Genomic DNA, 888104 nt, shown 5'->3' with positions numbered 1-888104 from the left:
GATACATGCACACCAATTTTCACAGCAGCATTATTACAATAGCCAAGACATGAAAGCAACCTAACTTTCCATCAACAAATGGGTGAAGATGTGAGACATCTATATCTAAATATAGATATATATTAAACACACACACATAGTGGAATGCTATTTAGCCTTAGAAAAAAATGAAATTTTGTCATTTGCAAAAACATGGATGGACCTGAAGGGTATTATGCTTAGTAAAGTAAGTCAGACAAAGAAAGACAAATATTGTATGTTACCACTTACAGTGGAATCTAAAAAATAAAACTAACTAATGAATATAATAAAACAGAAACAAAGTCATAGATTTAGAGAACAAACTGGTGGTGACCAGTGGAGAGAGGGAGGAGTGAGGCCAAAAAAGAGTATGGGGAGAGTGGAAGTGACCCCTGAACCAAGATGGTGGAGTAGAAGGACGTGCTCTCACTCCCTCTTGTGAGAACACCAGAATCACAACTAGCTGCTGGACAATCATTTGACAGGAAGACACTGAAACTCACCAAAAAAGATACCCTACATCCAAAGACAAAGGAGAAGCCACAATGAGATGGTAGAGGGGCACAATCACAGTAAAATCAAATCCCATAACTGCTGGGTGGGTGACTACAGACTGGAGAACACTTATACCACAGAAGTCCACCCACTGGAGTGAAGGTTCTGAGCCCCACGTCAGGCTTCCCAACCTGGGGGTCCAGCAACAGGAGGCGGAATTCCTAGAGAATCAGACTTTGAAGGCCAGTGGGATTTGATTGCAGGACTTTGAGAGGACTGAGGGAAACAGAGACTCCACTCTTGGAGGGCACACACAAAGTAGTGTGCACATCGGGACCCAGAGGAAGGAGCAGTGACCACAGGGGAGACTGAACCAGACCTAACTGCTAGTATTAGAGGGTCTCCTGCACGGGGAGGTGGGGGGGTGGGGTGGAGGGGGTGGCGGTGGCTCACAGTGGGGACAAGGACACTGGCAGCAGAAGTTATGGGAAGTACTCCTTGGTGTAAGCCCTCCCAGAGTCTGTCATCAGCCCCACCAAAGAGCCCAGGTAGGCTCCAGTGTTGGTTTGCCTCAGGCCAAACAACCAACAGGGAGGAAACCCAGCCCCATCCATCATCAGTCAAGGGGATTAAAGTTTCACTGAGCTCGGCCCACCAAACAACAGTCAGCTCTACAAACCACCAGTCCCTGCCATCAGGAAACTTGCACAAGCCTCTATAGCTTCATCCACCAGAGGGAAGACAGCAGAAGCAAGAAGAACTACAATCCTGCAGCCTGTGGAACAAAAACCACATTCACAGAAAGATAGACAAGATGAAAAAGGCAGAGGGCTATGTACCAGATGAAGGAACAAGATAAAACCCCAGAAAAACAACTAAATGAAGTGGAGATAGGCAACCTTCCAGAAAAAGAATTCAGAATAATGATAGTGAAGATGATCCAGGACCTCGGTAAAAGAAGGGAGGCAAAGATCGAGAAGATGGAAGAAATGTTTAATGAAGACCTAGAAGAATTAAAGAACAAACAAACAGAGATGAACAATACAATAACTGAAATGAAAACTACACTAGAAGGAATCAATAGCAGAATACCTGAGGCAGAAGAACGGATAAGTGACCTGGAAGACAGAATGGTGAAATTCACTGCCGTGGAACAAAGAAAAAAGAATGAAAAGAAATGAAGACACCCTAAGATACCTCTGGGACAATGTTAAATGCAACAACATTCACACTGTACGGGTCCCAGAAGGAGAAGAGAGAGAGAAAGGACCTGAGAAAATATTTGCAGAGATTATAGTAGAAACCTTCCCTAACATGGGAAAGGAAATAGCCACCCAAGTCCAGGAAGAGCAGAGAGTCCCATAAGGATAAACCCAAGGAGAAACACACCGAGACACATAGTAATCAAATTGGCAAAACTTAAAGACAAAGAAAAATTATTGAAAGCAGCAAGGGAAAAATGACAAATAATATACAAGGGAAGTCCCATAAGGTTAACAGCTGATTTCTCAGCAGAAACTCAACAAGTCAGAAGGGAGTGGCATGATATACTTAAAGTGATGAAAGGGAACAACCTACAACCAAGATTACTCTATCCGGCAAGGATCTCATTCAGATTCGATGGAGAAATCAAAAGCTTTACAGAACAGCAAAAGCTAAGAGAATTCAGCACCACCAAACCAGCTCTACAACAAATGCTAAAGGAAATTCTCTAAGCGGGAAACACAAAAGAAGAAAAGGACCTATAAAAACAAACCCAAAACAATTAGGAAAATGGTCATAGGAACATACATATCAATAATTACCTTAAACGTGAATGGATTAAATGCTCCAACCAAAAGACACAGGCTTGCTGAATGGATACAAAAACAGTACCCATATATATGCTGTCTACAAGAGACCCACTTCAGACCTAGGGACACATACAGACTGAAAGTGAGGGGATGGAAAAAGATATTCCATGCAAATGGAAATCACAAGAAAGCTGGAGTAGCAATACTCATAACAGATAAAATGGACTTTAAAATAAAGAATGTTACAAGAGACTAGGAAGGACACTACATAATAATCAAGGGATCAACCCAAGAAGATATGACAACTGTAAATATATATGCACCCTACATAGGAGCACCCCAATACAGAAGACAACTGCTAACAGCTCTAAAAGAGGAAATCGACAGTAACACAATAATAGTGGAGGACTTTAACACCTCACTTCCACCAATAGACAGATCATCCAAACAGAAAATTAATAAGGAAACACAAGCTTTAAATGACACAATAGACCAAATAGATTTAACTGATATTTATAGGACATCCCATCCCAAAACAGCAGATTACACTTTCTTTTCAAGCACGCATGGAACATTCTCCAGAATAGATCACATCTTGGGTCACAAATCAAGCCTCAGTAAATTTAAGAAAATTGAAATCATATCAAGCATCTTATCTGACCACAACGCTATGAGATTAGAAATCAAGTACAGGGTAAAAAACGTAAAAAACACAAACACATGGAGGCTAAACAATACATTACTAAATAAGCAAGAGATCACTGAAGAAATCAAACAGGAAATCAAAAAATACCTAGAGACAGATGACAATGAAAACAACGATGATCCAAAACCTATGGGATGCAGCAAAAGCAGTTCTAAGAGGAAAGTTTATAGCTATACAAGCCTACCTCAAGAAACAAGAAAAATCTCAAATAAACAATCTAACCTTACACCTAAAGGAACTAGAGAAAGAACAACAAACAAACCCAAAGTTTGCCAAAGGAAAGAAATCATAAAGATCATAGCAGAAATAAATGAAATAGCAACAAAGAAAACAATAGCAAAGATCAATAAAACTATAAGCTGGTTCTTTGAGAAGATAAACAAAACTGATAAACCTTTAGCCAGACTCATCAAGAAAAAGAGGGATGGGATAGGGAGGGTGGGAGGGAGAGAGACGCAAGAGGGAAGACATATGGGAACATATGTTTATGTATGACTGATTCACTTTGTTATAAAGCAGAAACTAACACACCATTGTAAAGCAATTATACCCCAATAAAGATGTTTAAAAAAAAAAAAGAAAAAGAGGGAGAGGACTCAAATCAATAAAATTATATATGAAAAAGAAGTTACAACAGACACCGAAGAAATACAAAGCATCCTAAGAGACTACTATGAGCAACTCTATGCCAATAAAATGGACAACCTGGAAGAAATGGAAAAATTCTTAGAAAGGTATAACCTTCCAAGACTGAACCAGGAAGAAATAGAAAATATGAACAGACCAATCAGAAGTAATGAAATTGAAACTGTGGTTAAAAACCTTCCAACAAAGAAAAGTCCAGGACCAGATGGCTTCACAAGTGAATTCTATGAAACATTAGAGGCGAGCTAACACCCATCCTTCTCAAACTCTTCCAAAAAATTGCAGAGGAAGGAACACTCCCAAACTAATTCTATGAGGCCACCATCACCCTGATACCAAGACCAGACAAAGATACTACAAAAAAAGAAAATTACAGACCAATATTACTTATGAATATAGATGCAAAAATCCTCAACAAAATACTAGCAAACAGAATCCAACAACACATTAAAAGGATCATACACCATGATCCAGTGGGATTTATCCCAGGGATGCAAACATTCTTCAATATAGGCAAATCAATGTGATACACCATATAAACAAACTGAAGAAGAAAGACCATATGATCATCTCAATACATGCAGAAAAAGCTTTTGACAAAATTCAACACCCATTTATGATAAAAACTCTCCAGAAAGTGGGCATAGAGGGAACTTTCCTCAACATAATAAAGGCCATATATGACAAACCCACAGCAAACATCATTCTCAATGGTGAATAACTGTAAGCATTTCTGCTAAGATCAGGAACAAGGCAAGGATGTCCAGTCTCACCACTATTATTCATCATACTTTTGGAACTCCTAGTCACGGCAATCAGAGAAGAAAAAGAAATATAAGCAATACAAATTGGAAAAGAAGAAGTACCTTAATACATTAATACCTTATTAATACCTTAATACATTTCTCCAAAGAAATACATTTCTCCAAAGAAGACATACAGATGGCCACGAAGCACATGAAAAGCTGTTCAACATCACTAATCATTAGAGAAATGCAAATCAAAACTACAATGAGGTATCACCTCACACCAGTTAGAATAGGCATCATCAAACAACCTACAAACAACAAATCCTGGAGAGGGTGTGGAGAAAAGGGAACCCTCTTGCACTGTTGGTGGGAATGTAAATTGATACAGCCACTATGGAGAACCGTATGGAGGTTCCTTAAAAAACTAAAAATAGAATTACCATATGATCCAGCAATCCCACTACTGGGCATATACCCAGAGAAAAACATAATTCCAAAAGACACATGCACCCCAATGTTCATTGCAGCACTATTTACAATAGCCAGGTCGTGGAAGCAACCTAAATGCCCACTGACAGACGAATGGATAAAGAAGTTGTGGTACATATATATAATGGAATATTACTCAGCCATAAAAAGGAACAAAATTGAGTCATTTGTTGAGACATGGATGGACTCTGTATGACAGAGTGAAGTAAGTGAGAAAGAGAAAAACAAATATCGTATATTAATGCATGTATGTGGAACCTAGGAAAATGGTACAGACAAACCGGTTTGCAGGGCAGAAGTGAGACACAGATGTAGAGAACAAACGTATGGACACCAAAGGGGGAAAGCGGTGGGGGTGTGGGGATGGTGGTGTGATGAACTGGGCGATTGGGATTGACATGTATACACTGATGTGTATAAAATTGATGACTAATAAGAGCCTGCTGTATAAAAAATAAATAAAATAAAATTCAAAAAATTTTTTAAAAAAAGGAAAGAGTATGGGAACAAGAAGTACAAACTACTATGATTAAAATAAATAAACTACAAGGATATATTGCACAGCACAGGGAATATAGCCAATATTTTATAACTTTAAATGGAGTATAGTCTATAAAATTTTTGAATGACTATGCTGAACACCTGAAACTATTGTGATATTTTTCTATTATGACATTTTAAACTATACCTTGATAAAAAATAAAAGAACATAAATAAAAGTAGCAAAAGGGAGGAGTTACATACAAGGGAACCCCCACAAGGGGTTTCTGCTGAGAAATATGCCAGCATAAGACTACTGGCATATTTCTCAACAGAAAATTTTCAGGCCAGAAGAGAATGGGAAGACAAATACAAAATGTTGAAAGAAAAACACTCACCATGAATTCTATACTCTTTGAAGCTGTCCTTCAGAAATGAAGGAAGGATAAATAGTTTGCCATACAAAAGCTGAGGGAGTTCGTTATCACTAGACCTGTCCTACAAGAAATGGTGAAAGGCAGTTTTGATTGCAAGTAAAAGGATGCTAATTAGTGTCATAAAAACATAAAAAGGTAGCATAAAACTCACTAGTAATGATAAATATATAGTGAAAGTTAGAGTCTACAATATATTAATGGGGGTGTATAATATACTAACAACACTAAAAGTTAAAAAATAAATGTAGTAAAAATACCCATAAATACAAAAACCTGTTCTTAGTTTTACAGTGTAAAAGTATGTAAATTTTAACGATAATCTAAAATGTGAGGGATAGGAGAAGTAAAAGTGTAAAGTTTAGGAATTCTACTGAAATGAAGTTGTTATCAATTTAAAATAGAGTGTTATAATTTAAAGATATTTTAGGTAATCTTCTTGGTAATGACAAAGGAAAAATCAGTAACAATTTCACAAAAGAACAAGATAAAGAAGTCAAAGAATACTGATGCCAAAAGACATCAAAACATGAAAAAAGATAGCAGGGTAAGAAACAAGGAACAACAAATCTACAAAACAACCAGAAGACAACAAAATGGCAATAATAAGTTTTGCCTATCAATAATTACTGTAAACATATTAAATTCTCCAATCAAAAGACACAGAATGGCTGAATGGATAAGAAAACAAGCTCCAAAAATATGCTGCCTTAAAGAGACTCCCTTTAACCATAAAGGCACACACAAACAGAGAGAAGGAATGGAAAAAGACACTCCAAGCAAATGGTAACCCCCCTACTCCCCACAAAAAAAAGTAGGGGTAGCTATACTTACATCAGACAAAATGGACTTTAAACTAAAAATCATAAAAATAAATAAATAAGAAGGTCATTATCCATTATATAATTTTTTAAAAGTCAATCCATAATGTTATAGCAATTGTAAATATTTGTGCATCCAACATCAAAGTGCCAAAATACATACAACAAAAACTAACAAATCTAAAAGGAGAAATAAACATCAATACAATAATAGTTGGAGATTTTAATACTCCACTCTCAACAATGGATAGATCATTCTGATGGAGAACAAGGAAACAGTGTATTTAAACAACAATACAGTCCAAATGACCTAACAGACATATGTAGAACATTCTAGTCAACAGCAGAATTCAAATTATTCTTGAGTGCACATGGAACATTTTTTAGGAGAGACCAAATCTTAGGCCATAAAACAATTCTTCAATAAGACTGAAATCATAACAAGAGGAAAACTGGAAAAAATTCACAAATACATGGAAATTAAACACTTTCCTGAACAACCAATGGATCGAAGAAGAAATTAAAGATAGAAAAGTTTGAGACAAATCAAAATGTAAACAAAACATATCAGAACTTATGGGATGCAGAGAAAAGCAGTTCTAAGCGTGAAGTTTATAGCAATAAACACTTACATTAAGAAGCAAGAATGATCCCAAATAAACAAACTAATTCTATTCCTTAGGAACTTGAAAAATAAGCTGAGCCAAAAGTTAGCAGGAGGAAGGAAATAAAGATTAGAGCAGAAATTAAAGAAACAGAGAACAGGAAAATAGAAACTATTAAGCAAACTAAGAGTTGGTTCTTTGAAAAGAAACAAAACTGACAAACTCTAAGCTGGACTATCCAAGGAAAAAGGAGAGAAGACCCAAATCAAAATTTTAAATGAAAAAGGAGACATTACAACTGATACCACAGAAATACAAAAGATCATAAGATGCTACTGTGAACAAGTATATGCTAACAAACTGGATAATCTAGAAGAAATGGAAAAATTCTTAGAAACATACAACCTACCATGGCTGAATCAGGAATAGAAAATCTGAATAGACCAATTACTAGTAAGGAAATTGAATCAGTAATCTAAAACCTCCCCATGAAGAAAAGCCAAGGGCCAGATTGCTTCACTGGTGAATTTTACTGAACATTTTGAGAATAACTAAGACAAATCCTTCTCAAACTCTTCCAAAAAATTGAAGAGGGAACACTTCCAAACTCATTTTACAAGGCCAGCATTATCCTGATACCAAAGCCAGATAAGGACATTACAAGAAAAGAAAACTACAGCCCAATATCCCTAATGAATGTAGTTGCAAGTATTCTCAACAAAATACTAGCAAAACCAAGTTTAGCAGGCACATTAAAAGGATCATCCACCATGATCAAGTGGAATTTATCCCTGGGATGAAAGGACCGTTCAACATATGTAAATCAATGTGATACATTACGTTAACAGAATGAAAGAAAAGAATCATATGATAATCTCAATGGACAAAGAAAAAGCATTTGATAAAATTCAATATCTGTTCATGATAAAAACACTTAACAATTAGGCCTAGAAGGAACATAACTTGACATAATAAAAGACAACAAGTGACAAGCCCACAGCCAATACTATACTCGATGGTGAAAAGTTTAAAGCTTTTCCTCTAAGATCAGGAAAAAGACAAGTGTGCCCACTCTCACCACACCTAATCAACATAGTACTGGAAGTCTTAGCTAGAGCAGTCAGGCAAGAGAAACAAAGGCATCAGAATTAAAAAGGAAGAAGTCAGATTGTCTCTATTTGCAGATGACATGATTTTATATATAGAAAATCCTAAAAACTCCACCAAAAAACTGTTAGAACTAATCAATGAATTTGGTAAGGTTGCAGGATACAAAATTAACATACAAAAATCAGCACCGTTTCTATACACTAACAATGAATTTTATGAAAAATAAATAAATCCCATTTATAATAGCATTAAAAATAAAATAGTAATAAATTTAACCAAAGAGGTGAAAAATTTCTACTCTGAAAATTACATTTCCATTGATGAAAGAAATAGAAGACACAAATAAATGGAAAGGTATTCATGCTCATGGATTGGAAGATTAATATTGTTGAAATGTCAGTACTACCAAAAGCCACCTGTAGATTCAATGCAATCCCTGGAGTTTGGGATTAAAATATACACACTACTATATACAAATTGGATAACTAACAAGGTCCTATGGTACAGCACAGGGAACTACACTCAATATCTTATAATAACCTATAATGGAAAATAATCTAAATATATATAAATAAAAATTATCTATATATATATGTACATATATCTGAATCACTTTGCTGTACAACTGAAACTAACACAACATTGTAAATCAACTATATTTCAATAAAAGTTAAAAAAATAAGATTCTAATGGCATTTTTGTTTTACAGAAATAGAAAAAGACACTCCTAAAATTTGTATAGTACCACCTAAAACCCTGAATAGCCAAAATAATAAGAAAGAAGAACAATGAAGGGGGCATCACACTTCCTGATTTCAAGCTATACTATAAAGCTATAGTAATTAAAATAGTATGGTACTGGGATTAAAAAAAGACAAAGAGACCAATGGAACCGAATCAAGCATATGCCTAACAAATTAAGCATAGAAGGAACATATCTCAACATAATAAAGGCCATAAATGACAAGCACCCAGCCAACATCATAAATCATATAAGGCCAACTAATATTTGACAATGGAGCCAAGAATACTCAATGGAGAAAAGACAGTCTCTTCAATAAATGGCAGTGGGAAAATAGATTATTCACATGTAAAAGAATCAAACTTGATCCCTATCTTATACCACTCACAACAATTAACTCAACATGGATGAAATACTTAAATGTAAGAACTGAAATCATGAAACTTCTAGCAGAAAACACAGGAAAAAAGCTCCTTGACATGGGTCTTGTTAATGAATTTTTTGAAGTCATACCTAACGTACAAGCAACAAAAGCAAAAATAAATACATGGACTACATCAAACTAAAAGGCTTCTGCATACCAAAAGAAACTCTCAACAAAGTGAAAAGACAACCTATGGTATAGGAAAATATTTGCAAAGCATGTATCTGTTATTTATAAAATATATAAAGAACTCATACAGTTTAGCAAAAAACCAAGTAATCCAATATAAAAATGGGCAAAAAAAACCCCTCAAAAGACATTTTTTCAAATAAGATATACAAATGGCCAATAGGTACATGAAGGGATGCTCAATATCACTAGTAATTAGGGAATTGCAAATTAAAACCACAATGAGATATCACCTTATGCCTGTTATAATGGTCATCATCCAAAAGACTAGAAACAACAAATGCTGACGTGGATGTGGAGAAAAGGGAACACTTGTGTTGGTGGGATTGTAAATTTGTGCAGCCACTATGGAAAACAGTACGAAGTTTCCTCAAAAAATTAAAAATGGAACTACCATATGATCCAGCAAGTCCACTTCTGGGCACATATCCAAAGGAAATGAGAACACTAACTCAGATATCTGTAATCCCAGGTTCATAACATTATTTACAACAGCCAAGACATGAAAACAACCTAATGTCCATCAAGGGATGAATGGATAAAGATGATGTGGTATCATATACAATGGAATATTGTTCAGCCATTAAAAAAATGAGCAAATTCTACCATTTGCAACAACATAGATGGATCTTGTAGGCATTATACTAAGTGAAATAAATTAGAGAAAGACAAATACTGTATGATCTCACTTATACAGGAAATCTAAAAACTAACACACCAAACTCATACAAAAAGATCAGAGATTAGACTGGTTATTAGAGGGGACAATGAGGGGTGAGGGGAGGGGGAATTGGAGGAAGTTGATCAAAAGGTATAAACTTCCAGTTACAAGCAAGTACTAGGAATGTAAGCTACAACATGATATAGTTAACACTGCTGTATGATATACAGTATAGGAAATCTGTTAAAAGAGTAGACCCTAAGAGTTCTCATTACCAGGTGAAATTTTTTTCCTTTTGTTGTGTCTATGAGATGATGGATGTTAGACCTATTGTCATCATTTCAAAATCTATGTAAATCAAACTATATTGTACACTTTAAACTTTATACCATGGTACATGTCAATTATTTCCCAATAAAACTGGAAAAAATAGTTGAATAAATAAAAAAGAGGTGTTTGGTGGGGGACAAAAGGGTTCATATAAAAAAATAATTGAATTCACTGGGATGTATATTTCACTAACATAGGAGGAGTAAGATGAGCTTTTTTGGAAATAAAAAGTGTTTATTCTTAGTCTAAGGTAGACTGTTTATCACAAGTTTTGTCTGGCTTTCCTATCAAGACATTATTCTTTTGATAATTTCTAGAGTTGCCTTTCTATCGTCATTTAGCAAAGCACCCTCACCATTCGTCCCTTTTAAAGAATAAAAGGCCAAGCAGATGAGGCAAAGTCTCAGTCTGTTTCCTTCACAAAGTGAAGCTAATGTTTTCTGAAGCAAGAACCCAGAGAGTTGTCATTAGTTGGCAGCACTGATACAGGTTTTAGGCGACTCACGCTGTCTCCTTAAATGTTTTCAGAATACGTTAACGTGAATGAACATTACAATTCTGTTGCCAAATGCTTTCAGGGATGTGAAAATGAATAATTTGGGTAAAAATTGGGAAATCTCTCAGATAAATGCTTCTCTTTGATTGAACAGGGACAGGATGTAATTGCCCTAGTGTGCTGTAATTTGGAAGGGCTTCTGGAGAAGATCCATGTCTTTAAAAATTAAGTATATGTTCGGCTTTAACGGTAAGCTTTATAAGGATTCATGCCATTGCGTAGTGCAGAAAGGAAGTTGAATTAGAAAGGCTATAAAACAAGACATGAACAAATGAAAAAATAAAGAGTCAAAGTTCTCTTAATTTTTTTCTTTACCCATAAAATGCCCTGGATCTATTTGACTGTTTCTTGAAGAATTTCTTTACTCCATATACTTCTCTTGGTATTATTTATGTGGTACAGCTGCCACAGGGTGTTTTTTTAAAAAAACCATTAAACACAAGATATAAAAATCAATCCATAATGAAAACCACAAGAGCCCACAACTCAGAAATGAAGCATATATATTTCCAAGTATTTTAATTTTTCTGAAAAGTCACATAAGTACAATATTTCTCAATTTCAAAAGGCCAAACTAACCAGGTGGTAGTGAAACACTGTTCTCTAGTGAAGGCATTAAGCCTTTTGTCTGTGACAATCCTAAATAGAGAGCGCTGTTCACTCTTATTTTATTCCTACCATCCTAGCCTGGAACTAGGTCTACGTATATTTTGGTGGATATGTACTTTTTGCTTGTATTACAATGTGTACAGCCAACAATTATTTCTATACAGCACCTAAACTGAGTACCAAGAATCCTTGATGTTTTAAAAGAAACTGATATATAGAACTTTAGGAAATAAAGAATGTCTAGCCAGAAAATCTCTCCATTTAACTAAAAGGAACATAAGTGTTCAGGATTTTCAGTTTTGATTGAAAGAGTAGGGGAAAGAAAAAAATCTAAACTGGTCCACCATAAAGTCTACCATAAACCTGCTTTTCTGTTCAAAGCATTTTGTTAGAATCGTGCATAAATGGAACTGAAGCTATACATCTGCTTTTTCATCCACAATCTCAATTACCAACATAGAACCGAAGCAAACTTTGGAGATGACATAGTAATTGAGTTTTTCCAAGCTAATTACGGGATACGCCAAACAAGTAGACACCCAACAAATATTCGTCGATTCCTCCTTTTATTCACCAACAGTGAAAAGAGTCAAACTAAGCTCTTTAAAATGTGTCTTCCCATTTTTTGGCTCTTGCAAATAATAGACACATTATAATGCCTGAGAGCTCAGATTCAGGAGAATATTTTGACAGAAGTCATGAATCTGAGAAATTCTATGCTCTAGTCCTGTCTGTTCGCATATGGAGAAAGCCGGGCCCAGAGAGGTGAAGCTCAGGGCCTGCATCCCACACAGCTTGGCAGGGGCAGAGCCAAGGCAAGAACTTAAATAATTTTACCTTCAGGCTCACGATCTTCCCACTGTGCCATGCTGCCTTCTCTTTACTGTGACAGGTGTGGCAGCCTTAACTACATTATCCCTCCCATACTACTCCAGTGACTTGTTGGTTTTCTATAAATGCTGAGTCATCTGAGGAATTAGTAAAGGGAATACCTCAATGATACACGGAGGCAGTGTATAATCATGCATCATGTTAACTGTGATTCTTTCAGAGTCCCGAATGATAGACCCTTGAATGAACCCACCAAGCTGACCACTGGTACCTGATCAGTTTACATTTGACACGCTTTTTGTAGCTGATTACATGGTAAACATTTTTCTTTTTCTTTTCTAGCTTTGAGGTATAACTGACAAAAATTATATGTATTTAAGGTCTAGCAATTTGATGTCTTGATATACATATACCTTGTGAAGTGATCTACATGGTAAACTTTTTATGCTGGCTTATAATTTTACAAGGTTCAATCACAAAGAAAATACCTTGTTAAGAAATAATATTGAATCTAAAATGACAGTGCTAGAGTAGCAGAAGAAAAACATTTTACCAGGCACATTCTCATGTATAAAAAGAGTTTATTTTTTTGCTTTGGAAGCTCAGTTATGCTTGTTTAGCATAACATGTTTATAGTGAGAGAGTACTTAATATATTAGCATGTGTCATCCATTACATTCCTGACAGGAAACTGAGCACAGATAAATGGGACCTTAAAGAGACGTCCAATTCCTGCATTTATACTTAGTCTGGGAGCCAGAGAAGAGGCAAAGCAATGCACATAAGTATAAATATGCATGACCAGTAGAGTGGTGATATTCAGATGACTTTCTGTCATCAACAAGCCAGTTGAACACACACAGACGTTAAAGACTTTTTTGTGTGTGTTTTTTTAACATAGAAGTTTTTTTCCTCCAATGCATCTCTGCCACGTCTGGTTGTTTTCATTGGTTGAGTGGTCAGTTTTCTTAAGCTACTTTACATTCTGTATTAGTTTGCTAGGGTTTCCATAAAATACCACAAACTGGGTGGTTAAACAATAGGTGTTCGTTTTCTCGTGGTTCTGGAAGCTAGAAGTCCTAGTTCAGCATGTCAGGAGGGCTAGTTCCTCCTGAGGGCTGTGAGGAGAGGATCTATTTCATGCCTCTCCTAGCTTCAGATAGCTTGCTGGCAATTTCTGCTGCTGCAAAACTCCAATCTTCTTCCTTACTGGGCATGGCCATGGAATGATATTCTGGCCAATGAGATGTGAGCAAAAGCACTGAGAGCAGGTTCTGAGCAATATCCTTAATGAAAGTTGCTTTCTCTCCACTTCCTCTGCCTCCCTTCCCTTCACCTGGAACATGGACATGGTATGAGCCCACTTCAACCTTACATATGAGGGAAACATCCTAGGGCAGTAATACTCAAACTTTATGCTTTCTGGATTCCTTTAAACTCTTAAAAATTGAGGACCTCAAAGAGCTTTAATTTATCTATTGATATTCATGATGCTTGATATGAAGTGAGAACATTTAAATATTTATTTTAAAACAAGCATGAATCCATTACATGTTAATGTAAACAAAATTTTTAGTGGAAGATAACACATAAAACAATTCAGTGAAAAGTGTGGCATTGTTTTACATTTTTGTAAATCTCTTTAAAGTCTAACAATAGAAGACAGCTAGACTCTCAGTTCTGCATTTAGTTTGTTGTGGCATCACGTATCATGTAACCTGTGGAATACTTCACAGCATACCCATGAGAAAATGAAAATGACAGAAATGCCTTAATATTTTTATAAAAATAAGTTCTTTTGAAAATAAGATCACTGATAAAAGAAATCGAAGATGATGCAATCAGATGGAAAGATACCACACTCACAGACTGGAAGAATATTGTTAAATTGACCAGACTACCCAAGGCAAACTACAGATTCAATGCAATCCCTATCAAAATACCAATGGTGGCAGAGCTTCAAGATGGCAGAAGAGTAAGACGTGGAGATCACCTTCTTCCCCACAAATATATCAGAAATACATACACATGTGGAACAACTCCTACAGAACACCTACTGAACGCTGGCAGAAGACCTCAGACCTCCCAAAAGGCAAGAAACGTCCCACGTACCTGGGTAGGGCAAAAGAAAAAACAAAAAACAGAGACAAAAGAATACGGACGGGACCTACACCAGTGGGAGGGAGCTGTGAAGGAGGAAAGGTTTCCACACACTAGAAGCCCCTTCATGGGCGGAGACTGCGGGTGGCGGAGGGGGGTAAGCTTCGGAGCCTTGGAGGAGAGCACAGCAACAGGGGTGCGGAGGGCAAAGCGGAGAGATTCCCGCACAGAGGATTGGTGCCTACCAGCACTCACCAGCCTGAGAGGGGGCTGGGAGCTGAGGCTCGGGCTTCGGTAGGATCTGAAGCACCTGCTCCTTTAACCCCGTCCTGTCTGAGAAAAGAACAGACATCCTCAGGCGACCTACATGCAGAGGCGGGGCCAAATCCAAAGCTGAAACCTGGGAGCTGTGCGAACAAAGAGAAAGGGAAATCTCTCCCAGCAGCTTCAGGAGCAGTGGATTAAATCTCCACCATCAACTTGATGTACCCGGCATCTGTGGAATACCTGAATAGACAACAAATCATCCCAAATTGAGGAGGTGGACTTTGGGAGCAACGATATAAATATATTTTTTCCTTTTTCTCTTTTTGTTGAGTGTGTATATGTATGCTTCTCTGTGTGATTTTGTCTATATAGCTTTGCTTTTACCATTTGTCCTAGGGTTCTGTTGGTCCATTTTTTTTTTTTTTTAAAGTATAGTTTTTAGCACTTGTTATCATTGCTGGATGTGTTTTTTGGTTTGGTTGCTCTCTTCTTTCTTTCTTTTTTATTAATTAAAAAATATTTTTTAATAATTATTTTTTATTTTAATAACTTTATTTTATTTTTATTTTATTTTATCTTCTTCCTTCCTTCTTTCTTTTTATTCTCCCTTTTATTCTGAGCTGTATGGATGACAGTCTCTTCGTGCTCCAGCCACACATCAAGGCTGTGCCTCTGAGGTGGGAGAGCCAAGTTCAGGACACTGGTCCACAAGAGACCTTCCAGCTCCACATAATATCAAATGGCAAAAATCTCCCAGAGATCTCCATCTCAATGCCAAGACCCAGCTCCACTACAAGCTACAAGTGGTGGACGCCCTATGCCAAACAACTAGCAAGACAGGAACACAACCCCATCGATTAGCAGAGAGGCTGCCTAAAACCGTTATAAGGCCACAGACACCCCAAAACACACCACCAGACGTGGACCTGCCCACCAGAAAGACAAGATCCAGCCTCATCCACCAGAACACAGGCACCCGTCCCCTCCACCAGGAAGCCTACACAACACTTTAAAACAAAGACTATTACAAGAGACAAAGAAAGACACTACATAATGATCAAGGGATCAATCCAAGAAGAAGATATAACAAATGTAAATATTTATGCACCCAACATAGGAGCACCTCAATACATAAGGCAAATACTAACAGCCATAAAAAGGGACATCGGCAGTAACACAATCATAGTAGAGGACTTTAACAGCCCACTTTCACCAATGGACAGATCATCCAAAATGAAAATAAATAAGGAAACACAAGCTTTAAATGATACATTAAACAAGATGGACTTAATTGATATTTATAGGACATTCCATCCAAAAACAACAGAATACACATTCTTCTCAAGTGCTCATGGAACATTCTCCAGGATACATCATATCTTGGGTCACATATCAAGCCTTTGTCATTTAAGAAAATGAAGGAAACGATAGCAAATATCAATAAAACTAACAGCTGGTTCTTTCAAAAGATAAACAAAACTGATAAACCATTAGCCAGACTCATCAAGAAGAAAAGGAAGGGCTTACCTGGTGGCACAGTGGTTGAGAGTCCGCCTGCCGATGCAGGGGACATGGGTTCGTGCCCCGGTCTGGGAAGATCCCACATGCCGCAGAGTGGCTAGGCCCATGAGCCACAACAGTGAGAGGCCCGTGTACTGTCCAAAAAAAAAAAAAAAAAAAAAAAGAAATAAAGGGAGAACACTCAAATCAATAGAATTAGAAATGAAAAAGGAGAAGTAACAACTGGCATTGCAGAAATACAAAGGAACATGAGAGATTACTACAAGCAACTATATGCCAACAAAATGGACAAACTGGAAGAAATGGACAAATTCTTAGAAATGCACAACCTGCCAAGACTGAACAGGGAAGAAACAGAAAATATGAACAGACCAATCACAAGCACTGAAATTGAAACTGTGTTTAAAAATCTTCCAACAAACAAAAGCGCAGGACCAGATGGCTTCACAGGTGAATTCTATCAAACATTTAGAGAAGAGCTAACACCTATCCTTCCCAAACTCTTCCAAAATATAGCAGAAGGTGGAACACTCTCAAAATCATTCTACGAGGCCACCATCACCCTGATACCAAAACCAGACAAAGATGTCACAAAGAAAGAAAACTATAGGCCAATATCACTGATGAACATAGTTGCAAAAATCCTTAAGAAAATACTAGCAAACAGAATCCAACAGCACATTAAAAAGATCATACACCATGATCAAGTGGGGTTTATCCCAGGAATGCAAGGGTTCTTCAATATATGCAAATCAATCAATGTGATACACCATATTAACAAATTGAAGAAGAAAAACCATATGATCATCTCAACAGATGCAGAGAAAGCTTCTCACAAAATTCAACACCCATTTATGATAAAAACCCTCCAGAAAGTAGGCATAGAGAGAAGTTTCCTCAACATAATAAAGGCCATATATGACAAACCCACAGCCAACATTGTCCTCAATGGTGAAAAACAGAAACCATTTCCACTAAGATCAGGAACAAGACAAGGTTGCCCACTCTCACCACTATTATTCAACATAGTTTTGGAAGTTTTAGCCACAGCAATCAGAGAAGAAAAAGAAATAAAAGGAATACAAATCAGAAAAGAAGAAGTAAAGGTGTCACTCTTTGCAGTTGACATGATACTATACATAGAGAATCCTAAAGTTGCTACCAGAAAACTACTAGAGCTAATCAATGAATTTGGTAAAGTAGCAGGATACAAAATTAATGCACAGAAATTGCTTCCATTCCTATACACTAATGATGAAAAATCTGAAAGTGAAATTAAGAAAACATTCTCATTTACCATTGCAACAAAAAGAATAAAATATCTAGGAATAAACCTACCTAAAGAGACAAAAGACCTGTATGCAGAAAATTATAAGACACTGATGAAAGAAATTAAAGATGATACAAACAGATAGAGAGATATACCACGTTCTTGGATCGGAAGAATCAACATTGTGAAAATGACTCTACTACCCAAAGCAATCTACAGATTCAATGCAATCCCTATCAAACTACCACTGGCATTTTTCACAGAACTAGAACAAAGAATTTCACAATTTGTATAGAAACACAAAAGACTCCGGATAGCAAAAGCAGTCTTGAGAAGGAAACATGGAGCTGGAGGAATCAGGCTCCCTGACTTCAGACTATACTACAAAGCTACAGTTATCAAGACAGTATGGTAATGGCACAAAAACAGAAATATAGATCAATGGAACAGGACAGAAAGCCCAGAGATAAACCCACACACATATGGTCACTTTGTCTTTGATAAAGGAGGCAAGAATATACAGTGGAGAAAAGACAGACTCTTCAATAAGTGGTTCTGGGAAAACTGGACAGCTACATGTAAAAGAATGAAATTAGAACACTCCCTAACAGCATACACAAAAATAAACTCAAAATGGATTAAAGACCTAAATGTAAGGCCAGACACTATCAAACTCTTAGAGGAAAACATAGGCAGAACACTCTATGACATAAATCACAGCAAGATCCCTTTGGACCCACCTCCTAGAGAAATGGAAATGAAAACAAAAATAAACAAATGGGACCTAATGAAACTTCAAAGCTTTTGCACAGCAAGCCATAAACAAGATGAGAAGACAACCCTCAGAACGGGAGAAAATATTTGCAAATGAAGCAACTGACAAAGGATTCATCTCCAAAATTCAAAAGCAGCTCATGCAGCTCAATATCAAAAAAGAAACAACCCAAACCAAAAATGGGCAGAAGGCCTAAATAGACATTTCTCCAAAGAAGATATACAGATTGCCAACAAACACGTGAAAGAATGCTCAACATCATTAATCATTAGAGAAATGCAAATCAAAACTACAATGAGATACCATCTCCCACTGGTCAGAATGGCCATCATAAAAAATGTACAAACAATAATTGCTGGAGAGGGTGTGGAGAAAAGGCAACCCTATTGCACTGTTGGTGGGAATGTAAATTGATACAGCCACTATGGAGAACTGTATGGAGGTTCCTTAAAAAACTAAAAATAGAACTATCATACTACCCAGCAATCCCATTACTGGGTTATATACCCTGAGAAAACCATAATTCAAAAAGAGTCATGTGCCAAAATGTTCATTGCAGCTCTATTTACAATAGCCAGGACATGGAAGCAACCTAAATGTCCATCAACAGATGAATGGATATAGAAGATGTGTCACGTATATACAATAGAATATTACTCAGCCATAAAAAGAAACGAAACTGAGTTATTTGTAGTGAGGTGGATGGACCTAGAGTCTGTCTTACAGAGTGAAGTAAGTCAGAAAGAGAAAGACAAATACTGTATGCTGACACATATATATGGAATGTAAAAAAAAAAAAAAATGGTCATGAAGAACCTAGTGGCAAGACGGCAATAAAGATGCAAACCTACTAGAGAATGGACTTGAGGGTACAGGGAGGGGGAAGGGTAAGCTGGGACAAAGTGAGAGAGTGGCATGGACATATATACACTACCAAATGTAAAACAGATAGCTAGTGGGAAGCAGCTGCATAGCACAGGGAGATCAGCTCAGTGCTCTGTGACCAGCTAGAGGGGTGGGATAGGGAGGGTTGGAGGAAGGGAGACGCAAGAGGGAAGAGATATGGGGATATATGTATATGTATAACTGATTCACTTTGTTATAAAGCAGAAACTAACACACCATTGTAAAGCAATTATACTCGATAAAGATGTTTAAAAAAAAATACCAATGGCATTTTTCATAGATCTAGAACAAATAATTCTAAAATTTGTACAGAAACAAAAAAGACTCCTAATAGCCAAAGAAATATTGAGAAAGAAGAACAGAGTGGAGGAATCATGCTCCTTGACTTCAGACCATATTACAAACCTACAAAAATTAAAATAGTATGCTACTGGCACAAAACCACATGGATCAATGGAACAGAATAAAGAGTCCAGAAATAAACCCACACACCTATAGTTAATTGATCTTAGACAAAGGAGGCAAGAATACATAATGGGGAAAAGACAGTCTCTTCAATAAGTAGTCTTGGCAAAACAGGACAGCTACATGTAAAAGAAAGAAATTAGAACATTTTCTCACACCATATACAAAAATGTACTCAAGAGGGATTGAAGACCTAAATGTAAGACCAGACACCATAAAACTCCTAGAAGAGAACATAGGCAAAACACTCTGACATAAATTGTAGCAGTATTTTTTCAATCTGTCTCCTAAGGCAAAAGAAATAAAAGCAAAAATGAACAAATGGAACCTAATTAAACTTAAAAGCTTTTGCACAGCAAAGGAAATCAACAAAAATACAACCTACTGAATGGGAGAAAATATTTTCAAATGATATGATCAATAAGGGGTTAACATCCAAAATATATAGTCATACAACTCCCTATCAAAAAAACAACCCAGTAAAAAAATGTGTAAAATAGACATTTTTCCAAGGAAGACATACAGATGGCCAATAAGCACATTGAAAGATATTCAGCATCACTAATCAGAGAAATGTGAATCAAAACCACAATGAGATCATCTCACACTTGTCAGAATGGCCATCATCAAAAAGACCACAAATAACAAATGTTGGTGAGGATGTGGAGAAAAGGGAACCCTAGTACAGTGTTTGTGGGAACGCAAATTTGTGAAGCCACTATGGAAGACAGTATGATAGTTCCTCATAAAAACAAAAATAGAAACTACCAGGAAGATCAGTCAAGATGGCAAAGTAGGAAGATGTGGAACTCACCTCTCCGCCCGAGCACATCAAAAATACATCTGTGTGTGGAAGAATTCTCACTGAAAACTAACTAGAAACTGGTCGAGAGACCAAGGCTGTAAGAGCCACACAATCAGGTACAAAGGGAAGAGAAATGATCAGGTCAGAATCTGTGCCCCTGGAAGGGGACTCAGAGCAAAAGTGAGATTACACAGGAGGAGATCCACCATGGGGAGTGCGTGGTTTGAACCACGTATTGGGCACCCCAGTCGGGGTGAAGCTGTTCTGCCTGGCCCAAAACCTTGAGGGTGGTAGAAGGTAATAATACTGAGTGATGTCTGCTCTGGCTCCAAAGGGCCAGAGTGAAGCCACAGGCCCATCCCAGGGAAGAGGCATGAGCCCAGATCCCCTGGGCCTATGTGCTGCTGGGGTGGATCTTGTTTCTGGCCCACAGGGATGCCCTGCTGGGCCTGTAGCCAGACCAATGCCTCGACTGGCCTGAGCAAGGTGACTGGGCGGGACTGGCTGCAGGCCTGGAGAGGGGCGGAGGGAGGTGAGGCTGGGGTACCACTGCTCCTGCAGCCACGCAGGCTCTGCAGCCACCACTCCAGCTGGTAGACGTCCTCCGTGGCCTGGTTGAGTCAGTCAAACTGGCAAGTAGGGCCTCAAACATGGCTTGGAGGCAGGAGGGCTCAGGCTCAGGCTCCCCTCAGGGTCCCGGCTGGCCCAGGCTCATGCTCAGCCCGTCCAGATGGCTGGAGTTGGTGGAGGTTGAGAGAGGCCCTCTATTGGGTGGGAAGATGAGCCCACCTTGACTGGTTGGAGAGCTGGTGAAACTAACAGGAGGGCCGTGGGAAACCCAAACTCCACTCAAGAGGAATATATGCATGTTTGCTTGCTCCTGAGGCAGGGCAGAGAGGCCAGATTGCAAACGGCTAGAGTGGTTGCCCAGTTCCCTGCAACCGGCCCTGTGTGTGTGCCCCAGCCTGAGCCCAGTGAACTCTTTAGCCCAACTTATTAAGTCACAGCTCCACACTGGAGCAAAAGCCATCACAACAAAGGAAAGAGCTAGGCCATAAGATGCAGAGGCCACTCAGACCCAAAGCAGCATCTGAGGAGGGTGGTGGCCGCCATTACTGGCGCTTTCACAGGTAGTGTATCAGAAGCATTCCTGATCTCTGATGGCAGGTGGACCACCATAGGCCGTGCATCAACGCATGGTGAGTTCACATGGGCCCTGCCTGCCCTGCAGTGCAGCTCCACACCAGGGTGGGGGCGGCAGATGCCGAGGGGAGAGAGCAGATGTGAGGGATGAAAGAGACTCAGACCCGAGCATCGTCTGAGCAGGGCTGAGGAAGCTATTACTGGTGCTTGTTCAGGCAGCACACCAAAAGCAGCCTGGACCACTGTCTGTGGACAGACCACCACACCCCACACCCTGTCACAAACAGGGCCCTCTTGCTCTAGCACTGCTCCTGTCAGGGCCAAGGGTGCTGGTGCTGGCATGGAAGAGAGCTCACATTTAAAAGGGGCAGAGCCAGCTTGGATATGACCCTCAGGGTTTCTGCTCCAATAATTTGGGACCAGGGCCTGGACCTGCCTCTGACAGGTGATGGACCCTGAGCAGAGGGGAATCCCTGCCTCACACCTGGATCTGGCCCTAGTGCCCCTCCATCTCCAGCCCCACCTCCTAGCAAGGTTATAGCTGCCAGCACACCCTGAGGTAAGATGTGACTAGTGTTCATGTCAAATCCAGCTCTCCTACCAAAGCCACTTGGCACAGTCAGATTGTATAGGGCTACTTCCACATAAGGATACCACTTCAAGACTGCAATATTTAACCGTTTTACCTAAATTCATAGAGACAGAGAAAGTTAAACAAAATGAGAAAACAGAGAAACCAGTCTCCATTGAAAGAACAAGAGAAAATTCCTGAAAACATAATGAAACAGAAACAATTTACCAGATAAAGAGTTCAAAGCATTGGTAATAAGGATGCTAACTGAATTAGATGAATACAGTGAGAATTTTAACAAGGAACTAGGAAATATTAAAAAGAACCCATCAGAACTGAAGAATACAATAACTGAAATGAAAAACACACTAGAAGGAATTGATTGCAGACCAAGGGATAAGGAAGAATGCATAAGTGACCTAGAAGATAGAATGGAAATCATCCAATCAGAGCAGCAAAAAGGAAAAAAAAATAGTTTAAGAGATCTCTGGGATAACATCAAGCATCCCAACATTTCCATTATAGGGGTCCCAGAAGGAGAAGAGAGAAAGGGGTTGACAAGGTATTTGAGATTATGGCTAAAATCTTCACAAACCTGAAAAAGTATATCCAAGTACAGGAAGCACAGAGGGTCCCAAACAAGATGAACCCAAACAGACCCACATCAAAACATATCATAATTAAAACAGCAATAGTTAGAGAATTCTAAAAGTAGCAAGAGAAAAACCAAAGTCATGTGCAAGGGAACCTCCTAAGGCTATCAGCTGATTTCTCTGTAGAAGCTATGCATGCCAGAAGGGAGTGGTATGATATATTCAAAGTGCTGAAAGGGAAAAATCTGTAACCCAGGATACTCTACCCAGCAAGATCATCATTTAGAATTGAAGGAGAGATAAAGAACTTCTCAGACAAACAAAACTAAGAATTCATCAATACTAAACCTACACTAAAAATATGTTAAATGGTCTTCTTTAAGTGGAAAAGAAAAGGCTATAACAAGAAGTAAGAATCTATAGGAAAGGAAAAATTCTATGAGGAAAGGCAAATATATAGTAAAGGCTGAGGATCAACCACTCAAATTAGCTAGTATGAAGATTAAAAGACAAAAAATTATAAAAGCAACTATAACTGCAACAAACAGTGAAGGGATAAATATGAAGATATAAATTATGACATCAAAACACAAAATGTGAAGGAGGGGAGTAAAAAAAATGTAGATAATTTAGAATGTGTTTGAACTTAAATATTTAATTACTTTAAATGTCAATGGACTAAATGTTCCAAAAAACATGGGGTGGCTGATTGGATGAAAAAACAAGACCCATCCATATGCTACTTACAAGACACTTACTTCAGAGCTAAAGACACATACAGGCTGAAAGTAAGGGGATGCAAAAAGATACTTCATGCAAACAGAAATAAGAAACAGGTGTAGTAACACTCAGATCAGACAAAATAGCCCTTAAAACAAAGTCTGTAACAAAAGACAAAAAGGGCATTATATAATGACAAAGTGATCAATACAAGAATCAATACAAGGAGAGGATATTATACTCATTAACATATATGCATCCAATAGAGGAACACCTAAATATATAAAGCAAACATTAACAGACACAAAGGGAGAAATTGACAATAATACAATAATAGTAGGGCACTTTAATATCCCACTTACATCAATGGAGAGATCATCCAGAAAAAAAAATTCAGTAAGGAATGGTCTTAAATGACAAAATAGGCCAGTTAGACTTAATAGATATCTACACGACCTTCCATCCCAAACACAGTAGAATACACATTCTTTAAGCGCACACAGGACATTCTCCAGGATAGATGACATGCTAGGCCATGAAACTATTCTTGACAAAGTTGAGAACATAGAAATTATATCAAGCATTTTTTCGACCGCAATGGTATGAAACTATAAGTCAGTTACAGAAAGAAAAATGGGAAAGCACAAACGCGTGGATACTAACAACATTCTACTAAAAAACCAATGGATCAATGATGAAATCAAAGAGGAAATCCAAAAACACCTTGAGACAAATGAAAATGGAAACACAACTTTCCAAAATCTATGCAGCAAAAGCATTTCTAGGAGGGAAGTTTATAGAAATACAGGCCTACCTCAAGAAACAAGAAAAATTTCAAATACACAATCTAAATCTACCATCAAACAAAATTAGAAAAAGAACAAATGAAGCCCAAGGTCAGCAGAAGGAAAGAAATAAGATCAGAGAGGAACTAAATTAAATAGATACTAAAGAAACAACAGAAAATGATCAATGAAATTAAAAGCTGTTTTTTGGAAAAGATAAACAAAATTGATAAACTTTAGCCAGGCTCATCAAGAAGAAAAGAGAGAGGACCAAGTAAACAAAATAAGAAATGATAGAGGAGAAACAGGAGAAACAATCACCAATACAACAGAGATACAAAAAAATCATAAGAGAATGCTATTCACAGTTATATGCCAACAATTCAAACAACTTAGAAGGAATGGACAAATTTCTAGAAACATACAACCTACCAAGACTGAATCAGAAAGACAATTTGAACTGACAAATCACTAGTAGTGAAATTGAATTTGTAGTTGAAAAAAAAAAAAAAAACTCCCAGCAAAAAAAGTCCAGGACTGGATAGCTCGACAGTGGAACTGTATCAAAGTAGAGGTAATACTATCCTTCTCAAACCATTCAAAAAATTGAAGAGGACGGATATTCCCAAATTCATTCTACAAGGTCACCATTACCCCAATACCTAAACCAAACAAAGGCACTACTAAAAAAAAGAAAAGAAAAGAAAAGAAAATCACAGGCCAATATCTTTGATGAATATAGATGCAAACATCCTCAAAATATCAGCAAACTGATTTTATACATATATATGCACACACACACTACATATATATATATATACACACACACACACACACACACACACACATACACAAAAGGGATCATACATCTTGATCAAGTGGGATTTATTTCAGGGATACAGGGATGATTCAATATTCACAAAAATCAACACGATACATCACAATAACAAAAAGGATAAAAATCACATGATCATCTCAATGGATGCAGAAAATGCATTTGACAAAATGCAATATCCATTCATGATAAAAACTCTCAAAAATGGTGTAGAGGGCTTCCCTGGTGGCGCAGTGGTTGAGAGTCCGCCTGCCGATGCAGGGGACACGGGTTCATGCCCCGGTCCGGGAAGATCCCACATGCCATGGAGTGGCTGGGCCCGTGAGCCATGGCCGCTGAGCCTGCATGTCCGGAGCCTGTGCTCCACAACGGGAGAGGCCACAACAGTGAGAGGCCCGCGTACCGCAAAAAAAAAAAAAAAAAAAAAAAGATGTAGAGGGAATATATATTGACACAATAAAGGCCATTTATGACAAAACCACAGCTAACATCATACTCAACAGTGAAAAGCTGAAAGCCTTTCCTCTAAAATCAAGAACAAGACAAAAATGTCCACTCTGGCAACTTCTATTTAACGTAGTATTGGAAGTCCAAGCCACAGCAATCAGACAAGAAATAAAAGGCATCCAAACTGGAATGGAAGAAGTAAAACTGTCACTACTTGTAAATAACATGTTAATATAAAAACCCTAAAGTCTCCACCAAAAACTTATTAGAATGAATAAGTGAATTCTGTAAAGTTGCAGGATACAAGATTAATATACATAAATCTCTTTCTTTTCTATGAACTAATAATGAACTATCAGAAATAGAAAGAAAAAAACCCCAATAACTCTTAAAATTGAATTTAAAAAAAAACCTAGGAATAAGCTTAAGAGGTGAGACAACTATACGCTTAAAACTACAAAACATTGATGAAGGAAATTGATCATAAAAAGGGAAAGATATCCCATGTTCTTGGACTGGAAGAATCAATATTATTAAAATGGCCATACCACCCAAAGCAACCTATGGATTTAATGCAATTCCTATCAAAATACCCAGGACATTTTTCACAGAACTAGAATAAATAATCCTAAAATTTATATGGAACAACAAAAGACCCCAAATATCCAAAGCAATCTTGAGAAAAAAAGAACAAAGCTGGCAGTATCATGCTCCCTGACTTCAGAACATACTACAAAGTTACAGTGATCAAAACACCATGGTACTGACATAAATCCAGGAATATAGATCCATGGAACAGAATAGAGAGTCCAGAAATAAACCCACACACTATGGTCAATCAATCTACAACAAAGGAGGCAAGAACATACAATGCAGAAAAGACAGTCACTTTAAAAAGTGGTGCTGAGAAAACTGGATAGCTACATGTAAAAGAATGAGCTTAGAGCATTTCCTCTACCAATACAAAAATATACTCAAAATTGATTAAAGACCTAAATGTAAGACCTGAAATCCTAAAACTTCTAGAAGAAAACATAGGCAGAGCACTCTTTGACATAAATTTTAGCAATATTTGTTGTCGTCTCCTAAGGCAAAGGAAATAAGAGCAAAAATGAACAAATGGAAACTAATTAAACTTAAAAGCTTTTATTCAGCAAAGGAAACCTTTGACAAAATGAACCACCTGCTGAATGGGAGAAAGTACTTGCAAATGATATGACAAATGAGGAGTCAATATCCAAAGTATATAAACAGGTCATATGATTAAAAAAAAAAACTCAATTAAAAAATGGGAAGACCTGAATAGATATTTTTCCAAAGAAGACATTCAAATGGCCAATAGGCACATGAAAGATGTTCAACATCAATAATCATGGAAATGCAAATCAAAACCATAATGAGAGATCGCCTCACATCTGTCACAATGGCTATCATCAAAAAGTCTACAAATAACAAATCCTGAAAATGGTGTGGAGAAAAGGAAACCCTCCTACACTATTGGTGGGAATGTAAATTGGTGCAGCCACTATGGAGAACAGTACAGAGGTTCCTCAAAAAACCAAAAATAGAACTACTATCTGATCTAAGCAATTCCACTCCCGGTTATGTATCAAAAAAAAAGCCCTTGAAAACACTCATTCAAAAAGATACACGCACCCCAATGTTCACAGCAGAATATTTACAATAGCCAAGATATAGAGGCAACCCAAGTGCCAATTGATAGATGAATGGATAAAGATGTGTGTTATATATATATATATACACACACAATGGAGTATTAGTCATAAAAATGAAATTCTGCCATTTGCAACAACGTGGATGAACTTACAGAATATTATGCTTACTGAAATAAGTCAGAGAAAGACAAATACTGTATGCTATCACTTACACATGGAATCTAAAAAATAAAACAAACAAATATATATGGGAAAATAGAAACAGACTCAGATATAGGGAACAAATTAGTGGTTACCAATGGGGAGAGGGAGGGGGAATAGAAAAGATAGGGGTAGGGGATTAAGAGGTACAAAATACTATGTATAAAATAAGTTACAAACATATACTGTACAGCACAGGGAATACAGCCAATATTTTATGATTATTTTAAATTGAATATAATCCATAAAAATTTTGAATTACTACATTGTACACCTGAAAATAATATAATACTGTATATCAACTATACCTTATTAAAAATATTTTGATATTGTAAACCCTTGAAAGTGTCTCAGGGACTCCCCAAAAGTCCTTGGACAAGATACCGAGAAACACTGCAGAGGACAAAAGAGACTGGAGTCCCAATATAACTGCATGGAACAGAATCCTCTAACCCCGACACCCCAGACCACCTACCAACATATACCTTCATGTGAATGATAAATAAATCTTCTATCTTCAGTTAGCCACCATACTTTGATCTCCATTTATGCAGTCAAACCAACAACCTAAGACAATCATTTGACTAGCAGGGTTGTTTTTCTTAAAGCAGTTAAGAATGAAATGATATTTCTTGTACAAAGTGTGAACTAAAAGTCGAAAATAAACTGTAGATTTAGAAAGCCTCCACTATCAAAATAAATGGAAGGAACTGCCTCTCCTTATGGAAGTTAGGAATGTTTCCAAGCTTTCAGATCTGAAGTGTGCCTGTTTCATTTTGTCTGGTCCACTTTGCTCACTTAGAATACCTGGTGACCCCAGTAGGTAAATGAGTCAGTGGAGAGCCAATGGAAGGTTTCTGGTAGGGAAGTGATGTGATCAGAGCAATGTTTCAGAAAGAGCAATCGGATAGCCCTGGGCAAGAGGACTGGAAGAAGAGAGGCTAGCAATGGGAGAGAGGGGCAGACGTAAGGTACCATAAGATTCTAGGAGAATAATGAGTCTGGATTAGGTCACCGGAGAGGAGGAGGAGAGTGGATTGAGAGTATTAATGCCTGGATCACAGTCCCTACACTGTAATAGTTACAGAGAACCATGGCACAGAGCACAGCCCAACTCTGCACCCAGAATATTCCTTAGGATGGCTTGTTTTCAGAGCCCTGCCTGCTGGTCTGGACCATGTCAGAACATTAAGGATCCCTTTAAGTCATTCCCGAAGCTGCCTATAGCTGATCCCATGTTTCCCTCCCCAGAGCCAAATTATCCCACTCTCCACCTCCACACGCTGATGGATCTGAAACAGACAGCACAGGTGGCCACATCTCACCTCTTAGTAGGTGGCAGCGGTAAAAGAGTTGCCTCCTCGGCCTGCTTGCCTTATAATCCCACCAAAAGTCCCTGCCGGGCTTCCCTGGTGGTGCAGTGGTTGAGAGTCCGCCTGCCAATGCAGGGGACGCGGGTTCGTGCCCCGGTCTGGGAAGATCCCACATGCCGCGGAGCGGCTGGGCCCGTGAGCCATGGCTGCTGAGCCTGCGCATCCGGAGCCTGTGCTCCGCAACGGGAGAGGCCACAACAGTGAGAGGCCCGCGTACCGCAAAAAAAAAAAAAAAAAAAAGTCCCTGTCTCCCGGTCCTGGGAAGGGAACAAGGGGGTCACTGCCCTTGGCTGTGGCCCTTACCTGTGTTCAAGATATCCTCGATGGTTCTTTGAATTTATCATAGTCCTCCTTCCGCAATCTGGAATGAAATATTAGTGTGCTCAGCAATAGAAAGGGTAATAGCCAACACATACAGATTGTTTACAATGTGCCAGGTACACATTTAAGTGCTTTATATACACGAAGTTGTTTAATCCTCCAAACAACCATTGAAGACAGGTAGTAGTATCATCACCATACAGATGATGGAACTTAAGCACAGGATATGGAATAACTTGCTGATACCATATATCTAGTAACTGAAGCAGCTTGGATTTAAGCCAGGTCATCTGTCTCCAAAACCCTGCAGTCTTAACCGTAACAGTCGACCATCTCAAATATGGTGCCCAGGGTTCAAGCCTGGGTTCTGGAGGATAGCCATTCCCAAGAATGTGAGAAAAAGAGAAGGCAGGGAGGGCTTGATATTATATTCACAGCACCTAATACCCAAACAAACAGAACTGGAGAAAAATCCATTTGATTCTCTTTCTGTGCCTTTACAACGCTTGCCCAAATTCATCGGATCTCTTGTGTCAGAAATAGAATGGAATCAAATACAAGTCTAAAGTGAGGAGTCTGGAGTGCTGGACTATTGGTTTTGAATCCAATCAGGAGCTTTCATGTATAACTTGCTGAAGAGCAGGGAGAAGTGTTCCTGGTTCCGGGTTGCTACTGGGCTTCTAATTACCCACTCAGAAAGCAATCTCTCACCAGGGTCAACACCTGGTGCATTCACAGCCTTACTTGTGTGTTCTAAGGAAGATGGCAAAGCCCTCTACTCTCTCTTCACCAAGGAGCTGCCTGATAGCCAGGGTCCTTGAATCTCCAGGTTTTATCAGTAGATGAGATAATTAGGCACAGTTGGTCAAAGGCCATCCATGTGTTTTTCTTCCAGAATGATTCTGAGTTTTTATTTGTGGAATCCATGTTTATGCCTTTGGCAGCCAGGCCAGTTTTCTACATATTTAAAATACCAACTCAAACCTTACCAGCACTGATACCTTTTCGTCCTGCAATAGACAGAATCTCCTTCCTGGGGTCTTCACAGCACCTTGACCATCCTTTAGCACTTACTAAATCACATTATTATTGATTGCATAAATAACTGTTATTCCACCAGATTATGAGCCTCTCTAAGACAAATGTGACCAAACCAGGTTTGTTTTGCTTGATGAACAGCAAGCCAACACTCTGATACCAAGGTTTGCAAGCGAAGAGAGGGTTTATTCACAAGGCAGCCAAGCGAGGAGACAGGAGAACAAACCTCTAATCAGCCTACCCCTAGGCAAGGGGCTCAGGGTATTTATGGGGTGAAGAATAAAGAAGCAGGGTATGGGGAGCATGGCAGAAGGTTACTGGAAAAAGTTGTGGTAATAGTCTGTGCAGGTGTAACTAGGCTATGGGCCTCTGCACGTTCTGAAAGGTGGAGTTTTTGGCCTTTGATGTCAATAGGTCATCCAGCTCAAACACTCATGCATACCCAGTTGGAGGGTCGGTGTTGATATAGCCCTGATATCTATACATAAAATTAATACTAAAATAAGCACCAGGATTCCAAAAATGCATCAATGGGATATGCAGAATAATCACATTTTTAACCAGCTCAGGTTAATCTAGACACAGCTGACTCCAAGTTCCTGGAAAATAACTCGGGCAAACATCTTATTGTTTAGGCTATGTGCCACTTGGAGGACAGGCAAGTCTTAAAACGACTTTGATTGGTGAAGGCAGGTGAAATGGATTTGACTAATTACCACCCATGGTTTCACAAGGACTGTGCCGCATCCATCTTCTGTACTGAACACAGGGGGCCTTACACATAGTAGGTCCCATGGTTGATGAAAGAAAAACAAAAGAATGGAAAGTGAGAATGAGAGGCAGATAATGGTGTTAACACCTTTATACGATTCAAGATGTCCTGAGAACAACCCTCCTGTCCCGGAGAAATCTTCCTGGCCCTGCTTCTGTGACATTCTACTATAATCAAGGAGTTTTGAAAATACAAGTAGCACTGGGAAAATAATTCTTCCTCAACCTATAGCTATTAATATAGGATGGAAAGATTTTTTTTTTTCTTTTTGCAGTACGCGGGCCTCTCACTGTTGTGGCCTCTCCCATTGCGGAGCACAGGCTCCGGACGCTCAGGCTCAGCGGCCATGGCTCACGGGTCCAGCCGCTCCGCGGCATGTGGGATCTTCCCAGACCGGGGCACGAACCCGTGTCCCCTGCATCGGCAGGCAGACTCTCAACCACTGCGCCACAAGGGAAGCCCAGATGGAATGATTTTTAAAAGTTGCTTTGCAGGGTAGAAAGAGACTGGGAAAGATTGGGCTGTGATGTTGCCCACAATGGGTTGTGTCAGGCAGAGGGAAAAAGCCAGAGACAGTAAATGTCTTGGTAGGTAGAGGAGAGAAGGGTAAGGGAAGGGGATGGGAGGATTTAAGACAAATTTCCTTACATCATAATTGTCTCTAGAACCAGCCCAGAAGGGAAAAACATATGATTATTCTGCATATCTCATTGATGCATTTTTGGAATCCCGGTGCTTAGTTTAGTATTAATTTTATGTGTAGATATCAGGGTTAGACCAACTCGTCTAATTCTCTTGGAAATGTGGCACCCAATGAACCAAACTGCTGAAGTGTATAATTCAGTGCTTTCAAGGCCAAAGCAAATGCTCCACATTTAGCCTTCTTTTTTCTGAATAAACTATAATCAATCCACTGGATGAACCCACATTTCCTTTTCACAGCCAAATCCCAAACAATATGATGATTTTTCAGTTCCCAATGGCAGTTTAGTCTGGACCTGGTTGTGCTATATGACTTGGTGGCTTAGAGGGCACTTCGAGACCCCCGTAACTGCAGAGACCTGGGAAAACACAGCACATTGAGCTGCTCTGTGCTGTGGACGGGAGGCTCATTTCTGCAGGACGCCAGACTTCCCACTCCTTATCCACCACCTCCCTTCCACGGTTGTTTGCTTCTCCCCTCCCCTGTTGCTTACCTTCAGGGTCATTTACTCTTCCAAAGCCACCTGCTCCTCCTTGCCTTTGCGTCTCTAGGTGCCAGCTCTCTAAGATCTGACCTCGGGACCTGCCAAATCAGAGCCGGGATGGCTTTTCCCATCTGCAGCAAAAGCCATTTCAAAGCAGACAGAGTGCTGGGCTTCTCATATCTTCCTTGCTGCATGTGTTTGTGGCTGCAAAAACCAATTACTGAAGCTCAGCTGTAAGAAATGAAATGTATTTAGTCACAGGTGAAGTTCATGAACACGGTATTAGCTGCAGAATGTGTGCGGTGGCATCTTTTACAAATGAATGCATATCCTCAATCCTGCTCCTTTTACAAATAAGCCATCTCCAGAGCGATGTTGTTGGCAAAAACAGAAGTAAGTCTAATGGCCTGGCAGCCGCCAAGCTGCTCAGAATAATGAGCTATGGCACATAGCACTTTATCTTCATCTGATTTTTCCCTCTGCTTGTTTATAGCATCTGAAATGCCCATATTCCCTTGCGATCAAACAGGCTCATAGCCCTGCAGGACAAACTCTCCCCTCTACACTTTCTGAGTTAATATTTGAAGCTGTTGAACCAAGAGGAATTGTTGCATAGAGAGAACACAGAAAGCAAATGAGGGCACATTTGGATACCACTCAGACTTTTCTAGCACAAGTCCTGAGAATGACTGTATACTCTCTTCCAATTGCCCCAGAATGATGTGGAAAACCAAACCATCAGATTTAGTTGACCTGTTTACACTAGATACAAACTTTGGTGGAAATACAGTTTTTATTGAGAAAGCAACTTGATTTGATAATTTGTGCTTCCATAGAGAAGTTACACCTGGTAGACCCCTCAATATCAACTGTTATTCTAGGTGAAAAGGGAAAGCTTTTTAAAACCAGATCTAAAAAAAAAAAAAAAAACAAACAAACCAGATCTAAAAGGACCTTGAAGAGGCCTTGAGAAGTCAGACTTTTCAGGGTGTTGGCTTATTGTTCAAACCATACAAGAGGTATCTGTACGGGTCACTTAGATCCTCGGTTGAGCCATGGCCTCTGCTAGTGGTGGCTCTCCTTGGTTTGCCTCCCAACAGAAGGCGTGCTGACTTACCAGGTTGAGTGCTGGTTTCCACTGCCAGCTCTCTTATCCATACTGCTGGAGAGTACTAGGTTAATCCTACAATATTATCTAACTGCTTTTAACTCTCCTTTGTTCTTTACTTTCTACTTGGAGCCACTATGAGGTTAAAAAAAAAAAAAGTCTGAAGGAAGCTTAAACTTATCAACAGAGTTTGTTATGAAACTTTGCAAATGCTTGCAGAGACCTTCATCCACTCAGCTCTTCTCACTTTTGGCCAATGCCTCAGTGCTTCCCTTACTGGGAGGAAAAGTCAACAGTTGTGTGTTTTCTTGTTCACCCTCCGGTCTGTTCAAAATTCTATCTGCATATGAATACCCTGCTCTTTTTTATGATCTCCGGTGGTGTCTAACCCTTCTTTCCCAGACTAATTAGTCAACTTGAGTTCTTAAATCCATACTCTCTTTTTCCTTAGTGCCTTTGCTCCACTACGTTTCTTCTTCCCTGGTACCTTCAGTTTCTACTCCTGCCCTGGCTCCCCTTCCTAACTGCCTGCAGATATGCACACACCCGTGCCTGGGAAGATTTCCCAAGCTATCCGGCTACTTTACTTCTGCTTTTCCCTACCAAGACTCTTGACCAAATGCCACCCAGCCTCCACCTCCAGAAATAGTAATACTAATAAAGAAATGATGTTACCAAACCAGGTTCATCTTACCTGATGCACAGCAAGCCAAAATGCTAAGACACCGAGGTTTGCAGCAGAGCGGGTATATTCACAAGGCAAACAAAGCAAGGAGATGGAGGATACGTCTCAGCTCTGCCTCACGGAAAACAAGGGGTATGCGGTATTTATGGGATAAAGAATAAAGAATCAGGGTGGTCTGAGGCAAGGGAAGGGCGATTGGGAAAAGGGGCAGTAATCATCACTCTGCACAGGCTTAACTATGCTACAAGGCTCTGCCTGTTCAAAGAATGGAGGCACTTGGCACGCTCTGAGGGTGGAGTTTTCGGCCCTCTGACGTCAAAAGACACTTGCGCATGCCCAGCTGGAGGCTCCGTGGTCCTATCCAGTCTTAACCAGCTCAGCTGGAACTAGACTCAGCTGACTCCAAGCTGCCGGAAAACAACTTGGACAAACTTTTTATTTATTTTTTTAACATCTTTATTGGAGTATAATTGCTTTACAATGGTGTGTTAGTTTCTGCTATTGGGCAAACATCTTATTGTTTAGGCTACTTGCCGCTTGGAGGACAAGTCTTTTGTAGATGACCTTGATTAGCGAAGGCAGGTAAAATGAATTTGACTAATGATTACCCACGGTTTCAATGATAAATAACACTTGAGTGCCTCCTCTGTGCCTATACTGTCTTAGAACTGTTTACACATTGTCCTTTAGCCTCACAAAAACCTTATGAGTTAGCTACTATTATTACCATTATTATCTCCATTTTAAAGATGGGGAGCTGGAGGCATAAAGGAGTTAAGCATCTTGCACAAGATCACACAGCAAGCTTGGAGCAGAGATGGGACTGAAATCCAGGTAGTCGGCTCTCAGGGCCCACAGTTTACATCACTATCTTCTCTCTTGTTCTGCAAATAGCCCTCCCAGCATTCTGAACCCATATGCAAGAAGCGCACTGACCTCATAAGAGTTGAACCCACTGACGTTATCAATTTCTTGTTCTCATCAACCTTTCTGCAGTATCTGATATGGTTGATTTTCTGTTCCCATCTTCGTTTTGACCCTCTCCTCTCGTTTGGCTCTCACAGCACCATACTGTTATAGTTCTTATCCATTCTCTCTGACCTTTCTCTGTCCTCTTCACTAACTCCATTTTCTGCCCTTAATATATATGAGCATGGCTGAGACGTTGCCACTCTTAATATAAAGTCTCTCACCCCATGCCTTCAACTGTGTCTACTGCCACTGAATCTTAGTTCTATAGCTTTAGCTCCACTGTCCCTCCTGGCACCAGGCTTGCATTTCCAACTGAATGGTGAACTTTTCCACTAGATTATATCACCTTCACTTCAAATGCACTATGTTAATATAAGTGAATCATATTTTCTGCAAATTACTAAAGCATTGTTCTTCTCTGTCCTCCACCTCTGCTTTTGTTCAATGGTGCTATTACTCATCTAGTCACGGGGCTTAAAATGTGGATGTCATCTCTGAAGACTCCCTCCTTGTCACCATTTAGCATTACCTACTCAAAATTCAGTCTTTTCAGTTCTTACTTTCCTGATGCTCACAACTTTCTCTTCTATTCTATTGTCTTTCCAATGCCAGCACCCTAGAAGATGTCCTTATTAGCTAATGCTTGGCCTACAGTTTTAGCCAGTCTCTGACCTTCTTCCCTCTCTTGCTGACCCCAATCTATATGGCTGGCTGCCAAAATGTCATCAATCCAAAACACTACTTCCATCACATTATAACCCTGCTCATAAATCTAAAAAGGATTCCTATGAGAAAGTCCCACACTCATTAGCCTGGCATTTAGTGCCCTCTCTAAGCTGAGCACAGTTTGTCTTTCCAGCTTTCTGCCCTCTACTCCAAGTGGGCTCTGCCTATATCCAAACATATTCAGCACACTGTTGTGTCCACACCTTGGCTCTCCCTTCCTGGGATGATGCCCTTGCTTTTCTCCACAGACTACTAACCTTTCAGGATCCAGCTTCAGTTCTTGTTTCTTCAATCAATATGTTACGACCACATTCTCCTAGAAATGAGCTCCTTCCTCTGCATTCTATAGTAATGATCATCTATGCTATCAATGTAGCACTAAGCATTTCCTGCCTATATTTTCATGTGATATGCATTTCCTCCCAAACTCTTTTTTTCAAACACATTGTGCAGTCGTTAGAATCTGGGTACTATATTTGGTGTTTTAAAGTCACCGTATTTTAATAATATATTGAGAAGTAGGTATTTTATCTGTACTTTACAGATAAGGAAACTGAGTCTCTGAGAAGTTAAGTAAATTGGCTGAGGAAGCAGCTAATGTGAATCTAAGCAGGGATTTTAACCAGGGAATGTGACTCTGGAGCCCATTCTGTTTCTGTTGTACCACACCATGTCCTTTCAACTGCCTTGAGGGCAATGATCCAATTTTACATCTCTCTATATACTCCATGGTTCCTAGCACAGCTCTTGAACATACTACTCAAAACTGTTGCTGTGTGAAAGATGGTGCTGCCAAAAAATTAAAATTTCCTAACATAAAAAGCCCGGGTCCTCCATAGGAGCCCATTGTCAACATGGGAAAGGAGGGGCGTCAGTCTGCCATAACAGCCTCATTGTCAGTGGGGTGTAGCTGCAGCCACAGTGGGTTCTGTGAACTCTGTGGGCATGAACATGCAGAGGTGGGGCTGAAGTATGAGCCAGTTACTGGCAATCCACTGTAGGCCTGGGGAGGCAGCCCTGTTGGGTTCTCACTCTGGTGGATTTTGGAACCAGGACTGTGTACGTATTCCTGAGTTGATTATCTGTGGGTTCAGGGGACGCAGCTCCCGAGGGTTTATGTGCTGATGGTTTTATGAGTGTGCATGTGTACCTAAGAGACTTCTGAGCCAATGACTGGAGTCCACAAGTGGAGGTGGCTCCCGAGGACAGCACCAGCAACAGTGATCTTTGTGGGCACACACACCAGGTGGCAGGTGGCATCACAGAATCAGACATCCTGGTAGACATCTCCTGGGGAAGAACACACACAGTCGCTCCTTTCCCAGCGAGAATGCTCTAGTTCTGCCTACCTCACAATGCAGCTTAGAACCAGACCTGGGGCTTCTATTCCAACAGCTGGAGAGCAGACCCTGACCCCAACAGGGCTGTGACAACCACAGAGCAGAGAGGAAGCCCTGCCCAACATCCAGTGCAGGCTCTGGTCACCACAACACCAAACATACCCCCTATCAAGGGGACAAGGGCCAGCACACACTAAGAAAAGATGTGGCAAGAATCCATACCAAAAACAGCCCTCACACCAAAAATACTGGACTCAAGCAGGCTACACAGGGACAGCCCAACATAAAAAACAGCCCTTCAAAACCACGGTTGATAGCTGTTTCTCCTAGATTTATAGAGTCAGAGAAATATAAGAAAAATGAAAAAGCAAAGGAACTATTCCCAATAAAAGAACAAGAGAAATCCCCTGAAAGGACAAACAATGAAACAGACTGCTCCAGTCTGAAATGCTGAAAGAATTAAGAAAGGCTATCAATAGAAATGTGGGTCACTAACAAGGAATTAGACACTATAAGGAAAAGCCAATCAAACTCAGACAACTCAATTGCTGAAATGAAAACCGAGTTAAAGACAAGAAATAGCAAACTATATAATGCAGAAGGATGAATGAGTGATCTGGAAGAAGAATAACAAATCACCCAAACAGAACAGCAGACAGAAAAACAAAAGAAAAAAAATGAAAGCACCATATGAGATCTATAGGATAATACAATGCATGACAATCTATACATAATAGGAATCCCAGAAGGAGAAGAAACAGAAAAGGGGGTCAAAAATGTATTTGAAGAAATTATGGTTAAAAACTTCCCAAACTTAAAAGAGAAAACAGACATCAAGGTATAGGAAGCACAGAGGGTCCTAAACAAGATGAACCCAAACCAAGACATATTATAATTAAGATGGCAAAAGTTAAAGAGAAAATTCTAAAGGCAGCAAGGGAAAAAGAAAAAGTCAGTTATAAGGGTACCTCCATAAGGCTATCAGCTGATTTCTCTACAGAAACTTTGCAGGCCAGAAAGAAGTGGCAAGATACATTCAAAGTCCTGAGAGGGAAAAACCTGCAACCTAGGATACACTACCCAGCAAGATTATCATTTAGAATACGAGAGAGAAAGAACTTCTCAGACAAGTTAAAAACTAAAAGAATACAGCAGTACTAAACCTATCTTAAAAGAAATATTGAGGACTTCCGGGAAGATGGCGGAAGAGTAAGACGCGGAGATCACCTTCCTCCCCACAGATACACCAGAAATACATCTACGCGTGGAACAACTCCTACGGAGCACCTACTGAACGCTGGCAGAAGACCTCAGACCTCCCAAAAGGCAAGGAACCCCCCACGTACCTGGTTAGGGCAAAAGAAAAAACTAAACAGAGACAAAAGGATAGGGACGGGTCCTGCACCAGCGGGAGAGAGCTGTGAAGGAGGAAAAGTGTCCACACACTAGGAAGCCCCTTCGCGGGTGGAGACTTCGGGAGGCGGAGTGGGGGAGCTTGGGAGCCGCGGAGGAGAGCACAGCAACAGGGGTGCGGAGGGCAAAGCGGACAGATTCCAGCGCAGAGGATCGGGCCGACCGGAACTCACCAGCCGAGAGGCTTTTCTGCTCGCCCGCCGGGGCGGGCGGGACTGGGAGCTGAGGCTCCGGCTTTTGTCGGAGCGCCGGGAGAGGACTGGGGTTGGCGGCGTGAACACAGCCTGCAGGGCGTTAGTGCACCGCGGCTAGCCGGGAGGGAGTCCGGGGAAAAGTCTGGACCTGCCGAAGAGGCAAGAGACTTTTACGTCCCTCTTTGTTTCCTGGTGCACGAGGAGAGGGGATTAAGAACGCTGCTTGAGAGAGCTCCAGGGACGGGCGCGAGCCGCGGCTGAAAGTGCGGAGCCCAGAGACGGACATGAGACGCTAAGGCCGCTGCTGCCGCCACCAGGAGGCCTGTGTGCGAACACAGGTCACTAGCCACACGCCCTTCCGGGGAGCCTGTGCAGCCCGCCACTGCCAGGGTCCCGGGATCCAGGGACAACTCGCCCAGGAGATCACACGGCGCGCCTCAGGCTGCAACATCACGCCGGCCTCTGCTGCTGCAGGCGCGCCCCACACTCCGTGACCCTCCCTACCCCCCGGCCTGAGTGAGCCAGAGCCTCCGAATCAGCGGCTCCTTTAACCCCGTCCTGTCTGAGCAAAGAACAGACGCCCTCCGGCGACCTACACGCACAGGCGGGGCCAAATCCAAAGCTGAGCCCCTGGGAGCTGTGAGAACAAAGAAGAGAAAGGGAAATCTCTCCCAGCAGCCTCAGAAGCAGCGGATTAAAGCTCCACAATCAACTTGATATACCCTGCATCTGTGGAATACCTGAATAGTCAACGAATCATCCCAAATTAAGGAGCCCTGTGGATGAAAGGCTCTTGGTGCTGCAGCCAGGAGTCAGTGCTGTGCCTCTGAGGTGGGAGAGCCAACTTCAGGACACTGGTCCACAAGAGGCCTCCCAGCTGCACATAATATCAAACAGCAAAAATCTCCGAGAGATCTCCATCTCAACGCCAGCACCCAGCTTCACTCAACGACCAGCAAGCTACAGTGCTGGACATCCTATGCCAAACAACTAGCAAGACAGGAACACAACCCCACCCATTAGCAGAGAGGCTGCCCAAAATCATAATAAGTCTACAGACACCCCAAAACACACCACCAGACGTGGACCTGCCCACCAGAAAGACAAGATCCAGCCTCATCCACCAGAACACAGGCACTAGTACCCTCCACCAGGAAGCCGACACAACCCACTGAACCAACCTTAGCCACTGGGGACAGACACAAAAAACAACAGGAACTACGAACCTTCAGCCTGCAAAAAAGGAGACCCCAAACACAGTAAGATAAGCAAAATGAAAAGACAGAAAAACACACAGCAGATGAAGGAGCAAGATAAAAACCCACCAGACCTAACAAATGAAGAGGAAATAGGCAGTCTACCGGAAAAAGAATTCAGAATAATGATAGTAAGGTTGATCCGAAATCTTGGAGATAGAATGGACAATAGAATGGACAAAATGCAAGAATCAGTTAACAAGGACCTAGAAGAACTAAAGATGAAACAGGCAACGATGAACAACACAATAAATGAAATTAAAAGTACTCTAGATGGGATCAATAGCAGAATAACTGAGGCAGAAGAACGGATAAGTGACCTGGAAGATAAAATAGTGGAAATAACTACTGCAGAGCAGAATAAAGAAAAAAGAATGAAAAGAACTGAGGACAGTCTCAGAGACCTCTGGGACAACATTAAACGCACCAACATTCGAATTATAGGGGTTCCAGAAGAAGAAGAGAAAAAGAAAGGGACTGAGAAAATATTTGAAGAGATTATAGTTGAAAACTTCCCTAATATGGGAAAGGAAATAGTTAATCAAGTCCAGGAAGCACAGAGAGTCCCATACAGGATAAATCCAAGGAGAAATACGCCAAGACACATATTAATCAAACTGTCAAAAATTAAATACAAAGAAAACATATTAAAAGCAGCAAGGGAAAAACAACAAATAACACACAAGGGAATCCCCATAAGGTTAACAGCTGATCTTTCAGCAGAAACTCTGCAAGCCAGAAGGGAGTGGCAGGACATATTGAAAGTGTTGAAGGAGAAAAACCTGCAACCAAGATTACTCTACCCAGCAAGGATCTCATTCAGATTTGATGGAGAAATTAAAACCTTTACAGACAAGCAAAAGCTGAGAGAGTTCAGCACCACCAAACCAGCTCTACAACAACTGCTAAAGGAACTTCTCTAGGCAAGAAACACAAAAGAAGGAAAAGACCTACAATAACAAACCCCAAACAATTAAGAAAATGGGAATGGGAACACACATATCGATAATTACCTTAAATGTAAATGGACTAAATGCTCCCACCAAAAGACACAGATTGGCTGAATGGATACAAAAACAAGACCCATATATTTGCTGTCTACAAGAGACCCACTTCAGACCTAGAGACACATACAGACTGAAAGTAAGGGGATGGAAAAAGGTATTTCATGCAAATGGAAACCAAAAGAAAGCTGGAGTAGCAATTCTCATATAAGTTATATATATATATATATATATATATATATATATATATATATATGTAGTTTGCTTGAGTGCAGTGTTTTTTGTTTTCTGTACTGAATTCATTAGCATGGGTCGGTATAAAATTTAGCATAGGTCAATATGTAATTTGTAAACTAATAAGGTCTTAAAAGTGAGGAATTAAGTCTTTTAAATTTAATTATTTATTGCAAAGAGCAGAATAGCATACATAAACAGGTGCCTAAGGAAAACTTGTATTCTAATATGGAACTCTCATGAACACCTTTTTTTTTCTTCTAACGGTATGATAGTAGGCCATTTGATTATTTTTATGGCTTTAACTTTACAACAATGAAATATTCGTAAATTTTAAAAAGTATTTTTCTTTATTTGATGCGGGTGGGATACTGGAGAAATGAAAGGTCAAACATCTATTGAGGAATCCATACTTGTCTATATATTGTGTACTTTTATTTCAAGAACTGATTTAAAATTCCTAAAAGGATGCTATAATAAGTTATTATGCCATTTTACAGACTGAATTAAGTGAATTTCAGGGAGGTATGAAACTTGCCTAAGGCTATCCAGCTACCAAGCGGTAGAAGTGAGAATTAAATCCAGGTATACCTATAAAAAAAAAAAAAAAAAAAAAGAAGGCGAGGGCAGCACCAGGGTATGGGGTTGTTAGTTTTATAGGGGTGAGTAATTTCATACGCTGATGAGTGGGAGGAGTATTCCAGCTATTTTGGGGAAGGGGTGGGGATTTCTAGGAATTGAGCCACCGCCCACTTTTTGACCTTTATGGTCATCCTTGGAACTGTCGTGGCACCTGTGGGTGTGTCGCTTAGCTTGCTGATGTGTTACAATGAGTGTATACTGAGGCTCAAGGTCTAGTGGAAGTAGACTCGTCCGCCATCTTGGACCTATTTTGTTCTAATCAGTTTATGTTGTGTCCTCGGGCTATGTAATTCTTTTAAAGGTTGTGCCCTGCCCCCTTTCCTCCTGTTTCATATTGAATATATAATATTTACCAGAGTATGTTTTAATAATTAATACATGATATATTGTATAATTAATTTATATATCATATATATAATGATATCTATAGGTATTTGTTCTAATAAGTCATTAAAAATAAATGAATATTCTTTTTCTTTCATAAAAAAAAAAAGAAAGGGCATTAGGATTCTTAATTGGCATTAATGAGAGGATTAAAGACTACATAGAGCTCACCAGTTGATTATAATTAATTTACTGAGTGGTAATCATTAATGTTAATACTCTGTTTCACATGATACTATATCTGGTTTTACCTACTATTTAAAAAAAATTCATATGTTCCTTTTATACTTAGAAAATTTTTTCCCATGTAGAAAGCTGAAAACTATTATGCTTATTTTCTTTTCAATCTTAAGGTGTTCTAACATTCATTTGTTCCTCCATGTAGAATTAATTTTGGATTGAACTCTGATTTGGAATTTGTTTTCTTCTAGTCAAAATATTTTATTCTCTTGCATCTTTGATTATTGCTCTTGTTCCATTTTCATATACAGAACTTATCTATAGATGGGGGTCTCTTTTCTATTGTCTATATCCATGATTTTCATTAAACAGGAAGTAATAAAACATTCAAAAAAAAAAAAAAGAAATATTGAAAGGTCTTCTCTAGAGACAAAAGAAGCAAGAATCTATAGGAAAGGGAAAACCAAAACTGGAAAGGCAAATATGTAAAAGGATTGAAGATTACTTTAAAAAGCCGGTACATAGATTAAAAAACAATCAAAAAATTCTGTGAAAGTAATTATAATTAGAATGAGCAGTAAAAGGATAAACATGAAGATATAAAAGAAGACCTCAAAATCACAAAATGTCAGGAAGTAAGAATATATAGATCTTTCAGAATGTGTTTGAGCTTATACGACTACCAGTCTAAAGCAAATAGATACAGTTATGTGTTAACATACTTGAAAATCAGGGTAACCACAAATCAAAAACATACAATAGATTCACAAAAAGCAAAAAGAAAGGAACTCAGACATAATACAAAAGAAAACCATCAAATCACAAAAGGAAAAAGGAAAAGAAGAAAGGAACAAAGAAGAAATATAAAATCAACTGGAAAACAAGGTCTAAAGTGGCAATAAGTACATACTTATCAATAATTACTTAAATGTTGGGACTTCCCTGGTGGTGCAGTGGTTAAGAATCCGCCTGCCAATGCAGGGGACACAGGTTCAATACCTGGTCCAGGAAGATCCCATATGCTGCAGAGCAACTAAGCCTGTGAGTCATAACTACTGAGCCCATGTGCCACAACTACTGAGGCCTGCTCACCTAGAGCCCATGCTCTGCAACGAGAAGCCCACACACCACAACAAAGAGTAGCCCCCACTCACTGCAACTAGAGAAAGCCCACACGCAGCAACGAAGACCCAACGCAGCCAAAAATAAATAAATATTTTTAAAAAATTACTTAAATGTCAATGGATTAAATGCTCCCATCAAAAGACTCAGAGTGGCAGATTGGATAATGAAACAAGAATCTACAATATGCTGCCTACAGGAGACCCACTTTAGGGCAAGGACACACAGATTGAAAGTGAGGGGATGGACAAAGTTATTTCACACAAATGGAAATGACAAGAAAGTAGGGGTAGAACTACTCATATCAGACAAAATAGACTTTAAAACAAAGGCCATAAAGAAAGACAAAGAAGGACACTATATCATGATAAAAGGATCAATATAAGAAGAGGATATCGTACTTGTTAACATATATGCACCCAATATAGTGGCACCTAAATACATAAAACAAATACAGATATAAAGGGATAAATCGATTGGAATACAATAATAGTAGGAGAATTTAACACCCCACTGACATCAATGTACAGATCTTCCAGACAGAAAATCAATAAGGCAACAGAGATCCTGAATGACATAATAGAACAGTTAGACTTAATTAATATCTATAGAACACTACATCCAAAAAAACCCAGAATACACATTCTTTTCAAGCACACATGCAACATTCTTTAGGATAGACCACACAGGTCACAAAACATGCCTCAACAAATTTAAGATGATAGAAATTATTTCCAGTGTCTTTTCTGACCAAAATAGCATGACACTAGAAATCAACCATAGAAAGAGAAATGAGAAAAAAATGATTACATGGAGACTAAACAACATGCTACTAAAAAACCAATGAGTCAATGATGAAATCAAAGAGGAAGTTAAAAAAATACTTCGAGACAAATGACAATGAAAACACAGCCATACAAAATCTATGGGATGCAGCAAAAGCAGTTCTAAAAGGGAAGTTCATAGCAATACAGGCCTTTCTCAAAAAACAAGAAAAATCTCAAATAAACAATCTAACCAACCACCTAAAAGAATTAGAAAAAGAAGAACAAATAAAGCTTAACGTCAGCAGAAGGAAATAATAAAGATTGTAGAGGACATAAAGTAGAGATTAAAAAAATAGAAAAAATCAATACAACTAAGAGCTGGTTTTTTGAAAGGATTAAAAAATTTGACAAACCTCTGGCCAGGCTCATTAAGAACAAAAGAAACTGGACTGAAATAAACAAAACAAGAAATAAAAGAGGAGAAATAACAATTGTTTCTGCAGAAATATAACATACCATAAGAAAATATTATGAACAGTTTATATGCCAACAAAATGGACAACCTAGAAGAAATGGATAAGTTTCTAGAAACATACAACCTGCCAAAACTGAATCAAGAAGGAACAATGTGAACAGACTGAACCCTAGAAGTAAAATAGAATCTGTGGGCTTCCCTGGTGGTGCAGTGGTTAATCCACCTGCCAATGCAGGGGACACAGGTTCAAGCCCTGGTCTGGGAATATCCCACATGCCATGGAGCAACTAAGCCCATGAGCCACAACTACTGAAGCCCACACGCCTAGAGCCTATGCGCCACAACAAGAGAATCCACCACAATGAGAAGCCTGCACACCACAACGAAGAACAGCCCCTGCTTGCTGCAACTAGAGAAAGCCCGTGTGCAGCAACGAAGACCCATTGCAGCCAAAAAATAAATAAATAAATTTTTAAAAATTATTAAAAAAATGGAATCTGTAATTAAAAAACAAACAAACAAAGAAACCTCCTTGTAAACAAAAGTCCAGGACTGGATGGCTTCACTGGGGAATTCTACCAAACATACAAAGAACAACTTATAACTCTCCTCAAACTCTTGCAAAAGATTGAAGAGGAAGGAACACTCTCAAAGTCATTCTATGAAGCCACCATCACCCTTATACCAAACCCAGACACAGATACTACCAAAAAAGAAAATTACAGGCCAATATCACTGATGAATATAGATGCAAAAATCCTCAGCAAAATATTAGCAAGCTGAATCTAACAATACATAAAAAGGATCATACACCATGATCAAGTTAGGTTTATTCCAGGATCACAAGGATGGTACAGTGTACTCAAATCAATCAATGTGATATACCACAACAACAAAAGCAGACAAAAACCACAAGATCATCTCAATAGATGCAGAAAAAGCATTTGATAAAATTCAACATCCATTCATGATAAAAACTCTTACCAAAGTGAGTATAGAGGGAACATATCTCAACATAATAAAAGCCATTTATGACAAACCCACAGTTGAAATAATACTCAATGGTGAAAAGCTGAAAGCTTTCCCACTAAAATCTGGAACAAGACAAGGATGCCCACTCTCACCACTTCTATTTAACAGAGTATTGGAAGTCCTAGCCATGGTAATCAGACAAGAAAAAGAATTAAAAGGTAGCCAAATCAAAAGGGAAGAGGTAAACTTGTCATTATATGCAGATGACCAATACTCAATGTAGAAAACCCTAAAGATTCCACACACAAAATAAACTATTAGAACTGATAAATGAATTCAGCAAGGTAGCAGGATATGAGATAAATATACAGAAATCTGTTGCATTTCTTTACACTAATAATGAGATATCAGAAAGAGAAAGTTAAAAAAAAATCCCTTTAAAAATCACATTCAAAAATAAAATACCTGGGAATAAACCTAACCAAGGAGGTTAAAGACATATGCTGAGAACTATAAAACACTGATAAAGGAAATCGGATGTTATTCAAGGAAATGGAAAGATATCCCATGCTCTTGGATTAGAAGAATTAATATAGCTAAAATGGCCATACTACCCGAAGCAATCTACAGGTTTAATGTGATCCCTATCAAATTACATGACATTTTTCACACAACTAGAACAAATAATACTAAAGTTTATATGGAACAACAAAACAGAATTGCCAAAGCAATCCTCAGGAAAAAGAACAAAGCTGGAGGCACGACCCTTCCAGACTTCAGACAATACGACAAAGCTACAGTAATCAAAACAGCATGGTATTGGTACAAAAACAGACATATAGGTATTTTTTGATTTCCTCTTTGATTTCTTCAGTGATTACTTCGTTATTAAGTAGTGTATTGTTTAGCCTCCATGTGTTTGTATGTTTTACAGATTTTTACCTGTAATTGATATCTAGTCTCATAGCATTGTGGTCAGAAAAGATACTTGATACAATTTCAATTTTCTTAAATTTACCAAGGCTTGATTTGTGACCCAAGATATGATCTACCCTGGAGAATGTTCCATGAGCACTTGAGAAAAATGTGTATTCTGTTGTTTTTGGATGGAATGTCCTATAAATATCAATTAAGTCCATCTTGTTTAATGTATCATTTAAAGCTTGTGTTTCCTTATTTATTTTCATTTTGGATGATCTGTCCATTGGTGAAAGTGGGGTGTTAAAGTCCCCTACTATGAATGTGTTACTGTCAATTTCCCCTTTTATGGCTGTTAGTATTTGCTTTATGTATTGAGGTGCTCCTATGTTGGGTGCATAAATATTTACAACTGTTATATCTTCTTCTTGGATCGATCCCTTGATCATAATGTAGTGTCCTTCTTTGTCTCTTGTAATAGTCTTTATTTTAAAGTCTATTTTGTCTGATATGAGAATTGCTACTCTAGCTTTCTTTTGATTTCCATTTGCATGGAATATCTTTTTCCATCCCCTCCCTTTCAGTCTGTATGCGTCCCTAGGCCTGAAGTTGGTCTCTTGTAGACAGCATATATATGGGTCTTGTTTTTGTATCCAGTAAGCCAGTCTGTGTCTTTTGGTGGGAGCATTTAGTCAAAAAATACCTAGAGGGCTTCCCTGGTGGTGCAGTGGTTGAGAGTCCGCCTGCTGATGCAGGGAACACGGATACGTGCCCTGGTCCGGGAAGATCCCACATGTCGCGGAGTGGCTGGGCCTGTGAGCCATGGCCGCTGAGCCTGTGCCTCCGGAGCCTGTGTTCTGCAACGGTAGAGGCCACAACAGTGAGAGGCCCAGGTACCGCAAAAAAAAAAAAAAGAAAAATAAACCCTAGAAACAAATGACAATGGAGACACTATGACGCAAAACCTATGGGAGGCAGCAAAAGCAGTTCTAAGAGGGAAGTTTATAGCAATACAATCCTACCTTAAGAAACAGGAAAAACCTCGAATAGACAACCTAACCCTGCACCTAAAGCAATTAGAGAAAGAAGAACAAAAAAACCCCAAAGTTAGCAGAAGGAAAGAAATCATAAAAATCAGATCAGAAATAAATGAAAAAGAAATGAAGGAAACGATAGCAAAGATCAATAAAACTAAAAGCTGGTTCTTTGAGAAGATAAACAAAATTGATAAACCCTTAGCCAGACTCATCTAGAAAAAAAGGGAGAAGACTCAAATTAATAGAATTAGGAATGAAAAAGGAGAAGTAACAACTGACACTGCAGAAATACAAAAGATCATGAGAGATTACTACAAGCAACTCTATGCCAATAAAACGGACAACCTAGAAGAAATGGACAAATTCTTAGAAATGCAAAACCTGCCAAGACTGAAGAAATAGAAAATATGAACAGACCAATCACAAGCACTGAAATTGAAACTGTGATTAAAAATCTTCCAACGAACAAAAGCCCAGGACCAGATGGCTTGACAGGTGAATTCTACCAAACATTTAGAGAAGAGCTGACACCTATCCTTCTCAAACTCTTCCAAAATATAGCAGAGGGAGGAACACTCCCAAACTCATTTTTTTTTTTAATTAATTAATTAATTAATTTACTTTTGGCTATGTTGGGTCTTCATTTCTGTGCGATGGCTTTCTTCAGTTGCAGCGAGCGGGGGCCACTCTTCATTGCAGTGCGCAGGACTCTCACTGCTGCGGCCTCTCCCGTTGTGGAGCACAGGCTCCAGACGCGCAGGCTCAGTAGTTGTGGCTCACAGGCTTAGTTGCTCCGCGGCATGTGGGATCTTCCCAGACCAGGACTTGAACCCATGTCCTCTGCATTGGCAGGCAGATTCCTAACCACTGCACCACCAGGGAAGCCCCCAAACTCATTCTATGATACCACCATCACCCTGATACCCAAATCGGACAAGGATGTCACAAAGAAAGAAAACTACAGGCCAATATCACTGATGAACATAGATGCAAATACCCTCAACAAAATACTAGCAAACAGAATCCAACAGCACATTAAAAGGATCATACACCATGATCAAGTGGGGTTTATTCCAGGAATGCAAGGATTCTTCAATATATGCAAATCAATCAACATGATACACCATATTAACAAATTGAAGGAGGAAAACCATATGATCATCTCAACAGATGCAGAGAAAGCTTCTCACAAAATTCAACACCCATTTGTGATAAAAACCCTGCAGAAAGTAGGCATAGAGGGAACTTTCCTCAACATAATAAAGGCCATATATGACAAACCCACAGCCAACATTGTCCTCAATGGTGAAAACCTGAAACCATTTCCACTAAGATTAAGAACAAGACAAGGTTGCCCACTCCAGTCTTATTCAACATAGTTTTGGAAGTTTTAGCCACAGCAATCAGAGAAGAAAAAGAAATAAAAGGAATCCCAATCAGAAAAGAAGTAAAGCTGTCACTGTTTGCAGATGACATGATACTATACATAGAGAATCCTAAAGCTGCTACCAGAAAACTACTAGAGCTAATCAATGAATTTGGTAAAGTTGCAGGATACAAAATTAATGCACAGAAATCTCTTGCATTCCTATACACTAATGATGAAAAATCTGAAAGTGAAATTAAGAAAACACTCCCATTTACCACCGCAACAAAAAGAATAAAATATCTAGGAATAAACCTACCTAATGAGACAAAAGACCTGTATGCAGAAAATTATAAGACACTGATGAAAGAAACTAAAGATGATACAAATAGATGGAGAGATATACCATGTTCTTGGATTGGAAGAATCAACATTGTGAAATTGACTCTACTACCCAAAGCAATCTACAGATTCAATGCAATTCCTATCAAACTACCACTGGCGTTTTCCACAGAACTACAACCAAAAATTTCACAATTTTTATGGAAACACGAAAGACCCCGAATAGCCAAAGCAATCTTAAGAACGAAAAATGGAGCTGGAGGAATCAGGCTCCCTGACTTCAGACTATACTACAAAGCTACAGTAATCAAGACAGTACGGTACTGGCACAAAAACAGAAATATAGATCAATGGAACAGGATAGAAAGCCCAGAGATAAACCCACCTACATATGGTCACCTTATTTTTGATAAAGGAGGCAGGAATGTACAGTGGAGAAAAGACAGCCTCTTCAATAAGTGGTGCTGGGAAAACTGGACAGGTACATGTAAAAGTATGCGATTAGAACACTCCCTAACACCATACACAAAAATAAACTCAAAATGAATTTAAGACCTAAATATAAGGCCAGAAACTATCAAACTCTTAGAGGAAAACATAGGCAGAACACTCTATGACATAAATCACAGCAAGATCCTTTTTGACCCACCTCCTAGAGAAATGGAAATAAAAACAAAAATAAACAAATGGGACCTAATGAAACTTCAAAGCTTTTGCACAGCAAAGGAAACATAAAGAAGACCAAAAGACCATTCTCCGAATGGGAGAAAATATTTGCAAATGAAGCAACTGACAAAGGATTAATCTCCGAAATTTACATGCAGCTCAATAACAAAAAAACAAACAACACAATCCAAAAATGGGCAGAAGACCTAAATAGACATTTCTCCAAAGTAGATATACAGATTGCCAACAAACACATGAAAGAATGCTCAACATCATTAATCATTAGAGAAATGCAAATCAAAACTACAATGAGATATCATCTCACACGAGTCAGAATGGCCATCATCAAAAAATCTAGAAACAATAAATGCTGGAGAGGGTGTGGAGAAAATGGAACACTCTTGCACTGCTGTGGGAATGTGAATTGGTACAGCCACTATGGAGACAAGTATGGAGGTTCCTTAAAAAACTGCAAATAGAACTACCATATGAACCAGCAAGCCCACTACTGGGCATATACCCTGAGAAAACCATAATTCAAAAAGAGTCATGTCCCAAAATGTTCATTGCAGCTCTATTTACAATAGCCAGGACATGGAAGTAACCTAAGTGTCCATCATCGGATGAATGGATAAAGAAGATGTGGCACATATATACAATGGAATATTACTCAGCCATAAAAAGAAACGAAATTGAGTTATTTGTAGTGAGGTAGATGGACCTGGAGTCTGTCATACAGAGTGAAGTAAGTCAGAAAGAGAAAGACAAATACCATATGCTAACACATATATATGGAATCTAAGAAAAAAAATGTCATGAAGGAACCTAGGGGTAAGACGGGAATAAAGACACAGACCTACTAAAGAATGGACTTGAGGATATGGGGAGAGGGAACGGTAAGCTGTGACAAAGTGAGAGAGTGGCACGGACATATATATATACTACCAAACGTAAAATAGATAGCTAGTGGGAAGCAGCTGCATAGCACAGGGAGATCAGCTCGGTGCTTTTTGACCACCTAGAGGGGTGGGAGGGAGGGAGACGCAAGAGGGAAGAGATATGGAACATATGTATATGTATAACTGATTCACTTTGTTATAAAGCAGAAACTAACACACCATTGTAAAGCAATTATACTCCAATAAAGATGTAAAAACAAAAACAAAAACAAAAAAAACCCCAGACATATGGATCAATGGAACAGAATAGAGAGCCCAGAAATAAACCCACATACCTACAGTCAATTAATCTTTGACAAAGGAGGCAAGAATATGCAATGGAGAAATGACAATCTCTTTAGCAAGTCGTGTTGGGGAAGCTGGACAGCCACATGTAAATCAATGATTTTAGAACACACCCTCACCCATACACAAAAATAAACTCAAAATGGCTTAAAGACTTAACTATGACATGACACCATAAAACTCCTAGAGGAGAATATAGGCAAAACATTCTCTGACATATATTGTAGCAATGTTATCTTATGTCAGTCTCCCAAGGCAATAGAAATAAAAACAAAAATAAACAAATGGGAACTAATCAAACTTATATGCTTTTGCACAGCTAAAGGAACCATAAACAAAGCAAAAAGACAACCCACAGACTGGGAGAAAATATTTGCAAATGATGCAGCTGACAAGGGATTAATTTCCAAAATATACAAATAGCTCATACAACTTAATAACAAAAAAAACAAACAACCCAATCAAAAAATGGGCAGAAGACCTAAATAGACATTTCTCCAAAGAAGACATATAGATGGCCGACAGGCACATGAAAGGATGCTCAACATTGCTAATTATTAGAGAAATGCAAATCAAAACCTCAATCAGACACCAGTCTGAATGGCTATCATCAAAACATCTATAAATAATAAGTACTGGAGAGGGTATGGAGAAAAGGGAGCCCTCCTACACTGCTGGTGGGAATATAAGTTGGTGCAGCCACTTTGGAAAACAGTATGGAAATTCCTCAAAAAACTAAAAATAGAGTTACCATATGATCCAGCAGTCCCACTCCTGGGCATATATCCAGAAAAGACAAAAGTTCTAATTTGAAAAGATACATGCACTCCAATGTTCATAGCAGTACTATTTACAATAGCCAAGACATGGAAGCAACCTAAATGTCCATCAACAGATGAATGGATAAAGAAGATGTGGCATACACACACACATGCAAACATATACACAATGGAATACTACACAGCCATAAAAAAGAATGAAATAATGCCATTTGCAGCAACACAGGTGGACCTAGAGATTATCATACTAAGTGAAGGAGACAAAAACAAATATTATATGATTTCACTTACATGTGGAATCTAATAAATAGTACAAATGAACTTATTTACAAAACAGAAACAGGCTCACAGGTAAAGAAAACAAATTTATGGTTACCAAAGGGGAATGTGGGGGAGGGATTAACTGGGAGTAGGGAATTAACAGATGTTTAAAACTGATAAACAATAAGGATTTACTGTAGGGAACTATATTCAATATTTTGTAATAAACTATGATGGAATTGAATTGAAAAATGAAGAATACAGATATATACATATATACATATAACCAAATCATTTTGCTGTATACCTGAAACTAACACAATATTGTAAATCAACTATGCTTCCATTAAAAAAGTCATATTAAATTTATTTATTAATTTAGGGAGAATCGATATCTTTAGTTATGATGTTGAATCTTCTATCCAAAAACAAGTTATACTTTTTTATTAGGTCAAAAAAATTTATTTGCTTCTCTTAAGAGAATTCTTAAGTTTTATTAATAGAGATTTTATACATTAATTGTTAACTTCACTTCTAATTATTTTATTTTTAGCTTTAATTTTTGTGTTTAATTTTCAATTTTCAGTTGAAATTATAAATGGGATCTTTACTTCCATTATATTTTGTACCTAGTTCTTCTTTATTATATAAAGGCTGTTAATTTCTGTCTGTTAATTTTATGGTCAGAACTTTTACTGAATCCTCTATTGTTTGCAGGCAATTTTCAGATTATTCTCTTGTATATTCCAGGTATAAATTATATCACTTATATTTAGTTTTTTCTCTTACTGTCCAGTTTTCATACACCTAATTTATTTTTCATCTCTAATTTCATTGTCTAATACATGCAAAAACTCTTAAATTTCAGTGTTGAAAGTGAAGACATTTGTTTTATCTCTAAATTTAATGGGGATGATTTTAGCATTTCTCTATTGGCCTAATGATAGATGTATTTTAACTAGTTAAGGAAATATTCATCTATTTCTAGTTGATTAAGATTCTTCAGCATCACAAATGGGCTTTGAAACTTACCAAATGCATTTCCAGAAACTCTAGAGGTGATTTTATATGATTTATCCACTCTTAGATTTATTGCTGTAGTGAATTACATAAATAGCTTTCCCAAAACTAAAATTTCTTACATTACTGGAAAAATCTTACTTGGCTAGTATGTCATTTTCTTATAATGTGGTGTTTAGGTCTGCTAATATTTTATTTAGAAGTATTTTGCATTGATAATCATAAGAGAGATTGACCTATAAAGATTTTCATTTTGGAAATTTTTGTTGAATGTCGATATTAATTATTGCATCATAAAAGAAACCACTGAAACTTTTCTTCTTTTCCTATGCTATATAATTATTTGTTATTTCAAATTTATAAGAAATCCACCACAAAACCATTTGACCTTTGTGTTTTGGGGGGAGTAAGGTAGGGATAGCTCTTTGAAAACGTTCTCTATTTCTTTTATTTAATTGATATGTTTACATATTTTATCTTTACTTAAATATGTTTTGAGACAAAAATTATATTTACTTAGAAAATTATTTAGTTTATCTGGATTTTTTAATTTAGTTGACTGTAATTAAGTAATACTATGTTTTATGATTACTTTAACTATTTCTGTAAATATAATTCTTTCCCCCTTATTATTCCTTACTTTGTGTATTTGTACTTCCTCCTATTTTTTTGATTAATTTGTTATGAGCTTACCTATTTTATATTTCCAAAAACTAGATTCTGTATTTATTTATTAGTTTTATTTGTTTCTTAATTTATTATTTTCTGTGTTTATCTTTATTGATTTTGTTCTGCTTTCCTTTGATTTATTTTATTTTGTTGCTCCTTTTCTAAATTCTTATGTTGGATATTTAGTGGATATTTCTATTAATGGTTATTGAAGTTTTTGCATTTTCTTTTGAGTGCTGCTCTACACAATCACACAGATTCTGACATGTAGTCTTTTTATTTTTTTCCCCCAGATATCCTAAAACTTGTTTTGGAGTTTTTCTTTTTCCCAACAGTTGGTTAAGAGAAAGTGTTTGAATTTCCATGTATTTTTCTGGTTTTGGTGTTTGTTTCAAGTTTTAATACACTATGGCCAGTGATTATACTATTTCTAAAAACTTTAGAACATAAAGAGGGTTTTTTATGACTTAATAAGTTTTTATAACCATTCCATAGATTCTTGAAAAGTAGAAATGTTCTGTTTCTTGAATACAGCATTGATGTCCATTTTTATTGTTTTATCATTTGCTCAGTCATGGCCTGAGAGAAATATATTAAAGTTTTCTCTTATTAATATACTTCTGCCTTTATCTTCTTTAATTCCTGAAGTTTATGATTTACAAATATTGCTGCCAAGTTACTTGCTTCATAGATATTCATACTTATTACAACCCTATTATGCGCCTTTAATATTATAAATACCTGTCTGCTTTGTGCCCTGTTTATTGCTTTTGGTCCTGAATGATACCTTTTCTGATATTGAGATTGTGACCTCTGCTTTCCTTTTGTTTGCTCTCCTGTGGTGCCCTAAAATCTTCTTTCATTTTCAACTTGGTTTAGCAATTCCAATTCAATGATTCATCCAATTAAAAAATCCACTTCCTAGAGTAATGGAAATAAAAACAAAAATAAACAAATGGGACCTAATGAAACTTCAAAGCTTTTGCACAGCAAAGGAAACCATAAACAAAACGAAAAGACAACCCTCAGAATGGGGGAAAATATTTGCAAACGAATCAACGGACAAAGGATTAATCTCCAAAATATATAAACAGCACATGCAGCTCAATATTAAAGAAACAAACAACCCAATCCAAAAATGGGCAGAAGACCTAAATAGACATTTCTCCAAAGAAGACATACAGATGGGCAAGAAGCACACGAAAAGCTGCTCAACATCACTAGTTATTAGAGAACTGCAAATCTAAACTACAATGAGGTATTACCTCACACCAGTTAGAATGGGCATCATCAGAAAATCTACAAACAACAAATGCTGGAGAGGGTGTGGAGAAAAGGGAACCCTCTTGCACTGTTGGTGGGAATGTAAATTGATGCAGCCACTATGGAGAACACTATGGAGGTTCCTTAAAAAACTAAAAATAGAATTACCATATGACCCAGCAATCCCACTACTGGGCATATACCCAGAGAAAAACGTAATTCCAAAAGACACATGCACCCCAATGTTCACTGCAGCACTAGTTACAATAGCCAGGTCAGGGAAGCAACCTAAATGCCCATCGACAGACGAATGGATAAAGAAGATGTGGCACATATATACAATGGATTATTACTCAGCCATAAAAAGGAACGAAATTGGGTCATTTGTTGGGACATGGATGGATCTAGAGACTGTCATACAGGGTGAAGTAAGTCAGAAAGAGAAAACCAAATATCGTATATTAATGCATGTATATGGAACCTAGAAAAATGGTACAGATGAACCGGTTTGCAGGGCAGAAGTTGAGACACAGATGTAGAGAACAAAGATATGGACACCAAGGGGGCAAAGCTGTTGGGGGTTGGATGGTGGTGTGATGAATTGGGCGATTGGGATTGACATGTATACACTGATGTGTATAAAATTGATGACTAATAAGAACCTGCTGTATAAAAAAATAATATTAAATTAAAAATTTTAAAAAAATCAGTTATTTACAAAGATTCATGTCTAAGAATAATCATTAAAAGAGGAGGTTGATTAAATAAATTATTCTATACTCACAATGTGTAATAACATATGTGCTAAAAGCAGATTGAATAAAAATACTTAATGACAATGATGTTTAAAACATAAAGATATTTTATATGCTTTATAAAATACTTTCTGATAAAGCCAGTTACCAAATAGATTGTGTAGTTTGATCCCAACATAAGTATCCATTCCCATATCTTTAATCATACCTATGTATCTATACAATATAGCTCTATAAAAATTGGACAAGTGTGTATAAAATACTAAGTTATTATATCTAAGTAGGAGTAGTAGTATAGATGGTTTTAATTTTCTTCTTTGTGCTTTTCTATATTTTCTGAAGTTTTAACATTTACATATTTTTTATAATCTCAAAATATGTGATTTTTTTCCCTAAAAATGAAGAAAAAAAAAGCTTATTGTCTAATAATTTGACACTAAAATCCTGGCAACAGTTAATGATAGGTCTCCTTATTACCTGCCTTACTCCCCCAGCATTCTGAGTAGAGTTCTAGAAAGTATCTAGTTTTCCATTAGTTGATTCCTTAAGACTTTGGCATGTAAAGGAAACTCAATCACTGTTTTCTCTCTCTCTGTCTCAGGCTTCCCTCTGCCTGCCTGGAAGGGGGAGGGCTGCCTTAATCCTCTCCTAGGGTCCCCGTTGGCCTTCAGGCCCAGGGCATGTAGCTTTCTTTTACCTACAGGTTTCTGTAGCTCTTAAGAATTCCTCACAGACTAGCTCCCAGAGGAACAGCATGTTCTTTTTCTTCCTTTTATTCACTCACTAGTCTTTGTTTACTTAGGCGACATGAACACTCCTTTGACTAAAAACCTGTCAATTTTGCTTTTCAGCTCCTTCAATGGCTAATTTAACTGGCTCATTAGTGTTTTTAATGTGTGGATTTTTACTAGAATCCCTTGGAGTTTTTGTTGTCCCAGTTGATGTGGAGACACAAGCTGTCATTATAAAGCCTCTTAAGAAATTAAAACCATTTCTCTGAAACAATCTCCATAACGAACTCCCAGGATTTGTGTTTCACATCTCAGGCAGGACTTCTCTCTGATTAGATTCTTCATTTGTAAGCTTCCGAGGTTGAAATGAAGTTTCTTAGAGCCTTGGTTATGTGTCCAACTTGGAGAGGGGTGTCATGAAAGCACTTGCAGTGTATGTTTTTTGTTTCTTTAGTTTGATTTTTGCTTCTCTTTTGCTTTGTTGTTATTGTTGTTTTTAAAGATGTGGCTATTTCCACAAAGGTTTGGGCAATTACATAACCACTGAAGGAGAAGAACTATCTAAAAACAAAACTGGGCAAAACAAAATGCAGTCTCTCAAACTATCAATTTCAACTTCTCACAGTATAATTTGGGGCTGAGGTGATATTCAGAGTAAAAACCTATAATTTTGTTTTAAGTGTATTATACTCCTTCCTCTCGTTAAATTTCTATATCCAATTCCTCAGTGAGTTCTTAAAGCAAGTAGTGTATTGATTAGGTTTTTATATCAAATCTACTGCTAGACTGAGATAAAACTGACCTAGCTGATAAAACCAAAGACTTCTTTCTTTTTTTTTTCTCATAACCAGGGTCAATCCTAGGAAAAAATGTCAAGTAGGCACAGAGTGTCACTGTCTCTCCTCCTGTTTGGGTCCTTCCATGGGGTCCCCAGCAATAAACTCCAAGTGTCTGTGTTGCCACGGATGACCCCCTAAAGAAAACATTGACCACAGGTTGCATTTGCCTGGCAGATATACTTTATGAGGCCTGTACAGAGTTAATAATTGGTAAATGTCACATCAAAATTCAAGTATCAGAATCTCTTAGAAAACTAAAAAATTTGGCCTACAGAACCTAGAGTCTTGCAGAAAAGCAGCTCACTTCTTCTTTTTGATTTATTTTTATTTATTTATTTTGGACAAATAAAAATCGTATATATTTAAGCTATACAATGTGATGTTTGATACATGCATATGTTGTAAAATGATTACCACAATGAAACTAATTACAATACCCATCATCCCCCATAGTTACTTTTGTGTGTGTGGGTGTGGTAAGAACACTTGAGATCTACTTCATTTTTTCTTAATGTAAGCATTTATCACTCACTATAAACTTTTCTCTGGGAACTGCTTTTGTTGCATCTCATAAGTTTTGGTATGTTGTGTTTCCATTTTTGTTTGTCTCAAGATATTTTTTATTTGTCACTTTCGACATCTTTGACTCATTGTTTGTTTAGAAGCGTGTTGTTCAGTCTCCATATATTTGTGAATTTTCCATGTTTTCTCCTGTTATTGATTTCTAGTTTCATACCATTGTGGTGGGAAAAGATACATAATATGATTTCAATCAATTTTCTTAAATTTGTTAACTTGTTTTGTAGCCTAACATATTATTTATCCTGGAGAGTGTTTCATGTTCACTTGAGAAGAATGTGTATTCTGCTGCTGGCCTGCAAGGTATGTGTTGAGATATCAGCTGATGGCCTCATGGGGTGTTCTCCTGTATGTGAGCTTCTTTTCTTTCTCTGCTTTCAAGATTCTGTCTTTATTTTTGACAGTTTTATAATAAAGTGCCTCAGTGAAGTCTTCTTTAGGTTGAACTTGATTAGACACTTTTGAGCTTCATACACCTGGATGTTGGTATCATTCCCCAGATTTGGGAAGTTTTTGGCCATTACCTCTTTAAAGAAGCTTTCTAACCCTTCCTCTCTCTCCACTATCTGGGACTTCTATAATGTGAACATTGTTTTGCTTGATTGTGTCCCATAAGTTCTATGGGCCTTCTTCAGTCTTTTTCATTCTTTTTTCTTTTTATTCCTCTGACTGCATAATCTCAAATTACCTGTTTTCAAGCTCACTGATTCTTTCTTCTGCTTGAGTCTCCTACTGAAGCTCTCTATTGCATTTTTTTTTTTTAGTTCAGTCATTATATTCTTCAGCTCCAAAATTTCTGTTTTGTTATTTTTTATGTTTTCTGTCTCTTTGTTGAACTTCTAATTTGTTCTGATATTGCTTTCCTAATTTTGTTAAATTGTTTATCTGTGTTTTCTTGTAGCTCTCTGAGCTTCTTTTGAACAATTATTTTGAATTCTTTGTTGGACAATTTGTGGATCTCTATTTTTTGTGGTCTGTTATTGAAAATGTATTGTTTGGTGGTGTTATTTTCCCAGCTCTTCATGATCTCTGTAGCCTTGCATGGGTGTTTGCACATTTGAGGGAGCAGTCACCTCTTCTAGACTTTAGGGACTGCCTTTGGTAAGGAAAAACCTTCCCTGGTGTGTGGGGCCATGCTGGAATGTGCTGCGGCCCTGGGTCTAGTTGTGAAGGGTGCCAAGTATGGGCATGAGTGGTGGCTGTGGGTCTGGGGGGGTATAGTGTCTTGTTGGCTCAGGCAGCTGGGGTCCACAACATCGAATCTGCATTCTGACAAATTCTGAGATGATCCAGATACGGCTGTTCCAGGAGCCACACTTTTTGAGAACCACTGCTTCAAGGTATTATTCCTCTGAGGGTTATTTAGATTTTCATTCATTCATCCATTCATATACTCAATTTTTACTACAAAGTACTTCACTCTACATTGAAGATTCATTACTGATCAAATACATACGGTTCTTAATTGATAATCAGGCAAAATTTTAAAATTTATAATTATATATATATAATTACAGCTGTTACAGTGTTGTGAAGAGTATTCAGTATGGCTTCTTTGAAGAATAACACTAAGCTAATCTATGGATCTAGTCCTAAGTAGGGCTTGGTCAGATTAGGGAGGAGAGGGGACCTTTTTAGGTCATAGGAAGAATGTCTGTGAAGCTAGGCAAAGCAGCCTCCCAGATCTAAATGATGAATCTCTGTTGGGGATTTGAGAGACTATGGGAGATATTTCAGGTTGGGATACTGCCCAGTCATCATTCCAAGGAGCCAGGTGCCTATTCTGATGACTTCTGAGGCTGATTGTTTCTAAAATTGCAGGGAACAGAGCCAGGAGAGAAGGAATTGTCGGTCCTGGCGACCTGATCCATCAGTCCTAATGTAGTGGTGTACACAAGTGGCAAAAGTTATTTTGAGATCCTCCTGTTGTGGGGGAAATCTCAGTGACATGTTGGCAACTCATCCCAGTTTTTCTCTACTCCAGTTTCTAGGCCTCTGAGCATTGCCAGGAAAAAAAAAAAAAAAAAAAAAAGAGCAAATTGCAAGATCAGATCATTAAAATTTCAGGCTCAGCTCACCTGAGCCTCTGCCCTGGCTCATCACATATGCCAGTTTCTCCTCACATCTCCAATCTCATCTCCTTCCTCTCACCTATGCCTAGGCCTCCCACATCATCTGTGGATTCTCCTCCTGTGCCATCTGAAAGTATGTATGTATGTATGTATGTATGTATTGTCTCATAGCTCTTTTATCTTATTCTCAGATGTCTAAATATAAAATGCTTTGTTTTTGTCTGCCTTCTATTTCCTTTTCTCTTTTTGCCACCATCTATAAACAAGAATACCTTCTACTTCAAAAATATTTTTCTATATTTCTTCTCAAGTTTCTTCATCCATTTATTCTATTTATACACATAAAATTTATTTGCAAATAGGAATATCCAATTCAGATCTCCAAGCCTTTGTTTTTACTCTTTGAGCGAATGGAATGGTTTTGACATGGTCAACCACTGTTGGCTCTTTTGGAGGCTGATTTGTTTTCTGCCCCTTCATTATTCCTCATAGATTATCTTATGTCTTAATTTTCTAATATAGCAGTCATATGGAATGTTTTTTAAGGCCATCTTTAGTTCTGAAATATAATAAATTTGCTCTTCTTCCATATAAATTTTTATTGAATCCCCAGGTTTTAATAAACTAATTGTGGTTGTTCTCATAGCATCATCAAAAAAAAAAAAAAACAAAAAAAAAACCAGACACGTCTTTCACTTTACATTTTACAACTTCCCTTCTCCTTTCAAATTAATTGGACCAATGCTCTTGGCCAACTTCTTTTTATGTGATTTTCTTCTGGATTCTAAATACCTAAAAATGGTTCCTTTTCTAAAAGTGTATCTTACACACTGATTTTAAATATTTAACTTTGGAGGTTACTTTTATGCCCATCCAGATTTTTCCCAAGGTGGTGGAATCCTTGTGCCATTTTTCTTTTATGCAGAAAGCATAGCAGGTCCTTAAATAATTTTCTTCTCACACTTCTTTTGGGAGTACATGCATTTTACACATCTAAACTTGTGCCCTTCCCAATTCATATCCATGCATTCTCTTTCCAATACAGATCTCATGGATCTTCCAGTATTTGACTGATAATCCAAAACTTCATCCAGAAATAAGCTTCCTTGGTTCTGGAGGAGGTGCAAATCCCAGTCCCTAGTCCTCTTGTATCCAGTAAAATTTTCTGTCTCTTTTCTCAAATATGACATTTGCCATTTTCTTTTCTCAAGGTCTGATAGCACTGACAGTTTTGAGTTTTGTTTCCTTGTTTGTATTATTTTCCAACTTAGGTAATTTTTATTTATTCGGTTAAGATTTTCTTTAACCTCACTCTTTTGACTCCTTGAGTTCTAACTCTTTGCCTTATTGAAAATACGGTGTTATTCCCTTCTCCTGTGTTTGAATTTCATTTATAGTCTGCCCTATTATCTCCATTTTCTATGATAGTTTTCTCAATGTTCTTGCCTTTTCTTTCTCCCCCACAAATTTTGAGTGGAGATGTGTCATTATTCTCTGATAACTTGCAATGCATTCATATAATCTTAAATTCTATTACTTTTTTTAAGTAATTTTAAATAATTAAATAATTAATTAATTATTTTTGGCTGCATTGGGTCTTCATTGCTGTGCATGGGCTTTCTCTAGCTGTGGCGAGTGGGGGCTATTATTTGTTGCAGTGTGCAGGCTTCTCATTGCAGTAGCTTCTCTTGTTGTGGAGCATGGGCTCTAGGCATGCAGGCTTCAGTACTTGTGGCATGTGGGTTCAGTAGTTGTGGCTTGCGGGCTCTAGAGCACAGGTTCAGTAGTTGTGGCACATGGGCTTAGTTGCTCTGTGGCATGTGGGATCTTCCTGGACTAGGGATTGAACCCGTGTCCCCTGCATTGGCAGGTGTATTCTTAACCACTGTGCCACCAGGGAAGTCCCTATTACTGCTAATCTTTTTCTTTCAGTACACGGGCCTCTCACTGTTGTGGCTTCTCCCGTTGCGGAGCACAGGCTCCAGATGCGCAGGCTCAGCAGCCATGGCTCACGGGCCCAGCCGCTCCGCGGCATGTGGGATCTTCCCAGACTGGGGCACAAACCCGTGTCCCCTACATTGGCAGGCGGACTCTCAACCACTGCGCCACCAGGGAAGTCCCTGTTACTGCTAATCTTTATGTTGACATGTTTTGATTCATATTTCTTAAATTCTCAAAAACATGAAAAACATAAAGACTTCTGACTCTTGTCTTCATAGACTAAGGAATTTGGCAAATTCTTATTTCTCCTCAACTTTTTAAAAATGCATTCTTGTGTTTGTTATAATATCTGAACTCTTTCATTTAGATTATTTTCAAATCACTATTTAGTATCGTCTGTCTTCTCTTAATTTCTATTTTTGAAATATGTATTTAGTTATGTAGCCATATAATAACAATTATTTTATTTAACCTTTTTTTAACATGTTCAGTGCTAACTATCAAGACTTTTTAATCGTGTGTTCAATATTTTTATTCATCTCAAGAACAAACAGAATATATTTTAAATTTTATCAAAGAAGTTCAGTCAAAATACCTGGGAATCTCTTACTGTTAACTTCTCCTAAGAAAGACAACTTACACAGGAATAGATTTTTCACCTCGAAATCTGTACTAGGTGGAAAGAGCACAGATATTCATCGACATGGAGTTAGTTAACTATATACTGGTCCATCAATACAACAAAATGCTATGATACTATTTTTTTAGAAAAGAAACAAAAAGCTCTCTATACATAATATGGAAAGATCTCCAATTTATAACACGGATGAAACGAAAACATCATGGCACACTGCACATCCATGTTCAGAGCAGCACTATTCACAACAATTAAGAGGTGGGAGCAACCCAAAAATCCACCCATGGATTAATAGATAAATGAAATGTGGTATATACATACAGTGGAATATTATTCAGCCTTTAAAGGAAGGAAATTCTTCTATGCTGCAACACAGATGAATCTTGATGATATTAGCTAGTCACAAAATGACACTGTATGATTCTACTTATATGAGGTATCTAAGGTAGTCAAATTCATATAAACAGAAAGTAGAATGGTAGTTGCCTGGCACTGGGTGGGGGGTGAAGAGAGTGGGGAGTTATTTAATGGGTATAGAGTTCAGTTTTGTAAGACGAAAATATTCTGGAGATTGGTTCCACAATAATGTAAATTTTACCTAACACTACTAAACTGTATACTTAGAAATGGTTAAGATGGTAAATGTCACGTCATACGTTTTTTACCACCATATAAAGATCATGGTACAGGGTATGAAAACTTCAAGGTAAAAAAAAATGGGTTCAAAACATAGATATATTTGTAATTACTTGAATATGCACAAACAGTATAACATTCAAAGGAATATATCAATAGTTATAAGTGGGTAGAAGTTTAGAACACGCAGATGTGCGCATAAGCATTGGGAGGGAAATTTTTCACTGGATAGTTGTTTTTATATTCTATTTTTTTAAATCATGAGAATGTATTACTAATTCATTAAAAATATAAAGAACAAACCCAAACAGTGAGTAGATAGTGTTGGTGTTTATGTTCACCCAAATCCATCTCCTACTTCATAGTAAGAGAAGTTATGTAACTGATAGGAGGTAATGCTTCTTGAAGCCTCCATTCCCAGGGCCCAAAATGTTTCTTTTTACTGATAAAACCTGTGAACTGACTGTAGTAAGCACAGTAATCACCCCCTTCCTCCTGCAAAGATGTCCTCATCCTACTCTCTGGAACCTGTGACTTTCCATGGCAAGGGGGAATTAAGTTGTGGATGGAATTAAGGTACTCATCAGCTGACTTAAGATAAGGGGTTATTCTGGAGTATCCAGTGGGCTTAATATCATCATAAGGGCTTCTTAAAAGGGGAAGAGAGGCAGGAGAGGGAGTCAGAGAGACATGATGTGAGACTCTACCTGCTGTTGCTGGCTTCGAAGATTGAAGAAGGAGGCCACAATCCAAAGAGTGTGGGAGGCCTCCAGAAGCTGGAAAAGGTGAGGAAATGGATTCTACTCTAGAGTTTCCAGAAGGAACACAGACCTGCCAACACCGTGATTTTAGCCCAATGAGACCTGGGTAGGACTTCTGACCTACAGGAGTGTAAGATAATAAATTTTTATTTTTTTTCAAGTTTGAACTTTTAAAAATTAATTAATTATTGAAGTATAGTTGATTTACAATGTTGTGTTAGTTTCAGGTGTAGAGCAAAGTGATTCAGAGATAAATCTATTCTTTTTCAGATTCTTTTCCCATATAGGTTATTACAAAATACTGAGTATAGCTCCCTGTGCCAAACCGTAGTTCCTTGTTGTTTGTCTGTTTTATATATAGTAGTGTGTATATGTTACTTTTAGGCCACTAAGTCTGTAGTCTTTTGTTACAGCACTCATAGGATACAGTGACTATGGAGTGGGCTGAGGAAACAAAATAATCCAACTCCAACTAGTCTCTCTAAAAACCTAAGTGTTTATTCATTTTATGAATTAAATTGGGATAAAGATGAATAAGAAAAAACCCCCACAGATATTGGCACATCATCATCTATTCTTCAATGTAGGAAAGAAGACTGAAATCAGAGTGATTCTCTTCCTTTAAAAGTAACATATTTTTCTATTTTTCTAATTGTGTGATTTTTCCCTCTCCCTTAATCCTTGAAAAAAAAAAAAAAACACCCAAAACGGTCACTACCCAATCAGCAAATAGAAAATACAAAAGAACAAAACATCACTCTTGAAATTAAACACAAATCAGGACATGCCTAGGTGGGATCTTTTTTTGCACTGAGGTATTTTGCAGTTTTTCCTTGGTGTCAAGCACAATGCTTTAATTCTGAAAACCACATCAAGTAGGAATGATCAGTATCCCCATTTTATTGATGATAAAACCAAAGCTTAAAACAGTTGAGTAATTTTTCCTAGCTAATCAGTTTTGAACCCACATCTGTTGACTCAAGGGCCCACGTTCTTACGCACCAAAGTTCCTTGCTCTCATGTCCTACTTCCATTCCTCCTGGCTGTTCTTCAGAAGCATTGCCCTTTATATCTTGCTTCTGTGGCCCCTGGCCCCTCCCTATGATATATTTCTCATCCACAGACTTTATCATGTTATCTTTTTCCGTCACATTTGGTCTTTCAAATCATTGATCCCTATTTTTCTAATATCACCTCTACTCTTTACTACTTTCAACATAGATTTTAGTATACTATTGTACTTTTAGTGTCCTTGTGTGTGTGTGCAAGTTTGGCTTTTTTTGAGGCTGATCATTTAAAATAATTCTATACTGACACTTATTTGCTCTTTCATCTCTTGATTCATAGAAACACATAGGAAAATACAAAGTGAATACACAAAGTAAATGCTTTCTAATTTTTTCCTCTGTTTTCTATGACAGATTCCCCTCCCCTCTTCAAATCTATGGCATCTTTTCACTTCTCTTGGGTTCTATATTCCACAGAAGAGAAGATAGCCCTACAAGTACAAAATGTTAAGAACTAACCATTCCCCCACCTTCCACGTGGAAACTGGTGGCATCCCTCTGGTGGACCTTTACTTGCAGGGACCACCCAGTGCGGATTCTGACCAACGTGATCTAATGCAGCTTTCCTGAACTAAGGAAGCATTGTTTACTGCTTCCTGCTCTTCTGGTTCAGTGCAAAGCAATTTGTCTTTTCATATTAGAAGTTGTTTGAAATTCTTCTCTGGAATTTTCTCAAAAACTTAAGCAGAAGCATGAAAAATACAATCCCCAGAGTGCATTAATCCCTGAAGCTTCCTGTTTATATCCCTTCTTGAAGCCTCCTTCACATGCTACCATGTCATTGATCGCCTGTCTGCTTTTACCATTGCCTAAATGCCCAATAGGACATCTTTAGGGACATGGAGAAAGAGGGAGTGATGAAGTTTCTATAAGTGGACGCACATTGTGTGTGCATGCTTCACTCTGTTTGTCTTAGCACTTACATCTTTTTTTGCTCCGGACACGCAGGCTCAGCGGCCATGGCTCACGGGCCCAGCCGCTCTGCGGCATGTGGGATCTTCCCGGACTGGGGCATGAACCCATGTCCCCTGCATTGGCAGGCGGACTCTCAACCACTGCACCACCAGGGAAGCCCAGGACTTACGTCTTTGAGGTAAGGATCCATGTAGGACAAAGGGCATGTGTAGGAGTCTCTTACTCCCTCTCCTCCCCTCCACTCCTCTCTCCTGCAGGAACCTACTGTTATGACTCACAGCGTACAGCATTCTCTCGCCACTGTTATTTTTCTCACCTGACCTCCTCTGGGCTTTGTCTAGTAGAAATTCCTTTCAGAGTATCAAATTGTTGATATTCATTTTTGCTTTTCAGTTGCAACTTTGCAACTCCTTGTAACCTTTCATTGTTATTCCAGTGGGAAAGGTGAGAAGAGTGAATGGGTACCACTCCCGTAACCCAGAAGTCAGCTCCAGGAAGACACTTTTGCTACCTAAGTGCTTCTTGTTTTCATCCTCAGCAGGAGCCATCATCTCTGCATGCTACTTTCCCATCCCTAGCGACTTGCTCTATTTTCTTTTGTCTTCCTCTTCTTTACTTCCTTTCCATTTCTTTCTGAAGGCCACGTAGGCTCTGTCCTCTTACAGCACCAAAGATTTTCTGTGTTCAGGTGGCAACTCTGTTCTGCTATCTATGGCTTGTCATCTTTAATTGCAGGCCTTTGAAACTGGCACTGGTTGCCTGTCTCCCAGTCAGGACCTTGAGCACTTTGCTTGTATGTAGCCCCCTTTCATCCCAAGGGATGCCTGCGATGTTCTTCCCAGGAGGCCCTGCTGTGACCTTTCCTCCATCCGAACATGCTTTCCCAACTGTAGGTTATACTCAGATGATTTATTGAGCCTCATCTGTAACATGTCTTTGATTCCCATATACTCACTAAGAACCCTCTGTGTCCCTAAATGAAAAGCACTTGGCAGGTAGTTAACCTTATCTTCCTTCGCCACAGTTCTATTTTATGCCTGTGTCAGCGAGACCAACTCCTAAACTGTTTGCTCCTTCTACTGAAATCATCCATATGTCACAACTGCTTCTTAACAAGTCACAGAATCATTGATCCTTAGGGTTGAAAAGGATCTTAAAAGTAATTTAGCTATATATAATGACATTGGGATAACATGACATAAAATTAAGCAGTCATGAGGTGAAACTAAATATACAATATGACCTTGTGTGTGTGTATGTGTGGTGTACGTGTGTGTGTGTGTCCTGAAAAATGTAGACATCACAGTGTTAACAGGGTTGTCTCTGGGTGTAGGATTACTGTTGCTTTTAGTCTTCTTTCCTACACTTATTCACATTTTCTTTAATAAGTAATACCAGATTATAGGAAACACTGGAGAATCACTTTTAAAATTCCAAGGGGAAAATTTTTCAGCCTAGAATTCTATACCGATACAATTAATTATCAATAGCATGCTGAAATGCAGACATGTTAGACATGAAACTACTAAAAAATGTATCTTCAACTTGTCCTTTTAGGAAGCTCAGTGAAAATGATTTATTACAAAACAAGGGAATAAGCCAGTGAAGCAGAAGACATGGGATGTAGGAAACAAAAAACCCAAACCAAAAAATCTTTGAAGAAATAACTAGGAAAGTGGACATGAAAACAGTCATGGAAAGAAATCACCTTAGAAAGGAGAAGAGGCTGAATGGGAGAGCTTGTTATTCTTTTTTCTTCCTTTGGGAGAAATAATTAAGAAGAAATTAGCTCTGATATGTCCCTAGATGTCATTTTCAATGTATAGAGTTATTCACACATTCACTCACGCAGCACCTATTTACTAAGCATATATTATGTGCCATTGCTATGCTAAGCGCTGCTTAGAATAGACAACCAAAAAATCATCTTTTTCTATGTAGCATAAGAAAACAATGGTTAATATCTCCTTTAATTTCCTCCCACAGCCCCATTTTATAAATGAAATCTTCTCTCCTTGTAATAAATAAGGATGTCAAGTTCAGGGGGTTTGCATAACTTTCTTAAGGTTGCCAATTAACAAGTGCCAGGGCTGACATTGAAACAAGGACTTAAAGCCTGTGTTGTCTTTCCTCTGTTCAAAGTTTTCTCTTCTTCTTCTTCTCCTTCTCCTTCTCCTTCTTCTCTCTTCTTCCTCTTCTTCTGGAAAAGAAGTCTCTGCTAGGAAATCCACTTTCTTAGAATTGTATACTTAGCAAAAATGGTGAGGAAAAGAATTTTGAAATCTCTCCTGGCTGGCCACTTTGCAGATGATGTGTCTGGATAAATCTGCACCTGATTGCCTATGACAACCCGCTCCTGTATAGATGGATGCCCAGCAGACGATGCTGCAGCTCGCAGCCTGAATTACTGCCGCACTTCGCAGAATGTCTGCTCAGCGTAACCGCAAATGGAAAATGAACTTGTAAACCATCGTCAGTGATGTAGCTCAAAGACTTGACGTGCTGAAGTGTCTTTAAAGTTGTTGTTCATTACAGAATGCCCTTTTTCAATGGGCAGAATTCATTTTCTCCTCCTTAAATGTGCTCAGTGAGGGGAAAACGGATTGCGAAAGGAAGATGAAGGTCTGATTTCCTGGTGCCCTGTGTGAAATACATCGTCTCCTTCAAAGCGAGGATCATTCTCTTACCTTCTTCTCCTCACCCCATGACCTCACCCCACTCCACAAAATTCCTTCTCCAACAGTCTGTCACTTTCAGGCAAACTGCTCCAAGGTACCCAAACTCTGCGTCCAGCTGTGAGAGATTTGCTGGGTGTGGACAGGTGTGCAGTCTCTCTGATGTTAGGTTGGATACAAGCCCTCAACTAACCTTAGGTTTGGTTAGCACAGTGGTTTCAGGTTTCAACTCTGCAAACCAGGACTGCCTTGGTTCTGATCTCAGCTCTATCTCCACCGAGCTCTGTGACTCTGAACAAGCTACGTAATTTCTCTGTGCCTTGACTTAGGAATGATAACAATAGCCCTTTCTTTGTAGGATTTTAATGGGCACTAAGTGAGGTCATGTATGTAAAGCACTATTGGCAAAGCATGTGGGTGATTTGGGGTTTTACCAACTTCCTTTTCACCTGTCTTCCTAGCCTCAAAATCATATGTCCCAGGATTACAAACGAAAGATTCCCACAGTATGATCTGTCTCCATGTAACTGACTCTGGATTCGATAAGCAGTTTTCATTCCCAATCTCTTCTCCCTGATCAGACACTGTGTCCGCTATAGAAATGCACTCAGCTCTGATGCCTCACGTCTGCAGTTCCATGACTCTGCTGGTGCTAAATGCTTAGACTCCAGATACTTCTTTCCTGCCCAAGAGTGAGCACCTTTCTCTTTCTACAGTTGTTCCTCCCCTGGCACCTCACAAAACCTGCTAACTTAGAAATCTGTGTCAGGATTCCGGCGAAAATTTAATTGGTAACTTTCTCAAAGTTATACATTATTAAGAGGTTCTTAATGGCCAAACAAGGTTTCCAAAAGGGAAATACTTCCCCTCAAACCCAGAAAATGCAACTAATGCTCTATGTCAGCTGTCTGGGCTACTGTATCTCCAGTCCTGAGCACAAAGCACAATTCCCCCACTTACCAAACCTCCTCCACGCACGTCCAGGGCAAGCCTGAGCCCCCTGCGGTTCACTAATCAGGGATAAGGAGACAAGCCTGTGTCCAGCCTGCTTTTAACCTTCAAGGACGCTGAAAACCAAAACCAACAAAACCTGTGAGGAAAAGAAAGCCTACCTTTTCCTTAAAGATTGGGGCAACCCCAGGATCTATCCTAGGTGTGTCTCTATCTTCCTCCATTTCTCTTTCCTCTCCTCCTCTCTCCTCACTTTACACACATCCATGGCTTAATAACCATCTCTAAACGTGTAGACCTCTGGGAGAGGGGTAGCCCCACCCTCTCCAACCTCTCCGAGGAGGAATGCTCATCTGACGACTGCGCCCTTCCGAGAGTAAGCAGAATCACTGCGTCTTCAAAGACCAGTTCATGGGGTGCCTCTTTCACTGGTTTCTTCCTTTCTCCTGGCTTGGCTATTAAAGACAAATTCGCAATCACTCAGGAGGGGAGGCTCTGGAACCTTGCTCTGTCTCTGCTCTCTGTGCAGCTGCCCTGCTCGGCTGCCCCAGGGCCTGCTGCTTCCAGGTAGACCTGGCCACCCCCTGCTGCTCTTGTTGACTTTCCCTGGACTTCTGTCTTTCTCTTCACCATGCTTGCATGGGGTAGAGATTCAGCCATCACCCCTTTCTCTCTCAGCCTCTCTCTCCCTCTCCTTTTTCTCTTTCTGCCAGATAGCAGCTGCTGTAGTCGGGGCCTTGTTTGGTTAAGCAACAGGACTTGGGAAATAATGTCCATTTTAAAACAATTTTTTTTGAATTTTTGAATTTTTTTTACACAGTAGGTTCTTATTAGTCATCAATTTTATACACATCAGTGTATACATGGCAATCCCAATCACCCAATTCATCACACAACCACCACCCACCCCACTGCTTTCCCCCCTTGGTGTTCATACGTTTGTTCTCTACATCTGTGTTTCAACTTCTGCCCTGCAAACTGGTTCATCTGTACCTTTTTCTAGGTGCCACATACATGTGTTAATATACGATACTTGTTTTTCTCTTTCTGACATACTTCACTCTGTATGACAGTCTCTAGATCCATCCATGTCTCTACAAATGACCCAATTTCATTCCTTTTTATGGCTGCATAATATTCCATTGCATATATGTACCACAACTTCTTTATCCAGTTGTCTGTCAATGGGCATTTAGGTTGCTTCCATGACCTGGCTATTGTAAATACTGCAGCAATGAACATTGGAGTGCCTGTGTCTTTTAGAATTATGGTTTTCTCAGGGTATATGCCCAGTAGTGGGATTGCTGGGTCATATGGTAGTTCTATTTTTAGTCTTTTAAGGAACCTCTATACTGTTCTCCATAGTGGCTGCATCGATTTACATTCCCACCAACAGTGCAAGAGGGTTCCCTTTTCTCCACATACTCTCCAGCATTTGTTGTTTGTAGATTTTCTGATGATGCCCATTCTAACTGGTGTGAGGTGATACCTCATTGCAGTTTTGATTTTCATTTCTCAAAAAATTTGTGACGTTGAGCAGCTTTTCATGTGCTTCTTGGCCATCTGTATGTCTTCTTTGGAGAAATGTCTATTTAGGTCTTCTGCTGATTTTTGGATTGGGTTGTTTCTTTTTTTAATATTGAGCTGCATGAGCTGTTTATATATTTTGGAGATCAATCCTCTGTCCGTTGATTCATTTGTAAATATTTTCTCCCATTTTGAGGGTTGTCTTTTCATTTTGTTTATGGTTTCCTTTGCTGTGCAAAAGCTTTGAAGTTTCATTAGGTCCCATTTGTTTATTTTTGTTTTCATTACTATTACTCTAGGAGGTGGATAAAAAAAGATCTTGCTGTGATTTATGTCAAAGAGTGTTCTTCATATGTTTTCTTCTAAGGAATTTTATAGTGTCCGGTCTTACATTTAGGTCCCTAATCTATTTTATATTTGTGTATGGTGTTAGGGAGTGTTCTAATTTCATTCTTCTACATGTAGCTGTCCAGTTTTCCCAACACCACTTATTGAAGAGACTGTCTTTTCTCCATTGTATGTCCTTGCCTCCTTTGTCATAGACTAGGTGACCATAGGTGGTGGTGGGGGGTTATCTCTGGGCTTTCTCTCTTGTTTCATTGATCTATATTTCTGTTTTTGTGCCAGTACCATATTGTCTTGATTACTGTAGCTTTGTAGTATACTCTGAAGTCAGGGAGTCTGATTACTCCAGCTCTGCTTTTTTCCCTCAAGACTGCTTTGGCAATTCGGGGTCTTTTGTGTCTCCATACAAATTTTAAGATTTTTTGTTCTAGCTCCATAAAAAATGCCATTGGTAATTTGATAAGGATTGCATTGAATATGTAGATTGCTTTGGGTAGTATAGTCATTTTCACAATATTGATTCTTCCAATCCAAGAACATGGTATATCTATCTCTCCATCTGTTGGTATCATCTTTAATTTCTTTCATCAGCGTCTTATAGTTTTCTGCATACAGGTCTTTGGTCTCCCTAGGTAGGTTTATTCCTAGGTATTTTATTATTTTTGTTGCAGTGGTAAATGGGAGTGTTTCCTTAATTTCTCTTTCAGATTTTTCATCATTAGTATATAGGAATTCAAGAGATTTCTGTGTATTAATTTTGTATCCTGCAACTTTACCAAATTCATTGATTAGCTCTAGTAATTTTCTGGTGGCATCTTTAGGATTCTCTATGTATAGTATCATGTCATCTGCAAACAGTGACACTCTTAGTTCTTCTTTTCCGATTTGTATTCCTTTTATTTCTTTTTCTTCTCTGACTGCCATGGCTAGGACTTCTAAAACTATGTTGAATGATAGTGGTGAGAGTGGACATCCTTGTCTTGTTCCTGATCTTAGAGGAAATGCTTTCAGTTTTTCACCATTGAGAATGATGCTTGCTGTGGGTTTGTCGTATATGGTCTTTATTGAGTTAGGTTCCCTCTTTGCCCACTTTCTGGAGAGTTTTTATCATAAATCGGTGTTGAATTTTGTCAAAAGCTTTTTCTGCATCTATTGAGATGATCATATGGTTTTTCTTCTTCAATTTGTTAATATGGTGTATCACATTGATTGATTGGCCTATATTGAAGAATCCTTGCATCCCTGGGATAATTCTCACTTGATCGTGGTGTATGATCCTTTTAATGTGTTCTTGGATTATGTGTGCTGGTATTTTGTTGAGGCTTTTTGCATCTATATTCATCAGTGATATTGGTCTGTAATTTTCTTTTTTTGTAGTATCTTTGTCTGGTTTTAGTATCAGGATGATGGTGGCCTCATAGAATGAGTTTGGGAGTGTTCCTTCTTCTGCAATTTTTTGGAAGAGTTTGAGAAGGATGGGTGTTAACTCTTCTCTAAATCTTTGATAGAATTCACTTGTGAAGCCATCTGGTCCTGGATTTTTGTTTGTCGGAAGATTTTAAACCACAGTTTCAATTTCATTACTTGTGATTGGTCTGTTCATATTTTCCATTTCTTCCTGGTTCAGTCTTGGAAGGTTATATCTTTCTGAGAATTTGTCCATTTCTTCCAGGTTGTCTATTTTATTGGCATAGAGCTGCTGGTAGTAGTCTCTTAGGATGCCCTGTATTTCTGCGGTGTCTGTTGTAACTTCTTCTTTTTCATTTCTAATTTTATTGATTTGAGTCCTCTCCCTCTTTTTCTTGATGAGTCTGGCTAATGGTTTATCAATTTTTTTTATCTTCTCAAAGAACTAGCTTTTATTTTATTGATCTTTGCTATTGTTTCTTTGTTTCTATTTCATTTATTTCTTCTCTGATCTTTATGATTTCTTTCCTTCTGCTAACTTTGGCTTTTGTTTGTTCATCTTTCTCTAGTTTCTTTAGGTGTAACATTAGATTGTTTATTTGAGATTTTTCTTGTTTCTTGAGGTAGCTTGTATTGCTATAAACTTCCCTCTTAGAACTGCTTCTGCTGCATCCCATAGGTTTTGGATTGTTGTGTTTTCATTGTCATTTGTCTCTAGGTATGTTTTGATTTCATCTCTGATTTCTTCAGTGATCTCATTTATTTAGTAACGTATTATTTAGCCTCCACATGTTTGTGTTTTTTCCCCTGTAATTCTAATCTCATAGCGTCGTGGTCAGCAAAGATGCTTGATATGATTTCAATTTTCTTAAATTTACTGAGGCTTGATTTGTGACCCAAGATGTGATCTATCCTGGAGAATGTTCCGTGAGCACTTGAGAAGAAAGTGTAATCTGCTGTTTTTGGATGGAATGTCCTATAAATATCAATTAAATCTATCTGGTCTATTGTGTCATTTAGAGCTTGTGTTTCCTTATTAATTTTCTCTTTGCATGATCTGTACATTGGTGTAAGTGAAGTGTTAAAGTCCCCCACTGTTCTTGTGTTATGGTCGATTTCCTCTTTTATAGCTATTAGCAGTTGCCTTATGTATTGAGGTGCTCCTATGTTGGGTGCATATATATTTATAATTGTTATATCTTCTTCTTGGATTGATCCCTTGATCATTATGTAGTGTCCTTCCTGGTCTCTTGTAACATTCTTTATTTTAAAGTCTATTTTATCTGATATGAGTATTGCTACTCCAGCTTTCTTTTGATTTCCATTTGCATGGTATATCTTTTTCCATCCCCTGACTTTCAGTCTGTATGTGGCCCTAGGTCTGAAGTGGGTCTCTTGTAGACAGCATACAGATGGGTCTTGCTTTTGTATCCATTCAGTGAGCCTGTATCTTTTGGTTGGAGCATTTAATCCACTCACGTTTAAGGTAATTATTGATATGTATGTTCCTATGACCATTTTCCTAATTGTTTTGGGTTTGTTTTTGTAGGTCGTTTTCTTCTCTTGTGTTTCCCACTTAGAGAAGTTCCTTTAGCAGTTGTTGTAGAGCTGGTTTGGTGGTGCTGAATTCTCTTAGCTTTTGCTTGTCTGTAAAGCTTTTGATTTCTCCATCAAATCTGAATGAGATCCTTACCGGGTAGAGTAATCTTGGTTGTAGGTTGTTCCCTTTCATCACTTTAAGTATATCATGCCACTCCCTTCTGGCTTGTAGAGTTACTGCTGAGAAATCAGCTCTTAACCTTATGGGACTTCCCTGGTAAGTTATTTGTCTTTTTTCCCTTGCTGCTTTCAATAATTTTTTCTTTGTCTTTAATTTTTGCCAATTTGATTACTATGTGTTTCAGCGTGTTTCTCCTTGGGTTTATCCTGTATGGGACTCTCTGTACTTCCTGGACTTGGGTGGCTATTTCCTTTCCCATATTAGGGAAGTTTTCAACTATAATCTCTTCAAATATTTTCTCAGGTCCTTTCTCTCTGTCTTCTCCTTCTGAGACCCATATAATGCAAATGTTGTTGCATTTAATGTTGTCCCAGAGGTCTCTTAGGCTGTCTTCATTTCTTTTCATTCTTTTTTCTTTATTCTGTTCCACAGCAGTGAATTCCACCATTCTGTCTTCCAGGTCACTTATCCGTTCTTCTGCCTCAGGTATTCTGCTATTGATTCCTTCTAGTGTAGTTTTCATTTCAGTTATTGTATTGTTCATTTCTGTTTGTTTGTTCTTTAATTCTTCTAGGTCTTTGTTAAGCATTTCTTGCTTCTCTTGATCTTTGCCTCCATTCTTTTTCACGGTCCTGGATCATCTTCACTATCATTATTCTGAATTCTTTTTCTGGAAGGTTGCCTATCTAGACTTCATTAACTGTTTTTCTGGGGTTTTATTTTGTTCCTTCATCTGGTACACAGCCCTCTGCCTTTTCATCTTGTCTATTTTTCTGTGAACATGGTTTTTGTTCCACACGCTGCAGGATTGTAGTTCTTGCTTCTGCCGTCTGCCCTGGGGTGGATGAGGCTATCTAAGTGGCTTGTGCAAGTTTCCTGATGGGAGGCACTGGTGGTGGGTAGAGCTGGCTGTTGCTCTGGTGGGCAGAGCTAAGTAAAACTTTAATCCCCTTGACTGCTGATGGGTGGAGCTGGGTTCCCTCCTTGTTGGTTGTTTTGCCTGAGGGGACCCAACACTGGAGGCTACCAGGGCTCTTTGGTGGGGCTAATGGCTGACTCTGGGAGGGCTCCCACCAAGGAGTACTTCCCAGAACTTCTGCTGCCAGTGTCCTTGTCCTCACGGTGAGCCACAGCCACCCCCTCCACCACCCACATGCAGGAGACCCTCCAACACTAGCAGGTAGGTCTGGTTCAGTCTCCTATGGGGTCACTGCTCCTTCCCCTGGGTCCCGATGCACACACTACTTTTGTGTCCCCTCCAAGATTGGAGTCTCTGTTTCCCCAAGTCCTGTTGAAGTCCTGCAATCAAATCCCACTAGCCTTCAAAGTCTGATTCTCTTGGAATTCCTCCTCCCGTTGCTGGACCCCCAGTTTGGGAAGCCTGATGTGGGGCTCAGAATCTTCACTCCAGTGGGTGGACTTCTGTGGTATAAGTGTTCTCCAGTTTGTGAGTCACCCACCCAGCAGTTATGGGATTTGATTTTATTGTGATTTCGCCTCTCCTACCGTCTCATTGTGGCTTCTCCTTTGTCTTTGGAGGTGGGGTATCTTTTTTGGTGAGTTCCACCGTCTTCCTGTCGATGATTGTTCAGCAGTTAGTTGTGATTCCGGTGTTCTCGCAGGAGGGAGTGAGAGCATGTCCTTCCACTCAGCCTTCTTGAACCAATCTCTTGTTCTTTTTTTTTTAAGTTTGATTTTCAAATGTACTTTTTACTGCTTTTTCTCTCTCCCTCTGGATCTGATGGATGTTTTCTAGTTGTATCTTGCATGAAACAAAGGGAAAATTATTAGCTTAGAAGAATAAGGTAGTGGAAGCCTCTGTTGTTTTTACTTCCTAGCACCCATTCACTCTTCTCCTGGAAACAGTTATCCAGTTTATCTCTGGGAAGCTACCCTCTTTCCCACCTTCCATTTATATTTGTTGGGTGGAGCTCCCACCCCCTGGAGCAAGTGGCTCAGGCCTGGGCGATCACAGCATTGCACCACCCTGGCCGCAGTGTTTGTTTCAGGGAGAAGAAACCAACGAGACAGTTTCTGAGACTGTTAGGAAAAGGCTCTTTTCCACTGAACTTGAGATGGGAAGATGTTAGGTTGGAACTTCTGGTGGCCATCATCAGTCACGAAGGGACAGCGTGCCTGAGAATGGAGCCAATACACAGTGGTGTGTTATGATATGGATGGAAAGAGACCTGGGGACTGCGCTACAGGACAAAGCATCCTTGAAGTCAGCTCCACCCTTGAACTTCTCATTTACAACCCAATAAATTCTTTCTTCTTAAGCCAGTTTGGATGAGATCATTGATCACTTAACCTGGGGAAAATGCCAATTAAAGAAGGGGGGTTCAATTCCAGGCTCTCCAATTCAGTTTACCACACATTTCATCGTTCAGATTTGGGGCTCATACCCACATTAATCGTAAGATGGTGCTGTGACTTTTTTCAGCTATTGTTCCTTGTGCTTTCATCTTCCCTAGCTAATGTTAATGGGGCAGGGTTTGAGTGTTCCTGGATTCCCTGGTGACAGTATCTTCTGGACACAACAAAAATGACATTCCAATTTGGTAATTCTTAGATTCATTTTTTCTCAGACCAGACTTTTGGCTCTTACATTAAGATCTATGATCCATTTTGAATTAATTTTTGTGTGTGGTGTGAGGAATCAGTGAGGTAAAATCATTTTTGTTGCCTGAGGATATCTTACTGTTGCAGATCATTTTTTAAAAAGATTATTCTTTCCCTATTGAATTGTCTTGGCATCTTTTGTGAACAACATTAGACCATAAATGTAAGGATTTATTTCTGAACCCTCAATTCTATTCCATTGATCTATATTTCTATCCTTACACAGGTACCCCACCATCTTGATTTACTTTGTAATCAGTTTTGGAATTGGGCGATATAAATCCTTCAGGTTTTTCCTGCTTTTTTTCCCTTCAAAACTGTCTTGGCTATTCTGGGTTCTTTGCTTTTCCATGTAAATCTTAGGATCAGGTTGTCAATTGAAAAAAAATTTAAAAACCTGCCGGGATTTTGAATATTGAATCTTCTAATCCATGTACATGGAATGCCTCTCTGTTTTTGTTTTTGTTTTGCGGTACGCGGGCCTCTCACTGTTGCGGCCTCTCCCGTTGCGGAGCACAGGCTCCGGACGCGCAGGCTCAGTGGCCATGGCTCACGGACCCAGCCGCTCCGCGGCATGTGGGATCCTCCCAGACTGGGGCACGAACCCGTGTCCCCTGCATCGGCAGGCAGACTCTCAACCACTGCGCCACCAGGGAAGCCCTGCCTCTCTGTTTTTAAAGATCTTCTTGATTTATCTCAGTAATTCATTGTAGTTCTCAGTATACAGATCTTGTACTACTTTTGTTAAATTTATTCCAATAAAAAATTTTTTTTTGATGTGGACCATTTTTAAAGTCTTTATTGAATTTGTTACAATATTGCCTCCGTTTTATGTTTTGGTTTTTTGGCCCTGAGGCATGTGGGATCTTAGCTCCCCGACCAGGGATCGAATCCACACCCCCTGCTTTGGAAGGCGAAGTCTTAACCACTGGACCCCCAGGGAAGTCCCCAAAGTATTCTTTTTGATGCTATTGTAAATGAATTGTTTTCTTAATTCCAGTTTTGAATTGTTCAAACCTTATATCTTTTAAAGTAATTAAGAGAAGGACAAATATTTGTACAGGCTGTTAGTAGTTTTCATTTCTTTCTGTAGAACCTCCTTAACATCTGGTACCATTTCCTGTCCTTGAGAAGGACTCGAGTATTCTTGTAAGGCAAGACTGCCAGCAAAGTAGCTCAGTTTTTATTCATCTAGGCATGTTTTTATTTCATCTTTATTTTTTAAGGATAGTTTTGCTAGATATAGATATATTCAGTGACTTTTTTAAAAAGAATTTTGAACATCATTCCACTGTCTTTTGGTCTCCACTGTTTCAGATGAGAAGTCAGCTATTAATAATAGTGTTGTTCCAAAATCTCTCCATTAAAGTCCTGCATTGTCTCTGGTCACACTATCCTTCCCAACCGGAACTGCAACTTTAGGCTAGCAGAGCAACTAACTTAACTTAGCAGAGTTGCTGATTACCAACACTGCTACTTTTTTAATAGCCTGGTGAAACATGGATTTTCACTTTCTACTCCAAATCAAGTGAGTCCCCTCCAGCAACAAAGCTCTTGCTTTTCATGGCTAGCCTCACCCTGGCAAAATTACTACACTGAGTGAACCATCCCAGAAAAGAACGCCAAAGATTCCCTCTGTTCTTGTAATAGAGCTCTAGCAGCTTTTTGTGGACCAACATTCCTCAATTTGTTGGTTGCCTTTAGTCAATTTCCAGAACCCTGAAATGGATGTTTATGAGAATTTGATTGAGCTTTATAGCTGTTTTTTAGAAAAGGATTTGCCAGTCTCTTCACTCTACCATAAGCACTGGTTGGGTGATTTGAACTACCATAATTTTACCCACTTATGAATATATTCATATCCTTAATTTTCTTGGACCATTTTGAATCAATAGGAAATATCTGTTGGTCAAATCATTCCTTTGTAATTGTATAAAGGCTTTAAAATTTTGGTAACTCCCTAATAATCCACTTGTCATAAAACACTCACCATACTCAATAGCAAATTGTCTGTTTGATTATCGTTAACCCTCTCTAAACTGTAAGCTTCATTATGGTGGGGCCTATATCTCTTTTGTTCACTACCTATATTCCTAGGACCCAGCACAATCTGATATATTAGGAGGTGCTTAGACTTACTTTTAAACATTTGCTAAGTAAACAAATAGATTTCCCCAACCCTGTTCCTCGTCTCACGTAGGTGAGGCTGTGCTGAGGTAATAGGGAAGAGCCTAGGAAATGTAAAAAGCATTTTAACTAGAATTCTATGGTTAAATATTTAGTCACTGGGGGTCTTCTTTACTTAGGAAAACAGTGCTTTGCTCTCAAAATGAGTGATCGTTTAACTCATTAGAGCTTTATTCTGTGAACCCTCAATGTATCTGAAGGCACTTAGCCTGTAGTTATAATTTTAGGAAGACAGGGCAATAGGATGGAAAAACTAGGACTGGGAATTTTGATTCACCTCTGTCAATAGCTGATTGACAGATACCTGATAACTGATTGAATAACTGATTGAATATCATTCTCTCTGGGCCTCCATTTTCTCATTTAAAAATGGTTTGCAAACATGGCCAAGCAGAAGAATCATCCATCAATGTCGTCCCATTGTTAGAATCCTTGGAGTTGAGGTGTGATCACCTGTATTATTAAAAGCTCCAGTGGTAAGTTCTTTGTAATCAGCTAGACTGGCAAATGGATGGTGTTTGAGACTCACTGGACTAGATGAGCTCAACGGCCCCTTTCAGTCCTGAACTTACTCGCTTCCATTTATCTCAACAAAAGTGAAACTCTCTTTGGGTTATGCACCCAGGGTCACCCCAAACCTCTGTGTGGGAGGGTAAGTCTTTGAAGATGGAGTTTATTTAGGCCAAAGAAAAGACAGCTTCTGGCTTGTTTCTGCACAGTCACACAAAACTGTGGGTGCATGTGAAACGGGAATTGGGGAAAGGAAACTTACACCTCTTTTGGCTGAATGACAATTGATATAGGAGGAGAACTGCTAATTATCTAATAAACGAGGCTGGCAGGGTATTTTGATCACTTTATTCTTTTTGAAACTGCAAGTGAGCATCTGCTACTGTCTCTTTCATTTCCCAACTTTTAGAAAAGCAGCCCTTCCCAGCATGAGCTTATTTCAAAATAAACTGAATAAGGCTTTGCGCGTACAGAGGGTGTGCTGGGTACTGTGAACAGGACTCTTCTTAACCAATTCCACAGTCTATTTTCCTGGGAATAGAATAAAATAAACTTTGAGGAAAGTGTGGCAGATAGCTGCCTAGACCGTGTAAATGTTCCTGCTTAAACACAGGCGTTTGATTCCTTTTTGTCTGTGAGAAATAAAGACCCATCTAGGTCCCTAAGAGGGAAGCTGAAATCAATGTAAGGATCTGAAGATGCTGGTGCGCTCTCTGTTGCTAGAACAGTGCTTCCTCTAGATGCCAAAACCTGATATTTGCTGAATTAGGCTTTCACTGGAGAAGCCTAAGTGCATGGTAGAACGGCTGCCCCCAAAGCACCAGAGATGTGCTCTGTTCTGCAAGAGAACCACAGGCTATGTTTCCCTCTTCATGGATGCTAGTGAACTTAGTGCTTTTTCTGATAGGTAGCAATTCTATTTAGAAAGCCAAAAATAATAAACGATTTTCATGTACAATTTACTAACCCAGTGATTCTCAGTCTTCTTGGAATGATGAGCCACTTTGACAGAAATGTCTGATAGTAGTAGACATTTTAATTAAATTAAAATACGTTCCCCAGCAGAAATGTAATGTATCCACTAAAAACAACATATACAAAGAGCAGAACAACACACACGAAAAACGTTTATAACTAAGTAACAAAGATAAGATTCCAGATTGCATGGCAAATGTTACTAATAAGTAAAATAGACACAGGAAAATTATTTAAAGGGAACATATAGAATAATAATAACTGCATTAGAATGGTGTGATTAATAGCTGATATTTTTTTCTTTTTCATACTTTCTGTAAGAAGGTTTAAAACATTAAAATCTCACTATGGCTAATTAAGAATAAACACTATTGAATGAAGATCATCTAATGATCTGAGCAGCCACCTATACCTCCCTGTCTTCCCCTTCCCCACACATTCCTTCAGTCAGAGTAACAAAGGAAGAGGCAAGAGTTCATTTATGGGAAAAAAAAGTTGGAGGTTTGAGTTGATTGCAGGCTTAATATGAGTCTAGCTATCCCAAGCTTAGGTGGTTTAGGGATGATGGACCACTGAACACACCTAGACTATTTTTTTGTGTGTGTGTGTGTGTGTGCATGCATTTATTTTATTTTATTTTATTGTTTTTTTACATCTTAATTGGAGTATAATTGCTTTACAATGGTGTGTTAGTTTCTGCTTTATAACAAAGTGAATCAGTTATACATATACATATGTTCCCATATCGGATTGTGTATGAGAGCATCTATGTTACAAAGGATACTGACAAATCGTACTGACAAGGGGGAACTGACTAAGGAATGCTGAAAATGTTGCACCACCTGCTCCCTCCGTCTTGCACTTAAGTGGTCATCTATACCTATTCTATTTGAAACCGGACATGACTCTTCCGTCTAATCCAAGCTCCACTGCCACTACCTTGAATACCCCACTACCACTACCTATTCTGCTTTAAAACCTTTAGGTTACTCCCTATGTTCTACAGCCGCCCCCTTCTAACACTGTGTTTCAGCTATACCTAGCACAATAATTTTTGGCATATGCTAAATAACAATAAATATTTGCTGAATGAAAAAGCACTCCTTTATCAGTTACTGTGTGAATGAGAGAATGAATCAAAGAACTGTCAACTATCATTTTCCAGAATAGTAGAATAAGGACCTCTGAAAATCTGCTCCTCCATGAAAGCAGTGAGAATATTAGAAAAAACTCTCAGCTGTCAAAATGAACTTTATCAGAGCTCTGCAAATTAACTAAAGCCTTGCAACGATCTGAGGAGTGTTTATTTAAGAAATATGGCTGGACCTTTATAAGAACAGCAAGCTTTGTGGGGTATTAATTTGCCAGTCTTATCCACCTCTCCCTAGCTCTGCAATAGTCTTGAAAACAACTATGGTAGCTGTGGAAACCAGCAGCCCAGAAACCCACGATGCGTTTGGAACTCCCCAAATACCCCATAACCAGAGAGTTGTCACTATTTGACCTGCCTGGCAACTTGCTGATGGGCTCCATTCTCAGGGCTTGCCTTTACTGCAACTGACATGGATCTCACTCTGTGAAAACAGCCCTACCCATAGAGCATTTGTCAAATACAATCAGTGGCAATTGTTTAACATCATAGCTGCCCGAGACAGTGTTACCAGCAGGACTAACAAGAGGCTGACCAAATTCTTCAAAGAAATCCTGGAGAATGAGACGTCCATAGGGGGCTTTGAAAAGTAGTTCTGGCATATTCCTGGGAGTCAAAAAGGCCACGAATATGTACCAGGCTATGTATTTGCCCAGGAAAGACTTAAGAAGGCCTGATGGTCATAACTGTAGCTAACTCAGAATCTCTGTGCAAGCAGAAAGTGAAGCCAAAGGTAGAGTTGTAAACAGCTTTCCAGAGCACTGAAAGCATGGCCAAGCATGCACACATACAGCCCCTTTGCAAAGGCTGGAAAACATATTGGTTCAAGGCATTTAAAGAAACCTCTATCCAAAAAAATAAATACCAAAAAAGCGAACCCCAAGAATTTCAAAAGAAAGAAGTCTCTATCTAATCACTAGTTGGCCACTAACCTTACTGAATAGAGACTTCAGTGGCCAATACAACAAAGAATATAGACTTTACAAAGTTAGTCCAGGAAGATCACTAAACAAAGAAATAGTTAATAACTACCACAACAAACAGCAATAATAACAAACCCTGAGGAGGGGAGAGAAATCTAATTTCCAGAACTGGCATATTGTATTATTTAAAATGTTCAGTTTTCAACAAAAAATTATGAGACATACCAAGAAACAGGAAAGTATTACCCATCTGGAGGAACAAAACACTCAATAGAAATTGTCCCTAAGGAAGCCCAGATGACAAATACTAGACAAAGTCTTTAAATCAGCTATAATAAATATGTTTAAAGAATCAAAGAAAGCTATGTCTAAAGAAGTAAACTATGAGAACAATGGTTTAATAAATAGAGAATATCAATAAAGAGAGAATAAAATTATAAATAACAGCCAAATATAAATTATTTTCAAGTGCATATGAAAATCTTCCAGGATAGACTATATATGCAGCTACAAAACAGTAAATCACAATAGATTTAAAATAAATGAAATCATTCGAAGTATGTTTGCCAACCATGATGAAACTTAACTGGAGATCAACAATTAGAAAGACATTGGAAAATCTTTAAATATTTGAAAATTAAACAATATGCTTCTAAATAATATATGAGTCCAAAAAATCACAAGGGATATTAGAAAATATTTTGAACTGAATGAAAACAAAAACAAAACATATCAGAATTTATAGGATGCAGCTAAGGCAATGGCCTAGGGGAAATATATAACCCAAAGAAGCCTATATCAGAAAAGAAGGTAGGTCTAACATAAATAATCTAAACTTCACCAAAAGAAACTTAAAAGAAAAAAAGACAAAATGAAGCAAAAAACAAACAAAAAAATTAAACCTAAAGTAAGCAGAAGGATAGAAATAATACAGACCAGGGTGGAAATCAATAAAATAGGAAAATAAAAGCAATAGAGAAAAATAAATGAACCCCAAACTTGGTTCTTTGAAAGATCAACACAATTTGGGAGAAGATAAATAATGTCTGCAAAGTTTAAGGTTGGCAATCATTGTTTGATCCATTCTAAAGGAGCTCATCAGCTCTTTCAACATGAAGGGCAATGATCCAGGGAATCTTCCCCTTACCCCAGTGGATTGATACTAGAGGGTATTTGTGACTATAGCATTATATTGGGTGAAGTTCATATTTAGGGGGATTACATGGCATCATCAAATGCATTTCTGAAGGATTTTTATTCTGAGAAGTCCCTCAACTCTCATAATATATGATTGCCCACACCTGCACCTTTCTTTGAATTATGGAAAGGCAATCAAGAACATCAATGAGCAATATTTGACCTGAGTCTTGAAGTTTGGGTAAAACAGAGGTTTGCATTGGGAAGATCATCCCAGACCATGGAGTGGCTACCTTGCTTTAGGAGAGACTTTAAACAAGCACTTACTTTGTATGTAGGTGGAGATCAGTCAAGCTGAGAGGTGCCTCAGCCCTGGTGGGGCGACTGCTGAACGGTCTGGAGATTTCAAACCATGTCCAGTTGCACATGCATAGCTGTGAATACACATTGGGCATGGCTGTTGACTCAGGACAGGGAGCTGGGACAGGTCTGCTTCCTCAAAGCTTTTCAGCAAATTCTATTACCCATTGTGCAATCTGCTTCTCTTAATTTCACAGAAGTACGTTTTCATCTTCAATTATTAAACCTGTTTAAAGTCCTGGTAATCTTCCATTTGTTTGAAGAAACAAAAGTATCAGCACATAATGGAAATTAAACCTACTGTTTCCTGTTTGGGGCTGGGGCTCGAAGACAATATTTGTTGCTATGAGAATGGATTTAGCATTTGAGAGACAAACATGTAGGACTACATATGCATTGCTATATTTCTTTTCTGGTTGACAGACACTAACCTTTATTCTAATGCATTAGGTTTATTCATAATGCTGAATCCACAAACCAAGCTATAAACAATTCTGCCTTGATGATCATGGGATCACAAGTCCTTCTAAAGTGAAGGATCTCCTACTAAGGTAACCAGGGATTAGGAATTCTAAGCATATTCTGATTCTGAGTAACAAAGAAGCTTTAGCTTTGAAAGAATATTGGAAAATCCGCTCCTAATATGTATAACACTTTGTGCTAACAGTGCATCTGGTTCCTAGTCAGCCTTCAAGGAATATACATTGAGTGAATGGTTGAATCAATGAATATGCCTTCATGGACTTCCATCAACATTCTGCCTCTCCCCAAGGGTAAGGAAGCAAAATGACAGCTTTCTCAACTAAAATTGGTTTTATAGTTTATCAGAAACTTAATGTGAATCTCTTTACATTGACTTTAAACCTAGGTTGCTCTACGTTATACCTGCTTTCTAGTGTGGAGAAAAAAATATCTAACCATCTCTTTCTCTACTTAAAATGTTAGGTATTTCACTTAATATTTAATCCAGGCCCATGGAAATCCAAGCAGGTCTAATTTCTGTGATCCAGTCCATAGCAATCCTACAAAATTTAATGCAAAAGAATGTAGCATTTCTGGTATGGGCATCAGAAATGAGAATAATTTTAAAGCAAAAGTAAGCAAAGCAAAACAAACAAACAAGCAAAAAATCAAGCTGATACACAAGAGAATGCGAACTGACAAACACATTACCTTAGAAAAAAGCACGACTGAAAACTGCCTCTGGGGAGCCTCCATGCTCCCCTCCTTTTTCTTTACTTCTCTAGCTGCAAGAGAATTTGCTGGAAAATGGATCGAAATCTATGACACTTAGATACTTTTCACAAAAGCAAACGCAAAAGCGAAAGCAAAAGCAAAGAAGCATTGGTCAACATAAAATGAAAACAGGTGTGACCCTTCCCCAACCTTCCACCTCACCTGAGTTAACTGCTTTCTCTTCTCTTCCCTTTCTTCCTGCTCTTTGCTCCTGGTCTCCTTTCAAAGTCCTCATTGTCTCTGTTGCTGACTTCTCCTTTGTCACTTTAGAGTCATTTTCTCCTCCCTCCGTTTAACTTGGAAATAAAAAAGCACATGCAAAGCCTTTGCAAAGTGTGCTTGGTGTTCTTGTTGGAAAACATTTATGTGATTTGTGTCTGCATCTGATCTAGGTCGCCTCCAGATTCAAAGCAGAGTTACAGCCCTCCCTCTGAGAAACCTGTAGCCAACCCAAGACATGGCAGTTAAAAGTATTCCTGGATGAGAGTTTCTGCCTGAAAAATCTGCTTCTCTGTTTTTTGCCACTTAATATTAAGTAATTCTGATGGATGTTCTGAACCTATTTCTCTGACTCTTGCCTAGATTCTGAGGCTATTTTCTCAGCTATCTGCATACTCTTTGGGCTGCATATCTGGACTCTGGGTCTTTCTGGTATACTGACTTTCAAGCACTTCAAGCACTGACTGCCCTTTTGGTCTTGGATATAATGCTACATCTAACCTTTAAAACCAGGGTTTCCCCCTCTTGTGTTTCCAAAATTGCAAATGGAATAGAAAGGAGTATGATATAATGGAAAAAAGCATTTGGACTCCAGTCAAAAGACCTAGAGTTTGAATACTATCTTTCTGGTTACCAATTTTGGACCCAGGAGAAGTCTCTTACTTTGACTCCTGGATTCCTCATCTCCAAAGTGGTACCAATAATAAATGCTGGATTCCTTACTTAGGAGGGACCACCTAGCTTCTGATTCCATGCCAGAAAAACTTCCTTCCTCTCACCCTAAACACTGCTCCTCTGAATGGCCATATTCCAAGATGATGGTTAGGCCACATTTATGCCTGTTTGGGGGTCACTGTTTGTTGGCAGATGACATATGTGTCTGTTTCTCTCTCTGCTGCTTTTCTTCTGTTCCTGTTGTCTCTATGCTCCAGTACCAGGAGCCCTGTAGCCTGGCCGTAAGTGCTTTCCTCTTTCTCCTCTACCTGCGGGATAGTATCCTTCTCCTTAGGCTTGGTAAGCATTTGGTGGTTGGTGAGCAGATGAAGCCATCTTTGATCTGGACCTAAGTTATCAGTTGCAACTTGGTTTTAAGATAGAATCCTGTATTGGGCTACTGGGCACTGTACCAGCGAAATAATAGTGTGGTATTTTGCTTCCCATTGTTTTTGTTTCTTGGGTGTATTGCTTCCTCTAGGACCTCAACCTTCTCCCATAAGGACTTAGAGAAAAACTATATAAAAGAAGTAAAAGGAATGAGTTTCTAACCTAAGACTATACCAGAGAGTCAAACCTCACGCAATCTTTAACACCTCCCAACAAGTTTTTGTGAAGATTTAGAGGCAATATACACAAAGGCCCCTAGTGCAGTCCATAACAGAGGCTTATTTTTTTTAAAATAAATTTACTTTTTTTTTTTTTTTGGCTGCATTGGGTATTCGTTGCTGCACATGGGCTTTCTCTAGTTGCATCGAGCGGGGGCTACTCTTCATTGCGGTGCGTGGGTTTCTCATTGCGGTGGCTTCTCTTGTTGTGGAGCACGGGCTCTAGGCACGTGGGCTTCAGTAGTTGTGGCTTGCGGGCTCTAGAGCACAGGCTCAGTAGTTGTGGCGCACGGGTTTAGTTGCTCCGCGCCATGTCGTATCTTCCTGGACCAGGGCTCGAACCCATGTCCCCTGCATTGGCAGGCAGATTCTTAACCACTGCACCACCAGGGAAGCCCCACAAATGCTTATTGACTGCTGGTACCTTGAATCCTAGAGTCTTGCTACTAAGGGCAGTCCGTGTACAAACAGCATCAGCATTGTCTGAGAGCTTATAAGAAAATAAGAACCTTGGGTTATACCCCGAACTATTAATCTGCATTTTAGCAAGATTCCCAGGTAATCACTAGGCACGTTACCGTCTGAGAAGCATTGCTGTAGAGCATACATGTCCTTCATGCTGGCCTGCGCGCTCCAGTCTCCTGTTTCTCTCCCGCACCCATGCTGCCTGTAGCTTGGATGGCCTCCCAGACGGAGGGGCACATTGTTACCAATGGCGTGCTTTCCAGTTAACTCAGATACTTCTGCCGAGGAAGTCTGAAGAGAAGCTTGTAGTGGTGAAGTTACCTTTTCCTAAAGGAAATGTGAACTAGCATACGTTGAAGAAACCCCTAGAAAGGAAGCACAGGCAGGTACAGAAGCAGAGCTCGTCTGAGTGTGGTTTGAGACAAATCCCCGAGTGCAGAGAGCACTTGCCTTCTTAATGAGCTCGCGAGTGATGGATGCCTCTCCAGAGGGTCCTTCGCTTGCAAGAGGGGAAAAAGTATAACTGAGCTTATAGATCGTTCTTTCTACTCCACAGAAATGTGTGTGTGAGCTCTGAAGGACAGAAGCTCTATTAAAGTTCCCAGTGAGTTAGGTTAGATCAGAGTGAGTGGGGTTATAGATTTTTGACTTGCACCTTCTTATTAATTCATTAGATTTGGATATTATCAAACCAATGGTGGTTTATTTTAAAATTCCTGAATCTTTTACCTGTACTTTCATGTTGTTTAACTATTATCTTAAGATGTGTTGTCTTTTTCCATTGTCTTCCTTTTCAGATTTTTCCTTTTCTTTGTACTAAGTTGTCATAATGGGTTATCCAAAGAAACTTTTTCTAAACGAAACCTTTTTTTAAAGCAAAAGTAAGCAAAGCAAAACAAACAGGCAAAAAAATTAAGTTGATACACAAGAGAATGTGAACTGACAAACACATTACCTTAGAAAAAAGCACGATTGACAACAAACATTAAACATATATATGGTGGCTACTGAATAAGATGCAAATCTCATGTAAAACAGAAGTTTGGAAACAGATCAGTGATAGCCAGAGGGTAAGAGAAGGGGGCTGATTATGAAGAGGTGTGAGAGAATTTGTGGGGGAGGTGATGGAACTGTTCTATGTCTTGACTATGATGGTGGTTACTGGAACATATGCATTTGTTAAAACTAACTGTACACTTCAAAAGGGTAAATTTTAAAGTATGTAAATCATAACAAAATAAGAAAGGGGGGGAAGTTCCAATCAGAAAACAAATTTAAAAAATTACACTGTGTCGCATAAGACGTGGGTGTGTGTGGGTGTATATGTTCTTACCTTTGAGATGCAGCTGTATTGGTTAAGAATATGGCTCTTAGAGCCAGAGGACCTGAGTTCACCCTGGAAGTTATGAAATTCTTTGTTGCCTCAGTTTCCTAATCTGTCAATTGAGGTAACAGCAGCATCTACCTCATGGGGGCTATTGTTAGGAATAAACAACAACAAAGACAATGACAAAACAGGGTAATGGGCACTGAAAATTTAAGGCTTTGCAATGGGAGAAAGTCTCTGATGTTTTCTTTTTCCTCACCTCATGCTCGGTGAGGTCATCTTGTCTCTGCTGAAAAACAGTCTTCATCACAAAACGCCCACACGTAAGTCTTCCCAGCCTGCCATATCAGGCAGCCACTGCTGAGGAAGTGCTCTGGAATAAACCTCAGAGAGAGAATAAATCACCTCTCATGCCATGCTCCCTCCAGGTGAGGACTGAGGTCATTGCAAGAGGCATAACAAACAGTTGACACAGTGTACCAAACTAATAGATTCTATAAGGAAAACTAAAAGGAAAAATCTTCTTGAGTGCTAGGCACCTCTGGCTGAAGAGACAGAGGAGCCTCTGTTATTGTAGATGTAGTTGAATCAGTAATACTTGTTCATTCATTTCTTTTTCATTTCACAAAAATGCCTCTTTTAACCAAAGAGGTAAGGAAATATTATCGAGGGCAATTTTTCATGCTCACATAGATTATATTCTGGGACACCTTGCTTTTCTAAACAGCCCCATTTCTGTTTTTTTTTCCTCTCAGCAATGTATTCAATTCTCTTTCAGCAGCATGAATTCATCTGGAAAGCTATAACAATCAATTAAGTAAATGAGAAAATAGAATGCTTGTAATTATGATAATCGAGCTATATATGAAACCCACCCTCTTAGGTCTACTACCCACACATCTTTAAGCAATATATTAATTAAGCTTTGGGTAATTGTTACAATTAGAATCAAGCTTTTATCATTTAAAAAAATCACTATGAGAGAGACAAATGAAATAGTTTAAAAATATACGCAGCTGTCGGTTTTTAATGCAATTCATTATCATAACTCTATTGTCATCTCCCTGGTTGCATGGAGACAATTCCAGGATGCTTTATTGATGTGACTTTTCATTGACAAGTGGAGGAATTTCATATGTAGCAGCTTCTTCAGATGTTTTCCTGTTTCTCTAAATCAGCAGTTGGCAAACTTTTCCTGTAAAGGACCAGATAATAAATATTTTAAGCTTTGCAGGCCAACAGGGAAAGTTGAAGATATAGGAAAGTACAAATGTTGGCAGTTTCTGTATCGATGGGTTCAAAATATAATAATAATTAAGTACAATTTTGTTTTTTTGCAATACACATCTACTAATGAGAAAAGCAGAATTCTTCCTGTTGGGATAATATTTTGCTTAGTCGGAATTCAACGTTAGTGTCTCCTATCTTTGAGTCATTGCAAATGTTCATTGTGAATCCATTCTTAGAAAGATGTGGTTCAGAGTGTGGTTTGCCGACCCCTGCTCTTGATCAGTGTTCTCAACTTTAAGGGGCAAGAAAATCACCTAAAGGGCTTGTTAAAATAGAATGCTGAGCCACACCCCCCAAGTTTCTGGTGGAGCCTAAGAATTTGCATTTCTAATAAATTCCCACTTGACGCTGATGTTCCCCGTCTGAGACCATACTTTTAGAACACTGCTCTTGATGTTGGTCCTTTTAAAAAGTCACACTGAATACAAATCTATTTCATGTTTTCATCGTTCTACTCACATTTCAGCTTACCTGATGGACTTTACCTTTTGAACTCCGAGGTACAGGGTTAGTAGATCCAAAGTTTAATATCCATTAAAAAGTGAAGACCTATTTAGCTAGATCAGATTGATAATGAAAGGAACTTTTGTCTCTTAAAGAGCTATTAGTCTCTTGCTTGCAAAGTGAGGCATCAGCAATCAGCATCTACTTGTCAGCTGTAAAGAATGCCTGAATAGCACTTTTCCAGTCCCATCAAACTTTTAAAAGAGTATGAAGTATTCCAAAGGATACATGTGGGTGAAACATAAGAATGACACTTTTGCCTTAGATTTGACATATCCTAGTTCACCATACATTATCAGTATAATGCTCTCTGGATTGGAATTTCTTGGCATGTTCACCCATAAAATTCAACACAGAGACTTTCATGAGGCCGCCAAAGGGCAAGGGAGATAATAGTTTCCTAAATCCTGGAGTAGCCCATAGTCTACTAAACCATGTCATCTCTGAGGTGACTGTTAAGTTGCCCTGGGCTCTTGCGGATGAGCTCCAAATGGTTTGAACTGTCACCTATACTGAGGTTATGGGGAAGGTTAATAATACGACAGAGCATCAGCTAATTTCAGTAATCACATCTCACCAAAGAGATCCTTTCAGAAAAGAGCCAAGTGGAAAATATGTTCTCCTTCTGTTTATTTGTCCCAGTGGTTTAAAAAATCAGCTTTAGGGAACCATAATCTTCCTCATGACAGATGGGCTTATACATTAGCATCGTGCTTTCAATCAACAGTTTACACTTCACGAGGAAGGTGAAGAAACTGAATGTAAAGACATTTTCAGCATCTATTTGTCATTTTTCAGTTTTATAACATTGATACAAAAAATAGTATTCTGGTTAGCAGCTTGACTGGCAACCCATGTAACCCTAAGTAGTACTACAAACCTGGAGAGTCCACTTTTACAGACAAGTACGGTGGATGAAATAGTATGTACAATTTTGACAAATAAATACATAAATACAATCATTCATATATAACAATATGCCTAAATTTCAATTATCATCAAGCGTTTCTAGTAAATTACTTCTTTCATTCACAAGTTACTCTGTTGCTTATAAAAACTATCTTCACCTTTACAGAAGAAATGACATAATCAATCCCCCCTAAACCCACATATTAGGAAAGGTAGAAAATGAATCCCAGATGCTTTATGTAAATATTCCATTGTCTTTTGATAGAAGAGCTTTGATTGAAAAAACTCCTTCCTTAGCTTCTCTGTAAAGAGTTTCTTTTCCCCATATCATATCACACAAAGGGGTTTTGTTCTTCTGAATTTATTCCAAATTGAAAATGACCTTCCTTTTTTTATTCTGGTTATTTAAAAATACAATAAAAATACAATAATATATATTGAAACTGGCATTTGCTCCAATACAAGAGACACAAAGCCACGCAAACTAGTCACCAAAGATAAAAATCTTTTTTTTTCCCCCCAAAATAAAACTTTAAATGAAAATTTAAGAGTACAGACACGAAGTATTGATACCTTTTGTTATCCGAGGCATAATGAACAAAACAGGCAGAGGGACAGTCAGCAGGTTTTTGTAAAAATTGTCTGAAGGACTCCTGGTAAAATGCTATCCGAAACACTATTTTATGTCAAAGAAATGATAATCAATTAAAAAATGGCTTAACAAATCACTATTTGGCCAGTGTCATAAAATTAACAAAAGTAGAAAATTAGAGCTTTTTCCTCATCGCTTGACTTAAACGTTTTTGGAACATTCAAAAAACGAAGGGCAAACATGCTTTAGGCTATTGAAACACCGGACAAGTGGCCTTGCCTCACCAAGCTCCATGCAGAAGAAAATGTACATAGCAAGCCGCTTCTAGCAATACGTACAGCTGGGGAGAAGAAAAAAATGCCTTTAAAAATATATACATATGGTCTTTGATGAATATTTATATGTTTGTCACATGGGTACTATCTAGCATAAAAAAGTTAGGAAATAGTTCTGTAAGACATGATTCTCTGATTTTTGCCCCTTTTAAAGATGAGGGCTCTATTCATAATTTACTCACACACAGACATATAAAACGACTCGCAGATGTACACATATGATGTTTATACTGTGCAATTCCTTGACACCGAAAGTGGCTCGACTGAGCATAAGGTAGACGCAAGATGTTGGTATGACACTGAGCCTTGATTCGACTACATGATTGACAGGCAAACCAAGTTCCAAGTCATGAGACTTTTCCAGCGATTGGAATGCACAGCAGTTGAGAGTTGCGGGTTGGAGGGTGGCTCACCTTATGCTGATCCATCTTTCTCCAGGATACCTAATGCTATTTTCTAATTTAACTCAGCAGTCCTGCTGACTTGAGATGACGATGTATTAAGGGAAGGAAAGGCCTATCTCCTATTGGGTTCTCTTGGGCTGGAGATAAGAGATCCGGTGTTTTCAAGATATAAGCCATGACTTCCATTTGTACATTTCATCTACTTGTTTGCTATCAACTCCTAGGAGGGCTTGCAAAGGTCAGGTTAAAAAAAAAAAAGGTACACTCTTTGAGTTGGGGAGCTTTCTTTGAGTGAAAACAAACAGAAGTTTTCTAATGAATGGTAGAAGTGTGCAATGTGTGGGTTTGCTGAGTGTCTATTCTTCTTCTGCCAGAGGTGGACTAGCTCTACCAGGCCTCAAAGTTCTTACTGAGAATTCAGATCAAATGTTTCCTGAGATCTAAGTTGATGTGATACATTTTGCAAAGCGTGTGCTTCAATGACTGTAATATACCCCCAGCCAGAGGCTCCTCCCCAAAGAAAGGCAGCTGCCTTCCCTTTCAGCAGCCTGGGATATCAAGGCAATTCACTGAAGTAATAACTTATTCACTGAAACCTGAAGAAATGACAGAGAAATGGAAACTTCTCCAAACACCTAACATACTGAAGGAAAAGTCAAAATCTTAGAAGAATCAGGTGCACTGATAGTTCATATCTGATCTGTATTTTGACAGATATTATGTTAAGATGATGTTACTAGTGATGACCATCACTGTAATTATGTAATTATTTTAGCATTTAGCATAATGCATGATACATTGCATTATGTAGCACCTTTTAAACCAAGGATCCCAAAATACTTAGCAAATGTGATTTTCTCTCACAGCACCTGCGAGGTAGGTGTTTTTTCCAGCCGTTTTATAAATGAGCAAACGGAAGCACAGCAAAGTGAGGATGCCTGCTTAAGTGACCCACACGATGGCAGCAATAGAACCTGAACCCAAGCTTCCCCACCCTTCCTTCCTATAAACCTCAATAACAGAGCTTGCAGAACACCCCCAAACAGCATTGCTGTTAGAGGTACTTGGATGTTTCAGATGTGAGAGAGATTACATCTATCAACAGCAGGGCTAAATCCTTCGGTAACATTGCTCCCTGTTCAAATAGTTTCTCATGTGCTTTGCAAAGGTATGGAAGGGGCATCTGACACTAGTGCCAAGCTTTTGTTAATTGTAACGCACACATAAATTTATATTTTTCTCCATGTGATACACTGTCCTTCTGGCCTCCTACCAACTTACTTCTATACATGTATCTGCCTGAGCCAGAAAGTGTGAAATGTATTTAGTGACATTGTATGGAGGGAAGCAGGTGAGATTACATTTGGCAAAATCTCCTTGGAGGTAATGTTCGTTCTGAAAGAGCAGGAAAAAAAAAATTCTCCAGTTTATTTTGTTACGTAGCATTTTATATACATTCTACCCGCTGACCAGGTTTAATCCTTGGATGAGCAAGCAGAGTTGTCTTCCAAACATACAGAATATTTAATTCTCAAGTTTAAATTCCCATTTATTTAACTGCAGCCTCCCTGCCAGTCCTAAGTTCATTTCTTAGTGGAACTGCAAATACTGTACACATTACATGGCAATATATGTAGAAATTCAATGTAACAGCACACACAATATTAATAATCACATCCAGTGTGTCTCCCTGACTGTGCATTATTTCTGAATTGTTTTTGAAAAAGTGTTATTTACTTATTTACTTTTGCGGAGAGGATATGAAGACATTACCGTGAGTTCTAGTTTCCCAGAACCAGATTTTTATTTCAGATGCACAGTATGTAAATCCTAGCAGTTGTTAGGAAGTTGCTTTTTGAGATAAATGCAATACTTCAGGACCTGAGAATGAAATCTGGTGCTTTTAACGCATGTATTATTTCTATGAGCAGAGCTTAATACGCGTAAATTGGCAATCCAAGAAAGGAACTAGGAGTGGGAAGAAAAACACTTTTTACAAAACCCCTTCACCAGTTCATTTCCTCTGGTGACACCTGTAAAATACCTACACCCTAGGCCTCATTTCTTAAAAAAGAAAAGAAACGTATTTACATTGGTAAAAATCCTAACATCTGAGATGTTTCTTGCTTGACATGTCATTCCAGATTCTGTGCATTTCTTCTGGAGAGATCTGATGCACGGTGATAACTCGGCGATACCTACACAAACTGTAGGCCATTTTCCAGTGATTGAAGCCACTGTTCTGGAAAGGATGGATGCCCAGCTTTCGAAGACACAGTCCCACATATACATCTTCCAGGTGAAGCAGCCTGGTGTGGAGTGAGGTCTTGTAAATGAGTTCAGCCACATCAGCTGAAAAGATATAGCCGGTCCCCGAGCAGAAGGGCGGGTAGTTACTGTCAGGGTACAAATCCCTAGGCATATACCACTTACTGCGGACGTCTCGGATTGGCCCTCCGTTGATGACATAGCCAGTAAAATACCTTCTTCTTGGCTTGGTGGACGGTTTTAGCAGTTTATAAATAAGGTTGTCCATGTTGACAAAAATGTCGCTGTCTGTTTTCATGACGTACTTGGCTTTTGAACAAAAAGTGGCCACCCACCTCATCCCCATTAAGGTTTTGAGGGTAAGGTTATGGTAGGAATCAATGAAGTCCTCCACGATAATGTCGTGGAAGATTTGGCTTTCTTGCTCCACCATCTGATTGAGAACGGGATCAGCGTTCTTGCCCAGGAGGAAGAGAGTGGCTATCTTGATCCCTTTAAAGTTGTTCTCATCCCCCCAGGTCTCTCGGATCGCCTGCCGGGCATCGAATTCTTTATGGGTGGTGCTGATGAGGATAACGAGGAAAGGAATGTTTTTCTCACACTTGTTGGGCTCATTTATAAGAAATTCAAAAGAATGGGGGTTTATAGGTCGAGTTCTTATGTTGCCAAAGGTGAAGTTTTTCCTGGCAACTGTTAGATGGCTGAATGGCTTAGAGCCAGTGTAGGAAGAAGTAGGGCGAGTGACACTCAAGTACCAGAGAGCGCTGGCCCAGCACACGACTGTCAAAACGTATAAACAGGAGACCTTTGAAGCCATTGTCTTGACAGCACGTCTATTCCCAATATTGAAGAGTATGCCTTCTCGGCATTAGTTTCTTTTCATTTGGCAAAGGTAGCATATTACTAGTAAATCTTAAAGTTCGACAGAGAAGCGTGAGTACAGGACTGTCCATGGGTCTCAGTGGCCGTCTGGCACCTCTGTATTCACTCTACTTTTCTCCAAATCTGATACAAGGGTCCATGTCTCATAAATCTTCCTCTTAACTCTGCAAAATCAAAGTACAGTTGTCATTCAGATTTACTTAGTCATTTCACATCCTCAAATAAACATAATAAGGGTATAAGGATTACCCATGCTGATTAAAATAAACACAGGCATTCATTTCCATCAGTATTGACAACTCCCTGACACAAGCATTCTACCTTTCTTCCCTTGATAGGAGTTGTTTACAGATATTCATAGCTCCATGGTATTAGCAAATACATTATAAACTATAGATGCACCATGAAGGAAACTGAATATTCGTAATTTTAAAAAAGATTCCCCCTCTTCACAAGAGGCCTTCTTTGCAGTTAAATATCAATACTTTCTGATGCTAAAGTCTTCTTTCAACCAGGAAAATGTCACCCATGGCCTCATATCTTCCATTTTTCTCAAGTCTAAGTTTTGGTTTGCTTGATTCTGATGAAGTCATCAGTTCTCAACATCTCCTCGTTTTCTCTAGCCCCGTTCTTGAAAATGTGTCGATCACCACTGGAAAATCTTTGCTGAAATTGTCTTCCTTGGCTTTGACTTAGAAGTAATTCCCAACTTTTCTCACTTTTTTCCTTATTTTGGCTCTCACAAATGTTAGTTCCTCATTCTCAGTTTTCTGTAATGCTTCGTATGGAGAATATCCTTACCCCTCATGCATGGAGACCATGGCGCTGCTGTCCTTCAGAGAGTGGGCAGCATTCATTTTGGAGCTGATCTAAATGGTATCGCTTTTTGTGGTTTTCAGCAATTCACCCTTATGTTCCTTTGGTGAAATTATACTGTCCTCTTTTAATTCTTTTTACTTAGTTACACTTGCCTGTAAACATGGCAGGAGTATAATAAGGGAGACCATTGAGGTTGGGGGCCACAAATTCAACGGAGATGTGACAGAGCACTTTAACTGATGTTCAAATTAAAAAGTTGTCCTTCAGAACCGTAATCCTTTCTAGAACTTCTGCTGCTATCGTGTCAGTCAAAAATATATGCCAGGTTACGACAACCATTCATGTAAAAAATTATCTCTTCCTTCTTAGATCAAAATGTGCAAAATGTGTCTTGGAGGACAGAGATAGCAGATAATGGATATCAGTTTCACCAAAGTCTGCTTTAAAGAAAACTAGGCACTTAAATGTATACACTGTGTTGAAAGAATTTAACTGGGATTACAGATTGAAAATCATGTTTCCAAGCACAATAGTCATAATGAAATGAAATGAAAAGACATGACGGGTAACAGCAGAGGTAATACACATCTTCTTGTCTAAGCCAAGCACTGACTGTGAATATATGATCCGTATGAGACCAGCCATAACTCAGCGCAGTTATGGTTCTAACTAAATGAGTATTAGAATGGCTTCAAGCAGCATGACTCTAGGCATAGTCAGGCCTTCATCCGACCCATATTAAGTACTCTCTAAATATAGGCTCCGGTATCCTTGGCCTTCTGGAGGGAATTTCTGCTCTAAAGATAAAAAGGATGTGCTGTGCAGCAAGCTTTGAAACTTTAAGCAGTAAGCCAAAGGAAGTGTGAGAAATCAGCAACAGAGAGTTTAGAAAAGGGTTTCTCACCTTGGGATACACAGACGTCGACTCCATTTGAATGCCAAAGGGACGTGAGTGAGTCTCAGGATGGTACTAGAAACCAAACTTTCTCCACCATTGTCCTAGCCTAGGATCTGATTCTTATGAGCCTACCTTTATCATCATATAGCCCTTGTCACCTTTCACACTTTCCTACTAGACTGTGAGCCACCCATCACTGAACTGTGAAGGGGCTCCCCAAAAGCAGCACCTGGAAGGGGCTTCTACCAAGTTCTCTTCTGGAGCCACTAATCAGGCTATCAATCGGGGGTTAAGGGCGTGCTGCAACGTATTGGAAAAACAGAAACAGAACGCACACGCCTCCTCAAGGAACTCACAGTCTAGGAGGAAAGACGTCAAGTGAATGATTAAAACAGTGGGATAAACATTTTCATCATAAGGCTAATGGAGTACATAGGAGAGGTGGGCTGGTGGACAGGGCATGGGAGAACTAGGGATGGTCCTGCAGACTGTGCAGAGTGCTTCTCCAAAGGGACCATTCTCCTAAATTGCAGTGTGAGTCCCACGCTCCATCTGCTCCCAGAGTCTAACAATGAGGTTGCCTTGGGGACAAGGCCATGGAAAGTTCATAGAAGTTATCTAAGCTGAATCTTCAAGGACATCTAGGAATTATCGGGATGAGGGTCGGGCATTCCAGGCAGAGGGACCAGCATATGCAAAGGCATAACATGAGAGAGCCTAGTGTGTGCCAGGGCTGTAGAGTAAAGGAAGAAGACAGGGAGATGGGGTGATGGCTGTGGAGACAGGCAGGGGGCAGATGGTGAGTGGTGCTCAGAAACTCTTCTTAGCCGAGGAGCTGGTTACCCATCTTTGCAAACTAAAGGGCGTAAGGGAGGATTTTACCTTCCCCAAATCCTGTCCACTGATTTTCAATAGCAGTTCATTTTTCCATATTAAGGATATCTATCTCCCATAGCTCTGTGCCCCAGAAGAATAAGCAAAAATTTGTTTTATCTGATAACTTTCTGTATGGTTTTCCAGGAGAAGGGACTCCATAAACACAGGCAGCTGGGCAATTTAAAAAGAGCTAAAAGAGGGAGAAATATGAGAGGAATAGGTGACAGCACGAATCAAGTATATGTATTTACAAACCCTTTTCACAGAAGAATGAGCATTCTTCCCTAGACAGCTAACAAACATGATACTTCTTACCATTGTTACTGTAGGTCTCATTTAAAAATGTGTATAGTGCACCAGGCACTGTGCTATGCGCTGTATTCAACGCCATGGATTTTACAGAGTTTCGTTCCTCACGGTTTTACAAGGGAGATATTTTCTCCATTTTACAGATGAGAGAATGGAAACTTAGAGATAATAAGTAGCTTGTTCAAGATCACACAACAGGTGAGTGACCAGGTAAGTAATCATCCCAAGTTTCCTAAGGCCTGTTAGGACAACAGGCAAAATCTTGCATGAGAAAGCCCAGGGTGGAAGGGATTATCTCAGGCTGCTAGTCTCCCAGGATCCATAGGTTTATTTTCTTAGATGTGTGTCCATTGCTTGAATTTTTTTCTAGTTTTTGGTTTGCTACCCACCGCACTACACCAATTCTGAAGGGATCCTTGGTCATCAAAAAATGATGATTTGCAAAGAGCACATTAAAGCCTGAAGATGCTGGGGGTGGGGGAGAGCTTTAGAAATTGAAATGGTTCAGAAACACTGCAGTTCCCTTTCTCTGACGTCCTGCAAAACACACACACACACACACACACACACACACACACAGTCACACACTGAAAGAATCACTCTCTCTATTGACTTATTTTTCAGACGAGAACAAAAGTAGGCACAGTGTTACATCTTGGTCACCAATAAAAGAGAGGGTTTGAAATGGGAACAGGAACCAGGCAGAATCTGAAGAGCGGCCAAGGATAATGTGGACCCACAGCACGGGGTGCTCAGAAACGTCCCTTTTGCTCACAACCAAACAAACTTCTCAGGTGGCCAAACAAGCACAAAAATAGACCTCTGGACCAGAAACAGTAACATAAGTCAAGACAGGAGAGAGCAGCTTGGTGCATTTAATGCTAATGAGTAATTTCATATATGTTGGATTAAGTAGATGGTAATGGGTCAGATGTCCTTGTTTTACTCCTTGAGTAACTTGCTGTGTGGCTTTCTGTGCCTTAGCAGCCTTGGGTATAAAATAAGGGCAAAAGTAACATCTGCTTTACTTCCAAATACGTTAAAGGTATTAATCATTTGAGTTTCCGGGGAAAGAGTGTAATACAGATAGATGGTATTAGGATACAAAGAGCAAGTTCTAACGTGGCGAGGGGATTCTGTCAGTCCATCAGTTCATGATTTGGGATCCAGGCACATACATTGATCAATCCTTCTAGATACATAGGATTGCTGTCAGTTTTTTGGGTTAGTGACTACGCTGTACAGATTTTCTTGCTAGAGAACTCTATCTTCTTCCTGGAAAACTCAAAGACAAAGGTGCACCGAAAATCTAAGAAAATTCATCAGCTGAAAAGTTCTGGGGAAGAAGCTGAGTGTCACACAGCAGAATTCTCCAGAGGGTTCGTTTAGTTTTACAAGATTGAAACAAAAAACCCTGTTTAACAGACACGTTAATGTATCAGTAAAGTAGAAAGCGAAACACGAAACATTTGTTATTCCTTTTAGCAGCCCTACCACAACTGCAGACGCTGATGACACATTAACTTGTCATCCATTAAAGACAAATCCCTCCACACTCTTGCACTGTTGGTGGGAACATAAATTGATACAGCCACTATGGAGAACAGTATGGAGGTTCCTTAAAAAACTGAAAATAGAACTACCATATGACCCAGCAATCCCACTACTGGGCGTATACCCTGAGCAAACCATAATTCAAAAAGAGTCATGTACCAAAATGTTCATTGCAGCTCTATTTACAATAGCCAGGACATGGAAGCAACCTAAGTGTCCATCATCGGATGAATGGATAAAGATGTGGCACATATATACAATGGAATATTACTCAGCCATAAAAAGAAACGAAATTGAGATATTTGTAGTGAGGTGGATGGAGCTAGAGACTGTCATACAGAGTGAAGTAAGTCAGAAAGAGAAAAACAAATACCGTATGCTAACACATATATATGGAATCTAAGAAAAAAAAAAAGGTCATGAAGAACCTAGGGGTAAGATGGGAATAAAGACACAGACCTACTAGAGAATGGACTTGAGGATATGGGGAGGGGGAAGGGTAAGCTGGGACAAAGTGAGAGAGTGGCATGGACATATATACACTACCAAACGTAGAATAGATAGCTAGTGGGAAGCAGCCACATAGCACAGGGAGATCAGCTCGGTGCTTTGTGATCACCTAGAGGGGTGGGATAGGGAGGGTGGGAGGGAGGGAGACACAAGAGGGAAGAGATGTGGGAACATATGTATATGTATAACTGATTCACTTTGTTATAAAGCAGAAACTAACACACCATTGTAAAGCAATTATACTGCAATAAACATGTTAAAAAAAAAAAGAAAGAAACATTCAACTAGAATATTTAAAAGATTCCACCCACCCCCTCCACCCGGGGGCCTTACTGTATTGCAGATTACCTCATTCACAGAACACCTTCGGTAACCATGCACCTTCACCTTTCAGAAAGTTAATGGGGCAGAATTTTCAATTTGAGAAGCACATGTTTCTCCTAGAAATCGCATCCTGGATAGTCTTATTTTGAGTAATTTATTTTTTTAAAAAGCCCCTGAATCAAAGTTCTGTTGTATAGCCAGAGGTCAGTCCCAAGAGCAAGTGGGTAGTGTCCCTTGGGTGACCTGTGCATAGTCTGGGTGCCAAGTTCATGTCCTTCTCCATCATAGTTCAAGCAGGCACAAGTCAACTCTGATTTCCTAAGCCTCGGTTACCACTGAGTTGGCTTGACAATTATATCAGCTGCCCTACACTCGCGGGCAAGGCTGCAGGGGCCCCAGCAAACAGCCTGTTTCCACTCTGGTGTCTCAAGGAATATAATAGCTTCTTCATTGGTTCATCAGAGATGCACTGAGCACCTGTTGATGCCAGGCACTGTTCTACAAGCTGGTTAAGATGGATGGGGAGCTTACTTTCTAGGAGAGGGAGGCAGAAATTAAACACATGATAAATGAATGCAAAAATATGTTCACGTAGAGATAAGTGCCGGGATGTAAATACAGTGAAGCAATGGAATGGAGACTGAACAGAGGGGAATGGGGAGGGGCTACTTTAGGTAAATTGGTCTCTCTGAGCGGGTGACACTGGATCTGAGAATAGAAGGTCTTGCTAGTTCTGGTTCAGTCCTTGAGCCTTTCACTAAGTTTATGTTTCTTAGCTTGGATCTTTGGAATTAATGCTTCCTCAGGAGCATCCTTCTGGTTTTGGACCTCTGCCCCTCCCTCGTTTTTTGGATTTTCTTGGCTTCATGTTTCTCGGCTGTGGCCATTCCGCCCACTCCTGCAAATGCCCTCAGCTTCTAGATAGGTAGGTTATCTACTGTCTTAGTTTGCTACGGCTGCCATGACAAAGTAGCACAGAGCGGAAGCTTAAATGACATAAATGCATTGCTTCACAGTCCTAAAGGCTGGAAGAGTGAACAGATGTTGGCAGGGTTGGCTTCTTCTGAGGACTCTGAGGGAGAAATCTGTCCCATGACTCTCTCCTAGCTTCTGAGAGTTTGCTGGCCATCTCTGGTGCTCCCGGCTTGTAGATACATCACCCAGATCTCTGCCTTCATCTTTACTTGGCGTTCTCCCTGTATGTGTCTCTGTGTCGAAATTTCCCCTTTTTTATAAGGACACCAGTCATATTAGATTAGGGCTCACTCCAATGACCTCATTTAAAAACGCTGCTTCCAAATAAGGTCACAGAAATTCTGAGGTACTGGGGCTGGGACTTCAGTGTATCTTTTCGGAGAGACATAATTCCACCTGTATCAACTACCTTCCTGGGTAGCAACAAAATGAAATACTTTGCTTGACAAGACTTCACTCCTCCACACATTTTATTTTCTTGATTTAAACAGGTAAATCCTTGGGTTTTGGTAAGTTAACTTTGAAAGGATGAACAATTTCTAACTAGCATTCAAAGGAGGATGAGACACAAGTGTGAAACGGGACACAAAGTTTGATTTGCTTTTACATTAAAAAAAGCTAGTTCAGATTATTTTTTAAGATCATGTGAAGAATATGGGACAGTTTATTTATTTTATTTAAGCAGTCCTTTGTTCCTGCCACTTCTCTTTCCTTTGGGCCCCCCCTTAAAAACACTAATTAGTTGAGAAAGCTATGTCAGGGATGTGGCCAATTTTCCAAAAGGTTGGTGCCAACGGTTCTTGAAATACTGACTTGGTTTCCAGAGAATAAGGACAATTCTCCTGGTCAGCTCTAATTACCAGCATTTCTATTATTCTATTTCTATTAGAGCCAATTTTGAATATTCAGAGACCACATGGCACTAAAGAAATGGTCTTAACATTAAAATCCACATAGTAACTTTAAAACCATGGTGTAGAAACATAAACCAGTTGAAAAAAATAAGCCCATTTTTAACCAGTTAAAAGAGAGGAATGAAAAGAAGACAGAAATTCAGAAAGAGAGAGAGAGAGAAAGGACTAACTAAATACTAGTGCTTATGAAATGCTCCTGAAATGAATGAGAAGCTGGCTGTACAACCCATCGTGGTAGTGAGTAGGGTAAAAGAGATTCGTTCTGAAAAATGTTTTGATCTCAGATGGCTTTCCTCAAGCTGGTCCATCAGTGAAATCAAAGAATCTTCATTCTGTGGGGAAATCCAGGAACTCAGGCTGCAGCAGAACTAATTGATAAACGAGCCCCGAAGGCCAGAGAGTCTACTCAGCTGCACTGATTTAGCGAATGGTTATCCTGATGCCATACTAGCTCCCTTCCTCTCGCTCTTGTAATTATGTTCTAAATAAGCACAGGAGAGGAAGAAATAAAGCACTGGTCCTTGAAGGCAGAATTTCATAAACCATTATATTATACAGCTTGCTAACTTATTATCTCTTCAAATCACAGAGGGCTGGCCTTTCTTTGAAGTAAGGCCTCTGTGGCTATGGAACGCACCATATACCCATAAAGTCGAAATCCCTGAATGCTCGTAGAAGTTAAGTGTTCTGACTCCTTTGCCTCAGAAAGACAAATAACTAATCTGTTTTTTAAAAAAAATTTAATTATGAAGTCTTTCAAAGAGACCCCATAATTGAACTTACCCAACAGATCATTTGCAACGAGGAAGTGGCAGAAAGCAAAAGGTAATATTCGTCATGACTTGGCAGTTGAAGTCATTTCCTTCTCAAATCTGGAAGAAATTATTTGAACCTTTCTTTCTTCAGTTCAGTATACCTTGAAATTTCTTGAAAAGGCCTTTATACATCCCTGCATTCAGAAGAATGGGGCCAGCTTGAAAGAGGAGTGGTTGGGATAAGGATGCCTTTGTATGGGCTTAGGGCTCCTGCTATTCTGAAAGCTACATTCTATTTCACTGCAGAAAAAGAGCACTTCGAATTAGAAGGGAAGATTATAGCTTTCTTCAAATCAATGTGTTGCCCCAGTTCTAGAATTCAGGGAATTTTTAAACATTGCTACAATCCTCTCAGGAAAAAATGAAAATGAGGATATCTCATTATTTTAAATAAATCCTTGGCTTCCTTTCCAGCGATGGATATTGTGTCTTTTTCCCGGACCGGGGCACGAACGCGTGTCCCCTGCATCGGCAGGCGGACTCTCAACCACTGCGCCACCAGGGAAGCCCGATATTGTGTCTTGACTGCCTTATATGAGGCATGTTTTTAAATATGGGCAGAGCAATCACTTGTTCAATCATAGGAGCTTGGGAACCTGGTAATGTGGTCGGGCCTTGGATAAGGGCTTCTCTACTGGGAAAGGAAATGCCAGGATGTTTCATTACAGATTTGGAAGAGCATGGGAGGAAAGACATCCTGCTAATATAAACAGCAGCTGGGAGAATTTAAAAATGATGAGCCATGTGATACCAAAAAGAGTTTTCACTTGGCCCATTATTTGGGGGGGAAACTGATTAAAAATGGCTATTTTTAGAAACCAGAAAGATGTTAGTGTATTACTGTCTGAAATTTACAAAGTCTAAGGAGAGCTATTTCTTAGACAGCTCACCACAGAGAGATAATATTATTTTAGGTCAAATTTCAAAGAACGATGTAAGTACCATTTAGCAACTGATAACATATGGACGAGAATTTGCAATTTTTATTTTCTTTTTTCCCCCTTTTCTAATTTGAACGCCCCTTTATACAATATCACTTAATTGGAATACGTAATAGCCAAAAGTAATTTCATGTAGATGCTCTCAATGGAAATTATTCTGTAGGCAGTCAATCTTATCGCACTGGGAGAACTGGATTCAACTTCCTGATTTTAGTCATTGGTTCTGAACTCAGTGCATCTCTCTGCCTTGTTTTCTCATCTATCAAATGAGAATGGTAACATCTGGACATACTTTGCAGGGTGAGTGTAAGGATCAAATTTCAAAAATTATTTGAAAGTAATTTGTAAGCTGAACACTGTGACATGAATTAGAAGTATTATCATTGTTAATATAAACACGATAAAGACAAATCCTGAGAGGATCACCTATAAAATGTATCCTGAGCAATGATCAGTCAATGTATCTTGAGTATGTAGTACAAAAGCAGTTTTCTTACTTGTCTGTTGCTCCAAAAAGCTTAGTATTTCCAGTTGAATGTTTGCATAAGAAATTTCAAGGTCATTTTATATTGTCTATATTAAAAAGGTCTTGCACTTTGGCCAAAAAAATGGGGGGTTTATGCAAGTTAGAGGAAACATCATTATGAGTATTATTATGAGCACTGATGTGATGTAGAATTAACTCTTCTCAAATAGGACTTAAGAATATGAAAAATCTACCAGATTTAAATAGCCCTTTGAGTAGCATTTACATAGCCATAATTAACATTCTATGTACACCAAGACAGCCTGAAATGGCTACGCCATGATTCTTTTACAGATGCTTAAGACAAAGCCAATACAAGATTCATGATGTTTTTTCTTCGTAGGATTGTCAAGGTTTTTAATAGAATCTATCAGAAATGTACTATTACGAAGTATCTCACCATGTCAACACTTAACTAAGAGACTTACTAGTTTTCACCGTTAGAATTGGCTTTATGAATTGTTCTAGAAATGCACCCAAAGGAATGCCTGGGTGACAATGATGGTTTTGTTTGTCAGAGTAGCTTTTTAACCATGCCCTTTTAGTTCTGAAATCTCTGGTTTTGTACATAATTTTCTTAAATTAGTACCTACTGGTCCATCAGATGGAAATGCTGCTGTTTGTTTCATTCTCATTCTCAGTCAACTGCATTGGTTCTTCCCCAGCCTTGCTCCCCACAAGTTGTTGACCAAACACTTGCTCAGCTTCATCCTCATCAGACACTACTTTGTGCCTGGGATTTGTTTGTTTGTTTGGTTTTTTTTTGTAGTACACAGGCCTCTCACTGTTGTGGCCTCTCCCGTTGCGGAGCACAGGCTCTGGACGCGCAGGCTCAGCGGCCATGGCTCACGGGCCCAGCCGCTCCGCGGCATGTGGGATCCTCCTGGACCGCGGCATGAACCCGAGTCCCCTGCATCGGCAGGCGGACTCTCAACCACTGCGCCACCAGGGAAGCCCTGTGCCTGGGATTTCTATTTCTACACATTCCCTTCTGTTTACAACTTCCTTTTTGCTAAAGATTCTAATTTCTCCAATGGTTAGACACCCAGCCTGCCAATTTTCATTCTACTGCCGCCTTGAACTCTTCACCACAATCAACCTTACATAGCTCTTGAATCTGTTTGAGGCTACACTGGACTCCTCTAGATTGGATTCCACGGGCAGGGATTACAATATCAATCTCTCCCATGGGCTTTGGGTTCGGTTCTCACTTGTGTGTCATTTCTCCATTTACTCTCCCCACTTCATTAATCCCCCACTGTTGCCTGTAATCTTTCTTCTTACTCCTGTGCCTTTAAATATTGTAGGGTAAGGTCTCATCATCAAAGAGACTGAGACAGTTTGTCTTCCGGACAAAGCCCAGGATTGACAGTAGACAGGAAAAGATTCTAGTTGTAGCTCTGCCATGAAGTCTCTTTGGAAATGTACTGCCATCGCCACGCCACGCCACGCCCCCGCCAAATCTCTCTTGGTTTAAAAATTGCATTAATCCTCACTGATCAGAAATTCTGCCACTGGTCCATGTACTCTCAACCCACTCAGTGAAGGTCTCTTCTAGATTCGGTGTTTGCAGCCTCTCTATTCCCATTGGCTCCTCTTTTGTCTTTAGAAGTGCGTATCTGCCCTTGCTTAGAAAAATGACAGGAGTAACAACAAACCCTTCTCCTGACCCTGGCCTCACATTCAATTAGCATGGTATTTTTCTCCTTCATTTCATAACCGGAGCCTCTAAATGAGTGCTCTTTCCTGCTTTTCTTCATTTCCTCGCCTACTTAACTTGCAATTTATCAGCATGCTACGTGATGCCCTCCCTGCTCTCAGCTGCTTTTGATACACTTGGTCCCTCTCTTCTTTCAACTCTTACCCAGGATTCCTTCCTACTCACGTTTCTCTGCTCATCTTTTTCACGGTCCTCTGTGTTCTCTTCTCTTCATCCCTCCTCTGCCTGCTCTTTACACTCTCCAAACCAGTACTCGGCCCTCGTTCCAGTCTCATCAGCACGGGGAGCTCATTCTTTTGAGAAAAGGCTTCCGCTGTCAACTTTCCAACAGCGTTCACTGGAAAGATGGAAGAGAGACCAAGAAACTTTACATCTCTTCCCATTTTCAGCACCGTGTTCTCTCTCTCAGACAGGGTATAAATGTCAACTTGTACCAAAGCAGGGAGACATTTGCCTTCCTCCTGCTTTTTGCTTTCTTTTCCCCTTGTAGACAATATATTTCAGAACACGTGTCCGAGTCCAATTTCTTAAACAGGGAAGTCTGCATCACAGACAAACTCAACAGACATATAGGGCAGGTTTTACTAATGACAACAGAAAGTAAAAAATGATTCTGTGCTTTCTGTTCACCTACATATATGAGAGGTTTTACTTTTCATTATATTTGAGATGTCAGGCTGTTTCTGAAACTGTGAAAATGTTGTAAAGTCCTATTCAGAGAGTGTTTTTACTTGGCCCATTAGAGATGACTTTCCATGAAATTCTGAGGCTATTTTTTGTTTAAGGACTGCATTTTAACAGTCATTTTTCAGTAAGTCACAGACAGATAGTACAGGTGACTTTTCTAAGAGATTTCAAGCTATTTGCTTTCCTTTTCCCTGATTATATAATTTGAAAACCCATCAGACAGTTTTAAAGTTTTGCAAAAGTAGAATTTAGGAAAGGTCTTTAAGTATAATTGGAAACAGGTCAGTTGTGAAAGGAAATAGTCTTGGAAAAAAATCTCACTTGCCATTCTACATTATATTTCTTCAGTCAAAACTGTAACCATTTTCACAACTGGGTAGATTATCATGGCACACCATTATTAAGATTTTTTAAATCATAATTATTTTGAAATAATATTTTTAAATAGTAGTTTCTATTTAATCATTGCTTACTATTTGCTAGGATTATATAAAGTGCTTTAACAAATAATATTTGTTCATACAGTTTACATACTTAGAAGACACACCATTGCTTTCCCTACCTCTACTCACATCTGTGATGTTCTCTATAGTTTACATAAAATCTTGCTAACAATTATAAGAAATAGGCATCCTTGTTCCCATTTTACAGAAGAGGAAACAGACGCAAAGAGATTAAGCAACTTGCTCCACCAGCATCTTATAGCTAGTGAGTGATTAAACCTGGATTTAAACCCAAGTTCTGTTAAACTGTAATGTGTGGGTCCACACAGTATATTCAGCATTTCACTTTTTGCATGGTAGTCAGATTTTAAAAGTGTGTGTTTCTTATTTCCTTTAATAAACAATTATCCATGGAGTAATGTGAGAAATAGGGAAAACTGACTCACAGCTGCTGCAAATATTACCGTGGCTTTAAGGGTCTTTCTGGCCCTGAGATCCTTAGTTACATAACGTAGATGTGTAGTTATCATTTTTAAATGAGAACTGGAGAAAGGATGAAGGACTCATCCCCATTTACAAGGCTACTCCCTTCACCATATTTAGATATGTAGAAAACCAAACCAATAATGATGCTTGGAGCACATGCAATTCTATGTCAAAAGAAACAGTTGCTCTTAAGGGATATTTTAATTAAGCTCTGAAGGCCAGATGAGCTACTCATCCTTACCATAATGAAGCACTCATTTTTATCTTGTGGAGACTGTAAGACTTGGCATCTGAGGCTCTGTCACTTACTAGCTATGTGTCTGTAATCAAGTAAATTCTCCACTTACAGCAAATTTGGTAGATTAGCTAACTGATTTCCTATTCTAATCCCCCTTTAGCTTTTCTTCCAGGAAATAGGCCAGTTGTAAAAGAAGTTGAAGTCCAGACTAAATTTCCCAGGTCCCTTTACAACTAGGATAAAGGCATATGACCTAATTTCCACCAATCAGAAGCCTCTGGGCAAGACAAAGATGCAGGAGTGAGCAACGGAAGATGGCAGCGGCTTTCTGGTTATTTGGATTGACTGGAGAGCACATGGAGTGACAAAGGTATCTGGTTCTTCTGGAACTGCTGTGATGAAATTTCCAGCCTCCAAATGTGAACATCGTAGGGGTGAATAGAGGCAGTGGAAGCAATGATGCATCCTCTAAAAGAGCTCCAAATAATTGTCAGGCACTGTTTAGGCTGTATTGTTCATGACGCTGCTGTCTGGCTGGTTAGTAACCAAACCTGGGTCTTGCCATCCCAGAGGTTCCATGAACTACCTAATACCCTTTGACAAGTTCCTTTCTCCTTAACCTGGGAGAGTGGATTCTATTGTTTGTAACTAAGAACCCCAAGCCATACACCATTCTACTTCTTTAAGGATAAGATGAGATGGTAATCTAATTTTTAGGCTGGTTGTGAGGTATATGGTAAGCTTTAAAATGGCACATAGGGGCTTCCCTGGTGGTGCAGTGGTTAAGAATCTGCCTGCCAATGCAGGGGACACGGGTTCGAGCCCTGGTCCAGGAAGATCCCACATGCCACGGAGCAACTAAGCCCATGAGCCACAACTACTGAGCCTGCGCTCTAGAGCCCGTGAGCCACAACTACTGAGCCCACGTGCCACAATTACTGAAGCCCATGTGCCCTAGAGCCCGTGCTCTGCAACAAGAGAAGCCACCGCAATGAGAAGCCCGCTCACCTCAACGAAGAGTAGCCCCTGCTCGCCACAACTAGAGAAAGCCCGCGCACAGCAATGAAGACCCAATGCAGCCATAAATAAATAAATAAATAATTGAATAAGATGTTTTAAAAAATAAAATAAAATGGCATAGAAATTTTAATTTTTGTTATTATTAATTGCTGGCCACTTAAGCTTTGCTGGAGAGAACTACCAACCACCACAAAATAAATAAGTTCCTGCTATACTCACCTTGGAAAATGCTGCATAGTATTGCCCATGTGAGATGCAGCCTTTTGAATTAAGGATTATATTTGAAAACTCTATTATTCTCTCTCCGTGCTGTCTAAGAATGTATAGCATATGTCTTTGGACTAGATGTCACTTAGCCCATTTGTTGTGATCTTGCTTAGGGCAAAATACCCTGTATGACAACTGATTATTTCTTTCGGGGAACTGTTGTGCCCCTTTCTCCAAGATGAATTCACTGAAAACCACACAGCCTTCATTTAAAAACAGGACTCCAGGGCTTCCCTGGTGGCGCAGTGGTTGAGAATCTGCCTGCCAGTGCGGGGGACACGGGTTCGAGCCCTGGTCTGGGAAGATCCCACATGCTGCGGAGCAACTGGGCCCATGACCCACAACTACTGAGCCTGCGCGTCTGGAGCCTGTGCTCCGCAACAGGAGAGGCTGCGATAGTGAGAGGCCCGCGCACCGCGATGAAGAGTGGCCCCCGCTTGCCGTAACTGGAGAAAGCCCTCGCACAGAAACGCAGACCCAACACAGCCAAAAATAAATAAATAAATAAATTAAAAAAAATAAATAAATAAAAAATAAAAACAGCACTCCAAAAATACACTCTCAAAAATTGCTGAAAATTCATTTGGTTCTTTGTGATGTGTTAATTTTACTTATATAAGTACACATGGCATCATACATGTACCCACTCTTGAGTCTAGAGACATGCTGACAACTTATTCTCTGTTCTTTTTTTTGGTCCTCAAAAGGACCACTATAGTTTTATTTGTACGTATTTACTCATTATATTTGACAATCCCATGATTAAAATTTATAAATGTTACATTAAATATACAAACTGAAATGAAAATCCCCTACTTTAAAGGAGCTTATAGTTATAGTAACTATAATCTAGAAGAAATAAGAAATAATTAGTTATGCCACTATAACTGAAACAGTTTATTATTGATGAGGATGACTGGGTTAAATTCATGGAAGAGACAACACGACTTAGATTAAAAATTTTTTTAAAATGAAATCTCAATAGGAGAAAAGTTGGTTGTCAGGGAGAGACATTCAATGATAAGATGAAAGTACGTGCAAAGAAACAAAGGTGTTAAATTGTTTGATTTATTTGGAGAATTGGGAGCTGTCCAGTATAGCAAATTCTTGGATTCATGACAGAGTGTAGTTAAAATTAAGAATGCAGAGGGAGTCCTTGCTCATGAGTATATTTCTTCTCCACCATACCTTTTGTCATTTCTTCATCTTCAATATACTTTCATAACTTTACCATTGATTGTATTTTAGGTTGACTGTTTCTTTATGTCATATGGAAAAACCCCTCAATCCATAGGCTAGTTTCCTCAACTGCTTTTTTTTTTTTTTTTTGCGGTACGCGGGCCTCTCACTGTTGTGGCCTCTCCCATTGCGGAGCACAGGCTCCGGATGCACAGGCCCATCAGCCATGGCTCACGGGCCCAGCCGCTCCGTGGCACGTGGGATCCTCCCAGACCGGGGCACAAACCCGTGTCCCCTGCATCAGCAGGCGGACTCTCAACCACTGAGCCACCAGGGAAGCCCCTCCTCAACTACTTTTTTAACTGCATCTCTTTGATAAACTGTAACTTCTGTAAGGGCAAAGATTTTATCTGGCTTTATCACTATTTTATTACTCTCATTATTATGTCTATCTTTATCACTATGTCTAAGCCTAATAGCATAGTGTGAGAAATACTGTAGTTAATAAATAAATAATTGCTGAGTAAATGGCTTCTAGATAGCCATAAACAGCAATCCATCATCCAACAGTAGCATCAACAAGAGCCCTTTGCTGAGATATCATAGATAAGTGGGCCATATTCTACAGCAAGTATTTATGTGATGTGCTGGAAAGATACACCAGAAGGTGCTTTTTGTAGTCTGGGTGTACGATAACTTTTCCTATGCCGGGCCCTTTTCACAATGCTATTCAAGGCAAATTTTTGCCTCTGATTTAATTCCTGAATTCGTGACTTAGTTATAATGATTCTAGATTAAAAATACATTTTCTGGATGAAAGAAAGTTTCCGTAGGTGACAATAAAACACACATACACACAGTAACTCAGCATTAATAAGAAGAGAAATTCAGGAAACACAGAATTTGCAGCTTTTCTGGTTGAATATTTTTCAAAGTTTTTCATGAGTTGTCAACTGTCACATCCTTGAATTATTATTTCCTGAATGTCTTTCTGAACCGATTTTTAATAAATTATCTGGCTTGCTGTTGTGGTGGGTCACTTGTGATCACATCCATCTTGTCCAGTTACAGCGGTAATATGTGTAAACTGGATCTCTAAGGAGTGATAAAGTGATGCAAATAGTGCTTTTCACCTTGGGTTACCATAGCCACAGTCATTATTTGCACCAGCTTCTGTGCTGTGTTCTATGAAATCCCCTAACAAGATGCTTCACCTCATGTCACATCCAAACTACTGATAAGAATACATTCATTGAAAAGTTTGGAACTGACATCATTTCACTGCCAAAATTGCCCTTCCAAAAAATTATCTTCAGAGCTATTGTTAGGTTGATTTTAATATGCTTGCAAATTCTTTATTTATAGAGACCATATGTTGCCGGATTCAAGAGGATAATTTGCATCCTGGGTAATAGGAATGGGGTGAAGAATAACCCTCTAATAACTGGAAAGTTTTCAAGGCATGAAGCACATGCAACAGCAATCATGGGCTCCGTGGTTCCCTGGGCATAGGTCAGTCCCAGAAAACTAGTAGAGAAGTGTTCATCCTTCTGGGTCTCTGGGGAGCTCTAGGGCATGGTTTCTGTGGCAGTTGTCAGAAATCAAGATTATTATTTATTTTCCACTTGGGTCAGAGAGCTAATAAGCAAATAAGTAAATTCCCAATAGGAGTAACATATTCTTCTAAGAGGAAGGAGGAGGTTTTTCAAAGTGCTGTCTTATAGGCAGAGTGATTCCAGCATCCTTATTATTTTGAGTTGTGAGATGCTGAAGGGTGGGAACACTGGGTTAAATGAGATTCTTCAGATTTACTCACTGCAGGATGGCTCAGAGCCTTTACTATGATCCTTTCCTTTGGGAAACTCAATACACAGATATAACATGGCTCACTGAATTCTGTTATTACCAGGAGCTTCTTGGGAACACAGTCTGGGATGCTGTGGCCTATTGGACAGTTAAGATGCTCCATAACTTCCCTTTTGGAATTATGAATGACTATCACCACTTTTTTGTTATAGTATCTCTTGTTTCTTAAAAAAAAAAGGTCTAAAAAGAGGCAGACTGGTCACAGCCCTTTGGCTACTTCATGGGGTGAACATAATCCTATTAGAGTATCTATTTTAAAAAACTTCTTGTTAGCCTAGTGCCTTATTACTCTTAATTTTCTTAACTTTTCTCTTTCTAACAGTGTATTTTAAGGCCCTATTGCTTTGGAGAAAGCTTTTGTTTTAGTAGTACACAAAGGATGCATACTCAAGACAGAAAATGTAGAGGATCAAAATAAACAAAAAGAAGAAAATAAAAACCACCCATAATCCTATCAAGCAGATATGAGCATTGTTGACAAGTAGATGTAGATCTTTTATTTGCATTTTAGATATTTTCATTTATAAATATAGGAACATGTTGTGTGGACTTTTTTTTTTTGCAGTACGCGGGCCTCTCACTGTTGTGCCCTCTCCCGTTGCGGAGCACAGGCTCCAGACGCGCAGGCTCAGCGGCCATGGCTCACGGGCCCAGCCGCTCCGCGGCATGTAGGATCTTCCCGGACCGGGGCACGAACCCGTGTCCCCTGCATCGGCAGGCGGACTCTCAACCACTGCGCCACCAGGGAAGCCCGGTGTGGACATTTTAATATGCTTTTTTTCCACTTAGCAAGCAGGATCAACACTTTCGCATGCTATTACCTACTCTCACGCCACTTCATTTTCAATCACTGCCATATTTCACTTATGTAATCATTCTTCCACTGTTGGATGTTTAGTCTTAACAGGCTTCCAGCTCTTCCCAAGTTTACTCTGTTAGCATTCTCAGAGATTTCAGTGATGTGAATATCAGAACAGATGACAGTGTTCTCGGTTCTATAAAGCCTTGTCCTAGAAACTTCACGTCTCAGTTGCTGTATCAGAGAACAAAGGCACTGACAATGACCTGCCACCTGGAGTTCCTGAAATTATACTCATGGTGCTACAGACGGTGATCAGGCCCCAGCCCGACTCATCAATCTGCAGCTACAACTTATTCCCAGGCCACTAATACTTCAGAGGGACAATGCAAGCAACTTATGGGTCAAATCCACAGAAGGGCACGAAGTTAACCCTTCTGGCTCTTGGGATGTGGACAGTATGGGATGTGGGGATCTTTAGGATGGCAGCATGAGACAGTTCCCTGTTTTGTTTGAAGTCTTCCAGGCTATTTATCTCAGAGCTTGACCTGGAATGAATGCCCACATCACTTACATCAAAGATAATTCCTTCAGCACCATAGGAACAGTTATGAAAAGGCCGATAATATCATAGCCCAGTAGTCTCTTCAATGAGCCAACTCCAGTAATGAGTGTCAAGTGCTGAGAATTCGTATCTGTAGACTGACCACAGAAGTTCTTCCTGGCGTTGACAGGCATGACGTGAGGGAGGCTGGTGGGCTGGATTTCGCTGGTCTAAATGGAACTCTTACTCCATGCGTGTTATTTTAGGATGAGATCTTGATTGCCTCTCATCCTTGTTTCCTTAACTGTGAAGCACCTTGAAGCACCTTGAAGTAGTCTTTCATACAAAGGAGGTCAAACTGGACTAGAAATATCTTGGCTCTCTCTACAAGTCAAATGTTTATGAAAATTTGCAGCTACAAACTTTTAGTATTTGATTCCCAGGATTTTGGATTTTGTCAGTAATTTTGAAAAACATTTGTTAAGGGATTTGTACCAGGAGGCAGTATTGTGAAGTGTTAAAACTATAGACAGTATATTGAGATAACCTGAGTTCAAATCCTGCCATTTACTAGCTGTATCACCGTTCTGCAATCATCTCCTCAGCTGGAATACAGGAAAAGTGTGTCTATTTCAGATTCATGAAAATTAAATGAAATAAATATCAGGAAAGCACTCAATATCCATCTTGCACACAGAGATGCTTAATAAATACTATTATGATTAGTTTTAATATTGAAAGAAAATTATAAATATATTTAAATATTTTAATACAATTTATTATCAATAAGGATGCTATTATTAATTGTCTCTACTATGTGTGAGTGCTGTGCTTGTTCCTGGGGGTAAAAAGTTGATTAAGATACTTTCCTCTAAGGAGTTGAAGTCTAGAGAGTAGTCACCTGCAGTTTATTTCAATATAGTGCTGTAAGTGATGAAATAAATGGTATACAAGTACGTATGAGATGTGGAGATGCATTGCTCAGTGTAGATGGATATAGGGGAGACTTAGTGGAGCCACATGGCACGGGCAGTGGGATTTTACTTGCAGGGCATCAGCATGAGTTACTGAAATGCTGTGGTGGCTGCTTCCCTCTGGTGCTTTCAACCTGAGCTTAAATCCAAAGAACTGAAGAAACCTCAAGTGTTTTTGTTTTGTTTTGTTTTAACGGTTGGCTTTTACTGTCTTACAGAAGGTGTGAGAAAACAAGTCCCTGCTATTTTCTGTACAAAATAACTTTTGAAATATCATATATCTTTATATAGCCTAGTACAGGGAATACATTTTAATTCATTTGGGTTTTTTTTCAGCTTCTTTAATATGTACACCAAACCACATTCTATTCAAGTGTTTAAAAACCTAGACCAAATCAAGGTAATAATTTCTGGTGTTTAATTATTTTATTTTATTTATTTTATTTTTGGCTGTGTTGGGTCTTCATTGCTGCGTGCGGGCTCTTCTCTGGTTGCGGCGAGCAGGAGCTACTCTTCGTTGCGGTGCACGGGCTTTCATCGTGGTGGCTCCTCTTATTGTAGAGCACGGGCTCTAGGTGCGCGGGCTCAGTAGTTGTGGCGCACGGGCTCAGTTGCTCTGCAGCATGTGGGATCCTCCCGGACCAGGGCTCGAACCCGTGTCCCCTGCATTGGCAGGCGGACTCTCAACCACTGCGCCACCAGGGAAGCCTGGTTTCTGGTGTTTAATTAAGCAAAAACAAGCCAAACCCCCCCCCCCCAACAAAAGACAGTTATATTTTAAAGGAAACGTTAGGGTAGGGAAAATTACTTAAATACATTAGCCTTTCGTCCTTATTTCCTGTGGTTTCCTGTATTTTTCCTTCTCCCTGAGATATTCTCTTGGCAGCAAATACAGAATCTCAAGATCTGTACTACTGTAGACATTTGGATTTCTTGTGTCTTTGTCGGGGCATTTTACTTTCCTAATTCGGAACGGGGCTTCAGTGGCTACTGGCTAAAAATCAAGCCTGATGTAGCTTCTCACCCACTATTAGGAAAAGGGGGAGGCTGGAACGGGCCTTTGGTCCTCATTAGATGCCTGATACATTTTATTTGTACATTTGCAGAAGCGGCTCAGCGAGTGTGGCAGTGCCACTGTGGCCAGATTTGCTAATTGGAGAATGTGAAAGAGTAGCCATATAATCTCAGGGTCTCCGGGGAATTTGCCAAACTGGAAGTTTAATCCCATCCTTGTGTTTCTTACCCTAAAGGCATAGAAAGACACTATCTCCAATTTTTGGTCTCCATTCAGACACCAATGTGGCTTACAACGATCAAATGTCAGATGCGAATGAACTACAAAAGCCGACCTTGTCTTAAGGGTGAAGACCTTGCGCTGATCCATATTGTGTTCTAACACTGGACAGAGGAGATCGCTCTGGAGTAGCTTTTTTGAAAAGCTTTTTTAAAAAGCTGTTCAAGGAGGTTCTGAGTATCACATAAGCATAGAGTTGACCTTTGAACAATTCAAGGGTGAGGGGTGCTGACCCCCGGGCAAAATCCAAATCCACGTACTGCTAGCTCTGCCTCCAAAACAAAGGAACTGATAAACAGTTCGGATAGAATCAGGACTCAAACCCTCGTTCTTGTGATTTCACATATCACGATCTCTAATTGAACACAAACGCTTCCACACATTTAATGTAGAAAATACGCTGTATTTATTGAAAAATACCCACATGTAAGAGCGGACCTGTGCAGTTCAAACCTGTGTTGCTCAAGGGTCAACTGTATTTATCACGTTGTCATTCTCGGTGAATGAATGACAGAATGTAAGGCAGCAGTGGAGTTTCTTGCATAAAAAGGATTTCAACATTTAGTCGCTTCATTTTACGGGGAGAAAGTCTGTAGAGACGTGAACCATCTGTGACATAAGTAAAAGAACCGGTGTATCTAAAGCTGGAACTCGGGTCTCTGATTCTTTTAAGAGCCTTGTTATCTTCTGGAAAAGAGGCCACATGGTGCCTTTCAAGGATGGACAAGCCAGGGTAAGTCAGTCTGTCTTTGTCTTCCCACCTTGTGCACTAACAAAGGATGCTCACTGAGAAGATCATTGTTCAGACAGGGCTGACTCTCTATAAAGAAAAATCTAGGCTCCATTTGAGTGGTGTCTATTTATTGACTTAAAGCTTAAGTTTTCCACTGTGGGTACCAGTGTTTATATGGAAGACTGTTACACCCACTACGTCTTCATTAAACAAAATGGAGTCTCCTTTTAGTCTGAGTAGGTATAATGATCCTATGACCCACAAGAACACCATTGCCCTGAACTCATTCTCTCTCTCTCTTTTTTTTTTAATAGTTCTTACCTGTGTTAGAGACTGTTTTTGAAATGGCGACCAGCACACCCTATTTTGTCCAGCAAAGTTCTCTTTTTAGTTAATAATCCACTCCACAAGAGTTCAACTCTTCACGGATACAGAAGTTCAACGTTGAGCTTATTTTGTTAAAAATTCTGATTTCATCCTTACAGTCCAAATTTCAATGTTGGAAATAGTCTTAAAAGGTGCTTTAAGACAATCATCTACCTCAGGGATAAATCACATCTTAGATAGGAATGTATCTGAGGAGGTACAGGAAAAGTTTCCAGAATCCCTTGGGAATTTGTACTAGAATCTGATCATGTTCACTTAAAGATGTCATATTTCATGTACAGACTAGCTATTCCTATAATTTCAGTGTATATCTTCCAGTTCTACCCTGAGACTTGGTGGGGGATAGTCAAATCAATTCTCTTTTTTTTTTTTTTGCCGTACGCGGGCCTCTCACTGCTGTGGCCTCTCCCATTGCGGAGCACAGGCTCCGGATGCGCAGGCTCAGCGGCCATGGCTCACGGGTCCAGCTGCTCCGCGGCATGTGGGATCTTCCCGGACCGGGGCACGAACCCGCATCCCCTGCATCGGCAGGCGGAGTCTCAACCACTGCGCCACCAGGGAGGCCCCAAATCAATTCTCTTTTGGAGTACTTATGTGAGGGTAGATCAGTACCTTCTGGCTCTTCTTTCCCCAGATTAAGACATGCCCTTTTCAATTTTGGGGGAAAAGAAGAGTTTACACCACACACAGTTGTTCCATTGTTGCCCAGAATTAGTTTCCAATGAGCAAATCAGGAAGTAGCTCTCTTTGGATAGTGTTTTTTTTCTGACTCATTGGCATTGAAACACTTTCAGGATCTTTCTGAATTTAGTTTAAGGAACTGAATTTCCTTGAGAGCTTTACTGTATGATCTCCAAGAGTCATTGGTGCTTCTATTTTTGTTTTTGTTAAGTTAATTTCCTAGTCTGGGACTTTTGAGCTCATAACCTCTGCAAGGAGACACAGGCTCTGAGCCGCGGGCTAGGAGGAAGCTGTATTTCAAGGACAAGGAAGCCAGGGAGGGGAAGGGGGAACATGTTTATTTTCACTTTTCACAGACAACAGTGGGAATGAATCTAAACTCTGGCAGGAGACCATTAGGTGCCAAACTGCCACTGTCATTTGCATAATGTGTAATCTAAGGTGTTGATTCATCTCTGATAGACAGGCATGTTCAGAGAGGGGAGGTAAAATTACCCATCACCCCTCTGCCTGCCCTTTAGGAAACCAATCACATTCCTTCTCTCCATCAGTTCCACAGAGGCAGGGACCTTTCTGCTCCATTGAACTTGCTTCTTGTCTCTACTTAGCAAACTGACTGATGGTGCTAGCTCTTCCCCTGCCGCTGCTTCTGATGTGCGGCCCCATGCTGCTGAGGGCCGCTGCTCCCTCCACCCAAAGGAAAGGAACAGGAACCGTCATCAACGTAACTGGTTGTTTGGTGTGCATTTTTTTTTATAATAGTGTATTCTGTAAAATTGCATCCCATCCTTAAATGGGACTTACCTTCTGAAAATTGTGGAGAAATGTACATGTTCAGAAAGTGCAGTCCTGTTAAAATTGAACCCTTTGATGTTAACAGAATTGCAGAGTAACTGATTTTAATAGGCTGCTTGTTGAAGGTGGGCATTTGGCATAGAATTTTGGTTTCAGAGACTGGATATATATATTTGCATGCTTGTACAGTGGCAAATGCGTTTGTTTTAACAAATGAGTCCTCTCATTTTAATAAAATTTCTTTCATTAAATATTTATCAAGACTTGTACTTTTAAATATACAGTGGTCAAAAGGGAGGCTTTCACAGCTTTGACTTTCACAACTTTGTCTTGTCTTATTTCCACTGTACAGGAATGATGTTGTTTATGATGGGGACCAAGGGTAGGATATTTCTACATCCCTTCCACCATGAACAACTTCTAAACATTTATACAAACATTTATTATGAACATTTTATAAACATTTTTTCTAATTCTCAAACAATTAAGAGGCATTTCCAATTCCTTTTGGTCGAATCATACAAAATTGCCACGTATGTAGCTTACGAAAGGTCGATCATCAGCAGTTTCATATGGCTCAACCCAACAGCTGTTTAGGAGAGCCAGGATTCAAACTCAAGTCAGGAAGGATCTAAAGCTAGCCTTTCTTCCACCATGCCATGCTGCTGCTTTATTTATTTATATTCCAGGCTGTTTCAAGAATGTAGCCTAATACATACTCCATATAACATGTGGATGATAAATATTTGTTGATTGGCTTTTAAAAAGTGGATTTAGAGGAAGCACCAAAGGTCTATGTTTTGTAACCATTTAGCAAGTGTTAGGTCTCAGTTTTTAACCACCGTAAACGCTGGGTGGTTATCATGGACTACTAGATACTATCTCAAGTCATTAATCCTCTACTCTCTATATATGGTACAGTTTATCACTAGTGAGGGGCTCTTCATGGAGCGGGTGAAATCCTACATCTCTGATCTCTCTTCCTTTTGTGTTTTCTCCTGCCGGCAAGGCTTAGCAATTTCACAGGTTTTATGAAATGACTGAGAAAGTACTTAGATAATCCACCTTCAAAATATCCCTCCTCCTTCTTTCTCACTCTATTAACATCTCCTTTCCACAGTTTCATTTCTTCCATCTCCGACACTTTCTCTTTTCTAGAGATAAGACTCTAATCTTTCACCCACAGGTATTTAGCTCAAATCCTTATACTGACCATTTGAAGAACAGATCTGCACATCTTAGAAGAACCCAGGTGGCTGTCATAGTGAGTATGTCCAAAAGATGAATTCTGAGAGCAAATCAATGACTGCACAATTTATAGTGTAATTACACAGTAATTACTCAATTTGCTTGTGAACACTGAATCCTCGCCATGGGTTTTAAACAGATGTCATAGCAGATGACAGTACCTGTTTCAGGTACTGAAAGCAGAAACAGTACCTGTTTCAGGTACTGAAAGAAGAATTTCTATTAACTGAAGCAGTAGTTAGGCTTATTATCTTCAGGGGTGCTGAATTAAATTGGTAATAGAGGGCACTGTTAGGAAGTATGATTCAGACAGGAGAGGGAGAGAAGTTGTCAAACATGGGAAAGTTCCCATGAGTAAGTGTATCAAATATAGTATCAGCATTTCAAAGGATTGATGAATACTTGGCTTTGGGGTTATGTGACAGTTATCGATAGTAGTGACGGAATTTTGGAGAGAACTTCCCAGTGTATAAAATTATTTCTACCTATTTGATGATCACCAGAATCCAGGATGCAGGTACGAGTGTCCTGAGGCTCAGAGGTCACCCAGGTTCTTACAAGGGGTGTGTAATGGAGCCCAAACCAGAGCCCAGGCTACCTGATTTCCAAGCCATGTCTCTTACCATTGCACCACTGCTCCTTCAAGCGAATAGTTCAGTCAATAAATCAGTTGGACTGTGCATGTGTTTTTAATCAAACTGACTGATCTTTTGACTTGTGAGTTTAAAATCAAAGAGATTAAATCAATTGCTTGTGAAAATACAGATTAAGAAACACTTGTTTATTTTTACATCAAACTCCTGGTTTCAGTAGTATCTATTTTCAAACAGCTACAGTTTGAAATCAATTCTTTATACAACACAGGAGACTGCCAGACATGCACCACTCTTTTCTGCCAATTTTATGCACACACAGGAAAATCACCACTGGTAGCATCATCTTCAAATATGTAGAACAATGTACCCATATCGATATTGATGGTTTCAAATTATGGGCAAGTTTGAAATAAAAGGATGTACAAACTCCTTCATTGAATTTGTGGTAGCATTTTGCTGGTGGCTTGGAAAAACTCGCACACGTCCTTGATTTTCCTCCCTGACCAACGCTTTCCTGTTTTTGAAGCATGAATTGATCCCTATTCCATCTCATTCCAGCTTAATGTCTTTCCTCATCCAAATCTGGACAATGGAATGTTTGCCCAACAGGCTGCCCACTGCTGACCCCTGCTCCCTGGTCTGTGAGAAAGGCCTGACCTTAGTGAGACTGGTAATTCAGGAGGCTGCTCCAGGAGGGAGGGCTCCAGAGAATTCACTGTTGCTGAGTCCTTGAAGGCATTTCCCTGGGGCATGACTTCCAGACACCGGTGGTGATTGGCGAGAGTGATAGGGTTGTCTGACAGTAGGGCTCCCACACAAATGTTAGCCCTGGGCTGGGAAAAGCTGCCTTTTCTCTTTCTGCACAGTTTCTCCTTCATGGAAGATCATCAGTGCTCTCTGGAGATTCCTTTCCCTTTTCCTCTCCTCCCCAAAGACTCTGGGGTGCTTGTAGCCCCTTCTCCTGCCTCCTCCATATTTTCACCTGAATGATGGCTGCCTCACCCCCACTGCGCTCTCTCCCTGCCCATCACCTCTCACCCCACTCTCCCCTCTCCTACTGGGGACTTATACCTCTCTTTGGAACACTTCCCCTCCTAGGGCTCCTCTTTCCAACATTTCCTGTCCTATCCTCCCACCTTCCTCCTGAAACCAAGCAGGACCCTGTGGGCCTCCCATTTCTTACTTGTAGGGAATAGACTCCAGCCTCCATGACCTTCCCTGAGTCCCGAAGGGTGGATTGGAAGAGTTGCTAATGAGGGAAGGGAGGGGATGCAGAGACAAGGGAGGAGCAGTCAAGAAACAATAGTGCAGCCTTGGGGCAGGGTTCTGGTTCCTCCTCAAGGGATACACATAACAATACCTTTGAGCTCTTCACAGAACTAAAACCCCCAACAAATGGAAGATGTTAGCATTCTTCATTCCAGCGAAGATCACAGTTTGTTAACCTCGAGAAGCTCATCAGGAGACCACCTAAGGCTGGATTAAAGGAACCAGAGAAGCTGTTCAAGAGACCACCTGAGGCCAGATTACAGGAACCACAGAAACGCATCAGAAGACCACCTGAGGCCAGATGAAAGGACTGCAGGCCCTGCACACACCCCGATCCTTATCAGCAACCCTGCCCTTGAATCATTGCTAGAAAGCTCCTCCTCAAATCCCCCAGGCTGGGACACACAGTTCTTCAGGGCACGAGCCCACTGTGTCCCCCTTTGCCTGGCAAAGCAATAAAGGTATTCTTCTCTATTGTACGTCACCGAAAACCCTGTCTCCGAGATTCAATTCAGCACCAGTGCACAGAGGCCAAGTTTTCAGCATCACTCCTACACGTCTGAGGACTGTTTTCCCAGACTCTCATCATGGCCCATTAACATGCCAAGGCCTGAGTCTCAGCTGAGAGCAGAGGTGGAGATGGGCCAGTGAAGAAGGAAACAAAGGGGGAGGAAAGGCACCCAATGAGACTTGCGGAGAGTGGGGAAAGGGGAGATCAGAGGCCCTGGGAGTCTGGAAATGAAACCAAGTGGGGACCTGGCTTTTCTCTCCTGCTCCAACTTTATATATAACACTTTCTACATATGTTATATTAGAAATCTAATATTAATATAGTACAATATACATAGATTAATATATTAGAAATAGTGAATATAATATTAGAAATAATTTCTGCAACATCTCTGACTTTGTGAGTAAAACATAACAGACACTCGGTAAAGGATGGTTATTACCTTATTGCTTTTTAAGACCCAAAGTGACTCCAATAATTGAACTGGGTTCAAATCAGGGAGCAAAATCCAGTTTTGATAGAAGCAGCACTGTATTCTTGGTAAAATGTTCTCTATGTTATAATACACAGATTGTGGCAGTCACTTGTGAGGGATGTCACAGGAAATTTATAATAATAGTCACCAAGTGCTGGAATTTGAGTCTGATGATTTTGGAGACAGGTGAGTATAAATGTAAAGACTTGGATTTCAGTCCTAGTCATATATTAGCCTTGGAAACATTGTGTAAACTCCATCAGCCTCTGTTTTCTAATCTGCAAGATGAAGATTCTATAGAACCAACTGTGCAGGGTTGTTCCTAACTCAAATAGGATCGTATATGCAAAGCTCATGGCACAATGCTTAGCATGTAGTAAGCACGCAATAAAGGCTGTCCATAATTGGGGTTCAATTTATAAAATTAGAGCAGATTCAAGTTTATTCTCGTAAAGACACTGATTTTACTCACTTGCCTTTGGATTTACTTTCCTGCAAGACAAAGAAGGGGTGTGGTTTGGCTCTCCTGTTGGGGGTGCATGACCCATGAGAAATTCATCTCCTGTGTGGACTGTAACAGAAAAGATATCAGGAACCACTATGGTAACTTTCACATCAACTATGTGACCACTGCCTTTCATATTTCTGGCCATTTCAAATGAAATCGACCATTTTTCTAAAGGGTGGTGTTCATTAATTTATAAGGCAGTTCATCATACACTGGACTTACTTCACTAGGGTCCAAGGGATATCCTGTGCTATTAGGAAGTTATGAGAAGCCACTTATGTGATCTCAGGTAGATTTTATTGGCAAAGGAGGATTTGTTGACCATTTCACATCATAGGGCATTTTACAAATCCTGGAACTACATGGTTTATGCTAATTTATTTGACCAACATCTATAGAGCACCCCCTACTTTCTGGCTCTGGGCTGGGTGCCAGGGAGTCAAAGGTGCATCGGACATGTCACAGGCTGTGAGTAAGTATGGGGCCCTGCACATAGCTGAATAAGTGTTGAGATGACCAGGAAATCAGTCCTTCATCATAAATGCAGTAGAGAGCTAAGAGCAAAGCTACTCGAGGAGGGCAGGGGAGAGAGCAACCACTCTGGGCTGTGACACCTTTGCTTCCTGGAGATGTCTTTTCTGTGCTCAAGGATCCGTTTGTGCTGTCTCTCCAGGGCTAAGTGAAATCCACTGAGAATCCCTGCCACATACAGGGCAACCCCGTGATATGGCCAGCCCTGACCCAACTTCTGCCCTTGGGGACTTCTTTTTTTTTAACCTAGGAATTGTATAATGTCCCGGTTTCCATTCCAGTCTGCTCAGTGCCTGAGGCTCAGCTTGAGACGGACTTTGGTTACAGTGCATCCAAGGCCATAAACAAACACAGCATCAGAAAAGCCAACTCCTGGGCAGCAGCCCTGCAGTGAAGGGGAAGGGCCAGGTCTGTAGCCAGAGAGAGGGCAGGGTGAGCGCTATTTACAGAACATATGCCTGCCTCCCGGCTCCTCAGCCGCCATCTGCGCGTGGCAGGCGTTGCTTGCTTCTTGTCGCGCACTCAGTCTCCCCTGGGTGCCAGTCTAGGCCAATCCAGCCCCCTAGTCCGGGGGGACTGAGGGCACCTGTGGCCAGGAACACAGCGGCTGAGGAGCTCATCAGATTCCCAGCTGACCAGGCGCTCAGCCTTTAGGAGCAGAAGCAGTACAGCCTGTTTTGTTCTTTGTGACTAAATGGACCATCTTGCATCCTGCTTCCTGAAAGCATCATCTGTGTTGTTCCGTGTACCTCACTCTCGGGAGCCTCGTTTCCTCAGCTGTCCTCAATTGTCAGGTGAATGAACAAACACCTACTTGCAGGGCTGTCTTGAGCAATAAATGAGATGACCTGTGAGGCACCGGACACAGGAAAGAGGCACAAATTGTGTTGGTGTCCGAATTTGACTTCTGTATATTTTGTCAGTTCAGTGCCCTCGAGGCCTGGGGTTGTGCCTCTGAATGTCTACCATGGTCGTTTTGGTGTGGAGGACACTTGGTAGACGACAGTGTAAAACCATGTGCTTTACTGACCAATATTTCTGTGTGCTACCGGCACCCCTGACTCTCACCCCGTCCCTGAACTTCATCCCTTCTCTGAGCCTCACTTTGTACCAGACCAGCACCTCCTTCCTTACCCTCACCTCATTCCTGACAGGGCATCTCCTAATCAGTTTCCTTGAGGTTCTTTGAGGGTTTGGGACTCAGAGACCTCCACAGGGGCAGAGAGAAGCAACAGGCCCCTGAGCTAGAATGTAGATACCCCGGTACATCCTGGCTCTCCTCTTCCTCAGCTCTGGCTCAGCTGCCTGGGGAGCTGTTCTGGAAGAGAACCATCAATGACCGTAGGACACTGGCTCCTGCCCTTCCTGCCAGTTCCTTTTCCCAGGGCTCTGGGGGCCTGAGGGAAAACCTCACTGGTTTTCAGGCATGAGAGGAGCGTGTTGTGAGCCCTGGAGGGCAGACTGGTAGAGTGGGCAGAGCACAAGCCTGGGAGTCAAGGGACGACCCATTCCCAGCTGTGTGACTGAGGCCATGCCGCTCAGGGGATGTGACTGAGAAATGTAGGAACCAAATGCAGGTGGGCCTGCAACTCTGCCCAGCTGAAGAACGTTCAGAAAAGCCCATCTTGAGGGAAACTGCAGGGCCCCAACCTCTGTCTAAATAAAAAGAAGTGCCTAGGGGCTTGCTTCCCTGGTGGCGCAGTGGTTAAGAATCCGCCTGCCAATGCAGGGGACACGGGTTCGAGTCCTGGTCCGGAAGATCCCACGTGCCGCGGAACAACTAAGCCCGTGCGCCACAACTACTGAGCCTGCACCCTAGAGCCTGTGAGCCACAACTACCGAAGCCCATGTGCCATAACTCCTGAAGCCCGCGTGCCTAGAGCCCGTGTTTCGCAGCAAGAGAAGCCACTGCAGTGAGTAGCCCCTACTCACCACAACTGGAGAATGGCCGTGCCCAGCAACCAAGACCCAACACAGCCAAAAATAAATAAATAAATAAATAAATAAATGGGGGGGGGAGAGAGAGAGAAGTGCCTAAATTAAGCCTTAGCTTGCAGGACTGAAACAGAAGGAATCACAAGCAAAAGGTAGGAAATGAGCTCTGAATTAGTCACGGCACAAGATCTTTATCAGTATTTCATTTAGAAAGAAAAATAAAACAACGTGCTCCCTCACAGTGGATACTGAATTACAAGCAGGGTAATACATCGAACACCTCAGCACCGTCTAAAGAGATTAGAGAGTGGATCCAAGTGCTATTGCACAGACCCTCTGCCCAAGCCTGGGACTAAGACGGAGGGGCAAATGCACAGTCACCATTTCTCCAGTTGCTACAGGGGCTGGGGTCAAGGGGGCTCTGCTTCCTGAACAACCGCCCTGGGTAGGGCAGAGAAAAGGGGTGATTGCCGTTCAGAAGTGGAAATGAAAAGCGTGTCCTAAGGGAACAAGTATTTACATTGTACTCTGAATATGATAATATGGAATTAGCAACACGCTTGTCTTCTACTGGTAGCCTCTCTCTGGAAAACTACTTTGGTCCATAGTAGGGAAAAAATAAAACACAAACCTTAAAATTAATACTTATTTAAAGCAAGGAGGTAAAGGATTTGGGAAAATATTTCAAGGGTCCCCAGGAATGAACGGGCACAAGGCCTGGAGGAGAGTGAACACCAGGGGAAATTCCAGGTGTGGGTAACAAGAAGGGTTCTGCCGTCCTCTGACTTTCTCTTAATACCCTCCTTGTTCCTCCCCTCCCCTTTCCTTCCCATCTGTCTTCTTCTGTCTCCCCAGCTACTTCCTAGCTTCCAAGAGCCTCCTCAGTCCTGCCTCAGTTGAACAAAGACAATGTTCCATTAGAACCTGAGTAGTTTATCCAAGCAGGAATCCACCTCAAGCTATCGAGGCTGATAATGACACAGCTTTAGGTAACATCTGTATTTTAACACGGAGTCGTTTAGGGCCTTATCAGGAAAGAGTGAAGGAGGGGCTTATTCCACAAGTTCGCAAGCCATTCACGTGGCAGGTATCTTCACATGGAGAAAAAAGGATGGGCAAGTTCCAGAATTCTCTGAAGCACTGAAGTGGGACAGCCATCTCCTCCTTCTATAGATCAGGCCCTCATCTGAGATGAGGGCAGGTGTTTCTGCTGCATTTGCCTTCCTTACACTGTTGTCTGCTTGTGATGCTTCCTGTCACTTCATGGGAAAAAGACCATGTCTGCCTTAAAAATAAGAGCACATGCTTATTGAGCACTTACTATGTTCAGTCAGTTTGCTAAGCCCTTTATGTTTTTTAACTGATTCAGTTTTTACAACCATCAGAGGTGGGTAATTCTGTGCCCATTTTAAAGATAAGTCATGGAGTCCTTGAATAACTTGCCTAAGGCCACAGGGTAAGTAAAAAGCAAAGTTAGGATTTAAACCCAGCTGTCTGGCCCCTGGGCTCAGACTGTAAGCCATGATGTAGACTGTGTTCCTAGCAACTACTACGGAGCCTGAGAAACGATCACCACGTCTGCTTTTCTTGTCTATCTCTGTGATGATTAATTTTATGGGTCAACGTGGCTGGACCATGGTGCCCAGATATTTGGTGAAACATAATTCTGGATGTTCCTGTGAGGGTGTTTTGGATGTGACTTACATTTAAATCAGTGGACTTTGAGTAAAGCAGATTGTTGCCCATAGTGTGCACGTGTGTGTGTGTGTGTGTGTGTGTGTGTGTGTGTGTGTGTGTGTGTGTGTGTGTGTGTGTATGGAGGCGTGGGGCTCATTCAATTAGATGAAGTCCTGAATAGGACAAAAGGCTGATCTTCCTCGAGCCAGAGGGAATTCTCCAGCAGACTTGCTTTTGGACTTGATCTACAATGTTGACTGATCCTTGTTTTTCAGCAGACTGTCTTCAGACTCAAACTGCAACTCTTTCCTGAGTTTCCATCCTGCTGGCTTCCCCTATCAGATTTTGGACTTACAAAGCTTCCACAATCACTTAAGCCAATTCCTTATACCACTCTTCTAATACACACACATCCTATTGTTCTGTTTGTCTTGTGAACCCTGCTTAATACAGCCTCCTTTGCTAACAAGTTCCTCCAGGCTGGGTCCTAGGCCCTCTTTTCTTCTCAGTTTAAGTTTTGCCCATTTTCTAAGCAAGTTTCTCCTGCTCTTGGCCTCAGTTGTTATCTATATGCCAATAATTCTTAAATTCACACTCTAGCTCAGACGTCTCTAAGGAGCTCCAGACCCATACATCCAACTGTGTACTTGGTGTGTATTCTTGGATATCTGAGGGGCACCTGAATGCAGCATGAACAAAGGTAAGTTCATGATCTTTCAACGCTGATCCTCTTTTAGGGTTCTCTATCTCTGTGAAATGTGCCCGTATCTATCTGAAAGACCAGGAGCCATTCTTAACAGTTCTCTCCCCCTCAGTTCTATACTTAATCCATCACCATGTCCTGTCAATGTCGCTTCAGAAATTTTTCATACCTTATAACCTCTCTCCATCTCCACTGCCACTGCCATGTCCAACCTATGGGCATTCCTTATCTTGACTCCAATGGTAACTTATCAAGTGGTCTACCTCTGCATTCCAGCCACAATGATCTTTCTAAAAAATAAAGATGATCTTATCATTCTTTGCCACTACCCGTTTGAAACCATTCAATGACCTTCTCTTGTGCTAGGAAGAAGGCCAAGTTCTTAGCGTGGCTACACGGTGGTTCCCAAGGCTCTGCACGGTCTCATCCTGCAGCACTTTCCTCCTTGCTCTCTGTACTCCGTTACTCTTACTTTTTTCAGTTCCTCAAAAATGCTTCATCACTGGTCCTTTGCACATACTGTTTTTATTTTTTAAAATGTGGAACATTATTCCCAACCTCTCAACTCTCGTATCAGGAATCACTTCGAAGGGGAAATTGTATTCCACACACCCTCTCTGTCTGGTCAGAATTTTTGGTTACACAATCTTATAGTATTAATCTAAATTAATAGGAATAATAGCAGCTAGGATTTATTGAATGCTTATCAAATTCAAGTGTGAAGCACAGTGCTAAAAATTTTACAGTCATTATATTTAAATAATTGTCTAATTAAAACTACAACACAATCTGAGAAGTAGATAATATTATTATTCTCTCTTATAGACGAGGAACCTGAAAACCTGGGTGGGAAGCTGAGTCCAACTTCAGTAGTGTGATGACTTGCTGGCTATGTGGACCGCGTATTTGGAGTGAGCTGGGGGCAAGCCTGTGATTGATCAGAACTGTTAGAGGACTGCCTGGCATATAGAATGTGTTGAATAACCTACTTGTTGATTGAAAGAATGATGAATGTTTGAATGAGTAATGAACTAGGACACATTTTAATATAGGAACTACCTGGGTATCCCTTTCATTCTCTACCCTACATTGGTCGCCTATGAGATTATTTTCAAAATTCTAGACAGCTTCTTGTAAATGAGAAAATGGCATTCCTGATACTAGAGATGTTTTAGAGACCCCTCCACTCTTCATTTTGATGACCATCTGCTCCATTTCCAAATAAGGCATCTATTTAGTTTAACTTTGCTCACAGCGAAGGGTGATTTTTTTCGTTGTTGTTGTTCCAGTCCTTTTGAGGCTTCTGAAATAGAGGGAGTCACACACACACAGACACACACTTACAAACATGCACACACGGTGGTAGGTATGTCCACACTAGCTGATGTAACAAATAAGCCCTAAATTTCCAAGCTTAACATTATAGGTGGTTATTTCTTGTTCAACCTAATAAGGCTGTTCCTGTTTGGTCAGAAAGCTTTCCACCTGGTGACCCAGGAGCCCCAGCTCCCTCCATCTCTGAGGGCATCAGGCTTCTCTCATGCAGATGTCAACAGGGGACAGCAAGCATGGAGCAACCTACCTCCTAAAAATCCTGGCCCCAAAAGGAAACATGTCACTTCCACTTGTATTCCATTACTAGAAATTCATCATCTGATCACACCCAACTCTTAAGGTAGGCAAGGACATGCTGTCTAGTTATATGCCCAGGAAGAAATCTGAGTAAGTCACCAGCCATGTCTGCCCTACTTCCCATCCCTATAATACAAAGCAGCGAGATGCTATAAGATTAGTGCCCTGTGGTATGGAAGATGGAGCTTAATTTTAATGGTGGACATCTGGAAAGGCCTGCAAAGGAGGGGATTTTGAGTAGATCTTGAAGGATAGGTAAGTTTTTAATAGAAAGAGATCCTAGGCATAACTAACACTGGTACCAAAAATGATGAGGTCTGAGGCCAGGAGGGAGTAAGGCTGTGAGAAAAAATCTGAGAGCCAAGTAGAAATTATTTCAATAATCTTTTTTTTCTTGGTTTTCCTGAACTCCTCCATAACTAATTAAATAACAAACAGAATTACCCCCTCCATCATGAGTATCTTAGTCCGTAATGTGAAGATATGAAATAATTAGAGGGTGTGCTGTGTAAGAATTTTAATGTCACAGAAAACTTCTATTTTTAAGACGGTGCTAATTATACAGGATGAGGCCGAACAAAGGGAAGATATGCAATTAGTGGAGCACAGCTTATTACAACCAGCTCTGTTTAAAAGCTCTTCTGAACCTAGATATGTAATAAATGTAATAAATCAGGAGTCATCTAGTATTTGCCTTTTAGAGGACAACTCTGGAGATTACAGAAATGCAGGACATGGCCATTTTACATTTAATTATGGTGATGGTAAAGGTAGACTTTTACACTCTAGACTTTTTCCTCTCTAGCGGTCGAGAGGAAGGAGAAGGGTCTTGAGAGGGAGAAGATCTCTGTTCCTTCTCTGGTCTGCCAGTCATTGGCTGGGTGATCATAACCTTTCTGGGCTACTGCCTCCATGGTATGGGGGTAATAATACAAATGAAAGCACTTAGCACTGAGCCTGAACTATATTAAGGACCCCGTTTTTATTCTAGATCCACTTCCCTTCCCTTCTTCAACTTTTTCTTAGGCAGGATTTCATTCACCTCAATAAAAATCCTTAAGACTTTAAACACTGTACAAGAATGACTGTAATATCAGATGGATGTACTTCCTCTAAGTCCACCAAACTTCAGTAAAGGCAGTTATAATATCAGATAGATATAGATAGATATATCTATCTACAGATATAGATAGATATAGATAGATAGATAGATAGATAGATATATCTGAGCAGTGTCAGGGATAAAGAAATACCTAAGTTGTCAAATCCCAGGAGGGTTGACTCAGCTCTTTTTTGCTTCCAAAGAAGATAAACTGCATCTCATGCAATTTGTTTTTCGCTAAGGGGTTCTCATTTTGGTTTCAAAAAAGATCTTCAGTGCAAAAGACAATCTTTCTTACATATACATTAAATGGGCTGTGACGAGTCCTGTGAAAATGTGGGTTTTTCCCTAGATTCTGTTGCTGGAATATTAGAAGTTGATATGAAAAGCTGAGAGCTTAAAAATTGCACAATATTACATATTATTCAAATGCAAAATGCTGTGGGCTTCTCATCCCAAGTCTCAGCTCCGCTATGAATGGCCTATATAAACAAGTGCACCTCAGTGCTGACTGAAAGGATAGAGGCCCTCACTTTCTGAGACAGCATTAGGATTGCATTATCGTATCAATAACCCACATGCCAAGTTCTTGATAAAAATGGTCATAATCCAGAGGCGAGAGATAAAACATGAGAGTTTGATTTGTATAAACAAATCAAAGGCATTTAGAGTCAAGCTACTTAATCTATCTTAAAGCATTGCCAGGAATATAAATATGAGAATAGCCTCAGAGCCAGAACAGGCATGAGTTGAGCGAGTAGAAGGAACTCTAAAGATTATTCACTACTTTTTCCTGATTTACTATAATCCAGCCATATTGTAGGTTGGTTGAAGGCACTCTGTTCTTGGAACTCACACAAGTTCCAGGTTAACGGAGCAACCACGTCTCGGACCACAACACTTGTCAGATTGCCACAAGGAAGAGCAACAACACTTAGATGCTCCAGTGTGGATGTGACACATATCATTTCTAGACACAACTGATGAGCCAGGTCAGATCCTATACCCCATGGAACCCCACGGAGACCAAGGCAATGCAATCCTATCACATACCAGGAAAGGGAAGGGAATGGAACCCTTGACTCTCACACCTCCCATAATCACCCTTTAGGAAGCAAGTTCTAGCTCTCCACTGCCTTAGCATCCCTTTTGTTTTCCATAGTGCTTATCCCAATTCTTAATTATATTATTTACTTATTTTCTGTTTTGGTTTTAGTTGTTTTCCTCCATTGAACTATAAGATCCCTAAGAGGAAGGACCATGTCAGCAGGCTAATTCCATGAAACAGCTCTCAAAAATGGTTAATCAACCTAATATAGTTAAATAATGAATCTATTTGTCTTGAATTTGGAGAATCCTTATGGTGATAATGTCATGTCTCTGAAGAGGCCCTTTTTGGCTGGGTGCTGACGCCTCTCCCTCGCTCCTTATCAGGGGATCCTCTCTCCACACAATGGGGAGGGGGGGCAAGGCAAAGATGAACTGGGTATTCCTTCCAATGCTGTTAGCAATTGGGAAACTCTCAACTAAAGCCTCACAGGAATCTCCAAAGGTGGCGAAAACCAACATATCCAATGCACAGTGCTGTAAACTTTGTAAATGTTGAAAAGAAGAGAGGAATCTGGTGAATGGGCATTTCGTTGAATTTACTTTTGACAAATTACCTTGCAGGGAATTAGCTCAGAGCTACCTCCTTGCCCTCCACTCACAGTTGTGCTTCATTGTCAGACTGAACCTGGTATTTATTTATTTATTATGACTCTACTACCCAATGAACCTGGTATTTAGAAGGCACTTAACTGTCCACTTCGTGGGCCAGGAAACTGTAGTTTAGAGGGATTAAGTTATTGGCCCGAATCACAGAGGTGACAGTGGGAAAGATAAAAGTATGGTTCAAGTTACCTCTTGTCAGTGTGGTGCTTCATTTCCCGAGCCACACTCCAGGAAGGCTGCGATCATTTTTATAAACTTAGTGTATCATTTAGAGCCAAAAGTTGGTGTATAGAGGAATATTCTGAGTGTTTGTCTTTGCCTTTTATCATTTGAAATAAAAACGTTTTAATGATTGTTATTTTAGACACTTTTTATAACTATACCATCATTTCCTATATGACATACTACTATTTTCAAGCAAAATGAGAAATAATTGAAGTACAATTGCCTGTGGGACAAGGTTATTTCAGCAAAGAAAATTCAAGAATCCATTAGCTATGACCTTGGAGAAATGGGTTTTTAAACAGGCATTGTCTCAGGCCACCTAAGGCATACTTTAGTTCCTTACTATTTCATTTTAAAAGAGGCTATCATTAAAATCAGTCAAAGGTTTCATGGACACTTGTGAATATGAATTTTTTAAAAAAGACACCTCTTTTAGCTATCAGTTTTTTCCTCCTGTATCATTCAGGAACAATGCATTTATGGTAAGGTTATTTTATGAATCATAGTAGCTAAATATTAATAAAAGAAAAATAAATTTTTTTCTCTACTCATGAGTTCTTAGATGTTGATGTCTGATTTTACAGAATTGCTATTATTTTTCCACAGTGATGGTGTGGTGGCCTACCTAACTGAGCAGTGCGTCCTTCTCCCACCTGTTGGACCAACCTTGCTTGTTCTTCTTCTTACTCCAGGTGCAGGGCACAGAGCATAGTCTCAGCCTGTCTGGTGAGGAGATCTGCAGTGTCTCATGCCAGGAGAAGCTGCTGCTTAGCAAACTGCAGGCTCCTAGGTGGATAAGAATAAGAAAGAACACTTTAGAAACAATGGAAATTAATCAGACTCTGAGAAATGTAGGCATAAATGCTGTCATTTAGAAAGAAAACTTTGTATTTAGGCTATAAGCACAATATACAGAATGGCAAGTAAGTAAGCATTGAACAGACATTGATCAAATAAAAAAGTAATAAATGAATGAACAAATAAACATCAGAGCTGGTCCTAGGATTGCAAACCTATATTCCTACAAGACTAGGCAAGTAGGGTAAGAGAGGAAGCAGACTGGGTGTGAGACAGCAGGGAGTGGTAGAGCCATGCTCAACTGGTGAGCACATGTCCCATCTGAAGCGGGCAGCCACAGCTCACGTCTGCCCCACAGACGTGAGCTTCCAATGATGCCATAAGGAAAAACAGGCTCAAAAATGCCATGACTTCAGGTTCTCAAGGGAAGACAGAAACACAGATTTTTAGGTGAAACCTTTTGAATTTATATTATAGAATTCAATTAAACAAAACAAAACTTTGTGCAGGTCAAACAGCTAAAGCCAAAGCCCACCTGAGGGTTAGGTTTAGCTCCTGAGTAGCCATGAGATCTAAGATGTAGGGCAACATCTTTAATTTCCAAGGATGAAGAAGGATCCAGAGGACTGAAGCCGTGGTGCAAAGACACTCAGCTAATTAGTGGCAGAGCTGGGCTTTCTAGACATGAGCCTCATCCCTTTCCTTTACGACTCGTGACCACTCTAAGACCGGCTGCATCTGATCAGACCTGTCTGCATAACAGACTAGAAGCCAATCAGAAGCTGTTTCCAGCTGATCTGACCCTTGGGTCCCAAGCTGTATTTATATAACCCTTCATAATGAGGGGTATAATTCTCTCTTCTCACTATTCATATTATGGAGGGATTTCTGGGTAAAGCCAAGTGACTAAAATATGGCCCTCAGCATGGCCAGATGTGAAAAGTGGGAGTGAGGGATATGGGCAGAGGCATGAGTGGGTCGCACTGGATCCACCTGCTGGTTCTAGCGTCTGCTAAAAGTCTGCTCTGTTTATATGACAGGTGGTATTGTGTGATGGTTAAGTGAATGGGATGGGTTTAAATACTGACTCAGCTGCTTGCTGTGACGTAAGCTAAGTTCCATGTGCAAAACAGTGACAACAACAGTACCTGAATCACAGAATTGCACTGAGGTTTAAATGAATCAGTGCATAGAAAGTGCTTAGAATGGTACTTAAAAGGTAGGCACTCAGTAAGTGTTCGCTACAATTTGTAACAAATGCCAACATTTATTGAATGCCTACTGTATGCTAATTTTCTTGCATTTATTATCTATAATCATAGTCAAAACCCACTTTGTTTTATGTTATTACCTTCATTTTAATAATAAGAAAACCATGACCTTGGGAGAGCCAGCTTCTTGTTTAATGTCACTCTGGTATGAGCGGAGCCAAGTGTTTGAACACAGGCCTAATTAGCTTAGCTATTTTCTTAACCCACTTCACTAGCGCTTTCTCAGTGTTCCATTGAAGATACTATTCAGATCTTTAAAGGGAGAGATAATCAACTCTGCTCAAACACCAAATACTTATTAAGTCAAATACGAGAGCAAAGGAGCCTCAAAGCAAACAATCAAAACACTGCAATGCTAGGTATACTTCTGCCTTATGTAAAAATATATTGTTCTAGAATAGGAGGGTGCCGCATGACCATGAATAAGACAAGAGAGCACGTGGTCCATTTTTAGACTGCATCCACCCTCCTTCTTACCCTTTAAAATACTATGGCTCTTAACAGATTATTTGCTTAATGTTGATAAATCAATTTCCATGGAGGTAGCTTTTAGGAAACATGTATTGAATGTCAACACAGGGAAAATAAGACCTGGAAGGTTTCATTCTAGCATATATTTTTTTAAAGTCCTTGCTTTTATAGAATTGTCTATACAAAGAAAGAGTAGAATAAGACATAAACATTTATTAAAGTGTATGAGGCATTAATATGAAGCATCTTATATAAAATATTATTGAGTGAAGAAAAGGAAGGAAGCAAGGAATAGAGGAAATGAGCAGTTACGGGCTGCTAACGTGAGCCGGATCCTATACTAGGTACTGTTATTTACATATTAGTATTTACCGAATGAAAAATAATCAAAGTAGGGCCAAAATACAAATGGAAAATGTCTATACAGCTAACTCAGTTTTTCAGGGGCAGATATTTCAGTTTAAACCTTAAATCTTATTTAGGTATAACTCCTTACCTTTACCACTCATTCTGTTTAACTTTTTTAACACAAAATATTTTAAAAGTAATTTTAGCCAAACCAGGGCAGGGAAGGAAGGTGTCTTTTCAATCAAAATCAGTTCTGGGAAAATATAAACTAGGAAACATAGATGCAATTCTTCTCTGCTTTCAGATAAACTTAACATTATCCTAAGAGTTAATGATAGCTATTCTCAGCAATAATATAGAAAATAGGAACGTACTGTACCAGACCAGATGGAAAACATAAGCCACTTTCTTTAGTCTGATTTCTAAAGCACAGTTTCAGTATTTAAGCTAGAGTCATCACAGCTTTCCAGAATATAAAATGCATCCACATCCAAATGTTGGTTTTAGAATATGAAGCAATATTTCAAAGTCAAATAGAAATGAATTTGTTCATTATCTACTCTTTTGGGTAACTGCCATTATTGCTATTTCTCCTTGGGCAGATAACTGAAAATTGACTATATAAATTGTTGTGTTTTTCTGGGAAAAGAGCCTAGATTCAAAATTTGTCACCCACATTTTAATCTAAGTTATAATTTTACCAGGCCTAAAAATTATAGTGGCTCTAGTACATTTTCCTATTACACCTCATAAATATCTTTTCTTCTTTTTTGATTCATGTGGCAAAAAGAAATTTTGCTAGTGCCATTTATTCCGAGGAGTCCATTCATTTCGTTTTGCCTCCACACAAGAGTTAGCTATGAAGTACTTTAGTAACAGAATAGGACAAATAAGATAGTAAAATATTTGGACATGAGATGTAGTTTCTCCAGTTTTGCTACAGCCCTCTTAATGGCAACAAAGGAATTTGCAGTGTGAATCTCTGATGTCAGCAGCTGGCTACATTTGGTCCTGGTGTGTGTATGGTCTGTCTGCAGTCAAGGACTTGAATAAAGACCTACAGAGCAAAACAGAAAGCACCATTTATTAGCTTATCAATATAAGTTCTGTGATTCATTAGGAAGCCAGGTAGAGGTAATAGCTTTGTTGATGAATTTAGAAGGGAGAACAGAGGGTTTTCATTCTCTAAGTTTCAATGAAAATGAGCTTAATTTTCCATTTCTCTTGTCATAGGTGGAGTCCCTGGGAAACAGACTTTGAGACCCTGAGACACACAGGCAGAAAGCTGTTCGGAGCATGTTCTCAGGAGCAACACCTGTTTTGGGATGAGAGGAGAAGAGGGAAGGGGAGGGAGAGATTGAACTGTGATGCAGTCACAGCAGAGGCCTGAGCCCAGCTCACAGGGGGCTCTGGAGTTGGGTGGGCCTGCACGGGGCCACTGTGTGCTGGAGCTGCTCACCTGGGCTTGGGCAGAGCTGGCTTTGCACATCTCTTCCCAACTGCGTGGTCAGTGGCATTATGTTGATACTTTGAAACTGGAGGCATGTGTGTGATCTATTTACAACACAGTAACTGGCTAGCGCTAGAAATCAGAGCTTCTGTCACTACCCACTCCCAAGTCCTCAACCTCTGGACAGCTTGCTGGCCAGCAAACTGCCACTTAAGAAAGACTGATTTGCACATCTCTGTGCCCAAATCTATGTGATAAGTTCTTAACTGCACACAGTGCTACTCAGAGGGAATGATATACTATACTCCTAGGTCTTGGATGGCTGTAACTTCTCAAGGCTAGGTTTCTTCTGTTTTACACAGAATATTATTCCAATCCTAGGATTTCTAGCCCTGCTGTGTTGTCAGTCATCTTTATTGTTGCCTTTTTGAAAGAGGCAACCAGCTCCCATGGAAACGGAACCATCCCCATGAGACAGAACGCAGTGATACAACTGCCAATGTCCAAATGACAAAGTTATCAAAGGCGTAAGCTCTGACAGTGATCAAAGAACATCCTGGGTATAATACTTAGAGTATTATAATCAACTGAAATGATTTTATTTAAAAGTACTGCCATTTTCTTTACTTGTAAATATGGTCAGTCCTAACAGTAGAGTGATAATCACTACAGCATGTCTTTGTTTAATGAAATCATAAAATATTTCTAGAGCCAATTTAGCATGTACACCATAAGGTGGGAGAAGATTTTAAAAACATTAACCAAGCCACACAAAGACTTTGGGTTAAAAATCATTCCAGTTTTCTAAAAACTAAATTCCAAAGAAGATGAACTAAGCCAATTTCTGTTTGTAAATACCAATATTTTTCGGAAACTCAGAGAGTTAGTATGAGAGAATTCACCATTAGCTGGGGTGGCAGAAAAATTCAGAGGAAACATTCTGAACAAAGCTACACATCTATCAAAGTTATTTCTTCTGGGCTTCCCTGGTGGTGCAGTGGTTGAGAGTCCACCTGCCGAAGCAGGGGATGCGGGTTCGTGCCCCAGTCCGGGAAGATCCCACATGCCGCGGAGCGGCTGCGCCCGTGAGCCATGGCCGCTGAGCCTGCGCGTCCGGAGCCTGTGCTCCACAACGGGAGAGGCCACAACAGTGAGAGGCCCCCGTACCACAATAAAAACAAAATTAAAAAAAAAAAGTTATTTCTTCTTTTGAGTCCTTTACTCCACAGAAAAAAGACCATAAGGGGAGATTCAAAATTTGACAGAGACAGATTATACAGAAACTTTTCTCAGCTTTGCCCCTTACATCCTACATCCACGTTAACTTTTGGCAATCTAGCAACTGCAAAAACACCACTTAGGCATCCAATTCTGGAAAAAAACCCAGCAGCCATCAAAAGGAGTGGAACTTGTCATGATTTTAGCATATGAGGCTAGAATTAGGAAACTCAGTAAGAAAAGTGCGGATGATTCTGCAATTCAATGATTAAAAAGGAATTCAGTATTGACTATCTCTATTCTATCATCTACCGCATTTCTGTAACAGGCATCAAAGCAGATGGGAAGTGAGGTTTCCAACAAATGGCCTTTCATGGCCTAAAATCATTGGGCGCAAACTCTGTCTTACATATCACAACATAGCACAGGGTGTGGCACAAGGTAGGAGCCTAGTCTCTCTCAAACCTCACTCTTAGGTGAACTGATGAAAGATAGCTTGGGCCACATTTTGATTCTCTAATCAGCTACTTAATTCCTCTCCTATAATATCTATTATTTCACCCAACAAAAACTATGTTGAATGTCTTCTATATTGTAGTATTCTAGGAGAAGCTGAAAATATAAAGGAACTCATATAATTCTTGAGACAGACAAAATTCAGCCAATATAGTAATGTAGATATATATTTTTAACATCTTTATTGGAGAATAATTGCTTTACAATGGTGTGTTAGTTTCTGCTGTATAACAAAGTGAATCAGCTATACATATACATACATCCCGATATCTCCTCCCTCTTGCGTCTCCTTCCCACCTTCCCTATCCCACCCCTCTAGGTGGACACAAAGGACCGAGCTGATCTCCCTGTGCTATGGGGCTGCTTCCCACTAGCTATCTATTTTACATTTGGTAGTGTATATATGTCCATGCCACTCTCTCACTTCATCCCAGCTTACCCTTCCCCCTCCCCGTGTCCTCAAGTCCATACGTCTGTGTCTTTTTTCCTGTCTTGCCACGAGGTTCTTCAGACCATTTTTTTTTCTTTAGATTCCATATATCTGTGTTAGCATACGGTATTTGATTTTCTCTTTCTGACTTACTTCACTCTGTATGACAGTCTCTAGCTCCAACCACCTCGCTACAAATAAGTCAATTTTGTTTCTTTTTAGGGCTGAGTAATATTCCATTCTACATACGTGCCACATCTTCTTTATCCATTCATCTGTTGATGGACACTTAGGTTGCTTCCATGTCCTGGCTATTGTAAATAGAGCTGCAATGAGCATTGTGGTACATGTCTCTTTCTGAATTATGGTTTTCTCAGGGTATACGCCCAGTAGTGGCATTGCTGAGTTGTATGGTAGTTCTATTTTTAGTTTTTTGAGGACCCTCCATACTGTTCTCCATAGTGGCTGTATCAATTTACAGTCCCACCAACAGTGCAAGAGGGTTCCCTTTTCTCCACACCCTCTCCAGCAAGTAATGGAGATATTGAAGCACAGAGGAGAGACCCTGCACTGGAACTGTGTGTCTGTGTCTGTGTCTTATGTGTGACCAAATGCATTTTTCTCTTAAATGAGGTGTTCAGGGTATTAAAAATAAAGAGCAACAGCTTCGCTTGTTCTGACTAAAATATATGAATGCAGCTAATGTTTCCGTAAACAAACAGGTGATATTGTGAGGCTAAAGGGATGTAGTATGGAGCCTTAAAAATAATCTGGCCTAGTTTTCCTGGTTTTAAGCTAGAATACATCTGAGCTAGTCTTTCAACAGTTCAACAATATTTTCATTTTCCTCTTATGTACAATTCACATACTAGGTCCTGGGGATTGAAAGAACAATGAAGAAAATTCAAGTGGCTTTTCAAATATCTGATATGTTATGACCCTTTTAAAAGTTTGGTATAATTTCATGACACTTTTCAAGAATACAAAGTTCTAATTTATGTCTATTTATGAAATTTTAGCCTGTATAAGTGAGTTGTTTTGCTAATGATTTTGGTAGAAAATGAATTTATCTTTACAACAAGCAAAAACAGAACAATGGAATAGATCCTTGTTTGTGTTTGGCTGTCAAACATTTTAGCTACAGCTAAATGGATGTTTGGATGGCAGAAGCTGATTCTGAAAATTAAGACCATTCCAGGGCATATGTGCAAAGGAATTCTGCGAAGTTTGCATATTGACTGAGTCAACTGTTGCCTTAGCTGGACATTTCAGGTCATGCACAGCATATCTTGCAAACACTGTTATGGGAAATCATTCCACATAAGCTCGTGGAATTTGAACATGTCTTCTGATTTTGACATAGATTGTCTATAGCCAGTAAGCAACAATGAGACTTGAATGTGACCCATGTGTGGGCAATTGCTTTGATTTTTTTTTCTTTTCTTTTTCTACAGGCATTTTATTCTAGATCAGTATTTTTAGGAATGGGTATGGCATCTGCCACTAGAGACAATGGGTGAGAGAACAGGCCAGCATCTGCACAAATATATCACCACCGTTAAAAAACAGCAAAACAAAACCAACAGCTTAAAATGTACGCCCTATAGACGGCTGAAGGAGCAATAGCATCCCTTAATTCAAAGGGTAGCATCTTGACCTGACATGTACCTGGAGAATGATTCTCCTCCTCACTTAAGTGGTTCTCCTTCATACCCAGGCACATTTGGTGCAGATGCTCACAGCCATATGGACCAGAGAGAGGCATGACAGAGATGCTGCTGCAGCGTCTGTAGAGGGTGGGAGGTTGGGAGGTGGGCACTCACAGAGAAGCCCCCTTTGCCCTAAATGGATCATGCTGAATGGGGATTTCTATATGCCAAGATCAATACGGCTTGTTGAAGTGGCCTGGCCAGCAACAGGCCCAGTAGGGGAACAGTGCATCTTTTCCTCTGAAGTACAAAGCTTCACCCTAGGTTTTCACACTAGGTTTTAACTGATGGATACTTAGATGTGAAAAGAAAATGCACATCTGTTACTTCCAAATTGGGCACATTTTCCTCAACAGACCTTCCAAAAGAATGGGGAGTTAAACCTGACACTGTGAAAGTGTTTTCCACATCTTGGCTAAGTTGTGAAAGAAATCAGTTTAGAAATGTCTTGAGTAAACAGGGAATCAGTTAGTACTCATGTTAAAAAAAAAACCCACAAGGGGCTTCCCTGGTGGTGCAGTGGTTGAGAGTCCGCCTGCCGATGCAGGGGACATGGGTTCGTGCCCCGGTCCGGGAAGATCCCACATGCCGTGGAGCGGCTGGGCCCGTGAGCCATGGCTGCTGAGCCTGCGCATCCGGAGCCTGTGCTCCGCAAAGGGAGAGGCCACAACAGTGAGAGGCCCGTGTACCGCAAAAAAAACCCAAAACCAAAAACAAAACAAAAAAACACCCCACAAGTCCTTTCATTTGGAAAACAAAGATAGGGGAAGCCTGTAGACCAATGATCTCACAGAAGGACTAAATCTGAACGTCAGACACTCAAGAAATAATTTTTTTTCGTAATTTTTAAAAAATTAAAAAAAAATTTTTTTGGCCACACTATGCAGCATGTGAGATCTTAGTTCCCCGACTGGGGATCAAACCCGTGCCCCCTGCACTGGGAGTGTGGAGTCTTAACCACTGGACTGCCAGGGAAGTCCCATGGCTTTTTAATTGAGCAGGACTCTATGGGGTCTTCCTGGGAAAGACTCCTCCTGCATACCCTCTGCTTTAGCTCCTCTCTGAAGTGCTTGGATAACAGTACCTGGTGCACATTTCCTGAATTGTTTTACAGATGCTAAAACTCCCACCAAGTGGAAGAAATTACTTGATGACTATGAGCATGTAGCCCCCAGACCTGGTGGCTACTGGTGCCTTGATAATGTTAACCCCTGTGACACTGTCCTGTTACCTCACCATCAACCAATTAGAATTGTGCGTGAGCTAATCACATACCCTGGGACACCCCTCCCTCACCCGGCCTTTATAACACTTTGCCTTTTGTTTTTTTAAATTCCACATATAAGCGATACCGTATGATATTTGTCTTCCTCTGTCTGGCTTACTTCACTCAGTATGATAATCTCTAGGTCCATCCATACTGCTGCAAATGGCATTATTGCATTTTTTATGGCTGAGTAATATTCCATACATACCACATCTTCTTTATCCATTCATCTGTCGATGGACATTTAGGTTGGTTCCATGTCTTGGCTATTGTAAGTAGTGCTGCTATGAACATAGGGGTGTATGTATCTTTTTGAATTATGGTTTTCTCCGGATATATGCCCAGGATTGGGTTTGCAGGATCATACGGTAGCTCTATTTTTAGTTTTTTAATGAACCTCCATACTGTTCTCCATAGTAGCTGTGCCAATTTACATTCCTACAAACAGTGTAGGAGGGTTCCTCTTTCTCCACACCCTCTCCAGCATTTATTATTTGTAGACTTTTTGATGATGGCCATTCTGACCAGTGTGAGGTGATACCTCATTGTAGTTTTGACTAAGTGAAGTAAGCCAGACAGAGAGAGACAAACATCATATGATATTGCTTATATGTGGAATCTAAAAAAATGATACAAATGAACTTATATATGAAACAGAAATAGACCCACAGACATAGAAAACAAATCTATGGCTACCAAAGGGGAAAAGCGGGGGAGGGATACATTAGGAGTTTTGAATTAACATATATACACTACTACACATAAAACAGGTAACCAACAAGGACCTACTGTATAGCCCAGGGAACTATACTCAGTATTTTGTAATAACCTATAAGGGAAAAGAATCTGAAAAAGAATATATATGTATATACGTAACTGAATCATTTTGCTGTACACCTGAAACTAACGCAACCTTGTAAATCAACTATACTTCAATAAGAAAAAAATGCTTTGCCGAAACTAATAGGAGAGCTCGGGGTTTTTGAGCAGTAGCTGTCCCAGACTCCTTGTACGGCACCCTACAGTAAACGCTGCGCTTTCCTTCACCACAATCTGGTGTCAGTAGATTGGCTTTACTGTGTGCCGGTGAATGGGCCCAAGATTGGTTCGGTAACAGCTTACAATTTTTTACTACAATTACGCTACATGAATACAACTTTATACCTTTACTCTAGTACTTTGATTAATGCTATTATTTTTCAAGTTTTGAGATCTAGACTCCCCTGCTCACTAAGGGTCATGGAAGCCACTTACGCCTCACTCCTTTGACAACAGTAACACCTGGGCTGCTTGGTGGCCCTTCTTTGTTGCCTTGAACTTCTCTGATGTTTAGGTAGACCCCTCTCTGGCACTGAGAATACGATGAGTGAGCTACATTTTCATGTTTTCTTCATGTGTTCTTATTTGTGCCTGATTTCTTCCCAGGAGGAAGCCGTACATTTTAGCCAGATAGACATGAGGAAAAGAAACTATTTTTCTCCCCAGATAAGTATCGATGACCTTGGGCAATATGTGCAGAGTTTTCTGGAATTCTATTAAAAATTATCTGATAAACTGCCTTTGGGTTTCCGTGCTGTTTTCTTTGTACAGGGCGAGAAGTGGGACCTACTAGGCTTAGCAAGCTTAGCTGGATGTTACTTAAACTTTAGGCAGTAAACAAAGATGTGCTCTGTAGTGCACAGATGGCTGGAATGATCAATTTTAGAGTGGAAAGTTACATTAAGAATTACCCGGTTCTGCCTATATTCATTAAACTTGGAACAATAGTAGCCCCAAAGATGTGGTACCTTAAGCAGTCCATCTGTTCTATTAAAATCTTATTGGTCAGACTTCCCTGGTGGCGCAGTGGTTAAGAATCCGCCTGTCAATGCAGGGGACACGGGTTTGAGCCCAGGTCCAGGGAGGATCCCACATGCCGCAGAGCAACTAAGCCAGTGCGCCACAACTACTGAGACTGTGCTCTAGAGCCCGCGAGCCACAACTACTGAGCCCGCGTGCCACAACTACTGAAGCCCGAGCTCCTAGAGCCCGTGCTCCGCAACAAGAGAAGCCACCGCAATAAAAAGCCTGTGCACCACAACCAAGAATAGCCCCCTCTCGCCACAACTAGAGAAAGCCCGCATGCAGCAACAAAGACCCAACGCAGCCAAAAATAAATAAATAAATATATAAATAAATTTTAAAAAAACAACCCTTCTTGGTCCAGCTTCTAAAAACCAATCAGTCCACTTTTCTCTCTGAGGGAAAATAAGACATTTTGAGAAAAGTCACAAATCAGGGCCACTGTGTGTATACTCTTTGTAATACATTTTCCCCTGGAAAAAAATTGTAATAAATACAAAAGGACCTGAGAAATATGCCTCAATTAGAGTAAAATACAACTCTTTCACTGGGCTAAATGCACACCTGTAACTACCTACTCCTCCATGGAACTGTGATACATGTGACGGAGAGAGAGTGGAAATGGGTCACGCAGAATGTACTTTATTTTTAAAAAGATGTATTCCTTGGGGGAGTTTTAGATAAATGACTGAATGTCATTTCATTTCTGAGGTCTTTGCTCAGGAAGCCAAGTGTGCAGAGCGAAACCATCTGCACAAGGTCAAAGATGGGCGAGCTGCTGCAAGACGCTCCCCCTGCACGAGCCCCTGCCAAAGCCGCAGGCACCAGCTCGTTTCCTCTGCATTGTTACCTGGAAGACTGCAGATACCCGGAATCATGCAGAATCCAACAATGTATGTTCCCAGATCGATAGAGCTGAGCACACTGTGAAATCTCTAGGATGAGAGAAGACACCACATATGCCCACACTGTACCACTGCCACGGCAACAGTTTTTAATTTTTGTAAAGCAATTATCAACTTATGTATAAATGATTACAGTATCTGAGTTCCAAGATCTTTGGAAAAATCTGACGTTGCAATCGAAACATAATTGAGCTATTTCAGAATAGAAAGCCTATTTGCTCCTTAAAACATTTAAATAGCTAAAAATTAAACAATGACCCATTTAGAACAGAATTGCTTCACTGCAATTTTTTAAGGGTACATTTTAAGTGAACTTCCCTGCTTGATGAAAAGTTTCTATAGTTTAATACTGATATTTCCCAGCCTGGGATGTGTGTGTCTCTCTGCATGTGTGTGTTTGTGGGTGTGTTGGGGGGGTGGGTGGATGTGGTCAGCAGTGATGAGTTAATTTCCTCAAGTGATCTGATCTGAAAACACATCGGCAATCATTTGCAGCCTAAATAAATAATGTCTTGTACATATAGGCACTATTATTGTTTCAAACGTATGTAAATGCTCTCATAAGAAAAATGCTAATTCATTTTAAAGTGCTGTCGATTTCATTGCAGATTTTTGTTATTACTGTTTTTTAATTCCATGGAATAAAAAACATAGCAATTACCTACGGGCAACTGTAACATTTTAAATGTTAAGAAGGAGTTCTTCTGGAGTAGATGAGCTGAGATAATGTCTTTCAAGAGCTACTGATAAAGTGCTTGTACAGGGACTTACTAGAGATATACAAATAATGGTGATATGATAGATATAATGGATTTTCAATTATGAATGAGTCACATTATAAGAAGCACTAAGCCATTTGGTTATATTAAGTCTAGATGTTTGGGCCTAGCCCTGAAACAAAACACTAAGAAAACAATTAACAGCTGTTGCCTCTGGGGATAGGAGTGGACTCCTGTGAGCAGCCAGTGCAAAGGCCCTTCTTTTTACTCTCCATACAACTATATTGTTTGGATTGTTTATAACAACCATGAATTCAAACCTTGCTTTTATATTTTAAAGGATATAACTGAATCACTTTGCTGTATAGCAGAAGTTAACACAGCATTGTAAATGAACTATATTTCAATAAAAAAGATAATAAATTAGAAAAAACAAAAATAATTTCAAGAAAAGCAACCACACAAAATAAGATCCACAGTCTCTCTGGAGCCCAGTGAGGTGCTGGCTCCCTCTTCTGCGTATTTATTCTCTTCTACTAGGCTTGGATTAGGGGCCTGAGAATTGCTTCTCATTCTGTATAACTTTGGAGCCTGCTCCCAACGTGACAATCATTTTCACCACATGCTGGGACCTGGGCTGCACACTTCCCATGAGGTCTGAGCTCCCAGGGAGGACTGCAGAGCAAGCTCCGTATCACCACGTCCATGTGTTTGGGGTCTACGGGACTGTGGTATATTCCCACCCAACTGTGTTTTGTTGTGCAGATGCCTACGGATGCAGAGAGAAAGAATGATTCTCGCCTCCTGCCACCAAACATGTGTTGGCACACCCCAGGGAGCATGTGTGAAATCCTACTGTGTCCTACACCAGGAGGAGATTATAGCTGGCTGGTCCATGGTGGCTTCTTTCCACGATAACTCTATGAGAGCTGATATTCAGGGTTAGGGATGTATACAATTCATGTGATATTTAATGTGTTTAGATTCAAAAAGCTGTAGCAAATTCCATGCAACACTTGCTAATATGGTAAGTTAATCTAAAATACTTTAAATTCTGTCCCAAAAAAATGCTGCCATGCTAAATTACCCCAAGTTAAGTAATGTCATGTTGTATTATGGCATGACATTCAGGTAGCTCATTGTAGCCAATAAAAACATTTATATCCTTTAGGGAGATTTCATGGAAAGCAGATGCACTGTATTTTTTTTTTCCTAAGGAATTTAGTCCAATTTTAGTAATGCATATGTGAGGTGGATAAAACACTACAAATAAAAGATTCTGGTTTTTATTTTATGCATAAACTAGACCTTGTTATTTTAAGTATAGTACAAGGGAAATGAATTATTTAAATCTAAGGTTCACATTTTCATTTCTGTCTGTCATATCTATATAGATTTTCCTTATTCATTCAAAGGAAGGACAAATAAGATGGGGTGACTTTCCTGATGGATGGTTTTTTTGATTTAGGACCAATATACACTAACTGGCTTTGTTTTCACTATGGTGTATATGTATATGTATACACACACTATATACTATATATGAGAAATATATATATATATACACACACACAGTTTTTATTACTTTACTCTTTCAATTCTCTCTGTCTTTCCACACACATACACACTCACACACACACACACACACACACTTATATATTCAGATCAGAATATGACTATATAATCTAGCCAAGCTTGTGCGGACAAAGAATGTCACCTGCCATTTCAGTGAACAAAGGATGTTGAGGCCATCAAGGCTTCAGCCACTGCAGCCACCCCTGATGGTACAACCTGAGGGGAAGTGAGGATGGAGATAAACAGGATATTGGCCCTAGATAGTTAAGGTGCATATCAAAGGAATGATTTCCTTAAGCCCAGACTCTTACATCTTCCCATGCATACAATATCACTAAATTCATTAATGTGAGATGTCTGGGTTCTTTTTAGTTAGCAGTAATCTTTTGATGTTCGACTACCTGTTTTTTCCTGTAAAACACTCCTATATATCTTGGTTCCTCCCTAACCTGTTCAGAACAGTCGAACTACCTGAGAGGTGTATCCCAGGACTATCCCTTTTAGTCCTCTGTAAGGTCCTCGAATAAAACATAATTCTCAACTTTTAGGTTGTGCATTTTTTTTTCAGTCAACACGTACATTGTCAAGCAGCCAGTGCATCAACTCATTATTCATATGGTTGACTGGCTCTTTCACCTTTTTTCACTTTTCACCTTGATGGATTTTTGTCACGTAGAAACAACCCTCAATGAATACATTCCGTGAGTGGCTCTTTTGAGATAGTTTTTCATGTATGGTTTCTAAATTCAGGTCCAGAGAAGGCTTCCTTTCTACGAATGCTTTCTCTAGACTACACCTCTCAAAGCTAAGTGAGCTTAGGGCATAAAAGCTGTGCATCTAAACTCTTCATGATCTAGGAGAACTGATCAAGGTCAGGTCTCCTTTACAGAACTGCCTATCTCCAGGCACAAAAACAAGGATCAACAGAATCCTTCCTTTTGGGACCTCAACAGAAACTTCTCTTTTATAAGAGTGAAAAAATAAGCTTAAATAGAGTGTGAGGCCAAGTTATTTCCAGAAAAATTTTCAATACTAAGGAATAATTCCGGAGCCTCAAAGATCTACGGTTAGGCAGGAAAGCTGAGTTGCCGCTATTTGTAGCATATTTACTACTTGCATTTTAGTTTGGAACTTGTATTTACATATTTTTATGTTTTGTTTTGATTTTGCTCTGTTGAGGAGGAGGATTTATTGATATCAGGAGGGTTGTGAATAGGGTGCGGTGATATGAGTCACGCGCAGGAAGGTACAGGTGGCAGTTGTCCCTTCCTAAACATCTGATTTAATGGTAGGAAAGACTCCAGAGGTTGTTTGATCATGGGAATAATTAATCTTGAGGTTCCAAATTTTAAAAGGCATCACACAAGGATGCCTAGCACTGACGATCCTGGGAGCTGCTTATATGTCCCATGTTTTTCCTTCTGGGCTTCCTGTCTCAATGATTTTATGTCCGTGAAATAAAATAATGGGAAAAAATTCAGCAGGATGGACATAGAGTTAATATTGAAATGCTATCATTTCCTCAGCATGAACTTTTTATACTCAACAAATGTCTGATGAGAAAAGATTTGTATCGGGCCCTATTCTAGGCACTCGGAAACACATTAGTGCACAAAACAGAAAAACACCCCTGCTCTGGTGAAGCTTATGTTCTAGGGGAAGAAACGATATGCATGCACACCTTGTGTATATACACAATGCATTAATAGAACTTTCATTGAAGGCAGACAGAAATTACATTAAAACTAAGAGTCTCTGTCTGCGGGGTCATGTACACATTTCAGATTTCATAAAGTAATTAAATTGCCCTTTAACATTTGCTTAAACTTTCCCCCTCAATTCTTAATGAGATTACAATCTCTTCACAGTTCGACAAGAGCAGGAACAGGCACAAGGAATAAAGCTATGAAGAGTCATTTAGAGTGTTCTAGAAAGTGTGACTTCTCAAAACTTAAAATCAGGTTTAATGATTTGGATGGAAACAATTGTCCGAACTCTCTCTTTACATTAGCTGGACAATCACTTTTAGCAAAAGTTAGTAAATTAAAAAAAATCTTCCCAACATATTATGGTAATTTTTCTTGGTTTCTGAAAATGATGGTCTCTTTTTGAGAGTTTTGATACATTTCATCAACACTGAGACAAACGCTTAGATGTTCCATTCACAGAGAAAACTGTTACAGAATCAAGAGGCTGCATCTAGTACCATGTTAAGGAAATGATATCTATGGCAACGTAAATTGGAGTGCGTTCACTGAAATCATAGAATTTCAACCCCTTGCAATATTTCTTCACGCAAGAGTGCCTCTAAATAGATAAAAACTCATTTGGCATTCAAAATATCTACTGAAGCCCTACCATGGATCAGATATTGTAATATACACTGGGAAAGGCTAAGTCATGGGTCATATTCTCAAGAAGCCAACAGCAAATAGCGGAGTCAGAAATATAGACAATATAACTATAAATCAGTGTTATAATGATGGCATATTTAAGGTGATGTACAAAAATGGCCAAGACTGTCCTCTATTCCATGGCCTCTCGAAAATGTTCCCGCAATCTCCCTTATCAAGCCTGCTCACTAGAAAAACAGCTTTATTTTTACTAATTTCTGTTTAATGTCTGGCACAATCCATCAGATTCATTTCTGTTTTACCCTGTTCTCAGAGAAAAAGATAAAATATCTGTTTACAATTTCTTTATAAAACCCTTTGTTTTAAAATCAGAAAATTATTGCAACACACAAAAAGTATTTTAACTGGTGAATTTACTTAAATACCATCTCTTTCCAACAAAGATTTCAGGGGCAGAAAGCAGAAGATATAATCATAAGGCAAATAAAAAAGAAATAGAAAATAGACCCAAGTTATAAGCAGTCAGATAAGTTAACTGTAAGAGTTATTGTTACTAATAGCTGGGGGCTTTTTTAGATTTGAATTTGAGCTTCCCGGCAGCCAGTGCAAAGATGAGAAATGTGACAAGTTAGTTACATAATTAGAAATATAATGACAAGTATAAATATGCCAGTTTTTCAGGGGAGATCAAGTTATTTGGACATTAAACTCTAGACCAGCTTTTACATGGAGAGAGAAGATTAAATTATATAATGGCCACTATCCACATATTGAAGCATATTTCACACAACCAGTCCAATAAAATCCAAGGACAAATATTAAAGCAAATTTAGTGAAGGCAGTTCCAGAAGGAAGAAGATCACTGTGATATAAACACATGGCTCAGGATATGGATACATGGATAAATCAATTGCCCTCCATTTTCCCTCAAAGTACTCCTTCATCTGGCATTAGAAGTATCTGCATTGCAGACAAGTCAAGGTTAATTCTTTGGAAAAAACCTTGGACAGCTGGTTTTCTATAATTCTGCTTGATGGTGGATGGATGGTCTATAAGCTTTGACATGTAAATCAACCAGTGGTAGGCCTGCTAGTTTACGGTGAAAAGATGAGAAAACAAACCAGCCTGGATCCTTGCTTGTACAGGATGTGGAAGACATTCCATCTTAACACAGAAATGAGCTAACGGAATCAGGATTCTCCAGAGACACATGATTGGACTGATTCTAAGACTTTAATAAATATCCCGAACATTAACATAGGACAGACAAAAACTGGTTTTATGGGGGAATTACTTTTAAGACAGATATAACAAATTATTTTAGTTAATTCAGGCAAATAAATGGGCAATTGGGCCAAAAAAATCAATAATGACTCTAAGCAGGACAAAAAGAAAGCAACCCACATGCAAAATAGAGTTCTTCAGAGGCTTTTTTTTTCCCCCTCTAATTAAAATTTTCAAAAGGGAGCACTGCTTTCATAGGGTCCCAGAATATTCTTCCCCTTAGATTTCTGTTCTAGAGAAATAATATCGAATTGTTTCTTCCTTTCCTTATAACTTTGAATCTCTTTTAATAATCTTTTAACCCTCTTAACCATATATCTGCTACACAGGTTCTTGGGAAAATGCAAATTATAGTTTCCCAGTAGAATTTTAATCCAAATACTCAGAAAAGCAAAGGAAAGCTGAGTTTGGTGGTGGAAACCTGGCTGTGCGACCACAGTGCTCACCAAGACTGCCTCTTAACCAAGTTACCTCTCCCACTTCCCCCATTTATTTGTTCTTGTTCAGAACCCATTGTTTGCAATCAGAAAGCAAGCAAGTACAAACAACCCAATCCAAAAATGGGCAGAAGACCTAAATAGACATTTCTCCAAAGAAGATATACAGACTGCCAACAAACACATGAAAGAATGCTCAACATCATTAATCATTAGAGAAATGCAAATCAAAACTACAATGAGATGTCATCTCACACCAGTCAGAATGGCCATCATCAAAAAATCTAGAAACAACAAATGCTGGAGAGGGTGTGGAGAAAAGGGAACCCTCTTGCACTGCTGGTGGGAATGTGAATTGGTTCAGCCACTATGGAGAACAGTATGGAGGTTCCTTAAAAAACTACAAATAGAACTACCATATGACCCAGCAATCCCACTACTGGGCATATACCCTGAGAAAACCGAAATTCAAAAAGAGTCATGTACCAAAATGTTCATCGCAGCTCTATTTACAATAGCCCAGAGATGGAAACAACCTAAGTGCCCATCATCGGATGAATGGATAAAGAAGATGTGGCACATATATACAATGGAATATTACTCAGCCATAAAAAGAAACGAAATTGAGCTATTTGTGATGAGGTGGATAGACCTAGAGTCTGTCATACACAGTGAAGTAAGTCAGAAAGAAAAAGACAAATACAGTATGCTAACACATATATATGGAATTTAAGAAAAAAAAATGTCATGAAGAACCTAGGGGTAAGGCAGGAATAAAGACGCAGACCTCCTAGAGAACGGACTTGAGGTTATGGGGAGGGGGAAGGGTGAGCTGTGACGGGGCGAGAGAGAGTCATGGACATATACACACTAACAAACGTAGTAAGGTAGATAGCTAGTGGGAAGCAGCCGCATGGCACAGGGCTATTGGCTTGGTGCTTTGTGACAGCCTGGAGGGGTGGGATAGGGAGGGTGGGAGGGAGGGAGACGCAAGAGGGAAGAGATATGGGAACATATGTATATGTATAACTGATTCACTTTGTTATAAAGCAGAAACTAACACACCATTGTAAAGTAATTATACCCCAATAAAGATGTTAAAAAAAAAAAAAAAAAGAAAGCAAGCAAGTACTTGAGGCTCTGAAGTCTATTTTACACCAATCCATATATAATTTCAAAGGTCGAAAAGGAAAGCCATTTCTTCTTTATCTTGATATTGGTAATTGGAGCTCTGTGAGACTATTTACCTTCCATCTTCCACGGAGGCCATGAGATGAAAGCAAGGTGAGAAACAGCACAGTCTTTGATCATTTTGACTTTGTGGAACTGGGTGGCCCAGATGGAAGTTAACAGTTTATCACATATGTGCATCCCCTCTTAAACTTCTTAAAAGAGGTAAATGAAAAGGATTTGTTCAACAAATAGCATGCTAGAAAAACAGTGACAATGAAGTTGACCTTTCTGTTACATCAAAGGGGCCTTACTAAGTGCCTTATGGATAAATTTCAAGGTTGAGGAAAATAACTGCTACACAGCAAAGCTTTTGGTTTTTGTTCTTTTTTTCTTTTTTTCCCTGTTGGCTTATTTAGAGAAGGCTCAAAATTTTAAACTGCCAGTTAAATTGGGTGCCTGCTAAATGAGGGAATTTGCAACATACAGTTTATTAAATGCTCTGGTTAATGTTATACAGAGTATAACAAAGGAGCTGGTACTCCTACTAGGTTTTTTAATGCAAAGGTGAATCAACAGAAAAAAAAAAAGTTTTCTTTTACTTTATTGACTAAGGCAATGTATTCTAGTGTGTATTTCTTTATTAAAAACATCAAATTTAACCAGACTTATCTGAGTAAGACATACATTCATTAGGCTCACTGTAAGGTTTTAGTTTATTCAGTGATAATACAGCTGAAAAAATAATTGAGTTGGACGAGTGTTAAACACAGAAGAACAAATTTCTGTTTCAAGAAACATTAGCAATATTTCTCAGCAGTTAGAGACAGACCTCCAGAATATGAGGAGGACTCAGAGAAGAGCACTTGAAGTAACAAAAATTGCATAATACGCCCACTGAGGCTCCGTCTTCCTACTGAAATATCTGGTGGTGGAAACTCCCAAATTCCTCTATTTGGGGGAAATCTCGTTTGAAAAATGAGCCAGTTTTGAAGTAAAAAGTGAATCAGCTGAGAGGTAGAGCCTCAGGCTGATTTCTTCATCCTTTCCCCCGTGGGACGAGAGTGAAGGAGCTGTGCTTAAAAGAGGAAAGGAGTTCAAGGAATTGAGAGAGAGAGACAGTCTGTATCCTGTAACATCCTAACATTTGAAAAAAAATGAATGAATATCCATCATTCAGATGTTTGTTAACTAGATGCCATGCAGGTCGAACATCAGGTTGGGAGCTGCAGTTTTCATTTCTAAAAATAAAAAATGATGGATGATGCCTGCTTTATCCTTTGAGTCTCTAAAACATCAATCATTTGGGTTATTTATACTGGGGAAAGGTTAGTTCCTACCTGGTCCCCATTCTTTTTGGACTCTTCCTTAGTAAGAGGATTTTGCTCCCATCTGTACCCTTCCTATACTCCAGGAAAGGCAGACTCCAGCTCCAAATGAGTCACTGATCTAAGGCACTCCATGGTGGCCTCATTTCCTCTGTCAGTGATTGCGTTATGCGGGCACATTTGATTCAATTCAGTGAGACTTGAAAGGAGATTTGCTGAGGGCTTCTGGGAATGGTTTCCTTCACTCTGAGAAAAAGGCATACATCCTCCCTTTTATGCTGCCACACGTTAATGTGTCTACACTGTGAGCAAGGAGAGTGGAAAGATGGAGGGAATGGGAATCTGGGTTCCAAAGGACGTGGTTGAATTAACCAATCCTGGGCTTACCTGACTTCCACACGCTTGTGGTTATTAGAGATAAATTCCCTGAAGGCACCTTAACTGATCAATTTCTAGTCCCCTCAACTACACCTTCCATTTCTTTTTCCTCTTCATCCTCCAACCCTATTTACCCTATTTATCTAACCTTCTATCTATCTATCTTTCTACCTACCTACCCAATTACCTACCTATCTACCTACTATTATCTATCTATCTATCTATCTACCTACCTACCTATCATCTATCTATAATTCTGTCCTCCTGTCTCGGTTTTGTTCCTGAAAGTCTTTCTTTTGGGCTCTTACAATAATTGCTGATTGATCTCCCTGTCTGTAGCACTGGTCTCTGGATACTTCCAGCAAACTGCAACCATCCTGCCTTTTCTAGAAGGGAAATTGAATCACATTATTCTTTCACTTAAATTCTTTAACAGTGTCTTACTATTGGGAATGGTGAATATGAGTCCAAATTATTTTCATGTTTACAAGGTATTCTATAATCTGGTTCTTGCCGAGCTTTCTATCCTGAAATAATCTTTATTAGGTATTGTTTAACTGGCTCCTATTCATCCTTCAAGACGCAGCTAAAAAGCAAGAAGTCCCCTCTGCGGTACTGCTGACCCATTCAGCTCATTGATCACTCCCTCTTTGTGCCACCTCAGTATCTTGCAGGTAACTTTATCAATACTTGTCTCACAATATTCTTTGTATTTGTATACAAATCTCTTGTATTTGTTTGTAAGTCTGCCTTCTTCAATAAACAACAAACTCCTTGAAGCCAGGGGCTATGCCTTATTTACTTCTGAATCTTTAGTGCTCAATCTAGTGATTTGCTTATACTAAGTGTTTAATAAATATATTGTGATTGATTCTACAGGGAGGTCTACAGTGCAAAGGTGTGACATTTTAACTCAAGAGAGCTTAATTTTCAGGGTGAGAAATGTATATAACATCTTTTCTACCTTTACCTTGAGCTAATAATGCCTATGTCGTGATATGGGGGAGATCAATGTCATAATAACCAGGATCCCATCAAAGAGATTAAATTATTATTTTTTGATTTGCATTTGTTTTGGAAAATCATTCAGAAGCTATTCAGAAGCCTCTCAGAAGTCATAAGTTGCGTTAAATAATGATCAAAGTATGAACTGTTCAACAGATCAATCCGTAAAGAAGTAGTTACTGCATGTACGAGATCCAATGATCCAAAGATCAAAACAATGTAATTTTTATCCCCATTTACAAGGAGAAAATACAATTTTGGCTAAGGGTGTATCATAATGTTCACAGAAACATGGCAGCCTTGATCCACGCTTACTTTATGTGGAGAAAATTTATGGCTTTCTTCACAAAATGCATGAAATGGATTCATTATATGACCCTCTGGGCACATGTGCTCTATATTAGAGGCCTGATCAAATGATCATATTGACAGCAAAGTCAAGTGAGGAAATAAAATTCTATAGCAAAAATTCCTCATTATTATCCTTCAGAGACTGCCCAAGTAGACCCTCTTCAAGGAGAAGGCAGTATACTGAAGCCAGATTTTGGATGTACAAGACTGCTCTGAATTTGGGATCTGCCTAATTTTGACTTGGAAAAGCCTACTGGTTAAAGCATGGCCCCCAGAGTAAGGCTGCCCAGATAGGAATCCTACTACTCACTAGCTGTGTGTCCTTGGTTGAGTTCCTTACCCTCTCTGTGCTTTTGTTTCCCCAAGTGTAAGTGGGGGTGACAATAATGCCTATCTATAGGGCTGTCATGAGGATTTAAATGTGTTAATGTTTGTAAAACACTTAGAACACTGCCTGGCACATAGGAAGTGCTATGCAAGTGTTTGCTGGGTAAACAGTAATTTGTATTCATCTCCTGACACAGTTCCAGCAAATAAAAATCTAAAGTGGAGAGCTTTGCATTTATGCCACATCTACACGAAAGGGCAACTAGAAGAAAATAATGTAATAATGTATCTAGGAAAAAAGGAGGCACTTTGCTCAAGAACTTACTTAGGTCAATACAAATGGTAATCTCAAACCTTTGGCTAGGCATTTTTGTAATGGGAACAGCCATTAAAAGGTAGAAAAATTGCTGTTTTAAACAACTCCTGATAGGATAGGGACTTGCACAATTTGACAGGAAAAGGAGGAACAGAGGGTTGACGGAAGGAGCCAACCAGGCTTTGCACAAGAAGGAGGAGGTGAGAGAAATGGGGTCTTTCCACTGGAAAAATGCTTTTCTTCCTCTGCATCAGTTTTAAATCCTTGCCTCTGAATTTGTGCTTGAAAAGTGTGTGATTGTATGGGTTAGGGTGGGGAGGGGATGGGGGTAGGGATGGGTGGTCCAACAGTTATCCGTTAGAGACTCAAGAATAGGAAAGCTTGGCCATAGCTTATCCAGTGGAGACATCTCAAATGGAACCAGACTCACAGCACTCATCCCGGCCTAATAGTACGAGTGGACGGAGGCATCTAAGTCCTCTCCCATCGCCCTAGTTGAGCCCCAGTGGAGTGTTAGTCTAGACCGAACAACTCAGCTTAGAAGAAATATTCCTTCAGAAAATTAGGTGCTAAAATCTCAGTTGAGACCAACTCACTGGGGAGAATTCGATTTCCCGTTTGGTGGGTTGAAACGGTCTTAGTAGATGTGCAGAAGGAAAGGGGGGCAGACCTGAGTGCCAGGGAGCAAGCCTGGGAGCTTGAGTGTGCCTCCAAGGGGACAGCTGTGAAAGAACTGACTTCTTCCAGCGCTTTTTATTGTACTAGGAGACAGTCTGATGAAGTATACAGTTAAGAAGGAATCCCCACCTCTTCTGGAATTCTCTTTAAGTATTGCTGACGCCAGAGAAGTCTGAACCACTTGTCCATTCTTGCATGGTGGTGGCTGTGAAGAAAACGAAGGAGTAAAAGGCACAGGGAGGTGGGCCCGCCCCCCCTTGGCCCTTCTGTTTGCATCTGTGCAGATCTGGTAACATCTGTGTCTATAATCTCCACGCTGTTAACCACTGGGCACAGAGTGATTTTTTTTTTTAAATTTTTATTGGAGTATAGTGGCTTTACAGTGTTGTGTTAGTTTCTGCTGCACAGCAAAGTGAATCAGCTGTGCACATACATATATCCCCTCCGTTTTGGATTTCTTTCCCATTTAGGTCACCACAGAGCATTGAGGAGAGCTCCCTGTGCTATACAGTAGGTTCTCATTCTTGATCCATGGCGGAACCGGGAGTTACGGGAGGAGAGGGCATGCAGAGAGGCAGGGATGGAAAACTCTGGAGGGATCTACAATGACATTCACCTTCCTCAATATATACTAGAGGAAAGGGTCTTTTTGATGTTGGGGTAATAATATGTATTATTATCCAATAATAAACTAACAGTTTTCTTTGAAAAGATCTTTTCAATAATAATTGTTATTATTATAATCATCACCATCATTATTATTTGGAATCTGCCATTAGTGAGCACTTATGTGCCAGGAACTGTGCCAAAGGCTTTATTTACACTTTCATTTAATCCTTAAAATATTATGCCCATTTTGTTGGTCAGAAAATCAAGACCAGAGAGGTTAAGAAACATACTAGTGTTGTATAGTTACTGACAGAGCCAGGATTAAAACGCAGATCAGTCTGACCCCCAAGCCTGTGCTCTTAACATTCTCTACGTCCATATATATGTTAGGGTATCAGGCCCATCAGAAGGAATGCACTATACAACCCAGCCACAAAGACATGGTGATATCTTCTTGAGGCTGAGAAAGAACTAGAAGTTATCCAATGATCTGTCTCCTGATGCATCATAAGAATTGAATAAATTATATGACACGTGAGCTTAATGGCTGGTACCAATTTTAAAAATGCCAGGAAACTCTTTGGCTTGAAAGAAATCAAGGGAGCTGTTACAGGGCTAGAATGATCTGTGTCAGAAGAGCCCTGATATCATTTCAAGTCATCTTTGCGCTTAGACTCTGCACTGGCAAGGGAGCATTGGACCCTCTGGCTGGGAGGAAATGTACATGGGAATACGGTATGGGCTGGACTGGGTACGACGCAGTCATGAAATATCATTAATTTTTCTCACATCACTTCCCCAACTCTGTTTTGTTGGTTTGAAGGTTTCCCCCTTCCCTCCCTTGATCATTTTCTTGGGTTCATTTCATAGATCTTTTGGTCATGGTGGGGACATTAGAAGAGTTTCATTTTCAAGTTATAGAGAAGTCAAGTGTCATCTAAATCAAAACTCTAATCTCTCATCCAATTTAAAGAAACTATTTCCCAGCTCAGACCTGGCGGGCCACGTGGCAGGACTGGGGACATGGGCTTCTGCATTACTACTCCACTTTACTTTTCTACTTTCTCCTCTCCTCTGCACCCCATCACTATGTTGCCCCTGGCTCTGCTAGGGGCAGGAAGGAGGGGAGGGATGAGAGGAAGACCGCAAGGTCTCACCTGAATGGGGCTCCTGTAATCTGGCATCGATATTCTTTGTGATGGCAGATACCCAAATGCTGGCTCTGGCTCATGGGGCAGAGTCACGATTTCTTCAGGTGTCTGCCCATCACCTCAGTCCTCACCACCAGGACCCCCTGGCACAACTCATCACTGACACAGGTGACGTACTCTCTACTGATCTCCTCTCAGCTCCCGATCTTTGGGCTCGAGGGAACCTCTTGGGAAAGGTCCTTTAAAGATGGCTCTAGGGGCTTCCCTGGCGCCGCAGTGGTTGAGAATCTGCCTGCTAATGCAGGACACGGGTTCGAGCCCTGGTCTGGGAGGATCCCACATGCCGCGGAGCAACTAGGCCCGTGAGCCACAACTACTGAGCCTGCGCGTCTGGAGCCTGTGCTCCGCAACAAGAGAGCCATGATAATGAGAGGCCCGCGCACCGCGATGAAGAGTGGCCCCTGCTTGCCACGACTAGAGAAAGCCCTCGCTCAGAAACAAAGACCCAACACAGCAAAAATAAATTAATTAATTAAAAATAAAAGTATCAATGCCACCGTGGATGTGAGGATTAAATTAGTCAATGCTTTAAAAAAAAAAAAAAGATGGCTCTAGCTCAGCAACATTTAGCAACATGCCCTCTTCAGGAAAGGGTGATTAAGGGGGTCACAGAGCTAAGCTCAGTAAACTTTGGCATGCCTCGCTTGGATGGAGAAGTACCTATCATTGGGATGGTCCATGATTCTTAATGGGTCAGGTTTGAGGCCTCAGCAGAGACTTAAGACAGTGAGAAAAATTAATCTCTTCAAGAGAAATGTGATCAGATACGTAGAACCAGAAAGTTTTCATTTGATTGAGATGGTAGACCTAACTCTCCAGCTTTAGCGTCAGGTAATTTTTTTGACCTCCTTTTTTCAGTTTGTTTACTTCTGATGAGGAAATAGGGACGTCATTTGTTGTACTAATTATCAATACAGCTATCTTTTTTTTCTCTTTTTATAATTTATTTTTTTAAGAGACAAATGGTGTTTTTTAATTAATTTTTTTTTGGAGCATAGTTGATTAACAATGTTGTGTTAGTTTCAGGTGTACAGCAAAGCGATTCAGTTATACATATACATGTACCTATTCTTTTTGAAATTCTTTTCCCATTTAGGCTATTACAGAGTATTGAGCAGAGATAACCTGTGCTTGTTGGTTATCTATTTTAAATATTATAGCTATCATGTTTGAGTACTTGCTAGTATAGATACTTCATATAAACCCCACAGCAGCCCTATAAGATGGGTGCTCTTATCTCCATGTGACAGATGAGGACATGAATGCCAGGTCACTCACTAAAGGGGACAGTGAGAATGGGGCAAAGCCAGACTTCTCCCCATGCTGGCTCCGAAGTCTGTGGTCTTCTTGATATTTCATATTGCATGTCGAAGGCATGCTGTGGCCACTGATGGTCTCGCAGCTGGCCAAAATACAGACTGGCCAGAGCATAATCACGGGTCAAGGATTTCTTATTTCTAGCTAACTGAATGTGCAGCAGTGATTCTCAGCCTTGATTGTACATATAATCATGTGGGAATCTTAAAAAAAAAAAAAAAAAAAGACATGCTTGAGACCCACCCCAAACCAATGAAGTCAGAATCTCTGGGACCAGGAAGGAGCTTATATATGTATGGGGCCCAAGCTCTCCAGGTGTTTCTAATTGCAGCCAGGGCTGAGAACCACTCATTTCTACAAAGAGATAATGCTTATTTAAGTACTTGCTGGGTTGTAGGTGAGAATCATGGTCTCTAAGAAACAGACAGGAGGTTTTGACAAAGAAATACCAGCAGAGAATATGAAGTTATTTTGTATATATATGCATATATATATACACATAATTTTGTACACTCCTCCAATACATCACTTCTCATACTCAATCATTAAAAAAAAAAGAAATACTAGCAGATACTTATATATAACCAAAAGGGAAGTTATAAAACAGTACATCCTTGATATTTGTTATAAATATTCCATTTTCCTAAAGGCCGCTCTGTGCTCATATATGTGATAAAGGAATGAAGATACACATTTAATTATTATATTTATTATCACCTGCCACTTAACTTACTTCAAGTTACCATGTAACTCATTAAATATTATAACATAGAGAGAAGATTAAAAACAGAAGGAACTTCTTTCTGGCAACAACCTAAGGTCACATTATTAAATAAGACCTGAACAAGGGTAGTAAGAATGCAGCCAACTACCAAACAAACACATTAACTACCAAAGCACCATTCCTTTAAAGAGAATCAAATAATGCTGTAGAACTTCATTACCATTTCCCCATATTTATTTAACTTGATCCTTATAACCTTTCTGTAAGGCAAGTGATGTTGTAACTCCTGTGTAACAGATGAGGAACCCGAGATTCTGTGTGTGGACAACTAACTCAAGGTGGAATTGACAGCTAGGTTTCCCGGCTGAAAATTGTCCTCTTCCCACTAGTGTGCACTAACAGGAATGATCTAGATTCATTCAGAGTAAGAGGCAGACCTGCTATTTGCATCTGCGTTGACTTAATAGCTATAGTGATTCAGAAAAGCTGACTAGTGAGAATGACTGGAAATGAGCAGTGGAAATTGCTTTCAATGTATCACTCATGAATCAATGGTTCTTGCTGATTTGAACAGTTGGAAAAAGTTTACTGATATGAAATTGGAAAAGCAGTTGTAGAAAAGCCCTAGGGCTGAACAGAGCTTTGTCAGCTTTCACAGAGGGCTTTTATCTTCTCATTTGACTTCATGAGCAGTGAGCAGAGTGAAAATGGATGTCGTCCCCTAAATGAGAACTCAGCAGCAAGATGAAATCTGAGGTTTGGCCCCTGAATTCATAAGGAAATCTTTACATGAATAATTCTAGATCCAAGCACTCCTGTTAAACGCTCAGTGAAGCATGACATTCAAGGATCTTATGCATTTTGTTCCAATTAGCTAGTTGATTTATTTCAGCAATAGGAAATAAAATATTTCTAATAACATTACATAAACGAGTGCTCTGTAGTGTTCATCAATGAAAATTATACTATTTATTTGAAAGTCAGCATTCATATGACTTCTTAACTGCAACACAGTTGAGAACCTGATTGGAATGGCACGTGAACTCTTTCTAGAAAACCTAAGAGAAGTCCTGTCCAAGGGGGGAGCTGTGTCACTACCAACTGAAATCTGAAAACAAGGACTAAGGAGAATAAAAGCTGCACTGGGATGATAACCTGGAACATAAAGCCCTTTTTGGAATCAGCTTCTCTGTTGATTCTCTATCCCAGGCTGTGCATCTGGTGGTTTTCACTCTGTTCTATGCTCCATTGATCCTGACCATTTTCCCACAGGACCCTCACATCTGCTTTTTACAGATCTGGTCTTCTGGCTCAGATTCTTCCTTTGTTTTATTATTCAGCTATGGAATTCTTGACCTTGACTTATACCAAGTGGTGATCATTACTTAAAGCAAAGTTAGCACTTGCTTTTAGGTAAGGCCAATTATATACTATTTTAATGCATTGACTTCCCCAGGGCCACAGATTTATGTTGATCTTGTGGTATAAGTCGGAAGTGCACATCAAATGAACGGGCAGACTAACACATGTGGTTGGTTTCAATGCCTTTTACACAACAGTAATAAATACTATCTTTAAGTGTTGTACTTTAAAACAGCTTTACAGTTTTATGGTTTTTTGTTTTTTTTTAAAAAAAACGAACCCTAAACTACCATAAAAACACAAAGTCCTCATTCACTCCAAGCACTAGTTAGATATGAGAGGGTGGCCTCTTCTCTTGTTATCATTGTTCACATGTGGTTTTCACATTGTCATAGTAACATTTTGTCCTACTGTGCTTGGAATACTGTGTGCTCTCCTTTTAAATATGCATGCATTTTACATAGGCTTTCTAAATATTTCCACAGTTCAGATAGTCATAATTTTCACTGTCACAGAGTTTATCATATTAAAGTTCCAAAGTTTGTTTCATCACTCCTAATTGTTGAGCATTTGGGTTGTTTCCAGTTATGTGCTATTACAAATAAGGGGGTTATAAACATTTTTGAACAAGAAAGCTTAAAAGCTACTTTCTTTAGATAATTCTCCAAGGTGGGGAATACTAGCTCAAAGGTCATGATCATTTCATTTAGTTCTTGCAGTGCCTGAATGCTCTCTAAAAATAACATGCTAATTAGCAGTATGTGGACAACTCTATCCTTTTTTACCTCCATGAATGTTTATACTGTCATAAAAAAAAACGATGTGGCTTCGAAGCTCTGCAAAAGCAATAGGCTATGAACACTGTCTGCAACTAAGTGTGCCCACAGGACTCCTCAGAGGTGCATAAATCTCCTCGTGGTTGGCCACCAACGTGCTGGCCCAGTGACAGGGGCCACCGTGTATGCTAATCACTCAGCCTGTGCACTGGGTGCAGTTGAGCTGGCCTGCTGGAATTCAGTACTCTGGGGACAGCTTGGGGAACAGAGTCAGGGATCAATAAGTTGGAGTTTGAGAAGGAAACACGTTAGATAAGGTGGCTTGGAATTCTCCCATTAGTCCCAGCTTGGAATTCCTCATGCCATCTCTGTCATACCCATTTACTATTGGTGGTTACTCCCCAGGCCGACCCTCCCCTGTTGCCATGGCTAATGGTCATGTTATTTCTGCTCTATGCAATCACCAGCCCTGGCTTCTGCCAGAGGTTACTGGCCTGGAAAAACCGCTTTTAAATCAAATGAGATGGGGGGGGGGTGTCCTTAAGACAGAGGAAGTTAATGACCGCAGAAACTTTGCTGAATTTCATTTCACCTGCCTGCAGGACTTGGCATTTGAAACCAAGATTAGCTAGAAGGGAACATTGTTTCTTTGACCTGCCCTCCCCGGAATCTCTGGGGAGCTACCTAGACGGGATCAGAAGGTTTCTTCCCCATCTGCTCCACCTCATGCTAAGCAGTCACCTCACCCTTCCTTAGTATTTGCTCTTAAAGGCATCAGCTCTGTTGGGGATAAGGAAATAAATTCCCAACTAGCTTCATGGTAAGAAAATGTGTGGAAAATGATTAAACTTTTTTTTTTTCCTTTCAGATTCCAGAAAAATAACTCCCACTCTGCTGGTGGAAGCACCACATGGTGCCTCCGAGTCAGGCGTTAGGGGGAGGCGTGAAGGGAGTATGATGGCTCTCGCACCTCACTTGCCTCAAGGAAATAATAATGGCATGGACTCTCAGCTCCTACCATCTTTTCTCACCATGATCAGATGTAGTTAACGCGAAGATACATAGAACAATATCCCCTGGTGGGCCACTAACATTTGGCATTGTTTTCCTCTGTGTAGTTGAGTTCAGTGATTAAACCTCATTGAAAAAGGTATTACATGTTTTGGACCCTCTTTATTCTTTCTAATCACTTTTCCTTTTCTTTCAAACTTTACTTGTTTCGTATGAGATTGAGGGGGGGGGCGCATAACAGAAGGCAGAAATAGTAACTTTAAAATTGTCTACCTTATTCCCCGTGAGTGCCGACCTGCAGCACACAGCCTGTTCCGTGTTCTCTGCCAGCCACCGCAAATCAAATGTCCCACCAGACTCTATGCCCATACATGAGGGAGAACTCTCCAGTAACAAAAGAATCATATAGTCAGAAGCTCTATTATTTAATCTAAAGTGTTTCTTTCTTGAATGTATTCTTGTTATTCTCTTTATTCTTACTAACAAGATAATTTCATTATCTTGTAAACATAGCTTTTGAAGGGACTTGGATAGATAATATAATTAGACTCACCTATTTAGGAAGGTTTCACAAATGATTCCAGCTTTTAGAAATTATATTTAGAAAAATACTTGCATACTTTTCTACTAAGAATCTCTTTTTTATATATATTGATTTTAGGTCTTTCTTATTTTCTGATATGGATTTAAAAAATTTAATTTAATTTAATTTATTTTTGGCTACACTGGGTCTTCGTTGCTGCACGGGCTTTCTCTAGTTGCGGCGAACAGGGGCTACTCTTCGTTGGGTTGCATGGGCTTCTCATTGCAGTGGCTTCTCTTGTTGCAGAGCACGGGCTCGAGGTGCATGGGCTTCAGTAGTTGCAGCATGTGGGGCTCAGCAGGTGTGGCACACGGGCTTAGTTGCTCCGCGGCATGTGGGATCTTCCCGGACCAGGGCTTGAACCCACGTCCCCTGCATTGGCAGGCTGATTCTTAACTTCTGCACCAGGGAAGCCCTCTACTGAGAATCTTAAAGCACATACTCTGTTAAAATAACTTTCCTTCCAGGAGTCAGGAATGGTGTATAATTACTTATTTTATTTATGGAATAATTGAGATAACACACTACATTCATTCAGAGGAGGAGATTCTTTCATTGTGTTGTTTTATCTAATATTGCAGTTCTCTGATTCTGAATGTGTATTTTTAATTTTTCTTAACTGGGGTGAAATTCACATAAGAGAAAATTAACCATTTTAAGTGAACAATGCAGTGGCATTCAGTACCTTTACCACGTTGTGCACCACCACCTCTACTAACTTCCAAAATCTTTTCATCATCACCCCAAAAAGAAACCCTGTACCCATTAAGCAGTCACTCTCCATGCTCCCCACCCTCCAGCCCTTGGAACCACCAAGAACTTTCTGTTTCTATGGATTTACCTATTCTAGAAATTACATATAAGTGGAATTATATGTGACCATCTGTGTCTGGCTTCTTTCACTTAGCATAGTGATGTCAAGGTTGGTCCGTGTTGTAGCATGTATCAGTACTTCATTCCCATGTGTTTTTTTTTTTTTTTTTTTGCGGTACGCGGGCCTCTCACTGTTGTGGCCTCTCCCGTTGCGGAGCACAGGCTCCGGACGCGCAGGCTCAGCGGCCATGGCTCACGGGCCCAGCCGCTCCGCGGCATGTGGGATCTTCCCGGACCGGGGCACGAACCTGTGTCCCCTGCAACGGCAGGCAGACTCTCAACCACTGCACCACCAGGGAAGCCCTCCCATGTGTTTTTAACAGCATGCGACTCTAACACTTTCCAGTCTCTAGTGCTTTCAAGCTAATGTTGGCTTGAAAAATAAAAGCAAAGATAATAAATCCATGGGGTTATATTTCATATTCAACTTCTAGAAAGCCAAAGTATTGTGGAACACACAGATTTACCCAAGAACTGCAGGATGCCTCCCTCCACAACGTGGCATCCCCATTTATTGGGCCATTCCTAGTGTTACTGAAAGAAATGAATAGCCTATAGCCTGTTGGAGATCTTCAACTTTGAAATGCCTTTAAAAAAATTTTCTTTTTATTTGAAAGAACTTTCTTCCATGGTCTTCAGCCGTGTGATTTACATACAAGAACATCACAGCTTTTGTAGTTAACTCTGAAAAGCCTTTCCCTGGTCCCTTTTGGTGCATTCTGTCAATGACCATAGAGTGACACCTCCACACTAACTCAGGCTGCCTGTCAGGTATGATAACACCTGCAGAGCTGAAATAGAGTTGAAGTCCATCACTGAAACTTCAGCAGGGATCATTCTCTGCTTTCAGAAAAGTGGCATTTTGGTAGTGGCAGGAAACAATTCCAGGGGACAGCTATGCTTCTAAAGTATAGCAATTTAGTCAATAAGTCAGGCTTTATCGACGAAGTGTGCATCTGTAAGAGTGTGTCAAGATGTACTAACAAAAAGATGTGAGAGTCCCTGGGAGCTTTATGGGCAGAGAACTACTGTGGGAATTGACTATTTATTGAAAGTGCTTAACAACAGACAGCTGTGTAGAGATGTCATCATAATAGATGTCTTCTCTTTGTGAGTTCTTACAATTTTAGTGGGCCTTTCAGAGTACAGAATGTCTGTCTTCCTTAGAGCACGATTACTAAAGTTGATCGTTGAAAGCAGAGCTCTCAACCTTTTCTATGCCAATACACATACAGGAAAAGATGTTAGAGCAGCACATCGGGGTCAATGGTCAAAGCTGATCATGTCTGGAGATGACTGGACCAGGGGTTCTGGTCACTCCGGGCCTCATGAGCCATCCCTAGGGCTCAGAGTTCAGTATTGCAGCACACCAGCTTGGAGGCGCTGATCTAAACCATTGTGTGCAATGCAATATTATCCATAAACATTTGTCATTCAAGACTCTTCCGTCACAGGAAGTCTCTGTTTGCAAAAGCTGCTTTGCAAACTTGATTCTCTGTCTTGAGGTACTGTCTTGAATATGGTGGATGTAACACAGCAAAGATAAAAAATGAACACTTGTGTGATGTTTTCTTGAGTCTCTTTGAAACTTCCTTGAGATCTGTGATCCATTCAGTGAGACAGACCTTGGCAGTTAGCCAGCAAATAATGGTCCTCACTTTCACATTGACATTTTGATATACATTTTAAAAAGCTGAATGTTTTTAGGATGTGTGATATTAAGTGGAAGGGATTACATATGTGGTAAATTCTTTTAATAGTTTTCCACAATTCTCTGAACAGATGGATCAAACTCTCTCATCCAGTGATTACTCTGAAATTAATAAGTTATGAGTTTGAGTGGCACTGTGAGAACAATACAATATGTGATGCTCTGGTTCTTACTGTTCTTTTTGACGGCTGTTTTCATAAACTGACATTCATATTTGGCCTTGCCTGCTGGGCACTGAACCACAGAGCCCGTGGACACATGAAATGACCAGTACCTACAAATTAGTGAGAGGCACTAATAGCTTCTCTGAGCGTGCATACCAAGGAATTTGTATTTCAACAGTCATTCTCGATGTAGTAGCTATGATCAATAAATACTAACCAACGGAAAAAAAGCATATTGATCAGGGCTAACTGCATCAGAAAAACAGGAAATCACTGTGGATATATTTTACGCAAGTCAGAGCCTTTCCACAATAGAAAGAAAATGGACCTATCACAGCAGGTAACTTAAAGAAATCTGTTGGTCTTAAAATATCTACCAACCTGAAATACTTCTACTACCTTCCTGATGAGTCTGCCATTCCCTTCTCATCATGCAAACCATTAAATTCTGATAATCTACACACGACAAGCAATTCCAAGTGGCTCCAAATGTCCTTCTTCTGCTACGTGGCCTGTTTAAAAAGACTGAAGAAATGTGTGGAGAGAAAGAGAAAAAAAAAAAAAATAACCTGGACATTGTTGTCCAAATACTTCACCTATGTCTGGCATCTAGTTACATTCAATGAAGGGATGAAAAAAGTGAAAGAATGAAAAAAGATGCATTTCTGCTTGGGTAAGTCCCTCTTAAGGCTCTTCTGGACTCTCAGGTGATAGTACACCTGCAGAGATCTAGCCTCCTCCCAATTCTGTGACCAAAATCTTTGCATTTGATGTCTTTGTTAATTGATAGGTGTCCCATCAGGAGATAAAGATGGGTGTAAGAATCAGCCCAGGTACCCTGACTTTCCAAGGAGGTACTAGGGAGTCGCTCTGACTGGCCCACCCCTCATTCTAGCAGAATGGGATAAGTCAGAGAAAATGGTTTGCTTTAACATTTGAATCAATCCCTAAGAATTTCACTCCAAAGGATTTGCCACCCCTCCCATTTGTGCAGGTTGATACTCCTTTATAAGTTCTCTTTTCCTGTGAAAATGTGGTCCACAAGAAACCACAAGGTTCTGCTTATTGAAAGGACATAAATACATAAGTTACTTTCAATGCCAAAGTTGTCTCCAAATCCTAAGGAGGGAAAAAACAAAATATTGAAGTAGCTGTTGGGTCTCTATTTTACCTGCTAATGGAAGAAGCATAGAGACTCTTCTCTTTGTGTCCACTATACATAAAACTTAGTTCTGTGTTTCCACACAATTTATGCACTGATGAGGAAGAATGTTCAAGCACTTCAATCCTAGAGGAAAGGAAAAAAAGGACAGGAAGATGAAAAGTATAGGAGAGGAAAGGTGTAGCGTGGGTCATAGGGAAACAGAAGAAGAAAATGGACACGGAGTTGATGGAAGGGAGAAGCAGGGAAAGGAAAAGGAGAAAAAAATGCAGAGGTGACAATAGAAGTAAAGTAGAACACAAGAGAGGTGAAGCAAGTAAATGGTGAACTGATTCAGAGTTAAGGAGGAAAAGCTGTTTCCTAGTTTATTATTCAACCACAAATGTACATCCACCAAACGTCTACACTTTTTGTCGTACCTAGCATTGGTATTCAAAACACATGGATTGGATGAACGGATATGTTACAGATCATCCCTAAATTCATGCTTGTTCTAGGCCGGTGGTTTTCAACTTCGGAACTATTGACAATTTGGGCTAGATAATTCTTTGTTGTGGGGACTGACTTGTGCATTATAGGATGTTTAGCGGCATCTCTGGTCTCTAGCCACTACATGTTCCCAGTCAGTTGTGACAGAGGAAAATGTCTTCTGTCATTGCCAAGTATCCCCTGAGGGCAAAATCACCCCTGGTTGAGAACCACTGTTCTAGGCGTATGGACCCAATGGAGTAAATCCACTCAGTGCTTGAAATATACTTGGTAATTAATGACAATACACTGTTAGAGACATCAAGGTACAAATATGTCATATTGTTTTAATTGTTCTCAGGAGACTGTAAATGTCCTCCTTTGGAGGAATGCTATAACAATATCATAGGAGGTTTTGTTTTTCCTAAAGTGTTTAGTTGGTAGATACGATGATTCATAATGATGATTAGCAATTGGTATACTAATAAATGTCATCAAGTGGCATGTCCATATAGGTAGTTTGTTTACTTTTTCATTTTACATCTCTGTAATTACAAAAACTCTATTATAAACTCTATTTTCCCCAAACTCTACTAAACAGTGGGATTATATATTTTTAGTTCCAAGTTAAATCTGGTATGTGCCTGATACTCAGAAAAATTCAATGTGATTTTAATTTTCTCTTACTCTTCTCTCCAGTAGTCACTGGGAAGTTACTACAATCTACTTTTACTCCATATGAGAAGATCATTACTTGATCTTAAAAAACAAAACAAACCAAAAACAAAACAAAAAAACCTTAGCACGTACACAGAGAAGAAACACATATAAGTGGAGACCAGAACTGAAAGACAGAATTCTAAGCATTTTTTTTCAAAGACAAAACAAAGCCAAATAATACCAAACTCAAGGTGCACAATGGCAAGAGGAATTCAGAAAGTTTTTCTAAATGTTACTCCCAATCGTCTTATGATCTAAATCATATTTCTCACTGTAGACCCTCAGATGTTTAGAAAGCAGAAATTGAAGTTATACAATGTCCCATTTCACAGGCTAGGAAACCAAGGCAGGGAGCCGATGAAAATAAAATAGATTCTTGTGACATGTTTGTCAAAGAGTATGTCAGATACAGAGAAGCACTGCTGGTTAATCCACATCCAGGCTCTGAATCCAATTTCAACTAAGCTTATCGAGTGCCTTTGATGGGGTCATTGCTGCACCACCTCACTCACCTGTGTTCTCTAATTTACTGCTCAGAAAACCGTGTGTCATCAGTTCTGTCATTCACACTTTAAAGAAGAGGAGACAGGTTTAGTAAGGTAATGTAATTTTCCCATGTTCAAGAAACTCAGTAAGTGTCAGAACTGGGATGTGGACAGGGTCTTCTAATTCCAAGGTTACGGATTTTCCTCTAAACCATGCTAATTTCCATGAAGGGATGGTTGGGGGAAAATGGGGTGGAATTTTCCCCACAAAACACCCCCTCACATGGCTTACATGGCCAGAATCCCTCATCTTTCACATCTATGTTCTAGTCATGTGAATGACATAATCCCTAAGATGGGAGAGAGAACATCCAGGTCTGGAGGTGCTGAGCGTGACTACAAAAGTCAGAAACATCTCTGTGGAGGTGGGAAAGCATCCTAGATACCTGTCATTGTGTGTGTATGTGTGTGTGCCCATGTTTACATAACCATCTCTTTGTACAGTTGCCTAACACATTTTCTGATGTTCTTTTTGTACTCTGGTTTCTTTCATTTGGTTACAGACCCCTGAAGGGTAAGGACTCTATTGATTGTTTCTCTTGGGTCTTTCGACAGTACCTAGAGCAGAGCTCTGCCTGTAATAAAAGCACATTTCCTATTATTGTCCGACTTATATAAGACATTGCTGGTTACACAAAGTAATCAGATGTGTAGAAATTGGTAATACACGTAGTGTTATTTCTTCATGTATTTGGGTATGGAAGCATCTCTGTTTAAGTTTCCTAAGATCCCTGTGAATACTATTAAATTAAATAAAAAATCCAATGTTGCATAATCTTATTTATAGTCTAAACAGCAGGAAACTTGGGGAATGCTCGAAATACACTATTTAAAAATTCCTTTTGTTAAACAGTGCTTTAACCAGAGTTAAAATCACTCACTAGGAGAGGAGCCCTTAAAAATTATAAAATAATCGTGCTTAATACTGTATCTCACAGTCTTCCTTTGAAATTGATTATCCTCCTACTTTCATGTTTTGGTAATCTTATATTCCATGTCACTCATTTATATAATGCTGGGGTCTCATGAGCTAATTAAAAATAATTATTTTCCAAGTATATGTGTTATAAGTTGAGGGTACAAAATCCAGAAATTATAGAAAAGTGTAAGAAAGAAAAGAGTATCATCAATAGCTCAGGGATAACCACTATATCTCTGGTTTTGGATGGTCTGCCTTTGAGTCTGGTTTCCATATACACATGCATATACAACCCCTCTCCCCTCCCCCACGTGTATATGTGTGTGTCTTTGTCTCTCTCTATGTGTGTATACTTTAAAAAGTAAACTGGAATTATACTCTTTACAGTTTATATATGTATATATTTTGTTGTTGTTGTTGTTGTTTTTTGTTTTTTTTTTGTTTTTGCTGTACGCAGGCCTCTCACTGTTGTGGCCTCTCCCATTGCGGAGCACAGGCTCCGGACGCACAGGCTCAGCGGCCACGGCTCACGGGCCCAGCTGCTCCGCGGCATGTGGGATCTTCCCGGACCGGGGCACGAACCCGTGTCCCCTGCATCGGCAGGTGGGCTCCCAACCACTGTGCCACCAGGGAAGCCCAACAGTTTATATTTTTATGTAACATTATATTATGAGCGTTTCATCATTTTTTGTAAACACACCTTTTACTGGATAGAAAATATGCCATCATTTGTATATAGTATAATTTAACTAATTTCATACTGTGAACATTTAACTGGCTTAAAATTTTTGTCTCAAATAACAGCATAAAGAATTTCCTTATTCCCAAATCTTTATCTGCATTTATATTTATCTTCCTTCTTATAGAGTTCTAGAACTCACATTATTGGTTAAAAAGGCAGAATCATTAGGTTTTCCAGGAAGGTTATATTTCCTACTACAAATTGCACATGGGAAGGATTACCTAAAGTAACCTCATCAGCATTAAACAGTATCATTTAAAAATTAGTGCTTCGCAGGGAGATCAGCTCGGTGCTTTGTGACCGCTGGGAGGGGTGGGATAGGGAGGGTGGGAGGGAGGGAGATGCAAGCGGGAAGAGATATGGGAACATATGTATATATATAACTGATTCATTTTGTTGTGAAGCTGAAACTAACATACCATTCTAAAGCAATTATACTCCAATAAAGGAAAAAAAAAAAGAAAATACAGGTAAAATTGACATATCTCTGTCAATGTCAATAAGAAAAAAATATAAGGTAAGCACAAATAAATAATATTAAGAGTTGAAAAAAAGTCGTATCTATAGATGTCGCACAGAAAAAAAAAATAAAAAAAAATTAGTGCTTCTGCTCTGAGAGGCAAATGATAATATCCTATTGCTACTTTAATTTGCATTCTTTTGATTGTTAGTGAGTTTGATTTTTAATAAGTTTATTAATGTAATTAAGCAAACCCAGTTCATTAGCTTCAGTTCAAGTTTTAAGAATAAACACGGGGGAGCTACAGAAGCAAATATCGAAGGGATAATGGTTTCTCCATTTTCATATAGAAAAATAAAACTCTGGGAATGACAATGGCAAGGAAAATCATTCTTCAATCTTTTCAGTAATATTCTCATTTTGATAGATGCTTGCTGGGATCAAGGTATAAGAAAGGTAGGGGACTTTGGCTCTTTAATCCATGTTTATTGTAATGTTAACAGTAAATATTCAAATGATTGTTAGAAAATTTGAACATACTAGGTCACATAGTTGGTTGACTGTAACATGGGATTCTTGAACGAATGAGAAATTACTTTTTCAGTGATTTTATTATCACCTGCTTAACAGCCACATGATGGTTCAACAAATAAACAAATGAACACAAAGTTATGAAAAAATGTCCTGTAAGTCGAGGCATAAACAATAGCCTTTCAATAGTTGAAAAAATGGGACACCATTTCAATTTCAATCTGAAGCACGGATCTTTAAATTGAGTATTCAGAATAGCTAGCTATCAGTTTAACCTTTCAATAAGCTGATGAGCCATACTTCCAGGTGTGGGTTTGGACCTTTTTAGGTCAGAAGCATAAATCTCCTCCAGATTAGTAGATTGGCAAGAATAAACGACCACTTGGACTTGGTTATGGTTTCCCCCTAGTTGTTTTACTTTGGAATCAGCTAATAAGTATGCAAAAGAGTGATGAAAAATCAAAAAAATATATATGATTGGGTGTGGTTCCCACTGCCTTTGAAATTCTTTCCAGAAATCCTGAAGTACAGTAGTTTAGCAGCCTATGTGGAGCGAGAAATCTGCCAAAGGAGTCTGGAATTTTGTGCTCACTGAATTTTGTAACTTTCACTTAGGGAAGTCATGTAGAATTGGAGAGTCCGACTGCTACCATATAGGCAATGTCTTGCTTTTCTGCAGTTAATGTCTTCCTCCTATTTTTCACTTATCATTTGGCCTATATAAGGCCCCAAACCTAACATATGTCTGCTGCTTGTGACTTCTATTATTTCATGCATCTTTTATGCAGTTCTTTGCAGAGCTGATCTAGTTTATAGTAAACCATTTTAAAGTGCCAGTCATGGAGACATATCCATGAGCTATAAATTTAATATCATGAAAATGCATAGTAAATTAGGGCAAGGTAAGTTTGATACTAATGTTTTCCTTAAAAATATATATATGTACCATAAATACATATATGCAAATATTATATATTTGTGTTTATACCTTCAAACATAATATATACAGTATCAAAAGTTGCTTCTAAATGATCTTGTTCTAAAATTCATTCTAAGTGGGTAAAGTTATTGCTCTATGAGCTAAAATTTGTAAATAGATGAATTCATTAATTGATTTGTTCATCCTAAAAATATTTACTGAGTTAAAATTTGCCAACTGCCACATTCATTCACTCATTCATTCATTCATTCATACCTCAACCCAACAATCATTAATTGATTCTCTCCTTAAATCAATGCACTATACCACAGTGAATAGGATATTGTCCTTTCACTAAGAAACTCAGAGGAATTTTTGCTAAAAATGATAGTAGAGGCTCCATATTGTCTCTGCCTAAGGGGTTAAGGCAATGTTTTCTTTTGGCTGGGGAAATTCTGCATTTAGGAAATTAGGAAACATTTGGACAGCTCTATTAAATGATAATTACCTCTTGACAGATATTGATAAAATTTAATCAGTAACACTGAATATGTTTAGATGAGTTTGAGAAGAGTAACATACTTGGTATGATATGCATTTGTAAGTGCTAAAATGTTTAGGATGTTAATAAGGAAACATAAAACTAGAGTGACCTTTAATCTTGTAATTGCAAATGGAAATACATATGCGCCTAATCAAAAGGCCTTGTGCTGCGTATCTAAAAGTTAGGTACATTCCTGATTCACTGGGTCTTCAAAATTGAGATTCTATGTCTTAGAGAGCATTTCTATCCATACTTCCACAAGTTGTAAGCCATGCAGGATAAGGTGATAATGGATAGCAGTTAAAAAGAGGCTTTCCAGTTACACAGACTTGAGTTCAAATGCTGAGTTAGTCATTTATTAGTGTGACCTAGGGCAGATATTTAACCTCAGCCTGCAATTTGCTTGTTCATAAAATAATAGCCATTTCACAGGGTTGTTATAATAATTAAATGAGATAATGTACAAAAAGCTTCAGTGACACTTCCTGGCATTGAGCAAATGCTTAAGGCATAGCACTATTATTAGACAAAACGTCATCATGATTTTCTTTTCAGGTCAACTCTCAAAGTAACCAATTTCAAGAGCACCTAAAGATATTGTGTTGGTCTGTGCTTTTAAACTAACTAATCTGGGGGCTTACTTTGTAGACTGCCAATCAAGCAAAATGATTCTGATTATCCAGTTTACCAACCTAATATCTGGGACTAGAGACTATGCTAGCCTTTTTGATCCCCTCAGTCATCCACTAATGAGCTATTTTACATAGAAAAATCCTTTTAGTTTAATAAAGAGTTGAGATATTAATAAAAGGTAGCATAACTTACATGCACTAAGTTATTGGTAATGATCTGATAAGCAAATCCTAAGCAGAACCATTTTTCTCCCATTTGTATTTAATTATTAGTTAACTTATGGATTGCCAGGTGCTGATTAAAACTGCCCAGCCAAATTCCAAACATGAGTGAGACGGGGACTCTCCCATGAATGCTACACTCCTGGGTTTTCCTTCTGACTACTCCCCATTTTAACGTGGCCCCTTTTCATTCCCTCTACTTGTGTACAGTAAAAGAGTTATTCTAAGAAAACCTGTTGAAAATGGCCACGTGGAACCATCTTAGTCATCTTTGCTAAAAAATCATGTGTACATGAAAGAATATATTCAAACTGCAGATGTGGAATATATTGATTCATAGCATGTTGGAGATTTCAGTTATTCAGAACCAGAGCTATTTGACTGTAAACATAGACATATTTAGGACTGGATGGAAAAAGAAAAAAGGGAGAAAATAACTTTTTATGGAGTTTCCAGTATATGCCACGCACTACGAAGACACTTTCATATGTTACCACACTTAATTCTCACAAAGACCTTGGAATGCATTATCAGTCCATATTTTTTTTTTTTTTGCGGTATGCGGGCCTCTCACTGTTGTGGCCTCTCCCGTTGCGGAGCACAGGCTCCGGACGCGCAGGCTCAGCGGCCATGGCTCACAGGCCCAGTTGCTCCGCGGCATGTGGGATCTTCCCGGACCGGGACACGAACCTGCGTCCCTTGCATCGGCAGGCGGACTCTCAACCACTGCGCCACCAGGGAAGCCCAGTCCATATTTTTAAGTCAGAAAACTCATCACAAAGAACTAAATTCTTTCCCAAGATCATGGAGCCAGAAAGGCATGGGGCTGTAATTTGAACTTAGAACTGATTGAAAGCCTATCCTTCTTGTACTACACAATGCTGAAATAATAGGTTTGCTTCTCCAAGAAGATATATCAGTTCTTAATAAGTGTTTATTGGACACCTAGCTGCTGACAAGGATGGGGTTAGGGTGAGGCACAGTGATGTCACTGGGAGATGTAGCCTTTGACTCAAGGAGCTAAAAATCTAATTGGGCATTTAAAAATTTCTCTGACATCTTAAATTTTCTATGTCCATTTACAATACTCAGAATTCACAGAGTACTCAATGGCCTAATTAAAAGGGGCACTGATATAAAAAATGATACACTTTTTAGTTTAAAACGTAATAGAAAATCTTTGTGACCTTGGATTAGGTAAAGATTTCTTAGATTTAGTACTAATAGCATGATCAATGAAAGACAAAAGCTGATAAATTGGATTTTATCAAGATAAAATTTTTGCTCTGAGAAAGACACTAAGAGGATGAAAAGACCAGCCATACATGGGGAGAAAACATCTCCAAACCACAAACCTAACAAACAACTGATATCCAGAATATCTAAAGAACTCTCAAAACTCAACAATAAACAACTCAATTAAAAATGAACAAAAGATTTGAATGGACATTTGGCTAAAGAGGATATACAAATGGAAAAGTACATGAAAAAATACATAATCTCATTAGTCTTTAGGGAAATGCAAATTAAACCCACCATGAGATATCATTGTATCCCTATTAGAATGGCTAAAATAAAAACTAAACTAAACAAACAAGTAAAAAAAAAAAAAAAAAAGGCTGACAATACCATGTGCAAAGGAGGATGTAGATCAAGTGGAACTTTCATGAACTGCTGGTGTAAAAGCCAAATCGTACAGCCATTCTGCAAAACAGTTCAGCAGTTTCCCACAAAGGTAAACATATACTTGTCATATGACCCCCAAAATTCTACTCCTAGGTATTTCAGATGAAATGAAAATCTGTGTTCACACAAAACCCTGAATGTACTGCTCATATTTGCCCAAATCTGGCAACAACCCAATGTCCCTCAGCTGAGGAATAGATGAACTGTGGTACATCCATATAGTGGAATACTACTCAGCAATACAAAGGAATAAGCTATGGATACATGCAAGAACATCTGTCTATCTATCATATATACTGCATTTGAATGAACCTCAAATGCATTACGGTAAGCAAAAGAAGACGGACTCAAAGGCTGTATACTGTATGATTCCACTCATGCAATATTCTGGAAATGACAAAACTACAGAGAATAATTCTGTTCTCTATTAAGGATGGGGAACGAGTTCAACTACAAAGGGGTGGCATAATGGGGGTAGAATGATGGAACTATTCTGTATCTTAATCGTGGTGGTTGTTATATGACTCTGCGTTTGTCAAAACTCATAAAAATATATGCCAGAGAGTGAATCTTACTGCATATAACGTTTTAAAAGATGAAAATTAAATTCAAAACAGAGAAAAAAGAAGGCACTGAGATTTAGGAAATTCAGCAACCGATTCTATTCTTTCTTACTTAGTCTTGGAGGAGAGCGGAAGGTACCTGCAGGGGCTGGGGTCTCGATCTAGACTTATTTCTTGAAGTATATCACATCTGTACTCTCCAGGATTTGTGCAGCCTAAAGTGACAATTTACAAGGTCTTGGAGCTCAGAGGCTTTTTTTTGCCTCTACTGGGGCTGGCCTGGGATCCCCAGAGCTGCTAGACTGCCTATCCAACGGGCACACCCTCAGGAGAATCCAACTAACTCAGTGCAATTCCAAATACAATTTTTTTCTCTACTGCCACCTAGCTCTTTAAAGATAGAGTCAACAGAAAAAGTTCTTCTATTAGCTAATCCTTTGAAGGTGAGAAAATTAGGCAATTCTGGAAGTATATTACCTTTCTAAGCTGACTAGGGTCCTGTTAAGCAACAATTTCCTAAATGGAATAGCAAATGTAACAAGACTCTAATTTATGATCAAGGCATTAGTAAAAGCAAATAGGATCCAAAGGCACCTTGGCTATTGTTAGAATCTCCACACAATCACTATCAACTACTTCCAAACGTTGCAATTTCCAAATGTCTCTCATATACCTCACGTAACCTTAAGTGCATTTTAAAAGCAGGGAAATTTCAGGTGTCTCGGAGAGTTGCTGGTGACAACACTAAGAAAAAGAAGCATTTTATGAATTTATCAGAGGCAAATATCTACCATACACACTGGGAAAAACCTTTATTTTTCCAGGTGTCAGCTTGAGTATCTAACATTTTAATTTATGTTCTGATATCTTTGAGAATAAACGTGTTCCGGTCATCAAAATAATTGCCTTTCCTATGAGTGGAATTTGTAATCGCACCATCATTCCATATCCTCTAACCTAGAGTGGATATGCCACGCAAGTTAGTAGGTTTTCATCAGAGGGTAACGTCGTAAATCCTGAGAGGGGAGGTCTTTTGCCCACCGGTTTTCAGACCATGATGACGATTTCATTTAAGGAAAACAAAACAAAACAAAACAAAACAAAACACCTCCAGCCAGATGCAAAGAAACCCAATCCTACTATTCAGAATAAAGATTTTGGTTTCTGGAAGACATGGAGTGAATATATTACTACAGTGTCTACAAGTTTCTTCATATATTTAACAAAGACCTTCCTCGTTAGAGCCATAAAGATTAATAAACTTCTCTCATACAAAAAAGTATCTTTTGAAAAGATACTTTAAATGAAATTTACCTAATTAAGGCCACCTTTAAGTGAATTGTTCATTTTTCTCCTTAACCTGGTAAGTTAGCAAGTATCTAAAGAGACAGCCCAAATGACTATAATATCCCTACTTGCTTTTTCTGGTCTTTGTAAAGCTCAGACTACCAAGGCTTCCCTTGGGGACACCCAAGCAGTCAGTCCACCAGCATGGATCAAGAGATGTGTAGAGGGCTTCCCTGGTGGCGCAGTGGTTGAGAGTCCGCCTGCCGATGCAGGGGACACGGGTTTGTGCCCCGGTTCGGGAAGATCCCACATGCCACAGAGCGGCTGGGCCAGTGAGCCATGGCCACTGAGCCTGCGCATCCGGAGCCTGTACTCCGCAACGGGAGAGGCCACAACAGTGAGAGGCCCGCGTACCGCAAAAAAAAAAAAAAAGATCTGTGTAGAAAGCCATTACTTATTTTCATATATTCATGTTCTAATAAATCTGGGGCTGAAGGAAAGCAATACGGGGAGTCTTTCCTTATTTGCATTCATTATTTGCTTTGTTATGTTTTGGTCCCTTCAGCTAATTTGGAATGAATCAAGGAATAATTATTTCTCTTTTTTTTTCCTCAAGAGTATGTTTATCTAGGAATAGAATTATAAAATACATTAAACTCTCAAAATATGTTCATTTGACATATTTATAAAAGCATATTCAAGATGCATAAATAAAAATGAATGCTTTTTTTGTATTTATGCCAACCTAATTTAGGCCTTTATAAAACAATAACAGGGTAGGATTATTTCTGAGACTAACCCAATCATGTCTTTGGGTTTCACTATGCATCTGCATGCCTATGCCTGGCTATGCACTTCCTCCTCAGCTGTGCAGGCAACTGCTACCCAATATTTTAATATTATTAATAACTCTAGTGAAAAGTATAAACTATACTGTAGAATTAAAAGGGAAAATGAGAAGCCAACTTGGAAGTATTATAATCTATTTAGGATTAATTTATGAATATAATAATGGGGACTAATTCTGGTACCCCAATGAAGATTTGGAATTCAGTGACTTAAATGAACCAGAGGAGTTTTGTGAAGGAAAGGGGCACTGGACATTTAATGTAGACTACAAGGCTATTTGGAGCTCTTACACCTAAAAAAGGAAACTTTTCCCTTGCTGTTGAAAACTGAGGTAATTGTACGTATAAATGCAAAGTATCTCTTCTCATCACACTTAAAAATTGAGTCTTTTATATTCTATAACTTTTAAGCTAGAGTGATTTCATTTCTAAAGCATCTCTTCCACTTCCATGTAAATGACTCTTGGCTGCGTTCTATCCCAAACCTTTGGTCTTGTATGAAAACTCATCAGGACTTTGTCTTCAAGGATGTGCTTGCAGCTCATATTTTCCTTTGTTTCTCTTAACACTGTTTAGTACCTTTCTTTAGGGGCTAGAGACGAATCCAGTGATCAAAAGCCTTTCTTTCTTTTCTTTTTTTTTTTCCATTAACACAAATACACTAGCTTCTATTTTCATACCTGAATAGTTTACTAGAGTTCTCAAAATGCCTCTGTTGGACATAGACTATTGAGAAGGAAGAACAGATCATAATTTGGCTTCTCTCTTGTCTCAACAGATGCTGTCTACTTTGTTTAAAACATGCAGCTGTTATGTACATTCCAAAATGTTTACTTTTTTATTGATAAGCTTATTAAACCAAAGTTGTTCCTTTATGCCCTTCCTATCACTAGTAATAGAAAAAGGCAACCAAAAGTAGAAAGAAGATATTAGTTTCCCCAATCTTTACTTTCATGAATATTTTCAGCATTTATTTTATATTTCAAGACAAGAGTCTGTAGGGTTGTCCACGTATGATATTTTCATAATACCTAGTATCATTCTGTATACATCCTAGGTACTTGATAAGTGTTTTTAATTGTTTTAACCATAAATGCAGAATAATTATTATGAAACCTAGAGATCACTTACAGAACATATAGCAGTACTTTCTACGAAGAAAAAATGCATTTTATTAACAGATGTAATTTTACTACATGGCTAATGAGTTTCAGCTTTATTCTTGCCCTCTGGGCAAGAATGATAGCAACTGATTTAAAATCTCAGCTCCAAGAGTTCCTTCTGTACTACAAAGCAAGCATTTTGGGGGCAAAAGATGAGTTTTTACAGAAGAAAGAATTTTCCCTTTGGGATCTTACTGGTTTTCTCACTATTTCAATCTTAAGTTAGCTAAATTGAGCCACTTCCGAAATCCTTCACACCAAATGCTCAACCTAAGTTCGTCTCTTGCCTCTCAAGGAAAATGTGGTGGAGTTCATTCTTCACAAAGGAGCCTGGACACATCCCACACTCTACTTGTGAAGGGGCATCAGCCCAATCAGCACATAAATCATTTAGCAAGAAATAGCTGTCTTATTGAATTTTACCTCTTCATTAGGTTTTTTTCAGTTCAGACTTCCTTTATATTCGCAAAGCCATTTCTTTCTTTAAAAATGTCTTAAGACTCCTAGGGCATTGGGTTGACCTGAGAGGCAGAAGAAGTGGCCTGCTCCAGAGGAAACAGATCCATTTTCATTCCTTTGGAAATTTCTGAAGTTATAATCTCAGCATTGTCAAGGGGATGGTACATTTCCTCTCAAAAGATAATTGCAACTACAAAGGAATGGAGTGGAAGAAGGAATTGTTCTCATCTCAAATGCCATATTCATGATCTAGTAATGTGAATTTCATGTACTGATAAGTATTGATACTGTTTTAATGGATTTACATGAAGATATTTTAAATCATAATTTTCATTTCAATTAAATATCAAGTGACATGTTATGCTAAGAACTGTAGAGAATAAAAATAAAACATTTTGGGGGCTTCCCTGGGGGCAAAGTGGTTAAGAATCCACCTGCCAGTGCAGGGGACACGGATTCAGCTCTGGTCCAGGAAGATTCCACATGCTGTGGAGCAACTAAGCCTGTAAGCCACAACTACTGAGTCCATGTGCCACAACAACAGAAGCCTTCATGCCGCTGAGATTGGTTCAAGATGGCAGAGTAGAAGGACATGCATGCACTCCCTCTTGCGAGAGCACTGGAATCACAACTAACTGCTGAACAATCATCAACAGGAAGACACTGGAACTCATCAAAAAAGATACCCCACAAAGGAGAAGCCACAATGAGACGGTAGGAGGGGCGAAATCACAATAAAATCAAATCCCATAACTGCTGGGTGGGTGACTCACAAATTGGAGAACACTTATACCACAGAAGTCCACCCACTGGAGTGAAGGTTCTGAGCCCCACGTCAGGCTTCCCAACCTGGGGGTCCAGCAACGGGAGGAGGAATTCCTAGAGAATCAGACTTTGAAGGCTAGTGGGATTTGATTGCAGGACTTTGACAGGACTGGGGGAAACAGAGATTCCACTCTTGGAAGGCACACACGAAGTAGTGTGTGCACTGGGACCCAGGGGAAGGAGCAGTGACCCCATAGGAGACAGGCCTACCTGCTAGTGTTGGAGGGTCTCCTGCAGAGGCGGGGGGTGGTTGTGGCTCACCGTGGGGACAAGGACACTTGCAGCAGAAGTTCTGGGAAGTACTCCTTGGTGTGAACCCTACCAGAGTTCGCCATTAGCCCCACCAAAGATCCGGGAAGGCTCCAGTGTTGGGTCACCTCAGGCCAAACAACCAACAGGGAAGGAACCCAGTCCCACCCATCAGCAGACAAACAAAGTTTTACTTAGCTCTGCCCACCAGAACAACACCCAGCTCTACCCACCACCAGTCCCTCCCATCAGAAAACTTGCACAAGCCTCTTAGATAGCCTCATCCACCAGAGGGCAGACAGCAGAAGCAAGAAGAACTACAATCCTGTAGCCTGTGGAACAAAAACCACATTCACAGAAAGACAGACCAGGTGAAAAGGTAGAGGGCTATGTACGAGATGAAGGAAAAAGATAAAACCCCAGAAAAACAACTAAATGAATTGTAGATCTGCAACCTTCCAGAAAAAGAATTCAGAAAAATGAGAGTGAATATGATCCAGGACCTCAGAAAAAGAATGGAGGCAAAGATCGAGAAGATGCAAGAAATGTCTAACAAATACCTAGAAGAATTAAAGAACAAATAAACAGAGATGAACAATACAATAACTGAAATGAAAAATACACTAGAAGCAATCAACAGCAGAATAACTGAGGCAGAAGAACGGATAAGTGACCTGGAAGACAGAATGGTGGAGTTCACTGCTGCGTAACAGAATAAAGAAAAAAGAATGAAAAGAAATGAAGACAGCCTAAGAGACCTCTGGGACAATGTTAAATGCAACAACATTCACATTATATGGGTCCCAGAGGGAGAAGAGAGAGAGAAACGACCCGAGAAAATATTCGAAGAGATTATAGTTGAAAACTTCCCTAACATGGGAAAGGAAATAACCACCCAAGTACAGGAAGTGCAGAGAGTCCCAGGCAGGATAAACACAAGGAGAAACACACCGAGACACATAGTAATCAAAATGGCAAAAATTAAAGACAAGGAAAAATTATTGAAAGCAACAAGGGAAAAACAACATGTAACATACAAGGGAATTCCCATAAGGTTAACAGCTGATTTCTCAGCAGAAATGCTACAAGCCAGAGGGAGTGGGATGACATATTTAATGTGATGAAAGCGAAGAACCTACAACCAAGATTACTCTACCCAGCAAGGATCTCATTCAGATTCGATGGAGAAATCCAAAGCTTTACAGACAAGCAAAAGCTAAGAGAATTCAGCACCACCAAACCAGCTCTACAACAAATACTAGGGGCTTCCCTGGTGGTGCAGTGGTTGGGGGTCCACCCGCCAATGCGGGGGACGTGGGTTCGTGCCCCAGTCTGGGAGGATCCTGTGTGCCGCGGAGCGGCTGGGCGTGTGGGCCGTGGCCGCTGGGCCTGCGCGTCTGGGGCCTGTATTCCATGGTGGGAGGGGCCACAGCAGTGAGAGGACTGTGTGCCGCAAAAAAAAGAAAAAAATGCTAAAGGAACTTCTCTAAGTGGGATACACAAGAGAAGAAAAGGACTTACCAAAAAAAAAAAAAAAAAAAAAAAAAAAAAAAAAACCAAGACCATTAATAAAATGGTAATAGGAACACACATACCAGTAATTACCTTAAACGTGAATGATTAAATTCTCCAACCAAAAGACACAGGATCGCTGAATGGACACAAGAACAAGACCCATATATATGCTGTCTACAAAAGACCGATTTCAAACCTAGGGACACATACAGACTGAAAGTGAGGGGATGGAAAAAGATATTCCATGCAAATAGAAATCAAAAGAAGGCTGGAGTAGCAATACTCATATCAGATAAAATAGACTTGAAAATAAAGAATGTTACAAGAGACAAGGAAGAACACTACATAATGATCAAGGGATCAATCCAAGAAGAAGATATAACAATTATATATGCACCCAACATAGGAGCACCTCAATACATAAGGCAACTGCTAACAGCTATAAAAGAGGAAATTGACAGTAACACAATAAGAGTGGGGGACTTTAACACCTCACTTCCACCAATAGACAGATCATCCAAATAGGAAACTAATAAGGAAAAACAAGCTCTAAATGACACAATAGATCAGATAGATTTAATTGATATGTATAGGACATTCCATCCAAAACCCGCAGATTACACTTTCTTCTCAAGTGCGCATGGAACATTCTCCAGTATAGACCATACCTTGGGTCCCAAATCAAGCCTCAGTAAATTTAAGAAAATTGAAATCATATCAAGCATCTTCTCTGACCACAATACTATGAGATTAGAACTGAATTACGGGGAAAAAAATAAAAAACACAAACACATGGAGGCTAAATAATACGTTACTAAATAACCAAGAGAACACTGAAGAAATCAAAGAGGAAATCAAAAAATACCTAGAGACAAATGACAATGAAAACACAATGATCCAAAACCTATGGGATGCAGCAGAAGCAGTTCTAAGAGGGAAGTTTATAGCAATACAGTCCTACCTCAAGAAACAAGAAGAATGTCAAATAAACGATCTAACCTTACACCTTAAGGAGCTACATAAAGAAAAACAAACAAAACCCAAAGTTAGTAGAATGAAAGAAATCATAAAGATCAGAGCAGAAATCAATGAAATAGAAACAAAGAAAACAATAGCAAAGATCAATAAAACTAAAAGCTGGTTCTTTGAGAAGATAAACAAAATGATAAAGCATTAGCCAGATTCATCAAGAAAAAGAGGGAAAGGACTCAAATCAATAAAATTAGAAATGAAAAAGAAGTTACAACAGACACCGCAGAAATACAAAGCATCCTAAGAGACTACTACAAGCAACTGTATGCCAATAAAATGGACAACCTGGAAGAAATGGACAAATTCTTAGATAGGTATAACCTTCCAAGACTGAACCAGGAAGAAATAGAAAATATGAACAGACCGATCAGAAGTAATGAAATTGAAACTGTGATTAAAAACCTTCCAACAAAGAAAAGTCCAGGACCAGATGGCTTCACAAGTGAATTCTATCAAACATTTAGAGAAGAGCTAACACCCATCCTTCTCAAACTCTTCCAAAAAATTGCAGAGGAAGGAACACTCCCAAACTCATTCTATGAGGCCACGGTCACCCTGATACCAAAACCAGACAAAGATACTACAAAAAAAGAAAATTACAGACCAATATCACTGATGAATATAGATGCAAAAATTCTCAACAAAATATTAGCAAACAGAATCCAACAACACATTAAAAGGATAATACACCATGATCAAGTGGGATTTATCCCAGGGATGCAAGGATTCTTCAATATATGCAAATCAATCAATGTGATACACCATATTAACAAATTGAAGGAGAAAAACCATATGATCATCTCAATAGTGCAGAAAAAGCTTTTGACAAAATTCAACACCCATTTATGATAAAAAACTCTCCAGAAAATGGGGATAGAGGGAACCCACCTCAACATAATAAAGGTCATATATGACAAATCCACAGCAAACATCATTCTCAATGGTGAAAAACTGAAAGCATTTCCTCTAAGATTAGGAAAAAGACAAGGATGTCCATGCTCGCCACTATTACTCAACATAGTTTTGGAAGTCCTAGCCACGGCAATCAGAGAAGAAAAAGAAATAAAAGGAATACAAATCGGAAAAGAAGAAGTAAAAGTGTCACTGTTTGCAGATGACATGAATCTATACACAGAGCATCCTAAAGATGCCACCAGAAAACTACTAGAGCTAATAAATGAATTTGGTAAAGTTGCAGGATACAAAATTAATGCACAGAAATCTCTTGGATTCCTATAAACTAATGATGAAAAATCTGAAAGAGGAATTAAGGAAACACTCCCATTTACCACTGCAACAAAAAGAAGAAAATACCTAGGAAGACAAAAAACCTGTATGCAGAAAACTATAAGACACTGATGAAAGAAATTAAAGATGATAGGAACAGAAGGAGAGATATACCATGTTCTTGGATTGGAAGAATCATCACTGTGAAAATGACTATACTACCCAAAGCAATCTACAGATTCAATGCAATCCCTATCAAACTATCAATGGCATTTTTTACAGAACTAGAACAAAAAATCTTAAAATTTGGATGGAGACACAAAAGACCCCAAAGTCTTGAGGGGAAAAAAACAGAGCTGGAGGAATCAGACTCCCTGATTTCAGACTATACTACAAAGCTACAGTAATCAAGACACTATGGTACTGGCACAAAAACAGAAATATAGATCAATGAAACAAGATAGAAAGCCCAGAGACAGAAAGCCCACGCATCTATGGTCAACTAATCTATTACAAAGGAGGCAAGGATATACAATGGAGAAAAGAAAGTCTCTTCAATAAGTGGTGCTGGGAAAACTGGACAGCTACATGTAAAAGAATGAGATTAGAACACTCCCTAACACCATACACAAAAATAAACTGAAAATGGATTAGAGACCTAAATGTAAGGCCAGACACTATTAAACTCTTAGAGGAAAACATAGGAAGAACACTTTTTTTTTTTTTTTGCGGTACGCGGGCCTCTCACTGTTGTGGCCTCTCCCGTTGTAGAGCACAGACTCCGGACGTGCAGGCTCAGCGGCCATGGCTCACAGGCCCAGCCGCTCCACGGCATGTGGGATCTTTCTGGACCAGGGCACGAACCCGTGTCCCCTGCATCGGCAGGCGGACTCTCAAGCACTGTGCCACCAGGGAAGCCCAAGAACACTCTTTGATATAAATTACAGCAAGATCTTTTTTGATCCACCTCCTAGAGTAATGGAAATAACAACAAAAATATACAAATGGGACCTAACGAAACTTAAAAGCTTTTGCACAGCAAAGGAAACCATAAAGAAAATGAAAACACAATCCTCAGAATGGGAGAAAATATTTGCAAACGAATCAACAGACAAAGGATTAATCTCCAAAATATATAAACAGCTTATGCAGCTCAATATTTAAAAAACAAACAACCAATTAAAAAATGGGCAGAAGACCTAAACAGACATTTCTCCAAAGAGGATATACAGATGGCCAAGAAGCACATGAAAAGCTGCTCAACATCACTAATTATTAGAGAAATGCAAATCAAAACTACAATGAGGTATCGCCTCACACCAGTTATAATGGCCATCATCAGAAAATCTACAGACAACAAATGCTGATAATTTTCCTTTCAAATCTGGACTTCCTCACTCCCTCAAAATTCCAAGTTGATTCAACTAACATGTATTTTGTACCTACTATGTGCTAGACATTGTGGTGGGGAGGCATCAATGGACAAGAGGCAGCCTGTTTAGAACTTGGATATTTAATAGACATGAGGGACCATGAGATCTGACCCCATTCTTAAATACCTGTAGATTAAATGTCTTTGGTTGAATGCATGTGTAGGAGTCAGAGACTTTTGAACCTGTGAAGGTGGATGAATCAATTTCTTATCTTTATTTCCAGATGTTGAACTTCACTGCTTCGAAAAGACTTGAACCTCTGATGAAAGAACCAGAAGGATGCTTGTGAAATAGCAGGGGTTTCGCTTGCCTTGGCTCATTACAAATCTATGAAGTACTGGTTCACTGCCTTGGGTAACCATACAAGATCTCTTTCAAACATCTCTCCTTTCTGTTGCTTCTACTTCCCCTTAAACTTCTGGTGGACGATGGAAAAAACACCTTGATTTATAGTATCACAAAACAACACCATAAGAATGGGTAAAATTAAATAAATACATATACAGAGAAAAGGTAAATGTGAATCCACTGACTTGAAATGCATTCTTTTTTTTCCAAAACACTTAAGAAATTTTACTGAAAACAATAAAATACAGAAACACCAGATTCTCATTTTAACGTAAAACAGCATCTTCCGCAACTTTCCTAGTACTCCACCATTCTTATTACTATTAAAAAACAAAACCAAGTTCCGGATCCAAAATAATTAACGAACCTGCTGGTAAACAGTTTTCTCATGGTTCTAGCCTCTGCTCCACTTATTTTTAAAATTTTACAATTGCACCTTTTCAAGAATGAGTAGCAATTTTTATTTGATTAATATCTGTGCGAACTGGACTTAACTTTCTTCGTATTAATTTAAAAAACAAAACAAAACCACACGCACCCTAATCAAGCCCAGAGAAAATATACATTTGTTCATTAAGGCTCACCTGCCTTAGATAATTTTTTCTTTTCACATGTTAGCATAGTAAGCCACTGTTTGATCCATGCGCAAACGCTGTACAAAATGACCAGACCTGTCAATTCCCTAGGGAAACCTTACGGCAAAAGCAAAAGCCTTCCTCTACAAAAGAAAAACAAAGCAGAGGCATGGGGACTGTGGAGACAGCTCAGATGAATAAGCATCACAAGATGAAGAAGACAATTTTTGTACAAACATATGCAAGATAAAGTTTAAAAAGGAGCATTGAGCATCCATGTTTCCTGCAGAAACAATGATCATGTCAGATAAAAGGACTCCTGAAACAAGTTCTGCTTAGCTCTTAATTAACAGAATCTTGTTAGTTCTCTCCTACATATACCCGTGGTTTCAGAGCCTTGTTTCAGAGCTCTTCCTTCCTCCTGTTCACTGACCTGGATCCCAGGCCTGCCCAACAATCTCTGTAGAAGACAGTGTTAGTGTGTTTGGGTCCTTCTTTGGAAAGCTGTCACCTCTCCTTCACCTGAACACTGGGATTAACTCCAAATTCCAGGCAGTCACTCCATGCTTTTGAGCTGTAGCAGAATAAACATTTTAGAGTAGAGATTTCTTTAAGGCTACAAACTTTACAAGTTGGTCCCATTAACAAGGACCTAGGGGCAGGAGTTTTTTAAACAGCATGCATCAAACACTTGCACATTTCAACAGAATACAGTTTACATTCATCTCTAAATCTGAGATTAAGAAACTATTAGCTGGTTTCCAATTGGTTTCAATACTGGTTTGCAGTTTGAATAATTTTACTGTGCAGACATTATTTTGTTTAAATATGAAACATCAAATCTTTTCCTGACTATCAAGACAGAAATAGAGAAAGCAGGAACAACAGGCAGGAGAAGAAACAGTCCAGTTAACAGACCTGTGACTTCTATGCCATCTGTGACAAGGGGAGGGACTTCGGCATGGGTTTCAAAATTGCCTGGGAGCTGTCGCCTAAAGTCACCTCTGCTTGGCACAAACCATGTTTTCTACACAAGGTGTCTGATTCCTACAAAGGCAAAAGAAACCCAGAAAGCAAAACAGAAGGAACTGGGGTGGTCTCCCGTTGTCTGATACAAGGGCTAATATTACACTCATTTAACAGGTTATAGTGGATATTCTGTAGCACTAAAAGAACTGTCATTTTACTTTGTACTACCGAGTCCTTGCCACGCAGAAGAGCTCTTCCTGAGAAATAAAGAACTTCAACCCTGGTTACCCTCAGAGGACACCTTGAGCCTGGGTAAGGTCCTCAAGATGAAGATTTCCTGCTAGCAGGAAGGTATTTTCTACTAACACTTTTTTTTTTTTTTTTGGTGGTACGCGGGCCTCTCACTGTTGTGGCCTCTCCCGTTGCGGAGCTCGGGCTCCAGACGCGCAGGCTCAGTGGCCATGGCTCACGGGCCCAGCCGCTCCGCGGCATGTGGGATCTTCCCGGACCGGGGCACGAACCTGTGTCCCCTGCATCGGCAGGCGGACCCTCGACCACTGCACCACCAGGGAAGCCCTCTGCTAACTTTTAGGCTTACTGAACAACAGTTGAAACAACAGGCAAGTTGGCTATCTCAGTAAATCTCAATGTCACTTGCCCATATGTGCTCAGCTAATTATTCAGTCACTGTTTTCTAAATTAACATTAAACAACTCAACTTGCTTTTTTTTAACTACAGAATTTATATGCTGGGCTTAGCTGATACAGCACCGCCCCAGGATTACCTGAGGGATGCTTCTCCCAGAGCCCATTCGCACATGGTTTACCTCACAATCTTTTAAACTATCACTCAAGGTTAATTAAGCTGTAAACATTACTGAATAGCTGGGCTTATTGATTTTGGAAGGGAAACCAAGGAGCGATGGTAGCACAAGGCAAAAAAGCCTCGAAGGAAAAACCTTTTCTTTGTATTTTTCGGTTGCATTTTCAGAGGCAAAGAGGGGAGCCACAATGCTACTGGCTATTTAATCAATACAGCTACACTGAATTGACAACTGATATACAGGTTTCAGAGCCTCTGTTAAATTCCCCAGCATAGGCTTAAACTACTGCCTTCTTCCTCCTTCCCCCCAATGATATATAGTCACCACTGTAAACAGAGCTCACGTCTACAGATGAAGCTGTGGCTCGACTGCCAGGGTACCCGTAGTAGGAGAGCATCCTACTTTCTTAATGCATCTTTTCCAACTCAAGTATCTGAATGATTTAGACAATGTGACAGATGACTTAGAAGTCATGCTTACACATATAGCTTCTACACTTGACTTTGCAGAATGTACTCCTTATTCCTTTAATAAGCCCCCTAGAAAACTGCATTTCCCTTGAGACAAGTTTCCTTGGCAAAAAGTTGAATTCAAGAAATGGCTACCCCAAATGAGAGTCCCATCCCAAATCACAGGTGGAGATATTACACCCATTTCAAAACTTTCAAGTCCCTATACTGTACAGGCAGGCTCATGACTGAACACATAAGCCTTCTAAATTTGACAACTTTAGTGTAGAAACTGGCTTCTAGAGTTCCATCTCTTCTTCTGTGCAAGCAGCTGTCTCCAAACTATTGTAAACAGGCAACCCTGTCTGCGAGGTTCTAAGAACAGTTCAGTTCGAGGGAAGACAGTGCCAGCAGCTGCACACTTAGTTTGGCTCTCTCCTGCGTAGTTCTTAGCATTAGATGACGGCTTTAGCAGAAAGGAGTTCAGGGAAAGGCTTCCAGAGCACAAGCTCCCTGAAGGACAGCTCATGGACTCAATCATTTTCTTTGTAAAGACTTCATCAAATTCCCTCTTCAAACCTGTTTTCATGGTATCAGGAAGGACAAGCCTGGGAAGACGGTTAATATTTCTGTCAGCTTCAAGTTCATCTTCATCAGTTATTCTGTCCTCAATTTCCTGAAGCCTCCTTCGGGCAACTTCACACTGTGGTCCTCCTGTCGTCTGATTCATCTCTTCACAAATAACAACTAACATGCCAGGTGCAGAAAGGCCACTAGTGCACGGATTTACTCCATGACCCTCTATATCCTGATGTGCACAAAGAATCCAGTCATTAGGACCAGCACAGAGCTCTGCTTCAGTTATAGCCTCTTCTTTCTTACTGGACAATCCTCCTCTCGCTTGTGTTTCTTTCTACGGTGAACTGCGGTGAACTGAAACACGTCGGCTCGCCCCGCTCCCGCCCGGGCTGCTTGGGGCCCCGACTGCGGGGCCAGCCCGGCGCGTCCGGTCCCAGCGGGAAGGCCCGGCTTAGGAAAGCCGGCGGCGGCCGCAGGAAGTCCGAGCCGCCGCCCAGGGGGGAGGCGACTGAAGAGCCCGCAGAGCGCCGCCGAGGCGGGGGAGACGAGGAGGCTGCGCCCGCGGCCCCCCTGAAATGCATTCTTCCAAGCAACACACCTTCAACCCGTCATTGTATTTCTAAGTTTGATAAATGTGCTCCTTTTAAAATTTACATATGCTGCTTCCCCAAGGCAGGAGGACCTGATAATGACAGTAGCAACAATGTTCTGAGGGAAGTGGTGCTTTGTATCAATCCAGAACTATCGTTTGAAAATCCATCTTTTGCTGCAGAAGAAAAAACTGCTACTGAACTTTTAACTGGAACTTTCTTTTTATTACAGAGAGGGTGCTGAAAACAGGCTAAACGATCACTAGATGACCACTGTTTTACTATTTTACGTTATTTTCTACTACTTTTTTATTTGGAAAAGTTATCTAGAGCCTTGGAACAATGTCGCTGAGGAATGCACCACCAACCCGAGGCTGTTCTCAGGGGACTCAAGGTCAAAGAGGCACACATAATATTGAATCGTGAAGCACCCTGCTGCACTCCAGGTTCAAATATGTGCACCCTAAGTCCTGTCTCCAGTGCATGGAATGAACTCTTTAGACAGCGTTTATACAGTTAAAGACACTGTATCATGAATGCCAAAGACGACACGACGGTGACACCTTTTTTTTTCCTTTTGTAGAATGTTAAATGATCATCATATGGAATTTATTAAGCATCCCAATTTACAGATGATAAGAAATAAGAGTTATACTTATTAGGTAGCTTAAGAAACTACTGGAGAAGCCAAAGGCACAAGTCTGCTAGTAGAAGATAATTTCCAAATGTCTGAAAAGGAAGATGACAAGAACTGAAATTCAGCATTTCATTTTAATCTCAGAAAAAAAGGGTGACTGTGGTGGTGCGGGCCTGATTTTTAGCAGGAGCATCTTGTCCTGTTAATGCACAGCAATGTCCTGATTACCTCGTTGTTCATCATATTGCAGGGTAGCAGCTTGGCCTGATGATTGCAGAGGACAAGTGCCGCCGTGATAGCCAGCTTCCCGCGTTCATCACAATTCTCGTTCCCATACCCAGGGTCCGTATCCTCTCAGTGACTCACAAAAGTGCCACTGTCATCATAATGCCAGGCATGTTAATATTATAAATTGTGACCTCTAGTCCCAAAATAGTTATCTTCATTTATTATGAAAGGGGATCTTCTACTTTCATCAGAAGCTTAAACAAGTATAAGTCTCCCCACTCTGGTCTAAGACTATCACATAGCAAAAACAAATCTTTGTGGCTATTACTTTTGCGTTTAATTTTTCGTGTGACATAAACTAAGTATGGCTGTATCCTTCAATGAACTCTCAAGTCCTTCTCTAATGACCTTCTTGGCTATTAATTAGACTTTCAAACTAGTACTTGAGTTCAGAGTCCAGCGATGAGAGAAAAAGTTGAACTGAATAAATCCAAGAGCACAGTCATGTATTTTTCATACTGTGCTTTCCTAGGAGCGGTTCAACTTAAGTAAACAAACCCTCAAAACGGTGCCTCAGCTGTAATAACACCCTAATAGCCCTAGATGGACACAAAATCAATGCAAATCTCTAGACATTTTGAGCTCTCCCATTATAACAGGATATGCATTTTGCAGGATAACAGAGTTGCTTATTACAGATGGGGCTGCCGTTGTCCTGAGGATGCTGGCATGCCTCAGTTTCCCCCACGTGGTTGCTCCTTGCTTTCTGGCAGCTTGGGGAGAAAAGCCAGCAGCTCCGGATAGCACAGTGGAAAAAAACCACCACTGTGCTCCTGGGGTTGAGCCTTGACCCTGCCAACTACTGGCTTGCTCCACACAGCCAGCTCTCAGTAGGGGCTTCTTTGACCTCTGTTTTCTCCTTTTTTTCCTTTCCGTGATACTTTATGGATACTTTGATTTTCACATTTACATTGCATTAGAAAAATAGATGGCTATCCTTCAGTAAGATTTCCCTGTGTGCCAAGCTAAGTGATTTACGTCCAAATTTATGAATTATAACCTCATGCAAGTTAGTAATACTATCCTCATATTCCAGTTTTACACAAAGCACTAGGCTGTGTGCTGGGCGTTCTTCCCTCCCTGTATATTCCCAGTACAAGGCTGTACTTTGTAAATGAGGAAACTGAGGAAACTGAAACGCAGGGAAGTTAAGGTCACTCAGCTAGTAAATAGACGACCTATGATTTGAACTGATAGCCAAAGCCCATACTCTTAGCCATGGTCATCTGCTGCTGCTCTTAGAGGCTTACATATCTGTCTTTTGCTACTAGTCTGCCGGCACCTTGAGAATAGGGACAACATTTTAGCCAACTGTTCTCTCCTTTGTGTCTTGCACAATGTTGGAATTTAGCAATTCTTGTGCTCATCTTTTCAAAAAAGCTATTATTTGCTCTGCCTAAAGCAAAGGCCCAGCCCCCAGAGCCAGTTGGCCATTCAGGAAACATTTTTGGAGGGCTTCTTTTCTGGAGGAAAGGTGCTGCAAGGCTGAGAACCTACCACACCTAACACTTCTCTCTGTACAGAGTACCCACAAGTGCACTGGGCCCAGGTGGACATGTTTGTCTCAGGTAACACAGTTCTCCTGGACCACAGCTGACTGGGTCAGAGATCTGGGCTGGGGCATCTTTAGACCGGCCTGTGGCGTCTGAGCTAAGTTGCTGTGAGAGCTGCGTAATAATGAAACGAATCAAATCCTCTCCCGAAGAGGTTAGATGTGAGACACACAAAGAAGGCACTAATGCCAAGAGACACACAGAAAAAAATCCCCTATACAGAGGTTAGGAGATGACAGAAGACCTGACGGAGCTGGAGTTTGGGGAGAGGGCAGAGCAGTGTTGGGGGACAGGAACAGAGGCAGCAAAGGCACCCAGGGGACTGGAGTCACTGCTTGGCTCACCAGAGCTGCTGGTGTGTCCCCAACAATGAGCCTGCTCTCCAGGGAGCGCCAGGCTGCAGGCTGCTGAGCCCACCTCCCCAGCTTCCTTCCTTCCTTTGTATCCCTATCACTGAGATCATCTCAGAATGTCTCAGAGCCAGTTGCTGAGGCAGGGAGGGGTGGGGCCCAGGCTAAAAAAAAATGATGAAAACACACAATCCTAATCTTTAAGGAGCTATGATCTAATGAGGCAGACAGAGATGTTCATAGGTGATTATAATCCGAGACCAGATATGCTTGGATGGACTGGACTATGCATCAAAGGGCTCTCTAAAAGGGGCTCCTGGGACATCGCTACACGCTCTCATTACAGGCCTATTTGACAGAGCTGGGAATGGAGGGAAAGGGTGGAAACTGGGAAGACGAAGAAAGCAAAAACCCGTTATAATTCTGCTCCTATTTGAATTCATATACTTCAGTAATTGCCTGCAGTGCTGAAAGAAAGCCTAACCTTTTTGTTAATGTTATCTTTAATAAAAACTCTCTCTTAGTATATTCTGAGTGAGTTTGGTGTTCATTAGGGTGAGGGACAAATAGCAGATGAGTTACAGCACTGCATCATGAAGACGGAACCTGCCATGACTTGTTCAAGCCTGAGCTGGGGCATTTACTCCTCCCCTTCATCTGAGGGGACTGAAATCACAGCCTGAATTACAAGCTGGCTTTATAACGTGCACCCTGGATATCCCGGTCCTGGACCTGCCCCACAGTTACAAAGTGAATAGGGGATCAAATCAAGTCAACCACAGGCTGACCTTTGTATGTTCAAGGCCTGGGTAAGAAAGGGGACCCCTCTCTTTTTGTTCAGATTGTGATCAGTCCAGTCCTAAGATTACGATGGAGAAGGCCACATCCTTCCCGAAACTTAACTGGTCATTCTTTTCTAAGCCTGTGACCTAGCTACCTATACAGTCAGAAATTTGAGGTTGCTGAAGGGCAGCTCTGAGAAATAGTGGATCTTGCTTCTCTAGTCTCCTGAGGTCATGGGGGTCGCAGAGTTGGCCTATGTTGTCTGGATGGGTACACTAGGACGCTATTACACACAGCCCATTGTTACACTGAACTGAACGGCCACGAGAGCAAATATGTCCCTCAACCTAATCACAGCTCACATTTTGTGAATGCTAATGGAGTGTCAGGCCCCTTGAAGCCATGTCTTCTTGACCATTTCCTCTGAGGTAGTGGACAACAATTACTATTATCAGTCTGACACTGTAGATGAGGAGAGGGATACTAAAGAAAATAAGTAACTTGACCCAAATAACATGGCCGGTTAGTGGTGAAGACATGGGATTTGAACCCACTCTTTTGGACTTGAGAAGTCCCTCTATTTATTACCCCAATACACTGCTTTCCAAACATCTCAAGGAAGGATTATACTCTCTTACAAAGAGAATGGAGTGAAAGCAATGAGTGTCCAGCTTCTGCAATAATGCCAGTAAATTGGTCAGTCCTTGTAGATGATTTCTACTCAAGCACCAAGATTTTCTTAGCTATCTACATGGTTTCTTTCTCTTTCCACCTCTGGAATTCTCTTGTAGTGATTTTTTTTTTTTTCCCATCTTTGCAGAGGTTCTCTGGTGGAAACACATCAGCAGAGAGCAGTGATGTGAAATAATTTCTTCCACTGCCCAAGATTAGCTATTCACTAGTTTAGTCCACAAGTAAAGCAGTGCATATTTTAAATGCCATCCCCTGAGTAACCAGAGTCTGCAGCTTCATCCTGCTGAGCCAAAATTAATTAGAGATGAATATCATAATAGAACAGTATTGATCGTAGCATATCACTAAGAAGTGTTGGTCTGTGTTAATTAACATGATTCACCATCAACACTCAGTATATTTATATACAATCAACACAGGTATTTGTCTACATAGACCAATATACTTTTTAGTGGTGGCAGAACTCACCTCAGAAATGATCCACAGATTCAAATGCTTGTCCCTCTGCCTCTACCCAAACCCTGCCCACCACACACACACACAGTGGGGTGGCCTAACTGCCTCCATATTGGCTATTTCAAAACACATTGTATAGCATTTGGAACATATGAATATTTGGAAGCCAAGAAATAGAAAATGTTGGCATAAATGAAGCAGCACCCTGGGGAACCGACTAGAGAAGGATTCCCAGGCAAGTTCAACCTGCCTATAATCTCCCTTTCTCCAAAAGAATCTGAGTATTTCTCTTTTATTTTCATGCAAGCTAATATGCTACACTGCCTGCCATTTCAACAATTAGAAATTCAATAAAAAATAAACAGCCTCTTTTAAAAGACAAATATCTCCTCGAAAGTTAGGGGGCTATTGGTCAATCAAATTTGTCCAAATTTCTTTTTAGCCCATTTATTTCAGACAAACTGCATTTAAGAATGTGAGTTTTACCTGAGTGTTGGGGAGGGAGGCAGTACGTCTTGTAGCCCAGGCTCATCCTTGACTCCAGGAAAGAGAAAAAATTCTTCTTCTCCCACTCCTCTTCCAGAGGGCTTCATGGGGACATCCAACTTCTACAACTCAACTGGGTAATTTTATCCATTCCCTACTTTAGCTATGTTATGGATTAAAGAGGCTTCTGAGGACTGGCTTGAGTAGTTAACCACTGTGTGAAACATGGTTTCCAGAGGAAACCACGCTCTGAATACTGAACATCTAATAAACCAATATTTGGCACAGACCTGTTTGAAGCTGGGGACTGTGTGTGCGTGGCTTCAGGCTGTCTCTTCCCCCTCCACCCCACAATATACTCATCAGACACTGACTGTTCAAGCATGGAAATGCATGTCAAAACAGACAGCTGGAAGGCATAGCATGGCTCTGTACACAAAGCTGAAACATCTGGATGAACTGTAGACTAACTATGCTATCCAGATGTTTTAAAATAATTAGTAGGGCAGGCAGTACTTTTCTATCATTGACATTTTTACCTTTTTTTTTTGTATTGAGTAGCCCTAGTCTTTATAACTGCAATGTTCCTTACTAAAACCCGCCTTTATTCCAGAGAGGCAGGGCTTACTGAACTCAGTGGGTGCATTAGGCACTGTGCGGGGACTAATTCTGGGTTCTCTTGTAAGATGCAGACTTGGTGTGGATCAGGAAAAGGGGAGCAAGGTGAGTGGCCCGTCTATAAAAATTCCTTTTTATCTTCTTCCTCCCTTTGGCACTCTACTCTGAACCAGAGGCTTGATCTCAGCTCCATTTCAGCTATCTTAAGCCTCTTAACTTTCTGTCCTCTTATGGGTGTCCTGTGAAACCTGATTCAAAAGCAGGATGTACTCTATTGCAGTTTTTCTCAAAATACGATCAAGGGCCACAAGCAGAGAAACTCGCTGGCTGTTTAGTGTGAATGCTGATTCCTAGGTCCTACTTGATCTTCTGACTCAAAGTCTCTGGAGGATATGTCCTGGGAATCTGTCTTTTAAATAAACTCTCCATGTATGTCTAGTGCAAGCTTAAGAGAACTACTGCATTATATAATGCCTTATTCTGATTGTTTCGACTCATGAAACTTTCACTTCAATTTTAGTAACCTACAGAATCTAGAAATCTAAGTAATGTAAGAACAGTTATAAATCAAATATCAGGGTGCTTCTAAAAATGTAATGCAAGCAAGTTAGGAACTTGATAATTCATCATAGATACTTGCTCTAGAATCTATTCTGAAGTGTGTTGGGCATTTTTCTCTCTGAAATCTGATTTCCATGTAAGATCAATAAGGGAATATTTACATTGCCGATATGGTGACCATTTATTATTTGATTTTTATAAAATCCTTGCCTCTAAGCAGTTGACATTCAAAACAAATCATTCCTTCATTAGCCATAATAATACTTTATTGCCTCTGTTCTGAAGTATTCATTTTATTTCCATTATCCCTATTGTATAAAACAGGCACAGATCTAGCAGAGCCCAGTTTATCACAGGCAAATTGAATGGAGAGGCTAAGTAAACGCGATCTGCTAGGTTTCCCCCTCAGATTAGCAACCAGAAGAGCTCATCTTCTCTAAGAGCCCCCGGTTGGTCTGTGGGAAGCAGTTTGAGTGAAGAAGGTCTGCAATATGGAGCTACAACTCTTCCAAAATCATGGCTAAGCTAATTTATTACAATTGAACCAATTACCAAGTGAGTTGTTTGGCATCAAGGCAAACCACTTGGTGAGTAAGGAACTTTTCCACATTTTCCTGGGAAGGGCAGAGGGAGACCGTGGGGACAGAGTGCATTTCAGAACCTCCTCAGGAGAGCTGGCTCTGTGGAGACACAGGCGCTCCTGGAAATGAAAAAAGCTTCACGAGACCATTTTTGGTGTCTGAACTCAACTCTCTGCATGGAACATGGGAGGTTACATGAGTGGCTTACGGACAGCAGATTGTGTGGTTGGGTTTCCCCTGCTGGCAGTGACCCTCTTAGCCTCACATGGCTTCAGACCAACAGCTGGAGCACAATGAAGGACTTGGGGCTCATCAGATGTTTCTGCAGAGGGACATGGCTCTAGGTATTCCTCAAGGCTGGACAACTGTGAGTGGCCTTTGCTATCACTGTAGTTTCCCTATTTTTTTCCCCCTTACTTAAAATGAGTTCTACTCGGGGCTTCCCTGGTGGTGCAGTGGTTGAGAGTCCGCCTGCTGATGCAGGGGACGCGGGTTCGTGCCCCGGTCCGGGAAGATCCCACATGCCGCGGAGCGGTTGGGCCCATGAGCCATGGCTGCTGAGCCTTCGTGTCCGGAGCCTGTGCTCCGCGACGGGAGAGGCCGCAACAGTGAGAGGCCCGTGTACCGCCAAAAAAAAAAAAAAAAAGTTTTACTCTGTCTTTTTCATGAGAATGTAAATTTCATAAAGAAATAAATGAATCAACTTCAAGATAAAATAAAATAAAATAATATTAAATTAAATTAAAAAAAAAAGTGTTACTCACATTTCTGAGTTTCAAACTCAAGTATCTAGTTGCATTTGGGTTCTCAGGTTCCATGAAACGGCCCCTCTCTCTAATGCTCTGCATGCAGTAGGACCTCCACTGATGCCAGTGGGCTGCCTGGAATAAGGTTCTTTTCCAGAATCAGCCCTGGAGCCACCAGTAGGTAGATTTTCTAACACGGCTCCAATCCAGCCCCCACTTTGCACATGTAGATTTATCCCGGGAATCAACGGTGCAGAGTATAGTTAGTGCTGCTTGCATTTAGCTATCTCATCTCTCCTGGCTCACTTAGGAAGCATCTCACTTCTGTTTATCTCAAATTCAGCTTCTCTCCTTCTGTCAGTCACAGCAATTCCCCAAACGTGGTTGGCAAAGAGCTGTGGGACTGAGGTATCAGGCCTGTTGTTTCCAACTCTCGTGAGGTTCTGAGATGAGGTTTGTTTGACTTTCTTTTTAGAGGTTTGTTCACCTAGGAGATGTTAATTTCTCAAAACTGGAATGCACTTATCTTCTCAGGCAAATCTTATCTAGGGAGAAGCCGCTAATTGTGAAATTAAACGGTGGTTATTATTTTCCACTGATGGCAAAGCCCGCACTTTATTAAAGAACAAATAGAATATTGCTTTATGGGAAATTTAGAATAAACCTACCCAAATGGTATACACGGGTCTCCTCACGGCTATAAAAGCAATGTGCTTTATGTATTTATGTTTATACAATTAACATCAGGTATTCTTCTCTACTTTCATTTGTAAGTACATTAGTACATTGAAATTTTTGTCATAAAAAGTAGAAATGTTTTATGAGTGTTTAAATATACACATAAAGGTTAAAAGCATTGTTCTCTGTATTTAAAAAAATGCCTACAGTACAATAACTCATCTTGAAATGTCTACGGAACATAATACCTATTATGCTGTTCTTTGTTTCCGCTTTTCATCTTGAAAATGCTTCCATATTCAAGTGAAATTATCACTGCATCTTTAAAAATCTTTTTACAATGTAAAACTTCTTTATGCGTCACAAAAAAGGGGTTAGACAGAGCTTCCCTGGTGGCGCAGTGGTTGAGAGTCCACCTGCCAATGCAGGGGACACGGGTTCGTGCCCCAGTCCGGGAAGATCCCACATGCCGCGGAGTGGCTGGGCCCGTGAGCCATGGCCGCTGAGCCTGCATGTCCAGAGCCTGTGCTCCGCAACGGGAGAGGCTACAACAATGAGAGGCCCACGTAGCGCAAAAAAAAAAAAAAAAAAAAAAAAAAAGGGTTAGACAATATGACTTTCAGTAGCTAAGACTCTCATGAAACAATGCAGTGTTAGGCATAGTGGCTGATTTTCCCACAGAGGTATAAATCAGACTTTATAATGAAAGAGTTCAGTTCTGGCCCTCGTAGCTTTTGTCCTATGTGAGCACAATACATACATACATACATACTGTCAGCTGCTGCCTAGTTCCTGGGTCTTGATCATCCCCTTTCCCAGCCTTTGCTGTAGTATCTGCAGACATCTACCCAACCTGTGGGTCAGAAACTCGGTCACACATTCCAGCGGTGCCTTAATTAAACCTTGTGATATTCCGGGAATTAGGTTGTCCGAGAAAAACTTGGGTGTCTAAGTTGGCTGCTGAAAACACAAGTTTCCACTTTCTGAACATCTCATCAACCACTCCTTGCTTCCTCCCACGTCTTCACCCCTATCAGCTCCCCCAACACAGATACCTTCTACCAGTCCAACGTGGTGCCTACCAAGTGGTCTATTCTCCCTACTGGGATTGACTCTCCTCTCTGAATTGTCTGCTAGGCTAAGGTCCCATCATCTTGATAACTCCTACTTCCTTAAGGCCTTGGATGGATTCTGATTTGGAATGATCATACTGGCAAGAATAGTCCCTGGTCCAAGCTTCTCGCATGACCAGACTCCCTCCTGTACTCCCACATCAATGCATTCCACCCAACATTATTAATAACCAGGAAAACATGCTGGGTGGGTATGACTGCTTCTTTGGCCCAGGTCTCTTCTGGTCCTTCTCTGCCCTTTACTCAAGCACTTGTTGCCTTGGGTTTTGCAAGCCTAGAGCAAGGGTTTGCTGGCGTTAGGACACATTCTAAATAACTCAGCAGTGTCTAAAGGAACCCCAACACTTTCTCTACATGAACATGTAAAGAAAACTATGTGATCGCTATTTTTAGTAATGTGCCAAAATACGATTCTGGAGGGCTGAAATCTTATAGCAGGGATTAGCAAACTATGGTGCACAGACCAAAACCATGCTGCTCCCTGTTGTTGTAAATAAAGTTATATTTGAACACAACCATGATCATTGCTCATTCATTTATGTGTTGTTTATGTCTGTTTTCACGCTACATTGGCAGACTTGAGTAGTTGCGACAGAGACTGCATAGCTCACAAAGCGAAAAATAATTACTATCTGACCCTTTATAGAAAAAGTTTACCAAACTCCACCTTATACTCATCCATTACTTCATCTCTCTGTTTGGATCCTAAATAGACTCCTACGTGAGGGGCTAGAACCCAGGTACCCAGATACCTACTTTGTTGAATTCTAAGCTATTTTCACCAAAAGGGACAAAACCTATTTCAAATTAGTGACATCTGACTAAAGATATTAGCATATGTGGGGGGGAAAACCTGCAAAGCTCAACTCAAAGACTTCTAGAGGAAATTACTTTAAAAAATGCAGCCTAGAGTGAGGCAAACTTGAGATAAATTATTAACAATTATTGTAGTCCAATAGGAATTCAGAAATAGCAATCCCACTCCTTCGTCAGCGTTCTGTTTGCAGTTCATTTACTCTGATCACTCCCTACTGCTAGACAAATTCAGCCTCACTGGATTGGAGAGGGAATTAGCGTTGATTTTCTCCCATTAAATATTACATAGGCATGCTTATAAATGGTTACATCACCAAGGTTTGCAAATAGAGAAGATAAAAAAATTTTTTTTCTTAACTTCATTTGCTAAACTGAACCTGATAGAGAGAAAGCAAAATTTCTCATGTAAATCGAATGACTGGATATGCTGACATTTTGTTTCACAAAGCAGTCTTTCTACAAGGTTACACACATAACTACTAACATTTAAAATGGCAGAAGGAAGGGGTTTTACACCCTATTGTGCCAAGTTTTATTTTTTCTGCTGTACTGATTACAATAGAGGACTCATCACTGTCAACAGGCAGAGCCTGCTACATTGCTTTTATCAAACGCCAGGAGGTGTAAATACAAACTGTAAAGAGAAAGATCATGACTCACTGTCTGACAGCGAAGCTATTAAACATAATCAAAGACTCAGAGTGAACTCACAGTGCCTTTCAACACATTGCTAAAGAATCCTTTTCACTGTAAAACTAGCATAAAATGTCACAATTCTGACACTGCTGTTGGAGAAACTTGGTTTAAGGCATTTAAAACAACTTCAAGACTTCAAATGAACAGGAGTTACTCACCACAGAATAAGTCACACTGCATTTAGCCTGGACACAAGGCTCCTCAAATTGTAATCAATAACTGATTAAAAGTTGATCTTTCAGGGCATTAAAATCCAAAATTTTAGGATACTTGTTGGTGATTAAAATATGTCATTGTCGAATGAATGCAGCCTCATATACCTCAACAACAAAATCATTGTTTGCTGTCTCTTACAAAGTACAAGGACAATGATTTATTCTCAGGAAGTCAGTTGGACCATGAGGTAAGGTGCATGTTCTATATTGAGAAGTGAAAATCCTGCCCATGGTGTAGGATTCCGGCATCTTGAGTGAAAGGAACAGATGGGCAGGACAGTGGGACATGTAGGTCCAAGAGAGCAAATATGACAGTCCCAAAGTTTCCTGAGTGTCACCTGAGTAGAGCCTACCTATTTTCTGCTCATCAGTCCTTTATTTTTTTAAAATTTATTTATTTTTGGCCGCATTGCGTGGCATGTGGGATCTTAGCTCCTTGACCAGGGGTAGAACCCAGGCTCCCTGAAGTGGAAGCGCAAAGTCTTAACCATTGGACTGCCAGGGAAGTCCCTCATCAGTCCTTTAAAGGCATGTGTCTTCAAGGTCAATGTTACAGTACATCAGTCTATGAGAAGGTTGTGATCAAAGGACTTTTATGATTAATCATGTGAGTTCTGTGGGAAGCTTAATCATGACTATTTACATGTTGAAGCTAGACTTCTAAGACCAGCCCTTGGCCAGCCTCACGAAAATACATGCAACGTAGCTCTGTCTGGCTTCTTGGTGGTTTACACGTGCCCTTTGGACTCTAGGTTCGGAAGCATCACCTACTTTTTCACTTGCCTCTCCGTGCACACTTAGCATGGAACCTAGAACACAGCTGCTGCTTACTAAATGCATGAGGCATAAATGACAGCAAGAATGAGTCTCATCACTTATTATTAAGCGGTGTGAGAACACAAAGATAGAGATGCTGTCCAAGGAAGACTGGCTTTGGCTGGCAATATCTACTCAGCCCCTGGCCCAATAAGTTTGACCTCAGGCCTTTTGACCATATATTCCACAAAAGTAAGCCACAAACACTGCCACTTATTGTGGGGTCCAGTGTGACTAACTTATAGAACTCTGGCCGCACAGCCTGACTTCAATACCTGCCTCTGGCTCCTTCAAATTTGTGGTCCGTTGTTTCTCCTTCTGAAATTCTGGATCATAGTTGTTCAACTTCCACATAGCTATCCACATTTTTGTTGATTTTTTAAAAATATTTTTTGCGGTACGCGGGCCTCTCACTGTTGTGGCCTCTCCTGCTGCGGAGCACAGGCCCCGGACGCACAGGCCCAGCGGCCATGGCTCACGGGCCCAGCCGCTCCGTGGCACGTGGGATCCTCCCGGACTGGGGCACGAACCCGTGTCCCCTGCATCGGCAGGCAGACTCTCAACCACTGCGCCACCAGGGAAGCCCAGCTGTCCACTTTTAACCTTCTTTTAGTTGTGGTGCCTTCTGCTACCTCAACTTAAGAAATCCCTGCTCTAACTTCTAACACTTTGGCATTTCCCAACCCCTAACGCTACTCTACTATGACAAGGAGGGATTCTGACCCAGAAGGAATAATCTAAGAAAAAGCTTCAGGGAGATATTTTAATTTTTGTTTCCTTTCTTGAAGTCTTATGGATCTTTGAGAATTTCTAGCAAAGGTGGGAGCAGAAGCTCTTTTCATCAATGATGAATTCCCAGGATTTTAACCCTCATCTCAATGGATAACTGGTGGCTTGCCTTAGGTGATTGCATGAAAGTGACTCTCACCCCGCAACTGCCAATCTTTATAGCAAAGGCTGAATAGGTTATTTATAACCAAAGCGTTGAGTATTATTTAACACCCTCTGTATACCACATTGTGCTTCCTCTGTTCTTCCCAAGGAGCTCACATCATAGTCTACCTTGTACTATATTTATTGCTTAATTTTCTTTTTTGTAATGCTTTGGTAGCTACTTGGGGACAGCTCTTTTGTTTTTCATTGTATTCCCCAGAACATTAGCAATAAAACTTGTAAAAACAAAGATACTAGAAATGCTTACTAAATGTGAGAAGAGAAAAAAGAAGCATATGCAAACATATCAAATTCCAGTTTGGTGAAACAAGTATTAAACTATTGGATTAAAATGAGACTTTCGACGAGTTTTTGTGTCTAGTTTTAATAGTCATTATCAGAATTACATACGTGTTCTAAAATTCTGCAAATGCAATAAATAACCTCTTTCTACTCCCTACCCCTCACTTCTTCATGCTTTGATCACCTACAAGTTATTTTCTATTGATGCTTCCCACTCTCCATGATTCTTGCCTAATGTAATCCCAAATGAAATTATGCAGGAGACTGTGTCCCCTGCTCTAAGTTTATGGGGATTTTTTTTCTTCATTAAAAAAATATTCACACTTAGGAGTAAGGATGGGCAAAAATGGGAACTAGGTGAGTTTCTCTTCAGCCTCTTCAACCTCTAGTTGTTCTTTCTCTCTGCCTGAAATGGCTTCCTACTGTTCTTTGGATGTTCTGTGACCTCATCTCATTCTGACCCTCTCTCAAACTGAACCTCTCTAGCTCTCCTTACAAAATCTGCTCTCAGCCTACTTCTGCTGGAAAGATTCCAATATATGAATTAGTCACATGATGTTAATCAATGATAGCAGCTTAAGGCATTTTCTGGCTCAGAGGGATTCGCATTTTGATAAGGGTCAATGCCCTAACCCCTAGGATCAAATTGCTAATGGTAGAATTTAATACTTTGGGAATGGCATCAAGGGTTAGAAAGCCTTCCAATCCCATCATATTGACTGCCAGCTCTACAAGTGCAGAGAACATCCACTCCCACAAAGCTGTCCCTCATTATGACCATAAATAATGAAGAAGTTATTTTCTATATAAGTCCAAATGCTAACACTGACACTGTTGAACTCAGTAGAGAAGGGAAAAATGTCAACACGGTGGCTCCAAATAACTTTGGATTTGGTGAGAGCGGAAATGAGAAGAAAGGAAAGCAGGAAGGAAGGGGTAAAGAAAGGAAAGGAGGACTGTCAACATAGGGAATGAAAGAAATATCTCTTTAATCTGAATGCTATTATATTATTAGATATACAGAATGCATGCATTTTAATGCCACTTCTGAGATCGATTATATGTGTTAATCTAATTTTTTCATAAAATAAAAATGAAATTGATTTACAGTCTGTGGGGAAGGGGGACTTAAGAGACACAACGAATTTGGGGGCTATTAAATGTAATATGTAAAAGCTGAAAAACAAATTTCATAATTGAAGCTCTGTATCTTAAATTAATGTACAACAAGGAATACTGACTTTGGCAAACAGATACAACAAGGCTATTTACCAAATTATTATTAATTGACGTGTATGACCAATCTGTCATTGCTAAGAATAGTGGAAAAGCAGTTCTGTAGTCACGTATTTTTGAAGAAAGTCAATAAGAAATGAATTTGCTCAACTGCAGGAGAATTTAGCTGCATTTGTTGAACTCATGATTTTTTTTTTGATCTTTTTGGAAAACAATAAATCACACACTCATAGAATATGGTGCTGTCCTTGGGTTAGGTCATGTATACCCTCTTAGAGATATGGTAAAAAAACTAGAGAGGGCTTAGGAGATGATCCCACATTAAATAAATCACTAGGGTGAGTTTTCAAATGCATGTTACTGCACTGACTCTTAAGTTTCTTAGCTGAACTTTGAAACTTAATAAAGATCTCATTTTGGACTTTCCTGGTGGTGCAGTGGTTAAGAACCTACCTGCCAATGCAGGGGACACTGGTTCGAGCCCTGGTCCAGGAAGATCCCACATGCTGCAGAGCAACTAAGCCCATGTGCCACAACTATTGACCCTGTGCTCTAGAGCCCAAGAGCCACAACTACTGAGCCCGCGTGCTGCAACCACTGACTCCCATGCGCCTAGAGCCCGTGCCCCGCAACAAGAGAAGTTACCGCAATGAAAAGCAAGTGCACCACAACAAAGAGTAGCCCCCCGCTCGCCGCAACTAGAGAAATCCCTCGCACAGGAATGTAGCCAAAAATAAACAATAAATAAAACAAATAAATTTTAAAAATGTCATTTTATTTATCTTTTAAAAAGAAAAATTAATGTAACAATCAGAAAGATGAGCTAAAATTTCTTTTAAAGTGAAAATTTCAGTTAATTGTACAGCATGAATTTTACAGATATTCTAAATAAAACAGAACAAGAAAGATAATGTTTATTAATGTGAGTTACTTAGGAAAGAAATTAATCTGTCCCCTCTATCTTTGAAATGACTCTACCACTTCCTAAATCATCCTTTACTCTACTTCTCTATTTCCATCCTCAACCAATTTATGAGATTTAGCAGATTAGACACAGGTTAAGACTTAGATATGATACAATTATGTAGATATAAGAAGATACGTTATTAGAGAGAAGAGACATAGCAGATAATATGAGAATATACATATGCACAATTGTTGTCCAGTGAGAGAGACTAGAAATAATAGAGGAGACACAATATTTGGTTGAAAAATTTTCAGAACTGATGAAAAACATGACTCCACATAAAATAGAAGCACACCATATGCCAACAGAATAGATTTTTAGAAATCCACACCTAGACATGTGGAAAACTGCAGAACACCAAAAATAAAGAGATGGCCAGAGGAAGAACACAAACCAGCTACAAAGGATGAAAATTTGACAGTACTATTATCAACAAAAAACATAAAGGGAGAAATTGACAATAATACAATAATAGCAAGGGACTTTTTTTTTCTTTTTTAAATTTTGGCCACACCATGTGGCATGTGGGAGTTGAGGAAGATGGCGGAAGAGTAAGACGCGAAGATCACCTCCCTCCCCACAGATACATCAGAAATACATCTACACGTGGAACTGCTCCTATAGAACACCCACTGAGCGCTGGCAGAAGACCTCACCTCCCAAAAGGCAAGAAACTCCCCACCTACCTGCGTAGGGCAAAAGAAAAAAGAATAAACAGAGACAAAAGAATAGGGATGGGACCTGCACCAGTGGGAGGGAGCTGTGAAGGAGGAAAGGTTTCCACACACTAGGAAGCCCCTTCGCGGGCGGAGACTGCGGGTGGCTGAGTGGAGAAGCTTCGGAGCCGCGGAGGAGAGTGCAGCCACATGGGTGCGGAGGGAACAGCGGAGAGATTCCCGCACAGAGGATCAGGGCCGACCAGCACTCACCAGCCCGAGAGGCTTGTCTGCTCACCCGCCGGGGTGGGCGGGGCTGGGAGCTGAGGCTCAGGCTTCGGAGCTTAGATCCCAGGGAGAGGACTAGGGTTGGCTGCACAAACACAGCCTGCAGGGGTTAGTGTGCCACGGTTAGCCAGGAGGGAGTCTGGGAAAAAGTCTGGAGCTGCCGAAGAGGCAAGAGACTTTTTCTTCCCTCTTTGTTTCCTGGTGAGCGAGGAGAGGGGATTAAGAGCACCGCTTAAAGGAGCTCCAGAGATGGGCACGAGCCGCGATCAGTGTGGACCCCAGAGATGGGCATGAGACGCTAAGGCTGCTGCTGCTGCCACCAAGAAGCCTGTGTGCGAGCACAGGTCACTATCCACACCTCCCTTCCGGGGAGCCTGTGCAGCCCGCCACTGCCAGGGTCCCGGGATCCAGGGACAACTTTCCCCAGGAGAACGCATGGCACGCCTCAGGCTGGCGCAATGTCATGCTGGCCTCTGCCACCGCAGGCTCGCCCCGCATCCATACCCCTCCCTCCCCGCGGCCTGAGTGAGCCACAGTCCCCGAATCAGTGGCTCCTTTAACCCCGTCCTGTCTGAGCGAAGAACAGACGCCCTCCGGCGACCTACACGCAGAGGTGGGGCCAAATCCAAAGCTGAACCCCAGGAGCTGTGCAAACAAAGAAGAGAAAGGGAAATCTCTCCCAGCAGCCTCAGGAGCAGCGGATTAAATCTCCACAATCAACTTGATGTACCCTGCATCTGTGGAATACCTGAATAGACAACGAATCATCCCAAATTGAGGAGGTGGACTTTGAGAGCAAGATTTATTATTTTTTCCCCTTTTCCTCTTTTTGTGAGTGTGTATGTATATGCTTCTGTGTGAGATTTTGTCTGTATAGCTTTGCTTTCACCATTTGTCCTGGGGTTCTGTCCATTTGTCTTTTATTTTTTTTACTTAAAAATTTTTTTTCTTAATAATTATTATTTTAATAACTTTATTTTACTTTATCCCCTCCCTCCCTCCCTCCCTCCCTCCCTCTCTCTCTCTCTCTCTCTTTCTTGCTTTCTCTCTTTCTCTCTTCCTTTTATTCTGAGCTGTGTGGATGAAAGGCTCTTGGTGCTCCAGCCAGGAGTCAGTGCTGTGCCTCTGAGGTGGGAGAGCCAACTTCATGGTCCACAAGAGACCTCCCAGCTCCACGTAATATCAGACGGCGAAAATCTCCCAGAGATCTCCATCTCAACACCAAGACCCAGCTTCACTCAATGACCAGCAAGCTACAGTGCTGGACACCCTATGCCAAACAACTAGCAAGACAGGAACACAACCCCACCCATTAGCACAGAGGCTGCCTAAAATCATAATAAGGCCACAGACAACCCAAAACACACCACCGGACATGGACCTGCCCACCAGAAAGACAAGATCCAGCCTCAACCACCAGAACACAGGCACTAGTCCCCTCCACCAGGAAGCCCACACAACCCACTGAACCAACTTTAGCCACTGGGGACAGACCAAAAACAACGGGAACTATGAACCTGCAGCCTGCAAAAAGGAGACCCCAAACACAGTAAGATAAGCAAAATAAGAAGACAGAAAAACACACAGCAGATGAAGGAGCAATGTAAAAACCCACCAGACCTGACAAATGAAGAGGAAATAGGCAGTCTACCTGAAAAAGAATTCAGAAAAATGATAGGAAAGATGATCCAAAATCTTGGAAATAGAATAGAGAAAATGCAAGAAACATTTAACAAGGACCTAGAAGAACTAAAGAGGAAACAAGCAATGATGAAAAACACAATAAATGAAATTAAAAATACTCTAGAAGGGATCAATAGCAGAATAACTGAGGCAGAAGAATGAATAAGTGACCTGGAAGATAAAATAATGGAAATAACTACTGCAGAGCAGAATAAAGAAAAAAGAATGAAAAGAACTGAGGACAGTCTCAGAGACCTCTGGGACAACATTAAACACACCAACATTTGAATTATAGGGGTCCCAGAAGAACAAGAGAAAAAGAAAGGGACTGAGAAAATATTTGAAGAGATTATAGTTGAAAACTTCCCTAATATGGGAAAGGAAATAGTTAATCAAGTCCAGGAAGCACATAGAGTCCCATACAGGATAAATCCAAGGAGAAACACGCCAAGACACATATTAATCAAACTATCAAAAATTAAATGCAAAGAAAACATATTAAAAGCAGCAAGGGAAAAAACAACAAATAACACACAAGGGAATCCCCATAAGGTTAACAGCTGATCTTTCATCAGAAACTCTGCAATCCAGAAGGGAGTGGCAGGACATATTTAAAGTGATGAAGGAGAAAAACCTAAAACCAAGATTACTCTACCCAGCAAGGATCTCATTCAGATTTGATGGAGAAATTAAAACTTTTCCAGAAAAGCAAAAGCTGAGAGAGTTCAGCACCACCAAACCAGCTTTACAACAAATGCTAGGCAAGAGAAGGAAAAGACCTACAATAACAAACCCAAAACAATTTAGAAAATGGGAATAGGAACATACATGTGACATGCAGGATCCTAGTTCACCAACCAGGGATCGAACCCATGGTCCCTGTAGTGGAAGTGTGGAGTCCTAACCACTGGGCTTCCAGGGAATTCCCAATAATAGAGGACTTTAACACTCTACTTTCATCAATGGACAGATCATCCAGACAGAAAATCAATGAGGCAACAGTGGATTAAATGATGCAATAGACCAGTTGAACTTAATAGACATCTACAGGACACTACATCCAAAAATAGCAGAATACACATTCTTTTCAACTAAACATGAAATGTTCTCCAGGATAGTTCACATGCAAGGACACAAAAACAAGTCTCAACAAATTTAAGAGGACAGAAATTACAGCAAGCATTTTTTCCAACCTCTATGATATAAAAGAAAGAACAAATTACAGAAATAAAAATGGGAAAATAACAAACACATGGAGACTAAACAACATACTACTAAAAACACCCAAAAAAACTATGGGTCAATGATGAAAACAAAGAGGAAATTAGAAAACACCTTGAGACACTCCAAAATCTATGGGATGCAGCAAAAGCAGTTCTAAGAGGGAAGTTTATAGCAATACAGGCTTTCCTCAAGAAAGGAAAAAAACTCAAATGAACAATCTAACCTACCACCTAAAGTAATTAGAAAAAGAAGAAGTAAACAAAGCCCCAAATCAGCAGAAGGAAGGAAATAATAAAGATCAGAAAGGAAATAAATAAAATGGAGATAAAAGAAACAACAGAAAATATCAATGACAGCAAGAGTTGGTTTTTTAAAAAGATAAGCAAGTTGATAAATCATTAGCCAGGTTCACCAAGAAGAAAAGAGAGAGGGTACAAATAAACAAAATAAGAAATGAAAGAGGAGAAATAAAAAGTAATATCACAGAGATACAAAAAATTCTAACAGAATGCTATGAACAGTAATATGTCAGCAAATTGGACAACCTAGAAGAAATGAACAAATTTCTAGAAACACACAACCTGCCAAGACTGAATGAAGAAGAAACAGATAATTTGAACAGACTGATGACTAGAAGTGAAATTGAATCTGTAATACAAAAACTCCCAGCAAACAAAAGTTTAGGAGCAGACTGCATCACAGGAGAATTCTACCAAACATTTAAAGAAGAGCTAATACCTATCTATCTCAAACTATTCCAAAAAACTGAAAAGGACAAAACACTCCCAGATTCATTTTACAAGGCCCCCATCACCCTGACACTAAAAGCAGACAAAGACACTACCAAAAAAAAAAAAAAAAAAAATTACAGGCCAATAGCTTTGATGAATACAGATGCAAAACTCCTCAACAGAATATTAGCAAACCAGGGCTTCCCTGGTGGCGCAGTGGTTGAGAGTCCGCCTGCTGATGCAGGGGACACAGGTTCGTGCCCCGGTCTGGGAAGATCCTACATGCCGTGGAGCAGCTAGGCCCGTGAGCCATGGCTGCTGAGCCTGCACGTCCAGAGCCTGTGCTCCACAACGGGAGAGGCCACAACAGTGAGAGGCCCACATATCAGAAAAAAAAAAAAAAAATTAGCAAACCAAATCCAACAATATACAGAAAGGATCATACACCCTGATCAAGTTGGGTTTATTCCAGGGATGCAAAATTGGTTCAATGTTCACAAATCAATCAATGTGATATTCCACATTAACAAAAGGAGGGATAAAAATCACCTGATCACCTCAGAAGAAACACTTGACACAATTCAATATCCATTCATGATAAAAACTCTCAAAGATGGTATACAGGGAACATATCTCAACATAATAAGGGAAATTTACAACAAACCCACAGCTAACATCATACTCAATGGTGATAAGCTGAAAGCCTTTCTTCTAAAATCAGGAACGAGGCAAGGATGCCCACTCTTGTCATTTCTATTTAAAATAATATTGGAGTCATAGCCACAGCAATTAGACATGAAAAAAGAAATAAAAGGCAACCAAATTGGAAGGGAAGAAGTAAAACTGTCACCATTTGCATATGATATGATACTTTTAAAAATATTTATTTATTTATTTTTGGCTTCATTGGGTGTTCATTGCTGCGCATGGGCTTCCTCTAGTTGCAGTGAGCGGAGGCTGCTCTTCGTTGTGGTGCGTTCCTCATTGCAGTTGCTTCTCTTGTTGTGGAGCCAGGGCTTCAGTAGCTGTGGCACACAGGCTCAGCAGTTGTGGCTCATGGGCTCTAGAGTGCAGGGTCAGTAGTTGTGGTGAACAGGCTTAGCTGCTCCGTGGCATGTGGGAGCTTCCCAGATCAGGGCTCGAACCTGTGTTCCCTGCATTGGCAGGCAGATTCCTTTTTTTAAATTTATTTTTGGCTTCATTGGGTCCTCATTGCTGAGTGTGGGCTTTCTCTAGTTGTGGGGAGTGGGGGGCTACTCTTTGTTGTGGTGCGTGGGCTTCTCATTGAGGTGGTTTCTCTTGTTGTGGAGCACAGGCTCTAGGCGTGTGGGCTTCAGTAGTTGTGGCACATGGAAAGTAGTTGTGGTGCACGGGCTTAGTTGCCTCCGTGGCACGCGGGATCTTTCTGGACCAGGGCTTGAACCCATGTCCCCTGCATTGGCAGGCAGATTCTTAACCACTGCGCCACCAGGGAAGTCCTGACATGATACTTTATATAGAAAACCCTAAAGTCTCCACCAAAAAACTATTAGAACTAATAAATGAATTCAGTAAAGTTGCAGGTTAAAAGATTAATATACAGAAATCTGTTGCTTTTCTATACACCAATAGTGAACTCTCCAAAAGAGAAAGTAAAAAAAAAATCCCATTTACAATCACATCAAAAAGAATAAAATACCTAGGAATAAACTTAACCAAGGAAGTGACAGACCTATACTTTGAAAACTATGAACCACTGCTGAAGGAAACTGAAGGTGAGACAAAGAAATGGAATGATATTCTGTGCTCTTGCATTGGAAGAATTAATATTGTTAAAATGGCCATAACACCCAAAGCAATCTACAGATTTAATCCAATCCTTATCAAAACACCCATGACACTTCTTCACAGAACTAGAACAAATAAAATTCATACGGAACCACATATGACTCTGAATTGCCAAAGCAACCTTGAGAAAAAAGAACAAAGCTGGAGGTATCAAACTCTCAGACTTCAGACTATACTATGAAGTTACAGTAATCAAAACACATAGATCAATGGAACAGAACAGAAAGCCAGAAATAAACCCACACACTTATGTTCAGTTTATCTTTGACAAAGGAGGCAAGAATATACAATGCAGAAAAGACAGTCTCTTCAATAAGTAGCACTGGGAAAACTGGACAGTTACATGTAAAACAATGAGATTAGAACATTCCTTCACACTATATACAAAGATAAATTCAAAATGGATTAAAGACCTAAATGTGAGACCTGAAACCACAGAACTTCTAGAAGAGAACAGGCAGAACACTCTTTGACATAAATTGTAGCAATTATTTTTTGGATCTGTCTCCTAAGGCAAAAATAAATAAATAAATAAACAAATGGGGCCTAATTAAACTTAAAAGCTTTTACACAGCAAAGGAAACCACTGAGAAAACAAAAAAGATAACCTACAGGATCGGAGGAAATATTTGCAAACGATATAACTGACAAGAGGTTAATATCTAAAATATATAAATAGCTCATACAACTAAATATATTAAAAACAAATCAAACAACTCAATCAAAAAATGGGCAGAATACCTGAATAGATATGTACCCTAAGAAGACATACAGATGGCTAACAGGCACATGAAAGGATGCTCAACATTGCTAATCATTAGAGAAATGCAAATCAAAACCACAATGAGAGATTACCTCACACTTGTCAGAATGGCTGTCATCAAAAAATCTACAAATAACAAATGTTCTCAAGGATGGGGAGGAAAAGGAAACCTCATACACTGTTGGTGGGAATGTAAATTGGTGCAGCCACTATGGAAAACAGTATTCAGGTTCCTCAAAAAACTGAAAAGAGAACTACCATGTGATCCAGCAATTCCACTTCTGGGTATATATCTGGAGAAAATGATAACACTAATTCGAAAAGATACATGTTCATAGCAGCACTATTTACAGTAGCCAAAATATGGAAGCAACCCAAGTGTTAATCAACAGAGGAACAGATAAAAAAAGATGTGAGGTGTGTATATATATATGTGTGTGTGTGTGTATATATATATATATACAATGGAATATAAGCCATAAAAAGAATAAAATTCTGCTATTTGCAGTGATGTGGTTGGACCTAGAGAATAAGATGCTTAGTGAAATAAGTCAAAGAAAGACAAATACTATATGATATCACTTATATGTGGAAATTAAAAAAAATAAAGCAAATGAATGTATACAGGAAAACAGAAACAGAGTTAAAAATATAGAAAATAAGCTATTGGTTCGCAGTGGGGAACGGGAATTGGGGAGAGGGAAGATAGGGGTATGGGATTAAGAGATACAAACTACTATGTGTAAAACAGATAAGGAACAAGGCATTATCTTGCAACAACTTTTTTAATCGAGTATGAGTTGTAAAAATATTGAATCACTATACCTGAAAATAATATAATATTGTAACAAGAATATACTGCAATTTAAAAAAAGATTCTCAACAACAATAATGGAACCCAAAAGCCAACAGAATAAAATCTTCAAAGTGTTGAAGGAAAAGAATTTTCAACATAAATATCAAAACTACCTTTTAAGAATGAGAATAAAATAGAGACATTTTCATTAAAAAAAATAACCAACAAAATAGAGTTTTCTAATAATAGGCAATCACTAAAAGAATATTGACATTATGTATTGAAGGAAAATGGTCTCAAAAAGACAGTCTGAAATGCAAGCAGAATGGTGAGAAGAAACTGTAAATAAGCAGATACATCTAAACTAATACTGTCTATATAAATAAGCATAATCATCTCTAATGCAGGGAGGAAAAAAAAGATAAACCATAGTGTGAAAGTTAGGAGAGAGGGTAAACAATAAATATTCCAAGATCCTTGTATAGTTTTAGGATAGAATTAATACATTGATTAACATTAGACTTTATTAAGTATGCATGGTAAAAATCCTAAGGCACTAAACCACTAAAATCATACATATATCATTACGTGTATATATCTGTATGTGTATATATACATATATATATATATACACATACATATATATATCTGTATGTGTATATATATATTCTTTTTCTGGTTCTTTTCCGTTATAGGTTATTACAAGATATTGAGTACAGTTCCCTGTGCTATACAGTAGGTCCTTGTCGTTTATCTATTATATATATATATTACTGTGTATATTTTAATCCCAAATTCCTAATTTATCCCTCCCACCCCCCCTTTCTCCTTTGGTAACCATAAGTTTGTTTTCTATGTCTGTGAGTCTATTTCTGTTTTGTAAATAAGTTCATTCATATCACTTTTTTTAGATTCCACTATAAGTGATATCATATCCATAAGTGATATATAGCCATATAAGCAATATCATATGATATTTGTCTTAGATTATCATACTAAGTGAAGTAAGTCAGACAGAGAAAGAAAAAGAAACACGGGACTTTAAAAAAATCTTTCACATATTAGGCCATTAGGCAAGTCTCAGTGTTGAAAAGTCAGTACACATAGACCAGTTCCTCTAACCACAGTTCAAATACATTAGAAGAGAATAACCAAAGGATCGATACAAATCTCCATGTAGTCTGAAATTAAACACACACACTTCTGAATAACTCATAAGTCAAAACATTTTTAATGGAAATTAAAATATCTAAATGGAATGATAATGTTATATTGAAACAGTGCTCAACAAACCATCGCAACGTTGTGTGCTTATAGATAAGCCATCAAATTAAGAAGTTAGAAAAACAGAATAAGTACCAAGAAAGCAGAATAACAGAGATAATAAAGATGAGTTTTTTTAAAACAAGCAAAATAAGAAACATTAACACAGATACTCAACAAAAGCAAAGTTGTTTCTTTGAGGAGCTATTAAAATAGATAAGCTGGTGGCCAGACTGATGAAGAGAAAAAGAGAGAAGATATAAATTAAAAATATTTGGAATATAAATGAGAACATAACTAGAGATACATTGGTGATTTTAAAAATAATAAAAAGACATTCAGAGAAATGTAATAATCTGAAAACTCAGACAAAATAGGGAACATTCTTACCAAAACTGGTTTAAAATATAGAAAATTGAAATCGTCCTATAACTACGAAAATATTTCAATTGAAAAATGGCAAAAGATAAGAACAGACACATCTTAAAAGAGATATAATCGCAAATAAATATCCTAAAAATGCTCAATTTCCTTAGTAATCAGGAAAATGCAATACAAAAATGATATACATTTTGTTGTTTCCTTGTTTGGCAGAAAGACAAGAAGTTTGACTCTACACCCTTGTTGAGGTTGCTGTGGTTTGATGCTGGCCAATGTTTAAATTGTTTTAACTGCTTTAGAAAAAATAATGGCACTATTTTGTAAAACTGAACCTTCCTAAACATAACCTTCAGCAATTCCCTTCCAAGGTATATACCTGAGAAACTCTTGCTCATGTGCACAGAAGACACTGCTTGTAATAATAAAAAAAAATCTGAAATGTTCATTAGCAGGAGTATAGATAAATAAATGTGGCATATTCACATTGGCATGTTAGTGATGAAAATGAGTGAATTAAAGTTAAAATAACAACTATGTATTGATAAGTTTTAAAAATAGTATTCACAGAAAAAAGCAAATAATGAAAACTACATGTAGCATATAATTTTTAAAAACAAGGAAAACCAAGCAATACATTGTTTAGGGATATATACATGCCAAATCTTTTTCTTTTTAAATAGCAAAGAAATGATAAAACAAGATTAATGATCTGATAACTGAGCAGGAAGTAAAAAGCAGAGTAGAGAAGAAACAAAGTAGATATGCAGTGGTGGTAGAATTATTTTAATTTTCTAAGTTGGGTGATAGTTTCATAGATATTAATCATAATATTATTCATAACATATATTTCAAACGTATTTTTTTTAAAGTTTTTTTGATGTGGACCATTTTTAAAGTCTTTATTGAATTTGTTACAATACTGCTTCTGTTTTAAGTTTTGGTTTTTTGGCCGCGAGGCATGCAGGATCTTAGCTCCCTGACCAAGGATCGAACCTTCACCCCTGCATTGGAAGGTGAAATCTTAACCACTGGACCGCCAGGGGAGTCCCTTCAAATGTATTTTTGAACGTTCAAATATTACATAATATAAAATTGAAAAACAGAATTCTATCATTTCTGTGGGTAAACTTTTTTTTTTTTGGGTAAACTTTTTTAATAGCTCCTTATTATTTACCAAATGAAGTTCTAAGTAATTAGCATAATGTTCTAGATGCAACGTCATTCTGCTAAATACTTTTAGTCTCCTTTCTGTAATGTTAGAACAGATTTCTTTCCCTCGCACATACTGCCACATACTCACAGTTTCGTCTTGCTGCTTTACAGTTCTTTAATGAATATACAACATGGTTCTATACTCTTGCATCTTAAACTATGTCCTCAGCTTTCAGTGCCTTCAGTTTCTGCCTCTGCTCATACAAACCATTCTCATCTGTCAGGGCCCAGGACTTCCTCATGTCCCCAGTGAGGAATGACTTCACCAGAGTCAGTTCTCCCACTCCATATTATCTGCACCTCTATTGCAGTTGTAAAAATTAATAAACAAAAAGCTCAAAGAAAATAGTTGGGAGGCCATAAGGGAGAGCTGTCACACCCTACAATACTAGCACAGCCCAAGGGTAAGAAGAAAACTTCCTTTTCTTGCTGGGCAAGGCCTCAGCCAGTGAGAGACTGTCACAACTCAGCCAATGAAAAGCCACTATACTTCAAAATTTCAGTTCTTCCAACGGACTCTCTGTTTACTACAGCCCTCCCAACTTCCTTTTCCCCTCTTTAAAAGAGTTTTCCTCTCCGTGCTGTGCGGGCACTTCCACATGGCTAGCCGTGGTTGCATACTCCAAACTGCGATTTTTTGCTTATCCCGAATAAACCCATTTCTGTGGGAGAAGTAACTGGCAGTCTGTTTTAGGTCAACACAGTGCAATCTGCATCCATCAGGTAGGAAATAGCCAAGCCATAATGTCGAAGCAACTGTCTTTCATACTACAATGGGTAAAGACTCCACTTAAAGCAATACTGGAGTAACCATTCATCGGAAAGTGAGAGTACAGAGCACTGATGAAGTGACCTCCTGACAAGGGCTAGAACATAGCCAGAATGGGAGATGCACAGAACAGCATCGATGGATTAAATTACCTTAGTAGGAGCTTTTAGAGTCATTACGGAGTCTGTTCTCTTAGCCTCACCTGGCTGAGAGATATTATCAGTTTCTCAGTAAGGACAAACTGCAAGTATATATCAGCCCTCCCCTCTTTAGCATTAATATTTTGTGGCATATAATTTTCCTTATCCCATTGTGAACCTTCACACACTTTCAATAAGTTCCCAAGTTGCCTTCATACAGTACTAAATTAAATACTCCCTGTTGCCAACCTCGTTATAGTTTGATAACTCTACTCCGTATTGCAGTCAAGATTTTGGTTGCCATATGATCAAAGAGCAGCTGTTTTTAGAAGCCTTATTTCTGAAATGGTGAGCTTCAAGCTACAAAGATGATTTACCGTGATTCAGAGGTAGTCATTTAACAACGATACATCAGATTTGGGGATCTGAGGCAGTGGGAATGGTCCATCCTGGCAGGGAGGAGTATCCTATCACTGCACTGGCATTATTTAAAATTACAGTGTGTGGTGATGATAAAAAGAAGACTTTTAGTCAATTTTGTAATTTTTAAAATTCTTTTTAAACAATGCACCCTCTTACTGCCCACGTCTCTGATGGACATTCTCACCACATCATCAGCCCACCTGCGTGTTTACTTTTTGTTTCTCTTACCAGATTATAACTTCTTTGAGGGCATGAAAGAGACCTAAATTACCTTCGGATCACAAAGCCTAACATTTAGTGGATTCTTAATGTATGCTTGTTGAAGAAAGGAATTTCATTTGTTAGGATGTGCTTGGGGACAAGTAACCAAGCATCCAATTTACACTGATACTGACAACAAAGCAGATACATTGAATCAGGAGAGAAACTTGGTTCAGTGACCCAACAATGTTATCAAATACCCACTTTCTTTTGCCTCTCCATTCTACTTTCTGGGGTGTCACATCACCCATACAGACACAAACTGGCTTCCAGTAACTCCAAAGGCTACAAAAGTCTTCATTCATGACTGGAGAAATCAAAGAGTAATTCCAGAAACATCCCCACAAGGGCAAGGAAGCTTGTTTTCCGAATCTTGCTCTCCATTCTCATTGCCCTGGCCTGGGTCGTGAGCTTACCCCTGAATCAATGGCTCCTAGAACCAGGGAAGAAGGGAGCCCCTCCCAGAAACTGGAAGGAAAACTGGAGTTTTTACCAGGTGAAGTGGGAATGGAAGTTGAGAGGCTACCACGGTGCCCACCAAGGAAATAAAGGATAACTGGTTGTATAGTGGAGTGTGAAAGCAGCTTTTTGCTTGGAACAGAGCTTATGATACTGGGCAAAATCTAAAAATAATCAACTATATATGAACCATTCCTAGAAAATTTTTCATTATTTACATATTTGATTATTTGTATTGCTAATATTTTACTTTTCAGAGTATTTGCATAAAGATGATCTTGTCTGTTCCTTGTTATCTCATTCAGAGGGGTAGTCAGGCAAGATATTTCTATTCTGTATCCTTTTTATTCCAAATTACTATGTGGGCTATTCCTGTAATGCATTTGCAAAGTACCTAAAAAAATAATAAAGTTATTTATTATCATGCTATGGTAATATTGTCTTTCCTGCCATGTTTGATTAAAAGAAAGTCCACAAGGGCTTCCCTGGTGGCGCAGTGGTTGAGAGACCGCCTGCCGATGTAGGGGACGTGGGTTCATGCCCTGGTCCGGGAAGATCCCACATGCCGCGGAGCAGCTAGGCCCGTGAGCCATGGCTGCTGAGCATGTGCGTCCGGAGCCTGTGCTCCGCAACGGGAGAGGCCACAACAGTGAGAGGCCCACGTACCGCAAAAAAAAAAAAAAAAAGAAAGTCCACAAGAGTTTTATTCAGTATTATTTTGCATCCAAGTCACAAAAGAAATTTTCATATATTGAGGTATAGGGAAGTCATTCTGCTTTATACATGAGTTAACTTGAATTTTATGCTAATTTTATGCTACAATAGCCTGTTTGTGGCCTATCAAACATACATTGTACATCTGCTTTAATTATTAAAGAAAAGGGCACACTGACCAGAAGTAAAGAATGTCCATGTTAAAAATAAAGATTAAATGCCTCCCTCCCTGGAATGCCAATGCTGGTACTCCTTTGATGATAAGGCTCCCTTCCCAGGTGCCAAGGCCCTACTGACTCACTGGGTATGTGCTGGTCTGTTTTTGTTGAAACCTTGAAGAAATGTATCCCTGACTTGTTTAATGTTCTTTGTTCTGGCAAGATAGAAAATTGTACTGAAAGCCATGCTCCTCTGGAGCAGTTTCTCAGAGCAATCTGAAAAGCTGTCTTCTGGGCTATAGTCCTCAGTTTGGCTCAAATAAAACACTTTTCTAGTCTTATTATAGATTGTTTATTGATTATTTTTGTTGACACGAGTTAAGAATGCCAGAGAGGCCAAAGACATCTCACTATAAGGTGCTTTCACTGGTGTTCAAGGGTAGTATGTATTAACATTCTTGGGAAAAAAAATAGGCCAAAGAACTCTGAAAATTCTATATTTATACATGTTTCCCTTTTAAGCATGAAGATAGGGAGACTGTATGTACCATCCATCTTTACTGTTGCAAAAAGTGGACTCCTCAGAGCCGCTATTAAATGTGTTCCATTTACCCTAATCTGAGTAGCCCCAAACACATTGCTTTGTAAGTTTCCCCAACAGAATTGCTTTTAATGCAATGTGGACTATAAAAAAAAAGCTTGTTTCACCGTTCAGTCATTCCTTCATTTCACAAATATTTATTGAACTCTTGCTATGGGCTTATCTTTGGAATGACGGGGAGCTTACAGTCTAGTGATATGGAGGCTGATACTAAACACAAATATATATTTAGCGTTAGCCAAAAAGTTCGTTCGGCTTTTTCCATACCATGGAAAACCCGAATGAACTTTTTGGCCAACCCAGTAATATGATAAGTGGAGAAAAGCACTTAGCATGTTATATATATGGAGAAAATAAAGTAGGGTAAGAACCAGAAAGGAGGGAGAAAATGCTAAATACCTGGAAAGTATGGGAGTGAAGGGAACACAAATCACTTCCCCACACTTAACATGGGAAATAAAGCCAACTGGACCACAATCCTTTTGACACTAGCTTTCAGGAAGAATCCTTAGCTTTGGAACCATGGACAAATGTTTCCTGATTCCCATCTCTACCATTTTCCCCCATGCTTTCCTTCTTTGGACCAAGGAAGCTACTACATGTTATGGATAGCTCTCTGATCTTTTATCTTAGGGAATTATTTAAATTTTTCATCACCACACCAAGCTGCCCTATAAGTTACATCAGAGCTATACGTGAGTCATAAATTTAGAAATTACAGTTGTTTAGATAAAGTTAGGAACAACAACTTAATTAAAAAATGTCCCCATTCGCTAGGTGCAATTTAGAATCATAGCTAGTTTATCCTTTATCATACGCCCCCAATTGTTACAGCTTCGGCAGCTGAAAGAAAAAAATCAATCCAAACTTGAGTAAGGAGGGCAGGGGGGAATGAAACCTGGAGTAGAATTAACCAGCAAGAAACTTAAAAAATAGGGTAGGTTGAGCTTAGGGTGACAGACAATTTCATGTCTAACCAAAAAGGAAGGACTGCTTATAATGCTGTCTTAACAGCTCTATGTTTCAATCCAAGAGCTATCAAGGGAAACCTGGAAAGATAGTGAATGTCAGAAAATGGAAGATGTCAAGGATACATGGGGTTCAAAGGCAATTGTTTCTTGGTTTCAAATATAGACAAGAGTTGGTCCCACAATGGAAAATACACGAACAACAAGCAATCAGAAGGGAGAGTTTGACTTTTCTCTGAAACTTCTAGCTAGTCTGAAAGGCTGAGAAATCTAGAGGTTTTATTTGAAATCTCTCTTTTCAGAGGTCTAAATTGTAACCCTGTCTGTCTAGACAGGGGTTCTTAACTATTTTTTGTTTGTGTATCCATGTATGTGTGTTTCACATAGGAGATATTAGGGGTATTTGAGGTTGAAAGAAGAAGAAAAAAAGAACATCACTGAAGTAACTTCTGTTTTAGGAAAATCACTTGAGAAAAGCTAAAGATGAAACTGACCCCATCTTCAGGGTATCTGCTGAGTAGGTCCTGTCATTCTCATTGTGTTCATCATGATGTCTGATTATACTGCATTTTAAAAACGAATTTGATCTTATCACCTAATTTGAATTTTTCACTCATCAACCCACATCCATATATAGTTGCATTTAACCAAGGAAGATTCTCTATCAGTTAGAAATGTTGCCTCTCTAACTTGTTGATATTATTTATATTTCCTAAAATGAATGGAGTTTTGTTCTTTTTAAAACACTTAAGAATTATCTCATTAGTTCCTGCATGGTTTTTCTCTTATTTTTTTATTGTGGTAAAAAAAAACCCCACATAACATAAAATTTACCATCTTAACCATTTTTAAGTGAACAGTTCAGTACTGTTAAGAACATTCATATTGTTGTGTAACATCTCTAGAACTTTTCATCTTGCAAAACTGAAACTCTATGCCCACTGAATAACAACTTCCCCCTTCTTTCTCCCCTCAAACTCTGGCAATCACCATTCTAGTTTCTGTTTCTAAAAGCTTGGCTACTTTAGGGGCTTCCCTGGTGGCGCAGTGGTTGAAAGTCCGCCTGCCGATGCAGGTGACACGGGTTCGTGCCCCGGTCCGGGAAGATCCCACGTGCCGCGGAGCGGCTGGGCCCGTGAGCCATGGCCGCTGAGCCTGTGCGTCCGGAGCCTGTGCTCCGCAATGGGAGAGGCCACAGCAGTGAGAGGTCCGCGTACCGTAAAATAAATAAATAAAAATAAAAGTTTGGCTACTTTAGATGAAGCATTTGAGTGGAATCGTGCAATATTTGTCTTTTTGTGACTGGCTTAGTTCATTTAGCATAATGTCTCAAGGTTCATTCATGCTGTAGCATATGTAAAGATTCCATTCTTTATCAATGCTGAATAATATTTCATTGTACATGCACCATGTTTTGTTTATCCATTCATCTGTCTATGGACATGTAGGATGCTTTCAGCCCTTGACTATTGTGAATAATCACATAGATTTTCTTACCTCTCTGTCTATGTCATTTTAGAACTCAAGTGCAAGAGCTGAGAGCTGACGCTACTGGCGTCATAAATTCTTCTCTCTAGTCTTCCCTTTCTACTGAAGGCTTCTTGAGATGAGCAGAGGAAACATGGGATCCCAGGCTCAGGAATCTTAGCACAATGCTTTGGGGGTTTGTAATCACGAAGATTTTATGTGTCAATTCGTGGACTCTCCAGTCTGAGAAAGGCATTTCGTTTAATCAATCAACCTATATTTAAATTTCCTTTCCAAAATTCCTGCCGAGCGTTTTTCTGACCATGCTGGTAATTGCAGTGATGGATTAAGTCCGAAGCACAACTGCCACCATTCGATTGCTCTAGCAGAGAACTCTTCTTCAAGCTAAGCTGACATGCAATTTCGACAGGCTCTACTCTGCTATGTAATGAGTGTTTGTGTCTCCCCCCACCACCGCAAATTCATATGTTGAGACTCTAATGAGATGGCATTCAGAGATGGGAACTTTGGGAGGCGATTAGGTCATGAAGGTGGAATTCTCGTGGTGGGACTAGAGTCCTCGTAAGAAGAAGAAGAGAGCCCTCTCTGCTCTCTGCCCTGTGAGGATACAAGGAGAAGAGGGCCAACAGCAAACCAAGAAGAGTGTCTTCACCAAACACCAGATCTGCTGGCACCTTGATCTTGGACTTTCCAGCCTCCAGAACCATGAGAAATAAATGCTTGTTCTTTAAGCCACATAGTCTGCGGTGTCTTGTTAGAGCTGCCTGAACTAAGACATACTCTCTGGATTTATGAGGAATGTATCATAGAATTACAGAATGGCTAACAACCCTGGAAATGGTCTCTTCCAGGCCCCTCTAAATAGAGGCTCATTTCACTTCCTTCCGGGCAGCTCTTCAAATCTCCGAAGACAGGGCCGTATTATGTCTTCCCTTCCCCTGGCTAAACACTGCTGGCTCCTAAGATCCCTTTTCAGCTGAAGTGGTTGTGGGCCCTTTGCCCCTCGAGTTGCTCTCTTCTAAGCACACTGCAAGTGACCTGTATTTCTTTTAAACTGTAAGACTGTAAGACTGGACAATGCACAGCCCTTCATGCTGACAATGATCTGTTCATCCACACCTTTTGAACATGAACATTTGATCAGCTATGAATTCAATGAATACTGATGAAGAGCTTGAGCTCTGTGGTCAAGGAAGACCTGGATTTAAAGCCAAGCTCCTTTTAGTTATGTGACACAGGGAAATTAACTAATCTCCTTAAGCCATTGTTTCCTCATCCATTTAACAGAGATTATATAGCACCTACCTCACATAACAGAATGCAAATAAAGTACACAGCACAATGCCTGGCACACAGTAAATACTGAAGTAAGTTCCTGTAAGTCCATACTTTCCCACGTATTCAAAGTTGCCACAGTGAGAGACAAGGAGATCCAAAGAGTTAAAGGAGAAAATAATTATGGAATAATATATCTTTTTATCTGCATTGCTTATAAGGATACTTTTATCAAAGGAAAGAGTGGACATCATTAATTGCTTTAACCCTGTCAAAAGGGATTTGTTAGAATGAGTTACTTAGTTTTGTTCAGTTTGGAGTCCTAACATTTGGAATTTATTCTAGTTGAGTTCATGCAATTCTTTGAATATATTACTCCAGTTCGGAAACAACCTGCTAATACTGCATGAGCAATAGAGTTAACTAGATTTTACACTGCTCTCTCCTTCTCCTATCAATACCACCTTGAAACCCTAATGCATTCTGAACAAGGAGTCCTACATGTACTACAGGGATGACAAGATATATATATATATATAGTTCACATCTTTATTGGAGCATAAATGCTTTACAATGTTGTGTTAGTTTCTGCTGTACAACAGAGTGAATCAGCTATATGTATACATATATCCCCATATTCCCTCCCTTTTGTGCCTCCCTCCCACCCTCCCTATCCTACCCCTCTAGGTCATCACAAAGCATCTGAGTTGATCTCCCTGTGCTATGCAGCAGCTTCCCACTAGCCATCCATTTTACATTTGGTAGTGTATATATGTCAGTGCCACTCTCTCACTTCATCCCAGCTTCCCCTTCCCCCCATGTCCTCAAGTCCATTCTCTACGTCTGCATCTTTATTCTTGCTCTGCTACTAGGTTCATCAGTACCGCTTTTTAAAATTCCATATATATGCGTTAGGATACGGTATTTGTTTTTCTCTTTCTGACTTACTTCACTCTGTGTGACAGTCTCTAGGTCCATCCACCTCACTACAAATAACTCAATTTCGTTCCTTTTTATTGCTGAGTAATATTCCATTGTATATATGTGCCACATCTTTATCCATGGGATGACAAGATATTGACGAACATTTTCCACGCTTGATGAATTATCTTTTGACATAACTCTTTCAGTACTTGGGCTACATTGGGATGCTACTCACATCTTGGATGATACAGAATTTTTATTTTTCTTAAATATGGCACTAAAAAATATTTTTGGTGTTGAATATCCATTTGAAATGTCTCAAGAGGCATGGTTATATAGTGGAAAGCCTGTGAATTTGGAGTTTCCTGTGTGGGATATGAAGTCAGTCGGCTGTGGTTCGAATCCTGGATCTTCTACCCACTAGTTCCATGACTCGGACAAATTATTTTACTGATGCTACTGTTTGGTCTCTCATAAATAAAATGGAAGTAATAATATTACCTACTTCAGAGAGTTGCTGTAAATGAAATAATGTGTATGAAATGCTTAGTACAGGGTCTGGCTCAATAAATGTTTCTTCTCCTCCTCCTTCTACTTTATCATTATCATCATCATCCAGATTCATAGATGACTTTAACATTTACCAGGTGACCACTGGCAATTTCCTTAACCATCCTATTCCTCCATTTTCTTACTTTTGCAAAAGGTATAGTTGTAAATACTTCATAGGATAATTGTAAGATTAAATGAAATAATATAGCTAAAGCACTTGGGACAGAGTAGAGGCTCAGTGAATCATCATACATTACTTCTTTCCCTTCCTGTCCTCAAGCCTTTTTTCATTCTTCACTGATATATATCTACATCTACATATACCTGTTGAACTATATGTAGGAGAGATGTATTCGTTTGTTTTTGCACAGCTAGTTTGAGCCAGTAAAAATGTGTCTCAGATATTATGCTACGTATGATCAAATATAAGCAGTCAGTGCTAAGACAGCAAGGGTAGAAAAGATCGAAATTCATGCTCTCATTACTCTTGCTCTGTGGTTGGCCCACTGAGATGTTTAGCTGCTATTGCGGCAAGAGGTCTCTAGTCTATCGGAATTTCACCTGCCAAATGCTGGAGTTAGCAGAGACCAAGAAAATATATTAAAAAGGCATGGCTCCCAGAATTTATTGGCAAATCCAAAGTAATAAAAAAGGAAAATGTGATATAACCACAGGCTCTTCATACTATCATTTTTCATCTTTACCACATCCTCTCTAGCTGACCTAAGCTATTTCTCAGTATGGTTTTGGAAATCGGAAGGGGGGATTTAATGCCTTGCTTTCACTTGACTCAGGCTTATTTATAATTAAGGTTGTATTCCTTTCTTCAGAGACAGTTGGAACATTGTTAGAATGAGTGTTCAATAATCTAAAACCATGTGTAAACTCAGTTACTTGGAGAGTGAGAAGATGATGGCAGCATAAACAGAAAGGGAAGAGAAATAAAATACTTCACATACTGAAAACAGAAGGGCAGGAAAACGGCAATTGCTAATGAGGTATTTGAAAATACCTGAAAATCGAGTAAAGAAAGATGGATGGAAAACACATGCAAAAAAGAAAAATCAGAAGAATTAAAGACGCAGAAACAACATAATAAAAAGAAGTCAACTGGGAACTCCTGGGTGGTCTAGTGGTTAGGACCTGGTGCCCTCACTGCAGGGGCCACCAGCTTGATCCCTGGTCAGAGAACTAAGATCCTGCAAGCTATGTGGCCATAAATGAACAAATGAATGAATAAGTAAATAAATAAAAAGAAGTCAACTAACTCTGAATACATCATCTGTCTCCTCTTTATATTATCTGCTTGATTTAATAGCAAAGAGGTCCAGCAGTGAAACTGGAGGAAATGGCTTGTTAAGGAAATTTTAAAAGATAGCCTTTCATAATTCGTACTCAGTTCTCTAAGATCCATATGTGAATACTTTTAAAGAGAGATCGCTGTGGCTGTTAGGATGACATGCATAACTTTTAGTGCCCTCAGGAATAAACGGATTGTGCTGTTCATTTCCTGACCAAGGACTCACACAGACCCTCACTCAAATAATTCGTGTTTTGCCGATGTCTGGGTAATCTCTGAAGTTTTCCCACACATATAGGCCATGTCGACAGCAACTGAAAAGTTGCTATTGCCTTAGAGCAATAACGGCCTGGAAATTGTGTTAACTTGATGTTATAGTAGCAGCCACAAGCAAATAAACTTGTAAACGGGTAGAAAATGAGATCAAAGACCACTGTGCCTTTTTTAAAAATTTTACATCCCTGCTTGGGTGAATAATGACTGGACCAACATATGTTTACTTCTTTACTGACTGGCTCTAGAAAATATCACACGGGAGTTTATTCTGCAGAACACTCCCTGGATTCATGTTTCTGAATCTTTGCAGTCAACGATAATTTTTATAGACCCACAAACATGACTCTTAGATGTCAATAAACCAATGAGTGAAATGTCCTGCCTATGCACAAGTGGGAGTGACGTTGTTTAAGGACTTGAGCAGCCTGTGCTCTTCTCTGACTCATTCTGTGACCTTGAACTTACGCTGCCTGCTTTTTACTTTCCTGGCCTGGCAAGCTAAGTAATATGACTTAGGATAAACCAGGAAATGGCAAAATGCCTGGTGCTCTCAAGTGAATTTAGTCCAGTAACATCACCATGTCAGTGGCCTTTGCCCAGCACACTGGGGGAGAAGAAGGAATGACAGGGTCTCCTGGATCCTATCAATCACTACAGAAGCTCTCTTTAAGCCCATCAGACACAAGATGAAGCATCCCTATTAGCTGTGTTTGTGGGACCTGAGTCAAAGACTATCGGCTCTAAAGAATGTTGAGCTCAAGAGTAGGATGCTGTTCCTCCATTCTCACATTGACTTTACTAGCAACAAGCTTTGCACTCTTGGCAAATCATCTGAAATCTCTCTGTACCTCTGCTGTTAGTCTGTACAATGAAGCAATCGTTACAGGATTGTGGCAATCAAATTGTATTGGATTGAAAGGGTTTTAGAAAGTCAGAAACTATTTAAACAAATGAGACACCAAGAGGTAGGTTACCATGATGGTTAAGAGCACACTGGAGCCAAAATTCCTGGATGAGAAACATGCAGGGTGGCATCTCTGTACGTGAATGTGTAGATGCCCACAGGCTCCCCTCCTGTGCCTGCCTCCAGGGACCTATTAATGAGAAAATCAGGTTCTCTTCCCACCCCACCCAACGACTCCCTTAAAACTGCCCTCACTGGGGTCACAGATAAGCCTCCTTATGGCTAGATCCAGCAGACTCTTTTCAGTCATTTACCAGCTTATGTGACTTCTCTTTGCCTTACTCTTTTCTGGTATAAAATGGGAATACAAATAGTTTCTAATAATGGTGGGTGCAAGCCTTTATACATTTGTCCAGACCCATGGAATGCACCACACCAACAGTGAACCCTAATGTAAACCATGGATTTTGGGTGATAACGTTATGTCACTGTAGGTTCATCAATTGTAACACACGTACCACTTTGGCAGGGGACACTGATAGTAGGAGAGGCCATGCATATGTAGAGGCAGGGGGTATGTGGAAAATGTTTATACTTTCTGCTCAATTTTTCTGTGAACCTAAAACTGGTCTAAAAAATAAAAGAAAAACAGTATCTATCTCACAGGGTGTTATGAGGATTAAAAAATTTATATTTAAAGAGTTATAGCATACCCAACATACAGTAAAGAGCATACCATACCCAATGCATAGTAAACACTCAAAAAGTATCAGCAGAGTTTTCATGAATCTCTCAGAGAATATTCTTTTCTTCCTCTTTATCCTTTCATTTAATTATCTTCAATGTAGGGCCATGATAGATCATTGCTATGTCAACTGAGTACCAACACTACATGAATAGGAGCAATACCTTCTATTAAAGAACATTAGGTTTTGCTTATGTAAATGACCAAATTCAACTGATTCATTTGCCTCCGTTTTCTATCTCTTTCCCCCTACTTCATTCAATTATGGGTTTCCCACCAAACTGACCACATTTTAGTTCTACGCAGAAACAGTAGGGATTTACAATGGAAGCAGCTATTCTGCTGAAGTTACAGCCACACCACTATCAGGTTCAGCAGTTTCCAGCCCAGCAGCTTATCTCCAGGTGAAGTTAAATCCTTGCCAATGGTAGATCTTACTGCGTGTCAGCTTCACTGCTGTGTGAAGGCTCACCAGGACTTAATTCCGGCCATCTGCTGAAAGTTTAACACTGTAATTGTCTGGAGTGAGTGCTGTGAATCCAAATAGGTTCCACGTCTAATTACGTCAGCACTACTCACAACTCTCACTGTTTTATTTTTTTATGTGGTGCTCCAAAATGAGGAGATTTGACAGAAAGTTTTTACCATAATAATTTACAATATCAATAAAGCTCGTCCACATGTCCAGTTTACAATTTTATGCCTCAATGAATTCTACTTTTGGCTACATGGGCTGTGTGGACTAAATTTACAGAAATACTCAGATCATAAAACGTCTGCTCCAATTAAAGGTGTTTTGCATTTGTTTTATCACAATGGTATCAGGTTTGACATTGAACTTAGAGTTTTTGTTCTTGGCCATATTCATATAGAAAAGCATTATATAGGTTGCAATTCTATGTATAAAACACTGCCCTTCCAAGTGAGCACTGCAAGGCTGAACAAGTGTTTTACCAAATCACTGTAGGTCAAAAGGAAAATGAAAGTTTGAGTAAGTTTTAACGGCTGAGGAATGGGGAAAACAAAAGTCTTGGGAAAAGACAATTGACAGTCAGGGTGAAGGGGCCTGGGAACAAAACCACTTAAGGGGAGAAAAGCACCACCGTTCTGACTCAGAGGCATTAGCCCATGATTTTCTATAAGCGGAAAAGAAAGCAGAACAGAAAAAGAGAGGGGGCCTCAAGATGGAAGCCTTTGGTTTTAAATCATGTCGTGCAAATGGGAGATGTCCATAGTGAAACAGACTGGTTTCCTTCATGCACAGGGAGGGTGACCTCCAATAGCCCTAGAGAACTGTCACATGAATCCTGACATTTTTAAGAAGGAGGTATTAGGAGGAGATACAATGGTGGAGGAGATACAATGGTGCAAAACAAAAGATGCTGGAGTTACCAACTCATCTGCAACGACAGCAAGCTAAAAGTGAGTAATCCTGACTCCATATGGTGAGAAAATCGTTCAAATGCAGGAAAGAAGGGAAAGTGCCTGGTTAGCCGTGGACATTGCTGATCTTGGGAGTACTGAGGAGATGGAGCTTCTAAAAACTGAGTCTGCAGAGAAAGAGTCCGGCACACACAGCAGGCGTTCAGTATATAGTTCAGAATAAATAAATGAAGCTTGTGTGTAGCATCAGTAGAATAATACTAGTTCACATTTTTTTTTTATACAGCAGTTCTTATTAGTTATCTATTTTACACATATTAGTGTATATATGTCAATCCCAATCTCCCAATTCATCACACCACCATCACCCCCTGCTTTCCCCCCTTGGTGTCCATACGTTTGTTCTCTACATCTGTGTCTCTATTTCTGCCTTGCAAACCTTGTACCATTTTTCTAGATTCCACATATATGAGCTCACATTTATTGACTACAATTAGGTTCAAATTTTGGTTAACTTATTTTAGTCATTTGACAGATGAAGAAACAGCTTCAGAGAGATTAAATATTTGCCCGATTTAATGCAGCTCGTCACCAGTGCAGCTGAAATTCTAACCTAAGGTTGATTACAGAACATCTTAATCCTCATGGTTTAGTGGTGAAGACTGTGTTCACTGGAGCCATTTTTCCTGGGTTCAAGTCTCCACCCTACTACTTACTAGCTTGAGTGACTGACATGCTCTCTTGCAACTGTTTGTTCATCTACAAAATGGGGATAATACTGGATGGTTGCTGCGGGCTGTTTGCATTCTTCCTCCAAATTCATATGTTGAGGCCCTAATCCCCAATGTATTTAGAGATGCAACCTTTGGGAGATAATTAGATAATGAGGTCATTAAGGTGGAGCCCCACTGATAGGATTAGTGGCCTTATAAGAAGAGGAAGGGACCTCTTTCTGCCATGTGAGAATATAGAGAGAAGGCAGCTGTCTGTGAACCAGGAAGAGGGCTCCCACCAAGAACTCAATCATCCTGGCACCTGCCTCCAGAACTGTGAAAAAAAAAATTGCTGTTTAAACCATCTCATTGGTCTACAGGATTCCATTAGAACAGCCTGAGCTAAGACCCTAGTACTTTCTTTCATGGGTTTGTATGAAGATTATTTGAGATAGTATTTGGAAAGCACTGAGTAGAAAGTATGGTGTATTGTAAGTACTCAATAAATGTGAGCTATTGATATCTTTAAAAGCACCAGCTACTGTTTTCGTGTGTATTCCTTTCATGTGAACAGGAGCAAAATGACACATTTTTGACGAAAAACTGACAGTGGGAACATCTTTCCAGATGCTGAGATTTATTCTCTTACATGTTAAATAATAACACTTATATTTTCTATCCATAATGTCTTGTGTGGAACCCACGGACAGACACAGGCAGTGCTGTGTGACATGAAGGACATGACATTTGGAGCCAGAAGACCCGCTTCAATCTCAACTCTGTGAGTGGCTGTGTAGCCTTCGACAAACCAGTTATATCTTTAAGGCTCCACCTTGGTAAAAGAGTTCCAAATAATACCCCTGTCAGGTGATGATAGGTTTGAAAGTATTTTGTAAACTGTAAAGCATTGTACAAATATTAGTAATTATGTTCACACCGTGAGAAGGTTTGAAAAAAAGCAAGAAAACAACACATTGCTCGTGAAGTTTCAGGAGCTTTCTAATTTGGGAGTTGTTGCCAACACCATTAAGAACCGAGACACTGTACTAAATTTAGCTTAAAACAAACAAAAAATGAAATGTGATTCAACCTCGAAAAAGACGTCTCTCGTTATGCATGAAGAAAGGACTCTGAAATAGAGTTACAGAAACCTAGACAGTAACATTGTGGATGGGCAACCCAGTGGTTATAGTAAAACAGAAAATAGAGTTGAGCTTTCCCAATGTCATACAGTGGTTAAAAGCGCAGTTCTATTTCAGGCTTTTCTCAAGAGACAGTGGGCTCCTTTCTTCCTTTTAGAGCCTAGACAATGCTGATCTAGTACCCTTCCGGGCACTGCAGGTCAGCTATAAGGCCAGGATGCCTCATTCACCACACACACACGCACACACATACACACACCCTCGGGAGTCTGTCTATGAAGAAGAAATAGGCTCTAATTGGAGACCTGGGGCTGGTGTGGTGTGCGCTTGGCCACAGCCCACAGCTCTGCAGGTCAGTGGAATGCCCCTTAGCTCTTTTCACTGTTTTAATGCTTTTTCTCAAAGGGATTTTGCCCACTTTACCTCTGTACGTGATTCTTTTGGATTTGCTTGAATCTGATCTGAATCTCAGTATACAGTAAGCAGGTCGGAAGGAGAGACCATTGAGAATACATTAGAGAAGATGGAGGGATACGGTGATTGATGAAAATGAATCATAGTATTCGGTAAGGCAACATGTTGAAAAATAAACCCACACTTGTGGTTGCCAAGGCGGAGGGTACAGGGGAGGGAAGAATTGAAAGTTCGGGGTTAGTTGGTGCAAATTATTATATATAGGATGCATAAACAACAAGGTCCTAGTGTATAGCACAGGGAACTATATTCAATATCCTGTGATAAACCAGAATGGAAGAGAATATGAAAAAGAATGTAAATATACATATAAATGAATCACTTTGCTGTCCAGAAGTTAACACGACTCTGAAAATCAACTATACTTCAAGAAAAAAAAAACTTAAAAAAGGATTTAAAGAAAAGCCTCAGATACGGGGAGAGGAAAAGATATATGGATCAGACGATTGTTACTCTCAGCAGAAGGTTCCATGTCTGCCCCTGGTGAGGTGTGTCCCTGTACACAGTTGCAGGCTGTCACCCTCCTCTTATACTAATGAATACAATCACTGAGCCGGTGCTGCAGGGGCCCACACACTCCTTCCACTTTCCAGATCTCTTCCCTACCTCTATGGCATCATCCTTGTGTTCACTATTTGCACCTGCCATTTTACAGCAGAGAAAGGGTAGTGGTGAGGGTGTCAGATTATGTGCTGATCAGCGGAATCCCTAGTATATATTAAGACACCATCCTCGAAACAATTCAACAGTTACTAAGCAGATGACTAAGTTGTGACTTACGTTGCCTGTGTGTGCAGATGCAGTACGTATAAAGAGAGGGGTTTCTGTTTATCTGCGTGCCACCTCAGTCGAGCTATTTGTAACGGCATCACCGTATATGTTGAATTTTAACTTAAGTTTGTACTTCTAATTGTCATTTTAGTTGTTACTTTACTTGTCTTAAAATATGCTTAGATACAGCTTTGACATGAAAAATATTGTGTATGCAGAAGATTGTGTCTGCTGCATACCAGACAATGCAATTAAAGGCACTAGAAATAGCTAAGTCTCAGGAATAGATTCTAGGATTTTCAAAGCCAGGAGAAGCTAGTGTGGCTGATTCACACATCATGAAGGACTCTCACTCAGGCACTAACTTATCAAAAGCTTCTGGCTAACTTTCAAGAAGAGCTGTTTAACTTTCATCCATTTACAACACAAGTGAGCAAAAACCAAAATTAAATAGAGCCAAAAAAAAAAAAGCGTATGTGGCTTTTGGGGTCCTGTGATTTGCCTCAAAATTTTAGTATCAACCCTAAGACTGGGAAACGTCAAGATGAAGATTCTGTGTTATGAGAAGGGCTATGTCACTGGGAAGCAATGCAGAACTGTTGGTGGCCAGTGTGGCAAACAAACTTATGACCATGAACGATGGAGAACACATTCTTTCATTTCTTTTTCCCATTTGGAATGGGAATGTCTATGAGGGTTATCCTATGCCTGTCTCACCACTGTAATTTGGAAACAGATAACCTTTTTTCTAGTTTAGCAGGTCCATAAGTGAAGAGGAAATGTGCTCTATGATGGAACATACCCAGCCTCACATCTACTTGACTTAGGTGATTTACACAATGAGATTTAGGACTTTTCAGCCAATGTGATTTAGATGAGATTTTAGGCTTACATCCATGCTGTGCTGGGTTGAGACTTGGGAGGATGTTGGGGTAGGATGTATTTGCATGTAGGATGGATGGGAATCTTTGGGTACCAGAGGATGGACTATGGTGAGCTGAAAAAAGCCACCACTCCCCCCAAATATGTATTTTCTTTCTAATCCTCAGAACCTGTGAATATTACCTTATATGACAAAACAGTGATTATTACCTTATACAGCAAACAATATGATTAAATTAAGGATCTTGAGACTAGGTGTCTAACTTGGGTTATGTGACAGGACCTCTAAAAATTTCACAAGTATGCTTACTCGAGAAGGGCAAAGGGAATTTTGAGATACACACACACACATACAGCGGAGAAGGCATTATGAAGACTGAAATGACGTAGCTACAGTCCAAAGAACACCTGCATCCACCACAAGCTAGAAGAGGCAAGGAACGGTTTCTGCCTAGAACCTCTGGAGAAAGTTCAGTCCCGTCAAAAACCTTGATTTTAGACTTCTGGCCTCCAGAACTGTGAGGTAATACATTTCTGGTGTTTTAAATTATCAAGTTTGTGGTAATTTGTTTCAGCAGCCCCAGGAAACTAATGCAGAAGACAGGGACATATAATAGTACAGTATGGCATTATCAGGACTTATGAAGTAAAAAAAAATAAAAATTAAAAATACACTGTACTATAAATGTTAATTTAAAAGTAGAATGAATGAATGAATGAATAAATAAATAAAAGAAATGCATGTTGGGGGCTTCCCTGGTGGTGCAGTGTTGAGAATCTGCCTGCTAATGCAGGGGACACAGGTTCGAGCCCTGGTCTGGGAAGATCCCACATGCCGCGGAGCAACTGGGCCCATGCGCCACAACTGCTGAGCCTGTGCTCCGCAACAAGAGAGGCCACGATAGTGAGAGGCCCGCACACCGCGATGAAGAGTGGCCCCCGCTTGCCACAACTAGAGAAAGCCCTCACACAGAAACGAAGACCCAACACAGCAAAAATAAATAAATTAAGAAATGCATGTGGAAGACAATATGTCTTGGTTGCTTGGGTAGCTTAAACAACAGAATTTTTTACTCATAGCTCTGGAGACATGAAGTTTGAAATCAGGGTAGAGCATGGTTGGTTTCTGGTGAGAGCTCTCCTTCTGACCTGCAGTTTTCTTACTGTGTCCTCACATGGGAAAGAGGGAAAGAGAGAGCCCAGATTTCTTCCTCTTTTTAAAAAGACACTAATCTCATTAGGAGAGCCCCACCCTCATGACCTCATCTAAACCTAATTACCTCCCAAAGGCCCCACCTCCTAACACCTTCACACTGGGGGTGGGGGATGGCTAGAGCTTCAACACATGAATTTTGGGGAGTGTAAACATTCAGTCTACAATACCATATAACATGGTGTTTCTGAAAACTGACAGTTTAGGTGATATTTAATCACATTTTTCATATTTATATAATGGGATATAAACATTTAATCCTTTGTTGATATGAAAGTAGCTCGTCGTAACCTTGAATTGATCATTAGACCCATTCAGAGTGGGGAATACAGTGCTCTCCAGGAAAGAACACAGGCAACTCTCTTACTTCACAGGGATCAAAGGGTATGTTCTAAAGGAAAGAATTTATTGCCCTTGAGGAGAAAATATTTTTTTTCTTTTATTAATGGTGTCAACTCTGGATTTAGTAGATTTTCAAATATTTCCAGATAACCCAAGAATCACTAATGATAAGGGAATAGGGCTTTGATGGGAAGAGAATAAAGGGATGAAAGTATGAAGAAAAGGGAGGCTGAGGAAGAAGGGTAAAGGGAGAGGGAGTCCCAGCTGGGCAAGTGGTGTGACAATGGCCACTGCTAGGGGACAATGCTGAACCAGTATGCTAAAGGCATGACCAATACTTACAAAGGGGCACTGTTTTAGGGTCCCAGGAACACTTTGGAGCGGGTCTAGAGATCAGGCTACCAGGTCTTTGGGTGGGTACTTGACCACAGGAGTGGAAGCTGTGCCTGGCAGATTCTGAAAGTCCCTGTCCCACCACCATCCAGTGACCTTAGGACATGCCCAGGTACTTTAAAAGTAAAAAGAACCTTTGGGTATTGGGGGGATAGTAAGGACAACATTTGACTGCTGTACCTCGCAGTTAAAATGAAGTCATCAACTTGGGATAGAGCAGGATGGATGTTCTCTTTCACATTTTTTTTTAAAAGTGGATATATAATACTTTAAAAATAAGAAAAACAGTACAAAAAGAAAAGAAAAGCCCTATAAAATGAGGTAAAAGAGGAATATATATATCTACCACAGGCCATTTGTTGAATATTTTAAAAGAAGGATGAGGAAAACTCCTCATCAATGGCATCACATTATTGGTAAAAGGCTAGCTGGCTAGTCAAGTAAGTGCTTAGCCCAGAGTCAGTTCTCTGAGCCCTGGGACTTTAAAATTAGAAGAGGTTGAAGATTAAGAGAAACTAGAAAATGAGCTCTAAAAGTGCCAACAAAAGCTGATGGAGATAATCACTGATAGCTCCCAAAGGACAAAGCTTAAATCCACCACTTGTAAAACTTTGCTTCACGCTGGCTTTGGGGCTTTGTGTTGTTAATGATATCTCTTAAGCTCAAAAAAAGTATAGATGCCTGTGCTGGGCAATGAGCTTCTGGCCTAGAGCAAATCACTGTGATTTAATTGCCTGTTACCTGGTATAGAGAAAGGGGTTAGATGTTTATGATGACATAGCTTTATACTTGCACTGAATCAGCTGATTTGTGAAGAACATACACCTTCTCTACCCTCAGTCAAGGGTGAATGAACATGGGACATAGAAATGATAGAGTGCCTATATCAAAGAGATATTAAAGATCAAATTCTGAATGTTGCTTACATGTAGATAGCAATGAATTTAAAGATGCCTGAAATTCTTTTAGACTGCATTCTGCAAGGCACTAGGTATAGAGTCAGATAGATCTAAAGATGAAACTGCCTCTGCCACATACTCATTATGCTAAGTTGGACATGTTATTAACTTCTTGGAGTCTTGGTTCTCTTGACTATAAATTGGAGGATAATGATATCTATCCTATGGGGATGTTGTGAATGTTAATTAGACAAAGTAACTAAAGTATTTAACCCAGCGCACTTCCTAAATCCAGTCACTATTGTTCTTTGATGCTACATCACCAAATGTGAGAGTTGTCAAATTGCAAGTCTACAAGGGAAAAATACTATGGGGCAAGGTGGCTTCTCCTGTCATCATTAAATCATGCTTACTGTTTACTCTTAAGGTGAATAAGGCTCACTTACTGTTTACTCTTAAGGTGAGTAAGGCTGCTGCTGTCTCAGGCAGGGCAATGTGCCTGGACTAGTGAAGGCCAAGCCAGGAGCAGAGGCGGGTGTGCAGATTCATGAGAAGATAAGGCTGCAAAGAAAGAGAGAAGCAGGTAGGGAGTAGAGCTGGCAATATTAACTTGCACTGTAAGGCTTCTGGGTATGAAAAACATAAGCACCATGTCAAGAAATAATCACAAGACTCGCACAGAAGCTTGATATTCTAGAAATACTTGGAAGTAGGACAGACCTAAGCTCGCAAAGCAGTCTGAAGAATGATGCCCTGAGATGAGCACCATGGATAGCTCCAGGGGAAGCCGTTTCTTCCTCCCTGAAAAGGTGGCAACTCAGGATTGTTCAAACCAATTTTATGGAGAAGCCAACAACTCTCTTCCTTAAAGGACCAAGATCTATTAAGGCATATTTGATCCCTAACACCAGATATCTATTCAATATTTCTAAATATGTCAGTAACAGCATAATATGTGAACAGAACTGTTGAGAATTGGTTCTCTCTTGGAGAGAAGTAGATCTACTGTGACCTTAATTGGTTTGATTTAGGGTTGCTCTTCATTCTTGGAGATCCTGAACAAGTCAAGGTTTTATCAGGAAGTTCCCCACCTCCCTTAACACTAACACAATGTTGACATTTAGGGTTGGTGGTAGGTCAACTGTAGAATGTTTCAACTCTGTGAGATCATGAGTGTGGGAGAGGGCTCCCATTCTGGGGCCATATTTATTCCAGTCCATTAGAAAGTCTAGCTACACTATTGCTAAGGGTTCATAAAGGGGTGGATATAAATTCTGCTCTACTGTCTGTGTACCCATGGGAAAGTCATTTGGTCCTTCTTACTGTCATCTGAAAGATAAAGGAATTGAACTATAACATCTTTTTTTGTTTTGCGGTACACGGGCCTCTCACTGCTGTGGCCTCTCCCGTTGCAGAGCACAGGCTCCGGACGCGCAGGCTCAGCGGCCATGGCTCACGGGCCCAGCCACTCCGCGGCATGTGGGATCTTCCCAGACCCGGGCACGAACCCGTGTCCCCTGCATCGGCAGGCGGACTCTCAACCACTGCGCCACAAGGGAAGCCCTGAATTATAACATCTTAAGGGAGATAGAAGTTCCATTATGATGAAGTAATTTAGTTTAAAATTATTCATTCAGAGACTCCAGAGATGCAAAATATATCCCTGAGGAAAAAGACAAGAGCTGCAAAAGTATATATATAGAATCAGAATTCAACCAAGCACGTCCAGGACACAAAAAATTAAAGTATCATTGGCAAGGGGATGAAAGAACCATAATGTGTTTGGCTGCAAAGTACTATGGTGTCTTAGAACTGGGACAAGGTCTTCTCAGATCTTCTACACCAGGAATTGGTAGAAATACCAAGGCTTTACGTTAGAGGTTTGAACTGACTATTGTCCTCCAAGTTTCAAGGCTTCTAGATGACAGAATATTGGGTTTTATAATGTCCAAAGGGCAGTACATCAGAACATAGGAGCAGGCTGTGGGCTCAAATGACCCTGCTGGGACACACAGGCTTTGAATTATAGGAACCCCTCTGACAAAGCAGTGTCTGGCTGATGGGTTTTTATGATTTCTTGGAGAAAGGATTCTCATTGTGATTTCTGAGTAATGCAACTGGGGCTCCTCTGTTGTCAGGTTCTCCAACAATTGGATGAAATAAGGCCTTGTATTTTCTGGAGCAGAGGTTCTCAAAGTGTGGTCCTTGGATCTCCATGTGTCTCTGACACCATTTTAGGAGGTCAATAAGATCCGTCCTTTTCCAACTACATATTTCTATGCGGCCTGACGTTCTTCTTAAACTTCAACCAAAATAACAGATCACAATAAATTGACTGCAAGAGCAGATATGAGACTCCAGTTGTTTTCTATTGGGCCAGACAGTATTGAGATTTGCTAAAATATTAAACTGTACCATCTCCTCTCTAATTTGTTTTGAAAAATGTAGTTATTTTCTTTTAAAAAGATGCTATTTATTTTTAATATGTAATGACTTTATTGCTCCTTAAAATTAATTAAACAAGAATGTTATATACATCTTTCAATTTTAATATCTAATATGGTAAATGTTGATAAATATAACCTACATAATAAAAAGCCCTTTGGGAGGCTTCAATAGTTTTTAAGAGGGTAAAGAGATAAAAATGTCTGAAGCCCTGTTTCAGAGGCATCGGAATTCAAGTGTTTCTGAATAGGTAATCAGTCTTTTAATAACAGTAAAAGTGAGCAAAGATTCTTGGTTTCTAAGTTTCTATGAGATGTTAAGTTGTCTGCGAGATATGGGTATTCAGATATTTGGTTTGATGGGGGCTGACCCATCAGGCACATGAGGGTCTCCCTTCAGGGTTTGGACTCTCTCCACCATGGACTGGCTTTGAGCTTGGGAGTGAATCCTGAGAGACAGTATTAGTGGGCCTCACACTATTCACCTATATTTCTGCCTCTAGAATAACCCAGTGATGAAAATGTCTTGCAACCAGGCATGATTGGATTAAATGAAGAAAAACTTAGGACAAATGCAAGGAAAATCTCTCTACTGATGCTAGTGAGAAATATTACATTTTAAAATATTATCTTTAGGTAACTGGTTGAAGTTTTATCACTTAAATATATCAAATGTAAAATTCTCTCTCAATATTTCACTCGTGTGTAGTTTACGGGAAACAGTAAACAATATTGTTAAGCTTTATCTTTGGAGCAAAAAGATTTATGACTATGGGCAAATCTCAGTATAAACTGACTAACTGAGATGAAGTCCAAACTAAATATATGAAAATAAATTCAGAATGGAAATACTTTCAAATAAAATGTTAACAGATGAAATTTTAATGCTTTGGAATATACTTCATATTTCCAGCTAATACACAATGGAATTCAAAATATATATATATATATAATATATATATTACTGGACTTAATGAAAGCAAAACTCTTGCTTTGCAATTTTGAACAAGTTATTTGGTTTCCCCGTTATCACATCTACTAAATAAAGAGAATGCACCTATAATCATCAGCTCTACATTCATTCATATGTAGGACAAGGAGGTTTCTTAAGTATATTTTGTTCTCTCAGGTAGTAAAACATGTCACCTGCTGTCTTATGATTTTTTTTGTTTACCCTTTAAACTATTTTTACTACAAGGTTCAAAGGCAAGATTCATCACAATCTTAGATCAATCATCACAAAATAGTGAATGGTGACATCAGTTCAGTGACATTTTATAGAAGATCTCAAGAATATCTTTACAGAAAATAACAGTATTTTAGGCAAAAGTAGAATTTTTACCCTTTAAAGAATTTAGATTTTTTCAATAAAAAATATTTGGACTCACTTGATCATTGAGTATTTTTTTCCCACATTTTGCTGGGCTATCTTGGGGGTGGTGGGAGGGGAGTAGAGATAGAGGTGAGGGAAAGGAATAATTCTTGGGCCAATTCAATTTTTATTTATCTGGTTTACTGAAATTTGTGTCATGTGATTTAGGAATTTCAGTTTTCACTACTTCTGGGTTTCATCCAATTTTAAACAACTCTTTCTTAAATTTTTTTGTTCCCAAAGCAGTGGAATAAAAATCTTATCAAAGACCATGCTAATTCAAAGCCATCAGCTTATAGCTTGTCGACCATGCTACTGCATTTTAAGTAACCAATTATTATTTAAAATTCTGGCTTCAGCAGCATTAAGAAAATGTAGGAGTCATGAACTCTGTATGATTACAAAGAACTTGAATTCTCATTAAAGGACACAGAAAGTTAATTAAAAGCTAATTAAAAGGAATGAAAATTTTCGAATATCTGATATTCTCTACTTATTCAGTACATTTGGAAAGTTGAAAACTGATCAATGTCAAGTAAAAGACACTAAAGTCATCCTCTTGGGGTAATTTAACTCTACTGACTTTGAGAAAAAGGGTCAATTGTTTATATAACATAATCCACTCACATCATATGAAAAGGAGGAAGGAATACTCAGTCTGTAATGTATTGTATAGATTCATTAACTTCAAAGTAGCTGTGCAGGGAATTCTCTAATACAAATGGAATTTATATTTACATTATAGTACATCAGTACTGTAGCCTACATCAAAGCCTATAATTATTATGCAAAGATTCCAAGTAAACAAGTATTAGTACTACAATTAACATTTGAGAAGAGTAATTAGTTAACTCCTTTATCCTTTTTACACAAAACAGATTTCTTTTTTTCAACAAAAGCAACATAGAAAGAATACTACATCCAATGGGAATATTTGTGAAGAAAACAATCAAAATAACAAAAAAGAATTTATCCTTAGTGAAACAATGGGGACACATAAGCCTACCCCAAAAGAGATAAGTTGAAAATAATGCAAATAATATGACAAATGCTACCCCTGCCTGCTCTCAACCTCTATTTTACTACAGGATTGGATTTCATCTGCCTACAGGACCAGCCCTGCCCAGGTTCAAAGCCACTGCTGCCTGATGGCCACGCTGTATGTGCAGCCCTGGCAGCTATAAGTCTTGAGATGTGTCAGCCACAGGTGGATCCCTGAGAATGTACTGTGATTTCCTCTTCTGTCCTGAGTAGGATCTTTCCTGTCTTGAAACCTTGGCTTGGGCCCCGACACTCTGCAAAGCTTTCCCCAATTTTCTCCTCCCTTCCTCATTTTGAGGTCTGATCTTGTCCTACCAAGTCCCAGCTGCTTCCTGGATTCTAGTTCCTATAGGCTGCCACTCATCCAGAAAACACACACAGTTATACTTCTCTTAAGATGTACCTGCTGTTTTCTGACAAGGGAAAGATTCTAATTTATGCTGTTATTTTCTGCTTCTGCCCTTGTCTGTCCACAAAAGGAATTTCTACAATGGAAAATCATCAAAGGCAGTACAGACAGTGAGAGACACAAACTCTCCTTTTTCTGCAACGCTTCAGTTACCCTTTCCTCTGCTTTAACTGTATGTAAACCTGCTAAATCCTTTCCTGTTCTCCTTAGCTCCTCCAAGCAGGAGCTATGATCAGATACCAAAACTTCCTGGTTGCATGAAATAAATTTTCTGTAACTGTGTATTTGCTCTAGCACATAAACGAGATTGTCTGTAACAGAGTGTGTTGTCAATGATGAATCACACCTGCAGAGCATTTTGTGGCTGAAATGTGAGAGAGAGGAAGAGGGAGAGAAGGGGAAGGAGTGGGAGGGAGAGGAGGGAAGAGAGACAGAGACAGAGAATGCCCAAGAATAATAATAACAGAGTACAAACAGAAAGTTAATCCCACAGCATGCCTCCTGTGATGTCCTCAATACATCCTCCAAGTGAATGGTGCATCCTTCGCTTCTCTCTAGGGTAACTTTTAGAATAATGTACTCTTAGTGCATAAAGGGCAGGAACCTGCCAGTCAGGAAGCCCCATATAATATATTCAGTCAAAAATTAACCAAACCAAAAGTTCAAGAATGGTAATAAGGAGGGTAAATGGTCAGCAGAGGAATTTCCTCTAGGAGGAAATTTAAATAATGTCACTCCAATGCATCATTTCCAAGACCAAAGTCCGGTTTCAACAGCATTGCATATACTTCTTGGGTAAGTGAGCAAGTGAGGGAGGGAGGGAGGGAGGGACTGAATCGGGTGAGAGCCAAGAATTCCCAGGAATTCCAAGTCCTGTCCCTGGAATTCTTCCTTGGTGACTATGCCACTGTGTATAACAGGCTTCTTTTTGTTGAACTCCCCAACTGGGATTCACTTCATGGATGCCTTGCAAGTTGAATGACCCCAGTGTTTTAATGCAAGAGGTGTCTGAGAGCGATTGAGTTTAGTATCATTTATAGTCATCAGAATAGAAATTGAGAATAATTTCCAGGGTCCAGATGTTGGGCATGATGTAGGTGAAACATTCAGACAATTGAATGTTTAACTTCCATCCAGATGTTTTAGCTGGTATTTCCATAATATACCCTCTACCAGCAAAAAACAAATAGTGAGTAAATTAATAAGTAGCCAATATAAAACCACAAAAATAAACAAACAAAAAGTGATTTTACCATAAAAAGCCAATTACTAAATAGCAAATGTTGAGATAAAACAAGCATTATTTTTATCAAAATGGTCTATCCTGCTGTATCTCCAGAGTTGCACTACCAAGAAAACCCATTAAAAAAATCACATTTTAATCATAACCTCAGATGGAGAAGGGAAATAGGTGCTAGAAGTTTAGGCATGGAGTAACATTGTTGGTTTTCGTGCATGTGTTTCAGTAATGCAGTTGTATGGATGGCACAATTCATTGGGCAAAGCAAGAGCAGAAGTACAGCCCACTTTGGTCAAGAACTGTGGCTACTTCTTTCCATTCACTAAGGAAACTTAGTGAAGTCTGGAAACCAAGCCAGACTTCGTACACTTTCTTACCACCTTTATCACTCATTGTTCTGATAAGAATCAGGCCTCTCAAACAGAGCGGATTTGTACATTGTTCCTCTGTAGGTAAGCGTTAAGGACTAGGATTCTGCTATAATACATGGCAATCACAGAAATGAATCCTATTTTCTTTAGATTTGATAAGTTTATGTTAAATTATGTGATATGAAGTTTGGTGCAAAAACATACTTGTAATCATGTAGAGTTTATTATTACTGCTATAGCACAACAAGAACAAATTCACTGAATCTGCCTGTACATCAAACATTATATTATTTGATAAAATAATAACTAAAGTAGCAAAACATGTCATTTAAAAAATATCTCAAAACCATGCAAATAGGGATTATCATACTAAGTGAAGTAAGTCAGAAAGAGAAAGACAAATACCATATGATATCACTTATATGTGGAATCTAAAATATGACACAAATAAACCCATCAATGAAACAGAAACAGACTCATGGACGTAGAGAACAGACTTGTGGTTGCCAAGGGGGAGGGGGTTAGGGGAGGGATGGAGTGGGAGGTTGGGTTAGCAGATGCAGACCACTATATATAGAATAGATAAACAACAAGGTCCTTCTGTATAGCACAGGGAACTATATTCAATATCCTATGATAAACCATAATGGAAAAGAATATAAAAAAAGAATGTGTATATATATATATATATATATATATATATGTATGTATAGCTGAATCACTTTACTGTACAGCAGAAATTAACACAACATTGTAAATCAACTACACTTCAATAAAAAAATGAAGAAAAATCTCAAAACCAACACACACACACACACACACACACACACTGGACAAAAAACACAGAAAATGAGTAAAATCAAGTTAAATGAAAGTCTTGGAGCCTGGGATAATTTCAGACTTCCTCTGAGTAGGGATGCTTTGGTAGCATCAATATAAAATCTATAAAAAATATATACATGTGAAAACATGCTTGAAAGACATATAGCACAGATAATAGGTTTGTTAGGATGGTGAAATTACCTGTTTTCCAATGTACTTTCCAAACACTCTATACTATTTTTATGTCATTTTACAGTAACAGTAATTAATTATAAAATGAATTGGAATTCATTTTTAAATTCCCAGTTCAAATAGCCCCCCTTCCAAGAAAACTTTCATAATACCTTACTTATATCTTATTTTTTGAATTTATATATGTTCTAGCATTACAGTTATCAGTTTGCTTGTAACAAGTTAAATAAGCTGTGCATTAATTTGGTTCCAGATTTTGGGAATGAGCATAAGAATTTGTAAATAGATTCTGGGTGTCATTAATAGTAAGTATTACAACTAAAATTTGGGGATGCATATACTTGTTTTTCTGTTCTGCTCAGAAGGGACAACAATCGCCATGTGTACACCTGCAAAAATCATGGGGCTTCCTTCTCCAATCGCTAACTTTTATCTAATATTTCCATATGGACATCCTTTATTCTAAATGGTCACTAATTTCACCCTTTGATGTGGTATTTTTTCTATTGATAGCAGATAAATTATTCATTTGTTATTTAAACAAATTTAACTTTGAGCCTAGTATTTTCCTAAATCTTTGCTACTAGAGATGGGGTCACTCCCAACAGGACATAATACTTTTTTCTAGAGTTTGAAATGGGGACAACCCCACCCCTCAAAGAAACACATGTGCAAAAGAAACTACAACTACAACTACAAAAGAAACTGGAAGAAGAATAAAAGGGAAAGGGCCTTGATTCAAGTCCAAGTTTTCCCAAGTAACCACAGAGTAATCTAATTTGTTAGAGATGAGTTTTACATAGCTAGTGAGTTTGTATTCGGCCACATTCGGAGTAAAAGTTGTACACAATGACCAAGTGGTTCAACATGTTAAAATCAGTTAATATAATTCATACCAACAGCCTAAAAAGAAAATCACATCAGGTCAACAGATACAGAAAAAAATTTGATAAAATCCAGCTCCCCATTCATGATAAAAACTCTTGGGAAACTAGGAATAGAGGGGAACTTCTTCAACTTGATAAACAATATCCACAAAAAAATCTACAGCTCACATCACATTTAACGGTGAGAAACTTGAAGGTTTCTCACTAAGATCACGTGCAAGACAAGGATGTGCCCTTTCACCTCTCCTTTTCAACACTGTACTGGAAGTTCTAGCTAATGCAATAAGACAAGTAAAGGAAATAAAAGGTATACATACTTGAACAGAAGAAATAAAACTGTCTTTGTTGTCAGATGACATGATCATCTGTACAGAAAAATCTGAAGGAACTGACAAAAAAATCTAGAACTAATAAGTGATTATAGCAAGCTGTAGGCTATGAGGTAATTATATAAAAGTCAATTTCCTTACTATATACCAACAATGAACAAGTGGAATTTGAAATTAAAAACACAATACTATTTACATTAGCAGTACAAAAATGAAATACTTAGGTATAAATTTAACAAAATATATACAAGATCTATACGAGGAAAACTATAATTGATGAACAAAATCAAAGAACTAATGGAGAGATAATACATGTTCATGGATAGGAAGATTAATAGCATCAAAATATCAGTTCTTCCCAACTTGATCTATAGATTCAATGCAATCCCAATCAAAATTCCAGCAAATTATTCTGTGGGTATTGACAAACTGATTCTAAAGTTTATGTGAGAGCCAGAAGACCTAGAATAGCTAACACAATATCTAAGGGAAGAACTAAGTCAGAGGGCTGACATTACCTGATTTCAAGACTTACTATAAAGCTGCAATAATCAAGACAGTGTGGTGTTAGCAAAAGAATAGACAAATAGATACATGGAACAGACGGAGAGCCCAGAAATAGTCCCATATACATAGTCAACTGATCTCTGATAAAGGAGCAAAGGTAAAACAATGGTGCTAAGATAGTTCCGTCAACAAAAGCTGATTGAAGAACTGGACGTCCACATGCAAAGATACAAATCTAGACACAGACCTTATACCCTTCACAAATATTAGCTCAAAATGGATCACAGACCTAAATGTAATATGCAAAATTATAAAACTCTTAGAAGGTAACATAGGAGAAAATCTCAATGACCTTGGGTCTACTGATGACTTTTTAGATACAACACCAGAGGTATGATCCATGAAAGAAACAATTGATAAGCTGGGCTTCATAAAAACTAAAAACTTCTGCTCTGCAAAAGACACTGTCAGGAGACTGAGAAGACAAGCCACAGACTGTGAGAAAATATTTGCAAAAGACATCAGATGAAAAAAAAAAAAAAAAAAAAAAAAGACATCAGATGAAATACACAAAGAAGTATTAAAACTCTATAATAAGAATAAATATCCTGACTTAAAAAAAATGGGCCAAAGACCTTAACAGACACTCACCAGAGAAGAAATACAGATGGAAAATAAGCATATGAAAAGATGCTCCACATCATATGTCATCAGGGGAATGCAAATTAAAACAACAGTCAGATATCACTAACACCTATTAGAATGGCCAAAATCCAGAACACTGACAACATCTAATACTGGTGAAGATGTGGAGCAACAGTAACTCTCATTAACTGCTGATGGAAATGCAAAATGGTACAGCCACTTTGGAAGACAACCTGGCAATTTCCAAACAAACTCTTACCTTATGGTCCAGCAATCACACTTCTTGGTATTTACGGAAAGGAGCTGTGTGCATGCAAAAACCTGCACAAAGATGTTTACAGCACCTTTATTCATAGTTGTCCAAACTGGGGAGCAACCAGAATGTCCTTCAGTTAGGTGAATGGATCAATAAACTACGGTACATCCAGACAATAGAAAGCTATTCAGCACTAAAAAAAAATTAGCTATCAAGCAATGAAAAGACATAAAGGAACATTTAATGCACATTACTAAGACAAAGAAGCCAATCTGAAAAGGCTACATGCTGTAAGATTCCAACTATATGACATTCTGGAAAAGGCAAAACTATGGAGACAATAAAAAGGTCGTTGGTTGGGCTTCTCTGGTGGTGCAGTGGATAAGAATCCGCCTGCCAATGCAGGGGACACGGGTTCGAGCCCTGGTCCGGGAAGATCCCACATGCCGCGGAGCAACTAAGCCCATGCGCCACAACTACTGAGCCTGCACTCTACAGCATGTGAGCCACCACTACTGAAGCCCACATGCCACAACTACTGAGGCCCATGCGCCTAGAGCCCGTGCTCCACAACAAGAGAAGCCACTGTAATGAGAAGCCGCGCACTGCAACGAAGAGCAGCCCCTGCTCAATGCAACTAGAGAAAGCCCGCGCACAGCAATGAAGCCCCCATGCAGCCAAAAATAAATAAATAAAATAAATTTATTAAAAAAAAAAAAAAAGGTCAGTGGTTACCAGAAGTGGGGTTAGTGATAGGGATGAACAGGCAGAGCACAGAGGATTTTTAGCGCAGTGAAACTACTCTGCATGATACTGTCATGGTGGATACCTGGCATTATACACTTGTTTAAACCCAAAGAAGGTACAACGACAAGAGTGAACCATAATGTAAACTATGGATTTTGATTATGATGTATCAATCTAGGTTCATCAATTATAACAAATGTATCACTCTGATGGGGGATGTCTGATGGGGCTATGCATGTATGGGGGTGGGGAATATGTGGGAAATCTCTGTACCCTCCTCTCAATTTTGCTGTTCACCTAAAACTGCTCTTAAAAATAAAGTCAATGTTTTTACAAAAAAGCAGAAAGAAAACTCACAAAACTTAAGACTAAGGAAGTATTATTCAAGCACCAGTCAAGCGGAAGTTTAGGCTTCTAAGAGAAAGTGCTTCCAACGCTGTTGGCTGGCTGTAGTCTATGATAGGGCTGGTTATTGTGAAATTCTGAGTGTGAGGTGCTATTTGTAGGCAGGTGGGCTCACTGTATTCCACATTATTTTTATTCTCATTTCTTCATCTCATTTCTTAATCACGTGTTAGTTTGTACTTTGGAAACCATCTGGTAGATATTATTTTATTCTGCAGCATATTTGGAGGCTTAAAATACAGATAATAGATCAAATCAAGGAGGTGAATCCAGGTTTGGGATTCTAACTTCCTTGATCTCTTTCTGTTTTCCCACTGACCGATGATTAAAAGTTTGGATTAAAAGATGGAAATTGACACAATTAAAAGCCATAAATATTTAGAAAGGAATGCTTCTGAAAGGCTTAAAAGAAGTAAGAGATGAAAGCCCAAAACATAAAATAAGCACTGGTTAAAAGTTCTGTATGGACGTGCTAATAAGCTTTCCGTTACATTTCCAAGGAAATGTTGAATGTTTTTTAAAATTATTTTTATTAACAAGGTTTAGGCTACTTATCTAGAACTGGTGGTGATGAAATTTCTTACCACTTGGAAACTGTCAGTAGGTTTAGGCTTAGGAAGAAAAACTAAGTAATTTTTTTGGCCCTTAAATCAAAATACCATTTAGTACTCCAAGTCTCTTTCTCACACATTCTTGTCAGTCTGCAAACCCCTTCAGTTACTAAGAGGACTTTCCTGTATCACCTTTTCTACTTATACTGCCATTCATTCATTCACTCATTCATTCTCTCATTACAGACATTCACTGAACATCTGCTATTGTCAGACATTGAAGTAGGTGCTGGGATTACAATGATAATCCAAACAGAAAGAAAACATCAAGATATCAAATGCTACAATGAAAATAAAACAGAGGGATGTGACAGAGTGTGACTAGGGTCTTGTTTGGACTGGATAGTTGGGGAAGGCATCTTTGAGGAGATGACATGTAAGTGGAGATGTGATTGACAAGTATTTAGTTATGGGAGACTTGCGTGGAACAGCATCCCAAAGAGAAGCAACACAGTGCTAGGGCTATAAGGTGGGAATAACCAGGGGATGTTCAAGGAAGAGAACATCTAGCAAGCCTGGCTAGAGTGTAGAACCAAGTGGAAGATGGGTAAGAGATGAGTCTGATGATGGAGACCACATCACATAGGGTGTCGTAGGCAGTGTGAGGCATTTGGATATTATTCTAAAGGCTGTGGGAAACCACAGAGGGCTTCATTCAGCAGGACTACTACACTCTGATCTCCACTTAGAAGACTGTTGGCACTGTGGAGATGAAATGCAAGTAAGGAGAGCAGCTGGAGGGCTATTGCCTTAGTCCAGGTGAGGAAGATGATGGTATCTTTGACTTGGGCTGTTGATGCCTGGGGAAATGGGTATGGAGTGGATGGATTTGCTGCGTGTTTTAAAGACAGATTCAGTGGGGCTTGATCGTTGATTTGATGGCGTGAGGGGTAAAAGGAAGAGAGGAATCAAGGATAATCATGTTATCCAAAGAAGATATACATATGACCAACAAACAAATGAAAAGATGCTAGACATCACTAATTATTAGAGAAATGCAAATCGAAACTACAATGAGGTATCACACTGGTCAGAAAGGCCATCATCAAAAAATCTACAAACGATGAAAGCTGGAGAAGGTGTGGAGAAAAGGGGACCCTCTTGCGCTGTTGTTGGGAATGTAAATTGATACAGCCACTGTGGAGAACAGTATGGAGGTTCCTTAAAAAACTAAAAATAGAACTACCATATGACCCAGCAATCCCACTACTGGGCATATACACAGAGAAAACCATAATTCAAAGAGACACATGCGGGGCTTCCCTGGTGGCGCAGTGGTTGGGAGTCTGCCTGCCGATGCAGGGGACATGGGTTCGTGCCCCGGTCTGGGAAGATCCCACATGTCGCGGAGGGGCTGGGCCCGTGGGCCATGGCCGCTGAGCCTGCGCGTCTGGAGCCTGTGCTCCACAGTGGGAGAGGCCACAGCGCTGAGAGGCCCGCGTACCGCAAAAAAAAAAAAAAAAAAAAAAAAAGAGACACATGCACCCCAATATTCATTGCAGCACTATTTACAACAGCCAGGACATGGAAGCAACTAAATGTCCATCAACAGAGGAATGGATAAAGAAGATGTGGTACATATATACAATGGAATATTACCCAGCCATAAAAAGGAACAATATTGTGTCATTTGTAGAGACGTGGATGGACCTAGAGTCTGTCATACAGAGTGAAGTAAGTCAGAAAGAGAAAAACAAATATCATAGATTAATGCATACACATGGAATCTAGAAAAATGGTATAGATGATCTAATTGGCAAAGCAGAAATAGAGACACAGACGTACAGAACAAACATATAGACACCAAGGGGGGAAAGGGGGTGGTGGGATGAATTGGGAGATGGGGATTGACATATATACACTACTGATACTATGTATAAAATAGATAACTAAAGAGAGAACCTACTGTATAGCACAGGGAACTCTACTCAATGCTCTGTGGTGACCCAAATGGGAAGGAAATCCAAAAAAACAGGGGATATATGTATACGTATAGCTGATTCACTTTGCTGTACGGTAGAAATTAACACAACATTGTAAAGCAACTATACCCCAAGAAAAATTTTTAAAAAGAGATAATCATGTTAAATAAACATTAAAAAGTCAGCAAAAATATTCCCAACTTTCCAAAACTAATGGGAAACAGAGAGCTGCACCTTCTGGAATTCCAATGAAGTGATATCTGGATTGCATTAGGTACATGCATTTCATTTTGCACATTAATGCCCAGGAGGTTGGTCTGTTGTCCCCTGAGAAGAACCTGCAGACAAAGCTTTGAGCAGCACAGCCAATCCTAAGAGGCAGGCAGGACCACCTACTGCAAACTTCCTCAGCAGCTTTGCCACCCTGTGGGTAGCTCTGGAGCACAGCTAGGAGTTTCAGTGTTGAAGAGCCATGGTAGTTCTGTCAGTAAAGTAAGAAGTTTTAAATTAGCTGCTCTCTGTGGCCACTTCCAATTTTAAAATTCTCTGTTTTAAAACCCCACTGGGTCTATTCTAGGGATACTGAATATATAAGTCATACACATAAGTAAGTTACAGTAATAAAGATTCTTCAGGTGTTTTTTATTGTTACATTCCTACACTTAATTCTGGATTTTTAAAAATGTGGTTTTTTTGGTTTAGTATTTACAGTTCTTCCGAAGTGAGAGCAAGTAAAGTCCTTTTTCTTGAACATTAAGTCTACCTTTACACCTGGGACAAAACTATTTTCTTTAGAGGTACATAAACCCTAGTTGGAATGTTTCCCTTTATTCTAATAAGCAAATTTTTTTTTTCTTGCAGGATCACCCCCCTTAGTGGAAAATACGTATTATCTATACTTACTCACATAGACATGTAACATATATTGGCCATTACTGAGCATGTGCTGTGGGTCACACATTGCATTATGATAAATGATCTTCACATATAAATGTATTTAATTCTCAGAACTAGAAGCAGTTGGTATATTTGTCCCACTTCACAAATGAGGTAACTGAACCTTAGAGGGTGACAGAGCTAGGATTTCAGGCCAGTTCAGGCCCCTCCTTGGCCCAGGCTCACTCCCAACCCCCGAGGCAGACTCCCCCAGCAGCGTCCTGATGCGCAGCTATCACTAAGCTTTTTACGCTATTGGAGGCTGCAGTCTTTCTAAATTTTTCAAATTATTCACAACTCTGCCTCACTAAAATTTGCTATCAAAGCTGAGTACCTCTTCCTAAATAGATATTAACACAATTTTAGCATGCCCAACCCCCAGTGACTTCCTGAGCCCTTGGGCACCAGTTACAAGAGCACTTTCCACTCTACCCGTGGCCTTTGTGAAAGGTTGGTTTCTTTCCCTAGTCACCCTTCCTTCCCTCTTTTTCTCACCATATCCAAAATTCAGCAGAAGTCCACAGGGCATAGAGTTCAGAATGTATTATCTGGTTATTAGTTTTTAATTTTCCTTGGAAGGTCTGAAGTGCCCCAGCAGACTCTGGGTTACACCTGTGCTTGTTATCCTTCCTGCCGGTAGCACTACGCTGCTCTGGGCTGAAGCCAGCTCCTGGCAAGAATGCCTCCTTTTGTTTCTCAAACACACATTACCAGATACTTTGCTGTGTTGACGAGCAGCCTCCTTGCTTGGTCTGCTTTGTCTGATTTTTGGTCTCCAGGTCACAGAAGGGTATGAAGGTCAGGAGGAAAAAACCCAGAAAAACGTTTATCCGGAGGTCCCTAGATCCCTGAATTCATAGGATTTACTAAATATCAGTGTTACATAAATATGTCTTTAAGGTTCATATAACTGAATGGAGGAGAAAATACATGTTAAAGCGAAACAAAGAGTTACCTTTGCGCTGCCTTCTATGGGGGTAGACGGAAGTGGTGATATTGTTTACATTACTCTGAATATAGATCCCTCATTCTCTTTCTTTTTCTCCCAGACACCGATGAGGGAAGGAGAAATGTTGAGTGGGGCACATCAATGAACTTTGTGTATATGATGGAAAGCCTGGAACCTAGCTTGGGGTCAGAAGCTGGAAAGAGTTGCCTTGTTGTGCATGAAGCAATAAGATGATTCCATGTTCTTCCGTTTTCCTCCAGAAGAGAGAGCTATGCCTTGTGGGGAGGCTGACCTGAGTTGGCAGAACTGGCATTTGACCAAAACATCTGAAGTATAACTTTAAAGTTCTCTTGTGATATGCACCCTTTCCATCTCCTCACACTTTTAGTAAAGTATTTCTATGTGTTTTCTTTTTTATTATATTTGGTTTGATTTGATTTGCTCTTTTGTGGCAATCCAGGAAAGGAAGGATATTATATCTAAGTGAGATATAGTACAGAGCGGGGATACCATGTGTGGGATGGTGAGAAAATTCATAAACTTAACAAATTTAGGAGATGTGGGAGTATAAAAATAAAGGTGACTACGAACAATGTAAGCCATTCTCTTCTCCACCAGAGTTCTTGGTATGATTGGAAAGAATATGAAGCCTTCACTAAACATGATGTTTGAATCAACTGCACTTAAATCTCAGTGGATGGGGTGCTCAGCTGATATCTAGACGCCATTAACCAATGTAACTACTATTTTAAAACTACGATTCAGATTTCATTGATTCATGTCCATACTTGCTGTGGTAGCAGAGTAATAGCCTCCCGAAGACACCCACATCCTAAACCCTGGAACCTGTGGATATGTTGGGTTAGATGACAGAGGAGATTTCAAGTTGCAGGTGGAATTAAGGTTGCTAATCAGCTGACCTGACTTCAAAATAGGAAAATGATCCTGGATTATCTGGGTGGGCCCAGTGTAATCACAAGGGTCCTTAAGAGTGGGAGAGAAAGGCAGAAGCAAGGGTCAGAGTGATGCTGTGAGAGAAGGACTCCACACTTTTTCTGGTTTCCGAGGTGGAGAAAGGGACATGTGAGCTAAGGGATGCAGGTGGCCTCTAGAAGCTGGAAAAAGCAAGGAAATGGAGTCTCCTCTGGAGCTTCCAGAAAGGAAATCAGCTCTGCCAACATTTGATTTTAGCCTAATGAGACTCAATGTTGAATTTCTAACCTACCAAAAGGTAAGATAACAGATCTGTGTTATTTTAAGCCACACAGTTTGCTATGGCAGCAAAGATAGAGCTGTATCAGTTATCTATTGCCACGTAATAAACCACCTGAAAACGTAGTGATCTAAATAACGATAATCATTTATTTTGCTTGTGAACCTGCAGTTTGGCCAGGACTCAGTAGGGCAGTTTGGCTCAGTTCTACACACCATAAACTTGGTGCTTCTTTTGGGGGGTGGGGAGTCTACTCTCAAGATGGCTCACTCCCATGGCTGAATAAGTATTAGCTGTTAGCTGGGAGCTTGGCTGGGAGCTCAGGTGGGGCTGTGGGCTTGGGAACTCATTCCCTTCCCACATGTGTCTCACCACAGGCTGTCTGGGCTTCCTCACAGCATGATGCAAGATGACTGCAAGATCAAGCAGCCCAAGGAAACAAGGGAGAAGAACAAGGTAGAAGAGCATGATATCTTCATGACTGAGCTTGGGAAGTAACATAACTTTACTTCTGCCATATTCTACTGGCCCGCTCAGGCTCAAGGGGAGGGGACATAGATTCACCTCTTGAGAGGAAGTGGCACATTTCTAGTAGAGCGTGGAGACGGTGAGGCCATCTTTGAAAGATACAATCTGCAAACCTCACACGTGAAATCTCAACGCTTTGTGCACTACCTTCCAAAATTATTTCTGGAAGCCCACAGTGTGTTTTCTCATGTGTGTTTAAAAATAAGCCATGTATTTACCACCTAATATACGCAGTTTTATTTCTTTGCTCTTGTTTCCAACTGCTGTTTCTGAGTACAGCTGTGTCTTCTGGATAATGGAAGGTTTGTTGTTTTTCCCACTGCACTATCACTCTTAGGAACTAAATGCATATGTTAGGCTGTACAAAAGAGGAATGGCAGCTTTTGCTCCCTCTGCTTTTGGTGTTACACTGTTAAGGAATACCCACATAGGACACTATTTCTTTTTTTCTGGACGCGCAGGCTCAGCGGCCATGGCTCATGGGCCCAGCCACTCCGCGGCATGTGGGATCCTCCCGGACAGGGGCACAAACCCGTGTTCCCCGCATCGGCAGGCGGACTCCCAACCACTGCGCCACCAGGAAACCCAGGACACTATTTCTTTAAGAAGCTGCTCAGTCCCTTATGCAAACGGAATCTAGCAAGTTAAGATCTAACTGAACTCCAAAGTAAGTATATTAGGTTCAGACTCACAATAACAGAATTGAGATTGCCTTTGAACATTTTAATTGCTCAAGGTACATAATCCCATGTAGTCTTAGTTGATTGGCTATTACAGTAATTGAGATCTCCTCTGCCTTCTTTGCCACAATATCTTTATTTCTGTCTTTCTTATCTAGAAGAATAGGCTTTGTTGAATGATAAAACAGGTAAAATGACATATGTTAAATTTTCTATCAATTAAAGTAGCTTCCATTTGGAGATCCCATAATTCATAACTGTCCCCTTCTTTTGGGCTTTTTCTTTTTCAAATAAGGGCCTATACAATTTTGCTCCCAATCCCAAATGGCTTGAGCCTCCTGTAGGAGATGACTAATGAAAGGGTCCTCTTGCCTGTAGTCAATACTGTCCAATAGAAACTTTTTTCAATGATGAATGTGCTCCATATCTGAGTTGTCCAATATGGTAGCCACTATCAATGTGTGGCTATTAGGCATTTGGAATGTAGCTAGTGTGACTAATTGAATTTTTTTAAAATTTATTTTTTAATTTATTTCATTTATTTATTTTTGGCTGTGTTGGATCTTTGTTGCTGTGCACGGGCTTTCTCTAGTTCGGTGAACGGGGGCTACTCTTCGTTGTGGTGCGCAGACTTCTCATTGTGGTGGCTTCTCTTGTTATGGAGCACGGGCTCTAGGCACATGGGCTTCAGTAGTTGTGGCCCACGGCCTCAGCAGTTGTTGGCCACGGGCTCAGTAGTTGTGGCTCACGGGCTCCAGAGCACAGGCTCAGTAGCTGTGGCGCATGGGGTTAGCTGCTCTGTGGCATGTGGCATCTTCCTGGACCAGAGATCGAACCTGTGTCCCCTGCATTGACAGGCGGAATCTTAACCACTGCGCCACCAGGGTAGCCCTGAGTAACTGAATTTTTAGGTCAATTTCATTGAATTTAAAAGTAAATAGCCACGTGGGGTAAGTAGCTACCACACTGGAGAGCATGACTCTAAATGATGAAATCTTAGTGTGACTTCTGGGTCCTCAGTTTCTGAAAGCTCCTTCATAGCCAGGGAAGGAGGTCTAAAGCAATCAGAGCTCCATGAGATTGGGAGAATATAAGGCTTTTGTATATGGATATAATTCTAGTGGTACCACTGGATTTCAAGGCATGAGGAGTTCAACTGGACTCTGGCTTCACCTTGAACAGTTTTATTTTGTGAGAAAACAAAGACATAACGATGCCAATTATCTTGTATTCATGGATCTCACGGATGCTTTTACTAGAAAGAGCATCTTGATTCCTGTCCTAAGGCTCCCCAAATCTTGCTTTGATACTGGCAAAGTCTGCCTCAGGCCTGAATCACCTTTCTCCCAATTTTTCAAACATGATAAATAGCAGAGTCCAAAAGAAGAGTTCTTCAGGGTTTAAAGCTGAGACAAGTTTTTATTTTGGGTCAGTTACAACTACCAATAAGTCAGTAATTGCAATAACAATGCTGTGTAACAAATCATCCCCAAAAAACTCAGTGGCTTACAAAATAAACCAGTACAGGTTGGGTAGGTTCAATTGATCTAGGCTGAGTACAGCTGAGTGTGCCTCCAGGCTACAGGATAGGTTCAGGTCTGCTCTATGTATTTTAGACATGTTCTCACAGAGATGGTAGAAGCTCAGGAGAGAAAACCTAGTCTTGCAAGCACATTTCAAGGCTTTGCTCAAATCACATAGGCTAACATCCCATTGGCCAAAGCAAGTCACATAGCCAAGCCAAGAGTCAAAGGGTGGGAGATCCACTCTTCCCATTATGAGGCCCTGGAGAAAGTCTGGATGTACAACACTACTGTGAGAGAGTGAAGAACTAGGACCCGCAATTTAATTTACCATACCTACATCAGACTCAATCTTTCTCTCTCCTCACTCTCTGTTTCTGTCTGTCTGCCTCTCTGTCTGTCTATCTCTCTCTCTCTCTCTCTCTCACTCACACACACACACACACACACACACACACACACACACACACTTTTCTGGTTGTGATAACAACATCAATGCTTTAAAAAAGAAACAAAAAAACCTTTCTATACCTGGAAAGACAATGCTTTGACTCCTCTCTTTTTTACTTCCATCTTTGGGGAACTTTTTAAAAATCACATTCTTTTATAGCAAATACATCAGCAAATTTAGTTATCTGGAAACTAGTTTACTAATTGTGATCTTTAATAACTTTTTGATAGTCTAAATGTGATGTGATAGAAAAATTAGTCTTAATGCATCAATTTTTGTGTGTGTGTGTGTTTTTGTTTTGTTTTGTTTTTCTTGGCCGTGTTGGGTCTTTGTTGCTGCATGCCGGCTTTCTCTAGTTGTGGCGAGCGGGGGTTACTCTTTGTTGCGGTGCATGGGCTTCTCATTGCAGTGGCTTCTCTTGTTGCAGAGCACGGACTCCAGGCACACGGACTTCAGTAGTTGTGGCACATGGGCTTAGTAGTTGTGGCTCGCGGGCTCTAGAGTGCAGGCTCAGTAGTTGCGGCGCGCTGGCTTAGCTGCTCCACGGCATGTGGGATCTTCCCGGACCAGGGCTTGAACCCGTGTCCCCTGCACTGGCAGGCGGATTCTTAACCACTGCACCACCAGGGAAGCCCAATGCATCAATTTTGTTACCTTTTCTCTTTTCTCTAAAGCCTTTGATATTCATTTAGTTAAAAACCAACGACTAATTTAGTACCCAGTCTCTCTGGAGCCATCCCATTTGGAGCTCTATGGCATCTGTCTAAAATAATTCCAGCTTAGTCTAAACCATTCAAAATTTTTAGAAGACAACTCCTTAATATTAATGAAATATTGTTATTTTTAAAAGTAGGTTAGAAAATAAGATAGATGATAGATAGAATGTACTATTTATATAAGTAAATGTTTGTGTTTATACCTGCTTAGAAGGGATTAGGAAGGCTAGGTTGCTTCTGGGGAGAGGTATTGATATCTCATTTTCACTGTACCCTTCATATACTATCATACCATTAGATCATTATTCAGTAAGCAAGTGTTATTTTTTATGACAAAAGGTTGTTAAAAATAAAAACCATACCATGATACCTCGAATATTTTGACAGGCTGTCATAGTTGGCAAGATAGAAATAAACTTCATATTTCCATGATTTATAAGCTTCTTAGAGGAGAGAAAGAAGTGTGCTTTTGAGGGGACAGGAGTATTTTAGAGTTCAGTCGGAGTTTTAATTTTGTTTTGCTCTAGTTCCAATTGAGTTTATCTTTAGTCCTTGATTTATAAATATCTCTTCCTCTAAAGTGATCCGTTCTGGCAACCATTTCTAAGCACTCCAGATTGAGATCAGCTTCCCATACAGGAAGTCACTTAGAGGAAAAGTGGCCAAGAGTTTCTGTTTTCTTATGAAAGCACCATGGTCTCTGGTAGCATCATTTTGTGTCATCGTAAAATGAATTGTAGCCAGGCAACAGATGTCATCTATTCTAACAGCAAAATCTTCTATTTGCATCACTCAAACGGTCGTGTTTTCACCTTAACACAATCTCAACCTTCAGGACCAACTCTAGAAGAGAAAATATTACAAAACATAAATATCCCAGGACCAGGCTCCTCCTGGGTCACTTTAGGATGTGTCAAGCTTTCAGAAATCAAGTTCATGACCATTCACAGAAGCCGGTCCCCTCATTCTAGCCATCTGCATCCTTTCTGGGCATTTTACATTAAGGAGAGTGGTCCAGAGGTTAGAGCAGGCCCTTTGATTTCTGAATTTGAAACTTGGCTTCTCCATTACGATGTTGTACAACCTCTGGCAAGTAACTAAAGCCTTACTGAGCTTCATTTTCCCTTCTTGCAAAGTGCAGATAAAAATGACACTTAGCTCATCGGGTCCTGTGAGGGTGAAATAAGAGGGCATGTGAAAGCACTTAGAACAATGCCTGGCTGGTAAAGGCCCCCAATAAATATTTACTTTCTAATGCTTCTCCACTAATTAATTGTCCCTCTGATACTCTGAAAGCATTAGTACAAATCTTACCAGGTGAATCTTCACTCTCTAAAAATGGATAGAAGGAAGTATAGTATTTTACTTTGTGAGAAAACCTACGAGTGACTGGGATCTAATCCAGATCCACTTACATAATTCGAGTATTCCACATCCACAGGAGTGAAGCAGGAGCAAACCTGGGGGCACATCTGCTTTACAACGCTTCTTTTGTAGATCTTTCAGAGGTCATTATAGAATATATACATGGTTGAGTAACAGAGGGTTAAGGATCACTTTGTTTTTTTAAAAAAATAAATTTATTTATATTTTATTTTTGGCTGTGTTGGGTCTTCGTTGTGAGCGGGCTTTCTTTAGTTGCAGCGAGCAGGGGCTACTCTTCATCGCAGTGTGTGGGCTTCTCATTGTGGTGGCTTCTTTTGTTGTGGAGCACTGGCTCTAGGCACGTGGGCTTCAGTAGTTGTGGCTCGTGGGCTCAGTAGCTGTAGCTTGCGGGCTCTAGAGCGCAGGCTCAGTAGCTGTGGCCCATGGGCTTAGTTGCTTCGCGGCATGTGGGATCTTTCCAGACCAGGGCTTGAACCCATGTCCCCTGCCTTGGCAGGCAGACTCTGAACCACTGCACCACCAGGGAAGCCCAATCCCTTTGTTTCTGACATGAAAATCGCCTTTAAAACCAGATTTAAAAGACTATAAATCATGTAACATTGTTTCAATTTTATTATAATGTACTTCAGGGAATTAATTTGATTTTCTGAAATATTTCGACAGGAATAGCATCATTTTTCACTTTCCAGGGTTCTAGCTATACTGAATTACACATCATCACATAAGGCTACCAAATTTTATTTTCATATTATATATTATCCCTCTGAAATCAGTATCTGGAACATTTAATTCCTATAAATGGGAATTTGCTCATTAAAAATGAATAGAATGTAAAACAAACCAAAGGCGATTTCATCTATATTATGCAATACCTTCCTTTGCCTTCAACATATATGCACATTATTTTAATCACACTCTCCCGGAAACTGAAGATAGAAGAATATTGGTTCATTGAGTAGAACATTTCTCAGAAAAAGTAATATAATGCAGAGATATAACATACAATATTTGGTGGATACAGGAATGGATCTGACTTAAGCATAACAACTGAAATCTTTTCTCTTCTGCTCTTTTGCTTTTTCACAGAGTTGCTCGTGAATGACCAAAGGAAGATTTTTGGCTTGTGGCATGCTTGGGTGGCCCAAGAGTTCTCAGGGAGCCACGAAAAGGGAACTTCTGGTAAAGAGAGGACTACATCACATAGTGACTCTTACAAGTCACCGCTACGAGGTTTAGTTCAAAGAACTGCAGGTCCGAATGTTCCGAATGTATAATTTTTATTCAGCAAAGGATTTCACAAAGCCTGAACTTTAAAACTCAATCATAATTCAGGCTGGAAGGTGACATGCCAGATTTCAGTGGGCATAATTTGAAATGGATGAGAAATTATCACAGGTGTTAACAGGTCCAAATGCGATACAATACTAAAGCACCAAAGCTCCCACAAAGGACTCGAAAGAGGCTTGATATGCTGTGTTCGTGCCTGCCAAATAGCATCTGTCCTCAAATGCCCGGCTGGAAAACTTTTATGTGAAATTAAAAGCATATCTGAATTGAGTCCAAGAAAAAGAGCCTTGTATACTGCCTGATATTTGCAATTATCGAAACTCACAGATTTATATTGTAACTAATTAATTTTTGATCAAGGATACCTGCTGCAGTAAAAATAAAGGAACATAAAGAAGTAAGAAGATCTTAAAACTTTTTTTCAATTTAACAACTCTTAGGGGAAAAAATCAGATTCACGAACTAACTTATGTTTGTTGTTATGAAACCCAGCATTCATTACTCTGTCAATGCACTTAGAAACTTTATGACTATCATAGGTATCTTCATAGGAAACTCTTCATTTTCTTAAAATGTTGACTGTTTTGGCTACTACAAGCATGAGTGCCTGTGGTCTCTTCCCCTACAGGCTGCCGCACTGGAAACCTTCAGTTAGCCCCTCTACCACACGCGGTGCCAAGGCTATTCCTGATGAATTCCCTTCCACCCACCATCTCTGGTGGGCCCACTCCTCACCCTCCTACAGCAAGGGTGAGGAATTAGTACTTTAGCGTCTGCTACCTCAATGCTCCACCCACCCCCAGGGACCTGTGAATCTCCGTCTAGCCTCAGTCCTGGGAGGACTCATTGCACTAGGGGGACCTTGCCAAGCTGTGTGACCTTTGCTTGCTCCTCTTACTAATGGTGCTTCCTTGTCTTTTTGGTTTGTTTTCTGTCATCTATAAGATAAAGACAATAATAGTGCTTGTCTCATAAAGTTGTGACTATTAAATTCATACAAGCCATAGGCACAATCCATGGTACACGATAAACAATCAACAAATTATAATGATGATGAAGGCAGATAATAGGATCTTGATTCTGAGAGAGGACAGTCTGTGGAAACATAGTGCTACACAGTGTTTTGCTTCTTTTAGAGTCATTTTCCTGAATTCTTTTTACTACTGTAGTCACTGTAACTTTTAATATTTATCATCATCTCAAAAAAGATTGTTATAATGAGCAGTTAGACAACCATATAGGAGGTCAATTGTTTTGCATGATGTATGTAATCAAAAAGTTTTAAGTGTCTGCTTACCAATAAATAATTTTTACATTGAAAACACAAATGAACAAGCGTGGCCTATGTGAGTACAAATGCCATGCTTTCTTAGAGATACTTTCTTCTGAAACCCTCTTCATTTTTACTCCTACCACTTTGGGATGTCAATGCCAACCTGGACCCAGGCTTGGTTCCTGATTTAGCCCATGGGTCACTGTCCTTTTCTACTCTCTACTGAAAATCCAACATGCTTTTTGAATCCACGTGAGTGATGACAGTAAACAAATGTTCCATTAATTTATTAAGTTATTTCTTCTGTTTCTCTTTGAATAGACACATTTTTATGACCAAAATAAAGTTAAGAAACTCACCTACTGAGAATTAAGCATTAAATCTCAGAAAAAATACATTTTTCCTAGGTATATCAGTTCTCAAAATTATAATTTCAAAAAGATTTTTTTACATGAATTACAATAAAGATAATACTTTTCCTTTTGAATTAAGATGAGTTATTTTTCTAGATTATTTCTATAGTGATGACAAACCTTACAAAAAAACTAGATGATCAAGAAAAGCTAACTTCCCATATTGATTTTTACACTAGCTAATGTTATATTTGATAGAACATTATATGACAAAACTCTATACTAAACTCTAATTAAAATTTTGTCTAAAATATATTGGTTTATAGCTTGCCTTTCTAAATTAAGTATACTGAATGTTCCCTAATATTTTATTGATAATCAAGATGTTACAGTGATTAAAAGTAATTTTTTTTGTGAATTTAAACTTACTTTTAAAGATTTGGGCATAGAAGTTATAGCAGATTAAGTATGTCCTTGTAATGGTATATTTGAGAAATTTACTTCAATTTTTGCAAATGTTGCCTATTCACTTTTTTTGGTCATTTATCCTTTCAACTAAAAGCAGAGTGGATCATATTCTGGTTAATTGTGGTTCTAGTTTCAGTTAAAAGATTTTTTTAAATTAGGAACAATGGTAAAAGAAAATCAACAACAAAATAGTTATGTTTTATGTCTATCGGGGCAACAACTTCAGTAAGATGATATTCTATAAATGATGCTTTACAGATCTATCCTTATATAGATCTGCCTCTACTAAACAGTCATTATTTTTTAATTGTGTGAAAAACAAGCAAAAAAATCTTATTACTGTTATAAACACAGTGAATGCTTACATCTAAAAGGAAAAAAAAAACCAAAACCCAGATCTTGGCAAATTCACAATAACTCTACAGCATATTATTTCCCCTATAGCTAAAAATGCTAGAAATACCATTTGGCTTCTGATGAATACTTAAATACAGAATAAAATAATTTTAAAATTATTTTAAAGCTAAGAAGAATCATGTTTTTAGATCCCTTTAGTCTCTCTTCATTTTCATTCTTAACATTAAAGATGGATTTTCTTTGGTGTTTAAAATTCCACGAACAATATCCTTAGAAGACTTATTGTGTATTCAAAGATAAGGAGAGAAAAATATAGCCATACTGAATAGACCCCAATTCCTGCCTTAGATCATGTTATGAGCCTACAGGGTCAAAAACACAAATGCTAACCCTCCAAAGGCCAAAGATTTACTGAACAGAAGTTCTATTAGTTTTTTTATGTGGGTGAATAATCATCCTCTAAAATTTGTCTCAATAAGATTTTCTAGGAGTAGTTTACCCTTGAACGAACTTGTCAAAGTCCTGTCCTTCTTATTACTTTCAGAAGCTCTAAAATAAAAGCCAATGAGTTCATTTTACTTTTCTGTCCTCCCTAATACAGAGAGGTGGTGATCTTGGTGGCTCAGCTCCTGCCTGTGCCTGGATTGACTTTGAATTGCTGAGATATTTGTAAAATGAAGGACTTAGAGGGACATAATCTCTAATGCCCCATTTTTAAAATTACTTTATAAAATCTAAATCCATTTACACACTAATGGATTGCAGAATAGGAAGCAGATGACCTGAAGTAAGTGCTTTAAAAATCATTTTCTCTATTTTCCTCATTAAGTTTATTTCTCAGAATTTCTTGAACCTGAAAGTATGGCTTAATGAGCCATAAATAAAATTCAAACCAAAAAACTTTGTGTTGCTTATAAACAAAACATCCACAATGACCAAGATGGTTCAAAGCATTTTCCTTATTTTCATAAAAAGTACTAATTTACAAAACCACATGATTAAGTAACATCACTAAATCCCTATAAAACTGTGACACTTTCTAAGACCAGCCCAGGAAAAACAAAGCAGGAATAAACAGAGGTTGGTTCAAGATGGCGGAGTAGAAGGACGTGCATGCACTCCCTCTTGCGAGAGCACTGGAATCACAACTAACTGCTGAACAAACATCGACAGGAAGACAGTTGGAACTCACCAAAAAAGATACCCCAAAGACAAAGTAGAAGCCACAATGAGACGGTAGGAGGGGCGCAATCACAATAAAATCAGATCCCATAACTGCTGGGTGGGTGACTCACAGACTGGAGAGCACTTATACCACAGAAGTCCACCCACTGGAGTGAAGGTTCTGAGCCCCACGTCAGGCTTCCCAACCTGGGGGTCTGGCAACAGGAGGAGGAATTCCTAGAGAATCAGACTTTGAAGGCTAGTGGGATTTGACTGCAGGACTTCAGCAGGACTGGGGGAAACAGAGATTCCACTCTTGGAGGGCACATGCAAAGTAGTGTGCACATCGGGACCCAAGGGAAGGATCAGTGATGCCATAGGAGACAGAACCAGACCTACCTGCTAGTGTTGGAGGGTCTCCTGCAGAGGCGGGGGGCAGCCGTGGCTCACTAAGGGACAAGGACACTGGCAGCAGAAGTTCTGGGAAGTACACCTTGGCGTGAACCCTCCCAGAGTCTGCCATTACCCCACCAAAGAGCCCAGGTAGGCTCCAGTTTGGGTCGCCTCAGGCCAAACAACCAACAGGGAGAGAACTCAGTCCCACCCATCAGCAGTCAAGCTGATTAAAGTTTTACTGAGCTCTGCCCACCTGAGCAACAGCCAGCTCTACCCACCACAAGTCCCTCCCATCAGGAAACTTCCACAAGCCTCTTAGATAGCCTCATCCAGAGGGCAGAGAGCAGAACAAGAGGAAGTACAATCCTGCAGCCTGTGGAACAAAAACCACATTCACAGAAAGATAGAGAACATGAAAGGGCAGAAGGCTATGTACCAGATGAAGGAACAAGATAAAACCCCAGAAAAACAACTAAATGAAATAGAGATAGGCAATCTTCCAGGAAAAAAAATCAGAATAATGATAGTGAAGATGATCCAGGACCACGGAAAAAGAATGGAGGCAAAGATTGAGAAAATGCAAGAACTGTTTAACAAGGATATAGAAGAATTAAGAACAAAAAAACAGAGATGAACAACACAATAATTGAGATGGAAAATAAACTAGAAGGAGTCAATAGCAGAATAATTGAGGCAGAAGAATGGATAAGTGACCTGGAAGACAGAATGGTGGAATTCACTGCTGTGGAACAGAATAAAGAAAAAAGAATGAAAAGAAATGAAGACAGCCTAAGACCTCTGGGACAACATTAAAAGCAACAACATTCGCATTATAGGGGTCCCAGAAGGAGAAAAGAGAGAGAAAGGACCCGAGAAAATATTTGAAGAGATTATAGTTGAAAACTTCCCTAACATGGGAAAGGAAATAGCCACCCAAGTCCAGGAAGTGGAGAGAGTACCATACAGGATAAACTCAAGGAGAAACACGCTGAGACACATAGTAATCAAATTGGCAAAAATTAAAGACAAATAAAAATTATTGAAAGCAGCATGGGAAAAACAACATGTAACATACAAAGGAACTCCCATAAGGTTAACAGCTGATTTCTCAGCAGAAACTCTACAAGCCAGAGGGGAATGGTATGATATATTTAAAATGATGAAAAGGAAGTACCTACAACCAAGATTATGCTAGCCAGCAAGGATCACATTCAGATTTGACGGAGAAATCAAAAGCTTTACAGACAAGCAAACGCAAAGAGAATTCAGCACCACCAAACCAGCTCTACAACAAATGCTAAAGGAACTTCTCTAAGTGGGAAGCACAAGAGAAGAAAAGGACCTACAAAAACAAACCCCAAACAGTTAAGGAAATGGTAATAGGAACATACATATCGATAATTACCCTAAACGTGAATGGATTAAATGCTCCAACCAAAAGACACAGGATCGCTGAATGGATAGAAAAACAAGACCCATATATAAGCTGTCTAAAAGAGACCCACTCCAGACCTTGGGACACATTAAGACTGAAGGTGAGGGGATGGAAAAAGATATTCCAGAAAATGGAAATCAAAAGAAGGCTGGAGTAGCAATACTCATATCAGATAAAATAGACTTTAAAATAAACAATGTTACAAGAGACAAGAAAGGACACTACATAATGATCAAGGGATCAATCCAAGAAGAAGATATAACAATTATAAATATATATGCACTCAACATGGGAGCACCTCAATACATAAGGCAACTGCTAACAGCTCTAAAAGAGGATATCAACAGTAAAACAATAATAGTGGGGTACTTTAACTCCTCACTTACACCAATGGACAGATCATCCAAGCAGAAAATTAATAAGTAAACACAAGCTTTAAATGACACAATAGACCAAATAGATTTAATTGATATTTATAGGACATTCCATCCATCCGTGCGCGCACGGAACATTCTCCAGGATAGATCACATCTTGGGTCACAAATCAAGCATTGGTGAATTTAAGAAAATTGAAATCATATCAAGCATCTTTTCTGACCACAATACTATGAGATTAGAAATCAATTACTGGGAAAAAGACGTAAAAAACACAAACACATGGAGGCTAAACAATATGTTACCAAATAACCAAGAGATCACTGAAGAAATCAAAGAGGAAATCAAAAAATACCTAGAGACAAATGACAAAGAAAACATGATGATCCAAAACCTATGGGATGCAGCAAAAGCAGTTCTAAGAGGGAAGTTTATAGCTATACAAGCCTACCTCAAGAAACAAGAAAAATCTCAAATAAACAATCTAACCTTACACCTAAAGGAAGTAGAGAAAGAAGAACAACAAAAACCCAAAGTTAGCAGAAGGAAAGAAATCATAAAGATCAGAGCAGAAGTAAATGAAATAGAAACAAAGAAAACAAGAGCAAAGATCAATAAAACTAAAAGCTAGTTCTTTGAGAAGATGAACAAAATTGACAAACCATTAGCCAGACTCATTAAGAAAAAAGGGAGAAGACTCAAATATACAGGATTAGAAGTGAAAAAGGGGAAGTAAAAACTGACACTGAAGAAATACAAACGATCATGAGAGATTACTACAAGCAACTATATGCCAATAAAATGGACAACCTGAAAGAAATGGACAAATTCTTAGAAAAGCACAGCCTTCCGAGACTGAACCAGGAAGAAATAGAAAATATGAACAGACCAATCACAAGCACTGAAATTGAAACTCTGATTAATAAGCTTCCAACAAACAAAAGCCCAGGACAGATGGCTTCACAGGCGAATTCTATCAAACATTTAGAGAAGAGCTAACACCTATCCCTCTCAAACTCTTCCAAAATATAGCAGAGGGAGGAACACTCCCAAACTCATTCTATGAGGCCACCATCACCCTGATACCAAAAGCAGACAAAGATGCCACAAAAAAGAAAACTACAGGCCAATATCACTGATGAACATAGATGCAAAAATCCTCAACAAAATATTAGCAAACAGAATCCAACAGCACATTAAAAGGATCATACACCATGATGAAGTGGGGTTTATCCCAGGAATGCAAGGATTCTTCAATATACACAAATCAATCAATGTGATAAAACATACTAACAAATTGAAGGAGAAAAACCATATGATAATCTCAATAGATGCAGAAAACGTTTATGACAAAATTCAACACCATTTATGATAAAAACTCTCCAGAAAGTAGGCATAGAGGGAAACTACCTCAACATAATAAAGGCCATATCTGACAAACCCACAGCCAACATCATTCTCAATGGTGAAAAACTGAAACCATTTCCTCTAAGATCAGGAACAAGACAAGGTTGCCCACTCTCACCACTATTATTCAACATAGTTTTGGAAGTTTTAGCCTCAGCTATCAGAGAAGAAAAAGAAATAAAAGGACTCCAAATTGGAAAAGAAGTAAAACTGTCACTGTTTGCAGATGACATGATACTCCTCATAGAGAATCCTAAAGATGCCACCAGAAAACTACTAGAGCTAATCAATGAATTTAGTAAAGTAGCAGAAAACAAAATTAATGCACAGAAATCTCTTGCATTCCTATATACTAATGATGAAAAATCTCAAAGAGAAATTAAGGAAACACTCCCATTTACCACTGCAACAAAAGGAATAAAATACCTAGGCATGAACCTACCTAAGGAAACAGAAGACGTGTATACAGGAAACTACAAGATACTGATGAAAGAAATTAAAGACGATACAAACAGATGGAGAGATATACCATATTCTTGGACTGGAAGAATCAACATTGTGAAAATGACTCTACTACCCAAAGCAATCTACAGATTCAACGCAATCCTTATCAAATACCAATGGCTTTTTTCACAGAACTAGAAAAAATTTTTTCATAATTTGTATGGAAACACAAAAGACCCCAAATAGCCACAGCAATCTTGAGAAAGAAAAATGGAGCTGGAGGAATCAGGCTCCCAGACTTCAGACTATACTACCGAGCTACAGTAATCAAGACAATATGGTGCTGGCATAAAAACAGAAATATAGAAAAATGGAACAGGACAGAAAGCCCAGAGATAAACCCATGCCCATATGCTCACCTTATCTTTGATAAAGGAGTCAAGAATATACAATGGAGAAAAGACAGCCTCTTCAATAAGTGGTGCTGGGAAAACTGGACAGCTACATGTAAAAGAATGAAATTAGAACACTCCCTAACAGCATACACAAAAATAAACTCAAAATGGATTAAAGACCTAAATGTAAGACTGGACACTATAAAACTCTTAGAGGAAAACACAGGCAGAACACTCCATGACATAAATCAGAGCAATGTCATTTTTGACCCACCTCCTAGAGAAGTGGAAATAAAAACAAAAATAAACAAATGGGACCTAACAAAACTTAAAAGCTTTTGCAGAGCAAAGGAAACCATAAACAAGACGAAAAGATAACCCTCAGAATGAGAGAAAACATTTGAAAATGAAGTAACTGACAAAGGATTAATCTGCAAAATATACAAGCAGCTCATGCAGCTCAATATTAAAAAAAGAAACAGCGCAATCCAAACATGGGCAGAAAAGCTAAATAGACATTTCTCCAAAGAAGATATATAGAATGGTAACAGACACATGAAAGGATGTTCAACATCATTAATCATTAGAGAAATGCAAATCAAAACTATAATGAGGCATCACCTCACATCAGTCAGAATGGCCATCATCTAAAAATCTACACACAGTAAATGCTGGAGAGGGTGTGGAGAAAAGGGAACCCTCGTGCACTGTTGGTAGGAATGTAAATTGATACAGGCACTATGGAGAACGGTATGGAGGTTCCTTATAAAAGTAAAACTAGAGCTACCATGTGACCCAGCAATCCCACTACTGGGCATATACCCTGAGAAAACCATAATTCAAAAAGAGTCATGTACCACAGTATTCATTGTAGCACTATTTACACTACCCAGGACATGGAAGCAACCTAAGTGTCCATCAACAGATGAATGGATAAAGAAGATGTGGCACATATGTAGAATGGAATATTACTCAGCCATAAAAAGAAACGAAATTGAGTTATTTGTAGTGAGGGGGATGGACGTAGATTCTGTTGAAAATAGTGAAGTCAGAAAGAGAATAAAAAATACCATATGCTAACACATATATATGGAATTAAAAAAATAATGGTTCTAAAGAACTAGGGGCAGGACAGGAATAAAGATGCAGATGTACAGAATGTACTTGAGGACACAGGGAGGGGTTGTGTAAGCTGGGACGAAGTGAGAGAGTGGCATGGACATATATACACTACCAAATGTAAAATAGATAGCTAGTGGGAAGCAGCAGCATAGCACAGGGCAATCAGTTCGGTGTTTTGTGACCACCTAGAGGGGTGGGATAGGGAGGGTGAGAGGGAGACGCAATATGGAGGGGATATGGTGATATATGTATACGTCTAGCTGATTCACTTTGTTATACAGCAGAATCTAACAACATTGTAAAGCAATTATACTCCAATAAAGATGTTTAAAAAAAAAGAGGCAGAAGCAGTAATAAACATAATTGTGTTTGGTAAAAAAAAAAATTAAGGCCAAGGTATATTTGATAAACAGCAGGAAATATTCTTGGATATATAGAAAGATCAGGTCGTAAAGGGGTTTCCTTGCTCAGGCTAAGGATGTACCTTTTCATAAACAAGAGCAATTGAAGGTTTTGAGCAAGGGTTTGTAAACTGATTCACTGCCTCCTCCATTCAGCAAATATAGGTTGATTATCTATCCTGTGTGATATAATAAGAACTGTTTTTTTTTTTTGCGGTACACGGGCCTCTCACTGTTGTGGCCTCTCCCGTTGCGGAGCACAGGCTCCGGACGCGCAGGCTCAGCGGCCATGGCTCACGGGCCTAGCCGCTCCGCGGCATGTGGGATCTTCCCGGACCGGGGCACGAACCCGTGTCCCCTGTATCAGCAGGCGGACTCTCAACCACTGTGCCACCAGGGAAGCCCATAAGAACTGTTTTTAAAGATTAACCATTGATTAAAGATAACCAAGAATTAATCATTTGGGGATAACTTTTAAGAAATAGCCAGGAAATAGGAAAGAAGGTTATGAGAATATTTAATAATCTGAATACAAAGGGTATCTACTAGGTAATTCTGGTCTACAAAATAGAAACTTTCACCGTCACCGCAGAGTGAACTGAATTCAGGAATAAGAGGGAAGATGAAAGTTTATTGGAGTGAATAGGATACAACTTAACTCTGACTTGGATGATTAGAGACATATTCTAGAAGTGATGCTTAATTTGAGATCTACAGAGAGATTAGGAGTAAATCAGATGTGGAGAGAAGAGTGATAAGGTAGGGAGTATTTTGAGCAAAGGTCATGTCAGACAGCATGGCTCATTCTGGGGACGAAAGCAATCAGTAGGGTCAAAATACAGAAAGTGTCAGAGGATACTGAAGAGCTTTCGGATGAAGTTCTCTAAATGAGGAAATTTTAAAGGAGAGAAGTAGAGAGTTAAGGTCCAAATCTTCAGCAACAGAAATACTAATTGGTTGGGAAGACATAGAGGAAAAATGGATGTGCTGTATTAATGAGGGCTGCAAATTCTTTGCCATTCTTCTCATTATATGGTATAGTCTATGGCCCCTTACCCTGCATCTTGGCTGCCCCCCTGACACTGGTGACTTGCTTTTACTGATAGAACGTGGTAGAAACGACACTGGAGCATTTTCAGACCTAGATCTTGGAAGGTCTTACAGCTTCCATTTAGAGGCTTGCACCACCATTCCTGATACCCTGATGGAAAGAAAGGCCCAGCCAACCTTAACCAGTTCTTATCACCGTAGATGAGACTGCAAAGATATGAGTGAGGCCAACTTGGAAGTTCCAGTCCCTGCTGAGCTCCTAGTAAATACAGCTGCATAAGGAACCCCAGCCAATATCACATGGAAAAAATGAATCACCCAGCTTAGACCAGCTGACCAATAGTATTGTGAATAAATTGTTGTTTTAAGCCTCTATGTTTTATGGTGGTTTGTTATACAGCAATAGCTAACTAATACAGTAGAAGAAACAGAAATCTAGGAGGGCTGGAAATAGATCGGAAACATGTAGTACTATGAAAGCAGGGGAAAGAGATATTTCAAGTAGAGGACAATCTACAGTATCAAACATTGTAAAGAAATCAGATAGCAGCTTACATTTAGAAAGAATAGGCATTATCTGTAGTGCCAATTAGCACAGTGAAATATCTGAATTTGTCATTAGTGTATTTAGTCTATAAAAGGGGTATTTCTTTTTGTCACCTACTGAATCACTGGGAGAATTCCTTTCCTCCAAATTATGCCACTGCTTTCACAGCAGAATATATGTTGACAGAGCACACTAAAGAAGACAGTCTTTTTCATTATTTGCCACTTAAAAAAAATTTATTTTACTATTGAAGTATAGTTGATTTACAACATTGTGTTAATTTCTTCTGTAGAGCAAAGTGATTCATTTATACATATATATTATTTTTCATATTCTTGGACATTATGGTTTATGACAGGATACTGAATATAGTTCCCTATGCTATACAGTAGGACTTTGTTGTTTATCCATTCTATATATAATAGTTTGCATCTGCTAATCCCAAACTCCCAATCCCTCCCTCCCTTCCTCTCCCTCCCCCTTGGCAACCACATGTCTGTTCTCTATGTCTATGAGTCTGTTTCTGTTTCATAGACAAGTTCATTTGTGTCATATTTCAGATTCCACATATAAGTGATATCATATGGTATTTGTCTTTCTCTGACATTATTTGCCACTCTTCATAAAGCTGGATGAAGCCTAAAGTCCTATTGATTTCCTTGCCTTTTCAAGGTCACTCATAATTTTCCACTAAGGGGCTTTAAGAAGGGATGAACCCAAGGGTTTGTGCCTTTTAAATGTTACGTTTCTGCTTCCTATGCTTAGAGAGACTACCACACTCATTAGCATCTGGTTCAACATCTGCTAATATCTTTTTTTGTTTCCATCTTTCACTGATTTTCAAGTTGGTATTCAATTGGGAGTCTGGCTCTTTAAAAATAAAGGCTTTTGAAATGACTGAGATTAGATAACCATTCAGCCAAACTCTCTACAGGGTTTTGCACCAGGACCTTGGACATTCTTGGACTGTGAATTCTCATTTAGCTTGCCAACATCTCCCACTGATAGCCTCAGATGATTCAATCACAAGTTCAGCAACCCCTTATGTTGCTCTTGCTTCCTTAAGAGCTATAACTTTACTTATCATGCTGTCAGTCTGCACTCTTGCAGACTTCCTTCCTTTTTATGGCTCATAAAACTTGTTGGAAATTGGCCTGAATGGCATATCTAGGGAACTTGAAAGAAGAGCCCATCTCATCAGTTTTCTCCTCGATTACCCTTGGGCTATAATGTCTTTACTGAGTTAAAATAGCAGTATTCAATGATTTAAAAAAATTAAGATATTATTTTCTTTTAGAATCATTTATTTATAGTTATCAACTAGATGACACTTGGCATTTGATTTTTATGATTTGGGATAATTTAGAAACTCTTGAAAAAGTTCTATTATTTTAAAATTCTTATTAATCAGAAATATATCCAAATCTATTAAAGTGAAAATGTCTGTTTAAGTGCAAAGAAAGACATAAAATTTAAACTATGGGGCATTTACAAAGCTTATACCAACTATGTTAATAACAAGCAAACTTTGGTTCTCAAACCAACTCAAAGGAAAGAAAAAGTGGGAATTGTGCTGAGCTCTAAATTTAAAAAAAATGAGTATTCATGCTCTTTTTTTTTACAAAGTAAAACATATTCACATATATACTGATATTATGAGAGTTATGTCATATGGATATGATGCAAAGTAGACTCTAAGTGCACAATTAAGCAAATTACCCCCAAGGCCAGGGAACAGAAAAGCTCACAGACCAAATTAAGATACTTGAATTACTCGGTTCATTAAATCAATTTAAACACATAGCAAGAAGAAAGAGGCAAAAGATGTGACAGGAAAAGTGCAAGCTAAGAAGCAGTCTTCCACCTGAATTCTGTATTATGCAATGTTATATATCCTATCTCCATCTTGCTGCTGATGGTGTGGTTACGAGGACCAAGGGTGATGTTTGAGCAAAGGGGCTTGGCAGATGGAAGGCACTTAGACCAACACACACATACTTTACAAAAGAGGCAAGTATTCCTGGCCACAGTTAAAGGTTTAGCCTGATGAGCAGCAATATGTTTCATTTGCCAGGATGTATGTCATTAAAAGGTGGTCAACTTAATAGTCCGCATGTGGAACATCCCATATGCCTCACATGTATTTAGCATGTGATGCATAAGAGATGCTTAGTTATACATGCTTTACTTACTTTATCCACGACCAATTTGTCTCATAGGTAACTAACATCTATACCTATATCCATACCTGTAGGTCTTATAGTTCTGCCTATGTTTCGCACACTACTTGCTCATTCATTATCTTTATACCTAACACAGTCTATGAATTTTGCCTACGCCTTATAAGACACTAAGTTACTCATAAATGTACCATTGTCTTCCACAGCAGAATTAAATATTCTCAAATACATGAAACTCATATTACACATTTATTTAGCAAATGTGTATTGAACATCCGACTATGTACTAGGCAAAATTCAAGTGCTGATGATACAGCAAAGAATGAAATAGTCCTCAAAAGAAGACATACAGATGGCCAAAAAGCACATGAAAAGATGCTCAACATCACCAATTATTAGGGAAATGCAAATCAAAACTACAGTGAGGTATCACCTCACACTGGTCAGAATGGCCATCATCAAAAAACTACAAACAATAAATGCTGGAGAGTGTGGAGAAAAGGGAACCCTTATGCACTGTTGGTAGGAATGTAAATTGGTACAACCATTATGGAAAATAGTATGGAGGTTTCTTAAAAAACTGAACATAGAACTACCATATGACCCAGCAATCCCATTCCTGGGCATATATCTGGAGAAAAGCATAATTTGAAAAGATACATGTACCCTAATGTTCATTGTAGCGCTATTTACAATAGCCAAGACACGGAAGCAACCTAAATGTCCATCGAGAGAAGAGTGGATAAAGAAGATGTGGTACATATATACAATGGAACATTACACAGCCATAAAAAAGAATGAAATAATGACATAGCATTATAGATACAGCAACACAGATACACCTAGAGATTGTCATTCTGAGTGAAGTAAGCCAAACAAAGACAAAAATCATATGATATCGCTTATATGTGGAATCTAAAAAAAATGGTACAAATGAACTTATAAAACAGAAATAGAGTCACAGATGTAGAAAGCAAACTCATGGTTACCAGGGGAAAAGGAGGCGGAGGGATAAATTGGAAGATTGGGATTGACATATACACACTACTATATATAAAATAGATAACTAATAAGGACCTACTGTATAGCACAGGGAATTCTACTCAATACTCTCTAATGACCTATATGGGAAAGGAATCTAAAAAAGAGTGGATATATGTACATGTGATATATGATTCACTTTGCTGTACACCTGAAACTAACACAACATTGTAAATCAACTGTACTCCAATAAAAATTATTTTAAAAATTTACATTTCCCTAAAACAAAAAATTCTGCTTGTTCAACAGAGTACAAAGAAACAAAATCTTCTAATGAATTCTGAGTGGTTAAACCTTTTTATTTATGGTGATGCTACAATCTGTTTTACAAAGTATTTTCATGTAATGATCTTTATTTTGTTGGTATTAATTTTACTGAATGTGAAAAAATACGAGTTAGCTTATTTTGAGTATGTTTTCATGGCAAAAACAAAGTGGTTGCACAGTTAAAAGAAAATATAACTTTTCAATGGGACCTGTAGGCAATATAGATAAATGTCACACTTGCAGATGCGATGTTTAGCTGTGGTTAGAAGAGTCCCCATCCCGTGTGGGAAGGATTAAGTAGGTCAAAGCCAGTTTAAATTCAGTGCACTTTGGAACAAAAGTGATACTGATGCAAATATAAAGATAAGTTCTGACTAGCTCTGAAGAGGGAAAAAATGCAACAGAACAAGACCTTAAACTACTTGTGAGGATTTTAGGTTTTTTAGGATTTAGCTGTAATTACTTAAAAAGACACTAGAACAAAAAGTTATTTATTCGTGAATTTAGATAAAAATTTTTCCATATTCAGCTGTTCTGGCATTTTGTGCCATTTGGAAGAATTAAAATATTGATATTTTGGTTCGTCTTCTTATTGTTATTTCAGACCTTTGAAAAAATCTGAAATTTGAATTATTTTCATCTTACAATTTAGTCAGTTTTAAAATGATAAAATTTTATATAAACAAAGGTACCTATGCTGAGGAAGCATTCTTCCGTATGTAAACCATTTCCTAGAGGAAGAAAACAATGAAAATCAACAGAGCAAAGCTTCTAGTGCACAAATAATTCTTACTTTAGTTCAAAGCCTTTCTGAAAAGTGAGATCTCCATCTGTAAATGATGGATCTAAACAAAGATAAGGTGGTAATATATTCTTTGAAACACAAATTGCAGCTTTCTCTCAATAAAAACATTTCAGCTCTTGCAAATAACAAAAAGTTGTTAAAAAATATCTCCAAAGGTATCAAATAATGCACAAAATTGTTTGAAAATGAAAGAGTTAAAGGAAAGTATTTGGACTTGGTTTATAATTATGTTCTCACTCTTCCTCAAACCCTTTTTGACTCAAAGACTTTTATGCAAGAGCTAGAAAATGTGCACCAAAAATATACTTGAAACTCTACAATGACATCATTAATACTCTTTGCTTTTTAAAGATTTCACTTTTTGAAAAATGTTAATTCACTTTCTTTTAAAATATTACGGGTTGAATTTTATTCATTTTTACACTATAAATATTTTGTTACACTTGAACATTTTATTGTAATTAATTTTACCTAGTAATTATTTTCATTGGAATATTAAGGTATGCCTATTCATATTTTATAGTTAATTTTTATTTGGCATTTTATCATGCTTATAAATTTTCATATTTTTGTGTATTAAATATTTACTTTCACTGTTTTTTTTAAAATCATGGAATCTGAACATTCAGTTACAGTTTTTGTCATTTTTCTCTTGTATTGCATCACTGGGTATATATCCCTCAAATCTTAGTTAATGGCCTTGAATATTTCCAAATTGCCAAATTTGAGAGTGGCGCTAATACACAAATAGATAAATGTGGCTCTTTGGATGTTTGTATGAGAAGATAATCAGGGAATTCAAATATTCTGAAATTTTAATTCTCATAGGCTTATTTACTAAACTCATGATCTTCCCCCATTGTCTGCTCCACCAGCAGCCTCTTCCATTAGCTGCTAGCAATTCTTCCAGTTGTTGTAAACAAAAATCTTATCATTGTCCTTGATGAAGCTGCTCCTTTTCTCTTGCTACATGATCATCAACAGCAAATCCTGCTGCACCCAGAAATAGATCACTTCTTATCACCTTCTCTGCAGACACCCTGGTCTAGGTCTCCATCACTTCACTCTGCTTTCACCCTGCTCTCACTCTGGTGTCCCTACAGCAGCCAGAAAGATCCTCTTAAATGTCAGATCAGATCACATCACTCCTCTGTACCCGACCTCCAATGAGTCTTCATGTCTTTTGGAGTCCAGAAATCCTTATAAGTAGACTAGCCTTCACCCTTTGCTGAAGACTCAGGAAGAAAAGGAAAGTCTATTGTATTTACCCATATTTTTGTTTACTATGCTCTTTCTTACTTCCTGCTGCTCTACAATTTCTCCTTTTATTGTTTCCTTTCTGATTAGAGAATTTTCTGAAGCCATTCTTTTAAGGTAGGTCTGCGGTCACAAGTTTTCTTAGTTTTCCCTCATCTGAGAATGTCTTGATTTCCCCTTCATTCCTGAAGGATATGTTTTGCTGAATGTAGGATTCTGGGTTAATAGCTCTTTTCTTTCTTTTTTTTTTCCAGCATTTAAAAATGTTGTGCCACTTCTGGCCTTCATGGTTTCTGATGAGAAATCCATTGTCATTCAAATTGTTTTCCCCTTATAAATGAGGTGTTTCTCCTTACTGCTTTCAAGATTTTTTTTTTTTGTCTTTATATTTGAGAAGTTTGACTATAATGTTTCTTGGTGTTGATTTCTTTAGACTTATTCTATTTGGGGTTTGTTCAGCTTCTTGAATCTATAGGTTTACTTTTTTGGGGTCAAATTTGGGAAATTTTCAGCCATTATTTCTTTGAATATTTTTTCAGTACTGCCTTCTTTCTCCTCTCCTTTCAGGAATCTGATGATATGGATATTAGACCTTTTATATTGACTACAGGTCCCTGAGGCTCTGTTGATTTTTTTTTTTTTAAGTCAATTTCTTCTCAATTGTTCAGACTGAGTAATTTCTGTTGTTCTATCTTTCAGCTCACTGATTTCCCACCCCCGCAACCCCGTCCCCTCCATTCTATTGTTGGGTTCATCTACTTAGTTTTAACATTTTCAGTTATTGTATGTTTCAGTTCTAAAATTTCCATCAGGTTCTTCTTTACATTTTCTATTTCTTTACTGAGATTCCACTTTTTTCATTTGTTTTAAGTGTGTTCATAATTGCTTGTTGAAGCATTTTTATCATGACTGCATTAAAATCTTTGGCAGAAAATTCTAATATTCTGTCAGATCTGTTATAGCATCTATTGACTGTCTTTTTTTAGATATCTCCTGGTCTGAAAATGGTCCTTTGCTAGAGGTGCTTTTATTCTATTCTTTTTTCACATAAGGGAGTGGAGGCTTCCTTCAAAACACACCTTTGGGAGTGGGAAATGAGACAGGCTTCAAAACACACCTTTGGGAGTGGGAAATGAGAGGTGAAACTAGAATCCAAGTGTGTCTGACATAAAAGCCAGGCTCTCAGGCTTTCAAATTATAGACAAAAAGTATAGTGTGGTTCTATTTTTATGAGAAAAAATGTACAGCCAAATATTTCTAGCACAGAAAAAATTTAAGAATAGACCTCAAAATGTTAGCTGGTATTTTTTATGAATATGATATTTGTATGATTCACATTTTTGTCTTTCTGTGCTTTAAATTATCTACAATAATCACTATTTAATCATCTGATTTTGAATAAAGCTCTGAATATCTCACATGTTTGTTTAAACTTAAAGTTGTGTTTTTGAGGTTTTGTTTCTCATATAAATAGTCACAAATTATGTGCTCTAAAAGCAACTTATTTAAATCTTAAAAATATGAAATTACTCTTCACTTCTAGAAGCTTACTTGCAGGAAGTAGATTTAACACATTTTTGTCAAGCAGCAAATCTGATATGTTTATTTTCTCATATTCTTATTTTTAATATCAATTTTGTTTGTAGTTAAATTTATTTAGAATTTAGATCACATTATTTTCAAACCAGCATTTTTGTAATTAAAAAATTAGAATATTTCATGCCTCATCTATTCTCTCATCCTCTTCTTTTCTCTTCTACAGTCAGTATTTAAAGTAGCAAAAGAAACCTTTGGAATGATAATATATTTTTTTCTAATAGACTTGAATGACATGGTATATTTTCATATCATGTTGCCATGACTACCAAACCCTTTAGCTCATCTTCATTTAAATATATTCACTGTTAAATTAGAGATGTAGCTTAAGCAATTCAGGATACTCTATAATTTTTGTTTAAAACACTGGTTATATGATAAGTCTCAAGTTCACTCTTTCAAAAGAATAACACAAGAGAGTTGCTGGCTATAGAACATCTATTCTGTTTCCTAATTCTTCTAAAGGCAGTTTGGAAAGAAAAAAAAAAAGGCCAACACTCATCTAATAGAGTTTTTCAAGTTCTGTATAGGAATTTGTAACTCAGATACAGAGCAAAATTTATGAATATCATTAAATAAATCGGAAAGCTTTTTCCAAATTATAAGATGTCTGAGTTGATATTGAGACCTCTTAAGCACACCCACATCAGAATATTGAAAAATGCTCAAATGGTAACAAACAGCTCTTTCTGGCTTATTTAAAAATGTCTGCCTAGACATGGCACCCCTTCAGCTTCTCTCTGTGTGAAGTTGTGATTGTTGCACATTACAGGGAGCCCACACTGACTTGCTCAGAGGTGAACTTTGCAGAGAGGAAGCAGTGGCCCTAAATGAAGAAGTCAGCACCCAAAACTTTATACTTGGTCATCACTTTTCTAGGAGCCTCGTATATTAGGGAACGAAGATATTAATTTACTCTGTGTGTGCATGCCTGAGTGCATGCAGCCATGTTGGAACGAGCCGGTACGGGACCAACATATGATTTTGCACACTCCAGATTGCTTAAATACTATTTTTTAAAGACCTGACTAGCTTTGAGGAGTTTAATTTTATTCAAATATTGTTCTTTCCAATTAAAAACAAAATCTTTAAATAAGTAACAATCTAGCAAGGCGAAAGAATTGGTTTGATCCTGGTAACTCAGGTTTGACCTTTAAAATCATACTCTTTAAAAATTTTATGGAATTAAAACACAAAAAATGTATATAGATTCTTCTAATGGCTAATCAGATAGAAATACACATGAATTAATAAAGCATCACTGAATTTTCTAATATTGTGTTTCACTTCTGATTATTTAAATTTAACAAAAAGGTCCTACTGTATAGCACAGGGAACTATATTCAATACCGTGGGATAAATCATAATAGAAAAGAATATAAAAAAATGTATATATGTGTGTGACTGAGTCACTTTGCTGTACAGCAGAAATTAACACAACATACTATACTTCAATAAAAAATTTTAAAAAATTAAAATTTTAAATTTAAATAGATGAGATTTTTGCTCAGATGAAAACTATAAGATCAGAGTCTAAATAAAATGTAAGACTAGGGCTTCCCTGGTGGCGCAGTGGTTGAGAGTCCGCCTGCCGATGCAGAGGACATGGGTTCGTGCCCCGGTCTGGGAAGATCCCACATGCCGCAGAGCGGCTGGGCCTGTGAGCCATGGCCGCTGAGCCTGCGCATTCGGAGCCTGTGCTCCGCAACGGGAGAGGCCACAACAGTGAGAGGCTCGCGTAACGCAAAAAAAAAAAAAAAGTAAGACTAGAAGGCCCAGTAAATAATTGTAGATAAATGTATGAGAATATCAGGATGGCATGCAGCATATGTTTTTATTAGTAAACCTAATTTTGCATAGTCTTAAAATTTTTTATTAAAATGGGCTGTTCATAAATCCTAATGCACTGTCTAATCTTCCTACCTCGAATTTCTCTCAAAACAGAATATTAAAAATAATTAACAAGTCAAAGCAGGGAAAGAATTCTAATAATCCATCACTTTGAATTCCAGGATCACAAACTGATAGTCACTACTTATTGCAAATGACTCCTGATCTTATTTTGATTTTCAGGAAAGCAAACCAATAATAAAATAATTGAAAGTGACCTTTTCATTTAAGTGAAGCAGGCAGAATAAAATATTTAATAGCTTTTAGAAAGCAAACAAAACATTGTGTGGTCTTAGTTGGTTTAAATTTGCTGGAGAGACTGCTTGTCTGTCTAGCCCTTTCCTCTGGAGGGAAAAAGTAGCTCAGAGAGCAGTAGTTTGGGGCCACTAGGTGTATGGCCACAGTGCTCTAGATTTTCCAGTGGTGTTCCACTGCATAGAATAAAATCCAAACTCCTTCCCTTGGCCCCTTCCTCTGTCTCTGTCTCATATTCTACCTCTTGTGCATCCTTCTCTATTTTCTAGCCTCAGCAGCCTGTTTCCTAGCCTCAGCAGCCCATTTCCATTCTTTAAACATGCCAAGCTCATTCCTACCACAGGGCCTTTGTACCTGCTTAGGATGAACTTCCTCAGATCTAAACAGCTCTCAATTTTAAGGATACCTTTTAGGTCTTTCCTTGAGAGCCTCGCTAAAATAGCCCTCTCAAGATAATTTGTCCATCTGTTTGTCTGCTTATTTATTTTTCTGTGTTTGTTTTCTGTTTATCCTACCTAGAATAATGGACAAGCTTCTTTTAGCACCATGCCTAGAACTGTATCTGACACATATTATGTGCTCAATAAATATTTATAGACTGACTGACTCTCAGGGTGTTTCACGGATGGCTCTGTGACAGTCTGATTTTGGTGTAAGAACTAACATTTGCATAATCATTTTACAACTTACCAAGATTTCCATGTACAACATCTTGTTATATTCTTAGACGCTTATATAAACTGAGAGGAAATGAAGGTAATGTATTGCTGCCCAATTTCTACAGTTTAGATAAGGAAGGGGTCACGTTGTTACTCCTATCCAGTGGTGTGGTTGATGTCGATTTCATACCTTTCACTGTCATTTGTCCACTTTTCATGAGCCCCAGATGGCGATGATGAACTGACGGGACAGCAACATATGTACCGCAGATGGCTGTGTGAACTCTGTTAACAAATCCACCCACATTTGGCATCAGTGCTACCTGATCTGACCACCAAGCTGCTGCCATCACCACTAGGCACAAAGTCACCTTTACCTTTTCATGTTAATTCTGCTTAGAATACAGAAAAAATGCTATATGCTTAAAGCCACTGGATATTTGTTAGTGTTACAAAATATCTCCAAGAAAACTTCTATCACATGGCTGGAGAACAATCAAGGCTTAGACTTATCACTGGAGTAGGTATTTTGCCTGAAATATGAAGATTTTCTTTTTTGGACTTATGGAATCTTTGGGTCGGAAATCCACTCTTCTAAGTGAGGAAAATAAACAACAGAAAGGCATAGTGATCTGTAAAAATCACTTAGCTAGTTGGTGGTAGAGCCAGGACTGAAGGCAGATTGTTGCCCTCCTAGACCTTCCAATCTATACAATTTACACCTCTTTAGAAGTTAAATCAGACACTGGGTAATTTTTTAGGGCCGGAAGTACAAAAACAAGGAGAACAAGATAAAAATTGAAGTAATTTTTAGGCTGTGATGATACTAAGTGATTTGGATCTAATAAATACACATAAATCATTGATTCACTTGACAAATGTTTATTCTATATCTGCCTTATTGTAGGCTTTATTCTAGACACTGGGGGTACAATGGAGAATGTGATAGCATTTCCCCCTCATGGTCAAATGGGGAGGCCAACAAGTAAACGTGTAATATCAATGGATCGCACTAGGTGCTGTGATAAAGAGCAGAACGAGGGAATGAAGAGAGAGGACATTCAGGAAGGGTTATCAACCCCAGTGGTGGTGCCCAGGAAGGGTTCCCAGAATCCTGATTCCAAGATGAGATCTAAAGGATAAGCAAGAAACAGCTGTGTGAAGAGGGAAAATGTTCCAGATAGAGAGAAGAATACGCATGTCAGTGTGGATGCATTAACGTATCTTCCCATTCACTATGGCCAAAACAGAAAAATAAAATAACAATAATTTTTATTCTTCTAGGATCTTGTGAACCACAGTTCCTTGCATGGAATCACACATAGCACTTCAGTACCTGGATCGCCTTAGATGTATCTGTGTCGGCGCAATCACTTTATAACAGATTCAACATCCTGGCAAAGTGGGTTACAGCAAGATTCCCCTGGCTGGAACTGTACGGGGCAGGGCTTTATGAACTTTGAAGAAGGCCAGGTTCACATTCATCTGGATCACCTCCACACCTTCCTCAGAAAGTCTGTGGTGCCTATCACCACTATGTAATTAAAAATAAGCACGTTAAGAAGGCACTGTGCCTGATAACCTTAATACCCTGTCACAAATGAGCAACATAATTTTATGCTTGCTCTAACTGCCTTAAAGCGTTTAGGGAATCTTTGTAAATTAACAACGCTGAAAACGAAAAGCAAGTGAATTGTTTTTCTCAAAACCTATACGTTTATAAATCATCTTCACAATAATCACAATCATCATAAATTAGAATTTTCTTCCCTAAGGATAATCAGAAATAGATGTTAATCACAACCAAAGCTGAATGCTCCATATGTTTTCTTTCAATCTTCGACCAACTGATGCATTCATTTCAGATATTTGTCGAAATCTCACGTTTCGTTTCTAGTTTTATCAAATCAGCCAGAATAATTTTGAGTATACACATTGCTTCCTTCTTTCATTTACAGATAATTATGGGGCCTCCCTGGTGGCGCAGTGGTTGGGGGTCCGCCTGCCGACGCAGGGACGCGGGTTCGTGCCCCGGTCCAGGAGGATCCTGCATGCCACGGAGCGGCTGGGCCCGTGAGCCATGGCTGCTGGGCCTGCACATCCGGAGCCTGTGCTCTGCGGCGGGAGGGGCCACAGCAGTGAGAAGCCCGCATACCGCAAAAAGAAAAAAAAAAAAGGTAATTACGGAAAGCCATCAATTTCCTGAGCCATCCATTTTTTGCTAGGTACGGGGACATAGTAGGTTCTTATCTGCAAGGAATTTACAGCAAGGGAAGAGTAGAAGTGGAGGAGATGCCAGGAAAAAGGGCACCCATGCCATAGTGGGCTGGATCCTTTAGGCCCTACACCCCAGAACTACTAAATCGGAATCTTGGGAGGGTTTAGCCTTGAGACTCTGCTTTAAAAAGCAACAACAACAAAAGACGCTTACATTATTCCCACACATGTTCAAGTTTGAAACCATTTTCTTTGGCAATATCAGAGGTCACTGAAGAGTCTTAAGCAAACAAGCAGGGTGAGGGGTTAAATGTTTTAGGAGAAGTGCTCTGGTAGCCATGTGAGGAGGGGCAGGAGATTTTAATTTTCCAATGCAGACTGGAATTTTCCAATGCAGTTTTTTTTTTTTTTTTTTTTTTTTTTTTTTGCGGTACGCGGGCCTCTCACCGCTGTGGCCTCTCCCATTGCGGAGCACAGGCCCCGGACATGCAGGCTCAGCGGCCATGGCTCATGGGCCCAGCCACTCCGTAGCACGTGGGATCTTCCCGGACCGGGGCACGAACCTATGTCCCCTGCATCAGCAGGCGGACTCTCGACCACTGCGCCACCAGGGAAGCCCCCAATGCAGTTTTTTGACATGGCATCAATTATAGGATGAAGGATGGGGTGAGATGAAATAACATTTAGGATTCAGATGAAGAATTAGTTTCACACCTTATTTGATATTTTAACTGGTTGAAAGTTTAATATTTTATTTATTTTGTCTTTTTGAGAAAGCTTATTCCATTGGATCAAAATAGTTTAGTTAAAATATCAGGTCACAAAGGTGATAATGAATTGGAACTAGGCAAGCACAGACAGGGAGGGCACAAGAGTCAAAGCAAGAGACAAAGAGGATGAAATCTAGGGCAACAGGGACAGGATGGGAAGAAGGGAGTCATATAATAACAAGGGAAGCATTAAAGGACTTGGTCCCCAATTGGAGGGAAAAGACAGGAAGCAAAATAGCTGTGACTTTTTTTACATAAAAATTCATTATTCTGGAATTATTTGAAAATGGAACTGATTCAATATGCTTTATCTTAAACGAGATCACTTTACAGAATGGTTCAATGCAAAACAGAACAAAAGAAAGTACAGTTCAGCATCACCCTTCACTGTTCTGAAAACAAACTGCATTGATGACAGAGTTTATGCATCAGCCTTGGATTCAGGACTGGCTCCTCGGCTTTGGGCCTCACCACACTGTGCAGCAATTGTATGCTTGTGCGCCTGCTTCTTGCACGGCGCCACGAGCACCTCAGCAGTAGGACCCACGCTCGCTGTTCTGTGGCTACTGTGATGCACACAGACAGGCCTTCCAATCCTGGTTTTAGAATACACAAACTGATTAATTAATTGCGGTGCTGATTGGAAGTAGCACTTTCTGGCTTAAAATAACTTCCAGAAAACCCCTACTGCATGCCTCTGCTTGCTCTAAGGCCATCCCTAAATACACTGTCCTCTGGCAGTATCCTTGTCCTGGAAAATCCGCATGAAAGGCACTCCAGGCAGTCACACGGTTACTTAGGACACTGAATGTCCTATCGGGGAATAGTCTGAATGTGAGAGGCCCTGTGTGAACTGTAGCAGATGGCTTTCCAGATGTTTTTCGTGGTCAACAGCCACCATTGGTTTGACTTTGGAGATATGACCTGGATTTGCCCACGGTCTTTCAGACTGAATTCTGCAAAGCTTGCATAAATGAGTGAAAGGGCTGCTAGTTGGAAAGATTACAGTTATACTTGCTTCATAGGATTTTTTTTAAAGCACTGGATTTGCTTTTTTTTTTTTTTTTTTGCGGTATGCAGGCCTCTCATTGTTGTGGCCTCTCCCATTGCAGAGCACAGGCTCCGGACGCGCAGGCTCAGCGGCCATGGCTCACGGGCCCAGCCGCTCCGCGGCGCGTGGGATCTTCCCGGACCAGGGCACGAACCCGTGTCCCCTGCATCGGCAGGCGGACTCTCAACCACTGTGCCACCAGGGAAGCCCTGGATTTGCTTTTAAGATGTAAGTTGCTAACATTCTCCAGTTCAAGACAAGTCTAGAATATTAGAACTGAATGGGGCCCGGAAGATGATTTAATTCAGTCCCTGTCTTATAAATGAGGAAACTCAGTCCCACGCAAGCTAGGTGAGGTGTGTAAGGTCTGTGCGTGCAGAGGTTTAGAATTTAGTTCTTGCAGCAGTTTGTCTAATGCACAAGGATTCTGCTTTAGGCTTATTTTGATTAAGTGCTTATTGTACTTTCTCATTTACACCTATTGTACATTTCTTCTTAAATTCCTTCTATTTCTTTGGTGCTCATGTTTATTTTCTCTGTGATTTGCGGTTAATAAAGTTCAGTCAAATGGGATGACTCTAATATAAACCAGCCAATATCATTATTGGTCCATTTCTATGCAAATCAATCATGTCTGTGATGTATAGTGAAATGAGAAAGAAACTTCTATGGTTCAACAAAAATGTCTACTCAGTGGGTCTGATCTTGAGTTAGTGGAAAGCATTTGTAACTACCACTTATTTAAATGTCAGGACTGTGCTTAAGCCTTTCACATATATCTTCATATTTAATCCTTATGGTGAGCCTATGAGGTAAGATTATCCTCTCTTTACAAATTAATAAACTAAGGCTCAGAAATTTAACTTGCCAAGGTCACACCATTAAACACTCAAAGAGCTGATGATCTGGGACCCAAATCTTTGTGACTTTGTAGACCCCAGCCTTACCCATCGTGGAAACTCCTAAGAAGCCCATGGGCTGCCATGTGAAATTCTTCTCAGAGGGTCAACAAGATTCATGGAGAGTGAGAAGGTTGCGAGGTATTTCACAATGGCAATCGTTTCATAGACTATGGGGTCATTAAAACCAAAAGAGGAAAAAATAATTGGACTTTCTAACTCTTTGCTTGATCCAGCAGAAAATGCTTATGTAAAGCAGATTTGGGGGATGTATGGAAAAATATTGTATCTGGAGGCTGCATCACTCCTTGAAAGCAAAACGCTACGATCGGGTTAATACTTCCACATTACGTGGCCCTCTCCTAAGCTGTGCGCTCACCACAGTGTAGTCCACTGGACCTCCTCCCCTTACTTTCATTCCATTCCATCCCCTACCTTTCTGGTAGTACAGGGCTCCTTGCCACAGCCTTTGTTGCCAATAACAGCAACCTTGCAATTATAAATTTTAAAAATTAATGATTTAGCTTCAAAATTTTTAAATGGTTGAACACATTCATAGAAAAATCATAAAAGTACTTTATTTCTATATATTAGATCAAACTTCTGCAACTATGTGCATCTTAGTTTGTATTATATTTCATTTTTATTTTATATATTTTATTTCACCAGAAGTATAATGAGAAAGATTTCTTAATGGTTTCAGTTTTTTGAAAAAAAAGTAAATTCTGCATCAGGAATCAGGGAAGATGTAAGAAATGTCTCCAAGTCCACATTCTAGCTCTGCCCCTGGCATTGTCTGCGGCCTTGGCTGAGACAAATCTGAATCTCTTGAGATATATATTTCACTCACTAAAAACCACATGAATCCTAAATACCTAGCTCTTTCAGAATCTGTGAACTTAGAAGATATTGGAAAAACATTTTAACTACATAATAACATAGGACAAATATGGAGGGATAGGTTTAATTCCCCATCCCCTTAAAAAAATCCTCATCCAGGATCTGAATGCTTTGGAAACCCGGTTATTTAGTTACTTAGTCATTAGAAAGGTTGCCTGCCCACCTGCCCCTGTGCCTCATGCAAACCACTAGCAGATTTTGATGTGTGCTTACGAGGGCAGGCAAAGCACTATCTTCTGTGTGTGTGCGCGTGTGTGTGTGTGTGCGCGCGCGCGCGTGTGTGTGTGTGAGAGAGAGAGAGAGAGAGAGAGAGATAAAATCTTTATTCTCATTCTGGATTTTAACACAAAACATCTAAACAGACTGACTTGTGAATGACTTTTTACATATCAGCCTACTGAACTGGAGAAACAAAAACGTCCTCTTCCTGGGTTTTTGACAATATGGCAACTCTAATGTGATGTGTATTTATAAATCTTCCCTACATTCAGAACAAAGGTTTAACTTTGTATGTGATATTTTTCATTCACAAAATATTTATATAGAACTAATCCTTAATCAAAAGTATGTGTTTGGGATGAATTACCAGAGTGAGAAAAGAAAGCAATTAGCATTTAGAAAATGCCAGGCTCCAAGGTTTCACCAAAGAGCAGTTAAAAAAAAAAAAAAAGTAATTTAGGCACTAACATGGTTTATTAAGTAGAAAGAACTCATATGTTTATGAGTTAGCAAGACCAATATCAGATAACACATTCTATCAATAAAGGGGAGCTAAAAATGAAGTCTATGCTACTTGCCAGAAGGGAAGTAACAACAACGGGTACTCAGTCTAAGAGAAAGCTGAGACACTTATTTTAAAAAAGCAGCCTCTCCCCCAAAGATAAACATGAAAGTTACAAATAACTAACATTTAGTGAGCACGTAGTATGAGCCACTCATTGAGGTAAGCATTTTAAAGACACTGAGACAGGAACAAGTATAATCCAGTTTTACCAATGAGAAAGCTGATGCTCAGAGATGATGAGTAACTTTGCTCAGTGTCATCCAGCTAGCAAAAGGCAGAGCCAAGGCTGACAGATTCTGAGACCCACAGTCTTAATTACTGGAAGCTCTGAAATCTCAAGATCTGGAAAATTCTTAGAGAGTTCTACAAAAGGCCTGAATTAAGAAGATATGCTGGGGAAAAAGAAATGTAACTGCGTAAGTGGGTGAGTAAAAGAATAGGTATAATAAAGGTTAGAAAGGTTTGAAATTTCATATAATTAATAAAAATAAAACTGAGTCTTTGGAAAAGTTGAAATAGAAATATATTCACTCCTATGAATTATTACGGACTAAGGTGATCAAAAGGTACAAACTTCCAGTTCTAAAATAACTAAGTCCTGGGGATGTGATATACAGCATGGTGACTATAGTTAACAACAAGGTGTTGCACATTTGAAGGTTGCTAAGAGAGGACATCTTAGAAGTCCTCATCACAGGAAAAAAATTGTAACTGTATGTGGTGATGGACGTTCAGTAGACTTATTGTGGCGATCATTTTACAACACATAATATTGAACCACTATGTTGTACATGTGAAACTAATATGTCAATTATATCTCAATTTAAAAAATAAAAAAAAGATATAAAGCACCCCCTGAAAAGAAATATATTTATTCCTTATTTTAGTACAGGAAACACACCTATTTAATATAGCAACACGAAAACTATGTATTACATGAAACAGATTCCCTATTGAATAAGCACATTTAATATATTAACTGGAAGTTTGTTCAGAAAACAATTATATATCTATTAATTGAATTTTCTTTTAAATATTTTCAATTTCTATGACCATCTGAGTTGCACACTGCTTGCTGCACTGTGATCTAACATTGTTAGTTTTATCAGCTTTTAATAAAGTAATGAAAGCGGGAAAAGGAGAAATCATTATAAGAAGGCCAGTAAACATTTTATGAATTTTTGAGTTAAAGTATCTCACTGGGCTGAGTCTATGAAGGAAGCACTCATTTTGATTCTTTTAATAGCATTTTTTGAGGCTTATTGAGTGCTGGGTACAGGAAGATGAGTAAGATGTGACTGATGTTTCAAGGAATTCCCAGTATAGAAGAAGACAGTGGGAAAAAAGGCATGATAATCAGATCACATAGGTTACCTAAATTCAGATTGTGGTTCCTGCACTTCCAAGTTACAAACAACCTTGGGAAAGTTGTTTAGCTTTTCTGGGCCTCAGTTTCCTCATCTGTAAAATGGGGACACCGTTAGTACCTATATCATTGGATTATTATGAGGAAGACGTGTTAAAACAAGAAAGAGGTTATAAAATGCCCTGGTACATTGCAAGCAATCAACCAATGCCAGCTGTCATTATTAGACCCATGATGGATGGCAGAACAGATGGAAACACAGAGAATAAAGAGCCTGACTACCTAGCGATGTGAAGGAAAACATCCCAGAGAGCTGATAAAACATGGGTAGGCTTGGTAATTAAGATGAGTTCAGGGGAGAAGAAGCAGTGAAAACAAAGGTAAAGGGCAGCAGACATTTGGAGGTAAATGGCCCCTAGCAGGTATGGTTGGATGCTATAGTGTGAGTGTCAACTGTGAGGGAGGGGTTCTGGGGCTAGAGCCTGGTAGCCTGAATCCTATAAGTCAGTGCCTTCCAAACAGTGTTCCTTAGAGCCCTAGATGAAAGGTTTTGTGGGATTGCCTCAGACACTGCTAAGGAGAGGCTTGGGTGGGTAAGGTGCCAGGTCCCCTCCCTAGTTCTAAGCAGAGCAGAACTGCTTCTATCTCTTTTATATATTGTGTTTTCATGTAAGATTTTTGTTTGAATAAAAGGATCTGCTCCTTAAAAACTATTTGAATTTAAAAAATGATCAAGGATGGATAAACAACAAGGTTCTACTCTATAGCACAGGGAACTATATTCAACATCCTGTGATGAACCATAATGGAAAAGAATATGAAAAAGAATATGTATATATATATATATATATGTATAACTGAGTCACTTTGCCGTACTGCAGAAATTAACACAACATTGTAAATCAACTATTAAATAAATAAATAAATATCCACTCAAGTTTTGATCAAGGAAGAAACATGATCAGGCTTGAATTTTAAAATAATTTTGTGATTCCTTATTTTTTTTAGCAAAGGTTATAAAATCCCTTGGTATGAATTTTTCTGATAGATAGGAAGTCAGTATCGCTATACTTCAGGCTTTAACAGTATTGCTATACTTCAGACTTTAACAGGACTGGGGTAGGGTAGAAGTGATGAGCGATCACGTGCCATGCTGAGAACCAGGCAAAGCTCTCAGTGGCATTGGTACCACCCCTTGCAGGTGCCTTGTGAATCTCTGCAGATGGTTTTGGTTGTCATAAAAATGGAGAGGGTGCTCCGGCATTTAGTAGGTGGAGGCCAGGGACGCTAGACACTCTGCAATGTACAGAGTAGTCCCCATTCTACCTGGTTTTCACATATGCATGAAGGTAGAACACCTGGGTATAATTACAGAAGCCTGTAACCTAACTTTTTTACACAGAGTAAAACACAAAGTATTTTTAGTATGGTTCTAGTGTATACTGAATTTATCAGGAATGGAAGTGCTGTGTGAATGGAGGAAATGCTGTATTTTGTTCAATTGTTTTTTTAATTTGCCAGGAGTGTTCACTATTTTGAAAAGTAACAAATATCACAAGGCATCTGAGTTCCCAATACACTCACCCATATCAGTCAGCCTTTGTAGCTGCCACATTCACTATGAGTCTCCAGTGAGTCTACCTCTGGATAGATGCAGGTGTCTGATTACTTCATTATGTCACCAATGCAGCTGTACTCCAGGGCATTTATGTATTTTTCCCTTATATTACAGGCAGAGCATTATATTTATTTCTTTAAATAGTCTGTGCAGGTAGTTTATCTTGGAATTTCTCTGAGGCAAGTAAAGATGTCTCATAAAATATTTGCTATAAAAATGGGGCTTGGAGTATGACAGGGTTGAGAGCCAGTGTGTCAAAGTAACACAAAAGTATTTTCAAACCACTCAGTTTCTCTTATACTATGGCGGATTGGGAATCAAGTTCATTTCTCAGTTTGACTTTAACTTTTCCAAACAGAGGCCATTTTTATTCACATGTTGTAGAAAATGATGGAGGGTGATAAAGCACTCCAAAGGCAAGAAGACCACTGTGTGCATTCAACACAAGGGCTGGGCCATTAAGGGGCAGAGGGGTTCATCTGGCAGGTCCAGACCACAGTCCTGGGCAGGATGCTACACGTTATTGTATGTCTACAACTTGGGAAAATGCACTTCCAGCAACAGGTCCTATTCCAGCTGCTTGTCTTGACACCCAGTCAAAAGTAATTTCAGGAAGTGATATATTACAACTTTCCCTTTTTTGTATTGGGGGCAAACAGTTTTTAATAATTTGTTAATACATATTGTAGACATATAATCACAAATATGCGACTATTCATTACAGGTCAAATTGCCCAGCCTTTAAAAAGAGTCAAAATATAAATGCTTTTTAAAAATTACCATGTTTTAAAAAACAGGCAAATCTTAATTTTCTTCTTTGGTCTTTCATCACTTTGGTCTGCTGTTTTCATCAAATTGTGCCAGTTCATCAATAATGCTTTTGCCAGCATGTTATTTATGTATGTCCAAAGCAGGATGTTGTCAACTCCTTTGAGACATCCTGGGTCTATAGACCTCTCAACAAATTGACCTCAGGATGGACTCTTTGGTTACTTCATATGTTTGTTATTCTTTGACAAAAGCTTCTCTGGAGGCTGCATCAAAATGCTTTTTAGTCCAGACGTGGCCCCATGCTTACTAACTGGCCATTTTATGTTACAAGTACATTTCTAAGTGTTATCTTCTGCTTACGTAAGATAAACTGGAACACTAAAATTTTTTCCCAGAGAAAATGAAGAAAAGGTGTGGATTTATAACGGGATAGGAAGCAGGGAGAAGGAGAGAGAGAGGCCATGCTTTCTACTCATTAACTTTCCATTAATAAACGAAGATAAATTCTTGCTTTATAACTCTAATGGGTATTTGTGGGCAGCCTGTTGGCAGGCACGATCTTAATAACAAGTAAAAATATTTGATTCACAGTCCTAGAGGCCTTCCTCTTTTAATACCAATGTTAGTTGTATCTAATACATATGCAATCCTAGTAACTGGTAGTTTACGTAGGTCTTGAGACCACTTATTGCTATTTACGGTGGTTGTATCTTTAATTAAAACAATAATTTCCATGGATAAATAAAATAGCAAAGCTTAATTCAGAACTAGGTAATACCCTACTTCCAATTTACCTAACTATTAGGATGAATGGCAAAAAGTAAATGTTATAATAATCAGTCATTATTTTTTATCTTTCTTTAGCAATGTAATGAGGGGAACAATTTTTCTGATTAATCAGAGGTCCTTGTGGCATGGACATATATACACTACCAAATGTAAAATAGATAGCTAGTGGGAAGCAGCCACATAGCACAGGGAGATCAGCTCGGTGCTTTGTGACCACCTAGAAGGGTGGGATAGGGAGGGTGGGAGGGAGATGCAAGAGGGAGGAGATATGGGGATATACGTATACATATAGCTGATTCACTTTGTTATACAGCAGGGACTAACACAACATTGTAAAGCAATTATACTCCAATAAAGATGTTAAAAAAAAAATGATTCACCCCAAAGGCTTTTCTAGATAACTAACTAGATCATAATATCTAACTATATTCTAATTACAACCCAAATATCTAATGAAACAATTCTGAAGTAGATAATTCTTGTGACTTTTAAGAATACTAATTAGGCAATTAGGTATCTTGAAAGAAAGATATTTATTAGACCCTTTTTGAGCTCTTAATATAAGGATTTTGGTCTTAATCTTAAAATAGGTATTTGAAAAATATTTATTCACCCTGAGCAAGGTATTGTGCAAGGTGCTAATCTTGTTCATGTGTATCTCTCAGTGTTGGGCTTACTGGGAGTCAGTGGGAAGAACTAAAGAATGTAATCTGGGGGTGAAGAAGGGGCCGGCCTTTGAGCGACAGCGACGCTAGATGGTAGCCACCACGGGCTAGGGAGTAAAAGTCCCTCGCAATTGCCCACTGTTGGAAGAACTCGAAGTAGGCCAGAAAGGAATAGGAGATGGCACAGTTAGCTGGGGTCTAGAAGATGACAAAGACATGACACTTACAAGATGGACAGGGATGATAATTGGGCCTCCAAGAACAGTTTATGAAAACTGAATACACAGCCTTAAAATAGAATGTGGACTTAAATACCCAGAAGCACCCCCCTTTGTAAGATTTGTAACAAAAATTAATATGAATGGAGTTAATAGTTCTAATGGAGTGGTGGACCCAAGAGCCATGTCAGTGCTAGCAGAATGGCAGAACTCATAGAGCATCAAAGTTGTCCTGCAAGAGCTTCGGCGCCTAATGATGTCTAAAGAAAATATGAAACTCCCTCAGCCTCCTGAAGGACAGTGATACAGCAATTAATCAAAAAGAAAAACCACAGGCCCTCCCTTAGCCCCCATTCAACTTAAGCAGTCGTCTTCATCTTCCACAGTAGTAAAAATTTCTAGATACGTCTTGTAGACCTCAAAGTTCTGGAAAGGAAACTCCCATTCAAAGGCAGTTTATCATAAGATACTGTAAATGATACTAATTTTTTGATACTATTTCCATTTGAAATATATAAGTTGTGCAATAACAAATCATCCTGTCAAGTGTAACCACTGTCCACATAGCTGAACTTCTGGGATCAAGAAAGTGTATTTAAATCGATTCCCATCATAACCGGCGGGGCACATCTAACTCAACTGTCAAAAGACACACCACGCAATCACCTTGCTGCTGATTACATGGCCTGGGGTCTCTGCCTTCTCCCCCTTCCCCTCCCCCTGCCTCCTCCCTCCCTGCAACAGCCCTCCAGCTGGGGGTGGCTTCTTAGAGTTGATGTGAAGGTTTCAGGTCACAGCCTGTGGGACTACTCCTGGGTGTGTGGGGGGTGCTTTGTCTGCACTCCTGGTTTCTTTCTTTAACTCTTAAATGCTTAAAAGCCATCATCCTCTTCCCAGTCTCCACTACCACCCTCGGCCGAAGCATAGATTGTGACCCCCTCGGCTCCCCTCTGAAATTGGCCTTTGGTAAGGAATTCAGGGATTTCCCCATATCTTCTCCCCTCACCTTAATCGAGGGGTGCTGCTTTTTCCTTCTTCCTACTCAAGTCCCTTTTTGCACCATCACCACCCAACACCTTCCAGGACACTTCCTTGCTTTGGCCAGAAGCCATAAGGTAAGGTTGGAGAGCATCTCTGACCTCCCTCATTTAGTTTTGGAACCACACTTATTTACTCTCCACCAGCCTGGGAAATGAATATTGGGTTCTCAGCCCTGCCACCCTCTGCTGTCATCATCAGCTGATACGTTTTTTTAGCTCAGGTTTTTTTTTTTTTTTTTTTGCGGTACGCGGGCCTCTCACTGTTGTGGCCTCTCCCGTTGTGGAGCACAGGCTCCGGACGCGCAGGCTCAGCGGCCATGGCTCACGGGCCCAGCCGCTCCACGGCATGCGGGATCTTCCCGGACCGGGGCACGAACCCACATCCCCTGCATCGGCAGGCAGACTCTCAACCACTGCGCCACCAGGGAAGCCCTAGCTCAGGTTTTGATAAGGTGAAAAGAACAGTCACCAAGGTCACTCAGACCTGCCAGCTCTCAAAGTCCTTGGTCGTTAAACTTGGAGAAAGGCCACAGAAGACACTGGTAAGCACACACGATTCCTTTGAATGAATTGTTTTCTTTTCCTGTAATTGCTTTTGCTTTTAAAAATTGAAGACGTTTTAAACAGGGCTCTCATTTGGTCATCCTTGCAATCCATTTGGGTCTAGTTTGGAATCTGACAACTGGAACATAAAGAACCTTGAACTCTTTGAACCTTGAACATACTTTGGTTTCAGTGCTGCTGCTTCTCTGAGTCCTCAGCAGGGATAAGAAAGAACTTGGCGTGCACGGCAGATCCCCGGAATTCCTGGCCAGTGGCTGCGTTTTCCACTTTTCTGTTCAGGACCACTAAATGCTGAGATGCTGGACGCATACCGAAATAAGAGCAATTCATTGTGTTCTAAGATTTTTTTTTTTTTTTTAATTTAGTGTTTGTGGTGTAAAACCACCTTTTAAAGCAGCAACTATCAAGTCTGCAAAGCACCTGATGTTTCCATTAATCTTTTTCTGGGGAAAACCTTAGTTCTAAGGATTTAACATCCTGTAAGTAAAGTTTAACATAACAGTATTCCATAAGTAGACTTTTTATTGTCAGACCATTGCCTGATTTTAATATAATAAAAAGAAGTGTGTGTTAATATTTAAAAAAAGAAAAAAATGTAATCTGATAACATCACTTACTCTTTCAGAAGATGACTGATTCCAACAAGCATCACCTCGATCTTTTATAAGCGTTATCTTCTCTTATATCAATATGTAATTATTTTCTACCTGGGAGAGCACTCCTTCTGTCTTTCAACTTTCTTTATACCCCACATTAACAAGCAAGGTGCCTTAGTTTACCATTTATGGCTTACAATGAGATGATCCCAAATCAATCATTCATTCTCCCTGTTCTTCTCTCATATTCTATGCCACCACCTTCTCCATGAAGCCTTCTCTGAGGTCTCTTAGTACAAAGGGATCTTCTCCCCTCAATGCTCTGTAACATTCTCCTATGCCTCTTCTTAGGAACCACCATATTTGATCTAGTTTTCTAATTCTTCATGTATATATATTTCCCACTTCCTAGTTGTTCTGTTTCTGAGGGCTGTGCTTTTTCCGTGTGTACCCTTATTAGACACCCCGCCCCAAACATACACACACACACACACACACACACACACACACACACACACACACACACACACTCTCTCTCTCTCTCTCTCTCTCTCCTGACCCATTCTCAATAAAATCTATTGATGCTTTAATGAAGCTTTCTGAGAAATTTAATTTTCAGATGTATTATTTAGTATGGGATATTTTCATAAAGTCCCAATTTCCATGATAACAATGCCAGCATCATACTCAAACTATTACATCCTCAGAAAGCTTTAGGACCTATAAATTAGAGTTTGAAATGCAAAAATGGGACAACATACCAAAGAAAGTGTAACATCTGTATAGGCATGATTAAGTTAGTAAACATCATTGCTTTCTTATGTGACAATAGTTTCCAAAATTCCACTGAGAACTTTAGGCAGGTTCCATTTAGTGACATTTATGTCTTGTGTTCTTATTGATTGGTACTTATGTCTTACCATTTGCTAAGTATTTTGAATACCACTCCATATACGTGAACTCTTCAGTGTCAAGTCATGGGCTCTCTTCTCCCCACTGTAATGTTTGTTTGAGTATGTTATTGGGCAATACAGAGAAGAAAATGAGCACCCAGTTTTCTCTGCAAAGTTAACTGAGCTTATAGTGACTCTACGATCAAGGCATTTCATGAAAAAAACCTCTATCAACTGAACAAACAGAATAAACACTGAAGATAATATGCTCATAGATGAAGTTGAGCTTTGTGTAGTTCTGAGAAAATCAAAGCTGTGGGAAAATATTTGTTTTGGGGCCATTGTAATTATTCACATATTTCACTGTCACTACTCTAAAAAAGTAGTTCTGAAGTTTGTTTCATTTTCTTTTGATTATTGTATAAAACATGAAATGAAAGTTAGTAACAAAGAAGCTCCCTCCCATAAGAAATGTTAGATTTATACTGCTTTCACAATGAAATAGAAATACACTCTTAAAGTTGTATTTCAGAATTTGCAATCTTCTTTAAATGGAAGGTTTCAATAGAAAAACAGAGATTTTAAAAAATATAAGTTTCTGACATTATCTCAGATAGTTTTTGAAATATTCATCATTTCTCTCACATAACAAACAATATATTAAACTACTACATATAAAATAAATGACAAGGTACTACTGTATAGCACAGGGAACTATATTCAATATCCTGTAATAAACCACAGTGGAAAAGAATATGAAAAAGAATATATATATGTATAACTGAATCACTTTGCTGCACAGCAGAAACTAACACAACATTGTAAATCAACTATACTTCAATTAAAAAAAACGATGTATTACCTTTCCTTTTGAAGACAATGAAGATATATAGTTTTATTCTAGAATCATTATTAGAAAAAATCTTTAATACTTAGGAAATTTGGAACACACTGTGATGGTACATTTTATATGTCAAATTGACTGGACTACAGTGTGCTCAGATATTTAGTAAAACATTGTGGGTGTGTCTGTGATGGTGTTTTTGGATGAGAATAACAATGAATCTGCAGACTGAGTAAAGCAGATTGCCCTCCCTAATGTGGGTGGGCCTCATCCAATCAGCTGAAGGCCTGAATGAAACAAAAAGTCTGGCTGTCTCTCAAGTAGCAGGGAATTCCTCCTGCCTGACTATAGCTGATACATTGATCTTTATCTTTTCCTGCTTTTGGATTCGAACTGAAACTGATTTTCTTTTTTCTTCATTTTTAGTACTCTGGTTTGTTTTTCTTTTCTTTTTAAAAAAAATTTTATTGGAGTATAGTTGATTTACAATGTTGTGTTAGTTTCAGGTGTACAGCAAAGTGAATCAGTTATACATATATACACTTTTATTTTTATTTTTTTAGATTATTTCCCCATATAGGCCATTACACATTATTGAGTAGAGTTCTGTGTGCTATACAGCAGGTTCTTATTAGTTATCTATTTTATATATAGTAGTGTGTATATGTCAATCCCAATCTCCCAATTTATCCTTCCTCCCCTTACCCCCTGATAACTATAAGTTTGTTTTCTATATCCATGACTCTACTTCTGTTTTGCAAATAAGTTCATTTGTACCCTATTTTTAGATTCCACATATAAGCGATATCATATGATATTTGTCTTTCTGTGTCTGATTTACTTCACTCAGTATGACAATCTCTAGGCCCATCCATGTTGCTGCAATGGCATTATTTTGTTCTTTATTATGGCTGACTAATATTCCATTGCGTGATACTGATTTTTCTTTTGTTTTCAGCCTGCTGGCTTTCTAACTGGAAGATGTACCATTGGTTCTCCTGGGTTTCCAGTTGCTGACTGCAGCTCTTGAGATTTCGCAGCCTCCATAATTGCGTGAGCCAATTCCCTAAGATAAATCTCTTTATAAATGTAAATATAAATATCACTATGGGGAGACATATACAATGTACACGCCCTGTTGGTTCTGTTTCTCTGAAGAACCTTGATTAATACACACAATGTAAATTAAAACTTGGAAACACTGACAGAAAATCCCTTGAGTTACTATCTAACTTGATGTTTAAAAAAAATCTTTTGATTATAATATGTATATTTATTTCCTAGACGAAATATTGTTGCTCATCCTCATAATGTGTTTTTCAAAAACTAAAATAGTTAAAACAAATTATAGATCCATCTCTTTTTCCTCAACTTGACTCAAGGCAAATTATAATAATCTAATCATTGACAGTTCCCCACAAAATTTATATCCACTTCAAAATCAGGATGATTTAAAAAACAGTTAATAAATTTCATATTTCATAATAAGAAATTCTTTGACTTGTAAATTAATCCTTTCCACAACTAATTGCTTTGTATTTTCAGGCAATAGGGATTTTAAAAAGACCACATCCTATAAGTACATACAATGGAATATTACTCAGCCATAAAAAAGAACGAAATTCTGCCATTTGCAATAATGTGGATAGACTTAGAGGATAGTATGCTTAGTGAAATAAGTCAGACAGAGAAAGACAAATACTCTATGTAATCACTTATATGTGGAATCTAAAGAATAAAACAAAGGAACGTATATAATAAAACAGAAACAGACTCACAGATACAGAGAACAAACTATTGGTTACTAGTGGGGAGAGGGAAGCAAGGTGGCAAGATAGGGGTATGGAATTAAGAAATACAAACTACTATGTATGAAATAAATAAGCAAAAGGATATATTGTACAGCACAGGGGAATATAGCCATTATTTTAAAGTAATAACTTTAAATGGAGTATAATCCATAAAAATATTGGATCACTATGTTGTATAGCTGAAACTAATATAATCTGTAAATCAACTATACTTCAAAAATATTTTTAAAAAAGAATGGTAAAAAACATAAGACTACATCCAATATAATTTGAAACTTCATTTTTCAAAAAAACTCAACACCAGGCTAATCTTGAAACTTCATGATCTTTGAATTTATACTTTGAAAATAAATTTTGCTTACGATATCTATTACTTGCTTCCATGATTACAGATCCATTCAATAAACACATATACCACCAGCCCTTATTAGAACCTTGTGACGTAACAGAGGATCAAACAGTAAAAATTCCTTGCCTCATTGAATTTTTGTTCTTTAGAGGAGTGGAGAATACAGACCAAAACAAAAAGGAATTAATATATTAGAAAGATACATGTCATGACAACACATAAAGAGAAGAAGGAGAGAGGCAGTGGAGTGGGGATGGGGGTGAGATAGCAAATTTAGATAGTCAGAGGAGGCCTCATTGAAGAGGTGACATTAAAGCAGACTTAAGGAGATGAGGGAGAGATGCATGTATATATCCTTGGAAGAGCATCACAGGCAAAGGAACAGCAGGCACAAAATTTCTGAGATAGAGCTGGTGTGTTCTCAGAGCACTGAGGAGGCCAAGGTAGCTGGGATGGGGTGCACAAGGGGGAGAACAATAGGAGATGAAACCAGAGAGGTGGGGTCTTGCAGACCATTCTCCAGTCTTTAGCTTTTACTCTAAGTAATACTGGGAGCCACTGAAGGGCTTTGAGCAAAGGATTTACACCATCTCATGATATTCAACAGGACTGCTCTGTTTGTTACCGTGGAGAGAAGAGACACTAGGAAGTAAGGTGGAAGCAAGGAGACTGATAAGTGGGCTATTGCAATAAGCTATGTGAGACAGGATGCCCTTCCACATTGGTGCCAATTGAGCCCTAATCTTTGCAGATGACGTACTTGGTTTTTTCTACTACAGCACTGGGGAGAGCATTGCCTACTTTTCTGAGGCAAACTCTTGGAGATTCTTTTCTGAATGTGCAAAATAAGAGTACAGTTTTTGTTTTGACATACTTTAAAAATAATTGTTTTAAAAGGAAACCACAACCAACCATGGCTATGATACTGAACTGTTGAAATACTAAAGAATACTAAAAAATAAGCCATTTATATACTCCTGGGCAAGCATCTAGGTGACAAATATTTTCAAGTGGATGGGCCAAGCACTAACGAGGTGGAGGAGTGTTACTATCATAACATTTTCATTTGAATCATACCACAGAGTTTGTTATTTTTCTTTGTTTTCATTACTTATCTTTATGAAAAACTCAACGTTTTTGACTGTCTCTCCAATCAATATAGGACCAAGTCTACACTGAATAGAGTTGATTTTGTGTGCTTTTGGCAGTTTTCTTACACTTCTGAAAGTCTGAGATTTTCTTTTACAGAAAATGTGGGAGAGGAAGAGAGGTATATGTCATCCTTGCTGTCTTCAAACTCACCCCCGATACTAAATTATCTCATAGTGTAGCTGCATGTTACAATACTGAGTCCATACGCTGAAAGCATCTGCTCTACTGCTTTTATGGCTTTTATATAACCTCTGGCTAATTCATCCTTTGGTTTCACATTTGATCATCATAATAACATGGATGAGAACTAATTCTTGAAGCATGTGATCCCTGTCTTTTCAGGGCCTCTGTACCTTGAAAGAGAGAATTCGAGAACAGTGGTTCTCTACCAGGGTGATTTGGTGCCCCAGGGGACATTTGGCAATGCCTGAAGACATTTTAAATTATCAGTTTTGGGGAGAGGAAGTTTCTGGCACCTGGTGGCTAGGAATTCTGCCAAACATCCTACAGGGCACTGGACAGCTCCCATGGACACAGAATCATCTAATCCCAAATGTCGGTAGTAGTGAGATTGAGAAACCCTGTTCTAGAACAAGAGCTGAGAAGCACTTGAATGAGGTGGATGGCATTCCAAGCAGACAGAACTCTTCATCAGTTTGAAGACATCAAACTGTACAGAATGGTCCTCCTGGGGCTACAGTGAGTTAATGCTCCTCCACAACAGTCTTTTCCATAGAGTAACTCAAGCAGCAGTTCAGGACCTGCCATAGTATATTACAGAAGTTGCTTTGGGCTTTAATGAAATACAAAGGGCTATAAAAGCATCTTCTATAAAATACTAATGAGATTTTGCACACTGTAATTGAGGGACAAGAGGGTGACAACATCGCTTCCCAGATTTAAAGGAATATTTTCCCACTTACTCAATTAATTTCTTTTGTAGCCTCAGTGATGATGGTAAGTGTGCACCCTACGTGGAGGATTTAAGCCCCAATGCACGATGAAGAAAACCCAAAGATTATAACATATCCTTCTCTCTTTTCATTCCAGTTGATCAAACATACATCTGAAAACTACAAATTGCATTAACAATGACAAACTATCAGGAACAATTTTTCAAAGGCTATTTATCAAATTTGTAAATGTGATGAGGCAGTCCAGAAAATTCCCCCTCACTACCTATTTCATCAATTCTCAGAAACAGCATATTTTCACCTTTTAACCTTTCTGAAACAAGGTTTATCTTACAACACAATGCCTCATGCAATCACTGTCAGCCAGGGAGCAGTCATGCTGTAGTTATGTGAAAGCCTTCTGATAAGATAAAGAAAATGTCACCATCAGTGTATCCTTCATTTGATAAAACAAAGTTGGTTCCCTAGAAGTTGGTAAACAGAGGCATAAGCCAACATTTTCTGGCCACAGTAAGACAAAAATGGGTACTGAAAGGAGGATCCAGACCCTCAGAAATTGTGTTTTGAAAGATCCTTTATAGATATTAATTCACACACTCCCTTCATGAATTATTCTAGAAATAGTATGCAAGCAATTAGAATATGGAAAGTATTCAGGTCCCTGTGGCCTGAGAAGCCAAATCACAATAATAGAATCTTCTCTCAAGATACCTTTGCCATCACAGCAGAGAACAGCAAGCTGTTCTTTCTACTAAGTATCACTTGAACTTATCTGAACTGCACTAATATTCTTCCCTGACCTACCGGGCTGTTTCTGGTCCCTTAAAACACAGACGAGCTACACACCACAGTACCCATCATTATTCACATTTCCATAAAGTAGAGAACCATACAGTAGGAGGGAAGACAAACAGCTACAGTTAGTTTCTTGTAATAACTTCCGAGGTTTGCATCGTTGACTTAGGAACAGCTATGAGGAGAGAGAGCTCCAAGTGCTCAAGTGACAAAATCCACTTCCCAAATATGCTGCACAAACTTAAAATTTCCCTGCCAAAGAGTATTGCTATGTTTATGAAATGTCAGTTAGTTTACAAAATAAAAAGACCTTCTATCTGGAGCTGGGCAAATGATATGTAGGGCAGCTGTATCCCAAGGGCTTGTTGGGGCCTAGAGCAGGCTTCCCCCAAAATATGCCTCAATGGCATATTGATTATTTTGAATTAAAGTTAAGTTTGAATTAAGAAGCAGCTGATGCAAGAGGGACACTTGGACCCCACCCCCACCCCCGCCGTCTCCCTGAAGGCAGGGAATAAATCTCTCATGTGAAAGGTATACCCCCTGCATCTAGAGGTAGAAGGATACCCTTATCACCAGAGATAGGAAATTTGGGGCCAAGAAGCCTGTGTAAACAAACCTTATTACTTCTTTAATTTACTACTCAAAGCCCAAATCCAAGCCCAAACTCTGTTTAGATTCTTCACTAATTAAGCACCCAAAGCCTATTTCTTTGTCTTGTTAATTCCTCAGTTACTTACTGTTTCTTTGTCTAAAAAATATAAAGTCTGCCTGCTTAGGTCACTTCTTAGGTCCCATTTCCATGAAATTTCCTTGCACATGAATTAAAATTTGTTTCTTTTTCTCCAGTTAACCTGTCTTGTGTCAGTTTATTATTAGTCCAACCACAAGAACTCAAGGGGTAGAGGGGGAAATTTCCCCCTCTCTGACAGGCTCTTTCCAGAAAATAACCTTCTTGGGGAAGACCAGACTCAGAGCAAGAGAAACAGGCTTCCTGAAACTGGGATAAAAATTGGAATCCACTCACTTCTGGAATTGGGGAACCATCATTACTAGTCATCATTCACAAGCAGGAGCAGCTGAGGCTCTGGTTCCAGGGTAGAAGTGAAGATTTTTCCTCCACTGTAAGAAGAAGGGAGGAGATTTCCTATCTCTGAAATGCCCTAAGACTCAACTATTGCTGATCTGAGAGAGATATCAACTCACTAGTGTCTCCCTGCAAAAAAGCCCTCACATAAGTAATCCACATCAGACTACAGAAATATTTCACAACAGAGTAGTTAATATAACCTCTTCAGAGATGTTTCTCTGGCTTTACCATAGGCTGGTAGTGGGGCAAGAAGAGAGAACCCAACACAGGCAGACTTTCCAGTAACTGGATCACTGCCTACAATCCACTAAAAATAATATTTTACTTTACTTTTTTTTTCTCCTGCATCTGTACAATTTATGCAAATGTCTGAGGAACCAAAGACATCTAGAAAGTAATGAAGAAATAATATGTAAAATAAGTATTCCACAATGTAGTAGAACAAAATTTTGAATATACGTAGTATCAATTTTTAAAGTTTCCCTTATGGTTTATTTTGAAGAAATTTCAATGCCTTTATCTAGTAAGATTTCAAAGTTGAAGTTTTCATCTGACCGGTCAATGAAGAAATGGACAAATTTCTAGAAATACAATCTCCCAAGACTGAACCAGGAGGAAATAGAAAATATGAACAGACCAATTACCAGTAATGAAATTGAATCAATAATAAAAAAAAACTTCCCAACAAAAAAAAGTTCAGGACCAGATGGCTTCCAAGGTAAATTCTATCAAACATTTGGAGAAGAGTTAACATCTGTTCTTCTCAAACTATTCCAAAAAATTAGAGAGAAAGGAATGCTTCTGAATTCATTGTATAAGGCCACTATCACCCTGATTCCAAAACCAGACAAAGATATTACCAATAAGGAAAATTGCAGGTATCACTGATATTGAACATAGATGCAAAAATCCTCAAAAAATATTAGCAAACTGAATCCAACAATACGTTAAAAGGATCATAAATCTTGATCAAGTGGGATTTATTGCAGGGATGCAAAGATTTTTAATATCTGGAAATCAATGTGATATACCACATTAACAAATTAAAGAATATAAATCATATGATCATCTCAATAGATGCAGAAAAAGCTTTTGTCAAAATTCAACATCCATTTATGATAAAAATTTTCCAGAAAATGGGTATAGAGGGAACATATCTCAACATAATAAAGGTCATATATGATGAGCCCACAACTAACACCATACTCAACAGTGAAAAGTTGAAAGCATTTCCTCTTAGATCAGGAACAAGACAAGGATGTCCACTCTCACCATTTTTATTCAACATAGTATTGTAAGTCCTAGCCACAGCAATCAGAAAAGACAAAGAAATAAAAGGAATCCGAATAGGAAAGGAAGTAAAACTGTCACTGTTTGCAGGTGACATGATACTATACATAGAAAATCCTAAAGATGCCACAAAAAAATTACTAGAGTTCATTAATGAATTTGGTAAAGTTGCAGCATACAAAATTAATATACAGAAATCTGTACCAATTCTGTATACTAACAATGAACTATCAGAAAGAGTAATTAAGGAAACAATCCCATTTACAATCACATCAAAAAGAATAAAATACCTAGGAATAAACCTACCTAAAGAAGTAAAACCCCGGTACTCTGAAAACTATTAAGACACTGATGAAAGAAATTGAAGAGGACACAAACAGATGGAAACATACCATGTTTATGGATTGGAAGACCTAGTACTTTTAAAATGACCATACTACTCAAGCACTCTACAGATTCAATGCAGTCCCTATCAAATTATCAATGGCAATTTTCACAGAACTGGAACAAAAAATTTAAAAATTTGTTTGGAAACACAAAGACCCTGAATAGCCAAATCAATCTTGAGAAAGAAAAATGAAGCTGGAGGAATCATGCTCCCTGACTTCAGACTGCATTACAAAGCTACAGTCATCAAAACAGTATGGTACTGGCACACACACACACACACACACACACACACACACACACACACACACACACCCCCAATGGAATAGGATAGAAAGCCTGGAAATAAACCCATGCACTTATGTTCAGTTAATCTATGACAAAGGAGGCAAGAATATACACTGGAGAAAAGACAGGCTCTTCAATAAGTGGTGCTGAGAAAACTGGACAGCTACATGTAAAAGAATGAAATTAGAATATTCTCTAACACCATATACAAAAATAAACTAAAAATGGATTAAAGACCTAAATGTAAGAACAGAAAGCATAAAATGCATAGAAGAAAACATAGATGGAACACTGACATAAATTGTAGCAATTTTTTTGGATCTGTCTCTTAAAGCAAAGGAAACAAAAGCAAATATAAACAAATGGGACCTAAACTTAAAAGCTTTTGCACAGCAAAGGAAACTATCAACAAACAAAAAAACAAACCTACTAAATGGGAGAAAATATTTGCAAATGACATGACCAATAAATGGTTAATATCCAAAATATATAAACAGCTCATATAAGTCAATACCAAAAACAAAAAACAAAAAAACAAACAAATGGGCAGAACACCTGAATAGACATTTTCCCAAATATCTGTTGGAAGATATACACATGGTCAATAGGCACAAGAAAAAAATGCTCAACATTTTTAATCATCAGAGAAATGCAAATTAAAACCACAACGAGATATCACCTCACGTCTGTCAGAATGGCTATAATCAAAAAGAATACAAATAACAAATGTTGCCACACACCTATGGTCAATTAATCTTTGACAAAGGAGGCAAGAGTATACACTGGTGAAAAGACAGTCTCTTCAGCAAGTGATGTTGGGAAAGCTGGACAGCTGCATGTAAATCAATGAAGTTAGAACACTCCCTCACACCATACACAACAATAAACTCTATATGGCTTAAAGACTTAAATATAAGACATGACACCGTAAAACTCCTAGAAGAGAACACAGGCAAAACATTCTCTTGACATAAATCGTACCAGTGTTTTCATAGGTCAGTCTCCCAAGGCAATAGAAATGAAAGCAAAAATAAACAAATGGGGCTTAATCAAATTTATAAGCTTTTGCAGAGCAAAGAAAGCCATAAACAAAATGAAAAGACCACATACGGAACTGGAGAAAATATCTGCAAATGATGTGACTGACAAGGGATTAATTTCTAAAATATACAAATGCTCATACAACTCAATAACAAAAAAACAAAAAACCCAATCAAAAAATGGGCAGAAGACCTAAATAGACATTTCTCCAAAGAAGACATATAGATAGCCAACAGGCACACGAAAAGATGCTCAACATCACTAATTATTAGAGAAATGTAAATCAAAACTACAGTGAGGTATCACATCACACCCGTCAGAATGGCCATCATCAAAAAAATCTATAAACAATAAATGCTAGAGAGGGTGTGGAGAAAAGGGAACCCTCTTGCCCTATTGGTGGGAATGTAAATTGATACAGCCACTATGCAGAACAGTATGGGGGTTCCTTAAAAAACTAAGAATAGAACTACCACATGACCCAGCAATCTCACTCCTGGGCATACACCCGGAGAAAACTATAATTCAAGAAGACACATGCACCCCAATGTTCATTGCAGCACTATTTATAAGAGCCAGGACTTGGAAGCAACCTATATGTCTATTGACAGATGAATGGATAAATTACATGTGGTATATATACACAATGGAATACTACTTGGCTATAAAAAAGAATAATATTTTGCCATTTGCAACAACATGGATGGACTTGGAGGGCATTTTGCTAAGTGAAATAAGTCAGACAGAGACAGACAAACACTGTATGATATCATTTATATGTGGAATCTAAAAAATAAAACAGACTAGTAAATATAACAAAACAGAAATAGAGTCACAGATATAAAGGACAAACTAGTGGTTACCAGGGGGAAGATGGAAAGTGGAAATAGCAAGATAGGGATAGGGGATCAAGAAGTACAAACTTGTATGTATAAAATAAATAAGCTACAAGGATATATCATACAGCACAGGGAATGTAGCCAATATTTTGTAATAACTATAAATGGAGTATAACTAAAAAATTGTGAATCACTGTGTTGTACACCTGAGACATATAATATTATACATCAACTATACCTCAATAAAAATTAAATTAAAAAGATTTTTTTCAATGCTTTTATCTAGTGAGATTTCAAAGTTGAAGTTTTCATCTGACTGGTCACTTGCCAAAAGCCTTCCGTATAACTACACATATTGAATTACCTTGTAGTACTTGTATTGCAACCTTGAGTCAAAGAAGCATAACAGAACAGCTGTTGAGAAAGGCCAAAAATTAAAATACCTTTAAAAATTAGAAACAAATAATACAGGAAATAGCCCAGGATATTTTCTAATTAAAGCTTTTACACCAGTTCCACAATTTCATCCATTCAGATATACCTTTTGTCTCCACCTCTGATTTAGTTCTTTTGTTTTTCCAAAGTGCAATCAATTTCTAAATCACAGAATTATGGACTTTTTAAAGTGAAACATTAACAATTGAATAGTAGTGATAAAAATTAACTCAAAAAGAAAAATGACAAGTGATTCTTATATTTACATCTACAACTCTGGGCAAAAATCTGGGAAAACTAGTTTAAAAAGATAAAAGTAAATTAGAATTTGTTGCTCCTTAGCAATCAGTTTTGTAATATTATCATATATTCTTAGCGTTGGGTAGGACTTTTGGGATCATCTAGTTCAAACTCCGATCAGATACCTAAATCTATACAGCATCCTGTGGCAGCAGCCATTCAGATTTTATTTAAATGCCTCAAATCTATATAACATTCAGGTGATGACCTTACTTCATATTTCTTAGGAGTAAATAGCTATCGTCAGCCAGGAAATGGCTTATCTTCCTATCATGAAATACATCAGCCTAGTCATACACTTTGCCAGTGATGTGCTGGTAAATGTTTCCCAAACAGGAGTCCATGAAAAATAAAAGCCTTGATTTGTATCATTTGCTGATTCCCGTGGTGAAAATACCTAGGTCAGGTTCTCTGACAGCGAAGTTCAGAAGAGATGCACATTATCTCTTCTCATGAACAATCCTTCCCTTTTGTTACTGTGATAAGGATGATCTGTCAAAGGCCAATCCCTCAATTTTAGTTCTCGATCCAATCCCCTCTAATTTTCTCAAAACTTCACTCACAGATAAACTTCCTCTCTCCTAAATCATCAATTTATCTACTTCTGGAGGAATTTTCCTACCATCATCTATCATGATATGTATGATCACAGCATTCTCTTTTAGTCTTTAAATAGCATTCATTAGTACTTGATAGTTCTTGTATGTTTAATTCTTAGAATGTATTCAAATTCTGTCTCCTCAGTTAGAATGTAAGTCTTACATGTTCAGAGGCATTCTTTGGCTTGCTCACAGCCTTATCTCCAGAAGCTACAATAGTTCCAGGCACACAGTATGTACCCAATAAGTAGTCACCAATTTATGGAAAGAATAGGAAACTTCATAGTACAGCTTTTTTGTTTTGATAGAACTTATTGTTAGAAATTGCTTCTTTATGTTGGTAGGAATGAACCTTCTAATTCTACTGGTTTCAGATATGCTAATTAAGATAAATGAATAGAGTTCGTGTGCTGATTCTTTAAAGAACAAGGAAAGGATAGGGCATGGATGAATCATCAAATACCTTAACCAATTAGTTGAGGGAATCATACCAGTTTGAGAGTAATCAAATACATGCTTACCTATCCTTATATTACACATTCCTATAAAGTATACCACACTAATTTAATTTGCTGTTCATTGATAAATGCCCTGACCATTAATATTCAGGAAGGATCAAAAAACCTTGTTATTTGTTCCTTGGTTATAACTCCTGGTAAATGAATTATAATGTCATATATTTTCACATTAGAAAATAAAGTTAATTGATAAGATTTTATCTGAATTCCAAGAATATGGTCTTTCTTAAACATTTTGGTAATGGATGACTAAATAACTCATCAAAATGACCCCTGCTCCCTTTTTCTGTGGACACATACATCTTTCAGCATTGATACTGCCCCCTCTCAGGCTGTTGTGCAGGCTTCTGTACCCCAGCCCACTCCTTAAATATTCGTGACCCTTAAGTTTTCTTCCCTGGGCTCTCTGCTTTTTCCTCTCTGCATACTCTCCCCAGTTGATCTCAGCCAGTCCTGATGTTTCAATGATCAAAAGCGGACAATTCCCCAGATTTTATTCTCCAGCCCAAATCTCTCTCTTGAGCTTCAAAATTCACAAACTCAGCTGTCCACCGGATTTCTCCATTCGAATATAACACAAGTATCTCAAAGGACAGGTTCCAAACTGAACATAACTTCCTCCAACACCCTCTTAGCCCTCTTCTGTCTTCCAACTTTGCCTCTCTCAGAGAATGGTACCACCTTCCATCCAGTTGAAAAACTATTTTCTCCTCTGTCATTACACTCATTCTGAGTTGCCTCTTTCCTTATTGTCTCCCTCACTAGAGAGTGAGCCCTATCTTCACCAAAGCAGCTCCGGCACCCAGCGGCATACTTATCAAACGTAACTTCTCAGTAAGTATTTATTGAAACTTACTTTTCTCTAAGGTATTAGAGAAAAGACCCATGGGTCCCTTTAGGTTTTCATCCCTCTCTAAAATCCAGACACATCTATTAGGGAAGTGCCAAATTGAGTATTTATTAAGTGAATGTGGTTAAGTTCTGTATAGATAATACACTATAATCAATTTCCCTTTGTGGCACCAACAGTAAGCCTTAAGATGGCTAATCCAGTATAAATCACAACCTTTAAATATGCCAATTCAATGTCTCAATGCCTTGTCCTTATTCTCATTTCTGATGCCTTTTTCTTTCCAATTACATGCTTGAAGCACAATACACTGAAGTATAATTCTTCTTCTTTAATACCATAGTGGTTTAAATTTAGATTCTTTAGAATTTTAAGGGAAATGCGTACAAAAGAGGATTAAAAAAGTTGTTAATACTTCACACGAAAAATGCAATTCTAAACGAAAAAAGTCAGACCCTGGAAATTTCTCTATTCAACAATGAGCTTTATACTTAAATTTGTTGTGGTTACTTTGCTTGTTTTTGCTCTTTGTCATAAAGCCTCCGTGGATCCATTGTGGGATTAGACCCAAGCATTGAACCATGGGGAAGACCTCTGAAGGATTAACTTCTCAGATTGAAACTGGGCTCTATCCTAACCTGGAGAGGGTGAGAAGACACCATTTGAATGCGGAAATTATGGGCAGGAGGAAGAGTATGAAGTGGTTTTCAGTCTGGATACCTTTACTGTCCTGGAGAGCCTAACATTCTTCCCTCACATAAATCTATACGGTGTCCATGGAATGAGAAGTGACGACAAAAGTAGGGTTATTTGAATCCACTAGACTGTCTAACATATAAACTAATGGTGAGACCATTGTGTTATCAGGCGAAGAGGAGCTCCAGTGTGGCTGGCCCAATAGAGAGAATATTTTGACTCTTTTAAGTTGAGTACTGTATTTATATGAAAGAAAATGTTCATGAAGTGTGGGCATGGATATTTATGCACTCACATATTTTTATTAGCTTGCTAGCATTTGCTCAGATATTTAAAAGTCTTTTGGAGCGACTAACGAACTACATTGTCAATTTTCATAAGTACTAGACAATATAAAATCAGTCCTAATAACAGCTTTGACAGGATTTAATAAAGCACACACACAAAAATGTGTAATTTGTACAGGCTAATTTACACATATGTATAACTGAGAAAAGAATTTGGAAGATGTTAGTTTCCCATCTGTACCACACAGAGAAAAACGGGGAAAAAAATGATTTACCAACTGTCAATAAACAATTTTAAGTGTATTCTCCTGTTCTCATCCCAAAATAAAATTTCCAGTATCCAAAATATATTTTCTAAGCTCCCTTGCTAAGGTGGTATTTTATTTCCATGTGATTCCATAATTTCTATATACGTCACAATATGTTGATTTTCAAGACCTAAGTTATTGTTTTTTAAGACTGCATAATCAAATTTAGTCAGTGTTGTTTGTGGTTAAGAAACAAAAGACAGTGATTTGGTCAGGTCACATGCATGGAATATTTCTTTATTTTTATTTTTTTTCTGAATTCTTGAACGCTCACCTTCTTTCATTGAGTTTATAAATTCTACTCTCCTCAGTTATATTATGGATCACAATAAGCACCAGCTTGCCTTAGGTTTGAATGTTGAGAGTCTAGATTACAGAGCTAAGACGTCTTATTAACCTTCTTGCTCTAACTTAAAAACATGTATGGCCAATCATTTTTGCCAGCATTCAAATGGGATTTGTGTATCTCTTTGAGTGATAAAAATTGTTTAGTATTAAGTAGGCTTGAACACAATATTAGTATAAATCTCTGGGTAAGAAGTATAGTTCCAGATTTACATGACAGAATACTGTTTCCAAGCATATTAATCAATTCCCTTTGACTCCCTTTACTCACGGAATTTGTTCACTAATTCTATTACAGAGGCCTTCTCTATCTTGCCCAATTAGACAGAGGCACTGATTGCTAATTTAGTAGGTAGTTACTTGGGGTAGGAAGAATACTAAAGGGGTCATTACAGAACCTGAGAGTCAAAATGACAAAGTCATAAGTTTAAAAAAAAAAAAAAAAAGGAGTTGGTCTAGGGTCTAGATAGAAGAGAGAAAATTCTGATGCAGCCTTGCAGAGTTAAGTTTTTAGCTCCCACTTTTAACTCATTCCTGGGCTGGGAGAGGTGGGAAACAGAAAGACTGGAAAAGATTTCACAGAGTCTGATCTGAGAGTTCAGCTTGACCAGCCAGCATCAGAGCTGATCAGCAGAGCAGAAGCTGGTAATAAGGAGCTATAAAGTTCGTTCTATTCGGTTCCATTTGATGAGGTTAATACAGCCAATACTCTTATTAAGTATCCCCTGAATGCCATTCAGTCTAAGTGCGTGATGAGTATGCATTCACTTAATCCTCACAGGAATCCTATAATAAGTACTATTATTATTATTATTTCTATTTTATGAAAGGGGAAACAGAGGGACAAAAAGTGACAGGTCCAAGATCACACAACTAAGAAGTGCTGAAGCCAGGATGTCAACCAGCCAACCTGACGTCAGAGGCCACACTCTTGACCAACACTCTACTGCCCTTTCAGGAGGGCATTCAAGTAACCAGCCCCTGTGTCACCTGTTTACCATCCAGCAGGAGTGATACCCAAGACTTTGCCCATCAGCCCCACAGATGTCCTGGGTGCAGACAGCACCCATTTCAGTGACCCAGGGTAATCACTCATTAGCCCCCAAGAATGCATGTTGGGACTTTGGATAGCTGCGAGTGGTCATTACCCAGTTCATTACCTGGATAAGGAGGGACTAGATGGAACCAACCGATGAACTCCCACCAGGGCAATGGCAGCAGTGGCACACATAGCTTTTGGTTACTAAAATAGTGTTGATACTTTAATTCTTATGGTTTCAAGGAGACTCAAGCATAGACCCCCGACACTGGACACAGGCTCAGCTCAGCAAATGGGAATACCAATAAGGAGGTTGGGCCTGCAGCATCTCCTGTAAATAACCTGGTAGGATGTTGGAGCATGGGGAGGGAAGCTGAGCCTGCAGACTTCTAAAGCTCTTTCATTTCAGAGGCTTGACGATTCTGTGATTCCAGGGAGATGTTGCTGCTCTTTCCACAGTTTCTATCTTTTAATTTTGGCCAGCTCAAACAGGTTCTGGGATGCTGGAATGAAGCTACTTATTAAAAAAGAATTAACAGTGAGATCATATGGGCGAGGCTGGGTTTTAACAAAAGAGCTCATGGAATTTTCAGGGTTTAAAAACTGCTATATGTGAACCTGAAGACTAAAATTAGCAACAATGAATAGCCAATGAGGCACTTTGGTTAATGTCCACACTGGCCACAATTGGACAACTGGACACACAACTGCCTGCTGTTTTGAATCCTCATGTTTTTAGACCTTCTTGTATTAAATACTTTTCAAGACATAAATACGCAAATAGTTACACAGATCAAATTGAGTGGATTTTATTTTTGAAGCCCAGCAGGGGAGTCTTTTTCATATAATTTTACTATTGTTAACATCTATATATATAAACATTTTTAAAAGTCCCATTTGTAAGTATTCCCTTCAATAAATAGGCAAGGCATTTTCCACAAATCCTTGGCATGTGTAGACATCTAGCTATTAATGAAGGTGAGGTGGTATCTCATTTTCTACACACAGACACAGACATATGCATAGAAATATCCATATTCATGCATCTCTACAATACTTCACTTTTCTTACGATCTGACTTTTCAAGCCAAAAATGCATGAAAACGTGGTACGAAGTGATGAAAAAGAGGCATACATAGGGTTAAATTTTACTGCGTACCTACCATGTATAAAAACTATGACAGTCACTAGGGACAAACAGGAACGAGGCATGGGTCTGACTCCAAACAGTGTCTAGTATGGAGAGGACAGAAGGCAAGAGATGTGAGGGAGACAGAGAAATATGTAAGTACTATGGACTAAGGGCATCATCAGGCGTACCACGTTTAGGACAGATAAGCCGTTTAAGAGTCATCTCTAAGGCAGGAATCCTCCTCCGACACCAAACTTTTAACAGCAAAGGACATGTTGGAACTTTAAGAAGACTATCACGGGATTCATGTGTAATGACTGAATACACACTTCAAAATAAAAGTCGCTGCCATTGACTGAATGCCTACTTTACATTCAGTTTCTCTAATTCTTGCAATCTTGGAAACTTGTTTTCCAGGCAAAAAAGCTAAGCTTCAGAGAGGTTCAGGGACATACACAATGTCACAGCAGGATAGCAACAGAGCTGGAATTCAATCCCAGGTCTAGCCACAATTCCACACCACTAAAGTAAGAACAGGCTTGTCCGGCCCTGGCTCTGCTGAGCCTCTTTTCTGGAGCCAGGGCCACTTCTTTTCCCCCAGGCTGTCTGTCCTGAGATTGGCTGCTTCCTCATTTCTGAACTCTGAGGTGTTGGTAGATTATCTCACTCTCGGCTCTTGCGACTGTGCTGGATACAGCTTCGATCAACGGCTTCAAGGTTTTGCTCCCCCCCAATATGCTCAGCAAAGTGTTGGCTTCCTGCTTTCCTCGTTAACCCCTGTTGTGGCTCTTGTTGGTTTGGTTGACCCTGCAGCCTTCTGTCTATTGTGAGCATTCAGCGTTCTCTGCCGGATCAGTGGTGTGGGGCACCCTGGGGCAAAAGGAAGGGAATTTATTCTACTCCCTTTGGCAAGAAGAATTGCTTCTTTGTCGAGGTTAGAGTTGCAAACAGATGCCCCTTTGTATGGTGTCATGATACTTCCTGGGTAACGCCATTAACTGTTTCCTGGGCAGCAGAAGCTTGGGGGTCATTTCTGAATTACCATTTAACTTCCACTGGTACATGAGCCCTCAGCTGTTTTGTTCAACTGCACTATTGAACTCTGCACATGATAAAAGCAGGATTCTTATGAACTGGATCTTTAACAAAAGGAATCATGACCTGAATCTTTGACAAACATATCTGTTTCCTTCATACTATGTTTTCGAAGTCCAACATGATACGTACATGACACATAGTAGGTGTTCAATCAATATTTCCTGAATAAATAAACTTGGAGAAGCAGCTGGTGTATATTTATGTGTGTGTGTGTGTCTCGGCAGATATCTCCTTTTTCCTCTGAATGAATAAGCATAATTATTTATGCTGACTGCATAGACTAAAAGATAATTTAAGTGAGTCAGATTAAAAGAGGTATTAAATGCATAGGGAAAGTAATGAATATGTAGGTTAAATCAGAAGACATTTTGTGGTGTGGGTAACACTATCCTGACTAAAGCCTACCTCCTTTCAGAGCGACTAATAATCATGAAGTGGCTACTTTACCCTCTTTTTTACACACACACACACACACACACACACACACACACACACGCACACACCTTTCCTGCTCCTCCAGGAATATGTTTGGATATGCATATAAAGCTGACATGCAATTTGTAGGAGAAGCAACACAACAAGAGAAAGACTTGGAGAATTGTATTGTGAGTTCCCTCGCAAAAGTTCACTGCATAAAATACTAGACTACTGTTCTCACTTAGAATCTCAGAACAATTCCCCTTTCTAGAAAAAATTTAGGTCTAAAAAAGGCTTTGAGAGGTCAAGCCTACCACCTGTTTTCCTTAGAAATTTTGTTTCAAAACATGGAAAACATAATGAGACATTTTCTTGTCTCATTTAGTTAGTTTGGTAGGAAACTGGCTTGACTCTAGTTAACATATTTTCATCTAGAGTTACTTTCAGAGGAAGAACATCTTTCTACTGGCTTAAGCTTGAATGGAGAGAAAAATAAAATGTGCTTAAGGAAAGTAGGAGATCCAAGAAACATGGGAACTACCAAATGGGCTTAAGGAGAAATAAAACATCTGAGAAGATCCATCACAAGTAAACAGATTGAATCAGTTTTCAAAAACTTCCCAACAAAGAAAAGTCCAAGACCAGATGTCTTCATTGGTGAATAGAAGAGGGATGTATAGATTAGTGTGGAATAAAGATAGGTGAGAATATTTCATATGATAAATAGGATTTATATTGTACCCTAAAGAATGGGTAGGAATTGGTCACAGATGGAAGGGGTAGAGACATTACTTGTAAGTAAGGATCAGAATGAGATGGACATGGCAGGGAAGACAGATGAGACAGTGAGGACTTTGCTAAGTGTAATACTGTACAGGGAAAGAAATTAAGATTGGATATTTATTGTAAGACCAGACAAATGAAGTCCTTAAATGCTGATGTGAAGAGTTTGGCATTATCCTACATGCAGATGGGGTCTATTAGAGGATTTTGAGCAAGGCTATGGTATTATAAAAGCAGAATTTTAGAAGGTAAATCTAATTGTATTCAGGATGAACTGAAAATATGGGAGATCACAAGAGGGAGATGACTGGTTAGGAGGTTTTGATGGTAACCCAGGCAGGATTCTCATGGAGCTACGATGATTACACTGAGATTGAAAGAAAGGATTATACGGACAAGAAATTTAGCGACCAATAACTATAAGAGATGAATTACACTTAAAAATTCTTAGATGATTCCAAGGTTTGTAAGATGAAAAACTAGAAGGACAGTGGAAAAACTATCAAGAATGGAGTGACTGGAAGAAGAGCTAGATCTGGGGGCATGAACAATGAGTCCAAACGGACACTGAGAGTTTGAAATCCCAGGAACATTCCAGGGTGGAGATTCCTGTAGGGCAAACATTCCCGACAGGAAGTAAAGAGAGAATCCAGGTCAGGAGATAGAGTTGAAAGCCATTGTTTGGACACTTCTAGTACTCTCTCAAGGGTTCTCAAATTTTAGAGTTACTCTGGATAAATGATTTAAATAGCATATTGCATCATTATTTAATGAAGGGACTCTTTGCCTTGCCTCTTGCTTTTGTGTATTCCATCTAGAATGAGGAAGAAAAAGAGATGTGTTATGAGATGAAGAGAAGTGTGGCCACTGAGTATAACCACGTGAGTAAACTGCTTCTCTCCTGAAGGATTATTTTCGTGGGCTTCCTTTCTTTGCTCTTCGTGCTTGGCTCGGTTTGAAGACCTGGGAGAAGGCTTTTGTGTAAGATGGTGCCTGGTAATGTAAGAAAAGCAAACTAAGTAGCAAATATAAATGAAAATGTGTAACAATCTACTTGGATTTTCAGGAAAATTTGTGAGGGTGTTTGGGGTCCCACTTGGCCCAGCATGCCAGCTGCGTGGGATGCATTCATGGGGAACGTTGCCACTTCCTCTCTGAGATACACATTGCATGTAGCTGAGAAGGTTCACATCTAGTTGTAAACTGGCTTATCTGGAAGGAGTCTTGAGAAAAATCTGTTCTAATAAAAGCAGTTTTCTGCTGTAGAAGGTAAGTGAAGACACTGAGTGTCAAAAGCAAAAACAATAAGGCAAACACTAAACCAGGATAAATAAACTTCACACTTACGCTTTCAAAGAAGAGATCCCTAGAATACTTTTGAAGATCCAATGACACAACAACGTCTATTGAGTGAATGAGAAGACAAAAACTCAAACTTTTAGATTAAGATCTTAGAAATGATGCAAAACAAACCCACACAAATCTGTTAATAAAATCCCTTGGCTTTCAAAAGTCATTGCCAGAAAAACGTTACACACATTTAGCTAACAAATGATTGTTGACCAGTCTAAAGCTATTCCCTTCTTTCCTTGTCATTTTTCTTTCTTTCTTCTTCTCACAAGGCTGAGGGGGTCCTCACTCACCCTCAGTGAATGGATGGCTTCAGAACCATGCCAATTCAGATTTGTTTGCTGAATGTATTTTTATAAGTGTCTGATTTCCCACTGCTGTGGCTACAGGTTTCAGTGGATCACGTAATGGTGGATGAGGTCAAGATGGAAAACAAAGCAAAAAACAGCAACCAGAAACTCACAAAAAGGTAGCTTCAGCTGTGTCAGCAGCTACACTGGGGGCGTTAGACAAAGAGAGTGCCGGGTAGGCGGGAACTAGGAGAAGGCAGCAGACAGGGAGGAACAGAGTGATAAAAAAAAAAAAAAGTTTCCCTTTGCTCCCTTCATCCCAGGGAAGACCTCCTTTCTGATCAGGAATACTTAGGTCCTGCCCACGAGAGACCAAAGAGCCTAAAGCAGGGAGGCCTTCTATTTCTTTACGCAACCTGTCTGGTCTACTTAAAACTGCACCCAGATCTTTATTAGGCCTGGGGTGACTCTCATTTAGGTTGTGGTAACCTTTCACAATATATCTTTGAGAAATTTAATTCACTTTTTTTATCAAACCATTTCTTTTCACCAAGCCTTAGGTGCCTTTCTATAAAAATAAGGGATCAAAAGAGATAACCTCTAAGCTTTCTTCCAACCACAACCTTCCATGGTTTCAGAAAAGATACAGAAAACTGTTCACGAAGAAAACCAGGTGTAATTTACCTATAAATCACTTCTACGGTTTCATTCATAGTTTTTGAAGCCATTCTCCTGAGGGTGAGCTCACATAGATATTCCACAACTGCTACAAGCCCCCAGTTATACATTTTTATGGGTAGTGGCCAAGGATAGAACAAGTGCAAACTCTTCCAAAACCACAGAAGCATCGTGAAACCTGTTAACAACTTAGTTCTCAGTGAAGCGGTGCCTCTTATTTCTGATAATGTCCACGTTTTTTCCCTGAATTCATCATTGGATCTTTAAATTTTGTATCTTGTTTGTTTGTACCACCCTGCTTCTCCAAAAAGCTGTTAGTGACTTTTTAGAGAAGCATTTAAGCAAAATATTACCAAGAATTTTCAACATTATGTTTCATTATAGTAATTCCTTAAAAAAAATTATTGTTAGAAAAGATCTGGAAGAGCTTTGAAAAATAAATCAGAGTGATGAGCATATGGTGGCCAGTTCAGCAGGCAGCCTTTCTTAAATAACCGTGGATGGCTGAATCCCATTCAAGTCAGCCCCTTAAGTCTTGCCTGCTTCAATAGGAGTCTTGCTTAAAGATAACAAGAGGAGAGGATTATGGTGGAAGATAAAGAAAGCTCTAGGCCTAGTACTCTCTGTAGTGCTGTACTCAGAATAAACGGGAAACATATTAGAAAATATTCTGAAAGTGAAGTTTCAACCTTTCTCCAGTAAATATTCAGCGGCAATTAGGCACTTCAGGTAAACATGGCTCTGAGTCTGAATGGTGCTGAAGCTTAGATAACAAAATCGATATGGTACCTTCGGGAAAGAAGACTCCTGTTTGGAAGTGCAAAAGAAAATCTATTAAGAATATATTACTCAGAATAAAAGCTGGTAAAATGTTTTTAAGATCAGTTCAATAGGTGATCTTGAAAGATATTTCTTTTAGTTATGCTGTGTACAGGGTTTTCAGGGCTTTTTATTGGAGATTGATGTAAATGAAATCAATGAAGGTACTCCTCTTCAAGTCCTCTAGAAAACAGCCTTCCCCCCTTTTTAAACCAGATAATAAGGGGTTTTGTTTGCTTGTATTCTACCAGTAAGAACTTTCCCTCTCTCATCCGAAACATCTCAATTAAATTCATTCATAAACGTTTTTACTTTAGATCCAACTAGTATCTGACTTTTGACCAATCAAAAATTGATATGCCAATGACTGCCCACTTCTGCCAGTATCAAAACAAATAATCAACATGATATAAAATAATTATTAACTGTTTTAAACACCACCATCAGAACTATGAACACTGGACTCTAGTGGTTATTTTGTGTACTTTTATCTTAATTTACATGTTGCCTTTACTTTGTATTTTGCTCCTTTCTTCTCTTCTTTCTGAATAGATAATCCCACCCACTTTACAGACATTGACAATGTCTATACATAAAAGAGACATGGAGTTAATGGCAAAACAGTTCAAAACAACTGCTTCAGTCCTCTAATTCACTTTGCACAAAGAACTATAACCATAAATAATTTCTATGAAAAAACAGAGAAGTCTGCATATGGTACCTGAGGTTCTCAGACCTATGTTAATCATATTGCCAGATACCTGCACCTTATACATTTGTAAACAAAGTTCAATTCAAATGAACCTCATGAAAGGGAAAAACGTGTTACATTTGGAAGAATTAGGTATGTGTGGGTAATCTCTTCCATTTAGCGTGATGACTGTAGGGAAAGGGGTTATGGCATGTTTGTTTAAGTCTTGAGAAATCTGGCATTATTGCCTTTTTCTTCCTCTCTCTGTTTCTGTCATCAGCTGCCTGGGTCAGCAATCCAAATTTGGGTTTCGGTATGATCACCACAATTCTCCACAGACAACTTTAATATCGTGCCTTTTCTTTTCTTGGGCATGAAGTTGCAAGTCATGCCAGTGCATCTCCACGGCCAGCAATGCCAATAAATGGTCAATGATGTAAACCATGGATGTCATAAATTTTGATCCAATCCCAATCTGTATTACATACCACTAACAAGTGTGATTAGTGGCAGCAAAGATAAAATACCAATAATATTTGAGTCATCAACAAGGAAGTAAAGGTGAGGCTTTGAATTTCTCATTCTTAATGTAGCTAAATCATTTCCCCCTAAATCTCAAAGAAAGATTTAACGTACATTAGTGCATATATGTGTGTGTGTGTGTGTGTGTGTGTGTGTATGTTTGTAACTGAGGATTTTAGAAAAGGTATGTGCACAAAGCTTACTATATGAAGAATTATCTTCATGTAACTTAACCCATTCTATAAGATATGCCTTAAAAATGCTGTAAAGTAAACAGCCAAGACATGGAAACAACCTAAATGTCCATCAACAGATGAATGGATAAAGAAGATGTGGTATATATATACAACGGAATACTACTCAGCCATAAAAAGCCATCTGGAGCAACATGGATATACCTAGAGGCTATCATACTAAGTGAAGTAAGTCAGACAGAGAAAGACAAATATCATATGATATCACTTACATGTGGAATCTAAAAAAATGATACAAATGAACTTATTTACAAAACAGAACTAGACTCACAGACATAGAAAAAAAAATTATGGTTACCAAGGGGGGAAGTGGGTAGGGATAAATTAGGAGTTTGGGATTAGCAGATACAAACTACTATATATAAAATTGATAATAACAAGGACTTACTTACAGCACAGGGATCTATACTCAATATCTTGTAATCTATAGTGGAAAAGAATCTGAAAAAGGTGTACATATATATATATAAAACTATGTGTGTATAGATAAAGTTTTATATATAAAGTATATATATATTTTTAAAAAACTGAATCATTTTGCTGTATACTTTAAACTAATACAACATTGTAAATTAACTATATTTCAATAAAAAAAATACTGTAAAGTAAACTGCAACTCCAACCAACTCTATAATGGGTAGGTTCCTTACATCCTTACACATAACTATAGCGTTAAATTCTTATGTGGTGAAATGATACAGGATGAGCCCTCTGAGAGCATGCATTTGGTTATACATTTTGCACATTACTAGTAATCATTCATTTGTACATTTCATACCTATTTATTGCATGCCTAATATGAGCCAATATTTTAGGTACTGGGAATACAATAGGAACATAAAATATGAAGCCCTTCCTCTTGTGGAGCTTCTGTTCTTGAGGAAAGAGACAGATAACAACAACAACCACAGCAGTGACAAACAACTCAACAAGTAAATATATAATATCCTAGAAGACAAATAGAATAGGGAGAGTGAGCACAGAGAGATGGGTGCCATTGCTGATCAGGTTGTCAGGGACAGCTTACCTAATAGGGTGATGTTTGAGTAGAGACTTGTATGAAGCTCTCAGGAAGGAAACGTCTGATAATCAGGGAAAGAAGGTTTATCTTCTGATGGGTTGTATTTACACAACACTAATCCAACAACAAGGTGATCAGAAAATACGATTAAATCAACTGTTTGGTCTAATAAACATGGACAAAACAAGTGGTTTGTGGTCTGAATTTTTCACTCTTTGCACCAGCTATTTTTGTGGTACGTGAATACAAAGTACGATACAGCTTTAGATTCACTGGCTCTCAGGGAAAAATAAAATTCCTGGCTGGAACCACTAACGGTAAATCATCTTTAGTGATTATCACCCTTTTTTATTCTAGAATTCTGGCAGCAAGTGATAAGCGCAGGGTGTAGTTGGAAACAGTGACTGCTGTTGAATTCTATCTCCCCAAGTCTGCAGTGAGAAGAAGTAGCTGTCACACACCAGCAGGGATGTCAGCAAACCAGATATTGCTCACAGCACTCATCAATCCACAGAGATGCACTGAGTGATTCAAAACTTAAAAATAAATCATTCTGCTGCTTTATGCAGAATGGACCCTCTGGAGAAAGAGTAAAAACAGGATGACCAGATGTATGAAGGGAGTCAGGAGTTCAAGCTGCAGATGCCTGAAAAATATGTTGAGAAGGCACTTGGATATGCAAGACTAAAGTTTATGGAAAATGTCAGATTGGAAATAAAAATATTATAGTCATGAGAGCATAAATGGCCCAGCTTAGATATGATTACTATGGGTAGAGAGTAGATAGAAAAGGGAGGCCCACTGCCATGCTCTGGAGTACTCCAATATTTGCAGGTTTGACAAGGAGAGGGAGGTGGCAAAGAAAACCAAGGCCAGTCACATTACAGGGAAACCAGGAGAGTGTGACGCCAGGAAAGGCAAACCGAGGGAAGAAAATGTTACAAGAAGAGAATGCCCATTTGTGGCAAAGTACTGCTGCCAAAATCAGTAGTCATCATAGTAGTGTACTAATGATGATAACATAATAATAGTTAACATGCAGTATACCCTTATTATCTGCCAAACACTGTTTTGAAGGTTTACATGGATTATCCCATATAATCCTCACGATAGTCGTGTGTAGTAGGTACTGTTATTGTCATAATTTTACAGATGAGGAGACTATGGAATAGATTATTAATAACTTGGTCATGCAGTCTCAGTAGTGGATTTAGGAAGATGGAGACAGTTGATGACCTTAAACAGAGCTGTTCCGTAAAGCAGTACAGAACCTGGAGTGGTTTGCAGAATAAATGGGAAATGAGACAGTAAAGATCGTGGGTATAGACATGCACACAGTTACTAGGCCTGGCACCTAGAATATTCAATAATTGATGGCTATTATTAAAACAGCCCTGGTAATATTTTATTGTAATTATTCTTTCAGATAACTGTCTTTGCTGCTGAACTAAGCACTCTTTATATTTTTTATCTCTGTTATTTCAGCTTTTACCGCGATTTCTCTCATCTGTTCAGTGTTCAATTAGTGTTGATCAGGGTGAGGATAAGGAAGAGGTTAATGGAAGAAATTCATTTTGTGATGGACTTACAGATACGCAAAGTTTGAAAAGGTCAAGTATAATATCATCAAAGAAGCTCAGACCACTGCGGAGCTCAATATGTAAAATTTTATGAAATGTTAAGACAATAAGTTGCCCAAAATGTTCACTTATGAGATGATAGGTCTGTCTGTCTAGATCAGAGTTCCAAAGCTAAAAGGCCTACATAGACCAGGCTGCAATGGAAATGAGCCAGTTGTAAGTTTTGGAATAAGACAACGGGGGCATACTGGAGAGAAGCCAGAAATCAGGAATTTTTAAATGAAATATCCCCTAGTTTTAAAAGCTGGCATTTAATTCAATTTTTTGATAATACTGTTCAGTGTAAATAGAACACACTTGTGGAATATACTGGCCCAAGGGGCACTAATTTATGGCTTCTGGTCTGTCAACCCTGCTAATGAAGACAGTTCATTCTAGGGGAAAATCAGTCAAACTTACAGTAAAACAAGTAAATTGAACTTTTTGACATTTACCATAATTTTAGATAGCAGGACGGCTGAATGTTTAAAAATAAAAGCCATAGGGGAGAATATATATTTCAAGGCCTTTAATGAGAATAAAAAAGAAAAGCATAGGTCATAATTACTATCTAAAACAGATCTGTCTGAAAAGCCATGTAACCCAAGGAAAACCCAATGCATGGGCATGGCTCTGAGGATCAGTGTGTGGTGTACAATGTATTATACCTCTCTCCAGTTGAGGTGACAGCCTTAGGCAGCATTGACAGAAGTGGAGGGTGTGAGGTCAACTTTTTGTAAGGGCAAAATATCTTCTACAGTCAGGTAAATATTTTTTAACTGCTTGGCACCTCTCACAGCATAATGAATGCCTAGATCAAAAGAATATATCTTCAGAGATTCATTTGGGACATCATATTACACAAAACTATTGTCTGTTGCAACGCTGACAAATAATATTCTAATCTATCATTTAGTCTTAAATGAATTTTTTTAGCATCTTATTATAAATTACAATGTCTCCCAGGTAGCCTCATAAAAAAGTTTTCTTTCATCCACTTTCACGTGTCACTCCATTTTTCCTGTGGGGTCTTTGGCGTTTGACATCAAGGAAGTATGGAACTGAAGTGTTATATGCAGGGACCAGCTAATTCTTCAATGATTTGGATGTCAGCTAAATTATTTCTTTTGATCGATAAGGTAATAGAGTGCTTTGTTACCTGGATCCATAGAATTATATGTCATTTATACACAGACCAAAGAAAGATTATATATCCTTAAAAAAAATAGCAGTATTGAATTTTTAAAGTGTATTGGTGCTACAAGGTTACTTCATTAGCATGAGAGTAAGCTTGTAAGAAGCTGATTAACCATACTATTATCTATTTATCCCTCTGTCTGTATATCTACGTCTACAGTAACTGCTTAATATACTGTTCTTGGATTAAATTGAGCCAATAACAGTACATGAACAAATAAACACAGAATCTCAACTTGCTTACAACTTTATTATGAACAAGCAATGTGAAGAAGATCCCAAAAGAACAGGCTTTCTTTCTTTAATGTGTTTCTGTTTTGACTGAGTAATGTTTATAGGTTTGTTACTTGATATTTAAAAGTAATTTCAATAAACCTCAAAATTCAAAGTAAGAATGCAAACTGATTGCTAAAATGCAGATTAATTCTCAAATCATAGATAAACCAAGTATTAGACATCTAGTATAGCACTGTGAAAACAAATTTGCAACATGACATTTCTTGGGCCTAATATTATATACAATGACCCATCAAGGTTTACAATGTGTAACTTTCTATCTTTATCTCTCCCATAGACAATATATGTCCTGGAAGGAGATAATACATGCAGACTTCTTATTTGGGTTCCTGTGGATACTTCTTACCTGAAATCATTTTTAAGCATGTGTAGAACTTATGTCTTATTAAGAAGTTTAGACTTGTGAGAATATTAACTAAGCATAGCTTCTTGCTCTCACTACAGGCAGGTGGATGGAATTAAAAAATATTACCATAGAATGTTAGAACAGAATTATTAGATCAGGAAATCAAGACACTACATACCAAGGGAAATTTCAAAAATTACATTTTAACAGTGAAAATAATCATTCAAAACAATCTGTATTTTTTAAAGGCAAATTGTAGAAAATAAAGAGCAAGTATCTGGATATTTCTTCTATCCACATAAATGACAAGTGTTGCGGTACCAACAACTCCTCTTCTTTGGGTATTTGTGTCCTGAATAAACCTCCATTTTTTTTATAGTCAAATCAGTACCTCAGATGATACTTTGCATAAAAGTGCTGGTTTCAGAATATGGTGCCCTGATATACTCTAGAGAAGATTCAAGTTCAGAGAAACACTAATAATTTTGGTTAAATAGTGAATGATAATTAACATAAACTTTTGGCTATGACTTTATTTTATTTAAAGATTTTAAATACTCACTATAAGAATATACTAAAAATTCAAATAATACTGAAAGAAATAAAATAAAAAGTAAAATCTCCTTTCCCCAATTCCAGTTCTCTTCTGAAAAAATATATCATGATTTAAAGTTTCTTGTTTATTCTTCCAGCATAAGGAATTAAAAATGGAAAGAAGGAAGGAAGGAAAGAAAAAAGATTGTATAAAATCGAATTATTCTGTACAATCCTTAGCTTTTGGCTTTATCTGCTCTATAGTATATCTTGGAACCCTTACTCTATTTAGATAATATTTTCAAAGTTTTTATTATGAGAATTCTCAAATATGCAGTAAGATTGGTACAATAAGCACCCATACATGGTGTTGGCCAAAACGTTCGTTTGTTTTTTCTGTAAGGTGGCTCTAGTAGCACTTGTGTTTAACTTCATTCAAAACAATTTTGTTAGAATGTATGTGACAGCTGTCATGTCAGTGTGCATTTAAAAAAAAACATCAAAATTGGTGAATTTTTGTGTAGCCATTTTAATACTGAAGATAGAAGAAAAAAGCAACATTTTCAGCATATTATGCTTTATTATTCCAAGAGAGGTAAAAACGCAACTGAAACGCAAAAAAAGATTTGTGCAGTGTATGGAGAAGGTGCTGTGACTGTTTGAACGTGTCAAAAGTGGTTTGTGAAGTTTTATGCTGGAGATTTCTCACTGGACAATGCTCCACGGTCGGGTAGACCAGTTGAAGTTGATAGCGATCAAATCGAAACAATAATTGAGAACAAACAATGTTATACCACACAGGAGATAACTGACATACTCAAAATATCCAAATCAAGCAATGAAATTCATTTGCACCAGCTTGGTTATGTGAATCGCTTTGACGTTTGGGTTCCACATAAGTTAGGTGAAAAAAACCTTCTTGACCATATTTCTGCATGCAATTCTCTATTTGGACGTAACGAAAACGTTCCATTTTTTAAAACAAAATTGTGACGGGCAATGAAAAGTACTGAACAATAATGTGGAATGGAAGAGATCGTGGGGCAAGCGAAATGCACCTCCACCCACCACACCAAAGGCTGGTCTTCATCCAAAGAAGGTGATGTTGTGTATATGGTGGGATTGGAAGGGAGTCCTCTATTATGAGCTCCTCTGGAAAACCAAACAATTAATTCCAACAAGTACTGCTCCCAATTAGACCAACTGAAAGCAGCACTTGACGAAAAGCATCCAAAATGAGTCAACAGAAAACACATAATCTTTCATCAGGGTAACGCAAGACTGCATGTTTCTTTGATGACCAGGAAAAAACTGTTATAGCTTGGCTGGGAAGTTCTGATTCATCTGCCATATTCACCAGACATTGCACCTTTGGATCTCCATTTATATAGGTCTTTACAAATTCTCTTAATGGAAAAAATTTCAATGCCCTGGAAGACTGTAAAAGGCACCTGGAACGGTTCTTAGCTCAAAAAGATAAAAAGTTTTGGGAAGATGGAATTATGAAGTTGCCTGAAAAATGGCAGAAGGTAGTGGAACAAAAGGGTGAATAAGTCGTTCAATAAAGTTCTTGGTGAAAATGAAAAATGTGTCTTTTATTGATATTTTTACTTAAAAACCAAAGGAACTTTTTGGCCAACCCAATATCTCCATCTTGATTAAGATTGCTAATTCTTTGCCTAATTCACTTACTGTACCTTTCAATTATCTATCTATCTCGTATTTTTTTTTTTTTTTTTTTTTTACTGAATCATTTCAAAGTAAACTCCAGGTATCACGACACTTCATTCCTGAATGCTTACAGGCTAAGAACATTATCCGGGATAGCCATTTTTGTATTTAACAAATTCAATAATAATTCTTAAATATATTCTAATATCCACAACTATTAAATGCCTCCAATTATTTTCCAAATATCATTAATAGATTTTTTGGTGAGGGGACTTGTATTCAATTAAGAATCACACCTTGACAAAGCGAGAGAGAGGCACGGACATATATACACTACCAAACGTAAGGTAGATAGCTAGTGGGAAGCAGCCACATAGCACAGGGAGATCAGCTCGGTGCTTTGTGATCGCCTGGAGGGGTGGGATAGGGAGGATGGGAGGGAGGGAGACGCAAGCGGGAAGAGATATGGGAACATATGTATATATATAACTGATTCATTTTGTTGTGAAGCTGAAACTAACACACCATTGTAAAGCAATTATACTCCAATAAAGATGTTAAAAAAAAAAAAAAGAATCACACCTTGAATTTGGATGTAAACCCTTTTAAATTGCTTATAATCTAGAACAGTGCTCCCTTCTACCCTTTAAAAAAAAAAATTACACTGACTTCATGAAGAGATCAAATTGGTTGTTTCCTCAGGGTGATATTTATCTTGTTTCTCTATTCATTCATTTTCTTCATGACCAAGGTGCCTGCATTACAAGAAATGCTGCAAATGCATTTCATGCTTTTAATCTTATGTGATCCTTACAACAACCCTAAGACATTAATAATACTAATGTATCTATTTTTACCGATAAGAAAATGGAAGGGAGAGAGGTAAACTTAATTCTCTATGGTCACAGGTCTGTGTTTTCTTCCCTGTTCTGCATAGGTGTCTCATGTATGTCTCACATAATTTCGTCGAATACTGTAACATTAAGGGTTGGAAAAGTATTATTTTTACATAGAAGAAAAAGAGGCCCAGATATACCAGTTGCGTGATATGCCTAGTCACGTAATTATTAAGTACATCATTTTCAAGTGTAAAAAGCACTTAATGAGCTGGTGTCACTGGGGAAGGTCAGCTGGCTTCTCACAGGGTGGCATTCACATTTGTAAATCTGCCAAGGTTTACTTACTGCCAAGATCAGTGTGATGTGCAAGGTAATTTTAGGTTCATGTACAAACAATTTTTATTTTTTGTAGTTACTTATTTTAATTTGTCTTAGAGAAATAATACAGCTAACCCCAGATAGTCTTCTTTAGCCTGAGGCTCAGTTAAAAACAAAGATGAGTTACTTGAAAGTTAAAGAGAAATGTTAAGAAAATAATGGGCTAGAGGGCATATAGTTAGAGCAAAAAAAAATCATAATGATGGAAGGAAATGCCTCCATAGAGGAGCTCTGTCTTCTAGGGTGAGCTCATATTAACCTAACTCATGTAAGAAACCAGAGTGTATATTTATTAATTCATGATGGGAAATAAAACTGTTGTGCGCGCTGTAACTCTCATCTATGCGACGTGCAATTATCTGCCTGTAGGCAGACCTCAAAATAAAAACAAGAAAAGCTATTTAAATGATCCTTAGGTTTAATAACTTCAGGTCAAGTATGCCCAGTTCACCCATCTTCAGAACACTGCTGGCCTTGCCAATGGTACCTTTACATCAAAGCCTCACTGTCCAAAATTTCCTATCACTTAGACATTATAAGATGACCAAGTCTCTCTTCTGGTGGATTAGATATGCTCACATCCAATATGGTTACTGGAAAGTAGTGCCTGGGAAGACAGTTTGCCTTTTTAAGGAATCATAACACATCTCTGCTCCAATGCACCATCTGTTGTATATGTGATATAACTCAGAGAGGTTGTTTTTACTTCTTTTATGTCAATTCATGGTAGTCTCCAAACACTAGCAATCGTTACTACTGATCTTGGCTTCGGTTGTTGGCTTCTTGTCTCCTTACCCTGTGCATTTTCTTCTATATCACTTAGCACCATCCAAGTAATTTTCTCAGAATAAATAAAATTTCCCACACTAAGGGATTTAAAACCTATAAAATCCCTGATATGATAGATTACACTTCAGTCCTTTGAACATGTTTATAACAAAAAAATATATAATAAGTAAAATATAGGCCTTTACTACTTATAGTTAACACAATGAAATGAAAACGTGGTATTTTGCTACCGAAGTCCCACAAAGTCCAAATAACTTTTCCCCAGTACTCTTTCCTTCTTCCACTTTTTTTGTTGCATTTACCTGCTTCAGTGATATTAGAGATACAAGAGGATTTTGAGTGAATTCTTACAACTATTTATACTCATTCAATGGATCTAAAAGTGAGGATTGTTAAATCCACTAGCTAGCTTATCTTTTATTTGTACCATTCTAGATATATCCTGCTGGTAGCTGTGGCTCCAGATAAAACCTGGAGGCCAGGTGTGTCCATCTTCAAAGTTTGCATCTTCAAATTTGGCCACACATCCACCTATGTTTAGGGTAGGGCTTAAAGATACAATCTGAGATTTGACTGAATGGTATAGCAAGCCAAATTTCCAAATAAGGGGAATGACTGTAAAAGCAACTGTCTCAACTCTGTCCCCCAAAAGTTTGCTCTCACAGACTTAAATGGAGTTAAAGTGGAATCAATATGAGTACTGATGTACAAAGGGCCACCTCCACTAAAAGAGTTTTTGTTTATCATCTCCAATTGACAACAGAATAGCATGTTAGAAAAATCATTTGAGGTCAAACACAATGTATACTGTTAAGAGAATGAAAAGACAACCCACAGACTGGGAGAAAATATTTGGAAATTGCATATATGATAAAGGACTGCTCACCAGAATATGTAAAGGACTCTCAAATCTCAATAATAAGAAAACAACCATCCCAATTTTTAGAAAATGGGAAAAACAGTTAAAAAGAAACTTCACTAAAGAAAAGATGCAGGTGGGACTTCCCTGGTGGTGCAGTGGTTAAGAATCCACCTGCCAACACAGGGGACACGGGTTCGATCCCTGGTCTGGGAAGATCCCACATGCTGCGGAGCAACTAAGCCCATGTGCCATAAATACTGAGCCTGCACTCTATAGCCGGTGAGCCACAACTACTGAAGCCCACGCACCCTAGAGCCCGTGCTCTGCAACAAGAGAAGCCACCGCAATGAGAAGCCTGTGCACTGCAACGAAGAGTAGGCCCTGCTGGCCACAGCTAGAGAAAGCCTGTGTGCAGCAACGAAGATCCAGCGTGATGGATGAATGGATAAAGAAGATGTGGTACATATATACAATGGAATACTACTCAGCCATAAAAAGGAACGAAACTGGGTCATTTGTAGAGATGTGTATGGACCTAGAGTCTGTCAAACAGAGTGAAGTAAGCCAGAAAGAGAAAAACAAACATCATATATTAATTCATATATGTGAAATCTAGAAAAATGGTACAGATGAACCTACTTGTAGAGCAGGAATAGAGACGTAGATGTAGAGAACGGACATGTGGATATGGGGGGAAGGGGAGGGTGGGACGAATTGGGAGATTAGGTTTGATATAAATACACTACAATATGTAAAATAGCTAGTAGGAAGCTGCTATATAGCACAGGGAGCTCAGCTTGGTGCTCTGTGATGACCTAGATGTGGGGGGGAAAGCGGGGAGGGAGGTCCAAGAGGGAGGGGATATAAGTATGCATATAGCTGATGCACTTCATTGTATGGCAGAAACTAACACAACATCGTAAAGCAATTTTACTCCAAAAGAAAGAAAAAAAAAAAAGACACAATGCAGCCAGAAAAAAAGAAAAAAAAAGAATAGATGAAGATGGAAAATAAGCACATGAAAAGTTACTCAAAATTATCAGTCACTAGAGGAATGTAAATTCAAATCACAAAGTAATACCATACACCTATTAGAAAGTCTCAAGTTAAAAATTCTGACAATACGAAATGCTGACAAGGATGCAGAACAACTCGAACTTTGCATTTCTAGTGGTGGAAATACAAAGTGGTACAGTCATACTGGAAAATGGTTTGGTAGTTTATTTTAAAAGCTAAGCACACACTTATCATAAGACCCAACCATTCCCTCCCAGGTTTTTATGCAAGAGAAACCAAGATATACATCCTTAAAAACCTGTACAAAAATGTTTACAGTAGTTTTAATCATAATTGCCCCAAACTGGAAACAGTTCAAATGCCATCAGCTGGTGAAGGGATAAACAACTTGTGGTATATTCATATGATGGTATACTGCTCAGTGACAAAAAGGACAAAATGCTGATATGCGCAGTCACATGAACCAATCTCAAGAACATCATGCTAGGGACTTCCCTGGTGGTCCAATGGGTAAGACTCTGTGCTCCCATTGCGGGGGGGGGGGGGGCCGGGTTCAATCCCTGGCCGGGGAACTAGATCCCGCATATATGCCGCAACTAGAGAGTTCACGTGCTGCAACTAATGAACCTGCATGCCGCAACTAAAGATCCCACATGCTGCAACTAAGAGCTGGCACGGCCCAAATCAATAACTATTAAAAAAAAAAAAAAGAACCTGAAAATGGTTTATAATTTAAAAAAGAAAAAAGAACATCATGCTAGAAGAAAGAAGCTAAACTCAAAAGGCTACATACTGCATGACTCCATTTAGATGGTCATTTTGGAAAAGACAAAACATAGGGGCACCTCTCCTCACCCTCAGTATACAGGCAGTCAGTTTCAACTTTCAGCCAGAGGAACTCCTGAAGCTTCCAACCAACACCAGTGCATTCCACAGGCTTCTTCTATCAGGTGCATCATCAATAAGTATTTGTTAAACTTATGAATGAATAAATAATTAAATGGGGCAGAAAATAACTTGGGAATGCTTTGATCTTGTTGCCTGCTATGTATCCATAAGTTCTAGCTCTTTTCCTCTCCTGGAACTAACCACACACAGACTTATTTTGAAAACCCATGAAAAATGACCTTGCTTATTACCACTTAAAAAATATCAGTCTGGGGGCTCCCCTGGTGGCGTAGTGGTTGAGAGTCTGCCTGCCGATGCAGGGGACGCGGGTTCGTGCCCTGGTCCGGGAGGATCCCACATGCCGTGGAGTGGCTGGGCCCGTGAGCCATGGCCTCTGGGCCTGTGCGTCCGGAGCCTGTGCTCCGCAATGGGAGAGGCCACAACAGTGAGAGGCCCGCATACCGCAAAAAAAAGAAAAAGAAAAAGAAAAAATATCAGTCCAGACACGGGAGGAAGTGCACCAGCCACGAGTGATAGGTGGAGCCCCAACGATGTTGGAACAGCCCTGGGGCTGAGTGGAGGTAAGAAACAGGCTCAGGGAGCTTTGGGCTGTGCCTAGGTTCCACAAACAGCAAGTGACTGAGGCATCACTTCATCCAGTTCTTCTGACTTTAAACCCTCTGCTCTCTCAAGTGTCAGATGCCTGACACAGCCAGGTGGCTGACACACTGTTGGTGCTCTGACTGGAGTCAGGCCTGAGCCTCTGAGGTGAGAGAGCTCAGCTGAGGACACTCGTCCACCAGAGACCTCCTGGCTCCATGTAGTATCACATGGCGAGAACTCTCTCAGAGATCTCCATCTCAACATTAAGACCCAGCTCCACTCAATGACCAGAAAGCTACAGTGCTGGACACGTGATGCTAAACAACTAGCAAGACAGGAACACAACCCCACCCATTAGAAGAGAGGCTGCCTAAAATCATAAGTTCACAGACACCCCAAAACACAACACCGGATGTGGTCCTGCCCACCAGAAAGATAAGATCCAGCCTCATCCACCAGAACACAAGCACCAGTCCCCTCCACCAGGAAGCCTACACAAGCCACTAAACCAATGTTACCCACTGGGGGCAGACACCAAAAACAACAGGAACTACAAATATGCAGTCTGCAGAAAGGAGACCCCAAACACAGTAAGGTAAGCAAAATGAGAAGACAGAGAAATACACAGCAAATGAAGGAGCAAGGTAAAAACCCACCAGACAAAATAAATGAAGAGGAAATAGGCAGTCTACCTGAAAAAGAATTCAGCATAATGATAGTAAAGATGATCCAAAATCTTGGAAATACAATGGAGAAAATACAAGAAACGTTTAACAAGGACCTAGAAGAACTAAAGACAAACAAACAATGATGAACAACACAATAAATGAAATTAAAAATTCTCTAGAAGGAATCAATAGCAGAATAACTGAGGCAGAAGAACGGATAAGTGACCTGGAAGATAAAATAGTGGAAATAACTACTGCAGAGCAGAATAAAGAAAAAGAATGAAAAGAATTGAGGACAGTCTCAGAGACCTCTGGGACAACATTAAACGCACCAACATTCGAATTATAGGGGTCCCAGAAGAAGTGAAAAAGAAAGGGACTGAGAAAATACTTGAAGAGATTATAGTTCAAAACTTCCCTAACATGGGAAAGGAAATAATCAAGTCCAGGAAGCACAGAGGGTCCCATACAGGATAAATCCAAGGAGAAACACGCCAGGGCACATATTAATCAAACTATCAAAAATTAAATGCAAAGAAAAAATATTAAAAGCAGCAAGGGAAAAGAAACAAATAACATACAAGAGAATCCCCATAAGATTAACAGCTGATGTTTCAGCAGAAACTCTGCAAGCCAGAAGGGACTGGCAGGACATATTTAAAGTGATGAAAGAGAACCTACAACCAAGATTACTCTACCCAGCAAGGATCTCATTCAGATTCGATGGAGAAATTAAACCTTTACAGACAAGCAAAGGTAAGAGAATTCAGGACCACCAAACCAGCTATACAACAAATGCTAAAGGAACTTCTCTAGGCAGGAAAAACAAGAAAAGGAAAAGACCTACAATAACAAACCCAAAACAATTAAGAAAATGGTAATAGGAACACACATATAGAGAAAATGGTAATAGGAACAAACATATAGATAACTACCTTAAATGTAAATGGATTAAAGGCTCGAACCAAAAGACACAGACTGGCTGAATGGATACAAAAATAAGACTCGTATATATGTTGTCTACAAGAGACCCACTTCAGACCTAGGGACACATATAGACAGAAAGTGAGGAGGTGGAATAAGATATTCCATGCAAATGGAAATCAAAAGAAAGCTGCAGTAGCAATTCTCATATCAGACAAAATAGACTTTAAAATAAAGACTATTACAAGAGACAAAGAAGGACACTACGTAATGATCAAGGGGTCAATTCAAGAGGAAGATATAACAATTGTAAATATTTATGCACCCAACATAGGAGCACCTCAATACATAAGGCAAATGCTAACAGCCATAAAAGGGGAAATCAACAGTAACACAATCATAGTAGGGGACTTTAACACCCCAGTTTCACCAATGGACAGATCACCCAAAATGAAAATAAATAAGGAAACACAAGCTTTAAATGATACATTAAACAAAATGGACTTAATTGATATTTATAGGACATTCCATCCAAAAACAACAGAATACACTTTCTTCTTAAGTGCTCATGGAACATTCTCCAGGACAGATCATATCTTGGGTCACAAATCAAGCCTTGATAAATTGAAGAAAATTGAAATTGTATCAAGTATCTTTTCTGACCACAATGCTATGAGCCTAAATATCAATTACAGGAAAAAAACTGTGAAAAGTAGAAACACATGGAGGCTAAACAATACACTACCAAATAACCAAGAGATCACTGCAGAAATGAAAGAGGAAATCAGAAAATACCTAGTAACAAATGACAATGAAAACACGACGACCCCAAACCTATGGGATGCAGCAAAAGCAGTTCTAAGAGGGAAGTTTATAGCAATACGATCCTACCTCAAGAAACAAGAAACATGTCAAATAAACAACCTAACCTTACACCTAAAGCAATTAGAGAAAGAGGAACAAAACAACCTCGAAGTTAGCAGAAGGAAAGAAATCATAAATATCAGATCACAAATAAATGAGAAAGCAATGAAGGAAACAATAACAAAGATCAATACAACTAAAAGCTGGTTCTCTGAGCGGATAAACAAAATTGATAAACCATTAGCCAGACTCATCAAGAAAAAAAGGGAGAAGACTCAAATCAATAGAATTAGAAATGAAAAAGGAGAAGTAACAACTGACACTGCAGAAATACAAAGGATCATGAGAGATTACTACAAGCTACTCTATGCCAATAAAATGGACAACCTGGAAGAAATGGACAAATTCTTAGAAATGCACAACCTTCCAAGATTGAACAGGGAAGAAATAGAATAGGTTCTGATGAACCTAGGGGCAGGACCGGAATAAAGACGCAGACGTAGGGAACGGACTTGAGCACACGGGGAGGGGCAAGGGTAAACTGGGACTAAGTGAGAGAGAGTGCCATGGACATATACACTACCAAATGGATAGCTAGTGGGAAGCAGCCGCATAGCACAGGGAGATCAGCTCGGTGCTTTATGTCTACCTAGAGGGGTGGGATAGCGAGGGTGGGAGGGAGATATAAGAGGGAGGAGATATGGGGATATATGTTTATGTATAACTGATTCACTTTGTTATGCAGCAGAAACTAACACAGCATTGTAAAGCAATTATACTCCAATAAAGATGTTAAAAAAAAACACACCAAAAAACAAAAAAATAACACATGGGGCAGAAATCAATTAGTGGTTTGTCTGCAAGAGACATTGGAGAGGGGAGGAAGAGACTGATGATAAAGGAGGATGAGGGAACTTTTGTGGGTGAAGGCAATGGCCCATAGCTTGATTGTGGTGACAACTACATACCTGTATAGGTTTGTCAAAACTCGGAGAAGTATACATTACAAGAAGGCAACTGTAGGTGAACCTTGAACAATGAAGGGATTAGGGGCACCAACCTCCACGCTGTCAAAAATCTACATATAACTTTAGAGGCAGCCCTCCATATCTGCAGTTCCTCCATATCTGGGGATTCAACCAACTTTGGATTGTATAGATGTATTTAGTGAAAAAAATTCTGTGTATAAGGGGACCCATGAAGTTCAAACCCATGTTGTTCAAGTGTGAACTGTAGCATCATAGATAAATTATACCTCAAAACCCTGACAAACACACACACAAATACACACACATTACAGACAAATATACTTGCATTATTGAGGTCTTAGCCTTATTGACCCCAAACTAAACCAACAGCATCTACATAATTTGTTTTGCATGAGATTGGAATGTTTTCTGATCGATGGAAGAGCTATGGTTTAATGTTAGGAAAGGAACTGAAATAAAATTACTAACTTTTAAGGTTCTTTTTCTGGCCAGATGGATGAAAACTGAAGGTGTACTATTAGTTAAATAAATATTTACTGAAGACCTAGTACGTGCCAGGCTCTGATTTAATGCCAGTTGGCAGAAGGAACTCCGCAGACAAAAACCTCTGCTCTCGTGGACACAGATTTTAGTTAGAGAACATGAAAATAAATAATGACCCAGATAAGATGTATTTTATGTCAGATGGTCTTAAGTGCAATGGAGGAAAGAGAAAAAGCAGAGAATAGGGGTAAGGCGAGCCAGCGGTGTGGAGCTGGGTTGTAATTATAAAGCTCTATCATTAAGTCATCAAAAGTACATGTGAGAGAAAATGGCAAGGAACTGGAGAGAAAATGGCAAGGAACAACAGACATGGTTCTGGCCCTCCTGGATCATTCGCCCAGTGGAGGGGAGATAGTAATTAAATAACTGTATAAATGTGAAACCACAAACTGTAATAACTGCTTTGTTGCTTTGTGGTTTAAAGAAAGTTGTATGAGGAAAGGGTCCTATGATCAGGTAAGTCTGGGGGACCTTGTACACTATATGCCCACCTTTCTGCTCCCCCTTATTAATACATGAACACATTAAGAACCCCAAGAGTCTCTACAGTGACTATAAATACATTTACTTGAATATTTACTGAATGTATTTGGCTGTGGAATAATTTGTCTATTAGCCTCTCACAGAATATTATATGTAAGGAGATGCACATATTTTTTCCAATTATTCTAATTTTCGTTACTAAATTAATATTAACAGAAAGATAACAGGCAAGCCAAAACTACTAAGGAAGAAAAAATACAGTTTTTTTCAATGTTTCTATTTTTTGGTCTTTGAATAAGAGAATGAATCAGGAACTTGAAAGAACTGTGTGCTTTCTCTGGATCTATTTTTGATGAAATCTGTCAAACGTTTGCCAACATTTTCAGCTTCAAAATATAATTTCCAGACACCAAACTTCTTGACACAGAACCGTAAAGCAATCTTGACTTGTACTTAATATAGGGTTGTTGTTATGGTATATTGAAGGATGGAAAAAATGAGGTAACATGTTGACATTGTTGAATGCAAAGGTTATTACTGTGGGATAAAGAAGATACAAATACTTAATGGAGGAAGGCAGAAAAGATCCATGAGGGGGGCTGGATTCAAATTAGAGCTATAATTATGAATTTTAAAAAAATTTATATTGGAGTATAGTTGATTAACAATGTTGTGTTAGTTTCAGGTATACAGCAAAGTGAGTCAGTTGTACATATACATGTATCTATTCTTTTTCAAATTCTTTTCCCATTTAGGTTATTACAGAATATTGAGCAGAGTTCCTGGTGCTATACAGTAGGAACTTGCTGGTTATCCATTTTAAATACAGCAGTGTATACATGTCATTATGAATTTATAATTAAAAAAAATTTCGATATGGCTATAGGCCACTCACTGTCACTTTAAAAAATGAGGAAAAATACGGTATTTAGTAAAATATTTTTTATTCTACTCATGACCAACTTTATGCTTCTTTTCTTTCTTTTTCCCAGCCTCACTGCTGTAGTTTTGGTTGAGTTGAAAATTGTTCCCTTCAGAGGGAAATTGTTTGGAGTTTTCAGCAACCATTGCTGTGGCTTAGATTTTGAAATTCCTGATATGAAGAAAAAAAAAAAAGTATAAAGAGCCTAGAAGTTGACTTTTCTGTCATCTGGGTGGTTTCTAATTTTTTTTTTTTTTTTGCGGTACACGGGCCTCTCACTGACGCGGCCTCTCCCACCGCGGAGCACAGGCTCCGGACGCGCAGGCGCAGCCGCTCCGCGGCATGCGGGATCCTCCCGGACCGGGGCATGAACCCCCATCCCCTGCATCGGCAGGCGGACCCTCAACCACTGCGCCACCAGGGAAGCCCTGGGTGGTTTCTAATTTATATGACCTGGCTTCAAGCAGAAAGCAAACATTACAAATATCTCTATACTCACTGATTTCTACAGCCTCACCTTAATTGGTCACACCCAGAGATAATTTTGAAGTCAACAGGCAGTCTTTATGTAAGACAGAGAAATTAAATGGGGGAAGGAAACAAAGCCAGTTTCCAAAGATTAAAAAGAGTAAAATTAATTACAAGCAAAGTGCAGAGAAACTATAGTTTGGAATGAATCATGCCATACAGTTAATTATAACACTAATCTAAAGCTCTCCTTTGACATGGAAAATAGATGGGCGTTAGTGGATTTTTCCTTCTGAATGTGAAAATAGAAATCAGTGTGTGCGTTGCGGGGTGGTTTAATGTTTAATATCCAATTTCTTTGTCTGAGATTTAGCCTTTTTATATCTTTATCTTACTGATCAAATAATCATATTATATAAGCACAGATATCTGCTTTGTACTGCCCTGTTAAATACCGATGTTTGGTTAAAACAAATGTTTTAGTGTGTTATGTATATGTATAGCTGATTCACTTTGTTATACAGCAGAAACTAATACACCATTGTAAAGCAATTTTACTCCAATAAAGATGTTTAAAAAAAAAAATCACACACACACACACACACACACACACACACACACACACACACACCCAAAAACAAAACACTTCAAACAAAGGAGTTACAAAGCCGTTATAAAAGGATTAAACCGGTCAAAGTCAGAATGATTGTGGCCAGGTTGGCACTGCCTCAAAGGTTAGCCATCCATTTTTATTTCTATGGCATTTTGTGGCCTTTGGAGTTCCAGACTGGTGTATACTTAAAGCACATGCCTTGGACTTTAAATTGATTAAAATAAAAAGATGGAAGGGTTCATACTTTTCTATTTTATTTGTACTTTAGTCGGCAGAACTCCAAAATATTTCTGAAGTTCAAGGCACCTCCAAGACAAGTTATTTGTAGAAAATAAAATAAAATCTATATTCCTCATGATGTATGTCTGAGATTTATTCTCCAATTAGGCTTGGCTCTCTGTTCCTTATGGAAGGAAATTTGGCCCAAGGGAATGGTAAATACTTTATGCTGATAGAAAATCATTAGCTGGTTGATCAGTTGGGTTTGACCAATCTTTAGACAGCTATTCAGTAATTTTTTAATGAAATAGGTAATTATAGGTTATTTCCTAGTAAAAAATACTAGATGTTCTTCATGAACATTCTTCATACAGTTTAATGCAAATAGAAAACAAAAGCAAATAGGACTCTGCAAGAAGAACAAATAAACTAAAAGAAATAGAAAAATACCTCCAAACACCTAACTAAAAGAGAAAAATTCTTCCAAATCCCTTTTTCAACATGGCAAACCAAAGAGTGAAGCCCACTTATTTAAAGCCATGTTTAAAAAAGAGATTAGAAGACAGTATAATATATGGAAATAGTAAATGTAAATTCATTTTTATTTTTAGTCTTTTTAAAATTTTTATTGGAGTATAATTGATTTACAATGTTGTGCTAGTTTCAGGTGTACAGCAAAGTGAATCAGTTACACATATACATATATCCACACTTTTTTTAGATTCTTTCTCCATATAGGCCATTACAGTATTGAGTAGAGTTCCCTGAGCTATACAGTACATTCTTATTATTCTTATTAGTTATCTACTTTACACATATTAACAGTAGTGTGTATATGTCAATCCCAATCTCCCAATTTATCCCTACCCCAGTTAATGTAAATTTAAATTTTAGGGTTAGACTGACCCACAGTCAAATTCCAGCTCTTATTTAATAGTTGTTTGACCTTGGCAAGGTACTGAAACTCAATTTTCTCACAAATAAAATGAAGATCATATCTAAGTCATAAGGTTGTTTTGGACATTTTAAATAAAATTATATGTAAAATGTTAGCACAGTGCTGGCACAGAACACAAGAGAACTGTTGCTTTGATTTTCATTTTACTTATAATTAGTATGAATGTTTAGTTGCAGTTTCCTTTCTAGTTCTGCACTGTCCTGTCCTGTTTCTTGTGAAAACTGTAAGGAAGCATGTTAAAGAAAGTTGAAGGTCCAGTTTTTGCTTTGGGGAAGGTAGCAATGGTCAGGGGTCAAAGATTAGAACTTCATTACTACATACTACAGGACTACATCTTTTTAGCAGACCTAGGAGGAATAACGTGGTGGTGAGCATACAATTATCCTCAGCCTACCCTGTTGCCGATTATTCTATCCATTTTAACATTTTAGTGTTAGGCCTCACTTTTCCTGGAAAAACTAGCAATTACAGGTTTTATGATTTTGTTTGGACAGGTCTCTCTGGCGTAATGCTTACCCTACTGCATCTTGACATGTCTGAAGCATACTTCAGAGTGAAGTTCAAATGATTCTTCTGCATGAATACCTCCCAATATCCTTGTAGAGTATCCATTTTTACATCACAGGTGTTCTGACAGTAGTTAATATCATCACTGAAACACTGCTGTGTGTTACAGCTAACTTTTGTGCATGTCTTATCTTCCCTAAAATGTTGTGAGTTAGATTTCATCCCCTGTGCTAGGTAAAAACTTCTTGTCACACAATAGTCATAGCTGGCATTTATTAATTTATGATCAATTAATCAGAAATGACTTTGTATTTTCAAACCAAATAGCTATATATTTTTTTCAGTAAAAGTAATGTTACTTAAATATAAAACATATATTTGGGAAGAATCAAAAGATGTTATAGTCTTGACTGTTTTATCTTCAGTCCACTATTATAGTTCATGCTCTATAGTCATATTTTGTAACTAATGTAATGGGTGATGCGTTATTTCATTTTGGATCAGGTTAACATTGACTGCCCTAGGTTCTATCAATGCCTAGATAACTTAAAATGTCACCAGGGCACTTTTCCTTAACATAGTACTGTTGTATATTTTCATGTTGAATATTAAATTTAGCAAAAAAATTCCTTTAGTTCACTGAATTTAGGATACTATCAACTGTAAGATACAATCTCTTTTCAGAGATACTGAAGTGTGCAAATATGTGCATCTTCCAATCTATGAAGTATGAAACAATAAACTCCTTAATGGTGGTCCATATTAGGATGCTTTTGGTTGCAAGTTATAGAAGATTCAAATCATAATGCCTTAAACACTGATAATAATAAAGTACAGATAACAAAATTTCCTGTAGGTTTGGTTAATTAAAAGGCTCAGCCATGACATCACATACCCAGGTTTTTAATATATTTCCCCAGGGCCTTAGCTTTTGTCCTCATGCTTGAGCTGCTATCCTTTCTCAGAAGTTACTTCTCATAGTTCTTTGGGCAGAGTTGAATCACATGATTTTCCCCAAGTCAGTCCCTGGAAGAGGGGATGATACTGTCACCATAGGCTAAAGAGGTTCAAGTTCTAAACCTCTGGGGCTGATGATAAGACCCTCTTTTTCAAGAACATGGACCTGATGAGAAGATCATGTGCACAATATCGAGGTGTTGCTAGCAAGAATGGAGGGAATATTTATTTGAATAGATACCAACGTGTTCACTGCAATTTGTTTATTTATGTCTCTGCTTATGTATCTATTTCTAAAGCCAATTGTTTGCTAAAGTATTGATAATGTGTTTGCTTGAGTTGTTTACCTTTATAACTGGAAGCTCTTGGATTTTATTTGAAATAAAAAGAGAAGGACATGCGAGGAAGGACAAATTAGGAGTATGGGATTAACAGATACAAACTACAATACTATATAAATAAAACAGACAAGCAACAAGAATTTACTGCATAGCACAGGGAATTATATTTAATGTCTTGTAATAACCTATATTGGAATTCAATCAGAAAAGAGTAACTGAATCACCATGCACAGCTGAAACTAATACAATATTGTAAATCAACTATACTTCAATTAAAAAAAAAGAAGTCTCATGATTTGTAGCAGAGAGCCTCATCCATGACTGCTTTCTTCCTAGAAACTCCTCTGGTCACGTAAATTAAATTTAAAAGTTAAGAAAATTGATTGATACTTTATAAAAATGTAAAAGACACTTCATAAATGTCACAGTTGCAGCTAGCATTAACCAGTTTGCTTAATATGCCAATCCACTCACTATGGAAAGAAAATTCCCTTCGACTTGATGGTGAGGGCTCTCTAGATGATAAGGTAACAAATTTGTTTTCACAGGCTGATTAGTATCAGTATTACAAGTTGGTGAAGAAGACATTTCCTCACAGAGAATGAGTTGAGAGCCCTTGAGAGCCTATTAAATATATGTCAAAAGGATACATTAATTAAGTCCACACTAATTAAAAAATAGTATCAATCATAGTCTGTATGATATGGTCAACATCAGTATCATTCTTTGAAAGATTTTTTTAAAGAATCATATTTAAATACTAAGTTAAATATTTAATCCAATTATAAGCATCAATCTCCTTAGCTTATAACATAACAGATACTATTATATAATGGAGAACTTCCCTGAGAGAATGGGCCGGTAGAATCGTAAGTACTCTGCGTATCTGCAGCAGAGAAACGGACAAGGTCAGAAAGGGCGCCAAAGAGACCTTACGCTGGATCTTTACCTGCAGTCAATCCTAGTCTCTCAAATTTGTCTCCTCATAGCCATATCCTCCATATTCCCAGTATAGGCTGCTAGATCTCTCACATTTCCACTGAAATATTTCTATAGGGCTTCCTACTTCCACTCCTGTCTATTCTTTACCCTCTTTCCTGCAGAGTGTAATCTTCTAAACCGATATAGTAGATTCATGATATTCATAGTAGTTAAAGTCTCTAAAGTTACTGCAAACATGGAATTAACAAATACTGAACAACTGCTCTTAGAGGACACAGAGGGTTAGGTTCCTGTGAGCCTCTGGTCAACTGATCAATACATAACCTTGTTTTCTGTGTGTTTATGTTTAAAGACCCCTTATATAATATATGCTGTTGGTTCACTAATATTGAACTCATGGCTACAGCACTATAACTTACGCCTGAATGAAGCTTATTTAACATATTTATTTTCTCCATAAGGCGCATCACAGCCTTCTTGCACTTGGAAACACTAGACAGCAGTTCGGCACTTTGCTTAGAAGCCATTTTAAACAGCAAAATCACCAAGGAAGAGAACAAAAATGAACAAAATGTGGTTCTAAATACACTGTGAAAAAGACACTTGTTATAGTATGAGAGCTGCAATGAGAAGGCAGTGTCAACTTGTTTGACCTCAGCTGAGAACCTGTGTGCAGAGTGAGCTGAATTTTTCACCACTCTGCACATTCCTGCTAAAAACCATGAAAGCTCCTCATATATTGATTTTGTGGTACAAATGTTATTAGCAAGTAAGTGAATTTGCAAATACAGAGTCTGTGAATGATGAGGATTGACTGTACTTTGAATCAGGTGATGCCCTACTTGAAACCTTTAATGACTTCTCATTTGACTCAGGAAAAAAAAAAAAATACAATCCCAAATCCTTGCCACTGCTTACAAGGACCTGCTAGCTTGACTCCAGCCTCTCTGTCCAGTTTCTCCAGCCACCTTCCTTCTTGCGTACTGGAGTTCAGCCACAGGGTTATTTATCAGTTCTTTGGACATCCCAATATTTCCCCAGCTGAGTCTCGCACATACTTCTACATTTTCACCTCCTCACTGGAATGCTCTCCTTTTCTTCCTCTCCTTCTCCTACACACACACACACACACACACACACACACACACACACACACACACACACACACACACACACACACACACACACACACACACACACACACACACACACCCCTTTCTTTCCTTCCACATTTGTTTTTGTCCTGTCCATCAGATCTTAGCTAACATAGCTTCTCCTCAGAAAGGATTTTCTTAACCATCCAATTTAAAGTAGGTCCCTCCTGTTACTGTTCCTTATAACATTCTTTTTGTGCTTTTTATTAGCTTAGTACAATTAGTAGTTAGGAATCTACTTGCTTAATGCCTATCATTCTTATTGGACTGCAAGCTCCTTAAAGGCAGCCTATTTGATGACTGGTATAACACTATGTCTAACATTGTGTCTGGCCGCTGAAATCCCTGAATAAATATTAGCTACCAACTGACTGACTCATTGAATGAATAGCACTTTAAAGGATCAACGACTTTTCACTACACAAAAATCTGGCAACTGACAACTAGTGGCTGGGCAAAACTCACTTTCGTAAGACTTAAACCATTCATCAATCCTACACTTACTCCAGAATTTTGAGCTGGTGACATTTGTCTGCAACTTATAACAGTATGACACAAGTACTGTTGGCAGAAGGATGCCACCATACAGGCAGCTAGTTTGCACTCCACTACGGTTACAAATGGTAAAGACCATCACTGCTACAAGCTGGGGAATAAGGTGTACAGACATAACATGATAGACGAAAATTACCTGATACCAAATACTTATTTTAAAGGAAGACACACATATTTGCCTGCCCTTGCCATTTATCCAAAATGTTTTTCAGCTTCATGTGCAAACTGAGTCATTTAACAAATATTTACTGAGCACAGCCCATCTCTAGACCCTGAGCTAAGCACTGAGGATAGAACACAATATAAATAATTCACTAATATCATGGTGCAATATCACAAGAAACAATGTTGTTATTTCTTTATATTGGGATCTCCACACATAAACATACCTGGCAGAACTGCCACAAAGTATCTGGAAGATTCCACCTTTTCATGACGATGGATCGGTTAATTAATATTACCTCTTAATTTGTTTCTTTATCCTTCAAGTTATATTTTCTCAATGTTCATGTCAGGAAAAAAAAGGCACAGTGCAATTGTACATGTGGGTTTAACTCCTTAAAATAGTTTCAAGGACAGAAATGTCCTAAAATACAACTATGATGATTAGGCACTCCACTGGATGTTCCATGGTTGAAATAGATCTGGTTCCTGCCCTCATGCAACTTAGTATCTAGTGTAAGGATGGGTGCAGCTATTAAACAAATGTTTATATATAAATTTATAATTACAAACTGTGATAAGTGCTAGGGAGTGAAGTCAAAGTTCTAAGAGTCAGTGGGAAGGGAGCAGAGGAAACCAAAAATATTTCTGAGTCAGAGTGGTACTTGTAAGAATCATCAAAATCCATGTGCATTTTAAAGCCATAGGGGAGGGGAGGTTCTCAATAAATATCGGTAGGACAAAACAGAACTCAGGCAAAAAATTTGCACAAGTATTCAGACATCCAGAACTGAAACAGTATTCTAATATTATCTTGTTCTAAAACTCTGAAAACATACAGCACCTGAAGAGGAAGAACAAAAATCAGACTGCTCACCTTTAAGCTGAATTTTCATTCATCTTTCTAGAGAAATATCCTTAGTGAATACTAACAATGGAGATTGTTGAACATTTGCAATCAATCAGGTTTAGCACCAACCCTTCATATGCATTATCTCATGTGGTTGTACTATTTTGGTGAGATATTTTGAGATAGTGTTAGGCGGTATCCACATTTGAATCATTTTACCATTTGGATAAGGACTCTGAAGTTTAGAAAAGTAAAGTAATTTACCCCCAGGTCACACAGCCAGTAAAGGGTAGAGCTGGGATGAGAATCTAACTCCTGCAGATTCCACAACCCATAATCTTCAGTACTTGCAATAAATCATAAATCACCTGAAAGCTGAGATTTTTCTGCTATTTTCTTGTTGGTGTGTGTGTGTGTGTGTGTGTGTGTGTGTGTGTGTGTGTGTGTGTGTGTGTGTGTGTGTGTGTGTGTGAGAGAGAGAGAGAGACAGAGAGAGAGAGAGACAGAGAGAGAGAGAGAGAGAGAGAGAGAGAGAGAGAGAGAGACAGTGCATATGTGCTGAATTACATCTGTCAACATGTCATCAAGTGTTATGAAATTGAGGTTTTAATATAAAGCATTATAAAGGAATCACACTTATAAAGCTACAGTTCAGTAGCTCTAAGGTATAGGATTTAAACAAAATTGCAATGTTGAGAATCCCAAAATTAGATCTAAAAGATACTGTAAAGTTACTTCTAGAGAGAGGGCATCTATATAAGGTTTTTTCCTGACACACATACAAGTATTTTAACTATTCAAAAAATTTTATTTTCCCTGACATTAAACAATAAACACCTAATTAAAATACAGATGCATTTCTACTAGCTTCGAATTTAGAGCCTACTATATTTGAAATAATTGCTGGATCATTTATCATAATGCAAAGCACAGAGAGATTTTTCATCTGAATCACTGATGCATTTTAACATTACAGCTTTAAAAACAACTTTCCTTATTCAATTTTTAGTAGTGAAAAGAAGCAATGAATTCTAAACCAACACTGGGGGAGTAGGAAAAAAAAAAAGAGGGATATTAGGACAGAAAGTTTTATGAGTTTTGTCCTCACATGCTGTTGAAGAACTGAAAAGTATTAATAATGGTATTAATAATTAATGGTTTAGTGCTTGAGACTGAAGTGGTAATGAAGTTTCAAAACTATATTCTGTAAAACATGTCTATCATCCATCCTTCCGTCCGTCCATCCATCCATCCATCCACCCATTTATCCTTCAATCCTCCCATCCTCTATCCCATGATTTGATTCTACAGAATTTGTGGAATTCTAATTGTCATGCCATAAAAATTTGTATGAATAAATCTCTGAACATTACTTTCATCAATTAATTCAGTAAGGATTTTTTCTTGTGCACTTTAATCCAAGCTTGTACACTATTTTAAGAACCCCAGTTGGTTTTCCATTGGTATATTATACTTTAAAATTATACCATGAGCAATAACACCCAAGTAACAATGAACACACCTAGTGACCGGATATTGGTCTAAATACTATTCTCTACTGAAAAGGACGAGGAACCTTGAAAAATGGCTGATTTCAGAGCTGGGGCTTGGGAGGTAAAGTGCTCAAAGAATGATTAAGACATATAGAAAGGATATAGAAGCCAGCTTGAAGGGGTTTCAACTGGTAAAACCCGGGACAATTTGAGTATCAAATAACGACAATATAAACTATAAAAACAAAAATCCATGAATCCATAGTGATATAAATAAGTAAGTATATAAATAAATAAATGGGAGAGAAGGGAAAACTGTTTTTTCCAGTGGAATGCCAACTAATAAGTGTACTAGGAAGAATGGAGTTAGAAAATCATTTGACAACCACTCTTGTAAGTAATAAATGCTTCAGGCAAAAGTAGTGGGTGTAGTAGATGAGACAGAGAATATTTACATAGTCTCAAAGTACCTCCCCAGAAGATATTAATTACAAAGAAAAAAGAAAGTAACTTTAGAGTAGAGAAGTCTGGCATGACACCTCCTTAATCAAAGATCAACATTATCATCTATAAAGGAAAAAGCTGACATAATTTGCTTCCTGAAGCACTCAGAATGCTCACCTTGAATCTAATCATGAGTAACATAAGCAAAGCAAATTGAGAGAGATTCTACAAAACAAAGGACCTATATGCTTCAAAACAAAGCCATAAGGAATTGCTTTGGAGAAAAGAAGATTAAAAAGACATGACAACCAAATACAGCACGTGATTCTGCAGTGATCTAGAGTAGGAAAATTTCTTTTCTTTTGTTATGAAGAACATTTGTGGAAGAATTGGTGAAATTTTAAAAAGATCTGTAGGTTAGATAATGACATTGTACCACTGTTATTTTCCTGATATTATTTTTTTGTTTGTGTTTATGTAAGACAATGTCCTTGTTTTAGGAAACACATACTGGAGTATTTTGGAATAAAGGGGTATCATGTCTATAACTTACTCTCAAAAGGCTCAGAAAAGTTTACATATACACACACATGCATACATATAGCAAAGGTGTTTAAATGTTAATATTTTGGTAATACGGATGTAGTATACATGGGAATTCCTTGTGCTACTTTTGTAATCTTTCTGCAAGTTTGAATTTAATAAAAACTTTTTAAAAATGTGCTGTAATCCAATATGTTTTTGGAAATTTTGTGTTGGAGAAAATTATGGAAGTGTCAACTATTAGGAATCTGAAACTGAGGAAATATTTCAAGCAAAAAGGTGGAAAAGGGGTTCAAAGAAGAGGTTTTCATGGTGGGACAGGTAACAAGAAGAAAAAGGAAGTTCCAAAGTATTTTATACCTTTGTTTCAGTTTGTTTTTGTTTGTTTTTTGCCATGGTAAAATGTGACAGGTTTTCATTTGGATTTAGTAAGGACTAAATAAGAGAAAGCCATGAAATAGTAAATAAAAAAATCTTAAACCAACAGCAGAAAATCAGACAAAACACAATAAATGAAGAGAAGTCCATTATAACATTGCTTTGTATTATCCAGATTCAAGCATGCTAGGGGCAAACACACGGATGGTCCTGTGTTGAGGAGGAAATCAACAGGCTGGGCTGGCTCCTTAATTACAAAGCCAAGTGATGTGAAGTAGATTATAACCTGCTGGACCCCACTTCCCTCATTAATTAAGCAAATTAGGCTGGGTAATTTTTATGTTCCCTTCTAGTTCTAAATTTCTATGATTTTGTATCTCCCAAATTATAAATGATAAAAGAATGGTTAATTTGAAATGTGGGCTAGCCTATTTTTCCAATAAAAGTCTGACAAACGTTTTGCTGTGTTTTGTTTTACTGTGTCAACAAGAAGATTCAGTTTTTATGGCAGACACTACTTGTGGCCTACCTAACAGCCTTCACCCCTTTTTTTTTCTACTAACAGAACCCTAATTCTGTATAACTGAGGGTGGAGTAAAGGGCTATCCCTTTCTTACAGTGAGAGTGGATTCTCATCCAGCCCCAGGGGTGACTCATAATTGTTCTAAGCAAACAATGGGAATCCCATGCCTGTCTCCCAATGATAGGTTTAAGGGTGGACATGCCAGTTTTCCCAAGACAATAAAGGAAGTTTGCTGAGACAGGGAGACACTGAGAAATATTTTCTTTCCAGATAAAAAGAGGGAAACACACAAGGTGGAAATGCTCATGTCCCCTCCCCATTATTTTTCCTGCCTTCGATGTGGTTGTGTGATGAATGTGATGGTTAGAGCTGAGGCAACCATCTTATGACCATGAGGCGTTAAGTTTAAAATGGAAAAGCCAACATGCTGAGAGTGAGTGATAGAAAATGCCTGGTATTATGGATTGAATCTTTGTGTCCTCACAAGATTTATATGTTGAAATTCTAATCCCCAATATGATGGTATTAGGAGGTGATTAGATTATGAGGGTGGAACCGTAATGAATGGAATTAGTGTATTTATTAAAGGAACCGCAGAGAGCTCTCTTCCTCTTCTGCTGTGTAATGACTTAGCAAGAAGACAGCCACCTATGAAGCAAGAAGAAAGCTCTCACCAGACACCAAATCGGCCAGTGCCTTGGTCTTGGACTTCCCAGCCTCCAGCACTAGGAGAAATGAATTTCTTATGGTTACAAGCCACTCAGCCTAGATAATTCCAACTCATTTTGTTGATGTACACACACACACACACACACACACACACACAAGCAAACAGTTGCTTAATAGTTCCCTTAGGACAATAATTACTGGGTCAAAGTATGTGATCAAAATTTTTTTTGATACAGATTGCAAAATTGCCCTTTAGAAATGTCACACATAAGAGGTCCTGTTTCCCCACACACGTAACTCCTCAGGATATTTAATCAACATTGTAAATCATTACTAGTATGAAAAACTAAATAATCAGTCCCCTTTTATTTTTCATTCTTTGGTTATCATTATTGTCTACTACTTTCAAGTGTTTATTGACTATAGTGTTTCTTTCTTTGGTAAATAACCTTTCTGTCCATTATTCCATTTGAATGTTTACCTTACTAATTGTTAGTAAGTCAAGTGTTTAGTGGCATACATCAGAGCAGGAAGAGCACAGTCTCGATATCCAGGTGACCTGGCTTCAAATTCTGGTTCTATTTACTAATTGTCTAACTTTGGGCTACTAAAAATCTTTCTCTACTTCAGTTTTATTGCTTCAGTTTCATTGCTTATAAAAGGATAATAAAGTACCTTTCTCATGGAGCTCTTAGAATTACTAGTTAATACATTTAAAGCACTTAGAGTAGGCCCTGACATGATAAGCACTACATAAGTGCTACGTATTATTATAATTATTAAAGATATTAGTATTCTGTCCTAAATCTTACTTTTATTGTTTTTTCAACTCTTTAAACGGTGTCATATGTGACTCACAAAATTTTACAGTTTTGGGTGGGTAAATCAACAATCTTTTCATTTATCATCTCTGGCTTTGATACAATGCTTAGGAAGTTCATTCTTAGTCCAATACTTATTTTAAAACTCTTATGTTTTCTTTAGTGTGTGTATATATATATATATATATATATATATATATGTGTGTGTGTGTGTGTGTATATGTTCTTACTTTTCATATTCAACTTAATCTGGAACTTATTTAGGAGTAATCTGTGGGTAAAACTATATCTATAACTATCTATCTATCCATCCATCCATCCATCACCTACCTACCTATCAATTGTTGGCCAATTGTATCAGTTTGATATACTAAATATTTCATCCTTTTCTGATACATTTAAAATATGTTTATCACATTGTCAGTCTGCATTTGAACTTCATTCAGCTTTTGGACATTGCATTATGCCCCAATGAACTATATGAATTCCCTGAATACTTATCATTTCCACACCGTTTTAATTATTAGAGTTCTAGAACACATTTTAACAAGCCCATATGCATTAATCTTTTTAAAATTTTAAACTATTTTAATATTTATTTTGCTGGATAGATTTTAGATTCACATTTTTTTCTAAGAACTCTGCATATCCCCGCAATCCTACTAGATGTCCATGAAGACTTTTACATTCACAAATAGATTCAGGGAGAATTGACAACTCTTACATATTTAGATTTTCCATCTAGTTTTGTTTTTTAATGTCTGCCCTCCAGATTTTGTCATTTTCTTCACAGAGGCTTTGCCTCTTTCAAGTCTAGAGTTTTCATATGTATAGTAGTTACTTTAAATGCGAGAACTTTTTTTCACTCTCTCTCTTTTTTTTTTTTAGCTGCCCTGTTCGGCATGTGGGATGCACAGCTGTGGGATCTTAGTTCCCCGATCAGGGATCGAACCCACACCCCCTGCACTGGAAGTGCACAGTCTTAACCACTGGACTGCCAGGGAAGTCCCTATTCTCTTTTATACTGATATTATGAATGACACATACAGAGAGGCACTGAATTTTTGTGTTATCAAGGATAGCCACTTACTAAATTATTTTATAAAGTATCTGCTGATTTTCTTAGGTTTTCCTTAGTGGATAATTGTATCATCTATAAATAATAATAATTTTCACAATCTTGTCTCTTCTTTTCCAACACACACATTTATCTATTGCTGTTTTATTTCATTTGCTAGAACTTGTAGGAAAATATAGAATGATAATAGTGTTAGTGGCAGTTTGGTCTTATCCTTGCCTTTAGTGAACATGGTTTCAACATTTCCCTGGTTCTCAGTTTCTGAGAGATTACAATTTCAAGAAAAAGCACATTTATTTTTAGCTTACTAAGAAATGTCTTGGAAATGGATATTGATGTTCTCATAATTAATTAAAAATATCCTTGATGTTTAATTATCTTTTGAATTCTTAGAAGATCTTTTGTATACATTAAATATTTCTGAAAATAAAAATTATATTGAAGCTTTGCAATATTTTAACCTATGTTGATTGTGTCTCCCAAAAGACTAAGTACTGAAAGAAATAAGTTAATTGCCAATTACCAGTTCTGTCAAAATCTGGGCTCCCCTTCTAACATATCTAGACATATATCCTCAGAGGAAAACTGCTTAAGAATATTTTTTAAACATTTTTTTTTCTCTACAGAAGTAACATGTATCTACTATTTTTAAAAGTTAGAAATATAAACAAGATAAAAAGAAAAACAAAAACTCATACGCTAATAAACAGGAGATAGTTATCGATGTCAATATGAGACAGGAAGGAAGGGGGCAGGACACAACCATTAAAAGAATGACACAACCATTACGAAGAACAGGACATGACAAAACCCAGTTAGAACCTACTAGACCCAGGATGGCAGAAGATTCGACTTCCAGTAGACCTTGATCCTCATTATATGCTCATTGTAATACATTAGCATATGCTAAATGACACTCTCACAGGCACCATGACAGTTCTGAGGCTGACCATAAAAGGTCAAGAACTGGGCAGTGGCCCAGTTCCTGGAAATCCCTGTCCCTTCCCCGAAATAGCGAGGACAATCCTCCCGCTCCTTAGCCTTCGACATTAGCCAGCCTATAAAAACTAACCACCCTCACGCCTTGGAGCTGCTCTTGACTTCTGAGATGGTCCACATTCTATGCAAAGTGTGTCTCTCTGAATAAATCTGCTTTCTTTTTTCTTTGGCTTGCTCTTGAATTCTTTCCTGCATGAAGCCAAGAGCCATCACTTGGCGGCCTATCCCAGGCACTCGCCCAATTCCTGGGACGTGACCATCCTCTCGAACCCCGCTTTATCCCACAACAAATACTGGGTATTTGTTTTTCATAAATTTTCTTTCCACTTTCTAATATATGTGTATAAAATACATTAAAAATAGAATTTTATCTTCTATATCTTGCTTTCTAAATGGGATAAAAAAAATAGGAATTATTGTAGAAAGTACAAAAAGAAGGTTAAGAATTGCTCAAGTTGGTAAATCTTCATAAATTTTCCCATGACCTCCTGTTAGAGTCTGACATTATTTTCAATACCAACATGATATTCTTCAAAGAAAAAAGGATTTTTAAAAATTTCACAGTATAAAATTCACACATAAATACTATAGAATATCTGAAAAATAGCAAAAAATTATTTAATATTTTTGAAAAGCAAATAAAAAGGGTGTAGGTTGTTTGAATATTAGCCTTCAAGACACCTGATTACTTAACCTATCAAAACAAGTGTAGAGCCCAGTAGATTCAATGTTTCAATGAGAATTAGAACATAGAGGATTATTAGAGAACTGGTTAGTTTGCATTATGGAATTCTGGGCTGACTCGTAATGTAGAAGCACAGTGATCAAGCTGTAGCAGAAGAAAAAAAAGGCCCCAATAACGTCTGTTAAAAACCATTTGACTCCTGGTTTCAGGCAAAGATTTTAAAAGGTTAATGTCTCATTTACTGCAAACATGTTACCACAGGGAAGAAAATATTGAATTTTTTAGGTCCACTATTCATAAATTAACTATCTACTGATAAAAGCTACAAACTAGATCATTCATAGAAATAGGTAATTTTCTTAAGATCCCTTTAACAATGGAAGATAGATTTGCATTCTGCCTTAGAATGAGGTAAGTTAGTTCTTTTGTTTATCCACAGGCTGTCACCACCCCCCTAGAAAAGTCCTACTGTTAATGATTATATATAAAGACATTTTGATCAGCCTTCTGCCAGTAATGTTTGGAACTAAAGCAACACATCAACATGCCACTTGTTCCCTTTTCTGAATTAAACAATCTGTTATTCTTTTCCATCAGAGAAGAAACATGATGGATTCTATTTCCCAGACTGTAAATGATTTTTTGAGCCTCCATGTCTGAAATGTTTCTGCTTAAACTTGACAAGGGGAAAAAAAAAAAAGCTTTCATAAGGCAATGCCATCCTTAAGGTTATAACAGATGTGCTGCAGGGGCACTAGCCCAATTTACCCACTGCAGCAGTGGAATATGAGAGAACCAAGAGGTGGATATTACATGCTCATTTTAGAAACCACAGGTTTCAAACATTAAAAGATTAGGCTTTACTAGGGAAAGAAAATTGCACTATGGTGAATTGCAGATCTGTGAGCTTGTTTGGCCAAGATGGAACTATGTGACCCCAGGGCACTCCTCTACCTCAAAATTTGCTTGATACACTGAAATTCTCACAGATATCCCTCTTACTGAGCACTGCAGGCCACCCCATTTCTTAACTGCAACTCTCTGGCAATGTCTATTTACACCATAAATAATCTTTGTGTGTGTGTGTGTGTATATATATATATATGTGTGTGTATATATATATATATATGTGTATATATATATATATATATACACACACACAAAACCAGCTATCTTGCCAGGGCCTTAATGCAAAAATGACTTTATGTGACTTTTCAACACTTTCATAAGTGAAACTCCAAGGTGCACCCTGGATTTGGCCAGAAGGTGAATTTGAGAAAATGAAAGAAAATGATGAAGGGCTCTAGGTAACCTCCAGAAAGGACAGCTTACTATATTTTAACAATGTTATATCATAAAAAGCCCGTTTATTTATCTATCTATCTATCTATCTATCTATCTATCTATCTATCTATCTATCGGTACGCGGGCCTTTCACTGTTGTGGCCTCTCCCGTTGCGGAGCACAGGCTCCGGACGCGCACGCTCAGCGGCCATGGCTCACGGGCCCAGCCGCTCCGCGGCATGTGGGATCTTCCCGGACCGGGGCACGAACCCGTGTCCCCTGCATCGGCAGGCGGACTCCCAACCACTGCGCCACCAGGGAAGCCCAAAAAAGCCCATTTTTAAAAAACAAACATGTTTTGAGAAACTGTACATATGCCCAGGATTATTCTACACAGGCAACATGACAGGTGAAGCACTTATATAGCTAACCCAATTAACATACAAATTAATCAGATGATCGAGGTCTCAAGAGTAGGTTTTCTCTTTTTTGTCCAAATAAACCAGGAAGAACATTTCCTAAAACCAACCTTTGCCTTAAGGTTGGCTCTATGACCCCTGGCATCTCACAATTGGCTTGGCTTGTGACACAGATTTTGGTCCCTAGATTTTATCTTGGATGAAGATGTGGTTTCCACTTTGGTCCTATCACTAGCCACAGACACTTGTTCTAAACACAGAGATCTGTCCCATTCCCTAGATTTTGAGGTCTGGGTTGGTTCCGGATTAAAATTATGAAAGAGGTAGACATTTTGGAATGATTACTACTACCAGGCTACGTTCTTATTTCTCACTTGAAATGCTATTAGAGGAAACCTTGTGGTTATCGATACTTAACTATGGCCTGCCTTAGTGACAGGTCCTCCTTGGAGTAGGTGAATTTGTCAGTCCCCTAGAGCTATGTATTGACACTTTGGATAGTGATAGTGAACCTTTTAGAGCTGGTACCTGCACATAATTTTGATTATGAAATGGTAAATCTCTGTCTAGAAGCTGAAATCCAGGAAAGGCTGTAGAGATAGGTTTTCTACAAAGAACATGCATTTTCCAATATACATAGGAGCAGACTCATTACAGCTCATCACAAAGACAAGCTCATTGATTTTAAGTACAGTTGAACTTCTCATTATCTATACTCTGCCCACTTATAACAAACCACCCAATATGTCAACATTTACATGGTTAAATCTTTCTATACAAAAGAAATAGATCAAGAGGGTAGTCTTTCTCATACGCAACCCTTTTCCCAAATCATGAGTTAACATTAACTAAAAGACAGCACTATCTGTCTCCTTGCTTTTCTCTTATCCTTTTAAAGTACATCCTCATCTTCTCAGAAAAAGAGAATATCTCTATGAATAAGCATAAATTTTTGGCAAAAGTTTGGTACTCCACTTTTTAAAAAAAATGAAATAGTTCTTATCTATTTTTGATTTGTCATTTCTTCTCCGCTTTTATCTTCAGTTTTGTTTGGCTTGTATCGTCTCTATCTCTGGCAGAAGGGTAGTCCCACTGGGCCTCCAATGCCTTCATTCCACATCTGTTTCTCCATCATCTCCCTCCTCATTTTCCATGCCTTTATCCCATTATGGTAAACACTGTGGTTGGTCACTCAACATCCATTCCATTCCCTTTCCATGGAGAAGCAAAATGGCAACTGGGGGGATTGACCTTATTGTGATTGGCCTTCAGGTACTCTATCCTCTTTGCTAGTAATAAGTTCAAGAAAAGCATGCAACACAATAACAGACAATGAGATCTAAAGAAGTACATGCTGGTGACCTCTGAAAACATTCTCCCTATCTCTTGCTAGAGAACAGTTCAAGTTAATCTCTCTTTTTCCTCCTTGACTTGAACAAGGGGGTATGCAGCAGCCACTGAAAGTCATTCTAAATCAAAGGGGAACCAGCTTCAGGATGAAGACAACATTCTGGATGGAGAGCAGAGAGAGATACAAACTCTAGAACCTGAAAACATTACTGAGCCACTGGACCCACCCTATTTCATGCTCTGCTTTCTTACTGCTAAAATCTGCTTGGATTGGCCTGTTCTTGGTAGTCCAAAGGACCCAAACTAACACAGTAACCCAGACAGTAGCCATGAGGTTATAAAGACAGTATAGTAAGTCATGGGTCCTGTTTTCAATAAGCACATTTAGGATGGGAATGGGCAACAGATACATCAGTAAGTATAATATCTGTCTCTAATGATAAACTACTCTAGGATCCTTAGAAGCCAATCCCATCACTAAGTCGATGAGGGCCATTTGCCTGCCACATGAGACAAAATCTATCTAGAGGATATAGTATTACTTATATCAATGTGAGGGAGGGATTCTGTGATAATGATATTAGGGGGCAGTTCTTAATCTCAAGATTATTGTCCTTTAAATCTACTTCTATCATAGATACGGGCTGTCTTCAGAATGGTTAACATCTCATCAAGGCTATTTCAATTCTAATAGTGTCATTTCTTGTCTATGGATCTGAGCACTGTCTAAAACTTGTAAAGGCTTGAAATTCAAAGATAGTAATTTTTAGACCATTTGATTAAGATATGCTATCATTTAGCTAGTTATCTTTCCTATTTATCTACTTATATGCATGCATAATTAAACACATACAAATACTAACTATATAAGTAATGTAAAACTCTGAAGGAGATCAGAACGTGCCATCCCCAAATATGCCATATTGATCATTTTGAGCTGAAGGTGACTGAGATTCAAGAAGGGCTCTCTGACCTCTCCCCTTCTACCTATAAGTAGGGCACAGATTTCCCATGAGAAAGATGCGCTCCCCGTACAGGAAGAGGAGAATATTCTTACCACTGCAGACACAGAGTTGATGCTGAGATGAATCTGTACAGACAAACCTACTAAAACAACCCTTATTTTCCATTAGTTTCCCCCATATATTTCCTAGTCACTTTCCCACAGTTTGCTACCCCTAGACGAAACCGCCTTTTCCTTTGCTTTGTCACATCTCTGTAACTTATCATTTTTTTATTAAAATGGTATATAAGTTCTCAAGCCTACCTGCTTCTCTGAGCCTTCATTTCTTATATATGAAGGACTCTGTGTACATGTAATAATATTAACATCAAGTAAAATTTGTACACTTTTTGCCTGTTAATCTGTCTTTTGTCAGTTTAATTCTCAGGCTCAGTTATAGAACCTAAGAGGGCAGAGGAAAGAAATTTTTCTCCCCAGACCTCTCAGTGTACCAAAAAAATGGCTCTTTGTGACTCTAGCATTTTCTCTTGAAAACTATGATTCTGATTTAAAACCAAAAACAACTGAAACATTTAGTTATTTAAATTAAAAATTCATTCTGGTCATTTGAAGTCTAAGGTAACCCTGTAAATGTCTGATTTGATGATTTATTTTCTATCACATTAGATATTTTCCATCATGTCAACAGTGTAAAGATCAAAAATAAAAGTAAATATGTACCTTGACAAATATTTAATCAGCACCTCTTAGACTTTCTTCTTTATTACTTAATGCCAAATGAATAGTTTAATTGTAAAACTCAGAGCAAATTCAGAATCAGAGTTAGACACTCTAACCCTCTGGAAGGAAATTATACAATCACTGGCAGATTAAGCACACACACATAAAAGTAAAATTCAGACATTTAAGGTGTCAAAGCACCTTAATTTAAAAGATCAAGAATTCAACCTAGATACAAGAATTTCAACTCTCTGAGGTAATCAAGGCATCTTATAACTGTAAAGTCAAAGTAATTTAAATCTCAACAAATATTAAGGTATGCTAGAGGCCAAATATGCCAGATGGATATACATTATGAAAAAAGCTTTAAATGCCTCCCATGGGGAAAAATAACTTCCTGAATCCCTTTTACTAAGCAACTTCTCCTATGACTTATCCATTTATATTTGTTTAATTTTTATTAATTAAAAGCCAGTGTTGTTAATTTCTCTTTCTTTTATCTCAGGTACCAGGTAATTATAATATTAACAATTTATATATTTTGCTACACCTTATTTATGTGGGCAGTTAGACATAGCAGCATGTTGGAATGCCTTCTTTTCGTAATTTTGTCTATGGGAACACTGTTGCATAAATCATCTGCACTAGAGGTAGCCATGGGTGAAATGGCCTTTCTTATTAAATGTCACAAGATTTAATGTCACAGCATAATTGGGATGGAAGGATACTTGCACTAAGCTCAAAATGTCTTTTTCTGCTAACACATTATTAATCTACAGGAGTGTTAAAATATGTTTAATAAAGGCCCCATTCACATGGAAATGGTTGGCACTTACTAAAAATTACACTATTTCATTGCTCAGTCCTAGGAATTTCTAGTGGAATTCACAATAAGTTTGATTTTCAAGTGAAATTCTAATAGAAGTCCACACTAAAAAATTCAACGTTTGTTCTTAAACTATATCTTTAAAAGAATGAAAAATGGTCTTGTGCTTGAAGCACTAATGCATTCTAGTATTATACTGGCAGTGTCAAAGTTCATGCTTAACAAGTATTACTACTTGGAAACAAAGTCTTTTGGGGTCTGTTCTTGGCTTTGTTACTCTTTCTCCTACCTGCCCACACATACACACAGTGCTGTGCACACAGCTAAGCTCACGTGTTCTAGCCTCCCTTGCAATAAGGTAGGATCATATGACTGAGTATGGACTCATGAATGTGGGCAGATGTCAGGATGCATAAAAACCTGCTCCACAATTCCACATGCCCTCCATTCTCTTTGCATGAAACAGAAGACTCAGGAGAGGACTCCAAAGCCTGATGCTTGCTGAATAACCGCGATGAACTATTAGTGAGCAAAAACAGGAAAACTATACTGCTAAATTTCTGAGGATGTAGGAGTGACTACATTTAATGCAGTTAGATCCTTCTGACTTTCTCTTCTTTCTTCTTTTTTCCTTCCTTCTTTAATTTTTTTAATCATCCTACACAGGGTAGAATCTACCAACCGAAGAAAGAAGGGAGAAAACCATCTTCTAATTCTGTTTTGTTATATTGATTCAGCCAATGACCTTGAGGAAGCTAGTTAATTTTGTTGGGCTTCATATTCCCAATCATTAACCCAAGGATACATACACAAGCATTTCATAAAATCATAACCCACAGGACCTTTTGCAGGCAAATGCCTCTAGTTCCATGCCTTCATGTAGAATCTGTCCCCTCCACGCTACCACCTATATGAGAATCTTCACTGTTTATAAAGGAGCTAGTGGTAAGAGTCTACATCCTTATTTCAAAGTCCAAGCCGGCACTTTACAATACTGTTCCTGGTGAAATTTACCTGTAACAATGTCCAACCACCCCACTGTCATTTCAACACATTCACATTTGTCTTACTTTAAATAGAGTGTACAAGTTCCTATCAGTGAGAGTACTTTAAGTTTTTCCCATTCTTTTCTTCTCAAGGCTAAACTACATCACACCAGTCTTTTAATCTTTCCTTGCAAATGAGTTCCAAAACTTCAAACAGGTCCATCTTTTCTATATCTCTCTTTCATAAGCCACAGTCACATAATTGATCTATTTGGTGGAAAAGTAAACTGAAGCAGAAGAGAAATCCATCGAACTAGCTGTTTATATAGACAAAACTACTTTTGATTGAAGGCTGCTTTTTTTCACACAGTTCTTAAAGCCTTAAAAACAGATTCTGAAACGGATAAAATACTCAAGGAAAATGACAATGAATGAGTTTAAGGGGATTTTTTTTATAAGTTTGAAGGGCTACATGTCTATGCATATTTTACAGTACAATTAGTTCGTGATAATAGTTACTTTCAATTCAGCTAGGCACATTCCCCATAGGCTTCTATCATTAAGTATATTTGATCAGGGCAGAACTGGACATGAGTGAAAAACTTAGAGGCATGTGATTTGACCTAGTCTCTCTTTGTAATTTCCAGAGTGGCAAGAACTCAACACACCTATCTATTTGGAAGAATCAGGAGAAGCGAAGTGAACTAGTATAGAAAATTGTACCTTGAAAATTTTTAGACAAGGTTAATCAACGCAGTCTTATAGGCTTTAGAAAACTTCATAATCTTAAGATAAAAGGAATGAGGGAGGGGACTCAACCAATAATTTGGGATCCACTGATAGACCCATACAGCTTACCTAATAAATGCATAAGCAGTTGTCATCGCTATACTCTTTCTGTATGGCTTATTGGGGCTGTGGAGAAAGAGGGTCTTGCATCCGAATCCCATCTGACCCATTTATTAACTCTATAATTGAATATCTCTGATCACCAAATTTCCTAACTGACGAACTGAGGATAATGATGTTTCACCTGCTCTGTGGTTCTGAGGTTTATATAAGATATAGTGGATAAAGCACTTACCAGAGTGCTTGGAACACAGTACACAGTCGTGGTGAAATAAAGATGGCCACACATTCTTTGTCACACCTCCCATCTAACAGTGGGGTCTATTTCTCCCCACTTTGAATCTGGGCCTCTCCTGAGACTTTCCTTGACCTAAAGAATGCAGCAGTGGGACTTCCCTGGTGGTGCAGTGGTTAAGAATCCGCCTGCCAATACACAGGACGTGGGTTCCAGCCCTGGTCCGGGAAGATCCCACATGCTGCGGAGCAACTAAGCCCGTGCGCCACAACTACTGAGCCTGCACTCTAGAGCCCATGAGCCACGGCTACTGAAGCCTGCAAGCCTACAGCCCATGCTCCTCAACAAGAGAAGCCACCTCAATGAGAAGCCTGCACACCGCTTGCTGCAACTAGAGAAAGCCCGCGTGCAGCAACGAAGACCCAACACAGCCAAAAATAAATTAAAAAAAAAAAAAGAATGCAGCAGCAATGTTGCCATATAACCTCTGAGGCTGGGCCTTGAGAGCTTTCACTCACATGCTAGAAATGCTCCTTTGAATCCAGCCATTGAGCCATGAGAAGCCCAAGCCACATACAAAGGCCAAAGGTACTTGGTTTGATAGCTCCATCTCCAGTAACAGTCAGTACCAAGCACCGACCATGTGAGGGAGCCATCTTGGATACTCCAGGCTGCTCAAATTTCCAGAGAACTGCAGCCCTCAACTCTCCATGGAAAAGGAGACTCACCTACCTATGTGTGCCTAGTCAATACGAGAGATAATAGTTTGGTTTTCTCAAGCCACAAAGTTCTAAGTGAAGCCACTAAGTTTTTAATTTTGGGGTAGTTTATTACACAATAATAGATAGCCAAAACAGTGCTCAAAAAAATAGAGCAATTATTATTTTTCTCCAGTGATGAGGAAAAATACACTGGGGCTTCTTTGCTCTACTTAGAGGCTTGAGGGTCAATACATCCTATATTGTTGCTCAATACCAAAACATCAGGGAAATAATAAGTAGGGGCTTTGCCAAAAAAAAAGAAAAAAAAAAAGGAAAATTTCACTTATATAAAAGACCTCTATAAGAACTAGTGCTTTCTTTCCACTGTAATCTTCACTGCAGTGCATATCCGCTTATTATATCACACACCTGTGAGTTCTTACATGACTATAAATCACAGGACCGAGGATATGTTTGCCCTAAAATCAGGTATCATGACCTCTTTAAAGGGTGCAGTTCTTAAAGACTCACTCACTCTTCTTTGCTTGTGGCCTTTGCAGATTTACATTCTTTTTGCCTCCCTGCTCCTTGTTCCATCTATTTTTGTGGCCATCATAGACCCAGAACCAAACTTGCCTATTTGCCCTCATTTCCTACCTTCGTACTGTTCCTGGATCTTCCTTATAGTATTTTTTAAACTTCTCCCTATGCTTACTGTCTTTCTCCCTCTCCCAGCCTTGACCTTGACTAGCTACGTCCCTAGATCTATTACATCTAATGGATACCACTTTTAGATTTCCAGTCTTGGCCTTTCTTGCCCTACTGTGAATCACCGTTGCTAGGCCCAGTGTGGTACTTATGGTATTATCTTAATTGCAGGTGTATAGATGCACAATGCCTTTTTTCACTAGGACACAAATGAATGAAAATTACAGTAATTTACAAAACAAAATGATTATGTGATTCTAGGTAAATTTCCTAAGAGAGGTGATAATATCAAAATCTATTATACTGTATATTCAGTAACCAATCATACTCTTTGTTTTTGATATAAAGCCAAGCTCCTGAATCCTTTGAAAGTTCCTAATTCCAGGCGAGCAAATTCTTGCCATCTTTGGTGGGGTTTGTCATCAAATATAATAACATGGGGGCAGCTGAGCAATTAATTACCATGGCAAGCTTGGCATCAGCACCTTCAAGTGGTCCAGCTTTGGGGAGTTACCATTCCTTTACCAAAAGAGGCACCACCATTTTAGGAACAGAGTACTTATTGTGTATTTGCAATGTGAAGAAAATGATTACTGTAGATTATAATGATTTAAGATTTTTTGCATGAACAATATGCTCAGTTCAGGAAATTTCCTCTTAAACATAGTAATTATTTTAATTATTTCTTCTCTGGCAAGTTTTCTACTGAAATTTTCTCATTGTGTTTTTAATTGAGATAACTCAATTAAGCCATAGAAATGGTAAATTATTCAAATTGCAGCAGTTTTTGTTCTACGTGGGTTTGAAAAGAAACACTCTTTTTCTTTTAAAGTCCTGAGTTTGAAGAAATGTTTTCAGTATTTACTCCTCAGCTATCTGTTTCTCGGCTGTCTGGCTCTCCGTGGTGACACGGCGGCAGTCTCTTGCATTTCACGAGACCACATCTCTCAGTGAGGACAATTCAAACTGCAAAGAAAGGGGATTGGAGCTGAGACCCGGAAACCAAAGAGGTAAGGATCACATTTAGAGGCAACTGGCTGTCAAATATAGACTTGAACAAGCAGTTCTAACAATTTGTTAGTATCATGGGGAGAAGTATTTAGATAGCTAGCCTGTAAGGATCACAGGCTGCCCAATGAAGTTCCTTTCACCTTTATATTACTGTAGTTCAATTTATAAAGAGCTTTCATATGCTTTATCTCATTCAGTTCTTACAACAACCCTGTTACTGAGGCCAGGATAATAATGTTTTCCCTTTTCCACCTATGAGGAAACTGAGGTTCCAAAAAGATTGCTGACTTTCCTAATACTATTACTTTCACTAGGACGAAATCTAAGACATGGCTATTAAGACAGAGCTGGCATTTATCTGTGTCTTCCGTCTCCTGAGCTCCAGTCCTTCTGCTACATCCTTCTGTGGCTTGCATTTTGATATAAAGTTGTGAGCAGAGGTGGATAAAATTTAGCAATCACATGAAACATTACATCCGCCCAATGCTAAGGAAGACCTAGAACTGGTTCTCTTAAGAGGAGGTTTGTTCTGTAAATACTTCTTTATTAAATCTTGATGACATATGCACTGAAAACTATATCTGTGTGTAATCCCTGTTTACTGTCAAGAGGAAAGCTAAAGAAGTTCTCCAAAGAGGAGATCTGGCAAGAGTACCATTTTATTTGATCATGCTAATTATGGGGCAACGTGGTGACCTCTCTCATGTGGATGTGGTATACAGCCAAAGAAGCATAATTCTTGCTAAAGGAATGTTATACATGAGGTGCTGCTTACTTGGTGGCAACTGTCATTTGGGACCACCCAGACCAAACAGCCGTCTCTAAAAATACACTGACTTTTTTTTTTTCACTAAGGATTTTGTAAAGGCAACAGAAAAACTGAGATGAACAAATGATAACTATGGGCTGAGAATGATAGTGAAGCGTTAAATATAATTTGAGTCTATAACAAACTACAGGTAACATGTATATAGTTAGGGTAAAATATTATTCTCCGTAGAAATTATGGAAACCTTAAAAACAATACCTAATAGAGATATTTCTCATCAATATTAGTATCAATATGATACTTTCACCCTTGGTCATTTCTGCTTGTTGTGAGCCTACACTGATCTATAGTTGAAGACCATTTCCTTATATCAAGGCCTATCCCATAAATTGCAGATTATCCTGCAATTCTTTGTTCCTAAGTTTGCAGTAGTTTACCATAAATTCAAGATTATTTTACAGTTCTTTGTTTTTAAGTTTGCACTTGTTTGAAAATAGAGTCTTAGCCATATTTCTAAAGTGATTTTCTTTCCTTCAATATGCTTTAGAAGTTGTTGATGATTTGTCGTTGGTTACTCTGGAACTCTCCATTTGGGTGGCACTGCGGTTCTCGGTCTCTCTGTATGCTCTCTTTGCTGGGAGCTCATTTAGCTCTGGAAATGCTAGCTGCAGCCTCTATAAACTACTGTGTCTCCAATCTGCCTCCTATCTTCTACTCAGCTGCTTCATGGCCCTATGGCAATGGGAAGGATTTTCATTGTTCCTGGCTATTTTCAAGAAAGAGGAGTAACTTTCAGATTAGTCTGTGATAAAAAAAATAGTCTGCCTCATTGCAGATACTCTATGCCAATGTTTTTAAAATTGTGGTTGGAGACCTATGGGGTCCTGAAACCTGCAAAGAATATGAACTCATGCTTGAAACTTTTGTTTATAAGTGGTAACTGGGTTTTGATATAAGACATATTTCTTATTCTGATCATGATCAAAAATCTTTGAAATTACTCTTCTATCAATATATTATTTAATGTATAATATTAAGTATCCAACCATTGGCCGATATTTGAGATTTTACTCTTAAGCTTTTCATGCTCACTGTTGTGGGTGTCTATGTTGAAGTGAATAGTTGAAACAATTACATAAGAGTTACGAATAAAATTATTTTATTTGGCGTCGCTGGTCAAAGACTTCTCAATGTGGGACAGCCTGCTATGTGAGAAGAACCCAGGCTTCTGAGCTGGATGGCCTTTGGCTTCCAATCTATCCCTACCACTTGTTTAACTGGAGGCCTTGGGTAAGTCACTTAATTTCTTTGAGCCTCATTTTCCTCACCTGTAATACTGGGATAACATTTATCTCACATGATTCTTTTAAGAATTAGAGAAGTACACACAGAGCACTTAGCATAGTACCTGTACACAGAAAGTGGTCAGTAAATGAACACTGTAGTTCTGATACAGGAAGGGTGGTTTATGAGAAGTATAAAAGTTATGGAAATATTAGAGCAGCTTCATGTTACAGTAAATGTGATCAGCACAATAGATTTAAAAAACCTGAATTCAAATTGTTTAATATGGAATTAACATAAAGAGTTAAGTAATCTTCTGTATAACTTGAGCATCAACTATAAAGAAGGATCTAGTTGTCCTCTACAGAGGTCAAAACAACATACTCTGACAGTAAGAGAATCTAGTTAGATATAAAAATAAATGTTATTAAAATTTTTTAAGTGGCTAAATTCTTCCAATCCTAGGTATATCTATACTGAAGAGAAATGGAAACATAAGTTCGTACAGAAATGTGTACATGAGTGTTTATAGCAGTGTTACTCATAAAAGGCAAAAGTTGGAAACAACACCTTTTGAATGGATTAACAATGGATTAGATAAACAAAATGTGGTATGTCTATATGACAGAATATTATTTGGCTATAAAAAGGAATAAAATACTGATACATGCTTTTATGAACCTTGAAAAATTATGCTAAGTAAAAGAAGTCCGTCACAAAAGACCATGTATTATATGATTCCCTTTATGTGAAATGCCCAAAATAGGTACATCTCTAGAGATAAAGAGTAGAACAGTGGTTTCTTAGGGCTGGGGAAATTAATAATGAAAAAGTACAGGCATCTTTTTCAGGTGATGAAAATGATAAAAAATTGTGGTGACTGGTGCACCATTCTGTAACTACTATAAACCACTGAACTGCAAAAGGGTGAATTATCTGATCTGTGAATTATATTTCAATAAAGTTGTCACAGAAAATAGTGGCTAAACATTGGGAAAGGCCACAAAAGCTACAAAACCTTACTACTTTACGGGTCTGGCCTCTCACAATATCACAGTGGTCTTAGACTTGTAAAAGAGAGATGATGACTGATTCTGGGATGTTGCCATTGTGGTTGTTTCTCAGGTTTTTGCTGTATTTCATCCTACTTTGGTTTTGAAGATCATTTCACTCGATCATACTTGTAGAATTTTCCTTCTTTAAGGATTTTTATTATCCTCAATTGGCTCTCTCCACAATTGAAATAAAAGAGAAATAAATAACGCATCAAGTAACACAAAAGGAGACTGGTAATGTATAACGTCACATCCTTACTAGGACATATATCATATGGAGACACATTTCTGCTATACACAGATAAAAATAAGTGCCCCACTTTTGCTTATTGCTGTCTTTTTCCATATCTATAATTAATGCTCAACAACCAAGTATTTAATATCCTGGATACAAATAACTTTCCCACAGAAATAACCCGTCAGAAATGGAAAAAAATAAACCAACCCCCAAAACATGTGTGCAGCTATAATGCATCAGAATTGTTCTATAATTTTAGCAGTAAAGCAGGGTACATTGTGCCAAAAAAATCTGATTTTAGTTTATGTTTTCCTAAAGTTAGGACTATATAAGATGTAAAATGAAATGTTCTACTACAAACTGACCTATAGTGGTGACACGCAACAAAAATATTTAATTTGGGGATATTCTCATGCCACGTGGGAAAAAACACCCACCGAATCATAGCTTTCTCCAACACATGCATCATGAAAAACTGCCCATCTTTTGCCATCTATGCAATGAGAAGCCTAATATATACCAAAATGTGTAACAGGCTCTTAAATGTGCTGTATAGATGGAGAGTTTGATGATATCATTGAAAACCAAAAGCAGAAATGCGATCTGTTTTTGGATTTGTTATCTTCATAAAATAGAATCCCATTATTTTTCACTTCTTTGATTATCTTATCTTCTACTTATGGATGAGTTAGACTCTAGACTCTCAAAGTCACACAAAACATAATGAAAAAGCATGAAATATGTTCATCATAAAATATTATTAGTTATAGTGATTTCTGAATCAGAGAGAAATGAGTATTTTGCAGCTAAGAACCAGTATCCAAAGAAAATGCAGATAGAGGCAACTTGGGGTGATAGTGAGTCTTGGGAGCTGAGGAACCCTATTTTCACCTGCTGTGTGGCTCACTCTGAGCAAGTCATCACTCTGAGCCTCATTCTTCCCACTTGTAAAAAAAAAAAAAAAAAAAAAAAGCCATTTGGACCAGATGGTCTCTATCCATATAACATTTTAAAAAAGCTTTGGCAGTCCATGATTCTGTGATATGGCACTGGGTAGTCCAAAAGATTAACAGAATCTATGTCCTTTCCTACCACATTTTAATTACGCCACCTTTATAATAGAGTTTTTTTCTCCCAAGAGTTTTTAGCAATTATGATTTTAAGCCAATAAAAATGGAATAATTGAAGCAGGTATTGTTCAGAGAGAGAGAACACATACGCAAAACCAGAACTGTGCATTCGAACATAAAGGTAGCTTACATTGATTGATTTGATTTATTTGGCAATCTATTTCAGTTTTGCTTCAATTTTCCAGTAATGGAATAAAAGTAATTCCATCTGTCATTCTATATCCAAATGCCATCTGTTAGAATTGTCTAGTTTGTATAGGCAGTTCTCAGTAAGCAGGCCTATCTTATATCCTATCTTTTTACCACTACTTACTCCCTCATATAAATATCAAGAAATCTGGTGAGATTTAAGTTTCTGAGCATAGTTTGCAGATGCTATTTTGGGAAAGGCAAAGTTGTTCTTAATATTGAAAGAGGGCATTGCTGGACTTTCATTTTCATGCATTTTTTTCCCCTGGTAGCAGAGTGACCTTAACATCTATCTACCAAATGCCTGCCTCGATTTGGAGTCAAATTTTTCTCCTGAATGAAACTACAGAACCCTACAGCTTTAGCTTTAATAACACCTCATTCTAAAACAGTGCCAGACAACACATAGTAATGGCATTGCAAACTGGAGCTAATTCAGGGAAGACAGGTGTGGCAAGATGGGGAAATCCCACAGCTCCCTCGTTTCTCTAAGATGGAACCAGATCTTCCTCATCGTTAGTTGGCAGCACTATTTCATACTGATTTTACACATTTTACATATTGAATGGTAGCTATAGCAATGGAGTATTAAAAAACTAGAAGGATACTAACGGCACATTCAAACATGACAATGAACACACATTATCGACATTAGTGGGTCATACTCTGGAATATTGGTCACTAAAGCTAGAGTTTTGTTCTGCCACTCACTGACTGTGTGCCCTTGGATAAGTCATACGTTCTCTAATTTTCATTTTTATCATCCTTAAAATAACGGATTTGGATGAACTCTAAAGTGCTTTCTAGGACCAATTTGACATTTGCATAATCTTTTATAGCTTGCAGAATATTTCTACAAATCTTATGCCATTTAATTCACACAACTCTGTTACTTATCCCATTCCTATTTTATAAATAACTACATTGAGGCCTCCCCCAAGAAAACCTTGCAATAAACGTGTCACCCAAGTTTCCTTTAAAATTATCAGCTGCTGTGGGTACTAATGTGGTCATTTTAACACATATTACTAAAGTGTATTACAGTTTTCTACAATATTCTCAATTATAGCATACCGTCTCTCATTTCCAATAAAATGAACAAGTATGTAAAAATGCAACTATATGTACAGTCCACTGTTATATACAACAGGTACAGTTAAATCAGGCACCTAACACTTTAGCTACTTCATGTTATAACTGATATGCTCAGCAAATGGCCTGTCATTCTCTGAGCTTAGGTTGTTTCTGTTCCATTCTCCTCGATAGACGCTTAAGGCATGGCCCTCAAGTCTAAGTAAGATGAACACGTTCACAGAATTCTATGCTCTTCTGGGCTAAAAGGAAGAAATATAATTTCTCTCCTCAGGAGATCAAATTGCAAAGTGCATACATTAATTAACCATTACCACCTGATGTATGTTACATGGCTGAAGAAGTAGACCAGGAGTTCTGCACAATTATCTCTTCTAGGAAGTCTCCTCAGAGCTTTTCTTTCTCTTACAAAACAGCAGTATTAGAAGGTAAGAAGATAAACTTAGAAGAACTGAAAAGCTTAAATCCCTCTTGAATGAATGAGAACAACCATTACGTGCATATGCCAACACAGGAAAGAGACAAAGCAGCCCTCGGTCTCTCTAGCACAGGTGTTTGATATTTTAAAACAGGAAAACAACTTTCATATTTATTCTGCCAAAATGCATAAGCTTATATCTCAAGTCACATAAGTATTTAATTGTGTGCTAGTAACATTTTGGTGGGATGAATGTTGGAAATTATATTTCTAAGGTGAATAATCTAATCTTTTTTCTTTTTCCCCATGGTGAAGGCATCTGTGAAAGACAATGGCCATTGCTAGGAGTTTCCACCACGGTGCTTTGAGTTTGGGCTGCAGTGATTCTCTACTTTTTTTTTTTTTTTTTAACATCTTTATTGGAGTATAATTGCTTTACAATGGTGTGTTAGTTTCTGCTTTATAACAAAGTGAATCAGTTATACATATACATATGTTCCCATATCTCTTCCCTCTTGTGTCTCCCTCCCTCCCACCGTCCCTATCCCACCCCTCTAGGTGGTCACCCACCCATTAGCAGAGAGGCTGCCTAAAATCATAATAAGGCCACAGACACCCCAAAACACACCACCAGACGTGGACCTGCCCACCAGAAAGACAAGATCCAGCCTCATCCACCAGAACACAGGCACTAGTCCCCTCCACCATGAAGCCTACACAACCCATCTAGTTTGCTTTTTAAATGTAAGAGAGAATAAAGAGTAGAACATTTTTATAATTCCCCCACACATATTTATATATATACACATGTGGATGAAGGTACAATATTTCAAAATATTCCTGGGCAATCTGAAGGTTTCCCTTACCTACAATTTAACAGGACCATCGTCACTGTAATTGGTGTTTACTTCAAGAAGAACTATGGCAAAACAGATAAGTAAGACAACACATAATATGGGTGGGTTGACTAGAGCAGACAGCCATAATAACTTACTTCTGTAGACTTTTGCCCTGTAACTCCCAGAGAGCTTTAAAACCAGTTTTGGCCCCCAGTGTTAAACTTCCATTGTCATATCTATTAGGACTCATTCTCTGCCTCCCACAACATGGGCACCCTATCCTATCTCCCCTGCTTTGCCTCTAACTCCCAACCTGCTGCATCCTCTTCTGTATGCCTCACTTTCAGCTCCACCTTTTAAGTTCGGAGCAAGTGGCTGCCTACACCTATGTCCCTTATCCAAGTTTTTCATATATATTTGTAACGCAGCAAGACTGTGAGGGCATAAGAGATTAAGTGGCAACTTGATTTTAGAAAGTTTAAAAAAACACCTGAAAAAAACTGTCTTAATGTGACGACAAATCGGGTTCCATCATGTACATCAAATCATAGTCTGATCACGCCACGTATCGGGAAACATATGCATGATTTTACTCTATAGTCATAGTATTTTACTCAATCAACTAATCCAGAATATTATTTATAATAATACTGTCTTGATTGAAAAAGAAATTTATAGAAATTCATAATACACCAAGTAAAAGCAAACAATCTACAATCTACTGAGCATTATCTGCTAAGGACTTGCTTTGCATCCAACTGTCTAGCGCCACCCAAATAGGAAGCTGCAAAGTCTATGATTTTGAAACATATACTATACAGCTTCCCAAAGCAAATGTTATCTTCATCCAAGATAACCATTATTATTGTGTTCTGTCTTTCTACTCTTCTTCTTCTTGTAAATCTGTAATTAAATGGGTATTTTTCTGCGAGCCAGGTACGTAAGTGTTCATTTTTATCTTTTAAACGTGTAGATATGGTCAAAAACAAAGTGGCGAATTTGATTTTTTATTTGTTTCCTTGCAATTCTATCCCTTGAGTGTTTCATCCATTCTCATGGTTTCAGCCTATCTCCTCCTGACAACTTCCCAATTTATATCACTGGTACTTTCCTCCCTCACTTTCACTAGACTTCAGTTTTTCTCTATTACTTTAAATCCATCATTCTTCTTGCCAAATAGGCTCCTCCTCCTAAATTCCCTGTGGTTGAACCACACTACCCGTCATCCAGGCTGGGGACCCTGGTGCTGCCCTTGATGTATCCCCTTCTTCAACCACATGACCTCGTGCTAGTGCATTTTGATTTCAACTGCTTCTTCTACATATTTGTTCTTTTCTACTATCATCGATTTTCGTTAATAGTTTTATTTCTGATTAATTTAAAAATCACACAAGCACATCTTAATTCACTGTTCTTTTTAAAAATTTCAAATATATCAACAAAGCTGATATATGGGTCAGATCAAGTCACTCCCCTACTTAATATCCTCCAGTGTTTCTGTAAAGGATAAAGGGTTTACGATGGTCTTCTGACCCCTTGCTGTGTACTTAATCTCATCACCTATTATTCTCCCTCCTTACCTTGCTGTACTTCACCCACACCACCTCCTTGCTATTCCTCTACATGTTTGGCATGTTCCCAAATCAGGACTTTTGGACAGCAAGTCTTAACTCAAATATCACCTTCACAGTGAGACTTTCCAGGCTACCCTGTCTAACATTTCCACCCTTTCATACACACTTCCTATCAACTTCCCAATTTTCCAATGTACATAGCAACATCTAACTTACTTAATCTACTTATTTATCTTTTTAATTGTTTATCTCCTCCTATAAGAATGTAGGCTCAAAGGAGGCAGAGCTTTTTCTCTGTTTTGTTCACTGCCATAAATCCAGCGCCTACCATAGTGCCTGGCACATTAAGGGCTCAATAAGTTTTATGTAGGCACAAATGAATGAATCAATGAAGTCCTGTCAACCAGCTAATGGTATGTGGTATAGATCAGATACCAATCTCTGTTGTTTTACATTCCCTCTTTTTACAGTTGAATAGATTTTATTGCAGTTATACTGAAACGTAAGTGTTACGCTGGGGACTCTGTGGATGGTACTTGATTTCAGCATCAGCCTTCTGGACATTAACATTTTAATTTCAAATATATTTCTTCAAATAATGCCAGGGCCATTTAGGTCATGTTGATTTTTTAAAATAGCATGGTGTAAAGAAATTGGTAAAGTTACATTCAATTCTAGCCACTAATGAGTCACTTTAAATGGTCTAGAACAGTGGTTTTAAATCTTTATGGTCATGAATTCCTTTGAGAATCTATTAAAAGCTTTTACTTTTACTTCCAAATCATTTCAAAATAGGAGTAAGGTAGTTAGCAGCTATAAACACAATGCAAAAGATTTTTTAAAAAAATAATCAAATTAGGCAATGGAAAGAAAGAGGAAAAAATGGGAAAAATGAAGTTAAGTAAGAATAGGGTTGATATACAAAATGTATACCTTCAAGCTCTGCAGAGTTGATTGGAGATGGACTCCAGTTTTCTTGCTGAGCTTATTATTATTCAGAGCATTATGGCTTTCAATACTAATGAGGTAAAATTCTTTATTTTGTGCTATTATAAAACTGTCAGTGCTTTATTGTATCTATAATAAAAGTTTAAAGTAGATTATAGCAATTTTTTTCTGAAAATTAAAGATAATTTTAATGCAATCTAATAAAAATCCCAGTGAGTGGTACTAGTGTCAGAATAGGAAGACAGATTAATGGAATGAAATAAAAGTTTACAAAGAGAACCAATTATATCAGAAGTGTTGTGATAAAATTGGGATATTAAATTTGTGGGCAAAATGTAGATTATTTAACAAATGGTATTAGAATAAGCAGTTAGTTTTTTAAAAAGAAAATTTTTTCAATCCCTACCTTACACCTTATAATTTTTTTTTTTTTTTTTTTTGCGGTACGCGGGCCTCTCACCGCTGCGGCCTCCACCGCCGCAGAGCACAGGCTCTGGATGCGCAGGCCCAGCGGCCACGGCCCCAGCTGCTTTGCGGCATGTGGAATCCTCCCGGACCAGGGCACGAACCCGTGTGCCCGGCATCGGCAGGCGGACTCTCAACCACTGCGCCACCAGGGAAGCCCACACACCTTGTAAATTTTGATTAGGTTAAATTTTGAAGTAAAATCATAAAACAATTACAAGTAATGAGTATTTTTATTAAAACTTGGGGTAGGGAAGGCTTTACTAAACATAACAATAAAGGCCAAAACCATAAAAGAAAAGACTGATAGGTCTAATTTCTTACAAATGTAAAACTTCCATATATAAAAAACAAAAAAAAGGCCAACATATTTAGAAAATGGATATATGTGTCTATATATGGGTACATACATAGATACATATATAAATGGATACACACACACAAGGTGGGGGTGGGGGGAGGGGGGAGAGAGAGAGAGAGCAAGCACAAACTTAAAGTGAGCTTTCAAATTAATAAGAAAAACCTGAAGAGCAAAACAGGGGAAAAAAAAAAAATGGCACTAAGAAACAATTCTAATTCTTCCCAAAAGAAATTCAAAGGTTGATAAATACATGGAAGCATTCAAGAACCACAGCAGTCAAGTAAAGGTAAAGTAAAATATTGAGATGCCATTGATTCTGATAAAGATTAAAATATAATAACCATTGATGGTGTGGCTATTGGTAACTGATGCTCTTATATGCATTGTGGGCTCAACATCACTAATTATTAGAGAACTGCAAATCAAAACTACAATGAGGTATCACCTCACACTGGTCAGAATGGCTGTCATCTAAAAATCTATAAACAATAAATGCCAAAGAGGGTGTGGAGAAAAGGGAACCCTCCTACAGTGTTGGTGGGAATGTAAATTGGTACAACCATTATGGAGAACAGTATGGAGGTTCCTTAAAAAACTAAATATAGAACCATCATATGATCCAGCAATCCCACTGCTGGGCAAATATCTGGAGAAAACCGTAATTCAAAAAGATACATGCACCACAATGTTCATAGCAGCACTATTTACAATAGCCAATACATGGAAGCAACCTAAATGTCCACTGACACAGGAATGGATAAAGAAGATGTGGTTCACATTAAAAGGATCATACACCATGATCAAGTGGGGTTTAACCCAGGAATGCAAGGATTCTTCAATATATGCAAATCAATCAATGTGATACACCATGTTAACAAACTGAAGGATAAAAACCATATGATCATCTCAATAGAGGCAGAGAAAGCTTTGGACAAAATTCAACACCCATTTATGATAAAAACTCTCCAGAAAGTAGGCATAGAGGGAACTTACCTCAACATAATAAAGGCCATATATGACAAACCTACGGCCAACATCGTTCTCAATGGTGAAAAACTGAAAACATTTCCACTAAGATCAGGAACAAGACAAGGTTGCCCACTCTCACCACTATTATTCAACATAGTTTTGGAAGTTTTAGCCACAGCAATCAGAGAAGAAAAAGAAATAAAAGGAAACCAAGTTGGAAATGAAGAAATAAAACTGTCACTGTTTGCAGATGACATGATACTATACATAGAGAATCCCAAAGATGCTACAGAAAACTACTAGAGCTAATCAATGAATTTGGTAAAGTTGCAGGATACAAAATTAATGCACAGAAATCTCTTGCTTCCTATACACTAATGATGAAAAATCTGAAAGAGAAATTAAGGAAACACTGCCATTTACCATTGCAACAAAAAGAATAAAATACCTAGGAATAAACCTACCTAGGGAGACAAAAGACCTGTATGAAGAAAACTATAAGACATGGATGAAAGAAATTAAAGATGATACAAACAGATGGAAAGATATACCATGCTCTTGGATAGGAAGAATCAACATTGTGAAAATGACTATACTACCCAAAGCAATCTACAGGTTCAATGCAAACCCTGTCAAACTACCAATGGCATTTTTCACAGAACTAGAATAAAAAATTTCACAATTTTTATGGAAACACAAAAGACCCCGAATAGCCAAAGCTATCTTGAGAAAGAAAACTGAAGCTGGATGAATCAGGCTCCCTGACTTCAGACCATACTACAAAGCTACAGTAATCAAGACAGTATCGTAGTGGCAAAAAAACAGAAATATAGATCAATGGAACAGGATAGAAAGCCCAGAGATAAAACCACGCCCATATGATCACCTTATCTTTGACAAAGAAGGCAAGAATATACAATGGAGAAAGACAGCCTCTTCAATAAGTGGTGCTGGGAAAACAGGACACCTACATGTAAAAGAATGAACTTAGAACACTCCCTAACACCATACCCAAAATAAACTCAAAATGGATTAAAGACCTAAATGTAAGGCCAGACACTATAAAACTCTTAGAAGAAAACATAAGCAGAACACTCTATGACATACATCACAGCAAGATCCTTTTTGATCCACCTCCTAGAGAAATGGAAATAAAAACAAAAATAAACAAACGGGACCTAATGAAACTTAAAAGCTTTTGCACAGCAAAGGAAACCATAAACAAGATGAAAAGACAACCCTCAGAATGGGAGAAAATATTTGTAAGTGAAGCAACTGACAAGGATTAATCTCCAAAATATACAGGCAGCTCATGCAGTTCAGTACGAAAAAAAAAAAAAAAACAAAACCCAATCCAAAAATGGGCAGGCAGAAGGTCTAAATAGACATTTCCCCAAAGAAGATATACAGATTGCCAAGAAACACATGAAAGGATGACCAACATCATTAATCATTAGAGAAATGCAAGTCAAAACTACAATGAGGTATCATCTCACACCGATCAGAATGGCTGTCATCAAAAAATTTACAAACAATAAATCCTGGAGAGGGTGTGGAGAAAAGGAAACCCTCTTGCACTGTTGGTGGAATGTAAATTGATACAGCCACTGTGGAGAACAGTATGGAGCTTCCTTAAAAAACTAAAAATAAAACTACCATATAACCCAGCAATCCCACTACTGGGCATATATCCTAAGCAAACCATAATTCAAAAAGAGTCATGTACCACAATGTTCATTGCAGCTCTATTTACAATAGCCAGGACATGGAAGCAGCCTAAGTGTCCATCAACAGATGAATGGATAGAAATGTGGCACATATATACAATGGAATATTACTCAGCCATAAAAAGAAATGAAATTCAGTTATTTGTAGTGAGGTGGATGGACCTAGAGACTGTCATACAGCGTGAAGTAAGTCAGAAAGAGAAAAACAAATACCGTATGCTAACACAGATATATGGAATCTAAAAAAAAAAAAAAAAAAAAAAAGGTTCTGAAGAACCTAGGGGCAGCAGAGGAATAAAGATGGAGACATAGAGAATGGACTTGAGGACACAGGGAGGGGGAAAGATAATCTTGGACGAAGTGAGAGAGTGGCATGGACATATGTACACTACCAAATGTAAAATAGATAGCTAATGGGAAGCAGCCACATAGCACAGGGAGATCAGCTCGGTGCTTTGTGTCCATCTAGAGGGGTGGGATAGGGAGGGTGGGAGGGAGACGCAAGAGGGAGGAGATATTGGGTATATGTTTATGTATAGCTGATTCACTTGGTTATACCACACCATTGTAAGGCGACTATACTCCAATAAATATATTAAAAAAAAAAGATGTGGTACATACACACAGTGGAATAATACTCAGCCATAAAAAAGAATGAAATAATGCCATTTGCAGCAACATGGATGGAGTTAGAGATTATCACACTAAGTGAAGTAAGTCTGACAGAGAAAGACAAATATCATACAATATCACTTACATGTGAAATCTAATAAAAAATGATGAAAATGAACTTACTTACAAAATAGAAACAGACTCAGATCCTGAGATGAAACTTATGGTTACCAAAGGGGAAATGTAGGTGGAAGTGATAAATCGGAAGACTCGGGGGAATGGCGGGGGGTGGGATGAATTGGTAGATTGTGGTTGACATATATACACTATTGATACTATGTATAAAATAGATAACTAATGAGAACCTACTGTATCGCACCGGGAACTCTACTCAATGATCTGTGGTGACCTAAATGGGAAGGAAATCCAAAAAAGAGGAGATACATGTATACATACAGCTGATTCACTTTGTTGTACAGTAGAAACTAACACAACATTGTAAAGCAACTATAATCCAATAAATATTTAAAAAAAAAGATTAGGAATAACATATACACACTAGTATATGTAAAACAGATAACTAATAAGGACCTACTGTATAACACAGGGAACTTTACTCAATATTCTGTAATAACCTATACGGAAAAAGAATTAAAAAAATGTGTGTGTGTGTGTGTGTGTGTGTATGTGTGTATATATATGTGTATATATATATATATATATATGTATATGTACATATGTATAACTGATTCACTTTGCTGTACAACTGAAACTAACACAACATTGTAAATCAACTATAGTCCAATAAAATTTTTTTAAAAGGGGAGTGTAAATTGGTTCAAGATTTCAAGAAAGCAATTTAACTATATGCATAAAAAGTCTAAAATTGCATTGGTTCTAGCAAGTCTTTTAGCATTTAATACACATAATAATTTGTTAATTATGCAAATATATATGGAATCTATGATAGTATCTTTTTTCTTTTGGTTTAATTAATATAAAGATTAACATTTGTGTAGGAAAAAGAGACAGGAAGTATACACCACAATGTTATCAGTGCTAATTATGGGATTTGGAGATCTCAGGTAATTTAGATTAGTTTTCCACTTATGTGCTCATATGTTTTGAGTATAAGCCCTATTTGGAAACAGGAGTCACACATCTCTGATGTATTCCTGAGAAGGTTATTTTCGGAAGCACAACAGGTTTCCTGAGCACATTTAATATGTGGCAGCTAAGAAGAGCAAAGCATGTTTAAAGAGGTGCAATGACTTCATCGGGATCAGTGGGCAAATTGTTATCAGTGCCAGTCAATTTCTGGTCCTCAAATATTTAACAGTGAAACTAACCTCCATCTAATGAGTCTTTGTGATATAACATAGCAGGTATTTCTGTGACTCCACAATGGGACCTGAATTCTGTTTCCAAAGGACAGTAAAAGAATTTGTTAAGATTCTTTCTTCAATTATACTCACAAGGTTGTTGAATTTGTTTTTTCTTAAGGTAGCATAAATATATTGAAGTACTAGATCAGAGAATTTGCAAATACATTAATTATTGGTGAACAGTTCAACATTAGTTGCAGAAATTCAGGCCTAAGTTTTAATGACATGATTTAAATATCTTGTGATGACGATACAAATTCAGTATTCAAAGAGACTTTATGTCCCATAGCTTCTGAAGTAAAGATAATTTTGCTTTTATGAAGAAAAAGTCAACACTCTAAAGAAAATGCTTTAGATTCTTGAAGCACCTTGGCAAGTTTCTTTCCCTACTGCACTATGCTAGGCCCGATAAACAATCAAAAGGCAGCATTAGGTAGATTTAAGAATTTAGGTCCAGAGCTCCTATGCTTACTGTGACATCCTGCAAGCTACTCTGTGTGCCTCAGTTATCTGATTTATAAAATAAGGATACTAATAATAGCAAGTTCATATGGGTTTTACAAGAACTAAGTAAGTTAATGAGCATATTTGATATGTAGTGTCTAAGAAAAACAAGCCATGTTTGAAAAAGCTGTGACAGAGAATAGTATTCAATAAATAATCAATAAAATAATAAGTTTGATAAATTTTAAATTAAAATATATTGAATATTTAATTTTTCCCCAACATGACAAGTTTCCCTGGCATGCAGTAAAATATTTCAAAACAAAAATAAGATGCATAAAGACGTAACTACTGGGGCAGCCCAGCATATAATATAATGATGATCAATTAAGTGGCAACAAATAATAATTGAGTAACTGGAGTTCAGAGGCAAGAGTAGTAATAATGACTTTTTAGAAAAGGTGGGGCTAAAATAAGCCCTAGAAATAGGAATGGGATTCAATTTGCTAGAAAGAAAGTAGGAGTTCAAGATGTTTACCTAAAATTTGTAGCTGAAGCAAACCAAATTTTATCATCTAATTTTGTTTAGGATTTCTTTTTTCTGACTCCTCCTTTTCATCCTCTATGGGACTACATTTGTGATATAATTATTTATTTTTTGTTATTGAAGAGGCAGATCCTCATGTTTTCCTTCTTCAAAAAAAACTTATGAAAAATTTCAAACATAACATACAAATAGAAAAATATCATGAACTTCCATCTTCCTTAACTCAGCTTCCAACTGGTTATCAACATTCTGCCATTCTTGTTCCATGTAATGTATTGATTAGCACATAACTTCAAACACTGGGCTCTTTGTTATGACCAACTTTCAACGTGTAGTTGAGAGGCATCCATGAAAATATGGCTTTTTTTCATTATTGTGCAGGATGCCCCAAACGGGCGTTCTGGGCTTTGCTCATTGCTTCCTGAAATAAGGAAGGATTAAATGATTTTGTTCAAAACACCTAGTCTCCCATAAATTGAATAACTCTTTTCAAGCAACCTTTTTTAAAAATTGAAGAATAATATAAATACAGAAAAATGCACAAATCAAAAAGATACAGCTTCATTACTGAAGACTCCAAGTGAATGTGCTGTGAAAGTATCACCCACTTCAAGAAACAGTCCATAAACTGGATACTTCCCTGTGCTATGCTGGGTGTTACTCTTTCCCAAGTATAAGCTATTTTGGCCTCTCACCATAGATCAGTTTTGTCTGTTTTTGAGTTCTTCATACATACGTACATACAGTATGCATTCTTTTGTGCTTGATTAACTTGAACAACCCTACGTTCAAGACAAGCATACTATTTTTATTTTTATATATTCTTTCATAGTATGAATATGCCAAATTTATTTATCTACTCTGTAACTGATGGATATTTGTTTCCACTTTTTTTCATATTATGAATAATGCTGTTATGAACTTTTTATATCTGTCCCTTGGGGCTCTTCATTGCTCTGGGGTACAAATCTAGGAGTAGAAATAGGGTCATATAAAACGAATATTCAGTTTTGGTAGATTTGGCAGCACAGGTTTTCCAAAGTGGATTCACAAACTTATATTCCCACCAGTAGTGTATAAGTGTGCAACTTGCTCCAAATCCTAGGATTTGTCATTTTCTTAAATTTTAGCCATTCTGGTGGGTGTGTAGTTGAATCTAATTTGGGCTTAATTTGCAAGTTCCCAATGACCAATGAAGTAACGAGACGAGCATCTTCTCTTACGTTTATTAACCATTCGGATAGCCTCTTTTGTGAAGTGCCTGGTCAAATTAGCTGCCCAATGTTTTAAGGAGTTTTCTATTGTTTTTGTTTAATTAATTTGTGGTACCTACCGATATATTTTGGACATGAATTTCTGTCTATCCTGAATATGGGCCCTGAACAACAACTTCAGTTTGTTTAGAACATGACACTACCAAGAGCTCTCCTTAGTTTTTTAGCTTAGTTATTAACAGATGCCTCAATAGGAAAAGGGGTCGTGTCTCTGTGTTTCCTTTTCCCAGGAAATCCTGTTTCCATAAATCCCAGTAATCCTTGGTTCCATAAATCCTGGTTACTCTTAATTCTAATTTTCATCTCCCTAGCCTTATGAAGCTTTTGAAAGCCCCAGGTCACCACATTCTGCTCAGTGTCTAAGCCCGTAACACTTAAGAAATGTCAAGTATCTTGAGCTGAAAAGTGGGAAAAAAATTCCAAGTTCACTTGAAAGCACTTCGCATCTTCATAGGCTCTTAATACCCCTGTCCCTGGCTGTCTTGGTTGCTCTCCAATGCCTTCAGACACCTGGCTATTTTTTTATTATATTATTTTGCTACTGTAGCTGTTTTTAGAGGAATGATTAGTTTAATAGAAGCTATTATGTCATGGCTGGGAGCTGACTCTAGATGTAGAACTCACAATCTGGATTTATTTCTTAAATTTAAGCAGAATTGTGTGAGTGTGAAAATATTTCAAGGGAGGAACAGAAAAATCCATAATTTTTCATCAGATTTTTTAAAACATATGACATAAAAAAATTAAGAATTACTGCTGTAATTTCTAGGAGCCCAAGAGAGAATAAAAAATGCTGGAGGATTGGCAGGAGGGGAGGGAAAAAAAGAATTACTGCTCTGGATACTTAAAGTGGCTCATTAAGATCTCACAAATTGGATATATACGATCAACACTAAAGGTGTTCAGAGTATGCCACCCCAACATTTGCACTCTGACATAAGGAATATTTTGAGCTAAAGGCAACTGAAAAGAAGCAAACACACATACAAACTTTCTGTCCTTCTTTCTACCAGGAAGAGCAGGATGATTCCTCATCACTTGAGACAACTCTAGATTTTTATCGGCCCAGATACAGCACTGACAGCAATCTACACAGCAAACCTTACTAAAACAACCCTTGTCTTCCATTTGTTTCCCTATATATTTATCTCTCCACAGTTCGTCACCCCTAAGAACCTAAACCCCCTTTCCTTAGTCTCGTCACTTCTCTAAAAATGTTGTTCTTTGTTCATATACTATATAAACCCTAAGTTCTAACCACCCTTTGAGGTTCTCATCAATGAGCTCTCCTGGGTCCACGTGTAACATGTGTTAATAAACTCTGCCTGTTTTCCTACTGTTAATTTGTGTTTCATCAGTTTATTTTGAAGGCCCAGCCACTGAACCTAAGGAAATAGAGGAATTTTTTCTCCCCTACACTTTTGGTGACCCAGATAGGATGCCTGGGACATCCCACCTACCCCAGAGTGCTACAAATTAATCTCAGGACAACTGATCAAACCAGCAAAAGGTAAGAATTCTTACCAAAATCAGACTCCCAGTTTCTGTCTGTAGAGTCTAGTTGAAAAGGGTAGTAAAATTTTCCAAACTGAGATTACCAGGAAAAAGCATTTCTGTGAACTACTTCTTCGGGTGTATGTGGCTTTGGCCGTTTGTTATTGACCCATTTTCTCTTGGGTAGCCACAATTTCCCTTTGTCACTGTCTTTTGTGTCATTCATCATAAGGGGAAGAATCGTAGGGTAAAACATAGGCATAAATCCTTAAGATTTTTGTTTGAGCCAGCTTCACAAACTGGTGAGTTCCTACTTCTCACCAGACCAGAGGCTGTTTGGACAAATTTTGCTGTGAGTCACCAACTTAAAAAAAAAACAAACAGATGAAATCCTCCTTCTGTTTTGTTTTGTGTCTTGAGAACTTGGCCAGGATCCAGTGAAAGTGTACTCTCCCTGACTTTTCTGCTTGCTGGGAGGCACACGTTGTTGGGCCTACATCTGCAGGTGGGCATCTATCAGGCTGGGGACCGGAGACATACGCCTACCATCTGTGCCAGCTGTCAGGGGAATCTGTCTAAATAAGGGGTCTTATTAAAAACCCATAAGGGGCATTTGCTGTCTTTTCCCTGCATTGCCTTGTCAGTGCTGGGAAAATCTCATCCCCATACAGCCTACTAGGTATCGTAGATTAATGGGCGTGTGATTGGAGATGTCCCATTTTCGTGGGGTTTCTAACTGCCCGTGGCAATGAAGGTTTTGCTTTCTTTTACTATCATTGGGTGGGAATGACCTTTATGGATCATGGGGGCTACATCATTTGTACTCCAGGGACAGCTCTTGCCTCCATGGTAAAAATTTACTCTAAGCCTGGAAAGTGGCCTATGGGTCTTTCCCTAAAAAGGTTTTCTGGTTTGTGCCACATCTGGAATGGATATACCTTTGAAGATCATATCCACTGAGTGCCTGATGATGGATCTTCTATCTGGAAAAAGATATTTGGAAAATATCTAAAAAGGTTTTTAGAGAGCTCTCGTCCTGAACAAATATCTTATTGGTACCTATGGGAAGATCTGATTAAAAGAAGAAAAAAAGAGAGAGGGAAGGAACAGGAGAGTTACTTTCCTAGTTCTTAACAAGGTTAGGAAGCAGATATAAGACTTAGAATAAAGGTTAACAATTGGGCTTCCCTGGTGGCGCAGTGGTTGAGAGTCCACCTGCCGATGCAGGGGACGTGGGTTCGTGCCTCGGTCCGGGAAGATCCCACATGCCGTGAAGCGGCTGGGCCCGTAAGCCATGGCCGCTGGGCCTGCGTGTCCAGAGCCTGTGCTCCGCAACGGGAGAGGCCACAACAGTGAGAGGCTCATGTACCGCAAAAAAAAAAAAAAAAAAAAAAAAGGTTAACAATTGAAAAAGACACTTAGGCAGTTGTGAGACTTAAGTAAATACTGACAGCCAGGAAATAGGTTCCTTAAGGAAGACAAAGGTTCTGGGAACACACAGCAAGCCTGGTTTCTACTGTCCTTTATAATCAGACCTCAGCAGCTTCAGGCTTTCCCATACAAAGCTCTTAGTGAATGTATTTTGCATTCCCCACTGCAAAGAATTCATTGGACTGTCTACACTTAAGAAAAAGAAAACTTCAATAGCAACTGCCCTAGATCTCTGATAATAAGCAAATATGCCCCTAGACTCCTTCTTAGAAAAAACATAGATCCTTTCTCTGTCCCTTTAAGAGGTAAATCTTACCATGTCTTTAAAATGTAGATATCCAAGGGGGCAGCTGGTGGCTAAAGCACCTACCAGCAATCTCAATTTTCCTGAGATTGAAAGGAAAAAAAGGAAAAAGGGGGTTTTTGAAAACATACTGCTACTCATTATTTCCAAATTTAGTCCACAGTTTTCATAAAATTACATATAAGGGCAAATGAAAATCTTAAAAGTCTTTCCACAAACATCCATAAAAAGTTTTTACACTCACTGAAAAGCTAACTTGTTAACTGCTTAACTTGTTCCATCTACCAGAAATATAATTTGTTTTTTTTCTGTACCTGTTGAATAATCTTCCTAGAAAACAAAATTCTGTGTCATAACAGAATGATTACCTATGTTTCATGTTGTCTTTATCAGGTCTTTGATTACTTAAGAAAGCCAAGTCTTAAACACTGTATAATATCACTGATACATGGAATCTAAAAAAATACAACAAACTAGTGAATAAAACAAAAAAGGACACTCACAGATGTAGGGAACAAACTAATGGTTACCAGAAAGGAGAGAGAAGTGGGGAGGGGCAAGACACGGGTTGGGGGAAAAAAGGGCTATTATGGGATTATATGTAATCATGTGTGTGAAGCTATTAAAAATTATATAGCACTATAGAATTTAAAGAAACTTTCATTCAATAAAAAAAATTAAAAAGAAATATATTTTAAAAAGATAATTACTAGAGAAATGTAAAATAAAACTACAATGAGGTATCACCTCACACTAGTCAGAATGGTCATAACTGAAAAGTCTACAAATAATAGACGCTGGAGAGGGTGTGGAGAAAAGGGAACCCTCCTACACTGTTGGCGGGAGTGTAAATTGCTGTAGCCACTACAGAGAACAGTTTAGAGGTTCCTTAAGAAACTAAAAACAGAGATATCATATGATCCAAGAATCCCACTCCTAGGCATATATCTGGACAAAACTATAATTTGAAAAGATATATGCACCCCAATGTTCACAGCAGCACTATTTACAATAGCCAAGACATGAGCAGAAGCAAGAAGAACTACAATCCTGCAGCCTGTGGAACAAAAACCACATTCACAGAAAGATAGACAAAATGAAAATGCAGTGGGCTATGTACCAGATGAAGGAACAAGATAAAACCCCAGAAAAACAACTAAATGAAGTGGAGATAGGTAACTTTCCAGAAAAAGAATTCAGAATAATGATAGGGAAGATGATCCAGGACCTCAGAAAAAGAACGGAGGCAAAGATTGAGAAGATGCAAGAAATGTTTAACAAAGACCTAGAAGGATTAGAACAAAGACCTAGAAGAATTAAAGAACAAACAAACAGAGATGAACAATACAATAACTGAAATGAAAACTACACTAGAAGGAATCAATAGCAGAATAACTGAGGCAGAAGAACAGATAAGTGACCTGGAAGACAGAATGGTGGAGTTCACTGGCTGCGGAACAGAATAAAGAAAACAAGAATGCAAAGAAATGAAGACAGCCTAAGAGACCTCTGGGACAACATTAAATGCAACAACATTCGTGTTATAGGGGTCCCAGAAGGAGAAGAGAGAGAGAAAGGACCAGAGAAAATATTTGCAGAGATTACAGTCAAAACCTTCCCTAACATGGGAAAGGAAATAGCTACCCAAGTACAGGAAGCACAGAGTCCCATACAGGATAAACCCAAGGAGAAACACGCCAAGACACATAGTAATCAAACTGGCAAAAGTTAAAGACAAAGAAAAATTATTGAAAGCAGCAAGGGAAAAATGACGAATAACATACAGGCGAAGTCCCATAAGGTTAACAGCTGATTTCTCAGCACAAACTCTACAAGCCAGAAGGGAGTGGCATAATAAAGTGATGAAAGGGAAGAACCTACAACCAAGATTACTCTAACGGGCAAGGATCTCATTCAGATTCGATGGAGAAATCAAAAGCTTTACAGACAAGCAAAAGCTAAGAGAATTCAGCATCACCAAACCAGCTCTACAACAAACGCTAAAGGAACTTCTCTAAGTGGGAAACACAAGAGAAGAAAAGGACCTACAAAAACAAACACAAAAAAATTAAGAAAATGGTAATAGGAACATACATATTGATAATTACCTTAAATGTGAATGGATTAAATGCTCCAACCGAAAGACACAGACTTGCTGAATAGATACAAAAACAAGCCTGCTATATGCTGTCTGCAAGAGACCCACTTCAGACCTAGGGACACATACAGACTGAAAGTGAGGGGATGGAAAAAGATATTCCATGCAAATGGAAATCAAAAGAAAGCTGGAGTAACAGTACTCATACCAGATAAAATAGACTTCAAAAGAAAGAATGTTAAAAGAGACAAGGAAGGACACTACATAATGATCAAGGGATCATTCCAAGAAGAAAATATAACAATTATATAAATATATATGAACCCAACACAGGAGCACCTCAATACATAAGGCAAATGCTAACGACTATAAAAGCGGAAATTTACAGTTACACCATAATAGTGGGAGACTTTAACACCTCACTTATACCAATGGACAGATCATCCAGACAGAAAACTAATAAGGAAACAAAAGCTTTAAATGACACAATATACCAGATAGATTTAGTTGGTATTTATAGGACATTCCATCCGAAAACAACAGAATACACTTTCTTCTCAAGTGCACATGGAACATTCTCCAGGATAGATCACATCTTGGGTCACAACTCAAGCCACGGTAAATTTAAGAAAACTGAAATCATATCAAGCATCTTTTCTCACAACAATGCTATGAGATTAGAAATAAGTTACAGGGAAAAAAAAGTGAAAAACACAAACACATGGAGGCTAAATAATACGTTACTAAATACTCTAGATATCACTGAAGAAATCAAAGAGGAAATCATAAATACCTACAGACAAATGACAACGAAAACATGACGATCCAAAACCTATGGGATGCAGCAAAAGCAGTTCTAAGAGGGAAGTTAAAAAAAAATACAACCCTACTTCAAGAAACAAGAAAAATCTCAAATAAACAACCTAACCGTAACACCTAAAGGAACTAGAGAAAAAAGAACAAACAAAACCCAAAGTTAGTAGAAGGAAAGAAGTCATAAAAACCAGAGCAGAAATAAGTGAAATGGAAACAAAGAAAGAATAGCAAAGATCAGTAAAACTAAAAGCTGGTTCTTTGAAAAGATAAACAAATTGATAAACTTTTAGCTGGACTCATCAAGAAAACGAGGGAGAGGACTCAAGACAATAAAATTAGAAATGGAAAAGGAGAACTTACAATGGACACCGCAGAAATACAAAGCATCATAAGAGACTACAATGAGCAAATGGACAACCTGGAAGAAATGGACAAATTCTTAGAAAGGTATAACCTTCCAAGACTGAACCAGGAAGAAATAGAAAATATGAATAGACCAATCAGAAGTAATGAAATTGAAACTGTGATTAAAAATCTTCCAACAAACAAAAGTCCAGGACCAGATGGCTTCACAAGTGAATTCTATCAAACATTTAGAGAGGAGATAACACCCTTCCTTCTCAAACTCTGCCAAAAAATTGCAGAGGAAGGAACACTCCCGAACTTATTCTATGAGGCCACCATCACCCTGATACCAAAACCAGACAACAATACTACAAAAAAAGAAAATTACAGACCAATATCACTGATGAATATAGATGTAAAAATCCTCAACAAAATACTAGGAAACAGAATCCAACAACACATTAAAAGGATCATACACCATGATCAAGTGGGGTTTAATCCAGGGATGCAAGGATTGTTCCATATAGGCAAATCAATCAATGTGATACATCACATTAACAAATTGAAGAATAAAAACCATATGATCATCTCAATAGATGCAGAAAAAGCTTTTGACAAAATTCAACACCCGTTTATGATAAAAACTCTCCAGAAAGTGGGCATAGAGGGAACCTACCTCAACATAATAAAGGGCATATATAAGAAACCCACAGCAAATATCATTCTCAATGGTGAAAAACTGAAAGCATTTACTCTAATACCAGGAACAAGACAAGGATGTCCTCTCTCGCCACTATTAGCCAACAGAGTTTTGGAAGTCCTAGCCACGGCAATCAGAGAAGAAAAAGAAATAAAAGGAATCCAAGTTGGAAAAGAAGAAGAAAAACTGTCACTGTTTGCAGGTGACATGATACTATACATAGAGAATCCTAAAGGTGCCACCAGAAAACTACTAGAGCTAATCAATGAATTTGGTAAAGTTGCAGGATACAAAATTAATGCACAGAAATCTCTTGCATTCCTATACACTAACAACGAAAGATCAAAACGAGAAATTAAGGAAACAATCCAATTCACCACTGCAACAAAAAGAATAAAATACCTAGGAATAAACGACTTAAGAAGGTAAAAGACCTGTATGAAGAAAACAATAAGACACTGATGAAAGAAATCAATGATGACACAAACAGATGGAGAGATATACCATGTTCTTGGATTAGAAGAAACAATATTGTGAAAATGACTATACTATCCAAAGCAATGTACAGATTCAATGCAATCCCTTTCAAATTATCAGAGGCATTTTTTACAGAACTAGGACAAAAAAATCTTAAAATTTCGATGGAGACATAAAAGACCCTGAATAGTCTATGCAGTATTGAGGGAAAAAAACAGAGCTGGAGGAATCAGACTCCCTGACTTCAGACTATACTACAAAGCTACAGTAATCAAGACAATATGGTAGTGGCACAAAAATAGAAATATAGATCAATGGAACAGAGCAATGGAAAAGGATAGAAAGCCCAGAGATAAAACCATGCACATATGCCCACCTAATTTACAACAAAGGAGGCAAGAACATACAATGGAGAAAAGACAGCCTCTTCAATAAGTGGTGCTGGGAAAACTGGACAGCTAAATGTAAAAGAATGAAATTAGAACACTCCCTAACACCAGACACAAAAATAAACTCAAAATGGATTAAAGACCTAAACGTAAGGCCAAAACTCTTCGAGGAAACCATAAGCAGAACACTCTATGACATACATCACAGCAAGATCCTTTTTGACCCACCTCCTAGAGAAATGGAAATAAAAACAAAAATAAACAAATGGGACCTAATGAAACTTAAAAGCTTTTGCACAGCAAAGGAAACCATAAACAAGATGAAAAGACAACCCTCAGAATGGGAGAAAATAGCTGCAAATGAAGCAACTGACAAAGGATTAATTTCCAAAATACACAGGCAGCTCATGCAGCTCAAAATCAAAAAAACAAACCACCCAATTCAAAAATGGGCAGAATATATGAATAGACATTTCTCCAAAGAAGACATACAGATTGCCAGCAAACACATGAAAGGATGCTCAACATCCCTAATCAATAGAGAAATGCAAGTCAAAACTACAATGAGGTATCACCTCACACCAGTCAGAATGGCCATCATCAAAAAGTCTACAAACAATAAATTCTGGAGAGGGTGTGTAGAAAAGGGAACCGTTTCACACTGTTGGTGGGAATGTACATTGATACAGCCACTATGGAGAACAGTATTGAGGTTCCTTAAAAAACTAAAAATAGGGACTTCCCTTGTGGTGCAGTGGTTAAGAATCTGCCTGCCAATGCAGGGGACATGGGTTCGAGCCCTGGTCCAGGAAGATCCCACATGCTGTGGAGTAATTAAGCCCGTGTGCCACAACTACTGAGTCTGCAACAGCTACTGAAGCCCGTGCGCCTAGAGCCCATGCTCCACAACAAGAGACGCCACCACAATGAGAAGCCTGTGCACTGCAACGAAGAATAGCCCCCACTCACCACAACTAGAGAAACCCTGCGCAGCAATGAAGACCCAACACAGCCAAAAGTAAATAAATAATTTATTTTGAAAAAAGAAAAACAACTAAAAATAGAAATACCATATGACCCAGCAATCCCACTACTGGGCATATACCCAGAGAAAACCATAATTCAAAAAGACATATGCACCCCAATGTTCACTGCAGCACTATTTACAATAGCCAGGTCATGGAAGCAACCTAAATGTCCACTGACAGATGAATGGATAAAGAAGTGGTACATATATACAATGGAATAGTACTCAGCCATAAAAAGGAATGAAATTGCATCATCTGTAGAGATGTGGATGGACCTAGAGACTGTCATACAGAGTGAAGTAAGTCAGAAAGAGAAAAACAAATATCAACGCATATATGTGGAATCTAGAAAAATGGTACAGATGAACTGGTTTGCAGGGCATAAATTGAGACACAGATGTAGAGAACAGACGTATGGACACCAAAGGGGGAAAGCAGCGTGGACTGGGGGTGGTGGTGAGATGAACTGGGAGATTGGGATTGGAAAAAAAAAAAATTAAATGGTGATGATGATGATTAAAAAAAAAAATCACTATATAATAGCCAAGACATGGAAGCAACCTACATGTCCATCTACAGATGAATGGATAAAGAAGATGTGGTATATATACACATAATGGAATATTAGCCATAAAAAGGTATGAAATAACTTTTGCAGCAACATGGATGGACCTAGAGATGATTACATTAAGTGAAGTAAGTCAGATAGAGAAAGACACACACCATATGATTTCACTTATATGTGGCATCTAAAAAAGTGACATAAATGAACTAATTTATAAAACAGAAATAAACTCACAGACATAGAAAACAAACTTATGGTTACCAGACTGAATAGTGGCAGGAGGGGAGTGGGGAGGAGATAAATTAGGATTTTGGGAGTAGTATATATATACTGATATGCCCAAAATATGTGAACAATAAGGACCTACCGTGTAGCACAAGGAACTATATTCAATGTCTTGTAATAACTTAGAGTGGAAAAGAATCTAAAAAGAATATATATATATATATATATACACACACACACACACACACACACACACACACATATATATGACTGAATCACTTTGCTGTACACCTAAAGCTAACATAACATTGTAATACTAATTATACTTCAATTTAAAAAAAATGGTTATAAGAAGAAAAAGAAAACCAAGTCTTCTCAATATTGAAAGAGCTAAGATTTTGTTTTTGTTTTATTTTGTTGCTTTTTCTAAGTATGTCACTTACTATATCGAAATTTGAACTCTTTTATTGTCAGTTTTGTTAAATATTAACACATATTATCTCACAGTGATTTTGATTATATTTAATCAAGTGTTCAAAACTTTTGACATTTTTAATAAATTTCTAAGTTTTGATAAAATCAAATTCTTTGACCTTGAGCTAACTTTGAGAGTTCTCTGAGGGCCCCTGGAAAGTCTCAAAGATTTGTTCTTTCATCTTGTAAAAAGAGAGATGTTAAATTGATTAGGTTTAGTTGGTATATTAAATTATGTGGGAAGTCTGTCAAATAGGAAGTGGTGTTTAACCTTATTTAGGTTATATTTTTATGAATATATGTTATTAATACAAGTGTTTCAAACATCTTATGAAATTCCTAGACATTTGTTAATGTTCTTACTGTTCATATGTGTCCATACGGCCTGATTTAATGTTATCAGTCATAATTCCAATTATCTTAAAATACTGTGCGTCACAAAAATAACTAAATTACTTTGTCAATTGCATTATAATGAGCTCTCATCAGATCTTTAACCATAACCATTTAAAGTCTTTTATTACTCACAGTTATTGTTTTACTTTTATTCTTCTCTGAAAGCATTTGCCATCAGCTGTAGTCCAAAAAGTGCTTTGTCTTTAAAGAGATTCATGAAAAAACTCTGACAAGTACTCTGGAGCACAGATTTCTGTTAACTTTTTAAGATGCCACTGGACTGGGTAAGAATTTCCAGAAATCTAATGGATAAACTGATGATTCTATAAAGCTGCTAACTGAGGATCCAGTAGAACAAAAATTAATTACATGAGACTGAATGAACTGATGAGGATGATTATAATTTCTATGACTTTTTGTTTGAAACATTACTGGTTCTTTGATGTTTTGTTTTCCAGATTTAAGGAATCCTTTTTCTCTTTTCTCTTAAGCTATCACTATCTATGGCCTGCAGCAAACTGGGGGATTATACTCTTATAAATAAGGATGAAACATATTTTTCCCCTACCTGATCCCTCCAAAATTTGGAAAACTCTTATTAAATATTCTTATTTTCATGGTAATGATGTTATCTGCATAAGTTCAATAAGCATCTGTTCTCCTTGTAATAGGACACAATTGAAAACACTGGTTTTATTACCAGTGCTTTGACTGGAATGTCATATTTGAGGATGATGTGCGTAGAATCAGATATAACCAGACAGAGTTAAGAAAGTGAGCTGACTTTAAAGAGCCAGTGCTTACAAAGCTCCTTGAAAAAACTGGTCTGGTATCTGGCTTACAGTGTTCCTGAACTCACAGGTGAGTAAGAAATGTCACTTCCTGGCAGGCCCAGCAATCCTAAAATATTTTGTGTACCTCAAGAAGAGAGAAATTCACCAAATCTATGGATATTGAAGGAAAATCTAATGGCAAGTTCTGAGCTTGACTTCCTGGCCTCAAGAGGCTTTTAAAAGTCTAGTCTGAGATCCCTTATTAAAAATTCCACTAAAGCAGACTTAAAAAAAAAAAAGTCTATATAGTCAATCAATATTCTTGCTAAACTTATGTAAATATAATCAGGCCAAGCTTAATGAGACAAGACTTATTTTGTAAACATATTAGTCCTACTTTGATTATCTTTGATAGAAATGGTAGGGAGAAATTCTATGTTTCAATGAGAAATTATAACCTACCTTTATAGATGTTCATTACCTTTGAGGTACTTTTATCTCTTTGTAAACTGAATCTTGCTTTTTTTGTGAATTTTGTCAGTAATTAAGGTTTCCAATTTTTCTCTCATCCTCTTGACATGGAGTCACTGAGAACTAAAACCTGACTGCCCAGGTCTGTATTGTTACTATCTAAAAAAGCCCTGGAATCTGAAGCTGGATGCTTCCATGCTCTGTTCTGAAAAATAACCATGACTGTGAGACACTGATGTATATGCCAGCAGCAGAGACATTCAAACTATAAAACAGGAAATTCATCGAATTGCCACTGCATGTTCTCACGTTTCAAGCCCAAGACCTAGAAATCTTTACTGACTGCCCTCTGGAGTCAAAAATTGGGTTAACAGTTTGTTCTAACCATTAAACTTTCTTTTTCTTTTGTTTCCACAGAAATGTATCTGATTAAATGCCTGAATGCTCACATGATATAGAAGCCTAACTTAGGTGGTTTCCCTATTCCCAGCTGCATCACTGCTTCCGGAAATGAGGCACAACTGTTTATCTGGACAGACCTATTCCCTGGAATGAGAGATTGATTCGATAAGATACGGAGCAATGTGCTCCACTTGTTCTTTTCTGCTTTTTCCAATCCATGTTTTTCTCATCCTTTACAGATCCTTTTCTCACAACTTCTAACTCAAATCTCTCTCCCTAGCTACCAACATGATTTTTAATATATGAAACTTAAAATTTCAAATGGGGGGTGAAAATATGACACTCTGACATAAAGATTATTTTGAGCTAAAGGCACATGAAAAGAAACAGAGACACACACAAAAACCCTTTCTGTCCTCTCCCTCTCTATCAGGAGGGGAAGGGTGATTCTTAATCATGGGAGAAAACTCTAGATTCTTATCAGCCCAGAGACAGCACTGAGAGGAATCTTCATAGCAGACCTTACTAAAACAATCCTTATCTTCCATGGGCTTCCCTGTATATTTTTCTTTCCATAGTTTGTTACCCATTAGAATCTAAACCCCTTTTCCTTTGTCTTGTCACTTTTCTAAAACTTTATCGTTCTTTGTTCAGATGTTATATTAACTCCAAGTCCTAACCACCCCTTTGAGTTCTTCATCACTGAACTCTTTAATAAGAGCATACTTTAATAAGCTCTGGTTTTCTCTTGTTAATCTGTTTTTATCAGTCTACTTTCTTGAGCCTTAGCTGAAGAACCTAGCAGGGTAGAGGGGGAGATTATTCTTCCCCTACAATGCCAAGTACATTCTTTCCAGTATACTGATAATCAAGTTTTAAAATGTTCAAACATCCCAGATGATGTTCACACTATCTGGAGAAATGCACAGTTTGAGGTGTTACTATATTAAGATGGACGTTGAAAGTAGAGTAAGATAAAAGTTATAATAGTTGTAAAAATATACTGGTGCACTGTAATTTACCCTTTAAAAAACATTTCCTCAGCCTTCTAACATCCCAGAGATGGGGTATTTGATTGTTTTTAACAACAAGAGAAAAATAACCTTGACAAGCAAGAGAGAGAGAGTGGAGAGTGAGGACGAGGGAGGGAGAGAAAGAAGGGAAAGAATTTCTTAAATTTCTTCTCAAGAATGTCTAATCCTGAAAGTGATTGATAGATCATAGAATTTCTCCTTTAATGTAGAGAAGATTCTCCTTTTGCAACTATATCATGAAGCTTATAGTCATATGGTAGAAGGAAGAAATGACATGGGAAAATAAAAGAAATGCCTGCTTCTTGCCATTTAAGGGACAGTGGGTAAAAAAAGCAGAAAAAACAGTTATAAAAGTGGTCGAGGGCTTCCCTGGTGGTCCAGTGGTTGAGAGTCCACCTGCCGATGCAGGGGACACGGGTTGGTGCCCCGGTCCGGGAGGATCCCACATGCCGCGGAGCGGCTTGGCCCATGAGCCATGGCCGCTGAGCCTCCGCGTCTGGAGCCTGTGCTCCGCAACGGGAGAGGCCACAACAGTGAGAGGCCCGCGTACCGAAAAAAAAAAAAAAAGTGTCAGACCCCTGAGCCATAATCTTGCTCCTTTAGCTGAAGATGCAGGTGTGTTACAGAAATTTAGGGCAACACTAAGAGCAGAGGAATTCTTGTCTCTCTCCCTGACGGAAAGAACGTAGTATGGGAGCTGCCTCAATCCAATCACCAGGGTGGGATGGAATGGCCAAGCTTAGAGTCCATTCTAGCCTCATGGCTCTTCCCACATGGCAGGGATGCTGACTGAGAGCCAGTGGGCCTCCCTGGAGAACATGGTGAAAGCACAACATGAATATGAGAGCTGACCAGGGATCACCCCTGGGCTTTGATACACACAGGAGGTTAGAGAACGGATGTACCATTCTCTAAATTCAGCACACGTCCCTGTAGAATGCCCAGAATGAGCCTGAATGGGTCATTTATTTGTAGACACCTGCCAGCACAACCCCAAGGACCAGCACGGTGCCTGGAGGACCCCTCCTGGCCAGTGTTCTAGATCACCTAACCCTCCCATAGTCCAAACCATCTTAGGAAGGATCAGAAAAAGAGAAAATGTTGAAACTAAATAATTTTTCAAAAGAAACAGTTAAATCTAGAGAAACTAATTATTGGCTCAGGCTATGTTTGGACTAACGTTAGTATGTCTCTACTTTCTTTTATTTATTTATTTAATTTATTTATTTTTGGCTGCATTCGTCTTCGTTCCTGCGCACAGGCTTTCTCTAGTTACGGTGAGTGGGGACTATTCTTCGTTGTGGTGCACGGACTTCTCATTGCTGTGGCTTCTCTTGTTGCAAAGCATGGGCTCTAGGTGCACAGGCTCAGTAGTTGTGGCTCGCAGGCTCTAGGGTGCAGGCTCAGTAGTTGTGGTGCACGAACTTAGTTGCTCCGCAGCATGTGGGATATTCCCGGACTAGGGCTCGAACCCATGTCCCCTGCATTGGCAGGTGGATTCTCAACCACTGCACCACCAGGGAAGCCCCTGTCTCTACTTTCTACTCCTTAGAGGCCAGTGAAAGAGCTAAGAGTCTCTGTACAGAATAATGGCACTATGTTTTCTTGGCACATCTGAGCATAGTGTGTGAAAATTTATGATGCCATTACAGTATTAACCACAGAGTCAGTTTCATAATACATATTACTACTGCCAAAAAAACCCAGTATACCCACTCAGTCTAAAAACCCACGGCAGGCAACAACACTCACTTTTCAGGGCCCTTAGAAATTTTTTTACTCCGGGGTGAGTTTGGAGAGAATGAAATCCCCATGTTGGCTAAAAGAAGAGGACTCTAGCCAGATTTCAAGATAATTAAACTGGTCAACCAGCTCCAAGACATTATCAGCTGCTGTTTTAATTGCTAATGAGATAGTCAGTTTCTATAATCTGGGAGATGGACCAAAAAACACGGGCTTGGTTTTCCTTTCGTTTTACATCAGTTCAGTGGAGAAGAGTGATCCTTCCCTCTTGGTACTCTCGCTCTACAAGCTGCTGATAACCTGTGGCAGAGAGGGAGCCCTGCTCTACCACCATGACACACACGTACAGAAGGAAGCACATTGGGTTCGACGGTTATTACCAAACACAAACATAATGTAGACCTAAGAAATTATTTCTGGGCATTCTAACCTGCAGGACCCACGTAACTCCCAAAAGACAAATACATAAAGAGAAAGGGTAGCTACCTTCTTGACGGAACAGGTAATCAAGAGGATGTGACCTCTGGTTGACCCTCGAGCTGGACCTGGGCAATCAGAGGTTCCCCACCTGCTCCCCTGTCCTACCGTTCAGACAGTGGGAGCTGTTCCAAGGACAGAGCCTTGAGAGTAAGGTGTTGCTGAGATCTTCTGGTCTGAATGCATGACTGAACATGGTTAATTAAGCTCTTATTATAAACTTTTAAGATTCTGCTGGGCAGGTGTGATGATCTACTCATCTTGCGACCGCCGAAGTAAAACCTCACAAGTAAGTTTCCTTGCTTATTAAATCTGCCACCTACCCATCTGGAGTGGCCTCTTTCTTCGGTTTCTCCTTGCCCTCCGTGTACAGGGGCCAGTTTGTGATCTAACACTTCTGGAAATATGTAGAGTGTGGCTCCTCAAAAAATTTGCAAACCCCTTTACGGTTTTTCCAAAACCTGTGTTCCTGAAATTAATATTCTGATTTAATAGATGTCATGTTGGTCTTGCAATACAGCTCTCTGTCATTACTTTGTTATTCATGACTTTCACTTGATATAATTGCACAAATGACACAGGAAGTTTGGCAGGGCTGGAATTAGAAAACACCTGGTTCACAAGAACTATGAGATCTAATGATGTCCAAATGCATCTGCTTAAGAAACATTCTAAAGCAACAGAAAATCCAGCAGAGATATTTAGTCTGTTTCAGTATTCAAGGCAAGTATATTTCCAGTGAATTAAAAATCTCACAGGAAGAATAAGGGGATGATTATAAATTGTTGACAAAATTAATAACAGAGCAGTCAGTTGGGGAAGCATAATTCTAATGATTATTGGCAATTTATTCTAACATTTCTAAGGCATAATGCCCTTAAACATTTTGTATGTACCTGTACTACAGCATATACTATATTATATTGAAATTACTTATATACATAGTGATTTCCATAGGTAAAAGTAGGCATGTTTTGGACAGGAGAACTGTTTTAAAATCTTTTTACAGTGCTGGAATTCAATCAATGCTATTAAATGATAACAAATGATCCTTTACTCTGTATGAATGGAAAACCTTTAAGATGAATTAAATTGAAATACTATGGAATAATTTAAAAAGTTTATTAGGATGAAATGTTTTGTAATAAATAGAACATATATCGAGGCTACGATGAGGTGAATGCGGAAGGTGAGTACAATTTATAACAAGAGATTTAAAAGGCCTTTCTGATGCCCCCCCCCATTTTTTAAACCAGATATATAATAATAAAAACTGTGAATATATATCAGTGTCCCTACAGACCTCCCTCTTTAAACCCTTGAAGCCTCCTTCCTCATACTGGCCCATCACTGAAAGGCTATAAGGCTTCTAGAAAGACCTCTTATTCTATCTTCATCTGGGACCATTAGTGTATCCTTCAAACAAGACTACAGAGGTTTGATGAACAAAATCCGATCCTTCCCTACCCCTACCCAGTAAGCTTTTAATCAGTTAAAATGAAACTAATATAATTGAAATGAAATCTACAAAAGCTTATTAATATGGTGATATGCAGTATTTCTACAGGGTGGCTGGGTGGGGAGGATGCAGGAGCTTCTGTCTCCTTGTGAAGGTAGATATAATTTCTCACTGGGGCTAAAATGACTTTCTCCTCAGAGTCCCAAGGCTGGGGAATGGTATACAAAAAGGGAGAGGTGGAGTTGGGCCTTCGCTCCTAAGATCAAGAAAAGGAAAGAAGAATGGGGCAGTTAAATGCTCACTAGACAAGTCAGAGGAAGGAGACAGTGTTGGATTAATGGGCTACTTCTGTCTTAATGACTGGGTTTTATTTGAAAGAAACTAAAACAATATATGATTCTAAAAGCACTTTTGTTTCAATTTCATCATCTAAAAAGATTACAAAGTTTACTCTTCTACTTTAAGTAAAAACAGAAACATATTTTAAAAGTTATCCTTTCTTAAGAATTTGCAATACAATACTGAGGAACTATGTCAAAATATCTTTATTTTATTCAACACCCTGCTTCCCCAAATTGTAAAGATGATGCAAGAATGACCGAAAATTGTGAAGAACTGATCTAACTTGTTGCTTGTAACAATTTAAGTTCAGTTACAAAAAATTGAGCTCCACTGTTTTTCAATCATGTACTATCAATAATTTATGTAAAGGCTAGGAACTTGAAAGAAAAAAATATTTATTAAAAAAATCCCTAGCCCTGTCATTTAGTAGTTGGTTTTCAATAACATATTATGTAAAGGCTAAGAACTTGAAAGACAGAGATATTAAAATCTAATCTCTGACCTCTATGAGTGCGTGAGAGAGACAAAGAAAGCAATAATTATGATAAAATAGGATAAGTACTACGATAAAATAATCCTAAGGTACTGAAGCACCAGGAAAAAAGGGCTTCCAATTCAGCTAAATTCCTTCTTTTCTCAGCAGTGCATCAAATGGCCAGTTACAATAGTTTGTATGAAAAGCTTCCTATTTTTGAGGACTTTAACCCAGAGGTTATCAATTCTTACTGAGCACCAGTATCACTTGAGAATATTTTGAAAATGTACCTATGTCCAGACTGTTCAGGCTAGAGAGAAACCTAGAGATTTCTAGAGATTTAGTTATTTTGGGGTAGAGACGGAGCACCAACATTTAAAGGAAAAAAAAAAAAAATTTCCCCAGCTGATTCTGCTGTGTGGTTAAGGCTGAGAACCACTTCCGTCTCCAGGTTTCTCTGGTTATTATGCAAAAATTTAAAAGAGAATAGTTCAGGGCAAGAGTTGCTTTTCACAAAATTTCATTTTAAGACAGGAAAAGATTGAAAAGAGGATCCTGAAACCAAAATTGGGGTCATAGGGTTAAACAAATTCAGCATAGGACATGTAACATTAACAGAGGAAGGCAAAATCATGCTGCAAACTAAATTAATTCTCTGAAGACTTATTAGTAGGAAGAAAGTCAACGAGCAATGTAGAAAATGATTTAAGCCCCCGCCACTGCCATTTTATCTAGGGGCAAACTCTGTCAAAGACTATTTAGTGGTTTGCCCTATTACCACAAACTTATCACCATCTGTTCCTTTTGTATGTTCCTCTCTTTCTGCTGAAAAGAAAAGCTTCCCAGTATATTATTAGGTTTCCTATTATATACATTCAATCCTGTGGCTTGAATATCACAGTTTTGCAATTAGAAAGCAGCATTTTTGCCCTCCAAATGTCCCCACAACACTCAGTACTTGTTAACTTCCATAGCATCACTGATTTTTAACTTCTGAGATTTCCCCGAAACACGCTGAAATGAGAAAAAAAAAAAAAGATTGTGTTAAAGCTTATGAGCGTAACTTCTGACCCAGGCTATTTTTGTCTCTTCACCTTTATCAGAATACCTGTTATGATCTTAAGAGTACTCTTATTAGAACATCTGATTTCAGTTGCTCTGTTCACTGGAGAAGCTGAAGATATCTGTGCTTCATTTTCAAATATTAGCTTTTTCTCCCCTGAAAAACTTCAAGGAAAATTTTGTTGGAATATGTTGATGCAAATAGGGAAAATCTTGGTTTAATGCTTATTTAGACATCATTCTGGTGGCATTTTAAAATTCAATTTCTCATTAGAGGAATAATGTTAATGGAGAGAATGTGGGTCCAGGGGACTATGTGTAGATACAACCTATTGCTACCACTGCATTTTGATTTGTCCTTGCAGATACTCAGAATTTTTCATTAACCAAGTTTCCACAACTGGAATTGGGCAAATCTTCCTCTTATTCCATTGAGATGATTTGGCTATGTTCTTTCTTCCAGGGAGCTAGGCCAGGTAATATATGAATGGCCCTTTCCATAACTCAGTGCTGTGCTTTACAAGCATACAAGAGTGATAGCTCACATGCCAACATAATGCTAAGCACTTATAAAAAGACAAAAACAATAAAATGGATTCACTAGTATTTCTATTGCTTAAAATCTATGGTAGAGAGATTTGCTTTCTTCCACCTCATGGGCAAGAGCCCCTCCCCAAATTCCTGAGTTGATAATTTCAGTGGGGGAGGCTCCTGTGAAAGAAGGCTTAGCTGGGATAAGTGCCCTTTTCAACCCAGCATGACTGAAGACAGAGGTGGGGAGAAGACTGAGAAGACTGGGCGTGGGAGGACCGCATGGCCGACAGGGTCTTGGTGCTCTGGCTGGGTGTCAGGCCTGAGCCTCTGAGGTGGGAGAGCCGAGTCCAGGACACTGGACCACTAGAGATCTCCAGGCCCCACATAATATCAATCAGCAAGAGCTCTCCCAAAGATCTCCATCTCAACATTAAGACCCAGCTCCACCCAATGGAGAGCAAGCTCAAGTGCTGGAAGCCCCGAGCCAAACAACTAGCAAGACAGGAATACAACCCCACCGATTAGCAGAGAGGCTGCCTAAAATCATACTAAGTTCACAGACACCCCAAAACATACCAACAGATGAGGCCTTGCCCACCAGAAACACAAGATCCAGTCCCACCACCAGAACACAGGCACCAGTTCCCCTTCAACAGGAAGCCTACACAACCCACTGAACCAACCTCAACCACTGGGGGCAGACACCAAAAACAACGGGAACTATGAACCTGCAGGCTGAGAAAAGGAGACCCCAAACACAGTAAGTTAAACAAAATGAGAAGACAGAGAAATATGCAGCAGATGAAGGAGCAAGGCAAAAACCCACCAGATCAAACAGATGAATAGGAAATAGGAAATCTACCTGAAAACAAATTCAGACTAATGATAGTAAAGATGATCCAAAATCATGGAAGTAGAACAGAGAAAATACAAAAAATGTTTAACAAGGACCTAGAAGAACTAAAGAGCAAACAAACAATGATGAACAACATAATAAATGAAATTAAAAGTTCTCTAGAAGGAATCAATAGCAGAATAACTGAGGCAGAAGAACGGGTAAGTGACCTGGAAGATTAAAGAGTGGAAATAACTGCTGCAGAACAGAATAAAGAAAAAAGAATGAAAAGAATTGAGGACAGTCTCACAGACCTCTGGGACAACATTAAACATACCAACATTCCAATTAATGGGGTCCCAGAAGAAGAAGAGAAAAATAAAGGGTCTGAGAAAATATTTGAAGAGATTATAGCTGAAAACTTCCCTAAGATGGGAAAGGAAATAGTCAAGTCCAGGAAGTGCAGAGAATCCCATACAGGATAAATCCAAGGAGAAACATGCCAAGACACATATTAACCAAACTATCAAAAATTAAATACAAAGAACAATATTAAAAGCAGTAAGGAAAAAAACAACAAATAACATACAAGGGAATCCCCATAAGGTTAACAGCTGATCTTTCAGCAGAAACTCTGCAAGCCAGAAGGGAGTGGCAGGACATATTTAAAGTGATGAAAGTGAAAAACCTACAACCAAGATTACTCTACTCACCAAGGATCTCATTCAGATTTCACAGAGAAATTACAACCTTTACAGATAAGCAAAAGTTAAGAGAATTCACCACCACCAAACCTGCTTTACAACAAATGCTAAAGGAACTTCTCTATGCAGGAAACACAAGAGAAGGAAAAGACATACAAAAACAAACCCAAAACAATTAAGAAAATGGTAATAGAAACATACATATCAGTAATTACCTTAAATGTAAATGGATTAAATGCTCCAACCAAAAGACACAGACTGGCTGAACAGACACAAAAACAAGACCCATATACATGCTGTCTATAAGAGACCCAATTCAGACTAGGGGCACATACAGACTAAAAGTGAGGGATGGAAAAAGATACTACATTCAGTTAGAAATCAAAAGAAAGGTGGAGTAGTAATTTTCATATCAGAAAAAAGAGACTTTAAAATAAAGACAATTACAAGAGACAAGGAAGGACACTACATAATGATCAAGGGATCAATCCGAGAAGATATAACAATTGTAAACATTTATGCACACAACATAGGAGCACCTCAATACATAAGGCAAATGTTAACAGCCATAAAAGGGGAAATTGATGGTAATACAATAATAGTAGGAGACTTTAACACACCACTTTCACCAATGGACAGACCACACACAAAGAAAATAAATAAGGAAACACAAGCTTTAAATGACACGTTATTCAAGACGGACATAATTGATATTTATAGGACATTTCATCCAAAACAACAGAATACACTTTCTTCTCAAGTGCTCATGTAACACTCTCCAGGATACATCATATCTTGGGTCACAAACCAAGCTTTGTTAAATTGAAGAAAATTGAAATCATATCAAGTATCTTTTCCGACAACAATGCTAAGGAACTAGGTACCAATTATAGGAAAAAAACTGTAAAAAATACAAACACATGGAGGTTAAACAATATGCTATAAAATAACCAAGAGATCACTGAAGAAATCAAAAAATTAGTAGAAATAAATGACAATGAAAACACGACGACCCAAAACCTATGGGACGCAGCAAAAGCAGTTCTAAGAGGGAAGTTTATAGCAATACAGCACTACCTAAAGAAACAAGAAAAATCTCAAATAAACAACCTAACCTTACACCTAAGCAATTAGAGAAAGAAGAGAAAAATCCCTCAAAGTTAGCAGAAGGAAAGATATCATAAAGATCACATCGGATAAATGGAAAAACAAAAGAAATAACTGAAAAGAAATGAAGGAAACAATAGCGAAGATCAATGAAACTAAAAGCTGGTCCATTGAGAAGATAAACAAAATTGATAAACCTTAGCCAGACTCATCAAGAAAAAAAGTGAGAAGACTCAAATCAACAGGATTAGAAATGAAAAAGAAGTAACAACTGACACTACAGAAAAACAAAGGATCATGAGAGATTAATAAAAGCAACTATATGTCAATAAAATGGACAACCTAGAAGAAATGGAAAAATTCTTAGAAAAGCAAAACCATCCAAGTCTAAATGAGGAAGAAAAAGAAAATTTGAACAGCACTAAAATTGAAACTGTGACTAAAAATCTTCGAACAAACAAAAGCCCAGGACCAGATGGATTCACAGGTGAGTTCTATTAAACATTCAGAGAAGAGCAAACACATACCCTTCTCAAACTCTTCCAAAATACAGCAGAGGGAGAAACACTCCTAAACTCATTCTACGAGGCCATCACTCTGATACCAAAACCAGACAAAGATGTCACAAAAAAGAAAACTACAGGCCAATATCACTGATGAACATAGATGCAAAAATCCTCAACAGAATGCTAGCAAACAGATTCCAACAGCACATTAAAAGGATCATACACCATGATCAAGTGGGGTTTATCACAGGAATGCTAGGATTCTTCAATTTACGAAAATCAATCAATGTGATACATCATATTAACAAACTGAAGGATAAATATCATATGACATTCTCAATAGATGCAGAAAAAGCTTTCGACAAAATTCAACACACATTTATGATAAAAACTCTCCGGAAAGGAGGCATAGAGGGAACCAACCTCAACATAATAAAGGCCGTATATGACAAACCCACAGCCAACATCGTTCTCAAAGGTGAAAAACTGAAACAATTTTCCCTAAGATCAGAAACAAGACAGGTTGCCCACTCTCACCACTATTATTCCACATAGTTTTGGAAGTTTTAGCCACAGCAATCAGAGAAGAAAAAGAAATAAAAGAAATCCAAATTGGAAAAGAAGTAAAGCTGTCACTGTTTGCAGATGATATGATACTATACATAGAGAATCCTAAAGATGCTACCAGAAAACTACTAGAGCTAATCAATGGATTTGATAAAGTAGCAGGATATAAAATTAATGCACAGAAATCCCTTGCATTCCTATACACTAATGATGAAAAATCTGCAAGAGAAATTAAGGAAACACCCATTTACCACTGCAGCCAAAAGAATAAAATACCTAGGAATAGACCTACCTAAGGAGACAAAAGACCTGTATGCAGAAAAGTATGACACTGATGAAAGAAATTAAAGATGATACAAATAGATAAAGAGATATACCATGTTCTTGGATTGGAAGAATCAACATTGTGAAAATGACTCTACTACCCAAAGCAATCTACAGATTCAATGCAATCCTTATCAAACTACCAATGGCATTTTTCACAGAACTAGAACAAAACAGTTCACAGTTTGTATGGAAACACAAAAGACCCCGAATAGCCAAAGCAATCTTGAGAAAGAAAAATGGAGCTGGAGGAATGAGGCTCCCAGACTTCAGATTATACTACAAAGCTACAGTAAAGACAGTATGGTACTGGCACAAAAACAGAAAGATAGATCAATGGAACAGGACAGAAAGCCCAGAGATAAATCCACACCCATATGCTCACCTTATCCTTGATAAAGGAGTCAAGAATATACAATGGAGAAAAGACAGCCTCTTCAATAAGTGGTGCTGGGAAAACTGGACAGCTACATGTAAGAGAATGAAATTAGAACACTTCCTAACACCATACACAAAAATAAACTCAAAATGGATTAAAGACCTAAGTGTAAGGCCAGACACTATAAAACTCTTAGAGGAAAACATAGGCAGAACACTCTATGACATAAATCACAGCAAGATCCTTTTTGAAATAAAAGGATCCTTTTCATCCTTTTGGAAATAAAAATAAAAATAAACAAATGGGACCTAATGAAACTTCAAAGTTTTTGCACAGCAAAGGAAACCATAAATAAGATGAAAAGATAACCCTCAGAATGGGAGAAAATATTAATCTCCAAAATTTACACACAGCTCATGCAGCTCAATATCAAAAAAATAAACAACCCAATCCAAAAATGGACAGAAGATCTAACTAGACATTTCTCCAAAGAAGACATATAGCTGGCCAACAAACACATGAACAGATGCTCAACATCACTAATTATTAGAGAAATGCAAATCAAAACCACAACGAGGTATCACCTCACACTGGTCAGAATGGCCATCATCAAAAAATCTACAACAAATAAATGTTGGAGAGGGTATGGAGAAAAGGGAACCCTCTTGCACTGTTGGTGGGAATGTAAATTGATACAGCCACTATGGAGAACAGTATGGAGGTTCCTTAAAGAACTAAAAATAGAACTAGCATTTGACCCAGCAATACCACTACTGGGCCTATACCCTGAGAAAACCATAACTGAAAAAGAGACATGTACCACAATGTTCACTGCAGCTCTAATTACAATAGCCAAGACATGGAAGCAATCTAAGTGTCCATCAATAGATGAATGGATAAAGAAGATGTGGCGCATATATACAATGGAATACTATTCAGCCATAAAAAGAAACAAAATTGAGTTATTTGTAGTGAGGTGGATGGACCTAGAGACTGTCACACAGAGTTAAGTAAGTCAGAAAGAGAAAAACAAATACCGTATGCTAACACATATATATGGAATCTAAAAAAGAAAAATGTTTCTGATGAACCTAGGGGCAGGAGCGGAATAAAGACACACACGTAGAGAATGGACTTGAGGACACGTGAGGGGGAAATGTAAGCTGGGACGAAGTGAGAGAGTAGCACTGACATATATACACTACCAAATGTAAAATAGATAGCTAGTGGGAAGCAGCTGCATAGCACAGGGAGATCAGGTCCATGTTTTGCGACCACCTAGAGGGGTGGGATAGGGAGGGTGGGTGGGAAGAGCAAGCGGGAGGGGATATGGGGATATATGTATACGTATAGCTGATTCACTTTGTTATACAGCAGAAACTAACACACTCTTGTAAAGCAATTATACTCCAATATAGATGTTAAGAAAATCTATGGTAGATAATATGGCAAAATGAGGAGAATGAGGAGTGTGTTCCAAATCAAAGAAGAAGAGAAATCTGAGAAAAAAGATTTTAATGAAGTGGAGATAAGCAATCTGTCCAATAAAGAGTTCAAAGTTACAGTTAAACATGCTCACTGAACTCAGGAAACAAATGGATGAACACCGTGAGAATTTCAAGAGAGAGAAAATATAAGAAAGTACCACACAGAATTTATAACTGAAATTAAAAAAACACTTACAGGGTTCAACAGCAGACTGGATGAAGTAGAAGAATGAATCAGCAAAGTGGAAGAAAAAGCAGTGAAAATCACCTGCATAGAGCAGCAAAATAAGAAAAAAAACTTTTTTAAGTAATGATAACTTAAGAGACCTTTGAGACAACATGAAGTAGAACAACAGTTTCATTATATTGGTCCCTGAAGGAAAACAGAAAGGGCCAGAAAAATTATTTGAAGAAATAATGGGAAGAAAACTTCCTTAATCTGGGGAATGAAACAGACATCCAGGTCAAGGAAGCACACAGCGTCCCAAACAATACAAACTCAAAGAGAAGCACACACTGAGACACATTAAAATTAAAATGACAAAATTTAAGAATAAAGAGAGACTCTTTTTTTTAGTAGTGCATCAGTATATTTATTTTTATTGAAGTATAGTTGATTTACAATGTTGTGCTAGTTTCAGGTACACATCAAATTGATTCAGTTATATAATATATACATAATGCATATGTGTATGTATTATACATACATACACATGTATGTATTACATATATAATATGTATGTATTACATATATATTCTTTTTAAGATTCTTTTTCATTATAGGTTATTGAAGATATTGAATATAGTTCCCTGTCCTATACAGTAGGTCCCTGTTGTTTATCTATTTTATATATAGTAGTATGTATCTGTTAATTCCAAACTCCTAATTTATCCCTCTTAAACACAGCAAGACAAAAAAACTTACATGTAATATGTAATGCTGCTTTTAAGATTATTACTTCTTGCATATAAGACAAAGAAGGACACCACATAATGATAAAGGAGTCAATTCAGCAAGAAGATATAATATACATGCACCCAACACATGAGCATCAAAATATATAAAGCAAATAACTCTGTTATCAGCAGATTTTTCAACAGAAAATTTACAGGCCAGAGGGAGTGGCATAACATATTCAAAGTGCTGAAAGAAAAAATTTCCACCCCAGAATTCTCTACCTGGCAAGGTTATCATTCAGAACTGAGGAAAAGATTAAGAGTTTTACAAATAAGCAGAAGCTAAAGGAATTCACCATCATTAAACCAGCCTTACAAAAAAATGTTAAAGGAACTTCTCTACACTGAAAAGAAAAGGCACTAATTAATAATAAGAAAACATACAAAAGTAAAACTCTCACCGGAAAAGGCAAATATACAGTAAAAGTAGTGATTCAATCACTTATAAAGCAAGTATGAAGCATAAAAGTCAAAAGTAGTAAATGAAACTAAAATTATAATTAGTTAAGAAAGCATAAAATAAAAACATGTAAAAGGTGCCATCAAAAAAATAAAATGTGGGTGGGGGAGTAAAAATGTAAGCTTTAGTAGGTATTCAAAGTTAAGCTGCTATCAACCTAAGACTGCCATAAACATAGGATGTTATATGTGAATCTCATGCTAACCACACACACACAAAAAACTTATAGTAAACATACAGAAGAAAATGAAAAAGAAATCTAAATATAACACTAAAGAAAGCCAGCAAACCACAAGAGAAGAGAAAAAGAGAACTAAAACAGCTCCAAAACAATTAACAAAATGGCAATAAATACATCCCTATGCATAATTGCTTTAAATGTAAATGGACTAAATTCACCAATCAAAAATATACAGTGGCTGAATGGATAAAAAAGAGGAGACCCATCTATAGACCCATCTATATGCTCCCTGTATATGTAAGAGATGCACTTCAGAAAAAGGACACACACAGACTAAATGTGAAGGGAATGAAAAATATACTGCATACAAATGTAACTGAAGAGAAAGCTGGTATAGCTATCCTCATATCAGACAAAATAGACATTAAAATAAAGACTGCAATAAAAAACAAAGAAGGCACTGTATAATGATAAAGGGGTCAATCCAGCAAGAATCTATGCCATTTATAAATATATATGCAACTAACATTTGAGCACCAAAATATATACATCAACTATTAATGGACCTATTGGGAGAAGTTGAAAGCAATACAATAATAGTAGGGACTTTAACATCCCACTTATAACAATATACAGATCATCCACACAGAAAATCTATAAGGAAACATTGGCCTTAAACAACACATTAGACTAGATGAACAAGAGATATATATATAGAACATTCCCCCAAAAGCAGCAGAATACACATTCTTCTCAACTTCACATGAAACATTCACCAGGACAGATTACATGTTAGGCCACAAGACATGTCTCAATAAATTCTAGCATCTTTTTCAATCACAGTGGTATAAAACTAGAAATCAATTATAAGAAGAAAGCTGGAAAAACCATATAAACATGAAGATTAAACAACATGCTGCTGAACAACTAATGGGTCATCGAAGAAATCAAAGGAAAAATCAAAAAAATATTTTACCTACAGACAAATGAAAACTGAAATATGACATACCAAAAGGTATGGAATGCAGTAAAAGCAATTCTAAGGGGACAGTTCACAGTCATGAGGCCCACCTCAAGAAACAAGAAAAATCTCATATAAGCAATCTAAATTTACACCTAAAAGAACTAGAAAAAAAAGAACAAAAGGAAATAATAAAGATCAGAGAAGAAATAAATAAAATAGAGACTAAACAGACAATAGAAAAAGATCAGTGAACCTAAGAGCTGGTTCTTTGAGAAGATAAACAAATGAACAAGCTTCCGCTAAACTAACCAAGAAAGAAAGATAGAGGGTTTAATAAACTTAAATAAACTTAAAACAAAACTCAGAAATGAAAGAAGACAAGTTAAACCCATACCACAGAAATGCAAGGGATCATAAGAGAATTACTATGAACAATTATATACCAACAAATTGGACACCCAAGAAGAAATTTCTAGAAACATACAATGTACCAAGACTGAATTATGAAGAAATAGAAAACTCAAATAGACTGATCACAAGTAAGGAGATTGAATCAGTAATTAAAAGCCTCCCAACAAACAAAAGTCCAGGACCAGATGGCTTCACTGGTGAAGTCTTCCAAACATTCAAAGATGATTTGATACCTACGCTTCTTAAATTCTTCCAAAAAACTGAAGAAGAAGGAATGCTTCCAAACACATTTTAAAAGGCCAGGATTACAAGGCCACATACAAGGCCAGGATTACCCTGATATCAAAACCAGACAAAGACAGCACATTAAAAGAAAATTACAGATCAAAATTCCTGATGAACATAGATGTAAAATCCTCAAGAAAGTATTAGCAAACTGAATTCAGCAATACATTAAAAGGATCATAAACCACAATCAAGTGGGATTTATTCTGGGAATGCATGGATGGTTCAATATCCAAAAAATCAATGTGATATACTACATTAACAAAATAGGGACTTCCCTGGTGGCACAGTGGTTAAGAATCCACTTGCCAATGCAGAGGTCATGGGTTCAAGCACTGGTCCAGGAAGATCCCACATGCTGCAGAGCAACTAAGCCTGTGTGCCACAACTACTGGGCCTGCACTCTAGAGCTCGTGAGCCACTACTGAGCTCCCACGTGCCACAACTATTGAAGCCCGTGTGCCTACAGCCTGTGCTCTGCAACAAAGACAAGCCACCACTATGAGAAGCCTGCGCACCACAATGAAGAGTAGCCTCCACTCACTGCAACTAGAGAAAGCCCACACACAGCAACAAAGACCTCATGCAGCCAAAAATAAACAAAATAAAGGATAAATATCATAAAATCATGTCAAGAGATACAAAAAAAACACTTAACAAAATTCACCATTGATTTATGATAAAAAGTCTCAACAACGGTGTATAGAAGGAATGTGCCTAAACATAATAAAGACCATATATGACAAACCCACAGTTAACATCATACTCAATGGTGAAAAGCTTAAAGTTCTTCCTCTAAGATCAGGAACAAGACAAGTATGCTCACTCTTGCCACTTTTATTCAACATAGCCCTAGCTACAGCAATTAGGAAAGAAAAAGATCAAAAGGCACCCAAATTGGAAAGGAAGAAGTAAAACCATCACTATTAGCAGATGACATGATACTATATATAGAAAACCCTAGACTCTACCAAAAAAAGTTGTTAGAACTAATAAATGAATTCAGTAGAGTCATAGGATATAAAATCAATATACAAAAGTCTGTGGCATTTCTATGGACTAATAATGAACAATCAGAAAGAAATTATGAAAAAATTCCATTTACATTGCATCAAAGAGAATAAAATAGCTAGAATTAAGTTTTTTTTTCATTTTAACATCTTTATTGGAGTATAATTGCTTTACAATGGTATGTTAGTTTCAGCTTCACAACAAAATGAATCAGTTATATATATACATATGTTCCCATATCTCTTCCCGCTTGCGTCTCCCTCCCTCCCACCCTCCCTATCCCACCCCTCCAGGCGGTCACAAAGCACCAAGCTGATCTCCCTGTGCTATGCGGCTGTTTCCCACTAGCTATCTACCTTACGTTTGGTAGTGTATATATGTCCATGCCTCTCTCTCACTTTGTCACAGTTTACCCTTCCCCCTCCCCATAGTCTCAAGTCCATTCTCTAGTAAGTCTGTGTCTTTATTCCTGTTTCACCCCTAGGTTTTTCATGACATTTTTTTTCTTAAATTCCATATATATGTGTTAGCATACGGTATTTGTCTCTCTCTTTCTGACTTACTTCACTCTATATGACAGACTCTAGGTCTATCCACCTCATTACAAATAGCTCAATTTCGTTTCTTTTTATGGCTGAGTAATATTCCATTGTATATACGTGCCACATCTTCTTTATCCATTCATCCGATGATGGACACGTAGGTTGTTTCCATCTCTGGGCTATTGTAAATAGAGCTGCAATGAACACTTTGGTACATGACTCTTTTTGAATTATGGTTTTCTCAGGGTATATGCCCAGTAGTGGGATTAGAATTAAGTTTAATCAAGGAAGTGAAAGACCTGTGCATTGAAAACTACATGACACTAATGAAAGAAATTGAAGAAGACACACAAAAAATGGAAAGATATTCTGTGCTCATGGATTAAAAGAATTAATATTGTTAAAATGTCCATAATGCCCAAAGAAGACACACAATAGATGGAAAGATATTCTGTGCTCATGGATTAAAAGAATTAATATTGTTAAAATGTCCATACTGCCCAAAGCAATCTACAGATTCAATATAATCCCTATCAAAATGCTAAAGGCATATTTCACAAAAGTAGAACAAATAATTCTAAAATTTGCATGGAACCACAAGAGATTCCAAATAGTCCCCCACTCCGAAAAGTCTTAAGAAAGGAGAACAAAGCTGTAGGTATCATGCTGCCTCATTTCAAACTATACTATAAAGCTACATTAATCAAAACAGTATGGTATTGACACATAGCTCAACACAGAATTGAGAGCCCAGAAATAGGGCTTCCCTGGTGGCGTAGTGGTTGAGAGTCTGCCTGCCAATGCAGGGGACATGGGTTCGAGCCCTGGTCTGGGAAGATCCCACATGCCGCGAAGCTACTAAGCCCGTGCACCACAACTACCAAACCTGCGCTCTAGAGCCTGCGAGCCACAACCACAGAGCCCGTGTGCTAAAACCAGTGAAGCCTGTGTGCCTAGAGCCCATGCTCCACAACAAGAGAAGCCACCGCAATGAGAAGCCTGCACACCGCAACGAAGAGTAGCCTCTGCTTGCTGCAACTAGAGAAAGCCCGTGTGCAGCAACAAAGACCCAATGGAGCCAAAAATTAATTAATTAATTAAAAGAAAAAACAAAAGAGCCCAGAAATAAACCCAGCCATATACAACAATTAATCTATGACAAAGGAACAAACAATGAAAAAAAGAACAGTCTCTTCAGTAATTGGTGCTGGGAAAATTTGGACAGCCATGTTAAAAAACAAAAACAAACAAAACAAAACAAAAAACCCAGACCACTATCTTACATCTTACATCACTTACAAAAATTAACTCAAAATGGATTAAAGACTTGAATATAAGACCTGAAACCATAAAAATTCCTAGATGAAGACATAGATGGTAACCTTCATGATATCAGTGTTAGTAACGTTTTCGTGGTTCTGACTCTAAAGGAAAGGGAAACAAAAGCAAAAATAAAGAGATGGGACTCCATCAAACTAAAAAGCTTCTGCACACTAAAGGAAACCATAATCAAAATGAAAAGGCAACTTACTGAATGGGAGAATATATTTACCAATCATATATCTGATAAGGAATTAATATCCAAAATATGTAAAGAACTCATACAATTCAACAACAAAACCAATCCAATTAATAAATGGGCAGAGGACCTGAATAGACATTTTTCTGGAGAAGACATACACACAACCAAGAGGCACATGAAAAGATGTTCAACATCTCAACTAGGGAAATGCAAATCAAACTCATGAGACATCACCTTACACTTATTAGAATGGCTATTATCAAAAGACAACAAATAGCAAGTGTTGGAGAGGATGTGGAGAAAAGGGAATGCTCACACTGCTGGTGTGATTGCAAATTGGTGCAGTTACTACAGAAAACAGTAAAGAGATTCCTCAAAATATTAAGAACAGAACTACCATATGATCCAGCTATTCTACTTCTTGGGATTTATCTGAAGAATATGAAAACACTAGTTCAAAAAGATATATGTGTCCCTATGTTCACTACAGCATTATTTACAATAGCCAAGATATGGAAACATACTAAGTGTCCATTGATGGATGAATGGATAAAGAAGATGTAGTATATATAAACAATGGAATACTACTAAGCCATTAAAAAGAGTGAAATCTTGCCATTGGAACATGGATGGACCTTGAGGGAATTACGGATGGACCTTGAGGGAATTATGCTACATTAAATAAATCAGAAGGAAAAAGATAAATATTGTATGATTTCACCTATATGTGGAATCTAAAAACAAAAACAAATACAAATGAACAAACGAAACAAAACAAAAATAAAATCACAGGTACAAAGAAGCGATCAGTGGTTACCAGAGAGGAAGGAGAATGTGAGGTGGGCCAAAGGGGTGATAGGAGTCAATTGTATGATGAGAGATGGTAACTAGACTTTTAGGGATGATTACTTTGTGGTGCATTCCGATGTTGAATTATAATGTTGTACACTTGACATATATATACATATATATTTTATATGTTGTGTGTATACACATATATTTTTAAAGAATGCACTTAAATGAAGTAACATAGCATGCTGCTTGATATTTCTTCCAAAACATGTAGCACCTGTAGGAAATTCATTTCAATGATTGTAATCCCTGAAGCCATATTCCATATGAAGAAACACTGCTATGTTATATATAAATCAGAAATATGATTGAGCTTAAAGAAGTACAGGTGAATCAGGAAAAGGAACATATTCATTATGAAAGACATCATGAAGCACAGTTAAGTGATTAATGCACATGGATTGATTATTGAAAGCAATGCCTATTGCTCCACCATTCTTAAGCTTCAGAATATGTTTCCACCACTTTATACAGATGCTGATGATCAAAATAAAAATAAAGGTGTTTGTTTTAATTGATTAGTATATCATTATTAATCTAGGCCTAGCTTTCCATTTTATAAAAAGAGTACCCTGAGACACAAAGAAGGATCTTTTTCAATGTAACTGAAATTCTGTTAGTCTCGGTATTAAAATTACTGTTTCTTGGTTTCAATTGAATCATCTTCCCATCATACAAGTCTTTCTATATACCAGGCATTTGTTAACTATTGTAGTGGAGTGAGTAGGGTGCAGAGGAAGTGAAAATATTATATATCATACAGAGACAGAGGAGATTTCATAATTGCCCTTTGAGGTTATTAAGATCTCACACTCACTGACACCAAAGAGCCATAAGCTTCACACGCTGTTTATATGACTAAGTGGTTGCCTGTTCAAGAACAGAGTGCGTAGTGCACGAGGAGAGGAGGGACAATGACAGGATGAAAGTCCCTGAGTACATTAAGCCTGATGCTCCCGGGGACCTGGAATAATGGTTGATAGGAAAATCAGAGGTATGATTTTTTGTTGCTGTTGTTTCCTCCAGCAATTTCTCCTTACTAACTGTATGATCTGGAGTTTAAGGATAGGTATCACCATACAAATTCAGGATGAGGATTTTCACTTATGGGGTTTATTAAAAGTAGATTATTTAGAGATAATTATACATGGTTGCAGGGGCAACTGCAAAACAAAGAGATATACAGATATATTTCATGGGTATCCTAGAAATTAAAAATGCGAACTCCTGTTTTTAAAACATCTGGGAAGCCATGAAAGTCAAGTTATAATAATGATAAGAAAATGACTTATTACATTGGTTCACCCTCCTTTATTCTTTGTAGGTGGGGGATATAGATATACAATGAATGAGATAATTGAGTAAGCCTGCAGATTGCCTATATAAAACTTCAATTAAGAGGTGATTTGGAGAAAGGCATTGTTAGTGTTACAAAAGTGTATTTCAGAAGGCCATTCCATAGTATCTGTCATGATATTCTCATACACAAGATTGAGATGTGTGAGCGGAACCATAATCTGGTTAAGCAGATGTAAAGTTGGTTGAACCACTGTATAAAGAGTTTGAGATTAGTGGATCAGTTTCACCCTGGCAAGGAGACCCCTGTTGCTATGCCAAAGAGCTGTGTACTCTGTACTCGGCCATGTCTCACGGAACATTATTGTGAATGACTTGTATGAAGATATAAAGGTAATACTGTCATATTTGCAGATCTTACATAGCTAAAAACTGTAAAACAACATCAGGATCTAAAGTAAATTGACAGGCTGGAATGATGGGCTGACATTAACGGAAGTGTGTCGGGTTCTGAGAGAGACCATATCCAGGCTTAAACCAAGATTGCACAGTCAGCTCTTAACAATCCAATCCATGATATAAAAAGAATAAAAGCAATCCTAACAATGTCAACTGTTATTTAAGCCCTTACTATGTACGGGTACTATTCTACATGTTTTCCTGTACATTTAGTCCTTAAAAAAGGGCTATGAGATAGTTACTATCATTCTCACTTTACAGATAAGAAAACCAAGGCAAAGAGAAGTAAAGCTACTTTCTATAACTCACAGAGCTTACAGAGCTCTACTCTATCTAGAGAGGTGAGAATAGAGCACAAGGCATCTAATTCAAGAAGTACTATGTCACAAATCCTGCTCTCAGGTTTCAAAAAAACGAATACATAGCACAGGTTGCTAGGGAAGATATTTTTAACAGCCCATAAGTGAAAATTTTCTTTGACAGAGAGTTCAACACAAGGCATCAGTGTTTCCAGAATAGTTAATGGCATCTCTAGCAGCATTTATGGAAGAAATGTATCTAGAACATGACAGATAACATTCTTGTTCTTCCATATGGTGTCATCCTACTTCAGATTCACTCATGATATAACTTTATGCTCCCTGCACTTCCTGCATTTATATTGACACTGATAAAGGTACCTGACTCATTAATGAAGAAATAATATGAAACAAAATATAGCATAATTTGAGCTCAAAATACACAAATTTTTTAAAACTGTGAGCAATTTTTCAGAAATCAAGTTGATAATAAAGTGAAATCTCGATAAAGCAAAATTGAAACCTGTGACCTAGTCCGTTTATTTCTTTTTCAATCACATTAACGTACAAGTACCACACAGTCAATTGGACCAGAGTCATTTGGGTGAACTGGGACAATCTTCATGTTTCTCAAAAAACCAGACTGTCAACATTTACTTCATTTGATCACATAGTCCCTAATCTTTCTTTTCTTTTTAGTTGAATGCTACTGGTTCAATTATACTAAGAAAAAAGGAATTGGACCTACATATAGTGGGCTTCAATCCACTCTGAATATTCCGGTTAAATGATTTTAGTTTTGAATTTAAATTCAGGACTGGATTGCTTAATTCTCTGCTATCTACTTTTTGAAGTTATTATTTAAATGCTAAATGCCCTGTAGACTGTTTATACAGTATTTCTATGTAAATACAAAGCTTATATTTTATGGCATCAAATTTGAAATTTATACGTTTTCTCTAATATTCTGAGGACTGATGAAACCTTGAATTCTATAAACAAAATAACGTTGCAAGCAAATTCATAAAGATTCTAGAAGCAAAATGAAATTCAAGTAATCCTTTCAACTAGGAAGCTGTACTACATTCCATTCTGCTGCTCTGAAACATCCTTTTTTTTTTTTTTGTCGCTTATAAACAACGGAAATTTTTTTCTCACAGTTCTGTGGGCTGAGAAGTCCAAGATCAATAAACAGGCACATTAGTGTCTGGTGAGATATATCCTTGCTTTTATAAACTTGTATGTCAAATAATTTATACAATAGAAAAAGAAAACTCTAACATAGAGTTCAGACCATGCATAGGATGCCCAGTAGCTTCATTTCTTGATCTGCACCTTGTCAGGTTGTGTTTACCTGACCATCTTTTTTCCTCCCTGATAAGCTGATAGTCATGCTCAATACACTTCTTCCATATTATTGGAACTGGTTATTTTTGAAGCCCATTCCCTTATACAATGAACTTCAGAAACTATACATTGAGTGAAAAATTAAGTACAATTGTCTATTTTTAAACATGAAGACAATGCTAATTACAATTCTCCAGATAAACATACATAATTATAGTAATTACAATTCAACAATAACTCTCTGGTACTTACAATTATAAACTCATAAACTATTATTCAGTACCCTATAAAATTCAAAATCTAATTGAAAGTGCTAGTTTAGCATAATTCCCACAAGCCATCATCTTTAATATTCTGGAATGAATGAGGTTTTGGTTGAGCTATTAATTGATACTGACAAGCAATAACCACTGGAATGAAACTGCAATTATGAGTGTCAATTAATCACATTCGCTGTCATCTCTGGTGTCAAACAAAATTCCATAATATTCTAAATAGTTTTTAAAAGTTTATACCTTTTCTGTTTCAATTCACTAAATGGAAACCAAAAGCACTGTCCTGGGAATCTCAAATAACATTCAAAGTATATTTATGTAAAATATGAACATTGTGTTTCTTAGTTTAAAAAGCTTTTCTTTTTCATCCAAAATTATTTTTAGGATAAACCTGTGTCTTTGAAGACTAGTAAAAGCACCTCATTCCGCCTTCCACCTGCCTTAACTCAGTGCATCTTTTTGACTCATAGATCACCCCTGGATGCAGCAGAAATTGCACATGTAGAAGAAACTCTGAGAGCAGGAACTTGAGTAAGCATCATTAAGGACTTGAGATAATTTGAAAGTGAACTTTTAGAAGCTTCAGTTGATCAGTGTCTCTTTGAATCGGGGCAAAGAGGCAGCAGGATTTAATTTCCTTTCCCTCATTATTTCTAATTAACAGGCCAACTAGTGATGTTCCTTCCCTCTAATCTAAGGCATGCATACACCAGCATCATTCACCAACCAACCAAGTCTGTTCAAAAGTCATTGGAGGGCTCCTTTTGGCACTGAGGCTATGACCTCAAGACTAAAATGAATGTATTTGCTGTAAACTGAGGTAGGCCACCTACCAGATGATCACACAAATGGCAGTGTTAACAACACAAGATCCAGTCCCAGACAAATAAAGCACTCTGTGCAAAGTGGAGGTTGTGACCTCACTAGCTGGATGTTTACCAGATATTCCAGCAAACATACAGCCTTTACTTAAATATTCACAAATCCCAGTCCTTGGTTGGTTGGTGAGACATGACTATACAGAGAAAGACTTGTTTCATTTTATATGCTTAGATTTTATGTCAACTTTATTGTACTGGGATAGTTAATCCTCAACAAACTAAGAAAGGAAGTAAAGCATCTGTTCACTCTAAACTCTGAATCTGAAAAATGTTTCCTGGAAGGGTTTTCCATAAAGCTGAACGTGTTAACAACTTAAAAATAAAGGATTTATGCCCTATGATAAAAAATCTTGACTAGACATAGCAAAGTTACTTATTTAGAAATATTTTTTAATGCACAGCATTCGTACATTTTTCATAGAATGTTACTAAAGTGAAGAGACTTACTGCAAGCAGACACTTGAAGGAGGAAAGAACATTATACTAATTGCCTATACTTATTAATAATGTAAATGGCATGAGCTTCGCTTTAATTATTCTGTTTTCCTCTTTACTTCTGTTTCTACTAATTGCATTTATGTTCACTATTGACTTACAATAACATGATGAGGTAATGGTCAAGACTTAGATTCCACACTGTTTTCAAACTGCATCAGTATAATATGACCTTTTCTGTTTTGTTATTTATGGTTCTGACACAGTAGGTTATGGTATCTTCTAGTTTGTTTCTTTCAAAAGTTAAGTTCTCTCTGATTTTGGATTCTTCTCTTTCTCTTCTTGTCTCCTATTGTGTTAATTGTACTTTTATAAAATTTTAATATCTGAGTTACTCAATTAGCAGGTCAATTATTTTCAGTTGTCCGGAATTACATGTTTTGGCTAACTCATGCTGGCAGGCATACTGCAAAGAAAGCTTGCTTAAATTCAGAGTGGTGCCACAGGAGTAGTTCTGAAATTCTTATGGTTGATTACAACTGCTAGTTACTCTTGACCTTCAAAAAGTCCAGGTGAAAAAGTCTTGTTCTGTAGCTTGGAAATTGGGGACTTAACTGAACCCTAATCCAGGCTCCATATCAGACTCCATGTGCCCCTGGAGGAAACTCTGCAGCACACCTCTGTGAGGTGCTCTGGGTAAGATTCAAGGGAGCTTTATCTTCTTTCCTAATTAGGAACCAATCCTGTCTTTGTTTTGTTTTGTTTTCTTTTTTTTTAAAATTAATTTTTAAGTATAGCTGCTTTACAATGTTGTGTGAGTTTCTGCTGTACAGCAAAGTGAATCAGCTATACATATACATATAGCCCCTCATTTTTGGATTTCCTTCCCATTTAAGTCATCACATAGCACTGAGTAGAGTTCCCTGTGCTGTACAGTAGGCTCTCATTAGTTATCTATTTTATACATAGTAGTGTCTGTATGTCCATCCCAATCTCCCAATTCATCCCATCCCCCCTTCCCCCCTTGGTATCCATATGTTTGTTCTCTACATCTGCATCTCTATTTCTGCTTTGCAAATAAGTTCATCTGTATCATTTTTCTAGATTCCACATATAAACGCTATTATACAATATCTGTTTTTCTCTTTCTGACTTACTTCACTCTGTATGACAGTCTCTAGGTCCATCTGTGTCTCTGCAAATGGCAGTTTTGTTCCTTTTTATGGCTAGAAATATTCCATTGTATACATGTACCACATCTTCTTTATCCATTCCTCTGTTGATGGACATTTAGGTTGGTTTCATGTTCTGACTATTATAAATAGTGCTGCAATGAACATTGGGGTGCATGTGTTTTTTTAAATTATGGTTCTCTCCGGGTATATGCTCAGGAGTGGGATTGCTGGGTCATATGGTAGTAGTTTTGTTTTTAGTTATTTAAGGAAGCTCCACACTGTTCTCCACAGTGGCTGTATCAATTACATTCCCACCAACAATGTGAGAGGGTTTCCTTTTCTCCACACCCTCTCCAGCATTTATTGTTTGTAGATTTTTTGATGATGACCATTCTGACTGGTGTGAGGTGATACCTCCCTTTAATTTTGATTTGCATTCCTCTAATAATTAGTGATGTTGAGCATCTTTTCATGTGCCTCTTGGCCAACTATATGTCTTCTTTGGAGAAATGTCTATTTAGGTCTTCCACCCATTTTTTGATTGGGTTGTTTGTTTCTTTGATATTGAGCTGCATGAGCTGTTTGTATATTTTGGAGATTAATCCTTTGTCAGTTGCTTCATTTGCAAATACCTTCTCCCATTCTAAGGGTTGTCTTTTTGTCTTGTTTATGGTTTCCTTTGCTGTGCAAAAGCCTTGAAGTTTCATTAGGTCCCATTTGTTTATTTTTGGTTTTATTTCCATTACTCTAGGAGGTGGGTCAAAAAAGATCTTCTTGTGATTTATGTCAAAGAGTGTTCTGCCTATGTTTTCCTCTGAGAGTTTTATAATGTCCAGCCTTACATTCAGGTCTTTAATCCATTTTGAGTTTATTTTTGTGTATGGTGTTAGGGAGTGTTCTAATTTCATTCTTTTACATGTAGCTGTCCAGTTTTCCCAGCACCAGTTACTGAAGAGACTGTCTTTTCTCCATTGTATATTCTTGCCTCCTTTGTCATAGATTAGGTGACCAAAGGTGCATGGGTTTATCTCTGGGCTTCCTATACTGTTCCACTGATCCATATTTCTGTTTCTGTGCCAGTACCATACTGTTTTGATTACTGTAGCTGTGTAGTATAGTCTGAAGTCCAGGAGCCTGATTCCTCCACGTCAGTTTTTTTCCCTCAAGATTGCTTTGGCTATTCGGGGTCTTCTGTGTCTCCATACAAATCGTAAAATTTTTTGTTTTCTTCTTGCCCTTCCATGAGAAACACAGAGGACTCATAGAGTATAATCTTTTCTTTGCTCTCTCCAAGCCTATCAAACGCCAGGCTATCAGAAGTGATATTTAATAAAGAGAGTTAAGGAATCCTGTTCCTAGGTGGTCTGAGCTCCAGTCTTGTGTCAAGTTACATGTTTGGGAAGGTGCACATCTAAACAACGTAAGATTCCTCCACTACAGAACCACTGATACCGAAATATACATTCGTGTTCATGCAGAGACATTCATTGAGAGCCGAAAGAAGACATGATTATACAAAGAATCCTTCTGTGTTTTCTGTTGAAGTTCCTATCTGCTGCATTTTTTAATGCCCCTGTAAAAATCTCCTTTCCCTCTATGGTGAATTTCTTTTTACTGTGTCTTGAAGGAATAGAATGCTTCCCTTCACCAGAATGAGAATTATGTAACTGAACAGGTTCCAAAATAGTTTTAAAAGAAAATTATTGTGGAGGATGTTATTATGTGTGAATAGTGAAAGTCTCTATCTGTGAAACTAAATTTGTTTAACAATTGAATCAAGACTCAAAAATTGAACAGGTTTCTTTTTAACTGTAGGATGCTCTCAAGACTTCAACTTGCTAATGTATACTGAGCCTCCAAGAAGGGGATTTAACAGCCCCATTTCCCAGGCTCACTATAAGACAGAACTCTTGCTTTCAGAACACTATTAAAATCTCTCTAAATAATTAAAGAACTAAAGGAAAATCTAAAGAACATGGTTTTGAATGCTAGGATGTAATTTTTTTTTGCATTCCTTTTTTGACTTAACTGCTAAGAAGCACAAAGCTAAATAAACCACTCAGAGTATCCAAATATCTCTTTAGTTAATGTAATTATATTATAACTTCATTAGATTAAAAACTACTTATTATTATCCACTACAATATCATGGAAGCAAATAAGGTATAAATGCATGAAACTTTAAAAACACTGATGGCATTATTGGAAACACTATAGAAAAACATGCATAGTGACAGTAGATTTTTTTTCAAAAATCAATTTACTCATTGTTGTCACTATCATTTTACTTTATTTCAAATACAAAACTTCGAGAACAATCCCTTTGTGTTCAAATGATGCAGAATGCTTAATACATCCTCAAGATGGCCTTGGATTATCAAAACTAGTATCAAAACTAAATAAAAATTCCACGCATAATAAAAGACAACTCCTATATTTAAATCAAAGAATTACATTGAGGGCTTTCCTGGTGGCGCAACAGTTAAAAGTCGGCCTGTCAGTGCAGGCGACATGGGTTCGAGACCTTGTCCGGGAAGATTGCATATGCTGCGGAGCAACTAAGCCCATGTGCCACAACTACTAAGCCTGTGCTCTAAAGCCCATGAGCCACAACTACTGAAGCCGGCGTGCCTAGAGCCTGTGCTCCGCAACAAGAGAAGCCACCACCATGAGAAGCCTGCGCACCACAATGAAGAGTAGCCCCCACTCACTGCAACTAGAGAAAGCCCGTGCACAGCAATGAAGACCCAACACAGACAAAAATAAATTAATTAAATAAATAAAATTTTTTAAAAAAGATTATACTCACTGAACACTATGTGAAAAATATCAGGTATTATTAACTACATTCTTACAGATTAATTCTATTTCTTATTTTTTTAAGTTCTAAAAGAAAGCTTCCTAATCACCAAAGCCACTATCCAAATATCAATTTAATATAGCCACACTCTCTCCTGTATATGTATATATTCAGATCCCATTCAGGGAGGGGAACATCATTCCCCCTTAATTCAGCTTCTTCACAAGTGCTTTCTCAAACCTGTGTCCATATACATCACCAGAAAGTTTATTTAAATGTAGATTCTCTGGGTCATTTCCCTGAGATTCTGACTCAGTAAGACTGCATGAGGTCCTGCAATCTCCATCTTTGAGAAATATCCCAGGTGATTCAGACGGTGGTCCATAGTCTAATATTAAAAAATTGCTGTTGAAGAGCATGTAGCCAATAGAGAACAATTTTAGTTGTATTTAAACTCAATTGCCCTCCCACTCCAAGAGGGCATAGCCACTGGCACTGTTTGGGAAAGGACTTATGGGTCACTCAGAAATTCAGCACAGAAACGCCCACCCTTCCTTATTTCATAAGCTCATCTAGCTCCTGTTCTAACCACATGCAAGCACGCTTTGTTCAGCCACTACAAATGTGCGTTCTAGTCCCAGCAATGCTATTAACTAGTTTTATGGCCCAATTAGCAAACCCCATAACTTCACTAAACCTCATGTTGTTCAAATAGTAGACTGGGTTACATTATTTCAAAAATCACAATCAGCTTCAAAGTTCTGTGAATCAGGTGTGAACCTCGATTTTTCTTTTCATTTTCTACGTTATTTTATCTAAGTCATGTATTTTCAAAGTGAGCTTTGAAGGCAGTTTTTTTCTGATAACCTAAAACTTGTCTCTTTCACAGTAGACTACACGTTGTCTCCATTTTCTTTCAGAAATGAGACATTAGAAATGTAAAAAAAAAAAAAAAAAAAAAAAATCAATGAGCATTGTGACTTTAACCAGTACTCAGCGTTACTCCTCTTGACCCCGCTTGGATTCATAAATGACTTGGTAAGTCCACTGGGCCAGAAAAAGATGTTTACATTCAGAAGCAGGAAACAATAAACATTAAAAAAGAAAAGTGACTGAATGAACTGTGGGTATTTCCTTGCCCCCTGTTCTTAAATGGCAAAGTAATTGAATGTAGGTGCAACTCATAGCTTGCAAAAGATTTAGACTGAATATAAAACTACTGTGAAAGTGATGCCAGCAAATAGGTTTGATTCTTCCTTTCCAAGGATGAAATTTCAATACACACTCTTCTTGGTTTCCAGTCAAGCCAGTGATGTCTGTTTATGTGGAACAGAAAAGTACATAAGGATCATTTGCTTGGGGTGAGTTAAAGAAACTAACACATGCCTTTTGTCTCTTACACCAGCCACCAGGGAAAAATAGCAGGCATCTGTGGGCTGTGGGATGGAGTGTGGTCCATGATCACCTTCATTATCAGAGTCGGAGCAAGGGCTAGAACACAGGGTTCTCAGCTCTTGTATTCTGTCCTCTAAAAAGAAGAAAAAACTGGGGCTGCCCTGTGTCCTGCCAAATATTGGTTTGTTCTTAAAATCCAAGATAAAGTGTTTCTCTGTTCTACTGAAACTTTTAGAGCCAAACAATTTAGATATTAAATAATGTATAACAAACATAAACTTTCCATCCTGTAGAGTAACTTCCATTCTGCAGCCAAGAATTTTACTACTGTGCATTAAGATAATACGGTTTTAGTTGAGAAGGTAAAAAATATCCGTAACTTTTTATTAGGAAAGGTGAAATTCTTGGCAACCGAGGTTACTATACAAATAAAGTGTTTAGATGAAAATGCAGTTGATCACATAATCCATCCTTAAATTCACTTTATGATTTACTTTGTGGTATATGAACAGTATTTTAAAAAAAGAATCGTGTGTGTTATATAGATAACTAGCCTATATCGTCAGTAATTCTGGCAGTAGGTACATATTATTATTCTACAATGTAGAGCAATCTACGATGTGTAGCCAAATGGCTTATTTTATACAATGGACTCTGGAATTACAGATGGGCTCTGGCCTGACCCCAGGGCACATTTCCTTATTTCTCCAAGCCTTTTCACCTCCCTAAGCAACAACTATAAAACAGGCACAAGGGACTTCCCTGGTGGCTCAGTGGTTAAGAATCCGCCTGCCAATGCAGGGGACACAGGTTCTGGCCCTGGTCCGAGAAGATCCCACATGCTCCAGAGCAACCAAGCCCATGCGCCACAACTACTGAGCCCGCAGGCCACAATTACTGAAGCCTGCGCTCCTAAAGCCCGTGCTCCACAACAAGAGAAGAGCCATCGCAATGAGAAGCCCGCGCACCGCAATGAAGAGTAGCCCCCGCTCGCAGCAACAAGGACCCAATGCAGCCAAAAATTAATTAATTAATTTAAAAAAGCCAAACAGGTACAAGATTACCTATAGGAACCTTCTACATACTAAGGGGTAAATCTGTTTTTCCACAAGAGAACAATTATTCCTAAATGGCACCCTGAAGAGAGAAGCATATCTAGAATATTCATACTTTACTGAAGTTGCAATGAAGGAAAATTTCCCAGCCAAGGGCACCACTGACTAGCAAAGATGAAGGACAAATAGTCTACTCACCACGTCTGTTTCTGCAATGCTTTGGTGAATATTCCCTCATTGTCCTAGCTCCAGACTTTAATAAAGCAGTCAGATTCTTGAGTCTAAATATTTTGATCAAAATAAAACCATTTTTATTAAAAGTTTTAAAAAGAGTAGAATGTGTGGAAGGCTCTAAAAAGATCTCCTTATGTTACTTTAATCTCCCCACTGTATCCTTCAATAATTACATTTTTACTACTTCAGCTTGACGCTTGACAATAGTTGTTTCCAAAAAATTATACATTCCCACTATGTGCACTATAAATAGATAGATAAATAGAACTTTTTCACATTACAAAAATGTTCAGTGCTTTGTTCAGTTCTTACAAGAGTGTTTGGTCTCTTCTATTCCATTGCCTCCTCTGTACTAAATTTTAAGCATCATGATTAAATCAGTGTTGTTTTTATCTAACCTCTGAGATGAATCCTCCATAATTATGGTTTTAAATATATTCTTGACAATGTTCCTGATTCCTTCCATATGGTGAGATTTTTCTTTTCATGACTTGTCCTTCTGATTACCAATGAAAATGTGAAGCTTTATTGTGTTATACTTATAAAAACAGCAATTCACAAATAAGTGTCATTTGGCCTTTGTCCCTTCTACATTGTCCCTGGGGTCCACAGAATAATCCTTGGAGATTCCACCCTGTTGGAATAATTCATATCTGAGCGATGTCAATAGCTGGAGAATGGTACAATGTGCATTCAAAGAGCCTGGTATTTCATTATCCTCATGGAGTCATTGTGCATGGTGGTATCATCAAAATCCATTCAGACTCAGATGATTATTCAATACACTTTAGAAGATTCCTTTCTCCTATCATCCTCAGTGCATTCCCCAAGGAAACAGGATATATCAACACACCATATCATAAATGGAATCAGGCATAGCATCCACCACATTGTATCTTCTATCCTATGTTATTTCACAATATGACATGCTCAAGTTCTTTGCTGATGAACACTGTAACTCCTAATATAGATCTGGCAGTATCGTGTGCTTTTTTCCCCTTTCACAGTCATCCTGTCATTGCTATTAGCCTATTTTTATGTCTAAATAAAAGCCTGTGTTTCTCCCTGGAAGGCAGCTTTTTTTTAATAACAGTGTATGAAAGTAAAATGTAAGCAAAAAGATGAAATAGCTCCAGATGTGGTAATTCAGTGACAAGGAGTTGAGCTATACACTGGTACGAAGAAAATGCCCATAAAAGACTGAATTTTACTTTATCCTAGAAACATGGTAGAGTGGAAGCAACAGGGAATTTGCCGTTCTTTCTAAGCTTATTACTGCTTGTGAGACTCAGGGGAAAGTGACTTCTGTGCTTGGGGAGATAAGAACCCTCACTTCATGATACTGTGGTGAGATTTACGTAAGATAATGTGTGCAAAATTCCGAGAGCCTGGTACCATGACACAACATCCCAGAGCAATACATCTAAGAGCTGTCTGTTCCCATGCCTTCTCCACCTGCTTATGCTCCCCTGAGATTTCCCAGATATCAGATGGGAACTGTAACTTTAAAAACTGAACCATACACACATTAGAAGTCTTTTATGCCCTGTCTTGGCATAGTTCAGTTAGTTGCAATATAAGCCTATCATACAAACTTGTATTTGTATATCACTCAACACATGATGTCATTTCTGTGTCATCTATTTTATGGTAGAAAACTCAGAAGGGAGGCCTATGGTTGTTACTTTGTGTTTCATTGCTTTTTATCCTGTATGTGATTAATTTAAAAAGTTATATGATGAATTGCATAATCATTTTTATGGTGACCAAATGGTAAGACGTAAAGAAATACTATGAAAGAACACAAGAAATTAGCTCAGTTGGTTAAAGGTACTGAGTAGCTTGCAAGTAACTCAAAAGATAATTTTACTAGCAGCACAGCTTTATACTTTGGTAAGGGAAAATAAAGGATAGGTTTAAAGTAATCTTCAGGCAAATAAATAAAAAATTTCTTATAGAAGATCTGCCATGAGTTTTATGGAGTAGCAATGAAAATCAAGGGTGAAATCTAAATTTATAAAATATTACACATCCTCATTTCATACACTCATTTTTCTTCATACCAGCCCTGTAATCAAAGGTGAGGGAAAAGAAGAAAACTAAGAGTATATATATTAAGGAGGAAGACAATAGGCAGATTATCTAAATAATATTGGTTCCTAAAAGAGTACTGATTTTGAAACAATCCTTAGTGTTGCCTTGGTCTGTTATCCGGCCATTGAACCATCAGTTCAAGCAGCCACTACCTACCAAGCACTCCCTCAGTGGGCTGGCACCAGGCCAGGTACTTCTCTGCTTGGTAATGTTATCTCTCTTCCCAATCACTCCTCATTATAGACAGGAGGCAATGTTCAAATTATTTAACGATTTGTACAGCATAGGAACTAACTATTCAGAAAGAATACTTAAGTGTTTACCACGTGTTAGGCATGCCAAATGTTATATATATTATTGCCATTTATTCCCTTAACCACTATGAAGTAAGTACTACTCTTATTCCCATTTCACACATGAGAAAACTGAGGTTTAGAGACATCACTTCCTCAAGGTCACATCACTTGCAGGGAGAAGGGGCAGTATTAGAATCTAGGCCAGTGACCAGAGGTCATGCTCCTAACAGACATAGATCTCACGGAGGAAAATCCATAGTATGGTGAGTCAGGGTACAGTTAAAATGCCTGATAGAGGCCTTTACTTTTTGACATTTTATCTGCACAGTTGTTGACTAAATGTACCATATAACTATGCCTCTCCTATCTGTCCTTTTACCTTCTTTTCAATCACTGGGAAAACTGATTGCAAAATTTGTTTTCTGAATTTCTGAAAATTGCATCAGCTTAAGTGTTTAGAAAAAAAAATGCCCTCATGTTTAAGAGCCTCATATCCATAGTTATGGCTCTGAAATTGTAAGTTTAAATTGTGCCAGAGAAAAAGATTTGGTTTATATTACCAACAAAAATGAACCACGGCAGGAAAGCAGAGCAATTGTGGGCTAAAGAAGACCTTATCTAATGATAAGGTCCAGCCTTATCATTTTACAGATGAGGATGGAAGGCCCAGAAGGGTTCCTTGACTGTTCCCAGGTTCCACTGTCAGGTGCAGCTGGGAGTGGATCGAAGCCCTAGGATTCTGCATATTTTCTTGGAGGTACATAAAATAGAAAGAAGGCCTGAGGGGACTTTCCTGGTGGTCCAGTGGTAAAGAATCCGCCTTCCAATACAGGGGATGTGGGTTCGACCCCTGGTCGGGGAACTAAGATCCCACATGCCATGGGGCAACTGGGCCCGTGGGGCAGCTGGGCCTGCGCGCCACAACTACTGAGTCCGTGCGTCTCAACAAGAGAGCCCGTGTGCCAGACTCTACAGAGCCCACGTGCTCTGGAGCCCGAGCGCCACAATTAGAGAAAACCCACATGCCACAACTAGAGAGAAGCTTGTGCGCTGCAATGAAGACCAGACGTGGCCAAAAAAAGAAAAAAGAAAATGAAGGGAGGAAGGGACGGAGGGAGGGAGGAAGGAAGGAAGGAGGCAAGCCTGACCAGTAGTCAAGGGTCCCCTAAGTCCAGGTTCTGCCACTAAACAGCTGTGCTCTCTTCAGAAGGTCATTTACACTCTCTGGGTCTCATTTTCCTAGTGTGAAAAGAAAGGTTTCTTACTATTTGATCTTTTCTTTTGCTTCTAACTAGAACATTTTTTACCTGAATTTCATTTCATCACAGTGCATTTGGTTATGTCAGTTAGACATCATTATTAACCACCCATGCTTCAGCCCACCACCATTCTGATTCAAAATGCAAATACTGCCCTCATTTGCTTTTCTGATATGAATAGCTTTCATGCTACGATCTTTTTGTTTTGGATTTGGTTAGCCTTGAAACCTTTAAAATATCTACTAGGGTAGCTTTAAAATTCTTTGTATAGGGATTAAATATCTTAATAATGATGGTACAATAAATATTTGATGATATGTTTTGGTCACATAATCAGGGATAAAACAGTAACCCCCTTAAAGATATTTAACAACACATTCAAGTACTAAAGGCTTGATTAGGACTGTTATTAAGGAATAAGAAATGAGAGATAAAGGTGACCAGCGGAGAAATTCAAGGACGTGAAGCACATATTTACAGACAGCAAAATGTGATACACAGTACGACTAAAAACATAAATAAACTATCTTGCCTGGAAACCTGCGCCCTTTTAATATTCTTTGTCATTCCAAATGGTTTATCCAAAGGGAAGATTTCAGTAAGGGCTCACCACTGTCCTTGTAGAAGGCCATACTCACACCAGAATGAAGGGGCCTAGAAACACATTCCAAACTCCACTAAGAGTTTTGAAGAATTTTTTTTTTTTATTACAGCTGGACTATTTACTCTGTAATGTTGGCCCCACTGAGAAAAGAATATATATATTTACACAGTAAATTTCATGTTGTAAATTTATTTCACTATTTATCTGCTTTATAATTGTGCTAAGTAGTTTACGAAAGTTTTACAAAGGTATTTTATTTTTTGAATTCTAAATAACTAGTTTTGTTTATTTTCGTTAAAACTTATAAATGCAAGGTTGTACATTCCTGGGTTTCCTAAATTTTTACATGAAGATATCTTTGTCTAAACTGTTGTGCTTGTTACATGCCCTAGAATCTAGAAATATCAGAACTGAAGGGGACGTTGGTAATCATGTTCTCAAGGAATCATCAGAACTAATAAAATGAGACCACTTTACAGCTGAGGCAAGGTGGGGTCCAAGATGCACAATGACTCTCAAGGACAGCTAGTTAGTTAGGGGCAAAGTTTGATCTACTTATATTCACTCCCAGCACAAAAAATTTTCCACTACCAGCAAAATCCATGTCACTGCAAGCCCCTAGCAGTAACTAGCAATGAAGGTAAGGTTCTAAGAAGAACAGCCTCCTTACAATGTCTTCATAAAACCCTAGGACATGAGAGAAATGTTCCACAGTCTGTCTAAAATACTGGAAAAGGGAGTAACTCAAATAAAATAGCAAAGCTATAATGTAAGGACCCAGATCTGGGAACTTGAGGACCCTTTTCCAGTGTCCCTTCCAGAATGTTCCCAGACCCCCACAGAGGGGAGGCACACTTCTCATATATCTGCTTTAGTCTGTCCAAGTCACCCCTAATTTTCAGTGGGGCCACTGTTAACCCATATTGTGTGAATTTAGGAAAAGGTACCTTCTCTGGATAGTTGAATTAGAAAAAGGCACCTCATCCGGGTGATCTGCAGGCCCTCAGGCACAAGATGAGTTTGTGCCAAGGAAAGTGCACCCCTCTTCCAGGAGGATGCAGACACCCCCAGGGCACACAGTGTAGAAATCCGACCAATAGCTGATATTCATCCCTTCCTGCTTTCTCGGCAGGACACTTTTGTGCAACACACAAACTACACAACTCTCTGTGGTGATCTTGCTTTTGGATCTGCTGTCTGTCTCATGAGTTCCCCTGGAGATTAGAATGAAATGTTGTGGTTGTGGAGTCCTCCATAAAGTGCCTATTCATACTTGCATTGCCTTCTCTTTAGTCCTAGAGAATGTGCTTTTCTCCTCCTTATTCAAAGGCAACATCTCCACCAATGCCTTCTATCTCAGCTCCTCCCATCTCAATCAAAGTCTACTTTTGCTTATCTACCTTCACCTTTTTCTGTATCCTGCCACCTTTCCCGTTCATAATTATTCTGGCTGGCTGTTCACCAAAACTCTTCTTTTTTCCCTCCTCGGCTCCCAGGTAGAGCACATTTTCCAGCCTTCCTTATAGTTAGGTGTGCTTTATGACTAACGTCTGGCAAGTGGGCAGGTGGATGGAACCAAATAAGCTACATGTGTGTCTAGCCTACAAAAGTCCCTGAGCAGTCTTCCATGTTCTCCATCTTTTCTTGAGTGCAGAAGAGCTAGTAGAGCTCTGTGGGCCCCAGGCGATGGTAGGGTCACTAGAGCAAAGATACCTGGGTTCCTGAACAACTGTAGACCTGACCCCCATGCCAACCCTCACTGGACTAGAACAGAAGTGAGAAAGTTTGGAGGGGTAGGTCATTGAGATGTCGCAGTTGTTTCCTACAACAGGCCATCTGGGCTCACTGCAAGCACCATGTTCCAACACTGCCTAGGCTCTGGTGGAGAGTCAGACAACCCCTAGAGGTAGCTATCCTTTCTGCGGCACAGGAAATTCAGTGGTATCACGCCTTCTCACTCTACACCCAAAGACTTCAGGATAATGAAAAGCCGCTTTTCAAAATTTGGGAGCTTTCCAAAATTTGGGAGATCATCATGCAATTTCTACCCTTCCACGCTGAAACCGTAGAATTGACTTGGCTCTCTGGGTTTGGATTACCTTCTCTATTACTGTAGAAGAATACATGGAGTTTGTTTTCTGTTCTTAGTCATACTGCCACAGTCTATTCTTGAAAGAAAAGTAAGTTTCCAGAGGTATACTGCATTTTAGATCACAAAAGTCAGTATGTAAGCTTTAAACTCCATGACTCTCCCCTCCCTCCCAGTACTCAGACTTTTATCTAAAGGATAACAAATGCAGATAATAATTTTTCTTTGGAAAATGAATGTGCTGCACAAAATTACTGCATTATCTGAGATTAACTTGCCTATTCCATCTGCTTTCTCCCACTTCCTCCGTGGACAGTAATGCAAAGAGATGGGAAGGATGTTTACTTTTGAGGTTAGAACCACCTGTTATGATTAACTTTGAGTAGATGGTAAGATATGTAGGTTTACAACAAAGAAGAAAATATTACTATAGATAACTAAAGACTAGAGTTGAAAATTTAGACCCAAAACCTTAAAAAATATTGAGAATATATCCAGCTGCAAGGTAGGTCTGGTACAGCTATTCATCAGCTCAAAGATTAAGAGTACAGAAGATTATTTTTGCGGTATTTCTCCTTTGGAACCACTGCTGTTCTGAAATAATACAAACAAACACTAAAAGAAAAAAATAAAATTATGAGCTTTTAATGCTAATAATATTTGAGGCTAAATTAAGTTGGGAGAAGGAGCACATTTCTGTAAGGTTTTCAAATCATGCAGATTCATATTCTCTGACTATATAAAATACTCACTGATTGGCACTTATGTCTACTGTGAGTTTCAGGAAACCATTTGGACCCCAAACCACTTACATGTGAGAAATGAATGGCATCACAGACAAGGAGAGAAGCTGGTCACTGCTTTCCAGTGACAACTCCACACTAGGGGTGGGGGAAGCATGTATGCTGTGTTTGGCTAAATCACCCTGCCACCATTTCTAGGGATGGAGCTGAGAGTGAAACACAGTAAGGGTAAGGGATAGTTATTTGCTAATATGAAGGAGTGATCACATTAATGATTTTAATTGTTAGCAGGGACCCTATCCGAATATACATAAAAAGTTATTTGTGAATTTAAGGCAGCAGGGTGCGATGGAAAATCTATGCATATTATAAAGGCCAGGGTTTGGTTCTAGCTCTCTCTCTTCCAAGATGAGCGTCCTAGGAAGGTTATTTGCAGATTATGAACTTCTCTGATTCTGTTTCCTTCTTTGTAAAACAGGTATACTAATAACCTGCCTCACAACTTCATGAGTGGCACACACACATACACACGTGGTTTTGACTACTATAAATAACTTACATTGATAATAAACATTAATGATTCATTTAATACAACTCTAAGTATTTACTGAGAAGCTTATGTTTTACTATTGAGTTAAAAACTATAAATAATTCTAAGAAGCAGTTGGATCTTGGAATCAAGGAGAGTACAACTACTGGGGGATTTTTACCATCAGGAAACAAATATTAATACAAAATCATATGTTATTAAGTGTGAACATGGGTTGTAGATGATGAATAACACAAAATATATTTCTAAATAGGAGATATTAAATGTTAGTTAGGAAACAAAAGAAACATAATAATGATAATAATAAAAAAGCCCATTCAAATTAAGTCCTTTTAGATTTACCTTAATCCTAGAAATTTAGTTGGATAGGTTTGGCTGCATGTAACAGAAGACCCAAATAAGAGTAAATTAATTTCAGATTTAAGAGGAAAATTTCTCTCTCTCCTCCTCTCACTTTCTCTCACACACCACACACACACACACACACACACACACACACACACACACACACACACACACACGGCAATCCAGGGTTGGCATGGCATCTTCTCAGTGTCAGACTGCAATTCGTCTTGTCTTGATGCTTCCATTTCCATGGCCCTGATGCCTGCTACAGCTCCAATCATACATCTGCATTACAGGCAGCAGGAAGGAGGAAAGGGCCCACTCCACATCTTTTAAAAAGACATCGAGGGAAGAGCTTCAAGATGGCGGAAAAGTAAGATGCCGAGATCATCTTCCTCCCCACAAATACATCAGAAATACATCTACATGTGGAAAAACTCCTACAGAACGCTGACAGAAGACCTCAGACCTCCCGAAAGGCAAGAAACTCCCCACGTACCTGAGTAGGGCAAAAGAAAAAAGAAAAAACAGAGACAAAAGAATAGGAAGGGGACCTGCACCAGTGTGAGGGAGCCGTGAAGGAGGAAAGGTTTCCACACACTAGGAAGCCCCTTCGCGGGCGGAGACTGTGGGTGGCAGAGTGGGGAAGCTTCGGAGCTGCGGAGGAGAGCACAGCAACAGGGGTGCGGAGGGCAAAGCGGAGAGATTCCCGCACAGAGCATCGGTGCCGACCAGCACTCACCAACCCGAGAGGCTCGTCTGCTCACCTGCCGGGGCGGGCGGGGGCTGGGAGCTGAGGCTTGGGCTTCGGTCGGAGCGCAGGGAGAGGACTGGGGTTGGCTGCGTGAACACAGCCTGAAGGGGGCTAGTGCGCCACAGCTACCTGGGAGGGAGTCCGCGAAAAAGTCCGGAGCTCCTGAAGAGGCAAGAGACTTTTTCTTGCCTCTTTGTTTCCTGGTGAGCGAGGAGAGGGGATTAAGAGCGCCGCCTAAAGGAGCTCCAGAGACGGGCATGAGTCGCGGCGATCAGCGTGGACCCCAGAGACGGGCATGAGCCGCTAAGGCTGCTGCTGCCACCACCAAGAAGCCTGTGTGCAAGCACAGGTCACTATCCACACCTCCCCTCCTGGGAGCCTGTGCAGCCCACCACTGCCAGGGTCCCGTGATCCAGGGACAACTTCCCCGGGAGAACGCATAGCGCGCCTCAGGGTGGTGCAATGTCCTGCTGGCCTCTGCCGCCGCAGGCTCGCCCAGCACTCCATACCCCTCCCTCCCCTCGGCCTGAGTGAGTGAGAGCCCCCGAATCAGCTGCTCCTTTAACCCCGTCCTGTCTGAGCGAAGAACAGACGCCCTCAGCCGACCTACACACAGAGGCAGGTCCAAATCCAAAGCTGAACCACGGGAGCCGTGCGAACAAAGAAGAGAAAGGGAAATCTCTCCCAGCAGCCTCAGGGGCAGTGGATTAAATCTCCACAGTCAACTTGATGTACCCTGCATCTGTGGAATACCTGAATAGAAAAGGAATCATCCCAAATTGAGGAGGGGGACGTTGGGAGCAACAATATATATATTTTGTCTCCTTTTTCTCTTTTTATGAGTGTGTATGTGTATGCTTCTGTGTGTGATTTTGTCTCTATAGCTTTACTTTTACCATTTGTCCTAGGGCTGTGTCTGTCCGGTTTATTTTTTTATTACTAAAAAAAATTTTTTTCCTGAATAATTACTTTTTTATTTTACTAACTTTATTTCTTCTTTCTTTCTTTTTTTTCCTCCCTTTTATTCTGAGCCGTGTGGCTGACGGGCTCTTGGTGCTCCAGCTAGGCGTCATGGCTATGCCACTGAGGTGGGGGAGCCAAGTTCAGGACACTGGTCCACAAGAGACCTCCCACCTCCATGTAATATCAAACGGTGAAAATCTCCCAGAGATCTCCATCTCAACACCAACACCCAGCTTCACTCAACGACCAGCAAGCTACAGTGCTGGACACCCTATGCCAAACAACTAGCAAGACAAGAAAACAACCCCATCCATTAGCACAGAGCCTGCCTAAAATCATAATAAGGCCACAGACACCCCAAAACACACCACCAGACGTGGACCTGCCCACCAGAAAGACAAGATCCAGCCTCATCCACCAGAACACAGGCACTAGTCCCCTCTACCAGGAAGCCTACACAACCCACTGAACCAACTTAGCCACTGGGGACAAACACCAAAAACAACAGAAACTACGAACCTGCAGCCTGCAAAAAGGAGACCTCAAACACAGTAAGTTAAGCAAAATGAGAAGCCAGAGAAACACACAGCAGCTGAAGGAGTAAGGTAAAAACTCACCAGACCTAACAAATGAAGAGGAAGTAGGCAGTCTACCTGAAAAAGAATTCAGAATAATGATAGTAAAGATGACTCAAATTTTGGAAATAGAATGGAGAAAATACAAGAAACGTTTAACAAGGACCTAGAAAGAGTAAAGAGCAAACAAACAGAGATGAACAACACAATAAATGAAATTAAAAATTCTCTAGAAGGAATCAATAGCAGAATAACTGAGGCAGAAGAATGGATAAGTGACCTGGAAGATAAAATAATGGAAATAACTATTGCAGAGCAGAATAAAGAAAAAAGAATGAAAAGAATTGAGGACAGTCTCAGAGACCTCAGGGACAACATTAAACACACCAACATGTGAATTATAGGGGTCCCAGAAGAAGAGAAAAAGAAAGGGACTGGGAAAATATTTGCAGAGATTATAGTTGAAAACTTCCCTAATATGGGAAAGGAAATAGTTAATCAAGTCCAGGAAGCACAGAGAGTCCCATTCAGGATAAATCCAAGGAGAAACATACCAAGACACATATTATTCAAGCTATCAAAAATTAAATACAATGAACAAATATTAAAAGAGCAAGGGAAAAACAAAAAGTAATACAAAAGGGAATCCCCATAAGGTTAACAGCTGATCTTTCAGCAGAAACCCTGCAATCCAGAAGAGAGTGGCAGGACATATTTAAAGTGATGAAAGAGAAAAACCTACAATCAAGATTACCCAGCAAGGATCTCATTCAGATTTGATGGAGAAATTAAAAGCTCTACAGACAAGCAAAAACTAAGAGAATTCAGCACCACCAAACCAGCTTTACAACAAATGTTGAAGGAACTTCTCTAGGCAGGAAAAACAAGAGAAGGAAAAGACCTACAATAATAAAGCCAAAACAATTAAGAAAATTGTCATAGGAACATACATATCGATAATTACCTTAAATGTAAATGGATTAAATGCTCCAACCAAAAGACACAGACTGGCTGAATGGATACAAAAACAGTACCCATATATATGCTGTCTCAAGAGACCCACTTCAGACCTAGAGACACATACAGACTGAAAGTGAGGGGATGGAAAACGATATTCCATGCAAATGGAAATCAAAGGAAAGCTGGACTAGCAATTCTCATATCAGACATAATACACTGTAAAACAAAGACTATCACAAGAGACAAAGAAGGACACTAGATAATGATCAAGCGTTCAATCCAAGAAGAAGATATAACAATTGTAAATATTTATGCACCCAACAGAGAAGCACCACAATACATAAGGCAAATACTAACAGCCATAAAAGGGGAAATCGACAGTAACACAATCATAGTAGGGGACTTTAACACCCCACTTTCACCCATGGACAGATCATCCAAAATGAAAATAAATAAGGGAACACAAGCTTTAAATGATACATTAAACAAGATGGACTTAATTGATACTTATAGGACATTCCATCCAAAAACCACAGAATACACATTCTTCTCAAGTGCTCATGGAACATTCTCCAGGATAGATCACACCTAGGGTCACAAATCAAGCCCTGGTAAATTTAAGAAAATTGAAATGATATCAAGTATCTTTTCTGACCACAATGCTATGAGATAGATATCAATTACAGGAAAAAATCTGTAAGAAATAGAAACACATGGAGGCTAAACAACACACTACTTAATAACCAAGAGATCACTGCAGAAATCAAAGAGGAAATAAAAAAATACCTAGAAACAAATGACAATGAAAACACAAAGACCCAAAACCTATGTGATGCAGCAAAAGCAGTTCTAAGAGGGATTTATAGTTACACAAGCCTACCTTAAGAAACAAGAAACATGTCAAATAAACAACCTAACCTTACACCTAAAGCAATTAGAGAAAGAAGAACCAAAAAAAACCCAAAGTTAGCAGAAGGAAAGAAATCATAAAGATCAGATCACAAATAAATGAAAAAGAAATGAAGGAAACGATAGCAAAGATCAATAAAACTAAAAGCTGGTTCTTTGACAAGATAAACAAAATTGATCAACCATTAGCCAGATTCATCAAGAAAAAAAGGGAGCAGACTCAAATCAACAGAATTAGAAATGAAAAAGGAGAAGTAACAACTGACACTGCAGATATACAAAGGATCAGGAGAGATTACTACAAGCAACCTATGCCAATAAGATGGACAACCGGGAAGAAATGGACAGATTCTTAGAAAGGCACAACCTGCCAACACTGAATCAGGAAGAAATAGAAAATATGAACAGACCAATCACAAGCACTGAAATTGAAACTGTGTTTAAAAATCTTCCAAAAAACAAAAGTCCAGGACCAGATGGCTTCACAGGCAAATTCTGTCAAACATTTAGAGAAGAGCTAACACCTATCCTTCTCAAACTCTTCCAAAATATAGCAGAGGGAGGAACACTCCCAAACTCATTCTACGAGGCCACCATCACCCTGATACCAAAACCAGACAAAGATGTCACAAAGAAAGAAGACTATAGGCCAATATCACTGATGAACAAAGATGCAAAAATCCTCAACAAAATACTAGCAAACAGAATCCAACAGCACATTAAAAGGATCATACATTATGATCAAGTGGGGTTTATTCCAAGAATGCAAGGATTCTTCAATATATGCAAATCAGTCAATGTGATACACCATATTAACAAACTGAAGGAGAAAAACCATATGATCATCTCAATAGATGCAGAGAAAGCTTTCGACAAAATTCAACACCCATTTATGATAAAAACTCTCCAGAAAGTAGGCATAGAGGGAAATTTCCTCAACATAATAAAGGCCATATATGACAAACCCACAGCCACCATCGTCCTCAATGGTGAAAAACAGAAACCATTTCCACTAAGATCAGGAACAAGACAAGGTTGCCCACTCTTATCACTATTATTCAACATAGTTTTGGAAGTTTTAGCCACAGCAATCAGAGGAGAAAAAGAAATAAAAGGAATCCAAATGGGAAAAGAAGAAGTAAAGCTGTCACTGTTTGCAGATGACATGATACTATACATAGAGAATCCTAAAGATGCTACCAGAAAACTACTACAGCTAATTAATGAATTTGGTAAAGTAGCAGGATACAAAATTAATGCACAGAAATCTCTTGCATTCTTATACACTAATGATGAAAAATCTGAAAGTGAAATTAAGAAAACACTCCCATTTACCATTGCAACAAAAAGAATAAAATATCTAGGAATAAACCTACCTAGGGAGACAAAAGACTTGTATGCAGAAAATTATAAGACACTGATGAAAGGAATTAAAGATGATACAAATAGATGGAGAGATATACCATGTTCTTGGATTGGAAGAATCAACATTGTGAAAATGACTCTACTACCCAAAGCAATCTACAAATTCAATGCAATCCCTATCAAACTACCCCTGGCATTTTTCACAAAACTAGAACAAAAAATTTCACAACTTGTATGGAAACACAAAAGACCCCGAATAGCCAAAGCAATCTTGAGAACGAAAAACGGAGCTGGAGGAATCAGAGCTCCCTGACTTCAGACTATACTACAAAGCTACAGTAATCAAGACAGTACGGTACTGGCACAAAAACAGAAATATAGATCAATGGAACAGGATAGAGAGCCCAGAGATAAACCCACACACATATTGTCACCTTATCTTTGAAAAAGGAGGGAAGAATATACAGTGGAGAAAAGACAGCCTCTTCAATAAGTGGTGCTGGTAAAACTGGACAACTACATGTAAAAGAATGAAATTAGAACACTCCCTAACACCATACACAAAAATAAACTCAAAATGGATTAAAGACCTAAATGTAAGGGCAGACACCATCCAACTCTTAGAGGAAAACATAGGCAGAATACTCTATGACATACATCACAGCAAGATCCTTTTTGACCCACTTCCTAGAGAAATGGAAATAAAAACAAAAATAAACAAATGGGACCTAATGAAACTTCAAAGCTTTTGCACAGCAAAGGAAACTATAAACAAGACAAAAAGATAACCCTCAGAATGGGAGAAAATATCTGCAAACGAAGCAACTGACAAAGGATTAATCTCCAAAACATACAAGGAACTCATGCAGCTCAATATCAAAAAAACAAAGAACCCAATCCAAAAATGGGCAGAAGACCTAAATAGACACTTCTCCAAAGAAGATATACAGATTGCCAACAAACACACGAAAGAATCCTCAACATAATTAATCATTAGAGAAATGCAAATTAAAAGTACAATGAGATATCATCTCACACCGGTCAGAATGGCGATCATCCAAAAATCTACAAACAATAAATGCTGGAGAGGGTGGGAGAAAAGGGAACCCTCTTGCCCTGTTGGTGGGAATGTAAGTTGATACAGCCACTATGGAGAAGAGTATGGAGTTTCCTTAAAAAACTAAAACTAGAACTATCATACGACCCTGCAATCCCACTACTGGGCATATACCCTGAGAAAACCATAATTCAAAAAGAGTCATGTACCAAAATATTCATTGCAGCTCTATTTACAATAGCCAGGACATGGAAGCAATCTAAGTGTCCATGAATGGATTAAGAAGATGTGGCACATATATACAATGCAATATTACTCAGCCATAAAAAGGAACAAAACTGAGTTATTTGTAGTGAGGTGGATGGACCTAGAGACTGTCATACAGAGTGAAGTAAGTCAGAAAGAAAAAAACAAATGCCGTATTCGAACACATATATATATAGAATCTTAAAAAAAAATAAATCGTTAATAGAACCTAGGTGCAAGATGGGAATAAAGATGCAGACCTCCTAGAGAATGCACTTGATGATACGGGAGGGGGAAGGGTAAGCTGGGAGAAAGTGAGAGAGTGGCATGGATATATATACAGTACCAAACGTAAAATAGATAGCTAGTGGGAAGCAGCTGCATAGCACAGGGAGATCAGCTCGGTGCTTTGTGACCACCTAGAGGGGTGGGATAGGGTGGGTGGGAGGGAGGGAGATGCAACAGGGTAGAGTTATGGGGACATATGTATATGTATAACTGATTCACTTTGTTATAAAGCAGAAACTGACATACCATTGTAAAGCAATTATACTCCAATAAAGATGTTAAAAAATTTAAAAAAATGGAAAAAGAAAAAGACACCCAAATTCTATTTACTTCTCATTTTCAGAACTTAGTCATGTGGCCATAGGCTTCTTTAACTGGAGTCTTTAAGCATTTGTTAGAGCAAAAAAGAATGAATATTGGGTTGCTGGTGGGCGTAGGTGGGATGGTGAGTCTCTGCTAAGCTTGATTTCTATTTTCTTTCTCCTTCTCTAAGCAGAGAATTAAAACATGCCCCTAGAATACAGTGGGCAGAGAGAAAGGAGATCTGGGCTCCCATTCCAACTCTCTCACTAATTAGGTGTGGTTGCTGCCTCTCTCCACTTCCTTTTCTCAGCTGTTAAATGAGAGCTATCTCCTTTAACTCATCTAAAACTCTCTAATTCCATCATGGGTAAAAGCAGACTGATGGATCTAGACCCAGTAACTTTATAAGATGAAAAAGGTTCAAGAGTTTAACACTTTTAACATTTTAAAAGATTAGATTAGGTCACTGATCTAGAGACAGGTTTACAGACCCAGAGTGATGATGAGAGGGGTCTCCTTCCTCAGGGATTTTGGTCCTGGTACACATAGCCAGTGAAAATTGTCGTTTAGATGTTGATTTGACACTTCATGAGCCTCTGCAAGGAGAAAATTTCACCCAGCAAAGACTGCTGGAATCAATTCTTTTTGGCAGTCAGCCTAGGGAAAGCAGGCAAAGAAGTCATAGTACTTTGATTCCTCTCCTGGTTTGGCCACTTACTACCCTGGGACTTTCTCCCACTCATTTAATTCTTTGGGTCTCAGTTTTACCAAATGCATTTTTTTTTTTTTTTCCTGTGGGAATCCCAAGAAAATAATGTAGAGAACCAGAGATCTCTCTTCCTCCTACTCGGGATTTGACAAAGATTTTAATGTGTAGATGGACCAGACAGGCTGATCATGTGGGAAACAAAGTGACCACTGGATGATCTGGTGAGCCATGTGGCAGCTCCTCATGTGGAAGTTTCCATAATAGCAAGAGCAGCTGCAGCAACGGCAGGATGGCATCTGAGGCAGAGCAACGCTGGATGGCATTGAGAAGAGCCAGCACAGCTAACGTCCAGCTTTCTGACTTAGTGAGGGATCATTTCCAGCAGGCTGTGTGCCCAGTTTTTGGAGGCCGAGTCACAGAATCCAGGACTAACTGCTGAATGCTGGGGAGTGGCCAGGGGCCACAGTGGGGTAAAGAATGAGGATTCAGCTTCACCTTGCACAGGCTTGGCTCAATGCAGAAACACTCCTGGTGTAATGACAGTTGTTTTCTGGTGCTAAGAATGCTTTGTACTCCTCGGGCTGGTGGTGTTGGAAGATGCTTGATCGCACCACAGGGGAAGATGTGAGTGGCAGGAAAAGTTCAAGGTCAAAAAAAACTATAGCAGTGCCGTGGAGAGGGGTGTTCTATATTAAGCAGGAATCTAACACTATAAACTGGTGATACATTTGAATGCCAGAATTATATGAGAGCTGCATCAGACCTTCATTTCGATTCCCTTTGTGTAATGAAGGATTAACTTTAACCCAGGAGAGGTCCTTCCGTTACCCTTGGCTACTGGGAATTGATCTCTGCCTGACAGGAGTATCTGTTTGCCTTGGGGCTTTAGTTACCAGCTAGTCTAACAACTTGTGATATATGATGGGGGCTTAGGAATCACAATTTTGATCTCTGAAGGAACTAGAGACTGAAAGTATTATCCAGAATCTCCAGGCGGGGTTAGAGATGAACAGTTAGCCATATGGCAGTATGTGATTGAACCTCAATAAAAACTCCAGGCACCAAAGGCTAAAGTCAGTTTTCCTGATTGGCAATACTCTGAATTGTGGAGTCACGTTATTAAGCCTCACACAGTAGGTGGGAGGAGGGAATGCCATCCAGTACTCCAGGGGAGAAGATAAGTGGCAGCTCTGTGTTTAGACCCCTCCTGCACTTTGCCCTATGTGTCTCTTCCTTTGGTTGGTTCTATTTTATGTTGTTTTACTGTAATAAAACAGTAATTTTAACTATAGCACGTTTTTTGAGTTCTGTGAGTTATTCTAGTGAATTACTGAACCCAAGGGAATCCGTGGGGACCCTGAGTTTGTAGCCAGCTGGCATGAAGTGAGGGTGGTCCTACCAACCTCTAAACTTGTGGCCAGTTCTGAAGCAAGAGAGGTCCAGTGGAGGACTGTTCCCTCAGACTTGCTGTTTGGCAAACTCACTTCAGTTGGTATCAGATGTCTGTCGATTGGGAGTCTGGAGGCCTGTGCCCTTAACGTTGAGTGTGAATAACTCCAGGTACCTCTCATTTACAATCTCCAGACCAGGGTCTACTGGATTCTTGTGGTTGACACTGCTCATTGGCCATTTAAAATCCACTGTCCTTTTCTTGACATTTTTAAGGTCAGACAATGTACCCATCTGGCCAGGTGTTGGATCAAATCTGGTCAAGGTCAATCATGACAATTCTGTTTTCTGCTCTCCCTTTAATCTCTGAGTCTCCATGTGATCCAGTTCTGGTCATTGAGCCCTAAACAGATTTCTGCTGGGGGTGATGTATTCTGGGGAAGTCTCTGTCTTCCTGATAAGAGGATACATATAGCTTTCTCCTGTTGCTGGTTTGTCTGCCTTGAATGTGACATAACACCTGGACGGCAGACCATGAGCCAACAAACTAAAGACAGCTGGATTGCGCCTGGGACACTAATGACATTTTTGAGCCACTGCGTTATCCTTGGGGTATTTGAGGACTTTCTTGCTAGGTATGATGGCCAGTGTCTATCTGGTTCTCTATTGCTTGTAGCCACATACGCTTATAATAGGTACAGTCCCCAGAGAAAGAAGAAAGAGGTGAAGCACCATGTTCAAAGACACAGGTTGGTCCAAGATGGTGCTCTATTCTCCTGACTCCCACCTAGCACCTTTCCCAATACTCCCTTTTTTCCCTATTCTCTTATCTTATGAATGATAATGAGTTTAATGATAAACCTCCCATTTTGCAGAGTAAGTGAAACAACCTTTCAGTTACAGGAACTTGTTTAAAGTTATATACAGCTCAATGTCCCATTACCAGACCCTCAAAACAACAGCTTAAATTGAAAGATCAATTTGCTTTATTCATAATTTTTATTTTCTTGCTTTTTTAAATGCATCTTTTTCTCCTGACTTTTATTAATTTCCATCCCGTTACACCCCATGTATTCACTTGTGGTACCTAATCATTCCATAACCACTCACACTACAACTACTTTATCCCATCAACCAAAACATTAACACTTTTAAAGAACTTCAAAAAGTTTGTTAATCTGATCTCTTTGCTCAAAATGAATCTATGTAGGCCTTGATACAAATGTATCCATGTAGCCTTTGCTCAAAATTAATCTGTGTCTTATTTGATTTAAATATTCAATTCACTGCATTTCTAAGTAATTACTAACTAGATTTCCTTGACCATGTTCTATTTATTTACAAAAACAGGCACCCCTATTCTAGAGGATAAATCCCGTAAATTAAAATTTCTTTCTGTTATTGACTTGGCTGACAGCATAATTAGCATATAGTTTTCTTCCAAAATGTCTGAACTAAACAACAACTAATAAATCAATCACTTTTCAGTCTCTGCAATTTCCTAATAATAAGGTTTAATTAACAAAACCTCCTATATGACTATTTATAGCCATGTTTCCACACCAAGAACTTTAAGCTCACACTTTAAAATGTTCTACTCTGGAGTATTTTTTAAATGTACAGTGGAAAATTTAAGACAGTATGCATGTAAAGGATGTCACCATCAGTATTAGAATCTACCTGACTTTCTTTCATGTTAGAAAAAGCCTTAATACCAATTTATACACAGATCTCTAGAACATTACAGTACTGAAAAGATTCTGCCTACCCAAGATAACTCGTGCCTTTCAAAACAAGATAGAGGAAGCAGAATTCCACTTTGTGGACTTGATTTTCCATCAACATCATGGTCACATCTTTGAGAATAAAGTACATTTATACAAGTAGACCAGTGATTACTAGAGTCATTCCAAATACTCCTCTATTCTTTTGTAAAAGCGTTCTCCAGAATTTATAACTCATTTTATTGGCATAAAAACAAGGTAAAACTTCTAAGTCACTATATATAGTTTTGTCCATAACAAGAAACTGTGCCAGTGCTTTTTCCTTCTTCCAAATACAGATATTTTCAGGTGGAAAAGATAGACCCTGACTTGCCCACATTTTAACAGAACAAGCGTACAGCAAAACCACCATCTGGGCTCCCCATCACAGAGTTCTGTATGTTTTGTAGGGCACGGCTCAGCAGAATCCCTTCTTAAGCCTTGTTTTAAATCTTGAAACTTGTCTTAGAAAAGAAAATTGAACACCACTGCGTGAAATTGTTGAAAACACAAATAGAATATAGATAAATTATGAAAGGGCAGATCCTTCCTTTCTCTTTTATCAGAGCAGGTAGGAAAATCACTTTACATCATTTATACTGATAACAAGCGAAACATGTTTGTCTCACATTTCAAAAGGGTATAGAGAAAAATGGGAAGCAATAAAAGCAGTAGAAAACAAGCAGTTAATAGTTTGGATTAAACACTGGTTCAGAAGACCTTCTAAAACAGCATTTAATGTCTTTTCAAAATATCCCTCTAAGTTCAGTGTCAGTGTTAATATGACCATAAAAAACATGGAGCTCAAGTTGCTCCTTCTAGGACATCAGTCAGTGAACAGCAGATTCAGGACCAAAAGGCTCATGCTGTGACCTCTGAACCCAATTCTATTTCTACTAGATAATTTGTCTTTTAAGGGAATGGGTCATATTAAAGAGATTAACCACCATGGAAATTCAAAGCATAGGTTAATTAGAAATAATGAATTAAATAATTACAGCCTTATGTAGCCACAACTGGGAAATATTCATGAAGGATGATACAATCATTACTTGCAAAAATCTAATAGGCCCTTAATAAATGTTCTGCAGGACTATTGCAGTGACTATAGAATAATCTGTAGGGATAAAAAGGAAGCAGAGAATTTGAGGTGGTTTCTAAATCTTTCAAGCTTTTCTAGAAGTCAAAACTGAAATAGTCATATTACTCTAGAAAAATCTAAATTAGCTCAAATCTTCAGCTATTTCATTGTGTGTAGATAGTTTAAATCCTGTGTGAGACATCTTCAAACACCTACAAAAAAAAGAGGTGGAACAGGGAAAAGGCCACCCACGCAACTTTTGCAACTTCCAGTTACCTAGAAAGAGCTTTAAATTTTCACCTGATATTGTTTATATATAAGTTGGTTGCTATAACATAAATGAATACTTGGAGATGAGGAGGAGGACAGAAGTGAAAGAAACATGGCTTGGGCAGGCAGCAGCATCCTTCGTCAAAATGAGTCAGAAAAACTAAAACCGACAGTCTATCCTTCTGATCACAGAATCAGAATAAAATCAGAAAGGGCAATAACATTTTTTCTACCTTAAAGGGAGGATGCAGGATAAGAAAGCAAAATGAGTAGCATATTTGAAAACTAAGGCCTCAGAACACACTCTTCAGTAAAAAAGCATATCTATGAAGAGGCTATTAAAAAAATAAAAACAAACTATTAATTATAAAAATGCTAGTGCTCAGCAAGAACAAATAATCCTGTTCTAAAGAAATTTCAGCATTTTACCCAAACAAAACATGACTAATGCTTTTATTTGAGGTTGTTTTAATGATTGATTCATATGGGCTAAGGCTAAAGAGTGGTCATTTCAATGATTTAATATTAATATCTATTGCTGCCATTTGGTTGGTAGCCTTGTTTGAATGAGGTCACTTCATATTCGCAATATCCCTGTTTCCTCTTTCTCAAGGTTTAATAGAGAAAATAATTTAATTCTTCAGAATTAGATTTAATGGGAAATGATAAAACGTGAAACTAGATTTAATGTTACTTTAGAAATAATAGACACATGTGAGGTGAAACACACTTGCCCACTGAATACAGCCAATGACATAAGGACAAGAAAACAACCACAAAAACCAGATAGCAATGCCAACTGGTGTTGAACTAACCTAAGACGTAACAGAAAGTGAGGATCTGGTTTTTAGCATAATTGGGATCAAAAGAGCATGATCCATAATTTTAATACTTAAAAGAAAACCAATAAGCATGAGGGTTATTATAGGAAGAGTACTAAGACACTAAAAAAATATCCTAGAGTAGCACCTCTCAAACATTAATGCACATATGAATCAGCTCAGGATTTTGTGAAAATGTCGATTCACCTTTCATAGGTCTGGGGTGGGGCCTGAGATTTCTGTGTTTCCATCAAGCTCCGGAAGAGAAGGATGGAAGCCACTTGGAGTGGCAGGGCACTAATTACATGCAAGAGGAATGTGTGCAGGTGCTTTTCTGGTCCATGGTTCAATGAGTTAATGGGACTGAGGCAATCTGGGCAACTTCTGGCCTAAGTGGTTCTCTTTATTACTGACATCACCCTAGGGTGATGGGGCTTCTAGGGAAGAGACAAGCATAGAGTCGGGAGGATTTTTTTGGAAATAGAAAAGATGAGTAGTGTTCCTTAAACACAAGACTGGAGAAACGACTGTTCTGTAACTGCTTTAGATTAATGTGTTCTAATGGATTCTACTTGTTCCTAATAAATAAAATCTGAATCATATTCAATATGTCTTTCTCCTTTAAGAAATATGGTTGTTTTTTAACAGTTGGAGAAAGAGAAATTCCGTATTGATTTGATTATTAGCCAAGGTTCGGAAAACAGAAAATAATGAAAGACTTTCCCCAAAGCTATTTGACTTAAATTTAATTTGAAATTATATCAGATTATTTACCATTTTCATTAATATTTTGTGTAAACCAAATGATATTATCTATGCTTCATCTCACCTTCTGATCGTCTCAAAAATAAAGCTGTAAAAATAAAATGAAGGATATGTTTTGCTTAACTACGAACAGTTACGTGAGAAGAGAATGGGTATAGCTCTGCAAGTGATTTTACCGTCACTCAGTTTCTGCATGTTTATATGATTTACAGTTTATGCTGTAATGTCAAGGAATAATCAGCACTATTCTGTCCTCTCACAAAGTACATTAGTACCATAAATCATATCAGGTTGAGGTTCAAAACACATCACTTTTTTTAAAAGAGGGCAATCTGTTTTTGCAAAGTAATGCATTGTTCTGGTTTATTTGAGATAATGAATAAGTTTTGTTTAAACTTCACTTGAAGTGTATACCTGTACCACTCTGGGAAATTACACATATTTGCATAGCTGAGGTTTTTGGGGTTTATTTTTTTTGTCCTTGGACGTCTCATTTGGCTGCTTTGTATTGAATTATAAAGACTTCTTTTCACTGATAAAGCTAACTCTGGTCTAGTCCAAATCTTTTTTTAAACAGAAAAAGAAATGACTATATTCTACTTAAGCTCTTTTTGAGAATTCTAATCATGTTGATACTACTGGGGAAAGAATAGAGGCTGAATAATTCGTATGAGCTTCAGGAGATTAACCTACTTTTGTTACTCTTATTGGACAGCTTTCATTTGTCATTAATTTTTAGCACAGTGTCTTTAACAATTAACAACCAAAAAAAAAAAAAGCAGTAAACTCATCTTTTGCCATTTTTGTATTAACAATTTTCATAAAGTAAGTATCATCAGATCTGTCACATTGGATTCCTTTTTGCCAGTAATAAGGTAATAGTTTGGAATACAAGAAATATTTGTCACATAGATTTTTGAGGTAGTTAGGCCTGATGGATAAATTACACCGACTCACATTCTTTAGTCAAGCATCAATTATATTAGCTATCAGTGTTCTAGAAGCACGTGTAGAATTTTCGTGAAAGCGAAAAAGCCTCAGTTAAGTATTTTGAAGAAGTTCCTGCTAAAAATCTCTTCAGTTTCATGTTTAATTCAGCCATTCCTGTGATTTTCATAATGTTCTAAAATACTATTTGAGTTATACAAGAATGAACTGGAGTTATTTTCTTTTTAAATTTTTCACGTTGGTGAGCAAAGCAAACCCAGCTTGGAGAATAACCAAAGCTGCCTTCTGCGAACAGTGTGATAAGATCACGGCTCCACGTGGGGGGAGGTGGGGGAGGTGACTCAGGATGTGCTCACTAATGAGTTAAAGTCTTAAGCGGTCAACTCAATTACAGAGGAACAAAGAGTGAAAGAGTGCTTGCAAAGGTGGAAATGACATGCTTCACGTATTCTCACCAATATTGTAGGCTTTATAACCTCAACCATCCTATTTGCAATACTTAAAAAAATATATATATATAATATACACATACTTGTATATGGATACACACTTTAAAAACATACACAGACACACAGACACATATGTGTGTGTATATATACACACATGTGTATGTTTTCCTCAGCTACATCAAGTTTTTTTTATTTACAGTTTTTCAAATCTTCTGTTAGTTCTCCAGTATCCAGACATAGCATTAAGTCTTAGAATATCTGCATTAACATGATGTGAATCAGAGGACGCATTCACAAAAGCAAGAAGCTGGGAGCACAGGAGACTTCGGAACCAGCATCTAGGAATTTAAAGAAAAGTGTTTGGAAAGGGTTTCTGATTCCTAGCTATCACAGACTGTAGATTACTTTAGACCATCAGTAGGAGCAGAAGCAGGGAAACAATCTAGACAGGTGGCAAGAAGAGGTCAGACAGGTTCTGAGGTAGAGCTGAGAGAATCTGGGGATGCTTGGTAATGGGGTGGGGGAGGGGCTGGGAGACCGGGAAGGAGAGGAATTAGAATGGCTCCTCTGTTTTGGCTTGAGCCACTGGCTGGATCAGTGTTCCATTTACAGAAATAGGGGAAGGGAGAATTGAAGGAAGATGTAGAATTAACCACTGTCTCTTTTGATTTTAAGTTCTTTTCTTGATTGTACCCCTTTCTATTCCAACTTTGTTTGGTTCTCTCAGAGACACACCACGTATATAGATACTGTCCTTTTTTTCACCGTCTTCTGGATCGGATCAACAATGTCAGCCTTCAGTTACTTCCATCAGGGATCTGGGATTTTTAGCAGGCTTTCAGAAACTCAAGTTCATCAAGAAGTAGGCAAATCAGGGACTTCCCTGGTGGCACAGTGGTTGAGAGTCCGCCTGCCGATGCAGGGGACACGGGTTCATGTCCCGGTCCGGGAGGATCCCACATGCCGCGGAGCGGCTGGGCCCGTGAGCCATGGCCACTGAGCCTGCGCGTCCGGAGCCCGAGCTCCGCAACGGGAGAGGCCACAACAGTGAGAGGCCCGCGTACCGCAAAGAAAAGAAGTAGGCAAATCAAGACTACCTTCCAAAATAGGGTGTTCACAGCATTGAGGAAAAAGGGCAGCTAAAACTCATTTTTTCTGCAGCTTTGCTGGGTGGACTCCCAATTCCTTAATCTTTGCAGTTAGGGTAGCAGGGAGGAAGGGCCTGGGTGTGTTGGGTCTTACAGGACTCTCAACATTCCTGGAGTCCATCCTGTACAAAAGGGACCAGAAATGTTTTATTTTTCTTGCATATTCTCCTTTCTCTTCGCCCTACTTTCAAAACACAAACACATCCTTGTCTCTAACACTAGAATTGTTTTCCTTGAGGGCTGCGAAGACAGGGAGGAAGGAAGGGAAGTTACCTGAAGGGTGGCCAAATACAGGTCAGAAGACGATGGAGCAACGACGAATTAGATCTTTATATTTCTTTTTGCACACGTACCACTTTAGGACAAATACAATGTTTTGCAGCTTACTTTACAAAAAATAAATTACGTCTTTTTGAATGACAAACATCTCAGTTGATTCAATACCATTTAAGAATTCTTTGGTTATTATCATGTTACTCTTTTTCTCTTATTCCCTCTTTCCCTCCCTCCCTAATTTCCTTCTCTCCTGTTCTCTCTTTCTCCTTCCTTTTATCTTCCCTCCCCCCAGCCTTCCTCCTTTCTCTCTTCCTTCCTTCCTTCCTTTCTTGCATTTTTGAAATTGGATTGCATTTTTCATATCTGGCATGAATTGCAGTATCTAACTGTAGTGCTGCTACACTGAACAAATTTTGTTGAGCAAGACATTTTTGAAATTGGACTTTTTGACCTTGCCCCGTACTTAAATGCAAAATACACTTTCACTCATGATGGCTCCTATTATTGTATTCTATAATGATAAGGGTTGTCTAACAGAAATGATGCCAACGTTATCCTTTTTTTTTTAAATATAGACAAAAAAATTCCCTAATCTAATTGTTTTGAAAACACAATTTATGCCAGCCACTTATTCCTGAGAAGTGGCACAGCACTGGTTAAATTTGGGGGGATGAAAAGGTATGCCTCTCCTTCATATCTCTATGTTTTGTGGGGTTTTATTTTTTTGTTTGTTTTTTTGTCTTCTTTCCAGACTGAACAATTTCAAAGGATTGAGCTGCTTCTTTGGCAAGACCTGGCCAGTACCATGATGAAGCACCAAATTAACTCTGTGAGCTGACCAAACTTGATCTTCCCTGAGATTCAGTCTCCCACCTCTAACGCATTTCTGAAATTACATTGCAGGTTGCGCCTCAGAGCTAAGAAGATGAGATGGCCATGGTTTTCCCATAATGGGCTGCTGCCCTGTGGAGGTTATAGACTGGAGAACTCAAAGGACACCATTTACATCAAATCACTATGGATGTACACAGTTCAACACATTCTGTGGCCTTATTGCCAATTCATTCCGACCCTAAGTGGAAGTCTCCTCCAATACACAAAGAAAAAACAAAAAACCCTATAATTCTAAGATTTACTGTTTTGATTCTTTACACTCTTCAGCTGCTTACTTTAGGATAACAGGATAATCTTTTTTTTTTTTTTTTTTCCCTTGATGACTTGTGGAATAGGATTTATGATAAAAACACTTTGGGTTTGTAACCAAGTCTGGTCCTTGGAGTCAGACTTGGGTTTGAATCCGGATCTGCCCATTGCTAGCTTTGTAATCATGAGTGTCTATACTCCTCTAAGCTGAGTTTCTTCTTTTGCAAAATGAAGATAACAAAATCTTCTCCTCAGGACCACTGTAAGGGTTAAGTATATACTGTGCTTAATCTAGAACATCATAACTGATTCATAAATATTGATTTCCTTCTTTCTTATACTGACCAGTCTAGATTTGATTACTAAAACTGTAGGAAAAGGAATACTAATATAAATATAAAATATAAATGTCTACACACACATGTATTTTCTCTGTGTGTTTGTATTCATAGTTACTTGAAAGTGAGACTGAGGGTCCCTCAGGTAGGTCATGAGTTGCTCAGTTACTCTCTAGGGGTCTCTCTTTGATACATTCCCTAATGGTACTCACTGTATCCATATGTTCTCAACTTAGAACAAGATTTTTAATTTTACCATAGCTGACAAAAGATTTTCTATTAAAAATGCTCACCCACAAAAGTATTTCCGACTAATATATTTAACATACAGAAACAAGGTAAAACCTTTCTATTCTCTAATCCTCCAAAATTTCAACATCCTCACCCTTTCTCTTTCCTTTCAAAACATCACATCTCTTTATTTAAAAGAGAGTACTAACATATATATTTTATATATAAGCATAACATATATATAAGTATGAATATTATTTTAAGTTTTCCCCTTTTCCAAAAAGATAAGTAAATGAGAAATGAGAAATTTGTGTGTGTGTGTATGTGTGAAAACAGCGTGAATTGAGAAAATATATAAAAGTGTAGACAAAGAACCATATTTTACTTGATTTCGAACAACAAAGAAGAAAAGATTTATCCTATAAAACAAATCTAGGTAAAACAGTATTGCCTATAAATAAAATGATGCTTGATATTTTATTTAGAAAATGTTTGAATAGGGCCTAAACAAAGATTATTTTCTAAGCCACTGTATGCTACGTGGCCTTGAACATTTCTTTACCATTCTATAGTACTAAGGTAAACCGATAAGCAAAACAATGAAATGGATGGTGGACTAGATAGTCTTGTCCTGGCTGCAGAAACTATTTATGGAGGAATGGAAATACTAAGACCCAAATAAATAAACTGACATATTATATGAAAACATCCCCAAAGAAGTTACACAAACGGCTAATAAACATGAGCAAATGTTCAACACTGGTAGTAAGCAAAGCTAAACAAATTAAAATAACAATGAGATTCAATTAGCAATTTATATATTCAAATTAGCAATCTAAAATAAAATTATAAGGACTGCATGAGACCAAAATATTCACTACTGGTAAGAAGACAAGTTTTCAGAACATTTGCCTTACATCCTTCTTTTTAAAAAGAAACTTCTCCTCCCAAATAATTTAAAGGTTTTGTGCAAAAAAGTGTAACACTGAATGCTAAAAGTAACCAAAATATTCACAATAAGTAAATGGCTAGGCAAATTAACATACCTTGATAAATTATGAGATATTATTGTGTGATTATTAAAATTAGGGATTTTTAAGGAATGGGCATATATTGTAATACTGATTAAAAGTCCTGATCCATAATTATAGAGTATAATCAATACTACCCTCATTAACATGTTAAAATATGCATAGAAGAAAGACAGGAAAGAAGTACAAAGATAGTAATGATTCTATCTAGATGGTGTCATCATGGTGTTTTAGTTTCTTTTTACAAACCTATGTTTTTACTTTTTTACAACATGTATTATTTTTATTTTAGTGTATTTATTATTTATCAAAAGTAAGCCATGCACTAGTCAAAGAAAAAAATTGTATTAGACTTTCCTATCCTGGAAGTAGGCCTTTGTGACAGGCTTTAACAATGCAGTCCCCAAAGGGTAGCCCAACTCTCACTGTTATGGCTGATCATTTATTTGGGTTAGTCTTACCACATTATGAAAAAAAAACTGAATTATAAAGAGGTCCCATCTTCCCCTTAATCTTTTTCAAGATAACAAACATACATAGAATGTGACCATTAATTTCCAGACATGATCTTTCTCCTCTGTCCCCCTTGCATTTCCCCTGCCATCTCCACCCTAACCCATCCCAAACAGATTTATGTTGAATGCCTCCATGAGCCAAACAGAAAAACTATTATCTAAAACTATACCATGACACTGAGATGAACTATTACTTTGACGTGCGAGACCTTGGATTATTGTTTTAAAGTCAGTGTTCATTTGCTGTGTGAATATTTGGTGTCTGTATTTGGTAGGAAAATGAGTATGTAAAGCAAGAATAACTAAATGAGTAGAAACAGGTCTTATGATAAAAACTCTAAAATACTTGAAATGGCTAAAAAATTCTTTCTTGTTTACATATGATTCAATCAACAACATTCAACAAGCATTAGTGTTCCTACTATGTACCCGTGTACTGAATATTCAGGCCAACCTACCTAAGCATTTCATACACAAAATTAATTTTCTACTTCCTCAGAAGATCTCCAAAAGAAATGAGCTTAAACTGCTGTGATCAAATCTGATTTACCTTAAAAAAAAATAGGTGCTCAATTGAAAGAATAGTTAAATATTGGAAAAGATGTCCTATGAAGGTTGTGAAATGCTGGAAGAGCTGTAAAAATAAGACAAACATTCAGTGAAGATGGATGTTACCTGAGTGCAGCACAGGCTAGAAGGTGTTGACTGATGCAGATGAACTTTTGGTTTCTCTTACACCCTTGATTCCCACATTTTTTAGTAGCTGTTTCATGGCCTCACTGAAACCTAACATTAAATGTCAAAGAAAATGGATCATTCCGTCCAATCCAAAAAGAGTCTTAAAATTTTATTTAAGGAATGATTATAGCAGCATGTATACAATATATTTGTACAGAGGCCATTCATTCTTTCTTTCCTTTAGATGTTTAGTGAGCATCTTTTGGATTCCAAGCACTGATTTAGGATTCAGGAATATAGAAAGCCTATGCCCTCATGACATGTATATTCTAGTTGGGAAACAGACAAAAAAAAAAGAGATTTAAAAAAGTCATAATAATCAGGTACTGTAAGTATAATAAACAAAAATAAAGCCAGGTAAGAGACAGAGGGAGACAGGGGTACTACTGTAGTTAGCACTGGGCAGTCAAGAGGTAGTACCTATTTGAGAAGGTGACATTTGAGCAGAGACCTAAATAAAACGAGTGAGCAAGCGATGCAAATATCTGAAGGAAGACAGTTCCAAGCAGAGAGAACAGCAAGATCAACTTCACAGAGATCAAATGGGCTTTCAGGTTCAAGAAAGGAATGGACAAGGGGAGGCTGGTAGGAAATGAGCTCACAGAAGGGAACAGGGGCTAGATCAAGGAAAGTCTCATGGGCCATAGTAAAGATTCTGGATATTATTTTATAAGGTAATGGGACTCTGCTACAGAGGTGACAGGAGAGTGACATGACCTGATTGATAATTTAAACAAGTTGCTTTAGCTGCTATCTAAACCTGAGGGTAAGCATGGAAACAGGGAGACCACATGAGAGGCTACTGAAATGATGCAGGTGAGGAATGGTGGTGGTTCATCTCAGTGGTAGCAACAAAATGTTGAGAGTAGTAGCAACAAAGTGGATGAGAAGTGCTTCGATTCCAGGTCTATTTTAAGATGTAACCAACAGAATTTATTTAAAGGTCGGATGAGAAAAAGAGGGGAGCCAAGGGTTATTCCAAATATTTTGGCTTGAGCTGCCAGAAAGATGGAGTTGCTATCAACTGAGAGGGGGGTGACTATTGGTGATGCTCATTTGGGAGGACATGGAACCAAGCTTTAGATATGCTGACTTTGAGACACCTAGTAGATGTCCTACTGGTGATGTCAAGGAGGTAAATGTCAAGAATGTGGCATCGGTGTAGAAGTCTGGGCTGGAAGTATTAATTTGGAGGTTGCTACTGTACAGACAGTGTTTTAAGACATGTGACAAGGAAATCACCTAGCAAATGAGTGCAGATGTAAATGGAATCAAAGGTTTACTCTTGAGATATGCCAGCATTTAGAGTTAGGGCGATCAGGAGAAACAAGCAATAAAAACTGAAAAGGAACAGCCAGTGAAATAGGAGGAAAACCAAGAAGGTACACTTTCTGGGGGCTAGGTGAAGGATTTGTTCAATAAGGATCGAGTAATCTATGTGCCAAATCCTGTTGACAGGTCTAGTACATTGAAAGCTGAGAAGTGACATGGGTTTCAATGAGGTGGAGACCACTGGAGACGTTGTTGACTAGAGTAGTTTCAGTGGAGTGGTAGCAAAGAGAAACCAACTGAAATGGGATCAAGACACAAAAGCAGATGAACAGGGAGTGTAGACAACCCTTTGGAAGAGTCTCACTGTAAAAGGAGTCAGTGAAGAGAGAAGCAGATTGAAAGTCAAGAGCACAAAGCTGAAAACAGGAGACCTCCTAGGAATCCTAGGACTTTTATATGTTTAGAAAACAAAACAAAAGCTATAGCAACAGTTACTGGCTTATTTGATATAAAAAGCAGTAAGGTTTCCCATCTGTACTTTCCCATTATTCCACAGACCTGCATTGACTATAGAAGAATTAAGCAAAAAAATCTGTATAAAGTATGTAGTTCTATTTCATATAAGAGTATTTAGTTTCTCACGTTTTGCATGTGAGAAAACTCAGGTACAGAGACAGTAAGTGACTTGCCTCATGTCATACAAAAACAAGCAGGAAAGCAGAATTCAATCTGGGTTGCCTGGCTACAGAGTATACACTCTTGACATTAATCAATATTGCCTCCCTGAAGGAGTGAACATGGTTCCTCCCCAGGTGATCATGGGAAAGAAATAAGCAAGGCAATGTGACAGTGAATTAATGGAGGAAGGGCTCCCTTGAATAGGGTGGCCAGTGGCTTCAGAGGCACAAGACAGACCTAAAGACAAAGGGGAACCAGATTTACAGGGACCCAAGGATAGAGTTCTCCACATAAAGGAAATGCGAAGTCCCACAGGTAGGAGAAAAGCTGAGGTTTGCTTAAATAGAGCAGAGGCCGGTTTAGGGAGCCTAGAGAACAATGGAAGTTCAGGGAGAGACTAGAACAAATGGGTTTGAGAGACAGGCAGGGGCTAGATCCTGTGGCCTTAAGGATCACAGAAAGCCGTGTGGCTTATATTCTCAGTACAGGTGAAAGATCATGTTTACTTCTTCGTGCTGCTGCTTCGAAGCTGAAAACAAAATGTATGGCCCATCTCTCTACAGTATATAGTCTTTTGCAACATCTTTTTTCTTCTCTAACCTTATATCTTAATCTTATCTTACCTTATTAAAGACTTAATCTTATCTTTCTTGCTCATTCAAATTCTTCCTTAACCTAAAATCAAAAAAGAACACCAATTTCTTGAATTGCTTTCTTTTTTAAAAACAATTCTGGGAATAACACAAATATCTTTAAAAAAAATTGTTTTTCTGGTTAGGGTGGGCAGACTCTAGGTTCTACTTTGCTACTGCCAGTACATAGCAGCTAATCCCAAAAGCCACTTGACCACTGACTGCCTCAATTTCTTCAATTCTTAGAAATGAAAAGCACAAGGTTGTAGGGGGATAGAATAGGATTATGAGTGAAAAATATTTTTTAAATTATATACAAATGTACACTATTAGAATTATTATTGTGCTATAAAGTATCATGTAATATGGGGTCAAATCAATTATTTTGGATGAACACACTGTGTTTGGAAATAAAGTTCTATTATTTGTGGTTCTGTGAAAAGGAAGTCAATTTACTAGTCAAAGTCATTTGAATAAATGAATCTTTTATAACTAAACAACAAAATATGACTTTCACTTTTAGTGGAAAAGGAATCATAAATTTATTAGCCTTTTTCCATTCCTATAAAATGAAGGTATAAATCATGAAATAAGGAAATTTATTTATATCAAATGGAGTGGATGAAGATTTAGTATCCTTAATATAAAAAAAAGGATTAAAAAGCAAACAAACACTGAAGCCCAAGTAGAAAAAAAATGGGCAAAAGATATAATAGATTCTTTCAAGTTCATCATATTGACAGAGTGGTGTGAGATGAGCAATCTTAAAAACCATTTGTATGGTTGCAAACTGAAACATTCTTTTTGGAATAAAGTCTTATATTCTACATTAAAGGACACAAATCTTTCATACAATTTACCATAATAATTTCATACTTAGGAATTTCCCCCAAAGAAATCAAAAATGGAAAAAAAAGTGGAAGGAATATAAATATCACATCACAGGATATGATTAAATATTTTGTATAAACTAAGTTTAAAAATCCATTGTAGTTATGGGAGTCCTAAACATAGAAGATATATCCATAATCTTAAGATACTGTCAAACAGGAACTCTCCTGATGGCTCACCACAGCTTAGTCCCACTGTAATAAAAATTCAGTGCCATAGCGGGTGTAGAACCTGTGCTGTAAAGTACAGTAACTGCAGTACGTGATTGAGGAGCAACTATTTTACAGAAGATGCTGTGGTTGGCCCTGAGAATTGAGTAATTATGTGTAGAAGAAAACTTTGCAAATGAAGACTGTCAGATGTTTTCTCCCTAGAAATGAAACTATCTCATTATATGCCTTAAGTCAGTTATAACATTGGTTGAACATTTCTTTAAAAGAATTTTGCAGTAATTTATACTATTACTAGGATATATTATGCTAGGAACAGAGTCCAAAAAACCCAAAATACAAGTCAGGTGAACATAGGTTCTCATTTACATAAGTGGGATTTTTGGACACACACACATGAAAATATAAGATTTGGGTATCTACAAGAGGTAAAATCATCCACTTATATTATTTAGTTTTGAAAACAAATTATTATACATAGTTGTTTCATTCAACCATTCAGAGGATTGTTTATATACATATCCTCCAATTGGAAAAAGAAATGTGTGTCAAGTTAAAAAGAAGTATCTACATCTATCTACATAAATTATATACGTGTATATGTACATAAACTACATATATGTATATATAAACTGTATATATACATATATACAGTCATATGACAAACTGAAAAAACATCTGCAACTCACATTATGGATCAAGGGCTAATTTCCTTAATGTACAAGGTACTTACAAATGAATGAGAATAGGCTAATAACTCAATCTTCAATGCCTCAAGAATATAACAAATACTTAGGAAAAAAATTCAAATAGTTCTTAAACATATGAAAAGATATTCAATCTCATGGATAATATAAAAATGCAAATTAGAACTACAACCAAAATTTTAGTTGGCAAATTCGTTTCTCATATGAATATAGGTTAATATTTTGAAACTGCTTTGTATGTACTCTGGGGTTTGAACAAATAAGTAGATAGATGGTGGATAGTGGCAGCCTGGTTACTGGTGAGGGAAGTTACAGATAAACAAGAAAGGATAAACCCTTCACTACTGCATTAGAGTCAGAGACAGAAACACAAACACATATTTACCTTCATATATGTACAGAGGGAGAGATAAAGAAATAAATATAGATACATATATATGCATATATTACTCAATTCTGTCCACTGAGAGGGCCTTGAAGCATTAACGCTAGAGTAGCAACAAACACACCTGTGCCCTGATCTTCACTTCTAAATCCTATTCTCCATTGAAGGAACCGAGAGTCCATGGAGAAATGGCTGACTCTAGGCCTGGGCAAGGAAAATACAAGATGATCCTGGAGCATCTTGTACCAGAAAATAAGGATATGCTCAACTAACAAAAGGTTTGGGGCTATGTCGGAGGGACACAGAAATCAACCTGAAAGAGCTCCCAATGACTAAATCTGGAAGAATTTGAGTAAGAAAATAAATAAATAACATACTGTTAAGATTATATCCCAAAGTGTAAAATACACATGAATCCATACTGATATAAATAAATGACTGAATAAATAAATAAATGAGGAACAAAAGACAAATGTACTATCTTTGCAATGTTGCTATGAATTTAAAATTATTTCAAAATCATAAGTTTATTAAAAATAATGTTTATAAAGATATTTAGTAAATGGAAAATGTTCTCAATATTTTGCTAAGTGACTGAAAAACTGAATAAACACTATGATTCCAATTTAGAAAATGAGAAGGAAAATAGAGCAAAATAAACCCCCCAAAGCTACAGCAAAGCATAATTTCTGTTCTCTAAGACTGACAAACATCAAAATGCTGATAATCCTGAGTTGTGCAGGGTATGGAAAAACAGGCAGTCTCGTAGAGACACAAGGAGGTAGAAGTGTAATTGGCATAAAGTATCATGGAGGGCAACTTGGCAACATATAACAACAAATGCACTTATTATTTTACCTAGGAATTCTAATAAGTTTTCCTACAGAGATCCTCGTACATGTGGGAAATGGCATATGCACATGAAAATTCACTGCAGCAACTTTGGTAATACCCAATGTTTGCAAATAACCTAAACGTTCATCATTATGGACTAGAGTATGTCTACCCAACAGAATACTACATAGCTGTTAAAAAGAATGATATGACTTTATATATACTGATATGAAAATGCCTCCAAAACACATTGTAAGGTGAACAAAAGCAAGTTGCTGATAGTCTATTTGGCTTGATATCAGTATATACACTCTCCCTCCCTCCCTCCCTCCCTCCCTCCCTCTCTCTCTCTCTCTCTCTCTCTCTCTCTGTCACACACACACACACACACACACACACACACACACACACACACACACACATACACACACTTCTATAAGAAATTGGCTAACAGTGTCTTCTGGAAGAAAAACTGTCTGATGGGGGATTGAGAAATATAGACGAGTTATTTTCACTCTACATTATTTTGTACTTGAATTTTGAAAAATGTGCATGTATTATCTACACTAAAAACTGAAAAACTCAGCACAATCTCTCCAAAATGTGCAATAAACTTATTTCATCAAGTAAATAAAGTTTTGATTAGTACTCTGCTAACAAGTTAACCAATTGAGTAGACCTTTTTATATATCAGTCAGAGGTTTTAACAGCCTTAGCTAATTAATTAGCTATGAACTGAATTAAATTAGCAATTTATAGTCACTGGGAAAGGAATTATCTACCCTGAAGAAGAAAACGTTGACACAGTATTTTCATGTTATACAGGAGCCACTAAGCAGTGGTTACCCTGATTTGCACAATAGATATGCATTCTCTCTATGGTGGTTAATGGGTGCCTGGATTCCAAAAAAGGTCATGGAATTTTCTCCTTAGGGGTGAATAGATAAGATCAGTTTTAAAATAGGTGTGGTTTGAAGGCGAATTTGTCCAACCTCTCATAAAAAGAAATTCATATAAATATAAGATATAATTTTAGCCTGTCATTGACAAAAATCAGTGTTTGATGTGCTGAGTTGGTGAGGGTAAAGACAAACTTTGGTGATCTACCGGTACGATCTCTATGGAGGGCAATTTGGCATTACATAGTAAAGGTTTAAAAAATGTTCACAACCTATAATCAAGAAAATCCTACATATATTGATATATAAGAGCAGTCACTGCAGTATTATTTATAAAAGTTTGAAAATACCTTAAAATTCTCAATAATAGTGACTGATTAAATAAATGATGCTGCATCCATCCAATGGACCATTACAAAGAATGAGGCCGCTCTATAAGTAATAAAATATCTTTGTGATGTTACATTTTTAAATAGAAAAGTATAGGTCACTTTGTATATTCTGGTCTCATTTATGTAAAAATTATAAGGAATTCACATAAATGCTTACAGATGAGTGGGATATTTCTGTAAGTATACACACAAAACTTCTAACAGTGGTTGTTCTTGGGCAGGGGCACTGAGTGACCAAGGGACAAGACTGGGAGAGAGAGTTACTTCTCACTTATATATGCTTTTGTAACAGGTGTGATTGAGTTTTGGTCCAATATTTCTTCAAGTACAAGATTATAACTCCCATCACAGAAGTCATTCTTCTGGGGTTATGATGTTCTTTCTAAAAATCTAAGACAGTCTTAGTTTTAATGGCAGAAAAAAACAAATGAGATTAAATTGGGACTAGGTTTAAGCCTAAAGACAAAGAGAAGAAATTTGGGGTATGGATGCTCATGGGACAGCAGGTGCTTTTTGCGGGGAATTATGGGGATTCAATGGCATCTAAAAGGAGGAAGGGCCAAGGGATCACTACTAACATGAACATCCCTGGTTTACTATTATGCTCTGGGCTAATCTTACACTGAACATCTCTCTAAAGGGCTTATAGAGATTTTCCTACAGGAAAGTACTTTCTTGATTTATAGTATGTTTATCATACATCCTGTAGGAATACCTGAAGGACTCGAGTGAACTCTATTCTTGATAAAGGAAACTCATTCTTTAATTTGAAAAACATTGAAAACCATTTAAAATATCACATCATTAACAACTGATAGACATATTTCATTTTGAACTCAGGTAGATCAGGTAAGGACTTAATCTGTTCTTTTCAATGTGCACAATGTTTTTCTATTTCAAATTCTAAAAAAAAAAAACTGTTTAGGTTTCATTTGAAAGAAACTTTAAAAATTTGCTAATTAGCAATATATTTTAATTTGTGAATTTAGTACATAAGAAACACCGGAAAACATATTACTGGGTGATCTTTCTTCCTTCTGATCAAATATGTTTTTGGAAGGCAAAAAGTTAGCTCAACATTGAAACTTTCATGAAAATCTTGGGGCATGGCTATGAAAAATTATAGAGAAATCTGGAAAATTTGCCAATCTGCTACTAATTAACATTTTTTAATCAAGTATGCTTTTAATTGCAAATGAACACAACTGGGAGAAGAGGCAAACCTGAGGGACATGTGACTGACCAACTCTGGAGAAGAATTTATATATTTAGTTTTCCCCCTCAATGAATCCTAACAGATTTCTCAGACCTGTCCTCCAAGAGGCTAGGTATTCAACCACTCTTTAGTAAAAATACCAAAAGTTTATCTCATAAAAGTTAACTGCCATTTCCTTTCTAGAAATCTTATGGCAGAAGTCACATTATAATCTTTCATTATGGTGATATAATGGTCATGTGAATAATACTTAGTTAATCTTGCTCAACATTCAAATAACTTTACCCTTCAAAACTCATATATATGTTAAAAAACAAACCAAAAAAAAAAACACTGATAATTTGTCTGTATTCATCAATTTACAAAAAACTAATATTGCTTTGTGGCTAGAATAGATCTTTCTAAATAATACCTATATGATTTTGTCATAATAAAATAAATATACATGAATTGTATGTCTTTTAAAACATAAATCGGTCTAAAAATAAAGGGAATTATGGGAAGCAACTTCTAGGAATTACATAAAATTGTAGCAATTATGATTTCAATATGATAATAGCAGATGTAGGGAAACTGTGAAGAATTGAGTGCCCTTGTAACCTGAAGGTGGCAGGATAAATTGGGGCAGTGTGGTGGGAGAAGAGAAGAAATGTGGCAGTTTGTCATAAAAATTATTCAAATCTTTTTACCTCAGTTCTAAGACTATTTAAAGAACCAAAACAGACTGTCCTGTCTACAAATTGGCCAGATGTGTAGACAAAGATGTTCACTGTGGCATTAGTTCTAATAATGAAAAAAGATAAATAACCATAAATTCTATGAGTTGGATAATAGTTAAACAAATTATTTATGTATATACCTAAGAGGGAATCTATACAGTCATTAGAGTAGTGTTTTTAAAAAACAACTGATAGGAAAGTTGGAAAACAACAGGCTACAATTTTGCATGTATATTTGATTCCATTATTTATATTAATACATTTTTCTTATGAAAAGAAAAAACATAAAGGGAAATACAACGACATGACTATGTTTATTGGCTGGAATTATGAACACTTCATGTATTCATTTTATTTGAACTTCTATATATTTTCCAAATTCCCTGCAATGACCACATATTTCTATTAAAATAAAAGTACTGTTTTCAACATAAAAAATCAAAGAACTGAAAAGTAATTTCATATATTCAACAAGCTTAAAATGAGGTTGGGTTTTTAAATTTTACTTTTAATATCCCAACAGCTGGCTAGTATGCAGAAAACACATGGTACATATAAAAGATACTCACAATATCTATGTTGATTAGCTAAGACTTGCCATATCAGAAACAAAAGGATAAAACGACATTTAATATAATCTCTTATCTTAGTATATGTATCTAATGAAAATATAAATATTTGTCATGTTGGTATTATTCAGCTTGACAGAACATTTATAGCAATTAGAGAATAATTCTTAATAATTGTTCTAGTAGGGGGCCATGTCTCAATCATTCTTAGCATTCTGCAGCTGTAATTTGTGCTTGGTCCCACTGATTCTAAGTGATTTCCAAGGGTGTGGAGCTAAAATAGAAATGAGTTGAGTCCATAATCTGTTCAGGATGGTGGAGTAGATGGACGTGCATTCACTCCCACTTGTAACAGCAACGGAATCACAGCTAACTGCTGAACAATCATCGACAGGAAGACACCAGAACTCACCAAAAAAGATATCCCACATCCAAAGACAAAGGAGAAGCCGCAATGAGATAGTAGGAGGGGCGCAATCACAATAAAATCAATTCCCATAACTGCTGGGTGGGTGACTCACAAATTGGAGAACACTTATACCACAGAAGTCCACCCACTGGAGTGAAGGTTCTGAGCCTGACATCAGGCTTCCCAACCTGGGGGTCTGGCAATGGGAGGAGGAATTCCTAGAGAATCAGACTTTGAAGGGTAGCAGGATTTGACAGGACTGGGGGAAACAGAGACTCCATTCTTAGAGGTAACACACAAAGTAGTGTGCACATCAGGACCCAGGGGAAGGAGCAGTGACCCCATAGGAGACAGAACCAGACCTCCCTGCTAGTGTTGGAGGGTCTCCTGCAGAGGAGGGGGGTGGCTGTGACTCACCTTGAGGACAAGGACACTGGCAACAGAAGTTCTGGGAAGTACTCCTTGGCGTGAGCCCTCCCAGAGTCAGCCATTAACCCCATCAAAGAGCTGGGTAGGCTCCAGTGTTGGGTTGTCTCAGGTCAAACAACCAACAGGGAAGGAACCCAGCCCCACCCATCAGCAGACAAGTGGATTAAAGTTTTACTGAGCGCTGCCCAGCAGAGCAACACTCAGCTCTACCCAACACCTGTCACTCTCATCAGGAAACTTCTACAAGCCTCTTAGATAGCCTCACCCACCAGAGGGCACAGAGCAGAAGCAAGAAGAACTACAATCTGCAGCCTGTGGAACAAAAACCACGTTCACAGAAAGACAGACAAGATGAAAAGGCAGAGGGCTATGGACCAGATGAAGGAACAAGATAAAACCCCAGAAAAACAACTAAATGAAGTGGAGATAGGCAGCCTTCCAGAAAAAGCACTCAGAATAATGATAGTGAAGGTGATCCAGGAATTCGGAAAAAGAATGGAGGCAAAGATCGAGAAGATGCAAGAAATGCTTAACAAAAACCTAGAAGAATTAAAGAACAAACAAACAGAGATGAAAAATACAATAACTGAAATGAAAAATACACTAGAAGGAATCAATAGCAGAATAACTGAGGCAGAAGAACGGATAAGTGAACTGGAAGACAAAATGGTGGAATTCACTGCTGTGGAACAGAATAAAGAAAAAAGAATGAAAAGAAATAAAGACAACCTAAGAGATCCCTCGGACAATATTAAACGCACCAGCATTCGCGTTATAGGGGACCCAGCAGGAGAAGAGAAACACAAAGGACCCGAGAATACATTTGAAGAGATTATAGTCAAAAACTTCCCTAACATGGGAAAGGAAATAGCCACCCAAATCCAGGAGGTGCAAGGAGTCCCAGGCAGGATAAACCCAAGGAGAAACATGCCGAGACACACAGTAATCAAATGGACAAAAATTAAAGACAAAGAAAAATTACTGAAAGCAACAAGGGAAAAATGACAAATAACATACAAGGGAACTCCCATAAGGTTAAGAGCTGATTTTCCAGCTGAAACTCTATAAGCCAGAAGGGAGTGGCATGATATACTTAAAGTGATGAAAGGGAAGAACCTACAACCAAGATTACTCTACCTGGCAAGGATCTCATTCAGATTCGATGGAGAAATCAAAAGCTTTACAGACAAGCAAAAGCTAAGAGAATTCAGCACCACCAAACCAGCTCTAAAACAAATGTTAAAGGAACTTCTCTAACTGGGAAACACAAGAGAAGAAAAGCACCTCAAAAACAAACCCATAACAATTAAGAAAATGGTAATAGGAACATACATATTGATAATTACCTTAAACGTGAATGGATTAAATGCTCCAAACAAAAGACACAGGCTTGCTGAATGGATACAAAAACAAGAACCATACATGTGCTGTCTACAAGAGACCCACTTCAGACCTAGGGACACATACAAACTGAAAGTGAGGGGATGGAGAAAGATATTCCATGCAAATGGAAATCAAAAGAAAGCTTCAGTAGCAATATTCATGCCAGATAAAATAGACTTTAAAATAAAGAATGTTACAAGAGACAAGCAAGGACACTACACAATGATCAAGGGAACAATCCAAGAAGAAGATATAACAATTATAAATTTATATGCACCCAACATAGGAACACCTCAATACATAAGGCAAACGTTAACAGCTCTAAAAGAGGAAATTGACATTAACACAATAATAGGGGGACTTTAACACCCCACTTATACCAGTGGACAGATCATCCAAACAGAAAATTAATAAGGAAACACAAGCTTTCAATGACACAATAGACCAGACAGATTTAATTGATATTTATAGGACATTCCATCCAAAAAGAGCAGATTACACTTTCTTCTCAAGTGCACACAGAACATTCTCCACGATAGATCACCTCTTGGGTCACAAATCAAGCCTCAGTAAATTTAAGAAAATTGAAACCATATCAAGCATCTTTTCTGAGCACAACGCTATGAGATTAGAAATCAATTACAGGGAAAAAAAGATAAAAAACACAAACACATGGAGGCTAAACAATATATTACTAAATAACCAAGAGATCACTGAAGAAATCAAAGAGGAAATCAAAAAATACCTAGAGACAAATTACAACGAAAACATGACGATCCAAACCTATGGGATGCAGCAAAAGCAGTTCTAAGAGGGAAGTTTATAGCAATACAAGCCTACCTCAAGAAACAAGAAAAATCTCAAATAAACAATCTAACCTTACACCTAAAGGAACTAGAGAAAGAAGAACAAACAAAACTGAAAATTAGAAGAAGGAAAGAAATCATAAAGATCAGAGCAGAAATAAATGAAATAGCAACAAAGAAAACAACAGCAGAAATAAATAAAACTAAAAGCTGGTTCTTTGAGAAGGTAAACAAAATTGATAAACCATTAGCCAGACCCATCAAGAAAAAGAGGGAGAGGACTCAAATCAATAAAATTAGAAATGAAAACGGAGAAGTTACAACAGACACCACAGAAAATACAACGCATCTTAAGAGACTACTACAAGCGACTCTATGCCAATAAAATGGACAACCTGGAAGAAATGGACAAATTCTTAGAAAGGTGTAATCTTCCAAGACTGAACCAGGAAGAAATAGAAAATATAACAGACCAATCACAAGTAATGAAATTGAAACTGTGATTAAAAATCTTCCAACAAACAGAGGTCCAAGACGAGATGGCTTCACAGGTGAATTCTATCAAACGTTTAGAGAAGAGTTAACACCCATCCTTGTCAAACTCTTCCAAAAGACTTCAAAGGAAGGAACACTCCCATACTCATTCTATGAGGCCACCATCACCCTGATACCAAAACCAGAGAAGGATACTACAAAAAAAGAAAATTACAGACCAATATCACTGATGAACATAGATGCAAAAAGCCTCAACAAAATACTAGCAAACAGAATCCAACAACACATTAAAAGGATCATACACCATGATCAAGTGGGATTTATCCCAGGGATGAAAGGATTCTTCAGTATATGCAAATCAATCAATGTGATACACCATATTAACAAACTGAAGACGAAAAACCATATGATCATCTCAATAGATGCAGAAAAAGCTTTTGACAAAATTCAACACCCATTTATGATAAAAAGTCTCCAAAAAGTGGGCATAGAGGGAACCTACCTCAACATAATAAGGGGCATATATGACAATCCCACAGCAAACATCATTCTCAATGGTGAAAAACTGAAAGCATTTCCTCTAAGATCAGGAACAAGACAACGATGTTCATTCTCGCCACTATTAGTCAACATAGCTTTGGAAGTTGCAGCCACAGCAATCAGAGAAGGAAAAGAAATAAAAGGAATAGAAACTGGAAAAGAAGAAGTAAAACTGTCACTGTTTGCAGATGACATGATACTATAACTGATACCATCTTTAGGTGGAATCCTAAAGATGCCACCAGAAAACTTCTAGAGCTAATCAATGAATTTGGTAATGTTGCAGGATACAACATTAATGCACAGAAATCTCTTGCATTCCTATACACTAATGATGAAAAATCTGAAAGAGAAATTAAGGAAACACTCCCATTTACCATGGCAAGAAAAAGAATAAAATACCTAGGAATAAACCTACCTAGGGAGACAAAAGACCTGTATGCAGAAAACTATAAGACACTGATGAAAGAAATTAAAGATGATACAAACAGATGGAGAGATATATCATGTTCTTAGACTGGAAGAATCAATATTGTGAAAATGACTCTACTACCCAAAGCAATCTACAGATTCAATTCAATCCCTATCAAATTACCAATGGCATTTTTCACAGAAGTAGAACAAAAAAATCTTAAAATTTGTATGGAGACACAAAAGACCCTGAATAGCCAAAGCAGTCTTGAGGGAAATAAATGGAGCTGGAGGAATCAGACTCCCTGACTTCAGACTATACTACAAAGCTACAGTCATCAAGACAATATGGTACTGGCACACAAACAGAAATATAGATCAATGGAACAGGATAGAAAGCCCAGAGATAAACCCATGCACCTATGGTCACCTTATTTTTGACAAAGAAGGCAAGAATATACAATGGAAAAAAGACAGCCTCTTCAATAAGCGGTGCTGGTAAAACTGGACAGCTACATGTAAAAGAATGAAATTAGAACACTCCCTAACACCATATACAAAAAGAAACTCAAAATAGATTAGAGAGCTAAATGTACGACTGAACCCTATAAAACTCTTAGAGGAAAACATAGGAAGAAGACTGTTTGACATACATCACAGAAAAATCGTTTTTGATCCATCTCCTAGAGTAATGGAAATAAAACCAAAAATAAACAAATGGGACCTAATGAAACTTAAAAGCTTTTGCAAAACAAAGGAAACTACAAACAAGACAAAAAGGCAACCCTCAGAATGGGAGAAAATATTTGCAAATGAATCAATGGACAAAGTATTAATCTCCAAAATATATAAACAGCTTATGCAACTTAATATTAAACCCAATCAAAAAATGGGCTGAAGACCTAAACAGACATTTCTCCAAAGAAGACATACAGACGGCCAGGAAGCACATGAAAAACTGCTCAACATCACTAATTATTAGAGAAATGCAAATCAAAACTACAATGAGGCATCACCTCACACCTATTAGAATGGGCATCATCAGAAAATGTAGAAACAACAAATGGAGAGGGCGTGGAGAAAAGGGAACCCTCTTGCACTGTTGGTAGGGATGTAAATTATTGATACAGCCACTATGCAGAACAGTACGAAGGTTCCATAAAAAAATAAAAATAGAATTACCATATGACCCAGCAATCCCACTACTGGGCATATACCCTGAGAAAACCATAATTCCGGAAGACACATGCACCCCAATGTTCATTGCAGCGCTATTTACAATAGCCAGGACATGGAAGCAACCTAAATGGCCATCGAGAGACGAATGGATAGAGAAGATGTGGTTCATATATACAATGGAATATTACTCAGCCATGAAAAGGAACGAAATTGGTTCATGTGTAGAGATGTGTATGGATCTAGAGACTGTCATACAGAGTGAATAAGTCAGAAAGAGAAAAACAATGAACCGGTTTGCAGGGCAGAAATGAAGACACAGATGTAGAGAACAAATGTATGGACACCAAAGGTGGGGAAAGTGGCGGGGGGCTGGGGGGTGGTGTGATGAATTGGGAGATTGGGATTGACATGTATACATTAATATGTATAAAATGGATGACTAGTAAGAACCTGCTGTATAAAAAAATAAATAAAATTCTAAAATTAAAAAAGAAAGTGCCCATTTACATGATAATATATAGCTTCACGTAAAATGATGATGCTCTTGGCCAGTTGACATTCTACATGCTCTAAATTATATTAAATTTTTGTATCTGTCATTTTTCACCCAAAGAGGAAATCTTGCCTTGCAACAAGCCCTTTACAACTCTTTCCCTGGTCCTCCTTTCATAAAATGCCATTGGGGAGCAAAATTATGGCATTTGAATAGCTTTCTTCCACATAAGACTAATTACCTTACACAGGAATCAAACCTGCAACTTTAATCTCATTAGCACCATATTCTAGCCAATTTAGCTGACTCCTATTACTTATTAAAAAGCCAGCATATGGAAAATTATTTTCTTAAGCTTAATGTAAATTCACACCATTCATTTTATTCTTTCCAGCAAAAGGCTTACAATAATGAAAGTTACTGAAGTTACTAGACCCTTTCCCATGCAGTTTGGTGTCTTACAAGACATAAATGTAAAAATCGATTTAGAGAATAACTGAATAAGAAAGAAAAATCTTTGGGATGTTAGGGTAAAATGTGACATAGGTAAACCAAATTAAGTACTGAATATTGAATTCGCTCTAGGTAACAGAAAGCAAATGACTGGTAAGAATTCAGCATTCAGTAGCTGATATCAACATCAAGTTGGGAATTGTTTTCACAATGTTTTATCTCTGTCTGAAAAGTGGGTGTCTGTTATACTCAGATGAAAATCTAGAACAAAATCTCATGATTTGTAGTCAGTCAGTCAACTTCTCGTTTTTCATTTGTTAGGATTTCCCCGGTATACTAACTTGTTAAGATATACTTGAAGGGAAAGAGTTAATGCCTGATCTTTTCTTTTCTTACAGCCTTAAGCTTTCTCCTTGCCCCAGGAACTTATCTTTTCCCAGAAAGCCAAATACGATCAAAAGTCCTATTGATGGAAAAACGCTGCATCCTCTGACCAGGAAACCCCACGGCAAGGAGAGTTCACAGATTACTCGGCTCAAATGGGATTATACTGGTAAAATAAAATAGTTTTTATAGACTTGAGTGCCACACAATCAGAGGTATGGTTCATAAAATTAGAGACAATGATTTTCTCCTAGGATTGTCTGGGAGTAAGCAATAGACTAACATTTGGAAACACCCGCTTTGCTTATGTAAATCGAGCGTTGTGGGGTCTGTGGAATTATTCATAAAGTCCTGTCAAGGAATGTAAGAGTGCATAATGATGGTAAATGACAGAAGCTTTTGTCCACTACAAAGCTAGTTTAAAGTTTCATTTTTAGTTGTCTGGTGAATCTTTAGAGGAATTTCCAGTTCATCTTAATTAAATTAGATAATGTAATCCATGGGTTGTTTCTAGACCACTGCTCTTCTCACTACAATGGAAATCAATGAAAAAGTAAAAGGCTTACTTATAAAATAGGAAATAAAAAGTGCACAAAAAAATTTCAGAAAAGCAGTTCTTGATTATATGGGCAGTATACTAAATGGCTAGAAGTGATTAACAGTAGAATTTACTTCAATAATATTTGCAATATTTTTAAACTCTTTCCAGACTGAAAACCACTTTGCTTTGAGAAGATTTTCTTATAACTCCTATAATCAAAGAGTGTCTCTATTAGAAAAGACAAAAGCTTGCTTTTTAGATGACCTAGGGTTGCTGCTAATCTGTTAGCTCTAAAAGGAAAAGGCAGCTTCTGCATATGGGGTTGTTTCATTTCTCTTTAAATGCACAGAACAAAAAACATCAATAATAACATCTCAGTGTAGAAAGGGATAACTTCCTTCATGTTTTAACAAAGAGAAGAAAGTCTATTTGAGGAGAACTTTCCTCTTTGCGTGCATTTCACAAAAACAATTATTCAATTATATATCAAGCACCTATTATATGCTGGCCTCTGTTTTGTTAGAGGTATACAGATTAAAAAAATATCAAAACAACCAATTCCTGCCTTTAAAGTATTTACAGTCTTGTAGAATAGTTAGTCAAGAAAGCTAAAGTTCACATGTATAAAGAAATATTTAGATGACATCTAGGACAAGAAGGTAACCTACATGGAGTGAGTGGTCACAGGATTGAAAAATGAAGTAAATTGTGAAGAGCAAGTAGGAGTTATAGAGACAGACAAAGGAATTCTCAGTGTGTATCATCGTGGACAAAGAATGTCACCTGCCATATCAGTAAACAAAGGATATTGCAGTCATCAAGCTATCAGCCACTGTGTGTGTATCTGTGAGGGGCGGGGAGGTGTCCCTGACTGTGTACCCTGAGGGAATTTAGGGTGGAGAAAAACAGGATACTGACCCTAGATAGTTAAGTTGCATATTAAAGGAATGATTTCAGTGAGCCAAGACCCTTGCATCTTCCCATACATAGAAAAGTACTAAATACATTAACTTGAGATGTCTTGTTTTCTTTGACTAACATTAATCTTTTGATGTTCTGACTCCCTGGGTTTTTGGGGGTTTTTTGTTTTGTTTTGTTTTGCAAAAACTCCTATATACCCTGGCTCATCCCTTACATCTCTGGAACAGTCCCTCGGAGCTATCTGAGAATCTGTCTCCTAGGCTTAAGTCCCCAGTAAGTCCACCAAATAAAACATAATTTGCAACTTTTAGGTTGTGCATTTTTTTTCAGTCTACAGTATGATTAGATCCTTATGGCTGCAGCATAACAGGTGTTTGCACATGGGTTTGATAGGGCTGTGGTATGGGGAAAAAAACAAACCAGCAACAGTAGGATAATAATAATAGCTGAAGTGATATAGTTTCTAATTTGTGCCAGGCACTGTCCTTAGCATTTTACATAGATTCACTCGTTTAATCTTTGCAACAATAATACCTTCTCAATAGTAGTACTATTATTTCCTACATTTTGCATATGAGAAAATAGAGGCCCATAGAGATTAAATGACTTGCCAAAAGGGACCCAGCTAACTAATTAGTGAACTGGAATTTAAGCTCACTCTGATGCTTTATTCAGAGTTCAAGATCTGAGTGGTAAACATGGCCTTGTCTATCACAGTAAAGTTTGGAATTAATTCTGAGGGTGATATGGAATCACTGAAAACATTTAAGCAAAAAAAAAAAAAAAAAAAAGTCATATTCAAATTTGCATTTTAGAGCACTTTCTCAAGCAGAAGTATTGAGGACAGTTTGGAAGGAAGCAAGGCACTGGCAGGGCAGTCATTAAAGAAGTTCGTACATCAGTCCAAACAAGAAGTAATAAGGGGGCTTTCCTGGTGGTGCAATGGTTGAGAATCTGCCTGCTAATGCTGGGGACACGGGTTCGAGCCCTGGTCTGGGAGGATCCCACATGCTGCGGAGCAACTAGGCCCGTGAGCCACAACTACTGAGCCTGCACGTCTGGAGCCTGTGCTCTGCAACAAGAGAGGCCGCGATAGTGAGCGGCCCGTGCACCGAGATGAAGAGTGGCCCCCACTTGCCACAACTAGAGAAAGCCCTCGCACAGAAACAAAGACCCAACACAGCAAAAATAAATCAAATAAATTAATAAACTCCTACCCCCAACATCCTCTAAAAAAAAAAGAAGTAATAAGGGCCTGATAGAAGGCAGAAGGCAGATGACAAATGTCCCTTGGCAGAAAAAAATTCTGTTGAATTTTTCAGCATATCGAACAGAATCTTCTCGCTACGTGTAGTATCTCAAGCTGTTAAATAGGGGGGCCTAGAAAGGACATAAACTTGGCAAAAGGGAAAAACCACAAATGGGCAAATGTGATTAAAATTAATTGTAAATAGAAGGTAAAGTCCATTCGGCCTAATCTTTGCTTCAGAATAGGTATTGCTACAACACGTTGAATATATAGGCATGCCTGGAAAATTTATGCAGTTTGTTTTGTGACTTAAAAAAGCTGGTTTTTAAAAGTCAGTTGTTTGATTAGAATATTCTTTAACCATATAATATAAAGGTCACTTAATATTAAAAGTATCTTGATTGTTGAGTAACGTTGAAGAGATTCACTTGATAAATACAGCCTGAAGAAGGTTTTAGAACAAAATTTTTAGATGAACTTGCTTTATGATAGATTTAATTTTTCTAGGGGAATAAATAACTGAAAGTAGTAAGACCAAAACCAAAACCAACATAAATATTCCATCCTAATAAACAATAACGGGGGTGGCTTTATACTCAGTGTAAACACAAAACAATGAATATACATCATCCTTGAAAAAATAATCTATTCATAGAGGCACTTCTCAGCACTTTGACTTATGCCATTCTAATTGTATGGCGGCTCAGCTGATGCTTAATCTCTATGACTACGTTAACTATCACTATTCAGTGGCACATCATAAGAATTCTTTAGTAAACTCCAACATAAGGTGAAGTGAGCACCTTCTCCATCTCAAGTGTCTTTCTTCAAGGATGACTGATTAGCCTTAAACATACTGAATGAAATAACATTTGCAGTAGATAGGTACATCAAATCTAGAGCCATCTAGCTGAGTCAATGGATCTCCTTACCTCCAAAGGAAAATCTCTTATGCATTTCTGGATTTTCCAAGCTATATTAGGTTAGCTCAGGCTGAAGACATTAATTATTTCTGCTCCTCAGTATTATTTTGAATATTAAATGTAATACCCTTAAAGGTAATAACTTGTAAAATGAATGTATGAATGACAATATTAAAAATATTCAGAGTGGTTACTAAACTATCAAAAAATTCATGTTATTTTTTTTTCACTAAATTTTTGATGTATTTTTAAGTTAAAAGTAGAAATCCCTATGATGATAATGACTGCAAAATAATGATTATGAAAGAATTACAGCAGTTTATATTAACCACATACGATGTGCCAGGCTACTCATTTTATCTTTTCTTCACAACAATTTTATGAAGTAGATATGATTATGAGCCCCATGTTATGGATGAAAAGACTATGGCTTGGAGAATTTCAGAACTTTACCCATATTTCCACAAGTAGGAGCCAGGATTTAGCTACTTAAAAAAAAGTCTACTTTATTAGCCATTATTCTATACAGTTTACATTATCTGACTATAAACAAAAAACCAAAATACTAGACTTTAGTACTTAGAGTAACAGATATTCTGCTTGTCAGTTATTGTTATTATGTCTCAGCCCCAAATTTACTTATTTGTACTCAGCTCTGTGAAGCTGGGGCCAGGACTCTGTGAACTTTATTTCTCCTTCGCCACATGACTCCCAATTAGATTCTTTCAATAGGGGACATTAAAGAGAGATTGGAAGGCAAGAAGACGAGAGAAAAGACAATCCTTGTTCCTGTTTCCTGCAGGGAATTGTCGCTGACTGACTATCATGGAATGTTCAAAAATAAATATGTTTAAAACTGCCATGATTTTCCTCGTTAAATTCCAAACATTTATTTTTTTCTTTTACAAAACTGGAATAATTGATATCCTGTTTAAAATATGATTAAGATGTCTGTAAAAGGTAGCCAGTAAAATATGTATCAATTTTGAAAATTTTCTCAACATTTAAAATAAACTCTGTACAACAGGGAAGAACAAGGTATATTAGTTTACAGCAGCGGTAGAAATTAGATTGAAGCAAGGATTGTACGTTTATAAGCTAACAATACCTTTTTGTTCTTCTTTTAAAAACAATTAACTCTTTATGATAGAGTTTTGTGCACATTTTCAATATGCACAAAAGGAAAACAGAATAGTATAATTACCCTACACATTACACATAGTCTAGTTTCAACAACTTTACTAATTTTGATTCATCTATTCCACTTCTACTTTTTATTTTACTTTATTTACTTTTTTCTGAAGTTTTTTTTATCGCAGAAATCATACAAGTTCACTTGCAATTGTTCAGTATGTGTCTCTAAAAGACAATCTTTTTTTAAAACTATAGTACCGGGCTTCCCTGGTGGTGCAGTGGTTAAGAATCCGCCTGCCAATGCAGGGGACACGGGTACAAGCCCTGGTCCAGGAAGATCCCACATGCCGCAGAGCAACTAAGCCCGTGCGCCACAAATACTGAGCCTGCACTCTAGAGTCTGTAAGCTACAACTACTGAAGCCCGCTTGCCTAGAGCGCGTGCTCCGCAACAAGAGAAGCCACTGCAATGAGAAGCCTACACACCCCAACGAAGAGTAGCCCCGCTCACCGCAACTGGAGAAAGCCTGGGTGCAGCAACGAAGACCCAACACAGCCAAAAATAAATAAATAAAATAAATTTTAAAAAAACAACAAAAAACTATAGTACCTTTAAAAATACCTAATAAAGTTAATCATAATTTCTTAATGTCTTTTAATATCCAGTTGATGTTCAAGCTTCTACATTGTCTCGAAATGGCTTCTGCTGTTGATTTGTTCAAATTAAAACCCACATAAGGTCTACACTTGCATTTGTAACTAACTATTCCTCCTTTCATTTTCCCTTTTTGTACCATGGGATAGAAAGTAACAATTTGAAAAAGAAGCTGTGATACCCAGATTTCAATTTTGCACCATTAAATATGATGGAAAAAACAGGTCATTTATCCTGTAAAATTTCTGTTATTTTATACATGGCTAATTGCTTCTTCATGTGCCATTTAACCTGTCCCGGACTCCCTTAAATTTTCAGTGAACTGTGTGAACTGGTTGTTAGATTTAGAGATTTGAATAGATTCCATTTTAATTTTTTCTTTTCTTTTTCTTTTCTTCGTTTTCTTTTTTTTGCAAGACACTCCATACATGGCACTGTGAATTCTTCCAAACATTTAAGGAAGAAATAATAGCAATTGTACTCAATTTTTTCACACTGAATATAAATATATTAAAAGTTAAAATATAAGTATATTTGTATAATTATATATATTTGATATAAATATACATAAAATATTATATAAATTTATATAATAAATATAAACTAAAGCAGATTTACTCCATGAATGCCTTGTTGCTTTAACATTTAAAAATCATTTAATGAGGGCTTCCCTGGTGGCGCAGTGGTTGAGAGTCCGCCTGCCGATGCAGGGGACACGGGTTCATGCCTCGGTCCGGGAGGATCCCACATGCCACGGAGAGGCTGGGCCCGTGAGCCATGGCCGCTGAGCCTGCGCGTCCGGAGCCTGTGCTCCACAACGGGAGAGGCCACAACAGTGAGAGGCCCGCATACCAAAAAAAAAAAAAAATTATTTAATGCATTTTACCACATTGACAGACTAAAGATGAAAAATATGATTATCTCGAGAAATACATAAAAAGAATTTGATAAAATTCCAAATTTATTCATGATAACAATTCATAGAACACTAAGAATATCAAGGATACTCTATAACCAGTAAAAAGTTTCTACAAAACTATCTGTATCAAGCATCATACTTAATGACAGAATACTGAAATCTTTTCACCTAATGGGGAAAGAAAAAAATGCTTGCTGTCACAGCTTCTATTTCAAATTGTACTTTTAGTTCAAAGTGAAACAGGAGGGAAGGAGGCAGGGCACAACCTCTGAAGGAATGACATAGCCTGAGGACATGACGTAAACTGATTAGAACCAAATGGGTCCAAGATGGCGGACAAGTGGACTTCCACTAGACCTTGAGCCTCAGTAGATGTTCACATCAGCAAGCTAAATGACACACCCACAGGCCCCATGACAGTTCCAAGACCCGACCCCAAGGATCAAAAAAGTGGGCGGTGGCCCAATTCCTGGAAATCCCCACCCCTTCCTAAAACAGCTGGAATACTCCTCCCACTCATTAGCCTATGAAATTACCCACTCCTATAAAAACTAACAACCCCATACCCTGGTGCCTTTCTCACCTTCTGAGATGGCCCACACTCTGTCTGTGGACTGCGTTTCTCTCTAAATAAATCCACTTCTTAACCATCACTTTGTCTCTCACTGAATTCTTTCTGTGATGAGACATCAAGAACCTGAGCTTCATTAAGTCCTGAAACCAGGTGTGTGATCTCAGTAGGAAGACTGTGGGTTTTGGCCAGGTTTGAGTCCCAGCCACGTGGGTTCGAGTCCCAGTCAGGGTTTTGGCTGGGTCTGAGTCCCGGCCACGTGGGTTCAAGTCCCCATCTGAGGTGCAGGGTTTCAAAAGCGTGTCATCAGTTTGACAACTTGCCCTGTATTCTGCTTCATTTGTCTCCATAGTGCCTATCAATTCCCAACAGATCCTATAGTTATTTTTATGTCTTTTTGTTGTCAGAATGTGAGCTCCATGAGGAAAGGGACTCTGTCTTCTGTGTTCACTACCCTGTCCCTGCGCTGGCCCATGGTGGGTATGAAACCAAGTGGGACCCTGTGGGCTCCCAGGCACAAAGGCCTTTCTATCTCCCATTTCTTGTAGGCAAGACTCCAGCCTCCGTGACCTTCCCTGAGTTCCAAAAGGCAGATTCGAACAGTTGCTAATCAAGGGAGGAACAACCAAGAAACCACCTGAGGCAGGATTAAAGGGACCAGAGAAGCCCATCACGATTAGGAGACCGCCCACCTGAGACCCTGCACACACCCCAATCTTGTCAGCAACCCCGCCCTTGAACCGTTGTCATAAAACTCCTCACCAAACTCCCCTGGGATGGGACACATAGTTTTCAAGGGCAGGAGCCTGCTGTGTCCCCCGGTGCCTGGCAAAGCAATAAAGCTATACTTTTCTACTTCACCCAAAACCCTGTCTCTGAGATTCGATTTGGCACCAGTGCATAGAGAAGCTGAGCTTTTGGTATCAGGTACCCAATAATAAATGCATTTTGAGAAAGTGAAAGTAGTAAGTTCAAATATGTTCTTTATGTTAAAATTCAAGTCCGTCTTACTAGGTGTCTTTATGTTTTTCATGTAATTTATTATTCCCTTCCTCACAGATGACTTATGTTTTCTGAATATATAAATTTATGTAGAAAATTTGGAAAATACGGAGAGGTAGAAAAAGGAAACCTACCATTCAGCAGTAATTACTTCCTAACATTTGGAAGACTTTCCTGATTAAAAAAGTATATATGTGAAAATACATATTTCTGATCTATCTAAAATCAAGTATATTATTAATCTATTTTACTTGTTTTTATTTTCCATATTTTTGTCCGTTATTTTTAATAAATGAATGAAGGCAATTAATGTACCTATTTTCTATCATTTGTTTTCAATGTTTCCTCATTAAAATAATACAACAAACATTCTTCACCATCTTTATGATTATCCCACAGGGTGAATAACTTAAACTGAAATGTCTGAATAAAATGGTATATATATATTTTAAGGCTCTTGATTAATATTTTGTCCCTCTCTTTTTTACTGATTCTAATGTTGCTACTTTAAGTTTTACTTTTCTAACCATTCTCATTCTTCAGATGATCACATCTTATTATCTCATGGCTTTAAACACTGTCTATATGCTAATGATTCCCAAATTTGTATGTACATTACAGACTTTGCCCTGAATTCCAGATGCATATAGCTAATTGACTAACTGACATTTCTACGTAAATGCCTAATTCACATCTTGAACTTAGAATGTGCAAAACCGAGCTACTATAGTTTTACTCCACAGTGACTGCTTTTCTCACTGTCTTCCTCATTACAGTTAACAACAACGCTGTCTGTTATTCAGGAGAAACTCCTGAACACCACCTCTGTCTCTCTAGGAAAGCAAGGGTTAGTAGCAGGCTTGCAATCTGTATGTCACCTTAATCAACCTAGGAAAGAAAGATATGACCCAGATGACCTTTGTAAACACATCGATGACAATGCCGGCAATTTACTCGTGGGAGAGTCGTTATCAATAGAATGGTTTTAGTCAATGAACTAAATGTATCTGGCATATCTAGGATTGTTTATGTTGAAAATGTCACTACCACAACAGAACAAAAACAAACTTGGAATTTATAAATTTCTAAGGCATGGCTCCATGAAAAAATCACATTACGAAATTAAAGAGATATAAAAAGAAGATGCTTCATAACTGAAATAACTCCTTGTGCAAGCACTGTATCACATACATTATTTAAACCTCTCATGTTAAATCTGAACCAGAGCAGGTCCTCAGGCATGAAAAGATCATTTTATGGAGAGCTGCACTGATGGCTTCACACCTTTCCAAGGGAAGGATGCTTGGCTTCTGCTTAGCTACTAGCTGTATCCGTAGTAAACTTGATACTGGGTAAGATCTGTAATTCATCTTGAGTCTGCTTTGACAATCTGCCCTTAATTTTATCTCATTCTCCATATCTGACAGTCAACACATTCTACTGGATCTGCCTTCAAAATGTATCTGCTGGGCTTCCCTGGTGGCGCAGTGGTTGAGAATCTGCCTGCCAATGCAGGGGACACGGGTTCAAGCCCTGGTCTGGGAAGATCCCACATGCTGCGGAGCAAATAGGCCCGTGAGCCACAACTGCTGAGCCTGCGTGCCTGGAGCCTGTGCTCCGCAACAAGAGAGGCCGCGACAGTGAGAGGCCCGCCTACCGTGATGAAGAGTGGCCCCCGCTTGCCACAACTAGAGAAAGCCCTCGCACAGATATGAAGACCCAACACAGCAAAAAATAAAAAGTAAAAAATTAAAAAAATCCAAGCATTTGAAGCCCTGAAAAAAAAAAAATGTATCTGCTATTCTCCTGCTTCTCTCCACTTCCCAGTATATGTCCATCATCTGTCTCCTGGACTATTTCATTAATTTTCCCAGTGGCATTCTTACCTCTGCTCTCAACCTCTTTCATTCTGTTCTATACATAGTGGTCAGAGTCATAATCCTTAAAAAATGTAAACGGATCACGTCAATACTTTGCTCTAAACCTTCCAGATGCTGCTCATCTGTCTCAGAGTAAAAGCCAAGTTCCTTCCAAACAACTATAAAGCCCTCTGTGATTTGCACCTTTCCTCCCCATCACTTTTCAGACCTCATTTTCTGTTGCTCTTTCCCAGACTCACTCTGCTCCAGCCATGTTGGTTCATTGACCAAACCAGGTATGCTCTCATATCAAGGTCTTTCCAACTGCTAATGCTTTTAGCTGGATTTCTGCATGGCTTGCTTACTGTCTCATTTCCTTAAGGATTTTAAATAAATGTCTCCTTCTCAAAAAGGCCTTCTCTGGCCATCTTAATAAAATTGCAATTGCACCTTCAGTATTTCCTATCCAACATTCCTTCTTTTTTTTTTCATCCTTAGCAATCATCACTCTTTAATATATCATATACTTTCCTTATATATCATATTTATTATCTGTCTCTCCCACAACACTGTAAGCTTCCTGAAAGCAGGGATTTTTGTTATTTGCTGTATTATTTGTTGTTATTTTCAGAGTCCAGAAAAGTACCTGATACACAGAAGTGGTTCAACATACTTGGATCTAAAGTGCATTCTTGAGAGAGGGGGAAGACAGCGGAAGAGTAAGAGGCGGAGATCACCTTCCTCCCCAAAGATACATCAGAAATACATCTACACGTGGAACAACTCCTACAGAACACCTACTGAACGCTGGCAGAAGACCTCAGACCTCCCAAAAGGCAAGAAACTCCCCACGTACTTGGTTAGGGCAAAAGAAAAAAAAGAATAAACAGAGACAAAAGAATAAGGACGGGACCTGCACCAGTGGGAGGGAGCCGTGAAGGAGGAAAGGTTTCCACACACTAGAAGCCCTTTAGTGGGTGGAGACTGCGGGTGGCAGAGCGGGGGAGCTTCGGAGCCGCGGAGGAGAGTGAGCCACAGGGGTGCTGAAGGCAAAGTGGAGAGATTCCCGCACAGAGAATCAGGGCCAACCAGCACTCACCAGCCCGAGAGGCTTGTCTGCTCACCTGCCAGGGCAGGCGGGGCTGGGAGCTGAGGCTCCGGCTTCGGAGGTTGGAACGCAGGGAGAGGACTGAGGTTGGCGGCATGTACACAGCCTGAACAGGGCTAGTGCACCACGGCTAGCCAGGAGGGAGTCCGGGAAAAGTCTGGACCTGCCGAACAGGCAAGAGACTTCTTTCTTGCTTCCAGGTGCACGAGGAGAGGGGATTAAAAGCGCTGCTTAAAGGAGCTCCAGAGACGGGCGTGAGCCGCGGCTAACAGCGTGGACCCCAGAGACGGGTGTGAGACGCTAAGGCTGCTGCTGCCGCCACCAAGAAGCCTGTGTGCGAGCACAGGTCACTATCCACACCTCCCTTCCGGGGAGTCTGTGCAGCCTGCCACTGCCAGGGTCCCGGGATCCAGGGACAACTTCCCCGGGAGAACGCATGGCACGCCTCAGGCTGCTGCAACGTCACGCTGGCCTCTGCCGCTGCAGGCTCGCCCCACACTCCGTACCGCTCCCTCTCCCCGGCCTGAGTGAGTCAGAGCCCCCGAATCAGCTGCTCCTTTAACCCCGTCCTCTCTGAGCGAAGAACAGACGCCCTCAGCCGACCTACACAAAGAGGCGGGGCAAAATCCAAAGCTGAGCCCCGGGAGCTGTGCGAAAAAAGAATAGAAAGGGAAATCTCTCCCAGCAGCCTCAGAAGCAGCGGATTAAATCTCCACAATCAACTTGATGTACCCTGCATCCGTGGAATACTTGAATAGACAACGAATCATCCCAAATTGAGGAGGTGGACTTTGAGAGCAAAATTTATTCCCCTTTTCCTCTTTTTGTGAGCGTGTATGTGTATGCTTCTGTGTGAGATTTTGTCTTTATAGCTTTGCTTTCACCATTTGTCCTAAGGTTCTATGCGTCTGTTTTTTTTTACTTAAAAAAATTTTTTTTCTTAATAATTATTTTTTTATTTTAATAAGTTTATTTTATTTTACCTTACTTTATTTTATTTTATTCTCTTTCTTTCTTTCTTTCTACATTTTCTCCATTTTATTCTGAGCCGTGTGGATGAAAGGCTCTTGGTGCTGCAGCCAGGAGTCAGTGCTGTGCCTCTGAGATGGGAGAGCCAACTTCAGGACACTGGTCCACAAGAGACCTCCCAGCTCCATGTAATATCAAACGGCAAAAATCTCCCAGAGATCTCCATCTCAACACCAACACCCAGCTTCACTCAACGACCAGCAAGCTACAGTGCTGGACACCCTATGCCAAACAACTAGCAAGACAGGAACACAACACCACCCATTAGCACAGAGGCTGCCTAAAATCATAATAAGTCCACAGACACCCCAAAACACACCACCAGACGTGGACCTGCCCACCAGAAAGACAAGATCCAGCCTCATCCACCAGAACACAGGCACTAGTCCCCTCCACCAGGAAGCCTACACAACCAACTGAACCAACCTTAGCTACTCGGGACAGACACCAAAAACAACGGGAACTACAAACCTGCAACTTGCAAAAAGGAGACCCCAAACACAGTAAGATAAGCAAAATGAGAAGACAGAAAAACACACAACAGATGAAGGAGCAAGATAAAAACCCACCAGACCTAACAAATGAAGAGGAAATAGGCAGTCTACCTGAAAAAGAATTCATAATAATGATAGTAAAGATATCCAAAATCTTGGAAATAGAAGAGACAAAATGCAAGAAACATTAAACAAGGACCTAGAAGAACTAAAGAGGAAACAAGCAACGATGAACAACACAATAAATGAAATTAAAAATACTCTAGAAGGGATCAATAGCAGAATAACTGAGGCAGAGGAACGGATAAGTGACCTGGAAGATAGAAGAGTGGAAATAACTACTGCAGAGCAAATAAAGAAAAAAGAATGAAAAGAACTGAGGACAGTGTCAGAGACCTCTGCGACAACATTAAATGCACCAACAATCGAATAATAGGGGTTCCAGAAAAAGAACAGAAAAAGAAAGGGACTGAGAAAATATTTGAAGAGATTAGAATTGAAAACTTCCCTAATATGGGAAAGGAAATAGTTAATCAAGTCCAGGAAGCACAGAGAGTCCCATACAGGATAAATCCAAGGAGAAACATGCCAAGACACATATTAATCAAACTGTCAAAAATTAAATACAAAGAAAACATATTAAAAGCAGCAAGGAAAAAACAACAAATAACACACAAGGGAATCCCCCATAAGGTTAACAGCTGATTTTTCAGCAGAAACTCTGCAAGGCAGAAAGGACTGGGAGGACATATTTAAAGTGATGAAGGAGAAAAACCTACAACCAAGATTACTCTATCCAGCAAGGAACTCATTCAGATTTGATGGAGAAATTAAAACCTTTACAGACAAGCAAAAGCTGAGAGAGTTCAGCACCACCAAACCAGCTTTACAACAAATGCTACAGGATCTTCTCTAGGCAAGTAACACAAGAGAAGGAAAAGACCTATAATAACAAACGCCAAACAATTAAGAAAATGGGAATAGGAACATATATATCGATAATTACCTTAAATGTAAATGGATTAAATGCTCCCGCCAAAACACACAGACTGGCTGAATGGATACAAAAACAAGACCCGTATATATGCTGTCTACAAGAGACCCACTTCAGACCTTGAGACACATATAGACTGAAAGTGAGGGGATGGAAAAAGATATTCCATGCAACTGGAAACCAAAAGAAAGCTGGAGTAGCAATTCTCATATCAGACAAAATAGAATTTAAAGACTATTAGAAGAGACAAAGAAGGACACTACATAATGATCAAGGGATCGATCCAAGAGGATGATATAACAATGGTAAATATTTATGCACCTAACACAGGAGCACCTCAATACATAAGGCAAATACTAACAGCCATAAAAGGGGAAATCAAAGTAACATATTCATAGTATGGGACTTTAACACCCCACTTTCACCAATGGACAGATCACCCAAAATGAAAATAAATAAGGAAACACAAGCTTTAAATGATACATTAAACAAGATGAACTTAATTGATATTTATAGGACATTCCATCCAAAAACAACAGAATACACATTTTACTCAAGTGCTTATGGAACATTCTCCAGGATATATCATATCTTGGGTCACAAATCAAGCCTTGGTAAATTTAAGAAAATTGAAATCGTATCAAGTATCTTTTCCGACCACAACGCTATGAGACTAGATATCAATTACAGGAAAAGATCTGTAAAAAATACAAACACATGGAGGCTAAACAATGCACTACTTAATAATGAAGTGATCACTGAAGAAATCAAAGGGGAAATCAAAAAATACCTAGAAACAAATCACAATGGAGACACGATGACCCAAAACCTATGGGATGCAGCAAAAGCAGTTCTAAGAGGGAAGTTTATACCAATACAATCCTACCTTAAGAAACAGGAAACATCTCGAATAAACAACCTAACCTTGCACCTAAAGCAATTAGAGAAAGAAGAACAAAAAAACACCAAAGTTAGCAGAAGGAAAGATATCATGAAAATCAGATCAGAAATAAATGAAAAAGAAATGAAGGAAATGATAGCAAAGATCAATAAAACTAAAAGCTGGTTCTTTGACAAGATAAACAAAATTGATAAACCATTAGCCAGACTCATCAAGAAAAAAAGGGAGAAGACTGAAATCAATAGAATTAGAAATTAAAAAGGAGAAGTAACAACTGACATTGCAGAAATACGAAAGATCATGAGAGATTACGACAAGCAACTCTATGCCAATAAAATGGACAACCGGGAAGAAATGGACAAATTCTTAGAAAGGCACAACCTGCCAACACTGAATCAGGAAGAAATAGAAAATATGAACAGACCAATCACAAGCACTGAAATTGAAACTGTGATTAAAAATCTTCCAACAAACAAAAGCCCAGGACCAGATGGCTTCACAGGCAAATTCTGTTAAACATTTAGAGAAGAGCTAACACCTATCCTTCTCAAACTCTTCCAAAATATAGCAGAGGGAGGAACACTCCCAAACTCATTCTATGAGGCCACCATCATCCTGATTCCAAAACTGACAGGATGTCACAACAAAAGAAAACTACAGGCCAATAACACTGATGAACATAGATGCAAAAATCCTCAACAAAATACGAGCAAACAGAATCCAACAGCACATTAAAAGGATCATACACCATGATCAAGTGGGGTTTATTCCAGGAATGCAAGGATTCTTCAATATACACAAATCAATCAATGTGACACACCATATTAACAAATTGAAGGAGAAAAACCATATGGTCATCTCAATAGATGCAGAGAAAGCTTTCGACAAAATTCAACAGCCTTTTATGATAAAAACCCTGCAGAAAGTAGGCATAGAGGGAACTTTCCTCAACATAATAAAGGCCATATATGACAAACCCACGGCCAACATCGGCCTCAATGGTGAAAAACTGAAAGCATTTCCACTAAGATCAGAAACAAGACAAGGTTGCCCACTCTCACCACTCTTATTCAACATAGTTTTGGAAGTTTTACCCACAGCAATCAGAGAAAAAAAGGAAATAAAAGGAATCCAAATTGGAAAAGAAGAAGTAAAGCTGTCACTGTTTGCAGATGACATGATACTATACATAGAGAATCCTAAGGATGTTACCAGAAAACTACTAGAGCTAATCAATGAATTTGGTAAAGTAGCAGGATACAAAATTAATGCACCGAAATCTCTTGCATTCCTATAGACTAATGATGAAAAATCTGAAAGTGAAATCAAGAAATCACTCCTATTTACCACTGCAACAAAAAGAATAAAATATCTAGGAATAAACCTACCTAAGGAGACAGAAGCCCTGTATGCAGAAAATTATAAGACACTGATGAAAGGAATTAAAGATGATACAAATAGATGGAGAGATATACCATGTTCTTGGATTGGAAGAATCAACATTGTGAAAATGACTCTACTACCCAAAGCAATCTACAGATGCAATGCAATCCCTATCAAACTACCCCTGGCATTTTTCACAGAACTAGAACAAAAAATTTCACAATTTGTATGGAAACACCAAGACCCCGAATAGCCAAAGCAATCTTGAGAATGAAAAACAGAGCTGGAGGAATCAGGCTCCCTGACTTCAGACTATACTACAAAGCTACAATAATCAAGACAGTATGGTACTGGCACAAAAACAGAAATATAGATCAATGGAACAGGATAGAGAGCCCAGAGATAAACCCACAGTGACCCATGGTCACCTTATCTTTGATAAAGGAGGCAGGAATGTACAGTGGAGACAGGACAGCCTTCTCCATAAGTGGTGCTGGGAAAACTAGGCAGGTACATGTAAAAGTATGAGATTAGATCACTCCCTAACACCATACACAAAAATAAGCTCAAAATGGATTAAAGACCTAAATGTAAGGCCAGACACTATCAAACTTTCGAGGAAAACATAGGCAGAATACTCTATTACATAAATCACAGCAAGATCCTTTTTGACCCACCTTCTAGAGAAATGGAAATAAAAACAAAAGTAAACAAATGGGACCTAATGAAACTGCAAAGCTTTTGCACAGCAAAGGAAACCATAAACAAGACCAAAAGACAATGCTCAGAATGGGAGAAAATATTTGCAAATGAAGCAACTGACAAAGGATTAATCTCCAAAATTTATAAGCAGCTCATGCAGCTTAATAACAAAAAAACAAACAACCCAATCCAAAAATGGGCAGAAGACCTAAATACACATTTCTCCAAAGAAGATATACAGACTGCCAACAAACACATGAAAGAATGCTCAACATCATTAATCATTAGGGAAATGCAAATCAAAACTGCAATGAGATATTATCTCACACCAGTCAGAATGGCCATCATCAAAAAATCTAGAAACAATAAATGCTGGAGAAGGTGTGGAGAAAAGCAAACACTCTTGCACTGATGGTTTGAATGTGAATTGGTACAGCCACTATGGAGAACAGTATGGAGGTTCCTTAAAAAACTACAAATAGAACTACCATATGACCCAGCAATCCCACTACTGGGCGTATACTCTGAGAAAACCATAATTCAAAAAGAGTCATGTACCAAAATGTTCATTGCAGCTCTATTTACAATAGCCTGGAGATGGAAACAACCTAAGTGTCCATGATCGGATGAATGGATAAAGAACATGTCGCACATATATACAATGGAATATTATTCAGCCATAAAAAGAAACGAAATTGAGCTATTTGTAGTGAGGTGGATGGACCTAGAATCTGTCATACAGAGTGAAGTAAGTCAGAAAGAGAAAGACAAATACCATATGCTAACACATATATATGGAATTTAAGGGAAAAAAATGTAATGAAGAACCTAGGGGTAAGACAGGAATAAAGACACAGACCTACTACAGAATGGACTTGAGGATATGGGGAGGGGAAGGGTAAGCTGTGACAAAGTGAGCGAGTGACGTGGACATATATACACTACCAAACGTAAAATAGATATCTAGTGGGAAGCAGCCGCATAGCACAGGGAGATCAGCTCGGTGCTCTGTGACCACATAGAGGGGTGGGATAGGGAGTGTGGAAGGGAGGGAGACGCAAGAAGAAAGAGATATGGAAACACATGTATATGTATAACTGATTCACTTTGTTATAAAGCAGAAACTAACACACCATTGTAAAGCAATTATACTCTAATAAAGATGTTAAAATAAAATAAAATAAAAATAAAGTGTATTCTTGGGAAGGGGGGTGTTGATGAGTTCTGGGTAGCTCTGGATCAAGCACTGATTATATGCTCAAACTCCAAGATGACTGAACACCTCATGATCAAATACATCTGCTTTGTAGATGGCTCTTTCCGTGCTCTTCCATAGGGAGTCCTGGGATGTTACTCCATTTTCCCTCTTGAAATGCCTAATCACATTTCTTGAGCCTGACATTGAACCATTTGTGAGTGTTAACAAAATCAAAAAGAGGAGCTTCAAAGGCGTTTCTCAGATGCTTACAGGCTTAATACAAATCTATAATTTTCAGATAACTTTCATCAGCTCCATCTCACTTAAGGAAATTATTCTTTTCTCCTCGTCTTGTGTTTCCATTTTTAAATTTAGAATATTTATTTTTGATAGTTAATACAGTCACATGGTTCAAAATTTAGAAAATTAAAATGTGTTGAGTGAAAAGTTTCCCTCTCATTGCTTCATTTTAATCGTCTCCCCTCTCCTCCAAAGTCATTAACATAATCAGCCCATCGTGTAATCTTCCTGATACTTCCTTTACACGTACATGTAGATCCACCCACGTTCCTTTTTATTTATATTTATACGAGTGACCGCATATCATGCACACTGATCTGCACCTTGCTTTGTTCACTTCATATACTTTGGAGATGTCTCTATATTAGCAGAGAGAAACATACATTCCTTTTTTTAATGGCTGTATGTATTATGTTGTATAGATGTACCTTCATTTAATTAATTAGCCAGCTATCAATGGAAATTGAAGGAAACTATTCCTTTCTGATAAGCCATGTTCTATTTCTTCTTTATGACTGGTTTAAGAGAAAAGAGGCATCTGCCTGTGGCAAATGGTCCTAAAAGTTTGTCTTCCCATGAAAACCAATCACAATGAGAACAGAAAAAAGCAGTACCTTAAATCTGAGATGATTTATTTTGAGATCCTGAAGACTGACTAGTGCTTATTTCCATGGTTGATGTATAACTGGATATGATATCTAGTCCTGAGCAACGTATAACAAACAGTAGAATAGGGACTCTAGGCTAGAATTGTATCCATTCCAATTCAATGTTCTGCAGTCTCAGGAAATGATTACCACTAAATAAATAAAGCCAGCTAAATAACAGTAGACAATCTACTGGCTTGGCACAAAATTAAGAAACCTCATTATGATTCAAGTATAGCTTCTAAATTCTGAGAGTATTTTAACTTCTTCATGATTGGTAGCAATTAATCTGTTATGGAATTGTATCCACTGCATATTAATCCAGGGAGCCAGAAAGCTCCTGGTGATGATGCAGCAGTTCTTCTGCTTGGTGGTTATTGCTAAATCTCTGTTCTTTTTCATCAACCCAGCAGCATGCATTTATTGAACACTGAATATAGGCAAAGCACGCTGACTTTAAGGCTTTAAAGATAAGCTAGAAAGATGAATTTGAAACATAAAAAGGATGCCTGGAATACGGGACAATATATAGATCTATTTTGTAAATAGAACCTACACATGAAATAAAGGAAACAAAGTGCACCTGACATTTTAACACAAGGACGGTAATCACAATTTCATAAGTGTTACCAAGAAGATGGGCATCCAGGAATATGGCCTTAGAGAGCCTATATGATTTTTAAAATTGGATATCAGATAAAAATGCACTCTGGAGCGATGTAGTCAGTTATGATATTATGAAGACTGAATAGGCTCTTGAAGAAGAGAAATTGGGGGGGAGGTGTTTTGGATGGGGGAATTTCTTGGAAGTGAGATAACTTAAGGTACATTAGGAGAAAAGTAAATGAACTGCTTTGACCAAAGCTTAGAATTTGTGTCGGGAAGTAGTGGGTGACGATGCTGGAAATGTAGGTTGGAGATCACATTGACTGTAAAGAGTTTTTAGTGCCAAGCTACTACATTTTGACAATTATCACATAAAATGCATCAGCTATTGGAAGCTTTAAAGAGTCCAGCATGATAAAAACTTAATACTAAGCCTTTTCACTTTTTGCAAGTGTTCAGGAACCAGCAGTAGTCTAGGTGGTAATCAAGTAAAGAGAAACCTCATGGCAGCCAGACACTCCGCAGATCTTGATTTGAAGTACATGTGGCCCTGAATTTTCCACAAATAATCACTCATGAATAGTGATTATTCATGAATAGACATCAGGTCTATTCACTGTATGTAAACACTTCGGTAATAGTGGAGTCAATCCATAAGACTGGATAAAAAGAAAGACTATGCAGAGAAATTTAAGAAGTTTAATGGGCAGTATGTCAGTAACAACTTTAAAAGTATCCTGAAATAATCTATATGTTATAAAGTATTAATTAAAATCCTATACAGTTACATTTGTGTTGCTACAGTTTTGTCCAGGAAATATGCTGATGAATATATCACTGGAACATTCTGGTTGCTTTTTCTGAGATGTTCCCCTTCCCTTCACCTATCTTTCTCCTGGAGATTCCTGACTCCTCTGACTATGGTAAGGCATTCTGTTCATCCTATTTTCTTTATGGAATTTCTCATAATTGTACCTATGGAAAGATAGGCCAAATATTTTGTTTAGTGCGTATCTCCACTACTAAAATGCAAGCCTTCACCACCTTGTTCGCTACCTAACACAAAGGAGACTTTTAGTAAATGTTCCTTGAATAAATGAATGAATGAATGAGTGAACCATCCATGGTCCTTTGTCTTTTCCTTCTATTGTAAGAAAAATGGAATACAGAAGTGATACAGGACAAGTTCATTTCACTAGGGTGCTTACAACTTCAAAGGAATTAACACTAAGAATTCAGAGCAGAAATGAGCCTCTAGAGTCTTGCTATAAATGTCATGTGTAATTCATTCATGTATTCATCTCAAACTTAACACTACTTTGAAGGCTAAATGCCAAGAAATAAGCAGGCACTTGAACGTAAAGTCCAAGGTATTTAATTACTGCAAGAGCAGCCCAGTGGTGGCTCAACCTCACTGACATTCTTTTGCTGTTGCAGATGAGTGAATTAACATTTCTGAGAGCTGTCTTCAGGGGCAAAAAGTTTTCCAAACCTGGAAAAGTTCTAATTGGTTTTATATTTATATTACAACTAAGAGGCAACTATAACCTGTTTCATAATGTTTGAAACATTGGTTTTGTTTTATAAACAAAACATATTGGTGTTTTTTATTTTGATTTATTGCTGTCCTTTAAGTTTGAAATTCAAGCTAAAATCAGGAAAAAAAAATTCTGACATACTTAAAAACTTAAGTGGAAAAAACTGAAAATTTGAGATTTGAAAACTAGCAATACTTATTGGCTGTCTGATGTACTAGCTTTACTAAAATATTACAATATAATTATAATTATAATATAATTATAATATTATAATTATAATATTAATATAAAGATTTTTGAATTTTTAGCTAATAAACATTTTTCTGCTTGCTTTCATTTATTATTTGATAGATATGTTATCAGAAAGAAAAAACAAATTAGATCAAAATATCCACTTTAAGGTGTGTTCTAGTTTTGTAAATTCAAAGCCCTTTTCCATTTACTTCCATCATACAATATCTTACAAAGTTAGTTAAAAGAACAATAATTTTATAATCACTGTACTTTATTAAAATATATCACAATGTTTACACCACTGGCTCCTTACATGTCAATTTTTAAAGGGTATCCTATAACTCTAAGAATTTAGCAGCAAACCAATGAAATAACCTAACTGTTCAATTTACAGTTAATAGTTTCACAATCCTAGAGAGTATGACAGACCTACTATCAGCAAAGAATTGAAGTTCAATCAATCAACTATTATCAAAGAGCCTATAATTACCTCATTGGGATAATCTCTTCCTGTGAAGCATTCTTCAAAAGATTTTTCTATTCTCGCCCCAGGAATAAGTTAGAATCAGCAAGTGAATTGAAAGCTCCAATAACATTAGCCAAGATGATCAGCCATATTCGTTTTTAGATCTATGTACTAGCAATGTATTCAAGAATTATTGATGCTCACAAAAAAAAAGGTAGCCATGGGCAGACACTCCTGCTTTTTTATAGGAAGCACAATATGGCATATTTTTTTCCTCCTAAATCGAGGTCTGTCTGAGGTCTGAGTGTGGCACAGAACCTGCAGATGCTTTCAGTTACTCTAGCGGTGGATATAGCCAAGATCATCCAGATACAGTCAAATCGAGAGAAGATCCCACCACTCATAAAACAAAGACAGGGGAAGAGAATTTTCTCCAAAGATCATAGCAAGGGCACCCCAGGGGAATTTTTCCTGATTAGCTATCATTTAAAGTGGTAAAATAAAACTAAGGCATAGTAAAGCCATGTTTTAGAAGTCTCACTGAAGAAGGTTAACTTGTCATTTTCTGCTCATCATTTAACTAGCATTTTAACAAGTTCTAAGACATTATTCTTGTCTTTTATTCTCTACAGTTGATGGTCTGGTAAATAAACCCATCAAGTTCTCAACTGGTTAAATTGAGATTGACAGGGGCTGAGAACACCTTTGCAAACCTGCATCTTCTATGCTGAGACTTAAAGGCTTTTAGCAGAAACTATTAGACTGTTCCTGTGAGGCTATTGTGACATTAAGTGGATGTTTTTCTCGAAAAATTCAGACGCAAGAAGGTGAAATGATGTTTCCAAAGCAACAAAAGCCATTTTGAGTGTCAAACCAAAAACTTGAAAGATAATCAAATATTTCCTTCTGCTTGGATCTCACACTCTTCCCCCTGAGCTTCTGCTCTGCCCACCTCTTGTGCTGTTTCTCTTACATACACACGCTCACTCCTTCCCCCTCCCCACCATCCCCAAGACATTACTTAAACTACACTAATAGTCAAGCAGATAATCAAGTTAACTTAACTATGGTATGTCCAGGTTCTAGACGGCCACATATTCTCACTTGGTCCTCTCATGTCCTTCACCCAAATTGTTCTCTTGCTCTCTTTCTTTGGGAAAAGTAAACATAATTTCTTTTATCCTTTAATACAGAGCTTTGAGATGCTTTGAAACATGTTATTTTCTCTCTTCCTCTGTTTCTATAAAGCATATGTCTTACGTGTTTTTGAATATCGAAGGATTAAAAAAAATGATGCATACTTCTGTGCTTATAAAAGTTAAGAATTGTTATTGATGCAATTACAATGACTAATTCAAATAAGAAGCTTTAGAGAAGCTTTTATTTCTAAGTAATCACTTCTAGTGTTGCCAGATTCACAGTCAGATGTAACAATTCAACTCTCTTCCTCTTAACAAAATATGCCAATTTTTTCTTCTGTAAAGATTTCCTTTTACTGCTAAATCCTTGAGTCTCATAATACCAAATATACTAGATGACTATCTTACTATTCTGACTGACATTTTCCCCCTTCCAAGAAATGAAACCAATAGGGCTACCTTTTAAAAACTCATTTCTGAGGCAACGCCTTCAAGGGAAAAGTGGTGATGCTTATCACAGAATATAAGATCTAGATTTCATTTTAAGATGTTCTCAGTTGAAGCATAATAATGGGAGTATCAAATAGTAAACAGTAAAAGCAACATGCAACTCACGCAGCTATAATTTTTTGTTTGCTAACAAATTTAGCCAAATTGTGGAGTTGGGAAAGAAAAAGGCAGGTAAATTAAAAGCAATGAGAATCTCATTATGTTGCAATTATGGGAACTACACAGTTCCTTTAATATAAAATGGAAGCAAAAATAAATATAAAAGTGCAACCATCAAGTCAAAATTCCCTTAAAATTCCCCAGGTCTTACATGCAGACTGAGCAGACCGATTTGTAATTAATTTTAAATGGAGACACAACCTTTCTTTCCTGTTTAAAATGTACACACACTTAGGAGAAGTGACACATTGATTCAAATTCACAAGAAGGTGTAGAAGACTGACAGTGGATCCTTTCCTGCGAACAGGTTTTAAAAGGGGCAAGATGATGGGACTCAAAGAAAGAGGGAAAAAGAGAATAAGCGGCAAGAGACTGGACTTAAACAGGAATCTGACCTCGTTCAGAAAGGAGTCAATCCTGAAATTCCATGTAACTGCCACCATCTATCACATCAATGTTAACACACTTTCCTTATTTGTTTTCCGGAACAACAAGCCCATCCCTTTTCTTAGATTAAGATGTTTTTCCATTCTTTGAATGTCTAATTTCCCATTGCTTTCAAAGCACTTTTTTCTGATAGGCTCACTACATAACATAAAAAGATATTTTAAAAAATGAATCCTAGGTCACAGCAGAGGGAGCAGTCACCAGAGCTGAAAGCACCAATTTTATAAATCCCTGACTTCCGTGTACCTTTTTATTAACATTTTTAACAGACGTGTATTGAATCACTACTTATGCTACGTTTTAATTCTTACAAACTTAAAAAAAAAATTTCCATTAAGGGAGCTATCGAAGAGGCTATCAAATATTGACAGGCGGGCTCCCCTGGTGGCTCAGTGGTTGAGAGTCCGCCTGCCGATGCAGGGGACACGGGTTCATGCCCCGGTCCGGGAAGATCACACATGACGCGGAGCGGCTGGGCCCGTGAGCCGTGGCCGCTGAGCCTGCGCGTCCGGAGCCTGTGCTCCGCAACGGGAGAGGCCACAGCAGTGAGAGGCCCGCGTACCGCAAACAAACAAACGAACAAAAATATTGTCAGGCTCCACTCTTCACCCTAGCATAACCATGTGTTTCTGCTGGCCTTTTGAAACGTGAATATCATTGTGCCCTAGAGAAAGGCTCGATGCATTACTAAAATACAAGCTTTGGTGATGACCTGAAGAAAACTCCGTTCTTCAACATGTCAACACTGGGTCTCGTTCTGAAATCAGAGCAGATGGAGGAGCAAAGAGGAAGGAGAAGTTGCACAGCCTCGGTGTGAAGCCTCACACACTGAATCTGAGTCTTTCAAGCCTGTCAACACTTCTTATCAAAGACATTTCAAAACATTATTCAAGTATCTGTAATGGACGGCTGAAAATCTCAACTTGTCTAGGACACCACTAATTCTTAACAGCACAGATTGTCACTGTACCTGGTGGAGGAAACAGGATCAGTTGGGCATTTTGTAATCCTGTGCTCTCTCTCAGTCAATCAAAACTGTTCTCTCTAGAGTCATCAGTGACCTTGGTAACCCAATGTCCCTTCTCCCAACCCCAACAGGGTTTTGTTTCTGCAGTCTCTAGTCCCCTTTTTTTTTTTTCCCCTGCATTTGGCACCAGGGAGCTTCCTTTCTTAGCCAAGCCCTCTTTATATAGCTTTAAGGACAGACACCACCCTGGTTTTTCTCTGACTTCACTTCCTCTAACTGACTTTAACATAGGCATGGCCCAAGGCTGACTCCTTAATTCATGCTGCTTCTTTCCATCTCCTTTGTCCCTTAGAAATTTAATCCAATCTGGCCTGAAGTAGAACTGCAAAGGAAGAAGATTCTTTCCAGCAGCCAAATCCTCCATTTCAGCAGTTGGTGATGGGTACCATTCAGCGCCTTGCCTTGAAATAGATTTTAAATTCAAAATGTGGCTGTTCTTGGAATACCCTAGGCACACTCCCACTTAGGGTCTTTGCTCTTTCTCTTCCTTCTGCCTGGGATGCTCTTTCCTCAGGGGACTGGCTCACTCTTTGATCTTTCTCAAATCTTTGCTCCTTCTCAGGGATGCCTTCCCTGACCATCCCCTGGAACACTGCGAACTGCTGCCCTTCTCCCTCTTGGTTCCCCTTACTCTGCTCTCTACTCTTTTTCTATAACAGTTCCAACTTCCAACATGTTATACATTTTACTTACTATATTTATGGGTTATTTTCCATTATGTTTTTTTTTAATCCTTACAGAATATATGGTCTATTTTGTTCACTATTGTCTCAGTGGCCTAGAATGGTGACCGGCACTTAGTAGGTGATTAATCAATATTACTCTAATTGAGTTGAAAACTTCCCTATTTTATCCACTACCTTTTTTTTTTCTTTTCACTGCCAACAGCCTCATCCAGGTTTCCTCTCATGGTAATTAGCTAATTAGCATGTTAATTGCATTTCCTATTCCCCACTCTTTAATCCATCTCCTTTACTGTTGGCTGATTTTCTTCTTCAAAACTCACATTTATCTTCTCATTATCCTTCTCAGAAACCTTCACTGTAAGGCCAAGTCCAAACTCTTCTGGGACTTGAGGTCCCGTCCGATCTGAGTACCAACCCCACGCAACCTCACCTACACCCACACCTCAAGTGACTCTAGTTAAGCCAGTACTGGCTTTTTTCACTTAAGAAACATTTGTTGACCTCCTAGTCCTAGATCCTATGTGGTATACAATGAAGTTACTGTTAGTTTAGGCAACTGAGGTAGAAGAATGTAAGTTTCAACAACAGCATTTGTATTAAAGAAGAAATTGAGTCCACAGAAGAAAGACACTTGGCCGACTTAGGTATATGTGGTCCCCATCACTGAAATGCCTCTCACCTCTGCCTTTCATGTTCCAGGAAAACAAATCACACCTATTTGCAAAGGTTTAAGTTCAACTTACTCCACGATGGATTCTCTGCCTTTTAAATAACATAATTTTCCTTGGGGGAAATGCCTTTGAATAAGCATACACAATAAATGTTTTGTCCTTCCACAAACATTTTGACGTGCCTTTCCTCAGCTTCCTTCCCCTCATCTCAAGAAACACTGATTTATAGACTACACAGGCCTTCCCATCCCAAAGTGCTAAGGAGCCTCTTCTCCCCCAAGAGCATCCCTTGGCCCAAAGCCCGGATCCAACATGGCAAGAAAAGCCTGGGAAGGGACCTGGACCTCTAGGGAAGGGGTGTAGGGCTTGCACTTTGGATTGGTGAGAAAGCTGCCATCCCCAAATGCTGCCATCTTTTTACTGCCATCTCTAAGTGCTTCAAGGTCTCAGCACTTCTCCTCTTAACATGAAGGTTGTTAAGATGATGATGAAGCTTGTGGTTTCTGTAGCATTACTCTACCTTGCCACTAAAGCCCATGAGGTTCTTGCTCCAGAAGGCCCTCCCAAATTATCCTCCTCTGAACTTCTACTCTATTTACTCTGCTATATACATTAAATATTGTAGGATTTGACATAATTTTGCCTTGGGTTTTGGGAGGTTTTTTTGTTTGTTTGGTTGGGTTTTTTGGGGGTCATATATTGATCATTGCAGAAATTCTTGAAGGCATAAATTGTCTTCCCCATGACAATGGTTGCCAACTTTTGCTAATCAATAAGGCCATCAGTAGAACCTTTTAAAAAATCAGATTCCAGGGCCCAGACTCAGATCTGCAAAAAATGAATCACTTGTCTAGATTCTAAGGAATCCATATGTTCACAAAGCTCCCCAAATAAGTCTGGTAATCAGCCAGATATGAGTATCACTGCTTTAGATAGTTTCCCTGTGCCTCGATAGCAGCATAACCTCAAAGCACCTTATGACTCGAAAACTATTTACTCTTAACTATTAAAAATTCAGGACCAAAGCTTCTGATTCTGGATAGTATTGTTTCACCTTATCTAGGTTTTAGATTCTAGCACTGATGTTGTGAGCACCACATAATATCTATGAAAATTTTAGAATTCAAAACACCTGAAATTTCACCACATATACATACATATTTTATGTGGAAACGGCCGTATCAAGCATATAGTTGTGGATTCTAATTATTTTTTAACATAACATTATGTTAAATACTTCCTAAATGGCATCATTCTTCAAAGCAGTGAAAATAATATTCCATTGGGATGAGGGTAATTAACTTAATAATTTCCCCAGTTTCGGACTTCTTGGGTATTTATCATTCCCCTATAATTTTAAATATCATAACTGATACCATTGAAATAAACAATTCATTGAATATTGATATAACTATTATATTTTATCTATTTAGAAATACTTATTCTAGTTAAAAAATATGCATATCATTCTTTTTTAAAATGTGCTAATATTGGACACAATTTTTGTGCCGGTATCTCCATTTAGTTTGTTGTCTTGTTTTCAGGCTCTTAGGACAACCCTTCATTGATGATACCACTGAAAGGGGCCATGAAGTCACTCAAACTCATTTGTACTTTCTTGTGGTTCCTAGATTTCGGCCTGATTTCCCTATTTCTCACAGGGTACTTTCTAACATCAACCACACTACAAGGAAGAAAACTGTAAATAGTACATATCAGTGTTTTTAAAAACAGGGCTTATAGGTCTCTCTTTTTTTTTTTTTTTTAATAGGTCCCTTATAATAGAGTAACCTGGGGTAACAGTTAAAAGTGAGGAATCCTGGACCCTTCAAATTACTCAGACATTTAGGTATGGAGTCTAAGAGAATGAAATTTAAACAAGAACTCCAGGTAATTTTTATGAATACTAATGTTTGAAAAACCAGTCTTCCACATACCACGATATCGATATCAATAACTTTGCAATCTAGATTTGAGGTATACCCAAAGCCAACATACCACTTATTCTATTTCTCTAAAAAATTTGTATATATATTTAATCTGTGATCACTAATACAACATAATTCTGTTTCTCTTCCCCACCCCCGGCCCCTCCTGAACTAGACTGCATCTTTTTTAGAAAGTAGAGAACATGTCAATTTTACCTTCGCATTTCTGTCACTGTTGAGATTCTGTTTTGCACGTAAAAATTGCTCATGTATATTAGTTGTTTAATTTTTTAACCAGATCTATGCTCCATTAAATAGGTTAGTTTTGAACATTACACAAAATTATTTACATGATTTAAAGTGATTTCCCTAATTTTCCCTTAAATTATAATCGTTGTTTGGTATCTGTAGGACTTTCTTAATAGATTTCTACAGTATTTGATGTAGGTCTATCTATATAATAACACAATACGGGGTCACTGAAATGCTACCATGTGTCAGGTGACAAAGGCTCTCTCCTTGACCAGATCTGAGTGAGTATCCTCTGAGTTCTCTTCTCAACTAGGCTCTGACCTTGAATTCTCTCCTTAGCCTGCTTAGTTCAGTTTTAGCAAGAATTCTGCTGAGTCAGTTTAGTGACTCTTCCCTTGGTATCTGATTATCTTTGCTATTAGGTTAAATTCCTCACCCCCACCGTCCACTTGTCCTGCCTTCAGCAAGAATCCTGTTGAGTCAGTCTAGCAAGAATTCCCCTCACCTTGGTAATTTTCCATCCATCTACTGATCCCCACTTTGCTCCTTGGCTATAAATTTCCACTTGTCCTTGTCCTCTGCCGCAAAATGTTATTGCTATAGTTGCTCTTGAATAACGTTTTCCTTGCTGTCTTTAACAAGTGTCATGCAAATTTTGTCTTTAACAAAGGCATTGTGCCACGTTTCAAAGAAAGAAATATGAAAGGAGTCATACTTACACTGGAGAAGATAACATTCTAGTATGTAAGTCTATCTCATCAGAAGTATTTACAAAGTAGTACAATCAAATCTAAAGCAGAAACATGCACCAAGCATACAGAAAAAATTACTATAACTTGCAAGGACTATGAAGAATCTCTTCCTGTGGCTATAGCTGCATTGCTGAATTGAACAGGGTACAAAAATTGAGTGCCTAATTTGATGTGGCCTATATAAACACTGTTATTCATGTCAGAAAACTAGCTATATATGACTTCAACCATGGCTTGTTTTAATATCAGGATTCATAGAAAACTCACATTTCATTTTTAGAAACAAACAAAAAATATCTTTGATATAAACTGTATATTTTCATTTTGATGGTGTATTTTTAGAAAAGCCTTTGCCTACTATCACCTCTTTCTATAATGGAGACTAGAAGGTATGCACAGACACACGTACATAGACACTTAGGTGTACATACATGCTCATCTCATAAAAATGCACGACCACAGTGAATATCGTCAGGGGAAAGTTCAGATTCTTAATCAATGTCATTACCAAGTAAGTGCTAAAGAAAGTTCTAAGCGTCCAGAGTCGTCTCAGTCATCGTCACAATCTCTTTATAAATTAATTGTATTAAAAACCTAAGACAATGAGAAAACACTACACATCTAATAGGATGGCTAAAATTCAAAACACTGACAACACAAATACTGGTAAGGATGTGGGGCAACAGGAACCGTCATTCATAGTGAATGCAAACTGGTACAGCCACTTTGGAAGACAGTTAGGAGGTTTCTTATAAAGCTAAACATACTTGAACCATATGATCCAGTAATCACACTCCTTGGTATATATCCAAATGAACTGTGAACTTATGTCCACACAAAAGTTTGCAGAGAAATATTTATAGCAGCTTTTTTTCATAACTGTCAAACTTGGAAGTAACCAAGATATCCTTTAATAAGCTTATGGAAAAACAAACTGTGGTACATCCATACAATGAATATTACTCAACAATATAAAGAAATGAGCTGCAAAAAGACATGGAGGAACCGTAAAAGCATACTGCTAAATGAAAGAAGCCAATCGGAAAAGGCTGTCTGCTGTATGACATTCCTGAAAAGGCAAAGCTATGGAGGCAGTAAAAAGATCAAAGGTCGCTAGGGTTTCAGTGAGGGGAAGGAAGGGCAAATGGGGGAGCACACGGAATTTTTAGGGCGGTGAAGATATTCTGTATGATACAGTAACAATGAAAACATGTCATTACACATTTTTCAAACCCACAGAATGCAAAATACAAAGAGTGAAACTTTATGTAGTACACGTTAGTAAATAAAAACGTATCAATATTGGTTCATCAATTGTAGAAAATGTACCATACTAATAAAAAAGATGTTAATAGGGCTTCCCTGGTGGCGCAGTGGTTGGGAGTCCACCTGCCAATGCGGGGGACGCGGGTTCGTGCCCCGGTCCGGGAGGATCCTGCGTCCTGCGGGCGGCTGGGCCCGTGGACCGTGGCCGCTGGGCCTGCGCGTCCAGAGCCCGTGCTCGGTGGCGGGAGAGGCCGCGGCAGTGAGAGGTCCGCGTACCGCAAAAAAAATAAATAAATAAATAAAGATGTTAATAATAGGGGAAATCATGTGTCCTTTTCAGGAAGAGTATGTAGGAACTCAATTCAGTTTTTTTTTTCCTTTAAATGTTTATTTATTTATGGCTGCGTTGGGTCTTTGTTGCTACGCATGGGCTTTCTCTAGTTGGCATCAAGCAGGGGCTACTCTTCATTGTGGTGGCTTCTCCTGTTGCGGAGCACAGGCTCTAGGTGCGCGGGCTTCAGTAGCTGTGGCTCGCGGGCTCTAGAGCGCAGGCTCAGTAGTTGTGGCGCACGGGCTTAGTTACCCTGCGGCATGTGGGATCTTCCCGGACCAGGGCTCGAACCCGTGTCCCCTGCATTGGCAGGCGATTCTTAACTACTGCGCCACCAGGGAAGTCCCTCCCTGCAGTTTTTAATTAATTTTTCTGTAAACCTAAAACTGCTCTGAAAAAAGTCTGTTTCTGAACATTTTTTTAAAAAGTAAAATCTAAGACACAGAGGTTATAAAACCAAAGCAAACCAAAACAAGACAAAAATCCTGGTTCGATAAGACAGCTTCTAGAATTGGGACCAAAGGGTATTTATGCCAGTCTTTCATGGTGACACCACTGGGCATACCCGCTGTTTCCTCTTAACCTTGAGGTGATAATTATTGGGGGTACGTGTCATGATATTAGAATAAGGCACAGAAGAAACACCAGCGTATCCAAGTCCCATCAGCTTGCAGCCTACGATTCTGCAGGATTCAGTCTGGGTTTCAGTCAGGCCACAAATCTGCTGAACGCTTAATCATTATTTTGAATGACTACTGAGATAACTAAATCTTACCCAGACTAGACCAAATAGTGAAGTGAGGCCTAAACTATACAATTACCTCACCCTACAGGGAGCCCTCCTAACCCTGTAGGTTGATTCTGTCTTATGTAAACTCGCCCAAAGCCCTAGGACCACAAGGAGTCCTGCCAGAATTGACACGCCTTCTGGGTCCTCTAGGAGAGGACTTCTTTATCACTGTACAAATCGAGAGGGGGAGGAAAATACTTTTAAGTTCAAGTTTCTTGATGTAAAATTACTGGTCAGTCTTCAGGGAAAATTACCTTCATGTGAAAATTTAGAACTAAAAGCATCCTTTTTTTTCCTCTAAGAAAAGCTTCTCTAGACCCAGACTCCAATCCTAGGGATGCATAAAAGCAGGGGATACTTCAGGGTTTTCAAAAAGGACAGCATCTGTTGCTCCCCAGCAGAGCTCTTCCAAACAATGGTTTACTGATGTACTAAGATTTGATCCCTTCAGCTGCTCTGGAGCTGAGTACCAGTTGTCTCTGGGAATGAGCGGCCTCTGCAGTGGATCATAAGGATATTACCATTTTCTACATGCACACGACAAGAAAAAGACTGAGAAGCACCTCGAGAGAGAATCTTTGCTAACAATATTTTAATCCCAAATGGCTAGATTGGTGTTTTGCAACTCCCACTGTTCGAACATATTGTCCTACTTCAAATGTAAAGATAGTATCTGCTAAGGAATTATTTCTGCACCTACTCCACATGAAAGGCGTAAACATGAGTGACTACAAAGCTATAAACAAAATTCCGAGCATCCTTAATACTTCTGATAACATGGCCTAATTTTACACCACAGTTTCATTAATTTCCAAAGACGGAGAAGACCGAAAGTAGGAATCAACTATTACCTTACAATGAAAACTTCTGCACTCACCTCAGGGTGCAGTGTCAGGGTCGTCACACAATCCCTCCTCCCCGGAACAGAGCAGTTCTTGAAGCGTCTCTACCGGGTCTAAGGGGAAAGAAAAATATATAAATAATCTGCTTGGTGGGCTTCAGCTAACACTCATACTGTGTTTCAAGTTGTTCAGATTCTCTTTTTGCCATTTCATGAAATTTCCACATATCTTGCATCAAACTATCTTGTACAAAATAACACCCTTTATTACAGAAGACTTAATCTGAAGGGGGAATTTTCTTCCTTTAAATCATTTATAATCTCCTCATCCATCTTTGAAAGAATGGCTTCTTTATCTGTTATTAACTCTTTGCCAACAATTCCTTCCTTACTTTCCCTAGATCACAATTCTATGTTTCTGCAAGAGAAGTTGAAAATTGTTAGACTTACACAAGTCCTGTCTGTGGCTTTGCTAAGGCTGTTTTATTGCTTTACTCTGCTGTGAAATAAACTAACACATTTTGCTCCCTAATCGCCTATGTCTAATTTTTTTTTTTCTGACCTAAAAATCCTTACCAGAGCCTTAAGTACCCCATCAAATTTATAACAATACTGGTCTGAACCAGTGAAAAAGTATGCTCCACCAGCATGTTCTATAAGATAGCCTTCCATCACCACAAAGTTTCAGGCATTCTTTTTTGGACCCAGCAAGAAAATAAGCTGGCGTTGGCAGTCAATCATGGACTGCTCTAATTCGATGAATCCATTTTCTACAGGCTTTACTTGGCAAGCTTCTTCTCACTGTCTGCAAACTGACTAGTTCTTTGTAAACCTCCTTTACAATTCTACCCAAACACCACCCTCTATACCCCAAGAGTTATATGTTACTGAAAATATATTTTAAGGAAGACTTTCAGAGGAAATATCTAATTTTGGAGCTCTTTCTTTTTTCTACTTTTTAAAAAAGTTTTTAATTGAAAATATAGTTGCTTTACAGTGTTGTGTTAATTTCTGCTGTACAGCAAAATGATTCATTTATACATATATATACATTCTTTTTCATATTCCTTTTCCTCTACAACCTGTCACGCACGTGGTGGTTACCCACAGAACTGTCTTGAGGATAAGTGAAACCAATGATGTGCTGCTGTGTAAAGCTCAGAGTTGTCAGGAAAAGGGGCTGTGATCCCAGCTCTGAAATGTTAGGATTAATTAGGGTATTTATTATAATGTAATAAATTCCATATTAGTTATTAATGTATATTATAATATTATATATTATTATACATTATCTTATTTAGATAATAGATTGTTAACATTAGAGTTATTTAGATGATTACTGATGGGTTTCATTTGTCAATTGGAGGCTCACAGTACAATGATATAAGTTGAGTGGTACTTCTGAACTCTACTTGTAAGAATCTTATTCTCTATATCTTTGGAATTCTTAAGAGCAATGGTTGCAGACTGGGGAAGGTGGGGCAATAAATCCTCCAAGGAGAGGCACACAGTAGTTTTTTAAATACCATGGTCTTTTCTTATTAATCTTATTATAGACACAAAAAGAGTACATACTTTATGGTTACATTTAAATGTAGTTATAGAAAGGACAAAAAAGAGGCTGTAGTAATAATCAGAACAGTGGTTGTGGGAGATTAACTGGAAAGTAGCAGGAGAGCACTTTCTAGAATAATGGAAAAATTCTATATTTGGTTGAGACAGTGGTTGTATGAGTAGACAGACTTGAAACAAACTCTATGGAGCCATGCTCATAAAATCTACATTTTACTGTAAGTAAATTATACCTCCATTAAAAAAAAAAAAATGGGACTCAAAGAGATCTCTTAATTTTGGAGTGATTTTGAATCAGGGAGACTTTTAGAAGGAGCCATTACCTCCTTCCTGGTCAGCAAAAACAATTCTTCATGCTTTCATTCAAGCATCCACTTGACAAAGATTTATTAAGCACAAATACATCCAGAGCTAACAGAGTGGCATTGAGCTAGAGAAAACAGTGGTTAGCAAAATAAGACACAGCTCCTATTATGGAGTTTAGAGTCTGTCAAGGGAAAATAGACAATTAAAATGCACAAAAACGAAGAGTTATGGCTGTAGCATTGAGGACAAGGCCCATGTTTTAACTAAGGACTTGCATCAAAACAGAATGAGCTATTTTACGCTAAACCCCAAGCTAATCAGAGCTGAAAATATTGGTGTTCTGAGTCATTAAAAGCTGTTAGAGTGATTAGACCAAAGCAGACCAAATAATGTTTTTCTGTTAAACAAGCCTATATGTTCTCTAAAGCTGCTGAATCAAAACATCAAAATACTTTTCATATCAAATTTCGTTTTGACATTGAAGTCTCTCTTCTTTTTTTTTACAAACAAAATTTAGGTCTTCTACACCCTAGGGCAGCTTATATATACAGCTGTCCATGAAGAGGAAAACATGGTGTTAAATGACCCTCTTTCCCAGGAGCAAATCCCAGCTGGGGAGACAGGTGCATCTACTTCTGGTGACTATTGCCAATGAGGGATTTGCAAGCTCTCCCAACAACAAGCATTATGCATACTGACGATAAATCCAAGCTTGTGACAGGTGCGGTATTTAATATACAAACAAAGTATAACCATGAATAGGTCAGCATTCCGATATAAAATGCTTTCAGGTAAATACATTTCTCTAACCACACACCCCCCGCCCCCAATGCTTTTAAACAAAAGTCTCTCTGTGGGCAATCCAATTTTTAAAGCATATGAAAATTTTCCTTGGCTTTCTAACCTGTTTCTTATTTGTAATTCTTTCCAAAATGGGAGGAAAGATGAAAAAGATGAAAGGATATAACTAAAAAGTGAAAAGAGAAAAAAACTTGAACCACATAATTAAATTATTGAATTTCCAAGCTTCTAAGGAGGCTATACTACTTATTTTGTGAAACCATCTAGAAGAAAACCAACATGATTTTTAAAAAGATTGCTTTATGAGAAAACATGCTAGAAAGTGAGTAGTTCAAAAGTTTTCTCTGGAATAAGAAGCTTACTTTAAACCAAGGCCATAATGGATAATGAATGCTTTGTATTTAATCAACTAAACACCCAAACATTACCTCTTACTGGTCTCTACTGTCCTCCCCAGTCTCTGACCACACAACTTGGGGTTTGGGTTACATTCTACTGGTAGGACAGAAAATGACCACTAAAATCCTAAAGTAATTGGGACATGGATAACTATCTCAGTCATGACAGCCATTCCGTAAATCTTTAGAAAATACTGCCAGATTGCAATTGAAACTGTGGAATGACACTTTACTTTCTTACTCTGGTCAGTGATAAATTCAAAAGAAATGCTCTGTTGCTTAATAGAAATTATGGTTCCTGTTTCTGTAGGTTTAACCTATTTAATATTTAAGAACTATATATATTTTGACCAAGTAATAAGTTTTTTTTAAATCCCATATTTTATCTTTATTCTTCAACCAAACAGTTGATAAGACAATGAAGCTTTTTCCTAGCATTTTAGTGTAATTTTTCCTTCCACTTTTCCAATTTTCACTCTCCAATCTCACTTTAGTTTTGGTTTCTATTCTTTCTTTTTGCCAATGTGAATATCAGTTCTCTGTGTTCCCAGTTTCTTAGTCATTCTTTGATATTCACTGTTATTCTAAGAAATACTTTAAGGTAAAATGTGGTATTGAGCATGTGAGGTTTGAAGGAAACTTAGAAATACTGGCATTTAAGACTTTCTCAATCTCCATCCATCGCATACATAATTGTGGTGCAAAATTCTACATGATTTCTAATGGTTTTTGCATTGTCACAGCTTCCTTCCTCGCTAACTCGCAAAGATGTCACGTAATGACATTCAGTCTGCAAGCTTGTATCCAGTAAGACAAGCCTTTCCTGTGTCCCTAGAGCAAATTTTAAGCAGCTCCAAATTCTTTTTTCCACATCTTTATTGGAGTATAATTGCTTTACAATGGTGTGTCAGTTTCTGCTTTACAACAAAATGAATCAGTTATATATATATACATATGTTCCCATATCTCTTCCCTCTTGCATCTCCCTCCCTCCCACCCTCCCTATCCCACCCCTCCAGGCGATCACAAAGCACCGAGCTGATCTCCCTGTGCTATGTGGCTGCTTCCCACTAAGCAGCTCCCAATTTAACAAATCTATTAAACCCTAAAATCTATCTAACAGTAGTGAAACATTTTAAGAGAGGAAATAAAATCTTTGGAACTAGTGAATTAGGACTGAATTTTTCCAGAGGTTCAATTTTAGGAATTAGCTTTACTGTGTATGTGTATTTCAGATAAGTTCAAAAGTATATAATTAGCTCCTGGATGTGCCTGTCACTGTGCAAGGCACCAAGCACACATGAATAAAACATGGCCCTTTTGCTAAAGTAGCTCATAGGTTAGCCAAGGAAGGTAAGGGGACATAAACACATAAAAAGATAATTTAGTGTTACTTGGCAAGCACTATGAAAAATGTATACATGGGCCTATGAAAAAAAAAATGTAGGTTGGACACTGAGTTTCCCAGATGAGGTGGGAAGGATTATGATGTGTTCCGTAAATATTGACTGAACATCTAACTTTGGGACAACACCATGTGTCATCTAAACCAGTCCTTAAGATACTGTTTTGATTACTAGTTGGAGATTTAATTACATACTTTACACACTTGGGTTTGTCTTGTTTTTCATTTAATTTTCTTTTATTTAATATTTGTGGCTAGTTCAGGCTGAATTTTCTCACAAAATGCACATACCGATAGGCTTATTATATTTAATGAAATAATATATATTAAACAGTGCAGTATCTGATATGCAGCAATTGTGAAGGAAGGAAGGAAGGCAAGAAGGAAGAATAGAAGGGAGGGAAAAAAATGCTTAAACATTCCTATTGAGGATTTGGCTTGTAACTCTCTACGCTTGGGCAAATTTTCCATGTGTGAAAGGTCTGAGATTAGTTATCACAGTTCTTCATCCCTTAGAAGACATCCAACTCATCCCAACAGGTTGCTTGGGTATTTATATCTAAAGGGAGAGCTGTGTATTCCTCTAAGACTAATGCTCACATGGGGCATCTATCTGCAGCTGGAGGTGGGTTTCAAGGGAGACAGCTGAGCTGAGGAGATCTTCAAGGTTTCCACAGAGGTCCATGGATAGGTTCTATGAGGTCTATATATTCCTCTTAAATATACTGGATGGACAAATCTTGTGAAAGACTGAAATGGATCAAAAGAAGACTGGGTATCTTTAATGCAAAGGCTACATTATCTGGCACATTCTTCTTGGTTATCTGATTCTTTGGAGGGCAATTTGAGCTATTTCACAAAGCTGTAAATTATAGATAACTGATAGAAGGTACAATGGTTTATCCAAAGATATGCAAGTTCCTTCTGCTGGAGGGAAAACTGATTTCTCTCCTCACTCCAACCCTATGTAAAAATGCCAGTTTTGCATCTATTTGTAGATTTGTTTCGACACTCCTGACTCAACTATGTACCTGTGGTATTTTGAATTCTCCACTGAGACAGTTGACAACATCTTATTAGTTTCCTCATTAATAATGGAGTTAAATAAAATTTTCGATAGTTTTTTCATATTTGTATAACAATCTTGAGCTTGCCCTTTAAAACATTACCTTTTAATAATATATTTATGATGTATGCATTTTGATTTCCTATAGTAATTAAAAAATAATCTAAGTGATTTCTGGGTCTTCTGGACCACTATCTTATAACCATGTATTCTCACATGAACCCAGTGTTCATGTTTGTAAATACAATCATTTTGGCACCAAGAAGTATTAATAGGAACAGAGATAGAAAAAGACCAATGATGACACTGTACAAAGAGAGTTCCACAAACAAAATAGGAGAATTGTCACTATACTGCACACTGTATTGTATACAAGAATCTGTGTACAGCAAGTCAGTGCCTTTTTTACATGGTGAACAGATATTTCATTTCCACAAAATACCTCCTATTACATTAAAATCAATATTGTGAAATGGAATTTCTCAGATTTGGAGATTTGTTTGTATTCACTTGTAACTATGTTTTGTATAAGCATAAGGCATTTATGCCTGGTTTTATGTTTGCATATTTTTAAGTAACATTGTAAGAAAAATGATTTAATACTGGGGTTCTAAAAGAAGATTTTTGTCCTTGTTTTTGTTTTTGCCTTAGGAAAGACTCTACATATTATATAAGTTTAAGAAACACTGGCCTAAAGGATTGTGGAAAATGTATATTTCAAATTTTGCATTTGTAGAAATTTAGTATCTAATAGATAAAGCTCTGGTTTCCTGAGTTAATTTATTTCAATTTCATGATCATCTTTAATTCATCCTGACTTCCCATATGTACCATAAGAATAATGAAGGCTCAAAATAAATGTCATTTTTTTTTTAAACCTAGTCCTAATGGAGCTTTGAAAGCTCCCCTATGTAGGTGTAAAGTATCACTGATCTCTTCAGATTTTGATATATTATTAATTTGAGTTTAGTAATATTAGAATCAGACTATGAGATTATTTTATTATCAGAGGACTGTAAGGAGTGATGGATTTATGCTGTATCCATTTTAAACCCAAGAAGAAAGGAAACATACCAAATCTGTGTTGTTTAAACTGATGGAGTCATTTTCTACTCTTCTAAAAACCAGTTGCATCTTGGGAAATGGTAGATAGTAGGTGGGAAGTATGTTTTAATTATTTAAAAAACACATTTCTTTCTGTATATGATTCATATAAATGAGCCTTTTATAGAACTCAGCCTTAAAATTGTGTATCTTGAGTTAACTCTTTTGAGGATCTAACAGAGTGCTCTCTCTAGGGGTGGAGAAGGAAATGCCAAATACACAGTTAACTCCTCCACCAGACAGAAAAGTGAAGATTCTAGGCGTGGCTTTGGACTTCTTGGAGAGGTGGGGTTTGGGAGTTCTACTACTTGGGGTATAAGCTGGAGGACTTTTGATATTTACTTGGTGACCAAGAAATTCTCAGCATTTAGTAGATTAGGGACATGTCCATTGTTCACTTATTTATCCCTAGTTCCCAGCATATAGTAGACATTCAATAAATGAACCAATGGTGTTTATAGCTAAGAGGGTTCAACCAAGACAGCATGTTCATGTTAAAAGATTTTTAAAAATAGACTCAATGAGAGCATGTGCAGCTCTATTATAGTAAAAACTTTTTTTTTAATTCTTCCTTCCTACTCACAGTCTCCAATTAGTGGTCGCTGTGTTTACAGCTAAGGTGGTGCACTTTATTTGTGCAAATGGCTTTAAAAATAGTCCAATCACTTTATTAACTCTGCCGTCCACACACTATAGCAAAACCTTTTTAACGTTAATTGTGTTTTAACTGGAGAACATTACTTAAGTTAGAATAAATACAAAGACATATAACCAGCACATTTATTATTTTGTTTTTGTTTTAGCTTATGGAGATAGGTAAACATAGATAAATATACACTACACCTATCATTCTATTCTAAACTAAGTGCTGATTTTTTTCTATTTCTTTTAGTTAAACTTTTCTACTATATTTAAGTAGCAAAGAGAACTTTCTCGAGAAAAACAAATATCATATATTAATGCATATATGTGGAACCCAGAAAAATGGTACAGATGAACCGGTTTGCAGGGCAGAAATAGAGACACAGATGTAGAGAACAAACATATGGACACCAACGGGGGAAAGTGGCGGGGGGGTGGGGGTGGGGGGTGGGGTGTGATGAATTGGGCGATTGGGATGGACATGTATACACTAATATGTATAAAACAGATAACTAATAAGAACCTGCTGTATAAAAAAATAAATAAAATAAAATTTAAATGATAAAAAAATAAGTACTGTCTCGATGCCTCAGGGTATGGTGGATTCAGAGAGAACAAAGAATCACAATTTTGGCCTTTGAGCAACTAATTTGACCTTTGTAAGTCAACAGTGCAGACAATAGTCTTTAAAACCATGGCTTTGGATTGCAAGTGCCAGCAGCCTGAAGAGGAAAAAACTCCAAAAGCTTGGATTTAAGTGTCCAGAGCCAAATCTTGGAGAACTTGGAGCAAGGGTTTAGGTCATAGAGAGGGTAGAAAAAAACTACGAGATGCCATAGGACCAGTCTTCCTACAAAACAGAGAGGTGATAAAAATAAAGATCCTTTCTGGACTAGAAAAGGAGAGCAAAAAGAGTACAAAGAGTATGGCTGGCTCTATTCCCTGAATCTACTTTGGGGTTGAAACTGGAGAGTGGGGTGACAGAAACTCCCCCAAATATTTAGTAACTCTTGTACTGGCGACTTACACCACATCTACTCTGGACCTTGAGAAGAAAATAACCTTGCTGGTTACCCTTCATCAAACTAGTCAGCTACAATAGGTAGAAAAGTCAGCCAGGTAGATCTAGGTAGACAGAGAGCCACAGATGGACCCCCATCCTACCCAAGTTGTCTTCAGCTGTCATTACATATGGAGGAAATAGCAGAAATTCTCAAGACCATGACTGTAGAACTAAAAAGTTAACAGTGGAGAATCAGAGAGCCTAAAGGGTTTGACGCTAGGGGATTCCACAGCTGAACAAAATTTGCAGAAGGGGCGGCTCCAGTTAGAGGTCAGATGGAGGTTGCTGCTAAATCCCAGAAGACCACAACATCAGTAAAAGCCAAACAGGGGCCTAGATCTGCAGCGGTAGGACTTTATGGTCCTACAGGGCAACTTCTATGTTGTCAATGCCTACAGGACAGGCATCAAATACAACCAAGACTGCAGATGACAGAGATGCAACCATAGATGAGACAATCTTGATCCTAGGAAAATATCTCCAAGGTGTGCCTACAGTACTATAAACAATATCTAAGGCTGTGCTTTTAAAGAGCTTGTTACATCTGTCCATTGTAAGGGAATTTTATAATGGCACGAATACTACTATCTCAGATCTCTGAGCTATTTTATTGCAAGGTGGATTTTCCTATTTTGAAGTTCTATTTTGTATACATTCTATTGAATGTTCTGGGCCAACTTGCACAATACCCAAAATGTGACAGAATATCAATTCTGTTTGAAACAGTAAAGAGACCTTCCAAATGCCGTTCACAGTTGTTAGTGTTTACTATCCTGTCTTTCAAAGTTTGTTTTTGTTGTTTACTTTTCAGTCAGCTTACTGAAAAGGCATGGGTGGACAAACAGATGTACTCAAAACTGATGGTTCAATGGAATATGTATAAGGAGAAATAATATCTTTAAATGTTGAATAGTTTTCATAACCATCCATTCTTGAAAACTACTATTAGACACCAAGGTACATTGACAAATGGGTCTAATAGTTTCTCAGCAGTGGTCATCAGAGAAGAATTGGTAATGCACTCTATTATTTTGTTAGACATGCACTTCTAGTGCCATTATAGTGCCCATAAAATGGTCTGATAACTTACAATCAGGATACAACTAAAGTAATACATTACAGACCTCATAAAAATGTTTCTTTGAAACTCACTTTCATATTATTATAGCATCTCACTGCATCATCCTGCCTCTTTTGTCTAATCATCTTTCATTCTTCTTATGATCTTTAAACTGCTCTTGCAGCTACTTTATGTTTGAAAACTCTGGTTCTATCACTGTATATGGTCAATTGCTACTTGGGCTGGGGCAACAAATGTGCAGCTGGGCCAACGATTTGGGCGCAGTGGGGATAGACTGAGAGTGGGTCACATAATGTCAAGGATGTCATTTCATCCTGCACCTCTAGCTCTACCTGCTCACATGACTTTTTAAGCACCTTTAATTTATGTCCTTCTTCCTCTTTTTCCAAAAGTCTAAACTATCAACCTCCTTCCCATGTACAGAGTTTAAATCAGCCCAACACTAAAAAGCACATATGCTCATAAGTGGGCAAAACCTTAAACATAAAAAGCATTTGCCGATGTCTTAGTTTTTGCTCCTCCTATTGAGTTATGCATTAGGATTCTTTGATGACTCCTAAAGCTTGAATAATGAATGAAAACATGGGTGTGACCAAACAGTTTGAAAGTAATTGGCCAATCTGCTCCTTTTATCTTCTGCAGACAGAATTATTTATGAAACTACAAAACTTACTTAAGAAAGGCTTTCTGAAAAGTCAGAAGAAAGTCTTTTCTCTTGTTTTCTTTGCTTCACATTTGGTCATCCCCTTATTCTCTTTCCCTCTCTCTCTTTTTTTTTTTTTCTTCTTTGCCTCCTCTTCCTTAATTTCTTTCTTTTTAATGATTCCATTTTATCAATTAAAATTAAATATGAACTGTAGGTGATGAAATCAAATGCTCAACTTCGCTCAAAAATTCAAAGAAGCCATTATTTCAGTGAGAGGTGTAGAGGATAAAATTTCAAAATTTTATTTTGAATGGGGTACCTATATTTTTAAATGAGGGAGTACCCTTTTGCATAGAATGTTTTATTAAGACCGTAAACAGTCAAAAGAATTTCAAAACTGTCAACAGTATTCCCCCTTAAAGGAAAAATCTGAAAGCTGTCAAGGTTTAATAGGACAAGAAGGATCATGTTTTGTATCTTTCAACATCAGTTGCTTTAAAGCTTCAGGCCCCAGAACTGAAATGCAACTTGAGGCCACAACCTAGTGGGCAAGATATGATACTTTCTGAACTCCTGACCATAAAAATAATAAATACTTAGAACTATGTCCACTGACATTAGAAAAATGCTCAACACTTTTAGTTATCCTGACTCTGGCTTTGCCTACTGAAGATAAATACTCAGATCTGCTAACCTGAATTCTAAGCACTGTCCACAAGCCAATGCATGAACGTCATACTGTTCTTTCTGATCCATTTACTATCACGTGTTGTTATGGCCTCCCCCCCAACCCCCGAACTCATATGTTGAAGTCCTAACTCCCAGGACCTCAGAATGGGACCTTATTGGAAATAGGGCTGTTGTCCACGTGACTAATGAAGATGAGGTCATACTGGAGTAGGGTGGTCCCCTAATCCAGTATGACTGCTGTCCTTGTAAAATGGGGAAATTTGCACACAGACACACACAAGAAGAATGCCAGGTGAAGATGAAGGCAGAGATCAGGGTGGTGAAGCAGAAGCCAAGGAACAACAGCGATGGCCATCAAAACCCCAGAAGCTAGGAGACAGGCATAGAACAGATTCTTCCTCACAGCCTTCAGAAGAAACCAACCCTGCCAACACCTTGACCTCATACTTCTATCCCCTCATTTACTGTGAGACAATAAACTTCTGTTGTTTGAGCCACTCAATGTGCAGTACTTTCTTATGGCAGCCCTAGCAAACCAATCCAGTTGTTCAGTAAGAATATATATAAAATCTGATGTGATATTTACAATGCATAGCATGTATATTTATTTGTTATTATGAGAAGATAAAATTTTCAATCATCCAGTAATTGTATCTGAATTGGCAATTCAAAATTTTTAGAATCACATTTATGTACTCCCTTTGCAGAGCAAACCACATGATGAATAATTTACATTTTAACATCTGGGTCAAAATCACATCAAATTTTAGAAGTCTACCAAATACTGATCATAAGAATCTGCAATGTAGCTTCAAGAGCTGATTAAAGTACTGTTGACAGCTCTTTCAACTTGTGCCATATCAACTGTATCTGAGATAACTGCAGGAGTAGACCCAGGTTTTATGGGGCCTGAATCTTATACAACTTTGGGATCCCTATTTAAGAAAAGAAGATAGGATTACAAGTCAAAAATTAGATTTGTATGTAATGGGCTTATGTAAGTGACAGACCTTGAAGCTTAGCCTTGGTTAACTTCACTTTATATCCATCTCTGGAGATAAGACAGTGACAACACAGCCAAGAGACAGTACAACCAGTCTCACAGGGATGAAGTGATGCTTATATCGACACAATTTTGCTAGACTATAACTGTGAAATAAATAGAAGTGAAACACAAGGGAAAAGAAAGACGATGATGCCAGAAGATACCGCAAGTGTTTTAGACAGATAAAGCCAGTTGAATCTCGTGTCAGCATTTCTCAACAAGAAACTGTACCAAACAGACAGTAAGTAAGACTGTCAATGAGAAGGCAAATTACGTGGCCAGTTTGGCAATCTAATGCAAACACTAAGTCAAAGCAGCTACTGAAGTATGAGCCAGTTGACTGATTAGAAATTTTTCATATTCCAGTGGTGTATCCCATAGACGAAGCCTCGTAAACTAACATCCCCGTTCTGTCACATTCCCTTTCCCTTTGCACAATATTAAGTACCAAGCGTTTTAAGAGCCACTCAAGAACCTTTGCTATTTCACGCGTTTATGTCTCTGTCTGTTCCGGTTTCTCTGATCTGATGTCATCCCTCTTTGTCTTCCCAGTAAGTATCTACTTACCTTTCTGTGTCCCATACAGTTTAGTCCCAGACTTTACAATAATGAGTTGAGCATCTATTACTTTGCATCACTCTACATTATGCCAGGATAGTTACACTGTTGAACCCATAAATGTGATACATGGTCTAAGAAGAGCAACATTTGTTAAAGCCTCCATTTTTCTCCCCTGTTCATTTTCCTCATATACAACAGCAACCCCTACTCATCGTCCTTCTAAATTATCCCTAAACTCCTCGCCAGGTCCTGGTTCTCTCCTGTATTCCCCTTCTTCCTTCATTTGATTTGCATAATCAAAGTACTGATCAGTCAAAGAGAAAACCTTTCTATGAAGGCAGTGGAGGGAAAGAAACTAAGAAAACTACCTTTAGCTCCAGGTGGAAGGGAAAGGCTGGGAATACTCTATGTTGATAATACGTGCTTCTTCTCTTTCTGAAACTCAAACACTCTAGGATACTCCAGGAAAACCTCCCTATTGGCCCACTGCTGCCACCTCTCTCATCATTCATTGATGACTCCACCTTCTTTTCTTTTCCTTTTTTTACTACCACTATACCTTTAACATGTTTATTGAAATTGTTGTTTGTTTTTTTTTTTTTTCCTTAAGTCTGTTTCTGCCAGAGTCCAAACTTCTTGAAATCAGGGATTTTATATTCTCGGTGCCAAACACAGTGATGGGCACATAATACATTCTCAGGTAATGTTCATAGGAAAATGAGTTGTCTTTACTGGTTATTTCCAATGTGTTTATTCCTTTGGTTCACGTTTCTTTAGAATCTACATGATAACTGAAAACACAGTATGCTAACTTTCAGAGTGACTGGCATATAATAGGTGCTCAATAAATATTTACTAAAAGAATGAATTTGTAAGATTTGAGCTTATGAATAATTAACTTCTGCAAATACACTTTAAAGCCCTAAGTAAAACCCCTTACAGACTTCTGAATACAGAATGTGCCTGATACAGATTCCTTAATTAATTATATAATTAAGGAGTCAAATTCAGGCTAAATTTACTTTTGGCAATTTTAATGTTCCACATAGAAAATGACTTAACATTCCTTCACTTTTTTCACAAATACATAGGAAGGACATTTCGATCACATGTATATGGCCATCTGTCATAAAGAATTCCGAAAATACTGAGATTTCTACAACACTACAGGTCGTTGCCATTTTTCACCATTTCACTTAACATTTGACGGCTCTGCTCTTTTGATGCTGCCAAATAAAAACTATACTTCATTTGTAAAAATGAACAGTGAGGAAGAGCACAGCAAGCAGAGGGAAGAAAAAGGCAAAGTCTTTGAAACAGGAGGAACTTGGAAAGTTCAAAGAAGAGAAAGGCTACCTGAGTGCTTCATAGACAACAGTGAGGGTTTGGTGGACAGGGTTAAATTTGTGTAGTATCCTTTAGATTATGATCAGAGGTTTAAATTTTACTCTAACGTTTCATGGGAAGTCACTGAATGTTCAGCATGGTGTGAATCACCAAGCTGGATCCACTGGACCCGAGGGGTAGAGCCTACAGTGAGATTGGATTTTATGGGGAACACTGAATCAGACTCATAGTTGGTAGGGTGATGAGATGATTTGGAAAGGTCCAGTACCCTTGGGGGCTACAATCTTTTGCAAAGAGATTCCTGTTTATTCTTGTTAACATCTCTCACCTCTACTTTTATTCCACACCCTTCCAAACACACACATTGAGACAGTAGGACTGAAACTGAAAAATGTATATGGATGAATTCTGACTTGAAGTCCCATGACGGCATCTTATCAGCAGCAACACATAAAGATTGCCTAACTTGTATATTCTGTAAACCTACAGCCAGGTGTGCAGGAATTGCCTAGTCAAATATGCACTAATTACATTTGAAGCACTGCAAACATACTGAAACATACTGAAACACACACTAAAACACTGAACACACTGAAATTAGTTAGTTTGTATACAGCCAATCACAGCAAGGAAGTGAACAGCAAAACCACTAGGAGAACCAATTACAGAAAAGGAGCTCCTTATTACAGAGTATAAGAACTCTGTGCTTTCATGGTCTGCAGGCACTTTCTCCTAATACAGTGGTTCATACAATCCCTCTGTTCTTCTAACATTTAGCTGGAGGCTCTGGGCCTCTCGCTGAGAGCCCTTGAACTAGATAGAATCCACAGGCTTGGCCTAAATAGCCACTATGAAAGAAAGGCCATCCACAGCTTTATGGTGACTAATGGACCATGTTAGGCACCCACCAAGAACTTCAAGTATGCACTATGAACTTGTACTTCTGCTTCAAAATGAGTATGTGTGGTGTATATATTAAGGGGAATGTAAATTCTAGATATATTGAATGATACTACACTAGGTAATTTTTTGTAATGGTGAATAATCCTATAAGGAATTTGGAAAGGCTACCTCTGGTCAGTTTCCAAGTGCCACCTTGAAGCTGGTTCACTGTAGGTGTTAGACATCCTATAGTTTTTATCGTAATCTACCCAAACTCTGTATCAGCTGGATTTCCCCAAAGCTCATTAGTTTCTGACAGAGGCTGCCAAAATCTCAGTTTCTACATCTGCTCTTTCAAATCTTCAACTCCAAAACGCAGCTTTCATTTTCAATGGGAGTAATTTAGAAGATGGGGTTTGGTATATCGATTTCTTTTGTTCCTTCTTAGCTAACTTTGAAGGGATAAAACGATTCCATTTATGAAACGATAATCTGTACATAGGAACATGTCTTCCCACTAAGTCTTTGTTCTATTTATGTGGTATAAATGTACCAAATGTCGATTTTTATTTTCAAAATGCACATATATTTAATATGTGCTAATTAATTAGCTAGTCATGTTCAGAAATAACAATTCCCACAGGCTTCTTCAGGAAAGGAACCTAAACAAGAAAGGGTCTCTTCATTTTGTTTATCCAGCATTCTGCTTATCTATTTTTAGCAGAATCTTCTTCACTTTTCCCCACTGGACAGGATCAAGGAGCTGAAACTACACTATAATGAAGCTCTTCAGTCGGCCTGCCCTTTCCTACCTGTATAAAGGATAACAAAACATCAAGCTGCTAAAATCCACAAAGCCTATTTTCTAAGCTAGAATAAATGAATCCTTGGGACAGAGGCTCTGCATGCTCCCTTACAATAGCTATATGAAATTGATCAAGCTACACGGAAAAGTACATATTTTATTTTTAATTTTAGATTTCCTCAAAGCTTTTCATAGTTCTTTAAATAGAAATTAGCTCCAAGAAACTGGCCTACTATCTCTCACAAAGTAAAACGAAAAGACTGGTGAATATAATCTTAAGTAACACTGTAAAATCTTCGACATGGGTTGAATGGATCATGATAAGGTACAGTCAGTACAGTAGGAGTGGAACTTATTATCATAAAGATAAGTTCCAATCCCTCTCCAGCTCCTCCTGTTACCAACTGCAATTTAGATAACATTTTTTAAAAAGAAAGCAGAATATTTAATAGCTATTAGTTTTAAAAATAACCTCACATCACTCTAGGAAGTATTACTTAAAATCCAAATCTTTACAACATTCCAATGAATTGCACTGGATTACAAATTTAGCGATGTATCTATATATATTGGATTACAAATCTATCTATATATCTGTATCTATATATAACTAAAGTTAAGATGCTGAGACTAAAATCTATCTCTTGATAAAAGAAAAAGAAGACAGAACATGTTCAGACTGCTATTTCTATTTATTTCTGATTGCTATAACTGTGAAAAATGAGTTAACCAATTTTTAGTATTTTCTGGATTGATCTGACAGCAGAAAATGATTAATGGGTCCATTCTCAGGGATGATTATACCAATGAACTTAGTGGACCTTCTTGGTATTGTGAAATTAATGACATCAAATAAACTCCCTTTGGGATAGAGCAGGAATCAAGCAGAGAGACATTGGGTTTGAAGCTGGTGAGATGCACTGCTGAGCCCTTGGTCCTAGAACTCATAAATATACATCAGAATTATAGTTCAGAGGAAAGCTACTGTGATGGGAGTTTATTTTTGAAAGTGGACAAAATGAGTGTTCAAAAAAAATAACAATTCTATTCCTGAGAATCAACACTGTGGACAGTCTTTTCTAGCAAGTCCTACAGAAATAATTTTGCACAATTTGCTATTAATAAGGAAACAGAGAATACTTGACAATTTGCAAAGGTATTGGAGATATAAAAGGCTAGTAGTGGGCTTCCCTGGTGGCGTGGTGGTTGAGAGTCCGCCTGCCGATGCAAGGGACACAGGTTTGTGCCCTGGTCCGGGAAGATCCCACATGCCGCAGAGCAGCGGGGCCCAGGAGCCATGGCCGCTGAGCCTGCGCGTCTGGAGCCTGTGCTCCGCAGCAGAAGAGGCCACAACAGTGAGAGGCCCGCGTAAAGCAAAAAAAAAAAAAAAAAAAAAAAAGGCTAGTAGCTTTTAAATGCTAGAAATAGTTTTTTCTTACCTGTTTTGATTTTTTTTTTTTTTTAATGAAGAGGCATATAAGGTGAGATCTAGAAGAGTCTCAACCACAGGAGCTTCTGTCCTCATAGAGTTGCGTGTGCCACCCTCCCAGCACGTGGATGTGTTTGCCAATTCTAAAGTTCACCAGATCTCCGTTTTGTTTTTCTGAATTTTATTTTTTTATACAGCACATTCTTATTAGTCATCCATTTTATACACATCAGTGTATACATGTCAATTCTAATCGCCCAATTCATCACACCACCACTCCTAACCCCCACCACTTTCCCCCCTTGCTGTCCATGCTTTTGTTCTCTATATCTCTGTCTCAATTTCTACCCTGTACATCGGTTCATCTGTACCATTTTTCTAGGTTCCACATATATGCGTTAATGTACAATATTTGTTTTTCTCTTTCTGACTTACTTCACTCTGTATGACAGTCTCTAGATTCATCCACATCTCTACAAATGACCCAATTTCGTTCTTTTTTATGGCTGAGTAATATTCCATTGTATATATGTACCACATCTTCTTTATCCATTCGTCTGTTGATGGGCATTTAGGTTGCTTCCATGACTTAGCTATTGTAAATAGCCCCACAATGAACACTGGGGTGCATGTGTCTTTTTGAATTATGGTTTTCTCTGGGTATATGGCCAGTAGTGGGATTGCTGGGTCATATGGTAATTCTAGTTTTAGTTTTTTATGGAACCTCCAGACTGTTCTCCATAGTGGCTGTTTCAATCAACATTCCCACCAACAGTGCAAGAGGGTTCCCTTTTCTCCACACCCTTGCCAGCATTTGTTGTTTGTAGATTGTCTGATGATGCCCATTCTAACTGGTGTGAGGTGATACCTCATTGCAGTTTTGATTTGCATTTCTCTAATAATTAGTGATGTTGAGCAGCTTTTCATGTGCTTCTTGGCCATCTGTATGTCTTCTTTGGAGAAAGGTCTATTTAGGTCTTCTGCCCATTTTTGGATTGGGTTGTATGTTTTTTAATATTGAGTTGCATGAGCTGTTTATATATTTGGGAGATTAATCCTTTGTTGATTTGTTTGCAAATATTTTTTCCCTTTCTGAGGGTTGCCTTTTTGCCTTGTTTGTAGTTTCCTTTGCTTTGCAAAAGCTTTAAAGTTTCAATAGGTCCCATTTGATTATTTTTGTTTTTATTTCCATTACTCTAGGAGGTGGATCAAAAAAGATCTTCCTGTGATTTATGTCAAAGAGTGTTCTTCCTATGTTTTCCTCTAAGAGTTTTACAGTGTCTGGTCTTACATTTAGGTCTCTAATCCATTTTGAGTTTATTTTTGTGTATGGTGTTAGGGAGTGTTCTAATTTCATTCTTTTACATGTAGGTGTCCAGTTTTCCCAGCACAACTTATTGAAGAGACTGTCTTTTCTCCATTGTATATCCTTGCCTACTTTGTCATAGATTAGTTGACCATAGGTGCGTGGGCTTATCTCTGGGCTTTTTATCCTGTTCCATTGATCTATATTTCTATTTTTGTGCCAGTACCATATTGTCTTAATGACTGTAGCTTTGCAGTATAGTGTGAAGTCAGGGAGTCTGATTCCTCCAGCTCTGTTTTTTTCCTTCAAGACTGCTTTGGCTACTCGGGGTCTTTTGTGTCTCCATAGAACTTTTAAGATTTTTTTGTTCTAGTTCTGTAAAAAATGCCCTTGGCAATTTGATAGCGATTGTATTGAATCTGTAGATTGGGTAGTACAGTCATTTTCACAATATTGATTCTTCCAATCCAAGAACATGGTATACCTCTCCATCTGTTGGTATCACCTTTAATTTCTTTCAACAGTGTTTTAACAGTTTTCTGCATACAGGTCTTTCGTCTCCCTAGGTAGGTTTATTCCTAGGTATTTTATTCTTTTCGTTGCAATGGTAAATGGGAGTGTTTCCTTAATTTTGCTTTCAGATCTTTCATCATTGGTGTATAGGAATGCAAGAGATTTCTATGCATTAATTTTGTATCCTGCAACTTTACCAAATTCATTGATTAGCTCTAGTAGTTTTCTGGTGGAATCTTTAGGATTCTCTATGTATAGCATCATGTCATCTGCAAACAGTGACAGTTTTACTTCTTCTTTTCCAATTTGTATTCCTTTTATTTCTTTTTCTTCTCTGATTGCCGTGGCTAGGACTTCCAAAACTATGTTGAATAACAGTGGTGAGAGAGGACATCTTTGTCTTGTTCCTGATCTTAGAGGAAATGCTTTCAGTTTTTCACCATTGAGAATGATGTTTGCTGTGGGTTTGTTGTATATGGCCTTTATTATGTTGAGGTAGGTTCCCTCTATGCCCACTTTCTGGAGAGTTTTTATCATAAATGGGTGTTGAATTTTGTCAAAAGCTTTTTCTGCATCTATTGAGGTGATCATATGGTTTTTCTTCTTCAATTTGTTAATATGGTGTATCACATTGATTGATTTGCATATATTGCAGAACCCTTGCATCTCTGGGATCACTCCCACTTGATCATGGTGTATGATCCTTTTAAAGTGTTGCTGGATTCCGTTTGCTAGTATTTTGTTGAGGATTTTTGCATCTATATTCATCAGTAATATTGGTCTGTAATTTTTTGTGGTATCTTTGTCTGGTTTTGGTATCAGGGTGATGGTGGCTTCATAGAATGAGTTTGGGAGTGTTCCTTCCTCTTCACTTTTTTGGAAGAGTTTGACAAGGATGGGTGTTAGCTCTTCTCTAAATGTTTGATAGAATTCACCTGCGAAGCCATCTGGTCCTGGACTTTTGTTTGTTGGAAGACTTTTCATCACAGTTTCAATTTCATTCCTTGTGACTGGTCTGTTCATATTTTCTATTTCTTCCTGGTTTAGTCTTGGAAGGTTATACCTTTCTAAGAAATTGTCCATTTCTTCCAGGTTGTCCATTTTATTGGCATAGAGTTGTTTCTAGTAATCTCTTATAACGCTTTGTATTTCTGCAGTGTCAGCTGTGATTTCTTTTTCATTTCTATTTTTATTGATTTGAGTCCTCTCCCTCTTTTTCTTGATGAGTCTGGCTAATGGTTTATCAATTTTGTTTATCTTCTCAAAGAACCAGCTTTTAGTTTTATTGATCTTTGCTACTGTTTTCTTTGTTTCTATTTCATTTATTTCTGCTCTGATCTTTATGATTTGTTTCCTTCTGCTAACATTGGGTTTTGTTTGTTCTTCTTTCTGTAGTTCCTTTAGGTGTAACGTTAGATTGTTTATTTGAGATTTTTCTTGTTTCTTGAGTTAGGCTTTTATAGCTAGAAACCTCCCTCTTAGAACTGCTTTTGCTGCATCCCATAGGTTTTGGATTTTCGTGTTTTCATTTGTCTCTACGTAATTTTTGATTTCCTGTTTGATTTCTTAGTGATCTCTTGGTTATTTAGTAACGTACTGTTTAGCCTCCATGTGTTTGTTCTTTTTTACTTTTTTTCCCCTGTAATTGATTTCTAATCTCATAGTATTGTGGTCAGAAAAGATGCTTGATATGATTCCAATTTTCTTAAACTTCTGAAGCTTGATGTGTGACCCAAGAGGTGATCTATCCTGGAGAATGTTCCGTGTGCACTTGAGAAGAGAGTGTAATCTGCGGTTTTTGGATGGAATGTCCTATACATATCAATTAAATCTATCTGGTCTATTGTGTCATTTAGAGCTTGTGTTTCCTTATTAATTTTCTGTTTGGATGATCTGTCAACTGGTGGAAGTGAGGGGTTAAAGTCTCCCATTATTATTGTGTTACTGTCGATTTCCTCTTTTATAGCTGTTAGCAGTTGCCTTATGTATTGAGGTGTTCCTATGTTGGGTATATACATTTATAATTGTTATATATTCCCCTTGAATTAATCCCTTGATCATTATTTAGTGTCCTTCCTTTTCTCTTGTAACATTCTTTATTTTAAAATCTATTTTATCTGATATGAGTATTGCTACTCCAGCTTTCTTTTGATTTCCATTTGCATGGAATATCTTTTTCCATCCCCTCACTTTCAGGCTGTATGTATCCCTAGGTCTCTAGTGGGTCTCTTGTAGACAGCATATATATGGGTCTTGTTTTTGTATCCATTTAGCAAGCCTGTGTCTTTTGTTTGGAGCATTTAATCCATTCACATTTAAGGTAATTATCAATGTGTATGTTCCTATGACCATTTTCTTAATTGTTTTGGGTTTGTTTTTGTAGGTCCTTTTCTTCTCTTGTGTTTCCCTCTTAGAGAAGTTCCTTTAGCATTTGTTGTAGAGCTGGTTTGGTGGTGCTGAATTCTCTTAGCTTTTGCTTGTCTGGAAAGCTTTTGATTTCTCCATCAAATCTGAATGAGATCCTTGCCAGGTAGAGTAACCTTGGTTGTAAGTTCTTCCCTTTCATCACTTTAAGTATATCATGCCACTCCCTTCTGGCTTGTAGCGTTTCTGCCGAGAAAGCAGCTGTTAACCTTATGGGACTTCCCTTGTATGTTATTGGTTGTTCTTCCCGTGCTGCTTTCAATAATTTTTCTTTGTCTTTAATTTTTGCCAATTTGATTACTATGTGTCTTGGCGTGTTTCTCCTTGGGTTTATCCTGTATGGGGCTCACTGCGCTTCCTGGACTTGGGTAGCTATTTCCTTTCCCATGTTAGGGAAGTTTTCGACTATAATCTCTTCAAATATTTTCTTGGGTCCTTTCTCTCTCCCTTCCCCTTCTGGGACCCTATAATGTGAATGTTGTTGCATTTAATGTTGTCCCAGAGGTCTCTTAGGCTGTCTTCATTTCTTTTCATTCTTTTTTCTTTATTCTGTTCCTCAGCAGTGAATCCCACCATTCTGTCTTCCAGGTCACTTATCCATTCTTCTGCCTCAGTTATTCTGCTATTGATCCCTTCTAGTGTATTTTTCATTTCAGTTATTGTGTTGTTCATCTCTGTTTGTTTGTTCTATAATTCTTCTAGATCTTTGTTAAACATTTCTTGCATCTTCTTGAGGTTTGCCTCCATTCTTTTTCCGAGGTTCTGGATCATTTTCACTATCATTATTCTGAATTATTTTTCTGGAACGTTGCCTATCTGCAGTTCATTTAGTTGTTTTTCTGGGGTTTTATCTTGTTCCTTTATCTGTTACATAGCCCTCTGCCTTTTCATCTTTTCTTTCTTTCTGTGAATGTGGTTTTTGTTCCACAGCCTGCAGGATTGTAGTTCTTCTTGTTTCTGCTCTGTTTTGAATTTTTAATGATTATACATATCAATTAAAATCATGTGTTGATATCTAAACCATGAATGATAATTAGAAACTGCTTTTCAATACAGTTTTCTCTTTTTAGAGAGATAACTATAGTTTGGCAGTATGTTGTCAATGTCTCTTAACTCCAATATAGATAATATTGTTAACTACCTTTTTTTTTTTTTTTTTTTTTGAGGTACGTGGGCCTCTCACCGTTGTGGCCTCTCCTGCTGAGGAGCACAGGCTCCGGACGCGCAGGCTCAGCAGCCATGGCTCATGGGCCCAGCCGCTCTGCGGCATGTGGGATCTTCCCGGACCGGGGCACGAACCCGTGTCCCCTGCATCGGCAGGCGGACTCTCAACCACTGCGCCACCAGGGAAGCCCTGTTAACTACTTTATTTTATAATTATTGCAAGTATCTATTAGATCTCATTTTCAGTACTCTTGATAGTGATTTAAGTTGCATTTTATTTAGAATGTGCTCTTATCATGAATGTATCTGCTCACATGTACTGCTTAACGCTTAAGTGTATGCACGCACTAGTTACTAGTTTGTACAGACTTAGTATAAATGGAGAAAAACAATTTAATTCTAAACGTGAGATTTCAAAATTCCATAGTTCAAATTTTGTTTTTCCGTGACATTATTTAATAAATGTATATGATACACGCAATAAACACATAATACATACCAAGTATAAATACATAGAAAATATTTAATAAATATATACTAAATGAATACATATTAAATAAATATTTAGGCACTATTCTAAATGTCTTAGAAGCCTTAATTTATTTAAGCCTCAAAACAACCCCCTAAGGTAGATAATGTTAACCCCATTTCACAAATGAGAAACTGAAGCACAGAGAAGGAAATTACCCAGAGTCGCTTAGTTAGCAAGTGGTAGATTTCGCTTTTACACTTCGGTAGGTAGGCTTCAGAGTCCACCATTTTAACAATAACACTATGCTGCTTCTCAGGATACCACTATGTTGCTTATCTTACCGATTTGGCTTCTACAGTTCTCTGGGTTGTAGAATGCGTGTTTCAGGACACTTCAGGTATAGCAGCACCGCAGAAGACCTCTTTATATCTCCTCAAATCATGCTTTATCTTTTTCTTCTAGACAGGTAATCATTATTGTGATTTAACACCAGGGAGTAATTTAACTGTTTTTTACTTTATACATGGATCAATCATATCTATCTACCTATCATCTCTCTGTATCTGCAGTTGTAGCCGTATTCTCTTCATTTTTATTCCCTCTCAAACACATGAATACATCTATTCCAATATGTCAACATACCACCTTCAAAAAAAGTCCATGCTACTGTTGATGGATATTTGGGTTGTTTCCAAATACTTTAGATATAACAAATAATGTGGACATGAACTGTTTCCTAGGGCTACTGTAACAAAGTACCCCAAACTGGGTGGCTTGAAACAGAAATTTATTATCTCTCAGTTCTGAAGGCCATCATGCCCCTTTGGAAACCTGTAAGGAAATCCTTCCTTGCCTCTTCTTCCTTCTGGTGGTTTGCTGGCAATCTTTGACGTTCCTTGGCTTGTAGCTGCGTCCCTCCAGCCATCTTCTCCCTGTTTGTATTCATACCATTTTCCTTCTGTGTGTGTGTCTCTCTATGTCCAAGTTTCCCCCTTTTACAAGGACATTAGCCATATTGGATTGGGCCCACCATACTGACCTCACTTCAACTTGATTACTGTGCAAAGACCTTATTTTCAAATAAAGTCACATTCTGAGGGCCTGGGGTTAGGAGTTCAACATTCCTCTTTTTATGAGATATAGTCCAACCCATAACAACATTTTTATATATGTCACATATATGTATATTTGGTGAGCATCTTTTCAAATCCACCACAATATTATATAAAAATATATTTTAAAATGTTGACTTCAGGTCTAGAGGGCTTGCTAAACTCACTTATTACTCTAATAATTTCTTTGTAGATTCTTTTGTCCTGTCTTCACATACAACCATGTCATCTTTTCTTCTAATTCCTTGACGTTTGTTTCTTTTCACTTTATTCAGTAGATAGGTCCTCCAGTGTAGTGTTGGATAGAAGTGGCTATAGTGGTATCCTTGCCTTGTTTCTGGTCTTATAGGGTAAGTAGTAAGCACTCCATCATTAAGTATAAAATCAGGAATACTCTGTCAGATTGAGAGAATCTTTCCCATTACTAATTTAAGAGTTTTATTTTTTAATTATGAAGAAATGTTGAATATTATTAAACTACTTTTCTGTATTTATTGAGATGAACACCTCCTTTCTTCTTTTATTTTGTAAATGTGGTAAGTTATATTGATTTACTTTTTGAATCTTGCATCACTGGAATAGACCCAACTTGATTGTTATACATGATCATTTTTATGTATCATGGAATTTGGCTTGCTAATATTTGGGGTAAAATTTTTGCATTTATGTTATAAGAAAGAGTAGTTTGTAATTACCTTTTCTTATAATGCCCCTGTCAGATTTTGGGTAGATTTGATTAAAAAAACATTTTGTAGTCTACTCTCAGAAGTAATTTATTCTGAAAATTGTTTATCATAGACCTAAAGTCATGAAATATCTGTCTATAACATTATTGCACTTCAGATTATGAAAATCAGTAGTCTATAGAATTTTCCCAAGATTGTCATCATTCTAGAAAGCTATGCCCTTGAGTGTCCCAGTGAACAATAAATGGCATCACTATTTGTCCCTTTCTACTCCCCCACCTTACTCAAACCAAGCAGAACCCTGCAGGCCTCCCCTCCCAACCCAAAGTACAAAGGCCCCTCCATGTCCCCTGCCTCTTGTTTGTAGAAAAGCTAAAGTTTCCCAAGCTTTCCTGAGTCACAAAAGAGCAGGCTCAAGCAGTTAATTATTAGGACAATAGAATCACAGGATCTTTCAGTGTCTGATGCACATTCCTGAGTTGTTTAATAGATACTATAACTGCCACTAGAGGGAAAAAGCTAACTGCATGATGACCAGACTGTAGCCATGACATCAGCTGTTCCATCTTGAGCAGTACTGAATATATTCTTGGCTAGCACAATTCCGAGAACTGGCCTCAAGAGAATGGGAATAACACTATTGCTCATAATAATCTATATCTTCGTGGGCATCAAAATAGTTGTAGCTTTCTCTGCCCATATATGTAAGCAGGCAACTAAAATTGTTAGCAAAGAGATGTTACAGACCCATGTCAACATCTTCCACTCTAAGAAAATGGCTACAGCAGACAGACCCAATCCCATAGAAATGGAATGATGTCTGGCAAGTGGGGATTTGTAAGCAGCTCTTTTGCCCTTTTCCTGTTTGCCTATTTCTGTTCCCCTTAAATCTTAATTATAAAAATAAGATCACTAGGTAAACATTTAACATAACTCCTGACTTATGCTCTACTGAATGCATGCAATGCCTTGCCTAACCTGTTGATTGTTTTCCTAGATTAAAAGAAGTAGGAATGAAGAATTAAGTAGTTAAAGAATGACCAGCTCTCTACCTCCAGCAGCGCCCTTAGCGATGCTGCAGGCAGACCACAAAGAGATGAGATAATATCAGAAGGAAGATCATGAGGAGTCAGTCAGCTTACACTCAATGGAAAATGACACAGAGCTTGACTTCCTGCCTTGATGATTCACTGAGATTCTTTCCCCTTTTCCTCTTTAAAAACTATCCTGGCTGAACAGAATCTTGTGAGTTGGTTTTGGACATGAGTCCACCTTCTCCCCAGATTGCCATCTTTCTGATTAAAGCAACTTTCCTTTCTACCAACACTTGCCTGTTGACTACTGGCTTCTGAGTGGCAAAGAGCTGAACCTGAGTTCAGTAACATTACTGTACTTTATGTATCTTCCAAGTACATGTCACGAACTAACAATGTGTATTTCTTTGGGTGTTTATTGTCTATTTTGGTCCACCAGAATATAACCTGCATGAAGCAGGGTCTTTGCTTTACCCCAGTGCCTTAAACAGGGTCAGGCAAATACTAAACAATGTATATTTGTTGAATGAATGAATACATTAATCTCATACTATATACTCTACGTTATACATATATGTATTGTATCAAGTTTATAAAGTGTATGCTTAATTAATACACTTAATTGATTGCTTTTTTTCCAGTTGTGGAAAACAAATATTTTTGACAAAATACAAATGACACACACAATGGCACTGGAGTTAAAAGCCAATTTATTTATCTCCTCTTTATCTGTACCACAGAATGGCCTTCTATAAGGAACACAGCCCTACCAGTCATGTGTCATCATGCCAAAACTGTGGCTGACAGGACAAAACAAAGCATAACTAGCCAACCATTTATAATATAGGGTTTATAAACATGTGGGAACAATCACTCAAAGAAATAAGACAGTCTTCTCTCAAGAATCTTAACATGACATTTTTGTTCTTTACTGTTTGTACTACTAAGTAATACTATATAGCTCAACATGGTTGCTGAGGACTATTTGCATGTTATCAAAAGCAATGCCTGGGGGAGACCTTGCATTTAGTAATAAGCCAAGGGAATACTTGGATTTCTGTACTTTCCTTTTTACTTTTTATTCCCAGGAGAACAAAGAATAGTTATAGATTAGCTCAGATAAAGATGCATGATATTAATGTGGCCCTGAGTGGGCCAGTCAGCTTTGTTCTTTTTCTTGCTAAGCATGGCTCCCTTCCCTTCAGCTCTGCTTTCCCATCTGCAGAATGTGAAGGTCTCCTATCCCTGTTGGTCATTAGACTGACTAAAGGGAACAGTGGATGAATTTGCATCCACCCAAAAGTCTACTGCTACAGCACAGTGGTATCTTGTTTTAATATAAAGAAACATTATAGTAGTTAATGATTATACAAATAAGGTACACAGCTTACTGAGGCCAAGTTAATAGCCTTTTTTCCCAAGACCATACTGCTTAAAATATTCATAAATAACATGCTAATTTTTTCTTAATATATGCTGAATATATCCATATTCCTTTTTTGATAACTTAGCATCTTATTTCTCTTCTTAAACAAACAAACAGCTCCCTGGACATATCAGTGAAACTGGGCCATAGGTACCATTTCCTTTGAGGAATTCACTGAAATATTTCCATCTGACTGTAAGAGATGGGTTTGCATTTATAGGAGGGTGAAGCTTTCTGAAGACGACACACTGAGGTATGATTGGGAGCAATGTGTTTTCTTGCCTTAAAGCAAAACCTGTGACTGACTTAGAAGCAGCAGATGATTTCTGCAGGCAATGTCACTGAGCTTTTCTTTCACAAAGGTCATTGTGAGAAAGGCCCTTGGAGATAGAAAGAAATAACCTTACTGAGGGGAAGAGAAAAAAAGTCCAGTCACATCTTCATTAAATTGCCACTTTCCCTTTAGGCAATATGAAGTTTTTTTTTTTTTTTATCATTTGGCACTATTCCTTTGCACAGTTCAATCTCAGTTACTGAACAATTTTTGTGTGTGTGTGTGTGGTACTCGGGCCTCTCACTGTTGTGGCCTCTCCCGTTGCGGAGCACAGGCTCTGGACGCGCAGGCTCAGCGGCCATGGCTCACGGGCCTAGCTGCTCCGCGGCATGTGGGATCTTCCCAGACCGGGGCACGAACCCGTGTCCCCTGCATCGGTGGGTGGACTCTCAACCACCGCGCCACCAGGGAAGCCCAACAATGTTTTAAATACTTAAAAATAATGTATATTTGCTTTTTGGAATTCTTTTGAAAATACATTTGAATACACACATCTTTGATCTTGTCATGAACAAAGACTTGAAGCCATATTAAAAACACATACACCCAAACAAGTTCAATGGAATGATTTTTTCTCTTAAATACTTTACTTTTTCTTAATACTGAAATATTTCTTAAATACTTTCCTCTTCATATTCCAGAATGGAATGAAAATCTTAGATTCATACAAAAGACTGAAGTAGAGCAGTTATCAGGTACCTCCAAAATAACTGTAGGAATGCCTTGTCTTGAAAAATGAGGTATGTATGTATATCTCTATCTATCTATCTACTTATTTATTTATTTATGCTTAAAAGATCCTCCCTCTCAAGAACCATTTGGATTTTCCTTTTTTTTTTTTTTTTTTTGCGGTACACGGGCGTCTCACTGTTGTGGCCTCTCCCTTTGCGGAACACAGGCTCCGGATGCGCAGGCTCAGCAGCCATGGCTCACGGGCCCAGCCGCTCCACGGCATGTGGGATCTTCCCGGACCGGGGCACGAACCCGTGTCCCCTCCATCGGCAGGCGGACTCTCAACCACTGCACCACCAGGGAAGCCCCCATTTGGATTTTTAAAGTAGTAACTTATTTATGTCAGCACGTAAAGAATTGAGCAGAATAGACCACAATGCCTATACAAATTTGAAAAACGTTCCTGTGATCAATTATGCTGTGAATAATACATGAGTGAAAAGCAGAGTGTTGAGTTTATATTATAACACTGTAACTTCCATTTATCGCACTTGGCACCTCATATCTATTAGATCATCTATTTCCTGAATGATCCTTTGAGTCAATATTTCCATTCATACCCATGTCAGAGATTTGGAAGTGGAAGTTAGGGAAAATTAGGTAACTGAAAGTCAATCAACTAATATTCAGAAAAGCTGAGTTTCTAAGTTAAGATTATACAACTTCAACCCACCCCCCCTACTCATAGCCACTATCCTGTGTTGCCTTACTTGTGTTTATATGGGATGAATTCTGATTCTGCTAAACAGATAAGGACTGGCCGCCACTAGCACTCATGAAATTTTTTTTTTTTTCTAGAGAGAGGGTAGATTCTATTTTTCCTCTTAATTGGAATGTCATGGAACTTTCAGATGGCCAAATAAAATCTGCTGCAGGAAACAACAATTTTATCTTCTTACAAGGAAAAAATAGCCCATTTTAAATAGTATAGATTTTATTCTTGCCTGAAAAGAAAAATGATTATTTCATTGAGGCCAAGAATTTGCATTTCAATTGTCTTTATTTTCAGGTTATCTCCTTTAAGAAATAGCTGTAGAAGTGCAATAAAGGCATTATATGATTATCCACCTGATACTTTGCGTTTTTCAAATCATTATTTTAAATGAAAAGAGATCCTTTAAGAAAAAAATTACACAGGACCCTTGGCTTCTAGTAATGAATTCCTCAAATAAATCATTTAAGGTAACTATGTTTCAGAAAGCCCATCTCTTTCAGTTTGACTTGTCTTAGAAATTATATTAAAGATTAAAGATGGAATAATTACATTTCTCAGACCCGAGTAAGGCAGAGCTTTGCAAAGATGGCCCAGTCCAAAGCTCAGCTTGTCTTAGCTCTTGCTCGGGTCCTCTGGGTTAGACAGAGCTTGCCAAAGACATGAACTATAGTTCTAAAGTGTCAGGTCTGATCTTATAAATGCTGCCTTTATAGTACATTTTCAACGGATTACCATATCTATCTTGTTTCTCACTCAAATCAAATGTCTATATTACTCAGAGTTTATTCTTATGTCATCTCTTATATTTGCTAGTATATTTGCCATTTTCAAGTTAGCCTTAGAGAACTTCCCAAACTCTTAAGTCCATTTTTTATATAATCTTAAAAGCACTGAAATCCATCAACGTTGGACTTTTTTGGTGGCAGACATTTGAAACATGCAGCTACTGCTTAATCATATCTGGATATAAACTATGTGATGGTGGAATAATTTTTTTCTTTTACTTAGATTGTGGTAAGAATTATATGAATAATTCATGTAAAATAATTGGAACAGTGCTAAGAATTGTTAAGCACTAAATATTATTACTAATAATAATATTAAGGAGATATAACTGTATGGACTCATGAGCAGAACCTCACACTTCTTTCTAATAAACTTTAAAAGGTATTTGCTTACTACTATGTTGCTGATGCTAGTAGGGGACAAAAAATAAGTAAAAGGTTCTGCTCCTATAAACATAAAATTTAGTGAAGGTAAGATTGTAATGAGAAAACAATGGAGTTCTAATTTTGCCACAAAGAAAGTAACTGTATATTAGAAAAAATAAATAAATAAACAAACAAATAAACTAGGGCAAATCATTAGGAAAGATTTTGCAAAGAAGATAGGACTTAAGTTGTGTCTTGAGGGAAAGGCTTATGATGTTTTCCAGAAGCTCATGTGGAAATAAAATTTCATTTACAAATAAATTCACATTTGTTTTATTATTAATATACTTTAAAAATTCTGAGGAAAAGTGACACAGAACAAACTTCCATGGCACTCATCCTATTGTCACAGTTGAAATTTTGTTCCCTGAATAAGGTCCTTCCTTTGATATCCTTTACATGGAAATTAGAGACAATATGTAGGCAGAAGGTGTTTAGTATTTGTTCATTTTCATAATATATTATCATGAGCTAAAGATTATCATGAGAAAAGTTTAGTTGAAGGAATCCTTAGAATGGTGAACATGATCCAGCCTACAGAAGCTAGCTGCCTTTAAATTCTTATTATTCCTGTCTCCTCACTGAAGTTAATGACACAGAATTATACCAACCTTTGGATATCAAATGGTTTTCAACTCCTCTCTTCCCTTCAGTGCCCAAATCCAATTCATCAGTGTATGGACAAAGATGGATATAGTTGCCAATTTTTAGGGAGAAAATAATTTGATTGTGGAAAAGAGGAGTGGACAGAAATCAGATTTCTTCTTTTAAAAGAGAAGCTTAGGTAGTCCAGAGAAAGTATGAAGGTCTTGATATGCCTTATTACATTTGTCATTTTGTCTCATAAATTTTGAGTCAGCAGTAAGCATGGGGAATTGGCCTAAACCGGTGGGTTTCAACCTTTCCAGCACAGTCCAATTGTGTGCTTGAGCTGGTGCATGAGAAGTGATTGTTAAGTTTTCAGGAATGCTGTGAAACAGTTGTTAAAGATGGCCATTATTAAACATTAAATTATATAATTTAAAATCAAATACATTACATTAAATTAAGTTAATAAGTACTCAAAACATATCAATTTCTAATTATTTTACTATATTTCACTGTAGGCTCATAAGGTTATTTACATCTATTATATCTTTAGGATTAGAATACTATATAACCGTGTGCACTGTGCATCTTGCCCAGCTCCACCTTCAACAGAGTCACAATGGTGGCTTGACATCTGCTACGGGCAGGAGGGGTTGTAATATTTACACCACGGAAACCAACAAACTATAAACCAGAGCAGTTTGCCCCCAGACAGCTAGTTGTTAAGCATGTTATGTTACAACCTACTAGCACATACCTATTTATACATGTAGACATACACTTGAATCAAAATTTCACATTACTGCACTCTATTTTCTATTCGAGTCTCTTCTATATATTAAATCTAATAACATTAAAAAAATCTGGTCACAATTCAATAAAGTAACTTCTATAATCACCCAAAAGCATCCCAATCCAAAGTATGAAAAATAAACCACTCCAAATAAATAAGAGTTTACCTCATTTAAAATAGATTCCAAAAAAGGACATTTTATGACTTTAATTAACTAAACATAATGCTTTTGAACATTTTTCAATGTAAAATAAGACATGCTTCATATGCTTTGTGTGTGGCAAGCTTTATGGCTATATCTATATTTCACGCCTTTCCAATTAATTAGTACCTCTTTGAGGGTTTGACTCCAGCTCTAGATGTAGCATCTGATTAGTCAAAAAGTGGTTCTCAAATTTAAGCTGGCAGAGGACCTCCCAGGGGGCTTGATAAAATATAGATTGCTGGGGCTCTCCCTCAGAGTTTCTAATTCAGTTGGTCTAGAAGGAGGCCCAGGTGCCACTGATGCTGCCATTTCAAAGATCACACTTTGAGAAATGTTGGGCTAAGTTATGCAGGGTAACTCCAGGCCACTTGCCCCAGTGATTCATTCAAGATGGGCAGCTTAAGTCAGGGCCATTCCCCTGGTAACAAAGATTTGCTCAAGAAATGGGTGTATGATAGATTCCAGACCGAAGACAGGTAAGGGTAGGTTTGATTATGGGTCCGGGGAAAGCAGTTCCAATTACAGGCCAAATGTTGAAAGTTACACTCTCTGCCTTTGATCTACTTACAAATGTGAAACTAGGAGTACAGTCACCACACCTTGTAAAGAGCCTGATGATGACATGGATACACAGAGGAGGCAGAGCCACAGAACAGAAAAATGAACTTGATTCCTGAACCACCCCTGAATTTATTCAGTTAAGAATAGAGACCCCGGGACTTCCCTGGTGGCGCAGTGGTTAAGAATCTGCCTGCCAATGCAGGGGACATGGGTTCGAGCCCTGGTCCAGGAAGATCCCACACACCACGGAGCAACTAAGCCCGTGCGCCACAACCACTGAGCCCGCACTCTAGAGCCCACGAGCCACAACTACTGAGCCTGCGTGCTACAACTACTGAAGCCTGCACGCCTATAGTCCGTGCTCCGCAATAAGAGAAGCCACCATGATGAGAAGCCCGCGCACCGCAACGAAGAGTAGCCCCCTTTTGCCGCAACTAGAGAAAGCCTGTGTGCAGCAACGAAGACCCAAATAAAAATAAATTTATTTATTTTTTAAAAAAAAAGAATAGAGACTCCTAGAATTCTCAACATTGTTTAAGCTGGTTTGAGTTGAATTTTCATTTCCTTAGAGCAAAAATGCATTTTAACATATCCTTGATGAAGCAAAGTATTTAAAAATCCCTAGAAATACATTTTAAATCTTCATGCTTTTTACAACAATGTCTCTGAACTGAGATATTGCTGTGGGAAACCTTCATAAGTGGATGCAAAACTGACATTTTATCCTGTTGCCATTAAGGAGAAGGGTACACATCACATTCCAATCATGAGTCTGCACTTTGCATTCCAAGAAAAAGAAAAAGCAAGGTCCCCCTGAATAACTGAAGTCCCCCAAATAAATAAAAAATTAAGTATTATATACCCTAACAAAACAACTTAACCCCTGACTTTTGCAATGCTGATTTAAGATATATCTTGATCTTTGCAGATATAATATTAATTTAAGGGGAAAAGAATGCTACTTTCCCACCATGAACAGACCGATTATAAATTTGGTAACCTTGGCTGTTGGTGAGAATGTGAATTGATACAGCCACTATGGAGAACAATATGGAGGTTCCTTAAAAAACTAAAAATAGAATTACCGTATGACCCAGCAACCCCACTACTGGGCATATACCCAGAGAAAACCATAATTCAAAAAGACATGCACCCCAATGTTCATTGCTGCGCTATTTACAATAGCCAGGTCATGGAAGCAACCTAAATGCCCATCAACAGACGAATGGATAAAGAAGATATGGTATATATATACAATGGAATATTACTCAGCCATAAAAAGGAATGAAATTGGGTCATTTGCAGAGACGTGGATGCATCTAGAGACTGTCATACAGAGTGAAGTAAGTCAGAAAGAGAAAAACAAATATCGTATGTTAACGCATATATGTGGAGCCTAGAAAATGGTACAGATGAGCCGGTTTGCAGGGCAGAAACTGACACACAGAAGTAGAGAACAAATGTATGGACACCAAGGGGGTAAAGTGGCAGGGGGCGGGTGGTGGTGGTGTGATGAATTGGGAGATTGGGATTGACATGTATACACTGATGTGTATAAAATGGATGACTAATAAGAACCTGCTGTGTAAAAAATAAATAAAATTTAAAAATATAAATAAATAAATCTGGTAACCTTGGAAATTTTGTGAGATCTTTTTTTTCTATTCTGATATCTGATGGGCTTATATTTGATGAGCCAGTCCTTCTGAAGTGTGACTCTACTCCAATGGCTTATTAAGGAAGTGTCTTCTTTCTTTGACAAGATGCCTTTGTCTCTCAGTCTTCCATTCACTTACCTCTTTTTTTTAAGACCTAGGAAACTATAGCCCACAGACCAAATTTTATATTTACGTATTTTTCTCCCAGTCTGTGCCTTGCCTTTTCATTCTCTTTAGTGGTATACTTTGATGAACTGATGTTTTTAGTCTTAATATGTGATCCTATTTATCTTTTTTTTAAATTCCTTTATTACTGGCATTTTTTTTTTTTTTTTTTCCTATTTAAGAAATCCTTGCCTATTCCATGGTCAGGGAGATTTTTTTGTATGTTTTCTTCTTAGAGTATTATTGTTTTGATTATCACATACAGATCTGAAATTAACTGCAATTGAGTTATATGTATGGTTTTTTTTAGTGGTCGAATTAATTTCTCATATATCCAATTGACAATTTATTGAAAAGATCACCTTCCTTCATCGCATTGTATGGTCTCTTTGCCTTAAATCAGGTGGTTATATATGTGTTGGTTGGACCTCATTTTTTTTTTTTTTTTTTTTTTTTTCAGTACGTGGGCCTCTCACTGTTGTGGCCTCTCCTGTTGTGGAGCAACAGGCTCCGGACGCGCAGGCTCAGCGTCCGTGGCTCACGGGCCTAGCCGCTCCGCGGCATGTGGGATCTTCCCGGACGGAGGCACGAACTCGTATGCCCTGCATTGGCAGGTGGACTCTCAACCACTGTGCCACCAGGGAAGTCCTGGATCTCATTTTTAAGAGAATGAGACATGCTGTATGTACTCTATGATTTTATAGATATTTATTAAGAGTATAGCATTTAGAATGATCTATTACAAGAACTGAATTCTTCTTCAATATGATGGAACAATGGCATTTTTATTTTGCTCCTCTATCTTGAGGTCCACCAAAATCAACAAAACTAAAAATTACATAAATATTATATATATGAAATATATATTACATATTCATATATATATATGAAATAAGGAACTTGCCTGTTCCTCCAAATGATATTAGGTATATTTTTCCAAATCTGGTGAAACTTGGATTTAAATCTGGGTAAACACTCATAAATAACCTTGATCTAGTTAGAATTTTCCCTAAAAGTAAATGTCAGCATTCTGATAAGTCCATTGTATGAGCATAGCTTTTAGAAGTTCTCAATCAATCTAGGGCAACCATGGGACATAGGAAAGTATGGAATGTCCCATACTTCCAAGCATGGAAACACCTGAGTGGATAAGTTTTGATTTGGAAATGCTGAACTCAGAGGGATGTTCTTAGTAGCAAATGAGATAACAGACAGGACTTTTATTACTATAAAATCCTATTCAAAGGGGTTATCATTTCTAACATTGCTTTCCTCTCTTAGCATATTCAGTTTTCCAAGAAAACTAGGTTGACAAATAAGCAGATGATATTTACATGAGGCATAAGTCTGAACTACATCTCTCCTTCTGTATCAATTGTATTTGAGAAATTGGCCTCTGAAATTTTAAAGCAGTTTTCCTTCCATATAGCTCCCCAGATTCCTTTTTTTTTTTTTTCTCTCTGAAATGATGAGGTTGATTTTTGCTGTTCCAGTGCCACCAGGTAATGGACACTGGGGAGGGCCGGGGTGGAAGTGGCTATGATGGTTAATGTCACGTGTCAACTTGACTGGGTCAGAGGGTGCCTAGATGTTTGGGTAAACATGATTTTTGGGTGTTTCTGTGAGGGTATTTCCAGATGAGATTAGCATTTGAGTCAGACTGAGTAAAGCAGATTGCCCTCCCTGACATGCGTTGGCATCATTCAATCCTGAGAGCCTGAACAGAACAAAAATGTGGAGGAAGGGAAAGTTTGTTCCCTCAACTTACTTGAGCTGTACCATGAGTCTTCTCCTGCCCTTTGACTGGGACTTAATGCCATCTGTTCCCCTGGTTCTCAGGTCTTCAGATTTGGACTGGACTATATACCACTGGCTCTCCTGGATCTCCAGCTTGCAGACAGCAGATCATGGAACTTTTCAGCCTCTGCAACCATTGCACGAGCCAATTCCTTAATATACATATCTTTACTGTGCTAAAAACAATTTAACATACATATATTGAATGCCTACTGCATTCCAGGCAGTGTTCAGGCCTCCCCCACCCCCAAGGAGCCATTTATTTTAGTTTTGTTGATTGTGGTGGGCTTCAAGATAGCAGAGCAAAATAACAATACCACTGCTCCATCATATGTATATGCTATTGGTTGTGTTCTCTGGAGAAGTCTGATTTCAGCCCAGGCTCTATGGCTATATGGTATGGCTTATCCAGAATGTCAGTCCTGATATTCCAAGGCAAGCTAACACTCCACTTGCAGATGACTGACTTTGTTGGTGGTTTACACACACACACACACACACACACACACACACACACACACACACACACACACATTCCTGTTATTACTGTATGTGATTACTGTGGTTCCTCTGCAGTTGCAGGTTCAGAATATACAAACATAACATAGACATGGTTATGACTTAATAAAAATGCAGTGTACATACACAAAAACCTTAGATAATTTTGGATAAGCCTCTGGTGTAGATAAATACAACTCTAACCATGCAAGATTCTAGTCTAGATTACTTAAAAAAATTTTGTAATTTGTATGCCAAATAAGTAGCAGCTGAAGCTCATTTAAAGTCAAGGTAAATTACAGCTGTTACTTCAACTGATTTATCAGTCCTATCATTCTGACAGAGAGGAAAATTCAATTAGTCTGACAGAACTCCACAAAGAATTCCTGATTACTACCTCCTTCCTTTCACATGTTTTCAAAATGATCTGCTGTTAAAATTTCCATTAAGTTTCATGATAGTAAAAGTTTACCCCCCCCCCGAAAAAAAAGAATAATTCTAGGTGAACCATTTTCCTTCTTAAAATACAAAGTCAGTTAAACACTCCATTGGCACTTGTCCAGTTTGCAGGTTAAAGTGCCTTATGTGGAACAGTATTTCCTAAGTGACAGAAAAACGTAGTCTTGTTCTATGAACCTAAACTACCTTCTACTCAGTTTCATTTCATCTTTGTCTTCAACTATTGTAATCCTTGCATTAACTTTGTGAAAAGTAGAATATATACATTGCATTTCATATATTCATATAATTGATACTGAACAAATAATTTAGGAATTATAAAGTTGGTGGGGCTGTTTAACATGTGGCAATAAAGCTTACACTCTAAGGACGAAACTAAAAAGCAGAAAATATTAGACCTTATATAAAGGAAATTCACCCTATGGCACGAATAATGAAGTGAACCATGGAGGAGATGTTGGGACATCCACTGGCAATGAAGGGGACTAAGAATTTTAGGGAGCTGGAAAGAGATGATTAAAGTTAACAGGAATAAATGAATAAAGTGAAAGTCTATGTATTATATAAACATAAAATGTATTTGAAAATATGTTTTAAAGAATGAAGGAAAATAACAGAGGTAGGATAGTCTGCCTTAGTATAGAAAATGGGAGCTTAGAATGCAAGATTATATCAATTGAAGAAGGGCACTGAAGGGTCTACTGCACACCCACATCCTCGGCAAGCATATCCTGTGGTGAAGGTGTACCTATCAGGCGTGATGAAGCTCAAGTTATTAAACTTCTTCCCTTGTGACTCTACATTCCCCAGGCAAGCTACCAACTTCACCCTGGCTCCCTATGTTGACATTCTTCAGGGAAGAGGACGTGCTGATCAACTAACATCGGTAGCTGATCTACTGGTATTACACATCTCAATGTAAATCAGTGATCCTCACTGTGGCTGCATATCAGAATCAGCTGGAAAGTTTTAACTATATTTCAGGACCATTCCAGACCAGTTAAATCAGAACTGTGCCTAAGCACTGGCGTTCTATATGTTACTCTCATGGCGCTCAGGGTTAAGAAGCAGTGCCATAATTAAACTGGCAGTTTGGCTTAAACATCAGCCTCCTTTCTCTTTGGTTATTGTATGTTGTCTTTCCATGATCAAATTCGATATGAACTGGCAAAATTGAGATTGCGGATTTACAAAGTTGAAGACCGGTCTCAACTGGTCTCAACTTGCTACATGAAGTGTGGTTTTTCTGAATCAGCAGCACTGGCACTACCTGGGACCTTTTTAGAAATTCAGAATCTTAGGGCAGCCCCAAGACCTACTGAATCAGAATCTGTATTTTAACAAGATATTTAGATGATTCTTTCTCCTATTAAAGTTCGAGAAGCACTGTGCGTTAATGTTTCTCAAAGTGCAATTCTTACACCTGTGTATATGAATGATGCTACAAATGCACATTCCTAAACCTCACCCAGACTGTACATACAGTGAGCCCCTGACTCTGCAGCCAGGCAGCTTTCCGCCGTGACTACTCTGTCACCTCTTTCTCTTTCATCATCAATAAATATTTCAAATATTCCTGAAAGACACAGATAACTATAATCATTTACAAAATATGAACTTTTTTTTTTTTTTCCTGCGGTACTAGGGCCTCTCACTGTTGTGGCCTCTCCCGTTGCGGAGCTCGGGCTCCAGACGCGCAGGCTCAGTGGCCATGGCTCACGGGCCCAGCCGCTCCGCGGCATGTGGGATCTTCCCGGACCGGGGCATGAACCCGCGTCCCCTGCATCGGCAGGCGGACTCTCAACCACTGCGCCACCAGGGAAGCCCATGAACTTTTTTATAATTAATCAAAAATAAAAAAATACTAGAAAAGTGGTAGTTCTCTCTTTGATGAATCCATGACACTTAGAAGCCAGAATGACAATAAAAGTAGCTACTAAAAAGGAATTTTAAAAATATGTAAAAAAACATATTTTCCATTAAAATTTTTGTCATTGAGTTATGGTTATTCATGCAGCTGTCAGAGGCTCTATTTAGAGGAAAATAAACTACCTAGCGTTCTTATGAAATTGGTCAATCTACCACAGAATTCTGAATAATGTATGAGGGATCCAGGGAAGATTAATTTGAACAAAAGAATATTCTGAATAACTTTCACTTTTTAACTCACATCAAAATTGAAAACAATATTACTGCTAAATCATTCATTCATTTTTGTTTATATTCTGAAGGTTGCATGGCTGGGAGTCTCTCCCAGGAAAAGGATGACATACATTAGAAATTACCCAGTGCACATTCAATTTTCTTTCTTCTTTGGTAGATAACAATTCCCTAAATACTCATTTTTTGTAGAGGAAGGCAATAAAAGATTCTTCCATCATTTAAGGGAGAGTTAAAGGTGAAAAATACCTGGTCATTAATAAGAGTCCATGATTCTGACCCATGAAATGCCTCAGAAAAAAAAGAGCTACCGTTGGAGAATGATTTAAAAACAAGCTTTGCAGATATGATTCTCCCAGACACAACTGCTTGATAACAGAATAATTGTTTAGGATGCCATACCATGACCGTTTTCCAGTAGAGTTCCCGCCTTAGATCATATCTTTAATGTCTGTTTGTTTTAATGAATTGTAAGATGCAGCTATGAGGAGGAGTCACTGCCATTATTTGCTAGAAGTATCAAAAGAAGGATGATTCTCTCCACCTTATACACCCTGACAACTTCCCTTGTTTGAGCAGGATGAAAGCATCTGACTGATATTTTGATCTGAATTCAGGAAGCAAAGGCAATGCAGCTGATATTCTTCCTGAGATTCTCTGCTTCTGAATGTGTTTTCTTGGCAGATTTTCAATGTCTCTCTCCAATGAAAGTTAACAAATGTAAGAAAGAGAAGCCATAAATAGCAAAGCATCCTACTTCAACTATTTATAAGTAAAATAATTTAGAGAATTGGATATCAGAATCACAACTGTCCCAAATGGTCATTTTGTAAATATTACAAGACACCTTACATTAAAAAATAGATGTATTTGTTTTTTTAATAATCAGACATCTAAATCCAATAACCTGGGTCATCAAAACCAGAAGGGCATCTGACTATATTTGTTCATCCCAAACCACAATGAGATGTCGAAATATAAGTAAGAATAAATCCAGTATACTAATAATTAACAAGAAAGGGTGACATCAAATCAAATCTTGAAGATCTTCTGGAAGATAACATATGCATGATATAAGATTGGTAGAAAAAACATGCAAAATCTAAGAACTCACAATACTATATGAGCAGAACTGCCAAAAAGTGACTTTCTCAGGAGACCCTATTAACAAACCAGGACTTGCGGCAGCAAGAACTGGGAGCAAGACTGAAGGGTGGGCAATAAGTGGGCCCATTAACAAAAAGGATGTACAAACATGTTTAATTCCCTTGCTTTCAGAACTGCTGGCTCCAGAGTGTGATTGAGCTAAAAATGAAAGAACAGCTCTTTAAAGCAAACCTGCCCCCAGAGATTCAAACTGTGGGTGTTAGGACCGAAGCCAAAAGTAGAGTCATGGTCCAGGGAAGTTCTCAGTCTCTTCATGAACCTTGAAATTCAATTACTACTCAAAGCATATAATACTAGAGCCCATTTGACCAATCATATGCACAATCTAACTCATGACAGCCAGGGATCCTGTAATCAGAATCTAGATTCACTGTCTTTGAGGGCCATTAGAGATAAATAAACCCAGTGTGGCAACTAGTACAGATCCATCTAGACTGCATCCTTTGTATCAGTGACCAATTATGTTTAATCAGAATTCTCAAAAATTAATCATGATCATTATTTTTAAAGGCTCAATTAGAAGGTTGAATAAAATAATGCCTATGACTGGAAGAAAAAAATAGAGAAAAAAGAAAAAACCAAAAAGATCAAGTAAAGGATCTGAAAAGTTGAAACAGGAAGGTATCTCAGAACACAATGCAAAGGGAAAGAAAAAAAAGAAAATTCTGAAAGAAAAGCTATGAGATATGGAGGATCAATTAAAAGTATCTAATAACTAGCAAAACAGTGATTCCAGAACAGAGCTATGAAGAAGAAGAAATAATCAAAGACAAGATAAAGGCCAATATTTAAAAAAATAAAATACCTGGACATAACTAAGTTAAATTAAGAACCAAATAAATAAATAAAATATTGTAAAACCATATAGGAACAAAAAAAGTTATTTCCATAGACAAAAGGCTCACACATCAAACTTTTAACCTAAAACATGAAATTTCAGGGAAATCGTAGTGTAAATTTATAAGGCGCAGGAGTGACAAATGCAAACTTCAATGCTTATGCCCAGTTAAACCAGTATTTTGAATTCATAGTCATAGTGTATTCAAAACCTCAAAATGTTATGATTTAGAGGCCTTTAAAATTTTTTCTTGCTGATGTCTGAGAAAATAAGAAAACAAAAATCCAAGATACAAGAATATAAAAGATAAAAGAAAGGTAAGCCAAGAGCTCAGGAAAATGTGTATTTAACTCCAAATAATTATTTACATTGTAGCTGTGAAATCTACTGCTTTTATTACATTAGGATTCATGAAAGAGGCATAATGGAAAAACATAATATAACAATTTCAATTTTGGAACTAAAATTGTATACAATTACCCCAAAATCTGAAAGGTAAATAGGAGGGGAGAAGAAATAGGTAAAAATTTTGCTAAGCGTCTTCTCTCACTCACAGGTGAGGTTATAGATATAGATTGGATGTTTCCATTGATAGCAAAATAAATGTTTAAAAATCATCTATTAAAGACTGGGGTAATTTTTACTAGTAGAGAAATAAACTAGAATCTGATGATATCAATAAGATTGAAATATAGCTGTAATTTTAAATATTAATTCTAAGATTGGAGGAAGTATATACATATACACCCAAATCCAGCAACCTAAAACAAAACAACATATAAACTTGAAAACAAGAAAATTTAAAATAACATATTAGGAAAATATTAGTAGAAAGAAAGCACAGTTCATAATATTGATATGGAAATTAGGATTCAAAGGAATTAAAATTGAGAAGATATAATCACAAACCTTCATGCATCAAACAATATAGCTTTAAAGTATAGGAGCAAAATCTGAGTATCAGAAAGTTGACAAAACAACAATCATATAGACTACTATTAGTGTTAATCATTAACACTACTATCTCAGGTATCCAGATGTGAAGGCAAAACCCCATTTAAGATGTAAAGTGTTTGAATAACAAAATGAACAAATGTTGTTATATGCACCATTATATACACATATATTATACATACTATATGCACACTATATATAATATATAATACTCAATATATAATGTATATGTAATATATAGTATATATGTATATGAGATATCATGTGATATCATGATATCAAAGGGCAGAAGAAACGGGCAAAATAAGGCAGTTTAGTTTTTTTTTCATGACTGCCTTTGAAAATTCACTCTGTGGGTCTTGGTCTTCCCTTGTCCTTAGATAAAATCTCAGGTAGATCTCATCTCTCCTTTGGTCACTTTATGATAATACAAAGTCCTTCTGAGTGCTATAGATGGAAACACTTCAACGGGAAAGGGTGACATAGTTACTTCTCTACTGACTCCACCTGAAGGTACTGTCTCTCTTCCCTATTCCAATACATTAGACTGCCAATGCTCTTTGAAGTTTGAAAGGCTGTGGGGAGAAGAAAGGAGCAGAGAATAGCTTCCTAAAGTGAAAGACTTATAAGCTGGAATCAGTACTGTCTTAGCTTGGTTTATGTTAAATCCTAAATTTCACTCCTCAGTGTGCCTTGTGGATTCCATAAAGAGTACTCATTGCTTAGAATCTCTCACTGAAATTCTTTGGTGCACTTTCCAGCTGGCTGCTTACGACCTTCCCCTGCCCCGCAATTCAGATTTTGATTCTCAACAGTCTAAGTCCATCCAAGAAACTCTCAGAATTCCACCAAATCTCCAGGTGGCACTCTTAGAAATAATCCCAATGAGACAACCCCAGGGAACTCTCTCGTGCATATATCCATAGGAAACGTGCATTTTAAATCAATCTTTGAGAAAGCAGTTATTTTCCAAATTACAGCCTTCTACTGGGCTGCCACAAGCAACTTCCATTTCTTGCACTTTGGTTCTCTCAGGCACATCAGGCACTAATTGACATGTATTGTTCAAACCTTCACAGAAAACATCACACTTTCTCAATGGTTTCTTTGAAACCTTCCTCAGTCTGCTTGAGGTTAGAGGAGGAGAACCTCCCTTCCTCTGTAATGTTGTATGTGGGGATCTGCCACAGCATTCCAACAACTTTTTACAAAGAAATTCTTTCTCCAATCTCCAATTCCCTTTTGCCCTTTCTATCCTCTTTCATTGATGGTTAATCAGCTAGAAGTTGAAAATCTCCTTTGTAAGGCATGTGTAGGTTGTCTAACACCTTACTTTAGAACACAGGAGAAGTTGTCACCTACTGTTTTCTACTCTGTTGTTTTGATTCACCAGAAACTAAGACTCACATCCCATTTAAACATCTTGTTACACAAGGGGTTGGTATTGGGGTAACAGGTCTACCCTTGCAGACTATAATTTTTCAGTATCTATCACAGATCAGACATCAGCAACGAAGATGTGAATTTCTCCAGCTCAGGACATGGAAACTGTTTTCCATGAGAGTCAAAGAAATCTGGGGCAATGGTGGCATATGATACTCTTCAATAAGGAATGGCTGAGCATTTGGGGATTTAACTGTGGTTGAGAAATATGTGACACTGGGAAAATCTCCATTGCTTCCATTACTTCAGGTGATAAAGAAAAAAGCAAAAATTTTTTGAACAGAAGCCTTAAAATGTAAGCAGGGCAGTGAATTCATAAATAAGATATGGTTTTCTCAGTTCAAGGTCAGAGGATACAATTGGCCTTACTCCATGAGTATCTCCTTGATGAACACGGAATGCTGATCCTGGATATCTGAACAGGCACACAAATTTTAAAACTAATCTAGGTAGTGATTTTTTCCCCCCCAAACTGTAGAGGTTATCAAATCCAAATGGAAATCTTGTGCCTGCTGCTTCTAGCAGAATGCTCTGTGCACACAGGCAGCTTAACTTGAAGACTATTCAAACAGGAAGCACTGGAATTAGTGTGCAGAGATCTTTGTGTTTAACCAGGGACATATCTGCAGTGGCTAAACCCTTCACCTTTTAGGCTCAACTTATCCCACCCAAGATCAGAAGGCACAAAGGATGTGCATTTATCCTAGTAGACTATAAGAGAACTTCTGACTCAATTAAGGGAGGATTTCCAGAACCCCTTGCTGTGGAAAGTGCTCCACCTAGTGGGAGTTCAGAAATCTAGAACCTTCCCTCCCTCAACAAGAGAGACCCTCAAGAAGAGGGAATTAATGAAAATCTACCAAATATATTAGGGATACAATATAGAGTGCTCTTCCATAATGCTACCAGGACAACACCATTGTTTTTCTTTTTTTCATATTGGGGAACATACCTCAGCTGCCATTTATCTCTGTATACAGTGTGAGTGATGGAGATTATATATCCAGAAACCAGTAAGCAGCTAAGCTCAGGGACAAATTTCAGGTATAATACCTCTAAGTATCAAGGTAAAAGTTAGGCTACTTAACAATGGTACCCAACTAGAGTGAATGCTCCTGAATCATGCACTGCAGGGTAAAAGCAAAATGGATGACTCTTAGAAGCCCACACCATGCCTGAAACTAGGGTGGTGCAGAGTTTACCTGTATGCAAGGTGAGAGATGAAAGCGGGTCACATTCATTAACCAAATATTTATTGAGTAAATGTACTGTTCTGGGACCTTGAGACACAGCAATGTAGTTTATATTCCAGTGGAGGGAGATAGATAATGAGAAAAATATATTAAATAAATAATAAATACGTAGATTAGAAATAAATATACAGTGTTCTGAGTGGTGATTAAGAGCAATGAAGGAAATTAAATCCAGGTAAGGGAATGGATAGGGGTTATTTTTATTTGGTTGGTCAAAGAAGGACGCCTGAATAAGGACGCAGATTAGTAGAGACCGGGGAAGTAAAGACAGAACAAGTCATACACGTGTCTGAGGAAGAGGGTAGCAGAGAGGGGAGGGCACATGCAAAACACCTGAGGTGAGACTATACTTGGCAGGTTGAAGGAAGGGCAAGGAGGCCAACCTGAATTGGACAGTTAGCAAAAAGATAAAAGTAGTAGGAGAGGTCAGAGAAGTCACCAGAGGCCAGATGGTGTAAGGAATTTTATTTTGAGAGAGATAAAGGTTTTGAGGAGAGAAGTGACATAAAATGAGTTATTTTCTAAAGGATTATTCTAACTATGTAGAATACAGAGGGTCAAGTGTTGGGTACAGAGATTGGTTTAAGTGTTATTGTCGTAGTCAAGATGGGACATAGTGGTGACTTGGACTGAGTGAGTGTGTGTGTGTGTGTGTGTGTGTGTGTGTGTGTGTGCAGAGATGGAGAAAAACACAGACCAAGACAGAAAGACAGAGCAATTCATACCCATCAAACAGAGACTACATATTCTCTTTCAAGGAATTTTGAGACATTTATAAAAATGAACCATTTACTAGGATATCAATTAAAACTCAAACAATTCTAACGAGTAGAATAGAAATAGGCAACATCCTTCAATCACAATGAATATTAAGAGTGACTGAATAGACAACAAATCTAACCCATTGGAAAACTTTTAAAGTCCTGCGTATAACTTTTAGCTTATTGCCTGACAGTCCTTATTAAACTAGGATCCGTGCGGCCAGTCCTCTTTTTTACCCAGGCATAGGGGAAAACTGGTAGGCTTACATTTCTCAGATATACATCTCAGAATAATTTTTTTCCAAGTCCAGGACTTCTTGTGATTTATCCCCACACCCTATTTCCAAGTATTTTTTAAATTATACATCTCCTTTTTTTGTAAGTGTATATATTTTTAAATGTCTCTCTCTTGGTAAAGCCTCTCGTGCTTCTTTCCTTTTGTAAGTGTTACTCCAATTCTGAGTTTTCCTGTGCATACCAAGGCTGGAGTTCTACTGAAAGGCCCTCCACAGTGCCTACAGAACTGGGGTTACTCTCCAGTGTGAATCTGCTGATAATTTTTAAAGGATAAATTATCAGTGAAGGCGTTTCCACAATGACTACAGACATAGTTTTTTGGTCATGTGTTCTCTGTGTGAATAAAGGTTAGTTCTCTGGCTGATGTCTTCCCCATATTCATTATATTTAGTTTTTCCCCTTGTATGAATTTTCTGGTGTCTGTGTAGGTACACACTCTGGAAGAAGGCTCTTCCGCATTCATTTATAAGGTTTCTCTCCAGTGTAAAGTTTGTGATGTTGATAAGAACAGAGCATGCATTAAAGGCTTTCCCCTATAGAGACTTGTATGGTTTCCCTTGGTATGAATTCACTTGTGCTTGAAGGATGAATTACTGAAGGCTCTACTATATTGATTACAGACATAAGCTTTCTCTCCTATGTGAGTTTTCTTTACCAGAGGGAATCGTCTTGGGGAAAACCATATAATTCATGCTGGAGAAGCAATTCATGGAAGTAAAGGCTAGAAATCAAGTACTCATAGAGCAACACTTATAGAACATGTGAGGATTCACACGTTATAAAACGCTGTGTCATGAATGAAGGGATGTCTTTAATGATTACTCAATCCTTAGTCAACATTAAAGATCTCACACTGAGGATATATCAATTCTACAGGAAAAGGAGAAAAAGTGCAGTTAGAGTTCACATCAGAATATTCATCCCAGGAAGATACTCAATAAAGAACTCTTTAGTACCCAAGTGAGCAAAAAATTTAGACTTTTGCTATATAGGATGAAGATGTAGTACTCTTAAAAAAGTTGAGTCCAAGGCTTCCCTGGTGGCGCAGTGGTTAAGAATCTGCCTGCCAATGCAAGGGACATGGGTTTGAGCCCTGGTCTGGGAAGATCCCACATGCCGCGGAACAACTAAGCCCCTGTACCACAACTACTGAGCCTGTGCTCTAGAGCCCGTGAGCCTCAACTACTGAAGCCCGCACGCCTAGAGTCCGTGTTCCACAACAAGAGAAGCCACCAAGATGAGAAGCCCATGCACCGAAATGAAGACCCAAAGTAGCCAAAAATAAATAAATAAATTTATTAAACAACAAAAAAAAGTTGAGTCCAGAATCTGGCAACAAGTAATAACAATTAGATAAATCCTCTTCAATACATTTATACTTGCAATTAAAATTAAGCAAAAGTTGTTGAAAAACCTTAAAAGAAAGTATCTGTCCCTACAAATTTGCTTTCAGATTCTTAAATTTTGCTTTTCTAATAATCCACTTAAAGCATAAAGAAGAAATGTAAGAAGAAATGTGTTGACCATCCACTATGAAAAAAAATTAATTTAAAATGGTTTTATTGAAATCATCTGTGATTACAGACTCATACATTATGTATCTTTGCTTTTAAGAACCAGTCACAATATTTTCATTCTACTTTATGTGGTAGACTTGTAATTTTGAGACTTAATCCTATTTTCATTGCCAGTTCTATATCACAACATTTTATTTTCATAGATTTTGTTGTTTGCTTACATTTCAGGAAAGGTACATGGATGATACACTTTCTAATCTCATGGACAAATAAGTGACTAGACGAATAAATTCAGAATTTAATTGGAATTTAGAATCACAGTGTTTTCCCTCAAACTCTGTAGAATGGAAAAATAAATATTTCTTCAATGAATAAACTGTAAGGAAAAAACAATGGGAGGAGACATTTACAGATTAAATTACACTTTAAAGATTTATCAACCAAACAATTTGTAAATGTATTTGGGATCCTGATTTGAATAAATCAAAAGTGAATGTATAAAGCTGGGGATGATTTATACACTGATTGGCTACTGAGTGATATTACGTAAGTGTATTTTTTTAGGTAGAGTAATGGTTTGTAGTTATGTTTTCAAAAAAAGAGTCCTTATATTTTAGAGACATGTACTGAAGTATTTATGAAAGCAAGTGATACAATGCTTCCAAGATTAGGGGGAGGGTGGGTGGAGATACAGATGAAGCCAGGTTGGCAATGAGTTGATAACTATTGGGCTGGGGAACACGTACATATGGGTTTATTATACAAGTTTTCCCCACTTTTGTATGTATTTGAAATTTTCCATAATAGAACAAGAAGGGGAAAAAAGGGGCTAATTATTATTTATTCTTTTCTATAACTTTGTAAGAAAGATCTAAAAATACAGTTTTCTTGGCAAGAAAGGTATTATTTATTCCATTCTACTTCCAGCCAGAATGCTTATTGAATTTCTTTTGCTTACATTTTAATATCTTTACTATATCCATGTCTTTGCCTTTTAAAATTAATTCTATAAATTTTGTTAAATGTCAAATTATATCTTTAGCTATGAAATGGTTTCTTCTATTATGTGTTTTAATACCATTTTTAACATGTGCTGATTTCTCTAGCAATTCTGTTGTTTCCCACATCATTTATCTTTTTTCTGCTCAGTTAAATGTTTGTTGTTACAATTATTATCTGCATTCTAAGATCTATAACAGTTGTTCAGTTTTTTGTTGCATAGTTTCTGCCCTTAATTGGTTTCAAAACATTTAAAAATTCTTCCACAACTTTATACTTTACTATCATTTATTACTGATCTCTCTTCAAACTTCCGTTTGCCACTCAGCTCCATTTTAATAATCTCTTTTCTTTTACCTTTTATCTCTTCTTATACAGTTTATGATTTCAAAGTAGAAGCCTCTTTCAACTTCTTGGCTTTTTTTTTTTTTTAATTAATTAGTTAATTTATTTTTGGCTGCGTTTGCGTCTTGGTTGCTGCATGCGGGCTTTCTCTAGTTGTGGTGAACGGGAACTATTCTTCATTGTGGTGCTCAGGCTTCTCATTGCAGTGGCTTCTCTTGTTGCAGAGCATGGGCTCTAGGCTTGCAGGCTTCAGTAGCTGTGGCTCTCGGGCTCAGTAGCTATGGCTCACGGGCTCCAGAGCAAAGGCTCAGCAGTTGTGGCACACGGGCTTAGTTGCTCCGTGTCACATGGGATCTTCCCTGACCAGGGCTCGAACCCATGTCCCCTGCATTGGCAGGCAGATTCTTAACCACTGCACCACCAGGGAAGTCCCCAGTCTATGCTTTCTTCCTTTGTCAAAGGGACAAAGCAAATAGAATCTGAAATTTCTTGCTGCACATATAAAATATTTTTCAAGAAAATGTTTTTGTACAGACGGCCAACAGGCACATGAAAAGATGCTCATCATCACTAATTATTAGAAAAATGCAAACCAAAACTACAATGAGGTACCACTTCACACCAGTCAGAATAGCCGTCATTAAAATATCTACAAACAATAAATGGTGGAGAGAGTGTGAAGAAAAGGGATCCCTCTTATACTGTTGGTGGGAATGTAAACTGGTGCAGCCACTATGGAAAATAGTATGGAGTTTCTTAAAAAAACTAAAAATAGAGTTACTATATGATCCAGCAATCCTACTCCTAGGCATATATCCAGACAAAACTATAATTCAAAAAGATACATGCACCCCTATGTTCATAGCAGCACTATTTACAATAGCCAAGACACGGAAACAACCTAAATGTCCATCAACAGATGAATGAATAAAGAAGATGTGGTGCATATATAGACACATACACACACACACACACACACACACAATGGAATATTACTCAGCCATAAAAAAATGAAATAATGCCATTTGCAGCAACATGGATGGACCCAGAGATTACCCTACTAACTGAAGTCAGAAAGAGAAAGACAAACACCATATAATATCACTTATATGTGGAATCTAAAATATGACACAAATGAACATATCTATGAAACAGAAATCGACTCACAGTCATAGAGAATGGACTTGTGGTTGCCAAAGGGTGGGGGGGTGGTGGGAGAAGGATGGATTGGGAGCTTGGCATTAGCAGACGCCAACTATTATATATAGGATGGATAAACAACAAGTCCCTACTGTATAGCACAGGGAACTATATTCAATATCCTGTGATATACCATAATGGAAAAGAATATGAAAAAGAAAATATATGTATAATTGAATCACATTACTATATAGCAGAAATTAACACTGTAAATCAACTACACTTCAATAAAACTGAAAACATAAAGTCAGTTGATCAACAACAACAAGAATATGTTTTTGAAAAAGAAAACTACAGGCCAATATCACTGATGAACACAGATGCAAAAATCCCCAACAAAATACTAGCAAACAGAATCCAACAGCACATTAAAAGGATCATAAACCATGATCAAGTGGGGTTTATCCCAGGAATGCAAGGATTCTTCAATATACGCAAATCTATCAATGTGATAAACCATATTAACAAATTGAAGGAGAAAAACCATATGATCAACTCAATAGATGCAGAGAAAGCTTTTGATAAAATTCAACACCCATTTATGATAAAAACCCTGCAGAAAGTAGGCATAGAGGGAACTTTCCTCAACATAATAAAGGCCATATATGACAAGCCCACAGCCAACATCATCCTCAATGCTGAAAAACTGAAAGCATTTCCACTAAGATCAGGAACAAGACAAGGTTGCCCACTCTCACCACTCTTATTCAACATAGTTTTGGAAGTTTTAGCCACAGCAATCAGAGAATAAAAAGAAATAAAAGGAATCCAAATGGGAAAAGAAGAAGTAAAGCTGTCACTGTTTGCAGATGACATGATACTATACATAGAGAATCCTAAAGATGCTACCAGAAAACTACTAGAGCTAATCAATGAATTTGGTAAAGTAGCAGGATACAAAATTAATGCACAGAAATCTCTTGCATTCCTATACACTAATGATGAAAAATCTGAAAGAGAAATTAAGGAAACACTCCCATTTACCATTGCAACAAAAAGAATAAAATATCTAGGAATAAACCTACCTAAAGAGACAAAAGAATTGTATACAGAAAATTATAAGACATTGATGAAAGAAATTAAAGATGATACAAACAGATGGAGAGATATACCATGTTCGTGGATTGGAAGAATCAACGTTGTGAAAATGACTCTACTACCCAAAGCAATCTATAGATTCAATGCAATCCCTATCAAACTACCACTGGCATTTTTCACAGAAGTAGAACAAAAAATTTCACAATTTGTATGGAAACACAAAAGACCCCGAATAGCCAAAGCAATCTTGAGAACGAAAAACGGAGCTGCAGGAATCAGGCTCCCTGACTTCAGACTATACTACAAAGCTACAGTCATCAAGACAGTATGGTACTGGCACAAAAACAGAAAGACAGATCAATGGAACAGGATAGAAAGCACAGAGATAAACCCACGCACATATGGACACCTTATCTTTGATAAAGGTGGCAGGAATGTACAGTGGAGACAGGACAGCCTTCTCCATAAGTGGTGCTTGGAAAACTGGACAGGTACATGTAAAAGTATGAGATTAGATCACTCCCTAACATCATACACAAAAATAAGCTCAAAATGGATTAAAGACCTAAATGTAAGGCCAGGAACTATCAAACTCTTAGAGGAAAACATAGGCGGAACACTCTATGACATAAATCACAGCAAGATCCTTTCTGACCCACCTCCTAGAGAAATGGAAATAAAAACAAAAATAAACAAATGGGACCTAATGAAACTTCAAAGCTTTTGCACGGCAAAGGATACCATAAACAAGACCAAAAGACAAGCCTCAGAATGGGAGAAAATATTTGCAAATAAAGCAACTGACAAAGGATTAATCTCCAAAATTTACAAGCAGCTCATGCAGCTCAATAACAAAAAAACAAACAACCCAGTCCAAAAATGGGCAGAAGACCTAAATACACATTTCTCCAAAGAAGATATACAGACTGCCAACAAACACATGAAAGAATGCTCAACATCATTAATCATTAGAGAAATGCAAATCAAAACTACAATGAGATATCATCTCACACCAGTCAGAATGGCCATCATCAAAAAATCTAGAAACAATAAATGCTGGAGAGGGTGTGGAGAAAAGGGAACCCTCTTGCACTGCTGGTGGGAATGTGAATTGGTTCAGCCACTATGGAGAACAGTATGGAGGTTCCTTAAAAAACTACAAATAGAACTACCATATGACCCAGCAATCCCACTACTGGGCATATACCCTGAGAAAACTGAAATTCAAAAAGAGTCATGTACCAAAATGTTCATCGCAGCTCTATTTACAATAGCCTGGAGATGGAAACAACCTAAGTGTCCATGATCGGATGAATGGATAAAGAACATGTCGCACATATATACAATGGAATATTACTCAGCCATAAAAAGAAACGAAATTGAGCTATTTGTAATGAGGTGGATAGACCTAGAGTCTGTCATACAGAGTGAAGTAAGTCAGAAAGAAAAAGACAAATACCGTATGCTAATATGGAATTTAAGAAAAAAAATGTCATGAAGAACCTAGAGGTAAGACAGGAATAAAGACACAGACCTACTGGAGAACGGACTTGAAGATATGGGGAGGGGGAAGGGTGAGCTGTGACAGGGCGAGAGAGAGGCATTGGCATATATACACTACCAGACGTAAGGTAGATAGCTAGTGGGAAGCAGCCGCATGGCACAGGGATATCGGCTCGGTGCTTTGTGACCACCTGGAGGGGTGGGATGGGGGGGTGGGAGGGAGGGAGACGCAAGAGGGAAGAGATGTGGTAACATATGTATATGTATAACTGATTCACTTGGTTATAAAGCAGAAACTAACACACCATTGTAAAGCAATTATACCCCAATAAAGATGTTAAAAAAATTTTTTTTTAAATTAAAAAAAAAGTAAAACTCTAAAAAAAAAAAAAAAGAATATGTTTTTGGATGCTTATGGGAGCTTTATTTATAACTGCCAAAACTTGGAAGCAACCAAGATGTCCTTCAGTAGGTGAATGGATAAACTGTGGTACATCCACATCATGGAATATTATTCAGCACTAAAAGAAATCAGGTTATCAAGCCACTAAAAGGGAGGAAACTTAAATGCATATTACTAAGTGGAAGAAACCAATCTAAAAAGGCTACATACTTTGTGATTCAAACTTTATGACATTTTGGAAAAGGCAAAACTATCGAAATAGTAAAAACAAGATCAGTGATTGACAGAGGTTGAATAAGAGAGGGAAGGATGAATAGGCAGGGAGTGGAGGATGTTTAGGGCAATGAAAATACTCTGCTACATGTCATACATTTCTCCAAACCCATAGAATGTACAACACCAAGAGTGAACTGGAATGTAAACTATAGACTTTGGGTGACAATAATGTATAAATGTAGGTTCATCGATTGTGACCAACGTATCACTCTGGTGGGGGGGTGTTCATAATAGAAGAGATTATACATGTGTAGGGACAGGGGATATATGGGAAATCTCTGGACCTTCTGGTAAATTTTGCTGCTCTAAAAATAAAGTCTATTTCTTACAAAACGATTTCCCTCTGCCTCTTGAATGCTTTATGCTTCATTTTACAATCATTTCGTAAGCCCCCTTTGAATTTCTTTTTGAATTTTTCAAAAGTAACAAGGCTCTCTATGCCTGGCATTTCCCCACAAAAAACATGGCAAGGGGATTCTTCTTGGGCTTTCTCATTCTCCACTTGCCTACTGTTAGAGAAATTCTTTTGAAGCTCAATCCGCAGGGCTTACTGCTCATGTGTTGACATCGTGTGTAAGAGAAGTGGGGCCACTAAGGCTGTGAATGATCCCAGCAGGCCAACTTCATCTCTGCATGCTTTCTCCTCTGCTTTTGCAGAAGCCTCTGGGTCAGGAGCTAGATTTGGTGAGACCCAGCTTTCTTCCAAGTGTACCAACAGTCGCATTTCTTTGGACCAATCTTACTAACTTCCCAATCAACAGAACCTCCCACTCCGTATCAGGGTATCATTATTCCAGTTCCACAGTTCCTGGCATCCCAGTTCAATTTCATCACGGAAGCCACTGAAATGTGGAGCCAACTCACTGCTGTCATCATTACTGCAGATTTTCTTTTCCCTTTACTTTTCTGAGTTCCCAGCTCTACTGCCACTAAAACTTATGGGATTTCTGCTGACCCATATGACTCATTAAGGCCCTACAGGGGGTTTGCCTGGTCAGTCTCTCAGTTCATTCCTCCAAGTCCGGGAAGGTTTATGTCCTCCAGGATATTGATTGCATACTTCCTATATGACAATCCATCTCTTCTGGCCCAGTAACTTATGAGTAATTTCTTCTTTATTCATGCCCCATCTGCAGTGATTCTAACAGAAAGCATTTCCAGTTAGTGGCAGATTTACAGTGTATTCCCTAGTTTCCAGTGTTGTTGCAGATTTCCCCTAGAAAATCTGCATTGTATTTCCTAGAGATTTTTGAATTTCCTAGAGATTTTTCTTAGCATAGGAGTTACCCCTCCCCTAAAAATTCTCAAGCAATCATCTCTTCTGGAGAGACTGACCAAATTTCAGATAATGATTTTAAAGGGTTTGAAAGAGCAGTGTGCTCTGCCCATCTTTTCTTAACAGGTATCCTATGGTTGACTGGGGTGCACTTACCCCTACCACAGTAAACAGAAAGTTGCCAATGGTGTATTTTTATTATCTCAGAGTAAGAGACGTCTCAATCAACAATGGAACATGAGGTCCAACTAGTGTCAAGACAAATGATTTAAAGACTAATATTCTAAAAGCAAAAAAACCCTATATGAGGGAGATATCCTCTAACAACTGTCCTGCAAGCATAACAGGTTAACCCACTTAGCTACTCAGAGATGCATTTTTGCAACCTAATTAGTCCTGTGGAATTCATCAAAAAGTTATATTACTTTAAAATAAAAACTATCAAGGGTCCATTAATGAAATTTTTCTATGGAGGTGATAGGTAAAATCGCTTTGAAATTTTACCAGGTTACAGTTATTACAGAAATGCTCCATGGAAAAGAATCTGGGGGGCCTTTATTTTCCCACTTGTCTAAGCGTTATTTTTTGAGGAAAGTATTTATCTCTGGCCCTTTTCTCCCTCACCTTCTTCTATGTGAAGGTGGAATGATTATCTCTTCAACCATAACTCTTCCTATTTTCATTGTAGATAATTAATTATACTATCCACTCAATTGACTTTCAAAGCACATGGATTTTCCCTAGGCAGTAGCATAACGAACATGACAGTTTCGTGCCAAAGAATTCTCTGTTGTCTAAATATTATAAACATTTCAGTTGTAAGAAATAACGTGGCAGGATGCCTGAAGGATAAGCAGTCCATTAATTCCTCTAACATCCTAAATTTTATCCTTGCTTTAGTTAGACCATCAAAAAGCTGCACACTTACACTACTTTCCCTCAGATCCGCATTGAAGTGCTTTCTCTCTGAATTGTATTTTGGTGGCATGTCATCCCTTTGCTCTGAGGAAAAGAGTAATACTATTATTAAAAGTAACAATGATAATGTTGTTATTATTCTTCCTGAAACTGGCTATTCCCATAATTTTCCCCCAATACCTTTCTGACTTTATCCAGTTGGTATCAATTCCATCCTTTCATTTGCTCAGACCAAAAGCTTTGAAGACATCACTGCCTCCATTTTTCCTCTGATATCCCACATGTAATCCTTCACATCTTATTACCTCTAACTTCAAAAAAAGTTAAGATGCTTACTAGTTTTCACCACCTCCACTGCTTCCATCCTGATGCAAGCTTCTATCGCTATTCCCTCACCTGGATAAGTCCAAAAGCCTCCTGACGGAGGAAACAGATGACTCTATTCAAATATAAGTCAGATCGTATCATTCTTCTACTTTAATTCTCCAGTAGTCCCATCACATTCAGAAGGCAGTTACAGGTCCCAGTGGCACTGGTCCTCATAAGCTCCCTAACTATATCCCTCTCACTCTCCTCCTCATTACCTTGCTTCCCCCAAACTGTTTTCCTTGTTCCTCAAACACTCATGAATAGCCACTCTGCTTTCTCTGCCTGACATGGTTTCTTCCAGATACACTCATGCTTTCTCTCCAACTCTTCAGGAGAGGCTGCCCCAGCTACGTTATTTAGAACTGAAACCACCTGCACTCACCCTTGGCATTATTTGACCTCATTTCTATTTTTTCCACAGAATTTATGGTTTCCTATCATACTATTCATTCTACTTAAATATTTTGATCATTGTCTGCCTCCTCCTAGTGTAATTCAAGCTCTCAGCAGGCAGGGATTTTGACCTGTTTTATTCTTGCATCTCCAGTGTGTAGAACGGTGCCTTTCATACAGCAAGAATTCAATAAATATGTATGGAATAAATGGTTATGAAGAAAAATATAATATTAGAGGCTAATATAAATTGCCTTTTTGTATTGGCCAGGCATAATCTTTATAGGAATTATTTATGTTCACAATCCTATGCAGTTGGTGATTTTTCCCTCTATGGGAGGAAACTGAGACCCTCCACAGGGAAAATTTAAACTGAGATCACATAGGTGGCAGTGGCAGAGCTGAAATCCAAACCCAGTCTCTTCGCCCTTTAAGTCTCCATTTTCTAATCAAAACATTGTACTTGCTTTCATCAGAAACTCATATGATACTTGTCTCTGTGTGTGTGTGTGTGTGTGTGTGTGTGTGTGTGTGTGTGTCTGTGTCTGTGTCTGTGTCTGTGTGTGTGTGTTTTAAGTAGAGGACACTGTTCACTAACTGAGAAAGTTTCTCCTTTATGTAGATCAATAGAAGAAATTTCTCTCAGGTCTCAAGGACAGAAAAGCTATGTTTCTCTAGATACCTGGCTCATTTTTATCTTTTGGACACTGTTAATTACCTAAACATTTCTGTTTCCATCTGGGATGTTCATTAGGAAACTTGGGGAGAAAATGTGAGCTAAGTTTATCGGGCAATGTTGGGTGCTAATCTTAACCTTGGCTCTATACTACTTCCTAAAAGTCCCCATTCCCATAAACATTCCAACTTACCTTGTTATGTATTTTATCTTTTGTAGTGTATGGTATTTATGTAAACATCCCAAATCCCCTTTAGGATGAAATGGCATGGAGATAAATATATTTATTTAGAAATTAAATCAAAGAGTCGTGTTCTTGTACCACATTGCTTTGACCTCATAGAAATGCCTATTCCTCAACTGTCTTTTAGTGTTGCGTTCTCACGTTATATCATGGGTTGGATACTATAAGGATCAGCCATGAAAAAAAAAAATAGCTTGCAAGTATCTCTTGCTTTTGTTTTCTAGATGTCTATATCCTTAAAAGAACATAAAGGGGTTTGTGGAGGAGAGCAAAGAAAGGGAGAAGTCTTTTGTGGATGGAGAGGAGAAGATGGGGGAAACCAGAAAATAGCCAGTGAGACCCAGAACAGCAGAGATGGGCCCTACCTCTGTCAGCAACACAGAAAAGTAGCCCTTGAGAGGCTATGGGGAGCATCCATAGGCTAGACCTTAGGCGGCCTCAGAGAAAGCACCAGGGTCCCCAGGTTTGTCCAGAATTGGTAAAGAGCTGAGGGATTACGCAGCAGGGACAAGGGAACGTTCCTGAAGTCATCTATTTAGACAATGACCTAAAAAAGAACGGCCATGGCACTCTGAAGGACACCAGAGCTGTGGAACCATCCCAGGGACGAGTAAGAATGCAGGAAGCACAGAGGTTAAATTTTCTACCAGATCTTGGGGGTGCAGGGTCAGAAACTGAGTTAAGTGAGAGAAAATACATTTTTTTTTAAAGTGACAGTTTTGCAAACCTGAGTTTGTGGACCTAAACATATGTAAGCTACTTCAACTTCCTCTGGGAACCAGGTACAGTCCAACTAAGCAATCAACCCAACAACAAATACATAAACCAAGAAGAAAACATGGAAATAAAGTGATATGAATTGTAGATAAAGAATTTGTAATTAGAATGATATTATGTTCAAGGTTTGAATTACAATCTCTAAATGATATTTAAATGATCTTGCTACTGAGTACCCTGAAGGCTGAATTAAAATCTGTTCTAGCAAATTTCTCTTTCCTACAAGATATATTACAGTTTTATTATATATCTTAATGTAGCTATGAGGACCAATGATTTTTCCCAGTTTTATTGAGAAATAACTGGCACACACCACTGTACAGTTTTAAGGCATACAGCGTGATGGCTGATTGACATATATTGTGAAACGAGTAAAGCAATAAGTTCAACTAACATCTTCCTACACAGATACAATAAAAAGAAAAGAAAGAAAAAAAGGGAAAAAAACTTTTCCTCGTGATGAGAATTCCTAGGATTTATTCTCTTAAAGCTTTTCCTATATATCAAACGGCAGTGCTGTCATACATTATATCCCAACTACTTATAATTGGCAGTTTGTACCTTTTTTTTTTTTTTGCGGTATGCGGGCCTCTCACCGTTGTGGCCTCTCCCATTGCGGAGCACAGGCTCCGGACGCGCAGGCTCAGCGGCCATGGCTCACGGGCCCAGCCGCTCCGCGGCATGTGGGATCTTCCCGGACCGGGGCACGAACCCGTGTCCCCTGCATCGGCAGGCGGAGTCTCAACCACTGCGCCACCAGGGAAGCCCGCAGTTTGTACCTTTTGACCACATCTCTCCAACTCCTCCTCGCCCCATCCTCTAGTCACTGCAAGTGTAATTTTTTTCTATGAATTTGTTTTTGATTTTTTTTAAGATTCCATATATAAGTGAGATCATATAGTATATGTCTTTCTCTGACTTATTTTACTTACATAATGCCTTCAAGGTCCATTTACATTGTCACAAATGGCAGGATTTCCACATTTTTTATGACTGAATTATATTCCCATGTATGTGTGTGTGGGTGTGTATGTATGCTGCATGGTCTTCACCCATTCACCCACTGACAGACACTTAAGTTGTTTCCATGTTTTGGCTGCTTCTGGCTATTCTAAATAATGCTGCTTTGAACATGGGGGTACAGATATATTTTCAAGTTAGTGTTTTCACTTCCTTTGGATATATTCCCAGAAGTGGAATTGCTGGATCATATGGTGGTTCTATTTTTAATTTTCCGAGGATCCTCCACTGCTTCTCCATAGTGGCTGTATCAATTACAATTCTACCAACAGTGTATAAGGGTTCCTTTTTCTCCATAGCCATGCCAGCATTTGTGATCTCAACTTTTTGATGATGGACAATCTGATAGGCGTGAGGCAATACCACATTATGGGTTTGACTTGCATTTCCCTAATGACTAGTAATATTCACCATCTTTTCATGTACCTGTTGGCCTTCTATATATCTCCTTTGGAGAAATGTCTATTCAGATCCTTTGCCAATTTTTTATTTGGGTTATTATTATTTTGCTATGGAGTTGTATGAGTTCTTTATACATTTACCCTTACCAGATATATGGTTTGCAAATATTTTTCTAATCCTATAGGATTTCTTTTCACTTTGTTGATTGTTTGCTGTGCTGTGCAGAAGCTTTTTAGTATGGTATAGTCCTATCTGTTTATTTTTAATTTTGTTGCTTGTGCCTTGGGTGTCATATCCAAAAAGTTGTTACTAAGACCCATGTGAAGGAGGTTTATTCCTTATACCATTACCGTTACTGTTTACACTACGTTTTTATGATGTTAATTAGTGTTCTTTTACTCCCACACAAAGAACCCCCTTTAGCATTTCTTGTAAAACAGGTCTAGTGGTAATAAACTCCCTCAGTTTTTGTTTGTTCAAGAAAGTCTTTATCCTTCCTCCATTTCTGAAGGACAGCTTCACCATGTACAGAATTCTTGGTTTAAAGTATCTTCTTTCCATATTTTGAGTATGTCATTCCATTCTCTCCTGGCCTGAAAAGTTTCTGTTGAGAAGTCTGCCAATAGTCTTACGGGGGCTCCTCTGTAAGTAACTTCTCTCTTTTTTCTTACTGCTTTTAAAATTGTCTTTGATTTTGACAATTTAATTTGAATGGGTCCCACAGTAGCCCTATTCAGGTTCAACCTACTTGGGGTTTTTTGAGCCTCATGGATCTGGATGTCCATTTCTCTCCCAAGGTTTGGGATGTTTTCAGCCATTACTGCTTTCAATATACTTTCTGTCCCTTTCACTTTCTCTTCTCCTTCTCGAATTCCTAAAATGTAAATATTGTTTCCTTACATTGTGTCTCATAATTCCCTTAGGCTTTTCACTCCTTTTCATTCTTTTTTCTTTTTGCTCCTCTAACGAGGTAATTTCCAATAACCTATACTCCAGGTGGCTGATTCTTTCTTCTGCATGGTTGAGTCGATTTTTCAAAATCTCTATTGAATTCTTCAGTTCAGTTACTGCATTTTTCAACTATAGAATTTTTTTTTTGATGGTTACTATTTCCTTGTTGAACTTCTATTTTCTTCATGCACTGTCTTCCTAATTTCACTTAGTTGTCCCTCAGTGTTTTCTTGCAGTTTGCTAAACTTCCTTAAGAGGATTATTGGGGGGGGGGGAATCAAAATGGTACACTCGGAGGACACAGAATTCATGTCTCCACACAACTAGGGCACCTACCAGGCACCGGTGGGGGACCACAAACACCTAAGGGGATGGGAAGAACCCCCAGCGACCTGTTGTTTCAACTGTAGTTTTATTTTTCTTAATACATTTTTTAATCTTTCTAATTTTATTTTGTTTTTTATTCTTTGATATTGTACTGCTCCTTTTCTTCTTTCTTTCTTTTTTTTTTTTTTAACCAAGCCACAAAGCTTGCAGAATATTGGTTCCCAGGCCAGAGGTCAGACCAGAGCTCCTGTGGTGGGAGCTCCAAGCCCAAACCGCTGGACTAACAGAGAACCTCAAACCCCAGGGAATATTAATCAGTGTGAGGCCTCATGGAGGTCCTCATCTCAGCATCAAGACCCAGCTCTATACAACTGGCTGCAAACTCCAGTGCTGGACGTCTCAGGTCAAACTACCAGTAACATAGGAACACAGCACCACACATCAAAAGAAAAAAAAAAACTGAAAGACAAAAAAATGTGTTACAGACAAATGAGCAAGGTAAAAACCTACAAGGCTAATAAATGAAGACAAAATAGGCAACCTACCTAAAAAAAATTCAGAGTAATGATAGTAAAGATGATCCAAAATCTTGGAAACAAGGATCTAGAAGAACTAAAGCAAACGAACAGTCATGAACAACACAATTACTGAAATTAAAAATACTCTAGAAGGAATCAATAGCAGAATAACTGAGGCAGAAGAACAGGTTAAGTGAGCTGGAAGATAAAATGGTGGAAATCACTGCCCGGGAGCATTATAAAGGAAAAAGAATGAAAAGAATTGAGGACAGTCTCAAACACTTCTGGGACAACATTAAATGCACCAACATTCAAATTATAGGGGTCCCAGAAAAAGAAGAGAAAAAGAGGGCTTCCCTGGCGGCGCAGTGGTTGAGAGTCCGCCTGCCAATGCAGGGGACACGGGTTCGTGCCCCGGTCCGGGAAGATCCCACATGCCGCGGAGTGGCTGGGCCTGTGAGCCATGGCCGCTGAGCCTGCGCGTCCGGAGCCTGTGCTCTGCTATGCGAGAGGCCACAGCAGTGAGAGGCCCGCGTACCGCAAAAACAAAACAAAACAAAAAAGAAGAGAAAAAGAAAGGATCTGAAAAATATCTGTAGAGATTATAGTCAAAAACTTCCCTAACATGGTAAAGGAAATAGCCACCCAAGTCCAGGAGGCACAGAGAGTACCACAGGGAATAAACACAAAGAGAAACATGATGAGACACATATTAATCAAACTATAAAAAATTAAATACAAAGAAAAAATGTTAAAATCAGCAAGGGAAGAGCAACAAATAACATACAAGGGAATCCCCATAAAGTTAACAGCTGATCTTTCAGCAGAAACTCTGCAAGCCAGAAGGGAGTGGCAGGACATATTTAAAGTGATGAAAGAGAAAATCTACAACCAAGATTACTCTATCCAGCAAGGATCTCATTCAGATTTGACAGAGAAATTAAAACCTTTACAAATAAGCAGAGGTTAAGAGAAGTCAGCACCACCAAACCAGCCTTACAACAAATGCTAAAGGAACTCCTCTAGGCAGAAAACACAAGAGAAGGAAAAGACCTACAAAAACAAACCCAAAACAATTAAAAAAATGGTAATAGGAACATACATATTGATAATTACCTTAATGTAAATGGATTAAATTCTCCAACCAAAAGACATAGACTGGCTGAATGGATACAAAAACAAGACCCGTATATATGCTGTCTACAGGAGACCCACTTCAGACCTAGAAGCACATACAGACTGAAAGTGAGGGGATGGAAAAGGATATTCCATGCAAATGGAAATCAAAAGAAAGCTGGAGTAGCAATTCTCACATCAGATTAAAAAACTTTAAAATAAAGACTATTTCAAGAGATAAAGAAGGACACTACAAAATGATCAAGGGATCAATCCAAGAAGAAGATATAACAATTGTAAATATTTACGCACCCAAAATAGGAGCACCTCAATACATAAGGCAACTGCTAACAGCCATAAAAGGGGAAATAGACAGTAACACAATCACAGTAGGGGACTTTAACACCCCACTTTCACCAACGGACAGAACATCCAAAATGAAAATCAATAAGGAAACACAAGCTTTAAATGACATATTAAACAAGATGGACTTAATTGATATTTATAGGACATTCCATCCAGAAACAACAGAATACACTTTCTCCTCAAGTGATCATGGAACATTCTCCAGGATAGATCATATCTTGGGTCACAAATCAAGCCTTGATAAATTGAAGAAAATTGAAATCATATCAAGTATCTTTTCTGACCACAACGCTATGAGACTAGATATCAATTACAGGAAAAAAACTAAAAAATACAAACATATGGAGGCTAAACAATGTGCTACGCTACTAAATAACCAAGAGATCACTGCAGAAATCAAAGAGGAAGTCAAAAAATACCTAGAAACAAATGAAAATGAAAATAAGATGACCCAAAACCTATGGGATGCAGCAAAAGCAGTTCTAAGAGGGAAGTTTATAGAAATACAGTCCTACCTCAAGAAACAAGAAAAATCTCAAATAAACAACCTAATATTACACCTAAAGCAGTTAGAGAAAGAAGAACACAAAACTCCCGAAAGTTAGCAGAAGGAAAGAAATCCTAATGATCAGATCAGAATAAATGAAGGAAATGACAGCAAAGATCAATAAAACTAAAAGCTGGTTCTTTGAGAAGATAAACAAAATTGATAAATCACTAGCCAGACTCATCAAGAAAAAAAAAGGAGAAGACTCAAATCAACAGAATTAGAAACGAAAAAGAAGTAACAACTGACACTGCAGAAATACAGGATCATGAGAGATTACTACAAGCAACTATATACCAATAAAATGGACAACCTGGAAGAAATGGATGAATTCTTAGAAAAGCACAAACTTCCGAGACTCAACCAGGAAGAAATAGAAAATATAAAGAGACCACTCACAAGCACTGAAATTGAAACTGTGATTAAAAATCTTCCAGCAAACAAAAGCCCAGGACCAGATGGCTTCACAGGCAAATTCTATCAAACATTTAGAGAAGAGCTAACAACTATCCTTCTCAAACTCTTCCAAAAGATAGCAGAGGGAGGAACACTCTCAAACTCATTCTATGAGACCACCATCACCCTGATACCAACACCAGACAAAGATGTCACAAAAAAAGGAAACTACAGGCCAATATCTCTGATGAGCATAGATGCAAAAATCCTCAACAAAATACTAGCAAACAGAATCCAACAGCACATTAAAAGAATCATACACCGGGCTTCCCTGGTGGCACAGTATTTGGGGGTCCGCCTGGCAATGCAGGGGACACGGGTTCGTGCCCCGGTCCGGGAGGATCCCACATGCCGTGGAGCGGCTGGGCCCATGAGCCATGGCCGCTGAGCCTGTGCGTCCGGAGCCTGTGCTCCGCAACGGAAGAGGCCACAACATTGAGAGGCCCGCGTACAACCAAAAAAAAAAAAAAGAGAGAGAAAAAAAGAATCATTACACCATAATCAAGTGGTCAAGTGGGGTTTAACCCAGGAATGCAAGGATTCTTCAATATCTGCAAATAAATCAATGTGATACACCATATTAACAAACTGAAGGAGAGAAACCATATGGTCATCTCAACAGATGCAGAAAAAGCTTTTGACAAAATTCAACACCCATTTATGATAAAAACTCTCTGGAAAATAGGCACAGAGGGAGCCTACCTCAACCTAATAAAGGCCATATATGACAAACCGACAGCCAACATCATTCTCAAGGGTGAAAAACTGAAACCATTTCCTCTAAGATCAGGAACAAGACAAGGTTGCCCACTCTCACCACTATTATTCAACATAGTTTTGGAAGTTTTAGCCACAGCAATCAGAGAATAAAAAGAAATAAAAGGAATCCAAATGGGAAAAGAAGTAGTAGAACTGTCACTGTTTGCAGATGACATGATACTATACTATACAGAATCCTAAAGATGCTACCAGAAAACTACTAGAGCTAATCAATAAATTTGCTAAAGTAGTGGGATACAAAATTAATGCACAGAAATCTCTTGAACTCCTATACACTAATAATGAAAAATCTGAAAGAAAAATTAAGGAAACACTCTCATTTACCACTGCAACAAAAAGAATAAAATACCTAGGAATAAACCTACCTAAGGAGATGAAAGACCTGTATGCAGAAAATTATAAGACACTGATGAAAGAAATTAAAGATGGTACAGTCAGATGGAGAGATATACCATGTTCGTGGATTGGAAGAATCAATGTTGTGAAAATGACTCTACCACCCAAAGCAATCTACAGATTCAATGCAATCCCTATCAAACTACCACTGGCATTTTTCACAGAACTAGAACAAAAAATTTCACAATTTGTATGGAAACACAAAAGACCCCGAATAGCCAAAGCAATCTTGAGAACGAAAAATGGAGCTGGAAGAATCAGGCTCCCTGACTTCAGACTATACTACAAAGCTACAGTTATCAAGACAGTATAGTACTGGCACAAAAAGAGAAATATAAATCAACGGAACAGGATAGAAAGCCCAGAGATAAAACCACGCCCATATGGTCACCTTATCTTTGACAAACGAGGCAAGAATATACAGTGGAGAAAAGACACCCTCTTCAATAAGTGGTGCTGGGAAAACTGGACAGGTACATGTAAAACAATGAAATTAGAATACTTCCTAACACCATACACAAAAATAAACTCAAAATGGATTAAAGACCTAAATGTAAGGCCAGATACTATAAAACTCTTAGAGGAAGACATAGGCAGAACACTCTGCCATAAATCACAGCAAGATCCTTTTGACCCACCTCCTAGAGAAATGGAAATAAAAACAAAAATAAACAAAGGGGACCTAATGAAACTTAAAAGGTACAGCAAAGGAAACCATAAACAAGACAAAAAGACAACCATCAGAATGGGAGAAAATATTTGCAAACGATGCAACTGACAAAGGATTAATCTCCAAAATTTACAAGCAGCTCAGGCAGCTCAATAACAAAAAAACAAACAACCCAATCCAAAAATGGGCAGAAGACCTAAATAGACATTTCTCCAAAGAAGATATACAGATTGCCAACAAACACATGAAAGGATGCTCAATGTCACTAATCATTAGAGAAATGCAAATCAAAACTACAATGAGGTATCACCTCACACAGGTCAGAATGGCCATCATCGAAAAATCTACAAACAATAAATGCTGGAGAGGGTGTGGAGAAAAGGGAACCCTCTTGCACTGTTGGTGGGACTGTACATTGATACAGCCACTATGGATAACAGTATGGAGGTTCCTTAAAAAACTAAAAATAGAACTACCATATGTCCCAGCAATCCCACTTCTGGGCATATACCTTGAGAAAACCATAATTCAAAAAGAGTCATGTACCACTATGTTCATTGCAGCACTATTTACTATAGCCAAGATATGGAAGCAACCTAAGTGTCCATGAACAGATGAATGGATAAAGAAGATGTGGTACATATATACAATGGAATATTACTCTGCCATAAAAAGAAATGAAACTGAGTTATTTGTAGTGAGGTGGATGGACCTACCATCTGTGATACAGAATGAAGTCAGAAAGAGATAAAACCATATGCTAACACATATATATGTAATCTAAAAAAAAAAAGGTTCTGATGAACCTAGGGCCAGGGCAGGAATAAAGACACAGACAAAGAGAATGGACTTGAGGACATGGGGAGGGGGAAGGGTAAGCTGGAACGAAGTGAGAGAGTGGCATGGACATATATACACTAACAAATGTAAAATAGATAGCTAGCGGGAAGCAGCTGCATAGTACAGGGAGATCAGCTTGGTGCTTTGCGACCACCTAGCGGGGTGGGATAAAGAAGGTGGGATGGATGTGCAAGAGGAAGGGTATATGAGGATATACGTATGCATATAGCTGATTCACTTTGTTATACAGCAGAAACTAGTACAACATTGTAAAGCAATTATACTCCAATAAAGATGTTAAAAAAATTAAAATTAAAAAAAAGGATTATTCTGAATTATTTGTCTAACTGTTCACAGATCTCCATTTCTCTAGGGTCCATTATTGGAGCTTTATTCGTTTTCTTTCGTGGTGTCATATTTACCTGATTTTTCATGATCCTTGATTTCTCACATCAGTATCTGCACATTTGAGTAATCAGGCTCCTCTTCCAGAGTTTACAGGTTTTCTTTGGCAGAAACAATTCTTCACCAGTTGGCTCAGTTTGGGTTTCTGGGTGTGTCTGCTGGTAATGTCCTTGAGAAGGTGAGGTCTGTCATTATGGTCTAATTTTGGGCGAGACAACTGTTCAAACTCTAAGGATGGGGAATGGTGGCAGGCTGCCACTGTCTGAGAACAGTTTGATAGGACTGCTGGCTTGGCTTCCTATCCAAGTAAGGCTGAGTATACGTTCTGCATTTGCCGGATTCTCTGGTCAGGCTTACTACACAGTTGGGACTGAGTACTAGATTCAGCAGTAGACGGAGCTATGAATTAGTTCCCCTGCCCTGGCAAGGCAGCAGGGTAGGACACAGCGCCAGTACAGCTAATTGTTTGGGGATTTGAATCAGGCGGGAGTGTGCACTGAATTCCCTGGTCAGATGTGGCCACTCGTTTTGCTCTGCAGATGAGGAAAGCCACAGTCTATGCTCTCTGTTCAAGTGCCACTCTACAAGAGGACTACTGAACGGGCTGTGCAGCTTCCTGTGTGCTCTGGTTAGTTTCCCTGATCAGACAGGCTGAGGCTGTATTCTGTGATGAGCATGGCTGTGAATTAGATTCCTTGCCCAGGCACAGAGGCAGAAGCAGCTCCAAAGCTGGTCAAGCTTTCCTGTCTTAACTGAAGCTGACCCACACCTCAAGTTCCCTGCTTAAACAGGGCCACTCACTTTGCTCTGCAAACTCTCAGCTCTGCCTGCCTGCCTGTTGGCTCACCCGCTGCTGGGCTGCGCAGCTATCAGGAATTTTAGCCAGCCTTTCTGGTCAGATGGAGCCAAAATTCACTCTTCACAGTGGGCGTGGCTAAGTGACGGCTCCCTTACGGTGGTGGGCGGGGTGGGGATGGGTGCACCTCCCAATTTCAAACCGGCTCTGCAATTGGGAAGCGCGACCTATCCTCAGCCTTGGCCATGAATTCATCCCTCTACCTGTGTACAGTATAGGAGGAACACACCACGCCCAGGACATGCAGTACTGGCTTTGCTCTGGGGGTGATCAGCTCTGCTCATTCACCATACTGTTCAAGCACCGCTGGGCTGCAGAGCTTCTAGGACTTGTTGTCAACCCTTCTGGTCAGATGGGGCTGAGAGACACTCTCTACAGTGGGTGGTCTTGTGAGGGGCTGGGATGAGAGAGGGAGGAGTCTTTCTGGGCTACTCTCAATTCCCCAGACAGGCTATTCACAACCAATAATTTAAGGTGAAGTGTTTTATTAGTCTAAGTCCTTGGTAAATAGTTATTACTACTATTAATCATGTATTTTCATGTCTGTATTCTGAATTTTCAAGCGCGATTGCACGCACTATTTCCCTTCATTTGTTATTTATTTATTTATTTAAAGTGAAAGACTGGTTACAGCACATGGGGAACTGAAGAATGATGATCACATCTTATTCTAAGTTAAAGTACATTTTACTATTAAAATAATCACGTAAACGGTGTCCTGTATGTGTAGGACAAACATCTTACAAAATCATGATAGCCTTTGCAGGGCCTTTCCAACTCCACTCCCAGTGTAATTCTGGGATGTTACGCCTGAAATCTGGAGCAGTTCCATTAAGCAGGAAGGGCACATTCCCAGCATGGAGGGTCACAAATAAAATCTGCTTTTCCCACTGGTTTGATCAGGACAATCTGCCTTTGTTCCTGGAGCTCTCTTAGGGATGTGGGGCTGGAAAATATAGTTATCATGGTACTGTCCTCTTACCAGTGCCCATTTTCGTTTTAAAGAAAATTGAGATCTGCTGTCTTGTACAGTACTTCTGAAATGCCCTATATTGATTTCCAGTTTACAAAGAGTATTGGAAAACAGTCTTTCAGGCAAGAGTTTACTGTGTCATTTCAAAGTTTAGTTTTCTTTAATTAAACAGCTGAACTAAAAAATTATTAATGTTATATAAAAGCTTTATAAAAACATCCAAAGTGGTTAAAGTTTTAGGTCTGAACTCTTTTACTTATCTATTTATAGAAATTCTAAAGGAACTACTGTAGTGGAAAATGGCATTTTTGTTTATAATTTCCATGGTATGTGCCTTTTATAAATGTTAACATTTATAATGTCATATTATATATTTTTCGATATTCAAAAATAACTCAAAATTCACACCAAAAAAGAAAAAGCTAAATTCTTCAGGTTAAGGTCAATCTGTAACCTCATAAAAGTTTCTGGTGAAATTTTCAATAACTCTGAGACTGACGAACTTTTTGTTCACGATGGGTTCTTCAGCCCACTGTGTTTCATGCCAACTAAACCTAATCTGTGTTTCCCTTGGGCCACAGCATCAGTATCCTATGGATATTTGTTAAGAAGGAAGGTTGTAGGGTTTAATCTCAACCTATTAATTTCAACCTTAGGTTTTTAGTCTAATGGACTTCCCAATGTTGAAGAACTCCTGCACCAAACTCAATCTTTCATTAAAATCTCCACCTGAACCCCTTCTGCACAAAAACACTAATGATTACTTTGCACACAATTTAGCTCATAGTAGAATCAGTAAACACTATTAAGCCATAGTAGAATCAGTAAATACTATTAAGCCATGGCCCATCCGATTCACCCAGTAGGTGACTAGACTACAGAGAGAAGATAGCTGGGAAAATAAGAAGTTTAATGAAATGAATAGCCACATGGCTTCAAAGAGAAGAAACCTGGATTTAGACTGGGAAGGACAGATGCACATTTTCCCCTTAACTTTATTTGTAGGAGAAAAATTTAGGAATAACATGCCTCCGTGTTGGAGAGAAACAAGATTGGCACTTTTGGCCTTTAACACTCAGATTTATCTAAACTTAGCCAATTCCTTTTGGTCTCAATGACTTCATCTGAATAGTGACATAAAGGGATGGACTATTTGACTGTGGACATTAATATTTTATGATTCTAACATTAAAAGTGATCATAAATAACTCGATAAGTATAATATTAGTTATCAAAAGAAAGTTATTAGTGATCTGTTGTTAGTGATCTACTATAGTTACTATACTGTATTGTATATTTGAGAGTTGCTAATAGATAAGACCTTAAAAGTACTCATCATAAAAAAAATATTGTAAGTATGTGATGTGGTCACTATACTTATTGTGGTTAACATAATATATATGTATATAAAATCATGTTATACACCTGAAACTTATCCATGGTTCTATGTCAAATATATCTCAATAAAGCTGGGGAAAAATGCTACTTTTTGCCAACAACTCCTTGTGGCGGGGAGCTCATGATCAATATACTGTCCAAGTACTTTAAATAGACTCTGGTAAATATAAGTTGAACTTTCTACTTGTTTTATCTTTTTACTGTGAAATATATTTACAGAAGAATACATAAAGCCTTCATAGAGTTTAATCAATAATTATAAAGTGATCACTAGTGTAATAATCAGGTCAGAAAGAGAACATCACTGACCCCCAGATCTCTTCCCCAACCCATGTAGCCTTTTCCAGTCACAATTCTTTCTTTCCCATACAGGAAACCATTATCCTGAATTTATAGTACTAATTTCCATGTTATCTTAATCATGTTACCTCTGTATACTTTATCTAAACAATACAGTTTAGTTTTGCTTATTTTTGAGATTTGGATTAATGAAATTGTATTTTGTGTTCCTTTGTGTTTTTCAACTCTATTCAGTATAATATTTGGAAAATTGAGCCATAGCAGATGTTTCATTTTAATTGCTGTATAATATTCTACTATATGACTATACCACACTTATTTATCCATTCTACTATTGAGGAACATTCAGGTTGAATCCAGTTTGGGGATATATCAAACAATGACACTGTGAACATATTTTTCCTTATAGCCTGCAGCACACAGCCACACATTTCTCTGGAATATATATCTAGGAGTAGAATGCAGGGTCATACGGTATGCATACCTTCAACTTAACTAATAATGCTGCACCATTTTGCAAAGTGTTTTTGCCCATTTCTATACTTATCGGCAGTACATATGCATTCCTGAGAGCTTTGTCCCTACCTAACAGTATATTACTTTAGGCTATTATACTTAAGATTTTCTATGTCCCAGTCAGTTTGCTAGGAACTAGGAACACAAAGGTGAATACAACAGACACTCTTTCACTGTATCCATTATAAACAGAAATAATGCTGAACGAATCCTGCATGCCCCTCAGGATTCAAATTTCTATCCGTACTCCAGTGGGCCCATAAACTATGAACATGAGTTTTTAGGAAAGAGTCCTACTGCAGAGGTAAAAAAATCTAAGGCATTATCCTGGTCATGATTAACACCATATTCAAAAGCAGTTCAAGCTGCTTCACTTCTGTTCTATTGGTTTGGGACGTGCATCTTACATGGGGAATAATATGCTTCTCTCATGTCACAGGAAACAATTCCTGGATTGTTGCTTTGGAGGTTATAGGTTGCATGTCTTAGCCTGACAAATTACGGATGGAATGAAGAACACAGGGAAGGGGAAGGGGAAGCTGGGACGAAGTGAGAGAGTGGCATTGACATATATACACTACCAAACGTAAAATAGATAGCTAGTGGGAAGCAGCCACGTAGCACAGAGAGATCAGCTCAGTGCTCTGTGACCACCTAGAGGGGTGGGATAGGGAGGGTGGGAGGGAGACGCAAGAGGGAGGGGATATGGGGATATATGTATACGTATAGCTGATTCACTCTGTTATACAGCAGAAACTAACACAACATTGTAAAGCAATTTTACTCCAAAAAAGATGTTAAAAAAAAAAAAGCAGCAACAAATGGTATCTTATGCTTCATGTCAGAATAATATTTAATCAGTTTTTAAATAGGAATTCTGATTTCATTTAAATTCAATGAACACATTTTTCTGAGTGCCTCTGTTTTTGCACATGCATCTACTGTGCTTGTAATTACAAAATTAGTGCATATAAATCATGTACAAAGGCACTGAATCATTATAGATTTGGTACTCAGATACAAATATACATTTGTGTGCATAAATGCCAAATGAAACATAAAAAAGAACCTGAGAAAATCTGGTACTGAATATCAAGTAAAATACTGTGCAGCAGAGCAATTCTCTTATTCCCACAGTAATTTGCCGGAGGAGTTAATTCTGATAACCCAAGTCTGGCAGTGGTCTGCACAGCATGCAACTGGAAAATTATACATCATCCTAAGATGTATGAAAAAGTGATTTTTCTCAACCATATTACTATACTGTTCTTAATCCTTTAAAACTCATATTATCTGAGATAAATGCTTCTTTTAAACAGGTGGGTTTTTTCCCCTTGGTGGGATTCATCCTTTAATAGTCCATGGTGGGCATTTAAACCTGTGCAGAATCTCTTGGTTATTCTCTGGAACTTGTCACTGCATTACTTCAAGAAAAAAGTCTGAATCACATACAAAATAACAACCAAAGCAGTTGTAGCCTTCAAATTATTTTTAAAGTGGTAAATGGCAACTGCCGACAGAACGTATAAAGCTCCCAGTTTTGGATCTGCACTCAGTACAGGACACAAACAGCCGGGTTCTGTCTGCCAGGGACAAAGGACTCTGCAGGCTTTGTCAAGTGCCTATCATCCACAGAGGTTGCCAGCATTGTTTACAGTCACAAATACAAATTATTTACTGCAGCATATTAAGTAATAGGGTAGATTTATAGTAGCAGGAGAGGCTGATAAAACCACTGGCAAGACGTAGTTTGTAGAAGTAATAAACAAATTAACCAGAGGAGCAGCTGGGGAAAGAAGTTCAGGCATATGTGTGCATTTGGTGAAAATGCAATGTTGACTTCAAAATGATGGGGAAAAGAATTCTCTTCCTTCTCCTCTGCTCACCTCAAGGCACAGAATCTAAAAAGGATACTTTCAAATTTCATTGTCTGTCTGCTGTTGGAAATCAGCTGTAGTATATGTAAGTCTCCTATTATTGCTATAAGTCCACAATCCTGCACGACAACCCCCTTGGCTATAAAAGAGAATGGCTGTTAAAAAAGTGTATATTTTCATTGTCAGCTGTAGAAAAATGAGCAGGGGATGAAAGAGCCCTAGGACTTACAGATTTGCTTGCCTCAATCTAAATATGGCTTGCGAACTATTTTTGCTTCATCATTTTGGAAATCACTACATACATACACACACACATTACTGTAGAGAACACTTCTGAAAGTTTCAAGTTGGAAAAAAAAGACTCTTCCTAGGATTACATAACTTTAATTATGACTTCCTTCTGGCATTTTAGCAGGTGGCATTTCAATGATCAATGAAGCTCTGGCATCTGCGCTTCCTTGTATATTTTGCTAGTCTGCCAGTCCACTGATCTAGAATTACCTTATCGTCAGCATCATTTTTAAATGCCTATAAAAACCAGGTCTTCTGACACCTTTATTCACTTTGTAGCATATGAGTTATCCAAAATTCTCTCATATTTTTTCCTTCGGGAACAAAATTTCTTTTTCTTTCCCTCTTTGATTCCATTCCTTTGATTTGATTCCATATAAGACCCTTTCACTTACGGCATGTGTAGTACTCTAGACAGACTGGAATAGATACATCAAAGCAAAAAGCTGAACGTGTTAGGCACTTAATAAATTGCCACTGAATGATTAGAGATGCCAAATGTGCCTGGGAAAGACGGCATCTTGACATTTCAAATCATTTCCATTCTGCATAATGATACTCTGTGTATACCTTTGGCTTCTGTCGTGCTTATTAAAACATGCTGTCATGTCTACCACCTCATCTGATCTTCCCAGTATTCTTGTGACCTTGGCAGGAAAGCCGTTCATTCAATGTTTATTATCTCTTATGTGATAGGCACTGCTCTTGGCACTAGGAACAGAGGGGGAAATAAATGAAACGCTCCTATTTTAAGGGAGGGGGATTACATTCTAGAGGTTATGACTGCTAATCTACAAATGTGAAAACAGAAGTACCAAGAATTAAAGGTTAGCCCCAAGTAAGCAGTTGCAGGGACACAACTAGTAATCAGGTCTTCTAGGTCCTGCTTGTGGTTCCCAGGTTACTCATAACCCTCTTTGGATTTGCTATTAATTGCTGCAAAGAATGATGGTCACAAACCTTGAGCAGAAATGTTCAGTTTGTTAATTTGAATGGAAACCCTCAGATTGTGCTTGACGATATATCATGTGCAATTTTAAAGTCTCTTTACACGCAAAGATTTTAATGACTCCTTGTACCAGGGAGAAACACTTTGGGTATTTGTATCTAGTTTATTGCACAAACTGGTCCTGGTCAGTTGTGAGCAGAAAGAAAATAGATTCTTTCTCACCAAGTCCCCTTCAAAGATCTCTACATCTTTCTTCCTCTCTTCTGCTTTTATACATTGCTTTCCAGTATTTCAAAGATCAGTCTGGTTTAAGGTGATCACTCATCCAATTGAGAATTTCTCCCTTCTCCCAGCTGAAGCCTGGACTCAACACCACCTTATGGGCAGGGGATACCAACGACTTCTTCACTCCCTGCCCGTGGCTCTTCTAGCCTTTTTACCCATTAACAAAGCTGCCTCTTGATCCCTTAGGTTGGAGGGGGGAGACAAAAGAGAAGCAAAAAACCAATAGATGTCACTTGACTGGTAGGCGTATAACCTAATATTGGTGCCCTACGGATTTTGACGTCTGGATCCCGCTTTTCCTCTTCTGGAATGCTTCTGAGGGGTTTTTAGACTGCTGTTGCTGGGGTTTTTCCAGCTGTATTTCTCTGACATAAGTGATGTCTCCTCTGGCTAATGCTTCTGTGTTTTTCCTCAGCCCTGTTTTGCAGTAATTCACCCCATATTGCTTTCTCAGTAAATCACCTCACCGCCAAACTCGTGGCTGGGGTCCACTTCAAGATGACCTAAACCTGGCTCCCTTCTGTAAAGCCCACGTGAGGCTCATAGGAAAAATGCACCTTTGCCCGGCCAATCTCTGGAAGGGGAGGCCATTCCCAGAAGCAGTGCTCTTGGCTATGCCACACGTGCCTAGTACCTACCATCTCAGCGCGGTGCCACACAATTAGGATCTTGATATCTAATTCTTTCCCTTTGCACAACAGTACCCAAAAGGATGTCCTACTTAGAGTCCATTATTCTACTCAATCAATAATGAATGACTGTTATTTCATCATTTTCACATTAGCAAAGATTAGCACTTAAATGTGTCTAGTAGGTGATATTAGTATAAGCCACTTTTGATAATATTCTGACACCAAATAACATCCCTTTCTATTTTCTACCATAACTGTGCCTATGCCCTTCTTCTACTTCATGCAATAAAGTAGTTTTGGAAGGTAGGACTTAACAGAGTGTGCACCATTTGTCCTTCAAAGAAGCTTTAGAGCAATGACTATATGTGTTCTGAGACTGAGCCTATGTACAACTGCCAGAATGGACACAGATAAGATGTTTCATACAGTTTGCAAACTAATCATTGCAGAAGATATGGACTGCAATGGCCATGCTGGGCATGAGTTAATTTATATTTATTTCAAAACACTTTAGAGATGCAAAGGACATGCTTGAATCATGCAGTGCTCATTAGTCTTCTCTGGGGTTAACCCCAGTATGCAGTGAGTTCTTCTAGTTTATGGAGCTGTCCTTGCTTTTTGAAATGTACAATATCTTCATACACACAAACCTGTACCATCTCTGATAACTCTATGTTGAACTAGATACTCCAGAGCTTTACTAGGAGCCCCCCCCCAATTACTTTTAGTTCATCTAGTAAATTTACAGTATTTCTGCTTTTGGTTAATTTTCGTGGTTACCATTCATTAGTTGGCCAAACCATCCAGGTCCTATCCATTATTCACCAGGTTAAGTGGAATATCATTGACACTGACCTTCAGTGGGTATGCCATGGGCACACTCCAGAATTTCATTGGTTACTAATTCTGTCATTCGAAACAATGGATGGCACAGAAATAATACTGCTGTTGATACATAGAAATCTTATGTGAATTCTGAATCAATTCTAAATCTCTAGTGTGTGTGTGTGTGTGTGTGTGTGTGTGTGTGTGTGTGTGTGTATAACCTTCAGACTGCTGCAAAAACCTTCAGTGTGCTCTAGAGTTTCACCTGGAGTTATGCTCTAAGGGATAGACAAAAACCAGATATCAGTTTGCTGGGACTAATTTTACAGGAGGTAACCCATTAACCTGATATTTCATAGTCTTTTAAATCCTCAGAATAAATACCAAAGGAAAAAAATACGTTTTGTTTAACTATCCTGATTATAGCAGTGTTTTTAGTCCACTCTGATAACCTCACACGATGTAGCATTGAGGGAATCTGCTGGGAAATAACAATACTGTCAGACTCATTGGTTCTGACACAATCAGGCTCACCAGACTGTTTCTGACTAAAGGTGGTGAATGAAGTCAACAGCCACTGAAAATAGCAAGTACGATCATCCTTGTGTATTTTCAGAGCTGAAGAGGCTCTCAGATGCATCTTGGTGCATTACAAGATTAACTCAGGTACGATTTAAAATTCTTCATTCTTTGAGTGTGAATGATGACATGAGTAAAGGTATTCTGTCCCAACGTCTCCCTACAGATCATCCCAGATGTTTTACCTCATATCAGTCTTTTACATTTTCTAAATTCCTATGGTACTTGCTATCACACATTTTGACAATTTAATGATATATTTTATTATCACCTCTCACACACAGCCTCTGCTTATAGGCAAGAGAACATGTCTCACACATTATCTGTATCTTTCATAGTGTCTAGTATAGTGTTAGGCAACTAGAAGGCATCTGATAAATTCTTGCTTATTGGTAGTAAGTATAATGTCAAACATTCTTGGGAAGAAGAAACTAGATTTAAATATTGTTGTCTTTTGTGGGCGGAGATTAAGCACTAACACCTCATTTACTCAGGTAGGTACTCTACGCTTTAAATAACTTTGCAATTGTCTTCTTATGTGATCATACTTGAAAGCTCAGTAGCTCCCAATACATTAAATTCTGGGTCTTATTTATTAGTTCTTTATTTGATATGACTATAGACCTCCTTTTCATTTAGATATATTTCCCTGAGCTGTGGTCAAGCTTTCTTTCATTTCATTGTAGTATTCCTAAACCAGAGGCCACAGTGTCATTTTCCTAATGGTATTTTTTTTTCTGGAAAAGTAAGAAAACCATTTAACACATAGAACCCTCTCATTCCTACAGTGGGACATTGACAGAGGCAACCACAGCACCCAGAGGCTGGGTGGTGTCTGCCACTCACCAAAAGCAAACACACAATACTCTCCAATGGAGTAAGGGCCACCATGGCAACTGCTCTCCTCAAAGATCCGGCATCTCCAAGCTCAGATAAGCGGGAAATAGAGAAGGAGGAGGAAGAAAGTGGGAAAGTAGCTTCCTCTGTAGACTCTGGTAAAGTCAAAGTTCATGACAGATGGTTGCAGAACCACTACCAAGTACAAACTCCATTCTACAACTGCCTTTAGTGTCATTGGGGTCCATGGAAAAGCTCTGCAGTATCATTTAAAGCAATAGAAAATTGGTTTTCTCTGGCACTGAGGCAATTAGCTTCTCTTCTGGTAAGTTCTTTTTAACCACCATAGAAAAGACATTAGTTTTCCTTTGTCATCATCCTTTCCCCTCACTTATGTCTTACACCTCTACCTTTTGCTCCTCTCAGGGTTTTGCAGACAACCTTAGACTTTGCATCAAGCTGTCTTCTTTAGTTAAGTCACTGCTTTTACACCCACACTGAAGGAGAGAAAGTAAAGGAGAGTAGGAGTAGTCAGAGAGTTAATTCACAGATTTCTGGAGATCTGAACTTTCCAGAAGTACTTGAAAAGCACAGGGCCTGAGAGCTGTGTACCACTTTGGGAGTCAGTGGCATCATGGTAACAAACGTAAGTAATTCCTGAGAGTGCCTTCAATCAAAACAGCACAGTGGCCACGAGGTGGAGGTCCAAAATGGAAATAAGTCACATATAAACTCTAAGTGAATATTAAACTATGACCAAAATCTGTCATTTTCAAGAGCGAAAAATAAAAACTCTTAAACTGCAGAACACATGGGACTTGTGTAACACAATAAATAGTGCTTAACATTAAAAAAGCATCAGAAACTGCTACTGCAATACATTGATCATACCATGAAATCCATATCGTATACTTACTAGACCAAGGTCGGCACAATGCTCATTATAGCATCTGAGTTACCACTGCAGTAGGAAAACTGTCACTTTGCCAGAGAACTTAGTATTTGTTTAAGCAGTTAACACTTTCAATAATCATGACTATGATAGTCTGTGATTCATTGGGCCTAGTAGGTTAAGTAAAATCATGAAACTATTCACTTTTAGACTAACGATTATTTCTGAGGCCACCTTTCAATGGTGGGCCAATGAGTCCTAGAAATTTCCAGGAAATAGTAACCGTAAATAATACTAGTTTCCTTTAATTACTCTCAAGAGCACAGATACTGACTTGACAGTTGATTGACTATGTAAGTCTGGCCACGTGATGTAACCACTCTCACATGCAGTTTCTAATCTGCAAAAGGTGTTGGGGGTGGTGAGTAAAATCTATCTACCTCATTGAGTTGCTATAAAATTAAATAAGATAATGCATTTATGACATGTAAAAAACACTCAGTAAGCGTGGATTTCCTTCTCACTTGAAAAGCATTAAATGTATTATAGTACTTTGAAAAATGTCTGTTAAAAAATTAAAACAGCAATCTGAGCCATGCAGTAAGGGAATATACCTCATACTCCTCACACCCATGGCCGCCAAGATTGTTAATACAATATTTGTGAAAGCCTGGTGAGAGATGAAAGCATATTTGAATGAATCCAAAGCACCATCAACGTACTAGCGGCATTAAGATGAGTTGCTGATTGACAGTTTCCAAAAGTGTTTATAGTGGGCATTACCCTAGGTTCACTAGAGTGAGCATGCATTCATTCAAATGTAATAAATCTTTAATATAACTTATCTTTTTAAGATTCCACAGTTCATATAAGTGGCTTTTATGGAGAAAGCCCACTTTGCTTTTCTGCATTGAGATCTACGATTTGGCATCTTTAATCTACTGTGGCTCTCATAAAAAGCACTGAACCAAGAAGAGGACACATGGTTAATGATGTGCCACTTTAGGAGAAATGTCACACACAGGGAACAAAAATGACTTCCATAAAGTGAACATTATAACCTAATTGGTTACTTGGACCTTATCAATTAGAGCTAATTAGCAAAAAGAAATTTTTGCATCTCAGAGTGGTTACATGGCCTGGCCAGAATTACATGGTCAGTCAATTGCCAAGTCAAGATTTAAGCTCAAGTCTTCTTGATTTTCTGTTAATATTCATTCTATTTGCTGTTCTCTCAAAAAGTAGTAAGAAGAAAACTAGTGGTGTTCTGGGTTTTCATGGAAATTGCTAGAACTTAATGACCCAAGACTAGGCAAAAAGAAATTGTCGTCACTGTTTGCATTATCTACAAGAAAAGCAAGGCTGTTTTTTGAAAACTCGAATCTCTCCCTTTTTCTTCAGTTTCTCTATTTATAAATGAGTTTTATAGTTTAACCTATATTATGGGGTATTGTGAAATTAATTGTAGCGCCAACTTTGAAAAATTCATGTTAATAAAGATATTTTAAAACATGTACAACAGGAATATTGACCTATCAAAATAGATACTGGCAGTATATAATAAGTACTAGAGTGAACAGCAATGTGATTATCTATCAACAAAAACTTTAGTTGCTCCAATTTTTAATTAGTGTTACCAATTCCTAAAGTCAATGAATCACAGGTAGTGCAATAATCTGTTTCACAGATAATGATAAGATTTTAAAATCATGTTGCAAAATGGGAAATCAATGTAAGCATAATGCTTAGGTATCAGCAGTAAGTTGTTCTCATTCCTCTTTCATAGAAATTACCCTCTAACCTGAATGGCCTCTTATTTCCATTCACAATTACTGATTAGACACAAAGAGGTTGGCTATATCTTTCCTACTCTATCAGATCATTGATACAGAGATTCTTTTTTCTCAAAAGACACGTAAGAAGTAAAACCATTTTAATTTTTAATGATTCTTCCTTTCTTTGTCTCTTTTGAAAACATTTCCCAAGATTAAAATAACTTGTCATTATGCTTGGAATGTCTAGAGCACAGTTAAAGAAATATAGCAGATTGATGGTTGAGACATTCCTATTATAAGTTTTATACCTGAATGCTCTTCAATCATTCTGAGAACCACTCCCTGCTGGACGTGTGCGCAGTAAACACCTGAATAAAATGATTTTGGTAACATGCTGGGGCAGAGAAATAAACTGAAGACCTAAAAGAAATATCCCAACCTTTTTCAAAAGGTCTACAGAGTAGACTTACGGCTTTCAATGTTTTTGATCATCAGTCACAAAAGAAATACATCTTACATCTTGATCCGATGCACACATGCATCAATATTAAATCACCAAACAATACTCTCCTCAACTACTAAAGTGCTTGTCTTATTAGGGGGAAGATATTGCTATGTTAAATGCAACAATAAGGGTAAATAAACTGAATACGGTTCTTAAGTTTTGGCAACTACAATAATAAACAAACTTAGAATGAGTGACTTTTAAATCATCAATAAGAAAGCAAAAATAAATTAAAATGAAACAAATTAATAGTAGAGAAAGTTGAAAATATGGACAAGAAGACAAAGCTAAGTCCTAATAAAATAGCAACTACAATATATGTAAATGACATAAAACAAAAAGATATAGGAACTATAATATTAATAGAATTGAAAAAGATATCAGGCAAATATGAACCCACAAAAATCTCCAGTAATATTACCATTTGAAAATTTAGAATTTAAGGCAAAAAATACAGTACAAAGAAAGATGTTTATGTACTTTAAAAATGAGTGATAGAAGTGAGAGAGTGGCATGGACTTATATATACTACCAAATGTAAAACAGATAGCTAGTGGGAAGCAGCCGCATAGCACAGAGAGATCAGCTCGGTGCTTTGTGACCACCTAGAGGGGTGGGATAGGGAGGGTGGGAGAGAGACGCAAGAGGGAGGAGATATGGGGATATATGTAAATGTATAGCTGATGCACTATGTTATAAAGAAGAAACTAACACACCACTGTAAAGCAATTATACTCCAATAAAGATGTTTAAAAAAATTTTTAAAAATGAGCGATAAATAAGATGCATTCATCATAAACACATACGCATCCAACAATACAACTTCAAGATATAAAAGGGTTAACTAACAAAACAAATGAAATGTAGTGATAAATAAAAAATTTGGATCGAAAATTTTATCATGCCGCTCTCAGAAAATGTAGGTCATGCAAAAAAATGCAGTGATATAGAACACCTCAACAAAACGACTTCGCAACCATTGCTAGGCTTAAGCCAGAAGACACATATTAAATTCTGTCTCTCAAATCAGAATATACAATCTGTTAAAGCACACATAAAAAACTAACAATATTGGCCATTTAATGGGTCAAAAAGAAACCTCAGTAAATTCCAAAGGCTGAATATAATGCTAACTATATTCTCCCATTTTTTTTCTATTCCCATCTATTCTGTTTTTCTCCTCTCCCTCTGTCCCTCCATCCCTCCTACCCTCATTCTATCTGTAAGTTTTATTCTGGAACAATCTACACATAGAAAAGAGCACAAATCACAATTGTACACTCAGTTAAGGTTCACAAAATGAACAAATCAGTGCAACCAGTCTTCCAAACAAGAAATAGAATGTTACCAGAATCCCCTTTCTTGCCCCTTTCTTGCCCTTTTCTAGATCTTACCCTTCTGCAGGGAATATCCTGATTTCTCATACAATAGATGGAATCATATAACATGTACCTTTTTGAATGATGTCTTTTGTTCAACATTAAGCTATGAGATCCAGCCAGTCTGTAGCTTTCTCATTTTTTTCTTTCATTTTCTTCTCATATTTGTATAGTATTTCAATATACCACAATATATTCACAGACATTTGAGTTCTTTATAGCTATTTCCAGATCCAATGTTTCCACAAAATATATTTTTGTACATGCCTTTTGGTGAGGAGATGTATACATTTCTTTTGGCTATATACTAGGTATGCAATTGCTGGGTTATAAGGTATGCCTATGGTAAACTTAAGTAAATAAATCTAAACAGTTTTCCAAAGTGGTTGTACCAGTCTACACACTTATTACCGATGTATGAGAGTTTCGGTTGCTTCATAGCCTTGCCAACACTTGGTGTGGTTTTTCTCTTTATAGTAGCCATGTGGTAAGTATGCATGGTATTATGTTGCAAATTCAATTTTTGTTTCTAAATACAGTTGAACATATTTTCAAATTTTCTATTGTTTACTTGGGATATGCTTTTTGCAAAGGGCATGTTTAAGACTTTTGCCCACTTCTATATTTGATTGTCTGTGTTTTGATTATCAATTTGCAGAAATTCTTCACATATTCTGGATATAAGTCCCTAACTAGGTAAAGGTATTGCAAATATGTTCTGCAATTCTATGGTTGCGTTTTTTCACTACTTAAAAGATATCATTTGATGATCAAAAATTTGTAGTTAAAATGTAACTTACTTTACTTCTTTATTTTTCATTTTTTTCTAAATGGTTAGTGCTTTTTATATGCAATTTATCTTTGCCAACAACATGTCATAAAAAGTTTCCCCTATGATTTCTTTTTAAAAGTCTTATTGTTTTGCCTTTCATATTTATTTCTAAAATCCATCTGGAGTTGCTATTTGTATATGCTATAAGGTAGAGTCAATCCACCTCTTTTTTTTTTTAAACTTAAATTTTCTGAAGTTGGGGTATAGCTTTAAGTATCACCTGTAAGTTTCAAAGTTTAATAAATACTGCATGATGCCACCAATATAAAATAACTTTAAAAAATAGCTGAAACCTAGAAATGATCTTATAAAATTTAGTATTTTTTGAACAATGACATGCTGCACTGTGTGGGACTGGAAATCAGGTGATCTTTCGTCTACCACAGCTGTCAAAAATGAAGCAAATCAATTTCTGGATATCATTCACCTCAGCCAAAAGGTGTGGGTTTTTTCTATTCACAGTCCCTGCTAAGATCTTTCCTCCTAGTTCTAACCTTTTCCCCCTTGAATACTTTTATGCCATCCTCCTTAAAGGCAAGAAATTGCACTGGATGCTCACTTTAAGTAATTATTTTTAAATATTCCAGTTATGTTTACACTTAATAAAAAGATTTCCCCAAATACCATCCTTTCTTACATAACAGCTGCCTTATTTCCCAATATTTATCTCTACTCATTTTCTTTCTCTCTTTTACAGTCATCCCTTGGTATCTACAGGGGATTGGTGCCAGGACTCCATTAGATCAGAAAATCAAAGTATGCTCAAGTCTCATATAAAATGATGCAGTATTTGCATAATCTATGTACATCCTCCTATATATTTAAATCATCTCGAGATGACTGATAATACCTAATACAGTGTAAATGCTATGTAAATACAATGTAAATGCTATGTAAATAGTTGCCTCTGCATCAAATTCAAGTTTTACTTTTTGGAACTTTTCACAATTTTTTTCCCCAAATATTTTCAATCTGAGCTTGGTTGAATCTGTGGATGTGAAATCTGCAGATACGAAGGGCCAACTGTACTTATCCATACATGTTTACATACTTCATTTATTCAACGATAAGTTTTGAATATGGGCATACCTTGTTTTATTGCACTTTGCTATTCTGAGCTCTTTACAAATTGAAGGTGATTCTATGTTATATTTATATTTACAAATTTGTGTGACTTGTTTTACTGTGATAGGCCCTTTATTGTGTGAATCAAACTACGCAGTATGTTTAATATTGTACATTTCACATAAAAGGGGAAAGCACGAGGAATCTAATAATTATTTCTGTAGCTCTAAATATATATATGTGAAGTAAATCCTTTGATAATGTAACAAAGATGGTCAGATTGTCTTTATCTTGATCTCATCCTGCCTTTAACATGAACTTTTCAATGATTTCCTAATAAGGAATAATACTACCTCTGCCTCTGACCCATTCTGACCCAATAATAACACCCCAGGAAACTGGGCTTATTATAATTTAAAAAATGATTGCCATAATAAGAATAGCATTTGGAAAATAATTATTGCACTGTAACAGTTAACATTAACAACCTTCAGATACTCAATATCCTTTAAGCATTCCTAATGTAATAAATTGGCTATATTTCAGATCACTAAAGGCATTATTAAAATATAATACTTTTATGTGATAATAATTATTTAACAATACTGAACATGATAAAATATTTGCTCCTAATGTAACTGAAAGCTACTTTATACTTACAGATATTTTGATATCTGCATTGAAAACTGGTTGCACCTCTAAGTCATCTGAAGAGTTCTTATTCTATAAAAATTATTATAGTGATAGAATGCTTACTTATCATGGCCAAAAGTACATAGTCATGAAATGCAGTCACTCAAAGGAATCCTTTCTAAGGAGTGGATCAAATGTACCTTTAGTAATAGTGGGTACAAAATGATTAAAACATTGACTTATTGATATTCAGGATGTTTTTCCTGTGCTCATAACAGCAAAAATGAGTTTATAAATTACCTGTGTATGCAACACACATGGTTTGAAATCTGTTCTTTAACTGCCACAAGCCAGTGGAAATAAAAGGACAGCAATTAAACAAGCATCCTAATTATCATAACCTCTGAGGAATACATGAACAGTGTGCCAGGAGGCATTCATTCATTTTCATGCCAGGATGTGCTTTATTTAAGCATAGTACAAATCACCAAAGCATTTGAAATCTATGCTACAGTAGGACATTCTTGGTTAATGGAGAGAGAGGTCTTTGAGCACACTACACTGAGTGAAGAATGGCTGTGCCATCCAACGTCAATTCTCACTACAAAAAGAGGACTTACATTACAGTGAACATATTTATATTGACTGTGATGCATCTTCACAATTTCAAAATAATTAGTCAAGTTGGGCAAATCGGCCAAAACTACCAGGCAAACAAGTTGTATTGAACAGCAAAGAAACAAAACAATGAAACAGAACAACCTATTAACTGAAAATTCTCCAGTTTAATACTTGAACAATCACTGATAGTCTGTTTTATTTTTTTCAACTCCGTGACAAAGTACTTCCTTATATTATCCTGTAACCTTCTATTTACATCCATCTGTCCTTGCCTCTTGCGATCAAGGAGAAAAGAAATTCTAATCCCTTTTCATGAACAGGCCTTAACCTTTACATACAAAAAACCTCCCATGTCCTCCCTTTTCCTTCCTTTCTTTCGCATGTAGTAGTCAACTATTCTTTGCCAACCTGGTTTCTGGTTCTTTTCACACTGAGTTGTCTCCCTCATGAACATGTCCAGTTTGTCCACAGTTGTGTGCAGTGTTCTAAATTGTGTGCAGTGTTCTAGTCTGGTCATTCCAGTGCAGATTTGGCGGTGCGGGGTGGGGGGGGCTCTATTCCCTGGTCCCAGTCACTCTTCCTACAGCCATCATCAGAAGTTCATTGGCCACATCATAATATTGAACACATAACTCTCTGGCCTGACTCAACCGAAGCCGTATTTGTGGAAACAAATCTGAGTCTTTTTTAAAAAATTATTTTCTATTTAGCCAAATCTCATTCATTACTTAGAGGCAAATGCAATGGGTGGGAGGTCTTGCCATTAAGCCATATCGGGCTTGTTAGAAAATTTTTGAATTTTAAATACACTGTCAGAATTGTATTGCTAAGTGATTCCCAATATCTTCCAATCATCTTCCAAAATCTCATGCCATGGAAATGTGACTAACTCTGGGATTTCAGAAATCTGACTTGATGAACCCTATGTGTTGGCCAAGTCAAACATGATGATAACTTCAACCGTTCACAAGGGTCTGGTCACTTCCAGGAGCATAATGATTAAGAGCAGAGCTCTGCCACCAGATGTCCTGATCCATGATTCAAGTTGTGTGATCTTGAAGCTACTTAGAGCCCCCATGCCTTATTTCTTTATCCGTACAGTGGAAATGATATAATAATAATAATAATAATACCATCTCATAGGTTTTACTTGTGAGGTTTCATTTAATTAAAATATATTAGTTACTAAGAAAGCATCCAGTACATAGCAAGCCTTAGTAGTTGTTTAGCTATATACTTGCAACCAATCTGTCAGAATTGAGACCAGAATAGTGGTCCAGTTATGTATTCTATCAGACAGTAGATTTTCAGAATTTATTATGCTTATGAATCACTTTGCTTAGATGCATATTTCCAAGTTCCACCTGATTTGTTAGGCCTTTTGACTTTTTTTTTTTTTGAAAGTAGAGTATACAAGTACATAAGACAATAGAAATTTGTTTGTTACACTTCTGAGTTATTTAAGTCAATAATTTTCCATTTTTCATAAATATCACAATTGAGCATAATCCTTTAAAGTTTTCCTAGAAATTAAAATTATTTTATATTAGTGACAAAATTAATATGTAGGTATTTTAACAATTCCTTCCATTTAGCTCTCCTAATGAAATTGTTTATATTTTCAATATGCAATTGAACTTTGACCCAATTCTTACTCAAATATGTTGTGCTTAAAAGCCAGTCCCTTTTCAGCTTTCACCCAGAGCCTTTTACTTCCAAACTAGTGACAATCTCAAACCATTTATTGGTAAGAACTCATTTGTTTCCACTGACTTTCTTGCTTTTTATGAGATTCTACTCCAGTTACAGAATTCAAGCTTAAGGAGTCTTCCATAGTTCACAGAGTTTTAGAAAATCATTCAAACTTTTCATCAATAATGTGTTCCAAAAAATATTAACTTGTGCCAAACAGGCTTTTAAAATGTGACTTTTCCTTTCTCAGCTTTGCTTGAGGTGTGAAGGCCATAGGTGATGCTGACCAAGGAGAATTCTGAGAGAAAGACTGCTGAAATTTGAGAGGAGGATTTATTTGAAGAGAACTGGTCTGGGAGTCCATCCCCTGAGGCAGAAGAGCCAAGGTGGTGCTGTATTCTAACCCCAAGCAAAAGTAACAGAGAATTCTAAGGGAGCACTCAGAGAAATTGATGTGTATCCCCTGCAGATGTAGATGCAGTGGATTAGTGAGAAGGCCCTTGTCAAAAGGATCCTGCCAAAGAAGGCAGCCTGCCAAGACAAGAGGACCCCAATTATAAAAGTCTGTGGGTGACACTCTGGGGACTGAAGCTGGGAGCTCAGGAGGAGCCAGGCAAAGGAGGGACAATGTCCACCTCAAGGCAGTTGCAGAGAAAAGAACCCACTAGCAGATTCTTCACAGAATTCAGAGAAGTTCCCATGAGAGAGTCAGTGTTAAACAACAGCCAAACTCAGAAAACACATGAAACACAAACTCAGAAAACACATGACTCCAGTTGGGCTCAAAACTGAAGTTATCCTGCTGAGAATAGAGGGGCAAGAAAGGATGGAAGACTAATTTTACATAAAGTTTGGAATGTTTTACATTATCTGGAACCAAGTAATTTTAATTATTTAACCAAGATTCTTTTGGTAATTTAAAGTGACTTTTGGTTTGGCCTGAGCTTTTCCGTGGCAGGAACACAGAGCTCCTCACCAAGCAGATTTAAAAAGAGAGTGGAAGACAAAAACAATAAGCTTTTGTAACTATATCCTATGAGACCTGCTTACTTAAACCGACTACACAGATGTGCATGAAAAAAAAAGGCAACTAAAAAAGTAGACTGAAGCAGAGTAAAATTCTCACCCTATGTTAGTCACCGGCAACTCTGCTAGAAGTTCCAGGTCTTGGATTGAGTATGAGAATTTTCTGTTTAATTCAGTTCTGTGGAAGTTTAGGTTGTAGTTTCTGTATCCTGTCTGTGATGGTTATCTTTTCGGATAGATTTCCTACACAAAGCCAGATTTTCTAGTAGGCTCTTCATCAAATTAAGCTGTTGAAAATGTGTATCCTGTTGAGTTCAAGATGGCCAAACTGCTACACAAGTTTTCCCTCCAGCCCTTTCCAAATCCTACTAAACTGATGGTAAAGATGTGTAAGGAAGAGTGTAAATCTGCAACAGTGATGGAAATAGAATTGAGAGAGAGAGATCTTCAGTGAATGAGTTTATAACAAATTTCTGAAAATGGTATATCCCTAGGGTCTAGTCAGGGTTCAGGAACCCATAGCTGCCCCCCTCTCCTTACCTCAACTGAAAAATCCTAGAAATCTGTTGCATTTCTTTACACTGACAATGAAATATCAGAAAGGGACAGTAAAACAAAAAATCCCTTTTAAAATCACATCAAAATAAATAAATAAATAAAATATTTAGGAATAAACCTGACCAAGGTGAAAGACTTATTTGCTAAGAACTATAAAACATTGATAAAGGATATTAAAGATGATTCAAAGAAATGGAAAGATACGCCATGCTCCTGGATTGGAAAAATTAATATTGTTTAGATGGCCATACTACCCAAAGCAATCTACAGATTTAACATGATCCCTATCAAATTACCCATGACATTTTTCACAGAACTGGAACAAATAATCCTAAAATTTATATGGAACCATAAAAGACCCAGAATTGCCATAGCAATCCTGAGGAAAAGGAACAAAGCAGGAGGCAAAACCCTCCCAGACTTCAGATAATACTACAAAACTACAGTCATCAAAACAGCATGGTATTGGCACAAAAAAGACATCTGGATCAATGGAACAGAATAGGGAGCCCAGAAATAAACACACACACTTACGGTCAATTAATCTTCAACAATGGAGGCAAGAATATATTGGTTGGGCCAAAAAGTACCTTCAGTTTTATAAGTAAAAATAAAAGACACATTTTTCATTTTCACCAGGAACTTTACTGAACAAAATATTCACCCTTTGTTCCATTACCTTCTGCCGTTTTTCAGGCAACTTCATAATTCCATCTTCCCAAAACCTTTTATCTTTTTAAGTAAAGAAGTGTTCCAGGTGCCTTTTACAGTCTTCCAGGGAATTGAAATATATTCCATTAAGAGAACTTTGTAAAAACTGAAATAAATGGAAATCCAAAGGTGCAATGTCTGGTGAATACGGTGGATGAATCAGAACTCCCCAGCCAAGCCGTAACAGTTTTTGCCTGGTCATCAAAGAAACATGCGGTCTTGCGTTACCCTGATGGAAGATTATGCATTTTCGTTTGACTAATTCTGGATGTTTTTCATCAAGTGCCACTTTCAGTTGGTCTAACTGGGAGCAGTACTTGCTGGAATTAATCATTTGGTTTTCCGGAAGGAGCTCATAATAGAGGACTCCCAATCCCACCAAATACACAACATCACCTTCTTTGGATGAACATCGGCCTTTGGTGTGATGGGTGGCAGTTCATTTAGCTTGCCCCATGATCTCTTCCATTCCACATTGTTGTACAGTATCCACTGTTCACTGCCCAACACAATTTGTTTTAAAAACGGAACATTTTCATTACATTTCAGTAGAGAATTGCATGTGGAAATATGGTCAAGAAGGATTTTTCGCCTAACTTATGTGGAGCCCAAACGTCAAAGTGATTCACATAACCAAGCTGGTGTAAATGATTTTCAACGCTTGATTTGGATATTTTGAGTATGTCAGCTATCTTCTTCATGGTATAACTTTGATTGTTCTCAATTATTGTTTCGATTTGATCGCTATCAACTTCAACTGGTCTCCCGGACCGTGGAGCATTGTCCAGTGAGAAATCTTCAGCACGAAACTTCGCAAACCACTTTTGACATGTTTGACCAGTCACAGCACCTTCTCCATACACTGCACAAATCTTCTTTTTGCGTTTCAGTTGTGTTTTTACCTTTCTTGAAATAATAAAGCGTAATATGCCGAAAATGTTGTTTTTCTTCCATCTTTGATATTAAAATGGCTACACAAAAATTCACCAATTTTGATAAGTCTTTTTTTAAATGCACGCTGATATGACAGCTGTCACATACAATCTAACAAAATTGTTTGGAATGAAGTTGAAGACAACTAAGTGCTACTAGAGCCATCTTACGGAAAAAAACGAATGAACTTTTTGGCCCACCCAATACAATGAAGAAAAGACAGTCTGTGCAGCAAGTGGTGTTGGGAAAGCTGGAAAGCTACATGTAAATCAATGAAGTTAGAACACTTCCTCACACCGTACACAAAAATAAACTCAAAATGCCTTAAAGACTTAAGTATGAGACATGACACCATAAAACTCCTAGAAGAAAAAATAAGCAAAACATTTTCTGACATAAACCGTACAAATGTTTCCTAAGGCTAGTCTCCTAAGGCAACAGCAATGAAAGCAAAAATAAACAAATGGGATCTAATCAAACTTCTAAGCTTTTGCACAGCAAAGGGAACCATAAACAAAAGGAAAAAACCTATGGACTGGGAGAAAATATTTGCAAACCATGCGACCAACAAGGGCTTAATTTCCAAAAACTACAAACAGCTCATACATCTCAATAACAAAAAACAAACAGCCCAATTAAAAAATGGGCAGAAGACCTAAACAGACATTTCTCCAAAGAAGACATACAGATGGCCAATAGGTACCTGAAAAGATGCTCATCATCGTTAATTATTAGAGAAATACAAATCAAAACTACAATGAGGTATCATCCTATACTGGTCAGAATGACCATGATTCAACAGTCTACAAATAACAAATGCTGGAGAAGATGTGGAGAAGAGGGAACCCTCCTACACTGTTGGTGGGAATGCAAATTGGTGCAGCCACTGTGGAGAACAGTATGGAGGTTCCTTTAAAAACTAAAAACAGAGTTGTTATATGATCCAGCAATCCCACTCCTGGGCATATATCCAGAAAAACACATACTTCAAAAAGATACATGCACCCCAATATTCATCGCAGCACTATTTACAATAGCCAAGGCATGAAAGCAACCTAAATGGCCATTGACAGATGAAGGGATAAAGATGATGTGGTATATATACACAATGGACTACTATTCAGCTATAAGAAACAATGAAATAATGCCATTTGCAGCAACATGGGTGGACCTAGAGATTATCATACTAAGTGAAGTCAGAAAGAAAAAGAGAAATACCATATGATATCACTTACATGTGGAATATAAAATATGATACAAATGAATTTATTTATGAAACAGAAACAGACTCACAGACATAGAAAACAAACTTATGGTTATGAAAGGGGAAAGGGGGTGGGGGAGGGTTAAATAGGAGTTTGGGACTAGCAGATACAAACTACTATATATAAAATAGATAAACAACAAGGTCCTACTGTATAGCACAGGAAACTATATTCAATATCCTGTAATAAACCATATGGAAAAGAATATGAAAAAGAATATGTATGTATATGTATAACTGAATCACTTCGCTATACACCAGAAACTAATACAACATTGTAAATCACTATACTTCAATAAAAAAAAAAAATCCTAACAGAGATTCAACTAGAAAAGCAGAGAGGAAGTGGGTAAAAATTTGCTGATGGATAAAACATAATAATAAAATTTATATCAAAGTGTAAAAGCAGATTAAAAATGTGAGCAAAATATAAAAATAATTTAAGAAAAGACAGAAGAAATAGAGGGGGAAGAAATTATCAAATATGTGACCAAAAAATTGCACAGCACTTATAAGTCCTTAGACTAAAATGACTCACCTACTTCCAAGCAGAATGCATGAGGCAAGTTCTGTTCTAACACATATTTATGAAATTTCACAACTTCAAGGAGAAAGGGAAAATCCCCAAAATTTACAGACTTAAAATCAGATCTCCTATAATAGAATGTGAATCATTCTGCTATCAGATTTCTGATGAGCAAAAATAACTGTTAGATAATATTAGAGTGATATGTTCAAATTTTAAAGGAAAGTGATTTTGGATTTGTAATTTTATGTCCAACTAAGTTATTAATAAAAGGTAACATAAAGACACTTTCTGACATGAAACTATCAGACTTTTACTTCTTTACTCTTCCCTTCATGCTTCTAAGAAATCAACCTGAGTATATGTTCTAGCAAAATGAGAGCCAAACAAGATAGAAAAAGGCATAAAATCCCAGAAAACAGCGCCTCTCACACAGAAGTACATCTAAAAGAAATCCCATAATGACAACTATGAAGCACGTCTAGAAAACAAATAATTCATAGTAAAGCGGTAGATCAAAAACTATGGGAGGGATCTCACTGGGAGGAAAGAGAATTCCTTACATAATTGAAAAAATGAATAATTTTGAAGAATAAAGGAATATATTGTTTCTCTGAACCAGCAAAAATAAAGGCAATAAAAAATCTCAGGAAAAACTGAAAGCAAAACAGTGAATGTTAAAATATGAAACAACTATATCACAATTTTAAACAGTTGAAAGTAAAAGAAAAATAGAATGAAAGAGAGAAAGAAAGAGAATGTGTATGAGCCATCTGGCCTTGATGGTAGAAATACAGCACAGGTGCTACTACATTATTTAAACTTTAGAGGAATAAAAGGTGTTTAAACTTTGTTTTATCCAATTTGTTTCTATCCTTTCTATAAATTAACAACTATTCTGACCTCTAAATAACAGAAGACATTTCATACATTCTAAGAGTCACCTGTTGCTTGTTTTGAAGATGATTCCCGTTGGGGGGCTTTCAGCTCAATTATTAGTGTGTGCTGTTCCTGCTGGCCCATGTGTTTCTAGAATTTCAGAGGGCTGTGGCTGCCTGCATCCTGTAACTCCCCTAATGAGGCCACCTGCACCATACCCACCCAAGCCATCTCAATTAAATGAGAAGTCTGCCCTTTAATGGCTATAAAGATATTTCTGCCTGACGTGGCCATGGCAGTTTGCCACATCTAGAGTAGCTCAAAATTATGGGGAGCTGTGAATCCTGTTGATTGATTGCACTCACTAAAGTCTTAGCATATGAAGGTCTGTGCTGGCAGATGTCACTTTGGCATTAGAACACAGATCTCTGAGGCAGAGTTCCAGCATGGAAATGCAAAACCCACTAGCGGACACAGGTCATGGTGGATGAAAACTAAGTTCCCTTTGTTTTGTAGCTACAACCATTAGTATAAATCTTGATATGGTAGGCACCTAAGATATGCTTGATGAATGAAGAGAGGGAGGGATAAATTAAATGAGTGAACTGAGTAAATGATATTCTGACCAGTTAATTTAATCAGACCCATAACCTTAGTGGACATTTCTCTCATGAGTATCCTTAGTGGGTATTCCTCTCATGAATGGTTAATACTTTAAAATGTATATGAAGTTTACTTTTCATTACACTTCAATGTACAACAATTGCTTTGTTCTCCATTTTATCATTCCTTCAAATCTAAATAAAATTCATGTAGATTTATACCTGGAACATATTAAATACTCAGTAAAGATTAGCTATTAACTATTATTATTTTTTAAGAGTTGGGGAATAATAGAGAGATAGAGATTGAAACGAAGACAGAGGTAGAGATAGAGAGGTACAGCCCTGGCAATAGATGGAGGAAGGAAGAAGGGAGAGAGAAGAGAGAGACTAGAAAGGCAAAATAAAATCAAAGGTTTCTCTCATTACCTAATGGAATTTGTAAGTGCCAAGTCTGGACTAACAGATTGAAGATCTAAGGCTTTTTGGTCATTACTTGGAACCTGATCCATTCAACTGCATAACTACTAACTTGAACTCACTTTGATTATATCCTCAAAGACTGAACCACAAACTTTTTTCAAATTAGTAAATAAAACGCACTATTTATAGTTATAAACTAGTGGATTAGATTGCAAACACAGGAGTATATCAAAAGATTCCCTGTTATTATTTTGCATGGGCAATAAAGATTAATTGCTCCATAACACTCGAGGTGCAAGAAATGTCACATTACTTTGCAAATCAAAGCTAGGTCTGAATCCATTCAACCAGTTTAATAAGAAGTCCAATCTCAGAGTCTCTTGTCTTTTTTCTTAGATTGTGGCAGAACAAGGATTACCCCCCCTGAAGAATGGGGGAGAGAATATTTTGCTTATTGATCTGCTGTCTTTAACTGATGAAGATGTTCCTGGATGGAATGAGGGTAAATTCCATCCACCCATGGGACAACAAAATCCAGAAACTGAGAACACAAAGGCATGCAGGGGAAAACAACTTTTCATTTTTTAGGTGGCAAATCTATAATATCAAGAAAATACAGCACATCATTTCTTAATAATTCACTTGTTACATATGCAGTATGGAATATTTGAGTAGAAAATGATCACTCCCCCTTCATTCTCTTCCATTCCCTTTCTTAACTGTCCAAGAATCTGTTTGCATTGAGGGTTGGTCAGTATAATCAGGGAGCCAGTGAGAATAAGATGTTCTAAGAGGTTTTCAGAGTATAGTAATGACATTTCAATACAGTGCCTTCTGAGTTAAGAAGAAAAATGTTTTCCTCTCACCTCTTCAATAACTTGAGAATTATTTTTAAAGTTTTCTCCATATTTGTCCCAGAAAATAGGCTTCGCATTTTAGATTCAACTTTGACGGGTTAAGTAGAGCAAAAGGAAGGAGGGATGGAAGAAAGTAAAAAAAGGATGAAGGGAGGGAAGGAGAGAAGGGAAGGACGAAGTAGGAAGAAAAGGAAAAGGGAGGATGGGAAGGAAGGAGGATAAAAGAAGGAAAAAAGGAAGAGAAGGAAGAGAAAGACATGAAAAGAAATAAGGAAGTAAAAATCTTCAATCTAAATAAAAGGTGATTAATAAATCAAAAATCAGATTTCACCTAGGACTGCAACAAATAGAGATCTTATTCTAAACATCATATTGCCTTTAAAGGGGTACAATTCCTTTTAGGAAGTACTGAATTTGAAGACCTGGCAGATTCGGATTAAGAACATTATTTTATTCAAACTTTACTTTGGCTTTACACCATTAGCCAATATAGCCAATATGAAGGCTGTTTATTTGAAAAGAACCTAAAAAAGTCATTGTAGTAATAACCCTAAGGACGCTGTTGAGGTCTTTGCTGACTGCATCAGAACGTGCCATTTTTATGAAAACCTTCTGCAGGAATTTCGTGACTTTGAAGTAACAAGATAAGTTATATTTTTCCTTTTTGTTCATACATACTAAATCATGTAAGTAATGATATCGCCCTTTTTTGCACTGCTTTTTAGACAGGTCACAGCCATTCCTGTGACCCTCCTGGGGCATGTCCTGGACCTCAGGTACACTCATGTTTTACACATCTCAACAAGCTTATTCTTGTGTTCTTGAGCTTTGGTCCAGGACAATAGTGCCTTATTGCTAATACAGTATCATTGAGGAAAAGTTCATTTATATTTCATATGTTACTTAAAAATCACAAATAAGTATGATTTATATATTGTAAGAGTTTCCTTACAAAGTGCTAAAATCAAAAAACAAGAATGCAAATATATATAACATTAGTACATATATATGGCTTTTTGATTAAAAGGAAAAATTCTACCCAAAAAAAATGTTTCAGTCTGAAACAACTTATTTTTCTGAGACGTCCAGGTAGTAAAAGCTTTGGTCTTCTTAATGAAGTAAGTACTTTGTTCCTCCAAAGACTCATATTCCATTTAATAAGCATTCCAACACACAGAGTACAGCAAAACAGGAAATGTTCTGCAGAATAAAATTTATAAATGATATATTGGCTTTTAGCATGACTAATCTTCAGATGAAGAAGCTTTTGGATTCATAATAATCAACTCTGTTTCCATTTGATTTGAGAAATTCAAATCAAATTATGCTAGATAGCACTTAATTATAAACTCTTCAGAGGAATTATTTGGTTTTATTTCCAGTAAAAGCCAAGTCTTCATAAAAGCCATTAATTAGGGTATCTTTTGTCTCCCCAGTGAAACTAAGACTTGAAGCCCCTGAACTCCATTTAACCTTCAAAAGGGTCTCTGCAGGTCCAACTTGAAATGCTCTGGAGTGGGGGTGAGTGACACAGGAGAGAAAACGTCCAGGAAAACCAATATGAAAATGGGTTTTAATGCAGTTTTTTGGATACTAGTTGAAACAGCCTTGTCAAACCATAAAACTTCTCTTCTTTATTACCCAGTAATGTGTGCAGTGGATGTTCCTGACCTTACTTCATCTCCAGCTCCCATCCCTGTTACGTAGAGTTTTATTGTATTTTATTTTTTCCAAAAAGTATAAAATGAATATCCAAGGAATCATCAGTTTCCTCTCAGAATAAATTGTTATAAAGCAGTTTCATATGGATCCTCTGTGTTAGTTTCTCATTGCTGTTGTATCAAATTACCATAAACTGAGAGGCTTAAAACAACAGAATTTATTATCTTTGAATTCTGGAGGTCACAAGTCTGAAATCAGTTTCACTGGGCTGAAGTTAAGCTGTCAGCAGGGCTGCATTCCTTTGGGAGGCTCTAGCGGGTAACTGGTTTCCTTGTTTTTTCCCAGCTTCTTGTTGCCACTTGTATTCCTTGGTTTGTAGCCTCTTCCTCCATCTTCAAAAACGCATATGGCCGATTCACTTTGTTGTACAACAGAAACTAACACAGCATTGTGAAACAATTATACTCCAATAAAGATCTATTAAAATAAATAAATTGACTTGTAATCCCCCCCAAAAAAATGATTCCAATTTCTGCCACAACTACCACATCACTTTCTCCTCTGACTCTGACTCATCTTGTGTCCTGTGATTACATCAGATCCACCCAGATAATCTAGGATAATCTCTCAATCTCAAAATCCTTAATCTGATTACTTCCAGAAGTTCTTTTTGCCTTATAAACTAACCGTCACAAGTTTCAGGGACTAGGACAGGGGCATATCTGTCAGTATTCAGCCTACTGGGCCCCAAAGATTCACATCCATCCCACATACAAGATACATTCATCCCACCCCAATATCCCCCAGAGTCTCAACTCATTACAGCACCAACTCAAAGTGAAAGCTCATCTAAATATCATCAGCTCAAAAGTCCCAAACCTCATCATCTAAATCAGGTGCGGATGAGACTCTGGGTATGAGCCATTCTGGGGCAAAATTCTACTCTATCTAAGGACCTGTGAAATTAGAGAATAAATGATCTGCTCCCAAAATATAATCGTGGTACAGCATAGGATAACATTTATAGACATTCCCATTCCAAAAGGAAGAAAATGGAAGAAAGAAAGGAATCACTGGTCCTAAGCACTGTCACATCCAACTGGGTAAAATTAGGTTTCAATGCCTGGGAATAATCCTCTGTGGTTTGCAGTTCTGCCCTCTGGGAGCTTTCTCCACCCCTAAACCACTTCCATTCTCAATTTCCATGGCTGGGGAGTAGGAAGTATTTGGTGATGTGTGTCTCGGAGTTGGAGGGAAAATATCTATACTGCACTTTGTAATGAAATGCTGAAAATAATGGTTTTTTTAAAAAAAATGTATAACATATAAAAATGTCCTCACATCAAATTGCTTCTAGCAAAAAGACCACTTCAAAGCATCCCCAAAATTAAAAAAAAAAAAAAAAAAAGTTCTTTCTTCAATAGGCCGCATCAAAGCTGCAGTATCAAAATATCATGTACACATCTGGAGTAACATATAAAAAAAACTCTGTTGCTACAATTATCTATACTGTTTCAGAAATACAGCAGAGCACATCTTGTGAAATGAAAAGTCTGGTTATGGCAGTTCTTTTCCGGAACTAAATGCAATGATTACTTTGGGATAATCTGGCTTTTGTAATGACAAATGAAATTTAGTAGGACTGCCAAATCTATTCTGCACAGATAGAGAAAACAAAGCGTGTCTGACCTGAAACTATGAGTGTTGAAATCAGTAGAAGGAATGGTTAGTTTTAAACTTTTTCCTGATCCCAAATTTTTGTCGGATACAATCTCATCAGAAATCTTTACAATTCAGGGGCAGATGAAGGATTTATTGTTAAAAGGTACACACTACGGCAGCAATTTATTTTGATGTTCACTTTGGATTAGTTTCACAGCTAAACTGAATATGCAAAATGGCTTATTTTAGATAAGAATTCTAACTAGAACAAATTTGTGATGTCTCTGGAATGTTATCCATATCTGCCTCTAATTTAACAAGCTAGCTCCGGTAAAGGAGGGGGAAATTTAGCTGTATCATAAGCTATAAAAAGTAAATTATTATATTTAAATATAATGATAAAGGACAATATTGTTCACTCCATGTCCAATTTAGAATAATTTAGAGCAAAGTCAGACAAGTGGATAAAGGCTCTAAAACATGAGGCATGTCTGGTCCACTTACGGTCTTAAGTTCCTGCCCTAAGTAATGAGTATTAAGAGTGACATATGTAGGCCTGCAGTTGAAAAAAATACATTATGTTGAAAGATTTTTTGAGATGACCTCCAAAATATTACACAGTGGATGTGTGTCTCATTGAAAGCAGGACATCTTTACTGAGAGAGAGAGAGAATAATTCCTAACTTTGAAAAGAGGAATGTAGAAAGTTAAATCATTTTCAAAATCATTTACTTTTTTAAAAAAGTCTTCCTCAATTGCATTTATTTTTAAGAAAAGAAGTTAAAGGCTATGTAGACTGATGTTTGGTTGTTTTGTTTTCTACCATGTCTTTGTTTCATGTTGTGTTTCTGTTAGGAGAGAAGCACAGTGTGAAACCAGAGCCATGCTGCCTCCAATCCCCAAATCCCCATTCTTAGCATAAAACTCTCCCTGCCCTTGAACATCTTGGTCTTGCCCAAATCTGTTTTAATGAACCTTGGTTCTTCTACCAGATCACAGATATGATTATAAAACAAACAAAACATCAAAAACCAACAACAGAAATATTTATTAATGGCTCATTTTCAGCCCAGAAATGTGTGGATTTTTCAGAAGTGTTCATTCTAAAGGGGAGTGTATTATGGTTTATCCTTCGCTATCATATGGGTTATAAATTGTTTTTGGCATGGCTGATTTTTGTTGAATTAATATAAACAATAATACATTGAGTCAAATAAATGTATTAAAATACTCTCTCTGTTATTATCTTAAGTTTTAATGTTCTTTCGTGCTATTTCATGCTGTCTTCCAAAAAACTAAAGTTGTCTAAGACAGAGTAGCTACTTAAAAATGTTTACTGACCAAGTAACTTTAATTATATCTTACTTGATTTTAAAAATAATTCAACTTTAAAATAGCAATGATGCATCTCAAGATAAGTTTCAAAAATTAAAATCTATGACTCTGTTAACTCTGACCTTTCCTACCATGAATACTACTAAATGCATGACAAGTGAGACTGTACTGTTTTTACCATGAGTTGACCGTCAGATCACCTGAAGCAGTGTGAGGTATAATGGATTACCCAGTGGGCTTACATTCTAAACAAAAGAGATGAAAGCAGCAAATCAGCAAGCTGGAAAAAAAAAAAAAAAAAAGTATATATCCCTAAAGTGAAAGAGCACCGTATTTGGGGAATTTATTTATTTTTTATTATGACGATTTTTTTTTCGTGTGACCTTTTTTCAGATACTTCCATGCACCCAACCCTTCTGTCTCTGAGAGAAAACTTCCCAGATTAGATAAAGTCTTGCTAAAGGCTTACAGAAGTAATGTGAAGGAAGAATTTGCAGAACAGGAAAGAAGAAATATTTTTGGTCTAGTTTACTTGTGGGGCCTGGGAGGAAGGAATAAGAAGGTCACAGAAAAGTAACAACAGTGGTCTGCCTCGACAGTGCAAGTGCCACAGAAGAACATTCCTTCCATAGAACTGATGATGGCTCTGGAGCGCCCCAGGGACTAAAAAGTCAAGTCTAAAGAGGCTGTAGGAGAGGGTCAATATTTAGTCACTTTAAAAATGTGCACTTCCTAATCAGATTCATCCTTACCTCATTCAAAGAGGGGTGGTAAAGTTGCATCATTCAGTGGTATTTAATTCAATTCAACAGGTATTTATCGCAGGCTTTCCTTGCCTTAGGCTTTGCTCTAGGTGCCAGAGAGCAAAAGTTCAGACACCGTAGACATCCTGCTTTCCTTATAGAAGTTACAGTCCATTTACCAGAGGATGGAAAACAAAGCACAAACACTGGGATTGAAGGGGGGAATGAGAATTAAGTTTCCACAGACAAAGAACCAAAAAATGTAACAGTAGTCAGGAGGACAATGGTCATACATTATTGATCCTCCAAAAACAAGAAACACTGAAAGCTCACATTTGCCATAAAAATCTATTGGCTCAGGTTAATCCAGATTGAGCTTTAGCAAAATTACACCTGCTTAATGAAAGCTACCATGAAAGCAGCCAGCAGTGGGTGTAAGAGCATTCATTATTCTTTCATCAGTTATTCCCATGATTCATGCAAGTGTTCTTCATCAACTGATTTACAAGGCCTAACATTCAGTATTATAAGGTAATTCTAAGTCTTATCAAAGCACAAAGCTGTTATATAAGAGTTTCTGAATAATAAATAAGCTATAATAAAGGAACAAAAAACAAGTTCCAGGGAGCTCACAAAGTCAAAAAATAATCACGATATAGTAACCATGGAACTATAATTAAAATTGCCACATAAATGTACAGTTATCCAGTGCATTCACTCATCCATATAGTACTGCTGTGTTCTGAGGAGACAGAATTTCTCTCATACAATAAAACTAGATGGTGGAGGATGATACAACCAAGGGTATAACCTCCATCTTTGGGAAGCCAACAAACCAGATTCCTTCCCGTAGTATCCACATTCCTCTCCCTTCAATAATTCGAGGTGACAGAGGTGAGAAATTTTGTCTCAACGCAAGTTTCATAGTATATTTCAGAGCAAATATAGACCCGTTCCACCCTTCTACATCTAGAGCCATATAAAATGAGAATGATGGGCAACAGGGAACATAATTTAAAAAAAGAAAATGACTTGAAATGTTTATGTTGTGGTTGTTAAAGCAGGAAGGAAGATCAATGAATGTGTTGAATTAAAAATGGATAGATAAGTGGATTCACTCACTCCTTCATGTGGATATTGACCAAATGCTTCCTCTACTTCAGACATGGATTCATCCCTCACAGAAATCAGTAGCATGGCTCACAGCCTAGCAGAGAATACATTAAATACAGAATTACAAGTGTCATGAATGATATGGAAGAAGGATCTTAAATAAGGAAGATTTCTGCATTTTGTCCAGAACCTAGGTAGGGGGGCTGAGGGATGGAGGGAGAGGACATAATCAGAATTTCCAGCAAAATATGGAGAGAAAGAGAAGGTCGTGGTATGCTTGGTTTGGAAAAGGTCCAAAGATATTGCTGCTATGTGTACTCCAATTGACAGCCTCCACCTGGAGCCTAGGTCAAAGCCTGAAAACTTTAAAGAGAACCTTCTTCCAATATACCCAGTGTTTAATCTCCATGAGCAATGAAGAGAATAGGAGAGGAAAGAAGCAAATCATTTTGACAGGTGAGAATGAGCTCATTTTCTTTAAAGAAGTGTGGTGACCACTGTTGGCGATTTCTGTAAGTGGCAAGATCAGGATCATGTACACTGGGGCAACCACATCAGCTCTTAGCTCATTTCTTCTACATCCCTGTAGCCCCTCCACCCCCAAACTTGAATCAACTATGTAGCCCCACCTGCACACTGGTCTAGCTCCAGTCCCCAGGATAAATCCTAGCTGGGACGGCAAGTATTTGAACAGCCTTAGTCTCACCTTCTATTGGGGCTTGGAGGCTAGCAATGAAGCGTAGCAATGATTCATTCGGTCCTGGGGCCTTACGTAGCTGTTACTTTACCCTTTCTCCTCCACAGGGGCCTGGGCTTCTGCCTTGGTCTCTCCTTAATATGGCTGACGTCCCTCTCAGAATGGGGTCATTCTCTTTTCATGGGGTTGTTCTCTTGATAACTCATCTGGCAATTGCCTTTTCCTGTAGGTGGCTGGTCTTTGCTTCTCCTACCCCTGGTTTCTGACTAGGGTCCTTTTGTAAGTAAGCAAATTTCCTACAACCACCATGCAACTCTAGTTCACTGTACAACCACCTAGACTTTCCCATTTAAGGGCCCTATTCATGCATGAGACATTCATGCTGCACTCTGTTAGGCCCTGAAGTATTTGGTTGACCCCACTCAAGGTAGCAGGAGCAAGCTGATGAATTCACACAATCTAGAGCAAACGCTCTCGATTGTGGCTCCTCTAGTCTTGAGGTAGTCGTTTCCTACAGACACGTCAGTTACTCAAACTGACACTGAAGTCATAAAATGGCACCAAGTCTCTGAAAATCACCTGGGTCCCATCAGTGGTTGGCTCATTGACATTTTTATTTTTCTCTGCTTTCTACTGAATGAAACTATTAAGGTGTATACATCCGAATTTTTTTCTCTGACTTGTAAACAGAACTGGAATGCTTAACATAGACAAAATCTCAAATTCCTCATATCCCATGCTTATATGCAGGGAAAAAAATAACCTAAGACTTGTCTTCCCCATCAAAAATATTCATGGGCACACCAGAATCACAGAATTAAGTCTATGACAAGATGTTCTTCTTATATAACATACTGGCTCTCTCTATAACCAGACTGTGACTTCTTCTTGCCAGCCAAAAGCTGATATATTCTTGGAAATGCCTCTGCCAGAACTTTTAAAAAAGATAATTTACACTCTAGGAAATTATTTTGTCCATAAAAGAAACAGATGCATTCGCCTTTAAGGGACAAGACCTCCCTGTCCTTCTGTTGTATTCACAGAAGTCAAATTTGCCAAATATCAGTGTATGGTTTTTATCAAGGAGATGACTCTCCTCGTTTCTATTGCTACTGTCTTCTTACTACAGAACAGAAGTTCTCAAGGCTGGCTGCATGTTAAATCACCTGCAGGGGTTTTCAACAAATCCTTCTAATGCCTGTGTTTCATGCCCCAAGGACCCTGATTTAAATGACCCAAGATGGGGCCCAGGCACTGGGATTTCTTTCAAAGGTCCCCAGGCAATTCTGCTGTGCAGCCGGCATGGAGAGCCACAGCTGCAGGGTCAGTGTGCATTTTTCCTTGTTACTATGCACTGAAATCCTGGGTACCTGGATAGAATGTTGACCTCAGATGTTTTCACTTTTTAATCCCCAGGTATCGTCTTCAAGTCTGGCGAGGTTGGGATCAATAATGAGCCTGAGTGAGACCCCAAGGAGCATGAACTCCTTGTGAGTCTTCTGCTCCTAAATGCAGGAGGCTTACTGGAGATTTCCCCAGTCTCCTTCTGATGCTTTGGAACAGATGGTTTGTCTTAACAAAACATTTTGCTATTTTTAATTTGTTTGATGATTTAAGGCCAGATCCCTCCCTCAGACTGCACAGAAGCCTTCAGTGGTTGCAAGGCTATCTTAAATCCTACCAGGTAAAGGTTATTCTATCCTGTGTGAATTACATAGCACCAAGTCCACTCTCCCTTTATTTTGTGGTATCTATTTATCTCATCATCTTGCATCTCCCAATAAATGCAGGGTTTAGTATTCTAAAGCCTCAGTCTCCTCCATCTAGAATGTTTCCTTAAAAAATTACACTTAATGCTGCTGACAGGAAAGCTATCTTTCCACCCAATGTCACCTGCTATTCAAAAATATTCAATATTTGTTTTACATTTTTATTCAAGTTTTGCTCTTTAGGAAATGCCACTGGTGATGCAATGGGTGGTATCCTATTAAGTTACATATGTTCCTTTCAAATATGCTTCAATACTATCATGAAATAAAGAAAACTGAATTTTGAAATGTAATATTCTGTATTCTGCCAGCTGCAAAAAAATAAGGCACTATTAGCTTTTGGGGGTAGGGTTGGCAGTGGACATTTATGCTATCTTTTTTTTCCTTTTCCAAATAAAATATGCCTACAGTATTATATGGTTTATAAATTAAATGCATGCAAATCAACACATTCTATGATTTAACTAGTAAAAAGGTGTACTGAAAAATGAAATGTGCAAGTTTAGTAACAAACTGAATCAGCCTCTTTGGAAGTTTTCAAGGTAAACCTAGTTGTTGCTAAAGTAAGGAGAAAACATTGAGTTACATGGTTTGCTTTTCTTTACCTTCATAATTTTCTTTGGTAATGCCTATTAGTCTTTCTTTGACTGAAGGGAAGGGGACTCAACTAATTTTAACATTTTTTAGTGGAATGTATACGAGAGAAACGCCCACAAGATTTCACATAATGAGATAACATATCACCTCTACTACAGGGCCCTATCCAGATCCAATTTTATGATTTTGTCACGGGCCCAGCCGCTCCACGGCATGTGGGGTCTTCCCGGACCGGGGCACGAACCCGTGTCCCCTGCATTGGCAGGCGGACTCTCAACCACTGCGCCACCAGGGAAGCCCCGCAGCTTCATTATATTACTCGACTTAATTAATATCACATCCGATTTTATAGTATTTTTCCCAACTGACAAAATCAAATGATTCCTTTAATAGGCTAAGAAATCTAATTTAACTTTACATACATTTTTCCATTTATTTTAGCAAGCATAAATTTGAGTTTATCAATGGCATGCTGTCGATAAAAATGTTAGTAAGGACAACGGCAGCCTACTATATCTTTCAATGCCCTCTCTTGGCAGGAGTCAAGAAAAGTAATAATGTAAAGTGTATGAGAATGACAGTGAGGGCTCTCATGTTCTAACACTGGTTCCCAAGGTAAGTTGCTTCACTAAGCCTCAGTTTCCTTACCTGTGAAATGGGACAGGTAGACTACCGGTGGTTCAAACTGTGGCACCCTAAGGGAGTCAAGAAGGTCTTTCAAGGCCTGGAGGAAACAGGAGGCAATTATGCAGCCCTCACTTCATTCAGCTGGTCTCTTCATTCATCTATTATATAGTTAGGGCTATACAGTTATTAGGGGCGGGGGGAAGGTTTCATTTTCTAAAACTAGTCTGAAACACCATTAAAATAAACATTGGCCAAGGTCTTATCTTTATCTTTAAAGATCTTTACAGTAGGATTTAAGCTCCTGGGTCATGTGTCCTAAGCCTCACACTAGAAATTTGAATTTGCATCTCAGTGATATTATACTAGATTCTGATATTAGAGGATGAAATCTTATGGCTGTGTAAGGCTAGTAACATGGTTTGATACTATCGCTCCTGTTTATAGTTCAGAACAATACATCAGAATTACTCAAAAAGCTTTCGTAAAAAAAAAAAAAATTCAGTATGTGGCAATACCCCAGGTGTACTGAGTCAGAGTCTGGAGACAATGGGAGATGGCTGTGTTGGTATGTATTTTGAAAGCACGTTCCCAAGTTCTTCTGCTGCTCACCCTCAATTAAAAACCATTATTTGGGCTTCCCTGGTGGCGCAGTGGTTGAGAGTCCACCTGCCGATTCAGGGGACACGGGTTCGTGCCCCGGTCCGGGAAGATCCCACATGCCGCGGAGCGGCTGGGGCCGTGAGCCATGGCCGCTGAGCCTGCACGTCCGGAGCCTGTGCTCCGCAACGGGAGAGGCCACAACAGTGAGAGGCCCGTGTACCACAAAAACAAACAAACAAAACAAACAAACAAAAACATTATTTATACTGCTGTTTTGTGTGGTTTTATTCCATAGTTTTCTATTTGACTTCCCACCATAAAATTAATGCCATCATGTGTACCAATCTAATCAACTAGGTTTGGGAAGCCGAATTTTCATCTTACACTAAAGAACTCTCTTAAGAGGGAGCAATGCAATCTTCAAATGGCCTGCCCAGGCACCCAGAGAGCTCTCAAAACCTAGCTGAATTTTATTAGCATCTTCCAAGGAACAACAGTGCTAGGGTTCTCCTGAAGAAGAGATAACTGGATTTCCCACTGTGCATCTATTTCAATCTAGACTATGTCAATTAGCAAAAGCCTCTAAAGGCTTAGAGTCTCATAGTGGGGAACCAACCTGCTTGGCCTTAACAGCTGCAGCCTGCAAGACAAATAAGAGAGGCAAGAACAGACCTAAGAAACAGGTTATTTGCTTTGCCCAGAATATGTTCCCAAGAATATAAATGAAAGTTTATCAACAGTCCTCCTTCCAAACATTACTGTGTTTGCATGATGGAAAATGTGGGAAATGGCCTGATAGAACCCTTTAATGGTCATCCTCCAAGAAGCCTGAGATGAGGCTGCCAAGTGGAATACTATGGTAGTCAACAAATTGTCTTGAGTAGATTTTCGAACCTGTGCTAGTGGTGTCCATCAAAGTCACTATTTAGACGAATGGAAAGCTGTAATTATGTCGTCTCATAATCTCAGTTATGTTTTTTCCTAGCAGTGTGGCCTTTGGAATCTTTCACAACAACTCTGCCATGAGGAAGGTGGAATTTGGGCAGTATCTTACAGGGATGAGTTGGAAGTTGACAGGTAGAGGAGAGGAAGCATTTGGGGCAGAAGGAACACCATGGGTGGACAGTGTGGGGAAAGAGTGCCTGCTTTTTTGGGGAAAATGGCAATGAAGCAGTGGTTTAAAGCTCTGGCTCTGGGGTCTTAGTGGCCCTATATTGGGGTTCTGTTTCCCAGCTTTTACTGAGCTTCCCCAAGCCTCAATTTCCTCCGCCACACCGCCACTGCCCTTGTCTGTGGCCAAAAAAAGACACGAGATGACTCTGGTCCTCAGCAGTGCTCGGCATACGGTAAATTGTTACTGTGGTAGGGGCGCGGGTGGGGAATGATGATGATGATACTGAGGACACTGCTGATGGTCTGCATGAAGACTGGGCTGAAAAAGGAAAAGGGGACCAATTACCTTCTTTGGGAACTTCTGGTCCAGATAGAGAAGAATGGACTTTTAGCCCACAGAAACTAGTAAGATGGAGGTTTTATACCTGGGGGAGAGGTGAAGCACAGATGATGGTTTAGATGAGAGAAAGGAAAAGCCAGGTGCTTAGAGAAATGCTGAGCAGGGGCTATGGCAATAGTACAGGAAAGAGATGCAGGGGGCTGGCCAGAGGGCAGAGGTAGTGAGCATGGCGAGGGTGAGATAATAAAGACAGATATTGTGGAGAAACCAGGTGACTGGCAGCCTATGGAGAGGGAGGAAACACAAATCAGAGGTTTCTAGATTGGGCAGCTAACTGGATAATGAGTTCTGACAAGTAAATCAGAGAATATAGGAGTGTGTATGAGGGGATGAATGGGTGGGGGTCCAGAGAGGGTTTCAAAAGTAAAAGTCTAGAATTTAAAGTGCCCAAGGCTGCCACAGGACCCCCAGAGTATCCCCTGAGCACACGTGTTCACCACATATGTTAACTTCTTCGAGGAAAACTGCAGTGTGTCAGTCAACAAGCTTATCGAGCATGTGTTTGCACCATCCAGGGAGGGAGAAGCTTTCTAGTTCTGTTCCAGATCTCTAAGGATCTGGAACAGATAATCAGCTCCATTTTACCAACACGGTATGGTCTTCACGGTTTTCAAATTCGTCCAGATTCATTCTCTCCTTCAAGGTGCACCACTTCCCATTTTCAGAGGGATCAGATTTTGTGGCTACTATTTCAAAACTAAAACGGAAAGGTTTGCTAGAGTCCCAATAGCTGGTTACCCAACAGCTGGTCCTCCTTACACTAATCCTTACTAACCATAGCTCTATATTTAACATATATGTAAGGATGTATATATAAATATTGTGCATTTTGAAAGTATGATATCTATGTTAAAAAGTGTTATAGTTAATGTTATACTACATTTCAAAATGCACAATAAAAACTTTAGCCATAAAATGTAAAACTTTAATCATGAAACTTGAAACCTGAGAGGTTTACATTAGAAAAATGTTAAGAAAAACTTTGCCAATGTCAGTGACTGAAGGCTTATATTGCAAAAGGCTATGAAGTGCTTGGTTCACTAGTACTGAAGTGGCCACCAGCAGAAGGGAACTGTGGACAGTTCTACCGCCAGACAGAATACCTGGATACTCATGCATGTGCTTTAAAAATAAAATTATTTTGCATTTACAATGTGTTTCATAGTATACTACATGCTGGTGTTTCAGCACTGAAAAATGATCCCTAATCCCATTCAGTGGAGCAGTCACAAAAGTAAACAGAAATTATTATTGTAATACCATGTGTTACAGAGGAGTGGTTCCTAACCTAGGCTCTGGAGCTAAGGCAGGCCCTGAATCAAAAGATATGTAGGAGCTAACCAGGATAAAAGCTGGGCAAGCGTATTGTCAAACTGTGGGAACTGTTTAGGCCTCCTTCCCATTCTTTGGAAACTTCCTGCTTTCCAGAATGATCTCTGGTTTGGACCCCACATACTGACTTCCTTTGGAGCTCCTTTTTTGAACAGTTGTTTCTCCTATGATTAGAAATTACTCAGAATTGAATCATAGTTGTAGTAAACGTGCATTTGTAGTAAACGTGCGTTAAGAGAGTACCCTATAAATTCTGGTCAAAATAAGGCACTGCTGGAACTATGGAGACAGTAAAAAAAGATCAGTGGTTGCCAGGGGTTGGGATCGGGGAGGGAGACCAGGTGGAGCACAGAGGATTTTTAGGGCAGTGAAACTACACTCTATGATACTATAAGGATGGATACATGTCGTTATACATTTGTCCAAACACACATAATGTACAACACCAAGAGTGAACCCTAATGTAAACCGTGGATTCTGGGTGGTGATGTTGCATCCATGCAGGTTCATCGATTGTAACAAATGTACCATCTGGCATGGGGGAGGGGCGTGATCATAATGTGGGAGGCTGGGGCAGGGGTATATTTATCTTCCTCTCAATTTTGTTATGAACCTAAAACTGCTCCAAAAAATAAATTCTTAAAAAAAAAAAAAAAAGGCACTGCTCATTGTAGAATTACAAAATGCTAGAGCTGGAAGGGAATCGACTCCAACTCTTTTAGTGTATATATAAGGAATCTAGGAATGTAAAGGCGTTTATAAATAAGGTATAGAGTACAGCATCTAACTGAAGGGAGATGCAGTCCTCCCTGGTGATTTATAAAGTAACATTTGGCGAATATGCAAATTCAGATGCGACTTACTCCCCACCTCCACCTGCCATCCCCATTCTTCCTTCATTTCACCTGCAAAGAAGGTTGGGTAGGCTTCCACATACCGTATTCACCAAGTTTAATTTCTAGATATGTAGTTTACTGCAGTGTCTTCTGCCTATTGTATTTCTGACACTGATTGTCTTTAAAACTACTGGTTTCCATTCTAAGGTGAAACACTTACCACTCCTTGAATGATTCTCATAAAGGAGTTCTTGATAATATACCCAGGGATGGAGAGAAGAAAGAAAGGAGGGAGGACAAGACGGACGAAGGGAGAGGCAGGAACTCAGCTCAAATACAATTTTTAACCATAAGTGGCATCCTTAACTAAAGAAAAAAGTAATGCAAAGGTAGTGAAGAGGATAAGAGAGAATTCATTAAAAATTTTTAGGGAAATAAAAACACAGAAGGGAGAAAAAACTCATGCAACAGGGTAGAAAGAAAACGTGAAGAGCTTTCATGGCAAAATTATCGTTGGAACACCAAACCTAAATAACACCAATGAAGTTTTACCATGTGAGAGAAAAGTATTAAATGGTGGAATCAGTGACATTATATAACTGGGACTTAAAGGCGACTTGATAATGGAGATATGGAAAAATGACATCCTGCAACTGTAAAATGAATAGCCTCAATTTAAGCCCGATAACTTATTCCTGCTACTGTTGTTACAACCAGCCACCTTTGTTTGGCTCACACCATCAATCTCCAATAAAACACAGTTGGCAGCACTGGTTACTCAGGTAATAGGCTATGCCCGACATATCTGATCCAAATTTAAAAGGATCCCGCTGTCTACATCATCAGAGTAAGAAAGATAAACTGATCAGAACTGCAGGTAAATAAACCATTAAATGAGATGTTGGTTGTCAATTCTGCAGCCTCAACACCACAAAGGCTTTTATATGATCCTTAAAACAACAGTCCTTCTCTGGTTAACAGTTGGTATTACTTGCTCCCCGTAGATTCCTGTTGTATAATGTTCAATATAGCTTCATAAAGTTGGCAAGGGTAAATCAGATGTTCATGGTACAAATGCAGCATAGCTTATGTAAGCTTCCCTCAATCCTACAGTCAGCAGCATACATCATATAAGTATTAGTTAGAGCCCTAGTTCTCTACTCTGACTACATATTACAATCACCAAAAGCTTCCAAACAATACCAATATCCCCAGCATCTTCACCCCAATGATTCTGGTCTGGGATGGAGCCTCAGCATTGGTGCTTTCAAGGCTACCAAGTAATTCTAATATGTAGCCAGAATTGAAAATCATTGGCTTAAATATTTATGATAAGTCAGAGTATAATTTGGAAAAAAATTACATTAAAACAAAAGCATTTACAAGTCAACACTTGAATGCTAATTTTATCATCATTTTCCTTTCTCAAATCATGATATTAAGCTCCTCCTTTTATGAGGTATCTGTTCAAGTCTTCCCTTTTTTTGCCTGTTTTTCTTAGCGATAGGAATTTTTTGTTAATTATAAATACCAGACCTTTCTTTGATGTATATCCTGAGTTCATGTCTGAGAGTATTTTTCTCCCAGTCTGTGGCTTATTTTTTCATTTTTTCTTAATGGTATCTTTCAAAGAGCAGACATTTTAAATGGATGAAGTTCATTTTATTAATTATGTTCCTGTATAGTTTGGGCTTTGTGTCCTGTCTATCCCAAAGGTTTTAAATATATTCTTCTATGTTTTCTTCTAGAAGCTTCAAATTAGCTTTTACATTTAGGTTTATCATCCGTCTTGAATTAGTTTTTGCATATGATGTGTAGCAGAGTTGAAGCTCATATTTTTCCCCATAAACATATCGAATTGTTCCAAAACTACTTCTTGAAAAGATGTTCTTTTCCCAATGGAATTACCTTAGAACCTTATCAACTGGCCATGTATGAGTAGGTATGTATTTCTGGGCTCATATTATATTCAGATGATGTCTTTGTCTATCTTTATGCTAATGCCACTCTGTCTTTATTATTGTACCTTTAAATAAATCTTGAAATCAGGTAGTATGAGTCCTATAACTTCTGTTGCAAAATTGTTTTGGCTATTTTAGATCAGGTCATTTATATTTCATTTGTAACAAATTTTAGATATCTTATAAATTTCTACAAACAAACCTGCTGGGATTATGGTTGGGATTGTGTTGAATCTGTAAATCAATTTAGAGAGAATTTAGAGAGAACTGACATCTTAACAATATTGAGTATTCTAATTCCTGAACATGACATAGCTCTCCATTTACTCAGAGCTTCCATAATTTCTTTCAGCAATGTTTTATAGTTTTTAGTTTACAGGACTATGTCTTTTGTTAAATGTTTTCTAAGTATGTTTTTCCTTTGGTATTAGTGTAAAGGACTTTTTAAAATTTCATTTTCTCATTGCTTGCTTTTGATGTATAAAAATATAACTGATATTCATATATTTACCTGTTAAACTATGATCTTGCTAAATTTACTAATTTTAGAAGTTACTTTTTAGATTCTTTAGGATATTCTAAATAAACAATCATGTTTTTGTTACTTTTTTATTTCCGATCTGCAGAACTTTTATTATTTCTCCCCTTACTGTATTGGCTTGAGCCTCCACAAAAGTTAGAACAGAGGAAAGAGTGAGCTTCTTTGCTTTGTCCCCAGTCTTAGGAAAATCATTTAATATTTCACCATTTGGAATAATGTTAGTTATAGGTTTTTAATAGACCCCATTTATAAGATTGAGGACACATCTACACTCAGTTTTCTGACCGTTTCTTTTGTAAACCATAAATAGGTGTTAAATTGGTCAAATGCTTTTTCTGCATTTATTGAAATAATCATACGTTTTTCTCTTTTATTCTGTAAATATAGTAAACTATAGAAGTTATTTTTGAATGTTAAATTACCTTTTCATTTCTAGGATAAATCCCACTTGGTCATGATGTTTTACCATTTTATGCATTGCTGGATTCAATTTGCTAACATTTTGTTATGGATTTTTCCATCTATGTTCATGAGAAATAAAGGTTTATAATTTTACTTGTTTTTAATGACTTGGTCATGGTTTGTTATGAGACTTATGCTGTCCTCATTAAAGAGTGAAAGACTTTGTGTAAAATTAGGATTATTTCTCCTCTAAGTATGTGGAGAATTACCAATGAAACTATCCAGACTATGTGGGAATATTTTTTATTACAAAATTAGTTTCTTTAATAGATGTAGTTCTATTCAATGTTTTTCTGAAATTTTACTTTATAATTTTAATCATATCTTTTAACCATTTTAATACTAGACTACCAATTTTTTTTTTTACATCTTTATTGGAGTATAATTGCTTTACAATGGTGTGTTAGTTTCTGCTTTATAACAAAGTGAATCAGTTATACATATACCTATGTTCCCATATCTCTTCCCTCTTGCATCTTCCTCCCTCCCCATTTTGAAGAAATATTGTAAATATATATCTAAAAGTTAGATAATCAAATCTACTTTATGTTAGCAAATGCCTTAAAGTCTCTAATTTCCCCCAAATTTTCATCTCATTAAAAATTTTAGAACTGATATAGTAATAATATTGTTTAAATATTTCTTCTCTTATTAGAGATTCAGAACTAAGCCATAAGAACTTATGAACAGCAATTAATTTATTTCTCCTCTTAAGAGTATATGTAAATTGAACAACTTATAATTTCTATCCTCATTTTCAGTTTCCTAGTTTGTGAAATGAAGGAATTGGATTAGATATTTTCTAAGAATTCACCCAGCTACAATAGCCTATTAATTCCAATTTATGCTATTACCTTCTTCAGATAAAGTATTAAGTGTTTTACCTAAAGTTTTAATAAATTTAGCCTGCCAATAATCTTAATTAAATCTATTTTTGAATGTTTTGAAAGTATTCCACAAGAACATTTTTGGACTTTATCATTAAATATGGGGTAGAGTATCAGTATTATCTATTTAAACACACTGCTATTAAAAGCCAAACAAGATCTTTACCATCTAAATGTTGCTTTTTTAGAAATATGCATTCTTTGTTAGGAAAATATGTCTTAATTTTTTAAAATAAAAAAGATGTCTGACTTATAAAGACTAAAAAATTTTATGACATATTGTGTAAACCTTCAAGAAATATTTTTGAGTACGTACTATGTGCAAAGCACCAAAGATACAGCAGTAATCAAAAATACACCAAAAAACTCTGCCCTCATAGAGTGAATATTCCTGTAATACAAATGAGAAGAACACCACCACTGAATTAGCTTGGACATTCTAGACCCACAGGTGAAATTTTACATAGTTCCTGGTATTGACTGCTGCTATACCTTCTTTTTCCTTCTATGTTTACTGCATCCCTGATGCCCTGCTTCCTGATGAGGAAATTTGGTGCACAGAATTGAAATTTTGTAAATCACGGTTGATGATACCAGTTCATCACTGTTTCATGCAATTGATCAATTAGGTATTTTAACAAATAATGAACACTTTGGAGATAACCCAAATAATTAGAATATTGCCGGTTATATCTACCTAAGTTTCCCACCCCCTTACCCCACCTCAATGCAGCTCCACCAGAAGTAGCCATCCTTTAACTCTCTAATTCCTCCAGCAGACTAATCTTCCCATCTTAGAAGCACCAAAACCTGAACGTGTGTGTATGCTCTACCGGAGAAAAGGCTGTATCTTCTTCATTTTCTTCCCACAGGGCCTAGCACTAAGCCGGTCAAGAGTTATGTGTTTAGTTAACGTTTGTTGAGTGAAAGCACTATAGGAACTCCTGGTTCTGTCATTCAGTGCCTGCAGACACTGCCATTAGGTATAATATATGCCTCTGCAGGAAATATGCTTAACAAAATGAAGGATCATGTGCACAGACTTAGCAGTTAAAGGGATACAACCGTGGCCTTTTAAGAGACTGGATCCTAAACTAAACACCTATGTATATACAGTAATGAGGTATTCGCATAATCACTGTAAAGTATATTAAAATCTCATAATACAAGCGATGGAAATTTGCTAACATCTCTATAGCGATAGAAACTTCGGCTTAAGAAAAAAAAACTAATACTAACCTGCTCTGCATTTAATTACAGTTAATTTCAACCATCACTGCTTCCATTATTAAAAAACAACAGACAAACAAACAAACAGAAACCCACAGAGGATTACCAAGTGTCAGTAGTGGAACTGAGGTTTCTGGTTTGTTTCATTAATTCAACGAGTGCAATAAAAAAAAAAAAAAAATTCACCACCTCCCAAAAATAAATAAAATTTAAAAACGGCTAAGAAGGATAATATTTTTTATCTGCACTATGCTGAATTTCACTTTGTTCCTTGGTCCAGTGTGATCCTGCTACAATACTTTCTGAAACGTGGTTTTTATTTAATCATAACCACTATTATCCTTAATATCACATGTTCCATTTCTTGTTGGCTGCTGCACATACAGTATTGAAGCTAAAAGCAATCCTGTTCCAGACCTATGAAATCATCCTAGCCTCACTTCCTCCACTTAATGTACTTCAATCTATGCTTGGATGGTTAAAATAAAATCGAGTATTACTATCACTACCTGTGTAAGGTATATATTTTTACTCAACTGTTTCACAGCTCAGTCGATTTGGTAGTGAGTTGATGTCAAATATTTTCCAATCCCTAGTTTACTCAATGCAATACTTCAAACTTGAATCTTGTCTGATACCATTCAAAAGAAAACATCTACACTATAACCCTTTCCTGAAAAATCTCTTCCATCTTTTAGCAATTAGTATATACAAAATACTGCAAACACTACCATTCTTAGCAACTTTGGATGTGATTTCGCCACGCTATGGTTCGAATTCATAGACTCCTACCCCTCACTCTTTCCCACTATTCTGAATACGGAGATGGTAAAAGGCAAGGCCTCCAAAACAACTTCACTATATTGTGTCACACACATAACAGCACAGAGGCCCCACTGAGTGCAAAGCTAGGCACATCCAAAAATAGACTAGTCTCTGCCCTGTTCAAAGATACTCAATACACACACACACACACACACACACACACACAAGATATGAATAGTATCTATTCAATACAAAAACATCTTACTACTTTGGATTGAAAAAGTAAATTTTATAAGACAAAACAGTCAAGCTAATTCCTTATAAATAATTGCTTTGCTGATTAAATTCCTCATTTTAAACTGGCTGCTTTACATCCCCATCTACTATCTTAGGAATACCAACATAATACTGTAAAATGTATATAAAACTTATAAAAAATAAAAACATTTACTGATAGTTTGCATAATCAAATAGGTACAGCATAGTTGTAACATAAATAGTTTGGAAAGCCACATGAGTAATTTACTAATAATGCAGCACAAAACTGAATAGATGGAAAATATGAATGAAAAGCTACAGAATTTAGAGAATCAATGAATAAATCTAGACCTTTATAATAGGAGTTTAAGCAGAAAGAATAGAAACAGTGAAAGGGTATTAACAATTCTAAGAAATGCTAATGGAAAATACTACATAACAGAGGAAAAATATCTATCAAAAATTAAGAGTTCACTAAGTGAACAAACAACTAACAGACTAAGCAAACTAAACAATCCCCATTGACAGAGGAAAGAAATGTGCAAATAAGAGTTGCACATCTAGTTATTAAATTCAGATGCTAAAAATCAGTAGAATATCTCTGCTGAGGGAAAATAACTCTAAAGTAAGATATGTCCACACGGTGTAAGACTTACAGAAATCTGAAGTGAGTTAAAGATATTCTCAATCATTCTCAAACTCAGTAATTTCACAGAAACTTTACAAAAAGAATTGTTTGCATATATATATAGCATCAAGAAGAAGAAAAAAGGATAGCGATTAGGGTGGGGCCGGGGAGAGAAGCAATAACTAAGGAGCACACTAAAATACCCCAGCATCTTGCACTGCCGCAGAAGGAGACGCAGGGTTCCTAAGATTCAAAAGAGCGTGGATTCACAGCAGACCTATCAATAGTAAGGCAAGACAGTAAGGATAACATTTATTTAGACATACAAGAGGTTAAATTTAGAGACTTAATTGTGAATCACATAAAGCCTCAGTTAACACTTCCTATGTTTCAGGTGAATGTGATACCTCTCTGCAAAAATGAGGGTTGTCTGAGTCGTATGCAGCAAACAGTGGCTGAGAATTTTATTTCATTTACATAATTTCTGTATAACTATGAAGTGGTCATAGTACCTACTCCTGTCACTGGGGAACCAGGTAAAGGGCGCAGGGACAAGGCACAATGGAAATCATGAGGCGGGGACAGCAGGATTTAAGGCTTCTCAAGTGTAAATACAACCCTCAGGATTTCTGCATCAGCACAAGTAACAACTCAGAAGAATTTCTCTTCTTTTCTAATAGCTTCCGGACTTAAACTACACAGCTCTTATATCTCTGAGTAAAGCAATAAAAGAAAAAAGTTGGGACAAAACTTCAAGACACTCAAGGATGAAATTTATGTGAACCTGAGCACTCTGGTCACACACTCCAGAAGACAATTTTTCCCTCAAATTAGTTTTTCTTTGCTCCCATTTAACTGCTTCCAGAATCTTCACATTTCCTGGTCTACAGATTACTTGAGATGAAGGTGTCATACTTTTCTCATTCTTAAAGTGTTCCTTAGAGCTATTTGGTCCTTTTGCTTTTTTAGCCTGGCTGCTAAAGGAAGGAGCATTTACAGCAGAGGGCTACCGTTTAGTGTCAACTGACAGAAAATCCTATTTCCTGCTCACAAGATTGGTAGAAAAATAAATGGGAAAATTCTTGCTTTTGAAGTCCTGCTATATTTGATTTGCTATATGCCTTGAAACACTCCAGAGATTCTTATTTACGATTTAAAGAATGACTAGAGGGGCTTCTCTGGTGGCACAGTGGTTAAGAATCCACCTGCCAATGCAGGGGACACGGGTTCGAGCCCTGGTCTGGGAAGATCCCACATGCTGTGGAGCAACTACGCCCGTGCGCCACAACTACTGAGCCTGCGCTCTAGAGCCCGCGAGCCACAACTACTGAAGCCCGCATGCCTAGAACCTGTGCTCCACAATAAGAGAAGCCACCGCAATGAGAAGCCCGTGCACCACAGCAAAGAGTGGCCCCCGCTTGCCACAACTAAAGAAAAGCCCGCGTGCAGCAACTAAGACCCAACGCAGCCAGAAATTTTAAAAAATTAAAAAAAAAAAATGACTAGACCACTGTAAGGAGATGTTGGCAAGGGAACCATAGCACTTATACACACCCCACGAGGGAGGCCCGTCTTACTCAGTGGCGAGTAGGGTGGTTTATCATTTAGCTGGCAAATAAATGTTCAAACTCTTGATCAAACTCCTGCGGGACCAGTCTATATGTTTAACTGGAGAGAACTTCATTGCCTTTCCCAGATGGAAAGGTGATGACAATAGTCGAGCTTTCCATTCTTAACAGAACCGGAGGCTTCTCTTGGTTAATAGAGTTAAATACATAACCCGCAAACCTACATCTCATCCTTAAGATATCTTATTAGCTTATTCTTCAAAAATGTGTCCTCTGAAAAATAAGTGATTTCAAGGTGACACAGAAAAAGGAATGAGAGGCTATTCCTGTGGCTCTATGTCCAGCAGAGAATGCTGGGAAACATTGGACATGCTCGCAAAGAAGATCCAACACTAAGCAATGGATAATCCTTCACATCCTCACTGAAAAGACCTACTTGAAGTCAGATTACTAAGTTGCTAAAAGGAAAAAAAAAAAGTTAAGATAGATTATTTTCTATTTATTTATTTATTTACTTACTTACTTATTATCCTTTTCAAATCACAGTGGATTCTTTTACCTGGCTTATTGGAGGAAGTAACGAACATATCCCATTAACTAAAGTTTATTTTTGTAAATACCCAACTTGTTAGAAACCTTTCAAAAATATATACTATGTCTCTGCCTTCTTAATCAGAATATTCTAAACTGTATGTGATGTAACAGTCAGTTACATCAGCGGCCCCCCCTAGGCCGTACCCACCGTGATTTATTTGTGCACTTGCGTAGTCTCTTCCCCCTGAGTCTGGATTAGCACTATGACGACTGGCTTTAACCAGCAGAACGTGGCAAACATTATACGGTGCTAGTTCTAGGCCTAATACTTAAGAAGGCCTGGCAGCTTCTGCTTTTGTGCTCTAGAGGAAGTCAGGCACCCCCATAAGACGCCCAATCACCCTGAGCCTCATGGGAAGCCCACAAAGAAGAGGTCTGATGTCCCTGACAGTCCAGATGAGCTTCCAGCCAAAAGCCAAAACCAACTTGTCAGACCTAAGAATAGAGCACCTTCTGAATGGATCCTCCAGCCTCAGTTGAGTGGAGCCACCTGACATCTGTGGAGCAAAGATGATGTCCCCCCTAGGGTCATGCCCAAATTGCACACAAAAGAAAACCAACTGACTGCTGTTGTTCTAAGCCACCACGTTTGGGGATAACACACAACTGAAACACTGTTCTTCATCTTTTCCTGATGGCTCATGGTCACCATAGTTTTTGAAGAGCACAAAAGCAGACATCAGAGGATCCGGATTCTTGTCCAGGTCCACCATTTATGGTCTGGTCATTTGACTATTCACACTCGCAATTTCCACACGAATAAATCCTGATTATTCCATAGGATTGTTGTATAAAGTGACATAAAACACATTACAGTGCTTTCAAAATTATTCTATATATCTGAATCTATTCAGTGTTAGCATATTACCTTTAACTCTCAATTCTAATTTTTTATCTATTACTCCCAACATAAAGTTTTGGAGCCAAAAAGGTAGCTTAAATTTTTTTCAGCAAAATATGTGATTTTGTACGTGATTTCAAGTTGGTGAGCCCCAGTTGCCAGCAGTTGGAATACTTCATAAACAAGATGTTGCCTTGCTTGTACACACAGTGGTCCAATTTTTATTGTAGAGAAGTTAGCGTGTTTCAATATTATTACTGGTCTCTCAAATTTTTTTTCACGAACTTTATGATGTGTCTTTGATAAGACATTTCCCAATATTGTTCTCTGCAAGCAATTCTGCTCTTTCTTCTGATGTTTTCCAAATTGCTAGACAAAAGGAACACAGGAATCTTACACGTGTGCAGCCTTCAGCCAGTCACTTAATCATTGGAGATGCAGTTTCATTCTACATAAATTCAGGATAACTATTTCTGCCTTGCTGTTCTGTGTGAGTACTTATTGTTAGAGGCATTACAAAAGCATTCAATAAATTCTGGTCGATAATTATCGTCACTATTATCACCCTGATTTCTTTTGTGTGCCACAGTAGTGTATATGCCTTCGTTTTTATGGTTTAGAGATTTTAGGACAATCTACTTTTATATCCTCACTCAGAAGAAAGAAAAAAAAACAAGCATTCAAAAATAACAAAAACAAAGTTTTTTTTTTTCTCTTTAAGAATTTGGCAAAAGGCAGTTTACATGTGAGTATGTATGTGTGTGTGTGTGTGTGTGTGTGTGTGTGTGTGTGTGTGTATCTCATATTATGAATATAAGCTCTCTAAGGAAAGAGATACAATTTTCTTATATCTTATGTTCAGCATCTTGCAATCTAGGGGTGATTAAGAAAGATGTCATTATGACAGCAGCAGCAGCAAAAGCAAGAACAGATATGCAAGAGCCAGTATCTCTGATCCTTTCACAGGAGAATAAGTTCATGAGAATTTAGTGAGAACGAGTGAAACATAACCTGAAGACTTCTGCCTAGTTTTGGAAGCCAGGTTTCCAGGCACCTTTACCAAATGCTCCAAACTGACAGGGCGGGAAGAACATAATTCTTTCTGATCCCACTCGGAGACTGTTCTTAGACTCCAGTTCCTGCTCTGTGAAGGGAGGTGGGCAAATAAATAGGTATCCTGGATGCAAGTCTCTCATTTTAATTCCTCAACTGTAATGCATTCTTTGAAGCCCTGGAAACTACCTGTAGTCAAGCAATTCCAAAACTGTTTTGGAATCTGTTCTTGAGCTAATACCAAGAACCAGAGTATAACGCCCATCAGGAAAGCATTCCTATAATTCACATTTTACTGCTGTCGTTGTTACATTTCAGGCATTTAAAGCCCAAAGAAAAATTTCCACCTACATAAGGCATCCGTAAAAAGTAATTTAAGGCCATCTAAATTGTTCATCGAATAATACCCAATGCTCCCAGAAATAATAGTGGGTTTTAAGAGGATCTCATGCTTTTTTTTTTTTTTGCGGTACGCGGACCTCTCACTGCTGTGGCCTCTCCCGTTGCGGAGCACAGGCTCCAGACGCGCAGGCCCAGCGGCCATGGCTCACGGGCCCAGCCGCTCTGCGACACGTGGGATCCTCCCGGACCGGGGCACGAACCCGTGTCCCCTGCATCGGCAGGCGGACTCTCAACCACTGCACCACCAGGGAAGCCCTCATGCATATTTTGATCCTGCCTAGTCTAACAATATATGGGAGACAAACTGGAAAGGACAAAGTAAAGAAAATGAAGATATGAGCTAACGTCAACATTTATGCTAAATATAAAGCACAGTGCCGTCGAAGTGTACGTGTCTACGTGAGGACAGGAAGAGAACACCTAGCTATAAATGGAGTCCAGTCTTCTGGCTGATGCAAACTACACCTCAGCATCCCTTCCAGGCCCCTTGGTGAAAACGTGTAGAATGGCGGAAGTGCCAGAGGTGGAGGTAGGTAGATATTCAGTTTTCATAGCAGGCAAAATAATGGATTCACTCAATGTTTATTTCCTCATTTAGCAAAACTGTTTTGAGAATGTCTGCTACCTACTAGGTACTAAGATGCTGGGAGTCAGAGATGGAAAGCCTGTCCTCAACAACTAAGGGAAACAACAGTCGAGTAAACAAAAACTCGGCAATAACACGTGAGGAGAACATACAGGATCTGGGGAAATGGTACAGAGAGTATGGACGAGAAAAATGTACTTTAATCTGGTTCCACAAACATGTATTAAGTTCCCCTTGTGAGCCAGGCACTGGGCATAAAAAAAAAAAAAAAGTCTGACCCAGGAAAGCAGGTAGCTCACTCCTGGCATAACAATAGAAAATGGAGTAGGAGTGCATCCAGCTTTCAATGGACTTGAAGGTTTACCAGGTGAAGGGTAGGGCTCGAGGAGAGAGAGGGGAGGGAGTTGAAAAATTGAGAAAATGTATGACCAGTAGTGTCTCTTTTTTTGTGAATCTGGAGGCAAGGCCATCTCCCAATACTAGAAAACAATGAAACAGGGCTTGAGGGAAGATGAGAAAATGAGGCAAGTTTGAAAGTGCCACAAGTAAGAATGAGAAAAATCATTAACACCAAGTATCGATGAACCAGCAGACAATGCATAGGACACCTTTAGAGGCCTGAGTCAAAAGCCACTGTGAATGCTGCCTTCTTTGTGAGCAACAGCCATGACTATTCATCTTGCTACAATGCATATACATTTCAAGCTTTGCAGACAGTATGCATTTTTATCAGATCATTAACTATTTTATTGAAAAAGAGTGAAGGAGAAGAAAGTGAAAAAAAATTAAAATACAGAAGGTGATGAGAAGGGCAAGATCAAAAGACAGTTAAGTAAGGCCCAGCTGAAAGAGGACCAGCAGGGAGAATCAAAGGCATGAGGATGAAGGAACAGGGACATGAAGAAATAATGAATACGTGAATGAGTGAATGTGACAATGCAGCAAAAAAGAACGGGGGGTAAAATGGTCATTTTAAAACAGAAAAGTTGGAAAAGGGGGGAACAAAGGACATGGGATGATGACGTGAAAGCGAAAGGTGACACTCTAGAATTACAAGTAGTAAATGTGTATGAACAGGCAGAAATGAAGAAATGTGAGGAAAGAGAATAAAGGCAAGCATAGAAAAAGAGAGGGAAATATCGATCTGTTTCATGGCACTAACTACAGTTTATTCATAGTCTCATGTATCACTACATCTTTGTCAGTTATGCAATGTCTAAAGACTTTCTAAAGTCAAAAGTGGAAAAAACAATAGTTGATTCAGAGGATTTGCAATATATTATATAGCGTTGAACTGTGGGATATGTATTTATTTTTGAAAACATCTCTGCTACAGTGACAGGTAATTTTCTTAGACTCTGAAACTCTGATTTGGGATAAGGAAGGTTTTAGGATGAAAAACAAGGGAGGGAGAAAAACAAGGAAACAGGAGTAAATGTTGATTGGTGCTAGTTGTCAGCATGTTGACAAGAAGGAAACAGATGAATAGTTACCAAGAATGCTAAGCAGTAAGACGCTCTGACAAAAGAAAAGCAGAGAGATATTTTTTCTTTCGATTTGCCCTTTTGGATTTTTGTTCGTGGATCACAATCTGCTGTGTGTACAGAAGCACTAAATCTGTCAGTTCCCTGCTCACCACCTGACTTGAATCTCTGCTCCTTTTGCCTCTTGTGGTTTCCACACTGCCACATGGAACCCTTCATGTTCCCAATTCCTTTCTTCAGTTTTTGTTGCATCACTCGATTTTTTTCCTTAATGAAGAATTTTCTCTGTATCATTTAGGAGGGATGAGTCATTGAGAATCTTCTTATGGCACAACTGGCTCTACGCCCCCCTTCGTAAATGACGTCTCCATTTATGCAGATCAACGGTTCGTAGACTTAAATGTGCATCAGAGTCACCAGGCCTCACCTGCAGTTACTGACTCAGTAGGTCCGAAGTGAGGTCCAGGAATCTGCCCTTCTAAGAAGTTCCAAGGTGATGTTGATGCTGCTAGTCTAGGGGACCACATTGTGGGAACCACTGATAAAGATCATTCCTACTAAATCTTCTCAAAAGACTTAGTCTTAGATCTCGAATGACAGCAGGTGCACTTAAGGTCCTTGATTAGCCACGATGTTCTCTGCTCATAACATTAATTGGACAGAATCCTTAGAATGCTCCTCACCGCTAATGATAGCAAAATAGTTGCTTACACACCTGTTTGTATCTGGCAGAAACAACTGTTCCTAACCTACAAATTCGATACATCAAAGTGTGCAAAAGTCAACCCATAGAGGTAAAATCCATGAAAATCCTATCCCATAATAGTGTATAGTGTTAGTGACTCAGATATCACAGCAAAATAAAGGACTGTGAATGATTAATGAGTATAAAGTTTGACAACTTCAAATTGAGCCTTTCGTAAAATTCTCAAGTTATTACTGAAAAGACATTTACCAACATGCTCTACAAAATTGGACAGTTTTTCTTAGCTTCATTCATAGTGAGAAAACTGTAATTTTAAAAAATCTTTGTGTCTCCAACAAAACAAAACCTACCAAACAGAGTGCGCCTGAGGTTTTACCATTATGGCAACTTCATCCATCCATGTACCTCTAACAAAGAGCCCACAAAGGTAAGGCCTAAACTTTGATGCCATTCTTTAAAAATAACCCAGAACCTCCTTCCTTCACTCCTTTTTCAAACTGTACCTACTCCTCACACATATTTTTATCTCTAGGACTTTGCGTTTATGAACTTATCTTTGCTCCCCTGCCTTGACCTCTTTCTAAAGTAATGGTTCAGACTCAATTTATGACCATCTTAGCTCGGGTTCCCAGCAATCATCCAAGTCATCAGCACATCTATAGGTTTTGCTCCATCCCTTGTAAAAAAAAAAAAAGTATGTAGTAATTTTGGTATCAAATAAGTGCCCTTTTTAGAACAGGCATCTACACTTTAAATCCTATTCAAGATACCCAAAGTTTGAAGATATAACCAAACCAAACAAAAATTCACTTTATCATACATTCAAAATGCTTTTATCTTGATATCCTATGATTTCTGCAAATGTTAAAAGTGAATCTTGAATTCAAATTAGTTAATGATTTTACCTATCATTTATATTACAGTTTAAAAAGAGGAATGGGCAATGTTTTATTAAAAAGCTATGAACTGTGTCCAAACAGATATAAAGAAATATTGAAATAGGTTCCATGTAGAAGAAAGTATAACTTTTATTTTCCAAACAGCAACTTCAATAAATTAAAGTGCTCAATACTGTACCAGCCAGGTGTCAGAAATGAATAGTGAACCTGCCAGCAGAAATGTTTTCAATTTCTTAAGCACCAACCTGGTCCCAGACCGAATTGATTGGCTTTTTGACACAAAGTTGCTGTGGCAGGGATTAAAAAAGAAGAAAATTTGCCTTAACAAACTACCTGAGTAACGAACTGTATCCAAATGTAACTCAATACACCAAACGCTCTATTTTAGGGTGAAGCTAAGATAAATACCAGCACTATTATATTTTGGCATTTAAAATAATAATAATATAACATTGAACTGAATTTCCAAGAGAAAAATATGTTTAAAAGTTAATTAAATGTTTGCTTTTTTTAAAATTTGTACATTGTCATTTCCTCCACTCTTTTTCTGTATATCTTTTCTTTTTTTTTAATAGATCTTTATTGGAGTATAATTGCTTCACAACACCATGTTAGTTTCTGTTGCACAACAAAGTGAATCAGCCATATGCATACACATGTCACCGTATCTCCTCCCTCTTGCGTCTCCCTCCCATCCTCCCTATCCCACCCCTCTAGGTCATCGCAAAGCACTGAGCTGATCTCCCTGTGCTATGCTGCTGCTTCCCACTAGCTATCTATTTCACATTTGGTAGTGTAGATACATATCGATGCTACTCTCACTTTGCCCCAGCTTCACCATCCCACCCCATGTCCTCAAGTCCATTCTCTGTGTCTACCTCTTTATTCCTGCCCTGCAACTAAGTTCATCTGTACCATTTTTTTTTTTAGATCCATATATGTGCGTTAGCATATAGTATTGGTTTTTCTCTTTCTGACTTACTTCACTCTGTATGACAGACTCTAGGTCCATCCACCTCACTATACATAACTCAATTTCGTTTCCTTTTATGGCTGAGTAATATTCCATTGTATATATGTGCCACATCTTCTTTATCCATTCATCTGTTGATGGGCACCTAGGTTGCTTCCATGTCCTGGCTATTGTAAATAGTGCTGCAATGAACACTGTGGTGCATGTCTCTTTTTGAATTATGGTTTTGTCCGGGTATATGCCCAGTAGTGGGATTGCTGGGTCATATGGTAGTTCTATTTTTAGTTTTTTAAGGAACCTCCATACTGTCTTCCATAGTAGTTGTATTAATTTACATTCCCACCAACAGTGCAGGAGAGTTCCCTTTTCACCACACCCTTTCCAGCATTTATTGTTTCTAGCTTTTTTGATAATGGCCATTCTGAGTGGCGTGAGGTGATACCTCATTGCAGTTTTGAGTTGCACTTCCCTAATAATTAGTGATGTTGAGCATCTTTTCATGTGCCTCTTGGCCATCTGTATGTCCTACTTGGTGAAATGTCTGTTTAGGTCTTCTGTCTATTTTTTAACTGCATTGTTTATTTTTTTGATATTGAGCTCCATGAGCTGTTTATATATTTTGGAGATTACTCCTTTGTCCGTTGATTTGTTTGCAAATATTTTCTCCCATTCTGAGGGTTGTCTTTTTGTCTTGTTTATGGTTTCCTTTGTTGTGCAAAAGCTTTTAAGTTTAATTAAGTCCCATTTGTTTATTTTTGTTTTTATTTCTGTTACTCTAGGAGGTGGGTCAAAAAAATTCTTGCTGTGGTTTATGTCCAAGAGTGTTCTTCCTATGTTTTCCTCTAAAAGTTTTATAGTGTCTGGTCTTACATTTAAGTCTTTAATCCATTTGGAGTTTATTTTTGTGTATGGTGTTAAGGAGTGTTCTAATTTCATTCTTTCACATGCAGCTGTCCAGTTTTCCCAGCACCACTTATTGAAGAGGCTGTCTTTTCTCCATTGTATGTTCTTTCCTCCTTTGTCGTAAATTAGGTGTCCATATGTGCGTGAGTTTATCTCTGGTCATTCTATCCTGTACCACTGATCTATATTTCTGTTTTTGGGCCAGTACCATACTGTCCTAATTACTGTAGCTTTGTGGTATAGTTTGAAGTCGGGGAGTCTGATTCCTCCAACTCCATTTTTCTTTCTCAAGATTGCTTTGGCTATTCAGGGTCTTTTGTGTTTCCATACAAATTGTAAGATTTTTTGCCATTGGTAGTTTGATAGGGATTGCACTGAATCTGTAGATTGCTCTGGCTGGTAGAGTCATTTTCACAATATTGATTCTTCTCATCCAAGAACATGACATATTTCTCCATCTGTTTATGTCATCTTTGATTTCTTTCATCAGTGTTTTATAGTTTTCTGAGTACAAGTCTTTCGCCCCCTTAGGCAGGTTTATTCCTGGGTATTTTATTCTTATTGTTGCATTGGTAAATGGGAGTGTTTCCTTAATTTCTCCTTCTGCTTTTTCGCTGTTGATGTATAGGAATGCCAGAGATTTCTGTGCATTAATTTTGTATCCTGCAACCTTACTAAATTCATTGATTAGTTGTAGTAGTTGGGTTTCTTTTTAAACAATTTTTCTCCTGGATTTGCAACATGAATTCATTAAACATTCTGTACCTATTCTACTTCAAAAAAAATTTTTATCACAAAAGAAATGCAAGTTAATTGCAGAAACTTGGGAAATACATTGAACTCAAGAGAAATACTAAAATCCATATTTTAAATGGTATTAAATATAAATACAGTTGTGTATTTATTATACACTTTTTATATAACTTGTCTGTCAGGCAAAGTTCTAGAAAACACTAGAAAAGTAATTCTGTATACATGTATATTAACAGGTGTATGTTTATGGCCACACATATGTGTATATATGCACACAACTTAAACTGGGGAAATTATTTACAACAGTCACGTTAAGGTTAATGGTGTATCTATTCTTTGTTTAGTATTTTTATGATTTCTTTACTTAAATTTAAATTATGAATCCATTTGAGAGTATTATCAGTGCATTGAAATGCCACCCTAATGGTGCTGGACTCATATAAGTTATTTTTGGAAACTAGGCTGTCTCATTATATATATATGACTATGTAAATTTTATTAAAACCAACCTTTAGCAATTACTGTAGAGCCAAGGTTTATGCAAATCTATTAGAGAAGTATGAAATTCTAGGACATAGTAAATACAATTTTATTTTTTAGATTACCAAAAATTTCACTTTATAAAAGGATTCACAGCTAGCTTTCTTTAAATGTAAGACTCCCAACAGTATGTAGTATTTGTTTATACACCACTACCTATTCACAGTGTTGCAGACACTGAAATTTACAATTAGAATGACAGAAGTAAGGAATGTAATTTAGCACAATTATATTAATACATTATCTACTATAAAAAATAGTACATCTTAGGCTACAGTATAACAACAACAGTACTTAGAAATAAACGAAATGCATATAATCTACATCCAACCTTCATTCTCCAAATTTTGGCCAAGGACATATGTGTGTGTTGAGGGTCTATTTCACTTTCATTAATTGCTATAGTCTGTATTAAAGCAAAGTAACAACAGGTACAGAAATACGTGCACATTATCCCCATTTCAGACACCACTGTTCATAATGTATTATAAATGGAGGTATTGACCTTACCACCTAATGGAGAGCAATTTCTGCAGTGAGCAGGGGAGAGGAGTTAGGGTATTAACTCTCTTACCGGAGGAGATTTAACCAATCTTGGGCTTCACACTCCACCAGTTGTGCTCAGTTTCTCATTTTCCTTGGAAAACTTGATATACTCAGTTGCTATAAACATTACTGGGTCACGCTTGGCAACTCTGTACTATATGAATCATTCTCAGTACTAATCATTCTTAGATCTCTTCCTTTCACATTGAAAACAAAAATACTTTCCTACCCTTATCACCCCAGCTGCATGTTTCAATCTATTTACCATGAATTATACTTCGTTTAAAATTTATGTTTATTTATTCATTTTGGCTGCATTGGGTCTTTGTTGCTGCGCATGGGCTTTCTCTAGTTGTGGCGAGTGGGGACTACTCTTCACTGGGTGCATGGGCTCCTCATTGTGGTGGCTTCTCTTGCAGAGCACGGACTCTAGGCACGCAGCCTTCAGTAGTTGTGGCTCGTAGGCTCTAGAGTGCAGGCTCAGTAGTTGCAGCACACGGGCTTAGCTGCCCCGTGGCATATGCGATCTTCCCAGACCAGGGATCGAACCCATGTCCTCTGCATTGGCAGGCGGATTCTTAACCACTGTGCCACCAGGGAAGTCCCTGAATTATCCTTTTTGAAGAAAAGGAAAACTATGAATGTTCATCTTTCTACATTTTATTACATTAAAAATGTCCATCATTGATATCTGGGATTTCAGTACAATGTTCAAACTAACTGCACACATTTTAAACTTAGTGGTTGACAAAAATCACTTGTTCTAAAAAACACAATTAAAAAACTCATTATAAAGAAAAAGTGTTCTGAATTTCAGAAATATTAAAATCCAGGACAGGGACTAGTTTTAATAGACATTTTTCATGAAAGACAAACTAATACTAGACTAACACTGAACAAAACTAGGAGTGTATATATAATGGCATCCTGTTTAAATATCATCTATAGCTCAGATTGTTTGAAAGCAAAAGACTGATATTTCTAGGCAATATTCTGTATTTATTGACCCTGTAAAGTTGTTAAGTATAACACACAGGTATGTATTTGGCAGTCACTCATCAAATTCAACTTTATAAGTTAGGGTCACCCAGCATACCCCGTGAGTCCACTCAGCCCTCACTTCCTCACTTGTATAATGCAATTTTAATCAATTAAGTTTCCACTTTTAGACTAACTATAATTTGCAAATTACTTCTAGGTCTCTGAGCCTTCAAAAGTCCTTGAGATAATTACCTACAAGGTAAAGCTGGAAAAGCCTTATCATCCTGAGACATATGTTGGAAAGAGGGGAGTAAAGAAATGCATGTTTATTGGTCACTCTCCATGTAACAAACTCATAGTAGAGCCTACTATGCATGAAGCTTTTGTTGGGCGAGCACTGATGGATTTAGCAAGACTTTATGAAGGAGATAAGACCTGAGGTTAGCGATGGAAGACAGAGAAAATTAAGATATAATTTAGGAAGAACAGAAGGAGGTATTGAATGAGCAAAAGCATGGTGACAGTCTAGACTCCACACGGCACGTTCTAGAAACCAATGTGCTGGTAATCGATGGTTGATGTAATGACGTTATGAGAGATAAAGATGGAAAAATAAGATAGACTGGACAACCAGATCATAAATGTGGTACAGGCAATGTAAGACAACTGAAGGATTGTGAAGCAGGGAATAACCTGCATGGAGTACTGTCATAGACTGAAGCATAAAGTCCTGTTAATGGGCTCTTAATGAAATGAGTACGAGGTTATAAGGATCTTAGCCTAAGCAGCGGCAAAGAAGAAAGAAAAGGGCAGACACAAAAGATTTAACAAAGGAAGAAACAGCTATCCTTGTGGATGTACTACTATGAGAGGGAAGGAAATAAGAAAAGTTGGTGATAACTTGAAGAGGCTTTAGCTGTTTTAGAAAGAGGATGGCACTATGGCTTGATGATAAGTCAGGAAAAAAATATATACAAAACTGAGAACTATTATACAATCTGGCAACTTGGGAAGGCCATTGTTCTAGAACATGCCTATCAGACAAAGGAGCTGACATACCATAGGTGGTGGAAGATTCCTCATGACTTACGGCATCCTCAGACAAAATGGTACCATCTTTCCAGGGGAAGAAAAATACTAAAATCTGAATTAGTATCCATATCGCATGCTTTCATGAATTCAATTAGCTCTCTAAGATTTCAGTTGTTTTTGATGAACCATATTTATGATTATATCAACTTTTATTATCACAAGAAATAAAAGGAAGCTTGAAATTTCATCCTTCAGAACTGCAACACTAAATTCCTTTCCCCAGCTTCTAGGAGGTATCAGATAACCAACAAACACAGCACCTATTAGGCAGGTATTAGGTACTCCAAGTGACTCAGTCAGCTACAATATAGTGAAAACACAAGGAATTGAAAAATCATGCAAGTCTCCTAAACTGATCTATTTCAGTAAAATTTCAGAATTTAATGTTGATTTTTATACTGGTAATTATTTATCTGATGTACTTGGATTTTACAATGATACAAGCTACACTAATAAAAAACAGTATCCTTCATGACAGTCATATTTGCTCTGTTAGCTGCACTGGATATATACATTGACTGGGTAAGACCTATGTGTTACTAATTACACATGCAGAATTCAAAAATACAAAAATATTCCTGAACATTAAACAAACCTTGCATCTGACCATTCCTCCACATATACTCATATCCTTTGGTTTGCCACACCAAACCTTTTTTCACAAAGCCAAGTCTGCTTTCAACAGCAAAATTGCTTTTTATCTTTCATGTCATCAGTAGGAATTAATGCAAAACTACAAAGGCTGATTTTTCTTGCCATGAGATATATTTTATTTTTGCTCCAGAAAAAACTACTCAAATACCTACTTTATCTGCAACAACATGGAGAAGTCATGACACAGACTGTACAAAAACACCTCCAGAATGACAATAAATAAAATGCTACAGTTTCACAAAGTGGTCAAGTTGTGCACCAGGATAGAATATAACAAGTGCAGCCAAGGTTACAAGGCAAGTAAGTGCCACCTGGGGAAGAGACAAGTGCATGAGGTCCCTGAGATAAGACAGCACGCACACCAGGCCCCAGTACATCAGTGTTTATTTGCAGAAAGAGAAGAGAGAAAATACACAAGATCCAGCCCCTTGCAATGCATTGGTTCCCCAAGGACACCAGCTCCACTCTGTAGCCAACGTGGGCAGTGAGGCTGCATGAACCTTACTTCATGCTACAGTAAAAGAACTCCAACCTTGGGACTTCCCTGGTGGTCCAGTAGTAAAGAATCCGCCTTCTAATACAGGGGATGCGGGTTAGATCCCTGTTCAAGGAACTAAGATCCCACATGCCATGGGACAACTAAGCCCGCACGCCACAACTACAGAGCCCATGCACCCTAGAGCCTGCACCACAACTAGAGAGAGAAAACCCACATGCCACAACTAGAGAGAAGCCTGCGCACCACAACAAAAGATTCCACCCGCCTCAACAAAGACCCCACATGTCACAACTAAGACCCAACGCAGCCAAAAAAATAAAGGAAAAAAAAGTCCAACCTTGGAGGTGTGACCAAGGGCCACAGAAGCATGCATAGCTAAACAGTTCCAAGAAAAGTTTGCTTCTGCCGGATACAGACGGACCAGGAATGTATGTACTGGCTGAGCTCTTTGCATGAAATGCAGTTTGCGAGCTTGCCAAGCATGTCATTTATTGAGTACAAGGTTCACAAAACCTTAGGAACACAGAAGAAGTGTCCAGCTGCACTGGGACCCTTCCCACACTGATATAAACCTTCCTTTCAAAAGACTGAAAACATGTATTCTAATCAATGATACTATTTATATATCATAAGCAATTCAGAGATTAAAAATTCCTTTGCTTATATAATCATAGTTGATCTTCTCAACAACCCACAGAGTAGGCAGGCCATGTGCTATTATCCTCATTTTCAAATGAAAAATAAACTGTAATTCAAAGAGATTTAGGAATCTAACCAAAAGCCTACTGTAACAATGAGTGGTGGAATTACTTAGAGTTATGATTCTGATCAGTTTACATATATTTAAAATCTTTTTTCAATTACCATGTTTTCCTTAAGGTTTAAAAGATTGGAAACAATAATGCTTTGCTATCCCTGTGAAAATACTGATTAGTCCTTATTGGCAATTACAAGTGTGAAGATACATTTAAAGTTCTTTGCATTGATATCAGATCTTTTAGAAAAAGCATTTTATAAATGGAGTTCTATTTTTGTATTCCAAATATGGAATACATGGATTGAAATCATGGTTTAATTGTAAACTTCAAGTTCTTCAATATTATTTGTAGAGGAACATAAAGAGTTAGTTTTAAAGATAAACTGTTATAGATATAGGCATGCTCCATTAAAAATTCACACAAGTTACAGTCTGTGTCTTTACAAGATCCTGAGTATAGTTAGTTATCTATCATATCACTTAACAATTAATATGACATTTCAATACCTATATCCTGACCTGGAAAATCTGAATTAAGACCAGTTCAACCAATATGTATGGTTGGCCCACTAGGTACAGAACCCTCTCCTCACTACTGCAGAGACACAAAGATTAATTGATCATGGATCCTACTTTCAAGGAACTTTTAAAATAACAGGAAAGATATGATGTAGGGAATATGATTATATTACAAAGCAGAAAGACAGATACTATAAACCCTCTATAGAAAAATAATAATGGGGGTTAGAGAAACAGCGCATACTTTTAGTAAGTGAATCTGGGAAGGCTTCCTGGAACAGGTGACTTTGAGAGAAGTCTTTTAGAATAAATGAAATGTTAACATATTGAATATGGTGGAAAGGCTTTGTATTTTGAGTGAATAAGAAATAATTTATAGTTCCAGAAAGTGAAATTCAGCTTACATAATAAGTGGATTAGGAGAAGATAAGTTTGGAGAAGTAGGGACCAATTCACAGTAGGCTTTGAACAAGTGACAAAGAAGTTTGGATTTAGGTCATTTTATGTGGTTAAGCATACCAGGTTTTATCAATTGCTTTAATTCTCTGGCAAATATTAAGCCCTAAGACCTTCATCAAATAAAATTTGTTTTATTGAGTTCTATCTATTCATGAAGATATTCTATGCAATTAAAGGTAGTAGTGTCCATCAAGAATATAAAGAGGGCTTCCCTGGTGGCGCAGTGGTTGAGTCCACCTGCCGATGCAGCGCTGGGCCCGTGGGCCGTGGCTGCTGGGCCTGCGCGTCCGGAGCCTGTGCTCCGCAACGGGAGAGGCCACAGCAAGTGAGAGGCCCGCGTACCGCCAAAAAAAGAAAAAAAAAAAAAAAAGAATATAAAGAAATGAATTTATTGCCAAAACACTGCCTCAATGCAATCTCATTTCATATAACATAGAAGAAATACTTTAAAATTTATTGAAAAGGCACCAGGAAGAAAACTCGTTAAATGTATGAACTCATGCCAATATGACTTAAAACTTTTATTAAATTTACTGAAATTTTGGCCTTAAAAAATCCATCACTGTTTCTAATAATAATATTATAAGAGTCAACCTCTTCTAAATATATATTACATGACAGTTGCTAGGCAATATTTGGGTTTTCACACACTATCTTTGATCATCACACAGCAGTTCTGTAATTTGGAGATTACTAATGCTAATTTATAGAAGATGAAATTAAGGTTCAGAAATGCCCAAGATCACACAGTAAAATAAGTTTTGGACATGGGATGATTACCCAGGTCAGCCAAGCTACAAAACTAGTATCACTTCTTTTTGCTATCCGAAACACCAAACTAGTACCTCTAAAGGTAAACCTGATTTCTGAAGATATTAATATATATGGGCTTTCAAGATACGAATACAACTCTTCCATGATAAAAAAAAAAAAAATAAGTGAATTATTTTCTATTTTCTTTTTCTACCTAATCACAGAAAAAATATGTGATATTTAAAAAATAGCAGGAAGTCCGTGGATACTAAAGCAAAGGCAAGACAGAATTACAGATTCTGTAAGAAACCATTCTATCCACACTTTTATATAAACTCTTTTGGTACTGATACTGATGTTAAACAATGTCAAGCCAGTTTCAAGTATAATCAGTTCTTGTGAATCCCAAGTCACATGGAGCTTGAAGAGTGATACAGTACACATAAAATTTAATTTTCCTATATTAAAAAATCCTGCCGATGCAGAACTTCAAATATAATTCCTAGAACACAGTTGGGAAGATGACCTGATAATCAGAGAGAGAACACTGGTGAGAAGGCCGCCTCGGCTAAGGACATTTCTTGCAGAACTGAACTTGCTTTAGGGATTCCTAATAGTCATAAGGTAAAACAGATTTCATATAATTTCACCCAGTCAGGCTCACTTCTTCATTTCTAAGCTCCTAATCTATTAGTGATGGTATTTGGAGGTGGGGCCTTTGGAAGTTACTTAGGTTATGAGGGTGGATCCCTCGTGAATGGGATTAGTGCCCTTATAAGAAGAGACCCTAGAGAGCTCCCTCACCCCTTCCACCTCATGAGGATACAGCAAAAGGATGGCTGTCTAGGAACCAGGAAATAGGCTCTCACCAGACACTGAATCTGTCAGCACCTTGATTTTGGACTTCTCCATCTCTAGAACTGTGAGAAATAAATTTCTGCTGTTCATAAGCCACTCAGCCTATGGTATTTTTGTTTATAGCAGCCAAAAGGAACTAAAGACATAGGACAAATCACAGTCAGGGTGGCTACATTATTTAAATTACAACTGGAGGATCTCAAAGGACTTTGATTTAATGACTTACTCTTGGCTGGGATTTAAATATGAAAACATCTCCCAACTAGCATTTTTACTGCAAAAATTGCATAATTAACAATACTTGTATCTATAATATATTTTTTTACAACAGAAGACAGTAACTTGGAATTTTATTTTAGATAACTTAGAAGGTTCATTTTAAACTGTCTCAATGTTTCAGGAAACATCTTTTGGTTAAATCCTAAGACATGATGGGAAATTTGTATTTTTTAAGTATGTTATATAATTACTTTCTTATAAAAATTGACAACTACCTTATTATTTAAGTTGATGTAGATATTTCATGGAAGTTAAGCGTCAAATTATAGCTCAATCTTTTCAGGATATTCCAAGTAAAATACTGAGGTTTGTATTCCTTTTCCACTCACATTTATCAGATAATTTTCTAGATAATTCTATAAAGTTATTTAATAAATCTTTAACTTATCATGTGTTCTTTTTAGTCAATTTTATACAATATTTCTATGTCCCCTACTGAGGTGTCACTACAAAGCTTATATCTAATCTAGTTAAGATTTGATTCCACTTAAAAGGAAATAATAATAACTCCACCTAACACAGTTAAAGAGTCAAGCATTTAATGTGACCCAGAAGTCTTCTTTCACTTAATACCAGGGCCCATTTTTCTTGTTTTTTTAGATTTGGTATAATACCCATGAGGACTAAAAATATTTCTCTTTTTTCTATTTAGCATTTTGCTCTATACCTAGATAGATTAATATCCCCAAGGAGAGTTTGTCAATTGTCATTCATTTACCCAAAGCCCCAAGTTTACTTTCAGAGTGTTTGATCAGTATGAAGAGGGAGAAAAGAGATGTTGCTTATAAGCACATGATTGAAATGAAATGTCAGCACAATAGGATGTTAAATGTATTTAACACATAATAGACACAAAATAGTTTCTCAATTATGCTGCTTTTCTTGTCCATCCTCTTCACTTTTGGAAGTGAAGGTGAGTCTGTTTTGGGGGTGAGTGGACAAGGCTCTTTTTTCCCAGCTTTATTCAGATATAATTGACACATAACATTGTGTAAATTTAAGGTGTACAACATGCTGATTTGATATTTATATATTACAAAATGATTACCATCAAGGTTCTTTCTAATGATACAGGAGCAAACTGTGGCTCAACAGATTATCTTATTTTTATAGGTTAAACTCTTGCTTTATTTCAATTATATTCACAGATCACATTCTCTATGGGTTACCTTGTTATTTTATTTATTTATTCATCATATTCATCAATTTTATGTATAATGTTTGTAATGATTTTTAAAAATCAAGAAAGAGATGTAAATAACTATAAACTGAGTACCCAAAAGCCATCCAAGAAGCGGTTCTCTGGTGGCATAGTGGTTAAGAATCCGCCTGCCAATGCAGGGGACACGGGTTCGATCCCTGGTCTGGGAAGACCGCATATGCCGAGGAGCAACTAAGCCCGTGCACCACAGCTACTGAGCCTGCGCTCTGGAGCCCGCGTGCCACAACTACGGAAGCCTGCGCGCCTAGAGCCCATGCTCCGCAACGAGAAGCCACCACAATAAGCCCATGCACCACAAAGAAGAGTAGCCCCCGCTCACCGCAACCAGAGAAAGCCCGTGCACAGCAACAAAGACCCAACACAGCCAAAACTAAAATAAATAAATAAATAAATAAGCCATCCAATACCCTCTTCTCCATCATCTTCCTCTAGTACAGAGGTGAGATTTAGAAATGTGATCCAGTTTTGGCCAATGCTACACACGTAGAAATTATGGGGTGTATGAGAAGGGAGGACTTGGCAAGCACTTTTTAAAGCATATCCTCTTTCATCCTCTGCCTTTTAGCTTCTTTCACGTGCCCCTTCTATTCCAGCCTGAAAAAGAGAACTGAAACCTGAAAACACAGAAACCATCTTGCAATCATAATGATGAAGGCCAGAAGGGGGACCATAACCTCATGCATCCATGCCTTTTTTTCTACCTCCTTTCATTACTGATAAAGTGCACCGAAATTAAAAGTTGGGGTTCTGGGGAGATAACTGTGGTAACAACTGACAAACTTTCTTTTGTGTGATGCCATACGGCAAGTTTGCTCTTTTCCTCCTTCCCTGGATACTGATTTTATTTTTCACTCAACCTGCCTCACATTTAGGGTGCTATGATTCAAACATTATCAGAGAAAAGATGGAACAAAAATATGAAGCTACTTCTTACCACTACAGAATTTTCCAGTTTTATATTATTCACAGACACTCAATCCAGTGGGCAGGGTAAGGAATTTCTTTCAAGAAGGAAAAATGAATAAATCCTGAATGCCCCCTTGAGGTGACACGGGTGTGGACCACCTTAAGAGTTCATTTGCTTTGGTTATTCTTTCTCCTTTGAGCAAACTCTTAGGAGCCCAGAAGCATAATTTTCAAGATGATGAAAAAGAAAGCAGTGAAAACAGGTGTTAAACACTGTGACAACTGCCACAGGAAAAGGTGTCCCCATGACCAGTCAAACCCTTTATGTTCAGTATACATACCGGGCTATGTACTAGAATTAGAATTGCAATTAAGGGAGCACGAAATTCAAAACAGGGATTACAAGAAAATTTTTAGAAAGTACTAAATAATCAGAGAAGTGATACAGACTCATTTCCAGTATTTTACAAGTTATTTTCCTGTTGATAAACTCCATCTCATATTAAGAAATATTGATCCCGAGACCTTTTGTCCCAGACATTTTCAAAATGTGTCTCTTTTTGTTGTTGTCAGTATTTATTTTATGTTGTTCACTTTATTTCCCCTTGAGTCTTATATTTAAAAACCTTACAATTCTCTATCACAGCAATATCTTTCAGATACTTTCAATGAATTTCTGACTTTGATGATTTTAGTTATTTCTGGTAAGGTTCAATATAATTTTTATGTGACTTGACTATATATCACTGAGTTCAAGAAAAACTGGACTAAGAAGTGATGATCCAACCAGGCAAGTGGCATCCATCAATCTATTAAAAAAAACAAAAACAAAAAAACTCCAAATTTATTAGAAATTTAAAAAGGTGAAGAAAATTCTAATATTTCACAACTGCTCTCTGAAAAAATACTCCATGTGATTAGAATATTTTATTTTTTATTGGAATATAGTTGCTTTACAATGTTGTGTTAGTTTCTACTGTACAGCAACGTGAATCAGCTATACGTATGCATATATCCCCTCTTTTTTGGATTTCCTTCCCATTTAGGTCACCACAGAGCATTGAGTAGAGTTCCTGTTCTATATTAGAATGAATATTTTTATAAGCTCCTTGGATAAGTCATGATATTATAAAAGTCATGCTCAAGGAAAAACAGGGTTGGCTGATATCCTTCTAAGAAAAGTGAGTCTGATGAAGGACATTTTATTTTTGAAGGCTTAATGTTACCTTTTATTTGACAATGCTTCCTGTGTAATATAATATACCAAATATGCATCATTAAGTATCTCTCTTTGAGATGCTTCAGGACAATATGACGAAGGACATTTACAGGGTTGAGTGAAGAATGCATATTTAGAACCAGAGCTGAATTGTTCACTACAAGAGAGAAAAGTCTGGGCTCTAATCCTCATGTTTGCCTTTTTTCAGATATCAGCCTCTCTTCTAAATAAATGGTGAACTAATACATGAAGTGAACCAGACTTCAAACCATTATTGAGTCACAACATCCTCACATCTCAGTGAAGCCCTGGAGTAAAGCACTCAACCAACCAACCAACCAACCAACCAACCAACCAATCAATCAACCAACCAACCAACCAACCAACCAAACCACTATTCCTTTACCCTAGCTGGATTGTTTTGGGGTCTTTTATTTGTCTCCATATTCCAGAATTGCCTTTCCTGTTTATCCATATTATTTTATCTGTTATTTGGTTTGTATATTTTCTAATGTCCTAAGTACTGTGATCCTATCGTCTGTTACTTGCTGTTAAATCCATCGCGTTCTTAATGTCAGTTTTCAGTTGTTGAGTTTCTGTCTGCTGTTACTGATAGATTCCTATTTTGTTATAGTTCTCCATATTTTTATTTTACTCTGATTTTCCTTTGCTATCTTGAACATATTAAACATAGTGATTTTCAAGTGAATACCTGCCAACACAAATAATTGACTTTATTGTCTGTTTCCTTTCATGATCAATTTCATGGCTTTTCTCTCCACGCCCAAAGTAATTTTTGTTTGAATGCAAGATATTGTATATTTTCAAAAAATGAGAGAGAGTCCAGATGATGATATCTTCAATTAGAGAAGATTTACTCTTTCTTCTGCTAGGCAGGTAGAGTGGGGTGGGTGTGGCGGTGATGCTATTAACCTTAATGCAGCCATGCAAAGTTATGTCAAGGTGAAGAGGCTACTTTGCTAAGACCCAGGCTCCACTCTGGTTTCCTTTGTTCTTACTGGATGGTCCTTCACCACTCTCCTTGGAAATCCTTGTGAATCTCTGTCTCCTCAGCACTAAAACACAGCAAAAATTTCACTTTTTAAAAAGATTTTTACTACCTAGCTTTTTGGCTCCTGCCTGTGCAGCTTCAGATTTTGACACATGTCCTGAGGTGAAGACTGCATGTTGTTTTGAGGCCTCTTAAGTCCGGGATTTTGTAACATCAGCCCTGCTCCACTGTCATTGTGTTTTTGTTCCCACTTCAGCAGTCCTCCCTTAAGGGTGAAACCTAGATTATCAACCTCTATGTCAGGATTTTTAAGAGACCCTAGGCATTAAGAGGTTGAGGAGATCATCAAAGTCAATTTGGCACTCCCTCAAGTCCTTTCAGCTCTCACCTGTTGTTCTCACACACCTCTCCTTGCTTCCACCCACAGCAGGTCTTTATTTCCCAAACATGAATGCAAGGAACTCATGCTGCTTTTACAAAGATTTTGCTCAAAGCTTATGCAGCTTCAGAACTCACCAAATGTCAGAGTTGGAAACTACACATGTTTGAGACTTCTCAAGTTCCATTTTTGTTAGTTTAGCCCAGTGAGGATGGAAAAAGTTCTGCTAGTTCTTTGTTTCTAGCAGAAACCTTCTGTCAGGTCTAGCTAATATCTGCAATTTGTAGCCTGTTTGTCGATTCAGTAACTGCCCCAGGGACCACTGCAGAGCCTCAGCTCACTTCTGAAAGGTTCTCCCTGTCTGCAATTTTACTCTTTTTAGTTCTAATTGATCTCACTGCTCTTTAATGCCCTTACATATATCATTTTCATAATTCATTGGCTTCTTTGTTTTTAGTGAGAGTCTTGGCCTACTGTGAACTATTTCGTCCTTCTTGGAAATGGAAAACTCCTATTGTTTGAATTTCCATTCCTCAATTGAAACCCTCATTCAATTATAAAGTATTTTAAGACTAGCAAAAGACACAGAGAATAATGTATATCAAATACCAGTGTATCCTCCACCCAGCTTAAGAAGTAAATGTTTGCAAATCAGCCACTTCCCAACATAATAAATAAACCACTGCAAGTACACTAGAAAGTCCCTGTATATAATTCCCTCCCACAAATTATTCATTATCGTGAATTTAATATTTATCATTCTTATACACATCTTCATGCTCTTTATTTACACGCACCTATAACCACACCCACACACTCCCAACCCTCCACACACATGCATTCAATTTCATAATGTACTACTTAGTAATTTTTGTACGTTTCTAAACTTTATATCATGGTATCATACATTATATTCTGTTGTCCAACTTGCTTTATAAAAATTCAACTTTCTTACTTTTAAATTTGTGTTGATATATGTAGTTCTTGCTACATACTTTCATCGAGCATTTGAATTTTTTCTGTTCTTTTGCCACTGCAATCGATATAGCTATGAATATCCTTATAGTTTCTCCTTTCACAGGTGTAAGAATTATCTGTAGAGCATACACCTAGAAGGAGAATTGCTGGGTCATAGGTTATGCACATGTTCAAAGTGAGCAAATTGCTCTCCAATGTGATAATACCAATTTAAATGCCATCCACATTTTACGGGAGTTTCTGTTCCTCTACGTTCTCACCAATATTTAGAATACTTAGCATTTATAGTTCTGAAAATCTGATGGTATGAACTGGTATCTCATTTCGTTATTTTTTAAATTTGTTTTCTTATTTATTGAAGGAATTTTATATATGCTAAATATTAATGCTTCTTTATTATATGTTTTGCAAAATCTTTTCTCAGTCTGTGGTTTTTTTTTTTCACTTTGTTTATTGGGTCTTTTAATGTACAGACACTTAAAACTTCAACGTATTCATTTATATCATTTCTTTTTCTTTATACCTTATATATTTTTTTGTCTTGACTAAGAAAGAAATTCCTTCTCTAAGCTTTCTCCTAAATGTCTTAAGTGCTTACTGTGCACATTTTGGTTTTAAATACATCTACAATTAATATCTGAATAAGGTATGAGATAAGTATCGAATTTTTTTCATATCTGTAGCCAATGGACCCTTGCAATGCTACCTATATCATCTACTAAGTTTTCACGTATGCTTATGTTGTTTTTTTGAATACCTATTCAATTCCATTCATCTATTTGTTCTCTCACCTTATATTTATTTTTAAATAATTTACAAATATTATATATTTGTAAATATAAATTTCAAAATTAGCTACCTATTCCTGGCATTTTTCTGCTTCATATAAATTTTTATTATCAGTTTTATTAATCTAGATAGGTGAGAATATGCTTTATAAGCAAATAAATCCCCACAAAATTTTAGTGGCTTAAAAAATTGTGGCTCTCCTCCAAGTGGTGAATGAGAGATTTAGGGTATTTAATCTGTGGCCTCATGTCCAATCTCAGTGGCCTGAAGCTCACCCATGATGCACATCATTCCCTATCATGTTCTGTTGGCTAGTGCTAATCGCCCGGCCAAACCAATTACATGAGAAGCTGGAAAATGTAGAGGTGTACAGCTTCTGCTATACATATAAACATTCATGCAAAACCCACTGTAACTTTAATTCTATTTCACTGAATTCAGAGATAAAGTTTGCGAGTACTGATTTTTTTAAATTACAACTTTAATTATTTAGAGTGGTTTTAGGTGCACAGCAAAACTGAGGGGAAGGTATAAAGATTTTCCCTAAACCTCCTGCCCCCCCCTCATTTATTGCCTCCGCCATGAGCATTAAGACTATCAACATCCCCTATCAGAGTAGTACATTTGTTACAATTGATGAACTTGCATTGACACATCATAATCATCCTAAGTCCATAGTTTACATTATAGTTCACTCTTGGTGTTACACATTCTATGGGTTTGGACAAATGTATAATGACATATATCAATCAATATGGTATCATACAGAATCTGTTCACTGTTCTAAAAATCCTCTGTGCTCTGCCTGTTTATCCCTCCCAACCACCTAGTCCCTAGAAACCACTGATATTTTTATTGTCTCCATAGTTTTGCCTTTTTTAGAATGGCACATAATTGAATTCAAACAGAATGCAGCTTCTTTCAGATTGGTTTCTTTCACCTAGTAATATGCATTTGAGATTCTTCTATGTCTTTTCATGGCTTAAAAGCTTATTTCTTTTCAGTGCTTAATAATATTCCATTATCTGGATGTATCACAGTTGATTTATCCATTCACCCACTGAAGGACATCTTGGTAGCGTCCATGTCTTGGCAATTATGAATTAGCTGCTATAAACACTGGTATGCAGATTTTTGTGTGCATATACATTTTCAACTCTTTTGAGTAAATACCAAGAAGCGTGATTGCTGGACTGTATGCTAAGAATATGTTTAGTTTTGTCAGAAACCACCAAATTTTATTTCAAAACAGTTTCACCATTTTTCATTCCCACCAGCAATGAATGAGAGTTCCTGCTGCTCCACATTCTCATCAGCATTTAGTGTTGTCAGTGTTTTTGATTTTTATTATTCTATTAGATGTGTAGTACTATCTCATTGTTGCTTTCGTTTGCATTTCCCTAATGACATATGATGTGGAACATCTTCTCACATGTTCATTTGCAATCTGTAAATTTTCTTTGGTGAGGTAACTGTTAAGGTCTTTGGTACATTTTTAATCAGGTTGTTTGGTTCCTTATAGTTGACTTTTAAGAGTTCTTTATATGTTTTGGATAACTGACCTTTATCAGATGTATCTTTTATAAACATTTTCTCCCAGTCTGTGGCTGGTCTTCTCATTCTCTTGACATTGTCTTTCTTATAGCAGATGTTTTTAATTTTAACAAAGTATATATTATTATTTCTTTCATGATGTCTTTGGAGCTAAGAAGTCATCACCATACCCAATGTCAATCTATGTTTTCTCCTGCATTAACTTCTGGGAGTTTTATGGTTTTGTGTTTTACATTTAGTTCTGTAATCCATTTTGAGTTAATTTTTGTGAAGGGTATAAGGTCTGTGTCTAGACTCATTCTAGCACCATTTTCTCTGTCAAAGGTCCGTTGGCCATATTTATGTGGGGCTACTTCTAGGCTTTCTATTTTGTCCAATTATCTATTTGTCTATTCTTTTGCTAACACCACACTGTCTGAACTATTGCAGCTTTACAGTAAGTCTTGAAGTCAGGTAGTGCCGGTCTTCCAACTTTGTTCTTCTCCTTCAATATTATGTTGACTGTTCTGGGTCTTTTGCCTCTCCGTGTAAACTTCAGAATGTTTGTTGATGTTCATAAGATAATTTGCTGGGATTTTGATTGGAATTGTATTGAATCTATAGATCATGTTTGGTATAACTGAATATAATATTGAGTCTTCCTACCTGAGAACATGAATTATCTCTCCATTTATTTAGCTCTTTGATTTTATGTGTCAGTGTTTTATAGTTTTCCTCATATAGAGCTTGTACACATTTTGTTAGATTTATATCTAAGTATTTCATTTGGGGTATTTACTATATATGATATTGTGTTTTTAATTTCAAAATTCATTTGTTCATTGCTGGTATATAGGAAAGCAACTGACTTTTGTATATTAACCTTGTATCCTGCAACCTTGCATCCTGCAACCTTGCTATAATCCTTATTAGTTCCCGGAGCTTTTAGTCAATTCTTTTGGCTTTTCTACATAGATTATCATGTCATCTGTGAACACAGACAGTCTTATCTCTTCTTCCCAAGATGTGTACCTTTTATTTCCTTTTCTTGTCTTACTGCCTTAGCCAGAACTTCCAGTATAATGTTGAAAAAGAGTGGTGAAAGGGGACTTAACTGATATCTTTCTAATATTGAATATTTATGCTTACAAATGTAGTATACCTTTCTAAAATCCCTCACTTAAGAGAAACAGAACTGATTACAGAGCTGTAGAGCCATGTGAGGGTGGGATGATTTAATTTTGCACATTGATACATTCACTCCACAAAATTCCAAGCATATGCCAAGCTGTGTGTGCCAAGACCAAAAACTACGACGACTAAAATTCTGTTTACTTTAGCGTAACACTTTGATAACTCCTGTACACTTTAACATGATCTAAGAAATAATACATTCTGTCCACCATGTATAACCATTTTGACTTATTCATTTTTCCTAGAATGGGAAATTAGGTCACTTCCTTCAAAAATATCTTGAAAATATGCAATCTTATCACCTTTTCAGTCCAAAACATTCATTGTTTACCTTATTCACACAGGAGAATGCAACAAAAGTTGCTACACCCATTGGGTCTTGGGTTTCAAAATTTTTCCCATTTAGCAGTGAAAAGAAGGCAGAATACACTTAAACCTTCTCTAATTAGTTTTTGGGAATACAGAGAATTTGTCCAATGAGAGTAATAACATTGATAATCGTTCATTATTAGTAACCTGAGAAAACAAATGCATATCAATGATTACTTCTTTAACAGACTACTTTTCATGCTATTTACATAGTGAGTGCTAAAAAGCCATCAAATACAAAGGCATATTAGTTTTACATGGCTATTAGTACCTAAAGGTCAAATTTAAATACAGATATCGGATGCAACAACTATGCAACTAATAACATTGTTTCTAGTAATAAATTACTTAAAGAGAGGACATTTGAAACTAAAGGAAGTACATTCTTTGTTATTTTTTAAATTGTTAGGATGACAGCTACCAAATGAATACTCAAGTGTATTGCAGCAGCCTGAAAGAATTAATTATATACCCCAAATGCTAAAGTTATCACTAGAAAATAAATTATACAGGAAAGCCAGCTGGTCAGATATTTCTTCACAAAGGAAATGTATTTTGGGAAAGATTTTATTGTGGTGTGTGTGTATGTATGTGTGCATATGTGTGGGCGTGTATGTGTTTGAAGAGTGTAGCAAAGGAATGGATGAGAGATGGATACTCTCCAGAAATGACTTTACATACGGCAATCCTTACAGCATATTACCTGTATCCCCTGGTAAGCACCTGAATTATAGGAAGCCACAAAAATGATATCCTATGACTTTCCTGTGGTGGAGGGTATTTTTCAGTTAAAATTAAATGAGAAGTTCACCTCCAACAATAGTTTTAAACCAGCCCTCATGCAATGCTAGTATTCTTCAACATTCTGATTCTGTTCTAACCAGCCCTGGCTTCTCTACATCCTAATCCTACCTGTGGAAGAGAGAGAGGAAGGTAAGGAGTGAAGTAAACCTGGAAAGCTGGAGGGGAATTGTGAATTCTGCTGTTCCCACCTAGCCCTACTGGACAAGAAAGGGATTTCCAGGTGGAAATCTATGCTCATTTGTGGCTACAAGCTGAGGTTACAATTGGCTGGGATTTCTGGGCCAAATTCAGGACAAATTTTAAGATATGGACCCTAAACAGAAAACGTAAAACTTTTAAAATTATTGTACATCATTTACTGATTAAAGAAAAACGAGAATTAGTACATAACCTGTATCTCCCAGGTTAGAGACTTTATGGTAGACTTGTAAAGAGCTAGAAAAAAAATTTTTTTGAGAGGAATTAATTACTAAAAAGTATCTGTTTTAAAGGAGACAAGAGTGGACCTAGGAAATGGAGACATCTAGCTTAACTTCTACACCTGTAAAAAGGACCAGACAAAATAATCCCCAATCAATTGTCAAGTACCTAAAAAAGAATGGAATGGAGAATAATCATCAGCCTGCCTTGCTACACTAAATTAACCTGCTTTTATGTAAGAATGCCCTAGCTGACCGAACACTGTGCTCATACTACCACAGCAGCAACATCTTTCGGAGATCAGTTTGAATGCCAAATAATTATTTAGTCTGATCAGCACCACTGTCGATGATCATTAGAGCAAGTGCCTTGTGCGTGGTAAACCTGCCTTTCTGGATAAATCCTAACAGGCTTACCAAGCATGAACCCCAATTTCCACCCTTTGAAAGGATGGGGGAAATGTATGTTATTTTTAAGGACTCCACTTCAAGATGCTTACTTGAATAGATCTCAGATGGCCTAAAACAGTGGATCCGAGCTGACAGGTAGAAAACTACTTCAATCTTCAAGTCACTATAGCTGTAAATTTGTGGAAGCAGAATAAACGCCATCAGGTTTTCCTCTGGAGTTCCTATCAACAAGATATAGTAGGCCCTCCGTATCTCTGGGTTCCACATCTGTGGATTAAACCAATGGCTGATAGAAAATATCTGAAAAAAAGTCCAGAAAGTTTCAAAAAGCAAAACTTGAATTTGCCACATGCCGGCAACTATATACATAGCATTTTCACTGTATTAGCTATATTATATAAGTCATCTAGAGGTGGTCTTAAAGTATATGGGAAAATGTGCATAGGTTATATGCGAATACGACTGCATCTTATATAAGGGGCTAAGGATCTGTGGATCTTGGTATCCCTCGGGGAGGGGTGGGGGTGGCCCTGGAACCAATCCTTTTGCAGCTACCAAAGGATGATCGTATTAGCAAACGGTCCATTGTCTGGCAACTATAATTGAGATAAGGCAAGAACTAACAATAACGCATGCAGAATATCTAGGCTCTTGGTTTTACCCAAAGCTTTTTATTTTCTCCCAACAATGTAATCACCAATAAACTAGCAAATAAATTAGAATTTGCAATAATTTAGCTGGGGAACTCTGGCTAAAATTCCAAACTACCTTAAGTCTCCATTTGCTCATCTCTAAAATGAAAGGGTTAAATTATTAGATGATTTCTAAAAATCAATGCAGCCCTAAACTATGGTTCTTGAAGATAAACTGGAATTATATGCTTCCTATTATGCCTATCTTTTCAAAATGTAAGTAACTGCAGGCTAAGCAGAGAATGTTTATCAGTGGATACTTCCAAGATATCAAGCTAGGGAAGGTGGATAGTATATTAAGAAGTGGTTATCCTTATACAAATAAGACTTCTTAATTAAATGAATAGATGGTCAAAAACTGTGGTCATTGGAAGGACAGATAAGCCAGTACATTCTTTAGAATAAAATAAGCTGTGCTGCTATTTTCTCCTTCTGAGAAGTTTTGAAGAAAACAGGCCAAGAACTAAGAGGTGAAAAGAAGTATTTTAGGCTTCTTAAGAAAATGGAGCTTAACCTAGAGACCCAGCCATGTAAGCAAAGCCAAAAATTACACCTCAAGTTGAAATATAAAAGAGGAAATAAAAAGCTTAAGTATTCTAGCAAGAGAGCAACAGTAGCAGAGCTTCAGCAGAAAATCTGAGAAATGAAGCAAGAATATGAATGAAGGACAAAGAAGAAAGAAAGGAAGAAAGGAAGGAAGGAAGAGAAAGTAACAGAATACAATCACTCAGAAATTAAGAGAAAACAGACCTCAGAAAATTATTTTGCCACAATCAAAGAAAAGCAATCTTATATCTATGACATATAATTCTTAAGAGATGATTACAGAATGAGCCTGTACATATAAACTTTTGGTTATGTTAAAGTATTCTCAATTGTTAAAATATCTCTGTATTCACCTTATTCACCATATTTTATCTGTATTGTAAATAAAATTTAAAATTCCTCATAAAGAATAGCACCCTAAAATACTATCCTTTTCCTTAAGTAAGAGAAGCTATACTACCATCTTTAACTAAAAGACTGCAAACCTCTTTTTATTGCCCGTTTTACCATCCTCTTGCTTCAATAAGTACCCAAGTAACAGAAGAAAATGATTCTATGTTAGTGTGTGTGTGTGTGTGTGTGTGTGTGTGTGTGTGTGTGTGTGTATTCCAGATATCTTTGTTTCAAAGATGGTTTCAGAGGGAATTACAAACCCGAATGAATCAGCTCATGACCTCCTTTAAAACTAACTTCAGAAATGACTGCTTCATGCTTCATCAACTGTCTTTAACATAATGAATTATAAAGCATGGTTAAATCACCTGGCAGGGACTATTTAAAAGTGAATAGAGTCCCTTTACTTTCCAATGTATTATTCCTCTTTGAGGAAGATTAGGAGGAGATACCGGATGGTTAGTTGTCCATCCATACTAATCTTAAAGGCAGTCGATAGCAAATGATCCATGCTGTGTTCTTTAGTGCATAGTGTCACTAGTAGACTAATCATAGTAAGTAGCTAAAATACTTGTTGAATTGTACTGTACCATGTTTATTTTCCAATATAAATAGAGTCATGTCCTGAACTGTACTCAATTATAATATAATAACTAATGCTAATGGACATAGTAATAAAGTTAAAATAAGCACCTGAATAAAAGTTTTAGTAAGCTGTTATCTGGAAAGTAAGAAAATGATGAGAAAAATTACCATCCTCTCACACTATAAAGATAAAATAAAAAGCTCCTTAAACCTAAATAGGAAGATTTCCCAGAGCCGTGAAATACAACTCTGAGAAGAGAGGTTGTTTTAGTCTTTTTGTGTGTGTGTGTGTGTGGTACGCGGGCCTCTCACTGTTATGGCCTCTCCCATTGCGAAGCACAGGCTCCAGACGCGCAGGCTCAGCGGCCATGGCTCACGGGCCCAGCCGCTCCGCGGCATGTGGGATCTTCCCGAACCGGGGCACGAACCCGTGTCCCCTGCATTGGCAGGCGGACTCTCAACCACTGCGCCACCAGGGTAGCCCTGTTTTAGTATTTTAAATACGTCCTCATCCTTCCATTCCCAGTAACTTCACCATAGTTTAGGTTAACCTAGTCCATTTCCTCTGTGAAACATTGCAATAACTTAAATTATCTCTGTCCTTGCCATCTAAATCTCATCTAGTGCATTTTACAAACCACCAACTGATTATTTCTCACCAAATTATCTAGTTCCAAATCTTGAGTTGTATATCCTGTTACTGATTGGTCCAAAGCATTCCCTTTCAGGATCATTCTGGGTTAGCAGGTAGTTTCAACGTAGATAGAGAGAAATTCAGAACCTAGTTCTAATAAAGCCACAATCACTAACTAGCTGTCTGAGCTTGAGGAAGGCCCCTTAGGCTCATGATTCAAACACCAATCTAACACTGACTTTCAGATTATAAAATTCTACATCTGTACAACACTGTGGCAGGCAGAAAGCAGTAGTGGATCTGAGGACTAACTTATTCTTAAACAGAATTGTGACCAATCCTCCTGTGTTTAGCTCTGCTTTACACTTATTTCCAGTGGCTCCAAGGAATTTCGTGCACATGTCTGTGTTTCCTTATCAGAGAGAGAAAGTGAATCTAGCATGGCCATTATTAAGGAGGGCAATCTGAGCTGGCACCTGCCCTTCTTGAGACCTTGCTGTGAAACAGCCTTTGGATGTGATGTGTATCCTTAATTAAATCCTGTTGCAATATTTCATCATTTTTCCTACCAGAAATTGTAGATTTGCATGCATTGCCATTTTGGATCTCATGACTCTTCTTAAGCAATTTAACACGTTTTAACTGCCCTTGTTCGTGCAGTAGGTAAGCATATAATTTTACATTTTAATAATATTGCTTGAGTAATTTCTGTGCAACAAATTAGTGTGTTATATGTACTAGGTAAAAATCATTCTCCTTCGCTTTAGGTCCTCATAAAATAAAACCCTCAGGTATGAGTAAATTAAAATATGCCATTGGGGATCTCAAAACAAACAGAAACTTTATAAACAATAACAAACACATGCCAGCACCAGGCAGCAAAGTTAGGCATGTGTTTTGGTGCCACGTGGACAAAAGATAAACAATTGATTACTCATGATTATCATCCTGATACTCCATCATCCATTAGAAAGTAATGTGCCTCAAACTGTAAGCTGAATGTCATAAACTGAAGCAGTCAAAACAAACAGAGAATCCCAGAGACACAGATTTTCCATCTATACACCTAGAAATTTTTTATAGAACTACTGCCGTTAATTTCATCTACTAAGCACACAAAAAGGAAAAAGAATCATAAGTATGGTCATTCTGGCCCATATCCGGTAGGAATTTCAAAACCTACAGTGATCACTTGAATTCAAAATGTACTTGAATTGCATTTTGCATCAACATTAGTGCTCACTCTGAAGCAGGGTACAAGTGTGTTTCCGGCCAAAATAGTGTAGCCAAATCCTGCATCTGCTGAAACCGCAGTCATCAATCACAGCTACATGTGAGCCAAGGAGCAATAAGACACCATGGAGATTGTTGGTGGCCTGGATTGTTTCTATCAAGCTCCCACTAGCAAGACAATATCATTGGCCATATTTCAAAAAGGAATCAGGAAACTGAGCCAATGTGTAATTCTGGACTCGCAGGGTAACTTGGGAGTACTAGGTCCCAGATGTCAGAAGGAAAAAACAAGTACTACTTCTTAAATGAAATTTTTATTAAAAAAACAGAATTTTTTAATAGCTACCAAATGTGAACCACTGAGCTAAGGGTTTTATACACAAAATCTGGTGAGAAAAACATAACTATTCCCACTTTATGAATGAGAAAATTAAGGCTCAGTTTGATGAATGAGAAAACATAGAGTGTAAGTAATTGTCTGACACTCTCATGCTTGAAATGTCATAAAGCAGACTCTGAACATAGATGTGCATCGCTGCAACGCACTCTTTCTGCTACACCACATTTTCTCCTAAAAAACCTCTATTACTCTCCTATCCTCTGTCTGTACATGCTCACAGTTAATATCCCCTTTCTACGTTTAATATGGCTACCTATGTTGCTCAGTTATTGAGTTTCCTAATAATCTGGCATTTCAGCTAAGTAGCCACCCATTCATTCATTCATTCGCTCATTCATTTAATCATACGTGCATTAAATAAACATTTTCTGAGCACCAATCTACTCAAAGTCTTATGTACAGATAAGAATACAGAAGCTTTGACCAAGGATCTTCTAAAATAGAAACCAACTTGCATTTAGGATATACTTTACCACCTAAAATGAACCTTTCACTTGTCCGACATGCATACCACATACAACTTTACACCTTATATACTCACTCTTACATTTTCTGTCCTTTGCTAAATTATGACCTATATAACACCAGCTGGTGAACAAATACTTCAAGCTATTGAACAGTGGGGGCTACCTGCCTGCCTGCTTTGCATGGCTGTGTTCTCACACACAATACACTTTTGTCTATGCAGCAATGATTGTTTGAGCAATCATAATAATGTTTGATTGTGCTTTTCCTTTATTTCATTAAAAAAATGACCAGAAAATAGAAAATGAAGGCATTGTTTTGGAGATAACACAACTGAGACAAAATGGAAATGGTGAGTCATGCCAAAAGTGATGAATCCTAAGCTGACTGGCTGTGTTTTCAATTGTGAGGAAAAAATAACACAATCCAAAATCATGAAAAAGAATTGCCTGATTTCTATCAGTGAAGATTCTGTCTGAAAGCCTCCATTTAGTGATAAATAAATAAGCGTTTTAGATTATAAGTTCAAAAGTCAAGGTTCAAGAGCTCGCCAGTAATTTGGATTCAGAGAGAGTTTCACCACCCTTGCACAGCTGTTACAGGCCACTTAACCAAAAGAGGAAAACTTGGAATTCATATTTCTTTGGAGAAATTCTTCAAGGAAGTTGATAAGAAGCCACCAAAGTGGGACTTCCCTGGCAATCCAGTGGTTAAGACTTGGCCTTCCAATGCAGGGGGTGTGGGCTCGACCCCTGGTCGGGAAGCTAGGATCCCACATGCCTTGCAGCCAAAAAACCAAAACATAAAACAGAAGCAATATTGTAACAAATTCAATAAAGACTTTAAAAATAGTCCACATCAAAAAAAATCTTAAAACAAAAAAGAAGCCACCAAAGTGAATGGCAGAATCTCTTACTCCTTTCCTTGCAAAAGCATCATCAAATATTTCTCAATAACCAAATCACTTATTTTAATTTTCCTAAATGTCATGGGAGTAATGTGACATTATCTAGTACGTTACAGGAAAAATATGACACGTTCATGCATTTAGAGAAGTAGATCAGGTAAATTTTTATATTTAGTGCTTAATTTTTTTAAATATTACACAAACTATAAATCATAAAATTTCACTATTTATAGACTAACTATGGGTTTTATCTCTTTTTAACTTCCAGGGAGTTGAATCTCATTAGTGAGATTCTACTGTTTTTCTTTAAGACATTCAACTATTAAATATATTTTCAGGAATGTTTTAATTGGAAAGTAGGGGACAGCCTGTATCTGGACAATCCCTTTAAAAATATGTTGGGGAAGAACTTTTCATAGAAATTAGGTAATAATTTGATAATAAGTACTTCTCTTCATAGAAATTAAACAATACGTTTAACCACTGTATCGATTTGTTTAGATGTTCAAAATAACCAGATTCTAACTTTCCAGAGAATATGTGTCTTTATTTCACATAGGTAATACACAAGAGGAGAAACTCTCACCTTTAGTACCTCACCAGGAGCAATGAGATCAATGGCTGGATTCTTGGAGCCATTCAAAATTTTAATATTTTAAAAATTAGACTCCCCCTGTCTCAGAAATAGTTCATTTCCCAAATGAAATATCCCTGTAACTTTTCTCTCAATATTAGTGTTCTCCTTTTTATTAAAAAGCTTATAAATGTTAGATAGCACATATTTTTGAACTTGTTAAATATATTACGTTATTTCTGGGTAGCTCACTCTAATGGAATCTATTATAGATCTTTGTTACATTGGAGTCTTTGAAAGACATGCCTAGGCCTTTATGAATTGTTTTACGAAACCATCTGTTTTTAAGAGCAAACATCTCAAGATGCTGAGTGTTTTTCTGCTTATGGTGGGGGGGGGTGTGGAGAGAGAGAGTTAATAATTAGACAATTTTTTAGTACATGAAAAAAATTAATTTGAAACAATTCAATTGTATTTTTGAAAACTAAGATAGAAGTAACAAATTCCTCGATATTTTATTCTAACAGTGTGCTGCTTTTATTGTTTTTAAGACTATTACAATAAAATAGCTTAATGGCTTTGCATGCCAGTGCTCTCGTAGAAAATGCCATCTTACAAAATGGCATTTTATAATCTTTTAACAATGTAAATGCCTGCCATAAAACTATGGAGGGAGAAAAAAGTCACCATGTCCTTAGAAGCACAAGGATATCACTTTAGGTTCTCCACATTTGACCTCTTCTTTCTTCGATCATCTACCACCTAGACAATGTTAATGTGTATATAACAGCTGTGAAATTATCCATCATGTTACAGGAAAAATATAGCACTATGATGTATTTACATAATTCCTGAATGTCAGATTTTGAGTCAGATACTTTAGGTAAGATATGGGTGGAGAGGGGAAGGGAAGGGAGAGAGGAAGAAAGAAAGAGAGAAAGAAAGAAAAGGGAAGGAAAGGAAAGAGGGAGGGAAGGAGGGAGGGAGGGAAGAAGAAAGGAAGGAAGAAAAGGAATAGGGAGGAAGGGAGATAGGGGGGAGGGAGGGATAAATAAATTGTCCTGACACTTCAAGGAATTTATACACCACATAGCCATGGAAAATTTGCTATGAGGTATATACTTAAATATTAGTAGAAAGGAAGAATGAATAAATAATGAAAATATCACTTCAGCCATTTAAAGAATTGACAGTAGAAGAGAAAAGAGACAGATTGAGCAACCAAGTCCCAGGAGGAATGCCAAGATATTGTGGTGTCTTAAACACTAAGGAGTTCCTAGGGTAAGGAAGGAGTGGCCAAAGGTACTGGATGATGCTGAGATTTTAAGCAAGAAATGAACCAACAAGTGCCCTGTATATTTTGCTTTTGGACATTAATTGTTAAAGGTTTTCAAGTGACTGGTAACTACAGAAGTTGGATTAAAATCGGCTGAGGGGTAAAAGGGAATTGGGAAAACAGAGCCAAGTTTAGATTACCACTTCCACACATTTATAAGTGGAAGTAAGTTAAAATAGGATGTGGGATAGACGGGCACTTTGTTTCTGTTGTTGTTTTCAAGACAGAAAATTTTTAAATGTACATTGAGAGGTACCAATAGAAAGGGAGGTAAGATTCCTGAGAAAATACAAAGAAAAAAATCTTGAGAGTCAAGTGGATGGATGCTTCTTCCACCTTGACCCGGTTAAAGGATCAATGAATTGGTGTGAATGCAGGTGTCTCACTAGATATGGTGTTTGAATATTGAGGGTTTGGATATTGAGGGTTTACATATCAGTCTGTTCCTGACTTTGATTTTCTCTGTGCATTGACATATATTAGAAGCTGAGAATAGTGGGAAGGTGGAATTCAAAGCTGTGTAAGTAGGTGGTACAAGATAAAAAATAAACATTACATATAGTAAATATTAGCTTAGTGGTTTAAGACAATGAATCTGATAGTTGATATGCTAAAACTAATAACTTTATATATCCTGGGTCAATTTTTTCTAAGACTATTTTCTGTAAAATGAAAATGCTTAGAGATGGATTTTCTTTAATAGGTTTATAAGTATTAAATTTTCAGCATTTATTCACTTCACTTCAATAAATATCCTCTTAGTTTTTCTCTTTAACTTTATGAGTATAGTATACATTAATAGATTTTAGGGTTATATTACATTAGGTTAACACAGGGAATCCAATATTTAAAAAGGAAGCATAGGGCTTCCCTGGTGGCGCAGTGGTTGAGAGTCCGCCTGCCGATGCAGGGGACACGGGTTCATGCCCCGGTCTGGGATGATCCCACATGCCGCGGAGCGGCTAGGCCTGTGAGCCATGGCCGCTGAGCCTGCGCGACCAGAGCCTGTGCTCCGCAACGGGAGAGGCCACAACAGTGAGAGGCCTGCGTACCGCAAAAAAACAAAAACAAAAACAATAAAAAGGAAGCATCAAAAAACAATACTTAGAATACGTTTAACCAAGGAGGGGAAGATCTGTACACTGAAAATTACAAGACTCTGATAAAAGAAATTGAAGAGAAAGGAACAAATGGAAAGGTATCCCATACTCATGGGTCAGTAGAATTAATATTGTTAAAATATCCATATTACCCAAAGTCATCTATAGATTTAATGCAATCCTTATTAAAATTCCAACAGCATTTTCCACAGAAACAGAAAAAAATCCTAAAACTTACATGGAACCATACCCTTGAATACCTAAAGCAATCCTGAGAAAGAAGAACAAAGCTGGAGACATCACATTTCCTGATTTGAAACCATACGATGAAGCTATAGTAACCAGAGCAGTATGGTACTGGCATTAAAATAGACATAGAGACTAATGGAACTAAGAGACATAGAGACTAATGGAATTAAGAGCACAGAAATAAATACCCACATATATGGTCAAGTAATATTTGACAAGGGAACTCATTATATTCAAGATATTGAATATAACATATAATGTCTCTTCAATAAATGGTGCTGGGAAACTGGATAATACATGTAGAAAAATGAAATTGGACCCTATCATACAACACTCAGAATGAATTAAAGACTTAAATGAGAAGCCATAAAACTCCTAGAAGAAAACATAAGGAAAAATCTCCTTGACATAGGTTTTGGCAATGACTTTTTAGATATGACACCAAAAGCACAAGCAACAAAGGCAACAAGTGGGACTACATTGAACTAGAAAGCTTGTGCACAGCAAAAGAAACAATCAACAAAATGAAAAGGCAACTAACGGGATAGGAGAAAAATTTGACAACCATATGTGTGATAAGGGGCTAATGTACAAAATACATAAAGAACTCATATAAACCCATAACAGAAAACCAAACAATCTTATTTTTAAATGGGCAGAGGAACTGAATAGATATTTTAACAAAGAAGACATACAAATGGTCAACAGGTACATGAAAAGATGCTCAACATCACTAATCATCAAGGAAATGCAAACGAAAACTACAAGGAGATATCACCTCATATCTGGGTGAAGGTTCCTGAAAAAATTAAAAATAGAACTATCATATTATCCAGCAATCCCACTTCTGGGTATATATCCAAAGGAAGTGAATATACTATAAAATAGCAAAGAGTTACCTGAACTCTCATGTTTATTGCAGCATTATCCACAATAGCTAAGATATGGATATGACCTAAGTGTTTGTCAATGAATGAATGGATTAAAAAAAGATGTGATATGATAATATATCATATAACATAATAATGGAATATTATTCAGCCATGAGAAAGATGGAATTTGTGACAATATGGATAGTCCTTGAGCATATTACACTAAGTAAAATAAGTCAGACAAAGACAAATACTGTTTGTTATCACTTATATGTGGAATCTACAAAAAGCCAAATTCATAGAAACAGAAAGAATGGTGGTTACCAGGGGCAGGAGTGGGAAAAATTGGGAGATGTTGGTCAAAGGGTACAAACTTCCAATGAGAAGATGAGTAACTTTTGATGTACAGCATTGTGATTACAGATAACAATACTGTGCTATATACTTGAGAGTTGCTAAGAAACTGGATCTTAAATGTTCTTACCACAAAAAAGAAGTGATAATTATGTGGTATGATGGAGATTTAGGCTAACACTCTGGTGGTGGTCATATTGCAATATGTGTGTATCAAATTAACATTTTGTACACCTTAAAGTTACACAATGTTATATGTCAATTGTATCTCAAGAAAGTTGGAAAGAAAAAATAATGATCAAGTGAATTAAAAGACAAGACACAGACCAGTAGAAAATAAATATTTGCAAAAGACACATCCAACAGAGTACAGTTACCCAAAATATACAAAGAGCTCATAACTCAACAATCAGAAAACAAACAACTCAATTTAAAAAATGACCCAAAGACCTTAACAGATATCTCACCAGAGAAGATATACACACGGCAAATAAGCCAAAAGATGCCCCACATCATATGCCACCAGGGAAAATTCAAGTTAACATATCATCAGGGAAATGTAAATTAAAACAACAATGTGGTTCCACTACATACCTATTTGAATAGCCAAAAGCCAGAACACTGAGGCCAAATGCTGGCAAGGATGTAGAGTAACAGGAACTCTCATTCATTGCTGGTGGGAATGTAAAAATGTACAGCCAACTGGGAAGACAATTTAGCAGCTTCTTACAAAACGAAACATCTATCAATCATGCTCCTTGGTATTTACCCAAAGAAGTTGAAAACTTATGTCCAAAAAGAAAAAGCCTTCACATGGATGTTTATGGCAGCTTTTCTTCCTAGTTGCCCAAACTTGGAAGCAAACCAAGATATCCTTCAGTAGGTGAACAGATAAACTGTGGTACATGCAGATGATGGGATATTATTCAGTATGGAAAAGAAATGGACTATTAAGCCATGAAAAGACACAGAAGAACCTTAAATGCATATTACTAAGTGAAAGAAGCTAATCTGAAAAGGCTACATACTGTATGATTTCGACTATATGCCATTTTGGAAAAGACAAAACTATGGAGACATTAAAAAGGTCAGTGGGGTTAACAGATGAATAGGCAGAGCACAGAGGATTTTTAGGGCAGAGAAAATATTCTGCATGATATTATAATGATGGATATATGCCTTTATGAGTGAACCATAATATATACTATGAACTTTGGATGATTATGATGTGGCAATGCAGTTTCATCCTTGGTTAAAAAAAAAAAGTAACGTTTTGGTTAATGATGTTGATAATGGAGGAGGTGTGCATGTGTGAGGGCAGGGGTATATGGGAAATCTCTGTACCATCCTCTCAATTTTGTTGTAGACCTAAAACTGCTCTAAAAAATTAAGTCTTTTAAAAAAAGTGACGTGAAGGCCTTGGCTTGATTTTATTCTTATATTTTAGGTTTTTCTCTATTTTTAATGCACACTAGATTTTCAGCCTAGGTTCACTTTTCTTTTCAATCTTTTAATGATTTTCTTTCTGCTCCAATTACCAAAACTCTTTAAAAAAATGTGACTCCATATTTTTTTATTGTTTAGAATATTTGAGAGTAGGGGATTTGTTTTATGGTGATTGATTCAAACTTGGAAATCTTCCTTTTAAACTAAAAAGCAGACCTTAGGTGAACATTTTTCTTCAAGAGCCATTATACAATTACAATGTCCACTCCTGAACTGCCTGATTCCCATTTATCCAACTAAATGTTTTCAATCGATTTTTTAAAAACATGTTGTTTTCTAAAAATATATCTAAATAATGTCAGTTTATAATCTATACAGGAAACATTACTTAAAGTGCCTTGAAAATGTTTTTATGCCTATATATATGTACTTGGGGTGAGAGTACTTTGTACTTTGAAGAAAGGAAGAACAGAGATAAGAGTGGAAATGGATTTCACTGTTTAACACAAACATGGCAATATCCAACTCTATGATGGACTGTGAAACCTAGATGTAGAGGCAGAGTCTTAAAAAATAGTCCAGGATGTTGAATTCCTAAAATAGAGAAACACTTAAAGATTCTTAAAAATCAAAACATTCTTTTCAACCTAACTGGAAAAGGCAGGTTTTATTGCATTTCCAAAAGAAGATAAGCCAAAGGTTACAAACTTATAGTTATAAGAAGAGTAAGTTCTGGGGATCTAATAATGTACAGCATGGTGACTATTATATAGTATTATATACTATATATTATATTTATAGTATATAATATATATATTATATATTATTATATACTTATATACTATATATTATATACTATATATTATATTTATATACTATAAATATTTTTAGTATATAGTATAATTATATATTTAGTATAATTATATACTATATATTATATTTATATTTATATTATAATATATACTATTATATTTCCAGTATTATATACTGGAAATTTGCTAGGAGAGTAGATCTTAAGTGTTCTCACCACACACACAAAAATGGCATCAATGTGAGGTGATGGATGTATTAATTATCTTGATTGTGGTAACCATTTCACAATGTGTGTGTGTATGTGTATAAAATCATCAAGTTGTATACCTTTAAAAAAAGAAGGCAAGAAATATGATAGTGATTAATCACACCAACAAAGGATTCTAATAGATCTGGGTCCAAATCATAACTTGATCACTTGTGGAACTTAAGGTGTGTGAATAACCAAGTCACTTAACTACTGGGCCACAGTGTTTTCACCTGAAAATGAAGCTAATGCACCCTCATCCTAGCCTGTTGGGATCCAATGCATACCTGTAACAAAGGGCTTAGCATAGGGCCTTGGCACACAGTAAATACTCGGTGACACCAGCCATTATTATTAATCGTTAATAGATTTTTTGTGTGTCTAGGTACCTATATCTGAGGAATTACAAAAATCACATGTATTACAACTTTGTATGTCCCTCTTTTAAAGAAGGAGATAAGTTTCTTCATCTGAGTTCCAACAAAGGAGAGTGTGCTCTTTTTTTTTTGTCCTTCATGTCAAAAAGTAATTGGGGCAATGCTGTTATTCTTGTAAGAGAATTCTTAGAAAGTCCAACATGTGACTTCTAGAGATTCTCCATGCTCTTCTGCTTTCTGTCTAATTACAGTGGCCGCAGTTATCACTTGCATCTTTGCACAGGTATTTGATAACTGAAATCCATTTCCAGCTTTTGCTGCATTTGTGCATGAGTACCATCTTCAGACCAATAGGTCGGAAGCTACCATCTTAGGCTTCCTGGAAAGGAACTTTGGCTTCAGGGAAGAAACTTACAAAAGGTAAAATAGAGTGAGGGAAAGACGAAAGGTTTAGAAAAGCCCTCTCAAAAGTTGAGATGTCTGAATGCAGACTTGCCCATTGTAGACATGTGATCAAAGGCATGGAGATTAACGGCAGCTTCGCTCCTAATGTGCTCCAAACAGACATCACGAGCAAAAAGAGGTCACCTTCCAGTTTGCCCTAACCATTATCATTCCTTACAAATAATGAGTTCTAAAACCCATCACAAGCAAGGCAATGCCGTCTTATGCTGAAGTCTCTAAGGCCAGTTTGACCCATCTAAGTCATCCTTCTTCACAGCTATAAACAGAAGTGGCTCAAACTCCTCTGAGAGCAAAGGTGATGAGAAAGGTGTTCTTGACAGCGAATGGCACCCTGCAGGTTCCAAAAGGCCAAACCCTCCCAGGGATCCCACTGTCCCGTTTGCAGCTGGCATTCTGTGGCTGATTTTCAGCCTGTCAGAGAGATTTTTTGCAGCCTCTGTGTAGACAGGAGTCTCTAGGCCACAGCAGCTGAGTACGAGGCTGGCCAGAAGCCCAGGCACCTCAGGGAATCCAGGAGGTTGGAGAAGGAATTTTTTCTTCTCCTTAGCCAAGGAGTGCAGTTGGCTTGCATTTCTGAACCCAATTTGGCTAATCAAGATCAACAAATGTTGAACTTAAATAACTATGAAATCTTAATGAACTTTTTTAAAAAATAAACTTTTACAGAAAGTAACTACAGAAAACACAAGTTGGATTTCTTTTTTTTTTTTTTTTGGCCTGTTCTAAACATCAAATTTCTTAATAGGATAAGGGCACAGTTGCAAAGAGGAACCAAGGGTAGAAACCTGAGTCACTCGTTTGTCTCATAAAAATAATCATAAGGAAATCCTATTTTATATCTAGACTTGCTTAGGGAATGAAACCTGGGTAAATGTCTGCTACTATTTGGATTTCACAGCAGTTTTTAAAATGTAACCATCAGAATATTGAAGTTACAAAAAGGTCAAACACATGAGAGAATAATTTTGGTGTTGGGTATAGCTAATCAACTGCTTTTGAGTATATATACTCACAAAACTTGTATCAAGGTTTGATTCAGATTCTAATAATGAATTTTAGGTCTTTATGTTGGAATTGGGTCTATGTGCAATGTGAAAACTCACCTTCCAGAAATTCTGAAAAGAAATTTGCCATTTTTAAATGAAATAATCTCAGGATTTAAAGTCTGCCATTTGTTTAGAAAACAAGTCCTATCATGCTCTTTATGCACAAGCAGCAGCCAACCTTTTGCATTAAAATCATATCATGCACTGATTTCTTTTAATGTAATTGCTGTGAGGAAAGTTATTAATTATCTGACCTTTGATTTTTTTTAAGAAATTTGCAAATATGCTGGATTGCAAATATAAAATGCATATCCATCCAAATTTGTGATGTCATCACTCGAGGAGAACATAAAAGTTTCTTTGTTTTTCAAACATAAACGTTTGGAAATTCAAAGAAGAGGGTAGGCTTCTTTATCACAGCTGTAAGAAATCTGCCAGACGATCTTGGTCTGGGTATTCATGAGGTTCACATGCTTTTAAATGTGTCCTCAAGTCACTCCCAGGAACAATGTGACCGACCGTACTGTGTTGGCAGAGCTGAAGCACCCTGGCTTTTCCTTCTCCACACCTGGAGGGCTCTGGAGGCGGGCTGAGTCCTATTAGCACATGCTTCCCTTTAAAGTGTGATCTGTCCACTCACTGTGTGTTCCACTGCCATCCCAGGTAGCTGAGCTGATTATCTGGATTCTCTAACATCGTCTGCAGTGTTCATTTATGTTTTGATCAATGCTGGAACAGCCTGCATGTTTCAATCTATCCTCTGACACACATTATTTATGTAGCCCTCTAATGCCTATAGCACTTCACAGTGAAATAATTACAGCTGTTTCCTTATTTCTTTATTCCTCTCATCCTAAAATATCCACCCCACTTAATCCTAGGAGCCTGGAAAAATGGAATTGTTACATTACCAAGTCTCAGAGGATTGACACAACCTGAAAATTGGTAAAAGAAACAAAAAGCGTAACTAGCGTATGCCTCCAGTATCTGTGCTGTGATATTTACCTTGTTAGCGTCCTCAGAATTTTGTGGAAGGTGCTTTTGTTAGTATGGATGCCCCTACGAAGATGTGAGTGCAAGTAGTTTATTTGGGAGCTGACCTCAGGAAGTATCAATAAGGGAAGACAGATGCCAGATAAAGAAGGGACAGAAGCCAATAAAGGGTCTGTGGTTCAGATGTAGAAAACAAACATATGGTTACCAAGGGGGGACGGGGGGGAGGGATAAACTGGGAGATTGGGATTGACATATACACACTACTATATATAAAACAGATAACTAATAAGAACCTACCGTAGAGCACAGGGAACTCTACTCAATAGTCTGTATTGACCTGTATGGGAATAGAATCTAACAGAGTGGATATATGTATATGTATAACTGATTCTCTTTGCTGTATAGCAGAAACTGTAAATCAACTATACTGTGTAAATCAACTATAAATCACTGTAAATCAACTATACTCCAATAAAAATTAATTTTTTAAAAAAGGTTTCTGGTTGAGTAGGTTACAGCTTTAGGCAACTGTGCTGCTAGGGAATTCTAAGAGACAAGATAGAATATACCTCAGACTTAGCCCACCTGGGGAGCAAACAGATGTGTATCTACCTCCAACTTCAAGATGTTATTCGCTAAGGATGTTCTTGGGGGCAATAACCTCTGGGCTTGTCCATCCAGCCCTGCCTGGGATCTGAAAGCCCTCAGCTGGAGAGCAGCAAGATTTGCAGCAATGGCACACGCCAGTATATTAATGCTGAGCATGAAACGAAGCAAGACCCTATGGTCCTCTCCCCCCATGTCCTCTGCCTACCTTTTGTCTGTAGAAAAAACTTTATCCAAAGAATAAGTTTTACCAGAGAAGTGAGAAAATGCAGAAGCAAAGGAGAGCAGTCAACAGGACAAAATAATAATAGTGTAGCCATTAAACAAAGTCAAGGACTTTTAGCTCCTCCTCAAGGGCTATAGATAATATTCTGAGCCACATCCTTTGAGCTGTTTTGTAGATCTGAAATCCCCACCAGGTGGAAGAAGTTAACTAAAGGATAACCAGACTGTAGCCATGACATAAGCGGCCACAATTCCAAGAACTGGCCTCAAAGAAATGAGAACAAATCAACCCTGGAACTGAAGATTAACTGTACTCAAAACAATCAAGATGACGCTGATCAGACCATCGCATGACCAATTCCAAGATGACTGTCAGAGCTGACTCTGTTGTTTATACATGTAGCCCCCTCCCTCTACCCAGACACCCTAAAACTCCCCTTTAAAAGCTCTTGCCCACTGACTGTCAGTGGGGAGTTGGCCTTCGGACATGAGTCCACCCTCTCCCCGGGTTGCCGGCCTCTGACATAAAGCAAACTTCCCTTTCCACCAATCTTGCCTCTTCAGTACTGACTTCCTAGCAGTCAACAGCTGGACCCAACTTTCGGTAATGAGCAGGTTATAAGCAGAAATAAAATAAAGGGTGGATACCAATTTTCTTGACGTAGCAGGTGTGATGCTGAAATATTCTGTCATACTTTAAATGATATTAGCAAGACTTCTAGTTATGCAATAATTATCTTTCAACTGTGTACTATGGGGCAGGAAGCACTGTGCTATGCAAGAATCCTAAGGTAAAGGTTTTTATGAATCAGATGCCCATCCCCATTTATTTTTTGTTGCTCTTGTTATACATGCACTTTCATATTTTCACTGTGCATAAAGCATTCCTTATCATTTCCTCCCAATAAATAAAAAAACTTCTAAGAGGTTGGTATGGCATCTTCTGCACCAAATACCCTAGCTTCCCCACTCTCCCATTCATATCTAGCAGTTCTCACAATCTCGGTAGAAGCACAGCTACGCTAGAAATTCAGCAGGAGCTTTTATTTCTATTTCCAAGGCCTGAACAAATGTGAAAGAAAATCTGGGCCACTTGTCTAATATTTCTCCTCATGCTATGAGGAATTATGTAACTATGTAAAGGACTGGGTATTGAAAAACACTTACATTTTATTAATAGGTGAAATACACAAAATATACTTGTCAATTTGATAAAATGGACAGAAATGCTTCAAAACATATCCTATCATATTAAGTGAAGTGGAACACTTTCTCTACTTCTGTGGAAACAAAACTCGTGTCACGTGCAAAAGATCGTCTCTCAGCATAAACCTGTTGCCTTAGAAGTAAACAGAAAGACTGTGAAGTCAGTTCTGCAGAGAGGAGTTAATTCTGCTCAAAACTTACTGAGCTAAAATGGGATTATGTTTCACAGTGGAGGGGAAGGCGGGGGAGAAAAGACATTTTGAATTTCATAGTAATTACGAAGTATTATGTCAGCCTAAGCTTTCAAGATACAAATATCTCATTTTATTCTCATAAAACTTTTCTGACATAGGCGACGTGCTACTTCCCCCTGTTTTCCAGATAGAAAATCTGATGAGCCGTGAAGAGCTCCCTGACAGCCCTGAAAATAGGAACCAGAAGGTAGGGAATGACGAAGGAGGTAGTAGCTGCCATTGCTCCCGGTATCTCTGTCACAAAAGAAACAAATATCATGTCATAGCCCGCTGGGTAATGCACTATGAAAAAATCCCATCCGAGACTGAGAAAAGTTCAGACTTTCCTTCTGCCGTATAAACAGAACATAAAAAGTCTTTATGAAAAAAAATTATCTCTTCATTTTGTATCTAGATTGGCAAATATTCTACGAGCCTCCTCAGAGTATGTGGACTTATACTTAGTCAGTATGATATTAAACAGGGATTTTATTTGTTTTTTTAATTTAATTTTATTTCCTTTTTTATACAGCAGGTTCTTATTAGTCATCCATTTTATACACATCAGTGTATACATGTCAATCCCAATCGCCCAATTCATCACACCACCACCCCCACTCTCCGCCACTTTCCCCGCTTGCTGTCCATACGTTTGTTCTCTACATCTGTGTCTCTATTTCTGCCCTGCAAACCAGTTCATCTTTACCATTTTTCTAGGTTCCACATATATGCGTTAATATATGACATTTGTTTTTCTCTTTCTGACATACTTAACTCTGTATGACAGTCTCTAGATCCATCCACGTCTCAACAAATGACCCAATTTCGTTCCTTTTTATGGCTGAGTAATATTCCATTGTATATATGTACCCCATCTTTAACCATTTGTCTGTCGATGGGCATTTAGGTTGCTTCCATGACCTGGCTATTGTAAATAGTGCTGCAATGAACACTGGGGTGCATGTGTCTTTTGGACTTATGGTATTCTCTGGGTATATGCCCAGCAGTGGGATTGCTAGATCATATGGTAATTCTACTTTTAGCTTTTTAAGGAACCTCCAAACTGTTCTCCATAGTGGCTGTATCAATTTACATTCCCACCAACAGTGCAAGAGGGTTGTCTTTTATCCACACCCTCTCCAGCATTTCTTGTCTGCAGATTTTCTGATGATGCTCTTTGAAACTGGTGTGAGGTGATACCTCATTGTAGTTTTGATTTGCATTTCTCTAATAATTAGTGATGTTGAGAAGCTTTTCATGTGCTTCTTGGCCATCTGTATGTCTTCTTTGGAGAAATGTCTATTTAGATCTTCTGCCCATTTTTCGATTGGGTTGTTTGTTTCTTTAATATTGAGCTGCATGAACTGTTTATATATTTTGGAGATTAATCCTTTGTCCATTGATTCGTTTGCAAATATTTTCTCCCATTCTAAGGGTTGTCTTTTCATTTTGTTTATGGTTTCCTTTGCTGTGCAAAAGCTTTGAAGTTTCATTAGGCCCATTTGTTTATTTTTGTTTTTATTTCCATTACTCTAGGAGGTGGATCAAAAAAGATCTTGCTGTGATTTATGTCATGGAGTGTTCTGCGTATGTTTTCCTCTAAGAGATTTATAGTGTCCAGTCTTACATTTAGGTCTCGAATCCATTTTGAGTTTATTTTTGTGTATGGTGTTAGGGAGTGTTCTAATTTCATTCTTTCAGATGTAGCTGTCCAGTTTTCCTAGCACAACTTACTGAAGAGACTGTCTTTAATCCATTGTATATCCTTGCCTCCTTTGTCATAGATTAGTTGACAATAGGTGCATGGGTTTACCTCTGGGCTTTCTATCTTGTTCCATTGATCTATGCTTCTTTTTTTGTGCCAGTACCATATTGTCTTGATTACTGTAGCTTTGTACTATAGTCTGAAGTCAGGGAGTCTGATACCTCCCGCTCTGCTTTTTTCCCTCAAGACTGTTTTGGCTATTCTGGGTCTTTTGTGTCTCCATGCAAATTTGAAGACTTTTTGTTCTAGTTCCATAAAAAATGCCATTTTTAATTTGATAAGGATTGCATTGAATCTATAGATTGCTTTGGGTAGTATAGTCATTTTCACAGTATTGATTCTTCCAATCCAAGAACATGGTATATCTCTCCATCTGTTGGTATCATCTTTAATTTCTTTCATCAGTGTCTTAATAGTTTTCTGCATACAGGTCTTTTGTCTCCCTAGGTAGGTTTATTCCTAGATATTTTATTCTTTTTGTTGCAATGGTAAATGGGAGTCTTGATTTCACTTTCAGATTTTTCATCATTAGTGTCACATACAGTATTGTTAACTGTAGTCACCATGCTGTACATTACATCTCCAGAACTTATTCATCTTATAAATGGAAGTTTGCACCCTTTGACCAACATCTCCTCATTTCCCCGAACCGCCAGGCCCTAGCAACCAGCATTCTACTTTGTTTTTATGAGTTCAGTTTTTTTTTGGATTCCACATACAAATAAGGTCATACAGTATTTGTCTGTCTCTGCCTGACATATTTCACTTAGCATAGTGCCTTCAAGATCCATCCATGTTGTTGAAAATTGTAGAATTTCCTTCCTTTTATGGATGAATAAGATTCCATTGTGTATATACACCACATGTCCTTTATCCATTCATCTATTGATGGACACTTAGGTTGTTTCCTAATATCTTGGCTATTGTCAGTAATGCTGCAATGAACATGGGGGTGCAGATATCTCTTGAATAGCCTGTTTGCATTTTCTTTGGGTATATATCCAGAATTGGCATTGCTGGATCATATGGCAGTTCTATTTTTAATTTTTTTGAATACTCTCCATACTGTTTTCCGTAGTGACTGTACCAACACATTCCCACCAATAGTGCACTAGGGTTCCCTTTTGTCCACATCCTCACCAACACTTGTTATGTCTCATACAGCTATTCTAACAGGTCTGAGGTGATATCTTATTGTGGTTTTGATGTGCATTTCTCTGATAATTATATCACAAATATTTTTCTAAATTAATACTGGTGTTATATGTCTCTCTGACATATATTTGCAATCCTTACAACTAACCATGCCTAAATTGTTGTGCTGTCTTGATAACAGTCATCACTACCCACACAGAAACAGTGAGTAGTGATAACTTTTTCCAAGTCTTTGAACTTCAAACTTTCCACATCCTAATGTTATAGATACTCCTTTGGAAACAGTACATAGTTAAAATTTTTTAATACAGTCCAACAGTCTTTGAGATTGAGATCATTTAATCAATTTACATTTTATGTCATTACAAAATATTGGTTATGGCTTCACCATCTTATATTTTCTATTGGTCCCAGTTGTGTTATTATAATTTCTCTCATTTTTTTGATTGCCTTTTAGACTGAATGTTCTTTTAATTAGAATTTCACTTTTCCCTCTATTACAGTACACTTTTCTATCCTCCCAGATTTACCCTAGAATTTATAGCACACATCCTCAATTTATTAAAGTCTTATGTCCCTCTTCAGATAATTCAAGGACCAAAAGAACCAATTTAACTTCCTTTAACTTTCCCTTGATTCATGATTTTGATGTTGTGTATTTTAATTCTCTCAATTCAATTTATTCAATTTCATAATTATTTTATAAGGTCAAATTTCATTTAGATTTATCTATACATTTAACATCCTCCTTGTTTCCTGCACCTATGGGATCATTTTCCTTATACACAGAAAAACTGGTTTAATGCAGGTTTGCCAGCGGAAATGCAGTTTTTGTCTTTTTTTTCTGAAAATCTAGTTTTACTCCATTTTTTTTAGGGCTTTAAGAATATTTCCACTGAGTATAAATTTATAGGTAAGCCGTTATTTTTATTCAATATATTGACTATAATATTTTACTGTCTTCTGCCTTCCATTGGTGTTCTGAACGTTGTTCTTATCTATTGAAAGATATGTCTTTCTCTTCTATGTTACTATTTTTGCAATTTCACTATGAAGTGTCTTAGCATGGTTTATTTTTTTTTTTAAACTTACTTGGGACTCCATGGACTCCTTAAATCTTTGAATTAAATTTTTTAATCAGTTCTGGAAAACTTTCAGGCATTGTGTTGTCAAATATTGCTTCTGTCTCTTTCTTTCCTTTCTTTCTGGAACTCCAACTATATGCATCTAAGGTCTGCCCACTGTCCTTCTATTACCTCCTTTTATATCTTCATCTTACGATTATCACTCTTCTGCCCCATCTTCCAGCTTGCTAAGTCCCTCTTTTTTTATGTCTCATTTACTGTTAAACTTATTCCAGTAAATTCTTAGTTTCAATTATTGTTATTTTCAATAATAATTTCAGTATGATTCTTTTTCAAAGCTGCTATGTCACCTTTGCCTAAATTTTCAAGTTTGGCTTTTTATATCAATGAAAATAATAAATGTATATTGATTTTTTTTTAGTAAGGTATTATAGGTTGTGTCTGATAACTTAAATATCTTAGGTCCTGGTGGGCCTAATTTTTCTTTTAACTTTTCATTTTGAAATAATTTCAAAATTACAGGAAATTTTAAAGAATAAAAGCAGTACAGGGCTTCCCTGGTGGCACAATGGTTGAGAGTCCGCCTGCCGATGCAGGGGACACGGGTTTGTGCCCGGTCTGGGAAGATCCCACATGCCGCAGAGCGGCTGGGCCCGTGAGCCATGGCCGCTGAGCCTGCGGGTCCGGAGCCTGTACTCCGCAACGGGAGAGGCCACAACAGTGAGAGGCCCGCGTACCGCCAAAAAAAAAAAAAAAAAAAAAGCAGTACATAACACATCCATATAACCTTTTCTTGATTCAAATATTTTTAACATTTTGCCCCTTTGCTTTACCATTTTATCTGTCTGGTTATCTACCTAATTCTCTCCCTACATATAATTCTATATATATAATATATGTATATAAGTCTTCTCTGAACCATTTGAGGATTAGTTGCATACATGACTGTTTACTCATAAAATCTTTTGTGTTTAGTTTCTGAGATAAGGCTATTACCTTATATGACTACAAGACAGTTACCAACTTCAGTTAGTTTAACACTGTTATAACACTGAATGTTTGTGTCCCCCCTAAAATTCATTATGTTGAAATCCCAATGTGTCCTAAGCCCAATGTGATGGCATTTGTGGGGCCTTAGTGAATGGAGTTAGTGCCCTTACAAGGCTTGAGAACTAGCTAGCTCTTTCTACCATGTGAGGACACAAGGAGAAGTTAGCCATCTGCAATCCAGAAGAGGTCTCTCACCAGAACCTAACCATGCTGGCACCCTGATCTCAGACTTCTGGCCACTACCGCTGTGAGAAATAAATTTCTGTTCTTTATAAACCACCCAGACTATGGTACTTTGTTGTAGCAGCACAAACTAAAGACAAATATTTCCATCTAGTCTTCCATCCAATATACTATTTTATGAATTGAGCCAGTAACGTCATTTTTTAGCATATTTTCCCCTCCAGCACAGAATTCAATATAGGATAATGTATAGCATTTAGTTGTCATGTCTCTCTGATCTCCTTTAATTTGGAACATTTCTACCCGCTTTCTTTGTCTTTTATGACATTGACCTATTTAAACAACACAGTCTTGCTTTCCCTGTGTGGCATGCGGGATCTTAATGACCCCATTAAGGCTAATCTGTTATTTCCCAATGATTAGATTCAAGTTATATATTCTCAGTCATAATACTACATAAATGATACTGTCTCCACCTCAGGATATCATACCTAGAGGCATATGATGACCATCCACCCTGTATTGATAGTGTTAATTTTGATTCCTTGGTCAATGTATGTCTGGTTTAAATGTATACTAGCTATTATATATGAAAACTTATTTGCTAAAGCATTTCAAACCTAGAATGATAATATTTCTTCTAGACAGGCTTTTCATTTTCTTCTGCCAAGTACTTGAGATACTAGCTAGTTTGACCCAGTTTAATCTGATTTCAAGGCTTGTGGTTTTCCAGGCCAACCATATGACATGAAGGTAGCTTGCAAGTTGTGCAAAGACAGGTTTGCTTCCAATAAATTTACTCCTAAACTGCAGCTCTTTACAAATCCATCCCCAGATGGAGGATGGTTAGCTAGTGAATCCCCCTAGGGAAGTTCTAGGGATTCCACCCAGACCCACAAGAGCACCAAAAGTGCAACTCACCCCTCAGACATTTCTTCCTAAAGATAAAAATATTCTGGAATGCTGAACTCACTTCTACGGGTTCTTCGTTCTCCCAGATTTCAGCACTGTAATTCTTTACAAACTTTGTTGCATTGAAGAAAGTTTTACTTTTCTTTTAAGTTCCATCCAACAACTTTTCTTGCTGCTCTTGGTGGAAAGTTTGTTCAAATGAATGTGTGTATCACAACTGGAAGCAATGTGTTAACAGATGATATCCAACCATTATCTCATGGCCATTGGGTCATTTTTAAATTCACCCAAATGACAATGAGGTTTATTCTGTTATGTCAGACTCTAAAAACCTCTCCTCACATAAATTAACCCCAAAATAGAGTGGCAGCTTCCAAGGAATCCAGAAAACCTGAAATGCATTTGAAGTCAGTCAACTGAAATAGATGTGATTACTTTTTGTCTCCCCATCAATTTTCCTTAGGATCATGATTAGCCCTTATAAGGAGTTCCAGAAAAGCCAGGTGTAGACGTATGTGTCAACACCCGTTTCTCCTGGTCACACGTATTAGGTCACATGACCTAATCATGACTTTCCCCAGAAAAGAACCCTACTCCTTCTTTTCTGGCATCTTTAATTTGGAGATGACTAGTTTAGGGGCGAAGGCTGGGATGGGAGGGAGGGCGAGGTTGGAGAAAGAGAGAAAAACAAAGAAATCACCTGAGAATGAAGCCAAGCAGAAGCTAGCAGAATACAAAGATGCTGGGTTAGAGAATGTCCCCATATCACTGGCTGAAGCCTTTGATCCTGATATACCTGAATTTACCCCTTGGATCGTTCAGTTATGTAAGCCAATAAATTATCCTGAGTTATTTTGAATTGGGTTTCTGTCTTGCACTAGAGTCTAGACTGGTTAAAAAGTTTTAAAAGCTATGTACACAATAAAATTATGTGTATAACTATAGAGTGTCTCTCCTCTCATCCAGGTCAGTGAGCAATAACTAAACAAGAAGGAGAAGGCATGTAAAATGATAAACAGTGTAGTAGGAATTACATCTAAAGAGGAGAGGAGATGGAAATGCTAATTAGCACATTTAATTTTCATGTAGTCAAATCTTTTAGTGTTTTTATTATTGATAAGTTGCCTTAGGAAAAATAAAATGCACACACATGATAAGTGTAGAATGCTGCTCCCAGATGAGTCTGCAGCACCTTGGTTTCTGCCATTATCCTTACATAATGTGTAGAATCAAAAGTGAGACATTAGCAAACAAGATAAATCATTTTCGGACATACTTGAATAAAGCTGAGGAGTTTCTATTCCGTGACTCCAAGGCCACCATTATTTCTCAACTGTATCTCTGAAATAGCCTCTAGCTCATTTCCTAGCGGGCTCTTTTTCTCCCTGTTGTCAATTCTACACATGGTAGCCAGAAAACCCATCACACTACCTTCCCAATCAAAACCCTGCAATCCTTGACATTTGAAACATAGTCTATGATCTTTGCTGCAAGCCTACAAAGGGACTGTTGGCAGGCCCTGGCTAGCTCTCCATCCTCACCTCCTGTCCTATTCCTCACTCATTCCTTGCAGTAGTGCTGGGTTGCTTGAGGTGTCTCTAACACACCTGGTTCAATCCCCCTGCAGCGCCTCTGCCCGAAGAATTCTTCCCCAGGTAGCGTCAAATGGCATGGTCCTTCCTTAATTCTCTGCTCAAATATCACATCTTCTGAGAAATTGTTAACTACCCTACCGAAAGCACACCACCCACTCTTCCATCAGACTTTATGTCCTCTGCCTTGTTTTTATTCGCAGCACTCACACTACCTGACATGCTATCTTGTTATATTATCTGTTTTTTGCCTCTTTCCCCCTCCTCTACTCTCACCCCTCCCCCTTTCCTACTGCCTATTAACTCGTTCTCTTTCTTTTACAAATTATTTTTATTATTTCACCCTTTATTATCAATGAATTGGGCTCTTGGAATTATAATGTGATTTGATAGGCATAAGAGAATATGGATACTAAGTATTTTCTAAATCACTGGATGACAGATTACAAAACAGCCTAAAACTTTTATGAGGTAGGTCAATGTAGCTATGGAGTCCTACTAGAACAAATAATCATGGGTACCACGTACACTAATTCTGCCACACAAAAAAAGTGGTTCATGAATATGAAGTAATACCAAAGAAGTGGGTATACAATTTTAAGGTACATAAACTCTACATTTCCATCCTTCCAACGTTCATGTATTATCTATTTCTTCATTTGCAGAAATTCTGGAATTCTGCTGTTAATTTGAGATTTTACAGTACATTAGCTTTGAGCTAGCATAGGATGTATAAAAGGTAACCAAAAAGAAAGCAACGCAAATGTGAGAAAAAGAAAAACCAAGTAATAGGGATTAATGCCAGATCTAACCCTTCTGCTCCGGAGCATCTAGCATCAAATACAGACCAAGGTACATTTAATAGTTTTCTTCAACCATAATCTATGAGAAGTCAGTTTCTTGAAATACAATATTAATATATTTAATGAAAAAAATCTCAGGGTTGTGATTTATGGCCCCTTGGATGTTAAGTCAGATCCTGCTGGGTAAATTACTTTTGCAACTGGTAAAGTTATAGATAGAAATAGGACAATGAATATGACTTTTAAACAGCTAGGAGACAAGGCTTCAGGTGTTTAAGTCCCCAGTTCAAACAGGAGTTAATCATTGAGTTTCTGTATACTGAAATCATTGCTTTAGATATTTTTAGTTATTTTTTAGGATGTTATATAGATGAAAAAGATCAGCCATCATAAATGTTTGTCAAGCCACTGATGGCATAATATAGTTCTCACATCCTATCTGAGCTACAAGGGGAAATCAAGTATAGGATGCCGTTTTCCCATCACCAACTAAAAAAGAGAAATAAACTCTATCAACTTAAAATGAGCCTTTAAAAAAATCTGACAGAAAGGTACTCAACTCTCAACTCCTATCCTCATCTCACAAAAAAAGCTTTGATTAGAAGCCAAATATCTTGATTTAATTTTTAAACTGACTACATGGAGGGAATCTTATTGCAGGGTCTTTCAAATTTGATTTTAAAATATCACTTACTGCATTTCCCAACTTTAAATTGAAATTTGAAGTAATAAAACAGCATAGTAAATATATGACAGAGGATATGAATAATATAGACAGAAATTATAGCCAATGTCTGAGGAAGATGGGATTGTTTTTCCAATTAGTAGACTACCCTCGGCCTGTTCCTTTCTAGTAATAAATATAGATATAAACATATACGTATGCACAGATGCATATGTATGTACATGTATAGATGTATGTATATTTGAAATTTCACCTCCTTTATTGAGTTTGTTCAGCAGAGGGGGAAAAGCTGAAAATTCACTATACACCAAAAGCCAATAAACAAAAGCAGTTCCTTTTTTGTTTGAGGTTTCAGAGTTAGATTCTTGACTCCATCAAAAACCCATTTTTGAGTCTTGGAAATGTTACTTAATCAATATCTTGTTCTTAGTTTCAGCATCCATAAAATAAAATGATTAATGACAACTGCCTCCTAAGGTTTTGCTAAGTATTAAATTATATAATTCCTATAAAAGGGTAAGCAATTCTATATCTAACACATAGTAACACTCTAAAAATTATATACTGTTATTATTACTATTACTATTATTCTCAATAAAAAGCTTAATGAGATAGTAACTAGTGTCCCATTTACTAAAATGATATTTTAACTCCATTTTCAAATTTTGTTATATCATCACTACTCCTAATCATGGGATGAACATTTAACTGTGAATGCAATTTTAAATGGATATGTTTGTAGAGCTTGAGAATTTGTTGAAGTTGTTGAAGGTCTTTTTAATGGAGATACCCACAATTTTTTAACTATCAACTGGTGGGGCAGTGGGGGGACTTTGGAATAGCTAAGAGTAAAATCTCTGAGTTCAACTAGGAAAAGATAAAGGAAGGGATGATCTTGGCAGTGATATCCCTAAAGGGTATAGTGAAAGGAGAAAGAGGAATTTTAGTGCTCCATAAGCAAACACAGAGGATTCTTTAAAATCTGCCCCAGTCTCAGATGACAGTCCTGGCAGACCAGTGATAGGGCATGTCCGAAGCAAGCTCTTTAGACAGCTACGCTACTGCCTTCCACTGCAACTTCAAAATGATCCCGTCTACTCACTGGTTCACTGTCTCAGAAATTAACATCTTTACAATGGAGTATTCAAAATCAGTTCACTTGACAGGAAAGATAAGTAGATAGAACTGTAAAATATAGTGCTTCAAACTTGAAATGACACTCTTCTCATTGCCATCTCTTTGAAATTAGCTGTGAGCTTAATACGTTGAAGATAATGTGATAATCAACTGAGCAAAGATAACAAGATAGGTTATGATATAAAACGCATTTCGATAAAGAGAGAGAATGCCACTGCATTCATTTCCCAAAGAGTTAGTGTGGGAAAAACCGCACACTTCACATTGTTCTTTCCTACTTCAAGTTAACAAATTAACTCATATGTAAAAGGGGTATTTTTCTCATTATATTTTAGTTATTTGCTTTTTCATAAAGATATATAACTATCATGGGCAATCTTATCTAGTGTCCACCTATTTCATGGGGTAAGTATATTGATAGTATGATATATGTGCTATGCTATTAACTGTCTCTTAGTATATTTTAATGAAATTTGTCGAATTTAATAAAAAATTAGGAGACAGTCTGATTTGGCTTAGAGTAAAACAGAGAAAGATCGGCATGGTAAGAGCTTAGTGAGCACAGGAGAGGATGGTAGGAGGTTAAGTCTAAAAAGAAAGTAAGAGGCAAGTTCAGGACTGTTCAAAATATTTGAATTTGTCCTTCCAAAGAGAAAAAATTTCTGTCATGAGGACTGACAGTGAAAGGAAGTTGAGTGATTAAGATGTCTTTTGATACATAGAAGGGGGTGAGAGCGCACTTTTGAAGGCAACAGGCATTGCATTGCAAACCCTAGGACTACAAACACTCATCTCTACAAAAAAGAGAAGATGAAAAATCTCCCATCACTGAATAGTAGAAAAGAATCATCCAAAGCCGTAACTTATATTCAGTACAAAATAGTAAAAACAAAAGGGAAAATCTACTGCTTTTTCAGTTTTAAATTTAAAATGTCGTAAAACATTCTAGATAAATGTTATCTAGAAAAATGAGACAAAAAGATAAGAAAGGGATTACCTCTTTTCCCACCATTTTACAACACATTTATAATTTCAGTGTTCATCGGTGTATGTTTTATCTAGCTATAGTTGAACTTGTATATAATTCTGCACACTGTTTCCTCCAAGAAACATTATAGCATATGTGTTTTTATTTTATTTTAATCCTATTTACTTTTAATGGTTGCATATTATCCTCAAATATATGTGCCTAAGTGTATTATTGGCCATTTGAGTTGCTTCTGAGTTTATTTCACAAAATATATCCATCAACATCTTCAAACATAGGACCTTTTCCATATTTTGTACTATTTTCTTAGGATAGATTCCCAGAAGTAATAGTAATAGATAAGACAGCATGAATATTTTCATAGTCCCCCCTCATAGGCTGCCAAATTGTTTTTCAAAAGGGCTGTGCCAATCTTAATCGCAACGAACGGTTTCTGAAAGCACTGGATTCACTGCATCCTTGGCAACAGAGGGCATGATTATTTTTAATATTATCATTTAGTAGATGAATAACAAGTCCTCCTATTGCTCATATAACTGATTTAGTCTAGTAGACCAAAGGATAGGAAAGGAGAATATCTGAAATTAAGGAACAATTTGACAAAATCTGCCTATTCTAGTGACTATTATTGTGGTCAAGATGGTTAAGCAGATGCTGGAAGCTCACTGAGCAAGCTAAGTTCGCAATAAATTGCATAAACACAAAGCATGCTGATCGATAAGTGTAAACCTGGGCAGGGGTCTCTAGAGTAATGTCAGGAATCCTAGTTTTTGGTCCAGCTCAATTCAGCACTATTAATCATGCAACTAAAGACAAGGAAAGCAAGGTAATCAAATGTGAAAATAAAAAAGACCCGTACATTCTCAAAGTAAACAAGCACACATACATTTTAATCCAGAGACTCCACTTCTAGGTCTTAAAGACTTGCACGCATGAAATAATGTGTACAAGATTATTCATGACAGTATTGGTTGTGTTGGCCAAAAGATTAGAAAAACACAATCGCTCATCAGGAGGGGACTATCTAATAATAAATAAATTATGGTACTTTCAACAAATGTAATACCACGAAGCTTAAAAATGAATGAGGAAACTATTAACTTTGACAGTTCTTCCAACACTGCTGAGTTTAAAAAGCAGGAAGCAAAACATATATACATACAGACACACACACACACACACACACACACACACACACACACACACAGAATGTTAGCATCTGTATAAAAATTGCGGGAAAAAAGAAAAACTTGAAAAGTTTACTTTTTGTTTGCATGTGCTAGGCTACCTCTGAAAAGATACCAAGAAACTAGTAAGAATGGTTACCTAGGGCTTTCCTGGTGGCGCAGTGGTTGAGAGTCCACCTGCCGATGCAGGGGACACGGGTTCGTGCCCCGGTCCGGGAAGATCCCACATGCCGCGGAGCATTTGGGACCGTGAGCCATGGCCGCTGGGCCTGCGCGTCTGGAGCCTATGCTCCGCAACGGGAGAGGCCACAACAGTGAGACACCCGTTTACCGCAAAAAAAAAAAAAAAAAAAAAGTATATTCATTAATTTAACAAAATAACAACAAAATGATCCTTTCCTGTGCCTTGGAATGGTACTAGCTGTCAGACTGCACATTCCCACAAGCTACAAGGAGGCAGTGGTTATTGGAGGGAACAACGATCAACCAATTTTCTTTTTCTTCTGTTTTTCTCCAATAATTGCATTATTTGTTCAAGTATAATTCACAAGATCATCAAAATCATCCCATACAGATCTCAGCCAATATACCAGAGTAAACTGCTACGGAAAAATGCATTACAATAGTAACGCATTATTCTTTTAGGAAAATTCCACCCATTCTTATATCCAGACCCCTTTGTTCTTCTTTGGAAATTATAGTTTCTGAGCTGTAGGTATGAGCAAGAGGAAAATAATATTCAAAATATTCAGCTATGTTTTCTTTCTGATTTATATGAGGCGGCATGGTTTCCTGCTTTATTATAATCAAATTTTATAGTATCTTTAATTTTATTTAGTAAATAGCTGGGCCAGACTATAGTTTATCTTAAGATATAATAGCTTATACTGTCTCAATTTAAGCACGAGCCTATGGGAATGACCAGGGTAAATGATGAGATACAATATATCAATACATGTAATTATTTTTATTCTTTTTGAACTTCCTTCGCGGAAAGAATTCTTCATTTGAACCATAAAATGCGAATACGTTTTAAATCCTATTACATTGAGATTAAAGAGTTAAAAAGCAAAGTCCAAGATGGCTCCTGAAAAGTTATCCCAGTAGGAAACCAGCAAATTTCACTTGATATATAGTAACTATCTTAATGTGGAAAAGGGAATACTGTACAATTAGCTCCTTTCCTTACAAAATTAAGTATATCAGTCCAATGTTCTGCTTCCAATATAGTTGTCTAGAAGCTCAAAGCCACTATCATTTCTCCAATGATTCTTTTGCTTTTATGTTTTAGTATTGATTTTTGTATGATTATTGAAGTAGTGCCTGTTCCTGCCAAAAAATACTTTTATAGGCTTAAACATAAAATCCCCATAATCTTACTGTCCCCCAAACAAACGTTAATATTTTATTTAAGCCATTTTGTGAATGTGAATGCAAGCTTCTCCTTCATATTAAATTTTGTATTCTTTTTCCACTATGATTTAATCAGCATTTTCCAATGTTATTACCAAGCTTTCAAAGTCATGCTTTAATGATATAAACCATAATTTCATTATTCCCATATTGCTGGCCAAATAGATTATCTTTACTACCAAACTACTACAAATGCCATTTTAATGAAACTGTGTGTTATTTCTGACTAATTACATGGAATTAATTTCTAGAAGTGGAATTACTGAAACAAAGGCAATACTTTTAAGACTTTTGATACACACAGTGGATGTCTGTTGTTTTTACCTGTCCAGAATCCATTTTCCCTCCTCAGTAACAGTCCCTTGATTTTCCTTGGAATGTGGCCTTGATAGGACCAGAAATCAAGGTGCCCAGTGATCCACTGACCAAAGCCTAGGCATGAAACTTGAGCTAGGTCAGTAATACTTCTCATTCTAGGAATCTGGGCCTGCAGGAAATTGACACATAGAAAAGGGCTGATACTGATTCATCCCAGTGATGGTACCTGGCAAAGATTTTATCAGTTTCTCCCATGATCTCTGTAGCTATTCTATTTCCTCTCCTTGCCTTTTTTTTTTTTTTTTTTTTTTTTGCAGTACGCGGGCCTCTCACTGTTGTGGCCTCTCCCGTTGCGAGCACAGGCTCCGGACGCGCAGGCTCAGCGGCCATGGCTCACGGGCCCAGCCGCTCTGCGGCATGTGGGATCTTCCCGGACCAGGGCACGAATCCGTGTCCCCTGCATCGGCAGGCGGACTCTCAACCACTGCGCCACCAGGGAAGCCCCTCTCCTTGTCTTTTGATTCTGTAAGCTACAAACTACCTTTCTTCTGTTGTGGATCTTATTCTTTGAGTTAGTCAAAATTAATACCTGTAGCATGCAACAAAGGAATTCTGTAAACACCAATGAAAAGCCTTGCCAGAAGTTTAGGGGAATCTGCAGTTTGCCCCATCTTCACCATCTCCATCACCTTTTGTAAATGAATCAACCATTACTGACAGTCTTAACTACTTTGATAAGCGAAAAAGGGCTATCGTTTAATTTTTTCCTTTACATTTTATCATTAAGTTAAAATTTTAGCTGCTTATTGGCCTTATATATTTCCAGCTTTCATAGATTATCAGTTTATTTCTTAGTCTATTTTTCTATTGGTATACTTGGAAATTTTTTGGTAGCCAATGACAATGCCTATTGTCTCCAATTATGTTCAAGGCACTAGGGATAAAATGATGATCAGTTTCTCTCTTTAAGAGGTTTTCAATCTAGTGAAGAGGACTGATATAAGCTGTGAATCACAATATTTTGGGATAAGTTCTCTAATAGGAGAAAACGCTGAAAGATTTTTGTAAGAGTAATATTAAACTGTTATTCACAATTTGTATTGAAAATATTTTATTGATTTACTTATGGGATTTTTGACTTAAAACTGTTAAAGTTTGAGGTCAAATCTTTATATTTTCCTTTTATATTTGTGTTTATGAAGTCTCTATTTTCTTCTAACTTGATTTAGAGTTTCTTTATATTAACCCTTCATATCATCTGACATTTATTTTTGAAATGTAATGTGAGATAGGGAGTGTCCCTATTTTGCAAATAATTACTCAATTTTCCCAGCACAATATATTGATCATTTTTTGTTTTCACACAGGTTTGTGATTACTGCATATCATGCTTTATTTTCCATATTTCAGAGTTCGTGTCTGAGGTTTTTTAAATTTCTTCTTCATGTCTGTCTGCATGTTAATATACTGTATTAATTACCACCCTTTTTAATATCTTTAGTTGATAGTACAACTTTGTCTCAATGCTTTTTTTATTTAAACATTCTCTTGCTATCATAGCTTATTTGCTATTCCACATGAACTTCAGAATCTCTAAATTTTGCAACAATCTCTTTGGATTTTTATTTGGATTATCTATATATATGATGTATGTATATACATACATAAACATTCAGTATTTCTATTTTGAAAAAGTCTCTACTTTTTCACATTTATTGTCAATATCCATTAGTAAAAGTTCGCGTTTTAATATCCTCTGAGTTTGAGTTACTTTAAAAAAAAGTCAGGAGAAACTTCAGGCAGCTTTGAAATAACTCCTTATAACACTTAAAGTATAAAATATCTATCTATCTATTTATCTATCTGCCTATCTATCGAGAGACAGACAGACAAAGGGACAGAGAGACAGAAAGAGAGGGAGAAGGAACCAATAAAGATGGAGAAAAAAATGACTACTTTAGCTGCCTTCAAGAAATTTCAGGATTGGCCTACATTTTATTTTAGTCAGCATGGTTAGAAACTAAAGATTATCTTTTATTTATTTGAATAAAGGGAATTAGGCCAACATAATCACTAAAATAACTTTATCAGTATAATTCATTATTTTTTAGTTTTTGCTTATCAAATACAGCCACTCTCCTGTCTCTAACTGGATGGCTGTGTTCACTCAGAGAAATCAATATGTATTACTCACATTCAATTCATCCAACCCCTCAAAAATTGGAATTCAACTAATCAGTAATGCTGCTTTCATTTAATAGACATAGAAACTAAAGTAATGATGGACTGTGGTGGGAACTCACCAGCAACGGAAGGAGTCTATTAGTTCACGTGCCCTATTCATGCAGCCACAGTGCGTGTGTGCACATTTAGTGCAGTTTTTCTTGTCTAATAGCATTTAAATTTATAACCAATTGTCTACAACCAAAGTATACCTCTGGCAATTGTCTTTGATTGAGTGCTAGGGCCCTGGGGAAGTCACCCACAAATTTTGTTGTTCAGTGAGGAATTGATTCAGCCCTGATGTCACCTATATATGTCATGAAAACATTTCATAGTCAAAGACCAAAAAAATGCTAACTGCAGAAACTCAGAACGAAGTGCAGTATATCAGCTATAAACCATCTCTTCAGTTGCAAATTTGCGTCTTAGGACAACGAAGTGTCTCTTCAAACCATTGTCTGATAGAATCTAGCAATAGGTTTGTTTTCGTTTTCTTTTTCCTTTCCTTGAGTAATAAGAGAGCTCCTAGTTCTTTACAATCCTCTCCTTATCCCCACATGTCCCCTCACTCTGCTGTATTTTGTTTTGTTTTTGTTTTATGCTAACTTAAAGCAGTAGCTTTTAAGGTTTTCTTAACCATTTTCCCTTGCTATGAAACATTCAAGAACGAAAAAATTTGGAAACAATTGGTATATTCTGGAGTCCCTGAATTCACCTATTGATCACTTTGAAGCCCGTAGACCTCTGGAAGTAAGAAATCCCTTTTTTAGAGATACTAGTAAATATTTTAAAGGGATATTATAGACAAAATGACTGAATTAAACACAAATATTTTACATGCAAACACACCTCTAGCCCTATAAATCTTGGACGACATCTCTGAATGCCTCTCAATTTATCATTTTCTTGATCCCAACATAATATTAATGTGATGTATTATTATTTCAGGTATTAAAATATTTAGATGCACAAATTGGTGGATGTTGTCATTTCTTCTTATACCTCCATTTTACAAAATGTAGGGCTGTATAATGGGCAATTGGTACGGAGTTAACTTATACAAATAGTAGTTGACAAACAATGTTTCTAGACCTGGTTCTACTTTCAATTGACTTTGGGTATTATTAACTTCCTGGAGTGAAGTTCTTCCTTATACACAGGAGAGGTTAGACTAATGACCTGGGTTTTTCCCAGGTCCAAATACCTGATTTCTGCTTAGCTTTCATCTAACTATTTAATAATCAGCCAAAGCTGACTTTGTGTGCTAGGTATGGTAACTGTTGGTTGGTTTACTTGCTTTTTTAAAAACACTGTTTTCCTAAAGTTTTGTATTTTGGGCAGAAAGGAGAAAACCCAGGGCAAAAAAAAGGTAAAGGCTTAAGTGGGTGGTATATGCATCTCTGAATCTAGATAAATATTGAAAGAGCATTATCAGAAGACTTTTCCTCATCTCCTAAAACTGGATTGTAGAGCAGCAATCTTGAAGATTTTTCTTGAATGATGGAAATCCATTCAGAAATTACTATTAGCATTGTGTGCCCTGCACTAATACCTTGTCATAATAGAACTGGTAAGTTGGCATTAATTCATTATGTGATCTGGCTTCTTGGGAGTACAACTTCAGTTTTCCTCTAATATGAAAATACTGTTCAAAAACCAACTTTTTGAAAGCCAAGCTAGGTTCCATTCTTTACACGAAGGTAAAACACACACACAAACACACACAAACACACACACACACACACACACCTATTTTGGGACTTAAGCTAAAGACCCTAAAGAAAATAACGAAATGGAAAGCACAGAAAGTGAAACTGGAATCATAATTGCACACTGTTTTACGCCCAAGAGAACAGAATCTGGGAAAATACTGCAAGGTTTTATCTGTAATTGGACAGGATAGCCAAATCAATTCTGAATTAAGGACAAACTTACTTTGAAATTTTTGAAGTGTTTTGGCATTTCTTATTAGACGATCAGATGGTGAGTCTTTTTTTTTTTTTTTTTTTGATGAATAAAATTTAGGAAAACGTTATGACCCAGCAATCCCACTACTGGGCATACACCCTGAGAAAACCAAAATTCAAAAAGAGTCATGTACCAAAATGTTCATTGCAGCTCTATTCACAATAGCCCGGAGATGGAACCAACCTAAGTGCCCATCATTGGATGAATGGATAAAGAAGATGTGGCACCTATATACAATGGAATATTACTCAGCCATAAAAAGAAACGAAATTGAGCTATTTGTAATGAGGTGGATAGACCTAGAGTCTGTCATACAGAGTGAAGTAAGTCAGAAAGAAAAAGACAAATACCGTATGCTAACACATATATATGGAATTTAAGAAGAAAAAAAAATGTCATGAAGAACCTAGGGGTAAGACAGGAATAAAGACACAGACTTACTGGAGAACGGACTTGAGGATATGGGGAGGGGGAAGGGTGAGCTGTGACAGGGCGAGAGAGAGGCATGGACATATATACACTACCAGACGTAAGGTAGATAGCTAGTGGGAAGCAGCCGCATGGCACAGGGATATCGGCTTGGTGCTTTGTGACCGCCTGGAGGGGTGGGATAGGGAGGGTGGGAGGGAGGGAGATGCAAGAGGGAAGAGATATGGGAACATATGTATGTGTATAACTGATTCATTTTGTTATAAAGCAGAAACTAACACACCATTGTAAAGCAATTATACCCCAATAAAGATGTTAAAAAAAAAAAAAAGGAAAACCTTAACATCAAACTCCAGGGTTTTGGATCGACTTTCACAGAGTTACATGAATACGTCACTCTCAATATGGAAGAAGTAGAATGTTTCGCATTAGAATTACGCTTTTGGGTCCTTTATTACCACTTCAATTCACTCATCCCCTTTAAATGAGGTTATGTAGATTTGACCTTGGATAGTCATAAATGCCTTTTAAAATGTTGCTAGTTTGAATGCAATATGTTAAAGATAATGTTCCCCACTCTAGTTCCTCTGAAAAATATTATTACTTGATTTTAAAGAATTTCTAAAGGGCAGATGTCCTGTCATTTTATTGCTTAATCATCTTTGAATCCCTCTCTTACCTTTAACCTTCATCATATGCACTGCTGTTTTTGGATACATAGCTTCAGAAGTAACATGTATGAGATATTTATCGTGATTACTTTCCAGTTCTTAGATTAATTTGAGTATATTTGTGTGGGTGCGTGGGTAGATGTGTATTAACTGGAGAGAAAATGAGATGGAAAGAGACTGAGCCACGGGATACAGGGTAGGTTGGCAGGAGATAAATCTTCTATATAAGTTACCTACTTACATTTTTTGTTTATGATCTATTTTACCTCAAGAAAATATAAGCCTTATGAGGGCAAGGGTCTTTGATTTATTCTATGATATGGTCAAAGCAACTAGAACAGTGTTTTGCACACAGTTGGAACACAGTTCAACTTGTTAAATTTTACTTGAATAAACCAGTACCATAATTAATTAGTAACAGATTACCTAAGAGGATGAGAATTTTGCCTTATGAAGTATACTGATCATTTAGGATGGGTTGGTGAACTTGTTTCAAATGCAGGAGTGGTTATATTCTTCCTGAGAAGCTTTCCAGTATGTGTGCATGTGTGTGTGTGTCTGTGTGTGTGTGTGTGTGTGTGTGTGTGTCTGAGAGAGAGACAGAGAGAGAGACAGGGACAGAGACTTCAAGAAAATGCAAATGAATTTCTGATTTACTGAACTGGTTGAGGATTTTAATTCTCTGAAACATGTTAGTTTTCAAAAACCAAAATGATCTCATCATTAATTAAATGAATACAAATTATTATTAAATAAAATAAAATAAACTTCACTGTCTTAATGTAGAAACTCTAGTCATGACTCTTTGACAAAACAAATATGTTTTATTTAATAAGATCATGGTATTTATTGCATTGCTATTCACAGTAAATGTAATCTTTTTAGAAAAGTTATGCAGTATTAAAATTAAAATCCAGTATAGGTCAAAAAGTGAATTTAGTAGCCTAGAGTCTTGACAAGTTGACATTTACTTGAGTTACTAAAATCCATCTAGAAAATATGGCAGTCTGAGCTCATGGATTGCCCTGAAGCAAAACAAGTCAAAACTGAAGTGGATCTGCAGAACTGGCAGAACTTGAATTGCTTGTATAAGCTAAGTGGCTAGCACTATTACAGCCCCTAAGCCTGAGCACTCCCCCTCCCACCCAACCCTGCGACGTTTCTGCTCTCTGTCACACACACACACTGCTGCTTTATCCTAACATTTCTGCTCATTGACACATTTCTCCGCACTTTACTATATTTTGGTCTGGTGGCTTTGAAAATGTATTTAATTATCTGAAAAATAATCCCAAAGTAAAAGTCCCCCTCCAGAAAAAAAACCTCAAAACACCTGAAAATGAATACAAAAGCTCTGTTTAAAAACTTGTGACTTACCCCAATATATAATGCAGTGGATTTACAAGATATTACTTGTTAGCAATGTGAAAAGCACATTCTTAGCCAAGTAGTTGAAAATTTCCTTAAAAATTCCACTTTGATTACTGGATGTTATTGGTAACTTGGTTTTAATTTAAGCTTATTTTAAAAGTATTGATTAGTAATGCATAATATAATGTAAACCTATTTCTCCCATATCCGCTAATAGGGGAAAACAATTTTATCAGCTCATAGCACTGCATAAATGAAACACAAAACGAAAATCAACTGCCTAATGTGTTTAATCATCTTAATAAAGTCCTAAAAGTTACAACTAAATATTGCAACATTACAATAATCACCTGGCAACAGGTAAATTGTGTATTGAAATGTAACAACCACAAGCCATACTCTCTTTAATGATAATGAAAACTATCCTTTTAAACAAGATGCGATGACTACTATAGGGAAAATACTTGCTACCAATTTCGTACTACCCCAAATGCAATGTATGTGTTCAACTAAAATGGTACGAAAAATTCCATTTACAATTCATGAATTAAATGATAAAATGTGCAACCATTCTCGGACAGAAAACTAACATCACTTCTAGTTCATCGGTAAGTTACTCATCTGCTTCAGAATTATTTTATATTACTAAATTGGGGGTAAATACTACTTTTACAATTAAAAAAAAAACTTACAAAAAATGCTGACATTTTGGACAGCTCCCTTCTGGTTTTTCTACAGTATTTCTATTAGGTGTCTTACTTTCATTTTTTTCAGCTTTGCCAAATCAGAAATGAGTCCAGCCAAAGTCGTTTCTGCCGCTTGGGTTTGGGTTTTGTTTGTTGTGTTGTGTTGCGTTGCGTTTGGGGGCCAAAGAGTCCTCCAGTGAAAGGGATTAAAGATCTACATAACTGGGAAAGTGCTGTTCTCAGCTCAAGAGCCGGCTCCCAGTATTGAGCCAATTTTTAACATTTTTCCAAAGATTCTAGCTGGTAAGAAGGGAGCTGCCCTCTCCAGTCCCATTCCCCGCTGCAATTCCAGCGCCTCTGTAAAGGACCACAGCCTCTCCATCTGTGCCAGGGCAGGGGCAGTTTGTTACTGCCGAGGTATTTCAAGAACTTTCCAAGCAAAGACTCCTAGGAGACAAAGGGCCACATACAAAGCAATCGACAAGAATAAGTTTGTGCGTCCTGAAGAAGGGTGGAGAAACCACTGCACTGAGCTACGGAGACTCGGACTTAGCCCGGCAGCACCATCCATTTGCAGCAGCGCAAAAATCCGCCTTCTGCGGAAAGGTTTGCAGCGCGGGTGGAACTCCCAGTGGCTTTACAAAATAAACTAATTAAATATAAAATAAAAACAGTGTAGGTACTGGAAGAAGCTGGGTACTAAACCTGGGTACTAAACCTTGGCGGTTAACGTGCTCTTGGTCTGGCTGCCCAGACCCCAGTGGGCCGGAACTTTCTCGGAGGGCGGGGCCACCCGGCAGAACGCAGCCGCCGCTGGCGCGCCCGGCCGAGTCCCGACCCCGAAGGTACCGGGCCAAGGTAGCCCGATGAGGCAGGGGCCACATCTGAACGTGCACTCGAGCCCCGCCCCGTTTCAGCCGCCAAGTCTCTGACACCCGTGCCCCACGCTGGCGTGGGCCAGGAGCAACCTCCATCAGCCCCTCAAAGCGGGACTCTCTCCATCCCCAAATCTGCGTTCCCGAAAAGTGTAGCGAGCTTCCTACGTGGGACGTCAGACACACAAAAAAGCCGCCACTCTCCAAGCCTAGTTCCATTCCCCAAGCCTAGTTCCATTCCCCAAGCCTAGTTCCACTCCCCGCCCTCTGTCCTCCTTTTCTCCAGCGAGGCGGACCAACCGTTACTTTCCTCTCCCATCCCCTCCCCTCCAAAGTCCCCGGCGCGAAGTGGGACTTTGGGGAGCCTCGGTGAATGCGCCTGTCCCCTGGCGCGCTGTATCCACAGCTCCCTCTTTTCATTAAGGCAATAAAGTTCAATTTTCCCGGCTCTTAACGAGCCACGGAGGACTTTCACGTGCGTTGCGTGCGCTCTCCCTCCCGCTGAGCCAAGTGCATCCTATTCATCCCAGCCTGGATCCCTGAAGGACGTCGGTTCACGCAAGAGGGGACCCACCGCGCTCCCCGCAAAGTGCCCCAAACCGCGCACCCACACACGCAGATGCACACACAATGCCATCCCCGCGCTATCAAAGTCTGTCAGCGCGGAGGGGAGAACGCACGAGCAAGAGTGGCACTGGAGCGAGCATCAGCCTAACCGTGCGTCCGGACTCTCTGTCCGGGTCCCAAACACCCTTGTCTGAATGCCCGGGCACAATAAGCCTCGTAACTACTAAGGATAACCCCGGTGGTCCCCGAGCCGGTGCGCGTACCGCCGGGCCGGACCTTACCCGTGGGGCGCGTGGTCTCCCGCCGCTCGGCTGGCCCTCGGGCCACAGGGACGCTGCAGCCTGGGTCGCGCAGATGCTGCTGCTCCGCTGCCACTGCCCCATCCCTGGCGCCAGCATCACTTCTCCGCCGCCTCCACCTCCTCGTGCTCCGTTCTCTCGGCCGCCCCTCCACGGCGTCCGCCTGCAGGACCGGCAGCGCCGGCGGCGCGGCAGGGTGGGCAGCCGCGGAGGCGGCGGCGCCCGCTCGAGCTCGCCCAGCTGCACCGGCTTGAGCGGCCGCGGCGGCAGCCGAAGAACCCGAGCCCGGCTGCGCTTCCCCGGCGAAGGCTCTGGCCTCGGCGACTGACAACGCCCGGCAGCCAATCGCTGCCTCGCCCTGCGAGGCGGGGGGAGACCAATCAGCGGAAGGCCCAAGGTTTTCCTCCGCCTTTGCTCAGCAAGCTCGTTTCCGGGAGAAGCGGCGAGGCTGCTGGCGTTTGGGATGGGGGGAGGCGGGGGAGGGCTTCGCGGTGGGGGACTCCTGGCTCCGGAGCCTTAGGTGTGGCCGGACGGCCGGGCCCACCGAGGTGGGCCTGGGGCGTTTTGTGACGGTTCGGAGCTTGGCAGAAAAGGGCCCCCCGGGGTGACTCTGTCCCCAGAGCCTCGGCCCGGAGGTTCAGCGTCTTGGCATCCCTGTGTAGCGGTCGTGGGACCTTAGTACGAACGGCATTGCAGGAGAGCTTATCCCTGGAGGTGGTGGCCGCCTGGAAGGAATCACGCGAACAGCCACTAGACAGCGCCCCCGTCCTTCTCCCTTTGGCAGCTTTGGCATTTGAGAAGAGTGGTACTTCTGAGGCTCCGAACCACTCCATCTCCTAGCAATCAGCCCAGAAGTGTGCCCGAGCTATGAAAGAGGCACCTGGAGAAATGTTCTCAGAGTTGTAGGTGGAGGGACCTTCCAGACCTTCCTTCCAAATAAACTTCCCCACCTTCACCCCGTCTCAACAAAACAAAACAAAACACAACAAAACACCTCAAGTAGCAATAAGAAAGTTTAAACAGGCAACCAAGCTGGTTTGTCTTTTTTTTCCCTTTGGAGAATCACTTCTGAATGATAAAATAGGTTTTTGTTTGGTTTTCGTGTGTGTGTGTGTGTGTGCTTGACACAAACACCAGAGAAGTTATGTTATTTAACAAGGAAAGAAAAAGCGAAAATGGCAAACTCTTTCCCCTCATCATTCTCTCCCCAAAACTTGTGATGATCTTTCCTTGTGCAGCATTTTAAGTCCCTTCAGTGCAAATACGTTTGAAAGGTCTAGAATTCTAATAAGTCTGTAATCCATCTTGCAGTAAAAAAAAAAAAAAAAAAGTAAATTCTAAGTGAAGAATTTAATTTGTGGGTCATTCTTCAAGCAACCTTCTCTATCTTACAACTTTGTTGTGAAGGTCAAAAATTAAGGGTATAAATTAGCTACATAGTTGTCTGACAAATAGTTGGAATTCGGTATGTGTTAGCTATGCTGCCGCTTCTATTTCTCATTATATTTAAGTAATCTTTTTATTTTTGCAGTAATCACCCCTTCCTTCGTTTACCTTCCTTCCAAGATAATTCCCTGTGACAACCAAAATAAACCCTGCCGAAATTTTATGAGCACTCTAAGGAAAATTTAAGTGCACAGTAGACCTGTGTTGTTGCCATCTTCTAGTACTATAGGAAATGTATGCATATCAGTACCATTCTTCCCAATTTTCTTGTACTCCTTTCTCCCCTCATCAGTCATTTGACCAATCTAGTTTGGGAGGTAGACCATCTCTGATTAAAGAGACAACTGTGCAAATGAAACAGATGTTATTTACTTTTAAGTCTAAAAACAGACATGTACCACATCACTTTGAATTTTTAATCTAGAGAAGGTTTCTGTTGCTATGGTTTGTTTAGTTTTTTAAATTATTTATTGTTCATTATTTTTTGTGATTATTGTGTAGCTGAAAATCAACAGCCTGATTAACTACATGAGGTGATCAGTATAGGAATGGAGTTTCAGTCTGAGAGAGAAAATAATTGGTGTTTTATTCAAACTTCATGGGGGGAAAGGGGAGTAGTTATTTGCAATAAGTAGAAATATTAAAAAGTATATCTTAAAATTGGAAAATTTAAGTGCAATGACAATTTAGAAATATCTCTGATAAAAGATGTTTTGAATGACCTTCAATCAAAAGAGTAATCCTCACTAAAGAAAGCGTATAAAATATGAAAATGTTACGAAACTTCAGCATACTAAAAACTTTCAGAGATGTGCACACAAATATCTACATAATTTTTCTAACCACCCCTCCATGCCCTGCCAAACATACTCTTTTTCAGTATCATGTAATATTTTTTCATGATATCTGGTATTTTGCAACAGTTAATCCTGAAAATATATAGGTCCTATGTTCCATGGGTTGTTAGTGATTAAGATAATCAAATGACTGTCTGACAAGCAAAAAAGTTAACATTAACAGCAGACATACAGCTATAACAGTAATATCTCCCATCACTAGTGCTATGCATAAACAGCTTTGAGCAAAAGAAACCTGCACAATTAACAACCTACTAAGAATGAAAACCATGAAATATTTAACATCAACGAAGATGGAAAAGTAAGAAAAAAATTTTTTAAGTAGCTGAAAAGATTGCATGCTGATGCTAAGTTTTATGCATTGCTGTGAATTTCATGGGATGTATTGGGCAGAAAGTCCAGTGTTATTTAAATATATGACTATTTAATGAGCTAATTATATTTAATTAAATAACTGATGTTTCCTTTTTTTATTGTTCCTGCCTTCTTGAGTATGTCTGTTTTTCTCCCCATGCAATGAGAGAAGTCACTCAACTTGTTAGTGGAGGAAGAAGTTTGCTTAGGCACTACTTAAATCAATAACCACTTGTCTAACCTTGAAAATATATAAACTCATTGTATATTAATTGATGCAAAAAATCTGTATCAAGAATAGAAACTGAATACTTCACTGGAGTCAGTTCTGAGAAAAGCTACATCAAGCCGACGGAAAACTGAGTAAAAAGGAAAGAAATCGGTCTAGTTCCAGCTCTGTTTATGACTGGGTAAGTAATTGCAGGTGAGTCACTTAAAATTGCCCAGCATTCCTTATCTGTAAAATAGAGATTAAAGCCAAAGTAAACCTGTAGCTGCCTTTCTCAGGTGTGAGGATTAACTTATAATTGGAACTGCAAGCTACAATGGTCTTTTTGCAGAAAAGACTTTCCAGAAAGGTAGAGCACTGGAATTTAATGATAATATTACCCTCTTTTGAGTGTAACTTAGGTTAATTCTCACAACAGCCCTGTTCACTGTGGATATGTCATACCTATTTCTACAGATGAATATATTAAGTTCCAAAGAGGCTCTCTTACCAATTTTTTGTTAAATTGACTATCAGGTACATTTTATTTGTTGATGTAATCCAGAGAGTTTTTCCCATGGTTCCTTCACTTTGCCATTTCCAATATGGTTGAAATATACAAGTTTAAAGGCTGGCTCCTTAATTTAACTGAAGCTCAACCCATTTTGTTTAATATTGGATGTAAGTTGCACCTGGAATAAAGCTATTGCCCCCAATATGTAATTAATTAGATACTTTCAAATACATAAAGCTTCTATTTCCATATTTAAAACTCTGAGACATCTGTAAGGATGATGTCATGCTCATGTTAAAAGATTACTATGTAAGTTTCTTGTGTTAAAAGATTAAAGAAAAATCGACGAGAAAACAAAACCACCAGAATGGAATTGTATTCTATTCAGGTCATCATAACTAGTATTTTTTTTTTAATACACTTTATACCAGGACCAATGATCTTCCCCCACCCCAGCATACACAGGAACACAATAAAGTCACTCATCAAATTTTTTTTTTTTTTTTTTGCGGTACGTGGGCCCCTCACCGCCGTGGCCCCTCCCGCCACAGAACACAGGCTCCAGACGCGCAGGCTCAACAGCCATGGCCCACGGGCCCAGCCGCTCCGCGGCACGCGGGATCCTCCAGGACCGGGGCACGAACCCGCGTCCCCTGCATCGGCAGGCAGACTCCCAACCACCGCACCACCAGGGAAGCCCACTCATCAAAATTTTATAAGGGGACAGGAGTCCAGACTAAGCAAATGTTCCAACTCCTAGCCTTATACTATTCCCCCCTCATCACACTTGTCTCCTGAGATTTAGGAGTTGTCAGTAGAGAGGGAATCACTGAAACTAAGAGAATGTAAAAGATATCCAAGGACAAAATGTAGACAGAGCAACAAGCCTAGGAGATCACCTGCAGTTAAGAGAAAATAAGGATGGTGGGGTCATTTTTCGGGGGAGGAGATTTAATCTGAAACCTGGGAAGAAATTGAAAAGTAATTGGGTACTGTGGAATCCAAGGAAGGATAAGGTTGTTAAAGGACTGGAAGGTGAAATATACCAACTCTTGACTCTAAGTGTTGATGAGAGATTGTGGATTAAGTGAGATCTTTGGTTTCTCTTGAAAGGACAGTTATGGTACGCTGATTAGTGTGAAAATCATTTGATCCACACAGAATGGGAAAAAGATAGTTCAAATGGGTATGTTTCTATTATATTAGAAAAGAGCTATGTTATTCTGGGTTCAGTATTTTGAAATAAAGGTGGAATTATGATTTATGCAGAAGTCTGTATAAAGAACTTTGAGACAAGGTCTCACAAAGTCTTAAAGTATTGACAATCTTTATGGTTATTATTGAAGCAAAATCATTTGCAAAGATATGCAGTCCTTCAATGAGTGTGTATGTTATAGAAATCAAACTATTATCAACATTGTAGAAAAAAATCTTTCTTTATCCTATAGATTATCTTCAATTTTTATAATCTAGAATTAGGTTATTTGCTTGAATAAGAAAATCCAATCTGTTTTAATAATTTTTTTTTTTCCCTGTAGCTTTAATCACTAAAGAGAGCTGCATATTGCATTGGTCCAGCATGAAGTAGGAAAGTGGAAAGGAAATGTGTGTGTGTCTGTGTGTGTGTGTGTGTGTACTTGTGGGGTTGGGGCGTTGCGGGGAGGCTAGGCAGGTGAAGGAGAAGCAGTGAGGGATGGGAAGGGTAGGAAAGAGAGGAGTAGAGCTTTTTTAGTAATTTGCGAAGCAGTTTTCCATGGCTTCATTAATCAATACTTTTTTCAGAAGCCACGTAAAGCCGAGGACACTAAAAAATTAATTTAAAAAAATTAATGACTTCTATATTACCACAACGGAATGTTGTTTAAGTGCCTAGCATAGTGTTAGCAGTTCAAGAAATGTTTGATCAAGAAAACATGAATTTATAAATATTGTATGGAGTTTTTTTGGGGGGGAAGGAGAGGGCTGCTGCTGAAAGTTGAAATCAACTGATAACATTTAACATGTGTCCTGCAATTAGGATTATTTTAAGTTTACATAAACGAAATCTTAACATGTAATTTTACTTCCCAGGTTTTCCCCAGATTGCTGGGCAGATCACACATGCCATGGGTTGCCTTCTCTCCTCATACTAAATCTTTTCCCTTAGCTTCCCAGTCCCTCTCCCTGTCAGGCTTTTAACTCATTCTCCTGGTGTTTTTAGGTGATTAGGAAGTATGCCTGGAGAATGATCCTACCTACTTGGGAGAACAGTGCTAATAAAAGGTCGAAGCTGAGTTCCTAGGGACCGGGGCTGCTGAAGCTAATAGCATGAATCATCATTAGCTTTTACGGATGCCAAGTCTTGCAAGTCTGTGGAGTTCATACAGAAAGAGAAATTTGGATCAATAGGGCTTTATGGTACCATGCAGCTTGATAATTACTTTCGAGAAATTAAGTTTGTAAAGCTTTTTTCTTCCTTAAAAGAAAAGTTGTTTTCTGTTCTGAGATCCTGCCTTAGTTTCTGTACCTATAGATAAACCTGTAGTATTTTTCTTTAGCAACCTTTTTAAAAAATTCTTCTTTGATGTTGCATTACTTTGGAGGTTGGCTGGATGCTGCCTTTATATTCAGTAACCTTTGGTGTCTATTTAACAGTGGCCTGATATTTCATAACAGGATTGATTTTTAAAAATCCACTTCTCCAAACGTCTACAACACCAAGTCACAAACATATTCAGCCCTTGGTTTGTAATGGGCTAGGGTTCTGGCTGTTGACCTGGCAATGTTAGGGGTAGGTGGGTTATGTTGTTTAGTTGGTAAGTGAAGTGTGCAAGCCATTGCTGCTTCTGTTTTATTGCATATTGACTGCACAGAGACCCAGTGAGCACCATGAAATGCTTTTACATTCACAGGGAAAAATATAATAGACTTGCACATCTCAGTGTCGAAGGCCTTAAATAGAAAGAGCCAACAAAATATTTTATGCCCTTGCAATGTCAAGAATTTTTAAAGCTTTAACATAAACCAGGGACCTGAGAGTTGTTTATGACCTTAATACCACAGAATGTGAGTTACCTTGCACGTAGACTCAGTCATGCCCACTTGCGTTTAGCTGCTAGTGGACAGGACTTTTAGATGTGGTTAGAGAGAGAAAGTGGAAGTAAATGTTTTTAAAGAGGTAGAAAGACCTACCTTTCTTATTAGCATTATTTTAATCACAAAGTGAAAACCTGGTTTCACATTTCAGAATTTTCTTAAAATGCAGCTTATGTAAACTAGAATATTAGAAATCTTATAGTCTACATCTTTACATCCCTGGCTTACAATCCTTTCTAAAATCTTATAACTCTATTCCTGTACTGATGATTTTTCTCGCCCAAAAGATGTGAATTCCTGACAGTTTATGTGAATGTCTCTGAAAGAAAAAACCTCATTATTTGAATTTTTAAAGCTTGCAGTAATAATGGCTTCATTTTTTATATCCTTCAGTGTTTTGAGATTTTACTTGTATATACTGCATTCAGGATTTTTTTTTTTCTTAATTATACTCACTGGTTAGACCTATACAGTACCTGACTGAGTAGTTCATTCTTAGAGAAGCAATTCTGATTATTATCAAGCACTTTTCAATTGAGACATTAATTATAAATATTTTTAACAAGGACATTGGAAAACATAGCTGCACAGGATAAAATAAGTCTGATTCCCAACATGATACATTTTGTAACATCTCTACCAGGTTTTAGGTACTCTATAAATATGTTATATTAGAATTAATGTTAATATGTATAAGAAAGATAGATGACAAGGTATTTTACCTTGCTGGTGTTTATCTCCCCTATGGCCTCTTGGATGGTCAGCTCTCATAAAGCCACTGCCCTGTGGATTTTAAGTCTTTGGTGTAAATCTTCCTGAATTAATCCAGTCCTCAGCCACATGCCATCTCCAGCCCTTCTAACAGCACCCCAGGGTTACAACCCCTAGTCCAGTATACCAAAAATGTTCTAACAGTACAACCCATTAGACATTATATAAAGTCTCAAGCTGTTGTAGCAACCTGGAAATCCCTTAACAGAACATTTAAATCAGGTGCTTTAATGTAACTAATTAGCGTCTTTTTAGTCTTTGAAAAACTTGTTGTTTCTGGGGATTGAACCGGAGACCCTAGAATCTAAAAGCAATAGATCGAATTTGAGCAGGAAGATGATTTCCAGCAGCTGGTATTGGCACTAGAACATAGATCCTCTTTGTGGGGCTCTAGCCTCTGGGGGCAAGAACATCATTGTTTTCCAAAGAGTAATAAGATAATTGCATGAAGCACAATTGCAAATCAGCCACGAGAAGAAAATAAATGAAAGACCCAAAAATGTACAAGTATTCTTCTTTGCTTGACTTTTAATGAGAAAGTAATGAAAATTAACCACTAAGTCATTAATGTGTAATGTCTATTTTCATTGGAATTGAGTGGCTAGTATTCAGTGACATAAACACAAGTGAGGTATATATTTTATGGGATTTTCTGGACATTAACTGAGTGACAGTGGTACAATAAGATGGGTGCTGGTTTTGGTGATCAACTGAAAAATGTTTAAGAGAAGCGTGGTTTGATTCATTTTGGAAAACCCCACCACAAAACCTCAATCATCCCAGGCACATTTTCATTTACATTGAATGGGTAAAGCAGGGACATTTTAAAGTGCTTTGCTTTCTAAGCAATAAAGTGAAGTGATTAAGAATGGGGAGTGTGGGGACAGACCAATCTGAGCTAAAATTCTAGGTCTACCTTTTATGAGATGTGTGACCAGGCCCACTGAGTTTATAACTCAGTGCCTCAGTTTCCTCACTGGTGTAAAATAGGAATAATAATAATAATACTTAGTTCTCAGAAGGACTTTGAAATTTAAATGAGATAATATGCTCTAAGTGCTTAGTTTAGTACCTGGAAGGTAACTGCTCAATATATATTAGCTATGTAGAGAATTTTCATTATTATTGATCAATAGATTAGAGCAGGAGTAATCAAAGTTGGGGTGGTTGACTTGTTTCAACTTTCAACCTTTCTTTTAAAGATCCGTCTAGTCTTATAGTTTTTGTTCATGCTTTTCCCACTAAAGAGATATGTTTCTTCATTACACGTAAATTTCAGGGGCTATTTCACTTTTTTTTTTTTTTTCTGGGAAATCTTTCCTAAAGTAGTTGTTGGGATAGCTACCCTGCAACAGATAAACCCCAATATATCAATGGTTTAACACGATAGACATTTCTTTCTTACTTATTCTTGTTCTATTGATATAGTGAGGAGGAGAAGCAAAGGGATTTGCTCCACAGGGTCATTCAGGCTCCTTCATCGTCAACATATAGCTTTCAAAATGATTCTGGGAATCAACATCCAGATGAAGATGGCATATGAGACAAGAAGCACTGTTCAGGTGCGACATGTCATTTCTGCTGACATGTTATTGGCCAAAACTTAATGACATGGCCACATCAACGGCAAGGGGTCTGGGAATGCCAGTCTAACTGTTTACCAGGAGGAAAGAGAAATGCTTTTAGTGAACAGTTCACCTGCTTCTACCACAGGCTACCCTTTTAAATTTTCTCTTGACCTCCACTATGGTTAGAAAGATAAACCAATTCCCAACTAGCTACTGCATCTGGCTCAATACTAAGATATTTGTGTGCTGTACCTTCTTCTCCATCTGGCATGCTTCCTCATAAACTATAAACTAAAAGACTAGTTATCTTACCTCACCCCGCCACTGCCCCAATGAACAACGGTAAATAGAGAATAGAGGAGCAATTAAAATCCATCTTCTTAGGAATGAGAGTAGTGGGACATGTCAAGGAGACACTGGTCCACAACAATCAAGAAAACTTTACTGTGGGCTTTCTTAAAGCCCCCCAGTCTGGGTGAGGGAAAGTTCCTTAGTGAGGCCCTGATTCTAATTTCCAGGAGGAAGACTCTTGTGCATGTTTCTCTCTGGCCCCGCTTTTACCTGCAGGAAGGATTTTCTCTCGTACATTATTCTTCATGATCACATTTGAAGCGGTGATGGGCATATGCTCTCTTTTTGCAGCCTGCTTCTTGCTGGTTCAAGCTTGGAAACTCAATGGTTTTTTTATACCCTGAAGAATCCAAGTTTTGTTGTTGTTTTTAAAGCCCGGACTTCCTATGTCTTTGATAATACATCAAAGACTTAATAGGCTCCCATCCTACTTGTTTCTGGATAGTACTGTATGCTAGTATTCACATATTCACAAGTTCCTTCTTAGACATAATTCTCAAGCCTAATTTATTTGTTTTTATCCTTGCTCTTCTGTCTCTTGCCCTTCAACTCAGTGAAAGCTTCTTTGAGATCAATCAACAGAAATGGGTGGGGTGGATACACTCTTAAACCAACTTAATGGACCAAGTTGCTCAATCTATTTCTAAATTGTCTTTCCTAATATGTGAGGACCAGAATCAAATTTGTCAAAACTTTAAGTCACCAACTTTTGGGTCTTTCACTATTCCTTTTCATTTCTACTTGTAAAACAATCAATTCTTGATTTACCTCATATGTCTTTATTTTTAGTATTTTGCTAAGTTTAGCTATTAGCAAATGATACACACTGTTACAACTGCATTTTCCAACTTCTCCTAGTTCTAAAGAAAGGCTCAGTGGATACTTGGTATTATTCACTTTACTGCCGACAACAATTTTTCCAAACAAACATTTTGCTTGCACGTGGCATCGTTCTACAACTTCAAACTCATAATATTTATTTTCTTGTAGCCTACTGCCCAACTACAAAGCCAGTGCCACGTATTTTAAGGTTTAGTTTTGTAGCATCCCACTTCTAATACCAATTTATGTGTTAGTAGATGTAGCACTAGTTGCTATGACAGATAAATCTGGAAATATTATTGGCTTAAATTAGTGGATGTTCATTTCTTGCTCACATAAAGTCCAACTAGGGGTGGGTAGTACGGAATCCATTCAAGAATTCAGGCTGAGGGAAGTCCAGGGAAAGAAAGAGAGGAAGATTACACAGGTGACGTTTATAGGCGAGGCCTGGAAGTGATATATACAGTCATGGCCAGACTAACTGTAAAGTAGGCTGAGAAACGTAGTCTGTCCGGAAGGAAAGGGAGATGGGTTTGTTGAACAGCTTACTAGTTCCTCACCTATTTACTTCAGTTCTTACTGATCTTTCCTTATACTAACTGTGACACCATAGGAAATTATTTTTCACCAGGAGCTATATTTAGGTCAATTCTTCCTCATCTCCATCCAAATGAGAAGTATATATACAAACGTAAAACACACACTTGGTTCTTATTTCTGTATTGGTAGTTGAGAGAGCTTAGGCTTTTGAATCAGTCAGTCCTGGGTTCAGAATCCAGCTCCACCACAAATTAGTTGTGGGCCACTGGGTTACTGCACTTCTCAGAGAACCAGTTTTCTCATTTATAAAATAGGAATAATAATAGCTACTTTGTAGGGAAATTGGGAAGATTAAAGGATACAGTGGTAAAAGATAAGGTGTCTCTTCTCCTAGGTACAGATTAAGTACTAATTTACTTGATTAACATTATGACAATTGGAAGGGAGTTTGTGTACCCAATCTATAATGGAATAATAAATGCAAGCCTTTAATTCATAGTTTATTTTTGTCCTGATTATTATCAATCAAGTGTGATTCAAGGGACTCAAAAGACCCCTAACCTTGATCTTGCTTGTAAATTTTATCTTTTAAAGATAAAAATGATTCAGTGATTCTATGATTCAAATTCACCTCCAAGTTTTTTCTCTCTGAAGTCCTATTCTTAGATTTTAAAACCTTTTATATCACAAAAAACTAGGTTATACTCTTAGTAGCACAACCAAAGGCATGTTGACATTCTGATTATCTTTAAGCATCCACCCTGACAGTGCAACAGTGGTAGCAGCAAAACAGAAATTAAATTAAGAAGAAAAAACAGAAAAATACAGAGAATATAAAAGTTGTGTTTCAGATAACACATTCATTTATTCATAAAACCAAAAACAGTTTTTGTGCTAATTTTCCACTTAATGAACTTAAAAAACATTTCTTTCATACTCTTCTCTGTCTAAAGTGTTGTCTGCTTTTTGAAACTATAAGGGTATATTTATTAGCAAGGAATATGCTCAAAACATATCGTTAAGTGGGAACAGCAGGTCAAAAACAACAAGCTTGATCCATGAAAGAGAAAAATTGATGTTGGACTTCATTAAAATTAAAAACTCTGCTCTGTGAAAGACCCAGTAAAGAGAATGAAAAGACAAAGCCATACGCTGGGAGAAAATATCTGTCAAACCCATATCTGATAAAAGACTTGTATGCAAGATATACAAAGAACTCTTAAACCTCAACAATAAAGTAATAACCCCATTTTAAAATGGACAAAAGGTCTGAACAGATATCTCACCAAATAAGATATACAAATGGTAAATAAGCATATGGAAATATGCTCAAATCATTTGTCACTAAGGAATTATAAATTAAAACAATAATGAGATGCCAATACATACATATTACAAATAGCTAAACTCCAAAAATCAACTGCTGGTGAAGATGTGGAGCAACAGGAACTCTCATTCATTGCTGATGGGAACATAAAACGGTGCAGCCACTTTGGAAGACAGTTTGTCAGTTTCTTACAAAGCTAAACATCGCTATGCTTTGTTAGATGGCATGGTAACCCCACACGAAATGTTTATGGCTACATACAAATGTTGATAGTAACTTTATTCATAATCACAAAAACTGAAAGCAACCAAGATGTCCTGCAATAGGTAAGTGGCTAAACAAAATGTAGTAATCCGTACAATAGAATATTATTCAGAGGGGAAAAGTAAAAGTAATGAACTATCAAGATACACAAAGACAAATGCAAAATGCTAGGTGAAAACAGCCAGTCTGCAAAGACTATATACTGTGTTATTCCATTTGTGGGACATTATAGAAAAGACAAAACTATAGAGATAGTAGACAGATGAGTGGTTGCCAGGGGTTCAAGGTGGAGAGTGCTGAATAGGTGAGGCACAGGGGAATTTTTTGGGTGGTGAAACTATTCTGTGTGATATTATAACGGTGGATACAAGACACGATGTATTTCTCAAAACTCATAGCACTTTATAGCAGAAAGAGTGAATATACTAAACTAAAAACCAAAAATCACTTTGGGGGTTGGCAGATCCCAGGATGAAAGGTATATAAATATATACCTAGAAATAGCAATGATTATCTCTTGATTATGAAATTACATTGACTTTTTAAAGAAAGTTATTCTAATTATATCAACATGGAAGGAATGGACGCCATTATAAAATTTCCAAATCTTGTGTGAGGCATTTCTTGGCTTGCACAACTTCTACCACTCAAAATGCAGGCTTGTGGAGACATCATCACGCAAGTATAACACGTTTTACACCTTCCTCACCCTCTCCAAGTGAGTTCCTGCAACCAGAGCCACTGCACACCACACTCATTTCTGTCCACGTCTCCAAAAATTGCTAAACAGGAAATGGTCTTCCTCCTATATGTTGCTAACTCTTACCACCTGGGGCCATGGTCACCTATCTAGCAAGTAAGTTCTTTCTAGGCTGCCAGTTTGCTTCTGCTGCATAGCAGCAAACAGCGGCTGTCAAGGCCATCCATGCTTTCCTTGGCTCCTGAGCTGCTGGACGTCTCCCTGCTCTGATCCGTCCTGACTGCCCAGCTGCTTCTGTCAGGGAGGTCCTCACTTCATCCGACATGTCCCCTTAACTCAGAGTATAGGATTCACTTGATTTTTCTTCTAGTTTACTCTTAGCTCTTAAAAATGATGGAGATTTTCGGGTTGAAATGTTAGAATACACTCCCCCTATTGCTGAGGGCTCTGTAGCTCCAGAATCACTCATCACATCTTTAAGACTAAAACCTTTTTTGGTGACCTGTCATTTTTTATGAGTGTACTTTTAGAAAACTATCAAGGAAAAAAAATGTGTCTCATTGCTGCATCTACCTCCTCGTTCTTTGGTTTGTTTTGTTTTGAAAGAATTATTAATGCTACCATCAATGTTTCCATCAATAAATTTTTTCAAAGGAGATATGAAGGAGCAGATGTCATTTTTTGGAACATGCAAAGGGCAATCTAGATACTATTCTATTCTCTCCCTCTCCTTGGCAACCTCTCAAAACCTCTCATCCCTTTATTTCCAAACATTTCCTGGACAGATAATTCTAGTCTTATCGATGTCCTTAGGCAAGAAATCATGAACAGTCAACCCCATCATGGTCTCTTTCTGGTCTTCATACTTGTTTTCTCTGGCCACTCAGTGTCTTCAAACAATTTAAAATGCTAGCCCTTACAGTTTGGGAGATTTAATATAAAAATTCAAATTTCTGGCTTATCCCTTTTGTAAAGGGGATTATCTCTCCGCACTGTGTCCACATTCTCCAAAGCAACAATGGCCTAGTCCTGAGAAGAAGCTGCCCTTTCCAATGAGTGAATGTGAGTTTTTAGCCCGTGGCCAACAAACATTTTTCCCACCAAGAGCAGCATGATGATTGCTAGCAAGCCTCACAAAGCTAGTCTTACCTCCAACAAATAACTTAAAGAATTATTTAAAGTGTTATCATCATTCTCATGACCCTGCATTACAGAATCAATATAGTTCTTACTGCCTTATACTCCCTCCGTATGTTAATCATAACGTGATGAGGTAAGTATATGGATCATATCAATAACATGACACCATCATTCACATGAGAAAACACCTTCATAACCCTCCACCTACACATCTTCTACTTCTACACTTAACCCCCAAGTTATCTGGGGACCTGTATATTGTAAATACAGTTTAATAAAAACATTCAGTTGTGAATTTAATGACAGAAGCTCAACAAAACTTCTTCCTTACCGAAAAAGTAGGTAAGAACTGCTAATTCCTGCCTCCATACACAGCAATGTGGCTTTTTCAAACTTTTAAGGATAGGAATAATCCTTTGGTCTTAGGAACCAAAAAACTGGTGCAACTCCAAATAAAAGTAACAAATCTACACTCATTACACTGTTCAGACTAATTTTGCCAATTCTAATAACTACCTTTGACACCTACAAAAGCAACCTGTACACATTTTGTGTAAAAAACGTGATCTCATATGCCTTTATGAGAAGCTTAATGCCCACAGTAACGTTCATTCACTCAGGCCAAGAAATAATGAATGACTTCAAGCTGACCCCAGTTTGCCACAGGCCCTACTGCTCCCCTTTGTCCCTGCCATGGGAGGTGAGTGATAGTTACTGTTCATGACTGAGCTCGCTTTCTGTACCCAATGTGCTTGTCATATTTAGAAGTCCTGCTTGGCTCCATGGGCATTTGTGCATGCTACCCTTTACTTCGTGTCCTTAGACCTGGAAGAGAGAGACAAGCAGTGGACTAAATCTGTACGGTTTCTATGTCCTGTGCCTCTAGACCACTTTGTGCTTCAGTCTTAAATCCAAAATTTGAAAGGGGTAGAAATGTGTTCGACTTCTTCACTGTCATTCAAAATGATGAATGTATTTAGGAAAGATGATAATGATGGATCAACATCTCAATTGCCCTTTCGTTTGTTTCTTTCTGCTGTGAAATGTCTGGTGAATCCAGGAATTTTTCTTTGTTTTTTTACTCACAAGGAAAAGTTATAGAGCAGTGGAGAGAAAGATTTATAATTAGAAGACATGGTATTGTATTTTAAATCTGGAATTCACTAGCTGTGTACCTTGGGGCAAGCCACTAAACTCTTATGAACACATGCATAAACTTATCTATAAAATGGATATAATATCTCCCCTATCTCTTTCACAGGACTATTTTAAGGCTCAAGTATGATTATGAATATGAAATGCTTTAAAGAGCATGAAACTGTTAATATAAGGGATTGTTTTTAAATGGAAAATAGACTCTCATACGTTAATAATGGAATGAAATTCAGATATTTGCCTAATTTTTATATTCTTTTGACTATCTATGTTAGACAGAATAATGTTCCCACAAAGACATACACATCTTCATCCTCAGACCCTTTGAATATATTATTTACATGGCTAAAGGGACTTTGCAAGTGAGATGAAGTTAAAGGTATTGCAATGGTGTGCTTATCCTGGATGGCTACTATGCTGGCATACATGAGCCAAGAATTGCAGGAGGGCTCCAGAAGCTGGAAAAGGATAGGAAACTGATTTTCCCCTAGAGCCACTGGAAGGAACACGATCCTGTTGATATCTTGATCTGGGGACTTCTGACCTCCAGAAAGAAAAGATTATAAGTTTGTGTTGTTTTAAGTCACTAAGTTTGCGGTTATCTGTTATAGCAGCAATAGGAAACTCACATATCCTCGTAGCATACAGGTACAAATATTAAAGAGTAACACTTAGTACAAAGGGACTGAAAAATAGATGCGGTTGGGTGTCTGAAAGTCTGGACTTCATTTTATCTCATTAGGGCAAAGGTTCAGATATATGCACGTTTTTATTTTCTTCCTGGGCCCAAAGTTTCCTACATTTCCCAGGCTCCCTTAGGTAGGTGTGGCTATATCATTGAGTTCTGGACAATGAAATGCAGGCAAAAACCACTGGTGAGCCTCGTTCCCCTTTACCTCTCTGTCTGCCAACTCAGGACACTCCAGGGCCTCAGAGGAGCTCTACGCTCCACAACGTGGAAAGACTGAGTTCCTGAAGGCCTGAGTTCCTGAAAGACTGAGTTCCTGAAGGCCTTTTTTGGAGCAGAGTTTCTTCCTCACCAACTCAAAGTGGCTTGTGATACGAGCAAGGATTAAACCAATCTTAAACCACTGAGATTTCAGGGTCTGTCTGTTACACCTGGAGTTACGGTTGGTAACCGATACATTCCTCTAACTGCCTTCTTGGCTTCTGGGGTTTCAATCCTAGAATCTGAACCAGTCTGTTTTCACGGATGGAACGAACCCCAGTTATACTGCTAAACCCTTTGCTTTTCCTTCATCTGCTCATTATCACTCATATTTAAATGAAGAGCATAAATAAAAACAAAAAACAAAAACATCCTTCTAAGCTGTTTCCCTGGATAATTTTCTCTCTTACTATTTCCCACATACCTCTACTTCTCAGATCTTCCAGATTAGGTTTAAGCATACTAATTTTTGGCCAGTGTTCCCATGGTCTCTCATAATTTATTGTGATCTGCCACTTTCTAGATGGGTGGCCTTGGGAAAGTAGTTTAACTTCTTAAAGGCTTAAGTTCTTTACATAGAGATAATAATACCTTATCTCAGAAGTATGTTATTAAAACTAAATGAACCTCAATCAGTTACCTCAATTATAAAAGCATGATACTTAAATATATGCCCTATATTTTAAGTATCAAATGGATATTAATAGATCTTTAGTTTGAAAGATCTATTTACTTTGGCAAAATATAGGCATCCCCATAAGTTTCTTCCCTCCTTTCCTTCTTCATGCTCTCCTTACTCTCTATTATCAGCTATATTTGGAGACAAAGATCTGAAGGTGCTTCTGCAACGTGCTACCATTCGCTGTCCACGGGAACCTATGCCATTCATTGGTCCATTTATTCATTCGTTCATCTATCAAGAATTAACTGAGCACTCATCGTGTGCTGGCATTAAGGGGGACAGAGGCAGGATGCCACAGCTAATGAAAAAGGCCGGAAAAGGCGGTGGTGTGGGAATAAGTGGCTGCCTACTCTGAGGGCAGGAGAGAGACGAAAAGGAAGACCACGGGGAATGTCTTTAGCGGGCTCTTGTAGAAGATTGCCATTTAAAGCAGAAGCAGCAGAAATCCAGGCTATGTCATTTATGCTCACAATTCCCTTCCTTCTGCCTTGGAATAAAAATATCAGAGGAAATTACTCTGTAAACGCGGCCACTATGTTCTACTTCTACTGATACTGAAGTTCGTTCTTATTCCCCTAGGACACAAGTGAAGGTGGAAGGGAGCTAGTGGTCTGGGTAGGTTGGAGACGCCAAGCCTGGAACTGAACATTTTCTGTAGACAGTCTCTTCGTGGGTAATTGAAAGTGGGCTCTTCGAAATGCTAGTGATTTAATAACTTTCTTATGAATTAAAAAATAGGCAGGTGCTCTTCCTTTCTTCTTTATAACGTAGCCATTTACACATCTTCCAGTGTTGGAAGTATTTCTAGCTTAAATATTTCAGAACTTTGAAACTTAAAAGGTTTGGTATTTAGGGCGAATAGTTCTTGTCCTGTTTCACATAACCAAGGCTGAACATTTCACGTCCTGACATTTCCAGGCACAGGGACAAATGCTGCCATGTTTTACAGTCACACGGAGAGTGAGGTAATTACTAGCAGCAGAGGCGTTGATGTCTTTCTCTAAGTTATTCACAGTCTTCAGGTCCCACATGTGCTGATTCCTACCTGATATCTCCTCTCTGCCACATTCAATTGCTTTTGTTAATTTCATCGATTTAAAAAGAGCAGTTCTGCCTGCTGCTTGTCTTTAAGGTAGGCGGGAGGATTGATATATTTCCTTCACTTCCATTCCCCGAGGTTGATGACATTTTCGATAAGTAATCTTATTTTTTTTCTCTACTTTGCATTATAAATGTGTCTGTGGAATGTACAGGCCTAAGTACCTGGTTGTAGTCATGTAATAATATACATGTGTGTATGTGTGTATACAAACGCACAAATGCACATAGAAACACACACAGAATGTGATGTGCATATACATTGTACATGTGTATATTCTTTGTAATGTATAAATTTATATAGTTATAGGCACATTACTGGTGCATACTTGTGTTCACATGTATATATGTGATCATTTCATGTATATATTTTTACACACACAATGAAGGGTTGAGAGGCCAGATGGAGGTGGAAAAGCCATAGTTAATGGACTTTTTAGTCAGTTAGGTCTAATTTCAGTCTGTGCTTCGGCACTCACAAGCTGGATAACTTGGTTAAACTCAGTCAAGAAACTTAACCTCCCTAATCCACAGGCCCTTCACCAGGAATAATGAAACTTTATCTCATGTCATACCCATGGAACACTTGTGAGGAGTAAATGAGATCAGGAACCACAGTGCTGTCCTTGCTGTGAGCTTGCAACACAGCAAAAGATGAATGTTACCTGCTACTAATTTATATTATTTTTGTGTGGACGTGCATAGCTGTTTTCTCTAATAAAGGGCAATTAGTTCCCTGCCTATCTGTAATTTCTGGTTAAATAATGGTTAATCCGCAGGAATGTATAGTGGAGAAAGGACAGCCTCTTCAATAAGTGGTGCTGGGAAAACTGGACAGGTACACGTAAAAGTATGAGATTAGAGCAATCCCTAACACCATACACAAAAATAAGCTCAAAATGGATTAAAGACCTAAAAGTAAGGCCAGAAACTATCAAACCCTTAGAGGAAAACATAGGCGGAACGCTCTATGACATAAATCACAGCAAGATCCTTTTTGACCCACCTCCTAGAGAAATGGAAATAAAAACAAAAAGAAACAAATGGGACCTAATGAAACTTCAAAGCTTTTGCACAGCAAAGGAAACCATAAACAAGACCAAAAGACAACCCTCAGAATGGGAGAAAATATTTGCAAATGAAGCAACTGACAATGGATTAATTTCCAAAATTTACAAGCAGCTCATGCAGCTCAATAACAAAAAAACAAACAACCCAATCCAAAAATGGGCAGAAGACCTAAACAGACATTTCTCCAAAGAAGATACACAGACTGCCAACAAACACATGAAAGAATGCTCAACATCATTAATCATTAGAGGAATGCAAATCAAAACTACAATGAGATATCATCTCACACCAGTCAGAATGGCCATCATCAAAAAATCTAGAAACAATAAATGCTGGAGAGGGTGTGGAGAAAAGGGAACACTCTTGCACTGCTGGTGGGAATGTGAATTGGTACAGCCACTATGGAGAACAGTATGGAGGTTCCTTAACAAACTACAAATAGAACTACCATATGACCCAGCAATCCCACTACTGGGCATATACCCTGAGAAAACCATAAATCAAAAAGAGTCATGTACCAAAATGTTCATTGCAGCTCTATTTACGATAGCCCGGAGATGGAGACAACCTAAGTGCCCATCATCGGATGAATGGATAAAGATGTGGCACATATATACAATGGAATATTACTCAACCATAGAAAGAAACAAAATTGAGCTATTTGTAATGAGGTGGATAGACCTAGAGTCTGTCATACAGAGTGAAGTAAGTCAGAAAGAAAAAGACAAATACCGTATGCTAACACATATATATGGAATTTAAGGGAAAAAAATGTCATGAAGAACCTAGGGGTAAGACAGGAATAAAGACACAGACCTACTGGAGAACAGACTTGAAGATATGGGGAGGGGGAAGGGTGAGCTGTGACAAAGCGAGAGAGAGGCATGGACATATATACACTACCAGACGTAAGGTAGATAGCTAGTGGGAAGCAGCCACATAGCACAGGGATATCGGCTCGGTGCTTTGTGACCGCCTGGAGGGGTGGGATAGGGAGGGTGGGAGGGAGGGAGACGCAAGAGGGAAGAGATATGGGAACATATGTATATGTATAACTGATTCACTTTGTTATAAAGCAGAAACTAACACACCATTGTAGAGCAATTATACCGCAATAAAGATGTTAAATAAAAAAAGAAAAAAAAATAATGGTTAATCCAGAGCTTTTTTTTCTTTTCAATTCTTGTTGAAATCTTCCAAAAACAATGGACTCCATAGGTTATCTAAGTTCATTAAAATCATCAACACACTAAATTTCTAAACATATTGAAATTATGTGTTTATGTAAAAACTAATAAATTGTTTTTTCAGCCAAATCATGTGTCGGACCTTGATTGAGCAATAGATGTTTCATGTAGTGCTAGAACATTAGAACATTAGTGTGTGTGTGCATACACATGTATATGCACACATAGATATACATGTACGCATAAGTGATATATACACACATACACATATATATATATCACAGTTATATACAATGATAAATGCAGGAGCAAAAAATGAAGTCAGAAAATGAAATTTAAATCCTTGGTAGCAAAATCACAACAAACCTTTCACAGAGACTGTTTGGATGGAGGAAAGGGTATGGGACTTCAAATAATAACTTTTTCATGTCTTTGTGTCACAGTATTAAATGCGTGATCTTGGGCAACTCAAAATCTCTAAATCTTGTTTTCCTCAAATATAAACTAGGAATTCTAAGATCTCTTTCATTTCTAATTTACTGGGTTATCTTGGGATAAATATGTATCCTCTCTGAGCTCCAGTTTCTTTATATGTCAGGTGAAGTAAAGATTTACATACGGTATAGGGTTTTTGTGAAGACTGAGATAAATCATATTGACATGCTTTATAAATTACAAGAGAACCACATAAACTTCTATAGCTAGTAAAAATAATAGAGGTATTACCATATGAATTCTTATACTTTAAATAAGTTCCTTTAAAATTCCACATTTAACATCATTTTATTTATATGTGGGTATACTTTTTGAAACGTGACCTCCAAATCAAAGACTTGTCATCATTCCAGCCTTTAACTATCCAACCAATATGTTCTATACAAGTTATTGTACAGAAAAAGGTAACTACTGATACATGGGAAAATATACACTTTAAAGCTATTGTAATGTATATTAATACAGATTTCACATATATGTATGAGTGTATTTGTATGAATGAATTTGTCTATCCTTAGGTACTGGATTAATTTTGTCAGTCTTTAAGAAAATAAACACGTTTTCCTGTAAAAATCTGTCTAGCACTATTTGTAATAATGAAGTCTACCCATTCAGCCATTGTTCTAGAAAAATGCCCAATGGTGCCGTTGACATTTAGATTGGCAATCTGGGAGTACAACTGCAGTTCTCTTGGCAGTATTGCTTTTAAATATTATCAACATGGTCTGTGGTTGAAACTTTGTGTATAATGCAAAAACCGTTCCAGTAGATATCCTTATCCATTTCCGTATGTAATTCTAATACAGTGTGTACAGTGGCTCAAGTTTTAGATTTAAATAGTGATTGGCTCTTTCAATTTTTTCAAAATTTTTTAAATGCCTACCATATGCCAAACTTTTTGCTGGGACTTGAGGAAATGTGGAGAGTAAAATCAGACCCAGTCCTGTCTTTATAAAGCTTTCAGTCAGTATGGGAGGGATGGGGTTGAGTGCTAACTGCACTCAACAAATAATTTATTAAAAACACATAAAACTACAAATGTGATTTGTGCTAGGAAGAAAAGATAAGAGAGTTATTTAAGCAGTAAAAATCAACTGGATATGGTGAAAGATTTTAATTGTGAAAGGATGAAAAAGTAAGAGTATAAAATATGAGTCCTAGTTTTTTAGCAACTGGATGGCTAATGGAGTCTGAGATAGGAAATAGAGGAAGAGACCCAAGTTTGAGGCTGGAGGTAGGGAGTGGGTGATGCTCTGATTTGGACATGCTGGATTTAAGGTGCCATTGAAACACCCAAGAGAAACTGTCAAACAGGCAGTTGTCTATATGATTCTAGTGTTCAGAGGAGAGCTCAGGGAAGGTGATATAAATTTGGGAGTTACCGATATTAAAGAGATAATTGAAGCCTTGGGCATGGGTAAAAATGCTAGGAATCATATAGATGAGGAAATAAAAGAGAGTAGTATAATGTTTTGAGTGGCTATAATATGGTTACAAGAATTACGTTAATGGACGTGCATTTGCTTACAAGTACTATATCTACGTTGTCAACAATAAACCAATGAAAGTATTAACAAAAAAGAGAGTAAAATGCATAACCTGAATATTACAGTTGGTAACATAAATGTTATCCATTTGATAATAAATATCCAAATAATGTTGTTATTAACTTATAACAAGTACGTATTCAGTGTTGCTGATTTTGACAGCAGTAAGATTAAATGTGTTGGCTTGCTAAAAACAGGCTGAACAGCATTGAAAAGTGCTGATATTTTTTTTAATAATTTGGATATTAGCTACTAAACACATACACTCACATTCACACATGCAAACGTACACTTACAGTATGAAATTCAGGGATTAAGATTTTTTTAAGACTTTAAAAAGAACTGGGGTATGGCATTTAATATTTTTTTTTCCATTATTTGTTCTTAGACATTGCCAGCTTAATTGTGTTTTATGTATCATCTCAGTTACAAAATCCCTGAAACTTTTATCAAACGAGAAATATTTTAGGTTAGATAGAGTTCAGGAAATAACGAATTATTTTGGAATTGGCTTTTTAACTAATTTGTTTGAGGAAATTTCTATATAGGAAATATAGAAAGGTTTGTTTACCAGAAATATCCGTTAACCAGTTTGTCCTGCTCCTAAAAGAAAGAGTTATGGAGATGAAAGGAACACCATGAGAATTAATAAATAAACATGTGCCACCATCTTACAAAACATGTGGCAAATGAGAGGGTGGATACTGTAGTTGTCGTTACCAATTATTGTCTCTATGAAACTTTTAAATCTTCATTCATCAGAAATCATGTGTGGGATGGGTCCAAGTGCAGCAGGACACCTCCTCTTTTTTACCCCAAAGAACCCTGCGCTCCTAAAGGACATGCTGGAAAGGTCACAAATCACACTGCACACAATGCTCAGAGCACAGCCTGTACCTACAAGCCTGTTCCCTCCGTATCAGGGTACCTGCAAACTTTTGTTGGAATTGCTTAGCTTTGGTGTGTCAATGGCTCTTGGGAACACCCTCAGCTTCCTGTATTTCAGACTCCATGGGGCAAGGGTCAGGGTCCTTCTACTGTAGCATGAAGTGAGTTGACACTGCCCATGTTGGCTATGGAGTGGATCCACCAGCCATGGGGTACCAACACATTGTAAGGGGCTGGATCTTGCACACACTCTCTCCCCTCTTGCTGTAAGTAAACACTATACAATTAGAGGCTTGCAGTGCTCTCACTCTGACTCTGAATATAAGACTTGCTTCGGCCATTAGAATGAGGCAGAAGTAAATGGTGTGCCAGTGTTTCTCCTTCTTCTCTTTTACTTCTGCCATCACCATGAGAAGGGCATGCTCAGAATCACATGCTCAGGTCACAGGAGAAGGATGAATCACCTACTACAGAGCTGTCGCAGCTAAGCACAACCTAGAATACAGCTCCCAGAAGACTTGCTGTTACTTGAGTGAGGTCAGCCAAGACCAGCAGAAGCACCCAGTTGATTGGGGAGGCACCCACATCATCTTTGAGTAAGAGTTTAAGTGTTAACCTATAATAGGGAGGAATGGGCCACTTCCATAGGCTCAGGTCGTTCAGAGGAATCTGGGGTTTCAATATTTTTGGTTGCATCAGCCAACTTATCTCCATCCATGTTCTGGATCCCATTCTTTTCCAAACAAGTCCCTGACCTTGGCAAAAACTTTAACCTTCCATGGGGCTCAGCTACTCTTACAATTAAACCACATTTAGCCTTTTATTGTTGATTACTACTTTCAGTGTTCTGTTAATTTTTCCCCACAGAGTGACAGGGCTTAACAATGGCCACTCAGTTCCATTTTCATTGCAGTAATTGCTATTTCTCCTACACATCTGAAATATCTGACATATGGTACCAGCTAGGGATTTGCTTCAATCAGTATAGCCATTCTAGTTCAACAATGCTGGAATTTTTAACAATTGCACTGCCATCTTGTGCCCAGTGTCAGGCAGCAAATATTTTAGCTCCAAAATATCATGCCAGTGTCTGCTTTCTTGGGCCACTCCTAGCACCAGCTGGTCCAGGTTGTGTTCTCAAAGACATTGATTCTGAGACAGAGATTAATGTTGGGGATGTTTTATCAGGGTGTGCTCTTGGTTCCAAGGGCAGGGAAGGGATGGGGGAGAAGGCAGATTGGGCAGAATGAGAAGTTGAGTTGTGTTGTAGGCTCAGTAGAGACCTCAGCCAACCTTACAGGGAGATTGACATTGGAGTGACCCTTCAGATTTGTGCCGGGTTGTCCTTTCATTGATCATTACTGAATACAGTCCATGTTGAGGGAAGTGGCTCTCTTTTGCTAGACCAATCCTGGCAGGGGTCTGAAAGAGAAGAGGTTTCTGTGGGCAGTACTTCCAGCATCTGGGGAAGTAAATCCTTCATTCCTGCAGGGGGAACCTTGGCTGTGCATAGTAGAATCCACAACCACATAATTACATCGAAGTAAATTATGATTATGGCAAAATGAAGACAGTTTAGCTTTCAAATCCCCAAATTTCCCACCTGTTTATTTACTACTACTTTGAAGTCTTTCAGTTTAAGAGAACTCTTTGTGGTTATACGTTTTCCTGGGTTGGTTCCCTCTATATCCATAAGCATCAGCTGTAATTAATGTTTTTTTTAAAATGTTTTTTATTCCAGTCTGAGAGCTTATATGGAAGGTACCATGATTTACTCTTAAAAAGAAAAATCACTGTGCTAACACATACCAAGGGTTCCATAATATTTGTGGAATGGCTGTTGACTAGGGCACCACAGTCTATATTTGTCAGGCTTTCTATCCATCAGTTTACTTTCTACAAAGAGGTACTATATTAAAAGATAATGATCCTATTGTAGACAATCTACAACTATTACTTTCCCTCTATCACTTCATTTGCATACAAATACCTAAAGTTTTAAAATTTCTCATAATATTTTAGGGGGGAAATATCCATGGTAAATGAACCTTGTTAGGTAGCTTAAATTAGCCTTTCCAAAAGACTCCATCAAATCTGAGATTAAATTACTTTTAGATTATATTTATCCAAAAATATTTATCTTCTATTAGAGATAATTTCCATGGGACTGAGACTCCAAATTCTTCAGTACCTCTCATATGCTCTCATGGCTCTTATTTTGAATCTGAGTATTACGTTCATTGCCTATTTCTGAACTCCATGTAAATTCAATTTTTCTAAAGTAAGATTTTATATTACTGTTAATACCTGCAGATTTTTAAACTTTTACATTAGATATGGAAATCACCCTTGGTTCTCAATAGCATTTCCAGAGAGGAGAAAATGTATTGCACTTCTCTTTCACTGCAACATCTGTGATTGTCTTTCTATAAGTTCATTTTCTTAGCAATGGGAAAACTTTTCTCCTCCTCAGTTGGATAGTAATTAGTAGCCAGTTACTAAAACATAGCAGAGAAAGTATTATTTTTCTATCTTCCAGTTCCTTAAAAAATTAATGTGCCTTTAGAAATTACTCTAGAGATGTTTATAGAGTATTGTTAGTCTGGGGAAAAATATGGCAGCTGCACATGTTGGTTGCACATTAGGGACTGGGTAGTAGGTGTGCATTCTGCAGTATTATTGCACTGTGGGAAAACCATTGTCCTAAACCAAAGAATGTGCTGCCTAGAGTTCCAAATCTCTCACAAGGGTTGATTGTGTGGAAGCCGAAAAAGATAATTCAGCACAGTTTTCTGGGTAACAGGACATTTTTATAAGATTCATTGGAAGGTCCAGTCTTGAAAAACTAATGCAAAACCCCTTACATGCTAAGCTCTGCCATCATACAGCCTCCTCTGGTAAAGCACTTGGTCTATCATGAGCCCATTTTGATTCCTTTGAAAGAGAATTATTTTCCTGGAAATATTAATTTTTATAGCATAAATCTATATATGACACAGTTCTGTGATATAAATCCCAAGTGAAAAATTATTGGGGAAGTTGTTTCATAATATTAATAGATGTATTTTAAAAAGACTCAAGGTGAAAGGGGATTACTGCTCTTATGGACTGAACTGTGTCCCCCTAAAATTAATATGTTGAAGTCCTAACCCCCAGTATCTGGAAAAGTGACTACATTTGGAGGTTAGGTCTTTGAAGTGATAATTAATGTAAAATGAGGTCATTAAGGTAGGCCCTAATCCAATATAACTGGTGTCATTTTAAGAGGAAGAAATCTGGACACAGACCCATACAAAAGAAAGACCATGACAGAAAGAAGATGACCATTTGTAAGCCAAGTAGAGAGGCATCGGAAGAAACCAACTTGCCAACTTGATCTTGGACTTCAGCCTCCAGAATTGTGTGAAAATAAATTTCTGGCTGTTTAAGCTATTCAGTCTGTAGTACTCAGCTATGGCAGCCGCAGCAAACTGATACCCTGTCTGCAACAATAAGAAAACTTGCTGTATTTTGGATTTGTGTGTTTATCTGTACTTTAGTTCCTAAAGCTTGCTATTTATTTAGCTGAAAGATTTTGTCATAGAGTGAAACAATACTCATTACTAAATAAAACAATATTTGGACTTCTACGTACATCTGAATTTTTAAAAAGTCTTACATGTCATCTAAGGAAGGTGATGAAGTCAATAATTAAGATATTTCTGATAAAGAAGATTTTAAAACAATATGTTGTTGATTGAATGAAGGGTAAACAGAAGAACAGTTCATATTTTTCTATTGTTTTCCCTGATATGTACCTTAGCTTATTTTAATCCCAAGTTTTAATATAACTGAACAGTGGACTGGGCTACAAAGATTAAGTGGGCAGAGTCCCAAGGTAGAATTTTTATAAAGAAAGGCACTTTTGTAAAAGCACAGCTGACATTAAGAAACTATATCTTAAGATACTATGTCATGATCATTCATAAATTATTTTTTCTCTATGGAAACATTTGTGTAATTTCAGCATATATGATTGTAGGTATAATGCTGTGTCTTTAAGAATATATGAAGAGCAATGCAAAAGTGCACTAATTCAATTTAAACAATAATTTTGCTACTGTAGCCCCACAGCTTACTATTTTCTTGGCAGACTCTCACAGTATTCAATTAAATTGAGTAAAAATGTCCCCACAAAAGGTATATGTTGAAGCCCTATCCCCCAATGTGACTGTATTTAGAGGTAGGGCTGTTATAGAGGTAATTAAGGTTAAATGAGGTCCTCGGAGAGGGGCCCTAACCCAATAGGACTAGTGTCTTTACAGAAAGAGGAAGAGACATCAGCAGTGCACCTGCACAGAGGAGAGGCCATATGAGGACAGAGTGAGAGGGCAGCCATCTGTAAGTCAAGGAGAGACACCTTAGGAGAAACCAATCCTGCTGACACCTTGGTCTTGAACATCCAACCTCTAGAACTGTGAGAGTAAATTTCTCTTGTTTAAGCCATCCACTATGTGGTACTTTGTATGGCAGCCCTAGCAAACTAATAATGTCTCAGGTATCTGTTGAGAACATACTAACAAGAGAGAATCGTTATAATTTCTAAAAAGAGCGAGTTTTCAACACTGCATTTTGGTTTGCACAGGCAATGGTCTGTGCTTATGTAGGAAAATATGGGATAAGGCCTGTTTCATATACGTACATTCTATATCACCAGGAAGCAGCTCATTTATATTCATGTTAGTTTTCTTCTTAGAATCATCAAATGTATTTGAGGAAAGGCAAATTCAGCAGAAAATTCAGAAGCCAAATCTTCTGTTTTCCTAACAGAAAAAATTAATATCCATTAATTAGGATAAGAAAAAAATCTGACAAAATGTAGTGATATCGCTTGTATGTTTATCAATTGCATATAGTAAGCAATTAAAAATGCAATTGGCATAATTCATTTAAGTAACTTCTAAAACCTTTCCAGTTCATTTGATTTCTGAGTATGGACTCCACATTAATTTGAAGAAAACTGATATTTTTCATTACATGTTTATAGACATGTTCCATGATAGTTTAATGTAGGTAATTAATTAAAGAACCACAGTACCGTTTGTATCTTTACAGAAAGAGCAAAAAGGAGAAAGAATATTTTATATTTTCTAACAATACTGTGGCTTTGATTTAGTATTTAATTTTTCCAGGAGCGTGTGTGTGTGTGTGTGTGTGTGCGTGCGTGTGTGTGTATTAAATATTTGGCCCAAGACAAATACTTCCTAAATCATGGAAAACATACATACTTAGAATGACAATATGTATGGAAAAAAGAAACACAAGTGTTTTGGTTTGCACCCCAGGTGGTTTAATTTTATTTCAGCAGAAATTATAGAGGAAGTTTAAGAACAGTGATAAATGTCAGCAGTATAGAATGTCACCAGTGATGTTATCTGGCATGTTGAAAAACAGAGCAATATACTTAGGTGCCGTTTGACAGGAAAACAGAGCCATGTTGTTTCATCTCTTCGTTCCATTCAGATTTAAACCAATTATGAAAAACAACGTATAGTGTAATACAAGGAATATTCCATTGTGATAGACATGAGATTTCTGAACGTTTACAAGTTCAACAAAAGGTTATCAGAATCCCCAAAGTCCTATTTCAGGGCATTGATATTTCTCGATGCCTGAGTGCAGACTGCAAGTGGCCAGAGATGTTTCACTCAGTGTCACTGTAGCACCTGTTCCTTTTAATTTGTTCTTCCACCGTGAGTTGTTCAAACTGGACCTCCACTGCGGGAAATGGAGGCTCAGCTGTAAATTCACTGGTTGAAGCGTCAAAACTTGTGTTTCCATTAATACGTGCTGCTCCTATTGTTTCACCATGCCAATGTCTGATGTCCTTCTCCAATTCTCTTAGATATAAACATGGCATATTTTTAATTTGATCTACAGAATCTATTAAATTACTCTTAAAAATGTTCTCATTCTTCGTGGAAAAAGCAGCAATTTTCACAGTGTTAGACAAGAAGAACTGTAGGTTTTTGTTATTTGAGTGGTTTCCTTTGATATTTAAGATATTTGTATCAGAAGAGGGCATTGACCTTTTCCCCTTTACTATGATCCTGTCATTGAGGCCTGACTTGGGGACAGACTGCATAGGACTGCCAGCAGTAGCTCTGTCAGTCTGTTTATCAAGAGCCATAGCCAGTACATTCCCCGAGTAAGTCTTTTCAGATTCAAATACACCAAGTAACTCTGAGATTCTAGAAGCATTTTCTAAGTTTTCAGTTTGATACTCATTTGCAGTGTAGTGCGCTTCACTTGACAGTGGCAATAGATTAGGAAATTCTAAAATAGATGTCTTCTGCCTGCAATTATTCAGATATGACGCTGCTACATAATTGTTATTATTATTCTTATTCAAATTCTCTTTACGACTTTCTGGCACCACCTCATCATCAGTGTTAGTAACCTGTGAAACTTCTGTACCATCAGGTTCATTAGTTTTTTCATTTTTCTCCTTCTCAGCACTCTGCACAACCACATTACTGTTGTCATGAAGATCCATTTCACTTTTCCTCTTATTCTTTGTATCTCTGGGCTCATTCAGCTTATCTTGCACATTCTTATTTCCTTCCTTCTTCTCATCTTTTCTTGCTTCATACATTTCCATTTCTTTGATTCCTGTAACATCCACTTTCTGACACATGTGGATGGGCTGCAGACACTGTTGCAGGAAAGGAATGTTATCTTGTTCTTGTCCTTTATTTTCCACAGTTTTCATGTGTTGTATCTGCGACTCACTTTTAAATTCAGCAGATGTAGAGGTTGTCATTTCCGGTGGCCATTTAGGTTTACTCATTTTGAGCTCCTCCTCAAGGGGGAAGGTTTTCTTAGGCATCTCCCTGGAAGGGGGCCAAATGATTTTTAATTTTCCCCTCTCCCCACATTTTCTCAAGTCATCCCTTTGCCCTTCACTGTTACCAGCACCTAAATGTTTATTAAGCTCTCCAAGCATGGGGGTATTTTCTGCATTGTTTTTACACATATTTGGTTCTTCATTGGGAGTAAAGTCAACTGAGCTGCTTTGATTTTTGCAATTCCATCGATCTTTATGCTGTTTGTGTCCAAAACCTTCATCATAATTTCCTTTAGATTTGAAAAGTTGTTTAAAGTGAGGTTTACAATATATTTGTCCATGAAGCGATGCATAATTTCCCAAACTGCCAAAAAGAAAAAAAAATTTTAACATTCTAAATATACACTGCAAATTCATAAGGAATTAGGGAATTGATTATTTCAAGAATGAGTCAGAGATTCAGCACAATTAACTTACTGGCAATAGGAATGTGCTTATTAATTGAACATTCCTGTTAGATAATAGTCATCACTAATGCCCTACATGATACTTGTCTCGGAGTATTTAGAATTTCATGCTGTATGTCAGGTATTGGTATAATAGGTATTATAGTGTAATGCATATGTAGTTATAGATGGTGTAAAATGATAGGACTAAGTCTTTGCTAACTCAGTGAATTGTGTGAGGGGTTTCAGTTTTCAATAAATCCTGAATAGCATACATGCAAAAATCAACTATTTGAGCTTCCTTGTTAACTGGATTTTGAATGAATTGGAAAGCTTGCCTATGCAATTTTTTATCTTGTCTCTTTGGAGAGATTAACAAATAGAATGCCTGTTAAAATTAAAATCAAATTTAGTCAAAGGCAGCAGCAGCATTTTTTGAATATTTCTGAACCTCCACATAAAAACAGGAAGCAAAACTTAAAACCCATGGATAAAATTACAACAAAACTAAGTGACAAGGTATCCTCACCAACCCCAAAATACAAGGAGGCAAGGACAAACCAACAATAGCTACAAGACTAGCATAATAGTTACATCTGTATGGGTGACAGTAGAGGGAGAAATGAAGGTGTCTAATGGACCTGACAATATGAGACCACAAAATAGGCAATCAATATTTCCTGGAAAGTGTCACATGCCAATCAGAGAGCAGCAGCTGAAATTGGGAGGGGTTTTGCCCGTTTCAATAGCCAGTGAGTGCAAAGGCCCTGTGGTAGGAAAGACTGAAGAGGCTAGTGAAATCAAACTCAAAACTGACCCACTGAGATCCCCTCTTAGAACAAGACTCTACCTTGAGAAAAACAATTATGGGGGTGGAATCAAAATTGAGTTGGATAATGATGACAGAAATGAAAAGAAGGTCCCAATCAACATGGGGGAGAGGATCCAAGGCAGGAAATCCAAGAAGTCAAGCCACCATACTTTTTTGAACAGTATATGAAAACCAGGAGAGGCAGTTCTGTGAAGGTGGGAAAACCATCCTGAATTTTGCTTCCTTCCAAGATTTGTATAAACTAATTCCATATAAAAATGAGCAACAGGAAAGTATCAAGGCCAAATAGTATATGAAGTTATTATAAGAAATGAAAGAATAAAGAGCGTTATAATATCATTGCAGACAATGAAAACATGCTAGAAAAATGTGTTCTCAAAACATCAAAAATTTAACCTAATATTTCAAAATGAGCTAAAAGACATTAAGAAAATGATAAAAGACCTGAAAGAACAGCATGAATTGTAATTAGAAAAAGTCAGAAACAAGGTATCAGATACCAGGAAGAAAATAGAAGTAAAAGGAAAAAAATCAAGTATGTCAGCAATTAAAACTAAATTAAAAGACATACAAGAGCAAATCCATAGAAAGCATCTTAAGAAAAACAGGAAAATCAAAAGCTGAAAATTTATAATCATAAATGAAAAAGGAGATAAGGATTTGAGAGATAATAGGAGCTCCTGAAGAAGAAAATAATGAAACAAGTTAAATATTAAAAAGCTATAATATAAGGAACTTTCCCAATATAAAAAAGTATGAAACTACATATTGAAAGAGCACACTAAATAACTGACACTATTGATCCAGAATAACCAATACCACGAAGTATTCTAATAAAATGACTAGGTTTAAGAAAAAATCCTTTGTGTATCTAAAAAGAAGAAAAGACCGTATTACTAATAAGGGCAAGAAAATTAGATTATTATCAGACCTTTCCAACACTTCATGCCAGAAAAAAAAGAAATAATGCTTATAAGATACTCAATGAAAGAAAATGTAAGCCAAAAATTTTACTTTCTGCAAAACTTACCTTCCATTGTAATGATCACAAATTGTTATCAATATGTAAGAACTCAAGGAATAAAGTTTCTATGAGCCTTTTCAGAGGACTCTACTTGAAAATAAGCTTGAACAACCAGAATGACTATGGAAATGTCAACATAAGGACAGTTCACAAGCATTAAATAAATTGTTATCTATAAACTGAGATGAAATGAGGGCAAAGAGGGAGATAATATGACATGCATTGGCTACATACTATGACACCAAAGACATAGTAGGACAATTTTAAAAAATGGGGTGTGGGTGATCAGAGGGGCAAATGCAATTTTTTAATGCTTTGATAATCAAATCAGTGGTGCTGATAATTTTGTGATTCCAAAACTTGTTGTCCAAATGAATATGGGAGAGTCTAATTCTGTTATCTCCTTTTCCTTTGAGAACCGGAAGCCCTGAAGTGGAAGAAAGGAGGTCCAGATGTAATAGAGAAGAGGCTAAGCAAAAGGAATGCAATTTTGAATTCAATTTGGAAATATCACTATGAATTCATGATATATTTTTTCTTTATACATAAATATTTACTAGCTCTTAACACTAAAAAAGCTTAGAAATAGTGATCAACCCAGTAGAAAGAGCATCAAGATTGTAGTCTTGAAATATCACTTCTCACTAAAGGAAATCAAGGCTTGGAGAAATAACTGGTTCCAGTAAATGGAACAGTAAATGCACAAGAGGAACATGGGACATCTAGTCCTATCAGATAATGAGGAAGCTATCACAGATTACTAAGGTCCTGTCAAAAGGACTCAGGAGACAACTTGAAGTGGCTTCCACTGGCCAGGGATAGAATAACTGGAGTTTCAGTAATGATGATAATTGCATCTGATTGAAACCAGTCGAATATGTGTAACTCTGTGAGTTTATAAAGACATTAAAATATTTTAAAAGTGGTTATCTCTAGGTGGTAAGAAACCATTACATTAAATTGTTAAATAAATAACTGATACATTGACAAAACTGGTAAATAAAGGGAAAGAATTATGTACTTATTCTGCCTTTCCTTTATCAGTTGTACCCCTGTGTAACCAAATAGCAAATGAGGGGAAGCATCTTCCATAAAAGTATTCTCATCATGAAAAAGGAAGAACAAAATTAGAGTATCAGCATTTTGCAAACATCAATTAATGGATATAGGTATTAAGCTTCAATATCTGCTATGATCACAAAATGAGAAAAGCAGACTCCCTATGTTCTTTCAGAAGGAATCTAATCTTAGTTTAAACTAGAACCTAGATTCAGCTGACAGTCTGTTGAAAATACAAAGGATAAAGGAGCATGTGAACTGCACTGTGAGTGTGCAATCAGCAATTCCAGACTGTGGAAAACTCTACCAGTCAAATATCCTGGGTCCTTCACAAATAGATTGTAAGAAATGAAAGTAATGGATGGAAAGTCTATAGATTAAAAAGACGTGAAAGACATATCAGAGTTTTAAAAACGGACAAAACTAGAGTATAGAATCTCGGAAAGCACATTTGGATAAATAAAACTATAAAAATGCAAGGAAACAATTACTACAAAGGATACCATTTACTCACATGCAAGAGACAGGTTGTGTTTGGGTGGGGCCCAGGGAGGAAGGAGCTTCTGGAATGACTAGCAATGTCGTATTTCTTGACCTTGACAGTGGTTACAATATGTTTACTTTATAATAATTTAGTGAGCCACATACTTGCTTTGTTTTTTTTGTATTTGTGGGGTTTTATATCATGATTTTTTAAAATAGCAGTCATTGAATAAATATTTTTGTGTCCTTATTGTATATCTGTGTTCACTAGGTGTTGGCAAGACAAACTTTAATACATTTCCTACAGCCAGTGACAACTACATTAGATTATATTAAGAATGGGGCAAGCACAGGGGATGCTGTGATCCACACAGGGGAGTTAAAGCAGGTTTCGTCAAAGACATAAAGTCTCAGTTGAGATCTGAAGAATGAGTGGTTATTAGCTGGGTGGAGAGCTGGGAGAGAGGCATGGGAAAACTCCTCCAAGGAGCAGCAATAATATTTGGACAGCTAGATGTGAGAGAGAAAAATAATGATTTTGAGGAACTGAAAGAAATTCATGAAAAGTAACATGCAACAGGAGGAAGGGGTGTTGGGAGATGAGAAGGGACAAGATCTTGACGTGCCTTTTAATTCATATTTAGATGTTAATTTTGGGGAGAGGGGAAGCCATTATATGTTTTAAACTGAGAAGGGCTCTCAGATTTGCATTCTAGAAAGATCATTCCCCCTGCACTATGGAGCATGCCACTGGGGCAGGTTGGTGGTGGTGAGAGTAACACTTGATTCTTCTTATTTATGTGATCTCCATGCTGGGGCAAAAGGGACCCTTCTGGACTTGATTAAGAAAGCAAAATGTCAAAAGGAAAAAGGTCACAGCCATCCTGAGCAACACATAACAGAACATGATCACATTCCTGTTTGGTGTTGTTTTAACTGATGGCAACAGGATCTGGAAAAGTTGACATCTTTCTAGAGACATGATGTTATAAGTATAGTGCAGACTGTTCAAATATTTGTGCCCCAGACCACAAAACATTTTACCTCAGTTTACTGTTGCAATGGTGGCAGCGGAAACAGGATTTATGAAAACTCTGCCTGTCTGCTACTAGGCACTCCATTGGATAAACCGTCTTCTGACAAAGTATACATATTTCCTTGTCTTGGAGTTGCAGTTTCTAAAAATAAAAATTTATAAAAGCTTATGTAATATTGTCTTCAGTCACATCGTTAAAACAAAACAAACAGCAACAGCATATTAACTGGCCATGCAGTTAGAGTAGAAAGCGCTAACACTACTGCCCTGGCTCCTCCGGATGCAGGACATCCCACCATCAGGTTTAAGGTCCTGGTACAATCAACCTTATTCTAGTGTCTCTATTATTTATACATCGTAAAAGTGGATTTTATTATTTAAGGAAATAATACATGAGTATAACGTGTTCATTAACTTTAATACATTCAAAAGAAAATATATAGGGAACTCAGCCGTGAGGAGCCCTGAGAGCACTTATCATTCTAAATAACTCGGCATTCCATATATATAAAGGTTTACACCTAACTTGGTCCAAAGTGTTTGTTTTTAAAGCATTCTGAAGAGATTTTCCCAAAACATATACATATCTTTTTCAGCTGATACTGTGTTTGTTTAGATATTTTCTTGATGGCTTAGTGTTGACTCTCTAACACCAGTTCTTAACTTTAAGATGAGCCTCCTAAGTACACTGAAATGTTCAGGGCCATTTGTCCTCAATCTAAACGGCTTAAGATTTTATGCCTCGGGGGATTCTTATATCTGCCTCTTATGATTTTCCTCCCTGTACCTACAGTCACATGCTGCTGCTCGCATGTGAATGCCAGCTCCTATGAATAATAGTAGTTATATTACTAACCAGTGTTTGTATAATGGTTCAAAACTGACACAGAACTTTCACCGGAGTATTGTTTTGATCTTCACAACAATCCTGTGAGAATAAGTAAGCTTTCATAGTAGTTATATACAAGAGCATATAGGCTCAATGTTCTTTATATAAAAAAAAATACATACACTTTAATGCTTCGATGCTCAATTTTGGCTACTGAGAAATCCCCTTTGTTGATTTTGTTCTACTAGGAGACACACTTCTATATTTAATACCATTTTCCTTGTGTTTTTTGTTTGTAGTTATCTTAGAAACTGAGCATTTGAAATTAATTAGACAGCTTTGCTTAATTATGCCAGAAGCAAGTACATTAAGAAATCATATTAACCTGATAAACTAGACACGTATCTTGCAAATATCATAGAGGCAGAATTATTAGTTTCAGCAGTTTTTATTTTTAAACTTGCTATTTCAGTCTGTCCAAAAGAATGCACTACATTAATTATGTCAAGTCTTTTTATTGTGAGGTTTCATTAATTGTAAAAAGCAGGAAAATATAAAGAAATGAGCTGTTCTCTGACGTGAAAAAATTTGTACTAAGTTCATATGTTTTAAATCTCCCTCCTTCCAAATATAATCATATTTTAAAATTATTGTCCATGTTCATCTGTGAATGAGGCCAATTGAGCTATAATTTGGGGTTTAAAAAAGGTGAAAAAATCATTTATAGAAAAAAAAACAGTGGCAGTAGAGAAAGCTAATTCCATCCAACTCAGTAACAATAATTTATATACAAAAGGTCTAATTCCATACCTACACTTTTGTCAGAGATCCCAATCAATAAAAATCCTTAAAACACATATGAAGAGTGTAAATTGTTTCTTGGATTATTAACAGGCTGTGTTGAATTCAAGCTCAAACACCACTTACGTCTGACAGTTAAAAATCTGTCAACAGTAGGTCAAGGAATATTATTTAATATTGTCTGTAACAAGTGGTTGAAATAATAACTTTTCATAAGACATATTCATAATGTGCTAATGGTATACAATGATTAATAAATATATAGTTCCATATAATAGTTAATACTATCACAATAACAATTATTATTATACCTGCTGCTTTATCCAAAGCCTTATTTACGTTGACAAACACAGGTCTCAATAATCTATATAGTAGTATTTGTTACTCTCACAAAGTGCTGGTGAATCATATTAAATTCCTTTGTAAAGAGAAAGTAGTAAAAGCAAGCATTGTAAAGGGAAGGATATCAACAACCAGGGAAAGCTGTTAGTTTTAGGTTATGCTGTTAGTACTTTCCAGGTACTCTTTTATCTGCAAATCGTCTTAGTTATGGAACAGGTGCCTTTAAATGGGTTAATCTTACTTCACTCTTTGCAAGCTCATTTACCACTCATAAATGCAGATTCCTCTTGGAAGGTGGTTTTCATCTCAGTTGCAGAAGCATCTGAGGTTGCATATCCCAGGTTTTTAAAAACTCTTTCACTCTCCTGCCACGTCTGTTGAAAATTCCTCCTGAGTTCTGTAGGTGAATCAGAAACATCTAAAATATGGCCAGCGATGACATCCTCATAGGTTGGTGGGGCGTGCTTGAAGTCAAAGCCAGATCTGCCAGCTTCTGAGCCTTGTGATGAAGAGACCATCATCCTCGACCCAACAGCTTGACTCTCAAATGCATCCACACCTGAGAAAAGTTCACTTAGAGATCTTGTTTCAGAGCAGATGCTGGGCGGCTTAACAGGCATCGTTTCTTGCAGCTCTCTAGGATGACTGTGAGAAAAGCCGGTAAAGCTAGCGCTTTCTAAAGATGATAATCCAAATTCCTCCTTACAAAATGTACGACTTTCTTGTTTTATATTATGGTTTGCTTCTCCATTTGCATAAACTCTTCTATTTGACTTTGCGTCAAAACCTAGGCCATCCTCAAATCCCCTGAACCAGCTGTTTATTTCATTTTCATGGTCATTCATGACATTTTCAGCCACTTGAGCAGTCCGGTTGGCGGTTTCATACCTCTGCACGTGCTCTGATAGGTGAGGTTTTTCGACTTGGCGGATGATTTCGACTGCGTCAAAACTCACAGTATCTGGCACTCTGCGCTTAGTGGAATTTACTCCATCTTTGTGAACGTAAGTCGCCCTTTTCCCTACTTTCCTTTCTTCCTCTTGAGCTTCCATGGATTCTCTGAAGGAACCACTATCAGCGTGATTTACACTTATAGGTATTGTGATTGTAGGTGGAGAGTCCCTACCACGAGCCTCTATCTTAATTTGACGACGAAGTGTTGCAGGAGATGTGATGATCTCAGTCCTCTTCTCTACAATGGGCACCGGGGTTACGGATGAACCTGGGATGGTCCCCCTGGATAACTTCGCAGTGGTGTCTTTGAGTTTGACAAGCTGTTCAGAGTGACTCTTGGGTGGAGACGGGGAGGTATTTGCTCTGAGAATTCTAGGTGGTTGTGACACAAGTCTTGGTGATGGTTCAGCAAAACTGTCCTTTTCAGGGGACTGGGAAAGCTTATCCTTAGCAGAGGTTTCTGTTGGCCGTGCAGTAGACTCGATTGTTATGAAAGTTGGTGACGGCGGGCGTGTTTTTAAAGAGGGAGGAGAAGTCTTGGCATCAACTAGTTTAATTTCCTGATGGGTTTTCACATGATGCTGAGCAGTTGCTTCTTGATGAGTTGCTACTTGGTGGTGCTCTGTTTTTTCTACAATTGTATTTTCTTTCTGCTCAGTGTTTTTATTATAGCTGACATCAGCATTAGACACTTTAGATAATGTTTCATTAACACTAGTAGCTTTATTTCTCTGCTTTCCTGCTTTAGAGGATATCATGGCTGTTTGAATTATATTTTCACAGGACACAAGCATATCCTCTGCCTGAGTTTTAATGTGCATTATTTCTTCTTTGATTTTTTCTATGTTATTCTCCATAGCAATGCGAAGTCCATATTCTCTTTTTTCTTCACTTAATAGCCATAGTGGAATAATATTTAAGAGCATCTGAAATGTTTTAATGCCATTTTTATCTGGCTCTGCTTCAAACTCTTTTACCCTAGACAAAATCTGTTGTAGTTCTTCACGTTTTCTCAAGAATTCCAATATATTTACCGCACATTTTCCATCTTCCTGCTGGGATTCTCTCACAGAGGAAAATAAAGATTTGTCCTGTGTCATCTCTTGCTTTGAATCTTTAGTGTTAGAAAAGACTTGTTTCTGTTGTATGCCCTTGACGCCAAGACATTTTTCGTCCTGCAGATTATTACATGGCTGGGGCAACTTTTTATGTTCACCTTGACTTTCAGAAGTCTGTATATATGTTTGGTGAAAATTCTGAGTCTGTGAATCAAGATGTGCATCAGTAACCTTTTGTTTGACTACCTTCTGGGCTGATTTATTCAAATGTTCTTGTTTTCTTTCAACTACTAGTTTTTCTTTCTTTGGACCAATCATTGGTGGTCCCTGAATTGTTTCTTCACTTCCTGGAAGTTTCCCACTCTCAGATTCTCTAAATTCTTTTTGCTTCTCATGAAATATATTGAGCTTACTTTCATGGCTTTTCTCTGTGGATTCTGTAGGCAGTTTTACTGTTACTGTCTTCTCCTTCGTTGGTAACTGATAATATTTTTCAGCCACCAATTGCTTATTGCTACATTCAGTCCTTGCTTCTGTTTTCTCGGTTTCCTGGTACTGTTGTTTGGTAATGGTTTGAACATCAACTTCAGCTTGCTTTTCATGGCTTTCAGAGCTGTGGCTTGTTTCATTTAACTTACGGTCTAGAGTTGGAAGCTTGATGGTTTTAACTTTGAAACTGGGGGAAACTGGTTTGCTTTGGGGCAAGTGCAACTGCTCCAGATACTTCTTCTGTTGTGTTTGCTGTGTCCTACATTCTTGGTGACTCTGTTTAATTTCACTAGCTGATTTAGATTGGATCATGTCCCTTGAGCTCTGCAAAACTTCCTTTTTCACGGTATCTTTGTCTTCTGAGGCTGTTGGAACACGTTGGAGCCTCTTGGCAGTGAATGTCACTGCTGGTGTTGTGGAAAGCTGGTTATCGGTACACACTCCTAGTACTTGAGAAAGACTTCGAGAGACTGGGTTGGTTTGGGCCACAGTGACCCCTGAATCCATTCCAGCTAGGGGGACCTCCTCCTTTGTTTTTTGTAACAGCACTTCCTTTTTCAACTCTGATACGTTTTGATTTTGGCTTTCTGTTTTGACTAGGTTGTAGCAAGAACTCTCCTGTTTTTTCTGTTTTTCAAGTTCTTCTCTTTGTTGTCTGTATTTTTCTTCAGCTATCATTAAAGGCGTCTTAAATTTTCTCATGTAAGGTTTTGGACTTTGCTGTCCTGAACCTGCTGGAAATGAATGAGATTTTACGAGAGGTGCTATCAGTTTTTCCTTGGGTGGTGAAGTTTCTGGAACTGTCTGTGAGAGAGACCTTGTAGAGTCCATAGATAATTGTTTTCTTTTATCAAGACTTTTTCTAGATACGTTCTGCTTTGTCTCTATGTGTTCACTGCTACTTGCCATTATTACTCTTTTCTGATCCTTTGACGGAGTAATTTTACATTCCATATCTGGTGGTGAATTTTCCAATTCAACTTTTGGGGAACTATGATTCTTCTTATCTGCTATCTGCTTGGGAAATTTGGGTTTGGGGAGTGTGGGAGGTGGCAAACGTCCTCCAGATTTTCCTGTTATGATTTTAGCCTGAGAGCTTGAGGCTTCTTCTTGGGAATATTGTATGAATGCTCCACTGTGCTTTTCTTGAACAGAAGAGGAGAGGAGATGTGCTGGTTTTAGAGATGGAGCTGGCGGAGGGGGAGGTGGTGGAAACATTGCTAGACATTCTCTTTCAAACTTCTCATCTTCTGGTGGTGGAGGAAGAGGGAGGCCTGGGAAATTCTCAAATTCAGCCTTTATCTTCTCTGTGGACAGTGAGGGAAGAAACACATTTTTTTCAGGCAACATCATGAAAGGAGGTGGAGGAGGAAGAGGAAATTCAATTTCAGCTGATGAATTGGAAGGTAGAGGAGGAGGTGGAGATGGAGGTGGAAGAGGGAACTCACTTTCTTTTGCATTATTTTCAGGGTTACAGTTGATTGGATTAAAGGACATTTCCATTGCCATTTTTAAGTCTTTGGAAGTATTTGTCTTCATTAGAAAGTCCTGGCTTTTCAGATGAATATCAGTCTGCTTTTTGTCAGTTGCCTTAAATTTATTGTGGCTTTTTTGGGCGACTTTCACTTCTGTTACATTTGACATGTCTTGATCCACAGGCAAAGTCTGCCACACTGGTTGAGTGGTCACGTTCTTTTTCTTTATATCTTTATTAGAATATTGCATTTCTTGCTTTAACAGAGTCTGCTTCTGAAAGTCCTCTGAAACTTCACATGTTTCTCCAGCCATCTTGTTGACTGGACCCTGGGTTAAACTGGGCTTAGAGCTTTGTGTATCTGTTGATGTTTTAGTGTTTTTGGTATTTTTAGGACTCTTGTCAGGTAAAGCCTCAATCTTCTGGTGGTCATTCCTCACTTCACAAGTTTCAGTCTGTTGCTTTCCAATTGTTTTATCAATAGATTGGGTAAAGACAGCATCCTTCTTCTGTTCTCTCACTGTCTCTGATTCCTTGGTTTTTAGATGTTCCCTAACTGACACAGTTGAAGTCAGTTGTCCACTCACATGTTCATCTCTAAGATGTTGCTCTGTTGTGTTATCAGTCCAGATACCCATTCTGTCTCCTGATTCCAACACATTTTTAATAGCTTTGTGCTGTGAATTAGATAGCCTTCTAAGGTTTTTCTCAAGAGCATCATTGTTTTGTTCACGATCTATGACAATCTTTACGGTGCCCTTGGGGGCTTTTGGAAGATGAACCTCAGTTCTTTCTTCTCTTAAATCCCCATGACAAGATTTGCCTCTAGTTTGATTAAGAATTTCTGTTCCCCCCTGCCACCTGGCTGCTGGCTCAAATGGTCCTGGTCTTGGCTGAAGAACGCTTTTTTTGTCCCTCTGGACAGCCACCTGATGATTCTCGGTTTTCTGCTCTTCCTCAGATCCTACCATCACAGATTGCACATCTTCTTTGATTACACTTTTTTTATTTACCTCTTTGAAAGCTCTTTGTGCTTCTTTTAGGTTCCTTAATGATGCTTCAAGGTCATCTCGGATAAGCTCCTTTTTCAGGATTTCCATCCTTGTGTTTGCAGTCTTTTCAAGGCATTCAGTAGCTTTCTTTATATCCCCAGGGACGACATCAGGCTGTTTAGATTCTTTCCATTTTTGGTTTGATTCCTTAAGTGACTTGAGTGTGGCCAGCATGTCACCTTTTATAATTTCTTCTGTTTTAGCCACTGTTTTCTGACTTATGGCCTGGCTCAGGGAATTTAGGGTTGACTTCAAATCACCTTTTATGATTTCTTCTTTGGGTAACTTACAAGATGTACTCTGAGGCTCTGTCAGAAAAACCTTAACTGTATTATGCACATCTCCTGGGATGATGTCAGTTTCATTAACAGTACGTTCAACCTGAGATTGCCTTTTCTTTAATAACAGTTTTGTACCTTCTACATTGCCACCAATTACATCTTCCTCTTTTTCTTGTTTCCTAGCTGTTAGTGTTTCATCTGACCATGTCTGGAGCTGTCTGAGATAATCCAAAGCTCCAGTTTCTATGCATGTTGTAAAAAACTGAACATTTCCCCTCTCAGAGGCATCGATTTTAGCCCTTTCAGATATTTTATTGTTTGATATGGAAGATAGCAAATTATGAATGGTACGTTTTACATCACCCCCTATTACTTCTTCACGCTTAATTGTGTCACCAGCATTTTCATGAAGAAGACAATAGATAGTCATGTGAACATCTCCTCTTTCATCTTCCTGAATCAAAATGCCTTTCTTTACAGATCCTTCCTCGGAGAACAGGTTTTTTATTGCTTGTTGGACATCACCACTCACTATCTCTTCTTTTTCAGCATGAAATTCTGTTGATCTGTTTAATAATTGAGTTTTGGTCAAATTAACGTTTCCCTTCTCTTCTTCACTAACCAAAATCTCTCTTTTCTTACAGTCTCTTTTGGAAAGTAGCTTCACCATTATACTTCTGAGGTCAACCCTGACGATTTCTTCTTTCTGTATCTCAGGAGAAGCTTGATTCAGGAGCTTGTATTTTGCCATTCGAACATCCCCAACTTCGTCAGCTTCAATGATGATTCCAGGAGCCTCAATAACTTTTTGAGAGTAGAGTTCTTCTAAGGTTTCTTTAATGCTCTTGCCAATAACTTCCACCTTTTCTACCCTATTTTCAGTAAATTCATGAAGGGGTGTAGTTTCAAAGAGCCATGTAGTTGTCTTGACATCAGAAGGAGGGATTTCTTCCTTGGTGATTTTTGTGATGCTTTCATCTGCTTCCTTAATAGAATCTAAAGTTTGGTTTTCAAAAAGCCATACTGCCTGCTTCACATCACCTTTCTGCATATCTTCCTGGGTGACTGTTTTGATATTTTCATATCCTGACCCTTCTCCTCTCAGCTCATCTAGAGTGTGGGTCTCAAATAGCCAAGTAGATGTTTTAACATTGCCCTTTTGTATTTCATTGACACTTACTGTTCTTATATAAGTCTTCTTATCCAAATTTTCAGACTCAAAGAATTGTTTACTTGTCTTTACATCCCCACCTTGAATATAGTCTACAGTGGGCACAATACCATGTGGCTCTTTTGCAATCTGATCCAGTGGCTGGGTTTCAAATCTGTATCTGACAGAACTAACATCTCCCTTCTGAATGTCTTCTTGTGTGACAGATTTAATAACATACACAGTCTCTGATTCATTAATGGAGTCTAATGGTTTCGTTTCAAAAAGCCACCTTGTCCCTCGTACATCTCCATGAATTACCTCTTCCTTTTTAACTGTTGTCACTTCATGATAACACCCTTCTCCATCTTGAATTGCATAGAGTGGCTGGGTTTCAAAGAGCATTCTGTAGCTTTTTACGTCACCCTTTATTGCTTCTTCAGTAATTGTTTCCTTGGTGCTAATATAGTCAGATTCTTCTTTAATCTCGTCTAAAGAAAAAGTCTCAAAAATAAAGCACCCCTTTCTTACATCTCCACCTTGTATGTCTGTCACTGTCTTAACTAATTTATCACCTTCTTGGCTTTCTTTTATCATATCAATTGGTTGGTTTTCAAAAAGCCACCTGCAGTTTAAAACATTGCCTTTCTGAATATCTTCAGTCTTTAGGGTTTTGATCTTTTTCAAAACTTCCTCTGAACTGGAACTTATAGAATCTAAGGACTGACTTTCAAATTTATGCCGCAGGCTGGAGACATCCCCAGCTTGGATATCCATTTCCACGGCCTTGATTTCCTTTCCTTCTTCTCCTTTTATGCTGTCCAAATTTTCTGTCTCAAAAAGAAAGCATGCTGTACGAACATCCCCACCATGGATTTCCTCCTGTTTTACAGTTTGCAATTTGACTGTTGCTTCGGAGTCATCTTTTATGGAATCAAGTGACTGAGTTTCAAAGAGCCAAGTACAGGCTTTGACATCTCCCTTATGAATTTCTTCACTGCCAGTCATTAATGAAACTTTTTCATAAAGAGACTCCATTGGCTGGGTTTCAAAAAGCCATCTACAGGTTTTGACATCCCCTTTAATAATATCTGTAGCTTGTTCAGTTTTACTTTCTACTTCTTCCATATTACTAAAATATTTAATCGCATCAAGAGGTTGGGTTTCAAACAGCCATTTAGCAGATTTCACGTTCCCAGTCTGTATTTCTTGAGCAGATATTCCTCTAATTATCTGAAATTTATGAATGCTTTCATCAAACTGGTCAATGGGCCTTGTTTCAAAAAGCCACCTACAGCTTCTCACATCCCCTCTTAGGATTTCTTCTTGCTGGACTGTCTTTACTTGATGATATTTTCCAAGGTGATCTTGAATGGCATACAATGGTGTTGTTTCAAAGAGTGATTTATTTAACTCCACAGCACCTCTTGTGACTCCTTCCACCTCTATTTTATCCGATGCATCAAATTTAATTAAGTTGTTTGATTCAAAGATACGTGTGTAATTCCTTACATCTCCTCTGTCAACCTCTTCAAGTTTCACTGTTCGTATGTACTCTTTTTTATCTTCTCTAATCTCTTCCAGAGGTTGGGTTTCAAAAATCCATTTCTGGTGCCTAACATCCCCCTTTTCTTCTTCAGAAGTAGTAATTTTTTGAAGTTTTCCAACATCAGGGCTATCTTTTAAAGCCTTTATTGGAAGTGTTTCAAATAAATGCTTAGTAGTTTGTACATCACCCCCTATTATCTCTTCAGACCTTAGAGGGTCTGCATCAGGAACTTCTTTTAGAATATCTAATGGCTGTGTTTCAAACATCCAACACTTTCTAGAGACATCTGTACCTATTACTGTTTCCTTTTCAATGATGACCTCTTCTGACTCTTCTTTGATTTTCTCCAAAGGTTGGGTTTCAAATAACCACTTTGCCCTACTCACCCCACCTTTGACATTTTCTTCCATGGATATTCCTCTGATGACTTTAATTTCCGTTATATCCTTGTTAATTGTGTCTAAGGGCTGTGTTTCAAACATCCAACGTGCTCTTCTCACATCTCCCTTTTCAACATCTTCTCTGTGAACGGTTTTAATTTCTAGCATTTGACCTGAACCATCTCTAATAACATATAATGGTTGAGTTTCAAAACATTTTATACTTCTCTTAACATTTCCCTTAATTTCTTTGAGCTCAGACCTGAGTTGCAGTAGGTGCACCTCATCTACTGAGTGAAGGTGTCTAAGTTGATCCAGATGTTGAGTTTCAAACATGTATCTCACAGTCTTGACATCCCCCCTGGTTATGTCCTTTATGGCAGTTACTACTGATTCTTCTTGACTTTGATGCATTTTATGCATTGAGTCTAATGGCTTTGTTTCAAACATCCACCGTGCTGTGCAGACATCTCCTCTGGCTAGCTCAGGAATTTTCTCAGCATTTTCTTCAGTGACAGACGAATGATCCCCCAGAGTATCGATGGGTTGGGTTTCAAACATCCATGTTGTATATCTCACATCACCACCAGCAATGATTTCTCGATCAGTGATGCCCTTGGAGATGTTATCTTCATCTGGAGAGCCATTGTTAATGGAATCTAATGGCTGATTCTCAAAGATCCATCTCATGGACTGCACTTCCCCCTTCAGAATTTCATCCCACTCCAAGTGTTCTCTTTCCGAGTTCAGACATTTTTGAGAACTGTCATTCGTATTTTCAAAAACATACCGGGCTTGCTGCACATCTGCTGAAACTGAGCTCCCCAGGTTCACTTGACGAGAAACAATCTCAGAAACCTCACTGATATAATCTTTTTCTAAGTTTTTTCTTAACTCAGGATGGATGTGTTTATATAAACGGTTTAATTCATACAAATTTCTTTGCTTGGAATATAATTCTTTGGGGACTGGTGGTATTCTAGGAGGGCTGGGGAGTTCAGGGGACTGGGAAAATGCTGTCACATCTATTGGAGTTTGAAGTATGTCAGGTGGGGGAGGAGGAAATTCTTCTGCCTTTTCCGAAGAAGTGGCATTAACTTGTGCCAGAGTCGAGGAAGTGGCACTGTGGTCACTGTATCTTGTGGTTGATGTTTCCTTCCTCTGGCTGGTTGAAGTGGAAGAAGTGGAAGAGGTACCCACAATTGATGATGGCTTTAAAGTCTCTTCATATTCATTTTCAATCTTTAAGGGAGAGAAAATCAAATCTTATAAAGATGAGTGTAGTGGTAGAGACTTTTTAGGCACTGCCATTCACCTGTCCACCTGCTATGACATCTGCACTGGGAACAACAGGTGGTATACTCCATTTAGAGACCTACTTAGGAGCAACAGTCAGTATTTGTTACTATCTGCCCTATAATCTGTTTGCACTTTTTAGAGTTATATTCCCTATTCAATACATCAACGACTCAGTATTTTAACATTTACACGTAATCTTGATTATTTTTCCTCCTTTACGTAATGTGCTATGCAGAGTAATCTAGAGGGAAACAATAAAAGTCTAAAAGGACTTTTGAGGGTTGTTTTGTTTTCCTTGGAATTTTAAACAGAACAGAGTAAGTAGCTGACATTTTAAAATTGGCTTTATTACTTTAATGTTAGTTATTAAACTTTAGTGCATACATAATTTTTTCTTCCCTAATTTCCTCTAGCGAGAAAAGTTTTCTTTCTACTGCTTTTCTCATATAGAATAATATTCTTCTTACGGAACAGAATAAGCACTGGCTCTGAATATTTTTTGTTGTTGTTGAAAAACCACCTCAAAAATTCAATAATTTGAAAATGTTATGTAATTACATCTGGTTTTACACTTAATATGTCTCTGTGCAGAGAAATTATCTTACCTTAATCTGCTTGGTTGGAGTCGTCTCTTTGTCAGAATAAAGGACCTTTTCCTGGGCAGACTTTTCAAATTGTTCTTTTAAAAACTTAGTTGAAACCTTTGGAATCTCTTCATCCTCAGGTGTATCTATGACTACAAACAGAAAACAACACCAGGGATATTATGTAACTAATAAACATGATGTTTGAGAAGACATTAAAATGCTATGGAAAACTTCTCATAATGTAAGTTAAGTAACAATATTCAGGATATAAATGTATACATATGGCAGTATTTCATTATGTAAGTTAGTATATGTCAAGAAATATAGGAGGAAAAATGGTGGTGATTATCTCTGGATGGAAAGTCATAAGTAATGAAAGTGCTGTTTATTTTAATTTTATGTAGTTTCCAAATTTTCTACAAGCATGTTTTGCTGTTATGCTCAAAAATAATAATAAAAGTTATAAAACAAGAAAAGAACAGTAGAAGAACAGAAAAGGAAGATATACTTCTTTAAGCAAAACTAAAATAAAACCAAACTCAGATATAGTCAAATAACATTTGGGTCACAGTTGGCTTAAATCTACCCTTTTAGCACTTTGGGACAGCAAAACTTCTCATTCCACTTTTATAGGCAAGACACCCTGTACCCATCTTATGCAAACTTGCGCAGGTTTGTCTGTAGTCTAATCTCTTATCTGTGGGTTGGAGAATTAGACTTAAACGTGCTTAAATTTGTTATTAAAAGTAATACAATCTAGATAACTTTTCTGTTCCCAGGGAGCTTGATAACATCAAGTTTCATTCTGGATCCCTAAGCAAAATGCAATTCAGAGGTGGCTGGCTTATCACCTTCTAGGCGTTTTGGATGAATACATCATAGGGTTGAAGGGCAATGAACTATTTTAGAAGCTTATTGCATCTCGTACCACAGGCAGAACCTAATTATATATAGAAATACTATTCTGTCCCCTTTGGGATCATAAGTCATAGTTACTAACTTTATTTAGTGGGAAGGTTTGTGCTTTGGAAGTCCTCCATTCAAACACAGAAACATCAATAGGAAAAAGATATATTGGGGTGAAATAATACCAGATTCTTACCTGTTTCTTGAACATATTGATGGAGTGGAGAAGCTTGATTTATTTCCACAGTGTGTTTTTCAAGATGAGAGACCTGTGTTTAAAGATAATTTTAAATAAATAATTGTTTTTAAGAAGTCAATTATTTCAGTATTGCACACATATTCTTCATTGCACCATGATTTTCTTCCAAGACTTCAGTGCACATTGATTACACTTTGGTCATTTATTTTAATGCATGGGTTCATGTTATAACAGAACAAATATGAATTGACACCTAAAGTGCACTTATATTTTTAGGGTGCTCATTTTATTTTTCAAAGAATATCAACCCCAAAGTACGGAAAGAGACACTGATGTGTATTGATATTAAATACAATAAAATCAACTGTTTATAACAAGGTCAGAATTTCCACACAGTTCTGCAAACTGTGTGGAAAGTATTGTCTTTCTAAATAGTTACCATTTCTGTTCCAAGAACATCAATTTTGTGTGCTTTGGAAGTTTCTTGTTCATTTCTTTCCATTTCCTGGCTGTGTCCTGCAATGTCGACCTGGCTGCTACGGATTACCTCCTGAAAATGAATGGATGAATGAATGAATGGACAATGCTTTAAGAAAATTCTGAGAATTTTAACTTTTATTTTATTAATGCAATTTCAGTGACAGACGCTTCTGAAAAAAAACCTGTTTCCTCAGTATATTAGTTTACTTGGCTGTTGTAGCAATTACCACAAAGTTAATATCTTACACTTCTGTAGGTCAGAAGCCCTGAATGGGTCTTACTGGGTATTGGCAGATGTAAGAAGGCATGCATTTCTTTCTGCAGGCTCTAGGAGAGAATCCATTCTCTTGCCTCTTGCAGTTCTAGAGACTGCCCACTTTCATTGGCTTATGGCCCCGCTCCTCTATCAAGCTGAACTTTTTCTCACTCTGCGACCTCTCTGATTTTCTCTTGGGATCCCCTCTTTCACTTTTAAGGACCACTGTGATTACACTGGACTAATCCAGAGTATTCAGGATTATCTCCCTGTCAAAAAGTCAGCTACTTAGCAGCTCTAATTTCATCTGCAACCTTAATTCTTCTTTGCCATGTAACTTAACATATTCACGAATCCTGAGGATTAAGACATAGATATCTTCAGGAGCCATTATTCTGCCTACTACCCTTAGAAAGCAACAAATGTTAATGAGGCAACTCACACCCAATATGACAAAGATGAATCTCAAAAAGAAAATGAAAACCCTTGATGAAAAAGAAATATATTTTGTTGTTTATAAGCCAGAGTTTCATTCTACAGAAAGATATTCCCATCTTCAAGGTGGCCTTCTGGTTTGATGACACATCCAGAGTTCAATCGAAGACTATAACCATTAAATATAACCAATATAAATAGGCCATATTATGCTAGTGTGTCTCTATCTTCACACATGGCGCTACTTTTGATTTTGGTTAAGTTAGCACAGTGATCCTGGCTGAATTGGAGGGTTGAAACTCCTATTAATTTTGGTGATCCAGCCCTGCTGTTACTACAGAATGTGATCTGACACAAGTATATGATTGATTGATTGACTGATATGGTGAAGCAGCTGGCATACTGCTAAAAAATCTTAACATCAAAAAATAAGGCCATAGACAGATGACTCTCCAAGAACACACCTATTTGATTGCCTTTGAGGTTGGGATTTCACTTTACCCTTGATATCTGCATGACGAACAAATACTGTTTTTGAGATGGGATTTAAAAATTTTTGTCTTAGTAGAGAATAGTCAAGTGATCAAAGGGACATTATTACTATTAATCAAATAGGAGCACTAACTTTTTTTAAAAAAAACAAACATGGAGTTAAATAGTTCTAAGGGATCAAATTCTAAACTTTAAACCAAGAATAAGTTTAAAGTTAACTCATGAGATCTTGACTTGTGATTTTTTTTTCTTGCTAGTGGACTTCTAGTGTCTGGCTTACCCCCAGGGGTATCTGGTATACAGGGTTAAAGTTCCGATTAACCAGATGGCAGTCAGACATTTGCTTAGAGATATACAGTATTATGTGATCTTATTACACTATCTAGGAAGGAGAGTTATGACAAAAAATTGATACCCTCCCAAAAGTCCTTCAGAGAATTGAAGCCAAAATGTAGGTTTGCACTTTAAAATGTAGATTACATTTCATTGGGTGTGTTAATTAACTAGACGGGAGGAATCCTTTCACAGTGTGTATGTATATCAAATTATCACTATGTACACTTTAAATTATCTTATAATTTTTTCAATTATACCTCAATAAAGCTGAAAAAATATAAATTATATCTCATTAAATTAAAGGCCAGTGTAATCTTTTCCTAAGCAGAATGGGTTTCTAGCCCTAGTTAATGATCCACATATATCAATAGATATTTATTAACATGCTTGACACATAGTTTATGCTAAGGAAAAGTTTACTTAACGAATGAATGAATAAAACAGCAAATTTCCATTAATAAATGAATTTCATTCAACCTTCTATTTGCTGAGAATGTCCTAGAACCTGGGGTTAGAACAATGAACAAAATGTGTACTTTACTTTTTCAAGAGGGAGTATAGGAAATAAACAATTCATATTCTTTCCTTTAAGTTCAAAAAATCATAATTCTATATAATAAAAAGTTTTGCATAATCAAGTTGTATTTAAGGGTATTAATAACATTAGGCTGGAGGGAACAATAACTGTCATTGAAGACCACAGATAGAAAAAAATGCATGGGCACAAATAACAACTCTTTGTATAATAACTGTTTACAACTATGGCAAGTCTTTCCATCTATAGGAATATAATGGGGATATTCTATGGCTTTCTTATGACACACTGAGAAATAGGAAGTACTGATTAAACAGAAAGTGAAAGAACAAAGGACATAGGAACTGACCAGTACCAACATCCTTATTGAAAGGCACAATGATCATTACTATAGAATCACGTCTCTGCCTAGAGGCCCAGATGACAAGCTGTGGCCCAGAGACAAGCTTATTTGACCCACTCAATGTTTTTTAAAGTTTTGAACTAATTAAAACCTACAAAAAAATCAAGATTTCTGCTTATGTTTGAAAATTTTGAAGATCTGGCAATATGCCATATTCCAACATGGCAGTGGCTTGCTGGAACAAGGTAGTGGCCACCTGTCTTAGTTGGGGCATATACTTTTCAGTTGGTCACTGTTCCTATCACTCACTAATAGAGTATTTAACACCAAGTTGACATTTAAAAAATAAAACCTGCCTATCATCTTTAAATATATTTTCTTGTAGGAGATGACACAACATAAACAGTGGAAGGATACATAAATTTAGTTTAAAGGTATAAGTTTCTACTTCAGCATTATGTGCTATTACTAAATACTACTGTAATTGCTACACTAGTTTGGTATGTCAGTGTCAATGCATCAATTTTACTGCCCCCTGTTTTCTGCAGTTTACATAACGTCTGTCTTAAAATATTCCAAGATTTTGTTTCCATCATTTACTGTGTTTCATATTATGCAACTAGTAGAGTTGGATTTTAAATCTGACTTTCATTCTTCCCGATTGCTGGTGTCTATAGAGTGAAGGGTTAGATAAAAGGATGGCTCATCAAAATGCTCGGGAAGAAATCAAATTACACAAATAAAATGTAATAAAGAATTCCGGCCGGAATACCATATGCAAACTCACATAAAATAGTTCATGAAATTGGTACTTAAAAATTAAATTCAAATATAGATTGGGCTGCAAGAAGAAAAATGCAGTTTTGTTCACAGGTGGATTAACCAAAGTCAGGAATGGGGATAGTACTCACTCCCTCCTTTATATTAGATATGCTATAATCTTAGGTAAGTTACTAAATCACACTTAAACTCTTTTTTTAAATATCATTCATCCATGAAAAGAAACACAGATGATATACGTGGTCTAATTTTGGAATCTAAAGGAGAAAATGTGGCATGATCACAAAATGTTATAATATTTGCATAGCTCACGCCAATCTGATATCAGCTCATAGATTAGTCAAGTATATTACAAAAGTCTCTCATGGATGTACACTTCTAAGGAGATTTCTCCAGCACAGGAAAGAGTTCACACTCTGCCTACCCAACTTGCCACTGTTATTATCGTTACAGGAAAAGACATTGTACATTTCCACTGATAAAAATGCAAACTCATACTAGCATAATGAGTAAGGAAAGAAAAGGACAGACTTTTTATGGTGACTCACTATTATTGTGACTCTTAGAAGTATACCCAGTAGAAAAAAGTGTGATGAAAGACTGGCAGAAGAGTAGATGATTACTGCCTCACTAGAGTGGAAAAAACAGCTCATGCTCAATACCCGTAATTCAGCAATGTTACCCATCACTAACCTCATTCTTAATAAAACTAGGAAGGGTTATGATGTATTAATGTTATATGCATCGTTGTCAAACTGACAGAAACAATACCAAAAATGTGCTGTTTATGTTAGCAAAGGTGTCAGTTGATTCAAGGTTTGAAAGAATAATCAGTTCTTTCTTTTAAGTGATGAGCATAAAAATTTGTGGTTGATATATTGTGTTTGTCTAGATTTTGATATGTTTGAATTCAAACATGTTTTCTTTTTGCCCTGAATTTTCTCTTTACGTTTTAAAAATTTACTTTAAAACTTTACAGTATAAAATTTGACGTCCCTAGCATTGGAGCTTCGGGTTAGGGCTTTTCCTCATTCACTATACACTTCTGAGTCTTGGCTCAAAATTATTTTCTATTTGAAACCTTTCCTGACTTTTCTATACAGAGTTCCCTATTACTGCTTCTTTTATTGTATTCCTGTATGGTCAGTACACACCTCTGTTATCTACCTATCCATTTCACATTCATGATTTGATAATACGACCCTTTCCTTTAACTGAATTCATGCATCCTCAAATCCCAATGTTTAGCTTCCTGGTAGAGAGTAGATGCCCCCCAGAATATCAAGGAGTGAATAGTAATATTATGAGCAAATAGTCAATAGTAATATCATGAGCAAATAGTCACTTTTTTCTCAGGAATGTGAAAATTTTATGATTTTATAAAAATCTAATTTAAAAATTAAAATTCTATTTTTCCCCACATAATCCTATGATTTTATTTTTTTGTATTTTGGCTGACAATCTTTGACACTGAACATTTTATGATTGGTAGGTGGAGTTACTGAAGCTGATGCATATAACAATAACATGTCCATCACTGACAAAGTATATGAAGAAGAGTTCTCTTGATAACATTGCAAGTGATCAGAACATTTATGGAAGAATATGGGCAGTGCTGTGATGCTGTGAAGAGCAGCTGACATCATTAGAGGGAGGAGAAGCCTGTACCAAGAAACCAAAAAATACACAAAGGTAACAAACACATACAAAAAGGTAAAGAACATTGAAAAATAGGAAAATTTATTTTCAGGTGGTCTTTTTATAAAAAGATCTTCATGGTGCTAAAAAAAACCCAAACTAGTCTGTATGTTCTTTTTTTAGTGAATTGTTATTATTCACTGAGTTTGTGAATCTGATGTATTGCCAAGAAATAGCAGTAGAAATGTGTTGAGCAGAATTACTATGACATCAAAAAATTAAGTTGAGGTATTTATGATGACAGGAGAAGACAATACTTTATCCTTGTTTTTAATATCAAGGGAAAAGAAGAATCAAGGCAAATGTAAGTCGTGATTCTTCATATAACTCAATATATTTGGAAGTGAAGACTACAATTTTACTTGGTTCAGTAGTAATGCTCCCTGAAGCTATGAGTGTGTCCTAGTTGGACTGTTGGATCCTAAGAGACTGATGATGCAAAACATTCAGAAAAAAAATTAAGATAGTACCTTTTTCCTTTGAAATCACTGCATCCCTAAATGTGAGTGATCGTATATAGCTTCACTTATACATTTATTTATTCAGCCAATAGCTACTGAGCACCAACTATCTCTATAGCATTTTGCTAGGCGTTGTCAGTACTGTTTTAGTAAAAGTTTTCTCTACCAACCTATCTACATATCAATCATCTGTCTATTCATCTATCTCTATATCTGTGCAATATATAAAAATATGTACAGGATTTCCCTGGTGGTCCAGCGGTTAAGACTCTGTGCTCCCAATGCCTGGGTTAGATCCCTGGAACTAGATCCCGCATGCTGCAACTAAGAGCCTGCATTCCACAGCTAAAAAGATCCTACACGCCACAACAAAGACCCAGTGCAGCTAAATTAATTAATTTAAAAAACTGTACATACATATCTAACGGAATAAAAATGGCTCGCTTAGCTTGAAATTCTCTTGAGACAAGATCTGTAATATATACACATGCATGAATTATGCAGGTTTGTTGTATAAATCTCTGAGAGAAGCACTATCATTCAATTATTTTCAGCTCTTTCTGGGCTCAAAACAATTATGCTTTGGTCATATTTAGCCATAAACAGCAAAACTTATAATTTTTTAATAAAAATAATTAATTTGAAAGTAGGAATATTTGACTTGAAAGAGGGAGGTTTATGAATAAGTAATGCCAGCTTTCACTACTAAAACTTTGTCCTCTACTTTCCCCAAAGTGTTATTTATAGAGCCATATTCCAGCGTCCAAAAATGCTGAAGATTCATTAAAAGAACATGTAAAAGATGTACTCTCAACTGGGCCATCAAACATATTAGTATTATAAACAACAATACTTATGTGACAAACTAAAAAGAACAGGATACATAAAAACATTCAATTTTCAGTAAAGGACACCTTCTAGAAGTTTTATGTAGATGTATGTTTTTTATACACACACATACACGCACACACACACACATACATGTATACAGGATTTCAATCTAACATAGACGTAAGGCATCTTAAAACAAAAAAGGCACTTGGATATAAATAAACATAAAAGTACAATAAAAGAGGCTAAAACTTAGTCTCAAGGAGCAGTGAAATTACCAAAAAAAGCTTGCAAAAAGAATGAAAACATTTTAAAGAAAAAGAAAACCAGGGGTAACATATATCTTACATTAATTAATGCAAACCAAAAGAGAGAAAGAGAAGAATTCTACCTTTTTATTATTACCCCTCTTCACCAATATCCAATTGATTTATAAGCTCTTCCAATTCTATCTTTAATTATCTTTTGAGTCAATGCCCTCTTTATCCTAGAACTTCTGACCCATTTAAGTCCTCATGTATTTAATCTGCTATTTCAGTAGTCTCCTAACTTATCTTCTTCAGTCTAACCTCGACACCATTTATATCTATCCTATACAACTAGAAAAAATGTTTCTTAAATGCATATCTATTCATCTTACTCCCCTGTTTGTTTCTTCAATGGTTTTTGATTGCCTTAGAATAAAGTAAAAAATCTTTATTATAGTATATAAGTTTTCCTCTTATCCAGCCTTTGGCTACATCTCCAGCTTCATGACTCAATTGTGCCTCATTATATTCACAAATATACTATTTTACCTTTTGCATAAGTTGTTCCTTTCACTTAGAATGTAATTCTGTATTTATAAAAAATGATTTTAAGTCTCAGCTGAAGCATCCTCCACCCTCAGATTCCCCTCCTTGACCATCCTTCAACCAGAGTAAAGTTTATCACAACCTCCTTGTGTCCCAACAAACCTCATTTATATTTTCCATGACAGAATCTACCATATTGCACTTGTAATTATTTGTTATATGTGTTTCTCTCTGATAGAGTGAGCGTCTTGAGGGCAAAATAATATCATACTCATCATTGAATCTTTTGTGCTTGACATATGGTGAGTGGTTAATGACTATTAGCTGAATAAAAAAAAAAATAAGGCACAGACTCTGGAGTCAGCCTTCCTGAGTTAGGATCACATTTGCTCACTTTCTTGGGCAAGTTACTTAGATCTTTCATGAGTTCATTTCTTGTCAAAAAAAAGTAGGGGGCGGGCAGCTAAAAATAATGCCTATCTCAGAAGGTTATTGTGAGGAGAAAGTCAGTTAACATATGTGAAAACCTGGCTCATAAGTGCTACATTAGTATTTGCTATCTTTGCTTAACATATTCATTGCACACTTACTCTGCATCAGCTATTTTCCTAGTAACTTGGGATACATAGTAAACAAGGCAAAAAAAAAAAAAGATTGAAGGAAAGTAGATTGTCTGTGGTTATGTCAATACATTTTGCCATGAATTTTTTCGTTGTAGAATTAAGCCCAGAAACGAAAGAAGAAACAAATTTCAATATGTACATTTTTTTCAACCAGAGAAGTAGTGGATTTGGGGGATTTTTCAAAGAGAAGCAAAAAGGTGCCTATGCATATTATAACTCTTCTAAGTCATTCTGGCCCCTAGGACATGGACATTTCTATAGAGGCATGGCCAGAGAGTGGCTTTCTGATCACCTATCCAGTTTTTCTTTGGTTCATCGTTCATGAACTGGTACCCAGTGGAGAGTCAGTTCACAGTGATTTAATCTACTATTATACAATTCTTCTCACACTTAACTCTTTCCTAAAAGGTCCTGTTGTGTGCCTCTCATCTAGACGATAAAATAAGAATGTTAAGATTTGTAATTTATATATAGTTTTATCAGTCACAGCTCCCAGTGTCAAGCATCAGAGTCTAACTGATTTAAATAGGACAGGTACTTTGTTAAAGAGACATTTCATAGCAGAACTGTATTCCACAGAGTCTCCAGGAATAAGACTCCAGAAATATACTTATTCTCACAGAATAAGACTTGGAGGTTTTGTAGCCAGGAACACTGCCGAAAAATGCTGCAGAACCTTCTGGAGAAGGCACCCTTGCTGCTGACATTGGGCACACTCATTGCCAAAGCCATTGATACTATATAACAGATATTGCTTCTAGAATGGTTCTTTCTTGAAAATTGATGTAGCTAATCTCTGCCACCAGCCATCACTAAAACTGATTCTTCATAGTCCCTGCTTCTCATGCCATTTCATTACTTCTTAATGCAAAGACTGAGTTGGAGGTGTCTGATTGGTGCAGTCTAGTTCACAAGCTTGGGTCCTAGATACCAGCAGGGCCAGGAGAGTGAGTGTATGATATTTGCAGCTTCTTCTAGTGGAGGCTGGTTTTGCCTAATGGGGTGGTGGAGTCCCCAAGTACAGGAGGTTCAGATGTCCAAAAGAATGAAAAGTGCGCATTACCTTTCCTAAGAAAGTATTATTTGCCAACACGGAGGTCTTATTAACCAAACAGAAACCAGTTAAAAACACAAGAAAAGGAATGCCACTCATTTTTGACAACAGATAACATAGTAGAAAACTATGTTTTCTAGAAATGTCCTATGATGAAATTGATTTGGGCTTATTTCTTGGCAATATATGCTCCATGTGACATTACAACTTCCTTTAGGAAGACTGAGACAGTACAGTTTGCCTGCTAATAGGGTCATGAAGAGTTCCTGTTATACAAACCTGCCTCCTTCATTCATTGTCCCTCTGAGCCTTTATGGTCATCAGTCTTGGTCACTGGGAGGAATACATTTTAAATCCTTATATAAAATCCAAGAGGAAGGAAAAAGCACCATAAAACAGATTTGGCTCTGATGTAAGCATTCCAAGATAATCCATGCAAACAACGCATTTCAGGATAATTATTAATTATGACTACAAATTAATTACTCTGATCATTTGGGTTTTCTTCATAATGAGGAAAAATCAGGAAAAATAAAAGGGTAATTAGTTGCAATTTCACTGGTGAATGTATCTACTAGTAAAACGGGGAATGGAAAGAGATTGAAGTAGAGACAGGAACGTTGGGTTATGGGCTGGAGTTTGTCATCAATTCAAGTGAGAAGTCAGGTAAGTAAATCACAGCTAATTTCAGTCTCACTTAGAATCCTCATTTGTAATCTGCTGGGGTAGAGAGTAGGGAAGCATTGAAGGAGATAGATAGAAGGAGCTACCACTGATTGAGTGCTGTTATGTATCAGGAAATATACAATGCCCGTCACACTTTATAACATCTAATTTCTTAAGAATTTTACCATTTTTAAATTCTACATGTTGATTACCCATGGACTTAGCCAGTAAAAGGAGTTGAAGGGAAAATGCTGTGCAAGATTTGAAAATTCCAAACATATACCATGAATATAGAGATGAACAAGAATTCAGTCAACCAGTTGTTTTGAGTCAATGCTTTTAACACCTTAAAGCAATAAGTGATGTGCTCAACATGCACTTGTGATGTACCTAAAGTACATTTAAAGTAGGGACAAGAAAGGAGAGTTACTCTCAACTAGCTAAGTATGCTGAAGAACTGCACTGAAATGCCTTCAAAGAATCTAAAAATTAATAATCATGTGCTGTAATTTTTATTGTATATTAATTTTTTTGAAAAAAATCACTGAGTCTTTTACCCTAATATGCTTTTCACCAGTATATCAGGTAACCACACAATTTGCTTTATTTCTTTTAGGGTTGTTGATTCAGTGAACCATCTTTTCTATCAGTATAATATCGGTCATCAAGTGCAAAGGTTTCAAGAAATATAAAAATCAATGTCAGAGGTTAGAAGGGTCTCAAAATGGAAACAAGGTTCTTACAAAAAAGGATAAAGAACGATTTGCTTTAAGTAGATGCTTAAATAGTTTCATTTTGCCTAAAAATATACATCTCCAGCTTATAAAAATTGAGCCATTTAACTCCTATAGATTTGTAAAAACAAATCAGATGAAATGAAATTTAAGGACATACCCTTTGATCTGTACTGGATTTTCTCCCAGTTACACTTATCAGTTCCAGGGCACCCACCCACTTGCTGAAGACTCATGACTGAAGATCAAGTTGGTTCTATAAGGATGCATCAGAGCGGATGAGATTCAAACAGGCTTTGCTAAGGAGTGATAGTCTTTAAAGCTTATTTCAAGTATAGTGGTCTATGAAACAGTAAAAGATAAATACTTGATCACGTATCTCAAAATTATAGGAAGAGAAATAATACTGAGCATAGGTGCCAAACACAGAGCCTATGATCATTATATTTAAGTAATTTAACCTGTATTTTGTGTGACATGATATTGTCTGTCTCACCACTATTTTTACAGGAGGAAATCAACATATTGGCATCTGATTCTGATACAGAAAAAGTAGCTCTGTATGTAAGTATCTATAATTCTCTCATCAGTATTTTTTTTCACACTCCCTCCTCCCCAAAAATTATTGCTTTTCTTTCTCTATTTTCGGTACCCAGACTTGATGGTACACTTTCTCATTATCATAATCCCCTCTCTAGTAACGAAAGGCCTGGAAAAAATAAAGACAGGGAAGAAAAGGAACTGAGGAAAAAAAGGAAAACTTTTTTTTGATCCTCTAAAAGAAAAACAAAACACGGAAAATATGATTGGGGGGAATTTGTTGATATTTTTAGAATAATGATAAAAATGCTTCTGATAAAAGGCTCACAAACTGAACCCCAGCCTAACGTACTGACTTCATCGAAGCACCCTAAACCTCCCCAAACAGTTCTACACACTGTGCAATATGATGAATTGCAGGATCCAAGGGAGGAATTTCAAATGCCATAGCAGGATGATGTCTCTAGAAGACCCTGGTATTTACCCAAGGATAAGGAAGATGAATTGAGCACTTAGCTCCCCCTATTGGGGTCCATGTAGTGGCTGGTATATGATGTGTCCTGTCCTCCTGATGGGGTTAGAAATGAAGTAGTCTCCTAAAAAGCTGTTTCTTGGACCATGCTGGGTAGATCACTCAGGATAGATAGGGATAAAGAACAAGGACAAGAAAAGGCTGTTAGAAGGAGATGTAATCTTACTCTGGGTTCTGTGATGTTGAGATTTGCAAAGAAGCTGGAAAAAAATGAAGAATTTCTTAAACATATCTCTGTAAGGGCATGGTGCTAAGGACAGAATCTCTTAATGCCTCTTCCTTTTCTCGGGCCTTGTGTTCTTCCAGTTTTTTTTAGCATGATAATTCATCTGTAATTATGCAAACTAATAAATAAACGAACATCCAAAAGAATAGACAAGCTTGACTCAATCCAGTCATTTTCAGAGATCCATGAAGACAGGTTTATTCTGAGAAATATGAGACCCAGAAGCAGCAGAAAGAGCTAATAATATCCTCTTATGTCAAGTGCTTACAGAAAACACCCGTTTTATAAAAGTAATCATGTGGAAAAAACATTTTGCAGATTTTACTAAGTTCTGCAAACAAAATGATTGAGTAATCTTAAGGGTTTCTTTTGTTGTTATAATTTTCCTTGCTCCTCACAAACTAGCAAAATCTCAGAACTTAAAATTCTATGTCTTGCCATTCTATTATAAAATTTAAAAAGAAAGTAAATTTAATTAGTATAAGATATTGTCTATATACTTGAGAATTCTATTAAGCGTAATTATACAAAGAGCACAGTTACAATTCTAAACTAATAGGAGACCAGATTGAAGAAGGGGCTATACAAATGTATTTTTTTTCTATTCCAACTTTCCCTAAATATCCACTCCCTCCCATAAAAGAAGACATAAAATCTGATTATGTCAAAACATCTGTGCTTTACATCTTTATCAACATCAAAAACTTTTTCAGATCACCTGCTGAACCTCTAAGAACATGAAACTCTGTGCTCTCACTTTGTGTCTTTGAGGAAAGGGTCTAGGTGACACTCTCTCAATAACCATAGGCCCTGTGATAAGAACAATACCACTCCTTTTCTCCTAAAGCAATCCCAATTCCTTTCACTTTAAAGGAGTGAAGGGTATATCTGTAAGTATACTTTTCTTCTGTAAATGAAACTGAAAATGGATTCTATAAGAACAAATAGGTTTCAGAAACAGAAAACTCACCATTAAAAGTACCATTAAGAGAAAGAGAAACTTTGATAGTAATACTCCAATAATTGGGTAAATGTTACTACTACAACTTTTATTTTGGAGAATAAGATGAATCATAGAAAAGCAACCAATTTAAGGTTTTTTGAAAGCATTGAATCTTGCAACTCAGTTTTACTTATGAGTATTTGTACCATTCACTGAGGCCCTGACTGCCTGAGAAACTGTACTGGGGGCCCCCCTTCCTCTGGTAATGTTTCTAAACCCCTCCAAGCCACCAGGCAGATTAGTTTGTTTGCTCATTTTCAGCACAGTAAAGGAACCCAGGCAGAATGCACACATTGGATGGACTACACTGTTTCATCAAGAAGATAGAGTTTCCACACAAGACCCAGGCAAATGCTTTGCGGGTATCTTCACAGTGCGGGGTTGGAATGTGTTTCCCTTTATAATGATGCACTGGAATGGCCTGCAGTGCTGTCCCAGGGGAGGGAGGTGTGAATCCCTCTGTGCACTAGCATCTACCAACAGATTCTGCAAAAGAAGCTGAAATTGGAAGTTGCAAAGGAACCATGACTGAGACTTTATGGTCACACCTCAGCAGACAGTTAGCAATTACCATCAACTTCATTTGGGGACAGCAGAAGTTGAGAGTTATAGTGTGTGTCTCTAAAGTAACGTGATTAATGCCAGTAGATCACATAAGATCGTCTTATAGTGCTTTATAGGCACACCTTGTATCCCAGGGGGAGTCCACATATTAGTTTAGCTGTGAAAGGAGCCAAATGTCTATGACCATGTTACTATATGATTTAATAAGGTTTATCACTTTATAATCATCTTATGTCTTTCAGAAATTAATATTATTTTTATAGAAATATCAAAGGTACAAACTCAAGAGACATTAGGTAACCAGATTGTATAATCCTATGAAATTAAAGTTTTTTAATGAAAGATGGCAATATTAATGAGTTAAATCTCAGTTTTAATTAATTATTGGCATATCAGTGTAGCTTAAGCTAATAAATTCATTATTTTTAGTTTATTTTTATTCTAATTGGTTTATTTTAAATGCTGTGATATGTATTTCTTTAGTTCACTTATATCACTCCATTATCTAGCTTTTAAAAAATATTTGAATATATCTTTGTATATATGCAAAAAAAATCCTCACAATTTTAATACAGTCTGCCATTAACATGGGAGTTAACTGGGCTTGGAGGTACCAGTAAATTGGTCGTTTGGCTGACTGGCATTTATTATATTCACCATGATTCTTTTAAGCCCTTGATTTCTCTGTTCTCAGCAGCCCCTGTTCTATTCTTTGCAGTAGGCATCTCAAGAGAAATCTCAATAGAAATAGAAGGGCCTTGGTATCAGAGTGAAGAATGAGGTGGGCAGTGGAGAAGCCTCAGATGAGAAACTAAGAGGGGAGTGGTCATCTCTGGGATAACAAATCCTGGCTCAACCCTGAACTGCCATGCTCATTGCTGCACATTAGAATCCCCTGGAGGGCTATAAAATTCCCTGATCCCTGACCCCATGCCAGGACAATTAAACCAGAATTACCTGGGCTGCCCTAGGAGTTCCAGTGCATGACCAGAGTTGAGGACCACCTTACTGAGAGCCTAGGAGACTTAGATGACAAGAGCTCCCACTGAGATTTCATGTCAATTCTAAATCCTTATCCAGTCAGAGAAAAGGTAGGAGGAGACATGTCAGGAGCTCTGAAGAGGTCTTGCTTCAGGTCCAGAGTGATGTAGAAACCAGCAGACAGAGGACTTATTGAAACCCACTCCTACTACATTCCTGTACCCCAACCCAGGGAGGCCTGGGGTAGAAGCATGTAATAGGTGCTCCATAAGTACTGGAAGCCCCATTTCTAGACAAACCAGGCACATATGGGCTTTTTGGAAGCAGGAGAAGAATTAGTGGTTTGTTGGGGCTGGTAGAAAAAGCCTTTCATCCTGAGAAATACACATTTTCACAGAGTTTAGTTTGTGTTTTTACTTTCCTCATAGTTGGGGAAAGCAGTACTAAATGCAGTTAATTGGCTTCGAATCTTGAGCAAGGACATTTTTTTACCAAATATAACTCTTTTCCATTCACCTTCTGTAGGAAAAAATGTGGGATTCCACCAAGACCTACAGAGCTATAGGAAGGTGGACACGGGTAGGAAGGGAGGAGACAGATGGAGACTGGGTAGCAGGAGGTCACCAGTTGCAAAGCATGTACAGGGATGTTAATTATAAACTAATCTTTAATTACCTAATGAGCTTCTAGGAAACGATTCTGTCTCCCCAGGCTAAAAAACTGAAAAAACAGTTAAGGTGTGAGGCACAGAACAATGCCATCCTTCTTTGTCATCTTACCTATACATAAAATGTTTATGAATCGCATTCTACTTTGAGAATAATTACCACTGGATTATGCTTTAGTGGCAACACTACTAATGATAATAGCTGGTGTTTACTGAACATTTAATATCTGCTAGGCATTCTAGTAAGAATTTTACATGAACTGTCTCATTTTAGTCTTAACACACCTGTCAGCACAGTAAAGGAACCCAGGCAGAATGCACACATTGGATGGACTACACTGTTTCATCAAGAAGATAGAGTTTCCACACAAGACCCAGGCAAATGCTTTGCGGGTATCTTCACAGTGCGGGGTTGGAATGTGTTTCCCTTTATAATGATGCACTGGAATGGCCTGCAGTGCTGTCCCAGTGATGTCCCATCCTCATTTCACAGAATAGGTTACGTGGTTAACTCAGGGAATTCTAACCTGGGCTGTATGACTCTGGAGCCAATAGGCCTAACCATGAGTGTAAACTGCCTCGTTTTGAGTGGGGTTACTTTAGTTATAATAGTCATTTTAAAACCGTGCGCACAACTAAAAAACTTTTCAAGACACACTTTGGGTCACAACCTTGTGTGCTGATAGAGATCTAGGTTAGATTGGGGTTGTTAATAACAATCTAGGCCCTTGAAAAATCGTGCATGGGACAGAAAGCTAAAGGTAGGTTTAAAACATTTACGTGAGAAATGCTTTGCAATGTGGACATTTAGCTGATAAAAATATGTTTAGTTTGCTAGAAGATAATTATGGGTCACCTTTAAAGAGTCTAAAACACACAGATGTCAGATTATATCTGTCACAACCTGTCAAAAATATTTTCTATCAGCCTAAAATTGTCCAGAGGTTGTTCCAAATCTACATAATCCTACAGAGTGCTAATGTTTACACGAGGATTTTTGCAACAGCAGATGTATGTGGAAAGATACATACTGTCTTGCAGCTCCCTACTGGTCCCCATCAGACTTGGCGGCAGGGAGTGAAGGTCAGGAATACTTTAGACTCTTGACATAGATTCAGTGCAGCCATTTTCACATGAAAGCAATTACCTAAGCGCTGTATCGCACTGATTACTTACCAGACTTTTGGAGCCCCATCTGCTCTTCCCTACTTAAGCCACTTAAAATGAAAACAAAACAAAACAAACAAAAAAAAAACTCCAGAAAAGAAGATGCTTGTAGGACTTCACAATTAATACGCAAGGAGCTACTCAGTACTGTGTAAATAAAAGAGAAAGAAAACGAAGAGGAAATAAGCATGAGAGAATGAAAATCAAACCCTGAATGTGAGACTATGGCACAAAGAAGGAACGTCTTAAGACTGCTAGTGGGTCCAAGGTTTGTTTTTTGGAGGAATGGAAATGTTCTAAAATTAGATTGTGGTGACACTGTACAACTTTGTAAATATATTAAACAGACATTGAATTGTACACTTAAAATGGGTGAGTTCTATGGTATGCAAATTATCTCAATAAAGCTGTTAAAAAAGAAGAAAGAGAGGAAGAAAATCTTTAAAAAAAACAACAACCCAGAAACCATGGAAAGGGTGAGTGAAAATCAACTCTGAAAAGAGACAATGGCCATTTCATACCAACAACATCTGCTCCAGCATACTTTAAGACACACTTTTAAGGATGAGGGGATGGGTTATTTTTTTTTTTTCCCAAATGGAGCCTGCTGTACTGAGTGGATTAAAAATATCTCTCTTAAATGGTCCTTTCCATTCTAGCATTAAGAACATACTGATTTTCACTGGCATGGAATTCTGAGAAATCAATCCTAAGACAAAGTCAGAAACAATGCTAATGTGATATTTCTAACCTAAATATCAACAGGACACATGCCGAATGGCTCATAATCCCTTAAGGAGGGCTGGATTTCATTCATATCTACAGGAATCAGTAATGGCTGTTTTGAAAAACAGAATCTAAATGGGTGATATTAAAAATGGGTAGTAGTAACTACCAGAGCCACCGAGTAAAGTTTTCTCCAACGCATTCTTCTAAGAAGCTGAACCCTCACCCCAAACATCCTTCACCCAGGGGCCCTGACTGTTGAGAGTAGCTCCTTTTTCTAATTTACATAAGGATACTCCACAGGCTAGCAGTGATGCTGGTAACTGTTAAACAGGCAGAACCATAAAGCATAAGTTTAGAACACATAAATAGGACATCATTCCAAGTTTAAAATGTCTGGCATAAACGAATGTTCCTATATCTTGTACCTCCTTTTTTCCCCCCTATTTCAGAACCTCTTTTTCAATAGGTATGAAATAATCAATAAAAAAACAGAGGGACCTTTAACCTCAGAGATAGCTTAATTTTCAAAACTTGTTTAGTCCCATTGCTGATCTCCCAGAAAACTGTTTCCAAATAGCTAATTACCCTGAAATAGCTCACTTCAATACATTAGGAAGGAAAGAGGCAGACTGGACTGAATTATTACACCTTATGAAATTATTACTAATTGTGATATTAAATATTGTCAGAAATCCAAAACAAATGTTCTTTCTTTTAACTCTAATTAAACTTGATTTCCAAGCTAATATTAATTTTTATATGTCAGCAAAATAAATATTTTTCTGACCAGTGGCAGACTTAGCAGAGAGCTAAATCTCAAGTACTTTCAATAAAGACTGAAAACACCCTCAGAGCCGACAATAACTTGGGTAAGACAGAGTTAACTGTCTGTCTACCAGTAAATGTTTTGTTCTCAATCCCTGCTGATAAAAGAAGTGATTTTTAGAATGCATTCAGATAGCTTTAAAAGTTTAAGTGAATATCTAAGACATGATTTTTCTGTGTTTTCCTCTCTATAACCAAATCTGATATGTATCTCAAATTTCCATTAAGGAGTATAAGTTAGTCATTTGATTTTCTAAGATACAGATGACGTTTTTCTTTCATTTTCCTACAGACTTCTGCATACAGTTCAATAAATGGTATTTACTCGTTTATCCTTCCATATATTCCCTTTATATTTTATTTATATTGCATTGCACTGTGACTTAGATTTAGTTATTCCTCATGGAATTATGGGGTATTATTAGTGTATCTAAATGTAGATAATGAAACTGAAGTTCAGAGACGTCCCTACAGGCCCAGAGTCATGCAGATATTCAGATTTTTAGCACATGTTTTTTTATTACTCGCACACACTTTAGTATGTCATGGTCACAGAGAAGGAACTACAGCTTATAATAATAAACTATATTTGCAAGGAGCTTGCAAATATATATATATATTTGCTGGTTTGGTTGTTTTTGTTTTTACCCAGCATTCATTTATTCTTTGTTCATAAGGGTATGCTGAGATCTTCCACGTAGCTAAACAGGTACAGAGGCCTCAGCCAATCAGCATCCTCTAGCTACAGCAATTTAGTTCTAGGGGGAGCATGTGTATTCCACTTAGAACCAATTAGATCCTGTAAGGTTTCTTTCCCTGGGGCTTCTGGGAAAAGGATTCTCACTCTTTCTCTGCATCGTTTTTACTCCTTTCTGGGGAAAACCTGGGAGAGAATGGGGCCAGCTCAGAGGAAGTGAGGCTGAGAGGTAAAAAAGAAGAAATATGATCAAGGAGATACTCAGTTTTTTAAACAAACACTTGTGAAGTGCTTATAAAGGGCCAGGCACAGTCTTAAGCACTTTACAAAAACAGCTTAATTAATCCTCTTAACAAAGCTATGAGGTGGGTACTATTATAATCTTGACTTTATAATTGAGGAAATTGAGACACAGAGAAGTTAAGAAACTTGCCTAATGTCATTCAGCTAATAAATGAAGGAGGGCTTCCCTGGTGGCACAGTGGTTAAGAATCTGCCTACCAATGCAGGGGACACGGGTTCGAGCCCTGGTCTGGGAAGATCCCTCATGCTGGGGAGCAGCTAAGCCCATGCGCCACAACTGCTGAGCCTGTGCTCTAGAGCCCGCGAGCCACAACTACTGAGCTCTTGTGCTACAACTACTGAAGCCCGCGTGCCTAGAGCCCGTGCTCCGCAACAAGAGAATGAGAAGCCCGCACACTGCAACGAAGAGTAGCCCCTGCTTGCTGCAACTATAGAAAGCCCGCCACAGCAACGAAGACCCAATGCAACCAAAAATAAATACATAAAATAAATTAAATAAAAAAATAAATAAGTGAAGGAGCAGGGATTTGGACCCAGGTGATCATGCTCCATCCCAGTGCTCTTAGCTACTACGCTAGAGACATACTGTGAGTCCTTAATTACATCAATGGTAAGGTAATATATGCTTCACAATGGGTTCTCAAAGAAAAGAAGGAAAGAGGGAAGGAAGGAAGAAGGGAAGGGAAGGGAAGGGACATCCCTGATTTTTTGCATTTGACAATTCCCTTGGTATAAATATTCTCAACATGGCTGATTTCAAGCTATTAACACAGTATTATCTGGTTTGCAAAATTCCTGAAAATTTAATAATCAAAGAGTTGGTACAAGCCAGTTGCTCTAGTACACCCCTGGAACTTACATCAAGCCTTCCTTCCACAAGACTGCACTTTTATGAATCTGTAATGTTCCTTTTGGTTTAAGACTCTTGTGGTTGAGTTTTTGGTCTTTTTCAATATAAAGCATCCTAACTGATACCAAGTTTCACAGATGATGAAATGCTTTCATGGAAACTGCTCTTTGTCATCTTTGACTGCCACAATCACCTCATGAGATAGACAAAACACTCATCAGTTTCTCCATCATAACTCAACAGAAACTGAGACTTTGAGGGGCTTATGAATTTGGACTATGTAGTACTGGCTACATAATTTGCTACACCCAGTGCAAAATGAAAATGTACGGTCCATTATTCAAAAATCTTAAGAATTTCAAGATGACAGCAGAGCATGAAACTAAGTGCAAGGCCCCTCTAAGTATGGAGCCCTGTTTAACTGCCCACAATGAAGATGGCCCTGGGTCTATGGGACTCAGCTGATAAATGTCAGAGGTAGTGTGTGAACTCAGATCTACAAGTCCCATAGCCCTTACACTCTATCACACCGCTTTCCTGCAAAATAAAGGATATGGAAATACTTTACCTATCTTTTACGTAGGATTTATTTAAATTATTAATGATGACTATATAGCATGTGGTTGATCAGTTTCAAGTAAACACATATACTTGATTCACTTAGAATCCTATGTTGCAAGAGCTATACATTAGGTCACAAGTATATCCAATCTTAATTTATTTATATTACATTTCCTTTAGGCAAAATTAAAAGAAATCTTACCGTAAACTTATTGTGAGCAACTTACATTGCACATTTTTTTTCTTGTTTACTTTTCAAAGCCAGAAAAAGAAAACAAATAATATTCCACATACCAGACTTTTAATCAATCTATCTGATATACTGCCCCTGACGCAACCTTACAAACCCAACTGCCTTAATAGCCACCACTTAGGCAACTCTAAATACCCTAGGGAGTTTTCTGAAAAAACAAGCAAACAAACAAACAAACAAAACCAAAAAACAAAAACAACCCCCATGTTTATCTCTGACTACAACATTTCAGAAATACCCCAGTTACTTTCTTCCTCCTGGAAAACCTGGGCCTAAGTCCAGCTGTTTACAGTGCAATTACTATTTTCCAAAGTGCCAGGCTTACTCTAATGAGTTTTATTACTTAGATTTTCACATGCAAAAATCATCACCCAGGACAATATTCGGTAATATAGGACAATGGAGTAATGAAATGGGAAAGAATCTTTTATATAAGATAGCATTTAGAAGTTGTATTATGCAGTTTTATATAACATCTGGTTTCCACTACTCAATTTTTGGTGATTTTTGAAGAAAGCAGAAAACTCATCACAATACGCAGCTGAATAATGTTTCATATTTAATCTATGCAAACAAATAACAGATAGTTTATCATGAATTATAACCTAAAGGCAGAGGCTCAATGTAAATATTGTGCTCAACATTTCTATTTACCTGTTGACTAACCTAGGCTATTTAATTTTCATTTTTGTTTGAGACATTAGAAGCCAAGAGAACAAATATTCCAGTATGATTCCCTAGAAACATGGCAAAATGCTCCAAGTAAATAAATCAATACATTGATATGAATTAACCGTGATTTTTCTAAAACATTTTAAAATTACAATTCTTGTTAATGAGTAATGAAAATAAATATACCACCAAAGAGGGCAGGGATGTGTGTTTTATATTAGCACTGAAATGAAAGCATTTCAACCAGACACGATTTATCCTTTACCAATAGTAGTACTACCTGCTCAGATCTGTCCTGGTGCTGGTATTGGTACTGAGTAAAGGTATTACAGGAAGAAGCAATTTTGTCCTTCTCAAATTGTTTCTTCACTCTGGCCAAACCGCCAGGCACTGTGCACATTTCTGATTCTTCCAGCATCTAAGACAAGAAAAAGGAAAGAAAAAGGGAATTTCAGCTTGACATCTTCTCAGGATGGGATTCTCAAGCTATTTTTTAAAAAAATGGTTGATAATTATTGAGTGGTATATTAAAAAGATATTAACATACACAATTATTTCAGGAGGATCTTATTACAGAAAACCTTAATAAAAATAAGTTCTCCATGTTGTTTTTTCCTGTATCAGTCTTTTGATATAAAGTCAGAAGGATCTTTAAAATATTGAGTTAATTTTCCTTATCTCAGATAGATTTTTATGTCTGGAGATTAGGTCTGTTAGAATGGATTTCTCTCATAATACACAGACTAGCAGAAATTAGAGTAATTGATTCAATTTTAATCCACAATAAAGTTGTCATTAAAATTCCAAATGTCTATATAGGTAATACATTAATAAGGATATTAAAAAACATTTGACTTATTCTAAAATGTATTTAAATCATTAAGGATGAACAAAATAGCTTTGAAGCTATTTTGGGGAGCATATTTTTATTACTATACATTAATATTAGTAAAAATAACAACTACTTAATACGTAGTGCTGAGTGATTTTCTATGTATTTACATATATTTTGTCACTTGATGCTTCTCACGTTCTGTGAGATACGGTCATTTATGGTGGGGATGTCTAAGTTTAGAAGGATTCAGGTCTATCATTGGCATTTTACAAATGAGAAAGCCTATTCCAGTAGGTGTCATTTAGAACAACCTGAATCACTGAGGAGTCTTGTCAGATATTATGCCCCTGTGGGAAGTGCAGTAATTCGAAGGCTTTGGTTTTGATGATTCAGCACATGCCCCAGCCTAGTGGGCACTCAAGCCCAGATGGGATGACAACTGTCAAGCAAACAGGCCCCAGGCCAGCCCACTTTCCTCTAAGATACATCCAGGTCCACCTGAAACTGGGAGGAGACTCAGTGACACTTCTTGCACAGGAGATCTCCTGAGGTCTGGCCTAGTCCTGACATAACCCTGGAAGCCTTGAGACCTGAGAGTAACAGAATGCCTGTGAGCTGAGGTTCCCATACCTTGGACTGTGGACTCTTGGGATCCTGCAATCTTCACCCAAATATGTAGTTCCTCAAACAAATACTAAAAATACAGCTACTAAATTGGGGTTTTCCATACTCCAAAATACTGGAGGTGAAATTAATATTCAGGATTATCCGAATTACTAGCAAATACTCAAGTGATTGCTTTGTCAAGTTCATAACCTTTCCCTAGTTACAGGGACTGTCAAATATTTAAGAATATGCACATTGACTCTATGGAAAGAAGGGATACATTCTATCAAATTCTGCAACAAACTTCACATGTAAATCCTGGTCAATTACTGTCACTTGATACATGTTAAAGTCATTAGAAATTATGGCATCTCTTTTGAAATTTAAGATAAAGAAAGGGAAGGGTGAATTAAGGCTACAATATTTCTTTTACCCCCTCTGCCATTTAATTTACATAAATGGCCTTCTTCAATTGATCATATGCAGATAATATATAAATATTAAATTACAGAAATTAAGGCAAATTTTGTTAAGAAGAAACTTACTTTTTCCAACTATAAACAGTGTCCAAATGATGTGCAAATTAATCTGGTAAGCCTCATTAATTATGCTAACGAGTAGATACTTTACTAGTGTGTGCGTTTACACAAAAATATCAGTTCCTATACTGATCAGGTTGCCTCTTATCTACTAAATGAATTAAAAAACAGATATATCCATTCATTTACTTTAGCACTGTGCTTTGGAATCAGATCATGTTACACAGGCAAAAATGCATACAGTTGATTATTTTTACTAGTAGTACAACCATGACCCCAGCCTTCCTGATGCTTCTCTCCAGCCTAAGGGAGAAAGTCCTTTGAGCTATAGTTTATTTAGTAGTGGCGATGAGGTCTTCTTGTTCAGCTCAGCTTGGAAAGTTTACATATGTAAGATGGCAGGACTTACTCAAGGAGAAGCCTATGGCCATGAGCTGGAGTGATGTTTCTTTGCTCAGACTGAGATCACTTTGCCTTGTTAACCACCATGTGCTAACATCCCAACTAATCTATGTAATTGTAAATGACCACATAACTTAGATTGCTTTGTGTCGAACCTTTTAAAAAATGTTTATCCTTATTCTATGTTTCTTATTCTTGGACACAGAAACAAGATTTGGAATTTAATGGATATGCCGATAATTATTCTATTAACGAGTTAATTTAAATACTTAATACAGAACCTACCTAATGTTATTTTAATAATAAGTTAACTTAAATACATAACACTGAAACCTAGGTAAGTATATTCCATACAGAATCAGCAATTTCCTTTACAAAGAACTGTTCTTGGTTTGTAGGGCATAATAGAAATAACAATCTGGGGAGTTGGACAGACAGTAATTCTAATCCCAGTTGTGACACTTAAAACCTTGGGCTAGAGTTCCTGAACCTCAGTTTTCTTTCCTATAAACTGGGAATAGCAATATATTTCTCACAGATTTCTTGCAAGTGTTTAAAAAGATAAAGGAAATAAAACTGCACAGTACAGAACCTGTTATTTTGTTGCCTAACAAATGTTACTTCTCCTTTCTCCTCTAGGGGGCTTCTGAGGACCGATGCCTTTTCACAGGCAGGCCTTTTCCTTTAGGTTCAACAAAATGCCATCTGCCTGAGTCTAGGACAAAGAGAAACTGATCTAGGACAAAGAGTAACTACTTCAATGTGACTGAAATATAATGGATTCAGTTTGGGGCCAAATCAGTGACTTCCAAATTTTGCACATAAAATATTTGGTTTATTTGTATAGACAGAAATTTGGTTATAAGCAATTTCCATGATTTTTTGATTGAACAAACATTTGATGCAACTGACCAAATAAGGCAGCTATTTTGCTTTACTTTAGATATTTATCAAGATTTCTCTGAGACAATATGTGTGATCATTTTTCTCAAAATATTTATTAGCTTAGGGCCAAACCAAACAGTAGGGCACTTTTTCTGGACCAAAGATGCTTTCTTATATAAGAGGAGGCAGTTGAATATAGTTGAAAGAGTACTAGAGTCAAGAGACTGGAATCTAGTCTGGCTTTGTCCCTGTCTAATTGCATATCTACTATAAATCACTGCCCCTCAATTTGTTTTGTCTGTAAATGCGCAGGAAAGAGAAGGATTATTAAATTCCTTATATGTAGAATTTCTTCAGAATAGCATTAAAATTTTAAATTTTTATATTAAATAGTGAGATAATTTAGTTTCCTTATGTGCCCAATTTAAATATTCTCCTTTTAGTACACAATAAATACGAATCATTCCTTATACAAATTTGTTTTATGGTATATTCTCCTAGTGTTTAGCAAGATAAAAGTCTTCCTAGATAAAAGATTGCTTACTAAACAACCAGTCTTTAACTAGGTATTTTCAAAGTCAGCTTGTTTCACCAAGGATCATGTTTCCAATTTAGAATACTAATTTGTAGTAAAGTTCCTTAATGATCCAGCAGGGGGTGCTATGTAAGAAGACTGGCCGGAGGCGCTGGAGGGATACTATTTGTTTTGGAAGTGATGAAGTTAACTTATGTCATTTCTGTACATTCATTCAAAATCTATGGTGCGCCTGAAATGTATTTCAATAACTATGTAAAAACTCAAATGTCATCTAGAATTGCAACATTGTTAATGAGTTTGGCACAGTCATTCTTGTCTCTGAATGATTTGTAAAGAAAAATGTTCAGGGTAGCTATTTTAGAATACCAGGCTTCTTGGCTATTCTCTCTCTCTCTTTCTCTTTTGGTTAAATGAACAACTTTGCTAATTTGGAGATTATAATTATAAAAGAATATCCTTATATTCCATTAAGCTATAAAGCTACTACTGATAAAATGACTTATCAAATCCTGTGGATTGAAGGCCACAGAATATGGAACCCAACAAATTCTTTTGAATATGACTTTATTATGCATTCGCTCTAAAAACTGGTGGTCTTACTGAATCCTGCTGTTTCCTGTAATCATAACTGGTTTAGCAGACTCTCTACATTGCTAATCTCCCTCATTTCTATGTTGATTAAGCTACTTCTAATGGATTTAGGGCATACAGAGAAACGAGAACAGCAAAAGAAATTATACTGCCAGTGAATTTAAATGAACTATACATGAGACCAAGGAGGGCAGCCTGCAGATCCACATTATTAAGATCTGAAATTAATTCCCAACCTTCCCAAGGAGAATAGCTATAGGTTAAATGATAATTATGGCAGTAGTAACACATTTATACAGTGCCTTATGGCTTACACGTAAATGATCTCTTTTACTCTTCACGGAGACGCTCTGCAGTAGATGTTTTTTTTCCCATTTTTCAGTTAAGGAAACTGAAGTTCAGAGAAGGGTTAAGACAGTAGCTCAAGTTCACACAACTAATAAGTGGCAGAGCTGAAGCTTAATTTCAGATACTCTGGATTTGATACACACTATTTCTGTGTTTTTTCTACTTTATCCCATTGTCCAGTAGTATTCTTATATTGCAATGTAAAGGAGGCATATGAAAGGCAGACAAGCAGCCTGCCTAATGCAGAAGCACTAGAAGCAGCTTACGTTGGTGGAGAAGCTGCGGCAGTCACCCTTGGAAACAGCTGCCTGGTACCTCGCCATCCGCTCCTTCAAGGACACCACCTCCTGGAGGTCTGACGCACCCTCTCTCTGCGCAGCACTGTCTTCTGCAAATCCACTCGCTGGCTTACTAGGGCCAGCAGTCACTGAAAACAAATGTAGCATCGTTTCAGGTTTTGAAAAGAAAATAGCATCATCTTAGGAACAGTGAAGGCACTTAAAACATCTGGTCTCGGAAAACAGACTGTAACATTCCATGGTATTTTCCAAGTTTCATGGTCACCCTCTTTTTTTCAAGCTTTCAAGCAAAGCTACAAAATGCCTACACAGAAGCATATGCTTATGCAAACAACAAATTAAAATATTGTCCCCACTCCTACTCCTGCAATTATTCTGATGAACAATAGGTATTTATTAAGAGATACATAATGTTAATGAACATTTCCTGAAGCATTGTGTTGGAGTTATGCTAAATGCTATAAAAGCATCATCTCATTTACTTCTCTAACATCCTCATGAGGTAGGTTCTATTATTTTCTAAAATTTTTAGATAAAGAAAATGGAGAGTCAGAATAGTTAAAAAACTTTCCCATGATCACACAATTAGTAAGTGTCAGATTTGGTGGTTTGACTAAATCTTTGGCAAGTCTAAAAATTGCTCTTTGCTTCTCTCCCTACCCTTCAACGCTCAAGGAGATAAATCTAAAATATGTGAATGCTATGAGAATTATAGACTGTGGATTTTTTTTCCTTTTATTCCATAGAGGCATGTGTAACATAAGAAAGAAATAATAGTCCCATTAAAAAAAAGCTTTGTCAGTTGTTCCAGAGCATCTTATATTTTCCCATGTAAGCCTGACAAAAATACAGGGTATTAGGAATTACATACTTGCAAACAGAGCAAAAGACTGATTGCACGATCACAGAATAACAGTTGTTAGAAACAGAAATGTCTTAGAGCTGATACAGTCTCACCTAGTCTAACCAACTCCTTTTAGGCATAAGGAAACATGTCTAAATATTTCCTTATGTGAAAGAAACCTAAGGATTCTCCCTGGTTAATGTGATGGTTATTTAGATATAGGTGCCAGAGTTGGTTCCAAAACTAGTTTTTCTTATTTTATCCAGTGTTCTTTGCTGTTATGACTCTGCTTGTTGGTTTACTATTCACTCTTAAAGAATTGTAATTACAAAATCATTTCAAGGGCTCCTTCTGGAACCAACCAGTATATGGTGTGTCTGTGTATATCTGTGTATGTGTGAGCTCTGATATGTTTATCACTCATTCATACACCCCCTGCCTTTCACCTTAGGGCTGGTAGTCTTTTGTACTCACAGGGTTAGCGGTCTTTGGTATACTTTGTTATTTGAATCGGTTTGATTGAATTACAATGAACCAAGTCCCAGACAACCCCAGGTAACAGACCACCACCAAGCTGTTCCTTCCCTGCCCTGTTCTCCCTACCTTCTTACCCCGTCCCCACATTGAACCATCTTATTACATTGTTTGTTCTTTCTATTAGCTTCTCCAAGATTTCTGTACACAACAGCAGTTGAGAACAACTACTGCGACCCAGGAAAAATGAAAAATCATTTGTTTTTTGACTCCCTGAGTATTTGCTTTTTATTAAGGACTTCTTATTCAGTTAAAATTTTCATTTATTTTAATAAAATTTGTAAATATATATTTTAAATTTTAATATTTATTTTTTATATTTTATTTCACACAGTATTAAAGGAAAAAAATATAAAGGAATAAGACATTGTATCATATGAATACTGTGATTGTAGAAACTGATATGTTCACAATAAATGTCAGTTAGTTTTTAAAATTCAGCTGTCTTCCAAAACCTCATATCTACACAAAGGTACACTCCTCCAGTTGATCCTGATAAAAAGAGATTCCCACCAACTACTGAAAGTCTTTCACATGCTGAAGAAAATATATCTTTATTTTTCCTCTCTGGATTATCTATTTGCACAGATGAATTCCGTTTATGTTCAGCTGTACTCTTCTTACTTTGTTGTAAATGGTCACTATATAAATTTTATTGAACATGAACCACTGAAGTTTTTCCACATTAAGATATAAATTTCATTTTGCACATTATTAATTAAAGATGTTATTATTTTATTAATCTTAACAGAAAGTCAGCAGTTTATTTTTGCAAAAATTTACAGCGAGTATTTACTTTCGAAATATTTCCAAATGATTTTTATCATTTTCATCCTACTGGAAAATGCCTAAGATTAATGGTCAGGAAATCAGTTGCCTGAGTATTAAGAGATTTGGATTCCATTGCCTTGTAGCCTTTTATTCTGATCACAGAAAAAACATTACATTTTAATCTCTCTCTTTGTCTCTCTTTTTCTCACTCTCTCTCCTTCTCTCTTTCCCATCAGTAACTTTGCCTACGCAGGTAGGGTCGTGGAATAGAAAACCAACCTTCAGCTAACAAACCAACATGTGTCCATGTTGGTTCTTAACCTCCTAAGTCAGTGTCTTTCAATTTCCTCATCTGAAAAACAAGGTGATGTTTCCTGACTAGTACACTATAAGGCAGTGCACCTATCTGTTCCTATCTTGATGCTGATGACACCTGATGTAAATTTGTAGGGTTGATAAGACAGTCCCTTACTTAGGGACTTAGGGATGTGTGGGGAAGAAGATAGGAACATTGGTCGCCTGACCTCACAATGTGCTATTTCAGGAGACTTGGATGCAACTGAGATTGCAAACAGTGTTTAATGTTTAGGGTAACTTTAAAGAGAAAGGTAACACAGAAGAACAAGTTGGGTGTAAGACAGAGTCAAGGATGCATTGTACAACATGGGGAATATAGCCAATATTTTGTAATAACTGTAAATGGAAAGTAACATTTAAAATTTATATAAAAAATTTTAAAAAGCAAATAATTGACTGAAAATAATGATGCTACTGTCATCAATAAATAAGTCTATAGAATAAAGTAAAAAGTACTTTGACCTCTTTATTTCACTAAGAGAACACTTGCTAATATCTGAGTTGTGAAGCTGATACTTGCTCTGTCTGACTTACAGTACACGTGTAAGCAGAGGTGTGTCTGATTTCCTAACCGTGGTGAAATCAGAAGAAAGGAAAGTTATCAAAGGTGAGAAGAGAACTAAGGGTATTGAAGGTTTCTTAGAAGAATTAAAATACACATCGAAGGTAGCTAATAGAGTAATATATGCTGCAGAAGAGAAAAACCAATAACATACTAACAACAATGTGAAAGAAGATGACAAAGATAGAGAACAGACAGCAAAATTCAAACTAGAAGATAACAGCATTTCCGTGGGAGGGAGGGAGAGTGGGCAGAACAAATGAAATACAATAGAAGAAATTTTTGCTGAAGATAAAATTTGGGCATAGATTTAAAGTATTTACCATAATATAGGAATAAAATTAATTTTAAAACACCAATATATCAGCAGATTCTAGTAAAACATTTCAGAATCAAGGAAAAAGAAAAGTTCTACAATTACCCAGACACATGAAGAGTTTCTGTGATGAAGAAACAAAATTCAGAAATCCTGAGGTATCTTCTTTATAACATTGAACACGAAAAGCAGTTAGAGAACTGATTACTTGTTACTGAAATTTTAGTTTTGAGGACTACTCTATGTGAATTCAAGTTGTTACTCATGTGAGAAGTCAACAAAAAGCCAAACACAGTCCATTTAACAAAAGCCAGCCAAAAAAGAAAACAAAGAGCCTTAACAAAGAAAACCAAATGTAATAGTGTAAAACCAAATGTAAATAAACACAGGTCAAACTTCACCCTAAAAGACAAAGACAAATAAATCCAACCATATGCCACCTGCAAGACACAAAATTTAAAAAGAAAATATTGGTCAAGAAATTGTGAGGCAAAAATAAATGAAGAGAAGTTATCATGACTATATTCCTTTCATGCAAAGTAGCGTTAAAGACAAAATATGTTAAATGAAATAGAGAGCTATTCTGTAGATAGAAGATGCTGCCCCACTATGAAGCTGTAACAATGATGTGACTCTACATGCTGACTAGCATAGTACAGAAACATATAAAGAGCATCTGTAACAAGAAGAAGAATTTTATGGGACTGTAATCGCTGTGGATGACTTTAACTTTCTTCCATCTTTGCCATATGAAACTTCAAAAATAAATTATTTGAATTATATAATTAATAAGGTTTATTTTAATATACTTATTCATTATTATTAAATAAATATTGATTATCTACAATAAGCATAAGACACATTCACTATGCTCCAGAGATTTCAGTCTATTTGGCAAGAGAAACAGGCAGTTATAGCCCAAGGAGTTTATGGTTTTGCACCAGGTGAGTTGGGAGCCTACGGGGGAGAACCTAATCCACCTGGGTGTGTCAGTGAGCTAGGTGTCTGGAAGGCATCCTGAGAAGTGGAACATTTGCACTGAAACACGAAGGAGTTGGCCATGTGACTATGTGGAAGAGGGAACAATGCAGAAGTGGGAGGAAACAGCAGAATTACCAACAAATCATGTTGGAAAAAGTAGGTAATGATTCTGAGAATAACATTCAGAGTTCCTCACCACACTGCATATTACACATGGAGTATTAGATAAGGACTTAAATGCTTTTTAAAATGATGAACAATTCTTAGAGAGATATAAGTAATTCATAAAATGATTTTAGTTGGACTTTCAAAGCATGAAAATTCAAAGTGAAAAAATCTTTCAAAAAATTTATATGGCAAAAGGAAAATGGAAAAGGGACAATTATAATAAATAGGTTGAAGTGTTAATTTTCTGTAAAGAATATTGGTTGAAAAAAAAACTAACGTTATTGAAAAGACAGATAAAGGACTTAAAAGGATGATTCACAAGTAAAAACATAATAGCAAATATGTATAAAGTGCATTCTATGTGTCAGACTAGTTAGTCTTTTTAATGGTCTCAACCACCCTATGAGGTAGAGACTATATTTATTTTTAATCTCCATTTTACAGATAAGGAAACAGAGACATAGAAAAGATTGTAAAACTTGCTCAAGATCATGTGGCTGGTGAGTTTCAGAGCTGGAAGGGGAGCTAGACAGTCTGGCTCCAGGTTCTGTGACTTAAGTACAATTCTATGCTACATCTCAAGAAGTACAAGAGTCCAGAAACCAAAAGACAAACCCAAACAATCACTTGCTGAAGGAAACAGATGAAGGAAAATTCAAACAACAAAAAGATGCCTTTTTTGTTGTTAACTGACTCATTGCCTGTGCAATAAAATATATACAATAAACAAATAGTCCTGGATAACTAATCCGATGTATAAGTATGACTCAAAAGAAATTGTAAGGTTCAATAGTAATTTGAACTCTCGAGCAGAAAAATGAGAATTTAATGATTTTTTTCTTGGAAATTTTCTAAAATCAATTTGAGAAGCCTTTATTTAGTCCAAACTAAAAGCCAGGCAGAGAATGAGCTGGGGTGTCACATGGAAGCCCACAAAGCTGAGGCAAATATAGATGCCAGCTTCAAGGAGGCAAGCGTACTTTTGGTGACATATCAATAGCCTTGCTATTATAATCTGGATGCATTATAAAGAAGTCAACTGCTTTGAACTCAGAAAATTGATTGAGAACTAAATTGGGAGAATGACGAGCTAAATTCTATCAAATCTAAATATATGATCTATACCCCAGCTCGGATTTGTGTACAGCATATCATACCGATGGACATACCATAGACTCAGAGCCATTAGCATGAATAAATTTTCTATAATTTATAATATTTGCATATCCCTCAGCTAATAATAAAATTCATGTCTTTTAAACATTCAGAATGCTGCTGCCAAGTCAAATTTGTAATCAATTTGAGTTTTATATATTTTACCCTCATTTGAATATTATGAAGCCAAGAAACGGAGAATAAAATGAAAGAGCAAGTGTATAGCACAATCTTCCATTAATTTACAGTTTTTAAAAAACATGGAGAGGAAGGGCAAAGAGTAAAGTGTATGCCATGATGGCACAAAAGCTATACTGTGCCGTCCCTCCAGCATACGAACCCAGTGAATCAGATTCCACCTTTTAAACTAACTTCCCTATGGTCCCACTCCCCCAAAATGCATTGTGTTGTGTGTACTATTGTCACCTTCCCCAAAATCCATCCATTCTTCTGGTTAGCATGATTTATACATTAACAAAAACAGATCATCTCTCAGGGTAATAAAAAGGATTAGTTCTTGCCTCCTTACTACATCTTCCATAACCACTATTCTCCTAATTCACCGGGTACTGGAAGAGATCCTATACATCCAGTTGCCTGACAGAGGAAAACGACAAGATTTAGCAATGTGGTAAACGAAATATTGGTCCTCCAAAGATGTGCACACCCTTATTCCCAGAATTTGTGAATACGCTACATTACATGGCAAAAGGGACTTTGCAGATGTGATTAAGTTAAGGATTTTGAGATGGGGAGTTTATCCTGGATTGTTCAGGTGGGTTCAATGTAGTCACAAGGGTTCTTATAAGAGAAAGAGGGGCAGGAGAGTCAGAATCAGAAAGGAGAGGTAATGACAGAAGGAGAGAGAGAGGGAAGAAGAAGAAGAAGAAAAAGAAGAAGGAGAAGGAGAAGGGGGGGAGGGAGAAGAAGAGGGAGAGGAAGAAAAAGAAAGAGAGAGAGAGAGAGAGAGAGAGAGAGATGCATTGCAGAATCTAAACTACTGGCTTTGAAAGTGGAGGAAAGGTCCCATGAGTCTAGGAATGTAGGTGGATTCTAAAAGCTGGAAAAGGCAAGGAAGGAAACAGGCAACCTCCCTCATAGAGCTTTTAGGAGGAGTGGGGCCCCAGCCAACACCTTGATTTTGACCCAGCAAAACTCATTTTGGATTTTGGATCTCCAGAACTATAATATAATGGATTTGTGCTATTATAAGCCCAATTGTTTGTGCTTACAATTGTTTGCAGTAATTTGTTACAACAGCAACAGGAAACTAATACAAACATCCACTGTACATACACATACACCTGACCAAGTCAGAAATCACTACACAGTAAATGCTTCTTAAGGCATATTTCAGTTCTAGCTCCCCCTAATCTCACAGATTCATATACACAAACTACCCTGTGATGGAAACATCTTTGAATTTCTTTACACCCCAAAGAATAAATGTCCACCTACTTATAGATAAGACTCAGCATAAATGTCCATTTAGATAGTAATCTCTTTGAGTAACAGAACTGCCATTTCTAATTGTAGTAAGTTTTTCTTATATAGACTTGTCTTCTGTTTTCTGCAGCCCCTATCATCTCACAAGAAGTGCTTCTGTTACGAGAGCAGTTATAAATGTACAGAAGTTAGACAGAGATTAAATAATCATTAGTAGGTTAATATTGCTAGTTTGGGCATATTTGAAAATTCAATCATATTGCTATTAAATTAATTAATTGCTTAGTTTAGTTAAGGAATTGGCCAGTTAAAAAATCAATAATTGAATAAAATGACTTAAATTCCTTTGAAATAGTCAAATAAATTAAAACTATTAAATGCTTATAGATGATGCATATTTTTACAATATGTCTCTTGTTAGACACTTCCCTAGCACAATCAGACTTACGTTGCATTATAACAATGATAACCATCTGTTAATGAGTATCAATTACGCATTAATCATTTGACATGTATTCTTACACATCTACATTTTACATCTAATTCTTATAACAACTATATCTGATGGGTGATATTATTTCCAGTTTACTGCGGTGAAAGCAACATTTAAAAGGTAAAAATCATATAGTAAGTGGCTCAGCTTGGAATTAAGTTCAGGTATTTCTTTTTTTTTTGCAGTACGCGGGCCTCTCACTGTTGTGGCCTCTCCCGTTGCGGAGCACAGGCTCCGGACGCCATGGCCCACGGGCCCAGCCGCTCTGCGGCATGTGGGATCCTCCCGGACAGGGGCACCCGCGTCCCCTGCATTGGTAGGCGGACTCTCAACCACTGTGCCACCAGGGAAGCCCCAAGTTCAGGTATTTCTGAGTACAAGGCTATTTAACTCTACACAGTCTCTTATGTAAGTATTTTTCATTAAAATATAACATTATAAAGTAAATTTTAAATTAAGGGTATGAATTCTCCTTTCTGTTTCCTAAATATCTACACACAAATCCTTTATTTCAGTGTATATAGGGATAAATCAAAGGGAAACCAATAAGTTGAATTTCTATGTCTCTAAGTGAATCCTTTTTTGTCCTTATAAGCTTGAGTTTAGAATTAAAAATCAAAGCAAATTTTTCAGTTATATTTCTTTGGTCACTATAGAGATCAAACTTGAGATGGGGTTAGGTATTGATCCAAGCCAGCAGGGAGAGAGACAAACTTTACTACAAGGGAAGGAAAATGTGAAGCAAGGTCCACTGCTCTCATTTCTATTGATTTGTTTTGCCTCAAGGCATGGGAGGTGGTGGCATGCTTCCATCAAAGTTTCCTCTTGTTTAAATCTGCATCCCAGGTATACAATAAGAGTATCTGATAAATTCTCCTCTTAAGGCTTTAGGCATACATTCAGTAAACATCTACTACTCATCTGCTGTTGACCAAGCACAGTGCTCAGGGCAGGGCACAAATTACTCACCATTGTATTTAGTCCTGCTCTACCTGAAAAGAGAGGGAAAAAAAAAACACCAGAGAGATCCTCAAGAAGTACAGTATTCTAAGTGTTAATCTGGCCTTATCTCTAAAAACAGAAATACAACAGGTTGCACCATTTCGACATGCTGATTTAGGAATAAAAAATTTCCCAGATGGCTGGCCCTGCTAAGGAAGTTACCTTTTCTGAAGACATACCAAATGGAGTCCTCCTTAGGTGGGGAATCCTGAGGAACTTGGTAGCACACACTCCACAGCCCCATCCCCAAAATCACATTTATTTATACTGAGATGAAACTGAATTAAAATAGATCAAGACCAATCAGATTTGATGGGGTTGAAAAGTCCCTCACATGTATCCTCACAGTGGCTCAATTTCTCTTCAGATTTTTCCCCACTTAATCTAGGCAGTGAGTAGCTCCCTCTGCTGTGCTTTCCCAACATTTAAAAATTACACTTCTGTCTGTATTACTTGTTACTTTTTAGTGTGTCATTGAATCTCTCTGTCTTCCCTTCTTCTCTCACCTTCCACCCACATGCGTGCTCCTCCAGCACAGGGTTAAGTTCATTTAGGAAACCTGTTTTACGCTGGGTTCTGTCTTGGTTTCATCCCGCAGCAGGCAGACCCACAGGGAGATTGACCATCTACTCTGGACCCAGAAAGCCCAATATTTATTCTATCTCTGACACTTACTTTTGACTTTAAGCAAATTTCTTAACCTCTCGAAGTCTCCTTCTTCTTAGCTATAACATGAGAATGATACCAGAATCTGATTGCCTGTGAGGACTGAAGGAGATCTTATTAAAGTAAGGGGTTTTACATAGTATCTTGCACATAGTAAATAATATACGCTCAGTAACTTCCAGTCACCTTAGGTGTTATTATATATCCTAGATATTATTTTCCAGATAATCTGACATGATACAAGTCTGAGATAATAAAAGTTATGAAATTTTCCCAAATCTCAAAGCTAGTAAGTAGAAAGGATAGGACTTGACTCTGGTCCATATGAATCTAAAGGCTGTAATGATATTCCATTCCTCTTTATAAGCCAAGTATCTACCATGTTGCTTGAAACAAGGAGAACGCAATAGATTGTGAAAGAATAGATAATTACAGTAAGAGATTAGGGCAAGGAAGTTGGCACAGTCCTGCTCATATGGCCATAGGAATGGAGAAAATATATGTAAAAGAGAAGAATGTCAATGTATATAATATCAAAGTGTTAGTCTATCTGTGTTTTTGGCACTAGCCAATGAGCTAGTAATTTTTCACCAGCAAAGAAGAGGGCAGTCCCCTGAAAATGTAAAGTTCATGAAAATCACCCTAGTATGGCCCACTATAGGGACAGATCTGCTCCTTTTCTCCCTGCGATGGTTCCTCATGTTTTCCCCTGCTCTCTGTTTTTTAGGTAAAATCATGACACCATGACTCAAAGTTATTCACATTTTTCATTTTCCTATAGGGTCTCTGAACAGTGGGCTTGGCACAATGAACCCTGGCCTGGACCGGTCAGGCGGGGATGACTGGGCCGCTCCCTAAGTCTCTGCTGCTCTTGTCACCACCCACCAAAGGCAAAGAAGAGAAGGATCCTGGATCCCTCACTTATGATCCATTCCACGGTTGCTCTACTAAGTACCTCTGCATTGCTAGGCACCTCTGTACCCCTACTAAGAACCTTATTTAGGTGTTTGATAACAGCTAAAGGAAGAGGTGTTTTAATATTTGGTTAGTTTGAATATAGGTATTCTTTCTATTTAATCTGTGTATTCCTTCTGTTTAAATTGATTTCCATCCCTTTTTTCCTAAAGTCTCTGTTCTAGAAAATCTTCAAAGTTGGTATCATTCTACATTATTCACCTCTCCCTAAGTTGTTACCTCTTTGATATAACTTCTTTTTCTCACTCATTATTTCCTAATATACTCTTTTTTTATTCCTACTGATTACCAGTTTAGAATTTGTCTTTCCCTAAAATAATCGACTTTTGCTTCTCATAGGCTTTTAAAAAAATCCATACGAAGTTAGTTCATGTGTACTGAACTGTTTCGTTTAGTTCCAAGTATGCTGTCGTCACTCAACAGATCAAAAATAAGCAACAGTAATAAAATGCAGATGAACATTTAATAATTTGCAGCTTTGAAAAACATCTTCCCAGCATGCCTACCTTTAAATTGTTTGAGCGTGGGCAGGGTAGGAAAGTTACTTAGTTACTATTACCTTAAATAAGTTCTATGCTAGCTGCAGTCTGGAAAAGCCAGACGTTTCCAGATTCATTTTTAGGAATTCCTCAATTCTTCATCCTCTTTCCGACTTTCACCTCTCCATTAAGGTTAGCATCTGAGATTTATTCTGACAAAGGATATTAAAAGAAAGCAAATCACTAAACTGACTCTCAATGACTTAGACAATTAATGCTGTGGCAGCTTCTCTCTTACTAATCATTCTTTTCCTTTGAATAATAAAATGCATTTAATTCAGTCCACCTTTTGTCTTAGAGAAATTCGGTCTTCAAATTTACACAAACTCTTTTCAATGACCTTAAGTAAGTCTTTGTTTACAATGCTTTCTCTGCCTAAGTCCACAAATAACAGCATACTTTGCTATGGTTTTCTTTTGAACTTAATGGCTGATAGACTTGATCAAAGAAAGGAAAGCACACGAATTCCATATACTTTCTTTACTGAACATTATTTGGAAAAGCTGAGCAATCAAGGAGAAAAGTGAAAATGCTTAAATAATGCAACATTTTGCTTGCGAATAAAAGACGCCTTTGGAAGTAAATTCACTCTTTCAGAGCAGTGATGTACTTAGAAAAATTCTACCTAAAGAAATAAACACTGGGCAAACGATGTGATCGTCAATCATTTAAATGTTTCCTGGGTAGGAAGATAAAACTGTGAATGTTAAGCAAAAATGGTAAGAATCTGTTTTTCTTACCAAAGCTCTGGTTCTTCTAACATGCTTTAAAATGAAAGGTAATCAACACTTGTCAAATGTTTGTACTGTCACAACTCCTTTCTGATTATTGTCCCCCGTAATTGCAGGGAACACTAGATAGTGTTGTATACATTTTGAATTTAAGTCTTTTAAATTTTGTACAAGGATGTTTATAAATTAAAGCTATAATGATTTTAATATATCAAAACTTTGAATCAGCCAGGTGCTGGGTTACTCTCCCTGTCACCATTAACATGACCTAAATATCCTCTGCATAGCAACACAGACTGTAATTTCAAAAGAAAGAGATGATGTCAGTTTCCTAATGATATGCTGGTCCTAAGAACTGTCCAAAGAGTGGAAGTAATTTAATAGTCTTCCCTGCTTAAGATACACATGGGATACATAGTTAGTCTCATCATCCCTTAATTTATTTATAGTTACTTATCTTAAAAAATTTGGCATTGGCATTTGTTTCTTTTCCCTTAGATTCAAAACCTAATCCTGTAAGTGCCCCGTAAGTGGAGGAACTGAGTTTATGCTGCTTATTTCACTCCTGTTTTTAGAGGGTGTAGTGTAAAAATCAGTCTTTAAATGTTATTCAGATTGAAACTTGCTCTTTTCCATGCACATTAAGACAGTAACATCTGTGAACAACAGAGAATTTAATTAAAACTTGCAAACAAAATTTTCCTAGACCAATGGTATTTAAACTCAAGTGTAGTGGAAGGTGAGAAGAGGAAAGTTGTGGGGAGTGAAATGTAAGAAGCAATTAAAACTATATATTGGGCTTCTTTGTAAAATTCCATATGAAGCTAGGCTTTCACAGCTTTAAAATAGAATCACTTTCCAAGACTACTCCCTTTAGGTACCAAAAGCCTTAGGCAGATGGACAAATCACTTCATTTTAGTGTGACCTCCTACTGTTTTAGGACAACTTACCTAAAAGGGAAATCAGACTCTAAAGTTAAGCATCTCCTTGTTTGTTTTTAAAGATTATTTTAAAAATTTAGACACCTAACTACAACTACAGGTTATCAACCACTAGCCAGGAACTCAGCATAGTCTCCATCTCTTGAATCTTCTAGTAGCCTGCATAACCGTGTCCACCATGATTTCAGTCGAAGAATCTCTTAGTTTCATCAGTTTACAAAATGGCAACACCCACATTGTGAATATGCAAGGCTGGCCATCACACAGTGGCCAGAAATGCTCCTTGTGGGCCCTTATGTGGAGGTAGAAGAAATATAATGCACCTCTAAGCATGACATGCTTGTGTTTTCCCTAACAATGAGTGCCAGAGACTTTCCTAACATTTTTGCAGAACTGGTTATTCAATTTTTATTATTACCTAAAATTCCTAGATTGCCAAGAAGCAAACCAACAGTAGAAATGAATATGGCCAACTTCACAGGTATTTAACATATAACCTCATGACTTGTACACAGTGTATGCCCAATAAGCATTTATTGAATGAAACTGCCTTGCAAAAATACTGCAAAATTCAACGCCCATCTTTTCATGGTTCCTGTTGACAGATTTTAATTTCTCTCTCGTACTTCTTTTTAAAGAGTAGAAAACAAGTTCCAAATTCTGTAACAGAAGTTATTTAAGCAGAGCAGCAATGTGAAATTTGGGATTAGAGCTTCCCGGAGGGAGCAAAAATAAACTTCTTGCCTGTGAACCTGTGAGTCTGCCACAATGAAATCCAGCTCATCCCCCAAAATGCTCAGCGGAACACCACATGAGCAGGTGAAAATTAGAACTGCACAAAAATGTGTGTTTGGAAAGTGAAACTAGTCAACTTTGGGCTTTCTGCCCAGTTTAATTTCTGCCAGAAATTCTCCTGTTATTATATATTTGCAGAAAGAAATTAGAAAAGTGTTATAGCTAAAAAATTTCAGATACATTCATATCTCTATCGCAGTTTGGCCCAGAAAAAATAACTAGCTTCCCCAGGCCAGTGGGCAAGTACAGGACTACGGCTAGAACATGGAAACACTAATACACACACACACACACACACACACACACACACACACTTTTCTTTGGAGGACCATTTAATCACAAGTAGTATCCTATTTGTTTTATGAGATCTAGGAGGAAGACCTCAGTAAGTTTTCAGAGTGTCCCAGTGCAGCTCTGAGTTGAAAGTCTGCCAAGGAAAGCAGATGTGACAGAAAGCCCCAGGTCCCATTCACCAGCAGTGCGGGGCCTAAGGAAAATGTCATAAAACTCATGGAGCCTAACACTTGCCATTATAAGAAATATCTCAGAAGGAGGAATTTAAAATGCTGAGGCTTTGCAGCATTCTCTGCATTGTTCTTTATAAACTCTCAAAACCGAGTGTGGAGTTGGTGAGTAGCTTAGACCAGGAAAAAGTAACACTCATCTATGTATGTCTCCTGAAACACACACACACACACACACACACACACACACACACACACAAACACACAATTCTTGACACCCAACCATGTATGTTTTTCAGGGCTCCATCCCCAGTCTTCTGTTTCTGCCTTATCACACACACTCCATCAGTTCTCAGCTTCATCCATATTACATCAATGTATATGTCTAGTAACTAAGTCTTAACCTTAACCTTGACAAACCTTTTAAAATTCAATGTGGCTTTTTAAAAAACATATTACCCACAAATTTATTTCCATTTTCAACTTTTCCAGTGGTATATTAGAATAGAGAACATCTGGGATTGTCAGGAATAATGGTGAATGTGATATGCAGTCAATTAAAGTGAATAAAATGATAGTTGGGTATTAGCATATATGCAAAACAACAGACCTTTAAATATACATATTTAAATATATATATATAAATATATACACCTAGGCAGCCTGGGAATGGGAGCAAATATATCAGATTATGAGGAAAATGTTGAACTGGCTTTTTTTTTTTATGGTTAGCATTTTTATTTTTTAATTTATTTTAATTTTTTATTATTATTATTTTTTTTGCAGTATGGGGGCCTCTCACTGCTGTGGCCTCTCCCGTTGCGGAGCACAGGCTCCGGACGCACAGGCTCAGCGGCCATGGCTCAAGGGCCCAGCTGCTCCGCGACATGTGGGATCTTCCCGGACCAGGGCACGAACCCGTGTCCCCTGCATCGGCAGGCAGACTCTCAACCACTGTGCCACCAGGGAAGCCCTGAACTGGCTTTTGATGGGTAGATTTAGCTCAAGAACGTGGGGACAAATGAGATGGGAGGTCAGTGAAAGCTCTTCTCTTGCAGCTGACAATGGCGCCCAGGCGGAGTGGGCATTGGATGTCTCATGGTTCCTTTAAGCTTTAGACCCATCCCTGAAGCCTGGAGTCAGGAGCCCTTAACACCAGGCCACCAACACTTCTGAACTGTTCTTGGCCTTGGTTGAAATGGGTGCCCTAGTCCATCCTAGGCTCCATCCTGTCGTGTTCCTAGCTCTCCTTACTTCTGACCTTGTGATTTATTTTCCCGCTTAGCTTCATCCGTCAAACCTGATGCATTGTACCATTTCACTGGCTCATAAGCTTTTGCTTTCTCTTCCATTATTGGATTCTTCTTTGCCTTTTCTGCTTTAGATTCTCCTGATAAACAGTCTGGCACCCACAGCCCCATCTTTCAGTGCCTCCCTCCCCAGCAAGAGTTCTCCTTCCATCTTTACTCAGACACTGTGAGTGGATCCAAATACAGAGAGATGAGGCAAAAGAGGCAGAGAGCTGAGGGGCAGGATGTGTTGAGGATGGGAAGACTACGCTGTGGGTCAAGACCAGTTGTAGTTGAAAAGAAAAAAAACTGTGATCTAAAAGAGTATTCTGAGAGTCCAAGAACTAACTCAAAGTAATGACAAGGTCCATTGTATGGCCTTGAGCAGCTCCATCAGAAAGGAGACAGAGTCATTATGGTTGAAGTGGTTGAAGAGTTCAGTTTCTTGAAGTAATGTGATGCTGACATCAGTAAGGATAACCAAAAAGTTCTTAGTTTCAAGTGTTGGAAAGATTATAATAGAAAAAGGGTATTTAATAGCTTTCTACAACTCCAGAGAGGACAGAAATTTAATTTGAGCTCAAGAGTGAACCTCTGAAAGGGAAGGATGCCTTTAACAAGAGAACAACCTATTAAATCAGGTAGATAATTTTCTCTCAAACGGTTCTCATTTAGTGTGCTGTTATTTTGAATGTTCATCATCTAGGATAACTTGGTACTTTATATTCTTATCTTGCTCTCTGGGGAAGATGTAAAGGTTATTGTATTAGTCTCATATATTGAACAATAATAATAATGATAATACAGCAAAAGCTTATGTAGAACTTACTATGTACCAGGCTCTATTGTTTTTGTCATTTTACAAATATGAATTTATTTAATCCTCAAAACAACCCTGTGGGATAGATTTTATTATTATCTCGATTTTCAGATGAGGAAATAGGCACAGAGATGGATTAAATAATTTGCCCAGATTCAACCAGCTGGTTAAGTGTCAGAGCTAGAATTCAAACCCAGGTAGTCTGGCTGCAAAGTCTGTGTTCAACTAATAAGGGTTTACCTGACAGCATTTTCTGGTTTCCTAGTAAAGTGTTATGTGGGTTTCCTTTGGAATTTCTTCTGGCCCTGGGAGATGGTGTTTCTGTGATTCTGATAAACTGAGGACGCTTCATACATCTTAAGGATAGTGATAGCTCTAGAGTTAAGTAATATATTCCAGAGGTCTTTACTAGAAATGAAATAAAAAAGAAGGAAGGAGAAAGGGAGAGAGAGAGAGAACATAGCACATCATTTGTGAAATCTTTCTAATTTCAAAAAGTATTCAAAAAACTTTCTAATTTCAAAAGGCAAAAATGATATCAATAATGAAATTTTATATGTCAACTCCTGGAACTCCTTTTACATAGCTATCTATGGGAGAATAATCCTGTAGAAAATGTTCATTATTGTCATCGTTATTATAAAGATGTAGCTTCGCACTTTCTCAATACAAATGTTTACAAAACTCTGTCAGGCTCTTAACGCAATGTTACACAAAAGGTAAAAAGAGGTGTCATTATGGATGATATTATGGTTATTGAATGTTGTTTGAAGACTACTCATCTTTCTTTGAACATCTAAATGGACTTTTAAAATATGAAAGAAATGGAGAACAATATGGAGGCATAGGTAACACTGTGCTTTATAGAAAATAACATACACATAACACAGACACATACATACACACATATATGTATATATGAGCATAATGGAGCACAAATTGAAAGAGATGGTTATAGTATAACATAATGACATAGTCGAGAAGCTGGGGCCAGTGGAGCTGAAATGGTGAATTAAATGAAAAGCAGTGAAAATTGAAGTTTGCAGTAATTTGTTGCTTCTATTTAAAGGGTGGACTGTTAGAAACTATAAATCGTAGTTTTGAGCTGACAATTGCAATAGCTGGACTAGATCTTTGTAGGGAAAAAAATATTGCAACTTTAATACAAACATATGCCTTCCTTTCAAATTTCATTTCTCTGATATTTTACAGAGTTAAACTTGAGGTTATTGTTCAGCTCTGGATGAATGAATGGATGATGAATGCTGAAATTATTCCCATTCCAGAATGAGTCAGTGACTGAAGCACACATGCAGTAATACAGTTACATTCCTAAAAATAAATGTTTTTGAGTCCTCGGGGACCCAGAGGGCTAGCATAGTTTCTACTGAAGAAGTCAGGGCTGTAACGAGGTTCTATTCCCACTCTGAGCATCCTCGAATGGCACAGAGGACAGAAAGAGCTGACCAAGCGTCTGACTGCTGCCCGTCGCTCTTTCTTTGGCACCTCTAGCTCTGGCCCCTGTGTTCCAACTGGAAACTGGGCTGGGCTTCACCTTAGTAGCCAAATAGCAGACTTTTACCCTATATAATACTCAGGAGAATCGGTCAAAATCCAACAGAAGCAGAGACAGTGAACTTTAAACAAAGCTTGTAGCTGGAATTGACCACCCTTAAATAATGTGACCAAACTCACTTTATTCTATCTCTTTCCCAGAATATTCCAACTTGACAATAGGACCCTTGTGTCAACAAGAAAAACTTCTAACTTATAAGACAGATAAATTAAAAGGTGATCCTTGGCTTTAAAAAAAGATTTTTCACTGTTTCCCTGGAGCACTTATTTACTATAGTTACTTATGAAGTCTAATTACTTGACAAAAAGGCTTAGTGGTTAGATAAGATAAAACTGAATTCTTATTATGATGGTACTGACTAAAAATAAAATAATCAACAACAACAGAGATAGTGATAAAGCACCCTTCAATTTTAAAGCAATTCAATGGGGAACTATGACTGTACTCATCAAAATTTAATATACATAGTTTAAACAAACCTAGCCACTTTATAATGTGAGTTCTGCCTACATCTTATTTCAATGCAATTAACTTCCTATGAATTAAAAAATAAAATAAAATTATTATTTGAACATTATTTTCTATTCAGTTCATATTTATGAAACTTAACATGAAAACCATTGACATGTTTTGAAATCATTTATAATGCTGGACTTTGCTTTTAAAATTAATGGTGAGGGCTTCCTTGGTGGTGCAGTGGTTAAGAATCCGCCTGCCAATGCAGGGGACACGGTTCGAGCCCTGGTCCGGGAAGATCCCACATGCCGTGGAGCAACTAGGCCCGTGCGTCACAACTATTGAGCCTGCGCTCAGAGCCCACGAGCCACAACTACTGAGCCCGCGTGCCTAGAGCTCATGCTCTGCGACAAGAGAAGCCACCGCAACGAAGAGTAGCCCCCGCTCGCCACAACTAGGGAAAGCCCGTGTGCAGCAACGAAGACCCAACGCAGCCAAAAATAAATAAGGATAATAAATAAATAAATTTATTTAGAAAAATTAATGGTGGTACAATTTTTTCTTTTTAGCTTTTCTATGTTGATAACTACCAAGTTAATGCATTTATAAACACACATGCTGATATATTCAGATTTGGGGGGAATGTGTTATTGGATCTTTGACCAACAAAAATTTCCTAAAATAAATTCTTTCAGTATTATATTTATTTTAAGTCGTATGTGTGCCTGGAGCAATTTGGCCATTATTTACTTTTGAACAGTCAGACATACCTAAAGCATTCACCTCGCCGGGCAACAGGATATATCCCGCATACAATTAGAAAAAGGTAGAAGACTAAAACCTACTTGAAGGTCTGCCAAAAAGAGCAGTGAAAAATGATGTCTCCAATGACAAGGTGATGGTGGGGGTCTGCGCTGGGGGTGGGGGCAGAAACAGCTCATCTAGCACAGAAGATGAGCAAACTTAAACGCTTAGTCAAGTTAAAAAATAAACCAATCACCATTTTTTTGAGTTTTAAATGAATATCTGGATCAGTTCTCCTTTTCCATAATTTATCCTAAATTAAAGAGAAACAGGAAATGCAAAATAAAAAGCAACAAAAACCTGGAAGAAAAAAGGCTTTATGAAGGTTTACCTCTAAATGTGTTCCAAGTCATGGGGGTGGAGCAAGGTTGGGGTGATACGGCACAAAGCTTTGCAGAATGACATATAGCACTGAAATATAAGTCAAGAGAGTTGGTTTCTAGTTCTCTCTGTCTAAATCTTGTAAGTTACTAGTTAATGTTCTGTGGCTCAGTCTTCTTATCTAGAACTTAAAGGTGTTAAATCAAATAGTCACTGAGGTTCTTTGTGTTATCTATGTAATAAATTCCTTTTATCCTTTGTGATATTTTAAGAAGTACAGCCACTCTACCAGGAATTTGGATTACCTATTGCACTGCTCACTGCCAGATTATTTTTATGCCATCATGTATGCCCACAAAGTCCCAAGAGTCATTAAATATAGCAATACTCTCATTTCTTGTCTCCAAACTGATACAAATAACTCATTGAATTTGCTGATTCTCAATTCTTAAGAAAAAAAAAAACCTTTATTCTTTACACTGGCTGATTATCATTGTTCGTTGTGCTTTTCCTGATTATATTGTACAAATGGAGAAGTACTCAGGTTAGTTAAATTTGCAAAAGAAGGATTCCAATGATTAGGAAAATAAATTGGATGAAACTTTTACTCTGGAGTTTATAGGTAGCGTTTCATAGACGGAGAAGTAACATTGTGGATATATGTGATATAATACAATAAGTATTTGGGTTTTGTCCCTGGTTCCTGGCACAGAGCTCCTAAAACCCTTCAAAACTCCTGAGTGATGTTGTCTTTGGTATGCTAGCGAATGAGCTAATTCCTGGCCTTATGTGGGGTGGGGGGAGAAATAGAGATAGCTTCAGGATGGGGCCTGGTTGCCAGAAAAAACACCCAAGCGATTAGAGTCTGAATATTCAGCCCCACTTCCCACCTTGGAAATGGGGAGAGGGGTTAGAGATTGAACCTACTTAACGATGGCCAATGATTCAGCCAATCATCCCACATCATGAAACCTCAATAAAAATTCTAAACAACAGGATTTAGTGAGCTTCCGGTTGGTGAACATGTTGACGAGTGGTGAGCCCAGAGAGTGCATGGAAGCTCTGTGCCCCCCCTGCCCATTACTCTATGAATCTCTTCCATTTGGCCGTTCCTGAGTTAGTGTCTGAAGTGCGGGCAATCGGTGGGTTCTGCTCTAACTCTGGAAGTTAATGTGAGAATGGAACTGAATTGTTGTACACCCCGCTGGTGTCAGAGAATTGGAGAATTGGTTGGTGTCAGAAAATACCATGCATTTGGTGTCAGGGAAAAAACAACAACAATACAACATATCATGCAGTCACATAAAAACCATGTACTTATATTGAATAAATCAGTGTTCTAAAAAAAGTTATTCCTGAATCAGAAAAGTCTGATGTTACCCACATTCTGCAAAGGATGAACCTATAATTTGAATGAGCAAGGGTTTGTCTCAGTAGCAGGGAAAAAAAAATTACAATTTAATTAAATTTCAAAGTGTAACTTGAACGCTTTTAAAAGAGGGGGTGGGAAGCAAATAAAAAGGACAACATAATGTCATTTAAGTTCTATCCCTCACATATTGTTCAATCAGAAATCTGGGAATTATACTGCCAAGTACTGATTAAGTTTCTGGCCTGGTCTGTAAATTACTGAATCTAGAGGTGACTCCAAGCTAACAAACAAGCGTTACAAAATGGTCTCTTACTGCCCAGACTTATGTGTATGCATGAGAGAGAGAGAAGAGAGGAAGTATCAGTTTCCAGTTCCAAGGTTACCATGGGGGCCCAACCCCAAATTGTCTCATCATAAGTAATATTTTACCAAACGAATAAAACGAATACTGATATGCAGAAGTTTTTCAATTGTGGTAAAGGTAAGTGAGTGGCAAAATACTGGAAGTGGCTGAATAGTAGACAGCTACCAATGGTAAACAATAGTAAACTATCTATGAACTTTGTGGAGTTTTTTACCCAAAAGTAAACTTGAGGAAAGACAACCAACCCTCTCTTCCTTTGTAATCACTGAAGACTTGAGGCCCGCCTGACATTTTCTGAAGTAAAGCTCTCTGTGATCATTAGAATATCTACTTTTATTTTTCAGGTGGTTGAGGGAAGTTGTATCTAAAAGATGCACAACACTGCATGCAGAAATATTTACTCCAAACTCCAGACTACATTTTCCCCAAACAGCTGGCACTTTGCCACATTGTAGGCATCTGAAATGCTGAATGACTTTAAAAAATGGATCTAGTTGTTCATTTACATGTTAACAGTAAAAAAGGTAAAAGATTCAGAGATTAGGCAGAGAGGTAGAGAAATATTTAAGCACAGAATTCAACACTTTCCCATTTTTTTATCCAATATTTTTGCCACTCAATGGTAATAGCTTCTAAAACTCAAAACTGGTGCTCATATTAAAATTCAGGGCTCTGAATGTAGCTGAGGTAAATATTTTACTCGTCCTTTGGCACCCTGCACATAAAATTTTTAAATAATTCAAACAAACTCCAGCTCCTCAGTGACCAAATAGAGTTCTGGTAAAAATAAAACATCTTTCAGTTCAGCACCAGCTGGCTAAATTTAAACCCTGTATTATGTAATCTTAAAGTGTCCTTGCTTTTAGTTGGTGTCGTAAGAGATTCTGTTATAATGCCTCTTCCAAATCACTTCAGTCTCTAACATCTAGACATTTAAGGCACAACAGGACCAAATTAAGGTGTTCATAGGCAACTGAAGATAGAATAAATTCATTTGAAACAGTATACAGGCCATGTTATTTTAAAAGTAAAATCTCAGGCTTCTCTCTTTAAGTTTGTAGTTACTATAATTAGGCCCGGCAGATCCAACCGGCAGTGCTTTTCTTAATTCTGCAAAACATGTAAGAACCTGATTCTTTAATCCTTATTCCAGTAATACTCCCAGAGGAGATGAGACTGGCTGGGGCAAGAAGCACAAAATCAAACTAAGGCTGGAGAAAGAATACATTTTATACATTTCTCTGAGCAAGCTGCAACAGTTGAGCATATTTTCAACTTTTTCTTTCCCTCAGCAAATTTTAAGAAGTATAGTTAAAAAAAAAAAAGGAAATATAGATTAGGGTTTCAAACATATTCATTGTGTACATTATCAATTTATGCTCATAAAAGATAAACTAATTTTGTCAGTTTTCCCTTTTAGCTATAAATTGAAGTATAATTTTCATTGATGTCTGTTTATCAAGTTTGGTTCATATCTCTTCAATACTAAAAATAAAAAATGCTAACAATTCTACAAAATCCAATTGAATATTTGCTGTGATGACAATTACAATTTGACCTGTGGTCTTCATTGATCTTAAGCAATCAGCAAGAACATATCACAACTCTGGAAGTAGAGTATCAATGACTATATAACACATACCTTTTGTAATATTTAGACTTAACCCCAAGTTCGTGGAAATGTCATATATCTTTACAGTTCTTCACAGACTAGTTTCCTCCTTGGTACAGCAAATTTCCCAGTCCCCTGAAAGCAGTCGGTGGAGTGGAGGCCAGCTCCACTGAAGGGTCTATCAAGAGAGTAGATGGGACGGCTGAATTTATTTCAGCCCTGCATCTAAAGGATGCAACTTAGCACCTATTTTTAGGAACTGAGCTCTGTATAGGTGGGGCCTGAGTCAACTACTCTTTTCAGAAGTGTTCTCTGAGGGCACTCTGCCTCGTAGTGCCCTCAATAATGTATGCATAGTATTAGCACATGTGCAGTCAATCAAACTCCCTTCCACAGCTATGACCATCGAGCCAACTCTGACCTTCTGAACAAAGCCTAAAATATAACCAGCACTGATGAGGAAAAAGAGGAATGAAAGCTCTTTAATTACTTGCATTTGTTTTAATAATTTCAATCTTTAAGAGTCAAGAATCTGAAAATAAAGCACAGAGAGAATGTTCCAATTTATTCTGGTGGAATTTGGGTTCTCAGGAAGTGGAAACGCTGTTTTTATTTACAGAATGTTCTTAGGCATGGAAAATATTAGTTTGCTTTTTGAGACTTCACATATAAAGCAAAACACTATTGTGATGTTTATATAAGTAAAGAAAGTGCTCTTTTGGACAAAAAGTGAAGGAGGAAGGAGTGATAAGGCATTCTAGAGAGAATAAAGGGCATACCTACTGTGTGATTCCTGCCCATTAATATTAGCTTAAAATCACTTGGCAGGAGGAACAGCAGGCAAGGGACGGGAGTCACCTCACATGCTCCTGAAAGAATCATATTAAGTGTCCTTTGCTGCCACCCTGCTTATTCAGCACACCCTGCAGACCTGACCCGGAAGGAAGTAGGAGAGCTCGCCATTTAGCTCCATAATGCCAACATCTAATACATTCTAAGTAAATATAAAACAACCAGCTTCCCCTATCTTTCCTCTCTTCTATTATTTTCCTCATGTGGGCTTAAGTATGTATACTAATGCCCTCACAGCAAGCCCAAATAAAGAAAGAGAAAATTGCCCTTTGACTTAAAGAGAGCACCTGACTTACATACTGTTTATTTCATACAAATGCTTACAAGTAAGCTATTTACCATATTATTTACTAATAAAGACCAGTATATACATTACATTTTTTTCCATATACAATATTGATTTCTATTAAAAGTAGGTCAAGGAGTGATGTTCCAGCTGATTAAGAAAAAGCTCCTAAAATAGTGTTCTTGTACACTTCACAAGATTTTTCAGGGCCAGCAGCCAATATAATCTAATTAGTTTAGAGTTGTGCTGTCCAGTGTGGTAGCTACTAGACACATGTGACCATTTAAATTTTACTTGATTAAATTAAATAAAATTAAGAGTTCATTTCCTCAATTGTACAAGGCACATTTCAAGTACTCAATTTCTATATGTGCCTGGTGGCTAGGTATTAGACAGTGCAGTGATAGAACATTTCCATTATTGCAGAAAATTCTATAGGACAGTGTTGTTTTAGATCACAGGATTTTAACACAGCTTTGACACTAACTAAACCCTATGACCTGGCAAATTTCATATGTTGTCTATGCTTCATTTTACTTCTCTATAACTAAACAGGACTAAGTTTACCTACTTTAAATGGTGGTTGTGAGGATTAAATGTCATAATATATAGGTAATACTCATGAAAGTCTAAATCTAGGACAAAATATTTATTTTAAAATAATAATAATTATTATTATGACTTTATCCTGCTATATGGATAAGAAAATGACATTAGGCTGATCTAAGATCACAATAGTTCGATTTAAGTCATGAGGAGATCGACCCACAATGTAAATATAGTTAAATTTAATCTGGTATTTGCATATAGGTGCTAATGATGCTTATCATGGTTTTAGTCTTTCAAAATATTGATAATTACTCAAGAATATGACTTGTAGCTTTCTTATTTTCTCTTCTTACTTAAAACTGCCTGCCTTCTCCTTCCATTGTAGTGATAGGTTTCTTCACTTGTTTCTCTAAGTTTCATTCAAGATAACCTTTCTTCAAACTTTCTGTTTTCTGCCCTTTCAGGAAAGAAATATATTTGATTTAAATACATACATAAATAAAATTATTTTTTCATATTTTCTAATGTTTATAATCATCCCAAAACTCAATGATTATGCATTGTTGTTGTTGGTTATTTTTTGCGTTACGCGGGCCTCTCACTGTTGTGGCCTTTCCCATTGCAGAGCACAGGCTCTGGACGCAGAGGCTCAGCGGCCATGGCTCACGGGCTCAGCCGCTCCGCGGCATGTGGGATCTTCCTGGACCGGGGCACGAACCCGTGTCCCCTGCATCGGCAGGCGGACTCTCAACCACTGCACCACCAGGGAAGCCCTATGCATTGTTAAAAGAAAAAAAAAAATGGATAGGAAAAGAATCCTTGTTGAAACATTATAAAATAGGTGGTAATGGATTAAGAGCAATAAATGTTAGATCTGAGGTAGTATGCATAAATTAACTAACGTAAGATCAAGCAAAGTTTTTCAGTTATAGAATTAGCTAGCTATCATACAATTTGGTTTATTCATTTTAGTCATGAAGACAATGAAAATGTCAGCACCTAGATTCTTACCATTTGTTATTTCAGTTGTTTCAGACACTGATTTTCATTCTTCATTTTGTAACAATCTAACTAATTGCTATGAAATTACTCTGAAAGAAAGATGGATGGAGGAATGGATAGATGGATGGATGAATGGGTAGATGGATGACAGCTAGCTAAATAGGTAGAAAGATCCAGAAGGTTATTCCTTGTATCAAAAATCTTAGAAAATTTAAGTGGAAAATTTTGTTCCCTATCCAATCCATAAACATACTTTATCTTCACAGAGCCTAGATACCTCTACCTATTAAAGCCTGTATTGTACTCAATTGGAACCTACATAAGACTGTTGCTTTTAGTGAGATGGAGTCATTAGCATCAGGCCAATGATCCCACTGAGAAAAATTAGAAAAACTGAATCAGTTACAAAAGTAATATATGTAAGGTATCAAGGATCAGCCAAACAATAAGCACCAGAGAGAGCACAATTCAGGAAATGCAAGACTAAGAGCTAAGAATCTGAAGCTGTCCCTGGAGGTTATTTTTCATTTCCGGATGCAGATAGAGGCTGAGAATCCAGGCTCAACTCAGGAAGAGAACTGCTGCCGGGGGACAGTTTTGGCAGTTACATGGGACTGGAGTAACAAAATTGGAGAGTAGCAGGACCTCAAATTCGTTTTTCTCCCCAAGATATTTGCTAAGTTTCAAAATTTCACAGCAAAGCAGGCTACAGTCATATAAGCCCAAACACAGAGAATTAAAGTGGAATAGCCCGCATTTTCATAATACTTAGGAGACAAAGGTCTACTGGGAGGACAGGTGACAGCTGAAAGTCCTCAAAGGAAAGGAAAATTGACTCTAAAATAATCTGAGATAACTTTGTTCCTAGTGGTGCTTGATAGTGTGGGCTGAGCTGGAGGCTGAGTGAGGATCCTGTTTCAGCCCCTAGAAGGTGGGAGAGAGGTGAAACAGCAAAGTTGGGGACCTGATCAGGCTTGGAGTGATAAAAGTGGTGACTTGAGTAGACTCAGCCATAGCCAGTCTCCCCCTCAAGACATTTGCCAAATTCGGAAGCTTCATGGGGTGTGAGGCTATATATCCAAGCTGAAGACCTCTGAAAAGTAGAGCAGAGATAGAATCTGACAGATTCTCAAAGAAAACTTAAAGTGGTCAGCCCCACTACCCCCTCCACTCTATCTGCCTAGCAGAGGACAGGCTGAACCTCTCTGATGAAAGTATATCATCTGGAGCTTTCCCACCTTTGCTTTTTGGAAACACAATGCTTGACTTTCAATTAAAACAAAATACCTGGCACGCAAGGAGACAGAACACTGTTGCTAGTTACAAGTAAAAAAAAAAAAGGGAGAAAAAGCAGATGGTATAGATGTTTGAATTAGCAGATAAGGACTTTAAAATAATCATGATTTATATATTTAAGAAAATACAAGAAATAACATAAAAAGTATATAAAAGATGGAGAATTTCACAATAAAATTAAACTTACAAAATAATAATGAAATGGACATTCCAGTATTGAAAAATACAATATCAGACATTAAGAACTCAAGGGATAGTTTAATAGCAAATGGGAGACACCAAAAGACAAGATTAGTAATCTGGAAGACAGGTGAATAGAAAATAGAAAGCTTTGGTTTGGATATTTTATATTGAATATCAAAAAGTGCTCACAGGGTTTTCTGCAGCAATATGACATTGTTGAATCATATAACTATCGTCCATTAAAATCTGTCTTTTTTGCATATATTACTGACAAGCCACATCATTCTCCTATAATTGTTTAGTTTATGCCTAAGCGAATGGCAATGATTCCATTCCATTATTCCAGCTCGCTTCTGCCATCAAGCATAGTTGTTCTCTTCACAAGGCAATATATGTGTTATCTAAGTCAATGATAAAGGATATTTAACAGAATGGAGCCACTAACATATATAAAGTCATACTCCTGCTAAAGATCTCCCTCTGAAGGGAAACTGATATATGAGTTTAGATCCATTTGTGTATCTACATATGTAGATATTCTTGATGACTTGAAATAAAATGTATCTGATTAGGGGATTTCAAAATTCTCTGTGCTTCTTTACTAGGTCATCAGTAATCTTGAATTTATTCCCTTTTCTACTTTTGCTGGTACCATTTGTAGGTTGAAGCCTATTCTCCTTAACAAAAAAGATACCATCTAGGAATTCATTTGGTTCACTTTCTTTTCTTGTTCATTAATATTAAAAATTTCCAAGAAAAGCAGTGAATCTCTCTTCTTCCTTTAATTTTCCCTTAATAATAAATCTATACTTTATAAGAGAATTGTGCCAGGGTGATTTACATTTATTTTCTTTTATTCTTACAACAACCCCAAGATTTTGGTATTATCACCATTTCATAGAAGGAAACTGAGGGCGAGTAAAGTTAAGTAACTTCTTCAAAGACAAAAGTTAATCAGCATTATTGGGAATTAGACTCAATTCTGTTGATTTCATATGTTTGGATTATTTGGGATATATTATTTATCCTGACCTTAATCTAAAAATTCTATCCAATCGCTATTACATATCCTGAATGACATGCTTTGAGAGGGGTCACCTCTTTCACCTATTGATAAATACGGTGGCTAAGGCACAGTGTAGGCCTTCAAATTAGGTAGGCTCTGGCAAGGCCTTTCGTACATGGCAGCAAGCAAAGTGAACTATCAATCAGTGGACACTCCAAAGACAAAAAGAGTGGATGAGTGAGAACTTTAAAGCTGGGACAATTGTACTCCAGTTACCTGCTATATAGTCCCTGGACCAATGGGACCAATCTAAGATTTCTAGAATTAAAGAACAAAAAGTCTAAAATTTTTAGAATTAAAGAACTTGAATTATTACATAGTCTCAAATTCTACATTATTATCTAGCATACATGAAGTACTAATCCACCAATTAGAGTTTAACAATCTGCTTTGAACATTGTTGATGGCATGACCCATTCAGTTGTCATGCAAGCAGGATTAGGGTATTAGTAACTAAATTATGGCTGAATTTAATTGACTGTAATTTTCACTTGCTCAATTCCATTAAAATTACATCACAAGGGGGCTTCCCGGATGGCACAGGGAAGAGAGTCTGCCTGCCGATGCAGGGGACACGGGTTCGTGCCCCGGTCCGGGAAGATCCCACATGCCGCGGATCCCACATGCCGCGGAGCGGTTGGGCCCGTGAGCCATGGCCGCTGAGCCTGCGTGTCCAGAGCCTGTGCTCCACAATGGGAGAGGCCACAACAGTGAGAGGCCCACATACCGCAAAAAAAAAAAAAAAAAAATTACATCACAAGGGGCTTCCCTGGTGGTGCAGTGGTTTAGGAGTCTGCCTGCCAATGCAGGGGACATGGGTTTGAGCCCTGGTCTGGGAAGATCCTACGTGCCGCAGAGCAACTAAGCCCATGTGCCACAACTACTGAGCCTGCGCTATAGAGCCCATGTGCCACAATTACTGAGCCCATGTGCCACAACTACTGAAGCCCGTAAGCCGAGAGCCAGTGCTCCGCAACAAGAGAAGCCACCACAATGAGAAGCCCATGCACCACAACAAAGAGTAGCCCCCACTTGTGCAACCAGAGAAAGCCCACATGCAGCAACAAAGACCCAACACAGCCAAAAATAATAAATAAATAAAATTTTAAAAATTACATCACAATATTAAGGAAGCATGAGTAAGTCTTTCAGGCATACATGACTCACATTTTAATTGTATCTCATGGTCTTATGTAGGATGATGCAAACCAGGATGCTTTAGAGAGTGAAAGGAACACTATAAATAATTATGCTAACACAACAGCACAATCTGAAACAGTCCAGGGCAAACAGGGATGTGGAATCACCTAATAGGCCAAATGTGGACCTTCTTGACTCACCATCAGGGTCTGCATACAGGGGGATGTCTAGTGACCTGGCTCCCAATATAAAAAAGAAAAAGAAAAATGTTCATTACTAGATACTTCAGTATGTGAATCATCCTTACTCTTTAAATATAATTTGTATAAAACATGTTCCTTATAACAAAGACAGGGATGAATTAAAGAACTCTAGGGAATCTATGAGATTTGAACCAGAAAAGGGTAAGTTAAAATTAGGGTGCTACCTGGTTAAAAAATGACAGAGGACTAGACATTCCTAATAGGATTTTTATTAACTGTCAAGTAAAATGGTAAAAAAGAAAAAATAAAAAAGCAGCACAAAATAGCATGAATTGCTAATACAGTAATGAAAGAGAGAGAGTATTAATGTGATTTTATGTTTGTGTAAGAGAGAAGATGAAGGAGATTAAAAAAATAAGAGAAAAGGAGGAAGAAGAAGAGGAGAAAATACTCTGACATTTGTACAGAATTTCCAATAATGGTTATGATTGAGAGCGACAAACATGAATCACAATTTTGGATGATACATTGCATAGTGAACTCTCTGAATCAGAAGTGGACACAATTTTCTCAAGTAAGAGGGAAAGACTGACTCAGTCCACAGCCTCATGTTGCTCTGACCAAAACTAGGAGGTCTTCCCTCAGTACCATGTGAAATACTTCTGGGCCAACCTGAGCTATAGCCCTGACTCATCTCCACTCCTACCTCTCTCTGTATATATCAATACATGCACTACATCTCTCAGAAGGGAGAAATGGGGTGGATTTTAGGCTCCCAAAGAAGCACTTTAGAGAGTAGATGATGGAACTTTGTACAATTTTTCATGCTTTGCACCATGCAAAAGCAAATTTACACACTGTATCTGATAACCTAAGTTAATTTTGTAAGGTATGGGGTAAAAGTTTCAACCTCTATTCAGCAAATTTGGATAGGACCCAAAATTAAAGATTTTAGATGTGGTTCAGAGACAAAAAGGAAAAATTATGGGAGAAATTATAAGAGCCAAGTGTTTTGTGATGGCAGAAAAGGAAAAAATTCACCTACCCTATCTGAAGGAAATGGCAAGTCTGAATCAATCTCAACACAGTGCAAGTAAAGTAAATAAGTCAAGATGTCATAAGGAGGCACTGCTAGAAGAAGGCAAAGGGCACTGACTTGATGAGGCCAGTTGATAACATAGTTTTTTAAAATTAGTTGATTTTTGAAATAGCTGAAAAATTTACACTTATATTCTTGATGTTCTCAAAAATATTCAGGAGAAGCCTCTACAAAACCATAATAGGTGCTATTAAGGAGAGAATGGGATGGAATGAAAAGAATGGAAAAAGTGAAGACTAAAACTGTTTGTAAGAAAATGCAAAATTCAATAGAAAATTAAAGTAGCATTTGAGATAGTAAAGAGCACATATGAAAAAAATTAATTGAATCAATGAAGTGGGGAAAGATTTGAGAAATTTTTCTGTAATGCAGGAGCAAAATCAAAGAGATGAAAATGATGGCCTAGATAATCATGGATACGAATGGTAGAGATATGATCAAAGAAACAACTGTTTCAGGGGAAGAAAGAGAAAAATAGCAAGTACATAAATAATTAAATTTAAAAGAAAAGAAAAAGTTTTCAAGCTGAAGATCTGAGAGGAAAAAAACCAAAGGCTCATCAAGATACCTGGATATGCCCTTATAAATTTTTGAATTTTAAAGATAAAAAATAATGAATAAGGAAAAAGACAAGCTGTTCTCAGAGTTCTTCACTGAGACATTATGTATTATGATAGAGTGGAATGTTGTATATGAGGTGTTTTGCTTTGTTTGTTTTTATGATGGACATAGATTTGAATGAAGAATTCTCATTATAGACAAGTGCCTGTTATTCACATATGAGGCACATAGAGATATATTTTTCAATATATAAAAAACTTCTCAAAGAAAATGGTTAATATATCCTCAGTAGGGAAGCAACTAAAATATATCTGCAAGCCTACAAAAGGTGATTCAACATCAAGAATAAAAGAATGAGAAATTTATTGTATAAAAGACTTATTATTTGAATTAAAAGTAAACAAATATTGTAAATGCAGTTACAAAATTGAATGTAAACTCCCCCAAAATCTTTGAAAAATGTATATGGAAAATAATATATTTTTAGTATTCATGACATCTTATCTTAATCATGTAATAATTCAGGGCTCTAATCATAGATTAAAATAAATTATGTCACATTAAATGTCAAGAGTAGAGAAAAGCAGGGGAAATAAAATCGAGTGTTTTTTTTGGAGTTTGATGAATTTATTCAATCACTCACACATGCATTCATTCATTGAGTAGGTCAGTCATCAAATATTTATAGAGCAGGTGTGTATCAAGTGCTGTCTAGATATAGTGTTTATAGGATGAACAAAAATCCATGGGCCCTAGTAAATACACAAATATATATACTGCATAAAGAGGGATAAGTTTATGAAAAAGAAGAAATCAGTGGTATGAAAAAGAAAACACTTTAATTTGAGTGGTCAAGGTACACACCTTAAGGTGGTGACCAAATTTCAAATTTCATCAGAAAAATGTACACAAAAATTTAATAAAAGAGTGAGGTAAAAAACATGATAAATCAATATGGCACACTAGCCCCAAAACAAATTTCAATTTACAAAGCTACATTAATTCAAATACAGTGAAATTGGTGTTGAAATCAATATTCCTTTTAGTGGAATAAAAATAACTATTCTGAATCAAGCATAACAAAATGGAATTAATTCTCCAGAATAAACTCAACTAAATAATTGGAAAAAAAATATTTCAAAGTCTCACCTTATACTTTACTTCAAAATATATTCTAAGCTAATAAAATACTTAAGCCTAAATGCAATAAATAACCATAATAAATAGAGGCATGTATTTTTTTCAAAGTCATATATGGTCAACATTTCACACAGCACAAGAGAGTAGGCATAAAATAAAACCTTTCTCCTAGCCTAGATACCCAAACCTTTTGCATATGGGCAACAGATTGTTGTTAAGTTTTTCATTATCCTGAAATGTTCTCTGTACATAACAGGACACGTATGTGAGTGATAATATATGCATAAAACATGTCTGTGTGTGTGTGTGTGTGTGTGTAGATATATATATATATCTCCATACTTCCCTTTTTTATATGAATAGGAGAATTATATACCCAATGGTCTGCATTTGTTTTATTTTTTCGTGAGCAATGATGCAAATCCATTTCTATCTCCAAAGCAGATAATGTCATTCACCATAATTGTAGATTAAAAAAACTTTTAAGTAATTTATCATTCCAGTAACTGAAGAACCATACTTGACAACATTCAATATCCTTTCATGATTAAAAACTTTCAACAAATTAAGAACAAAAAGAAATTTTTTAAACTTCAAAAATAGCATGTATATAAAATGCTATAGCCAACATCACACTTAATGATAAAAAGTGAATGCTTTGTTTTTATTAAAAATTAGATGAAGATGTCTACTCTCATCCCTTCCACTTGGCATCATGCTGGAATGTCTTGCCAGTGTAATAGGACAAGAAAAAGAAATATGCAACAAAATGATTAGAAAGGAAGAAGTACAACTATCATTATTCAAATAGCATTACTATATATTTAAAAACCTTCAGAAATTACTATAACTAATAAAAACACAATCAAATACCACCACACATCTTGTAGAATATAGAATACCACTACACAGCTAGTAGAATACTAATTCCTAAAAATGTATATTTATATATGCTTATTTACATGTAATCCATTGAGAAAAAAACTAGGAGGAAATACACCTGTTTCTCGCTGGGTAGGAATATCAGTAATTTTTATTTTCTTTAAACTTTCTCTATCTTGTAATGGGAAATCCATATTATATTTACAACAAGAACAAAACAATAAACCCCATTAAATTTTTTTAAAAATAAGAAACATGCTGTCATTTGCCATTGGACAATATACATTTACAAGTGGAAGAACTTTTGTAGCCAGATTTTTTAAATCTAATTTTTTAATATCTTATTTTTCTGTTGCCTATATATGTTAGAAACAACTAGATTGCTTAGAGAATTATTTATTAATAATCACCTCTCCCCAAGACCTGCACATGCCATTCTACTGTTTTCTAGCATTGCACAGGTTGGAGAAAAATTCAGTGCAGCTTGACAATGTTGCTTTGTATATGATGGATTTTCTTCCCGGGATGCTTATAGATTTTTATTCTTTATCCTACATATTTAAGATTTTTTAATGGAAGAAGTAACTCAATAATATATGATAATAACAACAGTAGTCTACAAATGAGCATTATGTATGTGCCAGCTACATTCCAAACACATTGCAAACATCATCCAACATAATCTTCATAAGAAATATATGAAGTAAGTTCTGTGTTTTGTTTGTTTTTTAAATGAAGAAACAGAAACACAGAGAGGTTAAATATTTTTCCCAACATATTTTCCCCAAAGTCTAACAGTCAGAAATTGGACCAGGCTGGTGCCAAATTCAATGCTTTCGATTACCAGGTTGTAAGTTTTACTCCTTATAATAATGGGCAAAATATTTAATCTCATAGTTCTTTATCTTTTAAAACAAATACAGGAAATATATTTTTAAATGACTTCATCCATGACATAAGAATAAAATATGTCTCCCCTTAGTGAATTGTGACAAATAAATGATATGATATAACTCATCTAAATGTTCTTGATATACCAACGTGTCACTTATCATTTTATTCCTCTAAGCTCCAAATCTACCCTCTGTGGCTCTGTTTGTGATACTGGAACGTTTCTCCCTTGCCAGTTCGCAAGATGGTAAGCTTCATCAGTAGAGAACCCTGGAGGGATCTGGAAGAGAAACAGTTCTTGGTTTCTGCGCATCCTCTCTCCTGGCAGGCTCCTGTAATGCTCTGTGGCCAGCAGCATATGGCATCTCTCCATGGTACCTCCCTCAGCAACCCAGAAGGTGATTTCCCACTTTCCCAGTGCAGAGCCTCGATGAACTTCTCTGCCATCCAGTGGGCCACAGTAGTGCCCTGAGGTCTGGATCCCAGCTTTATTAGGGCAGAGGCCCCTTTCCATATTTGTTTCTTTCTTGGGTGCTCTGTGTTATCCCTAGAGGTCGTGGCTGCTCTCTGTATCTGCTATTTCTGTATTCCTTAGAGTTTTCTTTAACCCTTTATATTGAACACCCTTTTGCTCCTATTTCCTGCTATAGCTGACGATTCCTTATTTTAAACTTTCCCTGTTGAAATTACTGTAGGCTTCTTGTCTCCTGATTGAAATCTTATTGAAAGAACCATTAAGTGAAATAAAATATAAATGGCTATTTTTGTGATTGAATATCCTCTACAAGTATTTGTAGTTATCTCTGAATCTCCCAGCCTTAAAATATCCAAGTTTCAATAATCTCATTTATATGCTGGGAATAATAACACTTATCTAAAAGGATAAGAAGTAGATAAGACAAATGTTTGTAAGAATGCCTTATATATTGTTGAAGCACAATAGAAATGTAAGCTATTATTACCACATGGTAAACTCTGTGAGGGCAGGTCTATTTCTGTCCTGCTGTTCCTGGATACCCAGGGCCTTTCACAAGGCTTGGTACACTGTGGGTGCTCCATAAATGCTGGTTTGGTGAACAGATGCTTGGACACATCTCTATTACTCCATTTCATGTTTAAGTCCATTTGAACTGAATTTCAAAAATGTTAGATAAATCTAGTGCTTTTAACTTTGCAAAAGGTAAATACTATACAATTAAAAAAAACTTTGTATCCTTCAACTGCATGTCAAAATCTTCTACTGTAGATTCTTGCCTCCAATACATTTGTAGCTATAAATGAGATAGAAAATACGGAGAAAACGATGTAGCCTCAGAGACTAAAACTGTGATGCTCTGTTTAATTAGTGATTTTCAGGTGCATTTTGTAAGGATATTTACTGTTTGTAACCTGATAAGACATGTAATTGACTATGATTTTTCTTTTGTTATCTTTAAGCAAATTATAGGTTCTGATGGCAAACTGTTTATGTTTCTGCATAACTACAACACTGTTTTAAGGCATTTTATTATGTCGATAAATAACTTCACACTTGATGCCCTTTATTTTCAGGGAGAAAAGAAACAGCTTTCATAGATTTTTTTCACTCTTAGTAGTCTCTCCTACAATATTTTAACCAAAAGCCTTGACAGATACCAAGTTAAACTATGTCACAATGACCAAGATGAAGCTGTACAATTTTTTCTTCTTACATCAATACTCAGGCTTGTGTACACATACTGTTTGTTCCTCCTTCTGCAACATTTTTCATAATGATCTCCAGCAGTCTTGTCAAGGAAGTTTATTGCTTTTTTTTCTAAGAGTATGGAATTAGTAACATTTCACAAGCTGCTCTGATCATGGGTGGGGGGTGGGTGGGGGAAGAAAGGCAAGGGTTCTGGGTTCCCAAAACTTTTTCTAAAAGTAATGAAAAATCACTTATTTTTTAGTGGACTTCCTTCTCTGTGTCTGTGTCTGGTGTTTCTAAAAAAAACACACACAAAAAACAATTGGAGATGAAGGATAGCCTCTGAGCTGTTATACATATATATGTATTTAGTATCTGTGTAAGCTTCTTTCCTTTGCTTCACGTAAGTGAAGAGCAATATCCATACAAAGTAGATACTGACTTTTGACGTAGGAACATTCCGTTGAACATACTAGGATCAAATGTTATCCCAAGCAAAAATAATGAATTAAGTCAAAAGCACATCCAAAACATCTGTTTGTTTTATGAAATACAGAATAAATAGATAGATAAGTAAATGAATAAATTAATCAATGAAAGTCAAGAAGATTTGAGGGAAGGATTTAGCAGTACAAAACTAGGTTCACTGGGCTTTCTCATGAACTTATCACCTTTTTCAAGAATGCCATTTGAATGTCATAAACTGCTTCATGTGTCCATTAAGGAGGCTTGTTTCCATGCCTTTATTGCACTCAATGCGCTTGTCGTTGTAAATAACAAAGCATAGTAAACGTTTCTAAGCAACATTTGATTTGTTTATGTTGGGAATTGGGAAAATATGTAGGGATGATTTAATATGGACATTTTTAGGCTGTGAATTGAAAAAACATAAGCAAGATGAAAATAAAAATCTAAAAATGATGCAGTGGAGCTTGGAAGAGGCGTCAGGAACAGTTTCATTATCTTTGAAGTTTTAGACACTTGTCTGTTTCCTCATCTATTTTTATTGACTAACCAAAGAGCCATTTATGTTTTGCTTCAACTGTCATTTTACATTGATAGGTCAGTTTTTCTTACGCTTCAAGCCTTACTTATTTAAAAAAATATTTTTCTGTTGACAGGTCATAAAAACATGAATACAGCAGACTTTACCTGATACAAAGTTTTTTCAAAACTTATCATTTAAATTTATGCCTCAGAAGTGCAATCCATAGCCAACCACCTTGTCAAGACCTGGAAAATCATGTATTCACATAAATAACATTCCTTGAATGTCTACTAGGTACTGAGTAGGCAAGTACAACTTGCCTTGTATTGATGAACTTACAATTGTTTATTGATGCAAAGAACTTGGAAACATCTTAGAGATATGCTTTAAAATGATTCACTCTATAAATATATCTTATAGATGTTTTATAGAATGCACTTTCCCTAGCTGACAAACAAAATCTGTGCCATTTTGAGTGCTATGCCGTATAATAAGTTATTTTTATGTAATATTCAAGGTAATACCAACAACAGGCCTAAGAGATAGCTATTATTAACTTTACTATTTTAAAGAGTAGGAAATTAAAGCTTAGATCATTTAGGTAACTTTCTCAAGGTTGCACTGTTTATAAGCGCCCAAAACAGGATTTAACTTGGACTTGCCTGCCACCAAAGGGCATTTTCAACTATTTTATCACGAGTCTGTATATGAAAAAGCATATTCCCATATGCACAAAATTATCACTATGTTCAGTGATTCTTAGTATTTCAAAATTAATTTATTCATTCAACAAGTATTTTGAACATATACTTCACACAGGGCACATATTGCTATGTACTTGTGAATAACATAGACAAATAAATCATAACACAGTGTAGAACATGACAGAATCATCATATAGATATATGTAGAGGTTGCATGTGCAATTGGGGGAGGGGTTGCATTTGAGGGAGCATCTGAAGAAGACGTCCTGGGATCATTTTATCTGTTATTCTAATGTCAGTGGCTCAAAACAACTTCCCTTTAAGCCATCTAGGTATTTTCTATTTTGTAGAATGTTGTACTTCTCAAAGTGATTTCATGGAAGTGGGGGCATCAACATGGTAAACATTTCTCCATGGGCCCGTTTTTTCTTCTTTTAAATTTTTTATTAGAGTATAGTTGCTTTACAATGTTGTGTTAGTTTCTACTGTACAGCAAAGAGAATCAGCTATACATATATATCTTATTTTTTGGATTTCCTTCCCATTTAGGTCATCACAGAGCATGCAGTAGAGGTCCCTGTGCTATACAGTAGGTTCTCATTAGTTATCTATTTTACACATAGTATCAGTAGTGCATTTTTGTCAATCCCAATCTCCCAATTCATCCCACCCCCACTTTTCCCCTGGGTATCCATGTTTGTTTTCTACATCTGTGCCGTTTTTTCTTATTGAAATATCTATTCACATATCTAGAGCTGAGGTTTCTGTTATATTGTTTTTCTAGCCCTAATTAACTAAGATTTGACTTATCTTCTTGCTCTTCAAGCCCAGGTTGTGTTGGGCATGAAGACATATCAAGTCCATTGCTGTGAGGACATAAATGATTATGTATGTATAAATGAAGACTTTAAAAAAACATAAGCAATAATACCCAGCTGGTCTAAAAAAAAAGTAAGCTTAACCTGAATGAAATGAAAGTACATGGTCAGAACATTCCTCTCACAGAACTGTCAGCCACAGATGCTTACTTCAGGAGTTAGCTGATTTACAAATACGACAACAGGAAAAGAGAGCTGATATCACCTCTACAATCATTTGACAGCCTACTGACACATAAATAGCTCAGAAAATATCTTGTCAGACTTAAGAGCTAATTCTTTTGAAATCTAGTTGGAAATTCAATTTTAAATATTATGTTTAAATGGTTCCTTTGTCCCCAGTAATTCCATAGCCACCCCCATCCCATACACCCAGTTTTCTTCCTTTACTCTCACAATTTATCATTACCTATTTTGTTACTAGTTTATGTACTTATTGTCTACCTTCTCCACCAGAACGAAAGATCCATATGGGCAGGAACCACGTTTTTGTTCATCATGGTATATCTAGTGCCTGGTGTCCAGTAGTCACCCCATGAATTTGTTGCTTGAATAAATGAATAGTGATTTCTATAGCTCTATCAGCATTTATTTCCATATATTTGTATCCATATCCATCTTCTTCTCTAAACTGTGAGCTCTGTGAGAGCAAGATTATAGTCTTAATTTATATTTGTGTCTTCTGAGCCTAGTCTATAAGAGATGCTCAACCATAATTTGTTAAATGAATTGATTCAACCCAGATATTGCAAGACTGCTCCACTCACACAAACAACTCCAACATATAATTTCCTTGAATGACTTTAATGGGGAGAGAGGGAGAATCCCAGAATCCATTTGAAAATATATTTCCTATTTCTCTCTGTCTGAAGAGAATTTTTGCTGATCTAAAATTTATGGTACTTTAAATTTGTGTTCTTATGCCTTTGTTAGCTATTTTCATGTTGACTGGCCTGTACCCAAAACTCAAAAGTTTGATCCCACTCCAGCCTAACTCCTGCCTCTCTGCAAACACAAGATGGATCTCAGTACTTATGAGCTGCTAGAATTCAGTGGTATTTCCCTTAGCAAACAAAAATCCAAGATAATATAGTTTACCAAACTAGACCAGAATGCAAGGAAATCACTTGGGAAGTTTATAAAATGCACTGATAGAGTCCAAATCAAAGAGATAAGCTACATTTTACTTTAAGCTATAGGTTGCATTGAGAAATCTGCATTTTAATAATCATGCTAGCAGGGTGATTTGAGAAACTCAAATTATAAGACCTGAGAATTCAGAGAGGATGCTTTACGTATCCTTGCATTGTCAGTGCCTATGTCTGACACATAATTGGTATTAACGTCCTCCCTTAAAATGTAAATGTCTATGCTCCCTAGAGAATCGGTTTTCTCATGATCTATCTTGTTTTTTAACCTTTTTTCTGTACCCGAATTCATTTCCTATTACTTCTTATCCTATGTTAGGGCCTAGCCTCAATAGGAATTCAGCCTATTGGTTTATATTTAATGACAACCTTCTTTATGCCATTAACAATTTCCAATATCACTTAAGATAACTGAATTGTTTATTAAGAGCCAGTTGAAATGGAAACAACTTAAGCGATGTCTTATAGCCACTGGGACCCAATCCAGATTGCTTGGTGATAAATGACAAACATTGAATTTATTCCTTTGTAAACCTGTAAAAGAATCTAGACTTTGTTCTTCAGACAATGTAATATCATAGATTGAGCTATGTCCTAAAATAGATTTTACTTAAAGTTATAAGATTTTATATTAACCTCTTCTAAAATACTTTATTCACTAATATTTGTTAAACTTGAAAATCTCTAAAAAACTTCCACCAAGGTGGAAAGAAATTGAAATAACAGTGGTCTTTTAAAAAATGTGGAATCAAATAAGCAACAAAAGCCCAGTTCCACTGTCCAAATAGCCACGTTTTAATAAAATAGTTTTTCACTTATATTGCTATTATAAAATTTAAACCTAACTTTTTACAGCTTTTTATGATTCTTAAGCACATAGATATGCCACTCACAGTACTGAAACCAAGCAGGACCCTGTGGGGCCCTCCCAGATACAAAAGCCTTTCCGTGTCCCCCATTTCTTGTTTGTAGGAAAAGGTTTCAACCTCCTAGACCTTCCTTGAGTTCCAAAGGGCAGATTCAAACAGTTACTAATTAGAGGAGTGAGGGAATGCAGAAACAAAGGAAAGGCAGTCAAGAAACAATAGTGCAGTGATGGGGCAGGGTCCTGGTTCCTCTTCAAGGGGTATACATAACAATCTGATATATATTTCTGAGTTCTTCTACAGGAACTAAAGTCCCCACCCGGGTGGAGAATGATAACTTTAGGCTGAGCACAAGGACATAGACCTCAGACTGATTGAAACCAGAAGACTGATGATTGAGATTCCTGGACCAACACCCTGTTACCTCACCATCAACCAATCAGATGAAGGCCACACACCCTGCATACCTCCCCCTAAACTTTGCCTATAAAAACTTTTCCAGGAAAACCATCAAAGAGTCTGGGCTTCTTTTTTTTTTTTTTTTTTTTTTTTGCAGTACGCGGGCCTCTCACTGCTGTGGCCTCTCCCGTAGCAGAGCACAGTCTCCGGACGCGCAGGCTCAGTGGCCATGGCTCATGGGCCCAGCTGCTCTGCAGCATGTGGGATCTTCCTGGACCGGGGCATGAACCCGTGTCCCCTGCTTCGGCAGGCAGACTCTCAACCACTGTGCCACCAGGGAAGCCCCTAGTCTGGGCTTTTTGAGCATGAGCCACCCATCCTCCTTGATTGGCCCTGCAATAAACCTTTGCTCCAAATGCCGAGATTTTTGTTTGTTTGGCCTCACTGTGAGTCAGGCACACAAACTTGGGTTTGACAACAGTACTATGAAGATTTCAGTATTTTAGTTAATCAAAAAAGTTACCACACGTTTAGGGATTTTTCTATTTTCAAAATTATACTAGTAATACATGGAAAATACTTTCTTGCTGTAGAACATTAAAACAGCAGAGAAACCTAACAACACATCTTAGAAAACTTTCTATGTCAGTACCAATGGAACTATCTTATTCTTATCAAAGTTATATAGTATTTCTTGGTATTGGTGAGCCATAATTTATTTAATCATCCCCCTATTGATAGGCATATAAGTATTCCAATCATTCTCTAATAAAATCAATACTGCAATATATATCCTCCAATATTGATGATTATACTCATTTGTAGTGTTTCTTTTAGATAAATAGATAAAAGTTGATAAAAAATTTTGGGGTGAGATTTTGAATTTTAATTAACATTTTAAAATTGTCTCTCCAAGAGATCATACCATTTCTGTACTACCACCCCTAATGTATGAGAGGGTTTATTTCTTTATATATCCTACAAATGCAAATTGTTACACAACTTTTTTTTTTATTCTAATGGTCTGATGGAAAATATTATGCCTAATTATTATGTTAATTTCTATTTTTCCAATCATTAGTAACGCTGTTCACATTTTCATATGATTATTACCTATTACAGTTTTGTTTTGGTTCATATACTCTGCCCAGTTTTAAGTCTGGTTGTCTCTTCTTTGGTAGATGTTTCCTATATATATCCTGGATATTAGTGTTTTGTTGGTTATAGGTGCAGTAATCTTTTTTAATTTTTCTAGTCTTTTAATTAGTTAATATATTGTTCATAGAACTGTGGAAAAAGAATGTCACCTGCCATATCAATAAACAAAGGACATTGGGGCCACCAAGCCATTGGCTATTGTAGCCACCCTGATGGTACGACCTGAGGGGGTTCAGGATGAAGAAAAATAGGACACTGGTCCTAGATAGTTGAGGTGCATATCAAAGGAATAATTTCATTAAGCCCATACTCTTGTATCTTCCCTTACATAGAACAGTGTTAAATTCATTAACTTGAGATGTCTGTTTTTTCCTTAATTAGCAGTAATCTTTTGATGTTCAACTACCTCCTGGGCTTGTTTGGGTTTTTTTGCAAAAACTCCTATATATCCCAGCTCTTCCCTTACCTCCTTAGAACAGTCCCTTGGAGATATCTGAGAGGCTGTGTCCTGGGCTTAATTTCTCAGTAATGTCTCCAATAAAACATAATTCTCAACTTTTAGGTTGTGCATTGTTTTTCAGCCAACATAAGTTTAAATACTTTTATGATGTTGGGTCTCATATTTTCTCTTTCTGGTTCTTGTTTTTAGTGTTTATTTTCCCCTCTGAAGTCATAAATATATCCTTCTATAATTCTTCTAACTTGTTAGAGTTTCGAGTTTTATGTGTAACTCTTTAAACCATCTGGAAGAAAGTTTGTGTATAATGAAAGACATGAACTACTTTTTATTTGTTTTTTTTTTGCGGTACGCGGGCCTCTCACTGTTGTGGCCTCTCCCGTTGCGGAGCACAGGCTCCAGACGTGCAGGCTCAGCGGCCATGGCTCACGGGCCCAGCCGCTCCGCGGCATGTGGGATCTTCCCGGACGGGGGCACGAACCCGTGTCCCCTGCATTGGCAGGCGGACTCTCAACCACTGCACCACCAGGGAAGCCCTATTTGTTTGTTTTTAATGACAGACAGTTATCTAAGACTAGTCTATCCATTTCCAATGAACTTGAATGCTAGATGTTTTACAACTAAATTCCATAGTATACAGAGTTCCCTTTCTAAAATCTCTAATTCATACCTGATGTCTATGTAGATATAGTTCTGCTTTGTTATACATGTTGACTCATATAGTTTCGTTTCTTGCCTATGTTGTGATTTTTGATTGTGAGCTCATGTTCACTGGAACTCTATCCCTAGACTTTATTGAGGCCCCAGTTGAAAGTACGTTCCTCCAGAGAGGATTTATATTTTGTCCTACCAGCTATTTACCAACCTGGGTCCATTATAAATTAATATTAAAATGCCTTAATAGTTTCCTATCTATAGTATAACTAAAAGTAATGGGCTCCATGCTCTGACACTATCTTCCCGCAGAGCAGTACATCATTGCTAGGGATGGAGACTGAAGATATTTAAGCAATGAGTCAAAAGTATTGTGACGTGATGATGTAAAATAGGTTTGGAGGTGGTGTATCAAATTCTTCCCTGACGTTTATGAAAAGCGATGGTCTTAACAATCACTAGAGAATGATTACATAACCCCTAATAAATCTGGAATTACCTAGAATGTTACATGCTGAAATATTAGACCTAATAAACTGTTAAACAGGATGAGTTTCCAATTGTGTTTGGCAAGAATTAATTATCTTTTTTTAAATAGATGATCTTCAGAAAATTGAACAACTGCCTTTTTGTCTTAGGCAATACAAAGTTATGTGTTATTCTTTAAGAATTCTGAGACCCTCTGGCTGGGACTTTGAGTACTCTTCTAATTGAGGCCTCATATAGTATTTCATCACTTTGGAAGCTGCGATCATAACTGTGACAGGCAAAACTTATTCATAGAACATTATTTTAGCCCCATCCTCATATTTATAGATGTTCAAAAAAAGCCAAATATAGAAACGTGTAACTCTTTGTAAATGTAACTTCAGAAAGAGAAAAGTTCATGTGCTACTATGTTTTCATATTTATTATTAATAAGTTATTATTCTTATAATTCATCATAGATACTATTTATTTTAAAGGGCCATGTGAAGCTGCATTAAGCAGAAATAATAAGAAATTACCTTTAAAAGTAAAATGTTTCTAATTAATTTTGATTTCAAATAAATGAGGTATTTCTAATATTAGATTGTGTGGAAAAAATACACATTTTTAAATAAAAGTGTGTGGCTCAAAACCTGAAACTACAAATACATAAAAAACTTTATATACTTTGAAAATTGAATTTTAAAGAACTGCTAATTAGCTAATATACTTAGTGGCTTTTTTCCCACTCCCCATATCTAGGATGTCTAGAGCTTAGCATTGCCCCTAGAATGCTAGTTTTTTATTGTGGTTAAAAATAGACAAATACTCCACTCCTTCACTTTTGTAAACATTGTTAAAACATGTCAATGAACATTTTAATTAATTCTGAAAGCATAAAAATTGTCTTCCCTTTTCATTCAAACCAGCTCTTAACCTGGCAACTGAGTCTAATTAACCTCAACCTGAATTGTTTCACCCTCATTTTAGAATTGAGAACCCACTCTGGCCCCAGCTCATGGGGTATAAGGACATTCATCGAAATGACCTACTAAGCATCAAACATATGGAGGGTCCCTATTTCCCTCAAATTCCTTACTTTCAATAACCCTTCATGATTTTGCTAGATCTACCTGGAATTTCCACCCTTCCTCCTATTCCTCCCTCTCAAACATCCCTTCTTTCTCTTCTTGATCAAATCCCAATCATACTTCACAATCAGCGGAAAAAAAAAAAAGTAAAAGAGAAAAGGAAAAAGAAAATCAGCACTTCTACAAAGCATCTCAGGTTCAGGCACACATGGCTTCTTCTGTGTCCTTCCATGATAGAACTGTTCATCCTTTAAAGATGATGTTTGTTTATGAACCTGCTTCCTTTCTTAAAATAAAATCACTCAGGGACAGAGTGGGTCTTCACATACTCCCCAATACCAAACACAGGAGCAGGTCCATAGTACATGATCAGTAAACATCTGCTGAATTTATGGATTTTGCTACTGCTCTCCCTCTGTGTTTGTCTCTGACACCAAAAATAGTTCTTTAATAACTGGATTCTAGCTACTTCTCAAAAGTGTTTTAGAACTGCTTTTTCTTCTCTGTATCTTCCTGCCTTTTTTCCTCCATTCTTACTTGTGTTTCTCTCTGTCCCTTTCTCTGCCTCTGTCCCTCTCCTCCTTTCTTCTTTCCTTCTTCCCTTTCCCTCAAAATCACCAGCTCAAAGTAGTGAGTTTTCTTAGTCATGCACTAATCCTTAGTGACTAGGTTTTTTGCTTAAACACAGCTAGGATTGCATCTTCAACACCAGTCATCGAACCTCTCCAATGTGGACCTAACACATTCATGAACCTCTAACGTTGCCTTTATTTTGAAACACTGACGGTCATCTGAGCCATGCCAACCTGGAGAGACACATGAAATCATGAACTCAGGTTAAGATGTGGGGTTCTTGTGTTTCACTTTTGTACTGACATTCTAATTTCAAACCTATTAGGTAACACAATTCTCATGTCCCTTTCCCTAGAATAACCACTTCTAGTTCGGCTCCCATGTGTGGGCTCCAAGTCTTCAGCCAGCCCTGTGATTCTGCCTGAACTCTTTGTCTCCTATCTGGGCCTGTTCTCTGGAGATCAAAAGAGAGCAATAAATACTCCAAATGTATAAGATGTGTATTGAGGAACAAAGGGAGGAATAGTCACACACTTTGCATTGGTGACAGTGGTAAGGTGTAAGGGTTTTACTGCCATATATATCTTTCCTCTGCTTCTAGTAACGGCATAGAAACCAGCAATATAGTCAACTCAGATCATGGGGCTTGGCATCACCCAGGGAGGATTCTGCCTCAAATCTTCATGGATATATTTGTCTTAAACACATTTAAAAATATGACTTTGTATACCCCTAGGGATGAAGAAAAAGAGAAAATATTTTATTCAAGTCTTTGCTTAAATGTCATCTTTTTGTTGTGGCTGACCCTGACCACCCCAATTACAACTGCAGTCCTTCACCAAGAGCCATCCATTCTATCCTGGTCTATATTTTCTATAGTACTTATTACCTTCTGGTATGTAATCTACTTTTCAACTATTTTTTATTGTGCATTGTGTGTTTCTCCCTGTTAGAATACAAGCTGCACAAAGGCAGGGTTTTTTCTTTTTTCTCGTCTTTGTCTGTTTTATTCATGGATGTTCCCAAGCACTTAGATGAGTACCTGGCTCAAGTAAACACTCAAAAAATATTTGCTGAATGAATGAATGGACAAATGAAAACAGTGCATAAAAAATATTCTCTAGGAACAGATATACCTTTCTGATTCTACAATCACAATATTTAAAAATAATATTTAGTTCTTTCCAATTGCAAGGGAGTAAGATGAATGAATGGTTTTCAAGTGGGATATTTTTATTTGTTGTTCTCTTTCTTTGATGGCATCATGTTTTAAAATTAAGTATGACCATGTCCCAGCTTAAAATGATTTCCTGGATTTTGATTATTAATCAATGGAAATTTTCCAGCATTCCAAGGTGCTGATTTATAGCTACCATGTGAAAGACTTAATGAATAGACCTTTCATTACAATTTCCTCAGAATAGCAAACTCCCAGCTGCCCCATCCAGCAGAGCCCATGATTTAACTCTGGAATTTGTTTTGACTCACTGACTATAAAAGGGACTAAAAGGGCCATGTGGGAGTCATTGAAAAACTGCAGATGAAACCCACTTTAAGAAAGAGAAAAAACAACTCCAAACTGAGTAAACAGATCAAACATAGCAAATCCTTTTGATGTGACAAAAGGATTCTTCACTTTGTAAAGCACGTCACCCACCTCAGGATTATTTTAAATGGTGATTCACTAACAATATTTTTACTGATGAAATGTCTCCTGTGTGAATCAAAATAACATGGCTGTTTTTCAGAAGATTGTCTGGGGGCGTGAAAGAAGGTATGAACAGGGAAGGAAGCAAGTCTGGAAGCAGAAGTTGGTGTTGAGAGTCTAGGGTTCACCATGGGGTGTCCAGAGACTAAGCTGAAAACCTGTGCTCTGAGTTTCATTAGAGAGAACACATCAGTCAGAGCAGAACAAATGGTGCTGATAGCCGTCACAGGAGATGCTCTGTGACTAAATGTCTGATTTATTTATAAGCTTCCAAATGAAGCCCTTTTTTATTAAAGGAATGGTTCTGTTAATTTTAAAGCATCCTGTTACGGCATTTCATTTAACTTTGTTGACCTTAGGAATTTAGAGAATGGGTTGTTTCCTGACCTGAGAGGATTCATATTCCCAAGACAATTAAGGTCTAGAAATGTTATAGAAAAACGCATAGTCTCACAGTAGATATTTCTGTTTCTATTATAAAACCATTGTTTTTTAGTGCATTGAGAAGGGAACACAGGTGAAACTACATTTCTCTTAATTTTTTCACTAGGAAATACTGCACAGAAGAGACTGTCACTAGATCTCGAAGACAATCTTTTTACTATGTGGATTATTGCTGCTTACTTGCTTATTTTGCTGACACAAATTTTCTTTACATTTATCCACATATATTTTAAGAAGGATAAATTTGCGGAGACAGGGTAACAAAATGAATAACTATCATCGGGATCCCTTCCTGTGCAAAAGGTAGACAATGAGTTTCTTGGAGAAATGACATCTACTAAAACTATAATGTCCAAAAGAGTGACTACTTGTATTTAAGTTAATTAAAGTGCAATAAAATTCACAATAAGTTGCTCAGTCTCACCAGCTACTTTTGAAGTGCTTAATTGACATTAGTGGTTATTGGCTAGTAGTGTTATCACATTGGACAGCATACATGTGGATCAATTTTATATCACAAAAATCACTACTCTAAAATGCCTAATTTTAAACAACAAATGAGATATGTAAATAATAATCACTCACACACAAATATATATAGTGCACCTACATCAATATTGTAGAAACATTAATAATTGAAAGGATTCCACCACTTAAAGAGCAGTACAAAATTTGAAAAAACAGACCACTCAGTTTGTTTGTAAAATCTGTCAGAGAAGATGAATGGCCACTATAAGAATAAAGAATGAATTTAGCTTTAATGGAGCATAATAAAAAGAGAAATACAGCAGGTAAAGGTTTATCACAAAAGCCTTGAAAAAGTGACTTTGGGGCTTCCCTGGTGGTGCAGTGGTTGAGTGTCCGCCTGCCGATGTAGGGGACGCGGGTTCGTGCCCCGGTCCGGGAAGATCCCACATGCCGCGCAGCGGCTGGGCCCGTGAGCCATGGCTGCTGAGCCTGCGCGTCTGGAGCCTGTGCTCTGCAACGGGAGAGGCCACAACAGTGAGAGGCCCGCATAAGGCAAAAAAAAAAAAAAAAAGTGACTTTGAATGTATACTTTATCTGTTAGCATTTTACATGTTGATGACTTAGAAAATTAATATAAAAATTATGGTTTAGAGAATAAAAGTGAAAAGCAGGTAATTGTCATATAAAAAAATCCCAAGTAATTTAAACTTGATAAACATTACCTAATCACCTGTGATATGTGAAGCATCCCTTGGACCAGAATTTTTCAGCAGAAAAAGTAGATGTTTTACACTATGTACAGGTGGATCAAACCTAAGTAGATCAAACCATGTAAATCAGTACGTAAGGTTCTCAATATTCACTTTCTAACTTATCCGCTTTTAAATTTCTAAAGGAAATTCCACAAATCAGATTTTTTATATCCCTACGATACTTCCATCAAAACCATTTATATAAATTTATTTTTTTCTCATACCTATCACATCATCCAGATTTGTCAAATTATGGATTTATCACGCTTGACATTTAATTTCAAATGAGCCATGTCTTCCTAGAATCTTTGGAAGAATTAACTGCTAGAGTACATACCACAGAAAATGTGAATGGAATGCACTAATGTGTACACACAGTACTGTGTTTTATTTGACACCCGTAGATCAGTGAGGAAATCTTAGCAAACCTAAGAAAAGGGTGGTAAGAGCAATTAAACACAACCTGAGATGGCTCATCAAACATAGAAAGGAGTCTGGGGAAATCCCAGTGCCTTTCTGTGCTGCTCCCTGGGACCTGCAGTTGAGGATAAGGGGCCTGAACTAATCCATCAGGGATCTCTCTTCCTGAGTCCTGAGATGGGACTATCAATTTACATTGATTTTACTAAATTCTAACAATGCAGGACATTAGGTAGCTACATTTTAATGATCTATCGTTAGTTTATTTTAAAAATTCTACTGTTTATGAAAGAGCTATAAATAAATAATACCTTCAAGTATGAAATGCTTGAGGCTACTTAAGTGGTTTAACTAATATGCGAGGCCATTATAGTCACTCATATAATTGTATAAACTCTGACATCTTTCAGTTATCACATTTTATTTAGTCACTTGTATTTATCTTCTTGGAAAAAATTCTCTTTGCAGCAGAACGACAACATCAATATACTCTTTGGTTGTGTAGGTTTTGTCAAGATTATAAATTAACTCTAAGTATTAAAAGGGCTTATGATCATTCCATCAGAGAGAAAAATTTTAGCCACCATGGAAGAAGTAAAAGGATCCCATAATGGGGCTTCCCTGGTGGCACAGTGGTTAAGAATCTGCCTGCCAATGCAGGGGACACGGGTTTGAGCCCTGGTCCGGGAAGATCCCACATGCCTCAGAGCAACTAAGCCCATGTGCCACAACTACTGAGCCTGCACTCTAGAGCACACGTGTCACAATTACTGAAGACTGCGTGCCTAGAGTCTGTGCTCTGCAACAAGAGAAGCCACCGCAATGAGAAGCCCACACACCGCAACTAAGAGTAGCCCCCGCTCGCTGAAACTAGAGAAAGCCCGCACGCAGCAACAAAGACCCAACACAGCCAAAAATAAATAAATAAAATAAATACATTTATAAAAAAGAAAAAAGTATCCTATAATAAAAGAAGTTTCTCTTTTAAAAAGCAGTGATGGACTTCCCTGGTGGCACAGTGGTTGAGAGTCCGCCTGCCGATGCAGGGGACACGGGTTCGTGCCCTGGTCCGGGAAGATCCCACATGCTGCGGAGCGGCTGGGCCCGTGAGCCATGGCCGCTGAGCCTGCACGTCCAGAGCCTGTTCTCCGCAACGGGAGAGGCCACAACAGTGAGAGGCCGGCGTACCGCAAAACAAACAAACAAACAAAAACAAAACCCAGTGATGCATAGGGATTAAAGTTCTTGGGCAATGTGCAGATAAAATTAAAATGAAGTTGGTTGCTATCATCATCCTTAGTGCAATTTCCCTATAATGTTTTTTTTCAGTATACCTGGAAATTTAAATCTGTGATCACTCTTAAATTTGTCATATCTCTTTTAAAAAAATACATCTTTATTGGATTATAATTGCTTCACAATACCGTGTTAGTTTCTGTTGCACAACAAAGAGAATCTGACATATGCATACACATGTCCCCATATCCCCTTCCTCTTGAGGCTCCCTCCCATCCTCCCTATCCCACCCCTCTAGGTCATCGCAAAGCACCGATCTCCCTTTGCTATTCTGCGGCTTCCCACCAGCCAACTACTTTACATTCGGTAATGTATATACGCCGATGCTACTCTCACTTTGCCCCAGCTTCACTGACCCACCCCGTGCTATCAAGTCCATTCTCTGTGTCTACCTCTTTATTCCTGTCCTGCAACTAGGTTCATCAGTATCAATTTTTTTTTTTTTTTTTTTTGCGGTACGCGGGCCTCTCACTATTGTGGCCTTTTCTGTTGCGGAGCACAGGCTCCGGACGCGCAGGCTCAGCAGCCATGGCTCACGGGCCCAGCCGCTCCGCGGCATGTGGGATCTTCCCGGACCGGGGCACGAACCCGTGTCACCTGCATTGGCAGGCGGACTCTCAACCACTGCGCCACCAGGGAAGCCCTCAATTTTGTTTTTTAAATTCCATATATATGCGTTAGCATACAGTATTGGTTTTTCCCTTTCTGACTTACTTCACTCTGTATGACAGACTCTAGGTCCATCCACCTCACTACAAATAACTCAATTCCATTTCTTTTAATGCCTCAGTAATATTCCGTTGTATATGTGTGCCACATTTTCTTTATCCATTCATCTGTCAGTGGACATTTAAGTTGCTTCCATGTCCTGGCTATTGTAAATAATGCTTCAATGAACATTGTGGTGCATGTCTCTTTTTGAATTATGGTTTTCTCAGGGTATATGCCCAGGAGTGGGATTGCTGGGTCATATGGTAGCTCTATTTTTATTTTTTTAAGGAACCTCCATACTGTTCTCCATAGTGTTTGTATCAATTTACATTCCCAACAGGGCAAGATGATTCCCTTTTCTCCACACCCTTTCCAGCACTTATTTTTTCTAGCTTTTTTGATAATGGCCATTCTGACCAGTATGAGGTGATACCTCATTGTAGTTTTGATTTGCATTTCCCTAATAATTAGTGATGTTGAGTATCTCTTCGTGTGCCTCTTGGCCATGTGTATGTCTTCCTTGGTGAAATGTCTATTTAGGTCTTCCACCCATTTTTTAACTGGATTGTTTGTTTATTTGATATTGAGCTCCATGAGCTGTTTGTATATTTTGGAGATTAACCCTTTGTCTGTTGTTTCATTTGCAAATATTATCTCCCATTCTGAGGGTTGTCTTTTTGTCTTGTTTATGGTTTCCTTTGTTGTTCAGAAGCTTTTAATTTTCATTAGGTCTCATTTGTTATTTTTGTTTCTATTTTTGTTACTCTAGGAGGTGGGTCAAAAAAGATCTTTTATAGTGTCTGGTCTTACATTTAAGTCTTTAATCCATTTGGAGTTTATTTTTGGGTATGGTGTTAGGTAGTGTTCTAATTTCATTCTTTTACATGTAGCTGTCCAGTTTTCCCAGCACCATTTATTGAAGAGGCTGTCTTTTCTCCATTGTATGGTCTTGCCACCTTTGTTGTAAATTAGGTGTCCATATGTGTATGGGTTTACCACTGGGCATTCTATCCTGTACCATTGATCTATATTTCTTTTTTTGTGCCAGGACCATACTGTTTTGATTACTGTAGCTTTGTGGTATAGTTTGAAGTCAGGGAGCCTGATTCCTCCAACTCTGTTTTTCTTTATCAAGATTACTTTGGCTATTCAGGGTCTTTTGTGTTTCCATACGAATTGTAAGATTTTTTTGTTCTAATTCTGTGAAGAATGCCATTGGTAGTTTGAAAGGGATTGCATTGGATCTGTAGATTGCTTTGGGTAATAGAGTCATATTCACAATATTGATTCTTCCAATCCAGGAACATGGAATATTTCTCCATCTGTTTATGTCATCTTTGATTTCTTTCATCAGTGTTCTATAGTTTTCTGAGTACAAGTTTTTTGCCTTCTTAGGCAGGTTTATTCCTAGGTATTTTATCCCTTTGTTGCAATGGTAAATGGGAGTGTTTCTTTAATTTCTTTCTGATTTTTCATTGTGGGTGTATAGGAATGCCAGAGATTTCTGTGCATTAATTTGGTATTCTGCAATCTTACCAAATTCATTGATTTCTAGTAGTTCTAGTAGTTTTCTGGTGGAATCTTTAGGATTTTCTATGTAAAGTATCATGTCATCTGCAAAAAGTGACAGTTTTACTTCTTTTCCAATTTGTATTCCTTTTATTTATATTTCTTCTCTGATTTCCATGGCTAGGACTTCCAAAACTATGTTGAATAAGAGTGGCAAGAGTGGACATCCTTGTCTTGTTCCTGATCCTAGTAGAAATGCTTTCAGTTTTTCACCATTGAGTATAATGCTTGCTGCAGGTTTGTCATATATGGCCTTTATTATGTTGAGGTAGGTTCCCTCTATGCCCACTTTCTGGAGAGTGTTTATCATAAATTGGTGTGGAATTTTGTCAAAAGCTTTTTCTACATCTATTGAGATGATCATATGGTTTTTATTCCTTAATTTATTAATGTGGTGTATCACAATGATTGATTTGCGTATATTGGTGAATCCTTGTGTCCCTGGGATAAATCCCACTTGATCATGGTGTATGATTCTTTTAATGTGCTGTTGGATTTTGTTTGCTAGTATTTTGTTCAGGATTTTAGCACCTATGTTTATCAGTGATATTGGTCTAGAATTTTCTTTTTTGTGATATCTTTTTCTGGTTTTGGTATCAGGGTGGTGGTGGCTTTGTAGAATGAATTTGGGAGTGTTTCTCCCTCTGCAATTTTTTGGAAGAGTCTGAGAAGGATCGGTGTTATCTTTTCTCTAAATGTTTGATAGAATTCACCTGTGAAGCCATCTGGTCCTGGAGTTTTGTTTGTTGGAAGATTTCTAATTACGGTTTCAATATCATTCCTTGTGATAGGTCTGATTATATTTTCTAATTCTTCCTGGTTCAGTCTTGGAAAATTGTACCTTTCCAAGAATTTGTCCATTTCTTCATGGTTATTCATTTTATTGGCATATAGTTGTTTGTAGTAGTCTCTTATAATCCTTTTTATTTCTGCAGTGTCAGTTGTGATTTCTCCCTTTTCATTTCTAATTTTATTGATTTGTGTCCACTCCCTTTGTTTCTTGATGAGTCTGGCTAAGAGTTTATCAATTTTGTTTACCCTCTCAAAGAACCAGCTTTTAGTTTTATTGATCTTTGCTATTGTTTTCTTCGTTTCTATTTCATTTATTTCTGCTCTGATCTTTATGATTTCTTTCCTTCTACTGACTTTGGGTTTTCTTTGTTCTTCTTTCTCGAGTTGTTTTAAGTGTAGGGTTAGATTGTTTATTAGAGATTTTTCTTGTTTCTTGAGATGAGACTGAATTGCTATAAACTTCCTTCTTAGAATTGCTTTAGCTGCATCCCATAGGTTTTGGGTAATTGTGTTTTTGCTGTCATTTGTTTCTATGTATTTTTTAATTTCTTCTTTGGTTTCTCAGTGATCTCTTGGATATTTTGTAGCATATGTTTAGCCTCTATGTATTTGTGTTTTTTTTACTGTTTTTTTGCTGTAATTGATTTCCAATCTCATAGTGTTCTGGTCAGAAAAGATGCATGATATGATTTCAATTTTCTTAAATTTACCAAGGCTTGACTTGTGACCCAAGATGTGATGTATCCTGGAGAATGATCCATGTGCACTTGAGAAGAAAGTGTATCCTGCGACTTTTGGGTGGACTGTTCTATAAATATCAATTAGATCCATCTGGTCTATTGTGTCATTTAAAGCTTGTGTTTCCGTATTTATTTTCTGTTTGGATGATCTGTCCATTGGTGTAAGTGGGGTGTTAAAGTCCCCTACTATTATTGTGTTACTGTTGATTTCTCCTTTCATTGTTGTTAGCATTTTCCTTATGTATTGATGTGCTCCTACGTTGGGTGCATAAACATTTATAATTGTTATATCTTCTCCTTGGATTGATCCTTTGATCATTATATCTTGTCCCTCCTTATCTCTTGTAATAATCTTTATTTTAAAGCCTATTTTATCTTATACGAGTATTGCTACTCCAGCATTATTCTGATTTCAATTTGCATGGAATATCTTTTTCCATCCCTTCACTTTCAGTCTGTATGTGTCCCTGGATCTGAAGTGGGTCTCTTATAGACAGCATATATATGGGTCTTGTTTTTGTATCCATTCAACCAGTCTGTGTCTTTTGGTTGGGGCATTTAATCCATTTACATTCAAGGTTATTATCGATATGTATGTTCCTATTACCATTTTCTTAATTGTTCTGGGTTGTTTTTTTGGGTCTTTTTCTTCTCTTGTGTTTCCTGCTTAGAGAAGTTTCTTTAGCATTTGTTGTAAAGCTGGTTTGGTGGTGCTGAATCCTGTTAGCTTTTGCTTGTCTGAAAAGCTTTTGACTTCTCCATAGAATCTGAATGAGATCGTTGCTTGGCAGAGTAATCTTGGTTGTAGGTTTTTCTCTTTCATCACTTTAAGTATATCCTACCACTCCCTTCTGGCCTGCAGAGTTTCTGCTGAAAAATCAGCTGATAACCTTATGGGGATTCCTTTGTATGTTATTTTTTGTTTTTCCCTTGCTGCTTTTAATATTTTTTCTTTGAATTTAATTTTTGTTAGTTTGATTAATACGTGTCTTGTTGTGTTTTTCCTAGGGTTTATCCTGTATGGGACTCTCTGTGCTTCCTGGACTTGGGTGACTATTTCCTTTCCCATGTTAGGGAAGTTTTCCACTATAATCCCTTCAAGTATTTTCTCAGACCCTTTCTTTTTCTCTTCTTCTTCTCGGATCCCTACAATTCGAATGTTGGTGCATTTACTGCTGTCCCAGATGTCTCTGAGATTGTCTTCAATTCTTTTCATTCTTTTTTCTTTATTCTGCTCCTCGGCAGTTATTTCCACCATTTTATCTTCCAGCTCACTTATTCATTCTTCTGCCTCTGTAATTCTGTTATTGATTCCTTCTAGTGTATTTTTCATTTCCGTTATTGTGTTGTTCATCTCTGTTTGTTTGTTGTTTAGTTCTTCTAGATTCTTGTTAAACATTTCTTGTATTTTCTCAATCTGTGCTTCCATTCTATTTCTGAGATTCTGGATAATCTTTACTATCATTACTCTGAATTCTTTTTCAGGGAGATTACCTATATCCTCTTCATTTATTTGATCTTGCAGGTTTTTAACTTGCTCCTTCATCTGTGACATATTTTTTTGCCTTTTTTTTTTTTTTTTTTTTGCGGTACGCAGGCCTCTCACTGTTGTGGTCTCTCCCGCTGTGGAGCACAGGCTCCGGAGGCACAGGCTCAGCAGCCATGGCTCATGGACCCAGCCGCTCCGCGGCATGTGGGATCTTCCCAGACCGGGGCACGAACCCATGTCCTCTGCATCAGCAGGCGGACTCTCAACCACTGCGCCACCAGGGAAGCCCTTTTTTTTTTTTTATGTTTGGGATTGTGTTCCTGTTTTACTGGTTGTTTGGCCTGAGGCTTCCAACACTGGAATTTGTAGGCTATTGGTAGAGCTAGGTCTTGGTGCTGAGATGAGGAACTCTGTGAGACCACACTCTGATGAATATTCCCTAGATTCTGAGGTTCTCTGTTAACCCAGTGTTTTGGACTCAGAGCTCCCACTGCAGGAGCTTCCACCCGACCCCAGGCTCGTGAATCAAGATCCCACAAGCCACGTGGAGCAGCAAAAAAAAAAAAAAGAGAATAGCAAAGTAAAAAATTAAATTAGACTAAGAACTAACAGATATGGTAGAAAGAATGTAAAAATAAAAATATAGATGAATCAACAGCCAGAATGTACAACAGTACCACAGTAGTAAAAAAGAGGAGGAAGGAAAAAAAAAAGGGCACGGTTGGGGGGTAAGGGAGTGGGAGGGGGAAGGACTCAGCTGTGGAGAGTGGGGTCTAAACAAGGGCGAGGTTTGGGCAGTGGGCAGAGCCAATGCTCAGGACCCACAGGGCTGGAAAATGCCCTAGGGGATATAGGGGGTGGGGCTTAGGCTCAAGGAACAGAAGGGGCCCAGGCTTGCCCCACTCCTGGTCTCAGAGGACAGGGGACCTCACCTGGGAGCCCAGCAGGCTTCCTGAGCTCAAGTGGGCGGGGCAAACACTATCCTCACTTCTGCTCCTCCGGTCTGGCGTCTGGGAGGGCCCCTCCCGCCTGCCTCTCCCGTTCTCCCCTGGGCCTCCCTCCTATGCCCCCAAGGACCCATGTGACCTGAAGGCAGCTTTGGAGGGCAGGGGATTGGCCTGGGAGCTCAGCAGGCTCCCCAGGCTGAGTGGGCAGGGCAATCGCCCTCTCCTCTTCTCCTGCTCCTCCCACAGGGCCCCTCCTGCCTGCCTCTCCTGTTCTCCCCTCAGACTCCCTCCTATGCCCCCATGACCCACACAGCCTGGATGGGGCTTTGGAGGGGTGGGAAGTGGATTGGGAGCTCAGCAGACTCCCCAGCCTGAGTGGGCCAGGCGATTGCCCTCCACTCCTCTCCCACGGTTCCTAGAGAGTCCCTCCCACCTGTCTCTCCTGATCTCCCTGGCCTCAGGGGTGTGGCTCTTGTATGGCCTCCACTTCTCCTCCCCCTTTTGTCCCCCTACATCCTACCAATTCACTCTGGGGTTCCTCCTGTCTCCTTGGGGGTCAGAGTTCCCCGCTAGCTGCCGGCAGGCACCCTAGTTGTGGGGAGATGCTAACTCCGCATCTTCCCACACCGCCATCTTGACTCCTCCCCTCTAAGTCATATCTTGAAACTAAATTATAGCTGCCCTCCAAGACTGCCTTTTCTAAGCTTGTAAATTAAGGAGACTTTTAAGAAGCTTTGCAGGGGAACCAAAGAAAACACGGGACAGGAGAAGTAGGGTGAGATGAGAGTTGTTTATCTCATGTAACTTTGATCAGTTTGCCAACCTCATATACACCTCCCTGTGCTAAGATCTCCACAGGCCAGCATCATCAGAACATAAATCATTCCCTAAAGCTTCCCTGTTTTTGGCCTCTGCTAATCTAATTCTTTTCCATTCAGCCAAGTGCACACAAAGTTTAATCACAAGGCTAGAAATATGTGGAGTAAATTCTTCAAGACTGATACTAATCCTATTAGGATATCAATTGGGCATACCAAAACTAATTGAAAATGAAAAAGAGAGATTGAGATTCTCATTTGAAGGTATTTAGAGACCACGCTTGGCCCATCCTTAGAAAACTCCCCTTTATTCTTTCCACACCACCTCCCACTGCAAATTACATACTTAAACCAATTGGAAACAGAATGGGCTAAATCATATGTAAATCATTCTGAGGTTCAGCCTGTACTATCATAGAGTATAGCTTCTCAAACCTTAACGTGCACACGAATCATTTGAGGATCTTGTTAACATGTTGATTCTGATTCAGTAGGACTGGGGAGGGGCCCAAGGTTCTGCATTTCTAATATTCCTCCAGGTGATGCTCCTGGTCTGATTCACAGAAGACATTTTGAATAGCAAAGTTTTAGAGTATCATTTGCTTTCCAAAATTGTGACCTGTCTGTCATATTCCAAAGAATATTCCACATTGCTCATGTTGACTGGTAACTTGATGGCTGGCTATATATAAATATATATATCAAAGAATGTCCTAAAAGTTGTACTAATTATGATCTTTAACAAACATCACAAATCCTATAGTATGCATTACTTGGCTAAAATGGAAAAACCCAGAATGTGACTAATCAGAAATGATAAACGATATCTGTATTTTATAATAAATTATTTATATTTTGCACTTCTGTCATAGTTGAAATTATATTGATAGTGTAATTTCTAACATATGAGCTAGTGACTTTTTAATGACATTTGTAAAACAATCAAATTTAAGAGCTTTTCCCTTAAATTATGACATTCTCATGTCACTTTTTATTTTGAATTCATTAAGCACATTAAGTTTAATTGTCTGAAAAAGAGATGCTGAAGGCATTAAATTTTTTTTGTTTTTCCATCAACAATTACTTATATTTTATCCTTTTATTTCCCATAGACAGAGAGACAAATATGTTTTCCTTTCTTTCACAAAAGGAAAAGTCAAATGACGGTCAAATGCATTGCTCCAAAAGCATAATACAGAAAATGCTTATTGTACTGATTTATACTTAATTAAAATATATTTTACTTTTAAAAATTAAAGCACATATGGTATAGAGAGAAGTATTTAAATATACCTTCCTTTTTTTCCCCTGAATTGTGTTTCTTGAGCTATTCCTTCCCAATTTTTAAACAAAACTTTTTAAGGTTTTATTTATTAACCACTCACGCTGTATAATATATAATCCCAAGAAATCACATCAAAATATTATGCTAACCTTCAAAGATGTGGCTGTGACCACTTTCAGGTGACATCTTTTCAAAAGGTGTTTCCTCACCTTTCTTGTCTGAACCTTTCACAGAATCATCGGACTGGCTCCCAGGCTGACTCTTAAATGTTGGTGAATACAAATTTCTCTCAATTTCCACTTCCTGTTAGAAGACATTAAAGGGATGTGTGTTAAAGCTATCAGTGGGAAACAGATGTGGTTTTTAGGGGGTTTAGAAGGCGGGAGTGAGTGAGGGAGGAGGTTTCTATGAGTGATGCTTTCCAATATGCTTTGGGTAAAATGTTGATAACTTAGCCAAGAATGGCAAACACATATGTGACGCTTAGTTTACTTTTCTGCCACAGGTTCCACTTCTGAATTAGCTTTTCTTTCATGTGGCTTTTTTTGCTCTCATAAAAGAGAGAAAGTGGAAATAAGAGCCAAAATACAACATAATATAAGTTAATAGATGCAACTTCCTAAGGCCTGAGAAATGTCCATAAGGGATTTCAAAAAATAGCTATATATCAACATTATATGCTTAAGACAGAAGGAAATGAGTTTTTCTTTAATGTCATGCTCATCCTATGGTGATAAACTTAGTAATTACAGAGCTCCCAAACCTATTCAGCTACCATACAAAAGTACAGTTTGGCAGTTCAGAGAGATTATGAAATTACTTCTTTGAGACAGTAATTCAAAATTGGAGAGAGAAAAGTTTCCCAATGGAAAAAAGTATAAAGGATATTTCGAATACAGGGAGTCTAGTGTTTCTTATTTTATAAATTAATATAATCCAATAAAACAAACCAAGTCAGACTAATTATTTTGAATAAAAAATTGTGAAAAATAAGTAAATTAGCCAAGACAACTTGAGAAGCAAAGCGTATTTTTTTTAAAATCAAGTAATACATTGAAAAAGGTTTTAATAGCTACTCACAAGTTTTATATTTTTGTACATGAGGTGGTATTTTCTAAACAACAACCATTCAGACAAAGATGTGATAAATTGCTCTTCACTTTTGTTACATTTTAAATACACTGGCATGAATGAGTCAAGTTTGAGAGACAGCTAAAAACTCTAAAACATTTCTTAGAGTAGGTATATTTCCTGTATCTATGATATGGTTAGAAAGGCAATGCTTTCAGATAAATAACCTCTTAACTTCTTAGCATGTTTATGTTTTCTAATTTTCACACACAGAATATATATATATATATATATATATATATATATATACAGATACTACATACATAATATATATACTACATACATACAATATATAATTAGAAAATATTGGCATGTGTTTAATCATCTCATCTTTAAATCTCCCCCCCATGCCCAGTATATGATATATACTACCTTCACTGTGAATGTTTAACTGGAACTAAAAACATTTACAGGAGTAAAACAAAGGAAAAGAAGTTTCCATTTTTTTCAAGGCATTGCCTTTAACATTTGTGTTTCCAACTATTAGCAAAAACCCAAAGGTTCATAACAGCAGTTTGCTTTATGTTGTCAAGACACAGTGTCAGACAAGCCACGGCATGTGGCATGAGCTCCTGAGCTAGTGGACGAGCACAGAATTCCCAACTCAGTTCAGTCTGGTGTCCTCTCCCACTGTCACATGAAGTGACTCTATGAAATGGATGCGATATGTTTATTTGCTCTTGTTTCAGCAATTTAATCCAACTCCTAGCACTGGCAAAAATAAACTAAGTTAAATAAAGAAAAAATCAAGATGCCTCAAAAAGTAGTGATTCTTGTTCAGAAAATTTTTGTTTTGACAAAGGGCGGAATGCTGAACATGGTCCACGAACTTGATAGATAATGTGAAAGTATCGTCTCTCTGTTTCATATAGAAACATGAAATGTGATTTGGTAAAATCATTTAAGCAAATTTCAGGCAGTGATGACACTAACTTATGCTATATTGATATTCTCAACTCCGAATTCACAACTATCAAAAGTACCTCACATATTGAGGCAGTAAGGGGCCCCGCAGACAACCCACAAACGAAAATAGTAGACCCATTTCTACTCTTTGATCATCAGATCCAAGTCAGTCTGTGGCAAGTTCCTTAGCACCCTGGCAAGTGGTAAGAAGGGGACTGTGTAGAAAAGAACTTCTTAGATAAGGTTGCATTGAGCTATCTCTAATCAAAGCAATGATCTGCTTTAAAATCTTTTAATCTGTTTTATGCACTGTGCTTCTACAAAAGATTTACTCTGAGTGAAAATCTACAGGCTTAAACAAATGCACCCAACACCACTTTAGAGGGGAAAAACACCACAGCTTTTGATTATGAGAAGCTTGGATTCAAGCCTTCCCTTCTCTACTTATTAGCTGCGTGACTTTCTTCAGGTCACTTGATACATCTGTGACTAAGTTTTCTCGTATGTTATAGGAAGAGATTTAGTCACTGAACATCTAACCTCCAACAATCAACCATTAGTAGTGCAATTTCATTTGAAATTAAATAAAACATAATAAAGGATTATAATTCATCTGTGTAGGTTCCAGTCTAGTAAGGGAGACAAAGCGTAGTAAAGCACATAAATAAATGTAAGTATGCAACTATGTACAGATTACGAAGGAGAGATACGTACACTCTGAGCACCTCAAATAGAGGAATTAGCCTAGTGAGGAAAGTCATAAAAAGCCACCCTGGGGAAAAGATCTTCAGCTGATATTTGAAGGATAAATATCCTACTTTGGCAAAATCTACTCTAGAGGTAGGCTGAGCTTTTCACGCTGCAGACCTGATTCTGTCATGTGTGCAAATGTACACACTCACACACACACACGAATTGCTAAAAATTCTTCAGTAACTCCTCACTCAGCTAAGATCATAATAGTTTGTATGTCCCTTCACTGGCACCACTGACATTTTGAACCAGATAATTCTTTCTTGTGAGGGGCCTATTCTGTACATTGTAGGATGTTTAGCAGCCTTCCTCCTTTTTGCCCCCTAGATGCTAGTAACGCTGCCCCCTAGCCGTGACCATTAAGGTGTGTTCAAACATTGTCAAATCTCCGGTGGGGAGCAAAGTCACACCTGGTTGAGAGCCACTGCTCAAGAGCTGGATGGACTGGAGGAAGGTCAATATGTACATGAGAAGATCAATTATGAGAGTATGGTAGTGCTCCAGGCAAGCAACGACAAAGAGTGGTGATGGAAATAAAGAGAAGTGAACTAAGCTGTAAGCTATTTAGGATGTAAAACTGACAAGACTAGATAATGGGCTGAATCTGAGGTTTGAGAAAGACAGAGAATTTCATTTTTCTTTCTGGCGTACACAGCTAACTGAGTCGTGGTATGATTAAATAATGTCAGAGTACCAGAAGAAGCCTGATTTGGGAGAAAGGAAAGACCATGAATTGGGTACCAAGATGTTCAAAAGACATTGGATTGATAGTCCTGGAGCTCAGTGGAGAGGTCTTAACTGAACAAGTAATTTGTGAGTCATCTGAGTTACAGTGGTTGGTAATTGAAACAGAAGGTGTGAATGAAGTTGCTTCAAGTGTGATGAGGAAAACATCCAGAGCCAAGCCTTAAGAAATGCTGACATTTAATAGCAGACAAGAAGAAGGATGGAAGAAAATTAGAAGCGAAGAATATTGTTAACAATATTTAATTCTTACTGAGAGTATAAATTAGATAGGAACTTAAATATAATATATCCTTTGAGTTTAGCAACATGCATATAAACTGTAGAGCAAAACTGTTTTGGTGGAAGTAAAAAGACTGGAAGGCAGATCGAACTGGTGAAGGGTTGACTGAGAGATAGCTGGTGAAGATAATTTCTTGAATAGTTTAGTGTTAAAGTGAAGGGGAGAAATAGAGCAGTAACTTGAGAGACGTGTTTTGCTTATGTTGGTGGTAAAGAGAGAGACTTGCATATGTTGAAAAGTCAACTGAAGGGATTAGTGAGTTGGAGAGGTTGGCTGTGCTGAGGAGAGAGGGAAAAGTCAATGATGTAAAATCCCTGAGAGGGGCAAGAAGATGGCACCCAAAGCGCGGAATCAAATATAACACAAAGATAGGAGAATGTAAAGCATTCTGGTTGTCACTGATGGGAAGGAAGGTGAAGTTACCATAGATATAGGTGATTTGTATGCTTGGAAGCTTGAAGACAGGAACATCTCAGTCTGAAATTGTCTGTTTTCTCTGTTAGGATGTGAGGTCTGAAGAAACTGGGAGGAGTATTGGGAAGACAATGAAGAAAGTTTAAGTTCATTGCTGTGGGGTATGGGACGTGAGATGAGCAGACAGAGGTGGCCATGCTTAATGCAGCACTGGGTGCCCATTTGAGGTTAGTAATATCAAGTTTACAGGGCTATTGTTAGGTGTTATTGAGTGAATTTGTCTGCAATTTCTCCACAGTTCTACTTTAGACAATGAGAAAGTGGATAGCTGCTGACTTCAGCCAGATGGAGGTTCTGTGAGGAAAAAATAAAAAGAAAATGGGTATTGTAGGGTAGTCTAAGGTGTGGGAGGGGAGGGGTATTAGGGAATTTAGGTTACCATCAAGAGAAATAAAAGAGTGATTGAAATGATACACACGGCATGCAAGATGGATGGAAAGGGAAGAAAGTAAAGGAACAGTGGATCAGAAGACAGAAAAAGGATCATCACACTCACTCTCGGTGAGTTTAAAGAACACTTGTATGTACTGTGAATACTTGGCGAAGCAAATTGGAAAGAAAGGCAAATGAGCTGTTCGCTTTACTGATTTGGGAAGTAGAACAGTTACAGTTGTTAGGATCCATTTGTGACCATAAAAATGGAAGCTAAAGTGGAGTAGAGGAAAAAGTTGTTAAATAAGAGGAAAGCTAGGAACTCAGAGGTTATGATATTTCAGGTTAATGGAAGGGCTTGGAAGGCTGAGAAAGACTGTAAGTTAAGTCTCAGCCTCCCTGGTAAGCAAGGGAACCTTAACTGAAATTTAATAAATAACAGTGATGAAGGGGGACAAAATGGTACACCTGACTGCCATGAGCCTCAGATGATCACAGTTTTTAACAAGAGAGTGGGAGAGGAGTGGCCAGAAAGAACAATGGCCTCGAAATACACAAGGAGGATTCAAGGATGATGGTTTTTCAAGGGAGAGTCATGCTCCTGTTGAGGCAAGAAAGTAGAGAAAGCATTTGTGGAAGAGGTTGAGGGTAGAGAGGAGATTGCTGATGATGGACAGGTAGCTCCAGAAGCACTGGTGCAAGCTCTGGTTTAAATAATATCCTAATAAATAAAATCTCTCAATAATGTTTATAATCTTTTCTAGCTTTAAAACACCTTGAAACCAGGAAAGACATGGAAAATAGGAGAAATTTAAGCTTAAAAGAGAATGAAAACCTTTTTCTTACATACATTTATTTCTTTAACGTGATATATAGTTATTATCTTAGAAGATAAAATATGTATATTTAAAAGTGTCAGAATGGAAAATGCCAACTTTCAATCACAATCTAGCATCTACTCCCCAAGAGAACATGGAGCTATATAAGATCACCTAAAATGGTCAGAACATCTTCCCAGGCATTTCAAAGGAAAGTGGATTGCCTTATTACTTTGTATTTTTTCTTCTCAGTATGGGTTCATGAGTCACAAGGTCACTGAGGTGGTAGGGGTTGGAAGGTGAGCAGGGACTAATAAAATGAGAATGTTTGGACTTGTCTATATTTAAAGTGCTGAGCTAGCTCATGTACATTCCCGATTCAGTGGGTTCTTGCCTTTAGAGAAATAAAAAGGAAGTTTTATGCCGACATAAAGAAAAGGCCAGAAAGAAAGGGAAATTATCAAAATACAAGAGACAAGTGAAGAAACCTCCTCATGATGAATTCTGCTGACTTGAGGGAAAAGGAGAACTCCAATCATGGCTTGAAGACTTCATGAATGAACAATTCTGCTGAAGGTTTATAATCCCTGTTTCCCAACCCCTTTCCTGGAAGGTTTTACCTCCTCCCTCTGTGTATTTTTTCTTTTTTAATTAATTAATTAATTTATTTATTTTAGGCTGCGTTGGGTCTTTGTTGCTGCGCATGGGCTTTCTCTAGTTGCGCGAGCGGGGGCTACTCTTTGTTGCGGTGCGTGGGCTCCTCATTGTCGTGGCTTCTCTTGTTGCGGGCTCTAGGTGCGCAGGCTTCAGTAGTTGTGGCACGTGGGCTCAGTAGTTGTGGATCCCGGGCTCTAGAGTGCAGGCTCAGTAGTTGTGGCGCATGGGCTTAGTTGCTCTGCAGCACGTGGGATCTTCCCCGGCCAGGGCTCAAACCTGCGTCCCTTGCATTGGCAGGCAGATTCTTAACCACTGCGCCACCAGGGAAGCCGCCCCCCTCTGTGTATTAAAAATATCATTTCCCTCGTAACACAACTCAGTGCAGCCTTCTCTATGAAGTTCCTTCAATCATTCCATTCCACAGCATCTTTCATCCATTCAACATACTTTTGAACACTTATTATGTCTCAAGCACTGTTCTAGGCACTGTGAATACAAAGATGATATGCAGGTTGGGTCCTCAAGAAGCTCATAGTCTAGTGACAGAGAAAGTATATCAATTGACCCTTGTAACACAAAAAAGAGTGTGTAATGATAAGGAAATGCAGGCATCCTGGACACACAGAGGGAGAATTTCTTTAAGATGTGGTCAGAGCGAGCTGACCCGTATACCACAAAAAAAAAAAAAAAAAAAAGGTTATGTCAGAGCTGATTCATGGACTGAAGTTGAATTCCATCCTGTAGGTAACAGGAATCCTTGAAAGTGAATGAAATAGGGGTAACAAGATTAAATTCATACTTTAGATAGATATCTGTCAAGTATATGAAAAATATATAATAATGGAATAAGATCACTATCTTATATAGTAAGTATAATAAGGAGCTTATTAAAATTTCCATTTGAGGGACGGAACAAGCCTACAACAGACTAGTGAGAAGGGGAGTAGAAAGAGAGCACATTAAAAAGGTATAATATTTACACATAAAATTAGTAATTTATAAGGTAAAGGTAGTAGAGGAGTGAATGAAGTCTAGCATAGCTCATTGATATTCTAATTTGGATGGTTGTATAAAATTAATAAAACAGGATGAATTTCTTTTCCAAACCCAAAGAAGTTAAGGCCAATTTCAGGGTTCCTTCCGGACCCACCACAAAAAGTGAGGTGATCTAGGAGGGATCCTGGGAGATCAAGCATATACCACACCCTAACGGTTTTGGGGCAATATTACTCCGGATGGAAGCCACAGGCGCTTCTGTTTCTCCCGGTACATATTTCACACATGAAAGTGAAATTTAACCTTTCCATGAAAATATTGATAAAAAACAACAGAGTTATCTTGCTTTAAAAATGATGCCTGGGTTTCATTTTTGAGGGGTTGGTAGGTGCAGCCTCCTCTGTGAATAAGGTCTTTGACATGTGGAATATGAGTTTTCCATGAGACATCCAGATGAAGTCATCCAGGAGGCAGCTACATTTCTCAAAAGAGAAATCTGTGCTAGAGTGAAAGATTGAGGACTCACTAGCAACAAGCTGATAGTTACAACAGTAAGAGTGTATTAAATTACCCAATTAGAGTATATGGAATAAGTGCAGAGAGCTGAGAAAGAACCTCACTGGCAGGAGACAGGCGAAGGAAGATTATCTGGGGAAGGCAGTAGAGGAGGAACAGTCAGAAGCAGGGCCACTCCCAGTCCACTCAGTGCCTTGAGCTCATCAGAAAAAGGTGCCTTCTCTTCCAGACACATTATTCCATCTGTCAGAAAGTTGTCATACTATATTGATTTTTAGACCAGAACATGTTACTGCCACCTGCTGGAAAATGTCATAATAGATACACGATTCTATCTTAGTTTTGCTGGGCACCTCTTTCCCTAGATGTGTGACCTTAAGCAGATTACAACCTGCACAACTGTACGTGGCTGCCAGAAGCAGCCAATGAAGAATGAAGGCCATGAATGCCAAGGATGTAGGGCATTTTCAGAAAACTGGAGAAGAGAAACGCTCCTTGAAGAAATCTTAAAGGCCAGCATTTCCTGAATATTACTTTGTGCTAAAGGTTCTGCTCTATATGCATAGTTTTATTTGATACTTTAAACAATACTCTGAAGCAGTTATCTTTTTTGTTTGCTTGTTTTAATACTTTGAGTTACACTGCAATACTACATCGTTTATTTTGTTGTTCAAACTGTTTCTGCTTTGGCCATTGGGAGCTCGCTCTTTCCTTCTTTCTTTTTTGGCTGCACTGCCCTACACGTGGGATCTTAGTTCCCTGACCAGGGATCAAACCTGTGCCTCCTGCAGTGGAAGCTCAGAGTCCTAACCACTGGACTGCCAGGGAATTCCTCTAAAGTTAGAGAGCTTAAGTAACTTGAATAATTTGCCCAAGTCCACACAGTATTAAGTGCTAGACCTTGGTCTCAAATGCTGATCTGTTTGATTCTTAGCTGATATTTTTAATTGCTACCTAAACCTGTCTTCCTACTGTAATTTATTAATCAATCCCCCAAATTGAAATAATATGGGTTAGAATGGGATGACAGTACCAACTCCTTTACAGCTATAAATGTGTCTTATTCCTCCTTAGACCTTTAGTAGCATTATGCCTTATACATTGCAGGCATTTAACAAACATCGAGCTGAATTTTTAAAATCTCATGACATTTTATATTCACATAGCATCCAGGAACAGAAGTAGAAAATAGGCAAATTCAATGATTAGATGGGGAAAGCGTGATGAATGTTACAACATAACACACTCTATTGCATGCCACTGCTCAAGAAGGGTCAAAAGAAATCTTGGCTAACTCCCTCATTTAATCACACTTGATCAATATTTTCAATGTTGGGTTTATCAGGTGAATTAACTGGGCTGCATGATTTCCCAATAACTTCTCAGTAACTTGGCATTTAGAACCTTTTAATATGGCTCCAACGGGCCCCATCTGCCTATGCTAGCCCATCCCTCTGGCTGTTCTCAAAGGTAAATACCTTTGAGGTATTTACCTGAATACCTATTTACCTTAAGGTAAATACCTAAATCATCTCTGCACTTTCTGCTTCTCCACCTGTGTTCATACATGTTTGCCTAAAAACACTCTCCCCCATACGCCCACTTGCCATATTTTCCTATAGAAATTCCAACTGTCTTTTCACATGAGGGTTAAGTGGCTCTTGCTTTAGGAAGCTTTCTCCTAACGCCACAGCGAAAAGCAATCCCTCCCACATCAGAGCTCCTCCAGTATCTGCAATCTCCCTGATGCCTCTTTTTCACTCTGCTTTGCATTCTACTCATTTTTTTTCTTTTTGGAGTTTTTAAAAAAAAATTTGTTTTGTTTTTGAAGTATAGTTGATTTACAATATTATACTAGTTTAAAGTATACAGCATAATGATTCAATATTTTTATAGATTATGCGACATTTAAAGTTATTACAAAATAATCTACTCATTTTTGACACATCTTGTTTTCCCCATTACACTGTCAGCTCATTAAGGTTAAGCTTTATTCATCTTTAAGGTCCACATGACATCTAACACACTGCTTTCCTTGAACACTGCAGATACTTACTCAATATCTGTTGAATGGATTCAAATAATTTTTGAATTTTATATTCACATAAAAACTTAGAACTCAATACAATCTAGAAATGTCCAGAGATGGTAAAGACATGTGAGATAGAGTGAAAGGGCAGACATTAAAAACAAAACGAGACAAAACAAAAAAAAAACAGGCTAACTCCTTTGGCGAGAGAAGGAAAAACAAAATTTATACACTACACAGGATAACTCAAAACTTTACTGCCAATACTTTAAAAATATTCCTTTAGACACAACTCAGCAGTCTAATGGAAAGCAATTTTATCACAGTTTTAAAACTTTAAACTTAAAAAAATCTATGACACATGAAATAAAAAATTGGAGTATTAAAATTATTGTCTATAAGCAAGAATATATGCATTTTTGCTAAAGTGCTATAAAAAATTTCCTTTTTTAAAACTGATCATCAGTTATTATGGTATTTCTATTTCTATTACTCCTTCCAGCATGGGTTTAAATATTAAATAACAGAATAGAAGCTACCATTTTCCAGGGAAGAAAATGAATCAATAATTTTTATAACTTTCAAATTGCTTTTATCAATGCTTATTGACTGTACAGCAATAAAATTAACATTGTCCATGTCACTCCTATAGGTACTTTTTTCCCAAGTAATCCTACAGTCCCCTGTTCTACTATGGTGCACACAGATACCACATCCAACCACGTTAATTAATCCATTTCACTTACTACTGTTATGGGCTGAATTGTGTGGCCCTCCCCCCGTCCCCAATTCGTATGTTGAAGCCTCAATGCCCTGTAGCTCAGAATGTGACTGTATTTGGAGACAGGGCCTTTAAAGAAGTGATTAAGTTAAAATGAGGCCCTTAGGGTGGACCTTATCCAATCAGACTGGGGTCCTTATAAGAAGAGGAAATTTGGACTCCCTAATAGATACCAGGTGTGCACATGCAGAGGGATGGCCACAAGAGGAGGTACCAGAGGGTGGCCATCTGCAAGCCAAGGAGAGAACCCACCCTGTCAGCAAGCGTATCTTGGTTTCGGTCTCTGGAATTGTGAGAAAATAAATCTCTGCTGTTTAGGCCAACAAATCTGTGTATTTTGTTATGGCAGCCCTAGCAAACTAATATAGTACACTTAGAGCAATAAGGATATAACTGGCCATTGAATACATCTATTAAAATAAGTTCCTCAGTAGCTTTAACAACAACAGACTTATTCAACTGGTTGTGTCTCTACAGCCAGACAGAAACGTTCTTACTAACTACCACTAAGGTGGTCTCTCCTTAGTGAGAGACGGATAAGTCTCTCACTTATTGGATGAATTTAACAGGATAACTATCAGAGTAGCTGTGCATCACAATTTTTGAATGCGTTTACCTCACCATGTCTACTCTGTTTTGGAAGTAAGGCTCACATGTGATATAAGGTATGCAGGCCGTAGTTTCTGAGACTAAGCCATAGGCAAAAGTTTTCCTAGTTATTTTATAACCTCCTGACCAAAGTGAGATTCATTCTTGAAATTCTGACTTTTGCAAATACGTTCCCACTGTGACTCTGTCTGCATTCTGGTCAATGTTATTAAATTCTGACAGATTTTTAGGTCCTCAGGTGAAATGAACATAAGCCTTATCTGTCTCTTGACAAGCCAATACAAATCAAGGCACAAAGTCCCAAAGAATTCTCTGGCAGAAAGACCTAAAGCAAAAAACCATAAACACATAAATAGCACTGACCCTCAAGATCATTCTCTCTGTGTTTTATTTTATGTTACATTTGATTTCTTTAATTCTAGGTCCACCACTTAAGGCCATTCTTCACTTTGACTTTAGTTCTGGAATGATATAAAGACTTCTTGAATTTTATCTCTAAACCTGTGATGTATACTAAAATTCTCCCCAACATTTCTTCTTTAGAATTCCTGAAACGGATGCCACGGCCCTCAGGAACAAGGGTATGTCTCTACCATCTTTCATCTTTTCCTCTTGGTGCCCTGCAGAGGGCTAGGAATGGAGGAGGCATGCAGTAAGAAATGTTCTCAAAATAAAAGACGGTCTCTAGGATTTCTGTAGATCACCTAATGTAATAAATGCGCCTACCAATCTTTACTATATTATCAAAGAATTTGACAAATATATTAATTCAAAAAGAGGGCTTTTGCTCACAGATGCAACTAGTGGGCCATCATATAGCTGCAGAACTCAGGAGAGCTCAGCCACCGGGACCTTGGGTCTCCCTGCAGCCAGAATCAGGTCCCTTCAGATGATGCTCTCTGGTGCCTGTGCTCTGCCAGAGAGGCTGGTGAGCCTGGATGGCCGAGCCAGCACTGTCACAGCCAAGTAAATGCTGTCACTTATACTTCTGGGGCTGGAAACAATGTTGCTGTCAACTATGGGTAGACCTTCAACCTTTCCCATGCCTGTTACGTTATTTCTCTGCAGAATGAGCCTGCTTCTCATCGCCTCTCTTAGAACGTACAAATGGGTATAAAGCAACTCAGCACACATTCACCTTCTTGGTGTGAAACCTTGTACTGTGCCCTACACGTTAAGTTAGATGTCATCATTCCTGTTTTCTAAGTGGAGGAAATGAAGTATAATTATAGTCCTGGTTCATAGCCCTATTTTTGGTTGAGTCCAAAATGAAAACTCCTAGGTCCCAACTTTTTAAAGAAAATATTCTCTATATGTGTGTGCCCCATTATTTAATATTCTTGGAAGAAGGACTCTTCAGGGAGGGGAAAAGCTGATTCGGGTCTTGAATGCATGTCTCCTCATTTCTTTAGTTTAACCGATCTCATTTAGAAGCTGGGCATGTCCATGATTATTTTGTTATTTGTTATTGACCTAACAGAAAGAATGCTGTGAAATTGAAAGAGGTATGTTTTGAAGTTCCCCATGCACAAAAATAAACCATGTTGTTATTTGAGCTTTGAGTGGCAGTGCATATCATTATGTCCCTTCGTTTCTCACCTCCTTAGAGCCCATGTTCATCTGACTTGCTGTGTGCCTAAGAAAGCCTGTGGCATTTTATACTCTGGGAGAACTGAACACAAATTCCCCCTGTGATGGAGCTTTTTAGTGCTATGTACCCTTATTTTCATGCTGGCATCCTATTTCGGCAGTTAATTTTCCATAAAAAGCAGAAATACCCCCTTCTTCTCCTTCTCAGTCAAGAATCAAATTCTACAGCTTGCCCCAGTTGCTCTCATTTTCTTAAATAGACCCCTAAAGTATTTTATGATTATCTTTATTAGTTGGAGACTATATCCAGGCTTGAAATAATTCTAATGAAAAGAAAACTTCTATTAAAATATTCTAACTAGTTTCAATCGACCATATTACTGGCAATGGAAAATTCCCTAATGGCTAAACCTTTTAAAGCTAATCTGCTTTAACACAACTTAAAACTGATATGCCATTTGAGATTTAGGTGTTAGCATGCAAAGTGTTTTCTTTTCCTATTCTTATATTCACTTGTTATTTCATTTCCCCTTAACTTTTTGAAAATGAGATAACCCAACAATATTCCCTAGTGTTGCATGAATGTTAAAAGCAAATTTCTGTATTCAAACTATCATACTAAAAAATGCAAAAGAATAAAGTGAAAAAATGTATATTTGCATGGATGGTGATCTAACAATGCTCAGAGTGAATCGTTTATGTTTCCTGAGGGGCATGAAGTTCTTGGCAACGAGAACATTCACATGATTGTGTTGAGTTGCAGTGACAAGGTGGAAAACGGCTGGAAGCTAGGTGGACCTGGGTTTAAATTTCAACTTCATCACTTTCTGGCTTAGTGAACTTGAGAAAATTATTTCATCTCTGTGAGCTTCCATTTCTTCCTCTATAAAATTATGATAATATTGTTCACTTTGAGGTGAATATAAAATATGGTATTGGGTAGAGTAGGCATTCAACACCTGATAGCTACTCCATAGACATTTCAATACACGATTTTAACAATCATCAATGAAATACTAAGAAGGAAACAGAGTTTTCCAAAGTCAAAGAGACACTTCAGAGAAGATTTCTTGGGGAATGTATTTGATTTCTGGCTGTGAATTCTCTTCTAGACACTAAATTGAATATTCAGAAAAAAAAATGTGGTCCTCATAAAGTATAAATATTTATATTCATGGGCTAATTATGCCATGTTGAGATTTTGTTAAAAAGAGCCTGAGATACATGTTCTTATGAAGCTTCTGACTGTCCATGTTTTACAAAAGATAGAATCTTCTAATTATCAAAAAAGATGGGCTTTTATCTTCTTTCATCTCCTATGAGCTACGGGAACTTGATATATCATAAACTCCCTGTAACTCTTTTTCTTTACCATAAATTGAGGGCAATGGTAACTCAGACTTGCTGAAGTGATAATTAGAATAATCACTGAAAATAATGCCTATAAAATGCCTTAGATGCTTCGGAGGCAGTGTTGCTCTCATTCAAAGTTCAAATTGTTCAGAATCAAGAAGTAGAAATATTGAGACTTGTGAAGGTATCACATACCCTAACACTGTTATTTGCTGTTTGTAGGGAATACAACACTCAGCACCATGGAGGAACAGGTGGCAAAGAAAGCTTGCTCAAGTCCTCCCTTCCTTGGGGACTGTGCTCTCTGCTAGAAATAACACTGTGGAGCTCTAGGAAGCCAGATACGCTCCCAGAGAGAAGTTCACAGATACCCTCCCAGAGAGAAGTCCATGCAGTGGCACTGAAGAAGTGCAGAAAAGGCCTCATCTTTTCCTGGGATAGTTCCCAGTTCTGTATTATGTACTACAGATGGTCAAAAAAATGTCAAGGGAAATCAGCCCCACTGAGACTGAGGTAAATCATTTCAAAGGCTCAGGGAAAAGTGGAAAGCATACTAGCACTCTACAATCTCTCATCTCTCAGAAACTCATTTTATAAATCCCCATGAACAACACAACAAGCTGTTTTAAATATAGTAACACAGAAGGGGAGGCTCCAAGTGGATTATCCATATAACATTTTTACAATGCTGAAAGGGAAAAGAGAGCTCTTATAGGCCAATTAGATCAGCACTTTGCATGCATGACAGACTGATGTTTAACATTTGCAGCAATGAGGGAGAGAAGCAGAAGCAAAATTGTCCTATAAATAAACTGCTGAACTTTAGCATGTGCCATATTAAGAAATTTTCAATCTTCTTAACTCAGAAACTGTGTGTTTTGAATCATAATTATTTCTGTAGCCTTTGGAACAATTGTTGGCATCTTAAGTATAATCCATTTGTTCATTCAGCAAATATTATTAAGCAACTATCAAATGCCAAAAACGTTACCAAAGACTGATATTCTAGAGAGACGAATAGTCAAGAGCTTGTACTTCAAGAGCTCCCAGTCTGGTAGAAGCACCTGTAGGCTGGTGCAATTGTTCTCTGAGGTGGTGAGTCATGAGACTGTGCACAAGTACTGAATTTTGCAAGTGAATTACATATACTCCCTCTTTGCCCTATTTCATGGTGATCCCCATAGTATTTTATTCTTGTTCTGCATTTCAAAGCATTATCTTAATTTAAAAGGGGTGCAAGGGGCTTCCCTGGTGGTACAGTGGTTGAGAATCTGCCTGTTAATGCAGGGGACACGGGTTGGAGCCCTGGTCTGGGAAGATCCCACATGCCGTGGAGCAACGAGGCCTGTGAGCCACAACTACTGAGCCTGCGCATCTGGAGCCTGTGCTCCGCAACAAGAGAGGCCACGATAGTAAGAGGCCCGCGCACGGCGATGAAGAGTGGTCCCTGCTTGCCGCAACTAGAGAAAGCCCTCGCACAGCAACAAAGACCCAACACAGCCAAAAATAAAAAAAAATAAAAAAATAAAGGGTGCAAGGCCAACCACTGCAGCAGAAAACCATGAGTTCATTTAGGAGAATGTATCATTCCTATGACCACCATCCATCATGTGCATTTAGAAGTTAGGCCACAGAGACTACTATCTCACACCAAAGAGCTGAAAGAGTCATTTGTCAGTGGACATTTTGCTCTTAAAACTGGATATATTTTAAGAAATCACATTTGTCAATGGAGAATACCTAAGAAGCTAAATTAAAGAGAGTGAATTTAACAACTAAAATTCTATAAAGACCATTAAATTTACCTTAAAATATTGTTTCTGTCCATGCACATAGGAAGCTTCAAAGAAAGAGTAGTGAATATATTCAACCCAATTAAAATATTATTCCATTTCAAAGAAATTGTATCTGTCTTCTCCCTTAATTTTCACAACTGGATTAAAGTGAAACAGGCATTATTTTTTCCTCTAAATCTATGATCTTGCATCTCCAGTCCACCCTTGCTTCCTTTTTTTAATATAATTTTTAAAAAATTTATTTATTTTATTTATTTATTTTTGACTGCGCTGGGTCTTTGTTGCTGTGCGCGGGCTTTGTCTAGTTGTGGCGAGTGGGGGCTACTCGTTTTTGTGGTGTGCGGCCTTCTCATTGCGGTGGCTTCTCTTGTTGTGGAGCATGGGCTCTAGGCACACTGGCTTCAGCAGTTGTGACTCGTTGGGCTCTAGCGCGCGGGCTTGGTAGTTGTGGCACATGGGCTTAGTTGCTTGGTGACACGTGGAATCTTCTTGCGCCAGAGATCGAACCCGTATCTGCTGCACTGGCAGGTGGATTCTTGACCACTGCGCCACCAGGGAAGTCCCCAACCCTTGCTTCTTTTCTGTATACCAAGTGGTATCCTCCTTTTCCTAAGACTAATTCTCTCGCCTGTGCCCTTATTACCACACCTTCTGCCAGAGTTCTCATCTCTGGGTGTTGTTGGGGCCCCACTCTGCATTAATTAAATCAGAATCTCTCAGAGTGGAGCCAGAATTTAAGTACTTTTAAAATATTTTGCAGGAGATTCCTATGTGCAGCCAGGATGAGCGTACTTTCTTGCCTTTCTTGCCTTCTTGGAGATCTTACTCTATAGTTATCCAGTGTCTCTAATGTATGTCAGAAAAATTATCTAAAATTTGAAAATAAGGCCAAAAGCATGGAAGGCACATTTCAATATCACATTGGAGCTAAGGCACATAAGGATTGTCTTGGGAAATGTATTTAATTCACCTCATATGTTTACTAGAGATCTGAAGTCCAAAATCGGAGACTTAGAGAAGACACATGTCAATGTGTATATTTTTGTCCAAAAGAGTTGCAATTTCCGACCGGTGGAACTGATGACTCCAGTGACTTATGGTGTGTTGGACATGATCAAGTTTTATATCTAATCTAGTAATCTTATCCTAACATATCTTTGTTAGATTGCCTATAACAATCTCAGCTTCTCAGATGCTATAGGAACAGGTCACAATATCACACTGCTTCCTTCATTAATTAATGAGTTATATAAAATCTTGACTTTATATTTCCATTTGTCTGTTATGATTTTTGCCTTTTTGAAAATTATATTTTAAATATTTTAAACTTTTCCCCAGTTATTAGATTCCTGCTAAAGAACATTCCAAGATGCCAATGTTTATCTAATGTTAAAAAAATTTTTAAAAATTTTCTTCTCCTGGTTCCCTTTCAGGAGCTCATTATCTTCCTCCTCCTTTTTGAAAACCCTGGAAAGAACTGTCCACTGCTACTACCTCCACTTCATTACTTCTCACTTGCTCCTCAACACATCCCAATGCAGCTTCTGCTTCCACTGATTCACTGCATTGATCTTGTCATGTTGTCAATCTCATCTATATCCTCCTTGCTGCTGAAATCAATGGACATGTCTCAGTCTTTAATTCACTTAACACTCTAGGCTCCTTTCTCCCCTTGAAATCATCTCCTTCCCTTGACTTCTATGACACTGCACTCTCTGGATTTTTCTCCCATTTCTTTGGTCACCTTTGTCTATTTCTTTCTTGCTCTGTCATAGTCCTCTTTTTTTCCTCTCTCTCTAATATTCTATTACCTAGAATATATGAACATATACATAAACATATATTCTAGGTAATCTCATCTTCATGATTTCTATCTGTATATTTTAAACTCCCTATAGATCTTGCAGATATCAGAAGAATAAAAAAGGAATGTTGTTCATCTCTCCACACATAATATGATAGCTCAGATGAAGAGGACTAATTCCTTGAAATGCACTAAATACCAAAACTTACCCAGGATAAAACATAATTTTCATAACCCCATAACTACTAAAGAAATTGAATTTGTAATTTTAAAACTCCCCAAAAAGAAATATCCAAACACATAATATTTTCACTTCAGAACTGTACTAAATATTTTAAGAAGAATTAGGACAAATTGTATAGAATCTCTTCCAGAAAAATAGAAGAGGAGGGGACACCTCCTAATTAATTTTATGAAACTAGTATTACACTGATATCAAAACCAGACAAAGATAGTACCAAAACAAAATAAAACTACAGAACAATATCATAAATATAGGTACAAAAATTCTTAATAAAATAGTAACAAGCAGAATTCATAATATATAAAAGAATTTTACACCTTGAACAATTATAGGCATGCAAGGTTGGTTTAATATTCTAAAATCAATCCATAAAATCCACCACATTAATAGATGGAAGAAGAAAAATCTCAGGATCATAGGATTTAATGCAAGAAATTTTGACAAAATTAAGCAATAATTCATGATAAAAAAATCTCTGAAAAGTAGAAATAGAGGGAAACTTCCTCAACTTGACAAAAGCATCTACAAAAAACCTAGAGCTAACACGATACTTGACTGTTTCCCACTGAAACTGGGAACAAGGCAAGAATGTCCACTCTTACCAGTCTGATTCAGTATAGTACTGGGACTTATAGCCAGTGCAATAAGGCAACTAGAGGAAATAGAAGCATGTAGATTAGAAAGTAAGGATTAAAACTATTCCTATTTGGAGATGACATGATTGCCTGTGTAGATTATCTTGGGTAATTTACGAAAAACATCCTAGGATTAAAAAGTGAGTTGAGCAAAGTCTCAGAATACAAGATATACAAAAAATATTTAATTTCTTTGTACTAGCAGTGAATACTTGCACTTTGAAATTAAAAATACAATAAGATTTACAATTGTTCACAAATAAACTACATGTAAATAAAACATGTACAGGAGTTAGATGCTAAAAACAACAAAACACTGATGAAAGAAATAAAAGAAGATCTAAGTAAAGGAAGAGGTATATATGTGGAAATCAAAGAAACTAGAATAGCTAAAACAATTTTGTAAAAAAAAAGAATAAAGTGGGAGGAAAAAATCAATCTGATTTTAAGAAGTATTGTACAGCTACAGTAATCAAGACTGTGATATTAGCAGATAAATGCATAGATTTATGGAACACAATATAGAACCTAAAAAAAGACCCATGCAAATATGCTCAACTGATTTTTGACAAATGTGCAAAAGCTATTCAATGGAGGAAGCATAGCTTTTTAGGCTTTTCAACAATTACTGGAGCAACTGGACATCCATAGGCAACAACAACCAAACAATAAAAAAATCACAAGGGGCTTCCTTGGTGGCGCAGTGGTTGAGAGTCTGCCTGCTGATGCAGGGGACGCGGGTTCGTGCCCCTGTCCGGGAGGATCCCACGTGCTGCGGAGCGGCTGGGCCCGTGAGCCATGGCCGCTGAGCCTGCGCGTCCGGAGCCTGTGCTCCGCAACAGGAGAAGCCACAACAGTGAGAGGCCCGAGTACAGAAAAAAAAAAAAAGAAAAAAAGAAAAAAATCACAAGGTAAACCTTACATCTTACACAAAATTAAATCAAAATGGAGCATGGGTTTAAATGCAAAATGTAAAACTGTAAAACTTCTAGGAAGTAAACATAGGGGAAATTATTCAGGATCTAGAGCTAGAAGAGTTTTAGACTTGATATTGAAATAATGATCCACAAAAGGAATATTGATAAATTAGACTACATCAATATTGAAAACTTTTGCTCAGCTAAGAACGTTGTTAAGAGGGTGAAAACACAAGCAACAAATGGGGAGAAAGTATTTGCAAATCATATATATGTCAAGTGACTGGTATCTAGAATATATAAAGAACTCTCAAAACAGGAAAAATAACAAAACATAACAAAATTTAATTAGAAAATGGGTAAAAGTCATTAAGAGGCATTTCATTTCAGAAGCACATGAAAAGATGTTTAACTTCATTAGCCATCAGGGAAATGCAAACTAAAATTCAATAAGATAGCTAAAACAAAAATAGGGACACCACCAAAAGGATGTGGATAAACTGGATCATTTATACATTATTGGTGGGGAGGTAAAATTGTATAGCCAATCTAGAAAACAGCTTGGCAATCTTCAGAAAAGCTATACGTGAAACTATCACACAACCCAGCAGTTGAACTTTTCGGAATTTATCTTAGAAAACTTAAAATTCATGATCACACAAGAGCCTGTACATAAATGTTCATAACAGCTTTATTTGTAATAGCCCCAAACTGCCATCGACACATATCCTTCAATGGGTGAATAAACAGACTGGTGCATCCATATCATGGAATACTTTTCAGCAATAAAAAAAAAAAACTATTTACACATATACTCAATGACTTAGATGAATCACCAGAAAATTAGGCTGAATGAAAAAAGCCAATGCTAGAAGGTTACAAACTGCATGATTCCATGTATAGGACATTCTTGAAATGACAAAATTATAGAAGTGGAGAACAGTGGAGATCAGTGATAGCCAAGGGTTGAGGAAGTGGTGGGACTGGAACGGAAATGGATGTCACTATGAAAGGGAATAGGAAGGATCTATGTGGTGATGGAAGTACTCACTGTGAATATCCTGGTTGTGATACTGTGCTAGAGTTTTGCGAGATGTTACTATTGTGGAAAACTGGGTAAAGTGTGCAGAGGATTTCTGTTATTTCTTACAACTGTGTGTAAATCTACAATCATCTCAAAATAAAGCTTGATTAAAAACACTAACTTACTAACTCATTTGGTAATTAGTTATTAATCACAAGTAGATTTTGCTATTCAAATATATTAATTCAACATTTAATTCATAGATCAAGTTAGCAGAAAAATTGTGTTGAGGAACTTTTTACTTTTAGTAAACATTTATATTGGACGATTTCATCATCTGGACTAGCAGCTCAAATGAGCTAAAAGGTATGTACAGAATAAGGATAATTGAATGTTATTATACACAGATATTGTGAGTGATCAAGAAAACAAACTGAAAGTAGCTTTGATGATATAAATCTATCATAACTATGGCTGTGGGTCAACTGATTTGAATCATAAATATATCTAATGCTATTCTTGATGGCAAAACTCAATTTTATGTGGGAAGAAATAAATTAAGCAACACTAAAATAAAACTATGAAAACACCATATTTACCCAAAGGTTACTTATTTGGCAACTACAACCATTAAGAATTCAGAAAGGCAAGTAGAAACAAGTAAATATCTCTAAGAAGCCAAGAAATGTCACTAAGTTCACAAAATGAAGCGCAAGCATTTGGCTCAGGTCATTACTCTTTTAATTTTCCTTCAGAAAAATTTCACATAGCTTGGTTATTTGACATTTTGAAAGTGGAAAATTAGAATCTGTGAGAGTATATGAATGTAAATTGAGACTATTTTGCAACGATAGTGGCTATTTGGGGGGAAGGAATCAAATTATTATGCAGGGTTGGTGAGAGTGAAGGGGAATTTTTAATTTTTATTCTATACGCACCGGTATTTTTGAACATTTTACCAGCATGCATTTCTTTATTTACTAATTTTACAAGGAATGAAATGGAAAATAAAAATAAGACATGAAACATACTCAGATAAATTCTATTGCAAGAAGTAAGATAATTATTCCAATGAAGTAAAAATATGAAAATCCTTCATGAGAAAAACCAAGAGAATAGAAGACAGTAATTTCTTGTTAAGGAGAATTAATCACAGAAGAACGTCAGCTCCTATCAACTGGTGTGCTGGTAGCTTAGTTTTTGTTCTCATACAAAATGCAAGTGAACACTTTGTGAGAAAAATTCTAAAGGAGCCCTAACAATAATTATAACATGCAAGGCTTTACTAAGAGAGTCAGCTGATTCCTTTTTCTGACGGGGGGTGGGGGGAATACAGATTAGGGCAGAAAAAACAATCACTGGTGCTGGTAATAATGCAATAATAGCGTCTAGTGATAAGAGTAGCTACATTTAAAATCAGCTGTAGTTTGACCTTGGCACTTTACTACTTTTTTTCTATAAAGTGAAGTCATAAGAATGAGTTTTCACAAAGCTGGGCAAGGACATAACTAGTGTTTGACTCCATTTAGCTAAAGTGTTTTCTGACAAATGAATTTCTGTATTTCCTTAGGTATAACTACTTTATGAAAGGTTTCTGTAGAACCTAAAATATAAAGAGTAATCTGTTTTTCTACTCTGTAATAACATCTTGGTCAAATAACAGCTTTCCTGTAGCCTAGAGCATTGCTGTAATATTGGCTAAGTCTGTTTGCTGATTTTGGGCAACATAAATTCCTGGTAGCAATGGTGACTTCCTAAATATCGAGATTTGTTGGAAAAGCCTGTTTGGGTAAGAAAGAAAGATTTTACTGTGCAAACCCAGAAGAGGCCAATCTCAAAGAGCAACAAAAAAGTGGGGTGGGGGCGGGCAGGGGGAGAATGCTAAAGCCAGTTTTATCTGTGATAGACCATTATCCTTTTCAAATATCATAGCTGATGATTTTCAATTTGGGAAAGAAAAAAGCCAATTTTCTAAGAACTGTACCAAAATAGGACACAATTCTTTCTTTGAAAGTAATAATAATAAAAAGTTAATCTGGTAGATTGCAGTAGGCAAACTCCAAAGGGTTTTTATTCTTTGTTATTTACAGCAATTCATCTTTTGTCTGACAGGCCAGTTGTAGAAAGATTATATGGTAATAAAATGCCCCAAGAGATAAAGAATAAGACTTGAATGTCAAAGGGAAAACTTTTTAATTTGGACACCAAATAGTGGTAGAACAAAAAATTCGCTACCAACAGAGTCTGCTATATATCGTAGAGAAATAGGAAATTTGGTGAATAAATGTGACACAAAACTGATAAGACCACATTACAATGCAGAGGAGGTGAGCAATGAAAACTGTGTTGATGGTCTCTTCAGCTTTCTGATCCTTCTGAAGATAGTACTTTTATGGAGATTAAAGGAGAGCATATATTACGATCTTTATTATGTCTAAAAACAATGATATTGTCACCATGTTAAATGCTAGATTTACAACAAAACTTTTCCTAGAAATAAATCTACGTTAATGATAGAGTAAGTGTAGTTTTCACACAGCATGTTTTCAAGCTTTAACTATAATTCTTAGCTGTCTTGAAGCTAATTGCTTCTCTACATTGTTTATTTTTATGTTAAGTTGTTTATATGAATGTCAATATTCGTACTTCTGCAGTTGTTTTTGACAGAAAGTAGTCGATAAATGGCCATGTTAATGTATATAAAGGCGGTCATTGAGAATGGATGAGCTTTAAAAGCTACATCCCAAAGAATTCCTTTGCTTTAGGATTCTGATTATTTCATCCTAGCACCTATACTTCTCAATGCCCCTCCAGGTCTCTGATTCGGACAGCTGTTTCCATGATCTCTAGATTTCTCCCTATTAATTGGTGTCCAAGCCGATCTAAGTCAAGCAGTTATTATCAGGGTTCAACAGTTCTGTAGGGGTAACCACTTACTGTAGGGGTAACCTACATAGGCAAATAAACCCTTCAGCTGAGACCACTAATCTACACTAGGGCAACCTGGACACAGAGTATGAAATTCATCTTGGACAGATAACTGCTCATTTCTAACTTTCAGAAATGTTGATACCACCCCCTCTACTCATTGTGTCCTGGAAGCACAATGACTACCCTACTCCCCACCTTCTTCCTCAACAATAACTCAGGTTTAATAGGCAGCACATTAAGGAGGTTTAATAAATGGTTCTTGGATGAATGAATGAATGCATTATATCCTATATAATCTTATTTTGAGAAATCTTGAATTGTGTCATTTTATTAACTTTTTCAAATTGAAACTACCTGAAGCATTTCATAAGAATTTTGAGTGGCACACAAGAGTATACGAGTAAAAAGTAAGTCTCCCTTCCACCAGGGAACTCAGAAACTACTCTTATATATTTTTCCACTCATAATCAATGCATATCAAAATATATACGTACGTATTCAGACAATTTCACCATTTTTTATAAATGAGATTATACTCTACACACAGTTCTATACCTTCATTTTTATTTAGTAATAAATCTTATAAATTATTTATATCATCACATATAGACCTTCATTCCTTTTCATAACTAGATAGTATTCCAATGTATGAAATATATTAATAGTTTTTTAATTGTACTTGTAGAATTAGAATACATGGAAGGTAAGGTAAATCTCAGTTTTGCAAAATTATAAACTCAAAGTGTTCATTAGGTTTTTTCTTAGTTTTCAAGTGACCTTGAGCATCTGGGTAAAGATATTAGAGAAAAAGAATAAACAACAACAGTAAAAACAAAAAGGACAAAAGGATCCTTTTATATCTGAACCTCTAAGAAATAAATATCTGCTTTATCTTCTCCATAACTTATTTTTCTGGCAAGAAATGAGGAGATGCATTAAAACATGACTCTACCCAGAGCTTGGGAGCAGGGAATTAATAATGATGGAAGGATGAAGGCTAGAGATAGAGGACTGAAGATCAAAGTAGCACATACAGATCCGACAAGAGGCAGCTCTTTGATTTCATGTCAACCACTATTTCCTGAGTGACTACTGTAGGCAAGACGCTTACTTGCTTTTAATCTAGAAAGACAAATGACAATTCAGCACAACATATGTTCAGTCCCAGGTGAGTGATTATAGATTATAATTGCTAAAAGAGTCTGCTGAAAATATTAACACTGCATGTAGCTTCCTTCTTAGGCCAAGGGGAAGTACTGCAGTATTTAGTGGTCTGCCTCTATGGGGGAGAATTTGGTGCTGCTAAATGGGAGATTATCTCCTCAGGATAATAATCTAGACAGGCTAATATGTCACATGTGGTTCAATAATTTCCAAGCAACTGTTACATTATTTATTATTCATATAAATCCTGAGCTTTAGAGATTTTATGCACTTTGATAAAATAATATATTTGAAAAAATTCTAAAGAAGTTAACAGTTCTCAAAGAACTTTTTACTAATTAACCATCCCAGCCATAACCAGAAGTCCTTGTACAATATTTCATAAATATTATACCTATTATATATGTTTGTAAAAACCAGTATCATGTCTGATTTTTCATTGCTTTCTCCTATTTGATATGGCATAGCAGGAAAAATATCGTTTGGGGGATCAGACAAGCCTGTGCTCATATCTCAATTCAACTATTCACTAGTTGAGTCATTTCTATGAAGTTTTTCCTGGTTCCAGTTCTTGGTGTGGTTGTGGGGACTTCCCTGGTGGCGCAGTGGTTAAGAATCCACCTGCCAATGCAGGGGACACGGGTTCCAGCCCTGGTCCAGGAAGATCCCACATGCCACCGAGCAACTAAGCCCATGTGCCACAACTACTGAGCCTGTGCTCTAGAACCCACAAGCCACAACTACTGAAGTCCACGTGCCACAACTACTGAAGCCCACATGCCTAGAGCCTGTGCTCCACAACAAGAGAAGCCGCCGCAATGAAGAGTAGCCCCCACTCGTTGCAACTAGAGAAAGTCCGCACGCAGCAGCGAAGACCCAACGCAGCCAATAAATAAATTAATTAATTAAAAAAATATATAAAACAAAAATATGCATTGATTTATATCTATCAAACATATATATTTTATATTATTAAATCATTTGTTTAATATTTTATTAATACTATTTAATATATTAATTTTTATTATACTAATTAATATAGCTAATTATATATGTTACATTATTATTTCCAAAACTTTAAATCAAAAAATTCTGGTACATATTAAAGCTGGGATACTAAAGAATAAGAAAACAATTTTCACTTTTACAACTATTTGCACAAGTATGTTTTGCTTTAACATCCATTGTAAAATCATATTATTATAAGAGATTAATAAAGCATTTAGTTCTGGTTACTTTTCTAGGCACTATATACACCAATAGATTTTTTTTTTAATTTTGTTATAGTCTACTTATACTCCAATTAAAGTTCACTCTTCTTCAGTATTGGGTCTTCCCTTTCTAGATCAGTACCTGGCTTGTAATTTGCTTAAATCTCCCTCTATGACTCACATATAATCATCAATTTCTACCATTAACTACCATTCTTAAAGCCAGTCCTTGGATAAACCACAGTGGAGCCACGGCATTGCATTTTTAATTGTATAATCTGTACATGATGTAATCAAGAAGTCCAAAAAGTTACTAAACATAATAGGTAAGAATTATTATATTTGCCAAGAAATGCTGCCTGGTTGGGAATATTTTTTAGATTCAACATGGAAACTAAATTTAGAATCCAGGGACAGATCACAGTAAACTGCAATGCCACATGGAAAAAAAATACCTTTCCTCTAAAAAGTATGTTAATTGGTGGAATATTTTTTATTAAATATTTTGGTTTTGGTGTTAATATTGTTCAGTTCTGTGCAATTAAGATCAGAACATGCTTGAGATATGAAAGTGCAATTGATAAGGTCTTTCTTCTTCAAGCATGAAAATATCACTTGCAGATGGAGAGACTGGGAAAACTTAACTATTTTTATTGAAATACATGATATTAAAAAAGTAAGCATCAAAATATTATGGGATGTGAACTGTATGGTACTCAAAGGCAAAGAATGTAGAAAGTGAATTAATGAAGAATTTCATGTAGAATGGGCTATGACAGAGGTATACCAATCCAGAATTTACTTCCAATAATCGTAGGCTAGGTAATTTCGTTCAATCTTCCAAACAATAGCAATTAGCTCAAAAGCTGGACAAAATATTTAACAGTTGTATGAAGGCATTGGAAAGCATTAAAAGTAGTGTAGATTTATAGAGCCAAGATCCAGGAGAAGAAGGGAACCTCAAAAGGTGACCTCACCTTTGGGGCTGCTTTTCTCCTAGAGTTAGGATACCATAAAATGTGAGAGAAACTAAGAGGTTGAGCAGGGCTGTTGACAAAACGTGGAGGCTTGAGTAACAAATAATTAGAGTTTGGAGCCCCTAAGGAGGGATTATCTAGTAAATGTCCTAAGCTTTGAGATTGAACCCTGAGGTACTACAAACTAAAAGGAAGGATGAACTGACAATTGACTAGCACTGAAAAGGAAAGAGACCCAGTTTCAAATGATCTCAGTCCCTTGACTGGCATATGATGATTTGAATGTCGAATACTCATAGTATCCTGCCAGATGTAATTATTAATTCCTACACATTTTCATACGCAATGTCTAAACTAATTCACAAGTAGCCAGAAACATAAGAATACAAACCCACAAGACCAAAAAAGTGACAGACAATAAAAACAATAGAAAACTCAGAGTTATCAGATACAGAATTTAAACTATGGTTAATACATTCAAGGAAACAAAAAGACAAGTTTAAGAATTTCAGGAGAGAAAAAGATATGTTTAAAAAGAGCCTAATGGAAATTCTAGAAAAAGGAAAATACAGTGCCTAAAATTAAGAATATAATATGATTTGAATTCTATTAGACACGATTGAAGAGGGAATTAGTGGACAAGTCAGAAAAAATACAAACTGAAATATGGACAAAAGTAAGGTTGCAAAATACAGATGGGGCATAAGAGACATAAGGGATACTGTGAAAAGGTCTCTTATATGTATAATTGGAGTCTTCAAAGGGAATGGGAGAGGGAACATGATGCAAGCAAAGTTTAAAGAGATTAATTGACTGAAAATTTCCGAAGACTGATAAAGGCACCAAACCACAGATAAAAATATTTCCAAAAGGAAAGAATTATAGATAAGCAAAATGACAATCCTTAGAGTGTCATCATAGAAAAATGACTGAAAGTTAAAAACAAAGAAAGACCATTCTAGATCATATTCCAAGAACAACAATAAGACTGTCAGTTAACTTCTCATCAGAAACCGTGTCAGCCAACCAGCAATGGAATCATATCTAGCATTACAGTTATTTCATTTTAGCATACTGAATGTACCATGCCTTATCCAAGCGAAACATACTTCCAATATGAAAGTGAAATAAATATATTTTCAAACAAATATAAATAGAGAGCATATATTACCACCAGCCACAGATCAAACAAAATACCCTAAAGTGTTTTTCAGATGGATGGCCAGTGATCCCTGAGAGAAGGTCGGAGATTCAGGAAGCAATATTTGAAAAGATATTTGAGTGATATTAACTGCTTAAAAAATAATGTCTTATAGAGTTTAAATGTAGAGAAAATTCATATCACAATAACATATCAATTGTGAATGGAGCAAATGGAATTAAAGTGTTCTAAAATTTTGCATTGTCTAAGAAGAGGTAACACTACTAATTTATATCAGGTTTTGATAAGAATGCATGTTTTAATCTACAGAATTATTCTCAAAGTGTGGTGTACTGGTCTAAGGGGTCCCTAAGACCTTTTATTGGGTCCATGAAGACAGTTTTATTTTCATATTAAGATGTTATTTGCTGTTTTCACTGAGTTGGCATTTTATCTGTTTGTGCAGAAGACATGATGAGTAAAACTGCTAGATTCTTAGCCCAAATTAAGGTAGTGGCACCAAACTCTACTAGTTGTCATTGTACCCTTCTGTGCTAGGGGTCAGTAATTATTTTTTCTGTAAAGGTCCAGACAGGAAATGTTTTAGACTTTGTAGGCCATACAGTCTCTGTCTCAATTACTAAACTCTGCAGTTTAAAAGCAAAAACATCTGTAGACAATATATAAATAAATGGGTATGGCTGTAGTCCAGTAAAATGTTATTTTAAGAAAAGTACTTATGGGTTATGTTTGATCTATGGGCTGTAGTTTGCTGACCTCTGTTCTATGACTCACATGTGCAGTGAAAACAAGTCATACACACACACACACACACACACACACACACACACACACACACACACACACACAGGTTTACTTAAGAATGCCCTTGCTGGAGCAGTAGGAATTATTGATTTTATTAAAGCTTGACTCTTGAGTACACATCTATTCTTTGTGACATGATGGGTAGTAAGCATAAAGCATATTGTCTGCATGCTGAAGTATGATGATTATCTCAAGGAAATGCACTTACATGATTGTATCATTTGTGTGCTGAACTAATTGCTTCCTCATGGAATACCATTGCTACTTGAAAGAACAATGAACAGATAAACTATAGTTATTTAGATTTTGAAATTTGGTAGACCAGCCAATGAGATGTGAAGGGAACTCTTATAAGGAGTTTTGGGAAAAAGTTGTCTTTGCTATCGAAAAAGACAGCTTAATAGTTGCTTCTCCTCCACTGGGCATTATCCTTCCTGCCTGTGATGCCCAGAACTGTGACAACCATCTCACAAGGTAGAAGGCAGTTTACCTGAGGACAAAGCCAACAGCATCTTAAGTGACATAGTGCTGGTATACTGAGTTGACAGGATTGCAATACAAGGGTTACTACTCCACTTTTGTCAGGTCATTAATTTATCCATTTATTTACCAAACATTTGTTGAATGCTAATTATATGCCAAGTACATGGGAAAATAGCAGAGTCCCTCATCTCCTAGAAGTTAAATTCTAATAGGGAAGACAGAGAATGAACTCGTAATTAGATGCGTGAGGAGAATTCAGAGTGCTATGGAAATGTGACCTGTCTGGGGTGCAATGAATGCTTTTCTGAGAGAATGTGAAGTATAAGCCAAACCTGAAGAATGAGTAAAAGTTGGCTAGGATAAAGGATAGAGGGAAGAGTTTCCACTTAAAGTACGAGAAAGGATAGAGGGAAGAGTTTCCACTTAAAGTACGAGACAGCAGGGAACGCATGATAGGAACTTAAGGGAAGTCAGTATGCCTGGAGCACAAAGAACAAGATGTGGCAGTCATGGAGGCTGGAGAAGTGACTGGTCACGCTACAATCTTAGAATGTTATGGACCACATTAGAGATTTTAAACTATCCTAAAAAATATGCCAATTTACTGAGACTTTAATTCTGGGCCTTTGCATGCTCAAATTCGCATTTTTAAAAGATCATTCTGGTTATAATGTGGAGAATGGATTAGACTGGGCCTGAATTGAAAGCCAGGACCTCAGTAAAGAGGCACACAGCAGTGGAGGAGACAGAAGCCGCAGTCAGTGGGGCAGTGGCAGTGGTGTCAAGACAGGGAAATGTAACCTAGTCCAAGGTGCAGTGAATGTGAGAATGTGAGGCTTCAGCAGACACTTGAAGGATGCTTAAGAGTTGGCTAGGATAAAGGATAGAGTGAATTTTTGACAGATTTGCTTTTGGGGGGTTGGGGCAGGGAGGGAGCATATGTAAAATGTTATAGAACAAGTCCCAGAGCAAAATTTCTGTACTTTTCATCTAATTTTATAATATGTTTGATACGTTCATACGTTCCAGATTTTGCCTGTCTATACTTCCTATTCTTTCCAAAAGAAAAGTTTCAAGATCCATATTGCCAGAAATGTAATAGTACCTGATGAAATATTTTCATAGGACACATGATTTACAAACATATAACTTCTTATGGGATTAAATTTGATTCATTAAAGTACATGGTTAAATTGGCGTAATCTCCACTCCTCCTAGCTACCTATGCTTTCTCACGTAAGGTACCAAAATTGATATCCCTTGAGTATTTTTAAGACATTTAAAGGAAATAATATATTAAAGCAGGCTATACGTTTTTTGTGTGCTTATTTCTGTTAATTCTTCAATAGCTTTATTCCAACCATAAGTTAAAAGACCTATGTTTAAATAATTTCTGGCTTCTGACCCAGTAACTAGAGATTCTTATTTTATTCATCATAGATAAATAACAAAAAATAACACTCAGATTCTCAGAAACTGAAAATACTTTGTGCATGAAGAGTCTCCAATTCATCATATGACGATTTTAACAACAGAAGACTATTTCTTACTGAAAGTTACAATTTAATATATACTTTGATTCCTTTTAACTGCAAGAATGAAGCTTCTTCAGGTTCTCTCTGAAGTTATAACAGTACTAAGGGATCTAAGTTATATATAGTTATTTCATTTAGAAATTTAAATTTGCCCTTGTGTAAATTTAAAAGTAGATTCAAAACAAATCTTACATTATTTCTTGGTTAAGTCACTTCATTTTCTTTTATAAAAAAAGTAATTAAATTGAATATTATACACTCAGATCAGAAAGTTATGGCATATTTTTGTCTTAAAACCTTCAAAATGTTCACATCTAATATTCTGGAAATTATTAAATATTTCCTTAATACAATCTCAAATGTTACATTTATTAAAATGTTATATAAATTGGGGTTAAATAAAAAATTATGATCATGGAGATGGCTACATTTCTCTCCAGAAATGGTTCTTTCATGTAGGGAAATGTTCCATTGGAATCCTAACTTAGACCGAGAAATTATTTTATTCCAGGACTCCAAAGTATAAACTAATATTCGTACAGTAAACTCATTCATGAGTTAATTCATTTAGTCAAAAATACATATTTGTTTTTCAACTCCTCAAATGAGATTGGGATATTTCCACTTTCCTTCCTTCCATCTCTTTTCTCTACTCAATCCTCAGGGGGTGAGAGGTATTGACTTAACTTCTGGGTCATCTTTACCATAATAAGATTCTTCCTCTTCAGGGTTCTACTTTATTATGCATGTTATCCCATTGGGGTCTTGCCCTTAATACCCTCTTGGCATTAACTTCTACTCCCTTTCCTTGGGAGTCTATCACCATATCAGTTAGTCTAACAATTTCAGTAAGTGCCCTTTGGGCCAATGCATCTTAAGTGTCCTGTTTTACCTTTCTGGGATTTTGCTTTCTCTGAGGATTATTTATTCTGAAAGTCCTTGCTATATAGTCAGTTCCTCAAAGCTTTCACAGAACCATTTTTACTTTTGTCTCCCCACATCTTTATTTCAGAGTTGGTCTAAATAACCGATGTCACCATTACAGCAAAGAGCACCATAGCCATTTTTTTTTTCATGCTATACCACTTTGGTCCAAGCCACCATTATATCTTATCTGGATTGTTGCAGTACTTCCTAACTGGTCACTGTTTTTATTGCCATTGGACACCAACAGGTATTTTCCACAGGACAGCCAAAATAATTCTGCAAAAACTTAACGCTAATTATGTTACTTATTTGCTCAAAACTTTCTACACCGTCTCATCTTACTGTGGGTAACAGCCAGACCCTAACAGCTTCATATAGGTCTTTTCTGTGACACTCCAGGTATGCTCTTGCCTTCAGACTTTAGTACTTTATGTGCGTATGGCTGATCCACTGTTTCCCCGGGTATTTTTATGGCTTACTTCTTCATGGCTTTCAGATATTTACTCAGATGTATTTCAGTGACTTTCCTGGGTCACACCACTTAAAATCACAATCCTCTTTCCTTCTTTGCTATTCCTATGTCCTTATCATTCATTATTCTCTCTCTGTAGCACTTAAGGCATGCTGTGTAGGTATTTATTTATTTTGTGTCTCCACACCTAAAAATCAGCTGTTAAATGAAGGGAATTTTGCCTTTTCTAAAACTCCGTCATCTTAAGTCTAGACTAACACCTGCCACAAACTATGCTCTCAACAATTATCTGTTGAATAAATGATTCAATATAGGCACCAAGGAAGAATTAGTGTAATATTAGAGAAGCAAACCATTAAAATGCCTGTACTACCAGCTTTGGAATGTCATTTGACAAAGTTCATCTAACTACTCCATTTATACTCTCACAAAGGTTTTCCTTCATTGAATAATTGTTTTTCCCCAAAATAATTTAGAAAAACAGAGCAAAAACAAATAATCACAGTAGTGTTACCTTAAAATGGAAAAATATTTTCTTAGCTCTCATGTTCCCTGCAAAGTGAGTATACATTCAATGCTTATGGACACAGTGAATCTTCCACTTCAAAAATAATTTTCACACCTTAAACATGTAATCAATTCATCTGGACCAGTCAACCTGAAGTCTAACAAATATGGCTAAAAGGCAAGAAAGAATATTTCTAAAGCTTATTAACTGTAATTAAGGTAGAAGATACAGTCCTTGTTTTCCTTTAATAAAATCTCTTCTCTCTCCAGTCTATATTCATTTTTCTGCATGTTAGCTGTCTGGCTGTTTTTTTCTTGACTCATTTTGCTAGTTAATTTCCTTCTCTTTGATGTGTTTTCTCCTGCATATAATAGACAATGTTTTCTGAACATTCATCATGTCCTTTATAACAGTTTATTCACCTACCTCCATTGTGTTATTTTAACTTCAACAGTAACTGAAAGCCTTCCAGCTTGAGGTGTCAGCATTAAAATAAAAGATTGAGTATAGTCGAAGGCAGAAATTGCCTGGGTGCCATATAAATCCCTTCTAAATTTCTTTGGAAATGTTACCTTAACTTTCACTTATGATTTGAACACCTAATAATTTAAGATCATTTACATTCCAGAAAAATATAAGCTAGACAAGTGAGCCACCATTTTCTATCATAATTAGTAAACATCTGTTGCCACTCTCATGATACCACCCTCTGCATTTTATGAAGGTTGTATTCTAGGGACCCATTCTCCTTTCAGAGAGAACTCAATAAAGAACTGCTTATTCTGCAGGATTTGTGAAGTGAATACTCATCAGTCCTTGTTGAAAGACATATCTTAGTAAAAGAGATGAGACTAAACTCTCTGTTAAAATATTGGTCCTGGATGTAAATGAGGTTTAAAAAAATGGACAGAGAAAATAAAACGCAGAGACACTAAGAAGCAAAACCTTTAACAGTTTGATAAAACTGTCCCTTGCTAAGAAATGATGACGATACCTTGAAGGAGAAGCTGTGAAACTGTTAGAAATGATGTGTGCCTCAAATTTGAGTGAATTATTCCAGATGTGAGGGAGAAAGGGCTAGGTTGTAAAAAAACAAATATATCCCCAAATCTTTCTTGGATATTGTTTGCCCAGGTTGAAAGGTCTACTCAATAGGCAATCGTTTTTTAATGCCACATTTCTAAACACCCCTTCCTTCCCTCCTTTCTTTCCTTCCTTCCTTCCCACCTCCATTCTACGTTTTGGTCCTTCCTACTTTTAGGACAAAAAAAAAGAGATACAATACCACTGGGGACCAGACAGTGTTCTAGGTACTATGGATACAAAAAAGATTGACAGGATTTATATTGAATAATAGACACCCACACACACAAACACAAAAACACTGTAGATGTTAAAGCTGGGAGCAAATATGAAGATAAGTCATCTAATCCCCATTTTATAGCTGATGATTTGGGCATTTTACAATTAGTTGTCCAAGATCACTCCTTTAATTAAATGGTGAAAATGTGGTACTAGAATCTAGGACTTCTGATGCCTGGTCTAATTCATTTTCTCCTAAAGCATGCTGACTTTCAGTGAGAACAAAGCTTTTAGCTAAATAGCCAAATGAAAGTTTAAAGTGAAGAAAAGATTTTAAAAAATGTTAAGCTGAACTATACTATTAAAAACTTAAACTTGCTTTGACACTCAAAGATGAAGTTCTAAATCTAAGATATTTACTGTTTAAGCTTTTATTTTTATTTTTTTCCTGTTTGTTATAAAGGTCATTATTTAGTTTTAGAAACAGGAAATGGAAAACTGGCCCCTCTAGTTAGGGACATGTATACATCAAAGTATTCCATATTTATGAGAATAAAGAGCTTTTGATTGATACTTTCAAATAAATTCTTTTCTAAATTTAATTTATCTATTTGTTCCTTACCCAAACCTTTAATTTCACAGGTTTAGACAGGTAGACATTTGCTACAAAAGAAGAACTGAATGACAATGAAGCACTAAATAATGAATGAGATGACACTGATATCTGGTTGCCAGGACTTGAAAGCTTAAGATAAAGATTGAAATAAAGTTAAGTGACAGATCTTGTAAAGTAGGTGAAAAGACACAGTATGTTATTGGATGTACCATAACCTACTGTAGAATTCTCTTACAAAACAGGAACATGTGTCCGACACAAATAAAAGTTTATTTGTTTAATAATTTTTTCACTATTTAATAAAAGGTAAAATAAATAATTGTTATTTATATTACAAATGGATTTGTTTGATTTTTAAAAGATAAACAATTTTGAAATAATAATTCAAATCTGGGAGGTTTAATTAATGATCATTTGATGTGTTTAAAATGAATTGTTGTGATGGTCTTCAATTCATCTTTAAAATCATGATTTTGGCCTACTGAATGAATCATGGTTTTTTGAAGTTTTTCTTTTATCTTTTTACTTTTTGTTAACCAATATAATAAAAGCAAAATGCAGAATGCTTCAAAGAATTCTTATTTAAAACTATGCTACGGGGCTTCCCTGGTGGCGCAGTGGTTGAGAGTCCGCCTGCCGATTCAGGGGACACGGGTTCGTGCCCCGGTCCGGGAGGATCCCACATGCCGCGGAGCGGCTGGGCCCGTGAGCCATGGCCGCTGAGCCTGCGCGTTCGGAGCCTGTGCTCCGCAACGGGAGAGGCCACAACAGTGAGAGGCCCATGTACTGCAAAAAAAACAAAAACAAAAAACAAAAAACTGTGCTATGAAATGTAAATACCATTTATGCAGAGTATGTGCCCCTCGATGTGGTATGATTTAGGAGGCTAGGGAAGCCTCTCTTGAATCCTCAAATATTTCCTATCTGCTTTGTAGGATGGAAAAATTTAGATTGTTTTTATATAAGTGTTTTATATAAGCAATGATGTTCACAATGTAAATATTGATTGGAAAAGTGACCCAATAATAACTCGGTTAGTGTATAAGTCATTGTTAAATACTCATCTGAGGGAAGCTTTTGATTTGGGAGAACATACCTTTCAAATGAAGTATTTTTGAGCGCCTGTCACTCTGCTTGGGCTGAGGATATAGAGTAATATATAATTAGTCTATGTGTGCTGAATAATGACATAAGTATTGTCATGTTAAAGAAACGTAATCAGTGCTATGACAAAGGAAATCAGAGTACCAGAGGACCCTAGAACAAAGGGATCTGACCTGACGTGAAGAGTGAAGGTCACCTTATCATGTGAAGAAAAAGTAGAGTGTACCAGGCAGAAAGGGCAATCCAGTCAGGGACTACATATTTACTGATTTAATATTGTCAGTTTTTTTGCCTGATATTATACAAAACATATGATATACAAATCACTATTTTCTATATACATTTTCCCATAAAATCACCTATGCATAAAACAGTCTCTGAGAGGTAAAATGTTAGTTTCTCTCAACAGGATATATGTACGTGTGTATGTATGCATATATGCACACACACAGAGATACTCATACCATACATATATGCACACACACCTATATACGTGTATATATATTGTTTTTATATCTAGATATATCCATATTCTATATTTTAAAAATATTTACCCCATTGTGCTGCTATATTAAATGAGCATTATTTTATGCACTGTGTTCCATTCATGGCATATGATAGTTCACCGCTAAGCTCCTGTTAATTATTTCTGAGTATAATGCCTCAAAACTACTTATGAGCAAAGTCTCTCACCAAATGTGGTGTTAATAATGGCTGAATGTGTTCCTCACCTAGGCTCCTGATTCTTCACTCAGGAACCTATGCCCACTGGGAGTGGCTGATGCTTCATTATCTCCCTGGAGATGCCAAGCCTATCAGACACTGACACCAGCCATGTGCTACATTCTCAGGAGCTGCCCCTATGTGAAGGCTGGCTACCTTCCAGAAGAAATGGGGTTAATAACACTCTGTCCTTTTCTTATTTCTCATGGTTTATTTTGTGCTGCCTTACACAGTTTAATAGTTATTCTAATCTTTTCTTAGAGGTTAAGTCGGTGAGGAAATGGGCCAGGAGCTGAATATGGGTGGCACCCCCTACCCTATATTCGGAATTCCCTTTCCCTTCACAAATGTTGGCTTTAACATGAGACCAAGCTTCTCTTATCAGTTTGCTCCCATAAGATATTTTAGTTCCTAAGCAAATAAACTTCTGAAGAGTCCTCTCCAGTTCCCCAGGCATGCTTGCTCAGATATGTTAGAACCACAGCAGTGAATTATTATATTTGTGACATATAAAAATGGACATTTTTGGGAGTAGAGATATTTTCAGGAAAATGTTTCAATTTTATTAATTCATGAAATTTTCTAGGTAAAATGGTGCCATTCACATCAGTTTTTTAGTAAAAATTAATTTATATTCTATTAACCCAATTCAGCTCAACATTTTAAATCACACATGTTCATGCTATATTATTTTACTGTGATTCCTTCTATAATAAATCATTATTGGTGACTTTCCATGTCTTGGTAGAGAGCTAATAGCTCATATGTGAACTGTACAGGTTTTGGAATTCAGACAAAATTTGGTAAAACCCTCATCCTGGCACTTACCAAACTTAATGTTTGGTCTTGGGCAAACTATTTAATTATTCCAAGCCTCAATTACAAAACGAGGGTTATATAGGTACCCACCTCATGATGTTGTTGTGAATTTTAAAGGAGATATAATCTGGACAAATGCTTAGTATAGGGATGCCAACATAATAAACTTCTAAGAAGCAATAGTTGTTGCCATTACATATTGTTGTTTCTTTAAGGTATTTTTTTCCTTCTGAATCAATTTAAGAAAAGGGCATCAAGATGAACTTGTTCTTTAAAGGAAAATGCTAAAATCACGGTATGGATAAAACAACTTTCTGTGAACCTAGTTTGCTCCAAGTTAAATCTTTAGTAGTCTTAATGGAAGACTTTCTACCAGCAGACATATTGTCTGTCCCTATAATAAAAACTCATACAGGGAAAGAATAGATAAAAGTGTTGATAAGAAAAGCTATTTTTATTAGTTGATAAGAAATAGGCATCTGGGGTCCTATGGACATTTTAAAGAACAATGTATCTGAATTTAAATTCTGAACTATATTTAGTCATTAAATTCAGAATATGTCAAAGATAAAGATTTCAATCTCACTAGTCTATTCAGTTACTAAAACTCATTTAGATATTGTATCTTCTGCTTATCTGGTTCTGTATGGCTAACCCAAAGGTCACTGAGCTCAAAATATGATGCTTTCACCAGGAAAAACCCTAGCTAATAAAAGACTTATCTGGAACTGAACTTTCCTAGATTAGGGGGTCATAGAAAGAAACAGCAAAGCGTGTCAAAACACTAAATAAAGGCTACTCAAATAAGATAATCAAGTATTTATTGAGTTCCTGCTCTGTGTATAGCTCTGAACTATGAGACATCAGAAAATCCAAATACAAGCAAGACTCGGTCTCTAACTTCAAGGAGCATATGACTGTGGAGAAGAGTTAAGTAGATATGGCTTCTACAACCAGAGATTCAGAGTGGTTAGATTAAGAAACTCCAATGAGTAATGTTGAGAGACTATTTGGAGCACTTGGCAAGTTAGAACTGAAACAGGTACACTCAGGCATGTGGCTGAGACATGATTGGAACAAAGATTGAGTTCAGACTGTGGAAGGCTAAGCTGATGATTTTTTGCTTAAATATTAAACCATCTTAAAGAACTCTGCTTGAGTGGGATAGGGTAGCTCATGGCAGGGTAGCACTCCTTCCTAGAAAAACTAGGAAAGCCAAATAGAATACAGAAACCATCTGTTTGAAGGAGATGGAGAATTACAGAAGCCAACGAGAAACAGAAAAGCTAACATGAAAAAGCGGGAAACAACCTAGAGAAGTGAGCTGACCTTTGCTAGCTTATCCTGGGGAAATGTGCCAATTCTGGGCATGGGCAGGGAACTGAGAATCCAGACCAAACTTGCTGGGAATGCCAGTGGTGGGGACAGCCACTGTGGGGTGGAGGGCCACTATGGACGGAAGAGGCTTGGGGGGTTTCCAGCACAGGGCCAGTTTCTCCTCAGGATATTTTCCAAATACTGTGGATACCTGGGCTGGGAGACTAAAAATCTGAGCAGAAAGCCTCTGGACAGCAGAGTAGAAATGTTGGAATTCTGACAAGACAGTGAGTAAAGTGTAGGACACACAAGAAGGAGGGATCTGCAGATTACACCACCATGCTCTTAATTAAAAATGCTGGAGGGCCATGCGTATAGCAGAGATAAACAGAACATTATCAGACTTCTACCCAGTTTCAACTCAGCACAGTGCCTGTTTATATTAAGGTGACCAAGCACCCTTCTATCTGGCAACTAGAAGGAAGGGTGAATTCTCTGTAATAGAAGATAAGACTCTCCAGAGTGGGGCAATAAAAATATTTTACAACAGTATTCAATGCCAAAATGTCTCACCGGGAAAATAGCTAAATATTAATCACAACAACATCTACATAAGAAAGGTAAGACTTTTTTCCTGTATATATTCAAGATTAGGTTTAATAAGTATCAATTTAAGCTGTTACAGATACTGGTTAAAGGACCATGTTTGGGAAGTTACAGTATTTAATTTATTGAAGATGATACCTGTGTATTATATGAATGTGTTTATTAACTTTTGAACATTATTATTTACCTACTAGTCTATAATGACTTTGAATAGTCTGCTATGTAAGAATATATTTAGTCATTTAAAACTGCATATTATTATTTGGTTGACGTTGTACCAAAGCATGATGAAAGAAGTGTTGTTTTCTCAGTACTATTCTAAGGGCAGGTCAGGTATTCACAAGTCTCAAATACACTGTTTACTAGGATGCAGTTTGAAGATTTGTTTACAAAATATACTTTGCTGCCCCAGTGTAAACTCTATAGAAGTTTTGTTCAGATATGCTTATTAAGGAAATAATAAGACCCGATTCCTATTTTGTTCAACTCTACCTTTACCTTTGACCTTGCTCTAGATGTCTTCTTGAAAAAATCTAATCTTGACAGTAGTCAATTATTGAATTGCCAACTCATTTCTTGCCTCCCCTTTAACTCTCCTCTCAGAAAGATGTCTACATCTGTACCATTGGCATCCTGTTTCCTAGTTCACCATTTCCATCTCCTGAAGTCCAGCCTTTCAAGATTTCACAGCACTGAACTATTTACCAATACATTGCCTATTACCGTGGACTCGGCAAACCATGGCTGCTGAGACAAATCTGCTGTGGACTGTTTTTACACAGTCCACAAGCTAAAATGTTTTTAAAGGGTTGTTACCAAAAAGAAAGAGAAAGAGAAAAGAAACATATGAGACAGAGGCCATAGACAGCCTTCAAAACCTAATATTTGCTATTCCCTTCTCTAGAGCTTCTACAATTATTTATACACACTGTTTACCATTCAATTAAAGAAAACTATTCTTGTGAAAGAAAGGGACACATAACCGAGAACCAAGAGTGAAAACAATTGGAACAGATATAAATGTGACTGAGATATAGGTATTAGCTGAGGAAGACTTTAAAATCACTATGATTAATATGGTCAAGGGGCTTCCCTGGTGGCGCAGTGGTTGAGAGTCCGCCTGCCAATGCAGGGGACGCAGGTTCGTGCCCCGGTCCGGGAAGATCCCACATGCCGCAGAGCGGTTGGGCCCGTGAGCCATGGCCGCTGAGCCTGCGCATCCGGAGCCTGTGCTCCACAACAGGAGAGGCCACAGCAGTGAAAGGCCCACGTACCGCAAAAAAAAAAAAAAAAAAAAAAAAATATGGTCAAGAAGTTAGAAAAAAGATGGAACCACAGAAGGTGAGCTGGAGATTTTCACCAGAGAAAAGAATCTAATGGAAATTCTAGAGATGAAAATCTCTATTAAGAAAATTTGGGGGAAAGAACATATTAGGGCAGGATTAGTGAAGTGTAATACAGACCATTAGAAAATATACATATTGAGCCTTAAAGGGAAACAATGTGAAAAATGTAGAAGTGTTTGAGAGGTGTAGAGCAGAATAAATATGACTAAATTATCTTAAATTGGAGTCCCAGACAGAGTAGAGAGAGTGAATGGGCAGAAGCACACTTCAAGAAATAATAGCTGAGAAATTTCCAAAACTTACAAAATGAGAGGAGCTCTGGAGAGCACATAAAAAGAGTGTTGCAAGATATGCAGAAAGGTCACTCAAGTTTTTCGCTGAGTTATGATCTAACATGAAAAAAGAAAACTAAAAACTACTTAAGGCCTGAGAAAGAACCCTTGGAAAGGACATTAAAACAGTAATTATAAATATCTTCATAGCCTCAAAATATCTATTATGAATATATCTATATTTTTAAGAAGGTAGAGGAAAATATGAGCACAAGAAAGAGAGAAATGGAAGAAAAATTGAAAACTGTAGATTTATAAATAAATTTATTTTGTTTTTTTTAAATTTTTATTTTATGTTGGAGTATAGTTGATCAAAAATGTTGTGTTAGTTTCAGGTGTACATGAAATTAAAAATACACTGATTGGGATTAATAGAAACTTAAGCATTGCAGAATAAATGATCAGTGAAACTGAAGATATAGCATTGGAAAATATTGAAAATAAAGCATGGAGAGAAAAAAAGACAAAAGAATAAATAAATAGGCCATCAGGGAACTTGGAGATATTATCAAGTGATCAAACATATACATGTATAAATGAAGTCACAGGAAAAGAATATAGAGAAGGGAGGCAAAACACATATTTGAAGAAATAATGACTGAAAAATGTCCAAATTTACTGAAAATTATATACCCACAGATTCAATTCAAGGAGTTCAAAGACCCATAGATTTAATTCAAGGAGTTCCATGATCCCTTGCAGAATAAATATAATAAAACTACTCCAAAGTATATCTTAATGAAATTGCTTAAAACTAGTAATTAGGGAAAAATCCAGATGAAAAGGACACATTATGTACAGGGGACAAAGATAAGAAGCATGTGTGGACAGTCACCATTAATGTACTGAAAGAAAACAAACACATAACACACACGCATACACACACACACATGCATGCACACCCACACACACCCCTGTTGGCTCTGAATTCTTTAACCAGTGAAAGAACTCTTTCAAAAGTAAAGACTTTTTGAGCCAAACAAAAGCTGAGAAAGTATATCACCTGGAGACATGCATCACAAAAATTGTTACAGATAGTTCTTTAAACAGAAAAAATAGCACACAGAAATTTGAATCTTCATAAAGAAATAAAATGAGCCAGAAATGGTAAACATGTAGATAAACATAAAAACAATTTTTCCTATAAAAACTTTAAAATAATTTACATGACAAAAGATTTGGCAATGATTTCTTGGATATGTCACCAAAAGCACAGGCAACAAAGGGAAAAAAATTGATAAACTGGACTATATTAGAATAAAAAAAAACCTTCTGTGCATCAAAGAATACAGTCAACAGAGTGAAAAAGCAGCCCATGGAATGGGAGAAAATATTTGGAAATTATACATCTGATAAGGGATTAATATCTAGTGTATATACAGAACTCCTAAAACTCAACAACAAAAAAATAAACAACCTAATTAAAAAATGGGCAAAGGGTTTGAACAGACATTTTCCCAAAGCAAATATACAAATAGCCAATAAGCACATGAGAATATGCTCAACATCACTAATCATTAGGGAAATCTAAATCAAAACCACAATGAGATATCACCTCACACTCATTAGACTGGCTACAATCATAAAACCAGAAAATAACAAATATCAGTAAGGATGTAGGGAAACTGGAATGCTTGTATACTGTTGGTGGAAATGTAAAATGGTACACCTGCTATGGAAAAAAATATAGTGGTTCCTTAAAAAAGTTAAAATAGAATTATCATATAATTCAGCTATTCCTCTTCTGGGTATATATCCCCCCAAATTGAAATGAAGGTCTCAGATATCTGTATACCCATGTTCATAGCAGTGTGATTCGGTATAGCCGAAAGGTAGAAGCAACACCAGTGACCATCAACAGGTAAATGGATAAGCAAAATGTGTTATATACACACAATAAAATACTATTCAGCCTTAAAAGGAAAGGAAATTCTGACACATGCTACAACATAGATAACTCTTGAGAACATTATGCTAAGTGAAAGAAGCCAATCACAAAAAGACAAAGGCTGTATGATTCCACTTATATGAGGTACCTAGAATAGTCAAATTTATAAAGAGAGAAAGTAGAATGGTAGCTGCCAGGAATGAGGGGAAAGAGAATGGGGATTTGTTGTTTAATGGGTATAGAGGTTTAGTTTTGCAAGATGAAAGAGTTCTGGAGATTGGTTGTACAACTATGTGAATGCACTTAACACTACTGAACTGTACACTTGAAAAACGGCTAAGATGATAAATTTTGTTACGTGTATTATTCACAATTACAAATAAAATTAAAATTAGATTATACACAGAGGTAATATGTGTAACAATTACATAAAGGACAGAAGGAAGTGAATTGAAGTATACTGCTATAGGGATTTTATGCTACACATAATCTGGTATAACTATTTGGAAACAAAGTGTGATAAACTGGAGACATATAATGTATATCCTAAAGCAACCACCATAAAATAAAACAAGGAGGAATAGCAAGTGTGGCGCTAAAACAGAATCTTTTAAAAAGGCAAGGAAAAAGAGAAAACAACAACAAAGAGCAAATAGGAAAATTTGAAAGCAATAGGTTATTGCAGATTTAATTCTAAACATACTGATAATTATATTAAAGGTAAATTGTCTAAATATTCTATTTAAAAGGTAAAAAGTCAGATTGAATTCAAAAAGTAAGACCCACTATATATTATCTACAATGAGCCTATTTTAAATATAGACACGGAGATTAAAAGTGGAATGACAGAAAAATATAAACCTAGAAAATACAAATAAAAGACCTAAATTGGCTATATTAATATCAAGACAAAATCAATTCTAAAACAAGGAATATTACTAGGAGTAAAGTGAGATATTTCATAATAAAAGGTGTCAATTTATCAAGACATGACAATCTTGAGTGCCTATATGCCTGACAACAGACCTTCAAAATACATGAAGCAAAACTGATAAAATTGAAAGAAGAAACAGGTAAATTATATCACACACACATATACCACAGCTATAGTTGGGGATTTCAACCCTCTTCTTTCTATAATTGATAGAATGAGTACAAAGAAAATCAGTAAAGATACAAAAAACTTGGATAACAATATCAACCCATTTAACCAAATTGAAATTTATAGTGCACACCATCTCAAACTAGAAGAATACACATTCTTATGAATCATTAATCAAGTCTCAAAAAACATGAGGATTAAAATTGTACAAAATATAGCTTCTGAACACAATGAAATTAAACTGAAAATCAATAACAAAAAATATTTCTGGAAAATACTGAAATACTTGGAAGTTAACGACTTCTAGACAAAAAAGCATTCACAAGGAAAATTAGCCAATATTTTGAAGACTGATAATAAAAATGATATCTGAAGGATGTAGCTAAAGCATTTCTTGAAGGGAAATTTAGAGCAATGCTTCTAATGCTTACATTAGAAAATATGAAAGATCTCAAATCAATGTAGAAACTTCTATCTAGAAACTAGAAAAAAGAAGATAAAATTAAACTTAAACAAAATGAGAAAATAAAGATAAGAACAGAAATCAATAAAATTGAAACTAGAAAATTGATAAAAATCAATAAATCCAACAGTTGGTTCTTTGAAAAAATCAATAAAGTTGATAAAATTCTGCCCAGACTGATGAAGAAAAAAGAGAGAAGACACCAATTAATAATATCAGAGTGAAATGAGGATATCACTCCTTTAGGTGTATATGCATAGCTGATTCACTCTGTTATAAAGTAGAAACTAACACACCATTATAAAGCAATTATACTCCATTAAAATAAAAATAATGGAATTTTATAAACAACCTTATGCCCACCAACTCAACAAGTTAGATGAAATGCATAGTTCAATGATGAAATGTCACTTACTGCCAGACTCACCTAAGAGGAAAAGATAACCTGAATAACCTTATATCTATTACAGATATAGACATCATAGTAAAATCTTTTCCACAAAGAAAACTTGAGGCCCTGATACCTTCACTAGTGAATTCCACCAAATATTTGAGGCTGAAATCATATCAATTTTACACAATCTGCTCCCGAAATAGAAGAGAAGGGGATAATTCCCAACCCGTATTATGATGCCTGTATTACCTGTTATCAAAACCAGATAATGACATCACAAGAATACTACGCTACAGTGGCCTTAATGAACAGGGGAACAAACAAATAAACAAAACTCCATAACAAAATTTTAGCAAATCAATTCCAGAAAATATAAAAAAAAACACATCATGAAAAACAGATTTATCAGAGAGATGCTAACTTGATCTAACAGAGTTGTGTGTTGGTGTATGTGTAACAACAGGCTCCAGAAGGGGGAAAAAGAAAAGCTAATTTGCAGCATTTGTCAATTTTCCTGTTGTAATTCCCACCATGGACAATTTCCTTTCAAGTATCACTGTTCATTTTACTGAATGCAGAGTTGGAAAAGAGGCACACAAGTGGCATACTACTGGTTTAACATTTAAAAATCAATTCAAACAAATCATTATATTAACAGTGTAAAAGAAAAAAAAAACAACTATGATCCTCTCAGTAGATGCAGAAAAATATTAGAACATATTCAATACAAACTTATAAAAACTGAGCATATTAGTTTCTTAGGGCTGCTATTACAAATCACCACAAATTTGGATGGCTTAAAACAGCAAACATTTATTATTATACAGTACTGGAGGCTAGAAATCCAAAATCAAGTTGTTGGCAGGGAAATACTTTCTCTGGAGCCTCTAAGGGAAACTCTTCCTTGCCTCTTAGCTTTTGGTGGTTGCCAGCAATGCTTTGTATTCCTTGGCTAATTGATTACTCTGATCTCTGCCTCCATCTTTAATGGCCTTCCCTGTGTCTATTTCTGTCTTTCTTATCTTATGAGGACAACCCTAAACTAGTATGACTTTATCTTAATTATAACTATAAAGACCTTACTTTCAAATAAGGTCATATCAACAGGTAGTGGGAGTTACAATTTAAACATATCTTGAGTAGGGGGAGGCACAATTCAATCCATAATACGGAACAAACTTGGGAAAATGGCATCTACAAAAAATCTACTGCATTCATACTTCAAAGACCAAATGCTTTCCCCTTAAGATCAGAAAAAAGGCAAAGTTGCCCAATCCCACCACTTCTTTTCAACATTTTACTGGAGGTCCATACTTGATCAATAAAGCAAAACAAAGAAATGAAACAAATTCAGGTTGAGAAAAAAACAATAAAATTGTGTTTATTCACAACCTGATTTTCCATGAAGAAAATCTTAAGTAATATATTAATTAGCTATTAAAGCTAATTTATGAGTTTTGTATTAAGATATAACATCAATATACAAAAGTCAATTATATTTCTATATACCAGCAACAAACAATTGCAACTTTATAGAGAATAATTCCATTTTAAATTATATAAAACATGAAATAATTGGGGATACATTTAAATTTAATGTACATTTAATACTGTATGCTTAAAACTGCAAAACATTACGTGATAAATTAAACACCTCAATAGAGAGAATGCATGAACATAGATCAGAAGGCTTAATACAGTTCAGATGTGAATTCTCCTCAAAGTGATCTAAAAATTCAATGCAACCCAATCAAAATCCTTTCAAGTTTTCTGTAGAAATTGATAAGCTAATTCTAAAATTTATATGAAAATGGAAGACTCTATATAATCAAGGTAAATTTGAAAAAGAAAAAAAATTTTGAAAAAACATGGACTTTATCTGATTTCAAGAATTACAATTAACCCTTGAACAGCGAGGGGGTTAGGAGTGCTGATCCTCCCCTGCAGTTGAAAATTCAAATATAATTATTGTCTGACCTCCACATCCCAGTTTCTTCCATTTTCACGGTTCTGCAACATGCATTCAAACAACCTAGGGTCATGTAGTACTATAGTATTTACTATTGAAAAGAATCCACAAATAAGTGGACCCACGCAGTTCAAGCCCATGTTTTTCAAGGGTCAACTGTATTATTACTCTACAGTAATTAAGATAGTATTATATTAGCATGAAGATAAACATATAGGTTAATGAAACAGAACTGATTCCATATTAGACCCACATGTGTATTACCAAAGATTTCTGAAAAGTTCCAAGGAAATTAGTTAGGAAATTCCAGTAAGTTGTGCTGGATCAATTGGATATTTATATGCAAAAGATTAAACCTCATTGCCTAGTTTATACTATATATATCAAAAGTATCTCAAAATGAATCATAAACGTAAGTATAAGAGCTAAAAGGTAAAATGGAAAGAAGAAAACTTAGGGAAAAATACTTCCCCTTTTTGTAGGTTTAGTTGTCAGTGAGGAGGACATATATTTAGGAGAATTTGCTTTAGTTGTGGAATAGAGAGGCAAGAAAATACTACTCCCACTAAATTGCTATACTAAGGAGGGGTTGTGGGGATTTTAGTGTTTTTCCCCTGATGGATATGGTTGTCCTTCTTTCTTTTTTCCTTTATACGCCTTCCCCCGATCATGAATGTTCCATACATATGGAATTACATACATTTCTGGTCTTTTTTTCCCTCTAGTCATCTATTTTTCTCACTTACCTATTGCTGTATAACATATCATCTGAAAATTTAGTGGTTTATAAAACAGGCATCTATTTAACTCAAAATTCTGCAATTTGGGCGAATTTGGTAAGATCCAGTTGTCTCAACATCATGTGATATCAACTGTGACCACTCATGGCAGCTCAGCTGAGATGGACATGTCGAAGATATCCACGAGTTCTTCAAGACTTCTTTCCATGTGGTGTTCTCTTATCATTAGAAACGTATAGCCAGAGCTCCTTAAAAGGCAGCAGGATGCTAATAAAACTCCCCACGTGGATACACTTCATTGGGTAAGCTATTGTAAAGCCTCTGTCAGTATTATTCTTGCTGTCTCATGACCAGATTCAGTATTGGAGGGGAGGACACAAGGTGTGTATCCTGGGGATATATCCAGTATAACAGTCTGCCACATACCAGGAGCCCTGTCTAAGCAGGTAGCTCTCTTTTATCAGACTTCCACTGCTGCCTACTGCTTGTTATATATGGATTTTGTGTAGATGGGAAGGGAGATATTTCCCTGAAAATTTCCCCCAAAGTTAATTCTGCTAATTCTACTTGTTCTCTCTTGGATTCTAGTTTTTTCTGGAATAATCATTTCCTTTGCAGAGCCATTTTCCAAGCTTTTTTTGAGCAGTTTTCTCAACAGATCAATCTAATCCTACTTATACCTAAATCTTCTAGTGATATCTACCAAATTTTAAATTTACAATTATTTTTAAGATAGATTTTTTTTGTTTCTTTTTGTCCCCAAATATCTTTTCTATCCTTTTTTCCTGGGATATATGGTTGAAAGTAAAGTAAAGGAGACACATAGGCTGTGTCCACCATAATGTTCTGTGGTAATGAGATAAATGACTCTTGTTGGCTCCATCTCTGAATCCTTTCCATTAGAACTGCCAGCTTCCCCCATTCTCAATATACCCACAAGTCACAACTCTCAGTATTCACTTTTCTGTATCTCTCATATTGACTCCAGAGGCTTATTTACATGACTTGCTTTGGTCAGTGGGGTATTAGCAACCATGATTCAACAGAGGCATATATATGTTTTCACACTGGGAATTATTCTCTTGAAATGTTCTTTCATGGAACATTTATAGCAGCCATGCTATAAAGTAGTCCAGGCTATTTTGCTGGAGAGAGGCCACATGGAGAGGTGCTGGTGGATGAGACTTCATGAACTGAGAGAAAAGGACATGTCAAGGAGAACTGAGGCATTCCAGCCAGACTCCCCACTGAATGCTGCTACTTAAACGACCCCAGTCAAAACCATGTGGATCAAAAGATCTGACCAGTCAACCCCAGAATCACAAGAAATAAAAAATCACTGTTTTAAGACACTGTTTTGGGGTGTGTCATTATGCAGCAATAAATAACTCAATCATGCACAAAGGAAAGCCTTGCCCGCAGACAAACTGGACTACTCACGTTTCCCATAAATTCGTTCTCGTTTTTCCTCCTTTATTGGTTTTCTCATGTTTTTACTTCCTTCTAGAATGTGTATGCCTCTCTGCCTATTGAAATCCTACACATCCTTCAAGATGTTGAGATATTAAGTATTGAGCAAAGTGATAAAGGTAACCTGTATTTCTAATATGTTTTGGCTTATCTTTCTTTACTTCTTACCAAGCAGAAGATTCCCCAGGATTTATGGTTGTCTCTATTTTCATTAACTAGGCGGAACTACAACACTGTCATTATTTTAAACCCAAGTGATTGTAAACTGTTGACATGCCAAGAAAACTGCTATTGTAGTTGATTGAAGCTGTTTCAGGAGTTCATTTTCTTTTTCAGCTATCTGGTTCTTGCAATTAGTGGAAAATGGACCCAATGATAATAATTACAGCAGTCGTTTTTTTGAATGCTTACAGCACTCTGTTAAGGCGTTTACATGTGTAATCCGGGTGTCCCAGACCTCAGCATTCCGTGCTTATCAAAGAAGGTCCTCATCCAGAAGCTACCATGCTATTCTACTCCTGCTCTGGCTCCACTTGGTAAAATCTGCTCACAAATCCACTTGGTAAAAACTCATAGCGTCATTTCCCATTGTGAAAATGCCAATCTACATTAGGAGTGTGGTCTCCCTATTTCTCCATTGCTTGGGACTACTTGGTTTGGGTTGTAAGAGCATGGGTGGGAAAGGAGCTTCCTACCCAATTCTTTCCCAGGCTTGTCATCTAGGTTCTGAAACAGGTCAGCTTATATAAAGAGTCTCATAGATGATAAAAAATAATAGTAGATATTTATTAATCATTGGCCAAGCACTTTACTTTTTATCCACAGTTCCATATAATATACCCAACACCTCTTCGAAATAGTATTATTATCATCACCATTTCTCAGATGGGTATGCAGACTTAGAGAGGTGAACATGCCCAAGATCAAACGAGTTTCCAAGAAATTGCATCAGTTTTTGTCTGTCCCTACTCTAATCACAGGAGCTCAAATCCAGTTCAAGGAGCTTGATGGGTGTCATGCATGTCCCATTTCATTTGTTTACCCAGGTCTGATTGCCACCAGGAACTCTCAGTCCATTCCCCCATTCCACTGCATTGATTTTGCAACCAAAGCTCCTCTCTTATAAGAGAATGAAAACAGTTATGGAGGAAAGGAGGATACAGAGGAGCTGCCTGCATTAATGTGTGTATCCAACTTAGTCAGCCAAAACCAGCCCATTACACCTGCATTATCTTGCTATTCTAAACAACAAATACAATATATACGATGGTTAGCCTTGTTCCTGTTCTATAGCTGAAGAAACTAACACTCAGCACTGTTAAGCAATCTGCCCACACTCACAAAGAGATCATGTGATTATGTGCAGAGTGACTAGGAGTGCAAACTGAGCTCATGAATCTGTCGTAATATGTCCTGGAGAAGGCCTTAGGAAAGTGAGAAAACAGAGTTTACATAAACTGGAAATTTCGAATATTTATTTAGGAGGAAACTTTTTTTGCTATCAATTTGAACAAAGGGACTTCCAATAACTAGAGATATGTGTTGAGACTCTCAATACAGAAAGAGATAACATGCAGACATGAACAAGTAACCGCTTAAATCAATCAGATTTATATCTGTAAAAAAAGTAATTTCACATTTATGTTCTAATATTGATGTTATAACTTCAGGCTTCTAGCAGGAAATGAGAGGAATGCCCTGTCTTATTTTCCCCCAGTGACTTAGAAGCCCATGCCAGGAACAAACTGCAAGTACCCAATTTCCTCAGTAAATGCCACCCTAGCTGTTTCTTACTTTTCATATTAAAATATTTCTAATACAGACAGGGTTTGTACGCTCTCTAAGGAGAATTGGTTTCATTTTTATTATATACTTAAGGAACACCTTAACTTTTCAAAATGAAAATTAGTGAGGAAGGAAATAAATTAAGATGAAATAGAAGGTATTTACTGAACCTGGTATATTTCTGAAGAAAAGTGTGTGGTATACCACATAATTATGAAATTAGGTCTTAATTAAAATGGCAAATGCTTAATGTGTTAATGCATTTCATATAAAATTAAACTCTATAGTCCAGCAATCTAGTCTGAGATTAGGTTGTAATTTTATTATATCAATCAAGCACTTTTTAAAAAAAATTTATTAAAATCCTTCCTTCTCCCAATATATTTTCTTTAATATATTAGGTTAGTATTATAAATCTATTCATTTTCCTGGGTTTCTTAATATTAGGTAAAATAAGCATATTCAGAGATGAGGCTGCATCACCATTTCATATTTTTAGCCAGGAGGGGTGCAATGGACTGAATATTTGTGTCCCTCCCGAAATTCAAACGTTGAAATCCTAACCTCCAGTGTTACAGTATTAAGAGGTAGGGCCTTTGGGAGGTGGTAGGTCATGAGAGTTGAGCCTTACTGAATGGGATTAATGCCCTTATAAAAGGGACCCTACAGAGATTTCTTGCCCTCTCTTCACCATGAGAGAATACAAGAAGTTGGCAATTTGAAACCGGAAGAGGGCTTTCATCAGAACTCAGCCGTGCTGGCACCTGATCTCAGACTTCTAGCCTCCAGAAATGTGTGAAAAAATTTTCTATTTATAACCCACTCAGTCTGTGGTATGTTTTTATAGCAGCCTGAACTAAGACAAGGAATATGCTTTATAACCATCAATGAGAAAGGCTTATATTTCTGATAAACTTCATCGAATGAAACATAAACTTTCTTATATTTATTCCATAGCATAGAATTTGTAGATTATAATTTTTTTATAAAGTGATCCACACAACATTCTCAATAAAAAAACACCTTCTTGGGCTTCCCTGGTGGCGCAGTGATTGAGAGTCCGCCTGCCAATGCAGGCGACGCGGGTTCGTGTCCCGGTCCGGGAAGATCCCACATGTCGCAGAGCGGCTGGGCCCGTGAGCCATGGCCGCTGAGCCTGCGCGTCCGCAACCTGTGCTCCGCAACAGGAGAGGCCACAACAGTGAGAGGCCCGTGCACCGCAAAAAAAAAAAAACCCAAAAAACAAAAAATACACCTTCTTGTATGGAATCGCCTCCTTCATTAAAATAAACACATAAAGCCTCAATGTTTTACCCCTAGAAGGATAATCAGTTGGTGGAAGGGGGCAGCTGGACTGAGTTACTCCACATCTATTGCTCTCGAATTATGTTTTCTCTACCCCTCATTTCGCCCCCAGAAGCACACTGCCTTTTTTTTTTTTTTTTTTTTTTTTTTTTTTGCGGTACGCGGGCCTCTCACCGCCGTGGCCTCTCCCGTTGTGGAGCACAGGCTCCGGACGCGCAGGCTCAGCGGCCATGGCTCACGGGCCCAACCGCTCCGCGGCATGTGGATCTTCCCGGACCGGGGCACGAACCCATGTCCCCTGCATCGGCAGGCGGACTCTCAACCACTGCACCACCAGGGAAGCCCCAACACTGCCTTTTTTTTAAAAAAAAATTCTTATTCAAGCATGGACACAGAGCTTTTCTATTTGTTGTCTTTCTCACGGCTGAAAAAGGAAAGAATTTTCAAAGATTTTATACAATACTGAGGTACAATGAAAATGACATTAAAATAGAAAGTATATGAAGCTTAAATAGGTTACTGATTCTACCATAACTAGTTTACCTTCAGTACTACAGATGCATGAATAAGTCCAGCTGAGCTTAGACATCAGAAGAACCCTACAACTAGCTCAGATAAAAATTTTGATCCACAGAATTGTGAGCTTAATAACTTTTTAAAAATAGAACTTATTGGAGTATAATTGCTTCACAATACCGTGTTAGTTTCTGTTGCACAACAAAGTGAATCAGCCATATGCATACACATGTTAACTTATTAATAAGTTAATAATATTTTATTTTTAATCCTATATTTTGGATCTTTACTTTTTGTAGGGAGGATAACTTTCAAATTTTAAAGGTGTTAATATGATGGTATACAGAAAATAAATCTAAAAATAACTAAGAAATGACACTAGTTTTACAGATTTATTCACATAATTAATTAACTCATTCTTATAATGGCAATCTTTTAAAAGAAAAACTTCCAACGAACTTTAGAAACCACCCATAAAAAGGAGGAAATGGAGCCTGAAAGTGGTATTCCAAAAGTAAAAGCTTTAATAAAGTTAATATTACTAATAATAAATTTTTCAAGTACAGCAATATAATCAAAATAATATCACTTGGAAGCAGAGATATCAGAATATATTAAGCAAATAGTTATATCATCATAAAACATTTTCCTACAAAAATTATGAAAGTTATTGACAAAGGAACTACATTTCAAATGGAGCAATAAAGCATAGCATTCAACTTTTATACAATGAGACCATTTATTCAAACAAAATCTTATACGTAATCACACTAAAACACATCTGAAATCATGGCGTCTCTAGAATGATAGGTGCCAAAATGATTATATATAAGAATCACGTAGGAAGTTTTAAAAGCATGCAGATTAGACCTCATCACAGATAATTAAAAATAATAATCCTCCCAAGTGATTCTGACACACAGGCAGGGGTGAGAACCAGGGCTCTGGAAAAATTAGAAGGTGACCTGAGGCCCATTCGCTTGGACCACTGCTGTCAACTGAAGAATCCAGGAAATAGATTTGGAAGACCACTAGAATAACAGGTTGTTTCTAACTGACAGTAAACAAATTATATTTTGAAATTAGTAAGATTTTAGTAAAAGTTAGATCAGGAATAAAAATGGTAAATGTTACTTAGTCCTTTAAGGAAGATGTGATCATATTAAATATACCAGACAGTGATAAAACAAATAATTATGAAACAGGAAAGGAACCTATCTGTTATAGAAAAAAAATTCCACCACTTGAGGCAGTTAGAAAGAGATTTAAAAAAGCATCAGCCTGGCTAAAAAGCACATGAAAAGATGCTCAGCATCACTAATTATCAGAGAAATGTAAATCAAAACTACAATGAGGTATCACCTCACACTGGTCAATGGCCATCATCAAAAAATCTACAAATAATATATGCTGGAGAGGGTGTGGAGAAAAGGAAATTCTCCTACATAGTTGGTGGAAATGTAAATTGGTACATCCACAGTATGGAGGTTCCTTAAAAAACTAAAAATAAAGCTACCATATGATCCAGCAATCCCACTCCTGGGCATATATCTGGAGAAAACCATAATTCAAAAAGATACATGCACCCCAGTGTTCATTGCAGCACTATTTACAACAGCCAGGACATGGAAGCAACCTAAATGTCCATTAAGAGAGGAATGGATAAAGAAGATATGGTACATATATACAATGGAATATTACTCAACCATAAAAAAGAGTGAAATAATGCCATTTGCAGTAACATGGATGGACCTAGAGATCATCATACTGAGTGCAGTTAAGTCAGACAGAGGAAAGACAAATATATGATATCGCTTATATGTGGAATCTAAAAAAAAGGGTACAAAGGAACTTATCTACAAAACAGAAATAGAGTTACAGATGTAGAAAACAAACTTATGGTTACCAGGGGGGTAAGGCGGGGAGGGATAAATTGGGAGATTGGGACTGACATATATACACTACAGTAAATAAAATAGATAACTAATAAGGGAGCTCTATTCAATACTCTGTAATGGCCTATATGGGAAAAGAATCTAAAAAAGAGTGGATACATGTATATGTATAACTGATTCACTTTGCTGTACACCTGAAACTAACATAACATTGTTATTCAACTATACTACAATAAAAATTAAAAAAAAAAAGCATCAGCCAATGAATTAACAATTTGTGTTTTCCAGTATGAGACACTTGGAGCTATATATCTTAGAGTAGACTTGATTCCTACTCTCTAGAAATCATAATAAAAAAGAAATTTCCAGTTAGAACACATACACAGAATTTACATAATGCATGGTGTTGTGTATTATATATAATATGTTGTACGTATAATAGTATATATAATATGCTCTATACATATACAGTATAGACACACATAAATTCACTTTTAAATGTTTAAATGATGATCTGTGGTCTTTGTTGATGGTAGAAGGATATAGATTTAGAATATATTTTTTAAATCAGAATTGGTTATTATTTATGTTTCATTATTATTTGAATATTATGTTTAATAATATGCACACTTTTTTAGCAACTATTTAAGTAACCAAAAAAATCTGTTAATAAACTTTAACCTGAAAGATCCAGATAGATAAGATAAAAGTGAAGATTTTTAGTATTAATTAATTTTTAGGATCACCTACAAGCTCCTTCATCCTGGGTGTGACCTTTTACATTCAAGTTTGGCTGTATACACTCTCCATGAAAGTTGAAGCAAATGCTTTAATATAGATGGAAACAAGTTAATTAGTGGACTTTTTTTTTTTTTATTATTATGATCTTCATTACGCCTGAAAGAATGAGTGACATTAACATCTATCTCCTAAAAGCTAATAATGCATTTGTGAGCCACACCATAAGTTTATTGAAAACTAGAAAGTAAAAATACAAGCTTTAAAAAAATAATCTTGCTACAAACAGAAGCACTTAGAGTGGCAATACAAACGACTGCTATAAAATGTACCTAAGATTTAATGTATTAAAAATTGTGATTTTTTTTCACATGGAGAAAGTGTAATAACGTTAGGAATTCATAATCCCTGAAGTATATAATTCATTTCCTGATATTTTGGCCAAACATCTTAATAAAAATTCAAAGTTATGGAAATCATTTTAAAATTAAATTTGCTTTAATCAATGGGAAATCTTCTGACCATATTGCCACTTCTCAGTAAAAAAATGAATACGAACACTGCAAATCTGAGTTTAAATTCAAGACTCTAGGTCTTAACTCTAGCTGGCTAATTGGGCATGTTTGACATTTATTTCTTTTTTCCTTATTCTTTTTCACATTGAATTTTTTCTTTAATAAAGACAAAATTCTTGACAACTACACTGCCCCAGAGATTAGATTTGTAGCAATGAGGTCAAGTTGCTCTATATTTATATTTCTCCTAAATTCTCATCCTTTTTAGTAACATTATCCATTTCCTTACCCTCTTTGTGGTGACTTATTTCACCTGCTAACCTTTCTCTTGCACGGTATTATTATCAGGGTCACTATTTCTTGTAATCAGAATGTACATCCTGCTATTAGTTTAAACCACAACTTTTTTTTTTCAAATAGGTTGACACTCAGATTTTGATAACAGCAGAGACTGAATGGCACCTTGAGCCATTTACCTCTTAAATCACTTCAAAGTTTTAAGTCTCCAAACCAGGCCAGGAAGTTGAAAATATTTCACTATTTACAGAGAGATATTACAGACTCTTTCATAGCTGTTGTATACCAGTTTTTGCCTCCTTTGGTCTCGTGCATGCATTTGTTCACTCAGCAAACACTTGTTCAGCATTTGCCACATCCTAAGAATTATGCGAGGCAGTAAAAACTCAAATTAAAAAAGAAAAAAAAAATCCCTGCCTTCCAGGTGCTCCCATCAAAGATCAAAGCAAGCAGACATTTGGTGTACACTGGGATCCTGGGGAATGGATTAAAGTTTTGCATTTTATGCAAAAGAAAGAGAAGGGAAGAGGAGAGGAAAGTTTTCCTAGTGGAAATAAACACAAGCTAAATTTGAATTAACAGAAAATGTCAGCAAGTGGTGGGGAAATAGTACTTCGGGTCTCTGGCCAAGAAAATGCACTGCTCAGGTCTCCTGCTGCAGGGAGCATAGTTGACTGACAGCCCCAGCTGGACTCACTACTCCATTCATGTAGAGGCTATGCTTCTTTTGGCGTGTTTCGGGCCAAAACCTGAGAGCTGTGGGGCGCTTGTGCAGGCCATTCCTGTGGGATAGGGGACTCTTCTAATGGATGCCTTTGGTTCCATTCCTCTTCGCCTGATGAAGCTTTCTTAGAATTGTGCTGAAGTCTGAGAATCTTCCTTCCAAGTCCTCCTTCCTCTCTCCCACCTTTTCTTTTTCTTTTTTTTTTTTTTCAGGTCAGACCTCTTATCATGGACTGAATGGTTTCTCTCTATATTTCTGCTTTTTCCTTTTTATCTTTCATAATTGCCTCCTTCCCCCCACCCAATCTCTCTTTCATGACTAATCTTGTTTTGGAGACTGCTCCTTGGGAAACCTGAATTAACACAGGTGGTGCCAAGAGTGGGCCAATGAACATGTGGTTTGGGGACTGGTTCACTTGTTGCCTGGTGAGCGAAGAGTATACTATCCTGAGTGGTATTTGGGTAAAGGTAGCCCCTGGCAAAGGTGGTGGCCTAATTGCTGAAGATTTCACTGGAGGTAACCTGGGAAAATGTCCTGGTACAGGGGAAGCCCCATGCAGGTGCAAATATTGAGACATTTTATATTTCAAATGATATGACCGATAAGGGGTTAATATCCAAAATACGTAAACAGTTCATACAACTCAATACCAAAAAACAAACCTGATTAAAAAATGGGCATAAGACCTTAATAGACATTTTCCCAAAAAGGACATACAGATGGCCAAAAGGCACATGAAAAGATGCTAAACGTTGCTAATTATTAGAGAAATGCAAATCCAAACCACAAGGAGATATCACCTCACACCTCTCAGAATGGCTATCATCAAAAACTCTACAAATACGCTTTGGCGAGGATGTGGTGGAAAGGAAACCCTAGTGCACTGCTGGTGAGAATGTAAATTGGTGCAGTCACTGTGGAAAACAGTATGGAGGTTCCTCAAAAAACTAAAAATAGGACTACCATATGATTCAGCAATCCCACTCCTGGGTATATATACAAAGAAATGGAAACACTAATTCAAAAAGATACATGCGGGCTTCCCTGGTGGCGCAGTGGTTGAGAATCTGCCTGTCAATGCATGGGACATGGGTTTGAGCCCTGGTCTGGGAAGATCCCACGTGCCACAGAGCAACTAGGCCCGTGAGCCACAATTACTGAGCCTGCGCGTCTGGAGCCTGTGCTCCACAACAAGAGAGGCCGCGATAGTGAGAGGCCTGCGCACCGTGATGAAGAGTGGCCCCCACTTGCCGCAACTAGAGAAAGCCCTCGCACAAAAACGAAGACCCAACACAGCCAAAAATAAATAAATTAATTTAAAAAAAAGATACATGCGCCTCAATGTTCATAGCAGCACTATTTATGATAGCCATGATATGGAAGAAAACTAAGTGTACATCAGCAAATGAATGAATAAAGAAGATGTGGTATATATATACAATAGAATATTACTCAGCCATAAAAAAGAATGAAATTCTGCCATTTGCAATAACATGGGTGGACCTAGAGAGTATTATGCTTAGTGAAATAATTCAGAGAAAGACATATACTGTATGTTGTCACTTATATGTGGATTTTAAAAAAACAAACGAATGAATATAACAAAACAGAAACAGACTCAGAGATACAGAGAACAAACTAGTGGTTGCCAGTGAGGAGAGGGGAGGAGGGAGGGGCAAGATAGGGTCAAAGGATTAAGAGGCACAGACTACAATACTATGTATAAAATAAATAAGCTACAAGGATATAGTGTACAGCACAGGAAACACAGCCAATATCTTATAATAACTTTAAATGGAGTATAATGTATAAAAACATTGAATCACTATGTTGTACACCTGAAACCAATATAGTATTAAAAATCAACTATACTTCAATTTAAAAATTAGGACGAAGTGAGAGAGTAGCATGTACATATACACAGTACCAAATGTAAAATAGATAGCTAGTGGGAAGCAGCTGCATAGCACAGGGAGATCAGCTCAGTGCTTTGTGACCACCTAGAGGGGTGGGATAGGGAGGGTTGGGAGGGAGGGAGATGCAAGAGGGAAGAGATATGGGGATATATGTATATGTATAGCTGATTCACTTTGTTATAAAGCAGAAACTAACACACCATCGTAAAGCAATTATACTCCAACAAAGATGTTAAAAAGAAAAAAAAAAGTACTTTTCTGATTAGTTAAAATAAAATTCAGGTGTTTTAGAAATATGGGGGCAATGATTCCTACAAGGACCTCAGAGCTGGCTTGGTTATTGCTACCCTGAATCGACTTCTTGCCAGGGGGGTAATGAGAAACTGAGGGATGTTAGCAAGCAGTAAAAGGCTAAGTGTGAGTGCCAGAGGTTCTCTCTGGTAGCTGACACAAAGTGTTTTGTCTCCTGCAGTGGAATTGTGGGCCGAGCTGAGGCAGTAACTCATGACTTGATATTTATATTCAAAGAGCTCCAGAAATGTCCAAATGTTCAGAAAACCAGGTCCTTTTTGCTGAGTCCAAGGCTCTGGTTGGGAAAACATGGGACTCTAAATTATGGGATGGGGACATCTGGATGGATGCCTTTGAGGATGCTGGCACTGCAGAACCCCCTGAACCATGAGAACTTGCAGAGCAGACTCTCTCCTTCTTAGTAAGATGTAGGACATCTGCCGTGCTAGAAGATGCTGTAGAGGTTTCTCCCCTTCATGGCAACAGGTGTGTCCTTGAGGAGCTGTGCCAATTTCCTCCCCTGGTTGCCAGGCTGATAACTAGAGTTAAATCCCAACATCATCCAGGTGAGGGTGTGCTTAAGAGAGGAAAGAGAACCCACTGAAGGAGATGTGAGCGTTAGTTAGCAAGCACTGAAAGGAGCAAGGAGAGTCAATCTGAGATTGAATTTTGGATGTGTCTAATCAATGGGATGAGATATAAGGTGAGGCAATCAAGAATTCACTCACTTGGGGGCAATTATGGGGGGCGGGGGGGACACAGGATTTAACATCCTGCCATTACTGTAGGTGATGAGGCAAACTTGCTGCTAGAGTAGCTCTTACAGGCCTGAAGAAGCTATGCCCCAGGCTGAGCAAAGTGGAAATGCCTGAGTTGCACTGGAAGATGGTAGAGGAATAAGCAAAGAGGTGAGGGGATTGTTAGAATAAATATATGAGGTCAGAAGACCCAACAGGGGATTATGTTCCACAGGAAGGCCCAGAGGACATGGCATTCACCATGATCATTGGGAATGCACTGAGGAGAGAGGCACCAGCATCTCCAAGGAGATCTGTGTTGAATCTCTTCTGCAGGTCTGCAAGGGGGTGCAGTCACAGAGCTGGGATCATCAACATCAGTGGGGGATAACTCTCTCCTAGTTATTAGAGTCAAGGTGTCGAAGTAGGGGAAATGGCATTCTTTACTGATTTATATTAACTGACTAGCAATAATATGGACTTTAACAATTTCTGCAAAGATTTTAACACTATACCTAATAAATTCCATAACTGTCATAGGTATCAATCAAAAGGAAAAGAGAAAAGTATTCAAACTTTGAGTCTATATTGAATTTAGTTTATGTGGTGATATCTGGTGAGCTGTTTATGATCAACTTGTGTGTGGCCTAAAGAGCATCCTGTGAAAGACCTCATTTTCACAGAAAAAGAAAACAGTGATGTGCTTAAACCAACATGAATGTTTTAGTCTTCAGTGGAGACTAGTGAATGTGCAAAATTACAGTTGATTGGACAATCTACCCTAGTAGGTAAGATTAGGAGGCAGTAAAGTATGACCTATTTCTGCGGTGTTGAAGAGCATGAGGGTTAGACTGACATCTGAATCCATTAGGCACTAATCATGCAACATTGAGCAAATGATTAACTTCTATAAGCCTCAGTTTTCTAAACTGTAAAAGGCAAATAAATACTTGACTCAGAAAATGGCACATAATAGAAAGCTAAAGAAAACTAGTTATTACTGTTATTATTACAACATTCATTCTGCTCAACATTTCATGGGTCCTTTTATTCTGAAGATATTTCCCTCTTTGGCTCTGCGAAATTCACTTCTACAATGTTCTTTCTTTTGTTTCACTATTTAGTTTTTGACCTTCTTTCTATAGGTCTGATATTTTATTGAATTGTTCTGTGTTTCATCTTTCCTTTTATATTTTTTACCTCTTTGTATTTTTGCTCTTTGCTTTGAAAAATTTCATCAAATTTTATCCTCCAGTCCGTTTACAGATTTTTAAAACATACAATCATATTTTAAATTTCAAAGAGCTTTTTTCCTGTAATCTTCCCTTTTTTAGAATTATATACTTGTTTCTTAGAAACAATATATTCTTGATTTTCTCTGGTGATGTATCTAGATCTTTTTATATCTACCTATCTAGCTTACTATTTTCATATTTCCTGAAAAATCTGTTTCTTCTCTGTTTAAATATTCTTTTGTTTATTTTATTCTATAGGTTTTTCTCAGAAGTCTGGCGATCTTGGACTGTTCTCCCTTTTTTTTTGTAATATAGATAGATCCATCTGCTTCTTCCCTGAAATGGGAAGTGTGACTGGACTAGCAGTGGACAAGAAATGGTAAAGCAATAAATAAAAGAAGGTGAAAGAGACTTACTGTTTCTATGTAAATCTCAACAGATAATTACTAAAAATTGTTACTATTGGATTAGTTGTAAGGTAATGATAAAAGTGCTTAAATGTTGAATGTCTGGACCGATTTGCATTCAATTTATTTTAGGAGTGTTCTTACACCCCTTTAAGGAAACTGATATTACATATTTAATTTATACCTTGGGCTGTAGTAGGGTAAGAATGAGGAAGGAAGACTCCAATTAACTAACGTACTCAAAAGAAAAACTTTGGAACTATGTGGAAAGATTGTGTCTGAATGTGTGTTCATAAGTTTAAAGCTACAATGAAATACTTAAGATATCCAGGTATTATTTCTGGCGTTTCTGGCTATAAGTGACTTTTTGATCTATTGACTAAATACTAACAGTTTCACATTAAAAGTGTGTACTAAGATGGCAGACAAATTTGTCTTTAACAAATATAAAAATAATGTTATAGTTAGTATATTCATCTATATTTTCACATGAATAGTCTTTATGTTAATTTAGGGCTCCTTGTATTAGTATATACTTTTAATGAGGGGGAGCTTTGCTATACAAAGAGAGATCCACGAACCAAAAGTATTATCACCCTGGAGCTTGTTAGAGATGCAGAATTTCAGCCCCTCCCAGACCTACTGAATCAAAATCTGCATTTTACCAAGGTCCCCTGCTGATTCTCGTGCTCAATGAGGTCTGCCCAGTAGATAGGGAAGAGGATCGAATTGAGGGTCATTATTCCTTATTCTAGAACTGCTTTTTTCCTTATGATATGTTTTATGTTGAAAACCATACTTCAAAATCTTGGAGGTGTTGGTATAATATGTTCGGGGGGAAGCTTAGAAGAGAACAATGAGTAACATTTCATGTCATACATTTGCATGAAAATCCATGTACTTGAGAGCAGATATATACTGAAAAACTCTGGTGAAAATAAAGGCAAAAAGAAAATAACTGGCAAGGTCATATTAGAGATGACCAAACTGAATCAGAGATAAGATATAGTAATGGTGGACATTTTAGCTAGGTAGACAGTTTCTGGATGATTCAGTGCAAAAGCAGGGTAGCAGATAAATTTTTTCACTTTAATTGATGACTTAATGTCGAGTTTTCCCCTGAGAAGGAAGAGCAAGTGACAAGAAGTTTTACTGCTATTGTCCTAACTTTACCATCACAGGAGAGGCAATTGATGAATTGGAAATAATAGGACATTGGAGAATTACAGTTAGCTGTTTAAGAGTCTGTGATAACGAGGGAAATCTAGGCATGGCCAGACTAATAGGTCAGATTATGGGAAGTTAAACTTCAAAAATTGAAAGAATGTTGGATATGATCCCGTAGTCTGAGTCTCTAAAAGAAAAATAATCAAAAGAGAGGCCTTCAAAAAAGAAGTCACAATTCCAGTAAGGAAGAAGAGAGCTGTAGCTTTAAGAACCATTGGAGTTGACCAGCAAGTCTTACAAGGACATAGAAAGACAGAGATGAGGAGACCTACAGAATGAACATATGGCTTAGTTAGGTCAGGATAATGACAGGAAAGTTCAAATCTAGATAGACAAAGTCCCTTAAGTGTGAATTATTATGTGGAGATTATGGTATAATCTTAATATAGCCATGAGAAGGAAGCCAGATTACTCAACTCTCACTTTGTTTCTCTATTTCTATGTGTATTATAATAATTTGTTCACATCTGTCTCCCAAATTAAATTGAGGGCAAAAATCTAGTCTGGTTAATTTTTATATTACCAAACTATAGTATAAAGTAGAAACTCACTGAAGTATAAACTCAGTCAACTGTGCTGAATGAGTGAAGAATAAATACTGGTAAGAGGGAGTTGTAACAACTTCGGTTAAAAAAGAGAAGTTATCTCTTAAAAATATTTTTATTTGTATTTTTTAAGACTTACTATGATGACTAAATAATCTTTTTAGAATTTTATAAAATTCTAAACTAGGTGAAAAGGAAGTTCTACTAAACTCAGAGAGCAGGGATGTTAAGTACAGCACCCTGGTCTTGATTAAATGGATCCAAAATGATTGAGAAAACATGAAGAATATAACTCCAAGTTGCCACTTTTCTATACATTTTTCTTATATTTGAATAGATGTTACGTGAACATAGTTAAGATACTGGAATGTACAAAGGTACATAATTAAATGTAGTACTTCAATTTCATGTTAATGATGTTTAGTTTTCACAATTGTATATATTAACAACTCATTGTTTAC

At 37.8% G+C, this 888104-nt stretch overlaps 2 protein-coding genes, 1 long non-coding RNA gene and 2 pseudogenes across 9 annotated transcripts; 2 read left to right on the top strand and 3 right to left on the bottom strand.

Moving 5' to 3' along the window:
* Positions 1-92397: 92397 nt before the first annotated feature.
* Positions 92398-692825, bottom strand: B3GALT1 (beta-1,3-galactosyltransferase 1). 4 transcript variants are annotated; one of them, XM_004267260.4, is made up of 6 exons: positions 692506-692825; positions 506232-506335; positions 240332-240446; positions 135000-135160; positions 108022-108193; positions 92398-96839 (listed from the first exon to the last, which is right to left on the bottom strand). In XM_004267260.4, exon 6 carries the CDS (start codon positions 96608-96610, stop codon positions 95630-95632), a length of 981 nt encoding a protein of 326 aa, XP_004267308.1. In that variant the 5' UTR covers positions 96611-96839; positions 108022-108193; positions 135000-135160; positions 240332-240446; positions 506232-506335; positions 692506-692825; the 3' UTR covers positions 92398-95629. The 4 variants fall into 4 exon arrangements, with proteins under 4 accessions (XP_004267308.1, XP_033279377.1, XP_049568244.1 ...); XM_033423486.2 differs by having other exon boundaries at positions 135041-135160; XM_049712287.1 differs by lacking the exon at positions 240332-240446.
* LOC101276237 (coiled-coil domain-containing protein 117-like) lies at positions 192478-193338 on the bottom strand (annotated as a pseudogene).
* Positions 296777-297255, top strand: LOC101281311 (ubiquitin-conjugating enzyme E2 variant 1-like; annotated as a pseudogene).
* Positions 692826-720843: 28018 nt separating the features above from the next.
* XIRP2 (xin actin binding repeat containing 2) lies at positions 720844-766839 on the bottom strand. Of its 2 annotated transcripts, XM_004267258.3 has the most exons (8): positions 766687-766839; positions 761957-762094; positions 741028-741138; positions 740586-740658; positions 739502-739632; positions 729476-738839; positions 727247-727380; positions 722585-722722 (listed from the first exon to the last, which is right to left on the bottom strand). In XM_004267258.3, the coding sequence occupies exons 1-7, from the start codon at positions 766741-766743 to the stop codon at positions 727286-727288; spliced, it is 9969 nt and encodes a 3322-aa protein (XP_004267306.1). In that variant the 5' UTR covers positions 766744-766839; the 3' UTR covers positions 722585-722722; positions 727247-727285. The 2 variants fall into 2 exon arrangements, with proteins under 2 accessions (XP_049568248.1, XP_004267306.1); XM_049712291.1 differs by lacking the exon at positions 729476-738839 and having other exon boundaries at positions 720844-722722.
* Positions 766840-872137: 105298 nt separating this feature from the next.
* LOC117200491 (uncharacterized) lies at positions 872138-885880 on the top strand. Of its 3 annotated transcripts, none has more exons than XR_004482035.2 (3): positions 872138-872342; positions 873548-873629; positions 885723-885880. It is a non-coding gene; the product is annotated as an uncharacterized LOC117200491 (long non-coding RNA). The 3 variants fall into 3 exon arrangements; XR_004482034.2 differs by lacking the exon at positions 885723-885880 and adding an exon at positions 874557-874768; XR_007478412.1 differs by lacking the exon at positions 885723-885880 and adding an exon at positions 873924-874053.
* Positions 885881-888104: the final 2224 nt, after the last annotated feature.

This window comes from Orcinus orca, chromosome 7 (genome assembly GCF_937001465.1).
Source record: "Orcinus orca chromosome 7, mOrcOrc1.1, whole genome shotgun sequence".
Taxonomy (NCBI): domain Eukaryota; kingdom Metazoa; phylum Chordata; class Mammalia; order Artiodactyla; family Delphinidae; genus Orcinus; species Orcinus orca.
This window is presented reverse-complemented; position numbering and strand designations above follow the sequence as displayed.

Excerpts from the sequence above, each read along its gene's own strand:
- B3GALT1 (XM_004267260.4), bottom strand. The coding sequence starts at position 96,610 with ATGGCTTCAAAGGTCTCCTGTTTATACGTTTTGACAGTCGTGTGCTGG.
- XIRP2 (XM_004267258.3), bottom strand. The coding sequence starts at position 766,743 with ATGGCGAGGTACCAGGCAGCTGTTTCCAAGGGTGACTGCCGCAGCTTC. Across the intron at positions 762,095-766,686 it reads GCCGCAGCTTCTCCACCAAC|ATGCTGGAAGAATCAGAAAT; the intron begins GTAAGCTGCTTC and ends TTCTTGTCTTAG. Across the intron at positions 738,840-739,501 it reads CTCCAACCAAGCAGATTAAG|ATTGAAAATGAATATGAAGA; the intron begins GTAAGATAATTT and ends TCTCCCTTAAAG.